This window comes from Dendrobates tinctorius, unplaced genomic scaffold, assembly GCF_039654945.1.
Source record: "Dendrobates tinctorius isolate UK_male_01 unplaced genomic scaffold, ASM3965494v1 ptg000103l, whole genome shotgun sequence".
Taxonomy (NCBI): Eukaryota; Metazoa; Chordata; class Amphibia; order Anura; family Dendrobatidae; genus Dendrobates; species Dendrobates tinctorius.
In genome coordinates this window covers 40716638-41870070 of record NW_027361771.1, presented here as the reverse complement: position 1 = coordinate 41870070, position 1153433 = coordinate 40716638, and the positions used below count along the sequence as shown (strand labels likewise).

The following is a 1153433-nucleotide window of genomic DNA, read 5'->3' as shown; positions in this document are numbered from 1 at the left end:
AATAAAATTGTCTGGAAATGAAAATAACTTAAAAATTAAGCCTCATGTATCAGCACCCCAAAAAAGATTTATTTGAATATCCAAATGAGAACATTTTTTTACAGGTCTTTAAATTACATGAATGGAAAAAATTGAAAATGTGCCTGGCCAGAATCACAGGTAAATGGCCCAGTCGTGAACTGGTTATGATCAACACTGTTTCACTGTTTTAAACAATATATTCCTGGTAAAATATTGCAACTGAATCAAATTTTAGAAGAAATTAAGACTAACTGCAGAACCACCCATGACCAGTAGGTGGTACGTGTGACAGGCATTTTATCATTTGGTAAGCATTAGCTGAAAAGATCATTTTAGGACTGAAGACCCTTACACTATATACACAGAAAAGCTTATAGCTCTGACACACGGCCCGGATATGATGACTATTTTGTAGCTCTGCACTTATCAGACACTGACTCTTCTATAGGTCAGTAATGCTCCCATCTCTGCTGGGTGCTGTGGCGCACACCTGTAATCCTAGCTACTATGGGAGGCTTGGGCTGTGGGATCACTTGTGCTCGTCAGTTCTGGTCCATTCTGTGCTATGTGGATCAGGGGTCTTCTCTCCCCTCAGCATCACTGTGGGGTCTTTGTGCCAGCTGCTGGGAGACACTACAATGATGGAGGAAGGGGTGTTCCTGGTCAAAAAACAAAAAAACAAGCTGACCCACGAAGTATCAAAGCACTATAAATATAGCACTTATGCATAGTCAGAGTGGAGCGGACCAAGTGAGACCCTGCCCTTTTTTTATACCAGAAGTCAATTACATATTTGTTTCCAGTCCGTTATTAATAAAAGCAGATTACAGTTCCATAAAGAGAATCTGTCACCAGGTTTTGGCCACGTAATCCGAGAGCAGCATAAAATGCTTACAAAATGCTGAAATATATGTTAAATGATGCCACCTACTGGTCATGGTTGGTTCTGCTCTTCTTTATTTTGTTAAAAGGAACCCATCAGCAGGATTGTGCTCAGTAACCTGCAGACAGTGTCAGGTCGGCGCCAATATACTGAATAAAATGATACCTTGGTTGATGAAATCTATCTTTTGGTTGTTGTTTAATCTTTATCTTTAATTTTGAGTTAATGATACGCCCGTGCTGCGGGGCAGCCTGTGGGGGGTTTCATGTGGTGCTCTGCTTAGGTATTCATACTGATGGCTTCTGACGTGTCACTGATCCCTCACTGAGCTGCCCCCTATTGTACATACTGCATAGAATATTTCCATTCATCAGGCAGACGGCGGAGCTGTAGTATCATACGATGGATAATATGCAAGTATTAATTTGATTTAGTCATATAGTTTTGTTTGCAAAAAGAAAAAAATATTTTAATTGAAATGGCGCCAGCAGTGCTTGCCCAGTAGCATGTATCAGAACGTGACAGATGCTATTGCGCAGGTGCAGCCCCTGGCCGAATTCATGGCAGGTCAGGCTGTGAGTCTGCGCAGCCTCAGTGACTAGCGGTGACGTCACTGACACTGCGCAGACTCACAGCCTGACCTTCCATGAACTCGGCAGCGTGGGAAAATGAACTGACACTTTCCCACACTGCAGAGTTCACCGTGGGTCTGGCTGGGAGGCTGCACAGGCAGCTTCTCATTCATTCCTCCATGGTTTACTGCTGGGGCAGTCGCATTATTATTTTTTACAGGAGACCGTGGGCTTCGTTTGGATTAGCAGAAGAATAAAGATGGCCAAACTGTGTGGTCTCTTATTTCCTTAAAAAACTTTATTCTGCCTGTATGTGTTTATTTAACCCTTTACAAAATTCAGGATTAGTAATGGAGTGGTGTCTTATTGACACCTCTCCATTACTAAGCCAGGCTTAATGTCACCATACAATACAAAGGTGACATTAACCCCTTATTACCCCATATGCCACAGCTACAGGGCAATGGGAAGAGAGAGGCTAAGTGCTGGATTTGGTGCATCTTTCAGATGCGCTTTTTCTGGGATGGCTGGGGGCAGATGTTTTTAGCCAGGGGGGCCAATAACCATGGTCCCTTGCTAGTCTATTAATATTTGCCCTCATTCACTTGCTTTCCCTCTCTGGCACAGAAAATTGCGCAGGAGCCCAAGCCAATTTCTCCTGTGAATACATTCTTTTATTAAATACATACAGCTCCAAAATTTCACACACATACACTACTAACACTACTAGTCACTGACATATATAAAACTAACTGTTCAGCAATGGTTTACTTATGTAAACCATGTCTTCTATACTGTCAGCTTCTGCTTTCCTTTTACAGAAGCCGACAAATGAATTACCGGCTTTTCTTATATCTATTTTTCTGTGCAATATTAATACATATATATACTGTATACTGCTCAAAAAAATAAAGGGAACACTATTCCATTTGCAACAGGGTGTTTGTATTCCCTTTATTTCTTTGAGCAGTATATATATATAAAATATATATACAGTATATATATATATATATATACACAGTTGTGGCCAAAAGTATTGACACCCCTGCAATTCTGTCAGATAATGCTCAGTTTCTTCCTGAAAATGATTGCAAACACAAATTCTTTGGTATTATTATCTTCATTTAATTTGTCTTAAATGAAAAAACACAAAAAGAATTGTCCTAAAGCCAAATTGGATATAATTCCACACCAAACATAAAAAAGAGGGTGGACAAAAGTATTGGCACTGTTCGAAAAATCATGTGATGCTTCTCTAATTTGTGTAATTAACAGCACCTGTACCTTACCTGTGGCACCTAACAGGTGTTGGCAATAACTAAATCACACTTGTAGCCAGTTGACATGGATTAAAGTTGACTCAACCTCTGTCCTGTGTCCTTGTGTGTACCACATTGAGCATGGAGAAAAGAAAGAAGACCAAAGAACAGTCTGAGGACTTGAGAAACCAAATTGTGAGGAAGCATGAGCAATCTCAAGGCTACAAGTCCATCTCCAAAGACCTGAATGTCCCTGTGTCTACCGTGCGCAGTGTCATCAAGAAGTTTAAAGCCCATGGCACTGTGGCTAACCTCCCTAGATGTGGACGGAAAAGAAAAATTGACAAGAGATTTCAACGCAAGACTGTGCGGATGTTGCATAAAGAACCTCGACTAACATCCAAACAAGTTCAAGCTGCCCTGCAGTCCGAGGGTACAACAGTGTCAACCAGTACTATCCGTCGGCGTCTCAATGAAAAGGGACTGTATGGTAGGAGACCCAGGAAGACCCCACTTCTTACCCCGAGACATAAAAAAGCCAGGCAGGAGTTTGCCAAAACTTGCCTGAAAAAGCCTAAAACGTTTTGGAAGAATGTTCTCTGGTCAGATGAGACAAAAGTAGAGCTTTTTGGGCAAAGGCATCAACATAGAGTTTACAAGAGAAAAAAAGAGGCATTCAAAGAAAAGAACACGGTCTCTACAGTCAAACATGGCGGAGGTTCCCTGATGTTTTGGGGTTGCTTTGCTGCCTCTGGCACTGGACTGCTTGACTGTGTGCATGGCATTATGAAGTCTGAAGACTACCAACAAATTTTGCAGCATAATGTAGGGCCCAGTGTGAGAAAGCTGGGTCTCCCTCAGAGGTCATGGGTCTTGACAATGACAATGACCCAAAACACACTTCAAAAAGCACTAGAAAATGGTTTGAGAGAAAGCACTGGAGACTTCTAAGGTGGCCAGCAATGAGTCCAGACCTGAATCCCATAGAACACCTGTGGAGAGATCTAAAAATGGCAGTTTGGAGAAGGCACCCTTCAAATATCAGGGACCTGGAGCAGTTTGCCAAAGAAGAATGGTCTTAAATTCCAGCAGAGCATTGTAAGAAACTCATTGATGGTTACCGGAAGCGGTTGGTCGCAGTTATTTTGGCTAAAGGTTGTGCAACCAAGTATTAGGCTGAGGGTGCCAATACTTTTGTCTGGCCCATTTTTGGAGTTTTGTGTGAAATGATCTATGTTTTGCTTTTTGCTTCATTCTCTTTTGTGTTTTTTCATTTAAGACAAATTAAATGAAGATAATTATACCAAAGAATTTGTGTTTGCAATCATTTTCAGGAAGAAACTGAGTATTATCTGACAGAATTGCAGGGGTGTCAATACTTTTGGCCACAACTGTATATATGTGAACAACGGCAAAGCAAGGTCCAGCAATAACATGAGCAATCCAGGATGCTGTTAAAAAAATTTTCTTTCTTTTTATTCATAAATCCATTAAAATACAATGGTCCAAGCAGTTCAAAACAGCAATAACGCAGGAAAGTAGTGCAGATAGGACTACGCGTTTCAGCGGTAAAACCCGCCTTCTTCACATTGTTGGATTTATATATATATATATATATATATATATATATATATTGGTGTGGCTAAGGGAGGTATGTGTCATAGAGATGCTTGTTTCTGTGATGTAGCCTGGAGTGCTTTCTTTAGTGCACGTAAGCACTAAGGGACGTCACCGTACCTCTATATGTGTTTGAGGACCTGCGGTGATGTCACAGTCACGTGACTAGTCAGGTGATGGGTTACTGGGTATGGTTATACCTAAATAATGTGGGCTACTGCTTAACACAGGGCTGTATGTGGGGAGGGGAAAGCCTCCTGTGTGTGTTGAGGCTCCAGGACCGAGCGTGAAGTACTGGACACTTGCACTTTGTTTTGATTGAGCTAAAGGATGTTTCTTTTGTTCTGTTTTGTGGGTTTGTGAAGCAATAAAACCTTTGAACTTTAAAAGGAACGTGCCTCCTGATTGCCACCCTCTGCACCTGAGCGAGTACAATCGCTACAATATATACACATTTAATATATACAGTACAGGCCAAAAGTTTGGACACACCTTCTCATTCAAAGAGTTTTCTTTATTCTCATGACTATGAAAATTGTAGATTCACTCTGAAGGCATCAAAACTATGAATTATCACATGTGGAATTATATAATTAACAAAAAGTGTGAAACAACTGAAAATATGTCTTATATTCTAGGTTCTTCAAAGTAGCCACCTTTGGCTTTGATTATTGCTTTGCACACTCTTGGCATTCTCTTGATGAGCTTCAAGAGGTAGTCACCAGAAATGGTCTTCCAACAGTCTGGAAGGAGTTCCCAGAGATGCTTAGCACTTGTTGGCCCTTTTGCCTTCACTCTGCGGTCCAGCTCACCTCAAACCATCTTGATTAGGTTCAGGTCTGGTGACTATGGATGCCAGGTCATCTGGCGTAGCACCCCATCACTCTCCTTCTTGGTCAAATAGCCCTTACACAGCCTGGAGGTGTGCTTGGGGTCATTGTCCTGTTGAAAAATAAATGATGGTCCAACTAAACGCAAACCGGATGGAATAGCATGCTGCTGCAAGATGCTGTGGTAGCCATGCTGGTTCAGTATGCCTTCAATTTTGAATAAATCCACAGCAGTGTCACCAGCAAAGCACCCCACACCATCACACATCACACCTCCTCCTCCATGCTTCACGGTGGGAATCAGGCATGTAGAGTCCATCCGTTCACCTTTTCTGCATCGCAGAAAGACACGGTGGTTGGAGCCAAAGGTCTAAATTTGGACACATCAGACCAAAGCACAGATTTCCACAGGTCTAATGTCCATTTCTTGTGTTCTTTAGCCCAAACAAGTCTCTTCTGCTTGTTGCCTGTCCTTAGCAGTGGTTTCCTAGCAGCTATTTTACCATGAAGGCCTGCTGCACAAAGTCTCCTCCTAACAGTTGTTGTAGAGATGTGTCTGCTGCTAGAACTCTGTGTGGCATTGACCTGGTCTCTAATCTGAGCTGCTGTTAACCTGTGATTTCTGAGGCTGGTGACTCGGATGAACTTATCCTCCGCAGCAGAGGTGACTCTTGGTCTTCCTTTCCTGGGGCGGTCCTCACGTGAGCTAGTTTCTTTGTAGCGCTTGATGGTTTTTGCCACTGCACTTGGGGACACTTTCAAAGTTTTCCCAATTTTTCAGACTGACTGACCTTCATTTCTTAAAGTAATGATGGTCACTCATTTTTCTTTACTTAGAATTTGTATTATGGCAAGAAAAAAGCAGCTAACAGTCTATTCAGTAGGACAATCAGCTGTATATCCACCAGACTTCTGCACAACACAACTGATGGTCCCAACCCCATTTAAAAGGCAAGAAATCCCACTTACTAAACCTGACAGGGCACACCTGTGAAGAGAAAACCACTTCCGGTGACTACCTCTTGAAGCTCATCAAGAGAATGCCAAGAGTGTGCAAAGCAGTAATCAAAGCAAAAGGTGGCTACTTTGAACAACCTAGAATATAAGACATATTATCAGCTATTTCACACTTTTTTGTTAATTATACAATTCCACATGTGTTAATTCATAGTTTTGATGCCTTCAGAGTGAATGTACAATTTTCATAGGCATGAAAATAAAGAAAACTCTTTGAATGAGAAGGTGTGTCCAAACTTTTAGTCTGTACTGTACATATAATTTATATATCCATATAATAGTAGGATGGCACCACTTCCCCCACATATATAGTAGGATGGCCTTCATTCCCCCATATATATAGTATGATGGCCCCAGTTTCCCCCACATATATAGTATGATGGCCACAGTTCTCCCCATATATAGTATGATGACTCCTGTTCCCCCCCCACATATATAAGATGATGGCCCCAGTTTCCCCATATACATAGTATGATGGCCCCAGTTCTTCCTATATATATAGTATGATGACCCCAGTTCCCCCCATATATATAGTATGATGGCCCCAGTTCCCCTCATATATAAGGGATGGTGACCCCAGTAATCCCATATATATAGGATGCAGGGTCGGTTTTAGACAAAGTGGGGCGCTAGGCAAAAGTTTAAATTGGGGCCCCAATGCTAACATTGTAAAATCACACATTTAGGATACATTACATGAGCAGGATGTGGATACAGGTGGCAGAGGGGCTTGTGCTGGCACTGTGGCCCCCATATTCAGGGGCCTTATGTCAGCCAACGGGTCTGCCACCATTAGCATTACACAGCAGCATTGCTAGGGTCAGAAAAGATTGGGGGCCCAAGCCCCAAGACAAAGAGTTGTCCCCCAACCCCCTCTTAATTTTTTTTTAACACTGCAGATAACACAGCAGGGCTCCCAACTGTCCTGGATCCAGCAGGACAGTCCCGATTTTGACACTCCCACCTGCGGGATTGTAGTTTTCCCCGCACTGCAAATCAGCCACCACGCCCACCTGTCATTTCAGAAGGGACTGTGTACCGATCGCCATACAATTCCCTCTATGCACAGCACACTCCAGAACAGAAGCCCTCCTGGCTCACGTGACCAGTCACATGACTGTGACCTCATCCTATGTTACACCAGAGCAGTAATAACTCTCTGAGAACAGATAATGAAGTAGATATCACCTGCAGTCCTATGTAACACCACAGATAGTCTTACTCCGAAACGCCATGGCTATGTTCACATGCATTTTTTTCAGTAGCCAAAACCTGTTCTATTGGCAGTACAAATATTATGCTCAAAACACCTGTTTTTCACCTTGTTTTCAGGTGTTCTTTACACTTTTTTCAGCAGCTTTTTTTAAAGTGAGGATTAGAGTTGAGCGACTTTTGGTTTTTTAGGGTCGAGTTTCGTTTCGTGAAACCCGACTTTTCCAAAAGTCGGGTCGAGCAAGATCGTCCGATTATAGGGAAAAGTCGGGGTCGTCCCGAAACACGAAACCCAATGTAAGTCAATGGGGAATAAAAGTCGGCAGTGAGAGGAGGACAGGAAACACACCTACAGTGCCCATTTGAATGCCAAAAGCATCAATTCTTCTTACTTAAGCTTGTCAACCTTAATTAACTTCATAATACAAGTTACGCACTGAAAAATGGGGGTTATTTGGCTAAAGTTGTGGGGGGGAGGGCTGGCTCCAGGTTTTCATGTGCCCTGAGCGAAAGAGCGCCCCTTTAACACATACCACAACTCATCATGCTCCGATACGGCAGAGAAATAGCGGTATAGTACAATGAAAAATACCTCACTTTTTACATCTCATGACGAGGCCCATCTATTTCTCCATACAGAATCATTGGTCCCATATAATGTTTGAAACAGTATATGATGAGCTCCACATAATGCTACAGTATATGTTGGTCCCCATGGATGAAGCTCCACTGTCTTATGGGCCCAAATAATGCTCCAAACATAATGGGCCCCATTTCTAATGCTCTAGTGTATAATGGGCCCTGTAAATGCTGCTCCAGTGTCTGATGTCCACCTTTGGAATGTTCCAGTGTATGGTGGGCCCCATCTATCATTCTCCAGAGTATAGTGCTCCCCAAAAATTGCTGTCCCAACATTGAAAACAATCAAATAAGTCTCCTCGCTAGGGAATCCCTGTACTTGTCTGGACTCCTCGTCGTCCCCATCTTCCATCTCACTGCACAGTATTTCAACTTTGCAAGTGCTGTGATCCTGGGCAAGCAGGGGGGGCCCACTCGTTGGCGACGGCACTGGCACAGGGCCCCTGATAGTACGGTGGTGTGTCTGATGGCGGGTGGGCCGAACCTGCACTTTCATCTGCAGCTTCCTCTTTGTCACCGTGTAAGATGGAACTGTATATGGGAAGGGTAACCTGAGTTTCATCAGGGTCAGATTCAGGCCGGGTAGCGTGCGAGGGGAATGTAGTGGTCTGGGTCAATGTACCAGCAGATTCATCGAGCAGTGGCTGGGCATCAGTGCACTTGTGTCGCCCCCAGGAGTACGGTCGCCACAGTGGCATTACCTTCTTCCTAGGGAGTGTGATGTCATGCTTGGGAGCAACGAAGGATCTCTCTAGCAGGTTAACTGATTGGGCGGCGTTATTCCCACGAGTCATGACCCTCCAAACAGCGTTCATGAAGGCAAAGTGTTTGTTTTACGTGGGCAGTATGGTTGCAAAGCTGAACCTTAAAGGAATGTCCAGAAGGGCACCACCAGGAGTGGAGCCTACGGTTAAATTCGACTCCACCTGGGAAACCTCAACCATGCCAGCTACAGAACAGATGCACACATTGCAAGCTTAATTCCGTTAACGAACGAGACTCCGTCATGCCCCGCGGTCCGAGTCCGGCTTACTAGAGGGACACGTGAGGCTCTGGCACATGAGATTGGCCAATAACTGGTGTGTCATGCCCTTACATGTCCGTGGCTGCATGTGCGCTACACTGAAAAGGCCAGCGTTTGTCGCTTACAGGTGCAGATAACCCGCTGAACAACGTTAGTGATGGGGATCACTGATTACAATTATTACCCGCGAACAATGATTTCCCAGTAAGTGCAGGTCAACCGCAGTTCCGGAATTAGGCCTAACCGTCATTCCTGAAAAAATGAAAAACTTACGTGTGCAAACCACAGGTGCTGTAGCTTGCTTAACAGCTCGCCAGCCGTTCTCACGCCCAGTATGGATTACACGTGATTGCACAAAGGTGAGAAAGGGTACCGTATCCCCGGATAACATGTATGGATAGCGTACACATTCAAAATATATGTCTATACATCAGGAGGCAGGCTCAGACAGTGTCAGGCCCAGTATGGATTGCACGTGATTGCACAAAGGTTAGAAAGGGTACTGTATCCCCAGATAACATGCATGGATAGCGTACACATTCAAAATATATGTCTATACATCAGGAGGCAGGCTCAGACGGTGTTAGGCCCAGTATGGATTGCACGTGATTGCACAAAGGTTAGAAAGGGTACCGTATCCCTGGATAACATGTATGGATAGCGTACACATTCAAAATATATGTCTCAGGAGGCAGGCTCAGACGGTGTTAGGCCCAGTATGGATTGCACGTGATTGCACAAAGGTTAGAAAGGGTACCGTATCCCTGGATAACATGTATGGATAGCGTACACATTCAAAATATATGTCTCAGGAGGCAGGCTCAGACGGTGTTAGGCCCAGTATGGATTGCACGTGAATGCACAAAGATTAGAAAGGGTACCGTATCCCCAGATAACATGTATGGATAGCGTACACATTCAAAATATATGTCTCAGGAGGCAGGCTCAGACGGTGTTAGGCCCAGTATGGATTGCACGTGATTGCACAAAGGTTAGAAAGGGTACCGTATCCCCGGATAACATGTATGGATAGCGTACACATTCAAAATATATGTCTCAGGAGGCAGGCTCAGACGGTGTTAGGCCCAGTATGGATTGCACGTGATTGCACAAAGGTTAGAAAGGGTACCGTATCCCTGGATAACATGTATGGATAGCGTACACATTCAAAATATATGTCTCAGGAGGCAGGCTCAGACGGTGTTAGGCCCAGTATGGATTGCACGTGATTGCACAAAGGTTAGAAAGGGTACCGTATCCCCAGATAACATGTATGGATAGCATACACATTCAAAATATATGTCTCAGGAGGCAGGCTCAGACGGTGTTAGGCCCAGTATGGATTGCACGTGATTGCACAAAGGTTAGAAAGGGTACCGTTTCCCCGGATAACATGTATGGATAGCGTACACATTCAAAATATATGTCTATTCATCAGGAGGCAGGCTCAGACGGTGTCAGGCACAGTATGGATTTGACGGCCCAGATTACACAGCGGAGGAGCAGGGAGAGGTAAAGATTGCAAATGCTGGGGCCCTGCCCAAGCAAGGGGGGCCCACTCGTGGGCGTCGGTACTGGCACTGGGCCCCTCATAGTACAGCGGTGTGTCTGACGGCGGGTGTGCACCACCACCGTCAGAGACACTTGATTGCACTATGAGGGACCCTGTGCCAGTGCCCGCGCCCAAGAGTCGGCCTACCCACCTGTCCAGGGCAACGGCACTCGCACGGTGTCGTGCGCTAGGTGGTGACCCCGGCCATGGGGGGAGGCAGCACAGTTAGGGAGTTTTAGAAAGTGGCATATGTTGATGTTGGACATTCAGCTGATGCAAAAGGCGAAATAGGTGAAGTCCCAGGAAGAGGTGGACCAAAGCAAGCCATTTTTCTGTCACCCTATGTGTCATCAGGGGAAGGTGGGACAAAATCCTTGGAAACCCATGCATGGTTCATTTTAATGAAGGTTAGATCATCCACATTTTGGGTTGACAGACGGGTCCTTTTTTCTGTCAGGATTGATCCAGCTGCACTGAAGACTCTTTCCGATAGCACACTTGCAGCTGGGCAAGCGAGCTCCTGTAAGGCATATTGGGCCAATTCAGGCCAGGTGTCCAGTTTAGCGGCCCAATAGTCAAAGGGGAATGACCTGTGTGGGAGAACATCGATATGGAAGGAAAAGTAGTTTGTAACCATAGTTGACAACTGCTGTTTCCTGTCACTTTCCATCGATGCAGTATTACCAGTTGTGTGAGCGGTATTTGAAAAATCAGTCCACAACATTGTCATGAAACCCCTGTCTCCAATGCCACTTCTGCTGTGTGCACCACGAACACCTCTGCCAAGCTGCCCCCGGCCCGTACGGCTCGTGTGAGAACCATCACCGCTGCTGTGTGCTGGGAATGCCTCAAGCAACCGATTTACCAGAGTTGCTTGTTTATTAGCCAATATTAGGTCAAGGTTCTCCTGTGGCATGATGTTTTGTAATTTGCCTTTATAGCGTGGATCCAGGATGCTGACCAACCAGTAGTCGTCATCGTTCATCATTTTGGCAATGCGGGGGTCCCTTTTTAGGATCTGCAAGGCATAATCTGACATGTGGGCCAATGTTCCCGGTGTCAATGATGCACTGCGAGTGCTGGGTGGAGGAGCACTTTCTGGCAAATCCACATCCCTCCAGTCAGGCACAAACCCTGTACCAGACCTTGCCACGCCAACATTTTCACTTGCCCCACGAGATGCATCCTCCTCCCCTAAGTAATCATCCCCATCATCATCCTCCTCCTCCTCTTCTTCCTCCACCTCGTCCAGGAGAGGTCCCTGAGCAGACAATGGCTGAATGTCATCAAGGATTCCCTCCTCCTCTTCCTCCTCATCAACATTGGCTGCAGACGCCTGCTCCTTAAGGTGCGTCAAAGTTTGCATGAGCAAGTGGGATGCTCATGCTTAGGATGGCGTTGTCTGCGCTTACCAGCCGTGTGCATTCCTCAAAACACTGAAGGACTTTACAGAGGTCTTTCAGCTTCGACCACTGCACACCTGTCAACTCCATGTCTGCTCTCAAAGTGCCTGGCCGTGAATCCTCCCACAAATGCATTATGGCCTGCCTCTGCTCGCACAGCCGCTCCACCATGTGCAGGGTGGAGTTCCACCTTGTTGCAATGTCGATAATGAGGCGGTGGTTGGGAAGGTGGAGCAATCGCTGCAGCTTCTGCATACGAACGGAGTGTACAGGCGACCGGCGGATGTGCGCGCACAGTCTTCGCACCTTCTGGAGCAGGGCTGTTAACTCCAGATAATTTTTGAGGAAGCACTGCACCACCAGGTTCAAGGTGTGAGCCAAGCAAGGTATGTGGCTGAGTTTTGAAAGGGCTATGGCTGCCACAAAATTACGGCCGTTATCACTAACTACCTTGCCTGCCTCAAGATGTACACTGCCCAGCCATGACTCAGTTTGTCGCTTCAAGTACTCGGCCAGCACCTCGGCGGTGTGTCTGTTGCCCAAACACATCATCTGCAACACAGCCTGCTGACTCTTTCCACTAGCTGCTCGATAGGGGGACACATCGTGTGCAACAGTGGCAGCTGCAGATGGAGTGCTCGTACGACTGCGCTCTGTGGACGAGCTTTCGCTTCTGGAGGAGGAGGAGGAGGAGGAGGGTCGAACGCCTACAGCCAACTGTTTCCTATACCGTGGGCTAGGCAGCACTGTCCCACCACCGCTGTCCCTGCATCCACCACATTAACCCAGTGTGCAGTGATGGACACGTAACGGCCCTGGCCATGCTGACTGGACCATGCATCAGTTGTGAGGTGCACCTTTCCACTCACTGACTGCTTGAGTGCATGGACAATGCGGTCTTTCACATGATGGTGGAGGGCTGGGATGGCTTTGCGAGAGAAGAAGTGGCGACTGGGTAGGTCATAGCGTGGTACTGCATAGGCCATGAGTTCGCGGAAAGCTGTGCTTTCCACCAACCGAAAGGGCATCATCTCAAACGAGATTAGTTTGGCAATGTGGGCGTTCAAACCCAGTGTACGCGGATGAGAGACTGAGTACTTTCTTGACCTACTCATAGTGTCTGGGAGGGTGAGCTGGACTTGAGAGCTGCATATGGTGGAAATAACGGTGGACAGGGCGGACTGAGAGAGGGTTGATGATGGTGATGGAGTTGGTGTTCTTTCTGATGGCCTAGAATCAGTCTTTCGTTGATACAACAGTGGGATTCCCTGACTGCTGTGGCCTTGCAACGACACCTCAACATTTGCTGCTGTGCTAACCGGTGGGCTTACAGTGGGGGAAACAATGTAGCGTTGCTGACTACCTTCGTTGTGATCAGTTGCACATGTGGCACTTGAGGTTTGGTGTTGTGTCCACGCTTGCAAGTGCATGCTGGTTAAATGTCTAAGCATGCAACTGGTATTCAAATTTTTCAGATTTTTCCCTTGGCTAAAGGTCTTTGCGCACTTCTTACAGATAACCTTGGCCTGATCATGAGGATTTTGTTCAAAAAAGTGCCACACTGCACTCTTCCTACTTTGGTAGACATTTTGCGGCCTAGCACGCTGTGATCTTTTGACCCTCTGGACAAGCTGTCCAGCAACTCTTTTGATGTTTGGAACCTGTCTTTGGAGTTCTCCGGGCCTGCCAGATAACAGCTGTTGCGATGTCGATGTCTGCTGTGGATGCTCCTCATCTGAGCTATTGGAAGCAGCACCCTCTTCCCCCAATGGATGCCAATCTGGGTCAACAACTGGGTCATCCATCACCTCCTCTTCTATGTCATGTGCACCTTCTTCTGTGTCACCGTGTATGGTGGTATAGTGTGCGGGAAGGGGCACCTGAGTCTCATCAGGGTCAGAATCTGGCTCTGTACACTGCGAGGACAATGTAGTGCTCTGAGTGAATGTACCAGCAGAATCATCCATCAGCGGCTGTGCATCAGTGCACTCCATGTCAGATTCATCTTGGCCTGGGTAATTCACCATTTCACTTGATAATCCAGGCATGGTATGTGAAAACAGCTCCATGGAGTAATCAGTAGTATGGCCTGCGTCATCCTTCAATCTTGGTTGGGGTGAAGGACACAAGGAAAGGTGTGGTTCATGAACATGAGCCTCCAATGACGACTCAGTGCTTTTACTTTTTACAACTGAAGAAGAGGAGGCGATAGAGCTGGAGGCTGAGTCAGCAATGTAAGACAAAACTTTTTCCTGATGCTCTGGCTTTAAAAGCGGTTTGCCAACTCCTAGAAAACTAAGCGTTCGAGGCCTTATGTAGCCAGACGATGACGCAGGCTTAGCACCTCCTGCATTCGGTCCTATTTTGCTCTTGCCACTACCATCAGATCCACCACCAACACCATCATTACCAGCTGCCAACCCCCGCCCAATTCCACGGCCTCTTCCACCAGCCTTCCTCATTTTTGGTAGAAATGTAGACAAAATCCAACAAACTATATAGTAATGTAAAACAAGGTACAAGGTGTCTATAGGACAGGGGAGATTTTGAATTTCTGCAGACACTTGTGGACACTGGACACTTTTGGATTGTGTGAGGCCCACTGATATCTGAGCGCTATGTGACAGGCTCGATGGCACAGCTGTGACCAAAGTGACTAGAGGATAAGGGAGATTTTGAATCTCTGCACACACTTTTGGACTCTGGACACTTTTGGATTGTGTGAGGCCCAATGAATATCTGAGCGCTATGTGACAGGCTCGATGGCACAGCTGTGACCAAAGTGACTAGAGGATAAGGGAGATTTTGAATCTCTGCACACACTTTTGGACACTGGACACTTTTGGATTGTGTGAGGCCCAATGAATATCTGAGCGCTATGTGACAGGCTCGATGGCACAGCTGTGACCAAAGTGACTAGAGGATAAGGGAGATTTTGAATCTCTGCACACACTTTTGGACACTGGACACTTTTGGATTGTGTGAAGCCCAATGAATATCTGAGCGCTATGTGACAGGCTCGATGGCACAGCTGTGACCAAAGTGACTAGAGGATAAGGGAGATTTTGAATCTCTGCACACACTTTTGGACACTGGACACTTTTGGATTGTGTGAGGCCCAATGAATATCTGAGCGCTATGTGACAGGCTCAATGGCACAGCTGTGACCAAAGTGACTAGAGGATAAGGGAGATTTTGAATCTCTGCACACACTTTTGGACACTGGACACTTTTGGATTGTGTGAGGCCCAATGAATATCTGAGCGCTATGTGACAGGCTTGATGGCACAGCTGTGACCAAAGTGACTAGAGGATAAGGGAGATTTTGAATCTCTGCACACACTTTTGGACACTGGACACTTTTGGATTGTGTGAGGCCCAATGAATATCTGAGCGCTATGTGACAGGCTCGATGGCACAGCTGTGACCAAAGTGACTAGAGGATAAGGGAGATTTTGAATCTCTGCACACACTTTTGGACACTGGACACTTTTGGATTGTGTGAGGCCCAATGAATATCTGAGCGCTATGTGACAGGCTCGATGGCACAGCTGTGACCAAAGTGACTAGAGGATAAGGGAGATTTTGAATCTCTGCACACACTTTTGGACACTGGACACTTTTGGATTGTGTGAGGCCCAATGAATATCTGAGCGCTACGTGACAGGCTCGATGGCACAGCTGTGACCAAAGTGACTAGAGGATAAGGGAGATTTTGAATCTCTGCACACACTTTTGGACACTGGACACTTTTGGATTGTGTGAGGCCCAATGAATATCTGAGCACTATGTGACAGGCTCGATGGCACAGCTGTGACCAAAGTGACTAGAGGATAAGGGAGATTTTGAATCTCTGCACACACTTTTGGACACTGGACACTTTTGGATTGTGTGAGGCCCAATGAATATCTGAGCGCTATGTGACAGGTTCGATGGCACAGCTGTGACCAAAGTGACTAGAGGATAAGGGAGATTTTGAATCTCTGCACACACTTTTGGACACTGGACACTTTTGGATTGTGTGAGGCCCAATGAAAATCTGAGCGCTATGTCACAGACTCGATGGCACAGCTGTGACAAAAGTGACTAGAGGATAAGGGAGATTGTATTGCTTTTAAAAAAGCAGTTTGCAGAGCAGTGGGTAAACAGCAATGCCAGCCTGTCAGGAAGCCTTAAAAGGCAGCCCAACAACCAACACCACTGATACACCACAATATAGCCTCCCCTTGCACTGCACACACAGTGACTGGTGTGTTGTGCAGGCCAAATTGCTAGCAGCAGAAGCAGTTTTTTTTTCTTCTCAGCAGGACAAAAAAAAAAATTGGGATTGCTTTTAAAAAAGCAGTTTGCAGAGCAGTGGGTAAACAGCAATGCAGGAATGTCAGGAAGCCTTAGAAGGCAGCCCAACAACCAACACCACTGATACACCACTATATAGCCTCCCCTTGCACTGCACACACAGTGACTGGTGTGTTGTGCAGGCCAAATCGCTAGCAGCAGAAGCAGTTTTTTGTCTTCTTCCCTGCCTAACGCTCTCCCTACAGAATCAGCAGCAACCTCTCCCTATACTGAGATCGGCAGAAGTAAGATGGCGGTCGGCGTGCACGCCCTTTTATACCCCCTGTGACGCCCACCAAAGCAAGCCAATCACTTGCATGCCCTTCTGAAAGATGGTGGTGACCCCTGCCTATGTCATCACGTTGCCCACAGTGTCCGTGGATCCTGATTGGCTGAAAAAGAGCGCAAAACAAACTTTTGAAACGTGACTTTGGCGTGTAAGTCGCCGACCTCGTGGCCGACCTCATCCTAGGGTCGGGTTTCGTTTCATGAAACCCGACTTTGCCAAAAGTCGGCGACTTTTGAATTTTTTCGACCCGTTTCGCTCAACTCTAGTGAGGATGTTTGCTTTGTCTACAGCATATTTAAGGCCACATTCACACGTTGAGTATTCGGTCAGTATTTCACATAAGTATGTGCAAGTCAAAACAGGAGGGAGAGAAATCCAGAAGTGGTGACGTGTTTCTACTATACTTTTCCTCTGATCGTTCCATTCCTGTTTCTGCATTACAAATAATGATGTGAAATACTGACCAAATACTGAACATGTGAACGAGACTTAATAGTTTAATTCACCAAAACCACTTAAAAAAATTGCAGCGAAAAATGCCGTTGCAATATCTGCAGCTTTCTTTCTTATATTGTTTCATTGCTTTCTACAGATGAAAACACACTGAAAGAAGTGACACGCTGCAGATTTAAAAAGCGCTACAGTTCAGAAATGCAATCAGAAAAAAAACAAGCGCATGCAGGAGATTTCGGAAATCTCATATGTTTTGCTGGCACTTTAAAAGCCGCTCTTGGCCATATTCATATGCAGAATTTCTGCAGCTTTTTCTTCTGCAACTAAGAAGTTTATAACATTTTATAGCACAAGCAAAGACTGAGATTTTCAGAGATCTCCTGCACACCCTTTTATTTTCTCCTGACTGAATTTCACAACTGCAGCGTTTTTTAAATCTGCAGTGTGTCACTTCTTTCAGCTATTTTTTTCACCTGTAGAAAGCAATGAAAAAGTTTTAGAAAAACTGCAAATGTCGCAACGTTGTTTTTCGCTGTGTTTTTGGTGAATAAAACTAACTTTATTAAACATGTACTGTAGACAAAATGAATACTATACACACAAAAAACAGCAAAAGCTCTAAGGGTATGTGTCCACAATCAGCAAACTGGATGCTGCGTACATCCACAGCATCCAACCCGCAGTGGCCAGATGTTACAGCATAGTGGAGGGGATTTCTAGAAATTCCATGGCCACTATGCGTGCACATACGCCCGCACTTCACCTGCAGAGACGAACATTCAGCACATCTCTCCAGACCGCAGCATGTCTATTTATCTTGCATAGATGCGAGTCTCCACAAGACAAATTGATAGGGAGAGGGTTAAATTTACCCTTCACGGTTGATCCAGTGATTTCCAAATTAATCCACAGGGCATTGCAAGCAACTGGGAATTACTACACGGAGACGGGGGTCTCCATACGGGAGGATCAAGACAGATCACTAGTCCCGTTTATTTTAGTCACTTCTTTTATAATATTTTGCTTAATTATGCAAAGTTCTCAACTACCAATAACATCATAGTAATGCTTCACTTTATAAGCCAATAATATTGCAAGAAAACCGGAAACTACATATATATCCGTATCCAAATAGCATAGAAAGTAGTATAATGGCATATTCTTCAGTGTAGTACACCCCCGGGTCCCTTATCTTGTACCTGATGAGGAACGGTCTGGTTTCATGACAGCCTGAACTTTTCATCCCAATTACAAAAAATGTATCTTAAAGCAACAAAAATGGAGAAACAAAACCTTCAGAGAATGGAGAAAATGAATCTTCAGCTTTGATTTTTGTTTTAACCCTTCACAAAATCTCACCCGTACAATGTATTGGACGCGGTGATTCTGCACAGTTCAATGAACACATGTGGAATCACCTGCGTTCAACAGATGGCAGCACTTTGGACGTAGCACATGTCCGCTGCACATACCCTAAAAAATGGGGGTTTTGAAAGCAATGTTTTTACTGCCAAGAAAGCAGGCATTTGCTGCAAAAAAATGCATCAAAAACGCTGATTCATATGCACACCTGTGCTATATATATGTGTATCGGTTTACCCTTATTATTTCACATGGGAATTCGTTTATTTCTATGTCATAAATCCCCTGATTCAGCAGACAATATCCCTGTCTTGTGTCATCCAGACAGTAGTGACAGGAGGTCGCCCTGTCACATTACAAGCAGTGATTAGTGAATGTGGTCAGAGCTGATGCTGATCGCTGCTGTATGTGGCTGTGAATCTTGATCCTACAGCAATCAGCACAGAGCTCTGGGACCACAGTAAGGAAATCACTGCACTCTGACCTGTTATTGCTGCTCAGGTTCTGTGGCTTCACTTAGGCATATCCATTCTCAGGTCAGTGCTAGGAGCAGCTATGATCAGGACTCAGGAGGAGACATCCAGAGCTTCAGGCATCTTCCCGGCTGTCACTGTGCTGTAATCGGCCCCTCCCCCTCACTCTCAACTTTTAACCTGACTGCAGGGAGAAAGAGACAGGGGGGCTCAAGGGGCTTTGTGAGAAAGATGCTCCAGACTACAGAGCAATGCCCAGCATTATTCACTGCTGTACACCCTCTGGGCACTTCATAAATGGACTGCAGATGCAGGGGGACCCCTTTGTAGGTGAGGGCCCCAGGGATCTGCCTGGTCTGCTTGGTCCAAACGCCGGCCCTTATAGGATGATGGCTCCAGTTCCCCCACATATATAAGTTGATGGCCCCAGATCCTCCCATATATATGGTATGATGGTCCCATTTCCCCCATATATCTAGTAGGATGGCCACTGTTCCAGCATAGCTATAGTAAGATGGCTCCAGTTCCCCCATATATACAGTATAATATGATGGCCCCTCTTCTCTCATATATATATATACAGTATGATTGCCCCACAGCCCATTCACATAAAACATAATGAAGTTTATACTCACCTCATCCTGATTCCCGGTGTGGGGAGGAGGACTCCCAGACAGTGACTGGGCAGGTACCCAGGGGACCGCCATCAGGGTTCCTGAGGGAACAATATTGGGAGGACAGTAAAGAGAGAGACTTGACTGATGTCTCACTTCCATTTCAGGTGGAGGTAGATGCTTCTGAGATTGGTGCAGGAGCTGTTTTGTCCCAAAAAGACCCTGTGACTTCTAAGATGAATCCCTATGCCTTCTTTTCTCGAAAGTTCTCCCCATCTGAATGCAACTATAACGTGGGGAATCGGGAATTGTTGGCCATGAAGTGGGCATTTGAGGAGTGGAGACATTGGTTGGAGGGAGCTAGACATCAAGTTGTGGTCCTCACCGATCACAAGAATTTGATTTATCTGGAGTTGGCCAAACGCTTGAATCCTAGACAGGCTAGATGGGCCTTGTTTTTCACGCGTTTTAATTTTGTGGTCTCTTTTCTTCCGGGCACTAAGAATGTTAAGGCAGACGCCCTTTCTAGGAGTTTCTTTGCCGATTCTTAGTGTGACCGAGCCTACTACCATCCTAGGTGAGGGGGTGATTCTTTCTGCCATTTCTCCCTATTTGAGACACGCCCTGGAGAAATTTCAGGAGGATAAACTTGAGCGTTGCCCTATGGGAAAATTGTATGTTCCTGACCAGTGGAGAAAGAGAGTGATGTCTGAAATTCATTGCTCCGCATTGGCTGGTCATCCAGGTATTTTTGGTACCAGAGATTTGGTGAGTCAGTCCTTTTGGTGGCCTGCCTTATCTCGTGATGTCAGGAATTTTGTACAGTCCTGTGGGACTTGTTCTCAGTCTAAACCCTGTTCTCGTTCTAGTGGGTTGCTGATGCCCTTGCCGGTGCCCAAGAGGCCATGGACCCATATCTCAATGGATTTTATTTCTGATCTTCCTGTCTCTCAGAGAATGACTGTTATCTGAGTGATTTGTGATAGATTTTCGAAGATGGTCCATCTTGTACCACTCCCAAAGTTGCCATCTTCCGCTGATTTGGTGCCCTTATTTTTACAACAGGTGGTTCGGTTACATGGGATTCCTGAGAATATTGTGTCCGACAGAGGAGTCCAGTTTGTTCCAGATTCTGGAAAGCCTTTTGTTCCAATCTGGGAATTCAGTTATCCTTCTCCTCCGCGTTTCATCCCCAGACCAATGGACAGACTGAGAGAACAAACCAGACCTTGGAGTCTTATTTGAGATGTTTTATATCTGCTGATCAGGATGATTAGGTCTCATTTTTGCCCTTGGCCGTATTCGCACTGAACAATAGAGCTAGTTCTGCCACTTTGATGTCACCCTTTTTCTGTAATTTTGGGTTTCATCCTCAATTCTCTTCAGGGCAAGTGGAATCTTCGTCCTGCCCAGGTGTGGACACTGTGGTTAAGAGAATGCAGCAGATATGGGACCAAGTGGTAGATAAGTTGTCACTCTCTCAAGAAAAGGCCCAGCGATTTTCCAACCGGCATAGGACCATTGGTCCCCGGTTTAAAGTGGGTGATATGGTTTGGTTGTCTTCTAAGAATATTCCATGAAGGTCGCATCTCCTAAATTTAAGCCAAGATTTATTGGTCCTTATAAGATTTTGGAAATTCTTAATCCTGTTTTGTTTCGATTGGCTCTTCCAGTTACGTTCAAGATCCATAACGTGTTTCACAAATCTCTGTTGAAGAGGTTTGTTGAGCCAGTGGTTCCTATGGCAGCACCTCCTGACCCTGTGTTGGTTGAAGGCAATGTAGAATATGAGGTAGAGAAAATATTGGATTCTCATTTGGTTAGATGGAGACTCCAGTATTTGGTCAAATGGAAGGGTTATGGTCAGGAGGATAATTCTTGGGTCTCTGTCTCTGATATTCATGCCAATAGATTGGTTCGTGCTTTTCACCGGGCCCATCCTGATCGGCCTGGTAGCGTGGATGAGGGTTCGGTGACCCCTCCTCAAGGGGGGGTACTGTTGTGAGTTCATTCTCTGGTTCACCAGTTGTGAGTTCTCCTTCCAGACTCCCTCTGGTGGTAACAGGAGGTAGAGAGGCAGATTTGATCGGTGGAGATCTGCCACCTGAGAATGAGGATGATGATTGGATCTCAGGAGTGTCAGATTGGATTTAAGACAGCCGACGCCCTATTCAGTTGCTGCTGATTCCTTCTGGCTTGTCAGTTCTTGGTTTTCAGCTCTGTTCTAGTCATCTAAAGCTAAGTTTTTCTGCTAATGTTCACACTTGATTTTGTTGGTTTATTCAGTTTTTTTTGGTGTGGCCAGCCAGCCCCTGCTGGGGGCTGTTCTGAATTTCCACTCTTATTTATCAGTATTTTGCCAATTGGCTTTTTGTCCCTTACTAGTTCGGTCTCTTTTTGCTCTGTCTCAGAATATTTCAGAGAGCTGATATAGAGGTAGAAGTCTAGTGACTTCAGGGTTAAATTTGTTATCAGAATTGTTGGACATGATTTTTGTAGGGTTTTTTGCAGGTTGCAGACAGTGTCTCTCCTTTCCTTTCCTGTCTAGTTAGCTTGGGCCCCATCATTTGCTCAGTCTATTTTCCTGCCTGTGTTTGTGCCTTCATCTTGTTTCACTGTCACTACATGTGTGGGGGCTATCTATTCCTTTGGGGTCTGCTATGGGGCAGTTAGTTTTCCCTTTTCTTGCTTTAGGCTTATTTAGCCCTCCAGCCATTACGAGGCATCTAGGAACATCGTAGGCACGCTCCACAACTACTGCTAGTTGTGTGGTAAGATCAGGGATCTGCAATCTGCATAGTTACTAACCTCTCTGGTTTTCTGTGACTTAGCTTGTTTTGCCTTTTTTCTCCTCGGTGACCCATTCATAACAGCACTCACCGACAAGGGAGACGTGAGAGACTTTTACCGGGGGCCGCTTCCCACCCCTGTTCGCAGAAAGCCATGCCCGCCGCCCCCCTCCTTGGTGAGACAGATCCCTTACCTCAGGTCGCAGCTGTGACAACACGTAAAGCGGCCACAGAGGCCTGGACACTGCCCCCGGCCTTCTCCCACCACGGCGACCCTGTCATCACCGGCCACAGGGGACACCACCCCATCCTAGGTGACATTAGAGGCCCATTTCCAGACTTGGAGGGACTCTTATCAGAGGACAGCTACTGGTCAGTTGGGAACTGCGTTATTACCGTGCTCCACCGACATTGTTTCTTCAAGAGCCTGTTGCGCCCCACCATCATTGTTTCTTCAGGGCCTGTTGTGCCCCACCGTCATCGTTTCTTCAAGGGCCTGTTGCGCCCCACCGTCATTGTTTCTTCAGGGCCTGTTGCGCCCCACCGGCATCGTTTTTTCAGGGCCTATTGTGCCCCACTGGCATCGTTTCTTCAGGGCCTGTTGCGCCCCACCGGCATCGTTTCTTCAGGGCCTGTTGCGCCCCACAGGCATCGTTTCTTCAGGGCCTGTTGCGCCCCACCGGCATCGTTTCTTCAGGGCCTTTTGCACCCCACTGGCACCGATTCTTCAGGGCCTGTTGCGCCCTATCGGCATCGTTTCTTCAAGGGCCTGTCGAGCCCAAATCTCACCGGGATATCGAGGCGTCAAGACAGCCGCATCAACGATCTCTAAGCGGCCGCATCTGCGATCCCGAGTGACACAAGGAAGGATAAGTGGACTGTATTCATAATTACCATAGTTTGGCCACGTTCCGGCTTTCTACACCTGGACTAGTCGGGGTACTCCCAGTTTCCTTAAGAAAGTATTGTTTATTTTATTGAGTCCCTGCAAGGACAGACTTGTGTTTACCCCCTCCGTCTGCCTGTTCAGCATAGCCCTAGTGGCTCCAATTTATAAAAAGTTGATTATACAAGTCTCGGCTCTGCATCCTGAGAATCTGCTGGTCACTACACCGGCACCGCTGTTTCCATCTTTTATTTTGGATTGCAGAGCGGTACGAGACAATGACATCATTACGCCGCCTGCAGGAGCAGATTGAGGTCTCACAGGCTGCGGTCTGCAGCTTATGAGACAGACTGTGATGTGCACGGCCGTGTCTGCTGCCAGCCAAATCACAGTACAGTACAGCAGACACAGGTGCGTGCAGTTTTCTATGCAAGTCCATCAGGCGGCTAGCCCTGCACAGCTGCTGGAGGAGCATTTGCCTCCCTGCCCCCAGCTCAGTCTGCCCCTGCTCCTGGCAGCCTTTGGCTTTTAGGCATAGAAACAACACCAGTGCAGCTGCCGTCACCACCCAGAACATGATGAACGGCAGGTCCAGCCACGTCACGGAACTGACTGACAGCCGGATTTTCAGTGCAAAGACTGAGACGGCTGTTAGTCAGTGTCGGGGTGTGGTTACAGCCGCCACTCACTATATACTGAGCAGTGACTGAAGCGGTGCCTATCAGACTGAAAGCTGGATCTTGCCGGGAAGGATTAACTCCTTTCTGATGTCGGACGGAATAGTATGTCTGACGTCAGTAACCTCCACTTTGAGGTGGGCTCTGGCGGTAAGCCCACCGCAAAGCTGGGACATGTCAGCTGTTTTCAATAGGGTGGAACGAAAAAAGCTCCGGTTATGAAGGGGTTAAAGTTCATTTCCTCCCGGTAGCCGGGCTTTAATGCAACAGTTGCACAGCTTTAGAACACTATTAACATGCAGATTAACCTTTAAAACTGCAGGATAGCAGCTTTTTTTTACATGATAGATTCTCTTTAGGATCAGAACTATTTTAAAAATACGGTTCAAGGGTTCATGACCCAATGAAATCAAATTTTAAGGGAATCTATTACCAACAGTTTGTTAGCCCATCTGAGAGCAGCATGATGTAGGATCACAGAACCTGATTCCAGTGATGTGTCACTTATTGGTCTGCTTGTTATTATTTTGATAACATCACTGTTTTATCTGCTGCAGACCCACCAGTCTTCTGAATGATGAGATCTGTATAACTGGTCCCCCACCAGTGATTGGCTGCTTTTTCCTAATATACAATGTACACAGAAAGCTGCCAATCAGTGGTGTGGGTGGGGTTATACAGATCTCTGCTTCTGCATTCCCAATCACTATTTACAGAGCGCTGGAGACATGCTGGGTACACAGAATAGGAATAGCTAAAGGTGCCTCCTCCACCAGACCAAGCAGACATGTGATGGCATGGTCTAGGGAGGAAGCAGGTGCTTCAGAGTCCTAGGAGACCCAATCAACTCTGCTATGCAGGCAGGAGGCCGTATTTCAACTGTAACTGGGGCTAATGTAGCAGCCCCAGTTAAAGGGGAAATCATATTTTAAAAAAGTATTTAGACATTGAAATGCCTTACAAAGGTCTGTTATGAATTTCAGGGGGACAGGATGTGAAATAAAAACTAAATTAAAGAAAATAAATGTAAAGTTGAGAAAAAATAAGTAAACAAATAAAAATCTGCTGCCATTCTAAATCGTTGTTAATAGCCCCATCCTCATGGAAAGAAACGGTGTCCGATATAATTAAAAATAATTCTTACAGAAAGAGAAATGCATTTAAAGTGAATAATAGTCCATTGAAGTCATAAAAAATAAAAATGTGAAACAGACATATTTCTTTATTTTCCCTCTGATATCACCTGATATTGGCAAAAATAAAAATGAAAAAGAGAGTATGGAAATAACTTAAAGGGACGTGGCTTAGGCGCATGTGATGTAGGTCGCAAACGTGCGAGCTCCTGAGGTGACCCTCTAACTTTGACGTATGCCTTGACTTTTTTGCAATTTTTTTGTTTCCATTTATATTTAATTTGATTGCAGAAGTTTTTGTGATCATTTTGAGACATTTCCCATCTTAATCGGATATTCCTTGGATTATTTATCCTGTTTTCAAGATGACCGACTGCAAAAATGGCGGCTTTTAATGGCTTGTCCCTGTGAGAGTCTGCTATGCTGAAGTAAAATAATTTACAGGAATACAGTTTTTCATTTAAAAAAAAAATATATATTTTTATTGTTATTAAATACATTTCTGTGGATTTGTGGACCTTTTTAAAATCCTTTTTGCTCTCAGTGGACGTTTTTGTGGGATAACATGCTTAATCTGGCCTTCTTGAGGTAACGGCTTGTTCTTGTGAGAGACTAACTTTTCTGTGGTAATTAGTGTTGAGCGATACCACCTGATATTGAAAAATATCGGATCGGATTGGATCGGCCGATATCCAAAAAGTATCGGGTATCGCCGCTTCCGATCCCGGAAGTCCCATTCAAGTCAATGGAACAGAAATATCGGAATTAAAAAAAACCCTTTCTTTCCTTGTAGGTTAATTCTGGAATAGCAGGAATTAAAATTTTTTTTTTTAAAGACGTTCGGAGTTACAAAGATATTGACTATGTTAACCTCTTTTATATTTTGTCAGATATGTATGTTTCACTACTTCCATGCTCTTCACCTTCTTTTTTACTTCTCCCACACTTTCTCCTTCATCATCCTCAGCAGCAGCATCTTTTTCATCAACTTTTTCTTTACCTTATTCATCATCTTCTTCTTCACCTTCTTCCTATTATTCTTTTTTTATACATTCTTCATATTCTTCTTATTCAACTATTATTCTTCTTCATATTCTACTTCTTCATCTTCTTCCTATTCTTCTTCTTCATCATATTCTTATTTGTGACAGGCATTCCTGTAGTTGTTATCTATAAAAGTTTGAAGATTACACCATCCGTTCTGCCTGTCACAAAAGATTTACAACAGGATTTGTCCGCGTTCAGTTTGGCCTGCAGCAGCAGGCATTATCCAGGGGCACCACGAGGAGGAACGGACTCACCCCCATACACTGCTTAGTCTTCTTCTGCTTATAATTTAGATAATATCATTTGCTCTGATTTTTAGTCTTATGCTTAATGTTCTTCTGCTTTTGGTTTTTCAGCTTCTTGGTCTTCTGTCTCTTGTTGTTGTGCATCTTGGTGGCTGTCTTCATGTTCTTTGTCCTCTTGGTCATCTTCTTCAGGGTCATCTTTTTGGTCTTCTTCGGTGTGGTCTTCAGGGTCGTCGTCTTCAGGGTCGTCATCAGGGAGATCCAGAGTGAGAACCAAAAACCATTTCCACAAGCTCGAACTTGGAAAAGTAGCAGAAGGTACAAGAAGGCTGAGGAACTGCTGAGTACCAGCTGACGGTACTGGAACCCGGAAGGTTAGCAGAAGGAACAAGAGCAAATGGAACTAGTGAGGACCAGCTGACGGTGCTGGAACCCGGAGGGGCAGCATAAGGAACAAGAGCCAATGGCACAACCGTGGACCAGCTGACGGTGCTGGAACACGGTTACTAAGCAGGAGGTACCTGTGCTACAAAGCACTACCAAGGACCAGCTGACATTGCGAGAACTTGGATACCGAGAAGGAGGCACCTAAGCCAAAGGCACTGCCAAGAACCAGCTGACGGTGCTGGAACACGGTTACTAAGCAGGAGGTACCTGTGCTACAAAGCACTACAAAGGATCAGCAGACGTTGCTAGAACTCGGATACCGAGAAGGAGGCACCTAGGCCAAAGGCACTGCCAAGAACCAGCTGACAGTGCTGGAACTTGGATGGGTAGCAGAAGCTGCAAGATCAAATGGAACTAGCGAGGACCAGCTGACGGTGCTGGAACCCGGAGGGGCAGCAGAAGGAACAAGAGCCAATGGCACAACCGTTGACCAGCTGACGGTGCTGGAACACGGTTACGAAGCAGGAGGTACCTGTGCTACAAAGCACTACCAAGGACCAGCAGACGTTGCTAGAACTCGGATACCGAGAAGGAGGCACCTAGGCCAAAGGCACTGCCGAGAACCAGCTGACGGTGCTGGAACCCGGATGGGTAGCAGAAGGTACCCATAATAAACAAAGTTGCAAGGCCGCGAGCAGGCCGCAGTTAACGAAACCCACAGTCCAACAGGGGGTGCTAGTCCTATTGGCACTACGGAACCAGCCTTTATTACCAGAACCCGCAGCCCACATAGGAAGCACCTAAACTGCAGGCACCATAGACTCGGCTAACCCCACCGCAACACGACAGGACAATGTATTGGTGGCAAAGTGACGTTGACACTCCCCGGAAACAGCAGGCTTGCTGGAACCAGGCTGGGCAGGAGGGAGTACCCATGCCAAAGACACTGCTGAGAACCAGCTGACGGTGCAGGAACCCGGATGGGTAGCAGAAGCTACAAGAGTCAATGGAACTACCGAGGACCAGCTGATGGTGCTGGAACCCAGAGTGGCAGCAGAAGGAACAAGAGCCAATGGCACAACCGTGGTCCAGCTGACGGTGCTGGAGCACGGTTTCTAATCAGGGGGTACCTGTGCTAAAAAGCACTACCAAGAACCAGCAGACGTTGCTGGAACTTGGATACCGAGAAGGAGGCACCTCGGCCAAAGGCACTGCTGAGAACCAGCTGACGGTGCTGGAACCCGGATGGGTAGCAGAAGGTACCCATAATAAACAAAGTTGCAAGGCCGCGAGCAGGCCGCAGTTACCGGAACCCACAGTCTAACAGAGGGTGCTAGTCCTATTGGCACTACGGAACCAGCCTTTATTACCAGAACCCGCAGCCCACATAGGAAGCACCTAAACTGCAGGCACCATAGACTCAGCTAACCCCACCGCAACACAACAGGACACTATTGTATTATAAAGCCAGCGAGCCCATACCGGGCAGCGCCTTTCTGAACCCTGCTCATGAAGGTATGTTCACATGTTCAGGTTTTTAAATATATTAGATAGGACTGCTCTGAGAAGGGTATGCCTTGACGCGGCAGAGTGGCTTAGCGTACATTTTTTTGCAGAAAAACGTATCAACAAAATACCCTGGTTTTGTTAACATCTTTTACTAGCACTTGCTACTTATAGTTACATATATTTTACAGCAGAGTATTTATGCACGTTTGTCATACTGTGTTCTGTTTCTGTGTCTTAGGACACTGTATTGGTGGCACAGTGAGGTTGACACTCCCCGGAAACAGCAGGCGTGCTGGAACCAGGCTGGGCAGGAGGGAGTACCTGTGCCAATGACACTTCTGAGCAGCAACTGGCGATGTTGGAGCCCAGGGTCAATCATGCAGCAGGCTAAGGCCTACTTGGAGCAAGTAATAAATAAGATGTAGTGCAATTTTGGAGGCAGCAGGAGACTTTGATGTCCACACAGCAGGGGAGCAGCTGGCGTTACTGAACCCCACTAACACTGGAGCATGTGTTTTTCTCTGTGCAGACAGCACTTCCGAGCAACAACTGGCTGTGTTGAAGCCCAGGATCAATCATGGAGCAGGCTGAGGCCTACTTGAAGCAAGTTTTATATCGGTTGTACACTACTGCAGATTGTAACTGTGCTCCACTTAGGCCTCTAGCTCCACTGTCTCTAGTATTTCCCCTGGCCTCCAACCCCGCCAGTTACTGCTCTGAAGTGGCGTCTGCACAATCCACACTTGTTCCGGTGTTACTGGGGCTCAGTCACGTCAGTTAATCCCCTGATGTGTGTCCGGCAATGTCTCCTGCTCTGTCCACATTCCCACTACTATTCGGAAGAGGACTCTACTAATTACTCCCCCAATCCTAGTCCAAAAAAGTCCAAACTGAGGACCGAGGAACCATCTGTGTCTTCCTTGTCTTCTTGTACCTTTCATTACGCAACGTCACTTGAGGCGTGTATGAATAGTCTGGTTGATAAACTTAGCGCCAGATTTCATCTTGATATGGACAACCAGATGAAAATATTTCAGAAGACTCTTGAGTTTTTCACTTCTCAGTTAGATAACGATGAAGTTAGACTAGGCGAATTGGAAAAGACACATGCACTGTCCCTAAAGGAACAGTCTGACTCTAAGTCAGAGATCCGACAGTTGAAGCTTAAGTTGGCAGATCTAGAGGAAAGATACCATCGTAACAACATTAAAATCAGAGGTATATCTGAGGATGACTCGCCCATTAAGCTCCCTGAGTATGTTAAAGGGAATTTTAGGAGGATGATTCCAAATCTTTCGGATACGGATCTCATTATAGATCGTATCCATCATCTTCCTAAGCCTCCTTCTGTCCCTGAAGACCTCCCTAGAGAGGTTATCATGAAAATTCTCTTTTATCATATTAAAGAGAAAATTCAAAATCTGGTAAAAATTAAAGGAGGATTCCCGGAACCCTAACACTATCTTCAGTTTGCTGACCTATCCAAAGCGACTATAGAGGGTCGGAAACAATTTAGATCTCTCACCTCCGTTCTGAGAGAGAAAGGCCTTCCTTACAAGTGGGGTTTTGCTCTGAAGCTCATCTTTAATTACAGGGGAAAAAATTTTTTTTTTTTTCACCTGAGGAAGGTCTCCTATTTTTGAAATCCCACGGTATTATTTCTTCCGTTCTTGCATCTGCTTCCACAGGTCCAGGCCATGTCACTTGAGTTCAATCTGTCATTTTATGATTTGCATACCTGGTTTTCTAATATTGTATGATGTTCTGCTTCTATTGTTCATTTGTTTACTCTGTAAATGGTTTAGACTTAAATATTTGTTATTGGCGCTAATGAGGTTCTCCTTAGCCTTGCGCTTCATGGACTTTTCCCCCAGGTGCAAGAAGGAGAGCCATTTTTTGGTTCCCTCTAGTGCTCTAGTGCTGTAAAGTTTAAAGTTTGTACTTTTCTTTGTCTATATAGTCTTGTTAGTGATTTCTTTTTCTTGTTACTTTCCAGCCGGTGATTGCCAACTAACGCCAATTTTTTCTTTCTTTTTTCTCTCATGGTGCTCACTTTGGTTACCTATAATCTGAAGGGTCTTAATAGTCCGAATAGATGTTTTTCTTTTCAGTGGGAAATTAATAAATCTGTTGCAGATGTGGTGTGCCTGCAAAAGACTAAATTTAAGCTTCATAATCATCCTACTTTTGCCCTAAAAAATTACCCACATGTTTTTGAAGCCTCGGGTCCCTCTAAAAAGGCAGGAGTAATGATCTTGATCGGAGACTCCTTGGTGTTTGAACTATTGGAGGAATTGGTTGATGTAAATGGTCATTTTCATGTCCTTGTTTGCAAGTTAAATTCCCAAATTTACACAATTGTAAATATTTATGCTCCTAATAAGGGTCAAATTAAATTTTTAGATAAATTGCTGAAAAAATTGAATCACTTAAAAAATGGCATTCTTTTACTTTTAGGAGACTTTAATTTGGTCCCTGATAATCCACTTGATGCCTCATCCTCAAATAGGTTTAACTTCCCCTCTTTAAATAATTGGCTTTTTACTCATGAATTTTAAGACATCTTTAGATGTTTAAACTCCACTTCAAGGGTGTACACGTACTTTTCTGACTCCCATTTGTCAGCTTCTCGCATTGATCTTATATTATCAGATGTGTTCTCCCTTCCTAGCATTTCCTCTATATCCATTGGTAACAAAGCCATTTCGGATCATGCCCCTGTACCATTGCCAAATTGATTGGTCATTCTTTCAATAATCAACCATTGTGGAAGTGTAAATGGATCGCCCGCCAGGGCAGTGGGGTACTCGGTACCGGGCCGGTGTCTCAGAGGGATGTGTCACGGTGGCGGTGACCCGGTCCGTGGCCCTGGGCGTCCAAGCACAAGGGGTGAAACGTAGCTGAATAAAGTTAATAGGTGGATGATATGTGACGCCACCTGTGGTGCTTGGCAATGAATGGGTTAAGCCGACTCTGCAGGCAGATCCTCTGGGACAGATGGTATAAGGCAGCAAGATGTAATAGCTCCCCAAAGGTAGAGCTGTAGTCCCAGGGCAGTAGTAATAGGTGTTGAGGAAGAGGGTGTAGTGTTAGGCACAGAGATGTAGCAGTGCTGAAGGGGTTGCAGGAAGAAGGCAATGACACAACAGGGTGCAGTTTCATTTACCTTTACTGTGCTTTGTAAGTGCAGTCCAGGATCCAGATTACAGATGGAACAGGAGCTGATCAGCCTGAAAGCAACTTAGGAATCTCTCTATGCAGATGGGTTGTGTTGTCTCCTTTCTAGCGGTTATCTGAGGCACTTGCAGTACTGAGTTACACTGAAGTCCCCCTTGCTTGCTCTCTTTAGAACTCCCCTCATATGGCAGGCAGCCATAGCCTCCTTTTTCTGGCTCACACAAGTTGCTGCTGTGCCTCCGAGTCTTAGCTGGGAACAGTGCATTTACAGCCTCTTGTTCCTCCGGTTTTTGCTGCAGGACCATCAGCATCCATACAACCTCAGATACCGGACTCCGGACCATGCGCTATAGCTAGAAGTGAGCCTGATTTCTGCTCAATCCTCCAGCTCCTCTCCCTTGTCCACACACTTCACCTTCTCCACATGAACTGAACTAACTTCCCTTTCCTGGCCCCAGAGAGCAGCTCCTCCCCCAGTTTGGTTCAGAGCTCCCTCTGCTGGTCTGGAGTGGGAACTGTGCTGTGTGCTAGATTTACCTGATAGAGAGACCCTTTCATTGCTTCCAAGCATGACATCACACTCCCTAGGAGGAAGGTAATGCCACTGTGGCGACCATACTCCTGGGGGCGCCACATAATGCTTCCATTTTTTTAAATCCTAGATGCCATGAGGAAATCTCCAGATCTCTTAACCTTTATTTTTCTGAGAATGTGTATGACCCTTCCAAACCATTCCTCCAGTGGAATGCGCACAAGGCGGTTTTACGTGGCACACTCATTCATATTTCCTCCCGTATTAAAAACTTTAACTGACAAAAGATTAAATGTTTACAAGCCTTGATTAAAGAGAAGGAGTTGGAGCTGGCATTAGCCAATAGCCCCACCCCTTGTTCCAAAACTTTGGCTGATTTATCTCATCTTAGGAATGAATTGAGGGCCACAATTTTTTGATTTTATGACTCTGCGGTCAAACAATCAAAATTCAATCACTATATGTCCCTTAACAAGCCCACTCATTTTATGTTCAATAGAATGAAAAAGGTTAGAATATGTAATTGAATTGACAAGATCATTTCTCCTAAGGGACTATCTCTCACCCACCCACCCACAGGACATTGCCAATGAATTTGCAAAATATTTCAATCAATTATATAATTTGCGGTCTGATCCCTCTCTTCCCATTCCAGGTGTGAAATCTATTGATGACTTTTTGTCTTCTGTCAATCTTCCGATACTTGACTCCATGGATGCAGACTTTTTGGCTGCTCTTTTTACTGCAGAAGAGATTAGTGACACAATAAAACAACTGAGATCATATAAAGCCCCTGGTCCTGATGGTTATAGCAATAATTATTATAAGTCATTTTGTGAAATTCTTGTCCCACATTTAACTCAAATTTTTAATGCCGCTGCGTCCATTGGTTCTTTCCCTAGGGAAAATTTGGATGCCACAATTATACTTATTCCCAAACCTCATACTAGTCCTGATCAAATACTTAATTATCATCCCATTTCATTAATTAATACCGATCTCAAAATTTATTCCACCAAAGTCTTAGCTAACAGCCTTAAAATTGTTTTGCCCAAATAGATTTCCACGGACCAGATTGGATTTATCAAGCACCAACAATCCATTGAAGGAAGAGGAGGCTGATAAATATTATTAAGTTAATTAATTCCCGAAAGCTTAACTCCACTTTAATTACCCTTGATACAGAGAAAGCGTTTGATCACTTAAATTGAACTTTTCTCAAATGTTAGAAACCTATTGAGACCCATCGGAGTATGACGTACAAAATATAGACCCAGAAAAGTAGATTACAGTGAGAAAATACATATAATCTTTATTAGTACATACACATAAAAATTCAAGGTGCATTAAGAAACTACAGTAATATAATCAGAACATGGTGATGACACAAAAAGGACAATGACAGCAGCATGATAAAGAATTGCGCATTGGTACAAGTGTAACCAACAATTTCCCAGCAAAACAATGTCTCTCTATAATTCTTATGCCTCCATAACTTTCTATCTCAATGCTAGATATATAAAGAGTGGGATGCAAGAGAGCAATCCACCTCATAAGTTACACATGGGGCACAGAAAGGCATGCATTAAAAAGTTAAAGTGCCTAGTGCAAACACAGTGGGAAAGTGCTGTAGTAACCATGCTTACCTATGTGGGACATAAGTCCGTTTGCATTTCAGGTCCCTAGCCCCAACGCACGTTTCACGCTGGGCTTCATTGGGGGGCTTGTGTGTTAACTCCACTTTAATTTCCCTTGATGCAGAGAAAGCATTTGATCGCTTAAATTGGACTTTTCTCAAATGTTCCCTACAAAAATGTGTTTCTTATTTGGACTTTATTACTAAAATTATGGCTTTATATTCCTGCTTATCCTGTAAAATACTCAGGACTAGTTACCAGATAAAAATATAGTGGTTTATTTGGATTCTTCCATCAAAGAAAGGTTATTACAGAAAAACAGGTGAATAAAAATAGGTGAGAGATTGTCCATCAGTTCATAGCAAAGCAACGTGTATTCTTCTTTCTCTCCGGGATCTCACATGGCAAATGGCGTCTGTCTCTCAGTTCGGCTTCTTCGTAGTAAAGTAACATACCAGCTGTTATGTCATGTCATGGCCCAGAACAGATGACATCTTCGTGTCTGTCTCTCATGATGGTGAGGGAGGAAGAGCGACCTCTACAGTTAGCCATGAATTATATACGTCTCCTAAAGCACGTGGTCTCTACATATATGGAGCTGTCTTTCTACCATGAGCCAAGCTTAAAAATAGCCTATGTCGTGTAAGCTAAAGCAATGTACAGAACTGGGTTAATAAGAAATTAACGGATTATTAATATTTAACAATTCCCCCTTTTGAGGGAGACAGACATTAATTGGATCCCTCAAATATAACAAGATCTTCTTTCTTCTTTTCTTCTTCTTTGACAAAATAATTTAATATCAATAATAATAATAATAATAATAATAATATCAGATTACCGTTATAAGTACTCAATGACATAATTGATGTGAATTCATGTTATGGTAAGCCGTGAACAATATTCATATAAAATATGTATAATTATACTTCCCTAAGTCTAAATTGAAGCATCTCAGGTCCAGTCATCATCATCTGATGTCATCTGGTCTTCATTTTGATGTCTTCTGTCTTCTTCTTGGTTCTTTTAAAACCACAGTTTTTCTCAAGCATATAGATGTTGTAGAAATTGTGTTGTGTATCAAATCAAAGTCCATAATTTCAAATGTTAATACGAAAACAAAGTTTATAGATGCAGCTTTAATATCTGTGCAGTGTCACCTTTAAAAAACCTGGGCTTACATTGGCTCGCCTTGGATATTCTGGAATCCTCCATCGGCACTGGTCTTTGAACAGGTGTGACGTCTTTGGTCAGCAAAGCAAGGGTTAAAATGACTCTTCCTTGCTAAACATAGCACCATAACCAGTCCTTGTCCTAATGCACAGGACATATGTCAGGGTTAATTACCTTCATTGTTCACCAGCTTTACATTGAAGCTTTTCAGGTGATTGAAAACCTCTGGAACTTGATAAGAACGTGATAACACAGTTCATCTCAGCATCATAGGATCATCGTCCTCTGGTTGTCAGGTTAGACACTTTAATCGTGACCGTCAGTGGTGGATACTGCACTCGTGACTGTCAGTGGTGGATACTGCATTTGTAATTAACACAGTATATTACTCAGTAATCATAGCTTTGTTACCTTCTGGGACTTCTGGATCGCGACATTCTTCTTCTTGCGACTGATAAGAATCAATGAAGTTTAGAAATGTGAAAAGTCTTTATTAACATAATTTCAGTATCTTGCTTGAAGTCTTCATTCCCTATCCGATACCAAATCTGGTAATTTTCCTATCCTATAATATCACAGCGTACCATAGCAATCAGTAATATCCATATAATTATTATCAGAATTTGTACCATATATGGATTTCAATATTTGAAATAATAAACCAATAATAAGTGATAATACATTATTATCCATATTTTTCATGTGATAGAACATTTTTATGTCATAGGTGTAATTACCTTTTTCAACCCATAGGTGTCACTGTGTTTTATGTAACCAGTGTTTTCATCTTTATTAATAAGGAATATATTTATTATACTAATAATATGTAGGAATGTAAAGCCATGAACCAAAATAAGAATATATGAGTGAGCGAATGAATGAATAAAAGAATTGTTGCATATAACTCAGAAGTGAAACATTTCCTTAGTAATAGAACCATATAATTGCTATATTTAATGAAGCAATATTCTCAGTAGATATTAATTTACTAAATATTGGTGAAAGAATTAAAAATAATGAAAAATAAGAATAAAAATAAAAATAAAAACAAGGCCTTTATGTTGATGCAGAGTAGTTATGTCTTCAGTAACATATACCCTTAATATTTCCATGATCTGGATTATTTCATAATTGTCATAAACTTGTGTTATCAAAATATTCAAATCATGCAACTTTGCATGTAATTCCTCTTAGTGTAAAGAAATGACTCTTTATAATACTTGTTATTATACCCAATACTTATACCATTGTACCTTATTAATATTTTTTCCCTATTAAAATGTGTGAAGAAGAGGTATTAATCAAATGTGATGATGTAGTCAGGATCAAAAACATATTTTCCCCCTTAATGCCAAAAAAAAAAATATTGTTCTATGAAATAATTCATTTATCAAAACCAAAATTAAAAATAATTAATTTATAAATTGTGTAAATATTATACTTGCTTATACCATTATTTGTCTGAAGATGTGTAACCATTAAAATTAATTTGAATATCATAAAATTATCCTTTGGAAAAATTAATTTGCATAAACCATTTTGATGTGCGATTGCACTTTGCACTTATCCACTATTAACTAAATCAAGAAATAATAATTACTATAGAAATATAGAAATATATGTTGTATAGATAATATTTCATTATGTATCTTAATATTCTAATAATTTAACTGATCTGCATATTTTTCCTAAAGATAAAAGCTTTTGGGTTTTTTTTTTTTTTTCTCTCATGCATTCAGGATCCTGAGGCCTCACAAACATATCACATTACTCGCTCAGCAGCTGCTCATACACTCAGTCACTGTCACTCAGACTGTGTCACATATTAAGTTTAAACCAAATACCTCACATACGAAGGTGTGATGAATACACGTATTTTAACCCAAATTATCCTAATTATCAATGCATTGTAAACTATTTCAATTTAGTCTCTTAATATTTCTTTGAATATTCCCCAAATACACATGACATAAATATATGTATAGCTATACTTGACATTTAGGCCTGGAAAAAAAAATTCCATTGCTTTGCAAAAGCTGAGACCCCTTTTAAAAATTCTTTCCCTAAGGAACAGGGACATAGTATACTGGTATACTTGTATTATTAGAACAAGGTACAAATTCCATATGCTGTGGTAGTCATTCAAGCCATGCGGAAAAGGCATACACCCAGAACACATTTAAAAATGCAATTAGTTATTTCCTTTTAAGGGTTAGATATATAAAATCATGCAATTATTGCAACTTCCTGTGTAAATAAAGGCATAAATCCTTATAAGAGAATTTTTCCCGATTAAGTCCTGCTTTGAAATGAAAATTCTAAGGAAACATAAAAGATAAGGTTAATATCATATTCATAATTCTAAGTATTATTACTGATGTAGATTTTAATTTTCATTAAAAAATACAGTTCTACTATTTCTACTTCTACAAACACTCTGTATATACTGTATGAATATGTATATATCCACAAACCATAAAACTACAGGATTATACTCTATAAAATAATTACATATAACTCACTAATTGTATAACACTTTTACACAATATATATAATTACTTTTTCTAGCCAATTCCTACACCCATACTTATTTCTCTGCAAAAAATATCCTGAAAGGTTCTTGCCATTTTAAAGCTGATAGATTCTTGGAGCAGAGTATTCAGTTTACAGGCCATGATGTCACTCACCACCTGCTTCTGTCTGTCAAATTCGGCCATCTTGGTTACAGAAAGAAGATCAAAACTCATCATTTTTCTTAATTCAATTTGTGTCTTTTCTGTGTTCTTTTGCATCATTCCATATGGCTTATAACAAACATGTGATCTCCTTTGTTCTTCATAAATTTGATTTTGGGGAAAACTCATTTTAGAAGGTTTTGCTAATACAAGCTTCTGATAAGATTTTACTCTGCCTGTCTTTACAAAATTAGCACAATTTACTTTCCTCTCACGATTCTCGTGTTTTCTGGCAAAATCAAGGGATTGCGCACATTCAAACAAAGAATCTTTTTGTGACGCAATAACACGAGATGCAGGATTTAGAAACCAAAATTTGCTTACAAAACTCCTTATGAGGGACGGTGTTTTGACATTCTCACTCAGCATTCTATACAAACGTTCATATATGGACATGAACGTAAAAATACATTCCTTCCGACCAATCCTTAATTTTTGAAGAATATCAATATCTGGATGATTTTCATTTGATGAACAAAAAATGAGAATTTTTAATCTGTCCTTATCAGTTAAATTCTCATGTATTTCACCAGATAACTTTAAAGATAACCTCCTGGAAAAGGTTACAGGGATCCACATTTTGAACAACTGATTCTTCTCCTCGTTAGATAAATCAAATTTATCAACACAACTTTCAAAAACCTCAGAGTTTCTACAAACATCTATTTTGTTTTCATATGCAGGAATTATTTCGCATATTTTTATCAAATTCTTACTTACGTTACTTCGGATTTGGGCCTGTGAGTCGTCTATTTTTAGTGGTACGTCTTTCCCTTGTACGTCCTCTACGTCAGTTCTGAAGTCTCCTCCTACTTCTCCATCTTGTTCCACGTCTGCAAGGTCACCTTCAATGGCCGCTACAGACACTTGATTACAGTCAATCTCCCTAACTTTACAGCCAATCTCGAGAACATCACAACAATCATTTTTGGATTTCTCTGACACAGATCTATGAAATATATCTACCATCTGTAGAATATTTTTTAATCTCTCTCTTTCTCTATTGAAAAACTTAGAATCTAACCTTTGATTCTCGAGTTCACACTCGGCATATAAACTTAACCATAAAACTTCTGAATTAGAATTGTCTACAGACTTAAATTTCAATCTACTCTGCTTAGCATAAGAATTAATTACATCCATTTCTCTTACCTTGAAATTTCTCAGCTTGTTCCTTTGATAGACAACGCTGGGCTCTTGTCTTCACCCTTCTTGGCTCCGCAAAAAAGTACAAAAATGCAGATCTGGCTGGCTCTCCAATGTAAAATAATGCTTATCCTGTAAAATACTCAGGACTAGTTACCAGATAAAAATATAGTGGTTTATTTGGATTCTTCCATCAAAGAAAGGTTATTACAGAAAAACAGGTGAATAAAAATAGGTGAGAGATTGTCCATCAGTTCATAGCAAAGCAACGTGTATTCTTCTTTCTCTCCGGGATCTCACATGGCAAATGGCATCTGTCTCTCAGTTCGGCTTCTTCGTAGTAAAGTAACATACCAGCTGTTATGTCATGTCATGGCCCAGAACAGATGACATCTTCGTGTCTGTCTCTCATGATGGTGAGGGAGGAAGAGCGACCTCTACAGTTAGCCATGAATTATATACGTCTCCTAAAGCACGTGGTCTCTACATATATGGAGCTGTCTTTCTACCATGAGCCAAGCTTAAAAATAGCCTATGTCGTGTAAGCTAAAGCAATGTACAGAACTGGGTGTAATAAGAAATTAACGGATTATTAATATTTAACAGATCCTCAGGCAAAAATGTATATTAATAATCACTTTACTTCCCCATTTCCAATATCTAATGGTACCTGGCAGGGTTGCCCCCTTTCCCCATTACTTTTTGCCTTTGCTATGGAACCATTAGCCCAGCTCATTTGAGATAATCCCTCCATAGAGGGAATTCACACGGACACTAAGGAATTTAAAATCAGTTTATATGCTGATGATGTTCTCCTGTCCCTTACCAATCCTTGTCGTTCTATTCCACATTTGCAAACCCTTCTTCAAAAATTTTCATTTTTTTCGTATTTTAACCCCTTCCCGACCAATGATGCCACATAGGCGTCATGAAAAGCTGTCACCCAACCCGCACGTACAGGGGGCTTTGTACTTCACCACAGGGGGGTGGCTTAGCCCCCATTGCTACGATCACTCTGATTGGCTCTTGAAATTGAAACAGCCAATCAGAGCGATAGTAATATTTCAACAATGATATTTGACTACTGACGGCGGAGAACGGCCGCCGCCATCAGTATTTGCTCCCCCTCCACTTCCCCCCACTTCCCCCTGCCTTTTGATCCCCCCTATAGCCCCCCTGGTACCTCCTGAGTCCCGGTACCTCCCGGTGTCCCGCCGTCTTCTTTCCATGGGTGCTGCCATCTTACAAAATGGCAGGCACATGCGCAGGGCGCCCGCGAATCTGCCAGCTGGAGGATTCATTCATTCATTTTACAGGTACATTTTAATCACTGTGAAAAACTATCACAGTGATCAAAATACAAAAAAAGTAAATAAAGCCCCCCTTTATCACCCCCATAGGTAGGGACATGTAATAAAATTAAAAAATAAATTAATTTTTATTTTTCCTTTAGAGTGAGGGTTATAATTAGGGTTATAATTAGGGTCAGGGTTGCAATTAGGGTTAGGGTTAGAATTAGGGTTAGGGTTGCAATTAGGGTTAGGGTTGGAATTAAGGTTAGGGTTGGGATTAGGGTTAGGGTTGGAATTAGGGTTAGAGTTGAAATGAGGGTTAAGATTAGGGTTAGGGGTGTATTGGGGTTGGGATTAGGGTTAGGCTTGTGGTTAGGGTTATGGTTGGGATTAGGGTTAGGGGTGTGTTGGGGTTAGGGCTGGGATTAGGGTTAGGGATGTGCTGGGATTAGGGTTGAGTTAGAATTAAGAGGGTTTCCACTATTTAGGGACACCAGGGGGTCTCCAAACGCGACATGGCGCCACCATTGATTCCAGCCAATTTTGCGTCCAAAAAGTCAAACAGTGCTCCCTCCCTTCTGAGCCCCGACATGTATCCAAACAGTGGTTTACCCCAACATATGGGGTATCAGCGTACTCAGGAAAAATTGTACAACTTTGTGAGTCTAATTACTCCTGGTACCCTTGGGAAAATAAAAAATTGGGGGCTAAAAAATGATTTTTGTGGGAAAAAATGATTTTTTATTTTCACGGCTCTGCGTTATAAACTTCTGTGAAGCACTTGGGGGTTCAAAGAGCTCACAACACATCTACACGGGTTGGACAAAATAATGGAAACACCTAACATTTTGGCATCATAATCGTCGAACATGTTATAAACATGCAAACCGTGACATATGGTAATGTTTTGTATTTGATTATTTGTGTTATGTGATATGTGTATGTAAATTAACTAATTGTTTTGCAGAATTGTAAGATCATTGATGAAAACCAGATACCAATGGCAGACCTCTCGGATTCTCAAAGAGGCCAAATTGTTGGTGCTCGTATGGCAGGTGCTAGTGTAACAGAAAGTGCCCGAATGCTTGGCGTGTCAAGAGGTACTGTCTCCAAAGTAATGACTGCATTTGAAAAGAAGGAAAAACGTCTGCAGCAAAGCACAGATACGGCTGAAAGTCGAAGTTGACTGAGAGAGACCGTCGGACTCTAAAGCGAATTGTGAGAGAGGCTCGTAAGACCACGGCTCCGAAAATCACTGCTGAGCTCAATGAACACCTACAGAACCCAGTTTCCAAGAAAACTGTTCGTCTGGAGTTGCACAAATCTGGATTCCACAGAAGAGCTGCAATTCAAAAACTGCTGCTCTCAATGACAAATGTTTCCAAGCGTTTAGAGTGGTGTAGAAACCTCCAGAATTGGTCCCTCAAGCAGTGGAAACATGTGATATTCTCAGACGACCTCCGACCGAGTGTACGTTTGGAGACAGCCGAAAGAAGCATTCCATCCACACTGCCTTCTCCCAACCGTAAAACATGGTGGAGGTTCTGTGATGATCTGGGGTGCTATTTCGTGGAGATCTGCCGGGCCAATGATATCCCTTCATGGAAGAATTCACAGCCGCAATTATTTAGGCATTTTGGGTGACCAAGTGCATCCTACGGTTCAAGCACTGTTCCCGGAGGGGAACACCATCTTTCAGGATGATAATGCACCAATTGATACAGCTAGAATCGTTAAAGCATGGCACGAGGAACATTGTAATGAAGTTGAGCATCTCATCTGGCCCCCACAATCCCAAGACCTCAACATTATTGAGCATTTATGGCCCATTTTAGAGATTCAAGTTAGACGTCGATTTCCACAGTCTTCGGTGTCAAAGGTGTTTTAACTGAAGAATGGGTTACAATTACTTTGGAAACAATTCACACCTTGTATGAATCCATACCTCAGAGAATTGAGGCTGTAATTGTTGCAAAAGGTGGACCTACACCATATTAAACTGACTTTTGTTGATGTTTCCAGGTGTTTCCATTATTTTGTCCAACCCCTGTAGATAAGTTCTTTAGGTGGTCTAGTTTCCAAAATGGTGTTGCTTGTTGGGGTTTCCACTGTTTAGGCACATCAGAGGCTATGCAAACGCAACATGGTGTCCGATCTTAATTCCAGCCAATTCTGCATTGAAAAAGTCAAACGGCGCTCTTCCCCTCCAAGCTCTACCGTGCACACAAACAGAAGTTTGCCCCCACATATGGGGTATCAGCCTACTCAGGACTAATTGCACAACTTTTAGGGTACAATTCCCTTTCCTACCCTTGGTAAAATAAAAAATTGGGGGCAAAAAGATCATTTTTGTGAAAAAAATATGATTTTTTATTTTTACGTTATAAACTTCTGTGAAGCACTTGGGGGTTCAAAGTGCTCACCACACATCTAGATAAGCTCCTTGGGGGGGTCTAGTTTCCAAAATGGGGTCACTTGTGGGGGGTTTCAACTGTTTAGGCACATCAGGGGCTCTGCAAACGTAACATGACGCCCGCAGACCATTCCATCAAGTCGACATTTCAAAATGTCACTACTTCCCTTCCGAGCCCTGATGTGTGCCCAAACAGTAGTCCCCCCCTCATATGGGGTACCAGCGTACTCAGGACAAACTGCACAACAACTTTTGGGGTACAATTTCTCTGCGTTATAAACTTCTGTGAAGCCCTTGGGGGTTCAAAGTGCTCACCACACATCTAGATAAGTTCATTGGGGGGTCTAATTTCCAAAATGGGGTCACTTGTGGGGGTACTCCAATGTTTAGGCACACAGGGTCTCTCCAAACACGACATGGTGTCCGCTAACGATTGGAGATAATTTTCCATTCAAAAGTCAAATGGCGCTCCTTCCCTTCTGGGCCCTGCTGTGCACCCAAACAGTGGTTAATGACCATATATGAGGTATCGGTGTACTCAGAATCTGCCCAACAAATTTTAGGATCCATTTTATCCTGTTACCCATGTGAAAGTGAAAAAATTGAGGCTAAAAGAAAATTTTTGTGAAAAAAAGTACTTTTTTTATAGATCAATTTGTGAAGCACCTGAGGGTTCAAAATGCTCACTATGCATCTAGATAAGTTCCTTGGGGGGTCTAGTTTCCAAAATGGGGTCACTTGTGGGGGTGCTCCAATGTTTAGGCTCACAGTGGCTCTCCAAATGCGACATGGCAACCGCTAACGATTGGAGCTAATTTTCCATTCGAAAAGTCAAATGGTGGTCCTTCCCTTCCACGCCCTGACATGCGCCCAAACAGTGGTTTATGACCACATATGAGGTGTCAGTGTACTCAGAAATTGCCCAATAAATTTTAGGATCCATTTTATCCTGTTGCCCATGTGAAAATGAAAAAATTGATGCTAAATAAAATTTTTGTTGGAAAAATTAAAATGTCCATTTTTTCCTTCCACGTTGCTTTAGTTCCTGTGAAGCACCTGAAGGGTTAATAATCTTCTTGAATATAGTTTTGAGTAGCTTGAGGGGTACAGTTTTTAGAATGGTGTCACTTTTGGGTATTTTCTGCCATATAGACCCCTCAAAGTGACTTCAAATGTGATGTGGTCCCTAAAGAAAATGGTTTTGTAAATTTTCTTGTAAAAATGAGAAATCGCTGGTCAACTTTTAACCCTTATAACTTCCTAACAAAAAAAAATTTGTTTCCAAAATTGTGCTGATGTAAAGTAGACATGTGGGAAATGTTCTTTATTAACTATTTTGTGTCTCATAACTCTCTGGTTTAACAGAATAAAAATTCAAAATTTGAAAATTGTGAAATTTTCAAAATTTTCACCAAATTTCTATTTTTTTCACAAATAAATGCAAAAATTATCGACCTAAATTTATGGCTATCATGACGCCCAATATGTCATGAAAAAACATTCTCAGAATCGCTACGATCCATTGAAGCGTTCTAGAGTTATTACCTCATAAAGGGACACTGGTCAGAATTGCAAAAAATGGCCTGTGTCATGATCTCAGTGCGGGTTTGTCTCGCACATTTGGGGTTAATGTCTGGAACCAGTGCTGATGACTGGAACTTCTGGGGTTAAATGTTATGATCCCAGTGCAGGCTCTTACCTGCACACCTGGGGCCTATTATTGTGGCCTCTCCCTGGGTCTGGGAAAGCTTCTTATAGCCTCAGGAAGCTCCCGTCCCCATCAGTTATACTTTCACCCTTGGCAGAGTCATGTTTGACCCCTGAGTGTGTTTGTGCTGTGTTCTTGTTTGCCTAATACTCTGTGAATGACTCGGTCTGTTCTCTGGATACTGCTTTTTGGATTCTGCTTGGTACCTTCTATGTCTGTTTGGCTTTGACCACTGCCTGGCCCCGACTATCCGTTCTGTCTCATCCCTGGTACTTTATTGCTATCTCTGTGTATGACCCGGTTTTGTCTGACTTTGAGTATTCCTGCATTAGTGTCCTGCCATCTCTGGCAGCAGGATGCTAAGCCCTGCCCCTTTGCAGTCACATAACCGTTGGTCCTTCACTGCTCACTGACTTCAGCTCCTCCAGGTCCTGTTTGCCTGAACTGTCCGGCCGTGTCTGACCCTGGGCCCCTCGGCAGTGTGGGTGAGTCCTTGCTCAGTGGTGGCTGCACGCCGACCCCAACAAGACCGTGACAGCCTGGTCATTAAGGTCAAAAAAGGCTTGGTCATGAAGGGGTTAACATGATTGAGTCCAAGTTGAAAATTTTTCAATTTAATCTCACTGATTCTCAAATCCGGAGTATAAAGGATCTATCGCCCTGGGGATGGGCAGAGAGGGATATTGTTTATTTAGGTCAGAGGTTTTCAAGAAACCTTAGCTCCTTGATTCCCAGAAATTTGGATTCCCTTATTGCTTCCATTTCTAAGGAGCTTAAATTTTATGATGATAAAGAATTGTCGTGGTGGTGAAAATGCCTAATTGTAAAATCGATAATTCTTCCCAAGATCCTCTATGTCTTCAGGTCTCTTCCTTTACTTGTTTCTACTTTTTATTTGACCAGTTTGCAGGCACACCTCAATCTGTTTGTTTGGGGCAACAGGAGAGCTCGTATAGCCTCTAATTAACTGTATAAACATAAATTACGTGGTGGTATGGGTCTTCCTAATGTTTCGGTTTATTATTTTTCTTATTTAATTAAACAAAGTTTATATTGGTGGTCTGCCGATCATACACCTTCATGGGTGGAATTGGAATTATATTTTAATAGAAATTCTCCACCTTGTAATATTATTCTGAATTTATTCACCTCTATGTCTTTGCTTCGGTCTGATCATCCGATTTTTGTAGCTGTTCTTGCGGCATGGAGGAATCTTCTCAAAATTAAAAGTGGTTTCACTAAGTCGGAGCTCTTGCTGAGACTTCCCCTCTCTTTTGTGTCTACTATTTTCTCGTTTGATCTGGATTCAAATTGGGCTGACTGGGGAATCTCTAAACTACATGACATCTTTGATGGTAACAAGTTTGTTTCATTTACCCACCTTAAAGACAGATTTGGTGTTCCCTCATCGGCTTTTATGTAGTTGACTATTTTGAAGGATTTTTTGAGGCCACTGGTGACTGGCCGCTCTCCTCTATTGGAGCCTCCAATTAATATTTTATGCAAGTTAGGCCAGAGCATATTTTTGTCTACTCAATATATCTACCAGTGGTTTAATAAGGATTTCAAATTTATAAAATCCCCTTATATGAGCAAATGGGAATCTAATTTCAATCTTCGTATAGATCTAGATGATTGGGAACTGGCTGTGTCCTTGACTTATTCTGCCACCATGACCATGCCTCTTCATGAGTCTTATTTTAAACTTATTTCTAGGTGGTATAATTCATTGTCTCAGTTAGCATTTATTAATCCTTCCAATTCTCCTCTCTGCTGGAGGGATTGTGGACAATATTTTAGCCTTTCACATTTGTTTTGCCCACGTATCAGACCTTTTTGGGCTGAAATCTCTTCTCTCATTGCTATTATATTAAAGAGTTCGGATTCTTCTCTGTCTCCTCAGTTGGCCCTGCTCTCTTTGAATCCACCTTTTAGGAAACTTGATACACATCTGCTTTTAGTTTCTAAGAATGCTATTGCTTTCTTTTGTAATAATAATAATCTTTATATAGCGCTAACATATTTTACAGTTTGCACACATTATCATAACTGTCCCCGACGGGGCTCACAATCTAAATTGCCTATCAGTATGTCTTTGGAAGGAAACCCACACAAACACAGGGAGAACATACAAACTCCTTGCAGATGTTGTCCTTGGTGGGATTCAAACCCAGAAGTCCAGCGCTGCAAAGTTGCAGTGCTAACCACTGAGCCACCGTACTGCCCGATCTCCTGAAGTGCCCTTATTATTGACAAACTGGTTCTTCATAAATCGTATGAACAAAAATTGGCGTTAACGTTTGACCTCTGTCATTGCCAACAAAGGATATATCACAAAGTATTGAGATGAAATTTTGTTTCTGACCAAATACTTATTTTCCACCATAATATGCAAATAAAATGAAAAAAAAACAGACAATGTGATTTTCTGGATTTTTTTTTCTCAGTTTGTCTCCCATAGTTGAGGTCTACCTATGATGTAAATTACAGACGCCTCTCATCTTTTTAAGTGGTGGAACTTGCACTATTGCTGACTGACTAAATACTTTTTTTCCCCACTGTATATATTGTGGTGTGGCTAAGGGAGGTATGTGTCATAGAGATGGCTTTGTTCTGTGATGTAGCCTGGAGTGCTTTCTTTATCGCACATAAGCACTAAGGGACGTCACCGTACCTCTATATGTGTTTGAGGACCTGCGGTGATGTCACAGTCACGTGACTAGTCAGGTGATGGGTTACTGGGTGTGGTTATACCTATATAATGTGGGCTACTGCTTAACACAGGGCTGTATGTGGGGAGGGGAAAGCCTCCTGTGTGTGTTGAGGCTCCTGGACCAAGCCTGAAGTACTGGACACGTGCACTTTGTTTTGCTTGAGCTAAAGGCTATTTCTTTTGTTCTGTTTTGTGGGTTTGTGAAGCAATAAAACCTTTGAACTTTAAAAGGAACGTGCCTCCTGATTGCCACCCTCTGCACCTGAGCGAGTACAATTGCTACAATATATACACATATAATATATACAGTACAGGCCAAAAGTTTGGACACACCTTCTCATTCAAAGAGTTTTCTTTATTCTCATGACTATGAAAATTGTAGATTCACTCTGAAGGCATCAAAACTATGAATTAACACATGTGGAATTATAAAATTAACAAAAAAGTGTGAAACAACTGAAAATATGTCTTATATTCTAGGTTCTTCAATGAGTGGGAAAGTGTAGGATGAGAGGTTCAGTCTGACAGAAGGTCAGTCGGGTAGGAAGTCACTCAGACAGGATTGAGGATCCCTGGAAGAAGGGATGGAGGAAGGAGTGCTGCAGCTGCCTCAGTGATCTGAGCCAGCTGGCACAGGAAAGGAAAAGAAGGAGAAAGACGTAGAACTGAAACCTAAGCTTCCATAAGAAAGATAGACAAGTACGGAACGAAGGAGTAGAGACAACAGAGAGGACGTGGGTTAGAAGAGGAACCCTGTCTATAGGTTCTCAGCGCAAGGCCGGGGCCCAGTCCCCGAGGTTGTATGGACACTTATGGTTCTGCTGCAGACACCGGTGGAGTAGTTGGCTGTAAGAGCACTACCCCCATCTAAGACTTGGGGCGCAACAGCAATTGAATAGAGAGCCGGGACTTAGGAGAAGGGAGTCCCCGAAGCAGGCTACAGCTGTCTGCCGTACAAGTAGAGTTCTTGGGAACATCTGTCAGGAGGAACTCCAGCGTACCACGGTACTGGAGATCTTCACACTTAAAGGCACTATAGAGGAGACGTTCAGGAAAGGCACATAAGTTGGCGGAGTGTTGGAGGGGAGCTTTTCATCTTGCCTGGAGGTTAACTGGGTCCCTGACCCGGAGGACATGGCACAGAAGCGGGCACTGCTGACTGTGAGTAAAGCGTTGGAACTACTTGCCCTGGTGTGCTCCATTCCTTCCTGCGTCTGTTTGCCTGACACTGCTACCTCCCCTGCGCCGGACACTACAACACCTAAGTGTCCCCACATCTACACTGCCCTGGGACAACAGCCCTGCCTGTGGAGGGCTATACCATCATTGCTGCACCACACCATCTGTCCCAGAGGATCTGTTTGCAGCGTCGGCTTAACACCTCCCTTGCCGAGCACCACAGGTGGTGTCACAAACTTTTCTATTCTATTAACTACATTCCCCCATTACTTGGGCGCCCAGGGCCACGGACCGGGTCACCGCTGCTGTGACACACATTCCCCTGACACCGGTCCGGTACCGAGTACCCCACGGCCCTGGGAGGGTGACCCACTAGCGCTTATCTGAGGCACTTGCAGTACTGAGTTACACTGAAGTCTCCATTGCTTGCTCTCTTTAGAACTCCCCTCATATGGTAGGCAGCCGTAGCCTCCTTTTTCTTGCGCACACAAGTTGCTGCTGTGCCTCCAAGTCTTAGCTGGGAACAGAGCAATTACAGCCTCTTGTTCCTCCGATTTTTGCTGCAGGACCATCAGCATCCATACAACCTCGGATACTGGACTCCGGACCATGCGCTACAGCTAGAAGTGAGCCTGAATTCTGCTCAATCCTCTAGCTCCTCTCTCTTGTCCACACACTTCACCTTCTCCACATGAACTGAACTAACTTCCCTTTCCTGGCCCCAGAGAGCAGCTCCTCCCCCAGTTTGGTTCAGAGCTCCCTCTGCTGGTCTGGAGTGGGAACTGTGCTGTGTGCTAGATTTACCTGATAGAGAGACCCTTTCATTGCTTCCAAGCATGACATCACACTCCCTAGGAGGAAGGTAATGCCACTGTGGCGACCATACTCCTGGGGGCACCGCATAATGCTTCCATTTTTGAAAATCCTAGATACCATGAGGAAATCTCCAGATCTCTTAACCTTTATTTTTCTGAGAATGTGTATGACCCTTCCAAACCATTCCTCCAGTGGAACGCGCACAAGGCGGTTTTACGTGGCGCTCTCATTCATATTTCCTCCCATATTAAAAATTTTAACTGACAAAAGATTAAATGTTTACAAGCCTTGATTAAAGAGAAGGAGTTGGAGCTGGCATTAGCCAATAGCCCCACCCCTTGTTCCAAAACTTTGGCTGATTTATCTCATCTTAGGAATGAATTGAGGGCCACAATTTTTTCATTTTATGACTCTGCGGTCAAACAATCAAAATTCAATCACTATATGTCCCTTAACAAGCCCACTCGTTTTATGTTCAATAGAATGAAAAAGGTTAGAATACGTAATCGAATTGACAAGATCATTTCTCCTAAGGGACTATCTCTCACCCACCCACCCACCCACAGGACATTGCCAATGAATTTGCAAAATATTTCAATCAATTATATAATTTGCCGTCTGATCCCTCTCTTCCCATTCCAGGTGTGAAATCTATTGATGACTTTTTGTCTTCTGTCAATCTTCCGATACTTGACTCCATGGATGCAGAGTTTTTGACTGCTTCTTTTACTGCAGAAGAGATTAGTGACACAATAAAACAGTTGAAATCATATAAAGCCCCTGGTCCTGATGGTTATAGCAATAATTATTATAAGTCATTTCGTGAAATTCTTGTCCCACATTTAACTCAAATTTTTAATGCCGCTGCGTCCATTGGTTCTTTCCCTAGGGAAAATTTGGATGCCACAATTATACTTATTCCCAAACCTCATGCTAGTCCTGATGAAATACTTAATTATCGTCCCATTTCATTAATTAATACCGATCTCAAAATTTATTCCACCAAAGTCTTAGCTAACCGCCTTAAAATTGTTTTGCCCAAATTGATTTCCACGGACCAGATTGGATTTATCAAGCACCAACAATCCATTGAAGGTAGGAGGAGGCTGATAAATATTATTAAGTTAATTAATTCCCGAAAGCTTAACTCCACTTTAATTACCCTTGATGCAGATAAATCGTTTGATCACTTAAATTGAACTTTTCTCAAATGTTAGAAACCTATTGAGACCCATCGGAGTATGACGTCCAAAATATAGACCCAGAAAAGTAGATTATAGTGAGAAAATACATATAATCTTTATTAGTACATACACATAAAAAATCAAGGTGCATTAAGAAACTACAGTAATATAATCAGAACATGGTGATGACACAAAAAGGACAATGACAGCAGCATGATAAAGTATTGCACATTGGAACAAGTGTAACCAACAATTTCCCAGCAAAACAATGTCTCTCTATAATTCTTATGCCTCCATAACTTTCTATCTCAATGCTAGATATATAAAGAGTGGGATGCAAGAGAGCAATCCACCTCATAAGTTACACATGGGGCACAGAAAGGCATGCATTAAAAAGTTAAAGTGCCTAGTGCAAACACAGTGGGAAAGTGCTGTAGTAACCATGCTTACCTATGTGGGGCATAAGTCCGTTTGCGTGTCAGGTCCCTAGCTCCAACGCACGTTTCACACTGGGCTTCATCGGAGGGGCTTGTGTGTTAACTCCACTTTAATTTCCCTTGATGCAGAGAAAGCGCTTGATCGCTTAAATTGGACTTTTCTCAAATGTTCTCAACAAAAATTTGGTTTTGATTTGGACTTTATTACTAAAATTATGGCTTTATATTCCGATCCTCAGGCAAAAATTTATATTAATAATCACTTTACTTCCCCATTTCCAATATCTAATGGTACCCGCCAGGGTTGCCCCCTTTCCCCATTACTTTTTGCCTTTGCTATGGAACCATTAGCCCAGCTCATTAGAGAAAATCCCTCCATAGAGGGAATTCACACGGACCGTAAGGAATTTAAAATCAGTTTATATGCTGATGATGTTCTCCTGTCCCTTACCAATCCTTGTCGTTCTATTCCACATTTGCAAACCCTTCTTCAAAAATTTTCATTTTTTTCCTATTTTAACCCCTTCTCGACCAATGATGACACATAGGCATCATGAAAAGCTGTCACCCGACCCGCACGTACAGGGGGCTTTGTACTTCACCACAGGGGGGTGGCTTAGCCCCCCCATGGCTACGATCGCTCTGATTGTCTCTTGAAAGTGAAAAAGCCAATCAGAGCGATAGTAATATTTCACCAATGATATCTGACTACTAACAGCGGAGATCGGCCGCCGTCGTCAGTATTTGCTCCCCTCCACTTCCCCCTGCCTTTCGCTCCCCCTGTAGCCCCTGGTACCTCCTGAGTCCCGGTACCTCCCGGTGTCCCGCCGTCTTCTTTCCATGGGCGCCGCCATCTTACAAAATGGCGGGCATATGCACAGGGCGCCCGCGAATCTGCCAGCCGGCGGATTCATTCATTCATTTTACAGGTACATTTTAATCACTGTGATAAACTATCACAGTGATCAAAATACAAAAAAAGTAAATAAAGCCCCCCTTTATCACCCAAATAGGTGATAAAATAAAAAAAATATTTTTATTTTTATTTTTCCTTTAGGGTTAGTGTTAGAATTAGGGTTAGGGTTGCAATTGTCATGGTTAGGACATGGTTAATGTCCTGTTCTGACAGGGTTAACATTGCCGGCCTCTCTTTGGATCTGGGAGGGGTATTTATGCTCACTCCATACTGGCATTCTCTGTCAGTTATACTGCTATTCTTGTGTGTCTGACCCCTGGTGTGTGTGTACTCTGCATAGTTTGTTTGCTTCCCGTGTATGACCCGGCTTGTTCCTTCACTCTGTACTCCGTCTCTCGTTTTTGGTACCATTGTCTTTTCTGGTTCTGACCTCCTGGCTTGGCTATCGTTACTCCGTTACAGTTTACCCCTATTGTACCGTCTAATACCTGTTCTGGTTTTCTGATCTATTGCTACGTCCTGACTATTCTTTCTGTCTAATCCCTTTGGTACTGTCCTGCTATCTGGTGCTTTGACCCGGCTTGATCTGGTGTCTGTCTCTGTCTATGCTCCTTGGTAACATTGTCCTGTAGTTACCCTTCTAGGAGTTTCCCTGCAGCTCCTAGCTCTGTGGAGCTTAGGCCACGCCCCCAGCAGTCACGTGATTCAGGTCCTGGAGCATGCATTGTCACCACTGCTGCTCGCTCCGCAGGTATCTTTGTGCACAGTCTTTGTACTCAGGACACGCGCCCTGGCTCAGTGAGCAAGTGCAGTGCGGTGTTCCTGACATTATAACTGACCGTTTCAGTTTTTTTTTCCTCTGAAAGAAAAAAAAAAAAAAAAAAAAGTGTGTGTTATCCTCATGGATCCCATACAAGCCTTGGCTGATCAGGTCAAGCACCTGACCCAAATGTTCCATAAACTCAATGTGGAACAGCGCACGATGGCCCATACCCAGCAACAGTTGGTGGTTACTGTGCAGGGGGCTGTCGATGCAGGGGCTTCTAGTTCTGGGGGTAGGGATGTGTCATTAGCTTCCCCCGAATCTCCAGTCAAATTGCCCAATCCCTTCTCAGGGGATAAAAAGGAGTTCAGGTCTTTCAGAGAAGGATGCAAGCTTTTTTTTTCTCTAAGGCCCCGCTCCTCCGGTGATGAGTTTCAGAGGGTGGGGGTCATTATTTCCCTACTTCGGGGGGCTCCGCAAGCATGGGCTTTCTCTCTGTCTTCCTCTGCTCCTGAACGTATGTCAGTGAACTTGTTCTTTGAGGCTGTAGGGCACATTTATGATGAGCCTGATAGAGTGCGTCTGGCAGAGGATATGGTGATGAGTGTGACACAGGGAAGGCACTCTGCTGAATGGTTCTGCTCAGAGTTTAGACGTTGGACCGCCGAAGTATCCTGGAATGACGCCGCCCTGAGGGGGTTGTTTCGCAGGGGCCTTTCTGACCGTCTGCAGGACGCTCTGGCATTACATCCGCCTCCTGATACCCTGGAGGACGCCATGATGCAGGCGGTCCGTATGGACCGGAGACTCCGTGCTAGAGGAATGATGCAACAAGAGTCTCCCTTGTACCCCAAATTGTGTGACACTTCACCCGTATCTGAGCCCATGAACGTTGGGTCAGTCTCGGTTAAGGAGAAAGAGAGAAGGCACCGCAGAGACAACCTACTATGTTTTTACTGTGGAGCCTCTGGACATTGGAAAAGGAATTGTCCCTCCTGCCCTTCTTCAGAGAAACCATCAGAGAAACGACTGAGTCTGGGCAACAATCGAGGAGGTTGTCCAGACTCCCAGGTACATTTTTTCTCACGTATAAAAATGGTCCTCCAGGTTGAATTGGAAATTGCTGGCGGTCCTGTTATGACCACCGCCTTTGTTGACTGTGGTTCCTCCATTAATCTGATTGATGCCCAAGTTGTGACTCTTAATAAGATAGGGACAGTCAGGTTAAAAGACCCTGTTAAAATTGTGGCTGTGGAATCATCCCCTCTTACCCGGGATGGAATTTGTTTTATGTCTGAAGTTTTTTCTATGAAAGTGGGTTCCACTCATGTGGAAAATTTAAGTTGTTTCGTTATGAATAATCTGCCTGCAGGACTGGTATTGGGAATGCCCTGGTTGCAACGCCACAATCCTCTTATTGATTGGGTGAAGGGGGAGATCACCTGTTGGGGATGTAATGATAATGGTCTGTGTTGTAACCCGGTTCCTTTTGTCAATCCGATAAAATCTGTATCTGTGTCATCTGTCGGTCTGGAGGGTATTCCGGAGTACCTGAGAGACCTTAAAGATGTGTTTTCCGAAAGCGAGGCCGAGGCGCTCCCACCACATAGACCATATGATTGTGCTATCGATTTAGTACCTGGAGCCAAATTACCCAAGGCTCGTTTGTTTAATTTGTCCGGGCCTGAGCGCCAAGCTATGAAAGAGTACATTAAAGAAAGCCTTCGCAAGGGCCATATTCGGCCCTCGATCTCACCCGAGGCAGCGGGGTTTTTCTTTGTATAGAAAAAAGATGGTGGGTTGCGACCATGCCTCAACTTTCGAGAACTGAACAAAATTACTGTTAAGAACACGTACCCTCTCCCGTTGATTCCTGATCTATGCAATCAACTCACGGGGGCCAAATGGTTTTCTAAGCTCGATCTACGAGGGGCTTATAACTTTATAAGGATCCGGGAGGGGTACGAATGGAAAACAGCGTTCCTGACAACTGAGGGGCTGTTTGAAAACCTGGTTATGCCCTTCGGCCTCACTAATGCTCCTGCGGTTTTTCAGAATTTTATTAATGTTGTTTTTTCTGACTTGATTGGACGTTATGTAGTCATTTACCTGGATGACATCTTGATTTACTCTGAGGACAGTCAGTCACACTTGCATCATCTGCGTACGGTGCTTATGAGACTCCGGGAGAACCATTTGTATGCTAAGCTGGAGAAGTGCTCATTTTTAATGCAAGAACTGTCTTTTCTGGGTGTAATTGTATCCGGGGAGGGATTCCGCATGGATCCAGGGAAGGTTCAGGCCATTACAGATTGGGTGCAGCCTCATGACCTGAAGGGGTTGCAGCGATTTCTGGGCTTCGCTAATTATTATAGGAAGTTCATTAAAGGGTTCTCGCAGGTGGTAAAACCCTTGACGGACCTCACTCTTAAAGGGACAGATGTAAAAAGTTGTTCTGTGGCCGCAAAAAATTCCTTCCTGGCATTAAAGAAGTGTTTTACTACAGCCCCTGTGTTGGTACAACCCGATTCGTCAAGATCTTTTATCGTCGAGGTCGACGCTTCGGAGGTGGGGGTGGGGGCAGTATTGTCACAGGGCCCCTCTACCCTGACTAACCTCAAACCCTGTGCCTTTTTCTCTAAGAAGTTCTCGTCGGCCGAGAGAAACTATGATGTCGGTAACAGGGAACTGTTAGCAGTTAAATTGGCCTTTGAAGAATGGAGGCATTTTTTGGAGGGGGCCGTTCATGCCATTACGGTCGTCACTGATCATAAAAACCTGGCCTATATCGAGTCTGCTAAGAGATTGACCCCCAGACAGGCTCGGTGGCACTTTTTTTTTCTCGCTTTCAATTTACCATCACGTTCCGACCAGGGTCTAAAAATGTAAAGGCAGATGCCTTATCCCGAAGTTTTGATTCTGTGTCCCCTCCAGAACCTCCTTCCTCCATTCTTCAACCGGGAGTGGTTGTAGCCGAAATCTCCTCTGAGTTACGGAGAGAGATTCTGGAAGCACAAGCACAAGCTCCCAGGAATAAACCCTCAGGTAAATTGTTTGTACCCGAACAATTCCGTCCCACACTCCTTCAAGAATTTCATGACTCTATGTTAAGTGCACACCCTGGTATTGCAGCTACCCGGGGGGCAGTAGCTAGGGGTTTTTGGTGGCCCTCTATGGGTACTGATATAAAAAGGTTTGTGAATACTTGTGGGGTGTGCGCGCGCTCTCAGGTCCGGCCGGCCGGGGAATTGGTGCCTTTGCCAATTCCGGATAAACCATGGACACACCTGTCCATGGACTTTATCACTAACCTTCCACCTTCCAAGGGCAACTCAGTGGTATGGGTAGTGGTTGATAGATTTTCTAAGCAAGCCCACTTTGTGCCATTACCTGCGTTACCATCTGCTGAAACCTTGGCTCGTTTGTTTATACAGCACATTGTTCGACTGCATGGAGTGCCTGTGAACGTGGTGTCGGACAGGGGTGTGCAATTTGTGGCCAGGTTTTGGAGAGCGTTTTGTATGAAGTTGGGGGTCACGTTGTCATTCTCCTCTGCCTATCACCCGGAATCTAACGGACAAACGGAACGCACCAACCAGTCATTGGAGCAGATTCTGAGATGCCTGGCCTCCTCCAGACAGGAAGACTGGTGTGAGGTATTGCCCATGGCAGAATTTGCAATCAACTGTCGGGTTAATCAGTCTAACGGAAAGCCTCCCTTTCTGGTCAATTATGGGTTTGTTCCGCAGTTTGGGGAATTTTCCCATATGGATTTGGATTGCCCTGGTGCCGAGGGGATGGTACAACAATTAAAAACCCTCTGGAAGGAGGTACAGGGGAACATCTCCAAAGCCCAGAAGAAGTTCAAACATTTTGCAGACAGGAGGAGGGGGGTGGTTCCTGCGTTGACAGTGGGGGAAAAAGTCTGGTTGTCCACTCGTAACATCAAACTTAAAATACCCTCTATGAAGTTGGGCCCCAAATTTATTGGCCCATACAAGATTGTAGAGGTGATCAACCCGGTGGCATACAGATTACAGTTGCCCACCTCCTTCAAAATCTCTAACGTCTTCCACAGGTCCCTATTAAAACCTGTGGGGACAGTTAGAGAAGATCCCTCATCCGTGGCTCCACCAGTCTTGGTAGAGGGTCAACTGGAGTACGAGGTAGGGCGCATCATTGATTCGCGGTGGGTGCGCCGGAGACTTCAGTACCTTATCCATTGGAAGGGATATTCCGTTGAGGATCGATCGTGGGTTCCTGCCAGTTCGGTGCACGCTGATCGACTGGTGCGGGCTTTTCATGCCAGGTACCCTGAGAAACCTGGGGGTCCGATGGCCCCCCATTAAGAGGGGGGTACTGTCATGGTTAGGACATGGTTAATGTCCTGTTCTGACAGGGTTAACATTGCCGGCCTCTCTTTGGATCTGGGAGGGGTATTTATGCTCACTCCATACTGGCATTCTCTGTCAGTTATACTGCTATTCTGGTGTGTCTGACCCCTGGTGTGTGTGTACTCTGCATTGTTTGTTTGCTTCCTGTGTATGACCCAGCTTGTTCCTTCACTCTGTACTCCGTCTCTCGTTTTTGGTATCATTGTCTTTTCTGGTTCTGACCTCCTGGCTTGGCTATCGTTACTCCATTACAGTTTACCCCTATTGTACCGTCTAATACCTGTTCTGGTTTTCTGATCTATTGCTACGTCCTGACTATTCTTTCTGTCTAATCCCTTTGGTACTGTCCTGCTATCTGGTGCTTTGACCCGGCTTGATCTGGTGTCTGTCTCTGTCTATGCTCCTTGGTAACATTGTCCTGTAGTTACCCTTCTAGGAGTTTCCCTGCAGCTCCTAGCTCTGTGGAGCTTAGGCCACGCCCCCAGCAGTCATGTGATTCAGGTCCTGGAGCATGCATTGTCACCACTGCTGCTCGCTCCGCAGGTATCTTTGTGCACAGTCTTTGTACTCAGGACACGCGCCCTGGCTCAGTGAGCAAGTGCAGTGCGGTGTTCCTGACAGCAATTAGGGTTAGGGTTAGAATTAGGGTTAGGGTTGCAATTAGGGTTAGGGTTGGAATTAGGGTTAGGGTTGGGAATTAGGGTTGGGATTAGGGTTAGGGTTGGAATTAGGGTTAGGGTTGAAATGAGGGTTAAGATTAGGGTTAGGGGTGTGTTGGGGTTGGGATTAGGGTTAGGCTTGTGGTTAGGGTTATGGTTGGGATTAGGGTTAGGGGTATGTTGGGGTTAGGGTTGGGATTAGGGTTAGGGGTGTGTTGGGATTAGGGTTGAGTTAGAATTGAGAGGGTTTCCACTATTTAGGGACACCAGGGGGTCTCTAAATGCGACATGGTGCCACAATTGATTCCAGCCAATTTTGCGTCCAAAAAGTCAAACAGTGCTCCCTTCCTTCTGAGCCCCGACATGTATCCAAACAGTGGTTTACCCAAACATATGGGGTATCAGAGTACTCAGGAAAAATTGCACAACTTTGGGAGTCTAATTACTCCTGTTACCCTTGGGAAAATAAAAAATTAGGGGCTAAAAAATGATATTTGTGGGAAAAAAATGATTTTTTATTTTCACGGCTCTGCGTTATAAACTTCTGTGAAGCACTTGGGGGTTCAAAGAGCTCACAACACATCTAGATAAGCTCTTTAGGTGGTCTAGTTTCCAAAATGGTGTTGCTTGTTGGGGTTTCCACTGTTTAGGCACATCAGAGGCTCTGCAAACGCAACATGGTGTCCGATCTTTATTCCAGCCAATTCTGCGTTGAAAAAGTCAAACGACGCTCTTACCTTCCGACCTCTACCGTGCACCCAAACAGAGGTTTGCCCCCACATATGGGGTATCAGCCTACTCAGGACTAATTGCACAAGAACTTTTGGGGTCCAATTCCTTTTGCTACCCTGGGTAAAATAAAAAATTGGGGGCAAAAAGATCATTTTTGTGAAAAAAATATGATTTTTTATTTTTATGTTATAAACTTCTGTGAAGCACTTGGGGGTTTAAAGTGCTCACCACATATCTAGATAAGCTCCTTGGAGGGGTCTAGTTTCCAAAATGGGGTCACTTGTGGGGGGTTTCAACTGTTTAGGCACATCAGGGACTCTGCAAACGTAACATGATGCCCGCAGACCATTCCATCAAGTCGACATTTCAAAACGTCACTACTTCCCTTCCGAGCCCTGACGTGTGCCCAAACAGTAGTCTCCCCCACATATGGGGTACCAGCGTACTCAGGACAAACTGGACAACAACTTTTGGGGTCCAATTTCTTCTGTTACATTTGTGAAAATAAAAAATTGCGGGCTAAAAAAATCATTTTTTGAGGAAAAAAAATGATTTTTTATTTTCACGGCTCTGCGTTATAAACTTCTGTGAAGCACTTGGGGGTTCAAAGAGCTCACAACACATCTAGATAAGCTCTTTAGGTGGTCTAGTTTCCAAAATGGTGTTGCTTGTTGGGGTTTCCACTGTTTAGGCACATCAGAGGCTCTGCAAACGCAACATGGTGTCCGATCTTTATTCCAGCCAATTCTGCGTTGAAAAAGTCAAACGACGCTCTTACCTTCCGACCTCTACCGTGCACCCAAACAGAGGTTTGCCCCCACATATGGGGTATCAGCCTACTCAGGACTAATTGCACAAGAACTTTTGGGGTCCAATTCCTTTTGCTACCCTGGGTAAAATAAAAAATTGGGGGCAAAAAGATCATTTTTGTGAAAAAAATATGATTTTTTATTTTTATGTTATAAACTTCTGTGAAGCACTTGGGGGTTTAAAGTGCTCACCACATATCTAGATAAGCTCCTTGGAGGGGTCTAGTTTCCAAAATGGGGTCACTTGTGGGGGGTTTCAACTGTTTAGGCACATCAGGGACTCTGCAAACGTAACATGATGCCCGCAGACCATTCCATCAAGTCGACATTTCAAAACGTCACTACTTCCCTTCCGAGCCCTGATGTGTGCCCAAACAGTAGTCTCCCCCACATATGGGGTACCAGCGTACTCAGGACAAACTGGACAACAACTTTTGGGGTCCAATTTCTCCTGTTACATTTGTGAAAATAAAAAATTGCGGGCTAAAAAAATCATTTTTTGAGGAAAAAAAATGATTTTTTATTTTCACGGCTCAGCGTTATAAACTTCTGTGAAGCCCTTGGGGGTTCAAAGTGCTCACCACAAATCTAGGTAAGTTCCTTTGGGGGGTCTAATTTCCAAAATGGGGTCACTTGTGGGGTACTCCAATGTTTAGGCACACAGGGTCTCTCCAAACACGACATGGTGTCCGCTAACGATTGGAGCTAATTTTCCAATCAAAAGTCAAATGGCGCTCCTTCCCTTCTGGGCCCTGCCGTGCACCCAAACAGTGGTTTATGACCATATATGAGGTATCGGTGTACTCAGAAACTGCCCAACAAATTTTAGGATCCATTTTATCCTGTTACCCATGTGAAAATGAAAAAATTGAGTCTAAAAGAAAATTTTTGTGAAAAAAAGTACTTTTTTTATGGATCAATTTGTGAAGCACCTGAGGGTTAAAAATGCTCACTATGTATCTAGATAAGTTCCTTGGGGGGTCTAGTTTCCAAAATGGGGTCACTTGTGGGGGTGCTCCAATGTTTAGGCTCACAGTGGCTCTCCAAATGCGACATGGCAACCGCTAACGATTGGAGCTAATTTTCCATTCAAAAAGTCAAATCGTAGTCCTTCCCTTCCACGCTCTGACATGCGCCCAAACAGTGTTTTATGACCATATATGAGGTGTCAGTGTACTCAGAAATTGCCCAATAAATTTTAGGATCCATTTTATCCTGTTGCCCATGTGAAAATGAAAAAATTGATGCTAAATAAAATTTTTGTTGGAAAAATTAAAATGTCCATTTTTTCCTTCCACGTTGCTCTAGTTCCTGTGAAGCACCTGAAGGGTTAATAATCTTTTTGAATGTAGTTTTGAGTAGCTTGAGGGGTACAGTTTTTAGAATGGGGTCACTTTTGGGTATATTCTGCCATATAGACCCCTCAAAGTGAATTCAAATGTGATGTGGTCCCTAACAAAAATGAGTTTGTAAATTTTGTTGTAAAAATGAGAAATCGCTGGTCGATTTTAACCCTTATAACATCCTAACAAAAAAAAATTTGCTTCCAAAATTGTGCTAATGTAAAGTAGACATGTGGGAAATGTTATTTATTAACTATTTTGTGTCACATAACTCTCTGGTTTAGCAGAATAAAAATTCAAAATTTGAAAATTGTGAAATTTTCACCAAATTTCCATTTTTTCACAAATAAATGCAAAAATTATCGACCTAAATTTACCACCATCATGAAGTCCAATATGTAATGAAAAAACATTCTCAGAATCTCTACGATCCGTTGAAGCGTTATTACCTCATAAAGGGACACTGGTCAGAATTGCAAACATGGCCTGTGTCATGATCTCAGTGCGGGTTTGTCTCGCACACTTGGGGTTAATGTCTGGAACCAGTGCTGATGACTGGCACTTCTGGAGTTAAATGTTATGATCCCAGTGCAGGCTCTTACCTGCACACCTGAGGCCTATTATTGTGGCCTCTCCCTGGGTCTGGGAAAGCTTCTTATAGCCTCAGGAAGCTCCCGTCCCCATCAGTTATACTTTCGCCCTTGGCAGAGTTGTGTTTGACCCCTGAGTGTGTTTGTGCTGTGTTCTTGTTTGCCTGATACTCTGTGAATGACTCGGTCTGTTCTCTGGATACTGCTTTTTGGATTCTGCTTGGTACCTTCTATGTCTGTTTGGCTTTGACCACTGCCTGGCCCCGACTATCCGTTCTGTCTCATCCCTGGTACTTTATTGCTATCTCTGTGTATGACCCGGTTTTGTCTGACTTTGAGTATTCCTGTATTAGTGTCCTGCCATCTCTGGCAGCAGGACGCTAAGCCATGCCACCTTGCAGCCACATGACCGTAGGTCCTTCACTGCTCACTGACTTCAGCTCCTTCAGGCACTACTGCAGACTTCCTCATGCCTGCTCCCTACAGACCCCCGAAGGTCCCCGTCGCCATCTTGGATCCGGGGGCCTGTAGGGAAAGAGCCCCCCGCAGCAGCGCTGCACATTACGCTGCCGTGGGGGGCTCAGGGAAGCACGGAGGGAGCCCCCTCCCTGCCGATGCTTCCCTTTAACCCCCGGTACACTGCGATCGTGTTTGATCGTGGTATACAAGGGGTTAACGTGTCGGGGGCGGTCCGTGACCGCCCCTGACACATTGTGTCGGGTGTCAGCAGTGAGGGCGCCGCTGATCGCTATGACATACTATCCAGTCCCTGGGAATTAAGTCCAAGGGCACATGGACGGGATAGTACGTCTCATGGCAGAAAGGGGTTAAAGAGTTCGGATTCTTCTCTGTCTCCTCAGTTGGCCCTGCTCTCTTTGAATCCACCTTTTAGGAAACTTGATACACATCTGCTTTTAGTTTCTAAGAATGCTATTGCTTTCTTTTGTAATAATAATAATCTTTATATAGCGCTAACATATTTTACAGTTTGCACACATTATCATAACTGTCCCTGACGGGGCTCACAATCTAAATTGCCTATCAGTATGTCTTTGGAAGGAAACCCACACAAACACAGGGAGAACATACAAACTCCTTGCAGATGTTATCTTCGGTGGGATTCAAACCCAGAAGTCCAGTGCTGCAAAGTTGCAGTGCTAACCACTGAGCCACCGTACTGCCCGATCTCCTGAAGTGCCCTTATTATTGACAAACTGGTTCTTCATAAATCGTATGAACAAAAATTGGCGTTAATGAATGACTGCTTTCCTTCCTTTTCAAAAAAATGGTCTCGCTGGCTGGAAATATTTCCATAAGGATTTACTATATTTATTGTTTTGTTATTTTATTTTTACTTTTATGCTTCATGGATGTTTCATGTCATTGCATTTATGTTAACCTTGCTTTCTCTATGTCTTGTTTTGGTTGAAAATGTTAATAAAATTGTCTGGAAATGAAAATAACTTAAAAATTAAGCCTCATGTATCAGCACCCCAAAAAGGATTTATTTGAATATCCGAATGAGAACATTTTTTTTTTTACAGGTCTTTAAATGACATGAATGGAAAAAATTGAAAATGTGCCTGGCCAGAATCACAGGTAAATTGCCCAGTCGTGAACTGGTTACGATCAACACTGTTTTAATCAATATATTCCTGGTAAAATATTGCAACTGAATCAAATTTTAGAAGAAATTAAGACTAACTGCAGAACCACCCATGACCAGTAGGTGGTACGTGTGACAGGCATTTTATCATTTGGTAAGCATTAGCTGAAAAGATCATTTTAGGACTGAAGACCCTTACACTATATACACAGAAAAGCTTATAGCTCTGACACACGGCCCGGATATGATGGCTATTTTGTAGCTCTGCACTTATCAGACACTGACTCTTCTATAGGTTAGTAATGCTCCCATCTCTGCTGGATGCTGTGGCGCACACCTGTAATCCTAGCTACTATGGGAGGCTTGGGCTGTGGGATCACTTGTCAGTTCTGGTCCATTCTGTGCTATGTGGATCAGGGGTCTTCTCTGTCCTCAGCATCACTGTGGGGTCTTTGTGCCAGCTGCTGGGAGACACTGCAATGATGGAGGAAGGGGTGTCCCTGGTCAAAAAACAAAAAAGCAAGCCGACCCACAAAGTATCAAAGCACTATAAATATAGCACTTATGCATAGTGAGAGTGGAGCGGACCAAGTGAGACCCTGCCCTTTTTTCATACCAGAAGTCAATTACATATTTGTTTCCAGTCCGTTATTAGTAAAAGCAGATTACAGTTCCATAAAGAGAATCTGTCACCAGGTTTTCGCCACGTAATCCGAGAGCAGCTACAATGCTTACAAAATGCAGAAATATATGTTAAATGATGCCACCTACTGGTCATGGTTGGTTCTGCTGTTCTTTATTTTGTTAAAAGGAACCCATCAGCAGGATTGTGCTCAGTAACCTGCAGACAGTGTCAGGTCGGCGCCATTATACTGAATAAAATGATACCTTGGTTGATGAAATCCATCTTGTGGTTGTTGTTTAATCTTTATCTTTAATTTTGAGTTAATGATACGCCCGTGCTGTGGGGCAGCCTGTGGGGGGTTTCATGTGGTGCTCTGCTTAGGTATTCATACTGTTGGCTTCTGATGTGTCACTGATCCCTCACTGACCTGCCCCCTATTTTACATACTGCATAGAATATTTCCATTCATCAGGCAGACGGCGGAGCTGTAGTATCATACGATGGATAATATGCATGCATTCATTTGATTTAGTCATATAGTTTTGTTTGCAAAAGGAAAAAAATATTTTAATTGAAATGGCGCCAGCAGTGCTTGCCCAGTAGCATGTATCAGAACGTGACAGATGCTATTGCGCAGGTGCAGCCCCTGGCCGAATTCATGGCAGGTCAGGCTGTGAGTCTGCGCAGCCTCAGTGACTAGCGATGACGTCACTGACACTTCCGGCCTCCTCCACACCTGACTAGATTTAGGACACAAGGACAGGTGTCACGTGCTGACCCTACACATCGTGGTTACTATAGGTACCGTTCCAGCAGCTGGATTACAAAGGCAAACCTATACCACTTATACACACACCTCAAAACCAAGGATCTAGTCATATCCCTGATGAAAGCTCGAGATGTAGAGCTGAAACTTTGGATTGTAACACCACCCTTTTTTGGATTGTAACACCACCCTTTTTTTTTTCACAATCAATAAAATCACAACAATTAAAGACTGTCGTTGAGAAGACTTTACTTTCATGTTATTAGTGTGCCGGGGTTACTCCTATACTTTAGTCTTGTTTTTTCCCAGAGCACCTAAGTTGGGGTTTGAGCCTGTCATATCTACTTTATAACTGACACTGCGCAGACTCACAGCCTGACCTGCCATGAAATCGGCAGTATGGAAGAATGAACTGATACTTTCCCACACTGCAGAGTTCACCGCGGGTCAGGCTGGGAGGCTGCGCAGGCAGCTTCTCATTCATTCCTCCATGGTTTACTGCTGGGGCGGTCGCATTATTATTTTTTACAGGAGACCGTGGGCTTCGTTTGGATTAGCAGAAGAATAAAGATGGCAAAACTGTGTGGTCTCTTATTTCCTTAAAAAACTTTATTCTGCCTGTATGTGTTTATTTAACCCTTTACAAAATTCAGGATTAGTAATGGAGTGGTGTCTTATTGACACCTCTCCATTACTAAGCCAGGCTTAATGTCACCTTACAATACAAAGGCGACATTAACCCCTTATTACCCCATATGCCACTGCTACAGGGCAATGGGAAGAGAGAGGCTAAGTGCTGGATTTGGTGCGTCTTAGGCTACTTTCACACATCAGGTTTTCGGCGTCAGGCGCGATCCGGCGTCGTTCCGGAACGCCGGATCCGGCAAATGTTTCGTAAAACCGGATGTGACGGATCCGGTTTTCTGCCGGATCCATCTTTTTCTTGACAGACAAAACCGGATCCGTCTCATCCGGTTCATCCGTTTTTCTATCCGTTTTTCGACGGATTACGCCGGATCCGGTTTTTAAAATTGACCCTTGTGGCCTTCCGAACGGGATTGGCTACTGGAAAACTATATATAGCATGTTCCTACAGCCCTTCTTTGACAGGTTGTAGAGGAGAAAGTGCAGGTTGGAGAGAAGAGCAAGTTACTGGCGAAGATGGATGTTGTCATTGGAAATATTTTGAAGAATTTGGCGGATTTTATAGCGGAGGCGAATCGTTTGAGGGTGATTGTTCTGGAGAAGGAGAGAGCGAGACAGCAGCGCATCAGGCATCGTAGACGACGTTTGTGGATCCACCCCATCACAGCCAAGAGAATGACGCGTGGGGTCTATTCTACACTCTGCATGGACCTTCGACGAAACCCGGATAAATTTTTTGGATATGTTAGGATGAAAATGGAGAATTTTGATTACTTGGTGGAGCGCATTGCACACCTCATAAGAAAAGCGGACACCTATTGCCGCTTCTCTGTTTCACCCGCAGAGCGTCTGATGGTGACTTTAAGGTAAGCCACATTTATTGGATGTGATCGCATCAGAGCACACTTTCACTGCAATCTTGTTGGTGGTAGTTTGTATCTCCAAGTGTTATAGCTCAGTTTTGGTATGTAATGCTGTGATTTAAAACTAATTGATGGTTTTTTAATTCCCCACAGATTTCTTGCAACTGGAGAATCCCTTTCGTCACTGCATTTCCAGTACAGACTCGGGATTTCCACCATATCTGGAATAGTGAAGTACACATGCCGTGCACTGTGGGACTCCTTAGCTGAAGAGTTTTTACCAGAGCCCACAACAGAGAGGTGGATTGAAATTGCTGACAAGTTTCAACAGATATGTCAGTTTCCAAACTGCTTGGGCGCTGTGGACGGGAAACATATCCGCATTGTAAAGCCAGCTGGATCGGGATCGGAATATTTCAATTACAAGAAATATTTTTCAATTGTCCTCATGGCCATCGCTGACGCGGAATACAAATTTATTGCGGTTGATATTGGGGCCTATGGCCGCTCCAATGACTCTCAAATTTTCAAACTGTCTGCCATGGGGCGTAAACTGTATGGAAACACCTTCCAGTTCCCACCACCTAGACCGCTGCCGCAAACATCTGGTCCACCTATGCCATTTGTCTGTGTAGGGGATGAAGCCTTCCAGCTGTCAGAACACCTTTTGAAACCATACTCTAGCAGAGGATTGACAAGACCAAAACGCATTTTTAATTACCGCCTCACAAGAGCAAGAAGAATGGTTGAATGTACCTTTGGTATTCTGACAGCCAAATGGCGGGTCCTATTGACTGCGATCAACCTCAAGACAGAAACTGTGGACGAGGTGATCAAAGCGTGCGTGGTACTCCACAATTTTGTTATCTGCAAGGAACCCATTTCCATTGAGGACACCTCTGAAGAAACCACCTTGCAAGATTACCATGACATTACCACTAGAAGTTCTGTGACGGTTTCAGTAATGAGGGACAATTTTGCACTATACTTTATGTCACCTCAAGGCAGAGTACACTGGCAGGATGACAGAGTGTGAAAGATTTGTGCCCAACCAAACTTGTGTACCTTCTGTACCAACAGTATATACCTTTGCCAACCAAAGTTGGCTATCTTGTCATGGTCTCTATTTTTAGCTTTAGGCCACAGGTGTGTACCTGGTTGTGTTTTATGCAAAGTATTTCACCTTTTAACAAAAGTTGTGTACATTGTTAGGAAATCACCAACAATAAACACAACTTTTTAGGTGAAATACTTTGCTTCAAACACAACCAGGAACACAACTGTGGCAAAAAGCTAAAATTTACCCACAGTTATATACCTAGTTTTGAATACCATTTCACCTTTTAAATACCCTGTATTTAACCTTTTTCGCCGCAGAAAGAAATGACAGACAACCAGTGTAAAATAATTTAACTTTTATTGAAAAATGTTTTTTTTAGTAAACTTTTTTAAAATTTTAATAAACTTGTTTAATAAAGCTTTGAAACTATAAAACTGAAACCATAAAACTGGTCATTTTTATTTAAATACACACATTATAAATCTGTGTAGTGTGTGGTGGAAATACTGCTGTAGGGGCTGCGGGACACTTCGACACTGGGGGTGTGGAGAGAGGACTGGGATCGTGGTGGGGAAGGAACAGTTAGAGGTGAAGGTGTGGAAAAAACTACAGAATGGGTGGACATGTGGGAAGCAGAAGAGGTGGTGGGTGGTGGAGTGGAGGGTTGGGCAGGGACTGTAGGAGCAGATGATGTTGATGGCAAGTTGTATGGGGAAGGAGTTTGGTACGGGGCAGGTTGCTGGAAGTGGGGAGATGTCTGGTACGGGGCAGGTTGCTGGAAGTGGGGAGATGTCTGGTACGGGGCAGGTTGCTGGAAGTGGGGAGATGTCTGGTACGGGGCAGGTTGCTGGAAGTGGGGAGATGTCTGGTACTGGGGAGGTTGCTGGTACTGGGGAGTTTGCAGGTACTGGGGAGGTTGCTGGTACTGGGGAGGTTGCTGGTGCTGGGGAGGTTGCTGGTGCTGGGGAGGTTGCTGGTGCTGGGGAGGTGGATGGTGCTGGGGAGGTTGATGGTGCTGGGGAGGTGGATGGTGCTGGGGAGGTGGATGGTATGTAATAGGAGGGGGAGGATGGAAAGTGGCTGGAGGGGGTGTAGATGTAATAGGAGGGGGAGGATGGAAAGTGGCTGGAGGGGGTGTAGATGTAATAGGAGGGGGAGGATGGAAAGTGGCTGGAGGGGGTGCAGGTGGAGGAACTACTGTGGTGGGAGGAGGAGGTTGGGAGGTAACTTGCTGGAGAGCAGCGTGGCATGAATGCATTACATGCATCTGCTGGGCAGGAGAGAGCGTTTCCATGCGCTCCACAACAGACCTGAATAAGGTGTGGTTTGGCGAAGATCTTGCTTCTGAATGCATGGTTTGCAGAAGTGTCTTCACCTCCAGAATGCTGGAGTTGATCTGCTGATAGCCTGCGGAGATTTGCTCTGACAAGACTTTTAGACAGTTCTGGAAAGATGCATTCAGATGCAAGAACTCTGGCGCATAAGTCTTTTCCTGACCCCTCTGCCGCTGCCGCCCAGTACCCGCAGGTGTACTAGAGGTGGCAGGGGCAGAAGGGTGGGGTAAAGGGAAAGCGATCTCCTCACCAGCAGCTTCATGTAATGTAGGCGGCCACGATGCTCCTGTGCTGGTGGATGGGACAGATGGGTCGAATGTGTGGGAAGGCTGGGAAGGTGCAGATGTACCGGGGAGGTCGAAGTGTCCCTCGGTGCCGGTCTCCTCAGGGATCGCCTCAGAAGGGTCCAATCGTGCAGGCTCCCGAGTGCTGCTCACCGTACTGTGGAATAAAGAGAAAAAAAAAAACAATTAAAATACTGACATGGTATGGCCCTGGCTGAAAAAAAAAATTTACATCTAACATTTTTTTTCACATGTGGTGTGTAATATTTGCCTTCTAGTGACCATTGTTTCCCGGAGGAACGACAGGGCTTCTGCGTACTTGTACTTGCTCCTACGTCCTCCAGATCCACTCGGGGCCCGCATCTCTTTATTGAACTCCTTCTTGAAACGATCCCTCACAGACCGCCACCGATTCACAATTCTGTTCCCTGAAATGAGAAAGGACAAAGTGGTTAGTATACAACATCAGTGTTTCCCAAACTCCAGTCCTCATGGTCCCCAGGGGTCATGTTTTCAGGATTTCCATAGTAAATAGAAATCCTGAACACATGATCCGTGGGGACCACGAGGACTGGAGTTCGGGAAACACTGGTTTACATCAAGCAACAGGTACTATATATACTTACGCTCTTTAATCTGGGCCCGAACATCGAGGTCCTCCCAGAGGCCCACAAGGAGCGAACAGATTTCCTCCCAGAGTCGTCGGGTAACGATAAGGTCAGCGTGGCGGCGGTCAGCCATATTCCAGAGCGGCTCCCTTTCTCTGACAAGATCGATGAGGTGGTCTACATCGAGTCCTCCATCCTCACCGTCAGAGTCGGGAGCACGCTGTGAAGGCTGTTAAAGAAAAAGACAAAAATAACATAATTAGCCTCCACAAAAGAAATGAAATAAAAAGTGCAAAAAAACAAAGCAAAAATATTTATACTTACACGCTGGTGACCGCCGCGTTGCTGTCGCCGATGACCCTGGGAGGCACTGCGAGGACCTCTTGGCCGAGCACCAGATTGGGAAGACTAGAGAAGAAAACAAAAAATGTTATGTCTTTGGATGTAGGCATTTGTTTGCTGTGTGTGGTCTGCAGAACATTGTTTTCTATGTGTTGTGTGTAGTGTGATATTGTGTTTCTGCGTTTGATGCAAAAAACTTACCAATTGTGAGCCCACTCCAGGTGTCTGTCCACCCCTTCCTTCTTCTTCTGGGAGCTCCTCTTCATCTTGTGAATCCTGTTTTGAAATAAAAGGCAATGAATAGACATATATTACAGAGATGATGGATTTTGGAAATAAAAACTTACCGTCAAACGCTGACGATGCGAGGGAGGGCTCCCAGAAGATGATGTGCTGTCTTCCTGGTGGCCACACTCCATGCCTGTGGGTGGTGTTCCAGCTGCTGCCATTGCTGCTGCTGCTGCTGCTGCATCTATTGGGCGGCTGTTGAATAAAGAGAAACAAAGGGCCAATGAATATCTTGATATTCAATAGCCCTAGTTTGGAGGAATGGGGGATTTGATAATTACCGTCTCTCATCTGCTGCTGGCCTCCCCTCCTCAGCATGTTCCATTTGCTGCTCCATTTGGGGTGGTGGTGGTGCTGATGGTGCTGCAGTGGTCTCCTGCCTTCTCCTGCTTCGCTTGGTTGCTTTCTTGGGTGGCATGTTGGGTGTGGCTGTGGGTCCCACTGTCTTGCTTTTATATATGTCTTGCGGGCAGAGCTACTGAGCATGCTCAGACCAAAAAAACCGGATCCGGCTTTCGCCGGATCAGGCGCATTGCGGCGCTCATAGGCTTTCATTGTGTGAAAAAGCCGGACGTGCCGGATCCGGCGTGTCCGGCTTTTTCGCCGGAGACAAAAAACGTTACAGTAGCCGTTTTTTCCAGACGCCGGATCGCGACACATTGCCGGATCCGGCGAAAACCGGATGAAACGCATGGCCATACGGCGCGATCCGGCGCAAATGCAAGTCAATGGGGGGGAAACCGGATCCGGCATTGCATTTCGCCGGATCCGGTTTCTGTCAAAAGCGCCGGATCGCGCCTGACGGCGAAAACCTGATGTGTGAAAGAGGCCTTAAAGATGCGCTTTTTCTGGGGTGGCTGGGGGCAGATGTTTTTAGCCAGGGTGGGGGTGCAATAACCATGGTTCCTTGCTAGGCTATTAATATTTGCCCTCATTCACTTGCTTTCCCTCTCTGGCACAGAAAATTGCACATGAGCCCAAGCCAATTTCTCCTGTGAATACATTCTTTTAATAAATACATACAGCTCCAAAATTTTACACACATATACTACTAACACTATTAGTCACGACATATATAAATCTAACTGTTCTGCAATGGCTAACTGTATGTAAACCATGTCTTCTATATTGTCAGCTCCTGCTTTCCTTTTACAGAAGCCGACAAATGAATTACCGGCTTTTCTTATATCTATTTTTCTGTGCAATATTAATACATATATATACTGTATACTGCTCAAAAAAATAAAGGGAACAATATTCCATTTGCAACAGGGTGTTTGTAGTCCCTTTATTTCTTTGAGCAGTATATATATATGTTAAATATATATATATACACAGTATATATACATATATATATTGTGGTGTGGCTAAGGGAGGTATGTGTCATAGAGATGGCTTGTTTCTGTGAATTAACCTGGAGTGCTGTTGTGAGTTCATTTTCCCCTTCACCATTGAGGTCTGATGAACTCCATCTTCTTGTGAAGGAAGGTAGTGAGGCTGATTACAAAGCACCTGAGCAGAATGATGATGACTGGGTGACTGGGACTGCTGACTGGATATAAGGCAGCCGACGCCCTTCTGCCTTGCGGGTGATTACTCTGAGGGATTCTTGGAGACCAGTCTGATTCCTGCTCCTCAAAAGCTAAGTTTTCTGCTCTACTTTTTGCATTTGTGTTTTGGTTTTGTTCTGCCTTGTTTTTCAGGATTTCTGCCTTTCCCTGCTGGGTGAGCTGAATTCCTTTTTGCTCTGTCTTCAGATAATACCTGAGTACTGATATAGTCTTTTTGGAGCCTAGCGTCTTCAGGGCCTTTTTCCCTATCAGTCTATTGGCTCTTGTTTTTGAGAGGGTTTTGGCGGATTGCAGACAGCAGCTTTTCTATTCTGTCCTATTTAGTTAGCCTGGGCCCCATCATTTGCTCAGCCTATCTTTCTATCTGTGTGAGTGTTTTTTCATCTTGCTTCACCGTCATTATATGTTGGGGGCTGCCTTTTGCTTTGGGGTCTGCTCTGGGGCAGTTTAGATTTCCCTTTCAGTCTTTAGGCTATGTAGTTCTCTGGCTGTGATTGAGGGGTCTAGGGCACCGTAGGAACCCCCCATGGCTACTGCTAGTTGTTGTTGTTAGGTTCAGGGGTCTGCAATCCGATAGCTGCCAACTTCTCTGGTTTTCTGGACTTAGCTAGTATTTCTGTTTTTGCCTCCTACAGTGACTCATTCATAACAGAATCACCCGCCATACCGCAGATCCTAGGGTACTCAATAGCAGGAAAGAATTGTAAAAAAAAAAAAACAAGTGTGTATATTTTTCCTCTATATCTCTGAGGCCATAGGGGGAATTTTTTTCTCTCAATGGAGATAAAGCAATAGTCTGATCGTGTGGAGCAGCTTGCTGAGGAAGTGCAGGGAATTTTCGCCTACCTTGCTCATTCACATGCTGCTGAACCAAAGATCCCTACTCCTGATGTGTTTTTTGGGGATCGGTCTAAATTTTTGAATTTCAAAAATAATTGTAAATTATTTTTTGCCTTGAAGCCTAACTCGTCAGGGAGCTCCGCGCAGCAGGTTAAAATTGTCATCTCTTTGCTGCGTGGCGATCCCCAGGATTGGGCGTTTTCTTTGAAACCAGATGATCCTATTCTGACTAATGTGAATGCATTTTTTCAAGCCTTGGGGTTGTTGTATGACGAACATAATGCTATTGATCAGGCTGAAAACACCCTGTTGGCATTGAGCCAGGGTCGAGATTCTGCAGAATTGTACTGTTAAAAATTCCGAAAGTGGGCGGTCCTTACTACCTGGAATGATAATGCCTTGGCAGCTCTCTTTCGGAAGGGTTTGTCAGAAGCCGTAAAAGATACTATGGTGGGATTTCCTGTTCCCTCTGGTCTTGATGATTCTATGTCATTAGCCATTCAGGTTGATCGGCGTTTACGTGAACGCAGGACTGCACGAGAGGTGTTGCCACCTGTTGAACAAGTGTCTGAACCTATGCAATGTGATAGAGTTTTGTCCAGGGAGCAACGTCAGGAGTTCAGAAGGCATAATAAGCTGTGCTTTTTTGTGGAGATGCCTCGCATATTATTTCTGTCTGTGCTAAACGAGAGAAACGTTTTGCACACACGTTTTCTGTGGGTGGTGTTCAACCTAAGTTTCTTCTGGCAATTACTCTGATCTGCTCCCTGTCCACATTTTCCGCCAAGGCTTTTGTGGATTCGGGAGCAGCCCTGAATCTAATGGACTTGGATTTTGCTAAACGTTGTGGATTTCCGATGACACCTCTGCGGACGCCTATCCCTTTGAGGGGGATTGATGCTACTCCTTTGGCAAAAAATAAACCTCAGTTTTGGACCCATGTGGTAATTCGGGTCGCCCCAGACCATCAAGAAAATTGCAGATTTTTGGTGTTGCATAATTTGCATGATACCATTGTTCTGGGGTTTCCCTGGTTGCAAATTCATAATCCAGTTTTGGATTGGAAATCTGTGTCTGTGTTGAGTTGGGGTTGTCGGTGTGCCCTTAGTGAGGCTCCGGTTTTTTCCACCTCTCCTCAGTCGCATGATGTTCCTGACTATTTGGCGGACTTTTATGATGTATTTAGTGAGAATGAGTCTGCGTCTTTGCCTACTCATAGGAGTTATGACTGTGCAATTGAACTGAGCCCGGGGTGTAAATTTCCTAAGGGTCGGCTCTTCAATTTATCTGTACCCGAGCACGAGGCTATACGATCCTATATTAAGGAGGCATTGGAGAAGGGTCATATTAGACCATCCTCTTCACCCTTAGGTGCTGGGTTTTTTTTCGTGGCCAAATATGATGGTTCATTAAGGCCTTGTATTGATTATCGTGCCCTCAACAAAATTGCTATTAAATATCAGTATCCGTTACCCCTGATTTCGGATCTATTCTCCAGAGTTAAAGGTGCTTGCTGGTTTACCAAGCTTGACCTCAGGGGGTGTATAATCTTATCCGCATTTAGCATGGGGATGAATGGAAGATGGCGTTTAATACTCCGGAGGGACATTTTGAGTACCTGGTGATGCCTTTTGGGCTCACTAGTGCCCCTTCTGTCTTCCAGTACTTCATGAACGACATTTTCCGAGACTTTGTGGATAAGTTTTTGATTATCTATCTGGATGATATTTTGATGTTCTCCAAGGATTGGGATACTCATGTGGAACATGTTCGGACTGTGTTCCGGATCTTGAGGGAGAATTCCCTGTATGTCAAAGGATCGAAATGCCTTTTTGGGGTACAGAGGATTTCATTTTTGGGATTTATTTTGTCTCCGTCAACTATTGAAATGGACCCAGCCAAGGTACAGGCCATTTATGATTGGGTTCAGCCCACTTCTTTGAAGGCCCTCCAGAAGTTTTTGGGTTTTGCTAATTTTTATCGGAAATTTATAGCAACATTTTCTAGTATTGCCAAGCCATTGACTGATCTGACTAAAAAGGGTGCTGATGTGTTGAATTGGTCTCCGGAGGCTGTTTCTTCCTTTCAGGAGCTGAAGCGAAGATTCACTTCTGCCCCGGTTTTGCGGTAACCTGATGTCTCACTCCCGTTCCAGGTAGAGGTGGACGCTTCTGAGATTGGTGCAGGAGCTGTTTTGTCCCAAAAGGATCCTGTAACATCTAAAATGAATCCCTGTGCTTTCTTTTCCCGAAAGTTCTCTCCATCTGAACTTAACTATGATGTGGGGAATCGGGAACTGTTAGCCATGAAATGGGCATTTGAGAAGTGGAGACATTGGTTGGAGGGAGCTAAACATCAAGTCGTGGTCCTCACTGACCACAAGAATTTGATTTACCTGGAGTCGGCCAAACGCTTGAACCCTAGACAGGCTAGGTGGGCCTTGTTTTTTACACGTTTTGATTTTGTGGTCTCTATTCTTCCTGGCACTAAGAATGTCAAGGCAGACGCCCTCTCTAGGAGCTTCTTTGCTGATTCTCCTGTGGTGACCAAGCCTGCTACCATCTTAGGCGAAGGGGTAGTTCTTTCTGCCATCTCGCCCGATTTGAGACGAGCTCTGGAAGAGTTCCAGGAGGACAAACCTGAGCGTTGTCCCAGTGTAAAGTTGTATGTTCCTGACCAGTGGAAGAAGAGAGTGATGTCTGAAGTTCATTGCTCTGCATTGGCTGGTCATCCAGGTATTTTTGGTACTAGAGATCTGGTGAGTTGGTCTCTTTGGTGGCCCGCCTTGTCTCGTGATGTCAGGAATTTTGTGCAGTCCTGTGGGACTTTCTCCCGGACTAAACCTTGTTCTCGCTCTAGTGGGTTGTTGATGCCTTTGCCGGTCCCCAGGAGGCCATGGACCCATATTTCAAAGGATTTCATCTCTGATATGCCTGTCTCTCAGAGAATGACTGTTATTTGGGTGATTTGTGATAGGTTCTCTAAGATGGTTCATCTTGTACCACTCCCTAAGTTGCCATCTTCCTCTGAGTTGGTGCCCCTGTTTTGGCAACAGGTGGTTCGCTTGCACGGGATTCCTGAGAACATTGTATCTGACAGAGGATTTCAATTTGTGTCTAGATTTTGGAGGACTTTCTGTTCCAAGCTGGGAATTCAGTTGTCCTTCTCCTCTGCTTTTCACCCTCAGACCAATGGGCAGACGGAGAGAACAAACCAGACCTTGGAGTCGTATTTGAGATGTTTTATTTCCGCTGATCAGGATGATTGGGTTTCATTTTTGCCCTTTGCCGAATTTGCTTTAAATAATAGAGCTAGTTCTGCCACTTTGATGTCACCTTTTTTTTGTAACTTTGGGTTTCATCCTCGATTTTCTTCAGGGCAGGTGGAGCCTTCTGCCTGCCCAGGTGTTGACACTGTGGTGGAGAGAATGCACCAGATCTGGGACCAAGTGGTGGATAAGTTATCTCTCTCCCAGGAAAAGGCCCAGTGGTTTTCCAACCGACATAGGACCATTGGTCCCCAGTTTAAGGTTGGTGATATGGTTTGGTTATCATCAAAAAATATCGCTATGAAGGTGGCTTCTCCTAAGTTTAAACCTAGATTTATTGGACCTTACAAGATTTTGGAGATTATTAATCCGGTCTCTTTTCGTTTGGCTCTTCCTGTCACATTTAAAATTCATAATGTGTTTCATAAGTCCTTGTTGAAGAGGTTTGTTGAACCAGTTGTTCCTGGGGTGGCACCTCCGGACCCTGTATTAGTTGAAGATAACATGGAATATGAGGTAGAGAAGATACTGGATTCCCGTCTGGCTAGACGGAGACTCCAGTATTTGGTTAAGTGGAAGGGTTATGGTCAGGAGGATAATTCCTGGGTCTCTGCCTCTGATATTCATGCCAAAAGATTGGTGCATGCCTTTCATCGAGCTCACCCTGATCGCCCTGGTGGCGTGGATGAGGGTTCGGTGACCCCTCCTCAAGGGGGAGGTACTGTTGTGAGTTCATTTTCCCCTTCACCACTGAGGTCTGATGAACTCCCTCTTCTGGTGAAGGAAGGTAGTGAGGCTGATTACAAAGCACCTGAGCAGAATGATGATGACTGGGTGACTGGGATTGCTGACTGGATATAAGGCAGCCGACGCCCTTCTGCCTTGCGGGTGATTACTCTGAGGGATTCTTGGAGACCAGTCTGATTCCTGCTCCTCAAAAGCTAAGTTTTCTGCTCTACTTTTTGCATTTGTGTTTTGGTTTTGTTCTGCCTTGTTTTTCAGGATTTCTGCCTTTCCCTGCTGGGTGAGCTGAATTCCTTTTTGCTCTGTCTTCAGATAATACCTGAGTACTGATATAGTCTTTTTGAAGCCTAGCGTCTTCAGGGCCTTTTTCCCTATCAGTCTATTGGCTCTTGTTTTTGAGAGGGTTTTGGCAGATTGCAAACAGCAGCTTTTCTATTCTGTCCTATTTAGTTAGTTTGGGCCCCATCATTTGCTCAGCCTATCTTTCTATCTGTGTGACTGTTTTTTCATCTTGCTTCACCGTCATTATTTGTTGGGGGCTGCCTATTGCTTTGGGGTCTGCTCTGGGGCAGTTTAGATTTCCCTTTCTGTCTTTAGGCTATGTAGTTCTCCGGCTGTGATCGAGGGGTCTAGGGCACCGTAGGAACCCCCCACGGCTACTGCTAGTTGTTGTTGTTAGGTTCAGGGGTCTGCAATCCGATAGCTGCCAACTTCTCTGGTTTTCTGGACTTAGCTAGTATTTCTGTTTTTGCCTCCTACGGTGACTCATTCATAACAGAGTGCTTTCTTTAGTGCACTTAAGCACTAAGGGACATCACCATACCTCTATATGTGTTTGAGGACTTGCGGTGATGTCACAGTCACGTGACTAATCAGGTGATGGGTTACTGGGTGTGGTTATACCTATATAATGTGGGCTACTGCTTAACACAGGGCTGTATGTGGGGAGGGGAAAGCCTCCTGTGTGTGTTGAGGCTCCTGAACCGAGCCTGAAGTACTGAACACTTGTACTTTGTTTTGCTTGAGCTAAAGGCTATTTCTTTTGTTCTGTTTTGTGGGTTTGTGAAGCAATAAAACCTTTGAACTTTAAAAGGAATGTGTCTCCTGATTGCCACCCTCTGCACCTGAGCGAGTACAATCGCTACAATATATACACATATAATATATACAGTACAGGCCAAAAGTTTGGACACACCTTCTCATTCAAAGAGTTTTCTTTATTCTAATGACTATGAAAATTGTAGATTCACTCTGAAGGCATCAAAACTATGAATTAACACATGTGGAATTATATAATTAACAAAAAAGTGTGAAACAACTGAAAATATGTCTTATATTCTAGGTTCTTCAAAGTAGCCACCTTTTGCTTTGATTATTGCTTTGCACACTCTTGGCATTCTCTTGATGAGCTTCAAGAGGTAGTCACCAGAAATGGTCTTCCAAGAGTCTTGAAGGAGTTCCCAGAGATGCTTAGCATTTGTTGGCCCTTTTGCTTTCACTCTGCGGTCCAGCTCACCCCAAACCATCTTGATTAGGTTCAGGTCTGGTGACTGTGGAGGCCAGGTCATCTGGCGTAGCACCCCATCACTCTCCTTCTTGGTAAAATAGCCCTTACACAGCCTGGAGGTGTGTTTGGGGTCATTGTCCTGTTGAAAAATAAATGATGGAATAGCATGCTGCTGCAAGATACTGTGGTAGCCATGCTGGCTCAGTATGCCTTCAATTTTGAATAAATCCACAACAGTGTCACCAGCAAAGCATCACACCTCCTCCTCCATGCTTCACGGTGGGAACCAGGCATGTAGAGTCCCTCCGTTCACCTTTTCTGCGTCGCACAAAGACATGGTGGTTGGATCCAAAGATCTCAAATTTGGACTCATCAGACCAAAGCACAGATTTCCACTGGTCTAATGTCCATTTCTTGTGTTCTTTAGCCCAAACAAGTCTCTTCTGCTTGTTGCCTGTCCTTAGCAGTGGTTTCCTAGCAGCTATTTTAACATGAAGGCCTGCTGCACAAAGTCTCCTCTAACCAGTTGTTGTAGAGATGTGTCTACTGCTAGAACTCTGTGGCATTGACCTGGTCTCTAATCTGAGCTGCTGTTAGCCTGTGATTTCTGATGCTGGTGACTCCGATGAACTTATCCTCCACAGCAGAGGTGACTCTTTGTCTTCCTTTCCTGGGGCGGTCCTCATGTGAGTCAGTTTCTTTGTAGCGCTTGATGGTTTTTGCCACTGTACTTGGGGACACTTTCAAAGTTTTCCCAATTTTTAAGACTGACCTTCATTTCTTAACGCCTTCACTACAAAGGGTGGTTTGCACGTTAACTCCCGGGCCAATTTTTACAATTCTGACCACTGTCCCTTTATGAGGTAATAACTCTGAAACTCTTCCATGGATCCCAGTGATTCTGACATTGTTTTCTCGTGACATATTGTACTTCATGTTAGTGGTAAAATTTCATTCAAATAACTTGCGTTTATTTGTGAAAGAAATGGAAATTTGGCAAAAAATTTTAAAATTTCGCAATTTTCCAACTTTGAATTTTTATGCCCTTAAATCACAGAGATACGGCACACAAAAAACTTAATAAATAACATTTCCCACATGTTTACTTTACAGCAGCACAATTTTGGAACCGAAATTTTTTTTTGGTAGGAAGTTATAAGGGTTAAAAGTTGACCAGCGATTTCTTATTTTTGCAACACCATTTTATTTTTACGGACCACATCACATTTGAAGCCACTTTGAGGGGTCTATATGATAGAAAATACCCTAAAGTGACACCATTTTAAAAACTGCACCCTTTAAGGTGCTCAAAACCACATTCAAGAAGTTTATTAACCCTTCAGGTGCGTCACAGGAATTTTTTTGAATATTTTTAAAAAAAATGAACATTTAACTTTTTTTCACAAAAAAATACTTCAGGTTCAATTTTTTTTTTTACCAAGGGTTACAGGAGAAATTGGACTGGAAAAGTTATTGTGCAATTTGTCTTGAGTACGCTGACACCTGATATGTGGGGGGAACCACTGTTTCGGCGCATGGCAGAGCTCAGAATGGAAGGAGCGCCGTTTGACTTTTTCAATGCAAAATTCGCTGGAATTCAGATCGGACGCCATGTCACGTTTGGAGAGCCCCTGATGTACCTAAACAATGGAAACCCCCCACAAGTGACCCCATTTTGGAAACTAGACCCCCAAAGGAACTTATCTAGATATGTGGTGAGCAGTTTGAACCCCCCAGTGCTTCACAGAAGTTTATAACGACTGGGTGTGAAAATAAAAAAAATCATATTTTTTCAACAAACACGATCTTTTAGTCCCCATTTTTTTATTTTCCCAAGGGTAACAGGAGAAATTGGACCCCAAAAGTTGTTGTCCAATTTGTCCTGAGTACGCTGATACCCCATATGTGGGAGAAAACTACTGTATGGGCACACGTCGGGGCTCGAAATGGAAGTAGTGACATTTTGGAATGCAGACTTTGATGGAATGGTCTGCGGGTGTCATGTGCGTTTGGAGAGCCCCTGATGTACCTAAACTATTGAAACTCCTCACAAGTGACTCTATTTTGGAAACTAGACCCCCCCACGGAACTTATCTAGATGTGTGGTGAGCACTTTGAACCCCCAGGTGCTTCACAGAAATTTATAATGCCCGGGCGTGAAAATAAAAAAAATAATTTTTTTCCACAAAAATGATATTTTTGCCTCCAATTTTTTATTTTCCTAAGGGTTACAGGAGAAATCGGACCCCAAAAGTTGTTTTGCAATTTGTCCTGAGTAGGCTGATACCCTATATGTGGGAGTAAAACACTGTTTGGGTGCATCGCAGAGCTTGGAAGGGAAGGAGCACCATTTGACTTTTTCAACGCAGAATTGGCTGGAATTGAGATCAGATGCCATGTTGCATTTGGAGAGCACCTGATGTGCCCAAACAGTGGAAACCCCCCAATTATAACTCCAACCCTAACCCCAACACACCTCTAACCCTAATCTCAGCCCTAACTCTAGCCCTAACCCTAACTATAGCCCTAACCCTAACCCTAACCCTAGCCCTAACGCTAGCCCTAACCCTAACCCTAATGGGAAAATGGAAATAAATACATTTTCTTTTAATTTTATTATATTATTTTTCCCTAACTAAGGGGGTGATAACAGGGGTTTTGATTTACTATTTATGGCGGTTTTTATTTTTGGCAGCTGTCACACGCTAAAAGACGCTTTTTATTGTAAAAATAGTTTTACATGACCAAATATTGAGAGCTATAATTTTTCTATATTTTGACCCACCGAGTCATGTGAGGTCTTATTTTTTGCGGGACGAGTTGACGTTTTTATTGGTTTTATTTTCGGGCACATGACATCTTTTGATCGCTTTTTATTCCGATTTTTGGGACGCAGAATGAACAAAAACCAGCGTTTCATGAATTTCTTTTGGGGGGTGCGTTTACACTGTTCCGCGTGCGGTAAAATTGATAAAGCGGTTTTATTCTTCGGGTCAGTATGGTTATAGCGATACCTCATTTAGGTCTTTTTTTATGTTTTGGCGCTTTTATGCAATGAAAACAATTTTATATAAAAAATAATTATTTTTGCATTGCTTTATTCTGCGAGCTATAACTTTTTTATTTTTTTGCTGATGATGCTGTATGGCAGCTCATTTTTTGCGGGACAAGATGACGTTTTCAGCGGTACCATGGATATTTATATCTGTCTTTTTGATCGCGCGTTATTTAACTTTTTGTTCGGCGGTATGATAATAAATCATTATTTTTTGCTTCGTTTTTTATTTTTATTTTTTAAGGGGTTCACTAAAGGGGTTAACAAATGGGACAGTTTTATAGGGCGGGTCGTTACAGATGCGGTGATACCAAATATGTGTACTTTTATTGTTTTGTTTTTTTATTTCCAAAAAATGAATTTATTAGGGAATTTTTTTTTTTTTAAATTTATTTAGCGATTTTTTTAAAATTATTTTTACACTTTTTTTTAACTTTATTACATTCTCCCAGGGGGGAAATAACTGTCCTGTGACAGATCGCTGATCTGTCACATCACAGGCACTGCACAAGGCTTCCTCGTGCCTGCGCTTTGCAGGCACTGAGGAAGTCAGCTCCCTGCAGGCCCCCAAAGGTCCCCATCACCATCTTGGATCCGGGGACCTGCAGGGAAAGAGCCCCCCGCAGCAGCGCTGCACAATGCGCTGCTGTGGGGGGCTCAGGGAAGCACGGAGGGAGCCCCCTCCCTGCCGATGCTTCACTTTAACCCCCGGTACACCGCGATCATGTTTGATCGCGGTGTGCAAGGGGTTAACGTGTCGGGAGCGGTCCGTGATCAGCTGACACCCGGCCGCAATCAGCGGCGCTCACCACGTGGACGCCGCTGATCGCTATGACGTAATATTCCATCCATGGGACTTAGGGCCCAGGTCACATGGACGGAATATTACGTCCAATGTAGGAAAGGGGTTAAAGTAATGATGGCCACTTGTTTTTCTTTACTTAGAATTTGTATTATGGCAAGAAAAAAGCAGCTACCAGTCTATTCAGTAGGACAATCAGCTGTATATCCACCAGACTTCTGCACAACACAACTGATGGTCCCAACCCCATTTATAAGGCAAGAAATCCCACTTATTAAACCTGATAGGGCACACCTGTGAAGTTAAAACCATTTCCGGTGACTACCTCTTGAAGCTCATCAAGAGAATGCCAAGAGTGTGCAAAGCAGTAATCAAAGCAAAAGGTGGCTACTTTGAAGAACCTAGAATATAAGACATATTTTCAGTTGTTTCACACTTTTTTGTTAATTATATGATTCCACGTGTGTTAATTCATAGTTTTGATGCCTTCAGAGTGAATCTACAATTTTCATAGTCATGAAAATAAAGAAAACTCCTTGAATGAGAAGGTGTGTCCAAACTTTTGGTCTGTACTGTATATATAATTTATATATCCATATAATATATAATATATAGATCTATTATATATTTAAAAATTATATATAGAATTTAGATATATATATTATATATATATGAACAAAGGAGGAAAAGGAGTACATGTGTATAAAATATAAATTTTTATTAGTATCATATAAAAAAGGGTATAACAATAACAAAGTGCATGTAGAGATAATAATTTTAAGATACCAAAGGATGGACTGAAGGGAAAAAGCCCCAGTGTACCATGCCAGCTATACAATAAAGTGCCTGGGCAGAGAGCAGCTCCTAAAAAATATCAGTGCCACACATGACGGTGAAAACTCACAATGTTTGTAAGTAAGCAAAATGAAACAGCGATTACCAGTAAGGGGAGCGGGTACGGGGCACTGGGTTGAATCCAACAGAGACCCTGACGCGCGTTTTGCTTCTTATGTAACTGCTTTCATCTTGTATGGAGTTAGTGTTTTTCCCAGTTTCTGGGTTGTTTTGTACTATTTACTGCTTTAGCCTCTGTAATTAACCCCTTTACCCCCAAGGGTGATTTGCACGTTCATGACCAGGCCAATTTTTACAATTCAAACCACTGTCCCTTTATGATGTAATAACTCTGGAAAGCTTCCATGGATCCCAGTGATTCTGACACTGTTTTGTCATGACATATTATACTTCATGTTAGTGGTAAAATTTAATTCATATAACTTGCGTTTATTTGTGAAAGAAACGGAAATTTGGCAAAAATTTTGAAAATTTTGCAATATTCCAACTTTTAATTTTTATGCCCTTAAATCACAGAGATATGGCACACAGGAAGCTTACTAAGTAACATTTCCTATATGTTTGCTTTACATCAGCACAATTTTGAAACCAAAATTTTTTTTTTTAGGAAGTTATAAGTAGTCCAGTCAAAATACGAAAAAAAATCCTTTACCATGAACAAATTCCAAGAAAGCCTTTTATTGTTTTTTTTGGTAGTATTACATGTAGGGAAAAACATACTAAAAGTTTACCAAGATAGGGTTACCACAAAGGGTCCAAATGTGACGTCAAAGAATATGGCCGCCAAAGTTGTAAAATGTTAAATGCAACTCGCCTTTCAGTGTCTATCATATTTCTTTTACAATTACTACTATTATTATATTTATTATTTAACGATTTATTGATCTTCTTTTACAGAGCTGAGAATGATGGAAAGTCAAGAAACTTGCCCCTTATGCAGCCATGAAGTAGAAGATGACGGAGAAAGAGTGGTGAGTGGTGCGAAAGGAGCTGAAGGGATCAATAAAGCCAGTATTGAGAGGGGCGTTAGCACTGTGGTAGCTGTTGGAGCAGTGGTGCACAAGAGATGTCGTATGAACTACATAAACAAGAAGCAAATAGACTTGCATAAGAAAGCTACATCCATTCATCATTCACCTGCCACGAGAGGTACACGGGTGTCTACTGGATCCTATGATAGCACGACGCAGTGTTTGTTCTGTGGACATGAAGTGGTGAAGACAAGATCTAGTAGTGATTTCGATGACTATAGCTTTGTTAAAATGGATGGATTTGTAAGGTCCATCTTGTCACATTGCAAACAGCGTAATGATGACTGGGCAATCACCATTCAAGGGAGAATCTTGTACTTTGGGAAGGACTTACATGCTGCAGACTGTATCATCATTCGTGTGACATTAACATTTGGACAAATTACGGAATTCCTATTCATCATGGTGGTGGATCTACTACAAAGAAACCGCGGAAGGTAGGGAGGCCGATGAACATGGACCAAGAGCAAGCGTTCTTGAGAATGTGTGCATTTCTCGAAGACAACGATGAAGAGCAACTGACTGTCACAGATCTTGCAAAGAAAATGACGGAGTATCTTGTAGAAGGAGACAATGCTGCCTATAGTAATAAATACCTGAGGTATAGGCTGGAGGAAAGGTATGGCGATTCGCTATTCATAGCAGAGTGTGAAGGGTTGCCTAACATTGTAACGTTCCGTGAAAAGACCAGAATAATCCTGAGGGACTATTTCCGTAGTCAGGAAACGGATGAAGAAGCCCAGAAGAGAGCCATCATAGAGACTGCGGCCAAACTAATCAAGAGCGATATCAAGTCTAAGATCCCATCTTCAACCGATGAATATCCGAAGACTTCTTCGCTTGAATGTCAGTCTGCCTTAGATTATCTCCCCCTGAATTTGCTTTGCTTGCTTGAAACCCTCTTCATTGGAAAGGACATTCACAGGAAGGTCGCAAGCATTGGACAATCAGTTGTTCAGGCTGTACTTCCCAGGGCTGTAGTAGCGCCATTGCAGCTTGGGTTAGCAGTCCAGCTCCATCATCATTTCAGGTCTCGATTTCTTGTAGACAGTCTCTCAGCCATGGGATATTGTTCATCATATTCGGAAGTTCAGCGATTCAAGGAGAACGCTGCCGCTTCTGTTGGCCAGGATGAACTCGGTTGTACCATAAACAGACTGGATACGGCACTGCTGTTTGCTGTAGACAACACGGTACCCACAAAAGTAGTGAGGTGCTTCTCTAACAACAAACCATGGATCTGCCCCGGAATAAAGGCTCTTCTCAAAGAGAAGAAGTTGGCCTTCAGATCAGGTGACAAGGGCAGGCTGAGAGAGGTTCAGAAGGATCTGAAGTATCTAATCAGGCAGGGAAAGGCTAATTATAAGAGAAGGATTGAACTGAAATTGTCACAGAAAAGGATCCATGAAGTCTGGGAGGGTCTAAAGTCTATATCTGGGCATAGACAGACTGTCTCCAGGATGGTTGTAGATAAAGAGGGGCTTAATGAACTTAATCTATTCTTTAACAGATTTAATCACACACTGGCTGCTCCTGCCCCTGCATACCATTCACACCTTTCTGCTACAATAACCTCACCCCCTGCTGCAACTTGTCAACTGAGCCAGGGTCTGTTCTTCACAAGTACCCAGGTTGCAAAAGAACTGGATAAGATCAAAGTTTTGAAGGCTGCAGGTCCTGACGGCATCAGTGCAAGGCTAATCAAAACCTGCGGGCACCAGCTGAGTGAGATCATTACATATCTGTTCAATATGAGCCTGAGAATGGGTATAGTACCACAACTGTGGAAATTATCGTGTGTGGTACCAGTTCCGAAGAAACCTTATCCGAAAGACCTTAATGACTATAGACCTGTAGCATTGACATCACACCTGATGAAGGTATTAGAGAGATTGGTTCTCACACGTCTCCGTCCTCTAGTGAGCTCGGATATGGACCCTCTCCAGTTTGCCTGCAGGCCGGGCATTGGTGTGGATGATGCCATTATCCACCTTCTAAATAGGACTCTCTCTCACCTGGAGAAACCTGGGAACACTGTGAGAATAATGTTCTTCGATTTCTCTAGTGCTTTTAACACCATACAGCTAGGTCTACTGAGAGACAAGCTGGGCCTTGTTGGTGTGGACCTCCAACTCTCCACCTGGATCCTTAACTACCTCATGAACCGACCTCAGTTTGTAAAGTTTCGGGACAGTGTGTCAGACACGGTGATCTGCAATACAGGGGCACCTCAAGGTACAGTTCTTGCCCCTTTTCTCTTCACACTGTACACTGCGGATTTTAGGTGCAACTCATCTAGCTGCTACTTGCAGAAGTATTCTGATGACTCTGCAATAGTAGGCCTCATCACAGGAGGAGATGAAAGAGAGTACAGAGATACTAACCAAGCTTTTGTGGAGTGGTGTCAGAGGAACCACCTAAGGATTAATTCCTGGAAGACCAAGGAATTGGTGGTGGACTTTCGCAAGGGCAAAAATCCACCAGTAGTGGTGAATAATCAGGGAAATGACATTCAGATAGTCGACACCTATAAGTACCTTGGTGTGATCCTCAATAATAAGCTTGACTGGGCCCATCACTTGGATGCAGCGTACAGGAAGGGCCAAAGCAGGCTTTATCTGCTCAGAAGGCTGAGAGCCTTCGGAGTTAGAGGGGCACTCCTTGCATCCTTCTTCAACTCTGTTGTGGCATCAGTCATCTTCTTTGGTGTGGCGTGCTGGGGTAGTGGCATATCAACCAGGGACAGGAATAGGCTGGACAAACTGATTAGAAGGGCCAGCTCTGTCCTGGGATGCCCCCTTGACCCAGTTCAGGAAGTAGGCGACAGACGGATACTGGCCAAGGTGAGCTACATGGTGCAGAATGATTCCCAACCCATGCATGAGACCGTGACCAAGATGTGCAGTACTGTCAGTGACCGGCTACTTCATCCTAAATGTGAGAGGGAGCGCTATCGAAAGTCCTTCCTTCCTGTTGCAGTTAGGCTGTATAACCAGCACTGTCCAAAACGGAGAATGACCCAAACAGAGAACTGATAGATCCAAAGTTGTGACACTCCGGTTACATTTTTTTTTTTTTTCGTGTATGTACCTACCTACTGTCAATGTAATGCCTTTATGCATCTGTATCTGTACTTGTTCCTGCCTTGCTGCTGTAATGCTCTGAATTTCCCCATGGTGGGACGATTAAAAGATTATCTTATCTTATCTTATCTTACCTGCCTTAGTGAAATTGTCCACCTCTTGTCCACCAAAAGAAACGGATTATCAACTCACTCTCGCACCAGTAAACTATGGCTGAATTACCAACAGATGGTTGGAATTGCAAGGGAGCTTATCGAGGCCGATCGTACAGGATCCTGGCTTATGCACCTTCATGCTGTAGCCGAATGTTTGCCCATTCTTGCAGCTGCTGGGCATGGGAACTATGTAAAGGCCACCTACCTTTACCTCCAGTCTATGACCACTCTGGAAGATGATATGCCATCAGTCTTCCATAGATTTATGAATGGCTTGCATGTTGTAAGACGGACTGATCAGTACTGGGCAGGCCTGGGTTGCGACCTAGTCATCGAGCAAGCTCTGATGCGCTCCCTAAAAACTGCAGGAGGACTCACCAGAGGAAGTGGAATGTCCGAACATCAGAGGGCCTTGTGGACTCTATAGGTACTGTCACACTTAGCGATGTACCAGCGATCCCGACCAGCGATATGACGCGGTCAGGATCGCTGGTCATCGCTAAGTGGTCGCTAGTGAGCTGCCACACAGGCAGATCTCACCAGCAACATTGCAGGGGACGGGGGTCGCTACTTACCTGTCACACCAGGCGATCCTGCGTCCTCCCGCCCGGCTCCACGCGTCGCTCATCGTCACAGCAGGAAGCGCCGCTGGAAGCTGACGACGAGAAAAAGTCCAGAACGTTCTCGCGCGATCAGTGAAAACCAGCGGGGGAGCGGGTCGTAGGTAAGTATCAGACACATCGATATCGCTAGCAATATCACTATAACGTCACAAGTTATAGCGATATTGCTAGCGATATCGCTTAGTGTGACAGGCCCTTATATGTGCCAGTGTCCTCTTCCTACAGTGATGCAATGCAGGGTTTCACTCGCCAGAGCTTTGTCACCAGTGAGCAACACAAGGAGGCAAGAACGTCAAGGACGAGAAGAGATCATGAAGACCTGGAGAAAATTGCAGATAAACTCGAGACCTTTTCACCTTTCTCTGATGAAGTGTCTCTTCGCAACATTATCACCGGTGTCAATGCAAATAATAATGTGAATGTCCATAACCTGTTCACCATTGGCAGAGAAATAGTGGCAACAATGGAGGGTCAATCACTGTTTTCAGTTAAGTACAAGCGGTCAATGAAAGCCAAGACCCTGGCATCCAGTGAGGTTATTGACGTTGCTAAGGACAAAACAATAGACCCCGCTCTTTTGTTCCAAAGGTTTCTTGTGGTGTCTCAAACTGCTGATCTTTCCCTTGATGAGGTGATGGCCTATGAACTTTCACCATACCCACCATCCCTCTTTGAGGCAAAACATCTCTTACGCAAACCAAACAAAGCACAACTGATGGCTGCTATAAAAGAACAGAGTTCAGATGACGCAGTACTCAAGGATGTACCAGAAGTGGAACATTATGTTCTTGACTGAGGTTCTCTTCTCCATCAACTGAAGTGGTCAGAAGGAAAGACATATTATTCAATCGCTGAAGACTATGCATCTTTCACACTAAAGCACTATGATAAGGCTACGATAGTATTTGATGGTTACATTGGAGGGCCAAACACTAAGGACATTACCCATCAGCGACGGCGCAAAAAACGAACAAGTAACAAAGTGAACATTGCTGAAGGAACGAAATTTGTCGGGAAAAATGAGGACTTCCTTTCGAATGTGGAGAACAAACAGTCTCTTATCAATCTCGTTTCACAGCGCATGAATGACAGAGGTTGCCACATAATACAATCAGAGGGGGATGCAGATGTGGAGATTGTTAAGGCAGCAGTGTCAATGTCATCCAACAAAAGTACTAGTTTCATTGGCGAAAATACAGATCTTTTGGTGTTGTTACTTCATCACGCGTCAACCAGCGATGGCAACAAGCTTTATTTCTACTCGGATAAAGGGAGTCCTGCAGCAGTATACGACATTAAGGTTATGAAGACGTTCCTGGGAAACCATGTCTGCAGCAGTCTTCTGTTCCTTCATGCATTCATGGGTTGCGATACCACTTCCGCAGTTTTTCAAGGCAGAGTACACTGGCAGGATGACAGAGTGTGAAAGATTTGTGCCCAACCAAACTTGTGTACCTTCTGTACCAACAGTATATACCTTTGCTAACCAAAGTTGGCTATCTTGTCATGGTCTCTATTTTTAGCTTTAGGCCACAGGTGTGTACCTGGTTGTGTTTTATGCAAAGTATTTCACCTTTTAACAAAAGTTGTGTACATTGTTAGGAAATCACCAACAATAAACACAACTTTTTATTTGAAATACTTTGCTTCAAACACAACCAGGAACACAACTGTGGCAAAAAGCTAAAATTTACCCACAGTTATATACCTAGTTTTGAATACCATTTCACCTTTTAAATACCCTGTATTTAACCTTTTTCGCCGCAGAAAGAAATGACAGACAACCAGTGTAAAATAATTTAACTTTTATTGAAAAATGTTTTTTTTAGTAAACTTTTTTAAAATTTTAATAAACTTGTTTAATAAAACTTTGAAACTATAAAACTGAAACCATAAAACTGGTCATTTTTATTTAAATACACACATTATAAATCTGTGGGGATGCGGGACACTTCGACACTGGGAGTGTGGAGAGAGGACTGGGATCGTGGTGGGGAAGGAACAGTTAGAGGTGAATGTGTGGAAAAAACTACAGAATGGGTGGACATGTGGGAAGCAGAAGAGGTGGTGGGTGGTGGAGTGGAGGGTTGGGCAGGGACTGTAGGAGCAGATGATGTTGATGGCAAGTTGTATGGGGAAGGAGTTTGGTACGGGGCAGGTTGCTGGAAGTGGGGAGATGTCTGGTACGGGGCAGGTTGCTGGAAGTGGGGAGATGTCTGGTACGGGGCAGGTTGCTGGAAGTGGGGAGATGTCTGGTACTGGGGAGGTTGCTGGTACTGGGGAGTTTGCAGGTACTGTGGAGGTTGCTGGTACTGGGGAGGTTGCTGGTGCTGGGGAGGTGGATGGTGCTGGGGAGGTGGATGGTGCTGGGGAGGTGGATGGTATGTAATAGGAGGGGGAGGATGGAAAGTGGCTGGAGGGGGTGTAGATGTAATAGGAGGGGGAGGATGGAAAGTGGCTGGAGGGGGTGTAGATGTAATAGGAGGGGGAGGATGGAAAGTGGCTGGAGGGGGTGCAGGTGGAGGAACTACTGTGGTGGGAGGAGGAGGTTGGGAGGTAACTTGCTGGAGAGCAGCGTGGCATGAATGCATTACATGCATCTGCTGGGCAGGAGAGAGCGTTTCCATGCGCTCCACAACAGACCTGAAAAAGTTGTGGTTTGGCGAAGATCTTGCTTCTGAATGCATGGTTTGCAGAAGTGTCTTCACCTCCAGAATGCTGGAGTTGATCTGCTGATAGCCTGCGGAGATTTGCTCTGACAAGACTTTTAGACAGTTCTGGAAAGATGCATTCAGATGCAAGAACTCTGGCGCATAAGTCTTTTCCTGACCCCTCTGCCGCTGCCGCCCAGTACCCGCAGATGTACTAGAGGTGGCAGGGGCAGAAGGGTGGGGTAAAGGGAAAGCGATCTCCTCACCAGCAGCTTCATGTAATGTAGGCGGCCACGATGCTCCTATGCTGGTGGATGGGACAGATGGGTCGAATGTGTGGGAAGGCTGGGAAGGTGCAGATGTACCGGGGCGGTCGAAGTGTCCCTCGGTGCCGGTCTCCTCAGGGATCGCCTCAGAAGGGTCCAATCGTGCAGGCTCCCGAGTGCTGCTCACCGTGCTGTGGAATAAAGAGAAAAAAAAACAATTAAAATACTGACATGGTATGGCCCTGGCTGAAAAAAAAATTTACATCTAACATTTTTTTTCACATGTGGTGTGTAATATTTACCTTCTGGTGACCATTGTTTCCCGGAGGAACGACAGGGCTTCTGCGTACTTGTACTTGCTCCTGCGTCCTCCAGATCCACTCGGGGCCCGCATCTCTTTATTGAACTCCTTCTTGAAACGATCCCTCACAGACCGCCACCGATTCACAATTCTGTTCCCTGAAACGAGAAAGGAGTGGTTAGTATACAACATCAATGTTTCCCAAACTCCAGTCCTCAAGGTCCCCAGGGGTCATGTTTTCAGGATTTCCATAGTAAATAGAAATCCTGAACACATGATCCGTGGGGACCACGAGGACTGGAGTTCGGGAAACACTGGTTTACATCAAGCAACCGGTACTGTATATACTTACGCTCTGTAATCTGGGCCCGAACATCGAGGTCCTCCCAGAGGCCCACAAGGAGCGAACAGATTTCCTCCCAGAGTCGTCGGGTAACGATAAGGTCAGCGTGGCGGCGGTCAGCCATATTCCAGAGCGGCTCCCTTTCTCTGACAAGATCGATGAGGTGGTCCACATCGAGTCCTCCATCCTCACCGTCAGAGTCGGGAGCACGCTGTGAAGGCTGTTAAAGAAAAAGACAAAAATAACATAATTAGCCTCCACATAAGAAATGAAATAAAAAGTGCAAAAAAACAAAGCAAAAATATTTATACTTACACGCTGGTGACCGGCGCATTGCGGCGCTCATAGGCTTTCATTGTGTGAAAAAGCCGGACGCGCCGGATCCGGCGTGTCCGGCTTTTTCGCCGGAGACAAAAAACGTTACAGTAGCCGTTTTTTCCAGACGCCGGATCGCGACACATTGCCGGATCCGGCGAAAACCGGATGAAACGCATGGCCATCCGGCGTGATCCGGCGCAAATGCAAGTCAATGGGGGGGAAACCGGATCCGGCATTGCATTTCGCCGGATCCGGTTTCTGTCAAAAGCGCCGGATCGCGCCTGACGCCGAAAACCTGATGTGTGAAAGAGGCCTAAGAGATATGGAAGCAGAAAAGAGCTTACTACAGAGATATGGGAGCAGACCAATCTTACTACAGAGATATGGGAGCAGAACCAAACTTACTACAGAGATATGGGAGCAGAACCAAGCTTACTACAGCGATATGAGAGCAGACCCAAGCTTACTAAGAGATAAGGGAGCAGAACCGATCTTACTACAGAAATATGGGAATAGAACCAAACTTACTATAGAGATATGGGAGCAAAACTGAGTTTAATACAGAGATAAGCGATCAGAACCAAGCTCACTACAGACATATGGGAGCAGAACCAAGCTTAACTTAATACAGAGATAAGGGAGCAGAACCAAACTTACTACAGAGATATGGGAGCAGAACCACACTTACTACAGAGATATGGGAGCAGAACCCGGCGTGTCAGTCCACTTACCCATGCTGCAGTTGGTCTCTCTCCCCCTCATTTTCCGCATGCTCCCAGCAGCACTTCCAGCTGCCCCTCTGGCCATGTTCTAAGGGCATGTGTGTGTGCTCCTGCCCTCTTAAAGGGCCAGCGCATGCACTTGCTCTTTCCTCCCCAGCCAATGGTTTTGAGGCATTATGAAGCAAATCCCATTTGCTGGAGTCTGAAGGAAATCCTGCTTTCTTATGGTCTTTGCAAACAAAAAATAACTGGAGTACAAAATCCACCAAGAGAATTGTAAAATCAAAGAAAACTTATCTCATATATAAGATATACCAAGACAATATTAAGACAGTCTCTTGGTGACTGGTCTGCAAACCCTGTCTTATGAGGAAAGGTTGCAGGATTTGGGAATGTTTAGTTTGCAAAAGAGAAGACTGAGAGGAGACTTAATAGCTGTCTACAAATATCTAAAAGGCTGTCACATTGTAGAAGGATCATCTTTATTTTCATTTGCACAAGGAAAGACTAGAAGCAATGGGATGAAACTGAATGGGAGGAGACACAGATTAGATATTAGAAAAAAACTTTTTGACAGTTAGAGTGATCAATGAGTGGAACAGGCTGCCATGAGAAGTGGTGAGTTCTCCTTCAATGGAAGTCTTCAAACAGAGACTGGACAGACATCTGACTGGGATGATTTAGTGAATCCTGCTTTGAGCAGGGGGTTGGACCAGATGGCCCAGGAGGTCCCTTCCAACTCTACGATTCTACGATTCTATGATTCTTATATATGAGATAAATAAAGTTTTCTTTGATTTTACAATTCTCTTGGTGGATTTTGTACTCCAGTTCTTTTTTGTTTGCAATACTATGGGGAGTTATTCCATGGCTAATGCATGTGGTGGTTTGGGTACTATGACCTAGGGCCGTTTTGTAATATGTATTGTGTTCCCAAGATTTTGTTTGCTTATGGTCTTTGGCAAACTTCATCCTGGCGCTCCTTTGCTTCTCATTGATGAAAGGCTTTTTTCTACCTCTACATGACTTGAGCCCTGCCTCTAGGAGCCTGTTACGAATTGTTCTTGCCATGCATTTACCCCCAGCTGCCATTTGCCATACCTTTTGTAGGTCACTTGATGTCATCCTGCGGTTGTTGAGTGACTTTCGAATAAGGTTACGATCATCCCGGTCAGTGGACAGTCATTTTCACCCTCTGCTGGTCTGTAGCTTTGTTGTCCCCAATGTCTACTGCTTGACCAGGTTGTAATGGACTGCCGTCTTACAAATTTCAAGGATGGAGGCAACATGATGGTCACTGTATCCCTGTGCTAGTAAAGCCAGAATTGAGCCCTTCTTTTCCTCACTCAAGACTTTTCTTTTCAGCTCCTTTGACATGGTTAAAAGTTATTTTTCAATCCTATTACTTTTAGATTATGTCTAGCACTTGTTTTGCCATCCAGCTTGTCCTATTGCAAGAAGATTGAGAACACCACAACAGAGTTTTATTTATACTTTCCTTCGTTAAATAAGATTTGGTTCAGATGATCACATAATCTGAAGCACTTTAAGTAGAATGAGGTGTACTCTGGTTGGATTTCAACTGACACTGGAATGGCTGTCATGTAGAGAAGCTGATTTCTATAAAACCGTCCAGTGGTCATATAATTTTTGCCAGAGCTGTATATAGTGTGATGGCCCCAGTTCACTCATATATAAAGTATGATGTCCCCAGTTCAACCATATAGTATTATGACCCCAGTTCCCCCCACATATATATATATAGCATGATGGCCCATATAAATAGTAAAATGGCCCCAGTATAAAAGTCATCACCGGTTAGAGTATACATCAAATTTTATTGAAGAAACCTCCCAATGATAACAATATAATCTCCAAAATGAATAAAAACTCAAAATGCATTGTTCCAAATTATTAGGCACAGTAGAATTTCTAAACATTTGATATGTTTTAAAGAACTGAAAATGCTCATTTGTGGAATTTGCAGCATTAGGAGGTCACATTCACTGAACAGCTATTTATCTTCAAAACATCCTAACAGGCCAACAGGCCAAGTTACATGTTAACATAGTGACCCTTCTTTGATATCACCTTCACAATTCTTGCATCCATTGAACTTGTGAGTTTTTGGAGAGTTTATGCTTGTATTTCTTTGCATGAAGTCAGAATAGCCTCCCAGAGCTGCTGTTTTGATGTGAGCTACCTCCCACCCTCATAGATCTTTTGCTTGATGATACTCCAAAGGTTCTCTATAGGGTTGAGGTCAGGGGAAGATGGTGGCCACACCATGAGTTTATCTCCTTTTATGCCTATAGCAGTCAATGACTCAGAGGTATTCTTTGCAGCATGAGATGGTGTATTGTCATGCATGAAGAGGATTTTGCTCCTGAAGGCATGTTTCTGCTTTTTATACCATGGAAGATAGTTGTCAGCCAGAAACTCTATATACTTTGCAGAGGTCATTTTCACACCTTCAGGAACCTTAAAGGGCCATACCAGCTGTTTCCCCATGATTCCGGCCCAAAACATGACTCCTCCACCTCCTTGCTGACGTCGCAGCTATGTTGGGACATGGTGGCCATGGACCAACCATCCACTACTTCATCCATCTGGACCATCCAGGGTTGCTCGACACTCATCAGTAAACAAGACTGTTTGAAAATTAGTCTTCATGTATGTCTGGGCTCACTGCAACCGTTTCTTCTTGTGAGCACTGTTTAGGGGTGGCCGAATAGTAGGTTTATGCACCACAGCAAGCCTTTCAAGGATCCTACACGTTGAGGTTCGAGGGGCTCCAGAAGCACCAGCAACTTCAAATATCTGTTTGCTGGTTTGTAATGGCTTTTTAACAGCTGCTCTCTTAATCCAATGAACTTGCCTGGCAGAAACCTTCCTCATTCTGCCTTTATCAGCACGAACATGTCTGTGCTCAGAATCAACCACAAATCTCTTAACAGTACGATGATCACGCTTAAGTTTTCGGGAAATATCGAATGTATTCAGCCCTTGACCAAGGCATTGCACTATTTGATGCTTTTCAGCAGCAGAGAGATCCTTTTTCTTTCCCATATTACTTGAAAACTCTGGCCTGCTCAATAGTGTGGAACATCCAGTTTTCCTTTTATTGGGCTCACATGGCAAACTAATTATCACAGGTATCTGAGATTGATTTCAGTGATCCAAAGAACCCTAAGACACAATATCATCAACGGGTTTCATTGACAAAAAATAAATGCTATGACACTTAAAACCAATTTGCATAATAATTTGGAACATGGTGTATATTAGGATGGCCCCAGTTCCACCATACATTATATATAGTAGGATGGCTCCAGTTCCCTATTTATAAAGTTGGATGACCCTCATTTGCCCTCATATATAAAGTAGGATGGCCCCAGTATCCCCATATAAATAGAAGGATGGCCCCAGCTCCGCCATATATAGTAGGATGGCCACAATTCCTCCCATAAATAAAGTAGGATGGCACCAGTTGCCCCACATATAGTAGGATGGCCTTCATTCCCCCCTATATATAGTATGATGCCCCAGTTCCCACACATATATAGTATGATGGCCACAGTTCTCCCCATATATGTAAGATGATGGCCCCAGCTCCCCACATATACAGTATATAGTATGATTGCCTCAGTTCTCCATATATATATATAGTATGATGACCCCAGTTCCCCCATATATAGTATGATGGTCCTTCCCCCATATATAAGGGATGATGGCCCTAGTTCTCCTATATATATGGAATGATGGCTCCAGTTCCCCCCATATATATAAGATGATGGCCAAAGTTCCCCCTATATGTATGGTATGATGGCCCGATTTGCCCCATATATATAGTAGGATGGACCCTGTTCCACCATACATATTGTAAGATGGCCCCAGTTCCCCCCATATATATAGGGTGATGGCCCCAGTTCCCCCCATATATATAGGATGATGGCCCCAGTTCCCCCCATATATATAATATGATGACACCGTTTTCACCGATAAACAGTATATAAGATGATGGCCCCAGTTCTATCATATCTATCTATCTATATATATACTGCTCAAAAAATTAAAGGGAACACCACTTCTGTGAAATTAATCTGAAGCAACCCCAATTGTGAATTGATTTCTCCTGCTATTGTGCAAATGGAACAGACAAACCCTATAAAGCGGTATGTAATGAATAAAGATTTGCAACTGGAATATTTCATTCAGTGATATCTAGGATATGGCATTTTAGTGTTCCCTTTATTTTTTTGAGCATTATATTATGATTGCCCCACAGCCCATTCATATAAAACGTAATGAAGTTTATGCTCACCTCATCCTGATTCCCGGTTTCCATCTTCTATTGTGGATTGCAGAGCGGTACAATACAATGACATCATCGCGCTGCCTGCGAGAGCAGATTGAGGTCTCACAGGCTGCGGTCTGCAGCTTATGAGACAGACTGTGATGTGCGCGGCCGTGTCTACTGCCAGCCACATCACAGTACAGTACAGCAGACATGGGTGCATGCAGTTTGCTGTGCGCGTCCATCAGGCAGCCGGCCCTGCACAGCTGCTGTGGGAGCATTTGCCTCCCTGCCCCCAGCCCAGCCTGCCCCTGCTCCTGGCAGCCTTTAGCTTTCAGGCATAGAAACAACACCAGCGCAGCTGCCATCACCACCTAGAACATGATGACCGGCAGGTCTAACCACGTCACGGAACTGACTGACAGCCGGCTTTGCAGTGCAAAGACTGAGACGGCTGTTAGTCAGTGTCGGGGTGTGGTTACAGCAACCACTCACTATGTACTGAGCAGTGACTGAAGCGGTGCCTATCAGACTGAAAGCTGGATCTTGCCAGGAAGGGTTAACCCCTTTCTGACATTGGATGGAATAGCTTTTCAACAGCTGACGTGCCCGCTATAGGCGCGGATGGAATCACGATCCGCCTGTGCCTATTAACTAGTTAAATGCTGCTGTCAAACACTGTTGGGCCGGAAATATGCATACCGCTGACCTGGTATGCCACGAGAAGTGGTTAGTTCTCCTTCAATGGAAGTCTTCAAACAGAGGCTGGACAGACATCTGACTGGGATGATTTAGGGAATCCTGCTTTGAGCAGAGGGTTGGACCAGATGGCCCAGGAGGTGATCCGGGGTCATCGGTCCGTCGTCATAACAACCAAAGGTCTCCTCCTACATTCCCAATTTTTATTTTCCCAAGGGTAAAAGGACCCCAAAAGTTGTTGCGCAATTTGTCCTGAGTACGCAGACACCCCATATCGCATGCTGCGATTTGCTGCGATTTTCCCTAGAAAATCGTCAATGCAAGTGAATGGGTGCGATAAAATATCTGACAGCACTCACACTATGCCAGTGCTGTCAGATTTATGCGCACCAGTGTCCTTTGAAAAAAGCCGGCAATTCATCTCCGGCTACTGTACAATCACACTGACATGTTAGAATAGAATAGATCGTATAGATATATACACGTAGAATACACAGATATATATGTGTGTGCCACTGACATGTATATATATATGTATTCCATGTGTATATATCTATTCTATCTATTCTTTTTGAGCTGTCAATGTGATTATAGCCGCATATGAATTGCCGGCCTATCTATCTATCTATCTATCTATCTATCTATCTATCTAGCTATCTGTCAGTCTATCTTCTATCTATCTATCTATCTATCTATCTATCTATCTATCTAATATAAATACATATATATGTGTGTGTGTCACTGACATGTATATATGTATTTATATTAGATAGATAGATAGATAGATAGATAGATAGATAGATAGATAGATAGATAGATAGATAGGAGAAAAGCCAGTAATTCATATGCGGCAACTGTATAATCACACTGACATGTTAGAATAGAATAGAGAGAATAGATATATACATATAGAATGCATAGATATATACATGTCAGTGACACTCACACATATATATGTATTTATATTAGATAGATAGAATACATACACACACATATATATATAAATATACATGTCAGTGACACACACATATATATATATATGTAATATATATATACATAATATATATAGTATGTAACATATCATATATATATGATATATATATAAAATATATAGTTACATATAATATATGTATATGTAATATATATAAAATATATATATACATATCATAAATATAGGTAATATATATATATATAATATATATTTACATAATATATATATACACATAGAATAAGATATAAATAATTTATATGTAATATAGATATAATATATATATATATATTTATATATATATATATAGCCAAACTATATATATAATATATTATATTGAAGACATAGAGAATATATATATATATATGTAATATATATTTCTAATACAGTATATTATATAATAGATATTATATATTTAAATTATGAATATATATTATATATATATATATATATATATAACACATATAATATAAATATAATCAAAATATAATATATATCAAATACATATATATGTTAGTGAAAAATACAATTAGTCTAGTGTTGTTTCTAAATTGTGGACATGTATTTAATTAATAAATGATTTTTTCAAGGAACAAAATGGCGTGGGGTCCCCCTATAATTTAGAGACAGCAACACTATACTAATTGTATTTGTCAATGACATCTCTCTCTCTCTATATATATATATAAATATATATATTTACAATATATATTAAATATGTCTAGCTTATATATATATATACTATATGTATACATATATTATATATCTTTTATATATGATATGTATGTATATTATATATATATAATTATATTTAATATAGTAAATCAACTATAAATCAACTGTTATTCACTGTCCTATTAAGGGAATAGAAGAATCCAGGATATCTATAAACAGAAAGATAGTGAGGAAACACTTAGCTAACCTAAATGAATTCAAGTCTCCAGGTCCAGATGAATTATACCCCAGAGTACTGAAAGAGATAGCAGAAGAAATTTTTGAACCCCTCTCCATAATCTTTGAAAATTCTTGGAGAACAGGAGAAGTGCCAGAAGACTGGAGAAGAGCAAATGTTGTTCCTATCTTCAAAAAGGGGAAGAAGGTGGACCCAGGCAACTATAGGCCGGTGAGTCTGACTTCTATACCAGGAAAGATCTTTGAACAAATTATTAAACAACATGTATGTCAATACCTGGATAAGAATGAAGTGATTAAACAGAGTCAGCATGGGTTTGTAACTAATAAGTCATGTCAGACTAACTTAATTTCCTTCTATGACGGTATCGCTGATTGGGTGGATCAAGGAAATGCTGTAGATATAGTATATCTTGACTTCAGCAAAGCATTTGACAAAGTCTCTCATACAATCCTTATTGAAAAAATGACTAAGTATGGAATGGACAAGGCAACTGTTAGGTGGATTCATAACTGGCTTAGTGATCGGACCCAAAGAGTGGTCGTAAATGGCTGCACATCCAGTTGGAAGAATGTCTCAAGTGGGGTACCACAGGGCTCTGTTCTGGGCCCTGTATTGTTCAACATCTTTATCAACGATTTAGATGAAGGAATTGAGGGTAAACTGATTAAATTTGCTGATGACACAAAGCTAGGAGGGATAGCTAATACTAGAGAAGAGAGAGAGAGGATTCAAAAAGATTTAAATAAACTGGAGAAGTGGGCAGCAACTAACAGAATGGTTTTTAACAGGGAGAAATGCAAAGTACTACATCTGGGCAATAAAAATGAAAAAAGCATATATAGAATGGGAGGAATAGGGCTAAGTGACAGCACATGTGAAAAAGACTTGGGTATACTAATAGATCACAGACTGAATATGAGTCAACAGTGTGATGCAGCAGCAAAAAAGGCAAATGCAATTCTAGGATGTATTAACAGAAGCATACAGTCTAGATCACGTGAAGTCATTATTTCCCTCTACTCCTCTTTGGTCAGACCTCATCTGGAATATTGTGTCCAGTTTTGGGCACCACATTTTAAAAAAGACATCAACAAACTGGAGCAAGTTCAGAAAAGAGCGACCAGAATGGTGACCGGTCTGCAAACCCTGTCTTATGAGGAAAGGTTGCAGGATTTGGGAATGCTTAGTTTGCAAAAGAGAAGACTGAGAGGAGACTTAATAGCTGTCTACAAATATCTAAAGGGCTGTCACATTGTAGAAGGATCAACTTTATTCTCATTTGCACAAGGAAAGACTAGAAGCAATGGGATGAAACTGAATGGGAGGAGACACAGATTAGATATTAGAAAAAACTTTTTGACAGTTAGAGTGATCAATGAGTGGAACAGGCTGCCACGAGAAGTGGTGAGTTCTCCTTCAATGGAAGTCTTCAAACAGAGGATGGACAGACATCTGACTGGGATGATTTAGCGAATCCTGCTTTGAGCAGGGGGTTGGACCAGATGGCCCAGGAGGTCCCTTCCAACTCTACGATTCTATGATTCTATGATTCTATCTAATTACATTATATAGATATCTAATTATATTTTAGATATATATATATATTTAATTTATATGTGTATATATATAATATATAAATGTATAATATATATAATTATATATAATTATATATATAATTATATTTTTATATATATACAGTGGGGAAAAAAAGTATTTAGTCAGTCAGCAATAGTGCAAGTTCCACCACTTAAAAAGATGAGAGGCGTCTGTAATTTACATCATAGGTAGACCTCAACTATGGGAGACAAACTGAGAAAAAAAAATCCAGAAAATCACATTGTCTGGTTTTTTTTCATTTTATTTGCATATTATGGTGGAAAATAAGTATTTGGTCAGAAACAAAATTTCATCTCAATACTTTGTGATATATCCTTTGTTGGCAATGACAGAGGTCAAACGTTTTCTGTAAGTCTTCACAAGGTTGCCACACACTGTTGTTGGTATGTTGGCCCATTCCTCCATGCAGATCTCCTCTAGAGCAGTGATGTTTTTGGCTTTTCGCTTGGCAACACGGACTTTCAACTCCCTCCAAAGGTTTTCTATAGGGTTGAGATCTGGAGACTGGCTAGGCCACTCCAGGACCTTGAAATGCTTCTTACGAAGCCACTCCTTCGTTGCCCTGGCGGTGTGCTTTGGATCATTGTCATGTTGAAAGACCCAGCCACGTTTCATCTTCAATGCCCTTGCTGATGGAAGGAGGTTTGCACTCAAAATCTCACGATACATGGCCCCATTCATTCTTTCATGTACCCGGATCAGTCGTCCTGGCCCCTTTGCAGAGAAACAGCCCCAAAGCATGATGTTTCCACCACCATGCTTTACAGTAGGTATGGTGTTTGATGGATGCAACTCAGTATTCTTTTTCCTCCAAACACGACAAGTTGTGTTTCTACCAAACAGTTCCAGTTTGGTTTCATCAGACCATAGGACATTCTCCCAAAACTCCTCTGGATCATCCAAATGCTCTCTAGCAAACTTCAGACGGGCCCGGACATGTACAGGCTTAAGCAGTGGGACACGTCTGGCACTGCAGGATCTGAGTCCATGGTGGCGTAGTGTGTTACTTATGGTAGGCCTTGTTACATTGGTCCCAGCTCTCTGCAGTTCATTCACTAGGTCCCCCCGCGTGGTTCTGGGATTTTTGCTCACCGTTCTTGTGATCATTCTGACCCCACGGGGTGGGATTTTGCGTGGAGCACCAGATCGAGGGAGATTATCAGTGGTCTTGTATGTCTTCCATTTTCTAATTATTGCTCCCACAGTTGATTTCTTCACTCCAAGCTGGTTGGCTATTGCAGATTCAGTCTTCCCAGCCTGGTGCAGGGCTACAATTTTGTTTCTGGTGTCCTTTGACAGCTCTTTGGTCTTCACCATAGTGGAGTTTGGAGTCAGACTGTTTGAGGGTGTGCACAGGTGTCTTTTTATACTGATAACAAGTTTAAACAGGTGCCATTACTACAGGTAATGAGTGGAGGAAAGAGGAGACTCTTAAAGAAGAAGTTACAGGTCTGTGAGAGCCAGAAATCTTGATTGCTTGTTTCTGACCAAATACTTATTTTCCACCATAATATGCAAATAAAATGAAAAAAAACCAGACAATGTGATTTTCTGGATTTTTTTTTCTCAGTTTGTCTCCCATAGTTGAGGTCTACCTATGATGTAAATTACAGACGCCTCTCATCTTTTTAAGTGGTGGAACTTGCACTATTGCTGACTGACTAAATACTTTTTTTCCCCACTGTATATATATATATTATTTCTATAATTTATATGTGTGTGTATATATATATAGTCCAGTCAATATACGAAAAAAAAAATCCTTTACCTTGAACAAATTCCAAGAAAGCGTTTTATTGTTCTTTTTGGTAGTATTACATGTAGGGAAAAACATACTAAAAGTTTACCAAGATACGGTTACCACAAAGGGTCCAAATGTGACGTCAAAGAATATGGCCGCCAAAGCTGTAAAATGTTATATGCGACTCGCCTTTCAGTGTCTATCATATTTCTTTTACAATTACTACTATTATTATATTTATTATTTAACGATTTATTTATCTTCTTTTACAGAGCTGAGAATGACGGAAAGTCAAGAAACTTGCCCCTTATGCAGCCATGAAGTAGAAGATGACGGAGAAAGAGTGGTGATTGGTGGGAAAGGAGCTGAAGGGATCAATAAAGCCAGTATTGAGAGGGGCATTAGCACTGTGGTAGCTGTTGGAGCAGTGGTGCACAAGAGATGTCGTATGAACTACATAAAAAAGAAGCAAACAGACTTGCATAAGAAAGCTACTTCCGTTCATCGTTCACCTGCCAAGAGAGGTACACGGGTGTCTACTGGATCCTATGATAGCATGACGCAGTGTTTGTTCTGTGGACATGAAGTGGTGAAGACAAGATATAGTAGTGATTTCGATGACTATAGCTTTGTTAAAACGGATGGATTTGTAAGGTCCATCTTGTCACATTGCAAACAGCGTAATGATCACTGGGCAATCACCATTCAAGGGAGAATCGCATACTTTGGGAAGGACTTACATGCTGCAGACTCTGTATCATCGTTCATGTGACATTAACTTTCGGACAAATTACATGAGTCATGGTGGTGGATCTACTACAAAGAAACAGCGGAAGGTAGGGAGGCCGATGAACATGGACCAAGAGCAAGCGTTCTTGAGAATGTGTGCATTTCTCGAGGACAACGATGAAGAGCAACTGACTGTCACAGATCTTGCAAAGAAAATGATGGAGTATCTTGTAGAAGGAGACAGTGCTGCCTATAGTAATAAATGGCTCAGGTATAGGCTGGAGGAGAGGTATGGCGATTCGCTATTCATAGCAGAGTGTGAAGGGTTGCCTAACATTGTAACATTCCGTGAAAAGACCAGAATAATCCTGAGGGACTATTTCCGTAGTCAGGAAATGGATGAAGAAGCCCAGAAGAGAGCCATCATAGAGACTGCGGCCAAACTAATCAAGAGCGATATCAAGTCTAAGATCCCATCTTCAACCGATGAATATCCGAAGACTTCTTCGCTTGAATGTCAGTCTGCCTTAGATTATCTCCCCCTGAGTTTGCGTTGCTTGCTTGAAACCCTCTTCGTTGGAAAGGACATTCACAGGAAGGTCGCAAGCATTGGACAATCAGTTGTTTAGGCTGTATGTCCCAGGGCTGTAGTAGCTCCATTGCAGCTTGGGTTAGCAGTCCAGCTCCATCATCATTTCAGGTCTCGATTTCTTGTAGACAGTCTCTTAGCCATGAGATATTGTTCATCATATTCGGAAGTTCAGAGATTCGAGGAAAACGCTGCCGCTTCTGTTGGCCAGGATGTACTCGGTGGTACCATAGACAGACTGGATACGGAACTGCTGTTCGCTGCGGATGACGTCGATCATAATATCATCACGTTAGATGGGAAGGGGACTTTCCATGGCATGGGGATGGTAGCTACTGTGACTCCAGGAAGGAAGTTCAGTCGCACTGTTCTCAGACGGAAGACTGCGGACTTGGAGATAGTTGAACAAAGCAGAGTTGATGTAAGGGAATACCGTTTCGCAAAACACACTCGCCGAATCATAAAATTCAAGCCCTTGCCATTTCTCGACGCCATTGACCATCATGTTGATGTATTGTGGGAGATGTCTTTATGCTTCAAACAGCCTGCACCAAGCTGGAATTGAATGTTGCACATGCTACATAAAGACTGTGATCATCCGGGTTATCTTCGGTAATCTTCCTGCCCATCATTGACATGTATTCCAGAGACAAGTCATGCATCTTCTCTACTCTTGAGTACCTGTGCAACCTTGCTGATAAACACCGATCCGCTGCAGTTGTTACATTCAATCAGCCACTCTACTGGAAAGCGTCAGAAATAAAACACGAGGTGCCTGAAGACAGGCCGGTTCGAGATGTTGTCCTGATGCTCAGGAGCTTCCACACATTGATGAATCTTATGGGTGCCATAGGAACGTTGATGGATGGGAGTGGAATCAATGAGATCTTGGGAACAATTTACGGTGACAATGCTGTGCAACACATTATGACTGGAAAGGCAGTTCAGCGTGCAGTTCGTGGCCATCTCCTCCTTGATCAGTGTCTTACTCAGCAAGTTGCAGACAAAGTACTTTGCGACCATCCCGGTTTTGCAGACCTGTTGCAAGAACTTGATGTCATGTCGGACGCTGTTCACACCACAGCATCCGGCAGGCAGAGGTAGTTCCACCTCCAGCCACTATAGCCTCAGTGGCGCCGGTTTGATCTTCAGGCTCTCGGGGGTTAATCCTGCTGGAGACCAGGTTGGAAGGTTAGTCACGCCCACGGTCTTTAAATAGTCATACTGGCATATGGGCATCGCCGATTATAGCTTGTGTTTCATACCAAGTGGTTCCGGTCTGGAGTGGAGGTGTTCAAGAGAGAGAGATTCATATCTGGTGTCGTATGATCCGTCGTTATCCTTTCTCCTTCCCATATTTGTCTTTAGTTGTGCCCTGTTCACATTACTGTTTATTCCTGTGTGTGTGCGGCGCAGTGCAGTTTAAGTTCTCCCTGTCTGTCATTATTTGTGTGGGAGCTTTGGTGGTGTGACTCCTCACTGGGTGGAGGGTGGAGGGTTAAGTGCAGGGCTGAGCAGGAGATAAGGAAAGGTCGGAGGCTCAGGCATTTGCACCTTCAGCAAAAACCCTGGGTTGAGGGTCAGACAGGGTTTCCCCTAGTAAAAGGGACACCACAGGGGCCCCGGCTATTTCAGCCTTAGTTGAACTAAGCCCCCGTGACATTATAATCGGCCCACATTTTTTCAGGAGTCCATGGATCCATTAGATTCCATAACCCGCCAGTTGGCGGCGCTGTCCATACAGGTCTCCGAGTTGAAAGGGGCAGTTCAGCAGCAGGGCCTGGTAGTAGCAAAGGTGCAAACGGCATCTGCAGGTATCGGTGCAGAGCCGAAGTTTCCGCTGCCAGAACGATTTTCAGGCGATCGCAGCAAATTTGTCGTATTTCGGGAGGCCTGCAAATTATACTTCCGCATGCGGCCAATATCCTCAGGTAATGAGGCCCAGCGAGTAGGGCTGGTGTTGTCATTACTGAGTGGTGACCCCCAAGCATGGGCATTTTCCTTACCAGCTGACTCTGCTACATTTCTTTCGGTCGATAATGTTTTTTCTGCCCTCGGACTCATTTACGATGACCCTGACCGACTGGCTCTAGCGGAATCTAAAATCCGCGCCCTCCACCAGGGGGAGCGCTTGGCAGAAGACTATTGTTCGGAATTTCGCCGCTGGGCTGTAGACACACAGTGGAATGACCCAGCACTGCGGAGCCAGTTTATTCATGGGGTATCAGGGAGGGTGAAACAAGCCCTCCTGATGTATGAGACTCCGGCATCATTGGAGTCTGCCATGAGTTTGGTGATACGTATTGATCGCCGTTTTCGTCAGGGGGCACAGGAGACGCTACCTCTGGGGGAAAACAGAGGTGCAGGTGTGGTTGAAGTAGATGAGTCCCCTGAACCTATGCAGATTGCTGGCGTGGCACAGGTTCAGCCTCGCGCTCCGGGGTTCCGGAAGCCCGGAGCATGTTTCTACTGTGGTAAAGGAGGTCATTATGTTAACGTTTGCCCGGTACTACCTAAGAGGGTCACACCGGCGGAAAACTGTTAAGCTCAGAGGGTATGGAGGAGACCCAACTGAGCGTATGCATATCCTCCATGATGGTATCTCAATGTATGCTCCCTGCCAAGGTTATTATCGCCGGCAGAGAGCTACCTATATCAGTGTTTGTGGATAGCGGTTCCGCCACCAATCTCATAGATGAGGAGTTTGCACACACCGCCGGGTTTAAGATCAAAAAACTTCCTCACCCCATACAGGTGGTGACCATTAATGCTGTTCCCCTCCCTCAAGGGGAGATTACTGAGTTTGTGGCAGAGGTGAAACTCCACATTGGGGTCCTACATTCTGAGTCGGTTACATGTAGGGTCCTCCGTAATCTCCCAGCACAAATGGTCCTGGGTTTTCCATGGTTGTCCAGGCACAACCCGGTAATTGATTGGAAAACTCAGGACATAGTACAATGGAGTGGTTTCTGCCAAGACAATTGCTTGGCCACATGTGTGTCCGCCGTGACGCCCAGCCTGCCGGAGGCTTTGCAGGATTTCGCGGATGTTTTCTCTGAGAAGGGTTGCTCAGAACTGCCTCCACATAGAGCCTATGACTGTGCTATTAGGTTAAAACCCGGGGCCAAATTACCTAAGGCCAGGATGTTTAATATTTCTGGTCCTGAGAGACAAGCTCTGAAAGACTACATCGCGGAGAGTCTGAGCAAAGGTCACATCCGGCCTTCGTCCTCGCCTGTAGCCGCGGGGTTTTTCTTCATTAAGAAGAAAGATGGGGGGTTACGCCCGTGTCTGGATTTCCGAGAGTTAAACCAGATTACTATCCGTGATCCCTACCCAATGCCGTTGATCCCGGATTTGTTCAACCAGGTAGCGGGGGCGAAATGGTTTTCCAAGCTGGACCTCAGGGGGGCGTATAACCTCATAAGGGTCCGTCAGGGGGATGAGTGGAAGACGGCGTTTAACACTCCTGAGGGTCATTTTGAGAGTCTGGTTATGCCGTTTGGGTTGACCACCGCGCCTGCCGTTTTCCAACATTTTATTAATGATGTATTTGCTCATGTCCTGGGGAGATTTGTGATTGTATACCTGGATGATATCCTCATTTATTCTAGCGATCGGGACACTCATTTGGAGCATGTTAGGCAGGTGTTACAGTTGCTCCGAGAGAACCAGCTCTATGCTAAGCTGGAAAAATGTTTATTTTTTGTCCAGGAATTGCCCTTTTTGGGATATATTGTGTCCGCAGCCGGTTTTAAAATGGACACCGCTAAGGTGCAAGCGGTGTTGCAATGGGAGAGGCCGGAGAGTCTGAAAGCACTCCAGCGGTTCCTTGGGTTTGCGAATTATTATAGGAAATTTATAAAACACTTTTCTACTGTCGCCAAACCGCTCACGGACATGACAAAGAAGGGTGCCGATCTGGCGAACTGGCCTGAGGTGGCTATACGTGCATTTGAGCGTCTGAAGAATAGTTTTGCTTCAGCCCCCATTCTGGTGCAACCAGACGTGTCTAAACCTTTTGTGGTAGAGGTTGATGCGTCGGAGGTGGGAGTGGGGGCAGTACTGTCTCAAGGCTCGTCCTTGAGCGAGATGCATCCATGCGCCTACTTCTCCAAGAAGCTGTCGCCGGCCGAACGGAATTATGATATCGGCAACAGGGAGTTGTTGGCCATCAAACTGGCTTTTGAGGAATGGCGACACTTCTTGGAGGGGGCGGCTCACCAGGTCACAGTTATCACCGACCATAAGAATCTGCTCTACCTGGAGTCGGCCAAGCGTCTGTCTCCTAGGCAGGCTCGCTGGGCATTGTTTTTTACTCGTTTCAATTTTCTTGTGACGTACCGTCCCGGGGCTAAAAACACCAAGGCTGATGCTTTGTCTAGGTGTTTTCTGGGGGGAGAACCTCGGGAAGAGCCGGTACCCATCCTCCAGAAAGGGGTAGTGGTCTCGGCTCTCACGACTGAGGTAGAGGCGGAGATTGCCGAGGCCCAAGAGGAGGTACCACCAGGACTTCCCGCCAACAAATCATTTGTACCCCTGCATCTTCGGCCTAAGGTGTTGAAGGAACACCACGATTCGGTACTGGCTGGTCACCCAGGGGTGAAGGGCACCTTAGAGCTGGTATCGCGTCGTTTCTGGTGGCCCAAAATCCGGCAGGATGTGGTCTCGTACGTGGCAGCTTGCATCACGTGCGCTAGGGCTAAGTCACCCCGAACCCGTCCTGCTGGCACGCTACAGCCTCTGGGGGTACCCAATAGGCCATGGACAGAAATCTCCATGGATTTTATCACTGACTTGCCAGCCTCGGCAGGGAACACGGTCATCCTGGTGGTGGTTGACCGTTTTTCAAAGATGGCGCATTTTGTGGCGTTGTCCTCTTTGCCCAATGCTAAGACGTTGGCTCAGGTATTTGTGAAGGAGGTGGTCAGACTCCACGGAGTACCGTCTGACATAGTATCTGATAGGGGTACGCAATTTGTGGCGAGGTTTTGGAAAGCTTTTTGCTCTAGGTTGGAGATCAAGTTGTCACATTCATCGGCGTTTCATCCACAGTCTAATGGACAAACTGAGCGCATGAACCAAAATCTAGAACAGTATTTACGATGCTTTGTGTCCGACAACCAGGAGGAGTGGTCTACTTTCCTTCCTCTGGCCGAATTCGCATTAAATAATCACCGCCAAGAGTCATCAGGAGAGTCTCCATTCTTTTGTGTGTACGGTCAACATCCTCAGTTTTGTACCTTACGTCAGGGTGACTCCGGGGGTGTCCCGGAGGAGGATCAGCTAGGAGCCCAATTGTCATCAGTCTGGAGGCGGGTGAAACAGCGTTTGTTGAGCATGAGTGCCAGGTACAAACGGGTGGCTGACAGTAGACGCGTGCCAGGTCCGGACCTGTGTGTGGGTGAATGGGTGTGGTTAGCTACGAAGAACATAAAACTCAAAATCCCATCTTTAAAACTGGGTCCAAGGTTTATTGGGCCTTTTAGGATTTCTGCCATCATTAACCCAGTGGCTTATCGGTTGGAACTTCCTGCGGTGTACAGAATACATAACGTTTTTCACAGGGCTTTATTGAAAAAGGTGGTAGGCTTGGTGGACACGACGCCGATGCCACCTCCAGTCATGGTGGATGGCGAGTTAGAGTTCGAGGTCGCCAAGGTGGTGGACTCTCGAGTAGTACGCCGTACTCTTCAGTATTTGGTGCACTGGCGGGGGTATGGTCCAGAGGAGAGGTCTTGGGTTCCAGCCTCAGACATACATGCGGATCGGCTGGTCAGTTCTTTTCACCGTCGTCATCCGGACAAGCCGGGTCCTATGAGTCTTGAGGGCCCTGGGGTCCCTCGTAGAAGACGGGGTACTGTCATGTCGGACGCTGTTCACACCACAGCATCCGGCAGGCAGAGGTAGTTCCACCTCCAGCCACTATAGCCTCAGTGGCGCCGGTTTGATCTTCAGGCTCTCGGGGGTTAATCCTGCTGGAGACCAGGTTGGAAGGTTAGTCACGCCCACGGTCTTTAAATAGTCATACTGGCATATGGGCGTCGCCGATTATAGCTTGTGTTTCATACCAAGTGGTTCCGGTCTGGAGTGGAGGTGTTCAAGAGAGAGAGATTCATATCTGGTGTCGTATGATCCGTCGTTATCCTTTCTCCTTCCCATATTTGTCTTTAGTTGTGCCCTGTTCACATTACTGTTTATTCCTGTGTGTGTGCGGCGCAGTGCAGTTTAAGTTCTCCCTGTCTGTCATTATTTGTGTGGGAGCTTTGGTGGTGTGACTCCTCACTGGGTGGAGGGTGGAGGGTTAAGTGCAGGGCTGAGCAGGAGATAAGGAAAGGTCGGAGGCTCAGGCATTTGCACCTTCAGCAAAAACCCTGGGTTGAGGGTCAGACAGGGTTTCCCCTAGTAAAAGGGACACCACAGGGGCCCCGGGTATTTCAGCCTTAGTTGAACTAAGCCCCCGTGACATTTGAGCAGTTGTATGCTCGGACACTGACAGGGGAGAGTGACTTGAATCTGGTCATCACTTCTACCTGCCTTAGTGAAATTGTCCACCTCTTGTCCACCAAAAGAAACGGATTATCCGCTCACTCTCGCACCAGTAAACTATGGCTGAATTACCAACAGATGGTTGGAATTGTGTGGCGCCCCTGAGGCTCAGTCGCCACAGAGGAACTGCTCCTCCTCCTGAGGTGTGGTGCCCCACCATCCAGGTAAGTTGGAGGCTCCTGACCACGCTCCAACACTCGCACCCCACACAACAGAGTAGTTCAGCAAAGCCACATTGCGGCTCCCTGCTTGGAGTGTAGCAGAGCACCTTTGGTGGCTCCCTGCTTGGAACACGAAACGTGCTGGGAGGCGGGTGGAGTTGAGAATACATAAAAGAGCGGGGAGGTTTAGGATTACAGGTCATTCTGAGGGAGGAAGTCACTCAGAGAGGAGTGAGGAAAGGAGATCCCTGGAAGAGGGATGGAGGAAGGAGTGCTGCAGCTGCCTCAGTAATCTGAGCCAGCTGGCACGGGAAAGGAAAGAAGAAGAAAGACATTGAACTGAAACCTGATCTTTCTTAAGAGAGAGAGATTAGTGCGGAACGAAGGAGAAAAAGGGAACAGAGAGGACGTGGGTTAGGAGAGAACCCTGCCTAGAAGTTCTAAGCACAAGGCCGGGGCCCGGTCCCAGAGGTTGTATGGACACTAATGGTTCTGCAGCAGACACCGGTGGAGTAGTGGGCTGCAAATGCACTACTCCCATATAAGACTTGGGGGCACAACAGCCACTTGGATAGTGAGCCGGGACTCTGGAGTAGAGAGTCCCCGAAGCAGGCTATAGCTGTCTGCCGTACAAGTAGAGTTCTTGGGAACATCTGTCAGGAGGCACTCCAGTGTAACTCAGTACTAGGAGTACTTCACACTTAAAAGCGCTATAAGAAGAGACGTTCAGAAAGGTACATGTTGGCGGAGCGTTGGAAGGGAGCATTCCATCTGACCTGGAGGTTGATTGAGCTTCTGACCCAGAGGACACAGTACGGAGGCAGGCACCTGTGTGTACTACAGACTGTGAGTAAAGCTTTGGAACTACAAGCCCTGGTGTCCTCCATTGATTCTTGCACCAACACACCCAGCACTGCTACATATGGGTACCAGCTTCTACACTGCTTGTGCCTCTCCTCTGCCCCTACATTTACACTGCCCTGGGGCTACAGCTCCACCTGTGGGGAGCTTCACCATCTTGGCTGCAACACACCACCAGCCCCAGAGGATCTGCATGCAGCGTCGGCCCAACATCCCACTTGCCGAACACCACAGGTGGCGTCACGAACTATTCCATTAACTACAAACCACCATTCAAAACTCCCCCTATTGACTGGCTGCCCAGGGCCACGGTCCGGGTCACTGCTGCTGTGACACATCCCTGTTGTGAGTTCATTCTCTGGTTCACCAATTGTGAGTTCTCCTTCCAGACTCCCTCTGATGGTAACAGGAGGTAGTGAGGCTGATTTGATCGGTGGAGATCTGCCTCCTGAGAATGAGGATGATGATTGGACCTCAGGAGTCTCAGATTGAATTTAAGACAGCCGACGCCCTATTCAGTTGCTGGTGATTCCTTCTGGCTTGTCAGCTCTTGGTTTTCAGCTCTGTTCCAGTCATCTAAAGCTAAGTTTTTCTGCTAATGTTCACACTTGATTTTGTTGGTCTATTCAATTTTTTGTGTGATCAGCCAGCCCCGGCTGGGGGCTGTGCTGAATTTCCACTCTTATTTATCAGTATTTTGCCAATTGGCTTTTTGTCCCTTACTAGTTTGGTCTCTTTTTGCTCTGTCTCAGAATATTTCAGAGTGCTGATATAGTGGGGGAAGTCTAGTGACTTCAGGGTTAATTTTGCTATCAGAAGTGTTGGACATTATTTTTGTAGGGTTTTTTTGCTGGTTATAGACAGTTTCTTTCCTTTCCTTTCTAGTTAGTTTTCGCCCCATCGTTTGCTCAGCCTATTTTCCTGCCTGTGTTTGTGCCTTCATCTTGTTTCACCGTCAATACATGTGTGGGGGCTATCTATTCCTCTGGGGTCTGCTTTGGGTCAGTTAGTTTTCCCCTTTTCATGCATCAGGCTTATTTAGTCCTCCGGCTGTGACGAAGCGTTTAGGAACATCGTAGGGACGCTCCATGGCTGCTGCTAGTTGTGTGGTAGGATCAGGGATCTGCAATCTGCATAGTTACCAACCTCTCTGGTTTTCTGTGACTTAGCTTGTTTTGCTTTTTTCTCCTCGGTGACCCATTCATAACTCATCTTGCTGATACCGGCCCGGTACCAAGTACCCCGCAGCCCTGGGAGGGCAACCCAAACTTGGCGTCACAAACAGGATGACGAGACCCGATGCCATCGGGTTCTGTGTGCCTAAGATTTGTTGGACTTAAAACTTTTGAGAATGTGCAGAAGACCCAACTTGATAGACTGTGAAATGAATACTAAAAATGGCCGACAGCCAGGAGAAGAAGGGCGTGACAATATGGAAGGTCCTAAGAAAAGACCGTGAACCGTCTTGGGCCTCCCCTGCCTGAATTACTATGTGACAGCAACATGGCCCACCCCCCGAGGGGTTCGTATACTGGCTTGGTATGGAGGCGCTGGAAGAAGACGCTGCCCCAAGAAGGTGGGGCAGAAGCCAGTGGTGGGAAAAGAGCCGAGACAGGAAGACGAACACCAGAACGCCATGATGGAAGAAGAGGGAAGGAGGCCTGCGGAGCGCAGGGAGGTGGATCTCCCCGACGCCAAGGCTGAAGGCTCGGACCCTGCTTCTAGGCTGAATCGACAGCAGCTGGAGGAGATTGCCCGGCAGACCCAATGTTTGCGACTGAGGCAGGAGGCCTTGTGGAGACAGAATTGGCAGCGCGCCCAGGAGGGGCATACACCTGCGGTAACCGCCATTGCTGCACCGGAGCTTCCCCAGACAGATTCCATATAGCCTGCCGCCGCCATTGCACCGCCGGCAGCATCCGGAGCCCCTTCGCTGCCGCCACAGGAGGAATTGTATGAGGCCCTGGGAGCCGAAGCGGAGGAAGAGGAGCTCCCGCCCGGACCTGACGCGGCTGCGCAGGTCCTGCCAGAGACCCCTGCAGACCTGGAGCAGCCGTTAGCTCCACTGCCGTCCCCGGTGTCCCACCGGGCAGCACCCACCGCCATTACGTCTGCACCGGAGCAGAGACTGCGCCGCCGGGAGGTACCAAGTATATACCCCGGCCCTCCTAATGGGTTGCCCTCCGACTTCACGTTGTCGGAGGCTGGCATGCGGGAACTCGAAATAGGGCAGCTGGAAGAATCAGCTGGGGGCAGTGGGTTGTCGGAGATGGGGAGGTGGAGGAGGTCCCTACTGAGAAGGGTATGACTGGAACAGGCGCGCATGAACCGGCATCTTCGGGGATTGGAGGAGTCTAGGCCGCTTTGAGATAATGACCTTGGGATCCCTTGGCTGCCGAGTCCCCATGTAGTCGCCTATCAGCGCCAACAAGCTGCAGCATCCCCCGGTGCTAGGCCGCGCACCAGAGCAACAGAGCCACCCACCCATGAGGAACAGTGGATGGGTATCGATATGCATCATGGGTTCCCTTTACCACAGCTACAAGACCCTAGGCGGCAATCATATCAGCTGCCACAACCCTGCCCTTTGGCCAGCAACCAGCAACAAGATGAAGATACCCAAAGCATCTCATCTGGTAGTGGTTCCAGTCCAGAAACCCCAGGAGGGAACAACAACCATTAGTAAATCTCGTTACCCAGGAGGGTATTTGCACAGTTGTACTTTGTTTTCTATTCTGTTTTAGTTTTGTTATTTCCAGTGTTGCCCTGTTTTGTTGGCAGCCTTTCCACTTGAACTATAGAGATCATGAACGCTGAATGGTCCAGAACTGCAGTTGTAAATAGTTTGCACCTCTTTAGGTACCCTCTCTTGGTTTTACATAGACACTTTTCGAAGATAAGGTCTACCTCATCTGGAGTATGACTCCAATCAAAGGACACTGCAAGAGATCCCGGCTGGGAGTGGTGTCCAGCGTTTGCAAGAATTGTTGAAAATTTTAATGTCAAGTATTTGATAATGATGTGTCTTATGAGAGTATTGGTAACTAGGAAATGGCTTTTATATAGAATTAGGAATGTTTTGACAGAGCGATGAGAGATTTGAATAAAGAATAAAGAATTGAAAATGTAGGTGATGAACCAGGCACCACGGTTGTCACTCAGAGTTGAAAGAAAGTAGAAAATGTGCACTAAAGATGGAAAGAAATGTGTTGATGAAGAATACGGAAGTGATAGTGAGTAACAGACAATAGCACTTTGGATTACGTATTGTACTGGAAATTTCACTTTTGACTTAAGATTTTAGATAGTTAATTAAGAACTGTTTGCAACGTTCAAAAATGAGTGCCTCCCACATTGGGAAGTTTAGTATAAGAAATGTTTGTTCAGCATTACAAAAATTTTGTATGTTCCTGTGTTGTCAACTTTGTTTGCCTTGCAGCCCGTGGACGTGCTGTGTTTAAAAGGGGGTATGTGATGCCCCTGAGGCTCAGTTGCCACAGAGGTACTGCACCTCCTCCTGAGGTGTGGTGCCCCACCATCCAGGTAAGTTGGAGGCTCCTTTCCACACTCCAACACTCGCACCCCACAGAACAGAGTAGTTCAGCAAAGCCACATTGCGGCTCCCTGCTTTGAGTGTAGCGGAGCACCTTTGGTGGCTCCCTGCTTGGAACACGATATGTGCTGGGAGGCGGGTGGAGTTGAGAATACATAAAAGAGCGGGGAGGTTTAGGATTACAGGTCATTCTGAGGGAGGAAGTCACTCAGAGAGGAGTGAGGAAAGGAGATCCCTGGAAGAGGGATGGAGGAAGGAGTGCTGCAGCTGCCTCAGTGATCTGAGCCAGCTGGCACGGGAAAGGAAAGGAGAAAGACATTGAACTGAAACCTGATCTTCCGTAAGAGAGAGAGATTAGTACGGAATGAAGGAGAAAAAGGGAACAGAGAGGACGTGGGTTAGGAGAGAACCTTGCCTAGAAGTTCTAAGCGTAAGGCCGGGGCCCAGTCCCCGTGATTGTATGGACACTAATGGTTCTGCAGCAGACACCGGTGGAGTAGTGGGCTGTAAATGCCCTACTCCCATCTAAGACTTGGGGGCACAACAGCCACTTGGATAGTGAGCCGGGACTCAGGAGTAGAGAGTCCCCGAAGCAGGCTACAGCTGTCTGCTTTACAAGTAGAGTTCTTGGGAACATCTGTCAGGAGGCACTCCAGTGTAACTCAGTACTAGGAGTACTTCACACTTAAAGGCACTATAAGAGGAGACGTTCAGAAAGGTACATGTTGGCGGAGCGTTGGAAGGGAGCATTCCATCTGACCTGGAGGTTGATTGAGCCTCTGACCCGGAGGACACAGTATGGAGGCAGGCACCTGTGTGTACTACAGACTGTGAGTAAAGCTTTGGAACTACAAGCCCTGGTGTCCTCCATTGATTCTTGCACCAATACACCCAGCACTGCTACATCTGGGTACCAGCTTCTACACTGCTTGTACCTCTCCTCTGCCCCTACATTTACACTGCCCTGGGGCTACAGCTCCACCTGTGGGGAGCTTCACCATCTTGGCTGCAACACACCACCAGCCCCAGAGGATCTGCATGCAGCGTCGGCCCAACATCCCACTTGCTGAACACCACAGGTTGCGTCACAAACTATTCCATTAACTACAAACCACCATTCAAACTCCCCCTATTGATTGGGCGCCCAGGGCCACGGTCCGGGTCACTGCTGCTGTGACACATCCCGCTGATGCCGGCCCGGTACTGAGTACCCCGCAGCCCTGGGAGGGCGACCCAATTGCAAGGGAGCTTATCGAGGCCTATCGTACAGGATCCTGGCTGATGCACCTTCATGCTGTAGCCGAATTTTTGCCCATTCTTGCAGCTGCTGGGCATGGGAACTATGTGAAGGCCGCCTACCTTTACCTCCAGTCTATGACCACTCTGGAAGATGATATGCCATCAGTCTTCCATAGATTTATGAATGGCTTGCATGTTGTAAGGCGGACTGATCAGTACTGGGCAGGCCTGGGTTGCGACCTAGTCATCGAGCAAGATCTGATGCGCTCCATAAAAACAGCAGGAGGACTCACCAGAGGAAGTGGAATGTCCGAACATCAGAGGGCCTTGTGGACTCTGTCTGTGCCAGTGTCCTCTTCCTACAGAGAAGCACTGCAGGGTTTCACTCGCCAGAGCTTTGTCACCAGTGAACAACACAAGGAGGCAAGAACATCAAGGACGAGAAGAGATCGTGAAGACCTGGAGAAAATTGCAGATAAACTCGAGACCTTTTCACCTTTCTCTGATGAAGTGTCTCTTCGCAACATTATCACCGGTGTCAATGCAAATAAGGATGTGACTGTCCATTACCTGTTCACCATTGGCAGAGAAATAGTGGCAACAATGGAGGGTCAATCACTGTTTTCAGTTAAGTACAAGCGGTCAATGAAAGCCAAGACCCTGGCATCCAGTGAGGCTATTGACGTTGCTAAGGACAAAACAATAGACCCTGCTCTTTTGTTCCAAAGGTTTCTTGTGGTGTCTCAAACTGCTGATCTTTCCCTTGATGAGGTGATGGCCTATGAACTTTCACCATACCACCATCCCTCTTTGAGGCAAAACATCTCTTACGCAAACCAAACACAGCACAACTGATGGCTGCTATAAAAGAACAGAGTTCAGATGACGCAGTACTCAAGGATGTACCAGAAGTGGAACATTATGTTCTTGACGGAGGTTCTCTTCTCCATCGACTGAAGAGGTCAGAAGGAAAGACATATTGTTCAATCGCTGAAGACTATGCATCTTTCACACTAAAGCACTATGGTAAGGCTACGATAGTATTTGATGGTTACATTGGAGGACCAAACACTAAGGACATTACCCATCAGCGACGGCGCAAAAAACGAACAAGTAACAAAGTGAACATTGCTGAAGGAACGAAATTTGTCGGGAAAAAGGAGGACTTCCTTTCGAATGTGGAGAACAAACAGTCTCTTATCAATCTCGTTTCACAGCGCATGAATGACAGAGGTTGCCACGTAATACAATCAGAGGGGGATGCAGATGTGGAGATTGTTAAGGCAGCAGTGTTAATGTCATCCAACAAAAGTACTAGTCTCATTGGCGAAGATACAGATCTTTTGGTGTTGTTACTTCATCACGCATCAACCAGCGATTGCAACAAGCTTTATTTCTACTCAGATAAAGGGAGTCCTGCAACAGTATACGACATTAAGGTTATGAAGAAGTTCCTGGGAAACCATGTCTGCAGCAGTCTTCTGTTCCTTCATGCATTCACGGGTTGCGATACCACTTCCGCGGTTTTTGGAATCGGAAAAAAACTCGGTCTACACAAGATTTTGAAAGGAGACTCGGTCTTAAATAGCTGTGCTAAAATCTTTTCCACACCTAACAAAAACAGAGCTGAGATTGAAGACGCTGGGTGTAAAGCGATGGTGGCATTGTTCGGGGGCAAACCTGGAGACAATCTGTCTGCAATGAGGTATTCTACTCTCTGCAAAAAAAGTTGGTTCAGCCAAAATCTTTGTTACACCTGAACGACTGCCGCCGACCTCCTCTGCAATGAAGAATCATGCCCTTCGGAGTTACCCCCAAGTGATGCTTTGGATGGATAATGGTGAGGCCATGGACACTACTGAATGGGGATGGGAATTGCAGAACAACAGTCTAGTTTCAGTGATGATGGATACTTCACCCGCGCCAGAAACACTTCTGAAAATAATTCACTGCAATTGTTCTCGTGGTTGTAGTACACTTCGGTGCACTTGCAAAAGACACGGACTTACCTGTTCACGGGTATGCGGACCATGTCAAGAAGGGCATTGTGACAATATGAGTGAGGAAGCAGTGTCTGATGATGAAAATAGTGACTATTGACCTGACACGCTTATTCAGTGATGAAGTAGGTCGTAAAATGCACTAAGTATTAAATCTATAATTTCTAGAAATGTACATATACATCATGACGTCATTGATGACATGATGACCTCGCCTGTCCATGTAGTTAGTATAAAACTTTGTATAAAAATTGTTATATGAAAATATATAGAATACAAAATGCAAACTCTTCTGTAACCTACAGCTACAGCTTTGAAATAGGGAAATATTCGTTATTTTTAGTGCGATAGCTGTCATCGTCTTATGACATCATAGTTAGGACCTTTGTGGTGATCAATTTTTGGAAAACTTTTAATATGTTGTTCCCCACATATAATAGTAATAAAAAAAATCATAAAAAGCTTTCTTGGAATTTGTTCCGGGTCAAACCGTACTTTGACTGGACTAATATACTGTATATATATATATAATATATTTGGCACAGTAAGATAGAACAAAAGCCGCTAATTCAATTGCCGGCTTCTGTAAAATCATTCCCCAACCTGACATGAAATGACACATGGTTTACATACAGTACACCATTTCATTTCATGTTTTTATGTATATGTCCCTGACTAATAATTAGATTATGATTTGTGTGTAAAATTTGGGATGTCTAGGTGTTAAATTAAGGGGTTAATTAATTGGAAAAAATTGCTTGGGCTCCCGCGGTAAAATCGCAACCAGAAAGGTAAAGCCGGTGAGTGAGGGCAGATTTTAATAGCCATGATAGGGACTAATGTTTTTGGCCCCCCTCTGGCTAAAAAAATCTGCCCCCAGACACCCCAGAAATGGCAAATCTATAAGATGTGCCAATTCTGGCATTTATCCTCTCTATTCCCATTGCCCTGTAGCGGTGGCGAATGGGTTAATATAACAAAGGGTTAATGTCACCTTGCAATTGGAAGGTGACATTAAGCCGATTAATAATGGAGAGGTGTCAATTAGACACTGATCCATTATTAACCCTAGACAAATAAAGGGTTAAAACACACACACAGACATTAATGAAAAAGTATTTTAATGAAATAAAGACACGTAGTTTTTGACCACATTTTATTCCTCTGGTAATCCATAAATAAACCATGACCTGCAAAAAAAAAACATAAAAAAAATATCCTTACCTCTCCGCCGTTCAGTCATGTCCCACGCTGCAATCCATCAGAAGGGGTTAAATAGCTTACAATGAGGACCGGTGCTAATGCGACCAGCCCCATTGTAAACCACTGCCAGAATGACTTAGTTCAGCTCTTCACAGCCTCACTGGCTGCCTGGAGATTAACTAATTAGTGTGGGAAAGTTTCTGACTTTTTTCCCACGGTCATTAGTTCATTCAAGATCAGCCGGGGACTCCCTGTGGCGTCACTGAGGCTGCGGGGAGTCCCCGGCTGATCTGTGAATGAACTAATGACCGTGGGAAAAAAGTCAGAAACTTTTCCACGCTGATTAGTTTTTGCAGGTCATGGTTTATTTATGGATTGCCAGAGGAATAAAATGTGGTCAAAAACTAAGTGTCTTTATTTCATTAAAATACTTTTTCATTAATGTCTGTGTGTGTTTTTTAACCCTTTACTTGTCTAGGGTTAATAATGGATCAGTGTCTAATTGACACCTCTCCATTATTAATCGGCTTAATGTAACCTTCCAATTGCAAGGTGACATTAACCCTTTGTTATATTAACCCATTCGCCACCGCCACAGGGCAATGGGAATAGAGAGGATAAGTGCCATTTTTTCCAATTAATTAACCCCTTAATTTAACACCTAGACATCCCAAATTTTACACACAAATCATAATCTAATTATTAGTCAGGGACATATACAAAAAAACATGCAATGAAATGGTTTACTGTATGTAAACCATGTGTCATTTCATGTCGGGTAGGGGAATGATTTTACAGAAGCCGGCAATTGAATTAGCGGCTTTTGTTCAATCTTCCTATGCGATATATATATATATATATACATACATATATATACATATATATGTACATACATATATATATATACATATATATACATACATACATTTCATATATAAGATACATAATATATATATATATGTATATATATATATATATATAATCTATACATATAAAATATATGTCAGAGACAGCAACTTTAAATAATAGGGGGACCCCACACCATTTTGTTCCTTGAAATAATCATGTATTAAATAAATACATGTCCATAATTTTGATCCAGCATTAGAATAATTCTATTTGTCACTAACATGTCTATATATATACAGTACATGTATTATATATATATTTGTATATTATATTTATATTATATATATGATATGTATATATAATATATTAATATATAAAATATGTTATATATATACAGTATAATATGTAACTATATATGTTATATATATATATATATCTCATATATATTATATGTTACATATATAATATATAATATATATATTATGTATATATTATATTAGATATATTACATATATATATATATATATAGTGTGTTTGTGTCACTGACATGTGTGTATATATATATGTACTCTATGTGTATATATGTACATATAAAAAAATAAATGAAATAAAATGGTTTACAGTATGTAAACCATGTCTCTTATTCTGTCGGCTTTTGCAATTAATTAATTTACAAAAGCCGACAAATGAATTAATGGCTATTCTGCTATCTTTCTCTCTCATATATATATATTTATCTATCTATCTATCTATCTATCTATCTATCTATCTATCTATCTATCTATCTATCTATATATGTGTGTGTGTGTGTGTGTGTGTGTGTGTGTGCTTTGAAGGTTTTTTTTGTTTTTTAAAACGATGTGTACAGTGGTAGTTTACAATGCTATTTTAACATGAGTTTTTCCATGGAGAGAACTGCTCTATGTAAAACCTCATGTTAAAATCGCATTGCATACGGAAGTCATACTCATGTCATAATGAAAAATCACACTGACATCGCATGACACTCGCATGACACTCGCATGACAATTGCATAGAATCGGTCCGTTTTTTCCATACCGAAAACAGACCGTTTTTTTAATCGCAAATGGGTATGAGGCCTTAGCTTCTGTCACACACTAAAAGACGCCTTTTTTTAAGAATTTTTTTTAGAAATTTTTGCATCGCCGTATTTTGAGAGCTATAATTTTTCCATATTCCGGCCGACAGAGTCATGTGTGGGTTTGTTTTTTGCGGGACGAGCTGACGTTTTTATTGGTACCATTTTTGGGCACATAACGTTTTTTGATCGCTTTCTATTCCAATTTTTGGCAGAATGAATAAAACCTAGCAATTCAGGAATTGATTTTTTTTTTCCCTCTGTTCCGCGTGTTGCAAAATTAGTATGGCAGCTTTATTCTTTCGGGTCACTACGATTAGAGCGATACCTCATTTATATCTTTTTTTATGGTTTGTTGTTTTTTACACAATAAAAACTTTTATAGAAAAAAATAATTATTTTTGCATCACTTTATTCTGCGAGCTATAACTTTTTTAGTTTTCCGGTGATTTAGCTGTGTCGCAGCTCGTTTTTTGCGGGACAAAATGACGTTTTCAGCGGTACCATGCAGATTTATATCCGTCTTTTTGATCGCATGTTATTGCACTTTTTCCTAGCGGTATGATGATACCGCTTGGAAAAAGTATAATTTGCTACTTTTTGGTGTGTTTTTTTTGTGGCGTTCACTGAAGGGGTTAACTAGAGTGATGATTTTATAGATGGGATTTTTACGGACGCGGCGATATGAAACGTCTATTTTTTTGTTTATTTTATTTTTTTATATAAAAATGTGTATTTTTAGGGGAATTTTTATGGGATTTTTAATTATTTTTTATTATATTTTTTAAATATTTTTTTAAAAAAATGTTTCTTTTTTTACCTTGTCCCTTCATGGGACTTTCACTTTCGGTATAATACATTACATTGCTCCAGCATTGTAATGTATTATGCCTATGGAGAAAGCTGCTGACATCATGCTGTGAGCTTTCCGTAGCTGAATGACCCGAAGGTTGTCATGACACCTCCAGGTCATCATGGCACAGGTCGGGCCCTGCGATTACATCGCGGGGATGCCAACCTGAGGCAGAGGGAGACCCCTGCCCTCTGCCTCCTCCCTGAACGCTGCGATCACGCTCAATTGCAGCACTCAGAGGGTAAACAGCCAGGGGCGGCGGGGGCACTGCTCCTAACTGTCAATGCAGTAAGCTCAGCCACCACAGCACTGAGCTCCTGCACTGATCAGGAAGGTGAGGCTGAAATTTCAGCCTCTCCTGACCGATCGCTGCTGTGTTTGGTCGGTCAGATTGACTGACCAGTCACAGCGCTTGGGGTGCAGGGACTGACTGCAAGGGTCCCTGCACCCCTTGTCGTGCCTGACAGCTGTCATAGACGGCTGTTGGCACTGAACTGTCACTGTGTGTTTACACACAGTAACAGTTCCAAGCCATGACGTGCACAGTCCGCCCTGGTGTGGTAAGTTACCTCCTGCCATGACGGACTGTGCACGTCCATGGATATTAAGGGGATAATAGCCCCATCCTCATGGAAAGAAACGGTGTCCAATGTAATAAAAAATAATTCTTACAGAAAGAGAAATGCATTTAAAGTGAATAATAGTCCATTGAGGTCATAAAAAATAAAAATGTGAAACGGACATATTTCTTTATTTTCCCTCCGATATCCCCTGATATTGGCAAAAATAAAAATAAAAAAAAGAGAGTATGAAAATAGCTTAAAAATTAAGCCTCATGTATCAACACTCCAAAAAAGATTTATTTGAATATCCGAATAAGAACATTTTTTTACAGGTCTCTAAATGACATGTATAGAAAAAATTGAAAATGTGCCTGGCCAGAAACACAGGTAAATTGCCCAGTCGTGAACCGGTTACGATTAAAAAATATATTCCTGCTAAAATGTTGCAACTGAATCAAATTTTAGAAGAAAGTAAGACTAACTGCAGAACCACCCATGACCAGTAGGTGGTGCGTCTGACAGGCATTTTATCATTTGGTAAGCATTAGCTGAAAATATCATTTTAGTACTGAAGACTAGAGTTGAGCGATACCGTCCGATACTTCAAAGTATCGGATCGGAATGGATCGGCCGATCTTAAAAAAAAGTATCGGTATCGCCGATTCCGATACCGGAAGTCCCATTCAAGTCTATGGGACTTCCGGTATCGGAATAAGAAAAATCCTGTTTTTCCCTTGTACAGCCTCTCTGGGGTCTGTACGGGCCTTTCGGGGGGCTGTGCCGGCCTGCCAGGGGGTCTGTGCAGGCTCCGGTTGTCTGTGCCGGCCTGCCGGGGGGCTGTGCAGGCTCCGGGGGGCTGTGCCGGCCTGCCAGGGGGCTGTGCCGGCCTGCCGGGGGGCTGTGCCGGCCTGCCGGGGGGCTGTGCAGGCTTCGGGGGTCTGTGCAGGCATCGTCCGATGGGACTACAAGTCCCATCGGGCGATGCCTGCTACCATGACAGTGATTGACACATTAGCCAATGATGGGACAGTAGTAGTCCCATCATCCGGCTAATGTGTTGAATGTAAAAAAAATAAAAAAAAAATTACATGCTACATACATGCTACATACATACAACATGCATACTACATACATGCTACATTCATACTACATACTACATACATGCTACATTCATACTACATATATACTACATGCAACATACATACTACATATATACTACATGCATGCAACATGCATACTACATATATACTACATGCAACATACATACTACATATATACTACATGCAACATACATACTACATATATACTACATGCATGCAACATGCATACTACATATATACTACATGCTACATACATACTACATATATACTACATACATACTGCATGCTACATACATACTACATGCTACATACATACCACATACATACTACATACATACTACATGCTACATATATACTACATATATACTACATGCTACATACATACTACATATATGCTACATACATACTACATACATACTACATATATACTACATACATACTACATACATACTACATGCATGCTACATACATACTACATGCTACATACATACCACATACATACTACATACATACTACATACATACTACATATATACTACATGCATGCTACATACATACTGCATGCTACATGCATGCTACATACATACTACATACATACTACATGCTACATACATACCACATATATACTACATACATACTACATACAATACATTCATACAATACATACATAGACATACAGTACATATAACATAGAGTAACATACTTACCAATACTTGTCACATTGTTCCCCGAAGTCATTGTCTTTTACGGAATAAATATTAACATAACAAACCACAAAAATACTCACCCACGATCCGAAGCAGTGCACGAGTGTGTCCCACGACGATCTTGGGTAGAGAACTGCAGCATCAGCTGTTGCTGCCGTTCTCTACGGGCTGCAGGAATCCAATGACGGAAGGTAGGTATCCTTCCGCACTGTATTCCTCCGCCACTTAAAAAAAAAAAGTCCCTAGTCTCACTTTATGCCATTGCTGTGTGGGAATTTCCCACGCAGCAATGGCATAAAGTGAGACTAGGGACTTTTTTTTTTTAAGTGGCGGAGGAATACAGTGCGGAAGGATACCTACCTTCCGTCATTGGATTCCTGCAGCCCGTAGAGAACGGCAGCAACAGCTGATGCTGCAGTTCTCTACCCAAGATCGTCGTGGGACACACTCGTGGACTGCTTCGGATCGTGGGTGAGTATTTTTGTGGTTTGTTATGTTAATATTTATTCCGTAAAAGACAATGGCTTCGGGGAACAATGTGACAAGTATTTGTAAGTATGTTACTCTATGTTATATGTACTGTATGTCTATGTATGTATTGTATGAATGTATTGTATGTAGTATGTATGTAGTATATATGTGGTATGTATGTAGCATGTAGTATGTATGTAGTATGTATGTAGCATGCATGTAGCATGCAGTATGTATGTAGCATGCATGTAGTATATATGTAGTATGTATGTAGTATGTATGTAGTATGTATGTGGTATGTATGTAGCATGTAGTATGTATGTAGCATGCATGTAGTATGTATGTAGTATGTATGTAGTATATATGTAGTATGTATGTAGCATGTAGTATGTATGTAGCATGCATGTAGTATATATGTAGTTTGTATGTAGCATGTAGTATGTATGTAGCATGCATGTAGTATATATGTAGTATGTATGTAGCATGTAGTATGTATGTAGCATGCATGTAGTATATATGTAGTATGTATGTAGCATGTAGTATGTATGTAGCATGCATGTAGTATGTATGTAGTATGTATGTAGTATGTATGTGGTATGTATGTAGCATGTAGTATGTATGTAGCATGCATGTAGTATGTATGTAGTATGCATGTAGTATATATGTAGTATGTATGTAGCATGTAGTATGTATGTAGCATGCATGTAGTATATATGTAGTATGTATGTATGTAGTATGTATGTAGTATATATGTAGCATGTAGTATGTATGTAGCATGCATGTAGTATATATGTGTTATGTATGTAGTATGTATGTATATATGTGGTATGTATGTAGTATGTATGTAGTATGTATGTGGTATGTATGTAGTATGTATGTAGCATGTAGTATGTATGTAGCATGCATGTAGTATGTATGTAGTATTTTTTTTTTTTTTTTAACATTTAACACATTAGCCGGATGATGGGACTACTACTGTCCCATCATTGGCTAATGTGTCAATCACTGTCATGGTAGCAGGCATCGCCAGATGGGACTTGTAGTCCCATCGGACGATGCTTGCACAGACCCCCGGACATCAGCACAGCCCCCCGGCAGGCCGGCACAGCCCCCCGGCAGGCCGGTACAGACCCCCACAGGGTGCACAGACCACCGGCAGGCCGGCACAGCCCCCCGGCAGGCCGGTACAGACCCCCACAGGGTGCACAGACCACCGGCAGGCCGGCACAGCCCCCCGGCAGGCCGGTACAGACCCCCACAGGGTGCACAGACCACCGGCAGGCCGGCACAGCCCCCCGGCAGGCCGGTACAGACCCCGGGCAGTCCACACAGCCCCCCGGCAGGCCGGCAGAGACCCCCGGAAGGCCCGAAATGACGGCGCATCATGATGCGCACACACCGCGCATCATGATGACGTCAGGCTGTCAATCAACTTTGAACTTCCGATTCCGATGCCGACTTCCGATATTGAAAAAATATCGGAAGTAGGTATCGGAATTCCGATACAGCAAGTATCGGCCGATACCCGATACTTGCGGTATCGGAATGCTCAACACTACTGAAGACCCTTACACTATATACACAGAAAAGCTTATAGCTCTGACACACGGCCCGGATATGATGGCTATTTTGTAGCTCTGCACTTATCAGACACTGACTCTTCTATAGGTTAGTAATGCTCCCATCTCTGCTGGGTGCTGTGGCGCACACCTGTAATCCTAGCTACTATGGGAGGCTTGGGCTGTGGGATCACTTGTCATTTCTGGTCCGTTCTGTGCTATGTGGATCAGGGGTCTTCTCTGCCCTCAGCATCACTGTGGTGTCTTTGTGCCAGCTGCTGGGAGAAACTGCAGTGATGGAGAAAGGAGTGTCCCTGGTCAAAAAACAAAAAAGCAAGCCGACCCACAAAGTATCAAAGCACTATAAATATAGCACTTATGCATAGTCAGAGTGGAGCAGACCAAGTGAGACCCTGCCTTTTTTTTTTTTTTTATAGCAGCAGAAGTCAATTATATACAAGTACAGACCAAAAGTTTGGACACACCTTCTCATTCAAAGGGTTTTCGTTATTTTCATAACCATGAAAATTGTAGATTCACTCTGAAGGCATCAAAACTATGAATTAACACATGTGGAATTATATAATTAACAAAAAAGTGTGAAACAACTGAAAATGTGTCTTATATTCTAGGTTCTTCAAAGTAGTCACCTTTTGCTTTGATTACTGCTTTGAACACTCTTGGCATTCTCTTGATGAGCTTCAAGAGGTAGTCACCGGAAATGGTCTTCCAACAGTCTTGAAGGAGTTCCCAGAGATGCTTAGCACTTGTTTGCCCTTTGCCTTCACTCTACCGTCCAGCTCACCCCAAACCATCTCGATTGGGTTCAGGTCTGGTGACTGTGGAGGCCAGGTCATCTGGCGTAGCACCCCATCACTCTCCCTCTTGGTCAAATAGCCCTTACACAGCCTGGAGGTGTGTATGGGGTCATTGTCCTGTTGAAAAATAAATGATGGTCCAACTAAACACAAACCGGATGGAATAGCATGCCGCTGCAAGATGCTGTGGTAGCCATGCTGGTTCAGTATGCCTTCAATTTTGAATAAATCCCCAACAGTATCATCAGCAAAGCACCCCCACACCTTCACATCTCCCTCTCCATGCTTCACGGTGGTAATCAGGTATGTAGATTCCATCCGTTCACCTTTTCTGCGTCGCACAAAGACACGGTGGTTGGAACCAATGATCTCAAATTTGGACTCATCAGACCAAAGCACAGATTTCCACTGGTCTAATGTCCATTCCTTGTGTTCTTTAGCCCAAACAAGTCTCTTCTGCTTGTTGCCTGTCTTTAGCAGTGGTTTCCTAGCAGCTATTTTACCATGAAGGCCTGCTGCACAAAGTGTCCTCTTAACAGTTGTTATAGAGATGTGTCTGCTGCTAGAACTCTGTGTGGCATTGACCTGGTCTCTATTCTGAGCTGCTGTTAACCTGCGATTTCTGAGGCTGGTGACTCGGATGAACTTATCCTCCGCAGCAGAGGTGACTCTTGGTCTTCCTTTCCTGGGGCGGTCCTCATGTGAGCCAGTTTCTTTGTAGCGCTTTATGGTTTTTGCCACTGCACTTGGGGAAACTTTCAAAGTTTTCCCAATTTTCAGACTGACTGACCTTTATTTCTTAAAGTAATGATGGCCACTCGTTTTTCTTTACTTAACTGCTTTTTTCTTGCCATAATACAAATTCTAGCAGTCTATTCAGTAGTACTATCAGCTGTGTATCCTCCAGACTTCTGCACAACACAACTGATGGTCCCAACCCCAATTATAAGGCAAGAAATCCCACTTATTAAACCTGACAGGGCACATCTGTAAAGTGGAAACCATTTCCGGTGACTACCTCTTGAAGGTTATCAAAGAATGCCAAGAGTGTGCAAAGCAGTAATCAAAGCGAAAGGTGGCTACTTTGAAGAACCTAGAATATAAGACACATTTTCAGTTGTTTCACACTTTTTTGTTAATTATATGATTCCACATGTGTTAATTCATAGTTTTGATGCCTTCAGAGTGAATCTACAATTTTCATAGTCATGAAAATAACGAAAACTCTTTGAATGAGGTGTGTCCAAACTTTTGGCCTGTACTTGTATTTGTTTTCAGCCCGTTATTAGTAAAAGCAGATTACAGCTCCTTAACCCCTTCACCCCCAAGGGTGGTTTGCACGTTCATGACCGGGCCAATTTTTACAATTCTGACCACTGTACCTTTATGAGGTCATAACTCTGGAACGCTTCCATGGATCCCGGTGATTCTGACATTGTTTTCTCGTGACATATTGTACTTCATGTTAGTGGTAAAATTTCATTCAAATAACTTGCGTTTATTTGTGAGAAAAACGGAAATTTGGCGAAAATTTTGAAAATTTCGCAATTTTCCAACTTTGAATTTTTATGCCCTTAAATCACAGAGATATGGCACACAAAAAACTTGATAACTAACATTTCCCACATGTTTACTTTACATCAGCACAATTTTGGAACCAAAATTTTTTTTTGTTAGGAAGTTATAAGGGTTAAAAGTTGACCAGCGATTTCTCATTTTTACAACACCATTTTATTTTTAGGACCACATCACATTTGAAGCCACTTTGAGGGGTCTATATGATAGAAAATACCCAAAAGTGACACCATTCTAAAAATTGCACCCCTTAAAGTGCTCAAAACCACATTCAAGAAGTTTATTAACCCTTTAGGTGCATCACAGGAATTTTTTTGAATATTTAAAAAAAAATGAACATCTAACTTTTTTTCATAAAAAAAATACTTCAGGTTCAATTTTTTTTATTTTACCAAGGGTAACAGGAGAAATTGGACTGCAAAAGTTATTGTGCAATTTGTCCTGAGTACGCAGATACCTGATATGTGGGGGGGAACCACTGTTTCGGTGCATGGCAGAGCTCAGAATGGAAGGAGCGCCGTTTGACTTTTTCAATGCAAAATTGGCTGGAATTCAGATTGGACGCCATGTCACGTTTGGAGAGTCCCTGATGTACCTAAACAGTGGAAACCCCCTACAAGTGACCCCATTTTGGAAACTAGACCCCCCCAAGGAACTTATCTAGATATGTGGTGAGAACTTTGAACCCACAAGGGCTTTACAGAAGTTTATAACGTACAGCGGTACAATTAAAAAATCATATTTTTTCCACAAAAATGATCTTTTCACCCCAATTTTTATTTTCCCAAGGGTAACAGGACCCTAAAAGTTATTGTGCAATTTGTCCTGAGTACGCTGATACCCCATATGTGGGGGTAAACCACTATTTGGGAGCATGGCAGAGCTCGGAAGGGAAGCAGCGCCATTTGACGTTTTTGGCTGGAATTGAGATCGGACACCATGTCGCGTTTGGAAAACCCCTGATGTACCAAAACAGTAGAAACCCCCCACAAATGACACCATTTTGGAAACTAGACCCCCTAAGGAACTTATCTAGATGTGTGGTGAGAACTTTGAACCCCAATGGGCTTCACAGAAGTTTATAACATAAAGCCATACAATTAAAAAATCATATTTTTTCCACAAAAATGATCTTTTCACCCTCAATTCTTATTTTTCCAAGGGTAACAGGACCATAAAAGTTATTGTGCAATTTGTCCTGAGTACGCAGATACCCCACATGTGGGGGTAAACCACTATTTGGGTGCATGGCAGAGCTCGGAAGGGAAGCAGCGCCATTTGACGTTTTTGGCTGGAATTGAGATCAGACACCATGTCGCGTTTGGAAAACCCCTGATGTACCAAAACAGTGGAAACCCCCCACAAATGACACCATTTTGGAAACTAGACCCCCTAAGGAACTTATCTAGATGTGTGGTGAAAACTTTGAACCCCCATGGGCTTCACAGAAGTTTATAACATAAAGCCATACAATTAAAAAATCATATTTTTTCCACAAAAATGATCTTTTCACCCTCAATTCTTATTTTTCCAAGGGTAACAGGACCGTAAAAGTTATTGTGCAATTTGTCCTGAGTACGCTGATACCCCACATGTGGGGGTAAACCACTATTTGGGCGCATGGCAGAGCTCGGAAGGGAAGCAGCGCCATTTGACGTTTTTGGCTGGAATTGAGATCGGACACCATGTCGCGTTTGGAAAACTCCTGATGTACCAAAACAGTGGAAACCCCCCACAAGTGACACCATTTTGGAAACTAGACCCCCTAAGGAACTTATCTAGATGTGTGGTGAGCACTTTGACCCCCCCAGTGCTTCACAGAAGTTTATAATGCCCGGGCGTGAAAATAAAAAATTCGTATTTTTTCCACAAACATGATCTTTTAGTCACCATTTTTTTATTTTCCCAAGGGTACCAGGAGAAATTGGACCCCAAAAGTTGTTGTCCAATTTGTCCTGAGTATGCTGATACCCCATATGTGGGAGAAAACTACTGTATGCGCACACGTCGGGGCTCGGAAGGGAAGTAGTGACGTTTTGGAATGCAGACTTTGATGGAATGGTCTGCGGGTGTCATGTTGCCTTTGGAGAGCCCCTAATGTACCTAAACAGTGGAAACCCCCCACAAATGACACCATTTTGTAAACTAGACCCCCCAAGGAACTTATCTAGATGTGTGGTGAGCACTTTGAACCCCCCAGTGCTTCACAGAAGTTTATAACGCCCGGGCGTGAAAATAAAAAATTCGTATTTTTTCCACAAACATGATCTTTTAGTCACCATTTTTTTATTTTCCCAAGGGTACCAGGAGAAATTGGACCCCAAAAGTTGTTGTCCAATTTGTCCTGAGTATGCTGATACCCCTTATGTGGGAGAAAACTACTGTATGGGCACACGTCGGGGCTCGGAAGGGAAGTAGTGACGTTTTGGAATGCAGACTTAGATGGAATTGTCTGCGGGTGTCATGTTGCCTTTGTAGAGCCCCTAATGTACCTAAACAGTGGAAACCCCCCACAAATGACACCATTTTGTAAACTAGACCCCCCAAGGAACTTATCTAGATGTGTGGTGAGCACTTTGAACCCCCCAGTGCTTCACAGAAGTTTATAACGCCCGGGCGTGAAAATAAAAAATTTGTATTTTTTCCACAAACATGATCTTTTAGTCACCATTTTTTTATTTTCCCAAGGGTACCAGGAGAAATTGGACCCCAAAAGTTGTTGTCCAATTTGTCCTGAGTATGCTTATACCCCATATGTGGGAGAAAACTACTGTATGGGCACACGTCGGGGCTCGGAAGGGAAGTAGTGACGTTTTGGAATGCAGACTTTGATGGAATGGTCTGCGGGTGTCATGTTGCCTTTGGAGAGCCCCTAATGTACCTAAACAGTGGAAACCCCCCACAAATGACCCCATTTTGAAAACTAGACCCACTAAGGAACTTATCTAGATGTGAGTTGAGCACTTTGAACCCCCAAGAGCTTCACAGAAGTTTATAATGCCAGGGCATGAAAATAAAAAAATCGTATTTTTTCCAGAAACATGATCAATTAGTCCCCAATTTTTTCATTTTCCCAAGGGTAACAGGAGAAATTGGACCCCCAAAAGTTGTTGTCCAATTTGGCCTGAGTACGCTGACACCCCATATGTGGGAGAAAACTACTGTATGGACACACGTCGGGGCTCGGAAGGGTAGCAGTGACGTTTTGGAATGCAGACTTTGATGGAATGGTCTGCGGGTGTCATGTGCGTTTGGAGAGCCCCTGATGTACCTAAACTATTGAAACTCCCCACAAGTGACCCCATTTTGGACACTAGACCCCCCACGGAACTTATCTAGATGTGTGGTGAGCACTTTGAACCCCCAAGTGCTTCACAGAAGTTTATAACACTCGGACGTGAAAATAAAAAAATCATTTTTTTCCACAAAAATGATATTTTTGCCACCAATTTTTTATTTTCCTAAGGGTAACAGGAGAAATTGGACCCCAAAAATTGTTTTGCAATTTGTCCTGAGTAGGTTGATACCCTACATGTGGGGTAAAACACTGTTTGGGCGCATGGCAGAGCTTGGAAGGGAAGGAGCAACATTTGACTTTTTCAACTCAGAATTGGCTGGAATAGAGATCAGACGCCATGTTGCATTTGGAGAGCCCCTGGTGTACCCAAACAGTGGAAACCCCCCAATTATAACTCCAACCCTAACCCCAACACACCCCTAACCCTAATCTGAGCCCTAACCCTAGCCCTAACCCTAGCCCTAACCCTAGCCCTAACCCTAACCTTAGCCCTAACCCTAGCCCTAACCCTAGCCCTAACCCTAACCCTAATGAGAAAATGGAGATAAATACTTTTTTTTAAATTTTATTATCTTTCCCTAACTAAGGGGGTGATGACGGGGGGTTTGATTTACTATTTATGGCGGTTTTTATATTTGGCAGCTGTCGCACGCTAAAAGACGCTTTTTATTGTAAAAATAGTTTTTGCATCACCACATATTGAGAGCTATAATTTTTCCATATTTTGACCCACCGAGTCATGTGAGGTCTTATTTTTTGCGGGACGAGTTGACGTTTTTATTGGTACCATTTTCGGGCACGTGACATTTTTTGATCGCTTTTTATTCCTATTTTTGGGACACAGAATGAACAAAAACCAGCGTTTCATGAATTTCTTTTGGGGGGGTGCGTTTACACCGTTCCGCGTGTGGTAAAATTGATAAAGCGGCTTTATTCTTCGGGTCAGTACGGTTACAGCGATACCTCATTTATGTCATTTTTTTATGTTTTTGTCGGTTTTATGCAATGAAAACTATTTTATATAAAAAATAATTATTTTTGCATCGCTTTATTCTGCGAGCTATAACTTTTATATTTTTTCGCTGATGATGCTGTGTGGTGGCTCGTTTTTTGCGGGACAAGATGATGTTTTCAGCGGTACCATGGATATTTATATGCGTCTTTTTGATCGCGCGTTATTACACTTTTTGTTTGGCGGTATGATAATAAATCATAATTTTTTGGCTTCGTTTTTTTATTTTTATTTTTTAAGGGGTTCGCTAAAGGGGTTAACTAATGGGACAGTTTTATAGGGCGGGTCATTACGGATGCGGCGATACCTAATATGTGTACTTCTATTGTTTTTTTTTTATTATTTCCAAAAAATGGATTTATTGGGGGAATATTTTTTTTTTTTTTCTAATTTATTTGGCGATTTTTTTAAAAATTATTTTAACACTTTTTTTTATTTTTTTTTTTACTTTATTAAATAGTCCCAGGTGGGACATCACTGTCCTGTGACAGATCGCTGATCTGTCACATCACAGATCACTGTGACAGATCAGCGATCTGACACAGGCACTGCAGAAGGCTTCCTCATGCCTGCGCTTTGCAGGCACTGAGGAAGCCAGCTTCCTCAGGCCCCCGAAGGCCCCCGTCGCCATCTTGGATTCGGGGGCCTGGAGGAAAGGAGCCCCCCGCAGCAGCGCTGCACATTGCGCTGCCGTGGGGGGCTCAGGGAAGCACGGAGGGAGCCCCCTCTCTGCCGATGCTTCCCTTTAACCCCCGGTACACCGCGATCATGTTTGATCGCGGTGTGCAAGGGGTTAACGTGTCGGGGGCGGTCCGTGACCGCCCCTGACACATTGTGCCGGGTGTCAGCTGTGATAATCAGCTGACACCCGGCCGCGATCAGCGGCGCTCACCACGTGGGCGCCGCTGATCGCGCTAGACGTACTATCCCGTCCATGGGCATAGGGGCCTGGGTCCCATGGACGGGATAGTACGTCTCATGTCAGGAAGGGGTTAAAGAGAATCTGTCACCAGGTTTTTGCCACATAATCCGAGAGCAGCATAAAATGCTTACAAAATGCTGAAATATATGTTAAGTGATGCCACCTACTGGTCATGGTTGATTCTGTTCTTCTTTATTTTGTTAAAGGGAACCTCTCAGCAGGATTGTGCTCAGTAACTTGCAGACAGTGTCAGGTCGGGGCCGTTATACTGAATAAAATGATACCTTGGTTGATGAAATCCATCTTGTAGTTGTTGTTTAACCCTTTCATGACCCAGCCTATTTTGACCTTAATGACCAGGCCATTTTTTGCAATTCTGACCAGTGTTCCTTTATGAGGTAATAACTCAACGCATCCTAGCGATTCAGAGATAAATTTAGGTCGATAATTTTTGCGTTTATTTGTGAAAAAAAAGGGAAATTTGGTGAAAATTTTGCAATTTTCAAATTTTGAATTTTTATTCTGTTAAACCAGAGAGTTATGTGGCTCAAAATAGTTAATAAATAACATTTCTCACATGTCTACTTTACATCAGCACAATTTTGGAAACAATTTTTTTTTGTTAGGAAGTTATAAGGGTTAAAAGTTGACCAGCGATTTCTCATTTTTACAACAAAATTTACAAAATACCCAAAAGTGACACCATTCTAAAAACTGCACCCCTCAAGCTACTCAAAACTACAAGCAAGAAGATTATTAACCCTTCAGGTGCTTCACAGGAACTAAAGCAACGTGGAAGGAAAAAATGGACATTTTAATTTTTCCAACAAAAATTTTATTTTAGCTTCAATTTTTTCATTTTCACATGGACAACAGGATAAAATTGATCCTAAAATTTGTTGAACAATTTCTCCTGAGTACACCGATACCTCATATGTGGCCATAAACCACTGTTTGTGCGCACGGCAGGACTCAGAGCGCCATTTGACTTTTTGAATGGAAAATATGCTGGAATATTTAGCGGTTGCCATGTCGCGTTTGGAGAGCCCCTGTGCGCCTAAACATTGGATCTCCCCCACAAGTGACCCCATTTGGAAACTAGACCCTCCAACGAACTTATCTAGATAATAATAAGCACTTTGAACCCCCAGGTGCTTCACAAATTGATCCGTAAAAAAAAGGTACTTTTTGTTTTCAAAAAAATTTATTTTAGCCTCAGTTTTTTCATTTTCACATGGGTAACAGGATAAAATGGATCCTAATATTTGTTGGGCAATTTCTCCTGAGTACACTGATACCTCATATGTGGTCATAAATCACTATTTGGGCGCACAGCAGGGCCCGGCAGGGAAGGAGCGCCATTTGACTTTTTGAATGGAAAATTAGCTCCAATCATTAACGGACACCATGTCGCGTTTGGAAAGCCCCTGTGCACCTAAACATTGGAGCTCCCCCACAAGCGACCCCATTTTGGAATCTAGACCCCCGAAAGAACTTATCTAGATGTGTGGTGAGCACTTTGAACCCCCAAGTGCTTCACAGAGGTTTATAAGGCAGAGCAGTGAAAATATAAAATCATTTTTTTTCCTCAAAAATTATTTTTTAGCTATTTTTTATTTTCACAATGGTAACAGAAGAAATTGGACCCCAAAAATTGTTCTCCAGTTTGTTCTGAGTACGCTCTTACCCAATATGTGGAGGGGAACCACTGTTTGGGCACACATCGGGGCTCGGAAGGGAAGTAGTGACGTTTTGAAATGCCGACTTGATGGAATGGTCTGCGGGCGTCATGTTACGTGTGCAGAGCCCCTGATGTACCTAAACAGTGGAAACCTCCCACAAGTGACCCCATTTTGGAAACTAGACCACCCAAGAACTAATCTAGATGTGTGGTGAGCACTTTGAACCCCCAAGTGCTTCACAGAAGTTTATAACGCAGAGCCGTGAAAATAAAAAAAAAAATTTTCCTCAAAAAATGATTTTTAGCCCACTATTTTTTATTTTCACAAGGGTAACAGGATAAATTAGACCCCAAAAGTTGTAGTCCAGTTTGTCCTGAGTACGCTGGTACCCCATATGTGGGGGTAAACCACTGTTTGGGCACACGTCGGGGCTCGGAATGGAGGGAGCACTGTTTGACTTTTTGAACGCAAAATTGGCTGGAATAAATGATGGTGCCATGTCACGTTTGGATAGTCCATGATGTGCCTAAACAGTGGAAACCCCTCAATTCTATCTCCAACCCTAACCCCAACACACCCCTTACCCTAATCCCACCTCTAACCCTAACCACAAGCCTAACCCTAATCCCAACCCCAACCCACCCCTAACCCTAATCTTAAACCTAATTCCAACCCTAACCCTTATTCTAACCCTAATTCCAACCCTAACCCTAATTCTAACCCTAACCCTATTTCTAACCCTAACCCTATTTCTATCCCTAACGCTATTTCTAACCCTAACACTAATTCCAACCCTAACCCTAATTCTAACCCTAGCCCTAACCCTAACCCTAACCCTAATGGAAAAATAATAAAAATATTTTCTTTATTTTATTATTTGTCCCTACATATGGGGGTGATAAGGTTGGGCGGTGATTTACTTTTTTTATTTTGATCACTGTGAGAGTTTATCGCAGTGATCAAAATAAATGAATGAATGTACAGGTTGCAGATTCGAGTGGGCGCACTGCGCATGTGCCCGCCATTTTCCAGGATGGCGGCGCCCATGAACCGAGACAGCGGGACACCGGGATGGCAAGAGTGACATCGGAGGCATCATGGAGGGTGAGGAGGGGATCAGAAGGCGGGGGGAGCAGAGGGAAGGGAAGGTGGGGCAGATTATGACGTTGGCTGCTGATTGGTGTCGGTGGCGGCAGCCGATTGGTGCCTTCAATCGTGGGGGGGTCTGATCGGTGTCTCCAGCCAAGGCAAATGCTATTGCAGCATCGGCCATGGCTGGATTGTAATATTTCACCAAATTTCATTGGTGAAATATTACAATCGCTCTGATTGGCTGTTTCACTTTTAACAGCCAATTAGAGCGATCGTAGGCATGTGGGGGCTAAGCCACGCCCCCTGAAGTTAACTACAAATGGTCCTCTGTGTGCGGTTCGGGTGACCCCGGTCACCCGACCCGCACGGGGGCAATCAGTTCATGACGCCACATAGGCGTCATGGGTCGTATTGGCACGACTTTTCATGACAACTATGTGGCGTCAAAGGTCGGGAAGGGGTTCATCTTTATTTTCAGTATTGAGTTAATGGTACGCCCGTGTTGCCGGTCAGCCTGTGGGGGGCTTCACGTGATGCTCTGCTTAGGTATTCATACTGATGGCTTCTGACACGTCACTGATCCCTCACTGACCTGCCCCCTATTTTACAAACTGCATAGAATATTTCCAGTCATCAGGCAGATGGCAGCGCTGTAGTATCATAGGATGGATAATATGCATGTATTCATTTGATTTAGTCATATAGTTTTGTTTGCAAAAAGAAAAAAATATCTTAATTAAAATGGCTGAGTTCACCAGGGGTCAGGCTGTAAGTCTGTGCAGCATCAGTGACGTCACCGCTAGTCACTGATGCTGCGCAGACTCACAGCCTGACCTGCCATGAACTCGGCAGCATGGGAAAATGAACTGATACTTTCCCACACTGCAGAGTTCACCGCGGGTCAGGCTGGGAGGCTGCGCAGGCAGCTTCTCATTCGTTCCTCCATGGTTTACTGCTGGGGCGGTCGCATTATTATTTTTTACAGGAGATCGTGGGCTTCACTTGGATTAGCAGAAGAATAAAGATGGCAAAACTGTGTGGTCTTCTATTTCATTTAAAAACTTTATTCTGCGCGTGTGTGTGTTTATTAAACCCTTTACAAACTTTAGGATTTGTAATTGATAGGTGTCTTATTGACACCTCTCCATTAGTAAGCCAGGCTTAATGTTACCTTACAATACAAAGGTGACATTAACCCCTTATTACCCCATATGCCATTGCTACAGGGCAAAGGGAATAGAGAGACTAAATGTCGGAATTGGCACATCTTACAGATGCGCCTTTTCTGTGGTAGCTGGGGGGCAGATGTTTTTAGCCAGGGTGGGGGTGCAATAACCATGGTTCCTTCCTAGGCTATTAATATCTGCCCTCAGTCACTTGCTTTCTCTCTCTGGTGCAGAAAATTGCTCGGGAGCCCACGCCAGTTTTTCCCTTGAATACATTCTTTTATTAAATACATACAGCACCAAAATTTTACACACATATACTACTAACACTATTAGTTACTGACATATATAATTCTAACTGTTCTGCAATGGTTTACGGTATGTAAACCATGTAAACTTGTAAACCATGTCTTCTATACTGTTGGCTCCTGCTTTCATTTTACAGAAGCTGACAAATGAGTTACCGGCTTTTGTTATATCTATCTTTCTGTGCAATATTAATAGATATATTATATATATATATGAAATATATATTTATACATATAATTTATATATATAACTAGCTGAAGAGCCCGACGTTGCCTGGGCATAGTAACCAACTGTGGTTAATTAAAACAAATTATAATAATTATATTGCACATAAAAAAGTGCATCTAATCCTATCCTGTGTGATATTGGAGCGCCCTGTGGGGCCTAGGGGTACTCGGTACCGGGCCCGTCGACTTCCATGGGGGACAGTGTCACGGCAGCGGTGACCCGGTCCGTGGCCCAGAGGCGTCCAGTAATAAAATAGGGGAAAGTTGTGTGGTATTTATGTGGTAAAAATAAAAATAAAGATATTAGATGGTGAAATACGTGACGCCACCTGTGGTATTCTAGTCAGAGGTGACCAGCGCTGCGGTGTTGCTTCTCTGGGATGGATGTTGGGCGCAGCTATGATGTTGTAGCCCTCCACAAGTAGGGCTGTAGTCTCAGGGCAAAGATGTTAAATAAATAGTATAAATGGCTGTAAACATTGGGGTGCAGATAAATGAGAGAAAGACACAGAGAGGTGCAGTTTCTTTACCTTTTACTGGTAATAGGTTGCAGTCTGGAGTACCACATACAGGTGATGGAATGAGTCCGGCTCACCTGGAGGCATTCAGGGGATCCACCTTGCCATGTGGGGATTTAGGATCTTCCTTTCTGCGCTATGTGTGTGGGTCTCCGCTGTATATAACTATGCTGCGACCCTCTATTTGTGATGGTTTCACTAACCTGTACGACTGTCAGCGTGAGCCTATTCCACGGGTACCGTTCTCTTCACCGTCGGCCCCGAGCTCCTTATCCGCTTCCATGCCCTCAGGTGATTAATGTGCAGAGGAATTTACAATCCCCTGTACTGTCAGATTTGGCTATCATGACTTACAGCTCCTGTCAGCCTTGGACTCTGATGTCCCTTTTCTCTTTATTAGCACTTCACTCAGGGGTCTGCTATATGCAGTATTTTATCTTCCCTAGAGTCTCTTAGTCTCTGCTCTTGTCCTTTCCCTCTTCACAGATCAGCTCTGCCTATCGAGCTCCTCTCAGCTCAGCTCCCTGTCTTCCTTTCCTCTCAGATCAGCTCCCTGTCTTCATCTGATAGGATCTTCCAGAAAGATCTCTTTACCTCACGTCCTAACGTTGTAACTGTCCTCTCTCCTCACAGCTCCTTATCCGCTGCCATTCCCTCAGGTGTTTAATGTACAGAGGAATTTACAATCCCCTGTACTGTCAGATTCGGCTATTAGGGTGTACAGTTCCTGTCAGCCTAGGACTCTGATGTCCCTTTTGTCTTTATTAGCGCTTCACTCAGGGGTCTGCTATATGCAATATTTTAGCTTCCCTAGAGTCTCTTAGTCTTTGCTCTTGTCCTTTCCCTCTTTACAGATCAGCTCTGCCTATTGATCTCCTCTCAGCTTGGCTCCCTGTCTTCCTTTCCTCTCAGATCAGTTCCCTGTCATCATCTGACAGGATCCTCCAGAAAGATCTCTTTACCTCACGTCCTCACGTTGTAACTGTCCTCTCTCCTCACAGCTCACAGCTGCTTTGTTTCCATGGCAACCCCCTCAGCTGATTTCTAGCTCACTCACTAACCCCCTCTACTGGCCAGAATTTATAAGGCATCTCCCTTTTCTGACTTGCAGCAGGAAATTGTGATTAAATCTATGCTGATGTTAAATAAATAGTAAAAATGGCTGTAAACGTTGGGGTGCAGATAAATGAGAGAAAGACAAAGAGGTGCAGTTTCTTTACCTTTTACTGGTAATTGGTTGCAGTCCGGAGTACCACACACATGTGATGGAATGAGTCTGGCTCGCCTGGAGGCATTCAGGGGATCCACCTTGACAGGTGGGGATTTAGGACCTTCCTTTCTGCGCTTTGTGTGTGGGTCTCCGCTGTATATAACTATGCTGCGACCCTCTATTCGTAATGGTTTCACTAACCTGTACGGCTGTCAGCGTGAGCCTATTCCACAGGTACCGTTCTCTTCACCGTCGGCCCCGAGCTCGTTATCCGCTTCCGTGCCCTCAGGTGATTAATATGCACAGGAATTTACAATCCCCTGTACTGTCAGATTTGGCTATCATGACTTACAGCTCCTGTCAGCCTAGGACTCTGATGTCCCTTTTCTCTTTATTAGCGCTTCACTCAGGTGTTTGCTGTATGCAGTATTTTATCTTCCCTAGAGTCTCTTAGTCTCTGCTCTTGCCCTTTCCCTCTTCACAGATCAGCTCTACCTATCGAGCTCCTCTCAGCTCAGCTCCCTGTCTTCCTTTCCTCTCAGATCAGCTCCCTGTCTTCATCTGACAGGATCTTCCAGAAAGATCTCCTTACCTCACGTCCTAACGTTGTAACTGTCCTCTCTCCTCACAGCTGCTTTGTTTCCATGATATCCCCCTCAGCTGATTTTTAGCTGACTCTCCAACCCCCTCTGCTGGCCAGAATTTATAAGGCATCTCCCTTTTCTGACTTGCAGCAGGAAATTGTGATTAAATCTATGCTGCCTGGCATGGGGTCCCTTTCTGCCTCCAAGCATGACTTTACCCATTACAGGGAGGTAATATCACTGTGACAACCGGACTCTGGGGTGTCACAATACTGCCTGCTGAGCCATGTGTCTAATCCTCTCCTGTGTGATACTGACAACTGAGCTGTGTATCTAATCCTATCCTGTGTGATACTGGGCTCCCCCTGCAGTCTGTGTCAGAGGGTGGTCTGTGTTGGCACGGTAATAAATTGTGTTATTTCCAGCTTTACAGAAGGACGATAACACCATAGAAATTATAAGAATAATAGGCCTCAGTTACCACAACTGTCTACAAAGAAAACTGTTGCTGATAGCAACCAATCACAGCTCATTTTTTATTTTTTAAACAGCTCTGGGACAGCGTGGCGAGTTTTGAGTGGTGACTTTTGTGTTTCGACTTTTATGTGGCGAGGTTGGTGTATGTGTGGTGAAATGTGTGCTGAGGGTGGTATATGTGTTGAAGCACGTGGTAGTGTGTGGCACATTTTGTGTGAGTGTTCATATCCCTGTGTGTGGTGAGTATCCCATGTCAGGGCCCCACCTTAGCTACTGTATGGTGTATACTCTTTGGCACCATCGCTCTCATTCTTTAAGTCCCCCTTGTTCACATCTGGCAGCTGTCAATTTGCCTCCAACACTTTTCCTTTCACTTTATCCCCATTATGTACATAGGGGCAAAATTGTTTGGTGAATTGGAACGCGCAGGGTTAAAATTTCACCTCACAACCTAGCCTATGATGCTGTTGGGGACCAGACGTGTGACTGTGCAAAATTTTGTGGCTGTAGCTACGACGGTGCAGATGCCAATACATAACACTTTTTCCCCATTATGTAGATAGGGGCAAGATTGTTTGGTGAATTGGAACGCACGGGGTTAAAATTTTGCCTCACAACATAGCCTATGACGCTCTCGGGGTCCAGACATGTGAATGTGCCAAATTTTGTGGCTGTAGCTGCGACGGTGCGGATACCAATCCCGGACATACATGCATACATACACACACACATTGAGCTTTATATATTAGATATATATCCATATAATATATATGATACTGTATATATACTGTATATACACATATAATATATATAATATATATAATGTATATATAAAGATTATATATAATTAAATATATATATATATTATATATATAGTATATGTATATATCCATATATAAAACTCAAAATCTGTATTAGCCTGCTCCACAGTTCTCTCCTGATTTGGGTGAAATTTGGCACGCCCCCTCTCCACCCACAGGAGCAGAATACTGCGCACGTTAAATCTCGCTAGTGTCCCCGCGTCATGAGATTGGGACCCCCGAAGTTAGGCCCTATACATATAATGGAGAAATGTAAAGGTGAAAGTAAAAGTGCTGAGGGGAAAGCAACAGTTGCGACTGACAGGGACGGATTATAGCGAAGGTGCCAAAGAGTCGCTGCTAAAGTGGCCGCACTTCCACACACAACACACAAACATTTCACAAACACCATACAGACAGCACACATACACCAACCCACAAGCACAACACCACACAAATGCCACAACACACCACACAAACACCAGATCACTCTAGACACACAACACAAACACCACCCCACAAATACCACAACACCACCCCATAAATACCACATTCACACCACACAAGGACCACACACGCATGCAAACTGTAAAGCTTCCTGGAGTGGACCCTCAGGATCACAGTACCAAGATCCTCCCGGGCAAGCTGACCTAGTGAGACCACCCCCTATACAGGGAGCGTCAGGGGCAAGCCCAGGGGGTCTGACACCACTAGTGCTGGAACCAAGGGTCGACTCATAGGAGACGAGAACAGTGACAGAGCAATACGGGAAAAGCGGGAAGAGGTGCAGAAATGGTGGGCCAAGGACCAGGGACCGTGGAGAAGAGCAGGGAGCGTAGATTGCCTGGGGTCCAGGGATCCAAGAACGGCAGAGAGACAGAGGAAAGTACGATGACGTAAAGACACAGAGGCAGCACCCCGAGGAATGCAAGAGGACCTGAGGAAGCCCTAGAACTGAGGAACCTAAGGAAGACACCAGGGTAGGCCCACACTGGGAAGTGCTTCCGGGACCAAACAACCCAACAGTATTAAACAGCCGGGATAGCGTGCACCTGCGACCGAAGCCGGCGGGTGCGCATGCATGGAGCCCGAGATCCCCAGCACGGCTGAGGTCCCGGAAGTGCTGATGAGACGCGGCGGAGGACGTGATGAGGGACCCGGCCGGTGGGTGAAGCCAGGTGAGTAACATTACTACAGAGATGGAGGCAGAACCAAGCTTACTACAGAGATATGGGAGCAGACCCAATCTTACTACAGAGATATGGGAGCAGAACCATACTTACTACAGAAATATGGGAGCAGAACCAAGCTTACTACAGAGATCTGGGAGCAGACCCAAGCTTACTAAGAGATATGGGAGCACAACCGAGCTTACTACAGAGATCTCTATGGTTGTTGGTGCCGGATTGCTATGAGCGCCACCCTGTGGTCGGCGCTCATAGCATTGCAGTAAATCTTCTACATAGAGGCGATCTGAGTAAAATAAGTGTTTAAAAATGTGAAAAAAAATCATATATGAAAGTTAAAATCACCCCCCTTTTGCCCCATTCAAAATAAAGCAATAAAAATAAAATCAAATGTGGCGCCCCTGAGGGTTCAGTCTCCACAGAGGTACTGCACCTCCTCCTGAGGTGTGGTGCCTCACTACTCAGGTAAGATAGGGACACCTGACCAGACTCCAGCACCTGCTCCCAGCACAGACACCTTAGGTCTGTTTCACACTTCAGTTTTTTCTGTCAGTCAAAATCCGACAAAATAGCGGAAAACGGATCCTCAGGCGGACTGACAGAAACGGGGGTGAGCGGATTGGCAGATGTACGGATCCGCCGAAGGTAAAAATTTAAAGGAACCGCGCATGGGGAGAGAGAGAGAGAGAATTTTCTTCCAGCAGCCAGAAAAGATTCAGGGTTAAAAAGGGAAAATGCGGATCCGCAGGGCAAAAACACGTTACAGAGTGAGAGGATGTATATGCAGCAGGCTCCTGTGAGCTGGAGCTGTTGGCAAGGAAGGGAACAGAAAGATAAGTTCTTCAGAAGAAAGATAGAAAAGAACGGAACATGTGGAGGAGCTAGAGCAGAGCTCATTCCTAAGTTTATGCGCCAAAGGCTGGGCGCCGGTATCCGAGGCGGTGTGAAAGCTAATGGTTCTACAGCAGAAACTGGAAGAATAGAAGTTGAGACCACTTTATTCCCACCTAAGACTCGACGACACAGCAGCGTGTGTGAGCTGGGACATGATTGTAAGGAGACCCTGAAGAAGGCTACAGCTGCCTGTCATGCGAGTGGAGTTCTAAATAACAGCAAGAAAGAGGAACTTGAGTGTAATTCATAACTGCAAGTACTTCAGATTAGCGCTAGTAAGGAGACAATCAGAAAATTCACACGGAAGAGTGTGCTGGAAGGGTGTACTTAATCTGCCTGGGAGTTGGCTGAGCCCCTCACCTGGAGGACGCGGCACTGAAGGGGGCACCTGTCTGTGCCAAAAATGTGAGTAAAGCATTGGAACTGCATTCAGATGTGTCATTGCCTTCTTCCTGCGACAACCCCTTCAGCACTGCTACATCTCTGTGCCTAAACACTACACCATCTACCTCAACATCGTCCTCACCCTGGGACTACAGCTCTGCCTGTGGAGAGCTAGTACACCTCTGCTGCATCACACCATGTGTCCCAGAAGATCTGCACTGCAGCGCTGGACCCCTTCTGACAAGATACCACAGGTGGCATCACGAACTTATCTATATATAAACTTTATTAATTCTCTTGTTTAACATGGACACCCAGGGACACGGATCGGGTCACTGCCACCGCGACACTTCCACTTTAAGATACCTGGTACTGAGTAAAACCCCACAGCCCTGGGGTTGATCCACAAACATACACATATTTGGTATTGCAGCGTTCAGATGTGCCTGATCTATCAATAAAAAAAGGATTAACCTTATTGCTAAACGGCGTAGTGAGGAAAAAAAATCAAAACTCCGGAATTACTTTTTTTTGGTTGCCACAACATTGCATTAAAACGCAATAACGGGAGATCAAAAGATCGTATCTACACAAAAATGGTATCATTAAAAACATCAGCTTGGCGAGCAAAAAATAATCCCTCACCCAACCCGAGATCACGAAAAATGGAGACACTACGGGTCTCGTGATGACCTGTAGAATCATAATAGCAGGTCAGTCAGTTTTAGCATTTAGTAAACCTAGCAAAAAAAGCCAAGCAAAAAACAAGTGTGGGATTGCACTTTTTTTGCAATTTTAACGCTCTTGGAATTTTTTACCCTTTTTCTTTTACACAACATGGTAAAACCAATGGTATCATTCAAAAGTACAACTCGTCCCGCAAAAATTAAACCCTCACATGGCCATATTTACAGAAAAATAAAAAAAGTTATGGCTCTGGGAAGAAGGGGAGTGAAAAACGAAAACGCAAAAACGAAAAAGCTACGGTCATGAAGGTGTTAAAGTTAATTTCCTCCCGGTAGCCGGGCTTTAATGCAACAGCTGCACAGCTATAGAACGCTATTAACGTGCAGATTAACCTTATAACTGCAGGTTAACAGTTTTTTTTACATGAGAAATTCCTTTTAGGATCAGCACTACTTTAAAAATAAGGTTCCAGGGATCATGACACAATGAAATCAAATTTTAAGGGAATCTATTACCAACTTTTTGCTACCCCATATGAGAGCAGCATGATGTAGGAGCACAGACCCTGATTCCAGTGATGTGTCACTTATTGGGCTGCCCGCTGTCATTGTGATAACATCACTGTTTTATCTGCTGCAGATCCACCATTCTGTATAACTCCGCCCCCACCAGTGATTGGCTGTTTTTTGCCAATATACAATGTACACAGAAAGCTGCCAATCAGTGGTGTGGGCGCGGTTATACAGATCTCTGTTTCTGCATTCCCAATCACTATTTACATAGCGATGGAGAAATGCTGAATAGGAATAGCTAATGGTGCCTCCTCCACCAGACTGAGCAGTCATGTGATGGCATGGTCTAGGGAGGAAGCAGGTGCTTCGGGGTCCTAGGAGACCCAATCAACTCTGCTATGCAAACTGGAGGCCGTATCTCAGCTGTAACTGGGGCTAATGTAGCAGCCCCAGTTAAAGGGGAAATCATATTTTAAAAAAGAATTTAACCCCTTAACCCCCAAGGGTGGTTTGCACGTTAATGATCAGGCCAATTTTTACAATTCTGACCACTGTCCCTTTATGAGGTAATAACTCTGGAACGCTTCCATGGATCCCGGTGATTCTGACATTGTTTTCTCATGACATATTGTAAAATTTCATTGATATAACTTGTGTTTATTTGTGAAAAAACAGAAATTTGGTGAAAATTTCGCAATTTTCCAACTTTGAATTTTTATGCCTTTAAATCATAGAGATATGGCACACAAAAAAACTTAATAAGTAACATTTCCCACATGTTTACTTTACATCAGCACAATTTTGGAACCCAAATTTTTTTTGTTAGTAAGTTATAAAGGTTAAAAGTTGACCGGCGATTTCTCATTTTTACACCATTTTTATTTTTAGGGACCACATCACACTTGAAGTCACTTTGAGGGGTCTATATTATAGAAAATACCCAAAAGTGACACCATTCTAAAATCTGCACCCCTCAAGCTACTGAAAACTACAAGCAAGGTGCTCAAAACCAGTTTCAAGATGTTTTTTAACCCTTCAGGAGCTTCACAGGAATTTTTTGAATGTTTAAAAAAAAATTAAAAAAATAAACATTTAACTTTTTTTCAGAAAAAAAATTACTTCAGGTCCATTTTTTTTATTTTACCAAGGGTAACAGGAGAAGTTGGACTGCAAAAGTTATTGTGCAATTTGTCCTGAGCACGCTGATACTGGATATGTGGGGGGAACCACTGTTTCGGCGCATGGCAGAGCTCAGAAGGGAAGGAGCGCTGTTTGACTTTTTCACTGCAAAATTGGCTGGAATTCAGATCAGATGCCATGTCACGTTTGGAGAACCCCTGATGTGCCAAAACAGTGTAAACCCCCCACAAATGACACCATTTTGGAAACTAGACCCCCCAAGGAACTTATCTAGATGTGTGGTGAGAACTTTGAACCTCCAAGGGGTTCAAAGTTTATAACGTACAACCGTACAATTAAAAAATCATATTTTTTCCACAAAAATTATCTTTTCACCCCCAAATTTAATTTTACCAAGGGTAATAGGACACCAAAAGTTATTGTGCAATTTGTCCTGAGTACGCTAATACCCCACATGTGGTGGTAAACCACTATTTGGGTGCATGGCAGAGCTTGGAAGAGAAGCAGCGCCATTTGACTTTTTTGGCTGGAATTGAGATCGGACGCTATACCGCGTTTGGAAAGCCCCTGTTGTGCCAAAACAGTGGAAACCCCCCAAAATGACACCATTTTGGAAACTAGTCCCCCCAAGTAACTTATCTAGATATGTGGTGAGCACTTTGAACCCCCAAGTGCTATGTGGGAGAAAACTACTGTATGAGCACACGTCGGGGCTCGGAATGGAAGTAGTGACGTTTTGGAATGCAGACTTTGATGGAATGGTCTGCGGGAGTCATGTTGTCTTTGGAGAGCCCCTGATCTGCCTAAACTGTGGAAACCTCCAGAAGTGACCCCATTTTGGAAACTAGATGCCCAAGGAACTCATCTAGATGTGTGGTGAGCATTTTTAACCCCAAAGTGCTTCACAGAAGTTTATAATGCCCTGGCGTGAAAATAGAAAAAATCATATTTTTTCCACAAACATGATCTTTTAGTGCCCAATTTTTTTATTTTCCCAAGGGTAACAGGAGAAATTGGACCCCAAAAGTTGTTTTGCAATTTGTCCTGAGTAGGCTGATACCCCATATGTGGGGGTAAACCATTGTTTGGGTGCATTGCAGAGCTTGGAAGGGAAGGAGCACTGTTTGACTTTTTCAATGCAGAATTGGCTGGAATTGAGATCAGATGCCATGTTGCGTTTGGAGAGCACCAGATGTGCCCAAACAGTGGAAACCCCCCAATTCTTACTCTAACCCTAACCCCAACACACCCCTAACCCTAATCTCAGTCCTAACCCTAACCCTAGCCTTAACCCTAACCCTAGCCCTAACCCTAGCCCCAGCCCTAACGCTAACCCTAGCCCTAACCCTAACCCTAATGGTAAAATGGAAATAAATATATATTTTTTTCAATTTTATTATTTTTTCCTAACTAAGGGGGTGATAAAGGGTGGTTTGACTTACTATTTATGGCTGATTTTTATGTTTGTCAGCTGTCATACGCTAAAACACGCTTTTTATTGTAAAAATAGTTTTTGCATCACCACATTTTGAGAGCTATAATTTTGAAGTAAAACCAGCATTTCATGAATTTCTTTTGGGGGCGTTTACACCATTTTGCGCGTGGTAAAATTGATAAAGCAGTTTTATTCTTCGGGTCAGTATGATTACATCGATACCTCATTTATGTCATTTTTTTATGTTTTGGCGCTTTTATGCAATGAAAACAATTATTTTTGCATCGCTTTATTCTGCGAGCTATAACTTTTTTTATTTTTTCGCTGATGACGCTGTATGGTGGCTCATTTTTTACGAGACAAGATAACGTTTTCAGCGGTACCATGGTTATTTATATCTGTCTTTTTTATTTTTTAAGGGGTTCACTAAAGGGGTTAACTAATGGGACAGTTTTATAGGGCGGGTCATTACGGATGCGGCGATACTAAATATTTGTACTTTTATTGTTTTTTTTATTTCCAAAAAATGAATTAATTAGGGATTACACTAATTCTTAATATTTTTTTTTAATTTAGTGATTTTTTTATAAATTATTTTTACACTTTTTTTTACCTTATTACTTTGTCCCGGGGGGGGCTTCACTGTCTAGTGGCAGATCGCTGATCTGACACTTCACACAGCGCTGTGTCAGATCAGTGATCTGACAGGCGCTGCAGCAGTCTTCCTCATGTCTGCTCTCTGCAGGCTCTGAGGAAGCCGCCTCCCTGCAGGCCCCCGTGGCCATCTTGGAAGGAGAAGGGAATGAGACCGTCGAAGCAGCGCAGCCCATCGCGCTGCTCTGGTGGTCTCAGGGAAGCACGGAGGGAGCCCATTCCCTGCTGATGCTTCCCTAATCCCCCAGCACACTGCGATCATGTTTGATCACAGTGTGCCAGGGGTTAACGTGCCGGGGGTGGTCCGTGACCACCCCTGACACATAGTGCCGGGTGTCAGCTATGATAATCAGCTGACACCCGGCCACGATCAGTGGCGCTCCTCCCCGGGGGCGCCGCTGATCGCGATGACGTACTATCCTGTCCCCGGTCATAGGGGCCCGGGTAAAATGGACGGGATAGGACGTAAGATGTCAGAAAGGGGTTAAACATTGAAATGCCTTACACAAGTCTGTTATGACTTTTGGGGGGACAGGATGTGAAATAAAAACTAAATTAAAGAAAATAAATGTAAAGTTGTGAAAAAATAAGTAAACAAATAAAAATCTGCTGCCATTCTAAATCGTTGTTAATAGCCCCATCCTCCTGGAAAGAAACGGTGTCCAATATAATGAAAAATAATTCTTACAGAAAGAGAAATGCATTTAAAGTGAATAATAGTCCGTTGAGGTCAAAAAAATGTGAAACAGACATATTTCTTTATTTTCCCTCTGATATCACCTGATATTGTAAAAAATAAAAATAAGAAAAGGGAGTATGAAAGTAACTTAAAAATTAAGCCTCATGTACCAACACCCCAAAAAAGATTTATTTGAATATCCGAATGAGAACATATTTTTACTGGTCTTTATACGACATGTATAGAAAAAATTGAAAATGTGCCTGGCCAGAAAAACAGATAAATTGTCCAGTCGTGAACTGGTTACGATCAGTAATGTTTTAAAAAATATATTCCTGTTAAAATGTTGCAACTGAATGAAATTTTAAAAGAAAGTAAGACTAACTGCAGAACCTCCCATGACCAGTAGGTGGTGCGTCTGACAGGCATTTTATCATTTGGTAAGCATTAGCTGAAAATAACATTTTAGGACTGAAGACCCTTACACTATATACACAGAAAAGCTTATAGCTCTGACACACGGCCCGGATATGATGGCTATTTTGTAGCTCTGCACTTATCAGACACTGACTCTTCTATAGGTTAGTAATGCTCCCATCTCTGTTGGGTGCTGTGGCGCACACCTGTAATCCTAGCTACTATGGGAGGCTTGGGCTGTGGGATCACTTGTCAGTTCTGGTCCATTCTGTGCTATGTGGATCAGGGGTCTTCTCTGCCCTCAGCATCACTGTGGGGTCTTTGTGCCAGCTGCTGGGAGAAACTGCAGTGATGGAGGAAGGGGTGTCCCTGGTCAAAAAAGCAAGCCAACCCACAAGGTATCAAAGCACTATAAATATAGCACTTATGCATAGTCAGAGTGGAGCAGACCAAGTGAGACCCTGCCCTTTTTTTTTTATAGCAGCAGAAGTCAATTACATACAAGTACAGACCAAAAGTTTGGACACACCTTTTCATTCAAAGGGTTTTCGTTATTTTCATGACTATGAAAATTGTAGATTCACTCTGAAGGCATCAAAACTATGAATTAAAACATGTGGAATTATATAATTAACAAAAAAGTGTGAAACAACTGAAAATATGTCTTATATTCTAGATTCTTCAAAGTAGTCACCTTTTGCTTTGATTACTGCTTTGAACACTCTTGGCATTCTCTTGATGAGCTTCAAGAGGTAGTCACCGGAAATGGTCTTCCAACAGTCTTGAAGGAGTTCCCAGAGATGCTTAGCACTTGTTTGCCCTTTTGCCTTCACTCTACCGTCCAGCTCACCCCAAACCATCTCGATTGGGTTCAGGTCTGGTGACTGTGGAGGCCAGGTCATCTGGCGTAGCACCCCATCACTCTCCCTCTTGGTCAAATAGTCCTTACACAGCCTGGAGGTGTGTATGGAGTCATTGTCCTGTTGAAAAATAAATGATGGTCCAACTAAACGCAAACCGGATGGAATAGCATGCCGCTGCAAGATGCTGTGGTAGCCATGCTGGTTCAGTATGCCTTCAATTTTGAATAAATCCCCAACAGTATCATCAGCAAAGCACCCCACACCTTCTTCTCCATGCTTCACGGTGGTAATCAGGTATGCAGATTCCATCCGTTCACCTTTTCTGCGTTGCACAAAGACACGGTGGTTGGAACCAAAGATCTCAAATTTGGACTCATCAAACCAAAGCACAGATTTCCACTGGTCTAATGTCCATTCCATGTGTTCTTTAGCCCAAACAAGTCTCTTCTGCTTGTTGCCTGTCCTTAGCAGTGGTTTCCTAGCAGCTATTTTACCATGAAGGCCTGCTGCACAAAGTCTCCTCTTAACAGTTGTTGTAGAGATGTGTCTGCTGCTAGAACTCTGTGTGGCATTGACCTGGTCTCTAATCGGAGCTCCTGTTAACCTGCGATTTCTGAGGCTGGTGACTCGGATGAACTTATCCTCCGCAGCAGAGGTGATTCTTGGTCTTCCTTTCCTGGGGCAGTCCTCATGTGAGCCAGTTTCTTTGTAGCGCTTGATGGTTTTTGCCACTGCACTTGGGGACACTTTCAAAGTTTTCCTAATTTTCGGACTGACTGACCTTTATCTCTTAAAGTAATGATGGCCACTCGTTTTTCTTTACTTAACTGCTTTTTTCTTGCCATAATACAAATTCTAACAGTCTATTCAGTAGGACTATCAGCTGTGTATCCTCCAGACTTCTGCACAAAACAACTGATGGTCCCAACCCCATTTATAAGGCAAGAAATCTCACTTATTAAACCTGACAGGGCACATCTGTGAAGTGAAAACCATTTGCGGTGACTACCTCTTGAAGGTTATCAAAGAATGCCAAGAGTGTGCAAAGCAGTAATCAAAGCGAAAGGTGGCTACTTTGAAGAACCTAGAATATAAGACGTATTTTCAGTTGTTTCACACTTTTTTGTTAGTTATATGATTCCACATGTGTTAATTCATAGGTTTGATGCCTTCAGAGTGAATCTACAATTTTCATAGTCATGAAAATAACGAAAACTCTTTGAATGAGGTGTGTCCAAACTTTTGGCCTGTACTTGTATTTGTTTTCAGCCCGTTATTAGTAAAAGCAGATTACAGCTCCTTAAAGAGAATCTGTCACCAGGTTTTTGCCACATAATCCGAGAGCAGCATAAAATGCTTACAAAATGCTGAGATATATGTTAAATGATGCCACCTACTGGTCATGGTTGGTTCTGCTCTTCTTTTTTTTGTTAAAGGGAACCTTTCAGCAGGATTGTGCTCAGTAACTTGCAGACAGTGTCAGGTCGGCGCCTCTATACTGAATAAAATGATACCTTGGTTGATGAAATCCATCTTGTAGTTGTTGTTTAACCCTTTCATGACCCAGCCTATTTTGACCTTAATGACCAGGCCATTCTTTGCAATTCTGACCAGTGTTCCTTTATGAGGTAATAACTCAACGCATCCTAGCGATTCCGAGATAAATTTAGGTCGACAATTTTTGCGTTTATTTGTGAAAAAAAAGGGAAATTTGGCGAAAATTTTGCAATTTTCAAATTTTGAATTTTTATTCTGTTAAACCAGAGAGTTTTGTGACTCAAAATAGTTAATAAATAACATTTCTCACATGTCTACTTTACATCAGCACAATTTTGGAAACAAATTTTTTTTTTGTTAGGAAGTTATAAGGGTAAAAGGTGACCAGCGATTTCTCATTTTTACAACAAAATTTACAAAATACCCAAAAGTGACACCATTCTAAAAACTGCACCCCTCAAGCTACTCAAAACTACAAGCAAGAAGATTATTAACCCTTCAGGTGCTTCACAGGAAATAAAGCAACGAGGAAGGAAAAAATGGACATTTTAATTTTTCCAACAAAAATTTTCTTTTAGCATCAATTTTTTCATTTTCACATGGACAACAGGATAAAATTGATCCTAAAATTTGTTGGACAATCTCTCCTGAGTACACCGATACCTCATATGTGGTCATAAACCACTGTTTGGGCGCACGGCAGGAATCAGAAGGGAAGGAGCACCATTTGACTTTTTGAATGGAAAATATGCTGGAATATTTAGCGGTTGCCATGTCGCGTTTGGAGAGCCCCTGTGCGCCTAAACATTGGATCTCCCCCACAAGTGACCCCATTGGAAGCTAGACCCTCCAACGAACTTATCTAGATAATAATGAGCACTTTCAACCCCCAGGTGCTTCACAAATTGATCCGTAAAAAAAAGTACTTTTTTTTCAAAAAATTTTCTTTTAGCCTCTGTTTTTTCATTTTTACATGGGCAACAGGATAAAATGGATCCTAAAATTTGTTGGGCAATTTCTCCTGAGTACACCGATACCTCATATGTGGTCATAAATCACTATTTGGGCGCACAGCAGGGCCCGGCAGGGAAGGAGCGCCATTTGACTTTTTGAATGGAAAATTAGCTCCAATCATTAACGGACACCATGTCGCGTTTGGAGAGCCCCTGTGCACCTAAACATTGGAGCTCCCCCACAAGTGACCCCATTTTGGAATCTAGACCCCCGAAAGAACTTATCTAGATGTGTGGTGAGCACTTTGAACCCCCAAGTGCTTCACAGAAGTTTATAAGGCAGAGCAGTGAAAATAAAAAATCATTTTTTTTCCTCAAAAATGATTTTTTAGCCTGCTATTTTTTATTTTCGCAATGGTAACAGGAGAAATTGGACCCCAAAAGTTATTCTCCAATTTGTTCTGAGTGCGCTGTTACCCAATATGTAGAGGGGAGCCACTGTTTGGGCACACATCGGGGCTCGGAAGGGAAGTAGTGACGTTTTGAAATGCCGACTTGATGGAATGGTCTGTGGGCGTCATGTTACGTGTGCAGATCCCCTGATGAACCTAAACAGTGGAAACCTCCCACAAGTGACCCCATTTTGGAAACTAGACCACCCAAGGAACTAATCTAGATGTGTGGTGTCAATACAAAAAGGGTGGGGGAACAAGAGGCGCAATAGTGCCCTATCACTAGTGACACTACGATGTGAGTGGTGTAATGCAGTACCACTCACCTATTCCAGTTGTGTGACCCACAACTGGCTTGAAGACATAACACAGTATCAGCTGCTGCAGGACCTCCACCGACCACTCCAAGGTGGAAAAACTGCCAGAGAATATGGGAAGCAAGGTGTGCCACAGTCCGCGCTGCTGAGTCCACAAAATCACGTGTGTCTCTCACACAGACAGGCTCTCTGTGTTCCCAGGCTGAGAACACAGAGAGCCTGTCTGTGTGAGAGACACACGTGATTTTGTGGACTCAGCAGTGCGGACTGTGGCACACCTTGCTTCCCATGTTCTCTAGATGTGTGGTGAGCACTTTGAACCCCCAAGTGCTTCACAGAAGTTTATAACGCAGAGCCGTGAAGATAAAAAAAAAATTTTCCTCAAAAAATGATTTTTAGCCCACTATTTTTTATTTTCACAAGGGTAACAGGATAAATTAGACCCAAAAAGTTGTTGTCCAGTTTGTCCTGAGTACGCTGGTACCCCATATGTGGGGGTAAACCACTGTTTGGGCACACGTCGGGGCTCGGAATGGAGGGAGCACTGTTTGACTTTTTGAACGCAAAATTGGCTGGAATAAATGATGGCACCATGTCACGTTTGGATACCCCGTGATGTGCCTAAACAGTGGAAACCACTCAATTCTATCTCCAACCCTAATCCCAATATACCCCTTACCCTAATCCCACCTCTAACCCTAACCACAAGCCTAACCCTAATCCCCTCAACCCACCCCTAACCCTAATCTTAAACCTAATTCCAACCCTAACCCTTATTCTAGCCCTAATTCCAACCCTAACCCTAATTCTAACCCTAACCCTATTTCTAACCCTAACCCTATTTCTAACCCTAACCCTGTTTCTATCCCTAACCCTATTTCTAACCCTAATTCCAACCCTAGCCCTAACCCTAACCCTAATGGAAAAATAATAAAAATATTTTCTTTATTTTATTATTTGTCCCTACATACGGGGGTGATAAGGGGGGCTGTGATTTACTTTTTTTATTTTAATCACTGTGAGAGTTTATCGCAGTGATCAAAATAAATGAATGAATGTACAGGTTGCAGATTCGAGTGGGCGCACTGCGCATGCGCCCTCCATTTTCCAGGATGGCGGCGCCCATGAACTGAGACAGCGGGACACCGGGAAGGCAAGAGGGACATCGGAGGCATCATGGAGGGTGATGGGGGATCAGAAGGCGGGGGGAGGAGAGGGAAGGGAAGGTGGGGCAGATTATGACGTTGGCTGCCGACTGGTGTTGGTGGTGGCAGCCGATCGGCGCTGTCAATCGGTGGGGGGGTCTGATCGATGTCTCCAGCCAAGGCAAATGCTATTGCAGCATCGGCCATGGGTGGATTGTAATATTTCACCAAATTTCATTGGTGAAATATTACAATCGCTCTGATTGGCTGTTTCACTTTTAACAGCCAATCAGAGCGATAGTAGGCACGTGGGGGCTAAGCCACGCCCCCTGGGGTCAACTACAAATGGTCCTCTGTGTGTGGTTCGGGTGACCCCGGTCACCCGAACCGCAGGGAGGCAATCAATTCATGACGCCACCTACGTCATGGGTCGTATTGGCACAACTTTTCATGACAACTATGTGGCGTCAAAGGTCGGGAAGGGGTTAATCTTTATTTTCAGCATTGAGTTAATGGCAAGCCCGTGTGCCGGTCAGCCTGTGGGGGGGCTTCACGTGGTGCTCTGCTTAGGTATTCATACTGATGGCTTCTGACACATCACTGATCCCTCACTGACCTGCCCCCTATTTTACAAACTGCATAGAATATTTCCAGTCATCAGGCAGATGGCAGCGCTGTAGTATCATAGGATGGATAATATGCAAGTATTCATTTGATTTAGTCATATAGTTTTGCTTGCAAAAAGAAAAAAATATCTTAATTAAAATGGCTGAGTTCACTAGGGATCAGGCTGTAAGTCTGCATAGCATCAGTGACATCACCGCTAGTCACTGATGCTGCGCAGACTCGCAGCCTGACCTGCCATGAACTCGGCAGCGTGGGAAAATGAACGGATACTTTCCCACACTGCAGAGTTCACCGCGGGTCAGGCTGGGAGGCTGCGCAGGCAGCTTCTCATTCATTCCTCCATGGTTTACTGCTGGGGCGGTCGCATTATTATTTTTTACAGGAGATCGTGGGCTTCATTTGGATTAGCAGAAGAATAAAGATGGCAAAACTGTGTGGTCTTCTATTTCATTTAAAAACTTTATTCTGCGTGTGTGTGTGTTTATTAAACCCTTTACAAACTTTAGGATTTGTAATGGATAGGTGTCTTATTGACACCTCTCCACTAGTAAGCCAGGCTTAATGTTACCTTACAATACAAAGGTGACATTAACCCCTTATTACCCCATATGCCATTGCTACAGGGCAAAGGGAATAGAGAGACTAAGTGTTGGAATTGGCACATCTTACAGATGCGCCTTTTCTGTGGTAGCTGGGGGGGCAGATGTTTTTAGCCAGGGTGGGGGTGCAATAACCATGGTTCCTTCCTAGGCTATTAATATCTGCCCTCAGTCACTTGCTTTCCCTCTCTTGTGCAGAAAATTGCTCGGGAGCCCACACCAGTTTTTCCCTTGAATACATTCTTTTATTAAATACATACAGCTCCAAAATTTTACACACATATACTACTAACACTATTAGTCACTGACATATATAAATCTAACTGTTCTGCAATGTTTTACGGTATGTAAACCATGTAAACTTGTAAACCATGTCTTCTATACTGTTGGCTCCTGCTTTCATTTTACAGAAGCTGACAAATGAGTTACCGGTAGTGTTGAGCATTCCGATACCGCAAGTATCGGGTATCGGCCGATATTAGCTGTATCGGAATTCCGATACTTAGTTCCGATACTTTTTTCATATCGAATACCGGAATCGGAAGTTCCCATAATGCTAGGAGCCCGCTCGATTTGATTCAGCCAATGGGGATCCTCAGAAGTGTGGGCATATCCTGTTAGGCATGTAGGCATGTTAACTACTGGCATGGCTGTGATTGGCTGCTGAAATGATGTCATGATGCACTATAAAAAGCGCTGCAGCCGCCATTTCTGGTCACTCTGCAGTGAATTCAGTTAGGGACAGGCTGCTGTTGAAGACTGTGAGGGACAGTTAGAAATAGCGATTCCACAAAACATATAGTGCTTAACCCAGGCTACATAAACCACCACTGTAGCTTGCTTTTCCCTAACAGCGCTGTTTTCACAGCTGTCTGCAAGGGCTGTGTGAGTGCAGACTCACGCTGTGTAGTGTGTCCTGCAGGCACATCTGCTTGTAGGCCGGCCAGCGTGTGTCTCTGCCTCATACACATTTTTCTTTTATTGCTGCTTTTTTTTTCTCCTGTATAGTGTGCTTCCATACGTATCCATATACGTTGGTTGCAAACACTAAAGGAGTGGACAGCGGAGCCTTTCAGCAGCCTTTCAGTGCTATAGCCCATTTCTCTGCACTGTTTTTGGCTGTCTGATAGGTCTCTCTGTGTGTGAGTGCAGCTCACGTTGCAGTGTGTTCTACAGCCACGCCTAGCTGTAGTCCGCTCAGCGTGCGTCACTGCCTCATACATAGTCCTTTTTTTGCAGCTAATTTAGCCAGATTTTTGCTCCTATATTAGTGTGCTTCCAACCGCATCCATTGTCATTGGTTGGTTGCAAACACTATATAGGATTAGATAGAGGAGCCTTTTTGCTGGCTTGTGCCCTTCAGGGCCAGCCAGGCTAGTATCACCCTATTTTTTGGAGCCTCATCAATTGCATTGTAGGTTAGCTTCCTGCATTGTAATCGCTCCAAAAAGTTTGTGATACTATAGCTTTCAAACTTTGGTCACATCCTTTCCTTTCCCCCCACCCAAAAAAAAGGAAATAAAGTTCACCAAACACTCCACTTTACAGTTGTCTAGGCCACATTAGATCATATTAAAGTGTAGTACACACACTGTTAGCCAAATTAGTGTTTCTTATACTGGTTAGCAGGTGTTCAGGAATAAGAACACTAAGCCACCCCTTTTTTACTTTTCTGCCTATCTTTATCAGTCTACCAAGATGAAGAAGGCAGGGAGTAAGGCACGTGGTCGTGGCCGTGGAGTTTCAGCAGGGAGAGGACGGGGGGATTCAGCAGGGAGAGGACGTGGGGATTCGGTATCTGCTGCGGCCACCAGTGACCCGGCATCCCCCACTTTTACCAGGCAACAGTCCTTCATGCGCAGCTTTGTAGGACCTCGCTGTACCCCACTGCTGCGTGACGAACAAATTGAAGCCGTTGTCGGATGGATGGCAGCTAACGCATCCACTTCAATGACTTCCGCATCCTCCCAAGGCCAGAGCACTGAAGAGCAACCATCTGTCTCTTCACCACCTGCCAAATTGCCCAGGCAGTCTGAGAACCCTGGACAGGAGCCATCTCAATCTTTACTTCTGTTCTCAGAATCTGTTGGCCAGCCAAGCAGCATTCTAGAGCGTGAAGAAGAGGGAGTATGCAGTGATGCGCAACTGCTTTGTCCCTCTGAATCTGAAGAGGCGGGTGGGCCAGTGCCTATGGTCAGCACACCTCAGTATGCATCAGATGATGATGAGACTCAGTTGCCAATTTCTGGTGCCTACGGTGCTGGCGAGACAACCCAGGACCAGCCGGTGCTTGAAGAGGGGAGTGGAGATGATGAGGTCCTTGACCCATCATGGCATCAGCCACAGGAAGGTGGTGGGAGCAGCTCTGAGGAAGAGATTCCCCAAACGGCCAAAAGAGGAGGGAGAGGGCGGGGGCAGACTTGGTTGCCTGTAGCCTCCACTTTGGCACCCGTGAGGAGCAATCCTCTTCCAAAACACAAAACGGGCACTCCCAGGACTTGCAGTGCGTGGTCTTTTTTTGACACAGTTGCAGATGACATTTGCTTTGTCAAATGCAAGCTGTGTCATCAGAAAGTGAAACGAGGGAAAAATGTGACCAACCTCAATACCACAAATATGTGGAAACATGTGCGTACCAAGCACGAGGTGGAGTTACACAGACACACTGAAGATGTAGGCCAACCTTCAGCAGCACCTACCACCTCTTCAGCTCGTGTTGGGGCCTCTTCCTCCAGCTCACACACAGCTGGTTCGGCTTCCTCACTGGAACGCCATGGAAGAACCACTGCCACTGTTGTCCAGAGACCCAGTGAAATTCCACCCACTGAACCACGTTCGCAGTCATCAGCACACTCCCAGGCCACTCACCAGCAATCGGTAGCACAGGCATGGGAGAAAAAGCGGCCATACTCGGCAAACCATCCCCGAGCACTGGCTCTGAATGCCAGCATTGCCAAACTACTGGCCCTTGAGATGCTGTCATTCAGGCTGGTGGAGACTGACACCTTCCGGAACTTTATGTCATTGGCAGTTCCACAATACAATGTGCCCAGCCGCTTTTATTTCAGCAGGCAAGCTGTCCCTGCCCTGCAAAAGCATGTGGAGGGAAAAATTAAAAATGCGCTACTAAATGCCGTCAGTAGCAAGGTCCACCTGACCACCGATGCATGGACCAGTAGCCATGGACAGGGACGATACCTTTCCCTCACTGCCCATTGGGTCAATGTTGTGGAGCCGGGTACAGATCTGGAGAGTGGCTCTGTACGTATTCTGCCAACTCCAAGGATTGCAGGAATGCAGTCTGTACATATTGAGTCCTCCTCCTACTCTAGTTCCTCGGAATCAGCACTGCGTGAGCCTGTTAGGCCAGATATGAGCACAGGTGTGGCCAAACGTCAACAGGCCGTCCTTAAATTAATTTCTTTGGGGAATCGGAGCCACACAGCACAGGAGCTCTGGAATGCCATCAAGCAGGAGAGCGATGTGTGGTTTGTGCCAGCGAATCTCCAGCCAGGTTTGGTAGTGAGTGACAATGGCCGAAATCTAGTGGCAGCTCTGGGCCTAGGCAACCTCACTCACATACCATGTCTGGCACACGTGCTCAATTTGGTCGTGCAGAGCTTTCTGAGGGACTATCCGGATCTTGATGCACTGCTGCACAAGGTTCGTCTAGAGTGTGCTCACTTGCGGCGTTCCAGCATGGCAAGATCGCGCATTGCATCTCTGCAACGCCGATTCCGCCTGCCAAAACATCGCATCATATGTGACCTCCCCACCAGGTGGAATTCAACGTTACATATGTTGGAGCGGTTGTGTGAGCAGCAGGCAGCAGTAATGGAGTACCAGCTGCATCAGGCGCAAACAAGTCGCACTGTGCGCCGGACACACTTCACCACCACTGAGTGGGCCACTATGAGGGACATCTGCCAAGTTTTGCGTGCCTTCGATGACTCCACGCGGATGTCCAGTGCAGATGATGCACTAATCAGCATGACTGTCCCCCTCATCTGTTTGCTTCAAAAAACCTTACAAGCACTAAGTGAGGAGGTTTTCGAAGAGGTCGAGGATGAGCAGTCAGAAATGCCATCTGCTTCTGGCAAGTCTGCGCAACGTGCTTCCACACAAAGGCCCAGGCAGGGGACACTTAGTGAGGAGGATGACAAGGAGTCAATGGAGGAGGAGGAACACATCTCTCCAGAGGAGGGAGGTACACAAGGCTCTAGTAGTCAGTGTGTACAGCGAGGGTGGGGTGATGCTGAGCAGGCAGAGATGCTGCCTCAAGCTGGGGACAGCGTTTCCGGTCCAGTTGGCAGTCTGCAGCACATGGTTGATTTCATGCTGCAGTGCTTGTTAAATGACCGCCGCATCGCCAACATTCTCCACACAGCTGATTATTGGGTGTACACCCTCCTAGATCCTCGCTACCGGGACAACTTACAAAGCCTCATACCACAGTTGAACCGGGAGCGAAAAATGTGGGAGTACCAAGAAACACTTGTGCAGGCCATCATGTTCTCCATTCCCCCCACAAGTTTTGCTGGTAGTGCTTTTCAAACCAGCCATGTGGGTAGAGGCAGTGGAGGAAGCTCGGCACAAAGAGGTAGCAGAGGCAGTGCCGCAGGACAAGGCAAAGCCAGTATGGCCCAAATGTGGAAAAGTTTTGTGGGACCGCCACAAACGGCTACACCATCACAGACGGCTCCAGTCAGCAGGAGGCAACGTTTCCGTCAGATGGTGACAGACTACTTGTCGTGCCCTGTTAGTGTTCTCCCAGACGGCTCTTCCCCGTTCAAGTATTGGGTCTCTAAGCTGGATACATGGCCAGAGCTTAGCCAGTATGCATTGGAGGTGCTGGCTTGCCCTGCTGCCAGTGTATTATCGGAACGTGTCTTTAGTGCTGCAGGTGGTGTGGTAACAGACCGTCGCACGCGACTATCCGCCGATAATGTTGACCGGCTTACTTTTGTGAAAATGAACAAGGCCTGGATCTCACCTGAATTTGCCAGTCCACTTCCAGAATAAATAATTGGCTGGCAACAGGATCCAGGTCTCCTGTTGTGTTCATGTTTCTATGACCTGAACTTTATTTCCTGGGCTACAGCAACGCCCGTTGTTGCTCAGAAGTGCTGTCCGCACAGACAAAACACTCGCTCATGTGTAAGTGGGGTTCGGTAACGTCAGCTGATCCCCTGCTGTGTGTACGGCACACTCTCCTGCTGCCTACAACTTCTGACTACCTCTGATTTAATATGTTCTCTGATTTGCCCTCTGTCTCCACTCTGTTTTGAGTATTTCCTCCGGCCTACAACACCGCCTGTTTCTGCTGTCAAGTGCCGTCTGCACAATCCACACTTGTTCCTGTGGTACCTGGGTCCTGTAACATCTGCTCATCTCCAGAGTTGAGCATGGCAATGTCTCCTGCTTTGTCTACATTCCCACTACTTGTAGTGGAAATGTGGACAGAGCAGGAGACATTGCCTGACTCACCTCTAGGGAGAAGCTGCTGTTACAGAACCCCAGTAACACAGGAACAAGTGTGGGTTGTGCAGACGGCATTTCAGAGCAGCAACTGGCGTGGTTGGAAGCCAGAGGAAATACTCGAAACAGAGTGAAGACAGAGGCCTAATTGGAGTACATTGACAGTTAGTAGTAGTCTAGAAACAATTGCAAACTGCCACCAAGTAGGCCTCGGCCTACTACCTGATTTTCCCTGGGCTCCGACACCGCCAGTTGGTGCTCAGAAGTGCTGTCCGCACAGACAAAACACTCGCTCATGTGTAAGTGGGGTTCGGTAACGTCAGCTGATCCCCTGCTGTGTGTATGGCAAAGTGTCCTGCTCCCTCCACAGTCAAACAACCTCAGATTTACACCTGGCTCCAAGTAGGCCTCGGCCTACTACCTCATTTTCCCTGGGCTACCGCAACGCCCGTTGTTGCTCAGAAGTGCTGTCCGCACAGACAAAACACTCGCTCATGTGTAAGTGGGGTTCGGTAATGTCAGCTGATCCCCTGCTGTGTGTACGGCAAACTCTCCTGCTGCCTACAACTTCTGACTACCTCTGATTTAATATGTTCTCTGATTTGCCCTCTGTCTCCACTCTGTTTTGAGTATTTCCTCCGGCCTACAACACCGCCTGTTTCTGCTCTCAAGTGCCGTCTGCACAATCCACACTTGTTCCTGTGGTACCTGGGTCCTGTAACATCTGCTCATCTCCAGAGTTGAGCACGGCAATGTCTCCTGCTTTGTCTACATTCCCACTACTTGTAGTGGAAATGTGGACAGAGCAGGAGACATTGCCTGACTCACCTCTAGGGAGAAGCTGCTGTTACAGAACCCCAGTAACACAGGAACAAGTGTGGGTTGTGCAGACGGCATTTCAGAGCAGCAACTGGCGTGGTTGGAAGCCAGAGGAAATACTCGAAACAGAGTGAAGACAGAGGCCTAATTGGAGTACATTGACAGTTAGTAGTAGTCTAGAAACAATCGCAAACTGCCACCAAGTAGGCCTCGGCCTACTACCTGATTTTCCCTGGGCTCCGACACCGCCAGTTGGTGCTCAGAAGTGCTGTCTGCACAGACAAAACACTCGCTCATGTGTAAGTGGGGTTTGGTAACGTCAGCTGATCCCCTGCTGTGTGTATGGCAAAGTGTCCTGCTCCCTCCATAGTCAAACAACCTCAGATTTACACCTGGCTCCAAGTAGGCCTTGGCCTACTACCTCATTTTCCCTGGACTACAGCAACGCCCGTTGTTGCTCAGAAGTGCTGTCCGCACAGACAAAACACTCGCTCTTGTGTAAGTGGGGTTCGGTAACGTCAGCTGATCCCCTGCTGTGTGTACGGCAAACTCTCCTGCTGCCTACAACTTCTGACTACCTCTGATTTAATATGTTCTCTGATTTGCCCTCTGTCTCCACTCTGTTTTGAGTATTTCCTCCGGCCTACAACACCGCCTGTTTCTGCTGTCAAGTGCCGTCTGCACAATCCACACTTGTTCCTGTGGTACCTGGGTCCTGTAACAACTGCTCATCTCCAGAGTTGAGCACGGCAATGTCTCCTGCTTTGTCTACATTCCCACTACTTGTAGTGGAAATGTGGACAGAGCAGGAGACATTGCCTGACTCACCTCTAGGGAGAAGCTGCTGTTACAGAACCCCAGTAACACAGGAACAAGTGTGGGTTGTGCAGACGGCATTTCAGAGCAGCAACTGGCGTGGTTGGAAGCCAGCGGAAATACTCGAAACAGAGTGAAGACAGAGGCCTAATTGGAGTACGTTGACAGTTAGTAGTAGTCTAGAAACAATCGCAAACTGCCACCAAGTAGGCCTCGGCCTACTACCTGATTTTCCCTGGGCTCCGACACCGCCAGTTGGTGCTCAGAAGTGCTGTCCGCACAGACAAAACACTCGCTCATGTGTAAGTGGGGTTCGGTAACGTCAGCTGATCCCCTGCTGTGTGTATGGCAAAGTGTCCTGCTCCCTCCACAGTCAAACAACCTCAGATTTACACCTGGCTCCAAGTAGGCCTCGGCCTACTACCTCATTTTCCCTGGGCTACCGCAACGCCCGTTGTTGCTCAGAAGTGCTGTCCGCACAGACAAAACACTCGCTCATGTGTAAGTGGGGTTCGGTAACGTCAGCTGATCCCCTGCTGTGTGTACGGCAAACTCTCCTGCTGCCTACAACTTCTGACTACCTCTGATTTAATATGTTCTCTGATTTGCCCTCTGTCTCCACTCTGTTTTGAGTATTTCCTCCGGCCTACAACACCGCCTGTTTCTGCTCTCAAGTGCCGTCTGCACAATGCACACTTGTTCCTGTGGTACCTGGGTCCTGTAACATCTGCTCATCTCCAGAGTTGAGCACGGCAATGTCTCCTGCTTTGTCTACATTCCCACTACTTGTAGTGGAAATGTGGACAGAGCAGGAGACATTGCCTGACTCACCTCTAGGGAGAAGCTGCTGTTACAGAACCCCAGTAACACAGGAACAAGTGTGGGTTGTGCAGACGGCATTTCAGAGCAGCAACTGGCGTGGTTGGAAGCCAGCGGAAATACTCGAAACAGAGTGAAGACAGAGGCCTAATTGGAGTACGTTGACAGTTAGTAGTGGTCTAGAAACAATCGCAAACTGCCACCAAGTAGGCCTCGGCCTACTACCTGATTTTCCCTGGGCTCCGACACCGCCAGTTGGTGCTCAGAAGTGCTGTTCACACAGAAAAACACACTCGTTCATGTGAAAGTGGGGTTCGGTAACGTCAGCTGATCCCCTGCTGTGTGTATGGCAAAGTGTCCTGCTCCCTCCACAGTCAAACAACCTCAGATTTACACCTGGCTCCAAGTAGGCCTCGGCCTACTACCTGATTTTCCCTGGGCTACAGCAATGCCCGTTGTTGCTCAGAAGTGCTGTCCGCACAGACAAAACACTCGCCCATGTGTAAGTGGGGTTCGGTAACGTCAGCTGATCCCCTGCTGTGTGTACGGCAAACTCTCCTGCTGCCTACAACTTCTGACTACCTCTGATTTAATATGTTCTCTGATTTGCCCTCTGTCTCCACTCTGTTTTGAGTATTTCCTCCGGCCTACAACACCGCCTGTTTCTGCTCTCAAGTGCCGTCTGCACAATGCACACTTGTTCCTGTGGTACCTGGGTCCTGTAACATCTGCTCATCTCCAGAGTTGAGCACGGCAATGTCTCCTGCTTTGTCTACATTCCCACTACTTGTAGTGGAAATGTGGACAGAGCAGGAGACATTGCCTGACTCACCTCTAGGGAGAAGCTGCTGTTACAGAACCCCAGTAACACAGGAACAAGTGTGGGTTGTGCAGACGGCATTTCAGAGCAGCAACTGGCATGGTTGGAAGCCAGCAGAAATACTCGAAACAGAGTGAAGACAGAGGCCTAATTGGAGTACGTTGACAGTTAGTAGTAGTCTAGAAACAATCGCAAACTGCCACCAAGTAGGCCTCGGCCTACTACCTGATTTTCCCTGGGCTCCGACACCGCCAGTTGGTGCTCAGAAGTGCTGTCCACACAGAAAAACACACTCGTTCATGTGAAAGTGGGGTTCGGTAACGTCAGCTGATCCCCTGCTGTGTGTATGGCAAAGTGTCCTGCTCCCTCCACAGTCAAACAACCTCAGATTTACACCTGGCTCCAAGTAGGCCTCGGCCTACTACCTCATTTTCCCTGGGCTCCGACAACGCCAGTTGGTGCTCGGAAGTGCTGTCCACACAGAAAAACACACTCGTTCATGTGAAAGTGGGGTTCGGTAACGTCAGCTGATCCCCTGCTGTGTGGCGGGCAAACTGCTGCCTCCAAATTTTAGCTACTTCAGATTTAAACATTTTCTGATTTGGCCTCTGTCTCCACTCTGTCTCTAGTATTTCCCCTGACCTCCAACACCACCAGTTCCTGCTCACAGTTGCCATCCACGCATTCCACACGTGTTCCTGTGTTACTGGGGTTCTGTTACATCAGCAGATCCCCCAATGTGTGTCCGCCACTGTCTCCTGTGCTGTCCACCTTCCAACTGCAAGCGGTGGGAATGTGGACAGAGCAGGAGACAGTGGCAGATACACATCAGGGGATCTGCTGACATTACAGAATCCCAGTAACACAGGAACAAGTGTGGATTGGGCAGACGGCTACTGTACGCATAAACTGGCGGTGAAATCCTGGAAACAGAGTGGAGACAGATGCCTAATTGGAGCACGTTGACAGCCTGTTGTAGCCTACAAACAATCTAAAACTGCCACCAAGTAGGCCTCAGCCTGCACCCTGGTTCTCCCTGGGCTCCAACAACGCTAGTTGGTGCTCGGAAGTGCTGTCCACACAGAAAAAGACACTTGTTCATGTGAAAGTGGGGGTCAGTAATGTCAGCTGATCCCCTGCTGTGTGGAGGGCAAACTGCTGCGGCCTCCAAATTCAAACAACGTCTTATCTTAAACTGCCTCCAAGTAGGCCTCAGCCTACAAAATGACTATCCCTGGGCTCCAACATCGTCAGTTGTTGCTCAGAAGTGCCGTCCACACAGAAAAACACACTTGTTCATGTGAAAGTGGGGTTCGGTAACGTCGGCTGATCCCCTGCTGTGTGGAGGGCAAAGTGTCCTGCTCCCTCCAAAGTCAAAATACCTCAGCTTTACACCTGGCTCCTAGTAGGCCTCGGCCTGCACCATGATTGTCCCTGGGTTCCAACACCGCCAGTTGGTACTCGGAAGTGCTGTCCACACAGAAAAACACACTCGTTCATGTGAAAGTGGGGTTCAGTAACGTCAGCTGATCCCCTGCTGTGTGGAGGGCAAACTGCTGCTGCCTCCAAATTGTAACTACTTCAGATTTAAACATTCTCTGATTTGGCCTCTGTCTCCACTCTGTCTCTAGTATTTCCCCTGACCTCTAACACCGCCAGTTCCTGCTCACAGTTGCCGTCCACGAATTCCACACTTGTTCCTGTGTTCCTGGTGTTCTGTAACGTGAGCTGATCCCCCAATGTGTGTCCGGCACTGTCTCCTGCGCTGTCCACCTTCCCACTGCAAGTGGTGGGAATGTGGACAGAGCAGGAGACATTGGCAGACAAACATCAGGGGATCTGCTGACATTACAGAACACCAGTAACACAGGAACACGTGTGGATTGGGCAGACGGCTACTGTACGCATAAACTGGCGGTGTTGGTAGTCACGTGAAATCCTGGAAACAGAGTGGAGACAGATGCCTAATTGGAGCACGTTGACAGTCTGTTGTAGCCTACAAACAATCTAAACTGCCACCAAGTAGGCCTCGGCCTGCACCCTGGTTCTCCCTGGGCTCCAACAACGCTAGTTGGTGCTCAGAAGTGCTGTCCACACAGAAAAACACACTCGTTCATGTGAAAGTGGGGGTCAGTAACATCAGCTGATCCCCTGCTGTGTGGAGGGGAAAGTGTCCTGCTCCCTCCAAAGTCAAAATACCTCAGCTTTACACCTGGCTCCTAGTAGGCCTCGGCCTGCACCATGATTGTCCCTGGGTTCCAATAACGCTAGTTGGTGCTCGGAAGTGCTGTCCACACAGAAAAACACACTCGTTCATGTGAAAGTGGGGGTCAGTAACGTCAGCTGATCCCCTGCTGTGTGGAGGGCAAAGTGTCCTGCTCCCTCCAAAGTCAAAATACCTCAGCTTTACACCTGGCTCCTAGTAGGCCTCGGCCTGCACCATGATTGTCCCTGGGTTCCAACAACGCTAGTTGGTGCTCGGAAGTGCTGTCCACACAGAAAAACACACTCGTTCATGTGAAAGTGGGGTTCGGTAACGTCAGCTGATCCCCTGCTGTGTGGAGGGCAAACTGCTGCTGCCTCCAAATTGTAACTACTTCAGATTTAAACATTCTCTGATTTGGCCTCTGTCTCCACTCTGTCTCTAGTATTTCCCCTGACCTCCAACACCGCCAGTTCCTGCTCACAGTTGCCGACCACGCATTCCACACTTGTTCCTGTGTTCCTGGTGTTCTGTAACGTGAGCTGATCCCCCAATGTGTGTCCGGCACTGTCTCCTGCGCTGTCCACCTTCCCACTGCAAGTGGTGGGAATGTGGACAGAGCAGGAGACATTGGCAGACAAACATCAGGGGATCTGCTGACATTACAGAACACCAGTAACACAGGAAAACGTGTGGATTGGGCAGACGGCTACTGTACGCATAAACTGGCGGTGTTGGTAGTCACGTGAAATCCTGGAAACAGAGTGGAGACAGATGCCTAATTGGAGCACGTTGACAGTCTGTTGTAGCCTACAAACAATCTAAAACTACCACCAAGTAGGCCTCGGCCTACACCATGATTGTCCCTGGGCTCCAACAACGCCAGTTGGTGCTCGGCAGTGTCTTTGGCACGGGGACTCCCTGTTGCCCAGCCTGGTTCCAGCACGCCTGCTGTTTCCGGGTAGTGTCAAGGTCACTATGCCACCAATCCGTTGTCCTGTCGTCTTGCGGCCGGGTTAGCCGACTCTACGGTGCCTGCAGTTTAGGTGACTCCTATGTGGGCTGCGGGAACTGGCACTGAAGGCTGGATCCGTAGTGCCAATGGGACATGGACCCCCTGTAGGACTGTGGGTTTCGGTAACTGCGGCCGGCTTGCGGCCTGGCTACTTTGCTTTCATTTGGTACCTTCTGCTACCCACCCGGGTTCCAGCACTGTCTGCTGGTTCTCGCCAGAGCCTTTGGCCTAGGTGCCTCCATCTCGGTATCCGAGGTCCAGCACCGTCAGCTGGTCCTTGGTAGTGCTTTCTAGCACAGGTACCTCCTGCCTAGTAACCGTGGTCCAGCACCGTCAGTTGGTCCTCGGTAGTGCCATTGGCTCTTGTTCCTTCTGCTACCCATCCGGGTGCCAGCACTGTCTGCTGGTTCTCGCCACAGCCTTTGGCCTAGGTGCCTCCATCTCGGTATCCGAGGTCCAGCACCGTCAGCTGGTCCTTGGTAGTGCTTTTTAGCACAGGTACCTTCTGCTTAGTAACCGCGGTCCAGCACCGTCAGTTGGTCCTTGGTAGTGCCATTGGCTCTTGTTCCTTCTGCTACCCATCTGGGTGCCAGCACTGTCTGCTGGTTCTCGCCACAGCCTTTGGCCTAGGTGCCTCCATCTCGGTATCCGAGGTCCAGCACCGTCAGCTGGTCCTTGGTAGTGCTTTTTAGCACAGGTACCTTCTGCTTAGTAACCGTGGTCCAGCACCGTCAGTTGGTCCTCGGTAGTGCCATTGGCTCTTGTTCCTTCTGCTACCCATCCGGGTGCCAGCACTGTCTGCTGGTTCTCGCCACAGCCTTTGGCCTAGGTGCCTCCATCTCGGTATCCGAGGTCCAGCACCGTCAGCTGGTCCTTGGTAGTGCTTTTTAGCACAGGTACCTTCTGCTTAGTAACCGTGGTCCAGCACCGTCAGTTGGTCCTCGATAGTGCCAATGGCTCTTGTTCCTTCTGCTACCCATCCGGGTGCCAGCACTGTCTGCTGGTTCTCGCCAGTTTCTCAGCCTTCTTGTACCTTCTGCTACATTTCCAAGATCAAGCTTTTTGAAATTGTCTTTGGTAATCCTTATTGATCTCCATGACGATGACCCTGATGATGACGACCCTGAAGACCACACCAAAGAAGACCAGAAATATGACCCTAAATAATAAGACCAAGAGGACAAAGAACATGAAGACAACCACCAAGATACAGAACAAAAGACAGAAGAACAAGAAGCAGAAGAAGCAAAAGCAGAAGAACAGAAAGCAAAAGAACATTAAGCATAAGACAAAAAATCAGCATAGAAGAAATCAAAATTATAAGCAGAAGAAGACTAAGCAGTAAATGGGGGTGAGTCCGTTCCTCCTCGTAGTGCCCCTGGAAAATGCCTGCTGCTGCAGGCCAAACTGAATGCGGACAAATCCTGTTGTAAATCTTTTGTGACAGGCAGAACGTAAGGTGTAATCTTATAACTTTTATAGATAAGTACTACAGGAATGCCTGTCACCATAAGAAAATGAAGAAAAAGAAGAATAGGAAGAAGATGAAGAAATAGCATATGAAAATTAATAATAGCTGAATAAGAAGAATATGAAGAATGGAAAAAAAAAATTAATGGGAAGAAGATGAAGAAGATGAAGAAGAAGAAGATGAATAAGGTGAAGAAAAAGTTGATGAAAAAAATGCTACTGCTGCGGATCATGAAGGAGAAAGTGTGGGAGAAGTACAAAAGAAGGTGAAGAGCATGGAAGTTGTGAAACATACATATCTGACTAAATATAAAAAAGGTTAACATAGTCAATATCTTTTTAACTCCGAACGTCTTGAAAATAAAAATTGGAATTAATGCTATGCCATGTGATTTGAATAAACCACTATGCTTTTAATGTCTCCTCCACCTCCCACAATACATTCTACATGATTCTTATTTGTTTTCAAATATGTAGAATTAGCCAACAAGGAAATAAAGGCCTTTTTTTAATTCCAATACCGGAAGTCCCATTGACTTGAATGGGACTTCCGGTATCGGAATCGGCGATACCCGATATTTTTTTTCGTATCGGGCGATACCATCCGATACGATATTTTTGGGTATCGAACGGTATCGCTCAACACTAGTTACCGGCTTTTGTTATATCTATTTTTCTGTGCAATATTAATAGATATAATATATATATATATATATATATATGATATATATATTTATACATATAATTTATATATATAACTAGCTGAAGAGCCCGACGTTGCCTGGGCATAGTAACCAACTGTGGTTAATTATAACAAATTATAATAATTATATTGCACATAAAAAAAGTGCATCTAATCCTATCCTGTGTGATATTGGAGCGCCCTGTGGGGCCTGGGGGTACTCGGTACCGGGCCCGTCGACTTCCATGGGGGACAGTGTCACGGCAGCGGTGACCCGGTCCGTGGCCCAGAGGCATCCAGTAATAAAATAGGGGAAAGTTGTGTGGTATTTATGTGGTAAAAATGAAAATAAAGATATTAGATGGTAAAATACGTGACACCACCTGTGGTATTCTAGTCAGAGGTGACCAGCGCTGCGGTGTTGCTTCTCTGGGATGGATGTTGGGCGCAGCTATGATGTTGTAGCCCTCCACAGGTAGGGCTGTAGTCTCAGGGCAAAGATGTTAAATAAATAGTATAAATGGCTGTAAACGTTGGGGTGCAGATAAATGAGAGAAAGACACAGAGAGGTGCAGTTTCTTTACCTTTTACTGGTAATAGGTTGCAGTCCGGAGTACCACATACAGGTGATGGAATGAGTCCGGCTCGCCTGGAGGCATTCAGGGGATCCACCTTGCCAGGTGGGGATTTAGGATCTTCCTTTCTGCGCTATGTGTGTGGGTCTCCGCTGTATATAACTATGCTGCGACCCTCTATTCGTGATGGTTTCACTAACCTGTACGGCTGTCAGCGTGAGCCTATTCCACTGGTACCGTTCTCTTCACCGTCGGCCCCGGGCTCCTTATCCACTGCCGTGCCCTCAGGTGATTAATGTGCACAGGAATTTACAATACTCTGTACTGTCAGATTCGGCTATTAGGGTGTACAGTTCCTGTCAGCCTAGGACTCTGATGTCCCTTTTGTCTTTATTAGCGCTTCACTCAGGGGTCTGCTATATGCAATATTTTAGCTTCCCTAGAGTCTCTTAGTCTCTGCTCTTGTCCTTTCCCTCTTCACAGATCAGCTCTGCCTATCGAGCTCCTCTCAGCTTGGCTCCCTGTCTTCCTTTCCTCTCAGATTAGTTCCCTGTCATCATCTGACAGGATCTTCCAGAAAGATCTCTTTACCTCACGTCCTCACGTTGTAACTGTCCTCTCTCCTCACAGCTCACAGCTGCTTCGTTTCCATGACAACCCCCTCAGCTGATTTCTAGCTCACTTACCAACCCCCTCTGCTGGCCAGAATTTATAAGGCATCTCCCTTTTCTGACTTGCAGCAGGAAATTGTGATTAAATCTATGCTGATGTTAAATAAATAGTAAAAATGGCTGTAAACGTTGGGGTGCAGATAAATGAGAGAAAGACACAGAGAGGTGCAGTTTCTTTACCTTTTACTGGTAATTGTTGCAGTTCAGAGTACCACACACAGGTGATGGAATGAGTCCGGCTCGCCTGGAGGCATTCAGGGGATCCACCTTGCCAGGTGGGGATTTAGGACCTTCCTTTCTGCGCTTTGTGTGTGGGTCTCCGCTGTATATAACTATGCTGCGACCCCCTATTCGCAATGGTTTCACTAACCTGTATGGCTGTCAGCGTGAGCCTATTCCACGGGTAGCGTTCTCTTTACCGTCGGCCCCGAGCTCCTTATCTGCTTCCGTGCCCTCAGGTGATTAATGTGCACAGGAATTTACAATCCCATGTACTGTCAGATTTGGCTATCATGACTTACAGCTCCTGTCAGCCTTGGATTCTGATGTCCCTTTTCTCTTTATTAGCGCTTCACTCAGGGGTCTGCTATATGCAGTATTTTATCTTCCCTAGAGTCTCTTAGTCTCTGCTCTTGTCCTTTCCCTCTTCACAGATCAGCTCTGCCTATCGAGCTCCTCTCAGCTCGGCTCCCTGTCTTTCTTTCCTCTCAGATCAGCTCCCTGTCTTCATCTGACAGGATCTTCCAGAAAGATCTGTTTACCTCACGTCCTCACGTTGTAACTGTCCTCTCTCCTCACAGCTGCTTTGTTTCCATGACATCCCCCTCAGCTGATTTTTAGCTGACTCTCCAACCCCCTCTGCTGGCCAGAATTTATAAGGCATCTCCCTTTTCTGACTTGCAGCAGGAAATTGTGATTAAATCTATGCTGCCTGGCATGGGGTCCCTTTCTGCCTCCAAGCATGACTTTACCCATTACAGGGAGGTAATGTCACTGTGACAACTGGACTCTGGGGTGTCACAATACTGCCTGCTGAGCCATGTGTCTAATCCTCTCCTGTGTGATACTGACTGCTGAGCCATGTATCTAATCCTATCCTGTGTGATACTGGGCTCCCCCTGCAGTCTGTGTCAGAGGGTGGTCTGTGTTGGTATGGTAATAAATTGTGTTTTTCCAGCTTTACAGAAGGACGATATCACCATAGAAATTATAAGAATAATTATAAGAATAATAGGCCTCAGCTACCACAACTGTCTACAAAGAAAACTGTTGCTGATAGCAACCAATCACAGCTCATTTTTCATCTTTTAAACAGCTCTGGGACAGCGTGGCGAGTTTTGAGTGGCGACTTTTGTGTTTTGACTTTTATGTGGCGAGGTTGGTGTATGTGTGGTGAAATGTGTGCTGAGGGTGGTATATGTTTTGAGGCACGTGGTAGTGTATGGCACATTTTGTGTGAGTGTTGATATCCCCGTGTGTGGTGAGTATCCCATGTCAGGGCCCCACCTTAGCAACTTTACGGTATATACTCTTTGGCACCATCACTCTCATTCTTTAAGTCCCCCTTGTTCACATCTGGCAGCTGTCAATTTGCCTCCAACACTTTTCCTTTCACTTTTTCCCCATTATGTAGATAGGGGCAAAATTGTTTGGTGAATTGGAAAGCGCTGGGTTAAAATTTCACCTCACAACTTAGCCTATGACGCTATTGGGGTCCAGACATGTGACTGTGAAAAATTTTGTGGCTGTAGCTACGACGGTGCAGATGCCAATACATAACACTTTTTCCACATTATGTAGATAGCGGCAAGATTGTTTGGTGAATTGGAATGCACGGGGTTAAAATTTTGCCTCACAACATAGCCTATGACGCTCTCGGGGTCCAGACGTGTGAATGTGCCAAATTTTGTGGCTGTAGCTGCGACGGTGCAGATACCAATCCCGGACATACATACATACATACACACATACACACACACATTGAGCTTTATATATTAGATATATATCCATATAATATATATGATACTGTATATATACTGTATATACACATATAATATATATAATATATATAATGTATATATAAAGATTTTATATATAATTTATATATATATATATATATATCCATATATAAAACTCAAAATCTGTAGTAGCCTGCTCCACAGTTCTCGCCTGATTTGGGTGAAATTTGGCACGCCCCCTCTCCACCCACAGGAGCAGAATACTGTGCACGTTAAATCTCGATAGTGTCCCTGCGTCATGAGATTGGGGCCCCCGAAGTTAGGCCCTATACATATAATGGAGAAATGTGAAGGTGAAAGTAAAAGTGCTGAGGGGAAAGCAACAGTTGTGACTGACAGGGACGGATTATAGCGAAGGCACCAAAGAGTCGCTGCTAAAGTGGCCGCACCTCCACACACAACACACAAACATTTCACAAACACCATACAGACAGCACACATACACCAACCCACAAGCACAACACCACACAAATGCCACAACACACCACACAAACACCAGATCACTCTAGACACACAACACAAACACCACCCCACAAATACCACAACACCACCCCATAAATACCACATTCACACCACACAAGGACCACACACGCATGCAAACTGTAACGCTTCCTGGAGTGGACCCTCAGGATCACAGTACCAAGATCCTCCCGGGCAAGCTGACCTAGTGAGACCACCCCCTGTACCGGGAGCGTCAGGGGCAAGCCCAGGATGTCTGACACCACTAGTGCTGGAACCAAGGGTTGACTCGTAGGAGACGAGGACAGTGACAGAGCCAGAGCAATACGGGAAAAATGGGAAGAGGTGCAGAAATGGTGGGCCAAGGACCAGGGACCGTAGAAAAGAGCAGGGAGCGGAGATTGCCTGGGGTCCAGAGATCCAAGAACGGCAGAGAGACAGAGCAAAGTACGGTGGCGTAAAGACACAGAGGCAGCACCACGAGGAATGCAAGAGGACCTGAGGAAGCCCTAGTACTGAGGAACCTAAGGAAGGCACTGGGGTAGGCACAACAATAATCAGGCACTTCCTCTAACAGGAAATAGCCTGATATACCTGGTAGCCGCTGCCCACACTGGGAAGTGCTTCCGGGACCAAACAACCCGACAGTATTAAACAGCCGGGATAGCGTGCACCTGCGACCGAAGCCGGCGGGTGTGCATGCACGGAGCCCGAGATCCCCAGCGCGGCTAAGGTCCCGGAGGTGCTGATGAGACACGGCGGAGGACGTGGTGAGGGACCCGGCCAGTGGGTGAAGCCAGGTGAGTAACATTACTACAGAGATTGAGGTAGAACCAAGCTTACTACAGAGATATGGGAGCAGAACCATACTTACTACAGACATATGGGAGCAGAACCAAGCTTACTACAGAGATATGGGAGCAGAACCAAGCTTACTAAGAGATATGGGAGCACAACCAAGCTTACTACAGAGATCTCTATGGTTGTTTGTGCCGGATTGCTATGAGCGCCACCCTGTGGTCGGCGCTCATAGCAATGCAGTACATCTTCTACATAGAGGCGATCTGAGTAAAAAAAAGTGTTTAAAAATGTGAAAAAAAATCATATATGAAAGTTCAAATCACCCCCCTTTTGCCCCATTCAAAATAAAGCAATAAAAATAAAATCAAATGTGGCACCCCTGAGGGTTCAGTCTCCACAGAGGTACTGCACCTCCTCCTGAGGTGTGGTGCCTCACTACTCAGGTAAGATAGGGACACCTGACCAGACTCCAGCACCTGCTCCCAGCACAGACACCTTAGGTCTGTTTCACACTTCAGTTTTTTCTGTCAGTCAAAATCTGCCAAAATAGCAGAAAACAGATCCTCAGGCGGACTGACAGAAACGGGGGTGAACGGATTGGCAGATGTACGGATCCGCCGAAGGTAAAAATTTAAAGGAATCGCGCCTGGGGAAGGAGAGAGAGAGGGAGAATTTTCTTCCAGCAGCCAGAAAAGATTCAGGGTTAAAAAGGGAAAGTGCGGATCCGCAGGGCAAAAACACGTTACAGAATGAGAGGATGTATATGCAGCAGCCTCCTGTGAGCTGGAGCTGTTGGCAAGGAAGAGAACAGAAAGATGAGTTCTTCAGAAGAAAGATAGAAAAGAACGGAACATGTGGAGGAGCTAGATCAGAGCTCATTCCTAAGTTTATGCGCCAAAGGCTGGGCGCCGGTATCCGAGGCGGTGTGAAAGCTAATGGTTCTACAGCAGAAACTGGAAGAATAGAAGTTGAGACCACTTTATTCCCACCTAAGACTCGACGACACAGCAGCGTGTGTGAGCTGGGACATGATTGTAAGGAGACCCTGAAGAAGGCTACAGCTGCCTGTCATGTGAGTGGAGTTCTAAGTAACAGCAAGAAAGAGGAACTTGAGTGTAATTCATAACTGCAAGTACTTCAGATTAGCGCTAGTAAGGAGACGATCAGAAAATTCACACGGAAGAGTGTGCTGGAAGGGTGTACTCAATCTGCCTGGGAGTTGGCTGAGCCCCTCTGAACCTGTCTATGCCAAAAATGTGAGTAAAGCAGTGGAACTGCATTCAGATGTGTCATTGCCTTCTTCCTGCGCCAACCCCTTCAGCACTGCTACATCTCTGTGCCTAAACACTACACCATCTACCTCAACATCTATTACCACTACCCTGGGACTACAGCTCTGCCTGTGGAGAGCTAGTACATCTCTGCTGCATCACACCATGTGTCCCAGAGGATCTGCACTGCAGCGCTGGACCCCTTCTGACCAGATACCACAGGTGGCATCACAAACTTATCTATATATAAACTTTATCAATTCTCTTGTTTAACATGGACACCCAGGGACACGGATCGGGTCACTGCCACCGCGACACTTCCACTTTAAGATACCGGCCCGGTACTGAGTAAAACCCCACAGCCCTGGGGGTGATCCACAAACATACACATATTTGGTATTGCCGCGTTCAGATTTGCCTGATCTATCAATAAAAAATAGGATTAACCTTATTGCTAAACGGCGTAGTGAGAAAAAAAATCAAACCTCCGGAATTACTTTTTTTTGGTTGCCACGACATTGCATTAAAACGCAATAACGGGAGATCAAAAGATCGTATCTACACAAAAATGGTATCATTAAAAACATCAGCTTGGCGAGCAAAAAATAATCCCTCACCCAACCCAAGATCACGAAAAATGGAGACGCTATGGGTCTCGTAATGACCTGTAGAATCATAATAGCAGGTCAGTTTTAGCATTTAGTAAACCTAGCAAAAAAAGCCAAGCAAAAAACAAGTGTGGGATTGCACTTTTTTTGCAATTTTACCGCTCTTGGAATTTTTTACCCTTTTTCTTTTACACAACATGGTAAAACCAATGGTATGATTCAAAAGTACAACTAGTCCCGCAAAAATTAAACCCTCACATGGCCATATTGACAGAAAAATATAAAAATTATGGCTCTGGGAAGAAGGGGAGTGAAAAACGAAAACGCAAAAACGAAAAAGCTCTGGTCATGAAGGTGTTAAAGTTAATTTCCTCCCGGTAGCCGGGCTTTAATGCAACAGCTGCACAGCTATAGAACGCTATTAACGTGCAGATTGACCTTATAACTGCAGGTTAACAGGTTTTTTTTTACATGAGAGATTCCCTTTAGGATCAGCACTACTTTAAAAATAAGGTTCCAGGGATCATGACACAATGAAATCAAATTTTAAGGGAATCTATTACCAACTTTTTGCTACCCCATATGAGAGCAGCATGATGTAGGAGCACAGACCCTGATTCCAGTGATGTGTCACTTATTGGGCTGCTCGCTGTCATTGTGATAACATCACTGTTTTATCTGCTGCAGATCCACCATTCTGTATAACTCCGCCCCCACCAGTGATTGGCTGTTTTTTGCCAATATACAATGTACACAGAAAGCTGCCAATCAGTGGTGTGGGCGCGGTTATACAGATCTCTGTTTCTGCATTCCCAATCACTATTTACATAGCGATGGAGAAATGCTGAATAGGAATAGCTAATGGTGCCTCCTCCACCAGACTGAGCAGTCATGTGATGGCATGGTCTAGGGAGGAAGCAGGTGCTTTGGGGTCCTAGGAGACCCAATCAACTCTGCTATGCAAACTGGAGACCGTATCTCAGCTGTAACTGGGGCTAATGTAGCAGCCCCAGTTAAAGGGGAAATCATATTTTAAAAAAGAATTTAACCCCTTAACCCCCAAGGGTGGTTTGCACGTTAATGATCAGGCCAATTTTTACAATTCTGACCACAGTCCCTTTATGAGGTAATAACTCTGGAACGCTTCCATGGATCCCGGTGATTCTGACATTGTTTTCTCATGACATATTGTAAAATTTCATTGATATAACTTGTGTTTATTTGTGAATAAACAGAAATTTGGCGAAAATTTCGCAATTTTCCAACTTTGAATTTTTATGCCTTTAAATCATAGACATATGGCACACAAAAAAACTTAATAAGTAACATTTCCCACATGTTTACTTTACATCAGCACAATTTTGGAACCCAAATTTTTTTTGTTAGTAAGTTATAAAGGTTAAAAGTTGACCAGCGATTTCTCATTTTTACACCATTTTTATTTTTAGGGACCACATCACACTTGAAGTCACTTTGATGGGTCTATATGATAGAAAATACCCAAAAGTGACACCATTCTAAAATCTGCACCCCTCAAGCTACTGAAAACTACAAGCAAGGTGCTCAAAACCAGTTTCAAGAAGTTTCTTAACCCTTCAGGAGCTTCACAGGAATTTTTTGAATGTTTAAAAAAAATAAAAAAATAAACATTTAACTTTTTTTCAGAAAAAAAATTACTTCAGGTCCATTTTTTTTATTTTACCAAGGGTAACAGGAGAAGTTGGACTGCAAAAGTTATTGTGCAATTTGTCCTGAGTACGCTGATACCTGATATGTGGGGGTACCACTGTTTCGGCGCATGGCAGAGCTCAGAAGGGAAGGAGCGCCGTTTGACTTTTTCACTGCAAAATTGGCTGGAATTCACATTGGACGCCATGTCACATTTGAAGAGCCCCTGATGTGCCAAAACAGTGTAAATCCCCCACAAATGACACCATTTTGGAAACTAGACCCCCCGAGGAACTTATCTAGATGTGTGGTGAGAACTTTGAATCTCCAAGGGCTTCAAAGTTTATAACGTACAACTGTACAATTAAAAAATCATATTTTTTCCACAAAAATGATCTTTTCACCCCCAATTTTAATTTTCCCAAGGGTAACAGGACCCTAAAAGTTATTGTGCAATTTGTCCTGAGTACGCTAATACCCCACATGTGGTGGTAAACCACTATTTGGGTGCATGGCAGAGCTTGGAAGAGAAGCAGCGCCATTTGACTTTTTTGGCTGGAATTGAGATCGGACGCTATACCGCGTTTGGAAAGCCCCTGATGTGCCAAAACAGTGGAAACCCCCCAAAATGACACCATTTTGGAAACTAGACCCCCCAAGTAACTTCTCTAGATGTGTGGTGAGCACTTTGAACCCCCAAGTGCTATGTGGGAGAAAACTACTGTATGAGCACACATCGGGGCTCGGAAGGGAAGTAGTGACGTTTTGGAATGCAGACTTTGATGGAATGGTCTGCGGGAGTCATGCTGTCTTTGGAGAGCCCCTGATCTGCCTAAACTGTGGAAACCCCAACAAGTGACCCCATTTTGGAAACTAGATGCCCCAAGGAACTTATCTAGATGTGTGGTGAGCATTTTTAACCCCAAAGTGCTTCACAAAAGTTTATAACGCCCTGGCGTGAAAATAGAAAAAATCATATTTTTTCCACAGACATGATCTTTTAATGCCCAATTTTTTTTATTTTCCCAAGGGTAACAGGAGAAATTGGACCCCAAAAGTTGTTTTTCAATTTGTCCTGAGTAGGCTGATACCCCATATGTGGGGGTAAACCACTGTTTGGGCGCATTGCAAAGCTTGGAAGGGAAGGAGCACTGTTTCACTTTTTCAATGCAGATTTGGCTGGAATTGAGATCAGATGCCATGTTCTGTTTGGAGAGCACCAGATGTGCCTAAACAGTGGAAACCCCCAAAATTCTTAGTCCAACCCTAACCCCAACAAACCCCTAACACTAATCTCAGTCCTAACCGTAACCCTAGCCTTAACCCTAAAACTAGCCCTAGCCCCAGCCCTAACCCTAGCCCCAGCCCTAACGCTAACCCTAGCCCTAACCCTAAACCTAATGCGAAAATGGAAATAAATATATATTTTTTTCAATTTTATTATTTTTTCCTAACTAAGGGGGGTGATAAAGGGGGGTTTGACTTACTATTTATGGCTGATTTTTATGTTTGTCAGCTGTGATACACTAAAACACGCTTTTTATTGTAAAAATAGTTTTTGCATCACCACATTTTGAGAGCTATAATTTTTCCATATTTTGACCCACTGAGTCATGTGAGGTCTTATTTTTTGCGCAACGAGTTGATATTTTTATTGGCACCATTTTCGGGCACGTGACTTTTTTTATCGCTTTTTATTCCGATTTTTGGGACGCAGAATGAAGTAAAACCAGCATTTCATGAATTTCTTTTGGGGGCGTTTACACCATTTTGCGCGTGGTAAAATTGATAAAGCAGTTTTATTCTTCGGGTCAGTATGATTGCACCGATACCTCATTTATGTCAATTTTTATGTTTTGGCGCTTTTATATAATGAAAACAATTATTTTTGCATCGCTTTATTCTGCGAGCTATAACTTTTTTATTTTTTCGCTGATGATGCTGTGTGGTGGCTCATTTTTTGCGGGACAAGATAACGTTTTCAGCGGTACCATGGTTATTTATATCTGTCTTTTTTATTTTTTAAGGGGTTCACTAAAGGGGTTAACTAATGGGACAGTTTTATAGGGCGGGTCATTACGGATGCGGCGATACTAAATATTTGTACTTTTATTGTTTTTTTAATTTCCAAAAAATGAATTTATTAGGGATTATACTAATTATCAATTTTTTTTTAATTTAGTGATTTTTTATAAATTATTTTTACACTTTTTTTACCTTATTACTTTGTCCCGGGGGGGCTTCACTGTCTAGTGGCAGATCGCTGATCTGACACTTCACACAGCGCTGTGTCAGATCAGTGATCTGACAGGCGCTGCAGCAGTCTTCCTCATGTCTGCTCTCTGCAGGCTCTGAGGAAGCCGCCTCCCTGCAGGCCCCCGTGGCCATCTTGGAAGGAGAAGGGAAGGAGACCGTCGGAGCAGCACAGCCCATTGTGCTGCTCTGGTGGTCTCAGGGAAGCATGGAGGGAGCCCACTCCCTGCCGATGCTTCCCTAATCCCCTGGCACACTGTGATCATGTTTGATCACAGTGTGCCACGGGTTAACGTGCCAGGGCGGTCTATGACCACCCCTGACACATAGTGCCGGGTGTCAGCTTTGATAATTAGCTGACACCCGGCCACGATCAGTGGCGCTCCTCCCCGGGGGCGCCGCTGATCGCGATGACGTACTATCCTGTCCCCGGTCATAGGGGCCCGGGTAAAATGGACGGGATAGGACGCAAGATGTCAGAAAGGGGTTAAACATTGAAATGCCTTACAAAAGTCTGTTATGACTTTCAGGGGGACAGGATGTGAAATAAAAACTAAATTAAAGAAAATAAATGTAAAGTTGTGAAAAAATAAGTAAACAAATAAAAATCTGCTGCCATTCTAAATCGTTGTTAATAGCCCCATCCTCCTGGAAAGAAACGGTGTCCAATATAATGAAAAATAATTCTTACAGAAAGAGAAATGCATTTAAAGTGAATAATAGTCCATTGAGGTCAAAAAAATGTGAAACAGACGTATTTCTTTATTTTCCCTCTGATATCACCTGATATTGGCAAAAATAAAAATAAGAAAAGGGAGTATGGAAATAACATAAAAATTAAGCCTCATGTATCAACACCCCAAAAAAGATTTATTTGAATATCCGAATGAGAACATTTTTTTACCGGTCTTTATACGACATGTATAGAAAAAATTGAAAATGTGCCTGGCCAGAAAAACAGATAAATTGCCCAGTCGTGAACTGGTTACGATTAAAAAATATATTCCTGCTAAAATGTTGCAACTGAATCAAATTTTAGAAGAAATTAAGACTAACTGCAGAACCTCCCATGACCAGTAGGTGGTGCGTGTGACAGGCATTTTATCATTTGGTAAGCATTAGCTGAAAACATCATTTTAGGACTGAAGACCCTTACACTATATACACAGAACAGCTTATAGCTCTGACACACGGCCCGGATATGATGACTATTTTGTAGCTCTGCACTTATCAGACACTGACTCTTCTATAGGTTAGTAATGCTCCCATCTCTGCTGGGTGCTGTGGCGCACACCTGTAATCCTAGCTACTATGGGAGGCTTGGGCTGTGGGATCACTTGTCAGTTCTGGTCCATTCTGTGCAATGTGGATCAGGGGTTATCTCTGCCCTCAGCATCACTGTGGGGTCTTTGTGCCAGCTGCTGGGAGACACTGCAGTGATGGAGAAGGATGGGGTGTCCCTGGTCAAAAAACAAAAAAGCAAGCCGACCCACAAAGTATCAAAGCACTATAAATATAGCACTTATGCATAGTGAGAGTGGAGCAGACCAAGTGAGACCCTGCCCTTTTTTTTTTTTTATAGTAGCAGAAGTCAATTACATACAAGTACAGACCAAAAGTTTGGACACACCTTTTCATTCAAAGGGTTTTCGTTATTTTCATGACTATGAAAATTGTAGATTCACTCTGAAGGCATCAAAACTATGAATTAACACATGTGGAATTCTATAATTAACAAAAAAGTGTGAAACAACTGAAAATATGTCTTATATTCTAGGTTCTTCAAAGTAGTCACCTTTTGCTTTGATTACTGCTTTGAACACTCTTGGCATTCTCTTGATGAGCTTCAAGAGGTAGTCACCGGAAATGGTCTTCCAACAGTCTTGAAGGAGTTCCCAGAGATACTTAGCACTTGTTGGCTCTTTTGCCTTCACTCTGCGGTCCAGCTCACCCCCAATCATCTCGATTGGGTTCAGGTCTGGTGACTGTGGAGGCCAGGTCATCTGGCGTAGTACCACATCACTCTGTCTCTTGGTCAAATAGCCCTTACACAGCCTGGAGGTGTGTATGGGGTCATTGTCCTGTTGAAAAATAAATGATGGTCCAACTAAACGCAAACCGGATGGAATAGCATGCCGCTGCAAGATGCTGTGGTAGCCATGCTGGTTCAGTATGCCTTCAATTTTGAATAAATCCCCAACAGTATCATCAGCAAAGCACCCCACACCTTCTTCTCCATGCTTCACGGTGGTAATCAAGTATGCAGATTCCATCCGTTCACCTTTTCTGTGTTGCACAAAGACACGGTGGTTGGAACCAAAGATCTCAAATTTGGACTCATCAGACCAAAGCACAGATTTCCACTGGTCTAATGTCCATTCCATGTGTTCTTTAGCCCAAACAAGTCTCTTCTGCTTGTTGCCTGTCCTTAGCAGTGGTTTCCTAGCAGCTATTTTACCATGAAGGCCTGCTGCACAAAGTCTCCTCTTAACAGTTGTTGTAGAGATGTGTCTGCTGCTAGAACTCTGTGTGGCATTGACCTGGTCTCTAATCGGAGCTCCTGTTAACCTGCGATTTCTGAGGCTGGTGACTCGGATGAACTTATCCTCCGCAGCAGAGGTGACTCTTGGTCTTCCTTTCCTGGGGCGGTCCTCATGTGAGCCAGGTTCTTTGTAGCGCTTGATGGTTTTTGCCACTGCACTTGGGGGCACTTTCAAAGTTTTCCCAATTTTCGGACTGACTGACCTTTATTTCTTAAAGTAATGATGGCCACTCGTTTTTCTTTACTTAACTGCTTTTTTCTTGCCATAATACAAATTCTAACAGTCTATTCAGTAGGACTATCAGCTGTGTATCCTCCATACTTCTGCACAACACAACTGATGGTCCCAACCCCATTTATAAGGCAAGAAATCCCACTTATTAAACCTGACAGGGCACACCTGTGAAGTGAAAACTAAAGTTGAGCGAAACGGGTCGAAAAAATTCAAAAGTCGCCGACTTTTGGCAAAGTCGGGTTTCATGAAACGAAACCCGACCCTAGGATGAGGTCGGCCACGAGGTCGGAGACTTACGCGCCAAAGTCGCGTTTCAAAAGTTTGTTTGGCACTTTTTCAGCCAATCAGGATCCACGGACACTGTGGGCAACGTGATGACCTAGGCACGGGTCACCACCATCTTTCAGAAGGGCATGCAAGTGATTGGCTTGCTTTGGTGGGCGTCACAGGGGGTATAAAAGGGCGTGCACGCCGACCGCCATCTTACTTCTGCCGATCTTAGTATAGGGAGAGGTTGCTGCTGATTCTGTAGGGAGAGCTTTAGGCAGGGAAGAAGATAAAAAAACTGCTTCTGCTGCTAGCGATTTGGCCTGCACAACACACCAGTCACTGTGTGTGCAGTGCAAGGGGAGGCTATATTGTGGTGTATCAGTGGTGTTGGTTGTTGGGCTGCCTTTTAAGGCTTCCTGACACCCTGGCATTGCTGTTTACCCACTGCTCCGCAAACTGCTTTTTTAAAAGCAATCCAATCTCCCTTATCCTCTAGTCACTTTTGTCACAGCTGTGCCATCGAGCCTGTCACATAGCGCTCAGATATCAGTGGGCCTCACACAATCCACAAGTGTCCAGTGTCCAAAAGTGTGCGCAGAGATTCAAAATCTCCATTATCCTCTCGTCACTTTGGTCACAGGCAGCTGTGCCATCGAGCGTGTCACATAGCGCTCAGATATCAGTGGGCCTCACACAATCCACAAGTGTCCAGTGTCCAAAAGTGTGCGCAGGGATTCAAAATCTCCATTATCCTCTCGTCACTTTGGTCACAGGCAGCTGTGCCATCGAGCGTGTCACATAGCGCTCAGATATCAGTGGGCCTCACACAATCCACAAGTGTCCAGTGTCCAAAAGTGTGCGCAGAGATTCAAAATCTCCATTATCCTCTCGTCACTTTGGTCACAGGCAGCTGTGCCATCGAGCGTGTCACATAGCGCTCAGATATCAGTGGGCCTCACACAATCCACAAGTGTCCAGTGTCCAAAAGTGTGCGCAGAGATTCAAAATCTCCATTATCCTCTCGTCACTTTGGTCACAGGCAGCTGTGCCATCGAGCCTGTCACATAGCACTCAGATATCAGTGGGCCTCACACAATCCACAAGTCTCCAGTGTCCAAAAGTGTGCGCAGAGATTCAAAATCTCCATTATCCTCTCGTCACTTTGGTCACAGGCAGCTGTGCCATCGAGCGTGTCACATAGCGCTCAGATATCAGTGGGCCTCACACAATCCACAAGTGTCCAGTGTCCAAAAGTGTGCGCAGAGATTCAAAATCTCCATTATCCTCTCGTCACTTTGGTCACAGCTGTGCCATCGAGCCTGTCACATAGCGCTCAGATATCAGTGGGCCTCACACAATCCACAAGTGTCCAGTGTCCAAAAGTGTGCGCAGAGATTCAAAATCTCCATTATCCTCTCGTCACTTTTGTCACAGGCAGCTGTGCCATCGAGCCTGTCACATAGCGCTCAGATATCAGTGGGCCTCACACAATCCACAAGTGTCCAGTGTCCAAAAGTGTGCGCAGAGATTCAAAATCTCCATTATCCTCTCGTCACTTTGGTCACAGCTGTGCCATCGAGCCTGTCACATAGCGCTCAGATATCAGTGGGCCTCACACAATCCACAAGTGTCCAGTGTCCAAAAGTGTGCGCAGAGATTCAAAATCTCCATTATCCTCTCGTCACTTTGGTCACAGCTGTGCCATCGAGCCTGTCACATAGCGCTCAGATATCAGTGGGCCTCACACAATCCACAAGTGTCCAGTGTCCAAAAGTGTGCGCAGAGATTCAAAATCTCCATTATCCTCTCGTCACTTTGGTCACAGGCAGCTGTGCCATCGAGCGTGTCACATAGCGCTCAGATATCAGTGGGCCTCACACAATCCACAAGTGTCCAGTGTCCAAAAGTGTGCGCAGAGATTCAAAATCTCCATTATCCTCTCGTCACTTTGGTCACAGGCAGCTGTGCCATCGAGCGTGTCACATAGCGCTCAGATATCAGTGGGCCTCACACAATCCACAAGTGTCCAGTGTCCAAAAGTGTGCGCAGAGATTCAAAATCTCCATTATCCTCTCGTCACTTTGGTCACAGGCAGCTGTGCCATCGAGCGTGTCACATAGCGCTCAGATATCAGTGGGCCTCACACAATCCACAAGTGTCCAGTGTCCAAAAGTGTGCGCAGAGATTCAAAATCTCCATTATCCTCTCGTCACTTTGGTCACAGGCAGCTGTGCCATCGAGCGTGTCACATAGCGCTCAGATATCAGTGGGCCTCACACAATCCACAAGTGTCCAGTGTCCAAAAGTGTGCGCAGAGATTCAAAATCTCCATTATCCTCTCGTCACTTTGGTCACAGGCAGCTGTGCCATCGAGCGTGTCACATAGCGCTCAGATATCAGTGGGCCTCACACAATCCACAAGTGTCCAGTGTCCAAAAGTGTGCGCAGAGATTCAAAATCTCCATTATCCTCTCGTCACTTTGGTCACAGGCAGCTGTGCCATCGAGCGTGTCACATAGCGCTCAGATATCAGTGGGCCTCACACAATCCACAAGTGTCCAGTGTCAAAAAGTGTGCGCAGAGATTCAAAATCTCCATTATCCTCTCGTCACTTTGGTCACAGGCAGCTGTGCCATCGAGCGTGTCACATAGCGCTCAGATATCAGTGGGCCTCACACAATCCACAAGTGTCCAGTGTCCAAAAGTGTGCGCAGAGATTCAAAATCTCCATTATCCTCTCGTCACTTTGGTCACAGGCAGCTGTGCTATCGAGCGTGTCACATAGCGCTCAGATATCAGTGGGCCTCACACAATCCACAATCCACAAGTGTCCAGTGTCCAAAAGTGTGCGCAGAGATTCAAAATCTCCATTATCCTCTCGTCACTTTGGTCACAGGCAGCTGTGCCATCGAGCGTGTCACATAGCGCTCAGATATCAGTGGGCCTCACACAATCCACAAGTGTCCAGTGTCCAAAAGTGTGCGCAGAGATTCAAAATCTCCATTATCCTCTCGTCACTTTGGTCACAGGCAGCTGTGCCATCGAGCCTGTCACATAGCGCTCAGATATCAGTGGGCCTCACACAATCCACAAGTGTCCAGTGTCCAAAAGTGTGCGCAGAGATTCAAAATCTCCATTATCCTCTCGTCACTTTGGTCACAGGCAGCTGTGCCATCGAGCGTGTCACATAGCGCTCAGATATCAGTGGGCCTCACACAATCCACAAGTGTCCAGTGTCCAAAAGTGTGCGCAGAGATTCAAAATCTCCATTATCCTCTCGTCACTTTGGTCACAGGCAGCTGTGCCATCGAGCGTGTCACATAGCGCTCAGATATCAGTGGGCCTCACACAATCCACAAGTGTCCAGTGTCCAAAAGTGTGCGCAGAGATTCAAAATCTCCATTATCCTCTCGTCACTTTGGTCACAGGCAGCTGTGCCATTGAGCGTGTCACATAGCGCTCAGATATCAGTGGGCCTCACACAATCCACAAGTGTCCAGTGTCCAAAAGTGTGCGCAGAGATTCAAAATCTCCATTATCCTCTCGTCACTTTGGTCACAGGCAGCTGTGCCATCGAGCGTGTCACATAGCGCTCAGATATCAGTGGGCCTCACACAATCCACAAGTGTCCAGTGTCCAAAAGTGTGCGCAGAGATTCAAAATCTCCATTATCCTCTCGTCACTTTGGTCACAGGCAGCTGTGCCATCGAGCGTGTCACATAGTGCTCAGATATCAGTGGGCCTCACACAATCCACAAGTGTCCAGTGTCCAAAAGTGTGCGCAGAGATTCAAAATCTCCATTATCCTCTCGTCACTTTGGTCACAGGCAGCTGTGCCATCGAGCCTGTCACATAGCGCTCAGATATCAGTGGGCCTCACACAATCCACAAGTGTCCAGTGTCCAAAAGTGTGCGCAGAGATTCAAAATCTCCATTATCCTCTCATCACTTTGGTCACAGGCAGCTGTGCCATCGAGCGTGTCACATAGCGCTCAGATATCAGTGGGCCTCACACAATCCACAAGTGTCCAGTGTCCAAAAGTGTGCGCAGAGATTCAAAATCTCCATTATCCTCTCGTCACTTTGGTCACAGGCAGCTGTGCCATCGAGCGTGTCACATAGTGCTCAGATATCAGTGGGCCTCACACAATCCACAAGTGTCCAGTGTCCAAAAGTGTGCGCAGAGATTCAAAATCTCCATTATCCTCTCGTCACTTTGGTCACAGGCAGCTGTGCCATCGAGCCTGTCACATAGCGCTCAGATATCAGTGGGCCTCACACAATCCACAAGTGTCCAGTGTCCAAAAGTGTGCGCAGAGATTCAAAATCTCCATTATCCTCTCGTCACTTTGGTCACAGGCAGCTGTGCCATCGAGCCTGTCACATAGCGCTCAGATATCAGTGGGCCTCACACAATCCAAAAGTGTCCACTGTCCACAAGTGTGTGCAGAAATTCTAAATCTCCCCTGTCCTATAGACACCTTGTACCTTGTTTTACATTACTATATAGTTTGTTGGATTTTGTCTACATTTCTACCAAAAATGAGGAAGGCTGGTGGAAGAGGCCGTGGAATTGGGCGGGGGTTGGCAGCTGGTAATGATGGTGTTGGTGGTGGATCTGATGGTAGTGGCAAGAGCAAAATAGGACTGAATGCAGGAGGTGCTGACCCTGCGTCATCGTCTGGCTACATAAGGCCTCGAACGCTTAGTTTTCTAGGAGTTGGCAAACCGCTTTTAAAGGCAGAGCATCAGGAAAAAGTTTTGTCTTACATTGCTGACTCAGCCTCCAGCTCTATCGCCTCCTCTTCTTCAGTTGTAAAAAGTAAAAGCACTGAGTCGTCATTGGAGGCTCATGTTCATGAACCACACCTTTCCTTGTGTCCTTCACCCCAACCAAGATTGAAGGATGACGCAGGCCATACTACTGATTACTCCATGGAGCTGTTTTCACATACCATGCCTGGATTATCAAGTGAAATGGTGAATTACCCAGGCCAAGATGAATCTGACATGGAGTGCACTGATGCACAGCCGCTGATGGATGATTCTGCTGGTACATTCACTCAGAGCACTACATTGTCCTCGCAGTGTACAGAGCCAGATTTTGACCCTGATGAGACTCAGGTGCCCCTTCCCGCACACTATACCACCATACACGGTGACACAGAGAAAGGTGCACATGACATAGAAGAGGAGGTGATGGATGACCCAGTTGTTGACCCAGATTGGCATCCATTGGGGGAAGAGGGTGCTGCTTCCAATAGCTCAGATGAGGAGCATCCACAGCAGACATCGACATCGCAACAGCTGTTATCTGGCAGGCCCGGAGCACTCCAAAGACAGGTTCCAAACATCAAAAGAGTTGCTGGACAGCTTGTCCAGAGGGTCAAAAGATCACAGCGTGCTAGGCCGCAAAATGTCTGCCAAAGTAGGAAGAGTGCAGTGTGGCACTTTTTTGAACAAAATCCTCATGATCAGGCCAAGGTTATCTGTAAGAAGTGCGCAAAGACCTTTAGCCGAGGGAAAAATCTGAAAAATTTGAATACCAGTTGCATGCTTAGACATTTAACCAGCATGCACTTGCAAGCGTGGACACAACACCAAACCTCAAGTGCCACATGTGCAACTGATCACAACGAAGGTAGTCAGCAACGCTACATTGTTTCCCCCACTGTAAGCCCACCGGTTAGCACAGCAGCAAATGTTGAGGTGTCGTTGCAAGACCACAGCAGTCAGGGAGTTCCACTGTTATATCAACGAAAGACTGATTCTAGGCCATCAGAAAGAACACCAACTCCATCACCATCATCAACCCTCTCTCAGTCCGCCCTGTCCACCGCTACTTCCACCATATGCAGCTCTCAAGTCCAGCTCACCCTCCCAGACACTATGAGTAGGTCAAGAAAGTACTCAGTCTCTCATCCGCGTACACTGGGTTTGAACGCCCACATTGCCAAACTAATCTCGTTTGAGATGATGCCCTTTCGGTTGGTGGAAAGCACAGCTTTCCGCGAACTCATGGCCTATGCAGTACCACGCTATGACCTACCCAGTCGCCACTTCTTCTCTCGCAAAGCCATCCCAGCCCTCCACCATCATGTGAAAGACCGCATTGTCCATGCACTCAAGCAGTCAGTGAGCGGAAAGGTGCACCTCACAACTGAAGCATGGTCCAGTCGGCATGGCCAGGGCCGTTACGTGTCCATCACTGCGCACTGGGTTAATGTGGTGGATGCAGGGTCCACAGGGGACAGCGGTGGTGGGACAGTGCTGCCTAGCCCACGGTATAGGAAACAGTTGGCTGTAGGCGTTCGACCCTCCTCCTCCTCCTCCTCCTCCAGAAGCGAAAGCTCGTCCACAGAGCGCAGTCGTACGAGCACTCCATCTGCAGCTGCCACTGTTGCACACGATGTGTCCCCCTATCGAGCAGCTAGTGGAAAGCGTCAGCAGGCTGTGTTGCAGATGATGTGTTTGGGCGACAGACACACCGCCGAGGTGCTGGCCGAGTACTTGAAGCGACAAACTGAGTCATGGCTGGGCAGTGTACATCTTGAGGCAGGCAAGGTAGTTAGTGATAACGGCCGTAATTTTGTGGCAGCCATAGCCCTTTCAAAACTCAGCCACATACCTTGCTTGGCTCACACCTTGAACCTGGTGGTGCAGTGCTTCCTCAAAAATTATCCGGAGTTAACAGCCCTGCTCCAGAAGGTGCGAAGACTGTGCGCGCACATCCGCCGGTCGCCTGTACACTCCGTTCGTATGCAGAAGCTGCAGCGATTGCTCCACCTTCCCAACCACCGCCTCATTATCGACATTGCAACAAGGTGGAACTCCACCCTGCACATGGTGGAGCGGCTGTGCGAGCAGAGGCAGGCCATAATGCATTTGTGGGAGGATACACGGCCAGGCACTTTGAGAGCAGACATGGAGTTGACAGGCGTGCAGTGGTCGAAGCTGAAAGACCTTTGTAAAGTCCTTCAGTGTTTTGAGGAATGCACACGGCTGGTAAGCGCAGACGACGCCATCCTAAGCATGAGCATCCCACTTATGCGTCTGCTCATGCAAACTTTGTCGCACCTTAAGGAGCAGGCGTCTGCAGCCAATGTTGATGAGGAGGAAGAGGAGGAGGGAATCCTTGATGACATTCAGCCATTGTCTGCTCAGGGACCTCTCCTGGACGAGGTGGAGGAAGAAGAGGAGGAGGAGGATGATGGGGATGATTACTTAGGGGAGGAGGATGCATCTCGTGGGGCAAGTGAAAATGTTGGCGTGGCAAGGTCTGGTACAGGGTTTGTGCGTGACTGGAGGGATGTGGACTTGCCAGAAAGTGCTCCTCCACCCAGCACTCGCAGTGCATCATTGACACCGGGAACATTGGCCCACATGTCAGATTATGCCTTGCGGATCCTAAAAAGGGACCCCCGCATTGCCAAAATGATGAACGATGACGACTACTGGTTGGCCAGCATCCTGGATCCACGCTATAAAGGCAAATTACAAAACATCATGCCACAGGAGAACCTTGACCTAATATTGGCTAATAAACAAGCAACTCTGGTAAATCGGTTGCTTGAGGCATTCCCAGCACACAGCAGCGGTGATGGTTCTCACACGAGCCGTACGGGCCGGGGGCAGCTTGGCAGAGGTGTTCGTGGTGCACACAGCAGAAGTGGCGTTGGAGACAGGGGTTTCATGACAATGTTGTGGACTGATTTTTCAAATACCGCTCACACAACTGGTAATACTGCATCGATGGAAAGTGACAGGAGACAGCAGTTGTCAACTATGGTTACAAACTACTTTTCCTCCCATATCGATGTTCTCCCACACAGGTCATTCCCCTTTGACTATTGGGCCGCTAAACTGGACACCTGGCCTGAATTGGCCCAATATGCCTTACAGGAGCTCGCTTGCCCAGCTGCAAGTGTGCTATCGGAAAGAGTCTTCAGTGCAGCTGGATCAATCCTGACAGAAAAAAGGACCCGTCTGTCAACCCAAAATGTGGATGATCTAACCTTCATTAAAATGAACCACGCATGGGTTTCCAAGGATTTTGTTCCACCTTCCCCTGATGACACATAGGGTGACAGAAAAATGGCTTGCTTTGGTCCACCTCTTCCTGGTACTTCACCTATTTCGCCTTTTGCATCAGCTGAATGTCCAACATCAACTTATGCCACTTTCTAAAACTCCCTAACTGTGCTGCCTCCCCCCCCCATGGCCGGGGTCACCACCTACCGCACGACACCGTGCGAGTGCCGTTGCCCTGGACAGGTGGGTAGGCCGACTCTTGGGCGCGGGCACTGGCACAGGGTCCCTCATAGTGCAATCAAGTGTCTCTGACAGTGGTGGTGCACACCCGCCGTCAGACACACCGCTGTACTATGAGGTGCCCAGTGCCAGTACCGACGCCCAAGAGTGGGCCCCCCTTGCTTGGGCAGGGCCCCAGCATTTGCAATCTTTACCTCTCCCTGCTCCTCCGCTGTGTAATCTGGGCCGTCAAATCCATACTGTGCCTGACACCGTCTGAGCCTGCCTCCTGAGACATATATTTTGAATGTGTACGCTATCCATACATGTTATCCGGGGATACGGTACCCTTTCTAACCTTTGTGCAATCACGTGCAATCCATACTGTGCCTGACACCGTCTGAGCCTGCCTCCTGAGACATATATTTTGAATGTGTACGCTATCCATACATGTTATCCAGGGATACGGTACCCTTTCTAACCTTTGTGCAATCACGTGCAATCCATACTGGGCCTAACACCGTCTGAGCCTGCCTCCTGAGACATATATTTTGAATGTGTACGCTATCCATACATGTTATCCGGGGATACGGTACCCTTTCTAACCTTTGTGCAATCACGTGCAATCCATTCTGGGCCTAACACCATCTGAGCCTGCATCCTGATACATATATTTTGAATGTGTACGCTATCCATACATGTTATCCGGGGATACGGTACCCTTTCTAACCTTTGTGCAATCACGTGCAATCCATACTGGGCCTAACACCATCTGAGCCTGCCTCCTGAGACATATATTTTGAATGTGTACGCTATCCATACATGTTATCCGGGGATACGGTACCCTTTCTAACCTTTGTGCAATCACGTGCAATCCATACTGTGCCTGACACCGTCTGAGCCTGCCTCCTGAGACATATATTTTGAATGTGTACGCTATCCATACATGTTATCCAGGGATACGGTACCCTTTCTAACCTTTGTGCAATCACGTGCAATCCATACTGGGCCTAACACTGTCTGAGCCTGCCTCCTGAGACATATATTTTGAATGTGTACGCTATCCATACATGTTATCCGGGGATACGGTACCCTTTCTAACCTTTGTGCAATCACGTGCAATCCATACTGGGCCTAACACCGTCTGAGCCTGCCTCCTGAGACATATATTTTGAATGTGTACGCTATCCATACATGTTATCCGGGGATACGGTACCCTTTCTAACCTTTGTGCAATCACGTGCAATCCATACTGTGCCTGACACCGTCTGAGCCTGCCTCCTGAGACATATATTTTGAATGTGTACGCTATCCATACATGTTATCCAGGGATACGGTACCCTTTCTAACCTTTGTGCAATCACGTGCAATCCATACTGGGCCTGACACCATCTGAGCCTGCCTCCTGAGACATATATTTTGAATGTGTACGCTATCCATACATGTTATCCAGGGATACGGTACCCTTTCTAACCTTTGTGCAATCACGTGCAATCCATACTGGGCGTGAGAACGGCTGGCGAGCTGTTAAGCAAGCTACAGCACCTGTCCAGACAAGTACAGGGATTCCCTAGCGAGGAGACTTATTTGATTGTTTTCAATGTTGGGACAGCAATTTTTGGGGAGCACTATACTCTGGAGAATGATAGATGGGGCCCACCATACACTGGAACATTCCAAAGGTGGACATCAGACACTGGAGCAGCATTTACAGGGCCCATTATACACTAGAGCATTAGAAATGGGGCCCATTATGTTTGGAGCATTATTTGGGCCCATAAGACAGTGGAGCTTCATCCATGGGGACCAACATATACTGTAGCATTATGTGGAGCTCATCATATACTGTTTCAAACATTATATGGGACCAATGATTCTGTATGGAGAAATAGATGGGCCTCGTCATGAGATGTAAAAAGTGAGGTATTTTTCATTGTACTATACCGCTATTTATCTGCCGTATCGGAGCATGATGAGTTGTGGTATGTGTTAAAGGGGCGCTCTTTCGCCCAGGGCACATGAAAACCTGCAGCCAGCCCTCCCCCCCCACAACTTTAGCCAAATAACCCCCATTTTTCAGTGCGTAACTTGTATTATGAAGTTAATTAAGGTTGACAAGCTTAAGTAAGAAGAATTGATGCTTTTGGCATTCAAATGGGCACTGTAGGTGTGTTTCCTGTCCTCCTCTCACTGCCGACTTTTATTCCCCATTGACTTACATTGGGTTTCGTGTTTCGGGACGACCCCGACTTTTCCCTATAATCGGACGATCTTGCTCGACCCGACTTTTGGAAAAGTCGGGTTTCACGAAACGAAACGCGACCCTAAAAAACCAAAAGTCGCTCAACTCTAGTGAAAACCATTTACGGTGACTACCTCTTGAAAGTCATCAAGAGAATGCCAAGAGTGTGCAAAGCAGTAATCAAAGCAAAAGGTGGCTACTTTGAAGAACCTAGAATATAAGACACATTTTCAGTTGTTTCACACTTTTTTGTTAATTATACGATTCCACATGTGTTAATTCATAGGTTTGATGCCTTCAGAGTGAATCTACAATTTTCATAGTCATGAAAATAACGAAAACTCCTTGAATGAGGTGTGTCCAAACTTTTGGCCTGTACTTGTATTTGTTTTCAGCCCGTTATTAGTAAAAGCAGATTACAGCTCCTTAAAGAGAATCTGTCACCAGGTTTTTGCCACATAATCCGAGAGCAGCATAAAATGCTTACAAAATGCTGAAATATATGTTAAATGATGCCACCTACTGGTCATGGTTGGTTCTGCTCTTCTTTATTTTGTTAAAGGGAACCTTTCAGCAGGATTGTGCTCAGTAACTTGCAGACAGTGTCAGGTCGTCGCCGTTATACTGAATAAAATGATACCTTGGTTGATGAAATCCATCTTGTAGTTGTTGTTTAACCCTTTCATGACCCAGCCTATTTTGACCTTAATGACCAGGCCATTCTTTGCAATTCTGACCAGTGTTCCTTTATGAGGTAATAACTCAACGCATCCTAGCGATTCCGAGATAAACTTAGGTCGATAATTTTTGCGTTTATTTGTGAAAAAAAGGGAAATTTGGCGAAAATTTTGCAATTTTCAAATTTTGAATTTTTATTCTGTTAAACCAGAGAGTTATGTGACTCAAAATAGTTAATAAATAACATTTCTCACATGTCTACTTTACATCAGCACAATTTTGGAAACAATTTTTTGTTTTGTTAGGAAGTTATAAGGGTTAAAAGTTGACCAGCGATTTCTCATTTTTACAACAAAATTTACAAAATACCCAAAAGTGACACCATTCTAAAAACTGCACCCCTCAAGCTACTCAAAACTACAAGCAAGAAGATTATTAACCCTTCAGGTGCTTCACAGCAAATAAAGCAACGTGGAAGGAAAAAATGGACATTTTAATTTTTCCAACAAAAATTTTCTTTTAGCATCAATTTTTTCATTTTCACATGGACAACAGGATAAAATTGATCCTAAAATTTGTTGGACAATCTCTCCTGAGTACACCGATACCTCACATGTGGCCATAAACCACTGTTTGGGCGCACGGCAGGACTCAGAAGTGAAGGAGCGCCATTTGACTTTTTGAATGGAAAATATGCTGGGATATTTAGCGGTTGCCATGTCACGTTTGGAGAGCCCCTGTGCGCCTAAACATTGGATCTCCCCCACAAGTGACCCCATTGGAAACTAGAGCCTCCAACGAACTTATCTAGATAATAATGAGAACTTTGAACCCCCAGGTGCTTCACAAATTGATCCGTAAAAAAAAAAAAGTACTTTTTTTTCAAAAAATTTTCTTTTAGCCTCAGTTTTTTCATTTTTACAATGGCAACAGGATAAAATGGATCCTAAAATTTGTTGGGCAATTTCTCCTGAGTACACCGATACCTCATATGTGGTCATAAATCACTATTTGGGCCCACAGCAGGTCCCGGCAGGGAAGGAGCACCATTTGACTTTTTGAATGGAAAATTAGCTCCAATCATTAACGGACACCATGTCGCGTTTGAGAGCCCCTGTGCACCTAAACATTGGAGCTCCCCCGCAAGTGACCCCATTTTGGAATCTAGACCCCCGAAAGAACTTATCTAGATGTGTGGTGAGCACTTTGAACCCCCAAGTGCTTCACAGAAGTTTATAAGGCAGAGCAGTGAAAATAAAAAATCTTTTTTTTCCTCAAAAATGATTTTTTAGCCCGCTATTTTTTATTTTCACAATGGTAACAGGAGAAATTGGACCCCAAAAGTTATTCTCCAATTTGTTCTGAGTGTGCTGTTACCCAATATGTGGAGGAGAACCACTGTTTGGGCACACATCGGGGCTCGGAAGGGAAGTAGTGACGTTTTGAAATGCCAACTTGATGGAATGGTCTGTGGGAGTCATGTTACATGTGCAGAGCCCCTGATGTACCTAAACAGTGGAAACCTCCCACAAGTGACCACATTTTGGAAACTAGACCACCCAAGGAACTAATCTAGATGTGTGGTGAGCACTTTGAACCCCCAAGTGCTTCACAGAAGTTTATAACGCAGAGCCGTGAAAATAAAAAAAAAATTTTCCTCAAAAAATGATTTTTAGCCCACTATTTTTTATTTTCACAAGGGTAACAGGATAAATTAGACCCCAAAAGTTGTTGTCCAGTTTGTCCTGAGTACGCTGGTACCCCATATGTGGGGGTAAACCACTGTTTGGGCACACGTCGGGGCTCGGAATGGAGGGAGCACTGTTTGACTTTTTGAACGCAAAATTGGCTGGAATAAATGATGGTGCCATGTCACGTTTGGATACTCCGTGATGTGCCTAAACAGTGGAAACCCCTCAATTCTATCTCCAACCCTAATCCCAACATACCCCTTACCCTAATCCAACCTCTAACCCTAACCACAAGCCTAACCCTAATCCCAACCCCAACCCACCCCTAACCCTAATCTTAAACCTAATTCCAACCCTAACCCTTATTCTAACCCTAATTCCAACCCTAACCCTAATTCTAACCCTAACCCTATTTCTAACCCTAACCCTGTTTCTATCCCTAACCCTATTTCTAACCCTAATTCCAACCCTAACCCTAATTCTAACCCTAGCCCTAACCCTAACCCTAATGGAAAAATAATAAAAATATTTTCTTTATTTTATTATTTGTCCCTACATATGGGGGTGATAAGGGGGGCTGCGATTTACTTTTTTTATTTTGATCACTGTGAGAGTTTATCGCAGTGATCAAAATAAATGAATGAATGTACAGGTTGCAGATTCGAGTGGGCGCACTGTGCATGCGCCCGCCATTTTCCAGGATGGTGGCGCCCATGAACCGAGACAGCGGGACACTGGGATGGCAAGAGGGACATCGGAGGCATCATGGAGGGTGATGGGGGGATCAGAAGGCGGGGGGAGCAGAGGGAAGGGAAGGTGGGGCAGATTATGATGTTGGCTGCCTATTGGTGTCGGTGGCGGCAGCCGATCGTCGCCGTCAATCGGTGGGGGGGTCTGATCGGTGTCTCCAGCCAAGGCAAATGCTATTGCAGCATCGGCCATGGCTGGATTGTAATATTTCATCAAATTTCATTGGTGAAATATTACAATCGCTCTGATTGGCTGTTTCACTTTTAACAGCCAATCAGAGCGATCGTAGGCACGTGGGGGCTAAGCCACGCCCCCTGGGGTTAACTACAAATGGTCCTCTGTGTGTGGTTCGGGTGACCCCGGTCACCCAACCCGCAGGGGGGCAATCAATTCATGATGCCACATAGGCGTCATGGGTCGTATTGGCATGACTTTTCATGACAACTATGTGGCGTCAAAGGTCAGGAAAGGGTTAATCTTTCTTTTCAGTATTGAGTTAATGGTATGCCCGTGTTGCCGGTCAGCCTGTGGGGGGGCTTCACGTGGTGCTCTACTTAGGTATTCATACTGATGGCTTCTGACACGTCACTGATCCCTCACTGACCTGCCCCCTATTTTACAAACTGCATAGAATATTTCCAGTCATCAGGCAGATGGCAGCGCTGTAGTATCATAGGATGGATAATATGCAAGTATTCATTTGATTTAGTCATATAGTTTTGTTTGCAAAAAGAAAAAATATCTTAATTAAAATGGCTGAGTTCACCAGGGATCAGGCTGTAAGTCTGCATAGCATCAGTGACGTCACCGCTAGTCACTGATGCTGCGCAGACTCACAGCCTGACCTGCCATGAACTCGGCAGCGTGGGAAAATGAACTGATACTTTCCCACACTGCAGAGTTCACCGTGGGTCAGGCTGGGAGACTGCGCAGGCAGCTTCTCATTCATTCCTCCATGGTTTACTGCTGGGGCGGTCGCATTATTATTTTTTACAGGAGATTGTGGGTTTCATTTGGATTAGCAGAAGAATAAAGATGGCAAAACTGTGTGGTCTTCTATTTCATTTAAAAACTTTATTCTGCGTGTGTGTGTGTTTATTAAAACCCTTTACAAACTTTAGGATTTGTAATGGATAGGTGTCTTATTGACACCTCTCCATTAGTAAGCCAGGCTTAATGTTACCTTACAATACAAAGGTGACATTAACCCCTTATTACCCCATATGCCATTGCTACAGGGCAAAGGGAATAGAGAGACTAAGTGTCGGAATTGGCAAGTCTTACAGATGCGCCTTTTCTGGGGTAGCTGGGGGCAGGTGTTTTTAGCCAGGGTGGGGGTGCAATAACCATGGTTCCTTCCTAGGCTATTAATATCTGCCCTCAGACACTTGCTTTCCCTCTCTGGTGCAGAAAATTGCTCGGGAGCCCACACCAGTTTTTCCCTTGAATACATTCTTTTATTAAATACATACAGCTCCAAAATTTTACACACATATACTATTAACACTATTAGTCACTGACATATATAAATCTAACTGTTCTGCAATGGTTTACGGTATGTAAACCATGTAAACATGTAAACCATGTCTTCTATACTGTTGGCTCCTGCTTTCATTTTACAGAAGCTGACAAATGAGTTACCAGCTTTTGTTATATCTGTCTTTTTGTGCAATATTAATAGATATATTATATATATATACAGTGGGGCAAAAAAGTATTTAGTCAGTCAGCAATAGTGCAAGTTCCACCACTTAAAAAGATGAGAGGCGTCTGTAATTTACATCATAGGTAGACCTCAACTATGGGAGACAAACTGAGAAAAAAAAATCCAGAAAATCACATTGTCTGTTTTTTTTTCATTTTATTTGCTTATTATGGTGGAAAATAAGTATTTGGTCAGAAACAAGCAATCAAGATTTCTGGCTCTCACAGACCTGTAACTTCTTCTTTAAGAGTCTCCTCTTTCCTCCACTCATTACCTGTAGTAATGGCACCTGTTTAAACTTGTTATCAGTATAAAAAGACACCTGTGCACACCCTCAAACAGTCTGACTCCAAACTCCACTATGGTGAAGACCAAAGAGCTGTCAAGGGACACCAGAAACAAAATTGTAGCCCTGCACCAGGCTGGGAAGACTGAATCTGCAATAGCCAACCAGTTTGGAGTGAAGAAATCAACTGTGGGAGCAATAATTAGAAAATGGAAGACATACAAGACCACTGATAATCTCCCTCGATCTGGTGCTCCACGCAAAATCCCACCCCGTGGGGTCAGAATGATCACAAGAACGGTGAGCAAAAATCCCAGAACCACACGGGGGGACCTAGTGAATGAACTGCAGAGAGCTGGGACCAATGTAACAAGGCCTACCATAAGTAACACACTACGCCACCATGGACTCAGATCCTGCAGTGCCAGACGTGTCCCACTGCTTAAGCCTGTACATGTCCGGGCCCGTCTGAAGTTTGCTAGAGAGCATTTGGATGATCCAGAGGAGTTTTGGGAGAATGTCCTATGGTCTGATGAAACCAAACTGGAACTGTTTGGTAGAAACACAACTTGTCGTGTTTGGAGGAAAAAGAATACTGAGTTGCATCCATCAAACACCATACCTACTGTAAAGCATGGTGGTGGAAACATCATGCTTTGGGGCTGTTTCTCTGCAAAGTGGCCAGGACGACTGACCTGGGTACATGAAAGAATGAATGGGGCCATGTATCGTGAGATTTTGAGTGCAAACCTCTTTCCATCAGCAAGGGCATTGATGATGAAACGTGGCTGGGTCTTTCAACATGACAATGATCCAAAGCACACCGCCAGGGCAATGAAGGAGTGGCTTCGTAAGAAGCATTTCAAGGTCCTGGAGTGGCCTAGCCAGTCTCCAGATCTCAACCCTATAGAAAACCTTTGGAGGGAGTTGAAAGTCCGTGTTGCCAAGCGAAAAGCCAAAAACATCACTGCTCTAGAGGAGATCTGCATGGAGGAATGGGCCAACATACCAACAACAGTGTGTGGCAACCTTGTGAAGACTTACAGAAAACGTTTGACCTCTGTCATTGCCAACAAAGGATATATCACAAAGTATTGAGATGAAATTTTGTTTCTGACCAAATACTTATTTTCCACCATAATATGCAAATAAAATGAAAAAAAAACAGACAATGTGATTTTCTGGATTTTTTTTCTCAGTTTGTCTCCCATAGTTGAGGTCTACCTATGATGTAAATTACAGACGCCTCTCATCTTTTTAAGTGGTGGAACTTGCACTATTGCTGACTGACTAAATACTTTTTTGCCCCACTGTATATATATATATATATATATATATATATTTATACATATAATTTATACATATAACTAGCTGAAGAGCCCGACGTTGCCTGGGCATAGTAACCAACTGTGGTTAGTTATAACAAATTATAATAATTATATTGCACATAAAAAACGTGCATCTAATCCTCTCCTGTGTGATACTGGAGCGCCCCGTGGGGCCTGGGGGTACTCGGTATCGGGCCCGTCCACTTCCATGTGGGACGGTGTCACGGCGGCGGTGACCCGGTCCGTGGCCCAGAGGCGTCCAGTAATAAAATAGGGGAAAGTTGTGTGGTATTTATGTGGTAAAAATGAAAATAAAGATATTAGATGGTGAAATACGTGACGCCACCTGTGGCATTCTAGTCAGAGGTGACCAGCCCTGCGGTGTTGCTTCTCTGGGATGGACGTTGGGCGCAGCCATGATGTTGTAGCCCTCCACAGGTTGGGCAGTAGTCTCAGGGCAAAGATGTTAAATAAATAGTAAAAATGGCTGTAAACGTTGGGGTGCAGATAAATGAGAGAAAGACACAGAGAGGTGCAGTTTCTTTACCTTTTACTGGTAATAGGTTGCAGTCCGGAGTACCACATACAGGTGATGGAATGAGTCCGGCTTGCCTGGAGGCATTCGGGGATCCACCTTGCCAGGTGGGGATTTAGGATCTTCCATTCTGCGCTATGTGTGTGGGTCTCCGCTGTATATAACTATGCTGCGACCCTCTCTTCGTGATGGTTTCACTAACCTGTATGGCTGTCAGCGTGAGCCTATTCCACGGGTACCGTTCTCTTCACCATCGGCCCCGGGCTCCTTATCCACTGCCGTGCCCTCAGGTGATTAATGTGCACAGGAATTTACAATCCCCTGTACTGTCAGATTCGGCTATTAGGGTGTACAGTTTCTGTCAGCCTAGGACTCTGATGTCCCTTTTGTCTTTATTAGCGCTTCACTCAGGAGTCTGCTATATGCAATATTTTAGCTTCCCTAGAGTCTCTGCTCTTGTCCTTTCCCTCTTCACAGATCAGCTCTGCCTATCGAGCTCCTCTCAGCTTGGCTCCCTGTCTTCCTTTCCTCTTAGATCAGTTCCCTGTCATCATCTGACAGGATCTTCCAGAAAGATCTCTTTACCTCACGTCCTCACGTTGTAACTGTCCTCTCTCTTCACAGCTGCTTTGTTTCCATGACATCCCCCTTAGCTGATTTTTAGCTGACTCTCCAACCCCCTCTGCTGGCCAGAATTTATAAAGCATCTCCCTTTTCTGACTTGCAGCAGGAAATTGTGATTAAATCTATGCTGCCTGGCATGCGGTCCCTTTCTGCCTCCAAGCATGACTTTACCCATTACAGGGAGGTAATGTCACTGTGACAACCGGACTCTGGGGTGTCACAATACTGCCTGCTGAGCCATGTGTCTAATCCTCTCCTGTGTGATACTGACTGCTGAGCTGTGTATCTAATCCTATCCTGTGTGATACTGACTGCTGAGCCGTGTATCTAATCCTATCCTGTGTGATACTGGGCTCCCCCTGCAGTCTGTGTCAGAGGGTGGTCTGTGTTGGCACGGTAACAAATTGTGTTATTTCCAGCTTTACAGAAGGACGATATCACCTTAGAAATTATAAGAATAATAGGCCTCAGTTACCACAACTGCCTACAAAGAAAACTGTTGCTGATAGCAACCAATCACAGCTAATTTTTCATCTTTTAAACAGCTCTGGCACAGCGTGGCGAGTTTTGAGTGGCGACTTTTGTGTTTCGACTTTTATGTGGCGAGGTTGGTGTATGTGTGGTGAAATTTGTGCTGAGGGTGGTATATGTGTTGAAGCACGTGGTAGTGTGTGGCACATTTTGTGTGAGTGTTCATATCCCTGTGTGTGGTGAGTATCCCACGTCAGGGCCCCACCTTAGCAACTGTATGGTATATACTCTTTGGTGCCATCGCTCTCATTCTTTAAGTCCCCCTTGTTCACATCTGGCAGCTGTCAATTTGCCTCCAACACTTTTCCTTTCACTTTTTCCCCATTATGTAGATAGGGGCAAAATTGTTTGGTGAATTGGAACACGCAGGGTTAAAATTTGACCTCGCAACCTAGCCTATGATGCTATTGGGGTCCAGACGTGTGACTGTGCAAAATTTTGTGGCTGTAGCTACGACGGTGCAGATGCCAATACATAACACTTTTTCCACATTATGTAGATAGGGGCAAGATTGTTTGGTGAATTGGAACGCACTGGGTTAAAATTTGCCTCACAACATAGCCTATGACGCTCTCGGGGTCCAGACGTGTGAATGTGCCAAATTTTGTCGCTGTAGCTGCGACGGTGCGGATACCAATCCCGGACATACATACATACACGCACACACATTGAGCTTTATATATTAGATATATATCCATATAATATATATATGATACTGTATATATACTGTATATACACATATAATATATATAATATATATAATGTATATATAAAGATTATATATATATAATTTAGATATATATATATTATACATATAGTTTATCTATATATCCATATATAAAACTCAAAATCTGTAGTAGCCTGCTCCATAGTTCTCTCCTGATTTGGGTGAAATTTGGCACGCCCCCTCTCCACCCACAGAAGCAGAATACTGCGCACGTTAAATCTCGCTAGTGTCCCCGCGTCATGAGATTGGGGCCCCCGAAGTTAGGCCCTATACATATAATGGAGAAATGTGAAGGTGAAAGTAAAAGTGCTGAGGGGAAAGCAACAGTTGTGACTGGCAGGGACGGATTATAGCGAAGGCACCAAAGAGTCGCTGCTAAAGTGGCCGCACCTCCACACACAACACACAACACACAAACATTTCACAAACACCATACAGACAGCACACATACGCCAACCCACAAGCACAACACCACACAAATGCCACAACACACCACACAAACACCAGATCACTCTAGACACACAACACAAACACCACCCCACAAATACCACAACACCACCCCATAAATCCCACATTCACACCACACAAGGGCCACACACGCATGCAAACTATAAAGCTTCCTGGAGTGGACCCTCAGGATCACAGTACCAAGATCCTCCCGGGCAAGCTGACCTAGTGAGACCACCCCCTATACAGGGAGCATCAGGGGCAAGCCCAGGGGGTCTGACACCACTAGTGCTGGAACCAAGGGTCGACTCGTAGGAGACGAGGACAGTGACAGAGCAATACGGGAAAAACGGGAAGAGGTGCAGAAATGGTGGGCCAAGGACCAGGGACCGTGGAGAAGAGCAGGGAGCGGAGATTGCCTGGGGTCCAGAGATCCAAGAACGGCAGAGAGACAGAGCAAAGTACGGTGATGTAAAGACACAGAGGCAGCACCACGAGGAATGCAAGAGGACCTGAGGAAGCCCTAGTACTGAGGAACCTATGGAAGGCACTGGGTTAGGCACAACAATAATCAGGCACTTCCTCTAACAGAAAGTGGCCTGATATACCCGGTAGCCGCTGCCCACACTTGGAAGTGCTTCCGGGACCAAACAACCCGACAGTATTAAACAGCCGGGATAGCGTGCACCTGCGACCGAAGCCGGCGGGTGCGCATGCATGGAGCCCGAGATCCCCAGCGCGGCTGAGGTCCCGGAAGTGCTGATGAGACGCGGCGGAGGACGTGGTGAGGGACCCGGCCGGTGGGTGAAGCCAGGTGAGTAACATTACTACAGAGATGGAGGCAGAACCAAGCTTACAACAGAGATATGGGAACAGAACCAATCTTACTACAGAGATATGGGAGCAGAACCATACTTACTACAGAAATATGGGAGCACAACCAAGCTTACTACAGAGATATTGGAGCAGAACCAAGCTTACTAAGAGATATGGGAGCACAACCAAGCTTACTACAGAGATCTCTATGGTTGTTGGTGCCGGATTGCTATGAGCGCCACCCTGTGGTCGGCGCTCATAGCAATGCAGTAAATCTTCTACATAGAGGCGATCTGAGTAAAAAAAGTGTTTAAAAATGTGAAAAAAATCATATATGAAAGTTCAAATCACCCCCCCTTTTGCCCCATTCAAAATAAAGCAATAAAAATAAAATCAAATGTGGCGCCCCTGAGGGTTCAGTCTCCACAGAGGTACTGCACCTCCTCCTGAGGTGTGGTGCCTCACTACTCAGGTAAGATAGGGACACCTGACCAGACTCCAGCACCTGCTCCCAGCACAGACACCTTAGGCCGGGGTCACACTGGCGAGGAATACGGGAGAGTGAGAGGCGCAAAAAGCACGCATTAGACACGGACAAATGATTTTCTATGGGGTCACTCGCACCAGGCGTATATTTCTCATCCGTATCCTACGCTCCGTGCCACTCGCAGCCTGCTGCGATTGTCAGCGTACTACGCCCGTAGTACGCCAATGCAAGTCTATGGGTGCGCAAAAAATACGGATTACACACGGAACACACGTGTGACCTGCGAGCAATACGCAGGTCTTTTGGCTGGTGAACAGGAAATGGGCCAATCCATCATCAGGAAGCCTAGACATGCAAATGAGCTAAAAAAACGCTCCAGACATCCAGGAAGTCAGCCTCCACGGAGTACAGCAGCAACATGGCGTCCACATATATTAATGTAGAGATGCTCATTGTGCTTGTGCAGGAGCGTCCAGAAATATGGGACCCACACGATGCAAACTATGCTAACCGCACAAGAAAGGAGGCGTCATGGAGGCGCATCTGTCGCCAGATGTACCATGACTTTGGTGACAGACCACATGATGAGCAGCATAAAATTCGTAAGTGCAACCATAAAAACATCATTAACCTTTAGCGCGCGCTATAAAATGAATCTAGAATCAGCACCCCCCTTCGTGGGCATGTACTTTTCTTAGCCTCATCAGGCCGTTACATTTGGATGTGACACGTGGCTTCACACAGCCATAATTTGGGGTCAGGCCACAAGCTCCTCATCCTCCTAGCCAAAAAAATTAGTTTAAGTGGAGCTAATGAGACCATGTGTATCGGCCCAATTACATATGCCACCATGGGTAGAACGCACACCCCAGAAGGCCCCATGCCTAGACTACTGTTCGAAAATGTGACCTCTCAAATATGTGATTTTGACAATCTTTCCTGTCACATTGCAGTGGAAGATGTGATGAAACGGTGGAGAAGCATCCGGGACCAGTACCGCCGGGAACGCCAGCAGCGGTCCAGGAGTGGGGATGCTGGACATGTCAAACGCAAATATATCTACTATGACCGGCTGAACTTCCTCGCCCCAATTCTGGATCTGAGACCGTAAGTACATACCTCACACCACATGACACAAAAACATTACACAAATACTTTACAGGGACAAAAATATTGATGTATTTTTGCCTCTGTTCTATTTCATAATAGAACTCAATCCAACCTTACGGATCGAGGAACGGCCTCAGAGGCAGAGCCAATTATAGATCCTGGAGGGGATGAGGTGGCGGGCCCATCTTCTCCCCCTACAAGAAGGATGGCTGAAGAGGAGGCATCACAAGACCACACAATGGCTGGCCTACACACCACACCACCAGGACGGTCTGCTGCTGCCACCTCACCCATCCTGGAAGAGCCGGGCAACTTGAGCAGCAGCCCAACTGCCCCGATCAGGTCCTCCCCACAGGCTGCTCTAGCATCACGGCGAACAAGAAGAAGGCGCCAGGTCACCATTCAAGAGAGCAGGACCAATGTGGACACAGTGGTGCTGAATTATTTGTCCCGAGTCACTACAGATGATGGTGAGGAGGCCTATGCACGTAGCCTCACCCTTTATCTCCGTGCCCTTACCCGTGAGGTCAGGCTCCGTATTAGGGGTTGTATTCAGATCCTGCTTGATGCAAGCACCCCCCCCCAATACCCCATATGAGGTTTTTGAATTTCTGGAGAGGTGGCAGCTCTCACCACGAAATTTAATGCGCATGAGACCATCCACACAGATGCTTGCTCAAGCAGGGTCTGAACAGCCCCTAATACGTGGGCCAACACCTCAAGCCCTTCCTCCCCCTACCCATCCTTCTATTCCGCAGCCCCAAATGTCTTCCTCAAGCCAACCCCACAAATATGGCCACTTGTACCCACCCAGTGTTGGAGGCTGGTCCCAACCTGGTTGGGGACGATCTGGCTATGTTGGTGGGTATGAGCCACGGGCCTACCATAGCCAACAAGAAGTCCCTCACCATCATCATTACTCTGGCCAGTATCCCCAACAGGCCGAGGAGGCTGGCCAATTACAGCATCATGGGCAACAGTATGGCCCCACACAGGGCGATGTTAGCCACAATGTCCAGCAGCACCCACAGGCTGGTCATCCACGTTCCCCTTCCCCTACATATGAGGATTTATGATTCTAATGTTTGGAGATGTCCAGTGAGATGTAACTGGTGCTCCTAATCTACAAATAAAAACAGGTGTTCTCCTTCACCAACATTTAGAACATAATTTAACACTCACATTTTTAAACAATGTTTTCCAAACATATGAAACAATCCATCATGACAGGCAACGCTACCTCACTCCTTTCACACAGATATTACATATGTGTAGAAAAGAGAATATTTAAATACGCTATACTGTAAAATGAAAGGATGAAAAGACACTACTCACTTGCTAACGCCTAGGAAAGGCGTGCTCGCCTTAGTTAAGTAGTCACCTTTTTTGTTAGCAATCTATATTGAAAAAATTAGAGGCGACCAGCATACAGAATATCACGCTCTCTCTATGTCTTAACAAGTGAGTTTTGTATTTTGATCCTTTCCAGTATAGCATGCTTAAATATTGTCTGTTCTACAGACAGGCAATATCTGTGTGAAAGATGTGAGGTAGCCTTGCCTGTCATGGTGGAATATTTCTATGATTGGATAACATTATGAGGAAATATGAGTGTTATCTTGTTGCCTTTATTTTGGTGATGGAGCTCACCTTTTGTTGCCAAATCAAGGTTAATCTAGGCATGCAGCAATGTTGTTATTGCCTAATGTTTGTTGCTGTTTTGTTTTGTTATGTTAATTTAACACCAAGTTAAAGAAGGCACAAAGGGTCATTTTGGCCATTGCCAAATTTGTGTTATGGCTATATGATGTTTGCCTTTAAGCAAACCAAAAAAAAATAGGCAAAACTAAAAATTTGTCTACTCTAGTTAACATCTCTGTGTGATTTTTCACAATCCCTCACAACATACTTACAGACAACAACCAATGCAATGAAACACTCATAGAATCATAAAGGCTTGAGTAATATATATTTAGACACACTTAAAGAAACAAATTATAACATAGACACAGCATTCTCTTGCCAAGAAGTAGCCCCCTCAGGTGAGATAAAGTAATTCGTGAAAATATCACGCACTTTGAGGCCAGAGAGTGGTCTACGTTGAGGGTTGATAGGTGATCTCACCCTGCGCACATTGTCCGGCCTATGCACAACACCATCAGAGGAGGAACAATCATGTATCCTGGTGAAGTTATGCAGAACAACACAGGCTTTCACAACTTCATTCACATTTTGCTCACTCAACTGAATGGCAGACTGGTGTACCCGCCATTTGGCACAAAGAATCCCAAAGGAACACTCCACCAGTCGCCTAGCACGTGATAGGCGCAAGTTAAAAATTCTGCGCCTGTGGTCAAGGTTGCGCCGGGGATATGGCCTCATTACATTGCGTGGTAACTGAAAGGCCTCAACTGCCACAAGGACATAAGGGACTTATTGTTCGGGGGAGCCTGGTAGCTGGTGTGGTGGTGGTAGATCCAACTGGTTGGTGCGTAGCCGCCGAGCCATTATGGAAGTATTGAAGACTCTAGAGTCTCCCGTCCTTCCATAGGCCCCAATGTCGACAATTATAAACTTGTATTGAGGGTCTGCCAGAGCCAACAATACAACAGAAAAGTTTTGTTTATAATTGAAGAATTGGGAGCCTGAGTTCGGTGGCTTACGCACCCTGATATGTTTGCCATCCAGGGCCCCAATACAATTTGGAAACTGGCAGTCCTCCTCAAAGTCCCTTGAAATCCTTAACCAGTCTTCCATCCTGGGCTCGGGCATGACCACTTGATGGAGTCTTTTCCAGATTTGTGCACATGTAGACCTCACTATGCCTGAAATGGTGGACTTTCCAATGAGAAACTCATGGTGGAGGGCGGCATAAGACAGGCCAGTGGACAGGAAGCTGTAGAACAACAGAAAGAGTACAGTTTAGAATGGCTTAAGTAAAAAAATCATTTACATGCCGACCAAACTTGGTAGGAAATGAGAGAGAACAACACACACATATTTGGTGGCACAATGACTAAGTGATATGCAGGACATATTAGATGTAACATTCTGGTGTGTCAGGTGAAACATAGTTTGAGTAAGATGAGGGCATTAAACTTTGCCCAAGAAGGCCAAAAAACATAAATTAACACACACATTATGACCATAGAGAATGTGGTTGTGTAGCACATACCGTATTGTGAGTAGAAGTCGCAACTCTGCAGATATGGCTTTGCGCATCCTTGTGTCCTGAAAGGTTATCCCAGGGCGCACTGTCTCCAAGAGGCGATCAAATGTGGAAATGCTCATACGAGGGTACTGGTAAAATTTCTCCGGATGCTGCCGCAGAGAAGAATACAGGCGGTGAAAATGCCCTCTGGTGAGTCGTTGCCTCAAAAGTGGATGGACCCACATGCGTCTCCTCCTCCGCGGATCCACTATCACAGGATATGGTTGCCCAAAGCGCCGTGACAAAAGCCAGGTAAAGAGAACCTGCTCAGTTGTATTGAATCGCAGACCCTCTGCCATGCTGCACAAAGAACACCAAGACACCTCGTGAAAGCAAGGTGAAAAATGTACAGAATGGAGGCAGCCACCTGTTTCTGAGTGTCTAAATAGGGTGCAGGCTAATGATTTAAATTGTTAGCAGGCCTCAAAACCGTTAAATGTCCATTTTGCAAGGCTGCGAGAAAATCTCGCCATACGGATTGCATACGGATGCCACCCGGATTACATACGGATGCACACATGCGCAAAATACGCGACCGCACCTGGCTTACGGATGACCTACGGAGCACTGTTTAGGGGTCATTCATCCGTATTACGCATGTAAAATACGGAGCATATTTTGCGCAGGTTAGTGTGACTCCGGCCTTATGTCTGTTTCACACTTCAGTTTTTTCTGTCAGTCAAAATCTGCCAAAATAGCAGAAAACGGATCCTCAGGCGGACTGACAGAAACGGGGGTGAGCGGATAGGCAGATGTACAGATCCGCCGAAGGTAAAAATTTAAAGGAATCGCGCCTGGGGAAGGAGAGAGAGAGGGAGAGAGAGAGAGAATTTTCTTCCAGCAGCCAGAAAAGATTCAGGGTTAAAAAGGGAAAATGCGGATCCGCAGGGCAAAAACACGTTACAGAGTGAGACGATGTATATGCAGCAGGCTCCTGTGAGCTGGAGCTGTTGGTAAGGAAGTGATCAGAAAGATAAGTTATTCAGAAGAAAGATAGGAAAGAACGGAACATGTGGAGGAGCTAGAGCAGAGCTCATTCCTAAGTTTATGCGCCAAAGGCTGGGCGCCGGTATCCGAGGCGGTGTGAAAGCTAATGGTTCTACAGCAGAAACTGGAAGAATAGAAGTTGAGACCACTTTATTCCCACCTAAGACTCGACGACACAGCAGCGTGTGTGAGCTGGGACATGATTGTAAGGAGACCCTGAAGAAGGCTACAGCTGCCTGTCATGCGAGTGGAGTTCTAAGTAACAGCAAGAAAGAGGAACTTGAGTGTAATTCATAACTGCAAGTACTTCAGATTAGCGCTAGTAAGGAGACGATCAGAAAATTCACACGGAAGTGTGCTGGAAGGGTGTACTTAATCTGCCTGGGAGTTGGCTGAGCCCTTCACCTGGAGGATGCGGCACTGAAGGGGGCACCTGTCTATGCCAAAAATGTGAGTAAAGCATTGGAACTGCATTCAGATGTGTCATTGCCTTCTTCCTGCGCCAACCCCTTCAGCACTGCTACATCTCTGTGCCTAAACACTATACCATCTACCTCAACATCTATTACCACTACCCTGGGACTACAGCTCTGCCTGTGGAGAGCTAGTACATCTCTGCTGCATCACACCATCTGTCCCAGAGGATCTGCACTGCAGCGCTGGTCCCCTTCTGACCAGATACTACAGGTGGCATCACGAACTTATCTATATATAAACTTTATCAATTCTCTTGTTTAACATGGACACCCAGGGACATGGATCGGGTCACTGCCACGGCAACACTTCCACTTTAAGATACCGGCCCGGTACTGAGTAAAACCCCACAGCCCTGGGGGTGATCCACAAACATACACATATTAGGTATTGCCGCGTTCAGATGTGCCTGATCTATCAATAAAAAAAGGATTAACTTTATTGCTAAACGGCGTAGTGAGAAAAAAAATTAAAACTCCGGAATTACTTTTTTTTGGTTGCCACGACATTGCATTAAAACGCAATAACGGGAGATCAAAAGATCATATCTACACAAAAATGGCATCATTAAAAACATCAGCTTGGCGAGCAAAAAATAATCCCTCACCCAACCCGAGATCACGAAAAATGGAGACACTACGGGTCTCGTAATGACCTGTAGAATCATAATAGCAGGTCAGTTTTAGCATTTAGTAAACCTAGCAAAAAAAGCCAAGCAAAAAACAAGTGTGGGATTGCACTTTTTTTACAGAAAAATAAAAAAATTAAGGCTCTGGGAAGAAGGGGAGTGAAAAACGAAAACGCAAAAACGAAAAAGCTCTGGTCATGAAGGTGTTAAAGTTCATTTCCTCCCGGTAGCCGGGCTTTAATGCAACAGCTGCACAGCTATAGAACGCTATTAACGTGCAGATTGACCTTATAACTGCAGGTTAACAGTTTTTTTTTTTTACATGAGAGATTCCCTTTAGGATCAGCACTACTTTAAAAATAAGTTTCCAGGGATCATGACACAATGAAATCAAATTTTAAGGGAATCTATTACCAACTTTTTGCTACCCCATATGAGAGCAGCATGATGTAGGAGCACAGACCCTGATTCCAGTGATGTGTCACTTATTGGGCTGCCCGCTGTCATTGTGATAACATCACTGTTTTATCTGCTGCAGATCCACCATTCTGTATAACTCCGCCCCCACCAGTGATTGGCTATTTTTTGCCAATATACAATGTACACAGAAAGCTGCCAATCAGTGGTGTGGGCGCGGTTATACAGATCTCTGTTTCTGCATTCCCATTCACTATTTACATAGCGATGGAGAAATGCTGAATAGGAATAGCTAATGGTGCCTCCTCCACCAGACCAAGCAGTCATGTGATGGCATGGTCTAGGGAGGAAGCAGGTGCTTCGGGGTCCTAGGAGACCCAATCAACTCTGCTATGCAGACAGGAGGCCGTATCACAGCTGTAACTGGGGCTAATGTAGCAGCCCCAGTTAAAGGGGAAATCATATTTGAAAAAAGTATTTAACCCCTTAACCCCCAAGGGTGGTTTGCACGTTAATGATCAGGCCAATTTTTACAATTCTAACCACTGTCCCTTTATGAGGTAATAACTCTGGAACGCTTCCATGGATCCCGGTGATTCTGACATTGTTTTCTCATGACATATTGTAAAATTTCATTGATATAACTTGTGTTTATTTGTGAAAAAACAGAAACTTGGCGAAAATTTCGCAATTTTCCAACTTTGAATTTTTATGCCTTTAAATCATAGAGATATGGCACACAAAAAAACTTAATAAGTAACATTTCCCACATGTTTACTTTACATCAGCACAATTTTGGAGCCCAAATTTTTTTTGTTAGGAAGTTATAAAGGTTAAAAGTTGACCAGCGATTTCTCATTTTTACACCATTTTTTATTTTTAGGGACTACATCACACTTGAAGTCACTTTGAGGGGTCTATATTACAGAAAATACCCAAAAGTGACACCATTCTAAAATCTGCACCCCTCAAGCTACTGAAAACTACAAGCAAGGTGCTCAAAACCAGTTTCAAGAAGTTTTTTAACCCTTCAGGAGCTTCACAGGAATTTTTTGAATGTTTAAAAAAAAATAAAAAAATAAACATTTAACTTTTTTTCAGAAAAAAAATTACTTCAGGTCCATTTTTTTATTTTACCATGGGTAACAGGAGAAATTGGACTGCAAAAGTTATTGTGCAATTTGTCCTGAGCACGCTGATACTGGATATATGGGGGGGAACCACTGTTTCGGCGCATGGCAGAGCTCAGAAGGGAAGGAGCGCCGTTTGACTTTTTCACTGCAAAATTGGCTGGAATTCAGATCGGATGCAATGTCACGTTTGGAGTGCCCCTGATGTGCCAAAACAGTGTAAACCCCCCACAAATGACACCATTTTGGAAACTAGACCCCCCAAGGAACTTATCTAGATGTGTGGTGAGAGCTTTGAACCTCCAAGGGCTTCAAAGTTTATAACGTACAACCGTACAATTAAAAAATCATATTTTTTCCACAAAAATGATCTTTTCACCCCCAATTTTAATTTTACCAAGGGTAATAGGACACCAAAAGTTATTGTGCAATTTGTCCTGAGTACGCTAATACCCCACATGTGGTGGTAAACCACTATTTGGGTGCATGGCAGAGCTTGGAAGAGAAGCAGCGCCATTTGACTTTTTTGGCTGGAATTGAGATCGGACGCTATACCGCGTTTGGAAAGCCCCTGATGTGCCAAAACAGTGGAAACCCCCAAAATGACACCATTTTGGAAACTAGACCCCCCAAGTAACTTATCTAGATATGTGGTGAGCACTTTGAACTCCCAAGTACTATGTGGGAGAAAACTACTGTATGAGCACACGTCGGGGCTCGGAAGGGAAGTAGTGACGTTTTGGAATGCAGACTTTGATGGAATGGTCTGCGGGAGTCATGTTGTCTTTGGAGAGCCCCTGATCTGCCTAAACTGTGGAAACCTCCAGAAGTGACCCCATTTTGGAAACTAGATGCCCCAAGGAACTTATCTAGATGTGTGGTGAGCATTTTTAACCCAAAGTGCTTCACAGAAGTTTATAACGCCCTGGCGTGAAAATAGAAAAAATCATATTTTTTTCCACAAACATGATCTTTTAGTGCCCAATTTTTTTATTTTCCCAAGGGTAACTGGAGAAATTGGACCCCAAAAGTTGTTTTGCAATTTGTCCTGAGTAGGCTGATACCCCATATGTGGAAGGGAAGGAGCACTGTTTGACTTTTTCAATGCAGAATTAGCTGGAATTCAGATCAGATGCCATGTTGCGTTTGGAGAGCACCAGATGTGCCCAAACAGTGGAAACCCCCCAATTCTTACTCTAACCCTAACCCCAACACACCCCTAACCCTAATCTCAGTCCTAACCCTAACCCTAGCCCCAGCCCTAACGCTAACCCTAGCCCTAACCCTAACCCTAATGGTAAAATGGAAATAAATATATATTTTTTTCAATTTTATTATTTTTTCCTAACTAGGGGGGTGATAAAGGGGGGTTTGACTTACTATTTATGGCTGATTTTTATGTTTGTCAGCTGTCATACACTAAAACACGCTTTTTATTGTAAAAATAGTTTTTGCATCACCACATTTTGAGAGCTATAATTTTGAAGTAAAACCAGCATTTCATGAATTTCTTTTGGGGGGTGCGTTTACACCATTTTGCGTGTGGTAAAATTGATAAAGCAGTTTTATTCTTCGGGTCAGTATGATTACAGCGATACCTCATTTATGTCATTTTTTTATGTTTTGGCGCTTTTATGCAATGAAAATTATTTTTGCATCGCTTTATTCTGCGAGCTATAACTTTTTTATTTTTTCGCTGATGATGCTGTGTGGTGGCTCATTTTTTGCGGGACAAGATAACGTTTTCAGCGGTACCATGGATATTTATATCTGTCTTTTTTATTTTTTAAGGGGTTCACTAAAGGGGTTAACTAGTGGGACAGTTTTATAGGGCGGGTCATTACGGATGCGGCGATACTAAATATTTGTACTTTTATTGTTTTTTTATTTCCAAAAAATGAATTAATTAGGGATTATACTAATTCTTAATATTTTTTTTTAATTTTGTGATTTTTTATAAATTATTTTTACACTTTTTTTTACCTTATTACTTTGTCCCAGGGGGACATCACTGTCTAGTGGCAGATCGCTGATCTGACACTTCACGCAGCGCAGTGATCTGACAGGCGCTGCAGCAGTCTTCCTCATGTCTGCTTTCTGCAGGCTCTGAGGAAGCTGCCTCCCTGCAGGCCCCCGTGGCCATCTTGGAAGGAGAAGGGAAGGAGACCGTCGGAGCAGCGCAGCCCATCGCGCTGCTCTGGTGGTCTCAGGGAAGCACGGAGGGAGCCCATTCCCTGCTGATGCTTCCCTAATCCCCCAGCACACTGTGATCATGTTTGATCACAGTGTGCCAGGGGTTAACGTGCCGGGGGTGGTCCGTGACCACCCCTGACACATAGTGCCGGGTGTCAGCTATGATAATCAGCTGACACCCGGCCACGATCAGTGGCGCTCCTCCCCGGGGGCGCCGCTGATCGCGATGACGTACTATCCTGTCCCCGGTCATAGGGGCCCGGGTAAAATGGACGGGATAGGACGCAAGATGTCAGAAAGGGGTTAAACATTGAAATGCCTTACAAAGGTCTGTTATGACTTTCAGGGGGACAGGATGTGAAATAAAAACTAAATTAAAGAAAATAAATGTAAAGTTGTGAAAAAACAAGTAAACAAATAAAAATCTGCTGCCATTCTAAATCGTTGTTAATAGCCCCATCCTCCTGGAAAGAAACGGTGTCCAATATAATGAAAAATAATTCTTACAGAAAGAGAAATGCATTTAAAGTGAATAATAGTCCGTTGAGGTAAAAAAAATGTGAAACAGACGTATTTCTTTATTTTCCCTCTGATATCACCTGATATTGGCAAAAATAAAAATAAGAAAAGGGAGTATGGAAATAACATAAAAATTAAGCCTCATGTATCAACACCCCAAAAAAGATTTATTTGAATATCCGAATGAGAACATTTTTTTACCGGTCTTTATACGACATGTATAGAAAAAATTGAAAATGTGCCTGGCCAGAATCACAGGTAAATTGCCCAGTCGTGAACTGGTTACGATTAAAAAATATATTCCTGCTAAAATGTTGCAACTGAATCAAATTTTAAAAGAAAGTAAGACTAACTGCAGAACCTCCCATGACCAGTAGGTGGTACGTGTGACAGGCATTTTATCATTTAGTAAGCATTAGCTGAAAAGATCATTTTAGGACTGAAGACCCTTACACTATATACACAGAACAGCTTATAGCTCTGACACACGGCCCGGATATGATGACTATTTTGTAGCTCTGCACTTATCAGACACTGACTCTTCTATAGGTTAGTAATGCTCCCATCTCTGCTGGGTGCTGTGGCGCACACCTGTAATCCTAGCTACTATGGCAGGCTTGGGCTGTGGGATCACTTGTCAGTTCTGGTCCGTTCTGTGCTATGTGGATCAGGGGTCTTCTCTGTCCTCAGCATCACTGTGGTGTCTTTGTGCCAGCTGCTGGGAGAAACTGCAATGATGGAGGAGGGGGGGTCCCTGGTCAAAAAAAAAAAAATGAACCATTCTCCAAAGTATCAATGCACTATAAAAATAGCACTTATGCATAGTCAGAGTGGAGCAGACCAAGTGAGACCCTGCCCTTTCTTTATAGTAGCATAAGTCAATTACATATTTGTTTTCAGTCCGTTATTAGTAAAAGCACATTACAGCTCCTTAAAGAGAATCTGTCACCAGGTTTTTGCCACGTAATCCGAGAGCAGCATAAAATGCTTACAAAATGCTGAAATATATGTTAAATGATGCCACCTACTGGTCGTGGTAGGTTCTGCTCTTCTTTATTTTGTTAAAGGGAACCTGTCAGCAGGATTGTGCTCAGTAACCTGCAGACAGTGTCAGGTCGGCGCCATTATACTGAATAAAATGATACCTTGGTTGATGAAATCCATCTTGTGGTTGTTGTTTAATCTTTATTTTCAGTTTTGAGTTAATGATACGCCCGTGCTGCGGGGCAGCCTGTGGGGGGCTTCACGTCATGCTCTGCTTAGGTATTTATACTGATGGCTTCTGACACGTCACTGATCCCTCACTGACCTGCCCCCTATTTTGCATTTTGCATAGAATATTTGCATTCATCAGGCAGACGGCGGAGCTGTAGTATCATACGATGGATAATATGCAAGTATTCATTTGATTTAGTCATATAGTTTTGTTTGCAAAAAGAAAAAAATGTCAATTAAAATGGCTGAGTTCACCAGGGGTCAGGCTGTGAGTCTGCGCAGCATCAGTGACGTCACCGCTAGTCACTGATGCTGCGCAGACTCACAGCCTGACCTGCCATGAACTCGGCAGCGTGGGAAAATTAACTGACACTGTCCCACACTGCAGAGTTCACCGCGGGTCAGGCTAGGAGGCTGCGCAGGCAGCTTCTCATTCATTCCTCCATGGTTTACTGCTGGGGCAGTCACATTATTATTTTTTTACAGGAGATCATGGGCTTCGTTTGGATTAGCAGAAGAATAAAGATGGCAAAACTGTGTGGTCTTTTATTTAATTAAAAATCTTTATTCTGCCTGTGTGTGTTTATTTAACCCTTTACAATCTTTAGGATTAGTAATGGATAGGTATCTTATTGACACCCCTCCATTACTAAGCCAGGCTTAATGTCACCTTAAAATACAAAGGTGACATTAACCCCTTATTACCTCATATGCCACTGCTACAGGGCAAAGGGAAGAGATAGTCTAAGCGCCTTAGGGTGGTTTCACATTAGCATTGTGTCGGCCTGCACACGGGCGCCACTAAGCCCCGCCCCTGCCGCGCCTCCTCCCGTAGCTCCGTCTAGGGGTGCATGACGCTGCATGCGACCTGCATCCCCTATCTTTAGCACAGGGGACGCAGGCCATGCTCAGGTATGCATTTGGCGGTGCATGCGTCCCTTTGACGGTGCGCCAAGCGCACCAAATTGCAACAGGTTGCGCCTTTTCTGTGGTGGCTGGGGGCAGATGTTTTAGCCAGGGGGGCCAATAACCATAGTCCCTTCCTAGGCTATTAATATCTGCCCTCAGTAACTTGCTTTCCGTCTCTGGCACAGAAAATTGCACGGGAGCCCATGCCAGTTTTTCCCGTTAATACATTTTTTTATTAAATACAAACAGCTCCAAAATTTTACACACATATACTACTAACACTATTAGTCACTGACATATATAAATCTTAGTGTTGTGCAATGGTCTTCTACAGGGGCAGACACTGACAGCTTGGGGCTCCTGTGCAAGAAATGTGTCTGGGCCCCCTTCCTTTTATGGTGACAAAGCTATATATATATATATATATATATATATATATATATGTATATATTAAATGGTGGCCCGATTCTAACGCATCAGGTATTCTAGAATATGTATGTAGTTTATTTATGAAGTTTTAATAAAAATGCAATAATGCGCCCCACAATCCTGATATGCATGGTACCCCTCCCCCCATCCTGGTATGCATGGTCCCCTCGCCCCCCCAATCCTGATATGCATGGTCCCCTCACCCCTCTTTCCTGGTAAGCATGGTCCCCTCAACCTCCTTTTCTGGTATGCATGGTCCCGTCACACCATTTTACTGGTATACATGGTCCCCTCTTGCCCCAATCCTGAGATGCATGGTCCCCCTCACCCCCTTTCCTGGTATGCATGGTCCCGTCAACCCCTTTTACTGGTATACATAGTCCCCTCTTGCCCCAATCCTGATATGCATGGTCCCCTCACCCCCCAATCCTGATATGCATGGTCCGCTCACTCCCCAATCCTGATATGCATGGTACCCCTCACCCCCCAATTCTGGTAAGCATGGTCCCCTCACCCTCCAATCCGGGAATGCATAGTCCTCTCGCCCCCCCAATCCTGGTATGCATGGTTCTCTCACCCCTCTTTCCTGTTAAGCATGGTCCCCTCGCCCCCTTTCCTGGTATTCATGGTCCCCCTCACCCCACTTTCCTGGTATGCATGGTCCCATCACCCCCCTTTCCTGGTATGCATGGTCCCGTCACCCCCCTTTCCTGGAATGCATGGTCCTCACCTCCCTTTCCTGGTAAGCATGGACCCCTCACCCCCCTTTCCTGGTATGCATGGTCCCCTCACCCCACTTTCCTGGTATGCATGGTCCCGTCACCCCCCTTTCCTGGTATGCATGGTCCCCCTCACCCCTCTTTCCTGGGATGCATGGTTTCGTCAACCCCCTTTCTTGGTATGCATGGTCCCCTCACCCCCTTTCCTGGTATGCATGGTCCCCCTCACCCCCTTTCCTGGTATGCATCGTCCCCTCACCTCCCTTTCCTGGTATACATGGTCACCCTCACCCCCTATCCTGGTATGCATGGTCACCCTCACCCCCCTATCCTGGTATGCATGGTCAACCTCACCCCCCTATCCTGGTATGCATGGTCACCCTTACCCCCTTTCCTGGTATGCATGGTCACCCTCACCCTCCTTTGCTGGTGTGCATGGTTCCCCTCCCCCCCTTTGCTGGTATGCATGGTCCCCCTCACCCCCCTTTGCTGGTATGTATGGTCCCCTTCACCCCCCTTTCCTGGTATGCATGGTCCCGTCACCCCCCTTTCCTGGTATGCATGGTCTCTGTTAAAAGAAAAAATAGTTATATACTCACCTTACGACTGCCAGCGATCTCCACTCCACGTGCCCGGCCTCGCGGTCCCAGTAATGCTTTGCGCAAAACAACGCTGATGACGTCGCGCTCTCGCGAGAGTGACGTTATCTCCGGTCTAAGGCGCAAGGTATTACTGGGACCACGAGGCCGGGCGCGTGGAAAGGAGATTGGACGCCGTCAGAAGGTGAGTATAACCTTTTTTTATTTTAATTCTATTTTTTACAGATGCGCTGCGCCCGATTGAGCGCTGCGCCTGACTGCGCCTGCTGCTGATTGGTCGTGGGATTTCGGTTGCAGACAGACAGACATGATAAGTCGATTATATATATATACATTGCGCCACACACATACATGTATATATTACATAGTCTCCTTTATTATGTATATTGCCATCCCTTATTATGCAGTGCCCTCTCTTGCTATGTACAGCACCGTTACCTACATATTGGATTATATAGAGCCCTGTTTTTTATTACATACCGTCCTGTCTTGTTAGCTGTATAATGCAATGATGGCTAGGAAAGCTTCCTTTCTAATGGAGGAGATGATGGACTGGTCATATGGTCACCGGCTCCTCCATCAGCAGTCATTTTATATCTAAAAAGAGAGGGGACTATGTAATAAAAGAGGGCACTGTTAATAACAAAATTAACAAGAATACACTATGTAAGAGACAGCACTGTACATAACAGCAGAGGAAGCTATATAATAAGGGACGGCACCATATATAACTAGAGAGGATGGTACGTAATAAGGGACGGTGTTATACATAATAAAAGAGGAAACTATGTAACTAAGGATGGTGTTATACAGAATTAGTGAGTACACTATTGTATTGTAAGGGTTCCAATGGATTGTGATGAATAAGAAAATGCTCACACAAGAATTGAATTTACTAAATTGATTTACTTAATAAATGATAAGATCAAATAATAAACAGTATAAAACTATAAATACATATGCATTAATCAGAAACAAGCATTATTCATACGTTACATTATTCAGATAGATGTCGACCAGTCATCCTCCAGGAGCCAAAAAAGAGCCAGAGCACATGTGTCATAGTTCTTTTAAATGTCCAGCTACACAAGTCTATTGTCCATTGGCTATGAACACATCCCCTCAATACCTGTTTTAATCAGTATATAATACAGGAAGCTGGAGGACGGGGCCTCATGTGTGCCACATGGCAGAAATACAGCAAGCTGGAGGAGGGGCTTCGGAGCACATGATAACATCCATGGGGAAAGTTAACACACCCAATCTAATTAGGGTAGTTGCCTTGAATATCAATGGTCCTTTGTTGATGGATAAACAAATGACCAGTAATTTACATTCCTTTATCTTAAGTAACTTTCAGTGACCTTTTGCTTACCTCATCTCAGTGTATATTATATTAAACTGATTGAAACCATATAAAAATAACTCGTAGTATACAACTATATGCTAAGGGACTGTGTTTTACATAATAGGTGAGTACACTATATACTAAGGGACTGTGTTAGACATAATAAGTGATAATAATGTCTTCCTCCACCTCCCCCTGTTCCTAAGTCCATTATAAGTCCCCCTTCCTCCCATCCCAATCCCCTACACCCCTCATTGTCCTTCTCTCCCCGCATCCCATTATTGTCCTCTCCCCCACCCCATCATTGCCCTCTTTCTCACCTCCATCATTGCCTTCTCCCCCACCACTATCATTGCTTCCTCCCCTGCCACCCTATCATTGTCCTTTCCACCACCTCCATCATTGCCTTCTCCTCCACCACCCCCATCATTGCCTCCTTCCCCATCACTCTCATCATTGTCTTTTCCACTACCACCATCATTGCCTTCTCCCCCACCCCATCATTGCCCTTTCCACCACTTTCATCATTTCCTCTTCCCTCACCATCCCCATCATTGCCCTCTCCATCACCTCCATCATGGCCTTCTCCCCATCACCTCCATCGTGGCCTTCTCCCCATCATCTCCATCATGGCCTTTTCCCCATCACCTCCATCAAGGCCTTTTCCCCATCACCTCCATCATGGCCTTTTCCCCATCACCTCCATCATGGCCTTTTCCCCATCACCTTCATCATGGCCTTTTCCCCATCACCTCCATCATGGCCTTTTCCCCATCACATCCATCATGGCCTTCTCCCCATCACCCCATCATGGCCTTCTCCACCTACACACACACACATACACATCGATACACACACATACACACCACACATACATACAAACACACACACACACACATGCACTCCACACACATACTACATCATTGCCTTCTCCCCATCACTCCCATCATCATACTACATACATACACACACATACACAGTCACACGCACACACACACAGCAGCAGTGATAGGCAGCACAGTACCTCACATGTCCGCTCCGCAGCATGACTGCCTCCACCCTCTGGCTGCTTCCTGTGTCTCTGGCACAGCGGCCAAGCCGCTGAATGATGACGTCATTCAGCGGCGCTGCTCTGTGTCAGAAAGACACAGGAAGCGCTGGCGCCGGGCACGAATGATCCTTGCAGCTACGCTCCTGCTGTTTTCTCTTGCAGGCAGCGGAGCTGTTGGGATCTCTTCCTGCCCGCCGCTACACATGAGGGCAATCTGTCTAGGGGCCCCCGGAGCCTCGGGCACGGAGAAACCGGCCAGATTGCCCTCATCATTAGCCACCCTGCAGGGGCCCCCTGGAGCCTCTGGGCCCCGATGCAATGCACCAGTTGAACCTGCGATATGTCCGCCCATGGTCTTCTATACTGTTGGCTCCTGCTTTCATTTTACAGAAGCTGACAAATGAATTGCCGGCTTTTGTTATATGTATCTTTCTGTGCAATATTAATACATATATATAATAATAATAATAATATATATATATATAATTGATATATATATATATATATAAATAACATATATATCCTAATAATATATATAATATATATATTATATATATAACAATTATATATATATAATTTAGATATACACTACCATTCAAAAATTTGTGTTTTCCATGAAAACTCATACTTTTATTAATCAAATGAGTTGCCAAATGAATTTAAAATCTAGTCCAGACATTGACAAGGTTTGAAAAAAAGATTTTTATTTGAAATAATAATTTTCTCCTTCAAACTTTGCTTTCATCAAAGAATGCTCCCTTTGCAGCAATTACAGCATTGCAGACCTTTGGGATTCTAGCAGTTAATTTGCTGAGGTAATCTGGAGAAATTTCACCCCATGCTTCTAGAAGCCCCTCCCTCAAGTTGGTTTGGCTTCATGGGCACTTTTTGCGTACCATACGGTCAAGCTGCTCCCACAACAGCCTAATGGGGTTGAGATCTGGTGACTGCCCTGGCCACTCTATTACAGATAGAATACCAGCTGCCTGCTTCATCCCTAAATAGTTCTTGCATAATTTGGAGGTGTGCTTTGGGTCATTGTCCTGTTGTAGGATGAAATTGGCTCCAATCAAGCGCTGTCCACAGGGTATGGCATGGCATTGCAAAATGGAGTGATAGCCTTCCTTATTCAAAATCCCTTTTACCTTGTGCAAATCTCCCACTTTACCAGCACCAAAGCAACCCCAGACCATCACATTACCTCCACCATGCTTGACAGATGGTGCCAGTCACTCTTCTAGCATCTTTTCAGTTGCTCTGTGTCTCACAAATGTTCTTCTGTGTGATCCAAACACCTCAAACTTGGGTTCATCTGTCCATAAAACTTTTTACCAATCTTGCTCTGTCCAATGTCTATGTTCTTTTGACCATGTTATTATTTTCCTTTTATTAGCCAGTCTCAGATATGGCTTTTTCTTTGCCACTCTGCCCTGAAGGCCAGCATCCCGGAGTTGCCTCTTCACTGTAGACGTTGACACTAGCGTTTTGTGTGTACTATTTAAAGAAGCTTCCAGTTGAGGACCTGTGAGGCATCAATTACTCAAACTACAGACTCTAATGTACTTGTCTTATTGCTCAGTTGTGCAGCAGGGCCTCCCACTACTCTTTCTACTCTGGTTAGAGCCTGTTTGTGCTCTCTTCTGAAGGCAGTAGTACACACCGTTGTAGGAAATGTTCAGTTTCTTGGCAATTTCTTGCATGGAATAGCCTTCATTTCTAAGAACAAGAATAGACTGTCGAGTTTCACATGAAAGTTATTTTTTTCTGGTCATTTTGAGAGTTTAATGGAACGAACAAATGTAATGCTCCAGATTCTCAACTAGCTCAAGGGAAGGTCAGGTTTATAGCTTCTCTAATCAGCCAAACTGTTCCCAGCTGTGCTAACATACTTGCACAAGGGTTTTCAAGGGTATTCTAACCATCCATTAGCCTTTTTGCAAAGTTACCATAAGAATACTGGAGTGATGGTTGTTGGATATGGGCCTCTATACACCTATGAAGATATTGCATTACAAACCAGATGTTTGCAGCTAGAATAGTCATTTACCACATTAACAAAGTATAGAGTGTATTTCTGAATCATTTAATGTTAGCTTCATTGGAAAAAACTGTGCTTTTCTTTCAAAAATAAGGAAATTTCTAAGTAACCCTAAACTTTTGAACAGTAGTGTATATTATATATTTATTTATATATATATATATTATATATACTGTTTAGTATATGTATATATCTATATATAAAACTTAAAATCTGTAGTAGCCTGCTCCACAGTTCTCACCCGATTTGGTTGAAAATTGGCATGCCCCCTCTCCACCCACAGGAGCAGAATACTGCACACATTACATCTCGCTAGCATGCCCATCATGAAATTGGGGCCCCCGAAGTTAGGCCCTATACATATGTGGCACCCCAGGAGATCGGTTGCCACAATGGCCTTGCCTCCCTCCAGGGGGAGTGATGTCATGCCTAGAAGCAAAGAAGGAATCCTCTTACCGGGTAGGTCCAGCATACAACACAGTTCCTGCTCCAGGCCAGCAGGGGGAGCTCTAAACCCGACTTCAGGGGAGCTTCTCTCTCTGGTCAGGAGGAGGAAGTTAGTGAAGAGAGTTAGAGCCTGAACAAGGTTGAGAGAGGACGCGTGGAGAGGAGCTGGGGAGAGGAGCTCCATCTGAGCTCACCCCAGGCTTGAGCGCCAGTGATCGGGCACTGGAGCCCAAGGTTGTGTGGGAACTAACGCCCTGGCAGCAGAATCTGGAAAGTAGAGGACCACAGATCCTCTGTCTCCTACTGATACTCAATGACACAGCAGCACGTGTGAGCCAGAGACGCAGACAGTAGCGACCTCTGAAGCAGGCTCCAGCTGCCTGTCATGCAAGTCAGGGACTTGAATAGAGTATAGAGCAGCAAGTACCTCAGAGAATAGTGCTAGAATGGAGGCCTCACAACCCACCTGTCTAGGGAAATTCCCAAATTGCTTCCAGGCTGACCGTCTCCAGAACCATCTGTAATCTGAGTCCTGGACTGTACTGCATTGCTCAGTAAAAGGTAAAGGAAACTGCACCCTGCTGTGTCTTCTGAGTCATTCCTGCATCACCTGTCCTGCACCACATTCACCATCCTCACCTTTAACATCTACATCCAAACTGCCCTGGGATACAGCTCTACCTGTGGAGAGCTCAACCATCTCTGCTGCCCTGTCACCATCCCAGAGGATCTGCATAGCAACGTCGGTCCCCTGACCGAATACCACAGGTGGCGTCACGAACACTTTATTATCCCTTTTTCACTATCCCTTTTATTGGACACCCAGGACCACAGACCGGGTCACTGCTGCCGTGACACTTCCCCTTTAAGAAGCGGCCCGTTACCGAGTATCCCCACTGCTCTGGCGGGCGATCCACATATAATGGGGAAATGTGAAATCTGTGGTAGCCCACTCTATACAAATCCACAGTTCTCTCCCGATTTGGGTGAAATTTGTCACGCCCCCTCTCCATCCACAGGAGCAGAATACTGCACACGTTAAATCTCGCTAGCGTCCCCCCGTCATGAGATTGAGGCCGCCGAATTTAGGCCCTATACATATAATGGAGAAACGTGAAGGTAAAAGTAAAAGTGCTGAGGGGAAACCAACAGTTGTGACTGACAGGGACGGATTATAGCAATGGCACCAAAAAGTCGCTGCTAAAGTGGCCGCACCTCCACACACAACACACAAACATTTCACAAAGACCATACAGACAGCACACATACACGAACCCACAAGCACAACACCACACAAATGCCACAACACACCACACAAACACCAGATCACTGTAGACACACACAACACAAACACCACCCCAATAATACCACAACACCACCCCATAAATACCACATTCACACCACAGATTTCAAAGGAGAAAGTTTATGGATTAAACGTGCGCTGCTTGACAGATCATTCCTTCCAGATATTGTTAAATGTACTTTTATTTTCCAACGCGTTTCGAAGTTTATACTTCTTCCTCAGGGGATGACATGATCATCCCCTGAGGAAGAAGTATAAACTTCGAAACGCGTTGGGAAATAAAAGTGAGTATAATGATATGATTTTATATCAATCTCTACTCGTGTAAGACCCTATTGCGCTCTTTCTCTTTCAGTTGTTTGACATTCACACCACACACGCACGCACGCAAGGACCACACACTCATGCAAACTGTAATGCTTACTGTAACGCTTCCTGGAGTACCAAAATCCTCTCAGGCGAGCTGACCTAGTGAGACCACCCCCTATACTGGGAGCGTCAGGGGCAAGTCTAGGGGATGTGACACCACGAGTGCTGGAACCAAGGGTTGGCTCGTAGGAGACGGGAATAGTGACAGAGCAATACAGCAAAAATGGGAAGAGGTTCAGAAATGGTGGGCCAAGGACCAGGACGGTGGAAAAAGAGCAGGGAGCGGAGATGGCCTGGGGTCCAGGGATCCGAGAACTGCAGAGAGACAGAACAAGGTACGATGAGGTAAAGACACAGAGGCAGCACCCCGAGGAATGCAAGAGGACCTGAGGTTGCCCTAGTACGGAGGAACCTAAGGAAGACATCGGGGTAGGCACAACAATATTCAGGCGCTTCCTCTAACAAGAAATGGCTTGATATACCCGGTAGCCACTGCCCAGACTGGGCAGTGCTCCCAGGACCAAACAATCCGCCAGTATTAAACTGCTGGGATATCCCGCAACCTAAGCGGGCGGGTGCGCATGCGTGGAGCCCGAGATCCCCAGCGCGGTTGAGGACCTGGAAGGGCCGGCGAGCTGCAGTGGGGATGCGGCGAGGGACCTGGCCGTCGGGTGAAGCGAGGTGAGTAACATTCTTACAGAGATAAGCGAGCAGAACTGAGCTTACTACAGAGATATGGGAGCAGAACCAAGCTTACTACAGAGATATGGGAGCAGAACCAAATTTAATAAAGAGATATGAGAACAGACCCAAGTTTAGTACAGAGATAAGGAATCAGAACCAAGCTTAACTTAATACAGAGATAAGGGAGCAGAACCAAACTTACTACAGAGATATGGGAGCAGAACCAAACTTACTACAGAGATATGGGAGCAGAATCCGGCGTGTTAGTCCACTTACCCACTCTGCAGTTGGTCCCTCCCCCCCTCATGCTCCGCATGCTCCCAGCAGCACTTCCAGATGGCCCTCTGGCGATGTTCTAAGGGCATATGCGTGTGCTCCTGCCCTTTTAAAGGGCCAGCCCATGCACTTGCTATTTCCTCCTCAGCCAATGGTTTTGAGGCATTATGTATATATTGCTCCCTCTCCACTGGGGAGGTGCCTGACCAACCTTCCTGTTACGGTCTATGTTGTGCCAGGTCACATACCAGCGCAGTTCCTGCCTGCTGTACGCTAAGTACAAATCCTGCCTGCTGTACTCTAAGTACAAATTCCGCTTGCTGCACTCTGAAGCAAATCATACTTTCTGCACTCTGAAGCAAATCCCGCTCGCTGCACTCTGAAGCAAATCCCGCTTGCAAACTTCAGCCTGGCTCTCCCTTGCTTTTCATTGATGAAAGGCTTTTTTCTATCTTTACATGACCTGAGTCCTGCCTCTAGGAGCCTGTTATGAACTGTTCTTGCCGTGGCACTTCACCCCAGCTGCCATACCTTTTGTAGGTCACTTGATGTCATCGTGTGGTTGCTGAATGACATTCGAATATCATGACGGTCATCCCGGTCAGTGGTGAGTCATTTTCACCCTCTGCCGGTCTGTAGCTTTGTTGTCCCCAATGTCTGCTGCTTGACCTTGTTGTAATGGACTGCCGTCTTACAAATTTTAAGGATGGAGGCAACATGATGGTCACTGTATCCCTGTGCTAGTGAAGCTGGAATTGAGCCCTTCCTTTCCTCACTCAAGACTTTTAATTTCAACTCCTGTGGCATGGTTAAAAGTTATTTTTCATTCCTCTTACTTTTGGATTATTACTAGCACTTGTTTTTCCATCCAGCTTGTCCTATTGCAAGAGGATTGTGAACACCACAGTAGGGTTTTTTACACTTTCCTTCGTTAATTAAGATTTGGTTCAGGTGATCACCTATTTAGAAGCACATTAATTAGAATGAGGTATACGCTGGTTGGAATTCAACTGACACTTGAATGGCTGTCAGACATGTATAGAAGCTGATTTTTATAAAACTGTGCAATGGGCTCTTAATTTTTGCCAGAGCTGTATATAGTGTGATGGCCCAGTTCCCTCATATATATAGTATGATGGCCCCAGTCCCCCCATATATAGTATGATGTCCCTAGTTCCCCATATATATGGTATCATGGCCCCATTCCCCCCATATATAGTATGATGGCCCCAGTTCCCCCCATACATATAGGATGATGGTCCCAGTATCCCCATATAAATAGTAGAATGGCCCCAGTATCCCCATATAAATAGTAGGATGGCCCCAGTTCCCCCATATATATATTAGGAGGCCCCAGTTCCCCCATATATGGTAGGATGGCCCCAGTTCCCCCATATATATAGGATAATGGCCATACCTCCTCCATATTTAGTAGGATGGCCACAATTTTTCCCATAAATATGGTAGGATGGCACCACTTCCCCCACATATATAGTAGGATGGCCTTCATTCCCCCATATATATAGTATGATGGCCCCAGTTTACCCCATATATATAGTATGATGGCCCCAGTTTCCCCCACATATACAGTATGATGGCCACAGTTCTCCCCATATATAGTATGATGGCTCCTGCTCCGCCCACATATATAAGATGATGGCCCCAGTTACCTCCATATATAGTATGATGGCCCCAGTTCTCCCCATATATATATATAGTATGATGACCCCAGTTCCCCCATATATATAGTATGATGGCCCCAGTTCCCCTCATATATAAGGGTTGGTGACCCCAGTACTCCCATATAGGATGCAGGGCCGGTTTTAGACAAAGTGGGGCCCTAGGCAAAAGTTTAAAGTGGGGCCCCAAATGCTAACATTGTAAAATCACACATTTAGGTTACATTACATGAGCAGGATGCGGTTACAGGTGGCAGAGGGGCCTGTGCTGGCACTGTGGCCCCCATATTCAGGGGCCTTATGTCAGCCAATGGGTCTGCCACCATTAGCATTACACAGGAGCGTTGCTAGCTTCAGAAATGACTGGGGGGCCAAGCCCCAAGACAAAGAGTTGTCCCCCAACCCCCTCTTAATTTTTTTTTAACACTGCAGATAACACAGCAGGGCTCCCAACTGTCCTGGATCCAGCGGGACAGTCCCGATTTTGACACTCCCACCTGTGGGATTGTAGTCTTCCCTGCACTGCAAATCAGCCGCCACACCCACCTGTCATTTCAGAAGGGACTGTGTACCGATCACCATACAATTCCCTCTATGCACAGCACACTCCAGAGGGGTGAAAACACTACAGGTGAAAACACACTGAAAGAAGTGAAACGCTGCAGATTTAAAAAGCGCTACAGTTCAGAAATGCAGTCAGAAAAAAAACAAGCGCATGCAGGAGATTTCGGAAATCTCATATGTTTTGCTGGCACGTTAAAAAGCCACTCTTGGCCACGTTCATATGCAGAATTTTTGCAGCTTTTTCTTCTGCAAATAAGAAGTTTACAGCATTTTATAGCACAAGCAAAGACTGAGATTTTCAGAGATCTCCTGCACGCCCTTTTATTTTCTTCTGACTGAATTTCATAACTGCAGCGTTTTTTAAATCTGCAGTGTGTCACTTCTTTCAGCAATTTTTTTCACCTGTAGAAAGCAATGAAAAAGTTTTAGAAAAGCTGTAAATGTCGCAACGTTGTTTTTCGCTGTGTTCTTGGTGAATAAAACTAACTTTATTAAACATGTACTGTAGACAAAATGAATACTGTCACGACCGCAGACACAGCCCAGCAGGCGCCTCCACTCCAACGGCGAGGGTGCGGGCGTCCCCCGGGGTCACAATATGGACCCTTTATACCACAGAGGGGGACCCGGGCCTACCCGAATTAGGGAAGGGCAGCGACCGGGATTCTGTGGCAGCTGAGCATGTGGACAAGGACACGTAGGACTTGATGACATCGCACAACTTCAGGTATAAATAAAGTAAAGTTTACTGAAAATAAAGTCACAGTACATAGACAAAACCAGGACACACGAGGTCATCAGGACATCAGGACACACGAGGTAATCAGGACACACAAGGTCATCAGGACATCAGGACACACGAGGTCATCAGGAAATCAGGACACACAAGGTCATCAGGGTACACGAGGTCATCCAGATGCAGGCAGGACATCAGGGTCACCCACAGGACATCAGAGTCACTGGCAGACAACAGATGGGAGTCGTTTGGCTCCGGACATCAAACACGACCTACAGGCACCACTGCAGTCATCCAGCTCCAGGCTCCAGGCAGCGGTCATCAGGTTCCAGACTGTGGTCGTCAGGCTCCAGGCATCGGACCTAGGAAGGAACTCAAGCGTGATGGTGCTAACGCCGCAGTGTTTCTGGGCCTGCATGGAGCTAGCACCGCATGGTAGTCAGAGCACAGCATAGTAGATGCTCAGCAGGAACACCGGTTACAAGAGTCTGAGAGTCACTGGGTGTGGGGCTCCAAACACAGAGGGATTCCAGGAACACAACACAGCAGAGAATTCAGACATGGTCAGGTACAGGACAGGTACAGGATCAAGGATTCAAGCCTGGATACACCGCCTCTAGGCCAGGGCGAATTTAGACAGGGTCAGGTACAGGACAGGTACAGGAGCATGGATTCAGGCCCGGATATACCGCCTCCGGGGCAGGACGAGGGAACAGGACAAAGCAGGAATCAAGGCAGGGACTTTGGTACCATAACCAAGACAGACGAGGTCCACAGACACGAGACACACATGGCAAAGTCCAGGAGCTTTGTGAGTAGCGAGTAGCTCTGGGCCCACCCATAGGGCAGGGTAAGTTTATAAAGGGGCTGCCCCTCAGCAATTGGCTGGGGACAGCATTTCAAGTACACACACTAACCCTGATAAAAGCAGGGAAGGTGTGGCTGCGCACGCCATAAGCACACACAGAAACCATTGCAGCACAATCAGTGCAGGAACTGCAGCTTAGAGCACCTGGCATCGACTGCAAGCCTAGACACACGTGGAAAGTCATGCACCAGCTGCAAGTGAACTCACAACCCGCATACAGCTTCCACAGCGGCAACCAGGGACCGCACATGCGGATGGTCAAGCAGCAGAGCAAAGACCTAACAACACATGTGCAGCTACGCAGCAGGCTCCATACAGGTAACAGCCAGCAGTATCCCTGCTCAATTAGGGGGAAGGAATAAGGGGTTAAAGCAAACACATACATTGTCACACCGACAAGCAGATACAGACAGAACGGCGTGACAAATACTATACACAAAAAAACAGCAAAAGCTCTAAGGGTATGTGTCCACAATCAGTAAACTGGATGCTGCGTACATCCACAGCATCCAACCCGCAGCGGCCAGATGTTACAGCATAGTGGAGGGGATTTCTAGAAATTCCATGTCCACTATGTGTGCACATACGCCCGCACTTCACCTGTAGAGACGAACATGGAGCACATCTCTCCAGACCGCAGCATGTCTATTTATCTTGCATAGATGTGAGTCTCCGCAAGAGAAATTGATAGGGAGAGGGTTAAATTAACCCTTCATGGTTGATCCAGTGATTTCCAAATTAATCCACAGGGCGTTGCTAGCAACTGGGAATGACCACACGGAGATGGGGATCTCTGTACGGAAAGATCAAGACAGATCACTAGTCCCGTTTATTTTAGTCACTTCTTTTATAATATTTTGCTTAATTATGCAAAGTTCTCAACTACCAATAACATCATAGTAATGCTTCACTTTATAAGCCAATAATATTGCAAGAAAACCGGCAACTACATATATATCCGTATCCAAATAGCACAGAAAGTAGTATAATGGCATATTCTTCAGTGTAGTACACCCCCGGGGTCCCTTATCTTGTACCTGATGAGGAACAGTCTGGTTTCATGACAGCCTGAACTTTTCATCTCAATTACAAAAAATGTATCTTAAAGCAACAAAAATGGAGAAACGAAACCTTCAGAGAATGGAGAAAATGAAACTTTAGCTTTGATTTTAGCTTTAACCCTTCACAAAATCTCACCCGTACAATGTATTGGACGCGGTGATTCTGCACAGTTCAATGAACACATGTGGAATCACCTGCGTTCAACAGATGGCAGCACTTTGGATGGAGCACATGTCCACTGCGTCCAAAGTGCTGCCATTTCCAGATCGTCTGCACATACCCTAAAAAATGGGCGTTTTGAAAGCAGTGTTTTTACTGCCAAGAGAGCAGGCTTTGGCTGCAAAAAAAATGACTGTCGAGACCCAACACAAACCCACATCTCCTGACGCCCTTCCCAGGACCAATAAACAAACACACCAGTTTTATTCCAAACATATAACTTCTTTTCTTTATTGAACTTTTTTCCATTTAAATAATGTTCTTTATATACTTTGTAAATCTTTTGTTGGGTAAGAAAGGTCACAGCATTACGGAAAAAACCCTCTTTCGCTTCAGTGTTTACGTTAACATAACGTTCCAATAACAAAACCGCCAGACACAAAGCGTGGTGCACGTTGGACTCCCAACGCGCATAACAGCCTTCGTGCCCGTGAGATCTTAATACCCTTGACTTAACGCAGCTGTGACTTGACCAAACCGCTCAAACATGAGCATACATAGAAAACCAAAAAAGGGGAGGGGGGTGGCACAACCGCCTCCGGGTCCCAGCGCTGAAGAGAGGCCGGATGTCACGTGAGCCTCTCCTTATCTACCCTCCCCTGGCCCGGAAGTTCCTTCCCATTCACCCATCTCAACAGGGGAGGGGGAGAACGGCCTTAACCCTATGCTGCCCCAGCACGCCACTGCCACCTAGATTGAAAGGGGAAGGGGAAGGGCGCCCTAAAACTTAACCCTTTGCCCAGGGCTCCACAGTCTGGCCGCAGGCAGAACATATGTTCAGCCTGTCGCGAAGACTGGCGAGACCCATCACAAACCCACATCTCCTGACTCCCTTCCCAGGACCAATAAACAAACACACCAGTTCTATTCCAAACATATAACTTCTTTTCTTTATTGAACTTTTTTCCATTTAAATAATGTTCTTTATATACTTTGTAAATCCTTTGTTGGGTAAGAAAGGTCACAGCATTACGGAAAAAACCCTCTTTCGCTCCAGTGTTTACGTCAACATAACATTCCAATAACAAAACCGCCAGACACAAAGCGTGGTACGCGATGGACTCCCAACGCGCATAACAGCCTTCGTGCCCGCGAGATGTTAATACCCTTGACTTAACGCCAAGGAGGAGCAGAGGGTCCTACACTATGCTCCGACCCCCCCAACAAGAAAAAAGCATGTTCAATCCCCTCCTGTATGCCCGCCAGGAAAATGTCCAAGCCTATATCGGTCAGGTGGACCCCGTCAGGCAACATTAATCCGGTGTTCTCACCCTCTAATTGCCTGTGACGAACAATAACCCCGGCCCTGAAGTGAATAAATCGAGCCATACGTGCATTGAGAGTGCGCCTGGACTGCTCAACCGCCCCCCAATCCCTGGCGCCTTGCCAAGCCACCCGCGGAACTATTTTGGACCAAATAATAACCAATTCTGAAAAAAAGGCGTGAAAGCGGTCCACGTCCGAACGCATCATAGTGAACAACTCAGCTAGCCGATGGGAACATATGTCGTTGCCACCTGCGTGGAGCACTAAGACAACCGGGGATGTCGCAGCTTGAGCGATGTGAACTACTTCAGGTAGAACCTGTGGCCAGGTCAGGCCCCTTACACCTCTCCAGAATACATCACAGTTACGGAAGCCCAGGCACCGACCTCCTGGCCTGACTTCTGCTCTCCGAGCAGCCCAATAAACGTAAGAATGACCTACGATCCACACAGCCAGACGCCTTTCTTCTGTGAAGAAAAACAATGTTAATGAAAAAGAAGGTCGGGGCGAACATATCTCGCATAACATTGTGAGTTTCATCTCCCAATGCACATTATCTCAGGTCCAGTAAAACCAGCCCTGGCGGTCTCAATAGCAGCTTCGATTGTAAAGGAGTGTGTCCCAAATTCTCAAGCTGAAAGGCCCAGGGCCATCAAGCATTTACGTAATATAGATTGGAATTGGTATCTGGTGACAGGAGAACCATCCTCGTGTGCTAAAAAAGAAAAACCATTGTGCCGAACGGCCAAGTATGAGCTGACTAAACCAAGCGGACACACTGGGCCTAATATAGCGCGGACAACAATCCACGAGCCAACACCAGCAACATCAGTCTTTGACTTCCTGACTCTCATGCACAGAGTCTCGCCCTCTATGACCACGTCTTCCCATCGAAGTGTGCTTTCCATGCTCTTCTTAGCCGCCACTAGTTCCCCCACCCGGAAAGCCCCCAAAAAAGCCATGGCAAAAACAGCTGCAAACAGAGACCTCTCGAAAGTCGATGATGTGACATCTGCCAGGACCCCAATAGTTTGTGACAGTAGCAGAAATGAAATGGGCCTTCTGCTGTCGCCCCTGGAGCGTTCTCTGACCCAACCCTTTATCGCTTGCTGGATAATAAAGGTACTTGTACCATCCGGCAAACCATTTAATTTAAAGAAAAAGGATAAGCCTGCTAAACGGTGGCACGCCCCTGTGCCCGACACCCCTTGCTGCCGAAGGTGTAACAAGAATTCCGACAGGGTTTGCAATAGAGAATCCGGGGAATCCAACGACCTCTGACCAATGAACTGCGACCATTCATTCCAAGACTTACCATAAGATGTCCATGTAGACTGTACTAAAGACATCTGAACTAGCGGCATTAATCCGGCTCCACCACATCCCACATGCTGGGCGGACAGGGTCGCCCCTCCGGTTGGGCGCTGGGACAGGTCTCTCGAAATTTCTGCCAATGGAAACAAGACAAAGAATCAGCAACAGTGTTATTCACCCCGGGGACATGTTGAGCTCTGAACCAAATATTTAAACGTAAACATTTCAACACTAAAAAACGAAGAAGTTTAATGACCGGCATTGACGAAGATGACAACGAATTGGTGGATTGTACAACGCTCATATTATCAGACCAAAATCGAATTCTACGGTTACGCATGGATTCACCCCATATGTCGACTGCACAGACAATGGGAAAAAGTTCCAAAAGAGTCAAATTCCGCACCCATCCTTGGGATACCCAAGAACCGGGCCACACCTCAGCGCACCATTCATTGCCAAAAATTACACCAAAGCCAGAGGATCCTGCAGCGTCAGCAAAAAGCAAGATATCATCATTGGTGATTTCCAGAGTCTGGAAACACGTGTGACCATTGTAAGTTGCCAAAAATTCCTTCCAAATCAACAGGTCATCTCTCATACTTGGCTTAATGCGAATACGGTGGTGCGGGAGCTTAACACCCCTTGTGGCTAGAGATAAACGCCTGGAGAAAATCCTTCCCAGAGGCATGACCTTGGACGCAAAAACAAGAAGGCCCAGCAACACTTGCATCTGTTTTAACATAACCTTCCAAACCGAGCAGAATCCTTCTAACAGATCTTTAAGTTTCTGAACCTTGTCGTACGGGAGACGAAAAACCATGACTTCTGAATCAATCTCAATACCCAAAAATGAGAGCCTGCTGACCGGTGAAAATGTTTCTTCCTTTGACAATGGAACCCCAAATTCACCCATCAGCAAACAAAACTTATCAAGGAGCTGATGGCATACATCTGAATTAGCTGTACCGACGAAAAAGAAGTCATCTAAGTAATGCGTGACTGACGAAAGACCCGAAGCGCACCGAACGACCCATTCCAAAAAGGTTCCAAATTGTTCAAAATAATGACATGAAATGGAGCATCCCATAGGGAGGCACATGTCATAAAAGTAACTACCATCTGCAAAACAGCCCAACAGGTGATGACAATCGGGATGAACTGGCAAAAACCGGAATGCAGACTCAATGTCGGTCTTCGCCAATAATGCCCCTTTTCCTGCTTTCCTCACTAAAGATACCGCTCTGTCAAAATAAACGTATGACACCGATGCATCTTCCTCTGGAATTCCGTCGTTAACAGATTCCCCTTTTGGGTAAGAAAGATGCTGGATCAGGCGAAACTTACCCTCTTCTTTTTTTGGATCTAGTCCCAGAGGTGAGACTCTCAAATTGTGAAAAGGCGGAGTAGGAAAGGGACTGGCCATTCTCCCTGCGTTTACCTTTTTTTGAATCTTTTCCGATAAAATCTCCGGAAATTCTCTGGCCGATTTTAAGTTAGGTGCGAATGATGGACGACTGCAAAGATTAAAAGGAATAAAGAAGCCAAATGAAAATCCAAAATGCAACGAGGCCGCCGCCTCCTTATTGGGGTACAGGTTGAGCCATGGCCCCATCGCGGCTACACTCACCGGGGTCTTTGGTGTCCGCGGGGGAGGGTTTGGCTGGCAATTTTCCAGGGGGGTGTACACTTCGCGGCTGCGTGAGCTCCTCCCCAGCTGGAACATTCGTGCTTATATTTACACAAGCCGAAAAACCTGCAGTGGCCTTCATTGAAGAGCCAGCATGTTCCAGGTCTGCGCACGGCCACGGCCCCACCACCGGCTGCTGTGGCCGAGGCCACCGGCAGAAAGGACAACACCGGTTTCTGTGCCATCATGAGGCGGAGCCAAGCGTCAGTGGCCTTTACACCCCAACCCAAGGATGGCTGCAAGGCCAACCGACGTCTGAAATCCTCGTCGTACCTCCACCACGCAGATCCCCCATGTGTTTTATACGAGTTGTAAATCGAGTCGATATAGGCGAAAATTTCCGAACACCTTTCCGGATGCTTCTCGCCCGTAACCGAACCAAGGACAAAAATTGCCTGCAACCAGTTATTTATTGTCTTTGCAACTCTCGGCTTCCTATCAAAAACTCTGACTTGTACCCGCCGCTCCTTGTCCACGGTACTCTGATCCGTGGTCACCAGGGACCAAATGTCAACGTAATCATTCGACCATATTTTTTCCTTAGTTTCTGCATCCAAGTGCGCACCCAGTGGTGAAAGGCCACAGAAATAAGCATCCTTGTGCACGCTGGCCAGAACTGGGGGGGGGCTTGGGAGCGGAAGTATTTAATACTGCAGGATTCACTAAAATCCTTCTGCCCTGCCCCTGCATGGGGAGCTGGCTTAACAAAGCCCTAAGCGCTGGTGCTACCGTCGCCGCATCACCCCATGCCCCAGCATATGGGTACTCACCGCTCGTTGCAGCCGGATGAACCGCGGCGGGCTGAGACTGCGTTATATCTTCAGTTCTCGATCGCTGTTCTCTGGAACATGTCTGATTGCGGCGGTGACGTTGCGATTCCCCAGATGTCTCATCTGAGGAGGACGGCGACCTCCAACGGGAAGACCTGGAGCGGCCACGTCGTCTAGAGGACTGAGAAGGTCCTGCGGAGCGGCGATGACGTCTTGCGCGACCTCGCCTACCATGCCGATCCAATGAGTCAGACGAACAGGATGCAGAGGATGATACAGTAGTGCAGCTTCCGCGATCCCTCCTACGGCGACTGAGGGTCGGGCCTCCTGCAGGAAGTATGTTAGCGTGTGTCCCGTCTGGAGACACCATGAGGGTAGGTGCAGGCATTGTCAATGCCTCACCTGTTCCTGCTGCTATATTTTGACTAGCGAGGACCACCCCTGAAGGTGACAGCAACATATCCTGTGTGCCTTCCCTTGCAGCCCCTAGCCCCTGAGGTGACATTGAGGGGTTAATACTCGCGGATGGGGCATTATTATGAGCCTCCTCTGCAGCCGAGGAGCTGCTAGCTTGCTTAGTCCCCATGACTTGCTGCAGGAGGTGCATGATGGGGTTAATTGGCTGTGTTAGTTGCAGCGGCGCGGTCTCCTCACTCATTAGTGCAGTACCGGCCGCTGCACCTGTCTCAAGATGGCGGGGGGGTGGTGCAGGCGAAGGCAGGTGCGAGCTGCCAGTGCGGACGCGCTGTGGCGCGATGTGGGCGGGGCTATAATGCTGCGGTGGGCAGGTACGCCTAGCGGGCCGCCGGTCACCGGTTACAGCATCTGGTGATGGAGGGGAGATGAGGTCCTGCTCGGACAGCAGTGCTGTGAGCCATGTGACTCCCTCCCTCCTAATCCTCTCCCTTACAGCCTCTGCAATTGAATCTGCCATCTCTCACCAGCAGGCAGCGTGAGTACAACCACCTACGGGTCCCAGCGCTGAGGAGAGGCCGGATGTCACGTGAGCCTCTCCTTATCTACCCTCCCCTGGCCCGGAAGTTCCTTCCCATTCGCCCATCTCAACAGGGGAGGGGGAGAACGGCCTTAGGCTAGTTTCACACTTGCTTTTTTTTGCAGCGCGTTTTTCCCGCAAAAAAACGCATTGAAAAAACGCATACATAAGCATACAACTGCTGCGTTTTTTTCAAGCATTTTTATGAGCATGCATGAAAAAAACGCAGCGTTTTTATGCGTTTGTATGCGTTTTTAGCGCGTTTTTACCGCGTTTGCGGTTTTTTCCAACATTTTTAGGTGGCCCCTCACACTACCCAAACCATGACTTTACTAACCCTAACCCTGACCCTAACCCTAACCCTAACCCTGACCCTAACCCTAACTCTAACCCTGACCCTAACCCTTAACCAAATCATACTTAACCCTAACCCAAACCCTAAACCCTAACTAACCCTAACCCTAACCCTAACCCTAACCCTGACCCTAACCCTAACCCTAACCCTGACCCTAACCCTAACCCTAACCCTAACCCTGACCCTAACCCTAACCCTAACCCTGACCCTAACCCTTAACAAAACCATACTTAACCATAACCCTGACCCTAACCCTAACCCTAACCCTAACCCTGACCCTAACCCTTAACCAAACCATACTTAACCCTAATCCTGACCCTAACCCTGACCCTAACCCTAACCCTAACCCTGACCCTAACCCTTAACAAAACCATACTTAACCCTAATCCTGACCCTAACCCTGACCCTAATCCTTAACAAAACCATACTTAACCCTAACCCTGACCCTAACCCTAACCCTGACCCTAACCCTAACCCTAACCCTGACCCTAACCCTAACCCTAACCCTAACCCTGACCCTAACCCTTAACAAAACCATACTTAACCCTAATCCTGACCCTAACCCTGACCCTAATCCTTAACAAAACCATACTTAACCCTAATCCTGACCCTAACCCTGACCCTAACCCTAACCCTAACCCTAACCCTGACCCTAACCCTAACCCTAACCCTAACCCTGACCCTAACCCTTAACAAAACCATACTTAACCCTAATCCTGACCCTAACCATGACCCTAATCCTTAACAAAACCATACTTAACCCTAACCCTGACCCAAACCCCAACCCTAACCCTGACCCTGACCATAACCCTAACCCTAAACCCCCTTAACTAACCCTAACTCTAACCCAAACCCCTAAATTCCATGGTTTAAAAAAAAAAACGCATATGCAAAAAAACGCATACATGAGCATGCCAGTGCGCACATATGCGCATCCATAGGCTATAATGGCCATTTTTAGCGCAAAACGTGCGCATATGTGCGCATGCGCTTTTTTGCAGGGCCAAAAAATGCAACATGCTGCGTCTGGAAAATCCTAACGCACACCCCAAAAAAACGCAGCGCATGAAAATCGCATACATGCGCTGACCAGTGCGCAGGTATGCGCACCCATGTTAAATATAGGGGAAAAAACGCATGCGCAGGTGTGCGTTTTTTTCCAGCGCTAAAAAACGCAAATGTGAAACCAGCCTTAACCCTATGCTGCCCCAGCACGCCAGTGCCATCAAGAATGAAAGGGGAGGGGGAAGGGCGCCCTAAAACTTGCCCAGGGCTCCACAGTCTGGCCGCAGGCAGAACATACATTCAGCCTACCGCGAAATGCATCAAAAACGCTGATTCATATGCAGGGCCGGTTTTAGACAAAGTGAGGCCCTAGGCAAATGTTTAAAGTGGGGCCCCAAATGCTAACATTGTAAAATCACACATTTAGGTTACATTACATGAGCAGGATGCAGATACAGGTGGCAGAGGGGCCTGTGCTGGCACTGTGGCCCCCATATTCAGGGGCCTTATGTCAGCCAACGGGTCTGCCACCATTAGCATTACACAGCAGCATTGCTAGGGTCAGTAAAGATTGGGGGGCCCAAGCCCAAAGACAAAGAGTTGTCCCCCAACCCCCTCTTAATTTTTTTTTTAACACTGCAGATAACACAGCAGGGCTCCCAACTGTCCTGGATCCAGCAGGACAGTCCCGATTTTGACACTCCCACCTGCGGGATTGTAGTTTTCCCCGCACTGGAAATCAGCCGCCACTCCCGCCTGTCATTTCAGAAGGTACTGTGTACCGATCGCCATACAATTCCCTCTATGCCCAGCACACTCCAGAACAGAAGCCCTCCCGGCTCACGTGACCAGTCACATGACTGTGACCTCATCCTATGTAACACCAGAGAGAGCAGTAATAACTCTCTGAGAACAGATAATGTAGTAGATATCACCTGCAGTCCTCTGTAACACCACAGATAGTCTTACTCTGAAACGCTATGGCTATGTTCACATGCATTTTTTTCAGTAGCCAAAACCTGTTCTATTGGCAGTACAAATATTGCGTTCAAAACACCTGTTTTTCACCTTGTTTTCTGGTGTTCTTTACACTTTTTTCAGCAGCTTTTTTTAAAGTGAGGATGTTTGCTTTGTCTACAGTATGTTTAAGGCCACGTTCACATGTTGAGTATTCGGTCAGTATTTCACATTAGTATGTGCAAGTCAAAACCAGGAGGGTGAGAAATCCAGAAGTGGTGATGTGTTTCTACTATACTTTTCCTCTGATTGTTCCACTCCTGTTTCTGCATTACAAATACTGATGTGAAATAATGACCAAATACTGAACATGTGAACGAGACTTAATAGTTTAATTCACCAAAACCACTTAAAAAAATTGCAGCGAAAAATGCTGTTGCAATATCTGCAGCTTTCTTTCTTATATTGTTTCATTGCTTTCTACAGATGAAAACACAATGAAAGAAGTGAAACGCTGCAGATTTAAAAAGCGCTACAGTTCAGAAATGCAGTCAGAAGAAAAACAAGCGCATGCAGGAGATTTCGGAATTCTCATATGTTTTGCTGGCACTTTAAAAAGCCGCTCTTGGCCATATTCATATGCAGAATTTCTGCAGCTTTTTCTTCTGCAAATAAGAAGTTTACAGCATTTTATAGCACAAGCAAAGACTGAGATTTTCAGAGATCTCTTGCACACCCTTTTACTTTCTCGTGACTGAATTTCACAACTGCAGCGTTTTTTAAATCTGCAGTGTGTCACTTCTTTCAGCAATTTTTTTCATCTGTAGAAAGCAATGATAAAGTTTTAGAAAAGCTGCAAATGTCGCAACGCTGTTTTTCGCTGTTTTTTTGGTGAATAAAACTAACTTTATTAAACATGTACTGTAGACAAAATGAATACAATACACAAAAAAAACAGCAAAAGCTCTAAGGGTGTGTGTCCACAATCAGTAAACTGGATGCTGCGTACATCCAAAGCATCCAACCCGCAGCGGCCAGATGTTACAGCATAGTGGAGGGGATTTCTAGAACTTCCATGTCCACTATGCGTGCACATATGCCCGCACTTCACCTGCAGAGACGAACATGCAGCACATCTCTCCAGACCGCAGCATGTCTATTTATCTTGCATAGATGCGTGTCTCCGCAAGAGAAATTGATATGGAGATGGTTAAATTAACCATTCACTGTTGATCCAGTGATTTCCAAATTAATACACACGGCTTTGCTAGCAACTGGGAATGACCACACGGAGATGGGGGTCTCTGTACACGAGGATCAAGACAGATCACTAGTCCCGTTTATTTTAGTCACTTCTTTTATAATATTTTGCTTAATTATGCAAAGTTCTCAACTACCAATAACATCATAGTAATGCTTCACTTTATAAGCCAATAATATTGCAAGGAAACTGGAAACTACATATATATCCGTATCCAAATAATATAGAAAGTAGTATAATGGCATATTCTTCAGTGTAGTACACCCCCGGGTCCCTTATCTTGTACCTGATGAGGAACAGTCTGGTTTCATGACAGCCTGGACTTTTCATCCCAATTACAAAAAATGTATCTTAAAGCAACAAAAATGGAGAAATGAAACCTTCAGAGAATGGAGAAAATGAAACTTCAGCTTTGATTTTAGTTATAACCCTTCACAAAATCTCACCCGTACAATGTATTGGACGCGGTGATTCTGCACAGTTCAATGAAGACATGTGGAATCACCTGCGTTCAACAGATGGCAGCACTTTGGACGGAGCACATGTCCGCTGCGTCCAAAGTGCTGCCATTTCCAGATCGTCTGCACATACCCTAAAAAATGGGCGTTTTGAAAGCAGTGTTTTTACTGCCAAGAGAGCAGGCTTTGGCTGCAAAAAAAAAATGCATCAAAAACGCTGATTCATATGCACACCTGTACTATATATATATATATATATATATATATATATGTGTATGGGTTTACCCTTATTATTTCACATGGGAATTCGTTTATTTCTATGTCATAAAGCCCCTGATTCAGCAGACAATATCCCTGTCTTGTGTCATCCAGACAGTAGTGACAGGAGGTCGCCCTGTCACATTACAAGCAGTGATTAGTCACTGTGGTCAGAGCTGATGCTGATCGCTGCTGTATGCGGCTGTGAATCTTGATCCTACAGCAATCAGCACAGAGCTCTGGGACCACAGTGGGGAAATCACTGCATTCTGACCTGTTATTGCTGCTCAGGTTCTGTGGCTTCACTTAGGCAGATCCATTCTCAGGTCACTACTAGGAGCAGCCATGATCAGGACTCAGGAGGAGACATACAGAGCTTCAGGCATCTTCCTGGCTGTCACTGTGCTGTAATCGGCCCCTCCCCCTCACTCTCAACTTTTAACCTGACTGCAGGGAGAAAGAGACAGGGGGGCTCAAGGGACTTTGCGAGAAAGGCGCTCCAGACTACAGAGCAATGCACGGCATTATTCACTGCTGTACACCCTCTGGGCACTTCATAAATGGACTGCAGATGCAGGGGGCCCCCTTTGTCTGCCTGGTCCAAACGCCGGCCCTGATAGGTTGATGGCTCCAGTTCCCGCATATATATAAGTTGATGGCCCCAGCTCTCCCCATATATATGGTATGATGGTCCCATTTCCCCCATATATATAGTAGGATGGCCCCGTTCCACCATAGCTATAGTAAGATGGCTCCAGTTCCCCCATATATACAGTATAATATGATGGCACCCGTTCCCTCCATATACAGTTTATAAGATGATGGCACCAGTTCTCTCATATATATATATATATATACAGTATGATTGCCCCACTGCCCATTCATATAAAACATAATGAAGTTTATACTCACCTCATCCTGATTCCCGGCACCGCAGTTTCCATCTTCTATTTTGGATTGCAGAGCGGTACAAGACAATGACATCATCGCGCCACCTGCGGGAGCAGATTGAGGTCTCACAGGCTGCCAAAAAAAGGTGAGCTCCATCACCAAAATAAATGCTAAAAGATAACACTCACATTTCCTCATAATGTTTTCCAATCATAGAAAGATTCCACCATGACAGGCAAGGCTACCTCACGGCTTTCAGACAGATATTACCTGTCTGTAAAACAGAGAATATTTAACCATGCTATACTTGAAAGGATGAAAAAACAAAACTCACTTGTTAAGACATAGAGAGAGCGTGATATTCTGAATGCTGGTCGCCTTGAATTGTTTTATTAGAGATTGCTAGCAAAAAAGGTGACTACTTCACTAAGGCCAGCACGCCTTTCCTAGGCATTAGCAAGTGAGTAGTGTCTTTTCATCCTTTCATTTTACAGTATAGCGCGTTGAAATATTCTCTTTTGTACACACATGTAATATCTGTCTGAAAGGCGTGAGGTAGCCTTGCCTGTCATGATGGATTGTTTCATATGTTTGGAAAACATTGTTTAAAAATTAGAATGTTAAATTATGTACAAAATGTTGGTGATGGAGAACACCTGTTTTTTCCTTTCTATTTGGAGCACCAGTTAAAACGCACTGGACATCTCCCGCCATCAGAATCATAAATCCTCATAGGTTGGGGAAGGGGAACGTGGAAGAACAGCCTGTGGGTGCTGCTGGACACTGTGGCCAACATCACCCTGTGTGGGGCCATACTGTTGCCCATGATGCTGGAATTGTCCTGCCTCCTGGGACTGTTGGGGATACTGGCCAGAGTAATGATGATGGTGAGGGGCTTCTTGTTGGCTGTGGTAGGCACGTGGCTCATACCCACCAAGACTCTTGAGTTTTTCACTTCTCAGTTAGATAACGATGAAGTTAGACTAGGCGAATTGGAAAAGACACATGCACTGTCCCTAAAGGAACAGTCTGACTCTAAGTCAGAGATCCGTCAGTTGAAGTTTAAGTTGGCAGATCTAGAGGACAGATCCCATCGTAACAACATTAAAATCAGAGGTATATCTGAGGATGACTCGCCCATTAAGCTCCCTGAGTATGGTAAAGGGATTTTTAGGAGGATGATTCCAAATCTTTCGGATACGGATCTCATTATAGATCATCATCCATCATCATACCCTAACACTATCTTCAGTTTGCTGACCTATCCAAAGCGACTATAGCGGGTCGGAAACAATTTAGATCACTCACCTCCGTTCTGAGAGAGAAACGCCTTCCTTACAAGTGGGGTTTTGCTCTGAAGCTCATCTTTAATTACAGGCGGAAAAATTCAGTAATTGTTTTTACACCTGAGGAGGGTCTCCTATTTTTGAAATCCCACGGTGTTATTTCTTCCGTTCTTGCATCTGCTTCCACAGGTCCAGGCCATGTCACTTGAGTTTGATCTGTCATTTTATGATTTGCATTTCTGGTTTTCTAATATTGTATGATGTTCTGCTTCTATTGTTCATTTGTTTACTCTATAAATGGTTTAGACTTAAATATTTGTTATTGGCGCTAATGAGGTTCTCCTTAGCCTTGCGCTTCATGGACTTTTCCCCCAGGTGCAAGAAGGAGAGCCATTTTTGGTTCCCTCTAGTGCTCTAGTGCTGTAAAGTTTAAAGTTTGTACTTTTCTTTGTCTATTTAGTCTTGTTAGTGATTTCTTTTTCTTTTTACTTTCCAGCCGGTGATTGCCCACTAACACCAATTTTTTTCTTTCTTTTTTCTCTCATGGTGCTTACTTTGGTTACCTATAATGTGAAGGGTCTTAATAGTCTGAATAGAAGTTTTTCTTTTCAGTGGGAAATTGATAAATCTGTTGCAGATGTGGTGTGCCTGCAAAAGACTAAATTTAAGCTTCATAATCATCCTACTTTTGCCCTAAAAAATTACCCTCATGTTTTTGAAGCCTCGGGTCCCTCTAAAAAGGTAGGAGTAATGATCTTGATCGGAGACTCCTTGTTGTTTGAACTATTGGAGGAATTGGTTGATGTGAATGGTCATTTTCATGTCCTTGTTTGCAAGTTAAATTCCCAAATTTACACAATTGTAAATATTTATGCTCCTAATAAGGGTCAAATTAAATTTTTAGATAAATTGCTGAAAAAATTGAATCACTTAATAAAGGCATTCTTTTACTTTTAGGAGACTTTAATTTGGTCCCTGATAATCCACTTGATGCCTCATCCTCAAATAGGCTTAACTTCCCCTCTTTAAATAATTGGCTTTTTACTCATGAATTTTAAAACATCTTTAGATGTTTAAACTCCACTTCAAGGGTGTACACGTATTTTTCTGACTCCCATTTGTCAGCTTCTCGCATTGATCTGATATTATCACATGTGTTCTCCCTTCTTAGCTTTTCCTCTATATCCATTGGTAACAAAGCTATTTCGGATCATGCCCCTGTACCATTGCCAAATTGATTGGTCATTCTATCAATAATCAACCATTGTGGAAGTGTAAATGGATCGCCCGCCAGGGCAATGGGGTACTCGGTACCGGGCCGGTGTCTCAGAGGGATGTATCACGGTGGCGGTGACCCGGTCCATGGCCCTGGACATGCATGCAAAAGGGGTGAAACGTAGCTGAATAAAATTTATAGGTGGATGATACGTGACGCCACCTGTGGTGCTCGGCAATGAAGGGGTTAAGCCGATGCTGCAGGCAGATCCTCTGGAACAGATGGTTTAAGGCAGCAAGATGTAATAGCTCCCCAAAGGTAGAGCTGTAGTCCCAGGGCAATAGTAATAGGTGTTGAGGAAGAAGGTGTAGTGTTAGGCACAGAGATGTAGCAGTGCTGAAGGGGTTGTAGGAAGAAGGCAATGACGCAACAGGGTGCAGTTTCATTTACCTTTACTGTGCTTTGTAAGTGCAGTCCAGGATCCAGATTACAGATGGAACAGGAGCTGATCAGCCTGAAAGCAACTTAGGAATCTCTCTATGCAGATGGGTTGTGTAGTCGCCTTTCTAGTGTGGCGCCCCTGAGGCTCAGTCTCCACAGAGGTACTGCAGCTTCTCCTAAGGTGTGGTGCCCCACCATCCAGGTAAGGTGGGAACTCCTTTCTGCATTCCAACACTCGCACCCCACACAACAGGGTAGTTCTGCACAACCACATTGCGGCTCAGTGCTTAGAGAGTAGCAGAGCACCTTTGGTGGTTCCCTGCTTGGAACACTGGACGTGCTGGGAGGTGGGTGGAGTTAAGATACATAAAAGAGTGGGAAAAGTGTAGGATGAGAGGTTCAGTCTGACAGAAGGTCAGTCAGGTAGGAAGTCACTCAGAACAGGAGCTGATCAGCCTGAAAGCAACTTAGGAATCTCTCTATGCAGATGGGTTGTGCTGTCTCCTTTCTAGTGGTTATCTGAGGCACTTGCAGTACTGAGTTACACTGAAGTCCCCCTTGCTTGCTCTCTTTAGAACTCCCCTCGTATGGCAGACAGCCGTAGCCTCCTTTTTCTGGCTCACACAAGTTGCTGCTGTGCCTCCGAGTCTTAGCTGGGAACAGAGCATTTACAGCCTCTTGTTCCTCCGGTTTTTGCTGCAGGACCATCAGCATCCATACAACCTCACCGTGGGTACCAACCGCACATGAGACGCTTAACTTCCCGCATGGTGGGCATAGCCACATGCGGGAAGTAAGCGATTCTCATGCACTCCTATGGGTGCGGAATCGCGGCAATTCTTTGCGATTCCGCACAAAAGAATGAGCATGCTGCGATTTTTTCCGCGATGCGATTCCGCCGCGGAAAAAAGCGCAGCATTAGCACAGCATGTGCGGAATGCCATAGGAATGCATGGGGGGCGTTCTGTACACGATTTTTAAATGTTTTTGCCCCGAAAATCACGACAAAAACGCTTAAAAATCGCTACGTGGGCACACAGCCTAAAAGTTAAAGTGCCTAGTGCAAACACTGTGGGAAAGTGCTATAGTAACCATGCTTAACTATGTGGGGCATAAGTCCGTTTGCGTGTCAGGTCCCTAGACCCAACGCACGTTTCACGCTGGGCTTCATCGGAGGGGCTTGTGTGTTAACTCCACTTTAATTTCCCTTGATGCAGAGAAAGCGTTTGATCGCTTAAATTGGACTTTTCTCAAATGTTCCCTACAAAAATTTGTTTTTTATTTGGACTTTATTACTAAAATTATGGCTTTATATTCTGATCCTCAGGCAAAAATTTATATTAATAATCACTTTACTTCCCCATTTCCAATATCTAATGGTACCCGGCAGGGTTGCCCCCTTTCCCCATTACTTTTTGCCTTTGCTATGGAACCATTAGCCCAGCTCATTAGAGATAATACCTCCATAGAGGGAATTCACACGGACGGTAAGGAATTTAAAATCAGTTTATATGCTGATGATGTTCTCCTGTCCCTTACCAATCCTTGTCGTTCTATTCCACATTTGCAAACCCTTCTTCAAAAATTTTCACTTTTTTCGTATTTTAACCCCTTCCCGACCAATGATGCCACATAGGCGTCATGAAAAGTTGTCACCCAACCCGCATGTACAGGGGGCTTTGTACTTCACCACAGGGGGGTGGCTTAGCCCCCCATGGCTATGATCACTCTGATTGGCTCTTGAAAGTGAAACAGCCAATCAGAGCGATAGTAATATTTCAACAATGATATTTGACTACTGACGGTGGAGATCGGCCGCCGCCGTCAGTATTTGCTCCCCCTCCACTTTCCCCCACTTCCCCCTGCCTTTTGATCCCCCCTATAGCCCCCCCGGTACCTTCTGAGTCCCGGTACCTCCCGGTGTCCCGCCGTCTTCTTTCCATGGGCGCCGCCCTCTCACAAAATGGCAGGCACATGCGCAGGGCGCCCGCGAATCTGCCAGCCGGCGGATTCATTCATTCATTTTACAGGTACATTTTAATCACTGTGATAAACTATCACAGTGATCAAAATACAAAAAAAGTAAATAAAGCCCCCCTTTATCACCCCCATAGGTAGGGACACGTAATAAAATAAAAAAATATATTTATTTTTATTTTTCCTTTAGGGTTACGGTTAGAATTAGGGTTAGAATTAGGGTTAGGGTTGCAATTAGGGTTAGGGTTAGAATTAGGGTTAGGGTTGCAATTAGGGTTAGGGTTGGAATTAGGGTTAGGGTTGGGATTAGGGTTGGGATTAGGGTTAGGGTTGTAATTAGGGTTAGGGTTGAAATGAGGGTTAAGATTAGGGTTAGGGGTGTGTTGGGGTTGGGATTAGGGTTAGGCTTGTGGTTAGGGTTATGGTTGGGATTAAGGTTAGGGGTATGTTGGGGCTAGGGTTGGGATTAGGGTTAGGGGTGTGTTGGGATTAGGGTTGAGTTAGAATTGAGAGGGTTTCCACTATTTAGGGACACCAGGGCGTCTCCAAACGCAGCATGGCGCCACCATTGATTCCAGCCAATTTTGCGTCCAAAAAGTCAAGCAGTGCTCCCTCCCTTCCGAGCACCGACATGTATCCAAACAGTGGTTTACCCCAACATATGGGGTATCAGCGTATTCAGGAAAAATTGCACAACTTTGGGAGCCTAATTACTCCTATTACCCTTGGGAAAATAAAAAATTGGGGGCTAAAGAATGATATTTGTGGGAAAAAAAATAATTTTTTATTTTCATGGCTCTGCGTTATAAACTTCTGTGAAGCACTTGGGGGTTCAAAGAGCTCACAACACATCTACAGGGGTTGGACAAAATAATGGAAACACCTAACGTTTTGGCATCATAATCTTCGAACATGTTATAAACATGCAAACCGTGACATATGGTAATGTTTTGTATTTGATTATTTTGTTATGTGATATGTGTATGTAAATTAACTGTTTGTTTTGCAGAATTGTAAGAACATTGATGAAAACCTGATACCAATGGCAGACCTCTCGGATTTTCAAAGAGGCCAAATTGTTGGTGCTCGTATGGCAGGTGCTAGTGTAACAGAAAGTGCCAGAATGCTTGGTGTGTCAAGAGGTACTGTCTCCAAAGTAATGACTGCGTTTGAAAGAGAAGGAAAAACGTCCGCAGCAAAGCACAGGTACGGCTGAAAGTCGAAGTTGACTGAGAGAGACCGTCGGACTCTAAAGCGGATTGTGAGAGAGAATCGCAAGACCACAGCTCCGAAAATCACTGCTGAGCTCAATGAACACCTACAGAACCCAGTTTCCAAGAAAACTGTTCGGGAGCTGCACAAATCTGGATTCCACAGAAGAGCTGCAATTCGAAAACTGCTTCTCTCAATGACAAATGTTTCCAAGCGTTTAGAGTGGTGTAGAAACCTCCAGAATTGGTCCCTCGAGCAGTGGAAACATGTGATATTCTCAGACAAATCATCGTTTACCCTATTTCCGACCTCCGACCGAGTGTACGTTTGGAGACAGCCGAAAGAAGCATTCCATCCACACTGCCTTCTCCCAACTGTAAATAATGGCGGAGATTCTGTGATGATCTGGGGTGCTATTTCATGGAGATCTGCTGGGCCAATGATATCCCTTCATGGAAGAATTCACAGCCGCAATTATTTAGGCATTTTGGGTGACCAAGTGCATCCTATGGTTCAAGCACTGTTCCCGGATGGGAACACCATCTTTCAGGATGATAATGTGTGGTGCCCCCAGGAGTATGGTCACCACACTGGCTTTGCCTTCCTCCAGGTAATGCCAGGCTTGGAGGCAATGATGGGACTCTCTCACAGTCAATCCATGCATACAACACAGTTCCCCTCCTGACCAGCAGGGGGAGCTCTGACCCAGGATTGAGGGGAGGAGTGATCCCTGAGGGCCAGGAGGAAGAAGGTTAGTTAGTCTGCGGAGGCTGAAGTGTGCAGACAGAGAAGGGGAAGCTGGAGGTTGAGCTGCAGCAGGCGAGCTCTCTCAGCTTGAGAGAGCACAGAACTGGAGTCGGGTCTCCACGGTGGTACGGGTACTAACGGCCCTGCCACAGATACCCGAGGAGTAGGAGGCTGTAGATGCCCTGCTCCCATTGAAGACTTGAGGCACAACAGCAAAACGGATATAGAGTCGGGGATTCAGAGAGTGAGAGGAGTCCCAGAGAGAGAGGCTACAGCTGTCTGCCGTGCAAGGAGAGTGAGAGGAACATTTGACAGGAGGAACACACAGCGCTATTAAGGAGACTGCACAGCCCGTCTGTGAGAGAGAATCCCTGAGTTGCTTCCAGGCTAGCCTGCTCCAATACCATCTGTAATCAGGACCCTGGACTGCAGTTACCAGGTAAAGGTACAGAAATTGCACCCCGCTGTGTTGTGTCTGCTTCCTAACCAGTCGGCACTGCTACATCCCTGTGCCCCATTACCTATACACTGCCCTGGGGTTACAGCTTCACCTGTGGGGAGCTACACCATCTAAGCTGCGACACACCATCAGCACCAGAGGATCTGCACGCAGCGTTGGCTAACACCTCACTTGCCAAATACCACGGGTGGCGTCACGAACTTTACATTACAAACCAACACCACCGCCATTGATATTGGGCGCCCAGGGCCACGGACCGGGTCACTGCTGCTGTGACACCTCATCCCCCTGACACCGGCCCGGTATCGAGTACCCCGCTGCCCTGGGTGTGCGAGGGCGACCCAAATGCACCAATTCATACAGCTAAAATCGTTAAAGCATGGCACGAGGAACATTGTAATGAAGTTGAGCATCTCATCTGGCCCCCACAGTCCCAAGGCCTCAACATTATTGAGCATTTATGGCCGATTTTAGAGATTCAAGTTAGACGTCGATTTCCGCCGCCATCGTCGCTCAAAGGTGTTTTAACTGAAGAATGGACTACAATTACTTTGGAAACAATTCACACCTTGTATGAATCCATACCTCAGAGAATTAAGGCTGTAATTGTTGCAAAAGGTGGACCTACACCATATTAAACTGACTTTTGTTGATGTTTCCAGGTGTTTCCATTATTTTGTCCAACCCCTGTAGATGAGTTCTTTAGGTGGTCTAGTTTCCAAAATGGTGTTGCTTGTTGGGGTTTCCACTGTTTAGGCACATCAGAGGCTCTGCAAACGCAACATGGTGTCCGATCTTAATTCCAGCCAATTCTGCGTTGAAAAAGTCAAACGGCGCTCTTCCCTTCTGAGCTCTACCGTGCACCCAAACAGAGTTTGCCCCCACATATGAGGTATTAGCCTACTCAGGACTAATTGCACAACAACTTTTGGGGTCCAATTCCTTTTACTACCCTTGGTAAAATAAAAAATTGGGGGCAAAAAGATCATTTTTGTGAAAAAAATATGATTTTTTATTTTTACGTTATAAACTTCTGTGAAGCACTTGGGGGTTCAAAGTGCTCACCACACATCTAGATAAACTCCTTGGGGGGGTCTAGTTTCCAAAATGGGGTCACTTGTGGGGGGTTTCAAATGTTTAGGCACATCAGGGGCTCTGCAAACGTAACATGACGCCTGCAGACCATTCCATCAAGTCGACATTTCAAAACGTCACTACTTTCCTTCTGAGTCCTGATGTGTGCTCAAACAGTAGTCCCCACCTCATATGGGGTGCCAGCGTACTCAGGACAAACTGCACAACAACTTTTTGGGTCCAATTTCTCTGCGTTATAAACTTCTGTGAAGCCCTTGGGGGTTCAAAGTGCTCACCACACATCTAGATAAGTTCCTTGGGGGGTCTAATTTCCAAAATGGGGTCACTTGTGGGGGTACTCCAATGTTTAGGCACACAGGGTCTCTCCAAACACGACATGGTGTCCGCTAACGATTGGAGATAATTTTCCATTCAAAAGTCAAATGGCGCTCCTTCCCTTCTGGGCCCTGCTGTGCACCCAAACAGTGGTTTATGACCATATATGAGGTATCGGTGTACTCAGAAACTGCCCAACAAATTTTAGGATCCATTTTATCCTGTTACCCATATGAAAATGAAAAAATTGAGGCTAAAAGAAAATTTTTGTGAAAAAAAGTACTTTTTTATGGATCAATTTGTGAAGCACCTGAGGGTTCAAAATGCTCACTATGCATCTAGATAAGTTGCTTGGGGGGGTCTAGTTTCCAAAATGGGGTCACTTGTGGGGGTGCTCCAATGTTTAGGTTCACAGTGGCTCTCCAAACGTGACATGGCAACCGCTAATGATTGGAGCTAATTTTCCATTCAAAAAGTCAAATGGTGGTCCTTCCCTTCCACGCCCTGACATGCACCCAAACTGTGGTTTATGACCACATATGAGGTGTCAGTGTATTCAGAAATTGCCCAATAAATTTTAGGATCCATTTTATCTTGTTGCCCATGTGAAAATGAAAAAATTGATGCTAAAAAACCTTTTTGCTGGAAAAATTAAAATGTCCATTTTTTCCTTCCACGTTGCTTTAGTTCCTGTGAAGCACCTGAAGGGTTAATAATCTTCTTGAATGTAGTTTTGAGTAGCTTGAGGGGTACAGTTTTTAGAATGGTGTCACTTTTGGGTATTTTCTGCCATATAGACCCCTCAAAGTGACTTCAAATGTGATGTGGTCCCTAAAGAAAATGGTTTTGTAAATTTTCTTGTAAAAATGAGAAATCGCTGGTCAACTTTTAACCCTTATAACTTCCTAACAAAAAAAAAAATTGTTTCCAAAATTGTGCTTATGTAAAGTAGACATGTGGGAAATGTTAACTATTTTGTGTCACTTAACTCTCTGGTTTAACAGAATAAAAATTCAAAATTTGAAAATTGTGAAATTTTCACCAAATTTCCATTTTTTTCACAAATAAACGCAAAAATTATCGACCTAAATTTACCGCTATCATGAAGCCCAATATGTCTTGAAAAAACATTCTCAGAATCGCTACGATCCATTGAAGCATTCTAGAGTTATTACCTCCTAAAGGGACACTGGTCAGAATTGCAAAAAATGGCCTGTGTCATGATCTCAGTGCGGGTTTGTCTCGCACACTTGGGGTTAATGTCTGGAACTAGTGCTGATGACTGGCACTTCTGGGGTTAAATGTTATGATTAGTGTCCTGCCATCTCTGGCAGCAGGATGCTAAGCCCAGCCCCCTTGCACTCACATGACCATAGGTCCTTCACTGCTCACTGACTTCAGCTCCTCCAGGTCCTGTTTGCCTGAACTGTCCGGCCGTGTCTGACCCCTGGCCCCTCGGCAGTGTGGGTGAGTCCTTGCTCAGTGGTGGCTGCATTCCGACCCCACCAAGACCGTGACAGCCTGGTCATTAAGGTCAAAATAGGCTTGGTCATGAAGGGGTTAACATAATTGAGTCCAAGTTGAAAATTTTTCAATTTAACCTCACTGATTCTCAAATCCGGAGTATAAAGGATCTATCGCCCTGGTGATGGACAGAGAGGGATATTGTTTATTTAGGTCAGAGGTTTTCTAGAAACCTTAGCCCCTTGATTCCCAGAAATTTGGATTCCCTTATTGCTTCCATTTCTAAGGAGCTTAAATTTTATGATGATAAAGAATTGTCGTGGTGGTGAAAATGCCTAATTGTAAAATCGATAATTCTTCCCAAGATCCTCTATGTCTTCAGGTCTCTTCCTTTACTTGTTTCTACTTCTTACAGTATTTGACCAGTTTGCAGGCACACCTCAATCTGTTTGTTTGTGGCAACAGGAGAGCTCGTATAGCCTCTAATTAACTGTATAAACATAAATTACGTGGTGGTATGGGTCTTCCTAATGTTTCGGCTTATTATTTTTCTTATTTAATTTAACAAAGTTTATATTGGTGGTCTGCCGATCATACACCTTCATGGGTGGAATTGGAATTATATTTGAATAGAAATTCTCCACCTTGTAATATTATTCTGAATTTATTCACCTCTATGTCTTTGCTTCGGTCTGATCATCCAATTTTTGTAACTGTTCTTGCGGCATGGAGGAAACTTCTCATAAATCTTATGAACAAAAATTGGCGTTAATGATTGACTGCTTTCCTTCCTTTTCAAAAAAATGGTCTCACTGGCTGGAAATATTTCCATAAGGATTTACTATATCTATTGTTTTGTTATTTTATTTTTACTTTTATGCTTCATGGATGTTTCATGTCATTGCATTTATGTTAACCTTGCTTTCTCTATGTCCTGTTTTGGTTGAAAATGTTAATAAAATTGTCTGGAAATGAAAATAACTTAAAAATTAAGCCTCATGTATCAGCACCCCAAAAAAGATTTATTTGAATATCCAAATGAGAACATTTTTTTACAGGTCTTTAAATTACATGAATGGAAAAAATTGAAAATGTGCCTGGCCAGAATCACAGGTAAATGGCCCAGTCGTGAACTGGTTATGATCAACACTGTTTCACTGTTTTAAACAATATATTCCTGGTAAAATATTGCAACTGAATCAAATTTTAGAAGAAATTAAGACTAACTGCAGAACCACCCATGACCAGTAGGTGGTACGTGTGACAGGCATTTTATCATTTAGTAAGCATTAGCTGAAAAGATCATTTTAGGACTGAAGACCCTTACACTATATACACAGAACAGCTTATAGCTCTGACACACGGCCCGGATATGATGGCTATTTTGTAGCTCTGCACTTATCAGACACTGACTCTTCTATAGGTCAGTAATGCTCCCATCTCTGCTGGGTGCTGTGGCGCACACCTGTAATCCTAGCTACTATGGGAGGCTTGGGCTGTGGGATCACTTGTCAGTTCTGGTCCATTCTGTGCTATGTGGATCAGGGGTCTTCTCTGTCCTCAGCATCACTGTGGTGTCTTTGTGCCAGCTGCTGGGAGACACTACAATGATGGAGGAAGGGGTGTTCCTGGTCAAAAAACAAAAAAACAAGCCGACCCACGAAGTATCAAAGCACTATAAATATAGCACTTATGCATAGTCAGAGTGGAGCGGACCAAGTGAGACCCTGCCCTTTTTTTATACCAGAAGTCAATTACATATTTGTTTCCAGTCCGTTATTAATAAAAGCAGATTACAGTTCCATAAAGAGAATCTGTCACCAGGTTTTGGCCACGTAATCCGAGAGCAGCATAAAATGCTTACAAAATGCTGAAATATATGTTAAATGATGCCACCTACTGGTCATGGTTGGTTCTGCTCTTCTTTATTTTGTTAAAAGGAACCCATCAGCAGGATTGTGCTCAGTAACCTGCAGACAGTGTCAGGTCGGCGCCAATATACTGAATAAAATGATACCTTGGTTGATGAAATCTATCTTTTGGTTGTTGTTTAATCTTTATCTTTAATTTTGAGTTAATGATACGCCCGTGCTGCGGGGCAGCCTGTGGGGGGTTTCATGTGGTGCTCTGCTTAGGTATTCATACTGATGGCTTCTGACGTGTCACTGATCCCTCACTGAGCTGCCCCCTATTGTACATACTGCATAGAATATTTCCATTCATCAGGCAGATGGCGGAGCTGTAGTATCATACGATGGATAATATGCAAGTATTAATTTGATTTAGTCATATAGTTTTGTTTGCAAAAAGAAAAAAATATTTTAATTGAAATGGCGCCAGCAGTGCTTGCCCAGTAGCATGTATCAGAACGTGACAGATGCTATTGCGCAGGTGCAGCCCCTGGCCGAATTCATGGCAGGTCAGGCTGTGAGTCTGCGCAGCCTCAGTGACTAGCGGTGACGTCACTGACACTGCGCAGACTCACAGCCTGACCTTCCATGAACTCGGCAGCGTGGGAAAATGAACTGACACTTTCCCACACTGCAGAGTTCACCGTGGGTCTGGCTGGGAGGCTGCACAGGCAGCTTCTCATTCATTCCTCCATGGTTTACTGCTGGGGCAGTCGCATTATTATTTTTTACAGGAGACCGTGGGCTTCGTTTGGATTAGCAGAAGAATAAAGATGGCCAAACTGTGTGGTCTCTTATTTCCTTAAAAAACTTTATTCTGCCTGTATGTGTTTATTTAACCCTTTACAAAATTCAGGATTAGTAATGGAGTGGTGTCTTATTGACACCTCTCCATTACTAAGCCAGGCTTAATGTCACCTTACAATACAAAGGTGACATTAACCCCTTATTACCCCATATGCCACAGCTACAGGGCAATGGGAAGAGAGAGGCTAAGTGCTGGATTTGGTGCATCTTTCAGATGCGCTTTTTCTGGGATGGCTGGGGGCAGATGTTTTTAGCCAGGGGGGCCAATAACCATGGTCCCTTGCTAGTCTATTAATATTTGCCCTCATTCACTTGCTTTCCCTCTCTGGCACAGAAAATTGCGCAGGAGCCCAAGCCAATTTCTCCTGTGAATACATTCTTTTATTAAATACATACAGCTCCAAAATTTCACACACATACACTACTAACACTACTAGTCACTGACATATATAAAACTAACTGTTCAGCAATGGTTTACTTATGTAAACCATGTCTTCTATACTGTCAGCTTCTGCTTTCCTTTTACAGAAGCCGACAAATGAATTACCGGCTTTTCTTATATCTATTTTTCTGTGCAATATTAATACATATATATACTGTATACTGCTCAAAAAAATAAAGGGAACACTATTCCATTTGCAACAGGGTGTTTGTATTCCCTTTATTTCTTTGAGCAGTATATATATATAAAATATATATACAGTATATATATATATATATACACAGTTGTGGCCAAAAGTATTGACACCCCTGCAATTCTGTCAGATAATGCTCAGTTTCTTCCTGAAAATGATTGCAAACACAAATTCTTTGGTATTATTATCTTCATTTAATTTGTCTTAAATGAAAAAACACAAAAAGAATTGTCCTAAAGCCAAATTGGATATAATTCCACACCAAACATAAAAAAGAGGGTGGACAAAAGTATTGGCACTGTTCGAAAAATCATGTGATGCTTCTCTAATTTGTGTAATTAACAGCACCTGTACCTTACCTGTGGCACCTAACAGGTGTTGGCAATAACTAAATCACACTTGTAGCCAGTTGACATGGATTAAAGTTGACTCAACCTCTGTCCTGTGTCCTTGTGTGTACCACATTGAGCATGGAGAAAAGAAAGAAGACCAAAGAACAGTCTGAGGACTTGAGAAACCAAATTGTGAGGAAGCATGAGCAATCTCAAGGCTACAAGTCCATCTCCAAAGACCTGAATGTCCCTGTGTCTACCGTGCGCAGTGTCATCAAGAAGTTTAAAGCCCATGGCACTGTGGCTAACCTCCCTAGATGTGGACGGAAAAGAAAAATTGACAAGAGATTTCAACGCAAGACTGTGCGGATGTTGCATAAAGAACCTCGACTAACATCCAAACAAGTTCAAGCTGCCCTGCAGTCCGAGGGTACAACAGTGTCAACCAGTACTATCCGTCGGCGTCTCAATGAAAAGGGACTGTATGGTAGGAGACCCAGGAAGACCCCACTTCTTACCCCGAGACATAAAAAAGCCAGGCAGGAGTTTGCCAAAACTTGCCTGAAAAAGCCTAAAACGTTTTGGAAGAATGTTCTCTGGTCAGATGAGACAAAAGTAGAGCTTTTTGGGCAAAGGCATCAACATAGAGTTTACAAGAGAAAAAAAGAGGCATTCAAAGAAAAGAACACGGTCCCTACAGTCAAACATGGCGGAGGTTCCCTGATGTTTTGGGGTTGCTTTGCTGCCTCTGGCACTGGACTGCTTGACTGTGTGCATGGCATTATGAAGTCTGAAGACTACCAACAAATTTTGCAGCATAATGTAGGGCCCAGTGTGAGAAAGCTGGGTCTCCCTCAGAGGTCATGGGTCTTGACAATGACAATGACCCAAAACACACTTCAAAAAGCACTAGAAAATGGTTTGAGAGAAAGCACTGGAGACTTCTAAGGTGGCCAGCAATGAGTCCAGACCTGAATCCCATAGAACACCTGTGGAGAGATCTAAAAATGGCAGTTTGGAGAAGGCACCCTTCAAATATCAGGGACCTGGAGCAGTTTGCCAAAGAAGAATGGTCTTAAATTCCAGCAGAGCATTGTAAGAAACTCATTGATGGTTACCGGAAGCGGTTGGTCGCAGTTATTTTGGCTAAAGGTTGTGCAACCAAGTATTAGGCTGAGGGTGCCAATACTTTTGTCTGGCCCATTTTTGGAGTTTTGTGTGAAATGATCTATGTTTTGCTTTTTGCTTCATTCTCTTTTGTGTTTTTTCATTTAAGACAAATTAAATGAAGATAATTATACCAAAGAATTTGTGTTTGCAATCATTTTCAGGAAGAAACTGAGTATTATCTGACAGAATTGCAGGGGTGTCAATACTTTTGGCCACAACTGTATATATGTGAACAACGGCAAAGCAAGGTCCAGCAATAACATGAGCAATCCAGGATGCTGTTAAAAAAATTTTCTTTCTTTTTATTCATAAATCCATTAAAATACAATGGTCCAAGCAGTTCAAAACAGCAATAACGCAGGAAAGTAGTGCAGATAGGACTACGCGTTTCAGCGGTAAAACCCGCCTTCTTCACATTGTTGGATTTATATATATATATATATATATATATATATATATATATATATATATTGTGTGGCTAAGGCCGGTTTCACATTAGCGCATTTTCAGCGCGCGCACGGCCGGGGGTAGCTCCGCCCCCGATCCGGCTCTCTGCCCGGCGTGCCCGCCCCTTTCTTGTAGCACCGCCTCCTAGCGGACAGCGGCGCCTGCGATCGGCGCACCCTATCTTTAGCATAGGGTGCGCCGATCGTGCGCAGGCCGTGCGCTAGTTGCGCTTTGACCTGCGCTGCGCACTTTTGACGGTGCGCCGTGCGCGCCAAAATCAAACTTTTCGGATTTTGGCGCGCACGGCGCACCGTCAAAAGTGCGCAGCGCAGGTCAAAGCGCAACTAGCGCACGGCCTGCGCACGATCGGCGCACCCTATGCTAAAGATAGGGTGCGCCGATCGCAGGCGCCGCTGTCCGCTAGGAGGCGGCGCTACAAGCAAGGGGCGGGCACGCCGGGCAGAGAGCCGGCTCGGGGGCGGAGCTACCCCCGGCCGTGCGCGCGCTGAAAATGCGCTAATGTGAAACCAGCCTAAGGGAGGTATGTGTCATAGAGATGCTTGTTTCTGTGATGTAGCCTGGAGTGCTTTCTTTAGTGCACGTAAGCACTAAGGGACGTCACCGTACCTCTATATGTGTTTGAGGACCTGCGGTGATGTCACAGTCACGTGACTAGTCAGGTGATGGGTTACTGGGTATGGTTATACCTAAATAATGTGGGCTACTGCTTAACACAGGGCTGTATGTGGGGAGGGGAAAGCCTCCTGTGTGTGTTGAGGCTCCAGGACCGAGCGTGAAGTACTGGACACTTGCACTTTGTTTTGATTGAGCTAAAGGATATTTCTTTTGTTCTGTTTTGTGGGTTTGTGAAGCAATAAAACCTTTGAACTTTAAAAGGAACGTGCCTCCTGATTGCCACCCTCTGCACCTGAGCGAGTACAATCGCTACAATATATACACATTTAATATATACAGTACAGGCCAAAAGTTTGGACACACCTTCTCATTCAAAGAGTTTTCTTTATTCTCATGACTATGAAAATTGTAGATTCACTCTGAAGGCATCAAAACTATGAATTATCACATGTGGAATTATATAATTAACAAAAAGTGTGAAACAACTGAAAATATGTCTTATATTCTAGGTTCTTCAAAGTAGCCACCTTTGGCTTTGATTATTGCTTTGCACACTCTTGGCATTCTCTTGATGAGCTTCAAGAGGTAGTCACCAGAAATGGTCTTCCAACAGTCTGGAAGGAGTTCCCAGAGATGCTTAGCACTTGTTGGCCCTTTTGCCTTCACTCTGCGGTCCAGCTCACCTCAAACCATCTTGATTAGGTTCAGGTCTGGTGACTATGGATGCCAGGTCATCTGGCGTAGCACCCCATCACTCTCCTTCTTGGTCAAATAGCCCTTACACAGCCTGGAGGTGTGCTTGGGGTCATTGTCCTGTTGAAAAATAAATGATGGTCCAACTAAACGCAAAGCGGATGGAATAGCATGCTGCTGCAAGATGCTGTGGTAGCCATGCTGGTTCAGTATGCCTTCAATTTTGAATAAATCCACAGCAGTGTCACCAGCAAAGCACCCCACACCATCACACATCACACCTCCTCCTCCATGCTTCACGGTGGGAATCAGGCATGTAGAGTCCATCCGTTCACCTTTTCTGCATCGCAGAAAGACACGGTGGTTGGAGCCAAAGGTCTAAATTTGGACTCATCAGACCAAAGCACAGATTTCCACAGGTCTAATGTCCATTTCTTGTGTTCTTTAGCCCAAACAAGTCTCTTCTGCTTGTTGCCTGTCCTTAGCAGTGGTTTCCTAGCAGCTATTTTACCATGAAGGCCTGCTGCACAAAGTCTCCTCCTAACAGTTGTTGTAGAGATGTGTCTGCTGCTAGAACTCTGTGTGGCATTGACCTGGTCTCTAATCTGAGCTGCTGTTAACCTGTGATTTCTGAGGCTGGTGACTCGGATGAACTTATCCTCCGCAGCAGAGGTGACTCTTGGTCTTCCTTTCCTGGGGCGGTCCTCACGTGAGCCAGTTTCTTTGTAGCGCTTGATGGTTTTTGCCACTGCACTTGGGGACACTTTCAAAGTTTTCCCAATTTTTCAGACTGACTGACCTTCATTTCTTAAAGTAATGATGGTCACTCATTTTTCTTTACTTAGAATTTGTATTATGGCAAGAAAAAAGCAGCTAACAGTCTATTCAGTAGGACAATCAGCTGTATATCCACCAGACTTCTGCACAACACAACTGATGGTCCCAACCCCATTTAAAAGGCAAGAAATCCCACTTACTAAACCTGACAGGGCACACCTGTGAAGAGAAAACCTCTTCCGGTGACTACCTCTTGAAGCTCATCAAGAGAATGCCAAGAGTGTGCAAAGCAGTAATCAAAGCAAAAGGTGGCTACTTTGAACAACCTAGAATATAAGACATATTATCAGCTATTTCACACTTTTTTGTTAATTATACAATTCCACATGTGTTAATTCATAGTTTTGATGCCTTCAGAGTGAATGTACAATTTTCATAGGCATGAAAATAAAGAAAACTCTTTGAATGAGAAGGTGTGTCCAAACTTTTAGTCTGTACTGTACATATAATTTATATATCCATATAATAGTAGGATGGCACCACTTCCCCCACATATATAGTAGGATGGCCTTTATTCCCCCATATATATAGTATGATGGCCCCAGTTTCCCCCACATATATAGTATGATGGCCACAGTTCTCCCCATATATAGTATGATGACTCCTGTTCCCCCCCCCACATATATAAGATGATGGCCCCAGTTTCCCCATATACATAGTATGATGGCCCCAGTTCTTCCTATATATAGTATGATGACCCCAGTTCCCCCCATATATATAGTATGATGGCCCCAGTTCCCCTCATATATAAGGGATGGTGACCCCAGTAATCCCATATATATAGGATGCAGGGTCGGTTTTAGACAAAGTGGGGCGCTAGGCAAAAGTTTAAATTGGGGCCCCAATGCTAACATTGTAAAATCACACATTTAGGATACATTACATGAGCAGGATGTGGATACAGGTGGCAGAGGGGCTTGTGCTGGCACTGTGGCCCCCATATTCAGGGGCCTTATGTCAGCCAACGGGTCTGCCACCATTAGCATTACACAGCAGCATTGCTAGGGTCAGAAAAGATTGGGGGCCCAAGCCCCAAGACAAAGAGTTGTCCCCCAACCCCCTCTTAATTTTTTTTTAACACTGCAGATAACACAGCAGGGCTCCCAACTGTCCTGGATCCAGCAGGACAGTCCCGATTTTGACACTCCCACCTGCGGGATTGTAGTTTTCCCCGCACTGCAAATCAGCCACCACGCCCACCTGTCATTTCAGAAGGGACTGTGTACCGATCGCCATACAATTCCCTCTATGCACAGCACACTCCAGAACAGAAGCCCTCCTGGCTCACGTGACCAGTCACATGACTGTGACCTCATCCTATGTTACCCCAGAGCAGTAATAACTCTCTGAGAACAGATAATGAAGTAGATATCACCTGCAGTCCTATGTAACACCACAGATAGTCTTACTCCGAAACGCCATGGCTATGTTCACATGCATTTTTTTCAGTAGCCAAAACCTGTTCTATTGGCAGTACAAATATTATGCTCAAAACACCTGTTTTTCACCTTGTTTTCAGGTGTTCTTTACACTTTTTTCAGCAGCTTTTTTTAAAGTGAGGATTAGAGTTGAGCGACTTTTGGTTTTTTAGGGTCGAGTTTCGTTTCGTGAAACCCGACTTTTCCAAAAGTCGGGTCGAGCAAGATCGTCCGATTATAGGGAAAAGTCGGGGTCGTCCCGAAACACGAAACCCAATGTAAGTCAATGGGGAATAAAAGTCGGCAGTGAGAGGAGGACAGGAAACACACCTACAGTGCCCATTTGAATGCCAAAAGCATCAATTCTTCTTACTTAAGCTTGTCAACCTTAATTAACTTCATAATACAAGTTACGCACTGAAAAATGGGGGTTATTTGGCTAAAGTTGTGGGGGGGAGGGCTGGCTCCAGGTTTTCATGTGCCCTGAGCGAAAGAGCGCCCCTTTAACACATACCACAACTCATCATGCTCCGATACGGCAGAGAAATAGCGGTATAGTACAATGAAAAATACCTCACTTTTTACATCTCATGACGAGGCCCATCTATTTCTCCATACAGAATCATTGGTCCCATATAATGTTTGAAACAGTATATGATGAGCTCCACATAATGCTACAGTATATGTTGGTCCCCATGGATGAAGCTCCACTGTCTTATGGGCCCAAATAATGCTCCAAACATAATGGGCCCCATTTCTAATGCTCTAGTGTATAATGGGCCCTGTAAATGCTGCTCCAGTGTCTGATGTCCACCTTTGGAATGTTCCAGTGTATGGTGGGCCCCATCTATCATTCTCCAGAGTATAGTGCTCCCCAAAAATTGCTGTCCCAACATTGAAAACAATCAAATAAGTCTCCTCGCTAGGGAATCCCTGTACTTGTCTGGACTCCTCGTCGTCCCCATCTTCCATCTCACTGCACAGTATTTCAACTTTGCAAGTGCTGTGATCCTGGGCAAGCAGGGGGGGCCCACTCGTTGGCGACGGCACTGGCACAGGGCCCCTGATAGTACGGTGGTGTGTCTGATGGCGGGTGGGCCGAACCTGCACTTTCATCTGCAGCTTCCTCTTTGTCACCGTGTAAGATGGAACTGTATATGGGAAGGGTAACCTGAGTTTCATCAGGGTCAGATTCAGGCCGGGTAGCGTGCGAGGGGAATGTAGTGGTCTGGGTCAATGTACCAGCAGATTCATCGAGCAGTGGCTGGGCATCAGTGCACTTGTGTCGCCCCCAGGAGTACGGTCGCCACAGTGGCATTACCTTCTTCCTAGGGAGTGTGATGTCATGCTTGGGAGCAACGAAGGATCTCTCTAGCAGGTTAACTGATTGGGCGGCGTTATTCCCACAAGTCATGACCCTCCAAACAGCGTTCATGAAGGCAAAGTGTTTGTTTTACGTGGGCAGTATGGTTGCAAAGCTGAACCTTAAAGGAATGTCCAGAAGGGCACCACCAGGAGTGGAGCCTACGGTTAAATTCGACTCCACCTGGGAAACCTCAACCATGCCAGCTACAGAACAGATGCACACATTGCAAGCTTAATTCCGTTAACGAACGAGACTCCGTCATGCCCCGCGGTCCGAGTCCGGCTTACTAGAGGGACACGTGAGGCTCTGGCACATGAGATTGGCCAATAACTGGTGTGTCATGCCCTTACATGTCCGTGGCTGCATGTGCGCTACACTGAAAAGGCCAGCGTTTGTCGCTTACAGGTGCAGATAACCCGCTGAACAACGTTAGTGATGGGGATCACTGATTACAATTATTACCCGCGAACAATGATTTCCCAGTAAGTGCAGGTCAACCGCAGTTCCGGAATTAGGCCTAACCGTCATTCCTGAAAAAATGAAAAACTTACGTGTGCAAACCACAGGTGCTGTAGCTTGCTTAACAGCTCGCCAGCCGTTCTCACGCCCAGTATGGATTACACGTGATTGCACAAAGGTGAGAAAGGGTACCGTATCCCCGGATAACATGTATGGATAGCGTACACATTCAAAATATATGTCTATACATCAGGAGGCAGGCTCAGACAGTGTCAGGCCCAGTATGGATTGCACGTGATTGCACAAAGGTTAGAAAGGGTACTGTATCCCCAGATAACATGCATGGATAGCGTACACATTCAAAATATATGTCTATACATCAGGAGGCAGGCTCAGACGGTGTTAGGCCCAGTATGGATTGCACGTGATTGCACAAAGGTTAGAAAGGGTACCGTATCCCTGGATAACATGTATGGATAGCGTACACATTCAAAATATATGTCTCAGGAGGCAGGCTCAGACGGTGTTAGGCCCAGTATGGATTGCACGTGATTGCACAAAGGTTAGAAAGGGTACCGTATCCCTGGATAACATGTATGGATAGCGTACACATTCAAAATATATGTCTCAGGAGGCAGGCTCAGACGGTGTTAGGCCCAGTATGGATTGCACGTGAATGCACAAAGATTAGAAAGGGTACCGTATCCCCAGATAACATGTATGGATAGCTTACACATTCAAAATATATGTCTCAGGAGGCAGGCTCAGACGGTGTTAGGCCCAGTATGGATTGCACGTGATTGCACAAAGGTTAGAAAGGGTACCGTATCCCCGGATAACATGTATGGATAGCGTACACATTCAAAATATATGTCTCAGGAGGCAGGCTCAGACGGTGTTAGGCCCAGTATGGATTGCACGTGATTGCACAAAGGTTAGAAAGGGTACCGTATCCCTGGATAACATGTATGGATAGCGTACACATTCAAAATATATGTCTCAGGAGGCAGGCTCAGACGGTGTTAGGCCCAGTATGGATTGCACGTGATTGCACAAAGGTTAGAAAGGGTACCGTATCCCCAGATAACATGTATGGATAGCATACACATTCAAAATATATGTCTCAGGAGGCAGGCTCAGACGGTGTTAGGCCCAGTATGGATTGCACGTGATTGCACAAAGGTTAGAAAGGGTACCGTTTCCCCGGATAACATGTATGGATAGCGTACACATTCAAAATATATGTCTATTCATCAGGAGGCAGGCTCAGACGGTGTCAGGCACAGTATGGATTTGACGGCCCAGATTACACAGCGGAGGAGCAGGGAGAGGTAAAGATTGCAAATGCTGGGGCCCTGCCCAAGCAAGGGGGGCCCACTCGTGGGCGTCGGTACTGGCACTGGGCCCCTCATAGTACAGCGGTGTGTCTGACGGCAGGTGTGCACCACCACCGTCAGAGACACTTGATTGCACTATGAGGGACCCTGTGCCAGTGCCCGCGCCCAAGAGTCGGCCTACCCACCTGTCCAGGGCAACGGCACTCGCACGGTGTCGTGCGCTAGGTGGTGACCCCGGCCATGGGGGGGAGGCAGCACAGTTAGGGAGTTTTAGAAAGTGGCATATGTTGATGTTGGACATTCAGCTGATGCAAAAGGCGAAATAGGTGAAGTCCCAGGAAGAGGTGGACCAAAGCAAGCCATTTTTCTGTCACCCTATGTGTCATCAGGGGAAGGTGGGACAAAATCCTTGGAAACCCATGCATGGTTCATTTTAATGAAGGTTAGATCATCCACATTTTGGGTTGACAGACGGGTCCTTTTTTCTGTCAGGATTGATCCAGCTGCACTGAAGACTCTTTCCGATAGCACACTTGCAGCTGGGCAAGCGAGCTCCTGTAAGGCATATTGGGCCAATTCAGGCCAGGTGTCCAGTTTAGCGGCCCAATAGTCAAAGGGGAATGACCTGTGTGGGAGAACATCGATATGGAAGGAAAAGTAGTTTGTAACCATAGTTGACAACTGCTGTTTCCTGTCACTTTCCATCGATGCAGTATTACCAGTTGTGTGAGCGGTATTTGAAAAATCAGTCCACAACATTGTCATGAAACCCCTGTCTCCAATGCCACTTCTGCTGTGTGCACCACGAACACCTCTGCCAAGCTGCCCCCGGCCCGTACGGCTCGTGTGAGAACCATCACCGCTGCTGTGTGCTGGGAATGCCTCAAGCAACCGATTTACCAGAGTTGCTTGTTTATTAGCCAATATTAGGTCAAGGTTCTCCTGTGGCATGATGTTTTGTAATTTGCCTTTATAGCGTGGATCCAGGATGCTGACCAACCAGTAGTCGTCATCGTTCATCATTTTGGCAATGCGGGGGTCCCTTTTTAGGATCTGCAAGGCATAATCTGACATGTGGGCCAATGTTCCCGGTGTCAATGATGCACTGCGAGTGCTGGGTGGAGGAGCACTTTCTGGCAAATCCACATCCCTCCAGTCAGGCACAAACCCTGTACCAGACCTTGCCACGCCAACATTTTCACTTGCCCCACGAGATGCATCCTCCTCCCCTAAGTAATCATCCCCATCATCATCCTCCTCCTCCTCTTCTTCCTCCACCTCGTCCAGGAGAGGTCCCTGAGCAGACAATGGCTGAATGTCATCAAGGATTCCCTCCTCCTCTTCCTCCTCATCAACATTGGCTGCAGACGCCTGCTCCTTAAGGTGCGTCAAAGTTTGCATGAGCAAGTGGGATGCTCATGCTTAGGATGGCGTCGTCTGCGCTTACCAGCCGTGTGCATTCCTCAAAACACTGAAGGACTTTACAGAGGTCTTTCAGCTTCGACCACTGCACACCTGTCAACTCCATGTCTGCTCTCAAAGTGCCTGGCCGTGAATCCTCCCACAAATGCATTATGGCCTGCCTCTGCTCGCACAGCCGCTCCACCATGTGCAGGGTGGAGTTCCACCTTGTTGCAATGTCGATAATGAGGCGGTGGTTGGGAAGGTGGAGCAATCGCTGCAGCTTCTGCATACGAACGGAGTGTACAGGCGACCGGCGGATGTGCGCGCACAGTCTTCGCACCTTCTGGAGCAGGGCTGTTAACTCCAGATAATTTTTGAGGAAGCACTGCACCACCAGGTTCAAGGTGTGAGCCAAGCAAGGTATGTGGCTGAGTTTTGAAAGGGCTATGGCTGCCACAAAATTACGGCCGTTATCACTAACTACCTTGCCTGCCTCAAGATGTACACTACCCAGCCATGACTCAGTTTGTCGCTTCAAGTACTCGGCCAGCACCTCGGCGGTGTGTCTGTTGCCCAAACACATCATCTGCAACACAGCCTGCTGACGCTTTCCACTAGCTGCTCGATAGGGGGACACATCGTGTGCAACAGTGGCAGCTGCAGATGGAGTGCTCGTACGACTGCGCTCTGTGGACGAGCTTTCGCTTCTGGAGGAGGAGGAGGAGGAGGAGGGTCGAACGCCTACAGCCAACTGTTTCCTATACCGTGGGCTAGGCAGCACTGTCCCACCACCGCTGTCCCCTGTGGACCCTGCATCCACCACATTAACCCAGTGTGCAGTGATGGACACGTAACGGCCCTGGCCATGCTGACTGGACCATGCATCAGTTGTGAGGTGCACCTTTCCGCTCACTGACTGCTTGAGTGCATGGACAATGCGGTCTTTCACATGATGGTGGAGGGCTGGGATGGCTTTGCGAGAGAAGAAGTGGCGACTGGGTAGGTCATAGCGTGGTACTGCATAGGCCATGAGTTCGCGGAAAGCTGTGCTTTCCACCAACCGAAAGGGCATCATCTCAAACGAGATTAGTTTGGCAATGTGGGCGTTCAAACCCAGTGTACGCGGATGAGAGACTGAGTACTTTCTTGACCTACTCATAGTGTCTGGGAGGGTGAGCTGGACTTGAGAGCTGCATATGGTGGAAATAACGGTGGACAGGGCGGACTGAGAGAGGGTTGATGATGGTGATGGAGTTGGTGTTCTTTCTGATGGCCTAGAATCAGTCTTTCGTTGATACAACAGTGGGATTCCCTGACTGCTGTGGCCTTGCAACGACACCTCAACATTTGCTGCTGTGCTAACCGGTGGGCTTACAGTGGGGGAAACAATGTAGCGTTGCTGACTACCTTCGTTGTGATCAGTTGCACATGTGGCACTTGAGGTTTGGTGTTGTGTCCACGCTTGCAAGTGCATGCTGGTTAAATGTCTAAGCATGCAACTGGTATTCAAATTTTTCAGATTTTTCCCTTGGCTAAAGGTCTTTGCGCACTTCTTACAGATAACCTTGGCCTGATCATGAGGATTTTGTTCAAAAAAGTGCCACACTGCACTCTTCCTACTTTGGTAGACATTTTGCGGCCTAGCACGCTGTGATCTTTTGACCCTCTGGACAAGCTGTCCAGCAACTCTTTTGATGTTTGGAACCTGTCTTTGGAGTTCTCCGGGCCTGCCAGATAACAGCTGTTGCGATGTCGATGTCTGCTGTGGATGCTCCTCATCTGAGCTATTGGAAGCAGCACCCTCTTCCCCCAATGGATGCCAATCTGGGTCAACAACTGGGTCATCCATCACCTCCTCTTCTATGTCATGTGCACCTTCTTCTGTGTCACCGTGTATGGTGGTATAGTGTGCGGGAAGGGGCACCTGAGTCTCATCAGGGTCAGAATCTGGCTCTGTACACTGCGAGGACAATGTAGTGCTCTGAGTGAATGTACCAGCAGAATCATCCATCAGCGGCTGTGCATCAGTGCACTCCATGTCAGATTCATCTTGGCCTGGGTAATTCACCATTTCACTTGATAATCCAGGCATGGTATGTGAAAACAGCTCCATGGAGTAATCAGTAGTATGGTCTGCGTCATCCTTCAATCTTGGTTGGGGTGAAGGACACAAGGAAAGGTGTGGTTCATGAACATGAGCCTCCAATGACGACTCAGTGCTTTTACTTTTTACAACTGAAGAAGAGGAGGCGATAGAGCTGGAGGCTGAGTCAGCAATGTAAGACAAAACTTTTTCCTGATGCTCTGGCTTTAAAAGCGGTTTGCCAACTCCTAGAAAACTAAGCGTTCGAGGCCTTATGTAGCCAGATGATGACGCAGGCTTAGCACCTCCTGCATTCGGTCCTATTTTGCTCTTGCCACTACCATCAGATCCACCACCAACACCATCATTACCAGCTGCCAACCCCCGCCCAATTCCACGGCCTCTTCCACCAGCCTTCCTCATTTTTGGTAGAAATGTAGACAAAATCCAACAAACTATATAGTAATGTAAAACAAGGTACAAGGTGTCTATAGGACAGGGGAGATTTTGAATTTCTGCAGACACTTGTGGACACTGGACACTTTTGGATTGTGTGAGGCCCACTGATATCTGAGTGCTATGTGACAGGCTCGATGGCACAGCTGTGACCAAAGTGACTAGAGGATAAGGGAGATTTTGAATCTCTGCACACACTTTTGGACTCTGGACACTTTTGGATTGTGTGAGGCCCAATGAATATCTGAGCGCTATGTGACAGGCTCGATGGCACAGCTGTGACCAAAGTGACTAGAGGATAAGGGAGATTTTGAATCTCTGCACACACTTTTGGACACTGGACACTTTTGGATTGTGTGAGGCCCAATGAATATCTGAGCGCTATGTGACAGGCTCGATGGCACAGCTGTGACCAAAGTGACTAGAGGATAAGGGAGATTTTGAATCTCTGCACACACTTTTGGACACTGGACACTTTTGGATTGTGTGAAGCCCAATGAATATCTGAGCGCTATGTGACAGGCTCGATGGCACAGCTGTGACCAAAGTGACTAGAGGATAAGGGAGATTTTGAATCTCTGCACACACTTTTGGACACTGGACACTTTTGGATTGTGTGAGGCCCAATGAATATCTGAGCGCTATGTGACAGGCTCAATGGCACAGCTGTGACCAAAGTGACTAGAGGATAAGGGAGATTTTGAATCTCTGCACACACTTTTGGACACTGGACACTTTTGGATTGTGTGAGGCCCAATGAATATCTGAGCGCTATGTGACAGGCTTGATGGCACAGCTGTGACCAAAGTGACTAGAGGATAAGGGAGATTTTGAATCTCTGCACACACTTTTGGACACTGGACACTTTTGGATTGTGTGAGGCCCAATGAATATCTGAGCGCTATGTGACAGGCTCGATGGCACAGCTGTGACCAAAGTGACTAGAGGATAAGGGAGATTTTGAATCTCTGCACACACTTTTGGACACTGGACACTTTTGGATTGTGTGAGGCCCAATGAATATCTGAGCGCTATGTGACAGGCTCGATGGCACAGCTGTGACCAAAGTGACTAGAGGATAAGGGAGATTTTGAATCTCTGCACACACTTTTGGACACTGGACACTTTTGGATTGTGTGAGGCCCAATGAATATCTGAGCGCTATGTGACAGGCTCGATGGCACAGCTGTGACCAAAGTGACTAGAGGATAAGGGAGATTTTGAATCTCTGCACACACTTTTGGACACTGGACACTTTTGGATTGTGTGAGGCCCAATGAATATCTGAGCACTATGTGACAGGCTCGATGGCACAGCTGTGACCAAAGTGACTAGAGGATAAGGGAGATTTTGAATCTCTGCACACACTTTTGGACACTGGACACTTTTGGATTGTGTGAGGCCCAATGAATATCTGAGCGCTATGTGACAGGTTCGATGGCACAGCTGTGACCAAAGTGACTAGAGGATAAGGGAGATTTTGAATCTCTGCACACACTTTTGGACACTGGACACTTTTGGATTGTGTGAGGCCCAATGAATATCTGAGCGCTATGTCACAGGCTCGATGGCACAGCTGTGACAAAAGTGACTAGAGGATAAGGGAGATTGGATTGCTTTTAAAAAAGCAGTTTGCAGAGCAGTGGGTAAACAGCAATGCCAGCCTGTCAGGAAGCCTTAAAAGGCAGCCCAACAACCAACACCACTGATACACCACAATATAGCCTCCCCTTGCACTGCACACACAGTGACTGGTGTGTTGTGCAGGCCAAATTGCTAGCAGCAGAAGCAGTTTTTTTTTCTTCTCAGCAGGACAAAAAAAAAAATTGGGATTGCTTTTAAAAAAGCAGTTTGCAGAGCAGTGGGTAAACAGCAATGCAGGAATGTCAGGAAGCCTTAGAAGGCAGCCCAACAACCAACACCACTGATACACCACTATATAGCCTCCCCTTGCACTGCACACACAGTGACTGGTGTGTTGTGCAGGCCAAATCGCTAGCAGCAGAAGCAGTTTTTTGTCTTCTTCCCTGCCTAACGCTCTCCCTACAGAATCAGCAGCAACCTCTCCCTATACTGAGATCGGCAGAAGTAAGATGGCGGTCGGCGTGCACGCCCTTTTATACCCCCTGTGACGCCCACCAAAGCAAGCCAATCACTTGCATGCCCTTCTGAAAGATGGTGGTGACCCCTGCCTATGTCATCACGTTGCTCACAGTGTCCGTGGATCCTGATTGGCTGAAAAAGAGCGCAAAACAAACTTTTGAAACGTGACTTTGGCGTGTAAGTCGCCGACCTCGTGGCCGACCTCATCCTAGGGTCGGGTTTTGTTTCATGAAACCCGACTTTGCCAAAAGTCGGCGACTTTTGAATTTTTTCGACCCGTTTCGCTCAACTCTAGTGAGGATGTTTGCTTTGTCTACAGCATATTTAAGGCCACATTCACACGTTGAGTATTCGGTCAGTATTTCACATAAGTATGTGCAAGTCAAAACAGGAGGGAGAGAAATCCAGAAGTGGTGACGTGTTTCTACTATACTTTTCCTCTGATCGTTCCATTCCTGTTTCTGCATTACAAATAATGATGTGAAATACTGACCAAATACTGAACATGTGAACGAGACTTAATAGTTTAATTCACCAAAACCACTTAAAAAAATTGCAGCGAAAAATGCCGTTGCAATATCTGCAGCTTTCTTTCTTATATTGTTTCATTGCTTTCTACAGATGAAAACACACTGAAAGAAGTGACACGCTGCAGATTTAAAAAGCGCTACAGTTCAGAAATGCAATCAGAAAAAAAACAAGCGCATGCAGGAGATTTCGGAAATCTCATATGTTTTGCTGGCACTTTAAAAGCCGCTCTTGGCCATATTCATATGCAGAATTTCTGCAGCTTTTTCTTCTGCAACTAAGAAGTTTATAACATTTTATAGCACAAGCAAAGACTGAGATTTTCAGAGATCTCCTGCACACCCTTTTATTTTCTCCTGACTGAATTTCACAACTGCAGCGTTTTTTAAATCTGCAGTGTGTCACTTCTTTCAGCTATTTTTTTCACCTGTAGAAAGCAATGAAAAAGTTTTAGAAAAACTGCAAATGTCGCAACGTTGTTTTTCGCTGTGTTTTTGGTGAATAAAACTAACTTTATTAAACATGTACTGTAGACAAAATGAATACTATACACACAAAAAACAGCAAAAGCTCTAAGGGTATGTGTCCACAATCAGCAAACTGGATGCTGCGTACATCCACAGCATCCAACCCGCAGTGGCCAGATGTTACAGCATAGTGGAGGGGATTTCTAGAAATTCCATGGCCACTATGCGTGCACATACGCCCGCACTTCACCTGCAGAGACGAACATTCAGCACATCTCTCCAGACCGCAGCATGTCTATTTATCTTGCATAGATGCGAGTCTCCACAAGACAAATTGATAGGGAGAGGGTTAAATTTACCCTTCACGGTTGATCCAGTGATTTCCAAATTAATCCACAGGGCATTGCAAGCAACTGGGAATTACTACACGGAGACGGGGGTCTCCATACGGGAGGATCAAGACAGATCACTAGTCCCGTTTATTTTAGTCACTTCTTTTATAATATTTTGCTTAATTATGCAAAGTTCTCAACTACCAATAACATCATAGTAATGCTTCACTTTATAAGCCAATAATATTGCAAGAAAACCGGAAACTACATATATATCCGTATCCAAATAGCATAGAAAGTAGTATAATGGCATATTCTTCAGTGTAGTACACCCCCGGGTCCCTTATCTTGTACCTGATGAGGAACGGTCTGGTTTCATGACAGCCTGAACTTTTCATCCCAATTACAAAAAATGTATCTTAAAGCAACAAAAATGGAGAAACAAAACCTTCAGAGAATGGAGAAAATGAATCTTCAGCTTTGATTTTTGTTTTAACCCTTCACAAAATCTCACCCGTACAATGTATTGGACGCGGTGATTCTGCACAGTTCAATGAACACATGTGGAATCACCTGCGTTCAACAGATGGCAGCACTTTGGACGTAGCACATGTCCGCTGCACATACCCTAAAAAATGGGGGTTTTGAAAGCAATGTTTTTACTGCCAAGAAAGCAGGCATTTGCTGCAAAAAAATGCATCAAAAACGCTGATTCATATGCACACCTGTGCTATATATATGTGTATCGGTTTACCCTTATTATTTCACATGGGAATTCGTTTATTTCTATGTCATAAATCCCCTGATTCAGCAGACAATATCCCTGTCTTGTGTCATCCAGACAGTAGTGACAGGAGGTCGCCCTGTCACATTACAAGCAGTGATTAGTGAATGTGGTCAGAGCTGATGCTGATCGCTGCTGTATGTGGCTGTGAATCTTGATCCTACAGCAATCAGCACAGAGCTCTGGGACCACAGTAAGGAAATCACTGCACTCTGACCTGTTATTGCTGCTCAGGTTCTGTGGCTTCACTTAGGCATATCCATTCTCAGGTCAGTGCTAGGAGCAGCTATGATCAGGACTCAGGAGGAGACATCCAGAGCTTCAGGCATCTTCCCGGCTGTCACTGTGCTGTAATCGGCCCCTCCCCCTCACTCTCAACTTTTAACTTGACTGCAGGGAGAAAGAGACAGGGGGGCTCAAGGGGCTTTGTGAGAAAGATGCTCCAGACTACAGAGCAATGCCCAGCATTATTCACTGCTGTACACCCTCTGGGCACTTCATAAATGGACTGCAGATGCAGGGGGACCCCTTTGTAGGTGGGGGCCCCAGGGATCTGCCTGGTCTGCTTGGTCCAAACGCCGGCCCTTATAGGATGATGGCTCCAGTTCCCCCATATATATAAGTTGATGGCCCCAGATCCTCCCATATATATGGTATGATGGTCCCATTTCCCCCATATATCTAGTAGGATGGCCACTGTTCCAGCATAGCTATAGTAAGATGGCTCCAGTTCCCCCATATATACAGTATAATATGATGGCCCCTCTTCTCTCATATATATATATACAGTATGATTGCCCCACAGCCCATTCACATAAAACATAATGAAGTTTATACTCACCTCATGCTGATTCCCGGTGTGGGGAGGAGGACTCCCAGACAGTGACTGGGCAGGTACCCAGGGGACCGCCATCAGGGTTCCTGAGGGAACAATATTGGGAGGACAGTAAAGAGAGAGACTTGACTGATGTCTCACTTCCATTTCAGGTGGAGGTAGATGCTTCTGAGATTGGTGCAGGAGCTGTTTTGTCCCAAAAAGACCCTGTGACTTCTAAGATGAATCCCTATGCCTTCTTTTCTCGAAAGTTCTCCCCATCTGAATGCAACTATAACGTGGGGAATCGGGAATTGTTGGCCATGAAGTGGGCATTTGAGGAGTGGAGACATTGGTTGGAGGGAGCTAGACATCAAGTTGTGGTCCTCACCGATCACAAGAATTTGATTTATCTGGAGTTGGCCAAACGCTTGAATCCTAGACAGGCTAGATGGGCCTTGTTTTTCACGCGTTTTAATTTTGTGGTCTCTTTTCTTCCGGGCACTAAGAATGTTAAGGCAGACGCCCTTTCTAGGAGTTTCTTTGCCGATTCTTAGTGTGACCGAGCCTACTACCATCCTAGGTGAGGGGGTGATTCTTTCTGCCATTTCTCCCTATTTGAGACACGCCCTGGAGAAATTTCAGGAGGATAAACTTGAGCGTTGCCCTATGGGAAAATTGTATGTTCCTGACCAGTGGAGAAAGAGAGTGATGTCTGAAATTCATTGCTCCGCATTGGCTGGTCATCCAGGTATTTTTGGTACCAGAGATTTGGTGAGTCAGTCCTTTTGGTGGCCTGCCTTATCTCGTGATGTCAGGAATTTTGTACAGTCCTGTGGGACTTGTTCTCAGTCTAAACCCTGTTCTCGTTCTAGTGGGTTGCTGATGCCCTTGCCGGTGCCCAAGAGGCCATGGACCCATATCTCAATGGATTTTATTTCTGATCTTCCTGTCTCTCAGAGAATGACTGTTATCTGAGTGATTTGTGATAGATTTTCGAAGATGGTCCATCTTGTACCACTCCCAAAGTTGCCATCTTCCGCTGATTTGGTGCCCTTATTTTTACAACAGGTGGTTCGGTTACATGGGATTCCTGAGAATATTGTGTCCGACAGAGGAGTCCAGTTTGTTCCAGATTCTGGAAAGCCTTTTGTTCCAATCTGGGAATTCAGTTATCCTTCTCCTCCGCGTTTCATCCCCAGACCAATGGACAGACTGAGAGAACAAACCAGACCTTGGAGTCTTATTTGAGATGTTTTATATCTGCTGATCAGGATGATTAGGTCTCATTTTTGCCCTTGGCCGTATTCGCACTGAACAATAGAGCTAGTTCTGCCACTTTGATGTCACCCTTTTTCTGTAATTTTGGGTTTCATCCTCAATTCTCTTCAGGGCAAGTGGAATCTTCGTCCTGCCCAGGTGTGGACACTGTGGTTAAGAGAATGCAGCAGATATGGGACCAAGTGGTAGATAAGTTGTCACTCTCTCAAGAAAAGGCCCAGCGATTTTCCAACCGGCATAGGACCATTGGTCCCCGGTTTAAAGTGGGTGATATGGTTTGGTTGTCTTCTAAGAATATTCCATGAAGGTCGCATCTCCTAAATTTAAGCCAAGATTTATTGGTCCTTATAAGATTTTGGAAATTCTTAATCCTGTTTTGTTTCGATTGGCTCTTCCAGTTACGTTCAAGATCCATAACGTGTTTCACAAATCTCTGTTGAAGAGGTTTGTTGAGCCAGTGGTTCCTATGGCAGCACCTCCTGACCCTGTGTTGGTTGAAGGCAATGTAGAATATGAGGTAGAGAAAATATTGGATTCTCATTTGGTTAGATGGAGACTCCAGTATTTGGTCAAATGGAAGGGTTATGGTCAGGAGGATAATTCTTGGGTCTCTGTCTCTGATATTCATGCCAATAGATTGGTTCGTGCTTTTCACCGGGCCCATCCTGATCGGCCTGGTAGCGTGGATGAGGGTTCGGTGACCCCTCCTCAAGGGGGGGTACTGTTGTGAGTTCATTCTCTGGTTCACCAGTTGTGAGTTCTCCTTCCAGACTCCCTCTGGTGGTAACAGGAGGTAGAGAGGCAGATTTGATCGGTGGAGATCTGCCACCTGAGAATGAGGATGATGATTGGATCTCAGGAGTGTCAGATTGGATTTAAGACAGCCGACGCCCTATTCAGTTGCTGCTGATTCCTTCTGGCTTGTCAGTTCTTGGTTTTCAGCTCTGTTCTAGTCATCTAAAGCTAAGTTTTTCTGCTAATGTTCACACTTGATTTTGTTGGTTTATTCAGTTTTTTTTGGTGTGGCCAGCCAGCCCCTGCTGGGGGCTGTTCTGAATTTCCACTCTTATTTATCAGTATTTTGCCAATTGGCTTTTTGTCCCTTACTAGTTCGGTCTCTTTTTGCTCTGTCTCAGAATATTTCAGAGAGCTGATATAGAGGTAGAAGTCTAGTGACTTCAGGGTTAAATTTGTTATCAGAATTGTTGGACATGATTTTTGTAGGGTTTTTTGCAGGTTGCAGACAGTGTCTCTCCTTTCCTTTCCTGTCTAGTTAGCTTGGGCCCCATCATTTGCTCAGTCTATTTTCCTGCCTGTGTTTGTGCCTTCATCTTGTTTCACCGTCACTACATGTGTGGGGGCTATCTATTCCTTTGGGGTCTGCTATGGGGCAGTTAGTTTTCCCTTTTCTTGCTTTAGGCTTATTTAGCCCTCCAGCCATTACGAGGCATCTAGGAACATCGTAGGCACGCTCCACAACTACTGCTAGTTGTGTGGTAAGATCAGGGATCTGCAATCTGCATAGTTACTAACCTCTCTGGTTTTCTGTGACTTAGCTTGTTTTGCCTTTTTTCTCCTCGGTGACCCATTCATAACAGCACTCACCGACAAGAGAGACGTGAGAGACTTTTACCGGGGGCCGCTTCCCACCCCTGTTCGCAGAAAGCCATGCCCGCCACCCCCCTCCTTGGTGAGACAGATCCCTTACCTCAGGTCGCAGCTGTGACAACACGTAAAGCGGCCACAGAGGCCTGGACACTGCCCCCGGCCTTCTCCCACCACGGCGACCCTGTCATCACCGGCCTCAGGGGACACCACCCCATCCTAGGTGACATTAGAGGCCCATTTCCAGACTTGGAGGGACTCTTATCAGAGGACAGCTACTGGTCAGTTGGGAACTGCGTTATTACCGTGCTCCACCGACATTGTTTCTTCAAGAGCCTGTTGCGCCCCACCATCATTGTTTCTTCAGGGCCTGTTGTGCCCCACCGTCATCGTTTCTTCAAGGGCCTGTTGCGCCCCACCGTCATTGTTTCTTCAGGGCCTGTTGCGCCCCACCGGCATCGTTTTTTCAGGGCCTATTGTGCCCCACTGGCATCGTTTCTTCAGGGCCTGTTGCGCCCCACCGGCATCGTTTCTTCAGGGCCTGTTGCGCCCCACAGGCATCGTTTCTTCAGGGCCTGTTGCGCCCCACCGGCATCGTTTCTTCAGGGCCTTTTGCACCCCACTGGCACCGATTCTTCAGGGCCTGTTGCGCCCTATCGGCATCGTTTCTTCAAGGGCCTGTCGAGCCCAAATCTCACCGGGATATCGAGGCGTCAAGACAGCCGCATCAACGATCTCTAAGCGGCCGCATCTGCGATCCCGAGTGACACAAGGAAGGATAAGTGGACTGTATTCATAATTACCATAGTTTGGCCACGTTCCGGCTTTCTACACCTGGACTAGTCGGGGTACTCCCAGTTTCCTTAAGAAAGTATTGTTTATTTTATTGAGTCCCTGCAAGGACAGACTTGTGTTTACCCCCTCCGTCTGCCTGTTCAGCATAGCCCTAGTGGCTCCAATTTATAAAAAGTTGATTATACAAGTCTCGGCTCTGCATCCTGAGAATCTGCTGGTCACTACACCGGCACCGCTGTTTCCATCTTTTATTTTGGATTGCAGAGCGGTACGAGACAATGACATCATTACGCCGCCTGCAGGAGCAGATTGAGGTCTCACAGGCTGCGGTCTGCAGCTTATGAGACAGACTGTGATGTGCACGGCCGTGTCTGCTGCCAGCCAAATCACAGTACAGTACAGCAGACACAGGTGCGTGCAGTTTTCTATGCAAGTCCATCAGGCGGCTAGCCCTGCACAGCTGCTGGAGGAGCATTTGCCTCCCTGCCCCCAGCTCAGTCTGCCCCTGCTCCTGGCAGCCTTTGGCTTTTAGGCATAGAAACAACACCAGTGCAGCTGCCGTCACCACCCAGAACATGATGAACGGCAGGTCCAGCCACGTCACGGAACTGACTGACAGCCGGATTTGCAGTGCAAAGACTGAGACGGCTGTTAGTCAGTGTCGGGGTGTGGTTACAGCCGCCACTCACTATATACTGAGCAGTGACTGAAGCGGTGCCTATCAGACTGAAAGCTGGATCTTGCCGGGAAGGATTAACTCCTTTCTGATGTCGGACGGAATAGTATGTCTGACGTCAGTAACCTCCACTTTGAGGTGGGCTCTGGCGGTAAGCCCACCGCAAAGCTGGGACATGTCAGCTGTTTTCAATAGGGTGGAACGAAAAAAGCTCCGGTTATGAAGGGGTTAAAGTTCATTTCCTCCCGGTAGCCGGGCTTTAATGCAACAGTTGCACAGCTTTAGAACACTATTAACATGCAGATTAACCTTTAAAACTGCAGGATAGCAGCTTTTTTTTACATGATAGATTCTCTTTAGGATCAGAACTATTTTAAAAATACGGTTCAAGGGTTCATGACCCAATGAAATCAAATTTTAAGGGAATCTATTACCAACAGTTTGTTACCCCATCTGAGAGCAGCATGATGTAGGATCACAGAACCTGATTCCAGTGATGTGTCACTTATTGGTCTGCTTGTTATTATTTTGATAACATCACTGTTTTATCTGCTGCAGACCCACCAGTCTTCTGAATGATGAGATCTGTATAACTGGTCCCCCACCAGTGATTGGCTGCTTTTTCCTAATATACAATGTACACAGAAAGCTGCCAATCAGTGGTGTGGGTGGGGTTATACAGATCTCTGCTTCTGCATTCCCAATCACTATTTACAGAGCGCTGGAGACATGCTGGGTACACAGAATAGGAATAGCTAAAGGTGCCTCCTCCACCAGACCAAGCAGACATGTGATGGCATGGTCTAGGGAGGAAGCAGGTGCTTCAGAGTCCTAGGAGACCCAATCAACTCTGCTATGCAGGCAGGAGGCCGTATTTCAACTGTAACTGGGGCTAATGTAGCAGCCCCAGTTAAAGGGGAAATCATATTTTAAAAAAGTATTTAGACATTGAAATGCCTTACAAAGGTCTGTTATGAATTTCAGGGGGACAGGATGTGAAATAAAAACTAAATTAAAGAAAATAAATGTAAAGTTGAGAAAAAATAAGTAAACAAATAAAAATCTGCTGCCATTCTAAATCGTTGTTAATAGCCTCATCCTCATGGAAAGAAACGGTGTCCGATATAATTAAAAATAATTCTTACAGAAAGAGAAATGCATTTAAAGTGAATAATAGTCCATTGAAGTCATAAAAAATAAAAATGTGAAACAGACATATTTCTTTATTTTCCCTCTGATATCACCTGATATTGGCAAAAATAAAAATGAAAAAGAGAGTATGGAAATAACTTAAAGGGACGTGGCTTAGGCGCATGTGATGTAGGTCGCAAACGTGCGAGCTCCTGAGGTGACCCTCTAACTTTGACGTATGCCTTGACTTTTTTGCAATTTTTTTGTTTCCATTTATATTTAATTTGATTGCAGAAGTTTTTGTGATCATTTTGAGACATTTCCCATCTTAATCGGATATTCCTTGGATTATTTATCCTGTTTTCAAGATGACCGACTGCAAAAATGGCGGCTTTTAATGGCTTGTCCCTGTGAGAGTCTGCTATGCTGAAGTAAAATAATTTACAGGAATACAGTTTTTCATTTAAAAAAAAAATATATATTTTTATTGTTATTAAATACATTTCTGTGGATTTGTGGACCTTTTTAAAATCCTTTTTGCTCTCAGTGGACGTTTTTGTGGGATAACATGCTTAATCTGGCCTTCTTGAGGTAACGGCTTGTTCTTGTGAGAGACTAACTTTTCTGTGGTAATTAGTGTTGAGCGATACCACCTGATATTGAAAAATATCGGATCGGATTGGATCGGCCGATATCCAAAAAGTATCGGGTATCGCCGCTTCCGATCCCGGAAGTCCCATTCAAGTCAATGGAACAGAAATATCGGAATTAAAAAAAACCCTTTCTTTCCTTGTAGGTTAATTCTGGAATAGCAGGAATTAAAATTTTTTTTTTAAAGACGTTCGGAGTTACAAAGATATTGACTATGTTAACCTCTTTTATATTTTGTCAGATATGTATGTTTCACTACTTCCATGCTCTTCACCTTCTTTTTTACTTCTCCCACACTTTCTCCTTCATCATCCTCAGCAGCAGCATCTTTTTCATCAACTTTTTCTTTACCTTATTCATCATCTTCTTCTTCACCTTCTTCCTATTATTCTTTTTTTATACATTCTTCATATTCTTCTTATTCAACTATTATTCTTCTTCATATTCTACTTCTTCATCTTCTTCCTATTCTTCTTCTTCATCATATTCTTATTTGTGACAGGCATTCCTGTAGTTGTTATCTATAAAAGTTTGAAGATTACACCATCCGTTCTGCCTGTCACAAAAGATTTACAACAGGATTTGTCCGCGTTCAGTTTGGCCTGCAGCAGCAGGCATTATCCAGGGGCACCACGAGGAGGAACGGACTCACCCCCATACACTGCTTAGTCTTCTTCTGCTTATAATTTAGATAATATCATTTGCTCTGATTTTTAGTCTTATGCTTAATGTTCTTCTGCTTTTGGTTTTTCAGCTTCTTGGTCTTCTGTCTCTTGTTGTTGTGCATCTTGGTGGCTGTCTTCATGTTCTTTGTCCTCTTGGTCATCTTCTTCAGGGTCATCTTTTTGGTCTTCTTCGGTGTGGTCTTCAGGGTCGTCGTCTTCAGGGTCGTCATCAGGGAGATCCAGAGTGAGAACCAAAAACCATTTCCACAAGCTCGAACTTGGAAAAGTAGCAGAAGGTACAAGAAGGCTGAGGAACTGCTGAGTACCAGCTGACGGTACTGGAACCCGGAAGGTTAGCAGAAGGAACAAGAGCAAATGGAACTAGTGAGGACCAGCTGACGGTGCTGGAACCCGGAGGGGCAGCATAAGGAACAAGAGCCAATGGCACAACCGTGGACCAGCTGACGGTGCTGGAACACGGTTACTAAGCAGGAGGTACCTGTGCTACAAAGCACTACCAAGGACCAGCTGACATTGCGAGAACTTGGATACCGAGAAGGAGGCACCTAAGCCAAAGGCACTGCCAAGAACCAGCTGACGGTGCTGGAACACGGTTACTAAGCAGGAGGTACCTGTGCTACAAAGCACTACAAAGGATCAGCAGACGTTGCTAGAACTCGGATACCGAGAAGGAGGCACCTAGGCCAAAGGCACTGCCAAGAACCAGCTGACAGTGCTGGAACTTGGATGGGTAGCAGAAGCTGCAAGATCAAATGGAACTAGCGAGGACCAGCTGACGGTGCTGGAACCCGGAGGGGCAGCAGAAGGAACAAGAGCCAATGGCACAACCGTTGACCAGCTGATGGTGCTGGAACACGGTTACGAAGCAGGAGGTACCTGTGCTACAAAGCACTACCAAGGACCAGCAGACGTTGCTAGAACTCGGATACCGAGAAGGAGGCACCTAGGCCAAAGGCACTGCCGAGAACCAGCTGACGGTGCTGGAACCCGGATGGGTAGCAGAAGGTACCCATAATAAACAAAGTTGCAAGGCCGCGAGCAGGCCGCAGTTAACGAAACCCACAGTCCAACAGGGGGTGCTAGTCCTATTGGCACTACGGAACCAGCCTTTATTACCAGAACCCGCAGCCCACATAGGAAGCACCTAAACTGCAGGCACCATAGACTCGGCTAACCCCACCGCAACACGACAGGACAATGTATTGGTGGCAAAGTGACGTTGACACTCCCCGGAAACAGCAGGCTTGCTGGAACCAGGCTGGGCAGGAGGGAGTACCCATGCCAAAGACACTGCTGAGAACCAGCTGACGGTGCAGGAACCCGGATGGGTAGCAGAAGCTACAAGAGTCAATGGAACTACCGAGGACCAGCTGATGGTGCTGGAACCCAGAGAGGCAGCAGAAGGAACAAGAGCCAATGGCACAACCGTGGTCCAGCTGACGGTGCTGGAGCACGGTTTCTAATCAGGGGGTACCTGTGCTAAAAAGCACTACCAAGAACCAGCAGACGTTGCTGGAACTTGGATACCGAGAAGGAGGCACCTCGGCCAAAGGCACTGCTGAGAACCAGCTGACGGTGCTGGAACCCGGATGGGTAGCAGAAGGTACCCATAATAAACAAAGTTGCAAGGCCGTGAGCAGGCCGCAGTTACCGGAACCCACAGTCTAACAGAGGGTGCTAGTCCTATTGGCACTACGGAACCAGCCTTTATTACCAGAACCCGCAGCCCACATAGGAAGCACCTAAACTGCAGGCACCATAGACTCAGCTAACCCCACCGCAACACAACAGGACACTATTGTATTATAAAGCCAGCGAGCCCATACCGGGCAGCGCCTTTCTGAACCCTGCTCATGAAGGTATGTTCACATGTTCAGGTTTTTAAATATATTAGATAGGACTGCTCTGAGAAGGGTATGCCTTGACGCGGCAGAGTGGCTTAGCGTACATTTTTTTGCAGAAAAACGTATCAACAAAATACCCTGGTTTTGTTAACATCTTTTACTAGCACTTGCTACTTATAGTTACATATATTTTACAGCAGAGTATTTATGCACGTTTGTCATACTGTGTTCTGTTTCTGTGTCTTAGGACACTGTATTGGTGGCACAGTGAGGTTGACACTCCCCGGAAACAGCAGGCGTGCTGGAACCAGGCTGGGCAGGAGGGAGTACCTGTGCCAATGACACTTCTGAGCAGCAACTGGCGATGTTGGAGCCCAGGGTCAATCATGCAGCAGGCTAAGGCCTACTTGGAGCAAGTAATAAATAAGATGTAGTGCAATTTTGGAGGCAGCAGGAGACTTTGTTGTCCACACAGCAGGGGAGCAGCTGGCGTTACTGAACCCCACTAACACTGGAGCATGTGTTTTTCTCTGTGCAGACAGCACTTCCGAGCAACAACTGGCTGTGTTGAAGCCCAGGATCAATCATGGAGCAGGCTGAGGCTTACTTGAAGCAAGTTTTATATCGGTTGTACACTACTGCAGATTGTAACTGTGCTCCACTTAGGCCTCTAGCTCCACTGTCTCTAGTATTTCCCCTGGCCTCCAACCCCGCCAGTTACTGCTCTGAAGTGGCGTCTGCACAATCCACACTTGTTCCGGTGTTACTGGGGCTCAGTCACGTCAGTTAATCCCCTGATGTGTGTCCGGCAATGTCTCCTGCTCTGTCCACATTCCCACTACTATTCGGAAGAGGACTCTACTAATTACTCCCCCAATCCTAGTCCAAAAAAGTCCAAACTGAGGACCGAGGAACCATCTGTGTCTTCCTTGTCTTCTTGTACCTTTCATTACGCAACATCACTTGAGGCGTGTATGAATAGTCTGGTTGATAAACTTAGCGCCAGATTTCATCTTGATATGGACAACCAGATGAAAATATTTCAGAAGACTCTTGAGTTTTTCACTTCTCAGTTAGATAACGATGAAGTTAGACTAGGCGAATTGGAAAAGACACATGCACTGTCCCTAAAGGAACAGTCTGACTCTAAGTCAGAGATCCGACAGTTGAAGCTTAAGTTGGCAGATCTAGAGGAAAGATACCATCGTAACAACATTAAAATCAGAGGTATATCTGAGGATGACTCGCCCATTAAGCTCCCTGAGTATGTTAAAGGGAATTTTAGGAGGATGATTCCAAATCTTTCGGATACGGATCTCATTATAGATCGTATCCATCATCTTCCTAAGCCTCCTTCTGTCCCTGAAGACCTCCCTAGAGAGGTTATCATGAAAATTCTCTTTTATCATATTAAAGAGAAAATTCAAAATCTGGTAAAAATTAAAGGAGGATTCCCGGAACCCTAACACTATCTTCAGTTTGCTGACCTATCCAAAGCGACTATAGAGGGTCGGAAACAATTTAGATCTCTCACCTCCGTTCTGAGAGAGAAAGGCCTTCCTTACAAGTGGGGTTTTGCTCTGAAGCTCATCTTTAATTACAGGGGAAAAGATTCAGTTTTTTTTACACCTGAGGAAGGTCTCCTATTTTTGAAATCCCACGGTATTATTTCTTCCGTTCTTGCATCTGCTTCCACAGGTCCAGGCCATGTCACTTGAGTTCAATCTGTCATTTTATGATTTGCATACCTGGTTTTCTAATATTGTATGATGTTCTGCTTCTATTGTTCATTTGTTTACTCTGTAAATGGTTTAGACTTAAATATTTGTTATTGGCGCTAATGAGGTTCTCCTTAGCCTTGCGCTTCATGGACTTTTCCCCCAGGTGCAAGAAGGAGAGCCATTTTTTGGTTCCCTCTAGTGCTCTAGTGCTGTAAAGTTTAAAGTTTGTACTTTTCTTTGTCTATATAGTCTTGTTAGTGATTTCTTTTTCTTGTTACTTTCCAGCCGGTGATTGCCAACTAACGCCAATTTTTTCTTTCTTTTTTCTCTCATGGTGCTCACTTTGGTTACCTATAATCTGAAGGGTCTTAATAGTCCGAATAGATGTTTTTCTTTTCAGTGGGAAATTAATAAATCTGTTGCAGATGTGGTGTGCCTGCAAAAGACTAAATTTAAGCTTCATAATCATCCTACTTTTGCCCTAAAAAATTACCCACATGTTTTTGAAGCCTCGGGTCCCTCTAAAAAGGCAGGAGTAATGATCTTGATCGGAGACTCCTTGGTGTTTGAACTATTGGAGGAATTGGTTGATGTGAATGGTCATTTTCATGTCCTTGTTTGCAAGTTAAATTCCCAAATTTACACAATTGTAAATATTTATGCTCCTAATAAGGGTCAAATTAAATTTTTAGGTAAATTGCTGAAAAAATTGAATCACTTAAAAAATGGCATTCTTTTACTTTTAGGAGACTTTAATTTGGTCCCTGATAATCCACTTGATGCCTCATCCTCAAATAGGTTTAACTTCCCCTCTTTAAATAATTGGCTTTTTACTCATGAATTTTAAGACATCTTTAGATGTTTAAACTCCACTTCAAGGGTGTACACGTACTTTTCTGACTCCCATTTGTCAGCTTCTCGCATTGATCTTATATTATCAGATGTGTTCTCCCTTCCTAGCATTTCCTCTATATCCATTGGTAACAAAGCCATTTCGGATCATGCCCCTGTACCATTGCCAAATTGATTGGTCATTCTTTCAATAATCAACCATTGTGGAAGTGTAAATGGATCGCCCGCCAGGGCAGTGGGGTACTCGGTACCGGGCCGGTGTCTCAGAGGGATGTGTCACGGTGGCGGTGACCCGGTCCGTGGCCCTGGGCGTCCAAGCACAAGGGGTGAAACGTAGCTGAATAAAGTTAATAGGTGGATGATATGTGACGCCACCTGTGGTGCTTGGCAATGAATGGGTTAAGCCGACTCTGCAGGCAGATCCTCTGGGACAGATGGTATAAGGCAGCAAGATATAATAGCTCCCCAAAGGTAGAGCTGTAGTCCCAGGGCAGTAGTAATAGGTGTTGAGGAAGAGGGTGTAGTGTTAGGCACAGAGATGTAGCAGTGCTGAAGGGGTTGCAGGAAGAAGGCAATGACACAACAGGGTGCAGTTTCATTTACCTTTACTGTGCTTTGTAAGTGCAGTCCAGGATCCAGATTACAGATGGAACAGGAGCTGATCAGCCTGAAAGCAACTTAGGAATCTCTCTATGCAGATGGGTTGTGTTGTCTCCTTTCTAGCGGTTATCTGAGGCACTTGCAGTACTGAGTTACACTGAAGTCCCCCTTGCTTGCTCTCTTTAGAACTCCCCTCATATGGCAGGCAGCCATAGCCTCCTTTTTCTGGCTCACACAAGTTGCTGCTGTGCCTCCGAGTCTTAGCTGGGAACAGTGCATTTACAGCCTCTTGTTCCTCCGGTTTTTGCTGCAGGACCATCAGCATCCATACAACCTCAGATACCGGACTCCGGACCATGCGCTATAGCTAGAAGTGAGCCTGATTTCTGCTCAATCCTCCAGCTCCTCTCTCTTGTCCACACACTTCACCTTCTCCACATGAACTGAACTAACTTCCCTTTCCTGGCCCCAGAGAGCAGCTCCTCCCCCAGTTTGGTTCAGAGCTCCCTCTGCTGGTCTGGAGTGGGAACTGTGCTGTGTGCTAGATTTACCTGATAGAGAGACCCTTTCATTGCTTCCAAGCATGACATCACACTCCCTAGGAGGAAGGTAATGCCACTGTGGCGACCATACTCCTGGGGGCGCCACATAATGCTTCCATTTTTTTAAATCCTAGATGCCATGAGGAAATCTCCAGATCTCTTAACCTTTATTTTTCTGAGAATGTGTATGACCCTTCCAAACCATTCCTCCAGTGGAATGCGCACAAGGCGGTTTTACGTGGCACACTCATTCATATTTCCTCCCGTATTAAAAACTTTAACTGACAAAAGATTAAATGTTTACAAGCCTTGATTAAAGAGAAGGAGTTGGAGCTGGCATTAGCCAATAGCCCCACCCCTTGTTCCAAAACTTTGGCTGATTTATCTCATCTTAGGAATGAATTGAGGGCCACAATTTTTTGATTTTATGACTCTGCGGTCAAACAATCAAAATTCAATCACTATATGTCCCTTAACAAGCCCACTCATTTTATGTTCAATAGAATGAAAAAGGTTAGAATATGTAATTGAATTGACAAGATCATTTCTCCTAAGGGACTATCTCTCACCCACCCACCCACAGGACATTGCCAATGAATTTGCAAAATATTTCAATCAATTATATAATTTGCCGTCTGATCCCTCTCTTCCCATTCCAGGTGTGAAATCTATTGATGACTTTTTGTCTTCTGTCAATCTTCCGATACTTGACTCCATGGATGCAGACTTTTTGGCTGCTCTTTTTACTGCAGAAGAGATTAGTGACACAATAAAACAACTGAAATCATATAAAGCCCCTGGTCCTGATGGTTATAGCAATAATTATTATAAGTCATTTTGTGAAATTCTTGTCCCACATTTAACTCAAATTTTTAATGCCGCTGCGTCCATTGGTTCTTTCCCTAGGGAAAATTTGGATGCCACAATTATACTTATTCCCAAACCTCATACTAGTCCTGATCAAATACTTAATTATCATCCCATTTCATTAATTAATACCGATCTCAAAATTTATTCCACCAAAGTCTTAGCTAACAGCCTTAAAATTGTTTTGCCCAAATAGATTTCCACGGACCAGATTGGATTTATCAAGCACCAACAATCCATTGAAGGAAGAGGAGGCTGATAAATATTATTAAGTTAATTAATTCCCGAAAGCTTAACTCCACTTTAATTACCCTTGATACAGAGAAAGCGTTTGATCACTTAAATTGAACTTTTCTCAAATGTTAGAAACCTATTGAGACCCATCGGAGTATGACGTACAAAATATAGACCCAGAAAAGTAGATTACAGTGAGAAAATACATATAATCTTTATTAGTACATACACATAAAAATTCAAGGTGCATTAAGAAACTACAGTAATATAATCAGAACATGGTGATGACACAAAAAGGACAATGACAGCAGCATGATAAAGAATTGCGCATTGGTACAAGTGTAACCAACAATTTCCCAGCAAAACAATGTCTCTCTATAATTCTTATGCCTCCATAACTTTCTATCTCAATGCTAGATATATAAAGAGTGGGATGCAAGAGAGCAATCCACCTCATAAGTTACACATGGGGCACAGAAAGGCATGCATTAAAAAGTTAAAGTGCCTAGTGCAAACACAGTGGGAAAGTGCTGTAGTAACCATGCTTACCTATGTGGGACATAAGTCCGTTTGCATTTCAGGTCCCTAGCCCCAACGCACGTTTCACGCTGGGCTTCATTGGGGGGGCTTGTGTGTTAACTCCACTTTAATTTCCCTTGATGCAGAGAAAGCATTTGATCGCTTAAATTGGACTTTTCTCAAATGTTCCCTACAAAAATGTGTTTCTTATTTGGACTTTATTACTAAAATTATGGCTTTATATTCCTGCTTATCCTGTAAAATACTCAGGACTAGTTACCAGATAAAAATATAGTGGTTTATTTGGATTCTTCCATCAAAGAAAGGTTATTACAGAAAAACAGGTGAATAAAAATAGGTGAGAGATTGTCCATCAGTTCATAGCAAAGCAACGTGTATTCTTCTTTCTCTCCGGGATCTCACATGGCAAATGGCGTCTGTCTCTCAGTTCGGCTTCTTCGTAGTAAAGTAACATACCAGCTGTTATGTCATGTCATGGCCCAGAACAGATGACATCTTCGTGTCTGTCTCTCATGATGGTGAGGGAGGAAGAGCGACCTCTACAGTTAGCCATGAATTATATACGTCTCCTAAAGCACGTGGTCTCTACATATATGGAGCTGTCTTTCTACCATGAGCCAAGCTTAAAAATAGCCTATGTCGTGTAAGCTAAAGCAATGTACAGAACTGGGTTAATAAGAAATTAACGGATTATTAATATTTAACAATTCCCCCTTTTGAGGGAGACAGACATTAATTGGATCCCTCAAATATAACAAGATCTTCTTTCTTCTTTTCTTCTTCTTTGACAAAATAATTTAATATCAGTAATAATAATAATAATAATAATAATAATAATAATAATATCAGATTACCGTTATAAGTACTCAATGACATAATTGATGTGAATTCATGTTATGGTAAGCCGTGAACAATATTCATATAAAATATGTATAATTATACTTCCCTAAGTCTAAATTGAAGCATCTCAGGTCCAGTCATCATCATCTGATGTCATCTGGTCTTCATTTTGATGTCTTCTGTCTTCTTCTTGGTTCTTTTAAAACCACAGTTTTTCTCAAGCATATAGATGTTGTAGAAATTGTGTTGTGTATCAAATCAAAGTCCATAATTTCAAATGTTAATACGAAAACAAAGTTTATAGATGCAGCTTTAATATCTGTGCAGTGTCACCTTTAAAAAACCTGGGCTTACATTGGCTCGCCTTGGATATTCTGGAATCCTCCATCGGCACTGGTCTTTGAACAGGTGTGACGTCTTTGGTCAGCAAAGCAAGGGTTAAAATGACTCTTCCTTGCTAAACATAGCACCATAACCAGTCCTTGTCCTAATGCACAGGACATATGTCAGGGTTAATTACCTTCATTGTTCACCAGCTTTACATTGAAGCTTTTCAGGTGATTGAAAACCTCTGGAACTTGATAAGAACGTGATAACACAGTTCATCTCAGCATCATAGGATCATCGTCCTCTGGTTGTCAGGTTAGACACTTTAATCGTGACCGTCAGTGGTGGATACTGCACTCGTGACTGTCAGTGGTGGATACTGCATTTGTAATTAACACAGTATATTACTCAGTAATCATAGCTTTGTTACCTTCTGGGACTTCTGGATCGCGACATTCTTCTTCTTGCGACTGATAAGAATCAATGAAGTTTAGAAATGTGAAAAGTCTTTATTAACATAATTTCAGTATCTTGCTTGAAGTCTTCATTCCCTATCCGATACCAAATCTGGTAATTTTCCTATCCTATAATATCACAGCGTACCATAGCAATCAGTAATATCCATATAATTATTATCAGAATTTGTACCATATATGGATTTCAATATTTGAAATAATAAACCAATAATAAGTGATAATACATTATTATCCATATTTTTCATGTGATAGAACATTTTTATGTCATAGGTGTAATTACCTTTTTCAACCCATAGGTGTCACTGTGTTTTATGTAACCAGTGTTTTCATCTTTATTAATAAGGAATATATTTATTATACTAATAATATGTAGGAATGTAAAGCCATGAACCAAAATAAGAATATATGAGTGAGCGAATGAATGAATAAAAGAATTGTTGCATATAACTCAGAAGTGAAACATTTCCTTAGTAATAGAACCATATAATTGCTATATTTAATGAAGCAATATTCTCAGTAGATATTAATTTACTAAATATTGGTGAAAGAATTAAAAATAATGAAAAATAAGAATAAAAATAAAAATAAAAACAAGGCCTTTATGTTGATGCAGAGTAGTTATGTCTTCAGTAACATATACCCTTAATATTTCCATGATCTGGATTATTTCATAATTGTCATAAACTTGTGTTATCAAAATATTCAAATCATGCAACTTTGCATGTAATTCCTCTTAGTGTAAAGAAATGACTCTTTATAATACTTGTTATTATACCCAATACTTATACCATTGTACCTTATTAATATTTTTTCCCTATTAAAATGTGTGAAGAAGAGGTATTAATCAAATGTGATGATGTAGTCAGGATCAAAAACATATTTTCCCCCTTAATACCAAAAAAAAAAATATTGTTCTATGAAATAATTCATTTATCAAAACCAAAATTAAAAATAATTAATTTATAAATTGTGTAAATATTATACTTGCTTATACCATTATTTGTCTGAAGATGTGTAACCATTAAAATTAATTTGAATATCATAAAATTATCCTTTGGAAAAATTAATTTGCATAAACCATTTTGATGTGCGATTGCACTTTGCACTTATCCACTATTAACTAAATCAAGAAATAATAATTACTATAGAAATATAGAAATATATGTTGTATAGATAATATTTCATTATGTATCTTAATATTCTAATAATTTAACTGATCTGCATATTTTTCCTAAAGATAAAAGCTTTTGGGTTTTTTTTTTTCTTTTTTTTTTTCTCTCATGCATTCAGGATCCTGAGGCCTCACAAACATATCACATTACTCGCTCAGCAGCTGCTCATACACTCAGTCACTGTCACTCAGACTGTGTCACATATTAAGTTTAAACCAAATACCTCACATACGAAGGTGTGATGAATACACGTATTTTAACCCAAATTATCCTAATTATCAATGCATTGTAAACTATTTCAATTTAGTCTCTTAATATTTCTTTGAATATTCCCCAAATACACATGACATAAATATATGTATAGCTATACTTGACATTTAGGCCTGGAAAAAAAAATTCCATTGCTTTGCAAAAGCTGAGACCCCTTTTAAAAATTCTTTCCCTAAGGAACAGGGACATAGTATACTGGTATACTTGTATTATTAGAACAAGGTACAAATTCCATATGCTGTGGTAGTCATTCAAGCCATGCGGAAAAGGCATACACCCAGAACACATTTAAAAATGCAATTAGTTATTTCCTTTTAAGGGTTAGATATATAAAATCATGCAATTATTGCAACTTCCTGTGTAAATAAAGGCATAAATCCTTATAAGAGAATTTTTCCCGATTAAGTCCTGCTTTGAAATGAAAATTCTAAGGAAACATAAAAGATAAGGTTAATATCATATTCATAATTCTAAGTATTATTACTGATGTAGATTTTAATTTTCATTAAAAAATACAGTTCTACTATTTCTACTTCTACAAACACTCTGTATATACTGTATGAATATGTATATATCCACAAACCATAAAACTACAGGATTATACTCTATAAAATAATTACATATAACTCACTAATTGTATAACACTTTTACACAATATATATAATTACTTTTTCTAGCCAATTCCTACACCCATACTTATTTCTCTGCAAAAAATATCCTGAAAGGTTCTTGCCATTTTGAAGCTGATAGATTCTTGGAGCAGAGTATTCAGTTTACAGGCCATGATGTCACTCACCACCTGCTTCTGTCTGTCAAATTCGGCCATCTTGGTTACAGAAAGAAGATCAAAACTCATCATTTTTCTTAATTCAATTTGTGTCTTTTCGGTGTTCTTTTGCATCATTCCATATGGCTTATAACAAACATGTGATCTCCTTTGTTCTTCATAAATTTGATTTTGGGGAAAACTCATTTTAGAAGGTTTTGCTAATACAAGCTTCTGATAAGATTTTACTCTGCCTGTCTTTACAAAATTAGCACAATTTACTTTCCTCTCACGATTCTCGTGTTTTCTGGCAAAATCAAGGGATTGCGCACATTCAAACAAAGAATCTTTTTGTGACGCAATAACACGAGATGCAGGATTTAGAAACCAAAATTTGCTTACAAAACTCCTTATGAGGGACGGTGTTTTGACATTCTCACTCAGCATTCTATACAAACGTTCATATATGGACATGAACGTAAAAATACATTCCTTCCGACCAATCCTTAATTTTTGAAGAATATCAATATCTGGATGATTTTCATTTGATGAACAAAAAATGAGAATTTTTAATCTGTCCTTATCAGTTAAATTCTCATGTATTTCACCAGATAACTTTAAAGATAACCTCCTGGAAAAGGTTACAGGGATCCACATTTTGAACAACTGATTCTTCTCCTCGTTAGATAAATCAAATTTATCAACACAACTTTCAAAAACCTCAGAGTTTCTACAAACATCTATTTTGTTTTCATATGCAGGAATTATTTCGCATATTTTTATCAAATTCTTACTTACGTTACTTCGGATTTGGGCCTGTGAGTCGTCTATTTTTAGTGGTACGTCTTTCCCTTGTACGTCCTCTACGTCAGTTCTGAAGTCTCCTCCTACTTCTCCATCTTGTTCCACGTCTGCAAGGTCACCTTCAATGGCCGCTACAGACACTTGATTACAGTCAATCTCCCTAACTTTACAGCCAATCTCGAGAACATCACAACAATCATTTTTGGATTTCTCTGACACAGATCTATGAAATATATCTACCATCTGTAGAATATTTTTTAATCTCTCTCTTTCTCTATTGAAAAACTTAGAATCTAACCTTTGATTCTCGAGTTCACACTCGGCATATAAACTTAACCATAAAACTTCTGAATTAGAATTGTCTACAGACTTAAATTTCAATCTACTCTGCTTAGCATAAGAATTAATTACATCCATTTCTCTTACCTTGAAATTTCTCAGCTTGTTCCTTTGATAGACAACGCTGGGCTCTTGTCTTCACCCTTCTTGGCTTCAGCACGTCTGGCACTTTGGCACTTGTAGTACTTCTCAATCTATCTGGCAATTCTTACTTCTAGGTTCTGTGTGATTCTTGTAAGTAGTGAAATTCCCGATAACTTGCACATATGATTTGACGTTAGCAAAGTCCAATCCCCCTTTTGGGCAAGTGGAGGGAAATCCGCAAAAAAGTACAAAAATGCAGATCTGGCTGGCTCTCCAATGTAAAATAATGCTTATCCTGTAAAATACTCAGGACTAGTTACCAGATAAAAATATAGTGGTTTATTTGGATTCTTCCATCAAAGAAAGGTTATTACAGAAAAACAGGTGAATAAAAATAGGTGAGAGATTGTCCATCAGTTCATAGCAAAGCAACGTGTATTCTTCTTTCTCTCCGGGATCTCACATGGCAAATGGCATCTGTCTCTCAGTTCGGCTTCTTCGTAGTAAAGTAACATACCAGCTGTTATGTCATGTCATGGCCCAGAACAGATGACATCTTCGTGTCTGTCTCTCATGATGGTGAGGGAGGAAGAGTGACCTCTACAGTTAGCCATGAATTATATACGTCTCCTAAAGCACGTGGTCTCTACATATATGGAGCTGTCTTTCTACCATGAGCCAAGCTTAAAAATAGCCTATGTCGTGTAAGCTAAAGCAATGTACAGAACTGGGTGTAATAAGAAATTAACGGATTATTAATATTTAACAGATCCTCAGGCAAAAATGTATATTAATAATCACTTTACTTCCCCATTTCCAATATCTAATGGTACCTGGCAGGGTTGCCCCCTTTCCCCATTACTTTTTGCCTTTGCTATGGAACCATTAGCCCAGCTCATTTGAGATAATCCCTCCATAGAGGGAATTCACACGGACTCTAAGGAATTTAAAATCAGTTTATATGCTGATGATGTTCTCCTGTCCCTTACCAATCCTTGTCGTTCTATTCCACATTTGCAAACCCTTCTTCAAAAATTTTCATTTTTTTCGTATTTTAACCCCTTCCCGACCAATGATGCCACATAGGCGTCATGAAAAGCTGTCACCCAACCCGCACGTACAGGGGGCTTTGTACTTCACCACAGGGGGGTGGCTTAGCCCCCATTGCTACGATCACTCTGATTGGCTCTTGAAATTGAAACAGCCAATCAGAGCGATAGTAATATTTCAACAATGATATTTGACTACTGACGGCGGAGAACGGCCGCCGCCATCAGTATTTGCTCCCCCTCCACTTCCCCCCACTTCCCCCTGCCTTTTGATCCCCCCTATAGCCCCCCTGGTACCTCCTGAGTCCCGGTACCTCCCGGTGTCCCGCCGTCTTCTTTCCATGGGTGCCGCCATCTTACAAAATGGCAGGCACATGCGCAGGGCGCCCGCGAATCTGCCAGCTGGAGGATTCATTCATTCATTTTACAGGTACATTTTAATCACTGTGAAAAACTATCACAGTGATCAAAATACAAAAAAAGTAAATAAAGCCCCCCTTTATCACCCCCATAGGTAGGGACATGTAATAAAATTAAAAAATAAATTAATTTTTATTTTTCCTTTAGAGTGAGGGTTATAATTAGGGTTATAATTAGGGTCAGGGTTGCAATTAGGGTTAGGGTTAGAATTAGGGTTAGGGTTGCAATTAGGGTTAGGGTTGGAATTAAGGTTAGGGTTGGGATTAGGGTTAGGGTTGGAATTAGGGTTAGAGTTGAAATGAGGGTTAAGATTAGGGTTAGGGGTGTATTGGGGTTGGGATTAGGGTTAGGCTTGTGGTTAGGGTTATGGTTGGGATTAGGGTTAGGGGTGTGTTGGGGTTAGGGCTGGGATTAGGGTTAGGGGTGTGCTGGGATTAGGGTTGAGTTAGAATTAAGAGGGTTTCCACTATTTAGGGACACCAGGGGGTCTCCAAACGCGACATGGCGCCACCATTGATTCCAGCCAATTTTGCGTCCAAAAAGTCAAACAGTGCTCCCTCCCTTCTGAGCCCCGACATGTATCCAAACAGTGGTTTACCCCAACATATGGGGTATCAGCGTACTCAGGAAAAATTGTACAACTTTGTGAGTCTAATTACTCCTGGTACCCTTGGGAAAATAAAAAATTGGGGGCTAAAAAATTATTTTTGTGGGAAAAAATGATTTTTTATTTTCACGGCTCTGCGTTATAAACTTCTGTGAAGCACTTGGGGGTTCAAAGAGCTCACAACACATCTACACGGGTTGGACAAAATAATGGAAACACCTAACATTTTGGCATCATAATCGTCGAACATGTTATAAACATGCAAACCGTGACATATGGTAATGTTTTGTATTTGATTATTTGTGTTATGTGATATGTGTATGTAAATTAACTAATTGTTTTGCAGAATTGTAAGATCATTGATGAAAACCAGATACCAATGGCAGACCTCTCGGATTCTCAAAGAGGCCAAATTGTTGGTGCTCGTATGGCAGGTGCTAGTGTAACAGAAAGTGCCCGAATGCTTGGCGTGTCAAGAGGTACTGTCTCCAAAGTAATGACTGCATTTGAAAAGAAGGAAAAACGTCTGCAGCAAAGCACAGATACGGCTGAAAGTCGAAGTTGACTGAGAGAGACCGTCGGACTCTAAAGCGAATTGTGAGAGAGGCTCGTAAGACCACGGCTCCGAAAATCACTGCTGAGCTCAATGAACACCTACAGAACCCAGTTTCCAAGAAAACTGTTCGTCTGGAGTTGCACAAATCTGGATTCCACAGAAGAGCTGCAATTCAAAAACTGCTGCTCTCAATGACAAATGTTTCCAAGCGTTTAGAGTGGTGTAGAAACCTCCAGAATTGGTCCCTCAAGCAGTGGAAACATGTGATATTCTCAGACGAATCATCGTTTACCCTATTTCCGACCTCCGACCGAGTGTACGTTTGGAGACAGCCGAAAGAAGCATTCCATCCACACTGCCTTCTCCCAACCGTAAAACATGGTGGAGGTTCTGTGATGATCTGGGGTGCTATTTCGTGGAGATCTGCCGGGCCAATGATATCCCTTCATGGAAGAATTCACAGCCGCAATTATTTAGGCATTTTGGGTGACCAAGTGCATCCTACGGTTCAAGCACTGTTCCCGGAGGGGAACACCATCTTTCAGGATGATAATGCACCAATTGATACAGCTAGAATCGTTAAAGCATGGCACGAGGAACATTGTAATGAAGTTGAGCATCTCATCTGGCCCCCACAATCCCAAGACCTCAACATTATTGAGCATTTATGGCCCATTTTAGAGATTCAAGTTAGACGTCGATTTCCGCAGTCTTCGGTGTCAAAGGTGTTTTAACTGAAGAATGGGTTACAATTACTTTGGAAACAATTCACACCTTGTATGAATCCATACCTCAGAGAATTGAGGCTGTAATTGTTGCAAAAGGTGGACCTACACCATATTAAACTGACTTTTGTTGATGTTTCCAGGTGTTTCCATTATTTTGTCCAACCCCTGTAGATAAGTTCTTTAGGTGGTCTAGTTTCCAAAATGGTGTTGCTTGTTGGGGTTTCCACTGTTTAGGCACATCAGAGGCTATGCAAACGCAACATGGTGTCCGATCTTAATTCCAGCCAATTCTGCATTGAAAAAGTCAAACGGCGCTCTTCCCCTCCAAGCTCTACCGTGCACACAAACAGAAGTTTGCCCCCACATATGGGGTATCAGCCTACTCAGGACTAATTGCACAACTTTTAGGGTACAATTCCCTTTCCTACCCTTGGTAAAATAAAAAATTGGGGGCAAAAAGATCATTTTTGTGAAAAAAATATGATTTTTTATTTTTACGTTATAAACTTCTGTGAAGCACTTGGGGGTTCAAAGTGCTCACCACACATCTAGATAAGCTCCTTGGGGGGGTCTAGTTTCTAAAATGGGGTCACTTGTGGGGGGTTTCAACTGTTTAGGCACATCAGGGGCTCTGCAAACGTAACATGACGCCCGCAGACCATTCCATCAAGTCGACATTTCAAAATGTCACTACTTCCCTTCCGAGCCCTGATGTGTGCCCAAACAGTAGTCCCCCCCTCATATGGGGTACCAGCGTACTCAGGACAAACTGCACAACAACTTTTGGGGTACAATTTCTCTGCGTTATAAACTTCTGTGAAGCCCTTGGGGGTTCAAAGTGCTCACCACACATCTAGATAAGTTCATTGGGGGGTCTAATTTCCAAAATGGGGTCACTTGTGGGGGTACTCCAATGTTTAGGCACACAGGGTCTCTCCAAACACGACATGGTGTCCGCTAACGATTGGAGATAATTTTCCATTCAAAAGTCAAATGGCGCTCCTTCCCTTCTGGGCCCTGCTGTGCACCCAAACAGTGGTTAATGACCATATATGAGGTATCGGTGTACTCAGAATCTGCCCAACAAATTTTAGGATCCATTTTATCCTGTTACCCATGTGAAAGTGAAAAAATTGAGGCTAAAAGAAAATTTTTGTGAAAAAAAGTACTTTTTTTATAGATCAATTTGTGAAGCACCTGAGGGTTCAAAATGCTCACTATGCATCTAGATAAGTTCCTTGGGGGGTCTAGTTTCCAAAATGGGGTCACTTGTGGGGGTGCTCCAATGTTTAGGCTCACAGTGGCTCTCCAAATGCGACATGGCAACCGCTAACGATTGGAGCTAATTTTCCATTCGAAAAGTCAAATGGTGGTCCTTCCCTTCCACGCCCTGACATGCGCCCAAACAGTGGTTTATGACCACATATGAGGTGTCAGTGTACTCAGAAATTGCCCAATAAATTTTAGGATCCATTTTATCCTGTTGCCCATGTGAAAATGAAAAAATTGATGCTAAATAAAATTTTTGTTGGAAAAATTAAAATGTCCATTTTTTCCTTCCACGTTGCTTTAGTTCCTGTGAAGCACCTGAAGGGTTAATAATCTTCTTGAATATAGTTTTGAGTAGCTTGAGGGGTACAGTTTTTAGAATGGTGTCACTTTTGGGTATTTTCTGCCATATAGACCCCTCAAAGTGACTTCAAATGTGATGTGGTCCCTAAAGAAAATGGTTTTGTAAATTTTCTTGTAAAAATGAGAAATCGCTGGTCAACTTTTAACCCTTATAACTTCCTAACAAAAAAAAATTTGTTTCCAAAATTGTGCTGATGTAAAGTAGACATGTGGGAAATGTTCTTTATTAACTATTTTGTGTCTCATAACTCTCTGGTTTAACAGAATAAAAATTCAAAATTTGAAAATTGTGAAATTTTCAAAATTTTCACCAAATTTCTATTTTTTTCACAAATAAATGCAAAAATTATCGACCTAAATTTATGGCTATCATGACGCCCAATATGTCATGAAAAAACATTCTCAGAATCGCTACGATCCATTGAAGCGTTCTAGAGTTATTACCTCATAAAGGGACACTGGTCAGAATTGCAAAAAATGGCCTGTGTCATGATCTCAGTGCGGGTTTGTCTCGCACATTTGGGGTTAATGTCTGGAACCAGTGCTGATGACTGGAACTTCTGGGGTTAAATGTTATGATCCCAGTGCAGGCTCTTACCTGCACACCTGGGGCCTATTATTGTGGCCTCTCCCTGGGTCTGGGAAAGCTTCTTATAGCCTCAGGAAGCTCCCGTCCCCATCAGTTATACTTTCACCCTTGGCAGAGTCGTGTTTGACCCCTGAGTGTGTTTGTGCTGTGTTCTTGTTTGCCTAATACTCTGTGAATGACTCGGTCTGTTCTCTGGATACTGCTTTTTGGATTCTGCTTGGTACCTTCTATGTCTGTTTGGCTTTGACCACTGCCTGGCCCCGACTATCCGTTCTGTCTCATCCCTGGTACTTTATTGCTATCTCTGTGTATGACCCGGTTTTGTCTGACTTTGAGTATTCCTGCATTAGTGTCCTGCCATCTCTGGCAGCAGGATGCTAAGCCCTGCCCCTTTGCAGTCACATAACCGTTGGTCCTTCACTGCTCACTGACTTCAGCTCCTCCAGGTCCTGTTTGCCTGAACTGTCCGGCCGTGTCTGACCCTGGGCCCCTCGGCAGTGTGGGTGAGTCCTTGCTCAGTGGTGGCTGCACGCCGACCCCAACAAGACCGTGACAGCCTGGTCATTAAGGTCAAAAAAGGCTTGGTCATGAAGGGGTTAACATGATTGAGTCCAAGTTGAAAATTTTTCAATTTAATCTCACTGATTCTCAAATCCGGAGTATAAAGGATCTATCGCCCTGGGGATGGGCAGAGAGGGATATTGTTTATTTAGGTCAGAGGTTTTCAAGAAACCTTAGCTCCTTGATTCCCAGAAATTTGGATTCCCTTATTGCTTCCATTTCTAAGGAGCTTAAATTTTATGATGATAAAGAATTGTCGTGGTGGTGAAAATGCCTAATTGTAAAATCGATAATTCTTCCCAAGATCCTCTATGTCTTCAGGTCTCTTCCTTTACTTGTTTCTACTTTTTATTTGACCAGTTTGCAGGCACACCTCAATCTGTTTGTTTGGGGCAACAGGAGAGCTCGTATAGCCTCTAATTAACTGTATAAACATAAATTACGTGGTGGTATGGGTCTTCCTAATGTTTCGGTTTATTATTTTTCTTATTTAATTAAACAAAGTTTATATTGGTGGTCTGCCGATCATACACCTTCATGGGTGGAATTGGAATTATATTTTAATAGAAATTCTCCACCTTGTAATATTATTCTGAATTTATTCACCTCTATGTCTTTGCTTCGGTCTGATCATCCGATTTTTGTAGCTGTTCTTGCGGCATGGAGGAATCTTCTCAAAATTAAAAGTGGTTTCACTAAGTCGGAGCTCTTGCTGAGACTTCCCCTCTCTTTTGTGTCTACTATTTTCTCGTTTGATCTGGATTCAAATTGGGCTGACTGGGGAATCTCTAAACTACATGACATCTTTGATGGTAACAAGTTTGTTTCATTTACCCACCTTAAAGACAGATTTGGTGTTCCCTCATCGGCTTTTATGTAGTTGACTATTTTGAAGGATTTTTTGAGGCCACTGGTGACTGGCCGCTCTCCTCTATTGGAGCCTCCAATTAATATTTTATGCAAGTTAGGCCAGAGCATATTTTTGTCTACTCAATATATCTACCAGTGGTTTAATAAGGATTTCAAATTTATAAAATCCCCTTATATGAGCAAATGGGAATCTAATTTCAATCTTCGTATAGATCTAGATGATTGGGAACTGGCTGTGTCCTTGACTTATTCTGCCACCATGACCATGCCTCTTCATGAGTCTTATTTTAAACTTATTTCTAGGTGGTATAATTCATTGTCTCAGTTAGCATTTATTAATCCTTCCAATTCTCCTCTCTGCTGGAGGGATTGTGGACAATATTTTAGCCTTTCACATTTGTTTTGCCCACGTATCAGACCTTTTTGGGCTGAAATCTCTTCTCTCATTGCTATTATATTAAAGAGTTCGGATTCTTCTCTGTCTCCTCAGTTGGCCCTGCTCTCTTTGAATCCACCTTTTAGGAAACTTGATACACATCTGCTTTTAGTTTCTAAGAATGCTATTGCTTTCTTTTGTAATAATAATAATCTTTATATAGCGCTAACATATTTTACAGTTTGCACACATTATCATAACTGTCCCCGACGGGGCTCACAATCTAAATTGTCTATCAGTATGTCTTTGGAAGGAAACCCACACAAACACAGGGAGAACATACAAACTCCTTGCAGATGTTGTCCTTGGTGGGATTCAAACCCAGAAGTCCAGCGCTGCAAAGTTGCAGTGCTAACCACTGAGCCACCATACTGCCCGATCTCCTGAAGTGCCCTTATTATTGACAAACTGGTTCTTCATAAATCGTATGAACAAAAATTGGCGTTAACGTTTGACCTCTGTCATTGCCAACAAAGGATATATCACAAAGTATTGAGATGAAATTTTGTTTCTGACCAAATACTTATTTTCCACCATAATATGCAAATAAAATGAAAAAAAAACAGACAATGTGATTTTCTGGATTTTTTTTTCTCAGTTTGTCTCCCATAGTTGAGGTCTACCTATGATGTAAATTACAGACGCCTCTCATCTTTTTAAGTGGTGGAACTTGCACTATTGCTGACTGACTAAATACTTTTTTTCCCCACTGTATATATTGTGGTGTGGCTAAGGGAGGTATGTGTCATAGAGATGGCTTTGTTCTGTGATGTAGCCTGGAGTGCTTTCTTTATCGCACATAAGCACTAAGGGACGTCACCGTACCTCTATATGTGTTTGAGGACCTGCGGTGATGTCACAGTCACGTGACTAGTCAGGTGATGGGTTACTGGGTGTGGTTATACCTATATAATGTGGGCTACTGCTTAACACAGGGCTGTATGTGGGGAGGGGAAAGCCTCCTGTGTGTGTTGAGGCTCCTGGACCAAGCCTGAAGTACTGGACACGTGCACTTTGTTTTGCTTGAGCTAAAGGCTATTTCTTTTGTTCTGTTTTGTGGGTTTGTGAAGCAATAAAACCTTTGAACTTTAAAAGGAACGTGCCTCCTGATTGCCACCCTCTGCACCTGAGCGAGTACAATTGCTACAATATATACACATATAATATATACAGTACAGGCCAAAAGTTTGGACACACCTTCTCATTCAAAGAGTTTTCTTTATTCTCATGACTATGAAAATTGTAGATTCACTCTGAAGGCATCAAAACTATGAATTAACACATGTGGAATTATAAAATTAACAAAAAAGTGTGAAACAACTGAAAATATGTCTTATATTCTAGGTTCTTCAATGAGTGGGAAAGTGTAGGATGAGAGGTTCAGTCTGACAGAAGGTCAGTCGGGTAGGAAGTCACTCAGACAGGATTGAGGATCCCTGGAAGAAGGGATGGAGGAAGGAGTGCTGCAGCTGCCTCAGTGATCTGAGCCAGCTGGCACAGGAAAGGAAAAGAAGGAGAAAGACGTAGAACTGAAACCTAAGCTTCCATAAGAAAGATAGACAAGTGCGGAACGAAGGAGTAGAGACAACAGAGAGGACGTGGGTTAGAAGAGGAACCCTGTCTATAGGTTCTCAGCGCAAGGCCGGGGCCCAGTCCCCGAGGTTGTATGGACACTTATGGTTCTGCTGCAGACACCGGTGGAGTAGTTGGCTGTAAGAGCACTACCCCCATCTAAGACTTGGGGCGCAACAGCAATTGAATAGAGAGCCGGGACTTAGGAGAAGGGAGTCCCCGAAGCAGGCTACAGCTGTCTGCCGTACAAGTAGAGTTCTTGGGAACATCTGTCAGGAGGAACTCCAGCGTACCACGGTACTGGAGATCTTCACACTTAAAGGCACTATAGAGGAGACGTTCAGGAAAGGCACATAAGTTGGCGGAGTGTTGGAGGGGAGCTTTTCATCTTGCCTGGAGGTTAACTGGGTCCCTGACCCGGAGGACATGGCACAGAAGCGGGCACTGCTGACTGTGAGTAAAGCGTTGGAACTACTTGCCCTGGTGTGCTCCATTCCTTCCTGCATCTGTTTGCCTGACACTGCTACCTCCCCTGCGCCGGACACTACAACACCTAAGTGTCCCCACATCTACACTGCCCTGGGACAACAGCCCTGCCTGTGGAGGGCTATACCATCATTGCTGCACCACACCATCTGTCCCAGAGGATCTGTTTGCAGCGTCGGCTTAACACCTCCCTTGCCGAGCACCACAGGTGGTGTCACAAACTTTTCTATTCTATTAACTACATTCCCCCATTACTTGGGCGCCCAGGGCCACGGACCGGGTCACCGCTGCTGTGACACACATTCCCCTGACACCGGTCCGGTACCGAGTACCCCACGGCCCTGGGAGGGTGACCCACTAGCGCTTATCTGAGGCACTTGCAGTACTGAGTTACACTGAAGTCTCCATTGCTTGCTCTCTTTAGAACTCCCCTCATATGGTAGGCAGCCGTAGCCTCCTTTTTCTGGCGCACACAAGTTGCTGCTGTGCCTCCAAGTCTTAGCTGGGAACAGAGCAATTACAGCCTCTTGTTCCTCCGATTTTTGCTGCAGGACCATCAGCATCCATACAACCTCGGATACTGGACTCCGGACCATGCGCTACAGCTAGAAGTGAGCCTGAATTCTGCTCAATCCTCTAGCTCCTCTCTCTTGTCCACACACTTCACCTTCTCCACATGAACTGAACTAACTTCCCTTTCCTGGCCCCAGAGAGCAGCTCCTCCCCCAGTTTGGTTCAGAGCTCCCTCTGCTGGTCTGGAGTGGGAACTGTGCTGTGTGCTAGATTTACCTGATAGAGAGACCCTTTCATTGCTTCCAAGCATGACATCACACTCCCTAGGAGGAAGGTAATGCCACTGTGGCGACCATACTCCTGGGGGCACCGCATAATGCTTCCATTTTTGAAAATCCTAGATACCATGAGGAAATCTCCAGATCTCTTAACCTTTATTTTTCTGAGAATGTGTATGACCCTTCCAAACCATTCCTCCAGTGGAACGCGCACAAGGCGGTTTTACGTGGCGCTCTCATTCATATTTCCTCCCATATTAAAAATTTTAACTGACAAAAGATTAAATGTTTACAAGCCTTGATTAAAGAGAAGGAGTTGGAGCTGGCATTAGCCAATAGCCCCACCCCTTGTTCCAAAACTTTGGCTGATTTATCTCATCTTAGGAATGAATTGAGGGCCACAATTTTTTCATTTTATGACTCTGCGGTCAAACAATCAAAATTCAATCACTATATGTCCCTTAACAAGCCCACTCGTTTTATGTTCAATAGAATGAAAAAGGTTAGAATACGTAATCGAATTGACAAGATCATTTCTCCTAAGGGACTATCTCTCACCCACCCACCCACCCACAGGACATTGCCAATGAATTTGCAAAATATTTCAATCAATTATATAATTTGCCGTCTGATCCCTCTCTTCCCATTCCAGGTGTGAAATCTATTGATGACTTTTTGTCTTCTGTCAATCTTCCGATACTTGACTCCATGGATGCAGAGTTTTTGACTGCTTCTTTTACTGCAGAAGAGATTAGTGACACAATAAAACAGTTGAAATCATATAAAGCCCCTGGTCCTGATGGTTATAGCAATAATTATTATAAGTCATTTCGTGAAATTCTTGTCCCACATTTAACTCAAATTTTTAATGCCGCTGCGTCCATTGGTTCTTTCCCTAGGGAAAATTTGGATGCCACAATTATACTTATTCCCAAACCTCATGCTAGTCCTGATGAAATACTTAATTATCGTCCCATTTCATTAATTAATACCGATCTCAAAATTTATTCCACCAAAGTCTTAGCTAACCGCCTTAAAATTGTTTTGCCCAAATTGATTTCCACGGACCAGATTGGATTTATCAAGCACCAACAATCCATTGAAGGTAGGAGGAGGCTGATAAATATTATTAAGTTAATTAATTCCCGAAAGCTTAACTCCACTTTAATTACCCTTGATGCAGATAAATCGTTTGATCACTTAAATTGAACTTTTCTCAAATGTTAGAAACCTATTGAGACCCATCGGAGTATGACGTCCAAAATATAGACCCAGAAAAGTAGATTATAGTGAGAAAATACATATAATCTTTATTAGTACATACACATAAAAAATCAAGGTGCATTAAGAAACTACAGTAATATAATCAGAACATGGTGATGACACAAAAAGGACAATGACAGCAGCATGATAAAGTATTGCACATTGGAACAAGTGTAACCAACAATTTCCCAGCAAAACAATGTCTCTCTATAATTCTTATGCCTCCATAACTTTCTATCTCAATGCTAGATATATAAAGAGTGGGATGCAAGAGAGCAATCCACCTCATAAGTTACACATGGGGCACAGAAAGGCATGCATTAAAAAGTTAAAGTGCCTAGTGCAAACACAGTGGGAAAGTGCTGTAGTAACCATGCTTACCTATGTGGGGCATAAGTCCGTTTGCGTGTCAGGTCCCTAGCTCCAACGCACGTTTCACACTGGGCTTCATCGGAGGGGCTTGTGTGTTAACTCCACTTTAATTTCCCTTGATGCAGAGAAAGCGCTTGATCGCTTAAATTGGACTTTTCTCAAATGTTCTCAACAAAAATTTGGTTTTGATTTGGACTTTATTACTAAAATTATGGCTTTATATTCCGATCCTCAGGCAAAAATTTATATTAATAATCACTTTACTTCCCCATTTCCAATATCTAATGGTACCCGGCAGGGTTGCCCCCTTTCCCCATTACTTTTTGCCTTTGCTATGGAACCATTAGCCCAGCTCATTAGAGAAAATCCCTCCATAGAGGGAATTCACACGGACCGTAAGGAATTTAAAATCAGTTTATATGCTGATGATGTTCTCCTGTCCCTTACCAATCCTTGTCGTTCTATTCCACATTTGCAAACCCTTCTTCAAAAATTTTCATTTTTTTCCTATTTTAACCCCTTCTCGACCAATGATGACACATAGGCATCATGAAAAGCTGTCACCCGACCCGCACGTACAGGGGGCTTTGTACTTCACCACAGGGGGGTGGCTTAGCCCCCCCATGGCTACGATCGCTCTGATTGTCTCTTGAAAGTGAAAAAGCCAATCAGAGCGATAGTAATATTTCACCAATGATATCTGACTACTAACAGCGGAGATCGGCCGCCGTCGTCAGTATTTGCTCCCCTCCACTTCCCCCTGCCTTTCGCTCCCCCTGTAGCCCCTGGTACCTCCTGAGTCCCGGTACCTCCCGGTGTCCCGCCGTCTTCTTTCCATGGGCGCCGCCATCTTACAAAATGGCGGGCATATGCACAGGGCGCCCGCGAATCTGCCAGCCGGCGGATTCATTCATTCATTTTACAGGTACATTTTAATCACTGTGATAAACTATCACAGTGATCAAAATACAAAAAAAGTAAATAAAGCCCCCCTTTATCACCCAAATAGGTGATAAAATAAAAAAAATATTTTTATTTTTATTTTTCCTTTAGGGTTAGTGTTAGAATTAGGGTTAGGGTTGCAATTGTCATGGTTAGGACATGGTTAATGTCCTGTTCTGACAGGGTTAACATTGCCGGCCTCTCTTTGGATCTGGGAGGGGTATTTATGCTCACTCCATACTGGCATTCTCTGTCAGTTATACTGCTATTCTTGTGTGTCTGACCCCTGGTGTGTGTGTACTCTGCATAGTTTGTTTGCTTCCCGTGTATGACCCGGCTTGTTCCTTCACTCTGTACTCCGTCTCTCGTTTTTGGTACCATTGTCTTTTCTGGTTCTGACCTCCTGGCTTGGCTATCGTTACTCCGTTACAGTTTACCCCTATTGTACCGTCTAATACCTGTTCTGGTTTTCTGATCTATTGCTACGTCCTGACTATTCTTTCTGTCTAATCCCTTTGGTACTGTCCTGCTATCTGGTGCTTTGACCCGGCTTGATCTGGTGTCTGTCTCTGTCTATGCTCCTTGGTAACATTGTCCTGTAGTTACCCTTCTAGGAGTTTCCCTGCAGCTCCTAGCTCTGTGGAGCTTAGGCCACGCCCCCAGCAGTCACGTGATTCAGGTCCTGGAGCATGCATTGTCACCACTGCTGCTCGCTCCGCAGGTATCTTTGTGCACAGTCTTTGTACTCAGGACACGCGCCCTGGCTCAGTGAGCAAGTGCAGTGCGGTGTTCCTGACATTATAACTGACCGTTTCAGTTTTTTTTTCCTCTGAAAGAAAAAAAAAAAAAAAAAAAGTGTGTGTTATCCTCATGGATCCCATACAAGCCTTGGCTGATCAGGTCAAGCACCTGACCCAAATGTTCCATAAACTCAATGTGGAACAGCGCACGATGGCCCATACCCAGCAACAGTTGGTGGTTACTGTGCAGGGGGCTGTCGATGCAGGGGCTTCTAGTTCTGGGGGTAGGGATGTGTCATTAGCTTCCCCCGAATCTCCAGTCAAATTGCCCAATCCCTTCTCAGGGGATAAAAAGGAGTTCAGGTCTTTCAGAGAAGGATGCAAGCTTTTTTTTTCTCTAAGGCCCCGCTCCTCCGGTGATGAGTTTCAGAGGGTGGGGGTCATTATTTCCCTACTTCGGGGGGCTCCGCAAGCATGGGCTTTCTCTCTGTCTTCCTCTGCTCCTGAACGTATGTCAGTGAACTTGTTCTTTGAGGCTGTAGGGCACATTTATGATGAGCCTGATAGAGTGCGTCTGGCAGAGGATATGGTGATGAGTGTGACACAGGGAAGGCACTCTGCTGAATGGTTCTGCTCAGAGTTTAGACGTTGGACCGCCGAAGTATCCTGGAATGACGCCGCCCTGAGGGGGTTGTTTCGCAGGGGCCTTTCTGACCGTCTGCAGGACGCTCTGGCATTACATCCGCCTCCTGATACCCTGGAGGACGCCATGATGCAGGCGGTCCGTATGGACCGGAGACTCCGTGCTAGAGGAATGATGCAACAAGAGTCTCCCTTGTACCCCAAATTGTGTGACACTTCACCCGTATCTGAGCCCATGAACGTTGGGTCAGTCTCGGTTAAGGAGAAAGAGAGAAGGCACCGCAGAGACAACCTACTATGTTTTTACTGTGGAGCCTCTGGACATTGGAAAAGGAATTGTCCCTCCTGCCCTTCTTCAGAGAAACCATCAGAGAAACGACTGAGTCTGGGCAACAATCGAGGAGGTTGTCCAGACTCCCAGGTACATTTTTTCTCACGTATAAAAATGGTCCTCCAGGTTGAATTGGAAATTGCTGGCGGTCCTGTTATGACCACCGCCTTTGTTGACTGTGGTTCCTCCATTAATCTGATTGATGCCCAAGTTGTGACTCTTAATAAGATAGGGACAGTCAGGTTAAAAGACCCTGTTAAAATTGTGGCTGTGGAATCATCCCCTCTTACCCGGGATGGAATTTGTTTTATGTCTGAAGTTTTTTCTATGAAAGTGGGTTCCACTCATGTGGAAAATTTAAGTTGTTTCGTTATGAATAATCTGCCTGCAGGACTGGTATTGGGAATGCCCTGGTTGCAACGCCACAATCCTCTTATTGATTGGGTGAAGGGGGAGATCACCTGTTGGGGATGTAATGATAATGGTCTGTGTTGTAACCCGGTTCCTTTTGTCAATCCGATAAAATCTGTATCTGTGTCATCTGTCGGTCTGGAGGGTATTCCGGAGTACCTGAGAGACCTTAAAGATGTGTTTTCCGAAAGCGAGGCCGAGGCGCTCCCACCACATAGACCATATGATTGTGCTATCGATTTAGTACCTGGAGCCAAATTACCCAAGGCTCGTTTGTTTAATTTGTCCGGGCCTGAGCACCAAGCTATGAAAGAGTACATTAAAGAAAGCCTTCGCAAGGGCCATATTCGGCCCTCGATCTCACCCGAGGCAGCGGGGTTTTTCTTTGTATAGAAAAAAGATGGTGGGTTGCGACCATGCCTCAACTTTCGAGAACTAAACAAAATTACTGTTAAGAACACGTACCCTCTCCCGTTGATTCCTGATCTATGCAATCAACTCACGGGGGCCAAATGGTTTTCTAAGCTCGATCTACGAGGGGCTTATAACTTTATAAGGATCCGGGAGGGGTACGAATGGAAAACAGCGTTCCTGACAACTGAGGGGCTGTTTGAAAACCTGGTTATGCCCTTCGGCCTCACTAATGCTCCTGCGGTTTTTCAGAATTTTATTAATGTTGTTTTTTCTGACTTGATTGGACGTTATGTAGTCATTTACCTGGATGACATCTTGATTTACTCTGAGGACAGTCAGTCACACTTGCATCATCTGCGTACGGTGCTTATGAGACTCCGGGAGAACCATTTGTATGCTAAGCTGGAGAAGTGCTCATTTTTTATGCAAGAACTGTCTTTTCTGGGTGTAATTGTATCCGGGGAGGGATTCCGCATGGATCCAGGGAAGGTTCAGGCCATTACAGATTGGGTGCAGCCTCATGACCTGAAGGGGTTGCAGCGATTTCTGGGCTTCGCTAATTATTATAGGAAGTTCATTAAAGGGTTCTCGCAGGTGGTAAAACCCTTGACGGACCTCACTCTTAAAGGGACAGATGTAAAAAGTTGTTCTGTGGCCGCAAAAAATTCCTTCCTGGCATTAAAGAAGTGTTTTACTACAGCCCCTGTGTTGGTACAACCCGATTCGTCAAGATCTTTTATCGTCGAGGTCGACGCTTCGGAGGTGGGGGTGGGGGCAGTATTGTCACAGGGCCCCTCTACCCTGACTAACCTCAAACCCTGTGCCTTTTTCTCTAAGAAGTTCTCGTCGGCCGAGAGAAACTATGATGTCGGTAACAGGGAACTGTTAGCAGTTAAATTGGCCTTTGAAGAATGGAGGCATTTTTTGGAGGGGGCCGTTCATGCCATTACGGTCGTCACTGATCATAAAAACCTGGCCTATATCGAGTCTGCTAAGAGATTGACCCCCAGACAGGCTCGGTGGCACTTTTTTTTTCTCGCTTTCAATTTACCATCACGTTCCGACCAGGGTCTAAAAATGTAAAGGCAGATGCCTTATCCCGAAGTTTTGATTCTGTGTCCCCTCCAGAACCTCCTTCCTCCATTCTTCAACCGGGAGTGGTTGTAGCCGAAATCTCCTCTGAGTTACGGAGAGAGATTCTGGAAGCACAAGCACAAGCTCCCAGGAATAAACCCTCAGGTAAATTGTTTGTACCCGAACAATTCCGTCCCACACTCCTTCAAGAATTTCATGACTCTATGTTAAGTGCACACCCTGGTATTGCAGCTACCCGGGGGGCAGTAGCTAGGGGTTTTTGGTGGCCCTCTATGGGTACTGATATAAAAAGGTTTGTGAATACTTGTGGGGTGTGCGCGCGCTCTCAGGTCCGGCCGGCCGGGGAATTGGTGCCTTTGCCAATTCCGGATAAACCATGGACACACCTGTCCATGGACTTTATCACTAACCTTCCACCTTCCAAGGGCAACTCAGTGGTATGGGTAGTGGTTGATAGATTTTCTAAGCAAGCCCACTTTGTGCCATTACCTGCGTTACCATCTGCTGAAACCTTGGCTCGTTTGTTTATACAGCACATTGTTCGACTGCATGGAGTGCCTGTGAACGTGGTGTCGGACAGGGGTGTGCAATTTGTGGCCAGGTTTTGGAGAGCGTTTTGTATGAAGTTGGGGGTCACGTTGTCATTCTCCTCTGCCTATCACCCGGAATCTAACGGACAAACGGAACGCACCAACCAGTCATTGGAGCAGATTCTGAGATGCCTGGCCTCCTCCAGACAGGAAGACTGGTGTGAGGTATTGCCCATGGCAGAATTTGCAATCAACTGTCGGGTTAATCAGTCTAACGGAAAGCCTCCCTTTCTGGTCAATTATGGGTTTGTTCCGCAGTTTGGGGAATTTTCCCATATGGATTCGGATTGCCCTGGTGCCGAGGGGATGGTACAACAATTAAAAACCCTCTGGAAGGAGGTACAGGGGAACATCTCCAAAGCCCAGAAGAAGTTCAAACATTTTGCAGACAGGAGGAGGGGGGTGGTTCCTGCGTTGACAGTGGGGGAAAAAGTCTGGTTGTCCACTCGTAACATCAAACTTAAAATACCCTCTATGAAGTTGGGCCCCAAATTTATTGGCCCATACAAGATTGTAGAGGTGATCAACCCGGTGGCATACAGATTACAGTTGCCCACCTCCTTCAAAATCTCTAACGTCTTCCACAGGTCCCTATTAAAACCTGTGGGGACAGTTAGAGGAGATCCCTCATCCGTGGCTCCACCAGTCTTGGTAGAGGGTCAACTGGAGTACGAGGTAGGGCGCATCATTGATTCGCGGTGGGTGCGCCGGAGACTTCAGTACCTTATCCATTGGAAGGGATATTCCGTTGAGGATCGATCGTGGGTTCCGGCCAGTTCGGTGCACGCTGATCGACTGGTGCGGGCTTTTCATGCCAGGTACCCTGAGAAACCTGGGGGTCCGGTGGCCCCCCATTAAGAGGGGGGTACTGTCATGGTTAGGACATGGTTAATGTCCTGTTCTGACAGGGTTAACATTGCCGGCCTCTCTTTGGATCTGGGAGGGGTATTTATGCTCACTCCATACTGGCATTCTCTGTCAGTTATACTGCTATTCTGGTGTGTCTGACCCCTGGTGTGTGTGTACTCTGCATTGTTTGTTTGCTTCCTGTGTATGACCCAGCTTGTTCCTTCACTCTGTACTCCGTCTCTCGTTTTTGGTATCATTGTCTTTTCTGGTTCTGACCTCCTGGCTTGGCTATCGTTACTCCGTTACAGTTTACCCCTATTGTACCGTCTAATACCTGTTCTGGTTTTCTGATCTATTGCTACGTCCTGACTATTCTTTCTGTCTAATCCCTTTGGTACTGTCCTGCTATCTGGTGCTTTGACCCGGCTTGATCTGGTGTCTGTCTCTGTCTATGCTCCTTGGTAACATTGTCCTGTAGTTACCCTTCTAGGAGTTTCCCTGCAGCTCCTAGCTCTGTGGAGCTTAGGCCACGCCCCCAGCAGTCATGTGATTCAGGTCCTGGAGCATGCATTGTCACCACTGCTGCTCGCTCCGCAGGTATCTTTGTGCACAGTCTTTGTACTCAGGACACGCGCCCTGGCTCAGTGAGCAAGTGCAGTGCGGTGTTCCTGACAGCAATTAGGGTTAGGGTTAGAATTAGGGTTAGGGTTGCAATTAGGGTTAGGGTTGGAATTAGGGTTAGGGTTGGGAATTAGGGTTGGGATTAGGGTTAGGGTTGGAATTAGGGTTAGGGTTGAAATGAGGGTTAAGATTAGGGTTAGGGGTGTGTTGGGGTTGGGATTAGGGTTAGGCTTGTGGTTAGGGTTATGGTTGGGATTAGGGTTAGGGGTATGTTGGGGTTAGGGTTGGGATTAGGGTTAGGGGTGTGTTGGGATTAGGGTTGAGTTAGAATTGAGAGGGTTTCCACTATTTAGGGACACCAGGGGGTCTCTAAATGCGACATGGTGCCACAATTGATTCCAGCCAATTTTGCGTCCAAAAAGTCAAACAGTGCTCCCTTCCTTCTGAGCCCCGACATGTATCCAAACAGTGGTTTACCCAAACATATGGGGTATCAGAGTACTCAGGAAAAATTGCACAACTTTGGGAGTCTAATTACTCCTGTTACCCTTGGGAAAATAAAAAATTAGGGGCTAAAAAATGATATTTGTGGGAAAAAAATGATTTTTTATTTTCACGGCTCTGCGTTATAAACTTCTGTGAAGCACTTGGGGGTTCAAAGAGCTCACAACACATCTAGATAAGCTCTTTAGGTGGTCTAGTTTCCAAAATGGTGTTGCTTGTTGGGGTTTCCACTGTTTAGGCACATCAGAGGCTCTGCAAACGCAACATGGTGTCCGATCTTTATTCCAGCCAATTCTGCGTTGAAAAAGTCAAACGACGCTCTTACCTTCCGACCTCTACCGTGCACCCAAACAGAGGTTTGCCCCCACATATGGGGTATCAGCCTACTCAGGACTAATTGCACAAGAACTTTTGGGGTCCAATTCCTTTTGCTACCCTGGGTAAAATAAAAAATTGGGGGCAAAAAGATCATTTTTGTGAAAAAAATATGATTTTTTATTTTTATGTTATAAACTTCTGTGAAGCACTTGGGGGTTTAAAGTGCTCACCACATATCTAGATAAGCTCCTTGGAGGGGTCTAGTTTCCAAAATGGGGTCACTTGTGGGGGGTTTCAACTGTTTAGGCACATCAGGGACTCTGCAAACGTAACATGATGCCCGCAGACCATTCCATCAAGTCGACATTTCAAAACATCACTACTTCCCTTCCGAGCCCTGACGTGTGCCCAAACAGTAGTCTCCCCCACATATGGGGTACCAGCGTACTCAGGACAAACTGGACAACAACTTTTGGGGTCCAATTTCTCCTGTTACATTTGTGAAAATAAAAAATTGCGGGCTAAAAAAATCATTTTTTGAGGAAAAAAAATGATTTTTTATTTTCACGGCTCTGCGTTATAAACTTCTGTGAAGCACTTGGGGGTTCAAAGAGCTCACAACACATCTAGATAAGCTCTTTAGGTGGTCTAGTTTCCAAAATGGTGTTGCTTGTTGGGGTTTCCACTGTTTAGGCACATCAGAGGCTCTGCAAACGCAACATGGTGTCCGATCTTTATTCCAGCCAATTCTGCGTTGAAAAAGTCAAACGACGCTCTTACCTTCCGACCTCTACCGTGCACCCAAACAGAGGTTTGCCCCCACATATGGGGTATCAGCCTACTCAGGACTAATTGCACAAGAACTTTTGGGGTCCAATTCCTTTTGCTACCCTGGGTAAAATAAAAAATTGGGGGCAAAAAGATCATTTTTGTGAAAAAAATATGATTTTTTATTTTTATGTTATAAACTTCTGTGAAGCACTTGGGGGTTTAAAGTGCTCACCACATATCTAGATAAGCTCCTTGGAGGGGTCTAGTTTCCAAAATGGGGTCACTTGTGGGGGGTTTCAACTGTTTAGGCACATCAGGGACTCTGCAAACGTAACATGATGCCCGCAGACCATTCCATCAAGTCGACATTTCAAAACGTCACTACTTCCCTTCCGAGCCCTGACGTGTGCCCAAACAGTAGTCTCCCCCACATATGGGGTACCAGCGTACTCAGGACAAACTGGACAACAACTTTTGGGGTCCAATTTCTCCTGTTACATTTGTGAAAATAAAAAATTGCGGGCTAAAAAAATCATTTTTTGAGGAAAAAAAATGATTTTTTATTTTCACGGCTCAGCGTTATAAACTTCTGTGAAGCCCTTGGGGGTTCAAAGTGCTCACCACAAATCTAGGTAAGTTCCTTTGGGGGGTCTAATTTCCAAAATGGGGTCACTTGTGGGGTACTCCAATGTTTAGGCACACAGGGTCTCTCCAAACACGACATGGTGTCCGCTAACGATTGGAGCTAATTTTCCAATCAAAAGTCAAATGGCGCTCCTTCCCTTCTGGGCCCTGCCGTGCACCCAAACAGTGGTTTATGACCATATATGAGGTATCGGTGTACTCAGAAACTGCCCAACAAATTTTAGGATCCATTTTATCCTGTTACCCATGTGAAAATGAAAAAATTGAGTCTAAAAGAAAATTTTTGTGAAAAAAAGTACTTTTTTTATGGATCAATTTGTGAAGCACCTTAGGGTTAAAAATGCTCACTATGTATCTAGATAAGTTCCTTGGGGGGTCTAGTTTCCAAAATGGGGTCACTTGTGGGGGTGCTCCAATGTTTAGGCTCACAGTGGCTCTCCAAATGCGACATGGCAACCGCTAACGATTGGAGCTAATTTTCCATTCAAAAAGTCAAATCGTAGTCCTTCCCTTCCACGCTCTGACATGCGCCCAAACAGTGTTTTATGACCATATATGAGGTGTCAGTGTACTCAGAAATTGCCCAATAAATTTTAGGATCCATTTTATCCTGTTGCCCATGTGAAAATGAAAAAATTGATGCTAAATAAAATTTTTGTTGGAAAAATTAAAATGTCCATTTTTTCCTTCCACTTTGCTCTAGTTCCTGTGAAGCACCTGAAGGGTTAATAATCTTTTTGAATGTAGTTTTGAGTAGCTTGAGGGGTACAGTTTTTAGAATGGGGTCACTTTTGGGTATATTCTGCCATATAGACCCCTCAAAGTGAATTCAAATGTGATGTGGTCCCTAACAAAAATGAGTTTGTAAATTTTGTTGTAAAAATGAGAAATCGCTGGTCGATTTTAACCCTTATAACATCCTAACAAAAAAAATTTGCTTCCAAAATTGTGCTAATGTAAAGTAGACATGTGGGAAATGTTATTTATTAACTATTTTGTGTCACATAACTCTCTGGTTTAGCAGAATAAAAATTCAAAATTTGAAAATTGTGAAATTTTCACCAAATTTCCATTTTTTCACAAATAAATGCAAAAATTATCGACCTAAATTTACCACCATCATGAAGTCCAATATGTAATGAAAAAACATTCTCAGAATCGCTACGATCCGTTGAAGCGTTATTACCTCATAAAGGGACACTGGTCAGAATTGCAAACATGGCCTGTGTCATGATCTCAGTGCGGGTTTGTCTCGCACACTTGGGGTTAATGTCTGGAACCAGTGCTGATGACTGGCACTTCTGGAGTTAAATGTTATGATCCCAGTGCAGGCTCTTACCTGCACACCTGAGGCCTATTATTGTGGCCTCTCCCTGGGTCTGGGAAAGCTTCTTATAGCCTCAGGAAGCTCCCGTCCCCATCAGTTATACTTTCGCCCTTGGCAGAGTTGTGTTTGACCCCTGAGTGTGTTTGTGCTGTGTTCTTGTTTGCCTGATACTCTGTGAATGACTCGGTCTGTTCTCTGGATACTGCTTTTTGGATTCTGCTTGGTACCTTCTATGTCTGTTTGGCTTTGACCACTGCCTGGCCCCGACTATCCGTTCTGTCTCATCCCTGGTACTTTATTGCTATCTCTGTGTATGACCCGGTTTTGTCTGACTTTGAGTATTCCTGTATTAGTGTCCTGCCATCTCTGGCAGCAGGACGCTAAGCCATGCCACCTTGCAGCCACATGACCGTAGGTCCTTCACTGCTCACTGACTTCAGCTCCTTCAGGCACTACTGCAGACTTCCTCATGCCTGCTCCCTACAGACCCCCGAAGGTCCCCGTCGCCATCTTGGATCCGGGGGCCTGTAGGGAAAGAGCCCCCCGCAGCAGCGCTGCACATTACGCTGCCGTGGGGGGCTCAGGGAAGCACGGAGGGAGCCCCCTCCCTGCCGATGCTTCCCTTTAACCCCCGGTACACTGCGATCGTGTTTGATCGTGGTATACAAGGGGTTAACGTGTCGGGGGCGGTCCGTGACCGCCCCTGACACATTGTGTCGGGTGTCAGCAGTGAGGGCGCCGCTGATCGCTATGACATACTATCCAGTCCCTGGGAATTAAGTCCAAGGGCACATGGACGGGATAGTACGTCTCATGGCAGAAAGGGGTTAAAGAGTTCGGATTCTTCTCTGTCTCCTCAGTTGGCCCTGCTCTCTTTGAATCCACCTTTTAGGAAACTTGATACACATCTGCTTTTAGTTTCTAAGAATGCTATTGCTTTCTTTTGTAATAATAATAATCTTTATATAGCGCTAACATATTTTACAGTTTGCACACATTATCATAACTGTCCCTGACGGGGCTCACAATCTAAATTGCCTATCAGTATGTCTTTGGAAGGAAACCCACACAAACACAGGGAGAACATACAAACTCCTTGCAGATGTTATCTTCGGTGGGATTCAAACCCAGAAGTCCAGTGCTGCAAAGTTGCAGTGCTAACCACTGAGCCACCGTACTGCCCGATCTCCTGAAGTGCCCTTATTATTGACAAACTGGTTCTTCATAAATCGTATGAACAAAAATTGGCGTTAATGAATGACTGCTTTCCTTCCTTTTCAAAAAAATGGTCTCGCTGGCTGGAAATATTTCCATAAGGATTTACTATATTTATTGTTTTGTTATTTTATTTTTACTTTTATGCTTCATGGATGTTTCATGTCATTGCATTTATGTTAACCTTGCTTTCTCTATGTCTTGTTTTGGTTGAAAATGTTAATAAAATTGTCTGGAAATGAAAATAACTTAAAAATTAAGCCTCATGTATCAGCACCCCAAAAAGGATTTATTTGAATATCCGAATGAGAACATTTTTTTTTTTACAGGTCTTTAAATGACATGAATGGAAAAAATTGAAAATGTGCCTGGCCAGAATCACAGGTAAATTGCCCAGTCGTGAACTGGTTACGATCAACACTGTTTTAATCAATATATTCCTGGTAAAATATTGCAACTGAATCAAATTTTAGAAGAAATTAAGACTAACTGCAGAACCACCCATGACCAGTAGGTGGTACGTGTGACAGGCATTTTATCATTTGGTAAGCATTAGCTGAAAAGATCATTTTAGGACTGAAGACCCTTACACTATATACACAGAAAAGCTTATAGCTCTGACACACGGCCCGGATATGATGGCTATTTTGTAGCTCTGCACTTATCAGACACTGACTCTTCTATAGGTTAGTAATGCTCCCATCTCTGCTGGATGCTGTGGCGCACACCTGTAATCCTAGCTACTATGGGAGGCTTGGGCTGTGGGATCACTTGTCAGTTCTGGTCCATTCTGTGCTATGTGGATCAGGGGTCTTCTCTGTCCTCAGCATCACTGTGGGGTCTTTGTGCCAGCTGCTGGGAGACACTGCAATGATGGAGGAAGGGGTGTCCCTGGTCAAAAAACAAAAAAGCAAGCCGACCCACAAAGTATCAAAGCACTATAAATATAGCACTTATGCATAGTGAGAGTGGAGCGGACCAAGTGAGACCCTGCCCTTTTTTCATACCAGAAGTCAATTACATATTTGTTTCCAGTCCGTTATTAGTAAAAGCAGATTACAGTTCCATAAAGAGAATCTGTCACCAGGTTTTCGCCACGTAATCCGAGAGCAGCTACAATGCTTACAAAATGCAGAAATATATGTTAAATGATGCCACCTACTGGTCATGGTTGGTTCTGCTGTTCTTTATTTTGTTAAAAGGAACCCATCAGCAGGATTGTGCTCAGTAACCTGCAGACAGTGTCAGGTCGGCGCCATTATACTGAATAAAATGATACCTTGGTTGATGAAATCCATCTTGTGGTTGTTGTTTAATCTTTATCTTTAATTTTGAGTTAATGATACGCCCGTGCTGTGGGGCAGCCTGTGGGGGGTTTCATGTGGTGCTCTGCTTAGGTATTCATACTGTTGGCTTCTGATGTGTCACTGATCCCTCACTGACCTGCCCCCTATTTTACATACTGCATAGAATATTTCCATTCATCAGGCAGACGGCGGAGCTGTAGTATCATACGATGGATAATATGCATGCATTCATTTGATTTAGTCATATAGTTTTGTTTGCAAAAGGAAAAAAATATTTTAATTGAAATGGCGCCAGCAGTGCTTGCCCAGTAGCATGTATCAGAACGTGACAGATGCTATTGCGCAGGTGCAGCCCCTGGCCGAATTCATGGCAGGTCAGGCTGTGAGTCTGCGCAGCCTCAGTGACTAGCGATGATGTCACTGACACTTCCGGCCTCCTCCACACCTGACTAGATTTAGGACACAAGGACAGGTGTCACGTGCTGACCCTACACATCGTGGTTACTATAGGTACCGTTCCAGCAGCTGGATTACAAAGGCAAACCTATACCACTTATACACACACCTCAAAACCAAGGATCTAGTCATATCCCTGATGAAAGCTCGAGATGTAGAGCTGAAACTTTGGATTGTAACACCACCCTTTTTTGGATTGTAACACCACCCTTTTTTTTTCACAATCAATAAAATCACAACAATTAAAGACTGTCGTTGAGAAGACTTTACTTTCATGTTATTAGTGTGCCGGGGTTACTCCTATACTTTAGTCTTGTTTTTTCCCAGAGCACCTAAGTTGGGGTTTGAGCCTGTCATATCTACTTTATAACTGACACTGCGCAGACTCACAGCCTGACCTGCCATGAAATCGGCAGTATGGAAGAATGAACTGATACTTTCCCACACTGCAGAGTTCACCGCGGGTCAGGCTGGGAGGCTGTGCAGGCAGCTTCTCATTCATTCCTCCATGGTTTACTGCTGGGGCGGTCGCATTATTATTTTTTACAGGAGACCGTGGGCTTCGTTTGGATTAGCAGAAGAATAAAGATGGCAAAACTGTGTGGTCTCTTATTTCCTTAAAAAACTTTATTCTGCCTGTATGTGTTTATTTAACCCTTTACAAAATTCAGGATTAGTAATGGAGTGGTGTCTTATTGACACCTCTCCATTACTAAGCCAGGCTTAATGTCACCTTACAATACAAAGGTGACATTAACCCCTTATTACCCCATATGCCACTGCTACAGGGCAATGGGAAGAGAGAGGCTAAGTGCTGGATTTGGTGCGTCTTAGGCTACTTTCACACATCAGGTTTTCGGCGTCAGGCGCGATCCGGCGTCGTTCCGGAACGCCGGATCCGGCAAATGTTTCGTAAAACCGGATGTGACGGATCCGGTTTTCTGCCGGATCCATCTTTTTCTTGACAGACAAAACCGGATCCGTCTCATCCGGTTCATCCGTTTTTCTATCCGTTTTTCGACGGATTACGCCGGATCCGGTTTTTAAAATTGACCCTTGTGGCCTTCCGAACGGGATTGGCTACTGGAAAACTATATATAGCATGTTCCTACAGCCCTTCTTTGACAGGTTGTAGAGGAGAAAGTGCAGGTTGGAGAGAAGAGCAAGTTACTGGCGAAGATGGATGTTGTCATTGGAAATATTTTGAAGAATTTGGCGGATTTTATAGCGGAGGCGAATCGTTTGAGGGTGATTGTTCTGGAGAAGGAGAGAGCGAGACAGCAGCGCATCAGGCATCGTAGACGACGTTTGTGGATCCACCCCATCACAGCCAAGAGAATGACGCGTGGGGTCTATTCTACACTCTGCATGGACCTTCGACGAAACCCGGATAAATTTTTTGGATATGTTAGGATGAAAATGGAGAATTTTGATTACTTGGTGGAGCGCATTGCACACCTCATAAGAAAAGCGGACACCTATTGCCGCTTCTCTGTTTCACCCGCAGAGCGTCTGATGGTGACTTTAAGGTAAGCCACATTTATTGGATGTGATCGCATCAGAGCACACTTTCACTGCAATCTTGTTGGTGGTAGTTTGTATCTCCAAGTGTTATAGCTCAGTTTTGGTATGTAATGCTGTGATTTAAAACTAATTGATTGTTTTTTAATTCCCCACAGATTTCTTGCAACTGGAGAATCCCTTTCGTCACTGCATTTCCAGTACAGACTCGGGATTTCCACCATATCTGGAATAGTGAAGTACACATGCCGTGCACTGTGGGACTCCTTAGCTGAAGAGTTTTTACCAGAGCCCACAACAGAGAGGTGGATTGAAATTGCTGACAAGTTTCAACAGATATGTCAGTTTCCAAACTGCTTGGGCGCTGTGGACGGGAAACATATCCGCATTGTAAAGCCAGCTGGATCGGGATCGGAATATTTCAATTACAAGAAATATTTTTCAATTGTCCTCATGGCCATCGCTGACGCGGAATACAAATTTATTGCGGTTGATATTGGGGCCTATGGCCGCTCCAATGACTCTCAAATTTTCAAACTGTCTGCCATGGGGCGTAAACTGTATGGAAACACCTTCCAGTTCCCACCACCTAGACCGCTGCCGCAAACATCTGGTCCACCTATGCCATTTGTCTGTGTAGGGGATGAAGCCTTCCAGCTGTCAGAACACCTTTTGAAACCATACTCTAGCAGAGGATTGACAAGACCAAAACGCATTTTTAATTACCGCCTCACAAGAGCAAGAAGAATGGTTGAATGTACCTTTGGTATTCTGACAGCCAAATGGCGGGTCCTATTGACTGCGATCAACCTCAAGACAGAAACTGTGGACGAGGTGATCAAAGCGTGCGTGGTACTCCACAATTTTGTTATCTGCAAGGAACCCATTTCCATTGAGGACACCTCTGAAGAAACCACCTTGCAAGATTACCATGACATTACCACTAGAAGTTCTGTGACGGTTTCAGTAATGAGGGACAATTTTGCACTATACTTTATGTCACCTCAAGGCAGAGTACACTGGCAGGATGACAGAGTGTGAAAGATTTGTGCCCAACCAAACTTGTGTACCTTCTGTACCAACAGTATATACCTTTGCCAACCAAAGTTGGCTATCTTGTCATGGTCTCTATTTTTAGCTTTAGGCCACAGGTGTGTACCTGGTTGTGTTTTATGCAAAGTATTTCACCTTTTAACAAAAGTTGTGTACATTGTTAGGAAATCACCAACAATAAACACAACTTTTTAGGTGAAATACTTTGCTTCAAACACAACCAGGAACACAACTGTGGCAAAAAGCTAAAATTTACCCACAGTTATATACCTAGTTTTGAATACCATTTCACCTTTTAAATACCCTGTATTTAACCTTTTTCGCCGCAGAAAGAAATGACAGACAACCAGTGTAAAATAATTTAACTTTTATTGAAAAATGTTTTTTTTAGTAAACTTTTTTAAAATTTTAATAAACTTGTTTAATAAAGCTTTGAAACTATAAAACTGAAACCATAAAACTGGTCATTTTTATTTAAATACACACATTATAAATCTGTGTAGTGTGTGGTGGAAATACTGCTGTAGGGGCTGCGGGACACTTCGACACTGGGGGTGTGGAGAGAGGACTGGGATCGTGGTGGGGAAGGAACAGTTAGAGGTGAAGGTGTGGAAAAAACTACAGAATGGGTGGACATGTGGGAAGCAGAAGAGGTGGTGGGTGGTGGAGTGGAGGGTTGGGCAGGGACTGTAGGAGCAGATGATGTTGATGGCAAGTTGTATGGGGAAGGAGTTTGGTACGGGGCAGGTTGCTGGAAGTGGGGAGATGTCTGGTACGGGGCAGGTTGCTGGAAGTGGGGAGATGTCTGGTACGGGGCAGGTTGCTGGAAGTGGGGAGATGTCTGGTACGGGGCAGGTTGCTGGAAGTGGGGAGATGTCTGGTACTGGGGAGGTTGCTGGTACTGGGGAGTTTGCAGGTACTGGGGAGGTTGCTGGTACTGGGGAGGTTGCTGGTACTGGGGAGGTTGCTGGTGCTGGGGAGGTTGCTGGTGCTGGGGAGGTTGCTGGTGCTGGGGAGGTGGATGGTGCTGGGGAGGTTGATGGTGCTGGGGAGGTGGATGGTGCTGGGGAGGTGGATGGTATGTAATAGGAGGGGGAGGATGGAAAGTGGCTGGAGGGGGTGTAGATGTAATAGGAGGGGGAGGATGGAAAGTGGCTGGAGGGGGTGTAGATGTAATAGGAGGGGGAGGATGGAAAGTGGCTGGAGGGGGTGCAGGTGGAGGAACTACTGTGGTGGGAGGAGGAGGTTGGGAGGTAACTTGCTGGAGAGCAGCGTGGCATGAATGCATTACATGCATCTGCTGGGCAGGAGAGAGCGTTTCCATGCGCTCCACAACAGACCTGAATAAGGTGTGGTTTGGCGAAGATCTTGCTTCTGAATGCATGGTTTGCAGAAGTGTCTTCACCTCCAGAATGCTGGAGTTGATCTGCTGATAGCCTGCGGAGATTTGCTCTGACAAGACTTTTAGACAGTTCTGGAAAGATGCATTCAGATGCAAGAACTCTGGCGCATAAGTCTTTTCCTGACCCCTCTGCCGCTGCCGCCCAGTACCCGCAGGTGTACTAGAGGTGGCAGGGGCAGAAGGGTGGGGTAAAGGGAAAGCGATCTCCTCACCAGCAGCTTCATGTAATGTAGGCGGCCACGATGCTCCTGTGCTGGTGGATGGGACAGATGGGTCGAATGTGTGGGAAGGCTGGGAAGGTGCAGATGTACCGGGGAGGTCGAAGTGTCCCTCGGTGCCGGTCTCCTCAGGGATCGCCTCAGAAGGGTCCAATCGTGCAGGCTCCCGAGTGCTGCTCACCGTACTGTGGAATAAAGAGAAAAAAAAAAACAATTAAAATACTGACATGGTATGGCCCTGGCTGAAAAAAAAAATTTACATCTAACATTTTTTTTCACATGTGGTGTGTAATATTTGCCTTCTAGTGACCATTGTTTCCCGGAGGAACGACAGGGCTTCTGCGTACTTGTACTTGCTCCTACGTCCTCCAGATCCACTCGGGGCCCGCATCTCTTTATTGAACTCCTTCTTGAAACGATCCCTCACAGACCGCCACCGATTCACAATTCTGTTCCCTGAAATGAGAAAGGACAAAGTGGTTAGTATACAACATCAGTGTTTCCCAAACTCCAGTCCTCATGGTCCCCAGGGGTCATGTTTTCAGGATTTCCATAGTAAATAGAAATCCTGAACACATGATCCGTGGGGACCACGAGGACTGGAGTTCGGGAAACACTGGTTTACATCAAGCAACAGGTACTATATATACTTACGCTCTTTAATCTGGGCCCGAACATCGAGGTCCTCCCAGAGGCCCACAAGGAGCGAACAGATTTCCTCCCAGAGTCGTCGGGTAACGATAAGGTCAGCGTGGCGGCGGTCAGCCATATTCCAGAGCGGCTCCCTTTCTCTGACAAGATCGATGAGGTGGTCTACATCGAGTCCTCCATCCTCACCGTCAGAGTCGGGAGCACGCTGTGAAGGCTGTTAAAGAAAAAGACAAAAATAACATAATTAGCCTCCACAAAAGAAATGAAATAAAAAGTGCAAAAAAACAAAGCAAAAATATTTATACTTACACGCTGGTGACCGCCGCGTTGCTGTCGCCGATGACCCTGGGAGGCACTGCGAGGACCTCTTGGCCAAGCACCAGTTTGGGAAGACTAGAGAAGAAAACAAAAAATGTTATGTCTTTGGATGTAGGCATTTGTTTGCTGTGTGTGGTCTGCAGAACATTGTTTTCTATGTGTTGTGTGTAGTGTGATATTGTGTTTCTGCGTTTGATGCAAAAAACTTACCAATTGTGAGCCCACTCCAGGTGTCTGTCCACCCCTTCCTTCTTCTTCTGGGAGCTCCTCTTCATCTTGTGAATCCTGTTTTGAAATAAAAGGCAATGAATAGACATATATTACAGAGATGATGGATTTTGGAAATAAAAACTTACCGTCAAACGCTGACGATGCGAGGGAGGGCTCCCAGAAGATGATGTGCTGTCTTCCTGGTGGCCACACTCCATGCCTGTGGGTGGTGTTCCAGCTGCTGCCATTGCTGCTGCTGCTGCTGCTGCATCTATTGGGCGGCTGTTGAATAAAGAGAAACAAAGGGCCAATGAATATCTTGATATTCAATAGCCCTAGTTTGGAGGAATGGGGGATTTGATAATTACCGTCTCTCATCTGCTGCTGGCCTCCCCTCCTCAGCATGTTCCATTTGCTGCTCCATTTGGGGTGGTGGTGGTGCTGATGGTGCTGCAGTGGTCTCCTGCCTTCTCCTGCTTCGCTTGGTTGCTTTCTTGGGTGGCATGTTGGGTGTGGCTGTGGGTCCCACTGTCTTGCTTTTATATATGTCTTGCGGGCAGAGCTACTGAGCATGCTCAGACCAAAAAAACCGGATCCGGCTTTCGCCGGATCAGGCGCATTGCGGCGCTCATAGGCTTTCATTGTGTGAAAAAGCCGGACGTGCCGGATCCGGCGTGTCCGGCTTTTTCGCCGGAGACAAAAAACGTTACAGTAGCCGTTTTTTCCAGACGCCGGATCGCGACACATTGCCGGATCCGGCGAAAACCGGATGAAACGCATGGCCATACGGCGCGATCCGGCGCAAATGCAAGTCAATGGGGGGGAAACCGGATCCGGCATTGCATTTCGCCGGATCCGGTTTCTGTCAAAAGCGCCGGATCGCGCCTGACGGCGAAAACCTGATGTGTGAAAGAGGCCTTAAAGATGCGCTTTTTCTGGGGTGGCTGGGGGCAGATGTTTTTAGCCAGGGTGGGGGTGCAATAACCATGGTTCCTTGCTAGGCTATTAATATTTGCCCTCATTCACTTGCTTTCCCTCTCTGGCACAGAAAATTGCACATGAGCCCAAGCCAATTTCTCCTGTGAATACATTCTTTTAATAAATACATACAGCTCCAAAATTTTACACACATATACTACTAACACTATTAGTCACGACATATATAAATCTAACTGTTCTGCAATGGCTAACTGTATGTAAACCATGTCTTCTATATTGTCAGCTCCTGCTTTCCTTTTACAGAAGCCGACAAATGAATTACCGGCTTTTCTTATATCTATTTTTCTGTGCAATATTAATACATATATATACTGTATACTGCTCAAAAAAATAAAGGGAACAATATTCCATTTGCAACAGGGTGTTTGTAGTCCCTTTATTTCTTTGAGCAGTATATATATATGTTAAATATATATATATACACAGTATATATACATATATATATTGTGGTGTGGCTAAGGGAGGTATGTGTCATAGAGATGGCTTGTTTCTGTGAATTAACCTGGAGTGCTGTTGTGAGTTCATTTTCCCCTTCACCATTGAGGTCTGATGAACTCCATTTTCTGGTGAAGGAAGGTAGTGAGGCTGATTACAAAGCACCTGAGCAGAATGATGATGACTGGGTGACTGGGACTGCTGACTGGATATAAGGCAGCCGACGCCCTTCTTCCTTGCGGGTGATTACTCTGAGGGATTCTTGGAGACCAGTCTGATTCCTGCTCCTCAAAAGCTAAGTTTTCTGCTCTACTTTTTGCATTTGTGTTTTGGTTTTGTTCTGCCTTGTTTTTCAGGATTTCTGCCTTTCCCTGCTGGGTGAGCTGAATTCCTTTTTGCTCTGTCTTCAGATAATACCTGAGTACTGATATAGTCTTTTTGGAGCCTAGCGTCTTCAGGGCCTTTTTCCCTATCAGTCTATTGGCTCTTGTTTTTGAGAGGGTTTTGGCGGATTGCAGACAGCAGCTTTTCTATTCTGTCCTATTTAGTTAGCCTGGGCCCCATCATTTGCTCAGCCTATCTTTCTATCTGTGTGAGTGTTTTTTCATCTTGCTTCACCGTCATTATATGTTGGGGGCTGCCTTTTGCTTTGGGGTCTGCTCTGGGGCAGTTTAGATTTCCCTTTCAGTCTTTAGGCTATGTAGTTCTCTGGCTGTGATTGAGGGGTCTAGGGCACCGTAGGAACCCCCCATGGCTACTGCTAGTTGTTGTTGTTAGGTTCAGGGGTCTGCAATCCGATAGCTGCCAACTTCTCTGGTTTTCTGGACTTAGCTAGTATTTCTGTTTTTGCCTCCTACAGTGACTCATTCATAACAGAATCACCCGCCATACCGCAGATCCTAGGGTACTCAATAGCAGGAAAGAATTGTAAAAAAAAAAAAACAAGTGTGTATATTTTTCCTCTATATCTCTGAGGCCATAGGGGGAATTTTTTTCTCTCAATGGAGATAAAGCAATAGTCTGATCGTGTGGAGCAGCTTGCTGAGGAAGTGCAGGGAATTTTCGCCTACCTTGCTCATTCACATGCTGCTGAACCAAAGATCCCTACTCCTGATGTGTTTTTTGGGGATCGGTCTAAATTTTTGAATTTCAAAAATAATTGTAAATTATTTTTTGCCTTGAAGCCTAACTCGTCAGGGAGCTCCGCGCAGCAGGTTAAAATTGTCATCTCTTTGCTGCGTGGCGATCCCCAGGATTGGGCGTTTTCTTTGAAACCAGATGATCCTATTCTGACTAATGTGAATGCATTTTTTCAAGCCTTGGGGTTGTTGTATGACGAACATAATGCTATTGATCAGGCTGAAAACACCCTGTTGGCATTGAGCCAGGGTCGAGATTCTGCAGAATTGTACTGTTAAAAATTCCGAAAGTGGGCGGTCCTTACTACCTGGAATGATAATGCCTTGGCAGCTCTCTTTCGGAAGGGTTTGTCAGAAGCCGTAAAAGATACTATGGTGGGATTTCCTGTTCCCTCTGGTCTTGATGATTCTATGTCATTAGCCATTCAGGTTGATCGGCGTTTACGTGAACGCAGGACTGCACGAGAGGTGTTGCCACCTGTTGAACAAGTGTCTGAACCTATGCAATGTGATAGAGTTTTGTCCAGGGAGCAACGTCAGGAGTTCAGAAGGCATAATAAGCTGTGTTTTTTTGTGGAGATGCCTCGCATATTATTTCTGTCTGTGCTAAACGAGAGAAACGTTTTGCACACACGTTTTCTGTGGGTGGTGTTCAACCTAAGTTTCTTCTGGCAATTACTCTGATCTGCTCCCTGTCCACATTTTCCGCCAAGGCTTTTGTGGATTCGGGAGCAGCCCTGAATCTAATGGACTTGGATTTTGCTAAACGTTGTGGATTTCCGATGACACCTCTGCGGACGCCTATCCCTTTGAGGGGGATTGATGCTACTCCTTTGGCAAAAAATAAACCTCAGTTTTGGACCCATGTGGTAATTCGGGTCGCCCCAGACCATCAAGAAAATTGCAGATTTTTGGTGTTGCATAATTTGCATGATACCATTGTTCTGGGGTTTCCCTGGTTGCAAATTCATAATCCAGTTTTGGATTGGAAATCTGTGTCTGTGTTGAGTTGGGGTTGTCGGTGTGCCCTTAGTGAGGCTCCGGTTTTTTCCACCTCTCCTCAGTCGCATGATGTTCCTGACTATTTGGCGGACTTTTATTATGTATTTAGTGAGAATGAGTCTGCGTCTTTGCCTACTCATAGGAGTTATGACTGTGCAATTGAACTGAGCCCGGGGTGTAAATTTCCTAAGGGTCGGCTCTTCAATTTATCTGTACCCGAGCACGAGGCTATGCGATCCTATATTAAGGAGGCATTGGAGAAGGGTCATATTAGACCATCCTCTTCACCCTTAGGTGCTGGGTTTTTTTTCGTGGCCAAATATGATGGTTCATTAAGGCCTTGTATTGATTATCGTGCCCTCAACAAAATTGCTATTAAATATCAGTATCCGTTACCCCTGATTTCGGATCTATTCTCCAGAGTTAAAGGTGCTTGCTGGTTTACCAAGCTTGACCTCAGGGGGTGTATAATCTTACCCGCATTTAGCATGGGGATGAATGGAAGACGGCGTTTAATACTCCGGAGGGACATTTTGAGTACCTGGTGATGCCTTTTGGGCTCACTAGTGCCCCTTCTGTCTTCCAGTACTTCATGAACGACATTTTCCGAGACTTTGTGGATAAGTTTTTGATTATCTATCTGGATGATATTTTGATGTTCTCCAAGGATTGGGATACTCATGTGGAACATGTTCGGACTGTGTTCCGGATCTTGAGGGAGAATTCCCTGTATGTCAAAGGATCGAAATGCCTTTTTGGGGTACAGAGGATTTCATTTTTGGGATTTATTTTGTCTCCGTCAACTATTGAAATGGACCCAGCCAAGGTACAGGCCATTTATGATTGGGTTCAGCCCACTTCTTTGAAGGCCCTCCAGAAGTTTTTGGGTTTTGCTAATTTTTATCGGAAATTTATAGCAACATTTTCTAGTATTGCCAAGCCATTGACTGATCTGACTAAAAAGGGTGCTGATGTGTTGAATTGGTCTCCGGAGGCTGTTTCTTCCTTTCAGGAGCTGAAGCGAAGATTCACTTCTGCCCCGGTTTTGCGGCAACCTGATGTCTCACTCCCGTTCCAGGTAGAGGTGGACGCTTCTGAGATTGGTGCAGGAGCTGTTTTGTCCCAAAAGGATCCTGTAACATCTAAAATGAATCCCTGTGCTTTCTTTTCCCGAAAGTTCTCTCCATCTGAACTTAACTATGATGTGGGGAATCGGGAACTGTTAGCCATGAAATGGGCATTTGAGGAGTGGAGACATTGGTTGGAGGGAGCTAAACATCAAGTCGTGGTCCTCACTGACCACAAGAATTTGATTTACCTGGAGTCGGCCAAACGCTTGAACCCTAGACAGGCTAGGTGGGCCTTGTTTTTTACACGTTTTGATTTTGTGGTCTCTATTCTTCCTGGCACTAAGAATGTCAAGGCAGACGCCCTCTCTAGGAGCTTCTTTGCTGATTCTCCTGTGGTGACCAAGCCTGCTACCATCTTAGGCGAAGGGGTAGTTCTTTCTGCCATCTCGCCCGATTTGAGACGAGCTCTGGAAGAGTTCCAGGAGGACAAACCTGAGCGTTGTCCCAGTGTAAAGTTGTATGTTCCTGACCAGTGGAAGAAGAGAGTGATGTCTGAAGTTCATTGCTCTGCATTGGCTGGTCATCCAGGTATTTTTGGTACTAGAGATCTGGTGAGTTGGTCTCTTTGGTGGCCCGCCTTGTCTCGTGATGTCAGGAATTTTGTGCAGTCCTGTGGGACTTTCTCCCGGACTAAACCTTGTTCTCGCTCTAGTGGGTTGTTGATGCCTTTGCCGGTCCCCAGGAGGCCATGGACCCATATTTCAAAGGATTTCATCTCTGATATGCCTGTCTCTCAGAGAATGACTGTTATTTGGGTGATTTGTGATAGGTTCTCTAAGATGGTTCATCTTGTACCACTCCCTAAGTTGCCATCTTCCTCTGAGTTGGTGCCCCTGTTTTGGCAACAGGTGGTTCGCTTGCACGGGATTCCTGAGAACATTGTATCTGACAGAGGATTTCAATTTGTGTCTAGATTTTGGAGGACTTTCTGTTCCAAGCTGGGAATTCAGTTGTCCTTCTCCTCTGCTTTTCACCCTCAGACCAATGGGCAGACGGAGAGAACAAACCAGACCTTGGAGTCGTATTTGAGATGTTTTATTTCCGCTGATCAGGATGATTGGGTTTCATTTTTGCCCTTTGCCGAATTTGCTTTAAATAATAGAGCTAGTTCTGCCACTTTGATGTCACCTTTTTTTTGTAACTTTGGGTTTCATCCTCGATTTTCTTCAGGGCAGGTGGAGCCTTCTGCCTGCCCAGGTGTTGACACTGTGGTGGAGAGAATGCACCAGATCTGGGACCAAGTGGTGGATAAGTTATCTCTCTCCCAGGAAAAGGCCCAGTGGTTTTCCAACCGACATAGGACCATTGGTCCCCAGTTTAAGGTTGGTGATATGGTTTGGTTATCATCAAAAAATATCGCTATGAAGGTGGCTTCTCCTAAGTTTAAACCTAGATTTATTGGACCTTACAAGATTTTGGAGATTATTAATCCGGTCTCTTTTCGTTTGGCTCTTCCTGTCACATTTAAAATTCATAATGTGTTTCATAAGTCCTTGTTGAAGAGGTTTGTTGAACCAGTTGTTCCTGGGGTGGCACCTCCGGACCCTGTATTAGTTGAAGATAACATGGAATATGAGGTAGAGAAGATACTGGATTCCCGTCTGGCTAGACGGAGACTCCAGTATTTGGTTAAGTGGAAGGGTTATGGTCAGGAGGATAATTCCTGGGTCTCTGCCTCTGATATTCATGCCAAAAGATTGGTGCATGCCTTTCATCGAGCTCACCCTGATCGCCCTGGTGGCGTGGATGAGGGTTCGGTGACCCCTCCTCAAGGGGGAGGTACTGTTGTGAGTTCATTTTCCCCTTCACCACTGAGGTCTGATGAACTCCCTCTTCTGGTGAAGGAAGGTAGTGAGGCTGATTACAAAGCACCTGAGCAGAATGATGATGACTGGGTGACTGGGATTGCTGACTGGATATAAGGCAGCCGACGCCCTTCTGCCTTGCGGGTGATTACTCTGAGGGATTCTTGGAGACCAGTCTGATTCCTGCTCCTCAAAAGCTAAGTTTTCTGCTCTACTTTTTGCATTTGTGTTTTGGTTTTGTTCTGCCTTGTTTTTCAGGATTTCTGCCTTTCCCTGCTGGGTGAGCTGAATTCCTTTTTGCTCTGTCTTCAGATAATACCTGAGTACTGATATAGTCTTTTTGAAGCCTAGCGTCTTCAGGGCCTTTTTCCCTATCAGTCTATTGGCTCTTGTTTTTGAGAGGGTTTTGGCAGATTGCAAACAGCAGCTTTTCTATTCTGTCCTATTTAGTTAGTTTGGGCCCCATCATTTGCTCAGCCTATCTTTCTATCTGTGTGACTGTTTTTTCATCTTGCTTCACCGTCATTATTTGTTGGGGGCTGCCTATTGCTTTGGGGTCTGCTCTGGGGCAGTTTAGATTTCCCTTTCAGTCTTTAGGCTATGTAGTTCTCCGGCTGTGATCGAGGGGTCTAGGGCACCGTAGGAACCCCCCACGGCTACTGCTAGTTGTTGTTGTTAGGTTCAGGGGTCTGCAATCCGATAGCTGCCAACTTCTCTGGTTTTCTGGACTTAGCTAGTATTTCTGTTTTTGCCTCCTACGGTGACTCATTCATAACAGAGTGCTTTCTTTAGTGCACTTAAGCACTAAGGGACATCACCATACCTCTATATGTGTTTGAGGACTTGCGGTGATGTCACAGTCACGTGACTAATCAGGTGATGGGTTACTGGGTGTGGTTATACCTATATAATGTGGGCTACTGCTTAACACAGGGCTGTATGTGGGGAGGGGAAAGCCTCCTGTGTGTGTTGAGGCTCCTGAACCGAGCCTGAAGTACTGAACACTTGCACTTTGTTTTGCTTGAGCTAAAGGCTATTTCTTTTGTTCTGTTTTGTGGGTTTGTGAAGCAATAAAACCTTTGAACTTTAAAAGGAATGTGTCTCCTGATTGCCACCCTCTGCACCTGAGCGAGTACAATCGCTACAATATATACACATATAATATATACAGTACAGGCCAAAAGTTTGGACACACCTTCTCATTCAAAGAGTTTTCTTTATTCTCATGACTATGAAAATTGTAGATTCACTCTGAAGGCATCAAAACTATGAATTAACACATGTGGAATTATATAATTAACAAAAAAGTGTGAAACAACTGAAAATATGTCTTATATTCTAGGTTCTTCAAAGTAGCCACCTTTTGCTTTGATTATTGCTTTGCACACTCTTGGCATTCTCTTGATGAGCTTCAAGAGGTAGTCACCAGAAATGGTCTTCCAAGAGTCTTGAAGGAGTTCCCAGAGATGCTTAGCATTTGTTGGCCCTTTTGCTTTCACTCTGCGGTCCAGCTCACCCCAAACCATCTTGATTAGGTTCAGGTCTGGTGACTGTGGAGGCCAGGTCATCTGGCGTAGCACCCCATCACTCTCCTTCTTGGTAAAATAGCCCTTACACAGCCTGGAGGTGTGTTTGGGGTCATTGTCCTGTTGAAAAATAAATGATGGAATAGCATGCTGCTGCAAGATACTGTGGTAGCCATGCTGGCTCAGTATGCCTTCAATTTTGAATAAATCCACAACAGTGTCACCAGCAAAGCATCACACCTCCTCCTCCATGCTTCACGGTGGGAACCAGGCATGTAGAGTCCCTCCGTTCACCTTTTCTGCGTCGCACAAAGACATGGTGGTTGGATCCAAAGATCTCAAATTTGGACTCATCAGACCAAAGCACAGATTTCCACTGGTCTAATGTCCATTTCTTGTGTTCTTTAGCCCAAACAAGTCTCTTCTGCTTGTTGCCTGTCCTTAGCAGTGGTTTCCTAGCAGCTATTTTAACATGAAGGCCTGCTGCACAAAGTCTCCTCTAACCAGTTGTTGTAGAGATGTGTCTACTGCTAGAACTCTGTGTGGCATTGACCTGGTCTCTAATCTGAGCTGCTGTTAGCCTGTGATTTCTGATGCTGGTGACTCCGATGAACTTATCCTCCACAGCAGAGGTGACTCTTTGTCTTCCTTTCCTGGGGCGGTCCTCATGTGAGTCAGTTTCTTTGTAGCGCTTGATGGTTTTTGCCACTGTACTTGGGGACACTTTCAAAGTTTTCCCAATTTTTAAGACTGACCTTCATTTCTTAACGCCTTCACTACAAAGGGTGGTTTGCACGTTAACTCCCGGGCCAATTTTTACAATTCTGACCACTGTCCCTTTATGAGGTAATAACTCTGAAACTCTTCCATGGATCCCAGTGATTCTGACATTGTTTTCTCGTGACATATTGTACTTCATGTTAGTGGTAAAATTTCATTCAAATAACTTGCGTTTATTTGTGAAAGAAATGGAAATTTGGCAAAAAATTTTAAAATTTCGCAATTTTCCAACTTTGAATTTTTATGCCCTTAAATCACAGAGATACGGCACACAAAAAACTTAATAAATAACATTTCCCACATGTTTACTTTACAGCAGCACAATTTTGGAACCGAAATTTTTTTTTGGTAGGAAGTTATAAGGGTTAAAAGTTGACCAGCGATTTCTCATTTTTGCAACACCATTTTATTTTTACGGACCACATCACATTTGAAGCCACTTTGAGGGGTCTATATGATAGAAAATACCCTAAAGTGACACCATTCTAAAAACTGCACCCTTTAAGGTGCTCAAAACCACATTCAAGAAGTTTATTAACCCTTCAGGTGCGTCACAGGAATTTTTTTGAATATTTTTAAAAAAAATGAACATTTAACTTTTTTTCACAAAAAAATACTTCAGGTTCAATTTTTTTTTTTACCAAGGGTTACAGGAGAAATTGGACTGGAAAAGTTATTGTGCAATTTGTCTTGAGTACGCTGACACCTGATATGTGGGGGGAACCACTGTTTCGGCGCATGGCAGAGCTCAGAATGGAAGGAGCGCCGTTTGACTTTTTCAATGCAAAATTCGCTGGAATTCAGATCGGACGCCATGTCACGTTTGGAGAGCCCCTGATGTACCTAAACAATGGAAACCCCCCACAAGTGACCCCATTTTGGAAACTAGACCCCCAAAGGAACTTATCTAGATATGTGGTGAGCAGTTTGAACCCCCCAGTGCTTCACAGAAGTTTATAACGACTGGGTGTGAAAATAAAAAAAATCATATTTTTTCAACAAACACGATCTTTTAGTCCCCATTTTTTTATTTTCCCAAGGGTAACAGGAGAAATTGGACCCCAAAAGTTGTTGTCCAATTTGTCCTGAGTATGCTGATACCCCATATGTGGGAGAAAACTACTGTATGGGCACACGTCGGGGCTCGAAATGGAAGTAGTGACATTTTGGAATGCAGACTTTGATGGAATGGTCTGCGGGTGTCATGTGCGTTTGGAGAGCCCCTGATGTACCTAAACTATTGAAACTCCTCACAAGTGACTCTATTTTGGAAACTAGACCCCCCCACGGAACTTATCTAGATGTGTGGTGAGCACTTTGAACCCCCAGGTGCTTCACAGAAATTTATAATGCCCGGGCGTGAAAATAAAAAAAATAATTTTTTTCCACAAAAATGATATTTTTGCCTCCAATTTTTTATTTTCCTAAGGGTTACAGGAGAAATCGGACCCCAAAAGTTGTTTTGCAATTTGTCCTGAGTAGGCTGATACCCTATATGTGGGAGTAAAACACTGTTTGGGTGCATCGCAGAGCTTGGAAGGGAAGGAGCACCATTTGACTTTTTCAACGCAGAATTGGCTGGAATTGAGATCAGATGCCATGTTGCATTTGGAGAGCACCTGATGTGCCCAAACAGTGGAAACCCCCCAATTATAACTCCAACCCTAACCCCAACACACCTCTAACCCTAATCTCAGCCCTAACTCTAGCCCTAACCCTAACTATAGCCCTAACCCTAACCCTAACCCTAGCCCTAACGCTAGCCCTAACCCTAACCCTAATGGGAAAATGGAAATAAATACATTTTCTTTTAATTTTATTATATTATTTTTCCCTAACTAAGGGGGTGATAACAGGGGTTTTGATTTACTATTTATGGCGGTTTTTATTTTTGGCAGCTGTCACACGCTAAAAGACGCTTTTTATTGTAAAAATAGTTTTACATGACCAAATATTGAGAGCTATAATTTTTCTATATTTTGACCCACCGAGTCATGTGAGGTCTTATTTTTTGCGGGACGAGTTGACGTTTTTATTGGTTTTATTTTCGGGCACATGACATCTTTTGATCGCTTTTTATTCCGATTTTTGGGACGCAGAATGAACAAAAACCAGCGTTTCATGAATTTCTTTTGGGGGGTGCGTTTACACTGTTCCGCGTGCGGTAAAATTGATAAAGCGGTTTTATTCTTCGGGTCAGTATGGTTATAGCGATACCTCATTTAGGTCTTTTTTTATGTTTTGGCGCTTTTATGCAATGAAAACAATTTTATATAAAAAATAATTATTTTTGCATTGCTTTATTCTGCGAGCTATAACTTTTTTATTTTTTTGCTGATGATGCTGTATGGCAGCTCATTTTTTGCGGGACAAGATGACGTTTTCAGCGGTACCATGGATATTTATATCTGTCTTTTTGATCGCGCGTTATTTAACTTTTTGTTCGGCGGTATGATAATAAATCATTATTTTTTGCTTCGTTTTTTATTTTTATTTTTTAAGGGGTTCACTAAAGGGGTTAACAAATGGGACAGTTTTATAGGGCGGGTCGTTACAGATGCGGTGATACCAAATATGTGTACTTTTATTGTTTTGTTTTTTTATTTCCAAAAAATGAATTTATTAGGGAATTTTTTTTTTTTTAAATTTATTTAGCGATTTTTTTAAAATTATTTTTACACTTTTTTTTAACTTTATTACATTCTCCCAGGGGGGGAAATAACTGTCCTGTGACAGATCGCTGATCTGTCACATCACAGGCACTGCACAAGGCTTCCTCGTGCCTGCGCTTTGCAGGCACTGAGGAAGTCAGCTCCCTGCAGGCCCCCAAAGGTCCCCATCACCATCTTGGATCCGGGGACCTGCAGGGAAAGAGCCCCCCGCAGCAGCGCTGCACAATGCGCTGCTGTGGGGGGCTCAGGGAAGCACGGAGGGAGCCCCCTCCCTGCCGATGCTTCACTTTAACCCCCGGTACACCGCGATCATGTTTGATCGCGGTGTGCAAGGGGTTAACGTGTCGGGAGCGGTCCGTGATCAGCTGACACCCGGCCGCAATCAGCGGCGCTCACCACGTGGACGCCGCTGATCGCTATGACGTAATATTCCATCCATGGGACTTAGGGCCCAGGTCACATGGACGGAATATTACGTCCAATGTAGGAAAGGGGTTAACCCCTTCACTACCAAGGGTGGTTTGCACGTTAACTACCGGGCCAATTTTTACAATTCTGACCACTGTACCTTTATGAGGTCATAACTCTGGAACGCTTTCATGGATCCTGGTGATTCTGACATTGTTTTCTCGTGACATATTGTACTTCATGTTAGTGGTAAAATTGCATTCAAATAACTTGCGTTTATTTGTGAAAAAAACGGAAATTTGGCGAAAATTTTGAAAATTTCGCAATTTTCCAACTTTGAATTTTTATGCCCTTAAATCACAGCGATACGGCACACAAAAAACTTAATACATAACATTTCCCACATGTTTACTTTACATCAGCACAATTTTGCAACCAAAATTTTTTTTTGCTAGGAAGTTATAAGGGTTAAAAATTGACCAGCGATTTCTCATTTTTGCAACACCATTTTATTTTTAGGGACCACTTCACATTTGAAGCCACTTTGAGGGGTCTATATGATAGAAAATACCCAAAAGTGACACCATTCTAAAAACTGCACCCCTCAAGGTGCTTAAAACCACATTCAAGAAGTTTATTAACCCTTTAGGTGCGTCACAGGAATTTTTTGAATATTAAAAAAAAAATGAACATTTAACTTTTTTTCACAAAAAAAATACTTCAGGTTCAATTTTCTTTATTTTACCAAGGGTAACAGGAGAAATTGGACTGCAAAAGTTATTGTGCAATTTGTCCTGACTACGCTGATACCTGATATGTGGGGGGGAACCACTGTTTCGGCGCATGGCAGAGCTCAGAATGGAAGGAGCGCCGTTTGACTTTTTCAATGCAAAATTGGCTGGAATTCAGATCGGACGCCATGTCACGTTTGGCGAGCCCCTGATGTACCTAAACAGTGGAAACCCCCCCAAGTGACCCCATTTTGGAAACTAGACCCCCCAAGGAACTTATCTAGATATGTGGTGAGAACTTTGAACCCACAAGGGCTTCACAGAAGTTTATAACGTACAGCGGTACAATTAAAAAATCATATTTTTTCCACAAAAATGATCTTTTCACCCACAATTTTTATTTTTCCAAGGGTAACAGGACCCTAAAAGTTATTGTGCAATTTGTCCTGAGTACGCTGATACCCCATATGTGGGTGTAAATGACTATTTGGGCGCATAGCAGAGCTCGGAAGGGAAGCAGCGCCATTTGACGTTTTTGGCTAGAATTGAGATCGGACACCATGTCGCGATTGGAAAACCCCTGATGTACCAAAACAGTGGAAACCCCCCACAAATGACACCATTTTGGAATCTAGACCCCCCAAGGAACTTATCTAGATGTGTGGTGAGAACTTTGAACCCCCAAGGGCTTCACAGAAGTTTATAACGTACAGCAGTACAATTAAAAAATCATATTTTTTCCACAAAAATGATCTTTTCACCCTCAATTCTTATTTTTCCAAAAGTAACAGGACCCTAAAAGATATTGTGCAATTTATCCTGAGTACGCTGATACCCCACATGTGGGTGTAAACCACTATTTGGGCGTATGGCAGAGCTCGGAAGGGAAGCAGCGCCATTTGACGTTTTTGGCTGGAATTGAGATCGGACACCATGTCGCATTAGGAAAGCCCCTGATGTACCAAAACAGTAGAAACCCCCCACAAATGACACCATTTTGGAAACTAGACCCCTCAAGGAACTTATCTAGATGTGTGGTGAGCACTTTGAACCCCCCAGTGCTTCACTGAAGTTTATAACGTCCGGGCGTGAAAATAAAAAAATCGTATTTTTTCCACAAACATGATCTTTTAGTCCCCATTTTTTTATTTTCCCAAGGGTAACAGGAGAAATTGGACCCCAAAAGTTGTTGTCCAATTTGTGCTGAGTACGCTGATACCTCATATGTGGGAGAAAACTACTGTATGGGCACACGTCAGGGCTCGGAAGGGAAGTAGTGACGTTTTGGAATGCAGACTTTGATGGAATGATCTGCGGGTGTCATGTTGCGTTTGGAGAGCCCCTGATGTACCTAAACAGTGGAAACCCCCCACAAGTGACCCCATTTTGGAAACTAGACCCCCTAATGAACTTATCTAGATGTGTGGTGAGCACTTTGAACCCCCCAGTGCTTCACAGAAGTTTATAACGACCGGGCGTGAAAATAAAAAAATCGTATTTTTTCCACAAACATGATCTTTTAGTCCCCATTTTTTTATTTTCCCAAGGGTAACAGGAGAAATTGGACCCCAAAAGTTGTTGTCCAATTTGTCCTGAGTACGCTGATACCTCATATGTGGGAGAAAACTACTGTATGGGCACACGTCGGGGCTCGGAAGGGAAGTAGTGACGTTTTGGAATGCAGACTTTGATGGAATGGTCTGCGGGTGTCATGTTGCGTTTGGAGAGCCCCTGATGTACCTAAACAGTGGAAACCCCCCACAAGTGACCCCATTTTGGAAACTAGACCCCCTAATGAACTTATCTAGATGTGTGGTGAGCACTTTGAACCCCCCAGTGCTTCACAGAAGTTTATAACGACCGGGCGTGAAAATAAAAATATCGTATTTTTTCAACAAACATCATCTTTTAGTCCCCATTTTTTTTATTTTCCCAAGGGTAACAGGAGAAATTGGACCCCAAAAGTTGTTGTCCAATTTGTCCTGAGTACGCTGATATCTCATATGTGGGAGAAAACTACTGTATGGGCACACGTCGGGGCTCGGAAGGGAAGTAGTGACGTTTTGGAATGCAGACTTTGATGGATTGGTATGCGGGTGTCATGTGCATTTGGAGAGCCCCTGATGTACCTAAACTATTGAAACTCCCCACAAGTGACCCCATTTTGGAAACTAGACCCCCCACGGAGCTTATCTAGATGTGTGGAGAGCACTTTGAACCCCCAAGTGCTTCACAGAAGTTTATAACGCCTGGGCGTGAAAATAAAAAAAACATTTTTTTCCGCAAAATTATATTTTTGCCCCCAATTTTTTATTTTCCTAAGGGTAACAGGAGAAATTGGACCCCAAAAGTTGTTGTCCAATTTGTCCTGAGTACGCTGATATCTCATATGTGGGAGAAAACTACTGTATGGGCACACGTCGGGGCTCGGAAGGGAAGTAGTGACGTTTTGGAATGCAGACTTTGATGGATTGGTATGCGGGTGTCATGTGCATTTGGAGAGCCCCTGATGTACCTAAACTATTGAAACTCCCCACAAGTGACCCCATTTTGGAAACTAGACCCCCCACGGAGCTTATCTAGATGTGTGGAGAGCACTTTGAACCCCCAAGTGCTTCACAGAAGTTTATAACGCCTGGGCGTGAAAATAAAAAAACATTTTTTTCCGCAAAATTATATTTTTGCCCCCAATTTTTTATTTTCCTAAGGGTAACAGGAGAAATTGGACCCCAAAAGTTGTTTTGTAATTTGTCCTGAGTAGGCTGATACCCTACATGTGGGGGTAAAACACTGTTTGGGCACATGGCAGAGCTTGGAAGGGAAGGAGCACCATTTGACTTTTTCAACGCAGAATTGGCTGGAATTGAGATCAGACGCCATGTTGCCTTTGGAGAGCACCTGATGTGCCCAAACAGTGGAAACCCCCAATTATAACTCCAACCCTAACCTCAACACACCCCTAACCCTAATCTGAGCCCTATCCCTAACCCTATCCCTAACCCTAGCCCTAACCCTAACCCTAGCCTTAACCCTAGCCCTAACCCTAGCCCTAACCCTAGCCCTAACCCTAGCCCTAACCCTAGCCCTAACCCTAGCCCTAACCCTACCCTAACCCTAGCGGGAAAATGGAAATAAATACATTTTCTTTTAGTTTTATTATTTTTCCCTAACTAAGGGGGTGATAACGGGGGGTTTGATTTACTATTTATGGCGGTTTTTATGTTTGGCGGCTGTCGCACGCTAAAAGACACTTTTTATTGTAAAAATAGTTTTTGCATCACCACATATTGTGAGCTATAATTTTTCCATATTTTGACCCACCGAGTCATGTGAGGTCTTATTTTTTGCGGGACGAGTTGTCGTTTTTATTGGTACCATTTTCGGGCACATGACATTTTTTGATCGCTTTTTATTCCGATTTTTGGGATGCAGAATGAACAAAAACCAGCTTTTCATGAATTTCTTTTGGGGGGTGCGTTTACACCGTTCCGCGTGCGGTAAAATTAATAACGCGTTTTTATTCTTCGGGTCAGTACGGTTACAGCGATACCTCATTTAGGTCTTTTTTTATGTTTTGTCGGTTTTTTGCAATGAAAACAATTTTATATAAAAAATAATTATTTTTGTATCGCTTTATTCTGCGAGCTATAACTTTTTTATTTTTTTGCGGATGATGCTGTATGGTGGCTCGTTTTTTGCGGGACAAGATGACGTTTTCAGCGGTACCATGGATATTTATATGCGTCTTTTTGATCGCGCGTTATTACACTTTTTGTTCGGTGGTATGATAATAAATCATTATTTTTTGCTTCGTTTTTTATTTTTATTTTTTAAGGGGTTCGCTAAAGGGGTTAACTAATGGGACAGTTTTATAGGGCAGGTCATTACGGACGCGGCGATACCAAATATGTGTACTTTTATTGTTTTGTTTTTTTTTTATTTTCAAAAAATGGATTTATTGGGGAATATTTTTTTTTTTTTTAACTAATTTATTTAGCGATTTTTTTTAAATTATTTTTAACACTTTTTTTTTTTTTTTTTTTACTTTATTACCTTGTCCCAGGTGGGACATCACTGTCGTGTGACAGATCGCTGATCTGTCACATCACAGATCACTGTGACAGATCAGCGATCTGTCACAGGCACTGCTGCAGACTTCCTCATGCCTGCGCTTTGCAGGCACTGAGGAAGCCAGCTTCCTCAGGCCCCCGAAGGCCCCCGTCGCCATCTTGGATTCGGGGGCCTGGAGGAAGGGAGTCCCCCGCAGCAGCGCTGCACATTGCGCTGCCGTGGGGGGCTCAGGGAAGCAAGGAGGGAGCCCCCTCCCTGCCGATGCTTCCCTTTAACCCCCGGTACACCGCGATCGCGTTTGATCGCGGTGTGCAAGGGGTTAACGTGTCGGGGGCGGTCCGTGACCGCCCCTGACACATTGTGCCGGGTGTCAGCTATGATAATTAGCTGACACTCGGCCGCGATCAGCGGCGCTCACCACGTGGGCGCCGCTGATCGCGATGACGTAATATTCCGTCCATGGTAATTAGGTCCATGGTCACATGGACGGAATATTACGTCAATTGTAGGTAAGGGGTTAAAGTAATGATGGCCACTTGTTTTTCTTTACTTAGAATTTGTATTATGGCAAGAAAAAAGCAGCTACCAGTCTATTCAGTAGGACAATCAGCTGTATATCCACCAGACTTCTGCACAACACAACTGATGGTCCCAACCCCATTTATAAGGCAAGAAATCCCACTTATTAAACCTGATAGGGCACACCTGTGAAGTTAAAACCATTTCCGGTGACTACCTCTTGAAGCTCATCAAGAGAATGCCAAGAGTGTGCAAAGCAGTAATCAAAGCAAAAGGTGGCTACTTTGAAGAACCTAGAATATAAGACATATTTTCAGTTGTTTCACACTTTTTTGTTAATTATATGATTCCACGTGTGTTAATTCATAGTTTTGATGCCTTCAGAGTGAATCTACAATTTTCATAGTCATGAAAATAAAGAAAACTCCTTGAATGAGAAGGTGTGTCCAAACTTTTGGTCTGTACTGTATATATAATTTATATATCCATATAATATATAATATATAGATCTCTTATATATTTAAAAATTATATATAGAATTTAGATATATATATTATATATATATGAACAAAGGAGGAAAAGGAGTACATGTGTATAAAATATAAATTTTTATTAGTATCATATAAAAAAGGGTATAACAATAACAAAGTGCATGTAGAGATAATAATTTTAAGATACCAAAGGATGGACTGAAGGGAAAAAGCCCCAGTGTACCATGCCAGCTATACAATAAAGTGCCTGGGCAGAGAGCAGCTCCTAAAAAATATCAGTGCCACACATGACGGTGAAAACTCACAATGTTTGTAAGTAAGCAAAATGAAACAGCGATTACCAGTAAGGGGAGCGGGTACGGGGCACTGGGTTGAATCCAACAGAGACCCTGACGCGCGTTTTGCTTCTTATGTAACTGCTTTCATCTTGTATGGAGTTAGTGTTTTTCCCAGTTTCTGGGTTGTTTTGTACTATTTACTGCTTTAGCCTCTGTAATTAACCCCTTTACCCCCAAGGGTGATTTGCACGTTCATGACCAGGCCAATTTTTACAATTCAAACCACTGTCCCTTTATGATGTAATAACTCTGGAAAGCTTCCATGGATCCCAGTGATTCTGACACTGTTTTGTCATGACATATTATACTTCATGTTAGTGGTAAAATTTAATTCATATAACTTGCGTTTATTTGTGAAAGAAACGGAAATTTGGCAAAAATTTTGAAAATTTTGCAATATTCCAACTTTTAATTTTTATGCCCTTAAATCACAGAGATATGGCACACAGGAAGCTTACTAAGTAACATTTCCTATATGTTTGCTTTACATCAGCACAATTTTGAAACCAAAATTTTTTTTTTTAGGAAGTTATAAGTAGTCCAGTCAAAATACGAAAAAAAATCCTTTACCATGAACAAATTCCAAGAAAGCCTTTTATTGTTTTTTTTGGTAGTATTACATGTAGGGAAAAACATACTAAAAGTTTACCAAGATAGGGTTACCACAAAGGGTCCAAATGTGACGTCAAAGAATATGGCCGCCAAAGTTGTAAAATGTTAAATGCAACTCGCCTTTCAGTGTCTATCATATTTCTTTTACAATTACTACTATTATTATATTTATTATTTAACGATTTATTGATCTTCTTTTACAGAGCTGAGAATGATGGAAAGTCAAGAAACTTGCCCCTTATGCAGCCATGAAGTAGAAGATGACGGAGAAAGAGTGGTGAGTGGTGCGAAAGGAGCTGAAGGGATCAATAAAGCCAGTATTGAGAGGGGCGTCAGCACTGTGGTAGCTGTTGGAGCAGTGGTGCACAAGAGATGTCGTATGAACTACATAAACAAGAAGCAAATAGACTTGCATAAGAGAGCTACATCCATTCATCATTCACCTGCCACGAGAGGTACACGGGTGTCTACTGGATCCTATGATAGCACGACGCAGTGTTTGTTCTGTGGACATGAAGTGGTGAAGACAAGATCTAGTAGTGATTTCGATGACTATAGCTTTGTTAAAATGGATGGATTTGTAAGGTCCATCTTGTCACATTGCAAACAGCGTAATGATGACTGGGCAATCACCATTCAAGGGAGAATCTTGTACTTTGGGAAGGACTTACATGCTGCAGACTGTATCATCATTCGTGTGACATTAACGTTTGGACAAATTACGGAATTCCTATTCATTATGGTGGTGGATCTACTACAAAGAAACCGCGGAAGGTAGGGAGGCCGATGAACATGGACCAAGAGCAAGCGTTCTTGAGAATGTGTGCATTTCTCGAAGACAACGATGAAGAGCAACTGACTGTCACAGATCTTGCAAAGAAAATGACGGAGTATCTTGTAGAAGGAGACAATGCTGCCTATAGTAATAAATACCTGAGGTATAGGCTGGAGGAGAGGTATGGCGATTCGCTATTCATAGCAGAGTGTGAACGGTTGCCTAACATTGTAACGTTCCGTGAAAAGACCAGAATAATCCTGAGGGACTATTTCCGTAGTCAGGAAACGGATGAAGAAGCCCAGAAGAGAGCCATCATAGAGACTGCGGCCAAACTAATCAAGAGCGATATCAAGTCTAAGATCCCATCTTCAACCGATGAATATCCGAAGACTTCTTCGCTTGAATGTCAGTCTGCCTTAGATTATCTCCCCCTGAATTTGCTTTGCTTGCTTGAAACCCTCTTCATTGGAAAGGACATTCACAGGAAGGTCGCAAGCATTGGACAATCAGTTGTTCAGGCTGTACTTCCCAGGGCTGTAGTATCGCCATTGCAGCTTGGGTTAGCAGTCCAGCTCCATCATCATTTCAGGTCTCGATTTCTTGTAGACAGTCTCTCAGCCATGGGATATTGTTCATCATATTCGGAAGTTCAGCGATTCAAGGAGAACGCTGCCGCTTCTGTTGGCCAGGATGAACTCGGTTGTACCATAAACAGACTGGATACGGCACTGCTGTTTGCTGTAGACAACACGGTACCCACAAAAGTAGTGAGGTGCTTCTCTAACAACAAACCATGGATCTGCCCCGGAATAAAGGCTCTTCTCAAAGAGAAGAAGTTGGCCTTCAGATCAGGTGACAAGGGCAGGCTGAGAGAGGTTCAGAAGGATCTGAAGTATCTAATCAGGCAGGGAAAGGCTAATTATAAGAGAAGGATTGAACTGAAATTGTCACAGAAAAGGATCCATGAAGTCTGGGAGGGTCTAAAGTCTATATCTGGGCATAGACAGACTGTCTCCAGGATGGTTGTAGATAAAGAGGGGCTTAATGAACTTAATCTATTCTTTAACAGATTTAATCACACACTGGCTGCTCCTGCCCCTGCATACCATTCACACCTTTCTGCTACAATAACCTCACCCCCTGCTGCAACTTGTCAACTGAGCCAGGGTCTGTTCTTCACAAGTACCCAGGTTGCAAAAGAACTGGATAAGATCAAAGTTTTGAAGGCTGCAGGTCCTGACGGCATCAGTGCAAGGCTAATCAAAACCTGCGGGCACCAGCTGAGTGAGATCATTACATATCTGTTCAATATGAGCCTGAGAATGGGTATAGTACCACAACTGTGGAAATTATCGTGTGTGGTACCAGTTCCGAAGAAACCTTATCCGAAAGACCTTAATGACTATAGACCTGTAGCATTGACATCACACCTGATGAAGGTATTAGAGAGATTGGTTCTCACACGTCTCCGTCCTCTAGTGAGCTCGGATATGGACCCTCTCCAGTTTGCCTGCAGGCCGGGCATTGGTGTGGATGATGCCATTATCCACCTTCTAAATAGGACTCTCTCTCACCTGGAGAAACCTGGGAACACTGTGAGAATAATGTTCTTCGATTTCTCTAGTGCTTTTAACACCATACAGCTAGGTCTACTGAGAGACAAGCTGGGCCTTGTTGGTGTGGACCTCCAACTCTCCACCTGGATCCTTAACTACCTCATGAACCGACCTCAGTTTGTAAAGTTTCGGGACAGTGTGTCAGACACGGTGATCTGCAATACAGGGGCACCTCAAGGTACAGTTCTTGCCCCTTTTCTCTTCACACTGTACACTGCGGATTTTAGGTGCAACTCATCTAGCTGCTACTTGCAGAAGTATTCTGATGACTCTGCAATAGTAGGCCTCATCACAGGAGGAGATGAAAGAGAGTACAGAGATACTAACCAAGCTTTTGTGGAGTGGTGTCAGAGGAACCACCTAAGGATTAATTCCTGGAAGACCAAGGAATTGGTGGTGGACTTTCGCAAGGGCAAAAATCCACCAGTAGTGGTGAATAATCAGGGAAATGACATTCAGATAGTCGACACCTATAAGTACCTTGGTGTGATCCTCAATAATAAGCTTGACTGGGCCCATCACTTGGATGCAGCGTACAGGAAGGGCCAAAGCAGGCTTTATCTGCTCAGAAGGCTGAGAGCCTTCGGAGTTAGAGGGGCACTCCTTGCATCCTTCTTCAACTCTGTTGTGGCATCAGTCATCTTCTTTGGTGTGGCGTGCTGGGGTAGTGGCATATCAACCAGGGACAGGAATAGGCTGGACAAACTGATTAGAAGGGCCAGCTCTGTCCTGGGATGCCCCCTTGACCCAGTTCAGGAAGTAGGCGACAGACGGATACTGGCCAAGGTGAGCTACATGGTGCAGAATGATTCCCAACCCATGCATGAGACCGTGACAAAGATGTGCAGTACTGTCAGTGACCGGCTACTTCATCCTAAATGTGAGAGGGAGCGCTATCGAAAGTCCTTCCTTCCTGTTGCAGTTAGGCTGTATAACCAGCACTGTCCAAAACGGAGAATGACCCAAACAGAGAACTGATAGATCCAAAGTTGTGACACTCCGGTTACATTTTTTTTTTTTTTCGTGTATGTACCTACCTACTGTCAATGTAATGCCTTTATGCATCTGTATCTGTACTTGTTCCTGCCTTGCTGCTGTAATGCTCTGAATTTCCCCATGGTGGGACGATTAAAAGATTATCTTATCTTATCTTATCTTACCTGCCTTAGTGAAATTGTCCACCTCTTGTCCACCAAAAGAAACGGATTATCAACTCACTCTCGCACCAGTAAACTATGGCTGAATTACCAACAGATGGTTGGAATTGCAAGGGAGCTTATCGAGGCCGATCGTACAGGATCCTGGCTTATGCACCTTCATGCTGTAGCCGAATGTTTGCCCATTCTTGCAGCTGCTGGGCATGGGAACTATGTAAAGGCCACCTACCTTTACCTCCAGTCTATGACCACTCTGGAAGATGATATGCCATCAGTCTTCCATAGATTTATGAATGGCTTGCATGTTGTAAGACGGACTGATCAGTACTGGGCAGGCCTGGGTTGCGACCTAGTCATCGAGCAAGCTCTGATGCGCTCCCTAAAAACTGCAGGAGGACTCACCAGAGGAAGTGGAATGTCCGAACATCAGAGGGCCTTGTGGACTCTATAGGTACTGTCACACTTAGCGATGTACCAGCGATCCCGACCAGCGATATGACGCGGTCAGGATCGCTGGTCATCGCTAAGTGGTCGCTAGTGAGCTGCCACACAGGCAGATCTCACCAGCAACATTGCAGGGGACGGGGGTCGCTACTTACCTGTCACACCAGGCGATCCTGCGTCCTCCCGCCCGGCTCCACGCGTCGCTTATCGTCACAGCAGGAAGCGCCGCAGGAAGCTGACGACGAGAAAAAGTCCAGAACGTTCTCGCGCGATCAGTGATAACCAGCGGGGGAGCGGGTCGTAGGTAAGTATCAGACACATCGATATCGCTAGCAATATCACTATAACGTCACAAGTTATAGCGATATTGCTAGCGATATCGCTTAGTGTGACAGGCCCTTATATGTGCCAGTGTCCTCTTCCTACAGTGATGCAATGCAGGGTTTCACTCGCCAGAGCTTTGTCACCAGTGAGCAACACAAGGAGGCAAGAACGTCAAGGACGAGAAGAGATCATGAAGACCTGGAGAAAATTGCAGATAAACTCGAGACCTTTTCACCTTTCTCTGATGAAGTGTCTCTTCGCAACATTATCACCGGTGTCAATGCAAATAATAATGTGAATGTCCATAACCTGTTCACCATTGGCAGAGAAATAGTGGCAACAATGGAGGGTCAATCACTGTTTTCAGTTAAGTACAAGCGGTCAATGAAAGCCAAGACCCTGGCATCCAGTGAGGTTATTGACGTTGCTAAGGACAAAACAATAGACCCCGCTCTTTTGTTCCAAAGGTTTCTTGTGGTGTCTCAAACTGCTGATCTTTCCCTTGATGAGGTGATGGCCTATGAACTTTCACCATACCCACCATCCCTCTTTGAGGCAAAACATCTCTTACGCAAACCAAACAAAGCACAACTGATGGCTGCTATAAAAGAACAGAGTTCAGATGACGCAGTACTCAAGGATGTACCAGAAGTGGAACATTATGTTCTTGACTGAGGTTCTCTTCTCCATCAACTGAAGTGGTCAGAAGGAAAGACATATTATTCAATCGCTGAAGACTATGCATCTTTCACACTAAAGCACTATGATAAGGCTACGATAGTATTTGATGGTTACATTGGAGGGCCAAACACTAAGGACATTACCCATCAGCGACGGCGCAAAAAACGAACAAGTAACAAAGTGAACATTGCTGAAGGAACGAAATTTGTCGGGAAAAATGAGGACTTCCTTTCGAATGTGGAGAACAAACAGTCTCTTATCAATCTCGTTTCACAGCGCATGAATGACAGAGGTTGCCACATAATACAATCAGAGGGGGATGCAGATGTGGAGATTGTTAAGGCAGCAGTGTCAATGTCATCCAACAAAAGTACTAGTTTCATTGGCGAAAATACAGATCTTTTGGTGTTGTTACTTCATCACGCGTCAACCAGCGATGGCAACAAGCTTTATTTCTACTCGGATAAAGGGAGTCCTGCAGCAGTATACGACATTAAGGTTATGAAGACGTTCCTGGGAAACCATGTCTGCAGCAGTCTTCTGTTCCTTCATGCATTCATGGGTTGCGATACCACTTCCGCAGTTTTTGGAATCGGAAAAAAACTCGGTCTACACAAGGTTTTGAAGGGAGACTCGGTCTTAAATAGCTGTGCTAAAATCTTTTCCACACCTAACGAAAACAGAGCTGAGATTGAAGATGCTGGGTGTAAAGCGATGGTGGCATTGTTCGGGGGCAAACCTGGAGACAATCTGTCTGCAATGAGGTATTCTACTCTGCAAAAAAGTTGGTTCAGCCAAAATCTTTGTTACACCTGAACGACTGCCACTGACCTCCTCTGCAACAAAGTATCATGCCCTTCGGAGTTACCTCCAAGTGATGCTTTGGATGGACAATAGTGAGGCCATGGACACTACTGAATGGGGAAGGGAATTGCAGAACAACAGTCTAGTTCCAGTGATGATGGATAATTCACCCGCGCCAGAAACACTTCTGAAAATAATTCACTGCAATTGTTCTCGTGGTTGTAGTACACTTCGGTGCACTTGCAAAAGACACGGACTTAACTGTTCACGGGTATGCGGACCATGTCAAAAAGGGCATTGTGACAATATGAGTGAGGAAGCAGTGTCTGATGATGAAAATAGTGACTATTGACCTGACACGCTTATTCAGTGATGAAGTAGGTCTTAAAATGCACTGTGTATTAATTCTATAATTTCTAGAAATGTACATATATGTCATGACGCCATTGATGACGTCATAACCTCGCCTGTCCATGTAGTTAGTATAAAACTTTGTATAAAAATTGTTATATGAAAATATATAGCATACAAAATGCAAACTCTTCTGTAACATAAAGCTACAGCTTTGAAATAGGGAAATATTCGTTATTTTTAGTGCGATGGCTGTCATCGTCTTATGACGTCATAGTTAGGACCTTTGTGGTGATCAATTTTTGGAAAACTTTTAATATGTTATTCCCCACATATAATAGTAATAAAAAAAAATCATAAAACGCTTTCTTGGAATTTGTTCCGGGTCAAACCGTACTTTGACTGGACTAAAGGGTTAAAAGTTGAACAGCGATTTCTCATTTTTACAACACCATTTTTTTAGGGACCACATCACATTTGAAGTCACTTTGAGGGGTCTACATGATAGAAAATACCCAAAAGTGACACCATTATAAAAACTGCACCCCTCAAGGTGCTCAAAACCACATTCAAGAAGTTTATTAACCCTTCAGGTGCTTCACAGGAATTTTTTGACTGTTTAAAAAAAATGAACATTTAACTTTTTTTCACAAAAAAATTACTTCAGGTCCTTTTTTTTAGGGTAACAGGAGAAATTGGACTGCAAAAGTTATTGTGCAATTTGTCCTCAGTACGCTGATACCTGATATGTGGGGGGAACCACTGTTTTGGCGCATGGCAGAGCTCATAAGGGAAGGAGCGCCGTTTGACTTTTTTAATGCAAAATTGGCTGGAATTGAGATCGGACGCCATGTCGCGTTTGAAAAGCTGCTGATGTGCCTAAACAGTGGAAACCCCCCCACAAGTGACCCCATTTTGGAAACTATACCCCCCAAGGAACTTATCTGGATGTGTGGTGAGAACTTTGAACCCCCAAGGGCTTCACAGAAATTTATAACGTATAGCCGTAAAATTAAAAAATCACAAATGACACCAGGGCTTCACAGAAGTTTAACGCGTGAAAATAAAAAGAATCATATTTTTTCCACAAACATGATCTTTTAGTCCCCAGTTTTTTAATTTTCCCAAGGGTAACAGGATAAATTGGATCCCAAAAGTTGTCCAATTTGTTCTGAGTACGCTGATACCCCATATGAGGGAGAAAACTACTGTATGGGCACACGTCGGGGCTTGGAAGGGAAGTAGTGACGTTTTGGAATGCAGACTTTGATGGAATGGTCTGTGAGTGTCATGTCGCCTTTGGAGAGCCCCTGAAGTGACTAAACTGTTGAAACCCCCACAATTGACCCCATTTTGGAAACTAGACCCCCCAAGGAACTTGTCTAGATGTGTGGTGAGCACTTTGAACCCCCAAGTGCTTCACAGAAGTTTATAACGTAGAGCATGGGTCCTCAAACTACGGCCCCTGGCCAGGCCGACATTAAACTGCACTGATTACAGGGCCAATGGGCCGTGTAATCGCAGGCGGGACGAGGCGCCGAGGAAAGGCGTTGCGCAGCCCTCAGTATGCCGCAGAGACCACACAGGCGACGTGATTATCATCACGCCGCCTGTGCCTGTGCTGGAAGAAGACGGAGATGAGCGGGCGCCTCTTCAGAGCAGCATGGGACATAGGTGAGTACTGTTTTTTTTTTCTTTTTAACTCCGGGTCCTATTGGGGACCTGTGCTGCATAATGGGGACCTGTGCTACGTATTGGGGACATGTTCCTGCCTATTTGGGACCTGTGCTGCCTACTGGGGACCTGTGCAACGTATTGGGGACATGTTCCTGCCTATTTGGGACCTGTGCTACCTACTGGGGACATTACCTGCCTATTGGGGACCTGTGCTACCTTTTGGGGACCTGTGCTACCTGTTGGGGACATTTACCTGCCTATTAGGGACCTGTGCTACCTATTGGGGACCTGTGCTGCCTATTGGGGACCTGTATCTGCCTATTGGCGACCTGTGCTACCTTTTGGGGACCTGTGCTACGTATTGGGGACATGTTCCTGCCTATTTGGGACCTGTGCTACCTACTGGGGACATTTACCTGTCTATTGGGGACCTGTGATACCTTTTGGGGACCTATGCTACCTGTTGGGGACATTTACCTGCCTATTAGGGACCTGTGCTGCCTATTGGGGACCTGTACCTGCCTATTGGGGACCTGTGCTGCCTATTGGGGACCTGTGCTGCCTTTTGGGGACCTGTGCTACATATTGAGCACATTTTCCTGCCTATTGGGGACCTGTGCTGCCTATTGGGGACATTTACCTGCCTATTGGGGATCTGTGCTACCTATTGGGGACATGTACCTGCCTATTGGGGACTGTGCTGCCTATTGGGGAACTGTGCTACATATTGAGCACATTTTCCTGCCTATTGGGGACATTTACCTGCCTATTGGGGACCTGTGCTGTTTATTGGGGACATTTACCTGCCTTTTAGGGGCCAATGCTGCCTATTGGGGATTCTTGCACCACACTAGTCTGAGCCTGTGGTAAAAGTGGAGTTCCACCAATATGGGCACTGGTGAGGCTGCATTGATGTGCACTGATCAGGCTGCATCGATGGGCGCTGATAAGGCCGCATCGATGGGCGCTGATCAGGCCGCATCGATGGGCGCTGATCAGGCCGCATCGATGGGCGCTGATCAGGCCGCATCGTTGGGCGCTGATCAGGCCGCATCGATGGGCGCTGATCAGGCCCCATCGATGGGCGCTGATCAGGCCACATCGATGGGCGCTGATCAGGCCGCATTGATGGGCACTGATCAGGTTGCATTGATGGGCATTGATCAGGCCGCATTGATGGGCACTGATCAGGCCGCATTGATGGGCACTGATCAGGCCGCATTGATGGGCGCTGATCAGGCCGCATTGATGGGCAGTGCAGTCTGTATGTCTCTGTGTGGGAAATTTTATTGCTGGTATATTTTTGTAGCGCTGTATATATGTTGGTATTTTACTAATAGCAATTTTGAATCCTTAGGAAACAATGATATCAAGAAAGAGAAAAAATTGACTCGAAGTGTAGGATATTCGAAGAACCCCCAAAAATCGGTAAGTTTGATGATTTAACTACTTCTTCATTTTTAATATTGTACTTGTTCCTATTTTGTTTTATTATTTCTAAATAAGATATGTGCAGTGTGCATATGAATTTGGTCCTAATTTTTTTTAAACTATATTCCGGCCCTCCAGTGGTCCGAGGGACCATGATCTGGCCCCCTGTTTAAAAAGTTTGAGGACCCCTGGTTTAGACAATCGCTGTTGTTTTCTAAAAAGGCAGGCGTGATATCAGGAGAAGTGTATAATTGGGTGTCATCACCATAGAGATGGTACTGGAAACCAAAACTGATTGTTTGACCAAAAGGGGCAGTATACAAAGAGAAGAGGAGGGGGCCTAGGACTGATCCTGGAGGAACCCAAACAGTAAGGGGAAGATGAGAGGAGGAGGAACCAGCAAAAGATAGTGAAGGAGTAGTCAGAGAGATAGGAGGAAAACCAGGAGAGAACAGTGTCCTTGATGCCGATGGAGTGGAGCATGTTGAGGAGGAGCTGATGATCCACAGTGTCGAATGCTGCAGAGAGATTTAGCATGGAGTAGTGACCATTAGATTTAGCCGTTAGTAGATCATTAGAGACTTTATTGAGGGCAGTTTCAGTAGAGTGCAAAGAGCGGAAACCGGATTGGAGATGGTCGAGAAGCGAGATATCAGAGAGATAGTGGATCAGAAGGGCGTTGACAAGGCGTTCCAGGAGTTTAGAGATGAAGGGAAGATTAGAGACAGGTCTATAGTTAGCGGCACAGTTTTGGTCGAGGGATGGTTTTTTAAGTAGTGGATATATGATGTCATGCTTAAATAGGAGGGAAAGATACCAGAAGAGAGAGAGGTTAAATATTTTAGTTAGGTGAGTGGTTACAGCAGGGGAAAGGGACTGGAGGAGATGTGATGGAAATGGGTCACTGGTGCAAGTGGTTGGGCGAGAAGATGCAAGAAGCCTGCTTACTTCTTCTGTGACTGGTTCAAAATCAGAGAGTGAGCTATATGCAGTGGGGGAGGGAGGACAGCGCATGGTATGAGGTGATTGGGAGATAATTTCCTGTCGGATATGGTCACATTTGTCTTTGAAGTAATTGGCCAGATCGTCAACTCAAAGCTCTGTGGTTGGGGCCTGCACTCTTGGGTTGAGCAGGGAATGAAAAGTGTCAAAAGACGTTTAGGGTTATTGGATAGTGAGGTGATGAGGGTGTTGAAATAGGTTTGTTTGGAGAGGTGAAGGGCAGTGTTGCATGTTCTAATCATAAACTTATAATGGATGATATCTTCGTGTAGGCTGAATTTTCTTCACAGACGTTCGGCGCAGCTGGAGCACCGCTGCAGGAAAAGTGTTTGCAGGGTGTGCCAGGGTTGTCACCATCTGTGTCGTGTTGTTCTATGTTGTTCTAAATTGTACGTGTCATGAAAAAAAAGATTTAAATATCCAAATAAGAAAAAAAAATTACAGCTCTTTAAACAGCATGTACAAAATAAAACTGAATTGATTACGATCAACAATATTTAAAAAAAACATTTATTCCTGGATACATGCTGTAATGGAATCAAATTTTAAAGTAAGCTAAACTGCAGAACAATCCATGACCAGTAGGTGGTACGTCTGACATGCATTGTATCATTTGGCAACATGAGGAACATGTAGCTGTAATGTGGTGCAGGGCGGCAGTCATGATCAAGGGGAGCATCATACGTGCCCCATGACTCTACATGAAAAGGGGGTCTTGGCTTGGAATGTTCTGATGTTACCTTGGCAATATGCCTCTGCAGACCCCATACTGTGTTTGACTTGGCAGGCCAGAACTAGATGTAATGATGAATGAGAAAGACCAAAGTCCAAGAATTAACTTTTTATTAAACATCAACTTGATGAGAAGCATATTTGCTGTGCCACTGCATCTTCAGCTCTCCACAGAACTCAGTCTTATATTGGAGACACTTTAGCTTTCTCTCTAGTATAGATAATTGTTTGTTTAAGTCTTGTTTATCTAAGAAAAGGATCCTTTCTTCAGCTTAATCCATTTTAAGGCCTCCTGGCCTTCTGCTCCTCCAAGGCAAAGATCCCTAGGCATAATTTAAAGATCTTGTCACACTGCTCACCTTAAGGCCCCGTTACACATAACAATGTCCCAGCGATCCCACTAACGATCTGACATGGATGGGATCGCTGGGACATCATTAGGCTGATCACATAGACAGCCCCACCAGCGATCAGGACCAGCGAGCACGCTGGTTTCTAATGTAAACATCGGGTATCCAGGAGCCGCGGCTCTTGGATACCCACTGTTTACCTTGGAAACCGGCGTACACGCTGGTTTCCAAGGTAAACATCGGGTATCTAAGAGTCGCGCGGCTCCTGGATACCCGCTGTTTACCTTGGAAACCAGCATGTACGCCGGTTTCCAAGATAAACAGCGGGTATCCAAGAGCCGCGGCTCCTGGATACCCGATGTTTACATTAGAAACCAGCATCGCTGGTCTCTTGCTGCCACACGCAGCGATGCGTGCTGGCCAGTGGGAGACCAGCGACCAAAAATTGGCCCAGGCCGATTGAGCACGACCAGCGATACCCGGCAGGGGAGCCGGTCGCTGATCCCTGTCACACACAGAGATCTCGCTGGAGAGATCGCTGATGTGTCTCAAAATCAGCAATCTCACTAGCAAGATTGCTGTGCGTGATGGGTCCTTTAGTGATGCTTTATCCCTTTCAGAAGGTTGCCTGTCCTTGGCTAAGGACCTCATCCTGTTGCTCTCCTGAGCGATGTCTCCTTTCTATTAATTAGGCTCCCTGCCTGAGATTCAGCTATTTTGAAGGCAAAAGCTGGTCATATCAAATATTGATTTGATTTAATTTATAGTCTTTCACTGACTTTTCATTTTGTTAATGGTGAAAATAAACTGAACGTTTCTATTTTTGAAAACGTTCGTATTTTTTTGCACAACTGCCTAAAACGTTTGAGAAGTACCGTGTTTGTATATCGTTTTTATGATGGTATTTTCAGATATTTTTTAACATTGTATTTCTTTATTATCAAAACATTTTTGATGCAGAGGGCTCACATTTTTTTTATAAAACTGTCCCTGCTTATGACAGTCAATCCTGAAGGACAATACCAGGTACTGGATCGAATCCAAACATATCTGAGGAACCATAGAGATCCTTGTAAAAATTAAATCTTTATTTCAAAATATTTAAAACATAAATGAGGAGACAAAAAAGAGCAAATGGCCTTTCTCAAGCTACAATCACAATACACCATAGGTTTAATGGGCTCCACCTCTTCCTCCTCAGGGCGTACCCCAGTAGCCATAATAACCATTTAGTGTATCAAATTAACAGTAATTTTAAAATCCCTTTAATAAAAGATGTGTACATATATGCAATAGTTTTTACCGTATAGATAAAGAAAAGAATCCGTAGGGGTATGGCACACAGGAAACATCACCATTTCTATTTAAGAAAAAGAGTCTTTGATGGATTTGATGAAATGTGGTTACATTTTCTCATTGAAATAGTGATGTTTCCTGTATGTTATGGATACTTTTTTCATCTATATAGTAAAAATGTTTGTATATATGTACATCTTTCTTAATTAAAGTGATTTCAACATTATCATTTAATACCCCAGATGGCTACTATGACTATTGGGATGGGCCCTGAGAAAGGCCATTTGGCTGAAACGTTGCTCTATTTTTGTCTTCTCACTGTTGTGATGTTTTAAATATTTTGGAATAAAGATTGAACTTTTACAAGAATCTCCATGGTGCCGAGGATATCTTTGGATTTACTGCTGTTTTTGGACCTGGTGGGAGGCTCTGCCAAGTGGCACATACTCATCAATGGTGCTCGGGAATTCTATATTGGACTGAGTAGGTACTGAGTCGAAATTCCAATCAACAAATTGAAATATAGTCCTAAGATGGCTGAAATGTCCATTGCTGCCATCTACCTACAGGAAAGAATCCAGCTGCCAAGCAGGCTGACTGACTCTTTGTGTTGTCAGCAGCTATATGACAGTAGATTGGGACTCCTCTTGAAGTCATTATAGCGATCAGTCTTGTAACTAGGTCATTGAATACACCTTGGGCTCTGAAGGTGCCCTCAGTGAACCCCATTCGAATTTCTGCAGACTGTTCAGTTAACGCCCAGGCAATAGGTTGTTGCGTGCCCTCTTTCCTAGCACACAGGTTAGGAAACATCTGAATACATTGTGTGATATAGTTCTTGCTGTTTTCATTACCGCCAAAGCCCCATTCTGCATTAACAAGGTAGGCCTCATCTGGGTTTAGTTCAGTGAAGTACATGTTAATAGACCTGTAGAATGGAAACAAAACAATGGTTTGTGACAAAGGGGCAAGAATAGATGAGAAGAAGCACATTCAGGTTAAAAAATGATTTGCAATTGTTTCAATGTCACCTAAAGATTTTTGTCTTGGCACCAAATCAGTACCCACATATTGGAACATTTGGGCCATGTTTGTTCCATTTTATTTTGGCAGACACATAAAATACCCTCTGACCAAAGAATATATTATCTTTCACTAATGGTGCAGCTGACTCTACTGCCTAAGGGACATGACATCACAATTCTCACCCTAGCTTATCAACTAGAGTGCCTCCATAATGTTGCCAGTGCCTTGTGTAAAGCCCCCGTTACACACTGCGATATCGCTAGCAATATCGCTGTAAAGTCACTGATTTTGTGACGTTGCAGCGATATTGCTAGCGATATCGCTATATCTGAAACTTACCTCCGACCGGCTCCCCCGCTGGATATCGCTGATCGCGCGAGAAGCTCCTGGACCATTCCTCGTCGTCAGCTTCCTGTTGGGCTTCCTGTGGCGCCGACGAGCGACGCGTGGAGCCGGGCGGGAGGACGCAGGATCGCCGCGTCTGACAGGTAAGTAGCGATCCCCGACCCCAGCGATGTCGCTAGTGAGATCTGCCTATTTGGCAGCTCACTAGCGACCACTTAGCGATGCACCAGCGATCCTGACCATGTCATATCGCTGGTCGGGATTGCTGGTGCATCGCTAGGTGTAACGGTACCCTAAGACAGGAGGATGCATCCATCAGAGTGCCATTTATTAACTATTAATTGTTTTTCTCATTTGTGCAGGAACAGAATTTTATAAATGGCTTGAACTTATTTGCGCACTGAAGCATGGCAGTGATAATGGTACTGTGGCTAGTACTCTTTGAGGAAACATTATAGCTGGAACTCATGAGTAACATGGAGTGCTATTAGGAATTTGAAGCTCATGGGGAAACACTGGAACCATTAGCATGGGATAGTAAGAAAAGGTAATTTGATATATCATTGTTATGGGGCACTTACCCTTACACTGTTTAACCCCTTCACCCCCGGGCCATATTCCATTTTTGCATTCCTGTTTTTTGTTCCCCTTATTCCCAAAGCCATATCTTTTTTATTTTTCCATCAATATGGCCATATGAGAGCTTGTTTTCTTGTGGGATGTGTTCTACTTTTGAATGACACCATTTGTTTTATCATATCATGTACTTGAAAACGGGGAAAAAATCCAAGTACGGTGAAATTGCAAAAAAAGTGCTATTCCACAATTGTTTTTGTTTATACCATGTTCACTAAATGCTAAAACTGACCTGCCATTTTGATTCTCCAGGTCATTACAAGTTCATAGACACCAAACATGTCTAGGTTCTTTATTATCTAAGTGGAGAAAAAAAAATCCAAATTTTGTAAAAAGAAAAAAATAAATAAATTGCGCCATTTTCTGAGACCCGTAGCATCTCCATTTTTCATGATCTGGGGTTGGGTGAGGGCTTATTTTTTATGCGCCGAGCTGACATTTTTATTGACACCATGTTTATGTAGATCTTTTGAATGCCCATTATTGCATTTTTTTTTTCTCGTTACACTGTTTACCAATCAGATTAATTATTTTTATATATTGATGTATCGGGCAAGTCTGAATGCGACAATACCAATTATGTGTATTTTTTTTTTTTAAATTGTTTTATTTTGAATGGGGCAAATGGGGGGTGATTTAAACTTTTATATGTTTTTATTTTTTAAATATATTTAAAAACATTTTCATTTACTTTAAACTTGCTTCAATAGTTTGCATGGGAGACTAGAAGCTGCGATCAGAAGTATCCAGAAGCAGTATTGCTATTCATATTTCACATTGTCATGCATAAGCACTACAGAGTGCAACCTTTTTTGTTTATTGTATATGGAGGTAGCTGTTCCTAGTTGGCACCTGTTCACATTAGCTTGGAAGTGCCAGTCAGTCTTTTTGTCACACTAAAGACCAATATCTCTCATTGCAATGGACTTCCGAGGAAAGTCAGTGTTTGGCGTTTAGCACCGAAAACTTTCTGTCCGGTATGAACGCTGAACTTTTAAGTTCGGGATCCCTCATCTCTAGTTCTGACCCTGCAAGGCGATTTGCATATTTCCGGTCACATTCTGACTAGACGTGTCCGGAATGTGGCTGTGCCTTCCTCAATTCAATAGCATTGAGGGAGGCAACGCCGGCACTAAGACACTGCCAGAAACAAATTAACTTTATTCTCCAGAGCAGCCTTTCAGTTTCAGTCACGGGGGGGCTCCACTGGCATGGGTTTAATCACCACTCTGTGTATAGAGAGCAGCAGCTGTAACTGCACCCCCAAAACTGACTGACAGTGGGACCCAATGTGGTGCAGCTGTCAGTCAGAGTGGGGTGTGTAGTTACAGTACTGATGCTGCACATGTAACTGGAACACTGTCGGGGGAATAAAGTTAACTTCTTCCTGGAAGCATGGGTCTAACTGCTGGCGCTGCCACCCTCAATACAAGTGAATTGAGCAAGACTGGACATGTCTAGTCGGAATGTGGCTGGAAGTATGCAAATCGCATACATACTAGTGACTGTCCACCAGCACAGGAGAACCCTGACAATGTGCAGTACATGTGCTGTGAGAATTCAGAAGTCTGCAGTCACATATAATGATTGAAGACTTTCATCACAAAGTTGGACAACCCCTTTAATTTTAACATTAAGCATGAATCCGGCTCAGCTTGCTGGTTCCAGCAGTCATGACTACTTATATTTGATTTTCATACTTACGGTCACATGACCACTGTCTTTTTCTCCTTGCTTCTCTCGGCGAAACATGAGTAATAGTATTTCACTAAACACTGAGAAAATTAGTAAAAACAGCTCATCGGCATGTGACTGCAGGAAAGCAAATCGCATATGAGCAGTCAAATGATGACTAATGAAACCATTTCAGTGGTAGGGGGGACCCCAAACTGAATTCTTGCCCAAGTGCCAGAAAACCTAGATCCAACTCTGTATTATGGTTTTTCTTTTTTGCATTATGTGCACATCATCTGGTATTTTTTAAACTTTTCATTAAAGATGAACATTTTAGGTATGTTTTTGAGAAATTATTATTTTATATATTTGCATTATCTGAAATACTGTGACTTACCACTTTCAGATTAGGTAGCAAAAACCTATTGACATATTCTCTTTAAAACAGGAACCTACCAACAGCCATTGTCTGAAAGAGTCTGAGTTATCTGTGGGGTCCTCTATAAATTCCTCTTGTAAAGAAAAAAGGCTATCAAAATGCGGTGAAAATAACATATACTGTATGTGTGCTAGTATTAACCAGTATATGGAAAGGCTAACTGGAATTATCAAATAATCTTTGCATACTGTACCTGAATACTAGCCTTACCTAAGGTTATTAGTTTCTATTATCCCTTGTACCTCTACCAGTGCAGGCTCAATATATGTATATTACAAAATATATAAAAGAGTTGAGCATTGTTGAATCACCTTCTACTATTCCTGTTGTCCAATTCATTTGCATTTTTGATACCATGCCTCATGTATAATATATTACTGCTGGTCTGCATGCTTCTTCCATGCTTGGAACTTATCTTATAAAGCACACTCCCAAGTTCTGGCTGACATCCTGTATGCAAAACATAGAAATTACAGAAAACAATATACCATAGTTGCCAATAATCTACATTCTTTTCTAGGGTCACTTTGGCTTTGGCAAGTCTTCCCCCATAATTCACACTCAATACCCTCTAGTGTAGATCAAAGATCCAATATTTATACCACAGTCAAGATCCCATAATTCAACTTTCTTTCAGTTCCCATACATTACTCATTTGTCCTCAGTCCCTCCCATTTCTGTAGATACTGTATCTCGTTGGCTTCAGTCCTTGCCAGATCCAAGATGTTTTGTGCCTTTAAAGAATTGTCCGGGATTTTTTCCTATTCTGTGTGTATACTTAGGCTGCAGTTTGTAATATACTCACTGTTAGCATTCTGAACTGTTGCCCAGATACCACATTTAGGCATGTGACCAGCTTCTCTCCTGATACTGGAGGAACTGCTCACATCCCATCTAGAGTTTTCCTGTTCAAAGACTGGACATAAGGCCACAATAATATCAGTCAAGATGATTGTCTATAAAATGATGGCATGACAAAAGACTGACCGGCACTTCCGAGAAGTGCCAGTCAGTCTTTTTGTCATTTGTATATTAGCTCTCTGACTGAGCACTCCGCCCTCCAGCATGTGGTGGATTTTAATTGCAACAGGGTCCTACCTACCCATAAAACCAGACTTTTCAGAAAGGTATTCTCATTTACCCATGAATTCAGACTTCAGTCTTAGATTGGTATTCGCACTAGACACATAGGACCCAGCAGATTTGAGACTGCCTTGTTGTTGGCTGCCAGGCAGGCATGAATTGGCCAAATTATGGGCTAAGCATCTCATTTTTTTTTTTACTAGTATCCAGAAGCAGTATTGCTATTCATATATTTAATTTTGACATTCTTTAGCACTACAGAGTGCAACTTTTTTGTTTATTTTTTAATAAAATGATGGTAATCTCACTTTTGAAGCAGTAGTGGATGGTTAAATATGGAGCCTGAAAGTCAAAAGTTCAAAACATTGTTACCCTGTCATGCTGTGATACAGAGGGTTAAACAGAGTACACCAACTCCTATTCTTCCGACAGGTATGTCCATCCACCCAGCTCTCCTGCTCTCCTGCTGTCTGTCTATGAAGGACACACAGTGCGTCACCCAGCTTTGCACATAGACTTGCCTCTGCACCTAGCATTCACATGGTATGCCTTTCAGCTAACCCCAGCTTACCCCAGTGTTATTTATGACCTTGTTTACTCTGGCTTGATCATATACATCTGGTCCACTCTTAATTGTCTGGCCAAGATGAGCAGAGACCACTCCTCTCTGCTTCACACCTGACTGCACTTAGTTGTACATATATTGCAGAGTACAAGTCTGCATAGACTTCAGTCTGCATTGTGATTGCTATAAGTGTGTGCTAGAAGTGTGAAGATTAATTTAAGAATTAAAACCAGAAGTGAACCAGAAGGGAACTGAAGGTAACTGGACACAGTCACTGTAAACAATGTTTCTGTTTGTTTTCACTTTCACCCCAATAATCCTTCACTTTCTGCTAATTCCCCTAATCCCTACTCCTAGTAAGGAACTGTTCATCTCTTCTTCAATCCTCCCCATCCACCTCACCTCCGCCTCAAAACTGTTCCTTAACATACAATCCTCTGTCTCCAAACACAGACAGCCCCCTCATGCCCTCTCCTGCTCCCACCTGCTAACACTTTCTCTGCTCCTTCTCACTGCTGGTGATATCTCTCCAAATCCTGGTCCTCCTCACCACATTCCCACAGTCATTTCTACCTCCCATCCACGCTCTATCACAACCTTCCGTAACCTCTCCAACCTTATACCCATTCACCCAGCCCCCGCTTCCCCAGTCCCACTAACAGGAGCTCTGTGGAACGCTCGCTCTGTCTGCAACAAGCTTTCCTACATCCATGATCTTTTTGTTACTACCAAACTCTCCTTCCTCGCCATCACCGAAACCTGGCTCACCCCTTCTGACACAGCCTCTCCTGCTGCACTTTCGTATGGCGGCTTCCACCTTTCTCACACCCCCCGCCCCAGCAGCAAACATGGTGGAGGAGTTGGTTTTCTCCTGTCAGATACCTGCTCCTTCACCCCAATCCCACTGCCACCCTCTGTTACCCTCCCTTCCTTTGAGGTGCACTCTGTGCGCATCTACTCCCCCTCCAACCTCCAACTGGCTGTCATCTACCGCCCCCCAGGGCCAGCCACCACCTTCTTTGACCACTTCACCACCTGGTTACTTCATTTCCTTTCCGTGGACATCCCTATTATCATCATGGGCGACTTCAACATCCCCATTGACACTTCCCTCTCAGCTGCCACTAAACTTCTATCTCTCACTTCCTCCTTCGGCCTCACTCAATGGTCTTCTACAGCCACCCACAAAGATGGCCACACACTGGACCTCATCTTCACCCGCCTCTGCTCCCTATCTAACCTCTCTAACTCACCTCTTCCTCTCTCTGACCACAACCTGCTCACATTCTCTTCCCTCTTCACTCCATGTCTACAATCCCCACCCCACAAACTTTCACACCCTCGCAGGAATCTTAAACACCTTGACCTACACTCATTCTCCGAATCCCTCCTCCCTCTTACAGATATAAGTTCCTTACACAATGCGGATGACGCTGCCGCTCTATATAACACCACAATAGCTGTAGCTTTGGAATCCGCTGCCCCACTTACACATACCAAAACTCGCAAAATCAACAGACAGCCCTGGCACACCAGCCTGACCAAAGAGCTGAGGCGAGCTTCCAGGGCTGCTGAGCGCAGATGGAAAAGATCCCACTCCAACGAGCATTTCATCGCATTCAAACAGTCCCTCACTACTTTCAAGACCACACTCGCCACAGCTAAACAAACCTACTTCTCATCTCTCATATCCTCCCTGTCTCACAACCCTAAACAGTTATTCAACACCTTCAATTCTCTCCTCCGCCCCCCAGCACCTCCTCCCTCCCCACTCATCTCAGCTGAAGACTTTGCCTCATTTTTCAAGCAGAAAATTGATAACATCAGGGACAGTTTTGGTCAACAACCCCCAGAGCCCTTCCTCCCGACTTCCCAGCCCTCCACCTTCAAAACCAACTTCTCCACCATTACAGAAGATCGACTCTCCACTCTACTCTCAAGATCACATCTCACCACCTGTGCACTCGACCCGATCCCATCCCACTTCATCCCAAACCTCACCACAGTCTTCATCCCAACCCTAACCCATCTCTTCAACCTATCACTAACAACTGGTGTTTTCCCCTCAAGCTTTAAACATGCCTCCATCACACCTATCCTCAAAAAGCCCTCTCTTGACCCATCCTCTGTATCTAGCTATCGCCCTATATCACTTCTCCCATACGCCTCCAAGCTACTGGAACAACACGTCTACCTTGAACTGTCCTCCCATCTCTCTTCTTGCTCCCTCTTCGACCGCTTACAATCTGGCTTCCGGTCACACCACTCCACTGAAACTGCCCTTACTAAGGTCACCAATGACCTCTTAACTGCCAAGAGCAAGCGACACTACTCTGTCCTCCTCCTCCTGGACCTGTCGGCTGCCTTTGACACAGTGGACCATTCCCTATTATTACAGACCCTCTCATCCCTCGGCATCACAGACTTGGCCCTCTCCTGGATCTCATCATACCTAACAGACCGGACATTCAGCGTCTCCCACTCGCACACCACCTCCTCACCTCGCCCCCTATCTGTCGGAGTCCCACAAGGTTCAGTCCTAGGGCCCCTGCTGTTCTCTATTTACACCTTTGGCCTGGGACAGCTCATAGAATCTCATGGCTTTCAGTATCATCTTTATGCTGATGACACACAGATCTACATCTCTGGACCAGATATCACCTCCCTACTAACCAGAATCCCTCAATGTCTGTCCACTATTTCATCCTTCTTCTCCACTAGATATCTGAAACTCAACATGGACAAAACAGAATTCATCATCTTTCCCCCATCCCACGTGACCCCCCCTACGAACCTATCAATTACAGTAAATGACTGCCCACTCTCCCCAGTCCCACAAGCTCGCTGCCTCGGAGTAATCCTTGATGCTGATCTCTCCTTCAAACCACATATCCAAACCCTTTCCACTTCCTGCCGACTTCAACTCAAAAATATTTCACGCATCCGTTCATTCCTCACCCAAGAATCTGCAAAAACCCTAGTCCATGCCCTCATCATCTCTCGCCTTGACTACTGCAACCTCATGCTCTGCGGCCTCCCCTCAAACACTCTCGCACCCCTCCAATCTATTCTAAACTCTGCTGCCCGACTAATCCACCTGTCCCCCCGCTATTCCCCAGCTTCTCCCCTCTGTCAATCCCTTCACTGGCTCCCAATTGCCCAGAGACTCCATTACAAAACCCTAACCATGACATACAAAGCCATCCACAACCTGTCTCCTCCATACATCTGTGACCTCGTCTCCCGGTACTTTCCTGCACGCAACCTCCGATCCTCACAAGATCTCCTTCTCTACTCCCCTCTTATCTCCTCTTCCCACAATCGCATACAAGATTTCTCTCGCGCATCACCCCTACTCTGGAACTCTCTACCACAACATATCAGACTCTCACCTACCATCGAAACCTTCAAAAAGAGCCTGAAGACCCACCTCTTCCGACAAGCCTATAACCTGCAGTAACCACCGATCGACCAAACCGCTGCACGACCAGCTCTACCCTCGCCTACTGTATTATCACCCATCCCTTGAAGATTGTGAGCCCTCGCGGGCAGGGTCCTCTCTCCTCCTGTACCAGTTATGACTTGTATTGTTTAAGATTATTGTACTTGTTTTTATGTATACCCCCCTCACATGTAAAGCGCCATGGAATAAATGGCGCTATAACAATAAATAATAATAATAATAATAATAACTCCTCTAGATGGCAGCAGAAATGAGAGAGAGTTGAATATCACCTCAAAAGCAGACCAGCAGTAACAGCGAAACAACCACTAGGTGGTAACAGAATAGTCAGAGAGCAAAGTCGTAACCAGAGAATACGTAGTTCAAAGGGAAATCCAAAACACTGTGTCAGGAGAGAGCAACAGGTCAGTACTGGTCAGAAACATAGGTATCAGAAGGGAGAGACAAATAATGTCAGGGACGAGCCAAAGTCAAATACCAGGGAATCCAAACACACAGAGAGATAAGGAGCAGGGGCAGGCAGTAGGGAGTTAAACAGACACGGGTAGGGTCAGATGTACGCAGCAGGACACCAGAGCCAGCTACACACGCTGAAGGCAAGCAATATAACAGAGAGACAAAGCAAAACCCGGCCTTGATCATGACAGTACCCTCCTTTCAAGGTGGGCCACCAGACCCCCAGGTTTCTCAGGAAACCGCATATGAAAAGCGTGAACCAACCATTCAGCATGGATTGATCACGCTGGGACCCAAGATCGATCCTCTGGACCGTAAACCTTCCAATGTACCAAGCACTGAAGCGAGCTGCAAACCATCAGAGTCAACAATATGTTCAACTTCATATTCAGTTTGACCATCCACAGAAACAGGAAGCGGAGGAGGTGGAAACTCGGCAGAGGAGGGTACAAACAGTTTAAGAAGGGACCTATGAAATTCAATGGAGATCCGAAGCAACTGGGTTGACAACCTCAATGATCTCGTAAGGACCAATCAACTTGGGACCCAGCTTAAAGGGAAGGTGCCGTGTTTTTTCATAATTTAATGTAAAAAAGAAAATAGTATAAAAAGATATTGTCCCCTAAGCTTGACTCAGTGGTGTGTATGTTTTTTTTTTTCTGTAGTAATGCAGCCACTGGGGGCTGCCATCTTACCTCTCTGGCTGCTGAACGACGCTTTCCATGCTCATTTATGGCAGTCCTAAAAATAAACCTTTAATGGATAATCCTAAAAAATAGAAAGCTATATGCTGGGTGATAATGGGTACTGATTAATGACTAAATACAAGACACACACAAAAATAATAATAAATCCTTAATATCAGAGAAAGGGGGGAACCTCTCCTTAATGAACCCTAATGTGCCCCTTCCTGACCGCGGAGGTTGGCACCCTAGTTGTTGACGATGTGGCGCCCCCGCTCAACGTCGGTAACCCTAGAAAACCCTATACCACCCTAGCAAAACAAAAAAAGGGATACACAGAAAAAACACACTCAAACAAATAAACCCGAAAAAGCTTAATAGGTAGACATGAAATATGTCCTTATACAAGGAAAGTGCTGAAATGCTGTAAACTTATCTCGTAACAAAAAAGGCTCAGAAAAATGGAAAAAATGCAGCTAAAGATAGCTTATCTCGTAGTTAATAATAATAATAATAATAATCTTTATTTATATAGCGCCAACATATTCCGCAGCGCTTTACAGTTGAACAGTTTCAAAACACATAAGTGTCATAAGTCATAAGTAACAACGTTAATAATACAATAATTAAAGCGAAATAAGACGACCCTGCTTGTGGAGCTTACAATCTACAATGAGGTGGGGGAGATACAAAGCACAGGTTTGTATTTACAATGATGTATTTACAATGATGGTCCAGCCATCTTCAGGGGGTGGGGGTTAGATGGAGATAGTGAATGGGCTACACACACAAACATAACATGACTTTGATTACTGAATGTGATAGGCCGCTCTGAACAAATGTGTTTTGAGCGAGCGCCTAAAACTATGCAAATTGTGGATGGTCCTAATATCTTGGGGTAGAGCATTCCAGAGGATTGGCGCAGCACGGGAGAAGTCTTGGAGTCGGGAGTGGGAGGAACGGATAAGGGCAGAGGTTAGTCGAAAGTCATTTGCAGAGCGCAGCGGTCGGTTAGGCCGATAGACAGAAATGAGGGAGGAGATGTAAGGGGGTGCCGCACTGTGGAGAGCTTTGTGGGTGAGAACAAGTACTTTGAATTGTACCCTGTAATGAATTGGCAGCCAGTGTAACGACTGGCGAAGAGCGGACGCGTCTGAGTAACGATTAGCCAGATGGACAACCCTGGCTGCTGCATTAAGGATAGACTGGAGAGGGGAGAGTCGAGTGAGAGGGAGGCCAATTAATAGAGCATTACAGTAGTCCAGGCGGGAGTGGATCAGGGCGACAGTGAGAGTTTTTGTTGTTTCCATGGTGAGAAAAGGGCGGATTTTAGAGATGTTCTTTAGGTGTAAGCGGCATGAGCGGGCAAGAGATTGCATATGGGAGGTGAAGGAGAGATCGGAGTCGAACATAACACCCAGACAGCGCGCCTGCTGTCGGGGTGTTATTATGGTGCCACCCACCGAGAGGGAAATGTCAGATTTAGGGAGGTTAGTAGATGGTGGGAGCAGAAGAAGTTCAGTTTTGGAGAGGTTGAGTTTCAGATAGAGAGCAGACATGACGTTGGAGACTACAGACAGACAGTCAGTGGCATTCTGTAGTACAGCGGAGGTAAGGTCAGGGGATGATGTGTACAGTTGTGTGTCATCAGCATAAAGATGGTACTGAAAGCCAAATCTGCTGATGGTCTGTCCAATTGGGGCCGTATAGAGAGAGAAGAGAAGGGGGCCAAGGACTGAGCCCTGAGGTACCCCAACAGTGAGAGGAAGAGGAGATGAAGTGGAGCCAGAAAACAGAACACTGAAGGAGCGGTCGGAAAGATAGGAGGAGAACCAGGAAAGAGCAGTGTCCTTAATGCCTAGTGACTGGAGCCTAGAGAGTAGGAGAGGATGGTCAACAGTGTCGAAAGCTGCAGAAAGGTCGAGAAGAATGAGCAGAGAGTGGTCACCATTACGTTTTGCTGTTAGAAGGTCATTGGTCACTTTGATGAGTGCAGTTTCTGTCGAATGTAGGGGGCGGAAACCGGACTGTGAAGGGTCTAGGAGGGAGTGAGTGGAGAGGTAACGGGTAAGGCGTGAGTAGATCAGGCGCTCCAAGAGATTAGAGATGAAGGGGAGATTGGAGACTGGTCTGTAGTTGTTTGTGCAGGATGGGTCGAGGGTGGGTTTCTTTAGTAATGGAGTAATGATAGAGTGTTTGAAGGAGGAGGGGAAAATGCCAGAGGAGAGGGAGAGATTAAAGATTGTAGTTAGGTGAGTTGTGACGACTGGGGAGAGAGACTGGAGGAGATGTGAGGGAATGGGGTCGGTTGTGCATGTAGTCGGACGAGAAGAGGAGAGGAGCCTGGAGACGACTTCTTCTGTGATGGGAGCAAATGTGGAGAGTGAGCCAGGGGAAATGCAGGGAGGAATGGGAGTCACTGAACTTGGTGATTGGGAGCGGATTTCCTGACGGATATTGTCTATTTTCTCTATAAAGTGGGAGGCCAGGTCATCAGCGCAAATGTCTGTGATAGGGGCTTGTGCTTTTGGCCTGAGGAGGGAGTGAAAGGTGTCAAAAAGTTTCTTGGGGTTGTTGGATAGTGAGGAGATCAGGGTGGTGAAGTAGGTCTGTTTGGCGAGGTGAAGGGCAGAGTTATATGTCCTTAACATAAATTTGAAGTATATGAAGTCTTCTGTTGTGCGTGTTTTCCTCCATAAGCATTCAGCACACCTAGAGCATTGCTGGAGAAATTGGGTTTGCGATGTGAGCCAGGGCTGTTTCACTCTGTGTTTGGAGGTTCTGAGGGTGAGGGGAGCTACTTGGTCAAGGGTGCTTCTAAGAGTGTCATTGAAGTGATGTACAGCCAGATCAGGACAGGACAAAGAAGAGATTGGGGACAGTGATGAGTGTAGGGAGTCTGAAAGTGTATGAGGGTTAATGGCTTGTAGATTTCTGACTGAATGGTAGGTAGGAGGGTGCTGGGGTGAGCGAGGATTTGTGAGTGTAAAGGAGAGAATGTTGTGGTCAGAGAGGGGAAGCGGTGAGTTATCTAGGTAGGAGATTGAGCAGAGCCAGGCGAAAACCAGGTCCAGGGTGTTACCGTCTTTGTGTATTTCAGAGGTTGAGAGCTGAGAGAGGCCTAGAGAAGTGGTTAGTGATAGAAGCTGGGATGCAGATGTGGAAGTGGGGCTGTTAATGGGGATGTTGAAGTCTCCCAGGATAAGGGTTGGTAGTTCTGAGGACATGAAGTGCGGCAGCCAGGCAGAGAAATGGTCCAGGAAGTGGGTGGCTGAGCCTGGGGGCTGGTATATGACCGCTACTCTGAGGGAGAGGGGACGAAAGAGCCTGATGGTGTGGACTTCAAAAGAAGGGAATGAGAGTGATGGAACTGGGGGGATGACCTGGAAAGTGCATTGTGGGGACAGGAGTATGCCGACTCCACCACCAGGTCTGTTTGTCGGTCTCGGGGAATGGGAGAATTGTAAGCCACCATGGGAAATGGCAGCAGGAGAGACAATGTCAGAATCCTGAATCCAGGTTTCCGTGAGGGCCAACAGATTCAGAGAGTTTTTCAGAAAGTAGTTGTGTAGAAAAGGAAGCTTGTTGCATACAGACCGTGGATTCCAAAGGGCACAATTGAAAGAAGGAGATGAAGGAGTGCAAATAATATTAGTGAGATTATTAAGGTTTCGATGTGAGGTAGGGTATGGGTTGAGGTTGGGGGATGGTGGACCGAGGTTGGGGGAGATGTCCCCTGAAATCAGTAGGAGCAGGAAGATAAAGAGCAAGTCGTTTTTGGAATTGTATGAAGATTTTTTGTGCAGTGTGTTTGGGCAAGATGGGCGGAGGTTTTTTAAGAAGGTGAGAAGTGCATGGGAGCTGTACATGGGAGAAGGAAAGAGAGAGGAGCTGATGTATATGAGTTGTGATGGAGGGGGGATTGGTTGGTGAAAGTGGATTGCAAGAGAACATAGGAGGATAGGAATAAAGCACATGGATAAAAGGGACAGCAGAGTGTGGGTTACCTGACTCCAGCCTTGACTAACTGCCATGTAATAACTGCTGTATCCCGACGCTTATCTTCGCGACGCTTTGCTTCTGTGATGCGTGCACCCCTAAGAATGGTTCTACATTTATAGGCCAGACTGCTGGGTCAGAAGAGATGGATTGTGGGAATTGGTTGAGGATCATTTGGCAGCTGGGCTCAGCACACCAGGGTTGTTTTTTTTTTTTTTTTGGATGATCAAAGACATTCAGCCTGGCAACATCTATTTTAAATCCTCCACCAGATAAGATCTACACTGATCCCAGTCATGGAAATGCAGCAGTGAGTTTTAAGTACAATGCACCAAATGATTTATAACAATAAATTAGCAGACACATTAAAATATGTTTCTAGATGTTAAAGCAGCAGATGACAGCAGACAGCAAGCAGAGGGAATTTTTACCATTAGAGTCTATTGCAGCAGATGAGACAGCAATCAGAGGTGGGAAGTTGTACCATTTGAATATGTTAAAAATACATATGCTGCAAAGAAGAACACCAGTCCATGCAGTACATAAATCTTATCTCGTAGCAAAAAATATAACTACTGCAGAGGGACATATGCCAATAATCTTGCCTAAAAAAGTCTGCAATAACAGGTTAAATAACCACCCGCATTAGCAGCAACACTTCCACCATATAGTTGCAGACCAACAAATGCAGAAAAAACACTTCATAAATAAAGGACCTATTAGTCCATCAAGAGGCACAATTCAGTCAAGATTAAATGATCTTCATGGCAAATCATGGCACTATAGACATACCATCAAGCACAATGGCCATCAATAGCCATAGAAAAGCACAATATAAATTGCAAAGTTGGTCTGGCAATCAAATAAAAAATATTTATCAGCCATTGATGTGCGAGAACGCCCATAAATTGCAAAGTTGGTCTAACAATCAAAATTAAAAAATATACTTATCAGCCATTGATGTACCGAGAACGCGTTCATTTAATCTTGACTGAATTGTGCCTCTTGATGGACTAATAGGTCCTTTATTTATGAAGTGTTTTTTCTGCATTTGTTGGTCTGCAACTATATGGTGGAAGTGTTGCTGCTAATGCGGGTGGTTATTTAACCTGTTATTGCAGACGTTTTTTAGGCAAGATTATTGGTATATGTCCCTCTGCAGTAGTTATATTTTTTGCTACGAGATAAGATTTATGTACTGCATGGACTGGTGTTCTTCTTTGCAGCATATGTATTTTTAACTACGAGATAAGCTATCTTTAGCTGCATTTTTTCCATTTTTCTGAGCCTTTTTTGTTACGAGATAAGTTTACAGCATTTCAGCACTTTCCTTGTATAAGGACATATTTCATGTCTACCTATTAAGCTTTTTCGGGTTTATTTGTTTGAGTGTGTTTTTTCTGTGTATCCCTTTTTTTGTTTTGCTAGGGTGGTATAGGGTTTTCTAGGGTTACCGACGTTGAGCGGGGGCGCCACATCGTCAACAACTAGGGTGCCAACCTCCGCGGTCAGGAAGGGACACATTAGGGTTCATTAGGGAGAGGTTCCCCCCTTCCTCTGATATTAAGGATTTATTATTATTTTTGTGTGTGTCTTGTATTTAGTCATTAATCAGTACCCATTATCACCCAGCATATAGCTTTCTATTTTTTAGGATTATCCATTAAAGGTTTATTTTTAGGGCTCCCTTTTTCTTTCCTGGTTTTAAAAAATTCTTTGGTCCCTATACATTTATTCTGAGGTTTTTCATTTATGGCAGTCCCTGGGCATAAGAGACAATAGTCGGCTGCCGACCCTATCTCTTTCATTGCAGCTGCATCAGGAGTGAACTGGCCACGCCACTGTGGGCAGCTCAATTCACAGCTGTAGGTGTGGCCAAGCGCCATTTTATTAGAGCCCAGTGCTTTTCTTTTAGCTTCATTTACACTCTATTGCAAGCCCTGGATGCTGTACTGTTCCACCATAACGGCTTGGATGTTCACTCTGCACATACCAGCTGTAGGAGAGGAACCAGGACGAGCTCCTGGAGACCGAGCTGCTCTTTCCAAAACACCTGACCAGCTGCTGCCCCTGCTCTTGCAAAACATAGGAGGAGCTGCTCCCTGCTGTTTCAAAACACTTGGCAATCTGCTGGACATCTAATCCTCTCCTGTGTGATACTGCGTGCTGAGCCGTGTATCTAATCCTATCCTGTGTGATACTGTTTGCTGAGCCGTGTGTCTAATCCTCTTGTGTGTGATACTGTCTGCTGAGCTATGTATCTAATCCTATCCTGTGTGATACTGTCTGCTGAGCCGTGTATCTAATCCTATCCTGTGTGATACTGACTGCTGAGCCGTGTGTCTAATCCTCTCGTGTGTGATACTGTCTGCTGAGCTATGTATCTAATCCTATCCTGTGTGATACTGTCTGCTGAGCCGTGTATCTAATCCTATCCTGTGTGATACTGACTGCTGAGCCGAGTATCTAATCCTATCCTGTGTGATACTGTCTGCTGAGCTGTGTATCTAATCCTATCCTGTGTGATACTGTCTGCTGAGCTGTGTATCTAATCCTATCCTGTGTGATACTGTCTGCTGAGCCGTGTATCTAATCCTATCCTGTGTGATACTGACTGCTGAGCCGAGTATCTAATCCTATCCTGTGTGATACTGTTTGCTGAGCTGTGTATCTAATCCTATCCTGTGTGATACTGACTGCTGAGCCATGTGTCTAATCTGTGTTCTACTGACTGCTGAGCCGTGTATCTAATCCTATCCTGTGTGATACTGACTGCTGAGCCGTGTATCTAATCCTATCCCATGTGATACTGCTCTCCTGAAATACTCCGTGCTGCGGTCACCCTGCTCCTCCACCATATATCTCCCTCTGTGCCCCCCATAGACCAGCACACTGCTCTCCTGAAATACTCTGTGCTGCTGTCACCCTACTCCCAGAATCCTTGATGCCTGCCATCCTCGGTGACCGAAGACCCCATTCCTCTCCTCAAATCCCGTCCTGGCGATGTGTGAAAGCGAGGCGACAGGGGCCTGATATATGGTGGAAGGAGCAGGGTGACAGTAGCACAGAGTATTTCAGGAGAGCAGTGTGCTGGTATATGGGGGGCACCCTGTTCGGTGCCAGGGATTGTACATAGAGCGCTGTGTTTTATACACATGGATGGACCGTCTGCTTGTCTGCTCCACAGAAATCCAGGAAGCATTTCTGCTGATTGATGGCCTGTTCTGATCCAGACTTTGCTTGCAGGCCCCATCAAAATGGCTGCTCACTGTGTTCCTAAATGTCATCCTCTCTTTTCTCTTAGCAAACACCCAGAAGGGGAGGAGAGGAGTGACATCACACCCATGTCAGCAGATTCCGCCCATAATTACTGCAGTGCAGTAATGTGAGCTAGTTGTACACTAGGTTTTTGTCCCAAATTTCAGTAGCTGCTCCCCCTAGTGTTAACAAGTGAAAATGCCAAACTTTTTAAAATTATTTTTCATATTTTACAAAATTAAAAACATGATAATATTTTTTAAGAAAATGTAAACATTAATTCTTCACATTTTTTCAATTGCTGAAAAATTTTTTTTTGGATGGCACCTTCTCTTTAATGGAAGGAAGTTTCAGACGAATGTTCTTGGTAGACAACCACACTTTATCTCTTACCAGAAACTTAGGTCCTACAGATCGACGCTTACCAGCCAAACGTTTGTCTGCTCTGGGCCACCTTAAAGTTCCTCTGTACCTCCCTCCAACCCTCCCTCAACCGTTGAACTTCCAAATCAGCCCCTGGACACCCTGAATCCAACCTGGAAAATTCACCAAAATGGGGGTGAACTCTGTACTTACAGAAAAACGGAGAGGTGCCAGTGGACTGATTACAACAATCAACCTTACTGAGACGTGGCGAGACACCGCAAAATCTGTTCCAGAGACTGATTGGTCCTGTCTGTCTGACCGTTGGTCTCGGGATGGTGGGCAGAGGAGAAAGTCAAACTAATATCCAAACTTTTGCAAAATGCCCTCCAAAACGTAGATACAAATTGCACCCCTCTGTCAGACACCACATTCAGAGGCATACCATGCAACCGTACAATGTGCTCAATAAACAATTTAGATAGTGTCTCAGTGTTAGGTAGTCCTGCCAAGGAAACAAAGTGTGCTTGTTTGCTAAACCTATCAACCACTACCCAGACCACTGTCTTGCCATTGGAAAGAGGGATATCAGTGATAAAATCCATGGACAAATGAGTCCAAGGTCTATCCGGAATTGGAAATGGCACCAATTCCCGCCCGCCCGGCAATTGGAGACTTAAGCACGAGCACACGTATCACAAGCAGACACAAACACGGCGATATCAGAAGACATTGAGGACCACCAAAACAGTCTCGCATTATCTCTTCGGATGGCCGAGACCCCCGGGTACCCACTGGGAGCAGAGTCATGGAACTCCCGGAGAACCCTCAACCGATACTGAACTAGGACGAAGAGCTTGTTATCAGGCAATGACGGCGGAGCAAGAGATTGAGCCTCACGAATTTCAAGATCTAATTCAGAGGACACCCCTGCAACGATCACCCTGTGCTGAAGAATGGAGGAAGGAAGTTCGGGAGGTGATATCGGATCCAAGCTGCCAGATAAGACGTCAGCCTTGACATTCTTGGAACCGGGCCGAGAGATGATAGAAAAATGAAAATGTGAAAAAAAAAGTGACCACCTAGCCTGTCTAGGAGTTAAACATTTGGCAGACTCAATGTAAGACAGGTTCTTGTGGTCTGTAATCAACATGATCCGATGAACAGCCCCCTCCAAAAAATGCCTCCATTCTTCAAAAGCCAATTTTATGGCCAACAACTCCCGATTACCGACATTGTAATTACTCTGTGCAGGAGAATATTTTTTTGGAGAAAAAAAGCACATGGTCTTAAATTAGTCAAAGTGACGGGTCCCTGAGACAACACCACCCCTACTCCCACCTCCGATGTGTCCACCTCTACAATGAATGGTTCTGACGGATCGGGCTGAACCAACACAAGAGCAAACATAAAACACTTCTTTAATGCTGAAAATACTTCAACTGCCAGAGGCGACCAGAATTTAAGATCAGCCCTCTTACGAGTGAGATAGGTGAGTGGCTTAACCCCTTATTGCCATTGTATGGGATAGTACATCCAATGGAGGACTCCCACTATGATGTGGGTTCCGGCGGTGAGCACACATCAAAGCCGGGATATGTCAGCTGTTTTGAACAGCTGACATGTGTCCGCAATAGGTGCGGGTGGAATCGCGATCCACCCGTGCCTATTAACTAGTTAAATGCCGCTGTCAAACTCTGACAGCGGAATTAAGTGCCTTCTTCTGGCCGTCACATGATCGGGGGTCATCGGTTCGTCGGTATAACAACCAGAGGTCTTTTTGAGACCTCTATGGTTGTTAATGCTGGATTGCTATGAGCGCCACCCTGTGGTCGGCACTCATAGCAATGCAGTAATTCTGCTACATAGAAGCGATCTGAGCACTGCCTCTATGTAGCAGAGCCGATCAAGTTGTGGCAGCTTCTAGCCTCCCATGGAGGCTATTGAAGCATGCCAAAAGTTAAAGAAAAATAGTTTTAAAAAAATAAAAAAATATTAAAGTTTAAATCACCCCTCTTTCACCTCATTCAAAATAAAACAATAAAAAAATCAAACATACACATATTTGGTATCTCCGCGTTCAGAATCACCCGATCTATCAATAAGAAAAAAGGATTAACCTGATCGCTAAACGGCGTAGCGAGAAAAAAATTGAAACGCAAGAACTACGTTTTTTGGTCGCTGCAACTTTGCATTTAAATACAATAACGGGCGATCAAAAGTATGTATCTGCACAAAAGTGGTATCAATAAAAACGTCATCTCGGGGCACAAAAAAAAAGCTCTCACCCAACCCAGATCACGAAAAATGGAGATGCTACGGGTCTCTGAAAATTGCGCTTTTTATTTTAAGGAAACTTTGGAATTTTTTTCACCACTTAGATAAAAAAGAACATAGACATTTTTGGTGTCTATGAATTCGTAATGACCTGGAGAATCATAATGGCAGGTCAGTTTCAGCATTTAGTGAACCTAGCAAAAAAGCCAAACAAAAAACTAGTGTGGGATTGCAATTTTTTTGCAACTTCACCACACTTGAAATTCCCATTTTTCCCGTTTTCGAGTACACAACATGCTAAAGCCAATGATGTAATTCAAAAGTACAACTCGTCCGACAAAAAATAAGCCCTCACATGGACATATTGACGGAAAAATAAAAAAGTTATGATTCTGGAAAGAAGGGGAGCAAAATATGAAAACGCAAAACTGAAAAAAAAGCTCCGGTCATGAAGGGGTAAACAACCTGAGACAACCCCTTGATAAATTTGAGATAATAATTGGTGAAACCCAAAAAACGCTGAAGACCCTTAAGGTCTCTCGGTTGCACTCAATTAACAATGACCTGTATTTTTCCAGGGTCCATACGAAACCCATTGGCAGAAGGGATGAATCCCGAAAGGAAAGCTCTTAGACACAAAATGAACGCTTCTCAGGTTTAGCAAACAGGGAGTTGTCCCGTAACCTATGAAGAACCACACGTAAATGACCTACGTGCGATTCTTTGTCAGGTGAAAAAATAAGAGTCATCCAGATATACAACCATAAAGCGCCCAATGAATCAGAAAACACATCTTTAATGAAGTTTTGAAACACCACAGGTGCGTTCATGAGACCAAATGGCATGACTAGATTTTCAAACAAACCTCAGAGGTGAAAAATGCCGTTTTCCACTCATCCCCTTTCTGAATGCGGATAAGGTTATATGCTCACCTGAGATCCAAATTGGAAATCCACTTAATCCCCGATAATTGGTTGTAAAGATCAGGAATGAGCGGGAGGAGGTAGGTATTTCTCGCCGTAATTTTATTTAATTCCTGAAAATCGAGGCAAGGGTGTAAACCACCATCTTTCTTTTTAACAAAAAAGAATCCAGCAGCCACAGGTGAAACAGACCTTTGCGTAAACTTTCACAGATAGCGGTGCGTTCTGAGCCAGAAAGATTATACAAACGGGCCTTGTGCAATTTAGCACCCGGAATCAGATTAATAGTACAGTCATAGGGGTGTTGTGGTGGCAAGACCTCAGCCTCTTTTTTGGAAAACACGTCTCCAAAATATTTCAGGTACACCAGAATACCTTCCAGATTAACGGAAGACACTAGAACAGCAGAAAGACAACTATTAGAACAGATAGGACCCCATTTAACAGTATCACAAGATTCCCAGTCAATAACAGGATTATGCAGCTGTAACCAGGGGAATCCCAACACCAGTCCCGCTGGAATGTTATCCAGAACGTAAAATGAAATTTGTTCCTGGTGTAAGGGAGGAATAGGACTGTAGTCGTCACCTGTATTATTGTAGCAGCTTTGTCTAGTCCTTCCCCTACATGAAATAGCACTCTTCTTCTCGGCATACCTGCATCTCCAGATTCAGCTTCACCCGGGCACTTCCCAGGCCAAAACAGTCCCTCTTCTAGACAACCCCCATCAATGGAGACACAGTCCGAGTCAACGTTAACACTTTCTTCTTAGGATTTTGCACATTATATCCACAGTTCGTACATTATAACAATGGCTTGCTTCCTCATCTTTCCCTTGCTTGCTGTCAGTTCTGTGCAGTACAAGCCCAGACCAGACTGCCCTAGACTGCTTCCCAGTGCCTTCCTGGCCTGACCTTGCTTCAGCCTTCAGCCTGTTTCGCCCCAGACCCAAATTCATCAGACACTACGTTTGGTGGCCACTGGTAAAGCATCCGGCCCATCTGTACCGATCTCGTCGAAGCTCCAACTCCCTTTATTTCCTTATTCCAGCCAACTTCTGCCCTTAAAGCATTGGCTCAGGCGATCTGACGCCACATCTTCCTTTTCATGTACTGGCCAACTGCTAGGACCCGCAGTGGTCGTGGGTAACGTGGGCTATAACGACTTAACGTTACGTAGCTGCCGAGCTGTCCGGGCAAATAGCCCATGTGGACACTTGGGCACCCTGGCCCCATCTGATTAAACCACTCTTCAGCACTAACCTTAACTCTAAGCAGCCCCTCCTACAAATAACCCTCTATAAACATCCTAACAGGCCCCACTAGTGTACCCGGTTTATGGGGAGACTATGTACTAAGAGGGCCCTCCTCTAATGTCCCAAGAAAGGATGCACTAACTTTCCCTAACTGCACATGTACAAAAGGCATATAACATCTGCAATACTAAAATACAGGAATACCAGGCAATATATTAGTTATATATAAAATGGTAACACATTCATGTGGCAATACCAAAAACAATCAGCAGTAATACATAGTTATACATGTAGCAGTACTGCAGACAATTATCATAAAACACATCTGTAAACATTAAGAACTGGAAGACAATCGGAGGGAAGGGGAGCATGAAAGACATTATATCTCACCCCCTTACACAAGGAACCCACCTTGAGGAGGAATTCCTCAGACAAATTTAACCACATTTTGAGTCAACGGTCTTATCAATAGAAATGAAATTAATGGGAGTCTTTAGCCTAACTGTCCTTAACTTACTCTTGGACACCAAACTAGAGTCAATAAAGTTCATGGATGACCCACAGTCCACAAAAGCTTTAGTAGGTACGTAACCATCTCCACAACAAAGTTCCACATTTAACAGAATTCTTTGAAATGAGGAAAATGGTACCTAAGAGTTTGGGTGACCTCCTCAACAATCACCCAGACTTGGCAGCTTGTTAGTCGGTGGGCAACAGGGGCAGTCCTCCTTCCAATGTCCTGGATGTCTACAACAAAAGCATAATCTCCCTTCACATCGCCGCTTCCTCTCCTTTCCCTTGAGATTAATGGCCCCAACCTCCATTGGTTCTGTATATGGCATAACCTCAGATTTGGCAGGATATACTGGAATCTATGACTGGATTACTCCTCTCTCCCCAATCTCTGGTCCATGCAAATGACCTGGGTCATGGCCTCCTCCAAAGAACTGGGTGGCAGATGGAGAGCTAGAGCGTCCTTGAGATAATCCGAAAGTCCTCTCCTGAACTGGCATCTTAAGTCATTCCAGTACACCTCGGGGGACTACCCACTAAACTCAGAACAATACCACTCAGCAGTGAGTTTACCGTGGGAGAGACCCATGATCGTGTCCTCTGCCACCCTGACCCAGTATGGTTCATCAAAAATCAGTTCTAAAACTTCAAAGAACCTATCCACAGACATGTTCAGGGCCAGTAGGATGTAAAGAAAAAGCCCAAGTTTGAGGACCCTCCCGGAGTGTAAGTAATGATTATCCCCACCCGTTGACTCTTATCTCCTGAGGATCTGGGTCTAAGGGAGAAAAATAACTTACAACTCTCTGAATGTATGAAATTTCTTCTCTGCGGAGAAAGTATCTGGGAGCCTGACTGTAAGACAGGATAGTGTAAAGGCTGATTGTGTCATGGAACTTTAAAAAGATTTAACAGCCTCAGTAAGTTCCCTCTGAAATTGGTTATGGGAAGTGGCAAGGGCTCTATGTTCCACTGACAAATCTTGCATCATTTGGGTCAAATTTGACATCTGATCCGCAAGAGTTCAAAGCAGATCCATAGCGAGAGAGAGGAAAGAGAAAAAAAAATGTGTGGCCAGTTATAATGTCACGCTTTGATACGGAGGGTTAAACAGAGTACACCAACTCCTCTAGATGGCAGCAGAGATGAGAGAGAGTTGAATATCAGCTCAAAAGCAGACCAGCAGTAACACAGCGAAACAACCACTAGGTGGTAACAGAATAGTCAGAGAGCAAAGTCATAACCAGAGAATACATAGTACAAAGTGGAACTCCGAAACACTGTGTCAGGAGAGAGCAACAGGTCAGTACTGGTCAGAAGCAGAGGTATCAGAAGGGAGAGACAAATCAAGTCAGGGAGGAGTCAAAGTCAAATACCGAGGAATCCAAACACACAGAGAGATAAGGGGCAGGGAGAAGGGAGGTAAACAGACATGGGTAGGTCAGATGTACACAGCAGGACAAATCAGGAACTCACCAGAGCCAGCTACACACGCCGAAGGTAAGCAATATAACTGGCACTGTACACTGGTTGCTGCACAGATATATAGTACCTGACACAGGAACGAGGCAAAAAATAAACCCCTGACATGACCAGACCGGGAAAGGAGAGACAAAACAAAACCCGGCCTGGATCATGATATACCCTTTTGCTTGTCAGTCTACCTATCTATCTATCTATCTATCTATCTATCCATCTATCCCAAATCTATGTATCTATGTAGCTATCTACATATCCCATATCTATGTATGTATATACTGTATCTATCGCTCTATCAATCTAGCTCTGTATCACATATCTATGCCATATCATGATCAAATTCAATTCTAATTCAAAGAAGCTGTATTGGTGTAAAGGGGTTAAGTTAATAATGTTCATTGTTGTATTTATGACTGTTTGCTTACTGGTATTGCTACATGTTACATGTACTACCTCATATATGATATGGTACTGCTACCCCTTCTGGGTATTACCATTGCTTTGTCTCCTTGTTCTTCATTGTATATAGTGTGATAATGTTTATTATGTTTGGTGTACAGTATAGGGAAAGCGTAGTGCTCTCAGTTGAACACTAGAGGGGCACTCTAGTATACAGAACAGTAACTAGATAGTATAGGGTTAAGTGTAGGAGGGGCTGCCGAGAGTTAAGGTTAGAGCAGAAGGGAAGTTAGTCAGACGGGACCAGGGTGCCCGAAGTGTCCACATGGGCTATAGGCCCAGGACGACTCGGCAGCCACGCAACGTCAAGTAGCGGCAGCCCGCGTTATCCTTGGCCACTGGGCATCATTGCAGTGGGCCAGTACAGTAAGAAGATGTGGCGATTCATAGCCTGGACAGACGCCTTTATGGTGGGAGTTGGTTGGAGAAAGGAACAGAAGGAAGTTGGAGCTTCGCAGGGACTGGTACAGGCGGGTCGGATGCTTTTCCATAGGCAACCAAACCGGGTGGCTGATGATTTCGAGTCTGGGGCGAAACAGGCAGAAGGAATTGTCATCATGGCGAGGTTAGGCCAAGAAGAAGCTGGGAAGCAGTCTAAGATGGTCCGGTCCGGACGTGTGCCGTACAGAAGTGCCAGCAAAGTAGAGAAAGCTGAGGAAGCAAGTAAAGTTGAATGTGAATTCCATGATGTGCCAACTGTGGATATAATGTGTGAAGTTCTAAGTAAAGAAAATGATCAACTTATTCTGGAGTTTGTCTCCATTACTGGGGGTTGTCTGAAAGAAGGGCCGTCGCCGCCTGGGAAGCGCCAAGGGGGACCTGAACCTGAAGACGCAGGTATGCTGAGCAGAGGAATACAGTTTTCTGTGAGGGAAGGTCGTGACACAGATGCTTCTGTGTCTCTGGCCATGACTACATTCCTGGCCTCCCCTTACATGGGCAGGACCAAATTCACATAAGTTTTGCCAAAGCAAGTGTACAGTGAGGAATGGGGATAGGGACTGTGGGGATGATGGGTAGGAACTGTAGGAATGATGGATGTGGGCACATACAGGGTTGCGGCTATGGAAGTCCATGGCATATCATGGTTCTCTTTCTCGCAGCCTGAGACATGCGCTCACATACTGGGCTACTATCTCCAACGTGCTCACTTCTTTCCCAGTATTATATATGATTTCTCTTCCTGGAGCTGAAATCCAGGAAAAGATTAGAGAGTATCTTTAAGTGAGTGTCCTTCACTGCTCAATTTCCGCCATTTTATGAGACAACATGCTTATTTATAACACATCTTCAACTACTATACTGATCTTTCTACGTATCCTACCCTCTAAAGTAGGTTTTGATAGAAGATTACAATTGGCCCTATGGTAAAGGTCCATGTCTAATATGACACATATATAGAAAACACCTTCAAGGGGGCCACAAAGCTGCCAAAACAGCTAAAATTAGGGGCAGACCACAGGAAAAGAGGCATAAATTCACCCTTCAATTGTGCTATAAATAAACAATTTAAAAAAAAAACTGACTTGGGTTCCCCTGTATTTTTGATAACCAGCCAGGCAAAACTGCCAGCTGCAGCTCTCAGCAGTCAGCTTTAGCAAGGCTGGTTATCAAGAATAGAAGGGTACCCATGCTGTTTGTTCAATAACGTAAATAAACAATTAAAAGTGTGTAAGGCTACTTTCACACTAGCGTCAGTACGGGCCCGTCGCAATGCGTCGGGCTGACGCACGTTGTGAAAGATTTGCACAATGGGGGCAGCGGATGCAGTTTTTCAACGTATCTGCTGCCCCATTGTAATGTCCAGGGAGGAGGGGGCGGAGTTTCGGCAGCGCATGCGCGGTCGAAAATGGCGGACACGACGCTCAAAAAAAGTTACATGTAACTTTTTTTGTGCGTCGCGGCCGCCAAAACACAACGCATCCGTCGCACGATGGATGCGACGTGTGGCCAGTCTATGGCAAGTCTATGGAGAAAAAATGCATCATGCGGGCAACTTTGCAGGATGTGTTTTTTCTCCAAAATGGCGCATTGCGACGTACGTCACACGACGCTAGTGTGAAAGTAGCCTTACCCACATTTTTGACAACCAGCCAAGCTAAAGCTGACAGCTGGGGGCTGCATTATCCGTCGTCTCTTTTGCTTTTTCCCCATCTTCCACTCCCCGGTGCATTCCTCTGTTTAATATGTGAGTGAATATTTGTATGCCTGGTATTTTCAGTTACCCCTTGTTCGTTTTGCGTTGTTCGTCATGTTAGTGTACTGCGGTGCACAGCAGCTCCCCTATTCCCTGGGTGGGGGAAGGGAACAGACAAAGGGTTGATTCAGGAGATAAGGCAAGAGAGCGGCCCCAGCATCTTCACCTTCAAAGGTATCTTGGGGAATAGGAAAAACTAAGGTGCACCCTAGTGTTGCTGACAGTGAAGGAGCCTCTGGTCTCGGGTCACCCGACTGCTTTGTTATAACATTTATACTGTCGATATATATACACACACATTACTATAGACTCTTCACAGTAGTCCTATGTCAGGGGTAATGTGGGGGACATGTGACGGCTCTCTATCACCACTGTGGATGTGATGTGAGTCAGTGGAGATGAACAACCAAAGATGAGGACGAGGACTGCTGCTCTATAAATGCCCCAGTGCAGGAATAAATGACAGAAGCCAGTACTGGGGCAGATACTATCAGCCAATAAGTGTGCGGAAGTCGGGCAGAGCGCGGAGTTGGAAACTGAGGCCAGGTGTGGGGCTATCTCTGGCTGTGATCTTAGAAGAAAAAGCCCAGGGAGCTGCCTGATCTGGTGGAGCCAGATGTAAACACACTGGGTGCAGGGAATGGGTGTAGTGAAATTCAGGAGGAACAAAAGGTAAGAAGCAAATAACAAAATGTATAGGAGTGTTGTATATTACAATGCAGCACAGACTAGCTTCAGTAAAAATTTTGAATTTCGTGTTTGGACACCTCTTTAACTTACAGAGTGGCTCAGTCCTTAAAGGGTTAAAGAACTATTAATTTAAAAAAACCATTATTCCCTAGTTCTAAGCTAGGGAATAACTTTCTGATCGCTGGGACCCCCATCAATCTGGGGTCTGTAACCCTGAGAGTCAGGATCTGTACCACATTTTGAATGGAGTAGAAAAGCGCACATTCACCATCAGACTCATTCATGCTCAAAGGGACTGCCATAAAAATAGTAGCCAAGTACTCAGGACCACTGGCAATTCCACTGGACCCCTAGCAATCATAGATGGGGATACACCTTTGAGATCAGCATTATTACCTTGTATCTGTAGCTTCTGCTTCCAGTTTACAGTGCTTGGTTCTTCAAGCATTTGGCTAAGGTTCTGTGGATCTTTGCTGAAGAGAAAATAGGTGTTCGTGTAAGGGTCCATGGCATCTATCATTTCCTGGAAAAGGAAAAAATAAGTAATACTAAAAGATTTATTATGAAACAATAAAGGGAGAAAAATGCTGATACAATTGACATGCTACAGGTTTGCAAAACGCACTGATGGTTTTAAAATGCAAGCGCAAAAAATGTAGCATGTGGATAACATTTTGACATTCATTATGTTGACACTGTAAAATGTTCTTTGAGCACGAAAACGCACAGAAAAAACTCTGAAAATACTCAACCTGAGAACAAGCCACGATCTCTGATTTGATGGGTCATGGTTGTACCCACTCACCTCCAGTGGAGGGCGACATATTACAGAAGTATATTCTGGCCATTTGTCCACAAGCACTTGAAGTCGGAAGGGGTTATTGCAGATGATATGATGTACTGCGCCATGTACCTGCATAATACATATAAACAGGACGGGATCAGAAAAAGTGGATTAGTGTCAGCTAGATATAGAAGCCATACCATATCCATTCTCTTACCTTCAGTGATTCTGGGAAACTATGAGTCAGTAGTTTTGCCAGTGTGGTTAGCTTGGCAGAGCAGGTGAGATAAAGCATTTTAGACAAATCACTGGCTGATTGATAAAAATGTGGTTACCATTGGTTTCCAAAATGTGAATAACTTTTTAGATCCAACTAAGTATATGTTTGCACTGACGTGGTCTTCTCCACTACTTAGTAGTTGCCCTGTCGCTATGAAGTGCTGCTTCCAATATTAAGGTTCAGGATTGAAATCTGGGAAGAGAGGATAGAAAAACATAAACAATGTTACAACACAAGCTAAAACCCACATAAGGCTATGTTCACACGTTTTTGCTGCGTTTTTTTCCAAAGGCAAAACCTGCTGTCTTGGCACCTAGGCTACTTTCACACTTGCTTTTTTTTTGCTGTGCGTTTTTTTGTGCACACAAACGCATGAAGAAAACGCATCATGCGTTTGTGTGCATTTTTTTTGCGGGTTTTGGTGCGCTTTTTTTTAAAAACGCATGCTTTTTTTGCGCATACGTGCGCATTACAATGCGTTCGTATGCGCACCCAAAGACTATAAAGGGTGTTTTGCTGTAAAAAAACACATTGCGTTTTTTTGGGGCAAGTCGGACGCACAAAAAATGCAACAGGATGCATTTTGTGTGCCTGAGCGCACACTACAAAAAAACGCATGTGCATACAAACACGTACAAACGCATGTGTATGCGCACCCATGTAAAAGCAACAATCAAGAAAAAACGTGGATGGCACCGCAGTTACCGTAAATTCCCAGAAGATGTGCGGTATGCAGGAAGCAGACAGCAGGTGAACTCGGGCGTTTGACCTGAAAATAGACGATCCTCAGAATCCACATGAAGAAATGGTCGCACTCATCGAGGGACCCGTTGAAGCGATCGAGTAGCACGAAACGGCCGTTGTCAGCCTTTTTGCACTCCTTATGTCACTCCCCCGGCCCGACATGTGATGTATGTGTCAATAAACCCGTGAATTACTTTCAACTCGATGAGTGCGACCACTTCATGTGGCACCCATGTAAAAGATAGGGGGAAAAAACGCATGCGTTTTTTTGCACTAAAAACCATTGCAAAAAAACGCAAGTGTGAAACCAGCCTAAGAAACGTGCCTCAAAAAAAGCAGGTTTTGCTTAGTTTTTGTTGCATTTTTTTATGCTTTTTTGGTGTAGTTTTTTTTGCTGCGTTTTTGTCAGGGTACATTTGTCTCTTGTGCATGCAGATAAAGTTTAGTGCATAAAAAAATGTGACTCTTTATCATCAGCATTTTTTCACCACTCATTGCTTTCAATGGGTGAAAAATGCTTAAAATACTCTGAAAGACGTGACATGCTGCATTTGGAAAAGACCAAGGTATTGCACAAAATACTGATGCTGTGTGCATGAGATTTCTGAAATCTCATAGACTTTGCTGGTACTGTAAAACACAGCTGAAAATTTGCATAAAAAATATTTTAAAAAATGCGTGAACATAGCCTAAGCAGAAAGTGCAGAATTTGGGCAGGAGAGTGATCAGACCCCATAAGAGATCTGAATATTGAAGTTGAATTCTGATCAGATCCCAAAATAAAACAGACCAGATAAAATCCCAGACTACAACCCAAAATTAATACAGACCTCAGACCAAACTTTCTAAGCAGATCTTGATCCCCTCAATAAATCCAGACTTTAGACCAGGCCCCTTACCCAGACCCACTAAATGGATGCAGTCCTCAAAATACAGTGGGTACGGAAATTATTCAGACCCCTTTACATTTTTCACTCTTTGCTTCATTGCAGCCATTTGGTAAATTCAAAAAAGTTAATTTTTTTCTCATTAATGTACACTCTGCACCCCATCTTGACTGAAAAAAAAAAAGAAATGTAGATTTGTTTGCAAATTTATTAAAAAAAGAAAAACTGAAATATCACAGAGTCATAAGTATTCAGACCCTTTGCTCAGACACTCATATTTAAGTCACATGCTGTCCATTTCCTTGTGATTCTCCTTGAGATGGTTCTACTCCTTCACTGGAGTCCAGCTATGTTTAATTAAACTGATAGGACTTGATTTGTAAAGGCACACACCTGTATACATAAGACCTCACAGCTCACAATGCATGTCAGACCAAATGAGAATCATGAGGTCAAAGGAACTGGCCAATGAGCTCAGATACAGAATTGTGACAACGCACAGATCTGTACAAGGTTACAAAAGAATTTCTGCAATACTCAAAGTTCCTAAGAGCACAGTGGCCTCCATAATCCTTAAATGGAAGAATGTTGGAACACCAGAAGTCTTCCTAGAACTGGCCATCCAGCCAAACTGAGCAATCGTGAGAGAAGAGCCTTGGTGAGAGAGGTAAAGAAGAACTCCAAGATCACTGTGGCTGAGCTCCAAAGATGCAGTAGGGAGATGGGAAAAAGTTCCACAAAATCAACTATCACTGCAACCCTCCACCAGTCAGGCCTTTATGATACAGTGGTTTGACAGAAGGCTCTCCTCAGTGCCAGACATATGAAAGCCCGCATAGAGTTTGCTAAAAAACACATGAAGGACTTTCAGATTATGAGAAATAAGATTCTCTGGTCAGATGAGATGAAGATAGAACTTTTGGTGATAATTCTAAGCGGTATGTGTGGAGAAAACCAGGCACTGTTCATCACCTGCCCAATACAATTCCCAGCAGTGAAACACAGTGGTGGCAGCATCAGGCTATGGGGATGTTTTTCAGCTGCAGGGACAGGACGACTGGTTGCAATTGAAGAAAACATAAATGAGGCCAAATACAGAGATATCCTGGATGAAAACTTCTTCTAGAGTGCTCTGGACCTCAAACTTGGCCGAAGTTTTACCTTCCAACAAGACAATGACCCTAAGCACACAGCTAAAATTACAAAGGAGTGGTTTCAGAACAACTCTGTGACCATTCTTGACTAGCCAAGCAAGAGCCCTGACCTAAACCCAATTGAGCATCTCTGGAGAGACCTGAAAATGGCTGTCCACTAGTGTTGAGCATTCCGATACCGCAAGTATCGGGTATCGGCCGATATTAGCGGTATCGGAATTCCGATACTGACTTCCGATACTTTTGTCATATCGGATACCGGAATCGGAATCGGAAGTTCCCATCATGCTATGAGCCTGCTTGCTTTGATTAAGCCAATGGGAATCCTCCGAAGTGTGGGCACATCCTGTTAGGCATGTAGGCATGTTAACTATTGGCATGGCTGTGATTGGCTGCCGAAATGATGTCATGATGCACTATAAAAGCCACCGCAGCCGCCATTTCTGGTTCACTCTGCTGTGAATTCAGTTAGGGACAGGCTGCTGTAGAAGACTGTGAGGGACAGTTAGAAATAGCGATTCCACCAAACATCTAGTGCTTTACCCAGGCTACATAAACCACCACTGTAGCCTTCTTTGCCCTAGCAGCAGTGTTCACAGCTGTCTGCAAGGGCTGTGTGAGTGCAGCTCACGCTGTGGAGTGGGTCCTGCAGCCACGTCAGGTTGTAGGCTGCCCAGCGTGCCTCACTGCTGCCTCATACATCTTTTTAATTTTTGAGCTGCATTTTTTACATAATTTCAATCTAGTGTGCTTCCATCCGTATCCACATACGTTGGTTGCAAACACTAGTAGTAGACAGCGGAGCCTTTCTGCAGCCTTTCAGTGCTAGTGTCCACTTTGCTGCACTGTTCACGGCTGTCTGAGAGGTCTCTGACTGTGTGTGAGTGCAGCTCACGCTGAGTAGTGTGTCCTGCAGCTACGTCTGGTTGTAGGACGCTCAGCGTGTCACTGCCTCACACATTTTTCTTTTATTGCAGCTCATTTTTTCTTCTATTAGTGTGCATCCATCTGTCTCCATCTATGGTGGTTGCAAACACTATATAGGAGTACACAGTGGAGCCTTTCTGCAGCCTGTCAGTGCCAGTGCCCACTTAGCTGCACTGTTCACGGCTGTCTGAGAGGTCTCTGACTGTGTGTGAGTGCAGCTCACGCAGAGTAGAGTGTCCTGCAGCTACGTCTGGTTGTAGGACGCTCAACGTGCGTCACTGCCTCACACATATTTGTCTTTGAGTGCAGCTCATTTTTTCTTCTCCTATTAGTGGTGCATCCATCCGTATCCATCAACATTGGTTGGTTGCAAACACTATATAGGAGTAGATAGAGGAGCCTTTTTTCTGGCTTGTGCCCTGCCGGCGCAGCCAGATTAGTATTACCCAATTTTTTTGGAGCCTCATCTTTTGCATTGTAGGTTACCTGCCTGCATTGTAATAGCTCCAAAAAGTTGGTGATACTATCAGTTTCAATTCTTTGTTCACATACTTTGAGTTTGTTTCCAACAAAGAAACCACAAAAAAAGTTCACCAAACACTACATTTGGAACTTGTGTAGGCCACATCAGCTCCTATTAAAGTGTAGTCCACACACACACACTTCATAAAATTAGTGTTTCTTGTACCTGTAACCAGCTGTTCAGGAATAAGCACACTAAGGCCCCCCTTTGTACTTTTCTGCCTATCTTAAGCAGTCTGGCAAGATGAAGTAGGCAGGGAGTAAGGCGCGTGGGCGTGGGTGTGGAGTTTCAGCAGGGAGAGGACGTGGGGATTCTGCAGGGAGAGGACGTGGGGATTCTGCAGGTAGAGGACGTGGGGATTCTGGGCCTGCTGCGGGCACCAGTGGATCAGCATCCCCCAGTTTTAGCAGGCAACAGTCCTTTATGCGCAGCTTTGTAGGACCTCAACGTACCCCACTGCTGCAGGAGGAACAAATTGAAGCCGTTGTCGGATGGATGGCAGCTAACGCATCGACTTCAATTACTTCCACAGCCTCTCAGGACCAGAGCACCGAAGAGCAACCATCTGTCTCTTCACCACCTGCCAAAGTGCCCAGGCAGTCAGAGAGACATGGACAGGAGCCATCACAGTCTCTACTTCTGTTCTCGGAATCTGTTGGCTTGGAAAGAAGGGGCCAGCCAAGCAGCATTCCTGAACGTGAAGAAGAGGGAGTATGCAGTGATGCGCAACTTCTTTGTCCCTCTGAATCTGAAGAGGCGAGTGGGCCAGTGCCTAAGGTCAGCACACCTCAGTACGCATCAGATGATGACGAGACTCAGTTGCCACTTTCTGGTGCGTACGGTGCTGGCGAGACAACCCCGGAGAAGCAGCTGTTTGAAGAGGGGAGGGAAGATGATGAGGTCCTTGACCCATCATGGCGTGAGGAACAGGAAGGTGGTGGGAGCAGCTCGGAGGAAGAGATTCCCCTACCGGCCAAAACAGGAGGCAGAGGGGGGGGAAGACTTGGTTGCCTGTACCCTCCACTTCGGCACCCGTTAGGAGCATTCCTCATTCCAAAGGCAAAACGGGCGCTCCCAAGACTTGCAGTGCGTGGTCCTTTTTTGACACAGTTGCAGATGACATTTGCTTTGTCAAATGCAAGCTGTGTCATCAGAAAGTCAAAAGAGGGAGAAATGTCAGCAACCTCAATACCACAAATATGTGGAAACATGTGCGCACCAAGCACGAGTTGGAGTTGCAGAGACACCCTGAAGACGTAGGCCAACGTACAGCACCACCTACCACCTCTTCAGTTCATGTTGGGGCCTCTTCCTCCAGCTCACACACTGCTGGTTCGGCTTCCTCACAGGATCGCCAAGGAAGAACCTCTGCCACTGTTGTCCGGAGACCCTGTCAGATTCCACCCATAGCAGCACGTTCCCATCCATCACAGCCATCGGTAGCACAGGCATGGGATAAAAGGCGCCCTTACTCGGCAAACCATCCCCGAGCACAGTCTCTGAATGCTGGCATTGCCAAACTTCTGGCAGTTGAAATGCTGTCATTCAGGCTGGTGGACACTGACACCTTCCGGGACTTAATGGCATTGGCAGTCCCCCAATACAACGTGCCCAGCCGCTTTTATTTCAGCAGGCGAGCCGTCCCTGCCCTGCAGAAACATGTTGAGGGCAAAATAAAACATGCGCTACTAAACGCCGTTAGTAGCAAGGTCCACCTGACCACCGATGCGTGGACCAGTAACCATGGACAGGGACGATACCTTTCCCTCACTGCCCACTGGGTCAATGTTGTGGAGCCGGGTACAGATCTGGAGAGTGGCGCTGTACGTGTTCTTCCAACGCCACGGATTGCAGGACTCCAGTCTGTACACATAGACTCCTCCTCCTACTCAAGTTCCTCAGAAACAGCAGAGCAGGAGCCTGTTACGACCGATATGAGCACAGCCGTGGCCAAACGTCAACAGGCTGTACTCAAATTAATTTCTTTGGGGAATCAAAGCCACACAGCGCAGGAGCTCTGGAATGCTATCAAGCAGGAGAGCGATGTGTGGTTTGGGCCAGAGAATCTCCAGCCGGGCTTGGTAGTGTGTGACAATGGCCAAAATCTGGTGGCAGCTCTTGGCCTAGGCAACCTCACACACATCCCATGTCTGGCACATGTGCTTAACTTGGTCGTGCAGAGCTTTCTGAGGGACTATCCAGATCTTGATGCACTGTTGCACAAGGTCCGCATAGAGTGCGCTCACTTGCGGCGTTCCAGCACGGCAAGATCGCGCCTTGCTGCTCTGCAGCGATGATTTGGCCTTCCGGAACATCGCATCATATGTGACCTACCCACCCGGTGGAATTCAACGTTACATATGTTGGAGCGGTTGTGTGAGCAGCAGGCAGCAGTCATGGAGTACCAGCTGCATCAGGCGCAAACAAGTCGCACTGTGCGCCGTTCACACTTCAGCACCATTGAGTGGGCCTCTATGAAGGACATCTGTCTTTTTTTGCGTGCCTTCGATGAATCCACGCGGATGGCGAGTGCAGATGATGCACTAGTCAGCATGACTGTCCACCTTATCTGCCTGCTTCAACAAACACTGCAAGCACTAAGGGATGAGGTTTCGGAAGAGGTGGAGGATGAGGAGTCCCAAATGCCATCTGCTTCTGGACAGTCTGCGCTACATGTTTCCTCACAAAGGCCTAGGCAGGGGACACTTTGTGAGGAGGATGAGGAGGAGTCGATGGAGGAGGAAGACATCTCTCCAGAGGAGGGAGGTACACAAACCTCTACTCAGTATGTACAGCGAGGGTGGGGTGATGCAGAGCAGGCCGAGGTCACGCCTCAAACAGGGGACAGCGGTTCTTTGACAGTTGGGAGTCTGCAGCACATGGTTGATTTCATGCTGCAGTGCCTGAGAAACGACCGCCGCATCGCCCACATTCTCGTCTCGGCTGATTATTGGGTGTACACCTCCTAGATCCTCGCTACCGGGACAGCGTACAAAGGCTCATACCAACGTTGAACCGGGAGCGTAAACTGCGGGAGTACGAAGAGTCACTGGTGCAGTCCATAATGTTTTCCATTCCACCCGACAGCATTGTTGCTAGTGCTTTACAAAGCAGCTCTGTGCGTCGAGGCAGTGGAGGAAACTCTGCACAAAGAGGGAGCAGAGGCAGCGCCGCAGCACAAGGCAAGACCACTATGGCCCAAATGTGGCAAAGTTTTGTGTGTCCACCACAATTGTCTACACCATCAGCGACGCCTCGAGTCAGCAGGAGGCAACGCTTCCGTCAGATGGTGTCAGACTACATGTCTTGCCCTGTCACTGTACTCCCAGATGGCTCTTCCCCCTTCAAGTTTTGGGTCTCTAAACTGGATACATGGCCAGAGCTTAGCCAGTATGCATTGGAGGTGCTGGCTTGCCCTGCTGCCAGTGTATTATCGGAACGTGTCTTTAGTGCCGCAGGTGGTGTACTAACAGACCGTCGCACGCGACTATCTTCCGATAATGTTGACCGGCTGACTTTTCTGAAAATGAACAAGGCCTGGATCTCCAAAGACTTTGCCATTCCTCTTACAGACTAAATTAGTGGTTGGCAACTGTATCCAGGTCTGCTGGTGTGTTCATTTTTCTACCACCTGAACTATAATCCCTGTGCTTCAACACAGCCAGTTGTCGCTCAGATGTGTCGTCTGCACAGAGAAACACACTAGCTCCTGTGTTAGTGGGGTTCAGTAACGCCAGCTGATCCCCTGCTGTGTGGACGGCAAAGTCACCAGGTCCATCAACATTCAAACCACTACTGATTTTTAACCGTGCCCAACTTAGGTCTCTGGCTCCACTGTCTCTACTATTTCCCCTGGCCTCCAACCCCGCCATCTACATCTCTGAAGTGGCGTCAGCACAATCTACACTTGTTCCTGTGTTCCTGTGGCTCAGTCCCATCAGTTTATCCCCTGATGTGTGTCCGGCTAGGTCTCCTGCTTTGTCCACATTCCCATAACCAGTAGTGGGAATGAGGACAGAGCTGGCGAACTTGCCGGACAAACATCAGGGGATCAACAGACGGGACTGAGCACCAGTAACACAGGAACAAGTGTAGATTGTGCTGACGCCACTTCAGAGATGTAGCTGGCGGGGTTGGAGGCCAGGGTAAATAGTAGAGACAGTGGAGCCAGAGGCCTAAGTGGAGCATGGTTAGAATCAGTAGTAGTCAACAACCTCCATAAAAACCGCTGCCCATTGGCCTCTGCATGCGCCATGAGTAATCCTGGGCTCCAACAGTGTCAGTTGGTGTTTAGAAGTGTCGTCTCCACAGAGCCAAACACATTCGTTCAAGTGTTAGTGGGGTTCAGCACTGCCAGCTGTTCCCCTGCTGTGGAGATGGCAAGTCTCCTGCTGCCTTCACCTGCCAAAAGCAACAGGCCCCAGCCTGCTCCTCGCCTAATCCTGGGCTCCAACAGCGTCAGTTGGTGTTCAGAAGTGTCGTCTCCACAGAGCCAAACACATTCGTTCAAGTGTTAGTGGGGTTCAGCACTGCCAGCTGTTCCCCTGCTGTGGAGATGGCAAGTCTCCTGCTGCCTTCACCTGCCAAAAGCAACAGGCCCCAGCCTGCTCCTGGCCTAATCCTGGGCTCCAACAGCGTCAGTTGGTGTTCAGAAGTGTCGTCTCCACAGAGCCAAACACATTCGTTCAAGTGTTAGTGGGGTTCAGCACTGCCAGCTGTTCCCCTGCTGTGGAGATGGCAAATCTCCTGCTGCCTTCACCTGCCAAAAGCAACAGGCCCCAGCCTGCTCCTGGCCTAATCCTGGGCTCCAACAGCGTCAGTTGGTGTTCAGAAGTGTCGTCTCCACAGAGCCAAACACATTCGTTCAAGTGTTAGTGGGGTTCAGCACTGCCAGCTGTTCCCCTGCTGTGGAGATGGCAAGTCTCCTGCTGCCTTCACCTGCCAAAAGCAACAGGCCCCAGCCTGCTCCTCGCCTAATCCTGGGCTCCAACAGCGTCAGTTGGTGTTCAGAAGTGTCGTCTCCACAGAGCCAAACACATTCGTTCAATTGTTAGTGGGGTTCAGCACTGACAGCTGTTCCCCTGCTGTGGAGATGGCAGTCTCTCCTGCTGTCTCCGCATTCCAAAGACAGTAGGCCTCTGCCTACACCCTCCTATTTCCTGGGCTTCAACACAGCCAGTTGTAGCTCGGAAGTGCCGTTCACACGGAAAGAGACACTTGCTCCCGTGTCTCAGTGGGGTTCAGTAACGTCAGCTGATCCCCTGCTGTGTGGATGGCAGTCTCTCCTGCTGTCTCCACATTCCAAATACAGTAGGCCTCTGCCTACACCCTCCTATTTCCTGGGCTTCAACACAGCCAGTTGTAGCTCGGAAGTGCCGTCCACACGGAAAGAGACACTTGCTCCCGTGTCTCAGTGGGGTTCAGTAACGTCAGCTGATCCCCTGCTGTGTGGATGGCAGTCTCTCCTGCTGTCACCACATTCCAAATACAGTAGGCCTCTGCCTACACCCTCCTATTTCCTGGGCTTCAACACAGCCAGTTGTAGCTCGGAAGTGCCGTCCACACGGAAAGAGACACTTGCTCCCGTGTCTCAGTGGGGTTCAGTAACGTCAGCTGATCCCCTGCTGTGTGGATGGCAAAGTCTCCTGCTGCCTACACAGTCCTACTACTACTGATTTTTAACCGTGCTCCAATTAGGCCTGTGGCTCCACTGTCTCTCGTATTTCCCCTGTCCTCCAACCCTGCCAGTTACAGCTCCGAAGTGGCGTCTGCACAATCCACACTTGTTCCTGTGTTACAGGTGTTCAGTCTAGTTATGGGAATGTGGACAGAGCAGGCGACATTGCCGGACACACATCAGGGGATTAACTGACCGGACTGAACACCTGTAACACAGGAACAAGTGTGGATTGTGCAGACGCCACTTCGGAGCTGTAACTGGCGGGGTTGGAGGACAGGGGAAATACGAATACGAAATACGAATATCAGTGAAGCCACAGGCCTAAGTGGAGCTTGGTTAAAATTAGTAGAAGTCTACAACCGATCTTAAAATTTCTTCAATGCAGCCTCAGCCTGCTCCGTGCTTGTCCCTGGGCTTCAACACAGTCAGTTGTTGCTCGGAAGTGCCGTCTTCACAGAGTAAAACACTAGCTCCTGTGTTTGTGGGGTTCAGTAACGTCAGCTGTTCCCCTGCTGTTTTGATGGCAATCTGTCCTGCTGCCTCCCAGTTGACAGCACATCAGGCCTCAGCCTGCTAAGTGCTTGTCCCTGGGCTCCAACATCGCCAGTTGCTGCTCATAACTGACTTTGGCACGGGTACTCCCTCCTGCCCAGCTTGGTTCCAGCCCTGCCTGCTGTTTCCGGGAAGTGTCAATGTCAGTTTGCCACCCCAAGTTGCCATGTCGTGTTGCGGTTGGGTTAGCCGAGGTTAGGGTGCCAGCAGTTTAGGTGCTTCCTATGTGGACTGCGGGTTCTGGTAAGAAAGGCTTGTTCCGTAGTGCCAGTAGGACAAGCACCCCCTGTAGGACTGTGTGATTCGGTAACTGCGGCCAGCTTGCGGCATGCCAACTTTGCTTTTCAGGGGTAACTTCAGCTGCCCCTCCGGGTTCCAGCACCGTCAGCTGGTTCTCGTCAGAGCCTTTGGCCTAGGTGCCTCCATCTCGGTATCCGAGTTCCGGCAACGTCTGCTGGTCCTTGGTAGTGCTTTGTAGCACAGGTACCTCCTGCTTAGTAACCGGGTTCCAGCACCATCAGCTGGTCCTCGGTTGTGCCATTGGCTCTTATTCCTTCTGCTGCCCCTCCGGGTGCCAGCACTGTCAGCTGGTCCTCGCTATTTCCATTTTCTCTTGCAGCTTATGCTACCCCTCCGGGTTCCAGCACCGTCAGCTGGTTCTCGTCAGAGCCTTTGGCCTAGGTGCCTCCATCTCGGTATCCGAGTTCCGGCAACGTCTGCTGGTCCTTGGTAGTGCTTTGCAGCACAGGTACCTCCTGCTTAGTAACCGGGTTCCAGCACCGTCAGCTGGTCCTCGGTAGTGCCATTGGCTCTTGTTCCTTCTGCTGCCCCTCCGGGTGCCAGTACCGTCAGCTGGTTCAAGAGGACAAAGAACAGGAAGACAACCACCAAGATGCAGAACAACAAGAGAGAGAAGACAAAGAAGCATAAAAAAACAAAGCAGAAGAACATTAAGCATAAGACTAATACTCTGAGCAAATGATATTATCTTATTTATAAGCAGAAGAAGACTAAGCAGTGTATGGGGGTGAGTCCGTTCCTCCTCGTGGTGCCCCTGGAAAAGGCCTTCTGCTGCAGGCCAAACTGAACACGGACAAATCCTGTTGTAAATCTTTTGTGACAGGCAGAACGGAAGGTGTAAACTTCTAACTTTTCTAGATAACAACTACAGGAATGCCTGACACAAACAAGAATATGATGAAGAAGAATAGGAAGAAGATGAAGAAGTTGAATATGTAGAATAATAATTGTTGAATAAGAAGAATATGAAGAATGTAAGAAAAGGAAGAAGAAGAAGAATGTAAAAAAAAGAAGTAGAAGAATTTAAAAAAAGGAAGAAGAAGAAGAATGTAAAAAAAGGAATAAGATGAAGAATGTAAAAAAAGGAAGTAGAAGAATGTAAAAAAAGGAAGAAGAAGAAGAATGTAAAAAAAGGAATAAGAAGAAGAAGAAGAAGAAGAAGAAGGTAAAAAAAGGAAGAAGAATAAGAAAGAAGAAGAAAGAAGAAGAAGACATACATGTCTGGCAAAATATAAATGAGGCTAACATAGTCAATATCTTTGTAACTCCTAACGTCTTTAAAAAAAAAGTTTAATTCCTGCTATTCCATTTGATTGGGCTAAACCTCTATGGCTTTAATGTCTCCTCCACCTCCCACAATACATTCTACATTATTCTTAGTTGTTTTTCTTCATGGAGAATTAACCTACAAGGAAAGAAAGGGTTTTTTTTAATTCCGATATTTTGGCCCCATTGACTTGCATTGGTTCCCGGTATCGGAATCGGCGATACCGATACTTTTTTTTAAGATCGGCCGATCCATTCCGATCCGATATTTTCAAGTATCGGCTGGTATCGCTCAACTCTACTGTCCACCAACATTCACCATCCAACCTGATGAAACTGGAGAGGATCTGCAAGGAAGAATGGCAGAGGATCCCCAAATCCAAGTGTGAAAAACTTGTTGCATCATTCCCAAGAAGACTTATGGCTGTACTAGCTCAAAAGGGTGCTTCTACTCAATACTGAGCAAAGGGTCTGAATATTTATGACCATGTGATATTTCAGTTTTTCTTTTTTAATAAATTTGCAAAAATGTCTACATTTCTGCTTTTTTTGAGTCAAGATGGGATGCAGAGTGTACATTATTGAGAAAAAAAAATGAACTTTTTTGAATTTACCAAATGGCTGCAATGAAATAAAAAGATAAAAATTTAAAGGGGTCTGAATACTTTCTGTACCCACTGTAAATGCAGGTCTTAGATCAGGCACCAAAATTAATCCAGATACCAAACCGGAGTCTGGGTTCAGTTCGGTTCAATTTGGCAAACGTTTAGATGTTCGTCGAACAGTTTGACGAATGTACCCGAACCTCATTACATTCAATGGGAGGCAAAGCCAAACATATACACAGCACCTTAAGGCCGGGGTCACACTAGCGATTAAAACGGTCGAATGCAATGCGATAAAAAATCGCATTGCATTCGAACCCATGTTATTCTATGGGGCAGCTCACATCATGCAATTTTTTATCGCATCCGATCCTCGGACCGAGACAATCGCAGCATGCTGCGATTGTCACCGATTTTCGGATCGGATTCCCAATGCAAGTCTATGGATGCGATAAAAAAACGCATGGAAAACGCACCAAATGTGTGACTTGCGATTAAATCGCACAACTTCTCCAGGTCTACAGGATAGGGCATCAGGCATTGGCATTGGATGTCAATTTGATGCTTAGATGCGATTAAAATTGGTTCCTTGCCGGAAAATGGGATGACAGACAGATATCTGGCCAAGAATTCTTTGTGCGATTTCGTACCGTTAAAATGGGACCGATTTTTTAATGGTTGTGTGTGACTCCAGCCTAAGGAGTGACAAAAAGCTTCCTAAACTGTTAAAATTAGGGGCAGACACCAAGAAAAGTGGCATCAATTGACCCACAGTAGAAATTTGCAAATGGCACAGCAGCAGTCAGCCATGAACCATGCATGAGGTATCAGAGTTTGGCATAGCATTTGCAGCTTGGAACTGAAGTTTCATTAAGGACCAGGTGGTTAAGGCAGCAGTGTCAGGCTGTATGCCCACTGAAGCGGTTTTTTTTCGCGTTTTTGAATTGTTTGTCCTGGTCAAAATGCTTCAAAAACGCATACAAGAAGCATCCCATTCATTTTAAATGAATTCTGCACTTTTTGTGCACATTGATGCTTTTTTTCACGAAAAAAACGCTTCGCGGTAAAAAACGCAGCATGCTCATTATTTTTGCGGAAAAGTCCGCGTTTTTAGCTATTTTCTATGATTCAGAAGACGCACGGAAAAACGCATCAAAAACGCGCGGTTTTTGCACAAAAAACTGGCTCAGCATTTGCAGCTTGGAATTGAAGTTTCAATGAGGACATGGTGGTTAAGAAAGCGGTGTAAGGCTGAGTTCACACGTGGCGTTTTTTTCGCGTTTCCACGGCGGTTTTAACCGCGCGATTTTGCCGCGAAAACGCGAAAAATAAGCATCCCATGCATTCCTATGGGATTCCGCAATGCTGTGCTAATGCTGCGGTTTTTACCGCGGCGGAATCGCTTTGCGGTAAAAACCGCAGCATGCTCTTTAATTTGCGGAATCGCGGCGATCCCGCACCCATAGGAATGGATTGTTCCGCTTACTTCCCACATGTGGCTGTGCACACCATGCGGAAAGTAAGCAGAGCATTTGCGGATGGTACCCACGGTCCGGAGGAGAGGAGACTGTCCTCTGGGCTTTGGGTACCATATCCCTGTAAAAAATAGAATTTAAAATAAAAAATATTGTTATTCTCACCTTCCGGCGTCCTGCGCAGCCTTCCCGCTTCTCTCCATGCTCTCGTTCCCAGTAATCCTTTGCGAAAATGCCCGCAATGACGTCCCTTCTCACGGGATCGCGAAGTCTCGCGGTCATGGCAAATTACCGCAAGACATCGCGATCCCGCGAGAACGGACGTCATCGCGGGCATTTTCGCAAAGGATTACTGGGAACGGCTGCGTGGGACGTCAGAAGGTAAGAATAACACCATTTTTTATTTTTTTGGGGCATTTTATCTTTTACTACTGATGCTGCATAGGCGGCCTCAGTAGTAAAAAGTTGGTCACACTTGTCAAACACTATGTTTGACGAGTGTGACCAACCTGTCAATCAGTTCTCCAAGGGATGCTACAGATCGCTTGGAAAATGCTAGCATTTTGCAAGCTAATTACGCTTGCAAAATGGTAGTTTTTCCGCGGGAAAATCGCGGGAATTTAAAATGCGATTTTCCCGCGGAATGGAACTCCGGAATTCTCGTAGTAATTTCCGCGAGAGTTCCGGTACGTGTGCACATAGCCTAAGGGTGTGTGCACACGCTGTGGATTCCGCTGCGGATCCGCAGCGGTTTTGGTCCTGCTGCGGTGTACAGTAAAATTAAAATCAATGAAAAATGAAAACCGCAGTGCAGAGAGTGCGGATTTGCTGCGGTTTCAAAACCGCAGCATGTCAATTCTTTGTGCGGATTCTGCTGTGGTTTGGCACCTGCTCCATGGCATGTGTCAAACCGCAGGGGAAAACCACAGGATAAACCTGCGGTTTTTGACAAATACGCAGCGTGTGCACATAGCCTAAGCCTTTTAAGCTGGGAAACCTCATACCTGATGCAACACCTCCAATTTATTTATTTATGTTTTTATTTCAGCCACACTCAGAAAGCACAAATATCAGTTTCATACAGTAATATTGGTAGTAAAAAATGTATGGTAAGTAACACAGGTAGTTTACTGAAAGTAAGTGCAGGCCTACCTGTGTGGGAGACCTACTTACACGGACAACCCACCAGATGGAGACCCAACTTGGAGTCTCCACATTTAAAAAAAAATTATTGTCACACACAATGGCGTAACTACAAAGTTATGGGCCCCAGTGTGAACTTTCAGATGGGCCCCCATGCCAAAATACACACACATTTCCACTCCGTACACGCGCGGCTCCTCTCCATCCACCTCGTACACACACGGCTCCGCTCCGTCCAAAATTGTACACACACGGCTCTGCTACATCCACCCTGTAAACCCCTCCTGACCCCACACATAAACTTCAACTCATCCAGGACCATGACAACCAGCACAGTAGAGTCCTGCAGACACCAAGGCTCCTGATCATGTGACCCCTGACTCCTCCCCTCCTGTGACCTAATCACAAGTCCTGTGCACACATTGGAGAAAACAGCCTAGCGACAGGCTGCTGTCAGTGCAGTGGGTCTCTGCGGGAGGGCGAGGATGGGGTGCATGGGAGGACGTGGCGGCCCAGTGCAGTGTGGGAAGAATAGATTCCCTGGCGGGAAGTGGAGGGGGTAAAAACAGGGATTGTGCCGCAAGAATCGGGATGGTTGGGAGATATCATGGTCTGACCTGCCGGGCCCCTGACTCCCCCCCCCCCCGGGCCCGGTCGCAGTGGCGACTGCTGAGACCGTAATATTTATGCCCCTGGCCACACACCATTACAGCGACATCAATTTTTGCAGAGTAGAAATATTATAATAGGCCTCTGACACACCTTCCATCACAGGCAACCTACAATATGGATACCTAAGCTGGAGTCTCCACATTTCAAAAAATAATTGTCAAACACCTGTGGTGCAGTGACCGCTGTGTCCACTAGGGGGCGCTGTGTGGGTGTCCCAGGACAGCCGTATAAGCATTTCCATTACCCTGATAGGTGTAGGATACTGAAAGATCATAATGATCAGCAGAGGTACTGCTGAGTAGTACGTTCCGTTACAATGTGTCAGGGAAGCCTCTGTGTGGCTGTGGGCAATAGGACCTTGGGTGAGGTCATAGTCATGTGATCACCTGTGGGTGTGGTTATGGACCATATAAGGTACCTGAGGTCTGGTCACATGGGGTGAATGCTGGGACCTGATTGGTCCAGTTTGGAAGGTCCTGTGAGGAGAAGGATCTCCTCACTAACAGCACGTGTGGACGCTGTGACTAATGGCGATGTGTGCCTGACCATTCCCAGGGAGAGGGAATGAATGTTAGCAGTGTAAAGCAGCATGCAAGGTAACCCGGAGACGGGACTGCTACTGAGAGACTGTATAGCCTGCTGGCTAGATGAAGCACAGCCTGTGTGACTAGGAGGGCTATAGGGGAGCAGAGCTCCAGTGTGAAGATACCCTGCTGCCTGCTATAAGACTGTTGCATGTTACTGCTGGAGGTTTATGAAGGATGAATAAACCTCATGGACTATGATTTGTTAAAAATCCTGTGCCGGATGTGTTTTTGATCGCTGCAAGCGAGAACCTCCTACTTACATGACAGCGCTACCTCACACACCACTAAAGTGACATAACTTTCCACAGAGTAAAAATATTATAATTGGCCCCTTCCACCACAGGTAACCCACAAGATAAAGACCCAACTTGGAGTCTCCACATTTCAAAAATTTGTCACATCAGTAACACTAACGGGCACAGAAGACACGACAAATATAACACTGACTGCAATAACATGAGATCAATACATGACATAAGGGCATTCGTGACTCATGTGAGCCTCAAATGTTGACCCCTTAATTCCTCCCAAATCCCTCAAAGTTCAGTCTAAGAAGAAAAAACAATAAACACACCAGGCGTAAATTGAATTTAAATGGACACAGCAGCCTTTTATTAACATTTAATACAAAAAATTTAAACAATAACCTCCTGGAAGGGGTGGTCCTCCAAGCCTCAACAATGTAAACCACAAGTATCCAAAATCCCACCTTGGCCCCCAGCCGCTATGCACCAGCTCAGAGGCAGATAATCACTAACCTGGCCAAACCAAAACCCATCATTGGGTCCCTTGATTATCTCTTCCGCAGGATCATTTAAACAGTGTCCACTTAAATTCATCCAGGGGGAGTCCAGGGCCTCTTGAAATTTACCCCCACCAATCCGCCATTCCCCAATTCCACCAAATTTGAGGATTCCTCCCCCCATGCCACGCTGCCAGGACAACTTCTATGCTGAAATGAAACACTTCTATTCACCAACCAAATTAAAGCACTCCCCCCTACTAGGAAAAAAACACATAAACAAGCACGTGAATCTTATCTCCATATAAAGGGAGGGTGGGAGCTCCTTATTTTAACAAGTGTGTGGCTAAAATGGTTGCCCCATACTGGGCCCTCGAACTCCATCTCTGACCTCTCCTTCCCCATGACCTAATCTTTACCCCTCCCATCATATACCATTAACCCCCACTAATCAAACCCATAGCCCTAGCAGCTCACTACATTCCCACGTTATCCAGTCATGTCGGCCTCCCCTAAAGGCCGAGAGGCCCAGTACGGACACTCTTGACTCTAAAAACAACACCAATGCCTTGTCTGCTCAATCTGCAGCTGGGGTGCAAAACTCATTGGAGATCCATGACTTGTTCATTTTAATGAATGTTAGGTGGTCTACATTTTCAGGGGACAGCCGGATGTGCTTATCCATCAGGACACCATGAGCAGCGATGAAGACACGTTCTGAGAGTCTGCTCTCAGACATAATCTGTTCTGCTGGTGCACGGGCTGGTCTAAAAAAGTTGTTAAACGACTCACACAATTATGCAAGTTATGTTGAATAGTGATCCCAGCAAAGAGCAAACAGATGAACGGCATACTAGGGAACACAAATCACCACATTACCAGACGGAGCTATTTATCTGAAGTACTGCGGCATATAACTCAGTCAAAAAATGGAGGTGCTTGCAAGAAAAAACATGAATATTTCAATGTGAAGCGAAAAAAAGAAGAAATATGCAGCACTCACCGATATGGCTGAAAAACTGTGCGTCTTTATTTCACATAAATTCCATCAAATGTGTGGACATGCAGGACGTTAGCGACGTTGTCCGGCACCTCCCTCCCCTAGCATTCCTCTAATGTCCTGCATGTCCACACATTTGATGGAATTTATGTGAAATAAAGACGCACAGTTTTTCAGTCATATCGGTGAGTGCTGCATATTTCTTCTTTTTTTCGCTTCACATTGAAATATTCATGTTGAATAGTGATGCTGATGACAGCATTATCAGCATTAACCATCTTAGCAACCATATCAAAACTGTGCAGAAGGGTGCAGAGGTCCTTCACCTGTGCTCACTCTGCAAGAGTGATTTGCACCACATCTGGACTACGTTGTCCCAGGCTATGCCAAAGGACATACTGCACCAGGGCTCATCGCTGCTGCCACACCTGCTTAAACATGTGCAGAATGGAATTCCACCATGCTAGAACATCGCTAATCAAACGGTTAACTGGTAGGCCAAAAGTTCTCTGTAGCGATGCAAGTTGATGACCTGCTTGGTGTGATCGTGGCAGGGTAATTGCCATACCACCAAGTTGATGACATGACCATGCTTGTGTGAGGTTGCCACGACGTAGGGTTGCCAACAGGTTTGTATTGTTATCGCACACGGCCATCCCTGGCTCCAGGTTTCGCTGAGACAGCCATTGCTCTAACTCGGCCTGGATACCTGATCATAACTCTTGAGCTGTGTGACTGCAATCTCCAAGGCATATTCATTTAAACACTGCCTGTTTGCGATGAGCCATGGCTGCACAGTACAGAGGCAGGGGAGATTCTATCTGCACTCTTGGAATTTGTGTTTGATTAGGGGAGAGGATGAGGGCACAGGTGGAGGTCCTAGAGGAGGTGGTAAAAGCAGTGGAGGAACAGTTAGATACAGAGGATTGTCCCACAAGCCTTGGGGATTCAAAGACTTGTGGAGCAGCCCTTTGATCACCTGCCCCAACAGCTACCAGAGTCACTCAGCGCCCAGTCAGCGAGATGTAATGCCCCTGTCCAAGTTTGCTTGTCCAGGTGTCGGTGGTGAAATGCACCCTGGCAGACATAGATTTTTTCAGGGAACGTGTGATGTTGTCAGTGACATGCTGGTGTAGCACAGGCACAGCTGTTTTTGAGAAGTAATAGCGACTGGGCAACTGGTACAGGGGGACTGCGACGGCCATCAACTTTATGAAACCATCTGTGTCCTCCAAGCGGAAAAGCAGCATTTCCATGGCCAACAGATTTGAAATGATGGAGTTCAAGATCTTAGTTTTGCTTTGTGTAGGTGTAAACATTCTCTTATGTGACCACAACTGTGGGACCGACAGCTGGCTGCTCTGCTGAGAGAGCGCACAGTACAGAGAACAGGACAAGCTACTGGACTGTGATTGAGGTGCAGGCGGAGATGTTATTGAGAAAGATGTGTTGTACTATACTAGGTGACACAAAAGCAGCAGTCATGTCTACTTCCATAACAGCGAACTGGCTGTCATTCACCCCGACTGTGATGGAAGAACAATTGCAGTTTCTGTGCTTGGAGACCTGTGTGTGAAGACTTGAAATGATGATGGAGGAGGAAAAAGAAGCCGATGGGGTTGATGGGACGGCCAGTGGCTGGCAAGGCCCGTTAGTCGGCATTTTAGCGCAGTGATATTCCCACACTAAGGCATATTGATTGCCCATGTGCCAGTTCATGCACGTAGATGTCAAATTATTGGAATTTTTGCCTCTATTGAGTTTTATTTTCAAATTTGACAGTAAATGTTTGTTGGGTCATGCTTTGTGGTCTCAAAAAATGCTCAGGCTGGGCACCCATTACCGCCCCTGCGAACTGCACACTCACAACCGGTGCTGTCCACAAGCAGAGTTGGGGCAGAGGATGCAGTGCTTTTCGTGGTTGCGTCACTTCGTGTCTGCGTGGGAAGCAACTTAACCTCCTCATCTTCCTCCTCCTCTGCTGAACTACTCAGCTGCATACTTCTGGGTTCACACCAAGTGGGATCTACAACCTCATTGTCATCTTATCTGTCCTCACACTCCTCACCCTGAGAGTCACATTGATCCTCTTCCTACCTTGACACCACAGTACACTCCTCATCTGCCTCTGGTATCTGAGACTCATCAGGATCACCTCCACCCTTGGTGGTTAATGTCTGGATTCTTCTCGGAACCTACTTCGTCCAGCCCCAGATCCAACATGAAAAAATTTGGGGCATTGGTGCAGATGCTTTCCTCTCTCTGGATTCTGTGATTCTTCAGAGCAGACCTATGAATCCCATGGAATACAATGTGTAAACAGTTCTTCAGAATGGCTCATCTGGGGTTATTCACAGTCAGTTAGGCGTTTGGAAATTTTTGACTTGGCGGGGGGGGGAAACAAGGGTAATTGGGGTACCTCTGAGGATTCTACTGTGTGTAATGTTAAGGTGGAGGAGGAGAGACCACTTGATGCAGCTCTTGCCATCCACTAGAGCACATGCTCTTTCTGAGCCTCATCTACAAGGCGTGCCGCTGTGTGGCTGCCAAAGAAATGTAGTTTAGTAGGCCGGCCAGTAACAGATGTTGTCAGTGGTATTTGTATAGGATGAGAGTGTTTGCTCAGTTGAGCTTTCATTCACATTAACATCTAACCCAAGTACTCATCGAACACCAAGCCTATTCCCCCTTCCACCATGACCTCACTTTTTCCCACTCATGTTGTAAGTAGCCTTCTTCTCTTGTACCCTGCTGTTTCACAACCTTAGGCCCACAGCTCTCAGTCACTAAATGAACAATCAATATTTTCTGTGATTTTTAAGTGGAAAGATAGCCTTCTGATTTGCTACTGAAACACAGTTTAACATAAACGATTTGGAATAGCTAATTGCACCTAGTGGATGCACCACTACATTAGGACTAACAATATTTTACGGAAAATTTGGCCTTCTAATTTGCCACTGAAACACAGGTTTAGCACAAACAATTTGTAGTAGGTAATTGGGCCTCATGGCTACACCACTGTAGTAGGCATAATGATTTTTATGTGGAAACCTGGCCTTCTAATTTGCCACTTAAGCAAAGTTTTAGCACTAACTACTCAGAGTAGCTAATTGGCCCATGTCACTGCAACACTATATTAGGCCTATCAATTTTTACGTGGAAGTCTGGCCTTATTTGCCACTGAAACAGAGTTTTAGCACAAACGATTAGGAGTAGCTAACTGTGCCTCGTGGATGTGTAGAATCGCAGGCCGGACTGGGGGGTGGTCCCTCGATATACCGCGCAGTGACGTACAGACACAAGATGAGGCAAGTTTCGGGTACAACAGGTCCAAGTTTATTCTCTTGCCGTCCGCCTGACAGCCTCCGAAGTACACTGCACTTCAATTCACTTTACTTCATTTCACTTATCGGCCCTCAGTTTCCAGGGCCGCTTCCCGCACACCGAACTTTACACCGGGGACATACATTTACGCACCGTCCCCTCTTCACTCTTCGACGCTCCTGTCAGATCCGTCGCTGTGGCTGCCTTAGGCCCGTAAACCAACAGCACTTTTACTGATCAGTTGTCTCTCTTTCTCTCTATACAGTATGCTTTACCTCAGTGCCTCGTCTATACTGCGGTACTCTGGTGTCAGGACCACCCCTCTGACTTTCTCTCTCCTCAGTCCCCCTGGTTTGGTTTTCCTCACAGTGCACAAACTGTTGTAGTCCTCCTGTCACTGGAGCTCCCCCTGGGGACTGGAACTTTCTGGAACACTCCTGTGAAATTTATATCATTCCCGGTTCCCTGTAACTCCGCCCCCATGACCAACGGTTTCCTAAGCCCTAAGCTGATGTCAAGTTCTTTGCTCACACTCCTCCCTGCCCTCTAATGGTCAACCCAAGGTACTGCATGTCCACTACACTTTCTCAGCTGTTTCCCCACTGTAGTAACCGACACCTGTCTAAACTGTGCAAACCTTCCTTTCTCTATTCTGACAAGTCTGTCTGTCAGGTCACCTTCCCTACACTCCCCCTTCCTTTGTCTAGTGTCGTCCTCGACAATCGTAATCCCTGCCTTTGTCGTTCTGAAGCTTCACCTACACTCTGTTGTCGGACCAGTTGTTGGGCCAAACCCACTACCCGCGGGGGGCCGAACCATACTGGGAGCACCATGCTCTGAGCAGCCTACTGCTACTCACCAGCGCACACGCCACATGACGTCTTTCAAATTGGGCTAGGTACACCCATATTCTCTCTATGGCGTGTACCTTCCCCTACTCTCCCCTTCTGTCACCTTCCACTGTCCGGTACGCCATGATCGAGGCCTCACACCTACCAGATCATTGCCGGCGTCCACCTTCCTCTTCCTGGGGTGTCCGTGGTGTCGGGGACCTGACCTAGGACGGCTGTCTTTCTCACGTCTTCCACCTCCACAGTCTCCTTTTTTCAAAGCCCGGCCGTGACTAATGGAAGCCACATTTACGTAAACTTTCTGGCCAGTCTCATCCCGAATAAAGCCGTATCCTTGAGCGATGTTGGTATACACCAGCTGTCCATTAGATCTCTTAGCCGCCATCCCAGCCTCTCCCCCTTCATGGAGCAGGTTCCATATCTCCCACTCCCACTCCCGGGCCTTCTTCTTCCTTATAACCTCTGCGACCCAAACAGACTGTACACTACAGGCTCGGGAGTCCGGTGGGCGGGACTCCACCGAAGAAGAGAGCGGCACAGAGGCGGCCAATGATGTTAGCAGCCCAGCAGCCGCTGGGGCCGGGTGGTGAGGAGGAGCAGCCGTGTTCCCGGAAGATTGGGCCACAAGGCCTGTCAAACAGGCCGCAGCCGGTTCCAGCGCCGGCACAGCAGCCGCGGCCGCAGGGTAGGCCGCACCTGCAATTTCATCCCGAGCTGGGGCAGCGGCCGCCTTTGAAGATGCGGTCGCTAGCGGCAGAGGGGATGCAACAGTGCCTTCTAAGGTCAGGCTCCGCACCGGCGACACTGGGCATGGCGCCACCGCGTGGAGTGGTTTGGGCCCAGGAGCGGAGGCCCTGCTCAGTTCTGCGTATATAGTAGGGCCCTCCTTTGCCAGGCTCTTGGGGACACAGGATGCCGCGTGCTGCGGCTGAATGGTAGGGGCCGCTTGCGGAGCCACTGTCGGGACCGGGGGAACTCTCACCTTCCCCGGCACCATGGCCTCCGTCTCCTCATCACGCGGCTCCTCCCGCAGTCTCCGCTCTTCATCCTGCCTTCCGGCGGGGCTAGCCTCCAGGCTCAGGGGCTCCGCAGGGAGGCTCTCCGCTGGTAACTTAGGTGGCCGCTCCCGGTGGTTCCCCACAGGCTCCGCTCCTTCACTCAACATCCAGCTGCCTGCCCGTGGCCCTGAGGGGAACGTTTCCTGGCGTGACTTGACCTCCCGGTGCCACCGCCACTCTAGGCACCCGATGCCCCGACATCCACAGCGTCTCATATGTCCGATGGGCAGCACTCGAATGGCGCCAGACAGCCACAGCCAAACTTTTTTCCTGTGCCACTCCCTCTGCTGGGTGGGGCGATGGCAGACCTTTCCACCCACGTGGTCCTTATCGCTGGCTCCAGGGGTACGTAGGAGGGGGCCCCAGTCCATTGGGAAGAACAGCAAACACCTGGAACTCTCCTCTGCGCTGAAGCAGCACCGCCATCTTGCACCAGTCCTGGTACCTCCCCAGATCTTCTGCTGGCGATGCAGATACGCCACAGCGCTCCCAATTTGTAATCCACAGGAGGGTAATTTGTATTCCACAGGTGTTTATAATCCACACAGAGCAGCCTGAGTTTTTTTTTTCCATCCCTTGGGGCAGGCCTGCCGCAGAAGATGACGTATTAGCGGCGGCGATCCTGCCGACTACGCCAAGTGTAGGATCGCAGGCTGGACTGGGGGTGATCCCTCGATATACCGCGCAGTGACGTACAGACACAATATGAGGCAAGTTTCAGGTACAACAGGTCCAAGTTTATTCTCTTGCCGTCCGCATGACGGCCTCCGAAGTACACCGCACTTGAATTCACTTTACTTCACTTCACTTATCGGCCCTCCATTTCCAGGGCCGCTTCCGCACACCGTACTTTACACCGGGGACGTACATTTACGCACTGTCCCCTCTTCGACGCTCCTGTCAGATCTGTCACCGTGGCCGCCTTAGGCCCATAAACCAACAGTACTTTTACTGATCAGTCGTCCCTCTCAATACGGTATGCTTTAACTCAGTGCCTCGTCTATACTGCGGTACTCTGGTGTCAGGACCACCCCCCCTGACTTTCTCTCTCCTCAGTCCCCCTGGTTTGGTTTTCCTCACAGTGCACCAACTGTTGTAGTCCTCCTGTCACTGGAGCTCCCCCTGGGGACTGGAACTTTCTGGAACCCTCCTGTCAAATTCATATCATTCCCGATTCCCTGTAACTCTGCCCCCCATGACCAACGGTTTCCTAAGCCCTAAGCTGATGTCAAGTCCTTTGCTCACACTCCTCCCTGCCCTCTAATGGTCAACCCAAGGTACTGCACGTCCACTACACTTTCCTAGCTGTTTCCCCACTGTAATAACTGACACCTGTCTAAACTGTGCAAACCTTCCTTTCTCTATTCTGACAAGTCTGTCCGTCCATCAGGTCACCTTCCCTACAGATGCAACACTATAGTAGGACTAACAATTTTTAAGTGGCAATCTAGCCTTCTGATTTGCCACTGAAACACAGTTTTAGCACAAACTATTTGGATTAGCTAATTGGGCCTCGTGGCTGCAACACTATATTAGGCCTAGTAATGATTTTCACGCTGAAATCTGGCCTTCTGATTTGCCACTGACATCTGGCCGTCTGATTTGCCACTCAAACATACCGTAGTTTTAGTACAAATGATTTGGAGTACCTAATTGTGCCTAGTGGCTGCACCACTATATTAGGACTAACAATTTTTAAGTGGCAATCTGGCTTTCTGATTTGCCACTGAAACACATTTTTAGCACAAACTATTTGGAGTAGCTAATTGGGCCTCGTGGCTGCAACACTATAGTAGGCCTAGAAATTTTTCGGTGGAAATATACCTTTCTGTTTAACCACTGAAACACAGTTTTAGCACAAATGATTTGGAGTAGCTAACTGGGCCTCGTGGCTGTGTAAGGAGATGGCAGCGGAGACCTTCAGTTGCGCCTTCCTTCCTTTCTTGTATGTCAGACATGTGTTCCCCCAAGTGCTCTAACACTTGGCTATGTATTAATGTGTCATTGTTTTATTATTGTGTCTATATGTCTACTATTATACTACTGTTTACTGTGTGAAGTTCCCCTTTAATTCTATGTCTTTGCAGCGAACTGCAATATGTCATCTGTGCCTATGTTCAGATTAGGGACAGAAGTGGTGTAACGGTACAAGTGTGGAAAAACAGGTGACGAGGAACCTGGGCCCCTGAACTGCCCCTCAGGCTAAGGGGGTGCCCTGACTTTCCTTAACTTGGGGGTACACTTGATAGTAGTGAGGCCCAAGTCACCGACCTGTCCCCATCTCCTGTTTAGCCCTGAGCTAAACCCCCAACCCCCTCCCCAGGAGGTGAGACAGGAAAAAAAGTGAACTGCACCAATATAACAAAAGGAAAGATAAGACAGACACCTCGGGGTTAAATCAACTAAAAAACAAAACTTAGCTTTGTCTGCTGCAATGCACTGCACAGCAGAGTTAGGCACCAGATCACAGCATTCAGCTGAAGCACCACTACACTCAGCCAGCTCCTAACTCCAGCTTGATTGGTCTCCAAAGAGGAAGTGTATCACCAGCCATTAGCTGATGCACCAGGTGGGAGTGGTCACCACCAGCAACAGCAAACTCACCTAGCAATGCAATGTAATTACACCAGCGGCCACCGGGGGGAAAACTGATGTTAACCCCTGATGGCCTGAAAGGAAAAAAGTTTATATAATGAGAATGCAGATCTGCCACAGATCCAAAAATTGGATCGTGACAAGTGGTTAACCCAAGGAGGCTGGACTAGCAGCCTCAAAGAAGCAGGAAGCTCCTGTTTCTGGAGCAGTGTCCGGTCAGGCTTGCCCGAGGCAGGACCTGCTCCACTGTTGGGAGTGAGATACACCCCTGGAGGGGAAACACAGCTGCCAAAGGATTTCCGGGCAGCAGGAAGAGCGAGGTTACACGGATTAGCTGGACTACCTTGCACTCAACAGCTAGTCCAGTAGTGATAATCTACTGCTGATAAAACACTGATTGTATTGAAACTACAACACACAGCCTAAAACGTGACAGCTCTCTAGAATTATGCTTTTGCCCTATATTATGCTGATCTCACATTAAATAGCAAAACCCTGCGCACAGATTCCATTGAAAGGGGTGTTTCACATGCGCTTTTCTCCACTTCTAAGTGTCTTCCTCCTGTAGGCGTATAGACCCGATGTTGATGCACGTCAGAGCACACGTTCACTCTGTCGGCACCATTACAGTCTATGACCCCCATTGGCGCATATGTCCAAATTCCGTTTTGCAGGGAAGTGGATGAGATCGGACGCAAGCCCTGACGGGATCCACAGACATGCAGAAAAGCACAATGTGAAACACCCTAAGGTCTAAGTAGAGTTGCCACCTGGTTGATAGACTACAGACGAAGTAAGTAAATATTTTTGCCATCAATATCAAGTGCAGGTTGTTCTTTTATTAGAGCACAATGTACTTGCAAAATTAAGTACATTTTTAATTCAGTGTCAGTTTACTGTATACAGCCTTTTGGATTCTACACCATTTCACTGCTGTATGGAATAGCGCAATCGTGATATTCTATACAGGAGTATTCAGTACTAAAATCAGTTGGTGCAAAAATCACAACACAAAAAAGAAAATTTAAAATCACCCTGAATCTAAGCAATATTTTTAGGGAGAATTGGTGGCAACCTAATATTTATAAGCGTGACAATAAATAATTCCTGTGTAGAACTGTAAAATCACACTCTGTGTTAGGCCATACCCCACCAATCCATGACCCTTTTTAAGACTTGATGAAGAAGATGCAGGAAAGATATATATCTTTGTACCGTGTTATCCAGTAGATAGATGAATATTTAGAATTGAGCGTCTAGCCTGATGAAGAGACCTGAGTAGTTGCAATGTGTTACCATCTTTTCAGTTAGCCATTAAAAGGTATCAACCACTGAGGACTCTCAATTCTGAATATTATTCGATGAAGAATATGGGAACTCTCGGTGGGAGAACAGATAATAGTTTAATCCACTTCCTAATACTGTATAAATGTGGGTAACATACAGCAGGGGGTATGTAGTAAATACATCAGTTATTGCGTACCTCTCCTCGGATCTGCGGAGCTGTGCTTAGATCGCCTTCTTGCCACTTGCAATCTGATCTTCAGCCCTGGATCCACAGAGCTGCATGGCCAAAGTGATGGAATTTCTGGCTCTCAGTAAAAAGTGGGATGTGCTGCAGAGTTATATTACATGACTATGAGCCCTAGTGCTGAAAGCTTCTGCATCGTCTCCCTCACAGGCCCCACACAAAGAGTCAATCATTTACCTTACAGGCTCTCACACAGAGGCCAAGGAAAGGCTCTCTTCCTTTCTGCAGCTACAGGATTAACTATTAAATAGTTTTCATTTACTATAACCCCTTAATGATGTGGCATATTTGAAGCATTAGAATACAGCCCCATTTTTCATATCTGGCATATGTCATTTTCCGCAACAATAACTTTGTAATGCTTTTACGTATCCAAATGAATCTGAGCCATTTTTAGGTTATGCTAATCATGAGAAAAAAAACGAAAAATCTGCACTTTTCAAATTTTTAATGTATGCCCTGAAAATTCCGGTAAGTCCGTAAGCTGCGGACATGTCTTACTCCCTGTGCAGCGTGGATGATTGCACGGGCTAGCTCTAATTTACATACACTAGTTTGGTCTGTAAATGGGACCAAGGTAGTGAGTGCATGATGCCATATTTTTCTACACATATGCAAAACACAAGCCGTGGAGACACCATCACATGTTTCTCAACGCTTGAGACACATGTTTCTTGCGTTGAGAAACATGTGATGGTGTCTCTGCGGCTTGTGTTTTGCATATCCATAATAATAAATGCGCTAAGCAGCTTCCGGGTTGTAACAACTTCCGTCCAGTTGTAACTGGTGACGTCACAGCACACCTCTTGCCATGTTAACCCTCAACACACCACTCCTCCTCAACACACACTCCTCTCACCTTTCACCATCTCCACTCACTCTTTCACTCCACATACGACCCTTTCTCTCACTCCGTCTCTCATACTCACGCCGTCATAGCCGCTGCTCCACGGTCCCCGGCATCTTCTTCCGCCGGCGCCATCCTGGATCCAGACGTTGTCCATGCCGGCGACATGTTCTAGCGGCGACGCCATCTTGGATCGGCGAAATCCCGCGATGCCCAAGATGGCGTCACCGCAAGAACATGTCGCCAGCGTGGACAACGTCTGGATCCAGGATGGCGCCGGCGGAAGAAGATGTCGGGGATCGTGGAGCAGCGGCGATGACGGCGTGAGTATGAGAGACTGAGTGAGAGAAAGGGTCATATGTGGAGTGAAAGAGTGAGTGGAGATGGTGAAAGGTGAGAGGTGTGTGTGTGTTGAGGGTTAACATGCAAGAGGTGCGTCACTATCCTCCCGATGCGATAGCATCGGGCCTTAATCTAGTGTTTACATATTTCCCATAAGGGATGGGGGCATTGCCCTAGAATCACTGCGTTGAGAAACATGTGATGTCTCCGCAGTGTTGGATGTTGATCTCCATGAGTTCATTCATCCTCATTTTTCACATATTTTTCTACACAGACTGTTTGGCTATGTACTCTCAGTGTACTGTCCGTGGCACGCATTTACAGTACACGTCTAAATGAGCCCTAAAATAGATAGTCATACACAACTTACATGAACCAGAAACACAAAAAAAGTGGAGTAATCAATTAGCACCATACAAAGAAATAGAATAAAATCACCTTTTTATTGTAGAAAAATTTAAAAATACAACACCAAATAAGGATGTAAGGCTGGTTTCACATTTACGTTTTTTTGCGCTGCGTTTTTGCACATACGTCCGCATGCATTTTTCCCCTATATTTAATATGGGTGCGCATACGTGCGTGTTGGCATGCGCACGTATGCATTTTTCGTGCGCTGCGTTTTGTTTGGTGTGCGTCCTTAATTTCCAGACGCTACATGTTGCATTTTTTTGTCCACCCAACCGCTTAAAAAAAACGCATGCGCACGTTTTGAGCAAAAAATTACCATTATTGTCTATGGGAGCGCATACGTGCGCATTGGCATGCGCATGTTTGCATTTTTTTTGCGCATGCTTTTTTTGGTGTCCATTGGTTAGACAAGTTATAAAAATCCCCACCTAAAAAAACTTCATGTCCTTATAAAAGTAGGTGTCTGCCAGCACTGTACCACAACTATAGAGACAGCCTGGAGAGCAGAAAGACTGCAAAAGAAGACCCCATTTTCAATTCCAGCTTCAGCAGCAAGAATGTGAGTATTATTACATCTAAAAATGTATGCCTGTCCTTTTAAATTGTATATGTACTAATGCTTTGTATTCTTTTTACATGCAGTATGTCTTCGGAATCTGAACATTCCCCATCCCGGCAGGAACTACTGGTGCAAGCAGACCGTGAGGTGATTATTTTCGTGAGTTTGGTAAGTATATCTGCTGCTTCTCAAAATCTCTAACGTTTGTTGGTTTTTTTTCTCAGACATCGTCATCTTCAGCGGACGCGACTAGTGAGGGTGAACAGCATGAGCAGCCAAGCCAAGTCCCGGTGGTGATACGGAATGTAAGTATCAAATGATTTGTAATGTTTTTTATTTTTTATCTTCTATATTTCCTCTTTTCTGGATCTTTTTTGTAACTTTTTATTCACACAAAATTCGAATATTCTAATGAATGTTTTTGTCTAGGTTCCACAACGGGATGAAGACGTCTACCTGGATAATGAGCACCTTATCCGCCTGGTCCAGGAGCGTGCCCTGTTGTGGGACAGCCGTGACCGGCTGTACAAGGACAATCTGGTGACCCGGCGGCTATGGAATGAGTTGGCCGCAGCGTTGATGGATGGCTGGGACAGCACCACTGCATCCTCCAAAAAGGCGTTTAGTAAGTATTTCCCTGCTCTGTTATGCCGCAGTGACTATTGTCCTTGATGGCACTGTTGGGTTTCCTGCTAGATATATTCTAGAACAAGATACCGGTACTATCAAGCGTTGCAGTTCCTAAGACCGGTCCTTGCCACCAGATCGTAAGTACTATAATTTTTTGGTTTTTATTTTTATTAATCTGTGTTTTTCTAATCCACAGCTGATGCTTCTTGTAAAGGCATGATAGTAATGTTTTTCTTTTCTTCCACAGCACCTGGAGCAGCACCCTGCAACCTGGCCCTGGAGCGGTCCTTCATCGGACGACCTCGGACCCATCTCAGCCATCCAACAGCCCGGAAGCACCTTGCACATCAGCAACACAAACAGCTGCTGACCAGGAAGCTGGTCAATCAGGTGTTCCCCTGTCCCAGGTCTCTGCCACTGGTTATGCGGGCACTACACGCCAGCGGCAGAGGGCCTTGGACAGGAATGTCTTGCCCGAGTTTATGCACTTGAGCGAGGCCTTTAATGCCAGCCTCAAGTCGCTGTCAGACAGAGTGGAAAGCGGTTTTTCACTCATGGAACGTGGTTTTAACCACATGGAACACCGCTTCCACTCTGTCGAACAGCGCCTTGACCGTCTGGAGGCCGACCTCAACAGATCAGCGCACCATTTTTTTAGTAAGATTGAAAAGTAGAGTTGAGCGACTTTTGGTTTTTTTGGTCGCGTTTCGTTTCGTGAAACCCGACTTTTCCAAAAGTCGGGTCGAGCAAGATCGTCCGATTATAGGGAAAAGTCGGGGTCGTCCCGAAACACGAAACCCAATGTAAGTCAATGGGGAATAAAAGTCAGCAGTGAGAGGAGGACAGGAAACACACCAACAGTGCCCATTTGAATGCCAAAAGCATCAATTCTTCTTACTTAAGCTTGTCAACCTTAATTAACTTCATAATATAAGTTACGCACTGAAAAATGGGTGTTATTTGGCTAAAGTTGTGGGGGGGAGGGCTGGCTGCAGGTTTTCAGGTGCCCTGGGCGAAAGAACGCCCCTTTAACACATACCACAACTCATCATGCTCCGATACAGCAGATAAATAGCGGTATAGTACAATGAAAAATACCTCACTTTTTACATCTCATGACGAGGCCCATCTATTTCTCCATTACAGAATCATTGGTCCCATATAATGTTTGAAACAGTATATGATGAGCTCCACATAATGCTACAGTATATGTTGGTCCCCATGGATGAAGCTCCACTGTCTTATGGGCCCAAATAATGCTCCAAACATAATGGGCCCCATTTCTAATGCTCTAGTGTATAATGGGCCCTGTAAATGCTGCTCCAGTGTGTGATGTCCACCTTTGGAATGTTCCAGTGTATGGTGGGCCCCATCTATCATTCTCCAGAGTATAGTGCTCCCCAAAAATTGCTGTCCCAACATTGAAAACAATCAAATAAGTCTCCTCGCTAGGGAATCCCTGTACTTGTCTGGACAGGTGCTGTAGCTTGCTTAACAGCTCGCCAGCCGTTCTCACGCCCAGTATGGATTGCACGTGATTGCACAAAGGTTAGAAAGGGTACCGTATCCCTGGATAACATGTATGGATAGAGTACACATTCAAAATATATGTCTATACAGCATGAGGCAGGCTCAGACGATGTTAGGCCCAGTATGGATTGCACGTCATTGCACAAAGGTTAGAAAGGGTACCGTATCCCCGGATAACATGTATGGATAGCGTACACATTCAAAATATATGTCTATACAGCATGAGGCAGGCTCAGACGGTGTTAGGCCCAGTATGGATTGCACGTCATTGCACAAAGGTTAGAAAGGGTACCGTATCCCCGGATAACATGTATGGATAGCGTACACATTCAAAATATATGTCTATACAGCATGAGGCAGGCTCAGACGGTGTTAGGCCCAGTATGGATTGCACGTCATTGCACATAGGTTAGAAAGGGTACCGTATCCCCGGATAACATGTATGGATAGCGTACACATTCAAAATATATGTCTATACAGCATGAGGCAGGCTCAGACGGTGTTAGGCCCAGTATGGATTGCACGTCATTGCACAAAGGTTAGAAAGGGTACTGTATCCCCGGATAACATGTATGGATAGCGTACACATTCAAAATATATGTCTATACAGCATGAGGCAGGCTCAGACGGTGTTAGGCCCAGTATGAATTGCACGTCATTGCACAAAGGTTAGAAAGGGTACCGTATCCCCGGATAACATGTATGGATAGCGTACACATTCAAAATATATGTCTATACAGCATGAGGCAGGCTCAGACGGTGTTAGGCCCAGTATGGATTGCACGTCATTGCACAAAGGTTAGAAAGGGTACCGTATCCCCGGATAACATGTATGGATAGCGTACACATTCAAAATATATGTCTATACAGCATGAGGCAGGCTCAGACGGTGTTAGGCCCAGTATGGATTGCACGTCATTGCACAAAGGTTAGAAAGGGTACCGTATCCCCGGATAACATGTATGGATAGCGTACACATTCAAAATATATGTCTATACAGCATGAGGCAGGCTCAGACGGTGTTAGGCCCAGTATGGATTGCACGTCATTGCACAAAGGTTAGAAAGGGTACCGTATCCCTGGATAACAAGTATGGATAGCGTACACATTCAAAATATATGTCTATACAGCATGAGGCAGGCTCAGACGGTGTTAGGCCCAGTATGGATTGCACGTCATTGCACAAAGGTTAGAAAGGGTACCGTATCCCCGGATAACATGTATGGATAGCGTACACATTCAAAATATATGTCTATACAGCATGAGGCAGGCTCAGACGGTGTTAGGCCCAGTATGGATTGCACGTCATTGCACAAAGGTTAGAAAGGGTACCGTATCCCCGGATAACATGTATGGATAGCGTACACATTCAAAATATATGTCTATACAGCATGAGGCAGGCTCAGACGGTGTTAGGCCCAGTATGGATTGCACGTCATTGCACAAAGGTTAGAAAGGGTACCGTATCCCTGGATAACATGTATGGATAGCGTACACATTCAAAATATATGTCTATACAGCATGAGGCAGGCTCAGACGGTGTTAGGCCCAGTATGGATTGCACGTCATTGCACAAAGGTTAGAAAGGGTACCGTATCCCCGGATAACATGTATGGATAGCGTACACATTCAAAATATATGTCTATACAGCATGAGGCAGGCTCAGACGGTGTTAGGCCCAGTATGGATTGCACGTCATTGCACAAAGGTTAGAAAGGGTACCGTATCCCCGGATAACATGTATGGATAGCGTACACATTCAAAATATATGTCTATACAGCATGAGGCAGGCTCAGACGGTGTTAGGCCCAGTATGGATTGCACGTCATTGCACAAAGGTTAGAAAGGGTACCGTATCCCTGGATAACATGTATGGATAGCGTACACATTCAAAATATATGTCTATACAGCATGAGGCAGGCTCAGACGGTGTTAGGCCCAGTATGGATTGCACGTCATTGCACAAAGGTTAGAAAGGGTACCGTATCCCCGGATAACATGTATGGATAGCGTACACATTCAAAATATATGTCTATACAGCATGAGGCAGGCTCAGACGGTGTTAGGCCCAGTATGGATTGCACGTCATTGCACAAAGGTTAGAAAGGGTACCGTATCCCCGGATAACATGTATGGATAGCGTACACATTCAAAATATATGTCTATACAGCATGAGGCAGGCTCAGACGGTGTTAGGCCCAGTATGGATTGCACGTCATTGCACAAAGGTTAGAAAGGGTACCGTATCCCCGGATAACATGTATGGATAGCGTACACATTCAAAATATATGTCTCAGGAGGCAGGCTCAGACGGTGTCAGGCACAGTATGGATTTGACGGCCCAGATTACACAGCGGAGGAGCAGGGAGAGGTAAAGATTGCAAATGCTGGGGCCCTGCCCAAGCAAGGGGGGCCCACTCATGGGCGTCGGTACGGGCACTGGGCCCCTCATAGTACAGCGGTGTGTCTGACGGCGGGTGTGCACCACCGCCGTCAGAGACACTTGATTGCACTATGAGGGACCCTGTGCCAGTGCCCGCGCCCAAGAGTCGGCCTACCCACCTGTCCAGGGCAACGGCACTCGCACGGTGTCGTGCGGTCGGTGGTGACCCCGGCCATGGGGGGGAGGCAGCACAGTTAGGGAGTTTTAGAAAGTGGCATATGTTGATGTTGGACATTCAGCTGATGCAAAAGGCGAAATAGGTGAAGTACCAGGAAGAGGTGGACCAAAGCAAGCCATTTTTCTGTCACCCTATGTGTCATCAGGGGAAGGTGGGACAAAATCCTTGGAAACCCATGCGTGGTTCATTTTAATGAAGGTTAGATCATCCACATTTTGGATTGACAGACGGGTCCTTTTTTCTGTAAGGATTGATCCAGCTGCACTGAAGACTCTTTCCGATAGCACACTTGCAGCTGGGCAAGCGAGCTCCTGTAAGGCATATTGGGCCAATTCAGGCCAGGTGTCCAGTTTAGCGGCCCAATAGTTGACAACTGCTGTCTCCTGTCACTTTCCATCGATGCAGTATTACCAGTTGTGTGAGCGGTATTTGAAAAATCAGTCCACAACATTGTCATGAAACCCCTGTCTCCAACGCCACTTCTGCTGTGTGCACCACGGACACCTCTGCCAAGCTGCCCCCGGCCCGTACGGCTCGTGTGAGAACCATCACCGCTGCTGTGTGCTGGGAATGCCTCAAGCAACCGATTTACCAGAGTTGCTTGTTAATTAGCCAATATTAGGTCAAGGTTCTCCTGTGGCATGATGTTTTGTAATTTGCCTTTATAGCGTGGATCCAGGATGCTGGCCAACCAGTAGTCGTCATCGTTCATCATTTTGGCAATGCGGGGGTCCCTTTTTAGGATCCGCAAGGCATAATCTGACATGTGGGCCAATGTTCCTGGTGTCAATGATGCACTGCGAGTGCTGGGTGGAGGAGCACTTTCTGGCAAATCCACATCCCTCCAGTCACGCACAAACCCTGTACCAGACCTTGCCACGTCAACATTTTCACTTGCCCCACGAGATGCATCCTCCTCCCCTAAGTAATCATCCCCATCATCCTCCTCCTCCTCCTCTTCTTCCTCCACTTCGTCCAGGAGAGGTCCCTGAGCAGACAATGGCTGAATGTCATCAAGGATTCCCTCCTCCTCTTCCTCCTCATCAACATTGGCTGCAGACGCCTGCTCCTTAAGGTGCGTCAAAGTTTGCATGAGCAGACGCATAAGTGGGATGCTCATGCTTAGGATGGCGTCGTCTGCGCTTACCAGCCGTGTGCATTCCTCAAAACACTGAAGGACTTTACAAAGGTCTTTCAGCTTCGACCACTGCACGCCTGTCAACTCCATGTCTGCTCTCAAAGTGCCTGGCCGTGTATCCTCCCACAAATGCATTATGGCCTGCCTCTGCTCGCACAGCCGCTCCACCATGTGCAGGGTGGAGTTCCACCTTGTTGCAATGTCGATAATGAGGCGGTGGTTGGGAAGGTGGAGCAATCGCTGCAGCTTCTGCATACGAACGGAGTGTACAGGCGACCGGCGGATGTGCGCGCACAGTCTTCGCACCTTCTGGAGCAGGGCTGTTAACTCCGGATAATTTTTGAGGAAGCACTGCACCACCAGGTTCAATGTGTGAGCCAAGCAAGGTATGTGGCTGAGTTTGCTGACTACCTTCGTTGTGATCAGTTGCACATGTGGCACTTGAGGTTTGGTGTTGTGTCCACGCTTGCAAGTGCATGCTGGTTAAATGTCTAAGCATGCAACTGGTATTCAAATTTTTCAGATTTTTCCCTCGGCTAAAGGTCTTTGCGCACTTCTTACAGATAACCTTGGCCTGATCATGAGGATTTTGTTCAAAAAAGTGCCACACTGCACTCTTCCTACTTTGGCAGACATTTTGCGGCCTAGCACGCTGTGATCTTTTGACCCTCTGGACAAGCTGTCCAGCAACTCTTTTGATGTTTGGAACCTGTCTTTGGAGTGCTCCGGGCCTGCCAGATAACAGCTGTTGCGATGTCGATGTCTGCTGTTGATGCTCCTCATCTGAGCTATTGGAAGCAGCACCCTCTTCCCCCAATGGATGCCAATCTGGGTCAACAACTGGGTCATCCATCACCTCCTCTTCTATGTCATGTGCACCTTTCTCTGTGTCACCGTGTATGGTGGTATAGTGTGCGGGAAGGGGCACCTGAGTCTCATCAGGGTCAAAATCTGGCTCTGTACACTGCGAGGACAATGTAGTGCTCTGAGTGAATGTACCAGCAGAATCATCCATCAGCGGCTGTGCACTCCATGTCAGATTCATCTTGGCCTGGGTAATTCACCATTTGACTTGATAATCCAGGGATGGTATGTGAAAACAGCTCCATGGAGTAATCAGTAGTATGGCCTGCGTCATCCTTCAATCTTGGTTGGGGTGAAGGACACAAGGAAAGGTGTGGTTCATGAACATGAGCCTCCAATGACGACTCAGTGCTTTTACTTTTTACAACTGAAGAAGAGGAGGCGATAGAGCTGGAGGCTGAGTCAGCAATGTAAGACAAAACTTTTTCCTGATGCTCTGCCTTTAAAAGCGGTTTGCCAACTCCTAGAAAACTAAGCGTTCGAGGCCTTATGTAGCCAGACGATGACGCAGGCTCAGCACCTCCTGCATTCGGTTCTATTTTGCTCTTGCCACTACCATCAGATCCACCACCAACACCATCATTACCAGCTGCCAACCCCCGCCCAATTCCACGGCCTCTTCCACCAGCCTTCCTCATTTTTGGTAGAAATGTAGACAAAATCCAACAAACTATATAGTAATGTAAAACAAGGTAAAAGGTGTCTATAGGACAGGGGAGATTTAGAATTTCTGCACACACTTGTGGACAGTGGTGCACACACTTGTGGACAGTGGACACTTTTGGATTGTGTGAGGCCCACTGATATCTGAGCGCTATGTGACACGCTCGATGGCACAGCTGCCTGTGACCAAAGTGACGAGAGGATAATGGAGATTTTGAATCTCTGCGTACACTTTTGGACACTGGACACTTGTAGATTGTGTGAGGCCCACTGATATCTGAGCGCTATGTGACACGCTCGATGGCACAGCTGCCTGTGACCAAAGTGACGAGAGGATAATGGAGATTTTGAATCTCTGCGTACACTTTTGGACACTGGACACTTGTGGATTGTGTGAGGCCCACTGATATCTGAGCGCTATGTGACACGCTCGATGGCACAGCTGCCTGTGACCAAAGTGACGAGAGGATAATGGAGATTTTGAATCTCTGCGTACACTTTTGGACACTGGACACTTGTGGATTGTGTGAGGCCCACTGATATCTGAGCGCTATGTGACACGCTCGATGGCACAGCTGCCTGTGACCAAAGTGACGAGAGGATAATGGAGATTTTGAATCTCTGCGTACACTTTTGGACACTGGACACTTGTGGATTGTGTGAGGCCCACTGATATCTGAGCGCTATGTGACACGCTCGATGGCACAGCTGCCTGTGACCAAAGTGACGAGAGGATAATGGAGATTTTGAATCTCTGCGTACACTTTTGGACACTGGACTCTTGTGGATTGTGTGAGGCCCACTGATATCTGAGCGCTATGTGACACGCTCGATGGCACAGCTGCCTGTGACCAAAGTGACGAGAGGATAATGGAGATTTTGAATCTCTGCGTACACTTTTGGACACTGGACACTTGTGGATTGTGTGAGGCCCACTGATATCTGAGCGCTATGTGACACGCTCGATGGCACAGCTGCCTGTGACCAAAGTGACGAGAGGATAATGGAGATTTTGATTCTCTGCGTACACTTTTGGACACTGGACACTTGTAGATTGTGTGAGGCCCACTGATATCTGAGCGCTATGTGACACGCTCGATGGCACAGCTGCCTGTGACCAAAGTGACGAGAGGATAATGGAGATTTTGAATCTCTGCGTACACTTTTGGACACTGGACACTTGTAGATTGTGTGAGGCCCACTGATATCTGAGCGCTATGTGACACGCTCGATGGCACAGCTGCCTGTGACCAAAGTGACGAGAGGATAATGGAGATTTTGAATCTCTGCGTACACTTTTGAACACTGGACAATTGTAGATTGTGTGAGGCCCACTGATATCTGAGCGCTATGTGACACGCTCGATGGCACAGCTGCCTGTGACCAAAGTGACGAGAGGATAATGGAGATTTTGAATCTCTGCGTACACTTTTGGACACTGGACACTTGTAGATTGTGTGAGGCCCACTGATATCTGAGCGCTATGAGACACGCTCGATGGCACAGCTGCCTGTGACCAAAGTGACGAGAGGATAATGGAGATTTTGAATCTCTGCGTACACTTTTGGACACTGGACACTTGTAGATTGTGTGAGGCCCACTGATATCTGAGCGCTATGTGACACGCTCGATGGCTCAGCTGCCTGTGACCAAAGTGACGAGAGCATAATGGAGATTTTGAATCTCTGCGTACACTTTTGGACACTGGACACTTGTGGATTGTGTGAGGCCCACTGATATCTGAGCGCTATGTGACACGCTCGATGGCACAGCTGCCTGTGACCAAAGTGACGAGAGGATAATGGAGATTTTGAATCTCTGCGTACACTTTTGGACACTGGACACTTGTGGATTGTGTGAGGCCCACTGATATCTGAGCGCTATGTGACACGCTCGATGGCACAGCTGCCTGTGACCAAAGTGACGAGAGGATAATGGAGATTTTGATTCTCTGCATACACTTTTGGACACTGGACACTTGTAGATTGTGTGAGGCCCACTGATATCTGAGCGCTATGTGACACGCTCAATGGCACAGCTGCCTGTGACCAAAGTGACGAGAGGATAATGGAGATTTTGAATCTCTGCGTACACTTTTGGACACTGGACACTTGTAGATTGTGTGAGGCCCACTGATATCTGAGCGCTATGTGACACGCTCGATGGCACAGCTGCCTGTGACTAAAGTGACGAGAGGATAATGGAGATTTTGAATCTCTGCGTACACTTTTGGACACTGGACACTTGTAGATTGTGTGAGGCCCACTGATATCTGAGCGCTATGTGACACGCTCGATGGCACAGCTGCCTGTGACCAAAGTGACGAGAGGATAATGGAGATTTTGAATCTCTGCGTACACTTTTGGACACTGGACACTTGTAGATTGTGTGAGGCCCATTGATATCTGAGCGCTATGTGACACGCTCGATGGCACAGCTGCCTGTGACCAAAGTGACGAGAGGATAATGGAGATTTTGAATCTCTGCGTACACTTTTGGACACTGGACACTTGTAGATTGTGTGAGGCCCACTGATATCTGAGCGCTATGTGACACGCTCGATGGCACAGCTGCCTGTGACCAAAGTGACGAGAGGATAATGGAGATTTTGAATCTCTGCGTACACTTTTGGACACTGGACACTTGTAGATTGTGTGAGGCCCCCTGATATCTGAGCGCTATGTGACACGCTCGATGGCACAGCTGCCTGTGACCAAAGTGACGAGAGGATAATGGAGATTTTGAATCTCTGCGTACACTTTTGGACACTGGACACTTGTAGATTGTGTGAGGCCCACTGATATCTGAGCGCTATGTGACACGCTCGATGGCACAGCTGCCTGTGACCAAAGTGACGAGAGGATAATGGAGATTTTGAATCTCTGCATACACTTTTGGACACTGGACACTTGTGGATTGTGTGAGGCCCACTGATATCTGAGCGCTATGTGACACGCTCGATGGCACAGCTGCCTGTGACCAAAGTGACGAGAGGATAATGGAGATTTTGAATCTCTGCGTACACTTTTGGACACTGGACACTTGTAGATTGTGTGAGGCCCACTGATATCTGAGCGCTATGTGACACGCTCGATGGCACAGCTGCCTGTGACCAAAGTGACGAGAGGATAATGGAGATTTTGAATCTCTGCGTACACTTTTGGACACTGGACACTTGTAGATTGTGTGAGGCCCACTGATATCTGAGCGCTATGTGACACGCTCGATGGCACAGCTGCCTGTGACCAAAGTGACGAGAGGATAATGGAGATTTTGAATCTCTGCGTACACTTTTGGACACTGGACACTTGTAGATTGTGTGAGGCCCACTGATATCTGAACGCTATGTGACACGCTCGATGGCACAGCTGCCTGTGACCAAAGTGACGAGAGGATAATGGAGATTTTGAATCTCTGCGTACACTTTTGGACACTGGACACTTGTGGATTGTGTGAGGCCCACTGATATCTGAGCGCTATGTGACACGCTCGATGGCACAGCTGCCTGTGACCAAAGTGACGAGAGGATAATGGAGATTTTGAATCTCTGCGTACACTTTTGGACACTGGACACTTGTGGATTGTGTGAGGCCCACTGATATCTGAGCGCTATGTGACACGCTCGATGGCACAGCTGTGACAAAAGTGACTAGAGGATAAGGGAGATTGGATTGCTTTTAAAAAAGCAGTTTGCGGAGCAGTGGGTAAACAGCAATGCCAGCGTGTCAGGAAGCCTTAGAAGGCAGCCCAACAACCAACACCACTGATACACCACAATATAGCCTCCCCTTGCACTGCACACACAGTGACTTGTGTGTTGTGCAGGCCAAATCGCTTGCAGCAGAAGCAGTTCTTTTGTCTTCTTCCCTGCCTAACGCTCTCCCTACAGAATCAGCAGCAACCTCTCCCTATACTAAGATCGGCAGAAGTAAGATGGCGGTCGGCGTGCACGCCCTTTTATACCCCCTGTGACGCCCACCAAAGCAAGCCAATCACTTGCATGCCCTTCTGAAAGATGGTGGTGACCCGTGCCTAGGTCATCACGTTGCCCACAGTGTCCGTGGATCCTGATTGGCTGAAAAAGAGCGCAAAACAAACTTTTGAAACGCGACTTTGGGGCGTAAGTCGCCGACCTCGTGGCCGACCTCATCCTAGGGTCGGGTTTCGTTTCATGAAACCCGACTTTGCCAAAAGTCGACGACTTTTGAATTTTTTCGACCCGTTTCGCTCAACTCTATTGAAAAGGGCATGGAGGAACACCTTAGTCCTGAGCAACAGCTGAGTGTGCTGCAGGCCTGCAACAATGCTTTCTTGCAGGCTATGCAGCATAATCGGTATGGGCAGCAGCAAATGGTGTCATTTCCAACTGTGCCACCATTGACTCGCTTCACTTCATTACCAACTTGTGCTGCATACCACTGCACGGACACCTCTATTCAAAGCCAGGACACCCACCATTACACCACCACAAGTCTGAGTGCTGCTGGTCACTTCACCGACATCACCATGGCAAGCGCTGTTCCTGTCTGGAGCACCACCGCCTCCCCCATGCATGCTTGGAGCACAGCCACAGTAACCACTCCTCAAACGTGGAACAGCCCTGCCGCAAACACTATAACATGTATTAGCCCTGCCACCACCACTCCGCAAACCTGGACCATCACTGCCACCACCAGTCCTCCTACAAGGACGAGCACTGCCACCACCACAGAGCAGCAGCAGCAGCCACAACATCAGCAGCAGCCACAACAGCAGCAGCATGCACAGCAGCAGCCACAGCAGCAGACGAGGGACCCACATTCCGTATTTGCCCCAAGTTCCAGACGGCACCAACAATCAAGGTGGGCATTGGGCCCAAGGAGGTCCAGGCAGGCCAGTTTAAGGAGACAAACAGTTAGGACCACTGTAGCTGAACCTCTGTCCTCTCCTCCTAGTGTCTCTACTTCCATTCCCATAACTGGCCTCCCTTCCCCCACAAGTTTTGTTGCCCTTTCCCCTAGAACACCTTCATCGACTTTAAGCTGTTCATCTTCACTGCACACCCCCAACTTGCAACCATCTGACCCCAAACACAGAAAAAAATAAAGTTTTTTTTATAATTTTTTTGGTTAAAAATAAATTAAAATTTTCTGGTTCACCATAACAAAGTCTGATTAATGTTTTTGGCGCCGCCTACACACACTGCGCCGTACACACAATGCGCCTTAAACTTTGCAAGGTGTCATAAAAAGTGTTTTGAGAATTGGCTGTTTTTACCATCCTCATTTCACTTATTGTGATACTAGGCAAGGGGGATTATAGATATACCTTGTGATTAACAACATACTCTTATTACGTGTGTGTTGAATCTACTGATGGGTAAAATACATGTCATATATTCAATACGCAGGCCTAGTATAATAACTAGAGTTGACCGACTAGGATCTGGTTTCATGAAACAAAATTTTTTTCAAATGAAACTGGTCAAGCTAGGGAAAAAAAAGTCGGAGTTTCGTTCGAAACCCTACCAATGTAAGTTAATGGGAAATAAAAGTAGGCATTGAGCGGATTTCATTCATCCACTCAATGCTGACTTTTATTCCCCATTGACTTGCATTGGGGTCGGGTTTTGGACGAAACTCTGACTTTTTTTCCACTAGTCGGACCAGTTTCATTTGAAACGAATTTTGTTTCATGAAACCCGATCCTACCAAAGTCGCTCAACTCTAATCATAACTATTTATCAATCATGGCCAGGTTAATACACATATGATATTTAACCTGCAGCGTCGCTTACGTACCAAGATATTTCACGCAGACTAGCGACGCTGCAGTTTAACTCATATGTGTATTTACCTGCCCAGGTGTGAGAACATCATGAATTCACAGGTATACATGGGAAGTTGTTTATTCTATTGGAGTGTAAAAAACATAGTGCACTCGGTACAGGTATCAAAACAGGTTTTTTATTAACATACATACACGAAAACATTTTTACACCATTTCATCTAGCCAGTGCACCCGTCCTACATCAGAGATAAAGTAGGCCGCAAATTGGTCCCTCATTTGGCCAACTTCAACAGATGACCTGAGAGGGTGCTGAGTGAATTCAGGCAATGGGTTAGGAGCAGCATCATCGAGTTCAAAGGTCGGGTGCTCTTTAGCCATCACAAAATTATGTAGAACCACACATGCCTTCACCACCTCATCCACTGTTTCAAGTTTAAAATTAATGGCTGTGCCGAGAATTCGCCATCTGGAGACAAGAATCCCAAAAGCACACTCTACAGTTCTTCTGGCCCTGGTTAGCCTGTAATTAAAGATTTTTTTGGTGTGGTCCAAGTCACGGCTGGAGTAGGGTTTCAGTAGGTTTGCGCACATTTGAAAAGCCTCATACCCAACCATTACAAAGGGCAGTGGCAGTTACAAACGTTCCAGAGAGCCCGGCAGGTGTCCGCAACAATTCCAGACAAGGTGGAGATTCCAATACGGTACTGGAAGTGTAGTGAAGATAGGGTCTCTCCAGTCGCCAGGAATCTGCGAAACAGAGAAGGAAGTAAAATTAATATTTCTGTATATGGTTTTGTAAAACTATAAAATAAAATATTAGTACATTCCCGAAAAATAATTAGGCCAGGTTTTGAATAGTACATGTAAAGAAAAAAAAAAAATCAGACCCCACCCCTTGGTTTTTAAATATTACGTACCGTAATGTCACCAGGAGCCGTTCTTCAGGAGAAATCGCACGACGGAGCTGTGTGTCCTGTCTCCGGATGGATTCTTGGACACGAGCAAGCAAATCCCTGAAGCTTTCTTGGGACATCCGGATATAATCTGTAAATTTCTCCGGGTTTGCCTGTAGCTCACTGTAGAGGGTGTGGTACACCCCATGGCTCTCCCGGAGTTCAACAATTGGATGTATCCACATAAGCTGCCTCTGCCGTCTTCGCTGTCTCTCTTTCTTCCTTTGTTCATGGCAAGCAACTGCATATGCCCTAGCCATCGCAATGTCCAAATCCAAGTTGAAGTGAAAACTCTTCCAGCGCAGATCCATGTTGACACGAGAAAAATCAAGCAAATGTGAAGAATACTGTAGACAGGGTCTATATATTAACATACCACACCGCCACTGATGTCCCATTGGTGGTGTGTGTTGCAAGATTGTTATCTAGATTTTTTTTGGTGAGGAAAAACAATGTGCAAAAAATCGCAAACGCACTGAAAACGCATACAAACGCTGCATTTTTTTCCTGCATGTGTATAAAAATGCTGGAAAAAAACGCAGCGTTTGTATGCGTTTTTTTCATGCGTTTGTGTGCGCAAAAAACGCACTGCAAAAAAACGCAAGTGTGAAAGTAGCCTAAATCAGGTATAACAAGGAGAAAATTAATAGGTGACAAAAAGCATCAGACGCTAATAGAATACATATAGATGCTGTAACGCCGGTGTGTTTGTACCTCGTTTCCCAGCATTATTCTGCATGTCTCTGCTTTAACCCTTTGCTTCTTTCCCCCTAACTAGGTGGGATACTGTTGTCTGTTACCTGTATGAATGCTGCTCAGTTCTCTGCTCTTCTGCGTAGCCATACATGTGTTGTGGAGTCCTTGCTCTGCTACGTGAACCCTCCACATGTGCGGTCCCTGGCTGCTGCTGTGGAAACTATCCGTGGGTTGTGAGATCCTCTGCAGCTGGTGCATGACTTTCCACATGTGTCCAGGCTTGCAGCCGCTGCCAGGTGCCCAAGGCCTCAGTTCCTGTGTTTGCCATGCTGTTCTGTTTCTCTTTATGCTTGTGCTTTTATTAGGGTTAGTGTGTGCACTTGAACTGCTGTCTCCAGCCTTTTGCTAAGGGGCAGCTCCTATATAAAGTTCCTCTTTCCTGTTGGGCGTTGCTAGAGCTTTGCATTAAGTGCCTGAACCTTGCCATGTGTGTTTTGTGTTCAGCTCCTGTTCTGATTGTGATCATTTCTAGGAAAGCTAATGTCGTTTGTCCCTGGACCTGTCCTGTCTATGTGTTGGTACCAAAGTCTTTGTCTTGATTCTGACTGTGTTATGTTCCTGAAGTCCTTCTGTGTCTGGAACCATGTACCCAGTGACTGCGAGTTCCCTGTAACTGGTGTCCTGTGAACAAACCTGGGTTTGTCTTTTGAAGATGGAGTCTGGTGTTTTTGCTGAGCGTCTTCTACGCTATGCTCAGCTTGTTATGTGGTGCTAGCTTCATCTGGCTCTGGTCCAATCCGGCGGAGCTTGCACCATCCCGCTTGAGTTGCTTCCTAGGTCCCATGTCCGGAGCCTGACAACCGCAGCCTGGAGCCAGATGACCGCTTCCTGGTGCCTGGAGCTTGACCTCTGGTGCCTGGACGTCGTGTCTGATGGCTGGAGTCTTGCATCCGCTGTCTGGAGCCTGGAGCCTGACAACTGCTGACTGGGGCCTGTAGGTCATGACTCATGTCCGGAACTTGAAGACCGCTTCCCTATGTCCTGCTGATGTCTTCGATGTCTTGCCTGTGTCCTGCTCCTGTACCGTCCGTGTCTCAGCCGATGACCTGAGCTGCCATGCCGGTGTTCCCGGTCCTGTCCCGTCTGTGTCTCAGCCGATGACCTGAGCTGCCACGCTGATGTTTCTGGTCCTGTGCTGTCCGTGTCTCAGCCAATGACCTGAGCTGCCACACCGGTGTTCCTGGATCTGTGCAGTCCATGTCCTGCCTGTGTCCCGATGTCCTGCCTATGTCTCGATGTCCTGGTTGTCCAGCCTGTGTTCCAGAGTCAGTCTCACCTGTGTTCCTGGATTGACACCTCTTCCGTGTTCCTGGGGAGTCTCCAGCCTTGTTCCCCAGTGATGGCTCTGCCTGGATCTGACCAGCCAATGACCTGAGTTACCACGCTGGTGTTCCTGATCCTGTGCTGTCCGTGTCCTGCCTGTGTCCCGATGTTCCGCGGGTTGTCTGGGTGATGACCCTGTGATGACATCTGTCCAATGTCGGTGTCTGATGTTCTACTGCTGTGCCTGTGCTACGCCTGAGGCCTGAGAGAGAGGCTCTCCTAGTATGTCTGTGCCAGATGACCCTGGACTGCATCAACCCGTGATGACTTCTTGCCATCATCTGACACCTTTCCGAGGTCGAAGTCTGATGTTCTCCTGCTGTGCCTGTGCTAAGCCTGAGGTCTGAGAGAGAGGTCCTCCTAGTATGCCCATGCCAAATGACTCTGGACTGCATCAACCCGTGATGACCTCCTGCCTTCGTCTGTAAACCTGAGACATGTACCCTTCCTTGATGTGTGGAATCGGGAGCCTGGCATTGTTATGTTCTGTTTATGTACTGAGTCTTTGTTTAAGTAAACTTTGTTTCTTCATACCTGAAGTTGTGCGGTATTCTCTAGTCCTGCATATCGCTACCTTGCCCACGTGCTCAGCTGCCACAGAACCCAATCGCTGCCCTTCCCTAGTCTGGGTAGGCCCGGGTCCCCATCTGTGATCCATTGGGTCCACATTCCATACCACCCTGGATGCATGCCCCACGTCTTCATGGCCTGGCGCCGTGGAAACGTTGGCTGGCCTGTGGCCACAGCCGTAACGGATGCACATACTGACAACTAACTTTACAGCCAGTTCTTCATATTTAATACATGAGAATAGAAGACATGGTGTCGAGAGGTAACATAGTTAGTAAAGTTAATAAAGTTAAAGTGACCGTGCTTACAAAAGTGCCATATACAGTAGGGAAAAAAAGTATTTAGTCAGCCACCAATTGTGCAAGTTCTCCCAATTAAAAAAAGATGAGAGAGGCCTTTAATTGGAGCAGCATATGGAGCATATTCTATGGGGCAGCATATGGGGGCATATTCTAAGGAGCAGCATATGGGGGCATATTCTATGGAGCAGCAAATGGGGGCATAGACTATTGGGCAGCATATGGGGGCATAGTCTATGGAGCAGCATATGGGGGCATAGTCTATGGAGTAGCATATGTGGGCAGCATATAGGGGCATATTCTATGGAGCAGCATATGGGGGCATATTCTATGTGGCAGCACATGGGGGCATATTCTATGGAGCAGCATATGGGGCATATTCTATGGGGCAGCATATAGGGGCATATTCTATGGAGCAGCATATGGGGGCATATTTTATGTGGCAGCATATGGGGGCATAGTCTATGGAGCAGCATATGGGGCATATTCTATGGGGCAGCATATGGGGGCATAATATATGGAGCATCTTATGGGGCAGCATATGGGGGCATATTCTATGGAGCAGCATATGGGGGCATAGTCTATGGGGCAGCGTATGGGGGCATAGTCTATGGAGCAGCATATGGGGGCAGCATATAGGGGCATATTCTATGGAGCAGCATATGGGGGCATATTCTATGCGGCAGCATATGGGGGCATAGTCTATGGAGCAGCATATGGGGCACAGTCTATAGGGCAGCATATTCGGGCATATTCTATGGAGCAGCATATGGGGGCATATCCTATGGGGCAGCATTTAGAGGCATAGTCTATGGAGCAGCATATGGGGTCATAGTCTATGGAGCAGCATATGGGGCATATTCTATGGGGCAGCATATGGGGGCATAATATATGGAGCATCATATGGGGGCAGCATATGGGGCATATTCTATGGAGCTGCATATGGGGGCACAGTCTATGGAGCAGCATATGGGGGCATATTCTGTGGAGCAGCATATGGGGCATATTCTATGTGGCAGCATAAGGGGGCATAGTCTATGGAGCAGCATATGGGGCTTATTCTATGGGGCAGAATATTCGGGCATATTCTATGGAGCAGCATATGGGGGCATATTCTATGTGGCAGCATATGGGGCATATTCTATGGAGCAGCATATGGGGCATATTCTATGGGGCAGCATATAGGGGCCTATTCTATGGAGCAGCATATGGGGGCATATTCTATGTGGCAGCATATGGGGGCATAGTCTATGGAGCAGCATATGGGGCATATTCTATGGGGCAGCATATGGGGGAATAATATATGGAGCATCTTATGGGGGCAGCATATGGGGGCATATTCTATGGAGCAGCATATGGGGGCATAGTCTATGGGGCAGCTTATGGGGGCATAGTCTATGGAGCAGCATATGGGGGCAGCATATAGGGGCATATACTATGGAGCAGCATATGGGGGCATATTCTATGCGGCAGCATATGGGGGCATAGTCTATGGAGCAGCATATGGGGCACATTCTATGGGGCAGCATATTCGGGCATATTCTATGGAGCAGCATATGGGGGCATATCCTATGGGGCAGCATATGGGGGCATAATTTATGGAGCATCTTATGGGGGCAGCATATGGGGGCATATTCTATGGAGCAGCATATGAGGGCATAGTCTATGGGGCAGCATTTAGAGGCATAGTCTATGGAGCAGCATATGGGGGCATAGTCTATGGAGCAGCATATGGGGCAGCATATGGGGGCATAATATATGGAGCATCGTATGGGGGCAGCATATGGGGCATATTCTATGGAGCAGCATATGGGGGCATATTCTATGGAGTTGCATATGGGGGAAAAGTCTATGGAGCAGCATATGGGGGCATATTCTGTGGAGCAGCATATGGGGCATATTCTATGGGGCAGCATATGGGGGCATATTTTAAGGAGCAGCATATGGGGGCATATTCTATGGAGCAGCAAATGGGGGCATAGTCTATGGGACATCATATGGGGGCATAGTCTATGGAGCAGCATATGGGGGCATAGGCTATGGAGTAGCATATGGGGGCAGCATATAGGGGCATATTCTATGGAGCAGCATATGGGGGCATATTCTATGTGGCAGCATATGGGGGCATAGTCTATGGAGCAGCATATGGGGCATATTCTATGGGGCAGCATATAGGGGCATATTCTATAGAGCAGCATATGGGGGCATATTCTGTGTGGCAGCATATGTGGGCACAGTCTATGGAGCAGCATATGGGGCATACTCTATAGGGCAGCATATAGGGGCATATTCTATGGAGCAGCATATGGGGGCATATTCTGTGTGGCAGCATATGTGGGCATAGTCTATGGAGCAGCATATGGGGCATATTCTATGGGGCAGTATATGGGACATAATCTATGGAGTATATTCTATGGGGCAGCATATGGGGGCATATTCTATGTGGCAGCATATGGGGGCATAGTCTATGGAGCAGCATATGGGGCATATTCTATGGGGCAGCATATGAGGGAATAATATATGGAGCATCTTATGGGGGCAGCATATGGGGGCATATTCTATGGAGCAGCATATGGGGCATAGTCTATGGGGCAGCGTATGGGGGCATAGTCTATGGAGCAGCATATGGGGGCAGCATATAGGGGCATATACTATGGAGCAGCATATGGGGGCATATTCTATGCGGCAGCATATGGGGGCATAGTCTATGGAGCAGCATATGGGGCACATTCTATGGGGCAGCATATTCGGGCATATTCTATGGAGCAGCATATGGGGGCAAATCCTATGGGGCAGCATATGAGGGCATAGTCTATGGGGCAGCATTTAGAGGCATAGTCTATGGAGCAGAGTATGGGGGCATAGTCTATGGAGCAGCATATGGGGCATATTCTATGGGGCAGCATATGGGGGCATAATATATGGAGCATCGTATGGGGGCAGCATATGGGGCATATTCTATGGAGCAGCATATGGGGGCATATTCTATGGAGCTGCATATGGGGGCATAGTCTATGGAGCAGCATATGGGGGCATATTCTGTGGAGCAGCATATGGGGCATATTCTATGGGGCAGCATATGGGGGCATATTTTAAGGAGCAGCATATGGGGCATATTCTATGGAGCAGCAAATGGGGGCATAGTCTATGGAGCAGCATATGGGGGCATAGTCTATGGATTAGCATATGGGGGCAGCATATAGGGGCATATTCTATGGAGCAGCATATGGGGGCATATTCTATGTGGCAGCATATGGGGGCATATTTTATGGAGCAGCATATGGGGCATAATCTATGGGGCAGCATATAGGGGCATATTCTATGGAGCAGCATATGGGGGCATATTCTATGTGGCAGCATATGGGGGCACAGTCTATGGAGCAGCATATGGGGCATACACTATGGGGCAGCATATAGGGGCATAATTCTATGGAGCAGCATATGGGGGCATATTCTGTGTGGCAGCATATGTGGGCATAGTCTATGGAGCAGCATATGGGGCATATTCTATGGGGCAGTATATGGGACATAATCTATGGAGTATATTCTATGGGGCAGCATATGGGGGCATATTCTGTAGGGCAGCAAATGGGGGCATATTCTATGGAGCAACAAATGGGGCATAGTCTATGGAGCAGCATATGGGGGCATATTCTATGGAGCAGCATATGGGGCATATTCTATGAGGCAGCATATGGGGGCATATTCTAAGGAGCAGCATATGGGGGCATATTCTATGGAGCAGCATATGGGGCATAGTCTATGGGGCAGCATATGGGGGCATAGTCTATGGAGCAGCATATGGGGTCATAGTCAATGAAGTAGCATATGGGGGTAGCATATAGGGGCATATTCTATGGAGCAGCATATGGGGGCATATTCTATGTGGCAGCATATGGGGGCATAGTCTATGGAGCAGCATATGGGGCATATCCAATGGGGCAGCATATGGGGGAATAGTCTATGGGGCAGCATATTCAGTCATATTCTATGGAGCAGCATATGGGGGCATATCCAATGGGGCAGCATATGGGGGAATAGTCTATGGGGCAGCATATGGGGGCATAGTCTATGGGGCAGCATATAGGGGCATAGTCTATGGAGCAGAATATGGGGGCATAGTCTATGGAGCAGCATATAGGGCATATTCTATGGGGCAGCATATGGGGGCATAATATATGGAGCATCTTATGGGGGCAGCATATGAGGGCATATTCTATGGAGCAGCATATGGGGCATTTTCTATGGAGCAGCATATGGGGGCATATCCAATGGGGCAGCATATGGGGGAATAGTCTATGGGGCAGCATATGGAGGCATAGTCTATGGGGCAGCATATAGGGGCATAGTCTATGGAGCAGAATATGGGGGCATAGTCTATGGAGCAGCATATGGGGCATATTCTATGGGGCAGCATATTCAGTCATATTCTATGGAGCAGCATATGGGGGCATATCCAATGGGGCAGCATATGGGGGCATAGTCTATGGAGCAGCATATGGGGGCATAGTCTATGGAGCAGCATATAGGGCATATTCTATGGGGCAGCATATGGGGGCATAATATATGGAGCATCTTATGGGGGCAGCATATGAGGGCATATTCTATGGAGCAGCATATGGGGCATTTTCTATGGAGCAGCATATGGGGGCATAGTCTATGGGGCAACATATGGGGGCATAGTCTATGGAGCAGCATATGGGGGCAGCATATAGGGGTATATTCTATGGAGCAGCATATGGGGGCATATTCTATGGGGCAGCATATGGGGCATAGTCTATGGAGCAGCATATGGGGCATCTTCTATGGGGCAGCATATTTGGGCATATTCTATGGAGCAGCATATGAGGGCATAGTCTTTGGTGCAGCATATGGGGGCATGGTCTATGGGACAGCATATGGGGGCATAGTCTATGGAGCAGCAAATGGGGGCATAGTCTATGGGGCAGCATATGGGGGCATAGTCTATGGAGCAGCATATGGGGGCATAGTCTATGGAGTAGCATATGTGGGCAGCATATAGGGGCATATTCTATGGAGCAGCATATGGGGGCATATTCTATGTGGCAGCACATGGGGGCATATTCTATGGAGCAGCATATGGGGCATATTCTATGGGGCAGCATATAGGGGCATATTCTATGGAGCAGCATATGGGGGCATATTCTATGTGGCAGCATATGGGGGCATAGTCTATGGAGCAGCATATGGGGCATATTCTATGGGGCAGCATATGTGGGCATAATATATGGAGCATCTTATATGGCAGCATATGGGGGCATAGTCTATGGGGCAGTGTATGGGGGCATAGTCTATGGAGCAGCATATGGGGGCAGCATATAGGGGCATATTCTATGGAGCAGCATATGGGGGCATATTCTATGCGGCAGCATATGGGGGCATAGTCTATGGAGCAGCATATGGGGGCATATCCTATGGGGCAGCATTTAGAGGCATAGTCTATGGAGCAGCATATGGGGTCATAGTCTATGGAGCAGCATATGGGGCATATTCTATGGGGCAGCATATGGGGGCACAATATATGGAGCATCGTATGGGGGCAGCATATGGGGCATATTCTATGGAGCTGCATATGGGGGCATAGTCTATGGAGCAGCATATGGGGGCATATTCTGTGGAGCAGCATATGGGGCATATTCTATGTGGCAGCATAAGGGGGCATAGTCTATGGAGCAGCATATGGGGCTTATTCTATGGGGCAGAATATTCGGGCATATTCTATGGAGCAGCATATGGGGGCATATTCTATGTGGCAGCATATGGGGGCATATTCTATGGAGCAGCATATGGGGCATATTCTATGGGGCAGCATATAGGGGCATATTCTATGGAGCAGCATATGGGGGCATATTCTATGGGGCAGCTTATGGGGGCATAGTCTATGGAGCAGCATATGGGGGCAGCATATAGGGGCATATACTATGGAGCAGCATATGGGGGCATATTCTATGAGGCAGCATATGGGGGCATAGTCTATGGAGCAGCATATGGGGCACATTCTATGGGGCAGCATATTCGGGCATATTCTATGGAGCAGCATATGGGGGCATATCCTATGGGGCAGCATATGGGGGCATAATATATGGAGCATCTTATGGGGGCAGCATATGGGGGCATATTCTATGGAGCAGCATATGAGGGCATAGTCTATGGGGCAGCATTTAGAGGCATAGTCTATGGAGCAGCATATGGGGGCATAGTCTATGGAGCAGCATATGGGGCATATTCTATGGGGCAGCATATGGGGGCATAATATATGTAGCATCGTATGGGGGCAGCATATGGGGCATATTCTATGGAGCAGCATATGGGGGCATATTCTATGGAGTTGCATATGGGGGCATAGTCTATGGAGCAGCATATGGGGGCATATTCTGTGGCGCAGCATATGGGGCATATTCTATGGGGCAGCATATGGGGGCATATTTTAAGGAGCAGCATATGGGGGCATATTCTATGGAGCAGCAAATGGGGGCATAGTCTATGGGACAGCATATGGGGGCATAGTCTATGGAGCAGCATATGGGGGCATATTCTATGGAGCAGCATATGGGGGCATATTCTATGGAGCAGCATATGGGGGCATATTCTGTGTGGCAGCATATGTGGGCATAGTCTATGGAGCAGCATATGGGGCATATTGTATGGGGCAGTATATGGGACATAATCTATGGAGTATATTCTATGGGGCAGCATATGGGGGCATATTCTGTAGGGCAGCATATGGGGGCATATTCTATGTGGCAGCATATGGGGGCATAATCTATGGAGCAGCATATGGGGCATATTCTATGGGGCAGCATATGGGGGAATAATATATGGAGCATTTTATGGGGGCAGCATATGGGGGCATATTCTATGGAGCAGCATATGGGGGCATAGTCTATGGGGCAGCGTATGGGGGCATAGTCTATGGAGCAGCATATGGGGGCAGCATATAGGGGCATATACTATGGAGCAGCATATGGGGGCATATTCTATGCGGCAGCATATGGGGGCATAGTCTATGGAGCAGCAAATGGGGCACATTCTATGGGGCAGCATATTCGGGCATATTCTATGGAGCAGCATATGGGGGCATATCCTATGGGGCAGCATATGAGGGCATAGTCTATGGGGCAGCATCTAGAGGCATAGTCTATGGAGCAGCGTATGGGGGCATAGTCTATGGAGCAGCATATGGGGCATATTCTATGGGGCAGCATATGGGGGCATAATATATGGAGCATCGTATGGGGGCAGCATATGGGGCATATTCTATGGAGCAGCATATGGGGGCATATTCTATGGAGCTGCATATGGGGGCATAGTCTATGGAGCAGCATATGGGGGCATATTCTGTGGAGCAGCATATGGGGCATATTCTATGGGGCAGCATATGGGGGCATATTTTAAGGAGCAGCATATGGGGGCATATTCTATGGAGCAGCAAATGGGGGCATAGTCTATGGAGCAGCATATGGGTTCATAGTCTATGGAGTAGCATATGGGGGCAGCATATAGGGGCATATTCTATGGAGCAGCATATGGGGGCATATTCTATGTGGCAGCATATGGGGGCATATTTTATGAAGAAGCATATGGGGCATAATCTATGGGGCAGCATATAGGGGCATATTCTATGGAGCAGCATATGGGGGCATATTCTATGTGGCAGCATATGGGGGCACAGTCTATGGAGCAGCATATGGGGCATACACTATGGGGCAGCATATAGGGACATATTCTATGGAGCAGCATATGGGGGCATATTCTGTGTGGCAGCATATGTGGGCATAGTCTATGGAGCAGCATATGGGGCATATTCTATGGGGCAGTATATGGGACATAATCTATGGAGTATATTCTATGGGGCAGCATATGGGGGCATATTCTATGGAGCAACAAATGGGGCATAGTCTATGGAGCAGCATATGGGGGCATATTCTATGGAGCAGCATATGGGGCATAGTCTATGGGGCAGCATATGGGGGCATATTCTAAGGAGCAGCATATGGGGGCATATTCTATGGAGCAGCATATGGAGCATAGTCTATGGGGCAGCATATGGGGGCATAGTCTATGGAGCAGCATATGGGGTCATAGTCAATGGAGTAGCATATGGGGGTAGCATATAGGGGCATATTCTATGGAGCAGCATATGGGGGCATATTCTATGTGGCAGCATATGGGGGCATAGTCTATGGAGCAGCATATGGGGCATATTCTATGGGGTAGCATATTCAGTCATATTCTATGGAGCAGCATATGGGGGCATATCCAATGGGGCAGCATATGGGGGAATAGTCTATGGGGCAGCATATGGGGGCATAGTCTATGGGGCAGCATATAGGGGCATAGTCTATGGAGCAGAATATGGGGGCATAGTCTATGGAGCAGCATTTAGGGCATATTCTATGAGGCAGCATATGGGGGCATAATATATGGAGCATCTTATGGGGGCAGCATATGAGGGCATATTCTATGGAGCAGCATATGGGGCATTTTCTATGGAGCAGCATATGGGGGCATAGTCTATGGGGCAACATATGGGGGCATAGTCTATGGAGCAGCATATGGGGGCAGCATATAGGGGTATATTTTATGGAGCAGCATATGGGGGCATATTCTATGGGGCAGCATATGGGGGCATAGTCTATGGAGCAGCATATGGGGCATCTTCTATGGGGCAGCATATTTGGGCATATTCTATGGAGCAGCATATGAGGGCATAGTCTTTGGTGCAGCATATGGGGGCATGGTCTATGGGACAGCATATGGGGGCATAGTCTATGGAGCAGCATATGGGGCATATTCTATGGGGCAGCATATTCGGGCATATTCTATGGAGCAGCATATCCTATGGGGCAGCATATGGGGGCATAGTCTATGGTGCAGCATATGGGGGCATGGTCTATGGGACAGCATATGGGGGCATAGTCTATGGAGCAGCATATGGGGCATATTCTCTGGGGCATCATATGCGGGCATATTCTATGGAGCAGCATATGAGGGCATATTCTCTGGGGCAGCATATGGGGGCATAATCTATGGAGCAGCTTATGGGGGCATAATCTATGGAGCATTTTATGGGGGCATAATCTATGGAGCATCTTATTGGGGCATAATTTCTGGAGCATCTTATGGGGGCATAATCTATGGAGCATCTTATGGGGGCATAATCTATGGAGCATCTTATTGGGGCATAAGCTATGGAGCATCTTATGGGGGCATAATCTATGGAGCATTTTATGGGGAATAATCTATGGAGCATCTTATGGGGCATAATCTATCGAGTATCTTATGGGGGCATAATCTATCGAGCATCTTATGGGGCCATAACCTTTATAGAGCATTATATGGGGCATATTATTCTATGGAGCATCTTATGGGGGCATTATTAACCTTTGTGCAACATTATATGGGGTGTATTTTGTATGGAGCATCTTATGGGGCCCATCATGAACTGTATGGAGCATTATGTGGGGCTCCTGATTCAATATGGATATTCAAAAACATTTAACTTACTGATGTTTCAATTAATTTTACTTTTATTGGTAACTATTTTTATTTTTGAAATTTACCGGTAGTTGCTGCATTTTCCACCCTAGGCTTATACGCGAGTCAATAAGTTTTCCCAGTTTTTTGTGGCAAAACTAGGGGGGTCGGTTTATACATGAGTTGGCTTACATACGAGTATATACGGTATATATAGATAGCACTGAAGGGAGAGGGGAAGGTTTGTACTATGTTGTTAATTGGGCGTAAATGTTTTAAATGTTTGTGTAAGGTACATAAATTTTCATTTTTGATAAAAAATAGTTAAAAAATAGTTGTAATAGTTTATACTACAAACTAGGTGTTGAATATGTAAAATCAATAAAAATGTTGAAATTAAAAAAAGTTGTTGTTCTCATCAATGTTACGACAAATTAGTAAAATGCCAAAATAATAACTATTTAAAGTGGAAAAAAATTACTGTAGCACTCTGAAAATGTCAATTTTAGGGTGACACTGAAAATTTTGCTTTAGCTACCATAACCAGCAATTTAACATATTTTTCCATGAGCAAAGCCGCGGGTATTCTACTAGTGTACTATAAAGCCGCAATGCTCAATAGAGTTGTGGACTGGATTAGAAAACCCCTGGAAAAATATATGGTTATCTATTGAAGAACATCTGGCTCCCACACCCCTGAGATTTCTGACCCTAAAGTATGATTACATTAATCCGAATCAGTTAATCACAAATGAGATTACGTTAGCCATTCTCAAAATATGGAGATCTGAATACTTCAAAGTAACCCCTCCCTTATCACTAGTTTTAAGATTACAGGACATCATGGGTCCTATTCCCTTCAAACTGCATAAAGACCCGATTAATGTTACCCGGTTGTCTGATATCCTGCCAATCCCGATTGATCAAGTGTTTGTAGATGGTTCCCCGTTGACTTTCTCGGAACTCCAAGCACTTGTAACGGAATTTAATATTTCCTTTCTACACTACAACAGACTATTGCAACAAATATAAAAGCCAATTGCACTTGCTTCGCCCAATCACGCATTTGAACAACAGAACCGGCCTAAAAAAGTTTTATCAAAAATTTATAATTATGTGGTTTTGGGCAAAGTAGGAAAAAATGGGCATATATAGGTCTATGGGAAAGAGATCTTAATATACACTTTACTGATGAACAGATATCCTCTATCTACAACAGATCTCATGGACCTTCCCAATGTGTAAAATTACAAGAAAATTCGTAAAAAGTGGTGTCCCACTGGTATCGAACTCTGGCCCAATTGAATAATTGGCACCCCTCAACTTCTGAGATGTGTTGAAGATGCGATTCAGAAACAGGCACCTATTTGCACATTTGGTGGTCCTGTTCAATAATTATACCCTACTGGCAATTGGTGGCCGATATAATTTCAGATGTGCTAGATCGGGTTCCAGTGCTACAGCCCCAATCTACTTTACTTAAACTACCTCTATGGCCAAAGAATACTCTAGATTCTAAATCGGCTAGTAATACAATAGCCGCTGGGAGGATCCTAATTCCCACTCTATGGAAAAGACCCAAATCCCTTCTAAGAAACAAGTTCTCAAGAAAATAGATTTACTGTACTATACAGCAGAATTAGTGGCTGGTACACAAGAATCAATCACCTCTTTTTGTAATATCTGGGAGCCTTGGGTCCATTATAGTTCCAGACCTGAGTTCATTCAAGAAATTTCGGATCCTGGAGGAGATGTGTAGCCACATGTATGCATCGACTACTCTTTGTCTGCCTGCTCTCCATCAGACCAAATCACCTCTTCCCTTATTTTCCCGCTATGTTCCCCCTCCCTTACCCTTCACACTTTTCCCCCTACATCTTGTTCCTGTGATTAGTTTGGTTTCTGTGTTTAAAATCGAATCACCAAGTATTTACTCCCGGTGTTATAGGTATGATTTGAGTTTAGTAATTTGATGAGGAGTTTTGTTCTCTGACCTATTTCAAGCAGCTCTATTTTCTGTGACTCTTTATAATATGTTTGTCATGAAAGAATACAGATCTGCTCCATTGACCATCAATGAACGTTTGGGAAAGTCAGGATTTGGACCCACCGGTAACCTGAGTCCCACAGATACGTTTGTAGAAACTAGAATTGGGACACACTGGTCACCTAGCTCCATGGATATGTTCAGAGAAGCCAAGTTGTGACCCTCCAGTCACCTGGCCTTGTACCTCAATTTACTGTCAGCTTCCTAAGATTGTTGTTACCTCCTCTCTGTGCGTGCCACAGGTGAGGGTAGTCGGCCCTGGAAGTTGCAGCTGGTTTTAATCCCAGTGAGTCAGCGGAAGGGTGAGACTCTGTAAATTGGTCCATCTTGGATATATTGCTGGGACTGTTCTATGTGTAATTTGCCTATTTTGTGGTTCAATAAAGTACTGCCACACTGTTTTACCTTTACCCTGTGTTGTCTAAGAAGTATTATGCCCACAATAAAAGGAGAACGGGTGCTCAGTGGGATGATCCCCGGTCCATGCGGCCCAGAACCAGTGGACCAGAGCACTCTCTAACCCCCGTGTCTTCACACACATGCCTTGTCATCATGCTCACTGCACCCATAGATGAATTCATTGAGAGGTTTAGTTTGTAAAATGAGGTCACATATGGGGGGTTCTGCTGTTCTGGCACCTCAGGGACACTGATAATGTGACATGACATCCTCAAACCATTCCATCAAAATCTAAACTTCAATATGGCGCTTCAGGGTTTAGTGAATCCTGCTTTGCATTGAGCAGGGGGTTGGACACGATAACTCTTGAGGTCCCTTCCAACTCTAACATTCTATGATTCCATGATTCTATGATTCTTCCCTTCTGAGCTTTGCACTGTTACTCAGGAGTAGTTTTAAACCACATATGGGGTATCGGTCTATTCAGAAATTGCACAACAAACTGTGTGGTCCATTTTGCTCCTTTGTGAAAATAAAAAAATAGAAAAATTATGGCTGAAAGAACCTTTTTGTGGGAAAAATCAGATTTTTTTTTATTTTCACAGCTCTACGTTATAAACTTCTGTGAAGCACCAAGAGTTCCTGAAGCTCACCACACATCTTGATACATTCTTTGAGGGGTGTATTTTCAACAATGGGGCCACTTGTGTGGGGTTTCCACTGTTTAGGCACATCAGGGGCTCTCCAAACTCGACATGGCATCTGCTCTAGATTTCCAGCCAATTTAGCTTTCCTTCACTTCTGGGCCCTGCCATTCTCCCAAAAAGTAGTTTCCCCCCACATATGGGGTATCGCATACTCAGAAGAAACAAATGTTGGGGGCAATTTTCTCCTCTTACCTTCGTGAAAATAAAAAATTGGGAGCAAAATAGCATTTTTGTGGGAAAAATGTGATTTTTTTATTTTCACAGCTGTACGTTATAAACTACTGTGAAGCACCTGGCGGTTCAAGGTGCTCACCGCACATCTAGATGCAATCCTTGAGTGGTCTATTTCCCCAAATGAGTTATTTGTGGGGGATTCCTCACTGTTTAGGCACATCAGGGGCTCTCCAAATGCAACATAGCATCTGCTCTTGATTCACCAAAAAATTATGTTTTTAAAATGATGCAGATGTAAAGTAGACATGTGGTAAATGTTATTTATTAACAATTTTGTGTGACATAACTTTCTGGTTTAAGGGCATAAAAATTAAAAGTTTAACAATTGCAAAATTTTCTACATTATTGCCAAATTTCATATGGTTTCACAAAGAAACATAAGCCATATTGAACAAATATTACATGATCATGGAGTACAATATATGTCATGAGAAAACAATCTCAGAATCACTGAAATCTGTTGAAGCGTTCCAGAGTTATTACCATATAAAGTGACACTTTTGCAAAAATAATCCTTAAATGGTCCCTAACGTTGAACATTGAATAGTATGGGAAAGTAACACAGCTGATAAATTTGCAGAACAGGTAACAAAGCTTATATGGAAAGGAGATTTTGATATACAACCTTTCTCTTTTTTAATAAACAGAAATGATGGGTAGCTGCCTTTCTGCTGCCTTTTAGTGTTTTGCTTTTGGACTTTTTGGCTGGAAGGTCCACTGTAACCATCTGCCCCTTTGTTGATACCCTGTTTTATATAGTACAGATTGAATTTTTTCATTATCAGGTGCAGCATGGCCATAGATAGGAAACCCAATGTTGTGACCCATAGCAGAAAACTTGAGTAAGATAATAGAGGCGAGTCCTAGATTCCTGTAGGCTGGTAAGGTGTACCCCATACGGACTTCCATAGAATGTTCAATGACTCCCCAGGCAATAGGCTGATCCACTCCCTGTTTTCGGACACTGATGGAAGGAAAAGACTGGATGCAGCGCTTTACAAAATTAAGACTATGCTCATTCTTTCCAAGCTGCCATCGATCGTTAACAAAACAAGCTTCATTGGTTTGGAGTGGAGAATACTGCAATTCATCTGAACTGTGTAAGAAAGGAGAGAAAGTTATTGATTGATTCATGTCTTTGGTAGAATACTTTAACTCTTCCCACTATGCTTAGTTCTTCCACCCTTTTATGGTTGCCTTGGTTTCATTTTTGACCTGGTCATTTTTGTTATAACTCATATAAGTACATCATATTTTATCCACTCGTCAGAGACTCTGTGGGGCTTATGTCTAAAGCCATGGAAAATGGAATTTGGATATTTCATTTTAATGAAGCAGATAGAGGCCATATATCCACCTACTTGAGGTGGGCACCAAGATGTGGTTCACTACATCTTGGTGCTTACCTCAAATATGCAGATATTGCAGAAAATGATGTACGACAGAGCACAAAGAGAATCTGCATTATTAAAGATAATGGCCCCATCATCGTAAATATCTGAATCCTGTTTCTCAGAGCTTCAAACGAATGCCCCCAACAGACTGTAGACTAAATGTGATGTGATCATAGCCTAATACTAATGGTATACAATTAACTTTCTTTGATTTTCACATCGTAATATCATAGTAAATAACCTTAGTATATCTCCTGTTGCTCTGTTATTAAACTGTGGGACTTTACAAAACTGAGCTATAATAGCACTTCTGACCCACACAACTTTATTGTCCAAGTATGGTTGAGTGGAACTGCACTTTTCTGGATCTTAGGACTTTAAAATGAACACTAATATTTGTCTGTCTTATGAAAATGTGAATCTAGTTTGAATCTCATTTCTGTATAAATCTGTATTTTGGGTCCTTTGCTGTTGGGTTCTTTTTTATTTTATAACCCTGTACTCTAGACGTCTACAAACCTCAAAAAAGTTTCAGCATGTGAGTTATCATCTTGTAGAGTTGTTTCATATTGATTGTATACACCATTAATTTAAGCTAAGACTTAGGCTATTTTATGCCCAAACTTCCCTTTGGTTATGAAAAAAGCAAAGAAACAGTAGATCAATTAAATAACTTCTTTAATACATTTTGTTAGCAAATCAGATGAGTTCCCTTAGTAGTACAAGAGCAAAGGTTGCACTCTCTCTTTATCAGAGTGAGCGCAAAATCTGGTGAGACTATCTTCTATGAATGTGTAACACCTGCACAGGGAACTGTCAGAGCAGCTACCGGTATACTGGAGCTTACAGACACTAAGAAGAGTTTTGCAGCTGCTGTTAAACAGGGACCTACAGACATTAACAGTTTTTCCCCTGAGCGGCAGTGGACTACAATTCCCAGGGACCCTTGTTTCAGTCAGATGACATGGCATGGAAGGATAGAAGGAGAGAGAGTAGATTGGAGGAGGAGGGACTTGGGGTAGGGGCTGGGCAGGATGTGAAAGTAAATGTTCAGAGGAGAAGGAGCGTGGCAGCTTGCTGTGAGAGATGGAGCGGTGTAGATCTGCATTTCTCTAAGCTGCAGAGTGTGATAACTGCGCTGCTGGAGAAAGCGCGGTTCTGTCAACCTTTGAGGCAATTAACATCAAAGACCCGGAGAGTTTTGCCGGCACTCCCACCACATAAAGGCCTAAATCCTGCCACCCCCAGCTGGTGTCCAGAGGACCCTCTGACCGTTTGAGACACACAGTGAGTGCCCTTCTGAGACTTGTGTTTCTACCAGCGCTATTTACAGTGAGTACAGTAAAGCCAATACTATTGACAGCAATATTCATCTAAGTGCACCAACGGTTCTAATTTGCATGCCAACATCCATGGCAACTGGGCCCCAATGTTTGGACTGAGTTAATACAAAAGAGGGGGAACCTGCTAAGTTATATTTGCAGGGTCGGAGTAGAAGTAGACTGTGATGTGTATATGACTTTTATAGACAGGAAAGATGTATATCCTTGTACCGTGTTAGCCAGTAGATAGAAAAATATTCAGAATTGAGAGTCCTCAATGGTTGATAACCTTTTAATGGCTAACTGAAAAGATGGTAATACATTGCAAGCTTTCGAGACTACTCAGGTCTCTTCATGAGGCATTGACTAATACAACATCTGAAGAATCACATATATATGCACAACACAGCACAGAAAAAATGCAATAGATAAGACAAATGACGTGAAGCAGAATTATCATTATGGGATAGGGAGAAAGATAAATATTGGACTAGTTTATAGATAAGGAGTTTGGATGTTTTATTGTCCTTTGACTGGGGTCTCCTAATGTTTTGTGATGCCCCCACAAGGTCTTAGGAGCAAATTCCTTAATTGATGTAAAAAGACATAAATCCATGTGACACATTCATTCCAGCACTGAGAGTGTCAAAGGTCATCATAAATTTATGCTCCCATACCCTCCTTTCTCTCTGAGATGTGAAGTTACTTTTCAATACCAGTAATTTCATATCCCTGGTGTTGTGATCAGGCATACAAAAATGTTTTGCCACAGGTAGATCCATTCTTTTTTTCTCTTATTGTGTGACGATGAGCAAAAGCTTAGAACAAGGATGAATGCTCATCGTCACACAATAAGAGAAAAAAGAATGGATCTACCTGTGGAAAAACATTTTTGTATGCCTGATCACAACAACACCAGGGATATGAAATTACTGGTATTGAAAAGCAACTTCACATCTCAGAGAGACAGGAGGGTATGGGAGTATAAATTTATGATGACCTTTGACACTCTCAGTGCTGGAATGAATGTGTCGCATGGATTTATGTCTTGTTACATCCATTAAGGAATTTGCTCCTAAGACCTTGTGGGGGCATCACAAAACATTAGGAGACCCCAATCAGAGGACAATAAAACATGCAGACTCCTTATCTATGAACTAGTCTAATATTTATGTTTCTCCCTATCCCATAATGATAATTCTGCTTCACGTCACTTTTCTTATCTATTGCATTTTTTCTGTGCTGTGTTGGGCATATATATGTGATTCTTCAGATGTTGTATTAGTCAATGCCTGATGAAGAGACCTGAGTAGTCTCGAAAGCTTGCAATGTTTTACCATCTTTTCAGTTAGCTATTAAAAGGTATCAACCACTGAGGACTCTCAATTCTGAATATTTGACTTTTATAGAGCACCGTTACTTGTATTGTATGTTATTCCTTTAAACCCACCTCAATTCTACTGCATAGCAATAAACCTGTTAAACGGTTTTACTCCTGTTCCCTGAGTGTGTGTACTGAGCTGTGGAAGGGGTTTCCCGAATCAGCCCCTGGCAGAAGATAACTGTCCTTCTGCAGTCCCAGAGAGAGAACTCCAATCAAGATTCGGGTGGAGGCACAGCGCCCTAGAGAGGTGAGACCCCCCATAACACCCAGTGTACCGTGGTAGCCCTAAAGGGGTGTTATAAATGTAACAACTGTGAACATAAAGCTGATTCTAAACAGTATCCAAATGGCAAAGTATTTAACATCTCGCTAATCTATAAAAAATAATGAGAAATTTTTTTCCATAATTTCACCTAAAGAGAATCATAAACTTAGCAAATAAATTCACCAGTGCAACTCAGTGCACAATGAAACAGTGTAATGCAAGTTAGGTTATAATTTAGCTCACCTCCTGTAACAATGCTTGACTTTAAGACACTGTGCAAAATTTGTAGACAAGTATGGAAAGACTTCTCCAAAGAAATAATGTTTTAAAAAAAAAAGTGTTAATAGTTTATTTTTATCAAATAACAAAATTCAAAGTGTATTTTGACTTCAAAACAGCATCAGCATTCATCTAGGTGCACTTGTATATAGTTTTTGAAGGAATTCAGCAGTGAGGTGATTTCAAACATCTTGGATAACTAAACATAGATCTGTCGATGTAGGCTTGTGTAAATCCATCTGTCTCTTGACTGCGGTACTGTAGATGCTTCCTTCCAACTAACTTCCTTCTATATCAACCCCACACTTTAACAACCTCGCTCCCACGGAACACCCCTTCCCCCCAAATTAACACTCATACACCTTTTTCTTTGGATAAATTGGCCAAATCGGCCTTTATTAACAAGCATTACAATAAATAACTTCTTTGTAAAGAGGTTTTTGGAGCTCCAAATCCTGGCGGAAACCAGTAAATAATAATGAACCATCCAGCATTAACCCCAGCCCGACCACATTCTTTGTTGCCGGAAAACCTTTTCCATAACACCGACTCTCAGAGACCCCACCCTGTAGTGCCCCAAAATCCACCCGGCAATTAGCCCAAATGCAAACATAAAGGTGAGTTTACCATCCACCTGATGTACAACCCCCCACCACAATTTTGCCACCTACTCCAAGAACCCCCTCACTACTGCTCACCAAAATGACCCAATGATAGCATCATCCAACATTTTGTTAATTTTACCTTACTTGAACCTCTAAATTAAAGGGCAGGAGGGTGGGACCTTTTCTCTTCGTGCCGCGTGCCAATGGATAGCCCCCACCCCTTCTCAGGCAGATAAACCCTGCACAAATGTAAACATCCCCCTTATTGTCCAACCCCTCAAAACTTTTGACCCCTCTGAGCCCCCACTTCTAACCATATTCATTTTAACCCCTGCTTGCCCTACAAACCAAGTCATGGAGCACTCTGCCCATGGCTTCGCTGAGGGCGACATTTTTCCTTTATGTAATCACACACAGACTTAATGATGTTGTGACCAGGTGTCATGATCTCAGTGCGGGTTTGACTCGCACACATGGGGTTAATGTCTGGAACCAGTGCTGATGACTGGCATTTCTGGGGTTAAAGGTTGTGATCCCGGTGCAGTCTTACCTGCACACCTGGGGCTATGATTGTGGCCTCTCCCTGGTTCTGGGGGAGGCTTCTTATAGCCTCAGGACGCTCCCATCCCTGTCAGTTATACTTTCGCCCTTGGCATTGTGTGGTGACCCATGAGTGTGTTAGTGCTGTGTCCTGGTTACTTGATTCTCTGTGTATGACTCGGTCTGTTCCCTGGATATCGCTTTGGATTCTGCCTGGTACCTCCTATGTCTGTTTGGTTTTAATCTCTGCTTGGCCCTGATTATCCGCTCTGTCTCCTCCCTGGTACTGTACTGATATCTTGTGTATGACCTTCTGCTTTGTCTGACCTCCCGTCTGTTTATCCCTCCTGTACCTCGCTGGTCTGTACTGTGCATGACTTCTGCTTTGCCATAATCTGAGTTCTCTGGCTTCTCTGACGCTAAGCCCCGCCCCCTTGCCATAGGTCCTGTGCAAGCTTGCTCATATTCAGTGTCCGCAGGTCCCGTGCCTCTTTACTTTCCAGCGCTGACTGGACCCTGACACTATTAGCTTGTAGCACGCTTTGTCACCTCTGCTGCCCTGCTCCCCAGGTAACTCTTAGCACTGCTTCTGTACTCAGGACACGTGCACTGGCTCTATGAGCAAGTGTAGTGCGGTGTCTCTGACACCAGGGCTCTGTGGGGCCATATCATCACTTCCAGGACTTATTGTTTATGCTGCGGTTCGTAGTGACATTTATTGTATGTTTGGGATTGTTGTCCTGCTGCAGAATAAATTTAGAGGATCAGATGCCTCCCTGATGGTATTGCATGGTGGATCCAGCTGTATTTCTCAGACTTGAGAACACCATTAATACTCTCCAAATCCCCAGCTAAAATTGCTGAAATGTAGCCCCAAACTTTTAAGGACCTTCCACCATGCTTCACCGCTTTCTAGCTCTTCTGTGAATATGCAGCCTTTTGTTGCAACCAAATATATTAAAGTTTGAATCATGCTCAGAGAATTTGCAACCATTTTTCTGCACCCCAGTTTCTATGTTTTCTTGCATAGTTGACTTTTGGCTATGTTTCTATGTTGACAGTATGGCTCTTTGGCTGCAATTCTATCAAGATTTCTTCTGGCCTGACCTCTCTGAACAGTGGATCGGTGTTTTAAATTTTTGAATAAAGAACAGTCAAACTCTTCTACAAAGGTTTAAGTTGTGGTAGAAAGTTTCATGTCACAGGTCATACATCATGCCAAGCCTAAGCATAGCAACCAGTCACATGGTAGTTATACTGCATCAACAAGTTCTCTCCAAGGCAGAGATTTCAAAGACTGGGATTTCAAAATGTGCTGTTAAATATGTTTTGAAGAAGCACCAAGAAATCGGCAGCAGTGTTCACCCAGGGGAAACTTAGTTAAGCAGACTAAAACTCATTGCCATGGGGATAGCGCGACAGAGTCAGGTCAGTTTATCACAGCATCTGGCAACACATACACCTGCAGTAGTTAGAATGGCTTCACCGTCTTATTAGCAGTTCTAGCTTTGTTTACTCTGGTGCTGCAAGAGTTAAATTGCTTAGCTGGACTCCTGAAGTTCTCTTTCCTGTGTTGTATCAGCTGTTCTGAGTTTGCTACTTCCAGCAGGTATAAGAACCTTCCTCCTTGCTTCTGACCTGGCCAGTAATAGTTACCACTACCTGGTTTGGAGTTGTAGGAGACAGTTCAGTATTTGAAGTTGGCAGCTGGAGAGTTTTTCAGGAAATTTCTGCAAGGAGTTGGTCTGCATGTTTATCCTTATCTTCTCCCACTTGGTTTCTCCTTTCCTATTCCTCCCCTGTTGCATGGAGGCTAGCAACATGGGTGTACATATTTCCTCCGTTGGTAGGTCGCAAATGTTTCAACCTGCAAAATCCTTTAGGTAGGAAGAAAGGTGTCTATTTCTGCCTTTTTTTGGTCAGTGGGGCAGCGTTAAATCTGGCTGTTTCCCTGTTCATCCAGACTCAGGGCATCATTCTGTAGCAATATGTTATATGTTCATGTGGCCTCTAGGGGTCTCACTACTTTGATGTGTGTACTATAGAGTGTAAGAACTTGTTGGTTAGTTGTTGTTAGCAGACATCTTGTAATGAAGGTAAATATAGGCTAGAAATTGACAACACCGTGCAGCCTACCAGATTACCTACAAGGAGAGTGCCTGTTGCTTTAATGCAACCGTTGAAAGTAGAACTGCAAGATTTACAGAGAAGATTCATGATAGCACCAGTCCATAAGAGCACAGATTGGATCAGCAGTTTGGTCATAGTGCAGAAACCATCTGGCAAGTTAAGAATATGCATTGATCCTAAGCCACTCAACAAGGCGCTGAAAAGAAATCATTACCCCATGCCGACATTAGATGATATTATACCAGATCTATCAAAAGCTAAAATATTTTCTGTATGTGATGTGAAAAATGGATTTTGGCATGTGGCACTGACTGAAGAATCAAGTTTATTGACAACATTTTCTTCACCATTTAAATGGCTGAGAATGCCCATGGGACTAACACCTGCTCCAGAGGTGTTCCAGCAGACATTAATGCAGGCTTTGGAAGGACTTCCTGGAGTGAAGACAATAGCAGATGATATACTAATTGTGGGAGAAGGTGAAGATATGGAATCTGCAATCAAGGATCACGATCAGAAGATGATACAATTTTTGGACTGATGCAGAGTAAAACACATAAAGCTGAACTTGGACAAATTCAAACTGAAAATGACAGAAGTGGACTATATTGGACATCGTCTGACTTCAAACGGTGTAAAAGTGGATCCTGAAAAGGTGAGAGCAATACAAGATTTGCCTACCCGTACTGATGTTTGTGGAGTACAACGATTTTTGGGCATGGTAAATTATCTCTCCAAATTTTGCAGTCATCTGTCAGACATGTGTGAGCCACTGAGACAGCTAACCCACAAAGATGAGCTCTGGGAATGGATGGAAATCCAGGAGACTGCTTTCCAATTAGTAAAGAAAGCTATTGCAGATGCAGCAACCCTAATGTATTTCGATCCAGATCAAGAAGTAGTGGTACAATGTGATGCTTCAGAAAAAAGGACTTGGAGCTGCATTAATGCAGAACAAACAGCCACTCACATTTGCAAGCAGAGCCCTTAAGGCCCCGTCTCACTAAGTAATCTCGGTAGCGAGATCGCTGCTGAGTCACAACTTTTGTGACGTAACAGCGATCTCACCAGCGAGATCGCTGTGTGTGACAGCGATCAGCGAGCGGCCCCCCTGCCGGTATCGCTGATCGCTGGAAGAAACCTCTGGACATTTCTTTGGTCGCTGGTCTCCCGCTGGCCAGCACGCATTGCTGTGTGTGACAGGCGGGAGACCAGCGATCAGGTGTAAAAAATAATAAAAAAATAAAAAATATAGTTATTCTCACCTTCCGACGTCCCGTTCAGCCATCCTGCCTCTCTCCACGCTTCGGTCCCAGTGATCCTTTGCACGAATGACCGCGACACTTTGTTATCCCTCGAGACCGTGACATCTTGCGGTCATTCTCGCAAAGGATCACTGGGACCGGAGCGTGGAGAGAGGCAGGATGGCTGAACGGGACGTCGGAAGGTGAGAATAACTATATTTTTTACTTTGATTCTATTTTTTACAGCGACGGCCAGCGATGCCGGGCGCTCGGCATCGCTGTGCTGATCGCTGGTGAAGCTGTCTGTGTGACAGCTCACCAGCGATCACATAGCGACTTACTAGCGATCCTGACACCTTGATATCGGTGTCGGGATCGCTGGTAAGTCGCTTAGTGTGACGGGGCCTTTACAACAAGAGAGCAGGGATATGCTCAGATTGAGAAGGAACTACTGGCTGTGGTATTTGGGTTGGAGAAGTTTCACCAATACACCTATGGTCGACGGGTAAGAGTACAGTCGGATCACAAACCTTTCGAGAGCATTACAAAGAAACCACTACTGAATGTCCCAAAGAGACTACAGCGCATGCTGTTACGACTTCAGAAATATGATTTTGAAATCGGGTACTGTCCAGGAAAAGACTTACTGATTGCAGATACGCTAAGCAGAGCTTACATTCCTATTACAAATGATGAGGAGAAAGACATTGAAACCATCAATATGTGTAACTATCTTGCAGTGTCAAAAAAAAAGTTGAAGAAAATCCAGACTTTCACAGAGAAGGATAAAAGTCTCCAGAGTTTAAAGACTGTCATCTTGCAGGGCTGGTCAAAATACAAGCAACATGCTCCAAGGGAAGTTTCACCAGTCTTCCACATAAGAGATGAATTGTCAGTGCAGGAAGGAATCATCTTTAAAGGAGACAGGGCGGCTATACCAGAAGTTCTTAGAAGAGACATACTGAAAACATTACACTCTTCCCACTTAGGCATGGAAGGATGTCTACGTCGAGCGCAAGAATCTGTTTATTGGCCAGGTATGAATGACCACATTAAAAATTATGTAGCACAATGTGAAATATGTGCATCCTGCAGTGATAAACAACCAAAGGAGACATTGCAACCACAAGAAATTCCACATAGGCCATGGTCAAAAATAGGAACGGACTTGTTCACAATGAATGACAAATAATACCTGATTACAGTGGACTATTTCTATTTCTCTAACTTCTGGCAGGTTGATTTGTTGCAGGACACAAGGGCGGGAGCAGTGATTAAAAAACTCAAGGCCCATTTTGCCAGGGATGGCACTCCAGATGTCGTTTTCTCGGACAATGAGGCGCAGTTTACTTCAGAAGAGTTCAAAACCTTCAGCAAGAAATGGGAATTTGAACACCAGACGTCTTCTCCCAGATATCCTCAGAGTAATGGGAAAGCAGAGTCAGCAGTAAGAACAGCCAAAAGACTTATGCAGAAAGCAAAACAAGCAGGTACTGATGTATATCTGTCTATACTGGATCATAGAAACACACCCACTCAAGTCCTAGACAGCAGTCCGGCACAGAGGCTCATGAGTAGGCGTACAAAGAAATTCTTACCAATTGCTAGTCATCTGTTAAAGCCAAAGTTGCTGGGAAACATCAAAGCTAAATTACAGAAGAATCAATATAGGCAAACTTTCTATGACAATAAATCTGCAAAGGATCTGCCTGAGCTCCAGAGAAATTACAACATTCGGCTGCAGCCAAGCAGCTCGTTTGACAAACACGGGCAAAAGGCAAAGAAACTAGGACCTTGGTTCTACGAAATTCTAACAGAGGAAGGAAGAAGACTAAGGAGAAATCGGAGATACCTGAGGAAATCACAAGAAAGAGATAATTCATTTTCATGGCATTTTGAGCAGTATCCTGACACCCAAGACAACGAGGCAGCAAGTACAAGTCAAGTACCAACAGTGACAGCTGTTATGATGAGTCACCGAAGGAGGAAAAAACAAAATACTAGCTAAGTCCAGAAAAACCAGAGAGGTTGGCAGCTATCAGATTGCAGACCCCTGAACCTATCCACAACAACTAGCAGTAGCCATGGGGAGTTCCTACGGTGCCCTAGACCCCTCGATCACAGCCGGAGAACTACATAGCCTAAAGACAGAAAGGGGAAAAACTAAACTGCCCCAGAGCAGACCCCAAAGCAATAGGCAGCCCCCAACATATAATGACGGTGAAGCAAGATGAAAACACTAACACAGATAGAAAGATAGGTTGAGCAAATGATGGGGCCCAAGCTAACTAAATAGGACAGGATAGGAAAGCTGCTGTCTGCCATCCGCAAAAACCCTATCCAAAATGTGCCAACCGACTGATAGGAAAAACAGGCCCTGAAGTCGCTAGGCTTCAAAAGACTATATCAGCACTCAGGTATATTCTGAAGACAGAGCAAAAGATCAACAGATCAGAGACAAAAATGGAATTCAGCTCACCCCCGGTCGGGGATGGCAGAACTCCCAAAAAACAAGGCAAAACAAAAACAAAACTGAAGTGTACAAAGCAGAGCAGAAAAACTTAGCTTTGAGATGCAGGAATCAGACTGGTCTCCAAGAATCCAGCAGGATCACCAGCAAGGCAGAAGGGCGTCGGCTGCCTTATATCCAGTCCTCAATTCCAGCCACCCAGTCATCATCTAGCTGCCCAGGTGTTTGGTAATCAGCCTCACTACCTTCCTTCACCAGAGGAGGGAGTTCATCAGACCTCAACGGTGAAGGGAAAAATGAACTCACAACAGTACCCCCCCCTTGAGGAGGGGTCACCGAACCCTCATCCATGCCACCAGGGCGATCCGGGTTGAGCCCGATGAAAGGCACGCACCAATCTTTCGGCATGAATATCAGAGTCAGAGACCCAGGCATTATCCTCCTGACCATAACCCTTCCACTTAACCAAATACTGGAGTCTCCGTCTAGCCAGACGGGAATCCAGTATCTTCTCTACCTCATATTCCATGTTACCTTCAACCAATACAGGGTCAGGAGGTGCCACCACAGGAACTACTGGTTCAACAAACCTCTTCAACAAGGACTTATGAAACACATTATGAATTTTAAATGTGACAGGAAGAGCCAACCGAAAAGAGACCGGATTAATAATCTACAAAATCTTGTAAGGTCCAATAAATCTAGGCTTAAACTTAGGAGAAGCCACCTTCATAGCGATATTTTTTGATGACAACCAAACCATATCACCCACCTTAAACTGGGGACCAACGGTCCTACGCCGGTTGGAAAACCGCTGGGCCTTTTCCTGGGAGAGAGACAACTTATCCACTACTTGCTCCCAGATCTGGTGCATTCTCTCCACCACAGTGTCAACACCTGGGCAGGCAGAAGGCTCCACCTGCCCTGAAGAAAATCGAGGGTGAAACCCAAAGTTACAAAAAAAGGTGACATCAAAGTGGCAGAACTAGCTCTATTATTTAAAGCAAATTCAGCCAAGGGCAAAAATGAAACCCAATCATCCTGATCGGCAGAAATAAAACATCTCAAATACGACTCCAAAGTCTGGTTTGTTCTCTCCGTCTGCCCATTGGTCTGAGGGTGAAACGCAGAGGAGAAGGACAACTGAATTCCCAGCTTGGAACAGAAAGTCCTCCAAAATCTAGACACAAACTGAACTCCTCTGTCAGATACAATGTTCTCAGGAATCCCGTGCAAGCGAACCACCTGTTGCAAAAACAAGGGCACCAACTCAGAGGAAGATGGCAACTTAGGGAATGGTACAAGATGGACCATCTTAGAGAATCTATCACAAATCACCCAAATAACAGTCATTCTCTGAGAGACAGGCATATCAGAGATAAAATCCATTGAAATATGGGTCAATGGCCTCCTGGGCACCGGCAAAGGCATCAACAAGCCACTAGAGCGAGAACAAGGTTTAGACCGGGAGCAAGTCCCACAGGACTGCACAAAATTCCTGACATCATGAGACAAGGCGGGCCACCAAAAAGACCGACTCACCAGATCTCTAGTACCAAAAATACCTGGATGACCAGCCAATGCAGAGCAATGAACTTCAGAGATCACTCTCTTCCTCCACTGGTCAGGAAAATACAACTTTCCACTGGGACAACGCTCAGGTTTGTCCTACTGTAACTCTTCCAGAGCACGTCTCAAATCGGGCGAGATGGCAGAAAGAACTACCCCCTCGCCTAAGATGGTAGCAGGCTTAGTCACAACAGGAGAATCAGCAAGGAAACTCCTAGAGAGGGCGTCTGCCTTGACATTCTTAGTGCCCAGAAGAAAAGAGACCACAAAATCAAAACATGTGAAAAACAAGGCCCACCTAGCCTGTCTAGGATTCAAGCGCTTGGCCGACTCCAGGTAAATCAAATTCTTGTGGTCAGTGAGGACCACGACTTGGTGTTTGGCTCACTCCAACCAATGTCTCCACTCCTCAAATGCCCATTTCATGGCCAACAGTTCCCGATTCCCCATATCATAGTTACGTTCGGATGGGGAGAACTTTCGGGAAAAGAAAGCACAAGGATTCATTTTAGATGTCACAGGATCTTTTTGGGACAACACCGCTCCTGCACCAATCTCAGAAGCGTCCACCTCCACCTGAAACGGGAGTGAGACATCAGGTTGCCGCAAAACCGGAGCAGAAGTGAATCTTCGCTTCAGCTCCTGAAAGGAAGAAAGAGCCTCCGGAGACCAATTCAGCACATCAGCACCCTTCCTAGTCAAATCAGTTAATGGCTTGGCAATACCAGAAAAATTAGCTATAAATTTCCGATAAAAATTAGCAAAACCCAAAAACTTCTGGAGGGCCTTCAAAGAGGTGGGCTGAACCCAATCATAAATGTCCTGTACCTTGGCCGGGACCATTTCAATAGTTGACGGAGACAAAATAAATCCCAAAAATGAAATCCTCTGTACCCCAAAAAGGCATCTTGATCCCTTGACATACAGGGAATTCTCCCTCAAGATCCGGAACACAGTCCGAACATGTTCCACATGAGAGTCCCAATTCTTGGAGAAGATCAAAATATCATCCAGATAGATAATCAAAAATTTATCCACAAAGTCTCGGAATATACAGTCATATGTAAAAGTTTGGGCACCCCTATTAATGTTAACCTTTTTTCTTTATAACAATTTTGGTTTTTGCAACAGGTATTTCAGTTTCATATGTCTAATAACTGATGGACTCAGTTATATTTCTGGATTCAAATGAGGTTTATTGTACTAACAGAAAATGTGCAATCTGCATTTAAACAAAATTTGACCGGTGCAAAAGTATGGGCACCCTTATCATTTTCTTGATTTGAACACTCCTAACTACTTTTTACTGAGTTCCTGAAGCACTAAATTGGTTTTGTAACCTCATTGAGCTTTGAACTTCATAGCCAGGTGTATCAAATCATGAGAAAAGGTATTTAAAGTGGCCACTTGCAAGTAGTTCTCCTATTTGATTCTCCTATGAAGAGTGGCATCATGGGCTCCTCAAAACAACTCTCAAATGATCTGAAAACAAAGATTATTCAACATAGCTTTTCAGGGGAAGGATACAAAAAGTTGTCTCAGAGATTTAACCAGTCAGTTTCCACTGTGAGGAACATAGTAAGGAATTGGAAGAACACAGGTACAGTTCTTGTTAAGCCCAGAAGTGGCAGGCCAAGAAAAATATCAGAAAAGCAGAGAAGAAGAATGGTGAGAACAGTCAAGGACAATCCACAGACCACCTCCAAAGACCTGCAGCATCATCTTGCTGCAGATGGTGTCACTGTGCATCGGTCAACAATACAGCGCATGCATAATGCCTTTTTGTATGACCAAACAACTCAATCTTTGTTTCATCAGTTCACAGGACCTTCTTCCAAAATGTAACTGGCTTGTCCAAATGTGCTTTTGCATACCTCAGGTGACTCTGTTTGTGGCGTGCTTGCAGAAACGGCTTCTTTCGCATCACTCTCCCATACAGCATCTCCTTGTGCAAAGTGCGCTGTATTGTTGACCGATGCACAGTGACACCATCTGCAGCAAGATGATGCTGCAGGTCTTTGGAGGTGGTCTGTGGATTGTCCTTGACTGTTCTCACCATTCTTCTTCTCTGCCTTTCTGATATTTTTCTTGGCCTGCCACTTCTGGGCTTAACAAGAACTGTACCTGTGTTCTTCCATTTCCTTACTATATTCCTCACAGTGGAAACTGACAGGTTAAATCTCTGAGACAACTTTTTGTATCCTTCCCCTGAAAAGCTATGTTGAATAATCTTGGTTTTCAGATCATTTGAGAGTTGTTTTGAGGAGCCCATGATGCCACTCTTCATAGGAGAATCAAATAGGAGAACTACTTGCAAGTGGCCACTTTAAATACCTTTTCTCATGATTTGATACACCTGGCTATGAAGTTCAAAGCTCAATGAGGTTACAAAACCAATTTAGTGCTTCAGGAAGTCAGTAAAAAGTAGTTAGGAGTGTTCAAATCAAGAAAATGATAAGGGTGCCCATACTTATGCACCGGTCAAATTTTGTTTAAATGCAGATTGCACATTTTCTGTTAGTACAATAAACCTCATTTGAATCCAGAAATATAACTGAGTGTCACGTCCGCCATGTCTGCCATGTCTGTTTGTCTCAAGAACTCCTGGAGCGATGTGCATGCGCATGTTTTGTCTGCTGTCCTGCATGTTCGCTAGAGCTGTGTGCAGACTCACCTCATGTCTGAGCTGCAGGATCCCTGCGTTTCTGCTCTGCCTTCTGTGATCTTCTCGTCATGTCTGGAGTCCTTGATCATGTGATGTTTCTTAAGATCCTGCACTGTCTGGTTCTGCAATCATCTCGTCATGTCTAGAATCCCGGATCATGTGTTCTTCCTAGGATCCTGCACTGGTTGGTTCGGTGATCATCTCGTCATGTCTGAAACCCTGATCATGTGACGTTTCCTAAGATCCTGCACTGTCTGGTTCTGCTATCATCTCGTCATGTCTAGAATCCCGGAAGTTCTCCCCTGGTCCTGACCTGGAGGAGGAGGTGCTATGCCCTATATCAGGCCGCCTCTTCCTATGCTCAGGGCCTGATTATTGTGTTGCTTCCCTGCAAGGCTCTGGGTCTGTGGGGTTGCTCCCTCTATTCTGTGCCCTTGCACTTTGCTCTGTAGTGCGTCTCTGCACACGCTCCGTGCTCGTATTCCGCCTCTTGTCTTGTGCCATGTCTTGTGTTGTCTCTCGTGCCATGTTTGTCTTTGCCTTGCTTTGCCTTGTAGTCCTTCTGCTGTTCTTTGTCTTAGTCTGTTTTGCTATGTCTCGCCTTAGCTATGCTTTGACTTGTAGTCCTTCCTTTGTTCTCTGCCTCGCCTGTTTTGCCATGTCTTGCTTTTGCTATGCTTTGACTTGTAGTCCTCCCTGTGTTCTCTGCCTTGCTATTCCTTGTTTTGTGTTCCTCCCTATGGTCTCAGTCTTTGCTTGCTCTGCCTCGCTCTCTCCTATGGTGCTCTGTAGTGCTCCCTGGCACACGCACCATTTCTCCTCTCCTTAGTGCTCGTTTCTTTGTCTAGTCCCAAGGTCTTCCCTTGGCCCGGCTCTGGGCTTCTGCCTACGCTCCGCTGCTAGACTCTGTCCTCTCTCTGACCTGGCTCTGTTTCTGCCTGTATTCCTTGCCTTGTTCCCTGCCTTGTCCTTGCATTGAACCCCGGCGTGGGTTCCCCTTGGCCGTCTCCTGTGCCGTGGTAAGTGCCACGTGTTTGTGTACAGCCGTGTGTACTGGCCAGTGTGGCGTGCCCCCTGTGTGGCTCCTAGCACGCAGCCCTTCCTTGTGCCCTGGCGTGGCTCCTAGCACGCACCCTGCCTTGAACCCTGGCGTGGCTCCTAGCACGCACCCTGCCTTGAACCCTGGCGTGGCTCCTAGCACGCACCCTGCCCTGAACCTGGCGTGGCTCCTAGCACGAAGGTTCCTTTGCCCCCTCCTGTGCCTTAGTCGTGCCTCGTGCTGGCGTTACAGCCGTGTGCATTGGCCAGTGAGGTGTGCGTCCCTGTGTGGCTCCTAGCACGCAGCCCTTCCTTGTGCCCTGGCGTGGCTCCTAGCACGCACCCTGCTCTGAACCCTGGCGTGTCTCTACACGCACCCTGTCTTGTGCCTTGGCGTGTCTCTACACGCACCCTGTCTTGTGCCTTGGCGTGTCTCTACACGCACTCTGTCTTGTACCTTGGCGTGTCTCTACACGCACTCTGTCTTGTACCTTGGCGTGTCTCTACACGCACTCTGTCTTGTACCTTGGCGTGTCTCTACACGCACTCTGTCTTGTACCTTGTGCCTTGGCGTGTCTCTACACGCACTGTCTTATTCTATGCTTTGGCGTGGCTACACACGCACCCTGTCTCGTTTGCGAACCCTGGTGTGTCCCCTACACACGCACCTCGCTTTGAACCCTGGTGTGTCCCCTACACACGCACCTAGTCTTGAACCCTGGCGTGTCCCCTACACACGCACCTAGCCTTGGACCCTGGCGTGTCCCCTACACACGCACCTAGCCTTGGACCTTGGCGTGTTCCCTAAACACGCACCCTGCTTGGATATCTGTCGTGCCTCCTTGCCTGAACCCTGGTTTGCCTGCCGGATGCCCGGAACCTGCCGACCGTTGCCAGAGGTCCGGAACCAGATGACTACGGCCTGATGTCCGGAGCTGACGTCCGCAGCCTGATCCCTGGACCCTGTCGGTTTGCCAGCAGTCCGGAGTCCGATGCCATCTTGCCATTACCTGTGCCTAGGCGTGCCATCTGGCACGTACCATGTTATGGACCTTGGCGTGCCCACGCGCGCACCTTGCACGTTTTGCTTGTTTTCTCTGTATGTGATCTTGTGTTATTCTAATGAAGATACCTTGCACCTACGTCTAGTCTCGTCTTGCTTCCTGCTCGTCCTTGTCGTCAGACACTCGTCTAGTGTCCCCTGAGCCGGCCGTCTGGTCCCAGCAGTCGTGGTGGCTCACCCCCTTGGTCTTGCCCCTGACACTCCCTGTATAGGGGGTGGATTCTCACAAGGTCAGCTCGCCCTCGGTGGGTGGGTTCCACGACCCAGAGGGTCCACTCAAAAAATGGGCTCAGCAGGAGCTGAGTCCGTCACAGTTAATCAGGCCATGGACTCCGCTGGTACCTCGGCTACCCGTCTGATGACCCGTCTGTTATAGATTCTGATCTGCTCTGTCTCCTGGACTCTCCTGAATATGGCGGTACCCCGGCCACTCTTCTGATGTAAATCAGACCTGGCCCTTGACCTCTGGACTCATTTGGAAATGATGGCAGCCAGAGTAAGAAGACTTGCTTGTCTAACCGCAGTCCTCCCCACTGGATCTTCATGTCTCGTTAGCGGCTCCTGTGTCTTGACCGGTGCAGGTGTCTGTTTCAGATGTCGGATCAACATTGTTGCAGTGGTTTGTACTAAACTCTGGTTTCTGCCGAAGAAAATTTTTTTTTTTTTCTTCTTTCCAGCCCCGGTGAGAGGGGGCTTAAAGAGGGGGGTACTGTCACGTCCGCCATGTCTGCCATGTCTGTTTGTCTCAAGAACTCCTGGAGCGATGTGCATGCGCATGTTTTGCCTGCTGTCCTGCATGTTCGCTAGAGCTGTGTGCAGACTCACCTCATGTCTGAGCTGCAGGATCCCTGCGTTTCTGCTCTGCCTTCTGTGATCTTCTCGTCATGTCTGGAGTCCTTGATCATGTGATGTTTCTTAAGATCCTGCACTGTCTGGTTCTGCAATCATCTCGTCATGTCTAGAATCCCGGATCATGTGTTCTTCCTAGGATCCTGCACTGGTTGGTTCGGTGATCATCTCGTCATGTCTGAAACCCTGATCATGTGACGTTTCCTAAGATCCTGCACTGTCTGGTTCTGCTATCATCTCGTCATGTCTAGAATCCCGGAAGTTCTCCCCTGGTCCTGACCTGGAGGAGGAGGTGCTATGCCCTATATCAGGCCGCCTCTTCCTATGCTCAGGGCCTGATTATTGTGTTGCTTCCCTGCAAGGCTCTGGGTCTGTGGGGTTGCTCCCTCTATTCTGTGCCCTTGCACTTTGCTCTGTAGTGCGTCTCTGCACACGCTCCGTGCTCGTATTCCGCCTCTTGTCTTGTGCCATGTCTTGTGTTGTCTCTCGTGCCATGTTTGTCTTTGCCTTGCTTTGCCTTGTAGTCCTTCTGCTGTTCTTTGTCTTAGTCTGTTTTGCTATGTCTCGCCTTAGCTATGCTTTGACTTGTAGTCCTTCCTTTGTTCTCTGCCTCGCCTGTTTTGCCATGTCTTGCTTTTGCTATGCTTTGACTTGTAGTCCTCCCTGTGTTCTCTGCCTTGCTATTCCTTGTTTTGTGTTCCTCCCTATGGTCTCAGTCTTTGCTTGCTCTGCCTCGCTCTCTCCTATGGTGCTCTGTAGTGCTCCCTGGCACACGCACCATTTCTCCTCTCCTTAGTGCTCGTTTCTTTGTCTAGTCCCAAGGTCTTCCCTTGGCCCGGCTCTGGGCTTCTGCCTACGCTCCGCTGCTAGACTCTGTCCTCTCTCTGACCTGGCTCTGTTTCTGCCTGTATTCCTTGCCTTGTTCCCTGCCTTGTCCTTGCATTGAACCCCGGCGTGGGTTCCCCTTGGCCGTCTCCTGTGCCGTGGTAAGTGCCACGTGTTTGTGTACAGCCGTGTGTACTGGCCAGTGTGGCGTGCCCCCTGCGTGGCTCCTAGCACGCAGCCCTTCCTTGTGCCCTGGCGTGGCTCCTAGCACGCACCCTGCCTTGAACCCTGGCGTGGCTCCTAGCACGCACCCTGCCTTGAACCCTGGCGTGGCTCCTAGCACGCACCCTGCCCTGAACCTGGCGTGGCTCCTAGCACGAAGGTTCCTTTGCCCCCTCCTGTGCCTTAGTCGTGCCTCGTGCTGGCGTTACAGCCGTGTGCATTGGCCAGTGAGGTGTGCGTCCCTGCGTGGCTCCTAGCACACAGCCCTTCCTTGTGCCCTGGCGTGGCTCCTAGCACGCACCCTGCTCTGAACCCTGGCGTGTCTCTACACGCACCCTGTCTTGTGCCTTGGCGTGTCTCTACACGCACCCTGTCTTGTGCCTTGGCGTGTCTCTACACGCACTCTGTCTTGTGCCTTGGCGTGTCTCTACACGCACTCTGTCTTGTGCCTTGGCGTGTCTCTACACGCACTCTGTCTTGTGCCTTGGCGTGTCTCTACACGCACTCTGTCTTGTGCCTTGGCGTGTCTCTACACGCACTCTGTCTTGTGCCTTGGCGTGTCTCTACACGCACTCTGTCTTGTACCTTGGCGTGTCTCTACACGCACTCTGTCTTGTACCTTGGCGTGTCTCTACACGCACTCTGTCTTGTACCTTGGCGTGTCTCTACACGCACTCTGTCTTGTACCTTGGCGTGTCTCTACACGCACTCTGTCTTGTACCTTGGCGTGTCTCTACACGCACTCTGTCTTGTACCTTGGCGTGTCTCTACACGCACTCTGTCTTGTACCTTGGCGTGTCTCTACACGCACTCTGTCTTGTACCTTGGCGTGTCTCTACACGCACTCTGTCTTGTACCTTGGCGTGTCTCTACACGCACTCTGTCTTGTACCTTGGCGTGTCTCTACACGCACTCTGTCTTGTACCTTGGCGTGTCTCTACACGCACTCTGTCTTGTACCTTGGCGTGTCTCTACACGCACTCTGTCTTGTACCTTGGCGTGTCTCTACACGCACTCTGTCTTATTCTATGCTTTGGCGTGGCTACACACGCACCCTGTCTCGTTTGCGAACCTTGGCGTGTCCCCTACACACGCACCTAGCCTTGGACCCTGGCGTGTCCCCTACACACGCACCTAGCCTTGGACCCTGGCGTGTCCCCTACACACGCACCTAGCCTTGGACCTTGGCGTGTTCCCTAAACACGCACCCTGCTTGGATATCTGTCGTGCCTCCTTGCCTGAACCCTGGTTTGCCTGCCAGATGCCCGGAACCTGCCGACCGTTGCCAGAGGTCCGGAACCAGATGACTACGGCCTGATGTCCGGAGCTGACGTCCGCAGCCTGATCCCTGGATCCTGTCGGTTTGCCAGCAGTCCGGAGTCCGATGCCATCTTGCCATTACCTGTGCCTAGGCGTGCCATCTGGCACGTACCATGTTATGGACCTTGGCGTGCCCACGCGCGCACCTTGCACGTTTTGCTTGTTTTCTCTGTATGTGATCTTGTGTTATTCTAATGAAGATACCTTGCACCTACGTCTAGTCTCGTCTTGCTTCCTGCTCGTCCTTGTCGTCAGACACTCGTCTAGTGTCCCCTGAGCCGGCCGTCTGGTCCCAGCAGTCGTGGTGGCTCACCCCCTTGGTCTTGCCCCTGACACTCCCTGTATAGGGGGTGGATTCTCACAAGGTCAGCTCGCCCTCGGTGGGTGGGTTCCACGACCCAGAGGGTCCACTCAAAAAATGGGCTCAGCAGGAGCTGAGTCCGTCACACTGAGTCCATCAGTTATTAGATATATGAAACTGAAATACCTGTTGCAAAAACCAAAATTGTTATAAAGAAAAAAGGTTAACATTAATAGGGGTGCCCAAACTTTTACATATGACTGTATCGTTCATGAAGCACTGGAAGACAGAAGGGGCATTAGTGAGCCCAAAAGGCATCACCAGGTACTCAAAATGTCCCTCCGGAGTATTAAACGCCGCCTTCCATTCATCCCTATGCTTAATGCGAATAAGATTATACGCCCCCCTGAGGTCAAGCTTGGTAAACCAGCAAGCACCTTTAACTCTGGAGAATAGATCAGAAATCAGGGGTAACGGATACTGATATTTAACAGTAATTTTGTTGAGGGCACGATAGTCAATACAAGGCCTTAATGAACCATCTTTTTTAGCCACGAAAAAAAAAACCAGCACCTAAGGATGAAGAGGATGGTCTAATATGACCCTTCTCCAACGACTCCTTAATATAGGATTGCATAGCCTCGTGTTCGGGTACAGATAAATTGAAAAGTCGACCCCTGGGGAATTTACACCCCGGGTTCAGCTCAATTGCACAGTCATAACTCCTATGAGGAGGCAAAGACGCAGACTCATTCTCACTAAATACATCATAAAAGTCAGCCAAATAGTCAGGAACATCATGCGACTGGGGAGAGGTGGAGAAAACAGGAGCATCACTAAGGGCACACCGACAATCCCAACTCACCACAGACAAAGATTTCCAATCCAGAACTGGATTATGGATTTGCAACCAGGGAAACTCCAGAACAATGGTATCATGCAAATTATGCAACACCAAAAATCTGCAATTTTCTTGATGGTCTGGGGCGACCCGCATTACCATCTGGGTCCAAAACTGAGGTTTATTCTTTGCCAAAGGAGTAGCATCAATACCCCTCAAAGGGATAGGCATCCGCAGAGGTGTCATAGGAAATTCACAACGTTTAGCAAAATCCAAGTCCATCAGGTTCAGAGCTGCTCCTGAATCCACAAAAGCCTTGGCGGAAAATGTGGACAGGGAGCAGATCAGAGTAATTGCCAGAAGAAACTTAGGTTGAACACCACCCACAGAAAACGTGTGTGCACAACGTTTCTCTCATTTAGGGCAAACAGAAATAATATGCGAGGCATCTCCACAAAAAAAACACAGCTTATTACGCCTTCTGAACTCCTGACATTGCGCCCTAGACAAAACTCTATCACATTGCATAGGTTCAGACATTTGTTCAACAGGTGGCAAGATCTCTCGTGTAGTTTTGTGTTCACGTAAACGCCGATCCACCTGAATGGCCAATGACATAGAATCGTCAAGACCAGAGGGAACAGGAAATCCCACCATAGTATCTTTTACAGTTTCTGACAAACCCTTACGAAAGAGAGCTGCCAAGGCATTATCATTCCAGGTAGTAAGGACCGCCCACTTTCGGAATTTTTGACAGTACAATTCTGCAGAATCTCGACCCTGGCTCAATGCCAACAGGGTCTTTTCAGCCTGATCAATAGCATTAGGTTCATCATACAACAACCCCAAGGCTTGAAAAAATGCATTCACATTATTCAGAATAGGATCATCAGGTTTCAAAGAAAACGCCCAATCCTGGGGATCGCCGCGCAGCAAAGAGATGACAATTTTAACCTGCTGCGCGGAGTTCCCCGACGTTAGGCTTCAAGGCAAAAAATAATTTACAATTATTCTTGAAATTCAAGAATTTAGACCGATCCCCAAAAAATACATCAGGAGTATGAATCTTTGGTTCAGCAGCATGTGAATGAGCAAGATAGGCGGAAATTCCCCGCACTTCAGCAGCGAGCTGCTCGATACGATCAGACAATTGCTTCATCTCCATTGAGAGAAAAATTCCCCCTACGGCCTCAGAGATATAGAGGAAAAAATATGCACAAAAAAAAAAATTCTGACACTTTCTTTTTTCTTTTTTTTTTTTTTTTTTTTTTACAATTCTCTCCTGCTATTGAGTACCCTAGGATCTGCGGCATGGCTGGTGATTTTGTTATGATGAGTCACCGAAGGAGGAAAAAACAAAATACTAGCTAAGTCCAGAAAAACCAGAGAGGTTGGCAGCTATCAGATTGCAGACCCCTGAACCTATCCACAACAACTAGCAGTAGCCGTGGGGGGGTTCCTACGGTGCCCTAGACCCCTCGATCACAGCCGGAGAACTACATAGCCTAAAGACAGAAAGGGGAAAAACTAAACTGCCCCAGAGCAGACCCCAAAGCAATAGGCAGCCCCCAACATATAATGACGGTGAAGCAAGATGAAAACACTAACACAGATAGAAAGATAGGTTGAGCAAATGATGGGGCCCAAGCTAACTAAATAGGACAGGATAGGAAAGCCGCTGTCTGCCATCCGCAAAAACCCTATCCAAAATGTGCCAACCGACTGATAGGAAAAACAGGCCCTGAAGTCGCTAGGCTTCAAAAGACTATATCAGCACTCAGGTATATTCTGAAGACAGAGCAAAAGATCAACAGATCAGAGACAAAAATAGAATTCAGCTCACCCCCGGACGGGGATGGCAGAACTCCCAAAAAACAAGGCAAAACAAAAACAAAACTGAAGTGTACAAAGCAGAGCAGAAAAACTTAGCTTTGAGACGCAGGAATCAGACTGGTCTCCAAGAATCCAGCAGGATCACCAGCAAGGCAGAAGGGTGTCAGCTGCCTTATATCCAGTCCTCAATTCCAGCCGCCCAGTCATCATCTAGCTGCCCAGGTGTTTGGTAATCAGCCTCACTACCTTCCTTCACCAGAGGAGGGAGTTCATCAGACCTCAACGGTGAAGGGAAAAATGAACTCACAACAGACAGCTGACCATCAGGGTGAGGATTCTGGCCAGAGACAGATAATATCAGAAGGCATATTACCAGAATCAGAAGAATTACCAGATGTAGGCAGTGACACATCTTATGTTACTAGAGCTGGCAGAATTATCAGAAAGCCGGTGCACCTCAAGGATTATATCTAACTGGACTTATTATGTTATAACTCTAACTTGGTCATGGTATGCATTGTTTATTAATTTTATTGTTCTTTCAGTTAAAAGAGAAAGGATGTAGCAATATGTTATATGTTGATGTGGCCTCTAGGGGTCTCACTACTTTGATGTGTGTACTATAGAGTGTAAGAACTTGTTGGTTAGTTGTTGTTAGCAGACATCTTGTAATGGAGGAATGTATAACAAGTCTCATGTAATAAACAAGCCTGGAGATATCCAAGGAGTGTGATCCTTGACCGAAAATACATAACAGAACCCATTCCTCATGAGTTGGAAAGACCTATTCCAATGATTGCAATATATTCTGCACACTTGAGTCAGGTGAATTTCACTCAGGTCGTTCAGGATATACATTGGGTATGGAAAGTATTCAGACCACTTTACATTTTTCACTCTTTGTTTCATTGCAGCCATTTGGCAAATTCAAAAAGGCTAATTTTTTTCTCATTAATGTACACTCTGTACCCCATCTTGACTAAAAAAAACAGAAATGTAGAAATTTTTTGCAAATTTATTAAAAAAGAAAAACTGAAATATCACATGGTCATAAATATTCAGACCCTTTGCTCAGTTTTGAGTAGAAGCACCCTTTTGAGCTAGTACAGCCATGAGTGTTCTTGGGAATGATGCAACAAGTTTCTCACACCTGGATTTGAGTATCCTTTGCCATTCTTCCTTGCAGATCTTCTCCAGTTCCGGTCAGTCAGGTTGGATGGTGAACGTTGGTGGACAGTCATTTTCAAGTCTCTCCAAAGATGTTCAATTGGGTTTAGGAATGAAGGACAAAGGAATAGCTACAATAGTAGTGAGGGTATATAAAATATGTGCAAAATAATTAACATATATACTTCTGATTAATATCAAAACCTTCACCACACTGAGCAACAACCTCCAACAAGAAAAAAAAGAAAAAACGACCATATAGTCCACTAAAATAATTTTTTATTATTATTATAATTCAGGTTAAAAACACAATGGAACATACAAAGCTGAATTCATTAGTGTACAGCAATATGGGATGCAAATCCAGGAAGGGTATATACAAAGTATTCTACAATATAAATATTACAAATGCTGCAATATGATATTACCATACATACACTCAGGTTAAAGTGACATGTGCAAGTACTATATTAAAGTATATTACCAATATTCCTAGAATGTAGTAATACCAATTACAAACAAAGTGACTTGTGCAAGTTGTAACGCAGGTGGGGTTGTGCTTTGTTTCTACAGAGTTACTCCACATGTCTCTGCTTTAACCCTTTGCTCCTCTCCCCCTATTTAGCAGGGACACTGTTGTCTGTTACCTTTATGGATGCTGCTCAGTTCAATGCTTAGCTGCACATGTGTCGTGATGTCTTTGCTCCGCTGCATGACCATCCGCATGTGCGGTCACTGGCTGCTGCTGTGGAAGCTATCCGCAGGTTGCAAGGTCCTCTGTAGCTGGTGCATGACTTTCCATGTGTGTCCAGGCTTGCAGCCGCTGCCAGATGCCCTAAGTCTCAGTTCCTGTGCTGTCTGTGCTGTAATGGTTTCTGTTTGTGCTTAGGGTGAGCGTGGCCACACCTTCCCTTCTTTTATTAGAGTTAGTGTGTGCAACTGAGTTGCTTTCCCCAGCCTATTGCTGAGGGACAGCTCCCATATAAAGTTACTATTTCCTGTTGGGCGTTGCCAGAGCTTTGCATTAAGTTTCTGAGTCTTGCCGTGTGTTTGGTGTTCAGCTCCTGTTCTGCCTGCATTCAGTTCTAGGAAAGCTGATGCCTGTTTTTTCTCACCTGCTCTGGGAGCTGAGTACCCAGATCCATTTCTGTTCGTGTCCTGTTTTTCCGCCTGCTCTGGGGAATGAGTACCCAGATCCGCCTTTCCTGGAGGCTGCATATCCAGTCCCGTTTCTATTGTGTTTTTTTCCCGCCTCCCTGAGGGCTGCATTCTCAGGCCTGAATCCTTTGTCCTGTATCTGTTCCTGTACCTGATGCTGTCTGAACTGTTTCCTCTGTGTTATGTTCCTTAAGTCCCTCTGTGTCTGGAACCCTGTACCCAGTGACTGTGAACTAACCTGGGTGCATCTTTTAAAGATGAAGTCTGGTGTTTTTGCTGAGCGTTTACTATGCTGTGCTCAGCCTGCTATGCGGTGCTAACTCTGTCCGGTCCCGGTCCAGCCCGGTGGTGCTTGCACCATCCCGCTTGAATTCCTTCCTAGATCCAATGCCCGGAGCCTGACAACCATAATTTGGAACCTGATGACCGCTGCCTGGTGCCTGGAGATCGTGTGCATTGTCTGGAGTTTGGCGACCGCTGTCTGGTATCCGAAATCCAACCACCTCTGCCTGGTCCTGTGCCATCCGTGTCTTAGACGATGACCTGAGCTGCCACACCAGTGTTTCTTGTCCTGTGCCATATGTGTCTCAGCCGATGTCCTGAGTTGCCACGCCGGTGTTCCTGGACCTGTCCTGTCCATGTCTCTGTCAATGATCTGAGCTGCCATGCTGTTCCTGGTCCTGTACCATCTGTGTCCCAGCCAATGACCTGGACTGCCATGCCTGTATTCTGATGTCCTGCCTGTGTCCTGATGTCCTGTTGTCTAGCCTGTGTCCTAATGTCCTGCTTGTGTCCTGGTGTCCTCATGTCCTGCCTGTGTCCTGATGTCCTGCCTGTGTCCTGGTGTAGTGATGTCCAGCCTGTGGCCTGATGTCCTGCCTGAGTCCCAATGTCCTGCCTGTGTCCTGGTGTAGTGATGTCCAGCCTGTGTCCCGATGTCCTGCCTGTGTCCCGATGTCCTGCCTGTGTCCCGATGTCCTGCCTGTGTCCTGATGTCCAGCCTGTGTCCTGATGTCCTTATGTCCTGCCTGAGTCCTGATGATCTGCCTGAGTCACGATGTTCCGCCGGTTCCCCGGGGTCCACCCTGTGATGGCGTCTGTCCAAGGTCAGTGTCTGATGTTCTCCTGCTGAGCCTGTGCTATGACTAAGGCCTGAGAGAGAGGCTGTCCTAGCATGCCCGTGCCAGATGACCCTGGACTGCATCAACCCGTGATGACCCCTGCCATCATCTGAAGTCTGTCCGAGGTCGTTGTCTGATGTTCTTCTTTGAGCCTGTGCTACGCCTGAGAGAGAGGCCATCCTAGTATGGTCATGCCAGATAACCCTGGAGCATCAACCCATGATGTCCTCCTGCCTTCGTCTGTTATCCTGAGACGTGTACCCTTCCTTGATGTGTTGATGTGTGGAATCGGGAGCCAGGCATAGTTCTGTTTATGTACTCTGATTTCATTTAAGTAAACTTTATGTTTCTACATATCTGAAGTTGTGCACTGTTATCTAGTTCTGCATGTCGCCATCTTGTCCACAAGCTCAGCTGCCACAGACCCTGCTCTCTGTCCTTCCCTAGTCTGGGTAGGTCCAGATTCCCTTCTGTGGTCCAGTGGGTCTACATTCCGTCCCCACCTGGAACGCTCGCCCCACGTCGTTGTGGTCGGGCGACGTGGAGGCGTCGGCTGGGCCGCGTCCTCAGCCGCAGCCATAACACAAGTGTTTTCCAGAAAAAACAAAACAACCTAATACTGTCACGACAATTAAATAAATAAAAAATCCAGTGCATAGATTAGTAGAGTGGTATTAATATTAGAGTTGAGCGAAACGGGTCGAATAATTTCAAAAGTCGCCGACTTTTGGCAAAGTCGGGTTTCATGAAACGAAACCCGACCCTAGGATGAGGTCGGCCACGAGGTCAGCGACTTACGCGCCAAAGTCGCGTTTCAAAAGTTTGTTTTGCGCTCTTTTTCAGCCAATCAGGATCCACGGACACTGTGGGCAACGTGATGACATAGGCACGGGTCACCACCATCTTTCAGAAGGGCATGCAAGTGATTGGCTTGCTTTGGTGGGCGTCACAGGGGGTATGAAAGGGCGTGCACGCCGACCGCCATCTTACTTCTGCCGATCTTAGCATAGGGAGAGGTTGCTGCTGATTCTGTAGGGAGAGTGTTAGGCAGGGAAGAAGAAAAAAAACCTGCTTCTGCTGCTAGCGATTGTGCCTGTACAACACACCAGTCACTGTGTGTGCAGTGCAAGGGGAGGCTATATTGTGGTGTATCAGTGGTGTTGGTTGTTGGGCTGCCTTCTAAGGCTTCCTGACAGCTGCATTGCTGTTTACCCACTGCTCTGCAAACTGCTTTTTTAACAGCAATCCCAATTTTTTTTTTTTGTCCTGCTGAGGTACTGAGTGTGCATTTTTTCACACCATACAGCGGTGTACGCTCCTCACACAGTACCGTGTAACGGCTGTTATCACAGCCACAGTGAAGCTATCTGTGTCACTCTGTGAGAATAAGTCGAGGACATCTTCCGTTCTTACAGAACTGCACTCTAGGGAGATTCCTACTCTGAGCAATTCTACATACACCTTGTAGTTTGTGATACACTAGCCAATTTCTGCCTGTGACATAGCGCTGTGATATTCAGTGGGCCTCACACAATCCAAAAGTGTCCAGTGTCCACAAGTGTCTGCAGAAATTCAAAATCTCCCTTATCCTCTAGTCACTTTGGTCACAGCTGTGCCATCGAGCCTGTGACATAGCGCTCAGATATTCAGTGGGCCTCACACAATCCAAAAGTGTCCAGTGTCCACAAGTGTCTGCAGAAATTCAAAATCTCACTTATCCTCTAGTCACTTTGGTCACAGCTGTGCCATCGAGCCTGTGACATAGCGCTCAGATATTCAGTGGGCCTCACACAATCCAAAAGTGTCCAGTGTCCACAAGTGTCTGCAGAAATTCAAAATCTCACTTATCCTCTAGTCACTTTGGTCACAGCTGTGCCATCGAGCCTGTGACATAGCGCTCAGATATTCAGTGGGCCTCACACAATCCAAAAGTGTCCAGTGTCCACTAGTGTGAGCAGAAATTCAAAATCTCACTTATCTTCTAGTCACTTTGGTCACAGCTGTGCCATCGAGCCTGTGACATAGCGCTCAGATATTCAGTGGGCCTCACACAATCCAAAAGTGTCCAGTGTCCACAAGTGTCTGCAGAAATTCAAAATCTCACTTATCCTCTAGTCACTTTGGTCACAGCTGTGCCATCGAGCCTGTGACATAGCGCTCAGATATTCAGTGGGCCTCACACAATCCAAAAGTGTCCAGTGTCCACAAGTGTCTGCAGAAATTCAAAATCTCACTTATCCTCTAGTCACTGGTCACAGCTGTGCCATCGAGCCTGTGACATAGCGCTCAGATATTCAGTGGGCCTCACACAATCCAAAAGTGTCCAGTGTCCACAAGTGTCTGCAGAAATTCAAAATCTCACTTATCCTCTAGTCACTTTGGTCACAGCTGTGCCATCGAGCCTGTGACATAGCGCTCAGATATTCAGTGGGCCTCACACAATCCAAAAGTGTCCAGTGTCCACTAGTGTGAGCAGAAATTCAAAATCTCACTTATCCTCTAGTCACTTTGGTCACAGCTGTGCCATCGAGCCTGTGACATAGCGCTCAGATATTCAGTGGGCCTCACACAATCCAAAAGTGTCCAGTGTCCACAAGTGTCTGCAGAAATTCAAAATCTCACTTATCCTCTAGTCACTTTGGTCACAGCTGTGCCATCGAGCCTGTGACATAGCGCTCAGATATTCAGTGGGCCTCACACAATCCAAAAGTGTCCAGTGTCCACAAGTGTCTGCAGAAATTCAAAATCTCACTTATCCTCTAGTCACTGGTCACAGCTGTGCCATCGAGCCTGTGACATAGCGCTCAGATATTCAGTGGGCCGCACACAATCCAAAAGTGTCCAGTGTCCACTAGTGTGAGCAGAAATTCAAAATCTCACTTATCCTCTAGTCACTTTGGTCACAGCTGTGCCATCGAGCCTGTGACATAGCGCTCAGATATTCAGTGGGCCTCACACAATCCAAAAGTGTCCAGTGTCCACAAGTGTCTGCAGAAATTCAAAATCTCACTTATCCTCTAGTCACTTTGGTCACAGCTGTGCCATCGAGCCTGTGACATAGCGCTCAGATATTCAGTGGGCCTCACACAATCCAAAAGTGTCCACAAGTGTCTGCAGAAATTCAAAATCTCACTTATCCTCTAGTCACTTTGGTCACAGCTGTGCCATCGAGCCTGTGACATAGCGCTCAGATATTCAGTGGGCCTCACACAATCCAAAAGTGTCTAGTGTCCACAAGTGTCTGCAGAAATTCAAAATCTCACTTATCCTCTAGTCACTTTGGTCACAGCTGTGCCATCGAGCCTGTGACATAGCGCCCAGATATTCAGTGGGCCTCACACAATCCAAAAGTGTCCAGTGTCCACAAGTGTCTGCAGAAATTCAAAATCTCACTTATCCTCTAGTCACTTTGGTCACAGCTGTGCCATCGAGCCTGTGACATAGCGCTCAGATATTCAGTGGGCCTCACACAATCCAAAAGTGTCCAGTGTCCACAAGTGTCTGCAGAAATTCAAAATCTCACTTATCCTCTAGTCACTTTGGTCACAGCTGTGCCATCGAGCCTGTGACATAGCGCTCAGATATTCAGTGGGCCTCACACAATCCAAAAGTGTCCAGTGTCCACAAGTGTCTGCAGAAATTCAAAATCTCACTTATCCTCTAGTCACTTTGGTCACAGCTGTGCCATTGAGCCTGTGACATAGCACTCAGATATTCAGTGGGCCTCACACAATCCAAAAGTGTCCAGTGTCCACAAGTGTCTGCAGAAATTCAAAATCTCACTTATCCTCTTGTCACTTTGGTCACAGCTGTGCCATCGAGCCTGTGACATAGCGCTCAGATATTCAGTGGGCCTCACACAATCCAAAAGTGTCCAGTGTCCACAAGTGTCTGCAGAAATTCAAAATCTCACTTATCCTCTAGTCACTTTGGTCACAGCTGTGCCATCGAGCCTGTGACATAGCGCTCAGATATTCAGTGGGCCTCACACAATCCAAAAGTGTCCAGTGTCCACAAGTGTCTGCAGAAATTCAAAATCTCACTTATCCTCTAGTCACTTTGGTCACAGCTGTGCCATCGAGCCTGTGACATAGCGCTCAGATATTCAGTGGGCCTCACACAATCCAAAAGTGTCCAGTGTCCACAAGTGTCTGCAGAAATTCAAAATCTCACTTATCCTCTAGTCACTTTGGTCACAGCTGTGCCATTGAGCCTGTGACATAGCGCTCAGATATTCAGTGGGCCTCACACAATCCAAAAGTGTCCAGTGTCCACAAGTGTCTGCAGAAATTCAAAATCTCACTTATCCTCTAGTCACTTTGGTCACAACTGTGCCATCGAGCCTGTGACATAGCGCTCAGATATTCAGTGGGCCTCACACAATCCAAAAGTGTCCAGTGTCCACTAGTGTGAGCAGAAATTCAAAATCTCCCCTGTCCTATAGACACCTTGTACCTTGTTTTACATTACTATATAGTTTGTTGGATTTTGTCTACATTTCTACCAAAAATGAGGAAGGCTGGTGGAATAGGCCGTGGAATTGGGCAGGGGTTGGCAGCTGGTAATGATGGTGTTGGTGGTGGATCTGATGGTAGTGGCAAGAGCAAAATAGGACGGAATGCAGGAGGTGTTGAGCCTGCGTCATCGTCTGGCTCCATAAGGCTTCGAAGGCTTAGTTTTCTAGGAGTTGGCAAACTGCTTTTAAAGCCAGAGCATCAGGAAAAAGTTTTGTCTTACATTGCTGACTCAGCCTCCAGCTCTATCGCCTCCTCTTCTTCAGTTGTAAAAAGTAAAAGCACTGAGTCGTCATTGGAGGCTCATGTTCATGAACCACACCTTTCCTTGTGTCCTTCACCCCAACCAAGATTGAAGGATGACGCAGGCCATACTACTGATTACTCCATGGAGCTGTTTTCACATACCATGCCTGGATTATCAAGTCAAATGGTGAATTACCCAGGCCAAGATGAATCTGACATGGAGTGCACTGATGCACAGCCGCTGATGGATGATTCTGCTGGTACATTCACTCAGAGCACTACATTGTCCTCGCAGTGTACAGAGCCAGATTCTGACCCTGATGAGACTCAGGTGCCCCTTCCCGCACACTATACCACCATACACGGTGACACAGAGGAAGGTGCACATGACATTGAAGAGGAGGTGATGGATGACCCAGTTGTTGACCCAGATTGGCATCCATTGGGGGAAGAGGGTGCTGCTTCCAGTAGCTCAGATGAGGAGCATCCACAGCAGACATCGACATCGCAACAGCTGTTATCTGGCAGGCCCGGAGCACTCCAAAGACAGGTTCCAAAAATCAAAAGAGTTGCTGGACAGCTTGTCCAGAGGGTCAAAAGATCACAGCGTGCTAGGCCGCAAAATGTCTGCCAAAGTAGGAAGAGTGCAGTGTGGCACTTTTTTGAACAAAATCCTCATGATCAGGCCAAGGTTATCTGTAAGAAGTGCGCAAAGACCTTTAGCCGAGGGAAAAATCTGAAAAATTTGAATACCAGTTGCATGCTTAGACATTTAAACACCATGCACTTGCAAGCGTGGACAAAACACCAAACCTCAAGTGCCACATGTGCAACTGATCACAACGAAGGTAGTCAGCAACGCTACATTGTTTCCCCCACTGTAAGCCCACCGGTTAGCACAGCAGCAAATGTTGAGGTGTCGTTGCAAGGCCACAGCAGTCAGGGAATCCCACTGTTATATCAACGAAAGACTGATTCTAGGCCATCAGAAAGAACACCAACTCCATCACCATCATCAACCCTCTCTCAGTCCGCCCTGTCCACCGCTACTTCCACCATATGCAGCTCTCAAGTCCAGCTCACCCTCCCAGACACTATGAGTAGGTCAAGAAAGTACTCAGTCTCTCATCCGCGTACACTGGGTTTGAACGCCCACATTGCCAAACTAATCTCGTTTGAGATGATGCCCTTTCGGTTGGTGGAAATCGCAGCTTTCCGCGAACTCATGGCCTATGCAGTACCACGCTATGACCTACCCAGTCGCCACTTCTTCTCTCGCAAAGCCATCCCAGCCCTCCACCAGCATGTGAAAGACTGCATTGTCCATGCACTCAAGCAGTCAGTGAGCGGAAAGGTGCACCTCACAACTGATGCATGGTCCAGTCGGCATGGCCAGGGCCGTTACGCGTCCATCACTGCGCACTTGGTTAATGTGGTGGATGCAGGGTCTCCAGGGGACAGCGGTGGTGGGACAGTGCTGCCTAGCCCACGGTATAGGAAACAGTTGGCTGTAGGCGTTCGACCCTCCTCCTCCTCCTCCAGAAGCGAAAGCTCATCCACAGAGCGCAGTCGTACGAGCACTCCATCTGCAGCTGCCACTGTTGCACACGAGGTGTCCCCCTATCGAGCAGCTAGTGGAAAGCGTCAGCAGGCTGTGTTGCAGATGATGTGTTTGGGCGACAGACACACCGCCGAGGTGCTGCCCGAGTACTTGAAGCGACAAACTGAGTCATGGCTGGGCAGTGTACATCTTGAGGCAGGCAAGGTAGTTAGTGATAACGGCCATAATTTTGTGGCAGCCATAGCCCTTTCAAAACTCAGCCACACACCTTGCTTGGCTCACACCTTGAACCTGGTGGTGCAGTGCTTCCTCAAAAATTATCCGGAGTTAACAGCCCTGCTCCAGAAGTTGCAAAGACTGTGCGCGCACATCCGCCGGTCGCCTGTACACTCCGTTCGTATGCAGAAGCTGCAGCGATTGCTCCATCTTCCCAACCACCGCCTCACTATCGACATTGCAACAAGGTGGAACTCCACCCTGCACATGGTGGAGCGGCTGTGCGAGCAGAGGCAGGCCATAATGCATTTGTGGGAGGATACACGGCCAGGCACTTTGAGAGCAGACATGGAGTTGACAGGTGTGCAGTGGTCGAAGCTGAAAGACCTCTGTAAAGTCCTTCAGTGTTTTGAGGAATGCACACGGCTGGTAAGCGCAGACGACGCCATCCTAAGCATGAGCATCCCACTTATGCGTCTGCTCATGCAAACTTTGACGCACCTTAAGGAGCAGGCTTCTGCAGCCAATGTTGATGAGGAGGAAGAGGAGGAGGGAATCCTTGATGACATTCAGCCATTGTCTGCTCAGGGACCTCTCCTGGACGAGGTGGAGGAAGAAGAGGAGGAGGAGGAGGAGGATGATGGGGATGATTACTTAGGGGAGGAGGATGCATCTCGTGGGGCAAGTGAAAATGTTGGCGTGGCAAGGTCTGGTACAGGGTTTGTGCGTGACTGGAGGGATGTGGATTTGCCAGAAAGTGCTCCTCCAACCAGCACTCGCAGTGCATCACTGACACCAGGAACATTGGCCCACATGTCAGATTATGCCTTGCAGATCCTAAAAAGGGACCCCCGCATTGCCAAAATGATGAACGATGACGACTACTGGTTGGCCAGCATCCTGGATCCACGCTATAAAGGCAAATTACAAAACATCATGCCATAGGAGAACCTTGACCTAATATTGGCTAATAAACAAGCAACTCTGGTAAATCGGTTGCTTGAGGCATTCCCAGCACACAGCAGCGGTGATGGTTCTCACACGAGCCGTACGGGCCGGGGTCAGCTTGGCAGAGGTGTTCGTGGTGCACACAGCAGAAGTGTCGTTGGAGACAGGGGTTTCATGACAATGTTGTGGACTGATTTTTCAAGTACCGCTCACACAACTGGTAATACTGCATCGATGGAAAGTGACAGGAGACAGCAGTTGTCAACTATGGTTACAAACTACTTTTCCTCCCATATCGATGTTCTCCCACACAGGTCATTCCCCTTTGACTATTGGGCTGCTAAACTGGACACCTGGCCTGAATTGGCACAATATGCCTTACAGGAGCTCGCTTGCCCAGCTTCAAGTGTGCTATCGGAAAGAGTCTTCAGTGCAGCTGGATCAATCCTGACAGAAAAAAGGACCCGTCTGTCAACCCAAAATGTGGATGATCTAACCTTCATTAAAATGAACCATGCATGGGTTTCCAAGGATTTTGTCCCACCTTCCCCTGATGACACATAGGGTGACAGAAAAATGGCTTGCTTTGGTCCACCTCTTCCTGGGACTTGACCTATTTCACCTTTTGCATCAGCTGAATGTCCAACATCAACATATGCCACTTTCTAAAACTCCCTAACTGTGCTGCCCCCCCCATGGCCAGGGTCACCACCTAGCGCACGACACCGTGCGAGTGCCGTTGCCCTGGACAGGTGGGTAGGCCGACTCTTGGGCGCGGGCACTGGCACAGGGTCCCTCATAGTGCAATCAAGTGTCTCTGACGGTGGTGGTGCACACCCGCCGTCAGACACACCGCCGTACTATGAGGGGCCCAGTGCCAGTACCGACGCCCACGAGTGGGCCCCCCTTGCTTGGGCAGGGCCCCAGCATTTGCAATCTTTACCTCTCCCTGCTCCTCCGCTGTGTAGTCTGGGCCGTCAAATCCATACTGTGCCTGACACCGTTTGAGCCTGCCTCCTGATGTATAGACATATATTTTGAATGTGTATGCTATCCATACATGTTATCTGGGGATACGGTACCCTTTCTAACCTTTGTGCAATCACGTGCAATCCATACTGGGCCTAACACCGTCTGAGCCTGCCTCCTGATATATAGACATATATTTTGAATGTGTACGCTATCCATACATGTTATCTGGGGATACGGTACCCTTTCTCACCTTTGTGCAATCACGTGTAATCCATACTGGGCGTGAGAACGGCTGGCGAGCTGTTAAGCAAGCTACAGCACCTGTGGTTTGCACACGTAAGTTTTTCATTTTTTCAGGAATGACGGTTAGGCCTAATTCCGGAACTGCGGTTGACCTGCACTTACTGGGAAATCATTGTTCGCGGGTAATAATTGTAATCAGTGATCCCCATCACTAACGTTGTTCAGCGGGTTATCTGCACCTGTAAGCGACAAACGCTGGCCTTTGCAGTGTAGCGCACATGCAGCCACGGACATGTAAGGGCATGACACACCAGTTATTGGCCAATCTCATGTGCCAGAGCCTCACGTGTCCCTCTAGTAAGCCGGACTCGGACCGCGGGGCATGACGGAGTCTCGTTCGTTAACGGAATTAAGCTTGCAATGTGTGCATCTGTTCTGTAGCTGGCATGGTTGAGGTTTCCCAGGTGGAGTCGAATTTAACCGTAGGTTCCACTCCTGGTGGTGCCCTTCTGGACATTCCTTTAAGGTTCAGCTTTGCAACCATACTGCCCACGTAAAACAAACACTTTGCCTTCATGAACGCTGTTTGGAGGGTCATGACTCGTGGGAATAATGCCGCCCAATCAGTTAACCTGCTAGAGAGATCGTTCGTTGCTCCCAAGCATGACATCACACTCCCTAGGAAGAAGGTAATGCCACTGTGGCGACCGTACTCCTGGGGGCGACACAAGTGCACTGATGCCCAGCCACTGCTCGATGAATCTGCTGGTACATTGACCCAGACCACTACATTCCCCTCGCACGCTACACGGCCTGAATCTGACCCTGATGAAACTCAGGTTACCCTTCCCATATACAGTTCCATCTTACACGGTGACAAAGAGGAAGCTGCAGATGAAAGTGCAGGTTCGGCCCACCCGCCATCAGACACACCACCGTACTATCAGGGGCCCTGTGCCAGTGCCGTCGCCAACGAGTGGGCCCCCCCTGCTTGCTCAGGATCACAGCACTTGCAAAGTTGAAATACTGTGCAGTGAGATGGAAGATGGGGACGACGAGGAGTCCAGACAAGTACAGGGATTCCCTAGCGAGGAGACTTATTTGATTGTTTTCAATGTTGGGACAGCAATTTTTGGGGAGCACTATACTCTGGAGAATGATAGATGGGGCCCACCATACACTGGAACATTCCAAAGGTGGACATCAGACACTGGAGCAGCATTTACAGGGCCCATTATACACTAGAGCATTAGAAATGGGGCCCATTATGTTTGGAGCATTATTTGGGCCCATAACACAGTGGAGCTTCATCCATGGGGACCAACATATACTGTAGCATTATGTGGAGCTCATCATATACTGTTTCAAACATTATATGGGACCAATGATTCTATATGGAGAAATAGATGGGCCTCGTCATGAGATGTAAAAAGTGAAGTATTTTTCATTGTACTATACCGCTATTTCTCTGCCATATCGGAGCATGATGAGTTGTGGTATGTGTTAAAGGGGCGCTCTTTCGCCCAGGGCACATGAAAACCTGGAGCCAGCCCTCCCCCCCACAACTGTAGCCAAATAACCCCCACTTTTCAGTGCGTAACTTGTATTATGAAGTTAATTAAGGTTGACAAGCTTAAGTAAGAAGAATTGATGCTTTTGGCATTCAAATGGGCACTGTTGGTGTGTTTCCTGTCCTCCTCTCACTGCCGACTTTTATTCCCCATTGACTTACATTGGGTTTCGTGTTTCGGGACGACCCCGACTTTTCCCTATAATCGGACGATCTTGCTCGACCAGACTTTTGGAAAAGTCGGGTTTCACGAAACGAAACGCGACCCTAAAAAAACAAAAGTCGCTCAACTCTAATTAATATCCATTGTATAAGACCAGGATTTATCTAAGGTCCGAGAGTGATAGTATCAATATTTTTGAAAGCAACATTTATACAGTAGTGTGCCAGGAGGTATATACACTCACTGGCCACTTTATTAGGTACACCTGTCCAACTGTGTGTTAAGACTTAATTTCTAATCAGCCAATCACATGGCGGCAACTCAGTGCATTTAGGCATGTAGACATGGTCAAGACAATCTCCTGCAGTTCAAACCGAGCATCAGTATGGGGAAGAAAGGTAATTTGAGTGCCTTTGAACGTGGCATGATTGTTGGTGCCAGAAGGGCTGGTCTGAGAATTTCAGAAACTGCTGATCTACTGGGATTTTCACGCACAACCATCTCTAGGGTTTACTTAGAATGGTCCGAAAAAGAAAAAAAATCCAGTGAGCGGCAGTTCTGTGGCCGGAAATGCCATGTTGATGCCAGAGGTCAGAGGAGAATGGGCAGACTGGTTCGAGCTGATAGAAAGGCAACAGTGACTCAAATTGCCACCCGTTACAACCAAGGTAGGCAGAAGAGCATCTCTGAACGCACAGTGCGTCGAACTTTGAGGCAGATGGGCTACAGCAGCAGAAGACCACACTGGGTACCACTCCTCTCAGCTAAGAACAGGAAACTGAGGCTACAATTTGCACAAGCTCATCGAAATTGGACAGTAGAAGATTGGAAAAACGTTGCCTGGTCTGATGAGTCTCGATTTCTGCTGCGACATTCGGATGGTAGGGTCAGAATTTGGCGTAAACAACATGAAAGCATGGATCCATCCTGCCTTGTATCAACGGTTCAGGCTGGTGGTGGTGGTGTCATGGTGTGGGGAATTTTTTCTGGGCACTCTTTGGGCCCCTTGGTACCAATTGAGCATCGTTGCAACGCCACAGGCTACCTGAGTATTGTTGCTGACCATGTCCATCCCTTTATGACCACAATGTACCCAACATCTGATGGCTACTTTCAGCAGGATAATGCGCCATGTCATAAAGCTCGAATCATCTCAGATTGGTTTCTTGAACATGACAATGAGTTTACTGTACTCAAATGGCCTCCTCAGTCACCAGATCTCAATCCAATAGAGCATCTTTGGGATGTGGTGGAACGGGAGATTCGCATCAGGGATGTGCAGCCGACAAATCTGCGCCAACTGTGTGATGCCATCATGTCAATATGGTCCAAAATCTCTGAGGAATGCTTCCAGCACCTTGTTGAATCTCTGCCACGAAGAAATGAGGCAGTTCTGAAGGCAAAAGGGGGTCCAACCCCTTACTAGCATGGTGTACCTAATAAAGTGGCCAGTGAGTGTATATGCGCGAAGCAAAAACACGTTCGAGTGAAGAAAATGTGCGAGAAGTATCAGGAAACTCACTAGATAATATAGCACGTCTGCTCCTGGATGGCGTCCTCCCCAACGTGCGTTTTGGCACATAGCCTTCATCAGGCTGCAAAGTTATACTGACAAGGTGACAGCAGCACAGAGTATTTCAGGAGAGCAGTGTGCTGGTCTATGGGGGTCACAAAGAAATATGTGGAGGAGGGAGCAGGGTGACAGCAGCACAGAGTATTTCAGCAGAGCAGTGTGCTGGTCTATGGGGGGGCACTCTGCTTAGTGTGTGGAGCAGCCAGGGATTGTACTTAGAGCACTGTCTTTTATACACATGGATGGACCTTCTGCTTGTCTGCTCCACAGAAATCCAGTAAACATTTCTGCTGATTGATGGCCTGTTCTGAGCCAGACTTTGCATGCAATGACCCCATTCCCCTCCACAGATCCTGTCCTAGTGACGTGTGAAAGCAAGGGCAAAAGGTGCAGTCCGGGGTGATGCTGGGAAGCAGGATAGGGGGAAATGTAGCCATATAGTAATGATAAAAGTTATATCCCTCTCTTCAGCTGCCTCACCAGCCCTCCCCTGACTGCACCAACTGGAGGTCATGCTGCCCTCTGACCCTTGTAGTTGCTCAGCCAGAACCACCCTAGAATGGGTACCCTTTCTGCAGATAATACTACCCTAGTGTTCTCACATAATACCGCCATATAGATCACACCTAATAACACCATATAGTTTTCACCTAATACCACCATATAATTTGCACATAATTAGATACACGGCTCAGCAGACAATATCACATAGGAGAGGATTAGATACACGGGCTCAGCAGACAGTATCGCACAGGAGAGGATTGGATATATGGCTCAGCAGACAGTCTCTCATTGGCAAGGAGACAGTCTCTCCTTCATGCTTCTTGCCAGTAATAAGGTTTGGAGCTGAAGGAGAGAGTTCATTGTTTGGAGTTGGTGGTTGGAGAGTTTTTCAGGAGATTGCTGTGTGGAATTGGTTTGCATGTTTATCCTTATCATCTTCCATTGGGTTTCTTCCTATTTCTCACTTGTATCCCACTTTATTGATTTGTGAGCGTATTTGTATGATTCTAGTTTTCTTTTATCCTTGTCTGTTTACTGCTGTCTGTCTGGTTAATGTTTGTCTATACACTTTGATCTCACACCTCCTTGGGTGGGGGAGGGAACAGATAGGGGTAAGAAAGGAGCATAGCAAGGTACAAAACCCCGGCATCTCCACCATCTGGGGTAATCAGGGGGACAGGGATTGCATAGGGCACCCTTTGTTTGAGGGATTGGGTAGGTGCCCAGAGTACCTTGGCATATATCATGCTTCCGTAAGAAATTAGAGGATGTTAAAGGGAACCTGTCAGCAGGATTGTACACCGTAACCTACACATAGTGTCAGGTCGGCGCCATTATATTGATTAAAATGATACCTTGGTTGATGAAATCCTTCTTGTGGATGTTGTTTATTCTTTATTGTCAGTTTTGAGTTAATGATATGCTTGTGTCCCGGGGTGGTCTGTGAAGGGCTCTTCATGTGGTTCTCTGATTAGCTACTCATAATGCAGACTGCTGACAGGTAGAGTTGAGCGATACCGTCCGATACTTCAAAGTATCGGATCGGAATGGATCGGCCGATCTTTAAAAAAAGTATCGGTATCGCCGATTCCGATACCGGAAGTCCCATTCAAGTCTATGGGACTTCCGGTATCGGAATAAGAAAAACCCTGTTTTTGCCTTGTACAGCCTCTCTGGGGTCTGTACGGGCCTTTCGGGGGGCTGTGCCGGCCTGCCAGGGGGTCTGTGCAGCCTCCGGTGGTCTGTGCCGGCCTGCCGGGGGGCTGTGCAGGCTCCGGTGGGCTGTGCCGGCCTGCCGGGGGGCTGTGCCGGCCTGCCAGGGGGCTGTGCAGGCTCCGGGGGGCTGTGCCGGCCTGCCGGTGGTCTGTGCAGGCTCCGGGGGGCTGTGCCGGCCTGCCGGGGGGCTGTGCCGGCCTGCCGGTGGTCTGTGCAGGCTTCGGGGGTCTGTGCAGGCATCGTCCGATGGGACTACAAGTCCCATCGGGCGATGCCTGCTACCATGACAGTGATTGACACATTAGCCAATGATGGGACAGTAGTAGTCCCATCATCCGGCTAATGTGTTAAATGTTAAAAAAAAAAAAAAAAAAAAAAAATTACATGCTACATACATGCTACATACATACAACATGCATACTACATACATGCTACATTCATACTACATAAATACTACATGCAACATACATACTACATACATACTACATGCATGCTACATACATACTGCATGCTACATACATACTACATGCTACATACATACTACATGCATGCTACATACATACCACATACATACTACATACATACTACATACATACTACATGCATGCTACATGCATGCTACATGCTACATACATAACACATATATACTACATGCATGCTACATACATACTACATGCATGCTACATGCTACATACATACCACATACATACTACATGCATGCTACATACATACTACATGCATGCTACATACATACTACATGCTACATACTACATATATACTACATGCATGCTACATACATACTACATGCTACATACATACTACAATTATACTACATGCATGCTACATACATACTACATGCTACATACATACTACATATATACTACATGCATGCTACATACATACTACATGCTACATACATACTACATATATACTACATGCATGCTACATACTACATGCTACATACATACTACATATATACTACATGCATGCTACATACATACTACATACATACTACATGCATGCTACATACATACTGCATGCTACATACATACTACATATATACTACATGCATGCTACATACATACTACATATATACTACATGCATGCTACATACATACTGCATGCTACATACATACTACATACATACTACATGCTACATACATACCACATATATACTACATACATACAATACATTCATACAATACATACATAGACATACAGTACATATAACATAGAGTAACATACTTACCAATACTTGTCACATTGTTCCCCGAAGCCATTGTCTTTTCCGGAATAAATATTAACATAACAAACCACAAAAATACTCACCCACGATCCGAAGCAGTCCACGAGTGTGTCCCACGACGATCTTGGGTAGAGAACGGCAGCATCAGCTGTTGCTGCCGTTCTCTACGGGCTGCAGGAATCCAATGACGGAAGGTAGGTATCCTTCCGCACTGTATTCCTCCGCCACTTAAAAAAAAAAAAAAAAAAGTCCCTAGTCTCACTTTATGCCATTGCTGTGTGGGAATTTCCCACGCAGCAATGGCATAAAGTGAGACTAGGGACTTTTTTTTTTTAAAGTGGCGGAGGAATACAGTGCGGAAGGATACCTACCTTCCGTCATTGGATTCCTGCAGCCCGTAGAGAACGGCAGCATCATCTGATGCTGCAGTTCTCTACCCAAGATCGTCGTGGGACACACTCGTGGACTGCTTCGGATCGTGGGTGAGTATTTTTGTGGTTTGTTATGTTAATATTTATTCCGGAAAAGACAATGGCTTCGGGGAACAATGTGACAAGTATTGGTAAGTATGTTACTCTATGTTATATGTACTGTATGTCTATGTATGTATTGTATGAATGTATTGTATGTATGTAGTATATATGTGGTATGTATGTAGCATGTAGTATGTATGTAGTATGTATGTAGCATGCATGTAGCATGCAGTATGTATGTAGCATGCATGTAGTATATATGTAGTATGTATGTAGCATGCATGTAGTATATATGTAGTATGTATGTAGCATGTAGCATGTATGTAGTATGTATGTGGTATGTATGTAGCATGTAGTATGTATGTAGCATGCATGTAGTATGTATGTAGTATGTATGTAGTATGTATGTGGTATGTATGTAGCATGTAGTATGTATGTAGCATGCATGTAGCATGCATGTAGTATGTATGTAGTATGTATGTAGTATGCATGTAGTATGTATGTAGTATGTATGTAGTATATATGTAGTATGTATGTAGCATGTAGCATGTATGTAGTATGTATGTGGTATGTATGTAGCATGTAGTATGTATGTAGCATGCATGTAGTATATATGTAGTATGTATGTAGCATGTAGTATGTATGTAGTATGTATGTGGTATGTATGTAGCATGTAGTATGTATGTAGCATGCATGTAGCATGCATGTAGTATGTATGTAGCATGTAGTATGTATGTAGCATGCATGTAGCATGCATGTAGTATGTATGTAGCATGTAGTATGTATGTAGTATGCATGTAGTATGTATGTAGTATGTATGTAGTATGCAGTATGTATGTAGCATGTATGTAGCATGTATGTAGTATATATGTAGTATGTATGTAGCATGTAGTATGTATGTAGCATGCATGTAGTATATATGTAGTATGTATGTAGTATGTATGTAGCATGCATGTAGTATATATGTAGTATGTATGTAGCATGTAGTATGTATGTAGCATGTAGTATGTATGTAGTATGTAGTATGTATGTAGCATGCATGTAGTATGTATGTAGTATGTATGTAGCATGTAGTATGTATGCAGCATGTAGTATGTATGTAGCATGTAGTATGTATGTAGTATGTAGTATGTATGTAGCATGCATGTAGTATATATGTAGTATGTATGTAGCATGTAGTATGTATGTAGTATGTATGTAGCATGCATGTAGTATATATGTAGTATGTATGTAGCATGTAGTATGTATGTAGTATGTAGTATGTATGTAGCATGCATGTAGTATATATGTAGTATGTATGTAGCATGTAGTATGTATGTAGCATGTAGTATGTATGTAGCATGTAGTATGTATGTAGCATGCATTTAGTATGTATGTAGTATTTTTTTTTTTTTTTTTTTTTAACATTTAACACATTAGCCGGATGATGGGACTACTACTGTCCCATCATTGGCTAATGTGTCAATCACTGTCATGGTAGCAGGCATCGCCAGATGGGACTTGTAGTCCCATCGGACGATGCTTGCACAGACCCCCGGACATCAGCACAGCCCCCCGGCAGGCCGGCACAGCCCCCCGGCAGGCCGGTACAGGCCCCCACAGGGTGCACAGACCACCGGCAGGCCGGCACAGCCCCCCGGCAGGCCGGTACAGACCCCGGGCAGTCCACACAGCCCCCCGGCAGGCCGGCACAGCCCCCCGGCAGGCCGGCAGAGACCCCCGGAAGGCCCGAAATGACGGCGCATCATGATGCGCACACACCGCGCATCATGATGATGTCAGGCTGTCAATCATTTTGAACTTCCGATTCCGATGCCGAATTCCGATATTGAAAAAATATCGGAAGTCGGTATCGGAATTCCGATACAGCAAGTATCGGCCGATACCCGATACTTGCGGTATCGGAATGCTCAACACTACTGACAGGTCTTTGATCCCTCAGTGACCTGCCCCTTAGCTTACATAATGAATCCATGTACATACTGAAAAAAACCCTTCTGCCTGCAGGTGCCAGCCGTGGCACCTGCGCTGCAGCATAATTACATGTTTACTGTGTTGATAATAAATGTGCTTGAGGTTATCCTGATAGTATTTAAAAAAAATCCCTTTGAAAATGGTGCCCACTGTGCCTGTGCAAAGGCAGCTATCGGTGTATATAGACGTGATCCAATAGCTGCTATTGCGCAAGCTCCAGTGGCGCCATCTTGATAGAGAAAAACATTTTTCCTCCTCCAAGATGGCACCGCCTATGCAGTAGCAGCTGTCGGCGATGTTACTGCGCAGGTGAAGGTGGCGCCGTCTTGAAGGAGGAATTTTTTTCTTCTCCAGCAAGATGCGCAATAGCAGCTATCGAATCAGATTTACAGTGGGGAAAAAAAGTATTTAGTCAGTCAGCAATAGTGCAAGTTCCACCACTTAAAAAGATGAGTGGCGTCTGTAATTTACATCATAGGTAGACCTCAACTATGGGAGACAAACTGAGAAAAAAAAATCCAGAAAATCACATTGTCTGTTTTTTTTTCATTTTATTTGCATATTATGGTGGAAAATAAGTATTTGGTCAGAAACAAAATTTCATCTCAATACTTTGTGATATATCCTTTGTTGGCAATGACAGAGGTCAAATGTTTTCTGTAAGTCTTCACAAGGTTGCCACACACTGTTGTTGGTATGTTGGCCCATTCCTCCATGCAGATCTCCTCTAGAGCAGTGATGTTTTTGGCTTTTCGTTTGGCAACACGGACTTTCAACTCCCTCCAAAGGTTTTCTATAGGGTTGAGATCTGGAGACTGGCTAGGCCACTCCAGGACCTTGAAATGCTTCTTACGAAGCCACTCCTTCGTTGCCCTGGCGGTGTGCTTTGGATCATTGTCATGTTGAAAGACCCAGCCACGTTTCATCTTCAATGCCCTTGCTGATGGAAGGAGGTTTGCACTCAAAATCTCACGATACATGGCCCCATTCATTCTTTCATGTACCCGGATCAGTCGTCCTGGCCCCTTTGCAGTGAAACAGCCCCAAAGCATGATGTTTCCACCACCATGCTTTACAGTAGGTATGGTGTTTGATGGATGCAACTCAGTATTCTTTTTCCTCCAAACACGACAAGTTGTGTTTCTACCAAACAGTTCCAGTTTGGTTTCATCAGACCATAGGACATTCTCCCAAAACTCCTCTGGATCATCCAAATGCTCTCTAGCAAACTTCAGACGGGCCCGGACATGTACAGGCTTAAGCAGTGGGACACGTCTGGCACTGCAGGATCTGAGTCCATGGTGGCGTAGTGTGTTACTTATGGTAGGCCTTGTTACATTGGTCCCAGCTCTCTGCAGTTCATTCACTAGGTCCCCCCGCGTGGTTCTGGGATTTTTGTTCACCGTTCTTGTGATCATTCTGACCCCACGGGGTGGGATTTTGCGTGGAGCACCAGATCGAGGGAGACTATCAGTCGTCTTGTATGTCTTCCATTTTCTAATTATTGCTCCCACAGTTGATTTCTTCACTCCAAGCTGGTTGGCTATTGCAGATTCAGTCTTCCCAGCCTGGTGCAGGGCTACAATTTTGTTTCTGGTGTCCTTTGACAGCTCTTTGGTCTTCACCATAGTGGAGTTTGGAGTCAGACTGTTTGAGGGTGTACACAGGTGTCTTTTTATACTGATAACAAGTTTAAACAGGTGCCATTACTACAGGTAATGAGTGGAGGAAAGAGGAGACTCTTAAAGAAGAAGTTACAGGTCTGTGAGAGCCAGAAATCTTGATTGCTTGTTTCTGACCAAATACTTATTTTCCACCATAATATGCAAATAAAATGAAAAAAAAACAGACAATGTGATTTTCTGGATTTTTTTTTCTCAGTTTGTCTCCCATAGTTGAGGTCTACCTATGATGTAAATTACAGACGCCTCTCATCTTTTTAAGTGGTGGAACTTGCACTATTGCTGACTGACCAAATACTTTTTTTCCCCACTGTATATAAATTGATAGCTGCTACTGTGCAGGCATGGCGGGCACCATTTTCAAATGGATTTTTCAGGATGATCGCAAGCACATTTATTACTACAATAAAGATGCGGTTATGCTGCAGCACATGTGCCACGGCTGGCACCTACCTGCAGAAGGGTTTTTATTTTTCATTTTGTGCATATTTTCATTATGCAAACTAGGGGGCAGGTCACTGAGGGATCAGTGACCTGTCAGCAATCTGCATTAAGAATAGCTAAGCAGAGCACCACATGATGCCACCCCCGACCGGTCAGCCCCGAAGCATGAGCATATCTGGAGCGCCCGCCTAGGGCCGAGGGTTATTCGTCACCGGGCCGCTTGTCATCCAATAAAAGGGCGATATTTACAGGGGAAAAATAAAGAGTTTGTAATAAAGTTTAGAAAGTGTTTGTGATGCTACCTGTGGTTTCTGGTCAGAGGTGACCAGCGATGCAGTGCAGGTCCTCTGAGACTGATGGTCTGAGGCAGCAGAGTTGGAATAGCTCTCCACAGGCAGAGCTTTTGTCCCAGGGCAGTGGTGATAGAAAAGATGTATAGTTGGTGGTGGTAAATGTAGCAGTGCTGAGTAGGTGTTGCAGAAAGAAGTCAGAGGACACAGCTGGCATTGCCCCGCTTGATGCTGCGTCCTCCACGTGAGGGGTCCAGCAAACTTCCAGGTAGATGGAGAACACCTTTCCAGAACTCCCTTCAGTGTGTTCCTTTCCTGGCCGTCTCCCTGTGCTGACTTCCTCCCTCCTGTACAGCACCTTCACAAACAGTGTACCAAGCCAGCAGACTCGGATCTTGGAGGGAATAACCTCTAGGTCCCTGGATCCTATGTGTCTGCCTTTTCAGCGATGCATTTGTGGATTTGGCTGCAGCTCTTGAAATGCTCCATTGTCCACTCCACTAGTTTTATGGCCAGTCCCTATACTGCGACCAATCCCTCCACCTGATATCAGCCGGCGTGGAACAAGCCCCACGGACAGTATGGTCGCTGTACCGTGCCTCTAGGATTCCTTCCCTCTTCAGGGAGCTTCCTTCAGTCGTTTTCTTCCCAGCAGCTCGTCAAACCAGGATTTGCTCCACACACGTCCTTCCACTTCCTCTCCTCTTCGGGAAAACTTCTGACTAAACTCTATCCTCCCGCTCTCATCCTACTAGCTCCACCCACCTCCCAACACCCTTTACTACCCAGGCAGATCCTCCTCTCGTAGGGTACATCCAGATGCCCTGCTGCTATATGGTGTCTGTTAGGTACAGTACCTCTGTGGTGACTGAACCCTCTGAGGCGCCACATATCTTTACCTTAAAACTGAAAATAAAGATTAATCAACAACCACAAGACAGATTATAATTTTAATCAGTATAACAGTGCTGACCTGACACTGTCTGTAGTTTACTGTGCACAATCTTGATGACAGATTCCCTTTAAGCAGTGCCATCAGCTCAGAATTGGCAGCAACCAGTGGGACCCTGCTGTTCAGAGACATTAGGCCAGAAGTAATCTTGATAGAATTGCGGCCAAAGAGCCATACCTAGCTTATTTTCATCAATCAACAACATACAAAGTGAGTGAACAAGAGACACTTCTAATACCGCTATTTCTGTTTAAGTAAATGACTGAGATTAAATATACATATGAAAATGATGATGATCATCATCAAATGTTTAATATAATTGGTTACTCGCTCACCTGACTATAATCCTATATAATCCCTGGCTTTGTGCAAGTGTACCTAAAAAAATGAAGCTGTTTTGAAGTTAAAGGGAAGTTACACCAAATAATGACTTCATGTAGTTTTCTCTTTGGCTCACTCCTTTTTGCAAGCTGTTAATAGTGATGAGCGAGTACACTACAGAGCCCTGACCTAGACTTTGCAGACTTCAAAGACACGGCTATCCGGGTGCTGCATGAACTAAATGTCAACCGTCCAGCGCCCCCTAGGTGCTCAGCGATCACCTACCATGAAGAAGCAGCATCTTTCCCTCTCAGCTCTGTGGAGGCTTATGCACAGACTCTGGATAATGACCCATCTACAGAACTGCGTCTTCAGGTCCAGGAGCTGACCAAAAATATGGCTGCACTAGCCAAAACTGTGCAGTCCCTGCAGGTGTCATCAAAGGAGAAGATCCAGCTGGCCTCCAAGTCCAGAGGATGTCCCGTGGCTACGGAAGAAGAGGATCCCGCCACGCCGAGGGAGAGACAACGATCGCTATGACCAGGACGGACGTCCCATCTGTCGTCAATGCCGCAAGGCCGGCCACATACAAAGGTTCAGTTATTTAAACGAGCAACCCCTGGGGCAGAGGGCCAACCCCCAGGAGTACGACCACAAGGCCCAAAGAACTGGCGAGCCAAGTATGTTGGAGGGCGACCGGTCCTTCCAGAGGTGATTGACGGCATCCCCATGAACGCTTTGCTGGACACTGGCTCTCAGGTGACAACTATGCCATATATCCTTTACAAGCGGTATTGGGCTGACTCTGAACTTACTCGCGGCCCAAGTGATGAACTCACAGTAGTTGCCAGCAATGGTCAGTCTTTGCTGCAAGTAGGATGTAAAGAGATCACTATTAAAGTGGGGTGAGTAGAGTTAAAATCTCAAGGTCTGATAGTTGTAGACATTGATCGACGAGAATGTAACCCATTGATGACCCTTGGAACTAATGTGATTGAAAATTGTCTTGCCGAGGTTATTGTTTTGTTGCAACAGGTAGCCGAGACTGCCGGTTCCAGTGAACAACGAGTCCTGCAGAAGGAGATCAAGGCCCCGATGCAAAGACAGCAGGTAGAACTGTCTGGCAGAGAAATTGGCAGCATCAAAGTGAGTGATTCTTTCCCCATTGCGATACCCCCCAGATATGAAAAGTTCATTTTGTGTCGGGCAGCCATCGGCCTCAGAGGAAAAGATTACCAAGCATTGGTAGAGCCAGTGTACTCTGATAGCCGGCCCACTGTCCTGACAGCCAGAGGGGTAGTTGATGTTCGCAAAGGGAGAGTACCTGTACGCCTCTTGAATTGTGGGGAGGAGGAGGCCACAAAACCTCTGTATGCCACAGTTGCTAAGATGCTTACTGTCAGTAATAATGCAATATGGGCAGCAGAGCCCTTGGTCTCATCCGACCAGGTGGAGGACAATAGCTCTGTAAAGCAGCTGGAGGAGTGATGTCAGCAGCTGCAGGTGGGAACTGACTCCACCCCTTCAATTCAAAAGAGTGGGGTTTACCAAGTGACTCAGGAGTATGAGCGGGTATTCAGTAAACACCCTCTAGACTTTGGGAAGGCAAAAAGGGTTCAACACCATATCCCCACTGGAGATCATCCACCCATTAAAGAAAGGTACTGGCCTATACCCCCAACACAATATCAATGTGCCAAAAGTATGCTGCAGGAAATAAAGGAAGCTGGGGTGATCAGAGACAGTTGTAGCCCCTGGGCAGCTCCAATAGTCTTTGTGAAAAAGAAAGATGGTACCATGAGAATGTGTGTTGATTACAGAAAAATTAACAGCATTACACATAAGGATGCCTACCCATTACCCAGAATTGAGGAGTCATTAGCTGCACTTAAAACTGCTAACTATTTTTCCACCTTAGATCTCACTAGTGGGTATTGGCAGGTTCCCGTGGCAGAGGCCGACAAGGAGAAAACAGCGTTTACCACACAAATGGGTCTCTGCGTGTTCAACTACATGCCATTCAGGTTCTGCACTGCCCCAGGGACATTTTGATGGCTAATGGAGTGCTGTCTTGGACACAAGAACTTCGAGACAGTCCTGTTGTACCTTGATGATGTCATTGTTTTCTCCAAGACTTATGAAGACCATCTGAAGCACCTGGCTGAGGTGTTTGAAGCCTTGTCCAACTTTGGCCTGAAAGTGAAGCCTTCCAAATGCCACCTCCTGAAGCCCAAGGTACAGTACCGCGGTCATGTAGTGAGTGCAGAAGGTGTGGCACTGGATCCAGACAAAGTCACTGTCATCCAAGACTGGCAGAAGCCCAGCAACCTCAATGAAGTACGTCAATTCCTCGGGTTGGTAGGCTACTACCGAAGGTTCATCAAAGGCTTCACTGAAATAGCCACACCTTTGCAAAATCTTCTGGTGGGCCAGCCCAAGAAGGCCAGGAAGAAGAGTCCTACATTTGAATGGAATGAGGAACTGGAGAGGTCTTTCACTCGACTGAAGATGGCTCTCACAGGAGATGAAGTTCTGGCTTACCCAGATTATGACCAACCATTTGTTCTGTATACTGATGCCAGCAACGTGGGACTGGAAGCAGTACTATCACAGGTACAGAATGGCAATGAAAGAGTGATCTACGCCAGCAGGAAGCTTCGTCCCACTGAAAGGAACCCTGACAACTACAGTTCCTTCAAACTGGAATTCCTCACCATATTCTGGGCTGTGACTGAACGATTCAAGCATTACCTAGCTTCAGCCAAGTTTACCATCTTCATGGACAACAACCTGTTGACTCACTTGAAAACTGCCAAACTAGGTGCACTGGAGCAGCGATGGATGGCCCGGCTGTCTAACTATGAATTCACCATCAAGTACCGAGCGGGGCACAAGAATGCCAATGCTGATGCGCTGTCCAGAATGCCCAATCTGCCAGATGCAGGAGAAGACCCTGAGGTACTCGAAGAAATAGAGTTACCTGCCTTCCACCGGCCAATTGCAGCCCAGCGTGCCCAAGGAGTGAGAAACAGACGGTCTATCGTGAAAGAGGCCATCCTAAATCCATTACCTCATCATGACTGGGCAGAAACCCAGGATAACTGACAAGCTGACTCACGCCCAGCTCCAGATGCTCCTGAAGAAACCCAGCAGTTGTGGAAGGAAAGAGGCCGGCTGTTCATCCATGAGGGAAAGCTATGCCGGAGGAGTATCAATGCCCACACTCATGAGTTGGTCTGGCAAGTGATAGTCCCAAAGAGGGAGGCATCAATAGTCTTGGAAGCACAATGGAGCTGGACACTTCGGATGGAAGAAGTTGGAGGCCTTGCTCCGGGAGAGATTCTACTGGGCTGGTATGAGGAAAGCCATTGAAAATTGGTGGCAGGAGTGTGGACAATGCAACCTGCGCAGGAAGGAACATAACAGCCAACGAGCTCCTTTGCAGCCAATAATAACCAAACAACCCCTTGCGTTGGTTGCCCTGGACCATGTGAAGCTGTTTCCAAGCCGTTCAGGCTACATTTATGCTCTTACCATCGTTGACCACTACTCAAGATTCCTGGTAGTCGTGCCTGTCAAGGATCTAACAGCCAGGACAGCCGCCAGAGCATTCCAACAGCACTTTTGTCGACCACTTGGATATCCCGAGCGAGTGCTTACAGATCAAGGTCCAGCCTTTGAGGCGGAAGTGTTCCAGGAATTCTGTAACTTGTACAGTTGCAAGAAGATCAAGACAACACCGTACCATCCACAGACCAATGACATGTGTGAAAAGATGAATCAGGTGGTGATCGACCTACTGAAGACCTTGCCTTTGGAAGAGTGGAATCTGTGGCCAGAGAAGTTGCCAGATCTGGTTGACCTTTACAATCACATTCCTGTGAATTCCACCAACTGCACTCCAGCCTACCTAATGAGAGCGAGGCCTGATAAGCTGCCTATTGATTTGGATATGGGAGTCCTGACACCTGAGGTAACATCACCAGATGCTGACTGGGATACATAACGGCAGCTGTTATGAATGAGTCACCGTAGGAGGCAAAAACAGGAATGCTAGCTAAGTCCAGAAAACCAGAGAAGTTGGCAGCTATCGGATTGCAGACCCCTGAACCTATCAACACAACTAGCCGTGGGGGGTTCCTACAATGCCCTAGACCCCTCGATCACAGCCGGAGGACTATATAGCCTAAACACAGAAAGGGAAATCTGAACTGCCCCAGAGCAGACCCCAAAGCAAAAGGCAGCCCCCAACATATAATGACGGTGAAGCAAAAAGAAAGAACACTAACACAGACAGAAAGATAGACTGAGCAAAGACGGGTCCCAAGCTAACTAGATAGGAAAGGACAGGAAGGCTGCTGTCTGCAATCCGTGAAAAACCCTATGAAAATAAGAGCCAACAGACTGACAGTGAAAAAGGCCCTGAAGACGCTAGGCTTCAAAAAAGCTATGACAGTACTCAGGAATATTCTGAAGACAGAGCAACCGGCAAAAGGAGATTCAGCTCACCCCAGCAGGGAATGGCTGAATCCAGAAAAGCAAGGCAAACAAAAACAAAACACAAATGCTAACAGGCAAAGCAGAAAACTTAGCTTTAGAGGAGCAGGAATCAGACTGGTATCCTAGAAGTCCACAGAGAAATCACCCGCAGGGCAGAAGGGCGTCGGCAGCCTTATATCCAGTCCGTGACTCCACTCAGCCAGTCATCCTCATTAGACTCAGGTGCCTGATAATCAGGCTCATTACCTTCCTTTACCAGAATAGGGAGTTCACCAGACCTCAGTGACGAAGGGGAAAATGAACTCACAACAGGCAGCAGTAGTACCGTAGAGTACAAGAGTGTGTAGAAAAGAGTCTAGCTCAGGCGAGACAAAAACAGGAGAAGAAGTACAATCAACATGCACCTGCAGTTCCCTTGTCACCAGGAGAACAAGTCCTAAAGAGGAAAAGAAGGATGCATAAATTGGATGACCAATGGGAAGCTGAACCCTACACCGTCTTACCATCAAACTTCGACAACACCAAAGTGTGCCTTATCAGTAAGGATGGAGGAGAAACCTCATCAGCAGTGTCAAGAGATCATCTGAAACTGTGCCCTGACCAGCTAAAGGAAAGGATGGGAGAACAAAACAACCTTCAGCCCATAGAGGAAGAAGAAGAAAAGGTCAGCACTGTACTCGGAGAATTTCCTGCAAACTGGACAAGAATGGATCAAGCCATCGTAGTTCCTGTCCTAATCTTTCCCCAGCCCACTGCAACAGAAGTAGCAGAGACTCAAGAGAACTCTGAAAATCAGGAAGTTCAGGCAGCGGATGTTACACCAGCAGTGGAGCCAGAGAACCTTTCCCCTGCCAGTGGTGAATCTGTCATCCCCATGGTGAGTCTAAGAGTTCACAGACAGTTAATTCCTAGTTTACCCACACCAGTGCTACATAGGTCTGTCCATAGTACCCAAGGTATTCCACCCCTAAGGTTCCGCATATAGATAAGTTTTGTAAATGTTAATCTGTAAATATGCAATGTTTCAAGCTTTGTGCCTACAGAGACTCTGTAGGACTTTTTGGATATTTTCTTTTGTTTCAATGGACAATTGGACCACAGGACTATGTGTGGTCAAAACTCTACTTGTAAATAGTTTACCAATTGCTCTGGAAATGGACCATGGACATTGACTCATGGACCAATCATCATCAGGACTATTTTTGAGCTTTGGTTTTTGTAATTTTTCATTTTGAAACCTATTTATAATTGATTATATGTTTACATTTTTTCTCTTCAGTCAGGGAGTACTGAATTGCACTAGGGGGGAATGTGGCGCCCCCAGGAGTATGGTCGCCACAATGGCATTACCTTCCTCCTAGGGAGTGTGATGTCATGCTTGGAAGCAATAAAGGATCTCTCTGGCAGTTAACTACAACACACAACACAGCTCCCACTCCAGGCCAGCAGAGGGAGCTCTGAACCCAAAGCTGGGGGAAGAGCTGCTCTCTGGGGGCCAGGAAGGAGAAATGAGGAGTTCGTGTGAGGAGGGCAACATGTGTGGACATGAGGAGAAGAGCTGGGGGATTGAGCAGAGAGTTCAGGCTCATTTCCAGCTTATAGCGCATGATCTGGAGCCCGGTATCCAAGGCTGTATGGACACTGATGGTCCTGCAACAGAAACCGGAGGAATAGGAAGCTGTAAATGTTTTATTCCCACATAAGACTCAGAGGCACAACAGCGACGAGTGAGCCAGAAGAGAAAGACTACAGCTGTCTGCCATACGAGGGAATTCTAAAGAGAATAAGCAAGTGAAACTTCAGTGTAACACAGTACTGCAAGTACCTAAACTAAGCGCTAGGAAGGAGACTACACAACCCATCTGCCTAGAGAGATTCTTAAGTTGCTTCCAGGCTAGCCAGCTCCTGTGCCATCTGCAATCTGGACCCTGGACTGCATTTGCCAAGCAAAGTAAAGGTAAAGAAACTGCACCCTGTTGTGTCCTTGCCTTCTTCCTGCAAACTCTCCAGCACTGCTACATCTCTGTGCCAAACACTACACCCTCTTCCTCAACACCTACCCTCTCATCTACTCTGCCCTGGGACTACAGCCCTGCCTGTGGAGGGCTACACCATCATTGCTGCACCCCACCATCTGTCCCAGAGGATCTGTCTGCAGCGTCGGCTTAACATCTTCATTGCCGAGCACCACAGGTGGTGTCACGTATCATCCACTTATAAACTTTAACCAGCCACTCTTAACCCCTTTTACATGGGCGCTCAGGGCCACGGATCGGGTCACCGCTGCTGTGACATTCCCTTCTGAGAGACCGGCCCGTACCGAGTACCCCACAGCCCTGGGAGGGCAACCCATCTGCGTCCTCAAATCTATAGTGAGATTTAAAATCTCACCAATCCTATAGACACCCTACACCTTGTCATACACCATCCAATTTCAGTCTGTTAAATTGAGGTGTAATCTCTACTGGGCCAGAGACAATAGTTCTGCGTCCTCAAATCTATAGTGAGATTCAAAATCTCACCAAACCTATAGACACCCTCCACCTTGTCATTCACCATCCAATTTCAGCCTGTTACATTGAGGTGTAATATCTACTGGGCCTGAGACAATAGTTCAGCGTCCTCAAATCTATAGTGGGATTCAAATTCTCACCAATCCTATAGACACCCTACACCTTGTCATACGCCATCCAATTTCAGTCTGTTACATTGAGGTGTAATCTCTACTGGGCCAGAGACAATAGTTCTGCATCCTCAAATCTATAGTGAGATTTAAATTCTCACCAATAGTAGATACACCTTCTATCTTGTTTTACAGTACCATATAGCCGGTGGTATTTTGGGTACATTTTCACAAAAATGAGCAAGTATGGTGGAAGACGCCATTGAAGTGGGCGGGGGTTGTCAGCTGGTCCCGATGGTGGTGGTGGTGGTGTTGCATCTGTTGGTAGTGGCAAAAGCACAATAGCACCTAAGGCAGGAGGTGTTGAGCCTGCGCTATCGTCTGGCTCCACAAGGCCTCGAAGGCTCTCTTTTCTGGGAGTAGGTAAACCACTTTTAAAGCCGGAGCTTCAGGAACAAGTTTTGGCTTACATTGCTGACACAGCCTCCAGCTCTCTCGCCTTCTCTTCTGAAGTTTCAAAAAATAAAAGCACTGAGTCATCATTGGAGGCTCCTGGTCAGGAACAACACCTTTCCTTGTGTCCTTCACCCCTACCAAAAGTGAAAGATGTCGCAGGCCACACTACAGATTACTCCATGGAGCTCTTTTCACATACCATGCCTGGGTTAGCAAGTCAAATCGTGAATTTCCCAGTCCAAGATGAATCTGTCATGGAGTGCACTGATGCACAGCCACTGCTAGATTTTTCTGCTGGGACATTCACTCAGAGCACTACATTGTCCTCACAGTGTACTGAGGCAGAATTAGACCCTGATGAAACTCAGGTGCCCCTTCCCGCATACTATACCACCTTACACGGTGACACAGAGGAAGGTGCACATGAAATTGAAGAGGAGGTGATGGATGACCCAGTTGTTCCATCCATTGGGGGAAGAGGGTGCCGCTGCCAATAGCTCAGAAGAGGAGGAGGAGGATCTGCATCAGGCAACGACATCGCAACAGCTGTCATATGGCAGGACTGTAGCAGCCCAAAAACGTGTTACAAAAAACAAAAGAGTTGCAGGACAGCTTGGCCAGACGGTGAAATTAGCACAGCGTGCAAGGCCTCAAAATGTCTTTCATAGTAGGAAGAGTGCAGTGTGGCACTTTTTTGAACAAAATCCTAATGATCAGGCAAAAGTTATCTGTAAGAAGTGCGCAAAGACCATTAGCCGAGGGAAAAATATGAGAAATTTGAATACCAGTTGCATGCTTAGACATTTAACCACCATGCACTTGCAAGCGTGGACGGACTACCAAACCTCATGTACCACATGTGCACCTGCTCCGAATGAAGGTTGTCAGCAACGCTACATCACTTCCCCCACTGTAAGCCCACCGGTTAGCACACCACCAGCAGCAAATGTCGAGGTGTCGTCGCAAGGGCAAATCAGTCATGGAATCACAATTTTATTACTACGAAAGACTGAATCTAGGCCATCATCAACACCACCAACACCATCACCATCACCAACCCTCTCTCAGTCCGCCATGTCCACCGCTAGTTCCACCATATGCAGCTCTCAAGTCCAGCTCACCCTACCAGAGACTCTGGGTAGGACAAGAAAGTACTCATCCTCTTAGCCACGTACACTGGCTTTGAATGCCCACATTGCCAAACTAATCTCGTTAGAGATGATGCCCTACCGGTTGGTTGAAAGCAAAGCTTTCCGCGAGGTCATGGCCTATGCAGTACCACGCTATGACCTACCCAGTCGGCATTTCTTTTCGCGAAAAGCCATCCCTACACTCAGTGAGTGGAAAGGTGCACCTCACAACAGATGCATGGTCCAGTAGGCATGGCCAGGGCCGTTATGTGTCCATCACTGCGCACTGGGTTAATGTGGTGGATGCAGGCTCCACAGTGGACAGCAGCGGTGGGACAGTGCTGCCTAGCCCACGGTATAGGAAACAGTTGGCTGTAGGCGTTCAACCCTCCTCCTCCAGAAGCGAAAGCTCGTCCACAGAGCGCAGTCGCACGAGCACTCTATCCGCAGCTGCCAGTGTTGCACACGAGGTGTCCCACTATCGAACAGCTAGTGGTAAGCGTCAGCAGGCTGTGTTGAAGATGATGTGTTTGGGAGACAACAGACACACCGCGGAGGTACTGGCCGACTACTTGCAGCGACAAACTGAGTCATGGCTGGGCAGTTTACATCTTGAGGCAGGCAAGGTAGTTAGTGATAACGGACGGAATTTTGTGGCAGCCATAGCCCTTTCAAAACTCAGACACATACCTTGCCTGGCTCACACCTTGAACCTGGTGGTGCAGTGCTTCCTCAATAATTATCCGGAGTTAACACCCCTGCTCCATAAGGTGCGAAGACTGTGCTCACACATCCGCCGGTCGCCCGTACACTCCAGTCGTATGCAGAAGCTGCAGCGATTGCTCCACCTTCCCAAGCACCGCCTAATTATCGACGTTGCAACAAGGTGGAACTCCACCCTGCACATGGTTCAGAGGCTGTGCGAACAGAGGCAGGCTGTAATTCATTTGTGGGAGGATACACGGGCAGGCAGTTTGCAGGCAGACATGGAGTTGTCTGGTGTGCAGTGGTCGAAGCTGAAAGACCTCTGTAAAGTCTTCAGTGTTTTGAGGAATGCACACGGCTGGTAAGCGCAGACGACGCCATCATAAACATGAGCATCCCACTTATGCATGGGAGAGGCTGCTAGAGGGGGAGGATTTGTTACTGTGTGATGAGGGCTTCTTTATGTGGGCGGGGAGGGCCTGTAGCTATGGAGGGTGGGGTTGTTGCTATAGAGGGCATGTTTGGAGTAGAGTAGGAGGTTACGATTAGTTCTCACTTCAATGCCATAACACACCCTCTCTTGGACGTTCTGTTCAGAATTTCTAGAAAACCGTGCAAACTAGTGACAGAAAGTAAATTACTTATTGTCATAATTCTGCAGCCTAGATATGTACTGAGATTATGTGAAAAGCCCGGACAACCCCTTTGCAGGCGTCTGCAGCCGAGGAGGAAGAGGAGGAGGGAAGCCTTGATGACAGTCACCCATTTTCTGGTCAGGTAAGTCTCGCGGACGAGGTGCAGGAAGAAGAGGAGGAGCAGGAGGATGATGGGGATGATTATTTTGGGGAGGAGGATGCTTCTCAGGGGGCAAGAAAAAATGTTGGCGTGGCAAGGTCAGGTACAGGGTTTGCGCGTGACTGGAGGGATGTGGATTTGACAGAAAGTGCTCCTCCACCCAGCACTCGCAGTGCATCATTGACACCAGGAACATTGGCCCACATGTCTGATTATGCCTTGCAGATCCTAAAAATGGACCCCCGCATTGCCAAAATGATGAACGATGACGACTACTGGTTGGCCAGCATCCTGGATCCACGCCATAAAGGCAAATTCCAAAACATCATGCCACAGGAGAACCTAGAGCTAATATTGGCTAACAAACAAGCAACTCTGGTAAACAGTTTGTTTGAGGCATTCCCAGCACACAGCGGCGGTGATGTTTTTTCCAACAAGCCGCAGGTGGCAACATGAAAGAGGTGTTCGTGGTGCACACAGCCGAAGTGGCATTGGACACAGGGGTTTCATGACCATGTTGTGGACTGATTTTTCAAGTACCGCTCACACGACTGGTAATACTGCATCGATCGAAAGTGACAGGAGACAGCAGTTGTCAATTATGGTAACAAACTACTTATCCTCCCATATCGATGTTCTCCCTCACCGGTCATTCCCCTTTGACTATTGGGCCAGTAAACTTGACACCTGGCCTGAATGGGCACAATATGCCTTACAGGAGCTCGCTTGCCCAGCTGCTAGTGTGTTATCTGAACGAGTCTTCAGTGCTGCTGGATCAATCCTGACAGAAAAAAGGACCCGTCTGTTGACCCAAAATGTTGATGATCTAACCTTCATTAAAATGAACCATGCATGGGTTTCAAAGGATTTTGTCCCACCCTCCCCTGCTGACACGTAGGTTGCCAGAAAAATGTCTTGCTTTTGTCCTCCTCTTCCGCGGACTTCTCCAATTACTCCATTTGCAGCTGCTGAATGTCCAAAATCATATGCCAATTTTTCCACCTCCCTAACTGGGCTGCCTCCCCCCACAGGGCCGGGGTCACCACCTGGCGCACGCACCCGTGTGAGTGCCATTGCCCTGGACAGGTGGGTGGGCACACTGTTTGGCAACGGCACTGGCACAAGGTCCCTCATAGTAGAATCAAGAGTCTCTGAGGGTGGGGGTGCACACCCACCGTCAGACACACCGGCTTACTATGAGGGGCCCTGTGCCAGTGCCGTCGCCAACGAGTGGGCCCCCCCTGCTTGCTCAGGATCACAGCACTTGCAAATTTGAAATACTTACCTCTCCCTGCTCCACCGCCGTAACGTCTTCCGCGTTTCCTAACAGTGACATTCTGGTCAGAGAGCGCGATGACATCACGTCTGTACGCCCTCTGCCTAAACAGTCCAAGTGCAGTGAGATTAAAGATGGGGACGATGATGAGTCCAGACTAATACAGGGATTCCCTAGCGAGGAGACTTATTTAATTGTTTTCAATGTTGGGACAGCTATTTTTGGGGAGCACTATAATCTGGAGAATGATATATGAGGCCCACCATACACTGGAGCATTCCAAAGGTGGACATCAGACACTGGAGCAGCATTTACAGGGCCCATTATGCACTGGAGCATTAGAAATGGGGCCCATTATATATGGAGCATTATTTGGGCCCATAGCACAGTGGAGCTTCATCCATGAGGACCAACATATACTGTAGCATTATGTGGAGCTCATCATATACTGTTTCAAACATTATATGGGACCAATGATTCTGTATGGAGAAATATATGGGCCTCATTACTCTGTATAGCGCACTATGTAGTGGCCATAATACTGTATGGAGTAATATTGAATATCAGTCAAGGGATGTAAGAAGTGAAGTATTTTTCATTGTACTATACCGCTATTTCTCTGCCGTATCAGAGGATCATGAATTGTGGCATCTGTTAAAGGAGCCCATTGACACTCTTTGGCTCTGGGCCCACGAAAATCTGGAGCCAGCCCTCCCCCCCCCACAACTTTAGCCAAATAACCCCCAGTTTTCAATGCCTAACTATTATTATAAAGTAAATTAAGGTTGACAAGGTTAAGTAATAAGAATTGATGTTTTTGGCATTAAAATGGGCACTGTAGGTGTGTTTCCTGTCCTCCACTCACTGCTGACTTTTCTTCCCCATTGACTTACATTGGGTTTCGTGTTTCAGTCGGCCTTCGACTTTTCACGATAATCGGCCAATTTCGTTCGACCCGACTTTTGAGAAAGTCGGGTTTCATGAAACCCGACTCGACCCGAAAAAAGGCAAAGTCGCTCATCTCTAACAGTGACCGTTGACTGTGCTGCAAGTCTACTGTACTTGCAACGATGTTAATAAGTTGGGAAGAAAAAGAAGTCTTGTGCACAAGCGACTGACCGGAAAAAGTACAAAAATAGTTACTGAATGAGTTTCTAAAAGCACTATGAAGTTTCATAATGCACTGTAGGTACACTTTAAATTAGACATAGCTATGGTGAGAAAATATTTTACTCACGGACATTTGGAATCTCACCTAGTTGTAAGTTCTATTATTATTTTCTATAAAAATCTCTAAGTTAGTCATTCCTTTATAAGAGGAATTTGGCAGATGTTTTGGGGAGAGGGGGTGTTAGTTGCAACAGAGGTAAATTTTGCTCAAGAGGGCGTTTCCAAGCAGTGACCTCTTCAGATAATAGTATGTAACAAGAATGACAACCCAATTACTTCTGGATCTCTCAGAGGATAAAATGGTTGTTGATGCCCACAGAATGCCAAAACAGTTTTACTTATCCAAGAGACATAATCCTTACATTCCAATATTTTTACATACAGAGTAACAGAACAAATTATTGGCTTTAACAAAGAACTCAAAATGACTTCCTGCTTCATACAACTTCATCCTCCCTTTCAAAGACATATCCAAATCAACCAAATTATCTAGGAAGTTTTTCCAAAGAATCACAAGGGAGCTCATCCGCGCTGGAGTTAGGTAATGGTCTCAGTCAGCTACTCTCCACATCCATCAAGAAAATAAAATCTTCTCAATCTCATCAGCAGATTAAGAACCACAACTTTTTAAATGATTAAATATTCAACCCTACTCAAAAAATTAAAAGTATCTTTCCTTCTTTAATGGATTTTATTATATATTGGATTAGAATTGACTGCTACTATAACCTTCACTTCTTCTTCATAAGCAATTTTAATATGTGGTTGCTGAGTTTCATGAGCAACGAACTTTGTTAAAAAGTGTACGTGTCATGAGTCTAGGTTCGAACCATTGAGTGTTATGAGTTCATTTTCCCCTTCACCATTGAGGTCTGATGAACTCCCTCTTCTGGTGAAGGAAGGTAGTGAGGCTGATTACCAAGCACCTGAGCTGGGAGAGGATGACTGGGCGACGGGGATCTCTGACTGGATATAAGGCAGCCGACGCCCTTCTGCCTCGCTGGTGAGTTCTCTGTGGAATTCTAGGAGACCAGTCTGATTCCTGCTCCTCAAAAGCTAAGTTTTCTGCTTTGCCTTTTTGCATTTGTGTTTTGGTTTTAGTTTGCCTTGCTTTTCTGGATTCTGCCATTCCCTGCTGGGGTGAGCTGAATTCCTTTTTGCCTTTTTGCTCTGTCTTCAGAAAATACCTGAGTACTGACATAGTCTTTTTGAAGCCTAGCGTCTTCAGGGCCTTTTTCCCTGTCAGTCTGTTGGCTCTTATTTTGATAGGGTTTTTCGCGGATTGCAGACAGCAGCTTTCCTATCCTGTCCTATCTAGTTAGCTTGGGCCCCATCATTTGCTCAGTCTATCTTTCTATCTGTGTTAGTGTTTTTTCTTCTTGCTTCACCGTCATTATATGTTGGCGGCTGCCTATTGCTTTGGGGTCTACTCTGGGGCAGTTTAGATTTCCCTTTCTGTCTTTAGGCTATTTAGCTCTCCGGCTGTGATCGAGGGGTCTAGGGCACCGTAGGAACCCCCTACGGCTACTGCTAGTTGTTGTTGATAGGTTCAGGGGTCTGCAATTCCATAGCTGCCAAATTGTCTGGTTTTCTGGACTTAGCTAGCATTTCTGTTTTTGCCTCCTACGGTGACTCATTCATAACAGAATCACCAGCCATACCGCAGATCCTAGGGTACTCAATAGCAGGAAAGAATTTAAAAAAAAAAAAAACACAGTGTGTATATTTTTTCCTATATATATCTGAGGCCGTAGGGGGAATTTTTTTTTCTCTCTCAATGGAGATAAAGCAATTGTCTGATCGTGTGGAGCAGCTCGCTGCGGAAGTGCGGGGAATTTCCGCCTACCTTGCTCATTCACATGCTGCTGAACCAAAGATCCCTACTCCTGATGTGTTTTTTGGGGATCGGTCTAAATTTTTGAATTTCAAAAATAATTCTAAATTATTTTTTGCCTTGAAGCCTAACTCGTCAGGGAGCTCCGCGCAGCAGGTTAAAATTGTCATCTCTTTGCTGCGTGGCGATCCCCAGGATTGGGCGTTTTCTTTGAAACCTGATGATCCTAGTCTGACTAATGTGAACGCATTTTTTCAAGCCTTGGGGTTGTTGTATGACGAACCTAATGCTATTGATCAGGCTGAAAAGACCCTGTTGGTATTGAGCCAGGGTCGAGATTCTGCAGAATTGTACAGTCAAAAATTCCAAAAGTGGGCGGTCCTTACTGCCTGGAATGATAATGCCTTGGCAGCTCTCTTTTGGAAGGGTTTGTCAGAAGCCGTAAAAGATACTATGGTGTGATTTCCTGTTCCCTCTGGTCTGGACGATTCTATGTCATTAGCCATTCAGGTTGATCGGCGTTTACGTGAACGCAGGACTGCACGAGAGGTGTTGCCACCTGTTGAACAAGTGCCTGAACCTATGCAATGTGATAGAGTTTTGTCCAAGGAGCAATGTCAGGAGTTCAGAAAGCGTAATAAGCTGTGTTTTTTTGTGGAGATGCCTCGCATATTATTTCTGTCTGTCCTAAACGAGAGAAATGTTTTGCACACATGTTTTCTGTGGGTGGTGTTCAACCTAAGTTTCTTCAGGCAATTACTCTGATCTGCTCCCTGTCCACATTTTCCGCCAAGGCTTTTGTGGATTCGGGAGCAGCCCTGAACCTAATGGACTTGGATTTTGCTAAACGTTGTGGATTTCCTATGACTCCTCTGCGGACGCCTATCCCTTTGAGGGGGATTGATGCTACTCCTTTGGCGAAAAATAAACCTCAGTTTTGGACCCAGGTGGTAATGCGGGTCGCCCCAAACCATCAAGAAATTTGCAGATTTTTGGTGTTGCATAATTTGCATGATAGCATTGTTCTGGGGTTTCCCTGGTTGCAAATTCATTATCCAATTTTTGGACTGGAAATCTGTGTCTGTGGTGAGTTGGGGTTGTCGGTGTGCCCTTAGTGAGGCTCTGTTTTTTTCCACCTCTCCTCCGTCGCATGATTTTCCTGACTATTTGGCGGATTTTTATTATGTATTTAGTGAGAATGAGTCTGCGTCTTTGCCTCCTCATAGGAGTTATGACTGTGCAATTGAACTGAGCCCGAAGTGTAAATTTCCCAAGGGTCGGCTCTTCAATTTATCTGTACCCGAGCACGAGGCTATGCGATCCTATATTAAGGAGGCGTTGGAGAAGGGTCATATTTGACCATCCTCTTCACCATTAGGTGCTGTTTTTTTTTTTCGTGGCCAAAAAGGATGGTTCATTAAGGCCTTGTATTGATTATCGTGCCCTCAACAAAATTACTATTAAATATCAGTATCCGTTACCCCTGATTTCGGATCTATTATCCAGAGTTAAAGGTGCTTGCTGGTTTACCAAGCTTGACCTCAGGGGGGCGTATAATCTTATCCGCATTAAGCATGGGGATGAATGGAAGACGGCATTTAATACTCCGGATGGACATTTTGAGTACCTGGTGATGCCTTTTGGGCTCACTAATGCCCCTTCTGTCTTCCAGTGCTTCATGAACGACATTTTCCGAGACTTTGTGGATACATTTTTGATTATCTATCTGGATGATATTTTTATCTTCTCCAAGGATTGGGATTCTCATGTGGAACATGTTCGGACAGTGTTCCGGATCTTGAGGGAGAATTCCCTGTATGTCAAAGGATCGAAATGCCTTTTTGGGGTACAGAGGATTTCATTTTTGGGATTTATTTTGTCTCCGTCAACTATTGAAATGGATCCGGCCAAGGTACAGGCCATTTATGATTGGGTTCAGCCCACTTCTTTGAAGGCCCTTCAGAAGTTTTTGGGCTTTGCTAATTTTTATCAGAAATTTATAGCAAAATTTTCTAGTATTGCCAAGCCATTGACTAATCTGACTAAGAAGGGTGCTGATGTGTTGAGTTGGTCTCTGGAGGCTGTTTCTTCCTTTCAGGAGCTGAAGCGAAGATTCACTTCTGCCATGGTTTTGCGGAAACCTGATGTCTCACTCCCGTTCCAGGTAGAGGTGTGTTAAAAATTAATAATTTGGTTGTTAATTTCTTGTAAGACTCAGTTCTGTACATTGCTTTAGCTTACACGACATAGGCTATTTTTAAGCTTGGCTCATGGTACAGGACAACTCCATATATACCTGGATCACGTGCTTCAAGAGACATATATAATTCATGGCTAACTGTAGAGGTCGCTGGTTCCTTCCCTCACCATCATGAGACACAGACGCAAGATGACATAACTGAACAACTGGTATGTTACTTTACTACAAAGAAGCCTAAGAGAGAGAGAGGCCATTTGTCATGTGGGATCTCAGAGAAAGAAGGTGACAAGCTTTTGCTATGAACTAATGGACAATCTCTCTTTCACCTATTTTTATATTTTTCTGTAATAATCTTTTCTTTGATGGAAGAATCCAAATAAACCACTATATTTTTATCTGGTAACTAGTCCTGAGTATTTTACAGGATAAGCATTATTTTACAAGGTGGACGCTTCTGAGATTGGTGCAGGAGCTGTTTTGTCCCAAAAGGATCCTGTAACATCTAAAATGAATCCCTGTGCTCTCTTTTCCCGAAAGTTCTCCCCATCTGAACGTAACTATGATGTGGGGAATCTGGAACTGTTGGCCATGAAATGGGCATTTGAGGAGTGGAGACATTGGTTGGAGGGAGCTAAACATCAAGTCGTGGTCCTCACTGACCACAAGAATTTGATTTACCTGGAGTCGGCCAAACGCTTGAACCCTAGACAGGCTAGATGGGCCTTGTTTTTTACTCGTTTTCATTTTGTGGTCTCTTTTCTTCCTGGCACTAAGAATGTCAAGGCTGACGCTCTTTCTAGGAGCTTCTTTGCTGATTCTCCTGTGGTGACCAAGCCTGCTACCATCTTAGGCGAAGGGGTAGTTCTTTCTGCCATCTCGCCCGATTTGAGACGTGCTCTGGAAGAGTTCCAGGAGGACAAACCTGAGCATTGTCCCAGTGGAAAGTTGTATGTTCCTGACCAGTGGAAGAAGAGAGTGATGTCTGAAGTTCATTGCTCTGCATTGGCTGGTCATCCAGGTATTTTTGATACTAGAGAACTGGTGAGTCGGTCTTTTTGGTGGCCCGCCTTGTCTCGTGATGTCAGGAATTTTGTGCAGTCCTGTGGGACTTGCTCCCGGTCTAAACCTTGTTCTCGCTCTAGTGGGTTGTTGATGCCTTTGCCGGTCCCCAGGAGGCCATGGACCCATATTTCAATGGATTTCATCTCTGATATGCCTGTCTCTCAGAGATTGACTGTTATTTGGGTGATTTGTGATAGGTTCTCTAAGATGGTTCATCTTGTACCACTCCCTAAGTTGCCATCTTCTTCTGAATTGGTGCCCCTGTTTTTGCAACAGGTGGTTCGCTTGCACGGGATTCCTGAGAACATTGTATCTGACAGAGGAGTTCAGTTTGTGTCTAGATTTTGGAGGACGTTCTGTTCCAAGCTGGGAATTCAGTTGTCCTTCTCCTCTGCGAATCACCCTCAGACCAATGGACAGACGGAGAGAACAAACCAGACCTTGGAGTCGTATTTGAGATGTTTTATTTCCGCTGATCAGGATGATTGGGTTTCATTTTTGCCCTTGGCCGAATTTGCTTTAAATAATAGAGCTAGTTCTGCCACTTTGATGTCACCTTTTTTTTGTAACTTTGGGTTTCATCCTCGATTTTCTTCAGGGCAGGTGGAGCCTTCTGCCTGCCCAGGTGTTGACACTGTGGTGGAGAGAATGCACCAGATCTGGGACCAAGTGGTGGATAAGTTATCTCTCTCCCAGGAAAAGGCCCAGCGGTTTTCCAACCGACATAGGACCGTTGGTCCCCAGTTTAAGGTGGGTGATATGGTTTGGTTATCATCAAAAAATATCGCTATGAAGGTAGCTTCTCCTAAGTTTAAGCCTAGATTTATTGGGCCTTACAAGATTTTGGAGATCATTAATTCGGTCTCTTTTCGGTTGGCTCTTCCTGTCGCATTTAAAATCCATAATGTGTTTCATAAGTCCTTGTTGAAGAGGTTTGTTGAACCAGTAGTTCCTGGGGTGGCACCTCCGGAACCTGTATTGGTTGAAGGTAACATGGAATATGAGGTAGAGAAGATACTGGATTCCCGTCTGGCTAGACGGAGACTCCAGTATTTGGTTAAGTGGAAGGGTTATGGTCAGGAGGATAATTTCTGGGTCTCTGCCTCTGATATTCATGCCAAAAGATTGGTGTGTGCCTTTCATCGGGCTCACCCTGATCGCCCTGGTGGCGTGGATGAGGGTTCGGTGACCCCTCCTCAAGGGGGAGGTACTGTTATGAGTTCATTTTCCCCTTCACCATTGAGGTCTGATGAACTCCCTCTTCTGGTGAAGGAAGGTAATGAGGCTGATTACCAAGCACCTGAGCTGGGAGAGGATGACTGGGCGACGGGGGATCTCTGACTGGATATAAGGCAGCTGACGCCCTTCTGCCTCGCTGGTGAGTTCTCTGTGGAATTCTAGGAGACCAGTCTGATTCCTGCTCCTCAAAAGCTAAGTTTTCTGCTTTGCCTTTTTGCATTTGTGTTTTGGTTTTATTTTGCCTTGCTTTTCTGGATTCTGCCATTCCCTGCTGGGGTGAGCTGAATTCCTTTTTGCCTTTTTGCTCTGTCTTCAGAAAATACCTGAGTACTGACATAGTCTTTTTGAAGCCTAGCGTCTTCAGGGCCTTTTTCCCTGTCAGTCTGTTAGCTCTTATTTTGATAGGGTTTTTCGCGGATTGCAGACAGCAGCTTTCCTATCCTGTCCTATCTAGTTAGCTTGGGCCCCATCATTTGCTCAGTCTATCTTTCTATCTGTGTTAGTGTTTTTTCTTCTTGCTTCACCGTCATATGTTGGGGGCTGCCTATTGCTTTGGGGTCTGCTCTGGGGCAGTTTAGATTTCCCTTTCTGTCTTTAGGCTATTTAGCTCTCCGGCTGTGATCGAGGGGTCTAGGGCACTGTAGGAACCCCCCACGGCTACTGCTAGTTGTTGTTGATAGGTTCAGGGGTCTGCAATCCGATAGCTGCCAACTTCTCTGGTTTTCTGGACTTAGCTAGCATTTCTGTTTTTGCCTCCTACGGTGACTCATTCATAACAATTGAGCCTATGGTTTGTGTTTGGCTTCTTGGTCCGCCGAGCCACAATAGATACTCCTTTTCTCCAGTAGTTTATATATTTTATATGTTATACTTGCAGCAGTCTTTTTAGGTTAACAGGTGTATTCACTTACTCCTTGTCTGAATATCACCTTTTGGGTGCCGCTTTACATACTTTCCCCTTGCTGGTATTTCCAGCTGGTGATAGTCTCATTTGGATGTCCAGCCATACGGATGTAGTTTAAGCCAGTCAGGGAAAGACCAGTAGGGGTTTATCTCTTTGCTGTTTATGACCTTTATCCTGCAGCTATCTTCTGTTTCTTTTTAGGAAGTAGGCGGCATGTATTCTAATAGTATGTACTTATTCCTTTATTTTGCATTTGGTAGTTTGCTTTACTCACTCTGAGATCTTTTTCTATCTCAGCACACTTTTCTTTTTGTAGGTAATTTACATTCTGCTTTAGGCTCCAGCTCTTTATGAGGAAGGTGAAGAGCTCGATGGCCTTTCAGGCAGCTTAGGTTCGAGTTGCTAGTCTGTGGTTAGGGCTATCTCAGCTCATGCTGGAACCACTAGGGACTGTGTGGTCAGGATCTCTAGTCTGTAGAGGAACCGGCAGGGTCAGTCAGTTTTCAGTGTGTTACCCATTTCCCAAGTGAGTTGGGAATAGTCTAAATTTTGGAAAATCATGCTTAAGGGATTACAAGTCTAATTTTTGAAAAATAATAGAAATCCACTCCAATTTATTACTCATGAAACCTCAAAATTGAACTTTGTTCCACTCTAGGTTGCACTGTTCATCTTGACCTCAGCAAAAGGACATAGGCCAATATATAAAGCAAATGTTCTGCTTTTTTGTAAAATTTAAATAAAGTTTTACTAATTTTATATTACATTGGATCTGTTTGATCGCGTTTTGTTCACTGTCTCTTGTCAATTTTTTGCGATTGGTCCTGGATTTTGTCCTATAATATTAGCACCATTATGTCTGGTTTATTATGCATATTGACTATCTCTCTAATCATGGTGCTTTATTCATTGCCGAGTATCATTACCACCAGAAAGTGGTGGTTTGGCACTGGGTAGGCTTGGCAGTTACCTTCTGCATACATACTGGTATTTTTTTATTTTTTTTTTTATTCATACCCTCTTAGACTAACTTTAGTGTTCTACATATCTGAAGCAGTTTGATTGCAGTTAAGTGGGTGGAAGAGTTGCAAACCCTTATCCTTAATATCATTTTAATCATCCTAAAAACCATGGTGATGCCTGTCTTGGTGATGGCAGAGATACATACAGATGACTTAGGCTGGTTTCACACTAGCGTCTTATCGCACAGCACATCGTGCGCTATCGGTCGCACGCGCAATGGTCCCCTATCTTTAAAATAGCGGGCGCAGTGTCTAGCAATTGCATGCGCTCATCAGCATTTTTGTGCGCTGCATATTTTCCAGGTGTGCGCTCAGACCCGCCAGACGTTACATGTTGCATTTTATGTTCCGCCCAACCTCATAAAAAAATCGCATGTACACGGAATGCGCATAAAAATAACATTACAGTCTATGGGGTCGCTGGCATGTGCATGGTCATGCGCACATCAGCACTTTTTGCGCGCACACGATTTTAAAGTAAACAATGTCTAGACACTGGTTTAAACCACCCCCTACACAATCAACATTGTTTGGGAGGAGTGTGCATAAAAGAAAGTGTCTGCATTTACTCTACAGACAGCCTTGAAGAGATAAGACAGCCTTGAACATACAAGAGCCTTCCGACTTTGGATACAAGCTGCAGCAGCCAAAATGTGAATATTCTTCAACATAATGTCTGCCTGTCCTTTCAAATTTATTATGTACTAATTTTTTTTTGTTTAAATTCCAGCATGTCTTCTGGATCAGAATATTCTCCATCCCAGCAAGAACTGGCCCAAGCAGAGCATGAGGTGAGCATCTTGCTGCCTTCTGGTAAGTATAGCTGCCTCTACAAATGTGTAATACTGTAATTTTTTTTCTTCACAGACCTCATCATCGGACCCGGCAAGTGAGGCGGAACAGCGGGAGCAACCTAGCCAAGTCCCGGCGAGGAGACAGATTGTAAGTATATAGTCTTTGAATGTCCCTTTTTCTAAATTATTTTTTTCTCTTCCTTTTTTTCTGTCCTGTTTTTCATCTTCTATCTTGCTTCTTTTCTGTTTCTTTTTCTATCTTTTTCATTCTCCAAAATTTCCAAGATTATAATGTTTTTTTTTCTAGGTTCCACAACGGGATCAAGACATTTACTTGGACAATGATGCCCTGATCCGCCTGGTCCAGGAGCGTGTCCTGTTGTGGGACAGTCGTAACCAGCAGTACAAGGCCACTGTGGTGACGCGGCAGCTCTGAAATGAGGTGGCCGCAGCGATGATGGATGGCTGGGACAGTGCCTCTCCAATTTCCAAAAAGGCATTCAGTAAGTATTTCCATGCTCTGTGATGCCGCATTGACTCTTGTTCCTGATGATACTGCTATATATTCTAGCAGTAAACACAACAGTGTCCTCAGGATCAACAGTGACTGCATTGTGTATTTTACTTCTGTATTGTTCCTGCTTTGACTCTTGCTCCTGATGAAACTGTTGTGTTTCCTGATAGATATATTCAAACACAAACAAAGAGCACAGAGTGACAACTGTGCAGAAATATCCTGCAGTAAAACATATAGTAGTAGTCAGCAAGTGCTGATAAAAAGATGATAACAAATACAGGGTATTTAGTCGATACTTTTTTTGTAAAAAAAAATGTATACCAAGCTGCCTCACCGCGTCAAGGTAACCCGTATTGAAGCAGTCCCTATCTAATGTATTTAAAACCTGAATATGGGAACAGTGTTTAAATGAACAGGATGAAGACAGACGCTTCCTAGTATGGGCACGTGGTGCAAGCCAGCTCTTTATGTGCATGTCACACAAGAGAGGGGTGGGGTCTCTCAAATCATGCATAGGCACGGAAAAGCTGCATCATCGTGCATCGTGCATCATCGTGCGCATTATGACAAAAAACGCAGCATTTGTATGCATTTTCAAGCGTTTTCAAGCGTTTTTCCATGCTTTTGCGATTTTTATACGCATGGGTAGTCTAGGTGTCACATTTCACAGGAGGAAAATCCTTGAAAAATTCTTGCAACCGACTCCACCCATGGGACATCAGTGGGCGTGTTTTATGGGAATTCTTTATATAGACCTTGTTTACAGCTGAATTCTTCACATTTGTTTGAATTTTCCTTTGTGAAACATGGATCTGCACCGGGAGAGTTTTCACTTCAACTTTGATCTGGACATCGCGATGGTTCAGGCTTATGCAGTTGCTTGACATTAACAAAGGGAGAGAGAGAGACAGCAAAGACGGCAGAGACGGCGTATGTGGATACATCCTATTATTGAACTCCGGGAGAGCCGTGGAGCGTACTACACCCTCTACAGCGAGCTCCAGGCAAACCCGGAGAAATTTATTGATTATACCCGGATGTCCCTTCAAAGCTTCAGGGATTTGCTTGGTCGTGTCCAAGAAGCGATCCAAAGGCAGGACACACAGCTCCGTCGTGCGATTCCTCCGGAGAAACCACTCCTGGTCACATTACGGTACGTAGTATTGCAAAACCAATGCCTGCATAATTTTCTTTGTTGTGACAATTCCAAATCTGGCAGAATTATTGTTCTGCCATATAGTAAACAAAAGGCTGCAGTATTATTTTTATGCCATGTAGTAAACAACAGGCTGCAGATTTATTTTTATACCATGCATTTTTATTTTATTTTAGTTTGTTGTGTTTTAAAAATCCATATACATAAATATTAATTTTTGTTCTTTCTCGGTTTCCCAGATTCCTGGCTACTGGAGAGAGCCTCTCTTCACTCCACTTCCAGTACCGGATTGGAATATCCACCTTGTCTGGAATTGTTGCGGACACCTGCCGAGCTTAGTGGAACGTTCTCTGTCCTGAATTTATGCCCCTGCCTGCTGCCGAAAAGTGGATGGAAATAGCAGAAAAATTATGGACAGTCTGCAATTTCCCCAACTGTTTGGGAGCGATGGATGGGAAACACATCCGGATTATCAAACCAAAAAGAACTGGATCTAAGTACTATATCTACAAAAAGTACTTTTCTACAGTACTCATGGCCATTTTGGATGCGGACTGTATGTTTGTTGCAGTGGACATTGGGGCATTTGGCCGTGGGAATGACTCCCAGGCTTTTAAGAACTCGGACATGGGCCGGAGGTTGTAAGGCAAACAGTTCAATTTCCCCATGCCACGCCCTCTTCCCAACACCGAAGGTCCGCCACAGCCATTTGTAATGGTTGGGGATGAGGCATTCCAGATTTGCCAAAACCTGCTCAAACCCTACTCCAGCCGGGACTTGGACCACACCAAAAAATTTTTTAATTACAGGCTGACCAGGGCCAGAAGAACTGTAGAGTGTGCCTTTGGTATACTTGTCTCCAGATGGCGCATTCTCGGCACAGCCATTAATCTGAAATTGGAAACAGTGGATGAGGTGGTGAAGGCCTGTGTGGTTCTACATAATTTTATGATGGCTAAAGAGCACCCAAACTTTGAACTAGATGAACCAGCTGCAAACCCATTGCCTGAATTCACTCATCACCCTCTCAGGTCATCCGTTGAAGTTGGGCAAATGAGGGACCAATTTGCAGCTTACGTCATCTCAGATGCAGGACGGGTGGAATGGCAAGAGCAAATGGTGTAAAATATTTTTATGGTGTGTATATATTAATAAATAAACCTGTGTTGATACCTGTACCGAGTACACTATGTCTTCTTAAACTGCAATACAATGATCAACTGTCCAAGTATTTCTGTGAAATCATGATGCTGTGTTTTGTGCATCATGAATTTACTAGTACTCCTGACCAGGTGACTATACATACACACACAAGTTGTATGACCTTTATCATCTCTACAGTGTGTGTTCAATTAGCAGCGACGGTGGAGATAATACAACTAATATTTGTGTCACATGGCCTGATGTTACAAATAGTGATTTGGGGATGCACTAGCATCCGTCACTCTTTATGACACATGACCCTGTGACTATAAATATTATTACAAGAGAGGGCCGGTCTTCATCCTGTTCATTTAGACGCTGTTCACATGTTCAGGTTTTAAATACATTAGATAGGGACTGCTTCAATATAGGTTACCTTGACGCGGTGAGGCAGCTTGGTATACATTTTTTTGCAAAAAAACGTATCGACTAAATACCCTGTATTTGCTATCATCTTTTTATCAGCACTTGCTGACTACTGCTATATGTTTTACTGCAGGATATTTCTGCACAATTGACACTTTGTGCTCTTTGTTTGTGTTTGAGTCAGTGGGTGGTATGAACAGTGTCCTACCGACTTGTTCCTATGTGTGCATGTCACATGTGTTTTTAATCCAGCTTTTCCGTGCCTATGCATGATTTGAGAGACCCCACCCCTCTCTTGTGTGACATGCCCATAAAGAGCTGGCTTGCACCACGTGCCCATACTAGGAAGCGCCTGTCTGCATCCTGTTCATTTAGTTACTGTTCACATGTTCAGGTTTTAAATACATTAGATAGGGACTGCTTCAATACGGGTTACATTGACGCGGTGAGGCAGCTTGTATACATTTTTTTGCAAAAAAACGTATTGACTACATACCCTGTATTTGTTATCATCTTTTTATCAGCACTTGCTGACTACTGCTATATGTTTTACTGCAGGATATTTCTGTACAATTGTCATTCTGTGCTCTTTGTTTGTGTTTGAGTCAGTGGGTGGTATGAACAGTGTCCTACCGACTTGTTCATATGTGTGCATGTCACATGTGTTTTTAATCCTGATAGATATATTCTAGCAATAAACACAACAGTGTCCTCAGGATCAACAGTGACTGCATTGTGTATTTTACTGCTGTATTGTTCCTGCTTTGACTCTTGCTCCTGATGATACTGTTGTGTTTCCTGCTAGATACTGTATATTCTAGCAGTAAACACAACAGTGTCCTCAGGATCAACAGTGACTCCATTGTGTATTTTACTGCTGTATTGTTCCTGCTTTGACTCTTGCACCTGGTGATACTGTTATGTTTCTAGCAGGAAACAGCGATGTCATCAGGATCAACAGTGACTGCGTTGTGCATTGTACTGCTGTATTGATCCTGCTTTCACTCTTGCTCCTGATGATACTGGTGTGTTTCCTGCTGGATATATTCTAGCAGTAAACACAACAGTGTCCTCAGGATCAACAGTGACTGCATTGTGTATTGTATTGCTGTATTGATTCTGCTTTGACTCTTGCTCCTGATGATACTGCTGTGTTTCCTGCTAGATATATTCTAGGAATGTCATGCCCGAGTTCATGCACTTGAGCGAGGCCATTCATGCCAGCCTCAAGTCGCTGTCAGAGTGGAAAGCGGTTTTTCACTCATGTAACGTGGTTTTACCCACATGGAACACCGCTTCCACTCTGTCGACCAGCGCCTTGACCGTCTGGAGGCCAACCTCAACAGACCAGTGCACCATTTTTTCAGTAAAATTGAACAGGGCATGGCGGAACACCTTAGTCCTGAGCAACAGCTGAGTGTGTTGCAGGCCTGCAACACTGCTTACTTGCAGGCTATGCAGCAGAATCGGTATGTGCAGCAGTCAGTGGTGTCATTTCCAACAGTGCCACCACTGACTTGCTACACCTCACTACCAACTTCTGCTGCATACCACTGAACGGCCACCTGCATTCCTAGCCAAGCCGGACACCACTACACCACAACAATGCCGAGTGCTGCTGGGCACTCCACCCCCGCCACCACCATGGCAAGCGTTGCTCCTGTCTGGAGCACCACCACCGCCACCGGACCACCATCTTGGAGCACTGCCACCGCAGAACCTGCTTGGGCCACCGCCACATATTCTCCTGTTCGGAGCACCGCCACCACTTCTCCGTCTAGGAGCACCACCACCACTCATCATCGTTCAAGGAGCACTGCCACCACTCCTCATCATTCAAGGAGCAACGCAACCACTCCTCATCATAGGAGCACCGCCACCACTTCTCCTCCTAGGAGCACCGCCACCACTTCTCTTCCTAGGAGCACCGCCACCACTTCTCTTCCTAGGAGCACCGCCACCACTTCTCCTCCTAGGAGCACCGACACCATTTCTGCTTCTAGGAGCACCGACATGACTTCTTCTCCTTCTAGGAGCACCACCACCACCGAGCATCAGAGGGGTGACCCACATTCCCTCTTTCACCCATCAAGGCCACGGTCCACCAGCTCAAGGCGGTCAAGCAATGTAAGGCGGTCACACAGTGGAAGTTGGCCCAGGCAGGAGACTCCTGCCCCAAAGAAGCAAAAAAAACAAAAGACTTTGTTTGTCTCTCCCCCTCTCCTCCTAATGTGTCTCACCCTGCCTCCAGTTCCATCCCTGAGCTCCCTTCCCCCAGTACTTTCATCGCCCCTTTCCTTAGAACCCCTTCCTCAACTTCCAGCCGTTCCTCGTCTCTCCACTCCCCCAAAGTATCCCAATTTTCCCCCAAACGTCCTTCACAATAAAAATGTATTTATTTATTTTAAATAAATGTGCAATTCTGCTTTCACCAAATACGGTTTGATTAATGTGTATTTCGCCGCCTACACACACTGCGCCGTACACACACTGCACCGTACACTTTGCGTTTTTGACACCACATAGCTGCATTACTGATACATGTTTCTTGTGTCAGTCTTGGAGATACAGTATGTGTAGTCAAAAATACAAATCTATGACTTGTATTTTCACCACCAGTCTCTTCAGTCTGCTAATATTGCAGAGACTGAATAGAGCAGGGTTCCCCAACTCCAGTTCTCAAGGTCCACCAACAGATCATGTTTTCAGGATTTCCTTTGTATTGCTCAGGTGATAATTGCTTCACCTGTGCAATACAAAAGAAATTGTGAAAACATGATCTGTTGGTGGGCCTTGAGGACTGGAGTTGGGGAACCCTGGAATAGAGGATGGTGTTGAGTGCAAGGCATATCTATTGTTACCTTGCCAGGTATCATAAAAAGTTAATTGACTATGGTGTTTTTTTTACCATCATCATTTAACTATTTGTGAGACAAGGCAAGGGGATTCTAGATATACCTTGTAATTAACAACATCCTCTATTCAGTGTGTGTTGAATAAACTGATGACAAGATGGGGAAAATACACATCATATGTACAATACCCTGGCCTTGTATCATAACTATCACACCTGGACAGGTGAATACACATGAGTTTTAACCTGCAGCGTCGCTTCAGTCTGCAAATATTTCAAGCAGACTGTAGCGATGCTGCAGTTTAACTCATATGTGTATTCTCCTGCCCATGTGTGATAAATTTCTGAAGTCAGGATGCGTTAGTTTGGGCATTCTCACTTCAGCATGACACCAGACCTGGGTATTGTAGAAGTTGTATAAACTTTATTATGTCTCCAGTCTGCATTCAAACTCAAGCCACAGTGATGATACTACAAATAATATTTATAGTCACAGGGTCATGTGTCATAAAGAGTGACGGATGCTAGTGCATCCCCAAATCACTATTTGTAACATCAGGCCATGTGACACAAATATTAGTTGTATTATCTCCACCGTCGCTGCTAATTGAACACACACTGTAGAGATGATAAAGGTCATACAACTTGTGTGTGTATGTATAGTCACCTGGTCAGGAGTACTAGTAAATTCATGATGCACAAAACACAGCATCATGATTTCACAGAAATACTTGGACAGTTGATCATTGTATTGCAGTTTAAGAAGACATAGTGTACTCGGTACAGGTATCAACACAGGTTTATTTATTAATATATACACACCATAAAAATATTTTACACCATTTGCTCTTGCCATTCCACCCGTCCTGCATCTGAGATGACGTAAGCTGCAAATTGGTCCCTCATTTGCCCAACTTCAACGGATGACCTGAGAGGGTGATGAGTGAATTCAGGCAATGGGTTTGCAGCTGGTTCATCTAGTTCAAAGTTTGGGTGCTCTTTAGCCATCATAAAATTATGTAGAACCACACAGGCCTTCACCACCTCATCCACTGTTTCCAATTTCAGATTAATGGCTGTGCCGAGAATGCGCCATCTGGAGACAAGTATACCAAAGGCACACTCTATAGTTCTTCTGGCCCTGGTCAGCCTGTAATTAAAAATTTTTTTGGTGTGGTCCAAGTCCCGGCTGGAGTAGGGTTTGAGCAGGTTTTGGCAAATCTGGAATGCCTCATCCCCAACCATTACAAATGGCTGTGGCGGACCTTCGGTGTTGGGAAGAGGGCGTGGCATGGGGAAATTGAACTGTTTGCCTTACAACCTCCGGCCCATGTCCGAGTACTTAAAAGCCTGGGAGTCATTCCCACGGCCAAATGCCCCAATGTCCACTGCAACAAACATACAGTCCGCATCCAAAATGGCCATGAGTACTGTAGAAAAGTACTTTTTGTAGATATAGTACTTAGATCCAGTTCTTTTTGGTTTGATAATCCGGATGTGTTTCCCATCCACCGCTCCCAAACAGTTGGGGAAATTGCAGACTGTCCATAATTTTTCTGCTATTTCCATCCACTTTTCGGCAGCAGGCAGGGGCATAAATTCAGGACAGAGAACGTTCCACTAAGCTCGGCAGGTGTCCGCAACAATTCCAGACAAGGTGGATATTCCAATCCGGTACTGGAAGTGGAGTGAAGAGAGGCTCTCTCCAGTAGCCAGGAATCTGGGAAACCGAGAAAGAACAAAAATTAATATTTATGTATATGGATTTTTAAAACACAACAAACTAAAATAAAATAAAAATACATGGTATAAAAATAAATCTGCAGCCTGTTGTTTACTACATGGCATAAAAATAATACTGCAGCCTTTTGTTTACTATATGGCAGAACAATAATTCTGCCAGATTTGGAATAGTACATGTCACAACTAGAGTTGAGCGATACCGTCCGATACTTCAAAGTATCGGATCGGAATGGATCGGCCGATCTTAAAAAAAAGTATCGGTATCGCCGATTCCGATACCGGAAGTCCCATTCAAGTCTATGGGACTTCCGGTATCGGAATAAGAAAAATCCTGTTTTTCCCTTGTACAGCCTCTCTGGGGTCTGTACGGGCCTTTCGGGGGGCTGTGCCGGCCTGCCAGGGGGTCTGTGCAGGCTCCGGTGGTCTGTGCCGGCCTGCCGGGGGTCTGTGCAGGCTCCGGTGGGCTGTGCCGGCCTGCCGGGGGGCTGTGCCGGCCTGCCGGTGGTCTGTGCAGGCTTCGGGGGTCTGTGCAGGCATCGTCCGATGGGACTACAAGTCCCATCGGGCGATGCCTGCTACCATGACAGTGATTGACACATTAGCCAATGATGGGACAGTAGTAGTCCCATCATCCGGCTAATGTGTTGAATGTAAAAAAAAAAAAATTACATGCTACATACATGCTACATACATACAACATGCATACTACATGCAACATACATACTACATATATACTACATGCATGCAACATGCATACTACATATATACTACATGCAACATACATACTACATATATACTACATGCTACATACATACTACATATATACTACATGCATGCAACATGCATACTACATATATACTACATGCTACATACATACTACATATATACTACATACATACTGCATGCTACATACATACTACATATATGCTACATACATACTACATACATACTACATGCTACATACATACTAAATATATACTACATACATACTACATACATGCTACATACATACTACATGCTACATACATACTACATATATACTACATGCATGCTACATACATACTACATGCTACATACATACTACATATATACTACATGCATGCTACATACATACTACATGCTACATACATACCACATACATACTACATACATACTACATACATACTACATGCATGCTACATACATACTACATACATACTACATATATACTACATGCATGCTACATACATACTACATGCTACATACATACTACATATATACTACATACATACTACATACATACTACATGCATGCTACATACATACTACATGCTACATACATACCACATACATACTACATGCTACATACATACTACATATATACTACATGCATGCTACATACATACTGCATGCTACATGCATGCTACATACATACTACATACATACTACATGCTACATACATACCACATATATACTACATACATACTACATACAATACATTCATACAATACATACATAGACATACAGTACATATAACATAGAGTAACATACTTACCAATACTTGTCACATTGTTCCCCGAAGCCATTGTCTTTTACGGAATAAATATTAACATAACAAACCACAAAAATACTCACCCACGATCCGAAGCAGTCCACGAGTGTGTCCCACGACGATCTTGGGTAGAGAACTGCAGCATCAGCTGTTGCTGCCGTTCTCTACGGGCTGCAGGAATCCAATGACGGAAGGTAGGTATCCTTCCGCACTGTATTCCTCCGCCACTTAAAAAAAAAAAAGTCCCTAGTCTCACTTTATGCCATTGCTGTGTGGGAATTTAACATTTAACCCATTAGCCGGATGATGGGACTACTACTGTCCCATCATTGGCTAATGTGTCAATCACTGTCATGGTAGCAGGCATCGCCAGATGGGACTTGTAGTCCCATCGGATGATGCTTGCACAGACCCCCGGACATCAGCACAGCCCCCCGGCAGGCCGGCACAGCCCTCCGGCAGGCCGGTACAGACCCCCACAGGGTGCACAGACCACCGGCAGGCAGGCACAGCCCCCCGGCAGGCCGGTACAGACCCCCACAGGGTGCACAGACCACCGGCAGGCCGGCACAGCCCCCCGGCAGGCCGGTACAGACCCCGGGCAGTCCACACAGCCCCCCGGCAGGCCGGCAGAGACCCCCGGAAGGCCCGAAATGACGGCGCATCATGATGCGCACACACCGCGCATCATGATGACGTCAGGCTGTCAATCAACTTTGAACTTCCGATTCCGATGCCGACTTCCGATATTGAAAAAATATCGGAAGTCGGTATCGGAATTCCGATACAGCAAGTATCGGCCGATACCCGATACTTGCGGTATCGGAATGCTCAACACTAGTCACAACAAAGAAAATTATGCAGGCATTGGTTTTGCAATACTACGTACCGTAATGTGACCAGGAGTGGTTTCTCCGGAGGAATCGCACGATGGAGCTGTGTGTCCTGTCTTTGGATCGCTTCTTGGACACGACCAAGCAAATCCCTGAAGCTTTGAAGGGACATCCGGGTATAATCAATAAATTTCTCCGGGTTTGCCTGGAGCTCGCTGTAGAGGGTGTAGTACGCTCCACGGCTCTCCCGGAGTTCAATAATAGGATGTATCCACAAACGCCGTCTCTGCCGTCTTTGCTGTCTCTCTTTCTCCCTTTGTTAATGTCAAGCAACTGCATAAGCCTGAACCATCGCGATGTCCAGATCAAAGTTGAAGTGAAAACTCTTCCGGTGCAGATCCATGTTTCACAAAGGAAAATTCAAACAAATGTGAAGAATTCAGCTGTAAACAAGGTCTATATAAAGAATTCCCATAAAACACGCCCACTGATGTCCCATGGGTGGAGTCGGTTGCAAGAATTTTTCAAGGATTTTCCTCCTGTGAAATGTGACACCTAGACTACCCATGCGTATAAAAATCGCAAAAGCATGGAAAAACGCTTGAAAACGCTTGAAAATGCATACAAATGCTGCGTTTTTTGTCATAATGTGCACGATGATGCGATTAAAAATCGCAGCGTTTGCAAGCGTTTTTTGCATGCGTTTCATGTGCGCTCGAAACGCTGAGCAAAACGGCGCAAGTGTGAAACTAGCCTTAGAAACAATAGAAATCACAACCACGGTTTTCAGCGTCATCACTATGCCACCGTCAGCACCACCCTACTAGCCAATATACATTCATCCACTCAATGCCAACTTTTATTCCACATTGACTTGCATTGGGGTCGGGTTTCGGACAAAACTCCGACTTTTTTTGCCCTAGTCGGACCAGTTTCATCTGAAACAAATTTTGTTTCATGAAACCCGATCCGACCAAAGTCGCTCAACTCTAGTAATAGGTTTTTGACAACTATGAGAGACAATTACCTTTCACAACTGGTTCAGGACCCAACAAGAGGGGGGGCACTGCTAGACCTAATATTAACCAACAGGCCAGACCGCATATCAAATGTAATGGTTGAGGGTCACTTGGGTAATAGTGATCACAAATTAATAAGTTTTCATGTATCCTGTAGAAAAATATTCAAAATTGAGAGTCCTCAGCGGTTGATACCTTTTAATGGCTAACTGAAAAGATGGTAACACATTGCAAGCTTTCGAGACTACTCAGGTCTCTTCATCAGGCATAGAGTAATACAAAATCTGAAGAGTCACATATTTATGCACCATACAGCACAGTATGGTACTGGCTAACATGGTACAAAGATATTCATCTTTCCTGTATCATGTATCCTTTAAAAAGATGTGTAGTAGAGGGATTACAAGGACACTAAACTTCAGGAAGGCAAATTTCCAACAGATGAGAGATGAGCTTGGTGCAATTAACTGGGACGATATCCTGAGACATAAAAATATACAAAGAAAATGGGAGATGTTTATTAGCATCCTGAATAGGACCTGTGCAAAATATATACCATATGGGAATAAACATGCTAGAAATAGGAGGAAACCACTATGGCTAAATAGAGCTGTAAGGGGTGCAATAAGAGATAAAAATAAAGCATTTAGAGAATTAAAGCAAGTAGGTAGTGATGAGGCATTAAATAAACACAGAAAATTAAATAAATTCTGTAAAAAGCAAATCAAGACAGCAAAGATTGAGACAGAGAGACTAATTGCCAGATAAAGTAAAAATAATCCCAAAATATTCTTAAACTACATAAATAGTAAGAAGCTAAAAAAATGATAGTGTTTGCCCCCTTAAAAATAGTCTGGGTGAAATGGTGGATGAGGATGAGGAAAACGCCAATATGCTAAATGACTTTTTTCAAAAGTATTTACACAAGAAAATCCCATGATGGATAATATGATCAGGGATAAAAATTCTCCATTAAATGTCACCTGCTTAACCCAGCAGGAAGTACGGCGGCGTCTAAAAATCACTAAAATTGACAAATCCCCGGGCCCGGATGGGATACACCCCCGAGTACTGCAGGAATTAAGCACAGTCATAGAAAGACCATTATTTTTAATCTTTAAAGATTCGATAATGACAGGGTCTGTACCTCAGGACTGGCGTATAGCAAATGTGGTGCCAATATTAAAAAAGGGGACAAAAACTGAACTTGGAAATTATAGGCCAGTAAGTTTAACCTCTACTGTGGGTAAAATCCTTGAGGGTTTTCTAAGAGATACTATACTGGAGTATCTGGAGAAGAATAACCTCATGACCCAATATCAACATGGGTTTACAAGGGACCGTTCCTGTCAGACTAATCTGATAAGCTTTTATGAAGAGGTAAGTTCCGGACCGGACCAAGGGAATGCAGTGGATGTGGTGTACATGTACTTTTCAAAAGCTTTTGATACAGTGCCACACAAAAGGTTGATACATAAAATGAGAACAATGGGGATAGGGGAAAATATGTGTAGGTGGGTTAAGAGCTGGCTCAGGGATAGGAAACAAAGGGTGGTTATTAATGGAGCACACTCAGACTGGGTCACGGTTAGCAGTGGGGTACCACAGGGGTCAGTTTTGGGCCCGCTTCTCTTTAACATATTTATTAATGACTTTGTAGGGGGCATAGAGAGTAGAATTTCAATATTTGCAAATGACACTAAACTCTGACACTAAACTCTGCAGGGTAATCAATACAGAGGAGGACAATTTTATATTACAGGAGGATTTATGTAAACTAGAAGCTTGGGCTGATAAATGGCAAATGAGCTTTAATGGGGATAAATGTAAGGTCATGCACTTGGGTAGAACGAACAAGATGTATAATTAGAGTTGAGCGAAACGGGTCGAAAAATTTCATAAGTCGCCGACTTTTGGCAAAGTCGGGTTTCATGAAACGAAACCCGACCCTAGGATGAGGTCGGCCACGAGGTCGGCGACTTACGCGCCAAAGTCGCGTTTCAAAAGTTTGTTTTGCGCTCTTTTTCAGCCAATCAGGATCCACAGACACTGTGGGCAATGTGATGACATAGGCACGGGTCACCACCATCTTTCAGAAGGGCATGCAAGTGATTGGCTTGCTTTGGTGGACGTCACAGGGGGTATAAAATGGCGTGCACGCCGACCGCCATCTGACTTCTGCCGATCTTAGCATAGGGAGAGGTTGCTGCTGATTCTGTAGGGAGAGTGTTAGGCAGTGAAGAAGAAAAAAAAACTGCTTCTGCTGCTAGCGATTGTGCCTGTACAACACACCAGTCACTGTGTGTGCAGTGCAAGGGGAGGCTATATTGTGGTGTATCAGTGGTGTTGGTTTTTGGGCTGCCTTCTAAGGCTTCCTGACAGCTGCATTGCTGTTTACCCACTGCTCTGCAAACTGCTTTATTAAAAGCAATCCCAATTTTTTTTTTGTCCTGCTGAGGTACTGAGCTGCAAACTGCTTTTTTAAAAGCAATCCCAATTTTTTTTTTTTTGTCCTGCTGAGGTACTGAGCGTGCATTTTTTCACAACATACAGCGGTGTATGCTCCTCACACAGTACCGTGTAACGGCTGTTATCACAGCCACAGTGAAGCTATCTGTGTCACTCTGTGAGAATAAGTCGAGGACATGTTCCGTTCTTACAGACCTGCACTCTAGGGAGATTCCTACTCTGCCCAATTCTACATACACCTGTGATATTCAGTGGGCCTCACACAATCCAAAAGTGTCCAGTGTCCACAAGTGTCTGCAGAAATTCAAAATCTCCCTTATCCTCTAGTCACTTTGGTCACAGCTGTGCCATCGAGCCTGTGACATAGCGCTCAGATATTCAGTGGGCCTCACACAATCCAAAAGTGTCCAGTGTCCACAAGTGTCTGCAGAAATTCAAAATCTCACTTATCCTCTAGTCACTTTGGTCACAGCTGTGCCATCGAGCCTGTGACATAGCGCTCAGATATTCAGTGGGCCTCACACAATCCAAAAGTGTCCAGTGTCCACTAGTGTGAGCAGAAATTCAAAATCTCACTTATCCTCTAGTCACTTTGGTCACAGCTGTGCCATCGAGCCTGTGACATAGCGCTCAGATATTCAGTGGGCCTCACACAATCCAAAAGTGTCCAGTGTCCACAAGTGTCTGCAGAAATTCAAAATCTCACTTATCCTCTAGTCACTTTGGTCACAGCTGTGCCATCGAGCCTGTGACATAGTGCTCAGATATTCAGTGGGCCTCACACAATCCAAAAGTGTCCAGTGTCCACAAGTGTCTGCAGAAATTCAAAATCTCACTTATCCTCTAGTCACTTTGGTCACAGCTGTGCCATCGAGCCTGTGACATAGCGCTCAGATATTCAGTGGGCCTCACACAATCCAAAAGTGTCCAGTGTCCACTAGTGTGAGCAGAAATTCAAAATCTCACTTATCCTCTAGTCACTTTGGTCACAGCTGTGCCATCGAGCCTGTGACATAGCGCTCAGATATTCAGTGGGCCTCACACAATCCAAAAGTGTCCAGTGTCCACAAGTGTCTGCAGAAATTCAAAATCTCACTTATCCTCTAGTCACTTTGGTCACAGCTGTGCCATCGAGCCTGTGACATAGCGCTCAGATATTCAGTGGGCCTCACACAATCCAAAAGTGTCCAGTGTCCACAAGTGTCTGCAGAAATTCAAAATCTCCCTTATCCTCTAGTCACTTTGGTCACAGCTGTGCCATCGAGCCTGTGACATAGCGCTCAGATATTCAGTGGGCCTCACACAATCCAAAAGTGTCCAGTGTCCACAAGTGTCTGCAGAAATTCAAAATCTCACTTATCCTCTAGTCACTTTGGTCACAGCTGTGCCATCGAGCCTGTGACATAGCGCTCAGATATTCAGTGGGCCTCACACAATCCAAAAGTGTCCAGTGTCCACAAGTGTCTGCAGAAATTCAAAATCTCCCTTATCCTCTAGTCACTTTGGTCACAGCTGTGCCATCGAGCCTGTGACATAGCGCTCAGATATTCAGTGGGCCTCACACAATCCAAAAGTGTCCAGTGTCCACAAGTGTCTGCAGAAATTCAAAATCTCACTTATCCTCTAGTCACTTTGGTCACAGCTGTGCCATCGAGCCTGTGACATAGCGCTCAGATATTCAGTGGGCCTCACACAATCCAAAAATGTCCAGTGTCCACAAGTGTCTGCAGAAATTCAAAATCTCACTTATCCTCTAGTCACTTTGGTCACAGCTGTGCCATCGAGCCTGTGACATAGCGCTCAGATATTCAGTGGGCCTCACACAATCCAAAAGTGTCCAGTGTCCACAAGTGTCTGCAGAAATTCAAAATCTCACTTATCCTCTAGTCACTTTGGTCACAGCTGTGCCATCGAGCCTGTGACATAGCGCTCAGATATTCAGTGGGCCTCACACAATCCAAAAGTGTCCAGTGTCCACAAGTGTCTGCAGAAATTCAAAATCTCACTTATCCTCTAGTCACTTTGGTCACAGCTGTGCCATCGAGCCTGTGACATAGCGCTCAGATATTCAGTGGGCCTCACACAATCCAAAAGTGTCCAGTGTCCACAAGTGTCTCCAGAAATTCAAAATCTCACTTATCCTCTAGTCACTTTGGTCACAGCTGTGCCATCGAGCCTGTGACATAGCGCTCAGATATTCAGTGGGCCTCACACAATCCAAAAGTGTCCAGTGTCCACAAGTGTCTGCAGAAATTCAAAATCTCACTTATCCTCTAGTCACTTTGGTCACAGCTGTGCCATCGAGCCTGTGACATAGCGCTCAGATATTCAGTGGGCCTCACACAATCCAAAAGTGTCCAGTGTCCACAAGTGTCTGCAGAAATTCAAAATCTCACTTATCCTCTAGTCACTTTGGTCACAGCTGTGCCATCGAGCCTGTGACATAGCACTCAGATATTCAGTGGGCCTCACACAATACAAAAGTGTCCAGTGTCCACTAGTGTGAGCAGAAATTCAAAATCTCCCCTGTCCTATAGACACCTTGTACCTTGTTTTACATTACTATATAGTTTGTTGGATTTTGTCTACATTTCTACCAAAAATGAGGAAGGCTGGTGGAAGAGGCCGTGGAATTGGGCGGGGGTTGGCAGCTGGTAATGATGGTGTTGGTGGTGGATCTGATGGTAGTTGCAAGAGCAAAATAGGACCGAATGCAGGAGGTGTTGAGCCTGCGTCATCGTCTGGCTCCATAAGGCTTCGAAGGCTTAGTTTTCTAGGAGTTGGCAAACCGCTTTTAAAGCCAGAGCATCAGGAAAAAGTTTTGTCTTACATTGCTGACTCAGCCTCCAGCTCTATCGCCTCCTCTTCTTCAGTTTTAAAAAGTAAAAGCACTGAGTCGTCATTGGAGGCTCATGTTCATGAACCACACCTTTCCTTGTGTCCTTCACCCCAACCAAGATTGAAGGATGACGCAGGCCATACTACCGATTACTCCATGGAGCTGTTTTCACATGCCATGCCTGGATTATCAAGTCAAATGGTGAATTACCCAGGCCAAGATGAATCTGACATGGAGTGCACTGATGCACAGCCGCTGATGGATGATTCTGCTGGTACATTCACTCAGAGCACTACATTGTCCTCGCAGTGTACAGAGCCAGATTCTGACCCTGATGAAACTCAGGTGCCCCTTCCCGCACACTATACCACCATACACGGTGACACAGAGGAAGGTGCACATGACATTGAAGAGGAGGTGATGGATGACCCAGTTGTTGACCCAGATTGGCATCCATTGGGGGAAGAGGGTGCTGCTTCCAATAGCTCAGATGAGGAGCATCCACAGCAGACATCGACATCGCAACAGCTGTTATCTGGCAGGCCCGGAGCACTCCAAAGACAGGTTCCAAAAATCAAAAGAGTTGCTGGACAGCTTGTCCAGAGGGTCAAAAGATCACAGCGTGCTAGGCCACAAAATGTCTGCCAAAGTAAGAAGAGTGCAGTGTGGCACTTTTTTGAACAAAATCCTCATGATCAGGCCAAGGTTATCTGTAAGAAGTGCGCAAAGACCTTTAGTCGAGGGAAAAATCTGAAAAATTTGAATACCAGTTGCATGCTTAGACATTTAAACACCATGCACTTGCAAGCGTGGACACAACACCAAACCTCAAGTGCCACATGTGCAACTGATCACAACGAAGGTAGTCAGCAACGCTACATTGTTTCCCCCACTGTAAGCCCACCGGTTAGCACAGCAGCAAATGTTGAGGTGTCGTTGCCAGGCCACAGCAGTCAGGGAATCCCACTGTTATATCAATGACAGACTGATTCTAGGCCATCAGAAAGAACACCAACTCCATCACCATCATCAACCCTCTCTCAGTCCACCCTGTCCACCGCTACTTCCACCATATGCAGCTCTCAAGTCCAGCTCACCCTCCCAGACACTATGAGTAGGTCAAGAAAGTACTCAGTCTCTCATCCGTGTACACTGGGTTTGAACACCCACATTGCCAAACTAATCTCGTTTGAGATGATGCCCTTTCGGTTGGTGGAAAGTGCAGCTTTCCGCGAACTCATGGCCTATGCAGTACCACGCTATGACCTACCCAGTCGCCACTTCTTCTCTCGCAAAGCCATCCCAGCCCTCCACCATCATGTGAAAGACCGCATTGTCCATGCACTCAAGCAGTCAGTGAGCGGAAAGGTGCACCTCAAAACTGATGCATGGTCCAGTCGGCATGGCCAGGGCCGTTACGTGTCCATCACTGCGCACTGGGTTAATGTGGTGGATGCAGGGTCCACAGGGGACAGCGGTGGTGGGACAGTGCTGCCTAGCCCACGGTATAGGAAACAGTTGGCTGTAGGCGTTCGACCCTCCTCCTCCTCCTCCTCCAGAAGCGAAAGCTCGTCCACAGAGCGCAGTCGTACGAGCACTCCATCTGCAGCTGCCACTGTTGCACACGAGGTGTCCCCCTATCGAGCAGCTAGTGGAAAGCGTCAGCAGGCTGTGTTGCAGATGATGTGTTTGGGCGACAGACACACCGCCGAGGTGCTGGCCGAGTACTTGAAGCGACAAACTGAGTCATGGCTGGGCAGTGTACATCTTGAGGCAGGCAAGGTAGTTAGTGATAACGGCCGTAATTTTGTGGCAGCCATAGCCCTTTCAAAACTCAGCCACATACCTTGCTTGGCTCACACCTTGAACCTGGTGGTGCAGTGCTTCCTCAAAAATTATCCGGAGTTAACAGCCCTGCTCCAGAAGGTGCGAAGACTGTGCGCGCACATCCGCCGGTCGCCTGTACACTCCGTTCGTATGCAGAAGCTGCAGCGATTGCTCCACCTTCCCAACCACCGCCTCATTATCGACATTGCAACAAGGTGGAACTCCACCCTGCACATGGTGGAGCGGCTGTGCGAGCAGAGGCAGGCCATAATGCATTTGTGGGAGGATACACGGCCAGGCACTTTGAGAGCAGACATGGAGTTGACAGGTGTGCAGTGGTCGAAGCTGAAAGACCTCTGTAAAGTCCTTCAGTGTTTTGAGGAATGCACACGGCTGGTAAGCGCAGACGACGCCATCCTAAGCATGAGCATCCCACTTATGCGTCTGCTCATGCAAACTTTGACGCACCTTAAGGAGCAGGCTTCTGCAGCCAATGTTGATGAGGAGGAAGAGGAGGAGGGAATCCTTGATGACATTCAGCCATTGTCTGCTCAGGGACCTCTCCTGGACGAGGTGGAGGAAGAAGAGGAGGAGGAGGATGATTTGGATGATTACTTAGGGGAGGAGGATGCATCTCGTGGGGCAAGTGAAAATGTTGGCGTGGCAAGGTCTGGTACAGGGTTTGTGCGTGACTGGAGGGATGTGGATTTGCCAGAAAGTGCTCCTCCAACCAGCACTCGCAGTGCATCATTGACACCGGGAACATTGGCCCACATGTCAGATTATGCCTTGCAGATCCTAAAAAGGGACCCCCGCATTGCCAAAATGATGAACGATGACGACTACTGGTTGGCCAGCATCCTGGATCCATGCTATAAAGGCAAATTACAAAACATCATGCCACAGGAGAACCTTGACCTAATATTGGCTAATAAACAAGCAACTCTGGTAAATCGGTTGCTTGAGGCATTCCCAGCACACAGCAGCGGTGATGGTTCTCACACAAGCCGTACGGGCCGGGGTCAGCTTGGCAGAGGTGTTCGTGGTGCACACAGCAGAAGTGGCGTTGGAGACAGGGGTTTCATGACAATGTTGTGAACTGATTTTTCAAGTACCGCTCACACAACTGGTAATACTGCATCGATGGAAAGTGACAGGAGACAGCAGTTGTCAACTATGGTTACAAACTACTTTTCCTCCCATATCGATGTTCTCCCACACAGGTCATTCCCCTTTGACTATTGGGCCGCTAAACTGGACACCTGGCCTGAATTGGCACAATATGCCTTACAGGAGCTCGCTTGCCCAGCTGCAAGTGTGCTATCGGAAAGAGTCTTCAGTGCAGCTGGATCAATCCTGACAGAAAAAAGGACCCGTCTGTCAACCCAAAATGTGGATGATCTAACCTTCATTAAAATGAACCACGCATGGGTTGCCAAGGATTTTGTCCCACCTTCCCCTGATGACACATAGGGTGACAGAAAAATGGCTTGCTTTGGTCCACCTCTTCCTGGTACTTCACCTATTTCGCCTTTTGCATCAGCTGAATGTCCAACATCAACATATGCCAGTTTCTAAAACTCCCTAACTGTGCTGCCTCCCCCCCCATGGCCGGGGTCACCACCTAGCGCACGACACCGTGCGAGTGCCGTTGCCCTGGACAGGTGGGTAGGCCGACTCTTGGGCGCGGGCACTGGCACAGGGTCCCTCATAGTGCAATCAAGTGTCTCTGACGGTGGTGGTGCACACCCGCCGTCAGACACACCGCCGTACTATGAGGGGCCCAGTGCCAGTACCGACGCCCACGAGTGGGCCCCCCTTGCTTGGGCAGGGCCCCAGCATTTGCAATCTTTACCTCTCCCTGCTCCTCCGCTGTGTAGTCTGGGCCGTCAAATCCATACTGTGCCTGACACCGTTTGAGCCTGCCTCCTGATGTATAGACATATATTTTGAATGTGTACGCTATCCATACATGTTATCTGGGGATATGGTACCCTTTCTCACCTTTGTGCAATCACGTGCAATCCATACTGGGCCTAACACCGTCTGAGCCTGCCTCCTGATGTATAGACATATATTTTGAATGTGTACACTATCCATACATGTTATCTGGGGATACGGTACCCTTTCTCACCTTTGTGCAATCACGTGCAATCCATACTGGGCCTAACACCGTCTGAGCCTGCCTCCTGATGTATAGACATATATTTTGAATGTGTACGCTATCCATACATGTTATCTGGGGATACAGTACCCTTTCTCACCTTTGTGCAATCACGTGTAATCCATACTGGGCGTGAGAACGGCTGGCGAGCTGTTAAGCAAGCTACAGCACCTGTGGTTTGCACACGTAAGTTTTTCATTTTTTCAGGAATGACGGTTAGGCCTAATTCCGGAACTGCGGTTGACCTGCACTTACTGGGAAATCATTGTTCGCGGGTAATAATTGTAATCAGTGATCCCCATCACTAACGTTGTTCAGCGGGTTATCTGCACCTGTAAGCGACAAACGCTGGCCTTTGCAGTGTAGTGCACATGCAGACACGGACATGTAAGGGCATGACACACCAGTTATTGGCCAATCTCATGTGCCAGAGCCTCACGTGTCCCTCTAGTAAGCCGGACTCGGACCGAGGGGCATGACCGAGTCTCGTTCGTTAACGGAATTAAGCTTGCAATGTGTGCATCTGTTCTGTAGCTGGCATGGTTGAGGTTTCCCAGGTGGAGTCGAATTTAACCGTAGGCTCCACTCCTGGTGGTGCCCTTCTGGATATTCCTTTAAGGTTCAGCTTTGCAACCATACTGCCCACGTAAAACAAACACTTTGCCTTCATGAACGCTGTTTGGAGGGTCATGACTCGTGGGAATAACGCCGCCCAATCAGTTAACCTGCTAGAGAGATCCTTCGTTGCTCCCAAGCATGACATCACACTCCCTAGGAAGAAGGTAATGCCACTGTGGCGACCGTACTCCTGGGGGCGACACAAGTGCACTGATGCCCAGCCACTGCTCGATGAATCTGCTGGTACATTGACCCAGACCACTACATTCCCCTCGCACGCTACACGGCCTGAATCTGACCCTGATGAAACTCAGGTTACCCTTCCCATATACAGTTCCATCTTACACGGTGACAAAGAGGAAGCTGCAGATGAAAGTGCAGGTTCGGCCCACCCGCCATCAGACACACCACCGTACTATCAGGGGCCCTGTGCCAGTGCCGTCGCCAACGAGTGGGCCCCCCCTGCTTGCTCAGGATCACAGCACTTGCAAAGTTGAAATACTGTGCAGTGAGATAGAAGATGGGGACGACGAGGAGTCCAGACAAGTAAAGGGATTCCCTAGCGAGGAGACTTATTTGATTGTTTTCAATGTTGGGACAGCAATTTTTGGGGAGCACTATACTCTGGAGAATGATAGATGGGGCCCACCATACACTGGAACATTCCAAAGGTGGACATCAGACACTGGAGCAGCATTTACAGGGCCCATTATAAACTAGAGCATTAGAAATGGGGCCCATTATGTTTGGAGCATTATTTGGGCCCATAAGACAGTGGAGCTTCATCCATGGGGACCAACATATACTGTAGCATTATGTGGAGCTCATCATATACTGTTTCAAACATTATATGGGACCAATGATTCTGTATGGAGAAATAGATGGGCCTCGTCATGAGATGTAAAAAGTGAAGTATTTTTCATTGTACTATACCGCTATTTCTCTGCCGTATCGGAGCATGATGAGTTGTGGTATGTGTTAAAGGGGCGCTCTTTCGCCCAGGGCACATGAAAACCTGGAGCCAGCCCTCCCCCCCACAACTGTAGCCAAATAACCCCCATTTTTCAGTGCGTAACTTGTATTATGAAGTTAATTAAGGTTGACAAGCTTAAGTAAGAAGAATTGATGCTTTTGGCATTCAAATGGGCACTGTTGGTGTGTTTCCTGTCCTCCTCTCACTGCTGACTTTTACTCCCCATTGACTTACATTGGGTTTCGTGTTTCGGGACGACCCCGACTTTTCCCTATAATCGGACGATCTTGCTCGACCCGACTTTTGGAAAAGTCGGGTTTCACGAAATGCGACCCTAAAAAACCAAAAGTCGCTCAACTCTATGTATAATTATGTGCTTAATTGTAAAACACTGGGCAAAACTGTCACTGAAAAAGACCTGGGTGTATGGATGGACGACAACACATTTAGTGGCCAGTGTCAGGCAGCTGCTGCAAAGGCAAATAAAATAATGGGATGCATTAAAAGAGGCATAGATGCTCATGAGGAGAACATAATTTTACCTCTATATAAGTCATTAGTGCGACCACACTTAGAATCCTGTGTACAGTTCTGGTCTCCGGTGTATAAGAAAGACATAGCTGAAGTGGAGCGGGTGCAGAGAAGAGCGACCAAGGTTATTAGGGAACTAGGGGGTTTGCAATACCAAGACAGGTTATTACACTTGGGGTTATTTAGTTTGGAAAATCGAAGGCTTAGGGGTGATTTTATTACAATGCATAAATATATGCGGGGACAATACAAAGACCTTTCTAATGATCTTTTTACTCTTAGGCCTGTGACGGGGACAAGGGGGTATCCTCTACGTCTGGAGGAAAGAAGGTTTAAGCATACTCTCAGATGCGGATTCTTTACTGTAAGAGCAGTGAGACTATGGAACTCTCTGCCATATGATGTTGTAATGAGTGATTCCTTAATAAAATTTAAGAAGGGACTGGTTGCCTTTCTTGAAAAGTATAATATTACATTGTATATACACTGGTTTCCTTAATATTGCGTTGATCCAGGGAACTAGTCTGATTGCCGTATCTGGAGTCGGGAAGGAATTTTTTTCCCCAATGTGAAGCTTACTGTTTGCCACATGGGGTTTTTGGCCTTCCTCTGGATCAACATGTTAGGGCAAGTTAGGATAGGATATGGGTTGAACTAGATGGACTTAAAGTCTTCATTCAACCTTAATAACTACCGTATTTTTCGGACTATAAGACGCACCGGACCATAAGACGCACCCCAATTTTCAGAAAGAAAATAGGGAAAAAAATAATAATGTGTCAAATGGGGGTCCGTCCTACAGTCTGAATTCAGCTTACCTGGGCAGGGATCCGGCACAGGTGGAGGAGTGGTCACAGGGGTCATTCAGTGGTCCAGGCTTGTGCGGTGGCGGCAGGTTGGTTGTGCTGGAGCAGCTGGGCTGTACTGTGGCAGCTGGGCTGTCCTGTGCTGGGGCAGCTGGGCTGGGGCAGCTGCGCTGGGGCAGCTGGGCTGGGGCTGGGGCAGCTGGGCTGGGCTAGCTGTGCTGGGGCAGCTGTGCTGGGGCAGCTGTGCTGGGGCTGGGGCAGCTGGGCTGGGGCTGGGGCAGCTGGGCTGTGCTGGGGCAGCTGGACCGGGGCAGATAGGCTCTGTGGGGTGAGGGTGGCGGCTCTCTGTGCTCTGGTGCAGGGGTGGCGGCTCCGCCGGCATTTTCCTCAAAGCCCGGAGGCCCCCGCACATCCCTTGCTGGCCGCCGCCATTTTGCGGTGGCCTCCGGGAACATGGCTGCCGGGAAGATGGCCGCCGGTCCGGGGACGGCGCATGCGCAGGTTCAGATCTCGTCCCGAGATCTCGGGGGACGAGATCTCGTTGCCGAGATTTGAATCTTAGTGCATGGACAATGAGGTCTTTCACATGCCGGTGGAGGGCAGGGATGGCTTTGCGAGAAAAGACGTGCCGTCTGGGTAGGTCATAGCGTGGGACAGCGTAGGCCATGAACTCATGGAAAGCTTCGCTTTCAACCAAACGGTAGGGCATCATCTCTAATGAGATTAGTTTGGCAATGTAGGCGTTCAAACACAGTGTACGCAGATGAGAGGATTAGTACTTTCTTGTCCTACTCAGATTGTCTGGTAGGGTGAGCTGGACTGAAGAGCTGCATATGGGGAAAGTAGCGGTGGACCGGATGGAGAGGGGATTGGTGATGGTATTGGTGGTGATGGCCTAGATTCAGTGTTGCAAAACCATTGTGATTCCCTGAGTGCTTTGGCCTTGCGACGACACCTCCACATTTAGTGCTGGTCGTGTGCTTAACGGTGGCAGTGGTCTTACAGTGGGGGAAGCGATGTAGCGTCGCTAGCTACCATCAGTCGGAGCAGGTGCACATGTGCTACCTGAGGTTTTGTAGTCCGTCCACGCTTGCAAGTGCATGTTGATTAAATGTCTAAGCATGCAACTGGTATTCAAATTTCTGGTAACCGTTGCCTCATCAGTAGGATTTTGGACAAAGAAGTGCCACACTGCACTCTTCCTACTATGGTATACATTTTCCGGCCTTGCATGCTGTTCTAAGTTGACCATCTGGCCAAGCTGTCCTGCAACTCTTTTAGTTTTTGGTCCACGTTTTTGGACAGCTACGGGCCTGCCAGATAACCGCTTCTGCGATGTCAATGCCTGTTGCGGATCCTTCTCTGTATCTGAACTATTGCCAGCGCCACCCTCCTCCCCCAATGGATACCAATCCGGGTCAAGAACTGGGTCATCCATCACCTCCTCCTCTTCAAAGTCATCTGCACCTTCCTCTTTACCTTCCTCTGTGTCACCGTTTAAGGTGGAATAGTATGCGGGAAGGGGCACCTGAGTTTCATCAGGGTCAGATTCTGGCTCAATAGACTGCGAGGGCAATGTAGTGCTCTGGGTCAATGTACCAGCAGAATCATCTAGCAGTGGCTGTGCATCAGTGAACTCCATGTCAGATTCATCTAGGACTGGGGAATTCAGTATTTAACTGGATAACCCAGGCATGGTATGTGAAAAGAGATCCATAGAGTAATCTGCAGTGTGGGCTGCCGCATCCTTAACCGCTCCCCCCTGCCCACGTACGCGGCCTCTTCCACCATACTTCCTCATGTTTGGGAAAATGTACCAAAAATACCAGCAGAGAGATGGTACTGTATGAGGAGCGTCCAGCTGTGTAAGGTGTATTAAAAAAATTAAATCTACGTATATATTTTGTTAGTAACAGACGCTCTCACAGTATGTATTTGACCGTAATCCAACAAGCAGATATACGGAACTGTATCAGAAGTGTACAGCTGTATACGTTTTTTGTGTAACTAACAATCTTCATATATGTATTTATGGAGTGTCACACACACGCTGACTCTGTATAGATGTGACGGTAATGCAAACGGCAGATATACAATACTGTTTGAGAATTGGACAGCTCTATATGGTGTGTGTATGGAAAATTGTCAATCTCCGTCTATTTTTATACGGACTGACACACGCTGTCTCTGTCTAGTTTTGACCGTGATCAAACAGCAGATATACGAAACTGTTTGAAAAGTGGACAGTTGTCTAAGGTGTAGGTCTGGAAAAATGGAAAATCTCCTCGGCTTGTTTTTCCAGAGTCACACCCAGATAGCTTCTATTTGTCCGTGATACCAGCCGGTACACGGTAGTGTGTGAGGAGCGTACACCGCTATACTGTGTGTGAATGGAAAATTGTCAATCTCTGTCTATTTTTATACAGAATGACACACGCTGTCTCTGTCTAGTTTTGACCATGATCAAACAGCAGATATACCAAACTGTTTGAAAAGCGGACAGCTGTGTAAACTGTAGGTCTGGAAAAATGGAAAATCTCCTCGGCCTGTGTTTCCAGAGTCACACACAGATAGCTTCTATTTGTCCGTGATACAAGGCGGTACACGGTAGTGTGTGAGGAGTGTACACCGCTATGCGGTGTCTGTATGGAAAATTGTCAATCTCCGTCTATTTGTATACAGACTGACACACGCTGTCTCTGTCTAATTTTGACCGTTATCAAACAGCAGATATACGAAACTGTTTGAAAAGTGGACAGTTCTATAAGGTGTAGGTCTGGAAAAATGGAAAATCTCCTCGACTTGTTTTTCCAGAGTCACACACAGATAGCTTCACTGTTTAAAAAGCGGACAGCTCTATAAGGTGTAGGTCTGGAAAAATGGAAAATCTCCTCGGCTTTTTTTTCCAGACTCACACACAGATAGCTTCACTGTTTGAAAAGTGGACAGCTCTATAAGGTGTAGGTCTGGAAAAATGGAAAATCTCCTCGGCTTGGTTTTCCAGAGTCACACACAGATAGCTTCTATTTGTCCGTGATACCAGCCGGTACACTGTAGTGTGTGAGGAGCGTACACCGCTATACGGTGTGTGAAAAAATGAACGCTCAGTAACTCACCAGAACAAAATAATAAAAGTTGGAGTGCTTTGAAAAAAGCAGTTTGAACAGCAGTGTGCACACAGCAATGTAGCTAGCAGCTAGCCTTAAAAGGCAGCCTAATCACCACCAGCGCTGCTGCACACAACAAAAATTGTCCCCTTTCACTGCACACTAACTGTACAGTGAAAAGCGCTATCAGGAGAAGCAATTTTTTTTTCTTCTTCCCTGCTTAACGCTCTCCCTATTCAGAATCAGCAGCAGCAGCACCTATCCCTATTCTAAGATCGGCAGAAGTAAGATGGCGATCAGCGGTCATGGCCTTTTATACCCACTGTGACGCCACACAAAGCCAGCCAATCACTTCAATGCCCTTCTCTAAGATGGTGGTGGCCGCTGCGCATGTCATCGCGTTGCCCACAGTGTGCGTCCTCCATCATTGGCTGAGAAAAGGTGCTGGAAGCATTATTTGAAACGCGACTTTGGCGCTCGGCTCGGCGACCTCATGGCCGACCTCACTCTATGGTCGGGTTTCGATCTGCGAAACCCGACTTTAGCGAAAGTCGGCTATTTTTGAATTTGACCGACCTGTTTCGCTCAATTCTAATTATCACAGATAACGTGTTGTACCTTATTTTTCTCATCTTCTCCAGGATTTCACTCTCTAGTCCAGCTCTCATATATAACAGATTACTTGTGGTATGCATGTGGCTGCCATGTTTGGAGCTGACCTCTTGAAGCACATCAGTCAGTGATGGCTGACAACCTGCAAAATTGTAATTATGAAGCTATAAAAGGACAAAAATGATATGGTAATGTAATGATTTAAAAAAAAAAAAGATACTAAGCATTACACTACAAAAGGTAAACTATATGAATAAGGGACAGTGGAAAACATACCACTAACACTGCAGCCCTATTAATAGGGGGCCACTGCCATCTAAAGAGTGTTGTTGTTAAGGAGTCAATTAAATAGTACAGATTTTGGGGGGTAACAATTCCACTTAGGTTTTGTCTGATATTGAATCATACTCAACTGAAGTAAATGGAGCTGAACTGCAATATTAGATACAATTTATATAGACAAAAGTGCTGCTGTTTCTTCTTAACCCCTTCATGACTGGAAGTATTTTCAGTTTTGCATTTTCATCTTTTGCTCCCCTTCTTCCCAGAGCCAAAAGTTTTTTATTTCTCCGTCAATATGGCCCTGAGGACTTGTTTTTTGTTGGACAATTTGTACTTTTGAAGGACACCATTGGTTTTACCATGTTGTATACTAGAAAACAGAAAAAAAATTCCAAGTGCGGTGAAATTGCAAAAAAAGTGCAGTCCCTCACTTGCTTTTGTTTGTCTTTTTTACTAGGTTCACTAAATACTAAAACTGACCTGCCATTATGATTCTCCAGGTTATTACGGGTTCCTAGACACCAAATAAGTCTAGGTTCTTTTTTATCTGTGTGGTGAAAGAAAATGTCAAACTTTGTTAAAATAAGATAAAAAAATCGCTCCATTTTCCGATACTCGTAGCGTCTCCATTTTTCGTGATCTCGGGTTGGGTGAGGGCTTATTTTTTGTGTGCAGAGCTGACATTTTTATTGATACCATTTTGTTTCCAAAATTATACTGATGTAAATTAAACGTGTTATTTATTAAGTATCGTGTGACATATCTCTCTGATTTAAGGGCATAAAAATTAAAATTTTGAAAATTGCTAAATTTTAAAAATTTTCCCCATATTTCCTTTTTTTCATACATAAACGCATGTCATATCGAAGAAATTTTACCACTAGCATGAAGTATAATATGTCACAAAAAAACAGTCTCAGAATCAGCGGGATCCGTTAAAGCGTTCCAGAGTTATAACCACATAAAGTGACAGTGGTCAGAATTGTAAAAATTGGCCTGGTCATTAAGCTGCAAATTGGCGCCGTCACTAAGGGGTTGAGGGAATCACTGGACTGTACCGACTGTAACTAGAATATTGCAATGATCTTTCTCTATTCTGCCCTAACATTAGGTTCTACCCTGATTATCTCAAAGAACAAAATCATTTGAATCTAAACCCTATTATATTTGAGAAATCTTGCCAACCTTTTTTCCAGTTTTGATAAAATCTTGTCACTTCCAATTGCCGACCCTGTTCTGCCCACTCTGTGCAGCAACATATTTTAAGTGCTGTTCCAGCTATGGCCGTTAGATGTCATAGTTGCCTTTCTCTTTCTTATTCATGTGTTTGGAATCTTCTGTTCCCCCAAATGGTTAACTGTTCAGAACCGCCCCTTCTTCCAGCCCCGGTTTTGCAGCATGTAACCATTCCTGCCAAACTCCTAAGTAGCCCACATGTGTTCAGCTCCATGCAAAACCACTGCTTATAAAATGTGGATTCCGGTAAGGTTCAATGTATTGATGTAAAATATGCTATGCATCTGTGTTAGCTGGCTATAATGCATGCCTCAGGATGTTTGCAATGCATGTTCAGCTCCTGCTAGTACACTGCATGATAGTTATATGCATCCTCTGTTCAGTGAGTGCAAAGCGGGCAGCCATTAATTGTTTTAGATATCTTTCTCTTTTACTACTGTGTATGTTGTATTGCTCAGCTTCTATAATGCATGCTACCGATATAACAGCATCCTGTATCATTGCTACTATTGTCATAGTACCTTGTATTGCTGTGATTACCTGCCAGTATTTGTGTATTGTATATTATCTACCAGTACTGACATGCTGCAGTTTCTGTTACTTATAGTTTTTACCTGAATCATCCACATTTTGTACAACAATCTGCTGAATCATCCATAACTGTGTTCAATAACCTTTGATATTATCTACTACTGTGTTCTACTATACCATCTGTTATCATCTCCCGTTGTTGTCCATATCATCCCAATAAATATAGACTTAAGCACCCATACAGTCTTGTTTCTTGGAGTGGATGAAAGGTTAAGCCCTATGCTGAAATCCACACAGCATCATACATGGAAGAAAGCAGAACAGACCCTGTGGTAGTTGCGTGGTCAGCCATCTCAGTAGGTTTGCCACTGACTAGTTGCTGTTGTTGTCATCATTACAGCAACATTTTACTTATTATTGTCCCTAAATGCGGGGCACACAGTGATATCACTCACAATCAAACAGATATCTCCCTTGCATATTGTATATTACCAAGACTATTATTACCTTGTATCTGTAACTCCTGCTTCCAGTTCACAGTTTGTGGATCTTCGAGGAATTGTTGCAAACCTTGTGGGTCTTTACTGAAGAGAAAATATGTGTTGCTGTAACGATCTGATGGGTCTGTCATTTCCTATGGAAGAAAAAGCTTTATGTACTTATAGCCTTGTTTGATTATAGTCAGGGACATTTTATTGGTATTCTGATGGATGGGGGCAGCTACAAAGGGGCAGATTGCTCTTTTTGTGCTACTACTGTTAGCAATACATATAGTATAATGATCTAATATATACTTACCTTGTAATGTCTTCACATCCTGTTCCGTCCACATGTGTCAGGATCCCAGAATTCGAGGTGGCAGAAGTTCACCGACCGCCATAGTGGGAAACCCAAGTGATGGGTGTCTCACAAACACACACACACACTCTGTATATGCCGTATGCATCACACAAAAACACTGTATACGCCGTACGCAGCCTCTTGCGCAGTACCACCAGCTTAACACTGTCGCAAACACGCCGCCGCCGGGATCAGCCGAATGATTCACTGACCGCTGCCATCTTTATACAGGAGGAGCTTATGCACAGTTTTAATGTGACCGCCGCTATCTGTCTGCACAATTATGGTGGCGGTCTGATTTACTGCGCCTGCGTGAATTCCGCTCAGGCGCAGTGAATCATTTGGCTGATCTTGGCGGCAGATGCGTGATGTGTCTACAGGAAGCTGGTCACATTAACTGAGTTTTCCCACGAACGAATGTTGTCTATGTCTGACCGTGAACGGAGCATACCACATCTCCTAAGCAGGGGAAGAAGCAAAAGACAATACTAACATTACAGCAGGGGATCAGAGAGGATTCATTTTGTGAGGTAAAATATTTCACTGACTGTTTTTAACCCCTTTCTGACATTAGACGTGTTATCCCGTCCATGAAACCCGTGACATTCTGACCATGGACAGGATAGTACGTCATCTCTATTGGCCGCACACAAAGGGGGGTGCGTGGCCGATCGAGGCCGGATGTCAGCTAATTCTCACAGCTGACACCTGGCACTAAGTGCCAAGAGTGGTCACGGACATCTCCTGGCACTTTAACCCCCGGCACACTGCGATCAAACATGATTGCAGCATTCTGGTGGCATAGGGAAGCATCGCACAGGGAGGGGGCTCCCTGCGTGCTTACCTGAGACCCTTAGAACAGAGCGATGTGATCGTGTTGTTCTGAGGTTCTCCTCCCTGCAGGCCCCCAAATGCAAGATGGCCACGGGGTCCTTCTGCGTCCTGCAGGGAGGTGGCTTGTCAATTCCTACTGAGAGCAGGCACCAGCAAGCCTCCTGCACTGCCTGTCAGATCGCTGATCTGACTCAGTGCTGTGCAAAGTGTCAGATCAGCGATCTGACTTTGCATAGTAATGTCCCACCCTGGGACAATGTAAAAAAGTAAAAAAAAATATTATACTGTGCAAAAATATTTTTAAAAAATTCCTAAAGAAAACAATAAAAGTACACATATTTAGTATCGCCGTGTCCGTAATGACCCGCCCTATAAAACTGTCCCACTAGTTAACACCTTCACTGAACACCATTAAAAAGAATGAAAGGCAAAAAACAATGCTTTATTATCATACCGCTGTACAAAGCTGGAATAACATGCAATCAAAAAGACGGATATAAATAAACACAATACCGCTGAAAACATCATCTTGTCCCGCAAAAAATGAGCCACCATATTGCGTCATCATCGAAAAAATAAAAAAGTTACAGCTCTCAGAATAAAGCGATGCAAAAACAATTATTGGTTATAAAAAATAGTTTTTATTGTATAAAAGCACCAAAACTGATAAAAAGATATAAATGAGATATCGCTGTAATTGTACTAACCCGAAGAATAAAACTGCTTTATCAATTTTACCACGGAACGGTATAAATGCCCCCCCAAAAGAAATTCATGAATTGCTGGTTTTTGTTCATACTGCCTCCCAAATATAATAAAAAGTAATCAAAAAATGTCATGTGCCCGAAAATGGTAACAATAAAACCGCCAGCTTGTCCTGCTAAAAACAAGATCTTACATGAAATATAGAAAAATGTGGTGATGCAAAAACTATGTTTTGCAATAAAAAGCGTCTTGTGACAGCTGTCAAGCATAAAAACCCGCTATAAAAACCCGCTCTAAATAGTAAATCAAACCCTCCTTTATCACCCCCTTAGTTAGGGAAAATAATAAAATAAAAAAGTATTTATTTCCATTTTCCCATTAGGGTTAGGGTCTGGGCTAAAGTTAGTGTTATGGCTAAAGTTAGGGTTGGGGCTAAAGTTAGGGTTAGGTGTTGTGAGCTCATCTGTTCATTCATCTTTTGTGTCCGAGGATCTCCCTCTTCTGGTGAAGGAAGGTAGTGAGGCTGATTACCAAACACCTGATCAGGTGGATGGTGACTGGGTAACGGGAACTTCTGACTGGATATAAGGCAGCCGACGCCCTTCTGAGTTGCTGATGATTTCTCTGCTGGATTCTTGGAGACCAGTCTGATTCCTGCTTCCCAAAGATAAGTTTTTGCTCTGCTATTGAACTTATTAGTTTTGGTTTTGTTTACCTTGTTTTTTGGAGTTCAGCCATCCCCGGCCGGGGATGTGCTGGATTCTTTTTCCTTGATCAGTGTTCTCTTTTGCTCTGCTTCCAGAATATTCTGAGTGCTGATATAGGGTTTGAAGTCTAGTGACTTCAGGGTCCTTTTTGCTAATCAGTTGTGTTGGTAATGTTTTTAGCAGGATTTTATCGGATTGCAGACAGCAGCTTTTCTATCCTGTTCTTTTTAGTTAGCTTGGGCCCCATCGTTTGCTCAACCTATCTTTCTATCTGTGTTAGTGTTTTCATCTTGCTTCACTGTCACTATATGTTGGGGGCTGCCTATTGCTTTGGGGCAGTCAGTTTTTCCCTTTTCTCTCTTTAGGCTTATGTAGATCTCTGGCTGTGACGAGGTGTCTAGGATCACCGTAGGAACACTCCACGGCTACTGCTAGTTGTGTGATAGGAATAGGGGTCTGCAATCCGCTAGTTTCCAATCTCTCTGTTTTTCTGGGCTGAGCTTGTGTTTTGTTTTTTCCTCCTCGGTGACTCAATCATAACAGTTAGGGTTGGGGCTAAAGTTAGGTTTAGAGATGGGGCTAAAGTTAAGGTTAGGGTTGGGGCTAAAGTTAGGGTAAGGGTTGGGGCTAAAGATAGGGTTAGGGTTGGGGCTAAAGTTAGGGTTAGGGTTTGGATTAGGGTTGGGATTAGGGATAGGGTTGGGATTAGAATTAGGGTTGGGATTAGGGTTAAGGTTGGGATTAGGGTTAGAGTTGAGATTAGGGATATGGTTGGGATTAGGGTTAGGGGTGTGTTAAGGTTAGGTTTGTGGTTAGGGTTATGGTTAGGGCTGGGATAAGGGTTAGGTGAGTGTTGGGGTTAGGGCTGGAGTTAGAATTGGGGTTTTCCACTGTTTAGGCACATCAGGGGCTCTTCAAACGAGACATAGCATCCAATCTCAATTCCAGCCAATTCTGCGTTGATAAAGTCAAACGGTGCTCCTTCCCTTCCAAGCTCTGCTGTGCGCCCAAACAGCGATTTACCCCCACATATAGGGTATCGGCATATTCAGGACAAATTGGACAACAACTTTTGGGTCTAATTTCTCCTGTTACCCTTGTAAAAATAAAAACTTGGGGGCGAAAAGATCATTTTTGTAAAAATATATGATTTTTTATTTTTAAAGCTGTACGTTATAAACTTCTGTGAAGCACTTAAGGGTTCAAAGTGCTCACCACACATCTAGATAAGTTCCTTAGTGGGTCTAGTTTCCAAAATGGTGTCACTTGTGGGGGGTTTCCACTCTGTAGGCACATCAGGGGTTCTCCAAACGCAACATGGCATCCGATCTCAATTCCAGCTAATTTTGCATTGAAAACTCAAACGGCGTTCCTTCCATTCCGAGCTCTGCCATGCTCCTAAACAGTGGTTTACCCCCACATATGGGGTATCAGCATATTCAGGACAAGTTGTACAACTTTTGGGGTCCAATTTCTCCTGTTACCCTTGGTAAAATGAAAAAAAAATGGACATGAAGTAATTTTCATTTTTTAAAACGTTCCAAAAATTCCTGTGAAGCACCTGAAGGGTGAATAAACTTCTTGAATGTGGTTTTGAGCACCTTCAGGGGTGCAGTTTTTGGAATGGTGTCACTTTTGGGTATTTACTATCATATAGACCCCTCAAAGTGACTTCAAATGTGATGTGGTCATGAAAAAAAAGGTGCTGTAAAAATGAGAAATCGCTGTTTAACTTTTAACCCTTATAACTTCCTAACAAACAAAAAAATTGGTTCCAAAATTGTGCTGATGTAAAGTATACATGTGGGAAATGTTACTTATTAAGTATTTTAAGTGACATATCTCTGTGATTTAAGGGCATGAAAATTCAAAGTTGGAACATTGCAAAATTTTCAAAATTTTTGGCAAAATTTCAATTTTTTTCTCAAATAAATGCAAGTTATATCAAAGAAATTTACCACTACCATGAAGTTCAATATGTCATGAGAAAACTTTGTCTGAATCACCAGGATCCATGGAAGCGTTCCAGAGTTATTACCTCATAAAGGGACAGTGGTCAGAATTGTAAAAATTGGCCTAGTCATTAACGTGCAAACCACCCTTGGGGTAAAGGAGTTAAACAATATTTTACCTCACAAAATGCATCCTCTGCGATCTCTTGCTGTAATGTCAGTATTGTCTTTTGCTTCCTCCCCTGCCCAGGAGCTGTGGTATGTTCTGTACACGGTCAGACACAGACAATTTAAAATGAACTTTCGTTCGTGGGAAAACCCCTTTAAAAAGTAAATATCAACACCAGCATTTCCTAAAAAGTAAACCAATGACAATGAAAGGAAAGCAGCAAAGGCACAACATCGAAGACAACAACTGGCAAATGAGACTCTTGAAGAGCAACAGCATCACTGGGACAAAAACAATGCATATAAGTGTAGGCGTCAAGCACATGAGTCCCCTGATGCAAAAGTCATTAGATTATCACAGGATGCCATTAGGCAACAACAGCGCTGTATACAGAAATCTGCAGTCTTTACAGCAACACCATGCTTACAAGATGACCCATTGGAACCAGCACATCACACCGCCGAGTCTACAACTTCAAAGTGTATGAGGTTAACTAAGAAGGCATTTTCCCAAAGTAAGCTACTTCAGGAACAATGTCCATTGCCCACAGCATGAAGATTGTCAGACGATGCAGAAGCACACCGTCTACAGCGACAAGCTGAAACAAAGCCAGAGAGAACTGCGACTACAACAGCTACGACAAATGAACATCCGCCGGCAAATAAGTCACATACACAAAGAAAGACATGAACTTCAACTACAGGCAAAAAATGTAACCCATGATGAAAACACAATTCACCAACACAGCTGCGGTCCCATGAACCATTTATGTCAAAGTTGTCAATCTTTGAATTTTGGAGCTGAGATACCTTCCGATGGAAAGTTTACTCAGTGCTATCAGAAGGGGAGAGTCCATCTACCCATACTCCAGTGTCCAGAAGAATTCAAAAAGTTGATTACAGGAGAAAGTGAATTCAACAAAAATTTCATGGACAATATTCGCAGTATCAACAGTTCTTTTGCCTTTGCCTCCATGGGAGCAAGTATTTCACCACCACCTGGATATGGCCCATACTGTTTTCGCATATATGGACAGATCTATCATTGAACAGGCACACTACATCCAACAGATGAAGACCAACCAAAATTTGCTCAACTTTATATACTGGATACTGCTAATGCAAATAAACTCAGACTCAAAAAAAAAGAAAAGAAAAAATGTCATCCTACATTGATGAACCTTATTGCTGAGCAACTGAATGCTATCAATCCATTTGCTGCTGGGAGAGCACATGGGGTACACAGGTCAAAAAAGAGATGACATGAGAGGAGACGACAGCAGATGGGGGAGAGTGAAAGTGCACAGGGGTGAGAGAGAGCACAGGGGGGAGACAGCTCAAATGGGACAGCACATGAGGGGAGAACACAGCACAGGAAGGAGAGAGACAGCAGACAAGGGGGATAGCACATGGGGTAGACAGGTCAAAGAAGAGAACACAGATGGGAGAAGTCAGCACATGGGGAAAGAGAGAGTGGTTAGGTGGGTGAGCACATGGGGGGAGAGATTCTCAATGCTGCAAATCCTGCCCCCATCATGACACTACCTCCCTCCCGATGCAATAGAATCGGGCCTCCATCTAGTATAACATACGATATAATGAACTGATCACTGGAAAGGCAGTGCAGCTAAGCCAGGTAGGACTGGTTTAAATCCTAGTACTGCAGGTCTGAATTAGATTCCCCAGGCTGGCTTTGACTAAGAACCTGAAAATGGGTTCACCTTGTGTCAGTCTGCTGGGGGTTGAGCAGAGTGGAGTGACTAGCCAAAATTGTGAGCTGTAGCTGGGAAAGAGACAAGCCAGAGTTTCCATCTGAATAGAGACTGCATGGGTCTGCTGAGAAAGCTGAGCAGTTTGTGTGTTGGAGCTGCAGAGTAACTTGTCAGTTTGAACTATGCATGGAGTTGAACACTTCTTTTTGGAACAGGAAGATGCTGTAGCTCGGGCTGAAGGTGATACTGAAACTGGTAGGTCCATACCTCTCCAGTGTATAAATGTTGCTCCAGAATAAAGGACTGTAATCTGTTTGGTGAGCCCGCACTGACTTATGAACTTGCTGAATTAACTGTTTATTTGCTGTTAGAAATTGGTGCCCAGAAGAGGCTGCTTTGGCTATGAATCACTTGGAGTTTTGAGAAAGCAATAAAACTGCACATCTGGACCAAACCAAATTACCTGTGTGAATGCTACCTACTGCTCAGTGTGAATCCCTACAGCAACTACATCTTTCCTTAGTTTAATAACAACAAGGGTCTCGTAAATTATAGGTGAAATGGAGACAAGGGAAAACCCTGCTCCAACACCCAATGCAAAAGCTCAAAAACTGATGTAAAACCAGGAGAAGCAAAAGAGCATGCAATCATTTAAATATAAAAATATCAAAATTCTTTATTAAATAACAATGTTACAACATAGATATGAATGAGGTGCTCATAAAAAGTGTGGGCAATAAATCCCAAAAATCACCTCCCAAACCTCCCCAAGCTGAAAAATTTCCGCATGCAGCGCATCTGCTCCACCGATGACCGATTTGAAAGACAAGCCCATGATGTAAGTGACCGCTTCCTGAAGAGGGGTTATAGTCGCAGGTGTGTTAAGATGGGCTATAATAGGGCAAGACATAACCCACGTAGTGGTCTTTTACAACCAATCAAGAAGAGTGTTACCTCTAATAGAGATGGACCTATACGATTCATCTCTACATTTAACCATGAATGGCGCAACATGTGCGCCATCTTACAAAAACATTGGCCTATTTTGGAGATGGATTCATCCCTGAGGTCGGTCCTGGGGCATTCCCCATCCATGACGCCATGTCGTTCTAAGAATTTGGGCGACCTTTTGGTATGTAGTCATTATGTACCTACCCTTAAAAATCCCTTTGGGTCCAGTGGTCCGTTATGGGGATCCTTCTCATGTGGACATTGCCTGGCTTGCGCCAATGTCCTGCGCTGTTCCACCTTCAGCTCCTCGGATGGTGGGAGAGAATTTAAGATCAAGAAAAGGATATCACGTGGCACGACAAATGTTATATACTATGCCACATGTCCGTGTCCTAAAATTTATATTGGACTTACCACCAGGGAGTTGAGGGTGCGGGACATTGGCGCAGCCAGGACTGCATCTGACCCTTCAGAACTTAAAACTATCCCTCGACATTTTCGGGCATACCACAACTGCGATGCGGGATTGTTAAAAGTTAGGGGGATTGATGTCCTGCACATGGGAGTAAGGGGAGGTGATTATAAAAAGGTCCTCGTGCAAATGGAGGTCAAGTGGATTGTCCAACTGGACACCATGAGTCCGAGAGGCCTTAATGAGTTTCTAAGCTTCACTCCATTTTTATAATCATTATGCCAATTGATACCTTTCCCCTGTTTTTCGCAACTTTTCCTTGGCATGTTTGGAATTGATATGAAGGGATACAGGTTTCCTTGTTGTATTCGCATGACTGTATATTTCCCATGCTGCTCGGCAGTGGCTGCTTTTATAATTATTTTGTTTTTATTTTGTATTTACTGATTTTTATCTTTGTCTATTCCTTTAGTTATCACACAGTGTGTCCCTGTATGGCCTTGGATTCTCATTACATTGTGGACCCGATAAACCATCTACTACAATCAAGCGTCTTATGGAACTTATCATATATTCAGTCAGTGGTTATTATGCTTTATTGATGTCTTATATATATATGGGGACATTGTCTCCTCTATTACTGGAGTACTTTGATTAGCATGCTTCATTGGACTAATTATATGTTCATTTGATGTATTTACTGTTATTTATTTATTGCTGTATACCTATTGCATTGTCATATATCTATTGAGGTGGTTTATATTATATTTCTGACTTTATTGCATATATATATCCTCTACTGAGGCTGCTTTTTCATCTATGTATAGTTCCATATGATGTCAGAGGGTTAATTTACATATTTGTATTACTTCTAGTAAAGTGGTCTTTTATCTTTATGTATATTCATATATGACCTTAGTGAGCTAATATACATATTGCCCTGGCCCGTTGTTTAGATTTTGGGCTGTATGTTGATCCACTGCCCTACGACTGTGCGCATCGCCTTGCCACCTGTGGCTCCACCTTGTGGCCGGCGACTATGTGCACGGTGCGCTCTACACCGGGCCTCCCGGCGCGTGCACACTGTGTTAGATGCCTTTCCGCGGTGAAGGACCTGCAGATGTCATGGCGCATGCGCCACAAGCGCCGATACCATTGGAAGATACCGGTCACATGACCAGGGTCAAGGGCTATTTTAAGGCCCTACTGGGACATCCTGAGTTATCTCCTCCTTGACAAAGCGGCGAGGGACGTCGCGAAACGCGCGTCGGGGGTTCCACAGCTGGGCGCTCCTCTCCCTTCCCTCCCTGGTAAGTCGTTACATTGGTTTCCTGTGATTTTTTTATGGGTACTTTTTCATGGTAGGATTTTACCAACCCCTCTAGCAGACAGCACTGGAATCGTACTTAGCCACTGATCCTTAGTGATTTATTTCCTGGATGTTGAAATGGTACTTTTATATGTGACAAGACATGTGCTATGTTCCCATTTTACCACTCACCGGGTTTTCTAGCTTGGGGAGGTTTGGGAGGTGATTTTTGGGATTTATTGCCCACACTTTTTATGAGCACCTCATTCATATCTATGTTGTAACATTGTTATTTAATAAAGAATTTTGATATTTTTATATTTAAATGATTGCATGCTCTTTTGCTTCTCCTGGTTTTACATCTTTCCTTAGTTTATTGTATACCAAAGTTAAGAAAAGGGTTCTTCATAAGTCATAATTTACTAATATGGTTCATGTTTGAAAATTGCCTCAATCTTCAGCCTTTAAAGGGTTGTCCACTATTAGAAAACTCTAACTTAATTATTTCAGGTCCCCAATTAAAACAAGTACAATCTATACTCACCCTCAGCAGAAGCGCCATTCCAGGGATGTTGGGTGCCTCTGTTCCAGGAAAGTGACATGACTTGTTGTGTCACATGCAGCCTGCAGCCAATGATTGGCCGCTCATCAGCTGCAAAACATCAATATTCCTTCAGGGTGAACGTCCGCTCTGAAGAAATAGTAAAGGCTTCAGCTGAAGAGCAGCTCATCTTCAGGATCAACGGTGACACCATCACTAGAACGGCACCACTGCAGGAAGTAAGTAGAGATTGTTATAATTATAATTGGGGTCCTGAAATGATTAAGCTAGGGTTGACACCTTTAAGCTTCAGCTCCAGGAAGATCCTGTTCTGGTTTCTGACCCAAGATAATACAGGGTTTTCTATGTCATCACATGAACAGAACTGTGTTACAGGGGCTTTCTAAATGTTCATTGCAATAACCAAGCCAACACCCTTTTTCGTCTATAAATTGGCTGTGATGGAGAAAGGGGCTGGCTTAGTTTTTTTAAATGAGCTGTCAGTCCACCGTTTTCACACACAGCATGGGTCAATAGCTGACACAGCAAATACTGTACTATTCCACAAACTGGAAAAGGAGCAACCAGAGGAACTTGTGACCTGAAGCAAGATCTGTGCACTGTATGAAAGTGTTATTTCCGCTCTACTTGTTGCACCATATGAGTATGTCTGTAACTGTGTTGCGCACAGATGTACCATCTCAGTCGCTTGCAGAAAAACGATCTTCAAGTGATTATGGAACTGAACCAGTGAAGTAACTAGTTATGTTACAGCATGTTATGTTCCTGCTGTTTATTACTTGTGAGCACTAACTCTTTGGGTAATTGGGCAGCCTGATAGAAATGCCTTATTACTATGACCCTTACGTAGGTGTGCAGTAAGTCTGGCAAATTTCGCTATATGTTGTATATATTATTTAACCGTTTTATTGTAGGGAAATGTTTGTGAGTACAGTATAATTGATGCATGCACTGATCTTTGGTTAAGGTCAGAGGAAAGGCCGTAATTGGCTTTCATGCAGCCGTAGGCACTGTAAGTGGTAGGGGGCCTCAAGAACTGGATGACACACCATTCTGGTCAGAATGGGCATAAAACATAAAAATTATCCCAAAAGTTTAGATACTCTTTAAAGTGGATATCTCAAGTTTGAAAGTTACTCCCTATCCCATGGATAGGGAATAACTTTCCAATTACTGTGGGTCCAACCGCCGTGGTTCCCACCGATCCTGATGATCGGGGATCTGAAGAGCCCCGATTGAATGAAGCAGAGGCATCTTGGCTACTGCTCCATTCATTCTAATGGGAACGCTAAAGATTAGCAGAGCGCTGCGCTCGTTAATCTCCGGCACACCCATTAAGAATGAATGGAGCAGTAGCACGGATAATCGACCTCTGGTCCAGTTCTCAGAAATAATAATAATAATAATTTTATTTCTATAGCGCCGACATATTCTGCAGCACTTTACATTTCAGAGGGGACTGGTACAGATGATAGACATTACAGCATAACAATAATCACATAGATCATAACAGATACCAAGAGGAATGAGGGCCCTGCTCGCAAGCTTACAATCTATGAGGGAAAAAGGGGAGACACGAAAGGTGGGTGGTAACAGATGCCTTCATTGTTCCGAAATGCTGTGGTCCGACCACCAGCAGAGTGAATAACTTTCCAACTTAAAACAACCCCTTTAAAAAACATTAAAGGGGTTGTTGGTCTAAAACTATAAATCTGAAGTCACTCTCTGTGACTGCAGAATTGTAAATCCTCACAACAAGCAGTGCATGCGGTGGGAGGATTCACAAATCTACAGTCACGAAGAGTGACTGCAGATTTGTAATTTTAGACCAGACAGCCCCTTTGACACTGCAGCTGATAATGGGAAACTGATTATCAATCTATCTAAACAGGCTGTCAATCACCCAATGCACGAGGAAAACATTCTTTTGTTGGGTGAAATGAATTTTAAGCTTACTGAAAGGGAGTCTGTCACCCCAAAATGACAATTAGACTTCATAAAGATTTACATAGCAGACATAGCACCTACTAAAATAATACCAGACATAAACAGATTTAAGTGATATTTCCTGAAAAAGCAACATTTATTTAATATGTAAATGAAGACACTTCTGTGCATCCTTGTTGTGGCTTAATGTCACAATCCATTTTTGGATTCTTGGTAGCTCTGGTTCCACTCTGTTTTAAATGTAGCTTTTATCCTTTCAGGACCAGCGAGGGTTAATGTCAGTTTTTCCCCAGCTGGCAATCTGTTGTAACCACAGAGTTGTTAGGGCAGCTGATGTGGGTTGTGACCACTCCCACCATTCTTTAAATGGTCACTTGATGCATCAGCTGACTGTTGGTGATAGGGCTCCTCTTTTGAGACCAGCCTTGCAGTGGCAGCTCTCTGGTGTCTGGCTCTCTGGTGTCTGCTGTTTCTGGAGTTTGGAGTCCGGCTTCTGTGTCATCTGCAGTGTGGAGCTTGGCAGCGGAGTCTGGAAGCTAAGTGTGGTGTTTTTTCCTCATCCCTTTCATGTTTGTCACTGTCCCCTGTGTGGTACTATCTGCAGAGGGGAGGCTAGCACCCCTTGCCAGCCAGTGCACTAGCCAGGGCAGTGCTAGTTGACAGTGACGGACGGGGTTCCTGACAGCGGTGGGGGAAAGGACCCACTTAGGGCGTTAGTGGAGTGCAGGGACAGGTTCAGGTTTGAGCTCAGGTGGTGACCATTCCCCATTTCCCTATCAGTAGGGCCTTCCTCTCCCCATTTCCATTACATTGTGTGTGTGTTGCGCCGTCCGCTGACCAACCCCCCGTTGGGTCGTGTCTCATCATGACACTTAAGCCTTGGTGCATCATTATGACCTAACATTTGAAAGTCAAAGGGAACTTGTCACCAGGCTTTCCCTATATGAAGTATGGCCAGCACCTATAAACCTTCTGCTACAGCATGTTAGAATGCTGTATGTATGTCCCCAATCTCCTATGCAAGGCACAAAAAATAGGTGTTATTATACCCACAGACACCGCAGTACAGTTTGATGGGCGTCTCTGGTCTTGATCTGATGTCTCGTCTCTTTTTACAATAATCCCCCTCCTTCCCTGCTTCATGTGGATGATGCGTTCTACGTCACCATCCGGCATTACCCCAGCTGCGATCACCAGCTTGAGGGTACCTTCGTCACTGGAAACCTTCACCATGATTCAGACTCCACAGGAACCCCACCCTGAAGAGTCACAAAAACTCTGCCAGGCCATTCCCAAATCCCAAACACGATTGGAGGGTACCATCTACTTGATGCACAAAACCCCACCACAATTTTCCACTAACTCCAAGAACCCTTTGCACTGCCACAACGAGCATCACTTGACTCCTCAATGATTCGAGTTATTCCTCCAGACAAGCGTCCTTTCCACACCCTGATGAGTCCTCAAGATCCAAAGGTCAATACCGACTGCATTCAGATGCACGCCATTGTTGCACCAAAACTTTCCCTGTCATCAAAATCAGTATGCCTAACCACAACGTCACCTTTTCTTGCTATAAAATTCCCAACCTGCATATTTACTTTAATTCTTATTTTATTATTTTTTTAAATGGGTCTGGCAGCTTCCCACAACTTTCTAGGGGCAATGTCTGATGAAACGATCTTCAATTTAGAATAGTATAACCACAGTACAACACCAAGGTCATTAGCCCCAACATGTAACACTAAAACCTCAGGATAATAATCCGACTGAGCGCAACAATGAAATTCTGGTAACACTTGTCACCAGCTCATGCCTTGTACCCCAAGCCACCGAACTACCACCTTATTCCTCGACAAACCCATCGTACCACCTCTCTGTGCACATCCGCCCTAACTGCCCCAATATACAAATGAATGCACTAACATCCAAACTAAATGTGGACAACCAAGCAATAAAAGAAAAAATGAGGGGGGAAGGGAAGAACAAATTGTAAGTACACTGAACACTAACATTTTTTTTCTATAAAACAAAGCATAGTACCAAAACATATACTGTGACAGGCAGAATTGAACAGACAAATCCTTTTAGCCACCCATTACACCAAATTTGGATGCATATACAGCTAACATCTCTTTGATTCCCACCTGCCTACTTTTTGCCTCACCTCCAAAGGAAGACCCCTAAAATCTGCCTCTGTTGCCACTCCAATTCTAAACGAATGAGGAGCAAATCTATCTGCTTCTGAAATGAAAGGGGGGTATTTATGGGGATAATAGTTTATGGTTGTATCGTGACGCCAGCTGAGGTGTCTGGCCAGAGATGGCCAGCGCTGCAAGTTGGGTCTCCAGGGGGTAGATGGTAATGCAGCAAGATGGATCACTCTCCTCAGCAAGTTCATGCCCCTGGGGTGATGATGGGGGTTGTAGGGAGCAGTGCAGCAGAAAGAAGCAAGGAGGTGAAGGAATTCAGTCTTTACCTTTACTGATGGTAGATGCAGGTTGAATCCAGGGTTTCTGATCATTAGGTCGAGGGTCCAGCCAGTCTCGAAGCAGTTGGAGTCGACTTCACTAAGTGGGCAGAATGAGCCTTCCTTTTCTATGTCCGTCTGTTTGAAGATTCAACAGCTTATGAGCTGATGTACTTCCTGCTTGTCTATTCCACAGCAGCTCCAGACAGCCTACATTGCGAATTCTTTGCAAGCTGTTCTCTCGTCCCAGATCCGAACTCTATAATGTGTTGGTTCTTGTGCTGCAATGGGGTGACCCAAAGACCTGCAGTCCCTTGGTCTCCAGATTCTGCTCCCAGCATCTGCAATCACTGGTCGCCCAGGAGTCTGGTTTCCTGTTCTCTTTTTAATTCCTAGGGTGAGCTTTTCATAGTTCCATTCCAGGGAAACTCCATGTGCTCTGTTCTTCCTTTCCCTTCCTTCACACTACTTTATCCTCCCTCCTTACTCCTCCACCCCAGCCAGAAGAGGCAGTCGCTCTACAAACTAGTGGCTTGTGCTCCCCCTTCTGGTCAGGGATGGGCTTGTGTGGATGCATGGTCTACTTAATGTAGGGAGCTCCATTTACTTCCAGACATGATACCACCACCTGTTAGGGAGGTGATATTGTGGTAGCCAGATGCAGGGGTGCCACATTCCCCCCTAGAGAATCACAGTACATCCCGGACTGGAAAGACATACAATACAAGTTATTAACAATTAATACATGTTCATAATAACAAACATTGCATAAGAAAAAAATATAAAAAACGTTAAACAGTGCATTGGTGGATCACCACCCCAAACCACCTTTTAATTTGAGGTATCGTCTCTGGGCATGGCTACAGGGCACACAGACCATATTTGCATATTCTCTTCAGCCACGACTGCGGTCTTTGAGGTTTCCTGGAAGTGCAAACTTTGATTCAACTCCAGTCAGGCTCATAAGTTCTTACAATAGTCTTTGTAGGCAATTAAGCGTAGTGGTTACGGGTCTCAAATCAGTCCATGTGGGTGCAAAGCTTTTTAACAACTTTAAACAACGTTACTTTAAAGCATACTTTCACATATGTGCAGTTTCAAACTCTAGGAAGTACTTTATAAGTTTAATTTATAGCAACTAAGGGTCTGTCTCTGTGTACTACGCAGGGATCTACGCAATACTGGGCCACTTGCTGACCTTCTATAACCTTGGACATTTACTTCAGGTGTGAAAGGCTCATTGCTGACAGTAATATGGTAGGATTTATATAATACGGGATTCCTGGATGATTTTCTGCGACTGTTTGAACCTGCCAGAGGAACGACAAGCTCACTGATGGGGGCGCGAGTCCTCTTAATCCGAAACAGGCGAAGCATCTGCAGCTAGGGTTAACTGCTCTTCTTCAGGAGATTTCAATGTCTCTGATGTTTCTGGCATTGTCAACTGCTGGAACATTAGAACTGGCACGACTGCTGCATTGTTGACTTGTGTCCAGGACTGGGGAAATTCACCTAAGATTGTGCGAACCTTTTTTTTAGTCTCTTCCATTTGCGGAGGAACTTCTGGACTTCCATCTCTCTCTCGCGCAACTGAACTGGGCACAATTTTAGGTGGTCTCTGCATACAGTAGCAGACGTTTTTCCTCCGTCCTTGGTGACGAGGCACACCTTGTTGTTGTCAAATTTAGAGGTTAGGACTGTGTAGGGCTCAGCCTCCCACTGATCATCTAGCTTATGTGCTCTTCTTTTCCTTTTCAACACTTGCTCTCCTGGTGATAAGGGAGTGGCAGATGCATGTTGATTGTAGTCTTTCTCTTGTTTTTGCCGGGCTTGTTACAGATTTTCTTCTACACACTGCACTGTAGTTGTCTCTCAGTATTCCAGTCTGTGTCTGGCTGGCTAAGTATGGCTTCTGGTGTTACGACGCCCATTTCCAGGTCGATGGGGAGTTTACCTGGTCTTGCTCGCATTAAGTTGGGGCGAAGTTAGTCGATTTTGTAGGGATGTGGTTATACATTAAGGCTAGGTCCGGTAAATTCTCAAGCCATTGGTTGCGCTCTTCTAGCAGTAAGATCTTTGGTAAATCGATCACCAGCTGATTCATTTTCTTGCATAGGCCGTTACCTTGTGGATGGTATGGTGTTGTCCGGATCTTCTTACAGCCGTATAACCTGCAAAATACTTGGAAGACCTCTGCTTTGAAAGCCGGACCTCTGTCTGTCAAGAATTGATCTGTATAACCATGGGGTCAGCAGAAATATTCTTGGAAGGTCTTTGCAGCTATTCTTGCTGACTGGTGTTTCACTGGAACAACTACTAGGAAGCGTGAGTAGTGGTCCACTATCGTCAATGCATAGGTGTATCTTGACCGAGTTGGGCACGATTTCACATGGTCGAGAGCCACTAATTCAAGTGGTTGCTTGGTGATGATAGGCTGCAAGGGAGCCCTTTGGCTGTTGCGATCCGTTCTTCTGAGGTTACATGGGCCACATTACCTACACCACTTCTCAATGGACTGTCTCATACCTGTCCAGAAGAAGCAAGCACGGATGACGACCTACAACTTCTTCCATCCAAAGTGCCCTGTCTGGTTGTAGTAGGCTTCAAGGACCAATGGTACATCCTTTCTTAGGACCATGATCTGCCACACCAGCTCATGCATACGGGAGTTGAGAACTGGAGATGAGTGGGCTGCACCAAGCAGTTCCTTCACCATGCCAATGGCTGGATTGCTGTTCTGCGTCTCTGCCCAACCATAATGAGGTAGTAGATTGAGGGAAAAGTTTTGAACTTACAAACGCTTGTTATTCACACAGTGGGCACACTGGGACGCATACTGGTGATGGAATGCCCCCATCTCGATCTCTTCCAGGCCTGCCAGGTCTTCTTCTGGGTCAGGGGGGTTCGGCATGCGGGATAAGGCATTGGCTATTTTGTTACCAGCTCGATATTTGATGACAAATTCATAGTTGGACAACCAAGCCATCCACCATTGCTCTAAGGTGCCGAGTTTCACAGTCTTCAGATGCATCAGCGGGTTGTTGTCGGTGTAGACGGTGAACTTGGAAGAAGCAAGGTAGTGCTTGAACCTCTCAGTCACTGCCCAGAAGATAGCCAGTAACTCCAACTTAAAGGAGCTGTAGTTGGCAGGATTTCTTTTGGTTGGGCGAAGCTATCTACTGGCATAGGTGATTACCTTCTCCTTGCCCTGCTGTACATGAGATAGGTGAGATAGCACCCCGCCAGCCACGGGGAGCTCATGTAACCACAGGCTTGCAGGACCTGCGACACGTGACCGCCAGATGCTGGACAGGGTGGAATCTGCTGCGACACTCACCGGGGAGACAGCAGAGACTGTCGACTGGGAAAGCCAGGATGGGGACAGAGAAAGGCAACAACGGTACCAATGAGGGTATGATGAAAGAGGAGTCAGGAACAAGCCAAAGGTCAGGACCATAGAGGGCAGCAGAGGTACAGGAGGGACAGGCAAAGCGGGCAGTCAGAGCGGAGCAGGAGTCAAATACCAGACAGACAGCAATCAGAACCAAATCACTAGACACAAACCAAGATGGGGGGACAAACCGGATCAGCAACAGGGATTCAAAACGAGAACAGGCATGAGGCACAAGCACACAAGGGTCAAACTACTATCCATAGATATATCCATAGATATAGACGGAGACCAATATGTGTAGGCTGGGAAGGGGGTAATACCCATGACCCCTTCCCAGGCTATGAATATCAGCCTGCAGCTGTCTGCATAGCCTTTACTGGCTATTAAAATAGGGTTACCCTAAAAAAATGACGTGGGGTCCCCCTATATTTTATAGCTAGAAAGGCTATGCAAACAGCTGCGGGTTGGTATTCATAGCCTAGGAAGGGGCCATGGATATTGGTCCCCCGGCTACAAATACCAGCCCGCAGCCGCCCTAGAAATGGCGCATCTATAAGACGTGCCAATTCTAGCTCTTAGCCCCTCTCTTGCCACTGCTGTGTAGCGGTGGCATATGGGGTAATAAGGGGTTAATGTCACCTTGCTATTGTAAGGTGACATTAAGCCCGTTAATAATGGAGAGGCGTCAATAAGACGTCTATTCAGTATTAATCTTATACTAATAAAGGGTTTAAAAAACACACACATAAGAATAAAGTATTTTAATGAAATAAAACACGACACATTTTTTCAAAATTTTTATTTTACGCCTATCCAGTCGAAGCCCTCGATCACCTGCAAAAAAAAACAAACAAACCAACAATATACTCCCTGTCCGACGTAATCCCATTAATAACGATTGTCCCACGACGATCTTCCCTATAGAGCTGTCACATCAGCAGATGTGACCACTTTACAGGCCTCCGTAGACACACTGAATGGAGATAACCCTCCAGCAGTGTGTCATTGGAGATAAGCCTCTCGCTTTACTGCACTACAGCGTGAGCAAATACTCACGCAGTAGTGCCGCAAACTGAAAGGTGAACTCAGGTGACCTGTTGGCGGCAGAGTGATACAATGCAGAGGATTATCTCCATCATTGTATCACTGGAGCCCCTGGAGAGCGGGCGCATCAGCTGATGTGACAGCTCTCCACGGGAGCTCGTCGTGGGACAATCGTATTAATTGGATTACGTCAGACAGGGGGTATAGTGTTTGTTTATTATTTTAATTTTTTTCAGGTGATCGATGGCTTCGGGGATTAGCAGAATATGGTGAGTATGAACTATATATGTGTGTATGTTTTCTTTTATATTCAACACATTAGCCGGATGATGGGACTACTAATGTCCTACCATTGGCTAATGTGTCAATTAATCACTGTCACTGTAGCAGGCCTAGCCCAATGGAACTTGTAGTCCCATCAGACGATGCCTGCATACACACACATAAACACACGCAGGCCCCCGCACAGGCCCCCCACAGACTCCTGCACGGACCCCCACACAGACCCCTTACAGCCCCGCATATCCCCCGCACAGGCCCACAAACCCCCGCACAACCCCATATACCCCAGCACAGATCTCCGCAAAGCCCGGCATACTCCCGCAGACCCCTGCACAGACCCGCATACCCCCCCAGAGCCCCACACAGACTCCCGCACAGACTCGCATACCCCCGCACAGCTCTTCACAGACCCCCGCACAGACCCGATTACCCCCGCACAGACCCACATACCCGCGCACAGACCCCTGCACAGACCCGCATACCCCCGCCCAGACCCCCACACAGGCCTGCATACCCACGCACAGACCCCCGCATACCCCCGCACAGCCCCGCAAAGACCCACGCACAGGCCCGCCACACACACACATAGTCCGCACACACCATACAGGCACACAGTGTCGGCACATGCGCAGTTTAAGAAAACGGAATCTGTCGCCAGATTCTGTCATGTGTCGGAGAGTGACGGATCCGTCGCCCATAGGCTTCTATGCTAGCAAAAATCAGACAGCGACGGATCTGTCGCTATCCGATTTTTCGACGTAGACAAAAATGTTCCTATGTCCGTTGTCTCCGGCCGACAGACAAAGAATTTCCGACAGATCCGTCAATGACGGCTGAAATGTGCGGCCATCCCTTGCAATCCGTCGCTAATACAAGTCTATGAGAAAAAAACTGATCCAGCGGCATCAGTTGCCGGATCCGTTTTTTTCAAAATTCGGCGGATTGTGACTGATGGCAAAAAACTGATATGTGAAAGCAGCCTATGAAATCCATGCAGCGAGGGGGCTGGCACATTCTAATGAAGGGGGAGGCAGAAATTCTCCACATATGCCCAGTAATGACTGCTCTCAAAGCTCCAATGCATCAGACAGCATGCAGCGTCTTACACAGTTCACAAACAATTCAGAAGCAGATATTAGGCGCACAGCACTCCGCTTAGCAGCGCTTCAAAATCCTGTTTGTGATGCCAATTTTGTTTCAGTCGTGCGGGCGGGGGTACTTGGTAGCCAGGCAGACAGTCTACTGGGGATATCACGGTGGTGATTGCCAAGCACGTGGCCCTGACCGGACAATTGAAAGGGGGGTATTTACAGGGGATAATAGTTTATGGTTGTATTGTGACGCCAGCTGAGGTGTCTAGCCAGGGATGACCAGCGCTGCAAGTTGGGTCCCCAGGGGATAGATGGTAATGCAGTAAGATGAATCATTCTCCTCAGCAAGAGCATGTCTCTGGGGTGATGCTGGGGGTTGTAGGGAGTAGTGCAGCTGAAAGAAGCAAGGAGGTGAAGGACTTCAGTCTTTACCTTTACTGATACTGATGGTAGATGCAGGTTGAATCCAGGGTTTCTGATCACTAGGTCGAGGGTCCGGCCAGTCTCGAAGCAGCTGGAGTCCACTTCACTAAGTGGGTAGAATGAGCCTTCCATTTCTATGTTCATTTGAAGATTCAACAGCTTATGAGCTGATGTACTTCCTCCTTGTCTATTCTGTAGCAGCTCCAGACAACCTACATTGCAAATTCTTTGCAAGCTGTTCTCTCGTCCATCTCCGAACTCGCTATAATGTGTTGCTTCTAGTGCTGCAAAGGGGTGAACCAAGGACCTGCCATCCCTCAGTCTCCAGATTCTGCTCCCAACATTGCCCAGCAGTCAGGTTTCCGGTTCTCTTTTCAATTCCTAGGGTGAGGTTTTCATAGTTCCAACCCTGGGAAACTCCATGCGCTCCTTTCTTCCCTTCCCTTCCTCCACACTACTCTATCCTCCCTCCTTACTCCTCCTCCCCAGCTAGAAGAGGCAGTCGCTCTACAAACTAGAGGCTTGTGCTCCTCCTTCTGGTCAGGGATGGGCTTGTGTGTGGATGCGGGGTTTAATTAATGTAGGGAGCTCTATTTACTTCCAGACATGATACCACCGCCTGTTAGGGAGGTGATATTGTGGCAGCCAGACACAGGGGTGCCACAAAAACGTGAACTAACCTGTCCCCCAGTTCATGGAGTAACTGAAACTAAATCGGTCTACAGGAATCTACTTTCAGGTGCTTTTTCCGAAAGCCCTTTAACACTCGGCCCACCAAAAAATTTGTTGTAAAATCCCTCACCCCTCTAAACGTACAGTCAAAGGCTATCCCAGACACCCATCTATTAACTCGTACAACCAACCACACGACCTAACCAAGACAGCAAAACCCCTATCTGATCCTCTACTATTATGATATTGCCTAGCTGCATAGTTCAGAACACCTAGTCCCTCCAAGCTGCCTAATACGTTGATTAACTGCCCTGATGCTTGCAAGCCAACTCCCAGAGCTCCACCGACCATTTTCACCCCATGGACTCCGCATCAAGTGCCAATGTTCGAAAAGGATCCCACTCCAAACAAGAAAGATCACCAGCTATAGAATTCTTTACCACTGGCATGTGCACTGCTACCACCCAAGAATTAAGACATATGCCTTGCAAAACAAAATGTTGCAACAATCGAACTACAGGAGGAGACTATGCCGATAAATTATTTATCGCCATCACTACTGACAGAATATCGCAATGGAACCTGATCTTATTGTGGAAAAATTCTCCCCAAACTGATAATGCCATGATAATTGGAAAGAATTCCAATAACGTAAGGTTCCTAGTGAACCCCGCTTCCACCAAACATTTTGGCCATTCGCCAACGCATCATTGCCTTTTAAAATAAGCACCAAAACCTGAATTACTCGCTGCGTCAGTAAATAGCTCACAATATAAATTCTTAACCAACTCAGTAATCATTAAAGATTGACTATTAAACTTCTGCAGAAACACTTCCCAGACTAACAAGTCGCCACTGAGGTTACGTATTAGGCAAAGTAAATGATGGGGAGCGGTAACCGTTGGCCGTGGCTGCTGCCAAATGCCGTGAAAAAACCCTACCCATTGGCATAATCCGGCAGGCAAAATTAAGTTTTCCCAGCAGCGATTGAAGCTCCTACAATCAAATTTTTTGAGCTGAATAGTCCTATGATCCTCTACTCGCAATGCTGCAAGTTTCTCTTTTGGCAACCTGCGCTCCATTCGCACTGTGTCAAGAAAACTAAGACATGTGGTGGGACCTTCTTTCTTCCCTTGAGCTAAAGGAAAGCCACTGTCACGGTTCCATCCCTCAGTGTGTCTGGGATGCAGTTACTGACAGTTCGGCCGTCCAATCCGGTAAAGGAGCGTGCTGAAGCTGTCAGTACTTGGATTAACAGCATGACCATCCAATCTGGTTCAGGGGCATGCTGAGCTTCCAGTGTGTTTTTTGACAGCTCGACTAGTCAGTTGTAGACTGGGAGGCGTCGCAGTTTCCAGGTGTTCACTATCCCGGGTAACTGCCATGCTTACTTAACTGAGCAGATTCTCCCAGACCACTGCCAGACGTACATTCATCTTGTGAGGTTTGTGCTTTGTGTTCCCTGCGCCTTGAGTTCTATATGCTTGATCTGTTGCCCGACCTTGCACTTTGTTCTGATTATCCGCCTGTTTAACCCCTTCAGCTATGATCCGTTATCCTCCCGGTACTCTGACCTCGGAACGTTACCTGACTACACTTTTGTCTCTTCCTTCTGTTTATGATGTACCCTCCTGGCTTCTGACCTTGGACTCCTTGACCACTCTGACTCACGGCTTGGCCATGAGAAGTGACAAGTGTCACAGCCACTTATTTTGTTGACTTCAACAACTATTGACAAACCAGTGAAACTGGTGGACAGATACATAAGAAATCGTCCAAGTAATGAAAGTGATGAAACCCTTTCCACATCACGTATTGCCCACTTCAAAAATGAACTAAATGCCTCAAACAATGCACATACCCGTGGTCCCGAAAACAACCTAACAAATGTAAGCTATCAGGATCTACGGGTAGTAAGCGCAAAGCGGCTTCAACATCCATTTTTGCTATCAATGCACCACTTACATAACTTCTAACCCACTTGACTGCCTCATCAAATGTGGTATAGACCACAGAACAAAGCGCCATGTCAATGCCATCGTTCAGTGAAAAACCTTTTGGGAAAGATAAATGCTGAATTAGCCGAAATTTATTTAGCTCCTTCTCAGGCACTACACCCAAGGAGAGACTATCAAATTAGACACTGGAGGGGATATGAAAGGGCAAGCCATTTGATCGCAATCAACCTCAAACTGAATTTTTTGCAATACCACGGAGAGAGGCTGATAATAGACTTAAAATTTTTAGACTTTTATGGAACCTCATGAGCTGATGCAGGAATCTTAAAACTGAACCGAAAACCATTCTCCAACAACAAGGCCATATCCCAATTAGGATATCTATTTAAATAAGAGGCCATCCCCAGAAGGTTCACTGGAGTCTGCCCCTTTTCCTACATTACCCACGTGCTTACACTTTCTTTTTCTAAAGCAAAGAGCTGCTTTGTGTGATGTCCCGGTGCACGAGGAGCACTGGTGCTTAATTTACAATTAGCCCAAACTTACTTTGGCCTTCATTAAACTGCCAGCAAAGTCCAAGTTTTGACCCTACCTTACCAGCCTGCACTGATACCCCTGACATTCCAAACTAACAGGAAGAACAGGCTCCCCCATGAAAGGACTGACCAAAACGTGAAAGGGCCATCACTTTCAATATGCTTCTGGTCCCAGCGTATACTGGGCCGAACTGCTTTTCTCTGCCTAAATTGTTTGTTGTACCATAACCACATTTGATTCCCATAAGCATGATGCGCTTCCACAATCGCATCTAAATAGCAAAAAAGGTCAGAACAATTTTCTGGAGCTCTTTCCCCCATTACACTAGCAAGTATGTCAAAAACCTGCAACCAATTCACAAAAGTTTGTGGAATTAACCACCACCTCCGCTTTTCTTCCTCTTCTTTTTTACTCTCATCTTTCTTCTTCCCTTTGTCCAAATTAAATTTTTCTAAAGGTAGTAGTGAAAATATCTCGACATACTCATCCTTCCAAATTTTTTTCCTTTACTTGAGCCTCCAAGGGGCCTTCAAAGCAAATGTATACCTCCCCTTTCGCCCTGTCGTATTGTATTAATCGCAGGTACGCACTCAGAGACTGCATCCTGCTGACTACGCAAAATGTAGTAGTCGCAGGTACGCGGGATGAAGTGACGAGACGGGAGATGGGACGAACTTTAAGATGTAACTTTTATATAAATATAGATGCCTATAGGGGCCATCTCGAGCAACCAAACAAGCTATCAGCACTTATACTTGCAGGGACCAAAACAAGAATACACTGGTGACACAAACACGACTAACCCGGCAAAGGTCGGTCACTATAGGGCCGCGGTATGGCCGACTACGGGTCCAGAATATTAACTATAACGTGTCACTTATTCTCTCTGACGGCCGGCAGAACAATGGTCGATGATGCTTCAGCGTATCAGCTGCTGGGCCCAGCCGACGAGGATTTGGCAGAGACCCTCGGCCTTCCTACGCCCCGATGAAGTGGGGGTACAGCAGGCCCTTGAAGAGTCCCTCTGCGTTGCACCTCCTGATGGAGGCGGGTCGGCGTTGCCTGGGGATCGGGATGTACAAGCCGCAGCCACCAGCTGCGGGCAGGCAGCAGAGGCTGTGGGGGCCGCGGACAGGCTGCAACCGTGGGTGGTGGTGGAGTGGCGGCAGACTGGAGACAGGCGGTAGCGGCCGCGGGTGCTGGAAGCGCGGTCAGGCGGTCAGTGTCTGTCCGCTGAGCGGCCCGGTGTCGTCCCCCTTCTGTCAGTGGGGAGTCTCCCTATAGCCTCTCCCGTTGCTGTGCACTCCTCCTTGCTATGGCTCTCACTCTAGCTCTCTGGCGCCCTCCAGCTTCCTACCTCCTTCTCTCCTGTTCTGGTGTTTGATGTCTCCTGGCTCCCTCTGCCCCTTTTATATTGGCTCCTTCCCCAACTGTTCTGGAACCCTCTGCGATCCGTCCTCCAATTCTATCCCCCGGAAAAAGTCCCCCTAGGAACCTTGGTGATAGTCCCCTTGGTTCCGCCCTGGACACATAGTGGGGACCCCTTCTCATACACTCCCCCATCCTGTATGCTCACCAGTCCTCGGGCGAGGGCTCGGGACCGGGACGGCCTGGGATGGCCCTTTGAGAGGTCAGTCTTTTTTCCATACGAACTGGTCCTGTTCGTAGTGTTCGGGGGGTTTGCCAGCTGTTGACAGCTCGGAGCGTCATGGTTCAATGGTGGTGGAATCTTCTGGGATGATGGAAGGCGGGGGGTCGACCGTGCTTGGTGGATCGACCAGGGTCACTGAAGTACTTTCTTTCAAAGTGTCCGCTCGTATGGTGGGGTGATCTTCATCCTCATCCTCATCCCATACTGCTGGTGGGGGTTCTGAGACCTGAGGAGGGGCCTCCGGTCGTGCAGAGTCGGAGGAGGTACAGAGTCATAACATATTACGGTGTACAGTATGGGTAGAGTGATCCCTGTCTTTTTCAGATTGTATTTCATACACTGGTCCATCGGGGCTTACTCGGCGTAAAACCCAATAGGGACTTTCTTCCCAGCGAGGTTACAACTTATTTTGGGGGCACTGGTCTCATATGAGTACCTGATCTTCGGCCTGGAGGTCAGTGGATTGAGGCAGGGTCCCCCCTGGATGTTCCAGGTCCTGAAATTTTGTGTGGACGATTCGGTGCAGGGTTTGCAGTCTATGCCGGTGATTCCGGACCCGCGAAGAGACCCCTGTCCATGGTTGTTCCTCTTCCGGGTTCAATTCCACCTCCATAATCCCCATGCCTTCCCGGCCAAATAATAGTGAGTAAGGAGTGTAACCGGTGACTCTGTGTACCCTGTTGTTATAAACCCAGACCAGTTCAGGAATGTATTCAGGCCAGCGGACCTTTCGGTCACTCTCCAGGGTGCGTAACATTTGGATCAATGGCCGATTAAATCGTTTGCAGGCCCCATTCCCTTGCGGGTGGTAAGGAGTGTTCCGGGATTTATCAATACCATGTAAATGGTGTAGTTCTTCCATGATTTTCCCCAGGAAGCACGCATCATACTTGAATAAAGTTTTACAAATCGCGTGAGCGGCTGACTCCGCAGTTTGATCTCGAGTAGGGGCTACTACGGCGAATTTGGTGAAATGGTCCACCATGACGAGACAGTGTTCATACTCCTGGTGCGAGGGGCCAATGGTCAAATAGTCTATCATTAAGAGTTCCAGGGGTGTTGACGTTACGATTGTCTGTACTGGGGCCCGTTGCGCCGGTGGTTTAGTGAGTTCACACCAGCAGGTGAAGTTCTTTATGAAGTGACGGTAATATCCGGCTAAATATCCCAGAAAGGCTCATACATCTTTTACCATCTCAGGAGTTGGCCACTCCCGAATCATAGCGACCTTCTCCATCAATGGTCTCACGCCCTCGGAGGAAACAACATGCCCCAGATATTCGATTTGTGTGCGAAACAGATGGCATTTCTGGGGCTTCACCTTCAACCTGTATTTTCGTAGCCGACCGAGCACCTGGCTCAGACGTTGCAAGTGATCCTCAAATGTGGCGGCATAGATAATGATGTCATCGAGGTATATTAGGGTGGCCTCGAAGTTTAGGTCACCCAGACACCGCTCCATTAGTCATTGGAAGGTTCCTAGGCATTGGCCAGGTCGAACAGCATCCGATTGAATTCAAACAGTCCCATGGGCAGGATGAAGGCCGTTTTTGCAAGATCTTCCTCCGACATTGGCACCTGCCAGTATCCACTGGCCAAGTCCAGGGTAGAGAAGTATTTAGCCTTCCCCAGGGCTGACAGGGCTCGTATCGAGGAAGCGGATATGAGTCTTTGATGGTACAAGCGTTCAGTTTCCGGTAGTCCATGCAGACCCGGAGCGTGCCGTCTTTCTTCCGCACCAGCACGATGGGGGCTGCCCAGGGGCTTTGGATTTCCCGGATAACCCCCTTTTGCAGCATTTGGCCCGGCAGAGTCTTCACTTCTTGGTATAATTGTGGGAGAATCTGCCGATATCGTTCTGATGGGGGCCGTTCCTTCGGTGAGTATGCCGTGAGTGATAGCTGTGGTGCACCCGTAGTCGTCTTCGTGGCTGGCGAACGCCCAGAAGAGCTTCTACCTGGTGTATTTGGGTCGGCTCTAGTCCGGAGAGCTGCGCTCACATTTTCCCCAAAGTAACTCGCCCTTCCAGCTCAGATGGCGACCCTGCGGCCTGGATGGAGCATACAGTCACGGTCCAGGGGTCCCTCGCGCTCACCCTGAGCTGTATCACTGGGGCCAGGAGCACCTCTTCCAGTGGTTTCACCAGTTTTGCCATTTCGGTGTGGGGTTTCGGGATGATGTCTTGATCCTCCAGATTGACACAGCGTACAAGGACTGTTCCCTTCCGCATGGTGGCTAGGGCGTGAGCCACCAGGAGCCCGGGGGTAAGCGCTCAGAGAAGCATGGCTCCACCTGCACCTCTACTCCTTCCAGAGGCACATGGGCCCGGACAGGCAGGACGACTACTGTCTGTCCTGGCAGTAGCACGAGCTGAGGAGCCGCAGGTGCGACCACTCTCCCCAGCACCTCTCCCTCCTGACAGTCATCTTGGACTCGTGCCTTTCGCACCAGCTGCTGGAAGATCTGCCCCTGCAGCGTGCGGGAACTTCACTGTTTCAAAGTCTCTTGGGTGGGTTCACTGAGGAGAAGGCTGCCAAACTCCTTTAGTATATTCATGCCCAGGGTGACAGCGTGTTTCTCGCCTGGGTCTCCCCGAGTCAGGACTATGCCTCGCCGGCCTAATTGCTTGCCACCCAATGATATCTGCATCCAGGCTACTCCGATGATGGGGATTGGCAGGTGGTTGGTGGCCACCAGATTTATCACGGACCCCCATTGGGGCCTAGCGGCTTCGGGGAGATGCTGCCGATAATAGGTTTCCGACATGGTGGTAACTTGCGACACCATATCCACCAGGCACCGTACCAACGGCCTTCGATCTCTGCCCAGATTAGTGGACACTTCGCAACCAGATCTTCGTGACTTCCACCACCCCGCGTGATGGGTTCTGGCTCCGAGCGGTGTTCCCCCAGCTCCGGGTCCTCTGGTTTTAATGGCCGGTGGGGCAGGTTCCTCCTGCAATGTGGGCACTCTCGGGTGGAGTGTCCCAATCCACAATCGTAACAGGCGAGTGGTCGCAGGTACCGACTTTGGTGAGGGCCGCGATGGTTTGAACTTTCTTTGCCCGGCCCTAGCCGACTTCTTGTGGCCTGGGCCCCTTTTTTCACTTCGACCAATTTGCCTTTAATACTTCGTAGCTCTTGTCTCATCTCTTGTACCCAGTAGGGTTAACCCAGGGCGCTTATGGGTGCTTCAATACTCCGGGCCATCCCCACGGGGACAATCACCCCTTGCTCCTGTTCCTGAACACGTGCCTCCTTTCCTATCTCTGAAAAAGTCAGATGCGGGTCCACTCGCAACCGCTCTCGCAAAGCCTGTTTCGTCAGGGTGTCTCGCAGGCCGGTCACTAAAAGGTCACGTAACGTCATGTCCACAGTCCCCACGCCGACCCCATCCTTCCTCTCAGTGGCTACAAACAATTCCTGCAAAACATTCATATATTGCGTCACTGTTTTCCCCCTCTTTCTGAATGCGACTAAACATCCGGGTTCGCAGTTCTCCCACATCAGTCGGGTCCCCATGGGTCTCCTCTAAGATCTGTAATACCCTGACGAAGGTGTTTCGCTGTCCCGGGGGCCTCAGTATTACAGAGTCCCAGGCCTCCCCGTCCAACACCATTAGGGTCACTTCTGCCTCCAGGTCAGGGGTCAGCGGATGCATCCTAAATAGCCCTCGCATCCGCTCCGTCCAGCTCCACAGCATAGTATTGCTGCCAGAGAATCTGGGTGGATTACTCAGCATAGCCCCCAGGGATAGACTGGACCGGGGCCCAGCATTTCCCCCCTGGTACACAGCATCTCCGCTTGCGCTCGGAGACTGCATCCTGCTGACTACGCCAAATGTAGTAGTCGCAGGTACGCGGGATGCAGTGACGAGATGGGAGATGGGATGAACTTTTATATAAATATAGATGCCTATAGGGGCCATCTCGAGCAACCAAACAAGCTATCAGCACTTATCCTTGCAGGGTCATCAACCCCAGCACTGATTAGAGCGAACGGACGATGATGTTTGATCGCACCAATCCGTGAGGAGAGACATGGTCTGAACTCACAATGAGTGCTCTGCTCCGCCTCATTCTAGCTTGGAGTATAGTGAAAAAAATGGTCTGCACTCGAATAGCATGGGGTAGGCGAATTACCAGGGAATACCACAAAAGGGCTACCAATAATAAAGCTCATCCATTATAGTATAACCAAACCAGAAAAAATAAATGGAATCAAGAGCAATGAATAAAATGAATTTTTTTATTATTAATACTCATTGAGATTAAAATACAATAAATGTGAATATATCAGAAGGTACATGATAAGGGAATCAGCGACATCTAATTACCACATACAGATAAAGGTCATAAGTAATAATGTATAGGAAAAAAAAAATTTTAATCAACTTTCTCTCAATTATATCTCAAATGCAATGGTATATAACTTCTCCCATAAAGTGCATAGTGCATACTAAAAAGGTCATAAAAATTATATGATATAAAATATATTATAATAATCAGACAAAAGTCTGAAGACCATTAATGCAGGAGACTATTAGCCAGTGTATATAAGAAGCATGAGGTAATGGGGAAAGAGATTGTAAACAAAAGCCTGATAATTAGAATACTGACCTATCTGGTATGAGGACAGCAGGACCCCTACGTGCATTTCGCTTCTTGCTCTCCTGATGAAGCAAGAAGCGAAACGCGCGTAGGGGTCCTGCTGTCCTGATATCAGATAGTCTCCTGCATTAATGGTCTTCAGACTTGTGTCTGATTATTATAATATATTTTATATCATCTAATTTTTATGACCTTTTTTGTATGCACTATGCACTTTATGGGAGACGTTATATACCATTGCATTTGAAATATAATTGAGAGAAAGTTGATTAAAAAATTTTTTTGCCTATACATTATTACTTATGACCTTTATCTGTATGTGGTAATTAGATGTCGCTGATTCCCTTATCATGTACCTTCTGATATATTCACATTTATTGTATTTTAATCTCATTGAGTATTAATAATAAAAAAATGTATTTTATTCATTGCTCTTGATTCCATTTATTTTTTCTGGTTGAATTACCAGGAAAGTAGGTTATCCACCTAATAAATCCTTATTTAAAACATCCACCGCACTTCAAAGCATCAATTGCAAGGTGATAGTTTATTCAATGCTGCATATACATAGATGTGGAGCAAACAGTATCATTCTAGCTTGGAGACGTGTGCAGAGCGGTCACTGTGCAGTTCAGCTGCCGGATTGATGAGACTTATGGTGCCACAGGCTATTTTATCCTGTGCTTTCACTTTTTCTGTGGCTGTTTGAAGAAACAAGATCAGAAAGAAGATCTGTTCCTGTCCCCTGCTTTTTTCCAGCCCACCACAATCCCACTCACCACTCTTTCAACCCTCTTTTCTGCCACTGAGCGCTGATCAGTACTTGATCACAGATCAATATTTGAACTCTCATTTTTTGGCAGTTTTTTTGTGTCCCCCCATCCTTTACACCACCTCCTTATGTGCATCCTGCAGACACTGAGCTGCTGATCAGTGACACAAATCACTGATCAGCGTCTGTGTTCACTTTTGGACGGGACTTTATTTTTCCTGTCCATCCACCGCACCCTTTGCACCACCTCCATGAGTGTGCCCTGCAGCCACTGAGCTGCTGATTAGTAACCCTTCTCCTTTTGCACCACATCCATGTGTGTCCTACAGCCGCTCAGCACTCATCAGTGACGCACATCACTGATCAGAGTTCGTGTTCGCTTTTGCCAGGACTTTTTTTTATATATCCATTTTTTCCTCTGTGCACCTCCTCCATGCGTGTGTCCTGCAGTCCTTGAGCATGGTCAATGACTCACATCACTAATCGGCATCCGGTTGTTGTTTTTTTAAACAAGTGTGTAAAAAGAAACAAATAAAAATATTAATTTAGATTAGTTGATAGAGCTAGATAAGGTACATTAATAATATATTTTAGTAAATCAGCGTCTACTACAGTATTTTTTACTGAATATTGTCAGGATTAGTGTCAGATAATTGCGAGCGCTCAGTATTTTTTTTACTGATGTCCGTTTAGTAATTGTGGTTTCAGAATTGTAGTGAAAACATCTTATAGTAATTAGCAACAATTTTTTCTACTGCATAAAATAACGGTTAGCGTAATTGAGTTAAGGTCGATCAGTTATCATTTTTACTGTAGTCCGTTTAGTAAGTTTGTTTTTTAATTTACCAAATTTTTATATTTTTTTTATTTTCTCTTTTTCTTTCTAGATTCTTTTCTTCTACTCTATTTTTTTCTCTTTATTCTAGTCTAATAAATAAGAAAGTTTACACCAAACAATCACACACCTGAATAAAATGTGGTCATGTTACACATACACAGCACACACGTGAAGAAATGACCCTATCGTACAAAACACGGTATTCAGCCAAGGAGGCATACGCCCCCCTTGCCTCCAACGCTGATAGTAAGGGAGAGGATGCCATCTTCCTTTACATTTTCTCCTCCTCTTCTTCCTGAAGTGATAACGAAAAACCATGCAGACGCCCCAGGACAGCAAATGAGCCAGCGCCCCTCATTGATGACCCCCAAATGGACCTCATCCACCAAATATTATGAGACACAGATTCCTGATTTTGTGGCCCGATTAGCAATCTAATTTGACACCACCGGCCTAACAGAAATCAGATTTTTCAAAGTCTTTTTCTATGAGGATTTTTTAAACCTCAAGGTGGCCAGACAAACTTATATGCCCAACAATTTTTGCTGCCCAAGACCCCTCTCTTCATCATTTTCTAGCTGGACTCCCATTACGGCAGGAGAAATGATTAAGTTTTGGGGCCTAGTCCTTTTCATGGGTTTAGTGAAGAAGCCAGAACTTTGGCAATATTGGAGAATTAATGCTTACATAACACTCAAGTGTTCTGCATGGCTATGACCCATAAATGCTTTGAGGCCATTAACAAATTTTTGCGCTACAACAATAATGCACAGTATCCTCTTTGAGATGACCCCAACTTTGACGGACATTGATCACATCAGCAACAAGTTTGCTGAGGTGCACATTCTCCAAAGTGACATCTGTGTTGATGAGTCCCTCATACATCTCAAGGGGAGGCTTAAGTTCCGGCAATACTTGCTTAAAGAGAATCTGTCACCCTTTTTTCCCCTATTAGCTGCCGGCATAGACATCGGGGGCTTATCTACAGCATTCTGTAATGCTGTAGATAAGCCTCCGATGTAACCTGAAAGAGAAGAAAAACACGTTATATTATACTCACGGAGGTGGGCGGTCCGATCCGATGGGTGTTGCGGTCCGCTCCGGCACCTCCCTTCTTCATGTGATGACGTCCTCTTCTCCCGTCCTCTAATGGCTCCGGCGCAGGCGCATTGCTCTGCCCTGTTGAGGGCAGAGCAGAATTCTGCAGTGCACAGGCGCCAGACCTCTCCCGACGCCTGCGCACTGCAGGACTCTGCTCTGCCCTCACCAGGGCAGAGCAGTGCGCCTGCACCGGAGCCATTACAGGATGGGAGAAGAGGACATCATCGCATGAAGAAGGGAAGCGCCGGACGGGACGGCGACACCCATCGGACCAGACCGCCCACCTCCGTGAGTATAATATAACGTGTTTTTCTTCTCTTTCAGGTTACATCGGAGGCTTATCTACAGCATTACAGAATGCTGTAGATAAGCCCCCAATGTCTATGCCGGCAGGTGAAAGGCCAAAAAAAGGGTGACAGATTCCCTTTAAGAAGAAGTCCAGGTACGGAATTAAACTCTAAAAGCTGTGTGTGAATACCTCAGGGTACACCCACAGATTTAAGATTTATGAAGGGAAGGACACTTGGATTCAACCTCCTGGATGTCTCCCTGGGAGCGAGTGAAAAAATTGTGTGGAATTTGGTGCAGGAGAAATTGCACAACAAATGTTGGGGTCCATTATCTCCTATTACCCTTGTGAAAGTAAAAAAATTGGGGCTAAAACAACATTTCTGTGTGAAAATGTAGATTTTTTTATTGTTACGGATCAACATCATAAGCTTCTGTGAAGCACTTAAGGGTTAAAGATGCTCCCCACACATGGAGATAAATTCCTTGAGAGGTCTAGTTTGCAAAATGGGGTAATTTGTCGGGGGATTCCGCTTTTTAGGCACATCAGGGTCTCTCCACATGCGACATGGTGTCTCCTCTCTATTCCAGCCAATTTTGAGTTCAAAAAGTGAAACTGTATGATCAACAACCCATACGAGTGCACAGCCTATATAGTACCACAGGGTGCTCGATCATGTATCAATGATGAACAGCAAAAAGAAAAAATATATATACAGTAAGGCTGGTTTCACATTAGCGCTTTTGTGCGCAGCGCATCGTGCGCACCCATGCGCATGCGCACTGCGCACCTATGTTTAACCTGGCGTGCGCATGGTCTTACGCACACTTGCGTTTTCGTGTGCATGCATTTTTTGTCTTTTGCGCCAGGCACGCCAGACGCAACATGTTGCATTTTTTGGTCCGCCCTGTCTCGTCAAAAAAACGCATGCGCACGCTTGCGCACGCAATGCGCAAAAACAACACATTGAAGTCTATGGGAACACATGCGTGCGCATGGTCTTGCGCACGTTTGCGTTTTTTGTGCGCATGCGTTTTTGAGGTAAACGAGTCTGGAATGTGGTCTAGACAATGGAAAACCACTCCGAAAAACCAAGGTGATAAAAGATTGTGTGGGCACTGGAATTCCCCAATACTCTACAGACTGCTGCAAGACTGAAAACAGTAAAATTGTGAAAATGTGAAATTGTGAAATGTCACACCTAAAAACGCATGCGCGTAAAAAACGCAAACGCATGCAAAAACGCATGTAAAACGCAAGCAACGCTGTGGTTTTTTTACGCATCAGCGTACGCATGACGCTAAAAAAGCGCACGTTTGTTTTGCGTTTGCATGCGTTTTTCTTTGCGTTTTTTATGCGCATGATGCGCTGCGCAAGAAAACGCTAATGTGAAACTAGCCTAATAGTGATGCGCACACTGAAAATATTCCAATGCTTAATTTATAATAAGCATAAAAACCATAAAAAACATGCAAAACTTGCACAAATTAAATGAGGTCAATATACAGTTTTATCATGATTTCAATATCACAAAATTTCTCCTAGCAGCAATCAACCTAATGTCATAACATACAACATATGCCATGCAAAATACAGAGATAATAAACTGACTAAAATGTTTGTAGGTGATTTTGCCAATATATAACATAATATGTTGATGTATGATGCTGTTGGTCTATGATGTTGATCTATGATGCTATTTCTCTTTAGGTTGTATCATATATGAGACTGTAGTAATACAGGGTGGGCCATTTATATGGATACACCTAAATAAAATCGGAATGGTTGGTGATATCAACTTCCTGTTTGTGGCACATTAGTATATGGGAGGGGGGAAACTTTTCAAGATGGGTGGTGACTATAGCGGCCATTTTGAAGTCGGCCATGTCGGATCCAACTTTATTTTTTCCAATGGGAAGAGGGTCATGTGACACATGAAACTTATTGAGAATTTGACAAGAAAAGCAATGGTGTGGTTGTTTTTAACGTAACTTTATTCTTTCATTAGTTATTTACAAGTTTATGACCACTTATAAAATATGTTCAAAGTGCTGTCCATTGTGTTGGACTGTCAATGCAACCCTCTTCTCACACTCTTCTCCATATAAATTGCCCACCCTGTATAATGTCAAACAGTATCATAAATAAGATACAATATGTTAATTAGGCATAGTTATAATACATTTTGCCTACCAAAGGGAAAAAAATAACCTAAAGTAGCACCAATATGACTAATTGCTCAATAAGCTATTCAACAAATAGGGACCAAGGTTAATGTACTGAAAAATTGAAACAGTGCTCTTTCCCTTCCAAGCTCTGCAGTGGGCCCAAACAGTATTTTCCCCCATATATTGAGTATTGGGTACTCAGGAGTAATTGCTCAGAAAATTTTGGAGTCCAATTTCTCCTGTTACCCTTGTGAAAATAAATTGGGGGCTATATTAACATTTTTATGAAAAAATTAAAATGTTACCGTAATTTTTTACTTCTACATTGCTTTAATTCCTGTGAAGCATCTCAAGGGTTAATAAATGTCTTGAATGTGGTTTTGAGCACTTTGAGGGGAGTAACTTTTTTTAATGATGTCACTTTTGGGTATTTTAACTCACTTAGGCTGGTTTCACACTTGCGTTTTTTGTGCTGTTTTAGCGCTAAAAAACGCATGCGTTTCTTTTCCTATATTTTGCATGGGATGCGCTTATGTGCGCATACACATGTGTTTGTATGCGTTTTTCCGCGCATGCGTTTTTTTGTGGTGTGCGTATCCTGTTGCATTTTTTGGGCATCCGACTTGCCTCAAAAAAATGCATGCGCGCGCAATGCGTTTTTTTTTACAGCAAGACACCCATTATAAGCCTATGGGTGCGCATATGTGCGCATTGCCATGCTCATGTATGCGTTTTTTTGCGCATTCGTTTTTTTGTTGACCATTAGTTAGACAATGGAATTTAGGGGTTTGGGTTACAGTTAGGGTTAGTTAAGGGGGTTTAGGGTTAGGGTTTGGGTTAGGGTTAGTATGGTTTGGTTAAGGGTTAGGGTTTAGGGTTAGGGTTAGGGTTTGGGTAGGGTTTGGTTAAGGGTTAGGGTTAGTATGGTTTGGTTAAGGGTTAGGGTTTAGGGTTAGGATTAGGGTTAGGGTTAGGGTATGGTTTGGTTAAGGGTTAGGGTCAGGGTTAGGGTTAGTAAAGTCATGGTTTGGGTTAGTGTGAGGGGCCAACTACTGTTGGGAAAAAACGCAAACGCGGTAAAAACGCACTAAAAACGCATACAAATGCATAAAAACGCTGCGTTTTTTTCATGCATGCTCATAAAAATGCTTGAAAAAAACGCAGCATTTGTATGCGTTTGTATGCGTTTTTTCCATGCGTTTTTTTGCGGGAAAAACGCAATGCAAAAAAAAGCAAGTGTGAAAGTAGCCTTAGGCCCCTCAAAGTCACTTCAAATGCAATGAGGTCCCTAAAAAATGGTTTTGTAAATTTTGTTGAAAAAATGAGAAATCGCTGATTAACTTTTAACTAGAGTTGAGCGAAACGGGTCGAAAAAATTCAAAAGTCGCCGACTTTTGGCAAAGTCGGGTTTCATGAAACGAAACCCGACCCTAGGATGACGTCGGCCACGAGGTCGGCGACTTACGCGCCAAAGTCGCGTTTCAAAAGTTTGTTTTGCGCTCTTTTTCAGCCAATCAGGATCCACGGACACTGTGGGCAACGTGATGACATAGGCACGGGTCACCACCATCTTTCAGAAGGGCATGCAAGTGATTGGCTTGCTTTGGTGGGCGTCACAGGGGGTATAAAAGGGCGTGCATGCCGACCGCCATCTTACTTCTGCCGATCTTAGTATAGGGAGAGGTTGCTGCTGATTCTGTAGGGAGAGCGTTAGGCAGGGAAGAAGACAAAAAAACTGCTTCTGCTGCTAGCGATTTGGCCTGCACAACACACCAGTCACTGTGTGTGCAGTGCAAGGGGAGGCTATATTGTGGTGTATCAGTGGTGTTGGTTGTTGGGCTGCCTTTTAAGGCTTCCTGACAGGCTGGCATTGCTGTTTACCCACTGCTCCGCAAACTGCTTTTTTAAAAGCAATCCCAATTTTTTTTTTTTGTCCTGCTGAGAAGAAAGAAAAACTGCTTCTGCTGCTAGCAATTTGGCCTGCACAACACACCAGTCACTGTGTGTGCAGTGCAAGGGGAGGCTATATAGTGGTGTATCAGTGGTGTTGGTTGTTGGGCTGCCTTTTAAGGCTTCCTGACAGGCTGGCATTGCTGTTTACCCACTGCTCCGCAAACTGCTTTTTTAAAAGCAATCCAATCTCCCTTATCCTCTAGTCACAGCTGTGCCATCGAGCCTGTCACATAGCGCTCAGATATCAGTGGGCCTCACACAATCCAAAAGTGTCCAGTGTCCAAAAGTGTGTGCAGAAATTCAAAATCTCCATTATCCTCTAGTCACTTTTGTCACAGCAGTGCCATCGAGCCTGTCACATAGCGCTCAGATATCAGTGGGCCTCACACAATCCAAAAGTGTCCACTGTCCACAAGTGTGTGCAGAAATTCAAAATCTCCCTTATCCTCTAGTCACTTTTGTCACAGCTGTGCCATCGAGCCTGTCACATAGCGCTCAGATATCAGTGGGCCTCACACAATCCAAAAGTGTCCACTGTCCACAAGTGTGTGCAGAAATTCAAAATCTCCCTTATCCTCTAGTCACTTTTGTCACAGCTGTGCCATCGAGCCTGTCACATAGCGCTCAGATATCAGTGGGCCTCACACAATCCAAAAGTGTCCACTGTCCACAAGTGTGTGCAGAAATTCAAAATCTCCCTTATCCTCTAGTCACTTTTGTCACAGCAGTGCCATCGAGCCTGTCACATAGCGCTCAGATATCAGTGGGCCTCACACAATCCAAAAGTGTCCACTGTCCACAAGTGTGTGCAGAAATTCAAAATCTCCCTTATCCTCTAGTCACTTTTGTCACAGCTGTGCCATCGAGCCTGTCACATAGCGCTCAGATATCAGTGGGCCTCACACAATCCAAAAGTGTCCACTGTCCACAAGTGTGTGCAGAAATTCAAAATCTCCCTTATCCTCTAGTCACTTTTGTCACAGCTGTGCCATCGAGCCTGTCACATAGCGCTCAGATATCAGTGGGCCTCACACAATCCAAAAGTGTCCACTGTCCACAAGTGTGTGCAGAAATTCAAAATCTCCCTTATCCTCTAGTCACTTTTGTCACAGCAGTGCCATTGAGCCTGTCACATAGCGCTCAGATATCAGTGGGCCTCACACAATCCAAAAGTGTCCACTGTCCACAAGTGTGTGCAGAAATTCAAAATCTCCCTTATCCTCTAGTCACTTTTGTCACAGCAGTGCCATCGAGCCTGTCACATAGCGCTCAGATATCAGTGGGCCTCACACAATCCAAAAGTGTCCACTGTCCACAAGTGTGTGCAGAAATTCAAAATCTCCCTTATCCTCTAGTCACTTTTGTCACAGCAGTGCCATCGAGCCTGTCACATAGCGCTCAGATATCAGTGGGCCTCACACAATCCAAAAGTGTCCACTGTCCACAAGTGTGTGCAGAAATTCAAAATCTCCCTTATCCTCTAGTCACTGTTGTCACAGCTGTGCCATCGAGCCTGTCACATAGCGCTCAGATATCAGTGGGCCTCACACAATCCAAAAGTGTCCACTGTCCACAAGTGTGTGCAGAAATTCAAAATCTCCCTTATCCTCTAGTCACTTTTGTCACAGCTGTGCCATCGAGCCTGTCACATAGCGCTCAGATATCAGTGGGCCTCACACAATCCAAAATTGTCCACTGTCCACAACTGTGTGCTGAAATTCAAAATCTCCCTTATCCTCTAGTCACTTTTGTCACAGCAGTGCCATCGAGCCTGTCACATAGCGCTCAGATATCAGTGGGCCTCACACAATCCAAAAGTGTCCACTGTCCACAAGTGTGTGCAGAAATTCAAAATCTCCCTTATCCTCTAGTCACTTTTGTCACAGCAGTGCCATCGAGCCTGTCACATAGCGCTCAGATATCAGTGGGCCTCACACAATCCAAAAGTGTCCAGTGTCCAAAAGTGTGTGCAGAGATTCAAAATCTCCCTTATCCTCTAGTCACTTTTGTCACAGCAGTGCCATCGAGCCTGTCACATAGCGCTCAGATATCAGTGGGCCTCACACAATCCAAAAGTGTCCACTGTCCACAAGTGTGTGCAGAAATTCAAAATCTTCCTTATCCTCTAGTCACTTTTGTCACAGCAGTGCCATCGAGCCTGTCACATAGCGCTCAGATATCAGTGGGCCTCACACAATCCAAAAGTGTCCAGTGTCCAAAAGTGTGTGCAGAGATTCAAAATCTCCCTTATCCTCTAGTCACTTTTGTCACAGCTGTGCCATCGAGCCTGTCACATAGCGCTCAGATATCAGTGGGCCTCACACAATCCAAAAGTGTCCACTGTCCACAAGTGTGTGCAGAAATTCAAAATCTCCCTTATCCTCTAGTCACTTTTGTCACAGCAGTGCCATCGAGCCTGTCACATAGCGCTCAGATATCAGTGGGCCTCACACAATCCAAAAGTGTCCACTGTCCACAAGTGTGTGCAGAAATTCAAAATCTCCCTTATCCTCTAGTCACTTTTGTCACAGCAGTGCCATCGAGCCTGTCACATAGCGCTCAGATATCAGTGGGCCTCACACAATCCAAAAGTGTCCACTGTCCACAAGTGTGTGCAGAAATTCAAAATCTCCCTTATCCTCTAGTCACTGTTGTCACAGCTGTGCCATCGAGCCTGTCACATAGCGCTCAGATATCAGTGGGCCTCACACAATCCAAAAGTGTCCACTGTCCACAAGTGTGTGCAGAAATTCAAAATCTCCCTTATCCTCTAGTCACTTTTGTCACAGCTGTGCCATCGAGCCTGTCACATAGCGCTCAGATATCAGTGGGCCTCACACAATCCAAAATTGTCCACTGTCCACAACTGTGTGCTGAAATTCAAAATCTCCCTTATCCTCTAGTCACTTTTGTCACAGCAGTGCCATCGAGCCTGTCACATAGCGCTCAGATATCAGTGGGCCTCACACAATCCAAAAGTGTCCACTGTCCACAAGTGTGTGCAGAAATTCAAAATCTCCCTTATCCTCTAGTCACTTTTGTCACAGCAGTGCCATCGAGCCTGTCACATAGCGCTCAGATATCAGTGGGCCTCACACAATCCAAAAGTGTCCAGTGTCCAAAAGTGTGTGCAGAGATTCAAAATCTCCCTTATCCTCTAGTCACTTTTGTCACAGCAGTGCCATCGAGCCTGTCACATAGCGCTCAGATATCAGTGGGCCTCACACAATCCAAAAGTGTCCACTGTCCACAAGTGTGTGCAGAAATTCAAAATCTTCCTTATCCTCTAGTCACTTTTGTCACAGCAGTGCCATCGAGCCTGTCACATAGCGCTCAGATATCAGTGGGCCTCACACAATCCAAAAGTGTCCAGTGTCCAAAAGTGTGTGCAGAGATTCAAAATCTCCCTTATCCTCTAGTCACTTTTGTCACAGCTGTGCCATCGAGCCTGTCACATAGCGCTCAGATATCAGTGGGCCTCACACAATCCAAAAGTGTCCACTGTCCACAAGTGTGTGCAGAAATTCAAAATCTCCCTTATCCTCTAGTCACTTTTGTCACAGCAGTGCCATCGAGCCTGTCACATAGCGCTCAGATATCAGTGGGCCTCACACAATCCAAAAGTGTCCACTGTCCACAAGTGTGTGCAGAAATTCAAAATCTCCCTTATCCTCTAGTCACTTTTGTCACAGCAGTGCCATCGAGCCTGTCACATAGCGCTCAGATATCAGTGGGCCTCACACAATCCAAAAGTGTCCACTGTCCACAAGTGTGTGCAGAAATTCAAAATCTCCCTTATCCTCTAGTCACTTTTGTCACAGCTGTGCCATCGAGCCTGTCACATAGCGCTCAGATATCAGTGGGCCTCACACAATCCAAAAGTGTCCAGTGTCCAAAAGTGTGTGCAGAAATTCAAAATCTCCCCTGTCCTATAGACACCTTGTACCTTGTTTTACATTACTATATAGTTTGTTGGATTTTGTCTACATTTCTACCAAAAATGAGGAAGGCTGGTGGAAGAGGCCATGGAATTGGGCGGGGGTTGGCAGCTGGTAATGATGGTGTTGGTGGTGGATCTGATGGTAGTGGCAAGAGCAAAATAGGACCGAATGCAGGAGGTGCTGACCCTGCGTCATCGTCTGGCTACATAAGGCCTCGAACGCTTAGTTTTCTAGGAGTTGGCAAACCGCTTTTAAAGCCAGAGCATCAGGAAAAAGTTTTGTCTTACATTGCTGACTCAGCCTCCAGCTCTATCGCCTCCTCTTCTTCAGTTGTAAAAAGTAAAAGCACTGAGTCGTCATTGGAGGCTCATGTTCGTGAACCACACCTTTCCTTGTGTCCTTCACCCCAACCAAGATTGAAGGATGACACAGGCCATACTACTGATTACTCCATGGAGCTGTTTTCACATACCATGCCTGGATTATCAAGTGAAATGGTGAATTACCCAGGCCAAGATGAATCTGACATGGAGTGCACTGATGCACAGCCGCTGATGGATGATTCTGCTGGTACATTCACTCAGAGCACTACATTGTCCTCGCAGTGTACAGAGCCAGATTCTGACCCTGATGAGACTCAGGTGCCCCTTCCCGCACACTATACCACCATACACGGTGACACAGAGGAAGGTGCACATGACATAGAAGAGGAGGTGATGGATGACCCAGTTGTTGACCCAGATTGGCATCCATTGGGGGAAGAGGGTGCTGCTTCCAATAGCTCAGATGAGGAGCATCCACAGCAGACATCGACATCGCAACAGCTGTTATCTGGCAGGCCCGGAGCACTCCAAAGACAGGTTCCAAACATCAAAAGAGTTGCTGGACAGCTTGTCCAGAGGGTCAAAAGATCACAGCGTGCTAGGCCGCAAAATGTCTGCTAAAGTAGGAAGAGTGCAGTGTGGCACTTTTTTGACCAAAATCCTCATGATCAGGCCAAGGTTATCTGTAAGAAGTGCGCAAAGACCTTTAGCCGAGGGAAAAATCTGAAAAATTTGAATACCAGTTGCATGCTTAGACATTTAACCAGCATGCACTTGCAAGCGTGGACACAACACCAAACCTCAAGTGCCACATGTGCAACTGATCACAACGAAGGTAGTCAGCAACGCTACATTGTTTCCCCCACTGTAAGCCCACCGGTTAGCACAGCAGCAAATGTTGAGGTGTCGTTGCAAGACCACAGCAGTCAGGGAATCCCACTGTTATATCAACGAAAGACTGATTCTAGGCCATCAGAAAGAACACCAACTCCATCACCATCATCAACCCTCTCTCAGTCCGCCCTGTCCACCGCTACTTCCACCATATGCAGCTCTCAAGTCCAGCTCACCCTCCCAGACACTATGAGTAGGTCAAGAAAGTACTCAGTCTCTCATCCGCGTACACTGGGTTTGAACGCCCACATTGCCAAACTAATCTCGTTTGAGATGATGCCCTTTCGGTTGGTGGAAAGCACAGCTTTCCGCGAACTCATGGCCTATGCAGTACCACGCTATGACCTACCCGGTCGCCACTTCTTCTCTCGCAAAGCTATCCCAGCCCTCCACCATCATGTGAAAGACCGCATTGTCCATGCACTCAAGCAGTCAGTGAGCGGAAAGGTGCACCTCACAACTGATGCATGGTCCAGTCGGCATGGCCAGGGCCGTTACGTGTCCATCACTGCGCACTGGGTTAATGTGGTGGATGCAGGGTCCACAGGGGACAGCGGTGGTGGGACAGTGCTGCCTAGCCCACGGTATAGTAAACAGTTGGCTGTAGGCGTTCGACCCTCCTCCTCCTCCTCCAGAAGCGAAAGCTCATCCACAGAGCGCAGTCGTACGAGCACTCCATCTGCAGCTGCCACTGTTGCACACGATGTGTCCCCCTATCGAGCAGCTAGTGGAAAGCGTCAGCAGGCTGTGTTGCAGATGATGTGTTTGGGCGACAGACACACCGCCGAGGTGCTGGCCGAGTACTTGAAGCGACAAACTGAGTCATGGCTGGGCAGTGTACATCTTGAGGCAGGCAAGGTAGTTAGTGATAACGGCCGTAATTTTGTGGCAGCCATAGCCCTTTCAAAACTCAGCCACATACCTTGCTTGGCTCACACCTTGAACCTGGTGGTGCAGTGCTTCCTCAAAAATTATCCGGAGTTAACAGCCCTGCTCCAGAAGGTGCGAAGACTGTGCGCGCACATCCGCCGGTCGCCTGTACACTCCGTTCGTATGCAGAAGCTGCAGCGATTGCTCCACCTTCCCAACCACCGCCTCATTATCGACATTGCAACAAGGTGGAACTCCACCCTGCACATGGTGGAGCGGCTGTGCGAGCACAGGCAGGCCATAATGCATTTGTGGGAGGATACACGGCCAGGCACTTTGAGAGCAGACATGGAGTTGACAGGTGTGCAGTGGTCGAAGCTGAAAGACCTCTGTAAAGTCCTTCAGTGTTTTGAGGAATGCACACGGCTGGTAAGCGCAGACGACGCCATCCTAAGCATGAACATCCCACTTATGCGTCTGCTCATGCAAACTTTGACGCACCTTAAGGAGCAGGCGTCTGCAGCCAATGTTGATGAGGAGGAAGAGGAGGAGGGACTCCTTGATGACATTCAGCCATTGTCTGCTCAGGGACCTCTCCTGGACGAGGTGGAGGAAGAAGAGGAGGAGGAGGAGGATGATGGGGATGATTACTTAGGGGAGGAGGATGCATCTCGTGGGGCAAGTGAAAATGTTGGCATGGCAAGGTCTGGTACAGGGTTTGTGCGTGACTGGAGGGATGTGGATTTGCCAGAAAGTGCTCCTCCACCCAGCACTCGCAGTGCATCATTGACACCGGGAACATTGGCCCACATGTCAGATTATGCCTTGCGGATCCTAAAAAGGGACCCCCGCATTGCCAAAATGATGAACGATGACGACTACTGGTTGGCCAGCATCCTGGATCCACGCTATAAAGGCAAATTACAAAACATCATGCCACAGGAGAACCTTGACCTAATATTGGCTAATAAAAAAGCAACTCTGGTAAATCGGTTGCTTGAGGCATTCCCAGCACACAGCAGCGGTGATGGTTCTCACACGAGCCGTACGGGCCGGGGGCAGCTTGGCAGAGGTGTTCGTGGTGCACACAGCAGAAGTGGCGTTGGAGACAGGGGTTTCATGACAATGTTGTGGACTGATTTTTCAAATACCGCTCACACAACTGGTAATACTGCATCGATGGAAAGTGACAGGAGACAGCAGTTGTCAACTATGGTTACAAACTACTTTTCCTCCCATATCGATGTTCTCCCACACAGGTCATTCCCCTTTGACTATTGGGCCGCTAAACTGGACACCTGGCCTGAATTGGCCCAATATGCCTTACAGGAGCTCGCTTGCCCAGCTGCAAGTGTGCTATCGGAAAGAGTCTTCAGTGCAGCTGGATTAATCCTGACAGAAAAAAGGACCCGTCTGTCAACCCAAAATGTGGATGATCTAACCTTCATTAAAATGAACCACGCATGGGTTTCCAAGGATTTTGTCCCACCTTCCCCTGATGACACATAGGGTGACAGAAAAATGGCTTGCTTTGGTCCACCTCTTCCTGGTACTTCACCTATTTCGCCTTTTGCATCAGCTGAATGTCCAACATCAACATATGCCACTTTCTAAAACTCCCTAACTGTGCTGCCTCCCCCCCCATGGCCGGGGTCACCACCTAGCGCACGACACCGTGCGAGTGCCGTTGCCCTGGACAGGTGGGTAGGCCGACTCTTGGGCGCGGGCACTGGCACAGGGTCCCTCATAGTGCAATCAAGTGTCTCTGACGGTGGTGGTGCACACCCGCCGTCAGACACACCGCCGTACTATGAGGGGCCCAGTGCCAGTACCGACGCCCACGAGTGGGCCCCCCTTGCTTGGGCAGGGCCCCAGCATTTGCAATCTTTACCTCTCCCTGCTCCTCCGCTGTGTAATCTGGGCCGTCAAATCCATACTGTGCCTGACACCGTCTGAGCCTGCCTCCTGAGACATATATTTTGAATGTGTACGCTATCCATACGTGTTATCCAGGGATACGGTACCCTTTCTAACCTTTATGCAATCACGTGCAATCCATACTGTGCCTGACACCGTCTGAGCCTGCCTCCTGAGACATATATTTTGAATGTGTACGCTATCCATACATGTTATCCGGGGATACGGTACCCTTTCTAACCTTTGTGCAATCACGTGCAATCCATACTGGGCCTAACACCGTATGAGCCTGCCTCATGCTGTATAGACATATATTTTGAATGTGTACGCTATCCATACATGTTATCCAGGGATACGGTACCCTTTCTAACCTTTATGCAATCACGTGCAATCCATACTGTGCCTGACACCAGAAGGGCCTGCCTCCTGAGACATATATTTTGAATGTGTACGCTATCCATACATGTTATCCGGGGATACGGTACCCTTTCTAACCTTTGTGCAGTCACGTGCAATCCATACTGGGCCTAACACCGTCTGAGCCTGCCTCATGCTGTATAGACATATATTTTGAATGTGTACGCTATCCATACATGTTATCCAGGGATACGGTACCCTTTCTAACCTTTATGCAATCACGTGCAATCCATACTGTGCCTGACACCGTCTGAGCCTGCCTCCTGAGACATATATTTTGAATGTGTACGCTATCCATACATGTTATCCGGGGATACGGTACCCTTTCTAACCTTTGTGCAATCACGTGCAATCCATACTGGGCCTAACACCGTCTGAGCCTGCCTCATGCTGTATAGACATATATTTTGAATGTGTACGCTATCCATACATGTTATCCAGGGATACGGTACCCTTTCTAACCTTTATGCAATCACGTGCAATCCATACTGTGCCTGACACCGTCTGAGCCTGCCTCCTGAGACATATATTTTGAATGTGTACGCTATCCATACATGTTATCCGGGGATACGGTACCCTTTCTAACCTTTGTGCAATCACGTGCAATCCATACTGGGCCTAACACCGTCTGAGCCTGCCTCATGCTGTATAGACATATATTTTGAATGTGTACGCTATCCATACATGTTATCCAGGGATATGGTACCCTTTCTAACCTTTATGCAATCACGTGCAATCCATACTGTGCCTGACACCGTCTGAGCCTGCCTCCTGAGACATATATTTTGAATGTGTACGCTATCCATACATGTTATCCGGGGATACGGTACCCTTTCTAACCTTTGTGCAATCACGTGCAATCCATACTGGGCCTAACACCGTCTGAGCCTGCCTCATGCTGTATAGACATATATTTTGAATGTGTACGCTATCCATACATGTTATCCAGGGATACGGTACCCTTTCTAACCTTTATGCAATCACGTGCAATCCATACTGTGCCTGACAGAGTCTGAGCCTGCCTCCTGAGACATATATTTTGAATGTGTACGCTATCCATACATGTTATCCAGGGATACGGTACCCTTTCTAACCTTTGTGCAATCACGTGCAATCCATACTGGGCCTAACACCGTCTGAGCCTGCCTCATGCTGTATAGACATATATTTTGAATGTGTGCGCTATCCATACATGTTATCCAGGGATACGGTACCCTTTCTAACCTTTATGCAATCACGTGCAATCCATACTGTGCCTGACACCGTCTGAGCCTGCCTCCTGAGACATATATTTTGAATGTGTACGCTATCCATACATGTTATCCGGGGATACGGTACCCTTTCTAACCTTTGTGCAATCACGTGCAATCCATACTGGGCCTAACACCGTCTGAGCCTGCCTCATGCTGTATAGACATATATTTTGAATGTGTACGCTATCCATACATGTTATCCAGGGATACGGTACCCTTTCTAACCTTTATGCAATCACGTGCAATCCATACTGTGCCTGACACAGTCTGAGCCTGCCTCCTGAGACATATATTTTGAATGTGTACGCTATCCATACATGTTATCCAGGGATACGGTACCCTTTCTAACCTTTGTGCAATCACGTGCAATCCATACTGGGCCTAACACCGTCTGAGCCTGCCTCATGCTGTATAGACATATATTTTGAATGTGTACGCTATCCATACATGTTATCCAGGGATATGGTACCCTTTCTAACCTTTATGCAATCACGTGCAATCCATACTGTGCCTGACACCGTCTGAGCCTGCCTCCTGAGACATATATTTTGAATGTGTACGCTATCCATACATGTTATCCGGGGATACGGTACCCTTTCTAACCTTTGTGCAATCACGTGCAATCCATACTGGGCCTAACACCGTCTGAGCCTGCCTCATGCTGTATAGACATATATTTTGAATGTGTGCGCTATCCATACATGTTATCCAGGGATACGGTACCCTTTCTAACCTTTATGCAATCACTTGCAATCCATACTGTGCCTGACACTGTCTGAGCCTGCCTCCTGAGACATATATTTTGAATGTGTACGCTATCCATACATGTTATCCGGGGATACGGTACCCTTTCTAACCTTTGTGCAATCACGTGCAATCCATACTGGGCCTAACACCGTCTGAGCCTGCCTCATGCTGTATAGACATATATTTTGAATGTGTACGCTATCCATACATGTTATCCAGGGATACGGTACCCTTTCTAACCTTTATGCAATCACGTGCAATCCATACTGTGCCTGACACCGTCTGAGCCTGCCTCCTGAGACATATATTTTGAATGTGTACGCTATCCATACATGTTATCCGGGGATACGGTACCCTTTCTAACCTTTGTGCAATCACGTGCAATCCATACTGGGCCTGACACCGTCTGAGCCTGCCTCATGCTGTATAGACATATATTTTGAATGTGTACGCTATCCATACATGTTATCCATGGATACGGTACCCTTTCTAACCTTTATGCAATCACGTGCAATCCATACTGTGCCTGACACCGTCTGAGCCTGCCTCCTGAGACATATATTTTGAATGTGTACGCTATCCATACATGTTATCCGGGGATACGGTACCCTTTCTAACCTTTGTGCAATCACGTGCAATCCATACTGGGCCTAACACCGTCTGAGCCTGCCTCATGCTGTATAGACATATATTTTGAATGTGTACGCTATCCATACATGTTATCCAGGGATATGGTACCCTTTCTAACCTTTATGCAATCACGTGCAATCCATACTGTGCCTGACACCGTCTGAGCCTGCCTCCTGAGACATATATTTTGAATGTGTACGCTATCCATACATGTTATCCGGGGATACGGTACCCTTTCTAACCTTTGTGCAATCACGTGCAATCCATACTGGGCCTAACACCGTCTGAGCCTGCCTCATGCTGTATAGACATATATTTTGAATGTGTACGCTATCCATACATGTTATCCAGGGATACGGTACCCTTTCTAACCTTTATGCAATCACGTGCAATCCATACTGTGCCTGACACCGTCTGAGCCTGCCTCCTGAGACATATATTTTGAATGTGTACGCTATCCATACATGTTATCCGGGGATACGGTACCCTTTCTAACCTTTGTGCAATCACGTGCAATCCATACTGGGCCTAACACCGTCTGAGCCTGCCTCATGCTGTATAGACATATATTTTGAATGTGTGCGCTATCCATACATGTTATCCAGGGATACGGTACCCTTTCTAACCTTTATGCAATCACGTGCAATCCATACTGTGCCTGACACCGTCTGAGCCTGCCTCCTGAGACATATATTTTGAATGTGTACGCTATCCATACATGTTATCCGGGGATACGGTACCCTTTCTAACCTTTGTGCAATCACGTGCAATCCATACTGGGCCTAACACCGTCTGAGCCTGCCTCATGCTGTATAGACATATATTTTGAATGTGTACGCTATCCATACATGTTATCCAGGGATACGGTACCCTTTCTAACCTTTATGCAATCACGTGCAATCCATACTGTGCCTGACAGCGTCTGAGCCTGCCTCCTGAGACATATATTTTGAATGTGTACGCTATCCATACATGTTATCCGGGGAAACGGTACCCTTTCTAACCTTTGTGCAATCACGTGCAATCCATACTGGGCCTAACACCGTCTGAGCCTGCCTCATGCTGTATAGACATATATTTTGAATGTGTACGCTATCCATACATGTTATCCGGGGATATGGTACCCTTTCTAACCTTTGTGCAATCACGTGCAATACATACTGGGCCTAACACCGTCTGAGCCTGCCTCCTGAGACATATATTTTGAATGTGTACGCTATCCATACATGTTATCTGGGGATACGGTACCCTTTCTCACCTTTGTGCAATCACGTGTAATCCATACTGGGCGTGAGAACGGCTGGCGAGCTGTTAAGCAAGCTACAGCACCTGTCCAGACAAGTACAGGGATTCCCTAGCGAGGAGACTTATTTGATTGTTTTCAATGTTGGGACAGCAATTTTTGGGGAGCACTATACTCTGGAGGATGATAGATGGGGCCCACCATACACTGGAACATTCCAAAGGTGGACATCAGACACTGGAGCAGCATTTACAGGGCCCATTATACACTAGAGCAGGGGTCTCCAACCGCCGGTCCGCGGCCCAGCACCGGGCCGCTGCAGTGCCCTTGCCGGTCCGCGGACACAAGGGGAGCCAGGGGCGGTCAGTGGCGTAGCGGGGGCTGGGGCGGCGCGCAGCAGCTCTTAGCGGCGGCCAGGGAGCGATCAAGCAGCTCCGCTGCCTGCAAGAGGGACTAGCAGGAGCGGAGCTGCAAGGACCCGTCCAGCTTCCTGTCCGCCGCCCACGCTTCCTGTCTCTGACTGACACAGAGAGGAGAGCGCGGCCGCTGCTGTGTCAGTGCGAGGAAGCGCGGGCGGCGGACAGGTGAGAGGAGAGAGGTGGTGTCTGTGTGTATATGTATGTCTGTCTGTGTGTGTGTGTGTGTGTGTGTGTGTATAATGTGTGTACATGTATGTGTGTGTGTGTTGGTCTGTGTTTGTGTAGCCTGGCCCTGGAGGAGATGGGGACATGAGGAGAAGGCCATGAGGGGAGTGATGGGGTGAAGACAATGATGGGGAGATGGCAGTGATTGGGTGAAGGCAATGATGGAGAGACGGCAGTGATGGGGTGAAGGCAATGATGGGGAGACAGCAGTGATGGGGTGAAGGCAATGATGGAGAGATGGCAGTGATGGGGTGAAGGCAATGATGGAGAGATGGCAGTGATGGGGTGAAGGCAATGATGGGGAGACAGCAGTGATGGGGTGAAGGCAATGATGGGGAGACAGCAGTGATGGGGTGAAGGCAATGATGAGGAGATGGCAGTGATTGGGTGAAGGCAATGATGGAGAGACGGCAGTGATGGGGTGAAGGCAATGATGGGGAGACAGCAGTGATGGGGTAAAGGCAATGATGGGGAGACAGCAGTGATGGGGTGAAGGCAATGATGGGGAGATGGCAGTGATGGGGTGAAGGCAATGATGGGGAGATGGCAGTGATGGGGTGAAGGCAATGATGGAGAGATGGCAGTGATGGGGTGAAGGCAATGATGGGGAGAGGGGAATGATGGGGTGAAGGCAATGATGGGGAGACAGCAGTGATGGGGAGAAGGCAATGATGGGGAGAAGGGAGTGATGGGGTGAAGGCAATGATGGGGAGAAGGGGGTGATGGAGCACTTATTCAAAACCTATGGTGAGTTGAGTCACATTATAAATGTTATTTAATTATAAGTATGCACTGCTACACTACAACCGTGTCCATAGCCCCGCCCCCTTATGACCAAAGCCCCGCCCCTGCCACACCTCCATCCCCGCCCTGCCGGGCCATGGAAGAATGGTCTTGCTTGAAACCGGTCCCCGGTGCAAAAAAGGTTGGGGACCACTGCACTAGAGCATTAGAAATGGGGCCCATTATGTTTGGAGCATTATTTGGGCCCATAAGACAGTGGAGCTTCATCCATGGGGACCAACATATACTGTAGCATTATGTGGAGCTCATCATATACTGTTTCAAACATTATATGGGACCAATGATTCTGTATGGAGAAATAGATGGGCCTCGTCATGAGATGTAAAAAGTGAGGTATTTTTCATTGTACTATACCGCTATTTCTCTGCCGTATCGGAGCATGATGAGTTGTGGTATGTGTTAAAGGGGCGCTCTTTCGCCCAGGGCACATGAAAACCTGCAGCCAGCCCTCCCCCCCCACAACTTTAGCCAAATAACCCCCATTTTTCAGTGCGTAACTTGTATTATGAATTTAATTAAGGTTGACAAGCTTAAGAAAGAAGAATTGATGCTTTTGGCATTCAAATGGGCACTGTAGGTGTGTTTCCTGTCCTCCTCTCACTGCCGACTTTTAATCCCCATTGACTTACATTGGGTTTCGTGTTTCGGGACGACCCCGACTTTTCCCTATAATCGGACGATCTTGCTCGACCCGACTTTTGGAAAAGTCGGGTTTCACGAAACGAAACGCGACCCTAAAAAACCAAAAGTCGCTCAACTCTACTTTTAACCATTCTAAGTTTCTAACAAAACAAATGTTTAAAAAATTAAGCAGATGTAAAGTAGACATCTGATAAATGTAATTTCTTAACTATTTTGTGTAAAAAAAACTCTCTGGTTTAAGGGCATTAAAAATTAAAAGTTTAAAATTGCGAAATGTTAAGATTTTAACCGACATTACTCATATTTTCATAAATAAACGCAACTCAAATCAAACAAATTTTACTAATATCATGAAAAACAATATGTCATGAAAAAACTATCTCAGTGTCAATGGGATCCGTGGAAGCATACTGGAGTTATTATATCATAAGATGACAGTGGTCTGAATTGTGAAAATTGAACTGAACAAAAAAGGTGAAAACAGGCCGGGGGAGTGAAGGGGGTTAAAGGTAAAATCCTTCAACTCAAGGATACAGAATGAAATTGCAACTTCATCTTTTATATCTTTTAGTTTCAGATTATAATGAAAGCAAAAGCGACAATTTTCTAGGGGCATTCATCAACACTAATCTGGCTCTACGTATCTCTAAGACTCACTTCCATCGGTGGGCGACACATGACAGAATTAAAGTCTGGCCACTGGTCCACCAGAACCTGAAGTCTGAAAGGATTTTGGTTGATAACATGATGCAAAGCACCACACACCTGCAAGGAGGAAAAGGCTTCAGATTAGTACTCAAATACAAATGGCACATTTTTTATGCTAATTAATGGTAAACACTTTTATTTGACCTAATTTGCAAATATATTGATTATTACTTAAAACCAATGGATGTCCTGATATGTCAGAAATAGGACAGACGTTTTGATGAGCTGGAATCTCATTGGAACCTAATATTTATTTGTGACAGCAGATAGAGACTTATAACATAGTAACATAGTTTTGAAGGCTGAAGGAAGACCTTATGTCCATCTCGTTCAGCCTAGTTTTAGTGCAGCTGTTCTGCATTGTTGATCCTAGGGAAGGCAAAAAACCCACAGAGAAGCAGCCAATTTTTCCCATAGGGAAAAAAATTCCTTCCCCTAAGCTGGGTCAACCATCTACCTATAATATTCTGTTATTCGTAACCTTCTATACTGTTACTCAAGAGAAAAGCATCCATTCCTTTCTTAAATTCATTCAGTGAGTTGGCCATCACCACTTCCTCAGGAAGAGCATTCCAGAGCCTCACTGCTCTTACCGTGAAGAACCCTCTTCTATGCTGGTGCAGAAATTGTCTTTCCTCCAAACGAAGAGAATGCCCCCTTGTTCTTGTCACAGTCCTTGGTACAAACAGTTCATTGGAGAGATCTCTGTATTGCCCTCTGATATACTTGTACATATATATTAGGTCTCCCCTAAGTCTTCTCTTTTCTAGAGTAAATAGACCTAATTTTGATAACCTTTCTGGGTATTGTAGTGAACCAACTCCATTTATTATTTTAGTAGCCCGCCTTTGAGCCCTTTCAAGTTCAGTAATGTCTTTCTTGAGCACCGGTGTCCAAAATTGCACACAATACTCCAAGTGTGGTCTGACGACCTCTTCTAATGCATCCCATGACCCTATTTGCTTTGGTGGCAGCTGCCTGACACTGGGCACTCCAATTTAGCTTCTTATTGACTAAGATGCCTAAGTCTTTTTCCATGTCTGACTTCCCCAGCAGTTTCCCATTTAGTAAGTAATTGTAGCATCTGTTTCTCCTTCCCATGTGCATAACCTTACACTTATCTGTGTTAAACCCATGTACAGCTCCCATGCACTTCTCACCTTCTTAAAAAACCTCAGCCCATCTTGCCCAAACACACTGCACAAAAAATCTTCATACAATTCCAAAAACTACTTGCTCTTTATCTTCCTGTTTCTACTGATTTCAGGGGACATCTCCCCCAACCCCGGTCCACCATCCCCCAACCTCAACCCCTACCCTACCTCACATCGAAACCTTAATAATCTTACTAATATTATTTGCACTCCTTCATCTCCTTCTTTCAATTGTGCCCTTTGGAATCCACGGTCTGTATGCAACAAGCTTCCTTTCCTACACAATTACTTTCTGAAAAACTCTCTGAATCTGTTGGACCTCACGGAAACCTGGATTCAGGATTCTGACACTGTCTCTCCTGCTGCCATTTCCCATGGTGGCTTACAATTCTCCCATTCCCCGAGACCGACAAACAGACCTGGTGGTGGAGTCGGCATACTCCTGTCCCCACAATGCACTTTCCAGGTCATCCCCCCAGTTCCATCACTCTCATTCCCTTCTTTTGAAGTCCACACCATCAGGCTCTTTCGTCCCCTCTCCCTCAGAGTAGCGGTCATATACCGGCCCCCAGGCTCACCCACCCACTTCCTGGACCATTTCTCTGCCTGGCTGCCGCACTTCATGTCCTCAGAACTACCAACCCTTATCCTGGGAGACTTCAACATCCCCATTAACAGCCCCACTTCCACATCTGCATCCCAGCTTCTATCACTAACCACTTCTCTAGGCCTCTCTCAGCTCTCAACCTCTGAAACACACAAAGACGGTAACACCCTGGACCTGGTTTTCGCCCGGCTCTGCTCAATCTCCTACCTAGATAACTCACCGCTTCCCCTCTCTGACCACAACATTCTCTCCTTTACACTCACAAATCCTCGCTCACCCCAGCACCCTCCTACCTACCATTCAGTCAGAAATCTACAAGCCATTAACCCTCATACACTTTCAGACTCCCTACACTCATCATTGTCCCCAATCTCTTCTTTGTCCTGTCCTGATCTGGCTGTACATCACTTCAATGACACTCTTAGAAGCACCCTTGACCAAGTAGCTCCCCTCACCCTCAGAACCTCCAAACACAGAGTGAAACAGCCCTGGCTCACATCGCAAACCCAATTTCTCCAGCGATGCTCTAGGTGTGCTGAACGCTTATGGAGGAAAACACGCACACCAGAAGACTTCATACACTTCAAATTTATGTTAAGGACATATAACTCTGCCCTTCACCTCGCCAAACAGACCTACTTCACCACCCTGATCTCCTCACTATCCAACAACCCCAAGAAACTTTTTGACACCTTTCACTCCCTCCTCAGGCCAAAAGCACAAGCCCCTATCACAGACATTTGCGCTGATGACCTTGCCTCCCACTTTATAGAGAAAATAGACAATATCCGTCAGGAAATCCGCTCCCAATCACCAAATTCAGTGACTCCCATCCCTCACTGCATTTCCCCTGGCTCACTCTCCACATTCGATCCCATCACAGAAGAAGAAGTCTCCAGGCTCCGCTCCTCTTCTCGTCCGACTACATGCACAACCGACCCCATTCCCTCACATCTCCTCCAGTCTCTCTCTCCAGTCGTCACAACTCACCTAACTACAATCTTTAATCTCTCCCTCTCCTCTGGCATCTTCCCCTCCTCCTTCAAACACTCTATCATTACTCCATTACTAAAGAAACCCACCCTCGACCCATCCTGCACAAACAACTACAGACCAGTCTCCAATCTCCCCTTCATCTCTAAACTCTTGGAGCGCCTGATATACTCCCGCCTTACCCGTTACCTCTCCACTCACTCCCTCCTAGACCCTTCACAGTCCGGTTTCCGCCCCCTACATTCGACAGAAACTGCACTCATCAAAGTGACCAATGACCTTCTGACAGCAAAACGTAATGGTGACCACTCTCTGCTCATTCTTCTCGACCTTTCTGCAGCTTTCGACACTGTTGACCATCCTCTCCTACTCTCTAGGCTGCAGTCACTAGGCATTAAGGACACTGCTCTTTCCTGGTTCTCCTCCTATCTTTCCGACCGCTCCTTCAGTGTTCTGTTTTCTGGCTCCACTTCATCTCCTCTTCCTCTCGCTGTTGGGGTACCTCAGGACTCAGTCCTTGGCCCCCTTCTCTTCTCTCTCTACACGGCCCCAATTGGACAGACCATCAGCAGATTTGGCTTTCAGTACCATCTTTATGCTGATGACACACAACTGTACACATCATCCCCTGACCTTACCTCCGCTGTACTACAGAACGCCACTGACTGTCTGTCTGCAGTCTCCAACATCATGTCTGCTCTCTATCTGAAACTCAACCTCTCCAAAACTGAACTTCTTCTGCTCCCACCATCTACCAACCTCCCTAAATCTGATATTTCCCTCTCTGTGGGTGGCACCATAATAACACCCTGACAGCAGGCGCGCTGTCTGGGTGTTATGTTTGACTCCGATCTCTCCTTCACCTCCCATATACAATCTCTTGCCCGCTCGTGCCGCTTACACCTAAAGAACATCTCTAGAATCCGCCCTTTTCTCACCATGGAAACAACAAAAACTCTCACTGTCGCCCTGATCCACTCCCGCCTGGACTACTGTAATGCTCTATTAATTGGCCTCCCTCTCACTCGACTCTCCCCTCTCCAGTCTATCCTTAATGCAGCAGCCAGGGTTGTCCATCTGGCTAATCGTTACTCAGACGCGTCCACTCTTCGCCAGTCATTACACTGGCTGCCAATTCATTACAGGGTACAATTCAAAGTACTTGTTCTCACCCACAAAGCTCTCCACAGTGCGGCACCCCTTTACATCTCCTCCCTCATTTCTGTCTATCGGCCTAACCGACCGCTGCGCTCTGCAAATGACTTTCGACTAACCTCTGCCCTAATCCGTACCTCCCACTCCCGACTCCAAGACTTCTCCCGTGCTGCGCCAATTCTCTGGAATGCTTTACCCCAAGATATTAGGACCATCCACAATTTGCATAGTTTTAGGCGCTCGCTCAAAACACATTTGTTCAGAGCGGCCTATCACATTCAGTAATCAAAGTCATGTTATGTTTGTGTGTGTGTAGCCCATTCACTATCTCCATCTAACCCCCACCCCCTGAAGATGGCTGGACCATCATTGTAAATACATCATTGTAAATACAAACCTGTGCTTTGTATCTCCCCCACCTCATTGTAGATTGTAAGCTCCCACGAGCAGGGTCGTCTTATTTCGCTTTAATTATTGTATTGTTAACGTTGTTACTTATGACTGTTGTGTTTGAAACTGTTCAACTGTAAAGCGCTGCGGAATATGTTGGCGCTATATAAATAAAGATTATTATTATTATTATTATTAAACCTCATTTGCCATTTTTCAGCCTAATTCTCCAATTTACTCAAATCTGTCTGTAGTTGCAAACTGTCCTCCTTTGTGTTAACTACCATAGGCCGGTTTCACATTAGCGCATTTTCAGCGCGCGCACGGCCGGGGGTAGCTCCGCCCCCGATCCGGCTCTCTGCCCGGCGTGCCCGCCCCTTGCTTGTAGCGCCGCCTACTAGCGGACAGCGGCGCCTGCGATCGGCGCACCCTATCTTTAGCATAGGGTGCGCAGATCGTGCGCAGGCCGTGCGCTAGTTGCGCTTTGACCTGTGCTGCGCACTTTTGACGGTGCGCCGTGCGCACCAAAATCAAACTTTTCGGATTTTGGCGCGCACGGCGCACCGTCAAAGGTGCGCAGCACAGGTCAAAGCGCAACTAGCGCACGGCCTGCGCACGATCTGCGCACCCTGTGCTAAAGATAGGGTGCGCCGATCGCAGGCGCCGCTGTCCGCTAGTAGGCGGCGCTACAAGCAAGGGGCAGGCACGCCGGGCAGAGAGCCGGATCGGGGGCGGAGCTACCCCCGGCCGTGCGCGCGCTGAAAATGCGCTAATGTGAAACCGGCCTTACATAGTTTTGTATCATCTGCAAATACTGATATTTTACTGTGTAAGCCATCCACTAGATCATTAATATATTAAAAAGTAGGGGGCCCAATACAGAACCCTGTGGTACCCCACTAGTAACCCTGGCCCAATCTGAGTATGCACCATTAATAACCGCTCTTTGCTTTCTGTCACTGAGCCAGCTACCTACCCATCTACACACATTTTCCCCTAGCCCAAGCTTTCTCATCTTACTTACCAATCTTTTATGTGGGACAGTGTCAAATGCTTTAGAGAAGTCGAGATAAATGACATCCAATGATTCTCCTTGACTCATTTGAGAGCTTACATCCTCATAGAAGTTGATCAGGTTAGTTTGACAGGAGCGATCCTTCATAAATCCATGTTGATATGGAGTTAAACATTTATTAACATTGAGATATTCCATAATGGTATCCCTTAGAAACCCTTCAAAAATTTTACCCACAACAGATGTTAAGCTTACCGGCCTATAGTTTCCAGGTTCCCTTTTACACCCCTTTTTGAATATTGGTACCACATTTGCTTGCCGCCAATCAAAAGGAACAGACCCTGTTTCTATAGAGTCTTTAAATATAAGGAATAGAGGCCTGTCTATCACATTACTTAACTCCCTTAATACCCGAGGGTGAATGCCATCAGGGCCTGGTGATTTGTCAATTTTAATCTTACTAAGGCGGTTCTGCACTTCTTCCTGGGTTAGGCAGGTAATACTTAATGGGGAGTTTACATTATCACTCTGCATTTCCCCAGGCAAATCCTTTTCCTGTGTGAACACTGTTGAGAAAACGTATTTAAAACATTTGCTTTTCCCACATCGCTCTCTATGATTTCACCCTCATTGTTCTTTAAAGGGCCGACACCATCAATTTTAATCATTTTACTGTTTATATAATTAAAGAATAGTTTGGGGTTTGTTTTACTTTCCTAAACAATGAGTCTCTCAGTTTCCACTTTTGCTAAATGTATTTGTTTTTTACACATTTTAGACATTGTATTAGACATTACTATGGTGTGGCAGCGAGGGTTGCCTTCTTCAAGGGGATGACCTACTAGGTCAGACCTCCATGTGAACTGTGTTTGCTAAATTATAAATAACAGTTACATTATTTATTGACTGCACTTAGCGCAAATCAACTCACAGCATCCAGTTCAGAAATCTGTGACCTCTGGATAGGAGCTCTGATAACCACCTTCTATCTCCTATTGGCATCTGCTGCTGTTCTTCTTAATAATAACCCTTACAATATCAAGATCAATATCAAGCCAATCACTAAGCTCAGTGGCTGTGCTGACGTAGTCGGCACAAGTAATGAAGCTCAATGATTAGCTGCAGCGGTAATGCATAACGTTGACTTGAGGTCCCTGATAAAGCCAAAACATTGAGAATTAGGCTATGTGCCCACGTTGCTTGTTAAAACGCACACTGAAAACCGGACTCCTTCCCTGCGATTCTGTTTGCGATTTTGCCGCGATTTTCTCAAGCACTTTCCAAGCGATTTGAAGCATCGCTTGGAAAGTGATTGACAGGTTGGTCACACTCATCAAACATAGTGTTTGACAAGTGTGACCAGCTTTTTACTATTGAGGCCGCCTATGCGGCAGTAATAGTAAAACATAAAATGTTAAAAATGATTAAAAAATAAAAAATCGGGGTATATTTACCTTCCGGCGTCCCGCGCTGCCATCCCGGGCCTCAGCGTTCCCAGTAATGCCTTGCGAGACCTGTGATGACGTTGGTCTCGCGTTACTACAGCAATCTCGCGAGACCGCTAGAGTCACGCGAGACTACATCATCACAGGACCTTGCCGCAAGGCATTACTGGGAACGCTGTAGCCCGGAATGTCAGCGCGGGACGTCGGAAGGTAAATATACCCCGATTTTTTATTTTTTATTCTTTTTTTTACAGGGGTATGGTACCCAGGGCCTGGAGGACAGTCTCCTCTCCTCCACACCGTGGATACCAACCACACATTTGACACTTCACTTCCCGCATGGTGGGCATAGCCACATGCGGGAAGTAAGCGATTCTCATGCATTCCTATGGGTGCGGAATCGCGGCAATTCTTTGCGATTCCGCACAAAAGAATGACCAGGCTGCGATTTTTTCCGCGAAGTGATTCCGCCACGGAAAAAAGTGCAGCATTAGCACAGCATGTGCGGAATGCCATAGGAATGCATGGGGTGCGTTCTGTGCACGATTTTTAAACGTTTTTGCACCGAAAATCGAGGCAAAAACGCTTAAAAATCGCATCGTGGGCACACAGCCTTAAGCAGCTTCAGGCACCTGTGCCAGGTCCCTGAGAGGGTGAGTACCTGCTGTGCTTGTTATTTAAGGTATATGGGTGTTTGAGGTCCACTCTCAATAAAGATGAAACCCATTTAACTACTTGCTGCTCTGTGCACATGTCACGTATAGCTCTAATCTGGCATGGCTATGGACAGCGTCTTGTGCCCATCTGCTCATGACACAACTTATGTCATGATACATGAGCAGTTTAGCAGACTGCATGATGTGGGGCACTGTTCTGCGGTAGTCTCAGTGGACATATGCTATTTACCCAGCTGTTACTAATCAATTAATTTAGATGGTATTTAAAGGGGTTCTCCAGCTTTAGAAAAAGATAAATTCCTATATACCTTTAATCAACAAAGCACAATTTTTTGTAGAAATTAGTCGTGGGTGGTTGTGAACATTTATAGTAGAAAGCTGGCAATGGATATTTTGATTTTCAACTGGAGATATCAGGAGTCTTGAGAAAAGAAGACTCTGCTTACTCTGTTGTCCACTCTGTCTTTCTGACCTAATACTGGCTATACCAAGGGTGCTGAGGTAAGAAGAGGCTATTCACACTGCAGTCTGCCCTATCTATCTGGTCTAATACTGGAGATACCAGGTATACTCAAATAAGAAGATAGTGCTCACACTGCTGTCCACCTTGTTTTCTGATGTAACACCGGAAATATCAGGTATACTGAGATAAGCAGATGGTGGTCACACCGCTGTCCACCCTGTCTTTCTGATCTAATACTGGAGATACCAGGTGTACTGAATTAAGAAGAGGCATTCACACTGCTGTCCACACTGCCTTTATGATGTAAAACTGGATAGACAAGGGGTGCTGAGGTAAGAAGAGGCTGCCCACATTGTTGTCCACCATGTCTATCTGATTTAATACAAGAGATACAAGGGGAGGTGAGTTTAAAGAGGCTGCTTCCACAGCTATTCACCCTGTCTATCTAAGCAAATACTCCAGATACCAGGGTTGCTGAGGTAAGAAGAGGCTGCTCACACTTCTGTCCACTCTGTCTATCTGATCTAATACTGGAGATACCAGGAGTATTGATGAGCAAGCATGTTCAGGTGCTGAGAATCTTCGGGGTGTTTGAATAATATGTTTGATGTTCAACAGCTGCAACACATACAGGGATTGCCTAACAAACAGGCAATCCCCACATGTGTTGCCACTGGCAAACAGCCATGAGACATGCAGCTGCGGGAACTCGAACATATTTTTCGAGCACTCCGAAGATACTCGTTTAGCGCACAGCATGCTCTGATAACCACTTAACCGAACACGTTCGCTCATCACTAACCAGGAGTATTGAAGAATGTAGAGGCTAGTCACACTGTTGTCCACCATGTCTTTGTGAATACTTAGCAACTTTTACATAGTTACATAGACTCAGAGTCATGAAGTTCAACCTTTATCCATCAATTATATGTTGGAGATTAACAGTTTGTGGTACAGATTATCTCGTGGTAATTGCAGTGTAGCTTCCAACTGGATTTGCTCACAGGCACCTACAGTATCCTACTGATATTCCAGGACAGATTTCTGTTAGTGTAATAAGAAGGTGGCCATTTCGATTTGCTACCTATATTTACACAAGTAGTCAAAATTGTTGGTACCCCTCATTTAATGACAGAAAAACCCACAATGGTCACAGAAATAACTTGAATCTGACAAAAGAAAGAAGAAATAAGAAATCTATGAAAATGAACAAATGAAATTCAGACATTGCTTTTCAACCATGCTTCCACAGAATTTTTGAAAAATAAAACTCATGTAATAGGCCTGGACAGAAATGATGTACCCTTAACTTAATATTTTGTTGCACAACATTTTGAGGCAATCACTGCAATCAAATGATTCCTGTAACTGTCAATGAGACTTCTGCACCTCTCGACAAGTATTTTGGCCCACTCTACAAGAGCAAACTGCTCCAGTTCTGTGTGTGTACAAGGTGGGCGGAGCGGAGCTGCGTGTGTACAAGATGCATGGAGCGGAGCCGCATATGTACAAGGTGTACAGAGCAGAGTGGAGCCTTGTGTGTACGAGGTGTGCGGAGCAGAGCCGTGTGTGTATGGGGTGTACGGAGTGGAGCCGCATGTGTATGGGGTGTACAAAATGGAGCCCTCTGTGTACGGAGCTGAGCCGTGTGTGTATGGAGTGTATGGAGCGGAAACGCATGAGAAGGGGGTGTATGGAGCAGAGCCGCATGTGTACAAGGTTTACGGAGTGGAGCCATGTGTGTAAGAGGTGTACAGAGCAGAGCCGCATGTGTACGAGGTTTACGGAGTGGAGCCATGTGTGTACTGAGTGGAGCCATGTGTGTGCGAGATGTACGGAGTGGAGCCGTGTTTATGAGGCATACAAAGCGGAACGTGTGTGTATGAGGTGTACGGAGCCGTGCGTGTACGAGGTCGGTGTATGGTGGGGAACATTCATACCTCCCAACCGTCCCAGATCCAGGGGGACAGTCCCGATTTTGAGAGTCTGCCCCGCTGTCCCGGCCGGGAGCTTACTTTTCGTGTGGACACAGGAGTACACGGTGGAGCCCCGAGGAGCACTTTAAAACTCACACGTGACATTCCACCAGAAGTGACGTGCTGGAAGCTGACCAGAAATGAGGTAATTTCGGGAGGAGATTGTGACGGAACCATGGAGGCACTTCAGGGAATGCTTCAGATTCATCACTGTGTCCTCCCCTGAAAGTGTGGACAGCAGGATTGCCTTGGAATAGGGGATGCCAGCCATGTGAGCGGATCATGATATGTCCTGTCAAGCTACTATAGTATCTTTATAGAATCTTTCTTTCTCTCCCTGTTTCTCTCTCTTTCTGTTCTTTCTTTCCCTCTCTAATCTTTCTTTCTCTCTGCTTCTTTCTTTCCCCTCTTTCTTTCTTTCTTTCTCTGCTCTTTCTTTCTTTATTTCTCTCTCCTTTCTTTTTTCTCTCTCTTTGTTCTTTCGTTCTTTACCTCTGTTCTTTCTTTCTCTCTCTGTTCTTTCTCTCTCCTTTATTTCTTTTTTCGCTCTCTGTTCTTTCATTTTTCTTTCTCTCTCTGTTCTTTCTTTCCTCTTTCTTTCTCTCTCTCTGTTCTTCCTTTCTCTCTCTGTTCTTTCTTTCTCCCACTGTGCTTTCCCCTCTTTCTTTCTCTCTGTTCTTTCTTTCCCCTCTTTCTTTCTCTCTGTTCTTTCCCCTCTTTCTTTCTTTCTTTCTTTCTCTATCTGTTCTTTCTCTCTCTGTTCTTTCTTTCCTTCTCTCTGTTCTTTCTTTCTCTCCTTTCTTTCTTTCCTCTCTCTCTGTTCTTTTTTTTCTCTCTCTGTTCTTTCATTTTTCTTTCTCTCTCTGTTCTTTCCTCTTCCTTTCTTTCTCTCTCTCCGTTCTTCCTTTCTCTCTCTGTTCTTTCTTTCTCCCTCGGTTCTTTCCCTTCTTTCTTTCTCTCTGTTCTTTCTTTCCCCTCTTTCTTTCTTTCTCTCTCTGTTCTTTCTTTCTCTCTCTCTGTTCTTTCTTTCTTTCTCTCTCTCCTTTCTTTCTTTCCTCTCTCTCTCTGTTCTTTCTAAAATTTGCCAGGTGCAAGAATGGAGCACGGGGCAGCAGAATAGAGCATGGGGCAGCAGAATGGAGCACAGGGAGCACAGGGGGCAGGATGGAGACAGATGGGGCAGGATTGGACACAGATGGGGCAGGATGGAAACGATGGGGTAGGATCATGGGGCAGAATGGATACGATGGAGGCAGATGGGGCAGGATCATGGGACATCACATGGGGAAGAATGGATACTCATGACGGCAGGATGGGAGAACATATGGCTGGAGCCAGGAATTTGACACACGCGGGCCAGGATATACCATGGTTGCTAATTAAGGGATTATCTGTGTAGCAAGGTGAATATTAAAATTTAGCCTTTATTAGGTAAAATTGTAAAAAGCCAAATTAGTCAAACAACAAAAAGAAAGGGGTACCACAGTGAAGGAAGTGCCTTATAACCAATAAACAGAAAAGGGGGTCTTGAAAAGGTACAACTGGCCTCTCAGATCCTCAATATTAATCTGACCTGATAGCAAAGTGACTATAGTTGCCCATAGGATGAATAGTATATATGTTCTGCCTCCAACATTTAATTCATAATCCCTGATTATCTGCTTGTTAATGTTTACAGTGTTTTCTGGCTCCATCCAGTGACCAGAGTCATAACCGCAGTGTTATTGTATGTTTTATTTTCACTTTGCTATTTCCGTCCATTTGCATTGCATTCTGGTAAGGTTGCAATGCATCCTGGTAGCCTTTGCAAAGGATTATGGTAAGTTCAGCCCCCATTTTCCCTCCAGTTCACCATTTTCCTTCTGCCTGCATTCAGGAAGCATCTCATTTCTCTTCTCCCCTTGTGACAGCATCGCTGCTATGTATTTATGTTTCCTGTATCCAATTCCTGTCTCATACTAGCCTGCTTAGTTAGTTCTCCCCTGGTTAGCTATTAGTGCAGATGATGTATTATGTATATATGAATCCCTGATGAACCCAGTATTTATTGTATGCATTTATGTTTTTGTTTGTAGTTTCACCGCACGCCAATGGTGTTCAATAAAGCACAGATTCAAGTTACAGTCTCCTTATTGGACCCTGTATAGTGGTTTAGCTGCCTGTATAAGCTACATGAATTCTGATTAATTTATTGAGGATAGAACAATATACATGATCTCATTTATATGGTACAAATAAGTGGTGCTTATAAGAAAAGGATGTTATACCCATACATGTTATTGTGACTTACTTCAGCAAGTGGAGGACATATACTATGGGCAACTATAGTTATTTTGTTATCAGGTCAGATTAATATTAAGGATCTGAGAGGCCAGCAGTACCTTTTTAACAACCCCCCTTTTTCTGTTCGTTGGTTATAGGGCACTTTATTCACTGTGGTACCCTTTTGTTTTTGTTTTACTAATTTGGCTTTTTACAATTTTACCTAATAAAGGTTAAATTTTAATATCCACCTTGCTACACAGATAATCTATTTTGTGGCTTGTTCTATTCCTGCTTTACATGCTAATTAAGGGATATTATAACTGCAGTGGTGCATTTATTTTATTTCTTGAGGATACTGTTTTAAATGGGTGGGCAGTCCTGTTAATGTGCAGAGCGACACTGTCACTTTTTTTCTTCATCTGGTGTAGTTTAGAATTTGGGACAAAATTAAGTAATTTGTTCTGGAAGCGGTGCTCTAGATCAGTGGTCCCCAACCTTTTTTGCACCAAGGTCCGGCTTCCAGCAAGACCATTCTTCCATGGCTCACACACATACATGCATACGCACACACAGATACACAGATAAACACACATAGATACACACGCATGCATACACACATACATGCACAGATACATACACATTCACAGATAAACACACATATACACTTACATACACACACACATACACACACATACATAGATACACATATACATACACACATACATGCACAGATACACACAGATAAACACACATACACATATACATACACACACATACACAGATACACACATACAAACATACACACACATACATACACATCCAGTATACACACAGATACACACATACATACAAATGCACAGATACACACACAGATAAACACACATACACAGATACAAACATACACACACATACATACACACATATAGACACACACACATATACATATATACAAAAAAAATACCTCTCTTCCTCTCTTCATTTCCTGCTGCTTCAGTCGGGCCACGGCTGCAGTGAGTGTTACTATAGCCATGGACGCGAAAGCAGAGGGCTTGCTCCCTGCCCACAGACAGCGCTGCTGCTGACACATAACAATGTCAACGTGTTCCCGCCTGCACACAGCCACACATGTGTTGCAGTGTTCACATGTGATGAGCGTTGCGTGCCTCTACGCGTGACTCACCCGGTAATAATGACCAGCCAGGGCAGGCATCTGCAGTGTGCTTTGAGCTGCGACAAAGCACACTGTCAGTGTTTACTGCTGGTCTGCGGCAGCTCCGCGGACCGGCAAAAGAACCCCAATGGCCCGGTCCTGGGCCGCGGACCGGTGGTTGGGGAATCCTGCTCTAGCAACTGTGTTACAGAGATCCTGTGTATAATGTCACCGGTGATCACTGTATTACTTGTACACTGACACTATATACAGAGCTCCTGTATATAATGTCACTGGTGATCACTGAATTTCCTGTACACTTTACACTATATACAGAGCTCCTGTGTATAATGTCACCATCTCCACCTTTTATCGGCGCCATCTTGTGACTGCAACTTCTGTCTGCTGGAAGTCAGAAGTAGCAGAAACCCTTTATCAGGCCACGTTCACACGTTCAGTATTTTACCTCAGTATTTGTAAGCCAAAACCAGGAGTGGAACAATCAGAGGAAAAGTATAATAGAAACACGTCACCACTTCTGTATTTCTCACCCACTCCCGATTTGGCTTCTAAATACTGAGGTAAAATACTGACCAAATACTGAACATGTGAATGTGGCTTTAGGCTGGTTTCACACATCCTGATATTTCCGGTACCGGAAAAACCGGTAGTGGAGATATCCGTGTCCATGCTTGTAATACGTGTGGCAACTGTGTGCCGCATCAGTACCACGTGGACAGCCGCCGGGGAAGAAGCGCTACAGTAAGCACTGTTCCCCGGCCAGGCGTGCACCTAAAATGAAGCAAGTTGATCACTTCGCCTCAGGTGGCATTGAGTCCCTGAAGACAAGTGTAAAGATCGATGTTTCAAATATATTCCTATTTAAAAGTGTATGCATTTTACATGTGCGTCAGGTAAGGCTAGTAAAGAGTAAACCAGATTTATTTGTACTGATTTTACTCCGTGGGGGGGGCACCATTTTGCAGTTGTAGTTATAGCTATTGGCCAGCAATCTTTGATATAAATTAGCAATTTCACAAATGAATTTTTTGTTATATTTGAGATTTTGTACGGTGAGTTTTACACCTGCTTATATGACTATTATTGGTTTAAAAAATTTTCATGGACTTTGTATACTGTAATAAATCTTTGGTTTTACAGTTCTCCAATACAATTATACTTTAATTTTTATGTTAATTTTGTGACTTGTTTTTCTGTGTAATGATTTATGTGTAGTCTGATTCTGCAGTGATCTTTTCTTTTTTTCTTCATAATTACTTCTATTCATAAAAGATGCCATAATTTAGGATCGATAGTATGGACCATCCCTATAGTTTTGATCAGACCTCACTAATTTACTGTATAATGAAGTTTGTCACCCTTTTGTCTTTATTTCTTCCTTTTTGGTTTCTTGAATAATGCTGCATGCAGCCGTCTTCTTGCCATTTGATTTGATGGAACATTTGACAAGAGCTGCAAACAAGGTCCATGAAACATATATAACTTTAGTGTTGTAAAAATGGGCATATACAAGAGGGTGATCTCCATCAATCCCAATCTAATGAAAACATTAGATATTAAGCGTGATCATCGCACTGTTAAGAGATTTGTGGCTGATTCTGATGCAGAATGAGGAAGGTTTCTGCCAGGCAAGTACATCGGATGAAGAGAGCAGCTGCTAAAAAGCCATTACAAACCAGAAAACAGATATTTGAAGCTGCTGGTGCCTCTGGAGTCCCTCGAACCTCAAGGTGTAGGAGCCTTCAAAGGCTTGCTGTGGTGCATAAACCTACTATTCAGCCACCCCTAAACAGTGCTCACAAGCAGAAACAGTTGCAGTGGGCCCAGACATACATGAAGACTAATTTTCAAATAGTCTTGTTTACTGATGAGTGTTGAGCAACCCTGGATGGTCCAGATGGATGGAGTAGTGGATGGTTGGTGGATGGCGACCATGTCCCAACAATGCTACGACATCAGCAAGGAGGTGGAGGAGTCATGTTTTGGGCCGGAATAATGGGGAAACAGCTGGTAGGGCCCTTTAGGGTTCCTGAAGGTATGAAAATGACCTCTGCAAAGTATATAGAGTTTCTGACTGACATCTTTCTTCCATGGTATAAAAAGCAGAAATGAGCCTTCAGGAGCAAAATCATCTTCATGCATGACAATGCACCATCTCATGCTGCAAAGAAAACCGCTGAGTCATTGGCTACTATGGGCATAAAAGGAGATAAACTCATGGTGTGGCCACCATCTTCCCCTGACTTCAACCCTATAGAGAACCTTTGGAGTATCATCAAGCAAAAGAGCTATGAGGGTGGGAGGCAGTTCACATCAAAACAGCAGCTCTGGGAGGCTTTTCTGACTTCATGCAAAGAAATACAAGCAGAAACTCTCCAAAAACTCACAAGTTCAATGGATGCAAGAACTGTGAAGGTGATATCAAAGATGGGTTCCTATGTAAACATGTAACTTGGCCTGTTAGGATGTTTTGCAGTTAAATAGCTTCTTTGTTCAGTGAATGTGACCTCCTAATGCTGCAAATTCCACAAATGAGCATTTTCAGTTCTTTAAAACATATCAAATGTTTAGAAATTCTACTGTGCCTAATAATTTGGAACAGTGCATTTTGAGTTTTTATTCATTTTGGCGATCGTACTGTTATCATTGGGAGGTTTCTTCAATAAAATTCGATGTATACTCTAACGGGTGTTGACTTTTATTAGATTGACTGTCATTTGCACCGACCATTTAGGAAAATCAGAGAAAAATATCAGCTGTATAATAATTTGGAACATGGTGTAGATAATATAATAGGGACCGACACGTCTTCCACTACACCGAATTCAGCAGATGGACACCCCACCAGGAGTGTTCACATTTCCAAAAATTACTGGCAGACACCACAAAAGTGGCATTAATTTCACCACAGTAGAAATAGTATAATAGGAAGCAACAAGTCTTCCACTACAGCCAATCCAGCAGATGGACACCCAACCAGGAGTGTTGACATTTAAACACATGAGGGCCTTACACCACAGAAATGGCATCAATGTTACCACAGTATAGATAGTATAATAGGGACTGACAGGTCTTCCACTATGCCCAATCCAGCAGATGAACACCCAACCAGGAGTCTTCACATTTTAAAAAATGAGGGCCTGACATCACCGAAGTGTAATAACTGCTACGAGAACAGAAATAGTATAATTGGGACAGATACGTCTTGCACTACAGCTAACCCAAGTGATGTAGACCAACCATGACTGTTCACATTTTCACAAATTTGTGTTAACATCAGCAGCAGCAGCCACAGCAGCACAGAAACCACACTAAAGATATCACAGAGCGCAGTTACGTGACATTAATGCATCACACTAAAAAATGCAATATCACCTAGTCTGTACAGTCTGAGATTGGGGTGCAAAAGTCCTTGGAGATCCATGACTTGTTCATCTTGATGAAAGTTAGGCAGTCCACACTTTCAGGGGACAGCTGGCTGCGCTTATCCGGTGAGAGAACGCTTGCTGCCGGGAACCATAAAACCTGCAAGGCGTGTGAGGCGAGATCAGGCAACTCATCCATTTTGGAAGACCAAAATGTGAAAGGGTCCAAACGCCCCTGATGGTATTGATATTCAGTTCTAGATACTCCTGCACCATCAACTCCATTCGTTCACCACGTGTAAGACTTGGAATTTGTTGTGCTGGTGCAGAAGCTGGTCTACAAAAAAGGGTCAAAGGACTCACAGAAATTGCTTCTTCCACTTACACCACTGCTGCTGCTTCTAATGTTTTGGCGTTGACAAATTGACGTGCCGCAGGTTGGAAGTCTAGAGCTGTGATGCAAACTGTGTGCTACACTGCTGTCTTGTGGAAAAACTCTCTTAAGGTTGTGTAAAAGCGTGTTTTGACACTCCAGCATTCGTGGGTCCCTTTCCAGGGCAGGAAGCATCTGGCAAAATTTGTTTTTTTAATGTGGATCTAACAGAGTGGCAACCCAGTAGTCAGCAGTATTCCTAATCATTACTATACAGTACATGGATCATGTTGCAGATAGTGCAGCAACAAGGCACTCATATGTCGGGCTCTACCATGAGGTCCAAGCACATGCTGTGTTGGTGGCTGGATAACAATGAGGCTCGCATTCTCCGTCTCCTCCGCCAACCATGAACTACAGAAAGGGGAGGATTATCCTCTTCATCTGACTGTTGCTCACCTAACAATACTTCCTCCTCCATTTGTTCCTCAGGTCTTGTACCTTTGATAACAGTTGTCTGTTATCACCAGCCCCCCTTGATCCAGTAATCCACCGTACCTTGGCACCCGCCTGTGTGACAACAGTCTGGAACTTAAAGACATTCCTTCCGCATCCTCCTCTGCTTCCTCCTCTTCTTCTGGGACCACCATCTCCTCCCGCAGGCTATTCAAAGTCTGCTCTAGCATATAGATGACCGGAATAGTGATGCTGATGACGGCTTCGTCAGTGCTAACCATCTTATTAGCCATTTTGAAACTGTGCAGAAGGGTGCAGAGGTCCTTAATCTGTGCCCACACTGCAAACGTCATATGTGCCAAGTTCATACTGCGTTGGCCCAGGCTATACAACATGACATACTGCATTAAGTCTCATTGCTGCTGCCATAGTCACTGCAACATGTGCAGAGTGGAATTCCACATTGTCGGCACATCACATATCAACCTGTTAACTGACATGGACAAAGACATCTGTATCGATGCAAGCTGATGATCTGAGGGGTGCGAATGGTGGACTTGAGCAGACAGCTTTCATGCTTTCTGGAGCAGCTCACCCAGGCCAGGATAATGGTGGAGAAAACGCTGTACCACCAGGTTGAGGACGTGAGCTATACAAGGCACGTGTGTGAGCTTGTCTCGCCATAGGGCCGTCACTAGGTTTGCACCGTTATCGGACACGTCCTTCCCTGGATGCAGGTTCAGCAGAGACAGCCATTGATCAAACTCAGCCTGGAGAGCTGCCCACAACTCTTCAGCTATATGACTGTCATCTCCAAGACATATCAATTTTAATACTGCCTGATGGCGGTGAGCCTTGGCTGCACAGTACAGAGGTGGTGGGAATTCGTTCTGCACTGTTGGAACATGTGTCTCATTAAGGCAGAGGTTGAGGGCACAGGTGGAGGCCCTAGAGGAGATGGAGGAGGAGGCAAAAGCAGTGGAGGAAGTGTTAAATGTAGAGGTTTGTCCTGCAAGCTTTGGGGATTCCAAGACTTGTGGAGCAGCACCTGCCCCCACAGCCACCAGAGTCACCCAATGCCCAGTCAGCGAGATGTAACACCCTTGGCCATGCTTACTCGTCCAAGTGTCTGTGGTGAAATGCACCCTGGCAGATAGAGATTTAGTCAAGAAACAGGTGATGTTGTTTGTAACATGCTGGTGTAGCACAGGCACAGCTTTCTTAGAAAAGTATTGGCGACTGGGCAATTGGTACTGGGGGGACTGCGACGGCCATCAGCTTTCGGAAACCATCTGTATCTACTAGGCAGAAAAGCATTATTTCCGTAGGAACAGAAGAATTTTTTGTGGCCTCTGGATCAGGCCTCTATAACACACTAGATGCTACAAACTATTTTAAAGTCAAGTCATCTACTAGGAACAGAAGAATATGAAATGTGCCCTGCTGGCTTTGTCTGTGGTCCTCAGTAATGGCAAAAAAAATGCTGGAAGGTAAATTTAACAGCTACACTGGACACTAGCTAGCTACACTATCTGACTGATATACAACCGCCTAGCTAACTAGATAAAATCTTGCTGCTAAAAGTGTCAGTGTCAGTAGCAGCCTCTCTGTGCTGATACAGTGTCAAAATGGTGCTAAAACAAGATGTCCGCTATTTATATTGGGAGGGACATGTGATTTTAGCAGCCAGTGGCACAAGCTGTCGTGTCAGGACATTGTGGGTGTTTTCAGCGCCCTGATTGTCTAGCCGCAATGTCCACACAGAAAGTTAGGGGGAAAAAAATGACTCTTTACAAGAATGCCGTGCCTCTGAGCTCTGCAACCCCCCTCCCTCATCAAACAAGTTCCAAATGCTCATGATGCACCACCAGCATCATTGCTAAAGTGCTGAAAATACTTTTGTGGCAACGCAAATATTTTCATATTATGTTACCGATTTTTTCTGATTTTGTAAAATTTTGCTCGTGTTTCCGATCACGAATCCAAATGTGCCACATTCGTGCCGAATTTGTTTGGCTATCGTTTTCCAAACAAATTCTCTCATGTAAAATTAGAAGACCAGGTGCACAGCCATATGCAAGTGTGTCAAAGTAGGGGTGCAAAGCCAGTAGTGAATAAGAGGACGTAGTATTAAGGAAAAAAGACACTACTGCAAAATATGCACTCCTATTCATGGTGTGCATATTTTGCAGTATTGTATTTTTTCCTTAATACAACAAATTCACTCATCACTAGTGCTGATATCTGTAAAGCACTGTGTAAATTAATATAAGCAATAAAAATATATTAAATAAATTATGGCAAAAAAAAATTAAAAGTACAACTGTTAGCTATTGGTTCACATACAAAAAGTAAAACATAAATATCTGTATTTCCCTTCTCACCTTTAAAGACTCTGGAAAGTTTTGAGTCAGTAATTTTCTGATAGAGGCAAGCTTCGAAGAACAAGTCAGGACTAGCATTCTAAAAGTGGGGGAAAAAATTAAATCATTGAAAAATTGCCAAATAACGGCATGTACAAAATGTTCTAAGGGACAGATCACAGAAGGCAATCAAATTATAAGGATCACATGTCCCACAGCGATCTCATGTGTATAGCAGTCACATTTAGGAGATGTGACTGCTCTACCCCGCCTCCGGTGATACACTGACAGGAGGCAATATCTCCCGCAGTGTATCACTGAGTCGCCGTGAGAGTTTACCGGAGTTCATCACTCCGGTGCTTTCACTTACGGCAGTAGCGCTATGTGAGAACTTTCGGTGGTAACGTAAGTGACAGCACCAGAGCCGATCAGCTGATACACTGCGGGGGCGATTATCTCCTGTCAGTGTATTGCCGGTGGCCGGGTAGAGCAGTCACATCTCCCGATGTGACAATGGCCGGAACCTGGTGGCGGCTCTGATGCGAGACGAGCTCACACACGTACAATGCCTGGCCCATGTGCTTAAACTCGTAGTTCAGCGGTTTCTCGAAACCTACCCGGAGCTGCTGGAACTGCTTGTCAAAGTACGCCACCTGTGTGCCCATTTAAGAAAGTCAGCTCCAGTTTCTGCCACCCTCGCTGTACTTCAGCAACATTTGCTGCTTCTGGCTCACCGACTGTTGTCTGATGTCCCCACGCGTTGGAACTCTACACTGTAGGTGTTGGAAAGGATTTTTGAGCAGAAGAGGGCAATTGTTGACTACCAGCATCAACAAGGCCATCAGTATTCAGTTCAGACTCCACACTTAAGACCTCAGGAGTGGACATGGATGTCAGACATATGTACCATCCTCCAAAACTTTGAGGACTCCACATAGATGGTGAGCGGCGATGATGCCATAATTAGCATCACCATCCTGCTTCTCTGTGTTCTGAAAAGCTCTCGGCTCACAATCAAATTGCAGTAGTAGTCTGTACTACATCTGGGCAATAAAAATGAAAAAAGCATATACAGAATGGGAGAAATAGGGCTAAGCAACAGCACTTGGGTATACTAATAGATCACAGACTGAATATGAGTCAACAGTGTGATGCAGCAGCAAAAAAGGCAAATGCAATTCTAGGATGTATTAACAGAATCATACAGTCTAGATCACGTGAAGTCATTATTGCCCTCTACTCCTCTTTGGTCAGAACTCATCTGGAATACTGTGTCCAGTTCTGGGAGCGACATTTTAAAAAAGACATCAACAAACTGGAGCAAGTTCAGAAAAGAGCGACCAGAATGGTCACTGGTCTGCAAATCCTGTCTTATGAGGAAAGGTTGCAGGATTTGGGAATGTTTAGCTTGCAAAAGAGAAGACTGAGAGGAGACTTAATAGCTGTCTACAAATATCTCAAGTAGATATAAAGAATGGTTAGCACTCGACTAGGAAGTTGAATATACGGTGCTAGTGAAAAGGAGTTTCTGGTCCCGTAAATATGAAGTCAATATCGAATCACAGCACACGTAAATTATGCATAAGTGAGCTTTTTTATTTTATTGACGATGATGAAGCGACAGCTGACGTTTCGGCCTAACAACGGCCTTTATCACATAGTCGCCCTTTTGAAGTAGAGTTTCGGTAGTCACCGTTTAATAGTTTATCACTGCTAGGCAATATTTCAGAAAAATGCGGATTGTCCAATGTGGCCAATAGTCCAGGAGCCAGAGGAGCAGAAATCCTGATGGTATGGCACCGCCTGCATTCCCTACTGCGCCACCAATGATTCTTTGCCATACCATCAGGATTTCTGCTCCTCTGGCTCCTGGACGATTGGCCACATTGGACAATCCGCATTTTTCTGAAATATTGCCTAGCAGTGATGAACTATTAAACGATGACTACCGAAATTCTACTTCAAAAGGGCGACTATGTGATAAAGGCCATTGTTAGGCCGAAACGTCAGCTGTCGCTTCATCACCGTCAATAAAATAAAAAAGCTCACTAAAGCATAATTTACGTGTGCAGTGATTCTATATTGACTACAAATATCTCAAGGGCTGTCACATTGTAGAAGGATCATCTTTATTCTCATTTGCACCAGGGAAGACTAGAAGCAATGGAATGAAACTGGATGGGAGGAGACACAGATTGGATATTAGAAAAAAACTTTTTGACAGTTAGAGTGATCAATGAGTGGAACAGGCTGCCACGAGAAGTGGTGAGTTCTCCTTCAATAAAAGTCTTCAAACAGAGGCTGGACAGACATCTGTCTGGGATGATTTAGCGAATCCTGCTTTGAGCAAGGGGTTGGACCAGATGGCCCAGGAGGTCCCTTCCAACTCTACCATTCTATGATTCTATGATTCCAGCCAATTTTGCGTTCAAAAAGTCAAACGGCGCTTCTTCCCTTCCGAGCTCTGCCATGCGCCGAAACAGTGGTTCCCCCCCGCATATCAGGTATCAGCGTACTCAGGACAAATTGCACAATAACTTTTGCAGTCCAATTTCTCCTGTTACCCTTGGTAAAATGAAAAAAATTGGACCTGAAGTAATTTTTTAGTGAAAAAAAGTTCAATGTTCATTTTTTTTAAACATTCAAAAAAATCCTGTGAAGCACCTGAGGGGTTAATAAACTTCTTGAATGTGGTTTTGAGCACCTTGAGGGGTGCAGTTTTTAGAATGGTGTCACTTTTGGGTATTTTCTGTCATATAGACCCCTCAAAGTGACTTCAAATGTGATGTGGTCCGTAAAAATAAAATGGTGTTGTAAAAATGAGAAATCGCTGGTCAACTTTTAACCCTTATAACTTCAAAAAAAATTTTGGTTCCAAAATTGTGCTGATGTAAAGTAAACATGTGGGAAATGTTACTTATTAAGATTTTTGTGTGCCATATCTCTGTGATTTAAGGGCATAAAAATTCAAAGTTGGAAAATTGCAAAATTTTCAAAATTTTTTCCAAATTTCTGTTTTTTTTTTGCAAATAAACACAAGTTATATGAATGAAATTTTACCATTAACATGAACTACAATATGTCATGAGAAAACATTATCAGAATCACTGGGATCCATAGAAGCGTTCCAGAGTTATTACCTCATAAAGGGACAGTGGTCAGAAATGTAAAAATTGGCCCGGTCATTAACGTGCAAATCACCCTCGGGGATAAAGGGGTTAGGGGTGCAAAAATTGAAAATTGCAATATTTTTGCCAAATTTCCACTTTTTTTCATAAGTAAACGCAAGTTATATCGAAGAAATTTTACCATTAACATGAAGTACAATATATCACAAAAAAAATTCTCAGAATCAGTTGAAGTGTTCCATTTCTATAACCTCATAAAGTGACAGTGGTCAGAATTGTAAAAATTGGCTTGGTCAGTAATTACCAAATTGGTTCTGTCACTAAGGGGTTAATCAGCCCAAAACTGCAGTTACACAAACAGATCTCTGACCAATCATACCCATCTTACAGATTATAAAATTGGTCCGTGTTAAGGGCATGTCACACTAAGAGATATCGCTAGCAATATCGCTATAACTAGTGACGTTATAGCGATATTGCTAGCGATATCTCTGTGTCTGATACTTACCAGCGACCCGCTCCCCCGCTGGTTATCGCTGATCGCGCGAGAACGTTCAGGACTGTTTCTCGTCGTCAGCTTCCTGTGGCGCTTCCTGCTGTGAGGACGAGCGACGCGTGGACGCGGGCGGGAGGACGCAGGATCGCCTGGTGTGACAGGTAAGTAGCGACCCCCGTCCCCAGCGATGTCGCTGGTGAGATCTGCCTATGTGGCAGCTCACTAGCGACCACTTAGCGATGTACCAGCGATCCTGACCTCGTCATATCGCTGGTCGGGATCGCTGGTACATCGCTAAGTGTGACAGTACCTTTAGCCATTCACACCAACAAATACTGAAAATCACAGATAGTACAGTATAGAGGAGAGATCATGCAAAACGATGTACACAATACACTATAGGGAACACATTATAGAGAACAGCATATTTGTGATAATACAGAGGTCAGATCATACAGGATCCATAGTACAATACAGAGGATAAACACACAAATATGGAATACTTTGTGTATATGTGTCTATATATACCAGAAGCTAGAGAACAGTTCATACAAGATGCATGTATAGGGCATTACAGAGCATAGATATTAGGGCAGGTTATAAGGTACAGAGGGCATAATGTACAGTGGGTAAATCACCTGCTTCAGATCTGGTCCCGTGTATAATGTAGAAGTGAGAAGGTATCTTGTGTCGTACCTGGACTACCGTAATTATCCACTGACGATTGCTCTTTAATATCAATCTAAGAAATAGCAAACTTGATCTGGAAACTAAATCCATTAGGTGAGGCTCCGTGAGAGGAATTGGGTGCATTCCAAGTACAACAAGATATAACCTTTCCACAGGAGAGCTGATAACTAGTAGACTGTGGACTTGACTGCTGGGGGCCTCTCGTTCACCAGTCTGATGTTTTGAGAAGAGGTGCTGTCATATACAAAATGAGCTCAGTCGTTAGGATTTTATTGTAAGGGATTTAGCTTTGTAAACTAGGCAAATATGGTAGTTAGCCAGAATATAGACGTAAATCTAATTTATACGATGTCAATTTATTGCACAGACATTGCTGGGTCTCCAAAATGACAGATGCTCTTGATATCTTATTTCTCCTTTAATACCGGGAGGCACGGTGGCTCAGTGGATGGCACTGCAGCCTTGCAGCGGTTGGGGTCCTGGGTTCAACTCCCACCAAGGACAACATCTGCAAGGAGTTTGTATGTTCTCCCCATGTTTGCATGGGTTTTCTCTCGTTTCCTCCCACACTCCAAAAACATACTGATAGGGAATCTAGATTGTGAGCCCCATTGGGGACTGTTCAGGGGTGGACACAGACTGTAGTGGGCCCGTGTGCAAGAAATTTTTCAGGGCCCCCCCCTACTAGCAGCATATCCAGCAGACTTCCGCACCAATCCGGCAAGCCCCATTCATTCTCTATCGGGCTTGTGGCCGGCCACGGCAAGTGCAGTTGTGCTAAATCCGCATTACATGGTGCCACTAAAATATACCGCGGATATGCTGCGTTTTTTAGAGCAGGAAAATCTACACAATGTCAATTTTTGCTGCAGATTTTCCCACCGTAAATGTACTGTATATTTAATATTGAGGCTATGCAGGGCTGGATATAATATCTGTAGGGTGCTGCTGGGCTGTATTTATTATTTGCCAGTTGCAGCCTCCAAATAACATATATAGCCCACTAGCCCAGCATTGCCTCTAGCTGTTAATATATACAGCCCAGCACAGCCTCCAAATAAAATATGGTATACAGCCGAGCATAGCCTTCAGTTAATATATACAGCCCAGCACAGCCTTCAGGTGATATATACAGCCCAGCACAGACTCCAGTTAATATATACATTACAGCAACAGCCTTCAGGTAATATATACAGCGCCCAGCACAGACTCCAGGAAATATATAATACAGCCCAGCAAAGCCTCCAGTTAATATATACAGTTCAGCATAGCTTTAAGGTAATAGATACAGTCCAGCATAGCCTTCAGGTAATATATACAGCCCAGCATAGCCTCTATATAATATATATAGCCCAAGACAGCCTCTGGGTAATATATATAGGCACTCCTGTTTCCCTTTGCTTCATAATGCTCTCCCCCAAATGCAGTCTACTTTTGGCATAGTGCTTCTCGCCCTATGTGGCACCCCCCAGTTTATGCTGCTTCTCCCCATGTGGCCCCCCCAGTTCATGCTGCTTCTCCCCCTATTGTGGGTCACCTGATTCAGGTTTCTTCTCCCCCCATGAGCCGCCCCATTCATGAGCAGCCAAGCATCTCCCCCAGGGCCCCCCGTTCATGAGTAGCCATGCTTCTCCCCAGGCCAGGCCCCCCCATTCATGAGCAGCCATGCTTCTCCCCAGGGGCCCCCCCATTCATGAGCAGCCAAGGCCATGCTTCTCCCCAGGCCAGGGCCCCCCCATTCATGAGCAGCCAGGCCATGCTTCTTCCAAGGCCAGGGGCCCCCCATTCATGATCAGCCAGGCCATCATGCTTCAGTTCTCCCCCAGGACGGAGTCCCCAAAAATCATGCCTGCCATGCTTCAGTTTTCTCCCCCACCCAAGGAGCCCCCCAAAATCATGCCTGCCTCCTCGGTCCCAGTCCCTCAGTCCTGCTCAGCTCCAGTACTCTTACATTGTGCAGGCAGGGCAGGCCAGAGTCCAGACCAAGAGGATCCATTCCACACTGTGTCCACTCCACTCTCCAGTCACAGTGTCTGCACTCCGCATATTCCTCCTGACTGAGCTGCTGCTATTGCCAGGGGCACGGCCACACAGACTCAGACAGACACGTGATGTCACACACTGACCTGCGGCTGAACTGCAGCCACCGTCTGGCCGGCACCACAGGGCAGGCAGTGTGAGTGACAGTCAGACAGTCTGTCTACCCTCCTCTCCTCCCCCATAACACTGACGCTGCTGGCTGATCTCTGATGATCTCTCACCTCAGCCCTCAGGGCTGGCTCCTCTGCACTGGGCCGCGCTGGCACGCAGCTTCAGGAGGAGTCAGACCCCTCCCGTAGCCTCCTGCAGGGGGGCTACTCTCCTCTCCTCCTTGCTGGCTCTGCGGCGCTCGCGCTCCACAAGTCCACATAGCTAATTTGCATGAATAATTAGCCATGCGGTGCTGGAGGCTGGAGGGGCCCCCTCTCCCCCGGGGCCCCCGTGCAATGTCCCCCTGGGACAGTGATGATAATGTGTGCAAACTGTAAAGCGCTGCGGAATAGGTTAGCGCTATATAAAAATAAAGATTATTATTAATACCCTATGGATGCAAGGTAGGTTAGGCAGCAATGAAATCAAATTTTACATCTAATAAGCAATCAGTATAGATGATTCAAAGAGAATATGGTGGAGAAGCGGAGGGTTAGGGGGACCTTTGGTAGTTAGCATTAATAGCCATAAATGCACAGCACAAGATGGCATAGACATAGAAGCTTTGCTCACACCATTTGTATCAAATGTCTGCTGTAAGATACAGCATGCACCCAGCTGCTACAGTCAAATCACATATACAGTATGTCCTATTCACCTTTGCCTGGCTGGTATGCCTCTGTATCTACCATATATTTTATGTACATCATGTATTATGATTTATATTTTAGAAAAATAGTGGCTATAAATGCAGCTTGTACATAGTTACATACTGTAGTTGCTTAAGTCCATCAAAGTTCAACCTTTCTCCACCAATGAGCCTCAAACTGACAGGCATAATGCAACTAATACAAAGATATTAAAGTGTTTTATATATGGAAGAGCATTTCCCCTGGAAGAATTACAATAATTATCAAAACGCTAAAAAAAATGCCTTTGACACCCTGTATAGTATAACGTTCATGAACCCGCAGCCTTGGGACACTACAGATGTACCACCATAAGCTCTATGTGGGGGCTTACCTGTGTAACTGTAAGGAGGTAGCGGAGGACCTCAGTGCTCCTTCTCTCCTTCCCATGTGGCTCCCATGTGCATTCTATGTAAAAATATGTTATACACTACTATGTACTACTGTTGTACTGGATTACATTGTTCTATGGTGTGAGTCCCCTTTAATTGCTAATGTGTCCCTTGTAGTAACTGCTGTATGCATGCCAGATAGAGACAGTTAATAGCTAAAAGTGGTCTGGATTAGGAGCTCAGAAAAAGGCGGCAGGAAGATGCTGCTGTAGCAGAAGCCCAGGGACGTTGGCCCTGGGCAGGTGTATAGGAGCAGCCGGGACATTGCCAGATCTCAGAAAGGAACAGAATCCGCTGTCCCGGACTAAGGACTTAAGGACCACAACACGGCCCCAGGCCCCCAGGACTTCAGAAGGGCCCCCGCTGAAGGGACTAAAAGCGTCCAGATTCCAGCGAGTGGATTGCTGCTTGATTTCGGCTACTGTGGCTATGGTGCGTACAACCATGGATAGTGTCAGGGAGAGAGCAGGAAGCCAGTGTTGTACCCCTTTCTATGTCCCCACTGTTTAGTTCATTCCCTTTTTCACCGCAGCTGTGATTCTGGACTTTAATTGCCTGGACTACCGTGGCTGCGGAACGAAAAGGTACCGTATATACTCATGTATAAGATTAGATTTTCAGCACATTTTTTTGTGCTGAAAACGCCCCCTTCGGCTTATACACGAGTCATTGTCCCAGGGGGTTGGCGGGGGGGAGCGGCAGGATCCGCCGGCTGTCACATCATACTCACCCACTCCTTGCACGATCGCTGAAAGTCCTCCCTGCATTTCTCTGTTATCCTGGCGAGGCAGCTTCTTCCTGTGTTCAGCGGTCACGTGGTACCACTCATTAAAGTCATGCATATGCATTCATCTCCACTCCCATAGGCGTGGAGCGCATATTCATTACTTTAACCCCTTAATCCCATGTGACGTACTATCCCGTCCATGTGCCCTGGGACTTAATTCCCAGGGACGGGATAGTACGTCACAGCGATCAGCGGCGCCCACATGGTGAGCGCCGCCGATCGTGGCCGGGTGTCAGCTAATTATCATAGCTGACACCGGCACAATGTGTCAGGGGCAGTCACGGACCGCTCCCGACACGTTAACCCCTTGCACACCGCGATCAAACACGATCGCGGTGTACCGGGGATTAAAGGGAAGCATCGGCAGGGAGGGGGCTCCCTCTGTGCTTCCCTGAGCCCCCACCGCAGCGCAATGTGCAGCGCTGCTGCGGGGGTCTCTTTCTCTACAGGTCCCCGGATCCAAGATGGCGACGGGGACCTTCGGGGGACTGTAGGGAGCTGACTTCCTCAGTGCCTGCAAAGCGCAGGCATGAGGAAGTCTGCGTCTATGCCTGTGACAGATCAGTGATCTGTCACAGGACAATGATGTCCCCCCTGGGACAACCTAATAAAGCTAAAAAAAAAGTGTAAAAATAATTTTTAAAAAATCGCTAAATAAATTAGAAAAAAAAAAAATATTCCCCAATAAATTCATTTTTTGGAAATAAAAAAAGAAAAAACAATAGAAGTACACATATTTGGTATCGCCGCGTCCATAACGACACGCCCTATAAAACTGTCCCATTAGTTAACCCCTTTAGCGAACCCCTTAAAAAGTAAAAAACAAAGCAAAAAATAATGATTTATTATCAGACCACCGAATAAAAAGTGCAATAACGCGTGATCAAAAAGACGCATATAAATATCCATGGTACCGTTGAAAACGTCATCTTGTCCCGCAAAAAACAAGCCATCATACAGTGTCATCAGCGAAAAAATAAAAAAGTTATAGCTCGCAGAATAAAGTGGTGCAAAAATAATTATTTTTTATATAAAATAGTTTTCATTGCATAAAACCGCCAAAACATAAAAAAAGACATAAATGAGGTATCGCTGTGACCATACTGACCCGAAGAATAAAAGCGCTTTATCAATTTACCGCACATGGAATGGTGTAAACGCACCCCCCCAAAAGAAATTCATGAAACGCTGGTTTTTGTTCATTCTGCGTCCCAAAAATCGGAATAAAAAGCGATCAAAAAATGTCACGTGCCCGAAAATGATACCAATAAAAACGTCAACTCGTCCCGCAAAAAATAAGATTTCACATGACTCAGTGGGTCAAAATATGGAAAAATTATTTATTTCCATTTTCCCATTAGGGTTAGGGTTAGGGCTAGGGCTAGAGTTAGGGCTAGGGTTAGGGTTAGGGCTAGAGTTAGGGCTGAGATTAGGGTTAGGGCTGTGTTGGGGTTAGGGTTGGAGTTAAAATTGGGGGTTTCCACTGTTTGGGCACATCAGGTGCTCTCCAAATGCAACATGGCATCGGATCTCAATTCCAGCCAATTCTGCGTTGAAAAAGTCAAATGGTGCCCCTTCCCTTCCAAGCTCTGCCATGAGCCCAGTGTTTTACCCCCACATATAGGGTATCAGCCTACTCAGGACAAATTGCAAAACAACTCTTTGGGTCCAATTTCTCTTGTTACCCTTAGGAAAATAAAAAATTGGGGGCAAAAATATCATTTTTGTGGAAAAAAATGATTTTTTTATTTTCACGCCCGGGAGTTATAAACTTCTGTGAATCACTTGGGGGTTCAAAGTGCTCACCACACATCTAGATCAGTTCCGTGGGGGGTCTAGTTTCCAAAATGGGGTCACTTGTGGGGAGCTTCATTAGTTTAGGTACATCAGGGGCTCTCCAAACGCACATGACACCCACAGACTATTCCATCAAAGTCTGCATTCCAAAACGTCACTACTTCCCTTCCTAGCCCCGACGTGTGCCCATACAGTAGTTTTCTCCCACATATGAGGTATCAGCGTACTCAGGACAAATTGGACAACAACTTTTGGCATCCAATTTCTCCTGTTACCCTTGGGAAAATAAAAAAATTGGGGACTAATTGATCTTGTTTGTGGAAAAAATACGATTTTTTTATTTTCATGCTCGGGCATTATAAACTTCTGTGAAGCCCTTGGGGGTTCAAAGTGCTCACCACACATCTAGATAAGTTCCGTAAGGGGTCTAGTTTCCAAAATGGGGTCACTGGTGGGGGGTTTCCACTGTTTAGGTACATCAGGGGCTCTCCAAAAGCAACATGACACCCGCAGACCATTCCATCAAACTCTGCATTCCAAAACGTCACTACTTCCCTTCCGAGCCCCGACGTGTGCCCATACAGTAGTTTTCTCCCACATATGAGGTATCAGCGTACTCAGGACAAATTGGACAACAACTTTTGGGGTCTAATTTCTCCTGTTACCCTTGGGAAAATAAAGAAATTGGGGACTAATTGATGATGCTTGTGGAAAAAATGCGATTTTTTTATTTTCATGCCCGGGCATTATAAACTTCTGTGAAGCCCTTGGGGGTTCAAAGTGCTCACCACACATCTAGATAAGTTCCTTAGGGGGTTTAGTTTCCAAAATGCGGTCACTTGTGGGGGGTTTCCACTGTTTAGGTACATCAGGGGCTCTCCAAAAGCAACATGACACCCGCAGACCATTCCATCAAAGTCTGCATTCCAAAACGTCACCACTTCCCTTCCAAGCCCTGACGTGTGCCCATACAGTAGTTTTCTCCCACATATGAGGTATCAGCGTACTCAGGACAAATTGGACAACAACTTTTGTGGTCCAATTTCTCCTGGTACCCTTGGGAAAATAAAAAAATTGGTGACTAAAAGATCATGTTTGTGGAAAAAATACGATTTTTTTACTTTCACGCCCAGGCATTATAAACTTATGTGAAGCACTGGGGGGTTCAAAGTTATCACCACACATCTAGATAAGTTCCTTGGGGGGTCTAGTTTCCAAAATGGTGTCATTTGTGGGGGGTTTTCACTGTTTTGGTACATCAGGGGCTTTCCAAACGCGACATGGTGTCCGATCTCAATTCCAGCCAAAAACGTCAAATGGCGCTGCTTCCCTTCCGAGCTCTGCCATGTGCCCAAATAGTGGCTTACCCCCACATGTGGGGTATCAGAGTACTCAGGACAAATTGCACAATAACTTTTAGGGTCCTGTTACCCTTGGAAAAATAAGAATTGAGGGTGAAAAGATCATTTTTGTGGAAAAAATATGATTTTTCAATTGTACGGCTGTATGTTATAAACTTCTGTGAAGCCCTTGGGGGTTCAAAGTTCTCATCACACATCTAGATAAGTTCCTTGGGGGGTCTAGTTTCCAAAATGTTTTTATTTGTGGGGGGTTTTCACTGTTTTGGTACATCAGGGGCTCTCCAAACGCGACATGGCGTTCGATCTGAATTCCAGCCAATTTTGCATTGAAAAAGTCAAACGGCGCTCCTTCCCTTCTGAGCTCTGCCATGCGCTGAAACAGTGGTTCCCCCCACATATCAGGTATCAGCGTACTCAGAACAAATTGCGCAATAACTTTTGCAGTCCAATTTCTCCTGTTACCCTTGGTAAAATAAAAAAAATTGAACCTGAACTATTTTTTTTGTGAAAAAAAGTTAAATGTTCATTTTTTTTAAATATTCAAAAAATTCCTGTGACGCACCTAAAGGGTTAATAAACTTCTTGAATGTGGTTTTGAGCACCTTGAGGGGTGCAGTTTTTAGAATGGTGTCACTTTTGGGTATTTTCTATCACATAGACCCCGCAAAGTGGCTTCAAATGTGATGTGGTCCGTAAAAATAAAATGGTGTTGCAAAAATGAGAAATCGCTGGTCAATTTTAACCCTCATAACTTCCTAACAAAAAAGAAATTTTGGTTCCAAAATTGTGCTGATGTAAAGTAAACATGTGGGAAATGTTACTTATCAAGTTTTTTGTGTGCTGTATCTCTGTGATTTAAGGGCATAAAAATTCAAAGTTGGAAAATTGCGAAATTTTCAAAATTTTCGTCAAATTTCCGTTTTTTTCACAAATAAATGCAAGTTATTTGAATTAAATTTTACCACTAACATGAAGTACAATATGTTATGAGAAAACAATGTCAGAATCACCAGGATCCATGGAAGCGTTTCAGAGTTATTACCTCATAAAGGGACAGTGGTCAGAATTGTAAAAATTGGCCCGGTCATGAACGTGCAAACCACCCTTGGGGCTTAAGGGGTTAATGAACGGTACCATGTGACCGCTAACCACAGAAAGAAGCTGTCTCGCTGGGACAACAGAGAGATGCAAGGAGGACTTGCTGCGACCGCACCAGGAGTAGGTGAGTATGATGGGGGAGGACGGGAGGAGCTGAGCCGAGCCATGCATACAACAGGAGGAGGATGGAGGAGCCATGCATACAACAGGGGGAGGACTGAGTAGCCATGCATACAACAGGTGGAGGATGGAGTAGCCATGCATACAACAGGTGGAGGACGGAGGAGCCGTGCATACAACAGGTGGAGGATGGAGGAGCTGTGCATACATCATGAGGAGGATGGTGGAGCCATGCATACAACAGTGGGAGGACAGAGGAGCCCTGCAAACAGCAGGGGGAGGACGGAGGAGCCGTGAAAACAATAAAAGGAGGACAGAGGAGCCATGCATATAACAGGGGGAGGACGGAGGAGCTGTGCATACAACAGGGGGAGGATGGAGGAGCCATGCATACAACAGGGGGAGACACACATACCAGGACAGGGATGAGGGGACAATGCATACCCGGCTTATACTCAAGTCAATAAGCTTACCCAGTTTTCCGTGGCAAAATTAGGTGCTTATACTCAGGTCGGCTTACACTTGAGTATACAGTATATGGTAATTTGTGGGGGAAGCTGTGTCCATCCAGTGATTTATGTACAAGAGACCGGGGTGTCTGTGGACTGTGTTTTGTGGGTGAAGTCGGTCAGGTCTACCACCCCGGTCGCCCTTGTTATATAACGCTGAATCTGTGCCTGCTATCTGACTGTTATCTTCTCTGTAACATGGTGGTAGGGGAGCACTGTCTTTCTAGCTGATTACTAAGGGACCATGTGATCTCTTGGTCTGGTGCCAGATGTAGATGGCTGCCAAAATTCAGGCTGTGTTGTAACATCTTGGCTTCAGCAGTAAAGAGGCTGCGATCAGGGACATAGGAGGTCAGTTAAGGTTTAACCCTTGTAATTAGTTGTGCATCATTGGTAGTCTCATAGGAGCATGTTAGACAGGTTAATGAAAATAACACATTAGCTAGTTCTCTAATTTAATCATTATGCATTCCTGGTGCAAATCAGTGAAATGTAAAACAGGTTGGTAATATAATTTCGAATATATTAGTAAGGTTGTGACAAACTGTTTTTATGCCCTTAGACAAAAGCCAATGTACATATGTCAAAACATCAAATGGGCCCCAGGAACATTTGTTGCAAAATCTGGTACCATAATAGCAAGCTCATTTTAATCTTCAGTAACACCAACATTACTAATTTCCATGTTGCTGACGATATGACTGATTGGCAGAGTGCCAATTTTGTGACTGCCTCTAGCTTTTTCTCCTGCTTCCTCCATCAAATTTTATGAGCACCAACTGCCTTCAGTTGTCGTTAATGTAAAAGTCTCTAAGATTTTACCCATGACTTGAGAGTGAAAGCTCAATCTAATGGAAAGAAGCAGATTTTTCCGATAGCGTATGTCAACATTTTTGTATTTTACTGCAAACTATTAATTTATGCAAAAAATAAAAAGGTTCCTTTTTAAAAGAGGACCTGTCACTATGTCAAAGTGGGCAGTTTTTTAAATCATTCTATTCCTGCTACCCCCTGAAGTAGTCTGCTTTTACAGTTTTCTGTAAACCTTGCATATGGTTCCCTGTTGGCCTTTTTATTTAGTTTACGAAGTGGGCGTGGCTCACAGGATAATCCAGAAGGGGAGTCATTAGGCTTCTCTGCATAATCTTGTGATCTTGGCTCTGTAGAAAAAGACCATGACATTTAGCACTAAATATACTGGTATATTTAAAAGGACAAAAAACCCGTATAATATAAGAGCAAAAACTGGCCAACTTTGAGTCAACTTTGATAAATGTACAAGATTCAGCTGTTGTTCAGAAGTTCAGGACTCTTGTAGTGGTGTGCCCTTGCTCTGCAGGATGTGACATGTTGGTCATTCATATACGAGTGTAGCTGCGCTTCCAGGTAACTATTGAAAGTAAGCTGTTGAGTGTGTACATGGGGAATAACACTATTCCTGGTCATTATCTGATTTTCATCCTTTCATTGTTAGTAGTTGTTCATATTTCTCAAAATTATTTTTTCATGTCACAAGTGTGTCATGTCCTCCTGGGAGATCTGGGGTTAGAAAATTATTACGTAGTGTGAATCGTAGGTAATTTAGCCTGTGTGTTTCGTGTCCCATAATAATTGTTTTGTTTCCTTTGGTGCAGAAGAGGTTAATGACCCTTTCTATGCTGGTTGGAAGCTCCATCTCACAGCTGACTTGTTCATTTCCTCGCTCTATAAAATTTGGCCAGAAATTCTCTTGCTCGCCAGTGAAAGTTTACTTCCTGATTTCCTGGAGTTGCAGTGCTAAAATTGGAGGTAATTTTTGCTGCTGAAGATTGTTGTATTGCTGTTTTTGGGTGTATGCTTTTATCGTTATCCTATTTCCATTTGGTTTGTACATTCATACCCTTCTCTATATACCTCTCTACCTTTGGTGAGTGTTTTGTATGTTAGTTGCTTTTTGACATTCCTGTTTCTCTTATGTGTTTATGGACTAGCATTTCTGTCCCAGGCCTCCTGGGCAGGGGGATTGGGCAGATTAGCGTATAACAGAAGAACAGTAAGGCACGTGGCCCAAACTTCCTTACCATCAGAGGTACCTTTGAGAGCAGGGAATGTTAGGGCCCCAGCCCTAGGGATGATGCAGGGCACCTTTCCCTAATCAAGTACAGTCACATAACATACTGGTTTTACATAGCTTCACAGGATAGTGTATTCAGTTTACAGATCTGCTTTAATGACATAACATCTCATTCTATTGATGTAAATAGTATAAACAATAAACTAAAAAAGGTGGTGATATAAGTGCTAATGAGTGTGACAGACAGGCAGAAGAATTTCTTAAAAGTATAATGGCTACATGTTTCAAAATCGAGCAGATGTCTTCCTCAGGCCAGGCATGTATGTTAACTGTACAACAGACAGGGTTTAAATGGACAAAAGAGAAAGGAAAAGAGTCACACACTGACTTCATGGGGTCAGGGATGAGTGCAAGTAAGTAAATGTGACAACACAGCATATAATCTAAATTATGTCAGACGTATATTTGCAGTTGGCCAGGAGACAAAGGTCATTATTCATTGGAGCCTAAACATTGACTCTTGAATTTATTATTGTGTTGCTATCCTTGGAAGACAGTGAAACAAGGTCATTGAACAATTGATGTTTGCTAATATGTTGATTACACATTGTATAAGTCCATGGAGCTTGTTGATCTGCAAAGAGTAAAGGACAAACTATGTAGATAGATTAAATTCTCAAACATAGAGAGTTGATCTTATCTCACCTTCCGCCTGACCTGTAGTTGATGGCTTGAAGGACAGTTATGAACTAAAAAAGGGGGATCTGCCTCTGTTACCAGAGAATCTACAGGATGTCAGATTAAGGGACCACCGCCCTAGCTGGAGGAATACAGAACAGCTCCTTTGAAATTATATATGAATAACCATTGTGAGTATAGTGTTTTGTTTAGTGTGCCCTTAAGGTGATTAAATATATCATTTCACCTTGGGCTTCTCTTTAATCTCGATCCCCGAATTCACACGTCCGTGTTCTCAGCTTTAAATTTGCAAACACATTAAGCTGTTAATAAATAAAAGAAATGCTACTAAAAAGAGCAATATTCCCACCTTACAGGAACTGTACAATGGTAGCTACCAGTCCTGCAGAACATACACATGATTACAGTACATGTACACATGATTACTCCCTCCCCCCAAAAATTAGTGTCATAGAAAGTATTAAAGGGAATCTGTCACCTATTTTTTCGACTATCAGCTGCTGGCACCGCCATCAGGGGCTTATCTACAGCATTCTTTAATGCTGTGTGAGGAAACACTTAGCTAGCCTAAATGAATTCAAGTCTCCAGGTCCAGATGAATTACACCCCAGAGTACTGAAGGAGATAGCAGAAGAAATTTTTGAACCCCTCTCTATAATCTTTGAAAATTCTTGGAGAACAGGAGAAGTGCCAGAAGACTGGAGAAGAGCAAATGTTGTTCCTATCTTCAAAAAGGGGAAGAAGGTGGACCCAGGTAACTATAGGCCGGTGAGTCTGACTTCTATACCAGGAAAGATCTTTGAACAAATTATTAAACAACATGTATGTCAATACCTGGATAAGAATGAAGTGATTAAACAGAGTCAGCATGGGTTTGTAACTAATAAGTCATGTCAGACTAACTTAATTTCCTTCTATGACGGTATCACTGATTGGGTGGATCAAGGAAATGCTGTAGATATAGTATATCTTGACTTCAGCAAAGCATTTGACAAAGTCTCTCATACAATCCTTATTGAAAAAATGATTAAGTATGGAATGGACAAGGCAACTGTTAGGTGGATTCATAACTGGCTTAGTGATCGGACCCAAAGAGTGGTCGTAAATGGCTGCACATCCAGTTGGAAGAATGTCTCAAGTGGGGTACCACAGGGCTCTGTCCTGGGCCCTGTATTGTTCAACATCTTTATCAACGATTTAGATGAAGGAATTGAGGGTAAACTGATTAAATTTGCTGATGACACAAAGCTAGGAGGGATATCTAATACTAGAGAAGAGAGAGAGAGGATTCAAAAAGATTTAAATAAACTGGAGAAGTGGGCAGCAACTAACAGAATGGTTTTTAACAGGGAGAAATGCAAAGTACTACATCTGGGCAATAAAAATGGAAAAAGCATATATAGAATGGGAGGAATAGGGCTAAGTGACAGCACATGTGAAAAAGACTTGGGTATACTAATAGATCACAGACTGAATATGAGTCAACAGTGTGATGCAGCAGCAAAAAAGGCAAATGCAATTCTAGGATGTATTAACAGAAGCATACAGTCTAGATCACGTGAAGTCATTATTTCCCTCTACTCCTCTTTGGTCAGACCTCATCTGGAATATTGTGTCCAGTTTTGGGCACCACATTTTAAAAAAGACATCAACAAACTGGAGCAAGTTCAGAAAAGAGCGACCAGAATGGTGACCGGTCTGCAAACCCTGTCTTATGAGGAAAGGTTGCAGGATTTGGGAATGTTTAGTTTGCAAAAGAGAAGACTGAGAGGAGACTTAATAGCTGTCTACAAATATCTAAAGGGCTGTCACATTGTAGAAGGATCAACTTTATTCTCATTTGCACAAGGAAAGACTAGAAGCAATGGGATGAAACTGAATGGGAGGAGACACAGATTAGATATTAGAAAAAACTTTTTGACAGTTAGAGTGATCAATGAGTGGAACAGGCTGCCACGAGAAGTGGTGAGTTCTCCTTCAATGGAAGTCTTCAAACAGAGGCTGGACAGACATCTGACTGGGATGATTTAGCGAATCCTGCTTTGAGCAGGGGGTTGGACAAGATGGCCCAGGAGGTCCCTTCCAACTCTACGATTCTATGATTCTATGATTCTATGAATTGCCCTAACTTCCATACCAATGATCCCTTTAAGAGAGACTGAGGTCGGAACCAGAGCGCTGAGTGGATTTGCCCTGACTTGCAAACCAATGATCCCTTTAATAAAATCCTGGGGTCATAACCACAGCGCTGAGTGGAAGAGTCCTAGCTTCCATACCGGGGAACCCTTTAAGAGAGCCTGGGGTCAGTACCAGAGCATTTGAAGGCAATTGCCCTGACTTTCATACCAGGGATCCCTTTAAGAAACACTGGGGTCAGAGCCAGAGGGCTTAGTGGAATTGCCCTAATGTCCATACCAATTATCCCTTTAATAGCAGCTTGGGGACAGAATCAGAGTGGTGAGGGATTATTTGCCCTAACTTCCATATCGGAGATCCCTTTAAGAGAGGCCTGGGGTTAGTACCAAAGCGCAGAGTGGATGTGCCCTCACTTCCATACCGGGGATCCCTTTAAGAAACCCAGGGGTCAGAGCCAGAGCGCTTAGTGGAATTGCCCTAACTTCCATACCAATGATCCCTTTAAGAGAGGCCTGGGGTCAGAACCACAGCGCTGAGTGGAACGGTCCTAATTCCATACTGGGGATCCCTTTAAGGCCTCTTTCACACATCAGGTTTTCGCCGTCAGGCGCGATCCGGCACTTTTGACAAAAACCGGATCCGGCGAAATGCAATGCCGGATCCGGTTTCCCCCCCATTGACTTGCATTAGCGCCGGATCGGGCCGGATGGCCATGCGTTTCATCCGGTTTTCGCCAGATCCGGCAATGTGTCGCCATCCGGCGTCTGAAAAAACGGCTACTGTAACGTTTTTTGTCTCCGGCGAAAAAGCCGGACACGCCGGATCCGGCGTGTCAGGCTTTTTCACACAATGAAAGCCTATGAGCGCCGCAATGTGCCCGATCCGGCGTTACCCGGATCCGGTGGCCAGATCCGTTTTTTTGGGTCTGAGCATGCTCAGTAGCTCTGCCCACAAGACATATATAAAAGCATGACAGTGGGACCCTCAGCCACACCCAACATGCCACCCAAGACAGCAACCAGGCGCAGGAGAAGGCAGGTGACCACTGCAGCACCATCAGCACCACCACCACCACCCCAAATGGAGCAGCATGCTGAACAACGGGAAGGGAGTCCAGCAGCAGATGAGAGAAGTTAATTATCAAATCCCCCATTCCTCAAAACTAGGGCCATGGAATATCAAGATATTCATTGGCCCTTTGTTTCTCTTTATTCAACAGCCTCCCAAGAGATGCAGCAGCAGCAGTGGCAGCACTGGCAGCACTGGCAGCAGCAACAGCACCACCCACAGCCATGGAGTCTGGCCAGCAAGAGGACAGCACATCTTCTGGGAGCCCTCCCTCGCATCGTCAGCGTTTGACGGTAAGTTTTTATTTCCAAAATCCATCATCTCTGTAATATATGTCTATTCATTGCCTTTTATTTCAAAACAGGAATCACAAGCTGAAGAGTAGCTCCCAGAAGAAGAAGGAAGGGGTGGACAGACACCTGGAGTGGGCTCACAATTGGTAAGTTTTTTGCATCAAACGCAGAAACACAACATCACACTACACACAACACATAGAAAACAATGTTCTGCAGACCACACACAGCAAACAAATGCCAACATCCAAACACATAAATTTTTTTCTTTTCTTCTCTTGTCTTCCCAATCTGGTGCTCGGCCAAGAGGTCCTCGCAGTGCCTCCCAGGGTCGTCGGCGACAGCAACGCGGCGGTCACCAGCGTGTAAGTATAATATTTAAGTGAAATTTTGGTACACTTTTTATTTCATGTCTTAAGTGTGGTGACTAATTTTGCTATTTTTCTCTTTTACTTTAACAGCCTTCACAGCATGCTCCTGACTCAGACGGTGAGGATGGAGGAATAGATGTGGACCACCTCATCGATCTCGTCAGAGAAAGGGAGCCGCTATGGAATATGGCTGACCGCCGCCATGCTGACCTGATCGTTACCCGACGACTCTGGGAGGAAATCTGTTCGCTCCTTGTGGACCGCTGGGAGGACCTCGATGCTCGGGCCCAGATTAAAGAGCGTAAGTATATACAGTACCGGTTTCTTGATGTAAACCAGTGTTTCCCGAACTCCAGTCCTCGTGGTCCCCACGGATCATGTGTTCAGGATTTCTATTTACTATGGAAATCCTGAAAACATGACCCCTGGGGACCATGAGGACTGGAGTTTAGGAAACACTGATGTTGTATACTAACCACTTTGTCCTTTCTCGTTTCAGGGGACAGAATTGTGAAGCGGTGGCGGTCTGTGAGGGATCGTTTCAAGAAGGAGTTCAATAAAGAGATGCGGGCCCCGAGTGGATCTGGAGGACGCAGGAGCAAGTACGCACGAGCCCTGTCGTTCCTCCGGGATACAATGGTCACCAGAAGGTAAATATTACACACCACATGTGAAAAAAAAATGTTTAGATGTAACAATTTTTTTTCAGCCAGGGCCATGCCATGTCACTATTTTAATTGTTTTTTTTTCTCTTTATTCCACAGCACGGTGAGCAGCACTCGGGAGCCTGCACGATTGGACCCTCCTGAGGCGATCCCTGAGGAGACCAGCACCGAGGGACACTTCGACCGCCCCGGTACATCTGCACCTTCCCAGCCTTCCCACACATTCGACCCATCTGTCCCATCCACTAGCACAGGAGCATCGTGGCCGCCTACATTACATGAAGCTGCTGGTGAGGAGATCACATTCCCTTTACCCCACCCTTCTGCCCCTGCCACCTCTAGTACACCTGCGGGTACTGGGCGGCAGCGGCAGAGGGGTCAGGAAAAGACTTATGCGCCAGAGTTCTTGCATCTGAATGCATCTTTCCAGAACTGTCTAAAAGTCTTGTCAGAGCAAATCTCCGCAGGCTTTCAGCAGATCAACTCCAGCATTCTGGAGGTGAAGACACTTCTGCAAACCATGCATTCAGAAGCAAGATCTTCACCAAACCACACCTTTTTCAGGTCTGTTGTGGAGCGCATGGCAACACTATCTCCTACCCAGCAGATGCATGTAATGCATTCGTGCCACGGTGCTCTCCAGCACGTTACCTCCCAACCTCCTCCTCCCACCCCAGTAGTTCCTCCACCTGCACCCCCTCCAGCCACTTTCCATCCTCCCCCTCCTATTACATACCAGCCACCTCCCCAGTACCAGCAACCTCCCCAGTACCAGACATCTCCCCACTTCCAGCAACCTGCCCCGTACCAAACTCCTTTCCCGTACCAAACTCCTTCCCCATACAACTTTCTATCAACATCATCTGCTCCTACAGTCCCTGCCCATCCCTCCACTCCACCGCCCACCTCCTCTTCTGCCTCCCACATGTCCACCCATTCTGTAGCTTTTTCCACACTTTCACCTCTAACTGTTCCTTCCCCACCACGATCCCAGTCCTCTCTCCACACTCCCAGTATCGAAGTGTCCCGCAGCCCCTCCAGCAGTATTTCCACCCCACAGTACACAGAATTGTAATGTGTGTTTTTTAATAAAAATGCCCATTGGGTTTAAAACCTTTATTAAAAAAGTTTTTTGCACTTTAAAAACATTTTACAAAAAAAAAAAATATTTTAAATAAAAGTTAAATTATCGTTTCACAATGGTTGTCTGTCATTTCTTTCTGCGGCGAAATATTTTTTAAAAAAAGGTTAAATACAGGGTATTTCAAAGGTAAAAAGGTATTCAAAACCAGGTATATAACTGTGGGTAAATTTTAGCTTTTTGCCACAGTTGTGTTCCTGGTTGTGTTTGAAGCAAAGTATTTCACCTAAAAAGTTGTGTTTATTGTTGGTGATTTCCTAACAATGTACACAACTTTTGTTAAAAGGTGAAATACTTTGCATAAAACACAACCAGGTACACACCTGTGGCCTAAAGGTAAAAATAGTAAGACCATGACAAGATAGCCAACTTTGGTTGGCAAAGGTATATACTGTTGGTACAGAAGGTACACAAGTTTGGTTAAGGGCACAAATCTTTCACACTCTGTCATCCTGCCAGTGTACTCTGCCTTGAGGTGACATAAAGTACAGTGCAAAATTGTCCCTCATTACTGAAACCGTCACAGAACTTCTAGTGGTAATGTCATGGTAATCTTGCAAGGTGGTTTCTTCAGAGGTGTCCTCAATGGAAATGGGTTCCTTGCAGATAAAATTGTGGAGTACCACGCAAGCTTTGATCACCTCGTCCACAGTTTCTGTCTTGAGGTTGATCGCAGTCAATAGGACCCGCCATTTGGCTGTCAGAATACCAAAGGTACATTCAACCATTCTTCTTGCTCTTGTGAGGCGGTAATTAAAAATGCGTTTTGGTCTTGTCAATCCTCTGCTACCGTACGGTTTCAAAAGGTGTTCTGACAGCTGGAAGGCTTCATCCCTACACAGACAAATGGCATAGGTGGACCAGATGTTTGCGGCAGCGGTCTAGGGGGTGGAAACTGGAAGGTGTTTCCATACAGTTTACGCCCCATGGCAGACAGTTTGAAAACTTGAGAGTCATTGGAGCGGCCATAGGCCCCAATATCAACAGCAATAAATTTGTATTCCGCGTCAGCGATAGCCATGAGGACAATTGAAAAATATTTCTTGTAATTTAAATATTCCGATCCCGATCCGGCTGGCTTTACAATGCGGATATGTTTCCCGTCCACAGCGCCCAAGCAGTTCGGAAACTGACATATCTGTTCAAACTTTTCTGAAATTTCAATCCACCTCTCTGTTGTGGGCTCTGGTAAAAACTCTTCAGCTAAGGAGTCCCACAGTGCACGGCATGTGTACTTCACTATTCCAGATATGGTGGAAATCCCGAGTCTGTACTGGAAATGCAGTGATGAAAGGGATTCTCCAGTTGCAAGAAATCTGTGGGGAATTAAAAAACAATAAATTAGTTTTAAATCACAGCATTACATACCAAAAGTCAACTATAACACTTGGAGCTGCAAACTACCACCAACAAGATTGCAGTGAAAGTGTGCTCAGATGCGAGCATATCCAATAAATGTGGCTTACCTTAAAGTCACCATCAGACGCTCTGCGGGTGAAACAGAGAAGTGGCAATAGGTGTCCGATTTTCTTATGAGGTGTGCAATGCGCTCCACCAAGTAATCAAAATTCTCCATTTTCATCCGAACATATCCAAAAAATGTCTCCGGGTTTCGTCTAAGGTCCATGCAGAGTGTAGAATAGACCCCACGCGTCATTCTCTTGGCTGTGATGGGGTGGATCCACAAACGTTGTCTACGATGCCTGATGCGCTGCTGTCTCGCTCTCTCCTTCTCCACAACAATCACCCTCAAACGATTCGCTTCCGCTGTAAAATCCGCCAAATTCTTCAAAATATTTCCAATCACAACATCCATCTTCGCCAGTAACTTGCTCTTCTCTCCAACCTGCACTTTCTCCTTTACAGCCTGTCAAAGAAGGGCTGTAGGAACACGCTATATATAGTTTTTCAGTAGCCAATCCCTTTCGGAAGGCCACAAGGGGCGATTTTAAAAACTGGATCCGGCGTAATCCGTCGAAAAACGGATCGAAAACCGGATGAACCGGATGAGACGGATCCGGTTTTGGCTGTCAAGCGCAAGACGGATCCGGCAGAAAACCGGATCCGTCACGTCCGGTTTTACTAAACATTTGCCGGATCCAGCGCTCCGGCACGACGCCGGAACGCGCCTGACGCCGAAAACCTGATGTGTGAAAGTAGCCTAAGAGAGGCCTGGGGTCAAAACCAAAGCGCTGGATGGATTTGCCCTAACTTTCATACCAATGATCCCTTTAAGAGAGGCCTGGGGTCAGTATAAGAGCACTGAGGGATTTCCCCTAACTTCCATACCGTAGATCCCTTTAAGAAGGAAGATGTGCCTATGGGATGGAGGATGTGTGATAGGTATATGGGCACGGGAGGGGGTGATTCATTTCTGCCATGTGCTCTCTGCTCCTTTCTGGGGGGCAGACAATGGCTGGGAGCTTATGTTCCCAGGGATGCTAGATCTCTCCCACCATGTCAGTGTCTGCTGAGGTGTTGTCGAGTGGGAAAACTGTTGCTCATAGCAACCAATCACAGCTCAGCTTCTTTTAAACAGTGTGATACACACATACATACACACACATACATTTAATTTTATATATATAGATGATGGCCCCACATATACAGTATATAATATGATGGCCCCACAGATATATAATATGATAGCCCCACAGCCCCACATATATATAATATGATGGCCCCACAGCCCCACATACAGTTAGGTCCATATATATTTGGACAGAGACAACATTTTTCTAATTTTGGTTCTAGACACAATGAGTTTTAAACAAAACAATTCAGATGCAGTTGAAGTTCAGACTTTCAGCTTTCATTTGAGGGTATCCACATTAAAACTGGATGAAGGGTTTAGGCGTTTCAGCTCCTTAACATGTGCCACCCTGTTTTTAAAGGGACCATAAGTAATTGGACAGATTAAATAATTGTAAATAAAATTTTCATTTCTAGTACTTGGTTGAAAACCCTTTGTTGGCAATAACTGTTTGAAGTCTTGAACTCAAGGACATCACAAGACGCTGTGTTTCCTCCTTTTTGATGCTCTGCCAGGCCTTCACTGCGGTGGTTTTCAGTTGCTGTTTGTTTGTGGGCCTTTCTGTCTGAAGTTTAGTCTTTAACAAGTGAAATGCATGCTCATTTGGGTTGAGTTCAGGTGACTGACTTGGCCATTCAAGAATATTCCACTTCTTTGCTTTAATAAACTCCTGGGTTGCTTTGGCTTTTTGTTTTGTCCATCTGTAGTATGAAACGATGAGGGTAGAGGGTAGGAGGTATTGTCTTAAAAATTTTTTTACTCCGATATAATACCTAAGTGGATGACAGTACCCTTAATGATGGACCGGATATGCGCTGTATAATTTGTGAACGCGCAACTGTATGGTTACTGCAGGCGCAGGAGGGGTGCTCCCTGGCTTAGACCCAGCTATGCGCAATGTACTCCGGACATGCGTGGTACATCTCGGGATGTTGTCTTCTTACTCTGGTTCAGGCATGCGCATTACAGCCTGGTTTTAGTCCGGGCACAATGCACTCCGGACATGCGCGGTTCATCGTTGGTATGGTGATTTCCTGCTCTGGTTCGGGCATGCGCATTACAGCCTGGGGAATGCGCACTCAAAAACTAACGCAGGCGCAGTAGAGGTGGCTTCCCTAGCCAGCAGCGATTAGGAGCAGGAAACGGAAAAGCCGAGTTGAAATACCTCTAGGGTCTGTAATACAGAGCAGGCGCAGGACTAACTGTGGAGACATGTGTTAGGTGATAATGATATGACCCTTTACCCTGCAATTTGGGTTGCATTGCAGGGTGACTATAAATAGCCGCCAGTAACTACACTCCTATTGACACCTGCAACCAGGCGCTACATCTGATGCTCTGAGGGATCATCCAACAGTATCATGGGCCTCCTGAGGAACGCCTACTATGGGAGAGAAACGCGTCGAGGCGAGATATGATCTTATCAGCATTGAGATAAGTTTTCCTTAATCTGTTAAATACATTGGCTGGTCTTTTTTTCCTCTGGGTATAGTGCAATATGAGAGCAATAAGCAATATAATTTCTGGTGATATCTGTTGATTTATATGGGAGCGGACATGTTAAGAATCAAATAAGTGATCTTTGAAGTTGTTAATATTTGTATTTATTATTACAATACTATGAATGGGTCACTATTTGGGTATCAGTGACTATTGATAATGTCCATCTTACCCATTAATCCCCATTTGTTTTATCCCTGTGTTTGTTTTGGTTACTTGTTGGATTTTGGGGGGTCTATTTAGTTGCAGTGCCCTTGTCATTTTTTGTCCTATAGGCCCTGTCCTGTCCTCTTAAAGTAGGTTTACATTCGAAGTTAGGTTGGTATCATAAGGGTCAGTAAGGGACAGCCGACGCGGAGCGGGGGCACCAGTACAATTTAGGGTGAAAAAGCTCCGCTGTTAGGTAGGGACGCTCTCAAATAGGGATTTTTAGACCCCACCTCTGTTTCATTTTCCAATTAAGTAATTTTGTTTCTCGGTTACTGGTTGTACCTCCTCTATTTGTTTATTTTTGGTGGTTTGTGATGATGGGTGCCTTATCTGGACTGCTTCATTTAGTGAAATAGACACCCAAACCAGTGAGGCTTTTTGTGTTCCTTTACATTGGTCTTCCTGAGACTAGGATATAACAAGGTGAGAAGGGTCTGCCGCCATGGAGCGGGGGTGCCATTTGCGTTCCAAGAGGGTGCCAACCTCCGCTGTCAGGTAGGGGTGATACATAGGGTCAGGGGTGGACCTACCGTCCATGCAGCCAGTTCATTGCACGGGGCCCTGGGGGAGAGGGGGCCCCTCCAGCCTCGAGCACTGCATGGCTAATTATTCATGCAAATTAGCCATGTGGACTTGTGGAATGGGAGCGCCGCAGAGCCAGCAAGGAGGAGAGGAGAGCAGCCCCCCTGCAGGAGGCAAGGGAGGGGTCTGACTCCTCCTGAGGCTGCGTGCCAGCGTGGCCCAGTGCAGAGGAGCCAGCCCTGAGGGCTGAGGTGAGAGATCATCAGAGATCAGCCAGCAGCGTCAGTGTCGTGGGGGAGGAGAGGAGGGTAGACAGACTGTCTGACTGTCACTCACACTGCCTGCCCTGTTGTGCCGGCCAGACGGTGGCTGCAGTTCAGCCGCAGGTCAGTGTGTGACATCACGTGTCTGTCTGAGTCTGTGTGGCCGTGCCCCTGCCCATAGCAGCAGCTCAGTCAGGAGGAATGTGCGGAGTGCAGACACTGTGACTGGAGAGTGGAGTGGACACAGTGTGGAATGGATCCTCTTGGTCTGGACTCTGGCCTGCCCTGTCTGCCTGCACAAGGTAAGAGTACCGGAGCTGAGCAGGACTGAGGGACTGGGACCGAGGAGGCAGGCATGATTTTGGGGGGCTCCTTGGGTGGGAGAGAAAACTGAAGCATGGCAGGCATGATTTTGGGGGACTCCGTCCTGGGGGAGAACTGAAGCATGATGGCCTGGCTGATCATGAATGGGGGGCCCCTGGCCTGGGGAGAAGCTTGGCCTGGCTGCTCATGAATAGGGAGGGCCCTGGCCTGGGGAGAAGCATGGCCTTGGCTGCTCATGAATGGGGGCCCCTGGGGAGAAGCATGGCTGCTCATGAATGGGGGGGGCCTGGCCTGGGGAGAAGCATGGCCTTGGCTGCTCATGAATAGGGGGGCCCCTGGGGAGAAGCATGGATGCTCATGAATGGGGGGGCCCTGGGGGAGATGCTTGGCTGCTCATGAATGTTGGGCCCCTGGGAGAGATGCTTGGCTGCTCATGAATGGGGTGGCTCATGGGGGGAGAAGAAACCTGAATCAGGTGGCCCACATAGGGGGAGAAGCAGCATAAACTGGGGGGGCCACATGGGGAGAGGCAGCATAAACTGGGGGTGCCACATAGGGCGAGAAGCACTATGCCAAAAGTAGACTGCATTTGGGGGAGAGCATTATGAAGCAAAGGGAAACTGGTGTGCCTATATATATTACCTGGAGGCTGTCTTGAGCTATATATATTATATAGAGGCTATGCTGGGCTGTATATATTACCTGAAGGCTATGCTGGACTGTATCTATTACCTTAAAGCTATGCTGAACTGTATATATTACCTGGAGTGGAGGCTATGCTGGCCTGTATATATCACCTGGAGGCTGTAGTGGGCTGAATATATTACCTGAAGGCTATGCTGGACTGTATCTATTACCTTAAAGCTACTATGCTGAACTGTATATATTAACTGGAGGCTTTGCTGGGCTGTATTATATATTTCCTGGAGTCTGTGCTGGGCGCTGTAGATATAACCTGAAGGCTGTTGCTGTACTGAATATATTAACTGGAGTCTGTGCTGGGCTATATATATATTTACTGGAGGCTGTGCTGGGCTGTATATATCACCTGGAGGCTGTGGTGGGCTGTATATATTACCTGAAGGCTGTGCTGGGCTGTATATATTAACTGAAGGCTATGCTCGGCTGTATACCATATTTTATTTGGAGGCTGTGCTGGGCTGTATATATTAACAACTAGAGGCAATGCTGGGCTAGTGGGCTTCATATGTTATTTGGAGGCTGCAACTGGCAAATAATAAATACAGCCCAGCAGCACCCTACAGATATTATATCCATCCCTGCATAGCCTCAATATTAGATATACAGTACATTTATGGTGGGAAAATCCACAGCAAAAATTGACATGGTGTAGATTTTCCCGCTCTAAAAAACGCAGCATATCCGCTGTATATTTTAGTGGCACCATGTAACGCGGATCTAGTCCAACTGCACTTGCCACGGCCGGCCACAAGCCCGATAGAAAATGAAAGGGACTTCGCCCGTTAGGCGGCAGAGGTGCGGAAGTCTGCCGAATCTGCTGCTAGTAGGGGGGGGCGAAAAATTTCTTGCACAGGGGCCCACTACAGTCTGTGTCCGCCCCTGCATAGGGTCCTACACAGAACTATAGATTACCTATCCCCTAACTTGCGCCGAGGTATTATATATATATTTTTTTCACATGATCAGCATTTAGCTGCCTGCTTTTTCTAAGTGAATGATTTTTAACAATTGATAAATAAAGTATCTTTTAATTAGTTTTTTGGTTTATGAGCCGTCATATAACTAATTACACTTAAACATAGATTTTTCAATGACCTGTGGTGAGGTCACAATCACGTGACCTGTCAGCTGCTTGGTTCGTGGGTGTGGCTATACCCTTATAACGTGGACTGCTCCTGAAACACAGGGCTGTATGTGGGGAGAACTAAGGCTATGTGACCACATATGCAGAAAATTTCTGCATGAAAACCGGACTCCTTCCCAGAAAACACGTGTTTTTTTCTTTTCAGAGCGTTTTTGCGCAAAAATCGTACATTTTTTATGCGCTTTTTTCCGCAAGTCCCCAGTCTCATAGAAAATAGCTAAAAACGCTGACTTTTCCACAAAATTAATGAGCATGCTGCGTTTTTTACCGCGATGCATTTTTTTGGCGGAAAAAAATGCATCAATATACACAAAAAGTGCAGAATGCATTAAAATGAATGCGATGCTTCTTTTAAGCCATCTTTTAAGCGTTTTTGCCGGTAAAAATGCTTAAAAACGCGAAAAAAACGCTTACATGGGCACACAGCCTCAGCCTCCCGTGTGTGCTGAGGCTCCAGGACTGAGTCTGAAGTAATGGACATTTGTGTTCTCTTTTTGCCTAAGCTAGAGGCTATCTCTTTTGTTATGTGCTGCTTTATGGGTTTATGATGCAATAAACCCCATGAACTTTAAAGGAACCTGCCTCCTGATTGTCTCCCGCTTCACCAGAGAGAGTTGAATCCCTACAATTGGTGCTAGACATGCGGGCAGCGTTCCCAGTGGAGACTTGAGACAGTTGCTGCATGTCCTGGGTCAAGTTTTCAGCGAGGCAGCAAGCACTACCTGGAATAATGGAGGACCTGCTGAAACACCTGGTCCAATCCCAGGCACAGCAACAAGAGACCAACAGGCTGTTGTTACAGCAGATCCAGTAGAGCCACCAGGAGCAACAGCAGCAGTTCCAGCAGAGCCAGCAGGAGCAATGGCAGCAGATGCAGCTTCTGGCAACCGCCATCCAGGAGGGCAGTACGAGTGCCCCAACCCCAGGTCTGGCTGATGACACCCACGTCAGGAAGGTGGTAAGATGTGCATTACAAAAAATGACCCCGGAGGATGATGTTGAGGCCTTCCTGACAGTGTTTGAGAGGGTGGCTGAGAGGGAAAAACTTCAGCCAGAGCAGTGGGCAGAGGTACTGGCCCCAGAAGGCATACTATGATTTGACTTTGCAAGATGCCAAGGAGTATCCCAAACTAAAAGCCGAGATTCTCGCACGTTTGGTGGTGACAATGACAGTCAGGGCACAGTGAGTTCACCACTGGGTTTATCACCAGGACAAACCGCCTCGCTCCCAAATGTTCGACCTGTTGCACCTGGTCCAGAAATGGCTGCAGCCCGAGTCTTCTATGCCTGCGCAGATGGTAGAGCGAGTTGTGATGGATCGGTTTGTGCATTCCCTGCCGAGACCCCTACAGTCTTGGGTTGCCCAGGGGGATCCCCAGAATGCCCATGAACTGGTTGGACTGGTCGAGAGATACCAGGGGATGGAAGGCTCCATGGGGAAGCAGCCCATTCCATATTGGTGGTTCAGCAGGGGGCGGAGTCCCAAAAAGGGGTGGGGCGTCCAAGGTCAAAAGGGGCAGGGGAGGCGGTGCCCAAGGTCCCCATGGGTGATATTATTTGTTGGAGATGCCATGGGCCAGGACATATAGCTGCCCTTTGTCCCCAGACCACCGAGCAGATGGACTGCAGCATGGGATGCCGTAGTTCGTTCTATGCATACCCAGCCTGCAGTTTGAACTCTCCACCTAACGAGTGGCCTCAACCATGTCCCATGAAGATGAACGGTAGAGCAGTAATGGCGCTGCTGGACTCGGAGAGCTTGGTGACCCTTGTAAGGGCCACTTTTCCTCTCAACCTACTCCCGGGTAAAAAGGTCGGCATTCGGTGCATACATGGCGATGCAAAGGACTACCCTATGGCCAGGGTGAACATTGAAACGGCGCATGGCACCGAGTCCCATGAAGTTGGCGTCATTCGTGACTTGTTGCATCCTATAATTATAGGCCGGGATTTCTCTCTGTTTTGGGAGCTGTGGAGTAAGGGTTCTGAGATTGCTAGCAAGAGCAGGGAACCAATGAACCCTAATAGGGTACCGCCACCACCAGAGGCAAACGGGTTTCCTTTATGTGTCCTTGTGGGGGAGAAGGAGGACGGGTCTCCTGTATGTGACATTCCAGAGTTAGGGGTGGCCAGTGAGAATTTTGGGACTGCCCAACATAGGAACCCAACACTGAGAGAAACCTTCAACAATGTCACTGTCATTAATGGGGTTGCACAAGAGCCAGAAGCGGACACAAGGTTTCCCTATTTCATGATGAGTGGGGAGTTGTTATACCGGGTCATGAAAATAAGGGAGTAGTTGGTAGAGCAGTTAATAGTACCAGGCCCGTATAGACGGAAAGTGTTGGACATGGCCCATTCACACATCTTGGGGGGTCACTTGGGGGTGGAAAAAACACAGGAACGGGTTGTACAGAGGTTCTATTGGCCTGGGTGTCACCGGGAAATAGTAAACTATTGCAGGTACTGCCCGGTGTTAGGAATCTGTGTCCTGCCATACTAATGCAGAGATCCAGATCCTCACATTCATCTCCAGAGGCTAAGTCCTTTCTGCCAGCTTGTGAGCATGCTCCTGGAATGAGCTCCCATTGGAGTTCAGGAGTCAGGTGCTCAGGTCCTGCTCCTGATTCCATTGTTTCAGCTGAGGTCTCTGGAGATTTCCGGAAGGTCCCGGTCACTATAAAAAGTGCGCATGGCCGTTATGCCATGCGCTAGTATTTTCTGATACTTGCTGCTGTATGTTTGTTGATGGATGCTTGGTCTGGTGGATGACTTATTATGAAACCCCTTCCCTCGGTTATTACGAGTGTGTGAGTGATTGGGTCAGCCAGTAGCAGCGCTAGCGCCAGCGCGCTCAAGCTTCAAGCCATCTCAGCAGCAAAGCGTCCTGCATCGCGCTTGCGTTATTGCGGTTGCAGACTTCTGTGGCGTTCGCAGTTGCGACGCCGTGCACACGCTCATTTACGGTAAGTCCGTTTGGTTGTAGTGCCACTTTAACTACTCCTGTGTTCGGCTACCGTACGTGTGCCGCTGTGCCCCTGTGCGTTTAACAGGCTCAGCGTTACCTTTTCTTTATTATTTTCCTGTGCAGCTCTGTGTCCCATAACAGAGACTGCCTCTTTTGCTCTTGGGTGATTTAGAACCCTGTGCACACTACCGCTGTAGTGCACTGCCTCCCTCAGCAGCGGTTTTGCCATCTGCCGCACGGTGGACCCCGAGTGGCGAAGGCACTTTAATTATTTATTTTTTTTAGTGCCTTCCGCCACTCATAACATAATACTAGCGCCAGGGTCTGGCTAGAGATGGCGGATCAGCAGCAGCTGTTACAGCTTGTGCGTCAGCTCGAGGCTCGCTTGGCCTCCCTTGAGAGGTCTCTCGCAGCTGCGCAGGCCACAGATGCTGCCGTCCAGGCACTTACGGACGCGGTAGGGCGTATGTCCATGTCCGCCCTTGCGCCGACAGTTACCCGCCTCCCGTTGCCCGATAAATATGCTGGGGATGGCGCCTCCTGCAGGGGTTTTATCAGTCAGTGCTCAATACACCTAGAGCTGCTGGCTGTGCAATTCCCTACGGAGCGGGCTAAGGTGGCTTTTGTCATCTCCCTACTGTCGGGCAAGGTGCTGGAATGGGCTACGCCTCTGTGGAAGCGTGGTGACCCCGAGATTCGGTCCGCGGCTAACTTGCTGACTGCCATCAGGCAAGTTTTTCTCGGTCCTCGGGTCACGCATGATACGTCCCTGCAGCTACTCGCCCTTACTCAGGGGTCACTCTCGGTTAGCCAGTATGCCGTCCGTTTTCGGACACTGGCGTCCGAGTTGGAATGGTCCGACAAGGCCCTTATCCCCGTTTTTTGGCGAGGTCTAGTGGAGCATGTGAAGGATGATCTCTCTACTAGAGAGATCCCCACCAGCTTAGAGGAGCTAATCTCCGTCTCCTCACGAATTGACCTCCGTTTTTCGGAGCGCGGTATGGAGCGGGCGCACTCCAAGCGCAAATCCGTTTCAGCTCCCAAATTTTTTGAACCCCTTGAGCTGGCGGAGCCAGAGGTTCTACCTCCTGAACCCATGGAGATATCTCGTACCAACCTTAATTCAGACTCCGACCAGGAATCCATCTGCGGTTGTCATCATGTCTGTGCGGTTTCTCCGGAAGCTGTCTCCCCGCAAAGGTTGGAGTCTGAACCAGTTATCGAGACCTTTGTTCCTCCTCATCTTAGGGCTCAGGTGCTCGCCTGGGCGCATGCACCTAACACGCACCACCATCGGGGCTATATGCGGGTCTCAAAACTGTTGGCTGGTGCGTATTGGTGGCCCCATAGAGCTCGGGACATAAAAAGATATATTCAGGCTTGCACCTTGTGTGCTCAGCCTAACCCTCCTAGACAGAGGGTGGTGACAACTGCCGACACGCGGCAGCGTGCCTCTGTCACTCCCGCTCCTACTATCTCCCAAGTGTCCCTCTTGAAACCTGGTGACCTCGGTTCCTCTGATGCCTTCCAGGTGTCTCGGGTTACTGTAACTCCTACCAGGGCTCGTGGAGGAGGGGGCCTTAGGAGGGGGGGTAATGTTAGGAATCTGTGTCCTGCCATACTAATGCAGAGATCCAGATCCTCACATTCATCTCCAGAGGCTAAGTCCTTTCTGCCAGCTTGTGAGCATGCTCCTGGAATGAGCTCCCATTGGAGTTCAGGAGTCAGGTGCTCAGGTCCTGCTCCTGATTCCATTGGTTCAGCTGAGGTCTCTGGAGATTTCCGGAAGGTCCCGGTCACTATAAAAAGTGCACATGGCCGTTATGCCATGCGCTAGTATTTTCTGATACTTGCTGCTGTATGTTTGTTGATGGATGCTTGGTCTGGTGGAAGACTTATTATGAAACCCCTTCCCGCGGTTATTACGAGTGTGTGAGTGATTGGGTCAGCCAGTAGCAGCGCTAGCGCCAGTGCGCTCAAGCTTCAAGCCATCTCAGCAGCAAAGCGTCCTGCATCGCGCTTGCGTTATTGCGGTTGCAGACTTCTGTGGTGTTCGCAGTTGCGACGCCGTGCACACGCTCATTTACGGTAAGTCCGTTTGGTTGTAGTGCCACTTTAACTACTCCTGTGTTCGGCTACCGTACGTGTGCCGCTGTGCCCCTGTGCGTTTAACAGGCTCAGCGTTACCTTTTCTTTATTATTTTCCTGTGCAGCTCTGTGTCCCATAACAGAGACTGCCTCTTTTGCTCTTGGGTGATTTAGAACCCTGTGCACACTACCGCTGTAGTGCACTGCCTCCCTCAGCAGCGGTTTTGCCATCTGCCGCACGGTGGACCCCGAGTGGCGAAGGCACTTTAATTATTTATTTTTTTTAGTGCCTTCCGCCACTCATAACATAATACTAGCGCCAGGGTCTGGCTAGAGATGGCGGATCAGCAGCAGCTGTTACAGCTTGTGCGTCAGCTCGAGGCTCGCTTGGCCTCCCTTGAGAGGTCTCTCGCAGCTGCGCAGGCCACAGATGCTGCCGTCCAGGCACTTACGGACGCGGTAGGGCGTATGTCCATGTCCGCCCTTGCGCCGACAGTTACCCGCCTCCCGTTGCCCGATAAATATGCTGGGGATGGCGCCTCCTGCAGGGTTTTATCAGTCAGTGCTCGATACACCTAGAGCTGCTGGCTGTGCAATTCCCTACGGAGCGGGCTAAGGTGGCTTTTGTCATCTCCCTACTGTCGGGCAAGGTGCTGGAATGGGCTACGCCTCTGTGGAAGCGTGGTGACCCCGAGATTCGGTCCGCGGCTAACTTGCTGACTGCCATCAGGCAAGTTTTTCTCGGTCCTCGGGTCACGCATGATACGTCCCTGCAGCTACTCGCCCTTACTCAGGGGTCACTCTCGGTTAGCCAGTATTCCGTCCGTTTTCGGACACTGGCGTCCGAGTTGGAATGGTCCGACAAGGCCCTTATCCCCGTTTTTTGGCGAGGTCTAGTGGAGCATGTGAAGGATGCTCTCTCTACTAGAGAGATCCCCACCAGCTTAGAGGAGCTAATCTCCGTCTCCTCACGAATTGACCTCCGTTTTTCGGAGCGCGGTATGGAGCGGGCGCACTCCAAGCGCAAATCCGTTTCAGCTCCCAAATTTTTTGAACCCCTTGAGCTGGCGGAGCCAGAGGTTCTACCTCCTGAACCCATGGAGATATCTCGTACCAACCTTAATTCAGACTCCGACCAGGAATCCATCTGCGGTTGTCATCATGTCTGTGCGGTTTCTCCGGAAGCTGTCTCCCCGCAAAGGTTGGAGTCTGAACCAGTTATCGAGACCTTTGTTCCTCCTCATCTTAGGGCTCAGGTGCTCGCCTGGGCGCATGCACCTAACACACACCACCATCGGGGCTATATGCAGGTCTCAAAACTGTTGGCTAGTGCGTATTAGTGGCAACATAGAGCTCGGGACATAAAAAGATATATTTAGGCTTGCACCTTGTGTGCTCAGCCTAACCCTCCTAGACAGAGGGTGGTGACAACTGCCGACACGCGGCAGCGTGCCTCTGTCACTCCCGCTCCTACTATCTCCCAAGTGTCCCTCTTGAAACCTGGTGACCTCGGTTCCTCTGATGCCTTCCAGGTGTCTCGGGTTACTGTAACTCCTACCAGGGCTCGTGGAGGAGGGGGCCTCAGGAGGGGGGGTAATGTTAGGAATCTGTGTCCTGCCATACTAATGCAGAGATCCAGATCCTCACATTCATCTCCAGAGGCTAAGTCCTTTCTGCCAGCTTGTGAGCATGCTCCTGGAATGAGCTCCCATTGGAGTTCAGGAGTCAGGTGCTCAGGTCCTGCTCCTGATTCCATTGGTTCAGCTGAGGTCTCTGGAGATTTCCGGAAGGTCCCGGTCACTATAAAAAGTGCACATGGCCGTTATGCCATGCGCTAGTATTTTCTGATACTTGCTGCTGTATGTTTGTTGATGGATGCTTGGTCTGGTGGATGACTTATTATGAAACCCCTTCCCTCGGTTATTACGAGTGTGTGAGTGATTGGGTCAGCCAGTAGCAGCGCTAGCGCCAGCGCGCTCAAGCTTCAAGCCATCTCAGCAGCAAAGCGTCCTGCATCGCGCTTGCGTTATTGCGGTTGCAGACTTCTGTGGCGTTCGCAGTTGCGACGCCGTGCACACGCTCATTTACGGTAAGTCCGTTTGGTTGTAGTGCCACTTTAACTACTCCTGTGTTCAGCTACCTTACGTGTGCCGCTGTGCCCCTGTGTGTTTAACAGGCTCAGCGTTACCTTTTCTTTATTATTTTCCTGTGCAGCTCTGTGTCCCATAACAGAGACTGCCTCTTTTGCTCTTGGGTGATTTAGAACCCTGTGCACACTACCGCTGTAGTGCACTGCTTCCCTTAGCAGCGGTTTTGCCATCTGCCGCACGGTGGACCCCGAGTGGCGAAGGCACTTTATTTATTTTTTTTAGTGCCTTCCGCCACTCATAACACCCGGCATGTCAGTTAACTGCCCCCACATCTCATTTCTGGAACCTCCTTGTGCCATTGCCCATTATTGAGGTGCTATTTGAGAGAATTGCCATGGACTTGGTCGGTCCCTTAGTTAAATCAACCCGGGGCCATCAGTATATATTAGTCATCCTGGACTATGCCACATGCTATCCTGAGGCAATTCCCCTGAGAAATTCCTCCGCGAAGAGTATAGCCCGCAAATTGGTCCATGTGTTTTCCCGGACGGGTTTGCCGAAGGAGATCCTGACCGACCAGGGGACACCTTTTTGAGCAAAGTTATGAGGGAGTTGTGCAAGGTTCCGCAAATCTCCCAGTTGAGGACTTCAGTGTACCATCCTCAGTTAGATGGCCTTGTTGAGAGGTTTAACAAGACACTGAAGAGTATGCTAAGAAAAGCCATAGAGAAAGATGGTAGAGACTGGGATTGTCTCTTACCGTATTTGCTGTTTTCTATCCGTGAAGTTCCCCAGGCCTCCACGGGGTTCTTGCCCTTCGAGCTTCTGTACGGCTGATATCCGCGAGGTCTCCTAGATATAGCCAAGGAAACCTGGGAAGCCGAAGTCACGCCCCACAGAAACGTCATTGAGCATGTGGCACTGATGCAGCAGAGGATTGCGAAGGTGATGCCCATTGTTAAAGAACTTCTCCACCTGGCAAAAGAGGCTCAGGCTAGGGTCTACAACCAGTCAGCAAGAGTGAGGCAGTTCAGTCCGGGAGACCGAGTTCTCGTGCTAATTCCGACAGTGGAGAGTAAGTTCTTGGCCAAGTGGCAAGAGCCATATGAGGTGGTGGAGAAGCTTGGGGACGTAAACTATAAGATCCACCAACCCAGAAGACGGAAACCATACCAGGTTTACCATGTCAACCTCATCAAGCCATGGCAAGATAGAGAGCCAGTGGTAACTTCGTGCATGCTGGGCAGCCTAGAAGGTGAGGTTGGAGCGGTTACCATAGCGGAGACGCTATAGAAGGCCTAGAAACAGCAATGCCGGGAGTTACTCCAGAAAAACAGGGACCTGTTTTCAGAGATGCCGGGGTGCACAAAGGTCGTGGAGCACGAAGTTCTGACCAAGCCACATGTGCGGGTGAATGTGAAGCCTTATCGAATTCCCAAGGCCCGTCGAGAAGTAATCTCCAAGGAGGTGCAGCGTATGTTGAAGCTTTGGGTCATTGAGGAATGCAAGAGCGGCTGGTCGTGCCCAATTGTCCTGGTCCCAAAACCTGATGGTGAATGGAGGTTCTGCAATGACTACTGGAAGCTGAATGAGGTCTCCAAGTTTGACGCATATCCCATGCCACGCGTTGATGAGCTCATCGAGAGTCTTGGACCTGCCAGGTACATAACTACCTTGGATTTGACAAAGGGATATTGGCAGATCCCCATGGCATGGGAGGCCAAGGAGAAGACTGCCTTTTCTACACCAGATGGATGCTTCCAGTATGTCCGGATGCTGTTGGGCCTGCAGGGAGCTCCGGCGACCTTCCAGAGGGCTATGGATAGAATCCTTGCACCTCATAAGCTATACGCTGCCACGTACCTTGATTATATTGTCATCTTTACCGCGGATTGGGAGACTCACCTGGAAAAGGTCCAAGCAGTGTTTGATGCTCTAAGGGAGGCGGGGTTTACGATAAATCCAAAGAAGCGTGCCTTGGGGAAAGAAGAAGCCAAGTACCTGGGATATGTAGTGGGGCATGGCTTTGATTTGGGAATCAATAAAGTGGAGGCAATTCAAACAAGGCCGAGACCTCTGTCCAAAAAGCAAGTTAAATCCTTCCTGGGGATCGTGGGATATTACAGAAGGTTCATCCCAAACTTTGCCATGATGGCTGCACCTCTAACTGATCTTCTAAAGGGGACAAAGTCAGTAATGGTCAGATGGTCCGAAGAGGCAGAGTCAGCCTTTAAAGAAATGAAAGGGGCTCTGTGTAAGCAACCCGTTCTGGTGGCCCCAGACTTTAAAAAAGAGTTCATCCTTCAGACAGATGCTTCAGTTGTCGAGGTAGGTGCAGTCCTCTCCCAGGAGACACATGGGGAGGAGCATCCTGTCCTCTACCTGAGTAGGAAGCTATCTTCATGCGAAAAGAATTACTCAGTTGTAGAGAAGGAGTGTTTGGCCTTAAAGTGGGCAGTGGTTGCGTTATGGTACTATGTGGTGGGCTGGAGGTATAGGCTAATATCCGACCATGCCCCACTCAGATGGATGAGGGGAACAAAGGGTAAGAATGCTAGGGTCACCCGCTGGTTCTTAGCCCTGCAAGACTTCAACTTCCATGTAGAGCATAGGGCCAGGAAGCTACATGGGAATGCCGATGCCCTCTCAAGAATCCGTTGTCTGGTAGGTGAAAGTGCCAAGTCCCACGGCTTTAGGCAGAGGGGGGAGGTATGTGGCGTGGCTAAGGGTTGTATAGTCGATGGGAGATATGTGTCTCAGAGATGGCTTGTCTCCGTAATGTAAGGCATAATGATATTACTATACCTCTAATGTTCTACAAGGACCTGTGGTGAGGTCACAATCATGTGACCAGTCAGCTGCTGGGTTCGTGGGTGTGGCTATACCCTTATAACGTGGACTGCTCCTGAAACACAGGGCTGTATGTGGGGAAGACTAAGCCTCCCGTGTGTGCTGAGGACTGAGTCTGAAGTAACGGACATTTGTGTTCTCTTTTTGCCTAAGATAAATGGCTATCTCTTTTTTGTTATGTGCTGCTTTATGGGTTTATGATGCAATTAACCCCATGAACTTTAAAGGAACCTGCCTCCTGATTGTCTCCCGCTGCACCTGAGCAAGTTGAATCCCTACAGGCCCCACAGCCCCACATATATAATATGATGTCCCCACATATGCAATATAATGGCCCACATATATAATATGATGGCTCCACAGCCCCACATATATAATATGATGGCCCCACATATATAATATGACAGCCCCACATATATAATATGATGCCCCCACACATATAATATGATGGCCCCATGGCCTCACATATATATGATGGCTCCACATTTATTGCATGATGGCCCCACAGCCCCACATATATAATATGATGCCCCCACATATATAATATGATGCCCCCACATACTTTATATAATATGATGGCCCCACAGCCCCACATATATAATATGATGACCCCACAGCCCCACATATGATGGTCCCACAGCCCCACATATATAATATGATGGCCCCACAGCCCGTTCTTTTAAAAAATAATGAAGTTTATACTCACCTCATCCTGATGCCCGGCACCGCAGACTCCGTCTTTTCTAAAGCAGCGCAAGACAATGATGTCATCACACTGCCTGCGTGATCAGGCTTAATGTCTCATCCACGGTCTGTGGCTTATGAGACAAACTGTGATGTGCGCCACGCGGCCGTGACTGCTGCCGGCTGCATCACTGTATAGCACAGCAGACACGGCCGCACGCAGTTTGCTGTGCACGGCCATCAGGCGACCGGTCCTGCACAGCTGCTGGGGGAGCGGCCCGGGGCATTTGCCTCCCGGCCACCCAGCCCAGCCTGCCCCTGCTAAACAGTAGAAATCTCCCACAAGTGACCCCATTTTGGAAACTAGACCCTTCAAAGAATGTACAGTATATAGATGTTGTGACAAAGTCACTGTCAAGGTGCTGCAGGGGAGATATGTTTAGCAGCTGCATTTCGCTTCAGTGATGAAAAACCCAGAAGTTTTCCTCCAACACAAGTTCTGCAAGGATTAACAGTCAATTAGTTTAAAGGGCTGAGTTTTTGTGGGCAACCATAGAGCGGGTGGGAGGTTCTCCACCTTATCCCCAACCCAGGGTTTGGACTGGGGCTTAAATACCTGGCCTCCAGAGGCAGTGGGTGTTCAGTGTCTGGAGAGGAACACTCCAGAGAAGTGGTTATACTGGAACTAATCTGAACCGTGTGTTCCGCTAACTGTGAGCTAGAGGAATCCCGCTATCAGAAGAACTGTGCTTTGTGCTACCATTTTGTTTTGTTTTCCTGTTTTGCCCAGGGGGCTGTGTTTATTTTCCTTCACATATGCCACATATAATAAACCAAAGGAAGTTCCTAAAGAGACAGTGTTCCCGTGTATACCTCCGTGTACAGCTGAGTGAGCCGATCTACCAAAGATGGTGGAGAATGCAGGCAGCGTTCCCAGCGAACACGTGTAACAGCTACAAGAAGTACTGCATGTTCTAGGTGAAGGAGGCCACAAGCCAACATACAACGTCAGGCAAAATGGAGGACCTGCTCAAACATTTAGTACAATAGCAGCAGCAACAGCATCAGCAACAGGTGACAATTAAGCTGCTTATACAACAGATGCAAAAGCAGAACCAGCAGCAGATTACCTTGCTCACGGCAACCCCTCCCAAAAATCCAGGTGATGCGACATATGTCTGGAAGGCGGTAAGTCAAGCCATGCAAAAACTGACTCCAGGTGATGATGTGGAAGCATTTTTAATTTTTTTTAGCGGGCAGCAGAGCATGAAAAACTACCACAAAAGCAGTTTGTGGAGGTGCTGGCCCCCTATCTAACCGGAGAGTCCCAAAAAGCTTATTATGATTTGGCATTACAGGATGCGCAGGAGTATGCCAAATTAAAAACTGAAATTTTGGCACGTGCAGGAGTGACTGTCGTTCACTTCCCAAAGGATTCACCACTGGGAGTATTATGGGGACAAACCACCTTGATCACAAATGTTTGATTTACTGCATGTTGTGCAATCATCTTTGCAGCCCGAATCCTCCACTTCAGCACAGATGGCTGAGGGGGTTGTCATGGACATATTTGTTCACTCTCTTCCTAAGCTGGTGCAGGCTTGGGTTGCCCAGTGAGATCCCCGGAATGGGAATCAATTGGTGGGCCTAGTGGAACGGTACCGGGTGGTCAGGAGGTCCCTAAGAAAGCCAGGGGGTGGTGCATCCCCATACTGGGGTACCCAGCGGGAGCCCGAGTCCAAAAATATTGGGGTAGTAGAGCCACCACTGGACGGAGTCCTTGATCATAGAATCATAGAATCGTAGAGTTGGAAGGGACCTCCTGGGCCATCTGGTCCAACCCCCTGCTCAAAGCAGGATTCGCTAAATCATCCCAGTCAGATGTCTGTCCAGCCTCTGTTTGAAGACATCCATTGAAGGAGAACTCACCACTTCTCGTGGCAGCTTGTTCCACTCATTGATCACTCTAACTGTCAAAAAGTTTTTTCTAATATCTGATCTGTGTCTCCTCCCATTCAGTTTCATCCCATTGCTTCTAGTCTTTCCTTGTGCAAATGAGAATAAAGTTGATCCTTCTACAATGTGACAGCCCTTTAGATATTTGTAGACAGCTATTAAGTCTCCTCTCAGTCTTCTCTTTTGCAAACTAAACATTCCCAAATCCTGCAACCTTTCCTCATAAGACAGAGTTTGCAGACAGGTCACCATTCTGGTCGCTCTTTTCTGAACTTGCTCCAGTTTGTTGATGTCTTTTTTAACATGTGGTGCCCAAAACTGGACACAATATTCCAGATGAGGTCTGACCAAAGAGGAGTAGAGGGAAATAATGACTTCACGTGATCTAGACTGTATGCTTCTGTTAATACATCCTAGAATTGCATTTGCCTTTTTTGCTGCTGCATCACACTGTTGACTCATATTCAGTCTGTGATCTATTAGTATACCCAAGTATTTTTCACATGTGCTGTTGCTTAGCCCTATTCCTCCCATTCTGTATATGCTTTTTTCATTTTTATTGCCCAGATGTAGTACTTTGCATTTTTCCCTGTTAAAAACCATTCTGTTACTTGCTGCCCACTTCTCCAGTTTATTTATATCTTTTTGAATCCTCTCTCTCTCTTCTCTAGTATTAGCTATCCCTCCTAGCTTTGTGTCATCAGCAAATTTAATCAGTTTACCCTCAATTCCTTCATCTAAATCATTGATAAAGATGTTGAACAATACAGGGCCCAGGACAGAGCCCTGTGGTACCCCACTTGAGACATTCTTCCAACTGGATGTGCAGCCATTTACGACCACTCTTTGGGTCTGATCACTAAGCCAGTTATGAATCCACCTAACAGTTGCCTTGTCCATTCCATACTTAGTCATTTTTTCAATAAGGATTCTTTGAGATACTTTGTCAAATGCTTTGCTGAAGTCAAGATATACTATATCTACAGCATTTCCTAGATCCACCCAATCAGTGATTCCGTCAAGGAGTTACTGAGGGGTTGTCAAGGGCTGTTGGTAAAGACTTGCTCTGCAGGAGATGTTGCTGTCAGGGACATACAGTACAGCCACTCGTTGTCCTTTGTCCTCCAATGAGATGGACTGCAGCCTAGAGAGGTGCTGCTTGTATTATGCTTATACTGCCTGCAGTTTGGACTATTAATGCAATTGAGGGGCCACAGTCATGTCCCGTGACAATAAATGGGGTGCTGGTGTCAGGACTCTTGGACTCAGGGAGTTTGGTGACCCTGATAAAGCCCTCACTCCCCACCAGTTGATTCCATGGAAACACGTGGGCATCGGCTGAATCCACGAGGATGCCAAAGACTACCCGTCACCAGAGTGTTGAAAACAAGCCAGGGTACTGAGTCTCATGAAGTCGGGGTAGTCGAAGACTTGCTACACCCAGTGATAATCGGGCAGGACTTCAGCCTTTTCTGTGACTTGTGGGGAAAGGCTTCCCTGCCTTTCCCCAAGTGACGCAGACAGGAGCCAGCTCAACCCTGATGATTCCCCATCGCCGTCAGAGGTGGATGAGCTCCCTTATTTGTCCCGTCTGGTGATGAGGATGAGACGGTGACCAGTGAGTCTGAGATTCCTGAGCTGTTGGTTACTGGGGGAAATTTTGTGACTGCTCAAAAAGCGCTTTTGAAAATGTGTCGGAGATAAATGGGGTTGCCCAAGAGCCAGGAGTCGAAAACAGATTCCCGTACTTTGCAGATAATGAGAAGTTGCTCTATCGGGTAAGAAGAAAGACCGGACCAGGGATACCTCTCTTGCGCCGGGTACGGAACTGTCGGGGCTGTCACCTTTGTTGTCCGGGGGAAAGTTTAGAAACCTGGATCGACTATTGCACTCTAGAGCAGGGTGCGTGACTAGGCTAAAAAAGCCTGAGCTCGTGAAAGAGCAGGGAGACTTGGCGGGAACACACAGCGTGCAGCAGGGGAAGTTTGGTGCTCCATCCACTGAGCACCGTGACAGCGAAGGCCCGCGCCATAGAGTCCCTGCAATCACGTACAAAGACTGTGGCCAGAGACGTGCCGTGAGTCCGTTGGCCCCCACAGTTGAAGGTGCCAAACACTCCGGGCCATTAAATACTGCGCTTGTGCCACTTAAGAAGGACCGAGTGACTCACTGTGAACTGTGCCCTCTCTCACCCGCATACATCTGTCAAACCACGTTAAGCTCCGGCAGTGATGGAGACTGCTCTTCACTCCGCACGATGAATCCTAGACCCAGGACCCCGCACAAGACGTCAAGGACTCACCGTCACCGCCAGGAACCGGATCATCAACGCCACCAGGACGACACCGGACTCATCACACACTCACTGCGTTGGCGCCATCGTTTGAACTTAGGACTCTGCAGTCAGGGAGCCGTCAGACTGATAAGTTAACCCTTAATGAACAGTTGCTTTACTTATTACAACTGTTACCTCACCCTGCACACTCTTTATGCTCACATCATCTGCTATACCCTGCTATCTCCCTTCTCACTGCTCACTGCTCGAGATGCTTGGAGCTCGTCGAGTATTTTCGGGAAAAGTGTTCATCCTAGCCGCAGCCAACGTTGTTCTGCCATCGGGCAAAACCGTGCTCACTCTGCCCGTCCAGGATTGCACCCTTCTGGAAGGAGTCTAGATAAATATAGAGCCAGCTATTATGGAGCAACTACCTCCAGGGCTTCTCGTTGCATGAACGTTAGCTATTGTGCGTGACGGGACCGTTCCAGTGCGATGTGTTAATCTGGGAGAAGGTAGTCTCACGCTCCCACCCTGGAGTGAGGTAGCGCATATTCTGGACATGCTGGAAGAGCTGATATCATAACAGGCCGTGCAACTGACAGTGAAACAGGCAGATCCTTGCACCGTGGCTGTAGACATGTCTTTGATACCTGAACCCCAGCAGGGGTGCCGTATTCTGGAGCAAATGCGGGCTGAATTAACAGAACTTACACTGCAATAGGTGCAGCAGGTAGAAGCTCTACTAGGGCGATATCAGGATATATTTGCCAGTCATGATGACGATTTCGGCTGCACTACAGCAATTACCCACGAGATTCCAAATGGAAATGCCGCGCCTATTTGAGAATGATAACGACAAATCCGACCGCAAATGTACCAAGAGGTGAGGGGGATGCTGACACAGATGCTACAGAGTGGTGTTATTTGAGAGAGTCAGAGCCCATGGTCTGCTCTCATTGTACTGGTACAAAAGAAAGATGGAACATTACGTTTCTGTGTGGACTATCATAAACTCAATGCCTGCACTGTGCGAGATTCATATCCATTACCAAGGATCAAGGAATCATTCATTGTCTGCACTGGGAAGCGCAAAATACTTCTCGTCATTGGATTTAGCCAGTGGCTATTGGCAAATACCAATGTCTGAACATGACCGCGTGAAGACGGCCTTCATACTGCCTATGGGCTTGTTTGAATTCAACTGGATGCTGTTTGGCCTTGCTAAAGCTCCTGGTACTTTTCAGTGACTCATGGAGAGGTGTCTAGGCGACTTCAATTTTGAGGCCACTCTCATCTATCTGGACGATATCATCGTGTACGCCGCCATGTTCGAGGAACATCTGCAAAGACTAGAACGTGTCTTCAGAGACACGTTTTGAAAGTGAAGCCTCAGAAATGTCATCTGTTTCGCACCCAGATTGAGTACTTGGGACATTTTGTCTCTGCTGAAGGGGTGAGACCGTCCCGTCAGAAAATTGCAGCAGTACAAGATTTGCCTGCCCCAAAGACTGTGAAAGATGTTCAGGCCTTCTTGGGGCTCACCGGGTATTATCGGCGATTCATAAAGAACTTCAGTCACATTGTGAACCCACTGTTGTAACTGTTGAAACGGGTGCCATCTGGCACAAAAAACAGGACTATTCCGTGGGGAGATGTCCAGGAGGAAGAGTTTCTAGCTTTGAAGGTGGCTTTGACTGAAGCGTCAATGTTAGCCTATGCAGACTTCTCCCAACCAATAATTCTTCACACTGATGCAAGCCTGCATGAACTTGGAGCTGTGTTGTCCCAGATCCAAGACGGAAAAGAGCGAGTGATTGCCTACGTGAACCAGTCCCTCTGCAACTCTGAACGGAATCCAGACAATTACAGTTCATTCAAACTGGAGCTGTTGGCATTAGTGTGGGGAACTCGCTCGAATGAGATGGTGAGTAACTCTAAAACAACTTCCCAGTCAGAGACGCCCTGTCTCCGGGGACTCTGCAGATCCTTCGGCAGTGGGAAAGGCTCCAACTGAAGAATGGGCTGTTGTACCAAAAGATCCAATTACAACAGGAGCTGGGTGTCACCTGGCAGGTGGTGATCCCCGATGCGTTGCTACATAAGGTGGCCACGGAGGCACGGCACACGAAAGAGGAGCTGACTTCTGTCAAGCGAATCCTTTCAGTGGTTGCAAAAGCTAGTTTATTATCCTCGACTGAGAGCCGATGTGGAAGAAACTGTGAATTAGCTAAACCTCTGGAGCAGAGAGCTCCCACACAGACCATCATGACGTCTGCCACTCTAGAAGTATTGATGATAGATTACCTGACGATAGGTCCGGCTCACCATGGATATGAGCATTGTCTGGTGATGATGGACCACTTCACAAAATTTGCTGTTGTGACTACGACACGTGATCAAACTGCTGAATCTGCAGCACATGCCATTTGCAAGAATTTCATTCAAGTGTTTGGCTGCCAGAAGAGAATCCACTCCGATCAAGATGCCTGTTTCCTAGGGCGAGTGATGGAAGAACTGCATCGCCTGTACCAGATCGAAAAAATCTCGGACGATGCCTTATCATCCTCAGGGAAATGGAGCCTGTGAAAGATTCAATCGAACTCTAATCCAGATGCTAAGAACACTAGAGGAAGACCGAAAAGTCTAGTGGCCTGAATTTGTTGCTGAGTTAGTGTGGGTGTACAGTAACCAAGTACATCACACCACCGGTTACACTCCATATACCCTGCTGTTTGGCCGGCCAGGATGCGAGATTACTGAGCTGGAGTTGGATCAAGAGGAGGACTACCCACCTGAGTTCGAGAACATCGGCATCGTCTGAGGACACTACATCGCCTGGTGTAGACTAAGTTTCGGGAACTTGAGCATCCAAAGACAGCTCCTCTGCGAGAGACAGCTCTCCAAGCCAGGGACCATGTGTTGGTCCGAGGTAAGTGTTCTCGGGGCAAACTGGAGTACCGGTGGAAAAAAGTCCTGTATCGGGTGAAACGGAGAATCAACTCCAAAGGGCCCATCTATGAAGCTCAACCTGAAGGGGACAAAAATGCCCCCACTTGAGTAGTTAACCGAAATATGCTACGTCTCTGCTTGTCGAGAGATCCTGACCAAGTAGATGAGATGCAAAGTGCTCCTGAAATACTCCCTCCGGCAGTTGCTGATTGTGAAGAAGAATTTCTTGATTTGTTGCCTGTAGACCCAGGAGAGGGACAGGTTCCTGAAGTCCCTGAAGTGGTGGCTCCGTTGGAAACGTGCACGTCTTCGCCCTCGTCTGTTCAGCCTGACTCGACTTCTCAACCTGACTCGACTACTCCTTCTGACTTACGGCGCTCCGAACGGGCAGCAGCTGGGATACCCCTAACAGATACGATCAAGATCAATTTACTTGGCAAAGAATCATCCAAGGAATAGAATTTCAACACGTACTACAAGAATTTTTGCCCGTGGAATCGTAAGCAAAAGGAGAGGGGAAGTGTAAGAAGAAGGACCAGACTTCACTCCGCATGACAAATCCTGGACCCAGGACCCCACACAACATGTCAAGGACTCACTGTCACCACCGGGAACCGGATCATCAACACCTGCAGGACGATACTGGACTCATCACGCGCTCACTGCGTTGGCGCCATCATTTGAACTTAGGACTCTGCAGTCAGGAAGCTGTCGGACTGATACGTTAACCCTTAATGAACAGTTGCTTTACTTATTACAACTGTTACCTCACCCTGCACACTCTTTGTGCTCACATCATATGCTATACCCCGCTATCTCCCTTCTCACTGCTCACTGCTCGAGATCCGCGGAGCTCGTCGAGTATTTTCGGGGTTGCTCAGCGGGAGCTCGGGTCCCCGCCCTGCATGTTTGGTGCTCTTTAGAGAGCCAATGAACATGCAGGGATTGTCTGCCACACACTGTAATGCCTCAGCCATGTTGGCATGAACTGGCTCTCTACGCCTTTGAGGTCCTTGCCTGCCCTGCCGCTAGCATTTTATCAGAGCGGGTTTTTAGTGCCGCTGGAGAAATTATAACTGATAAGCACATCCGCCTGTCAACTGAAAACTCTGACAGGCTGACTCATAAAAATGAACAAGGGCTAAATTGGGCCAGACTTCTCAACACCACCGAATGATAGCAGCGTTACATAAACTCAAATCCAGTTTTTTTTTGGGAGGTCTTTTCCCATGCACCTCTTCACACCCACATATGGGTATATGCTCCCTGATTTTGGCTATTTGCTGTTGTCCCCCTCCTTCTCCTCATCCTCATTCTCCACCACCATATCACCAAGGTGACCGTGGTCCGTGATGCATCACCCAACATAATTTTCTTAAAGGGTCTTTATGATGCCCGTAAAAAAATAGTGGTTATACAGTTTGTTCATGTATAACCCCCAGGGGTAAATGTTTCTCAGCCCATACACTTAGTGCATGGGCATTACAAGTATAGGAGACCCGCTCCTTTCTAATGGGAACATTTTTTTTGGAGGCCCTCCTCCTCGTCTCTTCAAAGAGGCACTGGAGTGCCTCCAAATTTTTGGCAGCCCTTGCATTCACTGCATAGGCAAACAGTATGGGAGACCCACTTCCTAATAATGGGAACATTGTTTTCAGGATGCCCTCCTGTACGTCTCGTCAAAGGGGTATTGGGGTGCATCCTAATTTTTGGCAGCCCTGCCACACACTGCATAGGCAAACACGATGTGATACCCACTTCCTTATAATGGGGACATTGTTTTCAGGAGGCCCTCCTGTACGTCTTGTCAAAGGGGTATTGGGGTGCATCCAGATTTTTGGCAGCCATTGCATTCACTGCATAGGCAAACAGTATGGGAGATCCACTTCCTAATAATGGGAACATTGTGTAAGGATTACGGATGTTACTTGGAACCGGTTTTGCCCTTGTCCAAGATGGAGTCTGGTACTTTGCTCTGTCCTGGAACTTCCTGTTTGTCCTGCTATTTAAGACCGGGTCAGGAGATCCTCCTTGCCTGAGTATTTTGTTGCTGTTGGCTCCTGAGCGTCTGCTTGTTTCTTCTGGACTCCTTGCTGCTGCTCGTTACTTGGTGCTCTACCTCTCCATGCTCTGCTGCCTTCAGTCCTCTGTGCTGCTCCTTGATCCTGACCATGATAACCTATTGTCTGGACTTCTGGTGAAGAGCTACTCACCTCTGGAACTGCTGTGGTAAGAAATTCTGACACCATTATTTCTTCCTGGACTGTGTCTGTTAGGTTGCGGTGCTGGAATTGAGCGCAATCTTTCAGCCCAAAAGGTACATCTAGAGACCTTCTCCTGCTAACACTCCACCTGTGTATTGCTGGACTCCCACATTTAAGTACTGTGAGCATTCTCACTCATATTATTGCTGGACTTCCATGTTTAAGTACCGGGTGCATTCACATTCATATTATTGCTGGACTGCCATGTTTATGTGCCGGGTGCACTCCTGCGTCATATTACTGCCGGACTGGTTCGTATTAACGGTCATGCCTCGCTATTCAGTTGTTGAACGTTTCCATATTGTGCTGTGCACTTCGTTACAATTGCAGGAAGATCTCTGTTAGTTTTGTTCCAACTTCTTACTTTGTTAAATACACTTGTTTGCCTCAGCTTTGCTCTCAGATTTGTTTTATCCCACGCAATCAGATTCCATAGTACCCACATAATTCTTACAGGATACTCAGGACGAAGTAATAAATCTGCTGGGATAATGTCGACTGAGACAAAGTTGGATCAGTTGTTCTCTATGATCAACTCCTTACAAGGGGACATAGAGGCTCTGCAAAACAAGGTTGCTAACTGGGAGGCCCATTTCGGGCAGGTGCTTCAGGATTTAAGTAGTCAAATAACAGCACAGGCACCTCCATCCCCAGGGCAGCCAATGCCAACCAGTCCTCCCAAGTTACCGCCATTTAGATTTAATGGAGACCGCTACAAATTTTGTGGGTTTATTAATCACTACATTTTGTATTTTGATGTACATGCTGCCTACTTCCATACTGATTGATCCAATGTCTTATGTATTATCATGTTACTTACCTCCCGAGCTCTCGCATGGGTGAATCCGCTAATTGAGACTCGTGACCCTCGTTTGAATAACCTTGACGATTTTCTTGCTGCAATGTCTATGATGTTTGATGATCCTAATCGTCGCACAACAGCTGAAACCGCATTGTTATCATTACGTCAGGGTAAACAATCTGTCCGTGAATATGCTACTGAATTTAGATGGCTGGCGGTGGATACGGTTTGGGACTGTTATGCCCAATTACCCATTTTTAGGAGGGTACTTTCTAGGTTGATTAAAGACGAGTTAGCCCATGCAGATGCTCCGCAAGTCTTAGAGACATTCATACATCATTGCGTGTGCATTGACATGCGAATTACTGAGCATAGACAGGAGAGATTTTCAGCCTCTAACTGTGTCACTAACTTTCCCCTTTTTCCTAAAGAACCTGCAGGCAAATCCTCTTGGGAAGTTGAACCAGTTACCATGCAAGTGGATGCCTTACAGCGGCATGAGAGTAACGAGCACAGAGAGCATCTATCTCGGGAAAGTTTGTGTTTTTACTGCGGTCAGTCAGATCACTTTCTTATCAACTGTCCTAAGCGGACTCGCATGGTACTAGCTGCTGTAGGGGAATATGAGAATCAGGATGCTGAATCTGTTGCTTCTGAGTCCAGTTTTTCTGAGAATTCTTTTTTCCTTCCCTATCAGTGACTGCCTCTCCTAAAATACGGAACAATAAAGAGACACAATGTTCTCTTCCCATAAACATCTGGTTGTCAGAACAGTGAATCTCCTGTGCAAGTGTGGGGAAGGTGACTTGATGGACAGACGTGACTGGTAGTAGGAGGGGACGGTGTGTGCACTAGAGACAGAGATTGACAGGATAGAAGGGTGACAGCTGGGACAGGTGGATAGGAGAATGCAGTACCTAGAAATGACCACAAGATGGCTGGGGGGAGTAGCTTAGGACTCAACATCAGCTTATGGCTTGAGAAATGCTTAGTCATGGGGGGCGGGGAGATAGGAACCCAGGAGGGGAATTCCTGGTGAGAAAGGGGACAAATAGAACAGGATAGGGTTCCAGGCAGGCTAGTCCAGGGAGGAGCTCGGTAGAAGAAGGTGAAGAGAGAAGAGCTCGACCAGGGGACGGACAGCAAAGAGACAGTCAGGGGGGTGGCCCTGACCCGACCGACCGCAGGACAGATGAGGCCCCGGGGGTACCGATTGGACGACGACCTCGGGCAGGTGAAGCACTGGCGGTAGATTGGTCTAGGACAGCCCCAGCGAAAGATCCGCGAGGGACGTTACTTTGACTGGAGCAAAGGTGCAGGTACCCGGGCCTGGAGACAGCGAACTGTAAAGAAGCTGCGGTGCGTGATTGTGGTCGTCAGGAGGACGACGAATAAATCCGGAACTATTACTAGTGAAATCTGTCTCTGCCTCGTCCTTGCATCGCCTGGTGTCTGTGTCATCCGGACAGGGTAAGCAGTGGTCCACCCCCCAATCCCAGCCCCTACCACATTTGGCGTAGTCGGCAGGATCGCCGCCGCTAATACGACATCTTCCACGGCAGGACTTGGACTGCTCCCCTGTGGATTACAAATACCTGTGGATTACAAATACCTGTGGATTACAAGTCTGCTCACTTGGGAATTATAAATTGGAGACTTTGTTCCAGATCATCGCTGCCATCAGAGGATCCGGGGCGGCACCAGAAGCTGTCCAACATGGCTGTGGTACTCCAATGCCGGGGAGAGGCCCAGGCGTTTGCAGTTCTGGACAGACTGGGGCCATCTCCAACGTACCCCGGGGGAGCGGTGTGTGTCTGGAGACCGCCGCCCCCTCATACTGGACCCAGCAGATGGGTGGAGAAGTCTGCCATCGCCCCACCCAGGAGTGGGAGTGGCCCGGGAGAGAAGACCGGCTGCGGCTGCTTGACGCCATTCGACTGTTGCCCACCGGACGGGATGCGACGTTGCAGTTGCCGTGGCCTCGGATGCCTGGAGTGGCGGTGGCATCGGGAAGTCGAGTCTCGCTGGGAGACCTGCTTTCTGGAATCACGGACAGTCTTCAAGACATCGGGCGGAGAAGAGGAGCCACTGCGGGCCCTGCGGGAGCAGCCGCCGAAGGCGTCACCTGGGAGCCTCACCGCGGGACCCACAAGCCTGGAGGCTAGCCCTGCCGGACGGCGGGGTGAAGATCAGAGGCTGCGGGAGGAGTCACGGGGTGATGTGTCAGAGGCTGCGGCGCCGAGGAAGGTGAGAGTTCCGGCGGCTCCGCAAGCAGCCCCCACCGCCCGACCTCCCCACGCGGCCTCCTGCGTTGCTGTATGCCCAGCTGCGGAGGGCTTTGCAGCCTCCATTGGGCGGACCGACGCTCTCACCGGCCACCCTGAGCCACCCCGCCTGGCGCATCGGCCCGCGTCGCTGATGCAGAACCAGCCTGTGGCCGACGCTGCTGCGTTCCACTTGACAGCAGTGGTTTACCACCCGAAGCCTGCCGCCACTCCGGCCTCTCCTGCGGCCTCCTCACCAGTGCCGGCTGCCACTCAGGCCCCGGTTGCGGCCTGCTCCGCGGCCTGCTCCGCGGCCGCCTCTGGTTCAATTGCGGCGCAGGCCATGGCCTACCCGGCGGCACCCGCAGCTGCCTCTGCCTCGCTCATGGTTCCAGCTGCGGCCTGCTTGTCGGGCTTTGTGGCCTACCTATCAGAAACCGTGGCTGCCCCTGCCCGCCGCCCGGCCCCAGCGGCTGCTGGGCCGCCGACATCTACAGCCGCCTCTGCCCTGCTCTCAACCCCGGCTGTGTCCCGCCCACAGGAGTCCGGGGCCTACACCGGACCCTCCATCTGGGTCGCAGAGGTCATCCGTAAGAAAAAGGCCAGGGAGCAGGAGGTCTGGAACCTGCTCCATGAGAGAGGGGAGGCTGGCATTGCGGCTTCATGATCTACGGGGCGGCTCGTGTACAAAAACCTGCAGAAGGGATATGGGTTCATTCGGGACCTCGCAACCGGCCAGAAGGTATACATCAACGTGACCTCCATTTGTCACGGCCGAGCATGGCGAGATGGGAACTTGGTATCGTACTACAAAGAGTACTGTCCCCGTGGCTACTACACGGTAGCCGTAATTGCTGAACCCGAAGGTCACGAGCCCCCGTAGAAAGGACCCCTAGAGACACTCCCTGCATCCCGGGAGCTCCACGGCTGTGGGTCCCCTTGCTACCGGCTATCAGGAGATGGCCCGGACTGTCGGGAGTTCGTTGCACCGTTGTGCAGGCCACGAGGACAGTTTCCCGTTCAGGTTACAAAGAATGTTTTTATGTTGTTTACGATTTGTTTCCTGACATAGCGGGAATGTGGAAAAGGGAGTATTAATGTTAAAGGGAGGGGGAGTCTTTATTTAAAGATGCTGTGCGGAAAATATCGTGTTGGAAATAATGCTGAAGTGTTTGAAAAAAAAGAAGAGAAAAACAAAAAAAAAAAGAGAGAAAAAGGGGTTACTCCGGTTGAGTAACTCCTACGGTTATTGAAGTAAAAGTAATAGGATGTTAAAGTTGATTTAATGAGTAGTGTGTTAAAAAAAAATGTTAAAAAAGAAAATGTGATACCAGGTGCTGTTCTCTCCTGGGCCAGCGCGTCCGCCCCGATGCGCGTTTCGGACTCCTTTCTCAAGGGGCTTGTCATTCAGACTGTGTATCCCTGTTTTATATCTCCCGGCCACAGCGTACATTGCCGCGTGACCGGAAGTGACGCGTCCCACCTGGAGATGACGCGCTATGTTGCCAAGTGACCAGCGATGCCGGCGGGCATCGTCACACGGTGGGTGGGGCCAGGGCGGGCCCAGTCCACAGCAACAGACCCCAAAGGCCAGTGGGCATAGCGGCGATCAGGCCGCGCGCGCGTACAGGATGGGAACGCGGGGACACACTTCTCCACACATACTCATATACAGACAGTGCAACAACCTAAGTTAAAATCATCTGGCGTTACCAGGACCCAATACGTACATATTGGTTCTATAGTGGATGGTACACAGGTACACTATATAATATGCATAGTTATACTAGAAATTGTATACAGGTACATACAATTGGCAAAAGGGTTCCCAATTAATCAATACTTATATAGACCCAAAAACCACACTTATATTATGCTACCACCCGCTATAAACACATAAATACATGCTTGAATATATACAGCATATGAAATAAGTGTTACCAACATTTTTCAAAAACACGCATAATTATGCAAAAAGTCAGATATTAAATATTAAGACCACAGTATAGAACTTGTGTCCACATATCTCATATATTCAAAGATTCACAAAAGTATATCTTGATAATTTGCTCACGCAGATCTTTCTTCACCATAAGGCCTCTTTCACACTTCAGTTTTTTGCATCAGTTCAAATCCGCCAAAAAGTCAGACAAGCGGATCCGTTGTGAACGGATGGCACAGGATCCGTTTTTAGACGGATCCTGAAAATGAGGAAATTGAAAGGAATCGCTGGCTGGGAAGGAGGGAGAGAGAGAGAGAGAGAATGAGAGAGAGAGAGAATGAGAGAGAGAGAGAGAGAGAATTTTTTATTTTTGTCCGGCACCCAGGAAGAATTTCGGGTTAAATGAGTGTCTGGAGGATCCGCCAGAAAAAAAAACGTTACAAGCTCCGTTCTGAAATCTTTGAGGATGGTGACGGACAGCAACTTTTGGCGGATCCTCAAAAAAAACGGACAGCAATCCGTCATAATCCGCCATTAATGCAAGTCAATGGGGAAAAAAACGGATCCTCAAAGAAAAATTGAGGATCCGTTTTTTTTGCAAAACCTGGCGGATTGTGACTGATTGTAAAAAACTGAAGTGTGAAAGAGGCCTAATCTGTATATCTGCCAAAAGCATAACAGCCGCGGGGTATCCAGGCACACCAGAGAAAGTATGACCATAAACTAAATAAATAGAAATTAAAAATAAGATATTAAAATTGAGCCTATAAAGCAACAAGCACCCCCCCCCCCCCGACAATAAGGGTGTGGGAGATGGATAGGGAAAGATTATATAAACGGGGCATAACTGATGTTTTCATTGAGTCCAGATGGATGGACCGTTCCCAAGGTCCATATCCACCTGGACTCAAGTTGGGCCAACCTCTTCGAGATACTACCCCCACGTATCCCCACATCCAGCATGTCTATGCCCCTAACCCTGAGAAGACCGCCGTCACAGTTATGGTGCCTCCTAAAGTGGCGGGGAATAGTTTTTAACGATGGTATATCCTCTGTGGTCGCTGCTGCCTCAATACCGAGCACATGTTTTCTAACACGAATTTTAAATTGCCTAGTCGTCATGCCAACATAGATCTTATGGCATGGGCACACCGCATAATAAATAACATTTTCACTAATACAAGTAATACGTTTCCTGATTTTGAATTTGCGGGAACCATCATGAGTCAAAAAAGAATCTGCACGATCTATGTTGGCACAAGCCACACAGCGGCCACACGAGGAGCATCCAACTCGCACTGCCCCTTGATCAAGAAAAGATTTCACTTTGGCCCCAGTATAGTGGCTGTACACCAACCGGTCCCGTAGATTTCTCGATCTTCTAGCTGCAATTGCAGAGGCAGAGGTAGCGGTCCTGCTGCTGGGTTGTTGCCCTCCCACGACCCCTTTCACATCTCCTGGTGTACTGGCCAGTCTCCTGGTAGCACCTCCAGCCTCTGGACACTACGCTGACAGACACAGCAAACCTTCTTGCCACAGCGCGCATTGATGTGCCATCCTGGATGACCTGCACTACCAGCATTGATACTGAGATGTGGTCTGTGGTCTCCACCTACAGAACCACTCCTTTATTGAGTGTGTCTTGATCCATTTGCACAACAGCATGTGAAGTTGATTGTCAATCAGTGCTGCTTCCTAAGTGGACAGTTTGACTTCACAGAAGTTTGATTTACTTGGAGTTATATTCTGTTGTTTAAAGGTTCCCTTTATTTTTTTGAGCAGTATATATATATATATATATGTCATTGACACACACATATATATATATTTATGTTTCATAAAGATATAGATAGCAGAATAGGTGATAATTCAATTGTCGACATCTGTAAAGACAAGGTTTACAAATAGTAAACCATTGCATATCCGTTAGCTTTATATATGTCCCTCACTAATAATGTTAGTAGTGTGTGTGTAAAGTTTTGGAGCTGTAGGTATTAAATTAAAGGATTAATTCACAGAAAAAACTGGCGTGGGCTCCAGCGCAATTTTCTCCATCAGAGAGGGAAAGCCAGTGACTGATGGCAGATATTAATAGCCTAGGGAGGGACCATGGTTATTGGCCCCCCTGGCTAAAAACATCTGCCCCCAGCCACCCCAGAAAAGGCATCTATTCCGGCACTTAGCCTCTCTCTTCCCATTGCCCTGTAGCGGGTGGTATATGGGGTAATAAGGGGTTAATGTCACCTTTCTATTTTAAGGTGACATTAAGCCTGATTAATAATGGAGAGGTGTCAATAAGACACCTATCCATTATTAATCTGCTAGTCTGAAAGGGTTATAAAAACACACACACATTAAGAATAAAGACTTAATAATACTATATAATATGAAAAATTCCTTTTACAGCCAAAAAAACAGAGGCAATGAAAAAACAATCAGGGGAGATTTACATACATATACTGGCTTTTAATACATGCATAAATTTAACATTTTCACAATTTAATGAACATAAGCTCCAGAAATAAATATAATCACAATGTACTAAAATATCATTCTCATAATCTATAATGGCCATCCGATTGAATATACAATACAAGTATTAGCTACCTCTTGTATTCCAAATCATAAAAGGGGTCAAATTCTGCAGCAGGATGGTGCCCCATCTCATACATCCATCTCTACAACAAAGTTCCTCCAGGCAAAAAGATCAAGGTGCTCAAGGACTGGCCAGCCCAGTCACCAGACATGAACATCATTGAGCATGTTTGGGGTAGGATGAAAGAGGAAGCTTGGAAGACAAAACCAAAGAATCTAGATGAACTCTGGGAGGCATGTAAGACTGCATTCTTTGCTATTCCTGATGACTTCATTAATAAATTGTATGAATCATTGTTGAACAGCATGGATGCAGCCCTTCAAGCTCATGGAAGTCACGCAAAATATTAAATATGACTTTAATAGCACCACAACTTCATTCACCAATGTTATGCAACATATATTTGTATTTTAAGTTAATTATTTGTTTGAATATCACATTACGTTCTGTGGCCGACAAAACTTTTGTCTTGCCAAAATCTGACCATTCTGTGTCCATTAAATGATCAATATTTCTGCATTGATGGCAATTTATTTTCTTAACCTAAACCACATTTTGGAGGGATTCAGCTTTCAAAAGAATAATGTATACAACCAATGGATGAATTTAACGTCAGGTTATAAGTAGTGTTGAGCATTCCGATACCGCAAGTATCGGGTATCGGCCGATACTTGCTGTATCGGAATTCCGATACCGACTTCCGATATTTTTTCAATATCGGAATTCGGCATCGGAATCGGAAGTTCAGTTGATTGACGGCCTGACGTCATCATGATGCGCGGTGTGTGCGCATCATGATGCGCCGTCATTTCGGGCCTTCCGGGGGTCTCTGCCGGCCTGCCGGGGGGCTGTGCCGGCCTGCCGGGGGGCTGTGTGGACTGCCCGGGGTCTCTGCCGGCCTGCCGGGGGGCTGTGCCGGCCTGCCGGTGGTCTGTGCACCCTGTGGGGGTCTGTGCCGGCCTGCCGGGGGGCTGTGCCGGCCTGCCGGGGGGCTGTGCTGATGTCCGGGGGTCTGTGCAAGCATCGTCCGATGGGACTACAAGTCCCATCGGGCGATGCCTGCTACCATGACAGTGATTGACACATTAGCCAATGATGGGACAGTAGTAGTCCCATCATCCGGCTAATGTGTTAAATGTTAAAAAAAAAAAAAAAAAAAAAAAAAAAATACTACATACATACTACATGCATGCTACATACATACTACATGCTACATACATACTACATATATACTACATGCATGCTACATACATACTACATGCTACATACATACTACATATATACTACATACATACTACATACATGCTACATACATACTACATGCATGCTACATACATACTACATGCTACATACATACTACATGCATGCTACATGCATGCTACATACATACTACATGCTACATACATACCACATACATACTACATACATGCTACATATATACTACATGCATGCTACATACATACTACCTATATACTACATGCATGCTACATACATACTACATATATACTACATGCATGCTACATACATACTACATACATACTACATACATACTACATACATACAATACATACATAGACATACAGTACATATAACATAGAGTAACATACTTACCAATACTTGTCACATTGTTCCCCGAAGCCATTGTCGTCTACGGAATAAATATTAACATAACAAACCACAAAAATACTCACCCACGATCCGAAGCAGTCCACGAGTGTGTCCCACGACGATCTTGGGTAGAGAACTGCAGCATCAGATGATGCTGCCGTTCTCTACGGGCTGCAGGAATCCAATGACGGAAGGTAGGTATCCTTCCGCACTGTATTCCTCCGCCACTTAAAAAAAAAAAAGTCCCTAGTCTCACTTTATGCCATTGCTGCGTGGGAATTTCCCACACAGCAATGGCATAAAGTGAGACTAGGGACTTTTTTTTTTTTAAGTGGCGGAGGAATACAGTGCGGAAGGATACCTACCTTCCGTCATTGGATTCCTGCAGCCAGTAGAGAACGGCAGCAACAGCTGATGCTGCAGTTCTCTACCCAAGATCGTCGTGGGACACACTCGTGGACTGCTTCGGATCGTGGGTGAGTATTTTTGTGGTTTGTTATGTTAATATTTATTCCGGAAAGACAATGGCTTCGGGGAACAATGTGACAAGTATTGGTAAGTATGTTACTCTATGTTATATGTACTGTATGTCTATGTATGTATTGTATGAATGTATTGTATGTATGTAGTATATATGTGGTATGTATGTAGCATGCATGTAGTATATATGTAGTATGTATGTAGCATGCATGTAGTATATATGTAGTATGTATGTAGCATGTAGTATGTATGTAGCATGCATGTAGTATATATGTAGTATGTATGTAGCATGTAGTATGTATGTAGCATGCATGTAGTATATATGTAGCATGCATGTAGTATGTATGTAGCATGCATGTAGTATGTATATGGTATGTATGTAGTATGTATGTAGTATGTATATGGTATGTATGTAGCATGTAGTATGTATGTAGCATGCATGTAGTATATATGTGTTATGTATGTGGTATGTATGTAGCATGCATGTAGTATGTATGTAGCATGCATGTAGTATGTATGTAGCATGCATGTAGTATGTATATGGTATGAATGTAGTATGTATGTAGTATGTATATGGTATGTATGTAGCATGTAGTATGTATGTAGCATGCATGTAGTATATATGTGTTATGTATGTGGTATGTATGTAGCATGCATGTAGTATGTATGTAGCATGCATGTAGTATGTATGTAGCATGCATGTAGTATGTATGTAGTATGTATGTAGTATATATGTAGTATGTATGTAGTATGTATGTAGCATGCATGTAGCATGCAGTATGTATGTAGCATGCATGTAGTATATATGTAGTATGTATGTAGCATGTAGTATGTAGCATGCATGTAGTATATATGTAGTATGTAGCATGTAGTATGTATGTAGCATGCATGTAGTATATATGTGTTATGTATGATGCATGTAGCATGCATGTGGTATGTATGTAGTATATATGTAGTATGTATGTAGCATGCAGTATGAATGTAGCATGTATGTAGCATGCATGTTGTATGTATGTAGCATGTAATTTTTTTTTTTTTTTATTTTTTTTTACATTTAACACATTAGCCGGATGATGGGACTACTACTGTCCCATCATTGGCTAATGTGTCAATCACTGTCATGGTAGCAGGCATCGCCCGATGGGACTTGTAGTCCCATCGGACGATGCCTGCACAGACCCCCGGAGCCTGCACAGACCCCCGGAGCCTGCACAGACCACCGGCAGGCCGGCACAGCCCCCCGGAGCCTGCACAGCCCCCCGGCAGGCCGGCACAGCCCCCCGGAGCCTGCACAGACCACCGGCAGGCCGGCACAGACCACCGGAGCCTGCACAGACCCCCTGGCAGGCCGGCACAGCCCCCCGAAAGGCCCGTACAGACCCCAGAGAGGCTGTACAAGGGCAGGAAAGGGTTTTTCTTATTCCGATACCGGAAGTCCCATAGACTTGAATGGGACTTCCGGTATCGGAATCGGCGATACCGATACTTTTTTTAAAGATCGGCCGATACCATCCGATACGATACTTTGAAGTATCGGACGGTATCGCTCAACTCTAGTTATAAGCTTTTATTTACATAACATGGATGCACGACATAACTTCTGTCAGGGAGTGTAGGGAGAGCGGCTGCCTTGAAAGGGTCAGAATTGGGCATTTCTCAGTTAGTGTGGGGTCTACCATCCTAAATACTCTCATCCAGCTAAACCAACAGTCCTTGTAAGGACTAATTCTGAAGTATATACAGTAGGTTCCAGTGTTAGGCAGGCAGGGGAGTGTACGTTGCTGTATACACATCAGTTCAAGGCCTGCAGGCACTCTGTGTGTATATAGAGCATTACATATATCATATCTGTGTGTACTGAAATTGTGGCCAGTTTACAGCTTTTTTTCTCTGTTTTGCCTGGCTGTTAGTTTTGCTTAAATAAAGCAGTATTTAGGCCAAAAAAAAAAAAAGTAGGCAAAACATTTTTTGGCGTGGTATCTTCGTGCCAGCTCTTATCTGTGCGTTGTGAAAGTTTGGCCAGTTTACGTTGGTTTCCTTTTTTGGCCTGGATGTCACAGTCGTAATATCCAGCAATCTTTTGTATACAAAAAATAATAAAAAAATGATACAGTCTGTTATCTCTGGCTGAGGCCTGGTGTATCTGTGGTGGAAAATTGTTTACTTTGCAGGCATACTTATTATCACATCTAATTTTTCCCACAAGAAATCCATTTGTATTGAGGTTTTGAAATCTTTCAGTAGTCCATTTAAAATGGGCAAGGGACGGGGAAGTGGACGTGATGCTGATGGTGCATGCAGAGGACGAGGCTGTGGTCAAGCAGAAAGTGGGCCAAAGCAAAGACCCACATCTGCGGGCTCAATCTTCCTGTCACAGATTTTAGGGGACCGCACCACACGACTATTGAATCCAGAGCAGTGTGAAATGGTTGTTGGTTGGATAGCGGATAATGCTTCCAGTCACTTAGCCATCACCACCATGTATCCACACGGTCAAGTCTGAGTAGCCGTGAGTGGAGACCAGATATTACTCACCCTGATCCTCCTTCCTCCCACCATGCCGAGTGCCCTGATACAACTGATACCACACTCAGACACTCCGAAGAGCTGTTCAGTTATCCATTTGGAGATTCGTGCCTCTCGCCCGCTCCACTTGAAGTGGGGCAAGATGATATTCCATATAGCGATGCACAAATCTTTGAGCAGCCACGGTCACCTGGGGTGGATGATGATGAGACACAATTGCCGAAAAGTCAGGAGGAGGAGCAGGGTGCGGATGTGGAATATGAGTGTCATGATCCATGCTGGATCAGGACTGATAAAAAGCACAGGTAACCTTTTTTTTCTTAAGCTGTGCGTGAACGAGCGTGTATGAGTGGCCACCAAAAAGCATCCAGTGGAAGTGTGTTGTGGAGTGTTACCAGCTCATACCAAACATACACATACACAACTCGTTCCCCAGGTTAGCGCTTCGGAGATGTGGGGTGCCTCCAGAACATATGTTGCCAATACCAGCGGGCTCGTTTGTCATCAACCTGACGTGCAGGTAGTTGCTGGGGTGAACTCTGGGTCTAGGCATCCCCGCTGTAGGTGGTTCCCTGATGAGGAGCGTTCTTGAGGGTCCAGAGGCCCCTCATTAAGGGGAGGGTACTGTCATGCTCCATGCTGGATCAGGACTGATAAAAAGCACAGGTAAGGCTGGTTTCACATTTGCGTTTTTTTTCGCGGTAATTTAGCGCTAAATAGCGCATGCGTTTTTTTTCCTATACTTTGCATGGGATGCGCTTATGTGCGCATACACATGCGTTTGTACGCGTTTTACCGCGCATGCGTTTTTTTGCGGTATGCGCTCGGGCGCACAAAATGCAACTTGTTGCATTTTTTGTGCGTCCGATTTGCCTCAAAAAAACGCATGCGCACGCAATGCGTTTTTTTACAGCAAGACACCCATTATAAGTCTATGGTGAGCATATGTGCGCATTGGCATGCTTATGTATGCTTTTTTTGCACATGCGTTTTTTTTTTTTACCATTAGTTTAGACAATGGAATTTAGGGGTTTGGGTAAAGTTAGGGTTAGTTAAGGGGGTTTAGGGTTAGGGTTAGGGTCAGGGTTAGGGTTAGGGTCAGGGTTAGGGTTAAGTATGGTTTGGTTAAGGGTTAGGGTCAGGGTTAGGGTTAGGGTTAGGGTCAGGACTAGGGTCAGGGTTAGGGTTAAGTATGGTTTGGTTAAGGGTTAGGGTCAGGGTTAGGGTTAGGGTTAAGGTTAAGTATGGTTTGGTTAAGGGTTAGGGTCAGGGTTAGGGTTAAGTATGGTTTGGTTAAGCGTTAGGGTTAGGGTTAGGGTCAGGGTTAGGGTCAGGGTTAGGGTTAGGGTTAGGGTCAGGGTTAGGGTTAAGTATGGTTTGGTTAAGGGTTAGGTTCAGGGTTAGGGTCAGGGTTAGGTTAAGTATGGTTTGGTTAAGGGTTAGGGTTAGGGTTAGGGTTAGGGTCAGGGTTAGGGTTAGGGTTAAGGTTAAGTATGGTTTGGTTAAGGGTTAGGGTCAGGGTTAGGGTTAAGTATGGTTTGGTTAAGGGTTAGGGTTAGGGTCAGGGTTAGGGTTAGGGTTAGGGTCAGGGTTAGGGTTAAGTATGGTTTGGTTAAGGGCTAGGGTTAGGGTTAGGGTCAGGGTTAGGGTTAGGGTCAGGGTTAGGGTTAGGGTTAGGGTTAGGGTCAGGGTTAGGGTCAGGGTTAGGGTTAAGTATGGTTTGGTTAAGGGTTAGGGTTAGGGTCAGGGTCAGGGTTAGGGTTAGGGTTAGGGTTAAGTATGGTTTGGTTAAGGGTTAGGGTTAGGGTTAGGGTCAGGGTTAGGGTCAGGGTTAGGGTTAAGTATGGTTTGGTTAAGGGTTAGGGTTAGGGTCAGGGTTAGGGTTAAGTATGGTTTGGTTAAGGGTTAGGGTTAGGGTCAGGGTTAGGGTTAAGTATGGTTTGGTTAAGGGTTAGGGTTAGGGTTAGGGTCAGGGTTAGGGTTAGTAAAGTCATGGTTTGGGTTAGTGTGAGTGGCCACCTAATGTTGGAAAAAACGCAAACGCGGTAAAAACGCACTAAAAACGCATACAAACGCTTAAAAACGCTGCGTTTTTTTCATGCATGCTCATAAAAATGCTTGAAAAAAACGCAGCAGTTGTATGCTTTTGTATGCGTTTTTCAATGCGTTTTTTTGCGGGAAAAACGCGCTGCAAAAAAAAGCAAGTGTGAAACAGGCCTAACCTTTTTTTTCTTAAGCTGTGCTTAAGTTTGGTTTTTGCCCCCGGTGGCCATTAGGATTATTGCACTGTGGTGTCGTTTGTTCTAAGTTTGCCCCCGGTGGTGGTGAGCATCATTGCATTCTGTTTCTTTAGTTAAGTGCACATGATTATAATGCAGGTGTGATTGCTATGCTCTGCTATAAAAGAGTCACAGGTGTTGCAATCAGTGTTGGTGATAGTGTTCATTTCAACCATCCTTGGTGGAGGAAGGAGCTGGAGAGCGTTCCTTGCAGCGCTGTCTTAGCCCTGGTGTGGAAGGAGTCATAGGGGATTTCCTTGTAGCTCTGACAGAGCTTGGTGGCAGCGATTCAGGAGGAGAGCTGCATTCTGGTGGTGGACTCTGTTGCCAGGAGCAAGTGCAACAGAGTAAAGCTAAGTGGTGTTTCCCTGTTTGTGTTTTTCCTTAGTGTGTATTAGTACAGCGGTGGGGCCAGTGCCTGCGCCACCCAGCTCCCTAGCAAGGGATAGGTGTAGGGTGTGCTAGGGCGACAGGTTCCTGATCGGCGCCCGGTGCGGAACGGGCATAGGGAACATTAGGTGCGTTAGAGACACTGACTCAGGGGAGTGCAGGATGTCTCCACATCCCCTTTCCCTATCGCAGGGCCCACCGTTGTAACTGTTTCCCCTTTCCTTGTGTCTTGTTGCGGGCCATGTCACACAGGACAGTATCATGTGCCGCGTCTTGTTTTAGTTACCGGCCTGCGGGCCGCGTCACACAGGACAGTTCATCGTGACAGTGAGGTGGTGGATGACATAGTGACTGACCCAACCTGGCAGGAAGACATGCAGAGCGAGGAAAGCAGCACACATGGGGAAGGAGGCATATCACCCAAACTGGCAGGAAGAAGCAGTGTGGTGGCCGCAGACAGAAGACATGCATCCGTTCCCCATAACACCAACAGAACGGAAGTGGCCATTCCTTCGGTTAGATCTTCCCGAGACTGGTTATTTTTTAAATAAGGAAGAGGAACAGCATCCGGTCTGGGTGAAAAATTGTATCAAAAATTTATTCTGCCAGTACAAAATACAACGTTTCGGCCATTTTATGGCCTTTTTCAAATATAACATAACAGCACAAATGGTGGCCTTTTATAGTGTGGCACAGCCAATCACCATTTAGGTAGCACCCATCACAGAAAATCCATACATAAAATACATATAAATACATCCATCAGATACATATATGTTCAATAGCACAGTTTATCTAGTCGTTAGCAATAATGTTCATATTCATATTAGAAATATTGCAAAAGCATTTCATATATAAACAACGATCCCCAAATCAGCCCACCAATGATCGTGATGCATCAAAGGTATCCATAGAAATAACGCACCAATCACTTGCAGTAATACATATCCATATATAAACCGCCAATCCCTAATCACATAATAGTGGCGCCAACCCCAATGGACCAATCATATGAGGACTCACAAATCCCTATATCGGCAGTGTTCCCTCTCCCCATATGACAACATCAGCCAGAGCCAGGTTGTATCAGGAGCGCAGTCTAATGACGCGCACCACCAGGTCACGGCGCGCGCGCCGCCCATCCCCGCAGGCCCGGTCACGTGACGTCTCCGTCACAGAGCACCGCGCATGCGCGTTGCTATGCAAGGGTTCAGCCACACGAGCCGCCCACCGGGGAGGACCGCGCACGCGCAGAGGCCCAGAGCACGCGATCACATACCACACTCCCTCACAAGCCCGCGCATGCGCTGATTAACGAAAACAAGTGTAATACCACACTTGAATAAATGAGTCCACACAGATAGGCCAAAATGCTCCCAAACAACGCAGCATATAAGAGACATTTGGAGTCAAGGAACCATATCCATAGTAACTTTAATAATATTCCATACTTTACGAAATTCGCATACGTTGCACATTATATAAGGAGCAAAACTGGGATAATTACAGAAAAGAAAAAAAGAAAAAGAAAAAAGGAGAAGAGGGCACGGGGAATGGCAGGCAAGAAATAACGACAAAAATTCACAAAGGACAACATTCTCTTCGTAATTCAGGACTGTTCAGTCCCCGTGTCCTCCACTCCATCCAAGTGTATCACCTATAAACACTGAAAAATAAAAAAGCATTTGATTAAAAGACCATAAAGGCCACATAGATAAGTATATACCCACAACAAAGAATAATGGCACAAAGTGAGGGATTAGGTGACACAAGTATGTAGATTGTAATCCAAGTTCAAACCCCTTGGTTGCAACGTATCAAGAATCGATATCCATCTCAACTCCTTTTTCTTCAACATCTTAACCCTATCACCCCCACGTCTTAATACAGGAACCCCATCTATCACTCTAAATCGTAATTGGTTCACTGAATGTCTACACTCTAAAAAATGCTTCGGAATCGGCAACTCCACAAGTTTAGTCCTAATTGTACTCTTATGCTTACTAATGCAGGCCCTAATCTCCATGGTGGTCTCTCCTATATGCATAAGCCCACATGGGCACAAAATCAAGTAAATCATAAAACTTGACGAACACGTATACCTCTCTTTAATAGAAAACTTTTTTCCGGTTCGAGGATGATTGAAACTATCACCTTTTAACATATTGCCACAACAGGCACATCCCAAACATGGGAAATTGCCCATCTTAGGAGGACCTATTGTCCTTTGTACGTTGACTTTTGATGAACCAATATCTGACCTTACCAATCTATCTTTAAGATTGTGTCCACATCTATATGAAAGCAATGGCCTGTCCACAAATTCTGATATCTGAGGCAGACCCTTTTGTAAGAGGCTCCAATGTTTGTTCAGGATACCTCCAATCCTGCCACTAACTGGGCAATATGTTGAGACAAAAGGAACACGTCTCATAGGCCCTTTAATTCGCTTACGGCTAGAATCCTCCACCGATATATTTTGAGCCTCTATAAGAATTAACTCGATCCATCGGGTAACCCCTATTGACAAATTTTGTACACATCTGGTCCAATCTTAAATCCAACTTATCATCCTCTTTGACAATCCTCCGTACACATAACATCTGACTCCATGGAAGTGACTCCACCATCCGTCTTGGGTGATTACTATCATACACCAAAAGACTATTCCTATCTGTCTCTTTTACAAAAAGATCGGTATACAGAGACTCATCTTTCTTATAGACCAGCGTGTCCAAAAATTGGACCTGATCATAAGAGTGGGTCAATGTAAACTTCAGCTCAGAGAATACATTGTTCAATTCATTTTGAAAGTATTTTTTGAAAGATTATCCAATGCCTGTTTTTCAGAGTATGTAAGATTTCTATTAAAAAGAGGTATACGTGTTTGTCAAGTTTTGTGATTTGCTTGATTTTGTGCCCATGTGGGCTTATGTATATAGGAGAGACCACCATGGAGATTAGGGCCCGCATTAGTAAGCATAAGAGTACAATTAGGACTAAACTTGTGGAGTTGCCGATTCCGAAGCATTTTTTAGAGTGTAGACATTCAGTGAACCAATTACGATTTAGAGTGATAGATGGGGTTCCTGTATTGAGACGTGGGGGTGATAGGGTTAAGATGTTGAAGAAAAAGGAGTTGAGATGGATATCGATTCTTGATACGTTGCAACCAAGGGGTTTGAACTTGGATTACAATCTACATACTTGTGTCACCTAATCCCTCACTTTGTGCCATTATTCTTTGTTGTGGGTATATACTTATCTATGTGGCCTTTATGGTCTTTTAATCAAATGCTTTTTTATTTTTCAGTGTTTATAGGTGATACACTTGGATGGAGTGGAGGACACGGGGACTGAACAGTCCTGAATTACGAAGAGGATGTTGTCCTTTGTGAATTTTTGTCATTATTTCTTGCCTGCCATTCCCCGTGCCCTCTTTTCCTTTTTTCTTTTTCTTTTTTTCTTTTCTGTATTATCCCAGTTTTGCTCCTTATATAATGTGCAACGTATGCGAATTTCGTAAAGTATGGAATATTATTAAAGTTACTATGGATATGGTTCCTTGATTCCAAATGTCTCTTATATGCTGCATTGTTTGGGAGCATTTTGGCCTATCTGTGTGGACTCATTTATTCAAGTGTGGTATTACACTTGTTTTCGTTAATCAGCGCATGCGTGGGCTTGTGTGGGAGTGTGGTATGTGATCGCGTTCTCTGGGCCTCTGTGCGTGCGCGATCCTCTCCGGTGGGCGGTTCGTGTGGCTGATCCCTTGCATAGCTCCGCGCATGCGCGGTGCTCTGTGACGGAGACGTCACGTGACCGGACCTGCGGGGATGGGCGGCGCGCGCGCCGTGACCTGGTGGTGCGTGTCATTAGACTGCGCTCCTGATACAACCTGGCTCTGGCTGATGTTGTCATATGGGGAGAGGGAACACTGCCGATATAGGGATTTGTGAGTCCTCATATGATTGGTCCATTGGGGTTGGCGCCACTATTATGTGATTAGGGATTGGCGGTTTATATATGGATATGTATTACTGCAAGTGATTGGTGCGTTATTTCTATGGATACCTTTGATGCATCATGATCATTGGTGGGCTGATTTGGGGATCGTTGTTTATATATGAAATGCTTTTGCAATATTTCTAATATGAATATGACCATTATTGTTAACGACTAGATAAACTGTGCTATTGAACATATATGTATCTGATGGATGTATTTATATGTATTTTATGTATGGATTTTCTGTGATGGGTGTTACCTAAATGGTGATTGGCCGTGCCACACTATAAAAGGCCACCATTTGTGCTGTTATGTTATACTTGAAAAAGGCCATAATATGGCCGAAACGTTGTATTTTGTACTGGCAGAATAAATTTTTGATACAATTTTTCACCCAGACCGGATGCTGTGCCTCTTCCTTATTTGGACTATTGTTCATTTTGGTCCATGAACCTTTGAACTGGCATCCACCCCTCCGTTGTGCTGTCAGCTGCTCTTTGCTGGTTATTTTTTAAAGACTCTGCTGATAACCCCAAACAGGCCATTTGCAGCACTTGCCATTCCCGCATCAGCAGGGGTAGCAAAACTACCAGCCTGACCACCACCAGCATGATTAGGCACATGGCAGCAAAGCACCTGACTTTGTGGGCCGAACCCCAGGCTTCAGGAACACTGTCTGCAGGTGACAACACTGCTTCTTCCACTGTTTTGCATCCAAGCCAATCCCCAGTTCACCGTGACTGTGAAGATGCCTCAGGCCCTGCACCTGTTGTTGCCCACAGTCAACCAGCACCATCATCAAGCCCGTCCACGTCCTTGTCCCAGCCCAGCTTTCAGTTGTCTATACCCCAGTCATTGGAACGCAAGCGGAAATACGCAGCCAATGCCCCACACGCCACAGTATTTAATTCGCACATTTCTCATCTGCTTGCACTCGAAATGTTGCCTTTTAGGCTCATTGAGACGGAAGCTTTTCGCAACCTGATGGTGGCAGCTGTCCCAAGGTACTCGGTCCCCAGTCGCCACTATTTCTCCTGTTGTGCCATACCTGCATTACACCAGCATGTGTTCCACAACATTACCCGTGCCCTCAACAATGCTGTTACTGGGAAAGTCCACCTAACCTACAGCCAGGCATGGTCATGTGTGACAATGGCCGTAACCTGGTGGCGGCTCTGAGGCAAGGTGAGCTCACACACGTACCTTGCCTGGCTCATGTGCTTAACCTCGTGGTTCAACGTTTTCTCAAAAGCTACCCAGATCTGCTAGTGAAAGTACGCCATCTGTCTGCCCCTTTTAAAAAGTCAGCTACAGCTTCAGCTGCACTTGCTGGACTTCATCAGCGTTTGCATCTTCCGGCTCAATGACTGGTGTGTGATGTCCCCACGTGTTGGAACTCTACACTGCATATGTTGGAAAGGATTTGTGAGCAGAAGAGGGCAGTTGTTGACTACCAGCATCAACAAGGCTGTTGATATTCAGTTGCGACTCCACACATAAGACCTCAGGAGTGGACATGGATGTCAGACATATGTACAATCCTCCAGAACTTTAACCCCTTTCTGCCATCCGACGTACTATCCCGTCCACGGTACCCGGGCCCGTATGACCGGGGACAGGATAGTACGTCGGCGCGATCAGCGGCGCCCACGTGGTGAGCGCCGCTGATCGTGGCCGAGTGTCAGCTAATTATCATAGCTGACACCCGGCACAATGTGTCAGGGGCGGTCACGGACCGCCCCCGACACGTTAACCCCTTGCACACCGCGATCAAACACGATCGCGGTGTACCGGGGGTTAAAGGGAAGCATCGGCAGGGAGGGGGCTCCCTCCGTGCTTCCCTGAGCCCCCCACGGCAGCGCAATGTGCAGCGCTGCTGCGGGGGACTCCCTTCCTCCAGGCCCCCGAATCCAAGATGGCGACGGGGGGCCTTCGGGGGCCTGCGGAAGCTGGCTTCCTCAGTGCCTGCAAAGCGCAGGCATGAGGAAGCCTTGTGCACTGCCTGTGACAGATCGCTGATCTGTCACAGTGATCTGTGATGTGACAGATCAGCGATCTGTCACAGGACAGTGATGTCCCACCTGGGACTATTTAATAAAGTAAAAAAAAATAAAAAAAAGTGTAAAAATAATTTTAAAAAAATCGCCAAATAAATTAGAAAAAAAAAAAAAAATATTCCCCCAATAAATCCATTTTTTGGAAATAATAAAAAAAAAAAACAATAAAAGTACACATATTAGGTATCGCCGCGTCCGTAATGACCCGCCCTATAAAACTGTCCCATTAGTTAACCCCTTTAGCGAACCCCTTAAAAAATAAAAATAAAAAACGAAGCAAAAAATAATGATTTATTATCACACCGCCAAACAAAAAGTGTAATAACGCGCGATCAAAAAGACGCATATAAATATCCATGGTACCGCTGAAAACGTCATCTTGTCCCGCAAAAAACGAGCCACCACACAGCATCATCAGCATAAAAATAAAAAAGTTATAGCTCGCTGAATAAAGCGATGCAAAAATAATTATTTTTTACATAAAATAGTTTTCATTGCATAAAACCGACAAAAACATAAAAAACGACCTAAATGAGGTATCGCTGTAACCGTACTGACCCGAAGAATAAAACCGCTTTATCAATTTTACCGCACGCGGAACGGTGTAAACGCACCCCCCCCCAAAAGAAATTCATGAAACGCTGGTTTTTGTTCATTCTGCGTCCCATAAATCGGAATAAAAAGCGATCAAAAAATTTCACGTGCCCGAAAATGGTACCAATAAAAACGTCAACTCGTCCCGCAAAAAATAAGACCTCACATGACTCGGTGGGTCAAAATACGGAAAAATTATAGCTCTCAATATGTGGTGATGCAAAAACTATTTTTACAATAAAAAGCGTCTTTTAGTAAATCAAACCCCCCGTTATCACCCCCTTAGTTAGGGAAAAATAATAAAATAAAAAAAATGTATTTATTTCCATTTTTCCATTAGGGTTAGGGCTAGGGGTGTGTTGGGGTAGGGTTAGGGCTAGGGTTAGGGTAGAGTTAGGGTTAGGGCTAGGGCTAGGGTTAGGGCTAGGGTTAGGGTTAGGGGCGTGTTGGGGTTCGGGTTGGAGTTAGAATTGGGGGTTTCCACTGTTTGGGCACATCAGGGGCTCTCCAAATGCAACATGGCGTCTGATCTCAATTCCAGCCAATTCTGAGTTGAAAAAGTCAAATGGTGCTCCTTCCCTTCCAAGCTCTGCTATGCGCCCAAACAGTGTTTTACCCCCACATGTAGGGTATCAGCCTACTCAGGACAAATTGCAAAACAATTTTTGGGGTCCAATTTCTCCTGTTACCCTTAGGAAAATAAAAAATTGGGGGCAAAAATATCATTTTTGTGGAAAAAAATGATTTTTTTATTTTCACGTCCGAGTGTCATAAACTTCTGTGAAGCACTTGGGGGTTCAAAGTGCTCACCACACATCTAGATAAGTTCCGTGGGGGGTCTAGTGTCCAAAATGGGGTCACTTGTGGGGAGTTTCAATAGTTTAGGTACATCAGGGGCTCTCCAAACGCACATGACACCCGCAGACCATTCCATCAAAGTCTGCATTCCAAAACGTCACTGCTTCCCTTCCGAGCCCCGACGTGTGTCCATACAGTAGTTTTCTCCCACATATGGGGTGTCAGCGTACTCAGGACAAATTGGACAACAGCTTTTGGGGTCCAATTTCTCCTGTTACCCTTGGGAAAATGAAAAAATTGGGGACTAATTGATCATGTTTCTGGAAAAAATACGATTTTTTTATTTTCATTCCCGGGCATTATAAACTTCTGTGAAGCCCTTGGGGGTTCAAAGCGCTCACCACACATCTAGATAAGTCCCTTAGGGGGTCTCGTTTCCAAAATCGGGTCACTTGTGGGGGTTTCCACTGTTTAGGTACATTAGGGGCTCTCCAAAGGCAACATGACACCCGCAGACCATTCCATCAAAGTCTGCATTCCAAAACGTCACTACTTCCCTTCCGAGCCCTGACGTGTGTCCATACAGTAGTTTTATCCCACATATGGGGTGTCAGCGTACTCAGGACAAATTGGACAACAACTTTTGGGGTTCAATTTCTCCTGTTACCCTTGGGAAAATAAAAAAATTGGGGACTAATTGATCATGTTTGTGGAAAAAATACGATTTTTTTATTTTCATGCCCTGGCATTATAAACTTCTGTGAAGCCCTTGGGGGTTCAAAGTGCTCACCTCACATCTAGATACGTTCCTTAGTGGGTCTAGTTTTCAAAATGGGGTCATTTGTGGGGGGTTTCCACTGTTTAGGTACATTAGGGGCTCTCCAAAGGCAACATGACACCCGCAGACCATTCCATCAAAGTCTGCATTCCAAAACGTCACTACTTCCCTTCCGAGCCCCGACGTGTGCCCATACAGTAGTTTTCTCCCACATATGGGGTATCAGCATACTCAGGACAAATTGGACAACAACTTTTGGGGTCCAATTTCTCCTGGTACCCTTGGGAAAATAAAAAAATGGTGACTAAAAGATCATGTTTGTGGAAAAAAAACGAATTTTTTATTTTCACGCCCGGGTGTTATAAACTTCTGTGAAGCACTGGGGGGGTCAAAGTGCTCACCACACATCTAGATAAGTTCCTTAGGGGGTCTAGTTTCCAAAATGGTGTCATTTGTGGGGGGTTTCCACTATTTGGTACATCAGGGGTTTTCCAAACGCGACATGGTGTCCGATCTCAATTCCAGCCAAAAACGTCAAATGGCGCTGCTTCCCTTCCGAGCTCTGCCATGCGCCCAAATAGTGGTTTACCCCCACATGTGGGGTATCAGCGTACTCAGGACAAATTGCACAATAACTTTTAGGGTCCTGTTACCCTTGGAAAAATAAGAATTGAGGGTGAAAAGATCATTTTTGTGGAAAAAATATGATTTTTTAATTGTATGGTTTTATGTTATAAACTTCTGTGAAGCCCATGGGGGTTCAAAGTTCTCACCACACATCTATATAAGTTCCTTAGGGGGTCTAGTTTCCAAAATGGTGTCATTTGTGGGGGGTTTCCACTGTTTAGGTACATCAGGAGTTTTCCAAACGCGACATGGTGTCCGATCTCAATTCCAGCCAATTTTGCATTGAAAAAGTCAAACGGCGCTCCTTCCATTCTGAGCTCTGCCATGCGCCGAAACAGTGGTTCCCCCCCACATATCAGGTATCTGCGTACTCAGGACAAATTGCACAATAACTTTTGCAGTTCAATTTCTCCTGTTACCCTTGGTAAAATAAAAAAATTTGAACCTGAAGTATTTTTTTTATGAAAAAAAGTTAGATGTTCATTTTTTTTTAAATATTCAAAAAAATTCCTGTGACGCACCTAAAGGGTTAATAAACTTCTTGAATGTGGTTTTGAGCACCTTAAGGGGTGCAGTTTTTAGAATGGTGTCACTTTTGGGTATTTTCTATCATATAGACCCCTCAAAGTGGCTTCAAATGTGATGTGGTCCGTAAAAATAAAATGGTGTTGTAAAAATGAGAAATCGCTGGTCAAATTTTAACCCTTATAACTTCCTAACAAAAAAAAATTTTGGTTCCAAAATTGTGCTGATGTAAAGTAAACATGTGGGAAATGTTAGTTATCAAGTTTTTTGTGTGCCGTATCTCTGTGATTTAAGGGCATAAAAATTCAAAGTTGGAAAATTGCGAAATTTTCAAAATTTTTGCCAAATTTCCGTTTTTCTCACAAATAAACGCAAGTTATTTGAATGAAATTTTACCACTAACATGAAGTACAATATGTCACGAGAAAACAATGTCAGAATCACCGGGATCCATGGAAGCGTTCCAGAGTTATGACCTCATAAAGGTACAGTGGTCAGAATTGTAAAAATTGGCCCGGTCATGAACGTGCAAACCACCCTTGGGGGTGAAGGGGTTAAGGACTGCACCAAGATGGTGAGCAGCGATGAAGCCATCATTAGCAAAGATTATGCATTGCAGGCAGAGCACGAGGACATTGAGCAAGGAGCCATACAAATAAAAAAGAAAAGAAGCCAGCGCTGCCTATGGTCAGAACGCAATACATAAAGTGCATATGCACCACAGGTGAAGGGTGAAACAGGTCCAGTGTGGAGGTTGGACATGAAATGTCTATGACCTGGTCAACCTTTATCTGCGCTCGTCCTTTCTGGCGCCATGGGAGTGATTCAGAAATGCTTCGGGTACAATTTGCATTTAATGTGGTCTTGCTTTTAATACATTTAGGAGGCCTTAATGGCACAGCGAATATAAAAATCATAGAGTAGGACTGCCCAATATGACAATGCCTTGACGTGGTGGGGTGGCTCAAAGAATTGATCAATTGTATGCTAAATGTCTCATTTTAGGATACAGTTAGAAATCAATATGTGCATATGCACTTTATGTATTGCGTTCTGACCATAGGCAGGGCTGGCTTCTTTCTCTTTTTTATTTGATATTGGTTGTGGTTGACCACCACTGTTGCTGTGCACACTGGTTTATGTACGCCATTCTTTCTGTGTTCATTGTGATTGATCTAGGCTGCTGTACACACATACAGCAGCCCTGCCCTGCCCCATGCTCTGTTTGATTGTGCACCTGTGTCTGGGCCTGTTTCACCCTTCATCTGTGGTGCTCGTCTGGCAGTTGGACCTGAAATGGCTATGACCTGGTCAACCTTTATCTGCGCTTGTCCTTTCTGGCGCCATGGGAGTGATTCAGAAATGCTACAGGTACAATTTGCATTTATTATGGTCTTGCTTTTAATACATTTAGGAGGCCTTAATGGCACAGTGAATATAAAAAACGTAGAGTTGGACTGCCCCATATGAGAATGCCTTGGCGTGGTGGGGTGGCTCAAAGAATTGATCAATTGTTTGCTAAATGTCTGATTTTGAAATACAGTTAGAAATTAATATGTGCATATGCACTTTATGTATTGCATTCTGACCATAGGCAGCGCTGACTTCTTTCTCTTTTTTACTTTTTAAGGAACTATACAGGGTGATTACACTCAGCCCAGCCTCATGTCGTTGCAATGTGGATTGGTAGACAATGAGGAGGAGGAAGAACAGGAGCTAGTTTCATGTGCTATAGATGGTACTACAAGCACATCTGTCATACCGTCTGTTCAGCAGGGATGGCCTGAGGACAGGGAGGAGAAGGATGAGGAGGACACCAGTCAGTCGTCATGTTGGTGAGGACATGGAAGTCTTGCCTGTTAGTAGTCTGGCATGCTTGGCTGCGTTTCCCGTGACCCTCGCATTATTAACATTTTCAGGGACACTCATTACTGGTTGGTGACACTTCTAGACCCACTCTTCAAGGAAAACTTTCAATCGCTTCTTCCAGAGTCATAGAGGTGTACAAAAATGTTTCTGTACCATAGGGCCCTTGTGTCACATCGCTGTCAGACTCAGGGCCTGCTGTTCCAGCTTCAGCCACTAGGAGGCGCCGGACTGGTACGTCGCCACTAGACTCGGGGCCTACTGTTCCGGCCTCAGCCACTAGGAGGCGCCGGACCGTCACTTCGCCGTCAGACTCGGGGATGGCTGTTCCTACCTCGACCACTGGGAGGCGCCATGGATCGCCCGTGGGTGATGGTGGTGACAGAGAAGGGGCTCCTGCGCAGGCATCTGGTGAGGGCAGGCTCTGTCCCTCTGTCAGTCATCAGGGGGTTACTGCATCACCATCTGGCCTAGTCCTGGGGGCGGTCCTAATGACATCATCAGTCCGGGAACCTGTGAGGGATGACCTGATCCCTCAAATACCTTGGGACTGGTCTTGCAAGCCGCCGGATATATTCTTGGTTCCCCTGCGTGCTACTGTGTGATTTGCTATAGTTAACTCTGACCTCAGCCTGGATTTCTGACCATTCTATTGCCTGCCGTTTTTTTACCTCTGCCTCTCTCCCGATTTTTGACGCTGACCTTAGCTTGGATTCCTGACCCTTCTTCTGCCTGCTGATTTCGTACCTTGCTGCCCTCCTGGTTTTTTACTGACCTTGGCCCTGACTTTAGACCCTTCTTCTGCCTGCTGATTTTGTACCTCTGCTGCCCGCCGGCCTCCGACTCCTGCCTTCGGACCACGATTACGGGTTTTAGCTTTAACCCCTTGACGACCTTTCTGCTCTGGTCCACTGCTCCCCTAGACAGCTACCCCCTGGGCCTTGCTCCAATTCCAGATCCCTGTATAGGGGTTAAGGGTCTCGGGGTTACTCGGGGCGCTGTTCCTACTGCAGCCCAGATTCTCAGACGGTCGTCATACCTTGTAGCGGAATTACTGAAAAAATTCCCATGTGAGAACGCTGGCAGCAGACGTCAGAGTTTGTTGTACAGCCAAGGAGTCCAAGCGAGAGAGAAGGAAGTCCAATCCAGCTCAGGCAGAGTAACAATGGGAAAGTTCTGTGACAGTTTTCTCAGCCCTTCACATCGTGCTGCCACAGAGGCAAGGGTGGTGTCACAAAGAAGTGCAATGTTTGGGAAAATGGTGAGGGAATACCTTGCAGATCGTACAAACGTCCTCCGGGATTCCTCTGTGCCTTTTAATTACTGAGTATCCAAGCTGGACACGTGGCATGAACTGGCTCTCTACGCCTTGGAGGTCCTGGCCTGCCCTGCTGCTAGTGTTCTGTCAGAGCGGGTTTTTAGTGCCGCTGGCGGAATTATAATAGATAAGCGCATCCGCCTGTCAACTGGCAATGCTGACAGGCTAACTCTTATAAAAATGAACAAGGGCTGGATGGGCCTAGACTTCTGTACACTACCGAATGAAAACATCGAAACATAACCTCAAATTACTTTTTTGCATGGTTGGGGAGGTGTATTCTCATGCACCTCTTCACAATCACACATGGTTATCCGCTTCCTGATTGGGTCTGTTTGGTGTTATCCTTCTCCTTCTCCTCATCCTCATCATTGACAACCAGTAGAACACCAGGGACAACATATTCCATGATGCAAAAGTCACTATATTTTTATTTATATCCCTGTCTCTGAGCTGTTGGTAGGGACAAACATATCTCGTTGGACACATTCTGGCTTCATATCTATGAACCTGTGTTTGCCCTTCCCTTTTGTTATTTTCTTTCATAGGTGGATTCACATTTTTAATCTATTTGTTTGATTTCAGTCTGATTTCTCATTATGTCTACTTATTCTCCACCACTATATCAGCAGGGTTAACGTGTTCTGGGCTGCTACAGGCAGTCAAGTTTTTGGCAAGGGTGTCTCTGATGCCCATATTATACTTTTAAAATATGTGTACCCCCATGGGGAAATGTTTGTCAGCACATGCACTGCGTGTATGGGCGTTACAAGTCTAGGAGACACGCTGCTTTATATTGGGCCTAGTTTTTACTGAGGCCTTCATCAATGTATCCTCATTCTCCGCCACAAGAGTATCAGGGTCAATGTGTTCTGTGCTGCTACAGGCAGTCCAATTTTTGTCAAGGATGTCTGTGATGCCCATAGTCTATTTTTAAAAAATGTACCCCCCATAAGGAAATGTTTGTCAGATCATGCACTGCGTGTATGGGTGTTACAAAGTCTAGAAGACCGGATCCTTTACATTGGGCCTAGTTTTTAATGAGGCCTTCATCAATGTCTCCTCATTCCCCGCCAGTAGATCACAAGGGTTAACGTGGTCTGTGCTGCTACAGGCAGTCCAATTTTTGGCTAGGGTGTTTTTATTATGCCCATTATTAATTTTAAACCAAAATGTCACGGTCATGTGTGTCTGGACGCAGCGAGTACCGCAAGGCGAACCCATGACATGCGTGACCCTGGATACACCGCCTCCAGTAGAGCGAATTTAAATGATAAAACGTGCAGCTGGATACACCGCCTCCAACTGGCGAATTTAGGTAATACACGTTATATATACAGTAGTCTGGAAACCCCACCTCCAGTAAGGTTAATTTAAATAATAAAGGGGAAACCTGGTAACAATAACAATGGTGGGCCCTGCGATAGGGAATAGGGATGTGGAGACCTCCTGTACTCCCCTGAGCCAGTGTCCCTGCACTCCTAACGTTCCCTATGCTGGTTCCGCACCGGGCGACGCACGCATACCTCAAACCCTGACTCGCCCTGCACCTAAACCCTCACTAGGGAATTGGTCAGTGTGGAAACTAATCCCACCACCGCACTAAACACACATAAGGAAAAGTGACAAAACAGGGGAAACACCACTTAGCTTTGCTCTGTTGCTTACGCTCCCAGCAACAGAGCCCACCACCTGCCTACATCTTCTCCTCCAACCGGATCCATCACCATAACCGGATCCATCACCATAGTGCAGCCTTGGAGCAGAGTCCACCACCAGTTGCAGCTGCCCAGTAAACAGAGTCCCAAAGATGAGTCCAGCTTCTGCCAAAAAGTCCAGCATGCTTGAGTCCAACTTTTCTGCCAATAAGTCAAGCATGCTTGAGTCCAGCTTTCAGCAACCAAGTCCAGCATGCTGAGTGCAACTCTCACCATAGTCGCCAATCCACCAGGCCAGGCCAGCCCTTCTTGCAGACCACATCGTTGGACTCCACCAATCCATGCCAGCACTCCATGCAGACTCCATAGCTGCCACTCGTGCCCTCTGGTTGGGCTGCCCAGGACTCCTGTTCAGCTCCATCATTCACCCAGGCTTACTTGTGAAAGACTAACTATCAATATCACCAACGATCATCAAACACACCTGAAACTTTTTTTATAGAGCCTTACACCTGATTTGTAATACGTGCACATTAAAACTAAAGTGTACTACCACTCACCACCACCGGGGCAACTTAGAACAAACGACACCACGTGTAATAATTCTAATGGCCACCGGGGGCAATCAACCCACTTTGCACCAAGCCAAAGGAAAAAAAGTTCACTTTGTCCATTTACTTGTCAGATCCACCTTGGATCATGACACAAAACAAATATTACTCCCCCGGGGTGAAATCTCATACAAATGAGATGTACGAATATTCTTCCCATTTATTATTATATTTTCCATTTTTCCAATCTGTGGAACATCCTCTTATGAACTAGTGTATACCTCTCCAATATAAAAATAGTGGAATCCTATTATATTATATTTTAATTTAAATCCCTGTCTCTGAGCTGTTGCTAAGGACAAACATATCTCGTTGAACACATTCTGGCTTCATATCTATGAACCTGTGTTTGCCGTCCCTTTTGTTAGTTTCTTTCATAGGTGGATTCACATTTTTAATTTATTTTTTTGATTTCCATATGATTTAGCATTAGGTCTCCTCTGTCTCCGCCACTAGATGACCAGGGTTAACGTGTTCTGTGCTGCTACAGGCAGTCCAATTTTTGGCAACAGTGTCTATGATGCCCATAGTATACTTTTAAAAAATGTACCCCCCATAGGGAAATGTTTCTCAGCCCACGCACTGCATGTATGGGCATTACAAGTCTAGGAGACCCACTCCTTTACATTGGGCCTAGGTTTTGATGAGGCCTTCATCAATGTCTCCTCATTTTCCGCCAGTAGATCACTAGGGTTAACGTCTTCTTTGCTGCTACAGCCAGTCCAATATTTGGCAAGGGTGTCTCTGATACCCATAGTATATTTTATAAAAGATGTACCCCCCATGAGGAAATGTTTGTCAGCACATACATTTACTGTATGGGCATGATGAGTCTAGCAGACCCGCTCCTTTGCAATGGGACATTTTTTTTAGGAGGCCCTCCTCCATGTTTCATCCAAGGGGGAATTGGGGTGCGTGCAATTTTGGGTCAAGGCAGCCCTTGCATTCAATGCATAAGGAAACTGTATGGCAGGACCAACCGAAGACTGTGAAGTGGGTTTTCATATGGTCTTCCAGTATCTGGGTTCAAAGGTATATTGGGGAGCATATGACTTGATATCAGGGCAGACCTTCCATTTAATGCAATATTTTTTCAGGAGGTCCTCCTGTACCTCTTATGAACGGGGTATTGGGATGCATTTTAATTCTTGGCAGCCCAGCCACTCACTGCATAGGTAATAACAGCATAGGAGACCCACTGTTTAGTAATAGCCCTTTAAGCAGATTAATGCCTCCTGAAGCCCCTCTAAAAATAGCCTTTGTGACTTTAACAATCCCTCCTTCAGAAATGAAACAAGATGGGTCTCCCTATGTGTCACACAACACATGGCCAGCTAGGGTCGTTAAATGTTACAATGACATTTCACAGGGAATGCATTAGTATTGGTTGAAAGCAATGTTAAAGTTGAAAAACGCTTCAAAAACGCTGCATCTGAACATAGCCCAAGTGGTGGAGGAACATTTTGGTCTGAGGTTAATTATTTTGCCTTATATACAAGCCATTAACCTGGAAAGAATGTTCCTTAACATATTTCCAAGTAAAATACACTTTTGGTTTAGTTTTGGTATGCTTTTTGGTGCACCAGGAAAAATGGCATGAAATTCTGAAAAAAAGTTGTTTAAAGCTGTGAACTAGGACTCAGGAATGATTCCAGGGGCCATCCCCATGATGTCCCCGTGTCATTTGAGTAGTGTTTCCATCATTTTCAGATGTTTTTAGAGCCTAAAAGGACCAAAAGGGGGATTGCGGTAGAAATGCTCGGGTCTCCCATAGACTTACATTGGGCTCGTTGTTCTGTCTGAGTACCTGAGTATTCCAATTTGCTTGACCCGATCAACGAGCACCCGAGCATTTTAGTGCTCGCCCATCACTAATGAGGTCCTTTTAGGAATACCATGGCTATGCTACCACTCCTCTCATATAGAGTGGTCCTCAGGGAGAATTCTGGGATGAGTAAATCCTGTGAGGGTAGATGTCAGAGGGAGTGCGTTCAGGTTGCTACTACAGAGGTACCCGCAGATCTTTCCTCTCTCCCCAAACACTATTGGCCCTAAGCGGACGTGTTCTCCAAGAAGGCTGCGGAGACCCTTCCGCCTCAACGCCCCTATGACTGCCCTATTGACCTTTTGCCTGGTGCTGAGCCTCCCCGGGGTCGAGTCTATCCACTATCTCTCCCAGAGACGGAGGCAATGACTCAGTACATCCAGGAAAATCTGGCAAGAGGATTCATTAGGAAGTCAGTGTCACCTGCAGAGGCGGGGTTCTTCTTTGTGCAGAAGAAGAACGGAAAACTACGTCCATGCATAGATTACAGGGGTCATAACACCATCACCGTTAAGAAAAAGTACTCTCTGCCCCTGATATCTGAGCTGTTTGATAGGTTGCGGGGAGTGAGGGTTTTTACTAAACCTGATCTGCGGGGTGCTTACAACCTGATTCGCATCCGTGAGGGGGACAAATGGAAGCTGGCATTTAACACCAGGGACGGCCACTACAAGTATCTGGTGATGCACTTCGGGCTCTTTAATGCTCCTGCCGTTTTCCAGGACTTTGTAAACGATATCTTCCGGGACATGCTCACCACCTCGGTCGTAGTCTATCTGGATGATATTCTCATCTACTCTCCAGATATAGACTCCCACCGGAGAAATGTTTGCAAAGTCTTTGACCTCCTAAGGGCAAACTCCCTCTATGCCAAGCTGGAAAAGTGTGTGTTTGAGCAGGAGTCCTTGCCTTTCCTGGGCTACAGTATATCATCTCCGTTCAGGTATTGGCTATGGATCCTGCCAAGCTACAGGCTATGATGGATTGGCAGGAACCCCATTCTCTCAAAGCGTTGCAGCACTTTATGGGGTTCATTAACTATTATCGCCAGTTCATTCCCCACTTCTCAACTGTGGCAGCTCCCTTGGTAGCCCTCACCAAGAAGGGAGAAAATCCCAAATTGTGGTCGGAGGAGGTCTCCAAGGCCTACCTCTCTATTAAGTCCCACTTCGCTAGCACTCCCATTTTACATCGCCCAGATGTAGATAAACCATTTATAATGGAGGTGGATACCTCATCTGTCGGTGCTGGAGCAGCTCTCTTCCTAAAAGATGCTCAAGGTCGGACGCGTCCTTGCTTCTTTTTCTCTAAGACCTTCACATCGGCAGAGAGAAATTATTCCATCGGGGACAGGGAGTTGCTAACTATGAAGTTGGCCTTCTCAGAGTGGAGACACCTCCTGGAGGGGGCTCGTTTTCCCTTCCACGTTTACACCGACCACAAGAATTTGGTGTACTTACAAACCGCCCAGTGGCTAAATTCTCGCCAGGCTAGATGGTCCCTGTTCTTCTCCCGGTTCCATTTCACCCTCCATTTTCTCTCCGGGGAAAAGAACATTTGTGCCGAATCTGATACTTTGTCCCGCTCCGTAGTGTCATCGGAGGAGGATAAGCCTTGGTTAATTGTCCCTTCTGAGAACCTGAGGACCGTGGCCCAGGTTTCACTTGAGTATGTGCCCCCGGGCAAGATGTTTGTGCCACCTAATTTGCGACTGGAGGTTCTCTCTTGGGCTCACTCGCCAGGGTGGGTGGACATTTTGGGACCAAGAGCTTCTGGCGAGGATGGACTGGTGGCCGCATATGGCCCGTGACATCAGAGACTATATTTGGGCATGTGTCTCCTTCGCCAAGAATAGGTCTTGTCGACGACAGCCTGCTGGGCTAATTTACCCCCTGACGGTGGCACACAGGCCCTGGGAAATGGTCGGGATGGACTTTGTGGTGGGTTTACCCAAGTCCCGTAGCTGCACATTCATCTGGGTAGTCACCGACCATTTTTCTAAAATGATGAACCTGGTGCCCCTTCCGCGAGTACCTTCTGCACGGGTCTTGGCGGCATTGTTCATTAAGCACGTTTTTTGCCTACACGGTATGCCTGACAAAATTGTCAGTGACCGGGGTCCCCAGTTCGTGTCTCAGTTCTGGAGAGAGCTTTGTCACCTACTCAGCATTGAGCTGAATCTCTCTTCAGCTTACCATCCCGAGACGAACGGGTTAATAAAGGGTCAACCAGACCCTGGTCACATACCTGTGACATTTTGTTTTCGGCCAGGCAGGATGACTGGGCATCCTTGCTACCGTGGACGGAATTGCTCTGAACAACGCCATAGCCGACTTTACTGGACAGACCTAATTCTGCCTTAATTACGGCCAGCATCCGTGTGTCCCTGTGCCCATGCCCGTGTTGTCCACCGACTCTAGGGTGGAAGACTGGGCGGTGGAGGCACGTGACATTTGGGACCACATACAGGATGCCATCCGGGCCTCCAAGGAGAAAATGAGGGTCACCAATGATGCACACCGGCACCCCACTCTGACCTTTGCTCCTGGCGACTTAGTGTGGCTCTCCGCCCGTAACATCAGACTGCGAGTTGAGTCCACTAAAATTGCGCCTCACTACATAGGTCACTTCAAGGTCCTGGAACAGGTCAACCCTGTGGTTTATCGTCTGGCCCTTCCTCCATGCCTAGGTATCACTGACACCTTTCATGTATCCCTTCTAAAGCTCGATCACATGTCCCGGTTTTCCAAGTCATCTGCCAGGACATTGGGTTCCTCCACGGACGATTATGAAATGAACGCTATTGTGGGGTGCAAGGTGGTAGGTGGCAAAAAGTACTATCTGGTGAATTGGAAGGGTCATGGCCCAGAGGACAAGACCAGGGAACCCATTGAGCACATTCGTGCTCCTCAGCTCATTGCAGCATTTGAGCATAGCAAGGCCCTAGGAGGGGGGTAATTGTAGGCGTCGAGTTCCCATCCAGCATTAGTCAGCAGCGAACAAACACTCCTGGGACTAAGTCCTGCTTTTCTCCATCTGAGCATGTCCGTGAGAGGACCGCTCATTGGTGGTCGGAGGTCACATGCTCAGGTCCTCAAGCAGCTCGGATTGGGCCATCAACAAGGTCCTGGAAGGCTGTGGTTATAAAAGGATCGCATGGCCGTGCGCTAGTATAGACCATGTGGAGTGAGTGTTGTATGCATGTATGAATGTCTCTGGTGAATGACTCATTATGAAACCCCTACCCTTGGTCTGCATGTGTTGTTGTTCAGCCATGCCAGTTAGTGCTTAGGCTGATAATGCAGGTAGGAGGCAGAGTCAGGACCTAGCATCAGCGCCAAGTAGTGGCTTGCCTGTACGCCACTGTGCACTTTGTCTGCATTCCACAGTAACCAGCGTCAATTAGTGACATTCGCAGGTGTGACGCCACACACTTAGTGGGTCTAGAGGGACTCTAGCACTGTGTCTTTGAGGCAGAGTTCTGTGACTGTACACTAGTGCTCACTTTACCGAGATCTGTGATCTTTAACAGGCTACGGCATTTATATTCCGCGGTAGTGCGGTTCTGTGAAGCAACAGAGTCCGCCTCTGTAAACACAGGGTGACGTTAACCCACATGTGTTCATCTATTATACCACTATATAGCGTCCACCAATACCAGGCAGCAGGTAACATCTCTGCACAGTGGACCCCGGGCTGCGAACGCACCTTCTTTTACTACCTTATTATTTGGTGCATTCCGCCAGTCCTAACAACATCTGAGTTAATTAGAGACACATCTGTGGATGTATTTTAATGCACACCTGAAACACACTGCTTCTTTGTGTAGAATCATTTGGATATAAAATAAGAAAATGGAGAGAGTGCGCAGATTCTAAGTGCAGCAGCTAGATTCAAATGTATATTAAACATGTACTATTTGTGTTAGGCACTGGGATTCTTCCTCTACACAGGATGGATCCCAAGCTGTGTCTTCTCCTGTGGTCTCCCATCCAGTCTCGACCGCAGCAGAACCTGCTCAGTAGAGACATCTGTCTCAGCGGATTGCCCCAACCCATGCTGTGCGATTGCTGCTGTCTCTCCAGGTTCAGCTATAGCAATTAGCAGCAAACAGCGGCGAGCGGTCGCTCCTGGGACTAAGTCAAGGATTCGCCCTGCTGAGTATGCTCGTGATGTGGCGATCTCTCATTGGTGGTCGGCGGTCAGCGGCTCAGGTCCTCAAGCGAGTCCGGATTGGTCCATCAGCAAGGTCCTGGCAGACTGGGATCAATAAAAGGATCTCACAGCCACATGGCCGTGCGCTAGTATAGACTATGTGGTGTGTTTTGTATGCATGTCTCTTGTGAATGACTCCCTATATTTCCCCTTCCCTTGGCTGTGCATGTGCTTAGGGCCAGTTCCGTACTAAGGTTACTCCGGCTCCTCCGGTTAGGAGTAGTGTGCATGTGTCTTTCAACCCGGTCAGCTAGTGCCTAGACTGACAGTGAAGGAAGGAGGTTGAGTCCCTAACTTGTGTCAGCGCCAACTAGCGGCGTCGCTTACGCAACGTTGTGCACATTGTGGGTCCGGTCAGACTCTAACCCCAGCGTTCTAGGAACTGAGCCATAGAGACCTCACTAGCGCCATATCTGCGGTGCCCTATGACATTTAACAGGGTACAGCACTTTTAGTTGTCATTTGCCTATCGCTCTGTGGTGTAATAGAGCGCATTAATTAGGCTAGTGTTCATACAGTATTACGGATAACAATGTGCGCTTAGGTTGCCATAGGGCTAACTTCCCGTTCGCCGTTGTTCACTAGTTGAGGTTTTCCATCTCTGCACGGTGGACCCCGGGTTGCGATCACACTTTATCATCATATTTTATTCAGTGCGTTCTGCAAACCCTAACAATTTGCACTCACCTTTTTGATGTCTTTATAAACTTGTCTATAATTCCAGTGAGTGGATTAGTTGTTGATTCCTCCTGTTCACGGTTTGCAGCACAATCCTAGGCACTTGTGAAAGCACTCAAGGTGTTGCATTAGGAAGCCGCATGTGTAGTAGTTCTCAAGGAAGTATGCGCTTCCGGGATACGGTGATATATTCCAAAATTTAAGTTTTATTAACACAGCATGCAACGCGTTTCAACTCTTATGAGTCTTCTTCATGTAGTACATATAAACTATTATCGCTTTGTGCAGTTTATATACAAAAAGTCAGTTCACATCATCTTTGGGTGGGTGCCATACCAGGGTTTAACCCTTTTCAGACACACCCATATCACTCCAACTTAATCCAGAGCTTTACACGCATAAAAGCATAAACATTAAAAACCTAATCCAAATCAAATCCAATTTTAAAAAATTCTAAAATATTTTTTAAAAGTATATACGAAATTCATAAAGAAAATGTTTCATCTCAATAAAAATTATTTTCTTTTTTTTAAATGTATATATACATTTTTTATATAAATGTGAATATAAATATAATATTTTCTAAAAGCAAATATTTTCGAAAAGAGACAAAAAGTCCTATACAAAAAAACCTATCTATACAAAAAATTTAACAATCTTTTTATTATTTGTCTTTTTTGGGAGACAGAAAAAACAAGACAGATGTGGTACAATGGGATTTTTAATTTTTCTTTTAATTCCTTCCCCTTTTCCTTCGCAAAAAAAACCTTCCACAAAAAAGCCTTTAAAAAAACCTTTTAAAAAACTTTTAAAATAAATAAATGAAAATTATTTTTCTTTTTTCTCTCTTTTCCTCCTCTTTTCTCTCCCTTTTCCTTTCTTCCTTTTATTAACCCCTTTACTACCAAGGGTGTGTGGTGTAATGGCCACTGTGTCCGCTAGGGGGCGCTGTGTGGATGTCCCAAGAGAGAGGATGAGTGGCAGAATATGGAAGGACCGTTATGTATCTCAAGGTGGGTGGCCTTGAGATGGAGACTTATGTATGGGTGTGGATCAGCAATGACATTGCTGAGGTGTTGCTTCAATGTGTCAGGGAGAAGTCTCCAGGTAACTAGAGAGATGGGTGGACCTGGTTACCTACAAACACACCCAGGGGGTGTGTTTAAAGAACACTGTTGTAAAGAGTGTGAGTGGCTGAAAGATCTGTGATGAGGTCAGAGTCATGTGACCCAGTGGGCGTGGCTATGGACCATATAATGTGGCCAGGGTAGGTCACATGGAGGGAATGCTAGGACCCGATTGGTCCAGTGTGGAAGGTCCCGCTGAGATGGAGCTTCCTGGCTAACAGCCTGTGAAGTGGCTGTGGTGAACGGCTGCACATGTCTGAGAGGGAAGGGAATGAACGTCTGCAGTAAGCTGAAGCAGCCATGAGGAAACCCGGATGTGGGTGAGATAAGTGAGGCTAAGAGAGCCTGTATGCTGGACATTGTACAATCTGTGTGAACACAGGGTTTACAGAGTGAAATTCTGTCATGGACGCTCTGCTGTTTATATGAAGTTTTGTTGCTGCTGTGGGTTCATGATGTTGAATAAACCACATGGACTATGCTTGCTTTATGGAAAATCTGTGCCGGATCTGATTTTGTGGCTGCTGAGCGAGTATCCCCTACCCGAATTGTTAACGTGTAAACCACCTGTGCGCTACCTCACAGGTGGTTTGCACGTTAACTCCCGGGCCAATTTTTACAATTCTGACCACTGTCCCTTTATGAGGTAATAACTCAGGAACGCTTCAACAGATCTAGGCGATTCTGAGTGTTTTCTCGTGACGTATTTTACTTCACTTTAGTGGTAAAATTTATTCGCTATAACTTGCGTTTATTTATGAAAAAAACGGAAATATGGCAAAAATTTTGCAATTTTCACACTTTGAATTTTTATGCCCTTAAACCAGAGAGTTATGTGACACAAAATAGTTAATAAATAACATTTCCCACATGTCTACTTTACATCAGCACAATTTTGGAAACAATTTTTTTTGTTAGGAAGTTATAAGGGTTAAAAGTTGACCAGCGATTTCTCTTTTTTGCAACACCATTTTTTCTTTAGGGACCACATCACATTTGAAGTCACTTTGAGGGGTCTGTATGATAGAAAATACCCAAAAGTGACACCATTCTAAAAACTGCTCCCCTCAAGGTGCTCAAAACCACATTCAAGAAGTTTAACCCTTCAGGTGCTTCACAGGAATTTTTTGAATGCTTAAAAAATCAACATTTTTTTTCACAAAAAAAATTACTTCAGGTTCAATTTTTTTATTTTACCAATGGTAACAGGAGAAATTATGCAACTTGTCCTGAGTATGCCGATACCTGATATGTGGGGGGAACCACTGTTTGGGCGCATGGCAGAGCTCGGAAGGGAAGGAGCCCCATTTGACTTTTTCACTGCAAAATTGCCTGGAATTCAGATCGGATGCCATGTCAAGTTTGGAGAGCTCCTTATGTGCCTAAACAGTGGAAACCCCCACAAGTGACCCCATTTTAGAAACTAGACCCCCCAAGGAACTTATCTAGATATGTGGTGAGCACTTTGAATGAACCCCCAAGGGCTTCATAGAAGTTTATAACGTACAGCCGTACAATTAAAAAAATCATATTTTTTCCACAAAATTGATCTTTTCACCCCCAATTTTTATTTTCCCAAGAGTAGCAGGACCCCAAAAGTTATTGTGCAATTTGTCCTGAGTACGCTGTTACCCCATATGTGGGGGTAAACCACTATTTGGGCGCATGGCAGAACTCGGAAGGGAAGCAGCGCCATTTGACTTTTTTGGCTGGAATTGAGATCGGACGCCATGTCGCGTTTGGAAAGCCCCTGATGTGCCAAAACAGTGGAAACCCCCCAATTCTAACTCCAACCCTAACCCCAACACACCCCTAACCCTAATCTCAGCCCTAACCCTAGCGGGAAAATGGAAATAAATACATTTTTTTATTTTATTATTTTTCCCTAACTAAGGGGGGTGATAACGGGGGGTTTGATTTACTATTTATGGCAGGTTTTTATGTTTGGCAGCTGTCGCACGCTAAAAGACACTTTTTATTGTAGAAATAGTTTTTGCATCACCACATTTTGAGAACTATAATTTTTCCATATTTTGACCCACCGAGTCATATGAGGTCTTATTTTTTGCAGGACGAGTTGACGTTTTTATTGGTACCATTTTTGGGCACGTGAAATTTTTTGATCGCTTTTTATTCCGATTTTTGGGACGCAGAATGAACAAAAACCAGCGCATCATGAATTTCTTTTGGGGGGTGCATTTACACTGTTCCGCGTGTCGTAAAATTGATAAAGCGGTTTTATTCTTTGGGTCAGTATGGTTACAGCGATACCTCATTTATGTCTTTTTTTGTTTTGGCGCTTTTATGCAATGAAAACAATTTTATATAAAAAATAATTATTTTTGCATCGCTTTATTCTGAGAGCTATAACTTTTTAATTTTTTCGCTGATGATGCTGTGAGGTCGCTCGTTTTTTGCGGGACAAGATGACGTTTTCAGCAGTACCATGGTTATTTATATGCGTCTTTTTGATTGCGCGTTATTGCACTTTTTGTTCGGCGGTATGATGATAAAGCTTTATTTTTTGCTTTGTTTTTTATTTTTTAAGGGGTTCAATAAAGGGGTTAACTAGTGGGACAGTTTTATAGGGCGGGTCGTTACGGACGCGGTGATACCAAATATGTGTACTTTTGTTTTTTTTTATTTTTTATTTTCAAAAAATGAATTTATTAGGGAATTTTTTTTTTATTTATTTAGCGATTTTGTTAATACATTTTTACACTTTTTTTAACTTTATTACAATGTCTCAGGGGGGACATAACTCTCATGTGACAGATTGCTGATCTGTCACATCACAGATCGCTGTGACAGATCAGCGATCTGTCACAGGCAGTGCTGCAGGCTTCCTCATGCCGACGCTTTGCAGGCATGAGGAAGCCACCTCCCTGCAGGCCCCCAAAGGTCCCCGCCACCATTTTGGATTCGGGGACCTGCAGGGAAGGAGACCCCTGCAGCAGTGCTGCACATCGCGCTGCTGTGGGGGTCTCAGGGAAACACGGAGGGAGCCCCCTCCCTCCCGATGCTTCCTTAAACCCCCGGTACACTGCGATCGTGTTTAATCGCAGTGTGCTAGGGGTTAACGTATCGGGGTGGTCCGTGACTGCCCCTGACACATAGTGCCAGGTGTCAGCTGTGATAATCAGCTGACACCCAGCCGCGATCAGCTGCACTCCCCCTGTGAGCGCAGCTGATCGCGCTAGACGTACTATTCCGTCCTTGGGACTTAGGTCCCAGGTCACATGGACGGAATAGTACGTCTAATGTAGGAAAGGGGTTAAACCCCTTCTACCACATCATTTAGCCCATCAGGTTATAATGTTCTTAATAGAAAGATCCAAAAGGATTCTTTCCGATTAAGCGTTTGTATTCTGTTTAAACAATTTGGAGTTATTTGTTCAACTGGAGTGACAACAACATTGAATTGTTTATTATGTTTTAAACATAGGTGTCTGGATAGACTGTGTTCCATTTTTTGCATTGAGTCTGTGGCCATTCATGCGGGCCTGCACTCACCGGTGCTGTAGGATGTGATAGATCTGTTTAATTATAGGAGGAAAGGAAAAGGGGAAGGAAAGAGAAAAGAGAAAAAAGAAAAAGCATTTTCATTTATTTATTTTAAAAAAACATTTTTTAAAGGTTTTTTTTAAGTTTTTTTTTTTTAAAGGGGAAGGAAATAAAAGAAAAATTAGAAATCCCTTTGTACCTCATCTGTCTTGTTTTTTTTACCTCCCAAAAAAGACTTTATATAAAGGTTATTAAGTTTATTGTATAAATAGTTTTTTTGTATAGGACTTTTTGTCTCTTTTAGAAAATATTATGTTTAAATTCACATTTATATAAAAAAAATTATATATACATTTTTTAAAAAAGAAAATTTTTATTGAGATATGAAACATTTTCTTTATGAATTTCGTATATATATACTGCTCAAAAAAATAATTTGCCATTCTGACATGTTAGCGTTCCGGTTGGGAGCCAAAGGGATAGACAAGACTAGTTTCTTAACTTCCTTTACCACCCTCTGACGGCTTCTCCCCGCCCTGCTCTAATTGACTGAAACAACCCCAAATATCACAAGACACATTTAATAATTCCCATGTGTGTTCATGTTCTCACAGTATTTAACATGAATATAATAACGAAGCAGAGAAAAAGTCAAGAGGGTTGAAACTTCCACTGTTGCCATCTTCCAGCCAACGGAAATCCCGAGGCAAGAGTAGCTGCTTGACTGCTCTTATTGTCTGGGGCTACATGGCAGTAGAGTGGAGATCCCTTAGAATTTAATTTATGGGTCAATTGTATTATCATTGTACGAAACACTCCTTGATTCCTGTATTTTTCTTCGGTATACCCCATACGCATTTCCGCAGATTGTTCACTCATTGTCCAAGCAACAGGCTTCCCAACACCTAATCTTCTTGCGCAAACACTGGGAAAATTCTGGATGCACCTACTAACATAACGTTCACTGAGTGGATTCCCACCAAATGACCAGACTTCATTGACCAGGTAGGCTTCTTCAGGTTTTAGGCTAGAAAATTGTAGATCACTGTATGAAGAAAAAAATGTAGAAAAAAAGTGTCAATCAAATTTCAAGATATTGGTAAGCAATAATTTCAGTGGAATATGCGTGGCTTCAGGCACCTGTGTATAACAAAAGAAAACCATGAATTTTATCCTTGATTGAATTTGAAACCAAGACTGCATTGCTGCAAGACGACATTGCTAACCACACTGCTCCTCATATACAGTGGCATGTTAAAGTTTGGGCACTCCTGGTCAAAATTACTGTTATTGTGAACAGTTAAGCAAGTTGAAGATGAAATGATCTCTAAAAGGCCTAAAGTTAAAGATGATACATTTCCTTTCCATTTTGGGCCAAAAAATATATGTATTGTCATTTTTTACATTTTAAAAATTACAAAAAGGAAAATAGGCCAATGCAAAAGTTTGGGCATCCTTGGATATCTGTGTGCTCAGATAACTTTGACCTAGGTTTCTAACCTTAATTGGCCTGTTGGGGTTATGGCTTGTTCACTATTATTGTTAGGAAAGGACAGGTGATGCAATTTTCCCAGCTTTATAAAAACCCAGCCTCCTCTTAACTTTTGCCAAAAAACAGCAGCCATGAGTTCTTCTAAGCAGCTGCCTAGCACTCTGAAAATGAAAATGGAGGAGACCCACAAAGTAGGAGAAAGCTATAAGAAAATGGGAAAGCGTTTTCAAATTGCCCCTTCCTCAGTTCGAAATGTAATTAAGAAATATCACCTAACGATTAGTACTGATGATGTTAAAATAAAACTCTTTGGCCACAATGATCAAAGTTATGTGTGGAGAAAAGAGGGCACAGAATTTCAGGAAAAGAATATCTCACCAACCATTAAGCATGGGGTGGAACAATCATGCTTTAGGGTTGTCACAGCCAATGGCACGGGGAACATTTCAAGGATTGAAATGGATTCAATAAAATTTCAACACATTCTTGATGCAAACATAACACCATCTGTAAAAAAGCTGCAGTCGAAAAGAGGATGGCTTCTACACATGGATAATGATCCTAAACACACGTCAATATTCACAATAGACTACCTCAAAAGGCGCAAGATGAATGTTTTATAATGGCTCTCATAGTTCCCTGATCTGAACATCATTGAAAATCTGTGGCCAGACCTCAACTTAGCAGTGCATGCCAAACGACCAAGAAATCTCACAGAACTGGAAGAATTTTCCAAGGAAGAATGGATGAAAATCCCTATAACAAGAAGTGAAAGACTCTTGGCTGTGATACTTTCAGAAGATGGTGCTACTAGGTACTAACCATGCAAAGTGCAAAAACTTTTATAGCGGCCCATTTTCCTTTGTGCAATTTTTAAAATGGAAAATATAAAAATCTATTTTTTATGCCTAAAATGCAAAGGAAATATGTAATCTTTAATGTTAGACCTTTTAGAGATCATTTCATCTTCAACTTGTTTAACTGTGCACAATAACAGTAATTTTCACCGGGGTGCCCAAACTTTTCCATACCACTGTAGATCTTCCCTTTTGATTCTCTAGCAAATCATTCATTAAAAAGGTTATAAGGGTTATATTTGTTTTTTTTTTCCTATGGAGCTAAGCACTGTTCTGCTGTATGATTATCTCTCCCGGCTCAGAGCACTCACGGACAGCTCCTTGCGACAAATTCTTCTACTTCCTGTGACTTCACATTGGCAGAACAGCTCCTACTCTTCCATTATGCTACTTAGATGTGGTGTCACCGCTGATGATTGACATCTGGCTCAACCTATCACAGTGAGGAGTCGGCTGTCAATTAACATGATGTCAGCAGTGACATCCACTCAATAGAGCAATACAGAAAGAACTACTGTACTCTGTCGACATTACATCACAGGAAATACAAAAATCACATTCCGCGACTACTGAGATAATTTTTCCATTTGTATCTTGTATGTTTTTGCTGATTTGTACTTTGCTGCCATAAAATTGTGGTGGAAGAATGTGCAGAACTGACAATGTATGAAATAAACTTTTAATTGAATCACTAAAAAGCATATAATGGTAAAATTACCCAAATACAAAGGGGGTCAAGGATGCAAGTCAAATCCAGACAGTACAATAATTCACAAGGTAAAGGGCAGAAAAAAAGCTACTCCGCCCTAGTACTCCCTAATAAGGCCCTTCCTGACCGCGGAGGTTGGCACCCTAGTTGTTGACGATGTGGCGCCCCCGCTCAACGTTGGCATCCCTAATAACGCCCTAGACCACCCTATGTATACAAAAATAGGGGACACAAAAAATAACCACACTCACACCCAAAATACCGAAAATGAGGAGACAACTAGAGTCTCGTGCAAAAAAGTGCTAAGTGCTGTAAGCTTGTCTCGTAGTATGCACACTGTAAACTTCTCGTAGTCTAAAAGGTCTCTTACAATCAAATGTATTTATCAAAATATGGGTTTTCCACAGGTCAAATAAGGCTTATCTCATAGTCAAAAATACTAGCCTGCAAATAATGAAACAAACACAGGAAAAAGAGAAAAGTTGAAGAAAAACGTATACAGAGAGATCAATGTCTATAGTCAACAGTATACAAAAATAAAGAGTGATGTAGACACTGCACATTAAAATGACAGCAAAATACTGTCTGTCAAGCAGCTGTTTGCATATGCACAAAGCTATTAATCCGCCTATTATATCCCTGAGGCTCAGTCCACCTCATCAAGCGTGCATATGATAATAATGCAAAAAGTAATCTAGCAGCAGCATATTATATATATATATATATATATATATAGCAATCCTTCATGAGGTTTAACATCCTCTCAATAAGCCTTAATTACTCATGTGGCAAGAAAAAATAGCACAATGCAATTGCCCCTCCAGAATGCCAGCATATTTTATGCCGAAGTGACAATGCAGTGTGAAGCCGCACACTGCATTATCACTTCGGCCAGGGGTATTGAGTCCCCACTTTTTGACCCCTGATGAACCCTCACTAACGCAGAGGGGGAAACACGTCGGGTTCGTGTCTGCATCTATGGCTGATAAGTATACGCTGCACACTATGCTGTTGACAGACTTCATGTGGCTTTTTTTGTAATGAACAATGTTAACCCTTTGAGACGGAGATACCTTTGATCTGTGAAATGCTGAGCACTGCGGTGTTATTTTATATATGAATTTTCATGGTCTCCCGCACTATAAGGGTATGTGCACACTTTGCGGTTTCTGCTGCGTTTCCGCAGCGTTTTTGGCTCTGCAGAAACGCAGCAGATTTTGCTGCGTTGTACAGCACCTTTATTTCCTATGGAAATCAAAAAAAGCTGTGCACATGCTGCGTTTTTTTCCGCGCGGTTTTGCTGCGGTTTACAATCCGCAGCATGTCAATTGTTTGGTGCAGAAACGCTGCGGTTTTACACCTCATCCATTATGAGGTGTAAAACCGCAGGGCAAAACCGCAGAAAAAACGCAGATAATCCGCAGATAAACCGCAGAAAAACCGCAGCACTTTGTCCTGCGGATTTCCTGCGGTTTTCTCTACAAAATCCGCAGAGACAAAAAACTATGTGTGCACATACCCTTATGGGGAGTATTTTCAGCACAGTCCGTCTCTAAAATATGCTGGCATTCTGGAGGGGCAATTGCATTGTGCTATTTTTTCCTGCCACATGAGTAATTAAGGCTTATTGAGGGGATGTTAAACCTCATGAAGGATTGCCTTATATATATATATATGCTGCTGCTAGATTACTGTTTGCATTATTATCATATGCACGCTTGATGAGGTGGACTGAGCCTCAGGGATATAATAGGCGGATTAATAGCTTTGTGCATATGCAAACAGCTGCTTGACAGACAGTATTTTGCTGTCATTTTAATGTGCAGTGTCTACATCACTCTTTGTGCTGGTCCTTAATTGTGGACAAATATTTTTGTATACTGTTGACTATAGACATTGATCTCTCTGTAGACGTTTTTCTTCAACTTTTCTCTTTTTTCTGGGTTAGGCTAGTTTCACACTAGCGTTTATTTCCTGCAGTGCACTGCGCCGCTAAGCCCCGCCCCCTGCTGGCTCCCTGCCCGCCCCATCCGGTCATCGTCGCCTACTAGCGCACATGGGCGCTTGCGATCTGTGCACCCTATCTTTAGCATAGGGTGCGCAGATCGTGCGCTGGCCGTGCGCCAGCAGGATTTTGCCGTGCGCTGCGCATTTTTGAAGGTGCGCCCGTGTGCGCCGAACGCAGCATGTTGCATTTCGGCGCAAACGGCGCACCTTCAAAAGTGCGCAGCGCACAGCAAAATCCTGCTAGCACACGGCCAGCGCACGATCTGCGCACCCTATGCTAAAGATAGGGTGCGCAGATCGCAAGCGCCCATGTGCGCTAGTAGGCGGCGATGACCGGATGGGGCAGGCAGGGAGCCAGCAGGGGGCGGGGCTTAGCGGCGCCGTGCGCTGCAGGAAATAAACGCTAGTGTGAAACTAGCCTCAACTTCATTATTTGCAGGCTAGTATTTTTGTCTACGAGATAAGCCTTATTTGACCTGTGGAAAACCCATATTTTGATAAATACATTTGATTGTAAGAGACCTTTTAGACTACGAGATAAGTTTACAGTGTGCATACTACGAGATAAGTTTACAGCACTTAGCACTTTTTTGCACGAGACTAGTTGTCTCCTCATTTTTGGTATTTTGGGTGCGAGTGTGGTTATTTTTTGTGTCCCCTAATTTTGTATACATAGGGTGGTCTAGGGCATTATTAGGGATGCCGACGTTGAGCGGGGGCGCCACATCGTCAACAACTAGGGTGCCAACCTCCACGGTCAGGAAGGGCCTTATTAGGGCAGAGTAGCTTTTTTTTGCCGTTTATCTTGTGAATTATTGTACTGTCTGGATTTGACTTGCATCCTTGACCCCCTTTGTATTTGGGTAATTTTACCATTATATGCTTTTTAGTGTTTCAATTAAAAGTTATTTTTAGGGATTATTCTTTTTCTGGTTCTACATAGACTATATAATCCATTATACTTAGCTTTTGGAGGTTTTGTAATGTATGAAATAACTAATCACTGTTGAAGAGGGTATACTCTGAGAGTAAGGATAAGGTATATGCACATGTTTATCTAAAGCAGATCTGAGCAAAGTGCGGGACACATATGGCCCTCTGACTGACTCAGTCTGGCCCACAGACCTAGACAGCCGTGGGACTGGAAACCAGAGGCCCACGGTCCACACTGTGCCTGCCTGCTTGCTGTCTTCTTTGTCTCCATAGGTGCTGACTGCATTGGTGGAGGAGGAGCCTCCGGCCTCTTCCTCCACCAATCAGCGTGTGAACAGCTGACGCGATGACTTCATTTCATCGCATCAGCTATGTACTGCGGAGAGTCAGTGCACCGGAGGCAGGGAGACAAGCAGAGCGCCAGAGAACTGGACCGAGGTGAGTATGTGTTGTATTTCTTTTCATATGTATGGGATATTTGGGTGGGCATGGGGAGGCTATGGGGTTGACATGCTTCACATGGTGCTGCATATGGGGGTGACATGCTGCACATGGTGATGCATATGGAGGTGACATGCTGCACATGGTGCTGCATATAAGGGTGTCATATGGAGGCTATGGGGGTGTCATGCTACACATGGGGAGCTATGGGGGCATCGTGTTGCACATGGGGAGGATATGGGGGCATCATACTGCACATGGGGAGGCTATTGGGGTGTCATGTTACACATGGGGAGGCTATGGGAGTGTCATGTTTCACATGGGGAGGCTATGGGACATCATACTGCACAGGGGGAGGCTATGGGGGCATCGTGTTGCACATGGGGAGGATATGGGGGCGTCATGCTGCATTTGGGAGGCTATTGAAGCCTCATGCAGTATATGGGGAGGCTATGGAGGCCTCATGCAATATACAGTTAGGTCCATATATATTTGGACAGACATTTTTCTAATTTTGGTTCTAGACATTACCACGATGAATTTTAAACAAAACAATTCAGATGCAGTTGAAGTTCAGACTTTCAGCTTTCATTTAAGGGTATCCACATTAAACTTGGATGAAGGGTTTAGGAGTTTCAGCTCCTTAACATGTGCCACCCTGTTTTTAAAGGGACTAAAAGTAATTGGACAGATTAAATAATTGTAAATAAAATGTTCATTTCTAGTACTTGCTTGAAAACCCTTTGTTGGCAATGACTGCTGAAGTCTTGATCTCATGGACATCACCAGACGCTGTGTTTCCTCCTTTTTGATGCTCTGCCAGGCCTTCACTGCAGTGGTTTTCAGTTGCTGTTTGTTTGCGGGCCTTTCTGTCTTTAACAAGTGAAATGCATGCTCAATTGGGTTGAGATCAGGTGACTGACTTGGCCATTCAAGAATATTCCACTTCTTTGCTTTAATAAACTCCTGGGTTGCTTTGGCTTTATGTTTTGGGTCATTGTCCATCTGTAGTATGAAACGACGACCAATCAGTTTGGTTGCATTTGGCTGGATCTGAGCACACAGTATGGCTCTGAATACCTCAGAATTCATTTGTCTGCTTCTGTCCTGTGTCACATCATCAATAAACACTAGTGACCCAGTGCCACTGGCAGCCATGAATGCCCAAGCCATCACACTGCCTCCGCTGTGTTTTACAGATGATGTGGTATGCTTTGGATCATGAGCTGTACCAAGCCTTTGCCATACTTTTCTCTTTCCATCATTCTGGTTGAGGTTGATCTTGGTTTCATCTCTCCAAAGAATGTTCTTCCAGAACTGTGCTGGCTTTTTTAGATGTTTTTTTTAGCACAGTCCAGTCTAGCCTTTTTATTCTTGATGCTTATGAGTGGCTTCCACCGTGCAGTGAACCCTCTGTATTTACTTTCATGCAGTCTTCTCTTTATGGTAGACAAGGATATTGATACGCCTACCTCCTGGAGAGTGTTGCTCACTTGGTTGGCCGTTGTGAAGGGGTTTCTCTTCACCACGGAGACTATTCTGCGATCATCCACCACTGTTGTCTTCCATGGGCGCCCAGGGCTTTTTGCATTGATGAGTTCACCATTGCCTTCTTTCTTTCTCAGGATGTACCAAACTGTAGATTTTGCCACTCCTAATGTTGTAGCAATTTCTCAGATGGGTTTTTTCTGTTTTTGCAACTTAAGGATGGCTTGTTTCACCTTCATGGAGAGCTCCTTTGAGCATGTTTCCTTCACAGCAAAACCTTCCAAATGCAAGCACCACACCTCAAAATCAACTCCAGGCCTTTTATCTGCTTAATTGAGAATGACATAACGAAGGGATTGCCCACACCTGTCCATGAAATAGCCTTGGAGTCAATTGTCCAATTACTTTTGGTCCCTTTAAAAACAGGGTGGCACATGTTAAGGAGCTGAAACTCCTAAACCCTTCATCCAATTTTAATGTGGATACCCTCAAATGAAAGCTGAAAGTCTAAACTGCATCTGAATAGTTTTGTTTAAAATTCATTGTGGTAATGTCTAGAACCAAAATTAGAAAAATGTTGTCTCTGTTCAAATATATATGGACCTAACTGTATATAGGGAGACTGTGTGGGGCTCATGCAGTGTATACAGGGAGGCTGTGTGGGGCTCATGCTGTATAAGACGGAGGCTGGTGTGGGGCTCATGCCGCATATGTGGGAGACTGGATGTGGGACTCATGCTGCATATGGGGGATGAAGGTGTGGGGCTCATGACACATGTTGGGAGGAAGGTGAGGGGTTTATGCTGCATATGGGGAAGCCTGGTGTGGGGCTCATGCCGTATATGTGGGAGACTGGTGTGGGGTTCATGCCGTATATGTGGGAGACTGGTGTGGGACTCATGCCGCATATGTGAGAGGCTGGTGTGGGGCTCATGCCGCATATGTGTAAGACTGGTGTGGGGCTCATGCCGCATATGTGTAAGACTGGTGTGGGGCTCATGCCGCATATGTGGGAGGAAGGTGTGGGACTCATGCCGCATATAGAGGATGAAGATGTGGGGCTCATGCCGCATATGGGGGAGGAAGGTGTGGGGCTCATGCCACATGTTGGGAGGAAGGTGAGGGGCTTATGCTGCATATGGGGAAGCCTGTGTGGGGCTCTTACAGTATATAAGTGGCTGTGGGGGGTTCATATGATATACAGAAGGGGCTGTACTCGGGTTCAAACGATATATAGGGGGATGTCAGCATACTTAATTTTGCTCAATATTAAGTGATACAATTAATATGAATATAATTATCAATAATATAATAATTATAATATATCGATATTAATATTGAGTAGAATTAATTTTGTCCTATTGGTTTGGGCCTCCACATTAACATTCACGGTCTCTCATGTGGCTCCTCGGGAAAATTAATTGCCCACCCCTGATCTAAAGGAATGTGTAAGCTCCAAACTTGCTTAAAAAACAGTAAAGTAAAGCTAAAAATTTTGAACATATAACTAGCAATGCAAAAATAACTTACTGTTCATAAGTTCAGCCTTTTAACAGCTTTAGGTTTCCAAAGCCATAAGGTGGTTTCAAGAATTGACCTGACCATTCTTCCACTTGGAAGTCAATGACACATTACTAATTTATATTATAATATATATATATATATATATATATATATATATATATATATAAAAAATGTCCCAATTATTTTACATAAAACAGCTGAGTATCCTTTCGAGACCTAATTTTACTTATGGTCTACATCCCTTTTCTCACCCAACATGTTCATTTACTAAAAGCAGCGATGCCATCAAATAAAGAAAAGAAACAAGATGTTGACTGTTCAAAAAGCAGTGGCCTTAGCTGACTTTTTGACTTTAGGTCAATGGAATACACAGGCTCGGACTGGCCCATAGGGAAACAGGGGTATCCCCTGGTAGGCCCCTGTGCAGATCTGGCCACCAATACCCATTGTATGGGCAGTACTTGGCATAATTCACTTGATTCACTCTGTACAGAAAAAAAAGCAGCATCTAATCATTCATTAACCAAACTACCCAATTTATTATATAGAAATATATACGTAAATTTGTGAACCAGAGTTGTGTAATATTTGTATGCAGGTGAGAAGTGGGCCCCCCCAAAGTCATTGTTACTGGTGGGCCCTCTTGGCACCCCAGTCCAACGCTGGGAGCACACACATCCTCACCACTATGCTGGCACTAGTAATACTTTCAGTCTCCAAGTACGTTGATCTATGTTCTTCGTTGTTCCCTCCATTCATATTTATAGACTAGCAACAGTGATGTGTTGTGGGACACTGTAATCACGGCAAGGATTTTTCTCCGTATTGTTTCATGACAAGCGACTTTAACCGCTACTTGACTTGACATACTATTACTTCATAAGTCAGGCTTCCATCAGGAACTAAGCATGGTTTTATTCCTAAGGGAACTAAAAATTACAGTAAAAAAAGTTTTTAAAAAAATGTAACAAAAGTATAGAAAATTCAAATAATCCCCTTTCAGCCTCCATTAAAAATAAATTAAAAAAACACAACTTATATAAGTAGTATGGCATCATCCGTAAAAGTCTTATAGAAATATAAAATTAATTAATCAATGGGTATATGTTGTAAATATTGCAGGAAAAAAAAAAATCACAAAAATCATTACAAAACATTGTAAAAAATGCAATAAGAAGTAAACAAAATATCATATCTACCAGAAAAAAGAAAGAAAAGAAAAGAAAAAGGCAGCTCACCACGCAAAAAATAAGGATACTATAGTCATGGCTTAAAAGTGTTGTCACCCTTAGGCTGTGTTCACATACAGCGTTTTTTTTTTAGCGGTATTTTTAGCGGTTTTTCCAATAAAACCGATAAACATAAGCTTCCCATTATTTTCTATGCATTTTGCACTTTTTGTGCATATTGATGCGTTTTTTTACCGCAAAAAAAACGCTTCACGGTAAAAAACGCAGCATGCTCATTAATTTCGCTGATTTTTCCGCGTTTCTGGCTAGTTCTATGCATTTTGAAAACGCACAGAAAAAAATGCGCGGTTTCTGGGAAGGGAGTCAGGTTTTTCAGCAGATATTTTCTGCACGTGTGCACTTAGCCTTAAAATTGTTCAAGAAAATGAAGTATATCTCCCAGAGAATTATTTATTACTAGCTGAAGAGCCCGGCGCTGCCCGGGCATAGTAACTAACTGTGGTTAGTTATAGCAAATTATAATTATCCACCATTCCATAGTCCCGTGCCCATATACCCATCATACATATCCACGATCCCATAGGCCCGTGCCCATATACCCATCATACATATCCTACATCCCATAGGCCCGTGCCTATATACCCATCACACATCCTCCATCCCATAGGCCCGTGCCCATATACCAATCATACATATCCTCCATCCCATAGTCGAGTGCCCATATACCCATCACACATCCTCCATCCCATAGTCCCGTGCCCATATACCCAATCACACATCCTCCATCCCATAGTCCCATGCCCATATACCCAATCACACATCCTCCATCCCATAGTCCCATGCCCATATACCCATCATACATATTCGCCATCCCATAGTCGAGTGCCCATATATCCATCACACATCCTTTATCTCATAGTCCCATGCCCATATACCCATCATACATATCCTCCATCTCATAGTCCCGTGCCCATATACCCATCATACATATCCTCCATCTCATAGTCCCGTGCCCATATACCCGTCATACATATCCGCCATCCCATAGTCCCGTGCCCATATACCCGTCATACATGTCATACATATCCTCCATCCCATAGTCCAGTGCCCATATAACCACCACACATCCTCCATCCCATAGTCCCGTGCCCATATACCCATCATACATATCCTCCATCCCATAGTCCCGTGCCCATATACCAATCATACATATCCTCCATCCCATAGTCGAGTGCCCATATACCCATCACACATCCTCCATCCCATAGTCCCGTGCCCATATACCCAATCACACATCCTCCATCCCATAGTCCCATGCCCATATACCCAATCACACATCCTCCATCCCATAGTCCCATGCCCATATACCCATCATACATATTCGCCATCCCATAGTCGAGTGCCCATATATCCATCACACATCCTTTATCTCATAGTCCCATGCCCATATACCCATCATACATATCCTCCATCTCATAGTCCCGTGCCCATATACCCATCATACATATCCTCCATCTCATAGTCCCGTGCCCATATACCCGTCATACATATCCGCCATCCCATAGTCCCGTGCCCATATACCCGTCATACATGTCATACATATCCTCCATCCCATAGTCCAGTGCCCATATAACCACCACACATCCTCCATCCCATAGTCCCGTGCCCATATACCCATCATACATATCCTCCATCCCATAGTCCCGTGCCCATATACCCATCATACATATCTGCCATCTCATAGTCCCGTGCCCATATACCCGTCATACATATCCTTCATCCCATAGTCCCATGCCCATATACCCATCATACATATCCGCCATCCCATAGTCGAGTGCCCATATACCCATCATATATATTTGCCATCCCATAGTCGAGTGCCCATATACCCATAACACATCCTTCATCTCAGAGTCCCATGCCCATATACCCGTCATACATATCCTCCATCCCATAGTCCCGTGCCCATATACCCATCATACATATCCGCCATCCCATAGTCCCGTGCCCATATACCCGTCATACATGTCCTCCATCCCATAGTCCAGTGCCCATATACCCATCACACATCCTCCATCCCTTAGTCCCGTGCCCATATACCCATCATACATATCCGCCATCCCATAGTCCCGTGCCCATATACCCGTCATACATATCCTCCATCCCATAGTCCAGTGCCCATATACCCATCACACATCCTCCATCCCATAGTCCCGTGCCCATATACACATCATACATATCCTCCATCCCATAGTCCAGTGCCCATATACCCATCACACATCCTCCATCCCATAGTCAACCATAATGACATCATAATGAGCGGCGGCAGGGCTTGCAACCTATGATGACATCAGCGTCGCCATGGCAACCATTGTGACATCATAATGAGGGGTGGGGCTTGATACGCACACAGTTTCCCCAGTATGCAAATAGGGGCATTATGACATCATAATGAGGGGCGGGGCTTGATGCGCACACACTTTTTCCCCAGTATGTAGATAGGGGCAAAATTGTTTGGTGAATTGGAACGCGCGGGGTTAAAATTTCGCCTCACAACATAGCTTAGGACGCTCTCGAGGTCCAGACGTGTGACTGTGCCAAATTTTATGGCTGTAGCTGCGACGGTGCGGATGCCTATCCCGGACATACACACACACACACACATACATACGTACATACATACACACACACACACACTTTGAGCTTTATATATTAGATTATTTGTTTATTTCATTTGTGTTTATTGGAACAGTACAAAAAACACAGAAAAAATTGGACATAATTTCACATAACACCCAAAAAATTGTCAGGACAAAATTATGGACACCTTTCCAAAATTGTGGGTAAGCAAATTTGTTTCAAGCATGTTATGTTCTTTCAAACTCACCTGTGGCAAGTAACAGGTGTGGGCAATTTAACTCCTTCATGACATGTGCCGTATATGTACAGCGCATGTCCTGTCTCCCCCTTTGATGTGGGCTCCGCTGCTGAGCCCACAGCTTTTCCGGCACATGTCAGCTGTTTTGAACAGCTAACATGCTCCCGGAACAGCCGAGGGTGGAATCGCGATCCACCTGCGGCTATTAACCTGTTAAATGCTGCTGTCAAACTGTCAGCGGCATTTAACGTGCTACCGGCAATGATGCTGAAAATCCGCCCATCAGTGACTCCCGACACTTGAACGCCGGTCACCGACTGATCGGCATGACAACCAGAGGTCTCCAGGAGACCTCGATTGTTGTCAATGACGGATTGCAGTGAGCACCGCCCGGTGGTCGGCACTCATAGCATGTCAGCAATTCTGCTACATACAGTACATGCGATCTGATCATTGCCTGTATGTAACAGAGTCGATCGAGTTATGGCAGCTTCCAGTCTCCCATGGAGACTATTGAAGCATGCCAAAAGTAAAAAAAGTTTTAAAAAAATAAAAAAAATAAAAGTTTAAATCACCCTTCTTTCACACCATTCAAAATAAAGCAATAAAAAAAAATCAAACATACACATATTTGGTATCGTGTTAAGAATCTATCAATATATAAAAAGAATTAACCTGGTCACTAAACGGTGTAACGAGAAAAAAATTCAAAACACCAGAATTATGTTTTTTTGGTCGCTGCAATAACAGGCAATCAAAAGATCATATCTGCACCAAAATAGTATAATTAAAAACGTGAGCTAGGCATGCAAAAATTAACCCCTCATCCAATCCAATGACTGTATATAAAAATTACACATATACAGTGGGTATGGAAAGTATTCTGACCCCTTTAAACTTTTCACTCTTTGTTTCATTGCAGCCATTTGGTACATTTAAAAAAGGGGTTTTTTTTCTCATTAATGTACACTCTGCACCCCATCTTGACTGAAAAAAACCCCAGAAATGTAGAGATTTTTGCAAATTTATTAAAAATGAAAAACTGAAATATCACATGGTTATAAGTATTCAGACCCTTTGCTCAGTATTGAGTAGAAGCACCCTTTTGAGCTAGTACAGCCATGAGTCTTCTTGGGAATGATGCAACAAGTTTTTCACACCCGGATTTGGGGATCCTCTGCCATTCTTCCTTGCAGATCCTCTCCAGTTCCCTCAGGTTGAATGGTGAAAGTTGGTGGACAGCCATTTTCTGGTCTCTCCAGAGATGCTCAATTGGGTTTAGGTCAGGGCTCTGGCTGGGCAAGTCAAGAATGGTACCAGAGTTGTTCTGAAGCCACTCCTTTGTTATTTTAGCTGTGTGCTTAGGGTCATTGTCTTGTTGGAAGGTGAACCTTCAGCCAAGTCTGAGGTCCAGAGCACTCTGGAAGAGGTTTTCATCCAGGATATCTATGTACTTGGCCGCATTTATGTTTCCTTCAATTGCAACCAGTATTCCTATTCCTGCAGCTTAAAAACACCACCATAGCATGATGCTGCCACCATGTTTCACTGTTGGGATTGTATTGGGCAGGTGATGAGCAGTGCCTGGTTTTCTCCACACATACCACTTAGAATTATCACCAAAAAGTTCTATCTTTGTCTCATCATACCAGAGAATCTTATTTCTCATTGTCTGGGAGTCCTTCATGTGTTTTTTAGCAAACTTTGTGGGCTTTCATATGTCTGGCACTGAGGAGAGGCTTCCGTCAGGCCACTCTGCCATAAAGGCCCGGCTTGTAGAGGGCTGCAGTGGAACTTTCTCCCATCTCCCTACTGCATCTGTGGAGCTCAGCCACAGTGATCTTGGGGTTCTTCTTTACCGCTCTCACCAAGACTCTTCTCCCACAATTGCTCAGTTTGGCTGGACTAGGAAGACTTCTGGAGGTCCCAATTGTCTGCCATTTAAGGACTATGGAGGCCACTGTGCTCTTAGGAACCTTGAGTACTGCAGAAATACTTTTGTAACCTTGGCCAGATCTGTGCCTTGCCACAATTCTGTCTCTGAGCTCCTTGGCGAGTTCCTTTGACCCCATGATTCTCATTTGGTCTGACATGCACTGTGAGCTGTGAGGTCTTATATAGACAGGTGTGTGCCTTTACAAATCAAGTCCTATCAGTTGAATTAAACACAGTTGGACTCCAATGAAGGAGTAGAACCATCTCAAGGAGGATCACAAGAAAATGGACAGCATGTGACTTAAATATGAGTATCTGCAAAGGGTCTGAATACTTATGACCATGTGATATTTCAGTTTTTCTTTAATAAATTTGCAAAAATTTCTACATTTCTGCTTTTTTTTCAGTCAGGATGGTGTGCAGAGTGTACATTAATGAGAAAAAAATTAACATTTTTGAATTTACCAAATGGCTGCAATGAAACAAAGAATGAAATATTTAAAGGGGTCTGAATACTTTCTTTACCCACTGTATGGCATCATTGTGTCCAGAAAAATGCAATCTATCAAAAAGTGGTTTTGGTCACTGCAATACCACTTAAAATGTTTTAACAAGCAATCAAAATATCATATCTATTCTAAAGTGGTATCAATAAAAAAGGTAAACTTGCCCCACCGTTTCCAGGGCTGGCGTTAGGGCCAGGCAGACTAATCAGCGGCCTAGGGCCCCCGCTCTCCCACCACGTAGCCGCTATGGGGCCCATGAGTAAGAGGGACCCGGCGTTGCGCTACCCCCCGATACAGTTGAAAGCTCCTTCTCCCATCATTCCCCTTCTGCTTCTGACACAGCCGCTGCGCAATGTCTTCACATAATCATGGGCCAAGCTGTGCCAGCAGTGGAGCTGGTGAGACGTGCTGCAGAAGCCAGCGCAGTGGGGAATGAGGAGAGGTTAGTACTGTACTATGCATTTTACTGTGTGTGTAATACTGCTGGACTGTGGGGTTGCATTATACTGTGTGTGTGTGTGGTTGCATTATATGACGTGTGTGTGGGGGGATGCATTACACCATTTATGTGTCTGGCAGCATTATACTGTGTGTAGAGATGCATTATATTGTGTGAGGGGTGTGCTTTATAGTGTGTGTTTGTGAGTCTGTGCATGGCTGCATTATACTTTGTGTGTGTGTGAAGGGATGCATTATACTGTGTGTGGGAGGAGTTGAATTATTTTCTATGAGGGGGCTGCATTATACTTTGAGTGCAACTGAATTATACTCTTTGGGCGGGGCTGCATTATACTCTATAAGGGGCTACACTATAGTCTACTTTTCCTCTCATTGTTCCATTCCTGATTTAGATTACAAATACTGATGTAAAATACTGGCCAATTACTGAACGTGTGAACGTGGCCTTATGATCACACACAGCTCAGCAGTAAGATCAGGAGAGCAGTGAGATCAGGAGAGCAGCCATTACATGTATCACACTGATAATGCCCCCTTTTATTTATAATAAGTTCTCATGCAGATCAGTGACTGGCCCATAGTTCTGAACATCTATAATATAATGCTGGATGCGTCCTTCTGTCCGAAGAAGACTGTGACTGCCCAGTGTGGTCGAGTCAGAAGGACGCATCCAGCGTTAATACACACTGGCAGTACTGCATAGGGCACTGCCCTGGTGACCATGCCTTTAATCCCTTCTCAGTCTTAGATGTATCTTAGATGGGAAGGACTTCCCGACCTTGGATGTATAGATACATCTTGGCGATTTTGCGCACAAAGGATATGTGTGCAGGTGATTGCCACTCGGTGTTCAGCAAATATGACAGCTGACACCCAGCTTTCACTGCCAGAAGTGGTGCCTGTACTGCCCCTGGCAGCTTAACCCCCTACATGCTGCCATCGATATCGATCACATCATTTAGAAATCATGGAGAGGAAGGGGACTTCCTCTCTCCCTTGATTGCCGCCCCCGTGACGTCATAGAAAGGGGTCAGTCGTTTCCATGCTGACCCGAAGTCGTCATGACGACATCCCGGTCACCAGGCTAGCAAGCTTGCTAGACCCACAGCATCCAGATGTTACAGTATAGTGAACAGGATTTATGAAATCAAATTTCCAGAGAGGCTTGCGTCTCACCCACGCCTGAGGACATTCACCTGCGTTCAATAGACAGCAGTGATTTCGATGCAGCGAACAGGAACTGCCCCCAAGAGTGGGCAGCTTTACCATATGAGAAAATAAAGAACCTCATCCACAAATACCACAAAAGACGTCAAGCTATCATTGATATTAGAGGAGGCAATACACGTATTAAGAAATGGGGTAGGTGGACTTTTGTTCAGGGTCATTTGGATGTTTTGGGTGGTCATAATGATTTAAAAAGAGAAAAAACAGTAATTTGACAATAAATGCCTTCACCGAAACACTAACCCATGAGCGGAGAAAAAGTTTTGGTGTTATCATTCATATTCTCTAAAAAAGGCCAAGAAAGCAAAAATTCTGGAAGGTATATAAACTTTTGAGCACAACTGTATGCCTCTGTAAAAAAACATTCAAGAGATCCAGAGAATCAGAGACTCTTTACAAAACCACGGCCAGGAACAATTGACAAGACAACTGCCAGATCATGGCTCAATCACGATGGACACAGACAGCGTCGGACTGGAGCACCTTGGGCCCACCAGAGAAAATCATTCTTGGGGCCCACTATGTAGCTACATAGAAAGAAATACAAGACCACCAATTGTGCGGTAAAACGCGCTAATATCAGGGTATAATATAAGGCAGTACAGGTCTTAGTTATGTAGCAGGAGTTGGGGTAGCCTCCCTAATAGAATATAAAGCAGCCCCCTCATAGAATATAATGTAGCCCCCTCATAGGGTATAATGCACCCCCTCTTAGGGTATAATGCTGCCCCCCTCATAGGGTATAATGCACCCCCTCATAGGGTATAATGCTTCCCCCACTCATAGGGTATAATGCACCCCCACATAGGGTATAGCGCACCCCCACATAGGGTATAATGCTGCCCCCTCATAGGGAATAATGTACCTCCTCATAGAATATAATGCTGCCCCCTCATAGGGTATAACACTAGATAAATAGATAGATCGATAGAAGATAGATAATGGATAAATAGATAGATATAGATATATAGAAATAGATAGCTATAAATAGATACAGATAGATAGATATAGATAGAGATAGATAGAGATAGATAGGTAGATAGATAGGGGATAAATAGATAGATCGATGGATAGATGGATATGAAGATAATAGAGATATATATAGCTATAGATAGATATAGAGATAGATGGATAGATAGATAAAGGATAAATAGATCTATGGATAGATGATAGATGGATAGATAGATATAAAGATAATATACATATAGATAGATATAGATAGCTATAGATAGGTATAGAGATAGATAGACTATCTATATCTATCTCTATATCTATCTATCTCTGTATCTATTCTCTGTATCTATCTATCTCTATATCTATCTCTCTATCTATCTATATCTATCTCTATATCTCTCGATCTATCTCTATATCTATCTCTATATGTAAGATAGAGACAGATAGATATAGAAATAGATAGAGATAGATAGATATAGATAGATATACAGATAGAAATAGATAGATATAGAGAGAGATATAGAGAGAGATATAGATAGCTAGAGATAGAGATAGATATAGAGATAGATAGATATAGAGATAGATATAGCGATAGATATAGAGATATAGAGATAGATAGATAGATAGATAGATATAGAGATAGACAGATAGAGAGATAGATATAGAGATTAATAGATATAGGGATAGAGATAGATAGATATAGATAGATATACAGATAGAGATAGATAGATATATAGAGAGATATAGATAGATAGAGATAGACAGATATAGAGATAGATAGATATAGAGATAGATAGAGATAGATAGATAGAGATAGATAGAGAGATTGCTATAGGGATAGATATAGAGATAGATAGATATAGAGATAGACAGACAGATAGATATAGAGAGATATATAGACAGATAGAGATAGATATAGAGATAGATAGATATATATAGATATACAGATAGAGATAGATAGATATAGAGAGAGATATAGATAGCGATAGATATAGATTTAGATAGATATAGAGATATAGAGATAGACAGATATAGAGATAGATACATATAGAGATAGACAGATAGATAGATAGAGAGATAGAGAGATAGATAGATAGATATAGAGATAGAGATACTGTAGATAGATATAGAGATAGATAGACATATAGAGATAGACAGATATAGAGATAGATAGATAGATAGATAGATAGATATAGAGATAGATAGATATAGAGATAGATAGATGAATATAGAGATAGATAGATAGATAGATAGATAGATAGATAAAAAAAATCACAATACTCACCTCTCCTCCTAACTCCCATGCTGATGCCGGCTTCAGACTCAGGAGCTGCCCCCTCTGCCAGACACACAGCGGGTGCGCGATGGTGACGTCATCGCGCACCGGCTGTGAGTCAGGAGCAGAGGGGCCTGATGGGAGAGAGACGCTCTCTCTTCCACTGCAATTGAGGGCGGGGCCGGCTGCCTAGGCTGGGGGGGGCGGGGCCCCGGGGAGTGGAGACCGAGAGTGAAATGATATTCACTGCTTCGCAGTGAATATTCATTTCTCTTTAGTAGCGGGGACAGGGGCTCCTGCCTCCTGACACCCGCTGCTACTCTGCTGGCACGGGCCCCCATAGCAGCTGTGTGGCACTGGCTGGGAGCCCCTGGAGCAGTGGGGGCCCAAGGCAACTGCTGGCCCTGTATGCCAGCAGGTGCCAGGGGCCAGGGCCCACCAGATGCCAGGGCCCACCGGAGAATCCTCCGGCTCCCCGGTGGGCCAGTCCGACGCTGGACACAGATTTGACATACTATAGAATGTCAGCTTAGGGGAGCACAGCCCTGGCTGAAAGAATACAGATCTGCTCCATTGATCATCACTGAACCCATGTATGCCTTTGGGAAAGTCAGGATTAGGACCCACCAGTCACCTAAGTCCCATGGACACATTTGTGGAAACCAGGAATAGGACACACCGGTCACCTGGTTCCATGGAGATGTTCGGAGAAGCCAGCTTGTGACCCTCCGATTGCCTGGCCTTGCACCTCAATGGACTGTCAGCTTCCTAAGCTTGTTGCTACCTGCTCTATGTGCTTGAGTGTAGTGGGCCCTGGAAGTTGCAGCTGGTTTTAATCTCAGTGAGTCAGCGAAAGGGTTAGACTGTAAATTTGCACCATTTTGGGTGTTTTGCTGGGACTGTTCTATGTGTTATTTGCCTGTTTTGTGGTTCAATAAAGTATCACCAGACTTTTTTACCCTTGCCCTGAGTTTTCTGAGTAGTATTATGCTCACAATAAAAGGAAAGTGGGCGTTCAGTGAGATGATCCCTGGTCCATGCGGTCTAGAGCCAGCAGAATTGAGCATACTCTGACCCCCGTGTCTCCTAACACATGTCTTGTCACCATGCTCACTGCACCCATAGATGAATTCATTGAGACATGTTCTGGCACCTCAGGGGTTCTGCCAATGAACATGGCACCCTCAAACCATGCCAGCAAAATCTGAACTCCAATAAGAAGACCCTTGAGGTCCCTTCCAACTCTAATATTCTATGATACTATGATTCCAAGATTCTATGATTCTTCCTTTCTGAGCTTTGCGCTGTGCCTCAAAAGTAGCTTTTGACCACATAAGGGGTATCGCTCTACTCAGGAGAAAATGCACAACAAACTGTATTGTCCTTTTATCTCCTTTGTGAAAATAAAAAAAATATGGCTGAAAGAACATTTTTGTGGGAAAAATTCAATTTTTTCTATTTTCACAGCTCTACGTTATAAACTTCTGTCTAGCATCCGGGGGTTCAAGAAGTTAACCACACATCTATATACATTCCTTGAGGGGTCTAGTTTTGAAAATGGGATCACTTGTGTGGGGTTTCCACTGTTTAGGCACATCAGGGGCTCTACAAAGTTGACGTGGCATCCGCTCTCAATTTCTAGCCAATTTTGAGTTTAAAAAGTGAAACAATGCTCCTTCATTTCCGGGCCTTGTCATGCTCTCAAAAAGTAGTTTTCCCCCACATATGGGGTATTGCATATTCAGGAGAAATTGCACAAAAAAATTTGGGGTCAATTTTCTCCTTTTACCATTGTGAAAAAAAATTGGGGGCAAAAGAACATTTTTGTGGTAAAAATTTGATTTCTTATTTTCACGGCTTTACGTGATAAACTGTTGTGTAGCACCTGGCGGTTCAAAGTGCTCACCACACATCTAGATACAATCCTTGAGGGGTCTATTTCCCAAAATGGGGTTATTTGTGGGGGGTTTCCACTGTTTAGACACATCAGGGCCTCTCCAAACGCAAAATAGCTTCTGCTCTCGATACCCCAAAAAATTATGTTTGAAAGATGATGTAGATGTAAAGTACACATGTGGTAAATGTTATTTATTAACAATTGTGTTACATAAATTTCTTGTTTAATTGGCATAAGAATTAAAAATTTGAAAATTGCTAATTTGCAAAATTATCACCAAATTTCCTATGCTTTCACAAAGAAATGTAAGTCATATGGAACAAATATTACCACCATCATGAAGTAGAATATATTACGAGGAATAAAATCTCAGAAACACTGAAATCCGTTGAAGCGTTGGAGAGTTATTACCATATAAAGTGACACTTCTGCAAAAAGATACTTAAATGGTCCCTAACTGAACGTTGAATGGTATGGGGAAGTACCACAGCTGTTAAAATTATAGATCAGATAAAAAAGCCTATATGGTAAGGAGATTTTGTTATACAACCTTTCTCTTTTTTAATAAAATAGAAACCATGGGTAGGTGCCTTTCTGTATTTTTCTTTTGGACTTTTTGGCTGAAAGGTTCCCCAAATCCACAGCCAAAATTGCTTAAATGTAGCGCCAAACTTATAAGGACCCTTCAACATGCTTCACCGCTTTCTAGACCTTCTGTGAATATACTGCCTTTTGTTGCAACCAAATATTTTAAAGTTTGACTCATGTGTTCAGGGAATCTGCTACCATTTTTCTGCACCCCAGTGTCTATGTTTTTGTGCATAGTTTACTTTTGACTATGTTTCTATGTTGAAGGTATGGCTCTTTGGACGCAATTCTGGCCTGACCTTTCCAAACGGTGGATAAGTGTCTTAAATTTCGGATAAGGAACAGTCAAGCTCTGCTACAAAGGTTAAGTTTAGGTTGTGGAAGAAAGTTAAATGTCACAGGTCATACATCATGACAAGCTTAAGCTTGGCAAAAAGTCATAAGGTAGCTATACTGCGTCACCAAGGTCTCTCCCAGGCAGAGATTTCAAAGACAACTAGGGATTTCAAGATGTGCTTTCAAATTTGTTTTGAAGAAGCATCAAGAAATCTGCAACATTGTTCAGCCAGGGAAACTTAGTGCAGCAGACTAAATCACATTGTCATGGGGATAGAGCGACAGAGTGGTGTCAGTTGACCGCAGCATCTTGTGACACATACACACGGCTTCACCATTCTATTCGCAGTTCTGGCTTTCTTTGCTCTGATGCTTCAAGGGTTAAACTGCTTAGCTGGACTCCTGGAGTTCTATTTCCTGTGTTGTATCAGCTGTTCTGAGTTTATTACTCCCAACAAGTATAAGAACCCTTCTCCTTGTTTCTGACCTGACCAGTAATAGTTACCACTACCTGGTTTGGAGTTGGTAGTTGGAGAGTTTTTCAAGAGATTGGTGGGTGGAGTTGGTTTGCATGTTTATCCTTATCCTCTCCCAGTTGGTTTCTCTTTTCCTACTCTTCCCGCTGCGTGGAGGTTAGCAACATCGGTGTACATATTTCCTCAGCAGTTGGTAGGCTGCATTTCTTTTTACCCGCCAAAATCTTTTTGGTAGAAAGAAAGGTGTCTATTTCTGCCTTTTTTTTTTCAAGACCTATTTCAATAATCGCAATAGATTTTGCACCCTTGAGTCAGGGGAATTTCACTCAGGTCGATCAGGATATACGGTACGCCTTCAGGTAGGGGACATGCACACTAAATTCATCAAATGTTATGTGTTAGAGGGCTTGCCTTTCCCAGTGGTTCTTGGCCTAGCTTAGCTTACGTTACACAATCCTGTAGTGGACTGGCAGGCAGGGAAGGTTGTGTGCTGGAGCAATTACTGTCATAACTGCATGGACACTCGTCGCTACCAAGCAACAAAAAAGGGAGTAATGATCCTATTGAAAATTGCAACAAATTTTATTGAAAATACACATATAAGAACAGGTGTATACAGTAGATCAAAAAATCTTATATATGAGGACAAGATGAAATGCAAGGCTCAGTGGATCAGAAAAAGCAACACATCCATACTTCTAGTATAGTGGATATGGCAAGCAAATCCAGGACATAGTGTAAATATATTAGTATAGAGAAATGCCAATCATAAAGTGCTATTGCATCTCTTAGGACATGGTATTGCAGGGGAGGATGAAATTCTGTCAGAATAGATTGAAATTGTAAAGGACAAGCCTTATAATAGTAATAGAACACAAATCCCCATCATCAAGTCCATGCTCATATAAAAAAATAAACTCTATCACATCAGTCCAGGTTCTTACCCATAATATCCTCCTGATCTCCGGAGGCAGCTGTATTTTTCCATGACCCTGCTTGGATTTCTTTGAACTAAATCAGATCACTGTTTGGGATCCATACTCTCTCCCTTTCATTCCAGATTTCTTTAATCAGAAAGTTGGGACTAAGTGGTTTTCCAAATTGGATCATAGGGGGGCCTATCATCCCATCCGTATTAAGGAGTGGGATGATTGGAAGACTACTTTTAATACACCAGAAGGACACTACAAAACCTTGTCATGATATCTGAGTTAAATAGTGCTCCCGCTGTGTTTCAGCATGTCGTAAACAGCATTTTCCGTCATCTGGTTGATAGATTTGTGGTAGTCTATCTGGATGACATATTGGTTTATTCCTCGAACTTTGAGGTACATGAAGTACATGTCAGGGAAGTCCTACAAATATTCTGGGAAAATAAACTTTATGTTAAGACAGAAAAATATATGTTTACTGTTCAAAGGATTCCTTTTCTGGGATATTTACTATTATCCACCAGTTTTGTATGGACCATGCTAACATCCAGACAGTATTGGATTGGGATCGTCCTGAAAATGTAAAAGCTTTACAGCAGTTTCTGAGTTTTGACAAGTTCATCAAGGACATTTTGGTAGTGGCCAAACCACTTACAGATATGACTAGAGTTGAGCGATACCGTCCGATACTTCAAAGTATCGTATCGGATGGTATCGGCCGATCTTTAAAAAAAGTATCGGTATCGCCGATTCCGATACCGGAAGTCCCATTCAAGTCTATGGGACTTCCGGTATCGGAATAAGAAAAACCCTTTCCTGCCCTTGTACAGCCTCTCTGGGGTCTGTACGGGCCTTTCGGGGGGCTGTGCCGGCCTGCCAGGGGGTCTGTGCAGGCTCCGGTGGTCTGTGCCGGCCTGCCGGTGGTCTGTGCAGGCTCCGGGGGGCTGTGCCGGCCTGCCGGGGGGCTGTGCCGGCCTGCCGGGGGGCTGTGCCGGCCTGCCGGTGGTCTGTGCAGGCTCCGGGGGTCTGTGCAGGCATCGTCCGATGGGACTACAAGTCCCATCGGGCGATGCCTGCTACCATGACAGTGATTGACACATTAGCCAATGATGGGACAGTAGTAGTCCCATCATCCGGCTAATGTGTTAAATGTAAAAAAAAAAAAAAAAAAAAAAATTACATGCTACATACATACAACATGCATACTACATACATGCTACATTCATACTACATACTACATACATGCTACATTCATACTACATAAATACTACATGCAACATACATACTACATATATACTACATACATACTACATGCATGCTACATACATACTGCATGCTACATACATACTACATATATACTACATGCATACTACATACATACTACATGCATGCTACATACATACTACATGCTACATACATACCATATACATACTACATACATGCTACATACATACTACATGCATGCTACATATATACTACATGCATGCTACATACATACTACATGCATGCTACATACATACCACATACATACTACATGCTACATACATACTACATATATACTACATGCATACTACATACATACTACATGCATGCTACATACATACTACATGCTACATACATACCATATACATACTACATACATGCTACATACATACTACATGCATGCTACATACATACTACATATATACTACATGCATGCTACATACATACTACATGCATGCTACATACATACCACATACATACTACATGCTACATACATACCACATATATACTACATACATACAATACATTCATACAATACATACATAGACATACAGTACATATAACATAGAGTAACATACTTACCAATACTTGTCACATTGTTCCCCGAAGCCATTGTCTATTCCGGGATAAATATTAACATAACAAACCACAAAAATACTCACCCACGATCCGAAGCAGTCCACGAGTGTGTCCCACGACGATCTTGGGTAGAGAACTGCAGCATCAGATGATGCTGCCGTTCTCTACGGGCTGCAGGAATCCAATGACGGAAGGTAGGTATCCTTCCGCACTGTATTCCTCCGCCACTTAAAAAAAAAAAAGTCCCTAGTCTCACTTTATGCCATTGCTGTGTGGGAAATTCCCACACAGCAATGGCATAAAGTGAGACTAGGGACTTTTTTTTTTTAAGTGGCGGAGGAATACAGTGCGGAAGGATACCTACCTTCCGTCATTGGATTCCTACAGCCCGTAGAGAACGGCAGCATCATCTGATGCTGCAGTTCTCTACCCAAGATCGTCGTGGGACACACTCGTGGACTGCTTCGGATCGTGGGTGAGTATTTTTGTGGTTTGTTATGTTAATATTTATCCCGGAATAGACAATGGCTTCGGGGAACAATGTGACAAGTATTGGTAAGTATGTTACTCTATGTTATATGTACTGTATGTCTATGTATGTATTGTATGAATGTATTGTATGTATGTAGTATATATGTGGTATGTATGTAGCATGTAGTATGTATGTGGTATGTATGTAGCATGCATGTAGTATGTATGTAGCATGCATGTAGCATGCATGTAGCATGCATGTAGTATGTATGTAGTATGTATGTAGTATGTATGTAGCATGTATGTAGCATGCAGTATGTATGTAGTATATATGTAGTATGTATGTAGTATATATGTAGTATGTAGTATGTATGTAGCATGCATGTAGTATATATGTAGTATGTATGTAGCATGCATGTAGTATGTATGTAGCATGTAGTATATATGTAGCATGCAGCATGTATGTAGTATGTATGTAGTATGTATGTAGTATGTATGTAGTATGTATGTAGTATGTATGTAGCATGCAGTATGTAGCATGTATGTAGTATGTATGTAGTATGTATGTATGTAGTATGTATGTAGCATGCAGTATGTATGTAGCATGCATGTAGTATGTATGTAGTATGTATGTATGTAGTATGTATGTAGCATGCAGTATGTATGTAGCATGTATGTAGTATGTATGTAGTATATATGTAGTATGTATGTAGTATGTATGTAGTATGTATGTAGTATGTATGTATGTAGCATGCAGTATGTATGTAGCATGTATGTAGTATGTATGTAGTATATATGTAGCATGCATGTAGTATGTATGTAGCATGCATGTAGTATTTTTTTTTTTTTTTTTTTTTTTTAACATTTAACACATTAGCCGGATGATGGGACTACTACTGTCCCATCATTGGCTAATGTGTCAATCACTGTCATGGTAGCAGGCATCGCCCGATGGGACTTGTAGTCCCATCGGACGATGCTTGCACAGACCCCCGGACATCAGCACAGCCCCCCGGCAGGCCGGCACAGCCCCCCGGCAGGCCGGTACAGACCCCCACAGGGTGCACAGACCACCGGCAGGCCGGCACAGCCCCCCGGCAGGCCGGTACAGACCCCGGGCAGTCCACACAGCCCCCCGGCAGGCCGGCAGAGACCCCCGGAAGGCCCGAAATGACGGCGCATCATGATGCGCACACACCGCGCATCATGATGACGTCAGGCCGTCAATCAACTGAACTTCCGATTCCGATGCCGAATTCCGATATTGAAAAAATATCGGAAGTCGGTATCGGAATTCCGATACAGCAAGTATCGGCCGATACCCGATACTTGCGGTATCGGAATGCTCAACACTAGATATGACCAAAAAAGGACTAGACTTTTCCAATTAGTCTAAACCGGCCTGTGAAGTGTTTGCTACCTTGAAAAAATGTCTTGCTTCTGCTCAGATTCTTATAAAGCCTGATGTTACTCAACCATTCATTGTGGAGATAGATCAGTCTCATTGTTTTCTCTGGATAGGTAGTAATTGCGTGCAGATTCCAATATTACCTTTCTCCACCAAATGTACATTTTGCCACTTATTTAATAATAACCTGCATGACTTCACTGTCATATTAGCAGTCCTGGATTTCTTTGCTCTGGTGCTGCAAGAGGTAAACTGCTCCTATCTTACCCCTATCTATTCCTTCCCCCACCCAGGGAGATGTAATGCTGAAGTGTTTAGGCAAATACTAACCAGACAGACAGCAGGTGTAAAGACAGAGATAAAAGAAAATTACAATCATACAAATACACTCACAAAACAATAGAGTGGGAAACAGGTGAGAAATAGGAAGGAAGAAACCCAATGGAAGACGATAAGGATAAACATGCAAGCCAACTCCATGCAGCATTCTTCTGAAAAACTTTCCAACCGCCAACTCCAAACCTTGTAGTGGTAATTTATTACTGGCGAGGTCAGAAGCAAGGAGGAGGGTTATTATACCTGCTGGGAGTAACAAACTCAGGACAGCTGATACAACCCAAGACAGAGAACTCCAGCTAAGCACAGTAAGGTAAGAAACCCCGGCATCTCCACCCTCCAGGGTAATCAGCGGGGAAAGGGATTGCCTTGGGTGGCCCTTGTTCAAGGGATTGGGTAGGTGCCCATAGTACCATGTCATTATGTGGCACACATCATGCTTACTTCCCTTAGAAATCAGAGTTTATTTTGGTCAATCAACAACATACAAAGTGAGAGAGAACAAAAGAGACACCTCCAATACAGCTATTTTTGTTTAAGTAAATGACTGAGTTTCAACATACATATGAAAATGATGATCATCATCAAATGTTTAAAATAATTCGTAACTCGCTCACCTGACTATAATCCTACATAATCCCTGGCTTTGTGCGAGTGTATCTAAAAAAAATTATGCTGTTTTGAAGTCAAAGGGAATTTGCATCAAATAATCACTTCATGTAGATTTCTCTTTGGTTCACTCCTTTTGCATGTTGTTGATTAATCAAAAGAGACTAATAACACTTCTATTTTAGAAAGCGTTCCTCCTTTGCAGCATTTTTTCCACATATGTTTAAAACTTTTCCACAGTAGTAAGATATGTTATGCAGCCCAGATAAAGGAAGAGCACATAGCTGCTTCAATGCATAGCTGTGGGGAAATAACCTGAGGAGGCAGTGGCTCTGTAAATGTTCTGGGTGTGACAAAGCACTTAAGCAGCAACTGCCTCCCAAGGTTGTTTCCCTGCCTAGCACCAGATTCTTTAGCTTGACTCAAAACTTACTCTCTCCAATTTCCTTGCTTAGCAAACGACGTCTCACCAGTTGTGCTGTGCGGTAAAACAACCTGGAGAAGCAGTGGATCCTTAAAGGGTTTGTCCACTACATTATATTAACCCCCCCCAATGTATCCCCCTGGGGCCCCTGATGAAGTTTGTAATTACCTTGCGTTGCCAATTCTGCCTCTGAGCGGCGCTATGCCAGCGGTTGAGTCCGGGTCACGTGACCCCCAGGCTGCAGCCGCCGCTCATATCCGCTGATATCCCTTCAATTTCCTGACTCTGGAAATCGACGTGACAACATCAGCAGGCGTGGCCCAGCCTCCACAGACTGCTGTCACTCATTCTGAGTGACTTGGCTGTGGGCGGTGCTGCACCGCACTTCACAGTCCCGTCGTTTTGCAGTCTGTCTCCTCTCCCATTAAGAGTGACGGGGCTGTGCGTGCAGTCTGCGGGTCTGTGCGGGGGGCTGCGGTCTGTGTGGGGGGCCACGGGTCTGTGTGGAGAGGCCTGCGGGTCTGTACAGGGGGACCGTGGTCTGAGTGGGGGGGCTGCGGTCTGTGCGGGGTGGCCTTGGTTCTGTGCGGGGTGGCCTTGGTTCTGTGCGGGGGGGGGACGGGTCTGTGCGGAGGGGCCACAGATCTGTGTGGGGGGGGCCACAGGTCTGTGCGGGGGGGCCGCGGTCTGTGTGGGGCGGCCACCAGCTCTGTGGGCTGTCTGCGGGGCTGTGTGTGTGTGTGTCTGTGTGTGTGTATGCAGGCATCATTCGATGGGACTACAAGTGAGTGACACATTAGCCAATGATGGGACAGTAGTAGTCCATTATCCGGCTAATGTGTTAAATTTAAAAAAAAAAAAACATACAACATATAACATACAGAACATACAAAATGTGACATACAGAACATACAACATATAACATACAACATACAGAACATACAACACATAACATAGATTACAAACAGAACTTATAACATACAAAACATACATATAACATACAACACATAACAGAGTACATACTCACCAATCACCTAATTCCCCGAAGCATTCGATCACCTGTAATAAAAATAAAATAATAAACCAACCTATACTAACCTTTCCGCCATAGTCCATTTCATAATGAGGGTCCCACGATGATCTCCCGTGGAGAGCTGCCACATCAGCTGATATGACCACTCTCCAGGGGCTCCAGCAATGAAATGACAGGCGGAGGATTAGCTGTGTATCCCTCCACCGACGTAAAAGAGGTCCCGTAACCCTAACCCTAATTCTCACGCAGCAGTACTGTAAAGTGAGAACCTGAATTCAGGTAAGCTCAGTGATGCACTGCAGGAGCCATTGTCTCCTGTCAGTTCATCACTGGGAGGGCTATTGAGCAGTGACATCACCTGATGTCACTGTTCTATAGAGGAGATCGCTGTGGGACCCTCGTTATTAATTGGACTGCGTCGGACAGGGAGTATACGGTTGGTTTATTTTCTTACTTTTTTTCTAGGAGACCAAGGGCGTCGCTTGGATCTGGGCGGGCAATAAAAATATGAAAACCGTGTTGTGTTTTATTTCATTAAAATACTTTATTCTTTTGTGTGTGTATTTTTTCACCCTTTATTAATATAAGATTAATAATGGATAGGTGTCTTATTAACGCCTCTCCATTATTAACCGAGCTTAATGTCATCTTTCAATAGCAAGGCAACATTAACCCCATATTACCCCATATCCCACCACTTAATGGGATTGGGAAGAGAGGGGCTAAGTGCCAGATTTGGTGCATCTTATAGATGCGTCATTTCTGGGGCGGCTGCAGGCTGGTATTTGTAGCCAGGGGGTACAATATCCATGGCCCCTTCCACGCAAGATCTCACCCCGTGGGGTCAAAATGATCACAAGAACGGTGAGCAAAAATCCCAAAACCACACGGGGGAACCTAGTGAATGACTGCTTATAGCTGGGACCACCATAACAAAGGCTACCATCAGTAACACACTATGCCGCCAGGGACTCAGATCCTGCAGTGCCAGACGTGTCCCCCCTGCTTAAGTCAGTACATATCTGGGCCCATCTAAAATTTGCTAGAGAGCATTTGGATTATCCAGAAGATTATTGGGAGAATATATGGTCTGATGAAACCAAAAGAAGAACTGTTTGGTAGAAACAAAACTCGGCATGTTTGGAGGAGAGTGAATGCTGAGTTGCATCCAAAGAACACCATACTTACTGTGAAGCATGGGGGTGGCAACATCTTGCTTTGGAGCTGTTTCTCTGCAAAGGGACCAGGACGACTGATCTGTGTACATGAAAGAATGAATGAGGCCATGTGTTGTGAGATTTTGAGTGCAAACCTTCTTCCATCAGCAAGGGCATTGAAGATGAAACGTGGATGGGTCTTTCAGCATGATAATGATCCCAAGCACACCGCCAGGGTAACGAAGGAGTGGATTCATAAGAAGCATATTAAGGTCCTGGAGTGGCCTAGGCAATCTCTAGATCTCAACCCCATGGAAAATCTTTGGAGGGATTTGAAAGTCTGTGTTGCCCAGTGACAGGCCTAAAACATCACTGCTCTAAAGGAGATCTGCATGGAGGAATGGGCCAACATACCACCAACAGTGTGTGCCAACCTTGTGAAGTCTTACAGAAAATGTTTGACCTCTGTCATTGCCAATAAAGGATATATAGCAAAATATTGAGATGAACTTTTGTCAATGACCAAATACTTATTTTCCACCATAATTTGCAAAATTAATCATGCCAAATCAGACAAGGTGATTTTCTGGATTTGTTTTCTCATTTTGACTCTCATAGTTGTGGTCTACCTGTTCCCCTTATATATTTTAAAACCCTAAAAGAGTGCGTTTCCATACCACAGGTATTGCCAGGTAATGTTATACATGGGTCAGTTTGTGATTGCATAGACCATGGCCCAACATGACAGAAACGGCCTTGTTTAACTAGTAAATCCACATGCTGATGTTGAAATACGCCTCAAGTGTCTGAATTACATACGGAACTTTGAATTGCCACCTGGGATCCCAGCGATTCAGTTGGTTCTCTACTTGGAATTCGCTCGTTCGTGTCATCGCCTGCCTGACCCACATAGCTCAGTTGTACAAGATAACCTCACCAGCAAAAAAGGGAAGCTGTGCAGGATGGCACCATTGTAAACATGTCCACACAGCTCTCGATCTAGAGCAGTCAAAAAATGTAATTATATTAGCTGTACAGCATGAAAACTATGCCAAAGAAATCGACTGTGTAACCAACCGAAGACCAATGCCAAAAGATAGCGTTCTGAGGAAACTCAACCCAGTCATTGATGAAGATGGTCTATTAAGAATAGGAGGACATCTTTAAAGAGACAAAAATAGATTCTGCAGAGAAACATCCCGTGATAGTTTCTGAACAACACCACAGAGCTATTCTGCTTGCTCAACATTACCACAAGTGGACAAAGCACCAAGGTTGTATGTTCACAGAGGGAGCCTTAAGAGCATCTGAACTGTGGATAGTTGGAGCTAAGAGATGTGTGTGCAGATTCATCTTTAACTGTGTTACTTGCAAGAACTTCGTGGTATGTCACAGATTCCGAAGATGCCGGATCTTCCATATTACTGATTTAGTACAGATTCATCTTTCATCCTCATCGGTCTAGATGTGTTTGGTCCTTGGTTTGTGGTTGTCCGACAAACCAGAGGAGGCTACGCGAACGGGAAACGATGGGCGATTATGTTCACTTGTCTATCCATTAGAGCTGTACACATAGAGATTATCTATGGATATATCATGCTTCATAAATGTTCTCCGGCGTTTCATTGCCATCAATGGACCCGTCAAATATATTCATTTTGACTGAGGCATGAACTTTGTCGGAGCAGCAAGAGAACTGCAACTCTCTTCCAACTTGGATATGAATGAGGTAGAAAAATACCTAAGTGTACAATGGTATACTTGAACTTTCGATCAATGGTACAATGGTATACTTGAACTTTCAATCCACCACATTCTTCATACATTGGAGGTGTATAGGAAAGAATGATAGATGAGACAAGAAGAATTCTAAATTCAATCTTGTTACAAGAAGAGTCTGCAAGACTGACGCATGAAAACTTGACAACTTTCATGGCAGAAGTGTCAGCGATCATAAATGCCAGACCGTTGACTACGATTTCCAGTGATCCTGATGACCCAACTGTTCTCACCCCAGCCCTGCTGTCTACGCAGAAGACCGAACCTAATTGCTCTCCACCTGAAGAATTTAATGTTAAAGACTGTTACAGGAGTCGATGGAGACAAGTGCAGAGTCTCTGCAATGCTTTTTGAGACAAGTAGGAAAAACAGTACTTGACTACTCTGCAACAGAGGAGAAGGTGGCAAACCAGCAAGTCTAACCTCCAGCCTGGCAATGTAGTGCTAGTGAAAGACTGTCAGTCTCGGAGAAATGAATGGCATTAGGTCTCATTATTCAGACGTTCCAGAGTAAGGACAGAATCGTACGTAAGGAATAAGTAAGACTATGGGAACAAGGTGAGACCAAATTGTTTCTCAGGCCAGTAGGGGAACTCTTCTGTTTGCAATATATTATGGGAAGTTCCTAGGGCATTGTGGGATTGTTCCTGTTGCATTGTGGTCTTATTATGACATTGTGAAAGGAATAGCAGCCATTGTTCCTGTATGATCCTGAGGAGAAACCACATCTCTCATTTTTCTGTCACGCTCCTTGCAAACAGCCTCCTCTAAGCATAGTTGGTAAGCCACTATCTGTGTTACAGTCCTGTGTTTATAAGTACGCTTGCTGTAATAAATAGGTAATCATCCACTAATCTTTACCTTATGTAAGGATGTGTGTCCAGGGGCGTATTGGCAGTGCTTTGGATGCAGTGGATACCTGGCTCCACCCAAAGCGCTGCCCCCTTTTGTACGCACGGTGATTCTGCATGTGTTCATTGAACACATGTGGAATCACCACGTCCTATACATAGACTATAATTTATCTTGTGGAGACTGAGCGTCTCCGCAAGATAAATAGTCATGCTGCCATCTACAAAGCATGTCCGGTTACGCAGGTCTGCCGCCTGCATGTCTGTATGCATAGTGGAGATGGGATTTCATAAAATCCCCTCCACTATGCTGTAACATCTGGACGCTGCGGATTGGACGCTGTGGCTGTACGCAGCGCCCAATCCGCAGCATATACTAAAGGAATACGCTACATGGAACGTACCCTTACTGTGCATTGCAGACTATCTGTATTTTATGCACCGTACAGTTATATATTCTGAAATGCTCCTGTTATTGCATCCTATGGTTTCACCCTTTCCTGTGACATCTATAATCAATAAAAGAAGGTTACAACTTTACAGCTTCTTTTTTCTTAAAGAAGACGGGGGTTTAGCTACATGTCTCATTACACACCGCTTTAACGTGTATGAGGACAGCATAGAGCAAGTGCCTCCCAAGGTAGTTTCCCTGCCCAGCACCAGACTCTTTAGCTTGACTGAAAGCTTACTCTCTGATTTCGTTGCCTGGCACACAACATCACACCAGCTGTGCTGTGTGGTAAAACAACCTGGAGAGGCAGTGGCTCCTAAAGTGCACTTATCCCAGCATTTATGGGTCCTGTACGCATACACATCATTCCTCTGTCTCTGCCAGCCGGCTCTCTGTTTCTCGATGTGTGGGTTGGCCTCCGTTGACATGTGTGTCATCGGCGCCTCCCCTCACATGACGTGGACGCCGTCGTCCAGAGTTGTTGGTACGACTGCGCATATGTTATGTACGGTCCCAGTGGCATTCCTTTTGCGCACGCGCAGCCCTTACACTTGTGGCTTTCTGCGCACATACGGCGGTCCTTTGCTCAAATGTATGGGCGGTTTGGTGGTTTACCTCCGCCGCTATACATGTAGGTTCTTACCTTATTTCCTGGTTCTGTTGGTGTCGGCTCTATGCAAATCCCACTTGATATATTTCCTCCTATCCATACATTGGTTACCTTTCCCTTTTTAAACCCCACACTCCTCATCCTGGCACACCCCCTGACGAAGGCAATGCCGAAACGTGCGTTGGGGTGGTTGCAGGTGCTACGGTGTCCCTGATAAACTTCCTTTGCTAAGATTAGTTATACATGACTTCATGTTTCTGCTTGTATTACTAGGTTAATTTTTATAAGGAATTATGTTGTGTACATTTTGATACCCATGCTATTTAAATCTCATCATTTATTGTGGACATTTGGTCTGTGCTTCTATTTTGTGGTGACATTCCACTATGATTGTATTCACATAGACCTTCCGCAGGCTTCCTGCATCCTTCGGATGCTTTGATGCACATATGCAATTTTTTCTCCCCCATATACCTGTTTTTCTGATGTAAAATTTGAAAAAAGTTTTTCTAATTTTATGTTACATTGGATATGTTTGATCGCGTTTTGTTCGCTTTCTCTTGTCAATTTTTTGTGATTGGTCCTGGATTTTGTCCTATAATATTATCACCATTATGTCTGGTTTATTTTATGCATATTGGCTTTATCTCTCTAATCATGGTGCTTTATTCATTGCCGAGTATCATTACCACCAGAAAGTGGTGGTTTGGCAGTGGCTATGTTTAGCATTTACCTTTCAGCATAGATACTGGTATTTTTTTTTTATTCACACCCTCTTAGACTGTATTGTTCCACATATCTGAAACAGTTTGATTGCGGTTAGGTGGGTGGAAGAGTTGCAAACCCTTATCCTTAATACCATTTTCGCCACCATAAAAACCATGGTGGTGCCTGTCTTGCTGATGGCAGAGATACATACAGATGACTTAGAAACAATAGAAAGGACAACCACGGTTTTCATCCTCATCACATTGGGCACCTGTGCCATCATCAGCACCACACTTCTAGCCATGATACATGCATTATCACACACCATGTCTTGTACCTTATTTTTCTCATCTTCTCCAGGTCTTCATTCTCTAGTCCATCTCTCATATATAGCAGATTACTTGTGGTATGCATGTGGCTGCCATGTTTGGAGCTGACCTCTTGAAGCACATCAGTCAGTGATGGTTGACACCCTGTAAAATGTAATTATTAAGATATAAATGGACAAAAATGATATGTTAATGTAATGATTTTTAATCAACAATACAAAAGGTAAACTATACGTATAAGGGACAATGGAAAACATACCACTCACACTGCAGCTATATTAACAGTAGCTCATTCCATTCTTAAGGTTTTGTTTAGGAAGGACAGATATTTTTGGGTAACTGTTCCACTTAGGTTTTGTCTGATATTGAATCATACTCAACTGAAGTAAATGGGCTGAGGTGCGCTGCTGTTTCTTGTTAAAGGGCTCGTACAGTACGGAAAAACCCCAGCTTAATTATTCCTGCAACAGCGTCGTTCTAGCGATGACAGCATTGCTATTCCCGAAGAGTGACACGAGTTGTGTCACGTACCGACTGCTGTCAATGAGCTGCCTGCTCATCAAAATTCCCTCAGGGCAGACATCGGCTCTGACAAAGATAAATAGATCTGTAAAAGATGCAGCTGACGAGTGGCCGCTCATTGGCTGCAGCTTGAATGTGATACAAGTCATGTTTCTCACCAGGAAAAGTGGCGTTGATATCACTGGAACGTCGCCACTGCAGGAGGGGAGTAGAGATAGTTTTTATTTTAAATGGTGTCTTAAATTTATTAAGCTCTGATAATCCCCTTCAGAGAAAAGTAGTAATGTTTCATGTCATAAATTAGATGAAACATAATAGACCATGCTAGTCATTGCCATTGTCTGGTATCTCTGGACCAGGAGCTCCTTCCCTGTCTCTTAGGTTAGGGGAGTCCTAGCCTGCCCTGTTTCATGATTACTTCTGATGGTGAAGACACCGGGACCATGTACTTTGCCTTAGCTCCTGAATCTTCTCTCAGTTTGTACCCTTCCCCCTGAAGCAACGCTGGCTTCTTGGCTTTTTTGTTTGTATTGGTTTGTGGCTGACCCCCACTTAATGCCATGCGCACTTGGTTATGCACGCCATTCTATCTGTCTTTATTGTGATTGATCTAGGCTGCTGTACACACATACAGCAGCCCTTCCCTCCCCCAGGCCCTATTTGATTTTGCACCTGTCTGGGCCTGTTTCATCCTTCATCTATGGTTGCTGGTTTGGCAGTGTGGAGGTCAGATCTGAAATGTCCAAGTGTCATATCCGGACCTGGTCAACCTTTATCTACGCTTGCCCTTCTGGCACCATGGGAGTGATTCAGAAGTGATTCTGGTACGTTTGCATTTTATACAGTCTTGCTTTTAATATATTTAGGAGGCCGTAATGGCACAGCGAATATAGAAAATGTAGAGTAGGACTGCCTCATATGAGAATGCCTTGGCATGGTGAGGTGGCTCAAAGAATTGATCAATTGTTTGCTAAATGTCTCATTTTAAAGTACAGTTAGGAACTAATATGTGCATGTGCACTTTATGTATTGCGTGCTGACCATAGGCAGCGCTGCCTTCTTGGCTTTGTTCATAGAATCATAGAATCATAGAATCGTAGAGTTGGAAGGGACCTCCTGGGCCATCTGGTCCAACCCCCTGCTCAAAGCAGGATTCGCTAAATCATCCCAGTCAGATGTCTGTCCAGCCTCTGTTTGAAGACTTCCATTGAAGGAGAACTCACCACTTCTCGTGGCAGCCTGTTCCACTCATTGATCACTCTAACTGTCAAAAAGTTTTTTCTAATATCTAATCTGTGTCTCCTCCCATTCAGTTTCATCCCATTGCTTCTAGTCTTTCCTTGTGCAAATGAGAATAAAGTTGATCCTTCTACAATGTGACAGCCCTTTAGATATTTGTAGACAGCTATTAAGTCTCCTCTCAGTCTTCTCTTTTGCAAACTAAACATTCCCAAATCCTGCAACCTTTCCTCATAAGACAGGGTTTGCAGACCGGTCACCATTCTGGTCGCTCTTTTCTGAACTTGCTCCAGTTTGTTGATGTCTTTTTTAAAATGTGGTGCCCAAAACTGGACACAATATTCCAGATGAGGTCTGACCAAAGAGGAGTAGAGGGAAATAATGACTTCACGTGATCTAGACTGTATGCTTCTGTTGTTTCCTTATGTATGATGACCCCGATCGCGTCTCCTTAGCCGAGTCCACACTGCATCAACTTCAGCAAGGAGACCGGCCAGTGGAAGAGTATTGCTCTGAGTTTCAGAGGTGGGCCATGGATACAAGTGGAATGACCCCGCAAGCCATAGCCTGTTCTGTGAGGGGCTCACAGTAAGGATGAAGGATGCCTTAGCTCTGTATGAGACTCCTGACTCCATTGAGGCAGTCATGTCTCTGGCGATCAGAGTTGATCGCCATCTTCACCAGAGATATAGGCAGTCATGTCTCTGGCGATCAGAGTTGATCGCCGTCTTCACCAGAGATATAGGGAGTCACCTCTGAGTGTGGGAGTTCCGGGGTCAAGGGAGGTCAGCACTGAGCCACTCTGGCAAATTGTCTGTGTCCCCATGTAAGGGGGAGTATGCTTTTTTTTGTGTAAAAAAGGCAATTTCGTGGGCATGTGTCCTTCCCGACCACATAGTAAATAACCACCAGAAAAACTAGATGGCCCGGGTTGCTGGGAGGTTAGCAACCCGGGTGTACTTATTACCTCTGTGGGAAGGACACAGATTTTTCTACAAGCCATAATCCACATGGCTGGAATTAAAGTGACGTGTCTGCATTTCTGAACAGTAGGGCGGGGTTTAATTTGATTGATGCTAGGCTCGTCCAAGTCCAATGCCTCATCCCACATACTCTGTCCAGCCCCATATCCATAATTGCCATTGACTATGCCCTCTTGAGATAGGGGTAATTTATTCAAGTTGTCCGAGACTTGCAGCTTCAGGTGGGGGCCATGTACACTGAGGTGTTGGACTGTTATGTGCTAGAGGGTCTGCCCTCACCTGTGGTACTGGCACTTCCTTGGCTTGCTCTGCTCAATCCTGTAATAGACTGGCAGACTCAGGAAGTAGTTGAACGGAGTATGTATTGTCAAGGATACTGCTCGGGTACCCGGGTGGCTACCAAGTCTGTGCCTAGTTACCTGTCAGATTTTGGGGATGTGTTCCCTGAGCAGGGGAGTCAAGAACTCCCTCCCTATCGCCCTTATGATTGCGTCATTAATCTCGTTCCTGGAGCCAGGCTGCCCAAGAGCATACTATAATAGCTCTGGTCCAGCGAGACAGGCCATGAAGGACTATATCACGGAAAACCTGGCTTCACACCCCGGTGCATTACTCTGTTACATGTGAGTGAATATTTTGTATGCATGGAGTTTTCTGTTAAGCCTTGTCCGTGTTGCTTTGTTTGTCAGGTTGGTGTACTACAGTGCACAGTATTTCCCCGTCTTCCCCAGGTGGGGGAGGAGAACAGACGAAGGGCTCTCTTAGGAGATAAGGCAAAGGCGGAGGCCCTGGCATCTTCGCCATCTGAGGTATCCCGGGGAGCAAGGTGAGCTCGGGCGCCCCCTAGTGTTCGTGACAGGGAAGAAGCCCCTTGTCCCAGGTCACCTGACAGCTGTGTTGTGACAGAACCCTTTCCTAGTTAGTTGTTGGAATTGCCTTTCTTCCACCCATAATTAGTGCCCCCTGGTCCTTAGTATGGTCCTTGGAAGGAATAAGTAATGCTCCAATCCTTTGTACAGACCACACATATATTTATACATGTAAATGAGATCTCCTCTGAGGAGTCTTTTTTATAAGCTAAACATGCTGAACTTTTTCACCTTATCTGAGAGTCCTTCCATCTCTTTAGTAATCTAGTTTCCGTCCTTTGAACCCTACATAGAAGTCTGGGGGGGCAGTGAAAATGTTCAAATGGATGGACAAATTGCCTCTTCAGAGAAAAGAGGACTTGAACTCTATAGCGCCACCTGTTGGTAGTAGGGATCCTACAAGTCAAAATCAACCCTTTAATGAGTCTTGTAATATAACTTAGGATAACAGCCAAATCAGAATCTCAATTTGCATACACGGTGTTTCGGGCTATTGGCCCTCGTCAGTGCAAAGTATGAGAACTGATTTGGCTAGGTAAGAGGCTCTGGACTGAGGTCTAAGGGGTAAGGTTTCTCCTTGTGGAGAGTGACATGCCAGCTCTGGCTTGTCAAGGTAAGGAGGCTTATTCGCTGTGCAATGCTCCTCTGGGAAAATAATATGCAAATTGCCTCTTCAGAGAAAAAGAGGACTTGAACTCTATAGTGCAAATGGATGGGAAAATTACAGAATGGAAGAAGAACAGCATGGTGAAGACACCTGGAAGCATTTCTGACTCCCAGATCCCCGCTGACAACAATGGTGCCACACTTTTACTTCACTTTAAGGAGTGACAATAAAACATTCCAAAGCCACGAGAAATTGCATTTTACAGGGAAAATAATGTTAAGACACATTTTTTCCCAAGAAAGCAAACATTTAAACTCTTTTTGTAGTGTTATTTACCACCAAAATTTGACAGAATCATGTAATACTCTATGGATGAGTAATTTTATACCCTTTTTGTAAATTTTACATACCACCGCAATGCAACCATGTTAAACTGTATAGATAAGTCATTGGTGAGTGGTGAGTTCTCCTTCAATGGAAGTCTTCAAACAGAGGCTGGACAGACATCTAACTGGGATGATTTAGCGAATCCTGCTTTGAGCAGGGGGTTGGACCAGATGGCCCAGGAGGTCCCTTCCAACTCTACGATTCTATGATTCTATGATTCTAATACAGAAAAAAATGTTGAACGTAAATATTTTGAAAGTGTACTTCATGTACTCATACACTCATAAAGGCTTTGCAGAAAGTGCAAAACCAGACAAAAATTATAAGGAGGTTCATCCATAGACACCTCAAGGGCAACAACTAGTGGACCTCATTCAAATGTTTTAAAAGTGTACTTGCTGTACTCCATCACTCATAAAGGCTTTGCACAAAGTACAAGTCCAGGAAAAAATTATAAGGACGAACAGGTATCCATAGGCCCCTGAAAGGTAACAATTGGCAGGTCTCATTCAAATATTTTAAAAGAGTACTTGCTGTACTCCTACATTCATATAGGCTTTGCACAAAGTACAAAGCAAGGAAAAAATTATAAGCAGGGTAATACAGCAATCCTCTTTAAGTGTCCGCTTCTTCTTCTCCTTCCTCTTGAGGCCGGGGGACTGCTTCCACTTGCTTCCTGGAGCCCAATTCACAGGTGCCTCGATTGTGAGTGCCCAGTCTTCAGGCAGTGCCGGAGCCCCCGAAATATAGAAATGGGCAACAGCCCCCTTTGTCACCTGCACCATTGGCTGCTCATGAATAGGAGGTGGGGAACCCCAAGGGCAGTATGATCTCTCATTGGTGGTTGTAGACCTGACTCCAGCCACCTCAAGGAGCCTCTCCCAGGCCCATTCATTCCTCAAGAAGGGTTCATGATGCTCCCTTCCTTCTGAGATCACACACACATACCTGCGATGTTGCCCCTATATTTTGAAGTATGTGACACTAGTACCAGCTGTCAGTTCTTGCAGCCTTCAAGGCAAGTGTTCTGTCTCTACTGTCTGATGGTTGAACGAGATGTGATGACGGAGTCATCAATGACCCCCTTCTCCGCTAATGGTAGTAAGTAGCTACCACCCCTTGGCAAGCCAAATCTTGGTACCTTACGGCTAGTGGACCCGATAACATTTGTCCAAACTTGTTCCTGGCTCGCCTCCTTGTCTCTTCTGTCCAGCCTAGGCCCTGCAGTCTGCTCATCAGTTCCAGAATCCTGGCTCTCCTGTCTGCAGTCTGGTCAAGGATGTAGCATGGGTTTGGGCTTCGGTGGGTAAGGGTATAGGCTGGATCAGGAACACAGGTTCCTGCCACCTCTGCTGTTACGCAAGCTTCCTCTGGCTCCGATATTCCTCTGGTCACTCCCTCGGGAGTCTCACGTGCTTCTGAAATTTATGTTACCAACTAAGCACATTACACTGTATGGATGACTAATAGAATACAGTAAAAAATGTTAACACTTTTTTAGAGAGCTATAAATCATAGAAATGTACCACAGACCACATAATACTGTATGGCTGAGAAATGTAACCCTACAACATTTTTAAATGCATTTTCTCTGATTTACAGATCACAGAAATGTACCCAGACCATGTAATACTGTATGGTTGAGAAATAGAACTGTATAAAATTTTTCTAAAAAATACCGTTAACCAGTGAGTAACTAAGACTTTATTCGGTCGTCCATGACAGCACCACCTGAGAGAATTACAGAGAGTAATAACTACTTTAGGGAGGGATTACAGCCTGCAGCACCCTTACACCAAAGGAGAGGTCTGTGGAAGCACCCAGGTCTAGCCTATAATGACTATAAAAGGTGCTCGGAGAGGACCAAGTAGCCGTCTTATATATCTGGTCAATGGAGACTTCAGATCTTTCGGCCCACGAGGTCGCCATGGCTCTGGTGGAATGCGCCCTCAGCTTCCCAGGTGCCGATCTGCCTTTTGAGGTGTATGCTAGTGAAATAGCCTCTCTAAACCACCTGGCTACTGTGTTTTTTGATGTTCTAAGACCTTTCCTAGCGCCTTGATGGGAGACAAATAGGGCATTATCCTTCTTCCAGGGATCGGTAACTGCCAGATATTCTATGAGACATCTCCTAACATCTAGAGTGTGTAGTTTCTTTTCCTTCTCGTTAGCTGGATTAGAGAGGAAGGATGGAAGGACCATTTCCTGTGTCCTATGAAAGCTAGAAACTACCTTAGGTAAGTATGCTGGATCAGGCCTAAGAATTACCCTATCGTCTCTGAACTGTATATAAGGAGGATGCCTAGATAATGCCTGGATGTCGCTTACTCTACGAGCTGACGTCAGAGCTACCAGGAAGGCTACTTTGAGGGACAGGTTTTCTATGGAAGCTGATGATTCAAATGGAGCTTCCGTCATAGCCGTGAGGACTAGGTTCAAGTCCCATGGCATGAACCTATCCTTCACTACTGGTCTGGATCTACCTGCCGCCTTAATGAATCTACTGACCCAGTAATTACCCACGATGTTGCAGCTAAAGAGGGCCCCCAAAGCTGATACTTGTACTTTAAGGGTACTGGTGGAAAGCCCCATGTCCAGACCTTTCTGCAGAAATTCTAAGATTTGAATTATAGGCGCTGAATCCCCAGCGACTACTCCTGTGTTCTGAAGGAATTTCTTCCAGATTCTAACGTAAATTTTGGTTGTAATGATTTTCCTACTTTTAAGTAGGGTGTTAATCAGGTCTGGGGAGAAACCTTTATCTTTTAGCAGTGACCGTTCAAACGCCACGCCGTCAGATGTAGGCCAGCCACCTGAGGATGGAAAACTGGGCCCCGGGATAGGAGATCCGGGATGTCCGGAAGAACCCAAGGATCGGACACCGACATGGTCCTGAGGCATGAGAACCATGCCCTACTGGGCCAAAATGGAGCGATTACTATAATCCTCGCCATGTCTTTTCTGATTTTCTTCATCAACAGGGGTAGTAGAGATAGGGGAGGGAAGGCGTAGGCTAGCCTGAAATCTCACTTTAGGCTTGTATCACACTTCCGTTTTTGACCATCAGTCAAAATCCGCCGTTTTGCAAAAAAAACGGATCCGCCTTTTTTTTGGCTGATCCGTTTTTTTCCCCATTGATTTGCATTACCGGCGGATCTTGATGGATGGCCATCCGTTGGATCCGTTTTTTTGCAGATACGTCAATATTTTTGCGTCCGCCGACATGCCTGGACGGACCATGCAACTTTTCTTTGCTGCAGGATCCGCATTTTTCAGTGCGCATGCCTGGAGGAATGAAGTTAGCTGGAAATTTAACCCTGAAATCATTTCTGGCGGACAGAAAAATTCTCTCTCCTTCCCGGGCTGCGGTTCCTTCAAAATTCTTCATTCATCGGATCCGTAAAAAAAAACGGTCCGGTGACATCCGTTCACATCAGTTTGCAACGGATCTGCTTTCCGCCATTTTGGCGGATTTTAACTGACTCAAAAAAACTGAATTGTGAAACAGGCCTTATCAGGAAAGCGTCTACCGCCAGAGGATCCTCTCTGGGATTTAGAGAGCAGAATTGTCTAACTTTCCTGTTTTCCTTGGTGGCGAAGAGATCTACCTCTGGTCCCCACTTTTGTACAATCAGGTCGAAGATGGAGGTTTTTAGGGACCATTCCCTTTGTTTTAGTAGATTGCGGCTTAAGAAATCTGCCGTGGTGTTTTCTTTCCCTTTTATATGTAGAGCTGTTAAACATAGAAAATGCTGCTCTGCTAGTTGGAACAAACGCTCTGCTACATTCATCAGGGGTCTGAAACGAGTCCCGCCTTGGTGATTGATATAAGCCACAGTGACCTGATTGTCGGAGAACACTCGCACGTGATGACCCTGTAGATACACAAGAAGCTTTTTAGCTGCCTGCTCCACTGCTGTCAATTCTTTCAGGTTAGACGACATTTCTACCTGATGATGCTCCCATAGGCCCTGGACCAAAATCTCACCCATATGGGCCCCCCAACCGGAAGGGCTTGCATCCGTGGTGATTATGCGGGTTATGTTATACTCCCAGGGCACCCCCCTGGATAAATTATTCTTCTCTAGCCACCACTCTAGGGACTCCCTCGTGTTTTGCGACAAAAGGACTCTGATGTAATAAAACCTCGCCCTGTAATTTCCTTGTATGAAACTGGGCCCAGGTTCAGGACCTGATAGTGTAGGCGAACTAACTTCTCAGGAGGCAGATGGCATTCCTGCTTCTCAGAATCTAGGGTTATGCCTAAGAATTGCTGGACTCTCATTGGCTGTAACTGAGATTTTTTGATGTTAAGCAGCCACCCTAACCGCTCTAGTGCAGACATTGCCCTTTGTACCTGTTTCAAGCAATGTTCCGCTGTTTTGCCTCTCTGCTATAACTTTAGTAAACACCTGGGGAGCGACTGCCACACCATAGGGGAGGGCCGCATATTGGAAATGTTGGACTGACTCATCTAACTGAACCGCCACTCTGAGGAAACGCTGATGAGCTGCATGAATAGGTATATGGTAGTAGGCGTCTTTTAAATCTAACACCACCATAAAGCAATTTTCAAACAGCAATTTTATTGTGGAATTGATAGTTTCCATTTTGAACGGACGTATGACCAGAAACTCGTTGAGGGCCTAAAGATTTATTATAGTCCTGAAGGAGCTGTCTGGCTTATGGACTAGGAACAGAGGGGAGTAGAAACCTTTTCCCCTTTCCGCCTCTGGCACCTCTGTCAGGACTTTCTTGCGGCATAGATCATGAACCTCGGCCTCCAGGGCAGCTTGTTCTGATGGGGAAGATCTGAGTGGGGTAACCTTAAATCTATTTTGGGGAACACAGGAGAATTCTAGTCGTAGTCCCGAAGCTATCAACCCCAGGATCCAGTTGCTACTAGAAATTAGAGACCAGGCCGGGTAGAAGGCAGCTAGTCTCCCTCCTACCGGAGCAACTAGTCATTGGGGTGGCTTTTTTGCGTCATGCGCCTGACATTCCTGGCGCCCCCCTCCTCCAAACATAAATTCTGTACCTTTCCTTATTTCATCCCATCTGCCTTGATCTCTGGACGACAGTCTACGGAAATATCCTTTCCTGGTAAAGGGACGTCTATAAGAAGGATTCGGCAGAGTGGTGAGTTTCTTTTTATTATCCCCGGCTTTTTCTAAAAGTTCGTCCAGCACGGGACCAAATAGATATTCCCCCTCACACGGAATGGAACGGAGTCGGGACCTGGCCAGGATATCTCCCGGCCAACACTTCAACCAGAGAGCCCTTCGAGCTGCATTAGACAATCCTGCGGTCCTGACCGCCATCCTTGCCGAATCATCAGCTAGAAAGGCAGCGGCGTTTTGAATAATCGGCAGAGTCTTCCGGATGGATGCTCTCGAGGCTCCGTCTTTCAGCTGAGAATCCAGTTGATCTAGCCAGACCATCATGGATCTGGCTGTGCACGTGGCAGCTACCGCTGGTCTTAGAGCACCAGCTGACATCTCCCATGTTCCTTTTAGAAATGAATTCCGTTTTTTATCCAACGGATCTTTTAAGGAAGCCATGTCGTCAAAAGGTATGGAGGATTTTTTGGAGGCTTTGGCTACTGCCGCGTCAAGCTTAGGCGCATTGTCCTATCTGCTTACCACTGTGTCATCAAAAGGGTACCGCCGCTTGAAGGCTGGTGGCAAGGTGCCCCTTTTTTCAGGCCTCTTCCATTCTCTGTCTATCAGGCTCTGGACTTGGTTATTTAGTGGGAAGGCCCTGCACTTCCTAGGATCTAGACCACCGAACATCATATCCTGCTGAAAGTTCTGGTTTTGTGTCTGCTACCCCCATGGTGGACCTTACTGCTTTGACTAGCTTATCCATTTGGTCTAAGGAGAAGCAGAAACGGCTAGAGTCTTCATCCGAAGAAGATGAAGAGGAGTCAGGGGACTCTGAGGAGTCATCGTCCTTCCCAGGGGCGACCGAGGACTCCGAGCCCGAAAAACTAGCCTCTCTTCTCCTAGAAGATTCCCCCTGTGATAGGGCTTTCATCTCTGTCCTGATTATCTCCCTCAGGCTTGTGGTGAAGTCAGGCGTCCCTTCCGCTACCTGTATAAACGGGGGAGAGTGTAAGGGCCTGCCAATCTACCCATGGACTATCGTTCCCTTTTAAACCCTACCGTCTGTCGCACGCATGGCTGACACAACTTTTAGGGTGGGCATCTGGCAAGGGGCAACTACAGAGGGCACACTCCCTGTGCTTCTGTTTTCCCGAACTTTTCTTCCCCTGTGAAAAAGCATAAGGGAACACTGCATCAGGGTACTTTCACGGAGGTCTGTTACCCATGCAGTGGAAGCAGGTACCGGATCACGGAGGGAGGCAGGGAGATCCTTCAGTCTGGAGGAACTTCTGCGGCTCTGTCCGCTCGTTCGCCCTTGCTTCTTCTGCTGGCCACTTGTATGAGACTTCAATGAGGCCTGTCTCTGCGGGTGCTCCTGCACCTCATCCTGTTGGTCTATGGGGGCTTCCGTCGTATCCATTGCTGCAATGGGCCTTCAGAAGCACCCCAGCAGCGTCCCAGCCTGCCTTATATTGCCTCCGAATATCCGGGTCAGCAGAGTTCTGGCCGAGGGCACATCCCACCTGGGATCCTCCCGTGACGTCCCCGCCCCGCGCTCCGGCCCCCCCCTCCCCGGCCGCTGCATGCGACCCAGGACCGCCGCACTCCTGTGGCGCATACAAAGAAGCCGGCCGGCACCCGACTTCCGGTTTCGGCGTTCCCGGCCCCGCCCCCTCTCCCTCCGACGTTCAAACTGAGACTGCGGGAACGTGCGCGAAGGAGCCGGCACGGCGCCCCTGGCCCGGTATGCCTCCAGCCCCCCGTGCCCCGACATGCACCTGCTGACTGGGCGCTAACGCAGGACCAGGTTGAGAAGACCGGACCCTGGGGGTAACGCACCAGGAAGGGCCCGGAGTATACATACTGGCACTCTGGAGACGGCTGTCCTCCGGACCCCTTGCTCCACCTGCTCCGCACACTGCCGTGAAGACCTGCCCGGCCCCACCATGGCGCTTCCAGGGACCCCGCACTGACCGAGGTAGGAGACCCCCCCACTGCCTGGGTCGGTCAGCCAGCCTGGGAATTTCCTTGACGATCCATGACGGACGATCTGTAGGAAGTCCCGTCCTCTAAGAACAGGAAACCAACTGATGCGTGGGACAGGTGCCGCCCTTTTGTATCTGTAGGTTTCCTGTTCCTGAAGGGCGGATCCCCTCTCTCAGGTGGTGCTGTTATGGACGACCGAATAAATGTACCTATCCCATGTAACATTGTTGACTGAGAAATGTAATCCTGAAAACATTTGTAAAGCTTTTTTCAGTTTTATGGATCACAAGAAATGTACCCCAGACCACAGAATAGTGTATGAATGAGAACTGTAATCCAGCCAATTTAATGTTTTTTGCAGTGTTACATAATATCACAGAAATTTACCACAGAATAGCAAATGATTAGCCCTTAGAAGAGCTGTTAGACTAGGTTCACATTGCATTAATGCAGTCCGTTCAACGCATAGCGCTGACGGACTGCGTTAACGCTACTGTCCTATTGTGATTGCATTTAGCGATCACGCTAGCGCAGCTTCTCTATCTGTGCTAGCTGTGACAGACCCTCAAACGCTGCAGACCGCATCCAAGGGTCCGTCACAGCATGACGTCACATCGCTAACGCATACCAATTTTGACGTGCATTAGCAATTCACCACGTTATGGTAGTCTATGACAGCGTTAACGGATGTGTTACATCGCTTTAATGCCGCGGTGTAACACAGTCCGTTTAACGGACTGCCATAATGTAATGTGAACCCAGCCTTAGTGTGATGGATCGGCTTCAGCACCAGTATCAACACTACAAGCCTTTGATTCGTTATACTGTGAATACAGGCCTAGATAACCACTCTCTCCTTCCAATACAAAGTGACAAAGAGCTGCGCAATGGCATAAGTGTGCAGAACCGAGTCTGTTTTTTTTTTTTATAAGCCCTGATGGTGTCACTCAGCCAGCCAATCACAGTAATGCCACAACCTAGATGGCTACGGCATTACAGTGACGCACAGGCGGGGCTGGTTTTAGAGTTTTACATAGAGCACCATCCATTAATCGCCAAGTAGCGAGTTCATCTGGGCGCCGTGATACTTGTGCGATAACCGAGTATCACCGAGCATGTTCGCTCATCCCTAATAAGCACCTTTTGCTGTCTGCATTAGAGAGCTTTTCCATTCTCAGAAAAAAGTCTGCACTCACTATGTGACTGAAGACTGCAGAATTACGACAGTGGGTAATAACCTGCAGGAACACGGGATGCAGTCACGCACATGGAGGCAGAGCAAGGGTTAAACAGGTTTATTTACAAGTGGCGTAGTCGGCAGGATGCAGTCTACGAACGCAGGGGTGGCAGACCAAGCGGTTGGGGGAGCTCCAAGGGCCAGTATACCGCTGGGGACAATATTGAACAATCTCCCTAAGTTCACTGGGAATGATACTATGATGTGGAGTTGGATTGAACGTGTAAGGGGGTGATGAAGATGTATCCCATGACTCCAGCCCTAGAAGCAGAGGTGGCTATGATGGCTTTAGATGGGGAGGCCAGGGACTCTGTCATGTTGCGACCCCCACAGATGAGAGACACCCTGGGAAAAGTGTTGTTAATACTTGGAGACGTATGGGGACCCTACGGACGTAGGAGAATTATACATGTGTTGGTTCAGGCACACTCAAAGAGAGGGGGAGACCGTGACCCAGTTTAGTAATGCGCTGCAGGACCTCCAAACTGCCATTGCTCGCAAAGACGGCATAGGCATAGGATCCATTGATATAGTGCTGCGAGACCAGCTAGTGACGGGCCTACGTGATGTGAGGCTGAAGCAGACTCTGAGGGAGCGCTTGTGAGTAAAACCCAGTATGACTTTCTCAGAGATAGGGGCAAAAGCACGCACAGGCAAGCAGGAGCAGGGGATTGCAGCCTTGACAGGGATGGTCCGGCATTGCGGCGTACCCAGCCCGAATGAAGAAGAGCCAACATGGACACGTGATTTATGGCTGGAAATGAGAAGAATTTGGGAAAAAGTCGAGAGTCTGGGGGAAGCCCTTACTGCTGTCTTGGGGACCAGTGTCATATCCCGAGGTAACGCACGGAAGCAAGTGAAGGAAGTTAGAGGAGAGGAGCGGAGTATGAAGAAGGCTTCAGTGGCAGCTCCAGTGTGTAACCCCATATCCTGGAGTGAAAAGCAACCGCAGGTGAGAGATGCTTGCCGCCGAGGTCGACGATCCAGACCAAAATCACCCACCAGACAGACGCAGACGTGGGTGCTGGGCATGCGGAAGAGTGGGACACTTGTCCAGAAATTGCCCTACCTGAGAAAAGCGATGGCCAAGATCCGCTCACCCCTCCGAAGATCCTGCTAATTGGAGGGAACGTCCCCCATGGACAGAATGGTACGACGGGAGAAGGAGAGACCCACTCAGAGCAAGACAGTGTCACGACATCGGATGCTGAGAAGAGATAGAGAGGGTGTCGACTGTCCACGATCAGATGTCTGCGCTGTCCCGATGCGTGGAGGCGAGTCTAGCAGAACTCCAACCTGGGTCTAGAGGTCCCGATGGTGAGATTCGACCTGAAGAGGAGGAAGGGACGACTGCCCGGGTGGTCCAGCGAAGTAAGAGGTGACAAGAGTTCAAGGTTCCCGAGACACAGGCTCCTACGGTTCTCATCAATGAGAACACAGAGTCGCTAGTATCATCCCCTGAGGCGGAAAGTTTGCCAGCCGTCACTTCACAAGACCATGCAAAACACAAGCCGCAGAGACACCATCACATGTTTCTCAATATTTTCTGGGTTGTGTTGGTCATTATTGCTCCTACTAGCCAGTTTTCTACTCCACACTGATGAGGGGCAATACCCCGAAACAGCTGTCTGTGGATGGATACCATGTTTTGGCATAGGTGGTTTCCTTCACTGGAGACTTCCTTTCCCGTGGTTGTTCCTTCCCGGGGAAAGACCTGGCTAGTCATTGCTTGCATTGAGAAACATGTGATGGTGTCTCCGCGGCTTGTGTTTTGCATGTTTTTGCATATTTCCCATAAGGGATGTGGGCATTGCTCTAGAATCACTGCGTTGAGAAACATGTGATAGTGTCTCCGCAGTGTTGGATGTTGATCTCCATGAGTTCATTCATCCTCATTTTTCACAGACTTCACAAGACCATGACCAGATGGAAGACATGAAGCAGCTGTTTGAGACAGGGAGTGTGGCTGAGAAGCCATGGTAAGTGACACCACAGAGCCTGGCACGGGTGAAGAAGGGTCCGGTGTTATGAATGAGTCACCGTAGGAGGCAAAAGCAGAAATACAGGCTAAGTCCAGAAAACCAGAGAAGTTGGCAACTATCAGATTGCAGACCCCTGAACCTATCAACACAACTAGCAGTAGCCGTGGGGGGTTCCTACGATGCCCTAGACCCCTCGATCACAGCCAAAGAATTACATAGGCCTAAAGAAAGAAAGGGGAAATCTAAACTGCCCCAGAGCAGACCCCAAAGCAATAGGCAGCCCCCAACATATAATGACGGTGAAGCAAGATGAAAATACTAACACAGACAGAAAGATAGACTGAGCAAAGACGGGGCCCAAAACTACCTAGATAGGAAAGGACAGGAAGGCTGCTGTCTGCAATCTGCCAAAACCCTATCAAAGACATAAGCAAGCTGATATGAAAAAGGCCCTGAAGCAGCTAGGCTTCAAAAACTAAATCAGCACTCAGGTATTTTCAGAAGACAGAGCTAAATGAATTCAGCACACCCCAGCAGGGAATGGCAGAAATCCAGAAAAACAAAGCAAAACAAAGTCAAAGCACCAAAGCAAAAGGCCGAGCAGCAAACTTAGCTTTAGAGGAGCAGGAATTCAGACTGATCTCCAAGGATCCCACAGAGAAATCACCCGCAGGGCAGAAGGGCGTCGGCAGCCTTATATCCAGTCAGTAACTCCACTCAGCCAGTCATCATCATCAGCCTCAGGTGTTTGATAATCAGGCTCACTACCTTTCTTTACCAGAAGAGGGAGTTCCTCGGGCCTCAGTAATGAAGGGGAAAATGAACTCACAACAGTACCTCCCCCTTGAGGAGGGGTCACCGAACCCTCAACTACGCCACCAGGGCGATCAGGGTGAGCCCGATGAAAGGCACGCACCAATCTTTTTGGCATGAATATCAGAGGCAGAGACCCAGGAATTATCCTCCTGACCATAACCCTTCCACTTAACCAAATACTGGAGTCTCCGTCTAGCCAGACGGGAATCCAGTACTTTCTCTACCTCATATTCCATGTTACCTTCAACCAATACAGGGTCTGGAGGTGCCACCCCCGGAACAACAGGTTGAACAAACCTCTTCAACAAAGATTTATGGAACACATTATGGATTTTAAATGTGACAGGAAGAGCCAAACGAAAAGAGACCGGATTAATAATCTCCACAATCTTGTAAGGTCCAATAAATCTAGGCTTAAACTTAGGAGAAGCCACCTTCATAGCAATATTTTTGGATGATAACCACACCATATCACCAACCTTAAACTGGGGACCAATGGTCCTATGTCGGTTGGAAAACCGCTGGGCCTTTTCCTGGGAGAGAGATAACTTATCCACCACTTGGTCCCAGATCTGGTGCATTCTCTCCACCACAGTGTCAACACCTGGGCAGGCAGAGGGCTCCACCTGCCCTGAAGAAAATCGAGGATGAAACCCAAAGTTACAAAAAGAAGGTGACATCAAAGTGGCAAAACTAGCTCTATTATTTAAAGCAAATTCGGCCAAGGGCAAAAATGAAACCCAATCATCCTGATCAGCAGAAATAAAACATCTCAAATATGACTCCAAGGTCTGGTTTGTTCTCTCTGTCTGCCCATTGGTCTGAGGGTGAAAAGCAGAGGAGAAGGACAACTGAATTCCCAGCCTGGAACAGAAAGTTCTCCAAAATCTAGACACAAACTGGACTCCTCTGTCAGATACAATGTTCTCAGGAATCCCGTGCAAACGAACCACCTGTTGTAAAAACAGGGGCACCAACTCAGAGGAAGACGGCAACTTAGGGAGTGGTACAAGATGAACCATCTTAGAGAACCTATCACAAATCACCCAAATAACAGTCATCCTCTGAGAGACAGGCATATCAGAGATTAAATCCATTTGAAATATGGGTCCATGGCCTCTTGGGGACAGGCAAAGGCATCAACAACCCACTAGAGCGAGAACACGATTTAGACCGGGAGCACGTCCCACAGGACTGCACAAAATTCCTGACATCACGAGACAAGGAGGGCCACCAAAAAAACCGACTCACCAGATCTCTAGTACCAAAAATACCTGGATGACCAGCCAAAGCAGAGCAATGAACTTCAGACATCACTCTCTTCTTCCACTGGTCAGGAACATACAGGTAGAGGTGGATGCTTCTGAGATTGGTGCAGGAGCTGTTTTGTCCCAAAAGGATCCTGTAACATCTAAAATGAATCCCTGTGCTTTCTTTTCCCGAAAGTTCTCTCCATCTGAACGTAACAAAAAGTTACAAAAAGAAGGTGACATCAAAGTGGCAAAACTAGCTCTATTATTTAAAGCAAATTCGGCCAAGGGCAAAAATGAAACCCAATCATCCTGATCAGCAGAAATAAAACATCTCAAATATGACTCCAAGGTCTGGTTTGTTCTCTCTGTCTGCCCATTGGTCTGAGGGTGAAAAGCAGAGGAGAAGGACAACTGAATTCCCAGCCTGGAACAGAAAGTTCTCCAAAATCTAGACACAAACTGGAAGGTTTGTCCTCCTGGAACTCTTCCAGAGCACGTCTCAAATCGGGCGAGATGGCAGAAAGAACTACCCCTTCGCCTAAGATGGTAGCAGGCTTGGTCACACAGGAGAATCAGCAAAGAAGCTCCTAGAGAGGGTGTCTGCCTTGACATTCTTTGTTCCAGGAAGAAAAGAAACCACAAAATCAAAACGTGTAAAAAACAAGGCCCACCTAGCCTGTCTAGGGTTCAAGCGCTTAGCCGACTCTAGGTAAATCAAATTCTTGTGGTCAGTGAGGACCACGACTTGATGCTTAGCTCCCTCCAACCAATGTCTCCACTCCTCAAATGCCCATTTCATGGCCAACAGTTCCCTATTCCCCACATCATAGTTACGTTCAGATGGAGAGAACTTTCGGGAAAAGAAAGCACAGGGATTCATTTTAGATGTTACAGGATCCTTTTGGGACAAAACAGCTCCTGCACCAATCTCAGAAGCATCCACCTCTACCTGGAATGGAAGTGAGACATCAGGTTGCCGCAAAACCGGGGCGGAGGTAAATCTTCGCTTCAGCTCCTGAAAGGAAGAAACAGCCTCCGGAGACCAATTTAACACATCAGCACCCTTTTTAGTCAAATCAGTCAATGGCTTGGCAATACTAGAAAATTTTGCTATAAATTTCCGATAAAAATTAGCAAAACCCAAAAACTTCTGGAGGGCCTTCAAAGAAGTGGGCTGAACCCAATCGTGAATGGCCTGTACCTTGGCCGGGTGCATTTCAATAGTTGACGGGGACAAAATAAATCCCAAAAAAGAAATCCTCTGTACTCCAAAAAGGCATTTAGATCCTTTGACATACAGGGAATTCTCCCTCAAGATTCGGAACACAGTCCGAATATGTTCCACATGAGAATCCCAATCCTTGGAGAAGATCAAAATATCATCCAGATAGATAATCAAAAATTTATCGACAAAATCTCGGAAAATATCGTTCCTGAAGCACTGGAAGACAGAAGGGGCATTAGTGAGCCCAAAAGGCATCACCAGGTACTCAAAATGTCCCTCCGGAGTATTAAACGCCATCTTCCATTCATCCCCATGCTTAATGCGAATAAGATTATACGCCCCACTGAGGTCAAGCTTGGTAAACCAGTAAGCACCTTTAACTCTGGAGAATAGATCAGAAATCAGGGGTAACGGATACTGATATTTAACAGTAATTTTATTGAGGGCACGATAATCAATACAAGGTCTTAATGATCCATCCTTTTTGGCTACAAAAAAAAAAAATGGCACCTAAGGGTGACGAGGATGGTCTAATATGACCCTTCTCCAACGCCTCCTTAATATAGGACCGCATAGCCTCGTGCTCGGGTACAGATAAATTGAAGAGCCGACCCTTGGGAAATTTACACCCCGGGCTCAGTTCAATTGCACAGTCATAACTCCTATGAGGAGGCAGAGACGCAGACTCATTCTCACTAAATACATCATAAAAGTCCGCCAAATAATCAGGAACATCATGCGACTGAGGAGAGGTGGAAAACACCGGAGCCTCACTAAAGGCACACCGACAACCCCAACTCACCACAGACACAGATTTCCAATCCAAAACTGGATTATGAATCTGTAACCAGGGAAACCCCAGAACAATAGTATCATGCAGATTATGCAACACCAAAAATCTGCAATTTTCTTGATGGTCTGGGGCGACCCGCATTACCACCTGGGTCCAAAACTGGGGTTTATTTTTAGCCAAAGGAGTAGCATCAATCCCCCTCAAAGGGATAGGCGTCTGCAGAGGTGTCATCGGAAACCCACAACGTTTAGCAAAATCCAAGTCCATTAGGTTTAGGGCTGCTCCCGAATCCACAAAAGCCTTGGCGGAAAATGTGGACAGGGAGCAGATCAGAGTAATAGCCAGAAGAAACTTAGGTTGAACACCACCAACAGAAAACATGTGTGCAAAGCGTTTCTCTCGTTTAGGACAGACAGAAATAATATGCGAGGCATCTCCACAGAAAAAACACAACTTATTACGCCTTCTGAACTCCTGACGCTGCTCTCTGGAAAAAACTCTATCACATTGCATAGGTTCAGACATTTGTTCAACAGGTGGCAACACCTCTCGTGCAGCTTTGCGTTCGCGCAAACGCCGATCAACCTGAATGGCTAATGACATAGAATCGTCAAGACCAGAGGGAACAGGAAATCCCACCATAGTATCTTTTACGGCTTCTGACAACCCCTTCCGAAAGAGAGCAGCCAAGGCATTATCATTCCAGGTAGTAAGTACTGCCCACTTTTGGAATTTTTGACAGTACAATTCTGCAGAATCACGACCCTGGCTCAATGCCAGCAGGGTCTTTTCAGCCTGATCAATGGCATTAGGTTCGTCATACAACAACCCCAAAGCTTGAAAGAATGCGTTCACATTAGTCAGAATAGGATCATCTGGTTTCAAAGAAAACGCCCAATCCTGGGGATCGCCACGCAGCAAAGAGATGACAATTTTAACCTGCTGCGCGGAGCTCCCTGACGAGTTAGGCTTCAAGGCAAAAAATAATTTACAATTATTTTAGAAATTCAAAAATTTAGACCGATCCCCAAAAAATACATCAGGTGTAGGAATCTTTGGTTCAGCAGCATGTGAATGAGCAAGGTAGGCGGAAATTCCCCGCACTTCCGCAGCGAGCTGCTCCACACGATCAGACAATTGCTTTATCTCCATTGAGAGAAAAAAAAAATTCCCCCTACGGCCTCAGAGATATAGAGGAAAAATATACACACTTTTTTTTTTTTTTACAATTCTTTCCTGCTATTGAGTACCCTAGGATCTGCGGTATGGCGGGTGATTCTGTTATGAATGCGTCACCGTAGGAGGCAAAAGCAGAAATACAAGCTAAGTCCAGAAAACCAGAGAAGTTGGCAACTATCAGATTGCAGACCCCTGAACCTATCAACACAACTAGCAGTTGCCGTGGGGGGTTCCTACGATGCCCTAGACCCCTCGATCACAGCCGGAGAATTACATAGGCCTAAAGAAAGAAAGGGAAATCTAAACTGCCCCCGAGCAGACCCCAAAACAAAAGGCAGCCCCCAACATATAATGACGGTGAAGCAAGATGAAAATACTAACACAGACAGAAAGATAGACTGAGCAAAGACGGGGCCCAAAACTACCTAGATAGGAAAGGACAGGAAGGCTGCTGTCTGCAATCTGCCAAAACCCTATCAAAGACATAAGCCAACAAGCTGATATGAAAAAGGCCCTGAAGCAGCTAGGCTTCAAAAACTAAATCAGCACTCAGGTATTTTCAGAAGACAGAGCTAAATGAATTCAGCACACCCCAGCAGGGAATGGCAGAAATCCAGAAAAACAAAGCAAAACAAAGTCAAAGCACCAAAGCAAAAGGCCGAGCAGCAAACTTAGCTTTAGAGGAGCAGGAATTCAGACTGGTCTCCAAGGATCCCACAGAGAAATCACCCGCAGGGCAGAAGGGCATCAGCAGCCTTATATCCAGTCAGTAACTCCACTCAGCCAGTCATCATCATCAGCCTCAGGTGTTTGATAATCAGGCTCACTACCTTTCTTTACCAGAAGAGGGAGTTCCTCGGGCCTCAGTAATGAAGGGGAAAATGAACTCACAACAGTCCGGCTTGCAGGTTCTTAATCCATCTGATTCTAGTTTTGTGAAGAATGCTCCTGTCAAAGAGGGGGGGAGCTATGGAGAAGAATGTACTTAGCCCCCAGACTGAGGAACCTGAGCAAGGAGCTCCTAAAGTTTCCAATAACGACAAAGAAAAGGACGAGCCGTCTACTCAAACGTCTGCTAGCGGAAAAGCTAAAAAGAAGAAGACAAAGCCAAGTTTGTCCGAAGTATTTTCTTCTGCAGCTGTTGAAGATGGATGAAGATGAGGATAGGAGTATCTTCAACCAGCCTTCCTGGAAGAAATTGGAGCCAGCGAAACAGGAGGAGCTGCGAAAGTTGTGGGCAGCTGTAGGTCCTCAGGTGAGTATCGTGGAGTACGACGAACCGTCGCCCATGGAATGGCGAGCTTTAAGAGATGGAGAATGTAAGGAGGTGGACCGGACCATGGGTACCTGCATGCCTGGTCCAGAACTGGAAGGGCTGCATCCTCTGTTTCTGGGGGGAAGCCTGTGGGAGACAGACCTTCCCCCTGCTGCAGGAGGGAAGGGGATGAGAGACAGAGTTTCCTGCTGACAAGAGGGGGCTGGGAAAGCCTAGGGAGAGCACGCTGACAGGGATATAAGGAGGAAAAGCACGGGCTGCAGCAGGAGTTGGCGCCAAGTGCAGCGCACAGAGCAGAGAAGAGCGCGCTCTGCTTCCCACTCCAGAGAGTGCTGGGCCTGTGACAGGCCGTGATGCTGCTGTCCGTAATAGGAACTGTGCCAGCAGAGCGGAGTGTGTGGGGCTGTGCTAGCAGAGCGGAAAGTGCAGAGCTAAGCCAGGTGCCGTACACTAGGAGACAGTGAGTACCGCACCCGCTCTGCCCAAGAGTGACTACATCCTCAAAAGAGCTTTCCTGCTGAGGACTGAGACAGACCAACAGTATGCAGTGAGCACCCTCTGTGTAGACGTGGACCCGCCAGCCTCCTTGACTGGAGGAGACTCCCTTGACAAGCCTGAGACAATAGCTAGTGAGTGCAGGCCTGGTGTGCACAGTAACAAATCTGAGCCCCTGATAGTAGTAGCTGGACTGACCGAGGAGCGCGGCACTGTCCCTGCAGTGACACGTTCTGAGTGTGGACTTGTGACTAAGAGTGGTGAGAGCAGGACCCCCTCTCACCACCCAGCATGTTGTTTGTGACGCCACTTGTAAAACACCGGCCGAGTTGTAGTCATGTCAGCACAACCCATACTCACTGTGCTGTCAGTTGCTTCTTCCCTGCTGTGTCCCCCATTCTTGCTTGTGTTCAAAAGACCAGAGGCAGAGTCCAAAGCAACTTTAAACAAAGCGGATTTATTTTCTTCAGGACACAGCACATCCATAACACTAAGCACACTTGTCACAGTACCAGCAATGCATTATCTTCATCTTTCCCTAACTTCTTCTACTTCACAGGAATAGGTCACAAAGCTATAACGGGATGAGGAGCCTGGTGAAAACGCAACTTGTATTTATCTCCCTGGAGCTGACTTCAGTCCAGACATGGAAATATTCTCTAATTGGTCGTCCACACCCTTACGGTTATCCTGCCCGCGCACTTTCACGGTGACCCACTCTACTTCTTCTGCACCCAAACTACTTCTGTAAATTCTTCACTACGTTACTGCGGATACCATGCACTTAACTCTTCTCTTCCTTTCTTTCTACTCCCACTCCTTTCTATAGATGGCTGGGCTTCTACTTGTTGTGTGATAGCTAAGCAGTTCAGGGGTCTACTCCCATCTGACTATATACAGGAAATCTATCTCTCTTATTCCCCAGCTACCACTCCTAGAATTAACCTCTAAGTGCCCTACAACTAAACCTTCCTATGCAGTGTACTCCGTGCCCCCATCTAGTGGCCTTTTCCCTAACTGCACTGTCCCTAGCTTACATATAGTACAAAGATATACAAATACGGCATAATGAAATATATAGCAATTATATACACCAGGGTTCCCCAACTCCAGTCCTCAAGGCCCACCAACAGATCATGTTTTCAGGATTTCCTTAGTATTGCTCAGGTGATAATTGCATCACCTGTGCAATACAAAGGAAATCCTGAAAACATGATCTGTTGGTGGGCCTTGAGGACTGGAGTTGGGGAACCCTGATATACACGACTCATACAAATATGGCAATTATGTACATGTAAACAGTAGCATCAACATTTAAAGGGGCTAAGCCCTGACCCCCTTACATTGTCGCCGTTACAACATTTTACTTATTATTAACCCTGAATGCTTTGAGGCTCATAGTGATATCACCCACGATCATATAGATATCCTTCTTGCATATTGTATATTACCAAGTCTATTATTACCTTGTATCTGTAACTTCTGCTTCCAGTTCACAGTTTGAGGATCTTCGAGGAATTGTCTCAAACCTTGTGTATCTTTACTGAAGAGAAAATATGTGTTGGTGTAAGGATCCGATGGGTCTGTCATTTCCTACGGAAGAAAAAGCTTTATGTACTTGATTGATTATAGTCAGGGACATTTTATTGGAAATTTGATGGATGGGAGTAGCTACAAAGGGGAAAAATACTCTTTTGATGCTACTACTGTCAGTAGTACATGGATATAATGAACTGATCGCTGGAAAGGCAGTGCAGCAAAGCCAGGTAGGACTGGATTAAATCCTAGCACTGTTGGTATGAAATAGATGCACCTGGCTGGCTTTGACTAAGAACCAGGAAACGGGTTCACCTTGTGTCAGTCTGCTGTGGGTTGAGCAGAGTGGAGTGACTAGCCAAAATGTGAGCTATAGCTGGGAAAGAGACAAGCCAGAGTTTCCCTCTGAATGGAGACTGTATGGGTCAGCTGGGAAAGCTGAGCAGTCTGTGTGTTGGAGCTGCAGAGTAACGTGTCAGTTTGAACTGTGCATGGAGATGACCAGATCTGTTTGGCACTGGAAGCTGCTGTAGCTCGGGCTGAAGGTGATACCGAAACTGATAGATCCATACCACTTCTGTGTGTAAAGTTTACTCCAGAAGAAAGGACTGAAATCTGTTCGGTGAGGGAACACTGACATATGTACCTGCTAAACTAAATGTTTATTTGCGGTTATACCTTGGTACCCAGATGAGGCTGTTTCGGCTATGAATCACTTGGAGTTCTAAGAAAGCAATAAAACTGCACATGTTTGGACCAAACCGAGTTACCTGTGTGAACGCTACCTACTAATCTGTGTGAATCCCTACAGCAACTACATCTTTCCACAGTTTATTGTCTACCAGGGTAAAGAAAGGGTTCTTCATAAGTCATAATTTACTAATATACTTCATGTTTGAAAATTGCCTCAATCTTCAGCCTTCAAAGGGTTGTCCACTATTAGAAAACTCTAACTTAATTATTTCAGAGTCCCAATTAAAACAAGAACAATCTATACTCACCCTCAGCAGAAGCGCCATTTCAGGGATGTTGGGTGCCTCTGTTCCAGGAAAGTGACATGACTTGTTATGTCACATGCAGCCTGCAGCCAATCTTTGGCTGCTCATCAGCTGCAGCACATCAATATTCCTTCAGGGTGAACGTCCGCTCTGAAGAAATAGTAAGGCTGTATGCACACGTCCGGAATTCCCGCGGATTTTATGCATTTTTGCCACGTTTTTGCGCTGCGAAAACGCTGCAAAAACGCATAAAATAAGCAAGCCATTGTATACAATGGCATTCTGCACATGCTGTGCTAATGCTGCATATTTTTCCGCTTCACGGAAAAATATGCAGCATGCCCATTCTTTGTGCGGAATCACAAGAATTCCGCACACATAGGAAAATATTGTTCCGCTTACATTCCGCATGTGCCTATGGCCACCATGCGCAAAGTAAGCGGAAAATGTGCGGCTGGTACCCGGGGTCTGGAGGAGAGGAGATTCTCCTCCAGGCCCTGGGTACCATATCCCTGTAAAAAATAGAATTAAAATAAAAAATGGTGCTATTCTCACCTTCCGGAGTCCCCCGCAGCGTTCCCAGGCCTCAGCGATGCTCCCGCCAATTCCTGTTCCCAGTGATGCCTTGCGACAATGACCTTTGATGAAGTCGCGGTCTCGCAATACCGTAGCGGTCTCGTGAGATCGCTACGTTATCAAAGGTCATTGTCGCAAGGCATTGCTGGGAACGGGACTTGCCGGGAGCATCGCGAGGATTAGGAACACTGCGCGGGACGCCGGAAGGTGAGAAAAACACCATTTTTTTTTTAATTTTTTTAACTATATCTTTTCACTACTGATGCAGCATAGGCAGCCTCAATAGTAAAAATTTGGTCACACTAGTCAAACACTATGTTTGACTAGTATGACCAACCTGTCAATCAGTTTTCCAAGCGATGCTACAGATTGCTTGGAAAACGCTAGCATTCTGCAAGCTAATTGCACTTGCAAAACGCTAGTTAAAATGCGGGAAATACGCGGGAATTACACATGCGGAATTCTAGCATATTTCCCCCGGCAGGGAGTTGCGGAATTCTCGCGGAAATTTCCGCGGCAATTCCGCAAAGTGTGCACATAGCCTAAAGGCTTCAGCTGAAGACCAGCTCATCTTCAGGATCACCGGCGACGCCATCACTAGAACGGCACCACTGCAGGAGGTCAGTAGAGATTGTTTTAATTATAATTGGGGTCCTGAAATGATTAAGCTAGGGTTGACACCTTTAGGCTTCAGCCCCGGGAAGGTCCTCTTCTGGTTTGTGACCCAGGATAATACAGGGTTATCTTTGTTATCGCATGAACAGAACTGTGTTACAGGGGCTTTCTAAATGTTAATTTCAATAGCCAAGCCAACACCCTTCTCAGTCTATAAATTGGCTGTGATAGAGAAAGGGGCTGGCTTAATTTCCTTAAATGAGCTGTCTACCCACTCTTTTCACACACTGCAATGATTAATTGCTGACACAGCAAACATTGTACTATTCCACAAACTGGAAGAGGAGCAACCAGAAGAACTTGTGACCTGAAGCAAGATCTGTGCACTGTATGAAAGTGTTATTTCTGCTCTACTTGTTGCACCATATGAGTATGTCTGTAACTGTGTTGAGCACAGATGTACCATCTCAGTCGCTTGCAGAAAAACGATCTTCAAGTGAATATGGAACTGAACCAGTGAAGTAACTAGTTATGTTACAGCATGTTATGTTCCTGCCGTTTTTTACTTTTTACTTATGAGCGCTAACTCTTTGGGTAATTGGGTAATTCTGCAGTGTTGCTATCTGTGTGTCAAGAGTGGGAGAAGAGGGTTGCATTGCCAATCCAACACAATGGGCAGCACTTTGAACACATTTTATAAGTGGTCATAAACTTGTAAATAACTCATGAAAGTATAAAGTTACATTAAAACCAAGCACACCATTGCTTTTCTTGTGAAATTCTCAATAAGTTTGATTTATCACATGACCCTCTTCCCATTGAAAAAAATAAAGTTGGCTCCAAAATGGCCGACTTCAAAATGGCCAACATGGTCACCACCCATCTTGAAAAGTTTCCCTCTCCCATATACTAAGGTGCCACAAACAGGAAGTTGATATCACCATCCATTCCCATTTTATTTAGGTATAGCCATATAAATGGAGCAGCCTGTATATGCTAAAAACAAGGGAACAAATAAATACATTGCAATGTAAAGATGACTAGCTGTTCATATGTTCAATCCTTTGATTTTTTTTAACCATTTCAGGTTTCCAAAGTCATGAAGTGGCTAAAAGAAGTGGCCAGTCCATTCTATGGGCGGCTTCTGTTTGGAAGTTGCTTACTAGTTAGAAAAAAAAACAAAAACGTATAGCTAAAAGATGTCTGAAAAGACAACAAAAAAAAGTTAAAAAAAAGTTGTTTCAGAACAAAATGACAATTAGGTGTCCTGAAGCATCTTCTGTCTGAAAAACTCTAGGTATTCACAGATGTCTAAAAGAAGTTGTGTGCACATATCCTGACAGTGCCCACACTATCAGATACTAGTTAAGACCACCATACACATTAGACTAAATTTGGCCAAACCTGCAGATATCAACATGTTCCGCTGACAGTCCAATGTGTCAGGTGAGATAAGCATCCAGCATGTCCGATTTCGCACTGTAGATCCTTTTCTTCTCTAAGTGATAAGCTTCAGCCAGAGATGTCTAACAGCGGCTCTCATACAGAACAGAGGAACGCACGGCAGAGTGAGCGATCCTGTATACGGGAGAGCCGGGCGAGATTGTTGCCAGCCGATCAGCTGTCTATAGTGTAGAGGGGCTTTAGTCAATTTCTTGTTCAGCTGACAGACAGATGTATCTTTAGTCTAGCACACTGACCTTAAAATGTTTTAGGTCCATTAATTCTCAGCATATTGGTTTAAGTCTGAAGTTAACTCAGTATGGAGAAGGGGATGATGTATGTCATCCCCTGAGGAAGAAGTAGTCTATACTTTGAAACGCGTTGGAAAAAAAGAATAAAACATCGATCTTTTAATGCATTAGTAATCGTGTATTATGTATTAAAATCTGTTTAAAATCGCAATTCTTGTGCTGCCCCATGCAACCCGCCACTCTAGACACCGGATTTCAGGTGCCTACTGGCAGATACGTGCCTAGTCGGAGGCGACATGTGCAGGATCAGGGCTGCCACCAAGAATATCAGGGCCCCATACTGGCAACATTTTTGGGCTCCCTTGAGACTCTGCCCAGGCTCCATCACAGCTCCGCCTCCACCCTTTGAACCTTCTAAGGTCCCATCGCCCACTCTTGGAAAAACCCCACTTCTACAGCAATCACACATTAACAGTGCCCATAGAACATCATATCAAATACATAGCCATCAATTTTTGTTTCGGCCAAAAGAATTTTAAGCAGGTCCTTTCTCTGCACAGCAGAGGCTAAAGCCCGCTGTTTTGCAATCCTCATTGCTGTCGCTCACAGAGATGAATGGGAGACATGAAGAAAACGGACGCGGTGGATATTCAGCAGAATTTCGGCGTGGCTGTCCGCGCCAAACATCTGGTTGAAGATTTGCCATGTGAACTTGCCCTAATAATTATCCCATATGTTGTGTATAGGAGATAAGTACTAGGTTGCTAGAATATCCCCTTTTAGGCTGGTTTTACACTTACTGTATTTTTGCAGGAAGATTTTGCGGCTCCAATGCATTTCTATGGGGCTGCAAGCTCGGGGGGGAACTGGAAACTTAGGAACAGAGAGGGGGGCGGCAGCGTCTGATGTCACTGACGCCCCCTTCATTTGGATGGTGCATCCTTACGTCATCCACACAGTGTTCCTCATCGCTGTCCTCATCTCTATGACCTGCCAAGGGCAGAGCAATGCACTGTAATGCGCATGCGCCGGCTTTACCTATGGGTAAATGGCCCTCTTTGGTCTTTCCAGGTGCATTCGCAATACAGTACTTTCCTCTGCCCTCAGTAGAACATAGAAAAGTGTGCATGCGCAGGAGCGCGATGGGGGTGATTGTGTGAATGAAGTAGGACATGTCATTGACATTAAGCCGTGAAGGAGGATGGAGATTGAAGAAGCGAAGATGTGCCAGATCAAGACCAGAGACGCCCATTGGCTGTCTGTGAGTACGTATAATAAAATGTATTTTTTGGTGTGCCTCGTACAGTACTGTGTGACTTTTTCTGAAAAGAATGCATCTAGCTTTTAAAAGGAATCTGTCAGATGGTTTTTGCTATGTAATCTGAAGACAGCAGGAGATAGAGGTTGAAACACAGAATTCAGTGATGTGTCATTTGTCAAAGTGCTTGCTGTTTACTAACTGTGAAGGATTTATCACTAAAAGATGAACATTGATGGACTACATTAGTCTGGAAATGCCACCTCACTGTCTAAGAGATATTGTATATAGATGGTGTGAGGTAGCGCTGTCATTTACTTTGGAGATTCTCGCTTGCAGCGAACAAAAACCAGTTCCGGCATGGATTTTCCATCAAATCATACAGTCCTTGCGGTTTATTCACGCCTCATAAACCACAGCAGCAACAGAAAGTTCACTCAATAGCATTACCAGCATAGCGTCCATTATAATGCTTCACTCTGGTTACCAATATCCAGTACGCAGGCTCTCTTAGCCTCACAATTATCTCACCCATGTCAGGGCTCCTCATGCAGCTGCAGCATTCCGCACACGTTCGTTCCCTCCAGGGAACTCTCAGGCACACATCGCCATTGCTCCCAGCCACTTCACACGTGCTGTCTGGGAGGAAGCTCCATCTCTGCAGGACCTTCCACACTGGACCAACCAGGTCCCAGCATTCACCACTTGTGACTCACCCTGGCCACATTATATCGTTCATAGCCACGCCCCCTGGGTCACATGACTGACCTTAGCACAGGTCCTTCAGGCATTCACATAGCCTTTTACAACAGGTGTTTTCAGACACACCCCTGGGTGGGTTTGTAGGTAACTGGCCTGCCCAACTCACAAGTTACCTAGAGACTTCTCCCTTATACCTTGAAATAACACCTCAGCAATACTATTGCTGATCAATACGCATAACTAAGTCTCCATCTCAAAGCCACCCCATTTGAGATACACAACCATCCATCAGGATTCTGCCACTCATCCTCTCCCTTGGAACCTCCACACAGTGCCCCCTAGCAGACATAGTGGTTACTACACCACAATGGGAATAAGGTTTTTTATTCACAAAGCGTTACAACGCCGTACCGGTGTCTTTATCAAGTGAAAAAAAAACACAATTGTTTTTTTCACCTGATAAAGATGCCAATATGGCGTTGAAACGCTTTGTGAATAAAAAACCTTAGTCTCATCATCATCGCTGAAGAATTGCTTTACTTCAGCTACATAGCCCACTGTTCATCCAACTGAATCCAATATCTCCTGGAAGATTTATCCACCATTTCTTCAAGCCTGCATAGGAGTTGTGCCTGTCACAAATCCATCAAATGAGCATAACCAGCATTCTCCTACTCTCCCTCCATAGGGTATCACCCTCTTGTGCGATCTGTTTCCCATTTCTAGATTTATTCCTCATTCTAAATCTAAAAGCTCTGATTGTGTGAGAACGGCTGCACCCAGTAAACTAAGTGATACCTCGTTGGATTCAGCTACTCTTTGCCTACATTACACTAATCTCAGATGAGGTAGATAAACCTGCTGACAGATTCCCTTTAACCCCTTAACAACCTTAGACATATCCAGACATCCTGGTTGGGAAGGGGTTCCCGACCTAGGACGTATGGATTTGCGGCACCGTGACTGAAGGCAACTACGATCGCTGTGATTGGCTGTTCAATTCTGAACAGCCAATCACAGTGATTTCAATGTTTAAGCAAATAGAATTGCCTGAAACACTGAAGTCTAGCTACAAAAGCACCGATCAAAGGCTGGAGCTAGGCAATGGCAGCATTATCAACCCCAGCACTGATTGGAGCGATCGGACGATAATGTTCCATCACACCAATCCATGAGGAGAGACATGGTCTGAGCTCAGAATGTCTGCTCCGTGTCATTCTAGTTGTTGTGCTGCTGTTCGAAGAAAGAAGATCAGAAGAAAGATCTGTTCCTGTCCCCTGCTTTTTTCCAGCCCATCACAATCCCACTCACCACTCTTTCATTTCAACCCTCCTTTCTGCCACTGAGCGCTCATCAGTACTTGATCACAGATCAATATTTGAACTCTCTTTTTTTGGCAGTTTTTTTGTGTCACTCACCCACCCTTTCCACCACCTCCGTACATGCATCCTGCAGCCACTGAGCTGCTGATCAGTGACACAAATAACTGATCAGCATCTGTGTTTTCTTTTGGATGGTACTTTATGTTTCCTGTCCATTGCCCCCATCCTTTGCACAATCTCCGTGCATATGTGTGGGGAGGTTGAGCTGGGTACGGTTCTGTCTGTGATAGGAGACAGAGAGTTTGACAGCAGGTGTCATGTGGCAGTCTGCCCATCAGAGGTCTCTGGAGAGCGCCGATGGCAGTGATTATGTAACTGTCATTTGAGTGTTACATGACTGCCAGAGGTCAGGGTGACTCTGATTGGGCAGAGGTGACTGTCAGGTGACAGAGGGTGGGGCTACCTGGTCTGTTTGAATAAATACTGAGGTAAGCTTCCAGAAGCTTCAGTCAGCCAGGGGAGCTCACAGGTTAGGAGAGTCTGTCACACAAAGGAGACCCCTCAGAGACTTTGGACAGTGGAAACGGTTACGGGGGGTGACCCTATAGGACATTGGTCACAGGCAGAGACGGCCTTTGAGGACCTGGATTATTGGTGGACTTTGTAAGGTGAAACGCCGTGGTGGATTGGCCTAGGGCAGCCACGGCGGATAAAGCCACGAAGTACGCCTGATGGAGAAAGTGTACAAGTCAAGGTACCCGGGCCTGTCTGCAGGAGGATAACAGTGTGAAACATCTGTCGTGTTTTGTTCTGGTCGTCGTGAGGGCGGCCAATAAAAGCAAACCTGTTGAATACAATTCCTGCCTCTGTCTCGTGCCTGTCGACGTCAAGAAGCAGGTCACCCCCCATTCCTGTGAGTACAGCACACCTCCGCCGCCTACCAGCCACACCACCTAAATACCACAGCACGCTACCCTCCGCCCCAGCCTGCCACCGGTCTCTACACATGCGCCCTGTAGCCCGTGAGCCTGGTCAAAGACGCACATCACTAATCGGCATCCGGTTGTTTTTTCTTCAAGAAGTGTGAAAAAAGAATCAACTAAAAATAATTTAGATTAGTTGATAGAGCTAGAATAGGGACAGTAAAAATACACTTTAGTAATCGGCGTCTACCACAGTATTTTTAACTGAATATAGTCAGGATAAGTGTCAGATAGTTGCGGGCGCTCAGTATTTTTTTTTTTTTTCTTTTTACACCCAGAGATTTAGGGTTTATGAAGGGAAGGACACTCGGATTCAACCCCCTGGATGCCCCCTTGGGAGTGAGTGGGAAAAATGTGCGGGCTTTGGTGCAGGAGAAATTTCAGAAATGTTGGAGTCCGTTTTCTCCTGTTACCCTTGTGATAATAAAAGGTCTTGGTCTAAAATAATAATTTTGTGTGAAAAATTTGATTTTTTTATTGTCACGGATCAACGTCATAAACACTTAGGGTTTCAAGGTTCTCCCCACACATGTAGATACATTCCTTGAGGGGTCTACTTTCCAAAATGGAATCACTTGTGCGTGTTTCCACTGTTTAGGCTCTCCAAGTGCAGCACGGCGTCCGCTCTCAATTCCAGCCAATTTTGTATTCAAAAAGGAAACAATCAACAATCCGTACGGGTGCACAGCCTATATCGTACCGCAGGGTGCTCCATCATGTATCAATGATGAACAGCAAAAAGAAGGAAATATAATAGTGATTCACATACCGAAAATAATCCAATGCTTAATTTATAACAAGCAAAAAAAAAACATAAAAACGTGCAAAAACTGAAGCACACACGTTAAGGTGCAAAACATGGACCAATTAAATGAGGTCAATATACAGTTGTACCATGATTTGAATATCACAAAAATTCTCCTAGCAGAAATCAACCTAATGTCATAACATACAACATATACCATGCAAAATACAGAGATAACATAATAAACTGACTAAAATGTTTGTAGGCGATTTTTAACAAAATAGATCATAATATGTTGGTGTTTGATGCTGCTGGTCTATGTCTATGATGTTGGTCTATAGGAGACAGAAAGACCAATACAAAAAATGGTGTGCACACCTGATCTACAGTTGTATATTACAATGCGATTTTAACATGAGCTTTTACTTACAGAGAACTGCTGTATGTAAAAGCACATGTTAAAATCGCATTGCATACGGATTGCATATGCATGTCAAACGGATGTACTGTGTAAAAATTGCACGGAAATCACATGACAATTGCATGGCACTCGTCCGTTTTTTCGATCGGGAAATTGGACCATTTTTTTCTCACATATGGGTATGAGCCCTAAGGCTGCATTAACACGTTGCATTTTTTTTTTCGCGTTTTCGCGGCGGTTTTTCACATGCGCTTCTGCCTCGAAAATGCAAAAAAAAAAACATCCCATGCAATCCTATGGGATTCCGCAATGCTGTGCTAATGCTGCGGATTTTTCCGTGGCGGAATCGCATCACGGAAAAAAACGCAGCATGCTCATTCATTTTACGGAATCGCGGCGATTCCGCTCACATAGGAATGCATTGTTCTGCTTACTTTCCGCATGTGGCTGTGCCCACCAAAAGTAAGCAGAACATTTGCAGATGGTACCCAGGGGGTGGAGGAGAGAAGACTCTCCTCCAGGCTGTGGGTACCATATCCCTGTAAAAAATAGAATAAAAAATAAATAAATCGGGTTATATTCACCTTCCGGCGTCCCGCGCAGCCTTACAGATGCTGCCGCCAACTCCCGTTCCCAGTAATGCCTTGTGGCAAGGACCTGTGATGACGTCAAAGGTCTCGCTAGGCATTACTGGTAACGGGAGCATCGTGATGATCGGGAACGCTGTGCGGGACGTCAGAAGGTGAGAAAAACACGATTTTTTATTTTTTTATTATTTTTAACATTAGATCTTTTTACCACTGATGCCGCATAGGCAGCCTCAATAGTAAAAAGTTGGTCACACTCGTCAAACACTATGTTTGACGAGTGTGACCAACCTGTCAATCAGTTCTCCAAGCGATGCTACAGATCGCTTGGAAAACGCTACCATTCTGAAAGCTAATTAGAATGCTTGCAAATCACTAGTTTTTCCGTGGGAAAATCGCGGGAATTTAAAATGCAGTTTTCCCGCGGAATGGAATTCCGGAATTCCCGCGGTAACTTCCACGCGAAGTCTGTAACGTGTGCACATAGTCTAACAGACATGCTACAAGGAGCACTCGAGAGGTAAACTTGCTGTTAATAGCACCTCCAACTAATATATGGAAAACCCTGATAGAAAATAATAACATTGCATGGAATAAGGGTCACAGTGAAGCGGATAAGCTGCATTTGGAGATGAGCTCCAGTAAATAGGGCAAGTGATCAGCAAGTAAACAAATGTGCTTAAATCACGCCAGCAATTAAAGTAATATACAAACAATATATAAAATATATGCCGAGCGTTTACCAAAGATGGTACTACCTCACGTGCATGGGAAATGCCCCTAGAACACCACAAGATGCCATGATAAGAGCATAAAGTAGACATCTGGTAAATGTTATTTGTTAACTATTTTGTGTGAGATAGCTCTCTGGTTTAAGGGCATAAAAAATAAATGTTTGAAAATTGCCAAATGTTAACATTTTGGCCAAATATCTGATATTTTCACAAATAAACGCAAGTCATATCAAACAAATTTTACCAATGTCATGAATTACAATATGTCACGAAAAAACGATCTCAGAATCACTGGGATCCATTGAAGCACTCCAGAGTTATTGTCTCATAAGGTTAAAATTGTAAAAATTGGACTGAACAAAAAGGTGAAAACAGACTGGAGGAGTGAAGGGGTTAAAGGTAAAATCCTTCAACTCAAGGATACAGAATGAAATTGCAACTTCATCTTTTAGTTTCAGATTATAATGAAAGCAAAAGCGACAATTTTCTAGGGGCATTCATCAACCCTAATCTGGCTCTACGTATCTCTAAGACTCACTTCCATCGGTGGGCGACACATGACAGAATTAAAGTCTGGCCACTGGTCCACCAGAACCTGAAGTCTGAAAGGATTTTGGTTGATAACATGATGCAAAGCACCACACACCTGCAAGGAGGAAAAGGCTTCAGATTAGTACTCAAATACATATGGCACATTTTTTATGCTAATTAATGGTTAACACTTTTATTTGACCAAATTTGTAAATATATTGATTATTACTTAAAACCAATGGATGTCCTGATATGTCAGAAACAGGACAGACGCTCTGATGAGCTGGAATCTCATTGGAACCTAATATTTATTTGTTGACAGCAGATCAAGCAATATAAACATGTATTAGACATTACTACGGTGTGGCAGCAAGGGTTCGCTTCTTCAAGGGGATGACACACTAGGTCAGACCTCCGTGTGAACTGTGTTTGCTAAATTATAAATTAGTTACATTTTGCCGCATTGATGATATTGCACCAGGCCAGTGAAGAAGAGCCAGAGATGCCTTTAGAAAGGTGGTTTTCAGGCTCCGGCCCAGCAGCCATAGATTACAGACCTGACTGCTAGACCGGGTCCTGAGAATCGATTTGCACCAACTCCAATACTGACACATAACCTTTTTTTGTGTTTAAAGATATTTCTTTCTACATAAACAAGACACTGACATTGGTAGCTATGCAGTCCAGTCTTTCAGAGTCAGGTGTTGCAAAGCAAGGGTGTGTAGACCATCGACCATTAGCAGTGCTGTATGAGCTATACTGATGAACTTGATTATTTGTCAGGGTAATGACACTCAGCTAGATGATTTCATAATATCTCTAAAAATATCCCTTATAATATCAAGCCAATCACTAAGCTCAGTGGCTGTGCTGACGTAGTCGGCACAAGCCACTAAGCTCAATGATTAGCTGCAGCGGTAATGCATGCCGTTGACTTGAGGTCCCTGATAAAGCCAAAACATTGAGAATTAAGCAGCTTCAGGCACCTGTGCCAGGTCCCTGAGAGGGTGAGTACCTGCTGTGCTTGTTATTTAAGGTATATGGGTGTTTGAGGTCCACTCTCAATAAAGATGAAACCCATTTAACTACTTGCTGCTCTGTGCACATGTCACGAATATCTCTAATCTGGCATGGCTATGGACAGCGTCTTGTGCCCATCTGCTCATGACAACTTATGTCATGATACATGAGCAGTTTAGCAGACTGCCTGATGTGGGGCAGTGTTCTGCGGTAGCCTCAGTGGACATATGCTATTTACCCAGCTAGCACTCATCAGTTAATCTAGATGGTATTTAAAGGGGTCCTCCAGCTATAAAAAAAAAAGATAAAATTCCTAAATACTTTTAATTAAAGCACAATTTTTGGTAGAAAGCAGTCGTGGGTGGTTGTAAACATGTGTAGTAGAAAGCTGACAATGGATATTCTGATTTTCAACTGATACCAGGAGTCCTGAGGTCCGAAAACTGTGCTCACGATGCTGTCCACCCTGTCTTTCTAATCTAATTGGTGGGGGTCTGACACCAAGATAGGTCCACAATCACACCATAGAGATGGTCTTGCTCACTCAGCTACAGTATTTCTGTGTTTCCAGTTCAAAGCAATGAAGAACCAGCGCACCATGGGTAGTGATCTTTCTAACATGAATTTGGCTTAAGGCTCTTATTTTTTAGATTTGTTGGCTCCCATCAAAGGCTTATGATGGATCCAAATTACTCCAAAAGACATATTGATAGGAAATCTAGATTGTGAGGCCCAAAGGGGACTTTGGTGCTGATGTCTATAAAGCACTGTGTAAATTAATAGAGCTATACAAGCGAGAAAAATATATTAAATAAATTATGGCAAAAAAACATTAAAAGTACAACTGATAGCTATTGGTTCACATACAAAAAGTAAAACAAATATCAGTATTTCCCTTCTTACCTTTAAAGACTCTGGAAAGTTATGAGTCAGTAATTTTCTGAGAGCGGCAAGCTTTGAAGAACATGTCAGGACAAGCATTCTAAACATGGGCGAAAAAAAAATCAACATTTTTGAAAAAAAGGCAAGATAACAGAAGGCAATCAAATTGCAATGATCACCTGTATATAAACACTGTTTACAGTAAGTTTCATATTATAAAATACAGTACATGAAGTACGGAGTAAAATGTTGTGCTTTTTCAGGGCTGATTTTCTGCTTATACAGAATTTTCCTTGGTCTGGTAAAACTTATGTGTAAATGTGTGTGAATGGTTCTCAGAACTTATGCTTCTCATTGGCCACCTAATGTTCTGTTTCCATCTTTCAAAGTTTTTCCTCCTGGCAACATTGTACTAAAGCTAAGAGAAATGCTCAACACAATATGAGCCAACATGTAGTATGCCAGTTGTTCTGCCTTCTTCCACGTATGACGCTGTGTGGATTCCAGCATATGGCTAAACCCTTCATCCACTCCCTGAAACAAGACTGTATGGGTGCTTAAGTCTATATTTATTGGGATGATATGGACAACAATGGGAGATGATTACAGATGGTATAATAGGACACAGTAGTAGATGATATCAGGGGTTGTTGAACAAAGTTGTGGATGATTTCGGAGATTGTTGTAGAATATTGTGGATGATTTCGGGTAAAAACTGTAAGGGAACAGACAATGCAGCATGTCAGTACTGGCAGATATTAACAACAGCAGTAATACAAGGTGCTATCATACAGAGTGCTGTTATCTCAGTAGCATGCATTATACAGAGGCTGAGCAATACAACATACAATGCAGTGAAACAAACTTAGGCTGCTAGCATTGAACAGAAATGCATATAACTAGATGCAGAGCAAGAGCATTACAGGAGCTGAAAATGCATTGCAAATATCATGGGGCATGCACTATTGCCAGCTAACACAGATGCATAACATATATTACATAGTTGCATTAAAACCTTACCGGAATCCGCTTGATATAAGCAGTGATCTTACAGGGAGCTGAGCACATGTGAGTTCATTAGAGATCTGGGAGAAATGGTTACATGTTGCTGACCCAGAAGGATGAAGGGGCGGTTCTGAACAGAATAACCAATAAAGGGACAGAGGATTCCAAACACATGAATAGGAAAGAAAAGGGCAACTATGACATCTAATGGCCGTAGCTGGTACAGCACTTAAGAAATGTCTTGCTGCACATGAATAAAATAAAAATAAAATAAAATATTATCTGTCTTGAAATTACAGAAGTGAATTTTGGGTAACTAAATGGTATTTATGTGACCAAATGGTATGGTGTCACAAAACAATATTGACTGTGGGAAGTTATGTACAGACTGTCAAAACAACAATTTCATAAAATAGATTATTATCATAAAAAATGCTATATAATATGTACACAAGTACAACCAGAGGTAACTCATAACAAGTCAGCTGTAATAGAGAAAGCAGATATATGCACTCGATTAAAAAAAAAATAGTAAAACATTGACATACAAAAAGTCTAAGCGCTGAAGCACCACTAAATATGTACACTTGTGCTTGAAATGTTTCTAATCCAACCATATTTATTCCACCCACGTTACGCACAGGCAAAGACACATGCATATCTGACACCAGAAATTTCGATGTAAAAAAAGGGGGGACTACAATGACTGATAAGACAACTGGACCATGTAAAATGACATCAGGATGAGAACAACATAAGTCTTAATTGCATCCAAATTCCTTGAATCCTCCAATATGCAAATTGACTCTTCAGAGAAAATGAGGACTTGAACTCTATAGCGCCACCTGTTGGTAGTTGGTTCGCATTCTCATCCCCCCCTCAGCTTGCTGAACGTTACTTCATCTGTGAATATCACAGATGCCGTAGTTTTCCGCGCTTGCGCATTGAAAAGGCCTCCAGCGCTTGCGCAGTATGGCTTCCTCAGCACTGCGCAGGGCTTTACAATGCATCCGGCAGCAAGGAAGTGTGTCCTGCATGTGAAGACTTCCAGGGCATAGACCGCGTTGAAAAATACCGATGCATGCGCAGTACAGATTATATGCTGTGCCCACAGTTGGGCAAAGGATACTGCGCAAACGCCGGAGGCGTTTTCAATGCGCAAGCACGGAAACACTACGTGAACGCAGGAAGAAGAATGAAGACATGCATAGAGTAAGACAGGGAGGGGGAGAAGGCGAATAAGCCCCGCCCATCAGACAGCGTCGATATACATACATCTCAACCGAGATAAAAAAGGTATTTATGCATCAAAGGAGCTGGGTCAGGTGGAATCAAAAGTACTAATATAATTTTGTGACACAGACTTGAATGATATCTTTACATGATATCACAAAAATGGGTGACAGATTCCCTTTACAGTAAGAGCCCCGATGGTAGATTCTCCACAGTCGCTGGTTCCAGTTGAACTTCAACCCCTTCTAACGGGGTACACGCTCAGACAGGTAGAGGCAGTACACTTTGACCTGGAGGGAAGTCATGCTTGGTGGTGGCTGGTATGATCTCATTCCTTAACACCTTGCCTTCACAGGAGACCTCTTGTGCCTGGGCCATCTGGATCAATTGAAATGCCTTCCTTTGTGCAGTATGCGGGCCCCATTGTTTCAGGAATGCGTTTGGAGATTCGCTAATCAGAAGACTTCCGAACTCTCTGAGTATATTCATTCCAAGTGTAACGGTATGTCCCTGTACGGGGTCACCCGCGGTCAGCACCACTCTTTTACGGCCCAGGTCTTTGCCGCAGACTTTAATCTGCATCTATGCCACCCCTACGATTGGTATGGGTAGTTGACTGGCAGCTGTCAACTTGATCACTGGACCCCACTCTGGCCTCACAGCTTGTGGAAAGTGTCTTTTAAAATATGTCTCGGGCATCGTGGTTACTTGAGAGCCCGTCTTTACAAGGCAGCGTACGGCCTGTCCATGTATTTCGGCCCATACCAAGGGACTCACTGACACTAAATTGGTGGGACTATCGGTATTACTTTTGGGCTGTTCTGGCTCCGGGCGGCATCCCCCAGCCTCGGAGCCCTTTAGTTTAACAGGCATGTTTTGGGGAGAGCCCATGTTGCAGGCAGAACTGGGCAATATGACCTAATTCTCCACAAAGATAGCACGTTAGGGGCTCTCTCCGAGGAGACCCTCTTTCATCCCAACATGGCACTGGGGGGGTTTTGTTACCCGGTGTACTTATCGAGGTTACCTTCTTTTTAGTCTCAATCAGATCCTCCCTCATCGATTGGATCTCTTTTCTTAAATCTTCCACCCATTCTGGTTCAGCAGTTGCTTTCACGGCCGCCTCCCCGCTCCGAACCGGGACAGTCACCCCCTGTTCCTGTTGTTGTGCACGTGCCTCACTTCCCACCTCTGCAAAGGTCAAATGTGGGCTCATGCGCAAGCACTCTCACAGTGCCTGCTTTAAGCAACCCGTCTCTCATCCCAGTCACTAATTGGTCGCGCAATACCACATCAGCTGGCCCTACTCCCAAGCCGTCTTTTCTGACTATGGCTATGTCGATTTCTTGCAACTCATTCATATATTGGGTCACTGTCTCCCCCTCTATTTGACCCCGACTAAACAGTTGCATGCATAATTCCCCGACGTCTGTGGGGTCACCATGGGTCTCTTCTAGTATCTGCAGTACTTTGTCAAGGGTGTCTCGTTCATGGGAGGGCCGCAACATAACAATCTCTTGCCTCCCCGTCTAAGGCCATCACGGCGACCTCCGTCTGAAAGGCAGGCCATAGGGTGCATTCTCATCATACCCTTTATACGCTCAGTTCAGCTCCACAACATGGTGTTATTCCTATTAAACTTCGGGAGGTTATTCAACATTGCCCCCAAAGAGATGCTAGATCTAGGACCCTCCCAGATGCTTGGTCTGCCATGTCCATATGGGTGGACTGCATCCTGCCGACTACACCAAGTGTAAGCTGGTAACAGGATGCAGTAACGGACAAGGGGCAGACCAAGGATTAACAAAGGGTTTAATTTACAGGAGGACACTTCTCGCAGGGAGATATTTAAATGAGGAGGAGAGTTCTTCCCTAATACAAAGAACACTTCTAAGGGGGTTTTAACTAATAGGGGAATATAATGTAAACTATGCACTTATCACTTTGCACTCCAGTCACATATGTGCCCCTCTCTTTAACTGGGGCCACTTGGATTGAGCCACAATGGGGATCTGTTACAGTCCTGTGGAAAATGGGGGAAGCTTTTCTGGAATTGAGAATGTCCTCTTGTGGTCCTGACGGTGTCTTCTTTTCAATCCTGTCGCTGGCGGTGATTGCCCGGGGTTCTAGCATGGGCATTGACCCCCAACGGATGCAGAGCAGAAGGAGGGGTAGACTCTTCCCTCAGTGGTGAGAATCCTTGTACTATCAGGGCCTGGGACACGGTCCCGAAACAGTTCATGGTGGCCTGCTCGGTCTGCTGAGTTGTACCGTTGAGTACCGGTATCCCTCATACAGACCTTGCTTTCCCCAGTCAGCATCATCGGCCGAGGCAGTTGTGTCAGCGTCGTCGAACGAGTTCGCAGTCTATTCAAGGTCCTTGATGTAGGATGGGACAGCGATGTTAGCGGGGACAGCGGTACATGCGGCCTGTCAGCGGAACCCCATCGGTTAGCTCCTGTCAGCACGTCCTCTCATCTCTGGCCTCCCTTAGCTCTGCCCCCTCGCCTCACAGCTGAAATTACCTCACACGACTGACGCGCACTCAGCGTTCCCGCCTCCAGTTTGAATGTTGCCACATGCATTTTATGTCTGCTTAGCCATGCCCCTTTTTCTTGAGCAGGGTAAGGATGGGGTCAATCATACCAGGATAAGGATGGGGCCATGCATACCAGGATGGAGATGGGGTCCCTGCATGCCAGGATAGTGATTGGGGCCAATCATACCAGGATAAGGAAGGGGCCATGCATATCAGGATGGAGATGGGGTCCCTACATAGCAAGTTAGGGATTGGGGCCAATCATATCAGGATAGCGATGGGGCCATGCATACCAGGATGGGGATGGGGCAGGGGCCAATCATACCAGGATAGGGAATGGAGCCATGCATACCAGAATAAGGATGGGTCCCTGCATACCAGGATGGGGCCAATCATAACAGGATAAGGATGGGGCCATGCATATCAGGACAGAGCTGGAGGCCCTGCATACCAGGATAGAGATGGGGGCCCTGCATACCAGGATGGGGATGAGGGGGCCATGCATACCAGGGCAGAGATGGGGGCCTGCATACCAGGATAGCGATAAGGGAGCCATGTATTCCAGGATGGGATATATTAAGTATAGAATTGACCACATTTTTTGCTTCAATTTTTTTATTAATTTCCTCCTCTAAAACCTAGGTGCGTATTATGGTCTGATGCATCTTAGGGTGTGTGCACACGCTGCGGATTCTGCTGCGGATTGATCTGCGCGGATTCTGCAAAATCTGCAGGTAAATCCGCAGGTCAAAAGACCTGCGGTTTATCTGCGGATTGCTCTGCGGTTTTGCCCTGCGGTTTATCACCTCTACAATGGAGGACATGGCAAACTGCAGCAGAATCCGCAGAAAGAATTGACATGTCAATTCTTTCTGCGGATTAGAAACCGCAGCAAATCCGAGCGGAAAAATCCGCACCGTCTGCACTGCGGTTTCCATTTCCCATAGGATATTATGGTACTGTACACCGCAGCAGAAACTACTGCGGATCCGCAGGGCCAAAACCGCTGCGGAACCGCAGCAGAATCCGCAGCGTGTGCACACACCCTTATAGTCCAAAAAATACAGTATACCTCAGAAGCAGGGTTCAGTCACTTTGATCCTTTTATAGAGATTAAGAAATTTATTTAATTTAAATTAAGAAATGTGTTAAAGAAGTACTTTATAAAAAGAAAAATGCAACATCAAGATAACATTGATACAAATCAAGATAAGGGTATACAATATGGACACACGCCTTTGAAAAAACAAGTCCCAGTTTAAGTTACCTTTGAAAATATGGAAAAAATCTGTTATGCGACTATATGAAGAAAATGAAGCTGTATTCTCCATAGAGCCGCTCACTTCCAGTTTTAAGAGCAGAGCAGAAAACCATTAGATGCCATGCTTACTTTACAGTTAGTACACTGAGGCAATGATTAACGGCCTGCTCTGCAGCTTATGCATGCAGAACCCTATTCTTTTAGTTCTAAGGCTACTTTCACACTAGCGTCGTGCGACGCACGTCGCAGTGCGTCATTTTGAAGAAAAAACGCATCCTGCAAAGTTGCCTGCAGGATGCGTTTTTTCTCCACAGACTTACATTAGCGACGCATTGCCACACGTTGCATCCGTCGTGCGACGGATGCGTCGTGTTTTGGCGGCCGCGACGCACACAAAAACGTTACATGTAACTTTTTTTGTGCATCGTCTCCGCCATTTTCGACCGCGCATGCACGGCTGAAACTCCACCCCCTCCTCCCCGGACATTACAATGGGGCAGCGGATGCATTGTAAAACTGCATCCGCTGCCCCCGTTTTGCACAACTTTCACAACGTGCAACGGTACATTGCCCCGACGCAGGGCGACGGCCATCGCATGACGCTAGTGTGAAAGTAGCCTAAGCCTCAATCTTGGGATCGCTGGGGCTCCCAACAGTCAGACTCCCAGTGATCAGCAAGTTATTCGCCATCCCACCATTCAGGATGGGGTTGCAGAGCCCAGTTCTCCGGTTTCTAATCCCAGATCTTGGAATCACTGGGGGTCCTAGCAGTCAGAATGGATAACTTGTTTTTCAAGGAATAACCCTTTAATCAGCCTAAAAGTGCAGTTACAAAACAGGGGCTTTACAGGCTGCATGTCAGTGTACAGCCGAGTAGAAAGGCTCTTCGCATACACATTAACATTCCTATAAAGGCTCTGTTCATAAGACAGAAGCCAAAAATATGTCCTTTTTGCCTTTTCCTGACTGATATACCTCTGTATCTACCATTTACTTTATGTACATCATGTAATATGCTTATTTTTTAATCAGGTAATGGCTATAAATGCAGCGTGTAAGGAGCCTCAAACTGACAGGCATGATGCAACTAATAAAATGATATTATAGTGTTTTACTGTATATATGGAATAGCATGCCCCCTAGCAGAATTACAATAATTGTCAAAGCTCAAAAAAAAAGCCTTTGACACCCTGTATAGTATAACGTTCATGACCCCGCAGCCTTGGGACACTACAGATGGACCACCATAAGCTTTATGTGGGCTTACCTGCTGAATCCGTGCCTGCTATCTGCCTGTTATCTTCTCTGTAAAGTGGTGGTAGGGGAGCACTGTCTTTCCAGCTCTTGATGTAAGGGACCATGTGATCTGGGGTCAGATGTAGATTGGTCTGGTGCCAGATGTAGATGGCTGCCAAAATTCAGGCTGTGTTGTAACATTTCGGTTTCAGGAGTAAAGAGGCTGCGATCAGGGACATAGGTGGTCAGTTATGGTTGAGCCCCTGTAATTAGTTGTAGATCATTGGTAGTCCCATAGAAGTTTGTTAGGCAGGTTAATCAAAATAACACTTTAGCTAGTTCTCTAAGTTACTCATCATGTATTCTTGGTGCAAATCAGTGAAATGTAAAACAGGTTGTTAATACAATTTGTAACATATTACAAAGGTTGGGACAAACTGTTTTGATGCCCTCAGACAAAGGTCAATGTGTACATATGTCAAAACATGACATGAGCACTGGGAACATTTGTCTTCAGTTGCAAAATCTGGTGCCATAATAGCAAGATCATTTTAATATTCAATAACACCAACATTACTATTTTCCATTTTGTTGTATGGAGGGATGTGGTGGAATCATGCTGTATGTGGACAAGCAGAGAAGTAGTAGATCAGTTATCCTAATGCATGATAATGCACATAACTCTAAGGGTGAGTGCACACGTTGCAGATTCTGCTGCGTTGTACAGTACCTTTATTTTCAATGGAAAAAAAAAACGCAGTGCACATGCTGCGGATTTTTACGCGCAGTTTCTCTGCGGTTTACAATCCGCAGCATATCAATTGTTTGATGCAGAACTGCTGCAGTTTTACACCTCATCCATTATGAGGTGTAAAACGGCAGGGCAAAACCGCAGGCAAACCGCAGGACTTTTGTCCTGCGGTTTTCTCTCCAAAATCCACACACCCAAAAAACTACATGTGCACATACCCTAACAAATATATTAGCTTTATAGATGTAATGGGCACAAAGCAGGTGATTTAAGCTGCACTGGTAAACATGAAGAGGGCAAGAGGACCAAGGATTGCTTGTCTAATAATGTTCAGTTCCTTTATAGAGCAGTTTTGGAGTAGAATCCTGGCCAATGAGGATGAAGTGGGTTGTTAGGCTGTGTGCACACGGTGCGGATTCTGCTGTGGAATTTTCCGGGCAGATTTTGCTAAATCTGCAGGTAAAATGACCTACGTTTTACCTGCAGTTTTAGTGCAGATTTAGTGCAGTTTTTGTGTGGATTTCACCTGCAGATTTCTATAATGGAGCAGATGGAAAACTGCTGCAGAACTGCACAAAAGTGACATGTGCACAGCGTTTTTTGTTTTACATAGCCTTAAATGGTACTGTACATCACTTGCAGTTCTGCAGGGCCAAATCTGCTGCAGAACTGCACAGAATCTGCACCGTGTGCACATAGCCTTAGATGGACCTGTTTTGCCGACCACCAGCCCTTTAACACCTTTACCCCCCCAATATGATTTGCATGTTTATGACCATGCCGATTTTTACAATTCTGACCACTGTCAATTTATGAGGCAATAACCCTGGAACGCTTCAACGGATCCCACTGATTCTGAGACTGTTTTTTCATGACATATTGTACTTCATGTTAGTGGTAAAATTTATTCGTTAAGGCTATGTGCACACGTAGCGTTTTAAAACGCTTACTAAAAATCGGACTCCATCCCAGAAATCGCGCTTTTTTTCCGCGCGATTTCACCGCGATTATGATCGCGATTTTGCCGCGATTTTCGCGTGCGATATTCAAGCACTTTCCAAGCGATTTGAAGCATCGCTTGGAAAGTGATTGACAGGTTGGTCACACTCGTCAAACATAGTGTTTGACAAGTGTGAGCAGCTGTTTACTACTGAGGCCGCCTATGCGGCATCAATAGTAAAAGATAGGATGTTAAAATGCTAAAAAAAAAATAAAAAAATCGGTGTATATTTACCCTCCGGCGTCCCGCGCTGCCATCCCGGGCCTCAGCGTTCCCAGTAATGCCTTGCGAGACCTGTGATGAGGTAGTCTCGCGTTGCTATAGCGATCTCGCGAGACCGCTAGAGTCACGCGAGACTACGTCATCACAGGACCTTGCCACAAGGCATTACTGGGAACGCTTAGGCCGGGAATGCAGCGCCGGACGCCGGAAGGTAAATATACCCCGATTTTTTATTTTTTATTCTTTTTTTACAGGGGTATGGTACCCAGGGCCTGGAGGACAGTCTCCTCTCCTCCACACCGTGGGTACCAACCGCACATGAGACGCTTAACTTCCCGCATGGTGGGCATAGCCACATGCGGGAAGTAAGCGATTCTCATGAATTCCTATGGGTGCGGAATCGCGGCAATTCTTTGCGCTTCCGCACAAAGAATGAGCATGCTGCGATTTTTTCCGCGATGCGATTCCGCCGCAGAAAAAAGCGCAGCATTAGCACAGCATGTGCGGAATGCCATAGGAATGCATGGGGGGCGTTCTGTACACGATTTTTAAGCGTTTTCGCGCCGAAAATCGCGGCAAAAAAGCTTAAAAATCGCTACGTGTGCACACAGCCTAAAACTTGCGTTTATTTGTGAAAAATTGAAATTTGTAAAAAATTTGAAAAATGTTGCAGTTTTCAAACTTTGAATTCTTATGCCCTTAAATTAGAGAGAGATGTCACACAAAATAGTTATTAAATAACATTTCCCACATGTCTACTTTACATCAGTAATATTTTTTAAATATTTTTTTTGTTAGGAAGTTATAAGGGTTAAAAGTTGACGAGCAATTTCTTTAGGGACCATCTGAAATACATAGGAAATACCGAAAAGTGACACCATTCTAAAAACTGTACCCCTCAAGCTGCTCAAAACCACATTCAAAAAGTTTATTAACCCTTCAGGTGCTTCACAGGAATTTTTGGAATGTGGAAAAAAAATTAAACACAAAAAATGCACTTTAGATCCAATTTTTTTTTATTTTCAAAAGGGTAACAGGAAAAAATGGATCCCAAAATTTGTTGTGCGATTTCTCCTGAACATGCTGATACCCCATATGTGTGGGGAAACCACTGTTTGCGCTCGGAAGGAAAGGAGCGCCATTTCACTTTTTAAATGCACAATTTACTGGAACAATTAGCAGACGCCATGTTGCATTTGGAGAACCACATTTTCCTCACAAAAATGTTTTTTAGTTCCAAATTTTGCATATTCATAAGGGTAACAGGAGAAATCGCACCATACAATTTGTAGTGCAATTTCTCCTGAATATGCCGATAACCGATATGAGGGAGAAAACTACTGCTTGTGTACATGGCAGGGTTTGGAAGGGAAGGACTGTCATTTGACTTTTTGAATGTAAAATTTCCTGGAATCATTAGCGGACACTGTTAGGGTTGGCGAATAGCACTAAATATAAATGATAGAGTGCGATCACAACCGGGGGTCCACCCTGCGGAGATGAAATACTGCTGCTATCGAACAATGCTGGAGCCGCACGGTGAGCGTTCACCAAGAAACAGGCTGTGTTATCTCCACACAGTGTGAACTGAACGCAAGATACCAGTCTCTAATAACATCTCAGAGGGGTGCACACAGGAAGAGGAATACCTGCTCAGCTAACTGCCAAATGGCAAAGAAAATATAAATACGTTACTCAGCAGACGACAGAGTGGCACAAAAATATAAGTACCAACTCAGCTAACGGCCGAGCTGCACCAAAATCAGGTGTGTGCAATACCCAGTAAAAACAATAGGGTTTAAGCACGTGGATTGACTGTGCCCTGTAAACATTCTGTGCTAACTGCACATGTGGCCGAGACAGACGTTAGGTCAAGCGAAAAGAAAAACCTGCACGCAAATGACACTAGCGCACAGGCGTACACCATTGAGAGCCTTTTATACCTTAAGCTCATGTCCAGACTGAAGGGACCTTGCCTGTGGTCCAATCTGGAGCTGACACATCACCTGAACAGCTGACGTTCGAGCACCAATGAGAAGGCGCCACATCACGCACATGCTCAGAAGGGTGAAATCTGGACTTGGCCTCCAGAGTACAATGCTGCACATGTATACCAGTAGCCACCATGTTCTTAGCTGAAGAACCAGCAGCAACTACACATGCAGCATGAGCCTGGGCAAGGCGCTGGGTCCAAAGTCTGTGCTGAGCAGTCATCCCAGTGGCCAAGCCTGAATTGAAGACCACAGCACTAAACATGGCTTGGGATCCATCAAGTGCAGTGGGAAAATCCTGAACCCTTACCCCCCCAACACGCCCTCCTCGGCGACGTTTGCCATGCTTAAAAGCCATCATACGCTGTGAGGCATGGATGTGTTCCAATCTACCTGAAGATTTCATCCATTATACGTTTATGCTTAAAACATACAACACTGTCCTTCACCTCTCAAAACAAACCTATTTAAAACACCCTCATCACCTCACTATCCAATAACCTAAAATGTCTCTTTGACACTTTTCATTCCCTACTCAACCCAAGAGTGCAGGCCCCAACTACGGATCTCCACGATGACGATCTGGCCAGTTATTTCAAAGAAAAAATTTACCATATCTGACAGGAAATTATCTCCCAATCACCTCATACCATGCACTGTCCTCCCTCCCCCTACTGCATCTAGCTCACTCTCTGATTTTGAATCAGTAAAAGAAGAAGAAGTAATCAGGCTCCTTGCATCTTCTCGCCCTATTACTTGCACCAGTGACCCCATTCCATCACATCTCCTCCAGTCCCTTTCCCTTGCTGTCACCACTCACCTAACAAATATATTCAACCTCTCTCTTCTGGTATCTTTCCTTCCTCATTTATGCATGCTGTCATACAGCCATTACTTAAAAAACCATCCCTCGACCAAAACTGTGCCGCTATAGACCTGTCTCTAATCTTCCCTTCATCTCTAAACTCCTGGAATGCCTGATCCACGCCCGACTTATCCACTATCTCTCAGATAACTCTCGACCCTCTACTATAGTATAAGAAATTCCGGCACTCAAAAGAAATATATGCAGAAGAAATTTATTTGTACAACAGATTCTCCCAAAATTATATGACGTTTCGGTCTACAACTCAGACCTTCATCAGACTAGAGGTATGGAGATATATCTGAGCATGGAAAGTCCATGGAAGGCAGCCACGATAAGTAGCAATATTCTCATTTTTGGAGGGGAGGAGAGAGATATCAAGGTCTTGGGACAAAGGGAGAGAGTCCCTGTGGGCACATAGTCAGGCATGCACGCAGCGCTGGCAGGGGGGCTGGGTCGCCCCGTGGTAAAACCTCGACCCTCTACAATCCGGTTTCCGCTCTCTACACTCTACTGAAACTGCCCTCACTAAAGTCTCTAATGATCATCTAACAGCTAAATCTAATGGTCACTACTCCATGCTAATTCTCTTGGATCTCTCCGCAGCATTCAACACTGTGGATCATCAGCTACTCCTCACTATGCTCCTCTCCAGGGGCGTACATAGAAATCATGGGGCCTCATAGCAAAAGTCTGAATGGGCCCCCCCCCAAAAAAAAAAAAAATCAACAGGTGCTTTTAACTTCAGGCATGCATGTTATAGGTCAAACAATTAATTTTATAGCTAGTCTTTGATTTTTTTCTCATTTGAGTAACAGAAAAAGTAAAACACTAACATCCAATTTGATATATTCCTTGTAAAAGTCAAAATGGAAGATTAAGCAGGACAACCTCGTTAAGCTGTCTACAATAAGACCAGCGATTATGGAATCTGTCGGCACAAAATGACTGCTCATACCAAATATGTCCTCAGTGCACCCTTGGCAGAGCTAGATAGAAAGCAGACAGAAGGTGCCCTAGACTGGCCTCACCAAGGGTGCACCGAGCATCTGCACTTTCAGTCATTTTGTGCTCAGACTCCCTTTAAGTCCCCCCCCCCCCAGAATCAGATTGAATGACAATAGGTCACTATGATGAGTGATACATGAGGGAATTTTAAATGGCAAGAACTACACATTGTGTCTTCCCATCACCTCCCAGGGGTGTTCTAAACAGACAAAAGGCATGATCATCATATCTAGGATGCAAGTATACGTTTTGTCAGTGAGAAGGGGTTAAAGCATTCTTGCCCACACATTAATCCTCTATATGCCTTTGTTTCTTGCAAACATCTGTAATCCTGCCCCAGAGTCATAGCGCAGCACAGTGCTATCTCCTCTCCAGCAGCATCGCTCGTCCTCCATCCAAATAGTGTTTAATTGCCATTGCATTCTGCTGATTACAGCTCTTCGCTCATTACTCAGGAAAATCAGCTCATTCTCACATTTTTTTTCCCTTCCTGATGTTTATTTTTTCACATTTGGTCCCATTTCTTGTACAGCTGGATGTACTGTAGCATTTAATGCTTAATTGCCTTCTTTATCTATGTTAGCATGTAATCTGGATCAGGATGCATCAGGATTGCTACGCATCACAACGCACCGTATCAAAACACTAGTGTGAACGCAGCCCCACTCGTACAGCCCCTAACCAGGCGCCCCCATGTTATAGACATGCTCCCAATACATTTTATTATCATTACCACACTGTAACATAGGGCACAAGCTCTTCTAGTGAGGCAGGAAAGATCACTGTATGACAGATCAGCATACAGACGTAGTCTACATTATGTCTGCCTACTGGACCCATACAGTTTCATCGTTTCCGAGCATGCTCAGTGCCGCAAAACGGATTCCTGCACATGGATCTGTGTTCTCCTGGATCCGTGCTCCATAGAGCTCCAAGTTAATCCAGACGTGTAGCCGCGGATCCGTGCGTCTCCCTGTGCCTGCGTGTTTTTCAGATGACACAAAACTGCAACAAGTTGCGTTTTTGTGCATCTGAAAAAATATGCAGACACACGGATCTGTGGGAAAATGGTGACAACTGGATGCACATGCAAGTCCCATCCGTCACCACTGAAAGTCAATGGTGACGAAAACGGATCCGTGTGCAGCCAAAATATGCACGTGTGAAAACAGCTGAACTCTGTATATTGACTGGACCTATATCTCTCCACAGGTTTTACCTAAAATCACTTTATATTACTTCCCCTACCTTTAGGGCTCATACTCACTTGCGAGAGAGTCGCGTGATTCTCATGCGAGTCTCTCGCATGGAAACCTGGCACTGCCGCCGGCACTGGGACCAGAGGGGGCGGCTGCATAGAAATACATGTAGACGCATGCTTCAGTCCCAGTGTCGGCGGCAGTGCCAGGTTTCCATGCGAGAGACTCGCACGAGAATCACGTGACTCTCTCGCTAGTGAGTATGAGCCCTTAGCAGCAACAACTGACGTTGTCTATACTCCTCCCTGTAGTGTTGTCCTAAATCCTCCTGGCCCTGCGTTCAACGGGATCTGTTACATAGCGGCACTAACGCACACTTTGGCTGCAATGATACTAACGCATCCAAAATCGGCATGATGCGTTACTTCATGACGCACCCTGGAACGCGGTCTGCAGCATTTGGGGGTGCGCCATGAAGTAACGCATCATGCATTTGGATGCGTTAGTATCATTGCGGCCAATGGGTGCGTTAGTGCCGCTATGTAATGATCCCGTTGAACGCAGGGCCATTAACGCAATGTGAACCTGGCCTAACACTATGAGAAGATGATATACCAAACAATGTGCTGAGCCTCTCCTCCTGCACATACCATATACTGTATGTAAATGCCATGGATGAGGGGACAGTGAAGTATATCTTTATTTGGGACTAAAGGTAACGCACAGGTCATTGCAGATGATGATGATGATGACGACAATGTGCTGAGTCCCTCCTACTACACATAATCACATACCATATATGCCATGGAGGAACTGGCAGTGTATATTTGGGACTGAAGGGTTAACTCACGTGCATTTATTTACAGCCCACATCTCCTCCTCTCCTGACCGCTCCTCCCCCCAGATGAGTCACAGTCAGGCTTCACTAAGCTGCCAGGCGCCAGAAAAAAAAAAACTTGGCTGTTCTCCCTGCAGAGCCGGCTCATCGGCTCATTTCGTTCACAGCAGGGAGACGGCTCTTTGAATATGATCGTTCACGAATGACACATCACTACTGAGGAAGCAATGTTATGTCACAATTCACAGGGAGGAAGCCAAAGTCCTTCACACACCTCATCCACCTCCTGACAGATAACTGGGTATCCTCCCTCCTCACAAGGAGCAACATCTTAGCTCCTTCTTGTGAACTCATGTTCTGCAGAGGGAATACACAGCGCTCTGCTACATTCTGACCAAGCACAGCCCACCACTGACAGACAGCCTACACGTAGAGACAGGACCCTTCATTATAACACATCACCTTGTACATGTAGCCCATCAGCACCAGAGACCCTTCTGCTTCCTGCAATGCAGGTGCTGCTACCTCTCTGGCTGCTAGGAGGCATGGCATTCTTATGCAAATCCAGCCAGAGACTTCAGCCAACTGCTGACCAGGAAACAAGGAAAGCTTCAAGGGGCCCAGCCAGGGGGTATACAGCCGCCGCCGGCAGTCGCTTACATTTAATTAAAGGAGATAGTACTGTGTCAGCACAGCACAGCTGCCAAATCGCAGCGGCCGTCGCAGGCCCCCTCACCCATCCAGGCCCCCTCACCTCTCCGGGCCCCATAGCAGCTGCATGGTCTGCTACTATTGACGGTATGCGCCTGCTCCTCTCCATCGGCCTCAAAGACACCGTTTTCTCCTAGTTCTCCTCCTATCTCTCTGACCGTTCCTTTACTGTATCTTTTGCTGGCTCCTCCTCCTCTCATCTTCCCTTACTGTTGGCGTTCCTCAAGGATTGGTTCTAGGACCCCTCCTCTTCTCTTTGTATATTGCCCCTATTGATCAAGCAATCAGTAGATTTGGGTTCCAGTACCATCTCTATGCTGATGACACCCAATTATACACTTCTTCTCCTGATATCACGCCTGCCTTTTTGAAAACATCAGTGATTGTCTTACCACTGTCTCTAACACCATTTCCTCCCTCTATCTGAAACTTAACCTGCCAAAAACTGATCTCCTCATGTTTCCTCCCTCTACTAACCTACCTATACCCGACATTGCCATTTCCTTGGGTGGTTCCACCATTACTCCCCAGCAACATGCCCGCTGTCTTGGGGTCATACTTGATTCCGAACTTTCATTCACCCCCCACATCCGATCACTGGCTCGCTCTTGTTATCTGCACCTCAAAAACATTTCTAGAATTCGACCCTTTCTTACTTTCGACTCTGCAAAAACTTTTACTGTTTCTCTTATTCATTCTCGTCTGGACTATTGTAACTCTCTACTAATCGGTCTCCCTCTTACCAAACTCTCCCCTCTCCAATTTGTCCTGAATGCTGCAGCTAGATTCATATTCCTCACCAATAGTTATACCAATGTCTCTACCTTGTGCCAGTCATTACAATGGTTACCCATCCACTTCAGAATTCAGTATAAACTTATTACCCTCACTCCATGGCTCAGCACCACCCTACATCTCCTCCCTCGTCTAAGCCTACCACCCTATCCGTCCCCTCTGTTCTGCTAATGACTTGAAATTAACATCCTCAATAATCAGAACCTCCCACTGCCGTCTCTAAGACTTTTCACGTGCTGTGCCAATTCTTTGGAATGCACTACCCAGGTTACTACAATTACTCCCCAATCCCCACAGTTTAAACACATTTGTTCAGACTGGCCTATCACCTCAATGCATTAACGTAAATATTCTTAAGTGGCTCATTCAAAATTTTTTTACCATAACCAGGTGCCTCGCATCATGTTCTCACATGCTTTATGCATTTCCCCTGTGTCTGTACTGTTACATATTTAGACTGTTAACTGTTTCATGCAGCAACACAGAAACACCCGATTCTTACACTATGGCTGGTCTGAACAATAAAAGCAATTGTTACCATCTACCTTTTGTGTCTCCCCTTTTTCTTTATAGATTGTAAGCTTGCGAGCAGGGCCCTCATTCCTCTTGGTATCTGTTTTGATCTATGTGTTTATTGGTATGCTGTAATGTCTATTATCTGTACATGTCCACTCTATAATGTAAAGTGCTGTGGAATATGTTGGTGCTATAGAAATACAATTATTATTATTATTTATTATGTGTTTTTGCTGATCGGCTAAAGCTCTAGATGGTACATAGAACTTGCCCGGGGGTGCCTGGGCCTTCAGACACAGACTCTCACAGAAGCTACCCCATTTTTGTATGCTCCCCGTTGCCCAATCAGACTTGGGGGAGTGAAGGCGCAGCCAAGGTATCCCCAAAAGTACCTCATCCATACCTTCAGTGATAACTAAAAAGGAGATTATCTCCTGATGCTTCGGAGACACTGTGAGAGTAAGGGGTACAGTTCGATGGGAAATTGGGATTGGCAAAACAAACCCCGTCAACTCTCCGAAAAGACATCGGCTTAGGTAGCATTACTACTGGGATCGCATGCCATTGTGGCACACATGCACACAGGGTAGTATAGTAGCTACCAACACACCAAACACACATGATACACACATTATACATACAGCTCAAGTCCAGACAGACAGGATCTTGCCTGTGGACCAATCAGAAGCTGCCACATAACCAGAGCAGGTGATGTCCGAGCACCAATGAGAAGGCACCACATCACAGACATGCTCAGAAGGGTGAAATCTGGACTTAAGCTCCAGAGTACAACGCAGCACATGTATGCCAGTAGTCACCATAGGCTTAGCAGCCAAGCTTGAATGGGAGACCACAGCACCAGACAAGGCTTGGGATCCATCTTGTGCAGTGAGAAAGTCCCGGCGCCTAACAGACACTATGTACCATTTGGAGAGCCCCTAATGTGCTTAAACAGTGTAAATTCCCCACAAGTGACTCCATTTTGAAAATTAGACCACCCAAGGAATGTATTTAGATGTGTGCTGAGCACCTTGTTACCCTCCCCCCAAAGGTGCTTCACAGTATATAATGATGAGCTGTGAAAATTAAAAAAAAATCACATTTTCCCCACAAAAAATGTTATTTTAGCCCCAAATTTTTCATTTTCATAAGGGTAACAGGAGAAATTGCTCCATACAATTTGTTGTGCAATTTCTCCTGAGTACGCCGGTTGCCCATATGTGGGGGAATACTATTTTTGAGGCACAGTGCAAAACTCCGAAGGGAAGAGGCGCCACATTGGAGTTCAGATTTTGTAGAATGGTTTAAGGGTGCTATGTCACATTGGCAGAGCCCATGGGGTGCCAGAACAACAGAAAACTCCATGTGTGAACTCATTTTACAAACTACACTCCCCAGTGAATTCATCTAGGGGTGCAGTGATCATATTGACATGACATGTGCCTCACAGATTTTTATAGCATTGAGTGATAAAGAAAGAATAAATTACATTTTTACCACTAAAATGTTGTTTAGCCCTAAGTTTTAATTTTTCTAAGGGCTCATAGGATTTTTTTTTTACAACAAACTGAGGTCCATTTTTTCCTGAGTGCCCCAATATCCTACATGTAATCGGGAAATATTTTTCAGGCACAGTGCAAAGTTCAGAGCGGAAGGAGCGCCATACTATAGTGCAGATATAGTGCAGATTTTACTGTTATGGTTTGCGAGTGTCATGACCTACTGAAAGAGCCCCATTTGTTGAGTTGCCAGATATGCAGAACCCCCATAAGTGACCCCATTTTACAAACTACACCTCTCAATGAATTCATCCTGATCATATTGACACCACAGATGTGTCACAGAATTTTATACCTTTGGGCTGTGAAGAAAAATTAACTGCATTTATACCACCAGAATTTTGTTTTAGCCTGAGATTTTACATTTTCACACAAGAAGTGGGTAAAAAAGGCACCATAATTTGTCCTACAATTTCTACTGAATGTGGCAATACCCCATATGTGGCTGTACAGTACTGCTTAGCCATACGACTCAGGAGGGACAGAGCGTTATTTGCCTCCTGGAGCGCAGATTTTCCTACAATAGAGTGCAGCCTCCATATACAGAGCCCCTAATTGCTAGAAGATCAGAATCACCCCTCAAGTGACCCCATTTTGGAAATTTGACCTCTATGGGAATTTATCTACAGCAGTAGTGACGATTTTGACTCCATGAGTGTTTTTCAGAAACAAGCAGCAGTGGATGCTGCAGAGTGAAAATTACAAACTTCCATTCTAGTGACCAGTACGCTGTAGTGACCAGTAGGTTGTAGTGATCAGTACGCTATGCCCAGCTCATGCTTCCGGAGACATGCACTCTTAAGTTTGGGGGGCTCTCATCACTACAGAAATTCCAAACGTGGAAGCTATATGGGGTTTAGGTACACTGCGGGACTTAGAAGGGAGGGGGGCATTTGGATTTGGGAGATCAGAATTTGCTGAATTTCCTTTGAGGGACGAAGAGCCATTTCGCATTTCACAGTCCAATTCTTGGATCTGTGTCAGATTCTGGGTTCCCTCATGTAAACCTTTATTTTCAGGCTTCTGGGGGCTTAATATGGGTTTTTGCCCCCGGTGGCCACAAGTGTCATTACATTTCTTTGTTTTACCTTTTGCCCGGTGGTCACTGGGGTTATTACATGTGTTTTTGGCTCCTGCTGATGTGACCGCTCCTCCTTTGCTATATAAGGTCAGCTGGTCTATCAGCAGGTGTTGGTGATAGCAGATCCTTTGTGGATTCCAACCTGGGTGAAGTGAGCAGCTGGCTCTGAGGTGTCGAGCCACTGCTGAAGATGGTGAAGGTAGCAGCTGGCTCTGAGGTGTCGAGCCTCTGCTGCAAGTTGATCTGGTGCTGCACTCTGCTGCCCCGTGACTGCAGCTGAGAAAGATAAGTGTTTTGGTGTTTTCCCCGTTTGGTGTATTTTTCCTTGTGTGTATTAGTACAGCGGTGGGACCAGTGTCCGCATCACCCAGTTCCCTAGAAAGGGATAGGTGCAGGGCGAGTGAGGGATTCAGGTATCCTGCTCGGCAACAGGTGAGGAGCCTGTATAGGGAACGCTAGGAGTGCTTAGGGACACTGCCTCAGGGGAGTGCAGGAGGTCTCCACATCCCCGTTCCCTATTGCAGGGCCCACCGTTGTAACTGTTTCCCCTTCCCCTTTGTCTTGTTGTTTCAGTTACCGACCTGCGGGTCGTGTCACACAGGACAGGTACACGTGTTTGTCTTGTTGTTTCAGTTACCGACCTGCGGGTCGTGTCACACAGGACAGTTACACGTGACAGAATCATCTGACATCCAGCGCGATCGCTCGTGCACAGTCCGTGTGAGCGCAAAATCGCTGTGACATATCCATACATCCCACAATAATGACAATAATGAAGCCTAGGTGCACTACTGATGAGAGTTGGTCTATTTATAAGCAGGTGCAATGCCAGTGGCAGGCAAAATGGACAACACAAGAAAAAGTACCACTGTAGGGAATGCACACCACAATACTAAGTAAAAAGGCAAAACTTTATTAACAATTACAGTTTAAAACATACTTAAAATCATACATCCCAGTTTAATAAGACCCAGGCCACAGGGACATATGGATACGTCTCAGGTGGGAAAGGGGTTAATTTCTTCTTCCACTGCAAGCACGCGCAGTTAGTGTTCACCTCATCTGGAATATTGTGTCCAGTTTTGGGCACCACATTTTAAAAAAGACATCAACAAACTGGAGCAAGTTCAGAAAAGAGCGACCAGAATGGTGACCGGTCTGCAAACCCTGTCTTATGAGGAAAGGTTGCAGGATTTGGGAATGTTTAGTTTGCAAAAGAGAAGACTGAGAGGAGACTTAATAGCTGTCTACAAATATCTAAAGGGCTGTCACATTGTAGAAGGATCAACTTTATTCTCATTTGCACAAGGAAAGACTAGAAGCAATGGGATGAAACTGAATGGGAGGAGACACAGATTAGATATTAGAAAAAACTTTTTGACAGTTAGAGTGATCAATGAGTGGAACAGGCTGCCACGAGAAGTGGTGAGTTCTCCTTCAATGGAAGTCTTCAAACAGAGGCTGGACAGACATCTGACTGGGATGATTTAGCGAATCCTGCTTTGAGCAGGGGGTTGGACCAGATAGCCCAGGAGGTCCCTTCCAACTCTACGATTCTATGATTCTATGATTCTATACTGAATACTGCAGCGCATGCAATGAATCGGTATGTCCTGACGCCGGCCAAAGAGAAATTGTATAACATACTGTGGGGTCCATTTTCTCCTGTTATCCTTGTGAAAATGAGAATTTTGGACCAAAATATTTTTATGGGAAAAATAAACGTTATATTCAATTTTCACAGTGCAAAATAATATTCAACATTATCTTTCTGGAAACAAATCCCAAAGACATGAAAATAAATCCCCCCAAATATTATAAATATATTAATTAAGAAAAAATCTGATTGCTTCAGGCTTTTAAAAGTTGATCATAGCAAGGCAAGATAAATAGAACCTGTACCTGAAGGTCAGGGTAGCCTCCTCGACTACTACCCAGACCTAGTCGTTTCCCGCCACCTTGGAGGATGATGGACAGGAGGGGCAGTCCTTCTTCCAATGTCCAGATTCCCCACAATAGAAGCACAACTGCTTCTCCCGGCGGCGTCTTCTTTCCTTCTCCTTACAGGTGACAGCGCTCACCTCCATAGCCACAGGAGGAGTTCGAGTCTCACCTCCACTGGAGAATAATGATGTTTCAAGTTGCATAACACCTCTTGCCCGCAGTCTGCGATCCATGCGAACCGCTTGGGTCATGACATCCTCCAGGGAGTCAGGTGGAGGATGAAGTGCCAGGGCATCCTTCAGACGTTCACACAGGCCTCTACGAAAGAACCCCCGAAGGGCGGCATCACTCCAAGAAATCTCAGCTGCCCAACGTCTAAATTCAGAACAGAACCACTCGGCCGAGTGCTTCCCCTGACAGACATTCATCACCTTAACTTCAGCCAAACGCACTCTATCCAGCTCATCGTAAATATGCCCTAAGGCCTCAAAAAATGCATCCACAGTAATTCTCTCCGGGGCAGAATAGGAAAGAGAAAATGCCCAGGATTGTGGGGACCCCCTAAGCAGGGTCATAACCCCCCCACCCTCTGTTTCTCATCCCCAGAGGAATGGGGTCTGAAGGAGAAAAAGAGCTTACAGCCCTCCTTAAATGCTCTAAATTCATTTCTGTTACCAGCAAACGTATCCGGTAACTTAACCAGGGATTCGGGTGGGACTAAAATGACATCTCTAGCCCCCACCTGCTGAAACCCTGTGGAAAGCGCCCCCTGAACCAAGTCTGCAACCTGACAGAGTTTGGTGCTCCAAATTTAGCTTCTGCAGCGACTGAGTCAAGCATTTCACCTGCTCAGTTAAAGCATGCATTGAGTCTATGCTGCAGAAGGGAAAAAAAAGTTCACTGTCAGTTATAATGTCAGGAACACCGCACTGCACTTGCTCACTGAGCCAGTGTGAGTGTCCTGAGTAAGACAAACTGTGCCTTAAGATACCTGCGGAGTGAGGCAGCAGTAGTGAAGATGCGTGCTAGACCAACAGGACCTACACCTGTTGCTTCCAATAACAGTGAGACCAGCTATTTTTAAGCTGGTGGGGTCAATATCCATGACCACTTACCAGCCTGAGAATTCCAGCCCCCAGCTGTCTGCTTTAGCAAGGCTGATTATAAAAACTTAGGGGATCCCACTTGCTCTATTAGTAGCGGCAGCAAGTGTAGGCTGATGAAGTACTAGTACCATTAGCCGCTGCCTGCTCTCAATGTTAGGCTGGAGTCACACTAAATGTATGAAAAATCGGTCCGAGTCTCACTGCCAAGAGTCGCACGAGTGTTCTCCCTATCGTAATCCGTGTGTAATGCTGGTGTTTTGGTTTTGCTGGTTTGTGACAAACATGTATGAGAGCCTAACCTTAAACACAACTGAGTGGGTTCTTTTACATTGGGCCTTGTCTCAATGTTTTGGGGAGCCTTACCCAGTGATTGTGGATCTGAAGAGGTGGAGACTAATGTGGGTACATCCGCTTTTGAGGCGATGTCTCACTAAAGGATATTTCCACCGACTGTATGTGACGGGCCCCAGGGGCCGTGGGATACTTGGTATCGGGCCGATCGTCTTAAAGGGATGTGTCACAGTGGCAGTGACCTGGTCCGTGGCCCCAGTCGGTCACGTAAAAGGGTAGAATTGAATGGGAATAAAGTTTATGAAGTGATTTGTGACGCCACTTGTGGTTTCTGGTCAGTATGACCAGCGCTGCAGTGTTGCTTCTCTGGGACAGATGTTATGGGCAGCGGTGATGTTAATGCTCTCCAAAGGTAGAGCTGTAGCCCCAGGGCAGTTGAGGTGAGTTGGAAGATGGTGAGGTAGTGTGGAGAGGAGGATGTAGCAGAGCTGGGTGAAAGACGCAGGGAAAGAGACAAGGAGTCAGTTGAATGCAGTTCCAATGGCTTTACTCACAGTTCTGGCATGCACAGAGGCCCACTTCTGTGCTGTGTCCTCCAGGTGAGGGGTCCAGCCAGCTTCCAGATATGATGAAATGCACCTTTCCAGCTCTCCCTGTCAGTATGTACCTTTCCTGGCCGTTTCCAAACAATATGCTGCTTAAACTCCTTCCTTCCACTCCAGCACTTCACAGTTATCGTTCTGGGCCAGCAGCTGCGAATCCTGCTCAGACAACGCATCATCGTTTCTGTGATTCGATATAGCCGCCTTTCCTGTCGGACTAACCGTGGTAAGGGCGATGATCCATAAAGTAGCCAAAGCTATTGGCTTGCTAGTAGCACCCTGAGGAATGCAAACTAGGCTAGGGGCCGCTCCCTTGTTATGGCCGGGTTTTTTCCTCCACCTGATGGTGGTCAGCGTGGAACGAGCCCACGGGATACACTTTCCAACCGTGTCTCTAGAAAAACGAATCCTTCCTACGGAGAACCTTCCGTATAAGTCCACTCCGTCCGGCAACTCCTGGTTCAAGTCAGGAGCTGCTCAGAACATGTCCATCTACTTCTGTTGTGAGTTCATTTTCCCCTTCGTCACTGGGGTCTGGTGAACTCCCTATTCTGGTAAAGGAAGGTAATGAGCCTGATTATCAGGCACCTGAGTCTAATGAGGATGACTGGCTGAGTGGAGTCACGGACTGGATATAAGGCTGCCGACTCCCTTCTGCCCTGCGGGTGATTTCTCTGTGGACTTCTAGTACACCAGTCTGATTCCTGCTCCTCTAAAGCTAAGTTTCTGTTTTGCCTGTTAGCTTTTTGTTTTGTTTTTTGTTTTCCTTGCTTTTAAGTATTCTGCCATTCCCTGCTGGGGTGAGCTGAATCTCCTTTTGCCTGTAGCTCTGTCTTCAGTATATTCCTGAGTACTGACATAGCTTTTTTGAAGCCTAGCGTCTTCAGGGCCTTTTTCACTGTCAGTCTGTTGGCTCTTATTTTCATAGGGTTTTTCACGGATTGCAGACAGCAGCCTTCCTGTCCTTTTCTATTTAGTTAGCTTGAGCCCCTATTTGCTCAGTCTATCTTTCTGTCTGTGTTAGTATTTTCATCTTGCTTCACCGTCATTATATGTTGGGGGCTGCCTATTGCTTTGGGGTCTGCTCTGGGGCAGTTTAGATTTCCCCTTTCTTTCTTTAGGCCTATTTAATTCTCCGGCTGTGATCGAGGGGTCTAGGGCATCGTAGGAACCCCCCACGGCTACTGCTAGTTGTGTTGATAGGTTCAGGGGTCTGCAATCCGATAGCTGCCAACTTCTCTGGTTTTCTGGACTTAGCAAGCATTTCTGTTTTTGCCTCCTACGGTGACTCAGTCATAACAGAATCACCCGCCATACCGCAGATCCTAGGGTACTCAATAGCAGGAAAGAATTGTGTTTAAAAAAAAAAAAAAAATAGATGTGTGTATATTCTTTCCTCTATATCTCTGAGGCCGTAGGGGGATTTTTTTTTTCCTCTCTCAATGGAGATAAAGCAATTGTCTGATCGTGTGGAGCAGCTCGCTGCGGAAGTGCGGGGAATTTCCGCCTACCTTGCTCGTTCGCATGCTGTTGAACCAAAGATCCCTACACCTGATGTATTTTTTGGGGATCGATCTAAATTTTTGAGTTTCAAAAATAATTGTAAATTATTTTTTGCCTTGAAGCCTAACTCGTCAGGGAGCTCCGCGCAGCAGGTTAAAATTGTCATCTCTTTGCTGCGTGGCGATCCCCAGGATTGGGCGTTTTCTTTGAAACCAGATGATCCTATTCTGACTAATGTGAACGCATTCTTTCAAGCTTTGGGGTTGTTGTATGACGAACCTAATGCTATTGATCAGGCTGAAAAGACCCTGTTGGCATTGAACCAGGGTCGAGATTCTGTAGAGTTGTACTGTCAAAAGTTCCGAAAGTGGGCGGTCCTTACTACCTGGAATGATAATGTCTTGGCTGCTCTCTTTCGGAAGGATTTGTCAGAAGCGTAAAAGATACTAGGGTGGGATTTCCTGTTCCCTCTGGTCTGGACGATTCTATGTCATTAGCCATTCAGGTTGATCGGCGTTTACGTGAACGCAGGATTGCACAAGATGTATTGCCACCGGTTGAACAGACGTCTGAACCTATGCAATGTGATAGAGTTTTGTCTAAGGCGCAACGTCAGGAGTTCAGAAGGCGTAATAAGCTGTGTTTTTTCTGTGGAGATGCCTCGCATATTATTTCTGTTTGTCCTAAACGAGAGAAACGCTTTGCACACACGTTTTCTGTTGGTGGTGTTCAACCTAAGTTTCTTCTGGCAATTACTCTGATCTGCTCCCTGTCCACATTTTCCGCCAAGGCTTTTGTGGATTCGGGAGCAGCGCTAAACCTAATGGACTTGGATTTTGCTAAACGTTGTGGATTTCCGATGACACCTCTGCAGACGCCTATCCCTTTGAGGGGGATTGATGCTACTCCTTTGGCTAAAAATAAACCTCAGTTTTGGACCCAGGTGGTCATGCGGGTCGCCCCAGACCATCAAGAAAATTGCAGATTTTTGGTATTGCATGGTCTGCATGATGCCGTTGTTCTGGGGTTTCCCTGGTTGCAAATTCATAATCCAGTTTTGGATTGGAAATCTGTGTCTGTGGTGAGTTGGGGTTGTCGGTGTGCCTTTAGTGAGGCTCTGGTTTTTTCCACCTCTCCTCAGTCGCTTGAAGTTCCTGACTATTTGGCGGACTTTTATGATGTATTTAGTGAGAATGAGTCTGCGTCCTTGCCTCCTCATAGGAGTTATGACTGTGCAATTGAACTAAGCTCAGGGTGTAAATTTCCCAAGGGTCGGCTCTTCAATTTATCTGTACCCGAGCACGAGGCTATGCGGTCCTATATTAAGGAGGCTTTGGAGAAGGGTCATATTAGACCATCCTCTTCACCCTTAGGTGCCGTTTTTTTTTTTGTGGCCAAAAAGGATGGTTCTTTAAGGCCTTGTATTGATTATCGTGCCCTCAATAAAATTACTATTAAATATCAGTATCCGTTACCCCTGATTTCGGATCTATTCTCTAGAGTTAGAGGTGCTTGCTGGTTTACCAAGCTTGACCTCAGAGGGGCGTATAATCTTATCAGCATTAAGCAGGGGGAAGAATGGAAGACGGCGTTTAATACTCCGGAGGGACATTTTGAGTACCTGGTGATGCCTTTTGGGCTCACTAATGCCCCTTCTGTCTTCCAGTGCTTCATGAACGATATTTTCCGAGACTTTGTCGATAAATTTTTGATTATCTATCTGGATGATATTTTGATCTTCTCCAAGGATTGGGATTCTCATGTGGAACCTATTCGGACTGTGTTCCGGATCTTGAGGGAGAAGTCCCTGTATGTCAAAGGATCGAAATGCCTTTTTGGAGTACAGAGGATTTCATTTTTGGGATTTATTTTGTCTCCGTCAGCTATTGAAATGGACCCGGCCAAGGTACATGCCATTTATGATTGGGTTCAGCCCACTTCTTTGAAGGCCCTCCAGAAGTTTTTGGGTTTTGCTAATTTTTATCGGAAATTTAAAGCAAAATTTTCTAGTATTGCCAAGCCATTAACTGATCTGACTAAGAAGGGTGCTGATGTGTTGAATTGGTCTCCTGAGGCTGTTGCTTCCTTTCAGGAGCTGAAGCGAAGATTTACCTCCGCCCCGGTTTTGCGGCAACCTGATGTCTCACTCCCGTTCCAGGTAGAGGTGGATGCTTCTGAGATTGGTGCAGGAGCTGTTTTGTCCCAAAAAGATCCTGTAACATCTAAAATGAATCCCTGTGCTTTCTTTTCCCGAAAGTTCTCTCCATCTGAACGTAACTATGATGTGGGGAATCGGGAACTGTTGGCCATGAAATGGGCATTTGAGGAGTGGAGACATTGGTTGGAGGGAGCTAAACATCAAGTTGTGGTCCTCACTGACCACAAGAATTTGATTTACCTAGAGTCGGCTAAACGCTTGTACCCTAGACAGGCTAGGTGGGCCTTGTTTTTTACACGTTTTGATTTTGTGGTCTCTTTTCTTCCTGGAACTAAGAATGTCAAGGCAGACGCCCTCTCTAGGAGTTTCTTTGCTGATTCTCCTGTGGTGACCAAGCCTGCTACCATCTTAGGCGAAGGGGTAGTTCTTTCTGCCATCTCGCCCGATTTGAGACTTGCTCTGCAAGAGTTCCAGGAGGACAAACCTGAGCGTTGTCCCAGTGGAAAGTTGTATGTTCCTGACCAGTGGAAGAAGAGAGTGATGTCTGAAGTTCATTGCTCTGCATTGGCAGGTCATCCAGGTATTTTTGGTACTAGAGATCTGGTGAGTCGCTCTTTTTGGTGGCCCACCTTGTCTCATGATGTCAGGAATTTTGTGCAGTCCTGTGGGACTTGCTCCCGGTCTAAATCTTGTTCTCGCTCTAGTGGGTTGTTGATGCCTTTGCCGATCCCCAGGAGGCCATGGACCCATATTTCAATGGATTTCATCTCTGATATGCCGGTCTCTCAAAGAATGACTGTTATTTGGGTGATTTGTGATAGGTTCTCTAAGATGGTTCATCTTGTACCACTCCCTAAGTTGCCATCTTCCTCTGAGTTGGTGCCTCTGTTTTTGAAACAGGTGGTTCGCTTACACGGGATTCCTGAGAACATTGTGTCTGACAGAGGAGTTCAGTTTGTGTCTAGATTTTGGAGGACTTTCTGTTCCAAGCTGGGAATTCAGTTGTCCTTCTCCTCTGCTTTTCACCCTCAGACCAATGGGCAGACAGAGAGAACAAACCAGACCTTGGAGTCGTATTTGAGATGTTTTATTTCCGCTGATCAGGATGATTGGGTTTCATTTTTGCCCTTGGCCGAATTTGCTTTAAATAATAGAGCTAGTTCTGCCACTTTGATGTCACCTTTTTTTTGTAACTTTGGGTTTCATCCTCGATTTTCTTCAGGGCAGGTGGAGCCTTCTGCCTGCCCAGGTGTTGACACTGTGGTGGAGAGAATGCACCAGATCTGGGACCAAGTGGTGGATAAGTTATCTCTCTCCCAGGAAAAGGCCCAGCGGTTTTCCAATCGACATAGGACCATTGGTCCCCAGTTTAAGATTGGTGATATGGTGTGGTTATCATCAAAAAATATTGCTATGAAGGTGGCTTCTCCTAAGTTTAAGCCTAGATTTATTGGACCTTACAAGATTTTGGAGATTATTAATCCGGTCTCTTTTCATTTGGCTCTTCCTGTCACATTTAAAATCCATAATGTGTTCCATAAGTCCTTGTTGAAGAGGTTTGTTGAACCAGTTGTTCCTGGGGTGGCACCTCCAGACCCTATATAGGTTGAAGGTAACATGGAATTTGAGGTAGAGAAAATACTGGATTCCCGTCTGGCTAGACGGAGACTCCAGTATTTGGTTAAGTGGAAGGGTTATGGTCAGGAGGATAATTCCTGGGTCTCTGCCTCTGATATTCATGCCAAAAGATTGGTGCATGCATTTCATCGGGCTCACCCTGATCGCCCTGGTGGCGTGGTTGAGGGTTCGGTGACCCCTCCTCAAGGGGGAGGTACTGTTGTGAGTTCATTTTCCCCTTCATCACTGGGGTCTGGTGAACTCCCTATTCTGGTAAAGGAAGGTAATGAGCCTGATTATCAGGCACCTGAGTCTAATGAGGATGACTGGCTGAGTGGAGTCACGGACTGGATATAAGGCTGCCGACGCCCTTCTGCCCTGCGGGTGATTTCTCTGTGGACTTCTAGTACACCAGTCTGATTCCTGCTCCTATAAAGCTAAGTTTCTGTTTTGCCTATTAGCTTTTTGTTTTTTGTTTTCCTTGCTTTTCAGTATTCTGCCATTCCCTGCTGGGGTGAGCTGAATCTCCTTTTGCCTGTAGCTCTGTCTTCAGTATATTCCTGAGTACTGACATAGCTTTTTTGAAGCCTAGCGTCTTCAGGGCCTTTTTCACTGTCAGTCTGTTGGCTCTTATTTTCATAGGGTTTTTCACAGATTGCAGACAGCAGCCTTCCTGTCCTTTTCTATTTAGTTAGCTTGGGCCCCTCTTTGCTCAGTCTATCTTTCTGTCTGTGTTAGTATTTTCATCTTGCTTCACCGTCATTATATGTTGGGGGCTGCCTATTGCTTTGGGGTCTGCTCTGGGGCAGTTTAGATTTCCCCTTTCTTTCTTTAGGCCTATTTAATTCTCCGGCTGTGATCGAGGGGTCTAGGGCTTCTTAGGAACCCCCCACGGCTACTGCTAGTTCTGTTGATAGGTTCAGGGGTCTGCAATCCGATAGCTGCCAACTTCTCTGGTTTTCTGGACTTAGCTAGCATTTCTGTTTTTGCCTCCTACGGTGACTCAATCATAACATACTTCCCTCCCTCTGGGGGAACTAACCTTCCTCTCAATCCTAGGATTCTCCCCCCAAAACTACGCTCCACCCACCTCCCAGCACTCTTCGTGTTCCAAACAGGGAGCCATAAAGGGTGCTCTGCTACACTACTGGTGTGTGTGGGATGTGGGTGTTGGGGTCTGGTCGGGTGCACTCACCTTACCTGGTTGTGGGGCACCACACCTCTGAGTGAGGTGCAGTACCTCTGTGGCGACTGGACCCTCAGGGGCACCACATCCACCCCCCGTTGAACCCAGCACGTCCGCGGGCTGAAAATAAAGCACAAGATGTTACAAGGGAATATGCAAAAATATTTTTCAAACAATACTGCCAGCAGTGGACAATTTACATACTACTAATAAAACTTCTTCATCTGGGAGAGGCATTTTTACTTCAAATGTTACCTAAAAATAACTTTACCTATACTATCTATAACTCGAAGTGCTGCCTGGTGACAACCGCTGACTATGGTTCATCACCTGTCCAAAACCTTGATTTGCTACTGTACATTTTTATTAAACACTACCATTGTAACCTATTCTGTAGAAAAGTACTATCACTATAAAATACTAGCAACATTTTTATTGGACACTAATATAAGGTGCTTCATTAAACTGTAATCATTCTTGACTAGCGATAGATACTGTCCCAGCCGGGGTCTCTTTAAGTGTCCTTTTTGCTGGTGGAGGACCCGCTCCAAACCTCCAACGGTGGTTCTGGGTGGGCTGCAGGACAAAATTGGTCTTTCCTTTTAGACCCACTCTTCGGCCACACCCACAGGTTTTTGTTCAGGTCTGAGGTAGTTATGCAACGATATGTCCTTATTTTCCAAGGCTCAAGTAAAACCAATAGGGAGCACCTTAAGAGGTGCAAACTATTTACAAGGAAAGTTTTTGGATCACTCCAAGTTCATGATCGCAGAAGTTCAAAATTTTCAATGAAACTGATGCCAAACTGAGGCAAAACTGGAACAAGGAAAAACAAAGGCAAACAGTGCCAATACCCTCCCGGGTAACTGTCCTTTATTTAGAAAGCATTTCTATTTGGATTCACCCCCTGGGGTGCTGGAAGCCTTGTAATTCTTTTGTTTCCAGGGCAAATTGGCTGGATGGCCACTTCCACGTGGCATGACGTATTGGAGGCAGTCTTCCAGAATAGCTCCTCCTGAGGAGACTTTGCCGACGGCTGCCTGTGCTGGTGCAGCGGGTGTTGCCGCTGCCTGAGTTGGTGCAGCTGATATTGCTGCTGCAGCTTGTTGGCGGGGTGCATAGATTGTGGTTGGGGCTACAGCTGACGTGGTCGTTGGTTCTTCCTGGTGATGATAGGCTGCCACAAATGCTGCGGGTATGCGGCGTACATTCAGAGCGTACCAGCCGCGTGCCCCCTGGTGGCAGGTGAAGAATACATACTCCCCGCGGTACAGGTCGCGGTCTGGATGCCCCCTGGGGAGATGCGCCTCCACATCTCTGCAGCTCACAAAGAGGTCGGAGATTTCTTGGGCATCCTGAATGAACCCGAACCCCTTGTCCAAGTTGAAATTCAGGACCTTGCCTCATTCGACAGAGGCATGACCGGTCGGCACGGGCTTGGCGCTTCTCCTGCAGGTCCCTATCTAGTACGGCTGACCTGCGCTGCTCCCGCTCTATTTGCTCTGCCACAAGCTTCCGAATCTGCTGCTGGCAGTACTCCTCCTGTGCCAGGGGGTATCCCCGGGCCTTAGCCTCCAGCTCCTCCCTGGTTAGGTCCTCCCGGCAGCCTCTGCCTACGGAGGATGGTGGCAGTACTGCAAGAGGTTTTGTTTTTTTCCCCCCTGGGGGTAGTTTCCCGGTCCCATGCTAGGTCTATTACTACCTGCCCTGGTTTTGGTGCAGGTGGGGACTCACTAGGGCCTGTCAGGGCTTCCCAGGACGCAGGGGCGGCAGCGATATCTGATTTTCCATGGTCTCTCAGTACCTCTGCAGGTGTCAGCAGCAGGTCGGACGACGCATCCTCCAGTGTTGGGGAGGTTGGGTCGGCGGCAGCAGCAGGTGTCGGTGAGGCCTGTACAGTGATGGCGGCAGCTGGTGCCAGTGAGGAGGCTGGCGCCGCTTCCGTGGCAGGTGCTGATGACGACACGGCCTCTGCAGCGATGGCGGTAGCAGGAGCTGATGGTAACGACTCCTGGATGATAGCGGCGGCTTCCAGCAGCGCTGTCTGGGTGACAGCAGCAGGTACCAGCGGTGGGGGTACCGGGGCGGTAGCAGTGGACACCGGTGGTGAGGGTTCCGGGTCAGGGTCAGCAGGTACCGGTGGTATGGGTACTTTGAGGGCAGACCCCTCCTGGGCATGCTGTCTCCGCTACTCCAGCAGGGCCTGCCTCAGCTGCAGGGTGCAGTTCAGCTGGGCGATCTCCTCCTCCAGCTGCCTCAGGTCCATAGATTCTAGCGGGCCGGAGCCTGCAACGAAGGCACCGAGGAAGAGGTACTCCTCTCCTCCGCGCTCTCCTGGTCTCCGTCCACTCCATGATGGCTGCCTGGGGTTGTGTCTTCTCCCTGGCCCTTCTTCCCGCCACTGAGCTTCTCTCCTCCTTTTTGGGGGCGGTGCCTCCTCCCCTTTCCTCCATGCCAGGCCAAGACACGGACTCCTCTGGGCGTTGGCCATGACGCTGTAGCATATAAATACATGCAGGGGAGGCCCAGGATGGTTCGCGCTCTTTTCTGGGTGCCACCCACGATGGCACGCCTCTCTTCACCGCTCTGGCAGCCATTTTTAGAGTCCAAATTACAGTCTATCATTTTGGTTCTTTTGCACATTTTCAGCAATTTCAGATGTAATAAACCTTCGGCACACAGGACCCGGTGATACCAGGCTTTGGCATCCTGTTCATGACGCTAAAAATGATGCGCCCCAGGGGCCATGGGATACTCGGTACCAGGCCGGTCGTCTTAAAGGGAGGTGTCACAGTGACAGTGACCCGGTCCGTGGCCCCAAGCAGTCAAGTAAAAGGGGTAGAACCGAATGGGAATAAAGTGTATGAAGTGATTCGTGACGCCACCTGTGGTTTCTGGTCAGTATGACCAGCGCTGCAGCGTTGCTTCTCTAGAACAGATGTTATGGGCAGCGGTGATGTTAATGCTCTCCACAGGTAGAGCTGTAGCCCCAGGGCAGTTGAGGTGAGTTGGAAGATGGTGAGGTAGTGTGGAGAGGAGGAAGTAGCAGAGCTGGGTGAAAGACGCAAGGAAAGAGACAAGGAGTCAGTTGAATGCAGTTCCAATGGCTTTACTCACAGTTCTGGCATGCACAGAGGCCCACTTCTGTGCTGTGTCCTCCAGGTGAGGGGTCCAGCCAACTTCCAGATAAGATGAAATGCACCTTTCCAGCTCTCCCTGTCAGTGTGTGCCTTTCCTGGCCGTTTCCAAAGAATATGCTGCTTAAACTCCTTCCTTCCACTCCAGCACTTCACAGTTATCGTTCTGGGCCAGCAGCTGCGAATCCTGTTCAGACAATGCGTCACCGTTTCTGTGATTCGATATAGCCGCCTTTCCAGTCGGACTAACCGTGGTAAGGGTGATGGTCCATAAAGTAACCAAAGCTATCGGCTTGCTAGTAGCACCCTGAGGAATGCGAACTAGGCTAGGGGCCGTTCCCTTGTTATGGACAGGTTTTTTCCTGTTCAGACTAGAGTTGAGCGAAATGGGTCGGTCAAATTCAAAAATAGCCGACTTTAGCTAAAGTCGGGTTTCGCCAATCGAAACCCGACCATAGCGTGAGGTCGGCCATGAGGTCGCCGGTCAGAGAGCCAAAGTCGCGTTTCAAATAATGCTTCAAGCACCTTTTCTCAACCAATGATGAAGGACGCACACTGTGGGCAGCGCGATGACATGGGCAGCGGCCACCACCATCTTAGAGAAGGGCATTGAAGTGATTGGCTGGCTTTGTGTGGCGTCACAGTGGGTATAAAAGGCTGTGACCGCCATCTTACTTCTGCCGATCTTAGAATAGGGAGAGGTGCTGCTGCTGATTCTGAACAGGGAGAGCGTTAGGCAAGGAAGAAGAAAAAAAACTGCTTCTGCTGATAGCACTTTTCACTGTACAGTTAGTGTGCAGTGAAAGGGGAGGATTTTTGTTGTGTGCATCAGCGCTGGTGGTGATTAGGCTGCCTTTTAAGGCTACCTGCTAGCTGCATTGCTGTGTGCACACTGCTGTTCAAACTGCTTTTTTCAAAGCACTCCAACTTTTATTATTTTGTCCTGGTGAGTTACTGAGCGTTCATTTTTTCACACACTTTATAGCGGTGTACGCTCCTCACACACTACCATGTACCGGCTGGTATCACGGACAAATAGAAGCTATCTGGGTGTGACTCTGGAAAAAAAAGCCGAGGAGTTTTTCCATTTTTCCAGACCTACACCTTAGAGTGCTGTCTGCTTTTCAAACAGTTTCGTATATCTGCTGTTTGATAACGGTCAAAACTAGACAGAGACAGCGTGTGTCAGTCCCTATACAAATAGATGGAGATTGACAATTTTCCATACAGACACCGTATAGCGGTGTACGCTCCTCACACACTACCGTGTACCTCCTTGTATCACGGACAAATAGAAGCTATCTGTGTGTGACTCTGGAAAAAAAAGCCGAGGAGTTTTTCCACTTTTCCAGACCTACACCTTAGAGTGCTGTCCGCTTTTCAGTTTCGTATATCTGCTGTTTGATAACGGTCAAAACTAGATAGAGAAAGCGTGTGTCAGTATCTATACAAATAGATGGAGATTGACAATTTTCTATACAGACACCGTATAGCGGTGTACGCTCCTCACACACTACCGTGTACCGCCTTGTATCACGGACAAATAGAAGCTATCTGTGTGTGACTCTGGAAAAAAAAGCCGAGGAGTTTTTCTGCTTTTCCAGACCTACACCTTAGAGTGCTGTCCGCTTTTCAGTTTTGTATATCTGCTGTTTGATAACAGTCAAAACTAGACAGAGACAGTGTGTGTCAGTCCCTATACAAATAGACGGAGATTGACAATTTTCCATACAGACACCGTATAGTGGTGTACGCTCCTCACACACTACCGTGTACCACCTTGTATTACGGACAAATACAAGCTATCTGGGTGTGACTCTGGAAAAAAAGTCGAGAAGTTTTTCCATTTTTCCAGACCTACACCTTAGAGTGGTGTCCGCTTTTCAAACAGTTTCGTATATCTGCTGTTTGATACGGTCAAAGCTAGACAGAGACAGCGTGTGTCAGTCCCTATACAAATAGACGGAGATTGACAATTTTCCATACAGACACCATATATCGGTGTACGCTCCTCACACACTACCATGTACCGCCTTGTATCACGGACAAATAGAAGCTATCTGTGAGTGACTCTGGAAAAAAAAGCCGAGGAGTTTTTATGTTTTTCCAGAACTACACCTTAGAGTGCTGTCCGCTTTTCAAACGGTTTCGTATATCTGCTGTTTGATAACGGTCAAAACTAGACAGATACAGCGTGTGTCAGTCCCTATACAAATAGACGGAGATTGACAATTTTCCATACACACACCGTATAGAGCAGTCCGATTTTCAAACAGTATTGTATATCTGCCGTTCGCATTACATTCACATCTATACAGAGTCAGTGTGTGTGTGTGACACTCCGTAAATACATATACGGAGATTGTTAGTTACACAAAAAACGTATACAGCTGTACACTTCTGATACATACAGTTCCATATATCTGCTTGTTGGATTACAGTCCAATACATACTGTGAGAGCGTCTGTGACTAACAAAATATATACGTAGATTTAATTTTTTTAATACACCTTACACAGCTGGGCGCTCCTCATACAGTACCATCTCTATGCTGGTATTTTGGTACATTTTCCCAAACATGAGGAAGTATGGTGGAAGAGGCTGCGGATGTGGGCAGGAGGGCGCAGCTGGTACTGATGGTGGTGGTGCATTGGCTGGTTCTGGCAAAAGCACAATAGCAGCTAAGGCAGGAGGTGTTGAGCCTGCGTCATCGACTGGCCCAAGATGGCCTGTAAGGTTGCCTTTTTTTGGAGTAGGAAAACCGCTTTTAAAGCCGGGGCATCAGGAACAAGTTTTGGCGTACATTGCCGAAACAGCCACCAGCTCTATTGCTTCCTCTTCTGAACGTTCGAAACCTGCAAGCACGGAGTCGTCAGTGCAGGGTTCTGGTCAGGAAAAACACTTTTCCTTGTGTCCTTCACCCCTACCAAAAGTTAAGGATGCGGCAGCCCACACTGCAGATTACTCTATGGAGCTCTTTTCACATACCATGCCTGGGTTATACAGTCAAATCTTGAATTCCCCAGTCCAAGATGAATCTGACATGGAGTGCACTGATGCACAGCCACTGCTAGATGATTCTGCATCTACATTGCCCTTGCAGTCTATTGAGCCAGAATCTGACCTTGATGAAACTCAGGTGCCCCTTCCCGCATACTATACCACCTTACACGGTGACACAGAGGAAGGTAAAGAGGAAGGTGCAGATTACTTTGAAGAGGAGGTGATGGATGACCCAGTTCTTGACCCGGATTGGCATCCATTGGGGAAGGAGGGTGGCGCTGGCAATATTTCATATAAGAAGGATCCGCAGCAGGCATTGACATCGCAGCAGCGGTTATCTGCCAGGCCCGTAGCTGTCCAAAAACGTGGAACAAAAACTAAAAGAGTTGCATGACAGCTTGGCCAGACAGTCAACTTAGCACAGTGTGCAAAGCCAGAAAATGTATACTATAGTAGGAAGAGTGCAGTGCGGAAGGACCTTTAGCTGAGGTAAACAACTCAGAAATTTGAATACCAGTTGCATGCTTAGACATTTAATCAACATGCACTTGCAAGCGTAGACGGACTACAAAACCTCAGGTAGCACATGTGCACCTGCTGCGACAGAAGGTAGCCAGCAACGCTTCATCGCTTCCCCCACTGTAAGACCACCGCCACCGTTAAGCACACCACCAGCACTAAATGTGGAGGTGTCGTCGCAAGGCCAAAGCACTCAGGGAATCACAATGGTTTTGCAACACAACACTGAATCTAGGCCATCACCACCAATACCATCACCAACCCCCTCTCACTCCGTCCGGTCCACCGCTACTTCCCCCATATGCAGCTCTCCAGTCCAGCTCATCCTACCAGACACTGAGTAGGACAAGAAAGTACTCCACCCTGCACATGGTTGAGAGGCTGTGCGAACAGAGGCAGGCTGTAATGCATTTATGGGAGGATACACAGGCAGGCAGTTTGAGGGAAGACATGGAATTGTCGGGTGTGCAGTGGTCAAAGCTGAAAGACCTCTGTAAAGTCCTTCAGTGTTTTGAGGAATGCACACGGCTGGTAAGCGCAGACGACGCCATCATAAGCATGAGCATCCCACTTATGCATCTGCTCATGCAAAGTTTGACGCACATTAAGGATCAGGCATCTGCAGCGGAGGAGAAGGCGGGAAGCCTTGCTGACAGTCAGCCATTGTCTGGTCAGGGAACTGTCCAGGATGAGGTGGAGGAAGAAGAGGAAGAAGAGGAGGATGAGGGGGATGATTATTTTTGGCAGGAGGATGCTTCTCAGGGGGCAAGAGAAAATGTTGGCATTCCAATGTCAGGTACAGGGTTTGTGCGTGACTGTAGGGATGTGGATTTGCCTGAAAGTGCTCCTCTACCCACCACTGGCAGTGCATCATTGACACCTGGAACATTGGCCCACATGTTCGATTATGCCTTGCGGATCCTAAAAAGGGACCCCCACATTGACAAAATGATGAGGGATGACGACTACTAGCTGGCCAGCATCCTCGATCCACGCTACAAAGGCAAATTACACAATATCATGCCACAGGAGAACCTAGAGATAATATTGGCTAACAAACAAGCAACTCTGGTAAACCGTTTGTTTGAGGCTTTCCCAGTACACAGCAGCGATGTTGGTTCTCCCACGAGCCGTAGTGGGCACAATGGAAGAGGTATTCATGGTGCACACAGCCGAAGTGGCGTTGGAGACAGGGGTTTAATGACCATGTTGTGGAATGATTTCTAGTACCGCTCACACGACTGCTAATACTGCATCGATTAAAAGTGACAGGAGACAGCAGTTGTCAACTATGGTTACAAACTACTTCTCCTCCCATATCGATGTTCTCCCTTACAGGTCATTCCCCTTTGACTATTGGGTCTCTAAACTGGACGCCTGGCCTGAATTGGCACAATATGCCTTACAGGTGCACGCTTGCCCTGCTGCTAGTGTGTTATCTGAAAGAGTCTTCAGTGCTGCTGGATCAATCCTGACAGAAAAAAAGACCCGTCTGTCTACCCAAAATGTTGATGATCTAACCTTCATTAAAATGAACCATGCATGGGTTGTAAAGGATTTTGTCCCACCTTCCCCTGATGACACATAGGTTGCCAGAAAACTGCTTCACTTTTGCCCTCCTCTTCTTCGGACTTGCCCAATTCTGCCCTTTGCAGCAGCTGAATGACCAGCCAACACATCAACATATGCCATTTTTTAAACCTCCCTAAGTGGGCTGCCCACCCCCCCCCATGGGCTGGGGTCAACACCTGGCGCACCCGGAAAAGTGCCGTTGCTCTGAACAGGTGGATGGGCCCACAGATGGCCGACAGCACTGACACAGGGCCCCTCATAGTACAATACAGTGTCTCTGATGGTGGGGGGGTCACTCGCCGTCAGACACACCAGCGTACTATGAGGGGCCCTGTGCCAGTACTGTCAACCACGAGTGTGCCACCCCTGCTTGGTCATGGCCACAGTACTTGCAAGTTGCAATACTTACCTCTCCCTGCTCCACCGCTGTGTAGTCTGGGCAGTTTAATCCTTCACATGGACGGCCACTAGAAATTTGGTGTATTGATCGATGATGGTTAAGATGTAGCTATGCCCTGTCCTGCTGGCCTCTACCTTCAGATGATCAATGGCTACCATTTGTAATGGACGTCAACTTACAAGTGGATGCAGTGGTGCTTTATGATCACCTTTCAAAGTTGTGATAGTCACAGACGTGTGACATTCCTGCCACCATTTTTCAATGTCTACTCTCATGCCAATCTAATAGAACCGCCTACAGTCTTTGGCTTCTGTCTTTTGCACTCCAAAATGACCAGACACATCATGATAGGCAGTGAGGACCATGTCTACATCTCTCCCTGAGATGAGTAATGGTGATGTGATCCACGCTACTGCGATAAAGCAATCCTTTCTTCACAAAGAACCATTTTCACTGTCACCACAGACACAGTAATTGAGGGTCTGCATCGCCTCTGCAACATCTACCGGGAGGTTTTCCCACGATGAGTAATTCCCAAATTTCTGCTAACACTCGACTTTCCGTCTGTATTTGTATCCATGTAGCTTCCAGTAGCGGAGAGTCTGGACTGGCTTACTGAGATTGAAATATATACGAAGATTTAAAAGTACCACAACACTGTATATTGTTGTACGCTTCGACTACCTTTCCCTTTTTCTACTTGTTAAATTCTGGTGTAATACATACTGAGCCTGTGAGTGTCTGACTCCGGAAGTATAGACGGAAATGTACAATTACTCCTTGACTGGATACACCTGGTATGTGCTGATACAGTACCTTTGTTCAAAATTTTGTATTACGGTATCATCCATAGTGAGTGAGCGTGTGTGGTTTACACCTTCTATATATACGGTGAATCGTAGACACCAATTTTTACCCTATACTCGATACAGCTTGTATCTTGTTATACAGTACCTTTGTTCGACATTTAGTATTACAGTCAAATCCATACTGAGTAAGCGTCTGAGACTGACTACGGGACTATGTATACGGAGATTTCAATTGTACCCTATAATATATATACTTGCTATCTTGTTATCCAGTACCTTTTTTACAACATTTTTTATTATGGTCAAACCCAGACAGAGTGAGCGTCTGAGGGTGACTCCGGAAATATATACCAAGACTTCAAATTTGGCCAACACTGTATACAGCTGTTTGCTTGTGTTACATTACCCATTTACAGCTTTTCATATTCTTGTGTAATCCATACTGGACCTGAGAGCGTTTGTGTCTGCCTCCTGAAATGTATACAGAGATTTAGAATGTTTACACTATACTATATATACCTTGTATCTGGTGATACTGTACCCTTTTTCATCTTTTTATTTTATTGGGTAATCCATACTGAGCCTGTGAGCATCTGTGTATGACTCATGAAATATATGCAGAGATTTACTGTTATCCCTAGACTATATAGAGCTGTACGCTTCTAATACAGTACCATATATCTGCTGGTATTTTGGGCCAATTTTCTAAAACATGAGGAAGTATGGTGGAAGAGGATGCGGACGTGGGCTTGGGGGATCACCTGGTGCTGATGGTGGTGGTGGTGCATCTGCTGGTAGTGCCAAAAACACAATAGCAGCTAAGGCAGGAGGTGTTGAGCCTGCGTCATGGTGTAGCTCTGGAAGGCCTGTAAGGCTCCCTTTTCTGGGAGTAGGTAGACTGCTTTTAAAGCCGGAGCATCAGGAACTGTTTTTGGCTTACATTGCTGAAACAGCCTCCAGCTCTATCACCTCCTCTTCTGAATTTAAAAAAAATGCAAGCACTGAGTCATAAGTGCAGGCTTCTGGTCAGGAGCAACCACTTTCCTTGTGACCTTCACCCACACCAAAAGTGAAGGATGCGGCAGCACACACTTCAGATTACTCCATGGAGCTCTTTTCACATACCATGCCTGGGTTAATTAAAAATGGGGCCCATCATATACTGGACCATTCAAAATGGGGGACATCTGACACTGGAGCATCATCCATAAGGCCCATCATATACTGGAGCATTCTAAATGGGGCAGATCAGACACTGGAGCAGCATCTATGGGGCACATGATACACTGGAGCATTAGAAATGGGGTCCATTATATATGGAGCATTATTAGGGCCCATAAGACACTGGAGCATCATCCATGAGGCCCATCATACACTGGAGCATCATCCATGAGGCCCATCATATACTGGACCATTCAAAATGGGGGACATCTGACACTGGAGCATCATCCATAAGGCCCATCATATACTGGAGCATTCCAAATGGGGCAGATCAGACACTGGAGCAACATCTATGGGGCACATGATACACTGGAGCACTAGAAATGGGGCCCATTATATATGAAGCATTATTAGGGCCCATAAGACACTGGAGCATCATCCATGAGGCCCATCATATACTGGAGAATTCCAAATGGGGGACATCAGACACTGGAGCAGCATTTACGGGGCCCATTAGACACTGGAGCATTATAAATGGGGCCTGTTACGGGTGGCGGAAGGCACTAAATAAAAAATAAATGAAGTGCCTTCGCCACTCGGGGTCCACCGTGCGGCAGGTGGTATAACCGCTGCTAGAGTGGCAGAGCACTGAGGCGATAACGTGCACGGGGTTAACTGCACCCTAAGTGCACAAGAGCGAGCTCTGTTATGCTCACAGAGCTGCAGACAAAAGTATACAAAAATACGCTGAGTCTGTTCTGGGACACAGACTAACAGCGAAACTGTCACGGTAATTAGAGTCACAGAAGTAGCCTTTAGGCAGCAGGACTACTCCCTCTAGACCTACCGTTAAAGAAAACAGGAGGCGTCGCAACTGCAGACGCCGGAGAACTGCAATCGCAGCGCGGTGTGAACAGAGCCACAGAGGAGACACCGCAATGTCGTTGGCGCGATGCAGGACGCTAGCTGCTGAGAGGTATAGCTGGAGCGTGCTGGCGCTAGCGCTGCTACTGGCGGCTGCCCAATCACTCACACAATTGTAATATCAGAGGGAAGGGGTTTCATAATAAGTCAGTCACCAGTCCAAGCATCCATCACCATACATACAGCAGCAGTATGAAAATACTAGGGCATGGCATAGCGGCCATGCGCACTTTTTATAGCGTATGGGACCTGCCAGAAATCTCCAGAGCTCGAGGTTGGAAGAACCTGTGAGTGTGAAGGAGGTGGAATGTGCAATACTGTCTATGCCCAATAACAAATCACCGGGAGCTGATGGTCTACCTGGGGAGGTGTACAGGGAGTTAGTGGAACTGCTGGCTCCGAAATTGAAATATGTGCTTGATGAGGCTTTAGTGACGGGGGCACTGCCGAGATCAATGGAGGAAGCGGTGATAGTAGTTCTGCCGAAGGAGGGAAAAGATCCCATGGATGCGGAGTCGTACAGGCCCATTTCGTTGTTGACAACGGATGTCAAAATACTCGCTAAGATCCTGGCCACCCGGCTCACCGGGGTTGCGCATACCATTATACACGAGGACCAGTCGGGCTTTATGCCTAACCGCTCCACGGCTGTTAACTTAAGAAGATTATTTCTTAATATGCAACTGCCTGCTGATAATGGTGGCAGGAGAATAGTGATGTCATTGGACGCTAGGAAAGCATTTGATAGCGTGGAATGGCAATACTTATGGAAAATCATGGAACTGATGGGATTCGGCCCCGCGTTCATGGCCTGAGTGAAGTTATTGTACTCATCCCCAAAGGCGGTAGTTAAGGTGAATGGAGAACAGTCCGGGATGTTTGACTTGCATAGGGGCACAAGGCAGGGGTGTCCGCTGTCCCCGCTATTGTTCGCGGTGGCAGTGGAGCCCCTGGCGGCCAAGATTAGAGCTGAGAGGGGAGTGGTCGGATTTAAATTTGGGAAGCTGGAAGAAAAAATATCATTGTATGCCGACGACATCCTGTTGTTTTTGGAAAGTGCAGGAGAGACACTGGGGTGCGCGATGGATGTAATTAAACAATTTGGGAGCATTTCGGGACTGGAGATAAATTGGCACAAGTCTTATGTCATGGCTGTGGATAGAGCAATAGAAGCGGAGGAGATAGATGAGAGGGGGAAACAACTCCAGCTAGTTTCACAGTTTAAATACCTAGGGATATGGGTAGCTCTTCCACTGTCCCGATTCACGGATCTGAATTTGGTTCCTCTGCTAGAGAAATTTAAAGGGAAAATAGGTGCATGGTGCAAATTGGCTTTAACGGTAACGGGTAGAACTAACCTGATTAAGATGGTCCTTATGCCACAACTAATGTACGTTTTGCACAATTCGCCGATATGGCTACCAAAAAAACGGTTTCGGGGCATTGATTCTATCTTCAGATCCTTGATATGGGGCAAGAAGCAGGCACGGATTAAATTTGGAACTCTGCAAAAAGGAAAGGAAGAGGGAGGACTGGCCGCACCAAATCCATGGGTCTATTTCTTGGCAGTACAGGGCCAGCATGTCAGGGGATGGAGAGAGCTCGATTGTGGAGGAGCAGCTCACCGGGTGCTGGTACATGTGACGGGGAGACGCCCACTTATCCAGGGTCTAGAGGATGGTACCTTTAAGAAACTGGGAGCACCATATCCTACCATAGGCATGATTCAGAAGGTATGGGACACCATTAAAAGGATCAGAGGGGTGGATGAGCTGACTAGGTACTCACCGGTGTGGGACAATGAGCATCTTCCGGAACTTAATAAGCTGCGTCAAATGGGCAATTGGAAGGCGAAAGGAGTAAGATATGTGTGCCAGCTGCAGAGTGGAACGGACCTGAAGACCTTTGAGACATTGAGAGAGGAATTTGATTTGCCTTCGGTATGGGGGTTTCAATACTATATGCTTCGACATGCTTGGAGGGCACAGTGTAGATTGGGAGCCATGACGGTTCAGGGCGACATTGTACTAGACTTTGTGTGTATGAAGGGAGGGACGAGGGGAGTTATATCGAGCATATATCATGATCTACTACACTCCTATCTGGGGGACAATCACCTCACTGCAAAGAGTAAATGGGAGAGGGAGGTGGGTACCCTCACAACAGAACAATGGGAGACTATTCTTGAATATGTCCCGAAGATCTCTCTAAGCGAGCAGGCACGGCTCTCCCAATTATATGTAATACATAGAACATACAAAACACCGCTGGTCCTATTCAAGGCGGGCTTGAGGGGAGACTCTAGCTGCCCTAGATGTGGCACAGACTAGGCTGGACTGTTACATATGTTATGGTCGTGTCCGTGGCTTGTGGCATACTGGCTGGTCGTTATCAACAAAATTGAGAGAGCTTATGCATGTACGCTCGACAGGAATCCAGTGCTGTGTGTTTTGGGGGAGGTGGATGGGATACCTGTCTCAGAACATTACAAAGTGGCAATAGCGAGTTTGCTGTATGTGGCACGCAAACTAATAGCACGAAAATGGAAGGATTCGGAACCCCCCACTAGGAGGGAATTTATTGCTCAGACACGTACGGTAATGCATTTAGAGGAAAGCATTTACAGGCGAAGGCATGGTGAAAGCACTTTCGAAAAAATATGGTCCGCCTGGATGGCGGTGATATGATTGCTAAGACTCTCAAGTATACCCAGCATAAGGAGTATTGGGGGAGGGGGGAGGGGGGATGGCTTTGATTGTATTACTACAAGATATGTGAATTGTTACATGTATATTGATATCCACTGTTTATTGTTTAAAATCTTTTGAAACCTAAATAAAAATAACTGGTTTAAAAAGAAATCTCCAGAGCTCTGAGCTAAGCCAATGGAATCAGGAGCAGGACCTGAGCACCTGACTCCTGACCTCCAATGGGAGCTCATTCCAGGAGCATGCTCAGAAGCTGGCTGAAAGGACTTAGCCTCTGGAGACAAATGTGAGGATCTGGATCTCTGCATAAGAATGGCAGGACACAGATTCCTAACAGTTCCCATTATATATGGAGCATTATTAGGGCCCATAAGATACTGGAGCATCATCCATGAGGCCCATCATATACTGGAGCATTTCAAATGGGGTACATCAGACACTGGAGCAGCATTTAGAGGGCCCATTAGACACTGGAGCATTAGAAATGGAGCCCATTATATATGGAGCATTATTAGGGCCCATCATACACTGCAGCATCATCCATGAGGCCCATCATATACTGTAGCATTCCAAATGGGGTAGATCAGACACTGGAGCAGCATCTATGGGGAACATGATACACTGGAGCATTAGAAATGGGGCCCATTATATATGGAGCATTATTAGGGCCCATAAGACACTAGAGCATAATCCATGAGGCCGATCATATACTGGAGCATTCCAAATGGGGGACATCAGACACTGGTGCAGCATTTACGGGGCCCTTTATACACTGGAGCATTACAAATGGAGCCCAGCCCATTATATATTGAGCATTATTAGGGCCCATCATACACTGGAGCATCATCCATGAGGCCCATCATATACTGGAGCATTCCAGATGGGGGACATCAGCCACTGGAGCAGTATTTACGGGGCCCATTTTACACTGGAGCATTAGAAATGGAGCCCATTATATGTGGAGCATTATTTGGGCCCATAACACACTGGAGCATCATCCATGGGGACCATCATATACTGTAGCATTATGTGGAGCTCATCATATACTGTATGGAGCATTATATGTGGCCAATTATTCTGTATGGAGAAATATATGGGGCTCATTATTCTGTATGGCGCACAATGTGGTGGCCATAATACTGTATGGAGTAATAAACTGTCCTTTTTTTGAGCTATTGTACAATTTAAAATAGATCTGTCATGTCATGTAAGCAGGGAAGTATTTGTCATTGTACTATACCCATATTTCTGTGCCATATCGGAGCATCATGAGTTATGGTATGTGTTAAAGGGGCGCACTGACACTCTTTGGCCCAGGGCACACGAAAACCTGGAGCCAGCCCTACCCCCCACAACTTTAGCCAAATAACCCCCTGTTTTCAATGCATAACTATTATTATGAAGTAAATTAAGGTTGATAAGCTTCAGTAATAAGAATTAATGTTTTTGGCATTGAAATGGGCACTGTAGGTGTGTTTACTGTCCTCCACTCCCTGCTGACTTTGCTTCCCCATTGACTTGCATTGGGTTTTGTGTTTCATTCGGCCTCCGACTTTTCCCTATAGTCGGCCGATTTCATTTGAACTGACTTTTGAGAAAGTCGGGTTTCATGAAACCCGACTCGACCCTAAAAAAGGCAAAGTCGCTCATCTCTAGTTCAGACAACGCCTCACCATTTCTGTGATTCTATATAGCCGCTTTTCCAGTCAGACTAACCGTGGTAGGGGCGATGGTCCATAAAGTAACCAAAGCTATCAGCTTGCTAGTAACACCCTGAGGAATGCGACCTAGGCTAGGGGCCGTTCCCTTGTTGTGGCCGGGTTTCTTCCTCCACCTGACAGCGGTCACCGTGGAACGAGACCCATGGGATACACTTTCCAACCGTGTCTCTAGAAGAACCAATCTTTCCTACGGAGAACCTTCCGTATAAGTCCACTCTGTCCGGAAACTCCTGGTGCAAGTCAGGAGCTGCTCAGAACATGTACGTCTACTTCCCTCCCTCTGGGGGAACCTTGCTCTCAATCCTAGGATTTTCCCTCCTAAACTACACTCCGCCCACCTCCCAGCACTCTTCGTGTTCCAAGCAGGGAGCCATAAAGGGTGCTCTGCTGCACTACTGGTGTATGTGGGATGTGGGTGTTGGGGTCTGGTTGGGTGCACTCACCTTACCTGGATGTGGGGCACCACACCTCTGGATGAGATGCAGTACCTCTGTGGTGACTGGACCCTCAGGGGCGCCACATATGGTTCTCTACACAGCCATACTTACAAGTTTTATCAGTACTGTTGGGTGAACCTCTCTACATGTGACCTGGTTTTGGAGGCAGTGCAACCTTGCCTAACCTTCAAGGACACAAAGATGCGCAAATGTATTTCGGCAGAGGAGCATCCTTAACTTACATTACGGTATGTATCAATCCTGTTGTGGTGATAATTTAAATGTTATTATCATTTTAAAACCAGCTCCAGCCATATGTTTTTTTTCTAAATATTGTTACTTCAATTACTTAACCACATTTTGTCATTATCATTCCCTGATGTTTGTTATAATGATCTGTTCCTTAGGATGTAATAGTGTTGTCTATTGTTCACCCAGGCAGTGCCGCCATCAGGGCATTACTGCCCTGGCTGGTGTATGGGGCCCGGTCAGCAGAGGGGGCCAGCTTTGGGCCCCGTCTCTTCTGCTGATCGGGTCCCAGAGGCAGGATTCACCTGTGCAGTAACTGAAACCTGTGTTTAAGGTGCAGGTTCAGGTACTCTATTGCCTTGCGGGCCCGCAAGGCAAAAGTTAAAGCCGCCAGCCAATCAAAGGCTGGCAGTGACGTCAGTGCGCATGTCACCGGCGTATGACGTCATTGTCATTCGCAGGCAACTGCACGCTTGAAAGGCCGGGAGAGATCATCGCCGCAGGAGCATGGCCAGCTAAGAGGTAAGGTATTTTAATTTTTATTTTTCATTGAAAGCGGCAGCCGCACTATGTTTCACAGGCATAATGGAGACACATGGACCGTAGCAGAATGGAGACACGAGGGCAGGATTGGAGACACGGGGGCAGAATGGAGACAAGGGGGCAGAATGGAGACAAGGGACATAATGGAGACACAGGGCAGCATGGAGACATGGGGCAGAATGGAGACACGGGGAAGAATGGAGATGGGGCAAGATGGGAGACACGGGGCAGAATGGAGACACGGAGGCAGAATGGAGATGGGGCAGGATGGAAGACCCAGGGGCAGAATGGAGACAGGGGCAGGATGGGAAACATGGGGGCAGGATGGAGACATGGTGCAGGATGGAGACAGATGGGGCCGGAATATGGGGCGGGATAAAGACAGATGGTGAAGAATCATGCAGCAGGATGGAGACAGATGGGGCACAATGGAGACTTGGGACAGGATCATGGGGCAGGATGGAGACAGATGGTGCAGAATAATGTGGCAGGATGGAGACAGATGGGGCAGGATCATGGGACAGATGGGGCAGGATCATGGGACAGATGGGGCAGGATCATGGGACAGATGGGGCAGGATCATAGGACAGATGGGGCAGGTTCGTGGGGCAGGATGGAGACAGATGGTGTCAGATCATGGGGCAGGATGGATTTGATGGAGACAGATGGGGCAAGATGATGGGGCAGGATGATGGGACAGATGGGGAAGGCTCATGGGGCATGATGGAGACAGATGGTGTATGATCATGGGGCAGGATGGATATGATGGAGACAGATGGGGCAGTATCATGGGACAAATGGGGCAGTATCATGGGACAGATGGGGCAGGATGGAGACAGGTGGGGCAGGATCATGGGGCAGGATGGAGACAGATGGTATATGATCATGGGGCAGGATGGATATGATAGAGACAGATGGGGCAGGATCATGGGACAAATGGGGCAGGATCATGGGACAGATGGGGCAGGATCATAGGACAGATGGGGCAGGATCATGGGGCATGATGGAGACAGATGGTGTATGATCATGGGGCAGGATGGATATGATGGCGACAGATGGGGCAGTATCATGGGACAGATGGGGCAGTATCATGGGACAGATGGGGCAGGATGATGGGACAGATGGAGCAGGATCATGGGGCATGATGGATACAGATGGTGTATGATCATGGTGCAGGATGGATATGATGGAGACAGATGGGGCAGGATCATGGGACAGATGGGGCAGTATCATGGAACAGATGGGGCAGGATGGAGACAGGTGGGGTAGGATCACGGGGCTGGATGGAGACAGATGGTATATGATCATGGGGCAGGATGGATATGATAGAGACAGATAGGGCAGGATCAAGGAACAGATGGGGCAGGATGGGGAGATCACATGGGGCAGAATGGGAGATCACATGGGGCAGGATGGGACATCACATGGGGGCAGGATAGGAGAACATATGACTGGAGCCAGGAATGAGACACACGGGGGCAAGGATGGGGGATATTATTACCATAGGGGCTTATTAAGGGATATTATTACTGCAGTGATGTATTTATTTTATTTTTTGATTATACTGTTTTAAATGGGGGCAGTCCTGTTACTTTGCAGAGCAACACTGCGCCTTTCTTTCTTCATCTGGTGTAGTTTAGAATTTGGGAAAAAAATAAGTAATGTCTTCTGCAAGCGGCGCTCTAGATAACTCTTATTTCCTGCAGAGACGAGCCCTGGCTGAAAGAAGTGATGGTAGTCTGTGCTGGATGAAGATTAAAAGCGAAGATGAAGGACTTCACCTAGAGACGTCACTGGTGAGTCAGTGTGTTACCTATACACTGACACTATACAATGTATACTATGGTCATGTGTACAATGTCACCGTGATTACTGTATTACCTTTCCATTATACACTGTATACAGAGCTCCTGTGTATAATGTCACCTTGATCACTGTATTACCTGTACACAGACACTGCATACTAAGTACAGATCTCCTGTGTATAATGGCACTTATGGTGACATTAGTATTGTGTTTTTTTATTACTGATCAGTATCATAGTATTCAGTCACTATGTGGTGGTGATATGTTGTCTGGCCATGGTGTGGCGGTATTTGTTCCTTGTATGTGCTATTATTTGGTCACTACATGGTGGTAATATGTGATCTGGTCATGGTGTGGTGGTATTTGTTCCTTGTATGAGATATTATTCAGTCACTATGTGGTGGTAATATGGTGTCTGGCCATGGTGCAGTGGTATTTGTCCCCTGTATGTGATATTATTGGTCATTTTAAAAATTGAAAAATAAATGAAAATTTACCTAAATTGCATTGGATATTTTAAAAAAATGTTTAATAGGTTAGAGTAGAGTAGGGCTCAGGCCAAAAGAGTCTACCTTGTCGTGGTGGCGGCTTAAAAAATCTTTTGACTGTGGACAGTTTGAGAGGTGGAGGCGGGGCTGGAGTGGAGCCTAGGCAGAGTCTCAAGAGGGCCCCTAAATTCCTAGTGGCAGCCCTGCACCCAGGGCTTAGTTTGCTATGTTGCTTACTTTTATGATGGACTACCCTGTTAATATTATGTGTGGAGAAGTTTTTTTCTGAATTTGTGATTATTGTTAATTTTAGATTTCTATCCTCCAGTCTCTCCTATGCGGCAATTCATCTGGAGTTTCTGATTAGGAAATCGGCCATCTCAGGCATTGTACAGAAATATGGGCCCACCTTCATAATTCTATTATGCCGAAGCCCAAACAAGAAGACTGGCTGAGGATAGCCCGTGGCTATGAGCAATCATGCCAGTTCCCCAAATGCATAGGATCCCTGGATGGGAAGCATATCTGTGTTCGTAAGCAGCCAAATTCAGATTCTCAATATTATAATTATAAGCTATTTTTTTCCTTAGTGCTGTTGGCCCTGGTCAACAGCACATACAGGTTTATAATTGTCAACAGCACATACAGGTTTATAATTGTCGATGTTGGGGTCTATGGAAGAACTGGAGACTCAGTCTTCAATTCTTTCATAATGTGTCGGCGGATGTGAAATAATAATTTGGACATCCCACCCCCACATGTTCTACCGGGTTCATGTTTGGAAGCAGTTCCTTATGTTATGGTTGCAGATGAGGCATTTCAATGGAGCCGCAATGTAATGAGGCCATATCTACATAGAGGCCTTGACCACCAGGGCCGAATGTTTAATTATCGGCTATCGCGCACACGACGATTGGTGGAGTGCGTCTTTGGAATCCTCTGTCCAAAAATGGAGGGTCCTAATGTCAGCCATACAATTAAGTAAAGCTAATGTTAATGGTGTAATTAAATCTTGTGGTATCGTTCACAACTTCACGAAGATCCATGATTGTCCATTAAATGATGCTGATTATGGAGACTATGGAAATAATGGCAGGGATCCAACATGTTGCCAATCCATGTAGTCAGCCCTCTGGCCTTAAAGTGCGTGACACAGTAGCGTAGCTACTGGGGGGGGCAGAAGGGACCTTTGCCCCGGGCCTCGTAACATGCAGGGGCCCACTGGGAGACAGGGCCACTTATGTCATGAGGTGGTGTCTGAGGTGCAGGGAGAGAGCAGCACAATGCTGCCTCCCCTGTCTGACAGACTGCACAGCAGCCAATTGCAGAGCCAAAGTGTCAGTCCCTGCAGTGTGCTGCTATCTCACCCAAGAAGCTCCTTCCTGGCCGGCAGCAGCTGCAGTTATTTTCTCTCTGTGCAGACTCTGATTGGCTCAGGCACTCTGGATCCTAGTACCCTCCTCACATTGAACAGGACACTTCATGGTCCTGCCTCACTGTGCCTGCAAACTTCACCGGTAAGCGGGGAAGGAATTGATTAGATTCATTTAGTTTGGGCATGTCATGATCACTGTGGGTTGAATGGGGGGATGGGGCATTGGGTGGGTGAATGTGAGAGGATGGGGTATTATGGGGAGAGGAGACAGGGCACTGAGGATGAATGTGAGAGGATGGGCGTATTATGGGGAGAGGAGACAGGGCACTGGGGGTGAATGTGAAAGGATGGTGGTATTATAGTGAGAGGACACAGGGCTTTGGGGGTGAATGTGAGAGGATGGGGGTATTATGGAGAGAGAGGAGACAGGGCTCTGGGGGTGAATGTGAGAGGATGGGGGTATTATGGAGAGGAGACAGGGCCCGGGGGTGAATGTGAGAGGATGGCGTTATTATGGAGAGAGGAGACAGGGCACTGGGGTTGAATGTGAGAGGATGGAGGTACTATGGAGAGAGGAGACAGGGCACTGGGGTGAATGTGAGAGGATGGGGGTATTATGGAGAGAGGAGACAGGGCACTGGGGGTGAATGTGAGAGGATGGGGGTATTATGGAGAGAGGAGACAGGGCACTGGGGGTGAATGTGAGAGGATGGAGTATTATGGAAAGAGGAGACAGGGCACTGTGGGTGAATGTAAGAGCATGGGGTATTATGGGGGCTGAAGTGAGGGACAGGGCACTGGGGGGTTAATGTGAGAGGATGAGGGTATTATGGGGAGAGGAAATGACACTGGGGGTTAATTTGAGGATGGGGGTATTATGGAGAGAGGAGACAGGGCACTGGGGGTGAATGTGAGAGGATGGGGGTATTATGGAGAGAGGAGATGGGGAATGGGGGTGAATGTGAGAGGATGGGGTATTATGGAGAGAGGAGACAGGGCACTGGGGGTGAATGTGAGAGGATGGGGTATTATGGAGAGAGGAGACAGGGCACTGGAGGTGAATGTGAGAGGATGGGGTATTATGAAGAGGAGACAGGGCACTGGGGGTGAATGTGAGAGCATGGGGTATTATGGGGGCTGAAATGGGTGACAGGGCACTGGGGGGTTAATGTGAGAGGATGGGGGTATTATGGGGAGAGGAAACGGCACTGGGGGTGAATGTGAGAGGATGGGGGTATTATGGAGAGGAGACAGGGCACTGGAGGTGAATGTGAGAGGATGGAGAATTATGGAGAGAGGAGACAGGGTACTGGGGGTGAATGTGAGGGGATGGGGTATTATGGGGGCTGAAGTGGGAGACAGGGCACTGGGGGATTAATGTGAGAGGATGGGGGTATTGTGGGGACTAGGACACTAGAGAGGTTAATGTGAGAGAATGGGGTATTTTGAGGGCTAGGGCACTGGGGGTGAATGTGAGAAGATGGGGAGAGGAGACATGGATGGTGCTGTAGTGTGAATGTGAGTGGATGGGAGTATTGTGGGTGTTGGGGTGGTGGAGATGAGATAGGGCACTGGGGGGTGAATGTGAGATGGGGGTATTGTGGGGGAGGGAGACAGGGCACTGGGGGTTGATTATTATACTGTTTTGATATGAAATTATATGCACTCCCATCACATGTCATAGTTGCTCTCTTGGGGGGCTTGAGGGGGCTTTTTACACTTGCGAGCTGGGTCTTTTATAAGTATTAGTATGATAAGCATAACAATACAGGTTAAAAGCAATAATACGTTAATAAGGGGTTAATATCTAAGTATTAGTATAACCAGGATAAGTATGAGGCCGGCGTCAGACTTGCGAGTGTGATGCGAGAAACTTGCGCGAATCTCTTGCATCAACACCCGACACTGCCGCAGCCACTTGCACCGGCGTGTGCGGCTGCATAGAAACACATGCAGCCGCACACTCCGGTCCCGAGTGCTGGGTATTGAGGTGCGAGACCTTGGCCTTAGCATAAGGGCACAGGCAGTATAATTCATGCGAGGATCGCTTCACAATCCTCAGACTGGCCGCTGCCGCTCCTGACATGAGTGTGACAGTGTGATGGATTACTATGCATCTGTTACACTCAGGTCAGGAAAGCCAACTGTGAGACCGAGGATTGCGATACGATCCTCGCACGAGAAATATGTCCATCTGTCTGCCCCCTAACAACTATAACCATACAGTAACGACGAGCTGCATTCCATTTAATAATTTCATAATTAATTATTATAAAGTTATTAAAGGCACGGGATAAATGTCTGCAGTCACTCTGAGACTACAGATAGCCAAATCATGATATGGTGCACCTGCTGTCATGAGACCCCAATACCAACAGTTCGATCAGGTGGTCATGCGACCACGTTTGTTATGTGCCTGTGTCGATTAGATAAGTTTGACTTTTCTCAATAGAAGATAATTGGGAGAAGCCGAGGGAGTCATCACAAGACCCCCTGCTCACATCAGCAATGCTGGGGCCATGTTAGTGTACATGAGGGGACTCGGTTTAACTATTAAGTGGGCGCTAAAGAAGCATTATTATTTATAGGGGCACCAGTAGGGTAGCTACTCGGTGGCAGACGGTGCTGAGCCGGCTGTCAGTTACTGCCATAGTGCTGTTACAGCCGCAACTTTCTATGCACAGAGCGGTGACTGAAACGGTGCCAGCGCAACCACTATGACTGGAAGAGCAAGGCTGCCGGGAGGAATAAAGTTCATTTCCTCCCTGCAGAGGGGCTCTCAGTGCAGGTGCCGCACAGTTTCAGCACACTATTAACTATTATACTGTGTTTCGGGGGAGCAGTGGGGACATCATTATATGTATAGGGTAACTTTAGGGGACATCATACTGTATGTACGGGAACCATGGGATCATCATATGGTGTATAGGCGAGCTGTGGGCCCAGCATACTGTATATAAGGGAGTTGTACATGGGGACCTTAGGGGACATAATTAAATGTTAAGTGGGCACTTAAACATTATTGTTATAGGGGTTCTCAGTATTGTGACCATCAAAGTTGCACACGGAGTATTATTACTTTCTAGGGACAAAATGTGGAGGGCACATGCATAGGAGATTAATATTTTCTTGGAGACAATTTTACTATCTAGAGATCACAAGGAAGGCATTATTACAATGTAAGGGGCATAGTGGTGGCATTACTATATGGGGCAGTAAGAGGAGCTCTGTTTTTGTACCACACAGTAGGTGTAGTAATAGGGAATGATATTGCAGCAGCGGCTCAGTATTGGGGTATCAGCAGGATGAGGAGTTTGTGCAGGTTGGGAATACATTTGTTCATGGAAACACAACAAGCAATGGGATGAAACTGAAAGGGAGAAGATACAGATTAGAAATTAGAAAAACTTTTTGACAGTCAGGGTGATCAATTCTCCTTCAATGGAGGTCTTCAAACAGAGGCTGCACAGATATCTGCCTGAGGTGGCTTAGTGAATCCTGCTTTGAGCAGGGGGTTGGACATGAGGATTATGATTCTACATGTGAACGGTGCTGGAAATGTGAGAAGTCCGATGAGTCTTTGTTGTAATCTCTGCAGATGAGTCTTGGCTGGAGAATGTTATGATGAGTCACCGAAGGAGGAAAAAACAAAATACTAGCTAAGTCCAGAAAAACCAGAGAGGTTGGCAGCTATCGGATTGCAGACCCCTGAACCTATCCACAACAACTAGCAGTAGCCGTGGGGGGTTCCTACGGTGCCCTAGACCCCTCGATCACAGCCGGAGAACTACATAGCCTAAAGACAGAAAGGGGAAAAACTAAACTGCCCCAGAGCAGACCCCAAAGCAATAGGCAGCCCCCAACATATAATGATGGTGAAGCAAGATGAAAACACTAACACAGATAGAAAGATAGGTTGAGCAAATAATGGGGCCCAAGCTAACTAAATAGGACAGGATAGGAAAGCCGCTGTCTGCCATCCGCAAAAACCCTATCCAAAATGTGCCAACTGACTGATAGGAAAAACAGGCCCTGAAGTCGCTAGGCTTCAAAAGACTATATCAGCACTCAGGTATATTCTGAAGACAGAGCAAAAGATCAACAGATCAGAGACAAAAAAGGAATTCAGCTCACCCCCGGCCTGGGATGGCAGAACTCCCAAAAAACAAGGCAAAACAAAAACAAAACTGAAGAGTACAAAGCAGAGCAGAAAAACTTAGCTTTGAGACGCAGGAATCAGACTGGTCTCCAAGAATCCAGCAGGATCACCAGCAAGGCAGAAGGGCGTCGGCTGCCTTATATCCAGTCCTCAATTCCAGCCACCCAGTCATCATCTAGCTGCCCAGGTGTTTGGTAATCAGCCTCAGTACCTTCCCTCACCAGAAGAGGGAGTTCATCAGACCTCAACGGTGAAGGGAAAAATGAACTCACAACAGTACCTCCCCCTTGAGGAGGGGTCACCGAACCCTCATCCATGCCACCAGGGCAATCCGGGTGAGCCCGATGAAAGGCACGCACCAATCTTTCGGCATGAATATCAGAGGCAGAGACCCAGGAATTATCCTCCTGACCATAACCCTTCCACTTAACCAAATACTGGAGTCTCCATCTAGCCAGACGGGAATCCAGTATCTTCTCTACCTCATGTTCCATGTTACCTTCAACCAATACAGGGTCAGGAGGTGCCACCACAGGAACTACTGGTTCAACAAACCTCTTCAACAAGGACTTATGAAACACATTATGAATTTTAAATGTGACAGGAAGAGCCAACCGAAAAGAGACCGGATTAATAATCTCCAAAATCTTGTAAGGTCCAATAAATCTAGGCTTAAACTTAGGAGAAGCCACCTTCATAGCGATATTTTTTGATGACAACCAAACCATATCACCCACCTTAAACTGGGGACCAACGGTCCTACGCCGATTGGAAAACCGCTGGGCCTTTTCCTGGGAGAGAGACAACTTATCCACTACTTGGTCCCAGATCTGGTGCATTCTCTCCACCACAGTGTCAACACCTGGGCAGGCAGAAGGCTCCACCTGCCCTGAAGAAAATCGAGGGTGAAACCCAAAGTTACAAAAAAAAGGTGACATCAAAGTGGCAGAACTAGCTCTATTATTTAAAGCAAATTCGGCCAAGGGCAAAAATGAAACCCAATCATCCTGATCGGCAGAAATAAAACATCTCAAATACGACTCCAAAGTCTAGTTTGTTCTCTCCGTCTGCCCATTGGTCTGAGGGTGAAACGCAGAGGAGAAGGACAACTGAATTCCCAGCTTGGAACAGAAAGTCCTCCAAAATCTAGACACAAACTGAACTCCTCTGTCAGATACAATGTTCTCAGGAATCCCGTGCAAGCGAACCACCTGTTGAAAAAACAAGGGCACCAACTCAGAGGAAGATGGCAACTTAGGGAGTGGTACAAGATGGACCATCTTAGAGAATCTATCACAAATCACCCAAATAACAGTCATTCTCTGAGAGACAGGCATATCAGAGATAAAATCCATTGAAATATGGGTCCATGGCCTCCTGGGCACCGGCAAAGGCATCAACAAGCCACTAGAGCAAGAACAAGGTTTAGACCGGGAGCAAGTCCCACAGGACTGCACAAAATTCCTGACATCATGAGACAAGGCGGGCCACCAAAAAGACCGACTCACCAGATCTCTAGTACCAAAAATACCTGGATGACCAGCCAATGCAGAGCAATGAACTTCAGACATCACTCTCTTCCTCCACTGGTCAGGAACATACAACTTTCCACTGTGACAACGCTCAGGTTTGTCCTCCTGAAACTCTTCCAAATCACTTCTCAAATCGGGCGAGATGGCAGATAGAACTACCCCCTCACCTAAGATGGTAGCAGGCTTAGTCACAACAGGGGAATCAGCAAGGAAACTCCTATAGAGGGCGTCTGCCTTGACATTCTTAGTGCCCGGAAGAAGAGACCACAAAATCAAAACGTGTGAAAAACAAGGCCCACCTAGCCTGTCTAAGATTCAAGCGCTTGGCCGACTCCAGGTAAATCAAATTCTTGTGGTCAGTAAGGACCACGACTTGGTGTTTGGCTCCCTCCAACCAATGTCTCCACTCCTCAAATGCCCATTTCATGGCCAACAGTTCCCGATTCCCCACATCATAGTTACGTTGGGATGGGGAGAACTTTCGGGAAAAGAAAGCACAAGGATTCATTTTAGATGTCACAGGATCTTTTTGGGACAACACCGCTCCTGCACCAATCTCAGAAGCGTCCACCTCCACCTGAAACGGGAGTGAGACATCAGGTTGCCACAAAACCGTAGCAGAAGTGAATCTTCGCTTCAGCTCCTGAAAGGAAGAAACAGCCTCCGGAGACCAATTCAGCACATCAGCACCCTTCCTAGTCAAATCAGTCAATGGCTTGGCAATACCAGAAAAATTAGCTATAAATTTCCGATAAAAATTAGCAAAACCCAAAAACTTCTGGAGGGCCTTCAAAGAGGTGGGCTGAACCCAATCATAAATGGCCTGTACCTTGGCTGGGTCCATTTCAATAGTTGACGGAGACAAAATAAATCCCAAAAATGAAATCCTCTGTACCCCAAAAAAGGTATTTCGATCCCTTGACATACAGGGAATGCTCCCTCAAAATCCGGAACACAGTCCGAACATGTTCCACATGAGAGTCCCAATTCTTGGAGAAGATCAAAATATCATCCAGATAGATAATCAAAAATGTATCCACAAAGTCTCGGAATATATCGTTCATGAAGCACTGGAAGACAGAAGGGGCATTGGTGAGCCCAAAAGGCATCACCAGGTACTCAAAATGTCCCTCCGGAGTATTAAACGCCATCTTCCATTCATCCCCATGCTTAATGCGAATAAGATTATACGCCCCCCTGAGGTCAAGCTTGGTAAACCAGCAAGCACCTTTAACTCTGGATAATAGATCAGAAATCAGGGGTAACGGATAAAGATATTTAACAGTAATTTTGTTGAGGGAACGATAGTCAATACAAGGCCTTAATGAACCATCCTTTTTAGCCACGAAAAAAAAAACAGCACCTAAGGGTGAAGAGGATGGTCTAATATGACCCTTCTCCAACGACTCCTTAATATAGGATCGCATAGCCTCGTGCTCGGGTACAGATAAATTGAAAAGCCGACCCTTGGGGAATTTACACCCCGGGTTCAGCTCAATTGCACAGTCATAACTCCTATGAGGAGGCAAAGACGCAGACTCATTCTCACTAAATACATCATAAAAGTCAGCCAAATAGTCAGGAACATCATGCGACTGGGGAGAGGTGGAGAAAACAGGAGCATCACTAAGGGCACACCGACAACCCCAACTCACCACAGTCAAAGATTTCCAATCCAGAACTGGATTATGGATTTGCTACCAGGGAAACCCCAGAACAATGGTATCATGCAAATTATGCAACACCAAAAATCTGCAATTTTCTTGATGTCTGGGGCGACCCGCATTACCACCTGGGTCCAAAACTGAGGTTTATTCTTTGCCAAAGGAGTAGCATCAATACCCCTCAAAGGGATAGGCGTCCGCAGAGGTGTCATAGGAAATCCACAACGTTTAGCAAAATCCAAGTCCATCAGGTTCAGAGCTGCTCCCGAATCCACAAAAGCCTTGGCGGAAAATGTGGACAGGGAGCAGATCAGAGTAATTGCCAGAAGAAACTTAGGTTGAACACCACCCAAAGAAAACGTGTGTGCACAACGTTTCTCTCGTTTAGGGCAGACAGAAATAATATGCGAGGCATCTCCACAAAAAAAACACAGCTTATTACGCCTTCTGAACTCCTGACGTTGCGCTCTAGACAAAACTCACATTGCATAGGTTCAGACATTTGTTCAACAGGTGGCAAGATCTCTTGTGTAGTTTTGCGCTCACGTAAACGCCGATCCACCTGAATGGCTAACGACATAGAATCGTCAAGACCAGAGGGAACAGGAAATCCCACCATAGTATCTTTTACAGTTTCTGACAAACCCTTCCGAAAGAGGGCTGCCAAGGCACAATCATTCCAGGTAGTAAGGACCGCCCACTTTCAGAATTTTTGACAGTACAACTCTGCCGAATCCCGACCCTGGCTTAATGCCAACAGGGTCTTTTCAGCCTGATCAATAGCATTAGGTTCATCATACAACAACCCCAAGGCTTGAAAAAATGCGTTCACATTATTCAGAATAGGATCATCAGGTTTCAAAGAGATGACAATTTTAACCTGCTGCGCGGAGTTCCCCGACGAGTTAGGCTTCAAGGCAAAAAATAATATACAATTATTCTTGAAATTCAAGAATTTAGACCGATCCCCAAAAAACACATCAGGAGTATGAATCTTTGGTTCAGCAGCATGTGAATGAGCAAGATAGACAGAAATTCCCACATTTCAGCAGCGAGCTGCTCCACACGATCAGACAATTGCTTCATCTCCATTGAGAGAAAAATTCCCCCTACGGCCTCAGAGATATAGAGGAAAAAATATGCCCCAAAAAAATTCTGACACACTTTTTTTTTTTTTTTTTTTTTTTTACAATTCTCTCCTGCTATTGAGTACCCTAGGATCTGTGGTATGGCTGGTGATTCTGTTATGATAAGTCACCGAAGGAGGAAAAAACAAAATACTAGCTAAGTCCAAAAAAACCAGAGAGGTTGGCAGCTATCGGATTGCAGACCCCTGAACCTATCCACAACAACTAGCAGTAGCCGTGGGGGGTTCCTACGGTGCCCTAGACCCCTCGATCACAGCCGGAGAACTACATAGCCTAAAGACAGAAAGGGGAAAAACTAAACTGCCCCAGAGCAGACCCCAAAGCAATAGGCAGCCCCCAATATATAATGACGGTAAAGCAAGATGAAAACACTAACACAGATAGAAAGATAGGTTGAGCAAATGATGGGGCCCAAGCTAACTAAATAGGACAGGATAGGAAAGCCGCTGTCTGCCATCCGCAAAAACCCTATCCAAAATGTGCCAACCGACTGATAGGAAAAACAGGCCCTGAAGTCGCTAGGCTTCAAAAGACTATATCAGCACTCAGGTATATTCTGAAGACAGAGCAAAAGATCAACAGATCAGAGACAAAAAAGGAATTCAGCTCACCCCCGGCAGGGGATGGCAGAACTCCCAAAAAACAAGGCAAGACAAAAACAAAACTGAAGAGTACAAAGCAGAGCAGAAAAACTTAGCTTTGAGACGCAGGAATCAGACTGGTCTCCAAGAATTCAGCAGGATCACCAGCAAGGCAGAAGGGCGTCGGCTGCCTTATATCCAGTCCTCAATTACAGCCACCCAGTCATCATCTAGCTGCCCAGGTGTTTGGTAATCAGCCTCACTACCTTCCTTCACCAGAGGAGGGAGTTCATCAGACCTCAACGGTGAAGGGAAAAATGAACTCACAACAGGAGAAGTAGACATGTCTGTTTGGGCCACATGGAATAGACGGGAAAAGTGAATGACTCCACCTTAAAGAACGACAGCTGTAAGTCACCATCTATAACTGTGCTGTAATCTCTTATACAGCTGTGACCAACAGTATTGACACCCCTGCAATTTTGTCAGATAATACTCAGTTTCTTCCTGAAAATGATTGCAAACACAAATTCTTTGGTATTATTATCTTAATTTAATTTGTCTTAAATGAAAAAACACAAAAGAGAATGAAGCAAAAAGCAAAACATTGATCATTTCACACAAAACTCCAAAAATGGGCCAGACAAAAGTATTAGCACCCTCAGCCTAATACTTGGTTGCACAACCTTTAGCCAAAATAACTGCAACCAACCGCTTCCGGTAACCATCAATGAGTTTCTTACAATGCTCTGCTGGATTTTAGACCATTCTTCTTTGGCAAACTGCTCCAGGTCCCTGATATTAGAATGGTGCCTTCTCCAAACTGCCATTTTTAGATCTCTCCACGGGTGTTCTATGGGATTCAGGTCTGGACTCATTGCTGGTCACCTTAGAAGTCTCCAGTGCTTTCTCTCAAACCATTTTCTAGTGCTTTTTGAAGTGTGTTTTGGGTCATTGTCCTGCTGGAAGACCATGACCTCTGAGGGAGACCCAGCTTTCTCACACTGGGCCCTACATTATGCTGCAAAATTTGTTGGTAGTCTTCAGACTTCATAATGCCATGCACATGGTCAAGCAGTCCAGTGCCAGAGGCAGCAAAGCAACCCCAAAACATCAGGGAACCTCCGCCATGTTTGACTGTAGGGACCGTTTTCTTTTCTTTGAATGCCTCTTTTTTTCTCCTGTAAACTATGTTGATGCCTTTGCCCAAAAAGCTCTACTTTTGTCTCATCTGACCAGAGAATATTCTTTCAAAACGTTTTAGGCTTTTTAAGGTAAGTTTTGGCAAACTCCAGCCTGGCTTTTTCATGTCTCGGGGTAAGAAGTGGGGTCTTCCTGGGTCTCCTACCATACAGTCCCTTTTCAATCAGACGCAGACGGATAGTACAGGTTGACACTGTTGTACCCTCGGACTGCAGGGCAGCTTGAACTTGTTTGGATATTAGTCGAGGTTCTTTATCCAACATCCGCACAATCTTGCGTTGAAATCTCTTGTCAATTTTTCTTTTCCCTCCACATCTAGGGAGGTTAGCCACAGTGCCATGGGCTTTAAACTTCTTGATGACACTGCGCATGGTAGACACAGGAACATTCAGGTCTTTGGAGATAGACTTGTAGCCTTGAGATTGCTCATGCTTCTTCACAATTTGGTTTCTCAAGTCCTCAGACAGTTCTTTGGTCTTTTTTCTTTTCTTCATGCTCAATGTGGTACACACAAGGACACAGGACAGAGGTTGAGTCAACTTTAATCCATGTCAACTGGCTGCAAGTGTGATTTAGTTATTGCCAACACCTGTTAGGTGTCACAGGTAAGTTACAGGTGCTGTTAATTACACAAATTAGAGAAGCATCACGATTTTTCGAACAGTGCCAATACTTTTGTCCACCCTCTTTTTTATGTTTGGTGTGGAATTATATCCAATTTGGCTTTAGGACAATTCTTTTTGTGTTTTTTCATTTAAGACAAATTAAATGAAGATAATAATACCAAAGAATTTGTGTTTGCTATCATTTTCAGGAAGAAACTGAGTATTATCTGACAAAATTGCAGGGGTGTCAATACTTTTGGCCAAAACTGTAGTTCTGTAGGACTGGTATCTACCACTATGTGTCACCACATGGTGGTAATATCAGTGCTGGTCTTTGTATAGAGATTTATTTTCAGTAACAGTGTGGTCATCTCCTGAGGTTCCCCTATACCACCATAGCTACACTCACTGGCCACTTTATTAGGTACACCATGCTAGTAAGGGGTTGGACCCCCTTTTGCCTTCAGAACTGCCTCAATTCTTCGTGGCAGAGATTCAACAAGGTGCTGGAAGCATTCCTCAGAGATTTTGGACCATATTGACATGATGGCATCACACAGTTGGCGCAGATTTGTCGGCTGCACATCCCTGATGCGAATCTCCCGTTCCACCACATCCCAAAGATGCTCTATTGGATTGAGATCTGGTGACTGAGGAGGCCATTTGAGTACAGTAAACTCATTGTCATGTTCAAGAAACCAATCTGAGATGATTCGAGCTTTATGACATGGCGCATTATCCTGCTGAAAGTAGCCATCAGATGTTGGGTACATTGTGGTCATAAAGGGATGGACATGGTCAGCAACAATACTCAGGTAGGCTGTGGCGTTGCAACGATGCTCAATTGGTACCAAGGGGCCCAAAGAGTGCCCAGAAAAAATTCCCCACACCATGACACCACCATCACCAGCCTGAACCGTTGATACAAGGCAGGATGGATCCATGCTTTCATGTTGTTTACGCCAAATTCTGACCCTACCATCCGAATGTCGCAGCAGAAATCGAGACTCATCAGACCAGGCAACATTTTTCCAATCTTCTACTGTCCAATTTCGATGAGCTTGTGCAAATTGTAGCCTCAGTTTCCTGTTCTTAGCTGAGAGGAGTGGTACCCAGTGTGGTCTTCTGCTGCTGTAGCCCATCTGCCTCAAAGTTCGACGCACTGTGCGTTCAGAGATGCTCTTCTGCCTACCTTGGTTGTAACGGGTGGCAATTTGAGTCACTGTTGCCTTTCTATCAGCTCGAACCAGTCTGCCCATTCTCCTCTGACCTCTGGCATCAACATGGCATTTCCGGCCACAGAACTGCCGCTCACTGGATTTTTTTTCTTTTTCGGACCATTCTCTGTAAACCCTAGAGATGGTTGTGCGTGAAAATCCCAGTAGATCAGCAGTTTCTGAAATTCTCAGACCAGCCCTTCTGGCACCAACAATCATGCCACGTTCAAAGGCACTCAAATCACCTTTCTTCCCCATACTGATGCTCGGTTTGAACTGCAGGAGATTGTCTTGACCATGTCTACATGCCTAAATGCACTGAGTTGCCGCCATGTGATTGGCTGATTAGAAATTAAGTCTTAACACACAGTTGGACAGGTGTACCTAATAAAGTGGCCAGTGAGTGTATAATCATGATTACCTGGTTAGGGGCCACAAGGAGACAGACAGAAATGGCCCCTGTGCAAGAGCAATATATGGGCCCTTTGCAGCCAAGAACACCTTCTTTGGTGGCAGATATGGGCCCCCTTACCTCTTGCACCCATGTGCGGTCGCGCAGGTTGCACCAATGATATGTCCTTCTATTAGGGGCCCACTCAGATGTTTTGCCCCCCCCCTGAGCTGAACCCCTAGCTATGTCTCAGGCGTGAAATATTAACAAAATATTTTCTATCACTAGAGGGTTATACTCCATGGCAAGACTAAGCTGTGTCTATGTCATAATAACCTTTGTTCAATTATTTTCATTAAACAACTGTTAGAGCAAAGTGTATGAAGACAATTTATGCGATAAAATACACTCTGTATATCAGAAGCATCGACTATATATTGGCCAAACAAAAATCACACATTGAAATAACAGGTTAATTTATAACAAGTGTATTTTTCCATACACAAAATCAGATTCAAATCATATGGCAACTTAGGATAATATTCCATAGAAACATGAATCAAAGAAACAAGGACATTACCAATTAAAATACACATTTTTACAAATTCTGGTATGAAGGTGGAGGTGATGGTAGCAGCCAGGGCTGTGGAGTCGGTAAGCCAAACCTGCGACTCCGACTCCTCAATTTCCCTTACACCGACTCCGACTCCCACATATATTGCTTATATTTAAGTGAAAAATGTATTCTAGTACAATGTGAACATCAGACATTAAATCATTTTTATGATACAATAATCAAGATATTTAGATAGAACATAATATTTATTGGAATACAACTTTAGAACACAAAAAACTGTAATAAACTGTAAACATCTAATACACTATGTAATATCGATTACATATATATATATATAGTGTGTATATATATATATATATATAACACTATGTAATAAACTATAAGTGGCAAAAAACAGTTTTCAACAAAAACATACTAAATAACATTTGTGCAGTCTATGAATTTGTTCTAAGAAATAAAATTGCCTCCATAAGATCCTCCTTCATAGATGACCTCAAATCTGACCTAATAATTTTAAGGCTAGAGAACCACTTCTCTACAGTAACTTGGGTTGGAGGCAAAGCCGTAACCACACGGGCAACATCTCTAACAATTTCCGGGTATAAAGGAACTGCCTCATGCACAGTCAGTTTTGATGAACGGTTGAATTTTTCTATTTCTTTGAGAACAAGTGAAACATTTTGCTGAAATATGGTCAATCTGCTTGCTATAGGAGACAGAGTGAAATCTTTTTCCTTGCGGCAACGCTTTGCCTGCTCCATGTCATACAAATACTTGTCAAAGTCAAACTCCTCATCTGATGAGGATGAAGATATGGCAGCAGTAGCACGAAGATATGGCAGCAGTAGCACTGTCAGGACCCGAGTCCTCTTGCGCCTGGCAGTCCTCCTGTAGGCCACTCTTCCTAACTGCTACCTCAGTCAGAGCTTCTTTTCCTTTAGTAAGCTGTTGATCATCAAGCAATATACGGTGACTTGGGTCCACATAAACCGCTGCCAGAAAAATTTTATTTTCCAATAGCTGTGTCTCTCTCCATTTCATTGAAGCAGAAATGCCATCTGCGATTAAACAGCAAAATAGCAAGTTCTTCCGCTCCCTCATGAAAATGCCAGGAGTTAAATCCTCAGCTTGTAATTTTTTAGTCACAGTAAATGGGTGATTAAGCAATTCCTTCAATTCAGCCACCGGTGTCCATTGACTTTCATTTAGGGTTACCTGAGGGTTCGCCATATCTATAAGAAACGGTTTTAGTTGATCAACAATTGCGCTTTTCCAGCACGTCTCTTCAAGATGGAATCAATTATAGGGGATCTGGCGGCAATAACCAATTTCCTCACTTTTCCAATCAGATTTCCAGCATGTCCCTCTTGCAGACCGTTTTGCTGCCGCTCCCCAGCCACCCCTCTTATTGCCAGCTGCAGCGTGTGCACAACACAGCGCAGGTAATGAATAGGAAAGTGTTTTGAAGCAGCTTCAACAAGATCATCTATTTCTACAGTATAATTTTGCTGTTCTTCTGTAGTAATATCTGTTTGTTCCTCAGTTACATGAACAGCACTGTGGCCTTCCATCTCAAACATACTGAATCCTAAATGTTCCCAGGGCTGCCACTAGGAATTTCGGGGCCCCATACTGGCAAAATTTATGGGGCCCCCCCTTGAGACTCTGCCCAGGCTCCACCCCCAGTTCCACCTCCACCCTAGCTCCTCCTTCACCATGCGAGCCTTCCAAAATCCCTGATCACCGGGGCCCCATACAGGTGTAATGCCTGTCATGCCCTGATGGCGGCCCTGTACAATACCATTATTGGCTATGTAAAACAAAATCCGCTGTGCACATGCTGCGGATTTTTCTGCGCGGAATTAAAAGAAGCAGCATGTCACTTCTTTTGGGCGGTTTTGCTGCAGTTTTCCACCTGCTCCATTCTTGAAATCCGCAGGGAAAAAACGCACAAAAACTGCAGTAAATCCGCACAAAATATGCACTAAATCAGCAGGAAAAATGCTGGTCATTTGACCTGCGGATTTAGTAAAATCTGTGCAGAAAAATCCGCAGCAGAATCCGCACCGTGTGCACATAGCATTATACAGTCAGAATTCAAAAACTCTTTAGGCTATGTTCCCACGGTCAGTAAACGTTGTATAATACCAGAACAGGGAGGGCACCATCAGGAAAAACAAACCAAATATATCAGGGATCCAACCGCTGTATGTCAAAAAGTAGATCCAAATAGAAAATAAAGAAAGCAAAGTAGACATACACACATGCATGGATCACCCTTATAAAGTTAATTTTTAGTACATATAGATGTGCAGAAAAACACCACAAATGATAAAAACATTTAAAATATATGCAGGTGTCACCAAACGTGACCTGTATATAAGGGAGCGGCTAGACGGTCCTGAGCAATATATAAATGTACAACAATATTCAATAAAAGTTCAGTATTCTATGTAGCATGCCAGAGCTACAAGTACATAATAAACACATATATTCAGTGTATTAGTTGTGGCCAATGAAATCCTCCGAATTTCAAATAACTCTACAATCAAAAAAGTCTTATGCTTAAACAAGAAATATTGATGATATTACAACAAGCCACCTTATAAATAACAAACAGCCATGTTAGCAATAGGATTGGCATCTAAGAAAAACCAAATACAAGCGGATAGTATGTTAATCAAAAGCCCAAGACAACAGAAAAGGCCACTTTGCAATACCCTTTTCTTAAGATAAGCCACCCTTGCTACTAGCAGAACAAAGACATGCTCACTGAACATGACGAACCATAATGAATGCCCTGGTCCCAGGAACGGGATGCCACTCTTGTTACCCGACACATTTCGTCACTAACGTGACTTCATCAGGAGTGGAAGAAGTCACTTTTCATAAGAAAAGGGTATTATCATTGACCCTAGTATTTCTAGTAACCCCTTTTTTTCTACTCTAACTTTAACCCTATTTACAAAACGGCCTTTTCTATTGTCTTGGGCTTTTGATTAACATACTAACCGCTTGTATTTGGTTTTTATTAGGTGCCAATCTAAAATCTAATTTTATTTTCGCAAAAATTATCTTTTCACCCCCAATGTTTGTTTTTCCCCAAGTGTAACATGAGAAATTGGACCCTAACAGTAGTTGTGCAATTTGTCCTGAGTAGGCTGATACCCCATGTAGGACTACAGGCTGAGCTGCAGGTGGAGACAGTCAACATGCTGGTACTGGTCAGCACAGTCTGTGATAACTAAAAGGATAGGACTACGGGCTGAGCTGCAGGTGGAGACAGTCAACATGCTGGTACTGTGCATGTGCAGCAGAGTCTGTGCTGATGGAAAGGATAGGACTACGGGCTGAGCTGCAGGTGGAGACAGTCAACATGCTGGTACTGTCTGTGCATGTGCAGCACAGTCTGTGCTGACAGAAAGAATAGGACTACAGGCTGAGCAGCAGGTGGAGACAGTCAACGTGCTCGTACTGGTCTGCACAGTCTGTGATAACTAAAAGGAAAGGACTACGGGCTGAGCTGCAGGTGGAGACAATGTGCCTACTAATCTTGGCACTGGAGATCTGTCCCCCTGGGCCCTGGCTCACCCCATCAGCCGGGCCTCCTGGGTCTCCCCATCATCAGCCCCCTCAGACCCCCCATGAACAGCCAGGCCCCCCCCATCATCAGCTGGGCCCCTTGGTCCCCCAGACCCCCCCACGGACAGCCGGGCCCCTGGGTGACCCCCCCCCATCAGCTGGGCCTCTGGGTGCCCCAGACCCCTCCACGGACAGCCGGGCGGGCCCCTGGGTCCCCCCCATCAGCTGGGCCCCTGGGTCCCCACCATCAGCTGGGCCCCTGGGTCCCCACCATCAGCTGGGCCCCTGGGTCCCCACCATCAGCTGGGCCCCTGGGTCCCCACCATCAGCTGGGCCCCTGGGTCCCCACCATCAGCTGGGCCCCTGGGTCCCCCAGGCCCCCCCCCATGGACACCCAGTTGAGCCCATGAGTGACCCCCCACAGACAGCCGGGCGGGCCCCTGGGTGACCCCCCAACGGACAGCCGGGTGAGCCCCTGGGTCCCCACCATCAGCTGGGCCCCTGGGTCCCCCAGGCCCCCCCCACGGACAGCCAGGTGGGCCCCTGGGTGACCACCCACGGACAGCCGGGTGAGCCCCTGGGTGACCACCCACGGACAGCCGGGTGAGCCCCTGGGTGACCACCCACGGACAGCCGGGTGAGCCCCTGGGTCCCCCCCATCATTAGTTGGACCCCTGGGTCCCCCAGGCCCCCCTCACAAACAGCAGGGTGGGCCCCTGGGTGACCCCCCACGGACAGCCAGGCAGGCCCCTGGGTCCCCCACCATCAGCCAGGCCCCTGGGTCCCCACAGGACCCCCAATGTCCCCCATGATAAGACACAACCAGCCCCCCGGGCCCCCAGACTCCCCCCCATGATCAGACACAACAGCCCCCCCGGGCCCCCAGAGACTCCCCACAACAACCGGCCCCCAGAGACCCCCCCCCCATGTTTGTACTGAGACAACAGGTCCTCGGCTCCCAATGTCCCCATCCACATAATCAGCAAGCTGCAGCCAGACATACAGACATAAAAAGAATTCACTTACCTGCTCGCTGGCTGTCCACAGCACCGTCAGACCGTGACCCGTCCCAGGGACCTGACATCTTCTGCTCTGCTGCAAACCTGCAGCCGCTCCCACGCGGACGCCACGTGCACACCGCTCTTCAGCTTTCTCAGGAATGAGGAAGTGAAGAGGCAGCGTGTGACGTCACATCACATGGTGAGCCGGGGGCGGTGCTGGAGTGACCATCCAACCATGGTGCACTGGGGAGGGGAGGAGGAGCCAAGCGCTGGCCGTCTGTCACAGACTGAGTGAACTGTGAATGTAACACAGGCAGAGCAGGCTGAGGGGGGAGAATGGGGGGGGCCGAACCGCTGAAATAATTGTAAGGGGGGCCCGGCCGGGACCCGAGCGGCGAGCGCGGACCAGGCTGCAACGCCCAACTTGCTCAGTTACTGCCGCGGCCGCTGGGTCCGGGCGGGCCCCCCTGATCACCGGGGCCCCATACAGGTGTAATGCCTGTCATGCCCTGATGGCGGCCCTGAATGTTCCTCTAGCTGTTGTTCATTACTTTCATTCATCAGTGTAATTGTACTTATGTTTGAAGCATTGTCCGTTACAATAGCAAGAACCTGTTCTTTTTTGAGTTCGTAATCTTGCAGAACTTTTTCCACTAAGGCCTGGAGAAACTGGCTGCTGTGATGAGCTTTAGTATCTTTTACTGCCAGCGTGTTGGTAACAATTTTTGTTGTCACAAACATATCGAACATTGATGGCAAAATAGTTCACTCTGTGACGTGTACAGGCATCCATTTTAAGAAACATGAAGTGTCTTTTGAGAGTCTTTTTAAGATCTTCCTTTTGTTTAAGGGCTTCTTCAATCACTAATTTTCTAATACTTTCTCTTTCCAGAGAAACACCAAGTTTGGGGGCCATTTCTCCATTAAGAGCTGTAAAAGCTGGTCATGCAAATACTGTTAATGGTACACCATCCTTCACAACAAGCTGTATGAGCTGTCTTTTAGACATATCTGCTGTCATTGTTACAGTAACTTTGTCACTTACAAAATATCTTGTTAATGATGTTTGAGACAATCTTTCCTCCTCCTTTGCCTGGCAGGAAGTGTTAGTCTGTGTGCTACCCAGCTTTCATTCTTTTTGGTACAGATAAGATATGGAGACAGATATGGATAAATGGATAGATAGAGCAGATTTCTAATCTGCTTTTGATATTGAAAACATTACCTATGAGCTCAAAAACCTTTCAGGTGATGCGGTTTTTTAAAAATCTGATTGGCTTTTGCAGCTGAAAAACATGTCCACAAAAAAGCAGCAAAAATGCTGTGTGTGAATGTAGCCTTAGATCAGGAATAGAACAGCCATTTATAGGGTATTTCATAACTTTCCCAAATTCCTATGAAAAAATATTCAACACATTCTGCATTGAACTACTGTACCCAATTTATTATATATTTTAGGAGTCGGTCTATTTTACACCGACTCCAACTCCGACTCCACCAAAATGAGCACCGACTCCGACTCCACAGCCCTGGTAGCAGCACAGCCTTACTTGTTTGTTGATTTTGGATTCCTACATGATTGGGCCCCTGGGAGGTGGATGAAGCTGGATTCCGGCCCAACGGAGAGCCCTGTTATGGTACACGGTACAGGCCACTTGGGTAATGGAATCCATACTCATGTGGATTTGTGTTTGACACTTGGCTAAACCCCCCCCCCCAGAATGGCGATGTTGAACATACACACTGTAGGAGAGTGGTCTAAACATGAGTATGTTCAAGTGGTCACATATGGCAGATGCAGCTGAATTTGAGAAGTGCATATGTGGTTGGCGATGTTGGTATGGGGTTTGATGTGGCTGTGGTGATGGGATCCGTGGTGGAGTTCTGGTTCTGGCTTCCAGGCATATGTAAGTGGTTGGCGGTGGACATCTGCCATCTTTCAAGGAAGTTGAAAACCAGACCTGGATTGTTTGGTTTGGTGCATGACTCTATCACAATTTGTATCGCACCTCTGGCACGCAGCCTCACCTCGTGGGGAATTTTGCGCATATACCATGCAAGACTCCCACCATATGCCTTCTATCATCGTTAACAGTGTGATAGATAATTCAAAACATCAATGTATATTTGGAGCCTGTTACCGGTGGTGGCAAGCTCCCTCCTCTGTCGCCCCGGTGTGGGATGGCTGCAGCCTGTGGTGAGGTATCAAAGGGGAGTGTAGGACTACTGCTACATCCACGTTCATCCTCATCTCGATTGGACTCCTGTGTCCTTCAGAAGGTCATGGTGGTTGGTTTGTTGTTGATGTTGCAGAAGGTCTAGCCTCTTTTTCAACCTCGCCAACAGAGTCCAAGTTGACCTCGGAATCTGATGTTTTTTCTCGTTGCGTAATGTTGGATTCAGTTGTTTTTTGACAAAATTCAAAGGTAACAAATTTTTAATTTATGTACCTTAAGGCCAAGTATAAAAATGCAGGTCCTCGGCTCCCAATGTCCCCATCCACATGATCAGCAAGCTGCAGCCAGACATACAGACATAAAAAGAATTCACTTACCTGCTCGCTGGCTGTCCACAGCACCGTCAGACCGTGACCCGTCCCAGGGACCTGACATCTTCTGCTCTGCTGCAAACCTGCAGCCGCTCCCACGCGGACGCCACGTGCACACCGCTCTTCAGCTTTCTCAGGAATGAGGAAGTGAAGAGGCAGCGTGTGACGTCACATCACATGGTGAGCCGGGGGCGGTGCTGGAGTGACCATCCAACCATGGTGCACTGGGGAGGGGAGGAGGAGCCAAGCGCTGGCCGTCTGTCACAGACTGAGTGAACTGTGAATGTAACACAGGCAGAGCAGGCTGAGGGGGGAGAATGGGGGGGGCCGAACCGCTGAAATAATTGTAAGGGGGGCCCGGCCGGGACCCGAGCGGCGAGCGCGGACCAGGCTGCAACGCCCAACTTGCTCAGTTACTGCCGCGGCCGCTGGGCCCGGGCGGGCCCCCCTGATCACCGGGGCCCCATACAGGTGTAATGCCTGTCATGCCCTGATGGCGGCCCTGAATGTTCCTCTAGCTGTTGTTCATTACTCTCATTCATCAGTGTAATTGTACTTATGTTTGAAGCATTGTCCGTTACAATAGCAAGAACCTGTTCTTTTTTGAGTTCGTAATCTTGCAGAACTTTTTCCACTAAGGCCTGGAGAAACTGGCTGCTGTGATGAGCTTTAGTATCTTTTACTGCCAGCGTGTTGGTAACAATTTTTGTTGTCACAAACATATCGAACATTAATGGCAAAATAGTTCACTCTGTGACATGTACAGGCATCCATTTTAAGAAACATGAAGTGTCTTTTGAGAGTCTTTTTAAGATCTTCCTTTTGTTTAAGGGCTTCTTCAATCACTAATTTTCTAATACTTTCTCTTTCCAGAGAAACACCAAGTTTGGGGGCCATTTCTCCATTAAGAGCTGTAAAAGCTGGTCATGCAAATACTGTTAATGGTACACCATCCTTCACAACAAGCTGTATGAGCTGTCTTTTAGACATATCTGCTGTCATTGTTACAGTAACTTTGTCACTTACAAAATATCTTGTTAATGATGTTTGAGACAATCTTTCCTCCTCCTTTGCCTGGCAGGAAGTGTTAGTCTGTGTGCTACCCAGCTTTCATTCTTTTTGGTACAGATAAGATATGGAGACAGATATGGATAAATGGATAGATAGAGCAGATTTCTAATCTGCTTTTGATATTGAAAACATTACCTATGAGCTCAAAAACCTTTCAGGTGATGCGGTTTTTTAAAAATCTGATTGGCTTTTGCAGCTGAAAAACATGTCCACAAAAAAGCAGCAAAAATGCTGTGTGTGAATGTAGCCTTAGATCAGGAATAGAACAGCCATTTATAGGGTATTTCATAACTTTCCCAAATTCCTATGAAAAAATATTCAACACATTCTGCATTGAACTACTGTACCCAATTTATTATATATTTTAGGAGTCGGTCTATTTTACACCGACTCCAACTCCGACTCCACCAAAATGAGCACCGACTCCGACTCCACAGCCCTGGTAGCAGCACAGCCTTACTTGTTTGTTGATTTTGGATTCCTACATGATTGGGCCCCTGGGAGGTGGATGAAGCTGGATTCCGGCCCAACGGAGAGCCCTGTTATGGTACACGGTACAGGCCACTTGGGTAATGGAATCCATACTCATGTGGATTTGTGTTTGACACTTGGCTAAACCCCCCCCCCAGAATGGCGATGTTGAACATACACACTGTAGGAGAGTGGTCTAAACATGAGTATGTTCAAGTGGTCACATATGGCAGATGCAGCTGAATTTGAGAAGTGCATATGTGGTTGGCGATGTTGGTATGGGGTTTGATGTGGCTGTGGTGATGGGATCCGTGGTGGAGTTCTGGTTCTGGCTTCCAGGCATATGTAAGTGGTTGGCGGTGGACATCTGCCATCTTTCAAGGAAGTTGAAAACCAGACCTGGATTGTTTGGTTTGGTGCATGACTCTATCACAATTTGTATCGCACCTCTGGCACGCAGCCTCACCTCGTGGGGAATTTTGCGCATATACCATGCAAGACTCCCACCATATGCCTTCTATCATCGTTAACAGTGTGATAGATAATTCAAAACATCAATGTATATTTGGAGCCTGTTACCGGTGGTGGCAAGCTCCCTCCTCTGTCGCCCCGGTGTGGGATGGCTGCAGCCTGTGGTGAGGTATCAAAGGGGAGTGTAGGACTACTGCTACATCCACGTTCATCCTCATCTCGATTGGACTCCTGTGTCCTTCAGAAGGTCATGGTGGTTGGTTTGTTGTTGATGTTGCAGAAGGTCTAGCCTCTTTTTCAACCTCGCCAACAGAGTCCAAGTTGACCTCGGAATCTGATGTTTTTTCTCGTTGCGTAATGTTGGATTCAGTTGTTTTTTGACAAAATTCAAAGGTAACAAATTTTTAATTTATGTACCTTAAGGCCAAGTATAAAAATGCAGGTCCTCGGCTCCCAATGTCCCCATCCACATGATCAGCAAGCTGCAGCCAGACATACAGACATAAAAAGAATTCACTTACCTGCTCGCTGGCTGTCCACAGCACCGTCAGACCGTGACCCGTCCCAGGGACCTGACATCTTCTGCTCTGCTGCAAACCTGCAGCCGCTCCCACGCGGACGCCACGTGCACACCGCTCTTCAGCTTTCTCAGGAATGAGGAAGTGAAGAGGCAGCGTGTGACGTCACATCACATGGTGAGCCGGGGGCGGTGCTGGAGTGACCATCCAACCATGGTGCACTGGGGAGGGGAGGAGGAGCCAAGCGCTGGCCGTCTGTCACAGACTGAGTGAACTGTGAATGTAACACAGGCAGAGCAGGCTGAGGGGGGAGAATGGGGGGGGCCGAACCGCTGAAATAATTGTAAGGGGGGCCCGGCCGGGACCCGAGCGGCGAGCGCGGACCAGGCTGCAACGCCCAACTTGCTCAGTTACTGCCGCGGCCGCTGGGCCCGGGCGGGCCCCCCTGATCACCGGGGCCCCATACAGGTGTAATGCCTGTCATGCCCTGATGGCGGCCCTGAATGTTCCTCTAGCTGTTGTTCATTACTCTCATTCATCAGTGTAATTGTACTTATGTTTGAAGCATTGTCCGTTACAATAGCAAGAACCTGTTCTTTTTTGAGTTCGTAATCTTGCAGAACTTTTTCCACTAAGGCCTGGAGAAACTGGCTGCTGTGATGAGCTTTAGTATCTTTTACTGCCAGCGTGTTGGTAACAATTTTTGTTGTCACAAACATATCGAACATTGATGGCAAAATAGTTCACTCTGTGACGTGTACAGGCATCCATTTTAAGAAACATGAAGTGTCTTTTGAGAGTCTTTTTAAGATCTTCCTTTTGTTTAAGGGCTTCTTCAATCACTAATTTTCTAATACTTTCTCTTTCCAGAGAAACACCAAGTTTGGGGGCCATTTCTCCATTAAGAGCTGTAAAAGCTGGTCATGCAAATACTGTTAATGGTACACCATCCTTCACAACAAGCTGTATGAGCTGTCTTTTAGACATATCTGCTGTCATTGTTACAGTAACTTTGTCACTTACAAAATATCTTGTTAATGATGTTTGAGACAATCTTTCCTCCTCCTTTGCCTGGCAGGAAGTGTTAGTCTGTGTGCTACCCAGCTTTCATTCTTTTTGGTACAGATAAGATATGGAGACAGATATGGATAAATGGATAGATAGAGCAGATTTCTAATCTGCTTTTGATATTGAAAACATTACCTATGAGCTCAAAAACCTTTCAGGTGATGCGGTTTTTTAAAAATCTGATTGGCTTTTGCAGCTGAAAAACATGTCCACAAAAAAGCAGCAAAAATGCTGTGTGTGAATGTAGCCTTAGATCAGGAATAGAACAGCCATTTATAGGGTATTTCATAACTTTCCCAAATTCCTATGAAAAAATATTCAACACATTCTGCATTGAACTACTGTACCCAATTTATTATATATTTTAGGAGTCGGTCTATTTTACACCGACTCCAACTCCGACTCCACCAAAATGAGCACCGACTCCGACTCCACAGCCCTGGTAGCAGCACAGCCTTACTTGTTTGTTGATTTTGGATTCCTACATGATTGGGCCCCTGGGAGGTGGATGAAGCTGGATTCCGGCCCAACGGAGAGCCCTGTTATGGTACACGGTACAGGCCACTTGGGTAATGGAATCCATACTCATGTGGATTTGTGTTTGACACTTGGCTAAACCCCCCCCCCAGAATGGCGATGTTGAACATACACACTGTAGGAGAGTGGTCTAAACATGAGTATGTTCAAGTGGTCACATATGGCAGATGCAGCTGAATTTGAGAAGTGCATATGTGGTTGGCGATGTTGGTATGGGGTTTGATGTGGCTGTGGTGATGGGATCCGTGGTGGAGTTCTGGTTCTGGCTTCCAGGCATATGTAAGTGGTTGGCGGTGGACATCTGCCATCTTTCAAGGAAGTTGAAAACCAGACCTGGATTGTTTGGTTTGGTGCATGACTCTATCACAATTTGTATCGCACCTCTGGCACGCAGCCTCACCTCGTGGGGAATTTTGCGCATATACCATGCAAGACTCCCACCATATGCCTTCTATCATCGTTAACAGTGTGATAGATAATTCAAAACATCAATGTATATTTGGAGCCTGTTACCGGTGGTGGCAAGCTCCCTCCTCTGTCGCCCCGGTGTGGGATGGCTGCAGCCTGTGGTGAGGTATCAAAGGGGAGTGTAGGACTACTGCTACATCCACGTTCATCCTCATCTCGATTGGACTCCTGTGTCCTTCAGAAGGTCATGGTGGTTGGTTTGTTGTTGATGTTGCAGAAGGTCTAGCCTCTTTTTCAACCTCGCCAACAGAGTCCAAGTTGACCTCGGAATCTGATGTTTTTTCTCGTTGCGTAATGTTGGATTCAGTTGTTTTTTGACAAAATTCAAAGGTAACAAATTTTTAATTTATGTACCTTAAGGCCAAGTATAAAAATGCATGTCTTGCATGCACTTATTAGGTCATAATGTATATATTTCCGCTTTTTACTGGCTGCTGCACCACTACTGTCGCTCACAGCAGTACTGCACCACCGTCTTACGACATCAGCCACTACAAAGTGACACAATAAATCAATCTAAGCATGATAACCTTGTTTGCGTTTTGAATGATAGGTTACAGTATAATCTTGCCTTCAGTTTGCCAAGTGTGTATGAACAAACATGCCAGTTATTCAAGATAACACCATGTGGAATAATGTATTTAATTTATTTTTTTTTGGCTTTACTTACTAATGTCCTGCTGTACCTCACATGGACTTTCCTCATAACTGGTGAACATCTGGCAACATATGCGTTTCCAAGCTGCATCCTTTTGATTGCGGTCTGCATAATTGGCATCACGTTGGTCCCAGATTTCAGGCTTTTCATGCACAAGAATTAGCATTTCCATATTGTCTTGCTATGTTGCTGGTATCCGTGGAGGCATGCTCCCGGCTTTTTTATTGGTTGCCAGGACAATCTGCATGTAAAGCTTCCTGTTCTTGGCTGATGCAATTTCCTGGTTTCAGGAAAATGTGTGCGTATTTGTCACGCGCTATACTGATGGTCCGTGTGGTGTCAGAGCTTTTCTCGCACCCTTAGGCTTGCATTGGCGAGGCTCAGATGATATACATACGCGTACAATTGCAGCCTGCTGCGAGTTTACATGCATGCCGAAAACGCATGAGAAAAAAACCCGGTGATGTGATCTGCCCCATAGATTAACACTGGTCCGAGTGCTATGCTGTTTTCTCGCAGAGCACTTGGCTGCATTCTATGGTAGTGTCACTCCAGCCTTAACAGTTGCATATAATTCTCAACTGCTAGCGTTTATTGCAGCTCGAGCAGGGAAAAATGATAAAAGCGGTCTTCATTACCCGCCACCGGGGAACAGCGCTTACAGTACGTGTAATACTGTGCGGGACATTTTGTAGCCCGTGCTGCTGTTAAAAAATGGCCATGTCAGCGTATTTTGCGTGAGGAAACACAGTCCATGGAAACATACTGACATGTGTACAGACCCATTCACTTGAATGGGTCTACGCATGCAAGTGGCTCCTGTATGTGTGAAAACTGTCACCACATGTGTAAGGATACACTGACCTCTAAAAGAGCCCTAAGAGACAGGAAAAAGAGTTGTTGTCAATAATACATTCTCTAAATGGGATAAAGCATACCTCCCAACTTTTGAAGGGAAAGAGGGACAAAGGCTGCGGTGCAAATTTTAGACCATACCCATTTTGCGACTAGTCACGCCCAGTCGCACTCATTTAGAGCTGCTGATCACACTGACTGCTATTAGGGGCATAGTGGCATTATGGGCACACTGACTGGTACTAAAGGAAAAGAAATAAAGAGGAGAGAGAGAAAAAAGAAAGTATAGAAAGAAAGTAGAGAAAGAAAGGTGAGCGAGAGAGAAAGAAAACACAGAGAGAGAGAGAGAACTGAGAGAAGAACAGAGAGAAAGAAGAAAGAACAGAGAAAGAAAGAAAGAAAGAAAGAAAGAGGGGAAAGAAAGAACAGAGAGAAAGAAAGGTGAAAGAAAGAACAGAGAGAAAGGGTGAAAGAAAGAACGAACGAAAGAACAGAGAAAAATAAAGAGGGGAAATAGAGAAAAAGAAAGCAGGGACAGAAAAAAAAACAGAAAGAAAGAACAGAGAGAGAGAACAGAGAGAAAGGGGAAAGAATAGAGAGAAAGAAAGAGGGGGCAGAAAAGAAGAACAGAGGAAGAGCAAAAGAAAGAAAGAGAGCAAAGAAAGAAAGAATAGAGAGAGAAAGAAAAAGAAACAACAGAGAAAAAAAGAAAGAGGGGAAAGAAAGAACAGAGCGATAGAGAGAAAGAAAGAGGGGAAGAAAGAAGAGAAAGAAAGAAAAAAATAAGAGAAAGAAAGATGGGAAAGAAAGAAAGAACAGACAGAGAAAGAAAGAAGGGAAAGAGATAAAGAAGTAAAGAAAGAAAGAACAGAGAGAAAGAAAGAGGAAAGACAGAAAGAACAGAGAGATAATGAAAGAACAGAGAGAGAAAGAAGCAAAAGAAAGATTAGAGAAAGAAAGAACAGATAAAGAAAAAGAGAGGGAAAGACAGAACAGTGAATGAGAAAGAAACAGAGAGAAAGAAAGAAAAGAGAAAGAAAGAAACAGAGAAAGAAAGAAAGATTCTATAAAGAAACTATAGCAGCCCGGCTCCCATTGTAATGACCACCTGAGCCTCCCGGTGCAGGACATATCATGATCCGCTCATATGGCCGGCATCCCCGATTCCAAGGCGATCCCGCTGTCCAAGGACATGGTGATGGATCTGAAGCATTCCTGGTTCCGTCACAATCTCCTCATGAAATTACTTCATTTCTGGTCAGCTTCCAGCACATCTTGGGGCTCCGCCGTATACTCCTATATCCGTGGGAAAAGCCCACTTTGTATGCCTTGTACACACTTGGCTCCGCTCCATACATCCAGTGCACATATGACTCCACTCCGTACACACACAGCTCCGCATACCCTATACACACGCGGCTCCGCTCCATACACCAAGTACACACGTGGCTCCACTCCGTATGCCCCATACACGCGCTGCTCCACTCTGTACACCTCGTACACATGCGGCTCCGCTCTGTACACCTCACACACATGCGGCTCCGCTCCGTACACCTCGTACACACGTGGCTCCGTACAGATACGATGTTTTGATTGCCTGTTATTGTATTTTATTGTAATGTTGCGGCGATCAAAAAATGAATTTCTGGCATTTTAATTTTTTTCTCATGCCATTAACCGATCGGATTAATAATTTTTATATTTTGATAAATGCGGCATTTCTGAATGCAGCGATACCAAATGTGTATTTTTTTAACTGTAAATTTTTATTACATTTTTCAAGTATAACAATTTAACATAAGGATAAAAAAAATCCAAGCAAATTTATTCAGAAACATTTTCTAAAGATTAAATTACTGTAAATTAAAGGAGCTACAAGGCAAAACAGTTCTATAGAGTAGTAGGGATCACTCCCTCCAGTAGTCCAAATGAGTACTTGGGGAACAGGGAGAGGGGAGTAGTTTTATCTATAAAATGTCAGTGTGTGTCCGGACCATGATACTGTGTGTAGGGGCTGTGGAGACCGGATACTAAGTAGGTGGCATAATAATTGTATAACCCGCTTAATGTCATTCAAAAAAAATACAAAAATATTTTTAAATATAAATAGAGAAAGTGACAGTCCAATCTGAATCTATTTTCTATAGCAGGCAATATGTGAAATGCAGCCAAAAGATAGACAGATGTCCCCTCCTCATCAAGCAGGTCACAAGGTGGAGGTCTCAGCATAAGACATCTGGAGAAGATTTAGTGCATTTTTATAGATCGGATTTGACTGAACCCGAGAGATTGCCTTCAGGAGTAACTTAGGGTTTTTCAGCTTCTTTGCCATACCCTGGTGAGAAAAGAGCAGGTTATCTCTAGAGAAACTAAAACCTTTTAAGCACAATTAAACAAAACTGTGCCTATCCTGCTCCTCTAATACACTCACTGGCCACTTTATTAGGTACACCTGTCCAACTGTGTGTTAAGACTTAATTTCTAATCAGCCAATCACATGGCGGCAACTCAGTGCATTTAGGCATGTAGACATGGTCAAGACAATCTCCTGCAGTTCAAACCGAGCATCAGTATGGGGAAGAAAGGTGATTTGAGTGCCTTTGAACGTGGCATGATTGTTGGTGCCAGAAGGGCTGGTCTGAGAATTTCAGAAACTGCTGATCTACTGGGATTTTCACGCACAACCATCTCTAGGGTTTACAGAGAATGGTCCGAAAAAGAAAAAAAATCCAGTGAGCGGCAGTTCTGTGGCCGGAAATGCCATGTTGATGCCAGAGGTCAGAGGAGAATGGGCAGACTGGTTCGAGCTGATAGAAAGGCAACAGTGACTCAAATTGCCACCCGTTACAACCAAGGTAGGCAGAAGAGCATCTCTGAACGCACAGTGCGTCGAACTTTGAGGCAGATGGGCTACAGCAGCAGAAGACCACACTGGGTACCACTCCTCTCAGCTAAGAACAGGAAACTGAGGCTACAATTTGCACAAGCTCATCGAAATTGGACAGTAGAAGATTGGAAAAACGTTGCCTGGTCTGATGAGTCTCGATTTCTGCTGCGACATTCGGATGGTAGGGTCAGAATTTGGCGTAAACAACATGAAAGCATGGATCCATCCTGCCTTGTATCAACGGTTCAGGCTGCTGGTGGTGGTGTCATGGTGTGGGGAATTTTTTCTGGGCACTCTTTGGGCCCCTTGGTACCAATTGAGCATCGTTGCAACGCCACAGCCTACCTGAGTATTGATGCTGACCATGTCCATCCCTTTATGACCACAATGTACCCAACATCTGATGGCTACTTTCAGCAGGATAATGCGCCATGTCATAAAGCTCGAATCAACTCAGATTGGTTTCTTGAACATGACAATGAGTTTACTGTACTCAAATGGCCTCCTCAGTCACCAGATCTCAATCCAATAGAGCATCTTTGGGATGTGGTGGAACGGGAGATTCGCATCAGGGATGTGCAGCCGACAAATCTGCGCCAACTGTGTGATGCCATCATGTCAATATGGTCCAAAATCTCTGAGGAATGCTTCCAGCACCTTGTTGAATCTCTGCCACGAAGAATTGAGGCAGTTCTGAAGGCAAAAGGGGGTCCAACCCCTTACTAGCATGGTGTACCTAATAAAGTGGCCAGTGAGTGTATATTACACGTTTCTTACATATGCATGAACCATACAGTATGACAAACATATGCCCATAGAGCAGCAGAATAGGTACATACAGTATAATCCCATTATTGCAGGGTGTAGGCGTGAAATTCCGGGGACACTATTACACATGACAGACACTGTGACACAGTTGGGAGGGGTGGAAGTATGCAAATGAAGACAGGAAGCAGAGTTTTATTCCAGGCACCGCACGCCCCAGAGCCTGGAAGAAATCCTTTGCATAAAGAACGATTTTTCACCAACAAGACTGTAGATATGAGGCATTAAGATATGACCAGTTTAAAATTTCTAACATCATATGCCTATTTTAATAGGTTATATACATCCCAGGGGGTGATAGATTTCCTTTAACCCCTTAATGACCAAGCCAAATTTTACAATTCTGACCAGTGTCAGTTTATGAGGTTAAAACTCTGGAACGCTTTAACGTATCCCACTGATTCGGAGATTGTTTTTTAATGATGTGTTGACTTTATGATAGTTGTAAATGTATTCGATATGAAAAAAGAAAAAAAAAACAAATTTGGGAAAAAATTTTAAATATTTAGCAATTTTCAAACTTTTAATTCTTATGGCCTTAAATCAGAGTTATGTCACACAAAATAGTTAATAAATAACATTTCACACATGTCAACTTTATATCAGCACAATTTTTGAAACAATTGTTTTTGTTAGGAAGTTAAAAGGGTTAAAAATTGACCAGCAATTTCTCATTTTTCCAACAAAATTTACAAAACCATTAGTCTAGGGACCACATTACATTTGAAGTGACTTTGGGTACTTTCTGTCATAGCGACCGCTCAAAAAGCGACACCATTCTAAAAACTACACCCCTTAAGGTGCTCAAAGTCGCATTCAAGAAGTTTGTTAACCATTCACGGGACTTCATAGGAACTGAAGAAATATGGAAGGAAAAAAATGAACATTTAATTTCCCACAGAAGATTTACTTTAGCTCCAAATTTATTTTCACAAGGGTAACAGAGTAAATAGACATTAAAATATGTTGTGCTATTTCTCCTGAGTATGCCGATACCCCATATATTGGGGAAAACCACTGTTTGGACGTTACGGCAGGGCTTGGAAGGGAAGGAGGACCGCTTGACTTTTTGAAAAAAAAAATGGTTGGAATTGAGTGCGGATGGAATGTTGCGTTTGGAGAGCCCCTGATGTGCCTAAACAGTGGAAATCCACCATTTAGGAAACCAGACCCCTTAGGGAACTTATGCAAAGGTACCAGGTGCTCATGACACATTTAGATAAGTTTATAACATAGAGCTGTGAAAATAATAAAACACAAAACCACATTCAAGAAGTTTATTAACCCTACAGGTTCTTCAAATGAATTAAAGCATTTTGAAAAATCCTTTTTTTGCCACAAAAATGATGCATTTTCTCAAGGATAACAGGAGAGAAATTTCTCCTGAGTACACAGATATCCCATTTGTGGCGAAAAATTCTCCTGGAGGGAAGGAGTGCCATTTGACTTTTGGAAAGCAAAATTGGCTAGAATAGCAGATGTCATGTAGTGTTTGCAGAGACCCTGAAGTGCCCAAACATTGGAAACCCCACAAGTGACCTTATTTTTGAAACTACACTCCTCAAGGAACTTATTTATTTAGAGATGTGGTAAACACCTTGAACATACAGGTGTTTCACAGAATTTTATAACATTGAGCCATGAAAATAAGAAAAACAAAAACATTTTTCCAGTAAACATGTTGCTTTAGCCCCATTTTTTTTATTTTCACAAGAGTAACAGGAGAAGATGGATGCCAAACTTTGCTAAACAATTTCTCCTGACTACACTGATACCCCATATGTGCTGGAAAACTACTGTTTGGGCGGATGACAAGGATTGGAAGGGAAGGAGGACAATTTGACTTTTGTAATGCAAAATTGGAATAGATAGTGGACGCAATGTCTCATTTGTAGAGCCCCTGATGTGCCTAAACAGTGGAAACCCAACAAAAGTGACCCCATTTTGATAACTAGACCCCCCTCAAGGAATTTATCTAGATGTGTAGTGAGCACCTTGAACCCACAGGTGCTTCACATAAATTTTATAACAGTCATGAAAATAATACATTTTACCCACAAATTTTTTTTTTCCCCCAATTTTTTCATTTTCACAAGGATAATATGAGAAAATGGACCCTGCAATCTGTTGTGCAATTTCACCTGAGTACACAGATACCCCATATGTAATTATAAAGAACTGTCTGGGTGCTTGGAAGAAAAGTAGCACCATTTGAGTGTTTTAGTGTCATTTTTGCTGGAATTGCGGACACCACATCAAATTTGAAGAACTCCTGACAAGCCAAAACAGCAGAAACCACAGAAGTGACCCCATTTTGGAAATCACACCTCTTGAGAAATTTATCCAGGGTGTAATGAGCATTTTTAACCCTCGGGCTAGTCACAGTATTGTATAGCACTGCGTTGAGTCAATGGAAAATTACCATTTTTTTCCACTGATGTAAATACCTGTATTTTTCAGACTATAAGACACACCGGATCATAAGGCGTACCTACAGTTGTGGCCAAAAGTATTGACACCCCTGCAATTCTGTCAGATAATACTCAGTTTCTTCCTGAAAATGATTGCAAACACAAATTCTTTGGTATTATTATCTTCATTTAGTTTGTCTTAAATGAAGAAACACAAAAAGAATTGTCCTAAAGCCAAATTGGATATAATTCCACTCCAAACATAAAAAAGAGGGTGGACAAAAGTATTGGCACCGTTTGAAAAATCATGTGATGCTTCTCTAATTTGTGTAAGTAACAGCACCTGTAACTTACCTGTGGCACCTAACAGGTGTTGGCAATAACTAAATCACACTTACAGCCAGTTGACATGGATTAAAGTTGACTCAACCTCTGTCCTGTGTCCTTGTGTGTACCACATTGAGCATGGAGAAAAGAAAGAAGACCAAAGAACTGTCTGAGGACTTGAGAAACCAAATTGTGAAGAAGCATGAGCAATCTCAAGGCTACAAGTCTATCTCCAAAGACCTGAATGTTCCTGTGTCTACCATGCGCAGTGTCATCAAGAAGTTTAAAGCCCATGGCACTGTGGCTAACCTCCCTAGATGTGGACGGAAAAGAAAAATTGACAAGAGATTTCAACGCAAGATTGTGCGGATGTTGGATAAAGAACCTCGACTAACATCCAAACAAGTTCAAGCTGCCCTGCTGTCCGAGGGTACAACAGTGTCAACCCGTACTATCCGTCGGCGTCTGAATGAAAAGGGACTGTATGGTAGGAGACCCAGGAAGACCCCACTTCTTACCCCGAGACATAAAAAAGCCAGGCTGGAGTTTGCCAAAACTTACCTGAAAAAGCTTAAAACGTTTTGGAAGAATGTTCTCTGGTCAGATGAGACAAAAGTAGAGCTTTTTGGGCAACGGCATCAACATAGAGTTTACAGGAGAAAAAAAGAGGCATTCAAAGAAAAGAACACGGTCCCTACAGTCAAACATGGCGGAGGTTCCCTGATGTTTTGGGGTTGCTTTGCTGCCTCTGGCACTGGACTGCTTGACCGTGTGCATGGCATTTTGAAGTCTAAAGACTACCAACAAATTTTGCAGCATAATGTAGAGCCCAGTGTGAGAAAGCTGGGTCTCCCTCAGAGGTCATGGGTCTTCCAGCAGGACAATGACCCAAAACACACTTCAAAAAGCACTAGAAAATGGTTTGAGAGAAAGCACTGGAGACTTCTAAGGTGGCCAGCAATGAGTCCAGACCTGAATCCTATAGAACTCCTGTGGAGAGATCTAAAAATGGCAGTTTGGAGAAGGCACCCTTCAAATATCAGGGACCTGGAGCAGTTTGCCAAAGAAGAATGGTTTAAAATTCCAGCAGAGCATTGTAAGAAACTCATTGATGGTTACCGGAAGCGGATGGTCGCAGTTATTTTGGCTAAAGGTTGTGCAACCAAGTATTAGGCTGAGGGTGCCAATACTTTTGTCTGGCCCATTTTTGGAGTTTTGTGTGAAATCATCAATGTTTTGCTTTTTGCTTCATTCTCTTTTGTGTTTTTTCATTTAAGACAAATTAAATGAAGATAATAATACCAAAGAATTTGTGTTTGCAATCATTTTCAGGAAGAAACTGAGTATTATCTGACAGAATTGCAGGGGTGTCAATACTTTTGGCCACAACTGTAGGTTTTAGAGGAAAAAATAACATTGAAGCAAAAAATGTAGTCAACATGCACTGTTAAGGGAGGGGGATCTTCTGCTGACACTTGCATAGGGATAATGGCCCCCCAGTTCTGTACCTATATCCCCAATCCTGGTATAAGTTTAGGCAGATTTAGAAATGAATTTCTGAGACAAGGGCACAACATTTAGGAGATGGGCATTTGTGCATAGGGTGATGCTTCCTAAAAATAAGCCCAAGGTAACCAAATTCAAATTTTTCTTACAAATGTAACAAAAACTTTAATTTGATTTCTTTGGAGTACAGATTTTGCTGGAATGGTTTGAAGGTGCCATGTCACATTGACACAGCACCTAACATGCCAGAAAAGTAGGCCACCCCCTATAACATTAGAAGATAGCTCCATGATCGTGAGGTATACTGGATGTACCATTTGGACAACTGCAAGCTTATGGGTTTAAATACTCGCAAAGAGCTCATGTTCCATTATTGAACACTCCATTTTTTTTGTTTCATTCATTTTCTTGCCTCATGCCAGTGTCATATATATATATTTTTATTCAGCATTTGTGGTTTCAACTAATTAATTGTTCTTTCTGTATTATGTTGTTTTGAATTGATCATATGATTTTCTATACATGTGTCTATTGGTAGATTACTAGTAGAGTGGAGCAAATTTGTTCCGAATACGATCGGCAGCGAATATTGTTTTTGCAATATTCATCGAACACAGACGAACGTCATTAGAGTCAATGGGAGTAGAAATTACAGAATATGTTTGGAACCGATCATCAAACATACTTTCGGCACGAATAGGGTACTAATATGGCAAATTCAGATTCGGCGACCAAATCCGAACAAATTTGCTCAACTCTAATTATAGTTAAATGTCTTTGTGATCAGTTAAATTGCAGCTCTGACAAATAGCGCCATGTGCGTTTGAAACACGTTGCTGCTATGCTGTCCTTTTATTTTTTTTTGTATATATTTTTTACACCTTCTGCTATCGAAACATTTTTGGGCAAAAAAATTCTAGAAGTTGGAACAACCCCTTCTTTTGCCCACATGTGATTGCCTATGGCGTGAGTGAGTTGGTATTTCTTTATCTTCTATTATTGGACTTTTTCCGCGATCACCCATTTCTCTTTCCACCTTTATTTTTTTAATATTGATTTTTCAGTTTGGTGTTCTACAGCTTGTTTATGGTGGTTTACTGTCTGCATTTTTTTTTTGCTTCATGCAATGGCTGATTTTGCTGGAGATCGTACTCGTAGAGCTGCACAGGTGTTTTCTGCTGATTTGAATGCTAACACTCCCTTGAACTCTGATATTGTATCCATTGAATTAAACAAACTAGAGAAATTATCAATCTAGGAAACAAAAGTTTGGTGGGATCAAATAACCTTAGAAAGTTATATCAAAACGAACATGATACCAAGAGAGTTGCGGTTGCAAAAAATCCCAACCACTATATATTCACCAGCTTTTGTTGACAAATGAAACGACATGCTATCCAAGTGTTTCTTAGATTTAATGTGTTTCTTATGGAGGAAGAAGAATCTAAATCATTGCACATTCATACAGACATTAATTCCATCAAAGCGTCACCAACAACACAAATGGATACCGCTAAATATGAAACATCCATGCAGCAGATACTGGTTTCTGGGTCCAAATTGGAGGACATTATTACCGCAAGAAAAACAAGTACATTCTTGCAGGACAGCGAGCATTACAAACTGAACCAGGTTTATGAATGGGGAAGATGGGAAAAAAAAAAAACTTTTAAAACTCCCAGATTTACCCTTGAGAAAATGAATTTCCGAGACAGAGTTCCATCTAAACCTCATGACAGTTTCAGTTCATCAGACCCAGACATCTGAGAAGACCCAGAAGACTGGAGAAGCGCAACTGTTCCTATCTTCAAAAAGGGGAACAAAGTGGACCCAGGGAACTATAGGCCGGTGAGTCTGACTTCTATACCAGGAAAGATATTTGAACAAATTATTAAATAACATGTATGTATGTACCTGGATAAGATGACGTGATTAACCAAAGGGTTTGTAACTAATAAGTCAAGTCAGACTAACTTCATTTCCTTCTATGACAAAATCACTGAATGGGTGGATCAGGGAAATGATGTAGATATCTCAACTTCAGCAAAGCATTTGACAAATTATCTCATACCATCCTTCTTGAAAAAAATGACTAGGTATGAAATGGACAAGGCAACTGTTAGGTGGATTCATAACTGGCTTAGTGATCGGACTCAAAGAGTGGTTGTAAATAGCTGCACATCCAGTTGGAAGAATGTCTCAAGTGGAGTACCAAAGGGCTCTGTTCTTGGCCCTGTATTATTCAACGTTTTTATCAATGATTTAGGTGAAGAAATTGAGGGTACACTGATTAAATTTGCAGATGACATAAAGTTAGGAGGGATAGCTTATACTAGAGAAGAGAGAGAGTATTCAAAAAGAAATAAATAAACTGGATCAGTGGGCAGCAACTAACAGAATGCATTTTTTCCCTGTTAAAAACCAAAGTACTACATCTGGGCAATAAAAATGAAAAGAGCATATACAGAATGGGATGAATAGAGCTAAGCAACAGCACATGTGAAAAAGACTTGGGTATACTAATAGATCATAAACTAAACAGGAGTCAACAGTATGATGCAGCAGCAAAAAAGGCAAATACAATTTTGGGATGTATTAACAGAAGCATACAGTCTAGATCACGTGAAGTCATTATCCCCCTTTACTCCTCTTTGGTCAGACCCCATCTGGAATACTGTGTCCAGTTTTGGGCACCACATTCTGTAAAAGACCAACAAACTGGAGTAAGTTCAGAGAAGAGGGACCAGAATGGTGACCGCCAAAAAATTCAGGAAAAAAACAGACAGGCCTAAATGCATCTGCACTAAAACAGGGTGCAGTGGACCCAAGTAAAATGGCAGCTGCCATTTTTTCCTCTTTCTGTGGTTTTCAGAATGGTGACGGGTCTGCAAACCATGTCCTATGAGGAACGGTTACAGGATTTGGAAATGTTTAGCTTCCAAAAAAGAAGACTGAGAGGAGACTTAATAGCTGTCTACAAATATCTCAAGGGCTGTCAAATTGTAGAAGGATCATCTTTATTCTCATTTGTACAAGGTAAGACTAGAAGCAATGGGATGAAACTGAAAGGGAGGAGACAGATTAGATATTAGAAAAAACTTTTTGACAGTGAGGGTGATCAATGAGTGGAACAGGCTGCCACGAGCGGTGGCGATTTCTCCTTCAATGGAAGTCTTCAAACAGAGGCTGGACAGACATCTGTCTAGGATAATTTAGTGAATCCTGCTTTAAGCAATTGGTTGGACCAGATGATCCAGGAGGTCCCTTCCAACTCTACCATTCGATGATTCTATGATCTGACAGCAATGCTAATGAGCTTGATTCCAACAGCTGTGTTCAGGATTTTTCTTATTACAGAAAGCAAAAAATCATGTAAAAACCAAAAAAAAAATGCTGTGGCAGAAAGCACCGCAAACACGCAAAGAATGACAACTCGACACAAGAAAATTTTTTAACAGGAGATCAGCACGCTAATGTTCTCAAGCTCTTTAAAATTTCTCACAGCTGAACAGGTTTGTGTTCTTTCATACAGACTTCATTTTGTGCCAGAGTGCAATTTTGACCTGTTTGGAACCCTTTCAGACATTAACAGATTTGTTAGAAATTTAACTGTGAAACTACATATTTTAAATGAAGATTCATCTGACCAAACAGAAACCAATGAACTGCAACATATTAACCTCTTCCCGACCGCCAGCGGTAGATAAACATCGGCCATTGCAGGGCTTTGTGCAGCACCAACGTTTGTCTATGGTCGGTGGTTTTGTGCTGATCGGGACCCCCACGTACCTTATAACGAGGGGATCCAGGCGCACAATGCTTCTTGTGACCCCTGACCTCATCAAGACCTGATTGGTTCAGGTCCTGATGACGTCAGCGTTACACCAGCCAATGAGAGAGATCACTGGGAAAGTTTGCTGTAGCAACGAACTTTCCCGTCGATCTGCTTCATAGTAACGCTGTTTCTCCTCTGATCTCCTGTGAGAGATCAGAGGAGAAACAATGTCACAAGTGCCGCTGGCAACAGCTGTGCAAGTCAGCGATCTTGTCATAAAGTAAGAAAAACAGATACAGCTGGTTAGGGTGAGTGCTATAGTTAGGGTGAATGCTATAGTTAGGGTGAGTGCTAGGGATAGTGCTACTGTTAGGGTTATTGTTAGATTAAACTTAGGGTTAAGCTAAAACTTGGGTTAGGATTGAGGCTAAAATTAGGGTTAGAGTTGGGGCTAGGGTTAAAGTTGGGATTAGGGTTAGGGGTGTGTTGGTGTTGTGGTTAGGGTTATGGCTTGGGTTGCGATTAGGGTTAGAGGTGTCTTGGGGTTAGGGTTGGAATTAGTGCTGGGGGGTTTCCACTGTTTAGGCACATCAGGGGCTCTGCAAAGGCAACATAACACCAGCAGACCATAACATCAAAGTCTGCATTTCAAAACTTCCCTTCCAAGCCCCACCGTGTGCCCAAACAGTGGTTCCCCATCACATATGGGGTATCAGCATACTCATGACAAATTGGACATCAACCTTTGGGGTCCAATTTCTCCTGTTACCCTTGTTAAAATAAAAAATTGGGGGCTAAAAGATCATTTTTGTGGGGAAAAAAAAAGTTTTTTTTTATTTTCACGGCTCTACAGTATAAACTTTAGGGAAATACTTGGGGGTTCAAAGTGCTCACCACACATCTAGATAAGTTCCTTGGGTGGTTTAGTTTCCAAAATTGCATCACTTGTGGGGGATTTCCACTGTTTAGGCACAGCAGAGGCTCTCCAAACGCAACATGGCATCCGATCTCAATTCTAACCAATTCTGCATTGAAAAAGTCAAACGGCGCTCCTTCCCTTCCAAGGCCCTGCCGTGCGCCCAAACAGTGGTTTACACCCACATATGGGGTATCTGCGTATTCAGGAGAAATAGCACAAAAAAATTGTGGTTCATTTTCTCTTTTTACACTTGTGAAAATAAAAAATTGGTTCTGAAGTAAAATGTGAAAAAAGTTAGATATTAATTTTTTCCTTCCATATTGCTTCAGTTCCTGTGAAGCACGTAAAGGGTTAATCTTCTTGAATGTAGTTTTGAGCAACTTGAGGGGTGCAGTTTTTAGAATGGTGTCACTTTTGGGTATTTTCTGTCATATTGACCCCTCAAAGTGACTTCAAATGTGATGTCGTCCCTAAAATAAATGGTTTTGTAAATTTTGTTGTAAAAGTTGCTGGTCAAATTTTAACCCTTATAACTTCCTAAGAAAAAAATTTTGTTTCTAAAATTTTGCTGATGCAAAGTAGACATGTGTGAAATGTTATTAAGTATTTTATGTGACATATCTCTCTGATTTAAGTGCACAAATAATCGAAGTTTGAAAATTGCTAAATTTTCAAAATTTTTGCCATTTGTTTTTTTTTCATAAATAAACGCAAGTTATATCAAATATATTTTACCACTACCATGAAGTACAATATGTCATGAAAAAACAAATCTCAGAATCAGCAGGATCCGTTAAAGCGTTCCAGAGTTATAACCTCATAAATTGACAGTGGTCAGAATTGTAAAAATTGGCCCGGTCATTAAGCACCAAATTGGCTCCGTCACTAAGGGGTTAAACATTACATCAATTGTAGCAGTGACAATGTTTTTTATATTATTAACTGCACAGCATGTAAAAAAATGTATGTGGGCTGCACCTCCAGGAGTCTCAATTGCTTCATGTCCCATGCGTCAATGCACTTTGTCCAAATCCATCATCGTGAAACATCCATGTTGCAGGTTTATGCTATAGAAAAGGTTTTTTCCACACTGAAAGGCGGAGACAGTAGAAGATGGATCCGTGATTGTGTGGTATACTGGATGTAGGATTTGGACACCTGCAGCCCTAAGTTTCTAAACACTCACAAAGAACTCATGTTCCATTATTGAACATTCCATAATTCTATTTTTTTTCCCTTTGTGTTTTTTTTTTGTTTCATTCATTTTCCTGCATTATACTGGTGTCTTCTACATATATTTTTTATTCAGAATTTGTGGTTTCACTTAATGAAATGTTCTTTCTGTAATTTACCCAAACCTGATGATTATGTTGTTTTTAGGAGAGGGAGGACTGGGAAGCTTGCATCACATCCAAATGAAAACCACTTTGGGCTGAGTTCATTAATCCACAGGTGGGTGCACGAATTCGCTGGTGAGCACAGCAGATATGCCTTTGTGCACCAGAAACGCGTCAGGTGTTTTTTGCATTTTAATATGGCATATTAGCCTAATAAAGTTTTTTTTTTTTTTCATTTATGCCGGTGTGCCGAACGAACTTTCTTCTTCTTCTTATGTTGTTTTTAATTGATCATGTGATTTTCTATACGTGTGTCTATTGGTGAATTACTAGCAATCGAGCTAATCACAAGGAATGCCATGTGCATTTGAAACAAGTTTCTGCTATGCTGTCCTTCTTTTGATTTTTGTATATACTGTATGTTTTGCACCTTCTATTAAATAAAACATTTTTGGGTAAAAAAATTCTAGAAGCTGGATCAACCCCACCTTTCATCCACACGTGATTGCATCTTGTCCTATGGATCTCGTGCCTCCAACTGCCTAGGGTGTGGGTTAACGGGTGTTTCTTTATCTACCCCCCATAAGTGACTATTTTACAAACTACACCTCTCAATCAATTCATCTGCAGGTGCAGTGATCATATTGACACTACAGGTGGGTCATAGAATTTTATAAAATTGGGCAGTGACGAATAATTACATTTTTACCACAAAAATTTTGTTTTCGCCCCAGATTTTACATTTTCACAAGGGGAAATTCGTAAAAATGGCACCAAAATTGTCCCATAATTTCTGCTGAACATGGAAATACTTCATATGTGGCTGTACAATACTACTTAGCCACATGGCGAGACTCGAGAGGGACAGAGCGCTATTTGACTCTTGAAGAACAAATTATTGTAGAATAGTTTGTAGACTACATATACACAGCCCCTAAATGCCAGAAGAAAAGAATCCCCTCTCAAGTTTATGTACAGGTGTAAGTAACAATTTTGACTCCATGGGTGCTTTCCAGAAATAAGCTGCAATGGATGTTGCCAAGTGAAAATTGCAAATATGCCATTGTGTGTAGTGTTCAGTATATTATGCCCAGCTTGTGCTTCTGGAGACATGCACCTGTAAATTAAGTGGGCATTCATCGTTACAGAAAAGTCAAACATGTGGATGCTAAAAGTGATTTAAGCACGTGTGGGGCTCAGGAAGGAGGGGAGGGCATTAGGATTTGGGAGAGCAGAGTTCATTGGATTTCTTTTGGGCGGGTGAGGATCCATTATTCTTTTACAGAGCCTTTGTGCTAACAATAACGTGAAAGCCCACTATATTTCCACTGACAGAGCCGTATCCGAATCAAAAACCAGCCGGAGTCCACAATGTCCCTATCTGCCTCATTATAGGGACTCTTCCATCTGGGATTCTGTCTAAATCAGGGTTCCCCAACTCCAGTCCTCAAGGCCCACCAACAGATCATGTTTTCAGGATTTCCTTTGTATTGCACAGGTGAAGCCATTATCACTTGAGCAATACTAAGGAAATCCTGAAAACATGATCCCTGGTCTAAATCATGTATTTCAAGGATTTACAAAGAAACCCCGGTGTAACCACTCAGACCAAGATAAATGTGATCAAAGCGCAGTCTAATCATGTAAAAAATATAGTTTTTATTAACACACAATTAAAAACATATAACCAATTACTGGTACAAGTAGATCGGTGCTAGGTGTGAGTCACTCAAAAACACTAACGACGCTTAGGTCCGAGGTAGTGGACACACAGATGAAACAGAGGGGTATAACAGGCACTGCAAGATCATTTAAATGGCTATCAACCCAGGCAAATACCATAATTAGCACATGATTATAAAGTGCTGCTGTATAACTAAACTAGTTTCTATGTCCCATATGTGGCCATATTTAGAGAGAGCACATGGATAAGGCACAATTATCTCAAAAAATCCATAAGTGCAAATTAATGTCACCATCATATAGTGCCTATACCCTGTGTCATATTCCTACACATAATTAGGCAGCCTAGCAGTGCCCAGTGAAAACCCTCATACCAATGACTGATAGAAAATTGCAATAGCATATTGCATGGTACTACCTAATGGTGTCACGGTATAGGGTGCCACGGTCCTCAGGCCGGCGCGTCCTCCCCGACGCGCGTTTCGACTCCTTTCTCAAGGGACTCAACAATCAGTGTCCCTCCATTATATATCTCCCGGCCGTAGCGTGCATAATCGCCCGGCCAGAAGTGACACTTGCCACCGGAAGTGGCGCGCCTTGCTGCCTGGCTACCAGCGATGCCAGCGGGTGTCGGCGTCACAGGGTGGGCGGACCCGGGGCAGGCCCAGTCCACTGATTGATGCCGAGAGCAGGCGGGCATGGCGGCAACCAAGCGCATGCGCGTACAGGATGGGAGCGCCAGGCACAATCATACATACCGTGAATAAGTGCATAAGTGCATAAAAATCATCCGTTCATAACAGTACTTGGAGCAAGCTTAGTCACACAAATAATAACATCAAAAGACTGACAGATATAGTCTCATTATTTCACCTCCAAGAATTATGTGTCCACTACCTCGGACCTAAGCGTCGTTAGTGTTTTTGAGTGACTCACACCTAGAACCGATCTACTTGTACCAGTAATTGGTTATATGTTTTTTATTGTGTGTTAATAAAAACTATATTTTTTACATGATTAGACTGCCCTTTGATCAACCTTTTTCCGTGCTTTCTATTATATTTGGTGATGGGCTACTAGAATCCCACCAGTACATGGTTATTTAATCATGTGGGTGTGTCAGACCTGTTGGTACTTAATTGTTGCAGTGTTTTGCACAGGTGTCTCATCCGACATGGATTTTCAAGCCAAAGAGAAAAATTGGCTTACTCATATTGACCAAGTATTTGTGGGGATGGATCAGGTGCACCCCCAACAAGTGATGGAAAATGGGATGAGTATACTGGGTCCCTTCAACGGATGGTGACTAAGAGAACAAAATTATGGTGGAACCGCACATTTCTTGAGAAGCATATATCTAAGAAATTTATACCACGTGGTCTTAGAGTTCTGGTTATTCCCACATTTCCCATTGAGGATAATGTTTTCATGGCCAAATGGGAAGAGGCCTGTAATAACTGTTCACAGATGTTCATGCAATTACTATGTGAATCTACAGTTGTGGCCAAAAGTATTGACACCCCTGCAATTCTGTCAGATAATACTCAGTTTCTTCCTGAAAATGATTGCAAACACAAATTCTTTGGTATTATTATCTTCATTTAATTTGTCTTAAATGAAAAAACACAAAAGAGAATGAAGCAAAAAGCAAAACATTGATCATTTCACACAAAACTCCAAAAATGGGCCAGACAAAAGTATTAGCACCCTCAGCCTAATACTTGGTTGCACAACCTTTAGCCAAAATAACTGCGACCAACCGCTTCCAGTAACCATCAATGAGTTTCTTACAATGCTCTGCTGGAATTTTAGACCATTCTTCTTTGGCAAACTGCTCCAGGTCCCTGATATTTGAAGGGTGCCTTCTTCAAACTGCCATTTTTAGATCTCTCCACAGGTGTTCTATGGGATTCCGGTCTGGACTCATTGCTGGCCACCTTAGAAGTCTCCAGTGCTTTCTCTCAAACCATTTTCTAGTGCTTTTTGAAGTGTGTTTTGGGTCATTGTCCTGCTGGAAGACCATGACCTTTGAGGGAGACCCAGCTTTCTCACACTGGGCCCTACATTATGCTGCAAAATTTTTTGTTAGTCTTCAGACTTCATAATGCCATGCACACGGTCAAGCAGTCCAGTGCCAGAGGCTGCAAAGCAACCCCAAAACATCAGGGAACCTCCGCCATGTTTGACTGTAGGGACCGTGTTCTTTTCTTTGAATGGGGCCTTCCTGGGTCTCCTACCATACAGTCCCTTTTCATTCAGACGCCGACGGATAGTACGGGTTGACACTATTGTACCCTCTGACTGCAGGGCAGCTTGAACTTGTTTGGATGTTAGTCGAGGTTCTTTATCAACATCCGCACAATCTTGCGTTGAAATCTCTTGTCAATTTTTCTTTTCCGTCCACATCTAGGGAGGTTAGCCACAGTGCCATGGGCTTTAAACTTCTTGATTACACTGCGCACGGTAGACACAGGAACATTCAGGTCTTTGGAGATGGACTTGTAGCCTTGAGATTGCTCATGCTTCCTCACAATTTGGTTTCTCAAGTCCTCAGACAGTTCTTTGGTCTTCTTTCTTTTCTCCATGCTCAATGTGATACACACAAGGACACAGGACAGAGGTTGAGTCAACTTTAATTCATGTCAACTGGCTGCAAGTGTGATTAAGTTATTGCCAACACCTGTTAGGCTCCACAGGTAAGTTACAGGTGCTGTTAATTACACAAATTAGAGAAGCATCACATGATTTTTCGAACAGTGCCAATACTTTTGTCCACCCTCTTTTTTATGTTTGGTGCGGAATTATATCCCTTTTGGCTTTAGGACAATTCTTTTTGTGTTTTTTCATTTAAGACAAATTAAATGAAGATAATAATACCAAAGAATTTGTGTTTGCAATCTTTTTCAGGAAGAAACTGAGTATTATCTGACAGAATTGCAGGGGTGTCAATACTTTTGGCCAGAACTGTAATAGCACTATTATCACTGAACTGGATGTTAAAATTAAGAATTTGGAGGAGGAACTTAAATCTATGGGTAAAGGTGAAAAACGTAATGCTTTTCATAGTCAATTGGATAAAGCAGTGGAAGTAACAGTTAAGAAGATTCAGAATACACAGATTAATAAACTTAATCGAGATCGTAGAGACTATGAAAATAAGATGGTTTATTTATGGCGTAAACAAAACCATCAGAATCAGCCAATGGGGCGTGTTCCTTCCAAGACATCTATATCATCGATTAGTGATGTCTCCGAGGCCTCTGGGTCATCAATGGCTACCAGGTCTGGGTCATTTAGACGAGAACAAAAGGACTATTCATATCACCCCTATAGACGTCGGAGCCGCTCTCCAGTCTCTACCCATTATAAGAACAAGGTAATCAATTTGAGCAATCATGAGTTTACAGGTGTAGATCTGAATATTTTGGAGAAAGGTTTGTCCTTCTCACCAGCTGCATCTTTTGATGCATTTACAGCCATTAACCCCTTCCTGACATCAGACGTACTATCCCGTCCATGGGACCCGGGCCCCTATGCCCATGGACGGGATAGTACGTCTACCGCGATTAGCGGCGCCCACATGGTGAGCGCCGCTGATCGCGGCCGGGTGTCAGCTGATTATCACAGCTGACACCCGGCACAATGTGTCAGGGGCGGTCACGGACCGCCCCCCGACACGTTAACCCCTTGCACACCGCGATCAAACATGATCGCGGTGTACCGGGGGTTAAAGGGAAGCATCCGCAGGGAGGGGGCTCCCTCCGTGCTTCCCTGAGCCCCCCACAGCAGCGCAATGTGCAGCGCTGCTGCGGGGGGCTCCTTTCCTGCAGGCCCCCGAATCCAAGATGGCGACGGGGGCCTTCGGGGGCCTGCAGGAAGCTGGCTTCCTCAGTGCCTGCAAAGCGCAGGCATGAGGAAGCCTCCGGTACTGCCTGTGACAGATTAAAAAAAAGTGTTAAAATAATTAAAAAAAAAAAAAAATCGCCAAATAAATTAAAAAAAAAAAAAATATTCCCCCAAATAAATCCATTTTTTGGAAATAAAAAAAAAAAAAAAACAACAATAAAAGTACACATATTAGGTATCGCCGCGTCCGTAACGACCCACCCTATAAAACTGTCTCATTAGTTAACCCCTTTAGCGAACCCCTTAAAAAATAAAAAACAAAGCAAAAAATAATGATTTATTATCATACCGCCAAACAAAAAGTGTAATAACGCGCGATCAAAAAGACGCATATAAATATCCATTTTACCGCTGAAAACATCATCTTGTCCCACAAAAAACGAGCTGCCACACAGCATCATCAGCGAAAAAATAAAAAAGTTATAGCTCGCAGAATAAAGCAATGCAAAAATAATTATTTTTTATATAAAATAGTTTTCATTGCATAAAACCGACAAAAACATAAAAAAACGACCTAAATGAGGTATCGGTGTAACTGTACTGACCCGAAGAATAAAACCGCTTTATCAATTTTACCGCACGCGGAACGGTGTAAACACACTCCCACAAAAGAAATTCATGAAACGCTGGTTTTTGTTCATTCTGAGTCCCAAAAATCGGAATAAAAAGCGATCAAAAAATGTCACGTGCCCGAAAATGGTACCAATAAAAACGTCAACTCGTCCCGCAAGAAATAAGACCTCACATGACTCGGTTGGTCAAAATACGGAAAAACTATAGCTCTCAATATGTGGTGATGCAAAAACTATTTTTACAATAAAAAGCGTCTTTTAGCGTGCGACAGCTGCCAGACATAAAAACCGCCATAAATAGTAAATCAAACCCCCCGTTATCACCCCCTTAGTTAGGGAAAAATAATAAAATAAAAAAATGTATTTATTTCCATTTTTCCATTAGGGTTAGGGCTAGGGTTAGGGTTAGGGCTAGGGTTAGGGCTAGGGTTAGGGCTAGGGTTAGGGTTGGGGCTAGGGCTGAGATTAGGGTTAGGGGTGTGTTGGGGTTCGGGTTGGAGTTAGAATTGGGGGTTTCCACTGTTTGGGCACATCGGGGCTCTCCAAACATGGCGTCTGATCTCAATTCCAGCCAATTCTGAGTTGAAAAAGTCAAATGGTGCTCCTTCCCTTCCAAGCTCTGCCATGCGCCCAAACAGTGTTTTACCCCCACATGTAGGTTATCAGCCTACTCAGGACAAATTGCAAAACAATTTTTGGGGTCCAATTTCTCCTGTTACCCTTAGGAAAATAAAAAATTGGGGGCAAAAATATAATTTTTGTGGAAAAAAATGATTTTTTTATTTTCATGTCCAAGCGTTATAAACTTCTGTGAAGCACTTGGGGGTTCAAAGTGCTCACCACACATCTAGATAAGTTCCGTGGGGGGTCTAGTGTCCAAAATGGGGTCACTTGTAGGGGGTTTCCACTGTTTAGGTACATTAAGGGCACTCCAAAGGCAACATGACACCCGCAGAACATTCCCTCAAAGTCTGCATTCCAAAACGTCACTACTTCCCTTCCGAGCCCCGACGTGTGTCCATACAGTAGTTTTCGCCCACATATGGAGCGTCAGCGTACTCAGGACAAATTGGACAACAACTTTTGGGGTTCAATTTCTCCTGTTACCCTTGGGAAAATAAAAAAATGGTGACTGAAAGATCAAGTTTGTGGAAAAAATACGAATTTTTTATTTTCACGCCCGGGCGTTATAAACTTCTGTGAAGCACTGGGGGGTTCAAAGTGCTCACCACACATCTAGATAAGTTCCTTAGGGGGTCTAGTTTCTAAAATGGTGTCATTTGTGGGGGGTTCCCACTGTTTTGGTACATCAGGGGTTTTCCAATCGCGACATGGTGTCCGATCTCAATTCCAGTCAAAAATGTCAAATGGCGCTGCTTCCCTTCCGAGCACTGCCATGCGCCCAAATAGTGGTTTACCCCCACATGTGGGGTATCAGCGTACTCAGGACAAATTGCACAATAACTTTTAGGGTCCTGTTACCCTTGGAAAAATAAGAATTGAGGGTGAAAAGATCATTTTTGTGGAAAAAATATGATTTTTTAATTGTACGGCTGTATGCTATAAACTTCTGTGAAGCCCTTGGGGGTTCAAAGTTCTCACCACACATCTAGATAAGTTCCTTAGGGGGTCTAGTTTCCAAAATGGTGTCATTTGTGGGGGGTTTCCACTGTTTTGGTACATCAGGGGTTTTCCAATTGCGACATGGTGTCCGATCTCAACTCTAGCCAAAAGCGTCAAATGGCGCTGCTTCCCTTCCGAGCTCTGCCATGCGCCCAAATAGTGGTTTACCCCCACATGTGGGGTATCAGCGTACTCAGGACAAATTGCACAATAACTTTTAGGGTCCTGTTACCCTTGGGAAAATAAAAATTGGGGTGAAAAGATCATTTTTGTGGAAAAAATATGATTTTTTAATTGTACCGCTGTACATTATAAACTTCTGTAAAGCCCTTGTGGGTTCAAAGTTCTCACCACATATCTAGATAAGTTCCTTGGGGGGTCTAGTTTCCAAAATGGGGTCACTTGTAGGGGGTTTCCACTATTTAGGTACATCAGGGACTCTCCAAACGTGACATGGCATCCGATCTGAATTCCAGCCAATTTTGCATTGAAAAAGTCAAACGGCGCTCCTTCCATTCTGAGCTCTGCCATGCGCCGAAACAGTCGCTCCCCCCCACATATCAGGTATCAGCGTACTCAGGACAAATTGCACAATAACTTTTGCAGTCCAATTTCTCCTGTTACCCTTGGTAAAATAAAAAAATTGAACCTGAAGTATTTTTTTTGTGAAAAAAAGTTAGATGTTCATTTTTTTTTAAATATTCAAAAAAATTCCTGTGACGCACCTAAAGGGTTAATAAACTTCTTGAATGTGGTTTTGAGCACCTTAAGGGGTGCAGTTTTTAGAATGGTGTCACTTTTGGGTATTTTCTATCATATAGACCCCTCAAAGTGGCTTCAAATGTGATGTGGTCCTAAAAATAAAATGCTGTTGTAAAAATGAGAAATCGCTGGTCAACTTTTAACCCCTATAACTTCCTAACAAAAAAAAATTTTTGTTCCAAAATTGTGCTGATGTAAAGTAAACATGTGGGAAATGTTAGTTATCAAGTTTTTTGTGTGCCGTATCTCTGTGATTTAAGGGCATGAAAATTCAAAGTTGGAAAATTGCGAAATTTTCAAAATTTTCGCCAAATTTCCGTTTTTCTCACAAATAAACGCAAGTTATTTGAATTAAATTTTACCACTAACATGAAGTACAATATGTCACGAGAAAACAATGTCAGAATCACCGGGATCCATGGAAGCGTTCCAGAGTTATGACCTCATAAAGGTACAGTGGTCAGAATTGTAAAAATTGGCCCGGTCATGAACGTGCAAACCACCCTTGGGGGTGAAGGGGTTAAAGACTTACACCTGTTCGCTCGCTCATTAATTTTCAAGAAAAATTTTTTTGATGGCAACCTCTCTGATCTTTTTCCAACAGAGGAAGAACAAATAGCTCTGCAGATATTGGAAGATCTATCCATCGAACATAACACCCCGGAGGGAGGTAAGGTACCTGATACCATACGCCCCCGATCGAAGAAATTTCCCCTGCTATCATCCTGCCCTAATGTGGATCTCTTTGTGCAGATTGTGGCCAAGGAGTTTATGGAAATCCCACAATATATTTATAAAGATAATCTGTCCAGGGAGGAGCGGGGTTGTCTGTGCGTCCTACAAAATCTACCTGACGTTGTGTATAAACTCGCAGACAAGGGGGGTAATGTTGTTGTCTGGCCTAAGGTATTCTACGAGAGAGAGGCCTTTTGTCAGCTCAACAACAGTACCTGTTACAAGAAACTGACATTTAACCCCTTGTCTGCGTTTTCTACTAAATTGCTTGGCATTATTAATCAGGCACGGGAGGCGAGTATAATAACAAAAGAATTGGCCGAAGCCTTGGTTGTACATGAGCCTACTATCCCGACCTTCTATTTATTGCCCAAAATACACAAAGACGCGCAGACGCCCCCCAGTCGTCCGATCATTTCAGGCAACAGAAATTATCTTGAACTCGTTAATCCAAGCTGCAGCCATAGGTAGAGGGGTTGCCTTCTTTCTTGAAGGACACTGGAGAGTTACTGAGGTGGGTAGATGGTCTACACTTGGAGGACGAAATGATGCTGGTGACAGGTGACGTTGAGTCCCTGTACACCAGCATCCGGCATAAGGATGGCATCCGTGCCACTGAATTTTTTCTAAACATGTCAAACCTACCCCCAGACATTAGGGAATTGATTGTTGAACTCCTTAGGTTCACATTATCCCACAACTTTTTTTTATTTTTAAGTGGTCTTTCTTCCTACAGCTCCAGGGAACAGCTATGGGGGCTTCTTTTGCCCCTGCGTATGCTAACCTGTTCCTGGGGCTGAGGGAGAGAGACCTTTCCCTGCTGGATCAGTCGTCGCCGATGTGCCGCATCCTCTTGGACGCGGTACATCGACGACATTTTACTGATCTGGCAGGGGTCTGTAGAGGGACTAGAACAGTTTATGTCAACTCTGAATGTGAATGAATTGAACATATTCATCACATACAAGTACTACCCACGAACAATCGAGTTTCTGGACGTAACATTATATAAGGATGATAAGGGTGAAATACAAACGAGTATTTTTAGGAAGCCTACATCAACCAATATGCTCCTTCATGCTTCTTCTTCTCATCCTGGTCACATAATCCAGGCGGTCCTGACTGGACAATTTCTTAGGCTAAGGAGACTATGTTCCACTGATGATGAGTTTTCTAAACAAGCCGGTGAATTGAAGTCTAGACTGTTAGAATGAGGCTATAGTAATTGCATGATAAAAAAAGCAATTAATAGAGCAAAATATGCCTCTCGGAATAAGCTACTATATGGACAGAGATACAACAAAAAACTACAAGGTTTGTGACTAACTTCCACTCGCATTTCTCTCAAATGAGGAGGATTATGGATAGATCATGGCATATACTAAAGGCAGATCCAGTTATTGCCAAATTTATTCCTGAGAGAGCTGCTATTGCAGCCAGGAGATCAAGAAATCTTAGGGACCGGTTGGTGCGTAGTCACTATACTGGTGTTCCAGTGAAAACTTTCCTGGATCAAGGAGTGGTACCGAGTGGGTGTTACCTTTGTGGCCGTTGCGTGGCCTGTGCCAACATTGATAATGCGGTTTCCTTTTCAAACCAGGATGGTTCCCGTAATTTTGAGATTAGGAAACGTATTACCTGTAATAGTAAAAACGTTATTTACTATGCGACATGCCCATGTCGTAAGATTTATGTGGGCATGACGACCATGCAATTTAAAATAAGGGTCAGGGAGCACGTACTCTGTATCATTGCGGCTGCGACTGTGGAGGATGTAACGACCCTAAAGACTATCCCCCGACACTTTAGGAGGTTCCATAATTGTGATGGTACACTACTTAGATTTAGGGGGATTGATATGTTAGATTTGGGACAACGTGGGGGATGTATTTCCAAAAGGTTAGCCCAGCTTGAGTCCATCTGTTTCTCAGAGACTTGGTGGTAGTGATGTCATGGAAGTCATATTGATATTGATGAAATCTTCGGCATGATCAAGAAACTTCAATATATCTTCTACTGAACCCTCTAAGATATGAGATTTATGGATATTTATGCTCATGTGTATAACTATTTGGTAATATGTATATATATATTAATTGAAAGATCATGTGTGATGTTTTCTACAATATTGTTAATATTAGTATCTTTTGCCAATGGTAATATACCTTGCCCTATGCCCTCGAATGAGGTTCAATGTGGTAATCATGTTGATTTGAATATGCATGACTCAATTCTTGGAGGTGAAATAATGAGACTATATCTGTCAGTCTTTTGATATTATTTGTGTGACTAAGCTTGCTCCAAGTACCGTTATGAAAGGATGATTTTTATGCACTTATTCACGGTATATGTATGATTTTGTGTCCTGGCGCCCCCATCCTGTACGCGCATGCGCTAGGTTTCCGCCATGCCCACCGGCTCTCGGCGTCAATCAGTGGACTGGGCCTGCCCCGGGTCCACCCACCCTGTGACGCCGCTGGCATCGCTGGTAGCCAGGCAGCAGGGCGCGTCACTTCCGGGTGGCAAGCGTCACTTCCGGCCGGGCGATTATGCACGCTACGGCCGGGAGATATATAATGGAGGGACACTGTTGATTGTTGAGTCCCTTGAGAAAGGAGTCGAAACGCACGTCGGGGAGGATGCGTCGGCATGAGGACCGTGGCACCCTATACCGTGACACCATTAGGTAATACCATGCAATATGCTATAGTAATTTTCTATCAGTCATTGGTATGAGGGTTTTCACTGGGCATTGCTAGGCTGCCTAATTATGTGTGGGAATATGACACAGGTTATAGGCACTATATGATGGTGACGTTAATTTGCACTTATGGATTTTTTGAGATAATTGTGCCTTATCCATGTGCTCTCTCTAAATATGGCCACATATGGGGCATAGTAACTAGTTTAGTTATACAGCAGCACTTTATAATCATGTGCTAATTATGGTATTAGCCTGGGTTGATAGCCATTTAAATGATCTTGCAGTGCCTGTCATACCCCTCTGTTTCATCTGTGTGTCCACTACCTCGGACCTAAGCGTTGCTAGTGCTTTTGAGTGACTCAAACCTAGCACTGATCTACTTGTACCAGTAATTGGTTATATGTTTTTAATTGTGTGTTAATAAAAACTATATTTTTTACATGATTAGACTGCCCTTTGATCATGTGACGATTTTCCCTCCTCACTAGTTTCACTTTCCATAGATCACTGTTCAGCGTGTGTCTGGAGGAGGAGCAGCTGGGTGGTCTGCTCTCTGCACTGAGGCTGCTGGAGGGGAAGAATTCGTTACTGTGTGATGAGGGCTGCTTCATGTGGACGGGGAGGGTCTGTAGCTATGGAGGGTGGGGTTGTTGCTATAGAGGGCATGTTTGGAGTAGAGTAGGATGTTACGACTAGTTCTCATTTCAATGCCATAACACCCCCCCTTGGACATTCTGTTCAGATTATCTAGAAAACCGTGCAAACTAGTGACAGAAAGTAAATTACTTATTGTCATAATTCTGCAGCCCAGATATGTACTGAGATTAAGTGAAAAGCCCAGACAACCCCTTTAATGACCAAGCCAGTTTTTACAATTCTGACCACTGTCAGTTTATGAGGCTATAGCTCTGGAACGCTCCAACATATCCCACTGATTCTGAGACTGTTTTTTCGTGACATATTGTACTGTTAGTGGTAAAATTTCTTCGATATAACTTGCGTTTATTTATAAGAAAAAAAAAACAGAAATTTGGAAAAAGATTTGAAACTTTTGCAATTTTCAAACTGTTAACTTTTGTGCAATTAATTCAGATTGAGGTTCCACACAAAATAGTTAATAAATAACATTTCCCACATGTCTACTTTACATCAGCACAATTTTGTAAACAATTTTTTTTGTTAGGACGTTAGAAGGGTTAAAAAGTTAACCGGCGATTTTTTATTTTTCCAACAAAAGTTACAAAACCGTTTTTTTTTTTTTAGGGACCACCTCACATTTGAAGAGAGTTTGGGGGGTCAATATAACAGAAAAATATGCAAAAGTGACGCGATTCTAAAAACTGCACCCCTCAAGGTGCGCAAAACCACATTCAATGAGTTTATTAACCCTTCAGGTGGCTTCACGAGAACTAAAGCAATGTGGACGGAAAAAATGAACATTTTACTTTTTTCACAAAAAATTGAATTTGGAACCAATTTTTTTATTTTCACAAGGATATTAGGAGAAAATGGACCACAAGACTTGTTGTGCAATTTCTCCTGAGTACGCCGATACCCCATATGTGGGGGAAAGCCACTGTTTGGGTGCATGGCAGGGCTCAGAAGAGAGGGAGCACCATATGACTTTTTGAAGGCAAAATTGGTTGGAATCAATGGTGGCGCCATGTCGCATTTGGAGACCCCCTGATGTACCTAAACAGCGGAAACCCCCCAATTTCAACTCCAACCCTAACCCCAACACACCCCTAACCCCAATACACCCCTAATCCTAACCTCAACACACCCCTAACGGAAAAAATGGAAAAATGGAAATATATTTCTTTATTTTATTATTTTTAGTTAACTAAAGGGGTGATAAAGGGGGGTTTCATTTACTATGTTTTTTTGAGCACTGTGATAGGGTCTATCACATTGATCAAAATGAACCAATAGGAAAAATTTCCTATTGTTGCTGCGCATGCGCCTGCCATTTTCTCCCAGAAGAAAATGCCGGCGGCCAGGGGGACTTCATGGGGGGTTGCAGGGACAACGGAGGTATTGGGGGGGGAAGAGGGGGGAAATTGGGGGACCCCCATTTCTTTCTCCTTTGATGTGCGATCACATTAGAAGAGAGAAATTAAATGGATAATCAGACCTTTTTTGCGGTCGCCGTTATACCGTTAATAACGGTGATCTCAACACTGTAGTCGGTAAAAACCGAACTATGCTCTCTAGGTTCTCAGCTACCCCCGGTAGCCGAGTCCCCGGAGAAATTCCGACTTTGGGGATTCACTATACCTTTATTCCTCAGCGCCGTTAAAACGTGGCGCTGTGGCATACACTACTGTTCAAAAGTTTAGGGTCACTTGGAAATTTCCTTATTTTTGAAAGAAAAGCACACATTTTTTTCCAATGAAGCTAACATTAAATTATTCAGAAATACACTCTATACATTGTTAATGAATGTGGTAAGTGACTATTCTAGCTGCAAACGTATGGTTTGTAATGCAATATCTTCATAGGTGTATAAAGACCCATTTCCAACAACCATCACTCCAGTGTTCTTATGGTACTTTGTGTTTGCTAACTGTGTAAGAAGGCTAATGGATTGTTAGAATACCCTTGAAAACCCTTGTGCAAGTATGTTAGCACAGCTGGGAACAGTTTGGCTGATTAGAGAAGCTATAAACCTGACCTTCCTTTGAGCTAGTTGAGAATCTGGAGCATTTCATTTGATAGTTCCATTAAACTCTCAAAATGGCCAGAAAAAAAGAACTTTCATGTGAAATTCAACAGTCTATTCTTGTTCTTAGAACTGAAGGCTATTCCATGCGAGAAATTACAAAGAAACTGAAGATTTCCTACAACGGTGTGTACTACTCCCACCAGAGGAGAGCACAAACAGGCTCTAACCAGAGTAGAAAGAGAATTGTGAGGTCTCGCTGCACAACAGAGCAACAAGACAAGTACATTAGAGTCTGTAGTTTGAGAAATCGACGCCTCACAGGTCCTCAACTTCCAGCTTCATTAAATAGTACACGCAAAACGCCAATGTCAACATCTACAGTGAAGAGGCGACTCCGGGATGCTGGCCTTCAAGGCAGAGTGGCAAAGAAAAAGCCATATCTGAGACTGGCTAATAAAAGGAAAATAGTAATATGGGCAAAAGAACACGGACAATGGACAGAGGAAGATGGGCAAAAAGTGTTATGGACAGAGAAATCCAAAGTTTGAGGTGTTTGGAATTGGATCACACAGAAGAACATTTGTGAGGCGCAGAACTGAAAAGATGCTGGAAGAGTGCCTGACGCCATCTGTCAAGCATGGTTTAGGTAATGTGATGGTCTGGGGAAGCTTTGGTGCTGGTAAAGTGGAAAATTTGTACAAGGTAAAAGGGATTTTGCAGTGCCATGCCATACCCTGTGGACAGCGCTTGATTGGAGCCAATTTCATCCTACAACAGGACAATGACCCAAAGCACACCTCCAGATTATGCAAGAACTATTTAGGAAAGAAGCAGGCAGCTGGTATTCTATCTGTAATGGAGTGGCCAGCGCAGTCACCAGATCTCAACCCCATTGAGCTGTTGTGGGAGGAACTTGACCGTATGGCACGCAAAAAGTGCCCATCAAGCCAAACCAACTTGTGGGAGGGGCTTCTGGAAGCATGGGGTGAAATTTCTCCAGATTACCTCAGAAAATTAACTGCTGGAATGCCAAAGGTCTGCAATGCTGTAATTGCTGCAAAGGCAGCATTCTTTGACAAAAGCAAAGCTTGAAGGAGAAAATTATTATTTCAAATAAAAATCTTTTTTTCGAACCTTGTCAATGTCTGGACTAGATTTTAGATTCATTTGGCAGCTCATTTGATTAATAAAAGTATGAGTTTTCATGGAAAACACAACATTCTCTGGGTGACCCCAAACTTTTGAACGTTAGTGTATGTACCCTTAACTGCTGCCGTTAAAATACATATCGGCGGTCGTTATAAGGGGTTAAAGACTGTAAAATAAAATTACCTTACACTCCCCTTACGCTGGTCTCCCCACCTTTCCAAGATGTCCAAGGGAAGCGCGAGTGAAGAAGCTTACCATATAAAGTATACCATCAAAATGTTTTTCATATAATTAAGATTATTATTATTTCAGAAAAACACATGCTTAAAGACCTACATACTTGCATTGTAGGAGCCTCAAATGTCCTTTGTGGAAGTTCCAGGGCATCTATATTTAATACGATTTGATCCTGAAAATTAGAAATATTGTGATAAAACATCAGAGACAGAATTAATGAAGCTGAACACCAACAAGATTCAGAGCAAATAATGAATCAAAGACAGATCCAACAGAGACACTCAGGACACCTGGGGTGGCAGTATGCACAGCTAATAATGCATCTGCAGGGACAGACCTACCTCACACTGCTAACCGCCTGTGCCATGCCTTGTTAATAGGGCTAGGAAAAACTGCAGGAAGCCCTATCCAAAAGCTGCATCCAAATGCAGAATGCATAAACAAGCAATTCACATTTTTTTCTTATTATTACCAGAGCTGTGGAGTCTGTAAGCTAAACCTCAGACTCCTCAATTTCCATGACACCGACTCCTACTCCCTTATACATGGCTTATGTTTAAGTGATAAGTTCACTGCAGTAAAACGGTAACATCAGACTTTTAATCATTATTATGATACACTAATCAAGCCATTTAGATAGAACATAAAATATATTTATTTGAATACAAATTTAGAACAAAAAACTTTTGCATGTTTACAATTTATTATACACTATGCAGTAAGTGGAAAAACAGTTTTCAACAAAAACATACTAAATAACATTGGTGCAGTCTATGAATTTGTTCTGAGAAATAAAATTGCCTCCATCAGATCCTCCTTCATAGATGACCTAAAATCTGACCTAATAATTTTAAGGCTAGAGAACAACCTCTCTACACTAACTTGGGTTGGAAGCAAAGCAGTAACTACATAGGCAACATCTCTAACAATTTCAAGGTATAAAGGAATTGCCTCGTGCACAGTCAGTTTTGATTAACGATTGAAGTCTTCCTACTTCTTTGAAAGCAAGTGAAAAATGTTGTTGAAATATGGTCTGGTTTCTATGGGAGTGGAATATTTTTCCCTGCAGTAACACTTTGCCTGCTCCAAGTCGTCCAAATACCATATATACTCGAGCATAAGCCGAGAGCTTCAGACCATTTTTTAAGTCTGGAAGTCCCCCTCTCGGCTTATACTCGAGTCATATACACCAGAGGGTTGGCCGGGGAGGGGGAGCTGGGGTGTCAGATCATACTTACCCCCCCGACACATCTCTGCAGCCCCCCTGCTTCTCTCAAGGTCTCCGGCGCCATCCTTCAGCAGTCACGTGGTACCGCTCATTGAAGTCATGAATATGCGCATATTCATTACTTTAATGAGCTGTACCACGTGACTGCTGAAGGAAGGAAGAGTTGCCAGGGACCATGCCAGGAGGGGTAAGTATATGCGATAGTCACCTGTCTCCGTTACACCGCCGTGCGGTGCTCTGTCCGCTGCGTTCTGTCTGTGACGTTCAGGTCAGAGGGTGCAATGACGTGGTTAGTGTGCGCCGCGCCCTCCGCCTGAATAGTCACTGACAGAGGGACCCAGAAGACAGCGGCGCGTGGCGGTCGAGCAAGGACAGGTGAATATAGCAGGTGCCAGGGCTCTGAGCCAGCAGTGACACCGGCACCTGTCCCCCATATTGCGCCGGTGTCGCCGCCTGCTCAGGACACCGGCACCTGGCCCCAGCAATGAGAGGAGAATATGTCTTTTTATTTGCAGCAGCATATGGGGTCCTAACCATTCGGAACAGCATATGGCGTATACCGTAATCTATGGAGCATCTTATGGGGCAGCATATGGGGCATAATCTATGGAGCAGCATATGGGGCATAATATATGGAGCATCTTATGGGGCCATTATTAACCTTCGTGCAGGATTATATGGGGTGTATTTTGTATGGAGCATCTTATGGGGCCATCATGAACTGTATGGATCATTATATGGGGCTCCTGATTCAATATGGCTATTTAAAAACATTTAACCTACGGATGTCTCAATTAATTTTACTTTTATTGGTATCTATTTTTATTTTTGAAATTTACCAGTGGCTGCTGCATTTTCCACCCTAGGCTTATACGCGAGTCAATAAGTTTTCCCAGTTTTTGGGGGGCAAAATTAGGAGGGGTCGGCTTATACTCGGGTCGGCTTATACTCGAGTATATACAGTACTTGTCAAAATCAAACTCCTCATCTGATGAGGATGAAGAAACAGCAGCAGCAGCACTGGCAGGACCCAAGTCCTCTTGCTCTTGGCCGTCCTGTAGCCCACTCATCCTAACTGCTACCTCAGAGCTTCTTTTCCTTTAGTAAGCTGTTGATAATCCAGCAATATACGATGACTTGGGTCCACAACCAGCTGCCAGAAGAATTTTTTTTTTTCTATAATAACAGTGTCTCTCTCCGTTTCATTGAAGCAGCAATGCCATCTGCGATTAAACCTCCTCTTTGGGACAGGCAAAACAACAAGTTTTTCCACTCCTTTATAAAAATGCCATGAGTTAAATCCTCAGCTTGTAACTTTTTAGACACTAAACGGGCGATGAAGCAATTCCTTCAATTTAGAAACCTGTGTCCTTTGACCTTCATGTAGTGTTACCTGAGGGTTGGCCATATCTACTCTACAAGGAAGGGTTTCAGCTCAAGCAATCGCTAAATCATTAAATAGGTGCTGCCCCACCAAGTGGCTTTAACCACAATTGCCCCTTTTACAGCACGTCTTTTCAAGATGGAATCAATTTTAGGGGTTCTGGCAGCAATAGCCAATTTCCTCACTTTGCTAATCAGAGTTCCAGCATGTCCCTCTTGCAGACTGTCTTATTGCCAGCTGCAGCATGTACACAACACAGCGCATGTGATGAATAGTAAAGAGGTGTGAAGCAGCTTCAACAAGATTATCTAATTGTAAAGAATCTTTTTGATGTTCTTCTGTAGTAATATCTGTTTGTCCTCCGTTATGGGAACAGGACTGTGGCTTCCACCTCCAACATACTGAATGTGAAATGTTCTTCTAGCTGCTGTTCACCTTCATTATTCTCATTCATCAGTTTAATTGTACTTATGTTTGAAGCATTATCAGTTACAATAGCAAGAACCTGTTTTTTTTTTTAGTTCATAATCTTGCTCAACTTTTTCCACTAAGGTCTGGAGAAAGTGGCTGCTGCGATGAGCTTTAGTATCTTTTACTGGCAGCATCTTAGTAACAATTTTTTTGTGGTCACAAACATATTGAACTTTGATAGCAAAATAGTTCACTTTGTGACGAGTGCAGGCATCCATTTTAAGAAACACAAAGCGTCTCTTGAGAGTCTTAAGATCTTTCATTTGTTTAATGGCTTCTTCAATCACTAATTTTCTAATACTTTCACTTTCCACAGAAACACCAAGTTTGCGGGCCATTTCTCCATTAAGAGCTGTAAAATGGTTTCCTGGCGGAAAGTGCTGGGCTCTGGTTTTTTTGGTGCTGCTGTGATCTTTTTCAATCACAGCTTTGTAAACTTCTGGGTGGCAGCATTGTAAATGTCTTTTTAGAAGCTCTTGAAGGAGCATTTTTATCACTGCCTGAGTATGCACCGATTTTGGCATCACAGCATTTTCTTCATCTGGGTCACTTATCCATTGACACACAATATTTTTTATCTTGAGTCACTGTGAAATGCTCAAATACAGCTGACTTCATAACATGCTTCTTAGACATTTTGTAATTATGTAGGCTCGCTCTCAAACTAATTTTGTCCTGCAAAAAAAATAAGGTATAATGAAATTCTTGCAAGAATAGGGAATCATGCATTGTATAAATTAGGATAGAAATAAAACAATGTTTGCATAAATCAATAGGGCTGATGAACTCTGAACGTTCAATGTCAGGCTTGTCTCAGGGTACAGCTCACTAAATGTTTCACGTCATATTTCTTCACAGTCTATGAAGAGGGGAGGAGGGAGGGAGCATGTTTGTGCTGATCATATTCCAAAACACACACACAAATATATATGTCCTCATCGATCCTGTTACTGTATTATATTAGAAAACAGTTTTTCCCCTTATATTCTATGTATAGTGTATATAAGTCATCAGAGCAGCTAATTTCTCCAAACCGGAGCCAAGAGGAAAAACAAGCTAAAACCTCAAGCATACAGAGAAAACAAACTGGACTATTGATTTATGCACAGTTTATTGAAAGTTTAGATATGCTTTAAGAAGTACTTGCCTTAATTCTACTTTCCTGTTCACTCCAGAAGTTCTGAGATCAATACAAGCATTCCTTCCCATTGTGTTTGTTATTTTTCCCCCTTATCTGTAGAGGAGGAGCTTCACTACTGTGAACATAAACTGCAGAACAGATTCAGCTCAGCTAAAAGTCTAGACCTTAGATCAGGATTCATAACTTTCCCAAATTCTTATGAAAAAAATATTCTCCAGAAACTGCACTGAACAACTGTACCCAATTTACTATATATATTTTAGGAGTCAGTCGGTCCATTTTATACCGACTCCAACTCCACCAAAATGGGCTCCGACTCAAACTCCGACTCCCTGATTATTACCACCATTTACTAGACAGGTCGTCATGAGAACAGTAAAGGGGGTTTTACACATAGCGATATCGCTATAACGTCACCGATTTTGTGATGTTATAGCGATAATCGCTATGTGTGATACTTACCTCCGACCGGCTCCCCCGCTGTCCATCGCTGATCGCGCGAGAATGTCCGGCTCCATTTCAGCGACGCGTGGAGGCGGGCGGGAGGACGTCAGGATCGCTGTGTGTGAAAGGTGAGTATCTTGCGCTGTGTTGCTGCTGCATCGCTGTGAGGTCTGCCTGTGTGACAGCTCACTAGCGATCATTTAGCGATGCACCAGCGAACCTGACCGGGTCGGATCGCTGGAGCATTGCTAAATGTAAAGGGGCCTTAAAGCACATTTAAGTGTTTTATTTACTTACTATTAACTTATTTAATAAAAAAAGACCTATTATATTTACGGATCATTAAACGCTTTATTTTCCATTTTTAATAGGATAAAATTACTGATTGTGTATTGTTTTTATGAGAAATGTACCGTATATAGTCATGCATAAGCAGAGTTTTTCAGCCCTTTTTTGTGCTGAAAATGAGCCCTCAGCTTATACAAGAGTCATTGTCCCAAAGGACAGCGGGGAAGGGAGAGCAACGAATCACAGGAGGCAGGTGCCGGCGGCTGCGGTTAAAGCCTGAGCCCGTTTCTAAAGAGAAAGTCTTAGTTACTTACCATTAATGGTATTTTTTGGGGCCCATGACAGCAAGAACGAGAGAGTGGATCCACCCTTCAGGAACAGGAAACCTACACATACAAATGGGCGGCACCTCTCCCATGCATCAGTTGGATTACAGAGCTCGAGAGGACCACCAAGGTTAATGGCAAGATTATGAAAAATACTCCAACTACTAACTATTACACACATGTGAACTTTATGAGAGGAAGGAGTGCACACCCAATGTGAAAGGGAGGGAATCTAAGGGTGCTGTCATGGGCTATGAAAAATACCATTAACGGTAAGCAACTAAGACTTTAATAATTACTTATAACTACTTAGGGAGGGACTACAGCCTGCAGTACCCTTATACCAAAGGAGAGGTCTCAGAAAGCACCCAAATCTAACCTATAATGACTGCAGCAAAATGTGCTTGAAGAGGACCAAGTGGCCGCCTTACATATTTGGTCAATGGAGACTTCCGACCTCTCCGCCCACGAGGTTACCATGGATTGAATGGAATGCGCCCTCAGTCTCTCAGGTGCCGACCTGCCGCTTGACGTGTACGCTAGAGAAATAGCCTCCTTAATCCACCTAGCCAATGTGCTCCTTGACACCCTAAGAGCCCTCCTGGTACCTTTAAAGGAGAAAACAAGGCACTGTTCTTTTTCCAGGAATCAGTGACTGATAGGTATTCTAGGAGACATATCCTAACATCTAGTGTAGAGCTTCCTTTCTTTCTGGTTGACCGGGTTGGGGAGGAAAAATGGAAGGATTATTTCCTGTGTTCTATGAAAACTGGAAGCTACTTTAGGCAAGTAATCTGGATCAGGCCTTAATATTACCCTATCGTCATGTAACTGTATATGGAGGGAGTCTAGAAAGTGCCTGGATGTCACTGACTCTCCGTGCTGATGTTAACGCCACTAAGAAGGCTACCTTGAGGGAGAGTATTTTCACAGAAGCTGATGAAATGGGCGCAAAAGGAGTCCACGTCATGGCCATGAGTACTAGGTTTAAATCCCATGGCATAAACCTTTCCCCAACTATGGGTCTGTACCCTCCCGCTGCTCTGATAAACCTGCTAACCCAGTAGTTGCTGGCGACGCCACAGCTAAAAAGGGTCCCAGGGCTGATACCTGCACCTTAAGGGTGCTGGTGGAGAGACCCATGTCTAGACCCTTCTGAAGGAACGCCAGGATTTGAGCTATTGGAACCCCCTTCCCAGCTATAATTTCCAAGTTCTGTAAGAATTTCCTCCAGGTCCTAGCATAGATCCTGGTTGTAACCTCTTTCCTACTTTTAAGAAGGGAATTTATTAAGTTTGGAGAAAAATCTCTATCCCTTAGTAACGACCTTTCAAATTCCATGCCGTCAGATGGAGGCCAGCCACCTGAGGATGGTAGACTGGGCACTGGGATTGGAGATCTGGAATGTCCGGCAGCACCCAACGATTGGACATAGACGAGGCCCTGAGACATGAGAACCATGCTCTCCTGGGCCAAAAGGGAGTGATCACTAATACCCTTGCTTTATCAGTCCTGATTTTCCTCACCACTAGAGGTAGCAGAGATAAGGGAGGAAAGGCATAAGCCAGACTGAAAATCCATTTTAATCAGGAAGGCATCTACTGCCAGCGGGCCTTCTCTGGGGTACGGTGAACAGAATTGTCTCACTTTTCTGTTCCTACTGGTAGCGAAGAGGTCCAAGTCCGGCTGATCCCACATCCGCACAATCTGGTTGAAGATGGCATTTTTTAGAGACCATTCCTCCGTCTCAGTAGGTTGCGGCTTAAAAAGTCCACTGTGAAATGGTCTTTCCCTCTTATATGCAGTGCTGTCAAAGATTGAAAATGTTGCTCTGCTAACTGGAAAAGGCGTTCTGTTGCTGCCAGAGGTCTGGAACGAGTCCCGCCAAGGTGGTTGATATAAGCCACTGCGACCTGATTGTCGGAAAGGACTCGCACGTGATGACCCTGCAGATATACAAAGAGTCTTAACTGTCAGTTCTACTGTTGTTAATTCCTTCAGGTTAGAAGATACCTTTATCTTATGGTGTTCCCATAGACCCTGGACCATGACCTCCCCATATGAGCCCCCCAACTACTAGGGCTTGCATCCGTGGTGACTACCCGGATTATATAATACTCCCAGGGCACCCCTCTGGATAAGTTACTATGATCTAGCCACCACTCAAGGGATCTTACAGAGGTTCGGGATAAAGTCAGCAGACCCTCCAAACAACCCCCAAGGCCCCCATCATTCAACAAGAAGTCCTTTTGTAGAGTCCTTGTGTGAAATTGTGACCACCGGACCATGGGGATGCAGGATGACAGAGAACCCAACAGGGACATGGCCTTCCTAAGGGACATGGTGGGGTTGTGAGAACCTGATAACGCAGGCCAATCAACTTGTCAGGCGGTATACGACACTCCTGACTCTCAGAGTCTAAAATTAGGCCCAAAAACTGCTGCACGCAGGGGCTGTACCTGTGATTTTTTGATATTTAGTAGACACCCTAAGCATTCCAAGACGGACATTGCCCTCTGCAACTGCACTAAACAATGGTCCGCTGTTCTGCCTACAATAAGAAAGTAGTCGAGGTAGGGAAAAATGATGTCGGATTCAGGTAGGTGTGCCATTACCTCATCTACAACCTTAGTGAACACGAGAGGGGCAACTGCAAGGCCAAAGAGAAGGGCCCTAAACTGAAAGCGACGTACTGCCCCTCTAAGGAAACGCTGATGGGCTACATGAATGGGTACATGATAATAAGCATCCTTTAGATCTAATACCACCATAAAACAGTTTTCAAACAATAGCTATACTGCTGAACTGATTGACTCCATCTTAAAGTGACGTATTACCAGAAATTTATTGAGGGACTTAAGATTAATGATGGATTTGAAGGAACCATCTAGTTTTCGAACCAAAAATAGAGGGGAGTAGAATCCTCCACCTTTATGTGCCTCTGGTACCTCTACCAGGACCCTTTTATGACATAGATCATGGATCTCTGACTCCAGGGCATTCTGATTTGAAGATGATCGGAATGGAGTAATCCTGAATCTATTCTGAGGAATACAAGAAAAATCTAACTGAAGTCCTGATGAAATTAGACTTAAACCATTCACTGTTGGAGATCAGAGACCAGGCCGGATAGAAGGTCGCCAGCCTAACCCCCATGAGCACCGCTAGTCATTAGGATGGTTTTTTATGCTCCTGTGAGGAGCCTCCAAACATAAATCCTGTACCTTTCCTCTTCCTTTCATCCCACTTAGCTTGCTTCCTGGAAGGTCTCCTACGATTGAACCTTCTCCTGTTGAAAGGATGTCGGTAGGAAGGAGTTGGTAAACTGGGGAACTTCTTTTTATCATCCCCTTCTTTTTCTAAAAGTTTGTCCAGGACTGGACCAAAAAGGTACTCTCCTTCACTTGGGATGGAGCAGAGTTGGCATCTGGCCTGGATATCCCCGGCCAGCATTTCAACCACAGTGCCCTCCAAGCCACATTGGACTGCACTGCTGCCCTAGCCGCCATACTTACAGAGTCTGTCAAAGCGCCGGCTAGAAAAGCTGCAGCACCCTGAATAATTGGTAAGGCATTCAAGATAAAAGTCTAACTGGGACTCTAGTTGATCCAGCCAGACCATCATGGATCTGGCCGTAAAAGTGGAAGCTACCGCCGGTCTTAGGAAGCCAGCTGACATCTCCCATGTCTCTTTTTGTCTAAAGAGTTTTTCAAGGAACCCAGGTCCTCAAGGGGTAGGGAAGATTCTTTAGGAGCTTTCGTTTAAATGCCGGGGGCAAGGAGCCCCTATTTCTGGCCTCTTCCATTCCCGGTCTACTAGGCTCTGAATTTTACTATTCAACAGAAAGGACCTGCGTTTCCTTGGATACAATCCGCCAAACATTAAGTCCTGTACTGAATGCTCCGGCCTAGAATCTGCTACCCCCATAGTGGACCTGACCGCTTTTACCAATTTGTCCATGCAGTCTAAGGGAAAGCAGAAACGGCTAGAGTCCTCCTCTGAAGATGATGCAGAAGAAGGCGGTCCCAAGAAATTTTCACCCCTTCTAAGGTCAGTCGAGAAATAAGAGTCCGTAAAACTCGCTCTACCTCCACTCCCCTTCCTCTTGGAACTTTCCCCCTGAGATAGGGACTTTAAGGACTCCTTCACCTCTGTCCTAATTATCTCCCTTAGGCTTGTGAAGTTGGAGGTTTCTTTCTCTACCTGTAGGAGAGGGATATTGTCAGAGACACCGCACTGAACTTGCTCACTGAGCCAGTGCACGTGTCCTGAGTAAAGCGAACAGTGCTCAAAGCTACCTGTGGAGCGGGCAACAACCGAATAGATGCGTACTTCAGAGCTGCAGGACCTGAAGCACGTGACTGCTGGGGGCGTGGCCTAAACTCCACAGAGCTAGGAGCTGCAAGACAATTCCTAGCAGAGTAACTGCGAGACAAAGTTACCAAGGGGAATAGACAGTGAGAATAGTCAGGACGTAGCCAATGAGTCACACACAGAGATAGCTGTAGGGTACCAAAGGGGGCGAGCAGAGAGTAGTCAGGTCACATGCAATGAGTCATACACAGATAGTTGCAAGGTACAAGAGGGGCGAGCAGAGAGTAGTCAGGTCACATGCAATGAGTCATACACAGATAATAACGCAGTACAAAATCAACAGGCAAACTCACAACGGGAAACAGAATCGGGTCAGAACCATATAAACAAGCTATAGCAACAAACAGGCACACGGGGGTCAGCACACTAGGCCAGTGGCAAAAGTATAACTGGCAGGGATTGAAGCTACCCAGGGGTTTATGAAGCTCTCCCAGAACCAGAAAGAGGCCACAATCATTAACCCCAAGTGTGCAGGTCAAAACCTGCACAGAGCTCCAGACATTAACCCCCGGTGTGCAGCTCAAAAACCCGCACTGGGATCATGACAGATATATAAGGCACTGCATTCTAATCTAGAGGCTAACTGCCCCCCTTTTTAGAACCCTACTGTCTGCCGTACACAAGGCTGACAACTTTTTTGGGTAAGCGTCTGGCAGGGGGCATCCGCAGAGGGCACACTCCATATGCCTCGACTTCCCAGAACACTTCTTTCCCTAGCAGAACAAAATATAAGGGGAAGACTGAATCACAGAGTGTACTTTCACGAGGATCTCTTACCCGTTTTGCAGCTTAGTAGGTACCGGATCATGAGGGGTACATTTCTCCGCCGATGCTGCAGATTCCTCCACCCTGGAGGAACTCCTGCTGCTGGACTGACCACTTGCCAGGCTAATACCTGCCTGTCAGGGCTTTGTACGGGGCCTCTCAGAAGCGTGCTGCTCTATATTCTGCTGTCCCCGCAGCTGCTGCTGGTCCTCCTGCTGCTCCAAGGAAGCTTCTGCCACCTCCATTCTGGTAATGGCTCAGAAGCAGTGTCTGCAGGCATCCAGGACCCTTGTATGTCCCCTCCCCCAGATATCCGGGTCAGACAGTCTCTGAACAAGGGTGTACCGCCCCCCTCTGGACCCAACATGTCTCCCAACTCCACGCCCCACCCATCATCACCGGCAAGCCACACACACGCGACCTGGCGATATACCGGGGAAAAAAAAAGACGGCTGGCACCCAACTCCCAGGAGTCTCCTAGGCCCCGCCCGACACGTCACCATCGCGACCTCCAGTGAGGCCGCAGGAGCGCGCCAGAGGATCACCCAGGGATGTCACCAGCCGCCATGCCGGATCACCCAGCCTTCGATGCTGCTGAAACCGGAAGACGCCGCAGCACGTCGGAGAGCACGAGTCAGGAGCCGACAGAGCCAATCAAGGAGGATACTTACCTGCCGGCTCTGGGCCTCCGGGGACAGAAATCCTCTGGACACCGCTCTACCTGCTCCGCTCACTGACCTGGAATCCTCCTCGGACCCACCGTGGCGCTTCCAGGGACCCCGCACCGGCCGAGGTAAGAGAATCTCCGCTACCTGAACCACCTGGCTGGGCCTGGGATCCAACTACTCCTCCAGGTATCTGTAGGAACCCCATCCTCCAGGTACAGGAAACCAACTTGATGCGTGGGAGAGGTGCCGCCCTTTTGTATCTGTAGGTTTACTGTTCCTGAAGGGCGGATCCCCCCTCTCGTTGGTGCGGTCATGGGCAACCGAATAAATGAATATTCACTGCACTGGCAATGAATATTCATTTCTCTTATAGCGCACACAGTTACAGTCGTAGCTCCTGACTTCCAGCAGCTACCGGGCTATCACAGGTGCATGCTACTTAAGAGTTATGAATATTCATTCCCTCAATGAGCAGGGACACATTATCGCCCGGCCGCAGGAGCTGCTGGCACTGGAACAAGATGCTGCGGGGGCGCGCAGGGAAGGAAAGTAGGATGTTTTTTTTTTCCTCTTATGCTTTTCTCATGGGAGCCATGCATTACAAGAATAGGGATGAGGAGCCATGCAGACGATAGGGATAAGATGCCATGCAGACAACGATGGGGATAAAGGAGCCATGCAGACAGGGATGGGGATGAGGAGCTATTAAGAAAAGGATGGGGATGAGGAGCCATGCAGACAAGGATGGGAACAAAGAGCCATGCATACCAGGATAGGGATGAGGAAACAATGCACACCCAGATTATACTCGAGTCAACAAGTTTTACCAGTTTTTCTTGGCAAAATTAGGTGCCTCGGCTTATACACGGTAATGTATATATTTTTTCTACTACCATTACAGAACTTTTAAAACAAAGTTCAACTATATTGGAACTACATACAGTATATTATAACGTCAATACATTACTACCCATACAAATACAAGGACATTTATGGAAGTCACCATTTTGGAATATTCTCCAGTTGATGAACATGTACAGTGGAATGTAAAAGTTTGTGCACACTTGTTCAAAATGACTTATTGTGACCAGTTAAGCAAGATGAAGATGAAATTATCTCTTAAAGGGCTAATGTTAAAGATGACACATTTCCTTTGTATTTTAGGCTTTTACATTTTAAACATTACAAAAAGGAGAGTGGGAAGATGCTAAAATTTGGGCACCCTTGGAGATTTGTGAGCCCAGGTAACTTTGACCAAGGTTTCAGACCTTAAAAGACCTTAATTAGCCTATTAGGGTGATATGGCTTGTTCATGATCATCGTTAGGAACGGACGGGTGATGCAAATTTCATAGCTTTATGAAAACCCAGCATCCTCTAATCTTGTGCCGAAAAACAGCAGCAATGGGTTATTCTAAGCAGCTGCCTGGCACTCTGAAAATGAAAATGGTGGTGGCCTACAAAGCAGGAGACGGCTATAAGAAGATAGCAAACCATTTTTAGGTTGCCCTTTCCTCAGTTGGAAATGTAATAAAGAAATGCAGTTAACAGGAAGAGTGGACTTCAAGACAAGGTATGGAGAACCAAGCAAAATTTCAAAGAGAGCTGCTCATAGGATTGCTAGAGAGGCAAAACCTCCGTTTGACTGCAAAAGACCTTCAGAAATATTTAGTAGACTCTTGAGTTGTGGTACATTGTTTTACTGTTCAGAGACACCTGCACAAAAATGTGTTGTGAACTCATTTTCTGGTCTGCCTCTGGTTTCTGGAGTTCTCTTTCCGGGCTCCCTCTGGTGGTGGCAGGAGGTAGTGAAGCTGATCTAATTAACAGAGACCTGCCACCTGATAATGAGGAAGAGGATTGGACATTTGCAGTCTCAGACTGGATTTAAGACAGCCGACTCCCTATTCCCATGCTGGTGATTTTTTCCTGCCTCCTGAGGTCTCATTTTCCAGCTCAGTTCCTGCCTTCAAGCTAAGTGTTCTCTGCTAATGTTCACACTTGTTTTGGTGTGGTCTATTCAGTTTTCTTGTGTGGTCAGCCAGCCCCGGCTGGGGCTGTGCTGAATTTCCATTCTTATGTCACTGTATGTGCCAGTTTGCTTTTTGTCCCTTATTAGATTGGCCTCTTTTTACTCTGTTCTCAGAATATGCCAGAGTGCTGATTTAGTGGGAGAAGTCTAGTGACGTCAGGGTATTTTTTGCTATCAGAAGTGTTGGAAATTTTTGCAGGGTTTTTTGGCGTGATTGCAGACAGTATCTTTCCTTTCCTGTCCTTTCTAGCTAGTGTGGGCCCCATCATTTGCTCAGCCTATTTTCCTGTGTTCGTGTTTTCATCTTGTCTCACCGTCAATACACGTGTGGGGGCTGTCTATTCCTTTGGGGTCTGCTCTGGGGAAGTTTTAGATTTCCCCTTTTCTTGATTTAGGCTTATTTAGTCCTCCGGCTGTGATGAGGAGTCTAGAATCATCGTAGGTACGCTCCACGGCTGCTGTTAGTTGTGTGGTTAGGGTCCGGTTGTCTGCAATCCGCGTAGTTACCAACCTCTCTGCTATTCTGTGACTTGGCTTGGTCTTGTTTTCCTCCTCGGTGACCCACTCATAACAAAAATGGCCTTTATGGAAGAGTCATCAGAAGATAACCTCTCCTGCAGCCTCGCCATGAAAATCCGTGTCAGAAATATGCAAATGATCATATAAACAAGCCCGATGCATTTTGGAAACAAGTCCTGTGGACTGATGAGGTTAAAATAGAACTCTTTGACCACAATGATCAAAACGTATGTGTTGAGAAAAAGGGCACATAATTTCAGGAAAACAACATATCGCCAACCATTAAACATGAAGGGGGGGGGGAATCAATGCTTTGGGGTTGTGTTGCAGCCAATGGAATGGGGAAGAGTGGATTCATTAAAATTTCAACAAATTCTTGATGCAAACATGACACCATTTGTAAAAAAAAGCTGAGGATGTGGATGGCTTCTACAAATGTAAAAACACATCATAAGGTGAAATGAAGGCTTTACAATGGCTCGCATAGTCCTCTTATCTGGACATCATTGAAAATCTATGGCTAGACCTCAAAATAGCAGTGCATGCAAGTCGACCCAAGAATCTTACAGAACTGGAATAATTTTCCAAGGAAAAAATGGATGAAAATCCCTCAAACAAGAATTGAAATATTCTTAGCTGGCTACAAAAAGTGTATACAAGTTGGGTGCTACTAGGTATTAACCAGGCAGCATGCCCAAATTTTTGCATAGGGCCATTTTTCTTTTTGTAATTTTTAAAATGTAAAAAATGAAGATATGTATGTGTTTTAAGGAAAAAAAAAAAAAGAAAATGTGTCATATTTAAGGTTAGCCCTTTTAGACATCATATAATCTTCAACGTGCTTAAATATTCACAATAACAGTAATTTTGACATGGGGTGCCCAAACCTTTACATGCCACTGCATGTTGTGGGATGGGGTGAATTTAGCCATTTTCTGTAACTTTTCAGGCTTTGGAAAATGTAAAACATTGCTTGACACAACACCTACAACTCCGCTACATCCATCCCATTAAACCCCTTTTTTTTTTTTTTTAACTTCTTTACAGTGAATCGTATATACCTGGGTCAGTTTTTTCATGGCTTCAATCTTTCCTTCTAAAGCCACTATAGCGTCTTCTATCTTTTCTGTAGTCTCTACAGCTTCCTGAATTTCATGCTAAGGAGAAAGAACAAGTTATAAAACCTGAATTATGATCCACCGCTGCAGTCATTAGGTCTGCCTGTGTACACTGAAAAAGATGAATGTGGTTATCAGTAGTCATAATTCTTGGTGAGGCTCAAAGAAGTCAGCCTCCACCACCACACCCAGTCAAAAGCACATCGGTGGTCCACCAGAGCAATATGCCACAAATGTCTTTGATAAGGAACACCAATTCAGAAAATGCAGCACCTACCTTCAGAGACTCCAGAGTGTCTTCATACACCATCATCTTATGCTGCTCTTCAAGAATGTCTTTGTCCAAATTGTTCACCTTGTGTACTGTAGTTACCGGCAACCTGATTTTCTTACAGAACTTTAGAAGCCTAAACCAACCATCAAACACCAAACTGTAAATACCAGCAAGATTTTATGAGAGCCTGCATCACATTTATAAAATACATACACTAGCTCCAAAAATAAGTGTATTGGGGAAAGTTCTTCCTAAAATGGGACATAATTTCCCAAAACAGTGTCACAAGTAGAGACCAGTGGTTGTTCCCTGGAGGTGTCACACATTTTATCCTCCTTCAGTCAAGCATCTAAAGCGAACCCAGCGATATGCGCTAACCGTCCAATATGTGTGAAGCAGCCTGCCTCTTCCACGACAGATGAAGTGAGGAGAGAAAGATCGGGACTGTTGGAATTCATATGCCAGGATCTTTTTTGCTTCATAAAATAAGACAAATCTCATAGTGGTTTCTTCTCTCTCCCCACAGAAAATGCAAAAGCACTCAGCAATTTAAATGTATTGCGAGAGAGATGTCGGCTGAACATGCATTAGAGAGATAGCTTTCTAAAGACGTATGGCCAGCTTAACCCCTTCAACCCCAAGCCTGTTTTCATTTTCATGACCAGGTCAAATTTTACAATTCTGACCAGTATCACTTTATGCGGCAATAACTCTGGAACACTTTAGTTTGATATGACTGGTCTTATTTGTGAAAAAAAAAAATGTAAAAATCGGAAATTTGGCAAAAATTTTTAAGTTTTTATATCCTTAACAATAGAGATATGTCACACAAAATAGTTAATAACTAACATATCCCACATGTCTACTTTACATCAGCAAAATTTTTTAAACAATCTCTTTGTTAGGACGTTAGGTTAAAATTTGATGAACGATTTTTTGAACAAAATGTACAAAACCATTACTGTTATTTTATTTTTTTCTTTATGGGACCAAATCACATTTAAAGTAACTTTGAGGGGCCTATGTGACAGAAAATACCAAAAAGTGACACCATTCTAAAAACTGCACCCTTCAAGGTGCTCAAAACCATTTTCAAGAAGCTTATTAAACCTTCAAGTGCTTCACAGGAACTGAAGCAATGTAGAAGCTGAAACCCCCCCACAAGTGACCCCATATTGGAAACTAGACCGCTCAAGGAATGTATCTAGATTTGTGGCGAGCACTTTTTAAATCCCCAGGTGCTTCACAGAAGTATATAACATTGAGTTGTGGGGGAAAAAAAAAAAACCACAAACAAGAAACAACATTTTTCCCACAAAAATGCTCTTTTAGCCTAAATTTCTTTACATTTCACAAGAGTAACAGGAGAAAGTGCATGGTACAATTCGCTGTGCAGTTTCTCCCAAGTACACGGATACCCAATATGTGGAAACGTACTTTTGAGGCACAGTGCAAAACTCAGAAGGGAAGGAGAGCCATATTGGAATTCAAATTTTTCTGTAATGATTTGAGGGCGTATGTCATATTGGCAGTGCTCCTGTGCCAGAACAGCAGAAACTAATTAATAAGTGATGGCAGTTTACATACTACAGTTCTCAATTCATCTAGGGGTGAATTGAGCATGTTGACATCACGTGTGTCTCACAGAAATTTATACATTGGGCAATGAAGAATGAATAATTAAATTTTTACCGCTAAAATGTTTTAGCTCAAAATTTTTAATTTTTAGAATCGGAAAAATTAACCTCTCAGTGTGTAGTTGAATTTCTCCGGAGTGCACCAATGCCATTATACATGCAAGGCTAGTTTCACATTAGCGTTTTTTTGCGCAGCGCATCGTGCGCATAAAAAACGCAAAGAAAAACGCAAAACAAACGCGCGGTTTTTTTTCGTCATGCGCACGCTGATGTGTCAAAAAAACGCAGCGTTACTTGCGTTTTACATGCGTTTTTGCATGCAGTTGCGTTTTTTATGCGCATGCGTTTTTAGGTGTGACATTTCACAATAGAAAAATCCTTGAACACCAATGGGTCAACAGTGGGCGTGTGTCATTGGAATGTTTTATAGACCCTGTACTGCTGAATTCATCAGATTTTGCTGCTGTTTCCGGTGTCAAGATGGACCTGCGTCTGGATAATTTCCGCTTCAAGCTGGATCTTGACATCGCGCTGTCTCAGGCGTATGCCTTTTGTTGCCAGCAAGAAAGGGAGAGGGAGAGACAGCAGAGACGGCAGTGGCGTCGGTTTTGGAGGCATCCAATCATCGAACTCTGGGCAAGCCGTGGAGCATATCACACGCTGTACAGCGAGCTACAGGAAAACCCGGAGAAATTTGCTGACTATACACCGATGTCCCAGGAAAGCTTCCTTGACTTGTTGGGTATGGTTGAAGGAAACATCCGGAGACGGGACACTCAGCTCCGGCGTGCCATTCCTCCCGAAGAAAGGCTCCTTGTCACCTTACGGTATGTATGTTGTTATGTTTGCATAATTTTTTTGGCTTTTTCCATTTTTTTTTTTTTTTTTGGTCAAAAAAATTAGGTTTTTTTGGCTATTGAATTTTAACATTATTTTTGGGAAATTGCTTTTTTGCATAATGGTTTTTCTTCTGTCATGTACTAATCCCATTTTTTTTATTTGATCCAAAAAATTTGTTTTTTTTTTGGCTATTGAATTTTAACATTATTTTTGGGAAATTGCTTTTTTGCATAATGGTTTTTCTTCTGGCATGTACTAATCCCAAGCCTTTATAAAATGTTTTTTTGCTATGTTGTATTAAAAAAATATGCAAAATAGTTAGGCCATGTACTTTTTTATTTTCAGTGTTTTTAGTAATACCCAAGACAGAAATATAATTATTTTTTCTTTTTATGTTTGGCAGGTTACTGGCAACTGGAGAGAGTCTTTCATCCCTGCATTTCCAGTACCGGCTGGGAATCTCTACTTTATCCGGGATTGTTGCCGACACCTGCAGGGCTCTGTGGGATGTTCTGTGTCCGGAGTTTCTGCCATTGCCCACTGCCGAAAAGTGGCTTCAAATATCGGAGAAATTCTGGGCAGTCTGCAATTTCCCGAACTGCCTAGGAGCGGTGGACGGGAAGCACATCCGCATCACAAAACCTGCAAGAAGTGGCTCTGAGTACTACAACTACAAGAAGTACTTTTCCACAGTCCTAATGGCCATTGCGGATGCAGACTGCCGGTTTGTGGAGGTGGACATAGGGGCATTTGGACGGGGCAACAATTCACAGACTTTTAAGAACTCTGATATGGGCTGGAGGTTGTACGGCAACCATTTCAATTTTCCACTGGCACGGCCTCTTCCCCAAACCCAAACTCCACCACTGCCATTTGTAGTGGTTGGGGATCAGGCATTTCAGATGTGCCCAAACCTGCTGAAGCCGTACTCCAGCCGTGACTTGGACCACCCCAAGAAAATTTTCAACTACAGGCTTACGAGGGCTCGCAGGACTGTAGAGTGCGCCTTTGGCATTCTAGTGTCCAGATGGCGAATTCTCAGCACCTCCATCAATCTCAAAATGGAAACAGTGGATGAGGTGGTGAAGGCATGCGTGGTTCTGCACAATTTTGTTATGGCAAAGGAGCGGCCGAACTTTGACATGGATGAGCCTGCTGCCAACCCTTTGCCAGATTTTACTCAGCACCCTCTTCGGTCCTCAGTCGAAGTTGCCCAAATGAGGGACCAATTTGCGGACTTCTTTTTATCCGATGTGGGTCGTGTAGCATGGCAGGATCAAATGGTTTAATAGTTTTGTTGTTTGTTAAAAATAAAATACATGTTTTTTTATACCTGTACCTAGTGTACTGTGTCTTAATAAACTCCACTACTCACCTGCCCAGGTTAAAGTAAAGAAAGGGAAACCACCATAAAAAAAAAATAAAATAATATTATATATATATATATATATATATATATATATATATATATATATATATATATATATATATATATATATATATATATATATATATATACACACACACACACACACTCACTGGCCACTTTATTAGGTACACCTGTCCAACTGTGTGTTAAGACTTCATTTCTAATCAGCCAATCACATGGCGGCAACTCAGTGCATTTAGGCATGTAGACATGGTCAAGACAATCTCCTGCAGTTCAAACCGAGCATCAGTATGGGGAAGAAAGGTGATTTGAGTGCCTTTGAACGTGGCATGATTGTTGGTGCCAGAAGGGCTGGTCTGAGAATTTCAGAAACTGCTGATCTACTGGGATTTTCACGCACAACCATCTCTAGGGTTTACAGAGAATGGTCCGAAAAAGAAAAAAAATCCAGTGAGCGGCAGTTCTGTGGCCGGAAATGCCATGTTGATGCCAGAGGTCAGAGGAGAATGGGCAGACTGGTTCGAGCTGATAGAAAGGCAACAGTGACTCAAATTGCCACCCGTTACAACCAAGGTAGGCAGAAGAGCATCTCTGAACGCACAGTGCGTCGAACTTTGAGGCAGATGGGCTACAGCAGCAGAAGACCACACTGGGTACCACTCCTCTCAGCTAAGAACAGGAAACTGAGGCTACAATTTGCACAAGCTCATCGAAATTGGACAGTAGAAGATTGGAAAAACGTTGCCTGGTCTGATGAGTCTCGATTTCTGCTGCGACATTCGGATGGTAGGGTCAGAATTTGGCGTAAAAAACATGAAAGCATGGATCCATCCTGCCTTGTATCAACGGTTCAGGCTGGTGGTGGTGGTGTCATGGTGTGGGGAATTTTTTCTGGGCACTCTTTGGGCCCCTTGGTACCAATTGAGCATCGTTGCAACGCCACAGCCTACCTGAGTATTGTTGCTGACCATGTCCATCCCTTTATGACCACAATGTACCCAACATCTGATGGCTACTTTCAGCAGGATAATGCGCCATGTCATAAAGCTCGAATCATCTCAGATTGGTTTCTTGAACATGACAATGAGTTTACTGTACTCAAATGGCCTCCTCAGTCACCAGATCTCAATCCAATAGAGCATCTTTGGGATGTGGTGGAACGGGAGATTCGCATCAGGGATGTGCAGCCGACAAATCTGCGCCAACTGTGTGATGCCATCATGTCAATATGGTCCAAAATCTCTGAGGAATGCTTCCAGCACCTTGTTGAATCTCTGCCACGAAGAATTGAGGCAGTTCTGAAGGCAAAAGGGGGTCCAACCCCTTACTAGCATGGTGTACCTAATAAAGTGGCCAGTGAGTGTATATATAATATATATATATATATATATATATACACACTCACTGGCCACTTTATTAGGTACACCATGCTAGTAAGGGGTTGGACCCCCTTTTGCCTTCAGAACTGCCTCAATTCTTCGTGGCAGAGATTCAACAAGGTGCTGGAAGCATTCCTCAGAGATTTTGGACCATATTGACATGATGGCATCACACAGTTGGCGCAGATTTGTCGGCTGCACATCCCTGATGCGAATCTCCCGTTCCACCACATCCCAAAGATGCTCTATTGGATTGAGATCTGGTGACTGAGGAGGCCATTTGAGTACAGTGAACTCATTGTCATGTTCAAGAAACCAATCTGAGATGATTCGAGCTTTATGACATGGCGCATTATCCTGCTGAAAGTAGCCATCAGATGTTGGGTACATTGTGGTCATAAAGGGATGGACATGGTCAGCAACAATACTCAGGTAGGCTGTGGCGTTGCAACGATGCTCAATTGGTACCAAGGGGCCCAAAGAGTGCCCAGAAAAAATTCCCCACACCATGACACCACCACCACCAGCCTGAACCGTTGATACAAGGCAGGATGGATCCATGCTTTCATGTTGTTTACGCCAAATTCTGACCCTACCATCCGAATGTCGCAGCAGAAATCGAGACTCATCAGACCAGGCAACGTTTTTCCAATCTTCTACTGTCCAATTTCGATGAGCTTGTGCAAATTGTAGCCTCAGTTTCCTGTTCTTAGCTGAGAGGAGTGGTACCCAGTGTGGTCTTCTGCTGCTGTAGCCCATCTGCCTCAAAGTTCGACGCACTGTGCGTTCAGAGATGCTCTTCTGCCTACCTTGGTTGTAACGGGTGGCAATTTGAGTCACTGTTGCCTTTCTATCAGCTCGAACCAGTCTGCCCATTCTCCTCTGACCTCTGGCATCAACATGGCATTTCCGGCCACAGAACTGCCGCTCACTGGATTTTTTTTCTTTTTCGGACCATTCTCTGTAAACCCTAGAGATGGTTGTGCGTGAAAATCCCAGTAGATCAGCAGTTTCTGAAATTCTCAGACCAGCCCTTCTGGCACCAACAATCATGCCACGTTCAAAGGCACTCAAATCACCTTTCTTCCCCATACTGATGCTCGGTTTGAACTGCAGGAGATTGTCTTGACCATGTCTACATGCCTAAATGCACTGAGTTGCCGCCATGTGATTGGCTGATTAGAAATTAAGTCTTAACACACAGTTGGACAGGTGTACCTAATAAAGTGGCCAGTGAGTGTATATATATATATATATATATATATATATATATATATATATATGTATATATCTATATATATATCTCTCTCTATATATATATATATATATATATATATATATATATATATATATACACATAATTTTTTTTTTTATGGTGGTTTCCCTTTCTTTACTTTATACCGGATGGTCAGCCATCCAACTCTGAAAGGGATACTATATATATAAATAAAAAAAAAAAAAATGAAATATAGTATCCCTTTCAGAGTTGGATGGCTGACCATCCGGTATAAACTAAAGAAAAACAAACCATAGTGTACGGCGCAGTGTGTGCAGGCGGCGAAAGACACAATAACCAAACATTATTTTGAAATAAAAATATAACATTTATTTTACTTATTTTTTAGTTGGTGGAAACTGGGGGGTGTGGAGGGATGAGGAACGGCTTTGGGTGGAGTAAGGGGTTCTAGGGGAAGGAGGAACCAAAGAAGTGGGGGAAGGGAGCCGAGGCAAGGAAAGTTGTGAAGTGGGAGGTGAGGGAGGAGGGAGGGTCAGAGTCCTCGTCTTTGTTTTTTTATGACGGTGGCCCGTCGTCTTGCTGCTGTCCTCGCTAGAGCCTGAGGACTGGCTAGACCCCGGGGACCGCCTTGAGCCTCTGGACCGCCTTGAGCCTCTGGACCGCCTGGCGCTTGTGGACCGCCTGCCAGGATCTTGTACCTGCTGTGGCATGCTGGTGGTGGTGGATGTCCTGGCAGGGGCCGTAAATATTGAATGCGGGTCCCCCAGCTGATGCTGCTCCGTAGTGGTGGTGCTGGTGATGGTGGCGGTCCATGCAGGCGTGGTGGCTGTGGCGGTCCATACCAGGGTGGTCCTCCCGCTGGTGGTGGTGGTGGTGGCGGCGCTACAGGCAGGGGTGGTGACGACGGGCCATCCAGTGGTGGTGGCGGCAGCAGTGGTGGGCCAGGCAGGAGCAGCGCTTGGCATGGTGTTTGCGGGTAAGTGTCCAGCTGCACTCGGACTTGGGGCGGTATATTGGTGTCCGGCGAGGCTTGGAAGTGTGGTGGCTGTGCAGTGATATGCAGCAGAAGTAGGTAATGCTGTAAAACGAGTCAGGGGTGGCACCGGTGGAAATTCCACCGCTGACTGCTGCATAATCCTACTCTGCTGCATAGCCTGCATAAAAGCATTGTTGCAGGCCTGCATGACAGTCAACTGGAGGTCAGGGGTAAGGTGTTCCGCCATGTCCCGAGCTATTTGGGTATAAAAATGATGCGCTGGTCTGGCGAGGTCGACTTCCAGGCGCTCAAGGCGATCCTTGATAGACTTGTAGCGTTGGTCCAAAAGGAGGAAACCACTCTCAAGTCTATCGGAGAGTGCCTTGAGGCTACACTGAAAGACCGAGCTCAATTCAACGAACTCGGGCATGAGAGGCCTGTCCGAGGTCCTCTGCCGCTGCTGGCGGGAAGTGCCCGCAAAACCAGTGGCAGAGACCTGGGACAGGGGAACACCTGAGCGACCAGCTTCCTGGTCTCCAGATGACTGTGGTGCAGACCTGCAAGGTGCTTCCTCGCTGATGGATGGCTGGGAGGGGTCCGGGGCAGCTTGATGAAGGGCCGCTTCAGGCCCAGGTTGTAGGGTGCTGCTCCAGGTGCTGTGAAAAGAAAAGAAAGAAATTACTACCATAAATTAACAATCGCCAACTCCTGTGGAATAGAAAAGCACAGAATAAAACACAATACAACTAGAAAATACTTACGTTCGGGAGGCAAGGACCGGTCTTAAAAATGCCAAGGCACGATGGTATCTGTACTTCGTGCCGGTCCTTGCCGCAGCACCACTGCGAACCTGCTTCTCCTGACGGATATCTCTGTTGAAGCGGTCCTTCATCGAGCGCCAATGGGTTCTGACTTTGTTCACTGTGGTGGAAAAAAAAAAAAGAAAAAAAGTAAGACTATACACTGGAGGCTGTGATCATCCAACTGTGTGTGATGATAGAAACTCCATGGAGTTAATAGCATCACACACAGTTGGGTGATCCCGGCCAAGATCACTGCTGCATCACACTGCATTTAAATACTTACGAAAATCCTTGCGGACCCGGGGAGAGGCGTTGTCCCAGCCATCCATCAGCGATGCGGCCACCTCGTTCCAGAGCCGCCGGATCACCACGTTGTCCGAGTGCAGTTGGTGACGAGTGTCCCACAACGGGACTCGCTCCTGGACTAGACGGATGAGCTCGTCGTTGTCCAGGGCGAGGTCCTCCTCCCGCTGTGGAGCCTAGAAAAGAAAGACAAACATTAATCTTTGAAAGATTTTAAAATAAAAAATCTAGAAAACAAGCTGAAGAGCCCGGCGCTGCCCGGGCATAGTAACTAACTGTGGTTAGTTAAAGAAAATTATAATTATCCTCCATCCCATAGTCCCGTGCCCATATACCATCATACATATCCTCCATCCCATAGTCCCATGCCCATATACCCATCATATATATCCTCCATCCCATAGTCCTGTGCCCATATACCCATCATACATATTCGCCATCCCATAGTCCTGTGCCCATATACCCGTCATACATATCCTCCATCCCATAGTCCCGTGCCCATATACCATCATACATATCCGCCATCCCATAGTCCCGTGCCCATATACCCAAACAAACAAACACACACACACACACATACTGTACATACACACTTTGAGCTTTACATATTGATACACAAGCCATGAAAAAATTTTTGTTTTAAATGAAAATAAATGCAAAAAAAGCAACAAACATCGAAAAAAACAACCATGAAAATTTAAAAAAAATACTTTAAAAAATACCAAAAAAAAAGAAAATAAACCAGCCTAGAAATTAAGTTTAAAAAAAAATCTGTAACCAAAAAAGCAGCAAAAAAAACAAGGAAAATTACCAAAAAATACTAATAAAAATTTACCAAAAACATAAAAAAAATAAACACCTGAAAGAATTTTCAATGCAGTTCAAAAAAAAAGAAAATAAACCAGCATAGAAATTAAGTAAAAAAAAAAAAACAGTCCGTCTGTACTTACATCACGTCTTCCCGCCCGCACTTGGCCTTGCTGCTCCTGCCGTTCCTCCGGTGGTGGTGGCGTGATGGAGGATGAGGTCTGAAAATTAAACCAAAAAAATTAACCACATGTGTTTATTTTTTCCAATCCATACGGAAGCATGGTACTCACTTCTTCTGCCTCTTGCCCTGTCCCGGGGACATATTCCTCACCAGATGAAGACATGCTGCAATAAAAAAAAAAGAGACATACAGTCATGGCCAAAAGTATTGACACCCCTGCAATTCTGTCAGATAATATTCAGTTTCTTCCTGAAAATGATTGCAAACACAAATTCTTTGGTATTATTATCTTCATTTAATTTGTCTTAAATGAAAAAACACAAAAGAGAATGAAGCAAAAAGCAAAACATTGATCTTTTCACACAAAACTCCAAAAATGGGCCGGACAAAAGTATTGGCACCCTCAGCCTAATACTTGGTTGCACAACCTTTAGCCAAAATAACTGTGACCAACTGCTTCCGGTAACCATCAATGAGTTTCTTACAATGCTCTGCTGGAATTTTAGACCATTCTTCTTTGGCAAACTACTCCAGGTCCCTGATATTTGAAGGGTGCCTTCTCCAAACTGCCATTTTTAGATCTCTCCACAGGTGTTCTATGGGATTCAGGTCTGGACTCATTGCTGGCCACCTTAGAAGTCTCCAGTGCTTTCTCTCAAACCATTTTCTAGTGCTTTTTGAAGTGTGTTTTGGGTTATTGTCCTGCTGGAAGACCCATGACCTCTGAGGTAGACCCAGCTTTCTCACACTGGGCCCTATATTATGCTGCAAAATTTGTTGGTAGTCTTCTGACTTCATAATGCCAAGCACACAGTCAAGCAGTCCAGTGCCAGAGGCAGGAAAGCAACCCCAAAACATCAGGGAACCTCCGCCATGTTTGACTGTAGGGACCGTGTACTTTTCGTTGAATGCCTCTTTTTTCTCCTGTAAACTCTATGTTGATGCTTTTGCCCTAAAAGCTCTACTTTTGTCTCATCTGACCAGAGAACATTCTTCCAAAATGTTTTAGGCTTTTTCAGGTAAGTTTTGGCAAACTCCAGCCTGGCTTTTTTATGTCTCGGGGTAAGAAGTGGGGTCTTCCTGGGTCTCCTACCATACTGTCCCTTTTCATTCAGATGCCGACGGATAGTACGGGTTGACACCGTTGTACCCTCGGACTGCAGGGCAGCTTGAACTTGTTTGGATGTTAGTGGAGGTTCTTCATCCAACATCCGCACAATCTTGCATTGAAATCTCTTGTCAGTTTTTCTTTTCCGGCCACATCTAGAGAGGTTAGCCACAGTGCCATGGGCTTTAAACTTCTTGATGACACTGCGCACGGTAGACACAGGAACATTCAGGTCTTTGGAGATGGACTTGTAGCCTTGATATTGCTCATGCTTCCTCACAATTTGGTTTCTCAAGTCCTCAGACAGTTCTTTGGTCTTCTTTCTTTTCTCCATGCTCAATGTGGTACACACAAGGACACAGGACAGCGGTTGAGTCAACTTTAATCCATGTCAACTGGCTGCAAGTGTGATTTAGTTATTTCCAACACCTGTTAGGTGCCACAGGTAAGTTATAGGTGCTGTTAATTACACAAATTAGAGAAGCATCACATGATTTTTCGAACAGTGCCAATACTTTTGTCCACCCTCTTTGTTATGTTTGGTGTGGAATTATATCCAATTTGGCTTTAGGACAATTCTTTTTGTGTTTTTTCATTTAAGACAAATTAAATGAAGATAATAATACCAAAGAATTTGTGTTTGCATTCATTTTCAGGAAGAAACTGAGTATTATCTGACAGAATTGCAGGGGTGTTAATACTTTTGGCCATGACTGTAAGTACATAGAAATGTATTTGAAATTTCAGCCAGACATTAGGTTTTTCATACTTACATTGGTGCAGCTTGTGCTGTGTGTCCACTCGTGAGCAATCCTTAAAGTATTGTGGAATCCCAGTGCCCACACCATTTTATCACCTTGGTTTAATTTTTTTTTTTACTGTCTAGACCACATTTCAGTCGTGTTTATCTTAAAAACGCATGCGCATAAAAACGCAAGCGTGCGCAAGACCATGCGCACGTATGCGCTCCCATTGGCTCGAATGTGGTGTTTTTGCGCATTCCGTGCGCAAGCGTGCGCATGCGTTTTTTTGACGAGACAGGGCGGAACAAAAAATGCAACATGTTGCGTCTGGCGCGCCTGGCGCGAAAGACAAAAAAACGCATGCGCACGAAAGCGCAAGTATGCGCAAGACCATGCGCACGTCATGTTAATTATAGGTGCGCAGTGCGCATGCGCACGGGTGCGCACGATGCGCTGCGCACAAAAGCGCAAATGTGAAACCAGCCTAATAGGAAACTACTTTTGAATTACAGTGCTTAATTCAGAAGCAAAGTAGCGCCATAATTTAATGCAGATTTTACGGTTATGGTATGCAGGTGACATGACTCACTGGGAGAGCTCCTGAAGTTCCAGAACAGCAGAACCCCCCATAAATGACCCCATTTTACAAACTACACCTCAATGAATTCATCTAAGGGTGCAGTGATAATCGTGACATCACACATTACTACCACAAAAATTTGGTTTTTGCCCCAGATTTTACATTTTTTCAAGGGAAATTGCTAAAAATGGCACCAAAATTTGTCACACAATTTCTGCTGAATGTGGAAAGACCCCATATGTGGTTTTACAGTACTACTTAGCCATACAGTGAGACTTGGGAGGGACAGAACGCCATTTGTCTTCTGGAGCACAAATGTTCCAAGAATAGCTTGCAGCCTTGAAATACAGAGCCCCTAAGTGCTGAAAGAGAATACCCCCTTCAACTGACCCCATGTTTTAAATTATACCCCTTTGGTAATTTACCACCAAGTGTACTGATCATTTTGAGTCCATGGAGTTTTTCCGGAAAAGAGCAGCAATGGATGTTGCTGAGTGAAAATTGCAAATCAGCTATTCTAGTGCCTGTACATTAAGCCCAGCTCTTATTTCTGGAGACATGACACAGTAAATTAAGCGGGCTCTCATCACTACAGAAATGCCAAAAGTCAACGTTAAATATGGTTTAGTCACACTGTGGGGCTCAGAAGAGAGGGAGGAATTTAGATTTGGGAATGCAGAATTCATTGGATTTCTTTTGGGGGGTGAGGAGCCATTTTGGTTTTTCCAGTGTCATGACGCAGCGTCATGCGTCCGTAGGCGGAGCTACCGGCGGAGGCGCAGCAGGGGGCGGGGCTTAGTGTCGGCTGTGCGCAGCCCGACGCTGCGGCCATAAACGCTAATGTGAAACTAGCCAAAGAGCTCAGTATAGAGCGCAGAATAACTGAGCCGAGCCTTGCTGCGATCTTTGAAATGAACAAATCATTTGAGTATTCTGTGAAAGCCACTCTTGTACTTGAACATATGAGACCTAATAATTGGTATTTCTTGCTTCTAACAAGTATGTCCTCTAGAGACTTCTGACTTTCTAGGTAGGGTAACAGATATAAAATGTACATACTCCAAAAGCACCAAACATGTTTTCTACAATTCAATTTTCATATATGCCTGTGTTAACTTATATGCATGTATGGATAGCGGAATCAGGCACCAATGATTAACAGCATCCTTTAACACAGATCAGAAAGATGGCAGCCATGATAGACTTTCCCCAAGGGGCACAATGGGAATTACCTTTGCTTAAGATGAGAGAGATGATGTTGTGGCGATTCAATGGCGGAAACTTTTTTCTTGCTCAACACTGACCTAGGACACAACAAAGTAATGTAGCATATAAAAAGGCATATTTTAGATCCCCATGTGTGGAGGACAACTACTTTTTGAGGTACAGCGCCAAGCTCTGAAGACTAGAGGTGCCATATTGGAGTTCAGATTTTTTTCTAAAATGGTTTAGGGTGTCATGTTACATTGGAAGAGCCCCTGATGCGCCAGAATAGAAGAACCCCTGTAACGTGTCTCCACTATCTGTGGACGGGGAGTACTCACTTGGCTGGTCGTTGAGGAATACGCTGGGACACTCAGGGTTAAAAAGTCTATTCGGTTTATTAAGACACAGCATAAACAGAATTTCAGGTACTTGGTAACATGCAGCACCCCATGCAGCATCCGTCAACCGTTCGGCTCTTCAGTACCCATGGTCCTCGTTGAGCCCTGATGAGCTTACTACGGATTAGTGTCCATTCACTATCCGTTCCGACCGCACAAGTTCCCAGATAATTGTTATGCTCAGAGGCGTCATCTCCGGAGGTAAATCACATGCCTCCTCACTCTGGCTCATACTAGCCAGCACTGCCGCCCGTGCCCAAACACACAGGCTACATCTTAGGTCTTTAGACACACCCCTTTGGGTGAGTTATGTAGGTGAATGGACCCACCCATCTCTCCAAGTCACCTGGAAGCCTTCCCAAGGTATATTAAACCTCAGCAGTAGATCTGCCGAGCCAAAACAAGCACAAGCTTCCATCACACGGCCATGTACCTCTGATACATACCTCCCATTAAAGGGAATTTGTCACCTCATTTTTGCCCTATGAGATGCGGCCACCGCCATCAGGGGCTTATCTACAGCATTCTGTAATGCTGTTGATAAGCCCCCGATGTAACCTGAAAGATAAGAAAAACGAGTTAGATTATATTTACTTGGGGGTCCGGTCCGATGGGTGTCGTGGTCCGGTCTGGCGCCTCCCATCTTCATGCGATGACGTCCTCCTCCTTAGTTCTGCCGCGGCTCCTGCGCAGGCGTACTATATCTGCCCTATTGGAAGACAGAGTAAAGTACTGCAGTGCGCAGGCGCTGGACCTCTCTGACCTTTCCCGACGCCTGCACACTGCAGTACTCTGCCCGCAATAGGAGCCGCGGCAGAAGTAAGGAGGAGGACTTCATCGCTAGAAGATGGAAGGCGCCAGACCGCGACACCCATCAAACTAGACCGGACCCCCGTGTGAGTATAATTCAGCTAGTTTTTCTTATCTTTCAGGTTACATGGGGGGCTTATCTACAGCATTCTGGAATCCATCCATAGACAGCTGTTTCGGGGTATTGCCCCTCATCAGTGTGGAGTAGGAAACTGGCCAGTAGGAGCAATGCCTAGTAGTAGTAGTGGTGTCTCCGCAGTGTTGGATGTTCATCTCCATGAGTTCATTCATCCTCATTTTTCACAGTCTTCTACTAGGCATTGCTCCTACTGGCCAGTTTCCTACTCCACACTGATGAGGGGCAATACCCCGAAACAGCTGTCTGTGGATGGATACCATGTTTTGGCATAAGTGGTTTCCTTCATTGGAGACTGCCCTTCCCCTGGTTGCTCCTTCCCGGGGAAAGACCTGGCTAGTCATTGCTTGCGTTGAGAAACATGGATGGTGTCTCCGCGGCTTGTGTTTTGCATGTTTTGCATATTTTCCCATAAGGGATGGGGGCATTGCTCTAGAATCACTGCATTGAGAAACATGTGATGGTGTCTCCGCAGTGTTGGATGCTGATCTCCATGAATTCATTCATCCTCATTTTTCACCAAATGTGGTTTAGGCACACTGTGGAGCTCAGAAGGGAGGGGAGCATTTGGATGTGGGAATGCAGAATTCACTAGATTTCTTTTGGGAGCGAGGAGAGATGGCACAAAGGCTGTGGAAAAGCGCTATCAGTAACGAGGAAACGCCCTATTTTTCCATTGACTGTCGACAGGCCTGAGTGGTGAATTGCTTTTTTTGTGGATGGAGTTGAAACATTTGTTGGAAACATTTTACATAACATTTGGGATCATATTTGTTTGGCACTCTACGCTGAGACTTACATCAGGGATTACATCTAAATCTCCGAATGACGTGATTCAGAGGAAACCCCAGAGAGATCCTTTCACTATAATGAGGCAGCAGAGTTTCTCTGGACTCCGTATAGCCTTGGTATAGTGGTGTCCTTTTATGGGGTGCACAAAACTTGTCAACCTCGTTTTTATTCACAAAAAGATGTACACCGCAGATCATAGGCCAGATGGCATCCACAACATCTCCATCCGCCTCATTAGAGTGAATCTTTAGGCAGGGGTTCTGTCAGAATCACGTATTTCATAGATTTACATGACAACCCCTCTGTAAGCGCTCGGGACATGTTTGACGAGCCTTACTACGATCATTGGGAGGCAGAATGAACAATGGGTAAAGAATTGGTTTTATTTTTTTTTTTTTACATGGTTCCCCGTGCGGTATAAGTGATTATACGAATTTATTCTTCAATTCGGTGCGATTTCAGAAATTCTATCACACAATAAAAAGGCTTTTTATATTGCAAAAACTTTGCATCACCATATTTCGAGAGTCATCATTTTTTTTTTTTTTATTTCTGCCAACAGTAATATGAGGGCTTTTTTTTGCTGAACAAGTTGACGTTTTTACTCATACAATTTTCGTTCACAACATTTTTGATCGCTTTCTATTCCGATTTTTGGGAGTCAGAATGAACAAAATTCAGCAATTCAGGTATTATTTATTTTTTTTATGCCGTTCACCATGTGGTACGATAACAGAGATACCATGTTTACATTAAAAATATATATATTTTGCTGCTTTTGCACAATAATTGCTGGTTTTATAGAAAAAAAAGCATTGTTTTTGCATAGCTATATTTGGAAAGCGAACTTTTTTATTTATTCACTAATAGAGCTGTACAGCGGCTTGTTGTTTGCGGCACAAGATGACATTTTCAGTGGTGCCATTTTTATTTCTATTCGACTTTAGCACATTTTATTCCACTTTTTGTTTGGAACTATAATGAAAAAGCATAGCTTTTGGCCAGTTTTCTATTTAATTTTTTTACTGTATTCACCAAAGGGGTTTACTAGTGTGACAGATTTATAAGTTGGGTCATTGTGGACGCAGTGATATCACATATGTGCAATTTTTGTTTTTTACATAAATGCATATTTATTCGTATAATTTTTTTCACATTTTTTTGTTCTTTATTTTGTGATTTTAAAAATATTTTCTACCATTTATTTTTAACTTTTTCCCCCCTCAATGGGACTTTAACTTTCTTTTTTTTTTTTTACTCTGATCAATGATGTGCATTGCAATGCACCAGCACTGCAATGCAATAAACCCATCAGTGTTACAATGACTGACAGAAGCCTCTTAGACCACGCGCTGAGCATGGTCTAATAGGCTTGCCGTAGCAGGCTAACCCGGAGGTCATCGTGGCGACCTTTGGTTGACATGGCAACGATCACGCCCTCGCACCACAGGGTGCGGAACGGAAGGGAGATGGAGCCTTCTTTTCCTCTCCCAGCCTTTTAAAATGTTGCAATTGATAAGATTGTGGCCTTTAATGGTTTAAATGGCCCAGGGCGGTGCGGACACCGCTCCTGACAGTGACAGCCGAGTCTCGCCTTTAACGTAAACCGAGCTCCCATTGGCGATCGCGAGGGCACAGCTTTTGTGCCCCACACGATTGCCATTATGCACCCATATGTCGGGAATCAATATCTGACCAAGGTTTATGGGTACATCAAAGTTCGTGAAGGGCTTAAAGAATAACTTTTAATATTCCATAAATCTATAATTGTTTTTGTTTGTTTTTTAAGAAACTGTGCTGGGGACCAAGATTTTCTGAAAGGGAATTTAACTTAAAAGGAATAGTGGATCATAAAATATCTCACAAGTTCCTTTGATATGTCACTTATAATTGGATCATTCACATGATTGTCGGACCTACAACGATCTTTGGGACACATGGTATATATAAAATATTTATAAAAGAAATATTACTTACATCTCTGCAGTGTTAAAACAAGCCTCAATGTACTGTAAAACGGCAATGTGAAGGGGACGTGCATTTTGCCTTTTTATCAGCTGCCCATCCTTATCCTCAGGTGAATTACTACCTGTAGGCAGATCACATATTTCAGCATGAAGCCTAATCCTAACACCAATGAATGCATACAACCCAAGTAGCTGTGCCAGAAATGACGTGTTTTGTCATTTACGTTGTCTTTTCCCAGATGTCTGTTCTTCTGAGCCTTTCATCTTACGTTTCTTGACCTGTGGACAGAAAACAAGTTCTGATTTCACCTATTAATCCCTTTACCCCCAAGGGTGGTTTGCATGTTAATGACCAGGCCAGTTTTTACATTTCTGACCAGTGTCCTGGAACGCTTCCATGGATCCTGGTGATTCTGACACTGTTTTCTTGTGAAATATTGTACTTCATGATAGCGGTAAAGTTTTTGATATTACTTGCGTTTGTGAAAAAAACTGAAATTTGGCAAAAATTTCGCAATTTTTCACCTTTGAATTTTCATGCCCTCAAATCACAGAGATATCTCACATAAAATACTTAATAAGTAACATTTCCCACATGTCTACTTTATATCAGCACAATTTTGACCAATTTTGACAATTGGGACCACATCACATTTGAAGTCACTTTGAGGGGTCTATATGATAGAAAGCACCCAAAAGTGACACCATTCTAAAAACTGTACCCCTCAAGGTGCTCAAAACCACATTCATGAGGTTTATTAACTCTTCAGGTGATTCACAGGAACTTTTGGAATGTTTAAAAAAACGAACATAAAACAATGGTTCCAGGAGAAATTAATCCCAAAAACTGTTGTGCAATTTGTCCTGAGTACACCGATACCCCATATATGCAGGTAAACCACTGTTTGTGTGCATGGCAGAGCTCGGAAGGGAAGGAGCGCCGTTTGACTTTTCAATGTAAAATTGGCAGGAATTGAGATCGGACGCTATGTCGCATTTGGAGAGCCCCTGATGCGCCTAGATAATGGAAACCCCCCACAAGTGACACCATTTTGGAAGCTAGACCCCCCTTAGGAACTCATCTAGATGTGTGGTGAGCACTTTGAACCCCAAGTGTTTCATAGAAGTTTATAACGTAGCGTCCTTAAATTTAAAAAAATTTCCACAAAAATGATATTTTCACCCCCAATTTTTTATTTTCCCAAGGGTAACAGAAAAAATTGGACCACAAGAGTTATTGTGCAATTTGTCCTGAGTATGCTAATACTCCATATGTGAGGGTAAACCACTGTTTGGGCACATGGCAGAGTTCAGAAGGGAAGGAGAACCAGATTTTACTGTTATGATTTGCAGGTGCCATGACCCACTGTGAGAGCCCAAGAGGTGCCAAAACAGCAGAACCCCCCATAAGTGACCACATTTTATGAACTACACCTCTCAATGAATTCATCTAGGGGTGCAGTGATGATATTGACACCATGGATGTGTTACAGAATTTTAAACCATTGGGTAGTGCTTACACAATAACTACATTTTTACCACCAAAATTTTGTTTTAGTCAAAGATTTTGCATTTTCACACAAGAAGTGGGTAAAAATGGCAAACAAAATTTGTCCCACAATTTCTACTGAATGTGGCAATACCCCATATGTGGCTGTACAGTGCTACTTAGCCATGCGGAGAGACTCGGGAGGAACGGAGCACTATTTGCCTATTCAAGTGAATGGGTCTGTACACACGTGCATACGCATAACACACATGGATGTCATCCATGTGACACGCATCGGCGCCGGGGAAGAAGCGTTACAGTAAGCGCTGTTCCCCAGCGCTGGGTGCTGAACACGGCTCTCATCATTCTTCCCTACTTGTGCCGATTGCCGGCAGAGCAGGGGAGAATGATGAGAGCCGTGTTCAGCACCCGGTGCCAGGGAACAGCGCTTACTGTAAGGCCAAGTGCCCACGGTGCAGAAATGCTGCGGAAATGTCCGCAGCATTTCTGCAACTCCCTGCTGCAGGTAAAAGGCATGCAGAATTCGAATGCGTTTTACCGGAAAACACAAGCGTTTTGCAAGCGTTTTTAGCTTGCAGAATGCTTGCGCTTTTCCAAGCGATTTGAAGCATCGCTTGGAAAAGTGATTGACAGGTTGGTCACACTTGTCAAGCATATTGCTTGACAAGTGTGACCAACTTTTTACTATTGATGCTGCCTATGCAGCATCAATAGAATGTTAAAAGTAATAAAAATCGGGATATACTCACCTTCTGTTGACCCCCGGAGCCCTCCCGCCTCTCAGCGACGCTGCCAGACATCTTTCGTTCCCTAGGATGCCTTGTGACAATGACCTCTGATGACGCAGCGGTCTCACGAGACCGCTACGTCAGAGGTCATTCGCGCAATGCATCCCTGGGAACGGAAGATGTTGGCAGCGTGGCTGACAGGCGGGAGGGCTCCGGGAGTCAACAGAAGGTGAGTATATGCCGATTTGTATTACTTTTAACATTCTATTGATGCTGCATAGGCAGCATCAACAGTAAAAAGTTGGTCACCTCTCCTCCAGACCCTGGGTACCATCTGCACATGAAGCGCTCATTTCACGCATGGTGGGCATAGCCACATGCGTAAAGTGAGCGTTTCAATGCAATCACATGGCGGCGGAATCGCCGTGATTCCGCAGACATAATGGACATGCTGTGGATTTTACCGCTATGCGATTCCGCAGCGGTAAAATCCACAGCATTATTATTATTATTTATATAGCGCCATTAATTCCATGGTGCTGTACATGAGAAGGGGGGTTACATACAAAGTTATAGATATTGTTAACATTAAACAAATTTACAGTGACAGACTGGTACAGAGGGGAGGGGACCCTGTCCTTGCGGACTTACATTCTACGGGATAGTGGGGAAGAGACAGAAGGTCGGGGGTGCAGCAGCTCTAGTGGTGATGAGACGGCAGCTCAGGCGGTGGTGAGGCGGCAGAATGGTCATTGCAGGCTGTAAGCCTTCCTGAAAAGATGGGTTTTCAGGTTCTGTTTGAAGGATCTGAGGGTGGTGGATAATCGGACGTGCTGAGGCATGGCATTCCAGAGGATAGGGGATATTCGGGAGAAATCTTGGAGGCGGTTGTGTGAGGAACGAATAAGTGTGGAGGAGAGTAGGAGGTCTTGGGAAGATCGAAGATTACGTGAGGGAAGATATTGGGAGATTAGTTCAGAGATATAGGGAGGGGAAAGGTCGTGGATGGCTATGTAGGTCAGTGTTAGTAGTTTGAGCTGGATCCGTTGGGGAATTGGGAGCCAATGGAGGGATTTGCAGAGCGGGGAGACAGGGGAGTAGCGAGGAGAGAGGTGGATTAGTCTGGGGGCACAATTGAGGACAGACTGGACTGGTGCAAGAGAGTTAGCAGGGAGGCCACAGAGGAGAGTCAAGGTGGGAGATGATGAGGGCATGTACAAGAGTTTTAGTAGATTAAGGACTGAGGAAGGGACGTATTCTGGAAATATTTGGGCACAGCAACTGCGGAATTGCATGGGGATGCGTTTTTGAAGCGCTTCCGCGGCAGAAACGCATAAAAAATGCAACGTGGACACACAGCCTAAAGTTTCTTCCCTGGCGCCCGTCCTTGTGGTACTGATGCAGCACACGCATACCACATGTGTGCCACAAGTATTACACACACGGACACCGATATCTCCGGTATTGGAAATATCAGGACGTGTGAAATAGGTCTTACAGCGGGTTTTTATGTTTGGGAGCTGTCACACATTAAAAGACACCTTTTATTGCAAAAAATAGTTTTAGCATCAGCATACTTTGAGAGCTATAATTTTTCCATATTTTGGCCCACAGAGTCAAGTGAAGTCTTGTTCTTTGTGGGACGAGCTGACGTTTTCATTTCTATCATTTTCGGGCACATGACATCTTTTGATTGCTTTTCATTCCGATTTTCGGGAGGCAGAATGAACAAAAACCAGCAATTCATGATTTTCTTTTTTTTTTTTCTGCGGGGGGGGGGGACGTGCATCGCTTTATTCTGAGAGCTATAAATTTTTCCAGTGATGGAACTGTATGGCAGCTTGTCTTTTGTGGGACAAGATGACGTTTTCAGCTGTACCATAATTTATATCCGTCTTTTTGATCGCGTGTTATTCCATCTGTAGGCTACAGAAGTTGCCAGCGCTGCACGTACTGAACACTGACCTGAGAGACTTCCTGATCATGCACTGCGCATGACAGGAAGTTTCTCAGCTCTGGTAACCCGGATGTCGTTATGACTAGAGTTGAGCGACTTTGGTCGTATCCGGTTTCGAGAAACCCGAATGAAACAAAATTTGTTTCGGATGAAACTGGTCCGACTAGGGCAAAAAAAAGTCGGTGTTTCGTCTGAAACCCGACCCCAATGCAAGTCAATGGGGAATAAAAGTCAGCATTGAGTGGATGAAAGTAGCGCCAATTGACTTTTTTGGCTGGAATTGAGATCGGATGCCATGTCGCGTTTGGAAAGCCCCTGATGTGCCAAAACAGTGAAAACCCCTCACAAATGACCACATTTTGGAAACTAGACCCCCCAAGGAACTTATCTAGATATGTAGTGAGAACTTTGAACCCCCAAGGGCTTCACAGAAGTTTATAATGTACAGTCGTACAATTAAAAAAAATGATCTTTTCACCCCCGAGGGTTACCCACCAAGGGTAACAGGACCCCAAAAGTTATTGTGCAATTTATCCTGAGTACGCCGATACCCCATATGTGGGGGTAAACAAATATTTGGGCGCATGGCAGAGCTCGGAAGGGAAGTAGCGCCAATTGACTTTTTTGGCTGGAATTGAGATCGGATGCCATGTCGCGTTTGAAAAGCCCCTGATGTGCCAAAACAGTGAAAACCCCTCACAAATGACCCCATTTTGGAAACTAGACTCCCCCAAGGAACTTATCTAGATGTGTGGTGAGCACTTTGAACTCCCAAGTGCTTCACAGAAGTTTATAACACCTGGGCGTGAAAATAAAAATCATATTTTTTCCACAAACATGATCTTTTAGTCTCCAATTTTTACATTTTAGCAAGGGTAACAAGGGAAATTGGACCCCGAAAGTTGTTGTCCAATTTGTCCTGAGTACGCTGATACCCCATATGTGGGAGAAAACTACTGTATGGGCACACGTCGGGGCTCGGAAGGGAATTAGTGACGTTTTGGAATGCAGACTTTGATGGAATGTTCTGCGGGTGTCATGTTGCCTTTGGAGAGCCCCTGATGTGCCTAAACTGTGGAAAACCCCACATGTGACCCCATTTTAGAAACTAGACCACCCCCAAGGAACTTATCTTGATGTGCGGTGAGAACTTTGAACCCCCAAGTGCTTCACAGAAGTTTATAACGTAGAGCCATAAAAATAAAAAATCATTTTTTTCCACAAAATGATATTTTTCCCCCAATTTTTTATTTTCCCAAGGGTAACAGGACAAATTGCACAACAAATTATTGGGGTCAAATTTCTCCTGAGTAGGCTGATACCCCATATGTGGGGGTAAACCACTGTTTGGGCGCATGGCAGAGCTTGGAAGGGAAGGAGCACCGTTTGACTTTTTGAAAGCAGAATTGGCTGGAATTGAGATCAGACGCCATGTTGCTTTTGGAGAGCACCTGATGTGCCCAAACAGTGGAAACCCCCCAATTCTAACTTCAACCCTAACCCTAATCTCAGCCCGAGCCCTAACCCTAAGATGTGTGCACATGTTGCGGATTCTGCTGCAGATCCGCAATGGATTTGGCCCTGCGGATCCACAGCAGTTTCTGCTGCGTTGTACAGTATCTTTATATTCAATGGCAAATGAAAAACGCAGTGCACATGCTGCGGATGTTTCCATGCAGGTTTGCTGCGGTTTTAAATCCGCAGCATGTCACTTCTTTGTGCGGAATCCGCAGCGGTTTGACTCCTGCTCCATTACCAGGTGTCAAAATGCAGGGGAAAACCGCAGGCTAATCCGCACTAAATCCGCAGGTAAAACGCAGGTCATTTGACCTGCGGATTTAGCAAAATCTGCGCAGAAAAATCCACAGCAGAATCCGCATCGTGTGCACACAGCCTTACCCTAGCCCTTTCCCTAATGGGAAAATGGAAATAAATACTTTTATTATTTTTCCCTAACTTAGGGGGTGATAAAGGGGGGTTTAATTTACTATTTATGGCGGGCTTTTATGTTTGGCAGCCGTCACATGCTAAAAGACGCTTTTTATTGTAAAAATAGTTTTTGCATCACCACATTTTGAGAGCTACAATTTTTCCATATTTTGACACACCGAGTCATGTGAGGTCTTATTTTTTGCGGGACGAGTTGATATTTTTATTGGTACCATTTTTGGGCACGTGACATTTTTTGATCACTTTTTATTCCAATTTTTGGGATGCAGAATGAACAAAAACCAGCATTTCATGAATTTCTTTTGGTGGGGTGCTTTTACAACGTTCCGCGTGTGGTAAAATTGATAAAGCGGTTTTATTCTTTGGGTCAGTACAATTACAGCGATACCTCTTATATTTTTTTATGTTTTGGCGCTTTTATGCAATGAAAACAATTTTACATAAAAAATTATTTTTGCATCGCTTTTTTCTGCGAGCTATAACTTTTTTATTTTTTCATTGATGACGCTCTATGGCGTCTCATTTTTTGCAGGACAACATGACATTTTCAGTGGTACAATGGTTATATATATCAGTCTTTTTGATTGCGCGTTATTGCACTTTTTGTTCGGCGGTATGATGATAAAGCATTGTTTTTTGCTTGTTTATTATTATTTTTTAAGGAGTTCGCTAAAGGGGTTAACTTGTGGGACAGTTTTATAGGGCGGGTCGCTACAGATGTGGCGATGCTACTGTAAATATGACACCGGGCCCCCATAGAGCTCCGGTGTTCCTGATGGCGAGTGGGCCCCCTGCCTGCTCTGAGCCCCAGCCCAGGTGCTGACGCCGACCCTGCTGCCCTCTATTAAAGTGAAGTGAATATTCACTGCTCTCTGCCCATGGGCGTAGAATGCAGTAAATAGTCATGTCTCTTTAGCAGGGGGCATAGATTTAGCCGCAGCAGCCGGCTCCTGCCACCTGTCACCCGCTGCTGCACTGCTGGCGCCTGGCGGGTCCCCCGACTCACGGGCCACGTAACAGCTCCATGGTGTGCTGCTATTAGCGGACTAGTCTGAAGGATCATTTTAACTCCCAATTATTAATTGATCAGGATCCCCATACACATTACTGTTGGCAGACATTAGTCTAATGAATATGGGTATGGGGTGGAGTAAGGGTGACTGCACACAGTGCAGATTTTTCCGCACGGATTTGCAGGTAAAACCACAGGTAAAGTGACCTGCGGTTTATCTACAGATTTGCCTGCGGTTTTCCCCTGCGGTTTGACACCTGGACAATGGAACAGGTGTCAAACTGCTGCAGAATCCGCAGAAAGAATTGACATGCTGCATTTTTAAAACCGCAGCAAATCTGCGCGGAAAAATCCGCAGCATGTGCACTGCGGATTTGAAATCCCATTGCTTAGCATTGTACTGTACAATGCCTATGGAACTGCTGCGGATCCGCAGGACCAAATCCGCTGCGGATCCGCAGCAGAATCCGCAACGTGTGCACATACCCTTAGGGTTTTCCCCTTCCTCAAGCTTTATACTAGGTCTCCTCTTGGACAGCACAGCTACAATTTATAAATTACATGACCTCCAGCAAGACTAAGATTGGATGCTAATTTATATTAGAAAGATATAAGACTACAAAACAAAGTTAGCAAGATACTTCTTACATTTATTCTGCAGTAGAACAACAATCCCACACACAGTCAATGTACTTAACCCCTTCACGACATGACATACATTAATGTCTACCTCGTGTCTACCTCTTTCCTCATAGACTGTAAGCTTGCAAGCAGGGCCCTCATTCCTCTTGGTATCTGTTATGATCTATGTGATTATTGTTATGCTGTAATGTCTATTGTCTGTACAAATCCCCTCTGAAATGTAAAGTGCTGCGGAATATGTCGGCGCTATAGAAATAAAATTTATTATTATATTATTAATGTCTTTATTCATGTCCCTTGCTTTTGCCTGCATCTTTCCAGGCAGATAATGGCTGACTTAATCAGCCGCTATATGCCTTTAACAGTCGCAGCTGTTAAGAGAAATGAATATTTAGAATTCAGGTTAAGTATCAGCATATGTGACCGCCACCGCAGCAGGAAGCTGGCGGCTGACACTGCGCGCTACTGAAGAGAAGTGAATGTTTATCTCCGATGAACAGTCCCGGTGAGTACTCCGGAAGCTGTGCTTTGCTGGTGGGAAGTGCATGAAGTCCCTCCCATGTGCTGCTTACAAGCATTAAGCAGCTGCTGGCACAGGAGCAGGATACTGCGAGGGAGCGGAGGAAGGTAAGTGTAATGTTTCTTTTTAAAGCTTTCCTGTTGAGGCCATGCATACCAGGAACAGGATGGGGCCAATCATACCAGAATAAGGATGGGACCAATCATACCAGGAACAGGATGGGGCCATGTATACCAGGACTGGGATGGGGGCTAATCATACCATGGTAAGGATGGGGCCATGCATACCAGGACTGGGATGTGGGCCAATCATACGAGGACTGTGATGGGGCCATGCATACCAGGATAAAGATGGGGCCATGCATACCAGGACTGGGATGGGGGCCAATCATACGAGGACTTTGATGGGGCCATGCATACCAGGATAAAGATGGGGCCATGCATACCAGGACTGGGATGGGGGCCAATCATACCAGGTTAAGGATGGGCCATGAATACTTGAACAAAATGGGGACCCTGTATTCCAGTATAGCATGAGGGCTATCATTCCTGCCAGGATAAGGATGCGGGGGCCATGCATACCAGGCTAGGGATGACGGGGCCATGCATACGAGGCTAGGGATGACGGGGCCATGCACACCAGGCTAGGGATGAGGGGGCCATGCACACCAGGATGGGGATGAGGGGACCATATTTACCAGGATAGGTGATATTAAGTACAGAATTGACCACATTTCTTGCTTCAGTTTTGTTTTCCTAACTTCCTCCTCTAAAACCTAGGTGCGTCTTATGGTAGGGTGCATTTTATAGTCCGAAAAATACGGTAAATTTAGGGGGGGCATTCCTGAGCCCAGATATCTAACACTGAATTCACTTATTGCAGACCTTCTTGCACAATAGGTTAGTGCTGCTTCCAAAGTAACAGAGAAAGGCTTACTCGTGTATCACTGTTCGACTTCACAGTCCTTTCAAATGTGACTCTGGTGCTTTGTCGTTTCGGGGCCATCTTTCTGTCAGTTGGGTTACCTGGAATATACATGGAAATCACTTTTTGGGATACTTGCTTAAGGTTTCGTTCATGATTATTTTTCCAACACAATTGGCTTTTAGTACATATCTCTATATATAAAAATGAATGTGTGTGTTGGTGTCACAAACCAATCACAAAGCATCTTTCATTTCACCAGAGCTGGTTAAAAGAAGCTGAGCTGTGATTGGTTGCTATGACCAACAGTTTTCCCACTTGACAACACCTCAGCAGACACTGACATGGTGGGAGAAATCTAACATCCCTGGGAACATAAGCTCCCAGACATTGTCTGCCCCACTGAAAGGAACAGAGAGCACATGACAGAAATGAATCCCCCTCCCGTGCCCATATACCCATCACACATCCTCCATCCCATAGGCACATCTTCCCTCTTAAAGGGATCATTGGTATGGAAGACAGAGCAAATCCATCCAGCGCTTTGGTTTTGACCCCAGGCCTCTCTTAAAGGGATCCCCTGTATGGAAGTTAGGACAGTTCCACTCACCTCTGTGGTTCTGACCCCAGGGTTCTATTAAAGGGATCATTGGTATGGAAGTTAGGGCAAATCCACTCAGCGCTCTGGTTCTGACGCCAGGCCTCTCTAAAAGGGATCCCCAGTATGGAAGCTAGGACCGTTCCACTCAGCGTCCTGGTTCTGACTCCAGGCTGACGGGATGATGTGGGATATTAATGGTAGTTGTCCGGTGGCTCTGGCTGATGGGATGATGTGGGATATTAGGAGTAGTAGTCCAGGAGTAGTAGGCAAAATGAGGTGAGAGAGAGAGAATGTTTTTTTTTTGTCCGGCACCCAGACAGAATTTCGGGTTAAATCAGTGTCTGGAGGATCCGCCGGCCAAAAAAACGTTGCAAGCTCCGTTTGGCAATCTTTGAGGATGTTAACGGACAGCAACATTATGGCGGATCCTCACAAAAACGGATGCAACGGACGGTGATCCGTCAATATCCGCCAATAATGGAAGTCAATGGGGAAAAAAACGGATCCTCAAAAGAAAATTGCGGATCCGTATTTTTAAAACCTGGCGGATTGTGACTGATTGTAAAAAACTGAAGTGTGAAAGAGGCCTAAGCAGGGTCTGTCTGCGTCCTCTAAGGGTCATGATTCCTTATAAGCAGGGTCTGCCAGCATCCTCTAAGGGTCGTGATTCCCTATAAGCAGGGTCTGTCAGCATCCTCTAAGGGTCATGATCCCCTATAAGCAGGGGCTGCCAGGGTCCTCTAAGGGTCACGATTCCCTGTAAGCAGGGTGTGCCAGCGTCCTCTAAGGGTCATGATCCCCTATAAGCAGGGTCTGCCAGCATCCTGTAAGGGTCATGATTCCCTATAAGCAGGGTCTGCCAGCGTCCTCTAAGGGTCGTGATCCCCTATAAGCAGGGTCTGCCAGCGTTCTCTAAGGGTCATGATTCCCTATAAACAGGGTCTGCCAGGGTCCTCTAAGGGTTATGATTCCCTATAAGCAGGGTCTGCCAGCGTCCTCTAAGGGTCATGATCCCCTATAAGCAGGGTCTGCCAGCGTCCTCTAAGGGTCATGATCCCGTATAAGCAGGGTCTGCCAGCGTCCTCTAAGGGTCGTGATCCCCTATAAGCAGGGTCTGCCAGCGTTCTCTAAGGGTCATGATCCCCTATAGGCAGGGTCTGCCAGCGTCCTCTAAGGGTCATGATCCCCTATAAGCAGGGTCTGCCAGCGTCCTCTAAGGGTCATGGTCCCCTATAAGCAGGGTCTGCCAGCATCCGCTAAGGGTCATGATCCCCTATATGCAGGGTCTGCCAGCGTCCTCTAAGGGTCATGATCCCATATAAGCAGGGTCTGCCAGCGTCCTCTAAGGGTCGTGATCCCCTATAAGCAGGGTCTGCCAGCGTTCTCTAAGGGTCATGATCCCCTATAGGCAGGGTCTGCCAGCGTCCTCTAAGGGTCATGATCGCCTATAAGCAGGGTCTGCCAGCGTCCTCTAAGAGTCATGATCCCCTATAAGCAGGGTCTGCCAGCGTCCGCTAAGGGTCATGATCCCCTATAAGCAGGGTCTGCCAGCATCCTCTAAGGGTCATGATCCCCTATAGGCAGGGTCTGCCAGCGTCCTCTAAGGGTCATGATCCCCTACAAGCATGGTCTGCCAGCATCCTGTAAGGGTCGTGATCCCCTATAAGCAGGGTCTGCCAGCATCCTCTAAGGGTCATGATTCCCTATAAGCAGGGTCTGCCAGCGTCCTCTAAGGGTTATGTGTTGTGAGTTCATTTTCCCCTTCACCATTGAGGTCTGATGAACTCCCTCTTCTGGTGAAGGAAGGTAGTGAGGCTGATTACCAAGCACCTGAGCAGGATGATGATGACTGGGTGACGGGAATTGCTGACTGAATATAAGGCAGCCGACGCCCTTCTGCCTTGCTGGTGATTTCTCTGAGGGATTCTAGGAGACCAGTCTGATTCCTGCTCCTCAAAAGCTAAGTTTTCTGCTCTGCTTTTTGCATTTGTGTTTTGGTTTTGTTTTTTCTGGATTTCTGCCATTCCCTGCTAGGGTGAGCTGAATTCCTTTTTGCTCTGTCTTCAGAAAATACCTGAGTACTGATATAGTCTTTTTGAAGCCTGGCGTCTTCAGGGCTTTTTTTCCCTATCAGTCTGTTGGCTCATGTTTTGATAGGGTTTTTGTGCGGATTGCAGACAGCAGCTTTTCTATCCTGTCCTAGTTAGCTTGGGCCCCATCATTTGCTCAGCCTATCTTTCTATCTGTGTTAGTGTTTTTTCATCTTGCTTCACCGTCATTATATGTTGGGGGCTGCCTTTTGCTTTGGGGTCTGCTCTGGGGAAGTTTAGATTTCCCTTTCTGTCTTTAGGCTATTTAGTTCTCCGGCTGTGATCGAGGGGTCTAGGGCACCGTAGGAACCCCCCACGGCTACTGCTAGTTGTTGTTGATAGATTCAGGGGTCTGCAATCCGATAGCTGCCAACTTCTCTGGTTTTCTGGACTTAGCTAGTATTTCTGTTTTTGCCTCCTACGGTGACTCATTCATAACAGTTATGATTCCCTATAAGCAGGGTCTGCCAGCGTCCTCTAAGGGTCATGATCCCCTATAAGCAGGGTCTGCCAGCGTCCGCTAAGGGTCATGATCCCCTATAAGCAGGGTCTGCCAGCGTTCTCTAAAGGTCATGATCCCCTATAAGCAGGGTCTGCCAGCGTCCGCTAAGGGTCATGATCCCCTATAAGCAGGGTCTGCCAGCGTTCTCTAAAGGTCATGATCCCCTATAAGCAGGGTCTGCCAGCGTGCGCTAAGGGTCATGATCCCCTATAAGCAGGGTCTGCCAGCATCCTGTAAGGGTCATGATCCCCTATAGGCAGGGTCTGCCAGCGTCCGCTAAGGGTCATGATCCCCTATAAGCAGGGTCTGCCAGTGTCCTCTAAGGGTCATGATTCCCTATAAGCAGGGTGTGCCAGCATCCTCTAAGGGTCATGATCCCCTATAAGCAGGGTCTGCCAGTGTCCTCTAAGGGTCATGATTCCCTATAAGCAGGGTGTGCCAGCATCCTCTAAGGGTCATGATCCCCTATAAGCAGGGTCTGCCAGCGTCCTCTAACGGTCGTGATCCCCTATAAGCAGGGTCTGCCAGCGTCCTCTAAGGGTCGTGATCCCCTATAAGCAGGGTGTGCCAGCATCCTCTGAGGGTCGTGATCCCCTATAGGCAGGGTCTGCCAGCGTCCTCTAAGGGTCGTGATCGCCTATAAGCAGGGACTGCCAGCGTCCTCTAAGGGTCATGATCCCCTATAAGCAGGGTCTGCCAGCGTCCTCTAAGGGTCATGATCCCCTATAAGCAGGGTCTGCCAGCGTCCTCTAAGGGTCATGATCCCCTATAGGCAGGGTCTGCCAGCGTCCTCTAAGGGTCGTGATCGCCTATAAGCAGGGTCTGCCAGCGTCCTCTAAGGGTCATGATCCCCTATAAGCAGGGTCTGCCAGCGTCCTCTAAGGGTCATGATCCCCTATAAGCAGGGTCTGCCAGCGTCCTCTAAGGGTCATGATCCCCTATAAGCAGGGTCTGCCAGCGTCCTCTGAGGGTCGTTGTTACTGGCCGGACGCCCCTGGAGAGAAGTGTAAGGCAGGGGTGGGGGGGGTCACTCAGAAGCCTATTCCGTATTAATAGTGCCAGCTGGTAAGATGGCCCATGAACTACTCCAGCCTGTAAATCCCTGTATACCGTATCAGACACCTCCCAAATAATAACAAATGATGGTACACAAATAATATAAATAAGAGGGAACACGCAGGTATGCAGACGCACAAGAGCCCCGCCCCAAACGTCTGACAGGCGCTCTCACAATAGTCCATCAATGTTTGGAGGACACGACACTTCGCCTTACGTCTGAGTGACCACGCCCCCTTCCTCAGCGGCGTCCCGCGGACAGTACAGCGGCGCTATTTATTGTACGTGTTGTAGCCCCTTGCACAGAACACGTGACCAGCGCTGCTTCCTCTGCGCCCGTGTGCCATAGCCTTGCTTCTGGCGGGAGGAGTCATGTGACCCCGCTCGGTCACGCCCTGTCAGGAGCTCAGTGCTCGCTCTGCAAGTAGCCCACAAAGTGATTTCTGTTTATTTTCCAGGTAACCCAACTGACAGAAAGATGGCCCCGAAACGACAAAGCACCAGAGATGCATTTGAAAGGACTGTGAAGTCGAACAGTGATACACGAGTAAGCCTTTCTCTGTTACTTCGGAAGCACATTGCTCATAAAGGTCTGCAGTACGTGAGCTCCGTGTTAGATATCAGGGCTCAGGAATGCCCCCCTACATTTAGGCCGAGTTCACACGTGGCGTTTTTTTCGCATTTCCGCGGCGGTTTTAACCGCGCGGTTTTGCCGCGAAGACGCGAAAAATAAGCATCCCATGCATTCCTATGGGATTTCGCAATGCTGTGCTAATGCTGCGGTTTTTACCGCGGAATCGCTTCGCGGTAAAAACCGCAGCATGCTCATTAATTTAGCGGAATCGCAGCGATCCCGCACCCATAGGAATGCATTGTTCCGCTTACTTCCCGCATGTGGCTGTGCACACCATGCGGAAAGTAAGGGTATGTGCACACGCTGCGGATTCTGCTGCGTTTCCGCAGCGTTTTTGGCTCTGCAGAAACGCAGCAGATTTTGCTGCGTTGTACAGTACCTTTATTTCCTATGGAAATAAAAAAAAGCTGTGCACATGCTGCGTTTTTTTCCGCGCGGTTTTGCTGCGGTTTACAATCCGCAGCATGTCAATTGTTTGGTGCAGAAACGCTGCGGTTTTACACCTCATCCATTATGAGGTGTAAAACCGCAGGGCAAAACCGCAGAAAAAACGCAGATAAGCCGCAGAAAAACCGCAGCACTTTGTCCTGCGGATTTCCTGCGGTTTTCTCTACAAAATCCGCAGAGACTAAAAACTACGTGTGCACATACCCTAAGCAGAACATATGCGGATGGTACCCACGGTCCGGAGGAGAGGAGACTGTTCTCCGGGCTTTGGGTACCATATCCCGGTAAAAAATAGAATTTAAAAATAAAAAATATTGTTATTCTCACGCTCCGAGGTCCCGCGCAGTCTTCCCGCTCCCGGTCCCAGTAATCCTTTGTGAAAATGCCCGCGATGACGTCCGTTCTCGCGGGATCGCAAAGTCTCGTCATTCGCGCGACGTCATCGCGAATTACCGTGAGACATCGCGATCCCGCGAGAACGGACGTCATCGCGGGCATTTTCGCAAAGGATTACTGGGAACGGATGCGCGGGACGTCGGAAGGTAAGAATAACACCATTTTTTATTTTTTTTTACATTTTTTACTATTGATGCCGCATAGGCAGCCTCAGTAGTAAAAAGTTGGTCACACTCGTCAAACTATGTTTGACGAGTGTGAGCAGCCTGTCAATCAGTTCTCCAAGCGATGCTACAGATCGCTTGGAAAACGCTAGCATTTTGCAAGCTAAATACGCTTGCAAAATGCTAGTTTTTCCGCGGGAAAATCGCGGGAATTTAAAATGCGATTTTCCCGCTGACTGGAATTCCGGAATTCTCGCGGTAATTTCCGCGAGAGTTCCGGTACGTGTGCACTTAGCCTTAACATTCAGGACTGTGAGAGATTGTGACAAATGATGTGCTGATCCAGCTGTAATTCTCGACAACCACAAGTTAATTATTAAGGAGAACCTATCAGCAGGTTTGGCCTCTACGCGTTATGGCCACCGCCTTTCAGGGCTGTATGCAGCATTCTATAATGCTCGAGATAAGCCCCCGATCCGACCTGCAAGAGAAGATAAAATAACTATACTCACCTGCAGGGTGGTCCGGTCAAAGGGGTGACGCAGGTCTTGGTCCGGCGCCTCCCATCTTGCGATGCCGCCCTCCAGCTTGCTTCATGGCGCCCCGTCATCTCGATCCTGCGTACGTGTACTTATCTGCCCTGTTGAGGGCAGAGTAAAGTACTATAGTGCGCAGGTGCCAGGAAAGGTCAGAGAGGCCCAACACCTGCGCACTGCAGGAATTTGCTCTGCCCTCAACAGGGAGCATGTTGTTGGGGAGCCATGAAGCAAGCAGGAGGACGGCATTGCATGAAGATGGGAGGCATCGGACCAAGACCTGCGACACCCATTGGACCAGACAGCCTCGCAGGTGAGTGTAATAAGTTATTTTTCTTCTCTTGCAGGTCAGATCGGGGGCTTATCTGCAGCATTATAGAAAGCTGTAGATAAGCCCTGAAAGGCAGTGACCGTAACTTTTATCGGACAAACCTGGTTACAGGTTCCCTTTAACCCCTTTCTGACATCCGACATACTATTCCGTCCATGTGATATGGCACAATTTGACCATGGATGGGATAGTACGTCATCGCGATCGGCCGCGCTCACGGTGGGGGCGGGGGGTTGTGCTTCCCATTGTGGCAGGGTATCAGCTGATTCTCACAGCTGATACCCAGCACTAGGTGCCGGGAGCGGTCACAGACCGCTCCCGGCACTTTAACCCGCAAAATTCTGTGATCAAACAAGATTTCAGCATTCCGGGAGCCGGCGCAGGGCTGACTGCCTTTGGATCGGAGACCCTGCGGCGTCCCGATCTTTGCTATGATGAGCGGTTGTCATCATGACAACATCCGGCTCATCAGAGCAAGGAAACTTGTTGATCGTGCTCAGTGCATGATCAGCAAGTCTCCCTGTGCCAGTGCAGCACTGACAGCTTCTATGGCAAGCAGATGTTGCTTCATCTGCATTCTATAGAAGCGATCAGCCTGCAAAAAAATGATTGTCCCATAGTGGGACAAAGTGTATAAGTTAGGAAAAAGTAAAAAAAAATTAAATTTTTGTAAAAATATTTAAAAACAAAAATAATAAAAAAATCAATATATAGTCTATCACTAAATATTTGAATGAAAAAAAATCTACACAATAAAAGTACGCATATCTGGTATCGCCGTGTCCACAACTACCCGACGTATAAACCTATCCCACTAGTTAACCCCTTTGGTGAACTCCATTAAAAAAAAAAGGCAAAAACCAATGCTTTATCATCATACCGAGGAACAAAAAGTGGAGTAACACGCCATCAAAAAGATGGATATAAATAAACATGGTGCTGCTGAAAACGTCATCTTGTCCCGCAACAAACGAGCCACGATACAACTCCATCAGTGGAGAATTAAAACAGTTACACCTCTCAGAATAAAGCAAGCGCAGCCATTCCACTTGTCCAAACTGTGATTCTTCAGGAGAATACTGTCTTTGACAAACCTGGGAGCGGTGTGCTGCTGAAGATTTATCTTGGCTGTCTTCCTAAGCTGTCTATATGGGTATGCAGGTCATGGGAAGCTGAATACAATACTTTGATATCTGTAATCTGATGTCTTATTCCAGAAAAAACGTTTTGTTTTTTTTCTCATATGTAAAAAATATCTATGGGCTGCACACTACTCTACATGATGCTCCAGAGCTTTATTTTGCATAAAGGGGGCATTACCACTGTGAGACAAATAACAAACACAGAGCAGGAGAACTGAACTTTGTCTTCTTCAAATAGATGTGCTGCTGCTCTCACAGCTCTGCTGTATTACAACGATATGGCAACCCTGTCTGCCTGGGAAATGAAAGCTAATGAAAGTGTGGATGGTAGACAGAAACGTCATTGCTATATTGCGTTCACAATTTTGGATTGCACCAAATAAACGTTTTTGGCATCTTAAACTGTATACCAACGAGTGCCGAGTCTCATGTTATTCTCATGTAAGCAGATTTTCATGCAGATCTGTGTCCAGCCCGTAGATCTTAACAGCTCATTTACGTATAAGAAAAATATACATTTCTCTGGAATAAGACTAGGAAACCATCTGACAGTCCACACCGATCTGTTGAAAAAGGATCCCTTTAGTGCATGCATTCCATCCCTATGTACACATTTTACATCAAACAATTAGGAAACACTGGGAGCTCCTTAGGACAGCATACCCCAATGTCAGTGAATTTCAACATCAATTTTTACTATGATACAAACGTCCTCCCAATATCCGAGACTCACTTGTCAGGGCCGACATTGGCACTAAGATACGTGTGTCCATGTACCCCTGCCTGCACTGCAAGCGGTGCAACAACGTACTAAAAAGTGACACCTTTTATCACCCTCATTCTGGTAAAGAAATACATATTGAAGGATTACTCCACCTGCGACTCATCCTATGTCGTTTACCTTATTAAATGTCCTTGCGGCCTACTGTACATAGGTGAAAAAACACAGCCAATAAAAGATCGGATTTCAAAGCATAAAACCACCATCCGCTGCAAAAATATATTACCATTACCACTTCATTTCATCACAAAGGGACACACCATTGCCCAGTTAAAGGAGGTGACTGTATTCATTTATTGAAGAAAAGGGAATCCTATTGGATTCACCAGTTACAAACCCTATCCCACGGGAACTTAATAGGGTGTACAATTTACAATCCTTTATTTAAGTGTATATCTCAATATTTGCACTCTGTTCTCATTATGAACATTTCATTTCATTCTGTTACAATTGTCATTTCATTGTCTTTATTACCCACTCGACGAATTTATCATATGTATGCATTACTATTGTACTGATACTTCTATCTTTTTCTACAAAGCCGCCTTTATTGATTTCCTCGCAATCTCCCTGCTTGACCTGCCCCTCTGGACCCTATGGCTTTACCCCCTGCTCGACTGACTCATAGACCTCTTTACTTATTGCACACAGCACTGTTTTTTTACCTTCTCATAGTTTTGCTCACATTGAATCAAGATGGCGCCTGGAACGCAAGCTTTTGGCTTGGTGGAACGCATAGTGACGTCACTTCCTGTGACGCACTTCCTGTTCTAGCACTAATACTTGTTCCACCTCTCTCCTACTAATAGCGTCCTAGAGATGCTTCTCACTCCAACAAGCGGTGGACACCTCGTTGTAAGCCAGGCATATTCCCCACTGACCACCACTGGTAAGACCTTTAATTTTGCACACTTAAATTTTGCTCTTAACTTGGCATTAATAAAGCACATTACCCTTCTAGGTCAGTTCCACTACTATATCATCTGGACTCATAAGAGTGCCTAGAATAATACAAGTGAGCACTTTGATTTACCCACATCTTTCTTTAGAACTTGCGCTGTTATCACTTTTCACACATTGAAATTGATTTTGCTTATATATCCCAGTTTTGTCCTTCATTGCATAAAGTGGACTCTTGAACTCTATGCTAAATGCACCATAGCCACCTGGTAGATGCCATACATAAGACATTATTTCCCATGTGCCTGTAGTGACTCACCATAGTCAAAGTGGCATATTTGTTCTTTCAGGGTCAGCATTCTGACTGACCACTTACTGGTACCTCTTGAAGGAATATCTATTAACTAACGGTATGTTGGCTTATTCCACATACTTACCCTGAGTTAATTCACTATTACTGAGATTATCTACTCATACTTCTAGATCATTCATCATCCACCATATTGGACACCACAAGCATTGAGCAGTCGGGTAGGTATCCCTGTTCTCTTCCTCTCCCTATCCTCATTTACCCCTCTTCCTACCTATGTCAATACACTTTTGTATTTAATTTTGATGCACGTTATATCGATTATTGCTTTCAGTTTATATTTGATCTCATGCTTTTTTCCTGAATTTCTTTGAGGAAATATATTATGTATAATTGTTTACTTTGACACGTCTATTGCAGTACTTTGATGAAGGTCCATTTTGGGACCGAAACGTTGTGTTTTGGACTGCATTAAAATTACAGTTCACTAAGTTGAGTGCCAAGTTTTCTTTATATACTATTTGACGGGTTGCGATACTACTTGAGCACCACTCACAGCTGTGCCGATATATAATTTCTATATGAACTCGTAATGACCTGGAGAATCATAATGGCAGGTCAGTTTTAGCATTTATTGAACCCAGCAAAAAAGCCAAACAAAAAACAAGTGTGGAATTGCACTTTTTTTGGAATTTCACCGCACTTGGAATTTTTTTCCCATTTTTGAATACACAACATGCTAAAACCAATGGTATGTTCAAAAGTACAACTAGTCCCGCAAAAAATAAGCCCTCACATGGCCATATTGACGGAAAAATAAAAAAGTTACGGCTCTGGAAAGAAGGGGAGTGAAAAACGCAAAACCGAAAAAAGCTCCGGTCATGAAGGGGTTAAAGAGAACAAGAACTTGCACCACACAAAATTCTCCCTTATACATTACATTTATGCAATTTGTGACGTATGGGATTTCACTCAGAAGTAGTGTATAATAAAGAGAACTGAAGGTAGAAAGTCTCACAAACAACCAGCAATTAAAGATGACTTCAGTGCAGATCTGACAAGGCATCACAAGGAAGGACACTCCATAATTTATACCCATGCAATCTAGATTTCAGGCAATCACTGCCTGCAAAGTATTTGCATCCATATATTAAAATAATAAACATGATTTTAATTTACAATTGCTAGTTTGTACAATTAGAGTAACTACTCCTTGTAAAAAAGTAGTCACTGTTAATAAATTCTTAATTTATGTAAAACCCTTGAATTAAAGGTGATGACCTATGCATCACATCTTAAAATCTGTCACTGTCCAAATACTTCTATGAGGTGACATTTATGAAAGCCATCTATGCTCTGTTGGTTTAGTTTATCAGTCTGCTAGTGCTCTGATGTGAGCTGGAAAAACGCTTTTGCTGTTTCAAATGTGTGTCATGTTGGTTTGCTGTTATTTTTACACCAGTTAAAATCTTACTAACATATTAATCCCTCCAGTGTTTGTACGATGCAGAAAACAATGACTGCAGAATGGGGCTCTGTGTGTTAAAATTATCAGGACAAATTAATTAATTTAAAGGTAACCTGTTGGAGGACACATGCTACCCCATTCATCTGCAGCAGGTATCAGACACTGGCTGAATGATTTCAATCACGTTTGACTGAAATGTCACGTTTACAGAAAAACATACTTTAACCCCTTCCCGACCTTTGACATCACGTAGGCGTCATGAAAGTCGGTGCTAATCCGACCCATGACGCCTATGTGGCGTCATGAATTGATAGCCCCCCTGCGGGTCGGGTGACCGGGGTCACGGAAAGGTCACCCGACCCGCACACAGAGGACCCTTTGTAGTTCCCCCCAGGAGGGGTGGCTTAGCCCCCACGTGCCTACGATCGCTCTGATTGGCTGTTAAAAGTGAACCAGCCAATCGGAGCGATTTGTAATATTTCACCAATGAAATTTGGTGAAATATTACAATCCAGCCATGGCCAATGCTGCAATAACATCTACCATGGCTGGAGACCGAGATCCGCCCCCCCCCACACCAACTGGCAGGGGGGATCGGCCACCGACGGACGGCAGCAGTGTGTCGGGCCGTCGCCATCCGCTTCCCCCCACCTTCCGATTTCCCCCCCCCCCCCCCCCCCGGTACCTCATATGTCCCTCTGGCTGTCCCACCGTCCCAGATCATGGGCGCCGCCATCTTGGAAAATGGCAGGCACATGCGCAGTGCGCCTGACGGAATCTGTCGCCTGCAGATTCATTTTTTCATTTTGAGCACTGTGATAAACTCTCACAGTGATCAAAATTAAAAAAAAGTAAATACAGACACCCTTTATCACCCCCATAGGTAGGCACAAATAATAAAGTAAAAAAAATATTTTTATTTTTCCATTTGGGTTAGAATTGGGGTTAGGGTTGGAATTAGGGTTAAGATTAGGGGTGGGTTGGGATTAGGGTTAGGCTTGTGGTTAGGGTTAGGGGTGTGTTGTGGTTACGGTTATGATTAGGGTTAGGGGTGTGTTGGGGTAAGGGTTGGAGTTAGAATTGAGGGGTTTCCACTGTTTAGGCACATCACGGGGTCTCCAAACGCGACATGGCGCCACCATTTATTCCAGCCAATTTTGCGTTCAAAAAGTCAAACAGTGCTTCCTCCATTCCGAGCCCCGACATGTACCCAAACAGTGGTTCCCCCAACATATGGGGTATCGGTGTACACAGGTCAAATTGCACAACTACTTTTGTGTTCCAATTTCTCCTTTTACCCTTGTGAAAATAAAAAATTGCGGGATAAAAAATCATTTTTTGAGGGGGAAAAAATTATTTTTTATTTTCACGGCTCTGCGTTATACACTTCTCACTATGGATCTAGATAAGTTCCTTAGGGGGTCTCATTTCGAAAATGGGGTCATTTGTGGGGGAGCTTCAAAGTTTAGGCACACAGGGGCTCTCCAAACAAGACATGATGTCCGATAACGATTGGAGCTAATTTTCCATTCAAAAAGTCAAATGGCGCTCCTTCCCTTCTGAGCCCTGTCGTGCGCCCAAACAGTGGTTCCCCCGCACATATGGGGTACCAGCGTACTCAGGACAAACTGGACAACATCTTTTGTGGTCCAATTTATCCTGTTACCCTTGGGAAAATAAAATCATTTTTGAGGAAAAAAATGATTTTTTATTTTCATGGATCTGCGTTTATAAACTTCTGTGAAGCACTTGGGGGTTCAAAGTGCTCACTACACATCTAGATAAGCTCCTTGGGGGGTCTAGTTTCCAAAATGGGGTCACTTGTGGGGGGCACATCAGGGACTCTGCAAACGCAACATGACGCCCGCAGAACATTCCATCAAAGTCTGAATTTTAAAATGGCGCTCTGTTATGAGCTCATTTTCTGCTCCACCAGTTGAGAGTTCTCCTTCCGTTCTCCCTCTGGTGGTGACAGGAGGTAGTGAGGTTGGTTTAAGTGGTAGTGATCTGCCACCTGATGAGAAGGATAACGATTGGATCTCTGGAGTATCAGACTGAATATAAGACAGCCGACGCCCTATCCTAGTGCTGGTGATTCAGTCTGCTTCTCAGGTCTTGGACTTCAGCTCTCTTCCAGTCTTCTTAAGTTAAGTTTGTTTTTTGCTAATGTTCACACTTGCGCTTGTTGGTTAATTCAGTTTCTTGTGTGGTCAGCTTGCCCCTGCTGGGGCTATGCTGAACTTCCACTCCTATTTATCTGTATTTGCCAATTTGCCTTTTTGTCCCTTATTAGATTGGCCTCTTTTTGCTATGTTTCAGAATATTTCAGAGTGCTGATATAGTGGGAGAAGTCTAGTGACTTCAGGGTTAATTTTGCTATCAGACGTGTTGGACATTATTTTTGATAGGGTTTTTTGGCAGATTGCAGACAGTGGCTTTCCTTTCCTGTCCTTTCTAGTTAGTCGGGCCCCATCGTTTGCTCAGCCTATTTTCCTGCCTGTGTTTGTGTTTTCATCTTGTTTCACCGTCAATACATGTGTGGGGGGCTGTCTTTTCCTTTGGGGTCTGCTCTGGGGCAGTTAGTTTTCCCTTTTCTTGCTTTAGGTTTATGTAGTCCTCCGGCGGTGACGAGGCGTCTAGGAACAATGTAGGAACGCTCCACTGCTACTGTTAGTTGTGTGGTTAAGATCAGGGATTTGCAATCTGCATAGTGACCAACCTCTCTGGTTTTCTGGGACTTAGCTTTTTGTTGTTCCTCCTCGGTGACCCATTCAAAACAGAATCACCAGCCATACCGCAGATTCTAGGGTACTCAAAAGCAGGGAAAGATTGTTTAAGGGAAAAGGAAAAGAAAAAAAAAAAGTGTCAGAATTTTTTTTTTTTTTTTGGTATATTTTTTTCTCTTTTTTTTTTCTGGGGCCGTAGGAGGATTTTTTTTTTTTTTTTTTTCTAATGGAGATTAAGCAATTGCCTGATCGTGTGGAGCAACTTGCTGCTGAAGTGCACCACCTACCTCATTCAGTCACATGCTGCTGAACCTAAGATTCCTACTCCTGATATGTTTTCTGGGGATCGGTCTAAATTTTTGAATTTTAACAATAATTGTAAATTCTTGCCCTGAAGCCTAATAAATCGGGGAGCTCTGTGCAGCAGGTTAAAATTGTCATCTCCTTGCTGCGCGGCGATCCCCAGGATTGGGCTTTTTCTCTGACACCTGAAAATCCTATTTTGACTAATGTGGATGCATTTTTTTCAAGCCTTGGGGTTGTTGTATGATGAACCTAATACTGTTGATCAAGCTGAGAGAACACTGTTGGCATTAGACCAGGGTCAGGATCCTGCAGAGTTGTACTGTCAAAAATTCCGAAAGTGGGCAGTCCTTACTACATGGAATGATAGTGCATTGGCGGCTCTCTTTCGGAAAGGTTTGTCAGAGACCGTAAAAGATGTTATGGTGGGATTTCCTGTTCCTTCTGGTCTGGATGGCTCTATGTCATTAGCCATTCAAGTTGATCGGCGTTTACGTGAACGTAAAACTACACGGGAGGCGCTGCCACTTTTTGAACAAACGTCTGAACCTATGCAATGTGATGGGGTTTTGTCTAGGGCGCAACGTCGGGAGTTTAGAAGGCGCAATAAGCTGTGTTTTTTCTGTGGAGATGCCTCTCGTACTTTTTCTGTCTGCCCTAAACGAGAGAAATGTTTTGCACACACATTTGCTGTGGGCAGTATACAACCTAAGTTCCTTTTGGCAATTACTCTGATCTGCTTCTTGTCCACATTTTCCACTAAGGCTTTTGTGGATTCAGTAGCAGCTCTGAATCTGATGGATTTGGACTTTGCTAAACGTTGTGGTTTGTCCATGACGCCTCTGCAGATGCCCATTCCTTTGAGGGGTATTGATGCCACTCCTTTGGCGGAGAATAAACCTCAGTTTTGGATCCAGGTGATAATGCGAGTTGCCCCAGACCACCAAGAAAATTGTAAATGTTTGGTGCTGCATAATTTGCATGATACTATTGTTCTGGGGTTCCCCTGGTTGCAAACTCATAACCCAGTTTTGGATTGGAAATCTGTCTCTGTGGTGAGTTGGGGTTGTCAGTGTGTTCTTAGGGACGCTCCTGTTTTCTCCACCTCTCCTCAGTCTCATGATGTTCCTGATTATCTGGCTGATTTCTCTGATGTATTTAGTCAGAGTAAGTCTGCGTCTTTGCTTCCTCATAGGAGTTATGACTGTGCAATTGACTTGATGCCTGGGTGTAAATTTCCCAAGGATCGGCTTTTCAACTTATCTGTACCCGAACATGATGCTATGCGATCCTATATTAAGGAGTCGTTGGAGAAGGGTCATATTAGACCATCCTCGTCACCTTTAGGTGCTGGGTTTTTTTTTGTGGCCAAGAAAGATGGTTCATTAAGACCGTGTATTGATTATCGTTCCCTTAACAAGATGACGGTTAAATATCAGTACCCGTTACCTCTGATATCTGATTTATTCTCCAGAGTTAAGAGTGCCTGCTGGTTTACTAAGCTTGACCTCAGGGGGGCGTATAATCTTATTCACATCAAGCACGGGGATGAATGGAAGACGGTGTTTAATACTCCGGAGGGACATTTTGAGTACCTGATGATGCCTTTTGGGCTCTCTAATGCCCCTTCTGTCTTCCAGTCCTTTATGAATGATATTTTCCGAGACTTTGTGGATAAGTTTTTGATCATCTATCTGGATGATATTTTGATCTTTTCTAGTGATTGGGATTCCCATGTGGAACATGTCCGGACTGTGTTCCGGATTTTGAGGGAGAATTCCCTGTTTGTTAAGGGATCGAAGTGCCTGTTTGGTGTACAGAGGATTTCATTTTTGGGATTTATCTTGTCTCCAACGACTATTGAAATGGACCCGGCCAAGGTACATGCCATTTATGATTGGGTTCAGCCTACTTCTTTGAAGGCTCTCCAGAAGTTTTTGGGTTTTTCTAATTTCTATCGTAAATTTATAGGTAATTTTTCTAGTATTGTCAAACCACTGACTGATCTGACCAAGAAGGGAGCTGTTGTGCTGAATTGGTCTCCTGAGGCTGTCTCAGCATTTCAGGAGCTTAAGCGGAGATTTACTTCAGCTCCAGTTTTACGGCAACCTGATGTCTCACTTCCATTTCAAGTGGAGGTGGACGCTTCTGAGATTGGTGCAGGAGCTGTTTTGTCCCAAAAAGATCCTGTGACTTCTAAGATGAATCCCTGTGCCTTCTTTTCTCGAAAGTTTTCCCCATCTGAAAGCAACTATGACGTGGGGAATCGGGAATTGTTGGCCATGAAATGGGCATTTGAGGAGTGGAGACATTGGTTGGAGGGAGCTAGACATCAATTTGTGGTCCTCACCGATCACAAGAATTTGATTTATCTGGAGTCGGCCAAACGCTTGAATCCTTGACAGGCTAGATGGGCCTTGATTTTCACACGTTTTAATTTTGTGGTCTCTTTTCTTCCGGGCACTAAGAATGTTAAGGCAGACGCCCTTTCTAGTAGTTTCTTTGCTGATTCTCTTAATGTTACCGAACCTACTACTATTCTAGGTGAGGGGGTAGTTCTTTCTGCCATTTCGCCCGATTTGAGACGCGCCCTGGAGGAATTTCAGGAGGACAAACCTGAGCGTTGCCCTATGGGAAGATTGTATGTTCCTGACCAGTGGAGAAAGAGAGTGATGTCTGAAGTCCATTGCTCCGCATTGGCTGGTCTCCGGGTATTTTTGGTACCAGAGATTTGGTGAGTCGGTCGTTTTGGTGGCCTGCCTTATCTCGTGATGTCAGGAATTTTGTACAGTCCTGTGGGACTTGTTCTCGGTCTAAACCCTGTTCTCGTTCTAGTGGGTTGCTGATGCCCCTGCCGGTGACCAAGAGGCCATGGACCCATATCTCAGTGGATTTTATTTCTGATCTTCCTGTCTCTCAGAGAATGACTGTTATCTGGGTGATTTGTGATAGATTTTCGAAGATGGTCCATCTTGTACCACTCCCAAAGTTGCCATCTTCCACTGAGTTGGTACCCTTTTTACAACAGGTGGTTCGGTTACACGGGATTCCTGAGAACATTGTGTCCGATAGAGGGGTCCAGTTTGTTTCCAGATTCTGGAAAGCCTTTTGTTCCAATCTGGGAATTCGGTTATCCTTCTCCGTGTTTCATCCCCAGACCAATGGGCAGACTGAGAGAACAAACCAGACCCTGGAGTCTTATTTAAGATGTTTTATATCTGCTGATCAAGATGATTGGGTCTCATTTTTGCCATTGGCCGAATTTGCGCTGAACAATAGAGCTAGTTCTGCCACTTTGATGTCCCCCTTTTTCTGTAATTTTGGGTTTCATCCTCGATTCTCTTCAGGGCAAGTGGAACCTTCGTCCTGCCCAGGTGTGGACACTGTGGTTGTGAGAATGCAGCAGATATGGGACAAAGTGGTGGATAAGGTGTCACTCTCTCAGGGAAAGGCCCAGCGTTTTTCCAACTGGCATAGGACCATTGGTCCCCGGTTTAAAGTGGGTGATATGGTTTGGTTGTCGTCTAAGAATATTCCTATGAAGGTTGCATCTCCAAAATTTAAGCCCAGATTTATTGGACCTTATAAGATTTTGGAGATTCTTAATCCTGTTTCTTTTCGATTGGCTCTTCCAGTTACGTTCAAAATCCATAAAGTATTTCACAAGTCACTGTTGAAAAGGTTTGTTGAGCCAGTAGTTCCTGTGGCGGCACCTCCTGACCCTGTATTGGTTAAAGGCAAGGTGGAATATGAGGTAGAGAAAATATTGGATTCTCGTTTGGTTAGACGGAGACACCAGTATTTGGTCAAATGGAAGGGTTATGGCCAGGAGGATAATTCTTGGGTCTCTGCCTCTGATATTCATGCCAATAAATTGGTTCGTGCTTTTCACCGGGCCCATCCTGATTAGCCTGGTGGCATGGATGAGGGTTCGGTGACCCCTCCTCAAGGGGGGGTACTGTTATGAGCTCATTTTCTGCTCCACCAGTTGAGAGTTCTCCTTCCGTTCTCCCTCTGGTGGTGACAGGAGGTAGTGAGGTTGGTTTAAGTGGTAGTGATCTGCCACCTGATGAGAAGGATAACGATTGGATCTCTGGAGTATCAGACTGGATATAAGACAGCCGACGCCCTATCCTAGTGCTGGTGATTCAGTCTGCTTCTCAGGTCTTGGACTTCAGCTCTCTTCCAGTCTTCTTAAGTTAAGTTTGTTTTTTGCTAATGTTCACACTTGCGCTTGTTGGTCAATTCAGTTTCTTGTGTGGTCAGCCAGCCCCTGCTGGGGCTATGCTGAATTTCCACTCCTATTTATCTGTATTTGCGAATTTGCCTTTTTTTGTCCCTTATTAGATTGGCCTCTTTTTGCTCTGTTTCAGAATATTTCAGAGTGCTGATATAGTGGGAGAAGTCTAGTGACTTCAGGGTTAATTTTGCTATCAGACGTGTTGGACATTATTTTTGATAGGGTTTTTTGGCAGATTGCAGACAGTGGCTTTCCTTTCCTGTCCTTTCTAGTTAGTCGGGCCCCATCGTTTGCTCAGCCTATTTTCCTGCCTGTGTTTGTGTTTTCATCTTACTTCACCGTCAATACATGTGTGGGGGGCTGTCTTTTCCTTTGGGGTCTGCTCTGGGGCAGTTAGTTTTCCCTTTTCTTGCTTTAGGTTTATGTAGTCCTCCGGTGGTGACAAGGCGTCTAGGAACAACGTAGGAACGCTCCACTGCTACTGTTACCGTAGTTGTGTGGTTAAGATCAGGGATCTGCAATCTGCATAGTGACCAACCTCTCTGGTTTTCTGGGACTTAGCTTTTTGTTGTTCCTCCTCGGTGACCCATTCATAACAGCGCTCCTTCCCTTCTGAGCTCTCCCATGCTCCCAAACAGTGGTCCTCCCCCACATATGGGGTATCGGTGTACTCAGGACAAATTGCACAACAACTTTTGTGGTCCAATTTCTCCTGTTAGCCTTGTGAAAATAAAAAATAGCGGGCTAAAAAATCATTTTTGAGGAAAAAAAATGATTTTGTTATTTTCACTGCTCTGCGTTAAAAACTTCTGTGAAGCACTTGGGGGATCAAAGTGCTCACCATACATCTAGATAAGTTCCTTGGGGAGTCTAGTTTCCAAAATGGGGTCACCTGTGGGGGAGCTCCAATGTTTAGGCACACAGGGGCTCTCCAAACGCGACATGGTATCCTCTAATGATTGGAGCTAATTTTCCAGGATGTCCCTCCTGACAGCACCAGGGAGGACATCCCTCGCCTCCTTGCAGGGACAGGAAGAGCACACAAGAGGTTAAAAGTCTCTATCCCCATTCCCTCAGTGTTTCTTCCTGTCCATGCATGGAGGGACGCACAAGAGGAGTCGGCTTACCGGAGGGGTCCAGGGGGATCGGGCTGCCCTGCCAATCCTTCCTCCTGTGAAGCGTTGCTGAAACCCTCCTGGGTGGGGGTCCCTCAGCCGCAGAGACCAGGGGAGGATGAGCCCCCTGGGTAGAGTTGCTTCCTCCCGCAGCGGAGGCTCTCGGCTCCGACGCCGGCAGCAGCGCGGGGACCGGAAGTCGCGTGCAGAGAGACCGCGACGCACTTCCGGTGACGTCAGAGTGCCGAAAATACAGGCCACCGGCGGGCGCTCTGAAGGAGCAGAGCGCAGTATCAGCGAGACAGGTAGCACCCTCCTGTCCTGACCTCGCTGAGGCTCTCAACAGTGATGGAGAACCAGGGCAGAATCGACCCGGATGGGGAAAAGGCACAACCGACAGCGCCCATTCCCACGACCAAACAGGCGGAGAAAGACCCAGGGAAGCCCAATAAGTGTCCCGTATGCAGAGTTAAGCTCCCCAGCAAGCAAAAGAAGTTGCTGTGTGACACTTGGACGGCCAAAGTAATGAAAGGCGAACAGCCGTCCCTCCTATCGGAGATAAGATTGCTGATTCGAGAGGAGGTCCAGGCTTCCGTGGCCACCTTGTCCCAGCCACTGCCAGCCAGTCCAGGCCCCAGTGCTAAGCGAACCAGACAAGATGGAGCTTAGTTCGGAGGAAGGTTCATACTCCTCGGAGTCGGATCAGGAAGAAGGTGAGCTGGGCACTAGCGAACCGGAGTATGGGAAAAGAAACCTTTTTTTCCTCGGATGATACAGATAATCTGGCTCAGGCGGTCAGAGACATAATGCAGATTGAGGAGGTCCAGAAACCTCAGTCCAGGCAGGACATGATGTTTTGGGGCCTTTGGGCGCAGAGGAAAGTAGTATTTCCAGTGAACAACCATGTGCGAGCTATGGCCTTGGAGGAATGGGAGGAGGCGGAAAAACGTCTCGTGATATCCCGGGACTTTAAGAGACGGCTCCCCTTTGACCACAAGGACATTAAAGAATGGGAGGTAGTTCCCAAGATTGATGTCCCTGTGGCAAAAGTAGCCAAGAAAACAACGATCCCTTTTGAGGACGCGTCTAGTCTGAGGGACCCCATGGATAGGAAGGCGGAAAACCTACTAAGGCGGGCCTGGGAAACATTAGCAGCCTTAATTAAAACAAACGTAGCAGCTACTTCGGTAGCAAGGTCTATGTGTTTATGGTTGAGCCAATTAGAGGAACATTTTAACTAATAAAACCCCAAGGGAGAAAATTATAGATTCTCTTCCGATCATGAAGTCAGCCACAGCCTTCCTAGCCGATGCATCGGTGGAATCTGTTAGAATTGCCGCCCGGAATGGCTCTTTGTCAAATTCGGCACGCAGAGCCATCTGGTTAAAGACGTGGACGGGGGACGAAGCCTCTAAAAACAAGCTCTGTGCCCTTCCCTTCTCTGGGTTAAAAGTCTTTGGCCCAGCATTGGATGATATATTGGAAAAAGCATCCGATGTAAAGAAAGGGTTCCCTGAGGAAAGGATACCTAGGGACCAGCCCTTTCGTAGACCCGGGTAATATAGAAGGCAGCAGTACTATAGGTACCAGGGGAGCTCTCAGAGGGGTTCCTACGGTAGCACCCACTCTAGAGCTGGAAGATCTAGAGCCCCCCTTCTGGATCACGTACTAGATCCAGGAGAACATGACTGTACCAACATAGGGGGTCAACTCAGAGAATTCAGTTCCCAGTGGTCTCAGATCACAAAAAATCAGTGGGTACTGAGGACAATAGCAGAGGGTTACCAAATAGAATTTTCATCCCTTCCCCCCGAAAGGTCCATTTCTCCCCGCAGGATAAAAGACGACTCCCAGATGTGGGTCGACGTGACAGAACTGGCAAACTTAGGGGTGGTAATTCCGGTTCCCCGGGCAGAAATTGGGGCGGGCCACTATTCGTCCCTATTTGCCATCGCAAAGCCATCCGGAGAATCCCGTACCATTATAAATCTGAAACCCTTAAATGCCTGGGTCACGTACAAAAAATTCAGAATGGAGTCAATCAGATCCACAGTCCATTTCATAGACAAGAATGCCCTGATGTGTACCCTGGACCTGAAAAGTGCCTACTATCAGGTGCCAATTCACCCAATGTCACAGAGATTCCTGAGGTTTTCAATTTCAGTGTCTTCCTTTTGGTCTGGCCTCGGCGCCTCGAGTCTTCACGAAGCTAATCGCGGAAGTGGTGGCGTTCCTAAGAAATCGCGGAATAATCATCATTCCATACCTAGACGACTTCCTCCTGGTGGCGAGATCGGCAGAAGAACTACGGCGACACAAGGAGAAAGACAATAGAGGTTCCTGGACTGGATCATAAACAAAGAAAAATCGAACCTAGTACCAGAAAGAAGAAAGATTTTTTTGGGGGTACTACTGGATTCCAGAAGCAGAACTTTCTTACCACCAGAAAAACAGACAAGGATACGGGACAGCATGAAGGAACTTCAAAAAGGCCGCGTTTCCATCAGAATAGCCATGCGCGCTCTGGGCCTCATGACATCCTGCATCCCTTGTGTCCGATGGGCACAGTTCCATGCGAGAACCCTTCAAAAAGAAGTAATGGCAGCCTGGGATCGTCACCAGACCACCCTAGACAAGAAAATGGCCTTGTCTCCAGCAGTAAAAAGATCCCTGGTGTGGTGGATGCAGCGACAAAACCTAAGGAAAGGTGTCCCCTGGATCACCTCCCCATGCGTCATAACCACTACGGACGCCAGCAAATGGGGCTGGGGGGCTCATCTAGAAGGCAGAATTCTTCAGGGAGAATGGCTGGCAAACATGCGGTCCACCTCCTGCAACTACAAGGAACTTTACGCCACATGGGAGGCCCTAAGAAGAAATCAGGACAAACTAAGAAATCAACACGTCAAGATTCTATCGGACAATGTGACGGCGGTTTCCTTCCTCCGGCATCAAGGAGGAACAAGGCATTGGGCACTCCAGGACCTGGCAAAAAATATCTTTTCCTGGGCAGAAAATACGGTTCTGTCAGTAACAGCCGTCCATCTCGAAGGGTCGCAAAACACAGTGGCAGATTATTTAAGCAGGCAGAAGATCTGTCCCACGGAGTGGCAGCTGAACACAGAGATCTTTCAGAACTTATGCCAGCGCTGGGGAAGACCGCAGATAGACCTCTTCGCAACCAGAAAGAATATGAAGACGTACAGGTTTTTCTCTCTGAATCCGTTGGACAATCCAGAAGGGGTAGACGCCCTAAGCCAAAAGTGGGGGCAGACTCTCTCATATGCATTTCCCCCGATAGATCTCATTCCAGCCATCCTCAGGAAGATTCAGGAGGATCAGGCAAGAGTGCTACTGATAGCACCTTATTGGCCGAAAAGGAGCTGGTTTCCACTCCTGGGGAGTATAGCAGAAGATTGACCACTCCTGCTTCCACAGAGGGAAGACATCACCAAGATCCAGGGAGACTTCACCTGTCAGCCTGGATCCTGAACGGCAGATCCTGAGGGCTCGAGGTCTGTCAGACCAGGTCATATCCACTATTCAGGTCAGCAGAAAACCCGTAACTTCTGCGATATACCACAAAATTTGGAAAAGATTCTGTCTGGATTGTGGCAGGCCCGACTCAGCGGAAGGAAAGCCAGACATCCCAAAGATACTGGATTTTCTTCAGGCAGGCTTTAATAATTTGGAAAAGATTCTGTCTGGATTGTGGCAGGCCCGACTCAGCAGAAGGAAAGCCAGACATCCCAAAGATACTGGATTTTCTTCAGGCAGGCTTTAATAAAGGACTTAGGCCTAGCACGCTGAAGGTCCAGATCTCGGCATTAAGCGCCTTTCTGGACTACCCCTTGGCCTCCCATCCCTGGGTAATAAGATTTATCAGGGCAACTCAGAGGTTATGTCCCACAGTCAGGAGATCAGTCCCCCCCATGGGATCTTAGTCTTGTCCTCCGGTCTCTTTGCTCAGATCCCTTTATCCAGAGTCAGGAGATGTCCATCTCACATCGAACCATGAAGGTAGCATTCTTAGTGGCGATCACCACTGCAAAACGGATAAGTGAGATACAGGCGCTATCTATCCGAGACCCATATCTCCGAATCTGGGAGGATCAAATAATCATGAGATTAGACCCCACCTTTTTGCCCAAAGTTGTCAGTCCAAAATTTAAACCAGGAAATAATTTTACCTTCCTTTTGTGAGAACCCCTCAAATGACAAAGAAAGAGCCCTGCACGAATTAGACGTACGCCAGGCAGTTATTGATTACATCAGGGCCACGCAGGGTTGGAGACCGGACCATAACCTATTTTTACTCTTTGGGGGGAAAACAAAGGGAGAAAAGCCTCAAAAGCTTCCATCGCGAGATGGATAACATCCCTAATCAGTTTAGCCTATGTCTCTCAGGGGGTTCCTCCCCCAGAAGGGTTAAAAGCTCACTCAACACGAGCTTTCAGTTTCCTGGGCGGAAAGAGCAGGGGCTTCAGTAAACCAAATCTGTAGGGCCGCAACCTGGTCCAGGTTGGACACATTCTGTAAGCATTACAAAATAGATGTGTTAACTAACCAACAGACTGCTTTCGGGAGAATGGTTCTCCAGGTAGTCATCCCACCCTAAGGGGATACTTTGGTATTCTCCCTGGTGCTGTCAGGAGGGACGTCCTGGAAAATAGGCATTAGACCTACCGGTAATTATGTTTCCAGGAGTCCATCCTAACAGCACGGTTAGTTCCCTTCCCGAATTAATGATGTCATATGTCGTAATATGATTCTGTAAATAAAGTGTTCAGTTGCATCATCCACGGTGTGGTACTCATGGAAACATAATTACCGGTAGGTCTAATGCCTATTTTCCATTCAAAAAGTCAAATGGTGCTCCTTGCCTTCCGGGCCCTGCCATGCGCCCAAACAGTGGTTTATGACCACATATGAGGTATGGGTGTACTCAGGAGAAATTGCCCAACAAATTTTAGGATCCATTTTATCCTGTTGCCCATGTAAAAATAAAAAAACTGAGGCGAAAAGAAAATTTTTGTGAAAAAAAAGTCTTGTTTTTTACGGATCAATTTGTGAAGCACCTGAGGGTTCAAAGTGCTCACTATGCATCTAGATAAGTTCCTTGGAGGGTCTAGTTTCCAAAATTTGGTCAATTGTGGGGGGTGCTCCAATGTTTAGGCACACGATTGGAGCTAATTTTCCATTCAAAAAGTCAAATGGCGCTCCTTCCCTTCTGAGCCCTGCTGTGCGCACAAACAGTGGTTTATGACCACATATGAGGTATCGGTGTACTCAGGAGAAATTGCCCAACAAATTTCAGGATCCATTTTATCCTGTTGCCCATGTGAAAATGAAAAAATTGATGCTAAAAGAAAATTTTTGTTGGAAAAATTAAAATGTCCATTTTTTACTCTTCGCCACGACAGCACCCACTGGAGGTATCGGATTCGCCCATTTGGAACAGGAAACCCTACAGGAAAGATAAAAGGGGCGGTCCGCCTTTCCTCCTCAGTTTTTGGTTTCCTGTTCCAAATGGAGCAGGATCCTGCAGGATCTTACCTGGGCCATGCATCCGCCTGTGCGGTCTCTTCGGGAACGGCAGGGGCTGCGGTCCGGAAGCAGCATCGGGGGAGACTCCGTTTGACGGCTCCCCCCTCGTCTGGTGGCATAGTGGTAATGGCCGGGTCCGGGGAGGGCCGCCCGGTCTTACCAGGGAGCGGGCCGGTCTGGCATCCGGGGGATCCCCCCCCCCCATCGGTGGGGGTATAGCGTGGATGGTGAGGCCATGAGCGCGCGAGCCGCGCGTGTCAGTAGCGGTGGCGCGGGAGCGGGCCGGCGCCCGACGCTCCTATACCCCGGAGGTAATGGTTGAACTTCCGGGGTAAGATGGCGATGACGCGGCGCATGCGCCCTGTGACAGGGCGACTTCCGGGGGTACGATAAGTGTATAGATAAAACAGCGCTGCAGCGCTGCAACGTTGGAACCATGTCGTCCCCCGCAGAGTCGCAGACCCCAGCAGGGGATTCAGCTGGGGGCAACTCCACCAGGGACCGCAGCGCCAGGACAGAGACTGCCCGCAGGAGCGAGGCAGCAGAAACCCGATCCAAACCGTCTCAGCCATCCGAACCGGTATTAAGCTTCACTGGGTGAGTGTGCAAAGTATATGCTCTACCTATTAAGCTAACCTCTCCTCCCCCCCCCCCCCTCCCCCCTCTCTTTACCTTTGACCTCCCACTTCAGTCAAAGAAAAAAGGAAAAACAAAACATAAAGAATGCGCATTATGTTCAGAGCCTCTCCCTGACTCCTACCCCAAAAAACTCTGCAAACAATGCATTAAAGAGACCAGGCAGGGGTCGACGATATCTTCTAAGGATATCCGAGCCATAATTAGGGAGGAAATACAAGCCATCAACCGCGCCAGCACTCCCGCAGAGTCCAGTCATAGAAAACAGGTCATTGTTAGTTCAGAGTCAGAGGAAGAACAGGAGTTAAACTCAGGCTCCGCATCCACGTCCTCATCATCATCCTCGGAGGTGGAAGGACGCGCATGTTTTCCACTGGACAGCGTAGATAACCTGGTAAAAGCGGTTAGAAATACTATGGGGTGTGAAGAGGAAAGGGGAGCCCAGACCGCGCAGGACATTATGTTTGCGGGATTGGCAGAGAAAAAGAGGAGATCATTTCCAGTGATACCGGCAATTAAAGATCTCATCAAAAGGGAGTGGGAAAAACACGACCAGAGGGGTTTTCTCCCATCCGCTTCAAAACGGAAGTACCCGTTCACTGATGAAGATCTATTAAAATGGACTAAAATACCAAAGGTGGACGCTGTCATATCCTCCACTTCCAAACAAACCTCGATCCCGGTCGAGGACGCAGGATTGTTAGCAGACCCATTGGACCGAAAGGCTGAATCTTCGCTTAAAAGGTCCTGGGAATCCACCACCGGGGTATTCAAACCCGCAATAGCCAGCACATGTACTGCTAGGTCAATGCTGGTATGGCTAGATCAATTAGACCAGCAGATTGAGCAAAGAGTGTCAAGGGAGAAACTGCGTGCAGCCATCCCGTTGATAAGAGGGGCAGCTGCCTTTATGGCAGACGCTTCAGCGGACACCCTAAGACTGGCAGCAAGGTCGGCAGCCCTGGTGAATAACGCCAGACGCGCGCTGTGGATAAAGAGCTGGAAAGGGGATGCACAGTCAAAATCCAAAATTAGTGCAACCCCATGCGAGGGAAAACCTTTAAGAGACGGCCATTCGGGAGAAGAAGACAATCGGACAGAACGAATAGATGGGCCACGAAAGACGAAAAGCAGAAGGGTACCATCTTCAGAGGGCCAACGTATAGGAGAGATAAAAATTAAAAGTTTAGACCCACCAGTTGGGGGTAGATTAAAATTTTTTTTTACCAAGTGGGAACAAATTACGTTAAACCCATGGATTTTGAACATAATCAAGGAAGGAATAAAGATTGAATTCCTTCGGATCCCCTATGAGTTCTTTGTTATAACTCGCCTTAATTCCTCACTTCAGCAAAAGGCTCTCGAAGACGAGATTCGAGTCCTGCTAGCTAAAAAAGTTTTAGTTGACGTCCCTGAGGAACAACAGGGTAGAGGCTTTTACTCTCCCCTGTTTTTGGTGTCTAAACCAGACGGTACATTTAGAACCATTATTAATTTAAAGAAGCTAAATTCATTTATAAAAAATTATAAGTTCAAAATGGAATCAATTAGATCCACTATAAAGCTTCTTTTCCCAAATTGCGTAATGGTAGGGATTGATTTAAAAGATGCTTATTATCATCTCCCTATACACAACAGATTCCAGAAATACCTAAGAGTCGCAGTGGAAGTCGAGGGAAGGATTCATCATTTCCAATACGCGGCAATGCCCTTCGGGCTTTCCACGGCACCAAGAATATTTACCAAGGTGATGGCAGAAGTGATGGCCTACCTTCGCCAAAAGGACACACTAATTGTGCCATATCTAGACGACTTCCTAGTAATTGGGAATTCAGTCAAACAATGTACTGAACGCGTGACTGACGCAATCTCCTCTTTTCAGAGCCTTGGCTGGATCATCAATATCCAAAAGTCCAGACTCGATCCGCAATCTCTCCAGACATTTCTAGGATTTCAACTAGATTCCTTGACCCAGAGATGTCTACTACCCCAGGTAAAAATCATCCTCACAAAACAAAAAATACAAGCAGCTATAGATAAACCACGTGTATCCTTAAGAGGAGCAATGTCACTATTAGGATCACTAAATTCTTGCACCCCGGCAGTCCGGTGGGCCCAGTACCATGTCCGTACGCTACAACACCAGATCCTCCAGGAGGATAAGCGACATAGTGGTCATTTACAGAGCAAAATAACCCTGTCACAAGTCTTGACTTCCCTAGAGTGGTGGTTAGACGATGACCATTTATGTTCAGGAGTTCCATGGGTTATAGTTCCATCCTGTATCGTAACCACCGATGCCAGTCCCCAGGGCTGGGGAGCCCACATGGAGAATGGGTTTTATCAGGGAAGGTGGAGTAAAGAGGAATGTGATTACTCATCTAATTTAAAAGAACTGACTGCAGTGTTCTATGCTCTATACAACTTCCTTCCGCAGCTCCAACAGAAGCATGTAAGGATCCTGTCGGACAATACCACCACAGTGGCATATATAAACAGACAAGGAGGAACTCGATCAGAGACTCTGATGTCTTCAGCGGCAAGAATTTTAAACTTAGCAGAAAACTATTTTTTGTCCCTCTCGGCCCTTCATATCAGAGGCGAGAGCAATCAAAAGGCAGACTTCCTAAGCCGTCACACTCTACGACAAGGAGAGTGGTGCCTCAATCGGAAGGTCTTCAGGGACATAGTAGCCGCATGGGGACAACCCGAGGTGGATCTTTTCGCCACAAGGGAGAACAGGCAGATAAAAACATTTGCCTCCCTATCTCCGTCAGATCACCCAAACATACTGGACGCCTTTCTAGTTCCATGGAATTTCAACCTAGCGTATGCGTTCCCTCCATTGATCCTCCTACCTCAAGTAATTCGGAAGATCAGAGACGACAAAGCAAGAATAATCTTAATAGCACCGTTCTGGCCAAAAAGACCGTGGTTTTCGTGGCTGCAGATTATGTCAATAACAGATCCTTGGATCCTTCCGACTGCCAATCTACTCTCCCAAGGCCCCTTTTTCCACCCTCAAGTGCTCAGCTTGCACTTGACGGCGTGGAATTTGAGAGGCAGTTATTGAGGACAAGAGGATTCTCGGAGTCCTTAATTACTACACTACTACAAAGTAGAAAACAGTCCACAACCCAAATTTACACTAGAATATGGAAAAAATTTCTTCAATTCCATACAGTACCTCATACAGCAGAAGTTCCGATAATCCCAATCTTGGAATTTCTGCAGAAGGGGAAAGACTTAGGCTTAGCAGTAAATACACTGAGAGTACAAATATCGGCATTAGGAGCACTATATGGCCATAATATAGCAGGCAACAAGTGGATAACTCGTTTTATTACAGCATGTGAACGAATAGCTCCAATCCACATACCCTCCGTCCCTACATGGGATCTAAATCTGGTCTTAGACGCCCTAACGGTAGACCCCTTTGAGCCGATCGACACAATACCCTTCAAATACTTAGCACTTAAAATGGCCCTCTTAGTATCACTAACCTCAGCTAGAAGAGTGGGTGATATCCAAGCCTTGTCAATAGATCCACCTTTTTTCCAAGAATACCAAGACAGATTAGTATTAAAACCAGACCCTGCCTACCTGCCAAAAGTGGCAACAAAATACCATAGATCTCAGGAGATACTCCTCCCAACCTTCTATAAAAATCCCTCTACTCCGGAAGAGCAGAAGTTCCATACTCTGGACGTCAAAAGAACTGTCCTAAAATGTATTGAGAGGTCCAACAGTTGGAGGCAGAGCAGGGCCCTAGTTGTTTCATTTCAGGGCTGTAAGAAGGGGTATGGAGTCACGAAGAGCACCATTTCCCGGTGGATCAGAGAGGCCATTCGTTTAGCCTACTCCGCAAAAAACGAAGATCCTCCAGGGAACATCAGGGCGCATTCCACCAGGGCAATGGCAACCTCTTGGGCGGAAAAGGGAGATGTTCCGATTGAAACTATATGTAAGGCGGCAGTTTGGTCATCCCCTTCTACCTTCTATAAGCACTACAGACTTGATCTTTCATCAACCTCTGACTTAAGCTTTGGCAGGACTATCCTTGGCACGGTGGTCCCACCCAGGTGATGGTCTGTGGAATCTCTCCAGTGGGTGCTGTCGTGGCGAAGAGTAAAAAGCCGGATTACTTACCGGTAATGCTCTTTTAATGAGTCCACGACAGCACCCGCTCACTTTCCCCCCTAAAGATATCAATAGTTAAAGTATATTAACCAAATAATGGATAAGAAAGATGTTAAAATAAGAGAACATTGCCTAATCCTTGGCGGTCCTTCTGGTACTCTGAAACGTAAAACTGAGGAGGAAAGGCGGACCGCCCCTTTTATCTTTCCTGTAGGGTTTCCTGTTCCAAATGGGCGGATCCGATACCTCCAGTGGGTGCTGTCGTGGACTCATTAAAAGAGCATTACCGGTAAGTAATCCGGCTTTTTCCTTCCACGTTGCTTTAGTTCCTGTGAAGCACCTGAAGGGTTAATAATCTTCTTGAATGTAGCTTGAGGGGTGCAGTTTTTAGAATGGTGTCATTTTTGGGTATTTTCTGCCATATAGACCCCTCAAAGTGACTTCAAATGTGAGGTGGTCCCTAAAAAAATGGTTTTGTAAATTTTGTTATAAAAATGAGAAATCGCTGGTCAACTTTTAACCCTTATAATTTCCTAACAAAAAAAACAATTTGTTTCCAAAATTGTGCTGATGTAAGGTAGACATTTGGAAAATGTTATTTATTAACTATTTTGTGTCACATAACTCTGGTTTAACAGAATAAAAATTCAAAATTTGAAAATTGCGAAGTTTTCAAAATTTTCCCCAAATTTTCATTTTTTTTCACAAATAAATGCAAAAATTATCGACCTAAATTTACAACTAACATGAAGCCCACTATGTCACAAAAAAACAATCTCAGAATCGCTAGGATGCGTTGAAGCATTCCTGAGTTATTGCCTCAAGGGACACTGGTCAGAATTGCGAAAAATGGCCAGGTCATTAAGGTCAAAATAGGCTGGGTCATGAAGGGGTTAAAAGCTGCTGGGAACAAAGCCACATGGGTGACAAGTCGGATAGGCTTGCCCTTTGCTACTTATCCCCATCGACTGTCAATGACTTAAGTCTCCAGCTATACATGCATACAGGGAGAGAGAGCCACCAGGGACCTTTTCAGCTAGTCACCCTTGAAGCTTTTAGGCTGTGTGCATACGTAGCGATTTTTAAGCGTTTTTGCAGCGATTTTCGCGCGAAAACGTGTACAGAACGACCCCTATGCATTCCTATGGCATTCCGCACATGCTGTGCTAATGCTGCCCTTTTTTCCGCGGCTGAATCGCATCGCGGAAAAAATCGCAGCATGGTCATTCTTTTGTGCGGAATCGCAAAGAATTGCCTTGATTCCGCACCCATAGGAATGCATGAGAATCGCTTACTTCCCGCATGTGGCTATGCCCACCATGCGGGAAGTTAAGCGTCTCATGTGCGGTTGGTACCCACGGTGTGGAGGAGAGGAGACTGTCCTCCAGGCCCTGGGTACCATACCCCTGTAAAAAAAAGAATAAAAATAAAAAATTGGGGTATATTTACCTTCCGACGTCCCGCGCTGCATTCCCGGCCTAAGCGTTCCCAGTAATGCCTTGCGGAAAGGTCCTGTGATGACGTAGTCACGCGTGACTCTAGCGGTCTCGCAAGATCGCTATAGTAATGCGAGACCAACGTCATCACAGGTCTCGCAAGGCATCGCTGGGAACGCTGAGGCCAGGAATGCAGCGCGTGACGCCGGAAGGTAAATATACACCGATTTTTTTTATTTTTTTATCATTTTTAACATTCTATCTTTTACTATTGATGCCGCATAGGCGGCCTCAATAGTAAAAAGCTGCTCACACTTGTCAGACACTATGTTTGACGAGTGTGACCAACCTGTCAATCACTTTCCAAGCGATGCTTCAAATCACTTGGAAAGTGCTTGAGAAAATCGCGGCAAAATCGCGAACAGAATCGTTGTGAAATTGCGGTGAATCGCGCGGAAAAAAATGCGCGATTTCTGGGAAGGAGTCCGGTTTTCGGTGTGCGTTTTAACACGCAACGTGGGCACATAGCCTTAAAGTGTTTTTCTCTGAAACACTGCATTGTTTTTGAGTCAAACATACATGACTGAAATCATACAACCAGTGCCTGATACATTCTGCCTATTGATCTGGCAGTAATTATCCGCTGTCCGGTTCCTTTTAAAAGGACAATTGCTTTGAACTGGTATCCTTGCACACAGTGCCCCCTGCTGCGGGCATTGATTCTGTCACTGGACTGCATCTTGCTACACTGGACGGATTAATAGGTGTCACTAGTTCATTGAGTGAAATCAGAACTTCTTTTTTGTCCACAGGTCAAAAAGCGTAAGACGAAAGGCTCAGGAGAACAAACATCTGGGAGAAGACAAAGTAAATCACAAAACACGTCATTTCTGGCACAGCTACTTAGGTTGTATGTATTCACTGGTGTTAAGTTTTGGTTTCACACTGACATATGTGATCTGCCTACAGGTAGTAGTTCAACTAATGGCAAGGATGTGTGGCTGATAAAAAGGAAAAATGCACGTACCCTTCACATTGCCGTTTTACAGTACATTGAGGCTTGTTTGAACGTTGCAGAGATGTAAGTTATATTTCTTTATAAATATTCTATACTGTGCACTTAGCCATATTTCCTAAAGATGGTTGTAGGTCTGACAATTTGATCCAATTATACAGTATTTTCTGGACTATAAGTCTAGTTTCACACTAGCGTATTTTACATGCAGCGCATGGCGCCCCTAAGCCCCGCCCCCTGCCCGCTCCATGCCCGCCCTGTCCGGTCATCTCCTCCTACTATCGCACGGCCGCATGCGATCTGCGCACCCTATCTTTGGCATAGAGTGTGCAGACCGTGCGCTGGCTGTGCGCTAGTAGGATTTTTGCGTGCGCTGCGCACTTTTGAAGGTGCGCCGAACGCACCATGTTGCATTTTCAAAAGTGCGCAGCACACGCAAAAATCCTAGCGCACGGTCTGCGCACCCTATGCCAAAGATAGGGTGCGCAGATCGCATGCGGCCGTGTGCGATAGTAGGAGGAGATGATTGGACGGGGCGGGCATGGAGCAGGCAGGGGGCGGGGCTTAGCGGCGCCGTGCGCTGCATGTAAAATACGCTAGTGTGAAACTAGCCTAAGACGCACCAGACCATAAGACGCACCTAAGTTTTAGAGAAGGAAAATAGGGAAAAGTGAATTTAAAGCAAGAAAAAATGTGGTACAATATTTAATAATATGTCTGCATGTCTGCTGACACTGTTATGGTGGAGATCTGCTGCTGGAGGGCCACATCAGCTGTTGTGGTCCCTCCGTGTTTGTATGCGCCTCCTTTTTTTGAATTTTGCACTAGCACCGCCCTTGCTGTGGTATCTCCCACCATAATCCATCTTTGCGACATCTGGTTTTGAAACTGAACGGTGGCATGATGCAACCCTTCAGGCTGAAACCCTGGAGACATTGAGCTGCTGAGAGCGCAGCTTCAGCGACTAGCAGTGACGTCATCGAGGTTACCTCCAGTCACTGAGGCTACGTTCCCAGCCGGGTTGAACTGCCATGACCTCGGTGAGATCCCCACTACCACAAATTGATCATCAGCATGAATATTTTGTCTCCCAAGTATAGTGATGCCTTTTCATGTGTTCCAGCATTACTCAGCACTGACATTGAGGGTAAGGCCAGGTGGTGTAGTTTTGAAAAAAAATAATAGATAGTGGCCATCAGTATTAGGCTATGTGCACTCTTCCGGAATTCCCGCGGAAATCTCCACGGGAATTCCGCAACTCACTGCCGCGAGAAATCCAGATGCGTATTTCCCGCGAAAATCTAGCATTTTGCAAGCGTAATTAGCTTGCAGAATACTAGCGTTTTCCAAGCGATCTGTAGCATCGCTTGGAAAACTGATTAACAGGTTGGTCACACTTGTCAAACATAGTGTTTGACTAGTGTGACCAACTTTTTACTATTGAGGCTGCCTATTCAGCATCAGTAGTAAAACAATGTTAAAAATAATTAAAAAAATTAAAAATCGTGTTATTCTCATCTTCCGGCGTCCCACGCAGCGTCCCCAGGCCTCAGCGATGCTCCTGGCAAGTCCCGTTCCCAGCGATGCCTTGCGACAATGACCTTTGATGACGTAGCGGTCTCGCGAGAATAACACGATTTTTTATTTTAATTCTATTTTTTACAGGGATATGGTACACAGGGACTGGAGGAGAGTCTCCTCTCCTCTAGTTTCTGGGTACCATCCGCACATTTTCCGCTTACTTTGCGCATGGTGGGCATAGCCACATGCGGAAAGTAAGCGGAACAATGCATTCCTATGTGTGCAGCATTCTCGCCATTCCGCAGAAAGAATGAGCATGCTGCGTATTTTTCCGCGATGCGATTCTGTCACGGAAAAATACGCAGCATTAGCACAGCATGTGCAGAGTGCCATTGAATTCAGTGGGTTGCTTATTTTATGCGTTTTTGCGGCGAAAAAACGCTATATCTGCAGCAGAGAAAACTAATTCTATCACAAGTGCTGCACCCAGTAAACTAAGTGATACATCAGTGGAATCATGCTGCTGTCATATTACTTAGTAAAAACCTGCTTACGGATTCCCTTTAACATGATAACCACTGTAACAGAACCAGAACACATTGGAAGTTGACAAGGCCTGTTATATGTGTTATATGAAGGAACCGGCACTGCATCAATTGTGTGACATAATGTGTTCAACTATTAGTTCCTACAATTTCTAAATTCCACTAATCCACTGTTCTTCAGCATCATTGAAGGTTCTTGATGAGTACATTCTTATATATTCAGGATGGCCTATTGAAATGTTTTTACAAAACTAATTGCTTTTTACAAGGGCCTTTTAACTGCAAATTTTACTTATTGTGTCTTAGGTCAGTATTGATCAGGAAAAAAATTGCAACTATTAAATCTCCACAACATCCTCTCTCTCATCTTAAGCAAAGGTAATATCCATTGTGCTTCTTGGGGCAACTCGGTTGTGGCTGCCATCCGTTTGATCTGTGTTTTAAAGGATGGTGTTAATCATTTGTGCCTCATATATTATATAGAGTCATTACAGAGTGATCTATTTCAGGTGTTTATTTCTGTTTATGTTGATGATTATGGCTTAGAGCCAAAGAAAACCCAAAAGTTATTATCTCGGTAAATTACAATAATTAACAAAAACAGCTGCAAAGGCTTCCTAAACTTTTAAAAAGGTCCCTTAGGACTCATACTCACTTGCGTGAGACTTGCACGATTCTCGTGCGAGTCTCTCGCAATGAAAACCTGGCACTGCCGCCGGCACTGGGACCGGAACGTGCGGCTACATGTATTTCTATGCAGCCGCACGCTCCGGTCACAGTGCCGGGTGTTCATGCGAGAGACTCGCACGAGAATCAGACGAGTCTCTCGCAAGTGAGAATGAGCCCTTAGTCTGTTTCAGTAGGCTCCACAATCATGGGGAAGACTGCTGACTTGACAGATATCCAGAAGGCAGTCATTGACACACTCCACAAGGAGGGTAAGCCACAAAAGGCCATTGCTAAAGAAGCTGGCTGTTCAGAGTGCTGTATCAAAGCATATTGATGGAAAGTTGAGTGGAATGACAAAATGTGATAGAAAAAGGTGCACAAGCAACCGGGATAACTGCAGCCTTGAAAGGATTCTTGAGAAAAGGCCATTCAAAAATTTGGGGGAGATTGACGAGTAGACTGCTCGGTTTAGCCAACAGATTTCTCGCAATACACTTAAACGACTGAGCAGTTTGAGTTTTGTGTTTGGAGAGAGAATAAAGCCATTGTTAAACTTTTGTCTTATATTAGGAAGCACAAAATGTCCTGGCATGTGAATTTCAATAGTCCTGACCCTTCTCTCTTCACTTCATCTATCGCAGAAGAGGCAGGCTGCTCCATACACGTTAGATGGTTAGCTCATATCGCTGGGTTCACTGAAATTTCTGTAATGAAGTAAAAAATATATATATACATACAGTGTGGGCCATTTATATGGATACACCTAAATAAAATGTGAATGGTTGGTAAGGCCTGTTTCACATTTCCGTTTGTTGCCATCAGTCAAAATCCGCCGTTTTGCAAAAAAAACAGATCCGCCATTTTTTTGGCGGATCCGTTTTTTTCCCATTGATTTGCATTAGCGGCGGATTTTGACAGATGGTCATCCGTTGGATTCGTTTTTTGACGGATCCGCCAAAATTTTGCCGTCCGCTGACTTGAGTGGACGGACAATGAAACGTTTTTTGTCTGCGTCAAAATAGCGGATAGCAACGGATCCGCCAATCGTTATAATAGTCGCCTATGGGTGGCGGATCCGTTGCCAACCGTTAATTGACGGAATCCGGGAACGGATACGCTTTTTTACACTGAGCATGCCCAGAAGAATTTCCTTACCAGAAATTTAACGCCAAATTCCGTTCTGGCGGCAGAAAAAAATCTCTCTCTCTCTCTCTTCTTTTATCCAGACTTTAAATTTCCAGCACTGCCTGATAAAGCGGATTCGTCAAAAAACGGATCTGTTGGCATCTGTTTGTGCAACAACGGAAACGGATCTGTTTTTTCACATTCTGGCGGATTTGGACTACCGTCAAAAAAACGGAAATGTGAAAAAGCCCTAATATCAACTTCCTGTTTGTGGCACATTAGTATATGGGAGGTGGGAAACTTTTCAAGATGGGTGGTGACCATGGTGGCCATTTTGGATCCAACTTTATTTTTTTCAATGGGAAGAGAACTTATTGAGAATTTCACAAGAAAAACAATGGTGTGCTTGGTTTTAACTTTATTCTTTCATGAGTTATTTACAAGTTTATGTCCACTTATAAAATGTTTTCAAAGTGCTGCCCATTGTGTTGGCTTGTCAATGCAACCTCTTCTCCCACTCTTGTTACACTGATAGCAACACCACAGAAGAAATGCTAGCACAGACTTCCAGTATCCTTTGTTTCAGATGCTGCAAATCTCGCATCTTCACATCATAGACAATTGCCTTCAGATGACCCCAAAGATAAAAGTCTAAGGGGGTCAGATCGGGAGACCTTGGTGGCCATTCAACTGGCCCACGACGACCAATACGCTTTCCAGGAAGCTGTTCATGTAGGAATGCTCAGACCTGACACCCATAATTGATGGTATAGTGAGATATATGGGGTACAAAGACAGTGGGGCCATTCTTCATCAATGCCACTGGATATCTTAAATTGCTACATGATGATGTGTTGCCCTCTTTATGCACTGAAGAAGGCACGTTCCCTGAGTTTTTCCAGCAAGATGGTGCACCACCACATTATGGGTGTCAGGTCCAAGCATTCCTACAAGGAATCTGACCCCCTTAGACTAGCATTTCTTCTGCGGTGTTGCTGTCAGTGGGAGAAGAGGGTTGCATTGACAATCCAACACAATGGGCAGCATTTTGAAGACATTTTATAAGTGGTCATAAGCTTGCAAATAACTCATGAAAGAATAAAGTTATGTTAAAACCAAGCACACCATTGTTTTTCTTGTGAAATTCTCAATATGTTTGATGTGTCACATGACCCCCCTCTTCCCACTGGAAAAAATAAAGTTGGATCCAAAATGGCCAACTTCAAAATGGCCGCCATGGTCACCACCCATCTTGAAAAGTTTCCCCCCTCCCGTATACTAATGTGCCACAAACAGGAAGTTGATATCACCAACCATTCCCATTTTATTTAGGTGTATCCATATAAATGGCCCACCCTGTATATTGATGACCTCTTTAGGGAACAGCCACTGACCTCTACTTGTGACAGTGTTTAGGGAAAGTCCCTCCTAAAATGGGACATAATTTCCCAAATGTACTTATTTTTAGAGCTAGTGTATGTATTTTATGAATGTGGTGCAAGTTCTCATAAAATCTTGCTGGTATTTACAGCTTAGTGTTTGATGGTTGGTTTAGGCTTCTAAAGTTCTGTAAGAAAATCAGGTTGCCGGTAACTAAAGTACACAAATTGAAAAATCTGACCAAAGACATTCTGGAAGAGCAGCGTAAGATGATGGTGTATGAAGACACCCTGGAGTCTCTGAAGGTAGGTGCTGCATTTTCTGAATTGTTTCTTTAGGTTTATCCCTTTCACTGCTGGTGGTAATTGATCGGTAACTTATCTGGATCATGAACATTTAACTGTGGCATATTGCTCTGGTGTACAACCGATGTGCTGTTGGCTGAGTGTGGTGGTGGAGGGTGACTTCCCTGATCCTCACCAAAAATTATAATGACATACAGACAGATCTAATGACTGCAGAAATGGATCATCGTACATATTGTAAAACTTGTGCTTTCACCTTAGCATGAAATTGAAACCACTATGATGACTGTAGAAAAGATAGAAGACTCTATAGTGGCTTTAGAAGGAAAGATTGAGGCCATGAAAAAACACTCCTCAAAAACTTCCCAGTTCCAGGTACGTACCATTCACCATTAAGAAGTAAAAAGCAGGGTTTAATGGGAACTTATGAATCTTGCTGTTGTTATGTCAAGCAATGTTTTCCATTTTCCAAAGCCTGAAGAGTTAAAGAAAATGACGAAATTCACCCAATCCCACAATATGACATACATGTGCGTTATCATTAGGAGATTATTCCTGAACGGTATAATACATGAATGTTGCATTGTTTGCTTGGGCAATAATGTATTGTGATATACTTTTTACAGTATATCACAAAAAAAAGTCAACACCCTCACATTTTTGTAAATATTGTATTATATCTTTTCATGGGAGAAAACTGAAATATGGCACTTTAATACAATGTAAAGTAGTCAGTGTACAGCTTGTATAACAGTGAAAATTTGGTGTGCCTTCTAAATAACATAACACACAGCCATTAATATCTGAACCAATGACAACTAAAGTGAATACACCCCTAAGTGAAAATGGCCAAATTGTGCTCTCAGCCATTTTCCCTCCCTGATGTCATGTGACTCAGTGTTACAAGGTCACAGGTGTGTTAAATTTGGAAGTTCAACATGGCATCTCATGGCAAATAACTCTGACGATCGGAAAAACAGAATTAGGCTGGAGTCACACTGGCGAGGAATACGGCCGAGTGAGAGGCGCAAAAAGCACGCATTAGACACGGACCAATGATTCTCTATGGGGTCACTCGCACCAGCCGTATATTTCTCCTCAGTATCCTACGCTCCGTGCCACTCGCAGCATGCAGCGATTGTCAGCGTACTACGCCCGTAATATGCCAATGCAAGTCTATGGGTGCGCAAAAAATACGGATTACACACGGACCACACGTGTGACTTGCGAGAAATACGCACCCGGTGTCTTTTAGCAAAGCCGGCAATTCAGTGCGCGATACAGTAAACTCACACTGACAGGTTTAATAAAGAAACGAAAGGATAGATATAGACACATAGAATACATATATATATATATATATATATATATGTGTATTCTATGTGTCTATATCTATTCTTTCATTTCTTTATTAAAACTGTCATAGGGCTCCATTATATGTCCATTTTGCAAGCCTGCGAGAAAATCTCACCATACGGATGCCATACGGATTACATACGGATGCTGACATGCGCAAAATACGCGACCACACCTTGATTACGGATGACATACGGAGCACTGTTTAGGGGTCTGTCGTCCGTATTAAGCCTGTAAAATACTGACCGTATTTTGCGCAGGTTAGTGTGACTCCAGCCTTATTGCTCTGCTTAAAAATGGCCTAGGCTATAAGAAGATTGCCCACCACCTGACAGTTTCCACTCAGAATTGGCCTCACCCTCATCGACCAAAGAACTTGACTGCACGTGCTCGGCGTCATAACCAGAGGTGGTCTTTTCAAAAGAGACGTATGAGTACTGAAGTTATTTGGTTCAGATGGTGTCAAGTGTGTGTGGCCACGAACAGGTGAGGAGTACAAATACAATTGTCTTGCCTACAGTCAAGCATGGTGGTGGGTGTGTTTGGGGCTGCGTGAATGCTGCCGGCTGTAGGGAGCTACACTTCATTGAGGAAACCTTGAGTGCCCAGAAGTACTATGACAAACTGAAGCAGAGCATGATCTCTTCAGAAACTGGGCCACAGGACAATATTCCAACATTATAATGACCCCAAACACGCCTACAAGACAACCACTGCATTGATAAAGAAACTAAGGGTAAAGGTGCTGGACTGAGAGATCTATCTCCAGACCTAAATAAAAGTGGGCATCTGTGGGGCATCCTCAAAGGAAGGTAGAGGTAGCGGAAGGTCTCCAACATTCACCAGCTCTGTGATGTCATGGAGGAGTGGAGCAGGATTCTAGTGGCAACCGGTGAAGCTGTATTGAACACCATGCCCGAGAGTTAAAATGAACCTGTCACCAGGATTTTACTACGTAAGCTACAGCCACTGTCAGGTTGGCGCGCTGCTATACCGATTTAAAATGTTACCTTGGGTAATGAAATCCATCTTGTGGATTTTGTTTAATTTGTATTTGCAGTTTTCAGTTAATGAGATTTTTGTGCTTTGGGCGGGCTATGGGTGGGAATTTATGTGGTGCTGTGCTCACATATGCATCCATAAGGGCTTATGACATTTCACTGATCATTTAGTGACCTGCCTGCTAGTTTACATAATGCATATAAATTGTAGGTTTAGAAAAAAAAATTGATATCTAGCAAAATGGCAGCGGCGCCTGCCCAGTAGCATCTATCTCTTACCGACAGATGCTATTGCACAAGCGCTGGCGCCATTTTTCTACAGCCAATTTTTTTCCTCTGCTACTAGCCTTTTAGCCATCTCCTGTTACTCCTCTTCCTCAGCCTCCACCTCCTCATTGTTACCAATCTGCGCTGAGCAGTTGAGATGAGGCTAGTTAGTATCTCCCTGTCTCATGCCTTCCTCCGTCTCCACCTGGTTCACATGTAAATCTTCATGTTTAATTCTCAGGAGCGACTGTTTAAGTAGGCACAGAGGCAGGATCATTTAGCTGATGATGGCATCATCGCCGCTCACCATCTTTGTCGAGTCCTCAAAGTCTTGGGAGAACCGCACAAATGTCACATTCATGCCCACTCCTCAGTTGTTATGTGTGGAGACTGACCAGAATACCGATGGGTGTGTACTCGGGGAGCTGGTATTCCTCAACTGGCCTCTGCTGCTCACAAAACCTTTTCCAGCAGTGCAGTGTGGAGTTCCAGTGCGTGGGTACGTCGCACAGCGGTCGGCAAGCTGGCACTCGCATGCTCTGCTGCAGCACTGCCAAAGTGGCGGCAGCTGCACCTGACTTTTGTGGAAATGGGCACTGACATAGCATACCGTGACCAGAAGCTCTGGCAAATCTGGGAATGTTTTCAGAAACCACGTAACTACCAAGTAGAGCACTTGGGCCAAGTTTGATATGTGTGTGAGCTTGGCAGACTTCACAGCAGCCACCAGGTTACGGCCCAAGACCATGCCTGGTCGGAGGTTCAGTGGCGAGAGCCACAGTTCTGTCTGGTCTGTCATTCCTTTCAATAACTGCTGCGGTGTGTGATTTGTCTTTTAGACAATTTTAGCTTCAGTAGAGCCTGTTGTCACTTCGCTAAGGCAGTGCTGCAGAGCTTCCGGGCTGATGTGTACGACCTGCTTGAGATAGCACATTGGAGATGGAGGATGAGTAGGAGGTGGAGACAACCCTGATAAAAGTAGGTCCAGCAATCATCCATGCCAGGCTGGGACTGTGCCCCAGCCTCCACATTGTTCACCCAGTGTAGCGTCCCTGGCCACAAGGTCTTGTCCACATGTCGGTCCTTAAGTGGACAATCCCAGTAACCATGTTGATAAGGTCATGGGCGATGTTGTTGGACATGTGCTGGTACTAAGCGAGGACACCACAACTTGAGAAATAGTGACGGCTCGGGTACCGAGTAACGAGGGACCAGATTTGTACACCTGTACAGCCCGTTTTTTGTTTATATTTCAAACCAACAAAATTTCACATAAAGCAAGTTCTACAGTATATACTGTATGACAATACACTCCTACACTCAAACGCTTTGCAGAAAGTGCAAAGCCAGGAAAAAATTATGACATGCAGAAATGGGCAACATCCTCCTGTGACACCTGCACCATCACTTGCTCCACACATAGGAGGTGGAGAACCTAAAGGACAGTATGATCTCCCGGGGGTGGTAGCCCCTTCTTGAGCTACCTTGGGGAACCTTTCTCCGGCCTGTTCATTTCTCAAAAAGTATTCATCCTGTTCCCTTTCTTCTCGGATCACACTCACCGTATACTAACGATGTTGACTCCGTTTTAAGGAACGTGACTCTGGTTGTAGCCATCAGTTCTTGTAGCCTTTGAGGCAAGTATTCCGTCTCTACTGCCTGCTGAGTGAAAGAGATGTGACGAAGGGTCCCAAACTCTATTATGGACTCCATCTCCACTGCTGGTCATAAGTAACTACCTTCCCCTGGGATGCAAGCTTTCAGTACCTTGCGGCCAGCGGGGCCTGTACCATTTCTTTGCACCTGGTCCTGGCTCGCCTCCTTTTCCCGACCAGCCTAGGCCCCGCAATCCGCTCACTAGTTGCTGGATCCTGTCTCTCCTGCCTGCAGCTTGCAAGAACCCCAGTGGTGAAGGCTACGGCCTGGGTTCGGGCCTTGGTGGTTCTGGAAAGCGTCCAGTTCTGGATCAAAGACTACTGCCACCTCCTCTGTCATGGCACCTTGGTCTTGCGCCGATATTTCTCCAGGTGCTTCCCTTGGGAGTCTCGCAGGATTCTACCATCCTTGTCGCCCATTAAGCATGTTACACTGTATGAATTACTAATTCAATCCAGAAATTTTTTTTAACTTTTTTTGGAGTGTTATATTACACTAAAATGTACCAATGAGGACATAATACTCTGTGTAAGTAATTGAATCCAGAAATATTTTTCAATTTTTGAGTTTTACATACCACCGTAATGTAACAATAAATGTATTGAACTGTAATTGAATCCAGAAAATTTTTTTGAACGCAATGTTGATGTACTTCTACACTCATAAAGGCTTTGCAGAAAGTGCAGAGCCAGGCAAAAATAAGTAGGGTCATCCATAGACAGGCCTTGGTGATTCTGGAAAAATGACAGTTCCGGACCAAAGGATCCTACAACCTACACTGTCGCACCAGCCCTCCTCTGGCTACGATATTCTTCCAGTCACTCCTTTGGGAGTCTCGCTTGATTCCTATATCTTTGTTGTCCACAGAGCATGTAAAACTCAAATGATGAGTAATTGAATACAGAAAAATGTTTCAACTCTTTTTTGGAGTGATATATACCACAGAAATGCACCATGAAGCACTTAATAGTCTATGGATGACAATATAGTCAACTTTTTCACCTTAAAAAATGTGCTCAACTGCCGCAGCTATATACACTGCTCAAAAAAATAAAGGGAACACTTAAACAACAGAATATCACTCCAAGTAAATCAAACTTCTGTGAAATCAAACTGTCCACTTGGAAGCAACACTGCTTGACAATCAATTTCACATGCTGTTGTGCAAATGGAATAGACAACAGATGGAAATTATTGACAATTATCAAGACACCCTCAATAAATGAGTGGTTCTGCAGGTGGGGACCACAGACCACATCTCAGTACCAATGCTTTCTGGCTGATGTTTCGGTCACTTTTGAATGTTGGTTGTGCTTTCACACTCGTGGTAGCATGAGACGGAATCTACAACCCACACAAGTGGCTCAGGTAGTGCAGCTCATCCAGGATTGCACATCAATGTGAGCTGTGGCAAGAAGGTTTGCTGTGTCTGTCAGCATAGTGTCCAGAGGCTGGAGGAGCTACCAGGAGACAGGCCAATACACCAGGAAACGTGGAGGGGGCCGTAGGAGGGCAACAACCCAGCAGCAGGACTGCTACCTCCGCCTTTGCGCAAGGAGGAACAGGAGAAGCACTGCCAGAGCCTTGCAAAATGACCTCCAGCAGGCCACAAATGTGCATGTGTGTTATGAGCTCATTTTCTGCTCCTCCATTTGAGAGTTCTCCTTCCGTTCTCCCTCTTGTGGTGACAGGAGGTAGTGAGGTTGGTTTGAGTGGTAGTGATCTGCCACCTGATGAGAAGGATAGCGATTGGATCTCTGGAGTATCAGACTGGATATAAGACCGCCGACGCCCTATCCTGTTGCTGGTGATTCATTCTGCTTCTCAGGTCTTGGACTTCAGCTCTCTTCCAGTCTTCTTAAGTTAAGTTTGTTTTTTGCTAATGTTCACACTTGCGCTTGTTGGTCAATTCAGTTTCTTGTGTGGTCAGCTTGCCCCTGCTGGGGCTATGCTGATTTCCACTCCTATTTATCTGTATTTGCCAATTTGCCTTTTTGTCCCTTATTAGATTGGCCTCTTTTTGCTCTGTTTCAGAATATTTCAGAGTGCTGATATAGTGCGAGAAGTCTAGTGACTTCAGGGTTAATTTTGCTATCAGACGTGTTGGACATTATTTTTGGTAGGATTTTTTGGCAGATTGCAGACAGTGGCTTTCCTTTCCTGTCCTTTCTAGTTAGATGGGCCCCATCGTTTGCTCAGCCTATTTTCCTGCCTGTGTATGTGTTTTCATCTTACTTCACCGTCAATACATGTGTGGGGGCTGTCTTTTCCTTTGGGGTCTGCTCTGGGGCAGTTAGTTTTCCCTTTTCTTGCTTTAGGTTTATGTAGTCCTCCGGCGGTGACGAGGCGTCTAGGAACAACGTAGGAAAGCTCCACTGCTACTGTTAGTTGTGTGGTTAAGATCAGGGATCTGCAATCTGCATAGTGACCAACCTCTCTGGTTTTCTGGGACTTAACTTTTTGTTGTTCCTCCTCGGTGACCCATTCATAACACATGTCTGCACAAACGGTTAGAAACTGACTCCATAAGGTTGGTCTGAGTGCCCAACGTCCACAGATGGGGGTTGTGCTCACAACTCAACACCGTGCAGGACGCTTGGCATTTGCCACAAAACACCAGGATTGGCAAAGTCGCCACTGGTGCCCTGTGCTCTGCACAGATGAAAGCAGGTTCACACTGAGCACATGTGACAGAGTCTGGAGACGCCGTCGAGAGCGATCTGCTGCCTGCAACATCCTCCAGCATGACCGGTTTGGCAGTGGGTCAGTAATGGTGTGGGGTGGCATTTCTTTGGAGGGCCGCACAGCCGTCCATGTGCTCGCCAGAGGTAGCCTGACTGCCATTAGGTACCAAGATGAGATCCTCAGACCCCTTGTGAGACCATATGCTGGTGTGGTTGGCCCTGGCTTCCTCCTAATGCAGGACAATGCCAGACCTCATGTGGCTGAAGTGTGTCAGCAGTTCCTGCAAGATAAAGGCATTGAAGCTATGGACTGGCCCGACCGTTCCCCAGACCTGAATCCGATTGAGCACATCTGGGACATCATGTCTTGCTCCATCCACCAACGTCACGTTGCACCACAGACTGTCCAGTTGGTGGATGCTTTAGTCCAGGTCTGGGAGGAGATCCCTCAGGTGACCATCCGCCGCCTCAACAGGAGCATGACCATGCGTTGTAGGGAGGTCATACAGGCATGTGGAGGCCACACACAATACTGAGAGGCATGTGGAGGCCACACACAATACTGAGCATTATTTTGACTTGTTTTAAGGACATTATACTCCACTATAATTTTGTGTGTGACTCCAAATCCAGGCTTCCATTGGTTAATAAATTTGATTTCCATTGATGATTTTTGTGTGATTTTGTTGTCAGCACATTCAACTTTGTACAGGAACAAAGTATTCAATGAGAATATTTCATTCATTCAGATTTAGTATGTGTTATTTGAGTGTTCCCTTTATTTTTTTTGAGCAGTGTATTTACCAACGGACTGCAAAGCCCTAGTCCCTGCCTAGAGACTGTGTTCAGCCACTCTCCCTGTTCCTGCAACTCTCTCCCTCCTTAGGCTAAATGCAGAATGTATCTGAAAAACAGCAAAGCACAAAATTAACCCTTACAATTACTGTTAGTATAATGGTTTAGCATCAGCACTACAGAACTATGATTCATTAACACGCCAAGACAAGCACACTCTCGTTACAGTAAGAACTGACACAGAGCTGTGCAATTGTGTCAGTGTGCCAGGCCTGGCTGTGCATGTCCTTTTATAACCCCTGATGATGTCAAATAGCCAGCCAATCACAATAATGCCACTACCAAGATTGCTGCGGCATTACAGTAACTCGCAAGCAATCACCGCATGCTTATTGGCTTTGTATCAGGCGCCAAACGTGGGTAGGGATTCAAGTTTGAGATTGAGCACCGGCTAATGCTCGCCGAGTACCGAACACTTCCGAGCACCCAGATACTAGAGTGATATTCGAGTATCACCGAGCACGTTTGCTCATTCTTAGAGGCCACACAAAATATCCACACTTGGGGATGTACTGTACTCCCTTTTGTTTCCAGCGGTTTAGACATTACTGGCTGTATGCTGAGTTATTTAGAGGGCACACCAAGTTTACACTGTTATACAAGCTGAACACTAACTACATTGTATCAAAGTGTCATATCTTCAGTGTTGTCCCATGATAATAAAATATTTACAAAAATGTGAGGGGTATACACGCTTTTGTGATATACTGTATGTGATTACAGTATACAGACGTGGTCAAAATCGTTGGTACCCCTTGTTTAATGACAGAAAAACCCACAATGGTGACTGAAATAATTTGAATCTGACAAAAATAATCAAAAATCTATGAAAATGAACAAATGAATTCAGACATTGCTTTTCAACCATGTTTCCACAGAATCTTTTAAAAAATAAAACTCATGAGATAGCCTTGGACAGAAATGATGGTACCCTTAACTTAATATTTTGTTGCACAACCTTTTGAGGCAATCACTGCAATCGTACGATTCCTATAACTGTCAATGAGACTTCTGCACTTCTCGACAGGTATTTTGTCCCACTCCTCGAGCAAACTGCTCCAGTTGTCTCTTGTTTGAAGGTTGCCTTTTCTAGACGGCATGTTTCAGCACTTTCCAAAGATGCTCAACAGGATTTAGGTCAGGGCTCATAGAAGGCCCCTTCAGAATAGTCCAATGTTTTCCTCTTAGCCATTCTTGTGTGTTTTGGGTCATTATCCTGTTGCAAGACCCATGACCTGCGACTGAAACCAAGCTTTCTGACACTGGACGGAACATTTCTCTCTATAATCCCTTGATAGTCTTGAGATTTCATTGTACACTGCACAGATTCTAGACACCCTGTGCCAGATGCAGCAAAGCAGCCCCAGAACATAACAGAGCCTCCTCCATGTTTCACAATAGGAACAGTGTTCTTTTCTTGATATGCTTCATTTTTCTGTCTGTGAATATAGAGCTGATGTTCCTTGCCAAAAAGTTCTGTTTTTGTCTAATCTGTCCATAGGACATTCTCGCAGAAGCTTTGTGGCTTGTCAACATGTAGTTTGGCAAACTCCAGTCTGGCTTTCTTATGATTTTTATTCAACAATGCTGGCCTCCTTGGTCGTCTCCCATGAAGTCCACTTTGGCTCATACAACGACGGATGGTGCGCTCTGACACTGCTGTTCCTTGAGCTTGAAGTTCACCTTTTGTTTAGAAGTTTTTCTGGGATCTTTTGTTACCATTCGTATTATCCGTCTCTTTGATTTGTCATCAATTTTCCTCCTGCGGCCACGTCCAGGGAAGTTGGCTACAGTCCCATGGAGCTTAAATTTCTGAATAATATGTGCAACTGTAGTCACAGGAACATCAAGCTGCTTGGAGATGGTCTTTGTTCATTTTCATAGATTTTTTTTATTTATTATTACTTTTGTCAGATTCAAGTTATTTCTGTGACCATTGTGGGGTTTTCTGTCATTAAACGAGGGGTACCAACAACTTTGACCATGTTTGTAGTTGACATTTGTTTAAAAGATTCAAAATGGTATTAGGAAAAAATACATCCAATTTGATTTTAAAAATACATTCACAATAAAAGAAAAATCAGTAAACACAATGAGGTCTTTTTTTAATTAAATAAGTTAATAGTAAATAAAACATTTTTTAGATGTACTATAAGAGTTCTCATGATGACCTATACAATAAAGTTACATTGTCTATTAAGCGGTAATAATAGAAGAGTGTTTTGTCTGAAATGCTTGTTCATGCATTCTGTGTTAGCAGGTCCATATCCTTGAAGAGTCATTATTTCATACTTTGAATACAGCTTTAGGTTAGGACTTCCTGTAGTCTCTTTCCTAGCTCTATTGACAAGGCATGGCACACGCGGTCAGCAGTGACAGGTAGGCCTGTCCCTCCAGATGCATTATAAGCTGCTCATTCTGCCACCCCAGGTGTCCGCGTCTCTGTTGGACCTGTCTTTCATTCATTATTAGCTCTGAACTATGTTAGTGTTGTTCAGTTTGATTAATTTTGAATTTGTTGAAGGTTTCATCACATTATTTCTGATTTACAGGATAAAATCATATTAAATATAGACCCCCTGGAACTTCCACAAGGGACATTTGAGGCTCCAACAATGCAAGTATGTAGGTCTTTATTATTTAAAAAAAAACCACTAGTTTAACCCCCTAGCGACCGCCGATACGCCTTTTAATGGCGGTAATTAAGTGTACATAACCCACAGAGCCGCTAATTCACGGCGCTGTGGAGAAAGTGAATAGCGCCCCCCAGTGTCAGATTTTCTCCGGGGTCTCGGCAGCCGGGGGTAGCCGAGACCCCAGAGAACATGAATTGGTCGGTTTTTACCGACCCCGCTTTTGAGATCGCCGTTATTAACCCTATAACGGCAACCGCAAAAAAAAAAAGCTGCGATTTTGCATTACATTTCTTTCCTCTGATGTGATCGCACATCAGAGGAGAGAGAACTAGGGTCCCCGATACCTCTCCGTGGTCCAGGGTCCCCGCCGGTGTCCTCCGGTGGGCGCCGCCATCTTGAATCTGGAAGAAAATGGCGGGCGCATGCGCAGTGTGACCGCCGGGAATCTGCCGGCTCCAGCTGGCAGATTCCATTCATTTTGATCACTATGATAAACTATCATAGTGATCAAAATAAAAAAATAGTACATAACCCCCCCGTTTATCACCCCCTTAGTTAGGCCAACATAACAAAATAAAATATTTTTTTTTTCAGTTTTCTGTCAGGGTTAGGCTAGGGTTAGGGCTAGGGTTAAGGTTAGGGCTAGGGTTAGAATTAGGGTTAGGGCGAACTAGGATTAGAATTATGATTAGGGGCTAGGGTTGGGATTAGGGTTTGAGGTGTGTTGGGGTTAGGGTTGGAGCAAGAATTGAGGGGTTTCCACTATTTACCAACTTTGCGGGTCTAAAAATTGGGGTCTAAAAAAATCACATTTTTGAGGAAATAAAAAAGATTTTTTATTTTCACGGCTCTGCGTTTATAAACTTCTGTGAAGCGCTTGGGGGTTCAAAGTGCTCACTACACATCTATATAAGCTCCTTGGGGGGGTCTAATTTCCAAAATGGGCTCACTTGTGGGGGGTTTCCACTGTTTAGGCCCATCAGGGACTCTGTAAACGCAACATGATGCCCGCAGACCATTCCATCAAAGTCTGCATTCCAAAATGGCACTCCTTCCCTTCCAAGCTCTCCCATGCACCCAAACAGTGGTTCCCCCGCACATATGGGGTATCAGCATACTCAGGACAAATCGCACAACAACTGTTGCGGTATGATTTGTCCTGTTACCCTTGTAAAAATAAAAATTTGGGGGCGAAAAGATCATTTTTGTGGAAAAACATGATTTTTTATTTTCATGGCTCTACATTATAAACTTCTGTGAAGCACTTGAAGGTTCAAAGTGCTCACCACACATCTAGATAAGTTCCTTAAGGGGTCTAGTTTCCAAAATGGGGTCACTTGTTGGAGGTTTCCACTGTTTAGGCACACAGAGGCTCTCCGAACGCAACATGGCATCCGATCTCAATTCCAGCCAATTCTGCGTTGAGAAAGTCAAACGGCGCTCCATCCCTTGCGAGCTCTGCTGTGCGCTGAAAAAGTGGTTTACCCCCTCTTTTAACACTTGTGAAAATAAAAAAAATTGGTTCTGAAGTAAATTTTTTGCAAAAAAAAAAGTTAAATGTTAATGTTTTCCTTCCACATTGCTTTAGTTCCTGTGAAGCACGTAAAGGGTTAATAAACTTCTTGAATGTGGTTTTGAGCACCTTGAGGGGTCTAGTTTTTAGAATGGTGCCACTTTTGGGTATTTTCTGTCATGTACACCCCTCAAAATGACTTTAAATATGATGTGGTCCCTAAAAAAAATGGTTGTGTAAATTTTGTTGTAAAAATGAGAAATCGCTGGTCAACTTTTAACCCTTATAACGGGTGGGGAACCTCAGGCCCCAGGGCCATTTACGGCCCTCGATGACCTTTTATCAGGCCCCCGAGCAGATTTTCAGGGACTGCACTCTTGGACAGGGAGCTGTATTTTGATTGCCACAAGCTCATTAATTTCTTCTTGCTCTGTTAGCACACACACGCAGTGTTCACTACTGAGCATTGAAGGGCATGCAATGAAAGATTAAGTCATGAAACCAGTGCCAGAGTCAGGATGTACTTTGTGGGTGGAGTTTGTATGGCCCCCAAAGGATGGTATAAATATCCAAATGGCCCTTGGCAGAAAAAAGATTCCTCACCCCTGCCTTATAACTTCCGAACAAAAAAAAATTTTGCTTTCAAAATTGTGCTGATGTAAAGTAGACATGTGGGAAATGTTATTTATTAAGAAATTTGTGTGACACATCTCTCTGATTTAAGGGCATAAAAATTTAAAGTTTTAAAATTGCAAAATTTTCAAAGTTTTCGCCATATTTCCATTTTTTTCATAAATAAACACAAGACTTATCAAAGAAATTTTACCACTAACATGAAGTACAATATGTCATGAAAAAACAAGAATCAGAGGGATCCATTAAAGCGTTCCAGAGTTATAAACACATAAAGTGACAGTGGTCAGAATTGTAAAAATTGGCCTGGTCATTAAGCTGCAAACTGGCTCTGTCGCTAAGGGGTTAATCCTATCCTATTTATGGGAAAATATTTTGTTGTGTACTTATTGAAATGCAAAGAAAACCTCCTACTGATTTTACATGATTGACATGTAGTTGACTTTTAGCTTTCACCCTATTATTTCCTGATCTAATAAAATAATTGGTTTTATGTAAAACTGGAGGATGTGTTTTCACAGTACTGTGTTTTTTATAAAATTGAGATACAACAATTGGACAACCCCTAAGCAGAAACATATAAATAACCTTATATTAAACCTTCTGCACCAACACTATTCCAGTGATGTTGGGCGGGACTCCTGACGCTTAAATGACCTGTTAAATCACGTGAACGCTTCAGCCAATCAGCAGCTGCTAATAAGCTGCCTCGCTCACTTCCCTTGGACGTCCGGTAGTATAATTTCCGTTTATTTTACACTGGGTGCTACAGCATTTAAGAAATATTTGTCCCAACAAGTACTGGAGATCTTAGAGTAACTGCACACTACTTTTCTCAGTGCTGAGGCTGCTGTAGCCACAGGATTTTATTGATTAGCAAGTTTCTTATAAAGACACAAAACTCTTGCAGTTCAAGCTATTTAATATCTTTGCCAATAACTTGCTAAATGCGTATGTTTTCCTTAGTTTAGAACAGAGTAATTACAGGTCTGCAGTAATACATGTGCCTTCCTATATGGCACACAGTGAAACAAATGGAGTCTGCAGCCTGCACATGGACACTCATAAATGTTATTTATTTTCATTTTAGTTTTGAAATATGTGCATATCCTTAGTGGTTTGTAAGTGGATTACTTGAGTATGCTTTTGTTTACCTTTCCTGCTCTTTTAACCCCTTAGTGACAGCCAATTTGGTACTTAATGACCAGGCCAATTTTTATAATTCAGAGCCCTGTCATTTTATGAGGTTATAACTCTGGAACGCTTCAATGGATCCCACTGATTCTGAGATAGTTGTTTTTTTTTTTACATATTGTACTCATTTTATTGGTAAAATTTCTTCGCTATGACTTGCGTTTATTTGTGATAAAAGGAAATTTGGCAAAAATTTTGAAAATTTAGCAATTTTCAAAGTCTTAATTTTTGCTCCCTGAAATCAGAACGTCATATTGCACAAAATAGTTAATAAATAACAATTCCCACATGTCTACTGTGCATCAGCACAATTTTGGAAACATAATTTTTTTGTTAGGATGTTATAAGGGTTAAAGGTTGACCAGCAATTTTCTCATTTTTCCAACAAAATTTACAAAACCAGGGACCACCTCACATTTGAAGTGAGTTTGGGAGGTCGATATGACAGAAAATACCCAAAAGTGACACCATTCTAAAAACTACACCCCTCAAGGTTCACAAAACTACATTCAAGAAGTTTATTAACCCTTCAGGTGCTTCACGATAACTAAAGCAATGTAGAAGGAAAAATGACCATTTCACTTATTTCACAAAAAATTTACTTTGAAACCAAACTTTTTTATTTTCACAATGGTAATAGGAGAAAATGGACCACAAAATTTGTAGTGCAATTTCTTCTGAGTACGCCGATACAACGCATGTGGGGGAAAGCCACTGTTTGGGCGCATGGCAGAGCTCAGTTTGACTTTTTGAACGCCAAATTTTCTGGAATCAATGGCGGGCGCCATGTCGCATTTGGAGACCCACTGAAGTACCTACAGTGGGTATGGAAAGTATTCAGACCCCTTTTAAATTTTTCACTCATTGCAACCATTTGGTAAATTCAAAAAAGTTCATTTCTCGTTCGCCTTATTGGGGGACATAGAGACCATGGGTGTATGCTGCTGCCACTAGGAGGCTGACACTATGCACAGAAAAAGGTTAGCTCCTCCTCCGCAGTATACACCCCACCGACCGGCACTAATTTCCTCAGTTTAGCTTAGTGTCAGTAGGAGGTGGACACGGGTCTTTCATTAGACCCATATCTACCTTAGCGTGCGTCGTTCCCTTGCAGGTTTCAGAGGGATACGGAGTGAACAGTCACATCCGTACTCCCACAAAGAGACTATGAGTACGGCGTGTACTGCCACCCCGTATCCTCATAGCTCTCCGCGGCAGGACCAAGAGCCCCGAGCACGGATGCGTGTCAGGCGATCCACCTTGTCCTCGCCCCCCGTCTCCCACCCACTCGCCCACCAGAGCCTGTCGATCTGGATGAGACGCGGACCTCCTTCTATGGAAGAGGACAGCATCATGATAAGGTACAGGTTTTTGCCGAGAGGTAAGTATGGGACCCCGGAGTCACCTCCTCTCCCTAGCCTCCCACGTCTCCCCAGCTACACCTCTCTTATTTTGGCCAGCCATGCTGCAGGCTTGGGTACCTTGCGGAGCGGGCGCCCTTAATGACATCCCCAGGTGTCACGGCTCCTTTCAGCAGCCTCTTCCTCTCTCTGCGCACCCCCTCCCCTCCTCGGCTGCACTTATCTTATTTCGACAACAGCCGGGCGGCAGGCATGGATCCATTGCGGGATGATCGCGCGGCAGTGCAGCGTTGCCTCCGCGCCGCCCCGCGCTCCCCGCCGGCAGCCGCATCTACTCCAGGCCCCGGCTTCTATTGCGGCCTTGTTCGGCGTCGCGGCCACGCCCCCCGCCTCTTTCCTTAGGCGGGCTTCTCTCCCGCCTGTTCTAATCCCGCCCACCGTTCGCTCCCTCCCATTCTAGGCCACCCTCCGCTCTTTCCCTCTACATCTGCGCTCCGGAGGCGGCGCTCAGCAGCGGGCGGTACCACCTTTGGCTGCAGTTAACCCCGCCCTCCCTGTCTCCACAAGGAAGCGCGCGTTTTTTCTAGCGGGCTCTCAGGAGGACGCCATTTTCTCCAGCCTGTCAGCCGGACTCCTTCGCCGCTTCTGTGGCCTTACAGATATGGACGAGCTGTGCAGCAGCACTCGCTGAAAGCATCTACAGGACACCAGACCGTGAGTAGCTCTGCATCTGCAGACTGACACCCTCCTCTGCCTCCTGTCCCCCATCCTTCCGGCACTGCTTCAGTGACTTTCCCCCCATCCAGCCGCTGCCCAGGAGCCCCCTATTGCTCCACGTGAGAGCGAATCTCAATCAGTGGCGTATCTCACCAGGGCGTCTGTCCCTAGTGGCCATTCTTCATAAGTTGCCCCTGGGCTCCTCTGCAGGACCCAGCAGGTCACAAGAGGTTCCACCTGAACCAGCCACCATGAGCCGCAAAAGACCCACCCAGGATCTCCGGCCGGAATCCTCCCCTCGCTCCATCTCACCACATAGTCCTTCCCAGCAGTTTCCTTCCCGTGCATCCTCACCTGAGTCAGGCGAAGCATTCTCGGATGCGCCATCCGAGGAGATTTTAGAGCTGGATTCGGACCATACCGCGGACATGAAGGTTACGGTACAGAACCTCATTGCAGCGATTAACCATACTTTTGAGATCACAGACTCCCCTGCGAAACCCTCAGATCAGGAGGTTTCGTTCAGACGGGCATAAACACCTCCCGGAGTCTTCGCTCCTCATTCTGAGTTTGCCAAGCTCCTCACCAGGAAAGGGAAAATCCGTCCAGGCGCTTTCAAAGAGGGAAGCGCCTCGGCATGCTGCATCCATTCTCTCAAGAGCTTACTGACAACTGGTCGGCTTCTCCCTCTGTAGACGCTCCTGTGTCCAGACTATCTAACAGCACGGTCCTTCCGATTTCAGGTGTGGCGGTTTTGAAGGATTCTAACGACAGGATCATGGAATCCTTAGCAAAGTCAGCATTCGAAGCGGCTGCGACGGTGCTAAGCCCAGCCTTTGCCTCTACTTGGGTAGCAAAGGCCAAAGCTGCTTGGGCGGAAGATCTCCGCCAAGGCATTCTTGATGGAGCCCAACCAGAGTGTTTGGCCGAGATAGCCAACCAGATCTCCCATGCCGGGGATTATCTGGTCTCTGCCTCCTTGGGGGCCGCCTCTTGTGCAGCTCAAGCGTCCAGCAACTTAGTTGCAATTCGACGTACAATTTGGCTCAAGGCTTGGCAGGCGGATTTGTCGTCTAAAAAATCCCTTACCAATCTGCCCTTTCAGGGTGCGCGTCTCTTTGGATCCCAGCTGGAGCAGATTATCAAAGACGCCACTGGGGGCACAAGCTCTCTTCCACAGTCCAAGCCTCGTAGACCCCCTCCAGGGTGTCAGTTTCGGTCTTTCCGTCGCGACGGCAGAATCTTTTTCCAACCAACAAAGGCCGCAAGCACGCCAGGATAGGAAGAAGGTCTCCTTTATGCCCACTTCATCCTGGCGATCTCACTCCTCCCAGGGCAGAGGGTCCAGAACTGGAAGGTCCACTTCGGCATGACTATCTATAAAGCCCCGAGGTGCCTTTCCAACTGGGCGGCCGACTCCTTTTCTTCAGGAACATCTGGCTTGCCTCAGTGGAAGTCGCTTGGGTCAGGGAAGTTGTATCCTCAGGAAACAAGATAGAGTTCGTGTCTCGGCCCCGGGATCACTTCTTCGAGTCCCGTCCTCCAAAAGGCCCCGCCTTAGTTCCGGGCGTCTTTGCACCCATCGACTCGCTTCTCCATTCCGGGGTCATTGTGCCCGTTCCCGAAACAGAGCGATTCCCAGGGTTTTACTCAAACCTATTTGTAGTGCCGAAAAAAAAAAAGGCGGCGCGGTTCAGACCATTCTGGACTTCAAACTGCTGAACAAGAGGGTCCGCCTGCGTCATTTCAGGATGGGGACCCTCCGTTCAGTAATCGCTTCCATGGAGGCGCAGGAATTCATGTGTTCAATAGACATTCAAGATGCCTATCTGCATGTCCCCATCTTACGGGCATCAGATATTTCTGCGTTTTGCGATTCATCAGGACCACTACCAGTTTGTCGCCCTGCCGTTCGGTCTTACCACCGCGCCCAGAGTGTTTACAAAGATCATGGCGGCGTTGATGGCCCTGTTGTGGTTCAGAGGTCTCGTACTCTTCCCGTACCTCAACGCCATTCTAATCAAAGCTCCGTCTTTTCACCATACTCTCCAAAGCCTTACCATCGTTCTCGACACCCTGTCCAGTTTGGGTGGCTCGTAAACAAGAGGAAGTCCTACCTCGTTGTGACTCAACGTCTTGTGTTTCTAGGCTTATTGTTCGGCACCCGTCGATCAAGGGTCTTTCTCCCGGAAGAGAAGTTGATCTCTGCGGCGAGATGTTCGATCGCTACAGAGCCTAAAGCTTCCATCTTTCCGGTCAGCCATGAAAGTCTTGGAAAAGATGGTATAGACGACGGAAGCGATCCCCTTTGCTCAATTTCACACGAGACCGCTTCAACAGGCCATACTGTCTCGGTGGAACAGGTCCGTTCTCTCCCTGGATCGTCCAATTCGCCTCTCGTTCCGGGTCAAACAGTCCCTCAATTGGTGGCTGACGTCATCCCTCATTTCCCTGGGCCGGTCATTCCTTCCGATTTACTGGCAGATTGTGACAACGGACGCCAGCCTTCTCGGCTGGGGAGCTGTGTTTCGCAATCGGATGGTTCAGGGTCGGTGGTCGACCCAAGAGACAACTCTGCCGATCAACATCCTCGAGATACGGGCGATTTATCATTCACTGGGAAAGGCTTCTCAGGGGTCTGCCGGTCCGGATTCAGACAGACAATGCCACAGCGGTGGCATATGTCAACCACCGAGGGGGGGACACGGAGCTCCTCGGCTCTAGCGGCAGTGTCCAGGATTCTCCACTGGGCAGAGGTATTGGTCCCAGCGATATCCGCAGTGCACATTCCCAGCGTGGACAACTGGGCCGCCGATTTTCTCGGCCGCGAGTGGTCCTTACATCCGAACGTCTTTCATCAGCTTTGCCGTCGTTGGGAGACTCCATACGTGGACCTGCTGGCGTCTCGCCTGAATAGGAAGGTCCCACAGTTCGTATCCAGGGCCCGAGATCCTCTCGCAGTGGGCGCCGAGGCTCTGACCATTCCCTGGTCGCAGTTCAAGCTCCCTTATCTGTTCCCTCCCCTTCTTCCCAAGCTGTTGAAGAAAATCAAGGCGGAGGCGTACCAGTTATCCTCATCGCTCCGGATTGGCCCAGAAGGGCTTGGTTCGCGGACATCGTCAATCTTCTCACGGACGCCCCCTGGAAGCTTTCAGACAGAGCGGATCTGCTGTCTCAAGGTCCAATCTGCCATCCCAATTCTCGGCGTGGCTGTTGAAACCGCGGTTCTGAGGCGGTCAGGTTTTTCAGATCGGGTTATTCACACCATGATCCGGGCTAGAAAACCATCGTCTTCGAGAATTTATTATCGTACATGGAAGGCCTATTTCACTTGGTGCGAGGCCAATGACGTTCCGCCCATGTCCTTTTCTCTCCCTTCTATCCTGGCGTTCCTCCAGGCAGGCCTAGATGCGGGCCTTGCCCTCAGTTCTTTGAAGGATCAGGTTTCAGCGCTCTCCATTCTTTTTCAGAAGATGTTGGCCTCCCATCCGCAGGTCAAAACCTTTCTTCAGGGAGTGGCTCATACGGCACCTGCGACCCGCGCTCCCGTGGATCCATGGGATCTCAATCTGGTTCTGGAGACTCTTCAACGGTCTCCCTTTGAACCTCTCAAGGAAGTCTCCCTGTCCCCTCTCTCCTGGAAAGTGGACTTTCTGGTGGCCATCACCTTCATCCAGCGCGTGTCGGAAATGGTGGCCCTTTCTTGCGCCCCCCTTTCCAGGTGCTCCATCAGGACAAGGTGGTCCTGCGACCCCTCCTTCCTTCCTAAGGTGGTGTCCACTTTTCACCTAAATGAGGACTTTGTTCTCCCGTCCTTTTGTCCGGGTCCAATCCACCCTCTGGAACGCTCCTTGAACAAACTAGACCTGGTCGGGGCCATGAAGGTCTACCTGGCTAGGACGTCTCCCTTGCGGAAGGCAGACTGTTTTTTCATCATTCCAGATGGTGCGCGGAAATGTCAGCCGGCCTCCAAGGCTACCATTGCTCGCTGCATCAGATTGGCAATTTTGGAGGCCTACTGGGTCAAGCATCGAGTGCCCCCTCCGGGAATTAGTGCTCACTCTACCCAGGCAGGGGGTGCCTCCTGGGCGGTGCACCACAAAGCTTCTGCGCAGCAGCTCTGCAAAGCGGCAACCTGGTCTTCGATCCACACGTTTGCCAAATTTTACAAGGTCCACACCTATGCTTCGGCGAATGCCAGCCTAGGCAGAAGGATCTTGCAGGCGGCGGTGGTGAGTCCGCTGACCTGATGGAAGTTTGTTTCCCACCCCAGGGACTGCTTTGGGACGTCCCATGGTCTCTGTGTCCCCCAATAAGGCGAACGAGAAAACAGGATTTTTGGGTTGCTTACCGTAAAATCTGTTTCTCGGAGCCTTCATTGGGGGACACAGCACCCTCCCATATTCTGCAACTCCTGTTCTTAGGTTGTTTGTTGATTACAGTTGAGTTGTCTGTTCTGTTTTCATTCTGTTTTGTTTTGTTACTTCTCCTACTGCTTTCTCACTAACTGAGGAAATTAGTGCCGGTCGGTGGGGTGTATACTGCGGAGGAGGAGCTATCCTTTTTCTGTGCATACTGTCAGCCTCCTAGTGGCAGCAGCATACACCCATGGTCTCTGTGTCCCCCAATGAAGGCTCCGAGAAACAGATTTTACGGTAAGCAACCCAAAAATCCTGTTTTTTTCTCATTAATGTACACTCTGCACCCCATCTTGACTGAAAAAAAAAGAAATGTAGAAATTTTTGCAAATTTATTAAAACAGAAAAAACTGAAATATTATATGGTCATAAGTATTCAGACCCTTTGCTCAGTATTGAGTAGAAGCACCCTTTTGAGCTAGTACAGCCATGAGTCTTCTTGGGAATGATGCAACAAGTTTTTCACACCTGGATTTGGGGATCCTCTGCCATTCTTCCTTGCAGATCCTCTCCAGTTCCATCAGGTTAGATGGTGAACATTGGTGGACAGCCATTTTCAGGTCTCTCCAGAGATGCTCAGTTAGCTTTAGGTCAGGGCTCTCGCTGGGCCAGTCAAGAATGGTCACAGAATTCTTCTGAAACCACTCCTTTGTTATTTTAGCTTTGTGCTTAGGGTCATTTTCTTGTTGGAAGGTGAACCTTCGGCCAAATCTGAGGTCCAGAGCACTCTTTAAGAGGTTTTCATCCAGGATATCTCTGTACTTGGCCATATTCATGTTTCCTTCAATTGCAACCTGTCCTCCTGTGCCTGCAGCTTTAAAACACCCCCTTAGAATGATGCTGCCACCACCATGTTTCACTTTTGGGATTGTATTGCGTAGGTGATGAGCAGTGCCTGGTTTTCTCCACACATACCACTTAGAATTATCACTAAAAAGTTCTATCTTCATCTCATCAGACCAGGGAATCTTATTCCTCAAAGTCCGGGAATCCTTCATGTGTTTTTTAGCAAACTTTATGTGGGCTTTCATATGTTTTGCACTGAGGAGAGGCTTCCATCGGGCCACTCTGCTATAAAGGCCCGACTGATGAAGGGCTGCAGTGATAGTTGACTATGTGGAACTTTCTCCCATCTCCCTACTGCATCTGTGGAGCTCAGCCACAGTGATCTTGGGGTTCTTCTTTACCTATCTCATCAAGGCTCTTCTCCCACGAGTGCTCAGTTTGGCTGGACAACCAGGTCTAGGAAGACTTCTGGTGATCCCAAACTTCTTCCATGTAAGGATTATGGAGGCCACTGTGCTCTTAGGAACCTTGAGTACTGCAGAAATTCTTTTGTAACCTTGGCCAGATCTGGGCCTTGCCACAATTGTGTCTCTGAGCACCTTGGCCAGTTCCTTTGACCTCATGATTCTCATTTGGTCTGACATGCACTGTGAGCTGTGAGGTCTTATACAGACTGTCGTGTGCCTTTACAAATCAAGGCCTATCAGTTTAATTAAACACAGCTGGACTCCAATGAAGGAGTAGAACCATCTCAAGGAGGATCAAAAGGAAGTGGACAGCATGTGACTTAAAACAGGATTTTTGGTTGCTTACGATAAAATCTTTTTCAGAGCCTTCATTGGGGGACACAGGAACCATGGGTGCATGCTGCTGCTACTAGTAGGCTGACACTATGCACAAAAAAAGTTAGCTCCTCCTCTGCAGTATACACCCCACCGACACAGAAACAAAGCAGCTGATAAACATGGGATGGTGCTGTGCTGCTGTGTCCCCCAATGAAGGCTCAGAAAAACTGATTTTACATTAACCCCTTAACGACCAGGGGCATTTTTGGTTTTGCATTTTCATTTTTCCCTCCCCTTCTTTCCAGAGCCATAACTTTTATTTTGTTCCTTCTATATGGCCATGTGAGGGGTTATTTTTTGCGGGACGAGTTGTACTTTTAAATGACACCATTGGTTTTACCATGTCGTGTACTCGAAAACGGGAAAAAAATTCCAAGTGCGGTGAATATGCAAAAAAAGTGCAATCCCACACTTGTTTTTTGCTTGGCTTTTTTGCTAGGTTTACTAGATGCTAAATCTGACCTGCCATTATGTTTCTCCAGGTCATTACGAGTTCATAGACACCAAACATGTCTATGTCTTCTTTTATCTAAGTGGTGAAAAAAAATTCCAAAGTTTGCTAAAAAAAAAAAAAAATTGCGCAATATTCTGAGACCCGTAGCGTCTCCCATTTTTCATGATCTGGGGTCGGGTGAGGGTTTATTTTTTCCATGCCGGGCTGACGTTTTTAATGATACCACTTTTGTGCAGATACGTTCTTTTGATCGCCCATTATTGCATTTTAATGCAATGTCTTGGCGACCAAAAAAACGTAATTCTGGCGTTTTGAATTTTTTTTCTCGCTACGCCGTTTAGCGATCGGGTTAATGCTTTTTTTATTGATAGATCGGGCGATTCTGAACATGGCGATACCTAATATGTGTATGTAGGATTTTTTTTTACTGTTTTATTTTGATTGGGGAGAAAGGGGGGTGATTTGAACTTTTAGGTTTTTTTTAATTTTTTTTCATTTTTAAACATACTTTTTTTTTTTTTTCACTTTTGGCATGCTTCAATAGCCTCCATAGGAGGCTAGAAGCATCCGCAACCCGATCGGCTCTGCTACATATGGACGATGAGCAGATCGCCCATATGTAGCAGATTTACTGCGACAACCGGGTGGCGCTGAAAGCCATATGCCTGGAACAACCATAGAGGTTTTATAGAGACCTCTGGTTGTCCAGGCAACATAACGCCTACCCACGATCACGTGACGGGGGTCGGCGATGAGGTCATTTCGGCCGGAAATGCTATTTAAATGCCCGCTGTCAGCTTTGACAGCAGGATTTAACTAGATGCGAGATCAGCGCAGGAGCCCTCATCAAAGCAGGGGAGATGTCTGATGACGGACTGTGTCCGTCATTGGACATTAAGGGGTTAAGCAACCAAAAATCGTGTTTTTCCTCTATCGCTTCATTGAGGGACACAGGAACCATGGGACGTCCCAAAGCAGTCCCTGGGGAGGGAACGGCAGACACTTCGTTCAGGTTGGAGAACTCACCACTGCCGCCCGAAAGATCCTTCTACCTAGGCTGGCGTCCGCTGAAGCGTAGGTATGAATCTTATAAACTTTTGCGAACGGGTGGATGGAAGACCAGGTTGCTGCTTTGCAAAGCTGTAGGGCGGATGCCCTATGGTGTACTGCCCAGGAGGCGCCTACTGCCCGGGTAGAGTGAGCCTTAATCCCAGGGGGAGGCACTCTGTTTTTGACCCAGTAAGCCTCCAAAATTGCCGTTCTGATTCAGCAAGCAATTGCAGCCTTAGAGGCCGGCAGGCCTCTTCGAACACCATCTGGAATAACGATAAGAGAGTCTGTCTTCCTAAGAGGAGCGGTCCTAGTCAGATTGACCCTCACCACCCTGACCAGGTTTAGCTTGTTCAATGAATGCTCCAGAGGATGCGTTGGAGAAGGGCAAAAAGAAGGGAAAACAATGTCCTCATTTAGGTGAAAAGCAGACACCACCTTGGGCAGGAAGGAAGGCGGAGGCCGCAAAAGCACCTTATCCTGGTGAAGGACCAAGAAAAAAGGGCGACAAGAAAGGGCCGCCAACTCTGAGATGCGCCTGATGGAGGTGATGGCCACAAGAAATGCCACCTTCCAGGACAGCAAGGACAGGGAAGGGCCTCCAGGACTAGACTGAGGTCCCAGAGGTCCACGGGAGTCCGGTACAGAGGAGCCGCATGTGCTACCCCTTAAAGAAAGGTTTTGACCTGAGAGTGGGAGAATAAACTTTTCTGGAAGAGAATGGAAAGCACTGACACCGGCCCCTTAGCAAACTAAGGGCATGACCAGCTCCCAGTTCCGCCTGAAGAAACCAAATTAGAAGGGACAAAAAAGTACATAGGCGGGATGTGATTGGACTCTTACCAGATGAAATAGGCCTTTCAGGTTCGATAATAGACCCTGGATGACGACGTCTTTCTAGCCTGCATCATGGTATGAATCACCCGATCTGAAAATCCGGACACTCTCAGTACCGCGGTTTCAACAGCCACGCTGTTAAATTGAGCGACCGAGAATTATGGTGACAAATCACTCCTTGGGACAGCAGATCCGGTCTGTATGGGAGTGTCTGTGAGAAGATTGACGATCTCTGCGAACCAAGACCTCCTGGGCCAATCCGGTGCGAACAGTATGACTGGCACCTCCTCCGCCTTGATCTTCTTCAACAGCGTGGGAAGAAGGGGAAGGGGAGGAAACAGATGGGGAAGCACGAACTGCGACCAGGGGATGGCCAGAGCATCTGAGCCCACCATCAGAGGAACGCGGGACCTGGAGACGAACCGTGGAACCTTCCTGTTCAGCCGGGACACCATTAGGTCACATCCGGAGTTCCCCATCAAAGGCAAATTTGATGGAAGACCTCCTGATGCAGGGACCACTCTCCTGCTGTGAGACCTTTGCAGCTGAGAAAGTCAGCGGCCCAGTTGTCCACGGGGATATGCATTGCGGATATCGCCGGAACCGACACCTCTGCCCAGAGGAGAATTTTGGATACCTCGGCCATCGCCAAGGGTCTCTGAGTCCCTCTCTGATGATTGAGGTATGCCACCGCCGTGGCATTGTCCGTCTGAACCTGGATTGGCAGACCCCTGAGAAGCCTTTCCCAGTGAAGGAGGGACAGAAAGATGGCCCTTATTTCGAGGTTGTTGATCGCAGAGAAGATTCCTGTGCTGACCAATGTCCCTGCCAGTCAGATCACGAAATACCGCACCCCAGCTGAAAAGGCTGGCATTCGTCATCACCACTTGCCAGTGGACAGGCAGGAAGAACTAGCCCTGGAAGATGAGGGGGGATGCCAGCCACCAATTGAGAGACCGTTTGACTCGGGAAGAGAGCTGAATCAGACGATCCAGTGAGAGAACAGACCTGTCCCACTGCGCAAGGATGGCCTGCTGAAGTGGTCTTGAATGGAAATGGGCAAAGGGGGTCACTTCCAAATCTGCCACCATCCTTCCTAGGACCTTCATGGCTGAGCGAAAGGAAAGAAGCCCAGGGCCTTGTAGAGAGCAAACTCCCTGCTGGAGGATTTATCTCTGCTCTTCAGGGAGAAAAACCCTCGTCTGATGGGTGTCGAACAGCATGCCTAGAAAAATGAGGCGCTGAGTCAGAAAAAGGCAGGACTTCTTCCTGTTGACAAGTCACCCGAAACGGGACAGGGTGTCGAACGATGGCCACAGGCTTCCTGGGCCTGAGAAAAGGACGGAGCCTTGATGAGGATGTCGTCGAGGTACGGGATGAGCACTAGACCTCTGATCCTCAAAATGGCCATCAACGCTGCCATGATTTTTGTGAATACCCTGGGAGCGTTTGCGAGACCGAACGGCAGGGCGACAAACTGGAAATGGTCCTGTTGTACTGCAAAATGCAGGAATCTCTGATGCACTGGAAAAATAGAGACATGGAGATAGGAGTCTTGAATGTCTATGGAGCACAGGAATTCCTGCGCCTCTGGAAGCAATTACTGAACGAAGGGACTCCATCCTGAAATGTCACAGGCGGACCCTTTTGTTCAGTAATTTGAAATCCAGGATGGGCCGAACAGCGCCGTCTTTCTTCGCCACCACAAATAGGTTTGGCTAGAAACCTGTGAAACGTTCCCGGTCTGGGACGGGAATGCGTATCCCCGAACTGAAAAGGGAGGCGATGGATGCAAAGAAACCCGGGACCAGCGAAGGATCTTTTGGAGGACGGGATTCGAATAATCAATCTCGGGGCCGCGAAACGAAATCTATTTTGTATCCTGAGGATACAACCTCCCTGACCCATGCGTCCTCCACCGAGGCGAGTCAAACGTCTCTGGAAAAAAAGGAGATGACCGCCCAGTTTGGGAGATAAGCTGGGGTCTCGGTATGAGTCGTGCCGAGGAAGATTTGCCAGGTCTAGGCCTGGTGGATCTACCTTGGGCGTTACGGGAGCACCAGGAAGGTGTGTGTTTAAAGCAGGGGTGGGGAACGTCCGGCCCGCGGGCCGTATATGGCCCACCATATCATCTGATCCAGCCCCCCAGCCACTCCAGAGCCTCGATCCGGTACCTTGTTGCAGGAGCCAGAGTAGCAGAGGAGGACCCGAGCGGGCCCCGTGCACTGATACCGGCTAATCATGGATATCTGGAGCTGGAGGAGTCACCACGCGCCGCTACCCAGTGTGAGCTGCGCTGTACTCTGTCTGCGGCCTGCCTTCTTCATCACCCCGGTCACCGGTGCGGTGGTGACCGTGTGCTGCTGTGTGTGCGGGGCCTGGGGGCCATCCAGGAGGCTTGGTCAGCGGGACTTACTTCCGTCACTGTGTACTCACTGGACCACTCCAACACCAGGTCAGTATGTGCTGCCTAATGGGGACCTGTGATGCCTGCCTATTGGGGACCTGTGATGCCTGCCTATTGGGGACCTGTGCTGCCTAATGGGGACCTGTGATGCCTGCCTAATGGGGACCTGTGCTGCCTAATGGGGACATTTGCCTGCCTATTGCAGACCTGTGCTGCCTAACGGGGACCTGTGCTGCCTAACAGGGACATTTGCCTGTCTATTGGGGACCTGTGCTGCCTAATGGGGACCTGTGCTGCCTAATGGGGACATTTGCCTGCCTAATGGAGACCTGTGCTGCCTAATGGAGACCTGTGCTGCCTAATGGGGACATTTGCCTGCCTAATGGGGACATTTGCCTGACTATTGGGGACCTGTGCTGCCTAATGGGGACATTTGCCTGCCTATTGTGGACCTGTGCTGCCTAATGGTAACATTTACCTGCTTATTGGGGACCTATGCTGCCTAATGGGGACCTGTGCTGCATATTGGGGACCTATGCTGCCTAATGGTGACCTGTGCTGCCTAATGGGGACATTTACTGTCTAATGGGAACCTGTGCTTCCTAATTCTGGACATTTGCCTGCCTAATGGGGACTTGTGCTGCCTAATGGGGACCTGTGCTGCTTAATGGGGACCTATGCTGCCTATTGGGGACCTGTGCTGCCTAATGGGGACATTTACCTGCCTATTGGGGACCTGTGCTGCCTAATGGTGACCTGTACTGCCTAATGGGGACATTTACCTGCCTAATGGGGACCTCTGCTTCCTAATGGGGACCTGTGCTGCCTAATGGGGACCTGTGCTGCCTAATGTGGACATTTACCTGCCTATTGGGGACATTTTCCTGCCTATTGGGGACCAAATATAGTTGGCTAATGTTTGTTATTAATGAGTGATGAGCGAGTATACTCGTTGCTCGGGCTTTCCTGAGCATGCTTGGGTGTCCTCCGAGTATTTTGGCGTGCAAGGAGATTTAGTTTTCATCGCCTCAGCTGCGTGATTTATGGCTGCTGGACAGCCTGAATACATGTGAGGAATGCCTGTTTGTTAAGGAATCCCCACATGTATTCAGGCTGTCCAGCAGCTGCAAATCATGCAAATCGACAGAAATTAAATCTCCGAGCACGCCAAAATACTCAGAGGACACCTGAGCATGCTCGGGAAACCCGAGCAATGAGTATACTCGCTCATCATTATTAATAATTTTATGCGGCCCCCGAACGCTATTATAAAATTCCAAATGGCACTCGGCAGAAAAAAGGTTCCCCACCCCTGGTTTAAAGGAAACCTTCCTATCCTGGCGAGCCTGCAGCCTCGGCTGCTGGGAAAAATCCTGTCGCCGTGAACGGCGAAAGGGACGAAAGGACTGAAACAGCCGCTTCAGAGGAGGCTGGCGAGGTTTGGACTGGAGGAGAAGGGAAGTCGTGCCCCCCGGTGGGGTCCTTAATAATCTGGTCCAACATGGAGCCGAACAGATGTGATCCGTGGAAAGACTGGCTGGTAAGGGACTTTTTTGACGACAAGTCCGCCTGCCAGACCTTAAGCCAAATAGTCCGCCGGATAGCCATAATTTTGCTGGACGCCTGAGCTGCGCAAGACGTGGCATCCAGGGAGGCAGATATCAAGTACTTCCCTGCATGAGAAATCTGGTCGGCGAGATCCGCCAGCTGCTCCGGTCGAGTTCCAACAAGAATGCCCTGATGGAGCTGTTTGGCCCATTTGGCTATGGACTTCGAAACCCATGTAGAAGCAAAAGCCGGATATACTGTAATGACTGACTTTGCAAAGGATTCTATAATCCTGTCATTGGAATCCTTGAGGGATGCTCCACTAGCAAGGGGAGAATGGTGTTGGTGGACAGTCTGGAAACTGGCGGGTTCACGGTCGGAGAAGCTGTCCAGTTGGCAGTGAGCTCTGGAGAAAAGGGATATAGGACGCCAAGGCGGTTCCCTCTTTGAAAACGTCTGGTCGGGTTCTCCCTTTCCCTGGCAAGTACCTCCTCAAATTCTGTATGAGGAGCGAAGACCTTGGAAGGTGATTTTGACCGTCTAAACGAAACCGCCTGATCTGCGGGTTCCGTAGAGGTATCCTTAATGCTAAAGGTGTGATTGACCGCCACAATGAGGCTCTGGACCATGTCTCATGTTAGAGGCTTGGTCCGAATCCAGGTCCGAATCATCCTCTGATGGTGTGTCCGAGAACGACTCACCTGACTTGGGAGAGGAGGATCGGGAAGAGGCAGACGGCTGGGAAAGCCTGGCGGGTGAGATGGAGCGGGAAGAGGACCTAGAACGGCGTTCCTGCCTGGATCTCTTGTGGCCTGTGTTAGAAGGTCCAGATGGTGATTCCTGTGACCCACTAACCACTACGGATGTCAGAAAGGGCAACCTGTCAAGCACGGACTGAGACACCTTGGTGAGGTCCCCCACGGATTGTGACAGAGAGGAAACCCACACTGGAATAGGGACCTCGCTCTCACCTGGGGCAGAAAGGGACTCCTGTGTGGCGGACACGATGGGTTGCTGCAGTCCTGACAGAGGGGAGAGGACTGACCCGAAGGAAGCTTGCACTTACACGAAGAGCACACAAAATGTCTGACAAGAGCAGAGGAAGAGGTAGAAGGGCGAGAACGCTCTCCTTTAGTATTAGGCATGATGAAACAGACCCACTAACAGGTGCCAGAAGTTTAGGGGACAGGAAGATGCAGCGGAGAGTCAGTCTGCAGAGCAGCTACTCACAGTACTATGCCGGTGTCCTGTAGTATGCTTCCAAGAGTAAAGCCCAAAGCAGTCCCTGGGAAGCAACGTGGGTCCCGCAAGAACTAAACGGTATCCGAAAAAGATGGTGATCGCACTGTGGGCGCAGGGTGAAAAGCGTGTGCAGCAGGGGGTAGAGCGCAATCTGGATAAAGAAACCCGCTCTCTGGGGCCGGAGCAAGAGGCGGAGTCAGCCGCAAGGTTCGGGAGGAGAAAGATGGTGGCGATATAGCACTTAAGCTGGGGCTGGGAGGAGTGGGCGGAGCTAACCGACGGGGGCTGGAGGAGGAAAGGGAGAAGAGACGGGCGGGAAAAAAGCCTGCCCAAGCACAGAGAACAAGGGGGCGGAGCCAATGCCAAACACTAGGCCCGAGAGAAGCTGGGACCTAGATTAATTTTCCTGACCACCGGAGCAGGGGGGAGCGGTAAGGAGGCCATAAAGGAAGGTAGCCCAGCACCCCATTCCACCTGGAAACTAGGGGAAAAAGGCCCCTATCGTCTAAAAGTGTCCCAACACTCCAATCCGTACAATTGAATGAGGAAAAAAAAAATTTGTTTTTCCCCCTTTCTTCTTTCTTCAATCCTGTTTTCTTCTTCTGAGCTTCTCTTTGCCGACTCTGGAGAACCTGGGGGAGAGATGGAAAGAAATGTTCCTCTCTTTCCAGGAATGTAAGATGTCCAAACTTGCTGCGTTGCGGGACGTCCACACCTCCTAACCCCGACAGGCTCTTGGACGAGTGGGTGGGGGACCAGGGGCAAGGATCGGATCCGGATCACCTAAACACGCTTCTGTGTTAGGGGGTTGGGGTCCTGCCGGCTAGACGTATGAGGATAAGGGGTGGCAGTACACACCGTACTCATAGTCTCTTCGTGGGAGTACAGTTGTGACTATTCACACTGTATCCCTCCAGGTACCTGAAAGAAATGATGCACACTGAGGTAGATATGGGTCTAATGAAAGACTCCTTTTCCACCTCCTACTGACACTAAGCTAAAACTTATTAGCCTAGTGCTGGTCGGTGGGGTGTATACTGACTGCAGAGGAGGAGCTAACTTTTTTGTGCATAGTGTCAGCCTCCTAGTGGCAGCAGCATACATCCATGGTTCCTGTGTCTCCCGATGAAGCAATAGAGAAATATAAGTGTCTGAGCAAAGGGTCTGAATACTTATGACCATTTTTAATAAATTTGCCCTTTGATCAGATATTGGCACAGTTTTCCAAGGGCTCGTTACTTTGAATATTGAGCTGCAATATTAGACACTGTCCATAGGGTGGCACTGTTTCTGGTGAGATAAAAAATAATTGACCTTTAATATTTAAATTAAAATCAGCCTCTTTAAGAAGTTTCTAATATGGTATAAAATTCAGAGTAAAAACTCAAATGTCATGTCAGTTTGTTACATTTGCATGAAGCAAACAGTATGGCAAATGTGTAATATATTAACCCCTTCCCAACCTTTGACACTTACGTAGACTTCATGAAAATTCGTGCCATTCCGACCTATGACGCCTAGTTAGGCGTCATGGCAGAAATCGTGTTCCTGCGGGTCGGGTGACTGAGGTCACTGAAAGGTCACCCGACCCGCAGATAGAAGGGGACTTGTACTTCACCCTGGGGGGGGTGGCTTTGCCCCCCCGTAGCTACGATCGGTCTGATTGGCTGTTGAAAGTGAAACAGCCAATCCGAGCAATTGTAATATTTCACCAATGAAACTTGGTGAAATATTACAATCCAGCCATGGACGATACTGCAATATCATCGGGCATGGCTGGAGACGGCGATCTGCCCCCCGCCACCGACTGACGGGGGCGATCTGCCACCGCCGTCAGTATTTGCTGCCGTCCGATTCCCCCCCCCCCGGTACCTCCCGAGTCCCGGTGTCCCTTCGTTTTAGGGACTTCTCTCATGTTCGCCGCCATCTTCTAAAATGGCGGGCGCATGTGCAATGCGCCCGCCAAGATCTGCCGGTCAGCACCCGACAGATTCATTCATTTTGATCACTGTTATGGACCCTATCACAGTGATCAAAATAAAAAAAAATAGTAAATAAACCCCCCCCCTTTATCACCCCCATAGGTAGGGAAAAATAATGAAATAAATAAAATATATTTATTTTTCCATTAAGGTTGGAATTCGGGTTAGGGTTGGAATTCGGGTTAGGGTTGGAATTTGGGTTAGGGTTGGAATTTGGGTTAGGGTTGGAATTAGGGTTAGGGTTGTGGTTGGGCTTGTGGTTGGGGTTAGGGGTGTGTTGGTTAGAGGTATGTTGGGGTTAGGGTTGGAGCTAGAATTGATTGGTTTCCACTGTTTAGGCACATCAGGGGGTCTCCAACCACGACATGGCGCCATCATTGATTCCAGCTAATTTTGCGTTCAAAAAGTCAAACGGTGCTTTTTCTCCTTCCGAGCCCCAATGTGTGCCCAAACAGTAGTTCCCCCCACACATGGGGCATCAGCGTACTCAGGAAAAATTGCACAACTTTGGGGGTCTAATTTGTCCTGTTACCCTTGGGAAAATAAAAAATTGGGGGTTAAAATTATTTTTGTGGAAAAAAATATTTTTTTATTTTCATGGCTGTGTTATAAACTTCTGTGAAGCACTTGGGGGTTCAAAGTGCTCACCACACATCTAAATAAGTTCCTTGGGGTGTCTAGTTTCCAAAATAGGGTCACTTGTGGGGGGGGGGTTTCTACTGTTTAGGCACATCAGGGGCTGTGCAAACGTATCATGACGCCCGCAGATCATTTCATCAAAGTCTGCATTTCAAAACGTCACTACTTCCCTTCCGAGCCCCGACGTGTGCCCAAACAGTGGTTCCCCCCCACATATGGGATACCAGCGTACTCAAACTGGACAACAACTTTTGGGGTCCAATTTATCTTGTTACCCTTGTGAAAATAAAAAATTGCGGGCTAAAACATAATTTTTTAAGGAAAAAAATTATTTTTTATTTTCACGGTTCTGCGTTATAAACTTCTGTGAAGCACTTGGGGGTTCAAAGTGCTCACCACACATCTAGATAAGTTCCTTGAGGGGTCTAGTTTCCAAAATGGGTCACTTGTGGGGGAGCTCCAATGTTTAGGCACACAGGGCCTCTCCATACACGACATGGTGTCCGCTAACGATTGGAGCTAATTTTCCATTCAAAAAGTCAAATGGCGCTCCTTCCCTCCCGAGCCCTGCCGTGCACCCAAACAGTGGTTCCCCCCCACATATGGGGTTTCAGCGTACTCAGGACAAGTTGGAAAACAAGTTTTGGGGTCCACTTTCTCCTTTTACCCTTGGGAAAATAAAAAAATTGTTGCTAAATATCATTTTTGTGACAAAAAAGTAAAATGTTCATTTTTTCCTTCCATGTTGCTTCTGCTGCTGTGAAACATGTGAAGGGTTAATAAACTTCTTGAATGTGGTTTTGATCAGCTTGAGGGGTGCAGTTTTTAGAATGGTGTCACTTTTTGGTATTTTCAGCCATATAGACCCCTCAAACTGACTTGAAATGTGAGGTGGTGCCTTAAAAAAAATGGTTTTGTATATTTTGTTGTAAAAATGCAAAATCGCTGGTCAACTTTTAACCCTTATAACTTCCTAATGAAAAAAATTTGTTTCCAAAAAAGTGCTGATATAAAGTAAACGTGGGAAATGTTATTTATTAACTGTTTTGTGTCACATAACTCTGGTTTAACAGAAAAAATTCAAAATTTGAAAATTGTGAAATTTTTGTCAAATTTCTGATTTTTTCACAAATAAATGCAAAAATTATTGAACTAAATTTACCACTAACATGAAGCCCAATATGTCACGAAAAAATCAGAATTGCTAGGATCCATTGAAGTGTCCCTGAGTTATTACCTCATAAAGGGACACTGGTCAGAATTGCAAAAAATGGCCAGGTCATTAAGGTCAAAATAGGCTGGGTCATGAAGGGGTTAAATGAGAGTTAAAGGCAGGGTTTTATTTTATTTTGACCAATGGTTTTTAGCTCCTCTACAGATAACCTGCTATTTTCTCTCCAGGACATGGCAAAAAAGCTGAAAAACCCTAAGCTACTTCTGAAGGCAGTTTCTCAGGTCCAGTCACATCAGATCTACAAAAATGCACTGAATCTTCTCCAGATGTCTTATGCTGAGACCTCCACCATGTGACCTGCTTGATGAGGAGGGGACTTGGTTGTCTATATCTGGGATGTAGTCAAAATAAAGATTTCTGCGGAAAGCTGAACGTGGATTAAGATCCACTTTTACTTTTTTCTACTTATACTAAAAATATGTTTACATTTTGATGCTATTCAGTTGGCTATACAATTATGATGATCTCCACACACAGTATGAATTCCCACCCAGCCCTCTGTATGTACTGATATTTTAAAAATAAAACAACTAAATCCTTCCTGTTTCTTCATTACCATGGCCTGTACAGTGCACGGACTAATTGCTCACTCAGAGTACAAAAACTAGCTCCAGAATTGCTCCTGAAAAGTTGGACAAGTGGAATCCATATGGTTCAACTTATGCTAATGCAAGTGTGCATTTTTTTTCCTTCTCACATACAGTCATATGTTAAAGTTTGGGCACCCCTATTAATGTTAACCTCTTTTCTTTATAACAATTTTGGTTTTTGCAACAGCTATTTCAGTTTCATATATCTAATAACTGATGGACTCAGTTATATTTCTGGATTCAAATGAGGTTTATTGTACTAACAGAAAATGTGCAATCTGCATTTAAACAAAATTTGACCGGTGCAAAAGTATGGGCACCCTTATCATTTTCTTGATTTGAACACTCCTAACTACTTTTTACTGACTTCCTGAAGCACTAAATTGGTTTTGTAACCTCATTGAGCTTTGAACTTCATAGTCAGGTGTATCAAATCATGAGAAAAGGTATTTAAGGTGGCCACTTGCAAGTAGTTCTCCTATTTGATTCTCCTATGATGAGTGGCATCATGGGCTCCTCAAAACAACTCTCAAATGATCTGAAAACAAAGATTATTCAACATAGCTTTTCAGGGGAAGGATACAAAAAGTTATCGCAGAGATTTAACCTGTCAGTTTCCACTGTGAGGAACATAGGAAATGGAAGAACACAGGTACAGTTCTTGTTAAGCCCAGAAGTGGCAGGCCAAGAAAAATATCAGAAAGGCAGAGAAGAATGGTGAGAACAGTCAAGGACAATCCACAGACCACCTCCAAAGACCTGCAGCATCATCTTGCTGCAGATGGTGTCACTGTGCATCGGTCAACAATACAGCGCACTTTGCACAAGGAGAAGCTGTATGGGAGAGTGATGCGAAAGAAGCCGTTTCTGCAAGCACGCCACAAACAGAGTCGCCTGAGGTATGCAAAAGCACATTTGGACAAGCCAGTTACATTTTGGAAGAAGGTCCTGTGGACTGATGAAACAAAGATTGAGTTGTTTGGTCATACAAAAAGACGTTATGCATGGAGGCTAAAAAACACAGCATTCCAAGAAAAACACTTGCTACCCACAGTAAAATTTGGTGGAGGTTCCATCATGCTTTGGGGCTGTGTGGCCAATGCCGGCACCGGGAATCTTGTTAAAGTTGAGGGTCGCATGGATTCAACTCAGTATCAGCAGATTCTTGACAATAATGTGCAAGAATCAGTGACGAAGTTGAAGTTACACAGGGGATGGATATTTCAGCAAGACAATGATCCAAAACACCGCTCCAAATCTACTCAGGCATTCATGCAGAGGAACAATTACAATGTTCTGGAATGGCCATCCCAGTCCCCAGACCTGAATATCATTGAACATCTGTGGGATGATTTGAAGCGGGCTGTCCATGCTCGGCGACCATCAAACTTAACTGAACTGGAATTGTTTTGTAAGCAGGAATGGTCACAAATACCTTCATCCAGGATCCAGGAACTCATTAATAGCTACAGGAAGCGACTAGAGGCTGTTATTTTTGCAAAAGGAGGATCTACGAAATATTAATGTCACTTTTATGTTGAGGTGCCCATACTTTTGCACCGGTCAAATTTTGTTAAAATGCTGATTGCACATTTTCTGTTAGTACAATAAACCTCATTTTGAATCCAGAAATATAACTGAGTCCATCAGTTATTAGATATATGAAACTGAAATAGCTGTTGCAAAAAACAAAATTGTTATAAAGAAAAAAGGTTAACATTAATAGGGGTGCCCAAACTTTAACATATGACTGTAACATCCATATGTAATGTGTTTTTAAGGCTGGTTTCACACTAGCGTTTGATCGCGCAGCGCATCGTGCGCTATCGGGCGCACGCACAATGTTCCCCTATCCTTAACATGGTGGTCGCAGGCTCTTGCGAATGTACGCGCTCATCAGCGTTTAGCGTGCGCTGCGCATTTTACGGGTGTGCGCCCAGACGCGCCATACGCTACATGTTGCATTTTTTGTTCCACCTACATCGTTAAAAAAATCGCACGCGCACGTGTGCGCCCAAAAATAGCATTACAGTCTATGTGGTCGCTGACGAGCACCTTGTGTGCGCATGCGATTTGAGTAAACAATGTCTAGACACTTGTCTAAAACTCCCCCTAAATAAAGCAACATTGTTTGGGAGGAATGTAGATAAAAGAAGGTGTCTTCAGGGATAATTACTCTACAGACAGCCTTGCAGAGAGCAGACAAGAGCCTAGAAGAGCCTTCCAAGTGTGGATTCAAGCTTCAGGAGCCAAAATGTGAGTATTCTTCAACATAATGTCTGTGTGTCCTGTACAATTTTATAATGTACTAATGTATTTTTTTTTTCTTTTCAGCATGTCTTCTTCTGGATCACTGTATTCGCCATCTCTGCAAGAACTGGCCCAAGCTGATCGTGAGGTGAGGATGTTGCTGCCTTTGGGTAAGTATAGCTGCCTCTAGAAATGTGTGTTAATTTTCTCTTTCTTTACAGACATCGGACACGGGCACTGAAAATGAAGTGCGGGAGCGTTCTGAGCGGGAGCAGTCTGAGCGGGAGGATTCTGAGCGGGAGCAGCGTAGTCAAGTCGTGGCGAGGAGACGCAATGTTAGTATATATATATTTTTTTTTTCTGTCTTTAGTTATCTTGCTTTTTTCTCTGTTTCTTTTTGTATCTGTCAAAATTCAAAACATTATATTATTTTTTCTAGGTTCCACAACGGGATGATGAAGAAGTAGTGTACATCGACAACGAGCACCTGATCCGCCTCGTTGAGGAGCGTATCCCGTTGTGGGACAGCCGTGACCAGCAGTACAAAGACACAGTGGTGACCCGGCAGCTCTGGAATGAGGTGGCCGCAGCGATGATGGATGTCTGGGACAGCGCCTCTCCAAGTTCAAAAAGGTCGTTCAGTAAGTATAAAGATGCTCTGTGATACTGCATTGCTTTATGGTCTTGATGGTGCTGGTGTTTTTTTGGCAAGATATATTCTTGCATTAAAAACACCAATGCCATATGGAAAACAGTGTTGTTTTTTTTTGCCTTCTGCTGCTGCATTGCTTTATGGTCCTGATGGTGCTGATGTGTTTTTTTGCAAGATATATTCTTGCATTAAACACATCAATGCCTTGTGGAATACATTGATTTTTGTCTTCAACTGCTGCATTGCTTTATGGTCCTGCTGGTGTTGGTGTTTTTTTGGCAAGATATATTCTTGCATTAAAAACACCAATGCCATGTGGAAAACAGTTTTTATTTTTGTCTTCTGCTGTCATGATCCGGTTTTCACTCTTGCTTCGGATGATACTGTTGTTTTCGCTGCTACATATATTCTAGCAGGAAACATAACCGTGTCCTCAGTATCAACAGTGACTGCATTGTGTCTAGAATTTTATTTGTGCTGCACCATTGACTGTTTTCAAAGTTCTATCCGTTGTGTGTGCTGATAATTAAGTTTCTTTACGTGCATTTTCTAATTTTTTTTTCCCAACAGTGAACAAAATCCGCACACGTTGGCACTCGATGAAGGACCGCTTCAACACTGATGTTCGTGCTGAGGGACAGGTTCGGAGTGGTTCAGCGGCAAGGCGCCGAAGAAAGTACCGCTATTATCGAGAGTTGGCTTTCCTGAGACCGTTCCTTGCCAGCAGAGCGTAAGTTTTTTTTTTTTTGGTTTGTTATTACTATGTGCTTTTCAAATCCACAGGTGATGCTTCTTGTAAATGCGTGATGCTAATGTTTTCCCTTTCTTTCCACAGCACTTGGAGCAGCAGCCTGCAACCTGTCCCGGGAGCGGTTCTTCATCGATCGACCTCGGACCCATCCCAGCCATCCGACAGCTAGGAAGCATCTTGCAGGTCAGCAACACAGACAGCTGGTGACCAGGAAGCTGGTTCATTAGGTGTTCCCCTGTCCCAGGTCTCTGTCACTGGTTATGCGGGCACTACCCGCCAGCGGCAGAGGGCCTCGGACAGGCCTGCCATGCCCGAGTTCATGCTCTTGAGCGAGGCCTTTAAGGGCAGCCTCAAGGCGCTGTCCGCCAGAATGGAAAGCGGTTTTTCCCTGATGGAACGTGGTTTTAACAACATGGAACACCTCTTCCACTCTGTTGACCAGCGTCTTGACCGTCTGGAGGCCGACCTCAACAGACCAGCGCACCATTTTTTCAGTAAAATTGAACAGGGCATGGCGGAACACCTTAGTCCTGAGCAACAGCTGAGTGTGTTACAGGCATGCAACACTGCTTACTTGCAGGCTATGCAGCAGAATCGGTATGTGCAGCAGTCAGTGGTGTCATTTCCAACAGTTCCACCGCTGACTCACTTCACACACTACCGACTTCTGCTGCATACCACTGCACGGTCACCTGCATTCCCAGCGAAGCCGGATACCACTACACCACCCCAAGTCTGAGTGCTGCTGGACACTCCTCCGCTACCACCACTATGGCAAGCGCTGCTCTTGGATGGAGCACCACCACTGCCACAGCACCACCATCTTGAAGCCAAATCACCACAGAAACTGCTTGAGCCACAGACACCACCAGTCAACACCAAAGGACCACCGCCAGCACTCTTCAGCAACAGAGCACCGCCAGCACTCTTCAGCAACAGAGCACCGCCAGCACTCTTCAGCAACAGAGCACCGCCAGCACTCTTCAGCAACAGAGCACCGCCAGCACTCTTCAGCAACAGAGCACCGCCAGCACTCTTCAGCAACAGAGCACCGCCAGCACTCTTCAGCAACAGAGCACCGCCAGCACTCTTCAGCAACAGAGCACCGCCAGCACTCTTCAGCAACAGAGCACCGCCAGCACTCTTCAGCAACAGAGCACCGCCAGCACTCTTCAGCAACAGAGCACCGCCAGCACTCTTCAGCAACAGAGCACCGCCAGCACTCTTCAGCAACAGAGCACCGCCAGCACTCTTCAGCAACAGAGCACCGCCAGCACTCTTCAGCAACAGAGCACCGCCAGCACTCTTCAGCAACAGAGCACCGCCAGCACTCTTCAGCAACAGAGCACCGCCAGCACTCTTCAGCAACAGAGCACCGCCAGCACTCTTCAGCAACAGAGCACCGCCAGCACTCTTCAGCAACAGAGCACCGCCAGCACTCTTCAGCAACAGAGCACCGCCAGCACTCTTCAGCAACAGAGCACCGCCAGCACTCTTCAGCAACAGAGCACCGCCAGCACTCTTCAGCAACAGAGCACCGCCAGCACTCTTCAGCAACAGAGCACCGCCAGCACTCTTCAGCAACAGAGCACCGCCAGCACTCTTCAGCAACAGAGCACCGCCAGCACTCTTCAGCAACAGAGCACCGCCAGCACTCTTCAGCAACAGAGCACCGCCAGCACTCTTCAGCAACAGAGCACCGCCAGCACTCTTCAGCAACAGAGCACCGCCAGCACTCTTCAGCAACAGAGCACCGCCAGCACTCTTCAGCAACAGAGCACCGCCAGCACTCTTCAGCAACAGAGCACCGCCAGCACTCTTCAGCAACAGAGCACCGCCAGCACTCTTCAGCAACAGAGCACCGCCAGCACTCTTCAGCAACAGAGCACCGCCAGCACTCTTCAGCAACAGAGCACCGCCAGCACTCTTCAGCAACAGAGCACCGCCAGCACTCTTCAGCAACAGAGCACCGCCAGCACTCTTCAGCAACAGAGCACCGCCAGCACTCTTCAGCAACAGAGCACCGCCAGCACTCTTCAGCAACAGAGCACCGCCAGCACTCTTCAGCAACAGAGCACCGCCAGCACTCTTCAGCAACAGAGCACCGCCAGCACTCTTCAGCAACAGAGCACCGCCAGCACTCTTCAGCAACAGAGCACCGCCAGCACTCTTCAGCAACAGAGCACCGCCAGCACTCTTCAGCAACAGAGCACCGCCAGCACTCCTCAGCAACAGAGCACCGCCACCACTCCTCATCTTAAGATCACCACCACCAATACTCCTCCTCGGAGTCCCCCAAGAACTTTGGCTGAGATCACAGACAGGCAGCCTCCTGCTTGGAGCACCAACCCAACTTTCTCCCCTTCTAGGAGCACCGCCACTGCCACTTCTACCGCCACCACCATCACAGAGCAGCAAAGGGGTGATCCGCATTCCCTATTTTACGGGGCAACAACACAGTCCACCATCACCAGGTGGTCCACCAAAGTAAGGCGGTCACAGGCTGCAAGTCGGGCCGGGCAGGGATATTCCGGCGCCAAAGGAAAAAAAAAACTTTGTTCGTCCATCCACCCTCTCCTCCTAATGTGTCTCAACCTGCCTCCATGTCCATTCCAGAGCTCCCTTCCCCCCAGTACTTTCGTCGCCCCTTCTCCTAGAACCCCTTCCTCTACCTCCAGTCGTTCCTCGTCTCTCCACACACCCAAAGTATCCCAATCTTCCCCCAAACGTCATTCCTAATAAAAAAGTTTATTTTATTTTTTGTTACAAAATAAAAGTGCAATTGTGCTTTAAAAATATTTGGATTGGTTACTGTGTCAATCGCTGACAACACACACTGCGCCGTACACTTAGCGTTTTTGCCAGCAGATATCTCCATTGAGACATGTTTCTTGTGTCAGTCTTGGAGATATGTGTTGTCAACTAAACAAATCTACATGACTTGTCTTTTCAACAACAGTCTCTACATTCTAGTAATATTGCACAGACTGGATGCAGCAGAGTTCCACAACTCTAGTCCTCAAGATACACCATCAGATCATGTTGTATGGAATCCTCTTTTTTTTTGTGCTCTTGTGAAACCGTTATCAATGGAGATATGTATTTCATTACAACATGATCTGTTGGGGGACCGTGAGGAGTGGAGTTGGGGAGCCCTGCTGGATACAGTCAGTGCAATATTAAAAAAATGTAGAGACTGCTGTGAAAAAGACAAGTCATGTAGATTGATTTCGTTGACAACACATATCTCCTTGACTGACACAAGAAACATCAGTAATGGAGATATCTGTTGTATTGCACACACTAAATTATGGAATGTTTCCCAACTACAGTGTTAAAAGCCAACAAACAAATCATGTTTTTAGTAATTCCATTGGAGTTACAAAAAATAAAAAAAAAAAAGGAAACATGATCTGTTGGTTGACGTTTAGGACTACATTTTGGAAACCCTGGCATAGAGGATGGTGTTGAGTGCAAGGCATATCTATTGTTACCTTGCTTTTTTTTTCCGTTCGCATTTAACTATTAGAGAAAAGGCAAGGAACTATAGATATACCTTGTAAATCACCACATACTCGATTACGTGTTTGTGGAAGAAACACATTACTGATGGTGAAAATAAATATACTTCCCAAATACCCTGACCTTGCATCACTATCACACCGGGGCAGGTGAATTGATTTTGAACCTGCAGCGTTGCCGGGGCAGGTGAATTGATTTTGAACCTGCAGCGTTGCTATAACTCTCCATATATTTTGCAGAAGAGTGTAGTGATGCTGCAGTTTAATCTGTATTGCAATGGCCATTTGTGATAAGTATTCAGCATGACACAAGGCCTGGGTATTTTACCTGACACATTTGTATTATCTCCACCATCGCTGTTAATTGAACACACTGTAGACATTATAAAGGTAATAATACAACTTGTGTGTGTATGTCACCTACTCAGGAGTATTAGTGAATTCATGATGCACAAAACACCGCATCATAAATTCACTGATACACCTGGCTACTTGCTAATGGTATTGGAAGTGTAAAAACAGAGAATGCACTCAGTACAGGTATCAAAACAGTTTTTATTAACATACCAACAACTTGCAATAAAATAATTTTACACCATTTGCTCTTGCAATTCCACCCGTCCTACATCTGAGTTGAAGTAGGCCGCAAATTGGTCCCTCATTTGGCCAACTTCGACGGGTGACCTGAGAGGGTGCTGTGTAAATTCAGGCAAAGGATTAGGGGCAACATCATCAAGATCTAAGTTCGGGTGCTCTCGAGAAATTACAAAATTATGTAGAACAACACAGGCCTTGACCACCTCATCCACTGTTTCCAGTTTCAGATTAATAGCTGTGCCAAGAATGCGCCATCTAGATACAAGGATACCAAATGCACACTCTGCTGTTCTCCTGGCCATGGTGAGCCTGTAGTTATAAATTCTTTTGTGGAGGTCCAAGTCCCGGCTTCATCACCTACCATTACAAATGGCTGTGGCGGACATTCGGTGTTGGGAAGAGGCCGTGGCATGGGGAAATTAAAGTTGTTGCCATACAACCTCCTGCCCATGTCAGAGTTCTTAAAAACCTGGGAGTCATTCCCACAGCCAAATGCCCAATGTCCACTGCAATAAACATACAGTCTGCATCCACAATGGCCATCAGTACAGTAGAAAAGTACTTTTTGTAGTTATAGAATTCGGAACCTGTTCTTTTGGGCTTGATAATCCGGATGTGTTTCCCATCCACTGCTCCCAAACAGTTAGGGAAATTGCAGACAGTCCAGAATCTGTCGGCGATTTCCAACCACTTTTCTGCGGTTGGCATGGGCATGAATTCGGGACAAAGAACGTTCCACAAAGCCCGGCAGGTGTCCGCTACAATTCCAGACAACGTGGAGATTCCAATCCGGTACTGGAAGTGCAGTGACGAGAGGGTCTCTCCAGTAGCCAGGAATCTGTGACACAAAGAAAACAAAAAAAATTACTATTTGTGTATCACACGTTAAATTACAAAAATATCTGCAGCCTTTTGTTCAATACATGCCATAAAAAAATTACCGCAGCCTTTAGTTAACTACATGGCAGAACTATAATTCTGCCAGATTTACAGTACATGTCACAACAAAGAAAATTAGGCAGGCATTGGTTTTGCAAAACTACATACCGTAATGTGACCAGAAGCCGTTCCTCAGGAGTAATCGCACGCCGGAGCTGCGTGTCCTGTCTTCGGATGACTTCTTTTACCCGACCAAGCAAATAGTTAAAGTTGTTTCTTGGGTCATCCGGGTATAATCCGTAAATTTCTCTGGGTTTGCCTGGAGCTCGCTGTAGAGGGTGTGGTACGCTCCATGGCTCTCCAGGAGTTCAATAATGGGATGCATCCACAAACGCCGCTGCTGCCGTCTTCGCTGCTTCTCTCTCCTTCTGTTCATGGAAAGCAACGGCATAAGCATGAGCCGTCCTCATGTCCAGATCAAAGTCAAAGCTCTTCCAGCGCAGATCCATTTTCTCAAGTCAAATGCAAGCAAATGTGAAGAATTCAGCTGTAAACAGGGTCTATATGAAGAATTTCAATAAGACACGCCCACTGCTGTCACATTGGTGGGGTCTGTTGCAAGAATTTTTCAAGGATTTTTTCTCCAGTTTATTGCGCATAAAAAATGCAAACGCATGAAAAACGCACACAATAATTCTACATAAAAACGCAGTGTTTACAAGCATTTGCATGCGCTTTTGACATGCGTTTCATGTGCGCTCCAAACGCAGCGCAAAAAAACGCTAGTGTGAAACTAGCCTAACATCTATTACATTCTGTAATTTTTTTTATGTAATTTAACTCCTTTACCCCCAAGGGTGGTTTGCACTTTCATGACCGGGCCAATTTTTACAATTCTGACCACTGTCCCTTTATGAGGTAATAACTCTGAAACGCTTCATGGATCCCGGTGATTCTGACATTGTTTTCTTGTGACATATTGTACTTCATGTTTGTGGTAAAATTTCATTCATATAACTTGCGTTTATTTGTGAAAAAAACGGAAATTTTCCAAATTTGCATTTTTATGCCCTTAAATCACAGAGATACGGCACACAAAAAACTTAATATGTAACATTTCACATATGTTTACTTTACATCAGCACAATTTTGAAACCCAAATTTTTTTTTGTTAGGAAGTTATAACAGATAAAAGTTGACCAGTGATTTCTCATTTTTGCAATATCATTTTATTTTTAGGGACCACATCACATTTGAAGTCACTTTGAGGGGTCTATATGAGAGAAAATACCCAAAAGTGACACCATTCTAAAAACTGCACCTCTCAAGATGCTCAAAACCAGATTCAAGACGTTTATTAACCCTTCAGGTGCTTCACAGGAATTTTTTGAATGTTTAAAAAAAAATTGAACATTTAACTTTTTTTCACAAAAAAAGTACTTCAGGTCCAATTTTTTTTATTTTACCAAGGGTAACGAGAGAAATTGGACTGCAAAAGTGTCCAATTTGTCCTGAGTACGCTGATACCTGATATGTTGGGGGGAACCACTGTTTCTGCGCATGGCAGAGCTCGGAAGGGAAGGAGCGCCGTTTGACTTTTTCAATGCAAAATTGGTGGAATTCAGATCGGACGCCATGTCACGTTTGGAGAGCCCCTGATGTGCCTAAACAGTGGAAACACCCCACAAGTGACCCCATTTTGGAAACTAGACCCCCCAAGGAACATATCTAGATATGTGGTGAGAACTTTGAACCCACAAGAGCTTCACAGAAGTTTATAACGTACAGCCGTACAATGAAAAAATCATGTTTTTTCCACAAAAATGATATTTTCACACTCAATTTTTATTTTTCCAAGGGTAACAGGACCCCAAAAGTTATTGTGCAATTTTTCCTGAGTACGCTGATACCCCATATATCGGGGTAAACCACTATTTAGGCGCAAGGCAGAGCTTGGAAGGGAAGCAGCTCCATATGACTTTTATGGCTGGAATTGAGATCGGACGCCATGTCATGTTTGGAAAGCCCCTGATGTGCCAAAACAGTGGAAACCCCCCACAATTGACATCATTTTGGAAACTAGACCCCCCAAGGAACTTATCTAGATGTGTGGTGAGCACTTTGAACCCCCAAGGGCTTCACAGAAGGGCGTGAAAATAAAAAAATCATTTTTTTTCCACAAAAATGATATTTTTGCCAATTTTTTATTTTCCTAAGGGTAACAGGAGAAATTGGACCCCAAAAGTTGTTGTCCAATTGGTCCTGAGTACGCTGATACCCCATATGTGGGAGAAAACTACTGTATGGGCACACGTCGGGGCTCGGAAGGGAAGTAGTGACGTTTTGGAATGCAGACTTTGATGGAATGGTCTGCGGGTGTCATGTTGCCTTTGGATAGCCCCTGATGTACCTAAACAGTGGAAACCCCCCACATGTGACCCCATTTTGGAAACTAGACCCCCTAAGGAACTTATCTAGATGTGTGGTGAGCACTTTGAACCCCTCAGTGCTTCACAGAAGTTTATAACACCCGGGCGTGAAAATAAAAAAATCATGGTAAGAGGAGAAACTGGACCCCAAAAGTTGTTTTGCAATTTGTTTTGAGTAGGCTGATACCCCATATGTAGAGGTAAAACACTGTTTGGGCGCATGGCAGAGCTTAGGCTGGTTTCACATTAGCGCTTTTTAAGAGCACGCACGGCCGGGGGTAGCTCCGCCCCCGAGCCGGCTCTCTGCCCGGCGTGCCCGCCCCTTGCTTATAGCGCCGCCTCCTAGCGCACAGCGGCGCCTGCGATCGGCGCACCCTATCTTTAGCATAGGGTGCGCAGATCGTGCGCAGGCCGTGCGCTAGTTGCGCTTTGACCTGCGCTGCGCACTTTTGACGGTGTGCCGTGCGCGCCAATATCCGAAAAGTTTGATTTTGGCGCACACGGCGCACCGTCAAAAGTGCGCAGCGCAGGTCAAAGCGCAACTAGCGCACGGCCTGCGCACGATCTGCGCACCCTATGCTAAAGATAGGGTGCGCCGATCGCAGGCGCCGCTGTGCGCTAGGAGGCGGCGCTACAAGCAAGGGGCGGGCACGCCGGGCAGAGAGCCGGCTCGGGGGCGGAGCTACCCCCGGCCGTACGTGCGCTTAAAAAGCGCTAATGTGAAACCAGCCTTAGAGGGAAGGAGCACCAGTTGACTTTTTCAACGCCGAATTGGCTGGAATTGACATCAGATGCCATGTTGCGTTTGGAGAGCACCTGATGTGCCTAAACAGTGGAAAACCCCCAATTCTAACTCCAACCCTAACCCCAACACACCCCTAACCATAATCTCAGCCCTAACCCTAATGGGAAAATGGAAATAAATACCTTTTCTTTTAATTTTATTATTTTTCCCTAACTAAGGGGGTGATAACGGGGGGTTTGATTTACTATTTATGGCAGGTTTTTATGTTTGGCAGCTGTCACATGCTAAAAGACGCTTTTTATTGTAAAAATAGTTTTTGCATCACCACATATTGAGAGCTATAATTTTTCCGTATTTTGACCCACCGAGTCATGTGAGGTCTTATTTTTTGCGGGACGAGTTGATGTTTTTATGGGTACCATTTTCGGGCACGTGACATTTTTTGATCGCTTTTTATTCCGATTTTTGGGACGCAGAATGAACAAAAACCAGCATTACATGAATTTCTTTTGGGGGGTGCGTTTACACCGTTCCGCGTCCGGTAAAATTGATCAAGCAGTTTTATTCTTCGGGTCAGTACAATTACTGCGATACCTCATTTATGTCTTTTTTTATGTTTTGGCAGTTTTATGCAATGAAAACAATTTTATATAAAAAATAATTATTTTTGCATCGCTTTATTCTGCGAGCTATAACTTTTTTATTTTTTGGCTGATGATGCTGTGTGGCGGCTCGTTTTTTGCAGGACAAGATGACGTTTTCAGTGGTACCATGCTTATTTATATCCGTCTTTTTGATTGCGCGTTACTGCACTTTTTGTTTGGCGGTATGATGATAAAGCATTATTTTTTGCTTTGTTTTTTATTTTTTAAGGGGTTCGCTAAAGGGGTTAACTAATGGGACAGTTTTATAGGGCGGGTCGTTACAGACGCGGCGATACTAAATATGTGTATTTTATTGTTTTGTTTTTATTTCCAAAAAATGAATTTATTAGGGAATATTTTTTTTTTTTTATTTAGCGATTTTTTTTATAAATTATTTTTACACTTTTTTTTTTACTTTATTACATTGTCCCAGGGGGGACATAACTCTCATGTGACAGATCGATGATCTGTCACATGACAGATCGCTGTTACAGATCAGAGATCTGTCACAGGCAGTGCTGCAGGCTTCCTCATGCCGGCGCTTTGCCATTTTGGATCCGGGGCTCTGCTCCAGGGGGCTCAGGGAAGCACGGAGGGAGCCCACTCCCTCCCGATGCTTCCCTAAACCCCCTGTACACTGGGATCGTGTTTGATCGCAGTGTGCCAGGGGTTAACGTGTCGGGGGTGGTACGTGACCTCCCCTGACACATAGTTCCGGGTGTCAGCTGTGATAATCAGCTGACTCCTGGCTGCGATCAGCGGCGCGCACCCTAGACGTACTATACCGTCCATGGGCATAGGGCCCCGGGTCCCATGGACGGTATAGTATGTCTCATGTCAGAAAGGGGTTAAAGCTAGTTTTTAAACTAATAAAGCAATCTTATATATAGAGGAAATAAATATACAGTTGGGAAAATAAGTATTTGATGCACTGCCAATTTTACAAGTGTTCGCACCTACAAAGAACGGAGAGGTTTGTAATTTTTATTGTAGGTACACTTGAACTGTGAGAGACAGAATCTAAAAATTAAAAAAACAAAACAAATCTCATTGTATGATTTTTGCATATTTAATTTGCATTTTATTTCATGAATTAAGTATTTGATACAATAGAAAAACAGAATTTAATTTTTGGTACAGAAACCTTTACACTTACGGAGGTCAGATGTTTCCTTTAATTCTTGATCAAGTTTCCACATGTCAGTCGTTAAGTGGACAATCCCAGTAACCGCGTAAGTAAGTGTACAGGTGATATTCCTGGCCATGTGCTGTGATCTAATATACATCTAAATTAGATGTATAGTTAGAATTTTAGTATGTCATCAGAATTATAGCTATTAAATAACACTAATAAAGGCTAAATTTTAAATTTACATTCCTTCCCGCGTTCCTTCTTTTGGTTACTGTACTAATCTTGGTGGTGTCCCACCTGTGTGAATCGTGTCTGATGAGATTGTACTTTTTGCTGTAAAGTATCTTGGTGCTCTAGGCAAATTAAGCCAATGGTGCCACCCACCCCAAAGCAAAGGAATGGTTCAGAGACTAAGGTAACAAGACCCCTGATGCACATGCCCCCTTACCCTCTGATGGGTTCGGTAGCAAACTCTGTTGATCACTTTCACTAGAATTGTTAGCTTTTTCACAAAAAAAAGTTATTAAAAGTAAAAAAAAAGTGTACTTTAGGGATGTAACTTAACAGGGAGTGCAATTTCAAAATTAGTTACAGAATTAATCATTTTTTTCTGCCCATATACACAGTACGGGGGAAACATGACAATATTCATCCCTGACGTCCTATATTTTAAATGTAGAACCCAAGGATAGTTATGGAAACTAATAATAACTATAATCAGGGCCGTTTGGTTTCAATCAAAGTATCCAGCATTTGGCAAATACCCTAATGCAAAATAAACAGACCTCCATTATGAATAAAGGGATATGTCTGATGAGTTTTGCATGCGTCATGCTACAAATACAGCTTGCACAAAACTGATTTTGGTTCAGGTGATATACAGTGATATCCCTGCGACCAAGGAGCTGGACCTGAGTGATAATATGTGGACAGTCGAAAATAACACAAGGAAAATGAAAGAGCAAAAAAGCTGACCATATAGTCCAAAGTATTGTGGTGAAAAATCAATACCAGTTTATTAACCCCTTAGTGACAGAGCCAATTTGGTACTTAATGACCAAGCCAATCTTTACAATTCTGACCACTGTCACTTTATAAGTTATAGCTCTAGAACGCTTCAACATATCCCACTGATTCTAAGATTGTTTTTTCGTAACATATTGTGCTTCATGTTAGTGGTAAAATTTCACACACATATCCCCTCCGTCCATGTGCGGCTCCGCTCCGTACACCTCGTACACGCGTGGCTCCGCTCCGTACACCTCGTACACGCGTGGTTCTGCGCCGTACACCTCGTGCATGCTATGTACACGCTCCGCTCCATACACCTCGTACACTCGCGGTTCCGCTCCGTACACACACTGCTCCTCTCTGTCCACCTCATACACATGCGGCTCCGCTCCATACACTTCGTACACACACGGTTGCGCTCCATGCACTTTATACACACGGCTCTGCTCCATACACCTCGTACACATACGGCTGCGTTCCATACACTTTGTACACATGGCTCTGCTCCGTACACCTCGTACACACATGGCTCTGCTCCGTACACCTCGTACACAGGTGGCTCCACTTCGTACACGTGGCTCAGCTCCTTACACATTATACACACGGCTGCGCTCCGTACACCTCGTACACACACAACTCCGCTCCGTACACACACGGCTCCACTCCATACACCTCTATCAGGATCCTGTCAGCGCCGGCGAACTGCCATGGCTGAACAGGGTGACTCACCCACACTGCGGGAGGGCCCGGGGTCAGATACTGCAGGGAAAGCTGGTAGACAGGACCTGGGACGAAGGTAGCAAGCAGTAAAGGATCTACGATCATGTGACCACAGGGGGCGGGGCTTAGCATCCTGCTGCTGAAGATGAATGCAGGATTCTACTACAGGGGTCCTGGAGTAGAGGAGAGGGGAACTCGGGTCAGACAAACGGGGGGTCATACACGGAGAGGGCAGCGCGGTACCAGTGGGACGAGCAGAGAATAGTCAGAACTTAGGCAATGAGTCATACAGTCCAGATTAACCTCTGAACTACCTAATCCCACAAGCTGAGCAAACCATGAAAACCTTGTACACGGCTCCACGGAGCGTACACCTCGTACACACGGCTCCGCTCCATACATCTCATACACACATGGCTCTGCTCTGTACACACAGCTCTGCTCCGCACACCTCGTACACACACGGCTCCGCTCCGTACACCCACGGCTCCCCTCCGTACACCTCGTACACACACAGCTCTGCTGCATCCACACTGTAAACCCCTCCTGACCCCACACAGAAACTTCACCTCATCCAGCACCATGACAACCAGCACAGCAGAGTCCTACAGACACCAAAGCCCCTGATCATGTGACCCCTGACTGCTCCCCTCCTGTGACCTCATCACAGGTCCTGTGCGCACATTGGACAAAACAGCCTAGCGATGGGCTGCTGTCAGTGCGGTGGGTCTCTGCGAGAGGGCGAGGAAGGGGGGCGTGGCGCCGCAGTGCAGGACATGGGTGGGGGGGTCAAAAATGACTGTCCCGCGAGAATCGGGATGATTGGGAGATATGTCTGCCGGGCCCCTGACTCCCCTCGGGCCCGGTCGCAGTGGCGACTCCTGCAACCGTGGTACTTACGCCCCTGCCCCCTGATGTACCTAAACAGTGGAACCCACCATTTCTAACTCCAACCCAAACCCCAACACAACCCTAATCCCAGTCCTAACCATAACCCTAACCACAGACCTAACGCTAACACACCCCCAACCATAACCACAACCCTAACGTTAGCCCAACCCTAACTTTAGTTCAACTCTAACCTTAATGGAAATAAATACTTTTTTTTATTTTATTATTTTTTACCTAAGGGGGTGATAAAAAGGGGATTTGATTTAATGTTTTTTTATTTTGATCACTGAGATAGGGTCTATCACAGTGATCAATATGAACGAATAGGAAAAAATTCCTATTAGTGCTTGTTCTTCCTTCCTCCACGTATGGTGCTGTGTGGATTTCAGCATACAGCTAAACCACTTCCCCTGTATGGATGCTTAAGTCTGTATTTATTGATAAGATGATATTGTGTGATAACAGAGTGGATGGTAACGGAGTGGTAAAAACTACAAGGGAATAAACAGTAATTAAAAACACCAAAGAAGAAAAGGAGTACTAAACCTTAATTCAATAAAAATATAGTATTTTTATTAAATCAATCATTAGAAATCTCTATATAAAAATTACATCATGTAAACAAATTGTAGAAGGACATAGACAGACATAAATCTGAGGCTACAGCATAATATGTATATGGACTTGGTAGAAGGACCTCTCCATTTTTATTTACAAACCATCACTTATATTTATTAATTTAATTTCCCATGATATATATATCTATGACTATAACACCAGGTGTACTCTCAAATATATCATATCTTGCACCATTAGTGTAACAACCAGAGTATACATCATATAAAAATGTTCATATATTAAAGCCAGGAAATAAATAAATAAAGTAAAAAAGTGGAAAAAAGTAAAAGGGGTTATACCACAATGAGTCTGCTGTGCCGTCAGAAATTACCACAGCCCCAACGCGCGTTTCGCGTGGGCTTCCTCAGGGGGCTGTAATACCATTTGTGTGTATGTTCCCATATATATATGTCCCCCGCAGCTGATCTTATCATGAACATAATCAGCGGCGCATGTTCAAACAGCGCGCGCCCCCAGTATGATATCACATCCGGCCTCCAGTGTGATGCGCGGAGGAAGACGCCGCCACCATGGCAACCCTCCACAACACGCACCACACAAAGAGGAGACCCGACCCGATGCTCCGGAAGCCGCGCGATGCGGACATGCGCACATGTCCGTGATCGTCATAACAGTGCCATGACAGCCAAATGTCGCAGTCTCAAAAACACAGCAGGGAGACATACCCGTTCAACAGATCTGAACAACACCATTACTCTCACCAAACCATGTAAATCGGCCAAATAACATAAAAAAGCGACATCAATTGGATCATAAACTACACAATGCAAAAAACATTCTCAAAAAGATTTTTTCCACATCAATTCAACCAATAAAGGAGAGACAGAGGAAGTGACCACATAATAAGCCTATATAAATAAAATATCACATCTGTAATATTAACTTTAGTGACAGTATCATCATTAAATTATTATAAGATCATAAAGTGACGAGTGCATTAATAAACAAAACCATATACAAAAATATGATGAAAATAGTAATGAAAGTGACCAGTGCTACAATTTATATATATGTGCATGCATATACATACATACACATATATGAAACAATACAGTGTATACATATATTTATAGAATTTATCGTTAATCATCAAAAAATTGTGGAAGTAAATAAAAATAATATACAAAACAGCAAAAATACTAGTGAATAATATATAGGCAGATTTTCTTATCTCGAAGCTTTCATCACTACACATTCTACGTAGTGCAGCTGTATCCTCCAGGTCATCATGGCACTGAAGATGTACATATTAATTCAAAGGGGATATGGGATCCAAATACCAAACAAAAAGGTGTAAAGGACATGACACTAAAAAAAAAATAAAAACAAAAATATAAAACATTCATAAAAAACACAAATAAAACCAAATCCAGTTTAAAGGAACAAAGCAAAATTCAATTGCTCATTTAAACCATTAGGAACAATGGTTCCAAGGATTGCAATCCATTTACATTCTCTCTGAGCCAGAATGCGTTTCGAGTCTCCCCCTCTAATTCCAAGTCTAATCCTGTCAATCCCTATTTAGTTCCTTAGGATTACATTTATGCTTTTGCCTAAAGTGCCTGGGAAGGGTTTTAAGTGAGTCTACATCATCCACATTCTTTGCTGCCATAATATCTCTAATATGCTCCCGGACTCTAACCCGAAGTTCACGCGAAGTCAAGCCCACATAAACCAGGGAGCATGTACATTTTGCGTAATAAATTACACGAGTAGTGTTACATGTTATATGGTCCCTGATCTTAAACTCACGAGAACCATCACTGGAAGCAAAGGATGTGGCTCTCACCAGATTGTTGCAAGCTAGGAAGTTCCCACAAGGGAAAAAAACAGTCTTAGGCATACCTGCCCCAAAATGATCAGTGGGTTTCGCGACATAATGACTAGCAACTAATATATCTTTAAGGTTCCTAGACCTTCTTGCTGTCATCATGGGCTGTTCAGGTAGAAACCGTGCAAGCAAAGGATCTGTTTTTAGAATTGACCAATGTTTGGCCAAAATGGTCCTCATATTATCCCACCGATGATTATAGGTAGATATAAACCTAGTCGTCGCCCTATCTGCCTCTTTTGCAACTTTCCTCCCAGGTTTATGACCTACGAGAAGGGCATCTCTTTCGGTCTTCCTAGCTCGTTCATATCCTCTTCTGATACTCCTCCTACTGTATCCACGCTCCCTAAACCTCTCCCCAAGGTCCGCAGCTTGTTTTTTAAAAGTATCATCAGATGTACATATCCTACGCATGCGCAAAAACTGACCCGTAGGTATGGCTCTTATAGTCGACCCGACATGTGCTGATGATGCATGAAGTAAAGCATTAACAGATGTCTCCTTTCTGTACACGTCAGTGTGAATAGAACCATCAGGTTATACTTGCAATTTAATATCTAAAAAGGAAATTTCCTCATGATGAAAAGTGTACGTTAGTCTGATGCTTGAGCTACTGCGATTCAAATCCGACATAAATAAATGTAAATCATCAACTGTACCTTGCCAAATAAAAAGGATATCATCAATAAAGCGGAACCACCCTACTATTTTGGAGGCGGCATATACATCCTCTGGGAAGATGGTCCTTTCCCAATATCCCACAAATAAATTAGCATAAGCCGGTGCACATGCCGCCCCCATGGCGGTCCCGTGTCTCTGTAAATAAAACCTATCTTTAAAAGTAAAAAATTGTGTGTTAGGATGAATCTCAGCAGCTCAAGCACAAGATCACGCACATCAGGGTCAATGTTGCTGGCCTCCAAAAAGAATCTTGAAGCCAACAAACCTTCCTCATGTTCAATACAAGTGTACAGAGTTACAACATCTGCTGTCACCAGCAGCATGTCGGGTTCAAGTTGCAGGCCATCAAGTCTCCTTAGGACGTCTGTAGTGTCCCTGACATAGGAGGGAGGATATGAACGAGCTAGGAAGACCGAAAGAGATGCCCTTCTCGTAGGTCATAAACCTGGGAGGAAAGTTGCAAAAGAGGCAGATAGGGCGACGACTAGGTTTATATCTACCTATAATCATCGGTGGGATAATATGAGGACCATTTTGGCCAAACATTGGTCAATTCTAAAAACAGATCCTTTGCTTGCACGGTTTCTACCTGAACTGCCCATGATGACAGCCAGAAGGTCTAGAAACCTTAAAGATATATTAGTTGCTAGTCATTATGTCGCAAAACCCACTGATCATTTTGGGGCAGGTATGCCTAAGACTGTTTTTTTCCCTTGTGGGAACTTCCTAGCTTGCAACAATCTGGTGAGAGCCACATCCTTTGCTTCCAGTGATGGTTCTCGTGAGTTTAAGATCAGGGACCATATAACATGTAACACTACTCGTGTAATTTATTACGCAAAATGTACATGCTCCCTGGTTTATGTGGGCTTGACTTCGCGTGAACTTCGGGTTAGAGTCCGGGAGCATATTAGAGATATTATGGCAGCAAGGGATGTGGATGATGTAGACTCACTTAAAACCCTTCCCAGGCACTTTAGGGAAAAGCATAAATGTAATCCTAAGGAACTAAAGATAATAGGGATTGACAGGATTGAGTTTTGCTTCGTTCCTTTAAACTGGACTTGGTTTTATTTGTGTGTTTTTTATTAATGTTTTATATTTTTGTTTTTATTATTTTTTTAGTGTCATGTCCTTTACACCTTTTTGTTTGGTATTTGGATCCCATATCCCCTTTGAATTAATATGTACATCTTCAGTGCCATGATGACCTGGAGGATACAGCTGCACTACGTAGAATGTGGAGTGATGAAAGCTTCGTGATGGGAAAATCTGCCTATATATTATTCACTTGTATTTTTGCTGTTTTGTATATTATTTTTATTTGTTTTCACAATTTTTTGATGATTAACGATAAATTATATAAATATATGTATACACTGTATTCTTTCATATATGTGTATGTATGTATATGCATGCATATATATATATATATAGCTAGATAGATAGATAGATAGATAGATTGTAGCACTGGTCACTTTCATTATTATTTTCATCATATTTTTGTTTATGGTTTTGCTTATTAATGCACTCATTATTTTATGATCTTATAGTAATGTAATGATGATACTGTCACTAATGTTAATATTACAGATATGATATTTTATTTATATAGGCTTATTATGTGGTCACTGCCTCTGTCTCTACTTTATTAGTTGAATTGATGTGGAAAAAATCTTTTGGAGAATGTTTTTTGCATTGTGTAGTTTATGATCCAATTGATGTCGCTTTTTTATTTTATTTGGCCGATTTACATGGTTTGGTGAGAGTAATAGTGTTATTCAGATCCGTTGTACGGGTATGTCTCCCTGCTGTGTCTTTGAGACTGCGGCGTTTGGCTGTCATGGCACTGTTATGACGATCACGGACATGTGCGCATGTCCGCATCGCGCGGCTTCCGGAGCATCGGGTCTCCTCTTTGTGTGGCGCATGTTGTGGAGGTTTGCCATGGTGGCGGCGTCTTCCTCCGCGCGTCACATTGGAGGCCGGATGTGATGTCATACTGGGGGCGCGCGCTGTTTGAACATGCGCCGCTCATTATGTTCGTGATAAGATCAGCTGCGGGGGACATATATATGGGAACATACACACAAATGGTATTACAGCGCCCTGAGGAAGCCCATGCGAAATGCGCGTTGGGGCTGCGGTAATTTCTGACGGCACAGCGGACTCATTGTGGTATAACCCCTTTTACTTTTTTCCACTTTTTTACTTTTTTATTTATTTATATCCTGGCTTTAATATATGGACATTTTTATGTGATGTATACTCTGGTTGTTACACTAATGGTGCAAGATATGATATATTTGAGAGTACACCTGGTGTTATAGTCATAGATATACAGTATATATCATGGGAAATTAAATTAATAAATATAAGTGATGGTTTGTAAATAAAAATGGAGAGGTCCTTCTATCAAGTCCATATACATATTATGCTGTAGCCTCAGATTTATGTCTATGTCCTTCTACAATTTGTTTACATCGTATAATTATTATATAGAGATTTTTAATGATTGATTTGATTTTATTTTTCACCTACTGTGTCCCCCCATTTCCTTGTAGATTGTAAGCTTGCGAGCAGGGACCTCACTCCTAATGTCACTGTTTGAATAGTCTTAACTTGTATTGAATTTATTGTCTGTACATGTCCCCGCTTAATTGTAAAGTGCTGCGGAATATGTTGGCGCTATATAAATAAAAATTATTATTATTATTATTATTATTATTAATAAAAATACTATATTTTAATTGAATTGAGGTTTAGTACTCCTTTTCTTCTTTGGTGTTTTTAATTATTGCTTTAGGAGTTTACCTGCTATTTATATTGCTATTATTGTGGCATTGGTATTTTCAATTCGTGGTTTTTGCATTCAAGGGAATAAACAGTGTATCAGTACTGGCAGATAACAGACAATAGCATGATACTGGGTTCAATTAACATCAGTAACTAGGGCTTTACAGAGATAGCACATAGCCATGATAACTGTATCTCTGTGTTATCTAAAGTGAGTTCAGGCTGCCAGCATTGTTCTACTTATACAGACATGCATCTATCTGCATACAGAGCAAACAGCACTATGATACAAAGCACAACATGCCTAACTACACAGTATGCTACACAATGGCTGCATAACTGTTCTAAAGCCCCCGTTACACACTGCGATATCGCTAGCAATATCGCTGCAAAGTCACCGATTTTGTGACGTTGCAGCGATATTATTAGCGATATTGCTGCATGTGATACTTACCTCCGACCGGCTCCCCCGCTGGTTATCGCTGATCGCGCGAGAAGCTGCTGGATCATTTCTCGTCGGTCACTTCCTGCGACGCTTCCTGCTGTGACGACGAGCGACGCGTGGAGCCGGGCGGGAGGACACAGGATCGCCTCATCTGACATGTAAGTAGCGATCCCCGTCCCCAGCGATGTCGCTAGTGAGTTCTGCCTGAGTGGCAGCTCACTAGTGACCACCTAGCGATGCACCAGCAATCCTAACCGCGTCATATCGCTAGTCGGGATCGCTGGTGCATCGCTAGGTGTAACGGTACCCCAACACAAACATGTACATTTGACCCTCACCGGAATCCGCTTGTCAAGAGCAGCGATTTGTAAGGAGAGAGTACCAGAACACATGTGTAAGACTCAAAGGTCTGGGGGAAAATGTCTGCTAGCCTTCTTGCCTGGAAAGCTAAGGGGGCAGTTCTAATCAGAACACACTGTTAAAGAGAAATGCTCACTTTATCCAGGAACAGGATAAATGGGCAGCTAATGACATCTAATGGTTATAACTGGTACTTCACCACGAATGAACTTACTGCACATAAATTGGCTGAACACTCCCCTCTTGGCATCAACGGATGCCACTATTTGGTTCTTTTGTACAACATGAAGTATTGTAACCTTGGCGCTTTCCAGGTTGGGAGCCGTAAACGCATGCTTGCAGTGATGCCAACCTTTACAAGGTCTCTGGCTTGCAGGTAGTGCTGACTTGTAGGACTGGGCCACATGAAGTAGATAAGCAATGGCTCCAATAAGTGACTTCCAGATTAAGAACCTGCTCAACCAATGAGATTTGAGGTGCTGACTTGAAATCACAGTATGTATAGCAGACACTCAAGGACAGACCTCTTTGTCGGTATCTGAATCCACTAGTTTGAATGTATCATGCTTGCTGATTTGGGGCATTGAACGATTGAATGAGTCGGGGCCTGTGAATCATGTAGTGTCTTTAAGATGACTTAGAGCAACAGATCGAGTCGCATGGTCTGCAGGATTGTCGTGAGTAGGTACATAGTGCCACTGGTTAGGGCAGGTGGATCTTATCCTCAGTACCCTGTTGCTGATGTAGACATAGAAGCGTCGCGTTTTGTTGCAGATGTTTCCCAGTACAACCTTGCTAACGGTGTAAAACTCTGCATCTTTGGTCTCCAAATTCATCTGAGATAAGTTTGGCCAACTCAACTGTGAGTACGGCAGTGCAGAGTTCCAGTCTGGGAATCGTGTGTTCTCGGAGTGGAGCAAATTTTGTCCGGCTCATAACGAACCTGATATAGCATTGTTCATTCACGTCTACAGTTTTGAGGTACGCTACTGCTGCTATCGCTTTGACTGATGCATCACAGAAGATACAAAGCCTTTGTGTTTTGACTTCTGAGGATGGCACAGGAGCATACGGTCGTTTCACACAAAGGTCAGTCAAGGTTTCGAGAGACTCCCTCCACTCTGCTCACAGGTCTTTTTTTTTTTTTTTTGCTGGAAGTGGATAGTCCCAATCAGACGTGTCTTTGGTGAAGTCTTTTAGCATCATTTTTCCTTGGATGGTTACTGGAGCTACAAACCCAAGGGGGTCGTACAGACTATTCACAAAAGAAAGAACTCTGTGTGTGCAGGGTTTCTCATCTTTGCTGATCTGAAAGGTGAAGGCACCTGTCTTCAGATCCCAAAGCAATCCAAGGCTCCGCTGCATGGGAAGGGAGTTAATGTTTAGATCTAAGTCTTTTAGATCACTGGAATAGTCTTGAGAGGGAAAGGCTTCCATCAACTCTCGGCTGTTGGAGGAAATCTTGTGTAACCTTAGGTTAGACTGAGCCAGCATTTCTTGAGCCCTTGTTAGTAGACTGATTGAAGTCCACACTGACAAATAAGACTGCAAACAGTCATCTACGTAGAAGTCCTTTTCTACGAAGGATCTGACATCTGACCCGTACTCTTCTTCACCCTCTTTGGCGGAATTTCGGAGGCCGTAGACAGCGACTGCCGGGGAAGGGGTGTTCTTGAGGATGTGTACCCTCATCTGGTACTTTGCGATGTCTTTGTCCGGGTCGTTGTCATGGTACCAGAAGAACCTCAAGTAGTTTTCCTCTTTAACGAGAAAACAGTGGAACATCTGTTGTATGTCAGCCATAAATGCCACCGTATCTTTGCGGAAACAGTAGTACTTCTAGAAGTCTGTTGAGGTCTGTGCCTGACAGTAGGACATCAATCAATGAGACATCTTCGCATTTGGCGCTTGAGTCGAATACCACTCTTATTTGACCTGGCTTCTTAGGATGGTACACTTCGAAGATGGGCAAGTACCAACACTTCCCTGAATGCCGAAGTGCAAGTGCAATCTCTGCGTGGTTGTTTTTGAATATCTTCCCCATGAAGGTAAAGAAGTGTTTCTTCATCTCAGGTGTCTTCTGAAGCTTGTGCCTGAGGGAGATGAATCGGCTGTAGACCATTTCCATGTTGTTGGGTAGGCGTCTTTTCTGAGGTCGAAATGGTAGAGGTGCGACCCAACTGTTCGACTTGTCATTGACTATTTGTCTATCCATGATGTCCAATAACATTCTGTCTTCTATAGACATCGCTACCTTGTTGTCTTCCTTTGTCCTGTGGAAGACTGTACATCCTATGTGGTCTTGTCCACCTTCACAGGCGTGGTCTTCGTTGGTAGGAACTGAGAAAGGGCAAAGTAAGGGGGCGCTACTCGGTAATTCCTTTACCAGCAGACTATTGTGACATGGCTGGAAGAGAGACGGACATCCATTTTTCTAGTGTGCTGGTAAACTTACTGTTGACGGAGGCCGGCTTGTGTGCCCCTCCTAGACAGACTGTCATGTCGGACGCTATTCACACCACAGCGTCCGGCAGGCAGCGGTAGTTCCATCTCCGTCCACTATAGCCTCAGTGGCGCCGGCTTGATTTTACTCAGGTTATCGGGGGTTAATCTAGCTGGAAATCAGGTGGGATGTTTGGTCACACCCATGGTCTCTAAATAGTCGTGCTGGCCTGTGGGCGTCGCCGATTATAGCTTGTGTTTTATGCCAAGTGGTTCCGGTCTGGAGAGGTGGTGTTGGAGAGAGAAATTCATATCTGGTGTCGTATGATCCGTTGTTACCTTTTCGCCTTCCTATATTTGTGCTTTGTTTTGCCCTGTTCACATTACAGCATTGTCCGGTGTGTTTGTGGCGCGGTGTGGTTTAAGTTCTCCCTGTCTATCATTACTGTGTGGGCTTTGGTGGTTTGACAACTCACTGGGTGGAGGGTGGAGGGTTCAGATTAGGGCTGAGCAGGAGATAAGGAAAGGTTGGAGGCTCAGGCATTTGCACCATTAGCAAAAACCCTGGGTTGAGGGTCAGACATGGTTTTCCCTAGTTTGAGGGACTCCGCAGGGGCCCCGGGTATTTTAGCCTCCTTTGACCTAAGCCCCGCATAACACAGACGTCTCCTATAATGACCCATCCCAGGTCGAGTATCTGTGCATATTGAGCGTGTCGGGAGCCGTTGATATATTCTCTAGTCTTGTGGTCTCGTAGTATATATCTTCCCAGGAGTAAAGCTATTGGTGCCTCTGGATCCAACTCACGTATCAGGTGGGCTATACGCTTCAGGTGGGGGTGATGTGTCACCACCTCTGGTGAAGGTATCTCGGACCTGTTGTCGGGAATCTGGTTGCACTCCAGGATGGTTGGTAATGATAGGCAGGTCTGGCCATCTATGGACTCCACCTTGTGTCCAGTTGCTTTCCTCCCTGCCATCTCAACGGTACCTGAACATGTCCTCAAGGAATAAGGGGAACCGGGGCCTACAATGCTGAAGTTGTCAAAGAATATGGACCTGGCTAAAGACCTATTACTTTGGTCATCCAGGATTGCATATATCTTGAGGGCTTTGTCCTTGCAGCCTGCTGGGTAAACTCGGACAAGGCAGATTTTTGTATTTAAATGTTTATTGATTTGGAAGTTTTAATAAGGGGAGGAGTGAAATGTAAGGTTTTAGGAAAAGGGGGAGGAGGGTTCAATAAGGAGAAAGGAAAGGCAGATTTTTTAACAGGATCTTCCTCCTGTGAGTCCCTTACAGATCTCCGTACATTGAGAGGTAACTGCAGGGGTGTCTTCGTCAGTGTTCTTCTGCTATCCATCGTGCTCCTCTGCCTGAGACAACACTCGAGGAGGTGGTCCATGGTGCAAGGCTGTATTGTGATCTGTGCTGGTGCATTCTGCACCTTTCATGCTAGCTTCACAGTTCCTGGCGAGATGAGAGGTTGTGGCACAGCATTTGAAGCAGATGTTCTTTTTCTTGAGGAAACCTTTGCGCTCCTCCAAACACTTCTCCCTGAAGGCTCTGCATTTTAGTAGAGGATGTGGTTTCCTGTGTAGAGGACACTGCTTACTGACATGTTGAGGTTTGTCGTCTTCTGGAAGGGGCTTACTTATGAAGAGGACTTGTGTAAGTAATGTTAGTTTTGTAGACTGCCATGGGTGTCCTACTGGATTTGACACCGGGGGGAGTGGAGCATGACAGAGTGAAGTCAAAACTAGGGTCATTTCTGATCTTAGCTTGTTGAGTGACAAAATCTACAAATACAGTGAAAGGAGGAAATGGTACGTTATAAGTTTGCTTATACCATGAACCATATGTAACCCACTTTTCTTGTAAGTTGTAAGGAAGTTTTTGTACTATCAGATTGACACCCCTAGCAGTGTCTAAGGCCTCTTTCACACATCAGTTTTTTGCCTTCAGGCGCGATCCGGCTTTTTTTTGTAAAACCGGATCCGGCAAAATGCAATGCCGGATCCGGTTTTTCCCCATTGACTTGCATTAGCGCCGGATCGTGCCGGATGGCATTGCGTTTCATCCGTTTTTTGCCGGATCCGGCAACTTGTCTCATTCCGGCGTCTGGAAAAAACGGCTACTGTAACGTTTTTTGTCTCCGGCGAAAAAGCCGGAAGCGCCGGATCCGGCGCTTCCAGCTTTTTGCTACAATGAAAGTCTATGGGCGCCGGAATGCGCCGGATCCAGAAAAAGACGGATCCAGCCACCGGATCCGTTTTTTTTAAGTCTGCGCATGCTCAGATCCAATTGGCCAGCCGCCAGGAACAGAGACGGATCCAGCAAAAAAACGGATCCGTTTCTACAGTTCTCCAAAATTTATGCCGGATCCGTTTTTTCTAAAAAAAGCCGGATCCTGCCTGACGGCAAAAAACTGATGTGTGAAAGTAGCCTAAGAATGCCAATCCAGGCAAGTGACCTTCCTTGTGGGCAACCTGTAACTATCAATAAATCACTCGATTCTTTAAGCTTATGATAACCTTTAGGCCCTATCTTAGGGAAATCATCAATTCTTTTATATAAAGCATTATCTATGACTTCTATGGACCCATAGCATTCATCATGTCTTTCCCACACTTTACATGGACCTATGTGTGGATGCCTTATATTAATGTCTCTTAGTGTTTTGGCAAGCTCTACTGACTTCTGAGCCACTTTACCAGGAGATCTAACTCCTCAATACGAGAAAGGTCCAGAACATGAATTTTGTTCTGGAATGAGGCTTGCATGACCTATAGTTTTCGGCTTTATCAGTGAACGTTACAAGTCCTTTTGTAGCCAGTTCTCGGCGGGCAAAGAATTGCTGGTACCAATGCTGGTACGAGCCAGTGTGTTATAGTCATGTCTAATGTGTGGTGTATCACCATACCTGTTGTGAGTTCATTTTCCCCTTCACCTTTGATGTCTGATGAACTCCCTCTGCTGGTGAAGAGAGGAAGTGAAATTGATTGGGATGGGAAGAACCTGTTATCTGAACAGGCGGAGTGTGATTGGACATCTGGAATTTCTGAGTGGATATAAGGCAGCCGACGCCCTGCAGGGTTTGCTGGTGATCCTTTCTGCTCTGAGCTCTGGCATCCAGTTTTAGTTCCTGTCTACTAAAAGCTAAGTTTTTGCCCTGCTATTATTCCATGAGATTGTGTCTGGTTTCCTTAGTGTTTGTATTCAGCCAGTCCTGGTTGGGACTGGCTGAATTCCATTTTTGTCTCTGATCAGTTGATCTCTTTGCTCTGTTTTCAGAATATACCTGAGTGCTGATATAGTGATTTTGAAGTCTAGCGACTTCAGGGCCTTTTTTCCTATCAGACGGTTGGGACATTTTTGTAGGGTTTTTTGCGGATTGCAGCCAGCATCTTTTCTGTCCTGTCCTATCTAGTTAGTTGGGCCCCATCGTTTGCTCAGCCTGTCTTTCTGTCTGTGTTTGTGTTTTCATCTGTTTTTCACCGACAATACATGTTGGGGGCTGTCTATTGCTTTGGGGTCTGCTCTGGGGCAGTTTAGATTTCCCCTTTCTTTCTTTAGGCTTATGTAGTTCTCCGGCTATGACGAGGGGTCTAGGGCACCGTAGGAACCCCCCACGGCTACTGTTAGTTGTGGTGAATATGATCAGGGGTCTGCAATCCGATAGCTACCAACCTCTCCGGTTTTCTGGACTTAGCTTGTATTTTTGTTTTCTCCTCCGGTAACTCATTCATAACACATACCTGTGAGACGCTTCTGGCTTCGGATAGTCTGCATAGTAGCCTTCCGGTGAAGAAGTTGTCTCTTTAAGGCGGAACGGGAGCTGAACCTTCTGCTCGGTGGAACGGTAGCTGTGGTCGACATCTCTGTGCTGGGCGTCTTCTTGTCTGTAGTAGAGAAGTTCGGGGTTGGATCGCTGGTAATAGGCATAGGCTGGTCAATGTAATGTGTCAGGGCTGTTATCCATGCCGGAATGTTGATGGACGTATTCTGCGACGCGCTGCGCTGGATCTTGCTGCTCTAAATGTGTTCCGAGAATGTTGCTGCGTCTCTCATAATCAGGATTCTCCACTGCTTCCAAGTACTCTGCCTTGGCTATTGTGGCCGCTGTCTCTTTGTCTGTGGCAAATCTTTCCAGAGACGCTTACAGACACGCACTCTCTGCTTCTTGTTCTGCCTGCAAACGTGGTTTGGGATTCTGCTTGTTTCAACTTTAATTGCATCTCTTGTTCGGCAAAGGAGGACCTTGCTTTGGCCGCTTCAGCTTTGGAATGAGCAACAGCAGCAAGCTTTTTTATTGAAGACTTGTTAGAGCCTGCTGGTGACCTCGTTTTGAGTGAGGATGTATCGAGTTGAGATATTGTGCGCTTAGCTGCATACTACTAAGTATTTTCGTGGGAATCTGAGTCTATGCACGGGTGGGCTTCCGTGTGGCGGGAATGATGTAGCACTTCTTGGTGGGCTGCAGTATCGTTCTGTGGCTGTATGGAGGCTGCTGTGATACCCGTATGCGGAGCAGTATGGGTGTTAGCTGTCCCATACAGTCTGATCAACTACAGCCTGCGACTGGCTATCAGTTTCACTGAAGGCAGCTAATCAGTTCTTACTGGGGCCTGAACTCTTCTTCCCTGCGGCTGTATGGCGGCTGCTGTAATACACGTATGAGGTGCAGTCTGGGTGGTAGCGGTCCCGTACAGCCTGTGCAATCAATGCGTGTGACCGGCGGTCCATTTTTACTGTTCTGCCTTTCTCCACATATGGTGCTGTGTGGATTTCAGCATGCAGCTAAACCTCATCCACTCCCCAGTAAACAGACTGTGTGGATGCTTAAAGGGGGTTTTACACATAGTGATATCGCTAAAGCATCACCGATTTGGTGACGCAGCAGCGATACCGCTATGTGTGATACTTACCTCCGACCGGCTCCCCCGCTGTCTGTTGTTGATCGAGCGAGATCGCGCAGCTCCATTTCTCGTCGGGCGCTTCTTGCTGGGCTTCCTGTGGCGCCGACGAGCGAAGTGTGGAGGAGGGCGGGACGACGTCAGGATCGCCACGTCTGAAAGGTAAGTATCGTCCGCTGTATCGCTGATGCATCGCTGTGAGATCTGCCTGTGTGACAGCTCACTAGCGATCATTTATCGATGCACCAGCGATCCTGACCAGGTCGTACCGTGGTCAGGATCGCTGGTGCATCGCTAAATGTAAAAGGGCCTTAAGTCTATATTTATTGAGGAGATGATATTGTGTGATCACAGAGTAGTGATAAAAACTACAAGGGAATAAACAGTGTATCAGTACTAGCAGATAACAGACAATAGCATGATACAGGGTACAATTAACATCAGTAACTGGGGACTTAAGGCCCCGTCTCACTAAGCGATCTCGGTAGCGAGATCACTGCTGAGTCACAACTTTTGTGACGTAACAGCGATCTCACCAGCGAGATCGCTGTGTGTGACAGTGATCAGCGAGTGGCCCCCCTGCCGGTATCGCTGATCGCTGGAAGAAACCTCTGGACATTTCTTTGGTCGCTGGTCTCCCGCTGGCCAGCACGCATCGCTGCGTGTGACAGGCGCGAGACCAGCGATCAGGTGTAAAAAATAATAAAAAAAAAATAAAAAATCTAGTTATTCTCACCTTCCGACATCCCATTCAGCCATCCTGCCTCTCTCCACGCTCCGGTCCCAGTGATCCTTTGCATGAATGACCGCAAGACTTTGTTATCCCTCGAGACCGTGACATCTCGCGGTCATTCGTGCAAAGGATCACTGGGACCGGAGCGTGGAGAGAGGCAGGATGGCTGAACGGGACGTCGGAAGGTGAGAATAACTATATTTTTTTTACTTTGATTCTATTTTTTACAGCGATGGCAAGCGATGCCGGGCGCTCGGCATCGCTGTGCTGATCGCTGGTAAAGCTGTCTGTGTGACAGCTCACCAGCGATCACATAGCGACTTACTAGCGATCCTGACACCTTGATATCGGTGTCGGGATCGCTGGTAAGTCGCTTAGTGTGACGGGGCCTTTACAGAGATAGCACATAACACAGCATGATACAGTTATCATGGCTATCTAAAGCGAGTTCAGGCTGCTAGCATTGTACTACTTATATAGACATGCGTCTATCTGCATACACAGAAAACAGCACTATGATACAAAGCACAACATGCCTAACTACACAGTATGCTACACAGTGGCTGCATAACTGTTCTAACACAAACAAGTACATTTGACCCTCACCAGAATCCGCTTGTCAAGAGCAGCGATTTGTAAGGAGAGAGTATGGTTTTCCCAGCTCAGAAAGAGGGCGGTCACACCCATATATGCACAGAATGCACAATGAAATGAATAAAAAACTGGAGTCTGAACTGAGAAAGTAAGTTAATATGTATGCACAATGTAAGTGCATATTAACACATGACCATACACAGAGAAAACAAAAACAAAAAACACAAAAAGGTAATAATAATAAGGGTATTTAGTTAACATAATTTTGATCAAAAGAATGTACAAGCCATCCCGCCACGTCAAGGCAACCCTTGTGGGACTGTCCTAACTCTAGTATTTAAAACCTTTCCACTTGCCAAGGGCCGTCAATGTGAACAAGGATCGAGGGATTGAACCACTAGTTAATGCATAGACCAGACAGGATGTTGCAGGTAAATACAGTATATTATATTGCAGAAGCGTTCACTTGGTTTCACATTGTATGCATAAAGGATAAGATCCATATGGGGAAATGTACTTTTCACATACAGTTGTGTTCAAAAGTTGGAATCATAATGACAACCCAAATCCAAATGACCCTGATCAAAAGTTCACATATCCTATTTCTTAATACCGTGTATTGCCCCCTCTAAAATCAATGACAGCTTGAAGCCTTTTGTGGTAGTTGTGGATGAGGGTCTTTATTTTCTCAGATGGTAAAGCTGCACACTTTTCTTGGTAAAAAGCCTCCAGTTCCTGTAAATTCCTGGGCTGTCTAGCATGAACTGTGCGCTTGAGTTCTCCCCAAAGTGGCTCAATGATATCGAAGTCAGGAGACTGAGATGGCTACTCCAGAACCTTCACTTTGTTCTGCTGTAGCTAATGACAGGTCGACTTGCCCTTGTGTTTTGGATCGTTGTCATGTTGGAATGTCCAAGTACGTCCCATAGGCAGCTTCCGGGCTGATGATTGCAAATTTACCTCTTGTATTTGCTAATAACGTGCTGCATTCATCTTTCCTTTAACTTTGACCAAGTTTCCTGTGCCTTTGTAGCTCACACATCTCCAAAACATCAGCTTGTCTCTGTGCTGTTTTGCTTATTGTAGGCGAGATACTTTGTGGCATTTGCACAGTAAGGGCTTTCTTCTGTCAACTCGACCATGCAGCCCATTTTTCTTCAAGTGCATCCTTACTTAGCATCTTGAAACAGCCACTCCGCTAGTTTTCAGAGAGTCCAGTATTTCAGCTGATGTTATTTGTGGGTTTTTCTTTGCACCCTGAACAATTTTCCTGGCAGTTGTGGGCAAAATTTTTGTTGGTCTACCTGACCGTGTTTTCTTTTTTTTTTTTAACAGAGCCCCTGATTTTTAATTTGCTAATCACAGTTTGAACGCTGCTTACTGGCATTATCAATTCCTTGGATATCTTTTTTTATCCCTTTCCTGTTTTATACAGTTCAACTACCTTTTCCCGTAGCTCCGTTGACAATTCTTTTGCTTTCCCAATGACTCACAATCCAGAAACGTCAGTGGCTGGATGAAAGATGCAAGAGTCTGTCTGGATCCCAGCAACTCACTCAGCTTTTATGCACACACACTGATTACGCAAACAGGTCACAGGTGAGGATGTTACCTTTAGTAGCCATTTAAACCCATTTGTGTCAACTTCTGTGCATGTTATCAAGCCAAAATCACCAGGGTATGTGTCAACTTCTGTGCATGTTATCAAGCCAAAATCATCAGGGTATGTCAACTTTTTATCAGGGTCATTTGGATGTTTTGAGTTGTCATTATGATTTAAAAAAAGAAAACAGTAGTTTGCCAATAAATGGCTTCAACCAACCACTAACCATGAGTGGAGAAAAAGTTTTGGTGTTATTATTCATATTCTCTGAAAAAAGGCCAAGAAAGCAAAAATTCTGCTGGGTATGTAAACTTTTGAGCACAACTGTAAATGATTAGTCTCAGGAAAAACACACACTAAATATAAAATATCTTTGTACCTTTTGTTCATGCAAAACAATGCATTGCACAATATCTCCACCATGTGAATTTAAAAATTAGCCATCCCAAAAACAACTATGATTGATAATGCACATTTATTTATATGGCATCTGGAGATAAAATGCTTCATTCATTGAGGTAGATAATATTACAAGTATAAAGTGCATTTATGCAGTCAAAAACCTCACTATATGAAACGTAGAATTCTAATGCTTCATTCATTGAGGTAGATGGTAGAATAAGTATAAAGTGCATTATGCACTCAGAAACCTCACGTTATGGAACCTAAAAATAAAGTCCTTCATTCATTGAGGTAGATAGCAGAACAAATCTGAAGTGCACTACGCAATAAAAAAAATCTCACTAAGAAGGCAGGTACCAGCTAATAATTAAGCAATGAGCAATGAAGGAACACTTCAGAAAGCAAGTGGGAATTTCATCTTTACCAGAACTTGAAACCCCCCTAACGTGCTTTTCGTTTTTTTGCCTCTTCAGAGAAGGATGTGCAACATTTGGGGCTTTAAATAGATCACCGACACCTATCAGTAGCGGGATAAGTAGAAAAGAGCTGGTTTGTGGCGCGCTCGTGGTGCGGCATCCAAGCAAAACGCCAACAAGGTGGGTGTGGACACGCCGGTAGCTCATCACTGGTGGATGGAGTCAGCGTGATGTCATGGGGATGTGTTACCCAGGAACCCGAGAAGTGGGAACCTCAGGGGAGTGCATGGCTGTTGGAGAAAAGTATATCACATAATAAGATGGAGTTTATCTGTTTGTCCAGAGTAGACGTTTGGTTTAAGCAATCATGATGCAATGTATCAAAATAATATACTGAGATAGGGCAACATAAGCAGACTTCCTGGAAAGGACCTGTGGTCACATGACCCCAGCGAGGATGCACAGTTCATAAGCAAGTTTTACTAGCAAGTTATGAGTAGTGACGGACATGCTCGCTCATCACTAGATCCCAGTCACACATGGCAGGCTTAATTAATTCCAACATGTGATTTCATTATGTGCCAATGTGTGATTGGTTAATAAATGAGGAGCTAAGTGTTCCTTTAAATGATATCACTGCATGATAGAATTGCACATACTGTACATAGAAGATCCTTAATTAGTAAATCTGTTTTAGAAAATGCAATACTTGCCAACATGTTATCAGAATGCTGTTTACATTATAGCACCTATATATAAGGCTAGAAATAAAAGGGAGTAGTTGTTTTTTTAAATCCTTTTATTGCATGAAGAGATTGCAAATACACAGGAGACACATGATTTAAAAGTCTATTTTAAGAGTATACAAAAGGCATATTAATACATATTTGGGAGTAACCTTTTTGTGCGAGTCTCGATATAATATTAGCACATTCCGCAACAAAATGTCTAGCCCGAGTAAATTCCCCACAGGAGGTTTTTAAAGACATGGTGTGCATAACAACTACTTGCATGTAACAAGGTATTACCTGAGATAAGATTTCTGTATATCTGGGTGGTAATATTGGAAGAAGAGATATCGCCTGTAGGAAGAATATTGAAAAAGAGGGTGGATGTCCCCTTACTTTCTGATATAAAACATAAATTTGTACCCTTGTTATTTAGAAAAGAGAAAAAAATAGGCAATGTCATGAACGTCCTGTTGAAAAATAAATACAAGATCATCCAAACACTGACCGTAGCACCTAGTATATTCAGGGCCGGTTTTAGACAAATCGGGGCTCTAGGCAAAATTCAAAGTGGGGCCCCAGATTCTGAAACATTGCACTAACAAAAGCATTACAGTCAATTCAGTGCATTGAAGTGAGTTTTGAGCTAGTAGCAACATCTTTATGCGCCAAGAAGCCACTCAAATAACAAAGACAAAATTTCTGTCCAAGGAGTAAAACATATCATAAGGTTGGGTTTGTTCTTTATGGACTGTAACTAGTTAAGCCACTAAAAACACAGTTTCTCGGGTATCCTCACTCTAGTTGTAGGCTACAAAGAACACAGCTTTGTAATATGTTTTAAATTCAGCACATGAAAATGAATATGTGGAAAATATATCAATTAAACAATATTATTACAACGCTGGGCGGCAAGCTGAGCAGCGTTACTCTAAATTACATGTAAGTGTTCTAAACTCTCTAAGCACTTCATTCGTATTTAAGCACCTTAAAACATTCAGCTTCATTACAGCACTTTTTGCACTTCGTGCAATATGTATATGAGGCTCATCTGTATATGGCACTCAGGCACTTTAAATTTGGCACCCTGTTCCTGTTTTTCAATTTGAGGAAATACCTACATTAAGGTTTATATTCCAATAGGTTTAGGTGGCATATATTTATTTATTCATATATTTGAGATACAGATGAGATCTACTTACTTATTTATTCAATTGTTGTAATGTGCTGTTTAGGGTGATATTGTGTTATTATTGCTCGTTGTACCCTGCATTAGCATTTATGCTCTGTTTTATACTTTGTCAATAAAATGTACTTTGCTTGGAAAACTCGCATTGATCTCTAGTTTTGCTTAATAGTCTTCATATGAGATTTGGTGGTATTGCGTTGTATTTGAGTTGAGCTCATTATTTAATTTCCTGGTGTTTGGGGAATTTTTTGTATTTAATATACAATATCATGCAGTATCTGGTGAATGCAGTCATCTATATGCTTAGTTCGAACAATCATGTGTGAGAGCTTTTCATTACAATCTGTATAGATACTTGCAACTAAGTAAAAAAAAGTAAAGTGCTGCTGAAACCAGCAAAATTACAACCATAAATATAATTTTATACTTTGCCAAACATAAATAATAAAAATAACTTAACATATCTTAAAGGAGGTCCACAACTTAAATCAAAACAAGAGCAAACTAGAAAATATTCAATCAAATTATTTCTAAAGGAGCCCTTAAAGGGCTTTGTAATAAAGCTGGCATCATAGTGAATGCTTTCTAGAAGCGAACCTTTCTGGCTTTTGTTGAGGCAAAATCTACAATTCTGTTGGAGAAGTCTGGATTTCTGCAAATGTCATGGTCAATTGCAATCTCTGCTAGACCATTTAAGCGATCTTGTGATATTAAAGATGTCACCTGATGCTACTGTCACAGGAACACTCATTAGGATACGCAACGCCACACTAAGATTTGGGTACAAATCCAATAGGTTTGTGCAGTAAATGTAATTAAGCATGTTCAATGGTGAATCAGAAACATCATCTGGCATTCTCCTTATTCCTGAACATATTTCAACATTCAAGTCATTGGGGTCAGTATGACCCATTTCTTCTAAAAATTGTTTGCAGAATTCTTCAAGCCTTTGCTCATCTTTCGCAGCTTTCATTTCCTCCTTGTTAACCCCTTTCCTACATTAGACGTACTATTCCGTCCATGTGACCTGGGACCTAAGTCCCAAGGACGGAATAGTACGTTTAGCGCGATCAGCTGTGCTCACGGGGGAAGCGCAGCTGATCGCAGCCAGGTGTCAGCTGATACCTGGCACTAGGTGTCAGACACGTTAACCCCTGGCACACTGTGATCAAACACGATCGCAGTGTACCGGGGGTTTAGGGAAGCATCGGCAGGGAGAGGGCTCCCTCCACGCTTCCCTGAGACCCCCACAGCAGCGCGATGTGCCGGCATGAGGAAGCCTGCAGCACTGCCTGTGACAGATCGCTGATCTGTGATCGCGATCTGTGATGTGACAGATCAGCGATCTGTCACCTGACAGTGATGTCCCCCCTGGGACAATGTAATAAAGTTAAAAAAAAAAAAGGGTAAAAATAATTTATAAAAAATCGCTAAATAAATTTAAAAAAAAAATATTCCCTAATAAGTTCATTTTTTGAAAAAAAAAAAAAAAACAATACAAGTACACATATTTGGTATCGCCGCGTCCGTAACGACCCGCCCTGTAAAACTGTCTGATTAGTTAACCGGTTTATTGAACCCCTTAAAAAATAAAAAATGAAGCAAAAAATAATGCTTTATTATCATACTGCCGAACAAAAAGTGCAATAACGCGCAAATAAAAAGACATATAAATAACCATGGTACCGCTGAAAATGTCATCTTGTCCCGCAAAAAATGAGCTGCCACACAGCGACATCAGCGAAAAAAACATAAAAGTTATAGCTCGCAGAATAAAGCGATGCAAAAATAATTATTTTTTATATAAAATTGTTTTCATTGCATAAAAGCCCCAAAACATAAAAAAAAGACATAAATGAGGTATCGCTGTAACCGTACTGACCCGAAGGATAAAACCGCTTTATCAATTTTACAGCACGCGGAACGGTGTAAACGCACCCCCCCCAAAAGAAATTCATGAAACGCTGGTTTTTGTTCATTCTGCGTCCCAAAAATCGAAATAAAAAGCGATCAAAAAATGTCACGTGCCCGAAAATGGTACCAATTAGAGTTGAGCGATACCATCCGATACTTCAAAGTATCGTATCGGATGGTATCGGCCGATCTTTAAAAAAAGTATCGGTATCGCCGATTCCGATACCGGAAGTCCCATTCAAGTCTATGGGACTTCCGGTATCGGAATAAGAAAAACCCTTTCCTGCCCTTGTACAGCCTCTCTGGGGTCTGTACGGGCCTTTCGGGGGGCTGTGCCGGCCTGCCAGGGGGTCTGTGCAGGCTCCGGTGGTCTGTGCCGGCCTGCCGGTGGTCTGTGCAGGCTCCGGGGGGCTGTGCCGGCCTGCCGGGGGGCTGTGCCGGCCTGCCGGGGGGCTGTGCCGGCCTGCCGGGGGGTCTGTGCAGGCTCCGGTGGTCTGTGCCGGCCTGCCGGTGGTCTGTGCAGGCTCCGGGGGGCTGTGCCGGCCTGCCGGGGGGCTGTGCCGGCCTGCCGGGGGGCTGTGCCGGCCTGCCGGTGGTCTGTGCAGGCTCCGGGGGTCTGTGCAGGCATCGTCCGATGGGACTACAAGTCCCATCTGGCGATGCCTGCTACCATGACAGTGATTGACACATTAGCCAATGATGGGACAGTAGTAGTCCCATCATCCGGCTAATGTGTTAAATGTAAAAAAAAAAAAAAAAAAAAAATTACATGCTACATTCATACTACATACATGCTACATTCATACTACATACTACATACATGCTACATTCATACTACATGCAACATACATACTACATATATACTACATGCATGCTACATATATACTACATGCATGCTACATACATACTACATGATACATACTACATATATACTACATGCATGCTACATACATACTACATATATACTACATGCATGCTACATACATACTACATGCTACATGCATGCTACATACATACTACATGCTACATGCATGCTACATACATACTACATACATGCTACATATATACTACATACATACTACATATATACTACATGCATGCTACATATATACTACATGCATGCTACATACATACTACATATATACTACATGCATGCTACATACATACTACATGCTACATGCATGCTACATATATACTACATACATGCTACATATATACTACATACATACTACATATATACTACATGCATGCTACATACATACTACATACATACTACATGCATGCTACATACATACTACATGCTACATGCATGCTACATACATACTACATACATGCTACATATATACTACATACATACTACATATATACTACATACATACCACATACATACTACATGCATGCTACATATATACTACATGCATGCTACATACATACTACATATATACTACATGCATGCTACATACATACTACATGCTACATGCATGCTACATACATACTACATGCTACATACATACCACATATATACTACATACATACAATACATTCATACAATACATACATAGACATACAGTACATATAACATAGAGTAACATACTTACCAATACTTGTCACATTGTTCCCCGAAGCCATTGTCGTCTACGGAATAAATATTAACATAACAAACCACAAAAATACTCACCCACGATCCGAAGCAGTCCACGAGTGTGTCCCACGACGATCTTGGGTAGAGAACTGCAGCATCAGCTGATGCTGCCGTTCTCTACGGGCTGCAGGAATCCAATGACGGAAGGTAGGTATCCTTCCGCACTGTATTCCTCCGCCACTTAAAAAAAAAAAAAGTCCCTAGTCTCACTTTATGCCATTGCTGTGTGGGAATTTCCCACACAGCAATGGCATAAAGTGAGACTAGGGACTTTTTTTTTTTTAAGTGGCGGAGGAATACAGTGCGGAAGGATACCTACCTTCCGTCATTGGATTCCTGCAGCCCGTAGAGAACGGCAGCATCATCTGATGCTGCAGTTCTCTACCCAAGATCGTCGTGGGACACACTCGTGGACTGCTTCGGATCGTGGGTGAGTATTTTTGTGGTTTGTTATGTTAATATTTATTCCGGAAAGACAATGGCTTCGGGGAACAATGTGACAAGTATTGGTAAGTATGTTACTCTATGTTATATGTACTGTATGTCTATGTATGTATTGTATGAATGTATTGTATGTATGTAGTATATATGTGGTATGTATGTAGCATGTAGTATGTATGTAGTATGTATGTAGCATGCATGTAGCATGTAGTATGTATGTAGCATGCATGTAGTATATATGTAGTATGTATGTAGCATGCATGTAGTATATATGTAGCATGTATGTAGTATGTATGTGGTATGTATGTAGCATGTAGTATATATGTAGCATGCATGTAGTATATATGTAGTATGTATGTAGTATGTATGTAGCATGTATGTAGTATATATGTAGTATGTATGTAGTATATATGTAGCATGTATGTAGTATATATGTAGTATGTATGTAGTATATATGTAGCATGCATGTAGTATATATGTAGTATGTATGTAGTATATATGTAGCATGCATGTAGTATATATGTAGTATGTATGTAGTATATATGTAGCATGTATGTAGTATGTATGTAGCATGCATGTAGCATGTAGTATGTATGTAGCATGCATGTAGTATATATGTAGTATGTATGTAGCATGCATGTAGTATATATGTAGCATGCATGTAGTATGTATGTGGTATGTATGTAGCATGTAGTATATATGTAGCATGCATGTAGTATGTATGTAGTATGTATGTAGTATGTATGTAGCATGCAGTATGTATGTAGTATGTATGTAGTATATATGTAGTATGTATGTAGCATGCATGTAGTATGTATGTAGTATGTATGTAGTATGTATGTAGTATATATGTAGTATGTATGTAGCATGTAGTATGTATGTAGTATTTTTTTTTTTTTTTTTTTTTTTTTTTTTAACATTTAACACATTAGCCGGATGATGGGACTACTACTGTCCCATCATTGGCTAATGTGTCAATCACTGTCATGGTAGCAGGCATCGCCCGATGGGACTTGTAGTCCCATCGGACGATGCTTGCACAGACCCCCGGACATCAGCACAGCCCCCCGGCAGGCCGGCACAGCCCCCCGGCAGGCCGGTACAGACCCCCACAGGGTGCACAGCCCCCCGGCAGGCCGGCACAGCCCCCCGGCAGGCCGGCAGAGACCCCGGGCAGTCCACACAGCCCCCCGGCAGGCCGGCACAGCCCCCCGGCAGGCCGGCAGAGACCCCCGGAAGGCCCGAAATGACGGCGCATCATGATGCGCACACACCGCGCATCATGATGACGTCAGGCCGTCAATCAACTGAACTTCCGATTCCGATGCCGAATTCCGATATTGAAAAAATATCGGAAGTCGGTATCGGAATTCCGATACAGCAAGTATCGGCCGATACCCGATACTTGCGGTATCGGAATGCTCAACACTAGTACCAATACAAACATCAACTCGTCCCGCAAAAAATAAGACCTCACATGACTCGGTGGGTCAAAATATGGAAAAAATTCTAGCTCTCAAAATGTGGTGATGCATAAACTATTTTTACAATAAAAAGCGTCTTTTAGCGTGCGACAGCTGCCAAAAATAAAAACCCGCTATAAATAGTAAATCAAACCCCCCGTTATCACCCCCTTAGTTAGGGCAAAATAAAAAATTAAAAAAATGTATTTATTTCCATTTTCCCATTAGGGTTAGGGCTAGGTCTAGGCTTAGGGCTAGGGGTGTTGGGGTTAGGGTTGGAGTTAGAATTGGGGGGTTTCCACTGTTTTGGCACATCAGGGGCTTTCCAAACGCGACATGGCATCTGATCTCAATTCCAGCCAAAAAAGTCAAATGGCGCTGCTTCCCTTCCGAGCTCTGCCATGTGCCCAAATAGTGGTTTACCCCCACATATGGGGTATCAGCGTACTCAGGACAAATTGCACAATAAGTTTTGGGGTCCTGTTACTCTTGGGAAAATAACAATTGGGGGTGAAAATATCATTTTTGTGGAAAAAAATATGATTTTTTTAATTATACAGCTGTACATTATAAACTTCTGTAAAGCCCTTGAGGGTTCAAAGTGCTCACCACACATCTAGATAAGTTCCTTGGGGGGTCTAGTTTCCAAAATGGGGTCACTTGTGGGGGGTTTCCACTGTTTAGGAACATCAGGAGAACTAATGCTTTATTGATAAAAGACCCAAAAGGGTCACACCACAAGTGAACACAAAAAACAAGACAAAAAAGTGTCCAAAAAAATTACAAAGACATAAAATTGTGGGGAATATCCTAGGAGTCCCTGTTATTTCCTGTTATCAGCTTCCTGACCGCGGAGGTTGGCACCCTAGGGGGAACGTTGTGGCGCCCCCGCTCAACGGTGGCTGTCCCTAAGGGCCCTATTGTGCCCTGGCACCACTAATGAAGTCCCTTCCCTGATACTAAGGGAACCCCTGTCGGATAACAGAGACATTCCTACGATGAGGGGGACCCTAGAACCCACAAAAAATTGCACATAAAATAGAACACATCAATGAGTAGGCATTTGGGGAAACAGTACTATCCCGACTCATGGCTCAGGCAAATAGATATAAAATGAACAGACACAATACATCATGACTCATCAGCAGCAAACAATGTGTGTCAAACCACCTAATTCTAGCAGCATGTGTTTAGATTCACAGATGTGTATATATAATCCAAGATACCACATCCTCATGTATAGATGTCACGTTTTGTAAACATAGCCAAGGTCCAGAAAGCACATTGAGCCCATATCCACAACATTAGTTCACAGATCCCATCACACTGTCAAGCAGCAGATAAAACATCTCATCGGTGGAAAGCTCAAATAAAGAAAATGGGATACTCATCGTATACTCCAACACCGCCCCATAGCCTAGATACGCCTCGATGAGTATCCCACTTTCTTTATTTGAGCTTTCCACCGATGAGATGTTTTATCTGCTGCTTGACAGTGTGATGGGATCTGTGAACTAATGTTGTGGATATGGGCTCAATGTGCTTTCTGGACCTTGGCTATGTTTACAAAACGTGACATCTATACATGAGGATGTGGTATCTTGGATTATATATACACATCTGTGAATCTAAACACATGCTGCTAGAATTAGGTGGATTGACACACATTGTTTGCTGCTGATGAGTCATGATGTATTGTGTCTGTTCATTTTATATCTATTTGCCTGAGCCATGAGTCGGGATAGTACTGTTTCCCCAAATGCCTACTCATTGATGTGTTCTATTTTATGTGCAATTTTTTGTGGGTTCTAGGGTCCCCCTCATCGTAGGATTGTCTCTGTTATCCGACAGGGGTTCCCTTAGTATCGGGGAAGGGACTTCATTAGTGGTGCCAGGGCACAATAGGGCCCTTAGGGACAGCCACCGTTGAGCGGGGGCGCCACAACGTTCCCCCTAGGGTGCCAACCTCCGCCGTCAGGAAGGTGATAACAGGAAATAACAGGATATTCCCCACAATTTTATGTCTTTGTAATTTTTTTGGACACTTTTTTGTCTTGTTTTTTGTGTTCACTTGTGGTGTGACCCTGTTGGGTCTTTTATCAATAAAGCATTAGTTTTAGGGTATGTTATATGATTTTTCTTGAGACCCTTGAGCATTTAAATTGATTTTTGTTTAGGAACATCAGGAGCTCTCCAAACATGACATGGCGTCCGATCTGAATTCCACCAATTTTGCAGTGAAAAAGTCAAACGGCGCTCCTTCCCTTCCGAGCTCTGCCATGCACCCAAACAGTGGTTCCCCTCCACATATCAGGTATCGGCGTACTCAGGACAAATTGCACAATAACTTTTCCAGTCCAATTTCTCCTGTTACCCTTGGTAAAATAAAAAAATTGAACCTGAAGTAACTTTTTTGTGAAAAAAAGTTAAATGTTCATTTTTTTTTTTTTTAAACATTCAAAAAATTCCTGTGAAGCACCTGAAGGGTTAATAAACTTCTTGAATCTGGTTTTGAGCACCTTGAGGGGTGCAGTTTTTTGAATGGTGTCACTTTTTGGTATTTTCTATCATATAGACCCCTCAAAGTGACTTCAAATGTGATGTAGTCCGTAAAAATTAAATGGTGTTGTAAAAATGAGAAATCGCTGGTCAACTTTTATCCCTTATAACTTCCGAACAAAAAAAAATTTTGGTTCCCAAATTGTGCTGATGTAAAGTAAACATGTGGGAAATGTTACTTATTAATTTTTTTATGTGCCATATCTCTGGGTTTTAAGAGCATAAAAATTCAAAGTTGGAAAATTGTGAAATTTTCAACATTTTCGCCAAATTTACATTTTTTTCACAAATAAACGCAAGTTATATGAATGAAATTTTACCACTAACATGAAGTACAATATGTCACGAGAAAACATTGTCAGAATCACCAGGATCCATGGAAGCATTCCAGAGTTATTACCTCATAAAGGGACAGTGGTCAGAATAGTAAATAGTAAAAATTGGCCCGGGCATTAACATGCAAAGCACCCTTGGGAGTAAAGGGGTTAAAAAGGAATCCAAAAGGTGATATAAATCTTTTACCTGAGAAAATCTCTCATTTATGCCCACAACTGCAGCATCAATCAAGGCTAAGGCTGGAGTCACACTAACCGAAGCAAAATACGGTCCGTAGTTTAAAAGCGTAATACGGATGAATGACCCCTAAATAGTGCTCCGTATGTCATCCGTAAGCAAGGTGTGGTCGCGTATTTTGCGCATGTCAGCATCCGTATGTAATCTGTATAGCATCCGTATGCTGAGATTTTCTCGCCGGCTTGCAATATGGACATATAATGGAGCCCTATGGCAGGGTTTCTGATAGAAACGAAAGAATAGATATAGACACATAGAATGCATATCTATAGGTATATATATATATACATACATGTCATTGAGACAAACATACATATATATTTATATTTCATAGAGTTCTTCATAGCAGAATAGCCGCTAATTCAATTGCCGGCTCTTGTCAAATCATTCCCCAACCCGACATGAAATGAGACATGGTTTACATACAGTAAACCATTTCATTTCATGTTTTTTTTTATATGTCCCTGACTAATAATTAGATGAGGGTTTGTGTGCAAAATTTGGGAGGTGTAGGTGTTATTTTAAGGGGTTAATTCGTTGTAAAAAAAATGTGTGGGCTCCCGCTGTAATTTGTCAACCAGAGAGGTTAAGCAGATGAGTGAGGGCAGATTTTAATAGCCATGAGAGGGACCATTGTTTTTGCTCCCCCCCCCGGCTACAAAAATCTGCCCCCAGACACCCCAGAAATGGCGCATCTATAAGATGCGCCAATTGTGGCACTTATCCTCTCTATTCCCATTGCCCTGTAGCGGGCGCGAATGGGTTAATATAAAAAAGGGTTAATGTCACCATTCGATTGTAAGGTGACATTAAGCCGATTAATAATGGAGAGGTGTCAATAAGACACCGATCCATTATTAACCCTATACTAAGAAAGGGTTAGGTTAAAAACCACACACAGACATTAATTAAAAAATCATTTAATGAAATAAATACACCAAGTTTTTGACAAAATTTTATTAGTCTGGTAATCCAAAATAAAACCATGACCTGCAACAAAAATAGCATAAAAAATTACCAATATCCTTACCTCTCGACCGTTCAGCCATGTCCCACGCTGCATTCCATCAGAAAGAGTTAAATAGTTTACAATGAGGACCGGTGCTAATGCGACCAGCCCCACTGTAAACTACTACAAAATGAATTGATTCAGCTCTGCGCAGCCTCAATGGCTGCCTGTAGATGATCTAATTACCATGGGAAAGTTTCTGACTTTTTTCCCACGGTCATTAGTTCATTCACAGATCAGCCAGGGGACTCCCGCTGACGTCACTGAGGCTGATCTGTGAATGAACTAATGACCGTGGGAAAAAAGTCAGAAACTTTCCCACGGTAATAGCACCGATTCTCATTGTAAACTATTTAACCCTTTCTGATGGATTGCAGCATGGGACATGACTGAACGGTGGAGAGGTAAGGATATTGGTGATTTTTTATGTTATTTTTGTTGCAGGTCATGGTTTTATTTTGGATTACCAGACTAATAAAATTTTGTCAAAAACTTGGTGTATTTATTTCATTAAATAATTTTTTAATTAATGTCTGTGTGTGGTTTTTAACCCTTTCTTAATATAGGGTTAATAATGGATCTGTGTCTTATTGACACCTCTCCATTATTAATCGGCTTAATGTCACCTTACGATCGAATGGTGACATTAACCCTTTGTTATATTAACCCATTCGCCCCTGCTACAGGGCAATGGGAATAGAGAGGATAAGTGCCTGAATTGGCACATCTTATAGATGCGCCATTTCTGGGGTGTCTGGGGGCAGATTTTTGTAGCCGGGGGGGCAAAAACAATGGTCCCTCTCATGGCTATTAAAATCTGCCCTCACACATCTGCTTAACCTCTCTGGTTGACAAATTACAGTGGAAGCCCACGCATTTTTTTTACAACGAATTAACCCCTTAAAATATCACCTACACCTCCCAAATTTTGCACACAAACCCTCATCTAATTATTAGTCAGGGACATATAAAAAAAACATGAAATGAAATGATTTACTGTATGTAAACCATGTGTCATTTCATGTCGGGTTGGGGAATGATTTGACAGAAGCCGGCAATTGAATTAGCGGCTATTCTCCTATGAAGAACTCTGTGAAATATAAATATATATGTGTGTGTGTGTCTCAATGACATGTATGTATGTATGTGTGTGTATATATATATATATATACACAGTATATATATATATATATATATATATTCTATGTGTATATATCTATTCTTTTGTTTCTTTATTAAACCTGTCAGTGTGAGTTTACTGTATAGCGCACTGAATTGCCGGCTTTTCTAAAAGACACCGGGTGCGTATTTCTCGCAAGTCACATGTGTGGTCCGTGTGTAATGCGTATTTTTAGCGCACCCATAGATTTTCATTGGCGTACTACGGGCGTAGTACGCTGACAATCGCAGCATGCTGCGATTGGCACGGACCGTAGAATACGGACGAGAAATATACGGCTGTTGGGAGCTAGAATCATTTGTCCGTGTGTAATGCGCGCTTTTAACGCCTCTCACTCGTCCATATTCCTCTCTAGTGTGACCCCGGCCTAAAAAGAAAACCCTCTTCACCATTTCCTCTGGAGTGCTGTTTTTCTCATCTGCAAGTTCATAATCAAACATTCTTCTTTTTTTTGTTTTCTTTTTATTGGCAACTAGCTGAAGAGCCCGGCGTTGCCTGGGCATAGTACTTAACTGTGGGTCCCGCTGTCTTCCTTAACAGCCCCGCTCTCCACCCGTCATCACGCTCTCTCCTTCCGCAGCCCCGCTCTCCACCCACCGTCCCGTTCTATCCCTCCGCAGCCGCGCTCTACATCCATGTCCTGATGTCCCTCCACAGCCCCGCTCTCTTCTTCCACAACCCTGCTGTCCTTCTCTCTCCCTCCACAGCCCCGGTCTCTCCATCCACAGCCATGCTCTCCTGCTCTCTCCCTCCACAGCCCCGGTCTCTCCATCCACAGCCATGCTCTCCTGCTCTCTCCCTCCACAGCCCCGGTCTCTTCGTCCACAGCCCTGCTCTCCCGCTCTCTTCGTCCACAGCCCTGCTCTCCCGCTCTCTCCCTCCACAGCCCCGTTCTCTTTCTTCACAGCCCTGCTCTCTCCCTCCACAGCCCCGTTCTCTTTCTTCACAGCCCTGCTCTCCCCGTCCACAGCCCCGTTCTCTTTCTTCACAGCCCTGCTCTCCCCGTCCACAGCCCCGTTCTCTTCCTTCACAGCCCTGCTCTCCCCGTCCACAGCCCCGTTCTCTTCCTTCACAGCCCTGATTACTTACTTAATACTTACCCCCTCCCATATACATCAGATATGGCTCCAGAACCCTGCACTCCCTCAGAAATACGTACCTCATCCTCCCTTCTATTGGCACTGCATTCAGGAATCTTCTGCGCCGGTAAGTCACTGTGACATCCGATGTGCATGACGATGTAAATATGGTTCCTAGAGATGTCTATGCAGGGCAATCAGGAAGACCCAGGCAAAGCGCCAGAATTGGCTCAGCTAATGTGATGTGTCACTTCTGGGTCGGCTGCGGCCTGGTAATATTAGGCTGCAAGTAACCAGGGACCTTCCCAAACTGATAATAAAAGTCTGCAGCTATCTGCTTTACCTTGGCTGGTTGTCAAAAATAAGCAGACCCCACGTCATTTTTTTCATTCATTAGCTTAATACATGTGCAGTAACCAACACACACAAGCCACTAATTATATATTTATACTACTCACATTAATTCCATGGCGCTTTACAGTCTTTATCATCACTGTCCTCATTGGGGCTCACAATCTAGATTCCCTATCAGTATGTCTTTGGAGTGTGGGAGGGAAACAGGAGAACCCGGAGGAAACCCACACAAACTCCTTGCAGATATTGTCCTTGGTGGGATTTGAAACCAGGACCCCTGCGCTGCAAAGCAACAGTGCTAACCACTGAGCCACTCTGCTTCCAGAGCTGTATCTATCTAATCTATCTGTCATCTATCTCTTGTCTATCTATTATCTATCATCTATTTCTCTTGCTTGCATAACTTTCTATCTAAATCTTTGCACATCTTTAACACCTAAACATCTGTCATTTCTATTCTGCATTCTATTCTAGTACGTGTCACACGGACACCACACGGACGCTGCATGGACAGCACACTGATGATGCACACGTACACATGGATGCCACACAGGTTCCACAAGAGTTTCAAACAACCCTGATCATACTGGTATTGGTTTTTCCAGTACTGATAAAATCAGGTAGTGTGAAGGGGGCTTAATTCTGATCCTGTCTAAGGGTCTCTAAACTAATCGATAATGACAATTCTGCTTCATGTCACTTGTCTTATCTATTGCATTATTTCTGTGCTGTTTTGCGTATAAATATGTGATTCTTCAGATGATGTATTAGTCTATGCCTGATGAAGAGACCTGAGTAGTCTCGAAAGCTTGCAATGGGTTACTATCCTTTCAGTTAGCCATTAAACAACCACTGAGGACTCTCAATTCTAAATATCCTTAGTCCTTAGTGATGCTGCATGGCCATGAATTTACCAGTCACACATGACTAGTGGTTTGTCAATAACAATCTATACATGATTCAACATCTTTCATTAAAAGCTCATTTATTAGTAAATTAGGCCATGGAAATAAAATAACGACTTGCTTTCCAGCTTGCACATAAATCAGGCTCTGCTCATTGACTGGACAGGTAGACATTAACTTATCAGATACAATTTTTAACCAAACTGGCAAAATGTACCGACTCCGACTCCAGCTTTAAAAAAAATGTATTAATATTTCATAATTGAACTTTCATATGAATTTTATAAATGTTACTCAAATATATATGTTCTATCAAACTATGAACAACAGTGATAAGCAGTTCTGCTGGAGATAGAGACATTTCTTACTTCTTGTTTGTCACTGTTCTCCACTGCCCTTATCTAATCTTATACTTGGTTAACCTCATGCTGCCCCAACCCCCCTACTTACAATGTATGAAACTGAAAGTGAAAATGTGTTGCAAATTCTTAGTAGTAAAGCTCCTCCTCTAGACTAGATCATACTAGGTGTGCGTCTTCCAAGCATCTCACAGCTGCCTGCTACTCAGAAGAGGAAGACTGTAAGAAGTATTATCCTTTCAACAAACTTTGCATCAGTTAACTGTGAGTACATGAGGAATAATAACAGTATTACTGACCACTATATCAGCTGTACGACCTGGCAATAATTTTGTACAATTGTTTTTAGGAAAAACAATTGTCATTTGGATTGTGAATGCAGAATTAAAAACCTGAGAATGTCAAAGAAGCATCACATTAAATCAGCTGTATTTGAACATTTCACCATCACTCAAGATAGAAAACATTATGTCTGTCAGTGTATGACAAATGATCCAGACGAAAACAAATGCTGTGAAGCCAAGATGAGTGCATATTCAGGCAAAGATAAAAATGCTCCTACCAGAGCTTCTAATCTAGAGACATTTACAGCGCTTTCATCCAGAAGTACTGAAAGCAGTGGATGAGAAAGACTGCATCCAAACCAATGAACCAGTGCCCAGCTCTTCCAGCCAAACAAAGGAGCAGAGAACTTTGCAGCCATCAGTTGCAAGATATTTTGTCAGTGACAAAGTTACTGTGACAATGACAGTAGATACATTTAAAAAACAGATCATAGAGCTTGTTGTAAAGGATAGTGTGCCTATTTCATTATTTTCACAACCAGCTTTTATGTGTCTGAATGGGGAAATGGCCCGCAAGCTTGGTGTTTCTCTGGAGAGAGAGAGTATTAGAAAATTAGTAATCGAAGAAGCTTTTAAACAAAAGGAAGAACTTAAAAAAAACTCTCAAGGGACGCTTTCTGTTTCTTAAAATGGATGCCTGCACACGTCACAGAGTGAACTATTTTGCCATCAATGTCCTATTTGTTTGTGACAAAAATGAAATAGTTACCAAGACATTGGCAGTAAAAGACACCAAAGCTCATCACACCAGTGAGTTTCTCCAGGTCTTGGTGGAAAAGGTTCTGCAAGACTATGAACTTAAAAAAGAGCAAGTTCTTTCTGTCGTAACTGACAATGCTTCAAATATGATAAGTACTATTAAGCTAATGAATGAGAGTAATGATGGTGACCAGCAGCTAGAAGAACATTCTGGGTCCACAGACACAGAAATGTTTGAAATAGAGGAACACAGTATTGTAACTGAGGAGCAAACTGAAGTTGCTTCAGATGAACAGCAACATGATAGTTTAGATGATCTTGTTGAAACTGTGTCAATATGTTCTTTCATTCATCACATGCGCTGTGTTGTGCATACGCTACAGCTGGCTATAAGAGACAGTCTGCAAGAAGGACATGCTGCTGCACTGATTGGCAAGGTGAGAAAATTGGCTACTGTTGCCAGAACCCCTAAAGTTGACTCAATTTTGAAGAGACGTGCTGGAAAAGGGGCAATTATTGATCAAGCCACACGATGGGGCAGTACTTACTTAATGATTCAGCGCTTGGTTGAACTGAAAACCTTTCTTGTAGACATGGCTAACCCTCAACTGACGCTAAATGAAAGTCAGTGGAATCAGGTGACTGAGCTGGAAAAATTGCTAGAGCACCCATTTACAGTGACTAAAAAATTACAAGCAGAGGACTTAACTCCAGGTATTTTCTTAAAGGAGTGGAAGAACCTGATGTTTCGCCTGTCCCAAAGAGGAGGGTTAATTGCAAGTGGCATTGCTACATCAATGAAACGGAGAGAGGAGCTACTATTACAAAATAACATTCTTTTGGCAGCTGTTTATGTAGACCCAATGCATCGGATTCTTCTAGATGATCAACAGCTAAGTAAAGGAAAAGAAGCTCTGTTTGAAATAGCAGTAAGGATGAAAGGGTTGCAGAACAGTCAGGAGGAACAAGAAGAATTTGGTCGTCCTGCCACATCTTCACCCTCATCATCAACTGATGAAGAATTTAATTTCGAAAAATATTTGGATCACAAGGACCGTGCAAAGCGTTCCCGCATAGAAGAAGAGTCATCCCCATCAAGGAACACAGCCAGTACATTTCAGCAGAATTTTTCATGTGCACTAAAAGAAATTGAGAAATTTGACCGTTCATCAAAAATAACAGTGCAACAAGCGATTCCTCTGTATCCTGACATTGTCAGAGATGTTGCCCGAGTGGTTACTGCTTTGCCACCAACACAAGTTAGTGTAGAGAGGTTGTTCTCTGCTCTCAAAATAATTAGATCAGATTTGAGGGCATCCATGAAGGAGGATCGGACAGAGGCAATACTTTTTCTGAGGACAAATTTATAGATTTCTTCTTATTAACTGCATAAAAGTGTTTATTGCATATTTACTTACAGTTTAGAAAAGTTTATAAAAGTTATTTGCTATATTCTAATTGTATTCTAATAAATGTAGTTTTTGCTCTAAGTGGTCTGATTACTTATATGATGGTGAGAAACTGAATAAGCATGATGTTTAATATTTTACAACAGTAAATTTGTTGTTATGAATTGGCCATTTATGAAGGAGTCGGAGTCGGAGCCTGATAAAATCCAGGAGTCAGAGTCGGAGTCGCAACTGTGGCTTACCGACTCCACAGCCCTGATCAGGGTAGGGTCCCATAGGTTTTAAAGTGATGCACATCAAAGATCTACTGTAGCAGAAGGCCCGTATGCACATTGGATGGTTCGCCGGTGCCGACGAATATCACACTCTACCTGAATATTTTTGAGCTCCATTCAATGCTCCGAGGAGTTCACCCCTCATTCAGACAGAAGCTATTCCACCCATATTTAAGTACGCTATATTTAAGTACGCTCGTTTAAATCTATTAAAGCGATCAAGTTTGCTAAAACGCAAAATGTCTGATATCTTCTTGTCTGATGTTAATAATAATAATAATAATAAATTTTATTTCTATAGCGCCGACATATTCCGCAGCACTTTACATTTCAGAGGGGACATGTACAGACGATAGACATTAGAGCATAACAATAATCACATAGGTGGGTGGTAAAAATTGCCCTGATCGTATGGACCAGCCATAATGTTAAGTGTGTAACAGTACAGACACAGAGGGCTAATGGATGCATAAAGCATGAGGGAACATGATGCGGGGAACCTGGTTATGGTAAAACCTTTGGCTGTGCCACACAGGGATAGATTAGGTTAATGTGTTGAGGTGGTAGGCCACTCTGAATAAATGCGTTTTCAGGGCACTCTTAAAATTGTGGGAATTGGGGACTAATCGTATTGACCTGGCAAGAGCATTCCAAAGGATTGGCGCAGCATGTGTAAAGTCTTGGAGAAGGGAGTGGGAGGTTCTGATTATTGAGGATGCTAACCTCAGGTCATCAGCAGAACGGTGGGCGCGGGTAGGGTGGTATACTGAAACAAGGGAGGAGATGTAGGGTGGTGCTGAGCCATGGAGGGCTTGGTGGGTGAGGGTAATAAGTTTATACTGAATTCTGGAGTGGATGGGTAGCCAGTGTAATGACTGGCACAAGGTAGAGGCATCGGTGTAACGATTGGTGAGGAATATGATCCTGGCTGCATCATTCAAGTCATATTGGAGAGGGGAGAGTTTGGTAAGAGGGAGACTGATTAGAAGAGTTACATTAGTCGAGACAAGAATGAATAAGAGAAACAGTAAGAGTTTTTGTGGAGTCAAAAGTAAGAAAAGGTCAAATTCTAGAAATGTTTTTGAGGTGCAGATAACAAGAGCAAGCCAGTGATCAGATATGGGGGCAAAGGAAAGTTCGGAGTCAAGTATGACCCCAAGACAGTGGGCATGTTGCTGGGGAGTAATAGTGTAACCACACACGGAAATGGCAATGTCGGGTATAGGTACATTATTAGCGGGAGGAAACACAAGGAGTTCAGTCTTTGACAGGTTCAGTTTCAGATATAGTGAGGACATGATGTTAGACACAGCGTTTAGACAATCGCCGGTGTTTTCTAGAAAGGCTGGCGTGATGTCAGGAGAAGAAGCGTATAATTGGGTGTCATCAGCATAGAGATGGTACTGGAAACCAATTCTACTGATTGTTTTACCAATAGGGGCAGTGTACAAAGAGAAGAGGAGGGGGCCTAGGACTGATCCTTGAGGAACCCCAATAGTAAGGGGAAGATGAGCGGAGGAGGAACCAGCAAAAGATACAGTAAAGGAGCGGTCAGAGAGATAAGAGGAGAACCAGGAGAGAATGGTGTCCTTGAGGCCAATGGAACAGAGCATAGTGAGAAGGAGCTGAAGATCCACAGTGTCGAATGCTGCAGAGAGATCCAAGAGAATTAGCATGGAGTAATGACCTTTTGATTTAACTGTTATTAGATCATTAGAGACCGGAAACCGGATTGGAGAGGGTCGAGAAGAGAGTTATCAAAGAGATAGCGGATAAGATGGGAGTGGACCAGGCGTTCCAGGAGTTTAGAGATGAAGGGAAGATTAGAGACAGGTCTATAGTTAGCGGCACAGTTTTGGTCGAGGGATGGTTTTTAAGTAGTGGATGTATGATGGCATGCTTAAATGAGGAAGGAAAGATACCAGAAGAGAGAGAGGTTAAATATTTTAGTTAGGTGAGGGGTGACAGCAGGGGAAAGGGACTGGAGGAGATGTGACGGAAATGGGTCACTGGTGCAAGTAGTTGGGCGAGAAGATGAAAGGAGCCTGCTTACTTCTTCTGTGACTGGTTCAAAATCAGAGAGTGAGCTAGATGCAGTGGGGGAGGGAGGACAGTGCATGGTATGAGGTGATTGGGAGATCATTTCCTGTCGGATCTGGTCAATTTTTTCTTTGAAGTAATTGGCCAGATCGTCAGCTCGATGCTCCGTGGTTGGGGCCTGTACTGTTGGGATGAGTAGAGAATGAAAAGTGTCAAAGAGACGTTTAGGGTTATTGGACAGTGAGGTGATGAGGGTGTTGAAATAGGTTTGTTTTGAGAGGTGAAGGGCAGTGTTGTATGTTCTAAGCATAAACTTATAATGGATGAAATCTTCGTGTAGATTGGATTTTCTTCACAGACGTTCGGCGCACCTGGAGCACCGCTGCAGGAAACGTGTTTGCAGGGTGTGCCAGGGTTGTCGCAGTCTGTGTTGTGGTGTTCTATTTATAGGAGGTGAAAATTCATCCAGGGCACTTTGAAGTGTTTCATTGTAATGCTTCAATGCAGAATCAGGACATGAGAGGGAGGAGATAGGGGCCAATGAAGACTGCAAGTTCTTCATAAGTTTCTGGGTGTTAATGGCCTGTATGTTTCTATAAGGATGGACAGTGGGGGTGACCTGAGCGGCCTGGCAGTTCTTGATAGAGAATGAAAGAAGGTTGTGGTCAGAGAGCGGGAGAGGGGAGTTTGCAAAATCATCCTCTGCACAAAGCCGAGAGAAGACCAAGTCGAGGGAGTTTCCGTCTTCATGCGTTGGAGAATTAGTATGCTGCGAAAGGCCAAACGAGGAGGTTAGAGATAAAAGGTGAGTAGCAGATGGGGAGAGGGGAAGAACAATGGGGATGTTGAAATCGTCCATGATGAGGGTAGGGATGTCACAGGAGAGAAAATGTGGAAGCCAAGTGGCAAAATGATCCAGGAACTGATGGGAGTGTCCGGGAGGACGATACACCACTGCCACTCGCATGGAGAAGGGGGTGTAGAGTCTGACGGCATGGACCTCAAAAGAAGGGAAGACAAGTGAGGGTAGTTGAGGGATAACCTGAAAGGTACATTTTGGTGATAGGAGCAGACCAACACCTCCACCTGCTCTATTGTCTGATCTTGGGGTATGAGAGAAGTGTAGTCCACCATATGAAAGAGCAACAGCAGCGTTAGTGTCTGCTGAATCCAGGTTTCAGTAAGAGCCAGAAGGTTAAGAGAATTAGAAAGGAAAAAGTCATGAATGAAGGAGAGTTTGTTACACACTGAGCGAGAATTCCAAAGGGCACAATTAAGAGAGACAGATGGCATGCAGGGATTATTAATAAGATTAGAGGGGTTTCTGAGTGTAGCAGTTGGGTGGGTTTGACTTTCTATAACATGGGGGACCAGGGTTGGGAGCAATGTCTCTTGCGACTAGGAGGAGGATAGAAAGAATGAGCAGATAGTTAAGTGATTTGTGAGAGCGTCTCTGATGTTGAATGGTGGGACTGAATGGATCTGTGCAATTTAGCAATGTGAAAAGAGCATGAGTGCTATACATAGGAGAGGAAAGGAGTGAGGGGCCAATATGGATGGAGTGTAGAGAGTTAATGCCATGGCGGTGGATGTGTGTGAATGCAGCAGCCAGGATATAAATTACACAAATCAATCAATCAATCAAATTTATTATCGCCAAGTACATATTACATATATACAAGGAATTCTTTGTGGCAAAGAGGCAACATAATATATAACAACAGATACAACAAGTAACATCTAACAAGACAGATACAGTATATAGTCTACACATGACGATTTAATTGTTGAACAGAGAGTGGATAGAAGCTGTTCATATGGCGGTTGGTGCTGCATTTGGGAAATGCATTTGCAAATGTATATGGTATATATTTGTTGTAATCCAAATGTACAGTACAGGGAGTAGATGTATATAAATGTCTTACCTGTTTCCTGCCCTAACTGCCATGTTATAACTGCCTCATACGTTGATTAAATGTGCATAAATGCCCCCTGCATAAATGCCTTCCCCAAGCTATGTCTGAATATATAGGAGGCTAAGGCTTAGATCTCCCTTTTGCTTTCTCTCTTCTCGTTAATCAATCAAACTAAATTGAAACGGCAGGACCCAATAAATGTTGTAGTCAGATGTTGTGGCAAAAAAAGTATCAGCAGAACAGCTCATACACATTAGATATTTGGCCAGTCCCAATGAAATCAGCAGGTTCAGCAGACAGTAGTTTATTGTGTATGGCAACGTTATCAGTTCTTTGAGAAATAGATTGATCATGTTCATAGAGCTCTTTTCAGATTCTGTAGACAAGGGACTATTCTCATCTCAATATATACAGTAGTTTCTTCTTAACGATTACTGTGTAGTCATACCAAATTTCATCACGATAGTGTCACGTGCCCCGTCCTGAGTCACACGGCCAGCAGGCCGGTAACTGATACAACAGGACGCGGCACGTGTAATTGTCCTATGTGACGCGGCCCGCAGGCCGGTAACTAATACAATAAGACAAGGGAATAGGGAAAACCTGGGTAACAATAACAATGGTGGCCCTGCGATAGGGAACAGGGAAGTGGAGACCTCCTGCACTCCCCTGAGTCAGTGTCTCTACACTCCTAACGTTCCCTAGGCCGGTTCCGCACCGGGCACCAATCAGGAACCTAAAAACCCTGACTCGCCCTGCACCTAAACCCTTACTAGGGAATTGGTCGGTGCGGAAATTAATCCCACCACTGCACTAAACATACATAAGGAAAAGTGACCAAACAGGGGAACACCACTTAGCTTTGCTCTGTTGCTTACGCTCCCAGCAACAGAGCCCACCACCTGTGTGCATCTTTTCCTCCACCGTGTCCAACATCTGGGTGCACTGTCCAGCAATGGAGTCCAGCACCTGAGTGCAGCTTCAGCAAGAGTCCAGCAACTTAGTGCAGCTTTACACCATAGCTGCCACTCCACCAAGCTTTGCAAGAATTCTTCACTGACACCATAGCTGCCACTCCACCATGCTTTCCACGAACTCCTCACTGACACTCCAGGACTCTGACTGAGTTGTCCTGGATTCTTCTCAGCACCTTAGTGCAGCTTTGGAGCAAACAGAGTCCACACCTGCGTGCAGCTGTCCAGAAACAGAGTCCAGCAAATGAGTACAGCTTTTCTGCCAAAGAGTCCAACATTTTGAGTCCAGCTTTCCGCAACCGAGTCCAGCATCCTGAGTGCAGCTCTACACCATAGCTCCCACTCCACCAAGCAATGCCAGCCCTCCTTGCAGACACCATAACTGACACTCCACCAATCCATGCCAGCCCTCCTTGCAGACACCATAGCTGCTACTCCAGCACTCTGACTGGGCTGCCCATGACCCTCCTTCAGCTCCATTCTTTACACAGGCTTGCTTGCAAATGAGGAACTATCACCAACAGTGATTAACACACCTGATACTCTCTTATAGAGCAATCACACCTGTTACATAATTACGTGCACAAACTAAGGTAACCAGAGTGCAATGACCCTAATGGCCACCGGGGGGAAAACTACAACTGAAATCACCACAGTGCAATGACCCTAATGGCCACCGGGGACAAAACCAGCCAAAGGAAAGAAAAAGGTTACTTTGTGCATTTAATCTGTCAGATCCAACCTGGATCATGACAGATAGGTTCTATGTTGGTACATATCAGTAGCCCTGTACTTTCTGCTGATACATATAATTAATGACTTCAGAGTTCTCATGGAGCACCCACTTGGGTTCGCTCATCCCACACAATGTTTGCCAAAAGAACCAAGGGCTTTTTGTAATATCAGATAACTTTATTTGTACTGTAAGCATTACTGACAGAATTCCCACAGTATGTATGTACTTATAAAGGTCATCCCAACTATGTATTGTAATATTGTACATATCCACAGTCAAGTACAGAGGATAACACCTACCAAAAATTTGTAAGTAGATGGCATGCTTTAAAGATGGCACTTAACTTAGTGGTTGTTATTATCATGTCTATTGTCCTAAAACAATTGACGGAGATGTAATTACCCATATTAAAAAAAATAAAAATGTGTATGGTGTACAGCAATATTTCTAAGACCATGGAAGACCTCTGCCACTTTGTCCCTATCTGATCGAACGTTTTAATGTACATTCAAACAAACAATAATGAATATACAAATAAGCTGTACAGCGTCCCCCAACATGAATTTTTGAGGGTACTAGTCTTTGCTGTGTTGAGGTGCAGTTAAAAAAAAATCACCAGTGACCTGACCTGTCATGTAGTAGTATTGATTATTGATGTGTTGTCTATGGAAACCAGGAAGTGGAATACTTCTCCTGGGCGGCAGCACAGCTACTGTGTACTCTTTCCTGACAGGCGCTGCTGACGCTGTGCAACGTCAGGACGACGTCAGCGATCAGGTGACCATGTGGAAGGTCCTGTTGCTGAACAGCAGCTGCCAGCTCAGGACATGGTATAAATGACAACACAGAAGTCGGCTGTAGGAGTGACGAGTGAAGATGGATGGCCATAGCGCAGAAGCAGAGGATAATATGCAGAGCGCAGGTCTGTCTCTTCTGCAAAGCGAAGCACTGCCTTGTGCTATTTGGATTTGTGGAACCAGGCAGCAGCTGGGGGCCCCTTCTGTGCCTGGGGGCCCTAGGCAGCTGCCTGGTCTGCCTGCCCATAACGCCGGCCCTGAGTATGTTGACAGACAGATTTTGCTCAAGTGAAAGGGTCACAGGGCCCGTTGAGGTGGGCCAGAAGTGAGTTTCTTTGCCCTGATACCCCTCTTCTAAGCAGGACTCTGACATGAGTTTGTTGTGCTGTGGGATTCTTTCTGTACTTACTTGTGGTTGGAAGGTCGTTCGTACCTCCCCATCCATGATACCAGATTCAGCTGCACACATGACAGGAGACCTTGCGTCTGGTTCCACAGGTTCAGCTTTACTGTGCAATTCAGATACATGCAGTTGTGACACACTGAGTGAGACAGAATCGCCTCTGGATGATGTTCCCATTGTCCGGTGTAATATCAGTCTTTGACTCCATTCTGTCTGACCTGTCCCTACATCAACTGCTACTGTTGGCACCAGGGACCCTCCATCTGGCATAACAGTTTCGCTGAGACTCACCATCTTTCCCGGCTGGCATTTTCTTCATAGAAAGAACAGAGACATGGTACTGAATTCCTCTACTTGGCCCTACGCCCAAGACTTCCCCAGAATTTGCACAAGGCTTATAGGAAATTTCCCATGAACAAAAGTTAATTTTAATAAATAGATCTTGGAATAATAATAAGTTCCACAATTAGATTGTTTAAATAAAATGTTCCTGTGCTGACATAATCTTATAAAGGTGCGCCTGCTGTGTACTGTGTAATGGCTGTGTCTATCTGTGCAGGAACATGGTCTGTTCATACCTCAACCCCAATCCAAGGGGGAATAAAAGAGTAATCTGACAATACAGCATGTGATCCATGCTGAAAAAAAATCAGCTGTGATCTTGTGCTGTAATGTCAGTATAGTTTTTTTCTCCTTCACCCTCACAGGAGCTGTGTTTATGATCAGACGATGTACCTGTCTGGCCAGACACAGCCATTACAGAGCACTAGCACTCTGGCACCACTCCAATCCATTCTACACTCTGCTGCCCGACTAATCCACCTGTCTCCCCGTTATTCCCCAGCCTCTTCCTTCTGCCAAGCCCTTCATTGGCTTCCTATCGTTCAGAGGCTCCAGTTCAAAACCCTAACTTTGACATACAAAGCCATCCACAACCTGTCCCCTCCATATATCTGTGATATGGTCTCCCAGTACTTACCTACACTCAACCTTCAATCCTCTCAAGATCTCCTTCTCTACTCCCCTCTTATCTCTTCTTGCCACAACCACATACAAGACTTCTCCCGTGCTACCCCCATACTCTGGAGCTCTCTACCCCAACACATCAGACTCTAGCCTACCATGGAAACCTTCAAAAAGAACCTGAAGGCCCATCTCTTCCGACAAACCTACAACCTGCAGTGATCCTCAGTCTACTGCCGCACAACCAGTTCTACTCTCTCCTAGTGTATCCTCACCCATCCCCTGTAGCTTGTGAGCCCTTGCTGGCAGGTTCCTCTCTCCTTCTGTACTTCTGTGTGCCTTGTTTTGCTCATGTTTATTGTACGTGTCTATATTTGCCCCTTTTCACATGTAAAGCTCCATGGAATAAATGGCGCTATAAAAATGTTTAATAATGATAGAAGCAGCAAGTGCTTCCTCTTCTTAATAAGATGTGTAGTAGAGGGGTTACAAGTACACTAAACTTCAGGAAAGCACAATTCCAACAGATGAAAGATGATCTTAGTGCAATTAACTGAGATGATATCCTGAGACATAAAAATACACAAAGAAAATGGGAGACATTTATTAGCATCCTGAATAGGACCTGTGCACAGTGTATACCTTATGGCAGGGGTCCCCAACCTGTTGTCACGATGTGACTTGGCCCTGTGTGACGCGACCCGAAGATCGGTCGGTCACTAAAACAACCAAGAAAGACAAGGGGACACTGGGGACACAATTACAATGGTGGGCTCTGCAAATAGGGAACGGGGAAATGGACACCTCCTGCACTCTCCTACGGAAGTTCCCTGAACTCTCCTCACATTCCCTACAGGTTCTTTCAACCTATCGCCGACCAGGATACCTCAGTCCCTCACTTGCCCTGCACCTATCCCTTACTAGGGAACTGGCAAGTGCGGACACTGGTCCCACCACTGTAGTAATACAACACAAAGGAAAATAACGGACAGGGAAAAACAAACAATTTAGCTTTCTCTGCTGCCAATGTTCCGAGGTAGCAGAGTAAGGCACCCGAACTCAGATTTCGGCAGAAACACCACTGCTCCAGATAGGCTGAAAAAAGTACTGCTCTAGATAGCTCCTCTCATCTCAAAGGTTGGTTTGCAAAGGACCTCCTATTACCAACAGTCATCTGGAGTACCAGGTGACCTTATATAGGAAGGCGGGAGTGGTCACCAGCAGCTGACTAACTACACATGCAGTAACACCAGCGGCCCCCCGGGGGCAAAAAATGATATTAACCCCTGATGACCTGAAAGGAAGAAAAGCTTCTATCAGAGAATACAGAATCTGACAGATCCAAAAATGGATTGTGACACCTGTAGCTAGGGAGCCACATGTGGCTCGCTGTCCCATGAATTGTGGCTCGCGGCTGTCTTCCAGCTTGATGCATTAGCTCCAAGTCTAGTAAACAGGTATGAAGAGTACATCTCAAAATGGTGAATTCTTGAGTAGCCCTGCACAGAAGAGCAGATCTGGAAGCACATATGCTGGTCTTAGGGGTTTAGATATGTTTTAGGTATGGTACGCTGGAGACAGGATGATACTACCTGTTAGAGTAGGTTCTTGAAGCTGGATGTGACAGTGTGTTGGGAGTCCTTGATGAGAGAATACTGAATGGGGGTATTGTGGGAATCCCTGGATCTCAGTGTACTGCTTTGGAGTGAATTCTGTGGAAAAGCTTCGGTTATCATTATATCCATAAAAGGGGCTTTGGTTGACACTACTTTGAAGGGGACAGGAACAGGATGTTGCTCGTGAGCCCCTCTCAGAGCTGTATATGGCTCTCAAGGTCAAAAAGGTTGGGGACCGCTGATATAGAGATATAGGTAAATTTGTAAACGGGGGTTAGTGGAATATTTGTATGCAGGTGAAAAGTGGGCCTCCCAAGGTCAATGTTACTGGTGGGCCCTTGGCAGCCCAGTTCGACACTGCGTGAATCTAAAAGTAACGAGTACAATTTCATTCAGCCGGTTAAGAGAATGGCTGAATCCCACTTCAGGAGTGGTTTGGGGTGCAGGAAAATGAAGATGGATGTGAGACACCATGAACTGCTGCATCAGTTCAGCTGACTTTGCCCAACAGCTGTCTGCACCCCACCTGCCCCCTATATACGCCCCTGCCCAAATGACTGCTTGTTTTGAAAGTTTTGCCATCTTTCATTTTACCACATAGTAGACTGGAAAACAGGAAAAAATCCAAGTTAATTGAGCAAAAAATGTTCAATTTAAAAAAAAAATTTATTTATTATGTTCACTATATGGTAAAACTGACAGACTGTACTGATGCCATATGGGAGTAGATGCAATATTTTTATTACCTCTCTTTGCCTTTTATTGCAAAATTGCAGCAGCCAGAAAAATGTAATTTTGAAGTTTTGACTTTTTTTATTGATCGGATTTATTTTATATTTAGATTGACTGGACATTTACAAATGTAGCGATACCAAACATATGATTTTTTTATAACCGTTTTATTTTTAATAGGTTAAAAGGGGCGCAATTTCCACTTTTTTCCACATATTTTTAAAACCTATTTCCACTTTTTACTGAATTTAATAACCCCCTTTGGGGACTTGATGGTATGGTGGTCTTCAGCAGACTCTCGACTGTCATGAGAGCTCCCGGTGATCACGTGGGAGTGTGGAATGACGTGCGCCCCTGTCGGCTCGAATTAAATGCCGCTATCAGAGATTTACATTTGGATGTAACAGGTTAATAGCTGCTGGATGAGCTCTAATTCACCTTCGGCTGTTAGAAAGGCACATCATGGTTGATTAAATCAGCCATCATGTGCGGAGAAAGATGCAGGCTCAGCGTAGGAGCCTGCATCAAAGTCAGGGAGCCAGCGCCATGTGTCGTGAAGGAGTTAAACTGATAAAGTAAGAAAGTAGCGTGTAAAGGTAAGGATCACCACAAACAATAGGACAAATACATTTTATTGAGACATTTCAAGTGCACATAGTGGAGGAGGGGTCTTTCCTGTGTGTGGGGGCACTTATAAGGCCCTTCATGCTGTTGTTCATTTGTTAACCTTTTGGTTCTTTATTTGTTTTTAACTTGTCTGTTGCTTGTCTAAATTTAATTGTCTCAATAAAATTTATTTGTCATATTTTTTGTGGTGATCCTTACCTTTACACGCTACTTTCTTTCTTTATCAGTTTAATAAGTGGCAGGAGCGGTCACAGACCGCTCCCGGCACTTTAACTCCCGAAATGCTGCGATCGAACACGATCGCAGCAATCCGGAAGCAGGCAGAGGACTGACAGCCCCTCTGCCTTTGGATTGGAGACCCGGCGGCATGATGCAGGGTCCCAATCGCTGCAATGGAGACCCGATGTCGTCATGATGACATCTGGGTCTCCAGAGCTGAGAAACTTGACAGTGCATGTCAGGAAGTATCTCAGGTTAGTGTACAGAAACTGCTGCGCTGACAGCTTATATAGCATGCAGATGCTGCTTCATCTGCATGCTATAGAAGCGATCAGCCTGCAAAAAATGAGTGTCCCTTAGTGGGACACAGTGTAAGGGCTCATACCCATCTGCGAAAAATACGGACGAGTGCAATACGTTAAAAAAACGGATACCACTTGGACCAATGTTATTCAATGCGTGACATCTCGTCTGCGATTTTTTTTCTCAGCTGAAACGGACTGAGAAAAAAATTCACAGCATGCAGCGTATTGCTGTGTATCTCAGATGAGACTCGCCAATACAAGTCAATGGGTGTAAGAAAATAATCACACAGCACTCACACCATGCGAGTGCTGTCTGATTTCTACGCATTGATGTCCTTTGAAAAGCCGGCAATTCATGTCCAGCTACTGTAAAATCACACTGACAGCTCACCAAACAATAGATATATACACATAGAATACATACATAAATATATACACATGTCAGTGACATATATATATATAATATCTATCTATATATATATAATATACACTGCTCAAAAAAAATTAAAGGGAACACTTAAACAACAGAATCTAACTCCAAGTAAATCAAACTGTCCTCTTAGGAAGCAACACTGATTGACATTCAATTTCACATGCTGTTGTGCAAATGGAACAGACAACAGATGGAAATTATTGGCAATTATCTAGACAAACTCAATAAAGGAGTGGTTCTGCAGGTGGGGACCACAGACCACATCTCAGTACCAATGCTTTCTGGCTGATGTTTTGGTCACTTTTGAATGTTGGTTGTGCTTTCACACTCGTGGTAGCATGAGACAGACTCTATAACCCACACAAGTGGCTCAGGTAGTGCAGCTCATCCAGGATGGCACATCAATGCGAGCTGTGGCAAGAAGGTTTGCTGTGTCGGTCAGCGTAGTCGCCAGAGGCTGGAGGCGCTACCAGGAGACAGGCTAGTACACCAGGAAACGTGGAGGGAGCCATAGAAGGGCAACAACCCAGCAACAGGACCGCTACCTCCGCCTTTGTGCAAGGAGAAACAGGAGGAGTACTGCCAGAGCCCTGCAAAATTACCTCCAGCAGGCCACAAATGTGCATGTGTCATCACAAACAGTTAGAAACCGACTCCATGAGGATGGTCTGAGGACCCGACATCCACAGATGTGGGCTGTGCTCACAGCCCATCTTCGTGCAGGATGCTTGGCATTTGCCACAGAACACCAGGATTGGCAATTTCGCCACTGGCGCCCTGTGCTCTTCACAGATGAAAGCAGGTACACACTAAGCACATGTGGCAGACATGACAGAGTCTGGAGACACCATGGAGAGCGATCTGCTGCCTGCAACATCCTTCACAATTACCTGTTTGGCAGTGGGTCAGTAATGGTGTGGGGTGGCATTTCTTTGGAGGGCCGCCCTCCATGTGCTCACCACAGATAGCCTGACTGCCAATAGGTACCAAGATGAGATCTTCATACCCCTTGTGAGACCATATGCTGGTGCGGTTGGCTTTGGGTTCCTCCTAATGCAGTACAATGCCAGACCTCAAGTGGCTGGAGTGTGTCAGCAGTTCCTGCAAGATGAAGGCATTGAAGCTATGGACTGGCCCGCCCGTTCCCCTGACCTGAATCCGATTGAGCACATCTGGGACATCATGTCTCACTCCATCCACCAGTGTCACATTGCACCACAGACTGTCCAGGAGTTGGCGGATGCTTTAGTCCAGGTCTTGGAGGAGATCCCTCAGGAGACCATCTGCCGCCTCATCAGGAGCATGCCCAGGCGTTGTACAGTAGGGAGGTCAAACAGGCATGTGGAGGCCACACACAATACTGAGCATCTTTTCCTTGTCATGAGGCATTTACACTGAAGTTGGATCAGCCTGTAATTTGATTTTCCACTTTGATTTTGAGTATCATTCCAAATCCAGACCTCCATTGGATATTCATTTTCATATACATTGATAATTGTTATGTTTTATTGTTCTGAACAGATTCCACTATGCAATGACTAAAAATTTGCAACTGGAATATTTCATTCAGAGAAATCTAGGATGTGGTATTTTAGTGTTCCCTTTAATTTTTTGAGCAGTATATTTTTTTTTGTTAGGTCATTATAAGGGTTAAAAGTTGACCAGCAATTTCTCATTTTTGCAGCAAAAATTACAAAACCATTTTTTTAGGGACCACCTCACATTTGAAGTGAGTTTGGGGGATCACTGACCTGAATCATGTTCTCTAGGTTCTCAGCTATGCCTAGGCGCCAAGACACCAGATTAACTCAGACTCTGGGGGGCGCTATACAATTATTTCTCAGCGAAGTTAAACAGCGGCACTGAGGCATAAGTACCCTTAATTGCCATCATTAAAAGGCATATCAGCAGTCGATAAGGGGTTAAGGGATAGTGGGCTCAGGAGCGATGAGTGTGGTTTTGTGTCTTTTTTTTTTCCTCATATAGTCACTAAAAATTACTAAAATAAAAAACGCAAATCTGTAACGACCCTGCCCCTCTCAATTACATTAGGTTTTCAAAGGAATTATGGATCAAATTCTGTGTTCTAAACCATTCTGCTCTAAATTTCATGTCTGATAACTTTCTTTTTTTGGCATCTTACAGGAGGTGAAAGCAATATTCAATAACGAAAGTTATCCAAAAGTGATAAGTTGTGAGTTTGCGCACAACAATTACTGGTATGCTATATTCCAGTCTGACACTGAAGCACAACAGGTAAGATGGGGCCTTCCTCCCTTTATCATATTTTTTTTTTTGGTTCTTACTGTTAAATGAAACGTCCCAAATGGTGGTGTGCAACAAACTTTTTCCGAAAAAAAACTGCCTTTTTCTTAATCTTTCACCAAATTGGACAAACTGTGTACTTTTTAAATCCGTGTCTGAATGGCTGTGATATCTTGACAGTAAAATGTAAATTGAGTCCTGCCAGAGAGTATAAATTCTCTTTACACCGAGCCTGACAGCTGTAGCTTTGTCCTGAGCACTATGAGATCTCTGCAGCAGAAGGGACACTGAGGAACGGTCAATCAGGCAAGGTTAAAAAAACAAACAAAAAACAGCTATTATGACATTAGTTTTCAGCGTAAATACACCAGCCTCATTGGGTTTACAATATATAATGTATGTGTTGTGAAATCTGGTGACATCTGCTGTGAGTCAGGTTTATGTAAAGGTATGGCTGAAAATGGCACTAAATTTGCACATCCTTGCCTGCTAAAAGCTGGCGTAATTAGAGTTTCTGCCCTTGATGAACCAAAATGGACCAAATTCATGAACTCATGTGTTCATACATTTCCTGCAAATCACGACTGCTCCCTGCTTTTCTAGGACTGTGTAACATGAACCAATCTTAGTATATGAATGTGCAGGTCCGGGCAGTGTTCTCTTTAGGCCTTTCTCATGTAGCGGAAACATGTAGCAGATCGCAATCGCACTGCATTCGGATGTAAATCGGATGCTAGGTGTGAAAAATCGGATTACTGTCTGTAGGTTACTCAGCGCAATCCTGCTGACAGGTTCCTGTTTTAAAGCAATGACTTGTGCTCTAGTAAATTTTTATACACTTTATCCCAATCCAGCTAACCCCTATCCGTACAGTGACAGCTGGTATTAGATGGTTTTCCATGGGTAACATAACTAGATTTTCTACATTAGACCTGTTGCTGTGTTCGGCTTTATGACATCACAGAAGCGTTGTCCACGAGTCATGGAATGCTCAGCAAGAACGGTCAGTGTGAGTCAAGCAGAGGTAGAGCGGAGAGATGAACACTGTTCCAGAGCGAGTTGAGTCTTACTTTTTCCTTTATTGTATTTTTTTTTTTTTAACTTTTTTTTGGGAGCGTTTCTTACCATCTACACACACTTGTGTGTGTGGAGGGAAAGGCAGCCTAATGGCTGCACCCATAGCTGGAGGGAAGATCCAACTACGGAGACGTCTCCCACATGCCAGGACATCTCCATACAGCCAGAGGCCTGAACACCACCAAAGGCAAACTGGCTTCACTGGGGGTCTGATGGCAGCACTTTATTCTATCGTGCTATTTATTAAAAAATGCCTGTTTGAACACCAGAACAGGAAACGGGCCGATATTTGAATAGTTCACCACCAGCTGAAACGGGCCAATATTCAGAAAGTCCACCACCACATCCTCCACCAACCGAAATGGGCCAAAATGTGAAAAATCCACCACCATCTCTTCCACCAACTAAAAAAATGCACCAGTTTGAAAAACTGAAATTATATCTAAAGGAAAAATATGGAAGCATCAGTGAAGAACCAGAGCCTGTGGTTATAAGGAAACGCCCGAAACTCATCAACACATTAGGTGAGGTATACACAAGAGAGAAAGCGCTCAAGATCCTATACACCAGGAAGAAACCAACATCCTCTGAAACACCTAAAGTCCCACCGTGTATTACCGTGACTGCTAAACAGGCCTACAGACCTATGCCATACATGCCAGTCAGCTATGCTGCTAGAAACAACATGCAAGAAATGCTGATGAGCCCACAGGGAGTACGGCGGACCTACATGAGAGATGAGGGCAACATTTCTGGTACTTGGAAGGTTATTCTCCCTAGGAGAGAATACCGCGGCACTATCATTTAGCCGGAGGAAAATATAGTGGTGAGTGGCTTGCAGCATGCCCATAACATCTTGTGCGCAGCTGTTTCTCAGACAGATTTTCTGGTTTTGACTACAGCTTGTTTAAAGGATCACGTTTTGTACTGCCGCCTGCCCTGACCTCTGCTTGTTCAATGGATCACGTTTTGTACTGCCGCCTGCCCTGACCTCTGCTTGTTCAATGGATCATGTTTTGTACTGCTGCCTGCCCTGACCTCTGCTTGATCAATGGATCACGTTTTGTACTGCCGCCTGCCCTGACCTCTGCTTGTTCAATGGATCACGTTTTGTACTGCCGCCTGCCCTGACCTCTGCTTGATCAATGGATCACGTTTTGTACTGCCGCCTGCCCTGACCTCTGCTTGTTCAATGGATTACGTTTTATACTGCCGCCTGCCCTGACCTCTGCTTTATTCCCCACTACTCGTTTGCCTGATGATTTTGTACTTTGTGAAGAATAGCACCAGTTCTTCACCAAGCAGTATGGAAAGAAAACTATATAAGAGCATCACACATCTTAACAACCCTAAAAAGCTATAATCTGGAAACCGCCGAGACCCGAACCAACCACCAGGAGCTCCCATGCAATGACTGTCACCACAACCATCAACTAAGGTGATGTGTTCCTCCAAAATGCTGGAGAGCCAGGTAGCACCTTCTCTAAAGATTCTCTCCAAGACCGCATCATAGAGGGGGTCAGTCATCTTCTTACCAGCAGAGCAACCTGCTCCGGATCTCAGATGAGGAGAGAGACAGGAAGCCAAGTTGCTGCACTTTGATAATGAAGGGGATGGTCCTTCACTGGGAAGAGATGCACATCCTGAACACCACGTCACTGCAATGAGTTAACCCCAGCATGACCAGAACGGGCCCGGCGGTCGGGGTGCATCGTCAGATATAGCCGAAGTGCCCCACAATCTGACCCAACCAGCATTTCCGTAGAAGGTATTTTTCTCTTAAATTTCCTTCATTCATTCTCCACTTCTCTTGATTTTTCTGGCCAGAATTTCTCTGCATTATTCTTCCAATGGCTGCAAGATTATGAGATCTGAGGGCTTTGAGATAACAGACTATTAAAAACACAAATGTGCAGCACTTCATTTAATTTCTAACTGTTTATTGTTCCTTCATAGCAACTCCATGCCCGAAAAAAACCTGCAGAAAATTCTTGTCACAAAGATGTTGCCAGCCAGACCTCAACAGCGCTTCCTCTATGTACTTCTGCCTCCGCGAAACCAACTAATCCTGCTGCCACTGCATCTGTGGGGAATATGTCCTCTGCTCCGAGTACACAGGTACTAGTCATATATTCCCCCTCCTCAGATTACTGAGCAGTTCCATAATGTGATCAGTGGGAGATGTTGGTAAATGTTGTGGTGTAATCAGATGGCTGACGTTTAGTAGGCTGCAGATGAGTTTACAACAGCCTGTAGTCTGCATGGCCTCTTCCAAGCTTCTACTCTGTTTGAGTACTTTGGTAATTTCCAGTTTTACTCCTAAGCTTCTGTATTCAGCTCTCCTTCACTGATTCTAGGAGTAGTGCTCTCTGCAATCATACAGGGGACGTTGAGAACCTCACTGTCAGAATTTATGGTGATTTTCGCAGCTAATTCCCCAGAAATAGTACAATTTTTTTGTGTATAAGTAGTAAATATATATATAGCACAACATCAGAACAGTATTTATCAACTACAACTCCGTGTGCAAAAAAAGTATTGGGTGATTAATTGGACAAAAAAAGTTAAACTAAAACATAAGTCAATAACAAATTGGTAGTGTTTTGTGTTTTGCTAAATTTATTAGTGCTTAACCATACTTTATGGCTATCATCTGACCATACTGCCTTGGCATTTGGTAGACAAAATAAAAAAGGTAAATGAGTTGTCATTTTACCTCTTATGATGGTTCAATGTCATTTATGGGACAAAGTACATGCCCCAGAAAGGAATTTCTGATAAAAGCTCAGTTGGACTTGACATAATTTACTCTGGTCAGCATTATACAATCATAAGTAAACAGCAACACAAAAAGGAAAGAACATACCCCCACCATGGCTTGAGCAGATTTTGCAGTGTGAAAGATGTATAATGACTGACAGCCCTGATCTCCCAGTCTACCCTCCTTCCTTGAGTCATTGTTTTGGGCGGGTCAGCTGAGTTTAGCTGTGTCACTTTATAGTTTAGATGATGGAATAAAATAACCTTAATGCCTCACCATTTTTATAGTGGTTTGAAAAAACCACTATATTGTAATCCGAACGCTGCTAACTTATTCTTCTTCTTCTTATTATTATTAAGTTGATTTCCGCAATTAATACAGCCCGAACCGCTACACGCACAGACTCCGTTGAGGTGTCGTTTCGAAGCCAGCGCCCATGAGAGGTGTGCTAAGTATTTTTCGTGTCGATCAGATTTGTAGTTTTTGCGCAATTTGCGTTCGAAAATTTTTTTTCCCGTCATTGGAATGCACTGTCTCCAATGCATTTGAATGGGGAAATGGCAAAACATGCCCTGAGGCGATTGAAATGGCAGTTGAGCTCATTGATATGCGCAGGCAGAACCAGTTACTATGCCAACGCCTACGAACGTCACATGACATCTCCAGAACAGAGCTTCTGCCACATAATATCAGCTCTTAAAGCGAAACCCACAGCACAAATGCAAATCTAGCTTCATCACATGACACATGCCCCTGAGAGAGAATGTGCGCCAAAGTGTATTTAGAAGCCCAGTGAGCCAAACTGGCTCTTAAAGGGCCGAAGTGCAAAAGTGACTGTTAAAGGGCCGGCGCACCGAAATGAGTCTTAAAGGGCCAACACGCCAAATCGAAAGCTGAGTGACCACAGGCTCCAAATGGGAGGCTGATCGACCCCCCGGCCTCCAAATCGGAGGCTGAGCCACCCCGGCCTCCAAATCGGAGGCTGATCGACCCCGGCTTCCAAATCGGAGGCTGAGCCACCCCGGCCTCCAAATCGGAGGCTGAGCCACCCCGGCCTCCAAATCGGAGGCTGAGCCACCCCGGCCTCCAAATCGGAGGCTCTTTGACCTCGGCCTCCAAATCGGAAGCTCATCGACCCCGGCCTCCAAATCTTACCCAGAGTGGCCCCGCCCACCAAATCTTACCGAGTGGCCCCGCCCACCAAATCGGACCCAGAGAGGCCCTGCCCACCAAACCGGACCCTGAGGGGCCCCGCCCACCAAATCGGACCCTGTGGGGCCCCGCCCACTAAATCGGACCCAGAGTGGTCCCGCCAACCAAATCGGACCCAGAAGGGCCCCGCCGACCAAATCGGACCCAGAGGGTCTCCGCCCACAAAATCAGACCCTAAGGGGCCCAACCCACCAAATCTGACCCTGAGGGGCCCCAACCACAAAATCGGACCCTGATTGGTCCCAACCACAAAATCAGACCCTGAGGGGCCCCGGCCACAAAATCGGACCCTGAGGGGCCCCGGCCACAAAATCGGACCCTGAGGGGCCCTGGCCACAAAATCGGACCCTGAGGGGCCCAACCCACATAATCGGACCCTGAGGGGCCACAGCCAGAAAATCGGACCCTGAGGGGATCCGGCCACAAAATCAGACCCTGAGGGGCCCCGGCCACAAAATCGGACCCTGAGGGGCCCCACTCACAAAATCGGAACCTGAGGGGCCCCACCCACAAAATCGGACCCTGAGGGGCCACACCCACAAAATCGGAGCCTGAGAGATCCCCGCCAACAATTCAAGCCCTGAGGAGCCCAGGCCAAGGAATCAGATCCTGAGGGGCCCCACCCACCAAATCAGACCCTGAGGCCAAAGTGGCCTCTGAGAGGCACTCACAGTTAAAACGGATCCTGAGTTGAAAGTCTTGCAGGGGCAGCAGGCAAGTCTCTCTTAAAGGGGCAGCCCGGGCACCATTTCAAACCACTATCTGTACTTCCTTCAGGAAATACACATCTAGTTTACTTTTGGAAATGTGTAAGATGCTTTTATAATAAGTTGTCCTGAATGTACTTGCATGTGTTCACATCAACCATTTTTTTGTTTCAAGGAACTTGTCCTGAATGTACTTGCATGTGTTCACATCAACCATTTTTTTGTTTCAAGGAACCAAGAAAAAAACTAATTTATGCTGAGGTGTGTCAAAGGCCTCCAGCACCAGCTCCAGTCCAGCCACTTTGGGAGCTTCGTACAAATATAACATTGTCTGCCAAAAATGAAGAAACATCTGTTCCAAAAAAAGGTTCAGAGAAAACGCATGAAAAGGTTGAAGGAAAAATAAAAGAAACTCCTGGTCACAGAAGTAATGGAGCACACTGAGGTGGTGCTGGGAAAATCAGGGAACAGAGGCGCCAGTTTGGAGGCAGATCTTCACCTCAGGGAGCAACACAACGTAATGGCAAGGAGCAATATGTGCCACCAAGATCACCAAAGGAAAAAACTTCTCGCCTCTTAACTATCTAATCAGACTGATGACATCAAAGAAATAGACTCATTTGGAGATTGTCACTGTTTTCAACAAAGCGAGCATAGTGACACCCAATGGTCATCTCGGATTTTTATTTGAGGTGCTAGCGTGTTCCAGATGTGATTAAAACAACATATGAAATGTAGGAATTTGTTTATTTTGTGAGGTGGGTATGATTGTGGGGATTTTTTGTTTGTTTGTTGCAGAAGTGTGTGCGAAAGAAAATATTTTTGAAAGATAGATCTGTTAAGAAAAAATGTAAAAAAAAAAAAAAAAGAAACAAATATAGAAATTTAAAATGTAATTTTTTTACTCTTTTTAAGGCTTTGCTGGAAGTATACGTATGCCATTTTGGCCTTAACGTGGAAATAAAAAGATGCAGTGTGTGATCAGTGTGTATTGTACCTGTGGCCAGATGCTGTATTGTCACAGATTATAAAACTGAACGTACAGCTATTCTGTCATGGTTATTAGGTTGAAATGTAGTTGGTCTTTTCACCTTACTAAAATTTCTTCTGAAGCTGTTTATCAAACAAGAACTTTTTTTGAAAGATAATAAGAGCTTAGCTTACAGCAAAGGCATGTGAAGCGATGGCCGGGGGACCACCACAATGCAGGGAGACTACGGTACACAAGATGAGGTGCAAACAACAAACGGTTAATTTATTTACAGGCAATGAATGCAGTGTTAGGAAAGTGTAAACAGGGGTATGCAATGACATAAAACAATGTACAAAAAAGATATTCTCTAGGTGGGCCGTACATATGGCACGGTGCACCAACTATTACAGACCAGTGTATTAATTTCAAAAGGCAAAACAGTACAATAAAGTACAGTATGCTGCTACTCTAACTATACTACTTCGGTCACACTGCTACCATGCTCTGTCTATTGCAGCCTATCCTAAGCCCTAAACATGTGCGCACACAGAGTTAACACTCACGGTAAAGTTGGTGTCTCAGTTCCTTCCTGGGGACCCCCTGCAGTTTTATGCAAGATGATGCGATGTCCTCCCTGGCAGCTATGTGCAACGTGGTCTTGTCCTTGTGTGAAGATTCCAAGCTTGTTCCTAGAAACGGTGAACTCCCTCTTCTGAATTCCTTCCTTGTAGATCTTCGTGGCTCCTCGCAGTATCACAGAAAAACCACCTTCGTTCTCCCCAGAAGGGTATACACAATCCACAAGTTCAGTCAGTTCCAAGCTGCACGTTTTTCTCCTCACGTCAGTCTCCTGCAGACTCCCAGCTCCAAAAACTCACTGGCAAAACAGCCCCTCCCCTCTCCATAGCTGGTAGAATAGAATGTATCATCGCATCAGCCAAGGGGGTGCTGTCTCTTAAAGGGGCAGTGTGTCTCTGCTGTCCATAGCAATGTGAGCCCCTTACACAAGCGTGTCTGTAATCCAGGCTTTCTCATATGTACCATTTATTTTTCGTTTGTCTCTCCATCTCCGGCATGGTTTTCATATTAGCGATGTTGATCTGTGAATCCATGCGTTGTATATGTATGTCATCTTTTAAGAAAAGGCTCTGCATAAGTGGTCAGATACAGGGGCTGGCTGGCACTTTTCAGCCTGGGAGGCAATCACAAGCCAGTGGCCCTCCAGTTTGCGGTGCTTTTGCCCTGCTTATCTCTGGCCGCTGCATTAAAGCAGCAGAGATAACAGGCTTTAATAACAGGCTGGTACATAGATATGGGAACAGAACGGAGCTAGCTGCATATTTATGGGAGCATAACCAAGTTTGCAGCCTACATAGATACTGTAACAGAAGCAAGCTGACTACATAGACACGAGACCGGAGCCAAGATTACTACGTAGACAAGGAAACTGACTGGAGCTTACTACAGAGATATGGGAGCAGAACCAAGCTTACTACAGAGAAATGGGAAAAGAGCGGAGTTTACTACAGAGATATGGGAGCAGAACAGAGCTTACTACAGAGATATGGGAGCAGAACCAAGCTTGCTGCCTACATAGATACTGTAACAGAACCGAGCTTACTACAGAGATATGGAAGCAGAACCGAGCTTACTACAGAGATATGGGAACAGAACAGAGCTTACTACAGAGCTATGGAAGCAGAACCGAGCTTACTACAGAAATAAAGGAGTAGAACCGAGCTTACTACAGAAATAAAGGAGTAGAACCGAGCTTACTACAGAGATATGGGAGCAGAACCAAGATTCCTCCAGAGATATGGGAGCAGAACCAAGCTTACTAGAGAGATAAGGAAGCAGAACAGAGCTTACTACAGAGATAAGGAAGCAGAACAGAGCTTACTATGTCTACTACAAGATACAGAAACAGAACCAAGCTTATGGCATACATATTGAATTAGAATCTAGATTACTACATCAATACAGTATCAGAACCAAGGTTACTGCTTAGATATGGTACCATAACTGAGCTTACTTACAAACATACAACTCCAGAAACACGGACATTTAAACACACAATATGGCAGGGGCATTGCCAGGGTCCTTAAAGCTCAAGGGCCCAAGCCCCAAAAAGCATGTCTCCCCATAAGACCAACCTCTAGCCATTTAAAATAGCATGTATATATAATTACAGTATACCACTGTTGCTACCCAAAAACACACAATGCAAAGACCAATATGATCTATATTACTACTATAAAAGGCCAAACCAATACGTCTGCACAATGCCCACTACCATCACCACCACACCGCGAATACATAATATAATATGACCATTACCTCTACATAACTAAACACTCCAATCAGACCAATGACATCACCATACACCTTCTACTACATAATGACCGAAACACATTAAGCTGTTACTAAATAAATAAAAAAAACAAAAGTTACTAAAAAGAGCACTAGTCCCACCTTACAGGAACCGTATATTGGTAGATACCAGTCTTGCAGAACACACACATGATTACAGTCAGGGCTGCCACTAGGAATTTCGGGGCCCCATACTGGCAAAATTTTCGGGACCCCATGAGACTCCACCCAGGCTCCACCCCAGTTCTGCCTCCACACCTCGAGCCTGTCACAGTCCCACCGCCCGCTCTTGGAAAAACTCATCTTCTACACCACATCCTCACCAATCTATTAACAGTTCCCAGCAAACACCAGATCACATACATAACCAGCAGCTTTTGTTTTGGCCAAAAGAATTTTTAAGCCACCACCACAACAAGGTAGACTCTTTTGGCCGGGCCATATTCTACTCTTACTTATTAAACGTTTACTAAAATATCCAATTCTCTTTTAAGGTTTATTTTTATTTATTTTTCTTTAAGGGAATGAGTCGCATATATTTTTTAGAATGACCATTAATACCACATACAAGGGACAAAAACTGTCACACCATGACCAGACCATATATTACCACCACATAGCGACCGAATAATACCATATATAAGGAACAAATACTTCCATACCATGACCAGACCACATATTACCATCACATAGTGCCAAATAATACCACATACAGGGAGAAATACCGCCACACCATAACCAGATCACATACTACCACCATATAGTGACCGAATACTACAATACAGATCATTAATAAAAAAATACACAACACTAATGCCATTAAACACAGGAGCTTTGTATATAGTGTACAGGTAATACAGAGCTCATCAGTGACATTATACACAGGAGCTCTGTATACAGTGTCAGTGTCCAGGTAATACAGTGATCACCAGTGACATTATACACAGGAGCTCTGTATATAGTGCACAGTGAACAGGGTATAGTGTATAGTGTCAGTGTCCAGGTAATACAGTGATCACCAGTGACATTATACACAGGAGCTCTGCATATAGTGTATAGTATACAGGTAATACAGTGATCACCAGTGACATTATACACAGGAGCTCTGTATACAGTGTCAGTGTCCAGGTAATACAGTGATCACCAGTGACATTATACACAGGAGCTCTGTATATAGGGCACAGTGAACAGGGTATAGTGTCAGTGTCCAGGTAGCACACTGACTCACCAGTGACGTCTCCAGCTGATGTCCCTCATCTTTGCTTTTCTTTTTTATGCAGGGCAGACCGCCATCATTTCTTTCAGCCAGGACTCGTCTCTGCATAAAATAACACAAAGTTACCTAGAGCAGGGCTTCCAGAGCACATTCCCCATTTTTCCCCTTTCTTCTACACTACACATCTAAATACAGACGTGCACCCACCATTAATATATAATAATCCACCATTCCAAATATAAATTATAATTCACCACTGCGCCCCCACCAACAATAAATAGCAATTTCCACACCTAATATATACATTAATTAGCCCCTGTACTCTTCCTCCAATTCATTACCAGTCACTGCATCCTCAATGTCCCCCAAAATGTGCCTCTCGCTCCCCCAATTCATTATATTTATATGCCCCTTCCGCCCCAATTCATTGCGCCCCCTGTATCATTTCCAGCACTCCTCCATCATTTCCAGCACCCCCTCCATCATTTGCGCCCCCTGTATCATTTCCAGCACTCCTCCATCATTTCCAGCACCCCCTCCATCATTTGCGCCCCCTGTATCATTTCCAGCACCTCCTCCATCATTTCCAGCACCCGCTCCATCATTTCCAGCACTCCTCCATCATTTCCAGCACCCCCTCCATCATTTGCGCCCCCTGTATCATTTCCAGCACTCCTCCATCATTTCCAGCACTCCTCCATCATTTCCAGCACCCGCTCCATCATTTCCAGCACTCCTCCATCATTTCCAGCACCCCCTCCATCATTTGCGCCCCCTGTATCATTTCCAGCACTCCGCCATCATTTCCAGCACCCGCTCCATCATTTCCAGCACTCGCTCCATCATTTCCAGCACCCCCTCCATCATTTGCGCCCCCTGTATCATTTCCAGCACCTCCTCCATCATTTCCAGCACTCGCTCCATCATTTCCAGCACTCCTCCATCATTTCCAGCACCCCCTCCATCATTTGCGCCCCCTGTATCATTTCCAGCACCCCCTCCATCATTTCCAGCACCCCCTCCATCATTTCCAGCACCCGCTCCATCATTTCCAGCACCCGCTCCATCATTTCCAGCACCTCCTCCATTATTTGCAGCTCCCCTCCATCATTTCCAGCACCCCCTCCATCATTTGCAGGCCCGCTCCATCATTTGCAGCCCCCTCCCATCATTTCCAGCACCCCCTCCATCATTTCCAGCACCCCCTCCATCATTTCCAGCACCCCCTCCATCATTTGCGCCCCCTGTATCATTTCCAGCACTCCTCCATCATTTCCAGCACCCGCTCCATCATTTCCAGCACTCCTCCATCATTTCCAGCACCCCCTCCATCATTTGCGCCCCCTGTATCATTTCCAGCACCTCCTCCATCATTTCCAGCACTCCTCCATCATTTCCAGCACCCCCTCCATCATTTCCAGCACCCCCTCCATCATTTGCGCCCCCTGTATCATTTCCAGCACCCCCTCCATCATTTCCAGCACCCCCTCCATCATTTCCAGCACCCGCTCCATCATTTCCAGCACCCGCTCCATCATTTCCAGCACCTCCTCCATTATTTGCAGCTCCCCTCCATCATTTCCAGCACCCCCTCCATCATTTGCAGGCCCGCTCCATCATTTGCAGCCCCCTCCATTATTTGCATCCCCCTCCCATCATTTCCAGCACCCCCTCCATCATTTCCAGCACCCCCTCCATCATTTCCACCCCCCCTCCACCATTGGCAGCCCCCCCTCCATCATTGGCAGCCCCCCCTCCATCATTGGCAGCACCCCCTCCATCATTGGCAGCCCCCCTCCATCATTGGCAGCCCCCCCTTTCATCATTTGCAGCACCCCCTCCATCATTGGCAGCCCCCCCTTTCATCATTTGCAGCCCCTCACCCATATAATTCATTTGATAAAGAAGAGGAAAACGTTTTTCATACTTACCTCACCAGTGATCCCCAGCAGGCGCAGCTGCAGCTCCTCTTGTCATGGCAGACGCTGTACCTGGAAGGAGCCCATACATTGTATCACCTTCAGCAGTGAACCAGCTAGACTGTATGGGCTGTAGACAGGACCTGCAAGGAGCCCCTACATTCTAGCTACAGCCATGTCACATGACCAGAAGTCCAGGGAGGGCGGAGGGAGAGAGTCGGAGCTGCCCAGCTGTCAAGGTAAGGCTACTTTCAGACTTCAGTTTGGAAGCATCAGGCGCGATGCGGCGAAAAATGTAAAAGCCGGATCCGGCGCTGGTTGCCACCGGATCCGGCTTTTCCCCCATAGACTAGCATTATCGCCGCATTGCGCCTGATGGCCATGCGGCGTGTCCGGCTTTTGCTGGAAACAGCAAAAAATGCCTGTCCGGCGTCTGCAAAAAATGTTCCCTGCAACGTTTTTTGACAGCGCCGGACCGCTTTTTTCCACTGCGCATGCCCGAAGTCTCTCTCGCCCTCTCCCTCTCCTGCACCGTCTCCGGCCTCAACAGATGATCCGGCGGGCTGTGGCTTCTACCGGATCAGGTTTGACAACTTTTCGCCGCAGCCCGCTGGATTTAAAAATCTGAAGTCTGAAAATAGCCTAAGACAGCTATGCACAGCTCAGAGAAAGCTGCCGGCCCACGTGTGCGCCTGAGGGAGCGGTACTCGGGGCATATGCCTCCCTGCCACTCGGCCCAGACCGCCCCTGGCTAAGATATCACCGTTCTCGCTGGAATCATTCACACGTTTGCAGGCCTGGATTGGCCACTTATCCAACAGGGCATTTTCCCGTTGGGCCGCCATTTTTATGCACTTATGGGCCGCTGGCTGGGTGCCCGCTCCTCTGGCCGCTTGCCAGATAATGCGGCGGCGTGTCGGCCTCTTTTTTCTTGCCGCCGGCCCTTTAAATTTCCTGGCAAGGTGGCAGGCAGCGCTGCAGCACCCTAGGGGGTTAAGAACGTGCCGCGGTGACGCTGCACGGCGTCGGACGTTCTTTGAGGGCGGAGCCAGAGACTGCTGGTCGGGGGGGAAACAGTTGCCGCACAGAGTTGTGACATGGAGAAAGGATTGTGCGCTCGGCTCACCTCACACCAGCAGCTTGTCCTCGAAAGCCCCCCGGAAGTATTCCTGCTGCTTCGCACTCCATCTTCTCCCCACCTGACAGTGAGTGTCCGTGGGGGCGGCATTATGCACTCTGCTACCAGCAGCACCTACAATTTAGCCTGAACGCTGGTGCTGCTGATAGTGTGCAAAGGTCTCCTCCCCTCCTGTGACCTCATCACAGGTCCTGTGCGCACAGCGCACTGAGAGCAGCCATGTATGTGGAGTGTGGCTCTGCGGGTGGAGGTAGGTGACGGTGGCCCCATTATTCTCTATGTGGAGTGCGGCTCTGCGGGTGGAGGTCGGTGCTGGAGGCTCCATTATTCTCTATGTGGAGTGTGGCTCTGCGGGTGGAGGTCGGTGCCGGTGGCCCCATTATTCTCTATGTGGAGTGTGGCTCTGCGGGTGGAGGTCGGTGCTGGAGGCTCCATTATTCTCTATGTGGAGTGCGGGTGGAGGTCGGTGCTGGAGGCTCCATTATTCTCTATGTAGAGTGCGGGTGGAGGTCGGTGCTGGAGGCTCCATTATTCTCTATGTGGAGTGCGGCTCTGCGGGTGGAGGTCGGTGCCGGTGGCCCCATTATTCTCTATGTGGAGTGCGGCTCTGCGGGTGGAGGTAGGTGCCGGTGGCCCCATTATTCTCTATGTGGAGTGCGGCTCTGCGGGTGGAGGTCGGTGCTGGAGGCTCCATTATTCTCTATGTGGAGTGCGGCTCTGCGGGTGGAGGTCTGTGCTGGAGGCCCCATTATTCTCTATGTGGAGTGCGGCTCTGCGGGTGGAGGTAGGTGCCGGTGGCCCCATTATTCTCTATGTGGAGTGCGGCTCTGCGGGTGGAGGTCGGTGCTGGAGGCTCCATTATTCTCTATGTGGAGTGCGGCTCTGCGGGTGGAGGTCGGTGCTGGAGGCCCCATTATTCTCTATGTGGAGTGCGGCTCTGCGGGTGGAGGTCGGTGCTGGAGGCTCCATTATTCTCTCTGTGGAGTGAGGCTCTGCGGGTGGAGGTCGGTGCTGGAGGCTCCATTATTCTATATGTGGAGTGAGGGTGGAGGTCGGTGCTGGAGGCTCCATTATTCTCTATGTGGAGTGCGGCTCTGCGGGTGGAGGTCGGTGCTGGAGGCTCCATTATTCTCTATGTGGAGTGCGGGTGGAGGTCGGTACTGGAGTCTCCATTATTCTCTATGTGGAATGTGGCTCTGCGGGTGGAGGTCGGTGCTAGAGGCTCCATTATTCTCTATGTGGAGGTCGGTGCTGGAGGTTCCATTATTCTCTATGTGGAGTGCGGGTGGAGGTCGGTGCTGGAGGTTCCATTATTCTCTGTGGAGTGCGGGTGGAGGTTGGTGCTGGAGGCTCCATTATTCTCTATGTGGAGTGCGGCTCTGCGGGTGGAGGTCGGTGCTGGAGGCTCCATTATTCTCTATGTGGAGTGCGGCTCTGCGGGTGGAGGTCGGTGCAGGAGGCTCCATTATTCTCTATGTGGAGTTTGGCTCTGCGGGTGGAGGTCGGTGCTGGAGGCTCCATTATTCTCTATGTGGAGTGTGGCTCTGCGGGTGGAGGTCAGTGCCGGAGGCTCCATTATTCTCTATGTGGAGTGCGGGTGGAGGTCGGTGCTGGAGGCTCCATTATTCTCTATGTGGAGTGCGGGTGGAGGTCGGTGCTGGAGGCTCCATTATTCTCTGTGGAGTGCGGCTCTACAGGTGGAGGTCGGTGCTGGAGGCTCCATTATTCTCTATGTGGAGTGCGGGTGGAGGTCGGTGCTGGAGGCTCCATTATTCTCTGTGGAGTGTGGCTCTGCGGGTGGAGGTCGGTGCTGGAGGCTCCATTATTCTCTATGTGGAGTGTGTCTCTGCGGGTGGAGGTCGGTGCTGGAGGCTCCATTATTCTCTATGTGGAGTGTGTCTCTGCGGGTGGAGGTCGGAGCTGGAGGCTCCATTATTCTCTAGGTGGAGGTCGGTGCTGGAGGCTCCATTATTCTCTATGTGGAGTGTGTCTCTGCGGGTGGAGGTCGGTGCTGGAGGCTCCATTATTCTCTATGTGGAGTGTGTCTCTGCGGGTGGAGGTCGGAGCTGGAGGCTCCATTATTCTCTATGTGGAGGTCGGTGCTGGAGGCTCCATTATTCTCTATGTGGAGTGTGGCTCTGCGGGTGGAGGTCGGTGCTGGAGGCTCCATTATTCTCTATGTGGAGTGCGGCTCTGCAGGTGGAGGTCGGTGCTGGAGGCTCCATTATTCTCTATGTGGAGTGCGGCTCTGCGGGTGGAGGTCGGTGCTGGAGGCTCCATTATTCTCTATGTGGAGTGCGGCTCTGCGGGTGGAGGTCGGTGCAGGAGGTTCCATTATTCTCTATGTGGAGTGCGGGTGGAGGTCGGTGCTGGAGGTTCCATTATTCTCTGTGGAGTGCGGGTGGAGGTTGGTGCTGGAGGCTCCATTATTCTCTATGTGGAGTTTGGCTCTGCGGGTGGAGGTCGGTGCTGGAGGCTCCATTATTCTCTATGTGGAGTGTGGCTCTGCGGGTGGAGGTCAGTGCCGGAGGCTCCATTATTCTCTATGTGGAGTGCGGGTGGAGGTCGGTGCTGGAGGCTCCATTATTCTCTATGTGGAGTGCGGGTGGAGGTCGGTGCTGGAGGCTCCATTATTCTCTGTGGAGTGCGGCTCTACGGGTGGAGGTCGGTGCTGGAGGCTCCATTATTCTCTATGTGGAGTGCGGGTGGAGGTCGGTGCTGGAGGCTCCATTATTCTCTGTGGAGTGTGGCTCTGCGGGTGGAGGTCGGTGCTGGAGGCTCCATTATTCTCTATGTGGAGTGTGTCTCTGCGGGTGGAGGTCGGTGCTGGAGGCTCCATTATTCTCTATGTGGAGTGTGTCTCTGCGGGTGGAGGTCGGAGCTGGAGGCTCCATTATTCTCTAGGTGGAGGTCGGTGCTGGAGGCTCCATTATTCTCTATGTGGAGTGTGTCTCTGCGGGTGGAGGTCGGTGCTGGAGGCTCCATTATTCTCTATGTGGAGTGTGTCTCTGCGGGTGGAGGTCGGAGCTGGAGGCTCCATTATTCTCTATGTGGAGGTCGGTGCTGGAGGCTCCATTATTCTCTATGTGGAGTGTGGCTCTGCGGGTGGAGGTCGGTGCTGGAGGCTCCATTATTCTCTATGTGGATTGCGGCTCTACGGGTGGAGGTCGGTGCTGGAGGCTCCATTATTCTCTATGTGGAGTGTGGCTCTGCGGGTGGAGGTCGGTGCTGGAGGCCCCATTATTCTCTATGTGGAGTGTGGCTCTGCGGGTGGAGGTCAGTGCTTGGAGGCTCCATTATTCTCTATGTGGAGTGTGGCTCTGCGGGTGGAGGTCGGTGCTGGAGATTCCCCATTACTGGGCACAGGGGGCAGTAACCTTTTCAGAGCTGAGACTCTCTTGGTGCTTTTTTGTTGTCACTTTCTAAGAATCATAGCATTTTGTTCCTTTTCCTCTGGTAGATACATGTGACCCAAGTATGGAAAACAGGAAGTAATGAAACACATATTACAATGTCCCTTTCCTGTCCCCACACAGAGTATAATGTTCCCACAGTATCACCATCCCCCCACATACAGTATAATGTTCCCCCAGTACCGCCATCCCCCACACGTAGTATAATGTTCCCCACTACCGTCACCCCCACACACAGTAATATTCCCACAGTACTGCCATCCCCCACACAGTATAATATTCCCACAGTACCGCCCTCCCCCACACAGTATACTGTTCCTCCAGTACCGCCACCCCCCCCTGTACACAGAGGTGTACGGAGTGGAGCCGTGTGTGTATGAGGTGCACGGAGCAGAGCCGCGAGTGTGTGACGTGCACGGAGCGGAGCCGACGTGTACGAGGTGTATGGAGCAGAGCCGCATGTGTACGAGGTTTACGGAGTGGAGCCATGTGTGTACTGAGTGGAGCTGTGTGTGTGCAAGGTGTACAGAACGGAGCCGTGTGTACGAGGCATAAAATCGGAACCGTGTGTGTATGATGTATGTGGTGCCATACATGTACAAGGTGTATGGTGGGGAGCATTCATACCTCCCAGCGGGACAGTCCCGATTTTGAGAGAGATACTGCCCCAGCTGGGAGATTACTTTTCCTGCGGACACAGGAGTACAAGGCGGAGCCCTGAGGAGCACTTTAAAATTTGCATGTGACGTTCCACCGGAAGTGACGGGCTAGAAGCTGACAAAAAATGAGGTAATTTCGGGAGGAGATTGTGACGGAACCATGGAGGCACTTTAGGGAATGCTTCAAATCCATCACCGCGTCCTCCTCCAACAGCGCGGACAGCAGGATCACCTTGAACTCGGGGATGCCGGCCATGATATGTCCTGATAAGAATACACTGAGTAGCGGGGTTTGGGGAGAAGAATTATATGGGGCCCATTACACTGTATGAAGTAACATATGGGGCCCATTACACTGTATGCAGTAGTATATGGGGCACATAATACTGTATGGAGAATTATGTGGGGATAAGGGATGACTTTGTTTGTTGTGGATCTGACCGCTGGGACCCCCATAATCCTATGAAACGTAGCTTTGAAGAGCACCATGTAAATGGAGCTGTGGTCAGTCATACGCACTGTGGTGCCATTCACATGTGGCTCTTCAAATAACTTCTTAAAGAGAGTGATATGGGGACGACAAAGTATAGCAAAAATTCACGGATCGGGGTGAGGAGTGTCAGGCTGTGTGCACACGCTGCGGATTCTGCTGCAGATTCACAGTGGATCTGGCCGCTGCGGTGTACAGTAGCATAATATCCTATGGGAAAAAAAAAAAACGCTGTGCAGACGCTGCGGAATTTTCCGCGGTTTCAAAACCGCAGAAAGAATTGACATGTCGATTCTTTCTGCGGATTCCGCTGCGGTTTGCCATCTCCTCCATTGTGGAGATGAAAACCGCAGGCTAATCTGCAGGTAAAACCGCAGGTCTTTTGACCTGCAGATTTACCTGCGGATTTTACAAAATCCGCGCGGCCAAATCCGCACCCCATTCCGCAGCGTGTGCACATACCCTTATAGTTTGTGTGCTGGTGGGGTTTGTGTGGCAAGGCTGCTTTTTTGTCCCAGTCCGGCCCTGCACGTTTGTCACCATCCTGTGCGGCTTTTCATAGTTCTCTAGTAAACTGATGCAATCTCTCACCAACATGTGTTACATCCATGTGTTTTGAGAGTTTTTTTTTTTTTCTTTTTTCACCCTTGCAGCCTTCTGAAAATTGTGACTCTGTTGCCGCATAGTCATTGATATCAAAGGCATGACAATTGAACAAATTTCCTATCCATTAATCAATATTGTACAAATCTGTTCAACACTTGCCCTGTCCACTGTCCCATAGCCATAATATTACCTGTATAAATTAGTTTGATGGCTTTTTTTTTTTTGGTAATCATTTATTTTTCAAGACATTAAGTCCTATCTCAGCGACACCATTCACTGCTCTTTTTGTATAGCGGGCCTCTCTGTATCTGAGGTCCGCACAATGACATGTTGCATAAGGGTTGGGGGTCATTTGGGTAACTTTGACCACAAAATAATACGTTTTCATGTTTCTTTTAATAAGAGGGAAAATAACGGACAGGGAAAAACAAACAACTTAGCTTTCTCTGCTGCCAATGCTCCGAGGCTCAGGCAGCAGAGTAAGGCACCCGAACTCAGCTCTCAGCAGAAACACCACTGCTCCAGATAGGCTGCAAAAAGTACTGCTCTAGATAGCTCTCTCTTCTCAAAGGTTGGTTTGCAAAGGACCTCCTATTACCAACAGCTGGAGTACCAGGTGACCTTATATAGGAAGGCGGGAGTGGTCACCAGCAGCTGACTAACTACACATGCAGTAACACCAGCGGCCACCGGGGGCAAAAAATATTAACCCCCGATGACCTGAAAGGAAAAAAAGCTTATATCAGAGAATCCAGAATCTGACAGATGCAATAATGGATTGTGACACCTGTAGCTCGGGAGCCACATGTGGCTCGCTGTCCCATGAATTGTGGCTCGCGGCTGTCTGCCAGCTTGGTGCATTAGCTCCAAGTCTAGTAAACAGGTATGAAGAGTACATCTCAAAATGGTGAATTCTTGAGTAGCCCTGCACAGAAGAGCAGATCTGGAAGCACATATGCTGGTCTTAGGGGTTTAGAGATGTTTTAGGTATGGTATGCTGGAGACAGGATGATACTACCTGTTAGAGTAGGTTCTTGAAGCTGGATGTGACAGTGTGTTGGGAGTCCTTGATGAGAGAATACTGAATGGGGGTATTGTGGGAACCCCTGGATCTCAGTGTACTGCTTTAGAGTGATTTCTGTGGAAATGCTTCGGTTATCATTATATCCGTAAAAGGGGCTTTGGTTGACACTACTTTGAAGGGGACAAGAGCAGGATGTTGCTCGTAACCCCCTCTCAGAGCTGAATGTGGCTCTCAAGGTCAAAAAGTTTGGAGACCGCTGATATAAAGATATAGGTAAATTTGTGAACGGGGGTTAGTGTAATATTTGTATGCAAGTGAAAAGTGGGCCTCCCAAGGTCAATGTTACTGGTGGGCCCTTGGCAGCCCAGTCCGACACTGCTTGAACCTAAAAGTAACGGTAATGGTAAAACTGACAGACTGTACTGATTTCATTTGGGAGTAGATGCAATATTTTTATCACCTCTCTTTGCCTTTTATTGCAAACGTGCAGCAGCCAGAAAAATGTAATTTTGGAGTTTTGATTCTTTATCGATCGGATTAATTTATTTTAGATTGAGATTGACTGGACATTTACAAATGTAGCGATACCAAACATATGCTTTTTTTATAATTGTTTTATTTTTAATAGGTTAAAAGGGGGGCAATTTACACTTTTCTTTCCACATATTTTTAACAACTTTTTCCACTTTTTATTGGATTTAATAGCCTCCTTTGGGGACTTGAAGGCATGGTGGTCTGCAGCAGACTCTCGACTGTCATGAGAGCTCCCGGTGATCACGTGGGAGCGTGGAATGTCGGCTCGTATTAAATGCCCCTATCAGAGATTTACATTTGGATGTAACAGGTTAATAGCTGCTGGATGAGCTCTAATTCACCTCTGGCTGTTAGAAGGCACATGATGGCTGTTTAAATCAGCCATCATGTGCGTAGAAAGATGCAGGCTCAGCGTAGGAGAATGCATCAAAGCCAGCGCCATGTGTCGTGAAGGAGTTAAACTGATAAAGAAAAAAAGGAGTGTGTAAAGGTAAGGATCACCACAAACAATATGACAAATTTTATTGAGACAATTAAAGTTAGACAAGCAACAGACAAGTTAAAAACAATTAATGAACCAAAAGGTTAACAAATGAACAACAGCATGAAGGGCCTTATAAGTGCCCCCACACACAGGAAAGACCCCTCCTCCACTATGTGCACCTGAAATGTGTTATGATAAAACACACGAAAAGCCACTGACAATAATGGCAAAAGTTAAAGGGAATCTGTCACCCATTTTTCCGCATATAAGCTGTGGCCACCGCCATTAGGGGCTTATCTACAGCATTCTGTAATGCTGTAGATAAGCCCCCGATGTAACCTGAAAGATAAGAAAAACAAGTTAGATTATACTCACCCAGGGGTGGTCAGGTACGGTCCGGGTCCGATGGGTGTCGTGGGTCCGGGTCTGGCGCCTCCCATCTTCATACGATGATGTGCTCTTCCTTGCTTCTGTCGCGGCTCCTGCACAGGTGTAATTCTCTGCCCTTCGCAGCATTCGGGAGCAGGCAGAGAACTGACAGCCCCTCTGCCTTTGGATCGGAGACCCGGCGGCGTGATGCGGGGTCCTGATCACTGCGATGGAGACCCGATGTTGTCATGACATCTGGGTCTCCAGAGCTGAGAAACTTGACAGTGCATGTCAGGAAGTATCTCAGGTTAGTGTACAGAAACTGCTGCGCTGACAGCTTCTATAGCATGCAGATTCTGCTTCATCTGCATGCTATAGAAGCGATCAGCCTGCGCAAAATGACGGTCCCATAGCGGGACACAATGTAAGGGCTCATACCCATTTGCGAGAAATACGGGCGAGTGCAATACGTTAGAAAAACAGATTCCAATTGGACCAATGTTATTCAATGGGTGACATCTCATCTGCGATTATTTTTCTCAGCTGAAATAGGACTGATAAAAAATCACAGCATGCAGCGTATTGCTGTGTATCTCGGACGAGACTTGCCAATACAAATCAATGGGTGTGAGAAAAAAAATCGCACAGGACTTGCACCATGCGAGTACTGTCTGATTTCTATGCATCGATGTCCTTTGAAAAGCCAGCAATTCACGTCCGGCTACTGTAAAATCACACTGACAGCTCACCAAACAATAGATATATACACATAGAATACATTCATAAATATATACACGTCAGTGACATATATATATATATATATATATATATATATATATATATATATATATATATATATATATATATATATATACACACTGCTGAAAAAAATAAAGGGAAGACTTAAACAACAGAATCTAACTCCAAGTAAAAAAAAAACTTATGTGAAATCAAACTGTCCACTTAGGAAGCAACACTGATTGACATTCAATTTCACATGCTGTTGTGCAAATGGAAAGGACATCAGATGGGAATTATTGGCAATTATCAAGACACCCTCAATAAAGGATTGGTTGTGCTTGTGGTGACCACAGACCACATCTCTGCACCAATGCTTTCTGACATGTTTTGATCACTTTTGAATGTTGGTTGTACTTTCACACTCGTGGTAAAGTAGCATGAGACGGACTCTACAAACCACACAAGTGGCTCAGGTAGTGCAGCTCATCCAGGATGGCACATCAATGCGAGCTGTGGCAAGAAGGTTTGCTGTGTCTCTCAGCATAGCGTCCAGAGGCTGAAGGCGCTACCAGAAGACAGGCCAGTACACCAGGAAACGTGGAGAGAGCCATAGAAGGGCAACAACCCAGCAGCAGGACCGCTACCTGCACCTTTGTGTAAGGAGGAACAGGAGGAGCACTGCCAGAGCCCTGCAAAATGACCTCCAGCAGGCCACAAATGTGCATGTGTCTGCACAAATAGTTAGAAACCGACTCCATGAGGATGGTCTGAGAGCCCGACGTCCACAGATGTGGGCTGTACTCATAGCCCAACATCGTGCAGGATGCTTGGAATTTGCCACAGAACACCAGGATTGGCAAATTCATCACTGGCTCCCTGTGCTCTTCACAGATGAAAGCAGGTACACACTAAGCACATGTGACATACATGACAGAGTCTGGAGACGCCATGGAGAGCAATCTGCTGCCTGAAACATCCTTCACAATTACCTGTTTGGCAGTGGGTCAGTAATGGTGTGGGGTGGCGCTCACCAGAGAGAACCTGATTGCCATTAGGTACCAAGATGAGATCTTCAGACCCCTTGTGAGACCATATGCTGGTGCTGTTGGCCCTGGGTTCCTCCTAATGCAGTACAATGCCAGACCTCATGTGGCTAGAGTAAGTCAGCAGTTCCTGCAAGAGGAAGGCACTGAAGCTATGGACTGGCCCGCCCGTTCCCCAGACCTGAATCCAATTGAGCACATCTGGGACATCATGTCTCCCGCCATCCACCAACGTCACATTGCACCACAGACTGTCCAGGAGTTGGCGGATTCTTTAGTCCAGGTCTTGGAGGAGATCCCTCAGGAGACCATCTGCTGCCTCATCAGGAGCATGCCCAGGCGTTGTACAGCAGGGAGGTCAAACAGGCACGTGGAGCCACACACAATACTGAGCATCTTTTCCTTGTCATGAGGCATTTACACTGAAGTTGGATCAGCATGTAATTTGATTATCCACTTTGATTTTGAGTATCATTCCAAATCCAGACTTCCATGGGATATTCATTTTCATATACATTGATAATTGTTATGTTTTATTATTCTGAACAGATTCCACTATGCAATGAATACAAATTTGCAACTGGAATATTTCATTCAGAGAAATCTAGGATGTGGTATTTTAATGCTCCCTTTATTTTTTTAAGCAGTGGAATTTTTTTGTTAGGACATTATAAGGGTTAAAAGTTGACCAGCAATTTCTCATTTTTGCAACAAAAATTACAAAACCATTTTTTTAGGGACCACCTCACATTTGAAGTGAGTTTGGGGGATCACTGACCCGAATCATGTTCTCTGGGTTCTCAGCTATGCCTAGTCGCCGAGACACCAGAGTAACTCAGACTCTGGGGGGCGCTATACTCTTATTTCTCAGCAAAGTTAAACAGCGGCACTGAGGCATAAGTACCCTTAATTGCAGTCGTTAAAAGGCATATCAGCAGTCGATAAGGGGTTAAGGGATAGTGGGTTCAGGAGCGATGAGTGTGGTTTTGTGTCTTGTTTTTTTTTCTCATATAGTCACTAAAAATTACTAAAATGAAAAAGCGCAAATCTGTAACGACCCTGCCCCTCTCAATTACATTAGGTTTTCAAAGGAATTATGGATCAAATTCTGTGTTCTAAACCATTCTGCTCTAAATTTCATGTCTGATAACTTTCTTTTTTTGGCATCGTACAGGAGGTGAAAGCAATATTCGATAATGAAAGTTATCCAATTTGGAATTTGAGAGGCAATTATTGAGGACAAGAGGATTCTCGGAGTCCTTAATTGCTACACTACTACAAAGTAGAAAACAGTCCACGACCCAAATTTACACTAGAATATGGAAAAAATTTCTTCAATTCCATACAGTACCTCATACAACAGAAGTTCCGATAATCCCAATCTTGGAATTTCTGCAGAAGGGGAAAGACTTAGGCTTAGCAGTAAATACACTGAGAGTACAAATATCGGCATTAGGAGCACTATATGGCCATAATATAGCAGGCAACAAGTGGATAACTCGTTTTATTACAGCATGTGAACGAATAACTCCAATCCACATACCCTCCGTCCCTACATGGGATCTAAATCTGGTCTTAGACGCCCTAACGGTAGACCCCTTTGAGCCGATCGACACAATACCCTTCAAATACTTAGCACTTAAAATGGCCCTCTTAGTATCACTGACCTCAGCTAGAAGAGTGGGTGATATTCAGGCCTTGTCAATAGATCCACCTTTTTTCCAAGAATACCAAGACAGATTGGTATTAAAACCAGACCCTGCCTACCTGCCAAAAGTGGCAACAAAATACCATAGATCTCAGGAGATACTCCTCCCAACCTTCTATAAAAATCCCTCTACTCCGGAAGAGCAGAGGTTCCATACTCTGGACGTCAAAAGAACTGTCCTAAGATATATGGAGAGGTCCAACAGTTGGAGGCAGAGCAGGGCCCTATTTGTTTCATTTCAGGGCTGTAAGAAGGGGTATGGAGTCACGAAGAGCACCATTTCCCGGTGGATCAGAGAGGCCATTCGTTTAGCCTACTCCGCAAAAAACGAAGATCCTCCAGGGAACATCAGGGCGCATTCCACCAGGGCAATGGCAACCTCTTGGGCGGAAAAGGGAGATGTTCCGATTGAAACTATATGTAAGGCGGCAGTTTGGTCATCCCCTTCTACCTTCTATAAGCACTACAGACTTGATCTTTCATCAACCTCTGACTTAAGCTTTGGCAGGACTATCCTTGGCACGGTGGTCCCACCCAGGTGATGGTCTCTGGAATCTCTCCAGTGGGTGCTGTCGTGGCGAAGAGTAAAAAGCCGGATTACTTACCGGTAATGCTCTTTTAATGAGTCCACGACAGCACCCGTTCACTTCCCCCCCTAAAGATATCAATAGTTAAAGTATTACCAAATAATGGATAAGAAAGATGTTAAAATAAGAGAACATTGCCTAATCTTTGGCGGTCCTTCTGGTACTCTGAAACGTAAAACTGAGGAGGAAAGGCGGACCGCCCCTTTTATCTTTCCTGTAGGGTTTCCTGTTCCAAATGGGCGGATCCGATACCTCCAGTGGGTGCTGTTGTGGACTCATTAAAAGAGCATTACCGTTAAGTAATCCGGCTTTTCTGGTGAAGGCAGAACTCCGTCTTGTGACACTATGTGGCATAGGTACTGGATCTCTCTCTTGAAGTGGTGGCACTTCTTTGGCTTCACCTTCAGGTTATGAGCCCGCAGTCTTCCGAGTACCTGTCCAAGCCGGGCAATATGGTCTTCGAACGAGGCAGAGAACACAATGATGTCATCCAGGTAGATCAGGGTAGCCTCAAAGTTTAAGTTTCCCAAATACTTTTCCATCAGCCGTTGAAACGTCCCCGGAGCATTGGAGAGCCCGAAGGGCATCCGGTTAAACTCGAACAATCCCATAGGGAGGATGAAGGCAGTTTTTTCCTTGTCTTTATCGGCCACGACCACTTGCCAGTATCCGCTTGCTAGATCCAAGGTGGAGAAGTACTTGGTTTTCCCAAACGCTGTCAAGGATTCCTCAATGCGGGGTAACGGATATGAGTCTCGCACAGTGTAGGCATTGAGTTCCTGTAATCTACACAGAACCGGATGGTCCCATCCTTCTTCTTGACGAGCCCCACCGGTGCCAACCAAGGGCTCTGACTAGAGTTGAGCGACTTAGGTCGGATCGGGTTTCATGAAACAAAATTTGTTTCAGATGAAACTGGTCCGACTAGGGCAAAAAAAGTCGGAGTTTCATCCGAAACCCGACCCCAATGCAAGTCAATGGGAAATAAAAGTCGGCATTGAGCGGATGACATTCATCCACTCAATGCCGACTTTTATTCCCCATTGATTTGCATTGGGGTCGGGTTTCGGATAAACTCCGACTTTTTTTGCCCTAGTCGGACCAGTTTCATCTGAAACAAATTTTGTTTCATGAAACCCGATCCGACCAAAGTCGCTCAACTCTAGCTCTGACTACTCTGCACGACTCCTGAATCCAGCATCTGCCTCAATAATGTCTTCACCTCTTGGTACATCTTGCGTGGGATTTGCCGGTATCATTCTCGAATTGGACAAGCGTCCCCGGTCGGTATCTTGAGTGTGATCGCTTCGGTACAGCCAAAATCTTCGGCGTGACGGGCGAATGCAACCTGATTTTCCCATAGCATAGCTTCTATCGCCCACACACGCTCAAGGCCAAGAGCCTTCACATCCACTTCCATTTGGTCAAGGATGATCCGCCCAGTCCTCTCTGGGGATGGCTTCTCTTCGGGCCCCGCAGCAGCGACTGCCAGGGTCCACCCCACTAACACTAGCATTCTCGCTATTGCAGCCTTCTGCCTGCATCTTGGTGATAGTCACCCTGCTCGCAGCGCCACTTGAAGTGATGGTCGGGGACCACCACAATGCAGGGAGACTACGGTACATAAGATGAGGTGCAAACCACAAAGGGTTAACTTATTTACAGGCAAGGAATGCAGTGTTAGGAAAGTGTAAACAGGGGTATGCAATGACATAAAACAATTTATAAAAGTGATATTCTCTAGCTGGGCCGTACATATGGCACGATGCACCAACTATTACAGATCAGCGTATTCTTTCAAAAGGCAAAACAATACAATAAAGTACAGTATGCTGCTACTCTAACTATGAAAAATGTAATTTTGGAGTTTTGCTTTTTTTTAATCCATCGGATTAATTTATTTTATATTTAGATTGACTGGACATTTACAAATGTAGTGATACCAAACATATGTTTTTATAATTTTTATTTTTAATAGGTTAAAAGGGAGCGATTTCCACCTTTTTTTCCCCATATTTTTTTGAAACTTTTTTCCAATTTTTACTGGATTTAATAGCCCCATTTAGTAACTTGAAGGCATGATGGTCTTCAGCAGACTCTCGACTGTCATGAGAGCTCCCGGTGATCACGTGGGAGTGCGGAATGACATGCCCCCCTGTCGGCTCATATTAAATGCCGCTATCAGAGATTTACATTTGGATGTAACAGGTTAATAGCTGCTGGATGAGCTCTAATTCACCTGCGGCTGTTAGAAGGCACATGATGGCTGATTAAATCAGCCATCATGTGCAGAGAAAGATGCAGGCTCAGCGTAGGAGCCTGCATTAAAGTCAGGGAGCCAGCGCCATGTGTCGTGAAGGAGTTAAACTGATAAAGAAAAAAAGGAGTGTGTAAAGGTAAGGATCACCACAAACAATATGACAAATTTTATTGAGACAATTAAAGTTAGACAAGCAACAGACAAGTTAAAAACAATTAATGAACCAAAAGGTTAACAAATGAACAACAGCATGAAGGGCCTTATAAGTGCCCCCACACACAGGAAAGACCCCTCCTCCACTATGTGCACCTGAAATGTGTTATGATAAGAGACACGAAAAGCCACTGACAATAATGACAAAAGTTAAAGGGAATCTGTCACCCATTTTTCCGCATATAAGCTGTGGCCACAGACATTAGGGGCTTATCTACAGCATTCTGTAGTGCTGTAGATAAGCCCCCGATGTAACCTGAAAGATAAGAAAAACAAGTTATAATATACTCACCCAGGGGTGGTCAGGTACGGTCCGATGGGTGTCGTGGGTCCGGCGCCTCCCATCTTCATGCAATGATGTACTTTTCCTTGCTTCTGTTGCGGCTCCTGCACAGGCGTAATTCTCTGCCCTGTTGAGGACAAAGCAAAGTACTGCAGTGCGCAGGCATCGGGAAAGGTCAGAGAGGTCCGGGGCCTGCGCAGGGCAGTACTTAACTCTGCCCTCAACAGGACAAATCAGTACACCTGCACAGGAGACACGACAGAAGCAAGTAAGAGGATGTCATCGCATGAAGGTAGGAGGCGTCGGACCCGCGACACCCATCGGACCGGATCGCCCCCCGGGTGAGTATAATCTAACTTGTTTTTCTTCTCTTTCAGGTTTCACGTTCTAGAATGCTGTAGATAAACCCCTGATGGCGGTGGCCGCATCTTATATACAAAAAAAGAGGTGCCACCATTGTATTTTTGATATCACTTGACAAATCTCCAGGTATTTCTTTGGTGTGTTTTATTAACGTTTGTCATTATTGTCAGTGGCTTTTTATAAGTGCCCCCACACACAGGAAAGACGCCTCCGCCACTATGTGCACCTGAAATGTGTTATGATAAAACACACGAAAAGCCACTGACAATAATGACAAACGTTAATAAAACACACCAAAGAAATACCTGGAGATTTGTCACGTGATATCAAAAATACAATGGTGTCACCTCATTTTTCGTATATAAGATGCGGCCACCGCCATCAGGGGTTTATCTACAGCATTCTAGAACGTGAAACCTGAAAGAGAAGAAAAACAAGTTAGATTATACTCACCGGGGGGCGGTCCGGTCAGATGGGTGTTGCGGGTCCGACTCCTCCTACCTTCATGCAATGACATCCTCTTCCTTGCTTCTGTCGTGTTTCCTGTGCAGGTGTACTGATTTGTCCTGTTGAGGGCAGAGTAAAGTGCTGCACTGTGCAGGCCCCGGGCCTCTCTGACCTTTCCCGGTGCCTGCGCACTGCAGTACTTTGCTTTGTCCTCAACAGGGCAGAGAATTACGCCTGTGCAGGAGCCGCGACAGAAGCAAGGAAAAGTACATCATCGCATGAAGATGGGAGGCGCCGGACCCACGACACCCATTGGACCGTACCTGACCACCCCTGGGTGAGTATAATATAACTTGTTTTTCTTATCTTTCAGGTTACATCGGGGGCTTATCTACAGCATTCTGTAATGCTGTAGATAAGCCCCTAATGTCTGTGGTCACAGCTTATATGCGGAAAAATGGGTGACAGATTCCCTTTAACTTTTGTCATTATTGTCAGTGGCTTTTCGTGTCTCTTTTCATAACACATTTCAGGTGCACATAGTGGAGGAGGGGTCTTTCCTGTGTGTGGGGGCACTTATAAGGCCCTTCATGCTGTTGTTCATTTGTTAACCTTTTGGTTCATTAATTGTTTTTAACTTGTCTGTTGCTTGTCTAACTTTAATTGTCTCAATAAAATTTATTTGTCATATTGTTTGTGGTGATCCTTACCTTTACCCGCTGCTTTCTTTCTTTATCAGTTTAATAAGTCACAGACCGCTCCCGGCACGTTAAGCCCTGAAATGCTGCGATCGAACACAATTGCAGCATTCCAGGAGCAGGCTGAGAACTGACAGCCCCTCTGCCTTTGGATCGGAGACCCGGCGGCGTGATGCGGGGTCCCGATCACTGCGATGGAGACCTGATGTTGTCATGATGACATCTGGGTCTTCAGAGCTGAGAAACTTGACAGTGCATGTCAGGAAGTATCTCAGGTTAGTGTACAGAAACTGCTGCGCTGACAGCTTCTATAGCATGCAGATGCTGCTTCATCTGCATGCTATAGAAGCGATCAGCCTGCACAAAATGAGTGTCCCATAGCAGGACACAGTGTAAGGGCTCATACCCATTTGCGAGAAAAATACGGATGAGTGCAATACGTTAAAAAAACGGATTCCACTTGGACCAATGTTATTCAATGGGTGACATCTCGTCTGCGATGTTTTTTCTCAGCTGAAATTGGACTGAGAAAAAAATTAACAGCATGCAGCGTATTGCTGTGTATCTCGGACAAGACTTGCCAATACAAGTCAATAGGTGTGAGAAAAAAAAAATCGCACAGCACTCGCACCATGAGAGTGCTATCTGATTTCTACGCATCGATATCCTTTGAAAAGCCGGCAATTCATGTCGGCTACTGTAAAATCACAGTGACAGCTCACCAAACAATAGATATATACACATATACACACATGTCAGTGACACACACACACACACACACACACACACACACACACACACACATATATATATATGTATATATATAATTTCCACTGCTCAAAAAAATAAAGGGAACACTTAAACAACAGAATCTAACTCCAAGTAAATCAAACTTTTGTGAAATCAAACTGTCCACTTAGGAAGCAACACTGATTGACATTCAATTTCACATGCTGTTGTGCAAATGGAACAGACAACAGATGGAAATTATTGGCAATTATCAAGACACCCTCAATAAGGGATTGGTTCTGCTTGTGGGGACCACAGACCACATCTCAGCACCAATGCTTTCTGGCTGATGTTTTGGTCACTTTTGAATGTTGGTTGTACTTTCAAACTCGTTGTAAAGTAGCATGAGATGGACTCTACAACCTACACAAGTGGCTCAGGTAGTGCAGCTCATCCTGGATGGCACATCAATGCGAGCTGTGGTACGAAGGTTTGCTGTGTCTGTCAGCGTAGCGTCCAGAGGCTGGATGCGCTACCCGGAGACAGGTCAGTACACCAGGAAACATGGAGGGAGCCATAGAAGGGCAGCAACCCAGTAGTAGGACCGCTACCTCCACCTTTGTGTAAGGAGGAACAGGAGGAGCACTGCCAGAGCCCTGCAAAATGACCTCCAGCAGGCCACAAATGTGCATGTGTCTGCACAAATGGTTAGAAACCGACTCCATGAGGATGATCTGAGAGCCCGACGTCCACAGATGTGGGCTATGCTCACTGCCCAAAGTCGTGCAGGATGCTTGGCATTTGCCACAGAACACCGGGATTGGCAAATTCACCACAGGCGTCCTGTGCTCTTCACAGATGAAAGCAGGAACACACTAAGCACATGTGACAGATGTGAAAGAGTCTGGAGATGCCGTGGGGAGTGATCTGCTGCCTGCGACATCCTTCACCATTACCTGATTGGCAGTTGGTCAGTAATGGTTTGGGGTGGCATTTCTTTGGAGGGCCGCACAGCCCTCCATGTGCTCACCAGAGATAGCCTGACTGCCATTAGGTACTAAGATGAGATCTTCAGACCTCTTGTGAGACCATATGCTGGTGTGGTTGGCCCTGGGTTCCTCCTAATGCAGTACAATGCCAGACCTCATGTGGCTCGAGTGTGTCAGCAGTTCCTGCAAGATGAAGGTATTGAAGCTATGGACTGGCCCGCCCGTTCCCCAGACCTGAATCCAATTGAGCACATCTGAGACATCATGTCTCGCTCTATCCACCAATGTCACATTGCACCACAGACTGTCCAGGAGTTGGCGGAAGCTTTAGTCCAGGTCTTGGAGGAGATCCCTCAGGAGACCATTTGCTGCCTCATCAGTAGCATGCCCAGGCGTTGTACAGTAGGGAGGTCAAACATGCACGTGGAGGCCACACACAATACTGAGCATCTTTTCCTTGTCATGAGGCATTTATACACTGAAGTTGGATCAGCCTATAATTTGATTTTCCACTTTGATTTTGAGTATCATTCCAAATCCAGACTTCCATGGGATATTCATTTTCATATACATTGATAATTGTTATGTTTTATTGTTCAGAACAGATTCCACTATGCAATGAATAAAAATTTGCAACTGGAATATTTCATTCAGAGAAATCTAGGATGTGGTATTTTAGTGTTCCCTTTATTTTTTGAGCAGTGGATTTTTTTTGTTAGGACATTATAAGGGTTAAAAGTTGACCAGCAATTTCTCATTTTTGCAACAAAAATTGCAAAACTATTTTTTTAAAGACCACCTCACATTTGAAGTGAGTTTGGGGGGTCATTGACCCGAATCATGTTCTCTGGGTTCTCAGCTATGCCTAGTAGCCGAGACACCAGAGTAACTCAGACTCTGGGGGGCGCTATACACTTATTTCTCAGCGAAGTTAAACAGCGGCACTGAGGCATAAGTACCCTTAATTGCCGTCATTAAAAGGCATATTAGCAGTCGATAAGGGGATAAGGGATAGTGGGTTCAGGAGTGATGAGTGTGGTTTTGTGTCTTGGTTTTTTTTCTCATATAGTCACTAAAAATTACTAAAATAAAAAACGCAAATCTGTAACGACCCTGCCCCTCTCAATTACATTAGGTTTTCAAAGGAATTATGGATCAAATTCTGTGTTCTAATCCATTCTGCTCTAAATTTCATGTCTGATAACTTTCTTTTTTTGGCATCTTACAGGAGGTGAAAGCAATATTCAATAACGAAAGTTATCCAAAAGTGATAAGTTGTGAGTTTGCGCACAACAATTACTGGTATGCTATATTCCAGTCTGTCAGTGAAGCACAACAGGTAAGATGGGGCCTTCCTCCCTTTATCATGTTTTATTTGGTTCCTTCTTACTGTTAAATGAAAAGTCACAAATGGTGGTGTGCAACAAAAAAGACTGTGTTTTTCTTAATCTTTCACCAAATTGGACAAACTGTGTACTTTTTAAATCCGTGTCTGAATGGCTGTGATATCTTGACAGTAAAATGTAAATTGAGTCCTGCCAGAGTCTAAATTCTCTATACACCGAGCCTGACAGATGTAGCTTTGTCCTGAGCACTATGAGAACTCTGCAGCAGAAGGGACACTGAGGAACGGTCAATCAGGCAAGGTTAAAAAAAGCACAGCTATTATGACATTAGTTTTCAGCGTAAGTACACCAGCCTCTTTGGGTTTAAAATATATAATGTATGCCTTGTGAAATCTGGTGACATCTGCTATGAGTCAGGTTTATTTAAAGGTATGGCTGAAAATGGCACTAAATTTGCACATCCTTGCCTGCTAAAAGCTGGCCTAATTAGATTTTCTGCCCTTGATGAACCAAAATAGACCAAATTCATGAACTCATGTGTTCATACATTTCTTGCAAATCATGACTGCTCCCTGCTTTTCTAGGACTGTGTAACATGAACCAATCTTAGTATATGAATGTCCAGGTCCGGGCAGTGTTCTCTTTAGGCCTTTCTCATGTAGCGGAAACATGTAGCAGATCGCAATCGCACTGCATTCGGATGTAAATCAGATGCTAGGTGTGAAAAATCGGATTACTGTCTGTAGGTTACTCAGCGCAATCCTGCTGACAGGTTCCTGTTTTAAAGCAATGACTTGTGCTCTAGTAAATTTTTATACATTTCATCCCAATCCAGCTAACCCCTCTCCGTACAGTGACAGCTGGTATTAGATGGTTTTCCATGGGTAACATAACTAGTTTTTCTACATTAGACCTGTTGCTGTGTTCGGCTTTATGACATCACAGAAGCGTTGTCCCTGAGTCATGGAATGCTCAGCAAGAACGGTCAGAGCGAGGCAAGCAGAGGTAGAGCGGAGAGATGAACACTGTTCCAGAGCGAGTTGAGTCTTACTTTTTCCTTTATTGTATTTTTTTTTTTTTAACTTTTTTTTGGGAGCGTTTCTTACCATCTACACACACTTGTGTGTGTGGAGGGAAAGGCAGCCTAATGGCTGCACCCGTAGCTGGAGGGAAGATCCAACTACGGAGACGTCTCCCACATGCCAGGACATCTCCATACAGCCAGAGGCCTGAACACCACCAAAGGCAAACTGGCTTCACTGGGGGTCTGATGGCAGCACTTTATTCTATCGTGCTATTTATTAAAAAATGCCTGTTTGAAACACCAGAACAGGAAACGGGCCGATATTTGAATAGTTCACCACCAGCTGAAAAGGGCCAATATTCAGAAAGTCCACCACCACATACTCCACCAACCGAAACGGGCCAAAATGTGAAAAATCCACCACCATCTCTTCCACCAACTAAAAAAATGCACCAGTTTGAAAAACTGAAATTGTATCTAAAGGAAAAATATGGAAGCATCAGTGAAGAACCAGAGCCAGTGGTTATAAGGAAACGCCCGAAACTCATCAACACATTAGGTGAGGTATACACGAGATAAAGCGCTCAAGATCCTATACACCAGGAAGGAGCCAACATCCTCTCAAACACCTAAAGTTCCACCGTGTATTACGGTGACTGCTAAACAGGCCTACAGACCTATGCCAGACATGCCAGTCAGCTATGCTGCTAGAAACAACATGCAAGAAATGCTGATGAGCCCACAGGGAGTACGGCGGACCTACAGGAGAGATGAGGGCAACATTTCTGGTACTGGGAAGGTTATTCTCCCTAGGAGAGAATACCGCGGCACTATCATTTAGCCGGAGGAAAATATAGTGGTGAGTGGCTTGCAGCATGCCCATAACATCTTGTACGCAGCTGCTTCTCAGACAGATTTTCTGGTTTTGACTACGGCTTGTTTAATGGATCACGTTTTGTACTGCCGCCTGCCCTGACCTCTGCTTGTTCAATGGATCACGTTTTGTACTGCCGCCTGCCCTGACCTCTGCTTGTTTCCGACTACTCGTTTGCCTAATGATTTTGTACTTTGTGAAGAATAGCACCAGTTCTTCACCAAGCAGTATGGAAAGAAAACTATATAATAGCATCACACAGCTTAACAACAAACCCTAACAAGCTATAATCTGGAAACCGCCGAGACCTGAACCAACCACCAGGAGCTCCCATGCAATGACTGACACCACAACCATCAACTATGGTGCTGTGTTCCTCCAAAATGCTGGAGAACCAGGTAGCACCTTCTCTTCTGATTCTCTCCAAGACCGCATCATAGAGGGGGTCAGTCATCTTCTTACCAGCAGAGCAACCTGCTCCGGATCTCAGATGAGGAGAGAGACAGGAAGCCAAGTTGCTGCACTTTTATAATGAAGGGGATGGTCCTTCACTGGGAAGGGATGCACATCCTGAACACCACGTCACTGCAGTGAGTTAACCCCAGCATGGCCAGAACGGGCCCAGCGGTCAGGGGTGCATCGTCAGATATAGCCGAAGTGCCCTACAATCTGACCCAACCAGCATTACCGCAGAAGGTATTTTTCTCTTAAATTTCCTTCATTCATTCTCCACTTCTCTTGATTTTTCTGGCCAGAATTTCTCTGCATTGTTCTTCCAATGGCTGCAAGATTATGAGATCTGAGGGCTTTGAGATAACTGAGACTATTAAAAACACAAATGTGCAGCACTTCATTTAATTTCTAACTGTTTATTGTTCCTTCATAGCAACTCCATGCCCGAAAAAAACCTGCAGAAAATTCTTGTCACAAAGATTTTCCAGCCAGACCTCAACGCCGCTTCCTGTATGTACTTCTGCCTCCGCGAAACCAACTAATCCTGCTGCCACTGCACCTGTGGGGAATATGTCCTCTGCTCCGAGTACACAGGTACTAGTCATATATTCCCCCTCCTCAGATTACTGAGCAGTTCCATAATGTGATCAGTGGGAGCCGTTGGTAAATGTTGTGGTGTAATCAGATGGCTGACGTTTAGTAGGCTGCAGATGAGTTTACAACAGCCTGTAGTCTGCATGGCCTCTTCCAAGCTTCTACTCTGATTGAGTACTTTAGTAATTTCAAGTTTTACTCCTAAGCTTCTTTATTCAGCTCTCCTTCACTGATTCTAGGAGTAGTGCTCTCTGCAATCATGCAGGGGGCGTTGAGAACCTCACTGTCAGAAATTATGGTGATCTTCGCAGCTAATTCCCCAGAAATAGTACCATTTTTTTTTGTGTATAAGTAGTAAATATATATATAGCACAACATCAGAACAGTATTTATCAACTACAACTCCGTGTGCAAAAAAAGTATTGTGTGATTGATTGGACAAAAAAAGTTGAACTAAAACATAAGTCAATAACAAATTGGTAGTGTTTTGTTTTGTTTTTTTGCTAAATTTATTTGTGCTTAACCTTATTTTATGGGTATCATCTGACCATACTGCCTTGGCATTTGGTAGACAAAATTAAAAAGGTAAATGAGTTGTCATTTTACCTCTTATGATTGTTCAATGTCATTGAGGGGACAAAGTACATGCCCCAAAAAAGAATTTCTGATAAAAGCTCAGTTGGACTTGACATAATTTACTCTGGTCAGCATTATACAATCATAAGCAAACAGCAACACAAAAAGGAAAGAACATACCCCCACCATGGCTTGAGCAGATTTTGCAGTGTGAAAGATATATAATGACTGACAGCTCTGATCTCCCAGTCTACCCTCCTTCCGTGAGTCAATGTTTTGGGCGGGTCAGCTGAGTTTAGCTGTGTCACTTTATAGTTTAGATGATGGAATAAAATAACCTTAATGCCTCACCATTTTTTACTTTGGGAAATGTGTAAGATGCTTTTATAATAAGTTGTCCTCAATATACTTGCATGTGTTCACTTCAACCATTTTTTTGTTTCAAGGAAGCATGAAAAAGCTATTCTGTCATGGTTATTAGGTTGAAATGTAGTTTGTCTTTTGACCTTACTAAAATTTCTTTTGAAGCTGTTTACAAACAAGAACTTTTTTTGGAACATAACAAGAGCTTAGCTTACAGCAAAGGCATGTGAAGTGATGGCCGGGGGACCACCACAATGCAGGGAGACTACGGTACACAAGATGAGGTGCAAACAACAAAGGGTTAATTTATTTACAGGCAAGGAATGCAGTGTTAGGAAAGAGTAAACAGGGGTATGCAATGACATAAAACAATTTACAAAAGTGATATTCTCTAGCTGAGCCGTACATATGGCACGGCGCACCAATTATTACAGATCAGCGTATTCTTTCAAAAGGCAAAACAATACAATAAAGTACAGTATGCTGCTTCTCTAACTATAGCTTGACTGGCCACTGCTACTTCGGCCGCACGGCTACCATGCTCTGTCTATTGCAGCCTATCCTAAGCCCTAAACATGTGCGCACACGGGGTTAACACTCACGGTAAAGTTGGTGTCTCAGGTCCTTCCTGGGGGCCCCCTGCAGTTCTCTGCAAGATGATGTGATGTCCTCCCTGGCTGCTCTGTGCAACGTGGTCTTGTCCTTGTGTGAAGATTTCAAGCCTGTTCCTAGAAACGGTGAACTCCCTCTTCTGAATTCCTTCCTTGTAGATCTTCATGGCTCTTCGCAGTATCACAGGAAAACCACCTTTGTTATCCCCACAAGTTCAGTCAGTTCTAAGCTGCACGTTTTTCTCCTCACGTCAGTCCCCTGCAGACTCCCAGCTCCAAACACTCACTGGGAAAACAGCCCCTCCCCTCTCCGTAGCTGGTAGAATAGAATGTATCATCGCTTCAGCCAAGGGGGTGCTGTCTCTTAAAGGGGCAGTGTGTCTCTGCTGCCCATAGCAATGTCAGACACATGCGTGTCTTTAATCCAGGCTTTCTTATATGTACCATTTATTTTTCGTTTCTCTCTCCGTCTCGAGCATGGTTTTCATATTAGCGATGTTGATCTGTGAATCCATGCATTGTAAATGTATGTCATCTTTTAAGAAAAGGCTCTGCATAAGGCCTCTTTCACACATCTGGTGTCAGGGGTCCGGCGGCCTGCGGCGAATAGCCGGGCCGCCGGATCCGGCCTGCAGCGATGACACCGAATGCACATGCGGCCCCTGATGCGGCTTGGAGGACATTTAAAGGAGCCGCAGCACCGGGGGTCGAGAGAGCCAGCCGGAGAGAGATCGGGAGGCGAGAGAGCAGCCAGAGAGACAGCGGGGGACGAAAGAGCAGCCAAAGAGACAGCGGGGGACGAGAGAGCAGCCAGAGAGACAGCGGGGGACGAGAGAGCAGCCAGAGAGACAGCGGGGGACGAGAGAGCAGCCACAGAGACAGAGGGGGACTACAGAGCCAGCCAAAGAAAGGTATGGAGCGTATGGAAAGAGAGAGAGAGAAGGGGAGGGGGAGAGAGATGCGCGCCGGGCACTTGTGGGGTTAAAACTCATAGTGCCCGAGCATGCGCAGTTGAAAAAGCCGGTGCGGCGCTGCAAAAAAACGTTGCAGCCAAAGTTTTTTGCAGATGCCGGACGGCGCATGTTTGCCGTATCCGGCAAAACCCGGAGGCGCCGCATGTCCATCCGGCATGATGCGGCGATCATTACATTCTATGTGAAAAAACCGGATCCATTTCCGGATCCGGTTTTCACAAATTTCGCCGCATCATGCCGGATTTAAAAAAACGGATGTGTGAAAGTAGCCTAAGTGACCAGATATCACCGTTCTCACTGGAATCATTCACACGTCTGTTACCATCCTGTGAGATTTTCATTGTTTTCTAGTAAACTGATGCAATCTCTCACCAACATGTGTTACATCCATGTGTTTTTGAGAGGTTTTTTTCTTTTTTTCACCCTTGAAGCCTTCTGAAAATTGTGACTCTGTTGCCGCATAGTCATTGATATCAAAGGCATGACAATTGAACTAATTTCCTATCCATTAATCAATATTGTACAAATTAGTTCAACACTTGCCCTGTCCACTGTTCCATAGCCATTATATTACCTGTATAAATTAGTTTGATGGCTTTTTTTGTTAATCATTTATTTTTCAAGACATTAAGTCCTATCTCAGTGACACCATTCACTGCTCTTTTGTATAGCGGGCCTCTCTGTATCTGAGGTCCGCACAATGACATGTTGCATAAGGGTTGGGGGTCATTTGGGTAACTTTGACCAAAAAATAATAAGTTTTCATGCTTCTTTTAATAAGATGTGTAGTAGAGGGGTTAAAAGTGCACTAAACTTCAGGAAGGCACATTTCCAACAGATGAGAGATGATCTTAGTGCAATTAACTGGGACGATATCCTGAGACATAAAAATACACAAAGAAAACGGGAGACGTTTATTAGCATCCTGAATAGGACCTGTGCCCAGTGTATACCTTATGGCACAGGTCCCCAACCTGTTGTCACGATGTGACTTGGCCCTGTGTGGCGCGACCCGAAGATCGGTCGGTCATTAAAACAACCAAGACAGACAAGGGGACACCGGGGACACAATTACAATGGTGGGCCTTGCAAATAGGGAATGGGGAAATGGACACCTCCTGCACTCCCCTAAGGAAGTGTCCTAAACTCTCCTCACGTTCCCTATACAGGTTCTTTCGACCTGTCGCCAACCAGGAGACCTCAGTCCCTCACTTGCCCTGCACCTATCCCTTACTAGGGAACTGGCAAGTATGGACACTGGTCCCACCGCTGTACTAATACAACACAAGGGAAAATAATGGACAGGGAAAAACAAACAACTTAGCTTTCTCTGCTGCCAATGCTCCGAGGCAGCAGAGTAAGCACTTGAACTCAGCTTTCAGCAGAAACACCACTGCTCCAGATAGGCTGCAAAAAGCACTGCTCCAGATAGCTCCTTTCTTCTCAAAGGCTGGTTTGCAAAGGACCTGCTATTACCAACAGTCAGCTGGAGTACCAGGTGACCTTATATAGGAAAGCGGGAGTGGTCACCTGCAGCTGACTAACTACACATACAGTAACACCAGCGACCACAGGGGCAAAATCTGATATTAACCCCGATGACCTGAAAGGAAAAAAGCTTATATCAGAGAATCCAGAATCTGACCAATCCAAAAATGGGTCGTGACACCTGTAGCTCGGGAGCCACATGTCGCTCGCTGTCCCATGAATTGTGGCTCGCGGCTGTCTGCCAGCTTGGTGTATTAGCTCCAAGTCTAGTAAACAGGTGTCAAGAGTACATCTCAAAAAGTTGTAACTTGTATCAGACATGATTGTTGGTGGTGTGATGGAAAATGTGAATCATAATCAAAAGATATACTACCACGTGTTACAGCGTTGTTCTCTTTGTGTATTAATGACATTGATACCTGAATTTTTTCCTTTTTCTAATGTAACTTCCTACAATAAAAAATTGATTGGAATAAAAAAGAGTACATCTCAAAATGGTGAATTCTTGAGTAGCCCTGCACAGAACAGCAGATCTGGAAGCACATATGCTGGTCTTAGGGGTTTAGAGATGTTTTAGGTATGGTACGCTGGAGACAGGATGATACTACCTGTTAGAGTAGGTTCTTGAAGCTGGATGTGACAGTGTGTTGGGAGTCCTTGACGAGAGAATACTGAATGGGAGTATTGTGGGAACCCCTGGACCTCAGTGTACTGCTTTAGAGTGATTTCTGTGGAAAAGCTTCGGGTTATCATTATATCTGTAAAAGGGGCTTTGGTTGACACTACTTTAAAGGGGACAGGAGCAGGATGTTGCTCGTAACCCCCTCTCAGAACTGAATGTGGCTCTCAAGGTCAAAAAGGTTGGAGACTGCTGATACAGGGATATAGGTAAATTTGTGAACGGGGGTTAGTGTAATATTTGTATGCAGGTGAAAAGTGGGCCTCCCAAGGTCAATGTTACTAGTGGGCCCTTGGCAGCCCAGTCCGACACTGCTTGAACCTAAAAGTAACAAGTACAATTTCATTCATCCGGTTAAGAGAATGGCTGAATCCCACTCCAGGAGTGGTTTGGGGTGCAGGAAAATGAAGATGGATGTGAGACACCATGAACTGCTGCATCAGTTCAGCCGACTTTGCCCAACAGTTGTCTGCACCCCACCTGCCCCCTATATACGCCCCTGCCCAAATGACTGCTTGTTTTGAAAGTTTTGCCATCTTTCATTTTTCCACATAGTAGACTGGAAAACATAAAAAAATTCAAATTAATTGAGCAAAAAATGTTCAATTTAAAAAAAAATGTATTTATCATGTTCACTATATGGTAAAACTGACAGACTGTACTGATTCCATTTGGAAGTAGATGCAATATTTTGATCACCTCTTTTTGTCTTTTATTGCAAAGTTGCATCAGGCAGAAAAATGTAATTTTGGAGTTTTGATTTTTTTTATTGATCGGATTAATTTATTTTATATTGAGATTGACTGGACATTTACAAATGTAGTGATACCAAACATATGATTTTTTTATAATTGTTTTATTTTTAATAGGTTAAAAGGGGCGCGATTTCCACTTTTTTTTCCACATATTTTTAGAAACTTTTTCCACTTTTTACTGGATTTAATAGCCCCCTTTAGTAACTTGAAGGCATGGTGGTCTTCAGCAGACTCTCGACTGTCATAAGAGCTCCCAGTGATCACGTGGGAGTGTGGAATGACATGCGCCACTGTCGGCTCGTATTAAATGCCGCTATCAGAGATTTACATTTGGATGTAACAGGTTAATAGCTGCTGGATGAGCTCTAATTCACCTGCGGCTGTTAGAAGGAGAAAGATGCAGGCTCAGCGTAGTAGCCTGCATCAAAGTCAGGGAGCCAGCGCCAAGTATCGTGAAGGAGTTAAACTGATAAAGAAAGAAAGTAGCATGTAAAGGTAACGATATGACAAATAAGTTTTATTGAGACAACTAGCTGAAGAGCCCGGCGCTGCCCGGGCATAGTAACTAACTGTGGTTAGTTATAGCAAATTATAATTATCCTCCATCCTATAGTCCCGTGCCCATATACCCATCACACATCCTTCATCCCATAGTCCCATGCCCATATACCCATCATACATATTCTCCATCCCATAGTCCCATGCCCATATACCCATCATACATATTCTCCATCCCATAGTCCCATGCCCATATACCCATCATACATATTCGCCATACCATAGTCGAGTGCCCATATACCCATCACACATCCTTCATCTCATAGTCCCATGCCCTTATACCCATCATTAGTGTTGAGCGATACCACCCGATACTGAAAAATATCGTATCGGAATGGATCGGCCGATCTAAAAAAAGTATCGGGTATCGCCGATTCCGATCCCGGAAGTCCCATTCAAGTCAATGGAACAGAAATATCGGAATTAAAAAAAAACCCTTTCTTTCCCTGTTGGTTAATTCTACATGGAGAAAAACAACTAATAATAATGTAGAATGTATTGTGGGAGGTGTAGGAGACATTAAAGCCATAGAGGTTTAGCTCAATCAAATGGAATAGCAGGATTTTTTTTTTTTAAAGACGTTCGTAGTTACAAAGATATTGACTATGTTAAAGTCTTTAATTTTTTGTCAGATATGTATGTTTCACTACTTCCATGCTCTTCACCTTCTTTTTTACTTCTCCCACACTTTCTCCATCATCTTCAGCAGCAGCAGTATCTTCTTCTTCTTCTTTTATTCTTCTTCTTTTATTCTTCTTCTTCATCTTCTTCCTATTCTTCTTCATCATATTCTTATTTGTGTCAGGCATTCCTGTAGTTGTTATCTATAAAAGTTTGAAGATTACACTTTCCGTTCAGCCTGTCACAAAAGATTTACAACAGGATTTGTCCGCGTTCAGTTTGGCCTGCAGCAGCAGGCCTTTTCCAGGGGCACCACCAGCAGGAACGGACTCACCCCCATACACTGCTTAGTCTTCTTCTGCTTATAAATTAGATAATATCATTTGCTCTGATTTTTAGTCTTATGCTTCATGTTCTTCTGCTTTTGGTTTTTATGCTTCTTGGTCTTCCGTCTCTTGTTGTTCTGCATCTTGGTGGTTGTCTTCCTGTTCTTTGTCCTCTTGGTCATCTTCTTCAGGGTCATCTTTTAGGTATTCTTCTGTGTGGTCTTCAGGGTCGTCGTCTTCAGGGTCATTGTCAGAGAGATCCAGAGTGAGAATAAAAAACCATTTCCACAAGCTTGAACTTGGAAAAGTAGCAGAAGGTACAAGAAGGATGAGGAACTGCCGAGAACCAGCTGACGGTACTGGAACCCGGAGGGGCAGCAGAATGAACAAGAGCCAATGGCACAACCGTGGACCAGCTGACGTTGCTGGAACACGGTTACTAAGCAGGAGGTACCTTTGCTCCAAAGCACTACCAAGGACCAGCAGACGTTGCTGGAACTCAGATGGGTAGCAGAAGCTGCAAGAGCAAATGACACTAGCGAGGACCAGCTGACGGTGCTGGAACCCGGTGGGGCAGCAGAAGGAACAAGAGCCAATGGGAGAACCGTGGACTAGCTGACGGTGCTGTAATACGGTTTCTAACCAGGAGGTACCTGTGCTACAAAGCACTACCAAGGACCAGCAGACGTTGCTGGAACTCGGATACCAAGAAGGAGGCACCTAGGCCAAAGGCTCTGCCGAGAACCAGCTGACGGTGCTGGAACCCGGATGGATAGCAGAAGGTACCCAGGAAAAAAACAAAGTTGCAAGGCCGTGAGCCGGCCGCAGTTACCGAAACCCACAGTCCTACAGGGGGTGCTTGTTGCTTGTCCTATTGGCACTATGTAACCAGCCTTTATTACCAGAACCCGCAGCCCACATAGGAAGCACCGAAACTGCAGGCACCATAGATTCGGCTAACCCGACCGCAACACGACAGGACAACGTATTGGTTGCAAAGTGACGTTGACACTACCCGGAAACAGCAGGCGTGCTGGAACCAGGCTGGGCAGGAGGGAGTACCCGTGCCAAAGACACTGCCGAGAACCAGCTGACGGTGCTGGAACCCGGAGGGGCAGCAAAAGGAACAAGAGCCAATGGCACAACCGTGGACCAGCTGACGGTGCTGGAACACTGTTTCTAAGCAGGAGGTACCTGTGCTAAAAAGCACTACCAAGGACCAGCAGACGTTGCTGGAACTCGGATACCATGAAGGAGGCACCTAGGCCAAAGGCTCTGCCGAGAACCAGCTGACGGTGCTGGAACCCGGATGGGTAGCAGAAGGTACCCATGAAAAACAAAGTTGCAAGGCCGCGAGCCGGCCGCAGTTACCGAAACCCACAGTCCTACAGGGAGTGCTTGTCCTATCAGCACTATGGAACCGGCCTTTGTTACCAGAACCCGCAACCCACATAGGAAGCACTGAAACTGCAGGCACCATAGACTCGGCTAACCCGACCGCAACATGACAGGACAACGTATCAGTGGCAAAGTGACGTTGACACTACCCGGAAACAGCAGGCGTGCTGTAACCAGGCTGGGCAGGAGGGAGTACCCGTGCCAAAGACACTGCCGAGATCCAGCTGACGGTGCTGGAACCCGGAGAGGCAGCAAAAGGAACAAGAGCCAATGGCACAATCGTGGACCAGCTGACGGTGCTGGAACACTGTTTCTAAGCAGGAGGTACCTGTGCTAAAAAGCACTACCAAGGACCAGCAGACGTTGCTGGAACTCGGATACCATGAAGGAGGCACCTAGGCCAAAGGCTCTGCCGAGAAACAGCTGACGGTGCTGGATCCCGGCTGGTCAGGAAGGAGTACCCGTGGCAAACACACTTCTGAGCAGCAACATGCGATGTTGAAGCCCAGGGGTCAATCATGCAGCAAGCTGAGGCCAACTTGGAGCGAGTTTTATATTGGTTGTACACAACTACTGATTGTAACCGTGATCCACTTTGGCCTCTGGCTCTACTGTCTCTAGTATTTCCCCTGGCCCCAACCACGGCAGTTGCTGCTCTGCAGAGTTGTCTGCACAATCCACACTTGTTCCTGAGTTACTGGGGCTCAGTCACATCAGTTGATCCCCTGATGTGTGTCCGGCAAGGTGTCCTGCTCTGTCCACATTCCCACAACTATTAATGGGAATGGGGACAGAGCAGGAGACATTGCCGGACACACCACAGGGGATCAACTGACGTGACTGAGCCCCAGTAACACAGGAACAAGTGTGGATTGTGCAGACGGCACATCAGAGCTGTCACTGGCGGGGTTGGAGGCCAGGGGAAATACTAGAGACAGTACAGCCAGAGGCCTAAGTGGACCAAGGTTAAAAGTCAGTAGTGGTATGATGTTGGAGGCAGCAGGAGACTTTGCCATCCGCACAGCAGGGGAACAGCTGGCGTTACTGAACCCCACAGACACAGGAGCGAGTGTTTCTATCTGTGCGGACGGCACTTCCAAGCTACAACTGGCTGTGTTGAAGCCCAGGATCAATGCTCCAAGCAGACTGAGGCCTACTTGGGGCAAGTGGAAAATAACATGTAGTGTGATGTTGGAGGCAGCAGGAGACTTTACCATCCGCACAGCAGGGGAACAGCTGGCGTTACTGAACCCCACAGACACAGGAGCGAGTGTTTCTATCTGTGCGGACGGCACTTCCAAGCTACAACTGGCTGTGTTGAAGCCCAGGATCAATGCTCTGAGCAGGCTGAGGCCTACTTGGGGCAAGTGGAAAATAACATGTAGTGTGATGTTGGAGGCAGCAGGAGACTTTGCCATCCGCACAGCAGAGGAACAGCTGGCATTACTGAACCCCACTAACACAGGAGCTAGTCTGTGTTTCTCTGTTAAGACGGCACTTCTGAACACCAACTGGCATTGTTGGAGCCCAGGATGAGGCATGGAGTTGGCTGAGGCCAACTTGCAGCACGTTTTATAGAGGTTGTACTTTTGATTGTAACCGTGCTCCACTTAGGCCTCTGGCTCCACTGTCTCTAGTATTTACCCTGGCCTCCAACCCCGCCAGTGACAGCTCTGAAGTGGCATCAGCACAATCCACACTTGTTCCTGTGTTACTTGGCCTCAGTCCCGTCAGTTGATCCCCCGATGTGTGTCCGGCAAGGTCTCCTGCTCTGTCCTCATTCACACTACTAGTAATGGGAATGTGGACAGAGCAGGAGACCTTTACGGACACACATCAGGGGATCAACTGACGTGACTGAGGCCAAGTAACACAGGAACAAGTGTGGATTGTGCAGACGCCACTTCAGAGCTGTCACTGGCGGGGTTGGAGGCCAGGGTAAATACTAGAGACAGTGGAGCCAGAGGCCTAAGTGGAGCAGGGTTAGAAATCAGTAGTAGTTTGAATGTGGATGGAGCAGGAGACTTTGTCGTCCACACAGCAGGGGAGCAGCTGGCATTACTGAACCCCACTAACACAGGAGCGAGTGTTTATATCTGTGCGGACGGGACTTCCAGGCTACAACTGGCTGTGTTGTAGCCCAGGATCAATGCTCCGAGCAGGCTGAGGCCTACTTGGAGCGAGGAGAAAAAGCGTTGTAGTATGAGTTTGGAGGCAGCTGGAGACTTTGCCGTCCACACAGCAGGGGAACAGCTGGCGTTACTGAACCCCACTAACACAGGAGCGAGTGTTTATATCTGTGCGGACGGCACTTCCAGGCTACAACAGGCTGTGTTGTAGCCCAGGATCAATGCTCCGAGCAGGCTGAGGCCTACTTGGAGGGAGGAGAAAAAGCGTTGTAGTATGAGTTTGGAGGCAGCAGGAGACTTTGCCGTCCACACAGCAGGGGAACAGCTGGCGATACTGAACTCCACAGACACAGGAGCGAGTGTTTCTATCTGTGAGGACGGCACTTCCAGGCTACAACTGGTTGTGTTGTAGCCCAGGATGAAGCATGCAGCAGGCGGAGGACAACTTGCAGCTGGTTTTATAGAGGTTGTAGACTGCTACTGATTGTCACCGTGCTCCACTATGGCCTCCGACTCCACTGTCTCTAGTATTTCCCCTGGCCAACAACCCCGCCAGTTACAGCTGTGAAGTGGCGTCTGCACAATCCACACTTGTTCCTGTGTAACTGTGGCTCAGTCCCGTCTGTTGATCCCCTGATGTGTGTCTGGCAAGCTCTCCTGCTCAGTCCTCATTCACACTACTAGTAATGTGAATGTGGACAGAGCAGGAGACCTTGCCGGACACACATCAGGGGATCAACTGACGGGAATGAGCCACAGTAACTCAGGAACAAGTGTGGATTGTGTAGACGCCACTTCACAGCTGTAACTGGCGTGGTTGTTGGCCAGGGGAAATACTAGAGACAGTGGAGCCAGAGGCCTAAGTTGACCAAAGTTACAAGTCTGTAGTAGTTTGCATGTGGATGGAGCAGGAGACATTGCCGTCTACACAGCAGGGAACAGCTGGCATTACTGAACCCCACTGACACAGGAGCTAGTGTCTTTTTCTCTGTGGAGACAGCACTTCTGAACACCAACTGGCGTTGCTGGAGCCCACGATGAGGCATGGAGCAGGCTGAGGCCTGATGGTGTTGGCATGTGGAGGCAGCAGGAGACTTTGCCGTCTACACAGCAGGGGAACAGCTGGCATTACTGAACCCCACTGACACAGGAGCTAGTGTGTTTTTCTCTGCGGAGACGGCACTTCTGAACACCAACTGGCGTTGTTGGAGCCCAGGATGAGGCATGGAGCAGGCTGAGGCCTGATGGTGTTAGCATGTGGAGGCAGCAGGAGACTTTGCTGTCTACACAGCAGGGGAACAGCTGGCATTACTGAACCCCACTGACACAGGAGCTAGTGTGTTTTTCTCTGCGGAGACGGCACTTCTGAACACCAACTGGCGTTGTTGGAGCCCAGGATCAAGCATGGAGTAGGCTGAGGCCTGCTGTTTTTTGAATGTGGAGGCAGCAGGAGACATTGCCGTCCACACAGCAGGGGAACAGCTGACGTTACTGAACCCCACTACCACAGGAGCTAGTGTGTTTTTCTCTGTGAAGACGGCACTTCTGAACACCAACTGGCATTGTTGGAGCCCAGGATCAAGCATGGAGTAGGCTGAGGCCTGCTGTTTTTTGAATGTGGAGACAGCAGGAGACATTGCCGTCCACACAGCAGGGGAACAGCTGACGTTACTGAACCCCACTAACACAGGAGTTAGTGTGTTTTTCTCTGTGAAGACCGCACTTCTGAACACCAACTGGCGTTGGAGCCCAGGATGAGGCATGGAGCAGACTGAGGCCTGATGGTGTTGGCATGTGGAGGCAGCTGGAGACTTTGCCGTCTACACAGCAGGGGAACAGCTGGCATTACTCAACCCCACTGACACAAGAGCTAGTGTGTTTTTCTCTGTGAAGACGGCACTTCTGAACACCAACTGGCGTTGTTGGAGCCCAGGATGAGGCATGGAGCAGGCTGAGGCCTGATGGTGTTGGCATGTGGAGGCAGCAGGAGACTTTGCCATCTACACAGCAGGGGAACAGCTGGCATTACTGAACCCCACTAACACAGTAGCTAGTGTGTGTTTCTCTGCGAAGACGGCACTTCTGAACACCAACTGACGTTGTTGGAGCCCAGGATGAGGCATGGAGCTGGCTGAGGCCTGCTGTTTTATAGAGGTAGTAGACTACAACTGATTGTAACCATGCTCCACTATGGCCTCCGGCTCCACTGTCTCTAGTATTTCCCCTGGCCTCCAACCCCGCCAGTGACAGCTCTGAAGTGGCGTTGTTGGAGCCCAGGATCAAGCATAGAGCAGGCTGAGGCCTGCTGTTTTTTGAATGTGGAGGCAGCAGGAGACATTGCCGTCCACACAGCAGGGGAACAGCTGACGTTACTGAACCCCACTACCACAGGAGCTAGTGTGTTTTTCTCTGTGAAGACGGCACTTCTGAACACCAACTGGCGTTGTTGGAGCCCAGGATCAAGCATGGAGCAGGCTGAGGCCTGCTGTTTTTTGAATGTGGAGGCAGCAGGAGACATTGCCGTCCACACAGCAGGGGAACAGCTGACGTTACTGAACCCCACTACCACAGGAGCTAGTGTGTTTTTCTCTGTGAAGACGGCACTTCTGAACACAAACTGGCGTTGTTGGAGCCCTGGATCAAGCATGGAGCAGGCTGAGGCCTGCTGTTTTTTGAATGTGGAGGCAGCAGGAGACATTGCCGTCCACACAGCAGGGGAACAGCTGACGTTACTGAACCCCACTAACACAGGAGCTAGTGTGTTTTTCTCTGTGAAGACGGCACTTCTGAACACCAACTGGTGTTGTTGGAGCCCAGGATGAGGCATGGAGCAGGCTGAGGCCTGATGGTGTTGGCATGTGGAGGCAGCAGGAGACTTTGCCGTCTACAAGGCAGGGGAACAGCTGGCATTACTGAACCCCACTGACACAGGAGCTAGTGTGTTTTTCTCTGTGGAGACGGCACTTCTGAACACCAACTGGCGTTGTTGGAGCCCAGGATCAAGCATGGAGCAGGCTGAGGCCTGCTGTTTTTTGAATATGGAGGCAGCAGGAGACATTGCCGTCCACACAGCAGGGGAACAGCTGACGTTAATGAACCCCACTACCACAGGAGCTAGTATGTTTTTCTCTGTGAAGACGGCACTTCTGAACACCAACTGGCGTTGTTGGAGCCCAGGATGAGGCATGGAGCAGGCTGAGACCTGATGGTGTTGGCATGTGGAGGCAGCAGGAGACTTTGCCATCTACACAGCAGGGGAACAGCTGGCATTACTGAACCCCACTAACACAGTAGCTAGTGTGTGTTTCTCTGCGAAGACGGCACTTCTGAACACCAACTGACGTTGTTGGAGCCCAGGATGAGGCATGGAGCTGGCTGAGGCCTGCTGTTTTATAGAGGTAGTAGACTACAACTGATTGTAACCATGCTCCACTATGGCCTCCGGCTCCACTATCTCTAGTATTTCCCCTGGCCTCCAACCCCGCCAGTGACAGCTCTGAAGTGGCGTTGTTGGACCCCAGGATCAAGCATAGAGCAGGCTGAGGCCTGCTGTTTTTTGAATGTGGAGGCAGCAGGAGACATTGCCGTCCACACAGCAGGGGAACAGCTGACGTTACTGAACCCCACTACCACAGGAGCTAGTGTGTTTTTCTCTGTGAAGACGGCACTTCTGAACACCAACTGGCGTTGTTGGAGCCCAGGATCAAGCATGGAGCAGGCTGAGGCCTGCTGTTTTTTGAATGTGGAGGCAGCAGGAGACATTGCCGTCCACACAGCAGGGGAACAGCTGACGTTACTGAACCCCACTACCACAGGAGCTAGTGTGTTTTTCTCTGTGAAGACGGCACTTCTGAACACAAACTGGCGTTGTTGGAGCCCTGGATCAAGCATGGAGCAGGCTGAGGCCTGCTGTTTTTTGAATGTGGAGGCAGCAGGAGACATTGCCGTCCACACAGCAGGGGAACAGCTGACGTTACTGAACCCCACTAACACAGGAGCTAGTGTGTTTTTCTCTGTGAAGACGGCACTTCTGAACACCAACTGGTGTTGTTGGAGCCCAGGATGAGGCATGGAGCAGGCTGAGGCCTGATGGTGTTGGCATGTGGAGGCAGCAGGAGACTTTGCCGTCTACAAGGCAGGGGAACAGCTGGCATTACTGAACCCCACTGACACAGGAGCTAGTGTGTTTTTCTCTGTGGAGACGGCACTTCTGAACACCAACTGGCGTTGTTGGAGCCCAGGATCAAGCATGGAGCAGGCTGAGGCCTGCTGTTTTTTGAATATGGAGGCAGCAGGAGACATTGCCGTCCACACAGCAGGGGAACAGCTGACGTTAATGAACCCCACTACCACAGGAGCTAGTATGTTTTTCTCTGTGAAGACGGCACTTCTGAACACCAACTGGCGTTGTTGGAGCCCAGGATCAAGCATGGAGCAGGCTGAGGCCTGCTGTTTTTTGAATGTGGAGACAGCAGGAGACATTGCCGTCCACACAGCAGGGGAACAGCTGACGTTACTGAACCCCACTACCACAGGAGCTAGAGTGTTTTTCTCTGTGAAGACGGCACTTCTGAACACCAACTGGAGTTGTTGGAGCCCAGGATCAAGCATGGAGCAGGCTGAGGCCTGCTGTTTTTTGAATGTGGAGACAGCAGGAGACATTGCCGTCCACACAGCAGGGGAACAGCTGACGTTACTGAACCCCACTAACACAGGAGCTAGTGTGTTTTTCTCTGTGAAGACGGCACTTCTGAACACCAACTGGTGTTGTTGGAGCCCAGGATGGGGCATGGAGCAGGCTGAGGCCTGATGGGGTTGGCATGTGGAGGCAGCAGGAGACTTTGCCGTCTACACAGCAGGGGAACAGCTGGCATTACTGAACCCCACTGACACAGGAGCTAGTGTGTTTTTCTCTGCGGAGACGGCACTTCTGAACACCAACTGGCATTGTTGGAGCCCAGGATCAAGCATGGAGCAGGCTGAGGCCTGCTGTTTTTTGAATATGGAGGCAGCAGGAGACATTGCCGTCCACACAGCAGGGGAACAGCTGACGTTACTGAACCCCACTACCACAGGAGCTAGTGTGTTTTTCTCTGTGAAGACGGCACTTCTGAACACCAACTGGCGTTGTTGGAGCCCAGGATCAAGCATGGAGCAGGCTGAGGCCTGCTGTTTTTTGAATGTGGAGACAGCAGGAGACATTGCCGTCCACACAGCAGGGGAACAGCTGACGTTACTGAACCCCACTACCACAGGAGCTAGAGTGTTTTTCTCTGTGTAGACGGCACTTCTGAACACCAACTGGCATTGTTGGAGCCCAGGATCAAGCATGGAGCAGGCTGAGGCCTGCTGTTTTTTGAATGTGGAGGCAGCAGGAGACATTGCCGTCCACACAGCAGGGGAACAGCTGACGTTACTGAACCCCACTAACACAGGAGCTAGTGTGTTTTTCTCTGTGAAGATGACACTTCTGAACACCAACTGGCGTTGTTGGAGCCCAGGATGAGGCATGGAGCAGGCTGAGGCCTGATGGTGTTGGCATGTGGAGGCAGCAGGAGACTTTGCCGTCTACACAGCAGGGGAACAGCTGGCATTACTGAACCCCACTGACACAGGAGCTAGTGTGTTTTTCTCTGTGAAGACGGCACTTCTGAACACCAACTGGCGCTGTTGGAGCCCAGGATGAGCATGGAGCAGGCTGAGGCCTGATGGTGTTGGCATGTGGAGGCAGCAGGAGACTTTGCCATCTACACAGCAGGGGAACAGCTGGCATTACTGAACCCCACTAACACAGTAGCTAGTGTGTGTTTCTCTGCGAAGACGGCACTTCTGAACACCAACTGACGTTGTTGGAGCCCAGGATGAGGCATGAAGCTGGCTGAGGCCTGCTGTTTTATAGAGGTAGTAGACTACAACTGATTGTAACCATGCTCCACTATGGCCTCCGGCTCCACTGTCTCTAGTATTTCCCCTGGCCTCCAACCCCGCCAGTGACAGCTCTGAAGTGGCGTCAGCACAATCCACACTTGTTCCTGTGTTACTTGGGCTCAGTCCCGTCAGTTGATCCCCTGATGTGTGTCCGGCAAGGTCTCCTGCTCTGTCCTCATTCACACTACTAGTAATGGGAATTTGGACAGAGCAGGAGACCTTGCCGGACACACATCAGGGGATCAACTGACGTGACTGAGGCCAAGTAACACTGGAACAAGTGTGGATTATGCAGACGCCACTTCAGAGCTGTCACTGGTGGGGTTGGAGGCCAGGGGAAATGCTAGAGACAGTGGAGCCAGAGGCCTAAGTGGAGCAGGGTTAAAAATCAGTAGTAGTTTGAATGTGGATGGAGCAGGAGACTTTGCCATCCACACAGCAGGGGAGCAGCTGGCGTTACTGAACCCCACTAACACAGGAGCTAGTGTTTTTTTCTGTGCAGACGACACATCTGAGCAACAACTGGCTGTGTTGAAGCCCAGGGATTATAGTTCAGGTGGTAGAAACATGAACACAACAGGAGACCCGGATACAGTTGCCAACCAATTATTTAGTCGGGAAGAGGACTGGCAAATTCTGGGGAGATCCAGGCCCTGTTCATTTTCAGAAAAGTAAGCCGGTCGACGTTATCGGAAGAAAGTCGCGTGCGACGGTCTGTTAGTACACCACCTGCGGCACTAAAGACGAGTTCCGATAATACACTGGCAGCAGGGCAAGCCAGCACCTCCAATGCATACTGGCTAAGCTCTGGCCATGTATCCAGCTTAGAGACCCAAAACTTGAAGAGGGAAGAGCCATCTGGGAGTACACTCACAGGGCAAGACATGTAGTCTGTCACCATCTGACGGAAACTTTGCCTCCTGCTGACTGGAGCCGTCAGTGATGGTGTAGACAATTGTGGCGGACACACAAAACTTTGCCACATTTGGGCCATAGTGGTCTTGCCTTGTGCTGAGGCGCTGCCTCTGCTCCCTCTTTGTGCCGAGTTTCCTCCACTGGCTCGACGCACAGAGGTGCTTTGTAAAGCACTAGCACCACTGCTGTCGGGTGGAATGGAAAACATGATGGACTGCACCAGTGTGTCTTGGTACTCCCACAGTTTACGCTCCCGGTTCAACGTTGGTATGAGGGTTTGCAAGCTGTCCCGGTAGCGAGGATCTAGGAGGGTGTACACCCAATAATCAGCCATGTAGAGAATGTGGGCGATGCGGCGGTCGTTTCTCAGGCACTGCAGCATGAAGTCAACCATGTGCTGCAGACTCCCAACTGCCAAAGAACCGCTGTCCCCTGCTTGAGGTGTGATCTCTGCCTGCTCTGCATCACCCCACCCTCGCTGTACATACTGACTAGAGCTTTGTGTACCTCCCTCCTGTGGAGAGATGTCTTCCTCCTCCATCGACTCCTCCATCGACTCCTCCTCATCCTCCTCACAAAGTGTCCCCTGCCTAGGCCTTTGTGAGGAAGCACGTAGCGCAGACTGTCCAGAAGCAGATGGCATTTGGGACTCCTCATCCTCCACCTCTTCCAAAACCTCATCCCTTAGTGCTTGCAGTGTTTTTTGAAGCATGCAGATAAGGGGTACAGTCATGCTGACTAGTGCATCATCTGCACTCGCCATCCGCGTGGAATCATCGAAGGCACGCAAAACGAAGCAGATGTCCTTCATAGAGGCCCACTCAGTGGTGCTGAAGTGTGACCGGCGCACATTGCGACTTGTTTGCGCCTGATGCAGCTGGTACTCCATGACTGCTGCCTGCTGCTCACACAACCGCTCCAACATATGTAACGTTGAATTCCACCTGGTGGGTAGGTCACATATGATGCGATGTTCCGGAAGGTGTAATCGGCTCTGCAGAGCAGCAAGGCGCGATCTTGCTGTGCTGGAACGACACAAGTGAGCGCACTCTATGCGGACCTTGTGCAGCAGTGCATCAAGATCCGGATAGCCAAGAGCTGCCACCAGATTTCGGCCATTGTCACACACTACCAAGCCCGGCTGGAGATTCGCTGGCAGAAACCACACGTCGCTCTCCTGCTTGATGGCATTCCAGAGCTCCTGCGCTGTGTGGCTTCGATTCCCCAATGAAATTAATTTCAGTACGGCCTGTTGACGTTTGGCCACGGCTGTGCTCATATCGGTCGTAACAGGCTCCTGCTGCGCTGTTTCAGAGGAACTGGAGTAGGAGGAGGAGTCAATGTGTACAGACTGGATTCCTGCAATCCGTGAAGTTGGCAGAACACGTAGAGCGCCACTCTCCAGATCTGTACCCGGCTCCACAACATTGACCCAATGGGCAGTGAAGGAAAGGTATCGTCCCTGTCCATGGTTACTGGTCCACGCATCGGTGGTCAGGTGGACCTTGCTACTGACGGCGTTTAGTAGCGCATGTTTTATGTTTGCCTCCACATGTTTCTGCAGGACAGGGACGGCTCGCCTGCTGAAATAAAAGTGGCTGGGCACAGTGTACTGTGGGACTGCCAATGCCATGAAGTCCCGGAAGGTGTCAGTCTCCACCAGCCTGAATGACAGCATTTCAAGGGCCAGTAGTTTGGCAATACCAGCATTCAGAGCCTGTGCTCGGGGATGGTTTGCCGAGTATGGCCACCTTTTCTCCCATGCCTGTGCTACCGATGGCTGCCGAGTGGCCTGGGAGTGTGAGGATGACTTGGAACGTGGTGCTGTGGGTGGAATGTCACAGGGTCTCCGGACAACAGTGCCAGAGGTTCTTCCTTGGCGATCCTGTGAGGAAGCCGAACCAGCTGTGTGTGAGCTGGAGGAAGAGGCCCCAACACGAGCTGAAGAGGTGGTAGGTGGTGCTGTACGTTGGCCTACGTCTTCAGTGTGTCTGTGTAACTCCAGCTCGTGCTTGGTCCGCACATGTTTCCACATATTAGTGGTATTGAGGTTGCTGACATTTTTCCCTCTTTTGACTCTGTGATGACCCAGCTTGCATTTGACAAAGCAAATGTCATCTGCAACTGTGTCAAAAAAGGACCACGCACTGCAAGTCTTGGGAGCGCCCTTTTTGCCTTTTGAAAGTGGAATGCTCCAAACGGGTGCCGATGTGGAGGCTACAGGCAACCAAGTCTGCCCCCTCCCTCTCCCTCCGGTTTTGGCCATTCGGGGAATCTCTTCATCAGAGCTGCTCCCACCACCTTCCTGTTCCTCACGCCATGATGGGTCAAGGACCTCATCATCTACACTCCCCTCTTCAAACACCTGCTCCTCCTTGGTTGTCTCGCCAGCACCGTACGCACCAGAAAGTGGTAACTGAGTCTCGTCATCATCTGATGCATACTGAGGTGTGCTGACCATAGGCACTGGCCCACCTGCCTCTTCAGATTCAGAGGGACAAAGAAGTTGCGCATCACTGCATACTCCCTCTTCTTCACATTCTGGAATGCTGCTTGGCTGGCCCCCTCTTTCCAAACCAACAGATTCCGAGAACAGAAGTAGAGACTGTGATGGCTCCTGTCCAGGGCTCTCTGACTGCCTGGGCACTTTGGCAGGTGGTGAAGAGACAGATGGTTGCTCTTCGGTGCTCTGGCCCTGATAGGATGTGGAAGTAATTGAAGTCGATGCGTTAGCTGCCATCCATCCGACAACGGCTTCAATTTGTTCCTCCCGCAGCAGTGGGGTACGGTGAGGTTCTACAAAGCTGCGCATAAAGGACTATTGCCTGCTAAAACTGGGGGATGCTGACTCACTGGTGCCAACAGCAGGCACAGAATCCCCACGTCCTCTCCCTGCAGAATCCCCACGTCCTCTCCCTGCAGAATCCCCACGTCCTCTCCCTGCTGAAACTCCATGGCCACGTGCCTTACTCCCTGCCTTCTTCATCTTGCTAGACTGAGAAAGATAGGCAGAAAAGTACAAAGGGGGCCTTAGTGTGCTTATTCCTGAACAGCTGGTTACAGGTATAAGAAACACTAATTTTATGAAGTGTGTGTGTCGACTACACTTTAATGGGAGCTAATGTGGCCTACACAACTTTCAAATGTAGTGTTTGGTGAAATTTGTTGTTTTTTTTGGGGGGGCAAAAAAACTAAAAGGATGTGACCAAAGATTTGAAAGTGAGAGTATCACCAACTTTCTGGAGCTATTACAATGCAGGAAGGTAACCTACAATGCAAAAGATGAGGCTCCAAAAAAATTGGGTAATACTAATCTGGCTGCAGCTGAAGGGCACAAGCCAGAAAAAAGGCTCCTCTATCTACTCCTATATAGTGTTTGCAACCAATGTAGATGGATATGGATGGATGCACACTAATAGGAGAAGAAAGAATGAGATGCAATTAAAGAAATATATGTGTGAGGCAGTGACGCACGCTGAGCGGCCTACAACCAGACGTAGCTGCAGGACACACTACTCAGCGTGAGCTGCACTCACACACAGTCAGAGACCTCTCATACAGCCGTGAACAGTGCAGCTAAGTGGGCACTAGCACTGACAGGCTGCAGAAAGGCTCCGCTGTCTACTACTAGTGTTTGCAACCAACGTATATGGATACGGATGGAAGCACACTAGATAGAATTTTTTAAAAATAAGCAGCTCAAAAAGAAAAATATGTATGAGGCAGCAGTGAGGCACTCTGGGCGGCCTACAACCAGACGTGGCTGCAGGACCCACTCCACAGCGTGAGCTGCACTCACACAGCCCTTGCAGACAGCTGTGAACACTGCTGCTAGGGAAAAGCAAGCTACAGTGGTGGTTTATGTAGCCTGGGTAAAGCACAATATTGTTTTGAGAATCGCTATTTCTAACTGTCCCTCACAGTCTTCAACAGCAGCCTGTCCCTAACTGAATTCACAGCAGAGTGACCAGAAATGGCGGCGGCAGTGGCTTTTATAGTGCATCATGACATCATTTCAGCAGCCAATCACAGCCATGCCAATAGTTAACATGCCTACATGCCTAACAGGATGTGCCCACACTTCTGAGGATTCCCGTTGGCTGAATCAAAGCGAGCGGGCTGATAGCATTATGGGAACTTCCGATTCCTGTATCCGATATGAAAAAAGTATCGGAAGTCAGTATCGGAATTACGATACAGCTAATATCGGCCGATACCCGATACTTGCGGTATCGGAAAGCTCAACACTACCCATCATACATATCCTCCATCCCATAGTCCCGTTCCCATATACCCATCATACATATCCGCCATCCCATTGTCCCGTGCCCATATACCCGCCATACATATCCTCCATCCCATAGTCCAGTGCCCATATACCCATCACACATCCTCCATCCCATAGTCCCGTGCCCATATACATATCCGCCATCCCATAGTCCCGTGCCCATATACCAATCACACATCCTCCATCCCATAGTCCCATGCCCATATACCCATCATACATATTCTCCATCCCATAGTCCCATGCCCATATACCCATCATACATATCCTCCATCCCATAGTCCAGTGCCCATATACCCATCACACATCCTCCATCCCATAGTCCCGTGCCCATATACATATCCTCCATCCCATAGTCCCATGCCCATATACCCATCACACATCCTCCATCCTATAGTCCCGTGCCCATATACCCATCATACATATCCGCCATCCCATAGTCCCGTGCCCATATACCCATCATACATATCCTCCATCCCATAGTCCCGTGCCCATATACCCATCATACATATCCGCCATCCCATAGTCCCGTGCCCATATACCCGTCATACATATCCTCCATCCCATACTCCCGTGCCCATATACCCGTCATACATATCCTCCATCCCATAGTCCAGTGCCCATATACCCATCACACATATCCTCCATCCCATAGTCCCATGCCCATATACCCATCATACATATCCTCTATCTGCTGCCCGGGCATAGTAACTAACTGTGGTTAGTTATAGCAAATTTTAATTATCCTCCATCCCATAGTCCTGTGACCATATACCCATCACATCCTCCATCCCATAGGCCCGTGCCGATATACCCATCATACATATCCTCCATCCCATAGTCGAGTGCCCATATACCCATCACACATCTTCCATCCCATAGTCCCATGCCCATATACCCATCATACATATTCTCCATCCCATAGTGGAGTGCCCATATACCCATCATACATATCCGCCATCCCATAGTCCCGTGCCCATATACCAGTCATACATATCCTCCATCCTATAGTCCAGTACCCATATACCCATCACACATCCTCCATCCCATAGTCCCGTGCCCATGTACCCGTCATACATATCCACTATCCCATAGGCCCGTGCCCATATACCCATCATACATATCCTCCATCCCATAGTCCAGTGCCCATATACCCATCACACATCCTCCATTCCATAGTCAACCATTATGACATCATAATGAGCGGCGGGGCTTGCAACCTATGATGACATCAGCGTCGCCATGGCAACCATTGTGACATCATAATGAGGGGCGGGGCTTGATACGCACACACTATTTGCCCAGTATGCAGATAGGGGCATTATGACATCATAATGAGGGGCGGGGCTTGACGTGCACACACTTTTTCCCCAGTATGTAGACAGGGGCAAAATTGTTTGGTGAATTGGAACGCGCGGGGTTAAAATTTTGCCTCACAACATAGCTTAGGACGCTCTCGGGGTCCAGACGTGTGACTGTGCCAAATTTTGTGGCTGTAGCTGCGACGGTGCGGATGCCTATCCCGGACATACACACATACATACATACAGTCTTATGTTAAAGTTTGGGCACCCCTATTAATGTTAACCTTTTTTCTTTATAACAATTTTGGTTTTTGCAACAGCTATTTCAGTTTCATATATCTAATAACTGATGGACTCAGTTATATTTCTGGATTCAAATGAGGTTTATTGTACTAACAGAAAATGTGCAATCTGCATTTAAACAAAATTTGACCAGTGCAAAAGTATGGGCACCTCAACATAAAAGTGACATTAATATTTCGTAGATCCTCCTTTTGCAAAAATAACAGCCTCTAGTCGCTTCCTGTAGCTATTAATGAGTTCCTGGATGAAGGTATTTGTGACCATTCCTGTTTACAAAACAATTCCAGTTCAGTTAAGTTTGATGGTCGCCGAGCATGGACAGCCCGCTTCAAATCATCCCACAGATGTTCAATGATATTCAGGTCTGGGGACTGGGATGGCCATTCCAGAACATTGTAATTGTTCCTCTGCATGAATGCCTGAGTAGATTTGGAGCGGTGTTTTGGATCATTGTCTTGCTGAAATATCCATCCCCTGCGTGACTTCAGCTTCGTCACTGATTCTTGCACATTATTGTCAAGAATCTGCTGATACTGAGTTGAATCCATGCGACCCTCAACTTTAACAAGATTCCCGGTGCCGGCATTGGCCACACAGCCCCAAAGCATGATGGAACCTCCACCAAATTTTACTGTGGGTAGCAAGTGTTTTTCTTGGAATGCTGTGTTTTTTAGCCTCCATGCATAACGCCTTTTTGTATGACCAAACAACTCAATCTTTGTTTCATCAGTCCACAGGACCTTCTTCCAAAATGTAACTGTCTTGTCCAAATGTGCTTTTGCATACCTCAGGCGACTCTGTTTGTGGCGTGCTTGCAGAAACGGCTTCTTTCGCATCACTCTCCCATACAGCTTCTCCTTGTGCAAAGTGCGCTGTATTGTTGACCGATGCACAGTGACACCATCTGCAGCAAGATGATGCTGCAGGTCTTTGGAGGTGGTCTGTGGACAGTCCTTGACTGTTCTCACCATTCTTCTCTGCCTTTCTGATATTTTTCTTGGCCTGCCACTTCTGGGCTTAACAAGAACTGTACCTGTGTTCTTCCATTTCCTTACTATGTTCCTCACAGTGGAAACTGACAGGTTAAATCTCTGAGACAACTTTTTGTATCCTTCCCCTGAAAAGCTATGTTGAATAATCTTTGTTTTCAGATCATTTGAGAGTTGTTTTGAGGAGCCCATGATGCCACTCTTCATAGGAGAATCAAATAGGAGAACTACCGTATTTTTCCGACCATAAGACGCACTTTTTTCCCCAAAAAATTTTTGGGGAAAGTGGGGGGGTGTGTCTTATGGTCGCAATACACGGTACTAACCTTCTGGCTGGTGCGCTGGTGGCAGCGAGCGGAGCTCTACGGTGCGGTGGTGGCAGATTTGAATCTCGTTCCCCGAGATCTCGGGACGAGATCTGAAGCTGCGCATGCGCTGTCCCCGCATGTTATGACTGCAATTGAGTTAATGCCCGGGTGTAAATTTCCCAAGGGTCGGCTTTTCAACTTATCAGTACCCGAACATGATGCTATGGGATCTTATATCAAGGAGTCTTTGGAGAACGGTCATATTAGACCATCCTCTTCACCTTTAGGTGCTGTTTTTTTGAGGACAAGAAAGATAGTCATGTATTGACTATCATTCCCTTAACAAAATCACTGGTAAATATCATTACCCATTACCCCTGATTTCTGATTTGTTTTCCAGAGCTAAAAGTGCTTGTTGGTTTACCAAGCTTGACCTCAGGGGGGCGTATAATCTTATTCGCATTGTGAGGTAGCGCTGTCATTTAAGTAGGGGATCACTCGCTTGGCAGCCACAAAACCAGATCCGGCACAAGTTTTTCATAAACCAGTCAAGTCCATGTGATTTATTAAACATTATAAACCATGACCAGCAATATATAAACGGCATAGCATCCATAACAGAGCTTCACTCTGTTAGCAATGTCCAATACGCAGGCTTTTCAGCCTCACAGTTATATCTCACCCCATCAGGATTCTCTCATGGCTGCTTCTCCATACTGCAGACATTCATTCCCTCCAGGGAACCCTCAGGCACTTGCAGCCATTACTCACAGCGTCCACACGTGCTGTCAGGCAGGAAGCCCCATCTCAGAAGGACCTTCCACACTGGACCAACCGGGTTCAAGTATTCACCACCTGTGACCTACCCTGGCCACATTATATGGTTCATAGCCACGCCCACCGGGTCACATGTTTCTGACCTCATCACAGGTCCTTCAAGCATTTACACACTCTTTCCAACAGGGCTTTAAACACACCCCCTGGGTGGGTTTGTAGGTAACTGGGCCAGCCCATCTCTCTAGTTACCTGGAGACTTCTCCCTTACACATTGAAACAACACCTCAGCAATATCATTGCTGAACAACACATAAGTCTCCATCCCAAAGCCACCCAGTTTGGGATACATAACGGCCATTCATCCTTTCTCCTGGGACATCCACACAGCGCCCCCTAGCGGACTCAGTGGTTACTACACCACAGCATCAAGCATGTGGATGAATGGAAGACGGCGTTTAATACTCCAGAGGGACATTTTGAGTACCTGGTGATGCCTTTTAGGCTCACTAATGCCCCTTCTATCTTCCAGTCTTTTATGAACGATATTTTCCGGGACTTTGTGGATAAATTTTTGATCATTTATCTGGATGATATTTTGATCTTTTCCAGTGATTGGGCTTCTCATGTGGAACATGTCCAGACTGTGTTCCGGATTTTGAGGGAAAATTCTCTGTACGTTAAGGGATCGAAGTGCCTCTTTGGTGTACAGAGGATTTCATTTTTGGGATTCATTTTGTCCCCGTCTGCTATTGAAATGGACCCGGCCAAGATACAGGCCATTTATGATTGGATTCAGCCCACTTCTTTGAAGACTCTCCAGAAGTTTTTGGGTTTTGCTAATTTCCACCGTAAATGTATAAGTAATTTTTCTGGTATTGTTAAACCACTGACTGATTTCACCAAAAAGGGCGCTGATGTGGTGAATTGGTCTCCAGAGGCAGTTTCGACATTTCAGGAGCTTAAGCGGAGATTCACTTCTGCTCCGGTTCTACGGCAACCTGATGCCTCATTCCTATTTCAGGTGAAGGTAGATGCTTTTGAGATTGGTGCAGCAGCCGTATTGTCCCTAAGAGATCCGGTGACTTCTAATATGAATCCCTGTGCCTTCTTTTCTCGAAAATTCTCCCCATTTGAACGTAACTATGACGTGGGGAATCGGGAGTTGTTGGCCATGAAATGGGCATTTGAAGAGTGGAGACATTGGTTGGAGGGAGCTAGACATCAAGTTGTGGTCCTCACCAACCACAAGAATTTGATTTATCTTGAATCAGCCAAACGCTTGAATCCTAGACAGGCTAGGTGGGCCATGTTTTTCACGCGATTTAATTTTGTGGTCTCTTTTCTTCCGGGCACTAAGAATGTTAAGGCGGACGCCCTTTCCAGGAGTTTCTTTGCGGATTCTCTTGATGTGACTGAGCCTACTACCATTCTAAATGAGGGTGTAGTTCTTTCCTCCATCTCACCCGATTTGAGACGTGCCTTGGAGGAATTTCAGGAGGACAAACCTGAACGTTGCCCTATGAGAAAATGGTATGTCCCTGACCAGTGGAGGAAAAGAGTAATGTCTGAAATTCATTTCTCCGAGTTGGCGGGTCATCCAGGTATTTTTGGTACCAGAGATTTGGTGAATCGGTCTTTTTGGTGGCCTGCCTTATCTCGTGATGTCAGGAATTTTGTGCAGTCCTGTGGGACTTGTTCTCGGTCCAAGCCCTGTTCTCGTTCTAGTGGGTTGTTGATGCCCCTCCCGGTGCCCAGGAGGACATGTACTCATATCTAAATGGATTTTATTTCTGATCTTCCTGTCTCTCAGAGAATGACTGTTATCTGAGTGATCTATGATAGATTTTCTAAGATGGTCCATCTTGTACCACTCCCAAAGTTGCCATCTTCTTCTGAGTTGGTGCCCTTGTTTTTACAACAGGTGGTTCGGTTGCACGGGATTCCTGAGAACATTGTGTCGGACAGAGGAGTCCAGTTTGTTTCCAGATTTTGGAGAGCTTTTTGTTCCAAACTGGGAATTCAGTTATCTTTCTCCTCTGCATTTCATCCTCAGACCAATGGGTAGAACGAGAGAACAAACCAGACTTTGGAATCCTATTTGAGATGTTTCATATCTGCTGATCAGGATGACTGGGTCTCATTTTTGCCCTTGGCCGAATTTGTGCTAAACAATAGGGCTAGTTCTGCCACTTTGATGTCACCCTTTTTCTGTAACTTTGGGTTTCATCTTCGATTTTCTTCAGGGCAGGTGGAATCTTTGGCCTGCCCAAGTGTGGATTCTGTGGTAGAGAGAATGCAGCAGATTTGGGACCAAGTGGTGGATAAGTTGTCCCACTCTCAGGAAAAAGCCCAACGGTTATCCAACTGGCATAGGACCATTGGTCCCCGGTTTAAAGTGGGTGATATGGTTTGGTTGTCTTCAAAGAATATTCCTATGAAGGTTGCGTCTCCAAAATTCAATCCAAGATTCATTGGACCTTATAAGATTTTGGAAATCCTTAATCCCGTTTCTTTCCATTTGGCTCTTCCAGTTACGTTTAAGATTCATACTGTGTTCCTTAAATCCTTGTTGAAGAGGTTTGTAGAGCCACTAGTTCCCATGGCGGTGCCTCCTAACCCTGCATTGGTTAAAGGTAATTTGTAGTATGAGGTAGAGAAAATATTGGATTCTTGTTTGGCTAGACGGAGACTCCAGTACTTGGTCAAATGGAAGGGTTATGGCCAGGAGGATAATTCTTGGGTTTCTTCTTCTGACATTCATGCCGAAAGATTGGTTTGTGCTTTTCACCGGGCCCATCCTGGTGGCATGGATGAGGGTTCGGTGACCCCTCCTCAAAGGGGGGGTACTGTTGTGAATTCTCTCTCTGGCTTTACTGAAGGTAGTGGAGCTGGTCAGATTGACAGAGGGGTTGCGAGTTCTCTTTCTGGGCTCCCTCTGGTGGTTACTGGAGGTAGTGGAGCTGATCTGATTGACAGAAGCTTGCCACCTGATAATGAGGAAGACAATTGGAGATCTGGGGTTTCAGATTGGGATTTAAGACAGCTGACTACCCCTATCCCTGCTGGTGATTTTCTTCCTGTTCCTTCTGAGGTCTGATTTCTCCTGCTCTTTTCCTGCATGGTTCAGCTAAGTGATTCATTTGCTATTCTGTTTGCATTTGATCTGGTTTTGTCTATCTCAGGTTTGTGCGGGTCAGCCAGCTCCGGCTGGGGCTGTGCTGAATCAACGCCCATATGTTACTGCTTGTGCCAGTTTGTTTAGTCCCCTGTTATATTGGTCTCTTTTTGCATTGCTTTCAAAATATACCAGAGTGTTGATACAGTGGGGGTGAAGTCGTGCGACTTCGTTGTTTTTGTGCATCAGACGTGTTGGACTTTTTGCAGAGTTTTTTTGCGTGATTGCAGACAGTGTCTTTCCTTTCCTTTCCTGTCCTGTCTAGTCAGTGTGGGCCCCATCGTTTGCTCAGTTTATTTTTCTGCCTGCGTTTTTGTTTTCATCTTGTCTCACCAACAATATATGTTTGGGGGCTATCTATTCCTTTGGGGTCTGCTCTGGGGCAGTTTAGATTTCCCCTTTCTTGCTTTAGGCTTAGTTAGCTCTGTGGCTGTGCCGAGGCATCTATGATCATAGTAGATACGTTCCACGGCTACTGCTAGTTGTGTGGACAGGATCAGGGGTCTGCAATCCGCTTAGTTTCCAACCTCTGGTTTTCTGTGGCTTAGCCTGGGCCTGCTATCCTCCTCGGTGACCCATTCATAACAGCCTCCCTTGGTTGAAAAAACACAACCAGGTAATAGATTGGCGGTCCAGGGAAGTAGTCGGCTGGGTCAGTCGTGTGAGGGCTGCTGCCTGGGGGCTACTGTCTCTGCCGTCATTCTACAGCCGCCCCCTTCTTCTCTAGTAGGGGCAGCAGAGGTGCTGCCAGGGAGTAGGGGCAAGTCTAAACCCTCACCACAAGCTAACCCTGAGTGTCGGAGTCCTCGTAGGAGGAGGGTGGTGGTTCCTTCTCAAAACTGGGGGTGTGAGTGTGGTGACACAGGGGTACGCCTCTGTTGTCAGTTCCTTGAAGAGTTCACCGTCTTGTGGCAAACGTGTGTGTGGCAATAAACGTTCAGGTCCCGACCTGTGTGTGAATGAGTACGTATGGGTGTCCACCAAAAACATCCAGTGGAAGTGTGCTGCTGGGGTCTGGAGTTCTCGGGTGATCGGGCCGTATCGGGTGTCAGCCATCTTTGGCCCGGGGACTTAGCAGCTGGAGTTACCCCCAGTAATGCCCATATACAACTCATTCCCCAGGTCAGCGCTCTGGAGATTTGTGGCACCTCTGGAGCATACATTATTGTCAGGTGGTGGCTGAGGTGAACTCTGGTGGATCTAGGCATCCTCACTGTAGGTGGTTTTCTGGTGAGGTGCAGTGTTGAGGGTCCAGAGGCCCCTCATTGAAGGAGAGGTACTGTCACTATCCATTTTTGGATCTGTGAGATTCTGGATTCTCTGATATAATCTTTTTTTCTTTTCAGGTCATCGGGGGTTAATATCAGTTTTTGCCCCCGGTGGCCGCTGGTGTTACTGCATGTGTAGTTAGTCAGCTGCTGGTGACCACTCCCGCCTTCCTATATAAGGTCACCTGGTACTCCAGCTGACTGTTGGTAATAGCAGGTCCTTTGCAAACCAACCTTTGAGAAGAGAGGAGCTATAAGGAGCAGAGCTTTTTGCCGCCTATCTGGAGCAGTGGTGTTTCTGCTGAAAGCTGAGTTCGGGTGCCTTACTCTGCTGCCTCTGAGCATTGGCAGCAGAAAAAGCTAAGTTGTTTGCTTTTCCCTGTCCGTTATTTTCCCTTGTGTTGTATTAGTACAGCGGTGGGACCAGTGTCCGCACTTGCCAGTTCCCTAGTAAGGGATAGGTGCAGGGCAAGTGAGGGACTGAGGTCTCCTGGTCGGCAATAGGTTGAAAGAATCTGTATAGGGAACGTGAGGAGAGATCAGGGCACTTCCTCAGAAGAGTGCAGGAGGTGTCCAATTCCCCGTTCCCTTTTTGCAGGGCCCACCATTGTAATTGTGTCCCCGTTGTCCCCTTGTCTGTCTTGGTTGTTTTAGTGTCCGACTGATCTTCGGGTCACGTCACACAGGGCCAAGTAACATCGTGACAACACGTTGGGGACCCCTGCCATAAGGTATACACTGTGCACAGGTCCTATTCAGGATGCTAATAAACGTCTCCCATTTTCTTTGTGTTTTTTTTATGTCTCAGGATATCGTCCCAGTTAATTGCACTAAGATCATCTCTCATCTATTGGAAATGTGCCTTCCTGAAGTTTAGTGTACTTTTAACCCCTCTACTACACATCTTATTAAAAGAAGCATGAAAACGTATTATTTTTTTGGTTAAATTTACCCAAATGACCCCCAACCCTTATGCAACATTTCATTGTGCAGACCTCATATACAGCGAGGCCCGCTATACAAAAGAGCAGTGAATGGTGTCGCTGAGATAGGACTTAATGTCTTGAAAAACAAATGATTAACAAAAAAAGCCATCAAACTAATTTATACAGGTAATATAATGGCTATGGAACAGTGGACAGGGCAAGTGTTGAACTGATTTGTACAATATTGATTAATGGATAGGAAATTAGTTCAATTGTCATGCCTTTGATATCAATGACTATGCGGCAACAGAGTCACAGTTTTCAGAAGGCTGCAAGGGTGAAAAAAGAAAAAAAAACTCTCAAAACACATGGATGTAACCCATGTTGGTGAGAGATTTCATCAGTTTACTAGAGAACTATGAAAAGCCGGACAGGATGGAGACAGATGTGCGAATGATTCCAGCGAGAACGGTGATATCTCACCACTTATGCATAGCCTTTTCTTAAAAGAAGACAAACATATACAACGCATGGATTCACAGATCAACATTGCTTATATCAAAACCATGCTCGAGACGGAGAGACAAAAGAAAAATAAATGGTACATATGAGAAAGCCTGAATTACAAACACGCATGTGTCTGACATTGCTATGGACAGCAGAGACACGCTGCCCCTTTAAGAGACAGCACCCCCTTGGCTGATGCGATGATACATTCTATTCTACCAGCTATGGAGAGGGGCGGGGCTGTTTTCCCAGTGAGTGTTTGGAGCTAGGAGTCTGCAGGAGACTGACGTGAGGAGAAAAACGTGCAGCTTAGAACTGACTGAACTTGTGGATTGTGTATACCCTTCTGCAGATAACGAAGGTGGTTTTCCTTTGATACTGCGAAAAGCCCTGAAGATCTAAAGGAAGGAATTCAGAAGAGGGAGTTCACCGTTTCTAGGAACAAGCTTGGAATCTTCACACAAGGACAAGACCACGTTGCACAGAGCTGCCAGGGAGGACATCACATCATCTTGCAGAAAACTGCAGGGGGCCCCATGAAGGAACTGAGACACCAACTTTACCGTGAGTGTTAACCCCGTGTGCGCACATGTTTAGGGCTTAGGATAGGCTGCAATAGACAGAGCACTGTAGCCGTGCGACCAAAGTAGCCGAGGACAGTCTGGCTATAGTTAGAGTAGCAGCATACTGTACTTTATTGTATTGTTTTGCCTTTTGAAAGAATGCATTGATCTGTAATAGTTGGTGCGCCGTGCCATATGTACGGCCCAGCTAGAGAATATCACTTTTGTAAATTGTTTTATGTCATTGCATACCCCTGTTTACACTTTCCTAACACTGCATTCCTTGCCTGTAAATAAATTAACCCTTTGTTGTTTGCACCTCATCATGTGTACCGTAGTCTCCCTGCATTGTGGTGGTCCCCCGGCCATCACTTCACATGCCTTTGCTGTAAGCTAAGCTCTTATTATCTTTCAAAAAAAGTTCTTGTTTGATAAACAGCTTCAGAAGAAATTTTAGTAAGGTCAAAAGACAAACTAAATTTCAACCTAATAACCATGACAGAATAGCTGTACATTCAGTTTTATAATCTGTGACAATGCAGCATCTGGCCACAGGTACAATACACACTGATCACTCCCTGCATCTTTTTATTTCCACTTTAAGGCCAAAATGGCATACGTATACTTCTAGCAAAGCCTTAAATAGATTAAAAAATTACATTTTAAATTTCTATGTTTGTTTCTTTTTTTTTTACTTTTTTTTCTTAACAGATCTATCTTTCAAAAATATTTTCTTTCGCACTCACTTCTGCAACAAACAGACAAAAAAAACCCATAATCATACCCACCTCACAAAAATAAAACGAAATAAACAAATTCCTACATTTCATATGTTGTTTTAATCACATCTGGAACACGCTAGCACCTCAAATAAAAATCTGAGATGACCATTGGGTGTCACTATGCTCGCTTTGTTCAAAACAGTGACAATCTCCAAATGAGTCTATTTCTTTGATGTGATCAGTCTGATTAGATAGTTAAGATGCGAGATGTTTTTTACTTTTGTGATCTTGGTGGCACATATTGCTCCTTGCCTTTATGCTGTGTTGCTCCCTGAGGTGAAGATCTGCGTCCAAACTGGCGCCTCTGTTCCCTGATTTTCCCAGCACCACCTCGGTGTGCTCCATTACTTCTGTGGCCAGGAGTTTCTTTTATTTTTCCTTCAACCTTTTCATGCGTTTTCTCTGAACCTTTTTTTGGAACAGATGTTTCTTCATTTTTGGCAGGCGGTGTTATATTTATACGAAGCTCACAGAGTGGCTGGACTGCAGCTGGTGCTGGAGGCCTTTGACACACCTCAGCATAACTTAGGTTTTTTCATGGTTCCTTGAAACAAAAAAATGGTTGAAGTGAACACATGCAAGTATATTGAGGACAACTTATTATAAAAGCATCTTACACATTTCCCAAAGTAAAAAATGGTGAGGCATTAAGGTTATTTTATTCCATCATCTAAACTATAAAGTGACACAGCTAAACTCAGCTGACCCGCCCAAAACATTGACTCACGGAAGGAGGGTAGACTGGGAGATCAGGGCTGACAGACATTATACATCTTTCACACTGCAAAATCTGCTCAAGGGTATGTTCTTTCCTTTTTGTGTTGCTGTTTGCTTATGATTGTATAATGCTGACCAGAGTAAATTATGTCAAGTCCAACTGAGCTTTTATCAGAAATTCTTTTCTGGGGCATGTACTTTGTCCCATGAATGACATTGAACCATCATAAGAGGTAAAATGACAACTCATTTACCTTTTTAATTTTGTCTACCAAATGCCAAGGCAGTATGGTCAGATGATACCCATAAAATAAGGTTAAGCACAAATAAATTTAGCAAAAAACAAAACACTACCAATTTGTTATTGACTTATGTTTAAGTTCAACTTTTTTTGTCCAATTAATCACACAATACTTTTTTTGCACACGGAGTTGTAGTTGATAAATACTGTTCTGATGTTGTGCTATATATAAATTTACTACTTATACACAAAAAAATTGTACTATTTATGGGGAATTAGCTGCGAAAATCACCATAATTTCTGACAGTGAGGTTCCCAACGTCTCCTGCACGATTGCAGAGAGCACTACTCCTAGAATCAGTGGAGAGCTGAATACAGAAGCTTAGGAGTAAAACTGGAAATTACCAAAGTACTCAGAGTAGAAGCTTTGAAGAGGCCATGCAGACTACAGGCTGTTGTAAACTCATCTGCAGCCTACTAAACGTCAGCCATCTGATTACACCACAACATTTACCAACAGCTCCCACTGATCACATTATGGAACTGCTCAGTAATCTGAGGAGGGGGAATATATGACTAGTACCTGTGTACTCGGAGCAGAGGACATATTCCCCACAGGTGCAGTGGCAGCAGGATTAGTTGGTTTCGCGGAGGCAGAAGTACATACAGGAAGCGGCGTTGAGGTCTGGCTGGCAACATCTTTGTGACAAGAATTTTCTGCAGGTTTTTTTTCGGGCATGGAGTTGCTATGAAGGAACATTAAACAGTTAGATATTAAATGAAGTGCTGCACATTTGTGTTTTTAATAGTCTCAGTTATCTCAAAGCCCTCAGATCTCATAATCTTGCAGCCATTGGAAGAATAATGCAGAGAAATTCTGGCCAGAAAAATCAAGAGAAGTGGAGAATGAATGAAGGAAATTTAAGAGAAAAATACCTTCTGCGGAAATGCTGGTTGGGTCAGATTATAGGGCACTTCGGCTATATCTGACGATGCATCCCTGACCGCCGGGCCCATTCTGGTCATGCTGGGGTTAACTCATTGCAGTGACTGTTGTTCAGGATGTGCATCCCTTCCCAGTGAAGGACCCTCCCCTTCATTATAAAAGTGCAGCAACTTGGCTTCCTGTCTCTCTCCTCATCTGAGATCCGGAGCAGGTTGCTCTGCCGGTAAGAAGATGACTGACCCCCTCTATGATGCGGTCTTGGAGAGAATCAGAAGAGAAGGTGCTACCTGGCTCTCCAGCATTTTGGAGGAACACAGCACCTTAGTTGATGGTTGTGGTGTCAGTCATTGCATGGGAGCTCCTGGTGGTTGGTTCGGGTCTCGGCGGTTTCCAGATTATAGCTTGTTAGGGTTTGTTGTTAAGCTGTGTGATGCTATTATATAGTTTTCTTTCCATACTGCTTGGTGAAGAACTGGTGCTATTCTTCACAAAGTACAAAATCATCAGGCAAACGAGTAGTCGGAAACAAGCAGAGGTCAGGGCAGGCAGCAGTACAAAACGTGATCCATTGAACAAGCAGAGGTCAGGGCAGGCGGCAGTACAAAACGTGATCCATTGAACAAGCAGAGGTCAGGGCAGGCTGCAGTACAAAACGTGATCCATTGAACAAGCAGAGGTCAGGGCAGGCGGCAGTACAAAACGTGATCCATTGATCAAGCAGAGGTCAGGGCAGGCTGCAGTACAAAACGTGATCCATTGAACAAGCAGAGGTCAGGGCAGGCTGCAGTACAAAACGTGATCCATTGAACAAGCAGAGGTCAGGGCAGGCGGCAGTACAAAACGTGATCCTTTAAACAAGCTGTAGTCAAAACCAGAAAATCTGTCTGAGAAACAGCTGCGCACAAGATGTTATGGGCATGCTGCAAGCCACTCACCACTATATTTTCCTCCGGCTAAATGATAGTGCCGCGGTATTCTCTCCTAGGGAGAATAACCTTCCAAGTACCAGAAATGTTGCCCTCATCTCTCATGTAGGTCCGCCGTACTCCCTGTGGGCTCATCAGCATTTCTTGCATGTTGTTTCTAGCAGCATAGCTGACTGGCATGTCTGGCATAGGTCTGTAGGCCTGTTTAGCAGTCACGGTAATACACGGTGGGACTTTAGGTGTTTCAGAGGATGTTGGTTTCTTCCTGGTGTATAGGATCTTGAGCGCTTTCTCTCTTGTGTATACCTCACCTAATGTGTTGATGAGTTTCGGGCGTTTCCTTATAACCACAGGCTCTGGTTCTTCACTGATGCTTCCATATTTTTCTTTTAGATACAATTTCAGTTTTTCAAACTGGTGCATTTTTTTAGTTGGTGGAAGAGATGTTGGTGGATTTTTCACATTTTGGCCCGTTTCGGTTGGTGGAGGATGTGGTGGTGGACTTTCTGAATATTGGCCCGTTTCAGCTGGTGGTGAACTATTCAAATATCGGCCCGTTTCCTGTTCTGGTGTTCAAACAGGCATTTTTTAATAAATAGCACGACAGAATAAAGTGCTGCCATCAGACCCCCAGTGAAGCCAGTTTGCCTTTGGTGGTGTTCAGGCCTCTGGCTGTATGCAGATGTCCTGGCATGTGGGAGACGTCTCCGTAGTCGGATCTTCCCTCCAGCTACGGGTGCAGCCATTAGGCTGCCTTTCCCTCCACACACACAAGTGTGTGTAGATGGTAAGAAACGCTCCCAAAAAAAAGTAAAACAAAAAAATAAAATAAAGGAAAAAGTAAGACTCAACTCGCTCTGAAACAGTGTTCATCTCTCCGCTCTACCTCTGCTTGCCTCGCTCTGACCGTTCTTGCTGAGCATTCCATGACTCGAGGACAACGCTTCTGTGATGTCATAAAGCCGAACACAGCAACAGGTCTAATGTAGAAAATCTAGTTATATTACCCATGGAAAACCATCCAATACCAGCTGTCACTGTACGGAGAGGGGTTAGCTGGATTGGGATGAAATGTATAAAAATTTACTAGAGCACAAGTCATTGCTTTAAAACAGGAACCTGTCAGCAGGATTGCGCTGAGTAACCTACAGACAGTAATCTGATTTTTCACACCTAGCATCCGATTTACATCCGAATGCAGTGCGATTGCGATCTGCTACATGTTTCCGCTACATGAGAAAGGCCTAAAGAGAACACTGCCCAGACCTGCACATTCATATACTAAGATTGGTTCATGTTACACTGTCCTAGAAAAGCAGGGAGCAGTCGTGATTTGCAGGAAATGTATGAACACATGAGTTCATGAATTTGGTCTATTTTGGTTCATCAAGGGCAGAAAATCTAATTACGCCAGATTTTAGCAGGCAAGGATGGGCAAATTTAGTGCCATTTTCAGCCATACCTTTAAATAAACCTGACTCATAGCAGATGTCACCAGAATTCACAACACATACATTATATATTTTAAACCCAAAGAGGCTGGTGTACTTACGCTGAAAATTAATGTCATAATAGCAGTGGGGTTTTTTTTAACCTTGCCTGATTGACCGCTCCTCAGTGTCCCTTCTGCTGCAGAGATCTCATAGTGCTCAGGACAAAGCTACAGCTGTCAGTCAGGCTCAGTGTACAGAGAATTTAGACTCTGGCAGGACTCAATTTACATTTTACTGTCAAGATATCACAGCCATTCAGACACGGATTTAAAAAGTACACAGTTTGTCCAATTTGGTGAAAGATTAAGAAAAAGGCAGTCTTTTTTGTTGCACACCACCATTTGGGACTTTTCATTTAACAGTAAGAAGGAAAAAAAAAACATGATAAAGGGAGGAAGGCCCCATCTTACCTGTTGTGCTTCACTGACAGACTGGAATATAGCATACCAGTAATTGTTGTGAGCAAACTCACAACTTATCACTTTTGGATAACTTTCATTATCGAATATTGCTTTCACCTCCTGTAAGATGCCAAAAAAAGAAAGTTATCAGACATGAAATTTAGAGCAGAATGGATTAGAACACAGAATTTGATCCATAATTCCTTTGAAAACCTAATGTAATTGAGAGGGGCAGGGTCGTTACAGATTTGCGTTTTTTATTTTAGTAATTTTTAGTGACTATATGAGAAAAAAAAACAAGACACAAAACCACACTCATCACTCCTGAACCCACTATCCCTTAACCCCTTATTGACTGCTGATATGCCTTTTAATGATGACAATTAAGAGTACTTATGCCACAGTGCCGCTGTTTAACTTCGCTGAGAAATAAGAGTATAGCGCCCCCCAGAGTCTGAGTTACTCCAGTGTCTCGGCGACTAGGCATAGCTGAGAACCCAGAGAACATGATTCGGGTCAGTGACCCCCTAAACTCACTTCAAATGTGAGGTGGTCCCTAAAAAAATGGTTTTGTAATTTTTGTTGCAAAAATGAGAAATTGCTGGTCAACTTTTAAACCTTATAATGTCCTAACAAAAAAAATACACTGCTCAAAAAAATAAAGGGAACACTAAAATACCACATCCTAGATTTATCTGTATGAAATATTCCAGTTGCAAATTTTTATTAATTGCATAGTGGAATCTGTTCAGAACAATAAAACATAACAATTATCAATGTATATGAAAATTAATATCCAATGGAGGTCTGGATTTGGAATGATACTCAAAATCAAAGTGGAAAATCAAATTACAGGCTGATCCAAGTTCAGTGTAAATGCATCATGACAAGGAAAAGATGCTCAGTATTGTGTGTGACCTCCACGTGCATGTTTGACCTCCCTACTGTACAACGCCTGGGCATGCTCCTGATGAGGCGGCAGATGGTCTCCTGAGGGATCTCCTTCAAGACCTGGACTAAAGCATCCGCCAACTCCTGGACAGTCTGTGGTGCAATGTGACATTGGTGGATGGAGCGAGACATGATGTCCCAGATGTGATCAATCGGATTCAGGTCTGGGGAACGGGCCAGTCCATAGCTTCAATGCCTTCATCTTGCAGGAACTGCTGACACACTCCAGCCACATGAGGTCTGGCATTGTACTGCATTAGGAGGAACCCAGGGCCAACCACACCAGCATATGGTCTCACAAGAGGTCTGAAGATCTCATCTTGGTACCTAATGGCAGTCAGGCTATCTCTGGTGAGCACATGGAGGGCTGTGCGGCCCTCCAAAGAAATGCCACCCCACACCATTACTGACCCACTGCCAAACAGGTAATTATGAAGGATGTTGCAGGCAGCAGATCGCTCTCCACGGCGTCTCCAGATTCTGTCACATGTGCTTAGTGTGTACCTGCTTTCAGGGTTGAACCAAGCCTCTCTGCTACCTGTGGTAAACTGCAAAATGGCGCCCCCCCTTCCCCGTAGTAAAATTAGTAGAAATAAATCTGATTTAAATCTCTTTAGTAGCCTAACCTGACACACATGTTAAATACATACACTTTTAAATTTATGTTTAAATAGGAATATATTTGAAACATTGATTTGTACACTTTTTAAAGTTCTGTATTAGTAGAAAATAAAAGATTTTAAGAATACTACTCACTGTATGGTTTCAGAAATCAACAGCTGGGCCTTAGCAAGGAAAATAGTTCAACAAACCCTCTTGCCAGGTAGAACTTCAAGGTCTTGGACAATAGAAAAAGTATACAAAAGACACAAATGAATACACCAATAAAAACCAGTGCATATTATAAGTGCATACTGTACATCATCCCAAGTCTTAGAGACTCTAACGTACATACTTAAACAGTCTCCCCATTTGACACAATCCATATGTGTGTACAGGGCACGTTACATGCTTCAATGTCGTTTCAACATCGTTCAAAAGTCACGTGTTATGGTGACGCAGGAACGATGTCGAAACGACATCGCAGCATGTAACGATCCATTAAGGATCATGCATCTCAGGTTTGTCAACATGTTCTTAAATCCGTCATTTGTCGTGCATTCAACCTACAGTATTGTTTCATGTAACACCACGATAACGATGTCGTTCACGACTTCGCCCATTATAAATGTAGGATCGCAGGCGTCAGACCCTGAAATCAAGCAATATCCTCAAGTCGCTGGATCGAGGGATCGTATGTGCATCATTAACACTATCCACTCATGTGACACCGCACCAACGAGCCCAAACAATCTCGTAAGCCACCGCGCGTTCATGAGATCGTTTGCAATGTCGAGACGACATTGAAACATGTAACATGCCCTTTTAAAGGATCCATTGAAACTCAGTAAAATAAAGTGTCCGCTTTTCTTAATGGGTAAAAGTCCTTTTAAATGGGCAGATGTAGACACTGAATCAAATCAGCGGATAAATCTGCCCGTGCTGCCTTTACCATTACCTGCCTCAGAGCCACGGTTTTCTCAGCTGGATAAATCTTTGATAGGAGCGTGGAATCCTTCGTAGCAGCGAGGAGCTAGAGATTCTCACTGTTGTGAAGGATTCCACGTTCCTCCGCCATCTCCTACCTGGCTTCAGCATCTGGATTCCACACCCCTCTGATGGATGTTCACAGCCCTCCACTGGATTCCACACCACTCAGCTGTGCACAGTGTAGGGGTTTGAAATCCAGGAGCAGAAGCAAGGTAAGCTTGCGTTTGTCCGTCACCGGATGAAAGATCGCCGTTTACATGGCGAAGGTTTATCCGGTGGTGGATACATTCTTCAACTTGCAAAGATCAAGGGATCAGCTGATAAATACGTGATCCCTTGATCTTTGCTAGTTTTCAACTGGGCATATCTCCCCCAGATTTATCCTTCATAGGATAAAACCACTGGATAAATATGCCCATGTAAAAGGACTTTTACGATTGCCTATGATGTGTGAGGACACCTGTCAGTAAGAGAAAAAAAAAGAGACCAAATGCAGTTATTTTTTGCAATATACCTACTGTATGTTGCCCGGACTTGAGCACACTGCCACGTGACGTGACATGATCTCGGCACAACGGCACCACACAGTCACTGAGACGTTATAAAGTAATGGAGGTCATACTCAGGTTCTTCACGTTCACTGAGCAGAGTAAGCAGACTTAGGCTGGTTTCACGCTAGCGTTTGTGTTTGCATGTGTCTGGCATGCAGACGCAAACGCAGTGCAAACGCTGCCATGCTCATGTGAATGCAGAAAAGATTCTCCGCATGCGTTTACATAGTATGGTGGCCGGCCACTCAATCAGCGGTCTCGGCAGCCGCCGGGAGATCAGCTGGAGCAGTCGCTGATCTCCCGGCAATGTTGGCGCGGGAGATTTAAATGTGATCTGACAGCTGTTTAAAACTCCCGCGCCGACACTGAATAGGTGATGTCGGGGCGGGAGCTTTAACAGCTGTCAGATCAGATGTTTGTTTAAATCTACCGTGCGAACATCGCCGGGAGATCAGCGACTGTTCCAGACGATCTCCTGGCGGCCTCCTCTGATCTCCGGGTGGCCGCTGCCGGGAGAGATTTCAATGTGATCTGCAGCGTTCTCCTGCGCTGTCATGTGAAAGACATTGCAGATCCATTGACTTCCATGCAATGTTGGTGCGCTACTCGGCTTGCTGATAAAACAAGCGCCCGCGAACGCACAAAAAATGCAACATGTTGCGTTCGGAGGGCGCACAAATTATGTGCATCCGAACACAACCGCAACCAAACGCAGGTACCATGCGTTCCCATGTTAAACATAGGAACGTAGTGCACATGCGTTTGGTACGCTGCGTTCAAAAACACAAATGTGAAACCAGCCTTAGGCTATGTGCACACGGTACGGATTCTGCTGCGGATCCGCAGCGGTTTTCGCCCTGCGGGTCCGCAGCAGTTTCTGCTGCGTTGTACAGTACCATTGTTTTCAATGGTAAACTGGAAAACGCTGTGCCCATGCTGCGGATTTTTCTGCGCAGTTTTGCTGCGGATTACAATCCGCAGCATGTCAATTCTTTGTGCGGAATCCACTGCGGTTTCACACCTTATCCATTATGACGTGTGAAACCGCAGGGCTAAACCGCAAGCTAATCCGCAGGTCTTTTGACCTGCGGATTTTACAAAATCTGTGGGGAGAAATCCGCAGCACCTAAAAACTACGTGGGCACATAGCCTTAAAGGGAACCTGTCAGCTAGTTTAGCTATCCTACCCGCCCCTGCACGTTCCTAGCACATCCGTGACATCCCTAGCCATCCCTGTCTCATCTAATTGTGAATTACAAATGTGGAAAAAAAGCGTTTTACACACTTGCTTTTGTTCCACTCCCCCGTTCTGTGGGCGCTCCTAGACAGGTGGCCGGTCTTCCAGGGTCCATTTCCTCCCCATCGCTGCTGGTATCACGCCCTAGTGGATGAGATCATTGTTTCAGGAGCGCGGTACAAATTTCAAATTCATGGCTCCTCCTTGCGGGGATGACGCACTGCCGGACGATTGTCATTTCCAGTGTGTTGCGTTGTGGGTGATTATCGGGTGTACGGGTTGGCTTCGGATTGCGCACTGCACATGCTCCGGAGCCGGCCAGTATAACCAATACACCCCGACAATGCACCGGACTGGAAATGACAACCGTCCGGCAGTGCGTCATACCCACAAGGAGGAGCCATGAATTTGAAATTTGGACCACGTTCCTGAAACAATTGTCATACTCACTGGGGCATGATACCAGCAGCGAGGGGGAGGAAATGGACCCGGGTAGACCACCCACTCATCGGCCACCCATCTAGGAATGCCCGCAGAACGGAAGACAAAAGTAAGTGTGTAAATCGCTTTTTTCAACATTTATAATTCACATTTAGGTCAGCCAGGGATGTGCTAGGAAGATGCAGGGACAGGAGGATAGAGACAGGTTCCCTTTAAAGAAAACATTCATGCTGACTGTCCTGGGGGCCGCACTCACCTGTTGCCAGTAGCTACACTCACATTCACTGTCACCATGTTACACACACAGGGCCACAATCATGTGCTGCTACTGGTCACTCATACATACTCTCACACTCACATTCACTGCACAATGTTACACACCCAGGTCCGCCCGCAATCATTTGCTGCTACTGGTCTCACTCTCACACTCACTGCCACCCTGTCTCCCCCTCACCTGCTGGCTACAGTCCTGCAGCTTACAATCGCTGATGTTTGTGGGTATTATATCTCGATCTCTGTTCTCCAAGTTCTTCAGTAATCTGCAGTCTGCACTGGGAGTTTGGGACAGGACATGGGATGAACACATACATAGATAGAGGTAGAGTAGAGTGACTGTCTGTGACTGAGTGACTCACTGACTGGATCACCAATCATCTCATCACACTCCCTGGCTGCAGGGGGAGGACACAGAGGAGGCAAAGCAGAGAGCGGATTGTTGTTCAAATGAAAGTGAAACAAAAGTATACAGAGAGACAGGCAGCCTCCGAGTCCTCCTCCCTCCTCCCAGATCTTGATCACAGCCGGCAGCCAGGCAGCTCTCTGGTTCTTTTCTTCACACAGTGACACAAACACAAGTGACTCACTGACTCACCAATCATTCACCACAAACAGCATTGCAGCCAGAGCAAGGACACAAAGAAAAAATTAAGGAGAGTCAGCAAAAAATATATATATTTTTAGAATATCATGAATTAGTAAATAATAATATATTGCTGGTCAATATTGGACTAATTGTGGGACAGTCGTGATTAAAACAAAAGCAAACCACAGAAAACACAAACGACCATGAGTCCCAAAAAAGTATTATTTATTGTTGTAACAAATCAGTTATTAAAAACATTCTGTAAAAATAGATATAATAATTATATACTGAAGAATTATTTCAGAAGGGTCATGCCACCCAGATATAGGACATACTATTATAATGTGAAAAAATGATAACAATAAAAAATGTAATAATAATAACAAAGTTCCAATATTGTTATTTATAATAATAATACAGTGCATGTAATTACGTGCAATGTGAATAAATAACAAACACTGTGCATAACCTTATAAATAAAGTGCATTACAATACCACAATAAACCAGTGTATGTCATAGTATGCCTATGCAGAGCATCCAAATAATATCAAAAAGGAAAAGACACCAATTGTGTCACAATTGAATAACGGATGTCTACAGACCAGGGAAAGAAAACCAGTGTAAAAATGAGGTGAAAAAGTGAGAAATAAATAAAGTGTACAACCTCTCCTGGGATAGCCGCCCGGTCCCGACGCGCGTTTCGGCGCTAAGCCTTCATCTGTGAAGTTAGATTCTGCTGTTTAAGTGTTCCCTTTATTTTTTTGAGCAGTGTAAACTCTCTCTCTCTCTTTCTCTCTTTCTCTCTCTCTCTATATATATATATATATATACATACACACCATATTTTCCGCTTTGTAAGACGCACTTTTTTCCCTCAAATTTGAGGGGAAAATGAGGGTGTGTCTTACAAAGAGGATATACCTTTCTGTGCTGCCGCAGAGGGTGTCCAGTACTTGCCGCGGCACTGTCCCCCGGTTCTTACCGCCACCGCAGCGCTCTGTCCCCTGGTGGTTGCCGCCACCACCGCGCTCTGTCCCGTTCAGCGTGGGGGGTCTCTGCCACTTCATGCCTGCTTTCCTGTGGATTTCTTCCTGGAAAATGGCCGCCGCGCATGCGCAGATGGAGATCTCGGCACTGAAATCTCGGGAGATTTCAGTGCTGAAATCTCATCTCCTGAGATTTCAGTGCCGAGATCTCCATTTGCGCATGCATGGCGGCCATTTTCCAGGAAGAAATCCACAGGAAAGCAGGCATGAAGCGGCAGAGGCCCCCCCACGCTGAACAGGACAGAGCGCGGCGGTGGCGGCAACCACCGGGGACAGAGCGCGGAGGTGGCGGTAAGAACCGGGGGACAGCGCTGTGGCAGCACTGAGGGACAGCGCCGCGGCAAGTACTGGACACCCCCACGCTGAACGGGACAGAGCGCGGCAGTTGGGGTAAGAATCGGGGGACAGAGTGCGGTGGTGGGGGTAAGAAGTGGGGGACAGAGCGTGGCAGTGGTGACAAGCACCAGGGACAGAGCACCACGGCGGCAAGCACTGGGGGACAAAGCACGGCGGTGGTGGCAAGCACCGAGGGACAGCTCCGGGGCAGCAAGCATCAGGGGACAGAGAGTGGCGGCAGTATCAGACACCAGCAGCGGCACGCTGCACATCAAAACACCCCCTCATCCCAGCAGCAGTGTTCCACTCCGGCCTCCTCCAGCACCACCCCCAATAAGCAATAATACGCATGGATTATAAGATGCACCACCATTTTATTAAAAAAAGTTTTTTCCCTATTTTTCTCCTCAAAATTTGGGGTGTGTCTTATAATCCGGAGCATCTTATAAAGCAAAAAATATGGTATATATACATATGTGTGTGTGTCACTGACATGTGTATATATATTTATGTATGTATTCTATGTGTAAATATCTATTGTTTAGTGAGCTGTCAGTGTGATTTTACATTAGCCGGACATGAATTGCTGGCTTTTCAAAGGATATCGATGCGTAGAAATCAGACAGCACTCTCATGGTGCGAGTGCTGTGCGATTTTTTTCTCACACCTATTGACTTGTATTGGCAAGTTTCGTCCGGGATACACAGCAATACGCTGCATGCTGTGATTTTTTTCTCAGTCCAATTTCAGCTGAGAAAAAACATCGCAGACGAGATGTCACCCATTGAATAACATTGGTCCAAGTGGAATCCGTTTTTTTAACGTATTGCACTCATCCGTATTTCTTGCAAATGGGTATGAGCCCTTACACTGTGCCCCGCTATGGGACCGTCATGTTGTGCAGGCTGATCGCTTCTATAGTATGCAGATGAAGCAGCATCTGCATGCTATAGAAGCTGTCAGCGCAGCAGTTTCTGTACACTGACCTGAGATACTTCCTGACATGCACTGTCAAGTTTCTCAGCTCTGGAGACCCAGATGTCATCATGACAACATCGGGTCTCCATGGCAGTGATCGGGACCCGGCATCACGCCACCGGTTCTCCGATCCAAAGGCAGAGGGGCTGTCAGTTCTCTGCCTGCTCCCGGAATGCTGCAATTGTGTTCGATCGTAGCATTTCAGGGGTTAAAGTGCCGGGAGCGGGCTGTGACCGCAACTAGCTCTTATTAAACGGAAAAAGAAAGAAAGCGTGTAAAGGTAAGGATCACCACAAACAATATCACAAATAAATTTTATTGCGACAATTAAAGTTAGACAAGCAACAGACAAGTTAAAACAATTAATGAACCAAAAGGTTAACAAATGAACAACAGCATGAAGGGCCTTATAAGTGCCCCCACACACAGGAAAGACCCCTCCACTATGTGCACCTGAAATGTGTTATGATAAAACACACGAAAAGCCACTGACAATAATGACATAAGTTAAAGGGAATCTGTCACCCATTTTTCCGCATATAAGCTGTGGCCACCGACATTAGGGGCTTAGCTACAGCATTCTGTAATGCTGTAGATAAGCCCCCGATGTAACCTGAAAGATACCATGCATGCATATGTTACCTGTTGTAGATGGCTGATGCTGCATTGATTCCTCAGGTTCCTTTATGTGAGCATGCACATATATGTAATCAACTGGCAAGCCGTGCATGTAGAGCAAAAGAGCTTTTGAGTTTGCAGGACAAATTGTAGGATATTTTCATTGATTGGCATTACCACTTGGTAGAGCCCTGAAGTAAACTTTGTGAGCATGAAATGGCAATGTATGGGTAGCATCAGATGATGGTTAAATTGAATTGTTTTTTTCATAAAGTCCAACTTTGTAGCTAAATTTCACATCTGATCTGGTGCTCTAAAACCAATGCAAGTGTCAGGTTTTGAAGAACTTTCTGAATCTGAGTAACTCATTTTTTCTGACTCTCAAGTTTGATCTGTGCAATCCTGTTCAATGGTATGTGATGTGTAAGGTTTCCTGGCATCACGTTATATCTACATCTTCATCTAGCACTAGCTCAGGTGGCGTAGCAGCTTACAAAGCTGTTAGCTGCACAAATCATTCTCTGGCAATACCTCTTGGTTGCCATAATTTTTGCTGACATGATGATGAACTGGCCTTTGCTACCCCCATTCTTGATATCGCTAGTCTCTTTACTTCCCCAGACTTATATATTTTTCATTTTTTGCAGCAGCTTCATCTGGCTTGTCTTTTAAATATGAATTTCTTTTAGAAGCCATTGTGCGGTCTCCTTCCTATACAGTGTGGAAAAAAAGTATTTAGTCAGCCACCAATTGTGCAAGTTCTCCCACTAAAAAAAGATGAGAGAGGCCTTTAATTGACATCATAGGCAGACCACAACTATGAGAGTCAAAATGAGAAAACAAATCTAGAAAATCACCTTGTCTGATTTGGCAAGATTTATTTTGCAAATTATGGTGGAAAATAAGTATTTGGTCATTAACAAAAGTTCATCTCAATATTTTGTTATACTGTATATCCTTTGCTGGCAAATGTTTTCTGTAAGTCTTCACAAGGTTGGCACACACTGTTGGTGGTATGTTGGCCCATTCCTCCATGCAGATCTCTAGAGTAGTGATATTTTGGGCCTGTCGCTGGGCAACATGGACTTTCATATCCCTCCAAAGGTTTTCTATGGGGTTGAGATCTGGAGACTGGCTAGGCCACTCCAGGACCTTCATATGTTTCTTACGAAGCCACTCCTTTGTTGCCCTGGCATTGTGCTTGGGATCATTATCATGCTGAAAGACCCATCCATGTTTCATCTTCAATGTCCCTGCTGATGGAAGGAGGTTTGCACTCAAAATCTCACGATACATGGCCCCATTCATTCTTTCATGTACACAGATCAGTCGTCCTGTTCCCTTTGCAGATAAACAGCCCCAAAGCATGATGTTGCCACCCTTATGCTTCACAGTAGGTATAGTGGTCTTTGGATACAACTCAGCATTCTGTCTCCTCCAAACACGACGAGTTTTGTTTCTACCAAACAGTTCTACTTTGGTTTCATCAGACCATGTGACATTCTCCCAATACTCTTCTGGATAATCCAAATGCTTTCTAGCAAACTTCAGACGGGCCTGGACATGTACTGGCTTTAGCAGGGGAACACGTCTGGCACTGCAGGATCACACCAAGCTGCTTGGCTATTGCGGATTCAGTCTTCCCAGCCTGGTGCAGGGCTACAATTTTGTTTCTGGTGTCCTTCGACAGCTCTTTAGTCTTCACCATAGTGGAGTTTGGAGTGTGACTGTTTGAGGTATTAAGAAAAGGGGGAGACAGGGCGCTTCCAATGCATAGGTCTGTATGGAAAGTAGATGAGTGCACAGCAAGTGTTAGGCTCACCTGATAGGGTTGTGAGAGTCACAACACCTATAATCGCATAAAACAGCTTCAGCAGTCTGCACGAGGTCCAAGGACTTGGTACAAAGAGAAGGCTGGTAGTGCAATAAGAGACTGCGCTGCTGTGGTAGAATTCAAGATATCTTTATTGCCAGCGCATTTCCTGAGCCAGTCCCAGCTCACTTCATCAGGGCCCTGAAATGCTGTAGATATAGTATATCTTGACCTCAGCAAAGCATTTGACAAAGTATCTCATACAATCCTTATTGAAAAAATGACTAAGTATGGAATGGACAAGGCAACTGTTAGGTGGATTCATAACTGGCTTAGTGATCGCACCCAAAGAGTGGTCGTAAATGGCTGCACATCCAGTTGGAAGAATGTCTCAAGTGGGGAACCACAGGGCTCTGTCCTGGGCCCTGTATTGTTCAACATCTTTATCAACGATTTAGATGAAGGAATTGAGGGTAAAGTGATTAAATTTGCTGATGACACAAAGCTAGGAGGGATAGCTAATACTAGAGAAGAGAGAGAGGATTCAAAAAGATATAAATAAACTGGAGAAGTGGGCAGCAACTAACAGAATGGTTTTTAACAAGGAAAAATGCAAAGTACTACATCTGGGCAATAAAAATGAAAAGAGCATATACAGAATGGGAGGATTAGGCCTAAGCAACAGCACATGTGAAAAAGACTTGGGTATACTAATAGATCACAGACTGAATATGAGTCAACAGTGTGATGCAGCAGCAAAAAAGGCAAATGCAATTCTAGGATGTATTAACAGAAGCATACAGTCTAGATCACGTGAAGTCATTATTTCCCTCTACTCCTCTTTGGTCAGACCTCATCTGGAATATTGTGTCCAGTTTTGGGCACCACATTTTAAAAAAGACATCAACAAACTGGAGCAAGTTCAGAAAAGAGCAACCAGAATGGTGACCGGTCTGCAAACCCTGTCTTATGAGGAAAGGTTGCAGGATTTGGGATTGTTTAGTTTGCAAAAGAGAAGACTGAGAGGAGACTTAATAGCTGTCTACAAATATCTAAAGGGCTGTCACATTGTAGAAGGATCAACTTTATTCTCATTTGCACAAGGAAAGACTAGAAGCAATGGGATGAAACTGAATGGGAGGAGACACAGATTAGATATTAGAAAAAACTTTTTGACAGTTAGAGTGATCAATGAGTGGAACAAGCTGCCACGAGAAGTGGTGAGTTCTCCTTCAATGGAAGTCTTCAAACAGAGGTTGGACAGACATCTGACTGGGATGATTTAGCGAATCCTGCTTTGAGCAAGGGGTTGGACCAGATGGCCCAGGAGGTCCCTTCCAACTCTACGATTCTATGATTCTTCCCCCCCTTGGGCTCTGTCTCTGCCCCCTGTGTGCTGCCTGGGACCCCGTTCACTGTCTCTGCCCCTGGGTGCTTCCTGGGGCCCTGTGCACTGCCTGGGGCCCCATGTGTTGCCTGGGGCCCCTGTGCTCTATCTGGGGCTCCGTGTGCTGCGGAGGGCCCTGTGTGCTGCCTGGGGCTCCCGTGTGCTGCATGTGGCTCCGGTGCTCTGCCTGGGGCCCGTGTGCTGCCTGGGGCCCCCGTGTGCAGCCTGGGGCCCCATGTGCTACCTGGGGCCTCGTGTGCTGTCTCTGCCCCTTGTGTGCTGCCTGGGGCCCCTGTACACTGCCTGGGGCCCCTGTGCTCTGTCTGGGGCTCTGTGTGCTGCGGGGGCCCCCGTGTGCTGCCTGTGGCTCCTGTGCAATGCCTGGGGCCCTGTGTGCTGCCTGGGGCCCCATGTGCTGCCTGGGGCCCCATTTTTGGTGGTTCTCAAAACCGTGACAAATTTGATCTACAGCAGCTGGGGTATATTCTGACCCGGAGGGGTATAATCTGGCCTGGGTATAGTTTGGCCTAGGCCAGAATATACCCGGGGGGTATATTCTGGCCCTGATGGGTATAAACTGGCCTAGGCCACTTTAACCCCGGGTATATTCTGGGCGGAGGGTTAATCTGGCCTGTTACACCGGGTACAAGCGGTAATGAATTCTCTCAGACCTGCAGGCTTGACGGTGAGTCCCAAGAAATATGGTATAGGGCTCGAGGAAGCCCAGTACTTAGGGAACATCATCGGCCGTGGGGTTATCAAACCCCAAATAAACAAAATTGAGGCCATGCAGAACTGGCTCCAACCTGTTACCACCAAACAGGTGAGAACGTTTCCCGGCATCATTGGATATTACTGAAGGTTTATACCTAATTTCTCTGGGAGAACAACACCTCTAACTGATCTACTAAAGAGAATGAAGTCGGTCATGGTCCAGTGGAACCTTCAGGGGGAAGAGGCATACCAGTCTATGAAGTTGGCACTGTGTGGACAACCCGTCCCCCTTAGCCTCATCTTCAAGAAAGACTTTGTCGTGCAGACAGATGCCTCTAAAGTCGGCCTAGGAGCGGTCCTCTTACAGGAGGTGAATGCAGAGGAACATCCGGTCACCTACCTGAGTAGGAAAACCACCCCGGCCAAGCAGAATAATGCTGGTTTTACACTTGTCGTACTTTTGCTGACCGTTTTTTGCAGCCCCAATAGATTTCTATGGGGCCGCAAATTCGGCCTGCAAAAATTAGTAGGAGGGCCGTGCTCCGTATGGCCGTGAGGGCTGTATTTGCAGCCGTGAAAAAATATTGAGCTTGCTCGATAATTTTCACGGCTTACGGACATGGCCGCAATGCATTTCAATGGTACCACAAAAACAATGTTTGCTTGTTTTTGCAGATCACCGTTTTTTTCCCTGCTATTTGTTATAACAAGGGAAAACCGACGATCCGTGAAGGTTTTTTGCGGCCTGTTTTTGCGGGATACCGCAAAAATCACAGCCATGCGGCCTGCAAAAACGGGCTGCAAAAAAACGGCAAATGTAAAACCAGCCTTATAACGAAGTGGAGAAGGAGTGCCTGGCCAGTAACTGGGCCTTGGAGTCCCTACGCTACTATTTTCTCTGTCGTCCGTTCTGCTTGATGACGGATCTTTCACCCTTGGTCTGGATGAGAGATGCCAAGGAGAGGAATGCTCGGGTCATCCGATAGTTCCTGTCTCTGCAAAATTTCAATTTCACCATGGAATCGTGCAGGGAAGGCGCAAGGGAATTCAGATGCCCTGTCACAGGCACACTATAACATACACAAGACCCCTGACGAAGCCACTGCAGGTGGCGACACGCGTCGGGCATTTTCTCTCCCTGTTTCCACTCCATTTGGGTTTTGCCAACTTACGCCAGCATTTCAGGCCACAATGCATGGGTAATTGACTCTGCACATTTCAGGTTGTGTGCCTATGTCTTTGTTGCTGGGTCTCATTATTTATTCATCATCATTTTATGTTTATGCATAATCTCTATTTCAGACATTGTTGGCTTGGGTGACCAGTTCCTATGCATAATCCATACATTTTCTATGTAGTTGCTATAACAGGTTTTATTTTCGACTCATATTAATTCCTTTTCTGGGTTGTCCTTATCAGGTACAGGGGTCGTTACTTTATCTTACCTGCATCCAAATTCCTTTGGAAGTATCTACTACAATCTATTTAGATATCAGATGGTATGCTGTTCATGTGAGCAGGTATTTGGTCACCCACCATTTGTGGAGTGTAAACACAGGGTGTTGATTGTTGTTGTTATGTCACATGTGTGACTTTTTAAATGTTTTTATGGTCGTTTTTGTGGTCTTTATATGTCAATAAAAACTGCTTTTCTAAATGCCAATCATTTGTCTGTGGTGATCCCCCATTCTATAGCTTATTCTGTTTTCTTCTTGTGTATGTTATAGTCAGTTTCAAATAAGCTGGGTTTGGATCCCACTCGATTATCCATTTATCGTGGTGCCCCTTTTTCTTGGTTTTCATATGTCACAGGCACACTGTATGGTGAAAAATGTTCAACCCCACAAGTTTGAACAGAGGGGGGGAGGGATATGTGAGGGTCGATGTGTGTCCCCCAGGATGCAGACGGAGTTCTATTTAACCCGCTGGAGTGCCTTGTGTTCACAGCAGGACGCCTGTGAGTCACAGGGAAAAACAAAAGAAAGAATTTATTGGGTCCAAGTAGTGACTCAGTCAGATTTTTAGAAAAACCCGTTAAGGGCTTTTACTTTTAGAGGGATTTGCAGATTTGGTAGTGGGGCGAATCCCTCTCTCCACTCTGGGTTTTGGAAGTTGCTCTATGGCCGCAATTTCATTTAAAATCTGTCAGTTTTGCCTTTGGTGTGTCAGAGTTTGCAAGCTCCAGAGCAGGGGACTCTGTGCAACCCAGGTCTGTGTGAAGCTAACACAGAGCCAGCGACTTCCAGGCGGATGATGCACCTAAAAGACCCGGCGGTGCCATTGTCCACGGCAAAGGGGTTTTGAGTTCTGGACTGTGTTTGTGGAAACCCGGCTGCGATCTGGAGGATATAACTCCTATGTGTGAGTTCTGAAAATAAAGACACCATTTATGTTGAACTTTCTGTAGTTCCTCCCTATCTGTCACGCTGCACTACAACAGGTAAAAACAGCATAATTTCTATGCAAACAAGTGAAGAAATAAATGCAGCATTTACATTACATGTGAACACAGCCTTAATGTCCAAGCAAATTGGATGTGATGACTCCTGCACTTGTTACATCTAAAGATGCTGCTGTGCTGTGTGATTTGAGTGTATTTTTTCAATATAAGCTTCTGTGTGCAGCCTGAAAGAAATGCATGTAAAAAAAAAAAAAGCTATTGAGTTTAAGAAAAAAAAACCATTAAAAACACTGCTTCAAATCTCCACCAATAATGCACAAAGTAAGGGGAAAAATGCATAAAAGAAACGCAGTAAACATGCATTAATCAGGGAAGATTGTTATTTACTTTTAATGTAAACACTGACGCAGCGTTACATTTTTGTCATATTTTTATGTGTTCAATGTAGAATAAAAATCAATCACAGGATTTTTTTTAACCATTTACCGATCACTTTATATAATCTGATTACTGTGTTGTGCAAGTTGTTACTATTATAGAGATACCAAATATGTCTGTGATTAGTGATGTGATGTGTTATTTTTTTTTTTAAAGTGCATTAAAATCTGAGATTTATTTCATTGTTTTTTATTTTTTAGTAATTTTATAAGAAGAAAAAAAATCAGACTTTTGTCTTCCCTCTAGAATACAGCTCTATAGAAGAACACAGCTCTGTACAGATGTATCTCTATATATCATTATAATTTACCTGTGGGTTCAGAGCCTGCAACATAGATTCAAGTATAGAAAATCCTCCCATTC

General features: G+C 45.3%; 6 protein-coding genes and 3 long non-coding RNA genes across 19 annotated transcripts; 3 read left to right on the top strand and 6 right to left on the bottom strand.

Annotated features, from left to right (window-relative positions):
* Positions 1-354336: 354336 nt before the first annotated feature.
* Positions 354337-411280, bottom strand: LOC141100084 (glycine N-acyltransferase-like). The gene is made up of 6 exons (XM_073588290.1): positions 411139-411280; positions 383505-383759; positions 383309-383416; positions 382900-383026; positions 359152-359290; positions 354337-355648 (listed from the first exon to the last, which is right to left on the bottom strand). The coding sequence occupies exons 2-6, from the start codon at positions 383580-383582 to the stop codon at positions 355249-355251; spliced, it is 852 nt and encodes a 283-aa protein (XP_073444391.1). The 5' UTR covers positions 383583-383759; positions 411139-411280; the 3' UTR covers positions 354337-355248.
* Positions 411281-443592: 32312 nt separating this feature from the next.
* On the bottom strand, positions 443593-619649 carry LOC141100083 (glycine N-acyltransferase-like). 2 transcript variants are annotated; one of them, XM_073588288.1, is made up of 6 exons: positions 619498-619646; positions 615257-615335; positions 595317-595424; positions 543491-543617; positions 540941-541076; positions 443593-444442 (listed from the first exon to the last, which is right to left on the bottom strand). In XM_073588288.1, exons 2-6 carry the CDS (start codon positions 615332-615334, stop codon positions 444025-444027), a joined length of 867 nt encoding a protein of 288 aa, XP_073444389.1. In that variant the 5' UTR covers position 615335; positions 619498-619646; the 3' UTR covers positions 443593-444024. The 2 variants fall into 2 exon arrangements, with proteins under 2 accessions (XP_073444389.1, XP_073444390.1); XM_073588289.1 differs by lacking the exon at positions 615257-615335 and having other exon boundaries at positions 619498-619649.
* Positions 619650-630136: 10487 nt separating this feature from the next.
* LOC141100082 (uncharacterized) lies at positions 630137-878589 on the top strand. The gene is made up of 3 exons (XR_012234598.1): positions 630137-630280; positions 869415-869486; positions 878522-878589. It is a non-coding gene; the product is annotated as an uncharacterized lncRNA (long non-coding RNA).
* Positions 705885-785582, bottom strand: LOC141100079 (glycine N-acyltransferase-like). Of its 4 annotated transcripts, XM_073588282.1 has the most exons (7): positions 779011-779192; positions 778598-778705; positions 778012-778090; positions 776096-776203; positions 764853-764979; positions 741441-741576; positions 705885-706364 (listed from the first exon to the last, which is right to left on the bottom strand). In XM_073588282.1, exons 3-7 carry the CDS (start codon positions 778087-778089, stop codon positions 705971-705973), a joined length of 843 nt encoding a protein of 280 aa, XP_073444383.1. In that variant the 5' UTR covers position 778090; positions 778598-778705; positions 779011-779192; the 3' UTR covers positions 705885-705970. The 4 variants fall into 4 exon arrangements, with proteins under 4 accessions (XP_073444383.1, XP_073444381.1, XP_073444382.1 ...); XM_073588280.1 differs by lacking the exons at positions 778598-778705; positions 779011-779192 and adding an exon at positions 785296-785582; XM_073588281.1 differs by lacking the exon at positions 778598-778705 and having other exon boundaries at positions 779011-779191.
* Positions 857130-931579, bottom strand: LOC141100080 (centromere protein Q-like). Of its 2 annotated transcripts, none has more exons than XM_073588284.1 (9): positions 931444-931579; positions 926990-927078; positions 917959-918013; positions 917745-917856; positions 913658-913729; positions 900442-900571; positions 900108-900203; positions 885511-885579; positions 857130-857719 (listed from the first exon to the last, which is right to left on the bottom strand). In XM_073588284.1, exons 2-9 carry the CDS (start codon positions 927056-927058, stop codon positions 857591-857593), a joined length of 732 nt encoding a protein of 243 aa, XP_073444385.1. In that variant the 5' UTR covers positions 927059-927078; positions 931444-931579; the 3' UTR covers positions 857130-857590. The 2 variants fall into 2 exon arrangements, with proteins under 2 accessions (XP_073444385.1, XP_073444384.1); XM_073588283.1 differs by having other exon boundaries at positions 931402-931520.
* LOC141100078 (uncharacterized) lies at positions 907185-910196 on the bottom strand. The gene is made up of 5 exons (XM_073588278.1): positions 910104-910196; positions 909954-910031; positions 908984-909179; positions 908659-908818; positions 907185-908553 (listed from the first exon to the last, which is right to left on the bottom strand). Exons 1-5 carry the CDS (start codon positions 910188-910190, stop codon positions 907299-907301), a joined length of 1776 nt encoding a protein of 591 aa, XP_073444379.1. The 5' UTR covers positions 910191-910196; the 3' UTR covers positions 907185-907298.
* On the top strand, positions 931372-998893 carry LOC141100081 (centromere protein Q-like). Of its 5 annotated transcripts, none has more exons than XM_073588285.1 (9): positions 931372-931507; positions 931685-931773; positions 959291-959345; positions 959448-959559; positions 961866-961937; positions 964909-965038; positions 965300-965413; positions 975410-975478; positions 998521-998893. In XM_073588285.1, exons 2-9 carry the CDS (start codon positions 931705-931707, stop codon positions 998647-998649), a joined length of 750 nt encoding a protein of 249 aa, XP_073444386.1. In that variant the 5' UTR covers positions 931372-931507; positions 931685-931704; the 3' UTR covers positions 998650-998893. The 5 variants fall into 5 exon arrangements, 3 of the variants coding, with proteins under 3 accessions (XP_073444386.1, XP_073444388.1, XP_073444387.1); XR_012234597.1 differs by lacking the exon at positions 931372-931507 and adding an exon at positions 975118-975236 and having other exon boundaries at positions 931564-931773; positions 998521-998586; XR_012234596.1 differs by lacking the exon at positions 931372-931507 and adding an exon at positions 975115-975236 and having other exon boundaries at positions 931564-931773; positions 998521-998586.
* A 66134-nt stretch (positions 998894-1065027) lies between these two features.
* LOC141100077 (uncharacterized) lies at positions 1065028-1100478 on the top strand. Of its 2 annotated transcripts, XR_012234595.1 has the most exons (4): positions 1065028-1065161; positions 1068204-1068365; positions 1097412-1097522; positions 1100314-1100478. It is a non-coding gene; the product is annotated as an uncharacterized lncRNA (long non-coding RNA). The 2 variants fall into 2 exon arrangements; XR_012234594.1 differs by lacking the exons at positions 1097412-1097522; positions 1100314-1100478 and adding an exon at positions 1071159-1071975.
* A 32542-nt stretch (positions 1100479-1133020) lies between these two features.
* LOC141100234 (uncharacterized) lies at positions 1133021-1137830 on the bottom strand. The gene is made up of 3 exons (XR_012234656.1): positions 1137716-1137830; positions 1134524-1134686; positions 1133021-1133526 (listed from the first exon to the last, which is right to left on the bottom strand). It is a non-coding gene; the product is annotated as an uncharacterized lncRNA (long non-coding RNA).
* Between the last annotated feature and the right edge of the window lie 15603 nt (positions 1137831-1153433).

Coding starts and splice junctions, on each gene's coding strand:
- LOC141100081 (XM_073588285.1), top strand. CDS start 931,705: ATGGCCCCGAAACGACAAAGCACCAGAGATGCATTTGAAAGGACTGTG. Junction 965,039..965,299: donor ACACCCTGGAGTCTCTGAAG/GTAGGTGCTGCA, acceptor CTTTCACCTTAG/CATGAAATTGAAACCACTAT. Junction 965,414..975,409: donor CAAAAACTTCCCAGTTCCAG/GTACGTACCATT, acceptor TCTGATTTACAG/GATAAAATCATATTAAATAT.
- LOC141100078 (XM_073588278.1), bottom strand. CDS start 910,190: ATGACTGTATGTCTCTTTTTTTTTTATTGCAGCATGTCTTCATCTGGT. Junction 909,180..909,953: donor TGCGGGCGGGAAGACGTGAT/GTAAGTACAGAC, acceptor TTTCTTTTCTAG/GCTCCACAGCGGGAGGAGGA. Junction 908,554..908,658: donor CCGGTCCTTGCCTCCCGAAC/GTAAGTATTTTC, acceptor TTCTTTTCACAG/CACCTGGAGCAGCACCCTAC.
- LOC141100084 (XM_073588290.1), bottom strand. CDS start 383,582: ATGCTTTATCTCACCTGCTCTGCCAAGCTAACCACACTGGCAAAACTA. Junction 383,417..383,504: donor GTTTCCCAGAATCACTGAAG/GTAAGAGAATGG, acceptor TGTATTATGCAG/GTACATGGCGCAGTACATCA. Junction 359,291..382,899: donor GCAGAAGCTACAGATACAAG/GTAATAATGCTG, acceptor TTTTGCATACAG/GATGTCAGCCAGAACTTGGG.
- LOC141100079 (XM_073588279.1), bottom strand. CDS start 778,731: ATGCTGCATTGTCTGTTCCCTTACAGTTTTTACCCGAAATCATCCACA. Junction 741,577..764,852: donor GCAGAAGTTACAGATACAAG/GTAATAATAGAC, acceptor TACATTTTACAG/GGTGTCAACCATCACTGACT. Junction 706,365..741,440: donor GAGAAGATGAGAAAAATAAG/GTACAAGACATG, acceptor TTCTTCATACAG/TGATCTACAATTTTCTAGCC.
- LOC141100083 (XM_073588288.1), bottom strand. CDS start 615,334: ATGCTAGTCCTGACTTGTTCTTCGAAGCTTGCCTCTATCAGAAAATTA. Junction 541,077..543,490: donor GCAGGAGTTACAGATACAAG/GTAATAATAGTC, acceptor ACAATTTTGCAG/GTTGTCAGCCATCACTGACT. Junction 444,443..540,940: donor GAGAAGATGAGAAAAATAAG/GTACAACACGTT, acceptor TTTCTTACACAG/TTCAGATGAATTGCAGTATT.
- LOC141100080 (XM_073588283.1), bottom strand. Junction 917,857..917,958: donor GACATCTGGGAAAAGACAAC/GTAAATGACAAA, acceptor ATCTGCCTACAG/GTAGTAATTCACCTGAGGAT. Junction 900,572..913,657: donor CTCTCTCATCTTAAGCAAAG/GTAATTCCCATT, acceptor TGGTTGGTTTAG/GCTTCTAAAGTTCTGTAAGA.